Source organism: Aotus nancymaae, unplaced genomic scaffold, assembly GCF_030222135.1.
Source record: "Aotus nancymaae isolate 86718 unplaced genomic scaffold, 86718_ANA_hifiasm-v0.15.2.pri h1tg000088l, whole genome shotgun sequence".
Lineage (NCBI taxonomy): Eukaryota > Metazoa > Chordata > Mammalia > Primates > Aotidae > Aotus > Aotus nancymaae.
In genome coordinates, this window is record NW_026988503.1 from 13,146,546 (window position 1) to 14,299,978 (window position 1,153,433).

The window sequence follows — 1,153,433 nt, forward strand, 5'->3', positions numbered from 1 at the left end:
CATCGTACTGTAGTGGCCAGACTGGGTCCTCTGTGCTCAGCTGCGTGCAGGGCCCTGACCCTAGGGCCGCACTCTCTGTGCTCTGTAATAACCACGCCTTCTCTGACAGACCACACCTCTGTGCTCCACCTGCACCACGCCCCTACCCGCTGGGCCGGGGCAAATGTACTTTGGCTTTAGCACATCCCTGTCAGGTATCCTCCATTTCTCTCCCTCCAAGTTCTCTTCCCTGACTGGCCCCTGTGCTTTTCCATGTCACGCCCATCCCACCACAGCTGCGCCCTATACACTCTGCTTCTCTAAATCGGCCACGCCCCCTCCTTAATTTCTGCCTTCTCTCACCTGGGCCATCCCCTTCCCTCTGCCCAGACCTCACTCAGGCACTTCACCTGCCACTTGCAATCAGCCATGGCCACGCCTAGCTGGGGGCTGTATGTCTCTGCTCTTCTGCTACATGTGGGCCACGCCCCATTTTTCTGGAAACACAGGATGTGGGGTTGGGAGATTGGGGTTAAACCCTCCCTGCCCTAGAATTTGGCTCCAGTGGCACCTGTAAAGTGAAATGAGGCTTATGGAGCCATGATTCTCATTAAAAAAAATTTTTTTTCTTTCGGTTTCTCCCAGCTCCAAACACCCCTACTTGAACGGTGACCCAGTGATGCAGTGAGGAAACACTGGTAGATGGGCCATTGAAACATGTTCCTTCCCGCCAATTTTCATGTCTGTGTTTCGTCAAGTCAGGTTTCATGTCCTCAGACCCAGTCTTTAGGCTGTGTTCCTTCTAGCTCCTCAGCAGACTTTAAATGTTATGCACCCGAATGGAGAAAGAACGCTCCTCCACTTCCTAATGTCTCCTTCCGATGACCTTTCCTAGGCACCCAGTTCCCTCTTGCTGTCTAGGGACTGGCGGGACACCGCCGCACTTAGACCACTCCTCTGGCTGGCAGCCCTCTGCCCTGAAAGTACTCTGCTATTCTTATTCCTTCCATTTACAACTCTTGAGTTCACAAGAAAAAGATGAAGCGGTTATAACCAGCTCTCTTCCTTGTTCAGAAATCTCTAAACAGACCCTCCTAGGGAGAGGATACTTTCCATTAGCCACTCAGTTATTCATTCAAAACTATATTTATCAAGTACTGTGCATGTTCCAGGGACAAGTAAGAGAAGATTCAGAAGCTTACAGCCTGAAGTTGCCGACTTGCGTTTTTGTTTCTGTTTTTGAGATGGAGTCTCGCTCTGCCGCCCAGGTTGGAGTACAGTGGCGCAATCTTGGCTCACTGCACCTCCGCCTCCCAGGTTCAAGCGATTCTCGTGCCTCCTGAGTAGCTGGGATTACAGGCACCCACCACCACACCTGGCTAATTTTTGTATTTTTAGTAGAGATGGGGTTTCACCATGTTGGCCAGGCTGGTCTCGAATTCCTGACCTCAAGTGATCCGCCCGCCTTGGCCTCCCAAAGTGCTAGGATTACAGGGGTGAACCACCATGCCCAGCCATCCACTTGCATTTTGATAGAACAAGAAATGCCTAGAAAGTTAGGAAAGGCGTGGTAAGGGGTTTGTAGGCAGGAAAAGCCTTGGTAATCACAGGTTTTCTTGATCTAATTAGTAGGAATAGTTTTGGATAACAAACATAGGAAACCACTTTTATAGTACTTACTACAGTCCTTTACACAAAAACTTCTCAATCTTCATTGAATGTAAAAAAGAGGGAGAAGCAGCTTTCAACTTTGATGAAGAAACCATTAGTCATGAGGGCTGTCACAAGTGTATTGGCAGCAAAAGTTCCACAAACTGAAAACAAATTATTTTTTAAAAAGAAATCAAAGTGGATGCAAGATTATTACAACTATTATAATGAGGCTTTCAATCATTTGATTTGATAATCAGAGACAGAAAGGGGTGTAATTACAGGCTATGGGTGGGGATTGAACTAGATACTCATGGGAGAATATCATAAAGGTGAATCTCATCCATCACGTGCATTCGGGTAGGAAAAAACCTGAGAATTCTGTCTTAGATGATCTTCTCTGTCATTCCTCTCATTCAGGCATTTGACAGGACTATGTGGATGACCACTGGAAGTTACTGTCTCTGAAAAGGGTGTTTCATACTGAGGCTGGCTCCACATGCTCTGGGAACTGGAAGACCACATAAAAACTTAATATTCTACTTTCAAGCTAAGAAGCTAGATTTGCACTCACTTCACGTATTGGTTTTCTAGGGCCACATAACAAAATCTTGCAAAACTTTGTGGCTCAGAACAACACAAATTTATTATTTCACAGTGTCTGTGGGTCTGCAGTCTGGGTATGGCTTACCTGAGTCCTCTGGTGAGGGGATTCCCAGGCTGAAATGAAGGTGTCAGCCAGGGTTGTGATATTATCAGAGGCTCAGGGTCTTCTTCCAAACTCACTGGCAGAATTCAGGACCTTGTGGTTTTAGTACAGAGGCATTTAGCAACCAGAACCCCCTTCCCACACTGGTGTCTGCCATGTGGCCCTCTCCATAACATGACAGTTTGCTTCTTTAAGGCCAACAAAAAAATCTCTCTGACATATTTTAAGAGCTCACCTAGTAAGGTTATGCCCTGCCAGGCTAATCTCTCTAATTTACAGACAACTGATTGAATTATATCTGATAAATTCCTTTACGGTAGAACCTAGATTATTGTTTGACTGTATAACTGGGATAATGTGTGTATACTAGTGGTAGGAAATCCTTAGGGCCATTTTGAGAATCCTGCCTTCCACACATGAGATGGAAAACATTTTCCTATTTTAATATTTGTCACTACTGTGTTGCTACTGAAATTCTTGAGAATCTAAGAACTGCCTTTTGGAATCTTTGTTTTGGGTTAAAAATTATCTTTCCAAAACTAGTACGGAGGATAGTTACCTCTTCTTGGCCACTTGGATATATTTAAAATCAAAAGAACTTTTGTTTCTTTAATAGATTTTCTATTATAGTAAAACTGTGGAAAGTCGTGTGGGAAAATAAGACGAGTTAGATGCAAGAAATGTAGATCATGAAAGAGACTCCACAAGTAGAGGTCAAGGTACCATTAATTAAGAAAAGATTTTGTTGAATAGCCAGTCACCTGGATTAAATTAAGTCCATTTCCTTGGATACAAGGCGCCTGGACTCTGACAACCAATTTGTTATAGAATCCCTCTGTGCCTTTTCAGCAACCCACAGAAAATTTGGTATTCAATACTTTGAGTCCATAAATCCATTAAAAAATAAGAATGCACATTACTCTCTGGGAGGTCTGTTAGTTCTAATGAGCAAAGAATAAAATAATTATCTCACACAATGCTGCAGGTGTAGCATGTAAGAGCAACTTCAATAACTCTGTGTGCAACTGATGATAGGTCTCCAGTGGAAGAACAGTTTTAGATCTCCATTTTCTCATAGTTTCTTTTCTTATAAAGTAGCTGATGCCAAACTTAGCTCAATTGCTCATTTTGGGGGCCTTCAAACACTGCAGTCATGTCATTGGGCCTTTTGTTTAATATATTCTATCCATAAGCTGCTGGCTGGTCTATTCAGAGAGCTCAAACCTTTGTGTCTGCCCTTGGGAAAAGATGCAGGGCCTCAGTGTTGAGTCAGGAAGTACAGTTTCTCATCTTGACTCTGCCTCTTATTTACACTCAATTGCTGTGGTTCCATTTTTAAATGCCAATAAAGCTGAAAATGTCAATACTATTCCAAAAACAAATTTGTTTTTGTCCACAAGTAACTGTGAAATCATTGTATAGGGAACTATGAAGTCGAGTTGAGTAGTGTTATTCAAAGATTCATCTGTGTGTCTGATGTGAGACACATACAGAAATGGATTTCTTTGTAAATGATTATCCTGTCAATAGTTTATAAAACACCAGCTGTTCAAGTGAAAAACAAAACAAAACAATACACACTTGGCTCTGGACTTGAAAAAAATTAAAAACAGAAGGTTAATTTTAAAAATGAAAATGCTTTTATTGGGTTAACCAACACATAAATTGAAAAACAATAAAATTAATTAAGCACACTTGAGTTCTGGAAACACTGTTCTGTCTTACTGCTTCTCCCTACCCCTCAGCAGATGACTTGCTGAGAAAATGGACCACCACAGGCAGAATCTCTTCATTCTCACTTCCCAAGTCTTCATTGCACACTTACCTCCAGGTGCTCCATGAATGGCTATTTGAATGAATGGGTGCAGTTCCCTATTTTTTTTTTTTTTTTTTTGACTCTTTGACACTTGTCAAGTCGAGGAAATGCTCTCCTCTTGCTTGACTAAATATTCTGGAGACTTTAAATCTTTCACCTGTGCTTTGGCTGCATTCTCCAAAGCAGTTATTAAGGAACCTGGCTTTGTCAGTCAATCCTTCTCTTGTTTAACTTCTGTCTCTCTTGGCTTTCTTCATTTTTCATTAACATGTAATGTGCTTCATCTCTCTTTTCTCTGATTTGTGTGTGTCTGTGTACACACATACACCTATATACTTATGACCCATCCACACGTCCATATTTATTTACACATTTCCTAGTTATAACCATTTTGTTTGTGTGCTCTTATAAACATGTCCTTGTCTTCTTGCGCACATGTGTGACAGTTTTCTCCAGGACACCAGTCCTCAAGGGTTCTAGCCAAGACCTATTAAAATAGAATTTCCAGAAGTGTTTCTTAAAAGCCTCACAGATAATTCTAATGAGGAGCTTCAGCTGAGAGCTGCAGCTCTAAGGTAAGTGAGAAGTAGAACATATGAGTAAGAGGCTATGTATATTTTGAATTTTGTCAGACGTTGCACAATTACTCCCCAACATAGTTATACCTATTTTCTTCTCCACAGTAAGAAGGATTTTTGTTTGTGCTTACTTGATACCATATGGTATTGTCAGACTTTTTTCTTAATTCTTCTCAATCCAGGTGTAAACTTGCGTTTTATATTATTTTGATTTTGATTTACCCAGTTACTGGTGAAGAACAATGCCTTTTAATCTATTTTTTTTCATTCTGGTTTTTTATTTCCTCTGTTAATTGCCTGTTCACACATCTTGCCTATTTTTCTGTTGGTGTGCTTGTCTTTTTATTATTGATTTATAGGTGATATTTAAAATATGTCTATAATAATTTCTGTCCATATGTAGAAAATATCTCTTCCCAGTCTATTGTTAGTCTTTTAAATTTGTGGATCCTTCAGTGAAACTATTTTTATTTAGTTTTCATGTCTACTATTTGTGATACATTCTTCATTTTTTTAGAACTAGAATTGACTATTCTTAGGCTTCTTCTCTTTCATGTAGATTTTATTGGGTTAAGCAACCCAATAAAAAAGTACCAATTTATGAAGTCTAGTGAGAATATTATGTTGAGACTCTGTAATTGCATTGAGTTGGTAGACTAATTGGCATCGTTGAGCTATTGAGTCTTCCCTTTTTTGAAAATGGGGGTATCTTTCCATTTATGTAAGTCTTCTTTCATATCTCTTCAGTAATGTTCTTAAACTTCTTCATAATGATCCTTCACTTTAATATCCTTTTAAAATTTATTCCTTGATATCTATTTAGAGCTTTTATTGCTATTGCAAATTGGATCTTTCCATTATGATTTTTACTTGGTTATTACTGATGTCAAAGAAGAATATTGATTTTTACATGTTGGTACTTATCAAGTAATATTATAATGTCATATTGACTCTAGAATGTCTTGGTTTTTTATGTGTACAATTTTATTGACTGCAAATGAGAATTTTGTTTTTTTACTTTTCTAATCCTTATATCTCATGTCTTTTTCTTGTTTGTCTGTTAACCGTTTAACTATTTGGAATGTTGAATAGAACAGTGTGTAAGGGCCCAGATCCCCCTTTAAGAACAGGCTTGCTGCCCCAGCTCCTGGGAGCCCTGCCAGCAGACAGTTTTCAGCTGGTACCCCCTTCAGGGATTGTCATACCTGCAGAGAGCCACTCTGTGCAAGGTCACACCTTTTCTGGGCTGGCCCTCATCAATGATGATAGATCTAGCCCAGCTTTGGGACAACTCCCAAGAGCCATTCTAGCTCCGTAGCTCCCCTGGGTTGACTGAAGCTATTATTGGACCTACTTTACAGTTCAACTTTTCCCTTGCTCAGTCCTGCTTCCTTCTTTATCTTCTGATTGGTGTTGATTCAAGAACATTTCTTAATAAATCCTCTGCAAGCTAAACTCCATTTCAGAGCCTGCTTCCTAGAGCACGAACTATGATGTAACAACTGTGGGCATCTTTGAGCTTTGTAGAGAATGCCTTGCTAGCAATCAGAGTTTGAGGCCCAAGCAAGAGAGAATTTCTCTGGATTGTTTGAGGAGAATGTAACCCCCATGAATATGAGGATGTTTACCTGTTTTATTTACTAATGTACTACATGTACTTATACAGAAAAAAATACATTGAAGGGATATAGGGTCACTTAGAAATGACAGGGAAAATCAGAGACATAGGCTTGGAAGAGCAGAAAAAAATCAAGGGAGACTTGAAAGTCATGACCGTAGCCAAACTCAAATATCTCACATGGACACTGCTACTCCAATGGGCATCCCCTTGTACCACTGTCACCGAATACTACGTGGTGCTACCTCCCCTGCTGAAAGGAATCCTCTACTGTTCTTTTTGAGTCACCTCACTTTCTTTGGAATAAAAATCCAGAAGGGAACAGCATGGTGGTCCTAATCCTGGCTGCCATGGCATGGATCTTTTCAGCTTTAGAAGTGGAAGGGGGCTCTGTCCCCCACTAGGATTATTGAAATCAAGAACTTCCCAAACAGCAAGAAAAGCTGACATTCTGGGCATCAAAAAAACATGAAAAATATCCATTGCAGATTCTAAAATTTTACTTATAGGCAGCTTTGTGCTGGTAAACACTTAAGAATTGGTACTCCAGAAGAAAGAAGCATTGATGTGTAGCATTTGCCAATTTCTGGGGTAAAAATACTCCTACCATGGCTAATTTCAAGATACCAATGTGATGTATTTTCACACAGAATTGATAAGATATGAAATCTGTCCTCTCCTAAGCCATCATGAGCTGGCTCCTGAATACCACTGCAATGATATAATGATAGTTGTAAGTTCTAGTTTTTTTTTTTTTGTAAAAAATGACAAGAAATCCCGTATTCCCCTTTGGTCACAGCCCGTCACAGCTGATTGACATGGAGAGATTCTCTATGCCTGCAAGCTGCACGACCTCAAATCATTCATCCCTCACCTCTACTTTAAGTCCATTCCCTTCAGTATGTATTATCCAATTAGGATACGGTGGCTAAATGTCCTGAACAATTTCCTGCACTTAAATTGTGCTCTGCAACATTCTCTACCATGAACTTCTGTTGTCCTTCGTGAAGCTCCTCGGTTAGCACCTGCAACACCACATTCTCCTGTGTTCTGTCTGATCCTTTACCTGGCCCTTGTTGGTCTCTTTTATGAATATCTCATTTTCTGGACCTCCCCATGAATGCTGGGATTCTCCACAGATCTTTCTTGGCCTCTTTTCATACTCAACATCACTATCTATAAAAGAGACTCTTCATTCTAAATTTCCAGCCCTGTTCTTTACATTGAGGTTCAGCTCTATACAACTAATCCAAACTGCTTTGGGAATATTTTGCCTGAAAGTCTAGACATTTCAAACTTGACATCCTTAAAGTGGAACCTGTTACCTTCCACCCAGCTTACTCCCTTGCTCCACTCTCACCTTTTCCTCCCACCTCAGCCAAAACCTTTTCCTCCTTCTGTGTTTCTTATAAAAGCCAGAAACATATGAGCGATCTTCGAGTCCTATCTTTCTTTAGCTCACATAAAATTATTACCTAGTCTTGTAGATTCTTCCATTTTCAATGCCATGGCTTAAGATGAAACCACCATTTACCCTTGAAAAATGTTAATATCTTCCTCATTGGCTTTCTTGACCCACTACAAGTTATTGACTCCAAGATCCAAGTGTTGTTTTCAAAGTCACTTCTGATATTACCTTTCTACTAAAAATCTTTCAATGATACCCAACAGTTCTCAGGAAAAAAAAAAATACCAAGACATTCATGGTCAACATTGCTCTTTATGATTTACCCCTGAGCATTCATTGCCAAGCCTAGCTTCCTGATGTATAGCAGTAAAGTGGTTTCAGGAATTGATCCCTGCTTCAGAGGCAGCTGCTGCTTAGTCCTGCCAATCATGATTGATTTGGGAAACCTGGGCTGAGACAATTAGGGCTGAGCATTCCCCTGATGACATATATTGGTGGAGCTGTGGATGTGGTATCTAAGTTGAGCCAATCTAAGACCGAAGTGAGGAAGTTTATTCCATGAATAAGAGCGTTCTCTCTCTTCATGTTGAGGTAAACAACAACAACAACAACACAACAACAACAACGTAGCCTTGCGTATTCTTGGCCACTACCTTAATAAGCTAAATTTGATGCTGTGAAAGGCAAAGCTGAATGACAGGAGAAACCGACCAATACTGAACATGCATGACTTACCTTATTTTTTATAACTGATTCGAAATTACTCTGAAGATTATCAGGCTCTTCATGTTACAGTTTCATCTTCATCTCTCCTTATTTGGCCTCTTGCTCTCAAAGTGTTGTCTGGCGGGCAGCAGCATGGATCATCAAGGAATTTGTTAGAAACACAGACCTCAGGCCCACCATAGAGCTACTGCATCAGAATCTGCCTTTTAATAAGATCCCTAGGTGATCATATGCACGTTAGAGTTTGAGAAGCATTTGACTCAGGGGTGGGAGGTGGGGGGGTTCTTAAAATTATGGCTCCAGACCTGCAGCATCAGCATCACCTGGAAATTTATTAGAACTACAAATGCTTAGGCCCCACCATACCTGCTAAATCAGAACCTCTGGGGGTGGGGTCCAGCAATCTGTGTTTTGATGGCTCTGCAATTTGTCCTCCAATACTGCGCATAGGATTTGTATTTTTAGTTGATGCTGATATTACCTGTTCCTAGACTATTCTTTGGTAACTACTACCCTACACTACTGGTTCCTAGAGTTGGCTGCATATTAAAGTTAGCCAGAGAGCTTTAGAAATGACTGATCTCTGCATCGCACCTCTAGATAATTCTGACTTGATATGGAGTACAACCTGGGCATTGGAGAGTTTTCAAAGCTCCTCAGGTTATTCTAATTTTCCCAAATTTAAGGCCGTTGATCCATACGCTAACCATTACTAAATTACTTTTGCTGTTTTTCTAAAGCCAAAGAGCTTTCAGTTTTTTTCTAGACCAATTCATTTGTTCCCCGCCCCCACCTTTTCTATACCTGAGTGATCTGTATTTGCTGCTGATGAGTCAGTGCAGGTGTCACCTATTGCCAGTACTTTTCCCTATTGGCCAAATTTAGATTAAGTACCCATCACCCTCATCATCTACTTATGTGATATCCAAGGCTGTTTGCCATTGTATTATGCTTTATTTCTTTGGAACTGCCTTTCTCGTAGGATTACAGTTTTTGTGAGGTCTTTGTGTGTGTGTGTGTGTGTGTGTGTGTGTGTGTGTGTGTGTGGCAGGTCAGTCATACACACTATTTTATTTCTTGTTTCTAAAAAATGGGTGCTCAATAAGTATTTGTTGAATAAACACATTATGACAGAAATTATGTCTTCTACTTCTTGGTGATTGTCCTTCTGTCTGATAGATATATTAGCTTCTTAAAAACATACTTGCCTGGTGCCATGAAGCGTGCCTGTAGTTCAAGGTACTCAGGAGGCTGAGGCAGGAGGATTCTTGAGCCCAGGAGTTCAAGACCAGCTTGGGCAACATAGCGAGACCCATCTCTATTTTTTAGAAAATAAACATTGTAACCTTTCATAATTGCTTCTTAAAGGAATTCCTTTAATTTTAAACCCCCAAATAAAAGTAGAAAATGTCATAAATATAAGAAATTAAAACTAGGTAAACTTAGTTAATGCCATTGATTTACTACTGAGAACAGCACATGGTTTAAATTGAGCCATTTTTCACTAAGACTGAATTACCAGGATGACCATATATAGCATCAATGTGATTAAGAGCCTGGTTTTGGGAGTAGACAATTCAGCTTTGCCACTTGCTTATCGTGTGTCTCTAGGTAGCTGCTCAACTTCTTTAAACCTCAGTATTGTTATCTCTAAGGTCCATGTTGTAATGTCTGCCTCACAGGGATATGTAATGTAAGGCTTAGATGAGACAATACTTATCAGGTAAGTAGCACCATATGTGGGATGTGTAAGTGCTCCACGTGTGGGAACCAAGAGCCATTAGGGTATTTCCAAATTCCATTTAGACTTTACTTCCGTCTTTGGTAAAGTTTAGGTAGGTACAGTCTACTGCCATCTTTGCTGATGTAATTTTTTTTTTTTTTTGAGACGGAGTTTCGCTCGTTACCCAGGCTGGAGTGTAATGGCGCGATCTCGGCTCACCGCAACCTCCGCCTCCTGGGTTAAAGCAATTCTCCTGCCTCAGCCTCCTGAGTAGCTGGGACTACAGGCGCGCGCCACCATGCCCAGCTAATTTTTGTATTTTTAGTAGAGACGGGGTTTCACCATGTTGATCAGGATTGTCTCGATCTCTTGACCTCATGATCCACCCACCTCAGCCTCCCAAAGTGCTGGGATTATAGGCGTGAGCCACCGCGCCCGGCCTAATTCTTTTAAAAAATATACACGTGGGAGCCTTTGCATTTTATATTTACTGATTAACCAGGGGCCAAAACAGAAAGAAACTGTCTCCAGACCTAGTCCCTGCCTACCACCCCCACAAACCTCTGCTCTTACAGTTATTAGTTTCATTTCTTTCTCCAGAACAATAGCTACTTTCCAAAGTAATGAAACTCCCCCAGAGATGACCAGAAGGAACAGAAGTTTCAGAGGGCTGATCTGTGGATAACTGGCCCATAGGCAGCTCATTATTGATTCTAATTGAAAAGTTTCAGGGATGCAGGCCTCCATAGCAGATACCAAGCTGAGTAAGAGGAAAGAAATCACACAATTTCCCTAGAGGTTGAGTTGTAACCCACAGCTATAAAATATAGCCCTTTGTGTGCTGAATGCTGAACCCGGACACATTAAGACAAGAAATGTTTATTTATAGGCATCAATAAAGTGAAAGCATAAGCCATATGAACAGAATTGGGCTGGTCAAGGACAGCTAATTCCGGCAAATACCTTGTTACTCATTGAATGTAAATGATCTACTTCTGTATTTTATCATGTTTACACAGTGATATTTTGTGGTGGCTGCTTCCAGGTTTATGTGTGTTTTTAATCTGGGAAAGTCCAGGGTTTATTCAACTCTTATGTTGAATGAAAGGTCATTAGTAAAAATCAGGAACCAATCTAAACTGAAAAGATAGCAAGTTTGCCCAAATGTGTTTTAACTTATTTCAGTAGTTTCTTTAGAAATCTATCATCTTGACACAAGAAATGGCTTCTCACATTGCAAATAAAAGATCAAGATTCTTTTGGCTATTCAAGGTCTCATGGTTTTATATGAATTTAAGATTTTTTTTTCCCATTTTTGTGAAAAATTTGTGGAATCGTGATAGGTACTGCACTGAATCTGTAGATCACTTTGGGTGGTATGGTCATTTTCACAATATTAATTCTTCCAATCCATGAACGCAAAACATCTCTCCATTTGTGTTTTGTTCCGTTTCTTTCATCAGTGTTTTATAGTTTTCAGTATACGACTTCCTTCGTTAAATCTGTCAATTAAAAACAGCAGATATTTTGATTAAATAAGCTTCAACAACACCTTCAAATGGTGCCTTCTGCTTTCATTAAAGTCACGGAGGGTACCTTTGCATAGATGTGCCAGGTGAAAGGGAGTAAAGTGAGAGAGAAATACGCAGAACTCCAAACTGTAGATACCATATTTTATTTAAATAATCTATTGACCAATGAAGTAGCTACTGTGCATTATCCACATTTTACAGATAAAGAACCAGAGAATCAACAAGCCTGACTTACTTACTTAAGACCAACACAGTAAGCCACAGGGTGGGGCACACAGGGTGGGGCACACGGAGGGGGCACACGGCGGGGGCACGAAACCTTGGTGTATTAGCCTAGTTGAATCCTGAGCCTCCCTCTACAATAATAATATTTTTATGTTTCTTTAGAAGAAAAAATGTCACATGTGTGTGACTTTTCTTATTTATTGTACAACTCAACACCTGTAATAGATGAGTTCTTTAGCATATAGTGGTTAAACATGGGCTTGAGTTCTAGGCCCGCCTGCTGGTCATGTGACATTTGACAAATTTGTTTAACTTTGTGGACACCAGTTTCCTTATCTGTAAGTGGGAACAATATTGGTAGCAGGATTGTTGAGCAGATAGAAGTAATTATAATAAGGTAAAGCTCAAAGCATAGTGCTTGGTGTATGATAAATGCCTGCAAAATGTTGACTTTTGATTGTAAGCGCATTCTTCACTTCAGGCTTTGGGTAAGGTGCATATAAAGAATACAAAAACGAAAAGGACAAGATTATCATTCTTGAGGAAACTGACCAGAAAAGAAAAGGGCATAGAGGTTTTAAATATGGCATAGGGGTTTTATTTAATATAGGAAGAGATATTTAGGGGGGCTAGATTTTTGTATACCAAATAAATGTGTGCTTTACATACCTGAAAAGTACTCGTTTGCTATGAAATTTCTAAACTGTGAAAATTCACCCTACTGAATTCCAGCTCCATAATATTATTACACCTAACATTCTGTTCAAACATAGGGAGAAAAAGGTGTCGTCTCAAATGACAGAGTGGTTTAGGAAGTTGCAAAGAACACCCAGCGAATTTACTCAGATACATAAAATCTGTTCTTTCATGCAACGTGTCTAATGTAAATATTCCTGGCAAGGCATTAGCAATTTTTAAAAGGTTTTATTTATTCTTCTGCTACTTTGATCTGTTCTCAGCCACACCCCAGAGGGACAATAAATTCTCCTAGAGGAAAGGAGAGTTTACAGAAAAAAACTAAAAACAAAACAAAAAACCCAGGTATTCTACAATTCTCGTAACTTGTGCTTTTGCATTTCTAGTCTTTTCCCCTTTAGTTCTTTTTTTTTTTTTTTCCCAATTGGCATTTGAAAGTGGTTTGCTTCCTAATAGCAAACTGCGTAGGGAAAACTAATAGACTGATTTGCCCAAAACCCTGAAACAAGATACATACATTTATTAAAGCAATTTGTAGGAAATTTCTTTTATAAACATTTTTCATTTAGCTATTTCATCTGGGTATTAAATGGAATAGTCCATCTGAGTATTAGATTGTGTAGACTCTTGTGAAAATGTGTGTGTTTTGAGGATTCTTCCTACTCAACTAGGAATTGCTTGTTGAATAATAAGCCCTTTACTTCTCAGGCAGAATATTCCAAGGCGAAACCATATATTAGGTAAAGATTAGTTTTTAGGACTCTTATCTCTCTTTTATATAACTTCACCAACTTCTCCTTCTACCTCTTGCCACTTCTAAAATGCCCAATTTCCACAACTAACCAGAAGCAAGAGGTCAGTGTTTTTCATTGTCTTTGTTCTCTTAATCCAACTTGCTCTTCCAAATACATTTACAGATACATTCCTACTAAGGTGTGACGTTTGCCCTTTGAGGCTTACTTAGCACATGATAAGAAGCCTTAGGCAAATACATGAAGTCTAATGTGTAATTTCAAACACTAACTGAACAAATAGGAATATATATTTACTGAGGAGATGGGCTACGGGGGTATTTTAGCTGCCCCCCAAATAAACTAGCTACTAATCTGTGTTGCTGAAGCCAGGTGCCACCTCATATTTAAGTCCTTCTGATCTTTGTCCTAGCATCGTAGAGATCATTGTTACAAGCACTAATATCACCTTCCCTTTCCAGGAGACAGGAGGGGAGATGGCCCCAAATGCCTTGTAAAGCAATGATATTGATACAAGGGTCTTTGCTTTAGGTCTGATGGAGAACTTAGGACTCAAGGTCGGGGTGTTCTGAGAGAGGCAGAGGGACTGAGTCACCATGCACTTGCTCCTTCACTCAAGTTCATGACATAGACAATTACTACTGCAGTCTTGGAGAGGAAGCACAGAGGGGCAGAGAGTGGCAGGAATGAATCCTGAACTTATCCTCCTGTGGAGTAAAGTTCTTTCTCTCTATGACCAAGAGGAGGCAGGAATGATAACAAGCCCTTCCTGATGGCTGCCTTTGTGCCAGGCCCCAGACTGAACACTTCTGTGTGCTTCATGCATGATCCTGTGCATGCCTCAAACACCTGGGGAGACAGTGTTTAACCCTGTGTGTTAAGATCTGTTTTAACATACAGCATCACTCTGCTGGCCAACCGAATAACCAATATCTAAAACCACTTCCACCTGGTCTTAGAGTGAATGATCTTTCCACTGCTCTAACACTTTAAATATCAGACTTCGACCTTCTGTAACAAACACGAAGCCTGTAGCTCTACTGTATATTTCAGCAAAAGTTTCTTTCTTAAACTCTCCATCCTGAAAACACTCACAGTTACAACAGTCTGCCTAGTTCATTTGGTACACCTGGAGAAGAATCCATTCAATTTTGGTGGAAAGTCTTATTTTTTCTCCCATGGAGTCAAAAATGCCATCATCATATCATTTATCATGAACTGATTGAGGCCACTCTCAATCTTTTATACATTTGCCTCAAACATGCATATCTGTGAACTGATGCCAATAGGCCAGTGACATTTTCTAAAATCGAAGGCAGGGAAAGCTTACATCCAACATATTCTAGAGAAGGGAAACTATAAGAAATCTAATGGGGAGCCCTTCTTTAGCTGATAAGGAAGTAAAGAGATGCCAAACACCCGTGCCTGTGTGGAGCTTTATGGAGCAGTTAACCTTGAGACTTACCTGTATGCAAAGATAAAAACTGCAACTTCTGGGTAACAGGTTTATAGAGCTTTACAAATACTTTGGTTTCACTCCTTGTGCTTTTATCTACTTCTGGATTTTATTACTGTTTTCTGTCCAGCTATAATAGACTGCCAGGGATTAAACAGTGAAAAGAAGTCAAAAGGTTTCCTTTGTCATCTTGCATGTCTTTAAGGTTTTAATAGAGAGGCATACCTTCCACCGGTTAGAAATTCACAGAAAATACTGGCCCCTTCCCCACATGGATGACGAGCATTTTATGAATCACAGTCCTCAGATAAGGGACAAAAAAAGTCATCACAGTGGCTCCCCAAGGTTATGGTGAAAAATAACTTGCCCACGTTTAGCAGTTCACTGCACATACACAACATCTAAATAAATACTTCATGTGATACAGCCGGTGTATTTGTGGATAAATACGTCACAGTGAAACATCATAAAATAAGAAACTATTGTCTGGATGTGTGTGAATAAAGACACAGCCACATCCGTGTAGAAGATGAAGCAAAAATAAAAATAAAAAAGGAAATGCCAAAATTTTTCAGGCCTCATCTGTGCTGAGTGATTCTAATATTACAGAATCCTTCACAAAAGACAGGAAATGACAATCTTAAAGGAAAAATACATGAATATTGGAAGCAGAAAGAAAACATCAATGAATGGTGTGTGGAGGTGGCCTGTTCCCACTTGCCCTACCTATGAGGAAGTATTGCATAAGCCCATTCCTTCTTGTTCCTCTAGTGCTGTCACAGGGACAAGTTACTAGTCCACGTGAATGCTACGACTTCAGAAAAAATATTTCTGACTAGGACAGTTCTAGCTACTCAGCAAGAGTGACAGGCAACATTTTTTTTTTTTACTTGAAGAAAACAATTTATTTTCTGATTGCAGTGAATTCTGTACACCAGCTGCCATTCCAAGTTTCGCAATTCTTTATCATATGTTTCTAAAATCCAATCCATAATCAAATAATCAAATGAAAGCCATTTATAAATAGTGACTTATATGTGAGGTACAGTATCAATTCAGCACTTTCCTAATGTAAATTTGTCCTAAGGATTTTCTTCTGAAAGATGCAAAAGTGTCAAATAAATGAAATGTATTTCTTCTTTAATTGGCATAAGATTTTATGGATTGAAATAATGAGACAGTAATCTGGTGTTAATCAGTGTGGTCACTGGCAGAAAGTAGATGAGAAACTTGTGGATAAAATAAAGGACTTTCATACTTAATCATAAAGCGTATAGACAGGGAAATTCCAGGGAAAGGTTACAATTTGATAAGCCTCCCGCTGATAATAATTTTGACATGCGAATATATTTATTATCAATTATTAGGCTTAAGACAATATGCTTGTGTGGGTACCTCTAAAATATAACCTAATTTTTAAAAAATTTACTATAACATTCATTTTTGGAAATAAAAATATCACTAACATCATATTGCATAAATAATAAATCCAAATTCCAGAATTTAGCTTTATGTTGTTTTATTTTATTTTGAGACAGGGTCTTGCTTTGTGGTCCACGCTGGAGTGCAGCCTTGAACTCCTGGTCTCAAATGATCTTTTCACCTGAGCCCCTTGAATAGCTGGGACTACGGCCCTGCACTGCCAAGCCTAGCTAATTTTCTTTTTCGTTTTCGAAGAGATGGGGGTCCCAACATATTGCCCAGACTGGTCTTGAACTACTAGGCTCAAGAAATTCTCCTGCCTTGGCCTCCCAGAGTGCTGGGATTACAGGCATGGGCCAGCACACTTGGCCAGAATTTAGCCTTTAGATTTCTGTAATCTCTGTACTTTCAGATTACAGAGTCCTTATTAAATCTTATGTATTATTTGGATCATTTATGTAACTATCAAATTTTTTTGAATGCTTAATACATGCTAGGATCTGTGGATTCAAAGATGAATAAGGCACAATTTCTACTTTCAAACATCTCACAATCTAGCAAAGAAGATAACTACTTACCATATTACAAGGGCAATATTTATGGTGTGTTTAAGGGCCAAGAGGAAATACTGACCACTTTTTGCCTAGATGGACAATGGATTCAGGGAGGGAAGGTAAAGATTAATTTAGAATTCACCAGGTAGACACACAGAAAAGGATGTTCAAGGCAAGGGAACCACATGTGCTGAGGCATAAGAGACAGGAATGTGGATTTGTTCAAATACAGACTGTTGTCTGTATTTGTTTGTTTGACTATTGCTGCAACACAGAGGACAGGGATTTGACATCTTCCAAATGCTGTTCATCCATTCATTCTCTTTTCATGGCTTATTCTGCTGTTCCTCCAGATCAAAGTGGACAATGTTGTTGCTTATGGGAACATTATCTACATACAATGTGTATCTCAGGGGCACAGGGGCTGGTTGAGTACCTGTTACAGACCTATTCGCTCTACCCCTAAAATTCCATTATGCTTTAGCCAGTTCTGGTGGTGCTTTTCCATTTATAGTTTATACTAGGGAAATTGCTTATATATTGATCTACCCTAATAGGATATAATAACTTACTTTAGATGAGGGATTATGTCTTAGGTACAAAGCTTTATGCCTCACATCAATTAGTATAATCTTTTCACAGAGTAATAACTCAAACATGTGCTCTTCCTTATTTTATGCACATAAAAATTGTTATCAGTAATCATAAGAACATAGATTTGAGTGGTTGAATAGAATACACAGACTTCAAGTAATTTCTTAACCATTGCTTCCATGTTTTAGATATATCAAATATAATTTGAATACTCACTTGTATAATGCAGAATATTGGTACACATAATGCAGAAGAGTCCATATCAGTGCTCAAATGACTGGATTCATTCATGCTGAACACAGTACAAAGAAATGGCTCTAAATCAGTCACAAAGGGTGAAGTAAGGTACACAGGCCCTAATTCAGCAACAGAATGCACCGGCCACACTGACGTAAGCTTTCAGCACCCTGGGGATGATCAATAATGTTTAACCCTCCTCGGCCACATCTACCTGATGACCAGGTAATGGCCAAGTTTAAGAGGGCATAGCAGCCAGAAGCAGCAGCAAGCCTGCCCTTGAGATGTTGGGACAAGCTTGGGTCTTTGGTACAGACTGAAAGCTCTGAGGGACTGGGATAGAACAGCAGCTCATGTCACAGACCTTCTGTGCCTTGCAATCCTCTTCAAGACAATGGATTGCAATCTGTGCATGTGAACTGCAGCTACAATAAGAGAAAAGGGGGCGATTCTGATGACTATAGGTCTATTTAAACAATTCTGGGGCTCTCCTGAGTAAATGTTTTCAGCAAATATTTCTGATGTCAACATGGCCTCATAAAACTGGGTTTCTCTTTTGTACGTGTATGCACAAACACACAAACACACTCAACGTGGTGGATCTATAAAAGAAAAAAGATCATGTAAAAGTTGTTCCTGTTCAAGGAAAATGTAATTTATTTCAGAAATAGACAATCATTCAAGTGTATGAGCTGTGTAGGCGTTCATTGGTGAATTTAGACTAAACAGGAAGTGATGTAAATTATAGTTATTACACTGCTGGGAGAGAAATATATTAAATCCAGACAGCACACGAACAAAGCACAAGGAGCTCATTGTGTTGAAGGAAACCACGCACTTCGGGGGAAGACAATGCACTATATAGTATGAAAACTCTCCATGGCCATTTGGGACTAAAATAACTTTTTAGGGAGCATGATTTTGTCCTAGCACTGAAATATTTTTTTCTTTTCTGATAAAGCCCCAAGGTATTCTAAGCTGAAGTACATCGCTGCTCCTGTACTTTCAACTATTTCATGTGGTTTTTTTGTAGTCTTCAAATTGGGGAGAATAAGAAACAATGAAGCCATTAGATTAGAAATCATGGCTATGGCAAAACAGCTAGAGTAAAGGTGAAACCTGAGAACGTTACTGAATTATCTATCACCTGTGTAATTCCAGCTATCATTGAAGTATCCAAGAATCACCCTGGTAGAAGAAATATGGACAAATAAATTGCCCTGAGAGAAAAATAACATCATGTGATCTAGTCCATGAAATTTGTCTCATTGGTCTATTTGTACGACAGAGCCTCCCGGGGTGAGCTGAAAAACAAATAAAAAACAAAGCTGGTGAGCTGGTTTGGCTGCTTGTTTGGCCTACAAACAGCAGTCAGAAAATCAGGCCAAAGACACATAAATCTAATGTCCAATTTACCATTTGGTTACAAAGTCATATCCAAAATGAAGTAATTGAATGGATTCATTTTAGCCTTGCAAGTCTCAGTACGTTTCACAAGAGAGTAGAGCAAGATAGACTTTTTTATTGGCCCTTTCCTTAACTGAATATTTCTAAAATGGCACAACTAAAATCTTTACAAAAAATTAGTAAACATGTACTTAATAGCTTATGGCCTCAATTTTCAAAGAGCCTTATAATCTTCTAGCGAGTGATTTCTTCTGGAATGTTGGTGTTGAACTCACCAGGAGGCGAGGCTGTTACTGGGAGAGGAAATGATTTCTGCAAGACCCTTTCCTAGTGCTCAAAGCAGGGCCAGGTTGGGGAGCGTGAACACAAAGGTACACTGAGCCTCCCAACTGATGGGAAGAGAGGAGGCTTCAGTGGGAATGGAGTGGGACTGGCGGCCCCCATGGCTCTCTTTAGTTCCCCTGAATACAGCAGAACAATTTCACAGAATTCAGTGTTTATGTGGAAATGGGTTCGAGTCAGTCATAAAGTGAACCAAAATCGATTTTTGTCTCTGATTTGTACAAGTTATTAAACTACACTTTGGTTTGCTGAGTATGAAATGAAGGATAATATTCTTTTGGGTATATTTATCTTGATACATACATAATCAAAGCTTTTGTTGAATGTTTTATGATAGTCACTGCTATTCGCTCTTCCACCTCAATCTCTGCTTCCTACCTCCCATCCTTTCTCCATCTCTGTAACTCATATCCCTTTAGTGACTAAGGACACCGATTCTGGAACCAGACTGACTGGGAAAGTCACCAACACTCAGTGCCTCACCTTTTCACTGGTAAAATTAGGTTAATAGAAACAGAACTCAGGATTTTTGTAATGAATAAGGGGAACAAATATAATGCTTAAAACATTACCTTGCATCTGGGAAACACTCAAATATTATTTTAAAAATTATTATCTATCACCTATCATCATTCTATATAATTATTTGTAGTATTTAATACCATTCCTTTTGTAGAAAGGATTTTTCTAGTTCTCTGATTAAAAGACACTAGTAAGATACTTAAAAGAATTTTCTAGTGATTATTTAAGCAATTATTTAAAGATATTTTACTCCTTAATTGTATTTTCAAAAGCCTTTATAACCCAGTTTTCTTAAAATATCGACAGAAATCAGCTAACTCTAGCATGTGCTAGATGAATCATTCTATACGTAAAGGATATGTAAAGTGTGAAGAAATTATCTCAAGGATTCAATTCTGGGCTCTGAAAGATGCATTTTTCATATCACTTTACATTTCTGAACTACTTTTTAGTTTTATATTCATTAAAATATTAAGTTAGCAATCCCTCCTTAGGTGCTGTGCTGGCTGTTAGGAAATAAAAAGGTTGCCTTTTTTTTTTTTTTTTTTAGAATAGACTCTATTTTGTTCTGTGTTTTAAATTACTATACACAAATGGTAAAACTTTTCATAACAAAGGTTTAATTAGAATGGTTAATAACTATGATTTCCAAAGTGTCTGAGTCAGTTAGGGAGTTTTATTCCATACAAAATGCTTTATTTAACCTTCATGCCTTCATTCAGATAATTATACAAATGCATACAGTTAAAGGTTTAAACTCTATTTCAGTTCACAGCTCAATTCATAGGAAAGTTGAATACAGAAAAGCAATGCACCAACAGAATATGTCTGAGACACCATTAAAAACAATAACACTTGTTCATTTAAATCTCTGAGAATAGACTGGAATAATCATCCTCTGAGAGAATCTCATTAGGAGGGTCTCCCTTTACATTATCATAGGGCAAAAAAAAATCACCATTTTACAGTAAAAGGAAAAAAAGCTCTGAGTATATTTACAATACATACACTATACATAAATACAAGAACAACACTTACATAATATTAATAAACTTATAGCAGGGGTTGCCTAAAACACTACAGAGTATATAAATGCAGAGGAAACTATTGGGAAATTAGATCTTTAGATAAACTGGAGAAATAAATTCATTTGCAATTAAAATCCTGAACAGAAAACCAAATGAAGATTTAAGAACTCAACACATTTGCTTGCCAGTATCACAGGGGGGCTTTATCCTTTAATGTGTAGGACTTCCTCTGGGCACTCTTAACTCTCTGGGGTCAGAGACCCAAGAGTCTTTTGTAAAATTACATCCATAAAGCAAATCAGACACAGCCCATCTATTCAATTTGCTGTTCAGAGGCTTCAAGCCTAGAATAACTGTTTTGTAAACTAAAGATGTTTTCGTATTTTTTACACGGAAAGATCTTGTGATCTAATCACCATGTATCATGAGTTAAACGTCAAGGAAAAGAAAAAAGATGCCTGCTTGATTTGGCCAAAGATGATATTTTTCTTTATTTTCATGTATTTTTTTCAAATATGACTGAGAGATTTATTCAAAAGAACATGACGTTAGAATTGACCCCCACACACCAAGAACGTCTAGACTACTACTAATTATAACTAACTCATTTTAAGTGGCAGGTGGGTATCTTCAAGGTGGTCTGTTCTCATCGTTTCACAACACAAAATTCTGAGTACATTCTTCTATGGACAAACATGAATTTGCTGGTTTCTCTTTTTTCAAATGAGCATGTTATGATACACATAATTGCATTATGATGCAGGATGACATAATACATAAGACAATGTTTTCAAGCTGGTTTTATAAGTACTTATCTCACATCCACAGAGAGTTGGTTTGCCATGTGATGCAATGTGTCCCACACAGACATGAACAAAACAATACAGTCACTATCCCACGGGAGGACGGTGAGTTTTCAAAATGAAGTTTTAAACACAACAAATTGTGGACAGACACGTTGATAGGAAAGAGCCTTGAATATAGGCACCAGTGCCCCAGTTCAACACTATCCATCCAATGTGATAAAGTTTGAGGAACAAAATATACACTACAGTCTGGATGTAATTACAAAATTCTGCCATGGGAAAACTAGAACACAAGTAGGGCAAAAGAATTTTCTATGATTTTCTTTTTGCCATATCTTTGGAGCATGAAATTAGCAGAAAGGGAAGATGTTGGTATGTCCCTAAAATACCTTACTTTTTGATTGATTGGACACTTTTATCACTAGATTTGGATCCAAATTCTATCCTCCTATTGACCCTTATTTCTCAACAAAAATGAATCTCTGTGAAAGTCTTGGTGAACCTGCTTTGGAAGAAGATGCAGTAATTCACACAAGGAGTCATTCATTGGGTCTTGCCTTGCACAAAGGGTGGACGCTTGTCTCAAACACTTCAAATTTCTAGAGATGAAATCCAGAAAGAAAAAGTACTGAGGTGACTGTTTCCACTATTCATCTCTTTTCAACTCGCTTCAAGCTGTGGTTTTTGTTGTGGAGAAATTATTGCTTGTGAAACCCAATTAACTGAGAAGAGCCCCAGTCTGCAGCAGGTTGTGCACAAGGAACACTTGCTTTGAGCATGGAAGAGAATTTGTTTATACAGCTTCTATCTCTTTCCCCAGCCAAGTAACAGGGAGAAAGATCATAATTCAGGAGATTCATTTTCCGAAACAGAAACGCTATGAGAAATGACATTCTCTTAATGTTTTCTAAGTCCATTAGTACTTCCATGAATCAATACTGTCAGAGACCTTGTTTTATACAGAAAAGCGGGAGGAATTTCATTTCTCTGATGTTGGACAGCTTCTTACATAAAATTCAATTAAACTAACAACAATACTATAAACAAATTATTTATAAGACTATTTAAAACATTCCGACGCGGAGCTGTTAAGTGAGGAATCGGAAAAAGAATTATCCATGATCTCTCCTTGATCATCATCTGAATGTTTGATCGCCACCCCATTAACGATGGCAAGAGTGGGCTCTGACATTAATAACTAGTTCCATGGGGGTGAACATTTCAAATGCATCTGAGGCAGATTCTAGAATGTCTATATTGGTGGAAAGGCATACAAAGAGCGGAGGAACTGAGAAAGTGTACTCAGGCTAAAATGCCACTAAGTATTTGGATGATTTTGGAGCTCCAGGCCAGACGTTTATGAGAAAAGTGAGAAGTTCGGGGAGACAACTGGTTGCTATTGTTTGTTTATGACAATCCTTCATGCATGATTTTCCAGGAGAGGCCTGATTTCAAATATTCAGTACCACTGTTAAGTCTTGTGTTATACCATGTCCCAATATTTCACTTGAAATATATGATGACTACTCATGCATGTTGTCCATAATAAAATTACTGAGAGTCAGGAATCTGGGAAGGTGGTTTTGGGAAACCCACGTGCAGTGTGGTGGAGTGGGAAAATTACAGGCAGGCCTCTTGGTCAGAGAGGCAGTTTCACATTCCCACTCTGCCGTTTACTATTTCTACATTCATGAACAACTCAGCCACACTTCCCATGCCTCCGTTTCCCATCCATAAAATTGTAGAAATGTACAGATTGGAAGTAACGTATCTAAAAATTGCATAGCCTAGTGCTTGGCACATAGTGTTTAATAAAGAATAGCTATTATTTTCATGGTTTGCTGAATGTGTAACCTTTCAAGGTACTTTAGTACTTTCAGATAACACATGGAAAGAAGCCCAGTCAGAAGACTTGACTTCAGTGAGATTAAGGAACCCAGCAGCTTTCCTTTGACACTTAATCGGTTATTTTACCCCCTCATCCTGGTACACTGATCTTCTCCCTTTCCTCCTTTCTAACATTGGGAGGAGAAAACAGTGGCTGGTTTTCGAGGCCTGTGGTCTGAGTCCATCATGGAAGTCTGAAGTCTGAATGTTTAATCACAGCCCTACTTTTAAAATGGTCCTCACCCAGTGTGTGACTCTCCATGAGTATAATTTTGCTGATAGCCTCAGTAGCTTGTTTGGGTGAATTTGTGCTCTGAGATGGCAGGGTTGGAGAATTCCCAGGGTTCATGTCTATTCACATAGTCTCATTGCATATTTCTATTCATGACTCCACTTTTAGCAGTACAATAATTACAGGAAAAAAACCTGTGAGCTTCTAAATGTAAATCTGGTAATTTTTAGGACTAAATGCAAAATAGGTTAAAAGCTAGGCTTACTAAGTGTCAGTAGTACTTCAATAGACTTTTTGGGGAAAAATGATTCTGTCAATATTCATTCCCAAATGATTCTTAGATGATAATAGGTAATAATAGGGGAAAAGGGAATGAAGAAATGTAAAGATGAATTTGTGCATTTGATATGAGTGGATAAAATGAAACAAGCAAACAAATACCCTTCAGTCTTTTGCTGTAAATAAATTGGTGTTTTTAACTGAGCAAAACTTTTAAAATCTTACATACTGTTTCATAAGTTTGGGGCAAATGACAGTCAACTCTTTATCTGGAAATTAGAAAGATCAAATTAAGAAATGTTAATGTAAACGTGATTAGGTATATTTGAAAGATATAAAAGCTTGTTTGGGGGGCATGTGAACAGATTTGATTTACTGTGTCCATGCATTTACTCCGTGTGTGTGTGTGTGTTCCCATGTGCAGGAAAAAGCCCTGTCTAATGTCTAATTAAGAGTTATTGCTGTGTAAAAGTATAGGAAGATCTCATTGGTCATAATGTTTACTGACAGGCACTTTCAGCATTTAATTTATTTCTGAAAATGGGCATTAGCTTATTCCTATTGCCAGTATAAATTCATTTAGCATGTGGCCATATCCACAACACTTAATCTTGTCAACATGTAGTTACACCTAAAAGCAGTCTCTCTGGAATTACACAAGAATAAACACCTGTATAGTTGTTTCATCAAGAACCACTCTGTTGAGGAGGGAGATAACTGAGAAAAGAGAACAATTGTAAGATGCTCCTCTTTCACACAAGCAAAATGCTGTGCAGCTGTTTTGCCCTTTTCAGAAAAAGACATTACTAGTTTGGAATCAGTTGTCTGCAACTTAAAATGACTTCATTATATTTTAAACCATCCTGGCCAAACCGTGACAAGTGGTCACTCTATTTTGAACAGAACACGAAGAACGTGCTCTGACAAAGTTGGACAGAGTTCCCATGGCAATATCGCTCATTGTGTGTAAGATATACAAGGCATATCTGAACAAGTTTTTACTTTTTATTGTGATGAAAACTAGAAGCTCTTTTTCCCAACATACTTCATCAAACTATTTACAACCTCTGTAAAATTTGTGAGTTTGAAAATACTTTTTCCACTATCACATATGTTACGAATACAGTAAAATATCTTCACTCTATTTTTAAAGATGCAGTATCCTTCTATTTCATTTTCTTAAGAAAATCTGGATCTCTATTGCAATTGCTCAGTAATTAGCATATTTAAAGTACCAATGGACATGGATTACTAAACAGACATTACTCTATAATGAAACTGTGAAAATATAGCAATTTTTATGTACATTTCTTAACTATAAAATGCAGGCAGAGTCATATATAGTATTATAAGCCGATTTCCTAATAAGGTAAGTAACTCACATTTCTAGACAGCATGGATTATTACAAATTCTTCTTAAAAACGTTCTTTGTTGATATTTGTTAGCCCACTGGCTGCTGCATATACAGTTGTGTATACACATGTGCATGTGTGGGGGCTGTCTGTACAGGTTCAGTGGAAGGCAGTGTGGGAATGAGTAGAAATGTCGTATGGAAGACATGACTTACCAAACCCCTTTTCTAAACTAAAGCCAAATCAAATCGAAGAGACTTTGTTTATGGGATGCACTACCTCAGAAAAACTAAAGGAAGAGATTTGGTCAATGATGTTTTATTCTAGAATACATTTACCTGCTAAGTCGACAGGCATCACTGAAGAGCGAAATCTGAGACTGGCTTATGAACTATGAATATTAAGGCTTTCTGGGCCTGTTCTGATTCAGAAGAGTTATCTCACATTCAGTCCCTTATACGCAGACTGTAACATGGATGCTGGTATTCTTAACACTGCTTCATTTCTGTCAATCCTCACTATAAATGTCAAGACACCTTTAGAACAATATCATGGCTACATTTCTAAGCAGTCATAACAACATAACAAAGGCGTATTAATACATTTGAAGGCCTCACCTCACCAGATTTATTCAGTTGCAGCTTTGGTAAGTATAATAAATAAAGTACAGAATAAGGAATACTGCATCTTTACCCATATAAATGTTATCATTCTAATGAACTGATTTCAAAGTGCAGAATTATGTTTAAAACACAAATGGCAATTTAAAGTCAAAAAGAATAGTATAAAAATGAACACAATCTTTACATAAGCTATTCCAAATTCCAACCATAATGAAAATGGCCTTTCTAATCACCTGGAACTGGCATTTGTAAACACTATAGCATTTTGTAAGTTTTTCCCCCGACAATCATCTTCCTATTTTCCATTCAAGCTTTCAAGTGAATGAAAAGTGCTCATTTATTTTTTTTTTAATGTTGTGTATGTTGCTGTTACTCAACTGCTTTTGAAAACCAATGTCCTATAGTGTTTTGTAGAAATGATGCCAGGCAGAAGTATAACCTTTATGGGAAAGTCATTAGAAATCTCAGTCTAACTGCCTTAATAGAACTTAAGGCAAGTTATCAAGCAGGCTTCTCAGAGTCCACACACAATTGACAGGATGAGGGCAGAGGTGGATGCAGAAGCGTGAATCTTTTTCCAAACAACTTAAGATCAGAGCATGAAAAGAGATTCTTAAAACCTTAAAGGCTGACCGTCATAACTTTTCAAATAATGTGAATCCCTTGAAATCAATCTCTATACTGCAAACAGAAAATCAGGTCTACTGCAGCTGCTTAAGCTGTTAACGGCTTTATGTGTACACATTCTCAACCATGCACGTATCCCCAGCTGCAACTTGAACAGCTTAAAATTTAAAATCAAAGAATGCCTCTAGTTAGGGAACAACTGATAAGTTCTTTAGGATTCTACTGCTTTTCTGTTGCTCATGATGCACTGTGCTTTTTGAAAGAGGCTAGAAATGGACATGAGATGAAATGGAGGCTTTTTCATGACTGAAGACATTCCATTTCTTTCTGTCCCAAACCACTTTTTCCTTTCCATGGGGAAATACTTTTAGAAAACTCACCAAGGAGAATTTGCCATGTCCCAAGACAAGCCCCAAGGAAGTTTCAGTTCCTGAGGCTAGACCAGGGACTCATTCACTTACTTGTGCTTAGATCCCTTCTTAGAAGTACTGATATGTCAAAAGGGGAAAATGATGGAATGCTGACAGGTTTTATCAGTTAACTTACCATCTCAGTCTGGTTTCCACTTTCAGAGGATGAGGAAAAATGCGCCCTTCCCCAAATCCATCCTATGTTATTAGAAAAGTGCAACTCATTTAGTTCTGTGCTAAATTTAAACCAAGCTGTCACTCAGGAAGCTTCTCCTGCCTGTCAGTTTTATGAATTCTAAAAAGCAAGTCTACCTGTAATACTCTCAAGACATCTTTCAGCAGAGAAAACAACTGGCTCTTTTTATGAGAGCAAGCAAGACTAAATACAAATCTCTACACTTCACTTGAGGGATGCACCGACTACTTGCCAACGAGGTGCTGGTCTAGCACCAGGGGGTTCATGGCTGTGTGTGTCCCTGTCTGTGTTCTCCGCCACTGACTAGTAACCAGCGCTGGCATGCATCAAGAGACCTTTTTTTTTTATTCCAAATGGTCACAGGTAATGTGAAGTAGGAGTTGCATACAGTACAGATGGAAAAAAAAACTTTCCAGGTGGTAAAAACCCCACTGGCTGGTGAGTAGTAGATGTGTAGCTGAAGATGCTATTTATTTCACTAGAACTGCAGCCCTTGTTGGAGGGAAATTGCCTGATACATTTTTGAGATCTGGCAGACAATATCGAGCACATATTTTTGAAGCCATAATTTGACCTGAAAATCATCATACTGTTGCTTAACGTCTTAAAAAATTTCTTTGAATACCATCCAACACAAATTGTCCTTGTTTCAATGTTCATAGTTCTCGCTTCATCAGAACAAGATTATCTGAATTAGAAGATGATCCTAAAAAGGATAATTCTGCAACCGGAAATTATTTCAGAATGTCCAGACATTTAAAAATGAGCTAGTAATATTGTGAGGTTAATATGTGCAATTCCCAAAATCAAGTGTTTGTAATTAAAATATATTGCAAAGGTCTTTGTTGGAGACCTTTTATATCTAAGCTATAAAAAATTCTAACAACAACAACAACAACAATAACAACAACAAAAAAATCTCACCAAGCCCCTCAGCCACGGAAAGCTGGAAAAAAACCCAGCTTGTAGTGGGCACAAAAATATGGTAATTTTTCTGAAAGAATGCTTGTTGGTGATGTATTGCTTGTTTACTGCATACTTCGCTAGTTGCAAAAAGGTTCATAATTTTAGGGGGGTTGATGGAACTAACACCTTCCTCTCATCCTCCGCACAGGATGAGTGGGTTCAATATCCCTGCAGATGCCAGTGCAGGACCACTGGGTCCTGATACAGTTTAGAAAATGGAATCTGTATAGAAGAACCTATTGGAGAGTCACTTATCCTTGGCTCTCCAAGAGAGGAAACTAGCACCATGTCAGGCTTTCTATGAGAAGCATTCTCTTTCCACTGATTCAGTTCCAAGGAGAACTGACCATTAACCAGTTAATTCCCAGCTATGCCTCCCTTGCCTTTCTAGTCACCAAATAACTGTTTTCAAACAAGAAAAGGGGAGCATAATCTTTAATTGTGGTACTCAACCAAGCAGGACAACAAACAGCAGAAAGATTACCTCAGTGCTGTAAATGGAACCAAGACATCTAAAATGCTGGGGTGTTTTTTACAATCCCTTTAGTAAGTATGAAAATTGGTAACGTGAGTCCTCAGTGGAGTTATTGTAGGAAAGTCCTTTTATTCATTATTGCTTTTCTCCTCAAGAGGCGCATTATTTTCATCTCTGCTTTGTCTGATTTTTCATGTTCACTGACTTTGCCTGGGCAGCCCCACCTCTTACCTTGGTGCCAGTGTGTCTAAGAAAGTTTTTTTCCCCTGGTTCCTTGTAATCAAATACTAGGGGCAGGAAGAGATGATGCCTAGGTGACAGAACACTGCAATTTGAAGTGGGGCAGTAGTTTTTTTAGACAGGCTCTTCCTATTCAACTACAGAACACCTCTGTGCCAGTCCATGCCAGGGCAGAGACCAGGACGAGACTTCAACTGCCCCTCTGCTCGAACAGATGAACAAAACAGAATCAAAACAAAACAAAAACAATCAACGACAAACAAATGAAAGATTCAATGTTGGTTTTCTTCAGGGCATGGCAGAATGACAAGTTGCGAGTGATATCTAGTGGCCGCCATCGCGATTGCAAAGGGCTGCCTTTCTTTGCAGGTAATGGGACCTCTCCATCTGCTTCTTCATTTCTACTTTCATGCTGCTTGCTGGTAACAGATTGGATGTGTGTTCTAGCTTACTCAGATTGTAACTAAAATTTCTGTAAAAAGGGGTTAAGGGGTGGGATGATGGGAAATTCATCCAAATTTAAAAGGTCTTGCTCTAGCCATCAATTTGTGGTAGGTGACCTTTAAGGTATCAATAACAAAATGTCTGACAGCTCAGAAAATGTACAAGCTACAAACATCTTTAAATGGCAGAGGACACAGCATGGAAAACAATGTCTGTCTCTTCAGCATTTGCGTCACTGAGCTCCCAGGCCCACGTAAATACGGTTCTTGTGAAGTCATGATGGGGGTTACCTTCAGACCAAAAGAAGTGTGCCTTCTTTCTCCTGCTCCGGTTTCAGACATCGTGGGATGGTGATGCCCTTTTGTGTTAACACTGTGAAGGGGATTCAGCCCTGCTGAATTGGGTGCCGCTAAGAGATCCAGCTCTTATGCTCAGCTGGACAGGTAGCATTCCTCACACCAGCATATGCCTCCGGCGGTGCAGGGCCAGATGATCTGACCGGGAAAAGCTGCGATCACAGTCCGCGCACTTGAATGGCTTCACTCCCGTGTGTTTGCGGTAATGCCTCGTCAGTTCATCCGAACGGGCGAACTTCCAGGTGCAGCCCTCCCAGGTACACTTGTAGGGTTTCTCTCCTGGAAGAAACAAAGGAACACAAGCTTTGGCGCTCCATCCATCACCTTGCCATAACAACCAGGCCAACGCTCTGTGTCGGGAAACTGGTGTTCTCCATGAATTTTCCAGTTGGTAAATCTTTGTCGGGAAACCTTACCATCCCACCAGCGGGGCTGGGTCAGACAGGTGAGGATTTCAATCTTGTTTTGCCTGCTGTGACATCTGGCAAGCTAGTTAACAGAGGTGTCCTCCATAAGACTTTGCCATCAAAATACCAAAAGGCATGAATTGATTGCCACTGTATATATCACCACCAGTAGACTAAAAAGAAATTATGAAAGCTTTACCCAGTTTGATTTGATTTGAAGGCTGAAAGTCACAAAGAATTCTTAAGGGCAATCAGTTATGCTTTGTTTCAACCTGCCCCTCACCACCCCCACCGACTGTGCATCACTTAGGTGGCTTAAGGCTATTTTAAAACACAATGTCCAAGAATATACACAAAATTTTATTGAAAGATAATATACTCTGTTACCCCCAGATATCAGGTATTAAGTACATATTATTCATAGATATCTACTTTTTGCTTGTCCTTTGGGGGAAAATCCTAGATACCTTAATAGCGTAAAGTTTACAGGACTTAAGAATCGGGGTAAGGCCTGAGAAACCATCACGTTGGTCCTAAAGCTAAAATTCACAGAGAAAAGCTGTCTGAAGAAGTATGTAATTTGACCAGGCCCCTTAGTCAACTTGTAAGAACAGTAAAATATGCAAAGGCTGTGCTGGGAAAAGATACACTATCCATTGTCTAAATGAGCTCCCAGGGGGAGTGGGACAATAGTTGACCCAGGTGTGCTGTTTTCCTGGCTCCCATTCAGAATGGGAGGCTTGTCCCCGCACAACCCCACAAAAACTGATCTCTCTTCTGCCCCTTACACCCAGCAATCTACATTGTGCTTCTTAGTCACACATGGCCTCTGGTGAAAAGAGCCTGAGATAGGGAAGGGAGCTCTCTGCTGTTCCCCATGCAGGAAGCTACGAAGTGAGTATTGCTGACACCACTTTACAGATGAGAAAACTGAGGCTCAAGGTAGTAACATTACTCAAAGCCAGTAAAAAGGTGCATCGCTCTCAATCCAGCGCTTTTTACTATTCTACAGTGGAAAGGATAATTCTTATCCCATCTAAATGCTGTCACATTCTCAGACAGAGTTAGTGTTACTTTTTTAGGTACTCCCAAATCATTCGCTTCCTATTTCTATTACATCACCTATCACAATATACCATAAAGATTTTCTTTAGATGCCCTTCTCCTCTACCAGTTTCTGAATACTTGGAGATCTCGGACTATTCTGCCTCTACTGTTTCAGTTTCACTGGAGCCTAGAATAGCTGCCAAGCAAGTACTTGGATGTATTAAGAATCTGCAACACACACACACAAATACACACACACAGGAACATACATGGAAAACTACAGGACCCTATAAATGAGGTGTACAGGTAATGCCTACATGGGAAAACTAGACCGAACTGGACCCAGCATTTTTCATTCAACTGTTAAATCAATGCTGTCTATGTGGATCCTTCCAGGATCAAGTAGCCCTTTCAGAAGAGAGTGAATAGTTCAGGCTTGTTAAATCTAGAAATACTGATGCACTAATTGTGGCCCCAGGTTGCTCTAGGTTTTTCTGAAAGGGCTCCTTTTAAGAAAAAGCCTACTGCCTGGATTGACACCAAACCTCAACTTCTGATTCATTGTGGTTGTCCCATGGAGACAAAACTGTATTTGCATATGTCCACTGACCAAAGTCTGACAGAAATTAAACAAACAAAAAAAAAGCCACCAAAGCCCCTAATTTAAGAAGATTGGAGATCTACTATATAGTATATCAATGGTATTATTAACATGCTTTTATGTGTTACATGTCATCTGTTTTTGAAATTTATATTATAAGCATGGGTTCTAATAAGTTGAGCTTGATATAATTCATCTTTTCAAAAATACATCCATCTTTGGTGCACTTAGCTGAGCTAGTTGGATTTGGTCGCTGAGAACCATCTCTTAGCTATTTCCTGTGTTGCTATGGAACCACCTAGAGAGAGTGTAAGGCCTAAAAAGCAAAGAATAAAATGTCTCCTTCACTGGAGATGAGCACTGCTCAGTTGTGTAGTAGGAGGATGTGCGTTTCTCTCTTGGAGGAAGTAGCACATGGGATTAGATACCTAGCTGGACATGGTTGCTCATGCCAGTAATCTCAGCACTTTGGGAGGCTGAGGTGGGAGGATCACTTCAGGCCAGCAATTTGAGATCAGCCTGGGCAACAAAGTGACATCCTATCTCTCCCCGAAAAAAATTTTTAAATTAGCCAGGTGCAGTGGCATGCACTTGTAGTTCCAGCTACTGGTAAGGCTGAGGCAGGAGGATTGCTTGAGTCCAGGAGTTCAAGGCTGCAGTGAGCTGATTGTGCTACTGCACTCCAGCCTGGGTGGCAGAGCACAACCCCAAAAGAAAGAAAGAAAAGAGAGAGGAAAGGGGGAGGGAAAGGGAAGGAGAAGAAGGAGGGGATGGGGAAAGAAAAGATAAGCTGCTGGATCCTGCCACTGGCATTCCAGATAGTAGGAGAAGGGACTCCATGGTGGGGGTGTACCTGGGGAGGAGAGATAGATAGACAAGAACGCCAGGCTCATCTTAACAAGGATGTAAGAGGCTGGTATGGCCCAAGGTAGAGATAGTTTATACCTCAGGTGCTGTCTAGCTATTTTTGTATTTCCAATTTAGTCACTTAAAATTCTCTAATTTCTTCCTTAAAATGATACCAGCCATACTTTTGTTCTTATGTTGGCTATTTAATAATGGTAGTTATGTCCTTTCCACTTGAAAATCTATAGCAGGGTGTGGTAAACTGTGGTCCCCACTTTATAATTTTAAAGGTTGAAAAAACAATTAAGAGAAATACTTTCTGCATAAAAATTATATACAATTTAAATTTTGGTGTCCACAAATGAGTTTTTATTGGAGTACAGCCACATTTATTTATTTACACATTGTTCTGGCTGTTTTCCAGAGATGGAGAAGATGAACAGCTGCAACATATAATGTATGGCCTTCAATGCCTAAGATCTTTACTATCCAGTCCTCTATAGAAAGGGTTAGCCAACCGCTGATTATAAGAGATGGCCAGGTCTGCTTTTTGTGAGCTTCATGAGTATGTTAGCTTATTGAATTGGGGTTGTATATTATACACTGGGATTTTGAAATGAGTTGGTGAGGGAATATTTTAGTTACAGTTCAATCACTTATTCTCAACTTAGAATCTTCGATTCAAATCCTAACAGTCCTCTCAGTAATAAATACCCATGGTATTTCAAATACTTCAAATTGATTTCTGGACAACAGAAAATGAATGATCCTCTTAAAAGACTCACCCACTGAGAACAGTGGCTCAGGCCTATAATCCCAGCAACTTGGGAAGCTGAGGCAGGAGGATCCCACTTGAGGCCAGGAGTTCGAGACCATCCTGGGTAACACAGTATGAGACCACCCCTCTCCATCTCTAAAACAATAAAAATAAGAAAACTTAGCCAGGGGCAGTGGTTCACACCTGCAGCCGCAGCTATTTGGGAAGCTGGAGGTGGAAGGATTGCTTGAGACCAAGAGTTCCAGTCCACAGTTGAGTTAAAATCATGCAACTGCATTCCAGCCTGTGTGACAGAGCAAGACCCTGCCTCCAAAATATAAAAATAAGTAATTTTTTTTTTTGAGATGGAGTCTTGCTCTGTCATCCAGGCTGGAGTGCAGTGGTGTGATCTTGGCTCACTGCAATCTCCACCATCTGGTTTCAAGCAATTCTCCTCCCTCAGCCTCCTAAGTAGCTGGGACTACAGGCATGTGCCACCACGCCTGGCTAATTTTTTGTATTTTTAGTAGAGACAGATTTCACCGTGTTAGCCAGGATGGTCTCGATCTCCTCACCTTGTGATCTGCCCACCTCAGCCTCCCAAAGTGCTGGGATTACAGGCATGAGTCACTGCACCTGGCCAAAAAATAAATAGTTTTTAGAAATGAAAATGAAGGCTGGGTGAGGCAAGAGAATCGCTTGAACCCGGGAGGCGGAGATTGCAGTAAGCCAAGATCTCACCACTGCACTCCAGTGTGAATGAAAGAGTAAAATTCCATCTCAAAAAAAAACAAAATTAAAAAAAAAATTGAGAAAGGCTCACCCAACTAAATCAGACCTAAAAATATCCTCAGAATCTTCTGCTCATTAAAAAAACACAATAACCTCACCTATGAGGGTGAACGTCACAAGGTATGAAGTTCAGGAGTGCCTCTCTATACTTCACCTGGTAACCAAAAGTAAGGATTCTACATCATCATGGCGCCCCGCCTCACCTCCAGATCCTTTAAATACAGTTGTGTTAAAAAAGCCACTCTGAACACTGATGAGTTACCCTCCTACTGAGTCTGGGAAGTGGGGTCACAATATGAGAAGGATCAGAAAGCAGGAGCTAAGACGTCCGGAGCTGTTTCTAAGATGGATATTTTAAAGGCAGAAGCAGCAGGGAAGACAGCACCTGGAAGAGCAAGGATTTGTCTGAACCCTCAAATGTAGAGTGGGGAAACAGTGCCACACTTGAAAAGCAGCCTGTGAAGTGTGATCAAGTGTACTAAACAATCGTGAAAAGCAAGGGAAGAGGCCTTAGAAATATGAGAGGCAGATGCTTCCCTACTCCATGAATAAAACCAATAAAAACAATATATAAATTATAAGCTAGGCCAGACGTGGTAGTTCATGCCAGTAATCCCAGCATTTTGGGAGGCTGAGGTGAGAGGATCAATCACTTGAGGCTAAGAGTTCAAGACAAGCCTGGGCAATATAGCAAAACCTTATCTCTACCAAATAAATAAATCAGCTGGGTGTGGTGGCGTGCATCTATAGTCCTAACTACTTAAGAGGCTAAGGCACGAGAACTTGAATCCAGGAGGCGGAGGTTGCAGTGAGCTGAGATCGTGCTACTGTACTCCAGCTTGGGTGATAGAGCAAGACTGTGTCTCAAAAATAAGTAAAAAGAAAAAATATAAATTTATAAGCTATTTGGGGCTCAGTAACTAACAAAGGCATATAATAAGGAATGCAAACCTTCTCTATGAGGGGAGGCAGAAGAAAGTATATTAGAAAACAGTAAATTTAATCATCTAAGTGATAACACGAATTTTCCTTGAAATGTTCCTTATAAAAACATATACTTTTACGATCCCCCAAAAATCTTATGCATAATATTCTTTACTCCCATTGCCCTACTAATAAAACTGGAATTTAAGCATTCTCTCTTACCACGCTTAAAAAAAAAGAAAACAAGATCTTCAAATCTCTCCTCAAAATTAGAGGCTGAGCTACAGGGTAGGGGAGGAGAAGATGTCTACTGTGTCCAGTCAGAGACCTCAAGGGAGACCTCTGTTTTCATTATACCCACCCAGTGCCTAGTATTTCATTAAAAAAAAAAAAAAAAGAAAGAAAGTCTATAAGTGCTCTCCTTAGACTAGTCAAATTTTAGAAATGGATACAAAACATTTTAGTAGCTACTGCATTGTGTTTTAATGGCACGCTGTATCTTATATTTGTGCTTGAAGCAATTTAAAGTATACAATCTTATAGTCACATTAAGATAGCAGGAACTAACTTCATGATGAGAGTCAAAAACTAATTAGAATGATAAGTAAGTTTGTAAGGTATCCAGCAGCATGTTAACTGAGCCCTGAAAGGCTGTAATAAAGAACAGAATTGTCCTTTTTGCCTTCTTTCCTTTAAAATCTTGCTTGAAAATAGAAAGCTAAATTTAATTTTTAAAAAGTCAGCAGCAGGGACAGAATGGTAGGTGAATTTTCCATGAAAATGTTCCTATGAAAAGAGTTGGCTGGGACAATAAATGGAGTCAGACACCTCCCAGAGCCTGGGCTGCTACTGCACCTGGGTGACTGCATCAGGTTGAACGATGGTGATCAGAAACTTGATTTCTATTAATTTCTTTAGAAATAATGCAGTTTCCTTAAATTCACTGGAAGTAGAATTCTGCAAAGTATGTGAATTCTGCAACACACATAAGAGGAATGTGCAAATGTGTTATTCAAAACTGTTTTCTCTGAAAATAAGCTAAAAATAAAAATAGCCTGCTTACCTTCTTTACTCCTTTTGTTTAACTCACAAGTATACAGTTAATACCTCTTGACAAAAACCTTTAAAAATGTGTTTAATATTTTTCTGAATAATCTAAAATTTTGACTTCACTTTGACTTGATCATCTTTGATTTTGGTTTCTTATATGAAGTCTATGAAACAGCAAACTTACAGAGAAACATACTGTGTGTTGCTTTGCCAATAAATCTTAGTAAGTTTTTATTGTTGTTGTTAACTTGAGACATTAAATTTTTGATGTAAAGAGAAAAATCAAAGAACACTAGTTGGGTAATGAGTGCCTAGCTAGGTGATACCATGCCAGTGCTTGGTGTATAGTTCATTAACTTCTAGGTCTTCAATTCTGAAGGGATGGTCTCTATGTCCCATGATAAATCCTTAGGCCATTTCCAGCTTTTGTATTTAAAAAAAGAATCTGACCATTTTCAGCACAATCTGTGCTTCTCCAGTTCTGTAAAAAACCTGGACTAAACCAGAAAAACTTCTGAAAAAGAAATCTGTTAACCAACACTAATAGGACGAGCATCTATTTTTTAAAGTGAAATAGTCCTCTAAAGGTTAAAAAGGACAACATACCCCCCAAAACAAGGGGGGAGGGTGTTATTGTTCATTCTAACATTCTTTTAACTCCAGTTTGGAATTCATGTTAAATATAACTTTGTATGCATATACAGCATATAAAAATGTAGGTATTATTTAAATAGAATAAGTGTTCTGGGAAAATAAAAACTCACATCAGGGTTTGTTTTTTTTTTTTCTTGAAATAACCAACTGATTTATTATGAAAATGGCTGTCTCTTTCAATTTTGGTTAAAGAAAAGGATTAAGAGTCACTAAGTGCATTTCCATGACATTTACCCAGCAGAAGGCAGAATAAAGTCTAAAGAAAACACCAGGTATTGAATAGATTCCCAAACCCACCAAACAAAAATAACTTTTTCAGGTACCTCCCATTTCGCCATCTGAAATGCTGAAAGGTAAATGTGTACTGAGACAAAAGACAGGTGCCCTTTCATATTAAAATGACGTGTGAGCAACACACATAAGAGGAATGTGCAATTTGAAAAAGCCTGTGTTAAACAAAACACCCATGTTCTCATCAGCTTCTCTATTATTTTCTCAAGCAACTGAAAAGGAACACCTTTTGCAACAGGAAGCACAGGCATTTTCCTAGGTTCAGAAGTGCATTTCTGAAACGTGTCCCTGTTTAACTTTTATAAAATTACGGGGCCCCAGACACTGACAAATGAGCTTCATTACATTCAAGGCTCAACATACTGGCTGTGACAATCTGTCTCCCTTGAGGAATGGTATTTGCATATGAGGAAAAAAAAAAAAAAACACCAGAATCAAGATTCCTATCTTGTCTTCTGGTTTCTGTTACATTAGTTCATGAAAGTTCACAGAATTTAGATCTGGAAGGAAATTAGGTACTTTCAATATGAGGAAACTGAAACCTAAAGGCCAGGAAAGAGCTGAGATTAGAAGACCCCTGACTTGTCTACAGATAGACTAGGTGGCTGTACCTCTTCATAGGTTAAGGCAGCATAAAACACCATAGGTTTTGAAATCTGAAAGAGCACACAGCCATATACAGGCTTAATTCACCTATATGAAATTGATCCAAGGCCAAAAAGTTAAGCTTTCTGAAAGCTTCCCAGTTTCCCCATCTATAAAATAGAAATACCATTTACTCCTAAAGCACTGTTGTGAAACTCAAAAATAAACACACTGCATGCCTGGGAAATGATACACACTCAATAAAGGATATTTAATCTTATATTTACAAAACTCAAGGTATTTCTGATTTTATAAAGAAATGTACATAATATAAAGTTAAAAATGGGTCCTGTTTGCTATTTTCTCAGCAATTAATTATGGTTTTGGGGTAAGTGGATGCCAATCCTGATGCTGATTTTCTTAACATTGTAAAGTAAACAACTACTTTATAGGCCAAGCAGACCAATCTATTCTATGATATCCATTTGGTCCTGTCACTTCAGTCAAATAAGTAATCAATATGGCAGTCTCCATCCTACTGAATTGCTTGGACTGAATTAATTGAATATCTTTTTCATTATATATTAAAAAGACCAAGTGGGCTCCTTCTTTCCTCCTCTAAATAATATTGCATATTCTCTAATAAGTATCTTTGATAAAAATAATATTTGCTAAAGCATATAGTACTTTCCGTGTACCATACGTTGCTCTAAGAGCTTTATGGATATTACCTCATTTAACGTTGACAACTTCCTAATGAAGTAGTTGCAATAACTAGCCCCACTTCACCCAGTGTCCTCACCCAGTTAGCATGTATCTCAATCACCACTCATCCTGTCTCTTAACATTTTAAATTAGTGCTGTAATAAACCAGAGTATCTGGTCAGAACTGGGCATGGAGATTGCAAGTGCGAATTACTACTTACAGGACAGACAATGGTGTTAACACACAGGCTAGCCCTTCTCACCCAGAAATCCAATATAAATGAACCAAAATATCCTACAATAAAAGTGAGCTTTTGTGTAAGTAAAAAGTTCAAAGTCAAAAGGCAATATTTTATTTGGCTGTTCTGAGTTTTCATTTCTACGTAGTGTCCTTTATTTTCCTTTGCGACTGGCTACTTTTTCCTCAGTTTCTTTTGCAGAGACTTCTTCCTTTACCTGTCGCATAAATGTTTCCCAAGATTTTGACTTAACTTCTCACCTGGCAGTTGTTCCTCTTGGCTCATATGGCTTCCACCACAACTCATAAGGGAAAGATTCCTAAGCAGCTATACCTCAGTCTCTCTCCTAAGCACCGGAGTGGGATACAGGACATTTCCAACTGGCGGTCTGAAAGCATCTTCAACATGACCAAAACTTGCTCAGCACTTACCACCTAAATATGTTCTTCTTCCTGTTTTGCTTTCAGGAAAAATAGTAACTCTACCTACTCAGGTACCCCGTCATCAATGTCTCCAGTTGGAGAGATTTCTTGGACTCTTCCCTTTCTGTGATTCCCTGCCTACCCCACTCTGATTAATTACATCTGCCAGTTCTGTCTTCTAAAATCTATCCAGCAGTCCTCCCAGTTTATCCCCACAGTGGTGGTCTACCTCACTTTACGTCCTTTTCCACCTTTTACCAGGACCAGTTTTGAATGACTGTTTCTCTGTCTTACCTCGTATGCACTCCAATTTATTGTCCATGCTGTAGAGAAAGAAAACTTTCTGAAAGAATTGGATCATACCACATATTGGCCCCACAGTACTGAGACACTCTCTTCACACCACACTGTGATTGAAGGTTTTCCTTTCTGTCCCACTCAGCAGTGCTATACTGAGGATGGGTTTGAGCCTTCTCATCACTGTACCCCAGAGCCTAATACATTAGTGCTGTGTGCTAATAGAGATTTGTTGATCAAATGAATGAAACTACTTTAATTTAAATACTTCCTTTTCTTTAAAAAATAGTACATAGTAGGGTTAACATAAGAGTAATCTATTTAGTGAGACAAAGAGAGTATATACTGTTTGCATTCTATCTATTCTATATTTTCTTGTCTAATGAATTAGAATATATACTTCTGAGAAGAAAATATATTTGTAAAGTATCATTTAATACTAGTGCCACTTACAGTTCTAGTCTGCAAATATTTTGTTTTACACCTCTAAAATTAGTATTATCACATGATAATGTGATTGAGCCTTGTATTTTGTTGCTCAAATGAGCATTATTTTAACATTTAAAACATATTTCTTACAATTCTATTATTCTTAGTTATGAAGATTTTTAATTGAATTATCTTGAGCATTCTGAATCCATTATTTCTACTTTTTTTTTTTTTTTTTCGAGATGGAGTCTTGCTCTGTCACCCAGGCTGGAGTGCAGTGGCAGGGTCTCAGCTCACTGCAACCTCTGCCTCCCAGGTTCTAGTGATTCTCTTGCCTCAGACTCCCGAGTAGCTGATACTACAGAGGCACGCCACCATGCCCAGCTAATTTTTATATTTTTAGTAGAGATGGGTTTTGCCATGTTCGCCACGCTGGTCTAGAACTCCTGACCTCAGGTGATCCTCCCACCTCAGCCTCCCAAAGTGCTGACATTACAGGTGTGAGCCAATGCACCTGACCGTCTTTTTATATATCCTTTAATGATGAATCTATATTCTACCAAAATACAGTTCCTTATTGTCTTTAATAATTCCATTAAAACCACAAATTTTATATTAGTAGCAGTTAATTTTACCATTCAGGATAAGATGACCAAAAGTCAAATCCAGTTATTCTTAGGCAGAACAAGAGAAAGTAGAAAGGGTGAAGATATTATTATTCCATACCTTTCATATAACCCAGATTTGATGGATGTATGGATAAAACAAAGCCCCCCAAAGCAAAGGAAGGAGAATGAGGTAACGAAGACACTATAAAAATCCCATGGCACCCTTAACTTTGCATGTCATTGGTAATTTATGTGCTAACATAAACAGAATTATGAAACACAACTCACTTAGTAATTTATTTACTTAAATGAGGTAATAACTGATAGGTTTTGAAGTCTTTTCTAGATATAGGAAAAAATACCAACTTATTTTTAAAATAAAAATAAAAATATTCCAGAGTCAGACTAAAACGAGGTTAAAGAAAAATAATAAAAATAAAAATAATAGACAGATTTAGAGGTCTTTTCTAAATATAGGAAAAAAGATCAACTTATTTTTAAAATAAAAATAAAAATAATAGATTTAGAAGTCTTTTCTAAATATAGGAAAAAGATCAACTTATTTTTTAAATAAAAATAAAAATAATAGATTTAGAAGTCTTTTCTAAATATAGGAAAAAAGATCAACTTTTTTTTAAAATAAAAGTAAAAATAATAGATTTAGAAGTCTTTTCTAAATATAGGAAAAAAGATCAACTTTTTTTTAAATAAAAATAACGTAAAACTTTTAAAACGAAATTTGCTCAACTATGTACAGAATGATTGCCTACATTCCAAGCATTGTAAATCTTAAGCATGTGTTTCTAAACAAAAACTCTCCATGACAGGTTAAAATGACTCCCTTCTCCATTAATGAAAATAAGTGCTATACCTCCAAAGCATTTTGTTACCAATCCAAATTATTTGTTTTCCTCGTTGGAGGTAGCACGGAAACATGATGGTTTGCATAGGCAGGTGATGCTTGCTGCCTCCCTCCAGTCAGGACCAATGACCCCTTCAGTGCCGCCGTAGCAACCTGCATAGAGCTCACTTACTGCTTTCCTGTTACATATTATTTTACATGCTGGATATGTATGAATGAGGACATCTCTCCCACCAGATTTAGAACCTTTTGCTGTCTTCATTTGTACATAGCACCCATTACATTCAAAGAGCTGTGTGCCAAACAAGCACTCAAGAGCAGACTATTTAATTTTATTTGATGATTAATGCTTCTGGTCCATCTCTTCTCACTGGTTTCTAATAAAATTTCAGTAGACTGGGAAGAGAGACCACTGTATGTTAAATGAAATCCTTAAAAACAGATTAAAGTCTCTTGCTCTCTCATTACTTTATCATCCCTGAAGGGCCAATGCTAAACAGGTAGGTACTGCTGGGTAGAGATGCATAGGAACATGGCTCTAGTGAAGACAGGACTCGTAGGTTATCAGCAAACTAGTCTGAGACCAGGTTTAAGGGCAAGCATAGGCTTGAGAGAAACCAGAGTTTCAATCTCGGCTCCACTGCTTTCCTAATACCTGCCCATGTCCATGTGCCCTAACCTTGCTCCCTTCCAGGGATTTACACATGTGATGAGAATATGTAAATCACTCAAAGAGCTACGTTCATGTTCAAAGGTAAAAAAGAAAACCTGAGATTCACACAAGTTAAGTAGTTTGTCTTAAGTTCACCAACCAGCTAGGGGCCAAAGACAGATTCAAACTTTTGTCTCTGGACTTCAAGTTTGGTGCTATTTCTATTTTATTTTTTATGTCTCAACAGTTACCAGTATAGCTCATATTCATGAGCTATTTGATCAGGACTTATAACTTACAGGAGAGGAGTTTTCCTTGAAAAATGTCAGTGTGCTCTTAAGTGATTTATTATCTTGGCATCACTAAGCCCTGTGCTTTATCTAACAAGGAATCTAGATGCGGGGGCGGGGGGGCGTCTGAAATGGAGCTTTAGGTGGAATGAGCTATTTAATTAATAAGTACAGATATGAAGTCATGAACAGCAGCATTCACTCATCTGAAGTTAAGATCTAGCAACCACAAGCACCTGTGAACAAAAGGCCACCAGGACGCAGGGCTGTCACAAAGCCCCTAATTTTCTTTGTAGGAATATCCTGAAACCACTTCAGAATCTCATCCAGTAAATGAAGATGAAGATTCAAATTAGAAGCAAGAAATACAGGAACAGCAGCCAGAAATGATGAGGCAAGTAAGAAAGTGAGAAGGGACAAAATCTGCAGTCATTTAGGATCACTCTGTGTGGAGGGCATGTGTACATAGTGTATGTGCATTTCAAATATGTCATCAAATATAATTAATGTAATAAATATGTTATAGTATTTGATATTAATTACAGAGGCTTCATTCATCGAGAGAAAAATTATTAAATAATGTGTGGTTTCATAAAGGTAGGGAAAAACGTACTTTGGAAATTGCATCAGAATTGCTTAATATTTTTAAGCATCTGTATGATTAAACTTCCTTTATGTGCAAAATTCAGATAAGAATAATTCCTAAGAAATGTGACTATCTTAAGTTTACTAATTTTTAAGGTTAGAGGTGTATGGTTTTTACATGAATTAAAATGAATATTATACAGGATTACCTACTGGCCCTCACAAATTTATTAGAGAACAGTATGTCAATTGGGGATAGAAAATATTTTCAGATTCATTTAAAACAGACTATTTTTACATATTCAATTGCTTTGAAAAAAATCTGATTTTATCTTTATTTTACATTTTTAAACTTCATCATTAAATTTTAATATTCTGCAGAACACTGATAATGTCAGTATCACAGTTCCATTTTAATGCCATATCATACATACCACCAGAGTTCTAGTTTCTTCTTTTCAGACTCTTCTAGACTAGACCCAACATCTGGTTCTGGAGCACCATCTAGTGGCTGTAGGAATCACTGATGCCTGAATGGTATTTGCTTGTACTGCACTGTAGATATTACTAGAGCATTTATTTTTTTAGAAAATAGAGAATTCTAAACAGCAAAACCAAATTCACAAACTTAGTTTCTTCTAAAATTCAAATGCAACTCAGTTAATAAGCAATAGAATTCTTAATATGAGGGAATTTGTAGTGCATAATTGTTTTGTATAGCACAGATTTAAATAGGCATATTAATTTAAATGGCAATGCATATTCATTTAAGCGCTAATATTCATTTATGAATATAAATATTTATTTAAATACTCTGTAAACTGCTTCATGTACAGAGACTCACAATTTAGACAGTGGATATAAATAATTAACCTGCCGACAATAATGTGTATGTGATGGCTGAGATATATTTTTTCCTTTTTAACGTGCCTGATTAAGCACAGGCAGGTGTTAATAAACTCATTTAAAAATTCCTGGTCATATCTTCATGTTATTATCTGAATTGTACATTCATGAAAATATATTTATTTTTAAATTTAGAAAGGCACTCCTTGGCATTTTTTTCTACTGTAAATTCTGCTAATATCTAGAAAATGTTCCTCTTTGAAATACCTACAAATATTTAAATTACTGTCTAAGTCACAAATAAAAAGATGGCTGATCAGGTACTTAAATGGTACAAAAAGATCAAGCATTAAAGGTGAAATTAACTTTCTCAAGGGAAGTTTCTCACTGATACTTACTCCCCTCCCATAGCGTGCATGGCTGTCGTAAGTCAACTGTTATAATCCCAAACTCCTAATTAATTGTTATTGGTCACACATAAGTAACTTGCTCAATATGCCTGAAGCAAAGGTAAGGCTAAGAAGATATTTACTAAGAGCATGCAAACCAACCTGATTCCCTATAGAACTAGTTTTGATTTCATTTTGGACACTGTTATAAAATCTTACACATGATTATGAATCAGAGGTCAGTGTGGGCTCATTTTGAACTAGTTACAGAAAATCAAGTGAATTTCAGTCTTTCTTTTTAAAAATAATGTTATTTGACTGGTAATAGTTCAAGGGATGCTATGCCTGTACATAGTAACTATCTCTCTGCTGAGTGGATGAATGGATTTGACATATCTTGGTTTTGGGCAGGGGTTTCACAAGGATATTTCAATGTAGCTGTGAGACAGAGAAATGTGAGCTGGAAATAGGGAAGGTAGGTGGATTTTGGATACTGTTTAAAGAATTAAAATGCAACTGAATGGAGGCCTCTCGGGTCATGTCTTAGGGTTTTCCTTGAACCCATCCTATTGAATCATTCATCAATTATCTGGCACAGATGCAGAAGCTGAAACAGAGAGCAAAAATAATAAAAGTGAAGTGGGTGGGGAGAACTTTCAAGTCATTTCAATTTATTAGAAAAAGAGCCCAAATCATGAAAATGAATATAGAATAATTATTTCTTGGACTTGAAAAAGTATGTGCAACCCTCAGAATAATGATTCTGTTCTGTATTTCCAGCTTGTGCCTCAACACTTTCAATGATCAGAAACACACTACTTCCAAGCAAAGCCATCAGCTCCAACCACATATATATAACATTGCGTGTTTAGGTTTAAAAGAAATCTATTATAGGTACAAGGAATAGACAAGGTATAGTTGTCAGTGCTGATTTAGATAACCTAATAGAGTAAACTGCTAAAAAACTTAACATTATTTTTGCATACACAGGCATATCTTATTTTACTCTACTTCACTTTATTGTATTTTGAAGATATTGTGGGGTATGTGTGTGTGTGTGTGTTTAACACATTAAAGTTTTGTGGCAATCTGATGTCGAACAAGTGTATCGGTGCCATTTTCCCAATAGCATGTGCTCACTTTGCATCTCCATGTCACACTTGGGTAATTCTCGTAATATTTCAAACTTTTATTACATTTTTTATGGTGATCTGCGATCAGTGATCTTTTTATGTTTCTACTGTAATTGTTTTGGGGTTCCATGGACTGTACCCAAGATGACAAACTTAATGGATAAATGTTGTGTGTGTTGTGACTGCATTACTGACCAGCTGCTACCCCATCTCACTCCCTCTTGTTGGGCCCCTGCACCATTCCTTCAGACACAACAACATTGAAATTAGGCCAGTTAGTAACCCTGCAATAACCTCTAAGTGTTCAAGCAAAAGGAAAAGTCATACATCTTTCACTTCAAATCAAAAGCTATAAATGATTATGCTTAGCAAGTCAGGCATGTCAAAAATTGAGATAGGCTGGAAGCTAGTTAGTCAAGTTGTGAAAGCAAAGGAAAAATTCCAGAAGGAAATTAAAATGTTATTCCAGTTAATATACAAATGATAAGAAAACCAAACAGCCTTACCGCTGATTTGGAGAAAGTCTGAGTGGTCTGGATGGAAGATCAAACCAGTTACTGTATTCCCTAAAGCTAAAGCCTAATCCACAGCAAGGGCCTAACTCTTCAATTCTATGAAGGCTGAGAGAGGTAAGAAAGCTGCAGAAGGAAAGTCAGAAGCTAGAGAAGGTTGGTTCATGAGGCTTAAGGAAAGAAGCTGTCTCCATAACATATAAGTACAAGTTGTAGCAGCAAGTGCTGATGTAGAAGCTGCAGCAAGTGATCCAGAAGATCTGGCTAAGATCACTGATGAAGGCAGCCATATTAAACTACAGATTTTCAATGTAGATGATACAGTCTCCTATTGAAAGAAGATGTCATCTACTTTCCAAGCTAGAGAGAAGAAGTCAATGCCTAGCTTTAAAGCTTCAAAGGACAGATTGACTCTTGTTAGGGGCTAATGGAGCCAGTAACTTTATGTTGAAGCCAAGGCTCATATACCATTCTGAAAATCCTAGGGCCCTTAAAGAATTATGCTAAATCTGCTTGTGCTGCATAAAAGTAACAACAAAGCCTGGATTTTTACAGCATGGTTTACTGAATGTTAAGTCCACTGTTGAGGCCTACTGCTCAGAAAAAAAGATTCCTTGAGAAGTATTACTGCTCATTGACAATGCACTTGGTCACCCTAGAGCTCTGGTGACATTGTATAAGGAGATGGGTGTTGTTTTCCTGCCTGCTAACACAACATGCATTCTTCAGCCCATAGATCAAGGAGTCATTTTGACTTCGAAGTCTTATCATTTAAGAAATACATTTCATAAGACTATAGCTTCATAGCTAGTGATTCCTCTTGTGAATCTGGGCAAAGTAAATTAAAAAAACCTCTGGAGAGGATTCATTCTAGATGCCATCATGAACATTTGTGATTCATGATAAGTCAAAAATCAACACGAACAGGAATGTGGAAGTAGTTGATTCAGTCCTCATCAATGACTTCGAGGGATTCAAGACTTCCATGGAGGAAGGAATTGCAGAAGTGGTGGAAACAGCAGGAGAATTAGAATTAGAAGTGGAGCCTGATGATGTGACTGAATTCCTGCAAGCTCATGATAAAACTTGAATGAATGAGGAATTTCTTCTTATGGATGAGCAAAAAAAGTGATTCTTGAAATGGAATATATTCCCAGTGAAGATGCTGTCAACACTGTTGAAATGACAATGAAGGATTTAGAAGTTTATATAAGCTTAGTTGATAAAGAGCATCAGAAGATTGGCTGCAATTTAGAAAGAAGTTCTACGGGTGGATAAAATGTTATCAAACAGCATCACGTGCTACAGGGAAATCTTTTATGAAAGAAGAGTCCACTCGTGGCAAATATCATTGTTGTCTTATTTTAAGAAACTTCCACAGTCACTCCAACCTTCAGCAACTACCACCCTGATCAGTTATCAGCCATCAACACAGAGGCAAGACCCTCCACCAGCCAAAAGGCTCAGATAGACTGTTAGTACTTGTTAGCAATAAAGTGCTTTTTAATTAAGATATGTACTTTTTCTAGACAATGCTATTGCACAGTTGAGTATAGTGTATACACAACTTTTAAATGTAATAGGAAAACAAAAAAATTGTGTGGCTTGCTTTATTGTGATATTTACTTTATTGGGGTGGTCTGGAACTGAACCCACAATATCTTTGAGGTACACCTGTATTAAGAGAAGTCCATTCACAGGATGTCTTCCCTCCATTTGTGGTATCAAAGCTTAAACGGACACAATGATCAGTTGGAGACATGGCTGAGAAAACTAGAGGTGTTTGATTTGGAGAATTAAGACGCTAGTTGGTTCGTGACAGTGTTGAGAGGAACACCGGGGCTAGAGAGTGAAAATTACAGCGTTATCATTAGAGTCATTCTGCTCAACCAGAAGGTTTCCAGATCTAAACAGCACCATAAGAGACTACTGGACTTTGTAAGAGAAGAACTCTGCCTTCAGATTGTGTTGCAGAAGAATAAGTGATCACTCAGAGCATTTAAGGAGAGTTGGTTAAATTAGTAATGTGGGAACAATAGCCAGAAGTATAAAAGAGATAATAACAGCTGCAATCACCCGGTTGTTAAGAACAAATTTTTAAAAAAACACGTAAGTATGCAGAAAACTGCATAGCAGTGACTCGCTCTCTGTGAGGTATGACATGCAAAGGGTTCCCCTGCTTAGGAAACACTAGACTGTACATATAAAGTCCATTCTGACCCTTAGAGTCTACGATTTCATTGTATTAATAAGCCAAGCTAATTAATTCTGCTTTAGCACAGCATGCAAGCTTTAGATTGTTTTGAATGATAATGCATACATGGCATCTCCTCTGCTCTCATGGTGTATGTTAGAACCTGTGAGGAAAAAATCCTATAATGCCATAGAGTTAAATCCTTTAGTAGTACCTGATTAAAAATCTTCCTCCTCTTCACTGTTCATCACTTGAGTAAGAGGAATAGAGGTATCTGTGTGAAAATGAGGCTAATATGTATTCCAGAAAGCTCAAAGAGAATAGGAATAACTCAAAATATGTGATGATTCAGTACAGAAAGCCATTTTTTAAAAACAGAAATGCTCCTATAAAAAGTGAGTAATATGGCCTAATCATACTTCCTGCTGTGATCTGTGCTATCTACTGGTAGGATGCTATATTCTTATTCAATTTCCATGTCTTTACACTCATTCTTTGCCTTAATAATAAAGAAACTGACTTAAAAACAGAGCATAAGAAACAGAAAAAAACCTCTCATTGAGAAGCTCAGAATCGTAGAGAAGAATCTAGAATAAGTAGAAAAAGGAGCTTGGGCGCAGTGGCTCACACCTGTAATCCCAGAACTTTGAAAGGCCAAGGTGGAAGGACCACTTGAGCCCAGAAGTTCAAGACCAGCCTGGCCAACAAAGTGAGACCCTGCCTCTAATTAAGTAGGAAAGGGAAAAGAATAGGGAGCAGAGAGGAAACATGGGCTAAATGGAAAAGGATGCTAATTTCAATTATTTTGACATCTAAGATGGGAAGCAGTTTACAGGGTACAGTTCTTTTCACATGTCTGAGATGGGAATCTGTTACATGTGAAGTTTCCAGTCAGTGGCAGATGCTGTCAAGGAAAGACACTGGACGGGACCTGGCTGCTGTGAGGCATGCTTTACCGGGAATGTGTGAATGAGTTTCCCTGCTCTATCAGCTTCTTTGGGCTTCACACAGTCCACTCACCACTTTTTTAAAAAGAGGTGGTGGAATTGTGGGGCCTTCCTCTTATCTTCGGTCTCTTGCCAGGGCCTTCCACTGGGGGCATCCAGGAGGAACTGAAAGCCCAGGAGGCCAGAGGATGCCAGCTGACGGACACAGAAGGCAGAGGATGGGGTGGGCAGGGGCTAAGTGCAGAGTCACCAGTTCATTTCCTAGACGGATGGGGGAACGGTGGCAAAGGCAGTTAATCAAATGTGTTATCAATTTCCTATTCTGTAAACTGTCAATACTAAAACTCCTCTCCTGATATATATAAAAAAAGCCAGTGTGAATCAAATGGAGTTACGTCTGAATGTTTGTAAAAACTTCCCACAATGCTACGTTTATGTGTATATGTCATTTTTTATTCTTCAGTTGTTTACCTATTTGCTATTTGGGAGAGATTTTTGTTGTTGTTGTTGTTGTGTGTGTTTGTTTGTTTTTGAGACGGAGTCTCACTCTGTCACCAGGCTGGAAGTGCAGTGGTGCGATCATCGGCTCACTGCAACCTTGCCCCTCGTTACATGGTGAGGCAAGCTATTCTCCTGCCTCAGCCTCCCAAGTATCTGGGACTACAGGCACGCACCACCACACCCAGCTAATCTTTGTGTTTTTAGTAGAGACGCGATTTCACCATGTTGGCCAGGATGGTCTCAATCTCTTGTCCCCATGATCTGCCTACCTCAGCCTCCCAAAGTGCTGGGATTACTGGCATGAGCCACAGCACTGGTCCGGGAGACAGTTTTGAGGAGAGAAAAAAGCATGATCTAAAGGAATGGATAAAATACTAACTTTAAGAGAGAGAATAATTTTGCTCAGTTTCTTCTTTGATGCGCCATGTGGACATTTTAAAAACTGATGGACTATATAATGATTACATGATGATGCTGATTATGAGAAAGACTACCAGATCACTGTGTTTCCAACATTTTAAAAGCTCAAATACTTCATTGGTTTCTGAAATTCACTAAGACTTAAGCCTGTTTCAACAGAAAGAGAGAGAGAAGACATTCTGCCTAGGAGGGAACTGGACTTGAGATGTACACAGGACGAATGAGTACGAAAGGCTCCCGAGGCGAGTGGCCGGCACTTTATAGACTCCCACTGGCTCACAGGTGAGAAGCCCTGCACAGCTGTACCTGTATGTGTCCTCCGGTGAGCCTTCAGGTGAGAACTTTTTGTGTACACTTTGTTGCATCCCTCAAAATCACATCTGTGGATACGCCGTTTTCTGGAGTCTGGGGATTCAGACCGTCTCTGGCGTCTTGTGCTCTCAATACTAAATGGTGAAATTGAACTGGAAAAAGAAAAAGTGGAGTTACATGGTGAGATGCACAGCACCCCATTTTGGTTCTAGTGGCATGGGAGCATTGTCTCAGGCACCACAGCTTCACAGACTCAAGGCCACCATGACCACAGTTCCTGCTACCACTTTCTTGGGCAGATCTCACTTTTTGAACCCTGAAAGGCAGGCAGCATGAGTTATGTCTGGTGAAATACTCCAAGTGAGAGAAAGGCAGGTTTAGAACAACAATAACAACAACTGACAGTCAATGAAAGCAGTGGTCGGTGAGTATATCCTCATTATCAGAAGAAACAATCTGGTAGGGGTAAATTACCATCTCACAGTTTTGAATTTCTGAATATCCTGATAGAGAAGATTTTAAGAAGCCTTGCTATAGACAAATGACAAAGTGACACATTTAATAAGTAACCAGAGGGTCTGCACTGCATGTGACAACATATAAACTCCTGTAAAATCACAAGGTACATTTCAAAACAAGTGAGGTCAGGCTGAAAGAAGTGACATCAGTAACATGAACCATGACAAGCTATTTCTGTTTGGTGAAACGCACCTGACATTTAACTTTTCTAGTTGGAGTTTCTTTGTGGTGTGGAACAACGTGCACTGTCTTTAAAGATTAGCTGTACCACCGTTATTAAAAAAAGTTGTAACTATGAAACGTGGCCCTGACTTGCATGCTGTTTAAACTGAATGCCCCAGTAGAAAAACAGGATTAGTCTGTAACGTCAGGTAATTGATTAACATGTACTTTAAAAAATTTTAATCTCTTTTGATTCAGACACAAATAATATGACTCATCTTTTTTAGTTATCCATGACGTTCTTTAAAATTACAGCGAGATACGATTTAAAAAGCAGTCACTCGTATATATACTTCACAAAATTTACCACAGTTAATATTTTGACACGTTTTCTTCCAGGTTGTTCACATTTTGATGCTTTTAAAAATTAGTTTTTATTAATGAATCACCTCTTTTAAAAGTTGAACATTACCCATAAAAATCAATTCCCCTCTTGTTTTCCACCACGATCCTGGTCCTTTCTCCTCCTTCCAGGGTAAAGTCTCTATCCTGAGTTTTCTTTACATCTTTCCAATTCTTTTATATTATGTTTACCTATACATATCTGCATTTACAGACGTTCATTGTGTGTTTTTAAAGTCAGATAAATAATATCATGCTGTTTATATCATTCTGCAAATTGTTTTATTCCTATCTTTTTATTCAGCATTTAACATTTGAGATTTATTGATATAAATGCCATAATTCACTTATTTGAAGTGCTATATACTTACAACTAATCAATTTTAAGATCTTTTAAAAAACATTTTAACCATCTCTAAAATTAGAATACTTCTTACAATTGATGGCTTATTATAATTTTACTGGCATAATTTTTTTATTAGTGGTACATAAAGTAATGGTGTATTTTACAATTGATGACATTTCAACTTAGATTAGGTGTCAGTGACCTTTTTCTGTAAAGGGCTTGATAGTAAATATTTTATTTCAACACCGAGGGCCACACAGTCTTATAATGTAACTAATCAATTCTACAACTGTATCATGAAAGCCAGCTATAGATTATATATAAACAAATGAATGTAGTTATGTTCCAATAAAACTCTGTTTACAGAAACAGTGGGCCGGCCAGGCACAGTGGCTCAAGCCTGTAATCCCAGAACTTTGGGAGGCTAAGGCAGGAGAACTGCTTGAGCCCAAGAATCTGAGACCAACCTGAGCAAGAAGGAGAGACCCTATCTCTACAAGACAAATAAACAAACAAATCAAGAGTGGGCTGTATTTTCTCCATGCTATGGAGAAAACTATCCTGTAGCTTGCCAACTATGGAGTTAGATGAAATATAGTGGGAGTCCAGTGAATTTTCATCACAGAGTTTTAAAAATCCATTTCTCAAGTGATGGACATAGAGACGACTTCTAATTTGCATTTTTAAATTGCTTCAGTGAATTTTTTTCTGAAAGTCTCTTTCTGCACACGTGTCTTAAGTTTTCAGTGTACTTTGTCCCTTTTACTAATAAATCAGGCAAACAAAGCTTTATGTTACGTAAGATCAAATATAAATGATATTTATCTACCTGTGTCTCTAACAGTTCTATGCAAGATCTGCATTAGTAGAATGAAAGAAAATACGTTACATATGGCAAAGCCACTTATTTTTTCAGCTTTCTTATCAATGTGGATTTGTGGTTTTCCACATAATTGACTCACAGTTACAGGGATTGTAGTCTGTCATGAAAGGAGTCAAAACAGTGTGACTGGCCTGCCTCATGTGAGAACAGCTGTAGTCACTCCTGACAAGGTACATTTTTATCACTGGGTTTGATTCCCATGAACAAGTAAGACTGTGAGGCGATAAGAGAGCAACAGTAATTCATTTCTGGAATAGGTAGTCATGGAAATAAATATTGATCTTGGTACTTCCTTTCTTTTCCTGAAGAAAAGGAAGTCATTCATAGTGTTGTACAATGTTTAACATCTTTTAAAAGTGAGAAAATGATATAGTATTTGTTTACCTGCAAGTTATAACATAAAGTCTATAATAAGAACACTTTTTTTGTATAATGTTTTCTACACATGAATATGTAGATGTCTAAATGTATGCATAAACCTATACATACAGGTTTTTGCTGAGTTTCATTGATTTTAGCTATTTATCTTGCTATTGATATATATGGAGAAAAGTTAAAAAAAAAAAAAAAAGACAAACAACCAAAAAAGAACCCCTGAAATCAGAACTCAGTCAATAGTGAATGTTTCTTTAGGGACCAATGAAGCAATCCTGCAACACAGCCCATCAACCACTTAAATATACGGCAGGCAGAGAAACAAAAGCAAAGGCTACAGAAGGCCATGAAATTGCTTCACTGTGAATTTTGAATTTACATCAAAATGAAGACAGGTAGATTGTCTTAATGCTACAGGACCTCATTCCTGGTTTTCCTCATTCTAAACTGAAATGTTGGCCGGATGTGGTAGCTCATGCCTGTAATCCTAGCACTTAGGGAAGCTGATGCAGGTGGATTGCTTAGCTCAGGAGTTCAAGATCAGCCTGGGCAACACGGTGAAACCCCATCTCTACCAAAACATACAAGAATTTGCTGGGCGTGGTGGCTCACGCTTGTAATCCCAGCACTTTGGGAAGCTGACATAGGCAGATCCCTTGCGCTCAGGAGTTCAAGACCAGTCAGGGCAACATGGTGAAACTGTTTCTACAAAAACATGCAAAAATTAGCTGGGCGTGGTGGCACATGCCTGTAGTCCCAGCTACCTGGGAGGCTGAGGTGAGAGGATTCCTTGAGCTAGGGAGGCAGAGGATGCAGTGTGCCAAGATCACGTCACTGCACGCCAATCTGGGTAAAAGAGCGAGACCCTGTCTCAAAAAAAAAAGTGAAGTGAAATGTTTTAGAACACTATGAAGAACAAATACCTAAAGGTATCTGTACAATAAAAATAATTTTTAAAAAGGACATATGCAATGAATAATTGTACCTAGTAAAGCTGGCTTTGAAATGACATTCAATGGGTAGATTTTTCCCCTTGGTACTCCTTTCTAAAAGGCAGATATATCCGCAGATGTCAAAGAATCCCGAGCTAAGCTATGCCTTTCAGAACTGCAGAGTTGATCTCTTTGTGGGAAGGTAGGAAGGTTAAGTGAAGCTGAGATAAAAGGGAACCAGAAGTGCAGAACCTGAAGAACACAGGAAAAGGAGAGGTCAGTCCAAGCTCCAAGAGCGCTGCTGTTGTGTTGGGATCCCTAGCATAAATCCACAGTTGGCGAGCACTGTAGGTGGACGACAACCATGGACTAGGGGTTTGTCTGAGCCAAGTCCATGGTTGGAAAGGTGACAGTGGAGGTACTGGTATCAAGTAATTTTGTATTTCTAGAACCTAGGACATTGTGGGCATTAAAAAAAAAAAAAAAAGATGTTCGCTAAATAGAATGAATGAAGGCATTAAGCCTGGTATTCCTGATTTTTAATTTTATAATTAACTTATTCTTAATTGGTTAATTAATTCTTACTAGGATCCTTTGATTGTAAGTCTTCAGACAACGGGCACTCAATTCCACACTCCTACACCCATTTCCCTGAGTTTCTTTTTCTTTTGACACAGGGTCTTGGTCTGCCACCTACACTGGTGGCCAAGGTGGCATGATCATAGATAGCTCACTGTACCCTTGAACTCCTGGACTCCAGTGATCCTCCCACTCAGCCTCCTGAGTAGCTAGGATTACAGGTACACGCCACCATGCCTGCCTAACTTTTTAATTTTTTGTAGAGATGAGGTTTTACTTTGTTGCCCAGGCTTATCTTGAACTCCTGGCTTCAAGTGATCCTGCCCCAGTCTCCCAAAGTCCTAGGATTACAGACATGAACCACCACGCCTGGCCAAGTTTCATATTTTCAATGCTACACAAAGTGGCTAGTGACTATCAGGGAATCTGGGTAACCATCAAAAACACACAGATATAAATGTCTCTGTCATTTCCTCTAAGTTCAAGAGCAGGGCATTCTAAAGCATTGCTTACAATTAAAATTTTCAGTGGGAGGCCACTGATAAATGTGTAGGATGCTGGTGAACGAAAGAACGATAGTATTTCTTTTGACCCTAATACGCATCTAGATAAGTTGGAAAAAGTGAAGGAAAGACCCTTACTGCTGGCAATATTATCTTGTCCATCTCACTCAGAGCTGCCCATAAGAAGGAGTGTTGGTAACAGAACAGCTGTCATGACACTGGGTGTTTTCACTCTGCCTTACCTATGCTTTCTGAGCAACATACCCTTTGTTTAGAAAGTACTTGAAGAATCCTCACAGGCATGAAACCTGACTCCTGTGCTTCAAAAACTGGCCTTATTTTACAGAATGGGAATTGCAAGTAACTACTGCAAACACCAGTAGCGCATTCTTCGAATAATCTTTAGTAATAAGCTTGGTATGATGAAAATGGTTGAAGTAAAACAGTTGTTACTGTGTTCCCAAATTCCATACTAAATACATCTGTACAGCCCCAAAGAATAATAATTAAAGGCCACTTCTTTCTCCAGAAGGTTAGACCATTTAGAGTAGTGAATGAACACCCGAGGGGGCCCCACAGGTGCCACGTTGGTAATAATTAGATCTAGAGAGAACAAATGAGTGAATCATGACTTTGCTTGCACAATAGTCCCACTTGGAATGGCAAGTTAAATTAGAATTAAACCCAGAGAGGCTCAAAAAGTCACATCCAAGAACAGCTCTATTTAAATAGAAGGCGCCGCATGGCTGCCATGAAAGAAATTAGGGTTAACTGTAATCAGCCGGTAACAAAAGACCATTCCTCATGTGTGACCTTAGCATGATGAGATGTCCTTCACTGAAATTGGAGTTTTTATAGCTTTAAAAAAAATTAAAAAGGCCAGGACAATCTTTCAAGCCTGGAAAAAGACATACACATCCCAGATTTAAAAACCAGAGCAGAAAACACTGGAATTGAGGGAGATTTAGTAATTCACACATGCAATCTCAACAGAATTCCAAGGGGCACAGCTGAGGATAATAGTGATATTTACAGAATGCTTGTGTCAGGCACTGACCTAAATGCCTTAAGCTTCAGAGCAACCCTCTGAGGTTGACACTACTATCCCTGTACACTGTATCCCTCTTTTACAGATGAGGAAACTGAGGCACAGAGAGGTTAAGGCCAGGGCCAAGACAGAATCTATGGCTATACCAAAACTCAGACCTGAGTGGTTGATTCCAGAACTAGATCTTAATTCCGATGTTGTGCTTATTCAGATGAAGACACAGATGAAGACCATCATATGATGGTTACAAACCAACAGATGATAAAATGGGAAAAAGCAACAAAATATCTGTGGCATTTAAATTTCCCTTTTAACCCAATTATATAAAACCACAGCATATATAAGTGTTCTTGAATATAGCCTACTATGATAAAGACATATGCTTTTCTCTGAAAAACTTTAAAAAGGTAAACTGTTTTATAAGTACTGTCAGGTGGGCATTCAGTATACTTACCATTAATCTACCAAAGAAAATATTTTCTTCTCTTTTTATCTTTTTTTAAAAAGAGACAAGGACTCATTCTGTTGTCCAAGCTGCAGTGCAGTGGTATGATCATAGCTCACTGGAGCCTCAAACTCCTGGGCTCAAACAATCCTTTTGCCTCCGCCTCTTGGGCAGCTAGGACTACAGGTGCATGCCACCATGCCTAGTTAATTTTTTTTTTTTTTTTTTTTTTGGTAGAAACAGGGTCTTGCTGTGTTGTCCTGGGCTATCTTGAACTTCTGGCCTCAAGTGATCCTCCCACCTCGGCCTCCCAGAGTGTTGGGATTATAGATATAAGCCACTATGGCAAGCCAGTACATATTTTCTTAAAGTTGTTATAAACTACATATTTCCAAGGGAAATATTTTTTAAAGGCTGAGTTTGGCAGTGGTATATGATAATGTCTTCCTTGATCATTAAGGCCACAAAATTAGTCCCTTCCCTGTCATCCCACTTTATTTACAATTGTACCAAAAAGAATTGAGCTGGCTGCATGACAGAATTACCTTCAGGGAAGTGGGAGCATTCAGTTTACAAAGTATATTTTGTACTGTATCTAAAGTTTCATATTATTTAAAATAAGACACTGAACATCACCTACAGAATTCTGAATCAACTTCTACCACAGAATACTTGTAGGGAGAATGACTTCCTTGTTAGTGAATCAAACACCACCCTAGGAGTGAATAATCAAGACTATAAAAGCAGAGCAACAGTGGATGCGACTTTCAGTTAACCAGGATTTACATACATCTCAGTAAAAGAGATTCTATTCACACGAACAAGCCAGATATCTGCATTACTTTGTAGGCTTTTGCTTAGCCAGTAGATGGCTCTCAGAAGCAGGAATCTTCCTATTTATCTTCCATACTACAATAGACTCTAGTGCCTGTCAAACCATGTCAATGTCTCTCCTATGATATTAATGAGGGAAAAGGCGCTGTTTAGATACATTCACTACCATATCCCCAGCAGCTACATCTGGAGGTAGAGCAGGTTCACTGGCATCAAGTTCCTCTCTCACTCCTGTCTGTAGCGTTTCACAGAAAACTGCTTTTGAACAGATTGAAATTGTAAGATTAGTAGTTGCCACCCATTTCAGAAGTTGTGACTGAGACATTATATCATGTTCTAATTTGGATTCAATAAAAATGTTTTCACAAAATGTATAAATCAAGAGCAATACATTTGCTAAAATGTGTCAAAAAGCTCAATTTTAGCATCTAGTCAAACTAAGAGTTTGGCAAGTTTTTCATATGAACAGAATGTGTCTAAAATGTATATTTAATTATTATTTTACTTTAATAAACAAAATCTCCTACTTAACTAATTTAAAGATAATGGTTTGCAAGTGAGCCTTTTTGGGGGCCCAGGGATGGTTTCACGGTATATCATGATTTTACTTAAATATAACAGCAGCCACTACGTATTTTTCCACATCACTTTCTAGACCATTAAAAAACCTAAAACTATTAGAAGGTTTTCTGTTCTCTTTTTGATTCAACATATTTCAGCAAGCAAGATCTCAAGCTGTATTAAGCAAAAGGTTTAAAGATAATCAAAACAGAAAAAATGAATTATTAACAGTTTTGCTATGATTGGCTTTATCAAACTTTTATGATGAAATTAGACTCCAAGTTGAAAGAGGATTGTTAGCTAACAAAAAAAACATCTGTTTCAGATACGGCGTATCTATTCAAAATAGTTACTCTGAGGGGAACGCTTTATGCATTGCAAAGACTTTACCCCATGAAATCAATTCATAATGTAGGACGAAACAAGGGTTCTGAAACAGGTATGGATGTCTGGATTATACAGGACATACTCACTGAATGGAAGACACATAACTTAAATATTTAGAGGGATTTTCCCAGAGAATTTCTTCAGAAAATATTGGGGTTTAAATTATGTTTTATGCCAGAAGATGTAGCTTGGTGGATTACATAAACTTAAAAAAAAAAACTTTCTAGGTCAGAATAGGATTAATTATTTTAATCTGAATGCCTTAAGGTAAGCCCTGCCCTCCTCATTCTGGCATGGGCCCAACCCTTGCCCTATTGCTTTATGAGAACAGCACTTAGTTTTATCTATGTAGCTCTTGAACGCATATGATTTTGGGACTCTCTAGAATCATGCTAAATTTTAAAAATAAGTTATCCTTATTTGACTACAGATAAATGTTAAGATACTCAAGAGTGAAGAGTGTTATACATATCTATTTATGCAGCCAAGAAACATATGAAAAAAGCTCATCATTGCTGGTCATTAGAGAAATGCAAAGCAAAACCACAATGACATACCATCTCACACCAGTTACAATGATGATCATTAAAAAGTCAGGAGACAACAGATGCTGGAGAGGATGTGGAGAAATAGAAACACTTTTACCCTGTTGGTGGGGGTATAAATTAGCTCAACCATTGTGGAAGACAGTGTGGCGATTCCTCAATAATCTAGAACCAGAAATACCATTTGACCCAGCAGTCTTATTACTGGGTATATACCCAAAGGATTATAAATCATTCTACTATAAAGACACATGTACATGTATGTTTAATGCAGCACTATTTACAATAGCAAAGACTTGGAACCAACCCAAATGCCCATCAATGATAGGATAAAGAAAATGTGGCACATATACACCATGGAATTCTACGCAGCCATAAAAAAGAATGAGCTCATGTCCTTTGCAGGGACATAAATGAAGCTGGAAATCACCATTCTCAGCAAACTAATACAGAAAAAAAGCCAAACACTGCATGTTCTCACTCATAAATGGGAGTTGAATAATGAGAACACATGGACACAGGGAGGGGAATATCACACACCAGGGCCTGTCAGGGGGTGGGATGCAATGGGAAGGAGAGTATTAGGACAAATACCTAATGCATGTGGGGCTTAAAACCTAGATGATAGGTTACTGGGTACAGCAAACCACTATGGCACATGTATACCTACGTAACAAACCTGCACATTCTGCACATGTATCCCAGAACTTAAAGTGGAAAAAAAAAATAGGGTCTTATACATGTCTGTCTAGAAGCTAGTGTTATACAAGGATGCCTGAATGGGTGATAGGGAAGAAGGAGGCTGGAAAGCTCAGTCTACCGTATGAGGAATTTACCAACTATATACACAGGAACCTCACCATAACACTGCTCTAAGGCAGAATTGAATAGGAGGTTAATTTTTCCACTTCAGAACAATCTTAATATAAAGCAGATTCACTAATAAGGCAGTCCTATGGATGTTCCCAGACAAGGACAGAATGTAACGAGACTCCATGTTTTAAAGATGAAAACATATATAAAACGTTTCAAAATACATAGTTCTAATGAGATACTATAATGCACCCATAAAATAAACTTTTGGATTGGGCATGGTGGCTCATGCCTGTAATACCAGCACTTTGGGAGGCTGAGGCAGGCAGATCACCTGAGGTCAGGAGTTTGAGACCAGCCTGGCCAATGTGGTGAAATCCCGTCACTACTAAAATACAAAAATTAGCTAGGTGTGGTGGTGCACACCTGTAATCCCAGCTATTTGGGAGGTGAGGCAGGAGAATCGCTTGAACCTGAGAGGCAGAGGTTGCAGTGAGCTGAGATTGCACCACTTCACTCCAGCCTGAGTGACAGAGTGAGATTGTCTCAAAAAAATAAATAAAAAAAATATAAAATAAATGTTTAACATGACCATCAAAACAGGCCTCCATCTATTTTATGCTGATCATTAACCGGATCTATGTTACACTAGAAATTTGTTTTATTAAAGAGCACTGAAATTATATCAGCTAACTACGTGGTACTTAAACTAACATGAATTATTGAAAGTTTTTATTGCTTGGGTAGGATTATATAAATAAGACCAAGTAGAACTCATTGGTAGTTTTTCCCTTGAGTTTGTGTTACCAAAATGACTGTCTGAGGCCATGTGTAGGCATTTTTCTCATCATAAGATGTCCAGGTATTTGAATTTTGGAGAAAAACAAAAATATTCCCACCTGATACAGATAATATTTTACCCACTTTTTATTTCATTCCTGAAAATTTTACTTACTCTTTGAATACTCTGTGAAATTAACACTGAAAAAGTAGAGAGGTATACTAATATGACTCAAATTTGTATCTTAAAGACATTTAGAAGATGAGAAAACTAAGGCTCAGAAAGATTAATTACTGCTCGAAGCTTACTTAGCTAAACAGGGGCAGTTAGACCTAAATAGTGGGTTTCTTGATCCCTAGAGCTAAGACTTTCCAGTGAAGTTGTAGAAAGATCTGTGTGGTACTTTTTACTTGTAGGAAGGAAAACCTGCTTGGCAACACAGATATTCCTTGTTTTTACATCAGATAGTTAGAGCTACAAATCTACCCTTTTTACTTTTTTTGCTTTGGCTGCTAGGAAACTCAGATACAATAGCCAAGGATCTGTTGTGTTTATTTGCCACTCTAAATATAAGACCTGAAATACAAAACTACATGGTTTTAATTTTATGTTGTAATTTTTCAAATGTATGTATTATGAAATATTTTCTGAACTAAGGTAACTTTTAATGATAAGAAAACAAAAACAAAAAATAGAATATGCTGCTCTTTAAAATGGAGGAAAAAAACCCAAAAAACATAGGACTTGTAGTCTGAAAATACAGACATGAATTATAGCTATTATAACTATTTTGAACAGATTGAAATGTAAGATTAGTAGTTGCCACCCTTTTCAGAAGCTGTGACTGAAACACAGCTTTGTGTGGTAGGAAAAAAAACCCAGCAACACAGGACTTGTAATCTGAAAATACAGACATGAATTATAGGTATTATAACTTGTTACCTATGGTATCTTAGGTATTTAAACTTTTGGATTTTCAGATTTCCATATTTCAAATGGGTTTTTAATAGTAATTATTAAATGAAGTTTTCATGAAGATTAGTTTAGAGCAAGCTAAAGCTGTCCCAATGCCCAATACATCTCTAACACTTCTTAATGTTTACTTCCTTCTTTCTTTTGTGGCAAATAACTTTACATATCATAAAGTCATCCTTATAAAGTGTACAATTCAGTACACTCATATTATTATACAATCATTACTTCTGACTCCCAAATATTTTTATCATCCCAAAAGAAAACCCCATACTCACTAGCATCCATTCTGCCTCCTAGGCCTTGGCAAGGACTAATCTACTTTTTACGGATTTTCTATTCTGGACATTTAATATAAGTGACTTCATATAATACATGGCCTTTTGTGTCTGCCTTCTTTCACTGAGCATAAAGTCATCAGGGCTCATCTATGCTGTAGCATGCATCAATACTTCACTCATGTTATAGTCTAAGAATATTCCATTTATGGATAGAACACATTTAGTTTATTCACACATTAGCTGATGGACATTTGGGTTGATTTCACTTTTTGGCTATTACGAATAATGCTGCTATAAACATTGTGAACAGTTTTTGTGTAGACATGTTTTCAGATCTCTTGGTTACATACCTAAGAATAGAATTCTTAGATCATATGATAATTCTGTGCTTAGTATTTTGAGAAACTGCCAGACTGTTTTCTAAAGTGGTTGTACCATTTTATAATTTAACCAGTATTGTGAGAAAGATTCAATTTTTCCACATCCTCACCAACACATAATGTCAGTATTTTTCATTTTAGCCATCCTAGAGCTTATAAAGTTGCACCTTATTGTAGTTTTGATTAGCATTTCCCTAATGACTGATGATGTTGAGAATTTTTTCCTGTGCTCACAGGTCATTTGTATCCTTTCTCTGGAGAAGTGTTTGCCCATTTGTAAACTGTTTTGTCTTTTTATTGTTGAGTTGTAAGATTTCTTTATATATTCTGGATACAAGTCCCTTATCAGATGCATGATTCTCAAATATTTTGAATTTTAAGTTCACTTTATTTATTTTTGTGATAAATATCTGGTGTTATAAGATGGCTTGGACTAACCTAAAGTCTCAAAGATTTACTCCTATGTTTTAAGAGTTTCACAGCTTTGGCTCTTACATTCAGATATATGATCAGCTGTGAGTTCATTTTTGTAGATGGTATAAGAAAGGAAGGAGTCCAATTTCATTCTTTTGCATGGAAATATCCAGTTGTCCCAGCAACACTTGTTGAAAAGATTATTCTTTCCTGAGTAAATTGTCTTGACACTGCTGACAAAACCAATTTACCATAAATGTAAGGGTTGATTCCTGGAGTCTTAACTTCTATTCCATAGATCTGTCTATGTATGATTATTCCAGTACCACAATGTCTTGATTTTGTAGCTTTAAGATCAATTTTTAAACTGGAAAACATTATTCCTCCAAATTTATTCTCCTACCTTAGATTGTTTCCACATAAAATTTAGAATCGTCTCATCAATTTTTTTTTCTGAGATGGAATCTTGCTCTGTGGCCCAGGCTGGAATGCAGTGGTGTGATCTTGTCTCACTGCAACCTCTGCCTCTCGGGTTCAAGCAATTCTTTTGCCTTAGCCCCCTGAGTAGCTTGGATTACAGACATGCACCACCACACACGGCTAATTTTTGTATTCTTAGTAGAGACAGGGTTTCACCACACTGACCAGGTTGGTCTGAACTCCTGACCTCAGGAGATCCACCCACCTCAGCCTCCCAAAGTGCTGGGATTACAGACATGAGCCACTGCACCCAGCCATCATCGATTGCTGCAAAAGAAAATGTAGCTGAAATTTGGATGAAAACCAGTTTGTAGACTGCTGCCATCTTACCAACATTATGTCTTTCAAACCATGAATATAGGACATCTTTCCATTTAATTAAAAAACATTTTTAACTATGTTTTGTAGTTTTCAATGTTCAAGTCTTACATGTATTTTATTAAATATATTCAGAAGTATTTTCTTCTTTTTCATGCTATAGTAAATGAAATTGTTTTCTTACATTTTTAGATTGTCCACTCCTAGTATACAGAAATACAATTAATGTTTGTTTATTGATCCTGTGTCCTGCAACCTTGTTAAACTTATTTATTAGTTCTAATACTTTCTGGGAGGTGCCCTTTAAATTTTCTATATACAAGATCTGTCAACTGCAAATAGAGATAGCTTTATTTTTTCCTTTCCAATCCACATTTCTTTTTCTTAATTGCCTTGGCTAGAATGTTGAGTGAAAGTGGTGTATATGGACATCCTTGTCTTGTCACTGATCTTAGGGTTAGGTATTCAGTCTTCTACCATTAAGTACGTTTGATGCGACTTTTTCATAGACGTGCTTTATCAAGATCCATTCCTAGTATACTGAGTGTTTTCATCACAAAAGGATGTTGGATGCTGTCAGATGCCTCTTCTGTGTCTATCGAGATAAACATGTGGTTTTATCTATTAATGTGGTGTATTATATGGACTTTCCCATGTCAAATCAGCCTCGTTCCTCCAGCCTGTTACATACCATGGCAAGGGTTAAGCTCCCCTTGTCATGGTATGTAATTCCTTTTATATGTTGCTGGACTCCATTTGCTTGTAATCTGTTAATGGCTTTTGAGTCTACACTCATAAGGGACATTGACATGTAGTTTTCTTGTGAGGCCTTTGTCTGGTTTTGGTATTAGGGTAATGCTGGTCTCAAAGAATAAATTAGCAAGAGTTCTGGGCTCCTCATTAACCTGGAGCTTCACTGCACCACGTTTACACTAAGATCCATTCCTTACTATATCGACTGTTTCCAATTGCTGATATTTCTAACCTCAGTTTAGCTTTTAGTCCACTTCCCCAGAGTTGCTTTTTACAATATTTTTATGCTATTAGCCCTGCTCTTACCTAGAACTTCTCATATCACTAAAGTTTCATGGCCATGATGTTCACTGAATGCATAGACCTGGCCCTATTCACAATATGAAGAAGGATCAAATAAGGACTTTGCAAGTGTTAAAGAATCATGTGTTATTTACTTTCCTAGATTCACTCTTCTGCATTATTGGCAACACACTGTCTACAGTTCTCGGGGTCAGAGCATATTGCTGGGTATTTCTGTTCAAATCTCCATGTGAACTGTACTGTTTACAGTACTCTCAGTGTACACTGTAAAACACTGCATGGTTTAATAATGGCTTATATAGCACCATACATAAGCTTAGAAGATTGTCAGAAAAATTACCTGACAGTAGGCAGGGTAGATATTGTTATGAGCAATCTTACAGCTGAGAAATAAGTGAGGAAAGCGTAGCCTGGAGTGGTTAAGTGCTAGCGAATGATAAACCCGAGAGCTCTTGTCTCTACTCCTCTTCCTACATCACATCTTTCTTATGGAAAGATGAAAAATCTTTAAAATATCAAGATGATAATGTTAAATCTCCTGTACCATATTTATTGATGACTAAATATTATATGCTCTGTTGGTATTTTTTTTAACTTGGCTTTTTCCTGCTGAGAAAATCAGTAAGATGAGAGTAGTAGATTAGTAGCAGTCAGCTGTGTCAGTATTTTTCATCTTAACAATAGTGACTCAATAAAATAAAACAATTATTTTCTGTGAGTTCCCCATAGGGAAGCAAGTAAACACACAAATACATCCTTAGCAAGTTGATAATCTAGTACAGTGTAGAACGTGGATATCTCTCTACCTCAAATGCATGAAAAATGACTCAAATCTTGGCTCAAATCTATGACATGTGGAAGTCTAAAGCCTCTTCCCCAACCCCTTAACAGATGTATGTACATTTCTAGGAGTTTAGTTCTCAGGACTACCTTGGCCTCTAGCATCAGGTTAGCACCTTCTTCAAGAACTACAGAAACTCATCTGAGGGTCTAGTAGCTCTCTCTCCTACAGACGGATGCTGAGGGACTCCTGGAGCTTCACTCTCTTTCCCTGGTGTTCCCTCTATCTGTAAAATGCTCTTGGCTGCTTCTGCACTGCTCACTGGTCTCACCCATCTCAGCCGGCCTCAGGCTCTCTGCATCTTGCTGGGGAGCTCTCTGCTACATCTCTTCTCTGATTCCTTACTCCAACCGCATTCTAACTGTATAAAAACAACAGCTTCCTTCCCTTGGCACAAGTATAACAGCTTTGCCCTCCAAAAACCTTGGGGGCAGGTTATATTCAGGTCCCTGGCTAGGAAGTACAGGCAGGGTTCAGCTCATAGTTTATCTCCAAGCCTTTCAAAGTGCACATTTTCCACACCAAGAATTTCTGGAGGAATTTGGTGCCAGCTATTAAGATGATAAAAATGTCTCCAACTTATTATATATGTAAATCATAATTATACACAGCAAAAAATGATATGTGATAAGGAGAGGCATGATGAAGTGTTATGGGAGTCAAGGGAGGGTGTGTCCAATTCTGTCTGGAAAGATCAGGGCAAGCTCAATAGAGGACACCAACTAATGAGTCCTGAAGAATACTGGTATGCGGATGTGTCGGTGGTAAAGAGAAAGCGGAAGAGAGAATTTATGATGATGGAGATAAAATAGCACAGTTAATCTTAGTACCAAATTGTCTAACAAACAGGGTTCCTAATGGGTGGGTGGGCAGAAGAGGATAATACAGGGCAGACAGGATGACCAGGGCCACGTATGATAGACTGAATGTTTCCTTACAAGAACTTCAATGTGTGAGCCCTGGAAGTGCCATGATTTCATTTTGTTTCGTTTTTTAGTTTTAAAAGAAAAATTCTGGCTTATGACAGTAAGCTTCCATGGTGAGAAATTGATTAAAGTCAAGGCCTTTAGCAGTTACTGAGCTATTTATTGCCATCATTCAAGTAAGTGGAGTCTACCGGAACCAAAGTAACATCTTTAAATACGAATCAGAGGGGACCAATTCCAAGGCATTTCAGAAGTAAAACTGTCAGTTCTTGGTAACTGATTGAATAAAGGGGGATAAGGGAGAGAGAGGAATGAAAGGTGATATGGAACCAAAAGAGAGCCCGCATAGCCAAGTCAATTCTAAGCAAAAAGAACAAAGCGGGAGGCATCACACTACCGGACTTCAAACTCTACTACAAGGCTACGGTAATCAAAACAGCATGGTACTGGTACCAAAACAGAGATATAGACCAATGGAACAGAACAGAGGCCTCGGAGGCGACACAACATATCTACAACCACCCGATCTTTGACAAACCTGATAAAAACAAGCAATGGGGAAAGGATTCCCTGTTCAATAAGTGGTGTTGGGAAAACTGGCTAACCATATGCAGAAAGCAGAAACTCGACCCCTTCCTGACACCTTACACTAAAATTGACTCCAGATGGATTAAAGACTTAAACATAAGGCCTAACACCATAAAAACACTAGAAGAAAACCTAGGCAAAACCATTCAGGACATAGGCGTAGGCAAGGACTTCATGACCAAAACACCAAAAGCATTGGCAACAAAAGCCAAAATAGACAAATGGGACCTAATCAAACTCCACAGCTTCTGCACGGCAAAAGAAACAGTCAATAGAGTGAATCGGCAACCAACAGAATGGGAAAAAATTTTTGCAGCCTACCCATCTGACAAAGGGCTGATATCCAGAATTTACAACGAGCTAAAAAAGATTTACAAGAAAAAAACAAACAAGCCCATTCAAAAATGGGCGAAGGATATGAACAGATACTTTACAAAAGAAGACATACAAGAGGCCAACAAACATATGAAAAAATGCTCATCATCACTGGTCATTAGAGAAATGCAAATCAAAACTACATTGAGATACCATCTCACGCCAGTTAGAATGGCGATCATTAAAAAATCTGGAGAAAATAGATGCTGGAGAGGATGTGGAGAAATAGGAACACTTTTACACTGTTGGTGGGAGTGTAAATTAGTTCAACCACTGTGGAAAACAGTGTGGCGATTCCTCAAGGACCTAGAAATAGAAATTCCATTTGACCCAGCAATCCCATTACTGGGCATATATCCAAAGGATTATAAATCGTTCTACTATAAGGACACATGCACATGAATGTTCATTGCAGCACAGTTTACAATAGCAAAGACCTGGAACCAACCCAAATGCCCATCAATGATAGACTGGACAGGAAAAATGTGGCACATATACACCATGGAATATTATGCAGCCATTAAAAATGAGGAGTTCGCGTCCTTTGTAGGGACATGGATGAACCTGGAAACCATCATTCTCAGCAAACTGACACAAGAACACAAAACCAAACACCACATGTTCTCACTCATAGGAGGGTGTTGAACAAGGAGAACACATGGACACAGGGAGGGGAGCACTATACATGGGGGTCTGTTGCGGGGGAGTGGGGGGGACAGCGGGGGGGGGGAGTTGGGGAGGGATAGCATGGGGAGAAATGCCAGATATGGGTGAGGGGGAGGGAGGCAGCAAATCACACTGCCATGAATACACCTATGCAACAACTTTGCATGTTTTTCACATGTACCCCAAAACCTAAAATGCAATAAAAAAAAAAAAAAAAAAAGGTGACCCCAGCAGCTGAGCCTAGATGGCCAGGATAACGTCATTAGCCAACCTGCAGTCCACAGGAAAAGTGCCAAGATAGAAGCTAACAATTAAAATTCATGTATATGTAAACAATAAATTTATGTTTAAATGGCAACAGAGTAGCATTTTCTTTTCATTTGCTAGACAAGTAATAATTAAAAAAAAATAGTAGAAACTAGATAATAAGTATTTCCAGAAATAACTTAAATGGATTTTATAAAAGAAAGCTCATAAAATAAACATAATGGTAATGGAATTTCATTAAATGTTGTCCAATGTATAATTCTAAAGGCCAGGTACTTTGTAGAGGAAATTAGACCAAAAAAATGCATAGTTTTTGTTTATTCAGTCAATTAACATTCATTAAATTCTTTTAGGGATATTACTAAGTTTATAGTTGGTAGTTTACATACTTGATGACCTAGGTGATTGCTTTTTTGATTGTTTTTAATTATAGGAGTTTGTTTTTCAGGACCTCAAAGAGATGCACTTTAGTGGAGGGAAGGACAAATGGATGAAAGAAACAAGTTCTAAAGCACAAACTGTGGGCTTACTTAGGCTGCCTGCTGAGTGTTTTACATATTCGAATGGCTTGAAAGAGTGGAGGGACTGAAAGATGTGAGTTCAGGAATGTCAGAGGAAGAATCTTACCAATGCACTTTCAGCTGTGTCTTACAAAAATTTACCACTTTTCCTAAGCTTTGGTTTCTTTTCCTATAAAACAACAGTATCTATGCTTTGTGGGGTTATAAAAGGGATTAGGGTTATGATAATAAAATACCTTGTGTGAGCAGGTAAATATTTGGGAAATGATTGCAGTTACTGTTGTTTCACTTTGTACTTATTAACCTTATTTTACAGATGAGAAATCTGGGGTTCAGTCAAGTTAAGTAAGTTTTCAACCAAGAACACAGATATTAAGTAGTGAGAGCTGCCTTTCTGGTACTTGTTATTCCAAGCACCTGAGACAGTGGCTGGCAGAGGCGTTGTTCAATAGATAGTTGCCTAATATCAAGGAAAAGCATCTCACATCACACATCTATATAGCTCCTTCTCTTGACTTCTGAATGTTGGAGGTTCCCTGAGCTCAGTCCTCCAAGCACTTCTCCTTTCTGTTTCAGCTCTTCCTTGAGTGACCTTGCTCATTCCCATGATTCGCATGGTGTGCTTCATATGCCTTTTTGTAAGCCACTCAAATCTATTTCAAACTCCCTCTTCCCTGAGCTCCACACTCCTATATCTTTTAGACCTTCCACTTGTGTGTCAAGCAGATAACTCTAATTTAACACGCCCAAAGTTGAACTAGTGATGTTTTCCCCCAAACCCACTCCTTTCCCAGGTTTCCCTATCTCAGGAAATGGTCACTTATCTCCTGGCAGTTCAGAATGAAAACAGGGGTCCCTCATGATTATTCTCTTCTATAGCTTATGCAGGACCTAGAGGCTCAACTTCTAAAACGTTTCCCAAATTTGAATACTTCCATCTTCACTGCCATACTCAGCTGTTATCTGGCTACCTGCTATAGGATCTAACTGGAATCCATGCTCTCACACCCTTACTCCTTCCCCTCAGTCTTTTATTTTTAATTTTAATAAAATACACACAGCATGAAATTTGCCCCTTTAACCATTTTTAAGTGTATGATTCAGTGGCGCCAAGTACATTCACACTGTTGTAGAATCATCACTGATATAAATTTATATGTAGATCTTTTTCATCATCCTAACAGAAACTCTCTTTCCACTATATATTAACTCCCTGTCCCCTCCCTCCCCTTAGCCCTGGTAACCTCTACTATATTTTATGCCTCTATGAATTTGCCTACTTTAGGTACTTCATGTAAGTAGAATCACACAATATTTGTCTTTTTATGTCTGTCTGTCTTATTTCACTTAGCATAAAGTTTTCGAGGTTCATCCGTATTGTAGCATGTATCAGAATTTCATTGCTTTCTAATGCTGACACACACACACACACACACACACACACACACACACATGCTATCTTTATTCATGGATGACAGATAGACATCTGAGTTGTCTCTACCTTTTGGCTATTGTGAATAATGTTGTTACAACCAGTATCTGTTTGAGTTCTTGCTTCCAATTTTTTTATACCCAGAAATGGAATTGCTGGATTATTTGCAATTATGTTTAACTTTTTAAGGAATCACCAAACTGTTGACCATGGCTGCTGCACCCTTTTACATTTCCACAAGCAAAGCACAAGGGTTCCAATTGTTCTATAGCCTCACTAACACTTACTAGTTTCCTCTTTATTAATAGCCATCCTAACAGCTGTGAAATGGTCTCCCATAGTCTTCTTAATAAAACAAATAATGTCCTTTCAAAATACCAGTGGTCTCTTATTTCACTTAGAACAAAGTCTTTATCATCATGCATGAGGCTCTACAGGAACCCTCAGATCTCTTCATTCTCTGTTGAGCTTCCTCAGCTCCAGCCACAATGGCCTCTAACTGTTTTGGAACATGTCAAATCCATTTCAACTCAGTGCCTTCACTATTGGCTATCCCTCACCATTATCACATGGCTTTTGGCCTAATTCATGTCTCTGATCAATTGTCGCTTCTTCGGAGATGTTCAGATCTTTAGATGTCACATCTGAAGATGTCTTCAGAGAGGACACTCCCAGCACCCAATCCAGATAGCCTCTCTTGGCCTCTGCACCATACCTTCCCACTGTCTACTGCTTGCTTTGCTTCATATATCTTATCATTCCTAAAATTATATGGTATATTTATCTGTTCATCATCCATCTCTCTCAGCAGAATGTAAGTTTTATGTGGTTGGGGACATTTTATTCATTTTTGTGTCCCAAATACCTAAAACAGTGCCAAGCAAATTTAAGTACTAATTATAAAAGGCAGGCAAGGTTATCTATTTATAGAGCCTTAATAGTTTGAGATTTTTATAGTAAAGAATCTTAATCTACTTATTTTTATAACTTTTATAATAGATGGCAAAAGATTCCTTGATATCTGAAAGTATTTTAAAAATGTCTTTCCTTCCTTTTGGGGAGTGGAGCGGGGTGAAGCATGATTTTGCTATTATCTTGGTCAGACAAAGAAAGAAACATCTACTGATATTCTGAATAATAGCAATAATATCATTAAGCATTTACTTGTGCCCTGCACTATGCTATGAACTTAATATATATTATGTCTAATTTTCACAAAATTATGTAGGGTGTTTTCATTTTACAGATAGGAAAACTAAGGCTCACGAAGGGTACACTGCCCAAGATCACACAGCAAGTAAGCGGCAGGTCAGGTATTCCCAGGCACTGTCTGACTCCAAACGTTATTGCTTATTCCACATGTCATTCTGCAAGAAGTCAAACCCAGCAGTTTGGAGGCCATGGAGAATTAAATCCCACTATCTCTCCCTTAAGGACCATCCTAGTTGGGCATGGTGACTTACACCTGTAATCTCAGAATTTTGGGAGGCCAAGGCAGGAGGATCACTTGAGCATAGCAGTTCAAGACCAGCCTGGGCAACATAGCAAGTTCTCACTTCTACTAAAAAAAAAAAAAAAAAAAAGAAAGCCAGGCATTGTGACACATGCCTATGGTCCCAACTACCTGGGAGGCTAAGGTGGGAAGACTGCTTGAGACCAGATAGTTCAAGGCTGCAGTGAGCTATGATTGTGCCACTGCACTCCAGCCTGGGTGACAGAGCGAGACCCTGTCTAAAAAAACAAAAAGAGAATGCTGTTTAGTTAGTAGTCTGACAAGCACTTGTCCACATGTAATTTAAAAGACATCAGTCAATACAATGGACAACAAAAGTTGGTGCCTCCATTACTGTTCAAGATAATTACGGGGATTTTGAGGAGGATTACACCCTTAGGGGCTCTGGTGGTCAGGAAGTTATCCTGGAGGGAGTGAGACTTGAGCCAGGTCCTCTCAAATGGGAATGAGATGAGCAAAGCATACAGGAGGTGAAGAGGGTCACTCTAGCTGTGGGAACCACCCGAGCATTGGCCTAAAAACAAAAAGGAGTGAGCAGCATTTGGTCAAAAAAGGGAAAAGTGATCTACTTGGAATTCACAGTTTATTTCTGGAGGATCTTAGAAAAAGGAAGAACGGTGGCTCATATTTATCGAGCACTTAGTAAAAGATATCAAGCACTGTCTATGTGCTATATAAGGATTATGTAATTAATGTGCAGAGCAACTCTATGATATTGATACTATGGAGTTACCCATATAACATAAAAACTGAGTCTAGAAGATGGCCGAGTAAGAACAGCTCTGGAGTGCAGTTTCCAGTGAGAACAACACAGAGGGTGAGTGATCACCACATTTCCAAACGAGTTTTTACTGCCCAAAGACCAGGAGATTCCCGGGCTGAAAAGCACCACGAGTTTCCAGAACGGCTGTTTCAGCCGGTGCAGCAGGTCTCCACACAAAAACTCACACATATCTGGGCAGCTGTTTGAACTGGCACCTGGAATGCCTGGAAGACAGAGCCACTCATTTAATTGAAAAAAGGGGGCTGAACCAGGGAATCAGGTGATCTGGCTTGGTGGGTCCCACCCCCACAAAGACCAGCAATCTGAAACACTCTGGATTGAGAGTTTCACAGCAAGTATAGCTGGACCTGGGACAGTCCAGCTCTGTTGGGGGAAGGGCATCTGCCATTACCAAGGCAGTCCACTACAACCAAGGCAGTCCACTATTACTGAGGCAGTCCCCCATTACTGAGGCAGACCGCCATTACCGAGGCAGTTCTAACTATACTTCTGTAAACAAAACTGCAAGCAAGTTCACACAGCTGCTGGGCAGAGCCCACAGCAGCTCAGCAATGCCTCTGCTGGCAGATTGTGACTAAGCTACCTCCTTGCTGGGCAGGGCATCTCTGAAAAAAGGCAGCAGCATGTCAGGAACTTATAAATAAAGCCCCACCTTCCCAGGACAGAGCACCTGGGAAAAAAGGCGGTTATGAGTTCCACTACAGCAGACTTAAACATACCTGCCCAGCAGCTCTGAACAGAACAAAGGAGCTCACAGCTCAGCACTCGAGCTCCTATAAGGGACAGACGATCTCCTCAAGCAGCTCCCCAACCCCCGTATATCCAAAGAGACACCTCATAAAGGAGAACTCAGGCTGACATCTAGTGGGTATCTTTCTGGGATAAAGATAACAGAAGAAGAAACTGGCAGCAACCCTTACTGTTCTGTAGCTGCCACAGATGAGCCCCAGGCAAGCAGGCACTGGAGTGGACCTCCAGCAGTCCTACAGCAGAGGGGCTTGGCTGTGAGAAGGAAAAATAAAAAACAGAAAGAAATAACTTCATCATCAACAAAAAGGATGTTCACTCAGAGACCCCATCCAAAAGTCACCAACTACAAAGACCATGGGTAGATAAATCCACAACGATGGGAAGAAACCAGTGCAAAAAGGATGAAAACACCCAAAACCAGAATATCCCCCCTCCTCCAAGGGATCAAAACTTCTCACCAGCAAGGGAACACGGCTGGATGAAGAACGAGTCTGATGAATTGACAGAAACAGGCTTCAGAGAGTGGATAATAACAAACTTCTCTGAGCTAAAAGAACATGTTCTAACCCAATGCAAAGAAACTAAGAACCTTGAAAAAAGGTTTGACAAAATGCTAACGAGAATAAACAGCTTAGAGAAAAATATAAACGACCTGATGGAGCGGAGAAACACAACATGAGAACTTCACGAAGCATACACAAGTTTCAACAGGCAAATTGATCAAGTAGAAGAAAGGATATCAGAGATTGAAGATCAACTCAATGAAATAAAACGAGAAGGCAAGATGAGGGAAAAAAAGAGTGAAAAGAAATGAACAAAGCCTCCAAGAAATATGGGATTATGTGAAAAGACCTAATCTATGTTTGATAGGTGTACCTGAATGTGACAGAGAGATTGAATTCAAGCTGGAAAACACTCTTCAGGATATTATCAAGGAGAGCTTCCCCAACCTAGCAAGACAGGCCAACATTCAAGTCCAGGAAATACCGAGAAGACCACAAAGTTATTCCTCAAGAAGAGCAACCACAAGGCACATAATCATCAGATTCACCAGGGTTGAAATGAAGGAAAAATTTCTCAGGGCAGCCAGAGAGAAAGGTCGGGTTATCCACAAAGGGAAGCTCATCAGATTCACAGTGGATCTCTCGGCAGAAACCCAACAAGCCAGAAGAGAGTTGGGGCCAATATTCAACATCCTTAAAGTAAAGAAATTTCAACCTAGAATTTCATATCCAGCCAAACTAAGCTTCATATGCAAAGAAAAAATAAAATCCTTCATGAACAAGCAGTTGCTGAGATTTCATCACCACTGGGCCTGCCTTACAAGAGCTCCTAAAAGAAGAACTAAACATAGAAAGGAACAACCAGCACCAGCCACTTCAAAAACATACCAAATGGTAAAAAGCATCGACACGATGAAGAAACTGCATCAACTAATGGGCAAAACAACCAGCTAGCATCAAAATGACAGGCTCAAATTCACACATAACAGTATTAACCTTAAATGTAAATGGGCTAAATGCCCCAATCAAAAGACACAGACTGGCAAATTGGATAAAAAGTCAAAACTCATCAGTGTGCTGTATTCAGAAAACCCATCTCATGTGCAAGGACACACATAAGCTCAAAATAAAGGGATGGAGGAGGATTTACCAAGCAAATGGAGAGCAAAAAAAAGCAGGAGTTGCAATTCTCGTCTCTGATAAAATAAGACTTTAAACCAACAAAGATCAAAAGAGACAAAGAATGGCATTACATAATGGTAAAAGGATCAATGCAACAAGAAGAGCTAACAATCCTAAATATATATGCACCCAATACAGGAGCACCCAGATACATAAAGCAAGCCCTTAATGACCTACAAAGAGACTTAGACTCCCACACAAGAACAGTGGGAGACTTTAACACTCCACTGTCAATATTAGACAGATCAATGAGACAGAAAATTAACAAGGATATCCAGAATTTGAACTCAGATCTGGACCAAGCACACCTAATAGACATGTACAGAACTCTCCACCCCAAATCTACAGAATATACATTCTTCTTAGCACTACATCACACCTACTCTAAAGTTGACCAGATAATTGGAAGTATATCACTCCTTCAGCAAATGCAAAAGAAGAGAAATCATAACAAACAGTCTCTCAGACCACAGTGCCATCAAATTAGAACTCAGTATTGAGAAACTAACTTAGAACCACACAACTTCATAGAAACTGAACAAATTGCTCCTGAACGTTGACTGGATAAACAAGGAAATGAAGGCATAAATAAAGATGTTCTTCAAAACCAATGAGAACGAAGACACAACATACCAGAATCTCTGGGACACATTTAAAGCAGTGTCTAGAGGAAAATTTATAGTAATAAATGCCCACATGAGAAGCAAGGAAAGATCTAAAGTTGACACCCTATCATCAAAATTGAAAGAGCTAAAGGAGCAAGATCAAAAACACTCAAAACCTAGCAGAAGACAAGAAATAACTAAGATCAGAGCAGAACTGAACGAGATAGAGACACAAAAAAACCTTTAAAAATCAACAAATCCAGGAGCTGGTTTTTTGAAAAGATCAACAAAACAGACAGACTGCTAGCCAGATTAATAAAAAAGAAAAGGGAGAGAATCAAATAGATGCAATAAAAAACGATAAAGGGGATATCACCACCAATTCCACAGAAGTATGAACTAACATCAGGGATTACCACAAACAACTCTATGCACATAAACCAGTAAACCTGGAAGAAATGGATAAATTCCTGGACACTTGCACTCTCCAAAGCCTAAACCAGGAAGAAGTCGAAACCCTGAATAGACCAATAACAAGGGCTGAAGTTGAGGCAGCAATTAATAGCTTACCAACCAAAAAAAGCCCAGGTCCAGATGGTTTCACAGCCAAATTCTACCAGACATACAAAGAGGAGCTGGTACCACTCCTGAAACTATTCCAAACAATTAAAAAAGAGGGAATCCTTCCCAAATCATTTTATGAGACCAACATCATTCTGGTATCAAAACCTGGCAGAGACTGAACAAGAGAAGAAAACTTCAGGCCAATATCCATGATGAACATCGATGCAAAAATCTTCAGTAAAATACTGGCAAACCGATTGCAACAGCACATCAGAAAGCTTATCCGTCACGATCAAGTGGGCTTCATCCTGGGATGCAAAACTGGTTCAACATACTCAAGTCTATAAACGTAATCCACCACATAAACAGAACCAAAGACAAAACCACATGATTATCTCAATAGATGCAGAGAAGGCCTTCAACAAAATTCAACAGCCCTTAATCCTAAAAACGCTCAATAAACTAGGTATCGATGGAATGTATCTCAAAATAATAAAATCTATTTACGACAAACCCACAGCCGATATCATACTGAATGGGCAAAAACTGGAAGCATTCTCTTTGAAATGTGGCATTAGACAAGGATGCCCTCTCTCACCACTCCTATTCAATACAGTATTGGAAGTTCTAGCCAGAGCAATCAGGAAAGGAAAAGAAATAAAGGGTATTCAATTAGGAAAGGAGGAAGTCAAATTGTCTCTATTTGCAGACGACATGATTGTATATCTAGAAAACCCCATCGTCTCAGCCAAAATCTCCTTAAACTGATAGGCAACTTCAGCGAAGTCTCAGGATACAAAATCAATGTGCAGAAATCACAAGCATTCCTATACATCAATAACAGACTTAAAGAGAGCCAAATCAAGAATGAACTGCCATTCACAATTGCTACAAAGAGAATAAAATATCTAGGAATACAATTAACAAAGGATGTAAAGGACCTCTTCAAGGAGAACTACAAACCACTGCTCAAAGAAATAAGAGAGGACACAAACAGATGGAGAAAAATTCCATGTTCATGGTTGGGAAGAATCAATATCGTGAAAATGGCCATACTCCTCAAAGTAATTTACAGATTCAATGCTATCCCCATCAAGCTACCTATGACCCTCTTCACAGAGCTTGAAAAAACAACCTTAATCTTCATATGGAACCAAAAGAGAGCCCGCATAGCCAAGACAATTCTAAGCAAAAAGAACAAAGCGGGAGGCATCATACTACCTGACTTCAAACTATAGGCTACAGTAATCAAAACAGCATGGTACTTACTGGTACCAAAACAGAGATACAGACCAATGGAACAGAACAGAGGCCTCGGAGGCAACGTCACACATCTACAACCATCTGATCTTTGACAAACCTGACAAAAACAAGCAATGGGGAAAGGATTCCCTGTTTAATAAATGGTGTTCGGAAAACTGGCTAGCCATGTACAGAAAGCAGAAACTGGACCCCTTTCTGACACCTTACACTGAAATTAACTCCAGATGGATTAAAGACTTAATCATAAGACCTAACACCATAAAAACCCTAGAAGAAAACCTAGGCAAAACCATTCAGGACATAGGCACAGGCCAGGACTTCATGACTAAAACACCCAAAGCATTGGCAATGAATGCCAAAATAGACAAATGGGATCTAATTAAACTCCAGAGCTTCTGCACAGCAAAAGAAACAACCATTAGAGTGAACCGGCAACCAACAGAATGGGTAATAATTTTTGCAATCTACCCATCTGACAAAGGCTAATATCCAGAATCTACAAAGAACTAAAACAGATTTACAAGAAAAAAACAAACCCATTCAAAAGTGGGCAAAGGTTATGAACAGATACTTCCCAAAAGAAGATACATATGAGGCCAACAAACATATGAAAAAATGCTCATCATCACTGGTCATTAGAGAAATATAAATCAAAACCACATTGAGATACCATCTCATGCCAGTTAGAATGGTGACCATTAAAAAATCTGGAGACAACAGATGCTGGAGAGGATGTGGAGAAATAGGAACACTTCTACACTATTGGTGGGAGTGTAAATTAGTTCAACCATTGTGGAAGACAGTGTGGTGATTCCTCAAGGACCTAGCAATAGAAATTCCATTTGACCCAGCAATCCCTTTACTGGGTATATATCCAAAGGATTATAAATCGTACTATTTATAAAGACACATGCACACGTATGTTCATTGTGGCACTGTTTACAATAACAATGACCTGGAACCAACCCAAATGCCCATCGATGATAGACTGGGTAAGGAACATGTGGCATATACACACCATGGAATCATATGCAGCCATAAAAAATGATGAGTTTGTGTCCTTTGTAGGGACATGGATGAATCTGGAAACCATCATTCTCAGCAAACTGACACAAGAACAGAAAATCAAACACCACGTTCTCACTCACAGGCGGATGTTGAACAATGAGAACACATGGACACAGGGAGGGGAGCATCACATACTGGGGTCTGTTGCCAGGGAACAGGGGAGGGACAGCAGGGGGTAGGGAGGTTGGGGAGGGATAACATGGGGCGAAATGCAGGTATAGGTGACAGGGGGATAGAGGCAGCAAACCACATTGCCATGTACGTACCTATGCAACAATCCTGGATGTTCTGCACATGTACCCCGGAACCTAAAGTGTAATAAAATTAAAAAAACAAAAAACAAAAAACTGAGTCTAAGGGAGAGACAGGGGTGCACAGTGAGAGATAAGGATGCATAGGCCGACTGCGTCAAGATTTTGAATGCTGCGATAAAGTACTTGTCTGTCCTGTATGCACTGATTTCTTTTTTTCTTTTTTTGTACTTTGGGTTCTGGGGTACATGTGCACAGCCATGGTGGTTTGCTGTCTCCATTCCCCGCCTTCCCTCCCGTCCACTCCCCAACCTAGCCCAACGAGTGTTGTTCCCTTCCCTGTGCCCAAGTTTTCTCATTGTTCATCACCCGCCTATGAGTGAAAACATGCAGTGTTTGGTTTTCTGTTCTTGTGTCAGTTTGCTGAGAATGACGGTTCCTAGATTCATCTAAATCTCTACAAAGGACACAAACTCATCGTTTTTTATGGCTGCATAGTATTCCATGGTGTATATGTGCTACATTTTCCTGGTCCAGTCTATCATCGATGGGCATTTGGGTTGGTTCCAGGTCTTTGCTATCGTAAACAGCGCCGCAATGAACATACGTGTGCATGTGTCTTTATAATAGAACGATTTATAATCCTTTGGGTATATACTCAGTAATGGGATTGCACTGATTTCTTTCCTTCCTCCCTTCCTCCTTTTTCTTCCTCCCTCTGTTCTTTTCTCCTTCTCTCTTTACTTTTTTCTTTCTTTCTTCTTTATTTTTCTCTTCCTTTCTTCCTTTCTTTCCTATTTGAGGTTTTACCATGTTTTCATAGTAGCCAGTTGTACTACCCAGATGTGATGTTAAAATTCTACCAGCTCCTTTCTCACCTATGCTATCCTGAATAACACGGATCTAAATATGCTTGCATCAAGATGAATCTCCTAGTCTCCAGTCATTCTAGACTGTCACCCTTAAACCCTGCTAATTGAAATTCCTTAGTCTATGCCTCTAACTCACCTCTTGGTTCCTCCATTCAAGGACCTATCTCCTAGCCATCAAAATCCACATAATGTAATTCATTTGTAGAGAAAATGACTGTGGAGTTTGAGAACGGCTTCATAGACAAGTGACATTAATTAATGCATAATCTCCAGAAAGCCTGGAGTTTCTGTAAATTATAAACTATGCATCCCAATTCAGAGAGTCAATTATCAACATAATAATTTGATTCTTCCAGTTACCTATATAAACTATAGTATTTTGAAACTGTCTGACTCCAAGAGTCAGTAAAATAATTCCCATATCAGAAAAGTCACCATTTTATGATTTCTCCCCCATTACTTCTCATAATTTCCATAAGATGACCTAGTATCAGAGGATATGTTTCTGTATATTAAAGATTATATTGTCAAGCAGGAACTTTATATATCACCAAGCATTACTGTGCTTGTGTAACAGGTAATGCACAAATGCACTCAGGATGCATATTACAGCTTCTAAATAACAACATAGAGTTTGGTTGTCGGATGGGTTGCTGCCATGCAGGGTTAACGGAGTATGCTGTGGTCAAGTGTTCCAACATGTTTAACAGCATCAGTGCAAGTTCAGGTTTATTCAAACGGCAAGTAAGGTAGAAACATGGAGAACTGATGTTCACTTTGAAAGAGAATGACCAAACAAAACCCAGGGGAAAATTACATACTAATAAATATGCTCCAATATATATTATAGTTTCTAGCTTTTAGTAAAAAAATGTAGAGCCATAAATGACACATTTTCTTATTTAATTTGCAGTTCTCTTCATTATATAGTAACTTCAAAAATACATTGTTGTTCTGATGAAAAAGAGTATGCATCAGTGGATTTCTGAGATTTCTCTCCCTACTTTCCAATCAATGCAATTTATTTTTTTCTTCTGTCTTCTTTCTAGACTACCCGAGGGCAACTTCTGAGGCCTTGATTCAAAAAGCAAATGTGCTCGGAAGCCCAACATGTCACTATGGAGTTTAATGTACTAAATGTATTATAGGCAATACAGGGGAATTCTATTAATTTTATATTTTATATCCTGCCCTTTCTTCAACTACAACTGTAATCTTTCTTTGAATCACAAATTAAAAATAATTTTATCTGGAATCACATTTATTTAGTCTTCAAATTTACTTCACTCGTTACTAAGAGGCCTTTTCTCAACATTCTTCAAGGGTCCTTACAAACGAGTGTTAACAGTGGGAAAGTGTTATTTTTGGGTAACCCTGGATAAGTCATTTAGCAGCCCTGGATTCCAGTTTTTTCATCTGTAAAATATGACAGTGGGACTAAATACTCTTTCCTGCCCCTTCAGATCCTATGAGGCTATGATTCTAGCATACTAAAATATTTTGGACAACCACTGAAGTTAGATTTATCATCAAATATCTGTGAATCAGATATGAGGTTCATACTAATTAGAACTGAATTTTCCTTGATTACTGGGCAATTAAAATATACTTTAATATAGAACAGCAAGGCTCTGACTTTTTCTAATCCCATGCATGAATATTATGGATATGTAGAAATATATAAAACTGTCTCATTTAGGTCTATCTAAAAGCTGATTTTCACAGCAAGAAGATTAAAGAGTATGTACACTATCCATGAGAATTAATTAAGCATCTTCTTTAGAAAAAATTTCTCTCAGAGCCTTTCTGAAGACGACCAGATTGGCCAATTGCACTTTGGCACTAATACGTGACTGTAAACCAACAACATCAAAATATGTGAACATTATATTCTGACAGATGTGAGAAGCAGCTTAATAATTAAAACCAACATTGTTTAACTCCTTTAAATCCACTTCATTCAACACATACATATTTTGAGATGGAGTCTTGCTCTGTCACCCAGGCTGGAGTGCAGTGCCGCATCTCAGCTCACTGCAACCTCTACCTCCAGGGTTCAAGCGATTCTCCTGCCTCAGTCCCCAGTGTAGCTGGGATTACAGGCACCCACCACCAAGTCTGGTTAATTTTTTTTGAATTTTTAGTAGAGACAGGTATTTTATGTAGAAACAAGGTTTCACCATGTTGGTCAGGCTGGTCTCGAACTTCTGACCTCAGGTGATCCACTCACCTCAGCCTCCCAATGTGCTGGGATTACAGGTGTGAGCCACCATACCCCCACCCTAACACATAGTTTTAAGGCCTTACTCTACTGTTTTCCATGTCTTTTGTGAAAAACAGACAAGTAGTGAAAGATATTGTCTCTGATCTTTTGAATTTCAAATCTGGGTAAGTAAATATGTATTATGTTTGGGGAAAAACATCGATAACAAAAGTCATGAAAAATCAATATGAGTGACCATGGAGAAATTCAGATAGAATCTATGCATGCTGAGGTATATAACATGAGAGATTAGATTACGCTAAAAAGACTGTGCAGGTGAAATTTTAAAAAGAACAAAGACCATGATAAACATAGCGTGATTTGCATACAACTTCCACTGATGACTGTTGCTTCTGAAGTGTGGACTGCCGGCCATCTATTGAGGCTTACAGTTAAGTGCCTGGTGCTGCAGTCAGATCGCCAGGCCCCACCCATCTAACTGTGCCACTATGGACACGTAACTTAGGGCCTCAGTACCTCAGTTTCCTTTCTATAAAATGGAATAAACAGTGTACTTGGTTGGGCACAGTGGCTCATGCCTGTAATTCTAGCACTTTGGAAGGCCGAAGTGGGTGGATCACTTGAGGTCAGGAGTTTGAAACCAGCCTGGACAACATGATGAAACCCCATCTCTACTAAAAATACAAAAGTTAGCCAGATGTGGTGGTGCATGCCTCTAATCCCAGCTACTCAGGAGGCTGAGGTAGGAGAATTGCTTGAACCCAGGAGGTGGAAGCTACAGTGAGCCAAGATTGTGCCACTACACTCCAGCCTGGGCAACAGAGTAAGACTATCTCAAATTAAAAAAAAATAATACTAATAATAAATGTACTTGTCTTAAAGGGTTGCAGAAAGGATTAAATGAGTTAATATGCAAAGTATTTAAAGCAGTGCCTGGTAAACATCTTAATAAACATTTTCTTAATAAATGTTTTCTCACTGTTTCCCAATTCTGGGCTGGGAATATATTAAGGTATTGTTGTTTACCTCAAGGGAAATTGCAAAAGTGCTCAATTCAGTTTAAAAAAATGTATGTCATATAGCTCATGTAAGATGTAGAAGTGAAGGCATAAAATCAATAAAAAAATTAATGAGTTTTATATCTCCAAAAAGGTTGGGAGTCATTGCTCTGGGGCAAAGGCTGAGGAAGTAAACATGCCCATTTATGTCCCCTTTTCCACTGCTGTTATCTGACATTCTCTAGAGACTCTTTGCAGCACTAGAGACTTCTTTTTTTTTTAATTCTACTTCTAGGGTAAATTCACAACTGTAGACCATTAATAGCTTCTGAATTGTTCTTGCATTTACATAGACACGCTGATAAATAATCAGAGAAAACATTAAGCTAGCTTTGACAACGATAAAAAACATTTGTAAATTTATCTAGGTTTAGCACATTCTTGGATAATTTTATCTTTTAAACCAGTTGTCTAATTTCCAACTCCAAATCATAATTTCTCCTTTTAGCACAAACATATTACCTTCTGAGGTCTGTTAATTAAAAGGAAAAATGCAAAACCAGTAACATGCACAGGAATACAGAGTCAACTATTTTGTCTAGAGCTGATCTGCAGGGCTATAAGGGCACAGCTCTTGTAGAATTATTCAGTTCTGCAGACTGTGTGACCAAAAACCTGTGACCTATTCACATGCTCTCAAAGTTTAACAAGACGCCTTCCCAGAAAGTTGTGAGAAGGAACTGGATCACTGGGGACAGCTGTGGGGTGCTATGGTCTCATGTTTGTGTCCTCCCAAAATTTCATACATTGAAACTGTCTCATTTAGGTATATCTGAAAACTGGCTTTTTTTTGTTTTTTTTTTTTTTTAATTTTTCACAGCAAGAAGATGAGTTAAGAAATAAGGGGAAGGTATCAGGAGGTGAAGCCTCTGGGAGACGATTAGGTCATAGGGGTGGGGACCTCATGAGTATTAGTGCCCTTATAAAAGAGGCTCCAGAGAGCTGCTTTGCTCCTTCTACTATGTGAGGACACAGTGGGAGGGTGAGGTCCACGAACCAGAAAAGCAGGGCTTTACAGATGCTGACTATTTAGGCACCTTGATCTTGGACTTTGAAGCCTTCAGAACCATAAGAAAAAAATTTCTGTTGTATGTAAGCCACCCAGTCTATGGTATTTTGTTATAGTAGTCCAAAAAGACTAAGACACAGGGTAAACCTGTTTAAGGATTATCACAGAAGATGATTAAGGAATAGGCATGTCATGGATCCTTTAGCTGTTTTTTGTTTTTTCAAAACAAATGAGATGAGGTCTCAGTATGTTGACCAGGCTGGTCTTGAACTAGCCTGAAATGATCCATCCATCTTGGCCTCTTAAAGTGCTGGGGCTACAGGTGTGAGCCACCGCACCTGGCCTAGTTTTTAAATATGAGTTCAACTCTTCATTTTTTTCAAAGCAACTATTTAGACTTTCTTTGCCAAATGTTCTTTTATATCAAGAAGCAGGAATCAGGGAAAGCATTCTTCTAACACCCTCTAGGAGTCCCGGGGGAAAAGTATTTTGCACTGTAACATATGTCTCAGTCTGGGAGCCTCTGCAGCATGTCAGTGTGTGGGCAGACTTGGGAAAGTACAGCAGGAACAGCAGAGCAGTCTGCTCTGGCCGACGGTACCGCTCATAGATGCAAAGCCCACCCAGTGCTAATGCAATCTACACACCCTGAAGACAGTCCTAAAAATTCCAGGAGCAAAAGCAAAACAGAAGACACAAAATGGGACACAGTCTCAAAATGCTAACAGCATTTACACGTAACACTTTTTTTTAAAGGTTTATAATAACGCCTTCCATTTCTATAACATCTTTCTGCTGAAGAGTTAAATATCCTCTAAAGATGTTTTATTCATTTTCAAAGTTCCAATTCATCCTGACAATGTTCCCATGGAACAGTAGGAAATTTGCCTGCATCTTATGGAAGAGGAAACCCAAAACCCAATTAGATGAAACACGTCAACGTGACGAGGAAGCAGGACTGGAACGCTCACGGAAGCTCCGCCCCCACACAAGGGAGCCTGCCAGGGTTGGTCCCTGACGCCGAGAGAGCTGCACCAACGCTGTGAAGACCTACACAAGCTTTAGGTTGGTCAGATATTGCTGTGGTTTCAAAGGCTTAGCTGCTGATTTCCTTGCTAGGTCAGGAACCTTGCTTTCAGATTTACAAAGAATTATAGCAAAGACTTCTACTGCAATCTGCTAGATCCTAACTATTCTTATAGTTCTTATGCCAATAACACATTCTCTCTTAATTCTATGACAGCGTTTTTGAAACGACGTACCATGGAACCTTCAGAACTTCAGGATCACTCTTTCGAATTACTGCAATTTCAAGTAGGTTAAGGCTAATCTAAAAAGATGATAACCCTCATCTTTGACTTCCCGTCATGTTCATCGATAGCTCCATTTTTCTTGGAGGTTGACTTTACACTGATGAGTTACTGCTCTTATCTTTTTAAATATTCTATGTAAGGTTAAGTTTTAAAAAATGTTGTTTTCAAAAAATCTCCAGAAAATTGTGAGACTGGTTGCTCATTTATCATTTCACAAACATTTATTGAGCACCAATGTGCAGAGTGTAGCACTAAGCTCTGGGGATGCAGTTATGAGATGGGGACTGTCCCTGCTTTCATCTGCTATGATGCATATAACAAAGATCACCAAGTGACAAGAGACTTCACATTCCTGCAGTCACTCACACCGACCTTTTACAAGAGGTTGGAAAGCCTACATACATGGTGCGTTTTAAGCCCAACCTGCTGAGGATTCTCTTGTTTTATGGTTGTTGAGCAGAGTCAACAAAGTCAGTTTAATAAACTGCAGGGAATTTAGAGACAGAAGCAAAGGGAAACAAATAGAAGCAAAGGGCAGTGCTTATTTCTATTTCAGATTCTTGCATTAGATTTGGAGAAGATTCTTGAATACTTAAGGTGTTCTGTGGAACATACACAATTTTTTAGTTAAGAAAGCAGAAAACTGTAAGAACTGAACCAAGTCTCTGAAATTACTTGCTAGCTTTACTTCAGTCAAACTTGAACTCAAAAGATAAGAGTGTATATAAATTTCAGTCTCTAGTTAGAGGATAACAAATAGTAATTTTGCTTTCATTGAAGTTCTTGGTATTCAAGTCTTAATAGTTAAAAATAGCTAACAGTTATAGAGCAATTTAATGTTGGCTAGATACTATGCTAAATACTTTACATGCGTTATTTTATTTAATTCTTCCAACATCTAAGATAATGGCATTATCATCCCCATTTTACAGATGAGTAAAATAGAGTTCGGGCAGATTAAGTAGATTAAGTTTGACCTTCTCTTTAAGTTAGAGGTCACACAGTAGAAATGTTAGTACATCAACCGCACAGTGCTGAGAAAATGAAATGGTGGGACATGTACTTTTCAAATGAGACCTCAGGATTACAATTTGTTCTTCCTCTTAAGAAAATATCACAGCCTGAAGAGAAAATAATAAACTAGCCCATGAAGGACTTGATATGGCTCAGCTTCCCACTGCTCAAAGGAATGGCCGTCCTTCATTTCTTGTATGTCACCCTCTCATTAAGTCAGGGACAGCTGTAGCTGTGTGTTCTCCTCGGCATAAAAAAAATAAAAAAGGCAAGCCTTTAGTCTCATTCTTCTTGTGGTCTTTTCTCTTACATAAGAAAATCCTGTTATCTTTCTATTAGTTCCTCCACTTAAAGCGAGAGTTGCTGGAAAGGAAGCCGGAAGCAGCCTGTAACAGATCAGATGGACTGAGGACATCATGTTTATTTCATAGTAGATCCTCTTTCTTCAGCTCTGGGCTGCACTCTATTTCCAAAATTAGGCTTGGCATATGAGCAAATTGGGAGTGAGGAGTTAGGCATATTCATCTATGAATAATGTAAGTATTATATGTGGTAGGTGGTGGTATTATTACTCACTCTTATAGAATATTGACAGAGGGGTTTAACATCATTTCCCTCAGAATGAACTCCTGTTGTGTAGAGAGTCTAAAATTCTGCTGTCTGATCAGTGCTATCTTATATAAAGTAACTACTGATCTGAGATCCCGAAAGCACCACAGAATATGGCTTTGCCTTAAGACCTACTATATAATTACGTAACAAGTTGAAAGTACTAGAAATTAAGGTGGGGTGGGGGGAGTACTCAAAAAAAGTGTTCTCCCATTCATTGAAGTTACAAGGAAACTTCTTTCAAACTGGCTCCTAGAAAACCTCCCAAAAGATATAGCATGCATATTACATTATATGTGTGGGTTTATGTGTATTTATGTATATTTGGAAACAGCTGATCCAAGAAGGAGATTTTAACTCTGCTTTGGTATAGCATGCTTCAGAACCATCAGTAATTTCCGAATAATCACCTTATTTTAAAAAGTTCTGCTTATCAATGAGAAGAACAAAAGTTGTGGTTTCTAAGAATGTTATGGCTTCCAGAAAAGAGAGAAAAATAATGACTAGAAAGTACATTGAGGGCTTATAATTTACTAATTCCTTGAGGCAGGATTCTATTTCAAGCATTCCAGATAGAAGAAATGAATGTAGACCTTTAAAAAAGTTTTAAAAAGTACTTTCAAGAACTTTAGTGACCTCTCCTATTTGTCTGGAAACTCTTCTTATATAAGAAAAGTTCCACATCTACAAATATTTTTCCATACCTCAAACAGACCCAAATGCCAAGACCTATGGCATCTTTGAACTGAAGTTAAATACCACTAGTAAGCCTGCTTTCAAATTCTCCATCTACAAATCAGAATTCAAGTCTAACTTTGGGTAGCCGGGATTGGATGAGGAGATTCACTGCTAAATTTGGAATGTGAAGATCTAGATGTGCCAGGGCTGTTGCAAAGTGGCTTTGTTCCATAGGACAAACCACTGAATTTCTATTTTGGAACTTCAATTTCATCACTGACAAAATGGGGTCAATACTACCCATTGTGAATGTCCCAAGGGTTGGTTGTGAATTTCTCATGAGGGCATGGATGAAAGGGCCTTTAGAAAGGGTGAGTGTAGGTCTCCTGCAGGAGGGGTCTTTTCAAGACAGGTCTTTATAAACCCTTTTGGCAGGTTGGTGGTAGGAGCAAAAAGCAGGTGACTGGGGCCTGTGTGATGGACATCCTGGAGCCTGGGTCAGCTACCCAGGGGTGGTCTAGTAATGTGGAGTCGAGGCGGGTGGCAGCAGCAGAAAGTGAAGCCAGAAAAAGCAACATAGGAAGAACTGCTATGGAGCCCCAGGGCCGCAGGAGCGGGAAGGCAGACACTGAGGAGCAATGCGGGGAAGGAAAACCTGCTGCCGAGGACAAACATGACAAATGATGCTCGGCAAACCTGCATCAGCACATCCAAAAATAAAACTGCAGGGTGACGTATGCATGTCTACGCATAGGTGAGCATATGTGTGTCTCTATGTTACTAGGGGTTGTTAATTTCTGAGGGTGGCTAGTTGAGTTTACCTTTGATGAAGGCTAGTGTATCAGAAAAGAACTCAACATTCATGCATCCTGATGTTAAATTCTGAAGCCATGGTTGCCTTTTCTAGCTCTACAGAGCCTTCTAGTTTCAGCCAGCTGCACTCTTTAGGCCAAGGCCTGCTAATGTAATCAGTCACTTTTATGAGTACCTAAAATTATAGCTGTTACGTACTTATTAAAATAAATAACTTATTCATTTATTGTTTATAAGAATTTGTGGTTAATGCATGTGTATCCATTGTTTAAGCCATGGCTCATCACCACACATAACTGCAGGCTGGGGTTACGTTTTATACATGTGCTCTTTGACCCCTGGGGACATAAGAGAACAGATATTACAAATGAACGTTCATGTAAAGCATATGTTTTAGGTAGGAAAGGGGACGCTACTCTTATCCAACTGTGACTAAACTCATGACATTGTGAAAGAGGTCACTATGAATGGCGTTGCGTCAGTAGCCTAGAAGTCTGCTCTGGTTTTCCTCCTCCAGTGCATGAAATCATGTGACATTTAGATCACCTGAGACGAGGACTGAAGGGCATGCTCTAATCAATACAACTGTAACCATGCATATTTACACATATTAAAGGTAATTATTGTCCCTAAAATATATCTAACAAAAGTCAACCCAGATTGTGACAATACTGAATTTCTATTTTGTAAAAGCATCACATGTGAGATTTACTGTTTTTCACATACTAGGTCATAGTACTAAGTGTACAAAGAAAAAGAAAATGCTCCTTTGTTAACACTTGTCATTGTTCGGCACGTATGTAATTTCTAGAATCAAAGGCCTCCAAAACTATTAATAATCACAAACTTGCAAAAGCTATGCATTATTTCAGACAACACCAAGCAAAAATAGCAGCATGATTCTAATTTCACTTAATGCTATTTTCAAGATACCCACCAGTTTGAAAGCATGCAAGTCAAGAGTATGCCACTACATAATTGAATCAATAACTGTGGAAAAAGTCAAATGATGTATCATTTTTACATTTCAAGGACAGTAATGTCCTGCAAAATAGGTAGTGCACACCATCTGCACCAGGCAAAATGCTATTACTGAATATCAGATAACTTCAAAATAGGTCTCTGGACCCAGAGAGAAATCAGCAGTCTACCATTTCACAATGGTGTGGCACCTGGCTGGTAGATACCTACAAACGAAACCAAGAACAACAAAAAAATGTGCATTGTCACAATTAGAAGTGTGTATAAGTACATGTGGGCAAACAATGCAGGGATTATATTAATTTGATTATTTTTTGGTTTCTGCACATGGTAAAACACATTAAGTATTAAAGTGGTAAAGCAATAGATATAGATGTATTTAAATCTTATAAATAAAACAAACATGAATTTTATTATCTCAAACAAGGCTAACTCCCAGGGCCAACACATGATGTAATATCTAAATATGTTAAATTGGTGAGGCATAGAAAGACCAACCTGTGAGAAAGAGGCAACACCGTCTTTATAAAAGTCTGTTAACACACAGCTGCAACATAATTTTGCTAACTCATTCACGATAGATAGTTTGAATTCTCTTCCAAGGACAGAGCTCCTTTAAACACCTATATGTTCTGAGCATTTCCATAGTGCCTGACACCCAGCAGGTACTCAAAATATGTCAGATTTTCAATGAGCTCATTATTTTAATCAAGCAAAATTTGGAAAATGTCTTAAAACATTCCATTTTATTTAAATTGTGTGTTATCTTTCTAAAAAATTAAGAGTGGTTTAATTATGGAGTTGAAACTAAAAGAATTAGAGTACTTCAGTTTAAAGCCATGCCGGTCCCTCACCTGCCACCCCCCTCCTTTTTTTTTTTAGATGGAGTCTTGTTCTGTTGCCAGGGCTGGAGTGCAGTGGCACAATCTTGGATCACTGTAACCTCTGCCTCCCTGGTTCAGGTGATTCTCCTGCCTTAGCCTCCCAAATAGCTGAGATTACAGGCATGCACCACCACGCCTAACTAATCTTTTTGTATTTTAGTAGAGACGGGGTTTCACCATGTTGGTCAGGCTGGTGACCAACTCCTGGCCTCCTGGCCTCAAGTGATCCACCCGCCTCAGCCTCCCAAACTACAGAGATTACAGGTGTGAGCCACTGTGCCCAGCCCTTTCTTTCTTTCTTCAAATATTTACTGAGTGTCTACTATAGGCCAGGCCTTATGCTAGGTGCTGGAGACTTACAGTCCAAGAGAGGCACACATACTTCCTTACATGCACACAACTGAGGGCCATTACAAGACATGGCAGCGATCCAGAGGAGGAAGTGAAGAATGCAGGCTGCCATCAGCAAAGAGGTGCGTGCTTTAGCTATGGAGAAGGCTGTTATAGAGGGAGCGTATGCAAAAGGAAATGAAACTTGGAAGAACATGAACATGTAAAAGGCAGGTAAAGGAAAAGGAGTGAATGAGAAGGACGCAGTAGGAATGTCAAGGTTAGCTTAGTTGTATCATATCGGGGAACTGAGTTAATCTAGCTCTCAATTGTATTATCTATTAAAGGGTCAAAATACATTTTAGCCAGTAGATGACATAATTAATGTTAGCTATGTATTAGTTATGGCCCTACATAATAAATGAGTCTTGTACCCTCTTATAATAATAGTCAACATTTATTTAATGAGTTGGTAAACACTGTCCTTTGAGCTTTATATGTAATTAGTACATTTAATCCTCATGATAACCATTAAACAGTATAATTAGCAACCCCCATTTTATAGATTAGGAACCAGAGGCATAGAGACATAAAATAACTTGCTTGAGGTTACAGAGTTAATATATAGCAACTGAAATATGAAAATAAGCAGTATGATTTATTGATCCCTATTCTATTCTTTCTCTCTTCATTTTAAAGATTAAGATAAAACCATTTTTCAAGACATGTCACAGAGTGGGTCTGAGAAATAAATAAAATGATACCTATGAAATGTGTGAAACTGTGAAAAGCTTAAGAATGTAAAATATCATTGAAAAGTGGTTCTAACAAAGTACAATGTCCATTTCTGGTGAAATCAGACTTCATTGTTTCCCCTGGAGAGAAGTGTTGAAAATGATAAATTTGTGAAGAATCACTTTGGAGACTTGATTCTATTACTAGAGGATGAATTATTTACCAGCAATATAACCAGGCATGCCTGGGAGCAAATTATTGATTCCAAGGGTCATTTCTAATCCTGTATCAGATTCCTTTGTCATACAGAAGACAAAGTCGTACTGAAGTGATGTTTAAGTTTTAAGGGAGCTGATAATCAGAAGTTGACATTTTAATAAATAAAAATAATATTATATATGATCCTTGTCTGTCCAGACCTTTAATCTGAATCAACAGTTATGGACTGAATGTCTGTGTCCCCCAAAATTCACAAGTTGAAGCCCTAATCCTCAATGTGATGGTATCTGGAGATGGGGTCTTTGGGGATTAGTTTTAGATCAGGTCATGAGGGTGGGGCTCTTAGAATGGGATTAATGTACTTTCATAAGAAGAGGAAGAAAGACCAAGGTTCTCTTCTCTTTCCACTTTTTGAGGACATAGAAAAAAGGTGCACTCTGCTAGCCAGGAAGAAAACCTTCCCCAGGAAATGAATCAGCGAATGCCTTGCAGTTGGACTTCCCAGCCTCCAGAACTATGAGTAATAGTCTGGTGGTTTCAGCCACACAATCTACAGTATTTTGTTATGGCAGGCCAATCCATGACAAATACATTTAAATTTCAATATGTGGAGCTCTGAGATAGATATTTTTGTTGCATTTTATCCCAGAGGAAATGATAGTGAAGAGTTTGATGATTTGCTTAATGCCAAAAGCCAATAGCAGACAGGATTTGAGTCAGCAACCCCTGATTCCAAAGCTGTACTCTTTTCATTGAGTTGTTTGGACACCTGTTCTTTATATTTATTCACCCCAGGTCAGTTTTAAAGGCCTTAGGAAAGTTATTGGAGGATAAAAGCCTAATACATTCAGTACTTCAGAGGGCCACATCTCCCTCTGTGGCCAATTAGCACTAGATTTACTTTGACGGTCATTTCCAATAGAGTACCTATGTTCAGTTTTTTATCATTAGAAGGCCCTTTTCAGTGTGTATTCTAAGACCATGGGCCCTCAGCTTGCTACAATCCTAGGGGAGGCCCAGCTTCTCAGTTCTCAGAAAGATAAACGGCTTACCTCTTTATACCAACATGGATTGACACTTTGCACAGTGTCATTTAAAATTTAGTACCTGTTGATTCAGCTAAGAGATAAAAAAAGATATTTATTCTTTGTTCATGTGAAAATGTTGTATGCATTAATCCCATTAAACCACAGAGCCTGGATTTAAATTTCGTTCTAAATCCTGTTTCCAGAGTTATAATGTTTGAGGGTGTTTGTGTCTTCAAAGGTGTGACAATAAAAACTATAAGGTTGATCTTCAAATTCATTAATATACACGAGACAAAAAGTCATTAAATTAGCACGGCCAAAGGAAAAAGAATTTAAAATATAGCCACACAAAGCCTATCCAGGGGGTGAGGCTTTTTTATTGGACTAATTGCAAGGAAACATAAAAGGGTTATTAATCAAGCTCTTTTCACTCAGCCATGAAGAACTGCTAGGCAGAGCAAGCAGAGAGACAAGGTGTTAATGTAAGTCTGATAATTAAATTCAGGATCAAGTGGATCAGAGAGAAGGCCACAAAAGTAAAAGTCAGGTGGGGGTAAGAATTGGAATCCTAATCTTTTATGATACTATATGGTTTGTGAAAAGAAGACGAGAAAGGAAACTTATGAAAAGTTTCTTTTTCTTTTTGAAGCATCAATAAAGGTGTTTATATTTAAGAGAAAAGTGAACAGTGACAAATGATACACAGAGGTATTCTGTAGCCTCCTGCCTTCTGTGACATAAAGTGTTTCCTACATACTAATCTCCATTTATTTTCACATAATCCCTATGGAAAAAAAATAGGCAAGAGCAGGCATGAGGGACTCAATCTCGCCCCAGATCACATAATTAGAGAGTGACAGAACAGCCTTAGAATCTTAGCTTCTGAAATTGGGGTCAGTAGCCACCATTATTCTTCAAACACCTTGTCAGGCATAACAGTGATAAACAGAGAAAGGGCAGAAATGATGTAACCAATGTTTAAAGATGCTTTGAATACGACAAGCCTTGCTACCCTCTGAATTTGAATACTTCTACTTTTCTGAAAATATTGAATAAGGAATAGGAAACACCCATCAAAATGTGGAAAGGAAATGACCAAAGTCAGGAGGCAGAAGTTCTAAGTTCTAATCCTAGCTCCGACTCACTGTGCAAACCTGGTCAAAATCATTCAAACTCTGGGCTTCAGTTTTCCTACCAACAGATGGGGACGGTGGAAGAGATGTCTTCAGTTCAGTGATCCATATGCCTGGAGCCTGCTGCCCATGTGCTATGCTCAGAGCCAGGAAAGGAAAGCCCTCATACTAGAGGCCTCAGTCTTGAGTCTTGAGGAGAAGGTGGCGAGAACATACACAGACCAACAGATACAGTCAATCATGATGAGGATGATAATATGCTCCATACGGTGGCATTGGATCAGAGAGGAAGACAAGGTTGGTAGGCTAAGGGACTGCAGGGAAGTCTTCACAGTAAAGCATTTTTCAATTTAATTTAATTAAGTTCCAGGATACATGTGCAGGACGTGCAGGTTTGTTACATAGGTAAATGTGTACCATGGTGATTTGCTGCACCTATCAACCCACCACCTAGGTATTACGCCCAGCATGCACTAGCTGTTTTTTCCTGATGCAGAAGAACATTTTTAAGCTGAGTTTTTGAGAATTAGTTTCCTTGGGGATCAAGGTATTTTGGGAAATGTAACAAGTTTGGTGTGGCTGGAATTTAGGGCTCATGGGAAGATGGAAACCATTTATGAGAAGTGAGATGGAAAAGAGTTATGTGATGCAAAGGGCCTCATATACAGTGTTAAGGGCTTTGGACTTCTAAATCATGGCACACCACCACAGAGTCGTAAAGATAGGAGCAATCCTATTTGCATTTTACAATAATCATCGTAGGCATGGCAATGATTGGATTCGGGGGAGGAGAAGAAAGAACTGAATCTAGAATTCCATGGTGTATACATGCCACATTTTCTTCGGCCATTCATCCACTGATGGACCCTTAGGTTGATTCCATGACTTTACTATTGTGAATAGAGCTGTGATAAACAAGTGAGTACAGGTATCTTTTTGATATAATGATTTCTTTTCTCTTGGGGAGATATCCAGGAATGAGATCACTGGATCAAACGGTAGTTATAGTTTTAGCTCTTTGAGAAATGTTCGTACTGTTTTCCATAGAGACTGTACTAATTTACATTCCCACCAACAGAGTGTAAATGTTCCTTTTTCTCTGCATCCTTGCCAACATCTGTTTTTGATTTTCTAATATAGCCATTCTGACTGGTGTAACATGGAATCTAAAGAGACTTGTGCCGGGCGCGGTGGCTCATGCCTGTAATCCCAGCACTTTGGGAGGCTGAGGCGGGCAGATCACGAGGTCAAGAGATCGAGACCATCCTGGCCATGGTGAAACCCCGTCTCTACTAAAAATACAAAAATTAGTTGGGTGTGGTGGCACGCGCCTGTGGTCCCAGCTACTCGGGAGGCTGAGGCTGGAGAATCTCTTGAACTCAGGAGGTGGAAGTTGCAGTGAGCAGAGATTGTGCCACTGCACTCCAGCCTGGAGACAGAGCAAGACTCCGTCTCAAAAAAAAAAAAAAAAAAAAAAAAAGACTTGTTAGGAGCTTAGGGTAATGTTTCAGCTAAGAGATGACAAGGACAAGTAGGGTGAGGAGGAGCCAACACTGCCAAGAAATATTTAGGATGAGGAATGCTAGACTCAGTTGGTCAAATAAATGTGGGTTATGATGGAGCTGGAGTTACTATGAGGTTTCTAGCTTGGGTGATTTTGTAGACAAGGAATGAGAAGACTGAGCTTGGGGAGTATGAACAAATAGAACAGATGGCTCTTTCAATGCAAAAGTCTTCTTGTGGAAGAAAGGCATCAGGGTACTTGGCATTTTGGGAAAAGAGGCCCTCATATATTAAGATCTATTTATTCAGTTGAAGTTGGATATCTCACTGAGCAGCCCAGGGCTGGACATCTACTGGGGGCAGGTGACATCATTTTACAACAGGCTGCTGACAGCATGTGCACGTGGGACAAAGAAATTGGCTGAAACTTACAGGGTCCTTTGCATCCTGAGGTCACACACGCAGGCAACCTTAGTTACACTGATAGAGCTTCTGCCCAGTTTACTTATGGATTTATTGTATTTTTTATTTTTTGAGACAGAGTGTCACTCTGTCGCCCGGCTGGAATGCAACGGTGCCATCTCAGCTCACTGCAAACTCCGCCTACTGGGTTCAAGCGATTCTCGTGCCTAGGCCTCCGAAGGAGCTGGGAGTACAGGCAAATGCCACGGTGCCCAGCTAATTTTTGTCTTTTTTTTTTTTTTAATAGAGATGGGGTTTGGTCATGCTGGCCAGGCTGGTCTTGAACTCCTGAGCTCAAGTGATCTATTGCACTGGCCTCCCACAGTGCTGGGATTACAGGCATGAGCCGTCATGCCTGGCCACCTATGGATATTTATGGCTCATCAACTGTGCATTTTTATAGCCTCCAGTTAATGGTCTGCAAGCATTTTTACCTTTAGATTTTCTTCATCTCAAGAACTGTTCTGTCCCTTAACATCAAATATAGACACACCCACACCACACACACACACACACACACACACACACACACGCACCCCATGGTAACTGTCATTTATATGCCAGTGGTACCTACATTTACATCTACAGTCTTCCCCTATGCTCTAAGTTCCCAACCACAACAACCAGTGGCTCACACTAAAACTAGGTGTCACCCTTGATTCTTCTCTTCATTGCCTTCCATAAGGAGCTGCTGTAACAGTTTTCAGAACACATCCTAGTTGCCTCCACTTCTCACCCTCCGTGGATACCATTCTAGTCACAGCTAGCATGTTTTCTCCTCAGCCACAGCCTTGGCCTCCTCACTCATTCCCCGGCTTCCTTTCACACTCTTACAGCCCTTTCTCCCCAGAGCTGCCAGACTAAGCCTGAAACACACATCACTTCTCTCTCCTGCTCAAAGCCGGCCTGTGGCTCCTGCTACACCCAGACTATGGACTGGGTGTTTCTGTTCCCACCAACCTCTTTGAGCTGAGGTTGATTCACGCTCCTCCTCATTCATTTTTTTCTTCCTCAAATGTCCATGTTTGTTCCTATCGGAAGGCCTTTGTATGAACCGTTTCCAGCACCTAGAATATTGTGTCCAGACCCACACCCAGCTGGCTCCTTTCTGTCGTTCAGCTCCCAGATGCCAAGTCACCTCCTTTCAAGAGGGATTTTCTGGCCAAGCCCCTTGGATTGCTTTCCAGTCATCTCCAATCATATCCTCATTGTATTTTCATCAGAGCACTTATCACTACCAGACGCTAGCCAGTTGTCACTCTTGCTCCACTACATGATACCAAGTGGGGGCCACATTTGTCTTATTAAATAATGTGCCCCCAGAGTACAGAAAGTGGCTGGATCATTGCAGGCACACTCATTTTACTGACGAGGGAGCAAACGAATGAACACAAGTATTCTGGAAAAGTGATGATGCTATTGAGGGTAAAAAAGAAAGTCAATCTCTGGCAATTTCAAAAGATGATCAGGTTTGTAAGTGACAGAGAATTTAAATACTTAAACTGAAGATTAAAATAAATACAGAGTAGGAGAAAATAAAAGTGGCAAGCAAGTAAAGGCCCACATGGAAGCCAGGCAGAGAAGAGACTCGACTAATGCATTCTAAGGAAGCAGAAGGGTGTAAGACAAACAAGGACCACTCTGATTGCAATCCTTATTTTTTAAAAGGTGTTGCTGGATCTTCTTGTATTTTTGAAGCCCTTTTCCCCTTGAAAACCATCAATAGCATTCAATCATCCTCCCATTCAGGAGAGGAGAGAGAGGCAGACATGGAAACTCACACACATATTCTCTTCACGTTTTCTCACCTTGCTATGCCAATATGTTTTCCTTTAATGTTCCTGGAGGTACTCTTCACATAGAATATGATGTGAATAGTGCCCCCTGGGGTTGTACAATATGGTTGTCCTGAAAAGAGAATAGCAAGCCAAATGTGGTGGCACCAAATTTCTGGCTCCCTGTGCTTCTTTATTTGGGAGAATTTTCCATTAAAGGAAATGTTCTGACAATTTTTAAAAATGTTAGGGCTATGTCTAATCAATTCCTAACACTCAAAGTGAAAACAGGCCCAACTGCATATTATTCTGCAGACTGGTGCTACATTTGTTTCTAGGTATTGACATAACTTAGGAGAGTCCAGGGTCCCTTCCTCTGAAGGGTGTGCCCGGGCCCCTCACCTCTCATCACACAGGCTTCCCTGCTGCTTGCCCTCTCCTGGGAGAAAGGAAAAGAGCATCAGCCACACAATTTGATGAGATCTGCAGCTTGGTGGCGCTTCTGAGATCAGATGTGGAAAAAGATAGCCAAGACTGTGGAAAACATATTCTCTATGAGCCATGGTAATGATGACTTCCAAATAACTGAGATTCTATCGTACAGGATGAAGCAATGACATAAGGTCTTATGACCAGTAACAAGGCTACTGCCGGCAAAAAATGCAAAAACCCACCCAGGTCACCAAAATCTCATGAGGAAAACGAAAACACTACTAATGGGGAGTGAAAGAAGATGAAATAAATCTCACCTCATTTAGAGGCAGAAAGAAGTCACCTGGCTGCATTTCACTTTAGGATTACGTTACATCAATGTCTACTTCAAGAACCTTTGCGTATTCACAGCATATTCTCAAAATTTACCAACTTTTACCTCTAGGTGGCAGCAACTTTCTTCTGTTCTTCACATGGTTGCCTTTAGCCTTTGTCTCCTACCTTTAATATAGTTCCATACTTCCTTGTCTTTCTCAAATAAACGCCTGATGGACTGCGCAGTTTGGGGAAGATTACTGTAAGTCACTTTCACTGTAAGAAATCAGTCCATTCTTCAGTTAAGCTACAAGGTTCTTCAAAGAGTACAAAATAATTCAGATCTAAAGTGAAAAATAATAGAAAGGTATACCCTTTTCTTTTTCTATAACTGTAAACTGCAAACTCTCAGAAAAGCTGTATTTCTTTTTCTTTTCAAGCCTCTGAGGAAAAAAGGTAAAGAGTACAGAATTGGAAAAATAGATGGAATTGGAGAGATTTCTATTTTACAATAAAATCACCTTAATCCTATGATATATCCATTTATGAGGGTGTTCCAGATACATTATAGAAAACATGGTAACATATGAATACATATTTATGCAGTGTATTGAACTACAGTCCTACATAAGTATACCCATCAACTCAGAATTCTAAATTGTTAGATTTAGGAAAGGCTCAAGAGACCTGAGGTAAATTATAGCCTTGTTTATCCAATGCGGGGCATGTCAATGAATCACCTAGGTGTAAGGGATTCCTTTTAAATAAAGGTGAAATTTGATTGTGGGCTAATACTTAGGGTTGATGAAGCACTTTCTCTATCTCTCTTTTGTTAAGAATTTCAATAGGTTTTTGGAGAACAGGTAGTGTTTGGTTACATGAATAAGTTCTTTAGTGGTGATTTCTGAGATTTTGGTGCACCCATCACCCGAGCAGTGGACACTGTACCCAATGTGTAGTCTTATCCCTCGCCCCCTCCCACCCTTTCCCCCAAGTCCCCGAAGTCCACAGTATGATTTTTATGCCTTTGCATCCTCATAGTTTAGCTGCCACTTATGAGTGAGAACATACGATGTTCGGTTTTCCATTCCTGAGTTACTTCACTTAGAATAATGGTCTCCTTTTACATCCAGGTTGCTGCAAATGCTGTTATTTTGTTGAGCAGCCTTCCATACTATATTTTCTCTATTTATATATATAGTATGGAATATATATAACTATATATATATAAAATATGGTGTGTGTGTATATATATATACCATATTTTCTTTATCTGCTTATATATTATACAATTATAATATATATTCTATATATTATAGAATATATATTATAGAATATTATATAATATAGAATTATATATAGAATATATACTATATATATTCTATATATGGAATATATATATTATGGAACATATATAACTATACATATATAATATGGTGTGTGTGTATATATATATATATATATATACACACCATATTTTCTTTATTCGCTAGTTAACTGATGGACATTTGGGCTGGCTGTATATTTTTGCAATTGCAAATTGTGAAGCACTTTCTTTCATGGTGATACTATGAAGAGTCTTACCTCTTGGGGATTATTTCAAGACCTAATTTGAATAGTTTGTGTCAGATACCATTTATTTATTAAGATAAATATTATTTGGGCAGGTCATGGTGGCTCACACCTGTAATCCCAGCACTTTGGGAGGCTTAGGTGCGTGGATCATGAGGTCAGGAGTTTGAGACCAGACTGGCCAACATAGTGAAATCCTGTCTCTTACTAAAAATATAAAAAATTAGCTGGGAATGGTGGTGGGTGCCTGTAATCCCGGCTACTCAGGAGGCTGAGGCAGGAGAATTGCTTGAACCTGGGAGGCGGATGTTGCAGTGAGCTGAGATCGCCCCACTGCACTCCAGCCCAGGCAACAGTGCAAGACTCTGTCTCAAAAAGAAAAAAAAAAAAGGATAAATATTTATCTTAAAGAGCCATAAAGACTTAATTTAGTATAAGTGAGGAATGTATACCAGAACAGCTTGTAGACCAAAGCTTTACGCATTTCATAGGCAGTTCTTCTGTTTTCTGCCTATTGTATATGTGATATCACAGTAACTATGTATGTTTGGTTTTAAAGGCTGCATTTTTAAAATATGTGATCCAAGTAGGGACTTAGAGAAATGAAGGTTCAAAGTGATTAAGATCAAACACTCTTAAGTTTCAAGGAGAATGGAGTCTATTTTGACTAAACATCCTTCAAACATTTTGGCTACTCAATAACCAAGAGTAAGACCAAAGAGAAGGGATCTAGTAACTAGAGTGCCTTCATTTTCTAAAATATAAGGCACTATGGCCTCAAAGGGAAAGCACCAAAGCTCGTCATGGAAAAGCTACTACTACCCTTATGAGAGCTTTCAGGTAATTTAACAGTATGGCAAATTGATGGTTCTAATTTATGAAAAGTAGTCTTTCCCATCATTTTTTGGTACTAACACTTTTCCTTTGGGCAACTACTCTCACCTCATGTCATCTTTGTAGGATTTGAACCAAGAGCTGGGCAGCTGACCCAGAACCAATCATACTCTGGCTTCCTCTATTGTGATTACTGAGGAGGGACACAGAGGAGCCTGTACCTGCTGATTAAATCTTGCTCCCGGGACCCTGTGTGCTGTCCTGGCTCCTGTGCTTCCTGAGGTCCAGCCCCTCTGCTGCTTTTATTTTGTCTCCATATAACTACCTTATGTCCTGAAATAATCACCTTTTGCTTAAGACAGCCAGCCAGATTCAGTTAGTTTCCATCACTTCCAACTAAGGAACCCCATCTATACAGCATACGTTATTTGAGTGATGGATACTCTAAAAGCCCTGACTTCACCTACACAATCTATGCATGTAACAAAATTACTCCTATCTCATAAATTTATACAAAAAAAAAAGAACTATATCTGACAAAAGAGACTAAACTAAATGAATATTTAGATAGAGATAACGGCTACAAGTAGACAGTGGATTCCAGCAGGGTCTTCAGCCCCCTAGCTGCTAGTTAGCTGAGGGCTTACGTATAATAGCTGTGACAAAACCTGTGGGATACTGAGTTGGTTTGAATTTTTTTTACAAATACGCTGCACACTATCTGTTGCTCTCTTAAAACTGATTAAAAGAAATATATTATTAAGATACTGGTCTTACTTTAGGCAAATCTAGTACTACACCAAAAATGTAATAAATAGCTAGTTTCAGGGAAATTACTAAGAAATTTTATGAAAATCTGGTGGTTGACTGAGAAAAATTATATTGAAGTGAGAATACGTTTGATTTTAAAATTACTAGTTCACTGTCCATATGTATACGGAGAAATCTCCGTAGCTAGAAAGATGACATTGCAAAGATGACCAGCAGATGAAAACCAGAACAAAACTGCTGGCACGCAGAGCATTCCTGCAGGGAACTCCTTAAGATTTATTATCCTGAGCAGTACTTCCAGCATATGCATGAACACATTCAGATTTTTGATTGGGTTCCAATTTTAGTCATTATTCTTTCAAATACATATTTAGAAGACAACTATGGTTTATAATTGATAGCCAATTTTTTTAGCCCAAATATATCCACTGAAAAATACTATGAAAGATGAAGAAAGGATGTACCTTCTCTCTTTATATATAAAATAAAATCCTTCTTCAAGTCGATATGTTAATTATAACATGACTGGTTAAACTAGCATTATCATAGATACATATAGTTTTCATTTATGACTCTCCACATTCCCTTCTTCATGTTTTATTATGACGTGATCATTATTTTAAGTTTTAATAAATTTTTTTTCTTTTAAGAGCCAGCGGTTGGTCCTGCTCTGTTGCCTGGGCTGGTCTTGAACTTCTGGGCTCAAGGGATCCTCTTGCCTCAGTCTCCGAGTTTCTGGGATTACAGGAACCAGCCTACTATACCCAGCTATTTTAAAGTTCTACATATGAACAACTTTAAAGGGGAGAGGTTTGGGATGGAGAATAACCCATATCACACAATTTAAAACTCCGTAAGAAGCAGTAGTTTAAGCAGCTTTGCCAGAGTAAATCGTGATTTCAGACTGTGTGAATTTTAAATTTCCTCTGCTGTACAAAACCACCCTAAGAACAAAAATAGACAACAGACTACAAATCCCAGAATTACAAAGTTGTTTGGAATTGTGAACAATATTGCCTGCTCATGGGATAATCAGTTAATATGATGGAGATGTTTTATTACATGATAGCACCACACTTGGATACAGTACTGGGAAGATTCCAGGAATCAACAGTACAATGACATGTCTTTATGGGTTCACATGTTAGGCTTTTAGTATGATATTAATATGGTTCTGAGCTACAGGTTGATAACATATTTCCAGATTTTTAATATAAAAATGTCTCAGAAGTGCTAACCTTTATGGCCTCAGCATGATCTTGTAGCCTTAATTCTCCTATAATAAATAATTACAGAAAATTATCTACTTTATTATTTTTTTCCCTTAAATCATCTTTACTGTTACTAACGAAATACTAGAGACAAAATCAGCTGATACCAACAGGAATATAGAAACCACTTTTATCATGAAGCTCTCCTGCTGAAATTCTGGGTGATGGAGAAATTAAGAAAATTAGGCCAAGGTTCTTTCATATGGTCACTTTGGAAGACAGACTATAAGTCTGAAGTATATATATATGTGTCGTCAAGCTAAATTTGAGGAGGTGAAGTCATTAAAGAAATTAATAGGTAATACTACATTATAACAAAGAAAAGATGTGAATTTGGAGGGATGTAAAATGTAACGTCACCCTGCAGGCACTTCTTTTTATTGTAATTCGGTACATACACAGAAAACTTGCCAGCAGGTTAGTGATTACACCAACTATGGCCCATATTCCAAATCTCTTGTCAAACTTTGGAGAGAATGTGCTACCAAACCAAACGTAAAGACAACCTCTTGTAACTTATTTGCCAACACACATGGCTTAAAAAGACCGTGAAGGCTTTGCATTCTGTAAACTGGAATTTCCACATATTAAAGTCCATGCATAATACAGTTTTTGCTCTGTAAGTCAAGAAGCAAGGCAGTGAAATACTCTGGTAATTAAAATAACAAAATCAATATTATCTATAAATAATGAGCATGCAACGATCTGCAAGATGATGAGTAAACATTTTGGCAGGGAATAAGTGCCACACACTGGTGTAAGCAGCAATGTTTTCATTAAGCTTCTCCTATTTCTCCTCGCTCTCCCACCCCATCAATCTAATGGGAATTCCCAGGCAAAAGCCTTCTGCTTAGCTTGTAATGAATTAAACATTCATCCTATTTCATCTTTAGCATTTCTCTTGCTCTCCGCACAGGTGGCCAACTGTCGCATCGTGGAAAGACTACTGGATAGGCATGCAGAGGCCTGGATGAACAGGCACAGAGAGGCTTAGATTTATGCCCAGGTTCGGCATGTAACATTTTTGTCTCGGGCCTCATTTGTAAGGTAAGGAGGTTAACGTGCACTTGATGATGCTTGCATTTCCTTCATAGCCTTGATGTTCATAATTTGGAAATGCTCTATCCTTCTTTAAAAGGCTGTTCTACGTAAGATTTCTGATAGGTTTCCAATATAAATAACTTCAGTGCCTTCCTCTGTTAAGGAAAAAAGTTTAAGCAAGAAAGAATGTTCTTACTTTTATGACAAAACTCTCCTGGTTATATCCCTCAAAAAGATTCCATGAAGTCATGTCTAACATTTGCAACTGTATGAATATAAATATTTAAGTTCACTGTAGCGCTATATATCCACACGAAAACATTAAAGTGTGAAAAGACTCTTCCTGCCCTCCACAAAAATTTGTGACACGAACTTTTTCACAGCCAAATGTGAAATATGATTCATACTCAGAGTGCATCATATTTTGCGTAGAGACTCCATTAACACTGGAGCCTTTTTGTGTATATAGCCACATAAAATCTTAGGCACACTGGTAAGAAATAAATCATAATTGAGACTGGTAGTGGCAGCATCCAATTGGTTAAAGAAAACTACAAAATTTATTTTACTAATGATGATTCATACATAGTTTTTTCAGATACAGAGTCTCACTCTGTGGCCCAGGCTAGAGTGTGGTGGCACAATCATACCTCACTACAGCCTTGAATTCCTAGTCTCAAGGCTCCTGCCTCAGCCTGCTGAGTAGCTAGAACTATAGGTACCACCACGCCTGGCTAATTTAAAAAAGTAAATAAAAAACAGTGAGATGGAGTCTCACTATGTTGCCCGGCTGGTCTTAAACTCCTGGGCTCAGGCGATTCTTCAGCTTTGGCCTCCCAAAGTACTGGGATCACAGGTGTGAGCCACCACACCTGGCCAGTGATTACTATTAATAATGCTTTATTTCCTATGTTATCAATAAATGCCTCATAAAGTTTGTATTATGTGACTCCCACTACCACTATTACATAACGGCCCTTGATACATGTTTTAGGTAAACAGCACAATCACCACCACCACCATTGTCAAGCAACAACACATGCCCAGGTCCTTTAAAACCTTAGAAATGGAGCAGGATGGAGTGAAAAGTAAAGTGAAAATCTAAAGATGAGCATATATAAATGTGCATGTCTTTAGAATATGAACACAGATTCTAGAAATTTCTGGAAACTTAAGTCAACTTAAATATTTGGTTCACAGATATTTCCCACCAAACACCTCCCTGTCCTATGCCAGCTACACAGACACACCAAAAGGTAGCTTCCAGATTTCTGTTATATATTTAGGAATAGAACAGCTGAATATGACCTGGAAACAGCCACTCTCCTGTGGATTTGATATCAGAATATACTCGTTTCAATTAAAAAGACCTGCCAAGAAGAAAATTCTATCTTCACATTCAGTTATCTAATAAGTTTTCCAAATTTGCCTCAAATGGAGAAAAATAGTTTTTTTTTCTGGTATTATTGTATGCAAGAATGAGTGGCAAGTATTCTAAATATGGTTTATAATGTGAAGTGTAGTAGAATATGCCACTCCAAAATTTGCCACTTTGGCATAAGAATTATTATGAGCTATAGGCAATGAAAAAGTCGGAGACACAAGAAAAAGTCTCTCCCTCTTTCTACCAGGAAGGGCAAGGCCATTCTTAATCACTGAAGACAGCTCTCCTTTATCAACTCAGATGGCATCAGAGGAATCTGCACAACACATCTCACCATCCCTTATCTCCCATTAGTTTCTCCCACGTATTTACCTCCCTATGATTGCACGATTGTACCCTCTAGAAGCTCAAAATCCTTCTCCTTTGTCTTTTTCACTTCTCTAAAAAACTGCTTGTTAAGATGCTATAAAAGTCTAAGCTCTAATCACCCCTCTGAGTTACTCATTCCCATGTGTATGTAAATACGCATGTTAATACACTTCTGCTCATTTTTCTTTGTTAATCTGTCTTTTGTCAGTCTAATTTACAGGGCCCCAGCCAATCAACCTAAGATGGGTAGAAGGAAAAGAGTTTTTTACTTCCCTACCACAGTCACTGGAGAAAGGAAGGCATGGTCACCTCCATTTAGGGCCAAGGGTGAAGGAAAAAGGAGCAGTCTGATGAAATAGAGAATGAAATTCACACGGCTGAACCCCAAAGTCTTCATCAATCTTCAAATCAGTAAATATTCCTAGTGTGTGGTAGTACTGAGGGGACAGACTTTCTGATAAACAGAGTTTATGTCTGGCCTGGCTTGCTACCTTTAATTAACTCAATAGCAAATGAGTTGTACAATGATCTGGTATTTGTCATTGGGGTGCTCACAGACCCTGCAAGAAGTTCTTATTGCCATTCTATAATCCCTTCGAGTTAGCAGACAGTGCAGCAAGCCTGGCTCCATGCTAACACATGCCATTGGAACTCTTAGGCCCTGGTGCTCTCATCTCCTCCCTGGGTATGTACAATGTTGCCACACTTTCAATTCCGGCAGATTTTGTTTGCCTTACACAGATATTCTTTTTCTTCAGCTCCAGAGGAAATGCTGCCACATGAATGAGGCCAGCGGATGCCACCTCTTATAATATTATGCAAAGAAAAATGCTACTTAAAAATTTAAACCATCTTAACTCAATAATGAACATTGGTTTGGGAGCTCAACAACAGCAACAGGCTTTCCCAACCTACTGATTTTCATACCTTACCTATACATACCTTAATAGTGTTAAGTTGGAGGCTTTTCTTCTTTCCCTGAACTTTAATTACTGATCTGATTAACACTATTTTTTTTTTAACTGATTGGGGTATTTACTAAGCCACCTTCACAAAAATCAGTGTTCCTAATTCTCAAATATGGTGTGTGTGGGTTGAACCCAAGCCAGAGCCAAGCTAGTTGTTGAACTTGACATCTAATCCTACAAATTACTCAGTTGATAGATAGAGGAGAGTGACTATCACTTTCCCTTCCTCTTCACTGCCAGCATGAGTGTTCAAACTTTCTGAATTTTCTGGGCCAATATTTCACAAAGAAATAACAAGTGTTTATCACTTTACTAGAAGTAGAGGCTGGGTGATTCATGGGGCTTCTTCCTGGCCAGGTGATTTATTTCCATATACTAGACTCACAGTATTTACCTAAGGAAGATTCAAGGTAGTATATATCATAGAAATCTTAGCTAGCTCATGACCAAATAAAGTACATGTATTAAATCCATGTATGCTCCTACTAGAGTCAATTTAGAAATATCTCCAGGTCTTTCTATGTGTGCATCAATCTATAAAGGAAGCACTAGCTCAACCCTGCTTTCCTTACTAATTCTAGGTCTTTGCTCAAAAGCTTTCTTCTTTGGGATGGATTTTCTGACAGCCTTGTTTTCCTTTATATTCCCCCCATTCCCGGGTATAAACTCTCAAATTCATCTTAAATAAAGCTGCTAACTTCTCCTTCTAAACATTATATTATAAATATATCTCCTTAGAGCATTTCCCACATTGCATATTATGTGCTTGTGTGATATCATATATATGTGTGTGTGTGACATTACACACACACACACATACACACATCTGCCTGGTAAGACAGGTAGACCCTTTAGGATAGAAACTATGCTTTATTTATCTTTCTAATCTAGTGCTGCTTATAGTGCCTGGGACTGTAAATAAATGTTGCTGAATAAATAAAAGTTGAATTTTCTCAAGGCTGGTAGTAAACATCACTTTTGTTTTTCATGGATTACTTCTCTGGAGATACAAGTGGTTTACACTTACTAAACAAATAACATGCTATGAATTATGCAGGAACATCACTACTTCAATACTTCAGAGAGGAAAAGTCAAGAAAAGAAACTTCGTTAATTTACTCCATGTTTCACATTTAGCCATTGAGAACCATGTTGCAGAAACTGGATCTCATACTTGACAATTCTGTACTCTACCCATTAGCTCGTGGTGTGAGATAAGTCAAGAGTCAAGAACAGACCCGATTTCTCCTTTTCCTTTTATGTAGTGACCATTAGATTATTAACCCTTAGCTTTCCAGGTCGAACAGGGGATAATATGCTTTAGCAATGGTAAGAGACCAGGAAGGATGCCCGGCTCTGAGGCAGGGTGTAAGCAAATGACAGTATCCTCTGTGCCCCATTTCCCGCTCTGTGAAAAAGAAAAGCACAATATTTAACAACATCACCAAGCTATTGTGAGAGTTAATTAGATTTAATGGGGGAAGGGAGGTGAGCTGATTACGCATGATTCAAATTCAAAGTGTCATTATTTTGTGTCTAAAAATAATCCTGATTTAGGAATAAAATTAATTTGGAAGCTCAATCTTTGGTAATCATCTTCCCATACTTAAAAAAAAAAAGCCATAGTTTTAATCAAAATCTCATTGTAAGTATAATTCAATGAAGTAAAACGGAATTTCCATTCATCTTTAAACTAATATAGCTACAGTTCATTTTTTTATCTTTCTTTTTTCTTAACAATACATTATGTGTGAAAAGGTTAATTTTGTCAAATGGAGCAATATAAACAAATACAGATTTTGAACCTACTTTTTTTGTTGTTTCACATCAAATATTTGTGAAGCACTTTAAACTGCTTCTCTAAAGAATCAATAATCAATGTTTTGTGGTTGAAATAACTTTTCAGGTTGTTTCAGCAAAATTCCATCTGTAGTTTTGTCTGAGAACTCATCAGTTAAGGAAGATCTTAGTAGTCCCCAAATTAAAAAAAAAAAAAAAACGCTGGATGTTTAAGGCTAAGGCAAGGAAAAAAAACCATTGAGGCTGTAATCCCCAAAACTAATGTAACAGATTCATTGACTGTGAAAATCTTCCTGAGAAGTTGAAGTTGGTATCTGACAAATATCTGTGTCTATATATCTTTGAAAAAAGGAAAATACTCTTTAATGGGAACTTAGATCATATCTGTTAAAAAAAATGTTACATTCAGGGTTTTTGGTGAATGAAGAGTTTTGGCTGGAAAGGAACTTTATCAATTTTTATTTAGAGCTGTCCAGAGGAAAGGAAGACCACATAGTCCAGTTAGTAGAAATGTAGTCTATATAGAGAAATAGGAATAATTCTCTTAATTTTAACACAAGCCCTATTAAAATTTCCCATAAGACCTACAGTTACTCATATTAGACTATACTCACCAAGCAAACTTTTGATTATTCATTCGATTTCCCCGGACCCTTGATACTGGGGACGGATGTACCCTGTAGACAGATGAGAACAATCCAGTCATTGAAAAAAGCACATTCCCAATTGCAAATTTAAAAAATGGCATCTGTTTTATAAATAATCTCTTTTAGAAATGCTTAATATAAAATCCCCAGAACTTGATCCCCTCTTAGTAAACGATGCAATTCAATTCCTATGCCTGCAAATCTGTGGTCCTTTTTTCCTTCTTAACCACTCTCAAGACACTGAAGACTCCCAGAGGCAGGACTGATGCACTCATTCCGTCCAACTATCCCTCGCCAGGTACAAGAGTGGGTAAAGGTTACCTAAGGTATGGTGCTGCCTTCAGTGAGCCCTCTTTGTACTTATTGCCATGAGGGTGGGCCCAAAGAGGCATCTAAGTGACCCCTTCTTCAGTCTACTACATTTAAAACTCTAGGGAGCAAGATAACTTGATTCAAATGTGCGGTAACAGAATCTGCGGGCACAGGGGAGGAGGGAAGAGTGAACAGGTACTCCTAGGAGAAGTACCTTCTGGAAGTGATGTGCTGCCACTGGCCTTTGAAGAAGGTAAAGCCAATTCAAAACTTTAGCCGGATAAAGGAGAAGTGAAGAATATATTGCTTTACAAGCTTCCAGGGTCGGACTTACCCACCGGAAATAGCTTAAAGCTTCCGGGAACTGCCGTTATCTTCCAATCAAAGCCTAGCTAGTAAACCTCCACTTCTTAGTGGGTCACTAACTGGGAAAACAATATGCCCTACTTCCGGCTGCCAGCTTCCTGTTTTGGTCTATCTTTACCAGGATTTGTGAGATCTAAGCAGTCTTAGCTTATATTACCTTCACCCTTTACACTTCATACATTGCTTTTATTTACAAGGAAAACAAATGGGTATATAAAACTGGTCTTAAAGTCCAGTTAGCACCAACAGCTCCAAGATTTGTTAAGAAATCCAGTTCTCTGTAGTTATTCAGCAAGTGAAAATCATTCCAGAACAGATAATGCAGTTCCAGCCCCGCCTAAGGGCCAACCGCAGTCTTTCCCTAAACCCAGAGCCAGACCGCACTTTGCACTCTGAAGGCTTATTTCTTCCAACATCCCTTATTAACATTCTTTTCCTCACGGTGCTTCTCAATGGCTGCTGCAGCTGAGCTGCTCAGCACAGATTTTCTGCTCCGCATGGGGGAGGGGGTGTTAATTATGCAGAAAGATGGAGAGAGGCCAGACAGCCCCTCTGGTGAACTGTCTCATTCAAGCACGGCCCACTTCCTGCTGTTTCGCAGCTACAAGGATCACCTGTTGGTCTTGGCATCCAGCCAAACTGGGGCCTAGTGGAAATGACAGACTCAGCTAGAAATGAAAGCCAGTTCATAATCCAGTATCCCAAATTGGACAAAGAGGGGGGAAATGCAATAAAAGTACATAAAAATTATACGAAAGGTAGCAAGAGTAATTTTTTCCTCTTTTATTCTTTTGTTTTTTATTTCTGTCTGCTTGAAATACAATCCTTAAAATGGATATCTGAGCCAAAAAACTTCTCCCCAGTTAAAGCCCCCTGACCTAAGAGGAAATGCAGGAAATTCTCCTGAACTTTCCCTATATCCTCACTGGCGTATCAGAGTCCTTTTCAATTAAAGTTTAATCAGTCCCAAATACTCACAGTTCTTTAATTTGTTCTCTATCCTTTAGACATTTACCTTTTTTACTGTCCCCTCCTTAACCCTCAGAGTACAAAGAAACTACTTCATCATGAAAATTCCACCGGGTGAAGTTTAATGACAGAAGTATTCTCTTATTGATGCTGTTGATTGCATACATTAGTGGAGAAAAATAGGGTCTGTTTAATCCATAATTACAACATTCTCTAGGTATTTGTATCTTTTAGGAAAATTTCACTGATCCATAGATCAAATACTATAAATGAAGAATTTCTATAATGGTTTAGCAGTCTGAGGAAAAGAATTCCTTAGGAAAGCCTTTGGAAAAGAAGTCCTGATTGTGAGTGTATGAACAAATAATTATAAGGTTTCTTAAATTAAAAAGGTAAATCAAGAAAGCTTTATTTTTTAAGTACATTGATAACTTGGCACATACTCCATCTGATAAAGGAGACCATAAGCTTTGCACTTCACCAAACCCCTAAACTGTATTTCTTCAAAAGGATATGGCATGTTTTGTGAGCTCAGTCTTTAAACTGTGACACTTTTTGCCATCTTCTTCTACTTCTTTCTACATATAGAAGCCAGGCAGGTAGCAAAGTCAAAACCTCAGTAGGAGAAACCACCACCTAATCTGCATGTCATGCATTATTCATGACCTCCTGATTCCTGCACCTGCATCTAGGCAGGAAGCTTGCAGGGAATGTTCATTATTCTTCCCTTAGCCTCACACAGTCTCGATTACTGCTAAGCCACTTTGTTCTGTAACTAAGGGTTTTAGCCTTAGTACTAACTGCTGGATGTGGAAAGAAAAACATCATGCTCAAGAAAAGGGCAATCTTGGTTGTTGTGTAAAGTGTATTGAATATGCTCTTCTGAGACTGACAGTTTATCAGGTGGAAATGTTCACATTTGGTGATTTACATCACACAGAAAACAAGGAAGCTATACCATTAAGGCCATGTGTACCAATTGTTCTATTTATATATACTTACTCATCTGGAGCAGAGAGCATGTTTATAATTTTACCCAGTGCAGAGCTTAATTTAGCTTTCTTGCTAAGTATATGAAAACTTTTTAGACGATGACTCTTTCTTCTTAGGGTATAAACACCAAAGAACCTGACCCTCAAAACCTTGCATCTTAATGACTAACATTTATAGTTCATCAAGAGAATACCATCACTCTGGTTTCCAGTGTTTTCATAAACCTACTTGAATGGCACCCCCTGGTGACTGGAGGTGGGATCTAACACCTTGACCCCCAACACAAATCATCAGCCACTCATGAACTGCAGGGGGAGGATACTGGTCCCACTTTACTATCTGCACCACAGGAAAGCTGTGATAACTTAATGCAGTCTTATCATCCCAAGTGGAATTAGGATGAAGATGTTAAGAGTGAAAATTATGTGACCAGCCTGCCTGATTGAATCCCAGCTTCACTGTTTACCAACCGTGTCATTTTTGGGCAAGTTACTTTAACCTCTCTATGCCTCAGTTTCCTCATCTGGGCAAATGGAGGTAATAATGGTGCGTATTACCTAGGGCTACGAGGTTTAAATCAGTTAACAGCTACAAAATATTTAGAATGGTGCTCAGTACTTAGGAAGCAGTCAATACATGAGTTAGCTCTCATCACTAGCAGTGCTGATTAGACTTGAAAGGATGGGAAGATAGAGCTGGACTATCCAGGTCATTCCAGGGGATTAAGATTACAAATCTACAGAGCCAGCAGTCTTACCTACTATACTTATGTAACTTTACTAAAGGCAAGGAAACAAACAAAGAAAGAAATAAACATGTACAGAGTAATACAAATAAAAAACTATGGCTTAGAAGGTATGGCTTACTCTCAGGCAGCTCATTAGAAGACCTATCTTCTGTTTACCAAATTGCATAGCATTTAAGTTATACCCCATTCAAAAACAAGACAGTAATCACAGCAATGCAAATTTGCACCCATTTACAGAGTCCTTACTATTCGCCTAGCATCATGCTAAATAATTAAGACATATTATCTTAATTTATCCTCATGTTATTACTGTCCACATTTTGTCTTTGAGAAAATAGGCTTAGAAAATTAGGTAACTAGCTGGGGTCACATAGATAGTAAAGAGAAAAGTCAGGATTTAAACACAGGTATGTCTGACCTGTCCTACTCAGGATGATGTAAGATTATCATCTGATATATATATACACATACATATCAGATGATAATAGATATATATATACACATATATATGTATGTATGTGTGTATATATATTCCCTCCACCCAGCCCAGAGGATGTAATAAGATGAATTAGCACCAACTTCTTAAATAGGAGATTTTCCATTTATTTAAGCCCAATAGAACGTTTTATAATATAAGTAGATATAAAGTGGAATGGTTTTCTTGGACTAAATATGAAGCATGTGGGTACTTACAAGAAGTACAGTCATAATAATATACTTTAATACTCTTTAATACTTTAATACTCTAATTGTTTATGAATGTTCCTTGTTATATTAGCATTGCTATTTAAATACATAATGTACAACACATTTAAATTTTAGAGGGCAGAAATTAATTCTACCTACATCCATGCTTTCTCACATTCCATTTTCTCTAGAATCCAATGTAGTTGGTGTCCACACTCCTCTGATGAAACCACCCTCGTCACAGTCATCAATAGCCTCCATGTTTTCAAATCTAATGGTCAATTCTCAGTCCTCAACTTTCTCAAATTCTCAGCAACAGCTGACATAACTTATCACTCCGTCGTTGAACAGCTTCTTTACTCAGCAGCCAAGACATTCTTCTGGTTTTCCTCTTTTCTCTTTTGCTTGACTCTCCTCCTCTCATTCTTACAAATTCTAAATGTTGGCATGGGCTAGCTGTCGCTTTCCTATGATCTTCTGCTCCACTATTTAAACACACTCTGTAGCCAAAAGAGGCTCCAGTATAGCTACCCTCACGACCTTCCCACCCATATGATCATGACTCCCAAAAGTCTACCTCCAGCCTTAGATCTCTGAAAACCAGAGTTAGGTTTCTTAATATCAACCTTTCTCTGAAAAAAACAAAAACAAAAAAAGGTGTTCCTTCTCATATCTTCTCAATCTCAAAACTGGCAGAATTATTCACTCAGTTGCTTAGGCCAAAGACAATAGAATAAAATGTGAGTCCACTTGTGCTCTCTTGTGCTCTATGTAAGAGAGGCTGTTTCATACTGAGAAGAATGAGAACAAATGACTATTTCACAGACCAATGAAATCTCTCTTGTAGGACATTACTCATCTAGCAAGATTAGATATTTTATGTCAAGATTTTAAGAAATTATTATGTACGAATATGTTCTCTTTCTAAATCCATTTGTTACATAATCATTAACCTATATTTTAATTAGGTTAATGATTAAATGATTATCTACACATTGTGCAAAGCATTAAACGTAATACATGCTTTAACAACTCAGTTTAGTACATTTGTTGAAGATTAACCTAGAAATAATTCCACATTTATTAAATATCAGAATTTTCCTACGCAGAATCATATAAAAGATAATTTAAAAATAATTCTTGGTATTGCTTTCTTCTTACACTAGGTTGTATCAAATACAAGTTCTTATGATTATTCAGGTTACTCTAGATGTTATTTTAATATAAATGCACTACCCATGACCAAATAAAAATATGAATGTGACCAGTGTTTAAATTCAGTGGGCCCTTTCTATTCTCAGGTTTTCCTCAGGCCCGTGATTAAATGACTATTAGAAATGCCACATATTTTTAAAAGGTCCTCCACCTGCCTTTATACTAAAATTTCTCTCATGAAAAGTCATTTATGTTACTTTTAGAAAAGTGGGCTGAACTTAAATATGATATAGAATTAATATGTGATCTTATTTTTTTTCTGAGATGGAGTCTTGTTCTGTCGGCCAGGCAGCACCATCTCGCCTCACTGCAACCTCTGCCTCTTGGGTTCAAGTGATTCTCCTGCCTCAGCCTCCTGAGTAGCTGGGATTACAGGCACATGCCACCATGCCCAGCTAAGTTTTGTAGTTTTAGTAAAGATGGGGTTTCACCATGTTGGCTAGGCTGGTCTCGAACTCCTGACCTCAAATGATCCTCCCACCTCGGCCTCTCAAAGTGCTGGGATTACAGGCGTGAGCCACCATGCCCATCCAATAGGTGAACATGTTTTTACTGTTTACCACAACTCTTATTCTAATGCCACAGACACTGAAAGAGAGAAGTTAAACTGTGTTAAAAAGAAAACATTTTGAAGGAAACATTTATTTCTGATATATACCAACAGAATGAAGAATTCTAAAAAGAGCATTTGGTATGCAATTATAATGTATTAATTAATCCTGGCCCTATCTCCCACAATCCCCACTTGCTCTCTCTGGGGTAGTGACGCTAGATATTCTCCTCTCTCCCTGCTAACCTGATTAGCCGATGCTCAACTGTAAGATAGCCTCCCTGACCTCCAGGTCTTGGTCAACTTGCTGTCAGTTCTCATGGCACAGGGTACTTAGCATGGGTTAACTGAAGATTGCATTTGTTAGTATGTTTGGTTCATTTACCTGTCTCTCCAACTGGACAGCATATTCCAATGGACAAGGGAACTTTTCTCTTTTGGCTCACTGTCATATCTCCAGTACCTGGTACTAAAGTGAGCACTTAATAAATAGCCGTTGTATGATTAGCATGATTTTCCTACTGAACTACATTTTCCAGGCTGGATACAATGGCCATTTTTCTGAGGAGCCATCCTTAGAGCTTAGCATAATGCATATTGCCCACATATAATAAACATGTGGCATAGACACATAAGCATTTGTTAAACAATGAGTATAGAAAAATACAAAAATATTTTATGTTTAGAAATTTGAGGAATCTCATTGAATTACTTACTGAAAACCTCCAGGGCACCCAAAGCATCAATAATTGAACATCATTAATTCAATCCAACAAACTTCACTCAACAGTTACTATGTGTGAGGTCTTGCCTTGTAAGCAAAATAGGATCCCTGCCCTCAAGCAGCTTACAGTCCAGTTGAGATAAACAGGTAGCAACTATTACAAAATAGGAGAGGGAAATTAAGAGAGATTTCAAATTTTGTAAAAGTAAAAATGGGGTTAGAATGAATTCAAACTGTGAAAAACCAGAAAAGGTTTCCAGGAGGAAGAGACTTTTAGGCTAGGCCAAGAAGAATAGGTACGATTTTCAGAGGCAGAATTGGACAATGGTAGGAAAGCACTCCAAGAAGAGGAGCTAAGTTACTCATCTAAGTATGAAAGTGAATTCAAGGTGTGAAGTGAATAATATGGCATGGTCAGAGGGGAAAGTTTCTTGGAAGTATTTGGGGGAGATAAGCTTGATATTAAGATGGGATTAGAGGACAGATCAATACATAAATGTCCAAGGAGTCGAGAACTGGGTCTCAGAGCTGTGCAGCCGTATCAGCCTTTCCTCTATTGCTCAGAGCCATATGTACACCTATCTATCTTTTACTTAACCAACATTTATTGTACACCTATTACTTACTCATTAATTCAAATATTAGTTGAATCTCTACTGTGCCAGGCACTGATCTAAGTTCTGAAGTGTGTTCCAGTCTCCTACGTGCTATGAGGCGTGTTAGGGGAGGGGATGCTACATGGATTCAAACATGGTTCCTGCCTTGAAGAAGCCAACACTGCAAGGTGAGTTTAGACAAATAATTGACCATGATGGTGCCATGTGATAAGCAGTCACAGGGGCAGATAAATGGCCATGGGGCATCTGAATTAAGCTTTGGAATAAACATGGGAGTTTCCCTAGGACAATAAATGAGGTGCACCTTAAAGGATACATTTCTCAGATGCAAAAAAGGAAAGGAGAATTCTGGAGATATGAAAAGGCATCAGAGGGTGGAAATGTGTCCAACAGCAAAACCACAAATTGGTGTGGACACCTAGAGAAAGGGGTTAGCAGGCCTGGAGGGGCAGGAGATTACGGGTGTTGTATGTTGTGCTAAATGGTTAATTCAAACAGAACGAAAGGACAGCCACCAAAGGATTTTAAGATTGGAACGGGCACAAGCAGATTTGTATGCCAGAAAAATCACCCTGGCAGCAGGACAGAGGGTGGCCTGAGGGGAATGCAAGGCACAGGAGGCCATGGGAGGACACCTGCAATAATGCCACAGAGAGGGATTTAGATGGACACAGCGGGAATGATGGTGGGTTGGGGGAGGAGTGAGAAGAGGATGGATACATAATAGATTAGACATTATCTGCAGGACCTGGTCTAAGTATATGTGAGGTGTGGGCAAGCGAGGCAGAAGTAAGGTGACAATTTTTGGATGACACCCATGGTCCGGATGTGGGTGATCAGAGAAGCCAGTACAGAAAATGAAGGAGGAGGATTATGTTTCTGGATTAAAAAAGAATACAAGTTTCTAACTGTCAGATCCATATACAGGTCTGGGGTTCGGCAGAGAATTCTGAGAAGAGCTAGAGACCTGAGTATCCTTAGCACATAAATCATAGGTGAGCCCTGAGCTTCATGGAGGCAGAATTTAAGTGAGAAGACCACCAGACCAGGGCCAGGACCCCAGGGAACAGGACATCCTGTTGGATGACTTTAAACTCTCTTCCCACTCATTCAGAGAATACCAGGGATCTCACTGGTGATGGGAAGTTAGAGTTTCATGACTCAGTTCAGGCCCGTATGATCTCATGACCAACATCAGGACAGAAAAGAGAGTGTCTCCACCATTCTTTGATGTCAGAAAGGTGAAAAACAATCTGCTTTTCCCTCAGTGTTGCCTTGAGCAGTCATTAACACCAGTATCAATTCTGTCAAACAACCCAGAAACCCAGGAGTTGCCCTGGTCTGAACTCTCTCCATATCCACAAACAGGCATGGTTATGATACTATCACTATTCTACCTGTGTTCCATTTCCACAGTTACCCACCTATTTTAACCCATTCCTCTTTTTTACCACCTCCCCTAATCCCTTGGCTGCACTATTGCATAGATATTTTTCAGCAACACTGTCCCTTTAATGGCTTTCCTTTGCTCTTGAAATTGACCCAAATCTCAACACAGCCCAAATGCCCATCAGCCAACTACCCACCTCTCCAAGCTTCATGATGCTACAACATTCTCTTCTGCTTTCTGTTTCTTGCTCTCAGTGCAGTGTCTGTGCACATACTGGTCCTTTTCTTCATAGCCCCCCTTAACAGTCCCACCTAGTTTACTCCAGTCCTTCCTCAGCTCCTCAGCTCAAATGTCACTTCTCTCTCTCCAGCTCACCAAACCGGATCATGTCTCCAACTTAGATCTCATCATTCCCTGCATTTGCCCTTTATAGCACTTATCCGGCTTGTAATTATAGAGAGAGTGATTATCTGATAAAAAGTAAGAACTATTTCTTCTTAGCTCACCACTTTATGCCTAGCACCAGGCCATATGTCTAATACAAGGTAGGTACACATTACATACTGCTCTATAAATAAAAAAAGATGATGAGAACTCACAATAGTAGCTTTATTTTTCCTAAAGATGTGTTGCTGCAATAATCTGGAAAAATAAATAAGTCAATATAGGTTTGTGTGTGTATACATATACAAACAATATGTATGTATATATGTATTACATCTATTTAATATATAGATTATATGTTAAAATGGTAAAGTACAAAATGTAAGAGAAGACGAGTGAAAAATGATGTACCCCAAAGGAAAGCTTTGGCTGTACAGGAGATGGGTTCTTTGAACCTGCATCAGCCCACACCTGGAACCATCCCAAGCCAGAATGTCATGGCAGATACATCTGTCACTTCTTCACCACCAGAAAAATTAGTGGACACAGAGGAAAAACTGGTGAAATCTAAATGAGGTCAGTGGTTCTGTGAATTGTTGAATCAATGATAATTTCTTGGTGTGAATAATTATACTATGAGGATATAAGATATTAACATCAGAAAAACTGGGTGAAAGGTGTATGTGAACTCTGTAATATTTTTGCAACTTTTACATTCTAAAGTTGTTTCAAAAATAAAATAATTTTAAGTGGCAGGGCTTTGCTGGGATAAGCGTATAAGCAGTACAGATCTATTAGAAATTATTTTTTCCGTGTTTTAGTTTGTGATATATTTTTTCATTCAAGTTATTATCAATAACACTCATTCTATACCTATTTATAAATATAAAGTGTGTGTGTGTGCATGTGCACATATGTATGTACCTTCTCTGTCCTTTTTTTTTTTTTGATATGGAGTTTTGCTCTGTAGTCCAGGCTGGAGTGCAGTGGCACGATCTCGGCTCACTGCAACCTCTGCTTCCTGGGTTCAAGTGATTCTTCTGCCTCAGCCTCCCAAGTAGCTGGGATTACAGGTAAGTGCCACCATGCCCAGCTAATTTTTGTATTTTTAGTAGAGACAGGGTTTTGCCATGTTGGCCAAGCTGTCCTTGATCTCAGGTGATCCACCTGCCTCGGCCTCCCAAAGTGTTAGCATTACAGGTGTGAGCCACTGTGCCCAGCCTATCATTCTTTTTTTTAAAGTAAAAACTCATTAATTCCACCATTACTTTCATGATTTTTTTGCATGAACTGAGTACAGAATTACTAATAAATGGTATGCTGAAGAGTGGTAGAAAGAAGGGAGTAAGAAAAGGAGATGAAGGCCTTTTTAAAGGTTGATAAAATAATGCCATGGTAAGTTTTGGGGAAATTTACATTATGTGTACAGAGAAATACAATCTATCTCGTGGAACTGACATTTATCTAGGTTATACAGATCGCAAATTTTGTTTTGACCTGAGATATCCTGATAATTTCTTTGATTTTCCACTTCACTTTGTATATATACAAATATATTATTTTTTAGTGTTCAGTATGTGGCACATTAAGGTTCTAGTCCTTTATTACATGAACTGAAATGCTTTATTTAGTGGTTAGTGTGGATGGAGTTGGAGACATTTCATGAACTGGCAGATACTCTGACTGGTAGTTGCTCTATTAGTCCCACTCATAACACCATTTATTTGGTGAGCTCTGTCGAGAAAAAGTAATAAGTAGTCGAGGAATTACTTCAAATGCCTTTGCTATCTCTGGCTGCATTAATTTTGAGAAGCCTCATTTAGACTATAAAAAGAGGCAAAGTTAAAATCTGTAATATAGACATTTTGTCACCTCAAATTGGACCTATTACAATTTAGCATTCTCTCAAGAAGATGTTATAGCTCACTAAGCTGTACCATTTTTCCTTTGAATAGGACAAAATTTTACATCATTTGGTTCACAGGCATAATGAAAATGGCATCTACCAGATTCTAAAGATGATAAGCCATCTCTAAGGAAAAAATGTAGCTTACATTTCACTTCCAATAAAATTTCAAATGCTAGAAAACTTTCAGTCTATTAATTAAAAGTGACTGTTATTATTATTTTAAATAATGTGTTAAAAAGAAATGGATTTATATAGGTGTGTGTGTGTATGTGTAAGTCCCAATTTGTTTTTCTTTAAGTGGACACCAAATAAATCAAAAGGAATGGTATCCAAGAGATGGATTCAGTACTGAATCACAGAGCAGTCTGATCCGTAAACAGCTGTAGTAGCAGTTTCCTCACTGCCAATACTGACAGCCAAGATGGTTGGAGAACTTCAAGGCAAAGGAGCCAGGACCTGACCTACCAGCTTATACAGAGACACTTTATTTCAGAACTTGGCATCCGAATCTAAGAGCTGCCAAACACATAAATCAGTACCCACAGGGCTAAAGGTACTTGTGGAGATTGGCAAGGAGTTTATGAAGTATCACGTGCCAGCCCACCGATAGGACTGGACAAATAGCAATGTACCCACCATACAAGCACTTCCAAAATGCACCGGACTCTCACATTTGATCAACATCATTTATACTAGTCACATTCAAATCTTCCATTGTCTCCTCTGCCTCACTTCCAGCCACTGGCATTTGGTTTCCACTGCTTCATGTAGTACAAGTCGAAGAGGGTACAGAGTTTACTCTGCAGAAACACATATTGGCTATTATAATATTAACAGAATAGCCAAATTCAAGCACATCTCGTTGTTCTTTGGGTTATTTTTGATATAAATCACTACATCATTGTTCTGGTTGCTTATGAAGCACTCTACCATTGTGATTGAAAAAAGATACATGAACAGGAAGAAATTGATTAAAATGTGTTAGGCACTCCTACACTCAATGCATCTGCCAATCAATTTAGGTGGTATTAAAGAAATCTAAGATATAGCCTCTGATCTTAAAAAAAAGACAACAGTCCAATTAGGGGAGTATACAATAGTCTCAGAAAGGCTGAAAAACAACAATATAGGACTAAGAACACCCAGTTCTGCAAATAGAAGAATAGTTGCAAGGCAGCAGACAACTGAACAGTAAAGAAATCATGGAAATATAATTACTTCAAGGGGTTGGAGGAGAAAAATTCTTTTGGTATGAAATTTGGGCTGGGTCTCCTAAGACATAACTTTTCTGCAGGCATGAAGAGGCAGCCAGGTATATGAGTGAAGAAAGACCTATGTGCAAAAAGGAAGAGGGGACGATCAGTTGAGCACATGACTACCCTAGTGGGAAGAAGGAGTTCATGTCAAGGGGGTACATCCCAGAGGGCAGAATGTCCTTGATGATGCAACTGATGCTTTGAGATGTTTTTTCTTGAAAGTCAAAGTGGAAGATTTCGCTTCAGATTAATAATGTACAAGGTAGTGTCATATAAGAATTCAATGGCAAAGGCTGTATAGAAGGACTACAAATGAAAAAGACCAGTATCTAGGTAATCTTTCCCTTCCTGCTCTTTCCCTCCCTTATTCTCTCTTTTTTTAAAGAAAACAGAAGGCTGGGCATGGTGGCTCACCCCTGTAATGCCAGCACTTTGAGAGGCCAAGGCAGGAGGATGGATCACATGAAGTCAGGAGTTTGAGACCAGCCTGGCCAACATGGTGAAACCCTGTCTCTACTAAAAATACAAAAAATTAGCTGGGTGTGATGGGGCATGCCTGTAATCCCAGCTACTTGGTAGGCTGAGGCAGGAGAATTGCTTGAACTCGGGAGGCAGTGGTTTCAGTGAGCCAAGATCACACCACTGCACTCCAGCCTGGGTGACAAGAGCAAAACTCCATCTCAAAAAAAAAAAAAAAAAAAAAAAAAAGGAAAAAGAAAAGAAAACAGAAACCACGATTTTGTATGGTAGGCCCTGTGTTGCCTACATAGGCTTGAACTCCTGGGCTCAAGTGGTCTGCCTGTCTCGGCCTCCCAGAGTGCTGGGATTACAAGCATGAGCCACTGTGCCTGGCCTCTGCTGAATTTCACTAGAGAGTCTCACCAAACAACAGCCTGTCATGCAAGTTTTATCATTCTCACTTTGCAAATGAGAAAGGCAAGCTTAGAGAGGTTATGTATCTAACCCAAGGTCACACACCAGGGCTGAAACTCAAGTCCAGGCCTGACGGACCCCCATGCCACTCTCTTAAACAACACTTAGTTTGTTTTATGAGCACAGAAGCAGCTCTTTTAAAAAATGTTAAGTAGACATAAGCTAGAATGGTATAATGTGTGGCAAATATTAGTTATTTATAGTTTCATATTTACCAAACATTGATGTTGCTTGCAGTTGAGAATTATGTTTATAAGTCATAGATTAGTCTGGGCTATTTAAATGACCATCTGATTTATTTATCAATACACAGCTTATAATACACATATTAGTCTACCTATATGTTGTATAACAAAAAATTAATTATCTGGTCTTTGCCCTGCTTCCTGACACAGAGCTCCTAATACCTTTGGAATTTCTTAAATGACTGGAGTGTCTTTTGTTATTTATCATAAGCCTCCTTTGACCATGCCTTGGTTTATGTTTATGAGATGATGCATGGCACACCCCCTAGACAGTTTCAGGTTTTTAGCTCCTCACCAGAAACAAGGTTAGAAATTTCAGCCCCACCTTCCAACTTCTAGAAAGGGGAGAAGGCCTGGAGAGTGAGCACAATCATCAGTGGCCAATAACTTGATCCCTCATGCCTATAGAATGAAACCTCAATAAAACCCCCTACAGGGAAGGGTTTGGAGAGCTGTCAGGCTGGTGAATACATACATGTGCTGGGAGGATGGGGCACCTGGAGAGGACATGGAAACTCAGGGTTCCCCCTCACACCTTATCCTATGCATTTCTTCCACCTGGCTGCCCCTGAGTTGCATCCTTTATTATAAACTAGTAATCATAAGTAAATTGCCTTCGAAACTTCTGCAAGGTGTTCTCACTAATTACTGAACTAGAGACAGGATGACGGAAATGTCTCAAGTTCTAGTTAGACAGACAAAAGGGTGGGCAGCTTGGGGACCCCATTTGCAGCTGGCATCTGAAGGGCTAGCAGTCTTGAGGGACAGTCCTTGAGCTGTGGCATCTGTGCTAACTGCCTAGCTAGCATTAGAATTTAATTGAATAGCTGGACATCTCCTTGGCATCAGGGAATTGGAGAATACGTTTCATAAGGTGATGGCTACCACAGATAGTTTCTGATGGCTCTGAGCAAAGTTAATTGAAAACCTTCTGAGAAGGATTCATCATTCTAGATGCCATTAAGAACATACATGATTCATGAGAGAAGATCAAAATATCAACACTAACTGGAGTTTGGAAGTTGGTTCCAACCCTCATGGATGACTCGAGTTCGGAGGAGGAAGTAACTGCAGATGTGGTAGAAATAGCAAGAGAACTAGACATAAAAGTGGGGCCTGAAGACGTGACTGAATGGCTACAATTTCAGACTCCATGCCACACTCTTCAACAATATCCTACTTTACTTTATGAGCAAAGAAGCAAGTTTTTAAAAAAATGTTAATGTGGACAGATGGAGAGTCATTTCTTCCTTTTCCTTTTTTTAAAATTTCAGTAGTTTTTGAGAAACAGGTGGTGTTTGGTTGTACAGAAAAGTTCCTTAGTGGTGATTTCTGAGAGTCTGTGCACCGGTCACCTGAGCAGTGTACACTATACCCAGTGTGTAGCCTTTTATCCCTTGTCCCCCTATCAACCTTCCCCTGAGTCCCCAGGTCCGTTATATCATTCTTATGCCTTTGCGTCCTCATGGCTTAGCACCAAGGAATGGCTTCTTATGGGTGAACAAAAAAAGCAGTTTGAGATAGAATGTACTCCTAGTGAAGCTGCTGTTTACATTGCTGAAATGACAACACAGGATTTAGAAGATTACGTAAACTTAGTGGATAAAGCTGTATCAGAGGATTGACTCCAATTTCAAAAGAAATTCTATTGTGGGCAAAATGCTATCAAACAACCCTGCATGCTACAGAGAAATCTTTCATGAAAGGAAGTCTCCATGGATGCAGCAACCCTCGCTGTTGTCTTATTTCGAGAAATTGCCACCGCCACCCCAGCCTTGAGCAACCACCACACTGATCAGTCGGCCTTCAGAGGGTCATAATGTTCTTGCCGGTGGAGGGTCTTGCCTCCAGCAAAAAAAATAGATGACTCGCTGAGAGCTCAGATGATCATTAGCATATTTTGACAATAATGTATTTTATTAAAGTACATACACTGTTTAAGATATAATGTTATTGCATGTTTCCTATAACATAGTTTAAACACAACTTTTATATGCACTGGGAAACCAAAAATTTGTGTGGCTTGCCTTAAGATACTCACTTTATTGCAATGTTTGCTTTACTGCAGTGGTCTAGAACTGAACCCACAATATCTCTGAGGTACACCACTACTCAGTTTTTTTGTAAGCTTTTTGTTAGAACTATATTTTCTCCATCATTGTTATTTGAAAATGTAGATGGATGAATGGCCATAAAATAGATTTAACCTATATTTAAATCTACCAATCTTGATACCCTCTTAAATAATCAAGACAAACTGAATTTACAAAATATGATTAGAGCAGTTTGCTTAAATTTGTAGGCCCTGATTAAATACAGATGTTATGCAAAATAGGCTGGGTCTGGAAATCACCCACAAATCCATCCTTATTATTTAGCTTTATTTTTGCTTTGACAAAAAAGAAAGCGGCCAGGCATGGTGGCTCAAGCCTGTAATCCCAGCACTTTGGAAGGCCGAGGCGGGTGGATCACGAGGTCAAGAGATCGAGACCATCCTGGTCAACACGGTGAAACCCCGTCTCTACTAATACAAAAAAAATTAGCTGGGCATGGTGGCGCGTGCCTGTAATCCCAGCTACTCAGGAGGCTGAGGCAGGAGAATTGCCTGAACCCAGGAGGTGGAGGTTGCGGTGAGCCGAGATCGCGCCATTGCACTCCAGCCTGAGTAACAAGAGCGGAAAAAAAAAAAAAGAAAGCAAGTGTCTTTACAGAGTTCCTGAGATAGTTGTAGAAATAAGAAGAATAAACCAAGTCAAATAAAATAAAATAATTTCATATGTGTAATCAACAACACACAAAGCAGAGGCCTAAAAAACTGCCTATTACTTAGCAGTAATATAGAAACGCCACAATTAACAAAAAGAAATAATAAAATTAAAATATTAATAGAATCAATTGATGTTTTCACTCTTTCACTGTTACCCTGGGAATTTAAGAAAAAAAGCAATACAATTTAACTAATCATACAAAGGATTAACATTTCAATATTTAAAAACAGTTAATTAATCAGAACATGTTCTCAGTTTCCATTGTTTTCTATGTGGGGTAACAGACAGTAGGGAGGTACAAATGTATAAATTGGCCAGGTGCGGTGGCTCACACCTATAATCCCAGCACTTTGGGAGGCTGTGGTGGGCAGATCACAAGGTCAGGAGATTGAGACCACCTGGGCCAACATGGTGAAAACCCATGTCTAGTAAAATACAAAAAACTAGCCAGGCATGGTGGAAGGAGCCTGTAGTCCCAGCTACTCAGGAGGCTGAGGCAGGGGAATTGCTTGGACCCAGGAGGTGAAGGTTGCAGTAAGCTGAAATCGAGCCACTGCACTCTAGCCTGGTGACAGAGTGAGACTCCATCTCATTAAAAAAAAAGCATAAAATATTGCTCCCTCCATGAAGGACTTTCCAGGCTAGAGAATCAGAAGAGCACAGAAACTTCATGGAAGGGCTACGTAGTAACATGGTTAAGAGTCTAGACTCTATACCAGACTGCCAGAGTTCAAATCCAGCTTCTGCACTTGCTGACTGTGTGGTCTACAGGTGAGAAATCTAGTCTTCTCTGCCTCAGGTTTCCTATCTTCATAACGGGGATAGTTCAGAACAATGCCTGGAGCACAGCGTGTTCGACCCAAGTCTCAGCTTGATAATCTTGTCCTTATCTACTGGAGTCTCATGTTGCAGTGTTGCCATGTGTCCCTGGCTCTTCCATGTCTTGTGCCTAACTTTCTCCTAAAGTAAGAACAATAGCTAGTAGACTCTGTTTCTCTGGGTGCTGGCATTGACAGGCTAAATGCTAAGTGACTACGAAGAAGACTTGAAATAGTCTTCTTTTGAAATAAATAGCCAGCTCCCAAATTGTACGTAACTAGGGGAGTTTATCACGAATAAATATTTAAATGCTTAAGTTTAGAATAAAAAATAACCAGTGTATTGCTACATGCTATTAAATAACTCGACAAACTGAAATCACTATAGCTGTAGTAGAGTGCATTCTATAAGAATACCAGAGTAATCAGTATTTTGGAAATGCAATGTTGAACTGACCATGCTAATTATCTGCTGATTAGGAAGTATGACCCAGTGGTTGCTAAGTGACTTTAGTTTCTTTTTAGTTTTGAGTCTGTGCATTTTCAAATTTGGTGTTGATTGTGTATCAGATGAGTGGCTGCTTTGGAAGTCAAAAGAGTTCTCTCTACTGTGTCTGGGGCTCTAATTTGTCAAGCTGTGTCCTAATTGTAGCTTGTGTTTACAAAGTGTCATCAATCTGAATGGGGCAAAACAGGACAGGCAGTTGGACTGATTTACTGTATTCTGTATGCAGAACAGTGTTAAAGAGGAGAGACCTTGAAATTCCCATCCTCTTACATATGTATCATCAGGTTACACACAGGCCTGCTCCCCTGCTGGAATCATTCTGCACCATGCCAAACAAATCATGGATGAATTACGTTACGGCTTTTTCAGGTAATGATCAATATAAGGGTTAAAGCACTTAAAAAATAGAATTTATATTCAGGCTCAATAAAGTAGGAAATCATTTGCAGCAAAATGCATGGAATTAAGGTCATTATGTTAAGTGAAATAAGCTAGGCAGAGAATGACAAATATCACATGTTCTCACTCATATGTGGGAGCTAAAAAGGTTTATCTTGGCCGGGCGTGGTGGCTGATGCCTGTAATCCCCAGCATTCTGGGAGGCCGAGTTGGGCAGATCATGAGGTCAAGAGATCAAGACCATCCTTCACCATCTGGGGTGAAACTCCGTCTCTACTAAAAATATAAAAATTAGCTGGGCATAGTGGTGCACACCTGTAGTCCCAGGTACTTGGGAGGCTGAGGCAGAAGAATCGCTTGAACCTGGGAGGTGGAGGTTGCAGTGAGCTGAGATTGTGCCACCGCACTCCAGCCTGGTGACAGAGAGAGACCCCATCTCAAAAAAAAAAAAAAAAAAAAGGTTGATCTCATGGAGGTCAAGAGTAGAATGATGGTTACCAGAGGCTAGGAATAGTGTGGGGGTGTGGGTAGAGGGGAGGATGAAGAGATATTCATTAATGGGTACAAACAAACATAAATTAAATAGAGTACATTCTAGTGTTTGATATAGCATAGTAGGGTGACTAGAATAAAGAATAATTAATTGTATCTTTCAGAATAACTAAAAGAAAAGATTTAGAATGTTCTTGACACCAAGAAATGATAAATGTTTGAGATGATGGGTATCCTAAATACCCTGATTTGATGATTACACTTTGTATGAATGTATCAAAATATCCCATGTACCCCATACATATTTACAAGTATTATGCATTAATTAAAAAAATTCAAAAAGGAATTTTCTATTTTACTAATATGAATTACCGTGAAATGCCAGTGTAGTCTCATGATGGCCTGCATAACCTCTTTCTACCTTGACCATGAATGGCCCCAAGAGTATGCAATTTGGAAATATATTTGCACAACATTAAATTCAAATTATGCCGTCCTGTTCTTCCTAATATCTTTTATAAAATCGTACTATCTTCGTGAACTTTTAACGTGACTGTAAGGCTTGGCAAACCAGACACAGGTCTGACACAAACACATTCTTAGAATGGGCTATCATGTTATATTTCTACAGGTACGCACCTGCTCGTGCCAAAATGCCTCCAATGTCATGAGTCCACAGAACACTGCTGAATGTACTCCCAAGAGCATTTTAAAATGCAAATTGTGTTTATTTCTGATAACAAATGCCTGACTTATATCACCTCTGTTTATTAAGTCTCTTTCCCTGGCTCTCAGTAATATACAGAATAGACTCCCTTTAAATTAAAAGAAGGAAAAGAAGTCACAATCTCTGTTGCTTCTTTTAGAGCTTAACCTCTGCAGTGGGTGGCCAACATCTGACTCTAATTCTTATGCATCTCTTTCTTTTCATTCTATCAACCATTATATCTCTCATATCAACCCTAGTTCAAAAACCATCAAAGGGGCTCTCAGTGTCTACAGAACGAACCTTAACTCCTTAACATGACGTTGAAGACCCTCTTATGCTGTCCTAACCCACTATTTCACACCACTTCTCTGTAAACCTCTCTCCAGGCTTGTATTTTTGTTGTTGTTGCTTTATCTCTCTGATCTGGCTTCTACTTCCCTAACTCTAATGCTGCCTTTAGTTCAGCATAAACTTACTTCAGTAACCAGCCTTGCTGACGCCCCACCCCCCACACACCAGCCCTGCAACCCCCACTTCTCTTGGCCTCCGTGTCACTGTGCTATCCCATCTCCTCCACTCCAGAATCTCTGACACACTTCCTCATCTTCTTTAGCTCTTTCTTCACCTCCTCTCCCCCTGCCTCCACAGGCATTCATGACGGTACAACATGCTGGTGTCTCCCAAAGTTACATTTTCATAGTAGGGGTTGCTCTCCAGAGAAATTAAGTCTTTTTTCCCTCCTGTGGTTATGTTTATTTCCCTTCAATACATCAGGTAATTATCTATTTTTTTAAGACAGGGTCTTGCTTTGTCACTCAGGCTGGAATACAGTGGAACGAACGCAGCTCACTGTAGCCTCAACCTCCCAGGCTCAAGTGATCCTCCTGCGCAAGCTTCCCAAGTGGCTGGGACTACAGGTGGCGCCACCAGACCCAGCTAATTTTTGTGTTTTTTGTAGAGACAGGTTCTCTCTGTGTTATCCAGGCTGGTCTTGAACTTCTGGACTCAAGCAATCCACACATCTCAGTTTCCCAAAGTGCTGGGATTACAGGAATGGGCCACCAAGCCTGGCCCATATTTTATTTTCTAATGAAATGTCTTTTCACTTCACTGCAGGTAGCCTTCTACCCAAAGTCACATCTTCAGCTTTAATCTTGCCCAAATTCTAATAGTGCATTTCCAAGTCCTTATTAGCTATGTTCACTTGGATATCCCACTATTAATACAAACTCAACATATCTAAATCCAAACTTGTCTTACACTACCAATTCTCTGCCCATGTTTTTTTTAGTAAAATGAGTATTTTCAAGATAGTAGATTTCAGAGCCACGTAATCATTGTTGACTTCTCACTCATCCTTTATAGTCAATAACATTGAGAGAGTCGTACTCTGAGATGTCTCAACTATCCCTTATTTTCAACTGCTATTGCAATCCCTCTATTAAAGGTGGTTAGCATCTCACATACAGCACACTAGTATCCACTAGATACCATGCATCCATCTCTGTTCTTGCCTATTCATTCATCACTCTAGTAACAGATGAGCCATCTGGGCAGATAGTAGAAGCCAGCTCACTTAGCATCCATTCCAGCCCCTTGTCTCTTGACATCTTAAAGAAAACAGCCTAGGAAGCTAAAATCTACATCTCCCAGAGGCCTTTGCAACTAAGCTTCTGTGGGTGAACTAGCTTCCACCAAACCAAAGCAAGGCAGAGGTGAGCAGTGTCAGGGAGCTGCCCTGTGCAAAGGGGCTGGGTCTTCTGACAAGCATGACGGCTGAGACATAAGTCATTCTGGGGCATCTGGGGAGAGATTCTGGCATTCAGCTCCAATTAGAGGTGCAACTGGTGAGCACTGGGTGGCAGAGGTGTTTTGCTAGAAGTGTCCTCTGCCTGCTCTGCTGGCATGACATTTAACTCCCTTTCATCATAAATTGTTAACGTGGTGGATTCTATTATCAGCAACCGAGAACCCTAAAAAGACTTCTCTACACTCCTTCTTTCATTATATCAACTTTAGTTCAATAACCATCAAGGGGGTTCTCAGTGTCTGCAGAATTAACCCTTAATTCCTTAACATGACATTAAAGACTCTCATGTTCTGTCCCTAACCCACTAGTAATATTCCACATCACTTCTCTGTAAACCTTTTTCCCTCGGCTTGTATTTTGTTGTTGTTGTCATAGGGCTTCAGCTTACACTATCCCACTCGTTAGAAATGCCTTTCTCTGTCTCTGATATATAAATCCTGCCTATCTTTCAAAGCACAGAACAAGGCCGGGTGTAGTGACTCATGCCTGTAATCCCAACACTTTGAGATGCCAAGGTGGGAGGATTGCTTGAGCCCAAAAGTTCAAGACCAGCCTGTGCAACATGGTGAAACCCTGTCTCCACTATGCAAAAAGTACAAAAAACAATTACAAAAATATAAATACAGAAAAAAAAATTTAGCTGGGCATGGTGCCATGCACCTGTAATCTCAGTGACTTGGGCAGCTGAGGTGCAAGGACTGCTTGAGCCCAGGAGGTCAAGGCTGAAGTAAGCTCTGAGCACAGCACTGCACTCTAGCTTAGATGACAGAGTGAGGTCCCATCTCAAAACAAACAAACAAAAACAAAAAAAAGCAAGAAGCAGCCCCATCTCTGCCATGAAGCCCTCCTGGACCACCTCAGGTAGAAATGATTTTTCTCTCAGCTCCTCTAAACAGATAGGATACAGGATATTGTTAGAGTACATGTTTTTTTCACTTCCAGCTTTGTGTTATTATAAGTTTGCCAACTTATGTTGCTAAGTTTGATCTCTACTTTTCATTCTTGAAGAACCTAAATTATAACATCTGTAACAACTATATATAGTTAATTTATGGAGCACCTACTTTTTACCAGGCACTGTTCCAGACACTCTTCAAGTCTCTCTCTGAAAACAACCTATCTTATGAATGATGGAACAAGTTCTAAGATGTCATACAGCTTCTCCTAGGTCATGTAGTTAGTCAGAGAAGCCAATTTGTACTCAAAGCTAGCCAAGCTGTATTCTCTCCAGAGTAACAAAATATAGTCCCTTTCACAAAACAGGTCCTCAATACTTTAGTTATTGATTAAATAATCAGTAAATTACTTTCTCAAATGATTATTTATTGAGTTCTTGCTCTGTCATTTTCTCTGCTAAGCACATTACAAATGTTTCATTTAATCTTTATATAATGTAGATAGGTATGCTACTTGTGGAAATCCAGCAAATAACTGCAATTTAGAGAAACTAAGTAACTTGAAAGATTACAAAGCCTGTATGTGGCAGTTTTGGGATTGGAACCCAAGCATTTGGCTCCATAGTGTATGCAGTGGGAAGTGGAACAACCACTTTTGTTCTCAAAGATACAATGATTTGACTTGGAGACTATTTAACAAAGTGATTCATGGAAAATATTTTATTCTTAAGCCAAAAAAGTACATAGTGCATTTTTTTTTTTGTATTATAAGAGCCATTATGACTACTGTGACAACTTTAAAATTTCTAGTTTGCAGAAGGTAGGAATAACCAAATCTAAAAGGAAGTCAGGGAAAAGAGAGGGAAAGGAAGGTAAGAGGAACTTGGGGAAAAATAATCTCAATAGATCGTTAATAAAAATATTTTAGGTAATAAAAACACACTTTAATAAAAATAATTACTGATGAAATCTCTCAGGGTTCTCTTACATAAAGTCTCCTTGCTCAATAAGACACTTTGACTAATTCTTTCCCTGTCTGACTTACTTTTAATATCCAAAATTATAGTTTGTTCATTATGTATTGGGTTTTGTTATATATTTTCCCTGGTAAAATTATCATTATGGAAAATCTGGCAAATGCAGACAATTATATTTCTTTTTGGAATTCATATAAGGTGATTTTAAATCAGTTTCAAAGAAACTGATCTGGAAGTTACAGTAGGGAATTTGAGGAGTTTGCTGTAGCTCAACCCAAATGCATCATTCCTTTATAAGGATCTTTTTGTTTCTTTCTTGATATTATTTTTGTCATTCAGAGAATCAGTGAAGATACAAAATGATGGCCTATAGAAAATAATAAATATGCCTACATTTCAAATGCATGGGGGCAGCTATATTTTAAGACCAAACATTCAGTTTAATAATACAGGGTGGTTCATGGTGATTGTCAAGGGCTATTCTGTAAAGGATGGGTCTACCCTGGGCATGTAGAACACTTTCGTGCTCTTATATCAAACACACATCAAGTTCCCTTTGTCTAAATGCCTGCTTCCTAATCATTTTTTAAATTTTTTTATTTTTAGAGATTTTGTTCCCTCCATTAAACTGCTTTTATCTCAGGGTGCATTTTTGTTTCAGAACATTTCAATTTTATACGTTAAATTTCAAATTAAGTAAGCAGTTAGACAAAGTATTAAACTTGCACCTGCCCATTCTGTTAACTATGATACAAATAAAAATTATACTCTAGTGAAAACCAATGAGTTTTAATGCCTTTCCAGTCCACAGTATACTAAGTCTCAGCAAATTCTGCTGAGTTCATTCTAAAGAAAATCTCACACTTTGTGTACATTTTAAAATAGTTTGTTGCTATTTTTGAAAGCTAATGCGACTACATTTTCTGCAAGTTGTAACAGTTTTGAGTCATTAATAAAACAACTGAGAATGATTTTTTTCATTTTCCTATGATGAGTTAAGAGCAAAAATGCTCTTGACAATACAGAACAGTTTCATAAATCATATCGCCTGCATGGCAAGTTGGCAGACCTTTGTTTTTCTATGAAGACTTTGAATTGTTGGTCTTGACGTGAGGCTATGACTGCTGAATCATGGTGATGCTCTATGTTTCTGAAGTACTTTAGAGTCACAAAATACCTTCTCCCCTGTTATCTGGACTTCATAAAAGTCCCGCAGCAGGAACACAGGCACTAATTACTAGATCTTCTTTCTGTAAATGAGCACCTTAAGGATTTCTGGGACTTGTTAGGTGTCACAGTGGAGCTAGTCAGACAGAAATAAGCATCAATTCTCCACATATTTATTTTTCCACTACCCTGGGAGAACTGGGAGCCCGAAAACATTTTGGACATCATCTAGTCTGTTCCCACCGGAGCCCTAACCTGACCTAGGTAAGACTACACACGAAGTACTCCAGGTCACAGAGTGAGATCCTTGCCATGCAGGGACTAAGAACTTCTGTGTTCTTCCCAAGCGTAATGGAAATAAAAATGTTTCAGAGTTAGGCTAGGTTTGGACTCTAGTTCCAAATACACTATCTCTAATCTTGGGCAAGTTACCTGCACTTGTACAATTCTAGGTTCCTCATTTCTGAAGTAGGACTATTAATACCTACTTTGTGCAGTTGTAGGGATAAAAAACAGGTGAGAAATGTGGTGTGCCTGGCCATCATCACCACTGAGCACACAATATTTTATTTCCCTTTCCAATTCACTGTTGACGTAACAGTACCTAGCTTTCAAATTTCAGGCCGTAAATGAAAAACAATTCAGCAATTCACAGTAGCTTACAAAAATTGGTTGCAAATGTCTGTGTCTGACTTTTATAGGTAATCCTTAACTTACGAATGATGTTTGATTGGTCAAACTCTTCATTATATATATAGACCTTTTTATTAAAATACTAAACCAAATAGTAAAACTTATTATTCTTACTACAATTTAAGGTTTTAAAATATAAGTCCAAGTCCACATCAGTCTGCTTTGGCCAATATATTTATTATAACTTTATTTTTGTACTTCCTTAAAAAAATTGTACTGTTTGGTGATTAGAATGCAAGTAATCCTTCATTATCAAGTATTTTGGGAAGTGACTCTTAGTAACATGATTTTGCAGCAATAAAAAGCAATAAAAAGTACCTCTAGGGTGGTACTCAAAATCGAGTTATGTATATAATTTTATGTTGCATTCTATCTGCTGCATGCAGTGTAGAGCATGGTACTAGGGGCTAAGACTGCATAGAAAGCATTTTCATAGAAAGCCACCGTGCATTTAGTACCAATTTCGCTAAGAAACCAAAGAACTCTCCAGCTAATACTGATGTTTCCCTCCTTACAGTCTAATGGGTAAGGAAGGAGCAGATACCCTTAGCTCCATTTTGCAGATGTAGATACTGAGCCGGCTGACTCGCAAACAGAGCCAGACCAGCAGAGAGGTGGGATTCAAATTCAGGAGTCAGGACTCTCAGCCTCGGCTTTCACTAAATCATGTTCTCTCTTCCATTAAAGTCTCCCCTGTTCCTTCAGGCAATGAAAATAACACACTGACTTGCATAAAAAAAAATTTTCTAGTCTGATCTTGACGTTTTTGACAAAAAGAGGGAGTTGTCTCTTGGAAGACATGCTCTGCATTTCGACTTTACTAGAAATAAGTTTTAAAATAATTCATTTTTATCATTTCCAAGATTCTGGAACAGCGCTTTTCACTTTGTGTTTAAGTTATGTGAAAATTAAATGGATACAAACAAAATGTGATAGAAATTAAAGTATATGTAATTCAGAATTTTTATAGTCAGAGAGTAAAAATCTTTACTAGCATTTACTAATACAAGTGTATATTCATGTGCCTATTCATATGTAGTGAAAGCTACAATTTATTGCTACATTATCTAATGATGTGTTTGAAATTAGAGCATTTTTACAAAAATAAGTGATACTGCAGCAGAATTTCAATGTAATTTGTCACATTTCCTCTTTAAAATGTCATTTTTTTTTTCTTGCCACATGAACTGTTTGTCATTTGAAATAAGCTGTCAGGTTAAAAAAAAATTATTGTCTTCTTTAGGGTTATATTTTGTGGCTGTTCTCCTAGGGTAAAACCTTAGAAATGTGACCTTTAGGCACGTGTGAATGGCAGTAGGATCCGGTCTCTATTTATTATACAGAACCTTATGCTCTGCATATCTAGGTGGTAACATTTCCTTAGCTTTATCCAACTGTTCTTGCATTATGTTTTCCTGTAGTATGATTTGCTTGGTTGTTATTTCTTCAATTATATTATGGCAGATACCATTTATAGAAATTACCCCCAAATTTCTTCTGAAATGGAAAAGGAATAAGGAAAGAAATACAATATTCAGTCCTGTTGTCAGAGCAAATGTCATGGTTATTGGTGTGGAATTATGAGCCTTGTGGACCAGAGAATACAATCATCAAAACAGGAATCTAGTTCATCGGCATCATGCTGCGGTACCCTCAAAAACGATTCCTCACAACATGCTATCTTGGTTGGCAAAATGTACTAACCATGGCCAAACCACTGACCTACATCAGCTATTTTCAACTGCTTTCACCTCCATGTTTATAGACATGTAGCTCCTATGTTTATATACATAGTCATATAGACACAGACCAAGGGAAGCAAACTCAGATTAATGAAGGTCACTCACCATGGCCTATAGCACAGACAGTAGGTTAAGTGACATCTTCAGTAAATTAACTGCAACTCTCCTCTCTTCTCATCCAACCCAACATACCAGTAAGTCCTAAACCACCAATGTATACTCATGTCTTAGAGGAAAGCTGCTAGTTCCAGAAGGAGAAGAGTTTTTACAATGAAATTATGCACAGAATCTCAAGGTGTAAAAAAGTTAATGTTGACATCTAGTTAGAATAAATGTATTTTAAAAATTAAAATCCTTAACAATTATGAAGCCAACATAAAAAATATGTTTGATAAATCCTAAAATCTTAGTTTTTGTGGTATCAACAGCAGCATCCAATGTATCTTGCATTTTGTTTCATTTAGAGAGTATAAAAGAATCAAGATTTACTGAAATTCACAGTTAAAAATAATAAGAGTCTTTAACAGGCCATTTTGCAATCTCAGAATCCTCTTCATTAGAATAATCTGGATTATCACAGCGTGGAAAAGTACTAAAATAATCTAAATTATTACTAGGTGGAAGGGAATAGGAGAAGCTTCTGACTGCTCAAAACTGTCTATATCATGATCTGAATGAAGGTCACACAGGTGTATACATATGTAAAAATTCACTAAGCTATATACTTAAGATCTGTAAACTGAACAATGTACGTGTCATGTCTTAATAATAACACAATTACCCAGAAGCTTGAAAAAGTAATAAAATTTTTTTGCCTCAAAGTTAATAAAAATTTCTAATGAAAATTTATACTGTTTATCATTATTAACATTAAAAATCGGAACTAAAATGTTTGCTCTACATTATTGTGGCTGTACATGCAAAACACTCACTTATTATACAAGTGACTGCCCAGCGGCGGAGAGGGCACATGCTGAACACGTGTCTCACTCTGCCTGACGTTTAATTGAGTCTGGCACATATGTGCTCTAGTAATGTACTCAACTGTGCAATTTTATGTGAGTGGACATCTGCAGACATGAATTTGAAAACAACTAGTACAAAGTGACAACCTTTCTACCCAATGGTATATAGTAAAAAGAGTGATAACAGGAAGCTGCAGCAACTACCATCTCTTGAGGTTTTGTTACATTACAGGCATTGTGCTAAGTTCTCGCATTCACCACCTCAAGGATTGCATTTATGGGAATTTTAAACACATCAGCAGAGATGGTAAAAGACGTGTGTGCGATCTGCCCCCAAATAAGATAATCAGACAGTACAAGTTAACACAGTTATAGGCTCCAGGTTTGTAAAAATATTAGTAGGAAATTCATTTATATGTGATTTTGATATAACTGCAATTTTAAAAATAATTAAAATTCATTAAAATGACTCCCAAACACTTCTGTAAGACCTAGACATCTATAGGTACCATTTTAAAAAGCACATTGAGTCCAATTTTCTGACACCAACTCTAATTCTCATTCTGAGAGTTTATAGTCGACAAACTCCTTTGTTAGCCCACAATATTAGTTAATAAGCTTGGAGATGTGAATTTCCTGGATTAAGACTCCTTTCCATTACAACTATTGGCTTCATGATTAATATTTTTCACATGCAAAATTCTTGGTATTTTTACTGTACCTTTTATAAATCCTATTATATTAAATCTTATTTAATAGGTTGATTACTGAAACTCTAAATTCCAAACTCTTAATTAAATTGAAATAACTGATTATTAAAGAACAAACAGGTATATGTGAATCAAACTGTGCTAAATTGCAATATCCATACTCTCCTACTTAAGGTGAATGTGTCATTTCAGACACAGTCATGGTGCAACCTGATAGTGAGTGAAAACACAAACCACACGACTAAATGACATAGGACAACTGGTGGTCCCAAGAAGCCATATTTACACAGGAAGGCTCAGGTCTTTCAAGTATGTTGATAAATTGCTAACTCATTACATCATAGATGGAAGAGAACCTAAGATGTAATTTAGTCCAAACTCCTTGTTTTCTGGTTGGGGGAAAGAAAAGGTCCACAAAGGTGAAGCAACACTTCAAGGTGCACCGCTTGGCAGTGAAGGGATGCTTGGTTCCTCAAGACACACTTGAAAATCTGATACTTTGACACATATTGGGATAGCCTTTTGAAAAGGTTACAGGCCAGGTGCGGTGGCTGACTCCTGTAATCCCAGCACTTTGGGAGGCCGAAGCAGGTGGATCACCTGTCAAAAGTTTGAGACTAGCCTGGCCAACATGGTGAAACCCCATCTCTACTAAAAATACAAAAATTAGCCAGGCTTGGTGGCACGTGCCAATAGTCCCAGCTATGTGAAAGGCTGAGACAGGAGAATTGATTTAATCTGGAAGGCGGAGGTTGCAGTGAGCCAAGATTGCACCTCTGCACTCCAAGCCTGGGCAACAGAGTGAGACTTTGTCTCAAAAGATAAAAATAAAAATAATAAGGTTATGAATACATAATTATACATACCTATGTCTATATTTTAGTACAGAAAACATTTAACTTTTTTATATGGAATCCCGACTTTACATATATTCCAGTTGAAACACAGTTCAACCCTGCCTGTTATCTGACAATATTCAATATATTTAAAAGACAACTTTGAAAGTATCCTTAAATTATCCTTCTCCTGATGAAGTAATTTCAAAAACTTAATCCTTCCCAGCTGTCAGTGTATCATTCTGATTTTGCACCATCTTCAATTCTCCATATTCTTTCTTTAAAGAATATTTTTTGGAGTGCAAAGATCATGAAGGGATGTTTAAATTAACCTGTCCCTGTGCAAGGTTCAACTTCCTTGTAAATAGTCTGCAAAATAAAGAAGTCATTACATTAACAAGCGGATCAGATTGCTTATGTTCTCTGTGTTCTGCACCACATGGGATATCTGATCCTAGTCTTAAAATGAAACAAGTACAGACCAGTCTTTGTGCTCTCTGCCTCCCAGACAGAGGCGAGTTATTGCAGTTGAGCTCTATCTCTTTATGACTGGTTTCAAAATCAACAAAGTCTGGATTCTACAAGCACGAGATTTGCCAAAAAGAAAGTTTTCATGGTTTTTTTTTTTTGGTCAGAACTGGGAAGACATATGAGACAATCTTAAATCTTATTTTTCTCCATGATAAAAATGGCTCTGCCTGATCCACACAGACCTTCCACACTGACTGCTGATTTTTGGCATATATTGAATGCTCAGTAAATGTAAACTTCCCCTGTGAAAGGGAGCAGAAATTACTGTAATGCACACAACATTTAAATTCACTGGAAATTCCCTTTGAATATAAACACCCTAGGTATAATGGAGAAGAAAGGAAATCACTCTTGGCATGTTAAGGATGATATTCTCTACATGTCTCTTCCACAAACCTAGCCTGGTATCTTACACATGGCAAATGTTCAATACACACTCAATGAATGAAGTATGAGAATTTCCTTCTGGTGCCAGTAATGCCATTTTGTAGAACAATGGATTCATTGGAAGTTATATGGTAGGAATCTCTGGATAAATCAGTAATGTTTATCTGCAATTTTGATTTTACAATCCTAGTTTTATGCAATATACACAAGTAACCTAATAATACCTGGGCACTTTACAAGTATAGAAATCTGAAAAGCACTTAAGAAGCTCTTGTTTTTCCAAATGATAAGAGATGGAAGGTTAGAGAGCTATAAAATATTATGGAGATAGAAAGGACTGTTGCTCCTTATTTTCTCATCTGGATAAACCAAGAATCAACACATACTTTGGGTTTACAATTTACAAATATTTATGCATAAATATTTTTAAAAGCTGACAAATCAAACGAAAGAAGGAGAATTTTAAAGTTCATGTGGATAAGAAGACAAAGATGATGTACCTAGAATAAGAAGTAAACAGAAAGGAGGAGATAAAAATAACTCTGGCATATACTAGGCTTTTAATAAGTATATTTTAAGTGGGTCAAACTTCACAATTGATGCCTACATCAATCTATCCAGCTAATTATCAGATAAGCAAGCTTATTTTACAGACATACACAAAAACATGTTGTAATTAAGGAGTCTTTTCATACACAATTACTTGAGGAACTGTCTAAAATTTTGTCTTCACTCCAGATCGATCTCTCACTTACATAAATGACCTTCACTCCTTTGGCTGTCATTCTCATTTCTCTCATCTCCCTTACACATTTCTACATTTGCTTCCCCATGCATTTTATGTTCCTATTCCATTAGCAATGACAATTCCTTTCTCTTAACCTGCTATATATCCTGGCTTATATGTCCTTTTCATAACTCAACTAGATCTGTACTATCTCTAGTTCATTTTTTTTCCCCTCAACTAAACAGGCTTCTCGTTTTTTATTCTTCTTGAACCTCAGAAGAATGGAACCCATTTTCTTGGTGCTTCTCTAAGCCTGCCCTCTCTCTCTCTCTCTCTCTCTCTCTCTCTCTCTCTCTCTCTGTCTGTCTCTCTCTCTCCCCGCCCATGTGTGTGTATGTGATTAAATCTTCTTCATTCTTCTGTCTCCTTACTGCAGGCCTTCCTCCCAAACTGGGTCCCTGACATCTTGTTCCTGTGAATCAAACAAATCTTATAAAAAAACTATTTTGTAGTTTCTTATTTACCTTTAATCTAGCAATTCCCCTCTTCAGTATTTACCTACGAGAAATAAAAACGTATGTCCACAGAAGAGTTGCATGCACAGACCTTCATCTAGCCTTATAATAGTCTCAAATCAAAAACCATCCAAATGATCATCAATAAGTGAATAAGTAAATTATGTTATATCTACACAATGGAATAACACTATTTAGCAATGCAACAACATGCAAGAATCTCAAAAATGTTACTCAATGAAAGAAGGCTCAAACAAAAGAACACATAGCCTATGATTCCACACATGAAGATCTAGGAGTAACTAACTGGTGGTCACAGAAATCAGAAAGTGGCTGTTGGAGGCGGGAGGTTGGAGGAAGCAGCAAATTTATTGGAATGGGACACAAGGCTGTTCTGGCGTTGGAAATGTTCAGATTTTATATGAGGGTATACGATTGTCAAATCCTTTGAACTGTACCTTTAAAATAAGCGTTTTATTGTTAAGTAAAAAAATCTAAAAAATAAAAAGAAAATAACCTCAGTGATCATCCTTCTGCCACTGACTTCCCTTCTGTACTTCCCACCCTTCCTAATCAGTTCCAGTTCTAGATCTTCAAATACCAACAGAGGAGCTCCAACTGGATGTTTCATTATCGTATCAAACTCCTTCACCCACCACTCTTAGCTACACTATTCAGTTCAAAGGCACAGCCATTCTTTCTTCCTTCATCTTATTCTTTAGAGTTTAGTTATCACCCAAACTATCAATTCTTCCTTTAAATACAAATCATGTATCTTTTCCCTTCAAGACAGAATGCGGGAAAGAGCAATCTTAACATGTAGTGGAGCCGGGTGCGGTGGCTCACTCCTGTAATCCCAGCACTTTGGAAGGCCGAGACAGGAGGATCACTTGAGGCCAGGAGTTTGAGACCAGCCTGGGCAGCATAAGAAAACCCCATTTCTCCAAAAATTTTAAAAACTGTCTGGGCATGGTGATACATGCCTGTAATTCTAGCTACTAGGGAGGCTCAGGCAGGAGAATCCCTCAAGCCCAGGAGTTAGAGACTTTAATGAGCTATAATTGTGCCACTGCACTCCAACCTGGGCAACAGAGTAAGTCCTTGTCTCCAAAAGAAAAAAAAAACCACTACATTTTTAATCCTACCCTTAGGATTACTGTTACTATTACTTGCTCAAAAGCCCTCACTAGAGGCCTAGCCCAGGCCCAGAGTCAATCATGTCGGAACTACTTCAATAACTTCTGATATATTCTTCTTCCTGATTTTTTTTTGGCATGTAACCAATCTATTACTCATTTTTGTGACTAATAATTTACCATATAATCCTTTTAAAAACATTAATATTGATTTTTAATATGCAGCAAGATTTATGAAACTCCATTATTTGTTTCAAAGCAGAAGCCAACCAGAAAGCTTGGGTAAAAATGTGGGGGTAAAACAACCAAAGCTAAATCTCTTACCAAAGAAATATATTTTTAAGCTGACAAAAACAAGCAATGGGGAAAAAGACTCCCTAGAAATAAATACTGCTGTGATAACTGGCTAGCCATATTCAGAAGAGTGAAGCTTGACCCCTTCCTTACACCATACACAAAAAGTAACCAAAGATGGATTAAAGACCTAAATGTAAAGCCCAAAACTATAAAAACCCTGAAATGCAACCTAGGAAATAGCATCCTGGATATAGGAATGAGCAAAGATTTCATGACAAAGACACCAAAAGCAATCGCAAAAAAAGCAAAAATTGCCAAGTGGGATTTAATTAAACCTAAGAGCTTCTGCACAGCAAAAGATTATCAAAAGAGTAAACCAACAACCTACAGGATGGGAGAACATATTTACAAAGTATGCATCTGACAAAAGTCTAACGTCCAGCATCTATAAGGAATTTAAATTTACAAGAGAAAACCACACAATCCCATTAAAATGTGGGCAAAGGACATGAACAGACACTTCTCAAAAGAAGACATAATATGGCCAACAAGCATAAGGAAAACAGCTCAGTATCACTGATTATTGGAGAAATGCAAATCAAAACCACAATGAGGAGCATCTCTTACCAGTCAGAATGGAGATCATTAAAAAGTCAAAAAACAACAGATGCTGGCGAATTTGTAGAGAAAAGGAACGCTTTTACACTGTTGGTGGGAGTGTAAATTAGTTCAACCATTGTGGAAAGCAGTGTGGCCATTCCTCAAAGAGCTAAAGGCAGAACTACCATTCAATCCAGCAATCCCATTACTGGGTGTATACCCAGAGGAATAGAAATCATTCTACTAGAAAGACACCTGCACGTGAATGTTCACTGTAGCACTATTCACAATAGCAAAGACATGGATTCAACCCAAACGCCCATCAATGACAGACTGGATAAAGAAAATGTGGCACATATACACCATGGAATACTATGCAGCCATAAAAAAAAAACAAGATCCTGTCTTTTGCGGGAACATGAATGGAGCTGGAGGTCAGCGAACTAACACGGGAACAGAAAACCAAATAACTCATGTTCTCACTTATAAGTAGGAGTGAAATGAAGAGAACTTATGAACACAAAAAAGGAAACATCAGACACTGGAGTCTACTTGAAGGTGGAGAAGGGGAGGAGAGAAAGGAGCAAAAAAAGATAACTATTGGGTACTGGGCTTACTTCCTAAGCGATGAAATAATCTGTACAACAAACCCCAGCGGCATGAGTTTACCTATGTGACAAACCTTTACATGTACCCCTAAACCTAAAATAAATGTAAATAAAAATATATATTTTTAAAAATCAGACTAATTTTTGTATATAATGGGACTACATATAATATTTTTAATCCAATAACTGTGTGGGCTTTCATGAACAATTTCCAATTTTACTGGCTACTCTCTCATTATAAAATCTTTACTGGTTTGCTGACTTAACTTGGATAATAAGTCTCATAAGAAATTTAGTGAAAAATTAGTATTTTCACCCTACAATGTAATGTGCCCAATGCAAGATGACAAGAAGATATTTTAACCTTTTGATTAAAAAAGAAGCCATTTGTTTTTCCCAATCAATTTTCTTATTTGCATTTTCCTATTATATATTAGAAAAAGTGTCTCAATGTGCAATGTAAAATTAATTTTATATTTGCCTTAGAAAACGGATACTTCAACTACAAGATCAATTTCATGTTCTATGTCCTTGTAACAGTGCTTAAAGATACAAAACACAATAGAGAATGAATGCAGAATTGAAGACTGAAAGGTCATGAAATTTTGGCTCAAAGGTTTTATTTTCAATTATCTAGATAACAGTTTCAATTTTATGTTTTATTTGTGTTTTGTTACTATTGCAGCCCATAGCTATATAAGTCCAGAAATCAGGGTAAAAGACACAATAGCTGATGGTATTTTTTGTCATTTTCTACAACATGAGAGGTTAATTAATGTTAATTTGAGTTTATAGACTGAACATAACTATGTTTCACAGATTTTGTTTATTCTCCTAGAATAAGCCTTTTGTCAAGCTCTGTATTTTAGAAATAACTACTCTATTATACTTGGCAAAACAAAGCAGCATTTCTAAGAGTGAAACCCTAGAGATAAAAATTTACATTATGAAATTAAGACAAAACAAATGTAGCTGTTATTACGGATTTTAAAGTTAGGTCACTACATGAGTCTAGTGAGAAGAATTTATGGGAACCACCAGAATTGTCTAGAAATTTTTATAAGAGAAGATGACTAAAATTAGCTAAAACTTAGGAAATTAGATTAGAAAAATGGATACATTAGTTCATTGGAATTGCTTCTATAAGCGACAGTGTTTCTTTTCTAAAATATTAATACAGTAATCACTGCTCTCCTAAAGCCCTCCTTCCCCACCCTACTGATGTTGGGTTTAGTCACGTGATTTCATTCACATCAATGAAGATGCAGAATTTTATCTAGAAATATTATATGACTTAGTCTAACATTAAAAATTAGGTGACAAAATAATTATTTTAGATAAGAATATCAAGTTACTTTTATTTGAGTTAAACCATTATGTTAATGCATCCAGTTTTCTATATTAGATTTGTTCTTCCATAAGTAGGGATAAAATAATATTAATGATATATCAGATAGTTTTAAAACTAAACACTGGTAGATTTCTATTTTATTACATAAGTAAAAGCTTAGAATTCCTTCCCCCACACCAGTAATTTGCAGAAGAGTAATCAGGAATATTCTAAAAATGTATTGGCGCTCTTATTTACATTAACTGCATATGGTTTGGGATTTAACTTTTAGAATAAGCCATGATGCATGATGTATTAGATTTTAACCAGCTGATGACCCTCGGCTATGTGATTGCAAAGGAGATGGGAAAATATCATTGAAGATGACCATGTAAAACATCAATCAGGTAAGATTCACTCTTATCCAAGCTTTTTCTATCTATGTCAGATTTATGTATACAGCAGCAGGCTACCTCAAGAATGTATTCTTCACTTTTTTACTTTCATTTGATGGAGGTAAGTAAATGTATTCAATGAGTTTCAAGTGTGTAAGAAAGTGATACAAAGTAAGGGAAAATTATGGTACAATGGCTATAACTCCTGGAAAGTAATAACAAGAGAGAATGTCTCGAGCATTTGACTGGAAATAGAAGAGACTGTATCCTGGTGAATTGGGTTAATTTGAAATATATTATTGTATGGTTTTCTATCATGTGTACTCTCACTGGCTATATTAATAAATGAAACAGTGATAAATGGTTCTGGGAACTTGTAGTGAAACTTATTAATATTTCAACATCATCACCGAGTATCTATGTCAACACACATCAAAAATGCATGAGAGATGACTACCTACGCTCACTGGTTACGCCCATTAGAAAAATATCTATGAGAAGTATAAATGACACACATAAATTTGCAATGTGATTATAGGTAGAACATACAGGAAGGAAAAAGCCACAGGAAGATCTCACGTGGCGAAGTATGTCAAACAAATAAAAGCAAATTAATCCTTGCAATCATTTTTGAATACATGGTATGCCCACATTAAATACCATTATATTTTAAATTATGAGTTATTAGAAATTACTAACACTAAAAAATTTAAACATAATTTTTCAGTTAGGAAAAATAAATAGCCACTATCAAACTTTAAGTGGCTCATCAATTCTATCCATGGTGTAATTTTGGAATCCCTTACTTATAAAACAAAAATAAAAACAAAACCTTTAGTTCTCAAAAGTTTGTTCTATTTTTTAAACTGATGACCAAGAAGTAATAAATTCATATTAGAATGAGGCATGGAGGTTTAAACAATAAATCAACACTCAACCCAATAGTTTCCAAGTGGTTAGGTAGGCTTAAAAAAAGTCTGTTTGTACCTGTATCAGAAGACATTCGATTCGTTTGGGGGTGTGTTTAGCATTAGGTGTACAATATAAAATGCCAACCACAGAAATGAGAGACATAAATCAACTCTCAAAACAGCAACATCTGTGTAGTATTTTTCATACACGTCTTTTAATGATTAAGAAGATTCATGCACAAAAACATTCTCAGGATAAATTCTCACTTGGAACTAAAGTTGCATCAGTTTTTAGGGAAAAAAGTACCTAATGGCTGCTAGAAGATATAATAGTTATATATTAAAACTTTCCAGTGTAATAGTTATTTTTGATTTATCAGTAGATATTTAACATAATATTGAAAAAAAAATAAGATGTGCTTGGAAAAAAAATCACCTATGTATTTATTTATTTGAGACAGAGCTTTGCTCTTGTTGCCCAGGCTGGAGCGCAATGGCGTGATCTAGGCTCACCGCAACCTCTGCCTCCTGGGTTCAAGCAATTCTCCTATCTCAGCCTCCCGAGTAGCTAGGGTTACAGGCATGCACCACCACGTCCGGCTAATTTTTATATTTTTAACAGAGATAAGGTTTCTCCATGTTGGTCAGGCTGGTCTCGAACTCCCGACCTCAGGTGATCCGCCTGCCTCGGCCTCCCAAAGTGCTAGGATTACAGGTGTGAGCCACCACGCCTGGCCTATTATTTAATTTTTATAATCAACCTTTATATCAGATTTAGGGGTGACAATGTGCAGGTCTGTTACATGGGTATATTGTGTGATGCTAAGGTTTAGGGTACAATTGATTCTATCACCCAAGTACTAAGCATAGTGCTAAATAGTTAGTTATCCAACCCTGGCCCTCCTTCCCCCTCCAGTAGTTCCCAGTGTCTATTGCTGCCATCTTTACGTCCATGAGTACCCACTATTTAGTTCCCACTTACAAGTGAGAGCATGTGGTATTGGGTTTTCTGTTTCTGTGTTAATTGGCTTAGGATAATGGCCTCCAGCTGCATCCATGTTGCTGCAGCAGACACAATTTCATTCTTTTTTATGGCTGCATAATATTCCATGGGATATATGTAACAGGAGAAAGAATAAACTGATACAAACACAAACTGGCATTATAACCAATGGCAACATGCACAATGATATGGACATCTTAGAATTTTTGGCAAACAATTAAAATATTTCTCAGAACAAATACCTGTATGTGTATATAACTAGATTTCAAAAAACTATGCCTAAAACAAGTACAAAGCAGACAAAGGTTTTGAAAGAAAAATTTGCTCTGTATTTTTTTTTTTGATTAAACAAGTATTTACAGATTCCCTTAGAAAAAGAGAATTTTTATAACATTAAGAGGAAAAGCATGAGTAGATAAAGAGACTCAGTTCTGACTTCTCCCTAGGAATTTGATGCTAGACTATCCAGTTGGCCTCTATGAAGTTCAGTGTCTTCTGTAAGTTTAAGGAATTATAATGAATGTTCTTCAGTTGGTCAGTGAAATTGTTCATTTACTCATTGCAGAAAGCTCCCGCCTCAGGCCTCTGCACTTGTTATTCCTTCTGCCTGGAATGCTCTTCCTTTAGCTGTCCACGTGGTTTAACCTCCCACCCTTTCAAATCTCTCCTAAAATGTAATTTTATCAGAGTTCTTCCCCAAACACCTTACATGACATAGCAAACCCTGCCTGCCACCTCCACCCTTCCCAGTCCCCATATCCTGCTTGCTTCACCACAGCACTTACCTTCTCCAGGGACAGAAGAATCAAATGCTTATTATAGAATCTTACGCTTATTATATAGAGTCATATGCTTACTGTCTGTCTCCTCCTACCCCCTCCGCTAGAATATTAAATACCACAAGATCAGTGATTTTTGTCTATTTTATCCAATGCTTTTTTAGTGTTTAAAAATAGTGTCTGATGGATACAGTGCTAGCTCTGGAGATACAAAGGTTAGGACATGTTATCTGCCCTCTGAGCAGCCCAACATACTGGAGAGTCTCTCACACACACACACGCGCGCGCGCGCACACACACACACACACGCTTTGTACCATAAATTCCTGTGTCCGAGGAGGCTGTGGACACCTAAGTAACACAAGTCATATCCATGAGGATGTCAATGGCACACTCTGGGCTGTACAATCTGTATAACCATACCCAGTTTCCTTGACACAGAGTTGATCATGCCATTTCCACTTAAAACCCACCAGTGGGCCGGGTTCATATCGTCTAAAGAATAAACTCATCCTTCCTGGTCCCATCCTGACCAAGCTCTCCAAGCAGCTGCATCTCCTGCCTCACCTCCTCACTCACTGTGCACCAGTCATTATGACCTGATACACTCCTCCACATGCCAACGCTCCTCCTGTTCCAATCAGAGTTACATGTTACCACCTCTGTTCTCACGGTAGCACTTAATATTTTTAACCCATGAGACTTCAGTCCATCCCACAAAGCTTAACTCTAAGCTCCTCACATTCAGAACCCTGAGTCATTCATTCTGTATCTCCAGCATGTAACCAAGAGTTGAATAAATGAATTAATGACTCTTTGAAAGAATATATGACTTAATGTTGACAATTCATGAAACAATTCAAGTATTAAGTGATTAGCCAGTTTTTTTAAATTGAAGAGGGACCAACACTGTCCCACTGCAGCATATAAAAAGGACTATGTATGGGCATATGGTCTCTTTCTGGCTCCTAAACTCCCAGGGACTGAGTTACTAAGTGATAACTATTTTTAATTTTTTAAAGCTTAGAAGACTGCTGGGATGATAATGGCAAAGCATATACTTTAGGTTTTATCTACAGTCATTCACAGTCAATCAAAGCTTTTTCTGACCTCCTTCAAAAAAGAGCAATCTAACAGCATTTATCTCCCCCGGCAAGAATGAATGCCTCCCTGATTTGCCCATCAGCAGCATCACAACAGGCATGACATTTAGTCACTAACAGACAGCTGACTTCCACCTAAATATCTGAGTCAAAGAATATTTCTTTGGTATTCTCTGAAGTGAGGATGTAAAGGTGTCCCAAAGCTACTAGGCTTGCTAAATAAAAATGTAGCATCTTTTAATGTGCCAGGATTATCGGAGGCATCTAAGAGCAAAATTGAAATAATTTAACGCTAAAATTCGAGACCAAATACATGAGCTTTCTTGGGTTTTTTCTCAGAACACAATCAACGCAGCTGACTTAATTCTTGTCAGCAGAGAAGAGATGTGGCCCAAACATTCTCAAATCTTTTCATCAAGGGGTGTAAAGTAAGTTGACTCAGTACCCTTTTAACTCTCAGACAACTTTTTCTTTTATAGATTAGCAGAAAGCAATTCTAAAGGGATGTTCATTTTGGGGGCTTGGGAATGTCGGCATATATGCTGATACTAAAACCTGGAACCATATTTTTCCCAAGATTTTCTTTGAATAATAGTAACAGTAAAGATTATCTTAAAACATGCTAATATTTTGCATTTTATTTCTTTACATTTCAATATAATGTTGAGATTGATAGCTGAATTTTTTATATATATATCAAAGAATGTATTTGATATAATTATTTCTCCCTAAACCAAATTATATTAAAGTAAAAATGGCTTTGAAGACTAGAAGTTTTGAAATTGATGCTGGGCATAGTGGGTCATGCCTACAATCCCAACACTTTGGGAGGCCGAGGCCGGAGGATCACTTGAGCCCAGGAGTTCAAGACCGGCCTGAGCAACATGGCGGAACTCTGTCTCTACTAAAAATATAAAAATTAGCTGTGCGTCATGGCACACACTTGAAGTCTCAGCTGCTAGAAGTCTGAGTTGGGAGAACTGCTTGAGCCCAGGAGGTTGCAGTGATCCAAGATCATGCCACTGCACTCTAACCTGGGCAACATAGGCCCTGTCTGGAAGGAAGAGAGGGAGGGAAGGAGGGTGGAAGGAAACTGCTCTGTTTTCCAGGATGGAGTGCAGTGGCGTAATCTAGGCTCACTGCAACCTCCACCTCCTGGGTTCAAGTGATTCTTGTGCCTTAACCTCCTAGGCAGCTGGGATTACAGGCACCCACCACCACACCGGGCTAATTTTTGTATATTTGTAGAGACGGGGTTTCGCCAGGGGAAGGCTGGTCTCCAACTCCTGATCTCAAGTGATCCCCCTGCCTTGGCCTCCCAAAGTGTTGAGATTACAGGCCTGAGCCACCACATCCTGCCAGTTTTTTGTCTTTTTTTTTTTTTCTTAGAGATGGAGTCTCGCTCTTGTTGCCCAGGCTGGAGTGCAGTGGTGCAATCTCGGCTCACTGAAACTTCCGCCTCCAGGGTCCAGGCAATTCTCCTGTCTCAGTCTCATGAGTGGCTGGGATTACAGGCACCCACCACCATGCCCAGCTAATTTTTGTATTTTTAGTAGAGATGGAGTTTTACCACGTTGGCCAGGCTGGTCTCAAACTCCTCACCTCAGGTGATCCACCCGCTTTGGCCTCCCAAAGTGCTGGGATTACAGGCGTGAACCACCGTGCTCGGCCTTTCTTCTTTTTTTGAGGGGGGTCCTACTATATTGCCTAGGCTGGTCTTAAACTTCTGGGCTCAACTGACGCTCCTGCCTCAGCCTCAAGTAGCTGGAAATACAGGTGTGCACCGCAGCACCCACCTGCTTTAGAGATTTTAAAGCCACGACATAAAAACAAAGGAAGGAAGCTTCCTCCTCATAAAGAAATGTAGGTTTGTAGTCAGACAACCTTGGGATTGAATATGAACTTGCAAAAAAAAGAAAACCTCTGAGAGCTCTGGGGAGAGAATAAACCTCTCCAGCCCTCTGTTTCTTTATCTGTAGGATACAGACAGTATCATGGGGCAAATTAAATGAAAACTGAGTTTTCATAGAATCTGCCAAAAAGTCACCTCTCAGTAACAATTCTTGTTTTCCCTTTCTTCTTCATCTCTTCTACTATTCTCTACTGTGATTTAAAAGACATTATCACCATCATACATGAAGAGATTAAGAAAAATAGAAGGGGTGTCAACTAACCGTGCAAGCTTAAAACAAGCTTAAAACAACAAATGGAAATAAAGAAACAAAAACCAACCCCCACCCTAGATTCTTTCTTTGACTGTTAAATACAATTTTCTAAGTTGAGAATTATAACGTTCAAACTAGCAATAAGAGAAGTCTGAGGGAGCAACAGGATATCTTTTTTTTTTTTTTTTTTTTTTTTTTGAGACGGAGTTTCACTCTTGTTACCCAGGCTGGAGTGCAATGGCGCGATCTCAGCTCACTGCAACCTCCGCCTCCTGGGTTCAGGCAATTCTCCTGCCTCAGCCTCCTGAGTAGCTGGGATTAAAGGCACACACCACCGTGCCCAGCTAATTTTTTGTATTTTTAGTAGAGACGGGGTTTCACCATGTTAACCGGGATGGTCTCGATCTCTTGACCTCATGATCCACCCGCCTCGGCCTCCCAAAGTGCTGGGATTACAGGCTTGAGCCACCGCGCCCGGCCGAAGCAACAGGATATCTAACTTGCTACCATATTTGTTCTTTCAAAGAGCATTTACATGAAAAAGTACCAAAGATAAGACTACACATTTCCAGAAATTCACTAGCTGTTTTTCTTTAAGATGATGGGCACTTCATATAAGTCATATAATAACAAAAACAGGGAGAGAATGACAGTGAAGTGTTTTAATTGGCTTATATGTAATTGACAATTAACCATTTTAAAAGAATATCATTTTCATAGGGGCAGATATCAGGGATGCTAACATCCCTGAGTACTAATACTATCAACTGAGCATTATAATCAAAACCAGAGACAGTAGACTACTCCTCAGATACGGAGTATATTAAACAGTAACACGTAATTCATCAATTCTGCAAGGACTAATTCTGGGAAACTGGCATATCTCCTTAGCATCTTATATCTTTTCCTTCACCTTTCACCCCACCCTTCCCCTCTTCAGTCTTACTGAAATTATATCGATGTCCTATAGCTTGTTCCTAGTAAAACAGAAACTCCTCCAGGGAGTGCTCTCTTTCAGATGTTACTAGCTTGAGATTGGTGGAACTTGATTCTTTTACTTGCATTAATAAATGAGCATTATGAATGTTTGGAATTAGAAAGAGGAAAAAGGGGTACAAAAATTAGAGGCTCTGGATAGCAAAGCTAAACTTTACCCATTTAAAAGACATCATTATTTTGCCTAGGATTAAAGTTAATTATAATAATTTGCTCTTGTCATGTGCCTCTACCTTTCTTTCTCCTAACACTTATTTCATAGTTATGTTTGTCAAGTTGTTAAGGGTAATGATCCTATTTTATCATCAAGGAGGGGGAAAAAAAAACCAAGACCAAAATGAAACAGATGTTCTAAAAACTGCGGGAAGTTGGCTTTGTCAGATCACTGAATACATGATTTTTGACTTAGTATCTATACAATTGAGATAGAAAAAAGGCAGAGCCCCCGACTGTGGGTCTCTTTGTGGCTGCTTCTTCCAATATATCTAAAGTCACTGATGCTGAGAGGATAAATGAGAGTCGAGTTAATTAACGGAAATGGTTGAAGTGATCAGTTCAAGCACACAGTTTAGTAGACTCACTGCATAAATCTATGTAAACAGAGGCTGACTCAGGTTGCTGCGGTAGCCACTAAGCACTGGTCTTTTTAATTTGAATACAGGCATATCTGAATATTTGTGGTGGTGGGTGGGGTGGGTAGATGCATCTTGGTTAACAATTTCTGCATATCAAATCAAAGGGAACATTTTTAAAAGTTCATTTTAAAAACCAGTAAAATGCATAGCACTAAACATTGAGGAAAAATAATTTACTAGCTCAGAAATGTTCATGCTATATAAATACAGTAATGTCGATAAAGTAAGGCACCAAATTAAAAACCCAAACTTGAACAGTTATTGCATGAGGCAAGACTATGAGCAAGAACAGGCGGGAGCCAAGAGCTTCCGTTAGATATTTACCTGTGCTTTAGCATCTTGTCAGAGGCCTACAACAGAAAGGCTGGCCCAGGGCAAGGCAATTCCAGCCTCTCTGCCGTCAATCTTCCTTCATATCCCTTTCCCTTCTCATGTTCCTCTTCCCTTCCCTGATACTCTACTGGTGGCCAAGGAAATAAGAGGCAAACCTTAGACTCCTTCTTAGACCATGGCTCCTTTGGTCTTTAATTGTAAAGACAAATGTGAATTAGTTGCCCAGAGTTTCTAAAGTGTGCTGCCTGTACTTACAGGAAACTTTTAATTTTACCACCTCCCTGCCTGGAGTCATCCTTCTCAACCTAACTCTCTTAGAAAAGTTCTTCGAGTACAGGAGATAGAGAGATCCACAGATGTCCTCTGAAATGTTTTCATTTTTTACATGCTAATCTGATATTTTATCCTTTTGTTATTTAAAACATTACGTTTAATGATCATATTATAATGAAATGTTTGGGACTTTTTTGTTGTTGACAGCCTTTGAGTTTACAGAAGTCATCAAGATACGAAAGACAATCAGAAAAAGAGGAAAGAGAGATAATAGTGAAATAGTCATATATGTTAATGAATGAGGGTAAACTAACAGAAAAACAGAAAGATAAGTTCATAATTGTACACACTGAAAGTTAACTTTGAGTAAACCTATGTACAGAATTTTTAAAATTTTTACATTTTACTTAATAAAATTTTATATATTTATTGACTTCCCTCACCACTTCTGTCACTTGACCTACGTATAGAATTTTTAAAAATTCTATAACAATTATATATTTATTTCAGAATACAATTTTAATGCATTACTATTAATCTTCAAAGATCTGTATATCTACATTTAAGAGGTCTCTGTAGAATATTCTTTTTGCTTCACTGCACACCTCCCAGTGTTTACACATGCACATTGAGTCTTGAATGATGTCTCATTAAGTATTGATGGGTCCTGGTATTCTAGGGCTCCCAGTTGTTAGCTCTGTGTATTCTTTACTAAATCAATACAACTTTTGTAATAATAACAAAGACAGGCATTTGCACTCTTATATAAAACACTGTGACTTGAAAATGTGTAGGCTGGGCGTGGAGGTTCACGCCTGTAATTCCAGCAGTTTGGGAGGCTGAGGTGGGTGGATCACTTAAGGTGAGGAGTTCAAGACCAGTCTGGCCAACATGGTGAAACTGTGTCTCTACAAAAAAATACAAAAATTAGCTAGGCATGGTGGCAGGTGCCTGTAATCCTAGTACAGGGGAGGCTGAGGCAGGAGAATCACTAGAACCTGGGAAGCGGAGGGTGCAGTGACCCTAGATGGCGCCAGTGCACTACAGCCTGGGTGACAGAGCGAGACTCCATCATAAAAAAAAAAAAAAAAGAAAAAACAAAAACAAATCAGAAGGGCTATGTTGAAAATTAAGCTTCAGTTCCTAAGTTTCTATTAAATAGTTACATATTAAAATATACTAATATATAATAAGCACATAATATTAAAAGCACAAAAATAGTTATATTTAAGAAGTCAATATAACTATTAGCTATATAAGCCCCAAATGGAGTAAGCATACTTTAGATTTTAGTCACCACAGTTCCAAACTTTAAAGTTTAATTTAAAAGAAATGCATATATCTATAAACACACACACACACTCTCACATAAATTAAATATACATTAGAATGATGCAGAAAAACAATGTGATTGAAATGTCTGTGAAACTTATTTATCTCAGAATTGAAACTTATCATCATTTAGTCTAAATAAACAGATGAGAACACAGACTCCTCAATTTTAGGATTTAGTTCACACAAAATCAGAATCACTGTGCTGACTGCGGTGAGTCAGGGATGAGGAAGATCTCAGCAACCTCTTGGATTCAGTGTCTATACTGGATCAAGTTAACATTTGCATTGGAGAAATGAAGTTATTTGAACAAAACAAGTAAGAGATAAACAATTTTTTTTTTCTTTCTCTCTTTCTCTCTTCTTTTTTGAGAAGGAGTCTCACCCTGTTGTCCAGGCTGGAGTGCAGTGGTGTTATTATCTCAGCTCACTGCAACCTTCGCAAACAATTCTCCTGCCTCAGCTTCCCGAGTAGCTGGGATTACAGGTGTCCACCACCAGGCTCAGCTAATTTTTGTAGTTTTAGTAGAGATAGGGTTTCACTATATTGGCCAAGCTGATCTCAAACTCCTGACTTCATGATCTATGATCGGCCCACGTTGGCCTTCCAAAGTGCTAGGATTACAGGTGTGCAAACAATGTTTTTATAAGTGCTCAAGTAGAATCATACTACTGGTAACAGATTTATAGGCACTCTAGAAAAAGATGTTTTTGGAGTTGAAAGTTCTAAACTTTGCCTTGTTACCATTTATCATATGACTAAAAAAGTCATTAACCTCTGATCCTTAACATCTTCATTTGTAAAATTAGAATAATGACACTTGCTGCATTTATATTTCCTCATGGTTATAAACTTAAAATTACTACACTAGTACTATTACTATTAGTACTATAATTACTAATTCCTTCTATTATCACTAATAATACTAATTCTGTCAATAACTGAAGCTCTCTATGTGCCAAAACTTTGTGACTTACTTTTCATACCTTGTATCTATATCAAAACCCTCTGAGTAGTCTTGTCAGGTAACTATTCTGATTTTCTTCTTACAGACATCTCAGGGTGATTAAATAACTTGCCAGAAGTCACACAGCTATTACGAGCTTGCATGGAAATTTGTTCATTTCAGATCCATTATATCTTGTTTTCTCTGATATATTACATGTATATTCATACACAATATCAACACATAATACATATTTCTATAACATATATATAGTATTCATTTTATATACACAGAGACATACACTTATGCTGTGAATTCTGAAATGCCATACCAAGGTTCTCTTTTATTTTTATTTTATGTTTTTAATTTCAAAGCCTAATGCATAAAACAAAGTAGGTATTTAGTCAACATTTGGGAAAAATAATATAAGAGAGGTAACTAAGTCCCAGCACTTTGGGAGGCCGAGGCGGGTGGATCACGAGGTCAAGAGATCGAGACCATCCTGGTCAACATTGTGAAACCCCGTCTCTACTAATACAAAAAAAATTAGCTGGGCATGGTGGCGCGTGCCTGTAATCCCAGCTACTCGAGAGGCTGAGGCAGGAGACTTGCCTGAACCCAGGAGGCGGAGGTTGCGGTGAGCCGAGATCGCGCCATTGCACTCCAGCCTGGGTAACGAGAGCGAAACTCCGTCTCAAAAAAAAAAAAAAAAAAAGAGAGGTAACTAAGATAATTTTGATTGAACTGTTCATTAACAAGTGTGTCAGCAGTAACAGTGGCTAAACCCTCTTCATCTTCAAGATTATGTTATTAAAAATTACTCTAGAAGACACATATTGCATGACACTACTTATATGTGGAAGATTTTTTACAAAGTTAAATCCATAGGAACAGAGAGGAATGGTGGTTGCCAGAGGCTGGGGTGTCAGAGAAAAGAGGAGATACCGGTCAAAGGGTACAAACTTGCAGCTATAAGAATAAATTCTGAGGACTCGTATACAGCATGGTGACTATAGTTAATAATACTATACTGTATACTTGAAATCTGAAATTTGCTAAGAGTGTGGAACTTATGCATTCTCACCCACAAAAAAGGTAACTATGTGAGGTGATAAATGTGTTAATTAACTTAATTATGGTAAACATTTCACTGTGTATATGTATATTAGATCAGCACATATACTTTAAATATATAAAGTTTAATTTGTCAGTTATACCTCAATAAAGCTGAAGAAACTTACTCTATGAAACAAACATATCCAGATTTTTTTTCAATAGGTTCAATTCTAGATATAAAGTTGACAATGATAGAAAAGCAGCTATTCTCAATAAATGGGGGCTGACATCTAACCCTATGGTCCAGGTAAAAGGAGACAGAAAAGATCCATTTTAAAATCACATACGATTCCTACTTTTCAAGGGATGAACATATTATCTTCCAAATTTAAATCTTCTAAAAAGCTATTCTGTAATTTCCTGTCAAAACAAGATAGCAATACTTGCCATATTTCCCTTGACTGTGTAATAATAATGATGATGATAATCATATAGTGACATTCAAAAAGAACAATTTTTTTTTTTGCAGAGTTAAGGAGAAGGGCGAGGGAGGTATTAGAAAAGATGCACAGAGGTCTTATATCTTATCAAAGCATGAATTTCCAACTCTTTCAAACACTCTATTCTCTGCCCTAATCTCCCAAAGAGCATCCGGCTCAATGAAAATCTTCTGACATTCGTGCCAGTTCACAGCTAGAATGACATGGCTGGGGGACAGGAGACGCTGCAGTTTCCATTATCCATTGAACACCTTGGCAATTCTTATTTCATCCTGTGAATGTGATACTTACTCTTGTACTGCTCTGGCTATGGAAAGGGCCGTAGATCCAGTTTCATTAACGCTATCTAAGGTCACATTTGGCAGGTCATCATCATCACTGTCACTTTTACTTTGTCTGGGAGATAGGCCTCGGGGGTCCATTTGTGCTGGGGAAAAAAGGCATATATAATGAATTAAAATCAGTGCACAGAAAGTTAACCTTGTCCTGGACCAACATCAAGCATGGAACTTCTCTTCTGTGTGTATCACGCAAATGGAATTCTCTAGACATCACAGGAATTAGTGACAGCTCCACGTTTTATGTTCTGAGTACTTAGTGATTCTTTTCACCTTCATTGGATTTACAATACCTACACCAGCTCTCAAGAGTTTCAGGGTATAATTATAGAGTAGAAACTATAAAATTCACAATATTACCAACTCCTGAGTGGTCAAAAGCTGATTACGTAGCTCCTGAGCTACCGTTCAACCCTCTGGTTTCTCCTCCTCCTTGCTTCGCTGCCAGAGTTCTGGCCACTTCACTGCTCATTAGCACTCTCCCTGGAAGGTAGAGAGCATGTGGTAAGGGAATATTAGTTGCTTACAGCTCTCCTAATAAGTTAGAAGAAAAGGGTTTGCATGACTAAAAGAAAGTATAGGTATTTTTCCTACTTCAGTGAATCACTGTCTCCAAGTTCTTTACTACCATAAGGCGGGATTTGAAGGCGTAAAAATGACAGAAGTGGTAGCATTTTAGACGTCATGTTTCTCAGTGCTAGACAGTGCTCTTCAACTGTATCCTGATTTTATTTTTCAAAAAGGCATGTCCAGATATGATTCTCCTCCCACCGTGAATCTGCCAAAGCAAGAAACGGCACAATCTTCCGACCTCTGTTGACCAAGACTGTCAGATCCTTTCAAATGAAAGGATTACTGTTAACATATGTTAACACATGTTTTTAAAAATTAGATTTCATTTCCATCTCCTTTTCCCTATGAACAGATTTAGCAACCACTGCCCAGAATTTCTATCAGCCTTCACCTCAAGCACAAACTAGGCACACCTTTTCAATCAAAAGAAACGCATGAGCTACACAACCACACTGTTAAATCGTATGGCTGCCTAAGATTTCTAAAACCACCACTGCTTGCCAGGGAAAGCAAAATGCAGGTGACATCATGGTCACAGTGACATTTGGGTACATTTTATAATTTTATTTTTTTGTCTTAAATTACTTTTTTTGTTACTATGTATCATACATTATACAGAACCACATGGAATTGCTGAGAATGCACCATTTTTACCCACGAAATGGCAACTTCTGATGATTGTGTTTGATATTTACAATCTGGCTAGAAAAATTATACCTAGACAGTTTCAACATATTTCAACATATTGCTAACTACACTTGGTTAGGAAAGAACTTGTATCTAGTGAACCTAGTGTGCACCAGTGTATTTGACATACATCCTGCCTATAAATATAAACATACCAAAATGTGCTTTGCACAATGGAAGTGTTTGGTAAATAATAAATTTAAAAGAAAATAATTCAAATAATCTAAAGTAGTTGTCCTCAACCAAAAGCAAATTTGCCTCCCAAGAGACACCTGCCAATATCCAGAGACATCATTACTGTTTGTCACAACTTGGGGGGGGTAGGGAGGGTGCCCCTGGCATCTAGTGGGCAGAGGCTAAGAATGTTGCTAGACATTCCACCATGCACATGACAGTCAGCCCCTCACAGTAAAGAGTGAACCAGTCCAAAATGGCAGCAGTACCCAGGCTGAGGAACCGATCTAGGGATTTAAGTGTTTGGACATATAAAAGGTGTCACACTTTATGACTTTCAATTCCTTTGTAACTATGCTCTCACTTCAACACTGCTAACAAGGAAACTGTCACACATCAGATTATCCATATTTTCTGGCCTTGCCTTAAAAAAAAATTCACTGTCACGTGACTGTACCTCCTCCAATGTCAGGAATTAGGCAGTAATATTTAGTAAGAGCTTTTGAATATTTTCTTTGAACCACGAGCTATGGGACAAAAAGATTATTTTCCATCTGCTCTCTGGAGGAGATCCACTAGAAGAGGGATATTAGAGAAACTGTGGGGCAAAGCAACCAGTTCCATCACCATCTGATAACAGAGAGCTTGACAACTCAGTCACTCGAAGGGCACTTGAAGGAACCATCACATTTAAGATTAATTTTGGCTGTAGGCAACAGAAATTGGCTCAGGCTAACATATAAAGGAATGTGCTGGAAAGATAATGAGCAGCGCACAGAATGGAAGGTCAAAATGAACAACCAACGCTAAAGGAACGTTCGATCCAGGAATGACACAGTCATTTCAGCTAGGAATTCACAGATAGTTTCTTTTTGGGCAATCCTGTTCTAGAATGATTCATTTAACAGCCTTTTGCAACTATTCAAAGCCAGCCAAAAAAAAAAAAAGAATATCAGATCTATCTAAGCTTCCAAATCACCTATTGTGTGGTGTTCTGTACACCTGTAAATGTCAACAATTTAACATTTTAAGTTGTTGAAACATCATGGGCTATGACGCCTTTGCCAAGATACCAAATTTGCAAATAGCCAAGAAAAAAGAAAATATTCTGATAGTCCCATTTTGTCCAAGACAACTAGAGCTCTTATAGTAAGTAATACAACTCAAGGAAGATAGAGGCAGTTAACCATGAGCAATCTGGCTCTGAAAGTTAAAGTCTGATTGTATGAAAGATTCCAAAATCTTGTGTGAGAGTTGTTCCATGATCATCCAATTATGTTATGTTTATATCTTAATGAAAGTTTAAAATATGTTAAATATGATATCTTTTGATGTACTTTTCAGGAGCATAATTGAGGATTTCTTTGCAATATTTTCAATAAATATTATGAAATACATCTGCTACCATCATGCTGCAAAACTCTTTTTACCCGTACCTTCAGCCAAGCTGAGGAAGTAATTAGAAAGGCTTTTCAAAATCTGCATTGCTGATTAGGTCAGATGATTAGCTTATCTACATACTTGCATAATTCCACTCTATTTTTATTAAATGTAGAATAGGGACATCAACCCTAGTTAACCTCCATTAGTCTTTGAACATCTCAGCCTATTTAGGAAGGACTGATTCTCTGGGGTGCCCATTTAGAGACAAAAGGAAGTTACCTGGACACCAGAAACAAAAAAATATCAACTTCTGTAAGTAAGAGAACAGGAGATGATCTATAAACACCTGAAAAGAATTTATACTTTAGATTTTACTGCTTTCTAATGAAAAAGGGATCAGACAGTTTTGGGTATCCAAGTTCACTGCTGGTAGAGGTGTCATTCCTCGGAGTTGGAGGTGTTCTGGAATCCTATGTGAGTTTCATTCCACGTGTCAAAATCCTGGGGAGAAAACATCAGAATCCCAACACCTGAAGTTGAACTGATTTACTTTGATTCAAATATTCACCTATGGTAGATTGTTACTATAAAGATGCCTCCAGGAAACCATGTCTGCCTGTATCCACGCTCTTATGTGGCCACTTCTCAACAATGACTCTGGGCTTGGCTCTAAGACTTGATGCGACCAATGGGACATTAGCAAATGTGACACAAGCAGAGGCTTGAAAAGTTCTTGCACCTTGGGTTTCCCCTTTGCTCTTGCTGTTTTTAGAACCCAGTCACCCTGCGAAGAAGCCCAGGTGAGCCTGTAAGAGGCACGCTGGTCACTGGCAGCCAATCCCACTGCAAGCCACGTGAAGTGAGCCATTTTAGACTCACCAGCTACGTTACAGCTGCCAGATAACTGCAGCTCTGAGTGACCCCAGGTGAGACCTGCTTGAAAACCTCTTGGCTAAACCCATGCCACATTTCTGACTCACAGAATTTTGAGCAAATAAAACACCTGCTGTTTTAGGCTGGGTGCAGTGGCTCACACCACTGTAATCCCAGCACCTTAGGAGGCTGAGGCAGGAGGACTGCTTGAGCCCAGGAGTTTGAGACCAGCCCAGACAACATAGTGAGACCCTGTCTCTACAAGAAATTTAAAAAATTTGCAAAGTGATGCACACCTGTACTCCCAGCTACTTGGGAGGCTGAGATGGGAGGATCACTGGAGCCCAGGAGGTTGAGGCTGCAGTGAGCTATGATTGCACCACTGCACTCCAGGCCTGGGCAACAAAGTGAGACCTTGTCTCAAAACAACAACAACAACAAAAAGAAAAAGAAAATGAAAAAGACAAGACTTACTATTTTATTCTACTACAATTTAGGGTGACTTGCAGGGCAGCAATATAAAGTCAGTGCACCAGGTTACTTGCCCAGCTCCTTCTAGAGATCTCCTAGCAATGATGTGGATGAACTACAAGTACAATTACAGTCTCAACAATACTGAACTGAATTAAGTTTGGCCTAAAGCTGCCTCTATACACGTTTTAAGTTTGGCTTAAAGTTTCTTTTGTACATGGTGAGCTGTGACCTAACTTGATGTGTAAACAGACGCAACAAGTAGCCGAGTTTCCGTCTATCAAAGGTGGCCAACTGCTGAAACCAGATTCAATTAAGGCACATTCTGGGTTCTAACCAATGGAGCTGTCTCTGTACCTCACTTCCACTTTCTGTACGTCACCTCGTTTTCTCTGGCTATAAATATAATCTGCACATGCAGTAGGCTGAAGCATTCTGAACATTTTTGGTCCAGTCCGTTGTCTGATTCCAGAATCAAATTAAGGCCAATTAAGATCTGCAAAATTAGATTTGCTTTCTTTTAACAATATTATTCTTTGTCCTCTTCCCAAGAGCCAACCTTGTTTTAGTGACATAAAAGCTGCCTACTGCATTCTACGTCATTTACTTTTCAATGCAAAATATTCAAATGTATGTACGGGCATTTTGGCTTTTGGGGTATCTTTTTTGACCCTTCAGTACTGTGCAGCTAAGGTTCTTCTTGGGTCCTATGGGGCCATCTGGTTATGATGAACGATACTTATTTATGTATTTATTTATTTATATTTAAAATTTTTTTTTTTTAGATGGAGTCTCACTCTGTCACCTAGGCTGGAGTGCAGTGGCACAATCTCGGCTCGCTGCAACCTCTGCCTCCCAGGTTCAAGCGATTCTCCTGCCTCAGCCTTCCAAGCAGCTGGGACTACAGGCGTGAGCCACTGTGCCAACTGAACAGCACTTTTGAGGTCTTCTCCTTAGCTCAGACTTGATGGGATGCTCATATGGGTCGGTTCTCCATGGTGTCGGTCACTCAAAGGTATATTTCATGTCTGGTTCTCTTCAACTCTCATGAGACACTTAAACTCTGCTTGTTTCCTCCCCTCATGTAACAGTAGAAGGACACGGATGCAGGGGCACTAATTCACTCTCACCTCCCCTCACCCCAGCCTGCGCGCTGTCAAAAGACCAAACACTCTTCTAACTTCTGTTGAAGTAAACTTGCCTATGCAGCCACTCCTAAGGAAAAGGACATTCTTCTGTAAGTTGCAATATTAAATGCGTACAACACAGCAATCTACGAACATATATGAGAGCCGACAGAGTAACATTTCCTAACAGGAATGAATCCCAGAAGCAGATACCGAATCCTTTCACCGCCACACGTCAGGGCTGGAGAAGAGAGGGCCACACACGGACAGAAGGTGTGAGGTGGCTGCCCAGGCAGGGGCCACAGGGCTGTGGGCCTCTTTTCTCCCTCTTTCAGCCACTGACAGGCTCCCTGCTACCTGCGGATGCCCTAACTGCTCGCCCTGCCAAGACTGAAACATGTCCCAGTTACAGAAACCCCGGCTTCCAGGAGAGCTGGTGCTTTATTCTAGAAAGGAGGGCAGTGGGGGAGTACCACAACAAAGGGAAAAATGAATGTTTGGGGAGGAACGTTTAGGGGGAAAATGCATAGTATCAGTGTGTAGAAGAATCCTCCTCCAACACATTCTATGCAGAAATTGTTCCAGGCAAGGAGGATCATGAAGCTTCTTTAAGATAAAAACATGGCTCTGGCTTCAGGGAGCATGGGATGACTTCTGGCCCTGTCACTTGCAAGCATCTGACCTTGGGCAATGATTTCGCATCGGGAATCTTCAGTTTCTTCTCCTGCCACTGCTGCTCTAAGGAGTAAAGAAGATAATACATGCAAAGCATTTAGTCCTGGCTCTGCACTTAGTAGCCAATATCATTCTGTTTTACCCTGAAAGTAAATTTACTGCTTCTTCACTCATTCCCTTATATAACGCTCCTTCCAAATCTCTCACCCTCTCCTAGACTATTCAAATTAGGCAGTTTTCTTTTTACATGTACCTAAACTGAAAACACCATTACAGAGGCAGAGCACATACTGGGTAATATATAAAACGACTACTTCTCTACATCACTTATATATTTAGTCAGCAGATATTTACTGAACACCTACGAGGTAGCAAGCCGTCTTCTAGTTGCTGGAGAAAGAAGAGTGAACAAAGCAGATTAAAATTCCTGCTCTTGCGTTGCAGATACAGATCACGAACAAAAAAGAAAAAGATATACAGTAAGTGCCATATAGAAAAATGAAGCAGGGAAGGTGGATGGGGTTATTTAGTGGCAGGTGGACAATTTTTGAGATGGTGGCCAGGAAAGGCCAGATGGAGAAGATGATATTTGAGCGAGGGCTTGAAGGAATTGAGTGAGAGAAGCTTGCAGGTGAGGGTTTTGGTTTTTGTGTGTGGGATGAGGGGCATTCCAGGCAGAGCAAACAACAGGTGCAAAGGTGATCAGGTAGGAATGAGTTTCATGTGCCTGAGGACCTGCAAGGAAGCTGTGGCTGGAACCAATACAGGGAACTGGATGAGGACAGAGAGAGGCAGAGGAGGGCATGTACAGCACAGAGGGCCTTGGAGGGCGACATAGGCTTTTGAATTTTGCTTTGAGTGAGAAGGGAAGTCGTTGGAGGGTACTGAGCAGAAGGATGACATGATACAAAATTGTGTCATTTGATAAGGATCCCCCTGGCTATCTGTGCCTGGAGCATAGGGGGATATAGATGAAGCCACATACATAGGAATCATCTATGACATTAATATTCTTTAAAAACAGCACAAGCTTTTTATCTCTTTGGTGGCCTCATGCTGGCTGCACCACAGTCAATTAAAACTCAGGACTTTGTTACATCAAGGTCTATGTGGCGTGTCCTTCCTAATATATTTGTGCAACTGATATTCTGACTTCATTTGATTTCAGAATATCAGTTGTTCAAATAGATTGCTTATTTTTCTAGCACATCAAGACAGTGAGAGAAACATTCATGAGTAAATAAAGCTTGAATCAAAGGATGGTGAACTCCAAGGTTACAACTAGCTCTCCAGGGTCCCATTTTGCTTACTAATGTTTCAAAGAGGCCTTGTTTCTCGTTTCCTTTACTTTTGCTACTGCTAATGCCTCTACAGAGCAGCAACTGTGATGGCCATATAACCCCAAATGACGATTTAAAACTTCAATCAATTATGTAAATCTTGGGATGTTGGTACTGTGTAGATATAATATGCAATTTACTCATTTTTCCCCCAATTCTTGTCTGTGCACTTGACAGTGTAATGGCTTCTGCTATCATTATATTAAAAAATAACCTCATAATGTTCTTATAATTCCCTAATGCAAGGTCCACTTCTCAGTTGTAACGCTGCTGGACCTCTTTACAGTTTTCGAGACTGTTGGTTATTCCTTTTCACTTCCATTTCTGGCTTCTTCTTAAAACCTTCTTCTCCCTTGGCCTCAGGGAGGGGCAAACTAAGCCCTGTGGGCCCTGCCACCTGTCTTTGTAAATAAAGTTGTATTCAGTCATGCTCATTTACTTCATATTTGGCACCTTTAGTGCTACAACAGCAGGATCGAGTAGCTGTCACAGAAATTACATGTCTTGTTATACAATACTATCTGGCTTTAGGAAAAGCATTTGATGACTGAAATACATCATTCTCTTGGGTCTCTGTCTCTCTCCGGTTGTCTATCCTTCTAACTTCTTCATCTCCTTTCTGCATACCGCTACGTGTTAGTTGCTGCCCTAGGTTTTGCTACCTACTCTTTTCTTTCTGCCTCTTCATTGGTGAGCTTCTCAGCAATTCCAAAGAATTCCATCACTTTCCCAATTTCAATGACTGTCTCAGAGGGGATGAATACCAAATCAACATTCCCAGCTCTGACCTCTTCCCTCAACACCAGTCTCATTTCCAGCATCGTACTGGCTAGTATTCCTCAAAACTCATTTCAAACGCAAGTCCTATTCTTTCTCCTGGTTTCTGAGTTTCAACTGAGAGATCCTTTTCCCAGTCACCCAGGTTCCAAACTTCCATTCATTTCATTCGAGCCCCTCATTACATCAGTCGCTGAGTGCTCGTGCTTTTACCCACTGCTTTTTTTCTTTGCCCACTGCCTCTCATGGAGTTCCTCGAAGTCCTGTTATACCATACGTTGTCCCATGTAGTATTTCTCTAGTAACTGAATGCATGCAGACTTTCCTTAAGACAGTCCTTACTGAGAAATCCTTGACTTTTTCCCACCATCTACCAAATAAGGTTCAACAGCCCTCCACAACCATCCTGCAACTCATTTTCCATTGGGAACAATGACGAGTCTTATCCCCGAAGCCCCCTGAATCCAGCTTTATCTGGCCATTTCCTTCCATTCACAATTCTGCCAACAACATCTACCCTTCCTACAGAAGGATACCTTCATGCCCTTCTTTTCATTTTCTAACTAAATGCATCTCTCCTTTATAAAGACTCATACTTTGTATTTATATATTTTCATGGCATTTTTGCATTTTCCATTTTGAATTATAGTTAAGCATATACTTATTTTCTGTCTCCAATTATTCTGTTTACTCCTTGAGAGGAGAGAACACATCAATTATACTCCCTTGTACACAGTAAAATGTAATGTTTACTGATGAAGATGATGCTAATAAATGCAGATCTCTACAGAAAATGATCACAGTAATTCCCAGCTGGTGAGAGATTCCACAATATAATGATGCAAGTGTCTAGCTCACATTTTATTAAAAAAATTACATTCTGACTTACATTCTAATATGAACATTTGTGAGGGAAAAGTCACAATCATTCAATTTCTTTCATTCTCTGAAGTCTTATATTTTTGGTTTGGGATGACATGGGAATGAAAATGTTCATAATTTTTATTCACTTTTCAGCTAAATTCCATTTAACGGGCTTTACTTTTCTTTTAGGAAATCATTTTAAACACTTCCAAATACCTCTCATTTCTATCACATGAATTACTGCTTGGAAACTAAAGTGAAGGAATTTCATCCCTCATCCTAGTTTAGGCTGGGTGTGGTGGCTCATGCCTGTAATTCCACCACTTTGGGAGGCCCAGGCTTGAGCCCAGGAGTTCAAGACCATCCTGGGTCACAAAGTAAGACACCGTCTCTATTAAAAAAATAATAAAACGTAGCTTAAAAATTCATGTTTTTTTTGAAATCAAAACAGCTATTAGAGTTTCATTTTTTAAAAGAATCATGACTAAAACTACTTTTCTTGTTTATAAAAAAAATGAATATTTACAATTGTCTTGTTTACTAAAAGTACATCTAAGAGCATAATAAAAGTTCATAAAATTTTCCATTAATAAGTAGGCTTTTCCACTGTATGTGCTTCCACTAACTCTCCAGAGTTGGCCAAGAGCCCTGAACTCTGGGTCCCCTTTGAGATATCACCACAACACTGTTCCCCATAAGCTTTGCGTTTTGTTCATTTGTTATAACTGCTCCAAACCAAAGCCAATCAGGTCTAACTGATTTATTCAAAACTGAAACTACTATAGGCAGAGATGTAAAATAATAAAAAGTGATTTTGTGGTGCATACATATGGGGAACAATGAAATCATCAAACTCATTTTCATCTGCAATGTACAGAGATTTTAGGCATTAATCCATGGCCTTTTTATTCACTTTTCTTATTTCTCTTAGTTGGTCTGTTGCCCCATCTGTGTTTTCTAGTTTGTGTACAGGGTAAAGCAGAATCTTTTAAGGCAGATTAAAATCTGTTATAATAATTTTAAGGACCACCAAATCACAGCCCTGGTGTTAGTACTTTAAATATAAGAAATACTTTAAAAGAAAGAGCAGAAAATCTACCTTGAACTTAAGTCTGCTTCTATATCAACTATGCTATGTACAGTTAGATGGCATGTAAATGATTTACCATGGAAGGGTTCTCTGCTAGTTTAAAAGTTAAAAGGTTAAAAAAGCAAGGGGTGGGGCGGAGGCATGCAGAACTATTGTGCCACGTTGAGAATCAGCGCTGCTGTTTCCCTCCAACTAGTATGCTCTCCATGCCTCATTTTAGAATATACTTAAACCTGCAGGGTTAAAGGTAAGGCTTGATACATAATCGTGATTGAATTTCTTTTAGAAGCAGAGTAGACATTCTCGAAGATATGGTCTAAGAGCATTAAAAATCCTCAAGTTTGAGAATTATTTATACATGCAGTTGGACCTTTCTATAGCTTTCAAGATTTGGTTATCTCTCTTCATTTGTAGTTCTGGCCTCTTTTTTTCTTTTCTTTTTTTTTTTTTTTTGACACAGAGTTTCACTCTTGCTGCTCAGGCTGGAGTGCAATGGTGTAATCTTGGCTCACTGCAACCTCTTCCTCCAGGGTTCAAGCGATTCTCCTGCCTCAGCCTCCCAAGTAGCTGGGATTACAGGTGCATGAGCCACCCCACCTGGCTAATTTTGTATTTTTAGTAGAGATGGGGTTTCATCATATTGGTCAGTCTGGCCTCAAACTCCTAACCTCAGGTGATCTGCCTGCCTTGGCCTCCCAAAGTGTTGAGATTACAGGTGTGAGCCACTGTGCCCGGCCCATCCTGTTCTTAAAAATTCTCCTCCTCTGGCTTCAGGGATGGACACATTGGTCCCTACACCCTGAACATGTTTCCATCAAGAATTACATATTTCTTGTGTACATCTTCACATCACATTGTTTAAAAAAATACCCTATGAGAGTTTTCTTTCTCATTTGATTGATCAATAAACAAGTATACACAGAGAAGCATTTCCACTGACACTTCACGAGAGTCACTGTGCGGGCCACAGGCAGAGAACACAAAGCGCCACTGAGACGGGCCCTGTAGTCGTGCAGTCTCACGCATCCATTGATCCCCCCCAGTGCGTAGGATTCTAACTTGGAACTTAAATATCAGCACTATGTAACAGACTTCTGGGACACTGTGGAAAGCGGATATCCTAGATGTTATATGTGTGAATGCCAGGGTCTCCTCTGTCAAAATCATAAAATAATTTTTCTTTGTGAGAACAAAAGTAAGTGCTGACTCTTCACTTCCTCAGTGCATTCCTCAGGTCTGTCCCATCCTATGGTGAATGATGTCACTATTCAAAAACGACCCGGGAATATCTTTGGGCCAAAAGAACAAGTATTACTATATATTTTTTTCCTTTGTTTCAATCTTGGTTGAAGGATGTATTTGTTTATATCCTCATCTTATGCAAACTCCAAAGAGAAAAATGTACTCTGTAAAATTGGATGAAAGGTGTTTTCCACATTAATTCTGTTTGGTATGCTTTTATAAGAAAGAACAATTCCATTAGTTTGCATCAATCTGTTAGAAATATGTATTCTTAGGCCAGGCGCAGTGGTTCATACCTGTAATCCCAGCACTTTGGGAGGCCGAGGTGGGTGGATCACCTGAGGTTAGGAGTTCAAGATCAGCCTGGCCAACATGGTGAAACCCTGTGTCTACTAAAAATGCAGAAAAATTGCCAGGGCTGGTGGTGTTCACCTGTAATCCCAGCTATTTAGAAAGCTGAGGCAGGAGAATCGCTTGACCTGGGAATCAGAGGTTGTAGTGAGCTGAGATCACATCACTAAACTCCAGCCTGGGCAATAAGAGTGAAACTCCACCTTAAAAAAAAAAAAACAAAAAACAAAAAACCAAACAAAGAAATATGTATTCTCTGTGTTTTGGAGTTTGTTAAAGAGATGTTATTTTCATATTTTGTAGTGCCCCCATTCCTCCTGCCCCTATTATGATAAATTATCTAGTCTCTATGAAGGCTGGTCAGGTTTCCACCAACTAGAAATGGAATTATGACTTCTCTGGACTTCATGTCTGGCCACTGCATTGGAGTTTGTTTGGTCAGACCCCTTCCTAAGCCCAGGAACTCAAGCCTCTGACTTGTTGAGGGAGGTGGTGGCGGCGGTATCTGTGGAAATGACCCTTGGAGAACAAGATCAAAGTTATAATTCTGTCTTGAGACAGGTCAGGTGAAGCAAGTGAGAACACTGCCATAGTATATACCACAGCACCAAGAGAGCATAGGAGGTACACACTAGTCTTTTCTGCTTTTCCAACTTTAAACTGGGCTTACACTAACCTCTTTAGAAAGCTCATTTTGGTTTTGTGAAAAGAGACAGCTTCTGAAGAAGATAAGAGCTCTGACAGAGGATGAGGTCTTGGGCTTTGCCAGGCAAATTTCTGATAAATTGCATGGTGCTTAAGGTTGTTGTATGTAGTTGATTAACAAACAGGCTGGATACTATCTTTTGTAATATAAGGAAAATGGAATTTCTGCTGGTAAAAAACAGTGAAATGTGAAATTCACATTGCTCTAATAACATATATTCTAAACATCATCTAGCCTTGATTTCCTTAACCAAAGATGCCAGGTTACCTACACTCTAAGCACCTGCTGTCCCTGAGGCTAAGCTGAGATCTGAGAGCCAGGGTGACTCACTACAACCCAACCAAATCCATCTGCTAATAAGAGTAGACAAGCTTTCTATGTGCCTGCCACATTTTAGCTATCAAATAAGATGTCAGCGGCCAAATCAATTCTTCAATATTTTTATTTATCTCATTCCTGAAAGAACTCCCTAAATTTTGAAAATCATTTCTTCCCACTGTTTCTCACATCCACCTATCCTTCATAGAAAAGAAAATATAAACAGCCATTTAACATAGGATCTAGAACTTGCTCCCTCATTAACTTGCTTATAAACTTGTTACTTACAGATTTTCTTTCATGTCAAGTCACTTCTTAGTTAAGAAATTCCAGGCTTATGTATAATGGCTATTTATTTTCCCAAAATATTCAAAATATCTAAACATTTTGTGGTATTTCCTTTAGATTATTAAGTTAAATCACAGAAAGAGATGAAAGCTCCTTTGTATTTTTTTAAATTCCTATTTTGTTTTCTTCTTCCATAGTATTCTGATACATATCTTTCCTATTCATATTTTTGGCTCTTAACTACATGTATATCCATGAACAATACCTATGGTTTTGCTCTTTTTAAAATGGCACATAATGATATCATATCTATATATACATACATACATATATATATCTATTTTTTTAAAATTTTTTTGAGAGAGGGTCTCACTCTGTCACCCAGGCTGCAGTGCAGTGGTACAATCTTGGCTCACTGTAGACTTGACCTCCCAGGTTCAAGTGATCCTCCCATCTCAGCCTCCAGAGTAGCTGGGACTACAGGCATGTACCATCATGCCCGGCTAACTTTTGTATTTTTTTTGTAGAGAAAGGGTTTCACCACATTGCTCAGACTGATCTTGAATTCCTGGGCTTAAGTGATCCGCCCGCCTTGGCCTCCTAAAGCACTAGGATTACAGGCATGAGCCTCTGCAACTGGCCAACAATATATTTCTATTTGATTTTTTAATTTAACATTGTGTTTTTGAGATTTATTCATACTCTTTCATTTCATTGTAAAATATTCCATTTTCTAAATGGAGCAGTATTATTTATCCATTCTTTTAGTGATGAAAAATCAATTTGTTAAAAATACTCATTGTTACAAATGCTGCTGCAACTTTCTTCACGGTATATATTTGAAAATTATGGGGCGTGCATATCGTCAATTTTACCAAATATTGCCAAATTGATGTTCAAAGTTGTTGAATCAGTTTACACTCCCATTGGTATGTGAATATCCACATTTCCCCATACTGTTGTAAGACTAATACTGAGAGATACTAAAATTTTTCTAAAGTCTAAAATTATCCCATGTTGTCCATTCTGTTCCTAAACACTAGATTGAGCATGCTATAACTATCCAAGGAACCTCCCACCTTCCCCATTTATCATTTCGTCCAGAATTTTTTGTTTTTGAGATGGACTCTCCCTCTGTTACCCAGGCTGTAGTGCAATGGCGCGATCTTGGCTCACAGCCACCCCTGCCTCCCAGGTTCAAGTGATTCTACTGTGTCAGCCTCCCAAGTAGCTGCAATTACAGGTGCTGTCACTGTGTTCAGCTAATTTTTGTATTTCTGGTAGAGTCTGGGTTTCGCCATGTTGGTCAGGCTGGTCTCAAACTCCTGATCTCAAGAGATCTGTGCGCCTCAGCCTCCCAAAGTGCTGGGATTACAGGCATGAGCCACTGTGTCCGGCCTGTCCAGAATTTTGGTGCATGTTTTAGTATCAAGAGTTAATTAAAAGTTATCTTCATGCATACATTTATCTACGTTTTCAAACCAGTTCTAAGCTCTCCTTTTCTTTTGGGTTTTTCTGTTTGCAAAATTATATTCTTTATGAGTTTGTCTACAATCTGAGATTTATAATCTCCCTTAATTTTCCCAAATTCCAAGACATTTCTCTGAATGTTGCATTCTATCTAGTCTGATGAATGACATTTTAGATATATGTTGGAATACTTCAACTAATGTCTCTTAAATTTTCTTTCATGTTTTTGTCAGCTTTTCTACTTGGGTGGAATTCTCAGTGTAATCTTTCAATTAACATATTCTTCCACTGAACTTTCTCAATATGTTCCACTTGCCAGAACAAGAACCTGGGGATTATTCTAGATTTATCTTTTTTTCTTAATCCTTGACATCCAACTGGCCAACAAGTTCTACCGTATTTCCATTCGCACTGCCCCTGCCCGGGCTCTCTGTTATTCTCACCTGGCTTCCTGAAATAGCCTCCTAACTTGTCTCCTTCCCTCTATTTTCAATACATTCAACCTTTCATGACCCAAATTTTAATGTTACCGTGTTAACTCCCATCAACTTCCAAGTTTCCTGTGCCTCCCTGTAGAGGTCAGTAGATAACTCCTTAGCTCAGCACACAAGGCCTGTGATAACCACATACATGAAGACTGACCTTAAGCTTCATTTCCATTTCTTTTAAGAACTTTTCATTTGAACGATACCAACCTATCTACTTGTTGAATCTAATCTACCAGGATACAGTATGCCCTTTTGTATTTCCAAGACTCTGCATTTTGTAAAAACTGCCCTTCCTTTCCCCCGTGGTTACATAGAGAATGTAACTAATACTTTTCTGAGAAACAACCTTGTCTTGAAGTGATAACCACACCTCCCTGCCACCCAAACCCACCACTGAGTATACTGCCCCTCTTCCTCTGCAATCCACCTCTGTGGGCCTGGGTTCACTGGATTACAGTACTTGTCTCACTGTGGCTTTTTTGTCTGCTTTACCCATTTGACTGTGAGTGTATTGTGGGTACTGTACACTGTGCATGTGGTTGAATCATGAATGTGTATTAATCACATGAATAGGGGAACAGAAAGGAGTGCACTGGACAATACCTGGGTAAAGCAAATGTTTGAAAATTGGAGGTCAAAGACGTTTTTTAAAATCTTAATTTTTGAATCTGGCAGTCCAAATTTTACTTAGTTTTGACAGATGAGTCAGAGAGCAATAAACAAAATAAATCGGTACTATAATTAAATAATAAAGATCTTTCTTTCACTGAGATGCTACAAGATAGAGAATAAAATCCAAGAGTTTTATAACAAGTCAACTAGTTTCTTTTGGTTTATAAAGTTCTAGGTAGTATCATTTTTTTAATAAAAATATATACATGCTCACATATATCTGTCTCTGTATATGTGCATTTATATTTATATATAGATGCATAATAGAGTCTAGTACCACGTTCTTCTCTGAGCATATACTAACATGCCTGGGTATCAGATGGACACTGCATTCTGAAACTTACAAATACGCAAGGCCTCTGCATATTTTGATTGCCTGAACAATTACGATCGGCTCAATTACTGACTGAATAGTAAGAATATGGCTGAGCTCCCTCATATCTTTTCTGGAATAAGGTATAAAATGAATAAATAACGCTAACAGAGTCTGTGATGGCTTACTCTTGCTATTAATGATGATTGCATTCTCAACGTTCATCATAATTATAAAAACAGAGCACAATACTGAAAAAGTTATAAACCATTCAGTGGTTTATTTAGACTTGCAAAAGGACAAAGCTGTAATCCTCTGTTTCTATCAGATCACACAAAATTATATAGTTAAAACTAGTGTAAGTTATGATTGAAAGCAGGTTTATTGTAAGTATGAGGGGCTTATCATGGTGACTATTAAAGTAATCACAACTGGCCAAAGAAGGCAAGAAATGTGCTTGTTAATAGTTGTATGAGTTGCAAGGTGGATAATGAGATAATAAAACACATAATTGGAGGTTATACTATCTTGATTACTGTAGATTATACCAATGGGCACAATAATGCCACTAAGTAGTGCATCACCAGCGAACGATCATTTGTTAGATGATAAATGGATAATGATGTACTATAACCATGACTTCCAGAATGTGATAAAAGATACTTCTCATGACCTATCACGATACCAATACATTTTGGACAGTATGCAAGATATTTTACTGTTTGATAAAGTTAATAAACAATAGAGAACTACAAAAACAGCAAAGATTATATGACTCTGAAAAGACACTGAAACAAAAACTGGAAAATGCCAGATTTTACTACGAAGCTATTCTCCATAACCAAACACACATTTTATTGAATTTATTTTCCAATTTTGAAGAAGGCATTTCTGAACATCTGTTTATATAAGCTTGGATAATTCTAAAACTATAATGTTATAATGATTATTAGCTATTGGCTAGTGCTCAGAATTTTATTGAACTCATTAATCTAAGAAAAATAAATATAATTATAACAGTAATAATAAATGTTGGCCGTGTCTTTATTTTCTAGTTTCCCCTTGTGTTTTCCAGAAAATTACCACTACCAGAACAAGGCAAGATAGAGCAGCCATGTCTGTGTTGTAGATGTCTTTCTAACCAATTCCCTGCTCAAAAGAGCTCCAGGCAGGGGCCAGATATGTCTAAAAATGACATGGATGTCTATCACTGAAACTCAGTGAACCACACTTTGACAAAATTTCCCTACACCTAGAAATGTTAACCTACAGCTTAAGGCTTTTGTTTTCAGGCTGCAGGATGCTGAAGAAATGAAAATACATAATACGGTACTATAATATCAATATTTAGCAACATGGAATTACCTCATGCATTTCATATATATATATATATATACACACACACACACACACACTTATTTTACATAAATAATAGATTTCTATATAATAAATTTTAATGCTTGCCAAAAAATTAAATGATTTAAAAACATAATGCCACCTAATTTGAGGCACTATGGAATTGGATAATTAAAACTGACAAATTCTCTAGATAATTAAGCCATACCTTTTAAAGCATCAAGGCTTAAGTACAGCAAAATGGCTATAGAGCATTTAGAAATTCTGATTTAATTCAAGGCTCTACCACTTTTAAGCTGTGCCCTTGTAAGTGGTACAGAAAGTTACATGAGTCTTAGTTTTCTCATTTCAAAAGACTGACAGCAATATCTATATGTTGGCTATTGTAGGGCTTAAAGATAACATATGTAAAGCACAAAGAACATATAAGCATTCAATAAAGGTTATGTATCATTATTTAGATGATTTTTAATAAATATATTTACAAGATTTATTATATACTTTCCTGCCTTTTTCAAATAGACTGATGATAATTTAACCTTTCTTTCATTACTAATGGTCATTATTTCAAAAGCAATTATTACCCTGTAATAAAATATTCTCTCCAAGGACTAAAGTGCCGTGTTAGCCCATTTGCTCCTATCCAGAAAGACCTTGCTGCAATTATTCAAGTTCTTATTTTAATAATAATTTTGACATCTTTGCTGGCTGCCACTTTTTACCCTCAGTGCCCCTACAGATAAAGGGAGTTTCCTAATTCGGGCAGGGAATTGGTAAATGAGAATCTCAGGAGGTATTGAGCATCTATAAACTGGTAATGCAAAATCAGTAGATCTGTTTTCTTTCAGTAATGAAATCTACAAAATTTTGTAGCTATTGGGAATCCATAAAAATCCACCGAGAAGACACTTTAGGGAACCCAAGTTATAAAAATAAAGACTGAAAAATTCCTATCACTTACAAATATTCCTATCACTTACTTTTCCTTCACATTTTTATTTGCTATTCTCTACTTAATGCGGTTAGAACATTATATTCACAGAGAATGTAACAAATATATCTAAGCCAAGAGTTAAAATACTTTCAAAGAGGGAGGATCTTGAGGCTTTCCTGTAAGTAACATAGAGCACATACGATGTAGGCAACATGTTTTGTATCATATGCAATACCTGAGTATGAGAGGACCTCACGGGCTACTTTTCAGTACAAGCACAGGATTCTTCATTCTTTGTAGGCCCTCCATTCTCTACCCTCATTACTGACTCTTTTCCTGGTCTGAAATACTGCTATTTACTTTGAGTACCAAAGCCTTATGCTTTTCCAACTTTCACCTCAAATGCCACCTACTCTCCCTTCATTATAATGTAAGACTTCCTCCAGAGTCTAGTTCATGTTCTTTGGAGATTTACAGCCTGAGCCTCTAGAAGGTTTCCTCTGTTTAAAAGGTCTCTGTGTTTATAGAGGACTAATTTACAACATGCACTTCTGACAAAGGCTACACTGGAGATGATTAGGGAGCCCTTGGATTTAGCACAGAAGAGATAAAAAAATCAAGAAATTGAAAATTCCTTTTAAACACAGGATGCTGGAAACAATTCAGATAAAGCTATCTTAGATTTGTGCTGGGTTTTACTTAATACACTTTTAAGATTAGAGATCTGAGGAGGGAAACCAAATCTTTGTTTTATGGGTGCAACAAATGGGCCCACCATGGTAAATACATCATTCATTCTTTCTCACAGAGATATTTAACTCTCTAGTACAAATAAAAGTAGCATTTTCCTTCTACTTAAGGTTTGTTAAAGGAAATTTATGCTTTTAAAATGTTCTACAAACACCAAAAACTGATTGTACCATTATCAGCTTTTAAATCAAAACAGCTTGCTATCTGGTAAGGACAGGAGAAATGGTCGATTTATTTCATAAAACTTTATGTACAAAGAGACAGTGTCTATGAACTTAATGGAGAGAATATAGAGTCTGGAGAGGTAATTTTTATTACAATTTATAGTGGGATTACCCATACTCCACAGTTTTCAAATTTTATGGCACCATGATGCTGATGCAGTTAACTGCAGTGGGGGAGGAGGTATAATTTGTTTCGCCCTGACTGGGAAATGAAATTGGCATTACTATTATAGAAGAAACCTAGCAGACTCTATTAATTGCCTTGATCCAATCAAAGCTATTATTTATCCTAGTTTCACAGGTAAAATATTGTACCTGAGAGTAAAAAATAAATAAGAACTGACTAAAATTTTCATACAGCAATATCTTTGTATTAAGACTGTTTGGAAGCCATAAGAATATTTCTTTCCCACAGGGGTTCATCTCCAGAAACTACTAAAATCTAAATCACATCAAGTATCTGTAAGGTACCACAAATGTTATTCTTTAATATTAAGTACTACAAAATAAACTGGGAAACAGCAGAAACAATAAATTCAAGTACCAGGCAACTGTGGACTGACATACCACAGTAAGAGCTTTGGCAATGGTATTCTTTCATTCTGCACGTAAGAGTGTTTATTGTACGCCAGCTGTTGAAGAAGGCAGTAGTAAGGCAATGAGAAAAGATGGCGTGTGTGTGTTTGTGCGGGGGGTGGTGGTGTATGATTTGCCTTACAATTTGGTATGTACTATTTCAGAAAAGAAGGCATTTGAACCACATCTTTTGTCAGAGAAAGAAAAGACTTCCATTTGCTTTCTACATGGATAAAGGTAGAACGTCAGCTGAAGGGCCATGCAACATGGCTGGGACAGGAGGCATATGGTGGAATGGCAACAGACTGAGATGGAGGGGAAGTAGGGGCCAGCCTGTGAGGAAGTGCGGAGGCTTGCTGGCTACCATGATGTGTGTTAGCAGCCTTCTACTTCCCCATGGGAAGGTTTCTTCTATGGTCAGGGTTTAGGACTGCATGCCTGTACCGGCCATGGCATTCCTCAACATCTCACACAAAGCACTCTTGCTGCAGCAGGCTACATTAATGCATTCATTTCTTCATCCAAATCTTCATTCAATAAATATTTATTGAGCATTTACTAGTGTCAAACACAATGTTGGGGAAATATTAGATAATGAGGCTTAAATGATACTTTCAAGGAGCTTAAATTTTCGTGAAGGATTCTGGGAGAACCCCCACCGCCACCCGACACCACCACAACCTCTTTACTTTAGAAATGAGGATTTATAACAATATAAAGCACATTATATAAGCACCATAGTTCTTCTCAGCAGAGGAGCTTATTCTTACTATAGGTTACCCAAGTCCTGCTAGATCTTTCTCTCCCCAAAAAACTGAGAAATCCACATACCTACCGAAGAATTATCTTTCTTCTAATTATACCATGCTCCTACTGAAATCCCAAGAGCCTAGTATTTGAAAAGGCAGTTTCTGTGATGAATTCTCCCAGGGCTATTTGTAGTTCTCTCAGTTTTACTAATTTTTCCTACATTCTGTTTTCCCGAACTCTTTGTCCCAAGACATAAGAGTCCACTATATTTATTTTCCTTTTATCTTCTTTTTGTTTTTTTGAGTCTCATTCTGTTGCCTACGCTGGGGTGCAGTGGCACAATCTCGGCTCACTGCAACCACCTTTGCCTTCCATGTTCAAGTGATTCCCGTGCCTCAGCCTCCTGAGTAGCTCAGATTACAAGGCCTATGCCACCATGCCCAGCTAACTTTTGTACTTTTAGTAAAGATGAGGTTTCATCATTTTGGCCATGCTGGTCTCAAACTCTTGACCTCAAGTGATCTGCCCACCTCAACCTCCCAAAGTGCTGAAATTATAGTCATGAACCTAACACACCTGGCCCATTTTAATTTTATTTTCTCTCTATGACATTCTAGGGGATTGGTATCCTTGCCCAGTGGGTTCACCTCTCAGCAAAACTTCCTAGTAGCACACAAGTTGGCATACATATGCTTCTGTTTAGCCAACAAACCGAATTCACAGTTTTAAAAAACACTATGTACATGTACACAGAACACAGTATTTTTATTTCCATTGAATAGAGTCACATACAAATGGACATGATGGGAAGTGTGATAAGTGAGTAGAAGTTAAGCCTTTTTTTTTTTTTGGCCCAAATTAAATACAGTCCTAAAAATATTTCGTATACTTGAGCTCTAAAAATAAAGTAGATAACGTAGGTCTTAAATTCAGGTTTGAGTTTTACTTAAAAGGGTCATATTCACCACACTGTATTACAACACTAAGCTAGCTGGGAAAAATCCAGGGGCATGGTAGAAAAAATAAATAGATTGTAGAGTTCCTGTGTCTTTCAGTTCATGTCATTCTAAAATTCTGCCACTAGATGGCAATACAAAGACTGTCATTTTCATTACAGGTCTCATGGTTCCATAATACAGGACTTTTGGTAAAGGTGATTTGGTTGACATGAAAGAGAAAAATCAAGACTCAGAAAAAGGTAGAATGGTGAGGAGTGGAGGGAGACAGAGAAAAACAACTGAGAAAAGGAAGAAGACAGAAAAATGGAGGGAAAGTGAGAGAATAAAAGGTGTTAGAACTGAGGAGGGTACTTTGAAAGGGAGGTGCAGAAAGGGCAAGGAAAAGGGAGGCAGCTGAGTGAAAGAGGGGAGATCCAGTGGAGTTTCTCTGAAACTGTTTGGACAGAAACCACAGTAAGAAATATGTAAATCAGCATGATCAGTACACATGTATATTACCCCTGCCCACAGTACCACACTGGCATATATGTAAACAAGTTAAAAAATTTCATGGAATAAACCTTATGTGGGTGACACTCTCAGAGATTTCTCAATCTACTCCATTCTATTTCATTTCTCTAAAACCACTCATTGCGAACTACTAAACTGATTTCCAACTGAAAATGACCCACAGTGTGATCATCATTTTGGTCTATTGTAAACTAGAGCTGACTTTTAACAAGAATTTCTCTAAGTGCCATAGCCAGGACTAAGAGATATTCCTGGGCATGTAAATTGCCCATAAAACATTTGTTGAATAAATGAACTGATTATTAAAAGAAACAACGATGGTAAGGCTGCCTGGTTGTGAAAAACACATACAATTGGCCAATGATCAAAGTAGCATTTCCCCTACATAAAGGTGGCCAGAGAAAAAACTGAGTATGTGATTATCACCCTGTAAATTGGTAGCTCTTTTTCATTTATTAGATAGAAGGACAAATATCAATTAGTTGTTTTCTAAAGAATACAAAGCAGAATACCCAGTTAATCAAATTCCCCATTAACAAAGGAACATAGGCAGAGTGAAAGAGCTGAGAAAATAGTAACAGAGTCTGCAACAGAAAAATAATTATTAAGGGAGAAAGAAAAAAACAGGAAACAGAAACCACAGCCACAGAGTTGTAAATTATTAAAAAGCCAATTTAAAACAGTGCTGGTAATGATTCTAAGACCAAGTTTCCCTCTTGGATCTTATATTCTTCATTCTTTCATTTGTTCCTACTAATGGAAAAGTGTCTATTTACTAAATAAGTTTTTATATATGTATATACTTTTAACTGTGAGTATAGATGCCAAAATAGCATCAAAATAATTCTACAAATACTTGCAATCTACTATATAGAATAAGAATTCCCTTGTAGCATAAGAACACTTGTACTATATGAAATTAGAAGCATATTTAATAAGAACATTATTCCAGGATAAAACAAATTTGTTTTTTTTTTTAAATAGAGCTATTCACAAGGGAAGTAAAAGATATTACACATCAAAATCCAATAGGTAATATTCAATGTACCAAATATTATCAGAGAAAACTTTTCAGGTTTGGTGAAAACATAAGTATGTAGATTACATGAGAATACTTTACTAGCAAAATATAATTTAAGCATAAAAATATTTCCTTAAACATAAACTAGGTCTTTTTATTATAGGAGAAACTTGACCTAACAAATAGAATAGTGTGCCAGGTTCCCTCATTCAGTAGCACCTAATCTTACTTTATAATGAAATGAAGACAAAGCCCATTTTGTTAACCTCTTCTTGCTTTAGCTACTTTATCTAACAAATGGATTTGACTGTCCTCTTTATCTCCACTCCCTTAAGTAACATCTACCTTTTAAAAGAAACGTCCTAGGTATCCAGACCTTCTCCTCTTCCTCCGCTTTTCTCCTTTGTACTTCTATTTATTATTAAACGCAAGGAGGTGAGGGGAGCTAATCAAATTCATTTCTGGGCATTTTACAGTCAATGAAGAGCTCAGAGTTTCTCTTTTCTGCTAATTCTCTGAGAACAACACAGACAGTTTCTGTCCTCCGTGCACCGGTTATCATCATCGAATCTTAGAACTATCCCAGTCTATGCCAGATGAAGCAGTGGAATTGACAGATTCTAGGCATTTCAGATAAATAAGAGTATAAGAATCCAATTTTTTGATGGAATCTATTCAACCTCTTGTGCATGCCCAGAAGTGAAAAAAATGCAGATAAGTTTCTACTTCTTGTTGAAAATCAGGTAAAAACAAACCACAAATCACGAGTGTATCTGTAGGAAAAAAAGGTTTTGAACTCAGAGTAAAAATTCAATTTTTCAAAAATATGAGCTGCCTGCCTTTCTCTCACTATTTAACAAGTTCCTATCTTTGTTTTGCCATAAGAGTGAAACACTCACATCTTATCAAAGCCTATATTTAATCACCATAAACTAAAAATCATCAATATTCCAGTCCCATTGCCCAATAAGCAACATTAAAAAAGTAAAGACCATAAGTAACAGGATAATTTGTTGATAAAAATCAAATTCTGAATTGAAGTATTAACCTACGGCTAGTAGTCACCATACTTAAGAGTAAATAGTGCCAGGCGTGGTGGCTCATGCCTGTAATCCTAGCACTTTGGGAGGCTGAGGTGGGTGGATCACAAGGTCAAGAGATCAAGACCATCCTAGCCAACATGGTGAAACCCCCGTCTCTATTAAAAAATACAAAAATTAGCTGGGCATGGTGGCACATACCTGTAGTCCCAGCTATTCTACTCGAGAGGCTGAGGCAGGAGAATCGCTTAAACCTGGGAGGCAGAGGTTGCAGTGAGCCGAGATTGTGCCACTGCACTAAGAGTAAATAGAATCAATTCATCAAGGGAAGCAAAGATAACTTTACACATAATCATAGGTCAGCTGCCTAGGACTATTCTGTCATATGGACAGACAACTCCAGGATTCCACCAAATGGTGAACAAAAGAGGACAGTCACATAAAAGGTGGGCAGAAGAAGTGAGTCTGTGACATGAACGAAGTCTATAACAACTGAGTGCAGGAAGGATTCATGACCTGAAACAAAGACAACAGTGAGAAAGCTGATGACAGAAGAAAATTAGTGAAACAAAGAGACCTGAAATGGGAAGTTCCATGGGAGTAAACTCCAGTTTCATCAATGGGACAGAATCTAAGGTCATGATGCCCATTGAGCTTTGCAGCAATCTCTGTAATGACTATATTTCCTTTCACAAATATAACCAGCCTGAGACTAAAAATACGCTTGTGGCTTCTTTCTGTAGGCTGCTGGGAAAAGCAACAGCCTGTAGGAAGAAAACGGGGTGTATTTCAAATTAGTCCACAGCCACATCCCTTTGAAACTCCTGAATGGATGCTATGAAAATAACACATTTGTGGAGGATTCTTCACCGTGTGTCTGCATCTAAATATAGTAAGAAAGCAGCATTCTTTAAAAGGAGGAGACCAAAGAAACTGCACACCCAAATCGGATTGGTTTCTTAACAGCAGTAGCAACATGCTCTTCTCAGGTATTCTGGGAAAAAGTACTTCATACTCAAGGATCTAATCACATGATTATTTCAAGAAGAAATAATGCACTTAGGACCTATCATAAGTTATTTTTCAAGTATGACACTATTCCAATAAAAGTCTTAATGTAATAAATATGTTTTCTAAAATGCTGGTAGACTCTGCCGCTGGAGTTAAATTTGCATGAAACAAAATGTGGCCAGGTAGGAAACCAGAGCAGGGTTCTTTTCCTTCAAGCAATCTATTTTATTACTGTCCTGTGGACATTTCATTGCTTTTGCGTGGCTGAGGAAAAGGCAGAAATGTGGGGAAAGGGGAGAAATAACAGCGTATCTACGTAAGTTAATAAAGAAGGAAAGGAGAGAGGCTAGGAAAGAAAATTGGGCAAAGTAAAATACCCACCTGGCTGCCAAGGTTCTGCAGGCCCTGATGGTTTCAAAGCCACTGATCAACCAGGTCCTTATTCAAGTCTCACTCCCAGGCATCAAGGTTACTTATCCCTCCACCAACTTGGAGAAGGACTGGCTCAGGTATGGAATGGAGGAGAAGCATCCTTTTGTTTTTTACTCCCAAGATCCTTAATTGGATCATCACAGACTGGCTATGACATTAACTCTTTTTTTGAGATGGGATCTGGCTCTGTCACTCAGGCTGGAGTGCAGTGGTGTGATCTCAGCTCACTACAACCTTTACCTCCTGGACTCAAGTGATCCTCCCACCTCAGCCTCCCAAGTACCTGGGATCACAGGTGCTTACCACGCCTGGCTAATTTTTTTTTTTTAATATTTGGTAGAGACAGGGTTTCGCCATGTTGCCCAGGCTCATCTTGTACTCCTGAGCTCAAGCAATCTGCCTGCATCAGCCTCCCAAAGTGCCGGGATTACAGGCATGAGTCACCACATCTGGCTGACATTACCTTTTAGACATCTTGAATTTCTAATATGTAATACCTATTAATGTTTAAATGTAAAAAATGCCCCTTAAGGACAAAATGATTATTTTGGACTCACGGTTTATTTTCAGTTATTCTGCACATTCCACTAGACAATGAAGGGAAAAATGTTGATCTTATGTTTATATAATTTCTAGGATCATTTTTGTGATTATCAACAGAACTCAAATTTTACTTTTATTTTTATTTGTTTGCTAATAATCCAGTAGAGAGTTGGAAATGGATGATTCTAGAGCAGGAAGAATTATAGAAGTCCTTAATTGCATGTTATTGCTTATATTGTACTGTAGATATATTGCATCTTACAGTAATTAATCTGAATTCTAAAGTCAGGTTATATTGACAAAATTGTTAGGAAAAGATATATAATGAAAATGAAAGGAAATGCAAAAAAAAAAAAAACAGAAGATAATGATGTAGGATTATTCTTGATGGCATATAAACTTGCTATACTATCTCCCTCTTTTAAAACCCCTCCCTTGAGAACCTGAATGCCTCTCCAGCTCTCATTCTATTTCTCTATTACTCTTTAAAGCAAAACTACTCCAAAGAGCTATCTAGACTCTCAATCTCCTCTTCCCCACCTCCCATCTGAACACAAACTTACTGCAGGCCGTCTTTTCTCTCCACCATTCCACCCGCACACTGCCAGTCAGTGTCAACGACGAACACTCCCTGGCCAAGTCCACACTTTTCGGTCCTCATTTTACTTGGTCCCTGAGCAGCACTGGATACCATTGACAAGTAGCTCTGGAAAACATTCCCACCTGCATTGTCTTTAACATTCCTCCACTCTGGTGAACAGATGGGTCTCCATGCTGACTGCTGCATCCCTCCTCACTTTCTAATCCCGTCATGCTGAAGTGTCCGGTCTTCCACGCTTCTCCTTCTCCATTTGGATCTCCTGAGATGATCTCTAGTGGTTCTCAAATTTTATTTCTCCAAATCTGTCTCCTCTTTCCTCTGAGCTCCAGGCTCACCCTCCAACTACCATCTCAAGCTCTCTCTATTCAAATGTGGAACAGGCATATCAAATTTAACGCGTCCCTTCTCAACTCCGCTTTGCTCATCTTGGTAGAGAACAATAGCTCAGCCAAAACCTGGACGTCATCCTTACTTCCTCTCCTTCCCTCATATCCCACCATCCAAACCACATGGCAACAGTCCCCCTGCACTAGTTCTTCCTAGTTCTGCTCCTTCCCCGTATTCTTTACAGCATGCAGTGGCTCAATGATCTTTGTAAAAGGTAAAACAGATCATGTCACCCTCCTGCTCATTCTGATTTCAGTGGCTTCCCAACATATTTAAAACAAAACCAAAGACTGTACAGCATTGCCTTGGAAATCTACCAGATCCTTCATTTGCCCTCCCCTCCCCCTACTCAAGCCTCTCTAGTTGCACCAGCCTCCTAGCAGCTTCTCCTCACAAAGGCCATACTCACTCATGCCTGAGTTCTTTGAACCTGCAGTTCTCTTTGTGCAAAGGTCTTCCCCCAGCTATTCCTGGCACAGCTTACTTCTCAGAGAGGCCTTCCTTGATTATACCTAATACTGTGCCTTCTCCTATTAACTTTCCATCTTCCTTATCATGTCTTATTTTTCTTCATAGCACTTACAGCATCTGATAGACATGAACTGTTTCTACTACTAGAATGTAAGGTCCTTGACAGTAGGGACTTGCTCATTTTGGGACACTAATTCCTAGAAACGTGGTTGGTATAAAGTAAATGCATACTGCATATTGGAAGGAAGGAGAATCCTAAACACACCTGCTCTTCCATCAAGGCAAAGCCAACAATGAACTAAGAACAACTTTGCCTGTGATCGGTGTTGACCCTCTATGCCAGGGGTGTCCAATCTTTGGCTTCCTTGGGCCACATTGGAAGAAGAAAAATTATCTTGGGCCACACTTAAAACACACTACCACTAATGATAGCTGATGAGTTAAAAAAAAGTTGCCAAAAAGTCTCATAATGTTTTAAGAAAGTTTACAGATTTGTGTTGGGCCTCATTCAAGGCAGTCCTGGATTGCATGCAGCACACAGCTGTGGGTTACACAAGCTTGCTGAAAGCTTTTCTGCTATTAAATATCTGCAAAAGCTAATAAACGTCTCCCAGGTAACGTGCCACAAACGCACCCAAGGAGGATTGAAAGTTTTTTGTGAGGTCAAATAATCCCTTTAGGGCCTGGTTTATAAATACCGTGTCTCAGATCCCATAGTATAGGTTGGTGCAAGAGTAACTGCAGTTTTTGCCATTCTGCTGACCAAAAAACGCAATTACTTTTGCACCAACCTAATACAACAACAAAACTCTCATCTCTGTGGAGATCCCTGCACTTCCCAGTACCACCACTGTGGGGGGCTAACTGCTACTTATCCTTTGGTGTCAAATGGAAAAATGTCTTCCTCAGGACATTTTCTGACATCCTCCCTCTCATAGCTCAATTCTAAATTATATTTGTTTAACGTACTTTTTAGAACATCATTCCATTTTTCTTCGTATCACATATTACATCCAAGGCCCAATAGAGATGTCTGGGTGTTCTGTGCCAGCTGACAACCTGCCATTGCTTTAGATCACTATTCTTTACATACTTGGAAAGGCTGAGGTTCTGCCTCACTAGAAGTCATTTTCACACTTCTCAGGAAGGAGTTAAAAAAAGTCTTTTCATGCCATTCTGTCCTTAGTCAAGTATCGCTGGTGGAAGTTTCACCCCACCCTTCCCTAAACCTTCCCCATCCCCTGAGCATCACAGTAAGTACAGGTCTTCTTAGAACATGACATCCTACATGAAAATACTTTGGTCAAATACAGCTTTCCCTATTTGCGATTATAATTAAACCTATTCCACTGGGCAACTCCCTGGCTGGTCTATTTTTAGTCCACCTCTGTCCACAATTATCAGCTATTTGTTTCTATGATTATCTTGTGGAGCGTCAGTAGCTCTCATTACACTGTAAGCACTATGAGACAGAAACAATATCTGCTTTGTCCAACACTGTATCTTTGGTGTCAATAAAATGCCTGATAATGATAGATGAATAATAAACAGCTGAAAGGATAAATGATTCAATTGACAGGACACGTGAGCTTAGACACAGACGTGTGCCTTCACAGTCCTCCATGTAATGTGACATGTAGGGTAATCTATTTCTCCATCAGAGACCAGATACGCTATACCAACTTTAAAAGTAACTAGCCAGTGCAATGATCTATATTTAAGTGTTACATTTTGTATTTTTATTATTAGTGTTTTGAAAATTCAACTTCCCTACTGTATTTTCCTTTGCTCATCCATACCAGAAATACACATCTTAAGTAGGAAGGGAAATGGGGGCTCCCTTTATTCTCAGCCTTCATTGCTGGTTCACTGCCCAGCTGCATATGTGCAAAACAAAGAATTGAGGAATTACTGAAATGCCCTTTCCTTTATTCATTCTGTGAGGTAGGCAGGCTTCCTCCTCTAGACAGTTTTACTATTACCTAATTAATCAGTTAAGCAATAAAAAAACTTATAAAATGCTATAGCAACATTTGTAGAATATGGTGATTATAAAAACTTAGAATAAACCAATAAAAATAGAAAATATGGGATGTCCTCAGATAATTTCTCATGTTAAACTCTCATCCCTTATAATTTGTCATAGTAAAAACTTTGAGAAACAGTTCCATACCAATGTCTTGAGGCAGTTTTGCTTTTTAAAATTCAACAAGCTTTTGTTCCTCCATATTCGTTTTTATCAAAAAGAGAAAACTTTTTTTTAATATTATTGATTTTGATATTTTTGGGGAGAGATAAGTAATTTCAAGCACTTATTGATAATTAATTGATGCTAGACATTTATATGTTCTTAATTTTCCCAATAATTTTCTAGTTAATTATCAAGCACTTATTGATAATTAATTGATGCTAGACATTTATATGTTCTTAATTTTCCCAATAATTTTCTAGGCTAGATAATGTTATTATCCCCATTTAATCACTAATATAAATGAAGAATTAGTGAGATTAAATGACTTTCCCATTTACACAGCTGTCAGTGACAGAGCTAGGGTTCTAATGCATATATCCTTGATCCCAAATCCCATGTTCCTAATGACCATAGCACAGTCCACAGGGTTTATGCTTTAAATTTTTGTTATTGATATGAGAAAACTACTGAGTAAAGAATGCTGCATGAAACAAATATATTCATGTAGAGAGCAAATTATAGCATGAGTCTTAAAAGTTCTGCTGCAATAATTCATTTTCCAGAAAGTTAAATTTTAGCAATATACTTTATATATTATAGTTTTAAAATAAAAATCCCACAAAATGATCATGGCAAACAAAAAATATATATCACTTTTGTTTCTTTCATTAGTGAATCAACATTGTATGAAAGGTCATGAGCAACATTAGTATCTTTATCAACTTTATAACAAAGCGATTTTTATCTTATACAAAGATTGGTTTCTATTATGCACACATACACGCATATATAAAATAATATGCAAGTTTGCATGTTTTGCTAAATTTTAATTCCTAATTCTTAAAAAATTTACAATCTTATTTCTAAATTGTAAAAGAAAATAAATATCTGATTTGGCCTGCAGTTATTACTATTCAAATTTAATTGGTTCAGTTCAATCAGAAGCATCAGCAATATCAAAGAGAACCCTTTGGCTCCCTAATTCCTCTTTTTCCTCCACCTTTTCACTAGAGGATGGTGGGACCAGCTCCTGGCCCAACAGAGAACAAAAGAAAGAAATTATCAGGTACGCAAGGAGTGTCTGCATCTCGAGTTTGCAGTCTAAAATGCCTGTATGCTCTGAAGCATCAGATTTTAACTTGTTTAACTGGGAAGGTGAAACTTATTTCATGTGCGGTGAAAAAACTCACTGTAGATAAAACAATACCTCGATAATGATGAATGCACAATTTTGTAATTCATATTTGCAAAAATTTCTGTAAGTTCACAATCAAATGTTACTTCTATGTATTTATTCCCACCTTATACAAGAACCAAAACAACCATATTTACTAGCATTTTATGAGGAGGCAGTGTTTTATGTACTCATCGATCATATTTTAATTACAGGCCTCAGCAGTAATACCGTGTCAAAGCAAAAAGTAATACAACATAAATCTTAATCCATCATTATTTCTAGGCTCTGAAGAAAAAATACATACATATGCGTTTACTTTAAAAGGGAATGAGTCACTGATTATGGGCATTTTGCATTTCTATTGAGGGGTGGCTTGTTTTTTAGATTCATAGAGAAAGAAAAGACAGCATGATGCTATTACAATTCGTTCTAGTAAAATTTAGGGAAAAAAAGAACTTAGAAGTAGGAAATAGCTTCATGATCAGCTGCATAACTATCAAATTTAATTAAATAACTAGTGATTATTACACATAGTCAAGTGGCAAAGTATCTTCCTGCCTTCTAGACCCTAGAAGGGAATATTAATATTGCATCTTGAAATATTGCTGGCATATTGAGTCATCCTGTTCCTCAAAATGACTTAGCCTTATAATAAGTTAATAACACAAGCTACATGATACTGTTATAGTCAAACACCTGAATTATTTTAATGGCAACTTAATTTATAGGTTACTCAAAAGTGAATGATTAGATTCCAGGCATTGCCAACTTCACAACATTTTATATTATTACCGCCTAAATAAATTCCAACTGAACAACTCAACAAAGAAATATCCTGATTTACTTAAAAAATTTACACTTTATAATCTATAATCTATACCTCGTAAGGAATTAGGTTTAACCATAGATTGCCCTTTCCAACTGAGCACTTAAAGATGTGCATTTAAAAGCAAGTATTATTTCACAAACTTAGATATCTGAATTCTGACCTTATGTGACCTATGGTAAATAAAAATACACTAAACAAAATTGGCATATAGTTACATAAACATAGGGTGAGTTCCCACTAAATTGTGCTCTCCTTGAAAACTGAACAGCTAGTTCAGTTTTCTCTGCATTGCTCTACAAAGAACTTCTTCAGATGTAGGGTTTGCATACAATGCAAAAATGTTCTATGCAAAAAATGAAGTCACCTCTAGTGCTGAAATCAATCAAAGCTTTGTTTATGTCTCTTACCTTTGCCATGGCCTCTCCCATCCTCCAAAAGCGGCACGACAATAGTGTTGTTCACATTTCCAGGTGACCTTACAGCTGTGTAGACAACAGGCACCGACTGTACCACCACGGGGATGCGGTGAACATGACTCAGTTTGTTAGATTGTAAATTCATGGGACTTGAAGGCGGTACGGGATGGATAATGTGCAAAAACTGCTGGCCTCCAACACCAGATGCAGAGGCAACAAGGGGCCCTGGAGTTAATACTGTTGACGAAGATGACGCTGAAGATACTGATGTGATAACGGTTGGGGATGAGGCTAGACGACTAGAAGACGATGAGGAGGTTGAAGTTGAAGAAGGTGAGGAGGCAGACGCTGTCATGGAAACTGGGGAGGATGAAACAGCAGTAGGGGACGTCCTGGCTTTGTTTATTGACAAGTCCACTGGCTCAGTTTGTGTTTGGAAGTGATCTACTGATAACGAGTCCTCCGGGGGCTCCCCTTTCACATTATTTAGCAACAGGGGAACGGCTTCCATATCGGGATAGTTGTGGACGTTTGGAGACTGTGGGGAGAAAAATGGAACATATATTTATCTTTGTTTATCACACATTTTATTGATGCATGGCTTACCACTTGAATGTTTATTAACTTTTCTCTTATTTTTATGGGACACTGATTCATTCCCCAAATATCTGAAGGATTGCTCAGTGACAGTCACTGTTATTAAAACTGAGGGTACAAAAGTACAAGACAGAAGACAAGGCCTCTACCATAAAGACATTTTCATTCTATTGCGACAGACAATTATTAAAATAGTATGAAATCAGTGCTCAATGTGGGAGAAAAGAGGCCACAGGAATCTCTAGGACTCTAAGCCTTACTCAACACTATCACAATATGGAAACAGACCACCTGGCAACAATAGTGGGAAAACCCACTACGACACTTCTATGTTCATACTTGGTGCAAGAGTTACCATACCACATTCAGAATATTCTGCGCATTAAAAAAAGGACATAAAGTTCTTCACCCTCCAACACCTGATCACTAATTTATTGAATGGAAGTCATTTCTAATAATCAGCTAATTCATAATGTATGACAAAATTTTTCTCAAAATAACATACACAACTACAAGTGACATTTTAGGAAATAAGTAAAACATATTCTGAAATTTTAATTTGTCTATGAATTTTCATTTAATTTGAAATAATGATAATATTGTTAAAGTTCACCTGCATCCTTTTAAGTTTTAATGAGCAAAACTTGGTAATAATAGACCCCAAGATTTGTGATCAGCATGCTATTATTTGGCATGAATATAACTTTGCATATATATATATATATATATATATATATATATATATATATATTCACTAATGTAACAAACATTTATTAAATGTCTGCATACTAGTCCCCAAATGGCATAAGAGTACTATTGGCAGTGCCAGTCTAGCCTAAAAAGACAGAATTAGACTATCCTGATTATTTTAGTTATATCTGTTTGACCAGGTTAACATAGACATTATTTCTATTACATGAGGAACAAAAAACTTTTTTTCACTTTTTCAGAATAACACCTAAAATGATATTAAATTGGTTCATTTGGTTTCTCATTTAAGAAAAGATTTTGGTTTGCTATTCCCCCTAAAACTTCAGCATACATTAAAAATAAACAAAATACTCTTCTTAAAGCCTTTTTAAAATAGAATATAAATTACAGCTCCTTTCAAAACAGAAAATAGGAGTGCACGGGCATTTCACTCAGCAACTGAGAAAAGAAAAGAAAATACTTAAGTAATGGTACAAGATCAGCTAAAATAGGAAATGGGTTGACGTTTGCATACTTTTTCCCTTTTTCTTAGCTGACATGGTTACTTACCTACAAAAACATATGAATTAGAAACAAAGTGAGTCATCTAAAATATCTACTGTATGAAATTCTAAATGACAAGATTTTCAGTTTATGTGCTAACATTGAGATATAATTTTTTTTACTCTTCTCAAAGACATTTAAAAAGCAAATAAAAGAGGTGTGGGTTGAATAGGAACAGCTAATAAAAGAGAAAGCCAAATAGGAACGGCTCCGGTACCTAGCTCCCAGTGAGATCAAAGCAGAGGGTGGGTGATTTCTGCATTTCCAACTGAGGTACCTGGCCCATCTCACTGGGACTGGTTAGCGAGTGGGTGCAGCCCACGGAGGGTGAGCCAAAGCAGGGTGGGGTGTTGCCTCACCCAGGAAGTGCAAGGGATCGGGGAACTCTCTCCCCTAGCCAAGGGAAGCAGTGAGGGATGGTTCTGTGAGGAAGAGTGCATTCTGGCCCTATGCTTTTCCCATGAAATTTGCAACCCGCAGACCAGGAGATTCCCTTGGGTGCCTACACCAGCAGGGCCCTGGATTTCAAGCACAAAACTGGGCAGCCATTTGGGCAGACACCAAGCTAGCTGCAGGAACTTTTTTTTCATACCCCAGTGGTGCCTGGAACAACAGCGAGACAGAATTGTAAAAGGGGGCTGAAGCCAGGGAGCCAAGTTCTAGCTCAGTGGATCCCACGCCCATAGAGCCCAGCAAGCTAACATCCACTGGCTTGAAATTCTCGCTTCCAGAACAGCAGTCTGAAGTCAACCTGGGAGCTCAAGCTTGGAGGGGGGACGGGTGTCCGCCATTACTGAGGTTTGAGTAGGCAGTTTTCCCTCAGTGTAAACAAAGCCATTGGGAAGTTCAAACTCGGTAGAGCCCACCACAGCTCAGCAAAGCTGCTGTAACCAGATTGCCTCTCTAGATTTCTCCTCTCTGAAAAAAAGGCAGCAGCCCCAGTGAGGGGCTTACAGATAAAACTCCCAACTCCCTGGGACAGGGCATCAGGGGGAAGGGATGGCTATGGACACAACTTCAGTAGACTTAAACGTCCCTGCCTGCTGACTCTGAAGAGAGCAGTGGATCTCCCAGCACAATGCTTGAGCTCTGCTACGGGAGAGACTGTCTCCTCAAGTGGGTCCCTGACCCGCATACCTCCTGACTGGGAGACACCTTCCAGTAGGGGTCAACAGACACCTCATGCAAGAGAGCTTCAGCTGTCATCTGGTGGATGCCCCTCTGGGATGAAGCTTCCAGAGGAAGAAACAGGCAGCAATCCTTGCTGTTCTGCAGCCTCTGCTGGTGTTACCCAGGCAAATGATCTGGAGTGGACCTCCAGCAAACTCCAGCAGACCTGCAGCAGAAGGACCTGACTGTTAGAAGGAAAACTAACAAACAGGAATAGCATCAACATCAAGAAAGAGGACCTCCACTCAGAGATGCCATCCGAAGGTCACCAACATCAAAGACCAAAGGCAGATAAATTCACGAAGATGAGGAAAAACTAGTGCAAAAAGGCTGAACATTCCAGAAACCAGAATGCCTCTTCTCCTCCAAAGGATCACAACTCCTCGTCAGCAAGGGAATAAAACTGGTCAGAGAATGAATTTGACAAATTGACAGAAGTAGGCTTCAGAAGGTGGATAATAACAATCTCCTCCGAGCTAAAGAAGCATGTTCTAGCCCAAACCAAGGAAGTTAACCTTGAAAAAAGGTTAGAGGAATTGCTAACTAGAATAACCATTTTAGAGAAGAATTTAAATGATCTGATGGAGCTGAAAAACACAGCATGAGAACTTCATGAAGCATACACAAATATCAATACATGAATCAAGCGGAAGAAAGAAAGGATATCAGAGATTGAAGATCAACTTAATGAAATAAAGCATGAAGACAAGATTAGAGAAACAGGAATGAAAAGGAACGAACAAATATGGGACTATGTGAAACGACCTAATCTATGTTTGATTCGTGTACCCGAAAGTGACGGGGAGAATGGAACGAAGTTGGAAAACACTCTGCAGAATATTATCCAGGAGAACTTCCCCAACCTAGCAAGACAGGCCAACATTCAAATTCAGGAAATACAGAGGACACCACAAAGATACTCCTAGAGAAGAACAACTCCAAGACACAAAATCATCAGATTCGCCAAGGTTGAAATGAAGGAAAAAATGTTAAGGGCAGTCAGACAAAAAGGTTGAGTTACCCACAGAAATTTCAGATCTCTCTGCAGAAACCCTACAAGCCAACAGAGAGTGGGTGGGTGGGGGGAAATATTTAACATTCTTAGAGAAAAGAATTTTCAATCAAGAATTTCATATCCAGCCAACCTAAACTTCATAAGCAAAGGAGAAATAAAATACCTGACTTCAAAGTATACTACAAAGCTATGGTAATAAAAACAGCATGGTACTGGTACCAAAACAGATATATAGACCAACAGAACAGAACAGAGGCCTCAGAAATAATGCCACACATCTACAACCATCTGATCTTTGACAAACCTGACAAAAAACAACAATGGGGAAAGGATTCCATATTTAATAAATGGTGTTGGGAAAACTGGCTAGCCATATGCAGAAAACTGAAACTGGACCCCTTCTTTACACCTTATATAGAAATTAACTCAAGATGGATTGAAGACTTAAATGTAAGATCTAAAACCATAAAAACCCTAGAAGAAAACCTAGGTAATACCATTCAGGACATAGACATGGGCAACGACTGCATAACTGAAACACCAAAAGCAATGGCAAGAAAAGCCAAAATTGACAAATGGGATCTAATTAAACTAGAGAGCTTCAGTACAGCAAAAGAAACTATCATCAGAGTGAACAGGCAACCAACAGAATGGGAGAAAATTTTTGCAGTCTATCCAGAATCTACAAAGAACTTAAACAAATTTATAAGAAAAAAAGCAAAAAAACCCATCAAAAAGTGGGTGAAGTATATGAACAGATATTTCTTAGAAAGAAGACATTTATGTGGCCAATTAACATATGAAAGAAAGCTCATCATCACTGGTCATTAGAGAAATGCAAATCAAAACCACAATGAGATACCATCTTGCGTTAGAACGGTGACCATTAAAAAGTCAGAAAACAAAAGATGCTGGAGAGGATGTGGAGAAGTAGGAACACTTTTACACTGTGGGTGAGAGTGTAAATTAGTTCAACCATTGTGGAAGACAGGGTGGTGATTCCTCAAGGATCTAGAAAAAGAAATACCATTTGACCCAGCAATCCCATCACTGGGTATATATCCAAAGGACTATAAATCATTCTACTATAAAGAAACATGTACACACATGTTTACTGCAGCACTGTTCACAATAGCAAAGATTTGGAACCAACCCAAATGCCCATCAATGACAGACTGGATAAAGAAAATGTGGCACATACACACCATGGAATACTATGTAGCCATAAAAAGGGATGAATTCATGTCCTTTGCAGGAACATGGACGAAGCTGGAAACCATCCCTCTCAGCAAATTATCATAGAAACAGAAAACCAAACACTGCATGTTCTCACTCTTAAGTGGAAGTTGAACAATGAGAACACATGGAAACAGGGAGGGGAACATCACACACTGGGGCCTGTCAGGAGGGTTGAGGGCTAGGGGAGGGATAATCTAGCATTAGGAGAGACACTTAATGTAGGGTTGATGGGTGCAGCAAACCATGGCACGTTTATACTCATGTAACAAACCTACATGACCTGCACATGTATCCCAGAACTTAAAAGAATAATAAAAAAAAAAAGGAAAGCAAGTTGCAGAAGAACAAATACACTATGAGTCCATTTGCATAAAAAGGGATCTATGAATGCATACAAATGACCCAAGAAACAGATGCATGCATATACAACTGTCCAAAAAAGTTTCAGTGATTTTTCTGCAGACTTTAGAGGCAGAGAAGTCTTCCCATCTTTGAGACAATGTGTATTGTGAAACTGATCAAGTTTTCCTTTTTGCTCTCCCTGCTGTGAAGTTCACAATTAAATCTGTAATTTCACTTTAATAACAGAAGGCTCCACTGAAACCAGTGGTTCTCAACCTTGGCTGCAAGTTATAATCATTTAGCTTTTTAAAATCCCAATGCCCAGGCCACAGCCCATACTAAGTCAGAATCACTGAGGGCTGGGACATAGATATCCATTTTAAAAGATCCCCGAGTGATTCCAGTGTGCAGTTGCGGTGAGAATCACTTTTCCAGACTGTATATCTGAATGCTGACTTTCCCTTGTTCAGAACTAAAAATCACTTTATTTACATTTTCCTTGAATCTGATTTTTACTTATGTGTAAGTTTTCAATCTGATGTTGTGCATTTTTGTAAATTGCTTCAAGTCCTCTCTGAAATGAGGTCTGATGTAGACAAAAATTGTAAACTTGTATTTAAACCACACACACACACAAAAGAAAAAACAAACACCATAAATTGAACCACATTTATAAAAAGCTATTGTCATTATCTACTCTTGTAACTAGAACAGTATTTCAATTTCAGCATTATCATTTTATTTCTTTGTAGAAAAATGTAAAATGTTTCTTATTAGTGTATTATACCTACATAGAAATTCTTTGACTAGGCTGCTTTCATAAAAGACACCAACTAGTTTGCCATTAAAAATATATATATATCAGTAAGCACATATTATTAAACACCACTTGTTTGACATTAAATATACTCTAGTTAAGTTGTTCTCCTTTTACCGTATTAACATATCAAAATTCTTATTTTGGAAATAGTGATGATTTCCACCACAAATTTTTCTCCTCCTAACTATCTACTTAGACACAACATTCCTACATAAATTTACAAACCAAGGAGTAAAGATTACATCCATGCAGAAACATTCCACAATGTAAATGAAAGATGACTTTAGTAGACAAACGATACAGGAGGAGGAGCTGATAAATGTGCAGCTTATCTGTAAAGAGATTGCTTGTGAGACACCAAGTTTCACTGAGCTTTGCAAACTGCTTAGACTTCTCTAAATTATGAATAGAAGTCTACCTTTTGTGGGTATCTTCTTAATCCCTTACTGAGGAAAATATTTACCTCTTAAGATGTTTCATAACAACATCTTGTTATAAACAACAAGATTATAGCTAATGAATAATATTAGCTTTCATAAGAAACCTGTGAAGCCAAATATTAACAACCCCTACATACTTTCAGACACTTGAGAATTACATGGCTTTTGCATGAGCTCAAAACAGAATAGAGCAAAGGCTCACAAAAACAAGGAAGAATAAACCAAACCTTGGGACCAAAGACAACTTATTTAGAACCTTCTACAAATTACACATGAATCTGTAAATATCACAGAGATAGATGCAGGTTCCTTTTTCATATGCAGCAGTTGAAATGCAGCTAGCACATTAAAAAATAATGCTTCAGCAGTATAAACAGGACAAAATCCTTCTTGTACAATTCATCTGTTTACAGTTTTGACACAGCAGCATATCCTGACAGCTGACACTAATCTCTTATACAATGATCATGGGGCAGGTAAAGTCATCCATAATTCCACATACTTTTGTTTCTCCTTTTAGGGAAGGAAAAAAGACCCAAAAGTCTCAGTCCTGAAATCATCATTAGAAATTCATTTCTTTACTTTTAGGAAATGGAAAATCAAAAGCATTTGTTCTGTGGCACATCCCTATCATCCCAGCTACTCAGGAGGCTGGGCAAGAGAATCACTTGAACCCAGGAGGTAGAGGTTGCTGAGCCAAGATTGCACCACTGCACTCCAGCCTGGGCAATAGAGCAAGACTCCATCTCAAAAAAAAAAAAAAAAAAAAAAAAAAGGAGGGAGGTGGTATTGGTTCTGAGATTTGCATCTGTAAATGTGTAGTTGTCCTGACAGGATGGGAGCACTACAAATGGCCACAGGGGAACGAAGGCCAAGGAGATACGAAGGAAAAAATTTTTTTTTTGAGACGAAGTTTCGCTCTTGTTACCCAGGCTGGAGTGCAATGGCGCGATCTCGGCTCACCGCAACCTCCACCTCCTGGGTTCAGGCAATTCTCCTGCCTCAGCCTTCTGAGTAGTAGCTGGGATTACAGGCACGCGCCACCATGCCCAGCTAATTTTTTGTATTTTTAATAGAGACGGGGTTTCACCATGTTGACTAGGATGGTCTCGATCTCTTGACCTCGTGATCCACCCGCCTCGGCCTCCCAAAGTGCTGGGATTACAGGCGTGAGCCACCGCGCCCGGCCCGAGGGATTCTTATGTGTAGCCAGGATTGAGGAGGAATGCATAATATTCTACTAAATTCAAGATTCACATACTCTTTCCTATTTAGTAACACCAAGATGTTTAGAGATGGGGCTGACATACATGGGCATGCACAGGTACACACAGGATGGTCCCAGCTATCCATCTATCCATTTAGTCATCTGTCATTTAAATACATTATGCTCCATTTTACTTTTACAAACGTTTGAGAAACAATTTCATGGCAATTAAAAAAAAAATTATAAAGTGACTTGCCTAACATTACATAGCTCATGCCTTAACTGTCACAAGAATCTTTGTTTTGTAGACTGTTGTGTGATTATTATAGAAAGAAAATTTGATTTGGACACAAAAGACTCGGATTCATCACCAATCCTTGTTGCTTATTAGCTGTGCAATCTGGGTTATCATCACTAAAAAGCTCTAGGTCTTACCTTATCCATCTATAAAAGTGTGATGTTGATTCCAAACTCATACAACTGTTGTGAGGATTGGGTTAATAGCATTAAGTGCTTTTAAGTAATACTAAGAAAGGAGAGACAAGCAAATGAGCAGAACTTCCTCTGGTTAGAACTAAAAATTCTAAACAGAACTTAATCTATTACTAAAACGATCTCAGGAGGAACCTGACTCACTGAATGTAGCATAAGATATATTCTGACAGAATCGCATAAATACAGTCATTGCGGGGGAATAGTGTTCACTGAACCAAATAAATACATGTTACAAAAGTAGGTGAACAAGGCATCTTTAGGGATATCTTACAATTATTTAAAAACAATTTTCTCTTAAATATAGATAACTATGTCATTTGCACTTTTTCTACACTTTCTAGCTGAACTAGATTGGCCCACAGGAAGATCATGTAACAGTTGATGGAATACATTTTAACTGACTAGCCTGACTCCTAATTCCACAGTATAAATAACTTGCATCAATCCACACTTCAGTGTGCATCCATTATGACAATAATATAACAAATAGATTCAAATAATTATTTGGGGACGTTGGTCATCCTTTAGCAGTCTTATTATGAGAGGAAATAGGAGCGTATGTGTTTCTTGTGTCTCAGTAGAAAATTAGTTTACATAAATTTCACTGTGTGACTTAGTGATTAACTGAACATGTACCTTTTATGGGAGGTGCTTAAAGAAATTTACGTTAAAAAGGAATTAAATTAATTCTATGACTCCACATCCTTTGAGCTTTTAAGTTACACTGCATTATTTCAAAGACTAGTATATTTTAGGTTAAGTGCCAAATTCCTTTTGAACATGAAGTGCACAGTAGGTACATGCCTTAGTTTTGGTGCCTGGATTTCCCTCAGTAAAGACAATTTTTCATTAGTAGTAAATAAAATGGTTTTAAGAGAGGAGCACTATTCTTAAAACAAGCATCCTGCCACTCTGGCTATTTTTGCTACAAGTATAAAAGTCACCACACATCCATTTTTGAATGGAGCATGCATTTCATTTTCCTCTATTCTTCTGTATTACTAAAAAGAGAGGCCTATTTTTCAATATTTGTCTTGCAGGAGCCCTGATGGTCATAATTTACCTTGCTTTCAGCCCGGTGATTCTTCTTCTTTACTCTACATGTTCAAGGGCAAACTCTTAAACATAAATGCCGTAAAAGTGTGAATTTATAAAACTGACAAAGAAAAAAGTAAAGCAAAGTATACTAAAGAAAGATAAATCGTACCTCCTCTAAAAGTACAGCTGAGAGAGTAAAAGGAAAAATGTAGAAATATACTACACTGATAACCTGGAATTTGGTTTGAATGAGTTATCTACTGGATTTAAGGGGAAGATATTTGAATAAATATTTAATTCAACTGCCCTATATCAATATGTCAATTGTCAGTTTAAGAAATGATTGATTCTAGCCAAGTGCAGTGGTTAATGCCTGTAATCCCAGCACTTTGGGAGACCAAGGTGGGTGGATCACCTGAGGTCAGGAGTTCGAGACCAGCCTGGCCAACATGGTGAAACCCCATCTCCACTAAAAAGACAAAAATTAGCTGGGTGTGGTGGCACACGCCTGTAATCCCAGCTACTCCAGAGGCTGAGGCAGGAGAATTGCTCCACCAGGGAGGTGGAGGTTGCAGTGAGCTGAGATCCTGCCACTGTACTCCAGCTTGGCCAGCAAAGCAAGACTCCATCTCAAAAACAAAACAAAACAAAACAAATGAAAAAAGAAATGATTGATTTCTTAGGAAAATTCAAAGTCTATGCATAACATAATGTGCTCTTGGTGCTTTGAATTTATGTTTTTATGCTTTTAACATTTGAATTGAAAATGCTAACCTTTAAAATGGGTTCAATACGCACATTTAAATTTATCCTAAAGTTCTGTTACTTCCTAATAGTTTTATTTTTTCATGACCTATTTCCTAGGGCTTTCATAAATGGTACTATTTACCTGAAGAAAATCAGGATCTATGTTTACAGACTGCTACTCTGAAACTCTGGTTTGGCTCATGTGTATTATGAGGTTAAGTTGGTGTGAGTGAGTGAGGAGGAAAGAAGGAATTTTGTTATGTATTTTAAAAATTGATAAGCAGGCCAGGTGTGGCTGTGGCCAGCAGATCACCTAAGGTCAGAAGTTTGAGACCAGCCCGACCAACATGGTGAAACTCGTCTCTACTGAAAAAATACAAAAATTAACAAGGTGCAGTGGTGGGCACAAGGCTGAGGCAGGAGAATCGCTTGAAACCGGGAGGCGGAGGTTGCAGTGAGCTGAGATGGTGCCACTGCACTCTAGCCTGGGCGACAGAGTGAGACCCTGTCTAAGAAACAAACAAAGAATCAGTAAGCAGACATTCCCAAGGATTGAAAAGATGAACAAACATTTTTAAACAGGAACATAAATGTGTTCTAGATAAATACACAAATATTTAGCAAATAAGTGATATTTTCTTTTACCATATAACTTAAATAGGGAATATTCATCACACTTGCTAGCTGGGAAGGAATATGGTGCTCAAGATGTTTTGAATTTTAAACCACTTAAATTCTACTTATATGGTCAGAAGGAGAAGCAGTATCACTATAACAAAGGTCAGAAAAGGAAGTTTAGGAAGTTGGATTCATTTCTATTATCTTACAATTGCTTTTAAACAGAATTTCACAAAGCACACAAAAATGTCTTAAAAATAAAGAAGTAACTATTATAGGGTTATCTTTTCCTCATGATTAGAATTTTGTTCTTTTGGTTTTAAATTAATGTTATTATTCATTGGATTATTTATAATACTAATTAAAATTTCACTATACATGCCAGAAAAAATCTGTTGTATAGACTTTTAAGGGATAAAAGGTTCATTTAAATCTTTATCCTAAATCATAATCTCACTCCAATGCTTGAGGCAAATGTTCTGTGCTAGTTACATATTTTTAAATATGCAATAATGTTTACCATCCTCAAACAGACTAATCTCTGCTACCAGAGGGGTTCTGCTTTTGAGTCTATAAAATGTTCACCATAAACCGTTATTTCTTACAACAATATCTCATAGTATTGAAGTATGTCAAATTTCAGAGAACGAAAAGTTGACCTCAGAGTGGCTGTGACAGTCAAATGATATACTTGGAAACTCTCACACAGGATAAGCATGTAAAGCAAAACTGTAACCTTTTTATGTAAACAAAAGTATTTTATGTAAACAATGGCTTTGCTTTTTGGACAACACTGTGGTTCCCTTGGGAGTATTTACAGGGGACTGGTTTCAGGACCCCTCCACCAAGGATACCAAAACTATAGATGCCCAAGTCCATGATATAAAATGGCACAGTATTTGCATACAACCTACACAAATCTCCCCATAAACTTTAAATTATCTCCAGATTACTCATAATATCTAACACAATATAAACACAATGTAAACAGGTGTCATTTCATATTTTTTTTATTATCTCTCCAGTCCTAGAACTTTCTACCCACAGTTGATTGAATCTGCAGATGTGAAACCCAGGGACACTGAGGGACAACTGTATATACTTGTCTTCTAATAGAAAACACTTTTAGAGACAGTTAAACCACTAGGCCAAGGCAAGACTAATGGTGAAGCTGAGAGAAATCTCTCTTTTCCTACCTTTCCTGGAAGCAGAGGCAGCTGCAATGGGAAAGTGTCACAAGTGGAAAAGCCAGAGTTTTGAAAGGCCCCAGAACTTTTTGATGAGCAGTGGATTTACTCATTTTTCAAACTTTGTTTTAGAATCACAGGGTGTATGTGCTGGTTTGTTATATGGGTGTACTATGTGACACTGAGTTTTGTGGTACAATTGATCCCATCACCAGGTAGTGAGCGCAGTATACAAACAGGCAGTTTTCCAATCCTTGGCTCCCACCCCCGATAGTACCCAGAGTCTAATGTTGCCATCTTTGTGCTCACGTCTACTCAGTGCTTAGCTCCCACTTATAAGTGAGAACACGTGATATTTCGTTTTCTGTTTCTGTATTGGTTCTCTTAGGATAAGGACCTCCAACTTCATCCATGTTGCTACAAAGGCCATGATTTTGTTTTTTGTGTGTGGCTGCACAATATTCCATGGTGTATGTGTACCACATTTCCTTTATCCAGTCCACCACTGCTGGGCATCTTGGTTGATTCCATGTCTTTGTTACTGGATGAATATGTGGGTGCATGTGTCTTTTTGAAAGAATGATTTATATTCCTTTGAGTATATACCAGTAATGGGATTGCTGGGCTGAATGGTAGTCCAGCTTTTACTTGAGAAATCTCCAAACTGCTCTCCATAGTGCTTGGACTAATTTACATTCCCACCAAGAGTATATAAGCATCTCACTTTCTCCGGAGTCTCTCCAAAGTATGTTACTTTTTAAATTTACTTAACAAAAGTCATTCTGATTCTTGTGACATGGCATCTCATTGTGATTTTGACTGAGCAGTGGATTTAATTCCATCTCAACTCATTGCTAAATTAGTAAAACACCTTCACATAAACCGACACTTGAGCCTTGGCTTTTGTCTTCCAGGGAAAGGAGTGCAGAGTCACACAGCTGTTTCTGAGCATTCCAGAGGATGACACCATCTAAAGTTGTTGTAATGGGCCCTTTTTGGACTACAACTGCCACTAGGCACACACAGGTGTATGTACTAAATGCATTTAAGTGGAGAACACATTGTACAAATCAAGCCCCTATTGCCTGTACCTGTCAAGACAGCAGCATAAGCAAAATGGTAAAAGAGCCAAGCTGGAGCCTTAGAGATGAAGGCAGGCACAGGAAGGCAGACAGGACAACTGATATTCCCGAAAAGGTGCCATGCCCACCAGCCACAGCTTCTGCTAATCAGGTGTGAGTTACAGTGACACGAAGACCCTCAGCTCTATGTTCCTCTTGGCTGGGATGCTTATACATCAGAAATAATAATTCTAAAATATGATCATAGTAATGCTGACAAGGATTTAGGAAAACTGCCACCTATATTATGCTACAAGATGGAAGGGAAGCATTTTAAGGAATCCTGTTGAACTGTCTCAAAAGTAAATACCTTACAACTAATACTTTTAACAAACTGGGAACTGCCATCCTCCTCTCTCTTCCTCCCACCCTCCCTCTTCCATACACACACCCAGCCACCCATTCACCTACACACTCACCTCTTCAGCAGGAGGGAGTAACCCTATATTCAGAATCCATTCAACATCTATCCCTAACTACTCAACATTAAAAAAGCAAAATAATGCTTGGAAATGGCATCCTCAAGCAAATACTCTTTAAATCAGACCAAACAAAAAAGGGCCAGGAGCAGTGGCTCATGCCTGCAACCCCAACAATTTGGGAGGCCGAGGTGGGCAGATTTCTTGAGCTCAGGAGTTCAAGACCAGCCTGGTCAAAATGGTGAAATCCTGTCTCTACTAAAAATACAAAAACTAGCTGGGCATGGTGGCATGTGCCTGTAATCCCAGATACTCCAGAGGCTGAGGCATGAGAATTCTTTGAACCCGGGAGGTGGAGGTTGCAGTGAGCCAAGATCACACCACTGCACTCCAACCTGGGCGAGAGAGTCAGACCCTGTCTCAAAAAATAACATAAAATAAAATAAATATTAAAAAAACAGGAGTCAAGGAAAGTTAAGGCAGATTTAGTCATGATTCCCATGGAATGATCTCACAATTTCAAGTGCTGGAACACCAGAAGCAGCTTTCTAAAGACAGTCTTTATGTTTGAAAGATTACATATGCAGCAACTATTTCAATTTCATGCAAATAAGTACTTTAGATTGTTTTGGGAGAACATCCCAGGGGCAGCATCATCACTTAAATAGCACTGTATCTAAAGCAAACTGGACAAGAATCAAGATGACGTGTTCCAGAAAACTTTGTTAGACTGAAAAAGGGGCTGGTGAGGACACAGACATGGATGTTGAAATTACATGAAGATACTGAATGAAATAACAACATAAAATTTGAGAGTCTGAAGAAACTTAATATGTTAAAATTTATACATTTTTATATGAAATGTGAGGGGGTTTGCTTAACTAATTTGATACATTAAAATATTAATATTCTTAAGGTGAAATTACCTACACATTTATACATTCTAGTTGGTTACAAAAACTTCTTCTTGGGGAAATAGGGCTAACTTACTGCAGGAACTTAAATTGAGACATAGACAGCAATTTTGGATTTTGAGAAAGATGCCTATCGGGATGCTTAACTTTGCTTTATTTTGGGGAGTAAAAATTAGAAAACAAAACATAGACATAAAAACAATCAAGTTTGAAACAAGGATTTTAACCTCAGCTGTTCACTGCAATCTTTATGAAACATTTTAAAGGCGCAAAGAACAGAGACCTATGGCAGTAGGCATGGTGCAGACTCCAATAGTTTACAAAGCATCATATCTAAATCTGATAATCAGACAAGTTTGAGAAACAAAATTCAATGGCAGGGAAACCTTTTATATAATGTTAAGTGAAAAAATGTTAGTATACAAAACCATATAAAACGCAGGAGCTTAATTTTGTCCCCCCAAAGCATTCTTATTTATACATCAAAATAATACATGGGGAAAAATGTTCTGGAATGTTAACAATGGTTTTTCCATTAAGTGAATTTGTGAGAGAATGACATTTTCTTTTTAAATTTTTCCCTATATTTTCTACAGCAAATCTTTGCTACTTTTAAAATTTAAAAAGTCATATTTTTAGAAAGAAAAATATTTTGAGAAAGAAATCTAAAAGGGGAGCAGAGCTTTATTAAATCTGGTTTTCATAGTTCTAGATCCCCATGAACAATAATGGCATTAGAAGAAAATATTCTATACCGTTAAAAGCTGTATTTCTTAAGTGTGTTACTAGTGTCAGTTTTAGATTGGTGGCATGATTATTCTATAAAATTAACACATCCACTTACAATTTGAAATTAACTAAGGAAAACAGCAAAATATAACTAATAACTGAAGGTCTGTGATTCTAGTTTCCCCACTGGATTAAAACAACGGTGTTCCTTGGAAATCCCAACCTGTGGCATTACTGAACAATTTACTGGGAGAACAATTTCATGTTTGAGAAATTATCATAAACAATTACCTATCAGCATCTGGGTACTACAAGCCCTTTTCTGTTTTTGATGGAAAGCTTTCCATCAGTAAGTATTTAGTGATCACTGCTATATGATCAACACAACACTGATAAATCTGAGGATGCTGCGAAAGGATTTTTCACCCTTGCTCTGATAAAAGCATTTTTCCCCTTAGAGATTTAATGAGATTTCCATCACTTTTAAAACGTGAACTACATCTGGAAAACATGAAAAGGAAAAGCAATGCGGAAAGTTTCAACCCTATATTCTATAAAAATGGAGGGCATTAGGAACAAATTTGAGAAAAGCAAAACTGTGCTCTTTAAATCAACGTCTTCAGACTGCATAAACAAAGTGTAAATGTTCAAATAAGTGTTATAAAGACTGTGAAATCAATTTTAACTGATCTTTTTAAAATGCAGGAAAAAGAAACATTTACCATTAATATTTACTACAACATTAGTAAAATATTCCTATTTTACAAGTGAAGAAATATGGTCTCACAGAAGTTGAAAAAATTGCCCATGGCCACAATGTAACATGGACCTGTAATCTAAACCTAAGGGTAATTCCTAAGATTAAATTCACTTCCCCATGCTGCCTGTATCAGCCCTGGAAGAAAAAGAGAAAGACCTCCTGTCTTTATCGGTGAAATTTTCTCATGGAGTTCATGTGCAATTAGTACTTGGAAATACCAACTGAAAAGAATATAAAATAATGGGCACTGCGGCCGGGCACGGTGGCTCACGCCTATAATCCCAGCACTCTGGGAGGCCGAGGCGGGTGGATCACGAGGTCAAGAGATCGAGACCATACTGGTCAACACGGTGAAACCCTGTCTCTACTAAAAAATACAAAAAAATTAGCTAGGCATGGTGGTGCACGTCTGTAGTCCCAGCTACTTGGGAGGCTGAGGCAGGAGAATTGCTTGAACCCAGGAGGCGGAGGTTGCGGTGAGCCGAGATCGCGCCATTGCACTCCAGCCTGGGTAACAGGAGCGAAACTCCGTCTCAAAAAAAAAAAATAATAATAATGATAATAATAATAATGGGCACTGCTAGGATAGTTGTAAGCTGCAACCCACTTACCCAATATACCTCGCATATAACAAATTTAATGGCATGATGCAGATGTCAGTTACCAACAGCACAATGTCTATTTATTAATTAGTTCCTGTTTGTTCTCAAATCAGGCTTTAGAAAAACAAGGACAATGAAAACCATCCCTAATTTAGGAACAGCATGCTGCATTTTGTGTAGTGATCATGCTGTACGGGATATATGTTTGAAAGAAATAAGAAAAGACAGCAAGATTAAAAAAAAAAGCAAAAACCTCATTAGATTTGAAAGCAAGTACAATTAGCATTGTAAGTAGAAAAATCAGCTCACCATAAATGTAATTTCTGTTCTTTGTTTTCTTTCAAGCTAAAGACTCAGAAATTTTAACAAAAATGTTTTATTTTTGACCAATGATGAATGCTCCTTGATAAAACCAATGTAATAAAGTGTAACTTTTGGAAATGGGACAATAAGTGAGAAGAAATGCAGTGTGGTTTTGTAAAAAGGATACACGGCTGAGTTCCACTCTGGGTTGTATTTTATATGATCAGTTCGCTCATTGTCTCTTTTCAATTTCTAATTGAAAACGATGCTGATTATGCTTTTGCACAGTTCAGGTGTCTGTTATCTCCTCCAGCCATACCAGATTCCACCTGTTCTAAATTAGATGCCACTCTTCCGTGCTTCCAAAGCATTCTGAGCTTCGTGCTTCTTTCTTTTACGAGGCCATGGGACCACTGAAGATACCACTTTTATCTTGTAGACAAGTACCTATCACAGTCCCCAGTACAAAGTAAGCACTTAATTAAAGCTCATTAGCAATGCTCCAGCTGCTCTCTAAAGGCCTTATTGGGTAGTAGGTTGAATATATCTATGTGCCAGGTGCAGTGGCTCACGCTTGTAATGACAGCACTTTAGGAGGCCAAGACCGAAGGATTGCTTGAGCTCAGGAGTTTGAGATCAACCCAGAGAGACTTTGTCTCTACTAAAAATAAAAAAATAAAAATAAAAATAAATAAGCTGGGCATGGTGGTACACACCTGTAGTCTTAGCCATGCCAAAAGCTGAGGCAGAAGTATCACTTGAGCCCAGAAAATTGGGGCTGCACTGAGCTATGATTGCATCACTGCTTTCCAGCCTAGGTGACAGAGTGAAAAAAATCTTAATTACCCCGTGTCTAAAACTTAAACGGTAAATACATTAAAAACTTGATATAGCATATATAAAAATTAAAGTTGAAGGTTTCCATTGGCTCATTCTTTTGTTAGAAAAGAATTTAAATTTATCGATTGATATTTAATTCCTCCCACCACAGAACTTTAAAGTGACTAGTTTCCATGTATTACAAGATGATTTTTTTTTAAAACACAAGATGAAATACACACACTTCCAAGGGGCTTAAAACCAAATGTATGAGTCATATTTTGTATTTTTGCTAATTTGAAATACATTTCTTTTTTTATAACTAGAAAACTTATAATTAGCATCTCTCAATATGTCACAGTAATAGGAAGTTAAAAAATAACATTCTCTGGTTCCGAAACATAGTCTTAATGTCTAACAATTTTTTCAAAGTTAGTGAGGATTCTGCATTTGTTCTGTCAGGGTGTAATACATGGCATGTAATACAGTGCATGAAGGTTATAAATGCTATAATTAGACACAGTGATAAATGCATGCACCCCATTCTTGTTAATTTTCCATTCCATGGTAAATAAAAACTGCTAACTCTAATCCTTTCAGTGTGGGGATGACCTGTACCAGCAACCCACAAACTCAGAAGCTGCTTCCTGAACAGTGAACTCGACATTTGCTTTCTCCTCCCCATGGCTTATCTTGCTCAGCTCCTGCATGTGCACTCTAGTCCTCTAGAACCTTTGCACTGGCATTGTTATTTGGCATTCGTATTTACCCTGAGTAGTTATTAACCACAGGTAGTCTGTCCCCCAGGGGACACTGAGCAACATCTGAAGACGCTTTTGATTGTCACAGCTGAGGATGTAGTGCCAAGACAGTTCCCAGGACAAAGACAAAAGATCAAGAGTGTTGAAGTTTAAAGAAACCCTGAACTAAGCCATCATCTCTTTCCTACTATTTTTTTCCCCCTAACATCTTATATTTCCCTCTTATTTATGTATGGAATTCTTCATTTTTTCCTTCTCTAACTCTTCCATTCATGTTAATCATGTAAATAGATCTACAGAGTCTAAACATATATACATGCATCTCTGTGGGTATGTGAATATAGCTTAGGTATTGGTATGAATACTGGTGGGCATGTGTGTATTCTTGTGACATCTTAGCATGTAGTGCACTTAAAAATCATGGAAGGAGTATGTGTGAAAGAATACGTACAAAAATTAACTCGAAGTGTTTATTACCTACATATACAAATGTGTGTATCTATGTGTTCCTAGCCCTTCACTTTATAAGTATTAATTGTACAGTATTGATATATTTGCTTAACTGTATAAATAGAAGAGTGCAGATACATTTGTTTTTGTTGTTATTGTTTTTGTTTTTTTAAATCAAAGGGAGTTGAGGTTGAGTTAAAAACCTTAACACATAAATGCGGTTTGATGATCTGATCCCTAAATCCATGAAGCATCTGTTTTTCCAGTAAGGATTCTGGACATCAGCCCATGTGATGCTACTGCTAGCTAAATCTAGGCCCCAAACTTAAATTACTTTTATAACATATAAAGGGGAAAAGGCATGTCTATCTAACAATTATAAACATGCCTTACAGTGTATTGTTTATTCCTTACAACATCTTACAATATAAAAAACTATTATGAATCACATTTTACAGACAGGAAACAGATGTGGAGAGGTTAAAAAATGTGCCATTGGTTCTAAGGCATTACATGAAATGTCAAAACACAATCTTGAGTGATCTCTGGCAATAAAATCCAAGGCCTCAACTATTAATGCAATACTAACTCCCACATCTGAATCTCTGATGTATGCCTATAGCAGATCAGGAAAGACTGAAATCACTGTAAACAATTCTGTAAAACATTTGTCTCTTATTTTGTGCAATTTTAAGATGACTATAATGTTTATTAAAGAAGAAAGAGTCAAAAGGTTAAATAAAAACTTTCATAGACTTTAAAAACATATCTTAGCAGAATTATTTTTTCTTTTATTGGTTTTCCTTATAAAATCTCTAAGAAAACAACAACTGTACATTATTTAATTATTTATTACTGAATAAATAAGAAAAAGAAAAGAGTCACGCACATTAATCACTTCTTTGATCCAACTAGAAGTTTGGTTCCCATGAGATAAAGTTACTCTGTGTTTTTTATTTTAAATAATTCCTATGATAAAATCCCAAATTAATTATTAAGTAAATTAGCAGACTCACATTTATGTGATTCATTTTCTTAGCATCAGAACTTTGAGTTGCAGTTAAGATAGCCAATGTTCAATTATCTACTCATAGACAGGATCACAGTACAAGTAATCCCAAGTGACAGATAATCCAAAAAGGCATTTAGTTGGGTTTAAAATTCCTTATATGATTCTAGCAGATTTACCACTATAATTACATTTATTAGACTCATTAAAATGAATTTATGTAATTCATTTATATAAATTCATTTGTATTTCCTAAACACATGCCAACTGAGAGAGGATCTCAGAAACAAGTTGGATGAAGAAAGGAGGTTGATTTGCTATTAGCAGTTCTTCCTGTGAATAACTGACAAGAAGTCATGGGGACAGTGAAACTAAATTTCATTTTTATTAAGAGTCTTATGTGATACATGAGAGATTATATTACCGCAGTATGGTAGAGGTGTTATGGCATGGGCTGTGGATTCCAACAGACAGGTTTGTGGGCTGGTTCTGCTCTGGTTCTGGGACCATAAGCAAGTTTCTTATCTAAACTTTAGTTGTTTACTTTACTAATATTAGCACTCTCTACATATTAAGGGAGTTCTAAAAATCAAATTATTAAATGCACATTGCTTGACACAAAACAGTTAAACTTAGTTGTTGTTATTTTTTGTTGTAGCTATTATTTTATCGATTTTACTATAGTGCTAAAACTAGAACATCTGATAGTTTGTATCATTTTGCCTCCCATAAAATGATGCCACCTTTGATTATTCAATAAATTACATAGTATACTGGAGGGTCAAATATTAGAATATGTTTATAATCTAGTGCAGAAGACAGTTGGACATACTTATGACTATCAAAACTAACTGGAAAATACTAGAGATGTGCAGTTTTCTAGTCTTAAGCTTCTGGGGCCATATATATTCAGAAATTCAAACATTTGTAGGATTTTTAGAAGGTAACAACACACTGCCAGGAGGGCTTGGGGCAGAACCAGGTACTCTGACGCATTAATGTTTCTTCAGTAAAACACATGAACATTTACCCTGAGTGTTGTAAAGACTATAAATACTTGTATGTCAGTTTAGTACAGCTTTTAATTCTAAATAAGCAATTTTTCAGAATTTTTAAGGATTTTAGATTATAGATAAGAAGCTGTGGAAATGGATTAAATAGAATGATATACCTAATCTCAATTCTACAGTTTTCCATTAAAAATATACTACATATCACAGCATTATAGGGTAAGGTAATTGGGGAATTAGAAATTCCTCTTGGTTTACATACAATGGCCCTGAATAATTTCTAGTAAATGGAATTTTAAATAGCGATTCAAGTTTAAGTAATTACTCCCTAATTTTTAAAAGGGTATGGCAGATATCCTGATTTGTATAAAGTGACATATAGATAGCATTACTGTTTTATACTTGGTTTCCATTAGGAATTAATTTCTTTCATAGTTGTAATTTACCAGTGAGTGGGATTAAATTATTAGATTTAAGGTTTTAACAAACTGTTAAATTCCTCAATTCTGATCAGTAGATGAAGCAAAACATAAGCAATATGATTGCAAATAGAGCTGAGCCCTCCAGGGAAAAAACATTGGCCTATACCTATTATTTTCCCACAGATACACAACAATTATATCAGATTGTGAATAATCGCCAATATGAAGTAGAAAAAAAATCTGATGCATTTTTATAAAAGACCGAAGGAAATAGTTTATATCATTCACTGACAGGAGTAAGAAAACATTACTGACTACAAATCCAAAATATTCAATCCAAAGGGTTTTAAATTACAAAGGAGTTCAAAAGTTAGTCTAACTGCCTGGGTAAAATTTGCTAAAAATTCTGTTCAACAGAAACATCAATCAACACAAGATTCATCATTCAGGAAGTGCTAAATTTTCAGGAATCTCTGACATGAGAAGATCACAGTAGAATGAAGGAATATATATGTGATAAAAGTGGTACATAAAAAACCATAAAAATGTAGAATGAAGGAATATATATGTGATAAAAGTGGTACATAAAAAACCATAAAAATAAGTATTTTGAAGAGGACTTAATGTTGTCAACTTTGAATAAGATTAGAGTAATAGTTTTCAATCCAATATAAAATTAAAGAGTAAATAACAAGTAAACAGGTTTAAAAGCTTCAATTTTCCAAGTACAGGTATAAGGAGAACTCTGACAGAAAATATACGATGAAAGATAAATACAGTTATATAATAAAAACCACAAAGAAATAAGGCTCCCTCCACTAAACAAAAAGGAGTCTATAAATAAGTCAAATGTTATGGTCAGCTTGATTGCCTACATTGCAAATGTAACTTTGTGCTTTAGCTCTACAATCACATTGTCTCAATAGTGAGCTGTATACATTTCTTACCATTGTTTCAAAACCCACATTAAACTGCAAATCTTTTTCATGAAGGGCTTTATGAAAGGGACACAAAGTGATGAGATGCAAAATAATCTGGACAATTTAAGGCACATGAAATGTGGAAAACGAAAAGCTAAGGCAGAGTAACTTGTATTAGATCAACTCTCATGTTAGAAATGGTAACCAAACTGGCTGAAATTTGAAAAAGTGCATTTTAAGGCAATGAAGAGCAAGTAAAACAACCAGAACTTGAAGGTCCAAGATCCAAGACGGAAAGAAACACAAGGAAAGGAACTATCACTGTATATCATTTTTCCTTGAGGCATAATCCCAATGTCTGCTATTCACTTAAATTACAAAATATTTCGGGATACTATTCCAAATTACTTAAAACTAAAAGGAGAGAAATAGATAAGAAAAAACTAAAAGGAGAAGGATAAGAAAAATAAGAACAAATTAAAATTTTTTTAGTTACCCAACATGTACTTTAAAATAACAATCATAAAATGCTTAAGAGAGTAGTTAAGAAAAGTGTATTCCAAAACTGCAATGTACAAAACAAAACAAAAACCTAGTCAAATATACAGATTCCACAAGTAAAAAATGTAATACTTGAATTGAAAACTTGATACTTGTGTTTAACAGCAGAAGAGACATAGCAGAAATGGTTAACGAATTGAAAAATGAATGAGCAAAAATGAGAATGTAGCCAAGTGGGAGTAGTAAGATACTTTAAAAAGCATAAAACAGGCCCGACATAGAGGCTCACACCTATAATCCCAACACTTTGGGAGGTGGATCACTAGAGGCCAGGAGTTCGAGACTAGCCTGGTCAACATAGAGAAAACCCATCTCTACTAAAAATACAAAAATTCGCTGAGCGTGGTGGTGGGTACCTGTAATCCCTGCTGCTCGGGAGGCTGAGGTGTGAGAATCACTTGAACCCAGAAGGCAGAGGTTGCAGTGAGCTGTGATCACGCCACTGCACTCCAGCCTGGCCGACAGAGCAAGACTCTGTCTCAAAAAACAAAACAAAATAAAACAAAAACACATAAGATACACGGGAAAGGTATTATGGGTGTGTAACTGGAGGCCCAGAGGAGTGGAGAGAAGAAGTAGGAAGACAGGGCACAGCAACATTGAAAATACTGGCCAGATATGTTCTGAAATACATTATGCTGTAAAATTCAAGAATCTATAAATCCCAAGCAATATAAATTCAAAAGAAACTACTCAAAAGTAGTAGTAGGCAGTGAAAAGATGAGCTCCTAAGGACTAACTATTTTAAGAGTTACTTTTCAACAAAATGACAGAGCCCAGAAGATGACAGGACAGCTTTACATTCCGAAATAAAAAAATAAAACAACTGACAACTTTGATACTTTTCTATCGAAAATGAAGACAAAATGCAAACATTTTAAATAAAAATGGAGCATTCATAGCTAACAGCATAGAAGTACTAAAAAAATTCTTCAGGCCCAAGAAAAATCATCCCCCATATAGAAATATGGAAATACAAGAAAGAAAAAAGAACAGGGAGAAACAGGAAAAGGTAAATATGTATATAAATCTAATCAAATAATGAAGACATCCTAAGCTAATAATATACTGTCTTAACACTAATTATATTTTTGGGGTTTAAAATGTGGGGCAAAAAAGGGGAGGAATTTATAGAGTTAAAATGTCCAAAGATCTCGGCATTGCCTAGAAATAAGTAAAAGGATTAAACTATGGTAAGCATTAATAAGCCAGAGGGGCAATGCAATTTACAGGACAAACCATTGAAAATAATATTCATACTACAGAGAAGGTAGGGAAAGGAAATTTAAAATAACAGAAAAAAGTCAATAAAAAGCATACAGTGTGATGGTATAATGTACAGTACTACATTCTGTAATTAAGTAGTCTAGTTTTTATGGTTTTAAAATTATAGCTGGGATTTTTAAGAAAAACTTAAATGTAGTAACTCTTAAATATAAGAAAACAAAAGTTGAAAGTAAATGAACGAAAAAACACTTTGCAAATGCAAAGCAAAATAAGATTGGTACAGTTATAGTCAAACTAGAGAAAAAAGATGGCAAGGTCGAATAACTACTAGAAACTAAAAAGGACATTTTATTGTCAAAAGAACCACTCTAACAAACAGTTTCATATATATATTTGAAGTCAACCAACAGGTATACAAATTAGTTATAATAAAACCCAGAAAATACCTTGAATCAGATGAGAATAAAATATGATATACAAAATCTGTGGAATATAGTTGAATGTGTGATTAGATGATAATTTATGACTTTAAGTGAATAAATTTTAAAAAGTTGATAATCAATGATGTAAATATTCATTTAAAGAAGTTAAAGAAAAGCAAATTAATCCTAAAGGAGGAAAAAAATAATAAAGCTAACAAACTTAATTTAATAGCAAACAAAGAATATCAGTAAAACTCCCACACTGTCATTTGAATAAACTAATAAAACTAATAAACCCGTAGACAGTCTGATAGACAGGGGAGAGGGTAAAGGCGAAAGAGAGAGGCAGGGCAATTATTACCAACATCAGAATTGAAAAAAGGGATTTTAATACAAAGCCTACAGACATTATAAAAATAATAAGATTATTATAAACAGGTTTATGCCAATCAATTTTTAAATTCAAAAAATAGAATTGTTTAATAAGTTTGCTTCATGAATTGTTTCAAACACTTATCAAACAAATCACCCAAATCTGACACAAACTCTTCCACAGAACAAAAAAGAAGAAACACATAGTGAACGGTTTTATGAGGCTGGCATACTTGTTATCAAAACCTGACCAAATTTACCAACAGCAAAAGAAATCCATATTTTTTAAAGTCAGGATAATCATTACTCTTGGAAATGGGTAGTGCCTAGGATGAGATATCAATGGGACATATAAATTATTATTTCTTTATCTGAGTGTTAGTTACATATATCTGTGTTCACTTTGTGAAATATTTGCAAACTGTAGTTATAATTTGTACATTTCTCCATGTGTTATACAAAAAAAAATTTAACAAAACAAAAATGAAAAAAGTCCTTAATTTAGATCTTTCTGCAGGTAAACAACATTATGTATGTACTGTGTGAAGAATAAAGTTATTATCTAGATGCATCATTATTCAGAGTAAGTTTTCTCTTGTGTTCATCACAAACAACTATAAGAAAAAGAGAAATATCTTGTTAAACTCATGCCAAATTACATTGATGTAATTTTTTTTCAATGTTCACAAGCTAAAAAATACATTTGTTGTGATTTCTTCTTAAGACACACATGTAAGTTTATATAAATGTTAGTATTCTTTTCCTACCTACCTAAACTATTGCATTTAATTCCAACAAGTATAACAACATTGTAAATTCCAACAAGTATAAGAATATATCATTTTTTGGATTTTATATTTTGAAAATAGTAGACACATCTGCCCAGTCCTCTTATTTCTCTGATTTCTTCTAGATTTTCTATAATTATTCTGCAATTACATAGATAAATTATATCCATATCCACATATATGTAATATATTCAGCATGTAACGTAGTTCCTGGTAACTTGTAACTACTCATTAATTGTTTTTTTTTTTTTTTTTTTTTTCTTGAGATGGAGTTTCGCTCTTGTTACCCAGGCTGGAGTGCAATGGTACGATTTCGGCTCACCGCAACCTCCGCCTCCTGGGTTCAGGCAATTCTCCTGCCTCAGCCTCCTGAGTAGCTGGGATTACAGGTACGCGCCACCGTGCCCAGCTAATTTTTCGTATTTTTAGTAGAGACGGGGTTTCACCATGTTGACCAGGATGGTCTCGATCTCTTGACCTCGTGATCCACCTGCCTCGGCCTCCCAAAGTGCTGGGATTACAGGCGTGAGCCACCGCGCCCGGGCCCCATTAATTGTTAAATGAAGAAATGGACTCAATGACAGAGTGACAAATCAGATTGTCTCTGATCAATTTCCCTTCTATTGAAGGCATTAATTTCCTCTATAGAAAACTGGTCTCCCTTTCTAATTGTTAGGAGATTGTTCTCTCCTTTGACAAAACAAGTATTGGACAGTTCTCTGGCCCTGGCTAACTTGTCCTTGTAGTTCAAGATCAGAAGGCTCCTAGTAGAGAGCCACACTGATTCCTTCTCGACATGATTTTCATCTCTAGCTTGTTTATATGATGTACAATTACCCAGTTAGAACAGTCTTTGAATCTCTCATTTATGTTGAACCAAAAGAACTTTTCTGCTGTTTAAGGCATTGTAAGAAGTCAGCTTTCCTAAGGTTCACCCTCCATTCTGTAGCTAACATTCGTTTTCTTACTTTTACAAACTTCAATATAAATTCCCATTTTCCCCAGATTGCCATCACTGTGACGTCACCAAGCAGTTCTTCCTTCTTACTCAGAACATCATCAGAGCACAGCATTGGTTTTCCCTCATTGCTTCATTTCCCATTTGGCAAACAAAACAAAACAAAACCTGTCAGCAAGTTAAAGATTTACCAGATGCCCAAACACTATGCTGCAATAACATTTTACTTACGTGATTTGAGCAATTTACACGATATCTAATTGATTTTTACAGTAACATTTAAAAACACATGCCAACACAACTTTGGCTGGTTTCTACAGTTAGCACTTTCCAAACATTTACTTCTTTGAAGTCCATGGCTTGGTATTTATTCTGACATACAGATAAGATCATCTTAAAACTACTTAATGGTAACTGCCAGAGGGAGTTATGTGTGTGCATGTGTGTGTTTGTGTGTGTATTTAGATGGTTTTAAATACATTCTTAAAGCGATACTTGTGTCCTCACACCCAGGCAGTCGTTCGGCTTTATGATACCCGTAATGCTAGAACATTTGCTTTCAGAGATCTGGTGATGCTGAAGTCAAGAAAAACAGAAGGTTAAAGTGGAAACTAGGGTGGAGTGATAATCATTGAGAACAAACTCAAATTAGCTAAAATAAAGATTTCCCTCTAAGCCTTGTCATCTCTTTTGTCCTTCAAATATAATTCTTTCCTCTCTGGCCCAGCCAGGGGCCTTCTACTCTCCAGATTTCTTTTTACTCCCTTGTTGACTTCCTTGACTTTTTTTCTGGTCACCAGATAGTTTCTTTTGGGAAACAGGGATCAATGGGGGAAAAAAATCAAATTTAACATTTTTACATATGCAACATATAAATAAGTACAAAGCATGAGATATGATTCATTAGTTGTTGCTTGTTATCCATTGCCACTGCTTTGTAGTATTTCCCTGAAGCATCGAGCTCCCTAACATAAAGGTTCTAGATTCTGCCAGGTAGATGCCCCCGTGCAAGGGTCAGAAGGCAGAAATGAGAGGGAGGTCATCTTCTCGCTGGTGTGGTTGCTGGCAACAACATTCAGTGTTGCAGAGTCGAGTTACTAATCTGTGAGGGAGGCAGTTGTGTCAGCTGTAGTAATGACCACAGCAGCAGCTTCTCTGTCTCTGCTTCACAGCTATGGTGATGTGTCCTGAAATCAATGGTCAGGAGGCCGACCTGACTTCCATTCCTCCTTCTCTTCAATAAATAAGCGAGCATTCTCTATGCTAAATTCCTGTTCTCCAGAAATACCAAGAGCAGTTCATGTTTCCTGTACCATACATCAACTGACCTAATTGTTGAGACTGGAAAAGAGAATATGAAAGAGAAAAATAAATGTAAACTGAGCAGGGAGAAAATGCAGGATAAGTCATCACCAGGCATGTACACTCTCAGTTCCTGAACACAGTACAAATGGAGTCCTGTCCCACTGCACGTGCCTCCATAGTGGACATAGTTTCCCCACATTCCTGACACTTCGGGGCTCCTCACACATTCTGCTCTCTCTGAGCACAATTTTCTCCCAACCACTTTTCCTTCACATCCAACTACTTCCTAATCCCTAACGCATCTTTAGGATGCTGTTCAGATACTCCCTGTCTTCCATGATGCGTCCTGATACTCTAGGCTGGTTAGGAGCTTTCCTCCAGAATCCCATAATGCATTATGTCCATCCAAATTTTTCCACTTCTCATGCTGTATTACAGTTATCTGCCTGTGTATATCTCTCTTCTTATAAGACAGTGAACTCCTTGTAGTTTTGAATGACATTCAACAAATTTTGCCAAATGAAAAAGAAAATAGTTCTATATTTTTTATTTGTCTACTCGCCTGAAAAGACTAGATACTGTTTTTGTGGAGTTTGTGGAAGTGATCCTATTAGGCTTGAATCAAAGTGAGATTTCCTAGAGAAACTTCTAATTCTCCTTGTAAAGTAATTCTTTGAGGGTGGAAGAAGGCTATGTGCTTGGGTCCTGTGCCTCATATAAAAGGGAAGGGATTCTGACACGTCCTGTTCATGGCAAATGATTTGATTTTTAGTCTGGATTTTTCTGTGTGTCTGGCCATTCACACTGCAAATACATTTCAAAATTTAATCTACACACCTACATGTCAGCACCACCCACTTTTACCCTGGGTAAACTGATTTAGGGGCCAAAATTCTTCATTTAGTTTTTCAAACCCCTTTCAACATGAATATGTATTTTTAAAAGAAACAAACAAAAAAAATCAAATTATTGTTTCATTATTTTGAATGCTCAGGATTTTAAAGATGGTTAGACAGTATATGGATTACCCAGACTCCTCAGTGCCATAACTGAGGACAGAATGGGTGACCCCTCACATGAGAACTGGCTATGGGAAGACAATGAGAGAGAAACCCAGCGGGAAACTGCAACCACCGCCCAGCACATAACAGAGAATTTGGGTCAGACTCCACCGATTAGAAGGAAGGAGAGTAAATCTGGGAGCACTTAGGAAGCCACTGGTCATCATGAATCACAAGCTCTTGTTGAGTGCAGAATCCAGTTCTCTGCGGCCAGAATATATTCTGACTGATTGGTCCTTGTTCTATCTGCTCTTAAAATTTTTAAATATCTCACTTGGTTAAGACAGCCTGCTATGTGTTGTATGGTAGTAGTAAGTAGAGTGAGCAAGGTTTTAGGAGTGGAAGTCTCTAGGCTCAAGTGTGCAAACCAGAAGTATCAGACACAGAGGACATGAGTGAACCCTCACGAGAGCAGAGACCTTATTTTGACCACTGCTACGTTCCAAATACCTGGAATGTCTGTGGAATAAATGACTGGAATGAGGCTGGTGATGTCAGGCGCCTCTCTTTCTCCTTTTGCTCATCTTTCTTGGTTACATCTTTTGGTCAGTGCATTGACCATTTTACCTGCCATAATCTTATGGGTTTAAAGCCTAAAGACAGAATCTTTATTATATCAGGAGAGAGAAAGAAAGAGAGAGAGTATAAGAATAAATGTAAGCTGAATCACATTAAAATCAAAGATGAAAAACTAATCACATAATTTTACCATAGAATATTCTAACGGATTCATCAACGACTGATGTAAATGACTAGCTTTGTTATGTGATCATGACCTGTTAAAACAACATAATCGATGATCTACTTGACTACTTTTGCTCTCACCTCTGCTCCCGTTAAATGAGGACTTCAATAAGTATTCAGAGAAATCACTTATAGTAAACTCAACCTTTATTTTTAATAAATGAAAGGGTGAATAAGCATAAACATGAAATGAACCATGAGAATCATCTGCCAGACAATGGAAAAGAAACAAAGCTTTCTTAAATATGGCTTGAGATTTCAATCATTTCATCACTAGACTGATTTTAAAGAGACAGTAATTCTCAAAATCCAGTTCATCAATTTTTTGTTTAGTTTTGGTGTGGTTGTTCTGTCTTTACTGTTTAGACACCACAGCTTAAAAGCAACTTATATAGTAATGCTCTAAATGACCAAAACTACATGTTATAATCAAAGCACTCAGAAATGAGTTATTAAAACGAATTTTATTATTCTTTCTCTGGGTTCATATCTGTTTTTGTGGATTTTTTTCTGGAAACTATATAAACCTTTGCTCAGCTGGAACTTTTTAGCAAATGATTTTACTTAAAAAGTAACAACACATGAACTTGACTGTGTTTAGCTTCTGTTCCAGGTAAAAAGTCACGCTATGAAAAGATAATACACTGTTCTCAGGGAAAAGAAAATGTCAAGCTATAAAATATCTGTAATATGTATTAATATGTTTTTAAAATATCTAAAAATAATTCATGTTGATGATGTATTCAAAAGCCCTACAATAGTGTTTAAATTAAGAAGGCACTCAGAATTTATAATTTAAATAGTAAACATATGGTACTACTCAAAAAAAAGCATTGAAGCAAATAATTCATTAAAAATGCAAATGAATACAAGTGAACCTGCTTAGAAAAAGCAAGTAAGGAACCAAAAGCTGTAATGGCAGTGGAAAAGGCAAGGTCGAGGACTGTTCACGGGGGAGAATTCTGATGAGGTCAAGCGCAGCCTTCGGAGCTGTGGACTACTTAGTAAGGAAGCAGCAGTTCTGAATTTTTATTACAGAGCTTTGCTCATACTGTGATGATTTCAGATAAGGTATTTATGGATTGTCTGAATATTTGACCTTGGAACTATTTTATGGACACTAGATAGATATATTGCCTTTTATGGAGAAAATAGTTCTATATAGGTAAATCATTCGCATTATCAGAAGAGAAAGCTGGGCTGAGGTGGGGAAGGAGGTGGGACACTTCCCCTGTGAAACATTTCATGGCTGTTCAATACGTTTAAGCAATTATGCACTACCATAAATTAAAAAAGATTATAAATCAATTAGTGAATCTTACTAGCAGCCATAGACCCATGTAAAATAAATCACATGATGCCCTTTTTAGAAGAAATTCAGTCTTGATAAACTCAGTTATTCAGGAAAATGTCACTGCAGTGATGTCAGTCTGTTCTAAATTAGAATCAATCCAATAATCGACTTCTGTTTTCTTCAGCAAAGATCACTCAACACCAACGTGTGGTAAATAGTCATACAGGCTTGAGGATCACACAAGCATGCCCTATTATACCACCCTCCGCCTTGGCAAATGGCTTACCTTGAGTGAAACCATTAACTACTCCCAGTTCAAGTGACTGAAAGTAAGAAACATGGGCCAAGTGTCCGTCACCTTGAAAATAATATTTTCTTCAGAATTAACACTTTCCTCAATACTGAAATTTTCACTGATAGGTTTTAAGTAAATCTCACGAATTTGTTTTTTGGCTTAACTATTCACCGAAGAGAAATCTTAAGAATTCTAGCTCTTTGCCCTTACAAAGTTGCAAATATCCAGTCATTGCTAACTACCATATTTTAAATAGGTACTTCAGTTATGAAATATGAAAATATAATCACGGACAATTTGAGTATGTTTACAATTATGCTTCAACACTGGTCATCTTCGGTTATCATATATCATGTACGACAGAATACTTAAGTGAAGAGAACGCAGTAGTTATTGCCAAATTAGGAAGATCGCTCGACAACCAATATTAAAAACCAAAAAGAACTTGAACAGATTTACTTTTGTAATATTTAAAATATACAAAAGAATACAATTGACGTTAAGTAAGTTAGGAAGCATAACAACATGAACTCCCATGGTTAGCTGTTCTTTTCTAATATATACATTTATTCTCTCTTAAGTTTACAAAGACCAATTTGACAGCTTCCTACACATTTATTTTATTATGATACAGTTCTAATATTTTTGAACATTTCCACCATGATGTTTTGACTGACTTATGGGTAACTTATAAAAATGTCAATGAAAGTATTTTTTTAATGTTACTGTCTTCTAATTAAGTATAGTGGTTAGAAAACAGTTTTTGTGATAGAAATTTTTTTAATGTTACTGTCTTCTAATCAAGTATAGTGGTTAGAAAACAGTTTTTGTGATAGAAATTTTCAGAAATTTGATGAAGCTTGCTTTGTTGCATATTGTGTGATACATTTTTGCAATTACTACGTCTTTGAAAGAATGACTATTTTCTTTATATATATCGTTTTATTTTGAAACGGAGTTTCACTGTCGCCCAAGGTGGAGTGCAGTGGCGTGATTATGGCTCACTGCAACCTCCTCCTTCTGGGTTCAAGCGATGCTCCTGCCTCAGCCTCCCAAGTAGCTGGGACTACAGGTGCACGCCACCATGCCCAGCTAATATTTTGTATTTTTAGTAGAGACAGGGTTTCACCATGTTGGCCAGGATGATAAACAATCTCTTGACCTTGTTACCTGCCCACCTCAGCCTCCCAAAGTCCTGGGATTACAGGCATGAGCCACCTCACCCAGCCAAGAATGCCTATTTTCTGAACTATTAGATGCAAGAATCTATATATATTCATTCCATTTACCCATTATTTGTGTTGTATAAATTGTTAATCTTTACTAGCTTTTTCTGCTTAACAAAAATAATTGATAAAGATGTATTAAAATCTACCCCGTAGATGATTTTTTAATGGTTTGATCAATTGTGCTTTTATATTTTCATGCTATTTTTAAAGTTGCTTGCAGCTTTAGTATTGTTATACTGTCTTGGTAAACTATGTAGTAAAACTATCTTCACCCAATTATTTTCTGTGCTAAAATCTGAATAATCTGAAATAAAATTGGTGTATTTCCATGGTAAATCTGTCATTATTCCTTTATTTTCAACCTTTGTTTTCATGTTTAGGTGTATTTCTTGTAAGCCACATATAACTACACTTTTAAATCCAAACTCAGTGTCTCTGTCTTTTGGCTTTTGGAATTAGATTGTTATATTCATTTTCTATTGCTGCATGACAAATTGCTGCAAACATACTGAAAATAAGACAATGTATTATTCTCAGTTTTTGCAAGTCAGGAATCCAGCATGTTTTAGCTGGGTCCTATACTCAGCTAAAATAGAAAAAAAAAATTATAAGGTTTTAGCTGGCTGAGTCCTCATCTGCAGGTTCAATTAGCAAAGATTCACCTTCACACTACCATGGATTATTGGCTGAATTCATTTCCTTATGGCTGTAGGACTGAGGTCCCAGATGCCTTTCAGCTTTCAGCTTTTAGCTGGGACTACTTTCATCTTTTACTGACTACTCTCAGGTCCTTGCAATGTGGCAGTCTCTCAGATCTCCCTTTTTAGGACCAGCCTGAGAAAACTCTCTGCTCTTAAAAGACTCCTGTGATAAGATCAGGTCCACTGGGACAATCCCCCTTTCTTAAAGACAATTGTGTCATAGGATACAACCTAATCACAGGAGTAAAATCCATCAAATTCACTATTCCAGGGATTACACAAAACATGCACTCTAGGCTGAAGCAGACAGGAACTCTTGGGGGCCAGACTAAAATTGTGCCTTCCACATTCTTTTACATGGATCATGATTAGTGGTACTTGGCTTTATTTTTATCTTATTTCTTGTCTTATTTTTAATCTTATGTTTCTATTTATCCTTTTGGTTTATTTGTTCTTATTTCTGAGTTTTAAAAAATTAGAAATATTTTTTTATTTGCTTGCTGTCTTATATATTTCATTCCCATTCAATTTGTTTGGGAAGTTATACATTGAACCTCCATTCTTTCAGTAGTTATTGTTGATTTTTTTTTAAAAAAAAAACAAGTGTAATTAACAAAGTCATAGACAAACAATATAAGGACATTAGAAACTAACTCCCAATGTCCTATCTAAGTTTAAATGTTATTATAGTCTAATATTTCAGCTCTATCATTGTATAAACATCCTTTAAAGCAAATAGTATTAGTATTTTAAGACAAAAATGTGTGCACGCTTTTATGAAATACAATATTCTTATTCATTATTCCATTTTACATTTCAGATCATCATTTTGGGATTATTCTATTTCTTCATCAAGCAACAATTAGAACCTTTTAGCTAAATGCTTTAGAATTTCCTTATAGTCTCTGTTTTTGCTCAAAACTGTCCTCATTTTTGCCAATATTTTGGAATGTGTTTCACAGAATTACAGTGAGCAACCACACAACTTTATGTGGATATTTTCTCTCAGCATTTTGAAAATATTATCCCATTGTCTTTCAGCTGCCACTGTTGATATTGAGAGGTTGGCTGTCAGTCTACTGGTGTTTTCTTTATAAGCTGACGTCATCTTCTTGCTAGTACCTACTCCTCCATACTGGTGGAAGTAGCATTTCTATGAAAAATAAGTGGTTAAGTGATTGTCACTAACTATTGATTTTGTAAAAGTTGTTTTCTTCGTTTCTGTAAAGATATTATTATTATTGATATGGACAGGAGGCAAAGAAATTGGGTAGAAGAGGTGGTTCCCAGCAAAAGCCCTACCCTCAAGCCTGGAAACTGGCAGCCCTATGTCTGCATAGGCATTCTGTTTTCACACCCAAATGTTGCCTTTTCTAAGACCACTCTGGCCTGCCATGACACTATCCTGTGCTCATATAAACTCCTGAGCCCCGCCAGCCACCCTCACCAAACAGATGTTTATATAGTTAATATGCCCTTATCATATATAATATAGTTGCTACTTTTCTTAGTATTTTAGCTGTCATAAAGGGCTTCATGATAAAATAGTAATAACTCCATTGGTATTTTCCTCTGACCTTCAAATCTGAAATGGTATTAATGGATATCTCTTATGAGTCTTAGACTCTTAATGGGTCTTAAGAGTTACAGGGACTTTATACCTGGTTTTGGAAAAGCATGAACTCAAAGTAAATTTAATTAAAGTACCTACTCTACAACCTCAATTCACAAGAGAAAATTATATTCTCTATGGATAATCACATAAAATTATACAGAGGCTAATAAAAAGGGAAAAACCTTTTCCCCCTTCCTATATGGGCTAAAAAGACATAAAATTTAACCTTAAAAATTCAAGGTTTCTTCCATAAAACTAGACTTTCTCATGTGAATGTGACATGGAGCTGTTCCAAGTAGGCAAAACTAAAAGGAAATAAAAATGCAAAGAAAGTACAAAATTTCTATTATTTATTTTAAAATATTTTTCACTTCGGAATTTGTTCTGAGTCATGTGCTGCTCAGGATGCCTCCACTTGGGCTCCAGTTATCTTCTCATGGTCCTCATCTTTTTTGCAGTCTAACTTCTCCAGCATCATAAGATATAATTTCCTAAAAAAAAGGGATTTTTCTAATAAGAAAAGGCAAGGTAAAGGTCAGGAGAGTGCCATGGGAGGAGGTGCTACTGAGATGCTGTGTTCATAGAAGGCCTGCCTGATAAAGGGAGATGTGATCTGAAACCTGAATAAAGTAAAGGTGGCGAGTGTACCAGAGAGAGGAGCCATAAGAGCCATGAGAACCGGGGGGTCCGGAGAAATATCTGGGAGGCCAGGGGAGGTGTGGCAGGAAACGTGGGAGGAGCTGAGACCAGAAAGGGGATGAGGATCTGGGCCATGGAGGCCCTGTGAGGAGATGACAGGATTTTGAATTTTATTTTGAGAAGGAACGTTTTTGAATAGAGGGGTGATATGATCTGATTTATGTTCTAAAAGGATCATTTTGGCTGTGATGGGGAAAACAGACTGGAGAAAAACAAGAACTTTCCACAGCCTACAAGAAAAATCCAAACTACTGAGACTGTCAATGAAGACACTTTAAAACAAAGGACAGACCTAGAGACTCTTCATGTTTACTTATGTTCAGACTCACCTGCTGTTCAGTGAGTATTACACTACCTTTTACATCATTTTATTTCTGCTTTTGCAATTTCTGAAGCCCAAAGTGCCATTTTTTCTTTTCACAGATTGGTAAAACCCTACTCATTCCAATGGGCCAGCTCAAATGTCATTGTTTGGGAAAGCCTTCCTTTATGACCCTGGGATAGTTGAATTTTTTTTCTGCTTCTCTTCCACCCCAATATTGTGATTGTGACACAAAATTTGAGTTACAAAAAGAAAACATAACAAAAGATAAGAAGGTAATTATACACTGTAGACAACTACTTTATATAACTCTAAGAAAAGTCAGACTCTCCATAATAGGAAACATAGATCAGATATCAAAACACACAGTAAAACCACAATAATTAAAACACAGAACAAAAATGTCCTGAAGACAAGGGGAGGTGTATAAACACACATAATTCTATCCACGTCATGCGTTGCAGATCAATCCTATGAAGATATCAACAAAAACAATGACTTAATTACTCAAAGCAGTAGAGGGCCTTGGTGCCAACACAATCTCTACAACAGAAGTCCACAAACTAGGGCCTGGAGGCCATATCCCACCAGATGGTGTTTATAAATAGTGGACATGGAACATCACGCCCACTCATTTGCATATCTCCTCCAGCTGCTTTTGCACTACCTACTCAGCAAAGCAAGAGTCTTTGTGATTAGCTATATGGCTTGCAGAGCCTAAATAAAATACTTACCCTTTATAAAACAAGTTTGCTAACCCTTGCTCTGCCCTACTCCTCCACAAGCTCCTTAACTACTTGAGGTTCTCAAATAAGTCCTGATCCTTCAATTGTCTCAGTGACTGCTCATGCTAGTCCTTCTGCCTGGAGCATGGTTCTCTACCTCCTCAGCCTGGCTAATCCCACTGATCCTTTGAGATTCAGTTCAAGTCACCTCTAACAAGATGCTCCTCACTCTCCACTGTGCACAAAGAGCCCCCCTCTCTGGTCCACACCTGCTCATGAATACCTGGTACCTGACACTCAGCCCATCTGATTTTAACTATGTATATACTTGCCACCTCACTTAAATATCCCTGAGACAGGAAATGTTTTCTGGACTTCACTTTTCTTCTCCAAATGAACAAATACTAAACTGTTCAGCTTCTTTGGTTAGCATTAGACCCAGACTAACAGAGAGTTAAATGAGTCAGAAGGGAGTTCAAATTAGTTTATTGCCTCATACTACACATCAGCATGGTAAAGTGATCACAGGCCATAAAGCCTAGGGGGGAAATTGCATAAAAGATGATTCCTCTTAAACATCTATGTAGAGTCTGGAGTCCTGATGAGGAATTGCCTCCAACCTGTGATGGAGGTTCCTTTGCTACTTCCTGATGCTTCCAGATGCCTCTAGCCATGACTCACCCATTCGCTTCCTAATTTGCTGCTTCCAACCACTTTAGGAGCTGGAAAGCAAAACAAACATGTGGTAAAACCAGTACCTAAAATTAGAATAAATAGACTTTTAAGGACCTATGGGATTTGTCTTTCACAGGTGCATGAACAAGGCTGGTCTCCCAAAGATAATTTTTCTAAATTCCAGATTCTTGGCTCTGTTCTAAATAGATTTGTTTTTTTGAATAAAAAACCTAGTAGTACAACTAACTGAACTATTATTAAATGGAAAGTTATACTTTGACTTGCGTAAAGAAAACTAACAAGACTTTTGCTTTAAAAAAGAACAGACAATGTTATTAGCAAACAGAAGTAATTATTACATTAGAAAATAAAACATGCCCCTATTTTAAGTCTGATATCTGAAAATGTTAATGCCTAAACAAATTAGAATTTTTAAATGTACCTATTTACAATCATTAATGCCCAAACATGGTCTCTTAGAGATAACAAAAGTCAAACTTCAGGAGTCATTGCCAAGTGAAGATTAAAAAGAAATTAAGCTTGCTTTGAAAATGAAAGGTAAATTAGGGGAAACCGAATCCATTTTTACAACTCATATATATAAATCATTATTTATAAAAACATAGATTTCACTTTTATTTCTGCATTTTTGCATCCAGGTAGAATCATTAAAGGCTATTTTCTGTAAAAGATAAAAATATTTAAAGTAACATTTTTTCTTTTAAATTTCTGAGAAGTTTAAAGCAATAAAATAATTGCTTTCATTTCCTTAGCAAGGTATGATTTTTCTTGTAATTAATACAAAGGAGCTAAAAAATTTCAACTTACTCGCTCAAAACCAATTAAAACCTAGTCAAAGATCTCCTAACTTATAAATACTAAGAAAACAAACAATTCAATATTTTTTTTCAAATGGCATAATTTAACTATAGGTTTGGCAGAGTCAGGAGAGTTTCATTTTCTAATCTTTTATGTCCCATATGAAAAGTTTCTCAAATAATATTTCTTCTGCCTGTGGTTTTGCAAAATGTTTTCAGTATCATTTTGCCTCTCCTCTGCATAGACAGGCAACTTTTGCACAACATGATGATTTTCCTTATGATTTCTTTCTCTTAAACTCAGTTGTTTATCAGATAAAGCTAATATGTACCCACTATATGCAAAGCCTAATGTATACTGACAAACTTAAAACAATTCTCCACTTTGGCTTTCCCATTCCAATTTACTGATAACTTTAGAAATCTAGTCCTGGTCCTAGCACAACATCATAAATATTCTTCTTCAGTTTTTTACTTAGAGTGCTAATGGGGGAAGAAAGTGGCATTATGATCTCTACATAACATTAACAAGACTTATAATTAAATAAAATAAACAGGTAACTGGGTCTTTTTCATCAGTACAACCCTGATTGAGTCTTTTTCATCAGTATAAAATAAAATAAAATAAACAGGTAACTGGGTCTTTTTCATCAGGACAGCCTGATTTGTGGCTTTGTCTATGAAATGAACAGAAAACAAAAACTAAGGGCTTGTAAAAGGGAATTCTATTAGCTCACTTAATATTGCCTTCCCCACATTTTAAAACACAAAATGAGGCGGGGTGGTTATGCTTGAACAGAACAGCTTAGCCACTCCTATCTTTGACCTGGTGGGCTTCTCTGGTTTAAGCTGGTTTACATCCAAGGTGGGCACTTGAAATACTAACCTTTGTATACAAACGAATTCTGAAGTTTAAAAACTCCTCTTCTGTAACATTTGAAGAAGATACTCTTTTCAGAATTTTCAGAACTGCATCTTCCTAAACCATTCTCATTCTGATCATTTTTGACTTTCATACAAATGATCGTCACACTGCATATACTGACAGAGACAGACATGGAATATACGAAACCAGAGGACCTTATTTGTACTTAGATTTTAATTTACTACACGAAGTGTATATAGATTTAAGGAAGTAAATATTCGGAATTTAAAAGCAAGTAAACATATTTAGTGAAGAAACATGTAAAGAGTTATAAAATCACTGATATGCAACACTTCCATTTCAAAAATAGGCTGTATGAGAAATGTCAACTGCAGAATTTGATTTTTATAGACTTGGATTTTTGTTTTACCAACAAAAGAACACATAAGTAATCATATGCCATGATTAAATGGTGATTTAAATTAAAATTATAATTGATCCATAAGAGCCAATGATAAAATCCAAAATCAATGCGTTTAATGCTTTGATATCATATCTTATAAACATTATAAAAGACTTACAGATATTTCAAACCAGAAGCAATACAATGCATTATACATCAACAGAATTTATCATTAATATATTGTAAAGCAAATTATGAAAGGAGACAAACAGCAGCCTCACGTATAGACCGATTTAGGGAACCATCTCATGTTCAGGCGAAAGGGTCTTAATGGCAGGAGTCATACTTGTTCTTCGTTTTCCTTTTCATTGTATTGTTATAGTAGTGTCTTTGTAAATTGTCTTCTGTTAAATTTAAATAATCATCCCCAAATGCAAAATGTATTAATCCAATCATTGTCAGGATGACTGCAAAATTCAGAATTTCTTCTCCAAATAATTACTATGGTTAAAGTCAACATTATATTGCCTCCTCCCCCTTTTTAAAATGCATTCTGAAACTTGTTGGTGTCTAGATCATGCGTTACTATACATCTTTTTACTAAAAAGCAACTTCAACGAGAATAGCAGAAAACTCTTTAAAAACTCAGTTATTGGCATGAGAAAAAAATGAGTGACTGAATCAGTCTAACAAGTTTCTCTTTGTTGAAGCATCAGTTATCATACCAGCCTCAGGAATGTGTGGCATAGTACTGCAGAAGTCAGATGATAAATTTAAATGTCCTTGCCAAATTGGTAACCTGCCTTACATACACTGCATGACATCCAATCGGAACAACTGCAAGGTAGCACGTGGTTAGGGATTTTTCTTTTTTCTTCTTTGGTAAACTGAAGAGATGCAACAACGAAGAATGCCATAAGATCAAGCACAAAAGGAAAATAGATGGGGGATACTGCTGGCCTGAAACTGACTCAGCAGCAGTTAACACGGTAGTTCATTCAATCTGAGCTTTGTCTATTAAATGTCTAATTATCTGCAAAGCTTTGGGCAGAGCACTCCACAGTAAAACAAAGTCCACCCATCTTTGCTTCAAGGAGCTATAACCCAGCGTGACAAACAGGCATGTACACAGCTAACTGTAAGGAACAACATGACAAAGGTAGGGCATTTGTCTCCAGCAGACAGTTGATAAGATAATTAACTCACATTTTTAAAAAGCATTAATTATTGTTGGAAGTTAAATTTAGGGTGATAGGACGTTGTGTGAGATAAACCACATTTCCATTCCACACTGAGTAGCTATTCTGACATAAACTCTGATAAAATGGAGTGGCAGTCAACTTAATTATAGATATAAGTTATCTGGAGAAAGCATCACCCTGCCTTTCTGAGGTATCTTCCCCAAATTTAATACAGTTGGGAAAAACAGAAACATCTTTTTTGACCTCTATGTTAAAACTTTAACTCCCCTACTTCGTTTCTAAAAAGCGAACAGAATAAAACCTCAGTTTACCTATCAATATTATGTCTTGAAATAAGATGGAACTCTTTCTCATCTAGAAGATGAGAATATTAACAGTACCTACACTTCTGAAGTTGTTCTGAGGATTGAATGTGCTGTTTGTCTAAAATGCAACTGCACCTATATTCTCTTTTCTCAGCTGAAGGACAAATCAATAACCTGTTGTGGATCTAAATCTTACTCATCTTTAGGCTAGCACAAATACAGCCTACAAAATAGCATTTTCCCGGACAACCCAAGCCCTCACAATCACTTTCTCCAGTGTCCTGGTTCTCCCATAGGTGTCACTACAGAAAAAAAAAAAAAAAAAACCCACTACATTCAATAAAAGAAAAGACTTGTGATAATCATCCCCTTTAAATCAGGGATACTGGACCCAGTGTCATCAAGGGCCCTGCTCTGGCCTGCCTCTAGTCACACCCTTCTCTGTAGAATAAGGAGTCTGTCTGGACAAAGGAGGATGTGCCCACTCAGGGCCTGTACTTCCCATCAATGGTAGTATTCTCCAACAGAACTTTCTGTATGATGGAAATGCCCTGTATCTGTGCTATCAATATGGCAGCCACTATGCCCATGTGACTATTGAGCATTGGAAATAGGCCTAGTGTGACTGAAGACTTTTTAATTTTATTTAATCTGAATTAATGTAAATTTAAACTTAAATAGCCACAGGGGGTTAGTGTTCACAGTATTGGCCACAGAGAATTCTCTGGTCAAGGTCATCCATGACCTGATTGCCAATCCATCATTCACTTCTTTGTTTTCATCTTCCCTGATGTTCATCACAGCTAGGCCACCACTTCTTCATTAAGTACTTGCTGCTTCTGGCCTCTGGGGCACCATACTTCCCTGGTTTTCTGCTTGTATCTCTCTGGCAGAGAGATCTTTGTTGGCTCGACCTGTTGTGCTCAAACTCTCGGTACTGAGATGCTTTAGGACTCAGACCTGTACCCTCTACTCTAATTTCTTTACTAGGTAATCTCACATGTCAATATATTATTCACTATGAAATCTCTATGTCCAAAGACAGATTCCCAAAGCCAACAGAGTATCTGAAATCTTCACTAAGCATTTAAATGTAACAAATCAAGAGCAACAGTCTTAATTTCTCACCTCTGCAAAAAGCCATCTCCTCTTACAGTCTTCCCCTTGTCATTTTTGCATCAACACCTACCTAGTAATTCAAGACAAAACTATGGGGCTCATCTTTGATTCATTTCTCTTTCCTCACCCCAAATCCAATTAATAAGTGAGAATGTTTCATTAAACTTCCAACTATATCACATATTGGTTTACATTACTTCATGCCTTGTACCACAAACCTAGTCCCAGTCACCATGATCTCTAATCCTGACTTTTGCAGTGGTCACCATGATCTCTAATCCTGACTTCTGCATTCACACTTGCCCTCGTCGCCACCCATTTTCTGCAACTGCTGATCAACGATGCAGAAGTACTTTAAAACAGGTGTCACAGAAAAGTTGATTGACAAGTGGTCGTCTGAATCAAGACTTGAAATAAGAAAAGAAGGATCAAGCTTCGCAGGCATCTAGGAAAAGAAAATTCTAGGAATGGGGAAGAGCAAGGGCCACAAGCTATAAATGAAGAGTAGCACTAATTCAAAGGGAAATGGAAAAGTAGTGAAAAGATTTTTAAGTTTGGAAGAAAAACCTGGTACATAAGAATAAGTGTAAGGGAGTGAGAGCAGAAGTTGGAGAAACTAGGAGACAATTTGTGAAGTCTGAGTGAATAGGGAGATGGAGACTAATCCACATAAAAGGCATATTTAGAACTGGATGTGGAATGAACTGGATGTGGAATGTGAAGCAATGAGGAGGATCAAGGATAACTCCTATGATTTTGGCTTGTGAAACTCCAGGAAAGTTGGTGTTACTTATTGAGTTATTTCAGGGACATTAAGGAATAGTTTTGACAGCTGGTGGTGGTAGAGGTCAGAATCAAGGGACATGACAAAGACAGGGACATCACAAAGGCAGTTTCTAAGAAGGGACAAAGGTCACCGGGTTCCAATCTTTGGAAGTGTTACAAAGATGAAGGTCTGAAATTCTAGCCTTCACATGCCATGTATCCTCAATGGTAAATGGGAAGTTCGCCATTCTGACTATATAGTTAAATAGACAGTTTCATATATGAGTATGGAGTACAGAGAATTCCTCTAATTCTCTCCACTTACCTTTCAGGATATCTGTTAATTCAGCATGAATCTGTGCTCAGTGATAGAAAATCTGTGGCTCAGTAGTAACCAAATGACAAAATTAGCAGCAATATGGCACACAGCTATGGTAGCTATTTTTGTGTAGGATGAATAGCCATATCAGAGTATGGAAAAACAGGAGGGTGGGGTGAGGGAGAGCATCAGGAAGATAGCTAGTGGATTCTGGACTTAATACTGATGTAGTGGGTTGATCTGTGCAGCAAACCACCATGGCACACGTTTACCTATGTAACAAACCTGTACATCCTGCACACATATCCCAGAACTTAAAAGTTGATGAAAAGAAAAAAGACAGGAAAATAAATCCATTGGATACTTATAACTTTTTTAGTGTGTATAGCCAGAGCAAAACCACTCACTCACTAATTCAGATCATGCACGCTCATATAGTTCATCATCATCAGGGACACCAAAAATCTTCAAAAATAGAAATTGGTGATATATGTGCTACTGAACAAATATAACTGCCTAATTTTAATCTATATAGTCTAATCTAAATAAATAGTCTAAAGTCATTCATAACAGTAAAAATAATGTAATAAAGATAGCAAAGCTAATTAAAAGATGATATGGTTTACATATTTGACCTGCCCAAATCTCATGTTGAAAAGTGATCCTCAGTGTTAGAGGTAGGATCTAGTGGGAGTTAGCTGATCACCGGGACAGATCCCTCATGGATGGCTTAGTACCACTGTAGTAAGTGTGTTCTTGCCATTAGTTCACAGGAGAGCTGGTTGGATAAAAGACTTTAGCCTTGGCCGGGCGCGGTGGCTCACGCCTGTAATCCCAGCACTTTGGGAGGCCGAGGCGGGTGGATCACGAGGTCAAGAGATCGAGACCATTCTGGTCAACATGGTGAAACCCCGTCTCTACTAAAAATACAAAAAATTAACTGGGCACGGTGGCGCGTGCCTGTAATCCCAGCTACTCAGGAGGCTGAGGCAGGAGAATTGCCTGAACCCAGGAGGCGGAGGTTGCGGTGAGCCGAGATCGCGCCATTGCACTCCAGCCTGGGTAACAAGAGCGAAACTCCATCTCAAAAAAAAAAAGAAAAAAATAAAAAAAGACTTTAGCCCTTCCTCCTCTCTCTTGCTCCTGTTCTCCCCATGTGATACGCCTACTTCCCTTTGCCTTCCACCATGATTGTAAGGTTCCTGAGGCCCTCACCAGAAGCTGAGCAGATAGATACTGGTGCCATGTTTGTACAGCTTACAGAACCATGAGCCAATTAAACCTCTTTCTTTATATTAATAGATTACCCAGTCTCAGGTATTTCTTGATAGCAATGCAAGAAAAGCCTAATAAAAAGGTATCTCAATTTTTAAAAAGGTTCATTTAGTTCACATTGCTTTACAAAATAAAAACATATGAATTATTCCTATTCATGTGAAAGAACTTTAAAATCTTTGCAAATTCCAGAATAAGTATTTATCTGATGTTGGCCAAGTTTTATCCCCATGAATTTAAAAAATGGTTTCTGAAACAGCTCTCTTAGGAAAACCAATATAAAGGATTACATGACAGGAAGTGACTGAATACATAATAATATGATGCTCTTTTGTAAATTTTTATTTATACAAAAGAAACACTTATTATTGATCATTGTATCTATGCATCTGATTAAATACTTCAGAGTACATATATTTTTTTGAGACGGAGTCTCACTCCGTTTCCTAGGCTGGAGTGCAGGGGTGCAATCTTGGCTCACTGCAACTTCTGCCCCCTGGGCTCAAGTGATCCTCCCACCTCAGCCTCCCCCAATCTGGGACCACAGACATGCATCACCATGCCTAGATAATCTTCTATAATTTTTGCAGAGACAGGATTTTGCCATGTTGCCCAGGCTGGTCTCAAACTCCTGAGCTCAAGTGATCTGCCTGCCTTAGCCTCCCAAAGTACTGGGATTACAGTCTTGATCCACCATGCCTGGCCACAAAAACCTTCTAATTTCTAAACAAAAATAATTTAGACTGAAATGACTTTAGGTTACTTCTAATATTTTTATTAAAATAGTCTAGCTAAGTCATTAAAACTGTGTTTTGATTATGAACACTTTTGATGAGAAAATCAGATGTGGCTGCTATTCAGAGCACTAAAAACAACTTGTAGCATGTATAATTCTGCCATTCATTGTTTCATAAAAACTTTTATCAGTAAAACAATAGGTTTTCTTCATCTTTCATCTGTGTTAGTTAAAAAGAGAAGGTTATTATGTTTCAGTTTCTTAAAAACAATGTGGTAAGTAATCATGCAAAAAAAAGAAGGAAAAGATATACGCACATATCTAATTGGAACTGTAACAAAAGAAACGATTTTACAGAAAATAAATGTTTTTATGCTTTATAAGGCTTTCTTACAAGAATGTCATTTGAAAAGAAAGAAATCTCACCAGATTTTTAAGGGAGCTGTGAGGACTCAAAACTTGATTCTTTGCTCCATCTGCCATGCTTCATGCTGTTCCTTTATCGTCAAAAAGCTTAACTATGGAGGCTCCACTGCATTTGGGAAAGTCACTTAAAAAAGTATGGCCAACAACTGAAATAGCAATAAAAATGCTAGAACTGTGTACCTATAAATCTCCTGAAGGATAGTAACCACATTGATTTTGTAAGTTAATGGGATTTTACAGAGTATTTTAGATCCAGACTGATTTATTTAGACTTGCCAACATCTCTTGACATCTTTAGTCTTCTTTTGTTATAATTTCTAGTAGAATCCACAGAAGTGTGTGTACCTGTCTCCTACTTTTAGAAGGAGATTGGAGAGTTGGGTAGAGACACAGAAAGCCAGAAAAGATAGGCAGAAGGTATATGTACATATAAGATATTTAACATTTATATATAAAACATCTATATAAAATATACATGCATGTATGTATATATGTGTATGTGCACACACAGTGCCATTCTCCATTTTGTCTATGTATATATTCCCTTTGCAGTGACTTATGGCACTAGGGGTCTAAGTTCAAATTACACAAGTAGCATTTATCATACTGTCTTTGAACACCTGGAGTAGGCACTTACAGTAGAATCTCAATGTCTACAATGTGGGAATTATTATGCTCACTTTGCACATCAACTGGGAATCTAAGAGGTTAACTTTTTTTTGAAATATCTCACATAAATTTAGAATCTAGACAATTATGCTTTTTCTCAATAGCCAAGTACTGTAACTTTAATACCTGATTGCTAAAATACATCTACATAAAACTCAATGACAAATGTATGGTGTAAACTAAAAAATTCACATTTTGAAAGACAAACATGTAGCCAAAAGGACACAAGAGTATCAATACATTTTTGGGGGCATTTATATATTTTAAAAGTACAAGCAAAGGCAATGCAAAATAAAGGGTCAACAGAGTAAAAAATTTAGAAAAGTTGAACAAGCACAAAATAAAATTTTAAAATATTAAAGCAAATTGCCATTTGTTTAGAATATCACAAAATAAAAGGAACTAAATATAACCATGCTTTCCCAAACAGTAGCTGGTGAAAGTGTCTTTCTAATGTAAAAGTAGTTCTGTATTTTTTTAATACAAATTTTATTTTTATTCTTCACAAAATTTCCTCTAAATAATTTCGTGACTAAATTATGAATATTATAAAGCTACAATAATTTGATTTATGAGGATATATTGACCATAATCATATGTGAAGCAGAGAATACACAAGAACACTGTCTTTAAACATGCTCATAGTAGGAACATACCTAGTCTGATTTGTAGTTTATTATTATCAGATAAAAAAATGATGGATTTCCTTTGATTCCCTCCCACCCACAACTGTGTTCCTTATCTTCTGTCTCACATAAACATCAAGGGGCATGGATTTTACAAGCTTTATTTTGGGCTGTACTTAAAAAAAAAGTATTACCAAAAATACCTACTTCTTTCAAGCAATGAAAATCAGGCTTACAAAGTTTCTGTGTGTTTGTTTAAACTTTCCAACTAGAAACCCCATTCTTTCCATAAAAACAGCCAAAAAAACAGACACTGATATCAGGATTATCCTACAAAAGAAATAATCCTTTTTATCTCACTGTTATTTTAAAAAATCACTTTACATACTTGTAAGCCGAGTTATTTTCATATAATTTTAAACAATAATGATTGGGGAAAAATCTATTTTAATTTTCTAGTGAAAGCTTTAAAAAATTAAGAGACACTTAACTTAATTGATTTTACTATGCTGTTAAAGTTTATGCAAGGCCATTGGTTTAGACCAGCCTCCTGCGCTAGGTCCCAGCAGACCAGACCAAACCAGAATGGAGTCACCTACGCTAAGTATCATAATCAAACCAATCTTTCGAAGAGTTCAGTTTTCCAAAAAACAAAAGATTCCAGTCAATCTGAGTCTGCATAATAAGTCCTCTCTCTTTTAACCCTATAAGGGAAGTAAATGTGGAACAGCCAACCTGCTGTTTGTTCTGTTTCTGCTTTCCTTAGTCCTTTTCTGCCTAGAAAGCCAACTACCTCTCTCAGCTCTTTGGAACCCTCGCACTATTTTAAAGAATTCAGTGTTGCCATTCTAAAATTGCAAATAAAAGCCAATTTGATCTTTAAATTTTGCCTTTTGAAAATGGTTTGTCCTCAAAGAATGAACGTAGAAGAAACAGGGCATTTTACACTTTTAGATACAACGTAATGTTGAAGATTAAAAAAAAATACAACTTCTTTGCACATTAAAGAGAGAAAAAACAGGACAAAAACAAATATATTCAATAGGAAGCAGAAAGAAGAAAATATTATTCTGGGCACTGTAACATTAGAAGACATGTACATATATATTTTTTCATGAGTATGGGTAAGTTAGAACAGATCATAAAACTTCAGCCAGAAAACATTTTTATATTAAAAGTCTAATGTTATTTAAAACATATTTTCACATATATTAAAAACTGTAAATTGCCACTCATTTCATTGCTATGTAGACAAAAATCCCACTTGTTTAGGATGACCCAGATCAAGAACCATCTCCTCTCAACAACTGAACACATTAACACTGGGACAAATAAAGGTCACCCTTCCATGTTTTAATATTAACACATTTAGTAACTGAATCACTCTACCTTATAAAGGAATGTTAAAAATGAAATGAAGGTCCAGAAATAATTTTCAAGAATCATGGAAAATGATGAGTTCTGGACAAGTACACTTTCAAAATATTATAATCAAAACTGCTCTGGGAAGAAAATATTGCTAAGCTAATTATAGATTTTCTTGTCTTCTTAACAAAAATGGAGATACTATCATCTCTTTCTGGGTAGGGTCTGTTTCTATACCTCCATTGTTGCCTTCTTCTAAAGATATAGATGGTGTTGCATATGCAGATGACAACAGAAACTGGCAAACTCTACAGTTTTCCTATAACCTTAAGAAGTTTCTGTTGACAGTTTGCCTCTTTGGATGACTTCTCTTTATTATAGAGAAGCATAATAATGTACAAACAATATGATTACCTCCCAACAAAAAGTCACACTGAATCAAAAGCCAAAGTAATAATTTCCCAAGAGGTCAGCAACCTTCTAGAAAACTGCCTCATCACTACTGCTATGAATGGTTGACTTGTCAATAGCATTCATTGACAGTATTTTTTTTTTCTGTTTTACTACAAGTAGCTCCTTCACAGCAAGTATGTATCCTGGGACCCAGTTTGTTGTTTTAATGGTATTAACTTATAAAGAATTTTGAGACTCTGGATTTTGGTATTTTAAGAAGGCCTTTTAAAAAACCTACAAATTCTTTATCATCATCAGAAATCTCTCCTGAACTACTGTATACTCTGAATGGTTCTCTAGAATATCACATGAAAGTAATGGAACAACAATGGAAGGCAGAGAGTAAAACGCATAAGAAATAGTGATCTCACTTCTTCTGGACGAACTCCTACAGCAGTAAAACAGCACTCCTGTTCTCAAGAAATGAAACTGATGTTGAAAAGAACTTTTAGTGAGGATTTTTAAAAATACTAGAATCAAATGTCCACATATATATTCATTTGGATTTGAAAGGTATAGACATTTTACAGCCACTAAGATTTTATCTACTCTAGCAGGTGTTTAAGTAAAATAGGAACGTATGAAACTATGGCCAAACAAACACACAAACAAAAACAGTCAAACTCTTCTTATTTTGCTTAAAGTTGACATCTGCTAGGATAGAAATCCAATGGCCATTAATAATGAATATGACAAACTAGTATCCATACAACAGAGTACTATGCAGCTATTAAAAAGAATGGCATAGATTTATGGATTGCTAGCAAAAGACATCTAAGTTACTCTTTTTAGTAAATAAAGAAACTGAAAGACAGCTTTTGCACAGCAACATGCAATTTGTATATTCTTAGTCTATGCCCAGACCACTGTCTCAGTTACAAGTAACCATTTACTTTGGTTATATTTGTGGGAATAGAGGTGGGTAGGGTGGATCTACTCCTTTTTAACCATAACTTAGTTTGAATTTTTCTTTCCACAATAATATATTGCTTTTGTTATAATAAAAAGAAATAACAGAAATCAGCACTCTTACTGGAAACGTAAATGTATTCAGGTAATATGCTATGTTCAGAGGCAAGAGCTTTGAAAGACCAAAAAAGAAAACCCTCTCTTGTTTCCTATTCTGTTGACTGCTTATCAGCCGCCAAAGCAGACTTTCTAACATCTTATTTTGAAAAGGCACTCCTTCAAAAAAATCCCTGACCCACACCTCCACAATGCTTTTCCAATTAGCACTGGGTCAGAGAGAAGGGCACCTTCAAATCTCTTTTCTAATGACTAAATAAACACAATCCATGTGATCTAATTTAATTATGTGTATGGTGTGGCTCTTATTAGCTTTAGTTGACTGAATTTCTGCAAGTAATTTGATCAGTTCATTTTCTTTCAGTCTCATTGTTTTAGAATATACTCAATCAACAATATTGATTTTTTTTTTTTTTTTGAGACAGAGTCTTACTCTGTCATCCAGGCTGGAGTGCAGTGGCGCGATCTCCACTCACCACAACCTCTGCCTCCCGGGTACAAGCAATTCTCCTGCCTCAGCCTCCCAAGTAGCTGGGACTACAGGCACAAGCCACCATGCCCGCCTAATTTTGTATTTTTGGTAGAGATGGGGTTTCACATGTTGGCCAGGCTGTTCTTGAACTCCTGACATCAGGTGATCTGCCTGCCTTGGCCTCCCAAAGTGCTGGGATTACAGGTGTCAGCCACTGCGCCCAGCCCAGTATTGAATGTTTGCTGTGTGCCAGACATTGTTCTATATATATTTTTAAACAAATAAAAACAGAAGTGTGCTTGTATAATTCACCATCAAGTGAAGAAACAGGCACCATGCTGGGTATTTAGGTAGAAGAAATATAATGCAGACAGCAATAGAGCACAGCAGTCAAAATGGAAACAGCAAAGGAGCCCAGATTAACAAGAGTAAAGCCAAAAAGCCACTTTCATCCCTAAAACTCGAAAGACCAAATGTTATCAGAATCCAGGGCTGGCTCCATCAGAAGGGAGCTAAAACAACAACAAGGGCTTTTAGGAGCTGGCTAACAAGGGATGTAACTACTGCCAAAAAATGGCTGCCCAAGTTAGTGAGAGAGAGGGGAAGATGGGTCCTGGATGTCCCACTGCCTTAGCCTTGGTAGTTGTCTGTCAATGCCTCCCAATGGCTGAATGTACTTGGAAGCAAGTGAGCAAGCAGGCTTGGGACACAGTTTGCAGAGGGGCAGGGAATAGATAAAGCGAGGAGATGCTGAGACTTCAGTAACGATTAGCATTTAAACTACTCAAAATCTGTAAAACTTTTCACTCTCAAGATGTCTACAAACCATGCACACCAATGTACACGGGTACATATACTTGGGACAGCACGTTCACAATGAAATGATGCCCTGTAAGTAATATATGATGAGTGTCATCTTTTGAGCCTACGGGGATCTAAGAGAATCTCCTAACTGACCATCAATATCATCTACTTTTTTATTCTTTTAAAAATTTCTCTCTAGGTAATTCATGATAGGTTGTCACCATGAATGTCATTATATTTTTAATTTAGTTACTGCTGAAGCATAGATAATATTATTTACTTTAGCATGCCTACTTTACTAAACTCATCATTTAATTTAATTACTTTTTTCTTTGATTTGAGGTATTCAATCAATTTCTCTTAAGCTAATAAAATGTTTATCTCATTTTATTTAATACATTTTGTGTTGCGTGTACACACTGAATATGCTTTTATAAAATAAAACAATAATAATGATTGTGCTAGCAGACTGTTGGTTTATCTTCTGATTTTAATGAAAATTCTCTTGACTTTTTCCATTAAATATACTGTTGACTATGGGAAAAAAATCCATCCACTATTAAATAAGTTCTTTTTTTTTTAGTATTTTTATAAGGAATAGCTGTTAAATTCTATCAAATGTCAAAATTTAGTGAGAGGATTATAGAGTAACAGTTCTTATTTATCAAGGGATTTCCTTTTGATTCCTTGTTCTATCTCTGTTTTCTCTTAATCCTCCTATATTTCTTGGCTTACATCCAAAATGTCTTGGCATTATATAATAAAGCCAGTCAACAAATGTATTTCTCTCCTTCTTGGTGGGTATCTCCATTTATGAACCATATAATTACAATATGACTTGAATCTGTGGTTTCCCCAACACACCTCCAGTAGATTCATCATTGCTGGATAAATAAGTTGCTTCTTTGCTGCCAAATCCATGCTTTATATTCAGTTTCCAGACTCAGAGCTGTTCTAGATGGCGGGGGTTATTGTCTGATTTCTGAGTAACAGGAAATTTGTATAGATATGTGAGATCCTAGAACTGCTTCCTTGGAACACTTTTGCTTTTACCACGGTGAAAACAAATCACTTACAATCCACAGTTAAGTAGTTTTTCCAGTGCTATGCAGAAGTGTCTAGTAGTGTTAAGGACAAGATCTCATCCTGACAACCAGGCAACATTTTTCATATAGCATAATTCTCTTGCGCACTTGGTTAGGGTGATGGAATTTTTCATATATGAAATTATATTTAAGACCTGAAACATTAGAAAAGCAAAATAGGTGCTCTGGTCTATGCCAGTCCCTGTATCTTCATAGTGGGTGGCCAGTAATGCTGACATTGAAGACGGGTTACGGCATAAGCTATGAACTATACATCAAATAAACAGTGGGTGGCACTACACAGGGCACAGGAGAAGGGTCAAGCATACACCAGGGAGAACTAAATGACAGGGAGCAATAAAAGACTGACCTGACTGTGATGGAGGGAATGAACAATAGGTAGTTTGATATTAGATTAACAAGTTTTATACCCCTAAATCAGAATTTTGATCATAACCAAAAGTTCAATGAGAAATCACCACAGAATTTTTTTTTTTTGGGACAGAGTTTTGTTCTTGTTGCCCATGCTGGAGTGCAATGGCACGATCTTGGCTCACCACAACCTCCGCCTCCCAGGTTCAAGTGATTTGCCTGCCTCAGTCTCCCGAGTAGCTGGGATTACAGGCGTGCACCACCACGCTCGGCTAATTTTTTGTATTTTAAGTAGAGATGAGGTTTCTCCATGTTGGTCAGGCTGGTCTCAAACTCCCAATCTGAGGTGATCTGCCCCCCTCGGCCTCTCAAAGTGCTGAGATTACAGGCGTGAGCCACCATGCCCGGCCTTTTGAGACAGAATCTCGCTGTCACCTCTGCTAAAGTGCAGTGGCACAATATGGGCTCACTCCAACCTCTGCCTCCTGGATTCAAGGGATTCTCCTTCCTCAGCCTCCCTTGTAGCTTGGACTACAGGCATGTGCCACCACATCCGACTAATTTTTGTATTTTTTAGTGAAGTTTCACCATTGGCCAGGCTGGTCTTGAACTCCTGGCCTCAGGAGATCCACCTGCCTCAGCCTCCCAAAGTGCTGGGATAGAAATCACCACAGAATTCTATAAATGGGAAGAATAAAAAGTGATGCACCAGAAGATAAGGTTTTGAGAAATCAGGTCCCAAGTATACATCACATTCAAAAGAAGATACTAAAGTCAAAAATAGATGCTATAAGGCAAAACATGCTCGCTCTTTTATGTTCATGATGACTCAGACAGTAGATTATGTGGAACAAATAGTTGCCAATTAACTAAGTTTAAAATTTTGGATGAGAAACAGTTTCTAATGAAATTAAACTGTTACGTTGAGAACGAGATTTTTTTCAAAAGCAATGCAAAGTAGGGGACTTTCTGAATGTCTATGTGCCAAGCAATACGCATGCTAGGATGACTGATGAATCCTGCTACAGCGCCAGGGAGCCTCCAAGTCTCTGACCGAGACATTACAAAAAGCTGACAGTAAAAGTGTGGTATATTCGGCCTAATCTATGAAGAAATTGTTAATAGAGAAATCATTAGAGCAGCATAGTGAGGCCTGGTAATAGTTTGCATCCCCATCTAATTCATTTCTTCTTTGAAGTATTTTTAATATGTAATAAAATTTCCCTGAACCTAGGCTATCTTTAGAATTAGCAATTCTCTTCACATTATGTTATTTAACCTAACACCTAAAAACTCTTTTTGCTCATGGAGATTCATTAAATCCATATATATGGGCCCTAAATGATAGACACACTTTTTTTTTCTATACTACAAAGCCCTATAATAAAATGGCTTTCTTGGTTCTCTCCAAGAAAATGATAGAGACTGGAGTATTTGCAATGTTGAAGGCTTTCCTTTTATTAGTTCTGTGTTTTATTATCCTAAAACTATAAACTCATAAAATGTTCCTTTCCTGGGCAAAGGCTTTGTCATATTTTATATCTGGTGTCAAAAGGCAACAGCCTGCAAAACTAATGGTGACTTTCAGATCTAGCATGTCTATCTTTGGTTTGGTGGTCACATTTACATACACCCATACTTAAAAGCTCTAAATTTGTTTCCCATGGCAAAAATGACCTTATCATTTCTGAGTTATAGTGGAAGGAGGGAATATCAAATTTACAGCATATTGAAAACATTTAATAAATCCCACATATGAAAATTTTTTTAAAAAAATCTGTCTCAAATGAAAAAAGTTCACTTTGCTAACCAAAACACATTACAGGTCAATATGAATGGTGTCTCCTTATTTTTATTTTGAATGAGCTAACAGTTTTGGTAATAAATTCAGCTTCCCAAGCACAATGTGCATCTATCTATAGGCCAGACATCTTCTGATTTGTCTAATGTCTATTTGACATCTCCATGTTTACGGCCCTTGGGCACTTCAGATCCCTCAGGTGGAATTAAATCCATCAGCTCCCCTCCAGACCAGTATAGACTAATATCAAACGACCTGGGATTCCAGGATGGAAACCTGTGCTTCATTCTTGTCTCCTCCTTTTTCAACCCCCGCATTCTTCCAGACTTCAAGTGTTGGCCATTTCATACCCCAAACTGCTCTCTAATTTATCTATTTCTCTTTATACCTATTACACACACCTATTATCTATTTCTCTTCATACCTATATCACACTTGGATTAATGCAATAGCTTCTTAACTGATCTTCCAGGATTCTAAAATCAATAAGCCCACTCCTATGAGCACCTACTTGCCCTGTTAGTTTCAGATATTCTAAACTTTAAGTTCTTCAAGAGTCCACATTCTCTGTTCATCTGGGGTCCTCGTAAAGACAGTTCCTGCCAGGATACACTCTTCTCCCTCACTCCACTCACCTGCCTAACTCCTGCTTCTCCTTCAGGCATCTATGTAGCTTTCACTTTCTCCAGGAGAGATCACTTACCTCCAAAGCCTGGAGTATTCAGCCCTTCTTAACATATGCTTCCTATGACAGCATTTCTTTTCATCTTACCAAAAATCTTTCTCCCCTTTTGTATGGTCTGTGCCTAGGACACAATAAACTCCTAAAAAAAAATTTCAAAGGTAATTAACCAATGTTAAACAATGATTATCAGGTCAATAATCTTCAGATACAAAGGACAATATTCTCTCTCTCATTTTCTTAAAGAAAACCTTATTACAGGATACTTGTAGGATGTTTCCTATTAAATTTGCCCACTAATCCAAAGCTGAAGACAGAGATAAACCACTTCCTATTTAAAGACAGTCATAAATATCTAGGGCCAGACAATTCCCTCAGGGCTTTTAAAAGATGTGGCTGAAAAAGCTCTCCTACTTAAAACCTTCATCCAAGCCTGGCCCACTTATTAGGTCCATAATGAAAAAACTGGGGAGAAAAAAGAGTAATAATGAAGTCATGTGTCCTCTGTCTGGGTTGGCAGGGTGGGGAAAGAAGGTGGACGAGGGACTTCCCCTAATCAAAGGTAAATGGATAGATGCCAGTAGAATCTCTCATAAAAATGATGGTACATGAAAGAAAAAAAACTTTCTATCTCAGTCCTTGACTGGACACACATTTAAGCAATATTCCTTATTAATTATCCTTCCATTTATCCAAAAATGAGAAAAAAGAAATTAGAGACCAACAGGTAATGAAGGATGGATGGGTGAGGACACAGCCTACAATCCCTCCTTATGGCACTACAACGATGTGAGAGTCCCATGGATTAAGGGACACTGCAGAGGAAGCTAAGCTGGCTTGTACCCTACAAAAGTTATCCAGCCATGCAAGGCAACTGCAGCAGAAAGAGGCTATGAAGTGTGATTCTGGTGGCAAAAGTGAAGGAAGATGGGGTGAAAAAAGTCATGCTAGCAGAAGATGTCCTATGTCAGGGAATGGATGCTGCCCATGAGGTCCTCCAGTAGGGGCCACCCCCCAGAGAGGGGACTGGAGTCACGGCCCACTGGGAGACTGAATGCAAACATGGCTCCCCTACTGAAGGAGGTTCTCTAAGAAGGTGGAATAAAAGCGAGCATCATTTATATGGGCAATACCACATCACTAAGGCCACCGGCAGCAAGAACTAGACCAAGCCAGACCAGACTATAAAGTGTCTCTCATTGCTGCCTACTCTCCCCATATCCCTCTGTTTCCACCAAATGGAAGGAGCGGAAGGAAATTACCTGGAGGACAATAATCTCCCAACCCCAAAAGCACACTCCAAGATGAGAAACTGAAATTTCAACCTGAAAAATCAGAATTTACATTCCCTCTCCTGAGCAATGTAAGAAAAGGAAGAACTTACAGTTGGATATGAGGCTTATGATAGATAAATTTAGGTGTCAACTTGACTGGCTTAAGGAACATGCAGACAGCTGGTAAAATATTATTTCTGGGTGTAACTATAGGGATGTTTCCATGAGAGCCTGGCATTTGAATCAGTGGACTGAGAAGGAAGAGCTGCCTTTATCCAATGTGGGCAGGCGCCATCCAATCAGCTGAGGGCCCACAGAACAAAAAAGGAGAAGAAAGGTAAATTTGCTCTGTCTTCTGAAACTGGGACACCCTTCTTCTCCTGCTCCTGGGCATCAGCACTCCAGGTTCTCTGGCCTTTGGAACTTGCACCCAAAACACCCAAATTCCCTGGTTCTCAGGCTTTTGGCCTTAGACTTACAGTTATAACACTAACTCCCTGGTTCTCCAGCTTGCAGACAGCCTACTGTGAGACTTTACAGCCTCCATCATCACATGAGCCAATTGCCCTAATAAAATCTCCTCTCGTCTATTATATATATATCTACATCTCCTACTGGTTTTGACTATTTAGAGAGTCCTAATACAAGCCTGAAGAGTAAAACTAAACTGAAAGTTTTTCATTAAATAGCCAAAAGTCACTGATAAGTTATAGGAAATACTTGAGATGTCAATTAAGAAAAGGAAGAGGAATCTATCAGACTCATCAAAAGTATAAAATCACTTCATGTTTATATTAATACTTTACCAAGTTCAAGTTATTCAATAAACTGACTGGAGATTTGGTCATCATAAGGGATTTAGCATACATGAAAATTAAATTATCCAAGGAAGACAATGATTTGCCAGAGTAGATGAGAGTTGGTGTCTAATGAGATCTCCACATGTTAAAGAGAAAATTCATTTAAGCCATTTCATAATATTCAATATACAAAATCATTTTATTGCAAACTACTTCTCTTTATAATAAATTTGTTAATTGTTAGTCACAGTAACTATCAAAACAAGTATCCATAAAACATGAGAATACATCCTAAATCTTTTAATACATTATTTGATATAATACACTATAGGATAATTTTAACCATTAGTGAAATTCGTTTATTCAGGATTCTACATATTATGGAATGATTACATGGTTTCCAAATATGCAATTTCATTATTTCTCATGTAAAATCCTATTAAGTATATAGAATGACTGTGAAACTTCTATATTTTCTCATTAAACAAAAAAATGAATTGTACATAGTAAAAAAATGATTTATTCACAATTGAAATTGCTTTCTTGAAAGAAAGTGAACTCATTCTGCTGCCAAAATTAGTCAAATGTTACATGTTTTTCCTTCAACAATAACATTGTATTGGCTCACTAGATGTATTGCTCATGACTATAAATGCAGGAAAACAAAATACTCCACACACATTCTAATCAGGGTTACATTTTTGTGGGCCCATCTGCTTTACAATTTATACCAAGAAAAATCTTGGGAGCTCTGAGTTCTAGTTTTAAAACCAGAAGATAAATTCTGAATCATAGACTGTTAGCCTTTGGAAACCACTTCCAGGGAAACTTAATTCAAAGACTGATTTGATAGAGTGTCTTTTCCTTTAAGAGAAATAAACCTCTGTAAACAGTGTCAGTACATATACACTAAAATCATTTAACATAGATGGGTCACTCTTAATTGTGTTTTTGTGTTGCTGTTTATGTTGTTAGTTCAAAAACTTCATCCACATTCGGCAAACATCCTATAATTAGCTACAGCTTCACCTACAGAGACAAGTAGTACAATGTCAGGTTCTTAATATTCCTTTGAAATTTACTTCAAAGCTGTGCTAAACAAATCAGTCAGAAAGTTTCCGCCAAGCAGTCCACCCACATTCAACAACCTTTTTCTACCTAATGATAATTACAGTCTGTAGAACAGGCAGCCTCTAATAAATAGCATCAACTTTAGAATACAGATGTCTGGAGGGGCTTTTCTGTTGCCAAAGAAATATCTTCAGTCCACCTTGTCCTCAGCACTAAACATTATCTTTACATTAGCCTAGTATTATGGGTGTGTGTGTGTGTGTGTGTGTGTGTGTATTGGGCTAGGTTGGAGGTATACATTAGCCCAAATTATAGGATGGCTCACTCTGTCCTGATGGTTATAAATGACTGTGGTCCTTAGTTCTAAAAAATTCTCCAAAATGGAGCACACAAATCTTCCTGGTGACAGAAGCCCCTGACTAATAGGTTCTTGCTCCCTTGGCTCAACTGAAAACTTCCCTAATGCAGCAAAGCAATAAAGATCAGCAAGGGATTCTCTACACTCTTTTTCTTCATTCTAAACTTTCTAACGTAAAAGTATGTTCCACAGTTGTAAAGTAGAAAAGTAAATCTCATCATGTCAACCCAAACATGAACAGTACTTTGTGAGTCATTAATTGAGGGCAGGGGTCTAAGGGACTGTAATCCTGTTTTACAATTGTTGTTAAAAGAATCAGATGAACTTCCCTGAAGCATACGAATGGCTTAAAACTACAAATTCATTTTACATAGCCATAAATACTTTTAGTGGAAATACTATATAGTTTGAGACTATAGGTACAAACTAGAACTGATTCATCTGTAATGCTTATAGTTTAATGTGCTGATTTTAAAGGCCATTTAAATAGAACATTTTGACATGGATAAAGGATAATTTAAAAAGGAAGATAACAAAATTGTAATTACTTGGACTTCTGTTATCCCAAAATGATTATGGTGTGTCAGAGATTAAGTAAGGACAGAAAGACTAGAGAACAGTTTCAGAAGGTAAGAGATTCAAAAAACCATACAGGAGAGCATAAAAAATTTGTTAATGCTCAACTATTTTGAGGCAGGCATTGTATTTCTCAGTCATTTTACACACCTAATTTGTTTAATTCAAAAATGTCAGACACTGTAATTGGCCTTCTGACATAGGTTATCTCAACTATTTTTTAAAAACCATCATAGGAGGAAGTGGCATTAGAATATCATTTCCATTTTTATAGAAGCGGATACCAAGCTTAGGAAGATTAAGTGACTTACCCAAGTTCATAGACGTGCTTACTAGGCTGCCAGGAAGTAAAAATAATTCTAATTCAATAGCTCTTTCCAGAACTGCATTATGGCATGACTTTAGGTGTTACTTTATTTAGCAGAATGGTCACACTTACACAAAACATTCTAAAGTCTTATTTAGACAAGTTTTCTCAGCACACAGTAATAATTCACTGTTAAATCATCAATCTTAAATGTTCCTTCTATTCTTTTAATTTTCAAAGATAATTCCTAATTGTGTAAGTACTAATATCCCACTTTACTTTCAGTAAGATAACTCATTGAAGTGACTTTCAATGCAATGATTTAAAGTCCCATGTTACTGTCAAGAAGATGATCGTTCACTAGGATTGCTGAAAGTTTAATGAGGAAAAACATAAAAAAAATTCTGTCCAGCAAAACATGACCCAGAGTTGTTTGCTTTATTAATGCAATTTCTTTTGGAGAATTGCTAAGACATCCATCTGCACATTCTGCATTAGTTTATCTAATAGGACACAGCTGGTTTATTCAGATCAGTTCTTCTGTATGTGGCACTGATAAATTATCTTTATAATTATTTTGACAAAAATGTTGGCCCACAAATCAAGACATTATATTTTTTCATCTGGGTTAACAGAAGTTTTTATGTAATATGATCTAACGGAAGATATCTCCTCACTTGGCTGATGTCTAATTGATAGGTTAATTTTTTAAGGCAATGCTGTTTTTTTTTTTTTTTTTAAAGTTCTGTTGTCTGTGTGGCATTTGTGTATGCCAGAACATGCTGTGATAGTGATGAAGTGATCTTCACATCAGGAGATGGGCAATAAACACTAAAATTAACCACAGAGTCTAAAGTCTTATTAATTATGGCATTCCACAAACACATAAGGCTGTAAGTAGACAATACAAGGGAAATAAAAGGGAAAGAGAAATTTAACATAATATTTTGAAATATACTAAAAGGACAATAATCTGACTATCTTTTTAAGATATTAATTTTACTATGAAATTTAATAGGATTTGTACCTAAAGCCAAATTCAAGAACAGAATTGTATAACTACTTATAAAGGTTTATTCACAAATCAAGTCATACAATTCTCAAAAGGTAGATCAACTAAATTTTAACAACTGAGTGTGTGGGAAGGTTCATGCCCCAGAAGTATCACGGTCTTCCACCTCTCTTGCACTCAAGCTGCAACAGAATCAAGCTGAAGATATGCAAGTGCAGGGGTCCCCAGTGGCCCTTGGCTTGTTAGCAACCTCGCTGCACAGCAGGAGGTGAGTAGTGGGCCAGTGACCCTTTCTGCCTGAGCTCCACCTTCTGTCAGCTCAGCTGAGGCACTGGATTCTCACAGGAGCAGGAGCCTTACTGTTACTGTGCATGTGAGGGATCTAGGCTGCATGGTCCTTAAGATGATCTGAGGTGGAACAGTTTCATCCCAAAACCATCTCCCACCCCTACACCTTTTGTCTATTCATGGAAAAACTGTCTTCCATAAAACTGGTCCCTGATGCCAAAAAAGGTGGTAACCGCTGTACTACTGATGATAAGACAGTGGTTGGCATCAAGGATGATCATAATCAGATATTTCTAATGACAAATACAACATGGGCAATCAACAACCTTCAAGCAAGCCTCTGGAAGGCAAGGCTAGAAATGGAGATATAACAGATCAAAAACAGGCAATCAAAATTATCTCAGCCATAACTTTCAGATTTTAAAAAGTCACATTTAAAGGCTCTACCTGTTAATTATAGCTATTAAGGATTCCCTAATAAAATTCACTACCCAACATCTCCTAGATAAAGTGCAACAAATTTGTTTTCTTGGATGTATAGGTTGATTTATTTAAAAATCATTGCCCAAAAATCTTTTAAGTTCTGTTTCTCGGATCTTTTAATCTACTGTAAATGCAGTTTTCACTGGAGAAGAGAGAATAATGTGCCATTTCTTATTTACCTGCTTCACTAAGAGATGAAAAGACAGTTTCTCAAGCTTTTTTTTTTTTTGTATTGTTTTTTCACTAAGTAAGTTAATCAGGTCACTGTAACATTTGGGTCCCAGAAGGCCAAGGAATGTATTATCAGAAATGTTAGCTATCTCTGGGAAAATCTGTTATTCATTTTAGTGATAATCTTTAAAATTAGCACAACTATATTCTGGATCATTTTATTATGAGACTGTCATGTGATTTCAATGTCTGAGTTTATTACTGTTGTATGAGCAACATGTTAAGTTCCAACTTTAACACCCAGGGCTGGTTTATCAGGAAAGGGATGGAGGCAGACTTAACAGTGATGCATGTAGTTCAGCATAGGCCAAATGACAGCACTGGGAGCCATAATGGTGATTTCCTAGTAATTCAAACAGAGGAAAGTAGCAAGAACACACAGATCTCAGAATAGCAGGCCTGCCAAACTAAAAAGTCCTGTGCCTTAACAGTCAGTGGGTTGACAACAATTTATACTAAGCAAAAAATAAATAAATAAAAAATAAATAGTAATAATAATCTAAAACAGGTGTGATGGTAATTTCAATTTTATAATTTTCTGAAGTGTTGATTCTATTTAATTTGCATGTTTGTTTTGTTTTGATGGCTGTATAAAGACATTACACAAGGGTTCAAAGCCTGTTTTTAACATATACTTAATCCCATGCAATATTATAAACCAAAAAATTAAATATAATGTTAGAGGTATTATATTCAAGATGATTTTTTCCCCTTTAGAAGGACCTATTCGTTACTCAAATTTACCCTGCAGTTTACCATTGCTTCTCTGTTATTCAGTCACCTCTGACTCTCAAATTACTGTTTTACTTGTGTAAATAAAAGGCTTTTAATCTTTCCTGTGTAGCTAAAATCTGAGGCAGCGCTAAGTATTTTTATGTTCATGGGGCTTTGTTGAAATATGATATCGTGGATAATCACTGCTAAATTAATAACCTAGGCAGGTAATAGTAGAATAACTTTACAAATACACAATTCAGAGTGAAACCAACATACCTTAACCTAAGTCCAAGAATCTCCATGAACATTAGTTCTCGTACTCTTACCATTTTTAATTTATGTTAAAAAAAGTTCCCAATACCAGAAATTAAATTCCCAATTACTTTAGTAATCTTGAATCAATTTAGTAACTTCAGTAATCTGGATTTGTACTGTATTGTTCCCCTCATATCATTGCAATACACACATAAAAACTACCATGGTAAAATACCGCACTGAAAAGAATCCTTTATTTTTAACTCTGGATTATAACAAAATTTTGTTAATGTATAATCCATTTTTTCACAATAAGCATCCATCAGAAGTTTTTAAATGTTCATAAGGATGGCTTCTCTACTTGAAATTTTCATTTCAATATGCTATTATTCCCCCAAACTTAATTAACCTATCTAAAACCAAACAGACATCTTTTCCTCAAATTAGTTCCTTTCACCTTCCCAACTTTTCTCCATGCCTGTGTTGTAATCATAAAAACCTAGAATGACAATGGCTGTTTGATCTTTTTCTTTACCCTAATATCAGATCATTTCATTTGATATCACTGGAGTTTGATTTTAATATGTGTACGGATTGACTTTTCATCATTACTCCTGTATCACATGTCCCAGTTATCATCTCTCACCATAACGATGGTAAGCAACCCTTAGCTGATGTCACCAACTCCAATTTTTTTAGTCCCCCAAATGGTCTAAAAATATATATATATATATATTTTTTGACCAAAACAAAAACAAAAACAAAAAACACTGAAATAGATTTTTAAACAAAAATTTTCATATTTTTGTTTATCCTACTTGGGATACTTTATACAACCTGAATAATTGAATTTGCATGTTTTATTAGTTCTTAAAATTCTTAGCCATTATGCTTGCAAATATTGACTCTTCAGTTTCTCTCCTGTGGGAAGTCTGCTAGTATAATCTCTTAATCTTTTTACATTTCCATTTTCCTTTGTGTGTTTCCTTCTAGGTAATTCTTACATATATTTTCCAGTTTACTAACTCTCTTTAGCTGCGACTCGTCTGCTTCTTTTTTTTTTTTTTTTTTTTTTTTGAGACGGAGTTTCGCTCTTCTTACCCAGGCTGGAGTGCAATGGCGCGATCTCGGCTCACCGCAACCTCCACCTCCTGGGTTCAGGCAATTCTCCTGCCTCAGCCTCCTGAGTAGCTGGGATTACAGGCACGCGCCACCATGCTCAGCTAATTTTTTGTATTTTTAGTAGAGACAGGGTTTCACCATGTTGACCAGGATGGTCTCGATCTCTTGACCTTGTGATCCACCCACCTCGGCCTCCCAAAGTGCTGGGATTACAGGCGTGAGCCACCGCGCCTGACCGGCTCATCTGCTTCTTAATCTATTCCATTTTTTTAAATTTCCACAACATTTCTCATTTTTAGAGGTTCCATGTGGTTCTTGTGCAGATCTTCCTGATTATTGTCAACAGTTTTTCATTACCTGTTCATTTTTGTGGTTCGTCTTTTATTTCTTAAATAAGTACATACAGTCACTCTATCGTCTATGTTTAATAACTCCAATATCTGTAACTCCGTAAGTGTTTAAATGTTTATTTCACTGCTTTGGCTAATTCTCACATAAAATGTCCTACCTTCTTATCAAGTTGGTGACAAATGATTACGACCTGCCTAATCTTAGTCTGTTAAAATCCTGGAAACCTACAACGTGGATGCCTGAGAGGGGATTTCTGCCTGCTTCTTCTAAGAGTCAGGGTGCTACTCACTTGACAACAGTTTAGCCCATCTCAAAAGGTCCTCCTTTAATCTGGGCATCTCAGGTTCAGAACCTTCCTTCTTACTGCTTTCCCAAATCTAGGTATTCAAATAATAACGTTTAGATACAATTTGTCCTCGGAGCAATCACCGTTCCAGTTACCAGTTCTGATTATGGCTCATCTGTTCTATTTTAGTAAGGGAGACAGTGGAGGCACATTTCTTTTAAGAGATTTTCTACTACTTAATCTCTACCAGTATAACCCAAATTCTGTTTATCAAAGATATTGTTGTGAAATGATACATCATTGAATGCAAAGTCCGTATTATTTTCTTAGCGACATCAACCTGTTAGTCCCCATTCTAAAATATATGATGGTTCTTTATTCACTGGAGCATATTAACCTCCCCTGCCTGTTGACCAATAATCTGTTAATGTCTTATATCTACCCACAATTCCTCCAGAAGCCCCCTTCCACCCTCACTGAGCCAGCCTCTTGGTGGTTCCTCACTTTTAATACATATTCTGCCTCCATTCGCACAGCATTCTCCACATTGGGACTATCCTATCCTCTTTGCTCATACTGATCTACATTCTGCCTACTTTTAAAACCCAGCTCAGACCCAATCTTCTAAACTTAATACAAAATGATACTTAATCAACAAATTAAAAAAACATAAAGATCCTTATAGGCCACCTATTAATATTTCAGTCCCTAAATACAAAATCAATCAAGACTCAGAGTGGTTACGTAACTTGAAGAAGCCCGTCCAGGTATTAGACGGCACAGACCATCCTAGCATCTGGTTCCACACCATCAGTCCAGGGCTCATTTTAATTGATACTTCACTGGTCATTTGATACCTCTGTTCTTCCCTCTGAACATGATCTCTGCATTCAAGGCTTCCCCTCGCAGTGAAAGCCTAAGTCATTACAATGACCCACATGATTGACCCTCTCCCTTCCTTCTAGCAAACACCAACAACTCCCACACCTCTTCCCCTGGCTTTTCTGCCTCAGATACAATGCCTCTTTATTATTCCTCAAACACAGAAACACACTCCTCCTTCAGGCCTTTGTACTAGTTGCCCACTTGCCTGGAATGAGAATAGTTTAGGCTTGGCTTACCTTAGTCTACTGGATCTATCAGGTCTTGGTTCAGTGTCTCCCTATTGGAAAGGTTTGAGAATCTTATTAAAAAATTAACCCTTCGGGCTGGGCGCAGTGGCTCAGGTCTGCAATTCCAGCACTTTGGGAGACTGAGGTGGGCAGATCACAAGGTCAAGAGATCGAGACTAGCCTGGCTAACATGGTGAAACCCCATCTCTACTAAAAATACAACAAATTAGCCAGGTGTTGTGGCATACGCCTGTAGTCCCAGCTACTTGGGAGGCTGAGGCAGGAGAATCACTTGAACCTGTGATGAGGAGGTTACAGTAAGCAAAGATTACGTCACTGCACTTGAGCCTGAGAGACAGACTCTGTGTCAAAAAAAAAAAAAAAAAAAAAGTTAACCTTTCTTATCAATCTTTAACCCCCCCAAAGGGTTTCTTTCTTTTTTTTTTTTCTTGAGACGGAGGCTTGCTCTGTCGCCCAGGCTGGAGTGCAGTAGTGCTATCTCAGCTCACTGCAACCGCTGCCTCCCGGGTTCAAGTGATTCTCCCACCTCAGCCTTCCAAGTAGCTGGGATTACAGGTACCCACCATCATGCCCGGCTAATATTTGTGTTTTTGCAGAGACAGGTTTTCAACATGTTGGCCAGGCTGGTCTTGAACTGCTGACCTCAAGTGATCTGCCCCCCAAGGCCTCCCAAAGTGCTGGGATTATAGGCGTGAGCCATCGCGCCTGGCTGGTTTTCATTTTTCTTTATAGTACTCACCACTGATACATATTTAGTTGTTGATCTCTATGCTATCTGCCCCACTCCCCAAAGGAATAAGTTCATGATTGTCTGTTTTATCCCTACTCCCTAAAACAGTGCCTAGTACATGATAGAAGCACAATAAAATATTTAATGAATGACAAAATCAATGAATGGCAACACCAAGTACAGTTATGTAAGTTATGTTAGCATTGTGGCTATGGCCAGAGTATAAAGATCATAGAGAGACTATCCTTCTCCAGTAGTGCTCATGGTACAGAAGAAAATGGACAACAATACGTATTTGCTGATCAACAGACCAAAGTTTCATACGTAAGATCTTTCAAAGAATTACAAAATCTTTGGAAGGCGCACCTAAAAGATCACCTTCTAACCCTCCCAGCCAAAGGTATCCAAAGTAAAATTTTCAGTCTTCAACTAGATTCTGTATCCATACTACCACTGGTCAAGCATAAAGTACTTGTCAGAAAGAGGACCTCATTTTTCAAACAATTTGACTAGTTACTAAGTTTTTGCTTCCTCATATATACCAGTTTTGCCTCTGTGTAATTTGCAAAGTTTGTACTAATTCTGCCTTCTGAAGTATATTTGATGAAGCATATGACATCAACAATAATCTTTCAAAAATCTGAAAATTTGTTGTCTCTTCACATACATGCCTGTTCCTCTGTGGACTAAATGCTTTTTGTTATTTCAATGATGCTTAATATGGGATGATTTTCAAATCCCTCACCATCCTGGCCACATATACCTAAACAGATTGCTCATTTTCAAAGTAAAGTATGTTGCCCTAATAGGATAGATGTAGCATTTCCAGCACAAAGTCAAGGGAATTTTAATAACTGTGATATCCAGCCAGCCACTCATCAATCTACACGTACCAGGCATCCACTATGTCCCAACATGACTTATGTTTGTTTAAAAACAAAATTTTGAATAGGCACATTTAAATATCTATTAATCTTCTTGGTGCCACTTCATTCAGTCCACACTATCCATTTTTGTCTAAATAGCTTAAAGGAAACTTCTTTAAAGCCTTTGGTTTTTCTTGATCTACTATTCCAAGAATCCTCTCAGTTTGGTTATTTTGTATATAATCACCTTGCACTTGTATGTTTGGATATAATTTATAAATTTTCTAATTTTATACTTTTAAATTTTATTTCTTTGGAAACATTTTTAAATAAATGAATAAAAACAAATGGTTAATAAGAGGTAAGAAGATAAGGTATGTTGTTAGATGAATAAATGAAAATATTTATTCGAATTTCATGGCTATGAAAATGAAAAAGTTTCATTAGGAAGCTATTTCAACTTTTGTTCAGAAAATCAATATAAAACAACAAAGAAAGACCTGAGTCTAATAATATAAATTGAGTGGATTTGCAGGATAATCTTTGAAAATGCTATTTAACAAAACTCATGGTTTCACTACTGCCCATGTACTCTGTAGATGAACAGATTAACAGCCAAATACATTCCTACAGTCAAGGACAGAGAAACAGAACAGTGATTTAGAAGTTCACAGAAATGTTCTTAAATAAACGCATATGCAGTGAATTTCTACGAACTGGAGGGTATTTATTGGCCTATTCTAATTGAAGAATTGTAGATTTTTAAAGTGCATCTAGAACATCAGAAGTTACAGAAATAAGAAAAATATTCAGATAATAAGAAAGTACAAACTAAAAGTTGCATTCTTTATGTTCTGAATCACAGAAATGGATTTTGTCTTTGTGCCTTCATTCTATGTCTTTATTCCAAAGCAAATATCGTATAACCTTTTCAATAAAACCCTGTCATGTAGGCTAGAGACCCTGCCATTGGCTTGTGTTTCTGTTCCTTTTATGTTTCTATAAAATACAATGATTTAGGATAGGATATGTCCAGGGCTTGCTTTTTTTGTTTTGTTGAAATAAGGACATTGCTGATGGTTTAACTACTGACTTCTCCTTCACAATAACTCCCAAAAGATAGTTTTTAAAATAGCTTCCACACAGCTTCTCAGAAAAATGCTGCCCATTGTTTATTTAATGAGGGTTACTAGAGCTATAAATATTTAGTGTTCCTTTTCTCAGTTCATTATGTTCAAGTTTGCCTTTTCTTCTTCGACAGGCCATTTAAAAAATCACCACAGTTTATCAGCCTACAAGTGTGGGTTCCCACTGCGTGGCCTTCCTTTAAGCAATTCCCAGGGAAAAATATAAACTTAAACACTCTTTTGTGGATACTGTTTTGGGTTGAATTAGGTTCTCCAAAATGATATGTTGATGTTCTAACTCCCAGTACCTTAGAATGTGATCTTATTTGGAATAAGGTCATTGCAAAGGTAATTAGTTAAAATGAGGTCATACTGGATGACGGTGGGCCCTGAATCCGATAAGACGTGTCCTTATTAGAACAGGAAAGAAACGCACATAGATACAAAAGGAGAAGCAGAGACAGAGATTGGAGTGACACTTCTACAAACCGAGGAACACCAAGGATTGCTGGTGAACATCAGAAGCTAGACGAGGCATGGAAGGCTTTTCTCCTACAGGTTTCAGAGACAGCATGGCCCTGTTGACGCGAATAATTGTGGACTTCTAGCCTTCAGAACTGTGAAAGAATAAATTTCTGTTGCTTTAAGACACCATGTCTGTGGTCATTTGTTAAGGCAGCTCCAGGAAGCTTATACATAGGCTAACTCACACATCATAGTTCTTTGTTAACTCTTTAAGAACAACTTAGCTTATTATCTCCAGGTTTTACATTCCTTCTACAATGTCAAGCTCCTTATTCTCCCCCGACTCAAGGCATGAAGCTTTATTCTTCCTCCTTTGGCTTCTCCCTCTCTCTTTCCTTCCCCTACTTCTCCATGTCATTATTTTTCATAACTTATCTCAGGTGTTTCCTTCTCCAAGAAACCTTCCCTAATTAGTTGCCAAGCTGAGAGCTGTGCTGAGCCGTCTTCCCCAAGCAGGGCACACATTTCTCCAACACATGTCTTGCTTCCCCAATAGACTGAGCTCCTGAAGCACACTGTTTCCGTTTCTCATCATTGTACCCACAGGACTGAACTCAGTAACAGGCACACAGCGTTGCATAGACCACTTTTGTTTCGCATTTTTACACACTCTCCTTTCTTCTTCCCATTGTCTACTCTGGCCTCTCTTTACACATCACTTAGTCATCAGTTTGGAATTTACCAAGTCATTTTAGTGTCTCCTTCCGTGGAGAAAACCCCTCCATGTGTAAATCTAGCGAAAACTAGCTGATGCAGCACTTGAGAGCCACAGGCCAGCTACAGGAACCTGGACTAGGCCTCAGGTTTGCCATCATTTTAACCATCAACTGTAAATCACGGTGCACATTTCATTCAGCTCGATTGTCCGCCCTGATGGTGTATGGCAAGGCCAGAAGGAGAAGCATTCAGTGGATCTAAGCATGAATGAGAAAACTCTTTCCTTCCTACCAATATAATGACCAAGCGAATCCTCAGTCCACTGTTACTCCTCAAGTATACCGTTCCTCTCACATAGCGAGAAAGGAAGAAGTGGACTGGATGGGCTAAGAAGTAAAATAAAGCATTTATGCTGGCAATGACCAAAATAACAAATTTAACTTAGCAAAAAGACAGAAACCTTTTAATACCTTTAAAATAAAAAGAGCTTTATTTTTAGAAAGCACTTTTTTTGTATAAATTAATATCACCTTCATTCTGTTTTTATTTCAGCTGTTGTTACTTGAAGTATAACACTTTTAAAACTGTACAAGTAGAATATGCCAAATTTCTAAACATGGTGATAAAAACTTATTATAACTGCATCTGGAACAGCTTTATAAACATTTTTCTATTAAAAGAAGTTTTTTTTAAAAAAGGAGGAGCACAGTCGACTGTTTCATAAGAAATCACTTATACTGCATATCCATAAATTAAATAAATTTAATCTTTGCTGGTCGCTGGCCAGCCCAACTCCGAGTCTTTAAGCTGACTGGCATGGTCCTGCCAACATCAATAAATGTTCCCTGGCACCATTGCCTTCCCAGTCTATATCCCAAACCACTTTGTTCTGACCTACCTTAAATACCATTTTCTGACTTATTTCTAGTATCTGCTCCTGATCCTTTGAATTTCCTTTTCCAGGTCCTTCTCTGGCACCTGGGTTTGCCATCTCTGACAGACCCCTCTCCCTATGTGGCTTGCTCTGCTGTGAGTCTGGGCAGACATCAGAAGACCAACCCACCTGTCCCCTGGGACCCTATAGCTGCTGCAGCCCTTCATCAGCAAGGGATGGTTGTGCATATTACAGCCCCAAGAATTTCACCAAAGTGAGATTTTCACTAACTCCTACCTTGACTGTTCTGAGGATAGTACACATAGCATGCACTCAATAAATAGATGTGAAGATAGCTAAATAATTTTTTTCTTCAGTAAGAAACAAGCATCTATAAAGTTACAGAAAAAGCCAAATTCTCTGGCTGGCTTTTGAAAATCAGTACGAGTTGCAAGAGTGAAATAAATTTAACAAGGTTGGAGAATACCTCTGCAAAGGACTCTCTTTCCCCACACTCATTCTGCAACAGGAAAAATTGCAAGAGACAGGACACAGGGCTAGCACAGTCTCTCATGACTTCCTTCAAGAAAGGTATTGTCTGTTAGGTTAGCAAAAATGTAGTTTCTTTAGTAAATGGTTTGGGTGTAGGAGTGATGGGCAGGGGAACAATGTGTTTTCCATTTATGTTTTCATCTTTTTTTTTCCTTTCGAGATCCTACATTTCCCCTCTTGCTTGTTTTTGCTTTCTCTGAAGAATTCCCAAAAGTAAGTTTCCCATTTTACACCCTGTATTAGTTTCCTAATGCTTATGTAACAAATTACCACAAATGGAATGGCTTAAAACAACAGAAACTTTCTTATCCTATTCTAATTCTGGAAGCCTTAAGTACAAAATAAGTCTTCTGGGGCTGGCAGGGAGAGACATCTGCAGGGATGGCTCCCTCTGGAGGCTCCAGGTGAAAATCCATTCTTGGCCTCTCAGTTTCCAGTGGCTGCTGGTATTCCTTGGCTCTCATTTGTGTCACTCCAACTTCTGTTCCATCCTCACACTGTCTTTTCCTCTGTAGTCAAATTTCTTCCTGCTTCCCTCTTACAAAGGCCCTTGGGATTTCACTTAGGGCCCACCCAGATAATTCAGGATAATTTCTCTATCTCAAAATCCTCAACATAATTGCATCTGCAAAATCCCTTTTGCAGAGGATAAGGTAACAGGCACAGGTTCCAGGGATTAGGACATGGATATTTTTAGAGGTCACTATTCGGCCTCCCACAGTGTCATTTCCTTAGAAGTGCTGCCTTTCCAAGATTGCCTGCCTGCCTGAGTCCCACACACAGGCGTTACACCCTTTCGCTGCAGTCGCTGCTCTGATATGCCCAGGCCTCTTTTTCAGTACTTCTGACTTTAGGATTGACTTTCTCTCTTGGTGGTAGATTTTAGCTCAATTACATCTTCTCTTTTCCATGTAATTTTCCTAAAACTCAGCTCTCCTCAAAGACTTGAGAAGGAAACTTGAGAAATCTCTTTTCCGGAAGTAAGCGTTTACCTTTCTACTTACAGATAATTTGAAATTTCTGGTATTCTCTGTCTTCCCTTTATGCCAACAACATGGAGTTTTATGATTTCGTCTGTTCCGTTCTCATTGATCTTGCATAGATTTTTAGAGGATTGGAATAATTTGGCTTCCGTAATTAAAAAGTATAAATCCTGAATGAAACAGGCAAATAAACAGTACTCCAACTTAGGGAAGAGCTATGACTTACACACTTACACACACACACACACACACACACACGGTTTTAAAGTGTTAATAATTTTACATAATGGCTGACACTTTGAATAGTAATTCATAGAAAAAACAATGAATTAAAAGATAGAGCTTTATTGAATTCCAGAACAGGGACCACAAGAACCAGAGAGATGAAACATCTAGTAAATATCTCTGCTTCAGTGTAGCAGAGGAGCCACAGAGATTATTTCTTCTGCAAATATCTACCCCACAACATCCCAGAGTCCTAAAAAGTAAAAAACTCTGAAAGAAATTAATGTCATTTTGCTAAATGTAGCACTTTAGGTACAATGCTTTAAGTAGCCAATATCAATAAACACTGTCAATGTCTTTGCCTCCTATTCTCTGCCTATAAAACAGCAATCATAATATTTAAATAAGAACCAATTGAGAAATGTTATGATGAATTAGCCAGAGTCTGTAGGTTACTTTGCAATGAGGGCTTAAGTATGGCCATTTAACTTTGATGTATGGAGTGAGAAGGTAGAAGCTTCAGTGACAGACTGTAGTCACATAAATTAATATATTAATATTTAACAAAGAACTGGGAGATGAGGAATTGGGATGTCTGCATCTTATTAGCATTCTACACTATAAGTGCAAGGACTGGCTTTGAGCTCCTGCAATGATGTAATTGTCCTTATTTGCTAACTTCATCTGTCCCCAGTTAACAGGTAAAAGACACATTCAAAGCAGTAAATGGTGTCAGCAATTATTCTGAAGGTAGGAACATGAATGCTAATATTCCTTAGGCCACTCTTGTACCCAACTAGGTCAAAAAATGGCCATCTCTTTAAATTAAACTTTATAACTACTGTCCAAATTTGGACAAGCATCACCAAAAATTAACTATCCAAGGTTCAGCATGGATTATATACCAAGTGTCTGATTGGCCTTGCCTTCAAAGAAAACACTCCATTTTCTTAGTGTCCATTTTATCTGCTACAAAAATGATTCCTTTATAAATGCTATCAAATACTCAATACATAGCATTTGTACTAGGAGACAGGCACTTATTATACTAATAAATCTCAGCACCTTTCCTGGTACTACTCCCTCTGCCTAGAATGATTTCTCTCACATTTGCACTAACCTTTCCAATGCCTAGATCAGTGGTCACCACCTTGGGCACCTTCTAGACCTTATAAATCAGATAGAATCACCCATGCTCTGAAGTCTATTATTTTTAACTACCTATGTTTCTGTACCTACCCATATTGCTTATGGCATACATACATGATGGCAACATAGAGGTATATTTAAGAGTCCAGCTTTTAGTTTATATTAGGTAACAAGATGGACTCTGCCATTTATTTGTAGTTATCACCCTAACAGATCATTCTTAAGACTCAGTTTCTTCAAGGAAGAGGAAGACAGTCATAGCTCATAAGTTTGTCAGAAGAATTAAATACATGAAGTGCTAAATCTAGCAAACAGGCAATGAACAAACACTAGCTAATATTCTTATTCCTGCTGCAAGTATCCTGCTTTGAGTGTAAACTCTTTGTATTGGATATTATGGATTATGTATTTGGTGACCCCACAGCATCTAGGCCAATGTCTTGTACATAACAGGTACTTAGAAGGCATTTAAAAAAATCAAACTGAGTAAAAAATATTAACCAAGGAGTATTTGTTTTGGGCTTTTCCACTGTGAAGACACAGTGAAAAATGGAAAAAAAAATTATTCCTGACCTTTAGGTTATATACACACAAACACATATATACACACAAACATATATACGCATACATACATATATACATACATCTACACTCACACACACATATACACACACCATAAACACACACATATATATATATGTATATATGTGTAGAGAGAGGCATTTTCCTGCCCCCACTCACAAAACTGAGTGAAAAGGACCAAAGAGCCAGCTCAAAAGTGAATACAGACTTGGCAAACGCAATTATTAGTAAAACTTAAAACACACTTTTTCTTTTTTTTCCCCCAAATATTCTTCCTTTTATAACTCCTCTTCTTACTCCTACTCAAATCTTTGTTTCCATGGCAATATTTCTACCTTGAAGTTCCACCACTGAATGTCTACAACTATTTCTACTGCTCTCTCTTTGAAATTGCTACTAGAAAATTCAATCCTCCAGTCCATGATGTAGATGAACTACAAAAATGCCTACTAACTTAAGACACATTTCTCACCTCATCCCCCAGTACTACACAAGATGTTTTTTTACACAGAACTATTTTAGGCCCATTTTTATATTTGATAAAAAAACTCCAAGAAATTCAGACTCTGTGATGTGAACTAGTTATAATCCAAACTCATTGAGACTCAAGCTCTTTACCCAATACAAAGATAACATTTAGAGAGCTATTTAACAATCAAAACTAGAAAATAAGAAAGAATGTCAGTAAAAGAATTATCCAACAAGGATTTATTTCCTACCATCTGATCTTGAGTTTGGCTAGACACTGGATTTCTCCTGCCAGAACCCTGGAAGTGTTAAGGGAACCCTAACTGCTATTGTGATGTTTTAACTGATGTACTCTAAACCGTGCTGCTATTAGACTCTTTAATGCTGCTTGGTTTACTCTTTTTTTTTTGAGACAGAGTTTCGCTCTTGTTACCCAGGCTGGAGTGCAATGGCTTGATCTCAGCTCACCTCAACCTCCGCTTCCTGGGTTCAGGCAATTCTCCTGCCTCAGCCTCCCGAGTAGCTGGGACTACAGGCATGTAGTCCAGCTAATTTTTGTATTTTTAGAAGAGACGGGGTCTCACCATGTTGACCAGGATGGTCTCGATCTCTTGACCTCGTGATCCACCCGCCTCGGCCTCCCAAAGTGCTGGGATTACAGGCGTGAGCCACTGCGTCCGGCCTGGTTTACTCTTAATTCTGTGTATTGAGTTGTGCTGCCAAAGTTCTGAAGATCTGAAACATGTCATTAACTCTGAATTGACTTAGTTTGACTACTCTGAAAACCAATCTGATTCTGGAGAATCCCTGCCGAATGCCACAAGCTAAATGGGTGCTCTGGAATCAAACTGTTGGTACTAACTTGAGCACATGTGCCCCTGAGCTTCTGAGAACAAATGGGAGTACCTGTAACTACCCCAGGAGCACTGTCCGTATCAACAGAGGTCCCCAGCTACTTAAAGATCATCTTTAGGAAATTTCAAAGTTCAAAGAAAACTCATCAATTTAGTTCTGCTGCTCCTTTGAGAATTCTAACGAGGGCAGCTCCTAAAGTGTCACCCAGGATTTACCATGAAAATTCCTAGAACGGTTATCCATAAGTTGAATAGAAAACGTGCTAACCCCATGACACAGTCTTGACTCCTGTAACAAAATCGAACAGTAACTAATCCAAAACGAATGCTTTTTATAATTCCTCTAGACTGCACAGAGACAACCATTTTCTCTGTTAATCCTGCTGCTGATCTTGATATAGGGAAGAAAGCTGTCTTTCTCTAAATCCTAAATCTAGAATAGATAGAAAACAAAGGCCAGGTGTGGTGTCTCACACCTGCAATCCCAGCACTTTGGGAGGCTGAGACAGGTGGATCACAAGGTCAGGAGTTCGAGACCAGCCTGGTCAAGATGGTAAAACCCCGTCTCTACTAAAAATACAATAAAAATTAGCTGGGCATGGTGACATGTGCTTATAGTCCCAGCTACTAGCAAGGCTGAGGCAGAAGAATCACCTGAACCCAGGAGATAGAGGTTGCAATGAGTCAAGATCGTGCCACTGCACTCCAGCCTGGGTGACAGAGTGACATTCCATCTCAAAAAAGAAAAGAAAAGTGAAAACAAAATGAATCCATAGTAATTGTTTTTAAAAAAAGGCCTAAATTTCCTCAACAATTAAGTCCAAATTAAAATTGGCTACCTCACTGTACAGTTTGCTCTAATGGGCAAATAATGGTATTTATTTTATTGTTGCATTTCACTCATCTCCAAATCCCAACTATATCATTAACACTGCACGCCATACTGTTGTGAATCCATCCTCTAATTTTATTTGAATGCATCCAGAAATCTGGATATTATAACCAATATACTGTGAAAAGCAACATAACTTTACGAGGATTTGTACCATTTTCATTCCTCGTGTGAGGTGTGTTCCAGTACATCAGGGTTGCCCTGCAACCCACTTTGAGACTATATCCTTAGATTCTGAACCCTTAACTGAGAAATATCCAAGCTTACTGCTACTATTATTTCTTTATTATAAATCTTTCTCCCTTAAATTTTCTCAACTTATAGAAAGGAAGTCCAGCCAACAGCATTCCACTGAGAGAGTTTGCTGTCAGGACATCCACTCCCTCTCCTTTCAGGGGCTCTACTGTTAGCATCTTTTCTCCATCAAATTCAGAAAGATGCAAAGTAGTTTGAAAAGCCTGTTCTGAACAATACTGTACAGCAGTGCCAATACCATGAGACATATTTGGTGCTTGTGCAAACAAATTAATTCATGTATAAACACAACATGCATAAATTACATGAATATGCACACATATATACACATAAATATTTGTATTTTGTGTGTATATAAGTTTATATATGCATAAACATACACCCATGTATAACTATGTACATATATGTCTGTGTGTGAAGTCTGGGTGTGTCTTTGTGCATTTTTTTAAAATGCATGTAAGCTAAGTCATCTTATGGGGCAGACATAACAAGGTGTTGTTCAAGAAAATACCAGCCCAGTATTTAAAAAACTATTTAACTGCTTAGTCAAGTCTCTCACCAAAATTTAAAAACTAAAATGTGAGTATAATATACAAACTTTCAAAATCCCCTTTCTCCATTTTCCAAATCTGAAACATGTGGCAAATCCATTCCTCCTGTCCACAGAATTATCTACTCAAACTTGCCAAAACTTTTTGAGGCTCTTAATTCCCCTATTCTCAACCTTGGGGACCCTTTCAAAGTTAATTATTCTCCCATTTGGCAACAGTGTTCTGTCCTTTCCTAAAGAGTTAAGTCAAAGCACAGTGCATTTCCTGCTTTTCACTTCTACCCCCTCCCTCAAGAGTCATCTCTCTCCCTCATTGGGGCTTAGAAAACAATAGCCCAAAGTATGGCTCTTTGACCTGCTGAGTATTTTGAACTAAAGCAGCAAGCCTCAGAACCAAGATCTCTCTGCCCTCTTCCCACTCCCAGGCTCTTGCTCCTCTCCCTTCTCCAAAAGCACAAGAAGGGGCTTTCTCTGAGGTTCCCTTATCTGAGGAAGAGCATTTCCTTGAGAATGAATGCAGTGTCTCTGGGCCTCCTAAAGATCTCATCAAACAGAGATTAACTGATAGGAAAGAAGAGAGAGCAGACACCACACCCATAACTCAGACTTTGTCCCAGACTACTGTCTTTTCTCAGGCTCACTCGTCTCCCCTAAAAATCATTCACTCTTCCTCTAAAATCGCCTACATCTCCCACTTCTCTCTCTTCTATGAAGAAGGTATTTAAACTTCAACCATCTGGCCCCCTTGGTGTTTCATTACTTGATGTGATTCCTGTGTGCTGACCCACAATAAACTTGTATGCTTTTTCTCCTATTAATCTATCTATTGTCAGTTTCTTTCATGTACTCAAGTTCCTGAACTTTCAGAAGGTAGAAGTGAAGTTCCTTTCACCCTTACACTCCCATTATCCAGATTCTGTATAACAAAGGCCTACCACACAAAAGCTGGCAGAAAGAAGAGGCTATAAATACAATATTTATGCATTAATATTTTTTCCTGTCTTGTGTCTATCAGAGAATGTGCCTATGACAACATATTTTTTTTTTTTGAGACGGAGTTTTGCTCTTGTTACCCAGGCTGGAGTGCAATGGCGCGATCTCGGCTCACCGCAACCTCCGCCTCCTGGGTTCAGGCAATTCTCCTGCCTCAGCCTCCTGAGTAGCTGGGATTACAGGCATGCGCCACCATGCCCAGCTAATTTTTTGTATTTTTAGTAGAGACGGGGTTTCACCATGTTGACCAGGATGGTCTCGATCTCTTGACCTTGTGATCTACCCACCTCGGCCTCCCAAAGTGCTGGGATTACAGGTATGAGCCACCGTGCCCGGCTAACATTTTTTTATTATCTGTGTATACTGGAAAAAATATTCCTAAGCTTTGAGTTCAGATAGGCACTTACATATTCCACAACTTAACGTCCCCAGCTGAAAATTCAGTTGCGAGAATCAAATGTAATGGTAAAAAATGCAATACATATTAATGCAAAGATGTAATATATGTGTATATATATACATGATATATACACAAGATATATAATACATGTTAAATGTAATAATACATGTTAATAGTAACTCAAGTATGTTAAGAAGTGCCCCCCCTGGGGAATAAACACACATATTGAAAACCCATGCTGTAACCCATATTTTACTGGATACATGTCTTTTGCAGTTATTGCAGCTAACCCCTATACCACGCCCTCAGGATGGAGGAAGTATTCTTTCAAAAGAAATACTAAACCACTATTATCATACCTAGAGATTAGAAAGAAAAGAGGAGCTTTAGAATCTGTGGGCTTTCTATTATGTGGTTGCAGAATCAATAAATAGCATTATGTTTTTAATTGTACACAATCTTTTAATTAAAAAAAGTCATGCTTTTCACAGTATGAAGAATCAGGATTTTCTACTATTGCATACAATTGTTTTGGTACCTAGTTTTCATTTAACTGAATTAATTTATTGTCTAGTTTCAATGAAACTATTTTCTACTTACACTAATATTACCTTCAAGGAGTAAAACCTTCATATTTTCTATACACTGAAAATTACTTTATTCTCACCCTTTGCCTTAAACATTTTACATATGAATGGCAGATCAAAGTTGTGTTTGCTTTTTCCCCCATTAATTGTCTTTGTTGGAAATCCTACAATACTTCTGGTCATAAACAGATCATTCCTGTATCTCAGGTACAGCACGAGGCTGAAGATGAGCTTAACATCTCAGTACCCATGGAAAAGACTGGCAAAATCAAGAAGCTGAACTGCCAAAGAGAAATTAGCAATCAGATTTTGGACTGGAGGAACCGTCCAGAGGGAATAGTGTGACATGAATCTGTGTGTACAATTTTATACCATTTGTTCATCAATTTTGTTTTGTTGGGGGTGGGAAGGTGTGATCTGTCTTTTCTTACAACCAGGAGAGAGGCAGATTCCTCTGATCCACCATGTCAGAGAAAACGGAATGAGGATTCTACGTACATTGCATCCCAGAAACACAGCGTCTCTGACTTCTTGTCAGGCTCAATATATTGAAAGGCAGTTGAGACTGACTGGGAGCCTACTTTCTGCACTGCCCTAGGTATTGTGCAAGACTTCAGCTAACCCAAAAACCCTGTGTTCAAAGTTTTAAAATTAGACATTTCTCTTCAGATAATTAGAAAAATATATGCTAGAAAAATCATGCACTAGGGCTCCTGATTGGCCAGGCTAGCACAGACTGAATATTAACCCCCAGACCCCCTCTGTAGGGTGGCTTTATGCTGTGCTCAGCCAGATACAGCAGCCCTGCCGTTAGGCATTCCAACACAAATTCGAAATCCAACATCTCAGGCTCACTCCAATAGCGAGTCTCATTCCGTACAAAAGATGTGGAATCTTTGGAGATGTCATTTAAATGCCAATTTTCATGCTTCCTCTTCAAAGTTATGGCACTTATAACATCAATATTTTAAACAGTTAAAGTATTTTTTTTTATCTTCTAAATGAGTCATTCACTCTCTTAGTAGAGAAGAGGTAAAATAAAATGTCAACGACTAAAATGTGAGCTACTGCTTCAAAGATAGAGTGAGTACATTTCTCACGATTCAATGGTAATTGGCTTGGAACTTGGAAATACAATGCCACCCATGACAATGGAAATTCACTGGGCTCTGCAGGAATTCAAAGGCTGCTGGAGAAAGTGTCCCAGCATTATCCATATCTCACTTACTACACTTCTTATAACTCAATTTCCTCCCAACTCTCACGGAGTTTTAAAGGAATCATTTGTGCCACTCAGAATTTATATGTATCTACTACTAACCAATTTCAGCTACTAAAAATTTCTCAGATGTCTCCAGGCTGCAGCACCCACTGGCCCCTCTAAAAGGCCATCCTCTAAAAGGTCTGCCCATCAGACCGGGCAGACATTCCAAGGGTCATGGCAGCCACTTTTTAATTGTTCCATCACAAAAGGCTGAGTCCTGTGATTTAGAAAGTAGCACCTTAGAAGTCACAGTCCCCAAAGCCCAATGAACCAGGGACCTTATTACCCTCCTCTGGGTCAGTTGTTCTCAGATTCTGTAAGAATGAGAACCACCCAAGGAATCTGGTGAACACCTGGAGTGTTTTTCTTCTTCCCAGAGATCCTGATTTGGTAGGTCTGGTGTGGGAACCCAGGATATTTTACAGTCACAGTCTGCAGACCACACTTTGAAAAATGTTGTATTCCATACCCCAGGCTTCTGAGTCCTGAGGCAGACAGTATCCTCTCACCAATTCAGCTTAGACACTGATCATCAATACCACGCAGGCACACCTGCATTTTCTGGCCATCCACTGGAAATAATTATCAAATGATATTACATATGGGTAAAACATGAATTTTTCAGTTTTCTCTTGAGAAAAATGACCACAGTACTTTTATTCCACCTTCTCAATGAACTGACACAAACATCACATGAAAAGGCATAAGAAGGCACTCTGAGGCATGCAAAGCATATACACAGGTGTAAAGTAGGACTCAGGAAGAGCATGGCCAACTCTTTAAGTTACAAAGTACACAATAAAGTATATCATCCTAAAATATTAATTATACATGGCACTTTAAGTACAGGTAGACTTCATTTTATTGTGTTTTGCTTTGTTGTACTTCACAGATACTGCCTTTTTAAAAAAAAAACAACAAAAACCCCCACAAATTTTAGGTTTAGGGCAAGCCTGCATTTAGAAATCTATTGGTGCCATTTTTCCAACAGCATGTGCTTGCTTCGTGTCTCTGTGTTACATTTTGGTTTGTTAATTCTCCCAATATTTCAAATGTTTTCATTATTATTATGTCTGTTGTGATGAGCTGTGACCAGTTATCTTTGATGTAACTACAGTGATTTTTTTTGGGGTGCCATGAACCCTGCCCATAGAAGACTTTGAACTTAATAAATGTTGTGTGTGTTCTAACTGCCCCACCCACCATTCTTTCCCCTCTCTTTCCATCTCCTCCAGCCCCCTATTCCCTGATACACTAAGTACTGAAATTAGGCCAAGTAACAACCCTACAATGGCTCTAAGTGTTCAAGTGAGGGGAAGAGCTCCACGTCTCTCACTTTAAACTGAAAACTAGAAATGACTAAGTTTAGTGAGAAAGGCACGTCGAAAGCCAAAACAGGCTGAAACCTAGGCCTCTTACACCAAATAGCCACGTTGCAAATGAAAAGGCAAAGTTCCTGAAAGAAATTAAAAGTGCTACTCCAGTGAATACACAAATAAGAAAGTGAAACCACTTTTTTTTTTTTTTTTGAGACGGAGTTTCGCTCTTGTTACCCAGGCTGGAGTGCAATGGCGCGATCTCGGCTCACCGCAACTACGCCTCCTGGGTTCAGGCAATTCTCCTGCCTCAGCCTCCCGAGTAGCTGGGACTACAGGAGTGCGCCACCATGCCCAGCTAATTTTTGTATTTTTAGTAGAGACGGGGTTTCGCCATGTTGACCAGGATGGTCTAGATCTCTTGACCATGTGATCCACCCGTCTCGGCCTCCCAAAGTGCTGGGATTATAGGCGTGAGCCACCGCGCCCGGCCAAAAGTGAAACCACTTTATTGCTGATAAGGACAAAGTTTGAGTGGTCTGGACAGGTGATCAAACCAGCCACAACATTCCCTCAAGTCAAGGCCTAATCCAGAGCAAGTCTCCAACTTTCTTCAATTTTATGAGGCTGACAGAGATGAGATGGCTACAGAAAAAGTGTGAAGCTAGCTCTAGAAGTTGGTTCATGAGGTTTTAGGACAGAAACTGTCTCTAAAACATAATAATACAAGGTAAAACAACTGCTGATGTAAAAGCTGCGGCAAGTTATCCGAAAGATTTAGTTAAGATCATTGATGAAGGCAGGAATATACATTAAACAGACTTTCAGTGTATATAAAACAGCCTTGTATTGGAAAAAGATGCCATCTAGGATTTTCATAGTAAGAGAACAGTCAATGCCTGGCTTGAAAGCACAGGCTGACTCTCTTGTTAGGGGCTAATGTAGCTGGTGACTTTTAACTGCAGCCGAGGGACCTTAAGTGTTATGCTAAATCTACTGTCTGTGCTCTAGAAATGGAAAACAAAGTCTAGATGACAGCACATCTGTTAACAGCATGGTTTACTGTGTATTTTAAGCTCACTATTAAGTCCTACTACTCAGAACAAAAGATCCCTTGCAAAATATTACTTTGTTAATGTACCCAAAAGCACAGAGGTGTACAAAAACATTAATATTATTTTCATATTTGCGAACACAATATCCATTCTGCAGCCCTTGGATAAGTAGTTGTTTTGACTTTCAAGTCTTAAAGAAATGTATTTCATAAAGTTATAGCTGCTATAGATAATGATTTCTTTGATAGACCTATGCAAAGCAAATTGATAACTTTTTGGAAAGGACACTATTCTAGATACCCTAAGAACATCTGTGATTCATGTGAAGAGGTCAAAGTATCAACATCAGCACGAGTTTGGGATAAGTTGATTTCACTCACATGGATGACTTGGAGGTGTTTAAGAAAACTTCAGCGGAGGAAGGAACTGCAGATGTGGTGGAAATAGCAAGAGAACTAGAATTAGAAGTGAAGCTTGAAGACATGGCAGAATTGCTTCAATCTCAGATAAAATTTTCATGGATGAGGAGTTGCTTTACACAGATAAGCCGATGGTTTCTTTAGATGGAATCCACTCCAGATAAAGACGCTGTTGACATTGTTGAAACAACAACAGAAGATTTAGAATCCTTCATAAACGTAGTTGAAAATGCAGAGGCAGGGTTTGAGAGGATTGACTCTAATCATGAAAGATGTTCTACTGTGGGCAAAACACTACCAAATAGCATCGCACGCTACAGAAAAATCTTTTATGAAAGAAGAGTCAGCTGATGCAGTAAACGTCATTGTCTTATTTTAGGAAGTTGCCACAGCTGCTCCAGTCTCAGCAGCCACCACCTTGATCAGTCAGTGGCCATCAACACACAAGGTAAGACCCTCCAGTGGCAAAAAGATTAAGACTTGCTGTCTTGCCTAACATGTTTTTGGTATTTAAGTGGCAGCTCAGTATCACAAAAAAGCATTTTTAAACACAGCTGATTCTGACACTGAGAAGCTGGGGATTCTAAAGTTCCTTAACCATTATTAATTACAGCTGTCCTCATTGGTAAAGTGGCAATGATCACCACAAGATTACCAGGGTGTTAGATGAGATAATATAAATGCCCAAGTACATAAAAGCATTCATAAATGGTACCCCCCCATAGACATTCTTGTTGGAAATTTAATATTAGAATCACCATCCAAGTAAACCGTGGCGCTCCTTCAAGTCAGATTCTTGCCTACCTTTGTCCCTAATAACTCACACCATTTTGTGACTAAAAATGAATGTGCTTGAAATCAAGCTGAGAAGAGAATTAATCCACATGATACAATTTGAGCTCAATTAAGTGGTAAACTGCGTGGGTACTGACTTTAAGTAGATTCAATAAAAGTGCAAAGGGAACAGAGATCAATGGAAATGCTTTCTGGAAGAGGGATTTTGTGCTGGGACTTGCAAGACAACTCTGACTGAAATAAACTAAAGGAACGGAAGAGGGTGCTTCAGGTGGAAGTCACTGCTATTAGCCAAGAAATATTACATAAATAACTTCTCTACCTTCCCAGAAATCTCATGAGGTAGGTATTATTATAATCCCCATTTTACAGATAAAGAAACTGAGACAGATTAAGTGGCTTGCCCAGGTTAAACAAAGTGTCAGAGTAGGACATAAAGTCTGGCTGCAAAATCCACACACTGAAATGACAGAGTCATCAAAATAAGATCTATTTATCAGAAAAGTGAGTATATCTCACTGTATCAGCTGCAAACAACAGAATCCCCTCCGTATAGTTTAAGTGGAGAGAGAGATTTTTTCAAATATCAGCTCAGAAATCTCAGTAGATCAGAGAATCAGCCAGGAACAACATGGGTGGGACAAAGCGCAAGCACACTAGGTCGTTCCAGTGAAAATACCACTGCTGCCACTTCCAAGTATGTGGTGCGAGGAATGTCACAGTCTCCCTTGCAAAACCGTAAGTCCTAGCCATTGCACTTGCCCAAAGAGCTGTTCTTCCACGTGCAGGCAGCCTTACAATGCTCCCTCCTGCATCCCTTTCATGAATGGTACAACAGATGGGCACTGTGTCCATATCCTAGCAGCAAGAGAGTCTAGGAGATGGAGCTGAAAAAATAAAGATTCTATCTTGAGAGGATTGGAATCACAATACAAGAAGCTAAGGAAATCTCAAGATGATAAACAAAAGATGTCAGGCAATCACAAAAGGCCACTATACACCCTGATAAAAGCAGGCTGAAAGGTTCGAGAAATAAAGTCAGTTATATAAAGTACGGTCAGATTATACAGGCACAACTGCATTTGAAAACAATTTACTCTTTCTAGTAAAGGCCACAAGTCTCTTACTATAGCAAGACATTGTTCAGGGCATAATGTAAAGATGCTTAGTTAAAAAATTGTGGCTGGCCAGGTGTTGTGGCTCACGCCTGTAATCCCAGCACTTTGGGAGGCTGAGGCAGGTGGATCACCTGAGGTCAGGAGTTCGAGACAAGCTCGGGCAACATGGCAAAATCCTGTCTCTACTAAAAATTTAAAAATTAGCCAAGCATAGAGGCAGGCGCTTGTAATCCCAGCTACTCGGGAGGCTGAGGCTGGAGAATCGCTTGAACCTGGGAGGCGAAGGCTGCAGTAAGCAGAGATTGCGCCACTGCATTTGAGCCTGGATGACAAGTGCAAAAAAAAATGCAAGTGCCAGAAACTTGAATTTTTTCCCCCATCATTTAAAAATGTTGTATTATAAAAGCACAGTCATATGCATCATTTTTAATAAAAAAACAAATACCTAATAAATAAAACCTATTAAATAAACTGGCCACATTTTATGTCACACATTCTTTTTACCTCTTATATTTTTCTTATATTTCTTCAAGGGTCATTTTCTAAGATGATGGAGACACTGAATGCTAGTAATGTTTTATCTTTTTGGAAACAAATTTGAAATAAAATACTAGATATTAACTAGAAAAGTTTTTTATTGAATTTGAGAAAGTTTTTAAAAACCATCATTCATTTAATGGTCACAACCATATATGTTTCTGAATAACATTTCAAATGCTTTCTACAATAACAACTGTTTTTAGTGGTTCATGTTTAAGGAAAGATAGACTCAAATAAGACACAGTATTTCTGAGTAAAGTCCAGAATCCAGAATTAAAGACACCTATTCTGAAACATCAATTATTGGTAAAATGTAAGTATACAACAGCACAATATCCATGTTTTAATATTATCATATAAACAGACTGATAGTACTAATAGTACCAACTTTTCCTTGATAATAAAGTAAGAAAGCACAGCATTACTCTGGAGCATCATTAATGTTAAATCCTTTTTGAACAGCTATGTGAATAATTGAAAACACACATAGATATATTTTTGAAGATGGAGTTTCACTCTTCTTGCCCAGGCTGAAGTGCAATGGTGCAATCACACCACAACCTCTGCCTTCCAGGTTCAAGCAAGTCTCCTGCCTCTCAACTCACCACAACCTCTGCCTTCCAGGTTCAAGCAAGTCTCCTGCCTCAGCCTCCCAAGTAGCTGGGAATACAGGCATGTGCCACCACAACCGGCTAATTTTTTTGTATTTTTAGTAGAGATGGGATTTCTCCATGTTGGTCAGGCTGGTCTTGAACTCCCAATCTTAGGTGATCCACCCGCCTCGGCCTCCCAAAGTGCGAGGATTACAGGTGTGAGCTACCACGCCCGGCCACATATTTTAATTTTCAAATCCCAAATGTTTTCTATGACAAAATTCATGAGAAATGCAGATTAACAGCAAATGCAAGAGCAGTTACTTTTTATTGATTACTTGACATACAGTGTATGTACTATGCTAAGTATTATGTATACAATTTCATTTATTCTTGCTGAATTCATACATTTTATTATACCTGAATTTAAACAGAAAAATGTTTTATATCGCTCTCAGAAACATTTCTATAGCTCAAAAACACTGCAAAGAAACGTGAATATACCCAAGGGCAATAATTAAAAGAGGATTAAGGCAAAATCCCATATATATATATATTTATGTCAGTATAGAAATCAGAAACTTATATGGCAAATAAAATTTGAGGGGAAGAGAGCAAATAGCATAGACATGCAGTGTCAATGGAAAGCGACAACTGTCTCTCTATCTTCTAACTTGATAAAACAACATCCAGTAAGGATTTTGATGATGATATCTATGAAAATAGTGTTAGTTTGCAAAATTGCTGATGGTGAAAGAATGTGAAATTTTTAGCAATATGTAAGTTTTTGTGAGTATAATGCTGACTGGGGAAAAATATAATCTTGAAAATATATCTATGATCAGAGCCAGCAGTGCCTGCACTATGCATAGAAAATGCTTCACCTCTAATACTTTGCTTTTTTTTTTCTTTTTACCATTTACAATAATATATTAACTATCTTTAAGTAGTCTGAATACTCATCTTTTATATCAAATTTATAACAAAACTTCAAGCAACCCAGAAGGCTCATTCTACTACCTTGTTAGAACTTACCTAGCTAAGGGAGGTTCAAAGTTTTAAAAGCACAGCTGCATTAATTTATTTCAAGTTAAAAATAAAGTGTATAACCAAGGTTAAAAAAAAGAAAATAAATTCCTTCTTTATCTGAATTTTATAGAAACAAGACTGCCTTATTTAGCAGATAAAGTCCTTAAAGAATGAATAATCTCAATTAATATCTTCATAAATTTACTGAAAAAGATATAATTAGTTATGACAAGAACATAGCAATGAAATTGGAGTTTGAGAGTTAAAGAGAAAATTAGTCATAGAGACTATGAGTCATCTTGAACATTACAGTTCATTTAAGATAGATGAAAAGAAATTTATATTTCCTTAAGACACTTTCTTTGCATTTTTTTAAAGACAACAGAAAGGACTGACCAATGAGAGTGAAGCACAGTTTCATTCTTCTGTAGCCACAGATACGGTCACTTAGTAAGACATTAAACTGATCAAACCTGTCACCAGGTGGAATGCCTTCAGATCACAGCATTTTTCTCAGTGATGATTCTCTGACATAATTTGTAAAGAAAAAAAAATACCTGTTGACATCTTTATTGTTACATTGGTTTCTCAAAATACTAGGGGAGTTTTCCAGAAGCTAAATCTAATATGTGGTGTCAGTTCTGCTCATTCTGTTGATTTCTGAAATTGATAGACACATAGTGAAACAGAATTTTGAACATGTGGTGACCAGGGATTATGTCTGCCCATTAAGTAAATACAAACATTTTATACTAAAACAAACATATCTTATGTAGTAAAATATTTTTACTCCTATGAAATTAAGTTGAAAGAGTGATTCAAAAGAGTTCACATTTACTGTAGGATACTGCGTGAAAGGCCCTATGACTCTAGTTAGGTAAATTTGCATTTACTGGGATAATAAACAAAAACTTTTCACAAGGTCTACATTAGATTCTTCTTACACATCAATATGTTAGTGGGAATTATCTCTGATATCAGATCATGTTCAATGTGATAACTAGTTACAATCATCAAAATCGAGTTACAAAGACAAATACCTTGCAATGGTGAAAAGACTAATTCACAGGGCATGAACTACAGTTCAGTGCCCATTACTTACTGGTTGTGTGATATAACATGCATGATATCTCTGCAACTTTATTTGCTAATACAAATATTAAATCTACTCAAAGGGTTACTAAGGTAGACAAGCATGTGAAACTATTATGTTCCCTTATTTAGGAGAACTGACATCCTTATCATTATGAAATGCTCCATTTTATCTCTAGTTATATTCTTGTTCTGAGGCCTGTTTTGATATGAATACAGGCACCAGGGTTTTGGTTTTGCAGTTATTTAGTGTTTGCATAATATATCTTTTTCTATCCTTTCACTTTTTATCTTAAAAAAGTGTTTACCATAGAATTATGTTCCAGGAAGAAAATATTCTAAACTATTAATAGCTTTTATTTCAAGAGGTGACCATGTCTTTTAATTTCTCTTGATAGGTTTTTTAATAGATATTTAAACTTTTATAAAATAAAAACATTATCAGACAGAAGAATTCCAGTTTGATCTAAGGACAGGCCTTGTCTACAGGCAATCAATAGGACTGGTATGGCCAAATACGAATAGTCTCACTTTTCATATGAAATTTCTTCCTCTAGAGCTAGAAGACGGATGCTTTCAAAGCCAAAATTCATTTAAGTTTTCATGGTAAGTATAAGGAAGGCCACATACTCACACATGGTTGCTGCTATAACAAACAGATTTCTTAAAAAGTCACTGCCCCTTTGAACTACACACAGCAATCTGCTCAAGTTGTCCCTTAGCCAGTTTAGTCATCCATTATTTGCTCTCCTATATGGTTATAAATCCTAAGCCTTCTGGTTTAAAGAAAATTTTTAATTCTAATTGTGGTAAAGAACATATAAAATCTACCCTCTTAACCATTTTTAAGTGTACAACTCAGTAGTGTTAACTATATTAACAACGTTGTATAATAGATGTCTAGAACTTTTTTCAACTTACAAAACTGAAACTATGCTCACCAGACAACTCCCTATTTCCCTCTCCCCCAGCACCTGGCAACTTCATTCTACTTTCGAAGATTATGACTACTCTAGATTCTATCCTTGGACTGCTATAGAATTTACCCTCTTACTATTGTTCCTTTTTTCTTTTCTTTTTTTAGATAAATTGAGGGTTTTTTTTTTTTTTTGCAGTGTTTCTGGTTCGTCTCCACCACTGGTTTGACAACTATGGCTGGTGATTTTTTGTGTCTAGTTGCTCTAGAATTTATAACACAAACCCTTAACTTATCACAAGTTATCACTTCCCACTTACTGAACTATCTTCAAATAATACCATAACATTTCATCACATGTAGTGGGAGAACTCTACCTATACACTTCCTTCCCTCACCCTGCCCTGTACTGTTCTTACTACTCATTTTCATTCAATATGTCACGAACCCCACCATGCATTGTTTTATTTGCTTTAAGCAGTCAACTGTCTTTTAAAAAGATTTTAAAATTCTTTAATATTGATCCATATATTTACCATTACTAATTTCCTGTATAAATCTAAATTCCTACCTAGTATCCTTTTCTTTCTCCCCTCAATTTTTTCTTCTTTCCTGACTGATTTCAGATAAGAAGTCTGATTTATCTTCCTTCATGTGTAAGGTGCATTTTTCGCCCCCTGGCTGCTTTTAAGACTATGTTCTTCATTATTTGTTTCCAGCAATTTGATTATTATGTGTTTTAGTGCCATTTATTCTGCTTGGGGCTCATTAAACTTCCTGGGATTTGTGAGTTTACAGTTTCCATCCTATCTGAACAATGTCCAGCTTTTTTTCTTCAAATATTTTTTCCGATCTCCCTCTTCTTTGAGTCCAATTGTATGTGTGATCAGCAACTTGATATAGTTTCACAGCTGCTTACTGAAGCTCTGTTTTTATCTTGTCTCTATTTCTTTTCTCTTTATGCTTTGTGCTTTATTTTGGATAGTTTTTGTTGATGTTGTTTTTGTTTTTGAGATATAGTCTTGCTCTGTTGCTCAGGCTGGAGAGCAGTGGCAAGATCCCGGCTTATTGCAACCTCTGCCTCTTGGGCTCAAGCGATTCTCCTGCCTCAGCCTCTCGAATAGCTGGGATTACAGGCATGAGCCACAACCCCTGGCTAATTTTTGTATTCTTTGGAGTAAATTTTTTAGTAGAGACGGGGTTTTGCCATGTTGGCCAGGCTGATCTGGAACTCCTGACCTCAAGTGACCCATCCACCTTGGCCTCCCAAAGTGCTGGGATTACAGGCTTGAGCCACTGTGCCCAGCTTATTTTGGATAATTTTTATTGCTATGTATTCAGACATTGATCTTTTCTTCTGCAGTATCAATGTCATCCACTGTATTTTTTTTTTTTTTTAATTTCAAATACAGTATGATACAGTTTTGAAGTTTTTTCCCCTGCAAATCTCATGTTGAAATGTGACCTCCAGTGTTAGAGGTGGGCCTAGTGAGAGGTGTTTAGGTCACGGGGGTGGATCCCTGATTAATGAGCTGGTGTTGTCCTCATGGTAATGAATGTGTTCTCACTCTGAGTTCACAAGTTGTTATCCTGGCACCACCTCCTCTTGCCACATGATGCACTGGCTCCCACTATGCTTTCTGCCATGATTTTTCTTTTCTTTTTTTTTTTTTTGAGACAGAGTCTTGTTGTGTTGCCCAGGCTGGAGTGCAGTGGTGGGAACTTGGCTTACGGCGACCTCCACCTCCCAAGCTCAAGCAATCTTCCCACCTCAGCCTCCAGAGTAGCTGGGACTACAGGCACATGTCACCACACCTGGCTAATTATTGTATTTTTTGCAGAGATGGGGTTTCACCACATCGTCCAGGCTAATCTTGAACTCTTGAGCTAAAACGATCCACTTGTCTTGGCCTTTCAAAGCGCTGGGATTACAGGCGTGAGCACTTGGTCTCAGGTATTTCTTTACAGCAATGCAAAAACAGACATATACAGTATATGCTTCATCTGTTTAATTTTTTATCTTTTTGTAACTTCCATTTCTCTTCTCATCATTTTCATGTTTTCCTTCACATTCGTGAGTATGTAAGATATAAAATAGATGTTTTCAGATCCTTGCCTATTATCTGTCATTTCCGGATGTGTTTCTATGGATTCATTTTTAAAACCTGCTTCTTTGTACATGTGGTTATTTTGATCGGATGCCAGACACTGTGATTTTTACATCATTCTGCACTAGTCCGTGTATTCTTTGGAGTGAATTTTTGTTCTGGTATACAGTTGAGTGACTCGCAGATCAGTCTAATGCTTTCAATGTTTGTTTCTAAGGTTTGTCAGGGTAGGTCCCGAGCAGTCTATTCCAGGACTAAGGGCCACTAAGCTCTGACCCTTCCAAGCCCTCTCCCCAATGCCTCACATATGAAGAGGTCTCTCCACACTGATTTCTGTCAGCTTTATGTGAGCTCCAAGAATTGTTCAACCTACTGCTATCTGGCTGGCCTTTCCTTGCCTTCCTCAATACACAGGAAGATAAGTACTCACCAAACCCTTTAGTGGGCCCCTCTGGGTATCTCCAGAGCTTTCTGTTTGTACAATTCCCTCCTCTACAGTATTGTTCTTCTCAAGAACTAGCTGTCCTAACTTCTCCAAATACCAAACCCTGCCTGCTTAGTTCAGTGAGTCGGCTAGGCCCTGTTTGGGTTCCTCCTTCCTGCTTGGCCACCCAGAAGTTACCTCCAAGCAGTAAGCTGAGGCCACTGTAGAGTTCATCACATTTTCTGCTCTCCTCTCAAGGACCACTGCCTGTTGTCCAATACGTGAAAAAACATTTCTTCTTTTGTTTGAATTTCTAGTTGTTTATGGTGGGAGTCATTTCCCACAGCAGTTTATCCTTCATGGTCAGAAGTAAAAGTCCTCCAAAGGTTAAACAGGATATTTTGACTGGGCATGGTGTCTCACGCCTGTAATCCTAGAACTTTGGGAGGCTGAGGTGGGCGGATCATGAGGTCAGGTGATCAAGACCCTCCTGGCCAACATGGCAAAACCCCATCTCTACTAAAAATACACAAACTAGCTGGGCGTGGTGGCATGCACTTGTAATCTCAGCTACTTGGGAGGCTGAGGTAGGAGAATCACTTGAACCCGGAAGATGGAAGCTGCAGTGAGCCAAGATCATGCCACTGCACCCTGGCCTGGCAACAGAGAGTCTTCATTTCAAAAAAAAAAAAAAAAGATATTTTTGTAACACACTTTATAAACTCTGAACCAGTATGCAAACATTAGCTTGAAGAAAACACAACCACAGAGAAATACATGCTTCATGGTCCAGATTAAAATAATAATAATAATAAAATTCTACCACCAAGATGAGGAGACAAAGCAGACCATGATCTAGTGGAGGCTGAAATATTCTGGAAAGGTTAATTTGCCTGAAATAAAAATTCTCAGATTACTTGGAGCATGAAATTTCCTTAAGAAATATTCCTTTTTACAAAGCACTGACTCTATAAAAATGCAAATAACTCTTGGAAAGGACATTTTACATTCTCTTCAATTAATGAGACTGTGGTTAGAACTGGTCATCTGTTGGTATCTTGAACCTTTACAGCACCATCAGAGGGCAGGGACATCTGGATTGTGGGTGGCAAGAGAATGAAGTTGAAAGAGAAAGTACATTGCTAAAGGGAAGAAGAAGGGCAGAATTCTCAACTTCATAGCTTTGCCCAGGGCAGGCCCTGAGGGAAAGGATTTGTCTGCCTGCTATATTTCCCTTGGGTACTATCTGTAATTACTATCACAGCTCATTGATTTTCAATTCCTTCTATTAATACATTTATTGGCCATTCTGACAATATTAAAATCAGTCCAACTCTGCATCTTTAGTGGAGGATATCTCTTCTTAAAATATGAGTTTTGCAAGCATAGATAACTCTTTCTGCTTAAAAAAAATGGTCTTCTCATATTAGCCATAACACAGCAACTGCAAATGTTCTCTTTGAAGCCAGGTAGTGACATACAAAGATTTCACTACAGATCAAAAGATCTCAAGCAGTGGGTCATCAGAGAATATTAAATGATAAGCAAATTCGTATTTCCAAGATAATTCTACCAATTTAGTCAAACGCTGGCCCCTGTTCCACAGCAGGAGAGAGAATAATGAGCCCCTGTTAAAGGGTAATGCAAGTGGCATTTTTAATAATGCCCTTTCTTCACTTCTGATAAAGTCATTAAAGTAACACTGTCTTACTAAGCCTTTACACACAGATGTACACTAGATCATTAGTGTAAAATTAAATAGGTTTACTGAGGAAAAAAGTTAGGTTTATTGTTGAGTTTTTCCCCCCTAATGTTACCCAATTTTAATGTAATTTCCTGCCTTGACTAAACATTCCTTAGCACATTTCTAGGTTCAGCTACAATACTTGCACCTGTCTATATTTCTTTATGAAGCTAAGGACTGGAGTCTTTTTCAAAAAAGCACCAGTTTCTAAATCCTCTCAATTCCACAGTGTGGCAAACAGCCTCTTACAACAAATAGCATATGAATGAATCACCATTTACTGTGCCCTGCCTATTCATAAGCTCCTATGCTGAGATGATGAGAAATAACAAGAAACATAAAGCATAAGCTCCACTCTTAAGGAAGTTACATTATAGCTGGCTTCACGATGCTAATCAGCTCTTTGTGATATAGAAATAGCCCCAATATCTTGTTATTATTGTCCTCTAGAATGGTTTATAAAAGTTACTGCAAGCTCCCTCTAGGGAAAAGACCAAGTCTCCCTTATCCTCTTTTGTTCTACCTCTAAAATGAGGGAGTACATAAGAATCTCTGATCTGGCCGAGGTGGGTATTTCCTGGTAGTTAAGACACAGAGTACTGACGTGATCCTATACTTGTCTGCTGCAATGCCTGCACCCTTTCTAGCTACATGGCTATGGCAAGAGGCATTAAGCTCTCTTCCCCAAAGGTAACAGAGAGAGGTCTTTTTTCTAATTACTGACTGCGTAGAGCACTTAAAACCAGCAAAACACGCAATCTCTTTCCCTGTTTCTGCTACACTATTGCCACTCTTCTCTACTGGCCCACAGATCAGAACTGGACCTGGTTGTACAGGAGAGCAGAGAGGCAGGATAACCAATGGCTTCAACACCCTTGCAGTTAGTGAAGAAACTCAGGTTAGCGCCTTCCCCACAGCAGATTCCTCAGACTTAGGAAATAAACAGTGAGGGTGACTAAGAAATGCTGCCTTCAGGTCTCCCTCAGTCCTCTGCACCTATGTAGTTTTCAAAAATAGTTATATTTAGAGAGCTCATCTTTTTTTTTTCCTCATAACATTTACTTTAACAAATTTCAAATAAACAGAATTAGGCAGAAAAAGGTATTTTTATTTTTGGGTTCCATTATTCTGTTATTTTTTATTCTGTTATTAGCATTATTTTTGTGTTCCATTATTTCACATAATAAATTCTAATCAGAATTTGAAACATTCTTCCAGATATGCTGAAATAAAAATTCAAATTAAAAAAAAATAAGAGTTCTAATTTGAGATCTACCTAATATCTACTTGGATAATTATGAACTAACATAGATGTTGAAATCTCTACTGGATACTTTATGAGGATTGCAGCAACATAAACAAAAGTAATAGGACCTTTTTCTCCTGTTTTTCTTCAAAAGGAGAACACTGACTCAGCACCCACCAAAGGCAGGCAGGCTCCTGTGAGGATGGGTGGTCAACTCCATTTTCCAGGTGAGCAGGATTAGAGAATGAAGCCTAAGCGTGACCCACACAACTGGTACCAGGCTGAATATCATCTGAACTCAGGTCTTTCTTATTTTGAAGTCTGTGCATTTACACTTCCGTATACAGGAAGCGTCACTGCAGTAAGACTCTTAAATGCATAAATAGGCTCTCTCTCACCTCTTGCTTCTCACCAGGATCACAGAATGGCAGACTTCACCTGGGAGGGAAGGCCTCATTTCCAGCATCTCCACTGTACAGATGAGGACACAGAGGCCTAGAGATAGAAAATAACTTCCCAGTGTCATTCAAGCCGGCAAACTGCAGGACCAGGAATAAAATCATGTTGTATATCTTTGGGGCAGTATCTTCTACATACTGCCTTATGTCTGGGTATAATAGTTCTAATACTCTTCTTCTTGCTTCAGTCCTTTGCTTCATTACATGTTAGAACATCCAAAGGCTGACAGAATTTCGGAAGCTTTTGTAGCGGCAGGGCACATGCACCAAAGTCACAAAGTCATTCAAACACTCCTCGCTGTGCCCCTGAGGTGTATCACAAGAGCACATGCCCTTCCTAGAGACTGCCCAGCAGCATGTGCTGTGTTACCGACAAGCAAGAAGAAAACTGAAGTCACATTTCAGATGACTGCAATAATCATCTACCTGGCTTTCACTTACATAAAAATGCAAGAGTCAAAGAACTCCAAACAGAAGGCACACAGAGGTGGTGCCCATAGGCTACCATGTCTATCCGGTTCACATGTCTACAAGATGAGGACCCCTGTCACCAATGAAAATGCCTATTTCCAATACTCACAGTTTTGCTTTTTATGTTTACAATAACCCTATGACACAGAGCAGGATGACAATTATCTATTGACTGGTTTTCTATTTTTCGCCATGCTAATTATAATGCTGAGACAAGTTGAATAAATAATATATTTCCCATGTGCCAGAAACTATAAGAGATACAAACCAGAAATATAAGAAACAGTCCTTGTCCTCTAGGAGCTTATACTCTGATTGAGGTCAAATGACCACATACACACAGCATAAATCTCATTAACAGAATGAGGCAAGGCAACCAGAACTTTTTAGAGAAGAGACGCAGGCCTATTCCCAGTCTGTCTTTAACCGCCGAAATATGCTCCTCAGGTCCTGAACCCTTGGAGGGGTGGGGAGAGAGACATGTAGAGCCCCACTGAAAGCAGAAGACCTAAACGACTCTTTGTAACACGCAGCAGAGAACAACTACGTGCCTTCCTGGTGCACTGAAACAGAAGGGCATGTAAAGTAGCATATCTTTAAAATGCTGCATGCACCTGAAAGAAATACCAGCTTTTCTCTACCAAAAGATTGAGATTAGTATCTATTTCTTAAAAACAGAGTGCCAAAACTATGTTTTTCAGAGTGATTATACATTCCAACCAATGTACCACCTTCAGGCTTTCTTCAAGCTTTGTCATTAATTGCTGTGACACAGGCAAGTTTCTATCACTTTTTGTTCATTGTTAACTAACATGTCTCATCTTTTTCAAAAGTCCATAATCAGCTGGGCATGGTGGCATATGTCTGTAATCCCAGCTACTTGAGAGGCTTATGCAGAAGGATGACTTAAATCCAAGAGTTTGAGTCCAGCTGGGGTAACACAGCAAGCAAGACCCCATATCATAAAAATAGATAAATAAATAAATGCCCATAATTGCACATGTGACTGTAATTATTTATTGAAATTTCATTAATATGTTTTTTCTTACAAAGAATTAAACTTCAACCAGACTTTAAATCATAAATGAGGAAGAAGTCATGAAATATTCAAAATTCTAGCTCTCCTTATCTAAAAATAGTTATAAGATTCTGAACATTATATGGTATATAACACCCACCCCATCTTCTCCAATGAAAAACCCAGTAAAGTGGCCAAAAATGAAAGTCACTAAAATTCTAGATTTTGTTTTAAAGAAGAATTGATTTAAAGCATTACAAAATTGTTAAAATTTGTATATTCTAATATAGTTAAATCATTATACATTTCATTAAACACTACAGGCTGATTCTCTTGAAGCTTTGCAATGAAAGAGAATATGATATATGTCATATATTTAAGAAGTACACATAAACCCAAAGGAAAAAAAATGAAGTTTCTATTTCCCTCCAACATGCACAATCTAAATAAGAGTTAAAATACCAACATCAGCTCCATTTACAACGAGGAAAATTGATTTTCATGAACAGGCATTAAGCAATACCTATGAACCCACAACTTTTCATGTCCCTAACTAAAGACAAAAAAATGCTTTCTATAAATAATGTCACATGTGGTTCTTATTCACACTGCAAAACTGCTGGGAATACTGGCTTTTGGTTTTTGTACATCTAAATCTTTCACGTAGACCTTACCTTGAAACCGAAAAATTATGGAGAAGAAACTATCTGGATATTGTTAAAGATTACCAGGACTGGTGACAGCAACCCATGATCCTGGCTTTGACCATTGGTCTGGGGCAAAGTTTCTGACAGGTTTTCTGTAGTGTTTGCCTTCCTCCAACATATGTAATTTGAATAGATGTCTGTTATTTGAAGAAGTGGAAGAAATTACTGTGAAATACAGACTGCTTTTTCACTTTTATTTTCCCATGAGCAGTGGGAAATGGTTATCCTTTCTGAGTGAGATGCTCAGCTCTATAAGAGTTGTGCAGAAATTTACTTTATTAAACTCATGATAATGCATCTAGATTAAGAAATGAATTAAGAAAACAGAACTCTAAAGAACTAGGACAAATCCTCCCCATGGTTAGGTTAATCAATAAAGATTAAAACTATCTATAAGGTTTGGAATATATATATAATTTAACTTAGTGAATCCAGCTAGAAAATCCAGTTGAACACCTGACTTTTTCTGAAAGGTTGTCTCTACTGAACCAATGTTAGTAATTGTCAGTCTTTTCTTTCATGATCCTCTACTGCCTGTGTCTTGGGCTGAAACTACATGAGTTGGTCATCATATCATGTGTAGGACTGTGGAGTCGTGTTATTGGTTGACATACTCCACAAAGTTCATTTCAGAGCTACAAAAGTCAACACAGAACATAGAGGTGAAATGATATCTTCTACCATAATGAGGCTCTGTTCAAACACAGGCTTACAGACTGAAAAAAAAGGAATTCTATTGAGATGCCACACACCCCACTACATAATGCTCAGGTATGTAGAAGTTATCAAAGAGACCCTCTAAACACTACCATATGGATCCATAACCTTGGATGTCCTCATTATGAAATCCTTTTGGGACATCAATATCCTAACCCTTTGAGTGGGATCCTGGATGCACTCATCCATGTTGATTTTTATACACTAACAGTGAGATTTTATTCACATTTAACATTTCTTTTGAGTGTTCAAGTACAAAACATTGCTAATTTTTAGTTTTGATTTTTTAATAAGAGAGACACTGATAAAGATTATATATGTATTTATGTCTTTCTGTCAGTCACCTGGGCTGCCTCAGTGGTGGTGGTTTAATAAGATAGGTAACCAGTGGGCATCAAGACCCATGAGCAGCGCTTTCTCCCTTAAATAAGGTTGCCAATGCTGCAACCAATTATACTGCCCTTGTGTTCTTAACTAAACCAGTGAAGGCATAAATGTTCATTATAAAATCTATGCCATTTAAAAAAAGATGCACTCACATTCCTTACATTTTCAGTACCCATAAATTAATTCATTGGTTTGGCTATGTATTGTAAAATAATCTTTCTTTTGCTTTTAGGAATTTTTCAAATTCACTGACCTCATCAACTATCCCTCAGTACTCCCAGAGTAAGAAAAGGCAAGTACAAATGTCAGAATAGAAACTTATCCAGCAAATATAACATTCTCATAGCTGCACTTTTGTCATTTCCTGATTGGAATCAACCAAACTATGATGACACTGAGGTTATATTCCCATCTTATTTTTTCATACTTCCTCTTTGCTTTGGATTTTTATTAGCTTTTCAAATCATTTACCAATTTAGATGTAACCATATGGTTCTTAATATGTCACTATGCCTTCCAAATTTTAGGACACTATCCCTTCCAAGGAAGTAATGGTGAAGTTGCAAAGGGGTATAAATCAACCACAATCTCAGATTTTTTTCTTTAGCCTGAGAGAGAAAAGCTCAGGCAAGGAAAACCACAGAGGTGTTCTACAAACCTCAGGATGCTCGCAAAAGAATGCCACTATCATCAAAAGGAGTGGGGCATTGCTGGAAACTTGTGCTTACCCCTTGTTCAGATTCCAAAAGCTCTGTTTTGACTCTGACTGCCGGCATCCCATCAAGCATTAACATTCTGTTCTCAAAGGTGTTGATATTCTGAGAATAAAAGGGAGAGAGAAAGATTCAGCTCTAAAGCATTCAAAAGAGGACCTCTGGGAGAGTCTTCCCTCACTGTAGTACATTTAGTAGTGCTAACCTAATTTTTTAAACAATAAAGAATAATTAAATGAGAGTATCAGCATAACCAATTATTCCCCCCAACTCTGAACTTTCATTTGAAATAATGACCAAGCAGTTGAATTAATCAGTCTGATTCTCTGACCTCTGGGTTGGAGGTCAGACTGTAATAAACTGGAGTATGGAAACCTTACATTAATTTATATGGGGCTGCAACAATGCATCATACTTTCACAATAGTGGAAGGAAATAGAAGGCAAGTTTTCCCTTCCCTTAATTCTGGAAATTGTATTGTGCAAAGATACCCATAAAAGAGAAAAATCACATAAAAATTTATAAAGTCTCATTAAACCATTTTAAATCAAGATAATTCTATACATTCAATTTTTATGTCATGGGAATTCTGGTCAAATGAAAATTTCTACCTATCGACCTCCAAATATCTGCTTTAAAAACAACCAACACAAATCTTAGACTAAGAGTGAATTTTTAGGCTGACCTAAATAACAAACAATTATTTGGTCTTTATTCTGGTATATGTTTTGCTCAATTTACCACCTCTTGAAAAGAAAATCTTATTTATATTGTAGCTCAATAACATTTCAAACACCATTTATAAAAAATTAAATCAAGGTTATTTTCTACCTAATTGTCACTGCCTTTGGGATTTTCTAGTCAGAAAACGAGGAAGGGAGTCAGAATCACACATCAGTGCTCATGTAAGGCCCAAATCAGGCTCATATTTTTAAACATGGTTAGAAGCTAACTCCTCCCTCACATATTGACTCAACTACAAAAGTGATAGAATTAAATTTGATTGAGATTTTAGAATGGTTATTTTTATTTAATTATAGGATAAAACCACAGGACACTAACGTGGTCTTTAAGAGAAAAAAATCAGTTTCTAAACATTTTGCCTACCTAGTGAAAAAGATAAGTATAATTTCTAAATCTTCAGTTGTTCACCTTTAATATGGTTGCTTTCCTACAAACTAGCAAGTTAAATAAAAACAACTGGGTTGGGTGCTGTGGCTTACCCCTGTAATCCCAGCACTTTGGGAGGCTGAGGAGGGTGGATTACCTGAGGTCAGGAGTTCGAGACCAGCCTGGCCAACATGGTGAAACTCCATCTCTACCAAAAATACTAAAAAATACAAAAGCTGGGCGCAGTAGCAGGTGCCTGTAATCCCAGCTACTCCGGAGGCTGAAGTGAGAGAATCGCTTGAACCTGGGAGGCGGAGGTTGAAGTGAGCTGAGATCGTGCCACTGCACTCCAGCCTGGGCAAGAAGAGTGAAACTCTGTCTCAAAAAAAGTAAAGAAATAAAAACAATTCTCTTTTTAACAAATTATAAATTACATGTTCTTATTACCAAATAATACCAACAGAGTGCAGTATAGTGAAGCTCTAATTATTTCTCATATTTCCTGATTCTTCTTTTTGTTAAGAAAAATGTTCCAATAAATAAAATTTACAGAGCCTCTGATCATAAATATTTGCTCCAAGAAATCAACAAGAAAAAGCAGATTTACTCTGGAGTTAATGTGCATTTAAAAAGTCTATACCACCTAGTCTATTAGGTGATAAAAAGAAGAAAACAAATTACTGTCAGTATTATTTTCCTGGAAATGTTCACTATTTTCAAAATTGGCAGGATACTTTTTAAAAATTTTTGCTTTGGACTTGTCCCTTTTATTCAGATTTTTACATCTTAATAGATAATTTAGAGCAGAAGTAACTGTGGTATATTACTGGTGAGCTTAGGTTGGTTGTTCTAAACTTGAAATCCTTTCATGGAGGCCTATGGGTTGTTTTCGCATAGGGCAGGGATCTCAAATCCTAATGTGTCACTGGCTTCCGTGGTTGGCAGCAGCCAGCTTGGCTTACCACCATCGAGTCTCAGGAAAGCCTTCCTGCAGCCGGCCAGCCCTTGACTCTCCGGAGTCTGGCAGCAGCTCTAGGAATCCACCTTAACAAAGCACCCTGTAGTCTGTTTGGTTGGTAGACAATGAAGGATGAGCTGATATTGCTTCCTACCCTGGAGGAGTTCTTGCCCAGATGAAAAGGCAAGAAGATTCCTTATAAGGAAGGCCCAAGCAAAAGAGGAGAAAAGACAAAGACCGTTTCTGGAAAAGCAGATTTAATGAACTGTTAGAATCTGATTAGAGGTTAATGTCCCTTTTAGTGCTTTGTACCAATTTACAGCTGATATACTTTAACCATTTTCCCCACCGGCTGTGATAAACTCATTAGTTTAAAAAATGCAAGCTAACCAGAGTCTTTGAAGTTAAAAAATGATAAATCATGAAAACTTGACTGAGTCTGTGTTCCATTTAATACATTTAAAATATCACTATATATTCATGATGGTTTTTCTTTAAATTTTTATCATTCTTGAATAATTCTACATGTGTTAAAGTCCAGATGTACATTTTAGTTTCATGTACAAGTGAAAAAAATAAAACATTCTCAATTTTTTAAGAAATTAAGTTTTCCTGGAAATGTTTCTATGATTTTCCAGAATCTTTCACAGCCACAACTATAATAAACACCATAAATAACAATGTTCACAGCAGTGGAACTAAGCTTCAACTGTTAAACTCTTTCAAGTAGTGCAGATTCAATCTGTATAATATGCCTGTTGCAAACACATGTGAAGCATATTCATCTCTGCATTCAAAGATCTAACCCCAATTTTCATAAACAAAAACATTCAACATCACGGCATTCTCCAAACTATCTAGGAAGGTGCATGATTTTTATATAGCACATGGTAATTATACAGCATTGACAATACAGTCCTTGAAACAAAATATTGATGGATTTATCTCACTGAGCTAAGATCAGATACATATACTCTCAGATGACTGTAGACTTTATGTAATAGGTTCTAATAATTTGGAACTGCTGTCAAACATATCTTGCCATGATCTTAATCAAAACACATCTGCTGTGGAATCAATAGTTCAACTGATTCCCAAGAGATAAATAAAATTATAGTCATCAATTTTAGTAACATGGTATTCTTTGCATATTTATAATGAACATTTGATGTTATACAATCCTCAAGAAATACTTTATGTATGCTTACACACTTGTTTCACGAGTGAACTGTACCAATTAATGAAAAATTATCCACAGGATTTGTTAGTTGGCTGTTGACCAATTCCATGTACATTGGATGAGAAGGGTACTCTTGATATCCCATTTACCAAATAAAAGTTGGCAACAGCCAGACGTGGTGGCTCACTCCTGTAATCTCAGCACTTTGGGAGGCTGAGGAAGGCAGATCACTTGAGCTCAGGAGTTCGAGACCAACCTGGCCAACATGGTGAAACACTTCTCTACAAAAAAATACAAAAATTACCCAGGTGTTGTGGTGGGCGCCTGTAGCCCTAGCTATTCAGGAGGCTGAAGCAGGAGAATCGCTTGAACCCGGGAGGTGGAGGTTGCTGTGAGCCAAGATTGTGCCACTGCACTCCAGCCTGGGTGACAGAGTAAGACTCTGTCTCAAAAAAAAAAAAAAAAAAAAAGAGTTGGGAACACAATAGTCCAGTTGACATTTGCTCCCCCTGTCAAAAGCCATATAAGCACAACAGTCATTGATCCCAACATCTCAAAATATTCTGAATGTAATGTACAGCAAAGAAAGAGACTGATCTTCAATGACCAGAACTCATAAAAACATACAATCAGGGTGACTTTCCAGGTCAGCTCCTACAATGTGCCCTCCTAACCTCCCAAGGCAGATCTTTTCCTTTCTCTCCTTCTGACCTTGATTCATTTTGCACAACTGGAATAATAAGAAACTAACTAGTCAATACTCAACAGTCCTAAGCTTTTAAACAAGGTTTCCTGTCATAAGTCAAAAATAATTGCTGGTATTTGTTTTGCTGTTTGTAGATACAGGATGTATGATATATTTACTTAAATACACATTCACTTTAAATCTTCATGTTCAGCTACAGGTGATGAGAAATAAGAATATGTTGCCCCTGCCTCACGCCCATGTTATGCTAGAAAGTAATGTATAGGACATATGAACAGTCAAGATTCACTGCACAAAGTTGATTGGGACACTTTCATAGCAGATTTTTTTTTTTTTTTTTTTTTGAGACAGAGTCTTACTCTGTCACCCAGGCTGGAGTACAGTGACATGATCTCAGCTCACTGCAACCTCTGCCTCCCAGGTTCAAGCGATTCTCATGCTTCAGCCTCCCAAGTAGTTGGGAGGCATGCGCCACCACACCTGGCTAATTTTTTCTACTTTTTTGGTAGAGATGGGGTTTCACCCAGGCTGGTCTCGAACTCCTGGCCCTAAGTGATCCATCTGGGGCCAGGATCCACTCGGCCTCCCAAAGTGCTAGGAATACAGGTGTGAGCCACCAGGATGGCATAGCAGATTTCTTAAAGGTTTACAATGCAAGCGTGCCAACTAGTTAAAAGTAACATGCTGTGGGTACCTCTTCCTACAGAAAAAGCATCAGAATCAGATTACACAGCAATTAGCCTTTTGCATAAAAAAGATTTCTTAGATAAGTCAACTTCTCTCACCTCTATCCTACCAATAACAAACACTAGTAACAACAGCAATTTTTTTCAAGCCTTACTGCAGATGTGCCAGTTCCACTAACAGGTTAACAACTAACTTCAAAACCTGTGTTCATATATAAGCAAATAAGTGAAATCCTCCCTCTGTCTGGGTAAGGGTTACAAACCTAATAGATTGAAATCATGTTTAGGTAATTATTTCAGTTGTCTACTGCTATGCAACAAATCACACAGTGGCGTGAAACAACAATCATTTTATCATTATCTTGGTAACAAAAATAATACAGATATTTGCATATTTGCTGTGAGCCAGAACCATGTGCTAAGAGTTGTGCATACAGCTGCTCATTTAATCCTCACTGCAACCCAAGAGGTTGATGCTGTATTATCTGATGTTGAGGCATCTGAGACACAAGAAGGTTAAACTGCCCAAGGCCACACAATTAGTAAGCAATACAGCTGTTTTCCAAACCAATGAGTCTGACGCCAAGCCAGCACTCTTAACAACTACACTCTGTATGTACCTACCTGTCTACCCACTTAGCTTTCTCTGTATCAATACACACTCCTAATATAACAGAAAACAATATGAACACTTTATTGAAGGTCCCAACAGAGATGCTCTGGAATCTCCGTTAACAGCTCCTCCCTGAGCTGAGCTAACTTAGTTACGGAACTAAAATGTGGAACTTGTGGTCATTGGTGAGTAGCAACAATTTGGAGAATCAGCCTCTGGTTTCAAAGCTATTTCAAAGCTATTAATATTTTTTTCCCTTTAAGTCAAGTTTTCCACATATTTTCTTAACTTGATGAGATTATATGTTTCTCTCCTGAGAATATCTCGCAATTAATTTAGCAAGTAACTTCATCTGCTACCCAGTTTAAAAAAAAATTCTTGTCTTTGGCAGCTCACTCAGTATTTTCACAATGGTTTCATGTACTTCGATGAAACAGTAACTTCACCTTCTACATTTTATACTCAGGAAAGATGCCTCTCAGTATTACATTTAATTTGCAATGGCTAAGTGCAAAAATATCCTTTTCTCTATTCACATATCCTCGTGCTGGTAACTCAGTTTCATAGAGGGCATATGACTAATGGAAGTACCAGAAGTGGGACAAAATAAACATCCCTTCAAACACAGACTTTGCCATTCTAGCCCGGCCTTGCATCTTACATTCTTTCGCATATTGGGAGAATGGATATCAATGTCAATAACTGTATTTTATTAATAGAAGTAAGAGCCAAAACCATAGTCCTATTGGGACTCTCAACTGAAATCCCCTTCATGTTTCAGTGATCCAAATTACATTATTCTGAAATATTTGTCTTCAGTTTGAAAAACAGAATTCTTCCACTAAAATCCTCACGTTGAAGCACATGGAACGGTATCTCTGCTAAGGACTAGTATAATCGTATATGTAATGCAGCAATTTACATTTTCCTAATAGCAATGATCAGTCTGTTTCCTATGTTGATAAAGTGCTGAACTATCACAACAATGTACAGTTTATACTAATATTAAAAAATACATATGTCCTATTAGCGATAGTTGCTGAACTAGCCATGAAAAGCAGATGTTCTTATTCAAGTTGCAAATGGATGCTTTTCAAAAGGGCAATCAATCCAATGCAAACTGGGAATCAAAATTTACTACTGGCATTTCCAAACGTCCTTGATACCTTTTTTAAAATTGCAACTGATGTACGCCTACTTTCCTTTGTTCATTGGGCAGAGGATGGTTAAAATGACATCTGAGCTTCCAAATAACACTTTCCACCCCAGCATTTATTCAAATTGTAACAGAAAAGTATTTCTGTCATTCGTACTCTGAAAAACTGCACACACTTGGGGGTTGTGAGTTGGCTAAATCTTTCCTTAAATATGCAGTGAAGCCCTCTACTCTGCTCATCATTCCATTCCAAATGCACCACAGTCATGAACCATGGATAAGAGGAGTGGTCAGGAAGCAAGATCATGGCAAGAGAAGTATTAACCCATCACCAACCAAACCCTAGAGACGAGGACAAAACTTCAGTTCAGCTGAACAGGTATTAACATTATAAGGAGAGATCCAACATGTGGAGGCAGGTATTAGGGTAGACATGGACTTACAAGTGGGTTTGGTGTCGGATAAAGATGAGAATTGAATTCAGTCCTGGAAAAGGAAGCCAGAAACAAGATCCTCTCTAAGAGACAAGGTTAGCAAAAACTAATTCTCAGGACCTACCCCCAACAGTCCAGAGCTAGGAAATGGGAGCAGAGAGAAATCAGAAAGCTAGCCGGGTGCCCCAGTCCATGATGCCAGGGCTCCTTTCCTGGGCACATGCTTGGATACAGAAGCCTGGCAGCATGAGCCTGGGCAGAAGGGCCAATGCAGTACACAGGCCTCACAGACAACCAAGAAGTACATTTTCAATACAACCACAATATCCTCACAATGATCCCTAATTTTACAAGTTATAACAGTTATAATAACAATAACATTTATTGAACACATGTACCAAGGATTGTTTCATGAGCTTTACATTCACTGCATCATTCATTTATACACTGATTCGTTCACAATATGCTTACAGAGGGCCAGTCATTGTTCCAGTTATTTAGGCTATACCAGTGAGCAATAGAGAGAAAGTTCTGTGGCGTTTCATTCCAGTCATTTAATCTCACATCAGCTTTTTTTTTTTTTAACTATGTCTATTTTAGACAAGAAAATTATTAAAGCTTGGAGAGATTATATATCTAAGATTATGAAAATGATAATGAAATTAACTTCAGGATGACAATTTTTCGTTACTTCCAGGGATCCTCAAACACAGGGTACTTAGGCACTGCCGCAAAGCTATATAAGTCCAGAACTGTGCAAACAACTCTGGCTAGTGGGTTTCAGGCTCCTAATATATCAAGAGACCAAACACCATGGCTGAGGTGGAAGCAGCAAGGCAAAGGCAAACTGATCCCATATACAATGGAGGAGGAGAGCTCCAAGCTCATTCTGAAGTTCTTGCCCTGACTTACAGCAGGTGCCTGTAACCACTTCCCCAACCCATTGTCTGCCATTCTGCTCAGGCTACATCTTGACCACGTACAAAATGCTCCTCTCTCCAGGACTGTGTGCATTCTATTCCATCGCAGTATTCACCCCTACCTGACAGACTTTGTATGCCATTATACTAGAACGTAAGTTCCAGGAGGACAGAGAGTTCCCTTTTTGTTCATAACAGTACTCCTATCCTAGACTCGAAACTTAACACCATTAAGTAAATAAATACTTGTTGGACTAATGAAAGAAAAATATATAAATTACCATAAGATCCATTCCTTCTCTGGGATCTAGGAGATAAGCTAGTTGTTGACACATGGGATGAACATAGGCAAAATCTTAAGAGATATGAAATTCACCATACTGGTGAACAATAAAAAAAAATTTTTTTGGCATGGCTGAAACATAATGTTCATTTGAAAAGTAACTAGAGATAAGACCAGAAAGGTAACTTGGAGTCAGGTCACGAAGGGTTGTATCAGTCTATTCTCACATTGCTCTAAAGAACTTCCTGAGACCAGGTAATTTATAAAGAAATACGGTTTAATTGACTCACAGTTCCACAGGCTGTATAGGAAGCATAGCCCAGAGACCTCAGGAAACTTAGAATCATGGAAGAAGGCAAAGAGAAAGGAGGCATGTCTTAGATGGCTGGAGCAGGAGGAAGAGAGCAAAGGGGGAGCTGCTACGCACTTTCAAATAACCAGATCTCCTGAGAACTGACTCACAAGACAGCAGTAGGGCAGTGGTGCCAAACCTTTAGAAACTGCCCCCAAGATCCAATCACCTCCTAACAGACCCCAACTTCAACAATGAAAATTAAAATTTGACATGAGATTTGAGTGGGGACACAGAGCCAGGCCATATTAAGCTTCTTATATGTTATGGTAATTCATTTCTTCAAAAATGTTTCTGTAATGCCTGTTGGGTTGCTAGGGGTGCAAGTGAACAAGACAGAAAGGCTCCCTGCCTTAAGAGAGCTTGGCGTAAAAGGGAAAGAAACGTATCTCGGTATCACATAACAGGTGATGAGGGGTCATGAAGGCTTATTAAGCAAAAGTTAATGATTAAGCGTTGTTTATAGAAAGACAGGACTAGAAGCAGTTTGGGAGTTGTCTCACAAAGATGTCCGATGTGATACAAAAGAAAATGCAGCCAGCTCACAGTCCGCAAGGATGGGACAGGGGAAGAGGTGGTAAGGTCACAGTGGCGGTGGGAAGAAAGAGGAGGAAGAATATTTGAAAGAGACAGTTCATAGGAAGAATGTACAGCCTTTGATGACTGAGACGAAGAAGTGCTGGTAGTAAAGAGCTGGGAGAAGAGTGACAAGAATGACAGATTTTTCTAGATTTTCCACTAAGGTTAAGACAGGAAATCAAATAGGAAAAGAAAACCATGTCACATTCTTCCTATATCCCTCCAAGGCCTACTACATTCTGGGATACATGAATATTTGGGTACAGTATTTAATTTCAATATATTTTCATTACCTAGAATTTGTTACACAGAGGGAAAGATTTCTCTTAAGCTGTGCAGGTTCAAATCATGTCATAGAGTCTAATAAAGTCAAATTTATCCTAATATGGAAATACAAGTTTGGTTAAATTTTTTTTTTTTTTTTTTTTTTGAGACAGAGTTTCGCTCTTGTTACCCAGGCTGGAGTGCAATGGCGTGATCTCGGCTCACCGCAACCTCTGCCTCCTGGGTTCAGGCAATTCTCCTGCCTCAGCCTCCTGAGTAGCTGGGATTACAGGCACGCACCACCATGCCCAGCTAATTTTTTGTATTTTTAGTAGAGACGGGGTTTCACCATGTTGACCAGGATGGTCTCGATCTCTTGACCTCGTGATCCACCCGCCTCGGCCTCCCAAAGTGCTGGGATTACAGGCGTGAGCCACCGCGCCCTGCCTAGTTAAAATTTTTTAAAAAATTCTATCAACCAATCCTCTGATTAGCCACATATTCAAAAAAATTTTACTACCATTTTATTCTACAAACTCATGGTTATCAAAACCAAAAAACAAAATACAAATTGCCATTAGCCAAAGTAGAATTTTGAGTACTGTACATTAACATATTTATTGGTCATTTCCCTTTATGAAAAGTTGTTTGACTAGTAATGAAAAAAACATTCAGAACGCTGAAGGGCGTATGCAATGAAATAACATCACTGGTCTTTTGTGTCTAGAGAAAATGAAGATTACTATCAAGTATTAAGTCATTTATTTTCTCTGGGAAACAAAGGAAATGATTGTTGACCTAAATTTCCACCTTTTCTTGTGTACAATGATTTCAAGTGCTCCTTATCAAACCCAAAATGGATTAACTTTCTACAACATGGATTGTTGAGTGTTTATCTCCTGCACAGCCTGAAGAAATAGTGCTGATGAGTTGGGAAAAATAAAATAATGTATAGGAAAAAGAAAAATCCAAGTTAAGTTTTTTAAATGTGACCATTCAAACGAAAACAAAAGAGAGAGTAAAGAATCTTATTGTTTTCTTTGGCAGCCAGAAAAATGTGCACACTGCTAAACAACTAAAATAACTTTTGTATTTTTCTAAGAAGCTACATTCACTCTTTCCACCTATTTCTAATTTTAATATTTAGTTAACATTTTGTGCTTACATGTAATTTTATCTTCCTCTGAAAACTCTGAGCATGACATTGATTTAATAGTATGTATGTTTCAAAAAAAGTAAGGCAGCAAAAATGATCTTTATATTTTTACTTCATACAAGAAAGGTTATCAAAGCACACAAAAGCATGATAGAGTATTTGCCTTGTTATTAAAAGGTATAACAAAAGTAGTTAGTATTAAAAGATTATTTCAATATTAACTAAGTTGCAGCAGTTTGCATTGTCTGGACAGCCATGTCAGACACCTAACAAGACTGACCAGGCCTTTCCTCTTTTTCCCACCAACACTCTGGATGCTCACAACGCAGTGAAGAAAGACATCTCTTAGTTGGCAGCCAAATGGCCAAATGAATATGCTTGTCCCAATAAATAACCTATCAATTTTTCAAAGATATCCACTTCACAGCTATTATTTTTCCAGATTTCTCAAATGATGCCTTTAGTTATATTAAATTTTATGTATAATCCAATTACTGTACTCATTTGACATTTTTACTGGCAATGCTGTTAAATATCTATATTCATTTCACCCAAATATCCCCCAAGAATTCTGACTACATTATCTTTTACCTTTTTGAAAACATTCTTTCATGTCTACACATTCTTCTTTACACTTTCATTATTGCATAGGATGCAGGTTACAACAGGACATTGCCTCAGAGCATGGGCCTGATGATCAGACTTCCTGGTTTAGTCTCTACCATGCATGTAAGTCTAGGTATATGACTTTTTTCTGATTTCAGTTTTTTTATCTGTAAAATGCTGATAACTTTTTGCTTCGTATAATTTTTTAAGACTTCAAAGAGACAATGTATATAAAATGGTCTCTTATAAATGTTAATAGATATTTAAATAATTATAATCAGCAATAGTAGTAATAGAAGTATTTCACTCATTCTTCCCAAACTGATTTTAGAATGGGTGTACTAACCTGATTTTCTTTGGCTCTTTGCAGACCCACTAAGTTTTGGGTGTTACATTTTTTATAAAACTATTATATAACTAAAAGAGAAACGTTAAAAAGATTTGTTTTTTGTAAATGATGAAGGAATTAACAAAAGACTAACCCACACAATTAATATATAACTGTGGAATTTATTAATATATAATCATGGTAAGTGGCAGCAATGAATTATTTTATCTATTTAAAACTGTGATGATGTACACACAAATTACACAGAAATACAAGTCACCTCACCCTAATGAGGACATCTAACGTTTTCTGACGACTAAAGACAACCATGAAATGTCTGATAGCACTTCCTAGCGAGCAAATTCTGTATCTGATACAGTGCTAAACAAAAAGCTTTACTGGTTCTCCTTTATGTGATTATCCAGAAATACACTGTTTAAGAGAAAGACATTTATTACCAAACATATTTAACAAATAGATTACTGGAGAAGTTATCTACAAAATGGCCTGAAATTTGAGCCCTGGAAAACTTTCAAAATTACTTGAAGAAATAAAAAAAACTACACAGGAAATAAGATGCTAAAATTTCAAAATTAACCTGCATTTAGGGCAATAAGAAGTCAGCAATACCAACCCCTCTATGCCATTACATACGTTCCTGTCAGCACCTTGACGATGTTCTTTCCCCACCTCTGCTTTTCCACATTTTACCAACCATGCTTGTCCCTTCTTAGAATTTCCATAGGATGTGCCTTGTGTGTACTTAAATAAATTAAATCCAGTATTATTTTTTCCTTTCTGGAGTGTTTCTCCAATTCTAAAACGTAACACAATAAAGTCAGAAAAAAAAAACAAAATTAATTCAACAGAAATTTGGAATACACTTTTTAATTAAGAAATTATATAACTGCACAGCATTTACTCCGGCCTTGTTACTTCCTGCCAGCCTCTTAATAAGCATGACCCATAAAAATAGAAACAGTATAATTTTGAAAAATTGAATAACTTATTATACCCAGGAAGTTCCTATTACCCTCTTTTGTTATTTGATGCTGAATATGACTAAAATAAATGTTGCCAATAGAGACAGTACATTTGAGGAAGTCCATTGCTGTAACTCAGATATTCTTTTAGACTAGGGTTTCTTGACATCTGCAGTATGGACATTTACACCAGATTAAGTCTTTGTTGTTGGGGGTGTCCTGTGTACATTGCAGGATGCTTAGCAGCATCCTTGGCTTCTACCACTACATCCCACTAATATCCCATCAGTTGTGACCACCAAAAATGCCTTCAGAAATTGCCAAATGTTGCAGAGGAGAGGGAGTGAAGCAGCCCATTTCAGAAACAGTTTTATAATTACTGATTCTATGGACTCATTAGAAAAGAACTTCAATTTTGGCCAGGCATGCTGGCACAAGCCTGTAATCCCAGCACCTTGGGAGGCCAAGGATTGCTTGAGCCCAGGAGTTTGAGACCAACTCTGGCAACATAGCAAGACCCCCACCTCTACAAAAAATAACAATAAAAAGAGAAACAAGATGGACATGGTGGTGTGCACCTATAGTCAAACTAATCTGGCTGAAGTGGCATGATCACTTGGGCCTGGGAGGTCAAGGCTGTGACACATAATTGTTCCAATGTACTTCAGCCTGGGCAATAGAAGAAGATCCTGCCTTGAAAAGAAAAGAGGAGGGGAGGGGAGGGGAAAGGAGAGGGGAAGGGAGGGGAGGAGAGGGGAGGAGAGGGGAGGGGAGGGGAGGGGGGAGGGGAAGGCAGAGGCAAAGAGATAGGAGGGTAGGGGAAAGGAGAGGGGAAGGGAGGGGAAGAGAGGAAAGGGGAGGGGAGGGGAAGGAAGAGGGGAAGGGAGGGGAGGGGAAGGAAGAAGGGAAGGGAGGGGAGGAGGGGGGGAAGGAAGGGGAGGGAAAGGGAGGGGGAAGGGAAGAGAGGGAGGGGGAAAGGAAGGGGGGAAGGAAGGGAAGGGGAGGAGAGGGGAGAGGGAGGAGAGAGGAGGGGAGGGGAGAGGAGGGGAAGGGAGGGGAGGATAGGAACTTAATTTTATGTTGAATTATAATGCCCAATAAAATAGTAACTCAATATTAAAAGAAAATAAGACCTGTTATAAAAGCGTGATTACAATTTGCTTTAGAATATATCTGCTGCAAAATTAGCAACATTTTCTTCTATCCTTTCTGCATATCCAAGTTTCTCCAACAAAAGGTACAAAGATCCCAGAAAGGGGCTGCAAATTTGCTTATTAGTTCAAGCAATGACAATTGAAAGAAACCTGAAGATGTACATATTGATATAGTAACTAAGGAAAACTCTCTGGCCCCATTCTTAGACACGGCCAATGAGGATCTACTAAATTCGCCTCTGAAGTCTCCAAAGTAAGAAATTACAATTACCCAAATTAATATGGTGACTTAACTTTCAACAGGAAACAGAAGATAGAGTTTTTATTCTTGGGTCTACATCAGAGTGGCTGGAGGGGATCTTTAGACTTTGCTTTCCTTCACAAAAACAAAGACTGGCCCCTATACCAAGAAAAAAGTATTTCACAATATGAACTGAAATATAAACCTGCTTATATTTTATTAATTTTGTTAGAAATAAATAACAAAATTTAATATATCCTTGTGGTTGTTCCATCTAGCTCCAGTTAAGAACAATAAAAATGATCACAAGTCATGTAAACAAACTGCTGAAGAAAAGGGGAAAGGGTGCTCCTTATAAAAAATTAAAAGATATGCCGGGGAGTAGGGCAAGAAACACAAGTTTGAACACTGGATACTTTCTGGAAGATTTTACTGTTGATTCATAGGAATAAAAGAAGGAACTGGTTTTAGAAGATAGGAGATATGCAGAAAAGCAAACCACAGATTCACTTCTTTCAGCACATGCAGTTTTGTTGCACCGTCTATATCTGTGCTGTCTGGGTAGCCACTTGTTACAACTACTGAGCAGCTGAGACATGACTAGTCCAAATTTAGATGTGTGCAAAACGCATACTGGATTCTGAAGCCTTAGTATGAAAAACAGAATTTAGAATGTCTCATAATTTTTGAATTGATTACATGTTGAATGGGATTTTGATTATACTGGGTAAAATTATTAATTTTTTAAACTTTTTTTCTTTTGAGACCCAGTCTCACTCTGTCGCCCAGGTTGGAGTGCAGTGGTGCGATCTCAGCTCATGCAGCCTCCGCTTCCAGGGTTCAAGTGATTCTACTGCCTCAACCTCCCGAGTAGCTGGGATAGAAGCACACACCACCATGCCTAGCTAATTTTTGTATATTTAGTAGAGACATAGTTTCACCATGTTGACTGGGCTGGTCTCAAACTTCTGACCTCAGGTGATCTGCCTGCCTGGGCCTCCCAAAGTACTGGAATTACAAGCGTGAGCCACTGCACCCAGCCAATTTTTTTTTAAACTTGTAAAATGTCTACTAGAAAACAAAAATCATAACTTCTTTTAGTGTCTACTAGAACACTGAAGATTACGTGTGGATTGAATTCTGTATCCTTGGACAAAGCAGTTCTACACTCTTATGACAGTGGCTCTCACACTGAATTGCTACCATGATCTTCCCTGTAGCTTCCACCCAAGCTTTCTGGAAATTAAAGGACAGGAGGAGTTTCGAATGTCACAAAATTGGAAGAATGCCACTTTCCTTTACTGCCCAGAAGGTGGATATGTTAAAAGCCCTTAGCATATGAGTCAGTCCCAAACAACGAACTATTCTATTGGTAATCTCAGGCGTGCCCCCACTAGAAAACAGGATGGTGATCTCATTTGCTAGGCTGACTTCAGCAACTTTGTATTTGGTGAAACTCAACTTTGTAACTTTTTAAAATTTTTTTTCCTCTTTTTTCTTAGGAAGACCTCACCCGAAACAACTCTGTATCTTTAGCACTGACCTCTTTTTCCCCTGAAGATCCAGAACTATATTCCAACTACCCCTTAACATCTCCAGCTGGACATTCCATGGGCGTGGCACAATTAACAAATTTAAACCAAATTCAGTATCTCTGACCTCCACACCCCTTCAAAAAAAAAAAACAGAAAAAAACCCACAAGCAAGAAAGACAGATCTTGCTCTTTATCATGAATTTTTCCCTCAAGGAATGACATCATCATTAACACAACTATGTTTCTGGGGCTAGCAACTTTTCCCTTGCTACCCCACATAAAAACCTGTTACCAGAATCCTTGGCCAGTCACAGCCAGCCTTTCCTCCCTATTGTCATTGTCCCATATATGATGGTATTTTCTCCCATCCCACCACCAAAGTCATTTTGGGACAGAGGAAAATTGTTCCTTTATGTCTACAGTTTAACTAATTTAATCAGCATCAGAGGAAAATCGGAGCCATCATTGATGCTAGGTAAAATGTAAGGTCATAAGGAAGCCTTAGAAAATATGACTGTATTATATATTAAATATATATTATTTATATTAGATATATTAAAGGAAAAATCATGAAGTCTACTAGTAGATAAGGATAAGTGACTTACAATGAAGTTATAAGTATATATGATTAGATATGTTTAAATATAGTACATGTATATGGTAAGGTACTATATATGTATAACTATATATCTCATGTAATATATTTATATATTAAATGATTCTCATTATGGTTATTTCAAGTAAATATAAAGGGACATTTTAGGAACCTTATTTTTCAACACATTATTAGGTAAATGCTGTCTAAAAACAAGATATTACTTCTAGATTTTAAAAGGGCAATGCATAATAAAACTTTATTTTGCTCCTAAGTAAAGGTTTAGTCTGAAAGATCAGATGATGGTGAATTATTACCACCTTTTGACAGTATAAAATTGCAGGATCAACAGCCTCAAATACTGCAAAATGCAACTCTTCTTCTTTTACCATTAACTTGAAAGCCTATTAAACTCTCTGAAAAAAGCTGGAGATACATAAATGGATGAGAAACATCAAGGCCTACTGGCATCCTGGAAAAATAACAATATTCACAATCAATGTGAATCTCAAAAAGTGACTGCACAACTGACCTGCTTCCAGTATTAAAAATAATTGAAATTAATTTAATGTCAAATAATTGAGAACTAGATGAACAGATTATGAGACATTCAAACCACCGAATATGTATACATTAAATATGTAGCTCTTTTTCTTGATATAAAGGATCACAAAGAAATGAAGAAAAACAGTATGTTCCAATAACTTTAGAAATAATGCATATCAGAGAGAAAAAGTATGTTAAAATGATAAACACTCAGAATTGGAGCTGATAGAACATGGAGTAAGATTTTTCACTTGCTTTGACATGTTTCTCACTTTTTAAAATAATTTTACATGTCATCCATACAATTAAAAGAAATGCTTGACAATTCAAAATTTGAGGCAAAAAAAAAAAAAAAAGTCAAGCGGGCTAAAAGAAAAGCCAATGGTTGGGATGAAAAAAACAAAGTTCCTATAGAGGTTAACAATTATAAAGTTTAAGAGAGTCATTTTGGTTCTCTAACCAGAAAAGCACACATACATGCACACCCATAGACACTCTCCCATGTATACTCATGTTACATTACAATTTAACTAATACGAACCTTAAAGATATGCAGCTGAAACTGAAACGATGTATTGTCTAAGTTATATTTGTAACTGATATGCTGAATCTGTTATGCAGCTTGAAGTGGGCTATCAACCCATGTTTGCAAATATTTTCATTATGCAGAGAACTATATTACAAAGTTACCTCATATAAAAATAATATAATGTTTCTTATGTTATAGGGAGTTCCTTGACAATAGACAAATGGACACATTATACTATTATCTTGTGCTAAGTATTTAGCATCCTTAAAAAAGAAATTACTTTTTTCTTTCTTTCTTTCTTTCTTTTTTTAAAACTACATGTAGTAGCCAGTGAGCGTATTTTAAAAGATCTTAGTCATAGGGGAAATAAATCTTTTCTGGTTCTGTCTGTGGAAAGTACACAAAAGCAAAAAGATTTACACTTGTCAGATTTTTGAACAAAATATACTATCTTATAATTACAACAATTAGACTCTGCCCTCCCTTGAGCCTTTAATTATCATAGCCACATTCTCAGATTATATAATAATATTGGAAATATTTTTTTGAGAAAATTCCTAGAGAGTTACTATGAAGAGAACTGGGTTCTTAGTAACAATGTACTTTTGAAGAACTAAAAATATCCTCTGGATATTTTCTTAAAAAAATCTTTCCAGTTTCCTGTCCAGTATGTAAGAAGCTTAGAAGTAGCCACTACATTCTAACAAGTGAAAAGCTGAATAAACTAAAAAATATCAACAACTCTTCTCAGATCTGTTAGAGAACTCAGGCAAATACTGTCCTGAAGTTGGAGACAAAGTTGGGAAGACACAGAGAAACAAAACTTACCAGGGAAGAAAACCCTGTGAGAACCAGTATTCAGGCAGGAAACCCCAAATTGTAATTGATGGATTGCTACAGACTCAGAGTGGACAACTCTGGGAGTTAAAAACTCTAGAGGGACTAAGTCACAGCGGACTCCCAACAGGCATATGGTACAATCTGCAATCTTACCTAAATTCAATAAGATTAAGGAGTGTGTGTTATAATGAGACTTAAGGGCAAAAGACCTGAATAGACACCTTACAAAGAAGACAAAGATGGCAAGGTAGCATATGAAAAGATGTTCAACACCATACATCATTAGAGAATTGCAAATTGAAACAATGAGATACCATTACACAACTATTAGAATGGCCAAAATCCAAAACACTAACATCAGCAAATGTTGGGGAGGATGTGGAGCAATAGGAACCCTCACTCATTACTGACAGAAATGCAAAATGTGCAGGCAGTCACTTTGGAAGACAGTTTATTAGCTTCTCACAAAACTAAATATATTCTTACCATAGGATCACACTGTCACTCTCCTAGGAATCTACTCAAATGAACTGAAACTTATGTCCACACCACACAACCTTTACAGCAGCATTATTCATAATCCCCAAAACTTGGAAGCAATAAAAATGTCCTTTAGTAGCTGAATGGATAAACAGTGGTACATCCAGACAATGGAATATTAATCAGAACTAGAAAGAAATTAGTTATCAAGCCATGAAGGAACTTTACATGCATATTACTGAGTGGAAAAAAAAAAGCCAGTCTGAAAGGCTATATCCTATATGATTCTAACTCTATGACGTTTTGGAAAAGGCAAAACTATGGACACAGTAAAATAATCAGTAGTTGCCAGGTCTTAAGGGAAAGAAAAAGATAAACAGGAAGAGCATAGAAGATTTCCAGGACAATAAAATTATTTTTTATGCGACTATGACAGTAAATACACATCTTTATGCATTTGTCAAAACCCATTAAATGTACACAAAGAGTAAGCCCTATTGTAGACTATGGACTTTGAATCACAATGATGTGTCAAGGTAGGTTCATCCATTGTAACAAATGTACCACTGTGGTGTAGGATGCTGACATTTTTAAGGAGGTTATGTATGTGTAGGCGTGGGGGGTAGATGGGAAATCTCTATACTTTCTGCTCAATTTTGCTGTGAATTCAAAACTGCACTAAAAATAAAGTATATGAAAAAATCCCTTTGTAAGTTTAATCACATATTCTAATTTTAAAATTCAAAACAAAAAAAATATACTCTGTACAATGGTCTCCAAAAAGGCAGTTAAAAAATAAATGGACACTTCGATAATACATTTCCTAATGCACTTCAGGGGCACTACAATTAATATTTAGACATATGTAAAAACACTACTGCCTAAAAGTAACTACTACTGCCAAGTCTATAAAACTGTGACAAGTAGCAAGGTGCTATCTCAAGAGTTTTGAAGCAATAGACCATTCTCTCACACAATTTTATACTACTTAAGCATACCTGTAACAGAGATTCAAATGTAATTCTATTACCCCACATTAATTTTTAGCATTTTGTCAAGACCAATAGAAGGGATTGGTTAATAATGTGAAATACGAGGCAATATGGGCAAATGTATCATTCTGCATTTAATCATTTTTCCCCTAGCAGTAAAGAAAATTGCTACCCAGTGTACTTGTTAAATAAAAGATTAAAATACAATGAAATAAAGCATCGTCAGTTTGTGCCAGAAGATATAAAAATATATGTGTTCTATTGGGATAGACAAACCAAAGTTCCTATACAGGTTAACAATCAAAGTATAAGAGAGTCATTTACACACACACACACACACACACACACACAGACATACAGAAGTATAGCACTTCAGCACACACACACACACACACACACACACACGTGCGTGTGTTTATAACTTGGAATTATTTGTATGTCCCTGAAAAACATCCACTGGGAAAAAAACAATTGCAGGCACTGAGACACTGCACTCGGCCTCAACTAATTTTAACTTTTCTATTTATTTTCAATTTTAGAATGGATGACATGAACATTAAAAAATGTTTTTATGTTTTATTACCCCTAACAATTAGGAAAAGTAATTCAACAATGTTTCTGGAACATCTATTCATATCAATTATCTTTTAAGTTAAAAAGTTTTCAGAAAAATAATTCCAATTTTCTATATGGAAAAGTTTCATGTATAATTTAGTACTTAAATAACACTAATAATGCCAATGAATAAATTCTTCGTTTTCAATATTCATTTTAGCAAATCATAATATTTTGACATAGAAAATAAGTTGTCAAGGACAAGCAGAAATATTTACCTAAATGTAATTACTTGACAAAACATTCTGTTTATATTTCTGCAAGCTATTAATTTTACATAAGAAATCACATACAGCTTGGATGCTAAGGTCTGATTGATTGGTTCAGAAATGCAAACACCCAAAAGAACTGGCAAAAAGATTGTGCCCCTCAATAACAGATGGGAAGAAAACCTAGCACTATGGGATTATGAAGCGGAACTGTCTCTGAGGTTCAACTCATGGGTTTGTTTTGACAATTTATTTATTACCAGTGAAACCAACAAATAAGGAAAGTAGCTTGAAAGTACTGATAGATTTCCCCCACCTCCCGTTTTTTTTTTTTTTTTTTTTTCGAGATGGAATCTCACTCTGTTGCCCAGGCTGGAGTGCAGTGGCAAGATCTCAGCTTACTGTAACCTCCAACTTCCGGGTTAAAGTGATTCTCCTGCCTCAGCCTCCCAAGCAGCTGAGACTACAGGCATGTGTCACCACGCCCAGCTAATTTTTTGTATTTTTAGTAGAGAAGGAGTTTCACTGTGTTAGCCAGGATGGTCTCGATCTCCTGACCTCGTGATCCACCTGCCTTGGCCTCCCAAAGTGCTGGGATTACAGGCGAGAGCGACCATGCCCAGCCCCTGATAGATCCCTTCTAAAATAATGTTACAAATGTCTAATTTTATACCATTCATGATCTTGCATCCAAATAGTGGGCAATGGAAAAGTAATCTGTGTGACGGTAAAACTTGTAAGAGAAAATCCAGGTACCCTGTACTTTCTCACACAGACAGCAACTACAGCTAAGGATGCAGAGACATAAGGAGTCCTCAAGAAAACACAAATAAGCAGGGCCATGCAACAGTGAGCATCTTACTGGCTCCTACCCAAAACTCATTGGTCTTTCCATCTCTCATTGTTTATAGAATAGCTCACAGAACACAGAAGCTCACAGCCTGCCTAGGTCTTTTTTCTAGTTTATTGGACACTGACAATAGCAAAACCACCGCTCAATTTCAGAAACACTCTATAAGACTCTTAGGTCACCCTAGTTTTAGTGTATACCCCCAAAACTTTTTCGATCCCCCAATTATCTCAAAATGGTTATCAGAGGCTAGACTTGGTGGCTCATGCCTATAAATCCCAGTACTTTGGGAGGTTGTAGTGGGAGGATTGCTTGAGCCCAAGAGTTCGGGACTAGCATGGGTAACATAGTGAGACTTCGTCTTTATTTAAAAAACAAAATACATATCAGAATAAATTGCAGGAGGCACATTAAGGAGAATTTGACATGTTAGGGTTGGTATGAACGTAGCCTATGATATTCCAAGGAAGCCAAATGCCAAAGCAGGACTGTAGGCAGTCCCAATTATTTTCATATTATGGAGCACACAGAAAAGGTAGCAGCTCTACTGCACACTGGGGTAAGCAGTTTAGCTTGGCCTTGGCAGGCAGTCCCAAAGGGTAGGGATGCATACCTGAGGTATACCTGTAACTCATCTGTGAGGCGTCAGTGTGACTCCAGATACCATAACAGTCAAAAGCCCTTACGTTAGGATCCAATGCCCTCAACACAGCTACTTTACAAACAAACCCACAACCAACAGCAAAAAACAACAGTGCTGAGAACTGAAGCACCATCAAAATCTCTATACTTTAATAGGTCAATGTTGCCACCGTTAAAAGTACATTTTTCCAAGACAGTAAGTCTGTCAAATACATATTTCAGGTGAAAGACTTCAGGGCAAAATATTTCAGTATCAAGTCTCCATAAGAAATATTTTATTCTAAAAGCACACCTTATTTTGATGGCTCGTCTCTTCATTCTTCCATTGGACCTGACTAATATACACAAGAATTTGAGCCTCTAATTACCTCCGTACCATCCTCTACAGTGATGGGATGTGCAGGGCAAGCAGATCTGCTGGGTGGGGAATCTGGCTGTCACCCAGTCAGAGACCTTGTGCTCGTATCTACATGGCTGGTTATGATCCATCCCCTGCTGCGTGGTCCATGTAGAAATAACATGGAGGCTGACTTAGCATCCCAAGGGCAGGACAGGCAGAGAACATTCATGCAGGTAATTGCACATTACTCCAAAACTCCTGCTCCCCTTTCCACCTTTCATCTTTCCCTTTCCAGAAGCAAATAAATATATTAACATTTCCCACTCTCACCAAAAGGCATAAGATGACTGGAATCTTGGTAGAGGTTATTAAGCCCCTAGTATAACATGCTCTTCAAACTAGGAAATGACTACTTCATACCAGTGAGCTTTCTTTTCCAAGTTCTTGTGATGTAGCTGCTATGTAAATTAAATAAGAGCAGGCCATTCTCAAACTGTAAACTGCAGGGCAATTTTGCAGAAAATATCAAAAGCCATAAAAATGCATGTACCTTTCAATCTAGCAATTGTAACTCTTGGAATTATCCTAAGGTAATAATTAAGGATGTGCAAAAGAATATTAATTTCTCTGCTGTTTGTAATTACTAAATCTTGGAAGAAAACTAACTGCCCCCAAAATGGATAGTAGTTAAATAAGTTATGACAGAAACAAAAATCACAAATGATAGTTTTGAAAGACACAGAAATGTGCCCACTATATACTACAAGCTTGTGCATGTTATTCTTAAGTATAAAAATCAAAATACAGATAAACTATATGAAGCTACATCATTACTTTGGGTGCAGTTAAAATTGTGGTAGCTTTACTTTTCTCGTCTCTGTTTTCTGATGTTTCTTTAATGAGTATATAATGAACATGTAGAGTTTTGATAAAGAGAAACTAAAAGAAGAAAAGTAAAAGTTTATAGAATAAAAAGATGCCAAAGAAAAAGTATCTTAAAGAGGAAGGATTACGAATGGGCTTTAGGAAGAACTCCTTACAAGTGTGATTGTGAGGCCCTGAAATGTGCAGCCAACATTGGTTATGGAATCTATTTTCCTTGGGGATTTGTAAGAAAAGGGCAGCCAAGTCTCATTTGAGGACAGCTTGAATGCAGTCCTGACCTCTGTGGCCTCTTCCAGTTCCATGTGTAAGAAGACTCAGCCAAAATTCAATTTTCACTCACTGACACACAAAGTGGTCAATTCCTTACATTTGCCCCCAATCCTCCACAATCCTTTCCCCTATTCAAGAGACAGCAACCCTAAAGTCTTCCACCCAGCAATGAAACCCAATGACATTGAATATGCCCAGTAATGTGCCAGCACTTTACTCAGGAAATACTGTTGAATGTTAGTTACTATTCTGGAATGTGCAACTGACTTCTAGCTGACTGACTCATCCATGTTAAAGAAAAATTATAACTAATTTCAGCCACTTAAATATCCCAGACTGAGAAAAAGAAAATTTAAAATTACATGCATATTGACCTGTAAGTTTTATAACTAAAAATGCTATAAATAGTAACCAAAATAACTTCCAGGATATGCTTAAGGACAATTAAAAATACTCAATTCTCACAAGTTCCTTTGCTTTAAAAAGGCCTCTAATTTTCTTTTCTAATACCTTCCTATGAATGCAAATGTAATACTTCCCAAATCCATAATTAGGTGCATCTTTGACCAGGGAATCCATTTTCCTGGCCCATGCGAAAGAGTTCACAGAAGATGGAGAGTCTGAGCATTAGAGGGGTTTAGCTAAGAATGATCAGTTACAATAGGTTTGCACCAGTTACCAAAACTGAGAAAAGTAAGTTTGAATCAGTGCAGAGAGGCACAGAGATGCCAAGGTGAAGGAGCTTGCCAAGGCTGGAATACATGGTCACAAAACAAACAATGCAGAATATGGCTGACGATGTGTAAATGGAAGTCTAAGGGACCCATCTCCAAGACAAAGTCAAGATTTTAAAAGAGAAATACCACTCCTGCTGAGACTCTCTTGCCTTCTGCCAGAGAGAAGTCCAAGCCATTCCCTATGTAAGCAAGGCATCTGAGATAGATAACACTATACAACCCTTAAGGTATATTATTCTCTGTATCAAACATCTGTCATTTTCACAAAACAGTAATCCGGTCATAAGACAGGTGTATCCCTTCATCAAGAAGCCTCAATTATACAGCATTCTTAGGAATATTGTGTTCTGACGAGTTTAGTTTTCTGGATGAGTGAGGGGTTCCCTCTTTTAACTGCAAATTTAAAAGAGAAAATATCAAGTACTCTGGATGAAAATATTCCTAATATCTTCTACACAGAAGGCAAGGGACATAAGTTAACTTTTTCCTGATGACTCACACTAATAATTATGAACATCAATGACGATGCAATGCTGCATACTGAGATAACTTCAGGGCCCACTGAAGTGTATTGACGCTCAATGACCTGAAACTGCTGTGCTTCTTGAGTTCTTGTATCTGCATATTAGAGTCTGTCAGGCTACTACTTCTCAATATGGTCATGTTCTTTTTATAGATGCTCCTTCTGCCCTATGGTGAAACAGAAAGAACATTGAACTTAGAGTGAAGTCAATTTAGGTTATTATTTCCAGTTGAATGATCCTGGATAAGTCACTTAACATCTTTGGGCCTAAGTCAAATGAGGAAGTTCAGCTATCTCTCAAGGTCCTTTCCTTTGCTAAGATGCTTAATTCACATTTGCTGCTTCTCATCTGTTGTAGACTTTGAAATGAGAAAAATAAGCCGGCTAAATTTGCATAGGAAGTAACATAAAATAGAAACATAAGCACACAACATGCTCTCTTATAAGCAAAGCAGAAAAACCTTATGACATCTATTTGTCTTCTCAGAGGCCTTACTTATATAATTTGTAGTCACTGGTGGGGTCTCAGACAGCCAGGCTTTCCGGATAACTATGATTGTATTTATGATATTTCACTATATTTCCATAGGCTTCTATTTTACCTAAATCTCTCAAGGCAAATCATTATCTGATAATGGCTCTATTTCAGGCCACCTAAGAACAGAATCTGTATATCTTTCGTCACCTATGCTTGTCAGCAAATTGCAAAGTGAATACTCTCATCTTGAGACTTTGATTTATTTAATGGTTTCAATGACACTACTTCAGAAAGTTTTCTAAAAGATGATGCTTTTGAAAATGTAAGACACAGTAGAAACGTAAAGAATATTTTTCCAAACTCCAATAAGGAAAGAGAATTTATTCATTGTTTATTTTCTAAAGTCCCTAACACATGATTTGTCTATTAGTATCACCATCAGGAACTTTTAAAACCACATCCAAGTCCACATCTCTTCTCCCTCTACTGTAGTTCATCCCTGAGAAGTCCAGGTCATGCCCACAGCTATACGTCCAGCTCTGCACAGATCATCCATCTTCAGCTCCCACCTCTCCCCGAGTTCCAGACCTCTATTCCCCATCATAACCTCAGTTTGGATTTCCCATAAAATGTCTAAGAAAGTTTATATTGCCTCCTCATCTCACATCTCTCTCCCTTACCCCATTCTTAAAAAAAAACTATAGCAATTATTCTAAAATTCTTCTGTTACATTGGAGCGTGAAGAATACTAATCTACGGGAATACTGGGTGAGTGCTGGGTCAGGAGGGAAGAATATCCAAGAAATATAAATCCATAATTACTAAGGGGCCAGAATACAAAAGCTACCTTTTTGGAGGTTCTAAAGCAGTCAATCCTAGGCAATGATTGGATAATCAGAGTTTATACTGCCTGAAGTGAACTGAACATGTGACTATATCAAAGTAGAGAAGAGGGTTATAAAGCCCATGAATCTGGGTGTTATCTACAATTCCCTCCTATTTATCCCACATCCAAAATGACTGCTGGCAAACAGGCCCCAGGTAAGCTTCTAAGTTATCCTCTACTGCCCTCAACAATGTACACCACTGGGAATTTTTTTTTTTTTTTTTTTTTTGAGACAGAGTCTTGCTTTGTTACCAGGCATCAGGCCAGAGTGCAGTGGCAAGATCTCGGCTCACTGCAACCTCCGTCTCCCAAGTTCAAGCAATTCTCCTGCCTCAGCCTCTGTGCCCAGCTAATTTCTGTATTTTAGTAGAGACGGGGTTTCACTATGTTGGCCAGGATGGTCGATCTCTTGACCTCGTGATTTGCCCGCCTCGGCCTCCCAAAGTGCTGGGATTACAGGCGTGAGCCACCGTGCCCGGCCACCACTGGGATTTTTTTATACTTTTTCCCTCCTCACTTTAGGACATGCCCACAATGAGTTTGCCTTGGAAGGGATAAACTCCTTCTTTACTGACAGAACTCCTTTATATCCTTCAAGCCCTCATTGTGTGTCTGTAAAGATTCCTCTACTTCTGCTGTGCTAAAGGAGTTATTTCCTCTGTGTTCAGATTCCCCACTAGATTAAGAACTCCTCAGGGCTGAGCCCTATATAACACTTACTTCTGTCTCCCCAGTCCCTGGGATACTGCTTGGCACCATACACAACTACAATAAGCGTTCAGGATATACATGGAAGAAGCAGTACTTCCACAGCTCTCACTTAACAACAGGCTATTCTCAAAATTTTCATAGGGCTCCCATTAAATCTTCCTCTTAATGCAGTACAGACAGAGAGAAAATGTTTTATGTCTACCTGTTAGATACATACAAGCAAGCATCTTAATTTACCCATCTTTTGTTCTTAACATACAGAGACCTCCTTATAATTTTAGACTTCATCTAACCAAAACCTAACAAATCCCACAGTGCGTAGTTAGGCTCAACAAGTGCTTGTTGTTGTTTGATCTCCTCATGCCAGTGGCACAAGGAGAGTCACAGGTCCTTAGTGGCCGGGCTCGGTGGCTCACGCTGGTAACCCCAGCACCTTGGGAGGCCAAGACGGGTGGATCATGAGGTCAGGAGATCAAGACCATCCTGGCCATGATGAAACCTCGTCTTTACTAAAATACAAAAAAAAAAAAAAAAAATTAGCCAGGCGTGGTGGCATGCGCCTGTAGTCCCAGCTAAGTGAGTTGAGATCATGCCACTGCACTCCAGCCTGGTGAAAGAGCAAGACTCTGTCTCAAAAGAAAAAAAAAAAGTTAATAGAGCCAGGCATGGTGGCTCACAACTGTAATCCCAGCACTTTAGGAGGCTGAGGTGGGTGGATCATCTGAGGTTGGGAGATCGAGACCAGCCTGACCAACAAGGAGAAACTTCGTCTCTACTAAAAATACAAAATTAGCCCGGCATGGTGGCGCATGCCTGTAATCCCAGCTACTCAGGAGGCTGAGGCAGGAGAATTGCTTGAACCTGGGAGGTGGAGATTGCAGTGAGCCGAGATGGCACCACTGCACTCCAGCCTAGGCAGCAAGAGCAAAACTCCCTCTCAAAAACAAACAAACAAACAAACAAAAAACAAATACAGGTCCTTAATTTGATAATAGCTGATGCAATTTGTATTAAACTAGGTCCATTTATCTTACATAGTTGATACTTTATTTCCAGTGTAGCACAGTGAGAAAACATAGAAGGCAGAATATGATAAGGAGTATTTAAACCATAGCACCAACACTTCCTGCTTGTGTGACCAATTTCTTTTCTCAAAAAATGGAGACACTATAATCTACTTAAGTTTTTTATTTATTATTAACCAAATGACAAGCCACGTGGCAATGCACTATATAAATCACAAAGCTCTGTATGAGTACTGGTCTGGTTGCTGGGTTTTTTTTGTTCTTGTTACCATAGTATGTCTTAGTACAATAATGGCATACTCAAGTTCATATGTACTGTCTTATTACCTCAGATCTGACATAACTGAGAAAACTGCTCTGAGAGTTCTGACTTCCTGGGATCAGCGTCACAGGGGATCTGAGTGGGCTTCCTCAAGCCATTTTGGGCAGGCTGAAGAAGCTTGTTGGTATCTATACGCTTCCAGGTTGGTGGGGCCAGCTTCTGCCAGTTCTACCATATGCCAACTGGCGACACAAAGGAGCATGCTAGTGCCACCAGCTCCACATATACACACCCACTGCCACCCCCAAGAGGTACCAGACTGTTGGACAACTTGGCCGCTAGCCTATGAAAATGTGGAAACGCTGAAAAAACATTAGCCAGCAAAGCACATACTGGCAGCTGAATCAAATGTTTAGGCTCTTCGATGTACCCAAATAAATCGTTTGTGTGTTCTAACAAATGTTTTCTTTGGAAAGCATTTTTCAGTGCAGATGCTTTCAAAAGTACCCATTTTTTATGGGTTAAATCAAGGGCTCAAAGCAGCAGAAGGGTGGGGAATGTTTTTAAACAAAATTGCATCAGCTGCAAAAAAAAAAAAAATGTTAACATTGACTGAGGGAAGGCATCTTTGAAAAACAGAAAAATTGCCAGTGGTTTTCAAAGTTAAATTTTTACAAATTTTTAAGCGTTAAAAAATTATAAGCATCCAAAAATAATAAATTTATTCAAACTTGGCAAGGGACAAAAAACTGTGCTAATTTTAAAAATATATATTGATAAACATGGTTCCGCCAAAAAAATGCAATCAAGCAAGGAGTCAAGAAGTTAGGAATTATAAATTAAACTCTTCTTGCCAGAGACTTTTAATAAGCAATTGCAAACACATTTAAGAATTTTTATACTGAGGATAATGGTTTGGGCAACAATCATAATGCAATCCAAATACATTAACTTCCTTCACAAAACAGACTATACAACCAAACCCCAGACAGAGCCCCTGACATACTGTCAGCCTCTAATGTAGGCACAGTAATATACTATTAAGAGACAGAACAACTGATCCCTGTTCTTAGGCAACAATGTAATGCATATGTAATTTATTTGGGCTATGCTACCCTTTTCCAGTTTAAGTACACCTCCATGACAATATCTTTTAAGACAGGAAAAGTTACTAAACCATAAACTATAAAGCTGATACCATGGAGGCACTTGCTTTAAAAAAAGCATGGTGTATATTTCTCCTGAGGCTCAGAACAAGGAAACTCCATCTTAATAGTGACTAGTTTCATCACCATCAAGAGATCTTATATGCAACTACTGATGTCAATGAAAATACTACATTCACAATGGTGATGTGAGCTATGAACAAATAGAGCTAATAGGCCCAGCACAATGGCTCCTGCCTGTAATCCCACCACTTTGGGAGGCTAAGGCAGAAGGATCACTTGTGACCAGAAGTTCAAGACCACCCTGGGCAACAGAGAAAAATCCCATTTCATTTATCAAGAAAGCTAACTGATCTTTTTAAGAGAACTGATCAGATGACTGTAGGGCAAGGGTTTTAAACAGTATTGTTCTCCATTCACAAACTAACTGGTTGTACAACTACACTAGCCAAATCAGACTTTTGGTGCTACAGAATCATTGAGTGTTCATTAAATCAAACCAAGTGATATAAAATGATGCTCAGGAAAAGAAATGCCGACTTATAACAAATGCCAAAGAAAATCTTAAAATTCTGAAATGCTTTGAGTAAAGGGAGGAAAGAATATAATATCCATAAATATGTAAAATCACAGCAACCTGCTAAATGATTTAAACCACAGATGAAGAATTTAAAGACTAATATTATGAGTTTTGATTCAAGAATAAAGAAACACTGACAATAACAAACATCAACAACAACTGAAACTTTCCCCATTACCCTCATACATTTTCACTGTAAATGTTCCATTAAAGAATGTCTTTAAAACAATCTTCAAAGTTCGACTCTCTATAATTAATTCAATTCATAAAAGTATCAATATAATTGAATAATATTTTATAACAGCGTGGTGGTTCCTCAGGCACATATAGTCCATCTTTAATACATATTATGAATAATTTCCTTATCAGACATCTCAGTAGTATTGAGTATAACACCAATTGCATTTAAACATAAACGTCATAAGCTGGATGTGAAGGTTGATTCTGGGTTTCTTATAAACCATAAATTTCAGTATATTTTATCACCTAGTATGCCTCAGATGGAATTCGCAGTAATCACAGCTACAGTGGAGCAACTTCAAACATAAATGAAACAAATAACTGGCAGATCGATACGAGGTGACAGACTCCCAGCTGAAATCTTGCTCCAGCGTGACCCACTACTGCCCTTCTGCACTCTAAAGACTTAATGAATCACCAGGAGCACACCAAGATTGTGTGTGTTTTGCCCGTGTAAGAGCTGGATTTATATCAGTACAAAAAAGGATCATCCCCTGCCATGAGACAAATACAAGAAAGGACTCGTTTCTGCAAGATACAGGACATGATGGTTTCATGCAGCATATGTACCTATTGTATAAACACTTAATCATTTTAAACTGAAACATCAAGAATGACAGAAAATCAGAAAGCCTAATGAGGGGATAATTTTAAATGATATGAAGTTTGTAGCAAGTTGTTTCTATACTGGCAAAAGGAAATGGTGCAACAGCAATATACAAAAAGCAGAAATGTAAAACCCATTTAGCTTTCTGAATATGTTTTGCCCCAGGAAATGTGTAAAATAACTTTGTTATTTAACACTGAAGGTGCACCTGTGGGCACCAAAGTAATCTTACTTAAAATAATCACCCTGTGGAAAAATCTTAAGTTTTTTAATAAATAAAAATCTATGCACTAGGGCTCTTACCGGTAAAAAGGAAAGCCACAGTATGAGATAAAATGCCACCAATTTCCTTCAGAGGTGGCTTCCTGCCATTCAGCTGAAAGATACAGAAATAGTCTGCATGCCTTTATACAAGTTCAGTATCTCAGTGGCTGTCTGAAAAGGCATCATTGCCCATACATGACCAAAACAGACAGAGCAAGGACATTTTGACAGACTTGCACAGACTCCAGCCCAGCCCTTCCCCAAAATAAGTTCCATCCCACTCCTCACCTTGAATTATAGCAAAATGGAAGATATAATAACCAATTCTCAAAGTGTAGCTCCCTAAAAAAAATGGACAGGTCTCAACTATAGTATGAAAGGCGGAAAGAAAGATTAACCAACACCGTATCACAGGACACAGAACATCTGCCCAGCAAGACAAGTAAAACAAAGAATATGGAAAATAGGTAAACATAGCACAGGACAAAAAGGAAGTAAAGAAAGAAGAAATGAAAGAAAGAGAAGGAAGAAAACAGCATGCAAAGGAGGAAAAAGCACTCACTCCTAACATTTACACAACATAAAAGAAGAAGGCTTCATGTAACAGGACTTCCAAGAGTGATTATCAATGAACAGGGGCTCAAAGATGAAAGGATAAGACAATAGAAAGATGTCATCAAGCCAATAAAGCATACTGAAGACCAAAAATGTATCAATTCAGTACTCATAAACACAATAAAAACAGCATGGAAATGAAGAGACATGATTAAAAATAAAGGAAAATGGCTAAAATTGAATTAATAATGTAGAAGAAAGGCTTAATTCCAAAGAATAAAGAGGAGAAAGACAAAATACTCTTTTTTAATGGAGAAAAGATAAGAGGCATGAAGAACAAAGAGAGTCTGAAAATTGCTGATCCTGAAGAACCCAAAAATTGGACAGAAAAATATTTCAAGTAAAAATAATATAAACTTTCCCTAACACAAAGAACAGATTGAAATAACAGAGAGTGTTCCAGGAAAAACTGTTACAGAATGATCCAAAAAAAGTTATATCCTTAAGTCACTGAACTTCAAGACAAAAAAAAAAAAAATCTGCAGGTGTTCAGGCAGTAAAGAGCAATTCACTGACGTGGGGGAGAAAATCAGACCGGTCTCACCCTTCCATTAGGAACACTCAATGCCAGAAGACAAAGGAGTAACGTTTACAGATTTCTAAGTGCAACCCAAGAATTTCACAAGGCCAAATATCTTTTGACTATAAAAGAAAATACGTTTAAATGTGCAAGAAGTCAGGAAATGCATCATCCACAAGACTTTCATAAAATAAACTCTTTAATAATAAAATCCAGTCAAACAAGTCATTAACAGAGATGCTATGGCAAAAGGATTACTTTGACACTAAATTTCTACAAAGTTCTGAGGAAATGTATGATCCGATTACTTTATTTAGTCAATTGGAACTTAGAGTAGGAAAGTAGCTGCTTAATACACTCAAATATAAAATTTCTCAGGGAATGTAGAATTGTGGTATTTTCCTAAAAATATTTTACAATGAAACGTCGTTGACAAATAAAATAAAAAATTATGAAAAAGAACCAGGGATGAATATCAGACAGATTTAAATACAAAAACTATTATTTGCTGTTTGACTAGCAGATAAACTCTTTAAGAGCACAGTACAGGTTTCTTAATTTTCCAGAGGACCAGATAGAAACCTCTACATGAGCAGTTAGCTTGTAAATTTACTAAATCCTCAATCAATCAGTAAAAGGAAACCTTGAAACTTAAGTGCAACCTTTACTGTAGCTTTATCACTGTATATTCCTATTTTAAAAACTTAATTGTTCCATTAGTAAAAGATGTATGTTCATCTAAAAATCTAACTACATATTGAGTGTGTAATTAAAAAGTAAAATTTTTTTGTTCTGTTTCTGCTTTTTTCAGCTCTGTCCTGCCTATAAGGCCAACCTTCTCTGCTCAGCTCATCAGAACACTATTCTACTGTATAGAATGAGGTATTGTCCAATTCTATAATTACAAATAAAATCAAATTAGATCTTTAAACTATATTTGTTGTAGTTTTGTTTTATAACAGGTTTAAAAGATCTCATTTTCCAAACCTGATTTTCTTGGTATCATTTCTCACTTCCTTCTTATACTCAACCCCACACACACTCAATAATTAAATCTTCATTTTATCTACCTCCTAAACATGCTCCAAATCTACTCATTTTTTTCCATGTCTACAGCCAAGCTTAGGCATAGCTAAAGACACCATCACCATCAGCCCCTTAATCCGGCTGTCCCACTTTATTTTTCATTCCAGTGCTTTTCACATGCACTGAATTCCTTAAAGTGTAAATCTCATCATGTCCATTTCTTTCCTAAAGCTCCTCACAGACATACCTTCTTAGGTTATAAGTCTCATTATACTTTGGGCTCCTTCTCCCTTCAACAGGTATATTTCTCTGAGCACTCTACTCTCAAATCCAGTCTATCTTTCCTCAGTTCCTCAACTGTGCAGTGAACTCCTGGCCTATGTTCCTTCTCCACCACTCCTAACCCTCCTTTGGTTTACCTCTAGTCATCTGTGGGTTTCTTTTAGCTTAAGCATCCTTTGCACTGAAACATCTTCACAAGAGAACCCCAACCCCAACCAAATTTAGGTTGAGCGATCCCAACATGTGTAGTCACAAAACCACATACTTTCAATCAAAGCTTTCCCACACTGAATGGAGAAGTGTCTTTATGCTGGTCTGCATTTGCTAGTAAACCCTATGCAACACACATTATACCCACTATATTCATGGTTGGAAGCCCAGAAACTGGCACATACGGAGTCATAAAAAAAAAAAAAAAAACAAGTTGAGGAATTAATGAATGGGCTAGGACAGAAAGTGTTTTCGTTTTGCTTTTTGTTGGTTTTTGTTTTGTTGTTGTTTTTACAGCTGATCCATACACTATAAAGCTTATTTTAATCTTCTCTAAAGCAACAAGTGTAAAAGTTGTTCTTCAGCAGCCGCTCTCAATACACTTTTGAAAAATAAGTAAATGAAACAGGTACAAAAGTAATTTAGGAGCATGCCCCTCTACAGCATCTCCAAGTTGACAAATGATCATTCCAAGGAACTGGTTGCTTAAGATAGAAATTGAAGCTTCATCATCCATACACTCTCTTTCAGATCACCCTCATAACAATCATCAGTATTTCTGAATTCTACCTCAGAAACATATGATGAGCTTCCCATTATTTTTATATCAGGTGTTAACACTGCAAGCCAAACCATCACCATCTCATGCTGCCCCACAGTAGGGTCCCTACTTCAGTTTTTTGCAATCTTCTAATCCATTTTCTATATAGAAGCCCATGTCATCTTTGCAGAACTCTTGATCATATAACCCTCCTGCTTGCTATTTTTTAATGACTGACTACACTTAGAGTGATGTGAAATAATATCCTCACCATGCTGAAAAAAACTAGCTAGCTAGAGTATGTATGCTAAATTCAGACTAACAGGCATTTAAGTAAAATGCATTACAAGGAAGATCACTAAGCAATGAGACATAGAGTCAATTTCCTAGGAGTAATTTTAAAAATTCTAAATGAGTACACCTACTTAGCATAGTTCAAAATGTATAAAGTCAAAATTTTTAGAAACACAAGGAGAAATTGACAATGCCATCATTAGAATCAGAGATTTCAAACAATTCTTTGATCCATGGGACATCGGTCAAGCAAAAATTCAGTAAGGTTATAGAAATTTTAAGAAAAGTAAGGAAAACCTTTATCTATTGGACAAACATACAAGGATGTATACAATAAGAAGATAACATACATTCTTTTTTTTTTTTTTGAGACAGGGTCTTACTCTGTCACCCAGGTTGGAGTGCAGTGGTGTGATCTTGGCTCACTGCAACCTCTATTTCCTGGGCTCAAGCACCTCAGCCTCCTAGGTAGCTAGGACTACAGGTATAAGCCACCATGAACACCCAGCTAGTTTTTGTATTTTTTTACAGAGATGGGGTTTCACCATGTTGACCAAGGTGGTCTCGAACTCCTGAGCTCAAAGCGATCTGCTGACCCCAGCCTCCCAGAGCTGGGATTACAGGGATGAGTCACTGTGCCCAGCTAGGTAACACACATTCTTTTCAAACACATACAAAGCATTTACAAAAATTATCCTTGAACTATGCCATATAGCAAAGCCATTAAAAATTATACCAAGCAGACTACATGCTATAAATATAACACAATGAAATTAGCATTTGGTAATTTAGTATAGTGGTTTAGAACATACCTCTCAAAAAAGTTATAATGAAATACAGAAAATGAATAGGATTAAATAAAAATACTTCATATCATAACTAATGCGATTCTAGCAAGTTATTTTATAATATTGACAAATTAATTCTAACGTTTATATGGAGAGGCTAAAGACCTAGAATAGCTAATACAATATTGAAGAAGAGCAATGCTGAAGAAATGACATTACCTGACTCCAAGATTTACTATAAAGCTACAATAATCAGGACAGTCTGGTCTTGGCAAAAGAAGAAACAAATAGATCAGTGGAACAGAACGGAGTTCAGAAATAGACCCACATAAATATAGTCAACTAATCTTTAACAAAGGAGCGAAGGCAATAAAATGGAGCAAAGATAGTCTTTCTAACAAATGGTGCTGGAACAACTTGACATTCACGTGCAAAAAAACTGAATCTAGCCACAGAGCTTATACCCATTTATACAAATTAACTCAAAAATAGATCACAGACCTAAATGTAAAATGTAAAACTCTAAAACTCCTAGAAAACTTAAGAGAAAATCTAGATGATTCTTGGTTCAAAGATGACTTTTCAGACATAAAAACAAAGACACAACCCAACATAAAACCAAAGACACATAACTGATAAGCAGAACTTCATGAAAATTAAAAATTTTGCTATGTGAATGACACTGTCAAGAGAATGAAAAGTAACAGACTGGGGAAAAATATTTGCAAAAGACGTATCTGTAAAGACTGTTATCCAAAATATGCAAAGAACTCAAAGTACAAAAATGGGCCAAAGATCTTAACAGAGACCTCACTGAAAAAGATAAAAAGATGGCAAATAAGCGTATGAAAAAAATGGTCCACATTATATGGTATCAGGGAAATGCAAATTAAAGCAACAGTGATACAACACCACACTTAGAATAACCAAAAGCCAGAACACTTACAACTCCAAATGTTGGCGAGCATGTGGAGCAACAAGCAGTCTCATTCATTGCTGGTGGGTACGCAAAATGAAACCACCACTTTGGAAGACAGTTTGTTAGACTCTTACAAGGCTAAACTAACTCTAATCTCAGGATCCACCAATCTTTTCTTTTTCAATCCCCCGCAAAGTCCAGGTTCAGGGCTTAAGGATCCAGCAATCTTACTCTTCGGTATTTAGCCAAATGAGTTGAAAACTTACATGTACACATGGATGTTAATACCAGTGCTATCTATAATTGCCAAAAGTAGGGAGCAAACAAGGTATCCTTCAGTAGTTGAACAAATAAACTGTGAGACATCCAGACCATGAAATATTCAGTACTAAAAAGAAATGTGTGCTATCAGCCATGAAGAGACATGAAGGAAACTTACATGCATATTGCTAACGGAAAGAAGCAAATCTGAAAAGGCTACACACTATTATGATTCCAACTATGTAATATCCTTGAAAAGTAAAACTATGAAGACAGTAAAACAATCAGTGGTTGCCAAGGGCTGGGGAGAGAGAGGGATGAATAGGAAGAGCACAGAGGATTTTCATGGCAGTGAAATCACTTTGTATGAAACTGTAACAGAGGATATGTGCCATTGTACATTTATTAAAATGCATAGAATACATAACACCCAGTGGAAACCTTAATGTAAATTAGGAACTCTGGGTAATCACGACACCTCAAGGTAGGTTACTCAGTTGTAACAAATGTAGTATCCTAGTGGAATATGTTGATAATGGGAGAGGCTACATGTGTGTCGGGGCAGGGGCTACTACGGGAAATTTCTAATTATTCTGCTCAACTTTGCTATAAACCTAAAATTTCTTTTAAAAATAGTCTTTTTTAAAACACACACACAAAACATCAAGGAATACAGCTAATGCTGTCTAGAGAGAAATTAATTTTTTAATTAAAGATTAATTTGCTCAGAAGCTAAATTTAGAAGATAAAGAATATGAGGATAAACTCAGAAATTTTAAGAAAAAGACAAAGCAAAATAGAGAACAAATATACAATGGAAAGAAACAAAAGGAAATGCTTTGAAAAGACTATGAAATTGTCAAATCCCTGGTAAGATTTATCAAATAAAAAATAATGTAAAAACAATCATTATGAAATACACTAAAGCACAAGGGGAGACGTGAGTACAGATATGGCAAGATTAAACATGTAACAGACTACTGTGGACATCTTTGTTAAGTGCTGAACTTTGTCCCTCCAGAAACTCGTATGTTGAAGTCTAACCCATTGTGCCTCAGAGTATTCAGACTCTATTTCAACATGGGAACTTCGAAAAGAGGTAATTATGATAAAATAAAGTCATAAGGGTAGACCCTACTTCAATGGCTGGTTTTCTTATAAGAAGAGGAGATTAGGATACAAAGAAACACAGAGAAAAAAAAAAAAAAACATGTGAAGCCACAGGGTGAAGACAGCCATTTCCAAGCCAGGGAGAGGGACCTCAGAAGAAATCTACCCTGCTAAGACCTTATCTTGGATGTCTAACCCTCAGAAACATGAGAAAATAAATTTCTGTTGTTTAAGTCATGCAATCTGTGGTACTTTGTTACACAGCCCTAGCAAACTAGTACAATCTTACCCTAATGCATTTGAAAGCTGACAATAAACCAAATACAACGTACCATATCTGACTCAAGGAGAAACTGGAAACCTAGTCTTATTACCATTAAAAATTGAATTTTAAAAGCCAGGTGTGGTGGCTCACACCTGTAATCCCAGCACTTTGGGAGGCTGAGGTGGGCGGATCACCTGAGGTCAGGAGTTTGAGACCAGCCTGACCAATATGGTGAAACCCCATCTTTAAAAAAAAAAAAAAAAAATTGAATTTTAAGTTCAAATTCTACCCATAAAAAGCCACTCATCCCAGATAATTTATAAATGGGTTCTACCAAATCCTTAAAGAGTAGATAATTGTTTATTCACATTCTTCTACACTATAGAAAAGGATTTTAACATGGCTACCAAAACCCAGTCAGAATTTTTTTAAGTTACAGGCCAATCTCACTTGTGAAAATAAATGCAAATATCCTATATAAAATATTACTAAACATATCTCAGTGGGATATAAAATTATAATGATCAAGTTGAATAGAAAAAGCATTAAAGATATATTTATAAATTCAACAAAACTAAATATTAATCAAAATAAAAAGTAAAAAGAAAGTCTACCATCTCAGAGAAAAATAATTTCTATATCTTTAATCAATCCTATCTACCCCATCATCCCTTCCAAAAAAAGATCACCATTCAATAGAAAAATAAGCAAAAGACAAAAATAATGCCACAGAAGATGACATCCAAATAATCAATAAACATATGAACCATTAATAACAAAGTGCAATTAATGCTATAGTGAGACACTATTTAATGCACACCAGATTGACAAAACTTCAAATGTCAGCTGACAGCAACAGTTAGTATGGATGTGGTAAAATGGGACTATTAAACAGTACTATTTAGGAACTGTTGCAGGCTGAACACAGTGGCTCATACCTGTAATCCCAGCACCCTGAGAGGACAAGACAGGAGGATCACTTGAGGTCAGAAGCTCGAAACCAGCCTGGGCAACATGGCAAAACCCTGTCTCTACAAAAAATACAAAAGTTAGCAAGGCATGGTGATGCCTGCCTATAGTCTCAGCTACTCAGGGGCGTGGAGGCAAGGGGATTGCTTGAGCCAGAACAGTGATTGCTTGAGGCTACGGTGAGCTGTTTTGTGCCACTGCACTCCAGTCTGGGAGAAAAGTGAGACCCTGTCTCAGGAAAAAACAAAAAAAACTGTTGCAACCACATGGGAAAACAATTGGACATTATCCAGTAGAGCTGAAAATATTTCTACAATCCAGCAATTCTTCTGGGTATATATTCCAGAGAAAATTGTCTATATTTGTACCAGGACACATTTAAATGACTGTTCATAGCAGGATTGTTTAAGATAGCAAAAAGCTTAAAAAAATGGAAATGTCCATTGCTGAAAAATGAATTATGGTGTAGTCACAAAATACAATTCTATTCATTTGTGGAAATAAATAATTCTAACTATATGCATCAATGTGAAGGAGTATCAAAAACATCAATGTCAAGTAAGAAAGGCAGATCATAAAAAATGTACAAAATATAGTATTTTGAGACTATTCATATGTCTCAAAACAAAAGTAAATGAGACATAGTTTGAAGATGTACTTACATATGGTGAAAAGAAAGGAAATAATACAAAATTCAGGATAAATGGTTATGTCTGGGACTGCTACTGTCTGAATGTATCCCTCTAAAGTTCGTGTTGAATCCTAATCTCCATTGTGGTGGTAATGAGGCGGTGCCTTTTACGAAGTGATTTAGGAAGCTGCCTTGTCCCTTCTGCCATGAGAAAATGCAGCAAAGAGTAATCCCTGGCCAGACACTGAATCTGCTGCAGAGTTATATCAGACTTCCCAGCTTCCGAACTCTGAGCAATACAAGTATTTATAAATTACCCAGTCTAAGGTATTTTGTTATGGCAGCCTGGACAGACTAAGAAAGGGACTAAAAGGGGTCTTGAAAAAAACTGCTGGAAACCATCTATTTTTTTTTTTGTTAGGTTTCTCTGTTATTATGTCTTACAACTTACATAGTCAATACATACATATTCTTTTTTATCTTCCAAATACTAAATAACTTAAAGCATCTCCCCTGTGCTTTTTCAATTATAGTGATTAATTCTTTTAAATGGTTAAAATAAGAACTTTTGAAGTCTGATTTTAAGAAACATTAACTTCATTGACTAGGATTTGCTTTATTAAGGTGATATGCTCATAACACAATAGAAGCAATTGTTTTATTTATTTATCCATTCATTCACTCATTCATTCATTCATTCTTGAGATGAAGCCTAGCTCTGTCACCAGGCTGGGATGCAGTGGTGCTCACTGCAACCTCCATCTCCCAGGTTTAAGCGATTCTCCTGCCTCAGCCTCCAGAGTAGCTGGGCCTACAGAAGCGTGCCACCATGCCCGGCTAATTTTTGTATTTTAAGTAGAGACGAGGTTTCACCATGTTGGTCAGGATGGTTTCCATCTCTTGACCTCGTGATTTGCCCACCTCGGCCTCCCACACTGCTGGCATTACAGGCATGAGCCGAGGTGCCCCACCACAACTGTTTTATTTTTAAGGCATGAATAGAAACTTAATTTGCAATACAAAAAGCACAAGAAAAAGTAGTTAAGAAAATCCTCAGAACACTCAGCAAACTAAAAGAAATTTAGGAGGGGGTTCTGTTTTGTGGGTTTTCTTGGTCCCATATGCACTGGAAGGTAAATGTACACTTAGGCAAAGACAATGGCAAAAAGAGTATCTTCCATTAAAAAATAAAAAAGAAATGTTGTTGCTAGATGCCTCATTATAAAACTGTTGAGTTATCACAAATGTGTAGATTTGTAATCATAAATACACTAGGTATAGGAAAAAACACTCTTCGTATTTGTCATTATATTTAACAATAGCCTAAGCAGTACATTCATTTTACCATGACATCAACCTAGCCATGGAGAGTAACTGCTTAGGAAAATCCCTCTCTTGCCATTTTTCATATAGTTAACTCCTGTAAACCAGATCCTTTCCCTCATCTACCACATACTGGAAAACTCCATCTTAATAAAGAAATTTTCAATATTTCAGGTTTTTTGCCACCCATTTTTCATTTTTTCAGGATTTCATTTTTCTTTCTCTTGTCATATATAACCATACTCTTTAACATTTTTTTTCCAAAAAAGGAAAAAAAAAGTAAAACTCATTCTCATTTTTTCTTTCTCCTTCTTTTGCTCTCACTCACATTTCATTCATCCTTTTGTTCAAATATTCATTGAAAAAATCTCTATAAGGCAGCTTAATACTATCCAGTATGAGGCTAGCACCCTCTCCCTGTGTACCATCACTCACCTCACCGAGGAATCCCTTTATCTTTGTTCTTGGAAGTCCAACTGTATGGGATTTCCTAGTCCTGTACTATGGCTCAATCAGAATGCCAGGCAACCGACCCTGGCACAGTCTAAGACTTAATGTACAATAAAAAAGCCACTTGCATTCCAGCTCTGCTGTGCAGAAGCTGCCATATGCCACCACCTTTCTTGGTGCCAGTATGATTCAACTTAGTGATGTCGGCGTGGACCTTTAACTACCCACCCCATTCTTCTCTCCAGGATCAGTGCCTTCTGGTTCATGAACCTCCATCTGAATTACTACATTCCTGCTTACCAGGTGTTCTCCAGCACCGGCTCCTCCCAGATACTGCCTGTCAACCTTGCCTTTAACTTACTCCAGGCCTTTGTATTATTCATGCGTATTCTGAATATAAACTATTGCTACCATTCTTGCTCATAATTTTGCTCTAAACTTTACTATCTGGACAAGTCCCCGATGTCCCAATTATTCACATATTTCTGTCATGTACAAAATCAGAATCCTCCTTTTCCTCATGTTATCTCTTTCCTAAACTCTCAATCACCAATCCCTGAGGCCACAAAACTCTGGCCTAAGCCTGATTGGTCTATGGCATTATAGATAGTCAAGATCCAAAATCCAGGGAGCAGAGTGGTCTCAACCACAACAGACAGCAGTAACAAAGTACCATATGAAAAAGCAAGAAAAGGCCACAAATGATCTTGCAGGTTCTCAGAGTTGTGTGGAACTGATAAGCAGTGAATCCACGCAAGTGGTATTCTAGGGCAGATGAGCCTTCCTCATTTGAGGACGTCCATTCATGTGACAGCAGGGTCGTCTCCGACAAGGCTAGGTCCCAGGAGCAGTGCTTCAAACAGAAATGGGAAAATCAAGGAAAGAACAGGAACCAACAGAGATCTATAATCTAAGAAGCTTGGGTGAGGAGTACAGTGAGGGGGAAGAGCTGCAAGTGAAAAGGGAGAGAAGAGGCAAGGAGAGAGTTGTTGGTGGATTTGAATTATCTCAACTACATTTCTACATTTTCAGAACTGTCTTCCCTGCAGCGTTCCATCATTCTTGGGTTTTAAGAGCCATTCCAGCGGGACTCACAGGGCAGAAGGGAAGCAGCTGTCGCAAGCATCTCGCACGCAGAAGGTGCATCGCACACTCAGAAGGTGCAGCTCACACACACTGTCGCCGATATGCCCACTCTCCTCGCTGGCACATGGAAGCAGTTGGTCCACAGGATTTCAGCTTGTTTTATTCATGGGCCATGATATGTCTTGCTCAGGGAAGGGTGCCAGCTTCTCCCACAGTTCCCAGTGTCTGAAGTTGGAGGCTTATGATGAGTGAGGCTCTGTGTGGACTGGAGCATGCTCTCATGCATACAGTGTGGCCTTCTCCTGCACTCCACATTCATCCCTCCTTCCTGACTGCTCGTCCTGCTTCTTTCAGCTCTGGCACCAAATATATAAAAGCAACAGCTATACAAATATGCTTAACTAGTTTCTACCATCATAGGAGGTCAAGTCCTTGTAAGTCCCATATTTGACACCATTCCCCTCATTCTGTTTCTCTTTGCAAACCCTGACTGATAGAGAATTTGGCACCAGAACTAGTTCCAGAAAAACAGAACATTTAGGATTCCTCCAGTTTGAAGATGAACTGTAGCTGACGCTGTTTCCCAGAAATGTTCAATATAGTGCCTCCAGTCACGTGCTCTTCCAGAATGATTCCACTCTCCCATCAAGGGGTGGAGGATATGTCCCCTCCTTTTGAATTAATGAGCCTGTCTTTATAATCACCTAGATGAACAGAACATGGAGGAAATCACGTGGCATCAATTCCATGGATGATGCGGCTTCTGCCTAGCGTTCTCCCCACCCACCTGCCCCAGTGCGCAGCTTTTGTGTTAAGGAAGCCTTGGCCACATGAAGGTGTTGCAGCCAACAGGCTGGCTGAGAGCCAGCACTGACTGGAAAGCATGTCAACAAGAGAGCCTTCATGATTTCAGCCATCAGCCTTTGAACCTCAGCAGCCACTGAGTAAAGCAAGGAGATGCTGACGCCACCAAGTCCTACCCAACTAAGTCACTTCAAGAGCAAAATACATACTGCTTCTGCTTTAAGCCACTAACCTGGGATGCACTGTTTTTCAGCAATCGATGATGAAATCGTGGTTGTCACAAGGTGCCTAGATTCCAAGTCTCAGTTAAAAAGGACACTCGAGAGCCCCTGGAATACCTACCTTTCAATTTGGGTGCACATGATTAAGAAGGGGAAAAGGGATTACTCATGGCAGAAGGGTGCAAAGCCAACAACCAGGATGATCACTGTGTGCAACGTTAGAAGGAGGCTTTAAATGAGGCTCAGGGTCCCAAACCCCAGACCTTCTGTGTAACTACTATCCTCTTGTTAGTTAACAATCCTGGCTCTGAGAACTCTCCATGTGTTTGCTCTCAATTTTCCGGCTTCTCATTGTCAAGTGGCCTTTCATTTTCCCCTAGATGCCAGCTATTAGCACACTGAATTAAAGGAGTCATCCCTGAGATGTGAAGCTATGAATATCACAAAAGGTCCCTCTCACAAATTTTGCCCCTTTAGACTCTGCTGTGTGAAGACAGATGAAAAGAAAAAGCTATACAGAACTTTTTCTTGCTTTGATAACAAAAACAATCAAAAAATATTCCCCATGAAAAAGTTCTTTGAAATCCAAAGGATCTCCTACCCCGAAAGAGGCAACAGCCCTAGCCTATCTGTTAATTCCAATGGACTGCTGCCGGCTAGGTATTAACTAAACTTTAAATATGGCTCTGGAGCCACAGCTTCAAGAGATACATACAGTGTGTCTTAGTAAGTGTATGGGCTGTAAGTAAGTGCATGCTATCACCCCAAGGGCTTTTAACAAGACAACCAATCATGCCTCCTGAAACTAGATTTTAGTTTTATCAGATATGTTACAAATAACAACATTTGAAATAAAGGAAAGTCTGTTAGGCCAAAAGGTTTGATGAATTCTAAAAGTAGTTCATCTAGCTTTGAAGGCACCTAAAACCATAGCATCACCATGTGAAACTGTGGTAAACAATCTACTGTTTGCAAAAAATCAGATACTTATTAGATTTTTTTTATAATGGGTAATTGAAATATTATGACTTGCTTCATTTAGCTGCAAAAATGATTTGAATTGACTTTTTCTTTGAAATGTCTCATAAGAAGGAATAAAATTATATTTTGGTTGACATAAATCATTATCATTTGTTTGACTATTAATGGAATTAGTAAAATGAGAATTCTTTCAAAACTCCCAACCACGTGTCTATGACAACAGTAACATGTGCCTGCAATCGCAGTCACTTATGTTCTTGAAAAACTGTGGTTGGCAGAGTAATGCCCCCCACAAAGATGTCCATGTCCTAATCCCTGATATCTGTTAGGTTACATGCCAAAGAGGAATGAAAGTCACAGATGGAATTAAAGTTGCTAATCGCCTGACCTTAGAATAAGGAGATCATCCTGGATTATCTAGGATAGCCCACGGCAATCACAATAGTCCTTAAATGTGGAAGAGGGAGGTAGAAGGGGAGAACCAGAGAGATGGTAGTACCAGAAGGACTCCGCCCAAAGCTGCTGGTGTTGAATGGACCAAGGAACCTGCGAAGGCCCCAGAGTCCAGTAAAGAAATGGATTCAGCCCTAGGACCTCCAGAAAAGAACATAATCCTCCCAATACCTTGAGGTTATCCCAATAAGACCATTGGATTTTTGACCACCAGAACAGCAAGATAAATTTGTGATTTTTTTCAAAACCACTAAGTTTCTGGTAATTTGTTACAGTGGCTAGAGAAAACAGATTAAAAGTCTTTAATAAAAATACATTCACTTTCATATTAACTCTCTTGCTCTAACAGTACACAAATAGTTGAAGCAGTATGCTAAATATGAATAATCCACTGATTCTTAAATTGGAATATTTGAGAAACTCACATTCCATTAGACTATAAGATATGCTGAAAGACTGATTATGTGTAAGACACAAAAAAATCACACTTCTTGAGTCAATAATTATTCATATTATTAAATAAAATTCTTTAGAGAAGTAAGAAATTAATTCTCCCCTAACATCAGCTTGAGAGAAGGAAAGCTGCCTTATTAAAATAGCATAATAGCATACAAATATTGATACATAAAACTATATAGATATACCTCAATAAATGATTTTAATAATCAATTACTATGCTGATTTAACACTATAATGTTCTCATAACTCTAAAAATTTTAACTGAAATACTATTTGAAAGATAATCATATCATTTTCATGATCACTGAAAATGTCTGGTAAAACATATAAATTACTTTGGTAAGGTAGTCTAAATAACTTAGCTGAAGAATCACTACAATCAAGTGGCCAGAGAATGAAAATGTGTAAACACGAAAGAGAAAAATCAGAAGGCAGAGAGCAAAAGTGGCAGGGTGGGAGGGGAGAGGGAGAGGCAGAGAGCAAAAGTGGCAGGGTGGGAGGGGAGAGGGAGAGGCAGAGAGAAGTGGGGGGAGAGGAAGTGAGGAGAGGAAATTAGAGGAAGAGAGAAGTGGGAGAGGAGAAAGATAAAGTGGGAGACAGAGGAGAGAAAATGGAGGGGGAGAGAAAGTGGAGGGGAGAGAAGATGGGGCATAGAGGAAATGGAGGAAGAAAGTGAGGGGCAGAGAGAAAATTAGAGAGGGGAGAGAGGAAGTAGGAGAGGGGAGAGATGAAGTGGGAGGGGGGAGAGAAAGGTGGGTAGAGGAAGGAGAGGAACTGCAGGAAGAGGGAGTGTGGAGAGGGAAAGAGTGAGAGTGAGAGAAGGAAGGAGAGGAAGGGAGAAAAAGACAAATGAGCCTCAACAGATTCTGGCTGAAATGTAAGTCTTTGACTTGTGTTTGTTATTTCAAATACTGTCTAAATAAAGGTGTCATTTCCAGAGTCTCCCCTCTGCTTCTACGGCACAGCAGTGCCCCTTAGGAGAAGGGATTCTGTCTTCCTTTCTTCTGCCACTTCCAGTAGACCCCCTGGAATCACTGATTATTACACATTTAACTTTTAGAGGAAATTTTGCCGGGGACTTTTGTGCCCAAAGGAAAAACATATACTTTTGCATTTGCTAAGATTTTTTTCTAAGCTAACTTTTCTTGGTTGCTCCCATTTTTTCCAGTCAATGTCATACTGTGAATTCAAGGTCTAGCTCAAACGTCACTTTATATGTGAAGCCTTCCAGAACCCACATCCCAATTCCCTGGCTCTAATAAATGTATATGGCACCAATCACATAAAATTGTAGTAGCTTATTTGAGATGATGAAGTCTTCAAGGCAGGGTCTAAATAGAATTTGTCTTTGTAGCCCAGTGTCTAACAAATAATAAATGCTAAATATATGTTTGAATTGTAGTGCCTGTAACACTATAGGACAGAAGTTGCCAATATTCTGTAGGTGAACCAACTACCACAGCATATCCAATGTTATTTCCTCCAAGAGAATTGGCGATGATTCTATTCTTTATCAACACAGAGTATAACAATTTGGAAGTCCCCAGTCAGACCCAACAGCAGAAGCTGCCATATAAGTAGAACACCTGGACTCCATCCCAGCATGCTGTTCAGTCAAAGGAAATAAAATATACAAATACTGATCTAAGTAGCCAATTTTCCTAAAGCTAAACTGACTATACTCTAAACACAACTAACACAGCTTAAAATGATAAAAACAGCTATTTTAGTGAGCACTAGTAACTATCAGGCTATATGCAAATGCTTTAGAATTTTTTTCTCATTTAACCTTCACAACAATTTTGCAAAGTAGAAACTATTACTGTTATTGCCATATCACAGACACACAGCAACTGAAATACACAAGCAAAGTTGAACACTGGCAGAACCAGGATTGAATACAGGCAATTTGAGTACAAAGCCATTTTTTTAAACACCACAGCAAGTTCAATACTCTCCATGTGCCCCTTAAATCCATTTAAAAGTTTACTTATTCAGAATGGCAGTGTAAAGGCATTTGTACAGCTGTCTTTTAAAACCCACTGAAAATGAGTAAAGCAAATTAAAAAAAACAAAAAACAAAAAACTCCACCTTTAGTGAAAGTAAAAAGTCACAAACTCAAATTCCCAATCAAAGTACACCTGTCAAATACCGTGAAATGTGAGAGGCTACTGGGAGATGATATATAGCTCCTCAATCTTCGGACAAAACACAGAATTCCCTAAAAGTAAAAATCACAGTTACACAAGACCTATCCAATGACCCTTTGATTAGAACAGCCATCAGACATAATCAAGTGAATACAGATCAATACCTCAGAAAGCAGAGAAAGGGTTGTTAAAAGAACAAACACACAGGCACAGCCTTTTGTGGAGCCCAGCTCCCTCATGAAGGGGTTCTACCAGATGTGGTAGAAGGAAGGAAAACAGGAGCCCTTCACATAAGGGGCACTGCTGTCCCAATGGAAGCAGAGTAAAAACTCTGGAAATGACATCCTTATTTAGACAATATTTGAAATAACAAAATCAAGTCAAAGAATTACACTCACTAGCTCATACCCAAATCACCAGTGCCCCTGCTTGTACTGTGCTTTGGCAAACACTAGCCCCATTTAAAGTCAGACGACACTCAGGGAGAGGCCAGAAGAGAGCTGCAGGTAAAGGCAGCAAATACCAAAAGCCAGAGAGAAATGTAAGCAAGAGGCCAATGAAGAACAATCACAGGAAAAACAACCCAAGCAAACAGATGAAGAATTTAGACAAATATCTCTTTATAGACTCCAAAAAATTATAAAAATTACAGATAAAAGTTTATTTAAAAGAAAGAAGTTCAAGGCAGATGTACAAGTGTAGGTTCAGGAAGTACAAGGGTTCATGTGATACAATAACAGATAACTAAAAGAAATGAAAATAAGGCGACACACCTATGAAATACTACAGAGATGAAAAGCTACTTTGGGAACAAAAATGTAAAGAATTTAACTGAAAATAGAGTTTTTAAAAAAGTTTAATTTGAAAGCACATTGAGTGAAACTAAAAAGTTAAAGGTGAAGGCCACAGATACGGAAAATCAAGGAGAAACATCACACATATTTTCAGGGTTACTAAAGAAAAGAACAAAATAGTGTACTTTAAATATAATTTTAAAACCCCTTGTCATAAAAACAGACTCTACTTCTTAGAGATTAAGAGCAATATCCAAGAAAAAATGATACAGAATGCCAAAAAGTAAGACAATTGATGAAGTTCCTGAACTTTCAGGTTTAAAATAAATTGTTCATTAGCATCCTGGACAAAAAAGCAAAAGAACAAGTGAAAAGATGAGTTTGAATCAACCTTCACAATGACACCAAATGCCAGATGACGGGGAAGCCATGTCTCCATATTTCTGAGGGAAGTAAAAATTAATACTATACAGCTTTGATAATTATGATTAACAATCAGAAAATAAATGTGAATAACTTTAATTTTAAAAGAATAGTAAAACACAAAAAGGAAAAAGGGAATCTGGAAGAAACTTTGTTAATTTTCCCATTGTTCTAACAAAAAGTCAAAAGATTCTATTTAAAATTAAATTCAGTCATTTCAAAAAACAGAATTCAAACTTTGGAGGTTTTTTTAAATTAACTAAGTAATAATATCATTTTGGTAAAAGGAAATTAATATGAAATTAATGAATTCCTTCAGCTTAAATTCAATTCCTTTTTATTCCACTGGAAGCAAACTAAAAAAATACTCTTTATAAGAGATGCAAAGAATAAATATAATCTTATTTTAATAAAACCATTTCTAATTATTTGTATTATGTACACAGAGATGCTATAAGTAATGTTCACCAAATGTGAACAAAAGATAAGAAGCAAGGAGATGATGGGGTTCTGCATGCTTTAATGGTTTTAAAATGAGCAATGCATCATCTTTTCAAATAATCAAGCTATTTTTCTCCTTCAGTAATTCTGTAATTTTTCCCAAATCTCTGTATATCATTTTGTTCCCATTTCCCAGATAAATGAGATACCCAAAATTGAAATGACTTGACAGAAAAAAGAGTGACCCAATTCAAGACAATATTTTAATAAATACTGTGATACACCTACTAGCTGGTATCATTATCAAGTTTATTGATGTGGCTCAATAAAAACTTTTAGTATAATTATATATGCCTGGAAATAGGATGAATGCAACAGGAACTAAGAAATTCCAAGGCTTATTCAACATAACAGTAATGCAGCCAACCAAGTCTTACAGAAAGTGGCCAGGCACCAAGTGCATGTTAGAATTAATGACCTTTGAGGGCACTTCCATTTCTGAAAATGTCTGACTTTGTGATGTGAAATCATACAATGTCATGAATCTCTCTTATGCTAAAAAAAAAAAAAAAAAGCTTTAAATCTTTTTGACAAATATGTCCTTTTTTCACACCCATAGCAACTCTTGAAATAGGCAGGACAGGTGTTATTAGTTCCTCTTTGCAGATGAGAAAGTTAAAATTCACAAAGGAGAGAGCACTGCGTTCCTAAATCAAACAGACAGATAATTGCAGGGCTAAGGCCTGTCTCTTTTTGAGATCACATTTATTGTCCAGGCAACTACCCTACATATACTTACAGCAGCCAATGCTAACAATCTATTTCATTTACATTAATTGCAGCTTTTGGAGCACCTATGGCTACTTAGTTCAAAATGTTAGGAAAGCTGGAATGCTGCTATTACAGTCCTTCTATCCTGTGCGAAGAAATATCCTTGGAACTTGGAAAAGAAATTTAAAGCAACCACAAGCTATACGACCATCAATATGAAATAAACCCTTTTTGTGTGTCATGAAATCACTCACAGAAATACTCGCTCTTGTTCTCTTGGTTTCCAAATGCATGAAGTTAAAGTCACCCCACTGCTAATGCTGGGTGGTTAGGCAGCTGTTCATCAGAGGTAGTCACAGAGCAAAGTTTTAATGTCAACTCTGTTAAGTTGGACTAATGTATATGTGGCATGGGTATGTTCTGAACACCTGCTCTAAGCCAGCTGCTGAGAAGTGCTGGGTAAACATACTGAAATGGCTGAGCGTAAGAAAAATAAAGCAAAGCAAGGAGCTAGGTCCACAATAAACCACCATATTCACAGAGAGGACAACTGTGGAAATACATTGAAGCGTGTATCCACCAGATTTTATGCTGGTATTTGTGAGCAGGAAATAATGGTCAACTGGAAACTTTTTAGAATTTATTTGTTTTCTAAAGGCCGATGATAAAAGGATAAATCCAAGTGGAATGAAGCTGGGTAAAGGAAGTAACTTAAAAATGAAGTAAAGGAAAACTTAATGCAAAGTAATGCAAAGGTTTTTTGTTTTTGTGTTTTTTTTGGAAAGGGCAGATGAAAACTGCTCCTGAAAGTAAAACTCTCAGTATCGACACAATAGAAATTTTATGAAACCCAAGTAGTCTATTTAAATTTTAGAACCTAAGCAGAAAGGCACAGCATGATATTCCGTGGTTCTTGGCAGGATTTTGTCACAACTGGCAAACTGGAAATGTACAAAACAGTTTTAAAAGCCATATTCAAATCCCTTTTCAATTATGAATACTATGGCAATATAGCTTCCACTGACATTTTTAAAACTTCATCTTAATATTGACCTTGTCAAAGTATTTGAAATATAAAGATGAATTTTCAAACTCTGCAATTTTTTCCCTGAATCAGACTTTGTTAAAACTAACAGCATCTGATTCAAGTAGACTTAAAAGCAAGTATCAATGTATCCTCTGTTCAAAGGCATCTACGACAGATATAACGTATGAAAAATTATTTTTAAAAACACAGCAGTGAGGCTGGGCAAAGTGCCTCAAGCCTGTCATCCCAGCCCACTGGGAGGCCAAGGTGGGAAGATCACTTGAGGTTAGGGGTTTAAGAGCAGCCTGGCCAACATGGTGAAACCTCGTCTTTACCAAAAATACAAAAAATGAGATGGGTGTCATGGCATGCACCTGTAATCTAGCTACTTGGGAGGCTGAGGCAGGAAAATCATTTGAACCTGGAAGGTGGAGGTTGCGGTGAGCCAAGATCATGCCACTGCACTTCAAACTGGGTGACAGAGCAAGACTCTGTCTCAATGGGACAAACACATTAAATGAAATACTCACTGCTCCTTTCTCCTTAAAGACTTTTGAACTCATGAATTATGAGCTGTAAGGCACAATTGTTCAGAATGAATCACATATATTACAGTCAATCATAATATTTTCAGGGTTTATCCTCAGGGTAACTAGTAACACAATGATTCTTTTTGCTATCATCTTCAGTTGTCATAATAAAAATTAGTTACAGAATAATGACACTGCCAAAATTTATAAACTTGCAAAGCTAACATTGTAACACTGATCTTGTCAAGCATAAAAATTTAATGACAATTGAACAAAAACATAAAGAAATACTATCTCAACATCATTTATAAAGGAAAGGGATAAATATATTTTGCACGATAAGAACATTTCCATGTTTTTATAGAGAAGAGGCAAAAAAATTTAAATTTACTAACTTTGCCACTCTAGTGTTAAGGAATACATAAAATTTTTAACTTTACTGTATAAATGGAATTATCAGTGGTGTGCTGGAGCTAGCTCATCCCCAGCTCATGAGAGCCAATTTTTGAATTTTAAGGAATCTTGCAAGCCAGTTGGTAAGCATCTAAACCAGCCATAGTGGGAATAACTCCACCACAGGAATTGATAAATACTACAATCAGGACTCTCCTCTCCCCTCCTCCTCCCAGAGAATCACTTTACTAACACACCAGTGATCCACATACAAATAAGTCCACAGTATAGTTAATCCTCACAGAGTGAATGCACCCACACAGGCAACACTGGGGTCATGAAAAAGAACATTATTGATACCTCCAGAAGTCTCCCTTGAACTGTATCTGAATCAATATCCCTCCACAGGTCCAAACACTTTAGAAATACTAGAAAGGAGCAATTTTACCAATGAGGATGGAAGAAGACAATTTTAAGTGAAAGATACAACCTTGAAAATCACTTGTAAGTAACTGTGAAGGTAGGCTGGCAGAAAAAGACATGGCAAGATGTGCATTGATTTGGAAGCAGCAAGAGTAACATGGGAAGGAAAATACAAAATTGTATTGCTCAGCAGCTACATGAGGAATTATGAGGCACATGTCTCTGTGTGAGACCTGTTCAGTGTAAAACCCTATTTATAAAATAGATCTGGTTTATCATATTGTAATTCTCTTAGTGTCACCTATTATTTTTACATTATAACCAGTAGGAACTACAAGAAAATCTCAAGTAACTACCACAAATAAGGTAATGCCCTTACCTTATTTGATGACTGCTGAAATTCACAGCCCCCACCCACTTTAATTCATACTGTATTTGTAGGAAATCAAATATTAAAGTTTTCCATGATGATCCTACTTCTATGAGGAAAGCAGAGACTTCAGGGGCAGAGGACTGCATTTGACAGCAATCATGCACCATATGGCGCTGGTATTAGAAGTATGTTTGTAGAAAACTGATGTATATTAAACAAAATCTGGCTTCTTTTTTTGTACCAATGATCAGTTGCATCAAGCGGTTTTCCATTTTTTAATATTCATCTGAAAGCTGATTCTTAAAATACCAGCTTAAGTTCTGGAAAAGAATAACAGCTAGACTTGCAGACAAAAATGGGGAGTTGCTTCCATACAATCTTTTTAAGCAGCTAAAAAGAAAAATTACATTTTACAGATAGATATGCACAATAAGTACAGACCTCTGTCTCATATTCAGACAAGGAAATACTCTGAGAATAAACTGCCCAAAAGTCATGCTCAAAGAAGCAATATTTTCAATGCAATTTTAACATCTGACTAACCAACCTTTATTGTTTTTCTCTTCATATGGATATTCATCCATCCATTTGTTCTTAGAGTCACATTGATCCTGCAAGAAAAACACAAAGACAAATGATGAAAGTTCTACAAGTTGATGTTATTCCTCCCTTAGGGGAAAAAAATACATCTTGATTCTACAGTTCCTTAAGCTCATGATCAGTAGAGGTGAGGCATAACTTTTCTTCAGTTACATGTTGTTGGCTTGCTCTTCAGCAGCCATGAAAGGGCAAAATGCAGTAGAGGAAAAAACACCAGCTATGACACTAGGACAAGATCCTGGGCACAAGATAATGAAGACCTAGACAAAGATGAAGGAGAAGGGAGGAGGAGAATAAAAAGGGTTGCAACAGAGAAAGACAACTGGGGAGAAAATGGCAAAAAAAAAAAAAAAAAAAAAAAAAGTTTATAAGTAAATTTACTCTATAAAAGAGAAGCTCAAAATACTGAAATTGGAACACCTGGCTTCATTATTCTTAGCAATGAAGAGATTTAAAATAATGCTGTTTTATTGGGGAAATGGTAATTTCTTTACAGTTGTTACAAATGTGCAGAATAATGAATACAAATAAATTTGGTGGCTCCTTGTCAGCCAATATCCAACTAACTTTAGAAAAACTGATCTAAATAAATCTATATCCCTTCTTTTAAAAATTAAATATAAATTAAATACTTATCTGGTTTCTAAAAGGTCTGAAATCTCCAGGACCATCCGGATCTCACCAAATCATTAAACATTATTGAATTGGGGAGTTCTGATTATAATAGACCATTTGCCCTCTTTGGATATATCTTACAAGTCTTCCTATTTATTCTCTCTCAGCATTATGTTACTTGCTTCAGAATTTCCATTTCATGAGGCAAATTTTCTTTGGCATTCAGTGGAGCCAGCTTATTAGGCACAGTTGACTTTATTTTTCATTTGGAATTACACTCAAGAGGGGACACGCCCTGGAGTTCTCAGCAGCTCCCTCTCTGTGCCAATGTCTATGGGCTGTAGCACTGGGCCTGGTTTCCTGTGTATGTTTCCATACATTTGAAAAGAACTCGTTCACTTATAAAGGCCTTAAATGAAATGCAGCAGCGTTCACAAGTTCCATGGGCTTGACCAGTGAAGGAAACTGGCCTTTAATTTTATTCCACTTTTAAATATGTATGTCTCTCCGGCTATAACAATGTCTCAAAACACATCTCCTAATACGCACTACAGCTTTTGCCAGGCATGCTACTAAAAAGGCAATGCAATATTTTAATATTACAGTGGCAGACTAAAAACATTCTATTGAAATTCAAAGTATAATTCTTCTATTTAACATGATTAAACCATAACGTGGTATCCTTTGAAATACTTAAAAAGTCACCTAAGACACAGTGTTCTCAAACATGTTTTGTCCTTTCTAGTCTTCAAAATATATCTAATGCAATCAGTTCCAACTTCTTAGCAGAATGTTCAAGGTACGTCAAACCTGGCTCATTATTTTTCAGAGCAGTTCTGTAATTTTTTTCATTTAATGTGCCATAGGCATTTTCTCATAGGCTTAATCCAAAAATTTGTAATACTCCACTGAAGGAATCTATCATTATTTACTTCTTAACTTTTGCCTTATAATTTGTGATTTTTATTACAAATCACACAAAAACACCCTTCCATGTAAATTTGGTGTGCACCAGCGTCTCTGCTAGCCTGAATGATGCTTTTATGCAACTAGAAAGGATGCCCCCTCCGAACAGACACAGAGAGACTCCAATCAGAAAGAGGGCAGGGTCTGGCAAGCAGAGGCCACTGCAAACTATAACCACCACTCACCCAGGTAACCTCATCCTATACTATTGTACTTAGCTGTACCAACTTATACTCGCACCAGGAGAAGACATGTTGCGCCATTCTCATCTTTGTTTCCCAATACACAGCAGAGAGCCCAACAAATTTTAGGAGATCAGTGAATGTTTGTTAAATGTGTAAAATTAATGATGAGAAATGGAAGAAAAAGCAAATAAAGCAAACTTCCTCTGCATCAATTATGCAGATAATTCTTACCCAAGTAACTTAACCCTTAGTTATATAATTTGTATTTTTAGATACAATCAGTCTACAAACTAAAATAAACATTAAGTTATGTGAACTATACATAACTATACATATCATATATGTTTACAGCATGTCGGGATTGACAAAATATCCCAGTGTTATGACTTTTGTTTTTGCTTTTGTTTTTTTTGAGATGGAGTCTCACTGTGATGCCCAGGCTGCAATGCAGTGGCACGATCTTGGCTCACTGCAACCTCTGCCTCCCGGGTTCAAGTGATTCTTCTGCCTCAGCCTTTCGTGTAGCTGGGACTACAGGAATGTGCCACCATGCCTGGCTAAATTTTTGTATTTTTAGTAGAAACAGGGTTTCACCGTGTTAGCCACGATGGTCTCGATTTCCTGACTTCATGATCCACCCGCCTCAGCCTCCCAAAGTGCTTGGATTACAGGTGTGAGCCACCTCACCTGGCCAATGTTATTACTTTTTTTTGAAAGTGGTTCTGGACCAGGGGTGGTGGCTCATGCCTGTAATCCCAGCACTTTGGGAGGCCGAGGCGGGCAGATCACGAGGTCAAGAGATCGAGAGCATCCTGGCCAACACAGTGAAACCCCGTCTCTAGAAAAAAAAAAAAAATTAGCTGGGTGGTGGCATGCGTCTGTAGTCCCAGCGACTTGGGAGGCTTAGGCAGGAGCATTGCTTGAACCAGGGAGGCAGAGGTTGCAGTGAGCCAAGCTCGTGCCACTGCACTCCAGTCTGGTGCCTGGCGACAGAGCGAGACTCTATCTCAAAAAAAAAAAAAAACAACAAACAAAAAAAGACAGGTCTGGGCAACATGGTAAATCCCATCTCTACTAAAAATACAAAAATTAGTCAAGCATGGTGGCGCATACCTATTGTCCCAGCTACTTGGGAGGCTGAGGTGGGAGGATCACCTGAGCTCGGGAGGTTGAGGCTGCAGTGAGCTGAGATCACATCACTGCACTCCAGCTTGGATGACAGAGTGAGACCTTGTCTCAAATTTTAAAAGAATAAAATAAAGCAGTTCTGTGAGTTGAGCCTATGAACTATTTTAAGATCCACTTGACAAGGATGATAAAACTGATCAGAGGTAAATTTTATAACCAAGGTAATAAGTTAGATAATGTCAAGATTCTTACGAAACCCCTGCCTTAGTCCCAAATCTTACTGCATGGCTCTTTGTGGTTTGCCATACCACCTATGTTTGCAACCTTCTACAATTTAAACGTGTAATTCTGTATGTTTTAAAGCAGGAGAGAGCCTGTTACAAAACAAGTTTTTGCTTTCCATCCAATTCAGACTCCTAAAAGAAGGTTCAAGATTCATCTCTTGCCTTTTAGATCCCCCCCACCCGTGCTTTAAAAGCAGCACAAATGAAGGTTAGAGATGAGGACACAGATTAGAGTTGAGAAGGCCTGCTGTCCCTAGTCTCACCTCTATCATCTTCTGGCTGTGTGAACTTCAGCAACTCATTCAACCTCTTTGATGCCCAGTTTTTTTCTCTAAGAAGCAAGGGTAATAATAATAATACCTGCTTTATCTACCTTGCCTACTCTAATTGCAGTAATGTTTATACAGCAATCTGTAAAATGTTAAATGTCATACATGTAAGAATTACCACTCTTTCTTTAATCAACAGCCTAGATATTGAATAGGAAATAAAAAAGATTTATCTAAATGGAGGCCACACGATAGAACAGATGCATATCTAATTTTATTCATGCTAAGGGGCCTTTGGTTTTTCCCCTCAAATCTTTATGAAAAACAAGCCGTGGTATAAAATAGGAAAATGGCACATTTCCAATAACAGTTAATAGCTCATCAATTTCCAAATTAAATTTACTTAGCTCTGCCAAATAGGTTTCTGAAATTATCCAGTAAATCTCCCCAAAGCACAGAAGTTTTAAAGGCCAGTGGCCTCATCAAAATGCTCATCATGCATGGTGTTGGTCCTGACTTTCCTGGCTTCAAAAATGTTTCTCAACTGTCATTAGGTGAAGAAAAGCAAAGGATTGGCTGCTTATTTCAATATGAAAAACCTGAAAAATGACAAGGCATAAAATGCTATACTTTTGAAAGTATTTTAGGTTTACTTTTAAACCAAAATATTGCTGCCTGAAACCATGGATAAATACTCATGGTTTTAGAGGAGAGACTGGAGAAATTCCAGTTACACCTGTTTTTCTTTAGTAGCTGCAAGCAATAGACAATGATTTTTAAATTATTCACTTTCTCTTTTTCTGTCTTGAAATTTCCACATATGATCACTTGAGTTCCTTTATAATTCAAGACAGTACACCCTGGACAACAGAAGTGATGTTGGCCATAATGAAAGTGAATGCTATCTACTTTAACAAATAGGGAGTTACTCTAATAATTACCTCAGAGTACAGGCATTATATTATACTACAGTACCAGATTGCTTGCTCTTCATCACATCTTAAATGATCTATTATGTTCTCAGTCTTTAAAGGTTAGTGTTTAACACATTTTAAATACTCCGGACCCATAAGTATACTTGTTGCTAGATCCTCTGAGAATCCCTTTATGTATCTTTAAATAGAGACAGAGACGCACACGAGACATCCAACTAGTCAGGGATTCTACTCTCTGCTCAAAGGTAATTTAGTTGCTCTGTTTCGAGCAAATTGAATGGTGGTGTTGGTATAGCAATCTTATCTGGAATTCTGTCTTCTAGATTCAGGTTGACAAATCACTGCTTCATTAGTTATGATCCCGTATTTTCCAGCACTGATTTTAAAAATCAAATAATAAAGGTTTATATATATATTCAATTCAGTTACCATAATTTTTAAAGCCAACTAGGAAACTCGACAGGCAGGCTTTGTGCATGTCAGTCTGTGATGTTATGTAACAGGTCCAGGCTTGCCTTGCTCTGCGCATCAAGGTTTCTACCACGTAAGTTGCTTTTTTTCTACTTCAAGTTATTTCTGTTTCATCTGTCACAGTGAGTTATCTTGGGAACTAAAAATATTTGAAGGTTAATCTAAATATTTCTGGAGATAAATGCAAATCTAAGTGCTACGTTTTCATAGCTATTTTGACTAAAAATGAAAAGTAGCTAAAGATACAAAGAAGAATGCTTGTTGCTAGGTGACAGGTGACACCTACTGTATCTCTTCTGAACTTGTACAGCATGACACATCTTACTACCAAGAAGAGGCACATGGATTTCCACTGGACACCCATAATTCTCTACAGAGAAACAAACTAGAGTTTTTTAATATAGGCCACAGCTAGCAAATCATGGCTACAGGAATAGAGATGCCTCTCATGACAGGAGAGAATAGTACTTTACTTTCCACTTCAGGTACACATTTTCTAAGTAAAGTCTACATATGAAACACATTTAATTTTCACAATTCATATTAAACATTAAAAGGTGATAACAGACATCATTTCAATTAGGGTAGGTGGAGTCCATAAAGAAGGCATTATTCTCCTATAAGTAATCCAATGCTCATTTAATTTAGTAACACAAGGCCATCATAGTAAAGATCTCCTAAGTTAAGAAAACAAAGCACAAAAAACTTCCAAGTAAGATTTAGTGGAAATATTTTATAATGACACACCTATTTTATAGCATATATCCCTTCCTCCAGACAAAAACCCAGGCACAGAGTTCCACCCTCTCTCCTTTGACTCATCAGGAAATCCAGGTGACAATACAGAAGTTTCAGAAACTCCATTATATCCAGCAGGTCAGGATTTCACATGCACAAATGGCATATTCCACTCCATGTGAGAAAGGCTGTGATGCCATCGTGGAAAAGATCCAGCTTTAAAAGCCAGACAAAGGAACGTCAGCCTTAACAGTTGGGGGTAATGTGACCTGGGGTAAGTTGTTTCCATTTCACATGCGCCCTTTGCCTCTTATTTTACTGATATCATAAACTCTCCTCCAACCTTTTTTTTTTTTTTTTTAAAGCTAAGAATATTTAAAAAGGGAATGTATATACCAAAATGTCTGGTGCATATTGGGTATTAAAGAAATGTCACTCCTATTTCTACTCCCTACATTTATAACCAAGTGCCCAACTCCTTTTCCACTTCAGCTTTCCTGAAAACTAGGAAAAGCTATGACATACCTGATACAAAGTTATACTTCCTCAATATCACCTTCAACCATACTTGCATGTTTCTTAAAGGAAGGTCCTGGGATCCACAGGAAATGGAATCTCCACCCTAGGATCTCACAGTATAGTGTTCATAATTCCTCCATTAAGAAAATTCAAAGGTGCAATAGCCAGTAGAAATAGGAGAAAGGAACTTCAGAGGTCAATAGTAACCCATATTCAATAAAGATCCCCTTGGAATTCTGTTCATTGCATAAGCTGATTTAAAATACTTCATTTATAAAACAGTCCCCCCATTTCCAGTTTTATATTTCCCTGAAATAATGCTTCTACGCAAGGATTCTTCACTATTTAAAACAGCAGATACTACTACAGAAAGTAAAATTTAAGAACTAAGGTCCCACTTGGAGTAAGGTACGCCTCAAAGCTTGAGCAGTCACTTAACAACAAAGATCACTGAATAAACAGCCCATTTTCAGAGGGAGAAGGTAAAGAAAAAACACACTGACATGGAAATTACTCTTTTAATCTGTTTTCAGCTTCCATTCCATTACACCCCATCATTCTATGCACCCAGAGAACAAATAAGCCTTTAAAAGAAAGTAACCATAGCAAATGAATTAAGCATTTCTTTTACATATATTGTACTCAATATAACAGGTTGAAAAGTAATTTATGCTACACTCAGATTCAAGTGTAATTGCCATTTTATCAGGACTTCATAGTTAAAAATCTGATTTGTACTGCAAAGGATTGACAAGATGATTAAATTTGGTCTTTGTATGTCTATTTTATGTGATGTAAATTGTAACAAAATATAAACATGTGCCATTTGGACGTGCACGTAAGTACCATAAGCACTACCACATGTAGTAGTGCATTCTGCCAAAAGTAACTTGGCCACACACACATTTGCATTGCCAGATGAAGAACACTCACATCCTTTTCTTTATCCTATCTATCAGGATGCGTTTTTAACCATCATGTTGAAGATGTTAAAATCTTTGGGGTTTTGAGAGGTTGGTGGAAGGAAAGGAAGACTAGGGTGTCCATTTACACAGTAATCTCCAGTTTATTTCACAGCACTACATGTAAAATGTAGCTGTGTGATTTATACATAGAATGCCAAATTAAAAATTTTGAAAGCAACTGAAAATGAAATCACACACATATTTGGTACCAATTACAAATGCATAGTTCACACAGCCTAAGAATTTCTCTACTACTTCCCTTCAGTTGGTGTTGTTTGAACACAGCTAGCTACAGGACATCATGGGGTAAACAGTTTAAAAAGTTTTAGATACTAGAGATCTATGACATAATCAAGAAAAAATAAGTTGCTTTGCTCAGTATGCAGTATACATATTTGGCTTTCCTATTAATTGTTGCCTGTATGCATAAGCTGCCAATGCTAAGCAAGATAAATGCTATTCAAATGCATAGCAAACAGTTTGCTTAGTGAATACATTTATTTTCTAGTCCATCACAATAGTTTATCAAAATATGTTGCTCTTATCCACACTTTTGAATTAATTCATGTGAAATAAAACAAATATTTATTAAATTGTGGGGAAAACATTCCATCAAACTGTGAAACTTGAGTAGAAAAACAAATGGTACATGCTTAATTATGGTTGACATTTAAATGAAATTTGCATTCTCAAAATATTTTGCAATAATTAGAAAATGTTAGAAGACAAAGTATTTTAGGAAACTTTATGTTCAATCTCTTCGCACATCTTGGCCCAAGGAACTTTTAACAAAGGTAGATTTTATAACATAATTTGAAAGATCAATCAAAGGACTGAATAGATTTGTTTTACTGACATTTTGACACAGTGATCCAGAAACAAGACACTTTGATATTTTTAGTGATTATCTTACAGGTTGCCGAGTGCCTTTCTGAATGATAGCTTTGACTGGCTGAATTCATCAATCCAAGTTTGTGTATTTAGATATTGTCTTTGCTCTATGTATCTCAGAATCTCGTCCTCAACACATAGCTAGCTGTCATAATACATAATCAATTAGTATTTCTCAACAAGCAAATCAGCAGACTGTCAAACGGATTGCTTAACCATATGCTTCTCTCATTACTACATAAGCTCAGAAAATAAAAATATTTGTTGAAAATGACAAATTATTTTATTTACTTTTTTGTTTTTATATTTTTTTGAGACAAGATCTCACTCTGTCATCCAGGCTACAGTGCAACGGCACGATCATGGCTCAATGCAGCCTCGACCACCAGAGACTCAGGTGATCCTCCTGCCTCAGCCTCCTGAGTAGCTGGGAGTACAGGTTTATGCCACCACATTCAGCTAATTTTTTGTAGAGACAGAGTTTTGCCATGTTGCCCAGGCTGGTCTCAAATTCCTGGCCTCAAATGACATTCTTGCCTGAGCTTCCCAAAGTGCTGGGATTACAGGCATGAGCCACTGTACCTGGTCTGATTCTTATTTATAAGAACCAAAAACAACTCATCTAAAAATTGAAAAATACTAAAACTGAAGAAGATTAACTCAACCTTATTCCAACAATTCCTAGAAAGTAATGAAAATCACTGATTTATAATAGTGATGCATATTACATGGCAAACACATTCTGTTATCAAATCACACATGAATCACCCATATGCAAAGAACTGAGAACATCAATAATAATATTCCATGGAACCTGACACACAGAAGCTCACAATCAACAAAGGTAGGCTGAATATGGGTAAGTGACATAACTGTAACACTAATATCTACCATCTCTTCAATGTTTTACTATATAGTTAACACTGACTAGGTACTTTTATATTTATTATTTAATTGAATTCATGGAAAAACCACAGTTATTCCAGGTAAGTTGGACCGATGTCCACATTTTACAGTGAAAATAAGTGTGATTAAAGTTAATATTCTGTAATTCAGATCAAGAGGCTATCTTTAGTAACATCACAGGAGCTCTGGTGAAAGAACAGAGTACAGTGCAAGTGGAAGGAAATCAGAGAAGCTTCACAGAAGCACGGACACAAAGCTGAGTCTTGAAAAACGGGGAACACAAGACATTTCAGGGAAAGGAGGTGTACTGGGTAGTAGATTTAAGTCTGAATTTGAGAATAATCATACACGAATGTGAAACTATGCATAACTTACAAGAATATATGTGAATATTAGAGTGAGTATCCCATGAGTTAACATATCAGCCTATCCAACTGAAAGAGGGACTCTAATGTGGAAAAGAAGCCTGTGGTATGGAAGGGAGATTCATTTCAAGGAAACAATACAAGCAATTCTGTAAGTCTAACTTCTTGTGTCTCAGGTGTACATTTGTCTTACGAGGCAAAGGGATTTACGTTAGGTATGCTACATCAGGACCACCAAAATATAATTTCAAGAAATCTATGAAAAAATGAGTAAGAATTATGTCATGTTCCACATGATTCTTGATATTTCTGACATTGCTTGCCACCAAAGATCAAATAATGCACAGTATTATACAAATATGAATCAATGAAAATATGCTTACAGATAGAGTGTCCGCATGTGTACACATATATGGCTAAGCTTTGCTGAAAAACGGACCAGAGATAAAATCCTGAAGTTATGTAAGTTTCAGAAATACTCCAAAAAAATAAATGATTTTGAAAAATAGTGTAGCAGCCAAGGAATGTCAATGGCATTTTGAAAAGTAATCTCAAAACAAAAGGTGCCCAACTGCAGGCTTACAAACCTATTTGGAGACACACACAAAACTAATATGTTCACAAGTGAAATGACATGATCAAATAATTATTGGGAGTAAGCAGGTTAAGTGCTCACATGTATCTCACACGTATCTCCCCAAGCATGGGCAATGTATTTTTATGTTTTAATTTAAATATAGTATCATGTAGAAAACACCTGTTTTGTTTTTTAAAGAATCCTTTCAGTTCTCTAACTTTATTCACAAAGGTGACTAAACACATCTTGGGAGATACAGAGAAGGAAAGCCACTAGCCAAAGAGAACTGAATTGAAATTGTTCGGAGTGGAATGGTATCAAATCCCAGCAGAAAAAGTAGTAGTGGTGACAGCAGTTCTGGCATCAGCAAATATTTAATATGTATTTCCTATGTGCTGGCAACTGTACTCTATTGTCTATTAACTGACATTAATCTTCACAACCTTGTGAAGCAGGTGGAATTATTATTCTCATTTTACAGATGCGGAAACACAGAGAAGTAACTTGCCTAACAAGCGACAAAGCCAGAATTTTGAAACCTGCCGTTTGGCTCCAGTCTTCATGATTTTAACTTAATCATTATTACTTAAATGATGATTCTTGTAAACAATCTTGGTATAACTTCATCATGTAATACACAACAGTGTGGTATCTTTATTTGTGGAAAATACACAGAAAGCCAACTGCAACAAGAGAGTTTCGGTGTTTTCCTCTCAAGCAGATTAAAATAAGGCATTTCAGATGCTTTTCCAATAAAGGAAAAGAAAAACATATTCCAAATCTGAGATTATTTGAAATTGTGCCCAATATTATGATAAAGCCAGTATTTTAAGTTTCTCCATTAATTAGAAATTAATGCTTTCTGTAAATCATTTAAGGTTTTAAGAGATTTACAAAGATTTTTAAAATTTGTGTAAAGTCTCCTATATGAAACTTAGGATTAATGAATAAAAATTCTCCTTCCCCTTTCCTCATCAGTGACATCCAAACCTGTGCACAGATAAGAAAAGGAATTTAACTTTTCACTTCACAAATAAACTGCATTCTTTGAGAATGTCTTTAAAATAAAACAGTCGACTCTGAAAATACATTTCAAAAAAGTATTTCTAATTTGTGCTTGAGGCTGTTACCCTAAGCAGCTATAAATTACATAATTTGAAAAAGTAATTTATGCACAGTTTTGGCAAAACATTTAGATTTAAATAATCTGAGCTGAGGGAAACAACATTAGATTATTTGCTGATTCTGAAGGTACTGCTATGAACATAATATTAAACAATCTCAATAAGGTAATCAAATAATAAAGAGCTTACGTCTCATTTTAAAAGCTAAGCAAATAAACTTAAATGCTTTCAAATAGTTAATTTCCTAAAATGTATTGAAATATACAGAAATAAATAAATAAATAAATATAAAGGAACTATACAATCTCTATAATCATATGTACTAATTCTCTCATTTATACAATTATATATAAGTAAATGTCCCTGCCTATCAGTGGGGATTCAAAAGTGAAAAAGACATCGTATAACATATATTTCAAAATTTAAAGAGGTTGGCAGTGGTATGCTGCACTTTGGGGAAGCACCAATAAATCTGGCAACAGTAGGCACCAGGTATGTGGTTTGACACAGTTCATCTCTCCATGGAACCAGGGTACGGAAGATGAAAATAACTGCATTACAGTTCAGGAAATCGGGAATAGAGCTACAATGTATACACACAACTCTGTCCATTCAACTTTAACATGAAAAGAGCAGCCAATCAGCATCTAAATGAATACAAGAGCCACACAAAGGGCATGGAACATACTATTTGGAGATCTTTGTAGATGGCAATCTTTGTCCAAAGCATACAAATTTCCTTTATCACAGAAGGTTGCTGGTTGCTAACCTCTATAATGGTGTTTTTGTATTTATTCATAAGCTTCAAATTCCAACATGCTTCAGTCTTCAGCTAAATAAAATGCTTTATACTATATACTACTACTTCAAGTATTCTTTTTAAAGGCTTTTGATCTGGCTCAGGGCATTTTCCTTCCCCTCACCACATCGGGGTTCTCATTCTGTACTCCTTTCCAGCATAGAAGTCATCTCTCCTGCCTTAAAAATAATCAGATGTTTACTATACAACACTTTACTTTTGGCTAGTTCTACTGCTTCATGTAGTTGCAGAACATTTCTGTCATTCCTCAGACATGTAATCACAACCTATTAACTATTTTATCTACCCTCCCTGCTATGGTCTCTTTGATTGCTGATGTCTATTTGGCATGACAGATAACCTGCACCTGGAAAACTCCTCCATATTTCAGTGACTTCTCTGATTCTTATCTCTGTTCTCTCTAACCACTGCCATCAGATGTCTTTTGAAGATTCTTCCTCCCTACAGAGGTATCTTCCAAGAGTCGCCCTAACTTTAAGACGTGGTAATTCTCTCTATGTTTGATCTCTTAGGAAGTTCAACTATTACGAGTCTTAATTATCACCTCCCCAGGTAATTCCAAATGAACATATTTGGGCATAATTTCCCACCTAAACCTCTACTCTTTGTACACACAGACACCACTGAACAAATCAAAATACATTTATCATCTTATCATATGCCTGGAATTACAAAAGCCATGGAGATTTACAGCCAAGACTGCTCCCCTATACAAAATGATTTACCATTGGAGACAGTAGCATTTCCAAGAACCCAAAACTGAAGCCATTATTTTTCCCTCAATAAAAATATTTTTCCTGCTTTCCCATTTCAGTCAGAAGTCATCAACATCCAATTGCTTCAACGTTATCTTTGAGTCAATGTCAATGTCCTTTTCTACCATTGTATAACAAAAATCCATCCTCTTTCCAAAAACTCTTCAGATTTACTTTTGCAATTTTCCTTTGCGACCTCATCTCCTTAAGGCCCTCATTTAACAAGTCTGAACAACTTGTTCATCTCTAGTTTCTGCTCTTTCCAATGCACATGACAAACATACCTGGCTAATGTTTCAGATATTTCATCATGATAATTACAGTCTCAAGAATTTAGATTTTTTTTTTTTTCCAGTACGTCTCAATTTCCATTGACTTTCACAGCCCTTCTGAAGAGGAAAGGGTTTCCTCCTCTTCCTCTGGGAGGGGCTTCATCTCTGCCTGCAGCCAAGTCCCTCCTGCATTATCATCTCCTTACACAGACACAAACAAGTATTGGATAAAATCAACACAGCCATTTTTTTTTAATTAACCTTAGAATCTATAAATAGAAGTGCCTTTAAAAATCTACCATAAGCATCACATTTGGTGGTGAAATACTGAAAACTTTCCCCACTGAAATCATAAAAAGACAAGGATGTTTTTCATCACCCCAATACAGCTAATGCTGGAGGTTCTAGCAAGTACCATAAAGCCTAGGTATAAAGATTATTTTAAAACAAATTGTTATTATTCATGGACAATATAATTCTATAGCAGAAAATATGAAGATTCAATAGTCACAATATTAGAATTAACATGAAGTTAGTATCATCACTGATTTTTGTATATATAGAAGAACAATATACCAGAACAAAAAAATATTTATACCTGGAAATTTAAAAACAAAAAATGGCATTAAATAAATACCTAAAAATAAACATAAAAGATATTCAAAACATCTACACTGAAAAAACAAAACACTCGAGAGAATTTATGAAGCTCTAAGTAAATGGAGGGATATACCATGTTCATAGGTAGGAAAATCCCATATTAAAATGTAAATTCTTCTCAAATTGATCTGTAGAATCAATACAAACACAATCAAAATCCCAGTATCTGTAGATTCAATACAAACCCAATCAAAATGCACACATGCTGAAAAACTGATTCTAAATTTAAAATATGAATGTGAGGAACCAAGAATAGCCAAGGCTATTAAAGTAAAAGAACACTGGAGGACTTAAATTCTCACATATTAAGACCTATTATAAGCTCTTATGATTAAGACATTTTGGAACTGATATACAAGTCCAGATAAGCTGATCTATGAACTCACATAATTATGAATGTGGTTACCTGATTATGAGAAAATCAGTACTAGTCTGCAATCAGGAAAATACAACCTTTTCAATCAACTGTGCTCAGTCAACTGAATACCTTATGGGACGACAAAGTGAACTTTAATCCCCACCTTACATCATACACAAAAATCTATTCCAGATGGATATAGATATAATATGAAAGGTAAACCAATAAAGTTTCTAGGAAAAATAAAAAAGAATAACAACATAATCTTATGATAGGCAAAGATTCCTCAGACACCAAAAGCACTGATCACAAATGACAGCTAATAAAATGGACAATATTAAAACCAAGAATGAGTTCATATATTTACTGAAGTAACTACACACAAGAATATTATAGTACTATGTGCATTAGCCAAAAATATAAAAAATCCAAATTGCATCAACAGTAGAATGGAAAAATAAGTTATTGCATATTCAAATAATGAAATGCTATACAACAATGAGAACAAACAATTGGTACATAAGAAAAAAAATGCAATGTGAAATAAAATTAAACCAGTTACAAAAGTGCACACAGTTTGAGTACATTGAAAAGATTAAAAAACTGTTAACATTAATTGATATTAAATCAAAGTAGCAATTACATTGGGAGAGTGACAATGACCACCTGGAAAGAGACACAAGGGTAGACTTTGGGGATGGTAATGTTTTAATATTTTATCTGGGTGGTTGTTACATGGATGTGTTCAATTCTGAACATTACTGAGGCATATACTTATGATTTATATAATTTTAACACATTTTGTTTAACTAAAACAAAAAATACTTTCCTGTAAGAGAAATTTTGATCAGATGAATTCCTAATTTTAAGTCACATCACCCAAATTATAGAGTGATGTTCAGTATATGCATGAGTAACTCCAAAATCAGCTATCACCAAGGACCAATCAATTAACAAGAGAGGGTACATGAGCCACTCTTGTTTGGAGGAGGCCAAACAACTGGAAACACATCTGGTACTCCATCTATCTTGACAAGTCCTTTATACCAGTAGCAGTTTTTAATGCAAAAAAGTTAAACAACGCATTTTACTTGGGGTTTCTGTTGTTCTTTGTAATATGATGAATTCTTCTGGCTGAATGCTAAATATTATTTGATTCACTAATGAAGATTCACAGCAAATTACATGGAGAAAACAATTTGGTCATTTTTCCTTAATTACACCACAATACTACCATTAACTTCTGTATATGCCAATTGTCAAGTTAGTTAAACTTTCTGGGTCTCAGCATCCTCATTTATGAAATTAAGAAGTTCAAGATCTTTGAGTCTCCTTTCATTAATGAAGTTATGGATCCTATAAATGCTACATTTTGTAAATGCACAGGTCTTCATGACCTCTGTAAAGTGCTGGAATAAATTAATATTGTTAACAAAATTTGAGTTCTAACTCTACATTGATGAATTCATAAAATTTAACCAATCTTCTCGATTCCCAGTAGCTCCCAACCTGCTTCAGGCAGGAATAAAATTGGTAACTTACGTCCACTGTAACCAGCACTCTTCTTTCTATTCACTCTGAAAAGGAGATTTTTAGGAGCTACAAATGAAGACCAAGGAGTGAAATATTTTCACTATTTCCTAGCTGAGACTGTGAATGCAGCAGTAACTGAAGGATTCTCCAAAGCTGGCAGAGGATGGATTTGTGGCCTTGAGGAATTCTGAAGGTGAGCAGAGAGGATTTCTTTTCTAAGCACAGTTCAATAAAGCACTGCATTGTAACAGTTTATCTGAGACTGTAAATAATTTGTTTCCCTACTGCTTTACCACAGACACTTGGAATACTCAGGAATGCATCTGTCACTGTCTTGAAAATTTTAAAGGAGTATAGTACTTACAATAGTATTTCAGCAGTAAAAATGTAATTCATAAATCAGGTTATGTGTCAGGCAGTGTGGTAAGTACTTTACACACAGCATGTTAAGTAATCTTCATGATAACCTTGTGAAAAAAGGATATTAACGTCCACTTACAAGTTAAGAAAGACAGGTCAATGGCTATTCAACCAAATAGCTGGGATTCGAATTCACTTTTTAAATATCTCAAAGTCCACAATCTTTTCCTCATGCCATTTTGCCTCTCCCTGAAGCTTCTGAGATGTGAGCTAGAAGGAAGTGCTAAGCCTGGTTTTTCTGTAGGTAGCAGTTGGAATGGATTTTAGGAGAACAAGAGGGAAGGAGAGAAACATGGTAATTTTTGAAGAACTCCAGAAACAGTATATTTGCAAATGATTTGATCTGATGGTGTGTATTGTCCTATAAGTACAGTCAATAAATGTATATGTTAAATATGGCCGTACCTCAGAAGTTCTACATGAATTGTGACTGCAGCATTTACTTTTGGATCCAGATAGACACAGAAGACTCTGGTGCTCTCATTCTCAAGTTCTAACCAGGAGCCACTGGCAGACTGAGTCTAGCTACCATTTGGGAAGCATTTCTCCATGGGTGGTCTGTGACTGAAGGAGCTTAAATTAAACGAAGTATAATGAAGATCTTGTTTGCTGGTGTATTTTGCTTTTATTTTTACTTTTATTTTGAGACAGTGTCTCACTCTATTGCCCAGGCTGGAGTGCAGTGGTGAGATCTCAGAGTCACTGCAACCTCCATCTCATGAGCTCCAGCAAGCCTCCCATCCTACCTCAGCCTCCCGAAAGCTAGGATTACAGGCATGCGCCACCACAGCCGGCTGACTTTTTTGGTAGAGACTGGGTTTTGCCACTGGCCCAGGGTGGTCTCAAACTTCTGACCTCAGGTGATCCACCCTCCTCGACCTTCCAAAGTGCTGGAATTACAGGCGAATGCCACCACACCCAGCTGTATTTCACTTTTAATGTAGGTTTTCTCAAAGACATTATGCAAGAACACCACCCTATGCACATACCCCAAAAGTCCCAGGGGCCTCAGAAGTTACTGGAAAGCAACTCCCCCACCCATTTTGGTGAGACCACAAACAATAATTGCAGAGTTCAGAGGCAATTATGTTTCCTTAAATGACTATCCCCCTCTTGATTCTGGATGAGATGTGGAATGCTACGCCCTACATTTAATGGCCAGCTTTTCTGTTTCCAAGTTATGGCATAGCCATAATTTCTCTAAAATCCAGTTTTTTCACATCCAAAAATGGCTTAAATCATGCCTACGTTATATCATTTTGTCATATTTGGAGAATCTAAAACATGTCATTTGTAGAAGGTATTTGTAGTTATTTTTTCTTATTGATAAGTACAGTTTTGGTTTTTAAAACAGACCTAATCAATACTACTAGGCTTTTGAAGTTGCTGGTGTCTAACAAGATCGAAAAAAGTTGCATGAACCTCTCTGGGTATTCTATAATCTTAAATTATGCTAATTTAAGAAAGGAGAAATGTAGTTAATAAATACAACCAGATTTCTAGGAACATGCATTAATGTCACAGTCTCCTTTTACAGAAAGGCAATAGAAGACTGGTTCATGATTTTTTATAGTAATATCATCCAAATAAACTAAACAAACATACAAAGGAAAAGATCATTCTAAAAATCCATCATCCAGAATTCCTACGTATAGATTTTTTGGCTTTATTTTAAAAAATTTAATCTATTTCAGAATTAGACTTTGATTTTCAGTCACTTCTACACTCTCCTTTTTATTGCCTCTTTAATACCAGTGGTCTTATTCCCTTAATTATTAGGAAATCTACACCTTGATCCTTCACTATGAACTTTAATAATTCATTCACTGAATCAACAAATACTTTAACTCCTTCCTCCCCTTTCCAACTAAATCCCTAGTGTAGTTAAAAATAATGAAGGACTCTAGATTTCAGAAAGCACACATCAGAGCAATAAATAAATAAAGCCATGGAAGTATGAATTGGAACAGTATAAAATCTCTGCTCACAGTACTGCAGAGGCAAAAGGCCAAGAACTGTAGACCTACCAGTGATGACTTCTCTGACCACCAGGCCCATATGTCCATGGAGCATCTACATGTAGTTCACGCAATTTCAGTTGTTCTGTAAGCGTGCAATACCAAAATCACTTTAAATAGTTCACTAATCATTTACTAATCATTTTCTATTGATACATGTTGAAATGATCATATTTTGGATATACAGTCAGCCATCCTTATATTTGGGTTCTGCATCCATGGACTCAATTAACTGCAGATCAAAAATATTCGTGAAAAAAAGAATTCCACAAAGATTCAAAAAGCAAAACGTGAATTTGCTGCAGACTAAGTACTACATTAAATCCATGTAAATGAAATGATGTGTAGGCGTTGTGTTGTGTATTTAAATAATCTAATGAATGTAAACTGTATGGGAGGAGATGCACAGGTTATATACAAATAGTATGCCATTTTATATATGGGATTTGAGCATCTGTGGATTTTGGCATCAGAAGAGTGTCTTGGAACCAACCTCCCATGAATACCAAGGGACAAACAGTACTGGGTTAAATAAGAATTAATATATTACTTAAAATTTCGACTATGTCTTTTCACTGTGGTGATTAGGAACTCTAAAACTCCTGAAGCTGCTTCAGTTATGTTTCTATTGAACACTATTGGTCAAGGTTCCACATTTCAAACCCCTGTACGACATACTGGGAATTTTCCTGGCCTTTAGCTGTCTTTTATATAGACCTTAATATGTCCACTAAACTCCCAAAAGACATGTTTTCTCGTTTAATCTAGCATTTAAGGCATCTGGATGTAAATGTATCACATGTACTGTTAATTTAGTATAAACTTCAGCCCCCTGGAGAGGTATAATTGTGCAGAATGTATTCGACGCTTGCTGGTACCTAATTTTTATCTCACCAGATTATCAAACTTCAGTTCTTTGAAAACTCTACAAAGTGATCCCGAAAGTGTTGCATGTGTCTTCCGAAGCACAGCCACTCATGCACAGCCATGCCTGAATGAAAGTGTCCAAGGCTTTCCATAATCCTCATAGCCTATTAAAATGAAAAGAGTCCCAGAGGACCAGAAATATAACCCAATATCTACTCCTGAGTCCACTATTTTACATCCTGAAACAGGGTTGGTTTTTAAATTGATAAAATAAAATATAACTTATTCTATATCACATACCTGCTACATTGCTGATGGGAAATGAATCGGACAATATACATGATTAAAACTACCACAGCCAAGTATATTATGTTACAGTATCATCTGGAAACTCAGACCAAGCCATCCTCTTAAAATCCTAAATGTCAAACCTCTGACAACATTTTCATTCATTCTGTTGTTATCTTACTGTTGCTTCTAGTATGTTTTTCCTTAAGTGTTCTTCTGAGTAAAGAAATTTGCTTAACAGTTCATAATTTTCATAACGTGTAAAAGTGTTGAAAGAAATCACTGTGCATTTAAGCAATTTTGCAGTGCTTCAGTTCCTTTACAGACAACTAGCAGTACTTAAAAACCAATCGCATACTGTATCTAATTACTCATCTTTTTTTTCATGGAGTTATGCGTAAAGACAGCATTTTCAAATATATGATCTCTACCAGCTATCCCTGCCCTACTTGGATACAGCCTGTTATAAGTGAGCACGCTGCCAAACTGGACAGTTTTCATGAGGCAACATAAGCAGCTAATTAAAATCTGTGACATCAGAAAGAGTGCCAGCCTTGTAAAGAACACATAGATTTCTTTCTTCTATGTCTGTAGTAGGCCTTTAAGAGTTGGCAGTCTTCCACAGCTGGGTATGAACACAAGAAAGGCCCCTCATGGGAATGGATTCCCCGAAGCCCTAATCTTGGGACATCCTGGGGGATGCCAGGCTGTGCCTGAAGTGACCAAAAGGCTAACTGGGCATCTCCCAACTTCATTCCTATAATTCTCCAACTGTCAGAGAAAATCAGTACCTTAGCATACCCGTAACAGCCCACAGCACACCAGCTGGGCAGCTCTGGATGAATTTACTTAGGGAGCTACAAGTCGAAATGCTAAAAAGAGTCAGGGTTGAAACTGAGGTGGCTAGCCAGACAGAGTAAGGCTGAAAGTGGCAGGGACAAGGAATGCACTCTACGTAGAGTACCACTGCTACTCCACTCCTGACAAGTTTGCCCTACAGTTATATTCAAGTGACATGCAGAATCTCTGTTTCTAAAAGTTGCTAATTTTAAAATATTTCAGAATTAATTTAAACTCCTGTACTAACAAAAACAAAACCACAAAAACACCATCTACATAGCAGCCAGTTCACGATATGTGTCGTACCATTCTTACCTTCAGATTCAAAATATCTAGGAAGGCAAAGAAATTTTAAACTATAAAGACCCTAGATCTGGGCCTTTGCCAGGAGGAATATGAACTCACATAATAAAACATGCAGTCTCTACTGAAGCATCTATTTTACTTGTAGCGTTATTTGTTAATTTGTATTAAAACAAACAGTGTATTATGACTGTAGTTCAAAAGTCACATAAAGTAAAGCAAAAGACTCAAACTCATTGCTTGCATTAGGCTACTTTCTTTTTCTTTTCTTTTCTTTTTTTTTTTTTAAGAGATGAGGTCTCACTATGTTACCCAGGCTGGTCTTGAACTGCTGGGCTCAAGGTATCCTCCCATCTCAGCCTTCAGAGTAGCTGGGACTACAAGTATGTGCCTCCACACCTGGCCAACATCAGGCTACTTTCAAACATTCACCTTGAATTATTTTCTATTTCTGAGGAAGAGAGTTTGAGAGTTTGAGCTCCAAGGCTATGGAGCATACCTTGCTGGGAGCAGGAACCTCTTAAACTGACTCTGAAAAAAATATCATTTTAAAAGATTCTTCCACAATTTGGAGTTCTTGTCAGCAAAGGGCCATTTAGATTGATGATTCAAATATAACTTGTACTGTCAAGATGTTCTAGAAGGGCCCGGGTACACTGTATTTCAGCAGTTTAGGCATACCAGCCTAGTGGATAGAAGGCACTCCACTACCACAGTGATAGATTTGCTTATTCCATGCTAAAAAAGTTTTCTTCTTCCTGTGTCCTGCCTTGGTTTACTAGTAATGAATAAAACATTAAAACTGCCATTTAGAATATAAAGCCCAGTAGTTCCTGCAAATGGTAAAGTTACGCTGGCTGTATTTAGGGTACTAAGGCTGTTATTTATAGAATAAAACCCATTATCACTACTCAAATATTGAACATGCATAGTTTGTATTCAAAGATAAAGTTGCCACAGGGGACTATTGATATAGGAAATATGGCTGGAGAGATATGGAATGCATATTAAAATTTATATACTAAAAAGAAAGAATGTATTTAACAGGTATATTTAATATTCCAGTAGCATCGACTGCAACTGTTAAAGTTATATTTGCTGACATTTCAATTATAACCTTCTATTTTCAGTGCCTTCACAGTTCAATTCTAAAATTTTCTGCAGGCCCAAAACTATGTACTTTCCAAGGTCTCTGTCTGTAAATGGCTTTTTTTGTTAATGTTCAGCAGATTGAAACTTTCAGGCAAAAGACCAAAGGCAAATTCAAATGTGTTTTTCCTCACAGGACAACCAAATTTTGAAATGAATCTAGTAAGGATTTAAAACAATGTTTTTCCAAGTAAAGCTGTGAGGCTAAGTTTGTCATGGTAAGTTCAACAGCAAATGGTGAAGTCAGGAATCAAATCCAAGGACTGTGAATCCAAAGTCTGTGCTCGTAACTACTACAGTTTATCACCTTTCCATGATCATAACTGGATAGAGGTAATTAATATGTAATAAATTATATACTATTAGTATGCCATAGCATTTAATATAAACAACAGATTATACATGTCTAATTGTAAAACAATGCTAGAAAATGTTTATTCTTCTTATCTTTCCAGTATCCTACAACTCTTACTGTTACCATATACAGACCCATGTCTAATTTACTGCTATCATAATCCTCAGTACACTTAAAATTTGTATGTGTAATTCTTTGTGCAATTTCTGAAGTCTCCACTAGGTTATAAATTTGGTGAGCATAGGGCACCATAAGGTTCACTGATGTTACTTAAACTTTATAAGACCTATTTTCTTCTAATATAAAAGATGAATAATAACAGTGCCTGTGTCATAAACTGGCTATGGGAATTAAATGAAATAATGTGAGTGCTTATCACTGTGCCCAGCACACAGAAAACACTCAGTAAATGATGATTGTTACCGTTGTTATTACTACTTTTAAGAACCCTAGTGTCCTCATGAGTTTCACAGGGTTGAGTGCATGAGAGAATCTCAATAAATAATAAAAAGTCTTAAAATACTCATTAATTTAAGCAATACCCACTAGATACACTCCCATACACCCTCTCTTTCCACAGGCATTGCAATCTCTCCAACATGAGTATTTGTACGCTGTTCCCGCTATCTAAAACACCATTACCCACCCTAATTTTCATCTGGCTAACTCCTACTTTGCCTCTAGGTTTTGACTCCCTTTCTTCTGAGGGTAGGTCTTAAACTCAGAGACTATTACAGGACCCACTTATGCTTTCATTGGACTCTCTTCTTGCTCCTGTTAATCAAACATTTAATAAGCATTCTTGGTGTCATTGTATTTGCCTTAAAACACCACCAAATTGCAAAAAATTCCTAAGCCAGATATTATTCTTTTATCATTGGAAAGGTATGGATGTAAGAGTTGTTTAATAAACATTTTTAAAAATGAATAAATAAATATGTCTATCAGAATAACTTTTCCATTATTCTCATCCTCCCTAGCAAATGTCTCCCTAGATTTAGGCTTTGGATCAATTTCTAAAATGAACAAAAAGGAAAATGACAGATAAGCCCATTAAAAAAGAAAAATAGAACAAAAACAAACAGAAAACTTGGATAAGTTCCTCCCAAGAGATAGCCAAATGGCCATTAACATGCAAAAGGTATTCATTAATAGGAATCATTAGGAAAATGCAAATTAAAACCACCAAGAGACACCAATACACAGCTATTAGAATGGCAAAAAGACAATGTGAAGAATAAAAAGAATATGGAGTATCTACATTTCTTATTTTGGTTGGTTGGTTTGTTTTTTAAGAGACAGGGGTCTTGCTCTGTCACCCAGGCTGGAGTGCAGAGGCATGTGACCATTACTCAATGAAGCCTCAAACTCCTGGGCTCAAGCCATCCTCCCACCTCAGGCTCCTGAGTAGCTAGGACTACAGGCATGTGCCACCATGCCTGGCTAATTTTTTAAATTTTTGGTAGAGACGAGGCCTTGCTCTGTTGCCCAGACTGGTCTTGAACTCCCAGCCTCAAGTGTTCCTCCTCCCCTAGCCTCCCAAAGTGCTGGGATTACAGGTGTAAGCCACTATGCCCTGCCTCTCAAGACAGCATTGATGAATGTCTCAACTGGGACAGTTACTTAGGGAAACTGTTTGGCAGTGTCTACTAAAATAAAAATATACTCCTTAAGACTCAGCAATTCTACTTTTAGATACATGTCATACACTCTTTGCTGTACATGGTACACCAAAAGTCATTACAGAAAATTCACAGTGCATATTCCCAACTGTTATAAACTGGAAATAATCCAAACATCTATCATTAGTAAAACAGATGAATAAATCTGTGAAGCTTTTTGATAAACTCATAATGGAATATTATACATCAATTTCAAAAATATGAATGGACCCCAAAAACAATGTTGAATGGACAATGCTGGATTCAAAACAGCACAAGGTCTTGTGTTCAGGGACAGTCATCTATGGTGATGGGAGACGGCACAGTAGCTGACACTCGTGTGAGGGGCTGCTGGTAAGGTTTTATGACTATCTGGGTAAAAACTGTGTGTATATCTTCATTTTGTGGAAACTCATCCATTTGTACATTTGTAATATACGCACTTCCTTGCATGTGAACTGAACTTTGGTCAAAAGGTGAACTAAAAATGAGTGAATAAATAACTGCCCTCAATCTAAAAAGAAAAAAAAGTCAACACATAACTTAAGGTAGTTATGTGAATACGTTATATGAATTCATAAGTTATATGAATTATCTCACAAAACCTTTATGAAGTCTGAAATCCTCAGAACCAGACAAGTCATCTGATTCTATCTGAGATCTTATCTTAATCACATCTCTAACTCTTCTCTTCATTGGGAAATTCTATTTTCATATATTTCCTGAATACAGACAATATATACACAGATTTAACATTGTCATAAAAAGTCATATCAAAAGAGGCCCCCCTCCTAAAAAAAAAAAACACACGCAAAACTTTTTAAGTGATGGTACACAGCAGAAACAGGATCATTATCTTTTTCATCACAATTGGAAGAATACGAAGGAAAGGTTTTCCTAAGTTGGCAACTGTCAAAGAGAAATGATACACATCTATACATGTATATGTATTATAATACTTATACATATATCTATAGCAAATAGTCTGAGATAAAAGAAATTGGCCAAGCAGCAGTGAAAGGCACAGAGGAGCAGGGGCCCTGCCATATCGACGATTGTCCACCCTCCAGGGATGATCTAAGGAAAGGGGAAGAAAGCATTAGAGCAGACAGTTCCAGAGCTGTCACCAAGGAGCACTGTCATCACTGCGAGGCTGGGAGGGTACACAAGGCATGAGATTATTCAGTGGTGCATGCCAGCTCCACACTACCTTTCTCAATAATATCACAGAAGAATGTGATAAATTAGGATTGGAACAACCAAGGCCAGGAGAAAACTTTTGAAAATCCTTACAATTACTGTTTTTTTTACCTTAAAAAATATATATATATACAATTCAGCCATAATAAAAAGGGAAATCCTGACATTTGTGACAACATAGATGAACCTGGGGAATGTTATGCTAAGTGAAATAAGCCAGGCAAAGCAAATACTGCATGATCTCACTCATATGTGGAATCTAAAAAAGTGGATTTCGTTAGAAGAAGAGAGGAGAATGGTGGTTACCAGAAGCTGAAGTAGTTGGGGAGATGTTGGTCAATGAATATATATATATATTTGCAGTTAGATAGGAGAAATACATTCAAGACATCTATTGTACAGCATAATGACTAAAGTAACGATATACTGTATTCTTGAAAAACACCAAGTGACATTAAAGAGTTCTCTCCAAAAAACAATTACTATGTGAGGTAACGCATTTGTTAATAAGCTAGATTTAACCATTCCACAGTGTATATACAATTCAAAACATCAAGTTGTAAATCATACATACAATTTTATATCAGCTTAAAAGTAAATAAACTTGAAAAGTACACAGGCAACATCTTCAATAAGTGAAACTTCAACGGCATTTTACCAATTTAAATTAGTAATCACATTTCTGCACAATGATTTATTCCCTAAAGGGGCACTCACTACTGTTGAAAAGGTATACAAAATAAATCTATACATATAATTTCCACAAGGTCAATTAACCTTTGGAAGTGGGTCGCTGTTCAGATCATTTGCAAATGTAGTTTTTACTAGACATTTCTGTCTCAATGGAAATGGTGTCTGACTCCATAACATTGAAATATTTAGGCATCATCCTAGTCCTATCATAGTGATTCAGCAAGGCCTATTACCCTGAAAAGAATCCATGCTTTTATCGTTTACATGTATAGATAAAAACAATATCTGCCATGCTTTACTCATCTAACAGAAATTACAAAAACTGTATAAATTATTTTTTTAAAGATTGGAGAGGAAAAAGTTTGTTTTAATTTGTAATAACATATTAGAGGTCTACATTTCTGGGTCAAGGGTCTTCAAATGGGGACTGACAATTGAGGCAAACTAAGTCTTATTTTAGGAATATTTACTTACATATAAATATGTAAATAAATCAAAACGTTAACTTTTGTGTCAAATACAAATATGCAAAAACTACGATTGGTCTTGTCTACTGAAGTAACAGTTTTGTTTTGTTGTTCTTTTTTATTATTATGCTTTAAGTTCTGGGGTACATGTGCAGAACGTGCAGGTTACATAGGTATACATGTGCCATGGTGGTTTGTTGCACCCATCAACCCGTCATCTACATTAGGCATTTCTCCTAATGCTGTCCCTCCCCTAGCCCTCCACCTCCCTACAGGCCCCTGTGTGTGATGTTCCCCTCCCTGTGTCTATGTGTTCTCTTTGTTTAACTCCCACTTATGAGTGAGAACATGCGGTGTTTGGTTTTCTGTTCTTGCGTTAGTTTGCTGAGAATGATGGTTTCTAGCTTCATCCATGTCCCTGCAAAGGACATGACCTCATCCTTTTTATGGCTACATAGTATTCCATGGTGTATATGTGCCACACTTTATCCAGTCTATCATTGATGGGCATTTGGGTTAGTTCCAAGTCTTTGCCAATGTGAAGAGTGTTGCAATTAACATATGCATGCATGTGTCTTTATAGCAGAATGATTTATAATCCTTTGGGTATATACCAAGTAATAGGACTGCTAGGTCAAATGGTATTTCTGGTTCTAGATACTTGAGGAATCACCACACTGTCTTCCACCATGGTTGAACTAAATTACATCACACCAACAGTGTGATAGCATTCCTATTTCTCCACATCCTCTCCAGCATGTGTTTCCTGACTTTTTAATGACCACCATTCTAACTGGTGTGAGATGGTATCTCACTGTGGTTGTGATTTGCATTTCTCTAATGACCAGTGATGATGAGCTTTTCTTTTTTTATATGTTTGTTGGCAGTTTTTTAAGTGGTTTTACCAAAGATTAACATTCAAACTTTCATTACAAAACTATATTTCTACTACCGTACTATTAACTGTCTATGTGAAAACTTCAAACTGAACAGAGTTTAAATAACTGAATGTAATTCCATTTCACTGTAATTTTCTTTGGATAAGTATATTCATTATAAATTAGAATAAAATTATAGAATTATTACAGAGAAAGCAGTTTCCATTTATGCTGTTCATGTTGAAAATCAGATTTCTCTGTGAAGAAGCTTACTCATAATAGGTCTTTTTAACTTACAAGTCCCTTGCAATCAAAATTGTAACACATATGTTTAAATAAAAGTAGGAAGCAGATCAATATAACTTTGCATCTCTTATAATCAGACTAAAATACAACTTTTCTTTTTCCTGGTAACATATTTTTTTTGTGGAAAATGGTTCCAATTTTAACGTTTTTTTAAAAAATAAAAATGTACTTCTTTACTTCCTCAACAAAAGCAAAATAAATTGTCCAGACTGCAAATCACACTGAAGCCCCCTGGTCTTTTCTTTCAGGAACCTCTACAACAGTAACATAAACTCAAGTCCATGGTCCCAGCCATTACATGCTCTCATCGCTCAGGGTCATGGCCTGGACATTAAATATAAGTGTCAGGCAGTCATAAAATCTTAACAATTACAAAATCTTTAGGGATCAAATATAAAATGACATTAAGCTGTGTGGGGACTACAATCCCATGGTCTGTGGCCATGTCTTAAAGGGGTTTGACAAGCTGGGAAAGAAAAGAAGAAAAATCCAGTCTGCTTAAAACGAGATCATTCTTACATGGAATTTGGTTAAAAAAACACTTCACATGTCTCATATTTATAGTCACTAAAATATATTTTTATGCAATATATACTTCAGGAAGCAATTTCAGAAATTGTTTAATAACATTTGGTTTTTTTCAAATTACACAGTGCTCATAAATGAAAGCAATTCCCATAAAAACCAAAGTATCTCAGAAAAAGCAAGCAGTCCATGCCAGGGATAGAGTCAAGCTCTCTCAACTCTACTCAGCCTATCACAACTGTGCTGAAGAAAAATTAAAAAAGGGTATCCTAATCACTACAGGGCAAATCCTACAAAGATGGCAGCAGCACATTAGTGATGCCTAACACATCTCACTCAAGGTCTTAGCATGAATCGGAAGCTTGGCAAAAGGCAACGATTTAGAATGCACTCTAATTTTTAAGGAAGTCAGTGTTATAGCCAGAATAGGGAAAAATGAACCCGAGACACATGTTTTCTAAGATTTACAATGAGGTAGAAATAGAGACGAGAAAGGAAATAATTGTTTAGACTTTTCCATAAAAATGTGGAATGGGAAGGAGATAGTGCTGCTGGCCACTTCATTCACAATTTTGAAAAAAGGGCTGACAAGTCTCTTGGTTTTTCATTACCCAAGAGCCGGACCCCTTCCAAGTCTGCTACTACACAGCTGTGCCAAAAGCAAATCCTATCTTGGAGAAAAGGTGGTTTTATGTAAAGACAGAGAAAAGGTGGTTTCACCTAAAGACCACGCCAAGAAAAAGGAGATGTGGAAAGAAAAAAGCATTTTTCATGAGAAAAATCAGTTTAATGTGTTATTAATAAGTTCATAAAATTGCTACTCACATCAAGAATAATCAGGCATTTGACTCAATAGCATTATCCACACTTATCAAGAAAAAACAAAATATGTCTTACTGTAATAAATCCTATTCCATTAATTCCACATTAGTCTAGGGCAGTAAGGGTCCTGGAAGTTGACAGTTGATTGTAATTCCATATCATAGAGAATCTTTTAGTAGAAGAGGCTACAAACAGGACACGATCTTCATTTGATAGTGAAGCGGGGATTCTGTAAAATGACTGCTGTCGGTAGGGGAGACAGGGAAGAGTCAGGGGAGTTCGGCAGCATAACATAATAGATCCAGAGGAGGGTTGCATCTGGCTAGTACAGGCATGGGAGAGCTGACTGCACACATCTCTTTACGACCCATGACTACACTGTAGTAGCTTGAAATTCATCATAGTCTGTGTATTTACATCAGGGGAATCAGCAAATGCTACAAATAAGGGCCTTTTATTCAGAAAGTTACTTGTCAGTATGCCACCGGTTAGTTCCAAAGTACAAATCTCACTGATAGTCTCCTATCAAGAAAATACAAGTGCTATAATCGACCTCAAAGGATTGATATGCAAATCAAATAAAGCAAGCATGATTATCAGTAGATATACAAGAACTTCAGATAGCTATGACTATGAGAACTTTTAAGAATTGCCATCAAGCACAGATCTCAGAACCAATCTTAAAGAACTTCACCAATGAGGAAGTCTCCTTAATGTGGTCTCTAAACACAGTTATGGTCATCAGGAAGATAGTAAAGCATGTGGACAAAGCAAGGAAATGAGTCACCTACATGCAAAAGACCTCCTTTAAATCTGATGTTTTTGTGTCTTAGATATTCTAAATATACTGTCATTATAAAAGAAATAGCAACGATATTAGTCACTAGCACAGCATCAGATGTATTAACAATGTATCTCTTAATCAATATTAACACCATAGGCAGAACCCAAATGATAAGTCTACAAAGTACAAGGCAGACTGCAAGATGGAGAAACAGGAGCTTCTTGGAAATCATCACATAATACGTGGCAACATTCACTGCAAACAGAATTTCAGAAAAAAAGAAACATACAGACATTTTTGTGCTCCACACAAAAATTATCTGTATGAATGTCTACACATACACATTAAGTCCCCTCTCTACAGGCACAATGGATTACACACAACTGAAACGGCCACCAGTTGCCACAGTACCTCTTTGCCTCCCACTTCTGCCACATGGGATTTTTCAAATTTTGTTCCTCTCACTGAGAATCCCCTTACTTCTACACTTTTGCAACCCTATAATTTCATTCTCATTTTATTCATGTGGGCCCAAGACAGGTTTTCCCACAGAACAGGAAATAGTACAGAGAATAGGAGGGAAAGGATTAAAAAAAAAAAAAATCAATCCCTACCCACCCTACCTGGAGCCACCAGTCACTACTACAATTCCCCCAACACACCCAACTCACTTATAACTCATTGGCCACCTCCTTCGAAGATGTTTGGGCAAGCGTTGAATTATGAAGAAGAGAGAATACAATACAGAAGAAGATATTTTGTCGTGCTGAGACCTCATCCATCCACTGTGTACCAAAAAAAAAAACACAACAATGACGACTCCCTTCAACCCCTTTGCCTCCCTAACCAATGGCAGGCTGCATCTCTAGCCTCTGGTGTTGGGGCTCAGGCATCAGTAAGCTTCAAAAGCCAATAAGCTGATTCTAATGTGCTCCTGGCTCATTCTTACTCTTCCCTCTGCACTAGTGATTCTCTGCTCTATCTGCATATTCCCAGATTCTTTTGGGAAGCTTTAAAACATACAGATGCCCAGACCCTACCCTTAGCCTACCATATCAGAATTTCTGGGGATGGAATCCCAGTATGGAATAGCTTTCCCACAAAATGCCTAACTGAAGTGATGGTTGAAAACGAATGCTCTTCACCTACAGATGCTCAGTTTTGTTTTTGATAATTTTAGAGAAACTTAAAAGTATTTACATGTTTGCTAAAATACAGACTTACAGGAGAGAAATTCAGAGAATATGTTCTTCTCTGCTTATTGGCAGGTGTATTCGTCTCCTAGGGCTGCAGTAAGGAAGTAGCACACATCAGGTGGCTTTTAAAAACAAAAATCTACTCTCTCGAAGACATGGATGCTGATATTCCAAAATTAAGGTGTTGGTAGGGCCACGTTCTCTCTGCAGGCTATAGATAAGAATCTGTCACATGCCTTTCTCTGAGTTTCTGGTGTTTCCAACAATCACTGGTATTCCTTGGGGTGTAGATATATTACTCCCATCTCTGCCTCTGTGACATGGTGCTCTCCCTACATGTCTGGGTCTCTTCTAAGAAGGACACAGCCATATTAGATTAAAGGCCACTCTATTCCAGGATGTCCTCATCATAATTCATTACATTGGTAACAACACTAATTCCAAATAAGGTCATATTCTGAGGTCTGAAAAAGGACATGAGTTTTGTGGGGACACTAACCCAACCTAGCAGAAAAGGGGGCTGACACCTACTACAGCCAGAAGCATTAGCTGTTCATTGTGGAGAGGTAGCAGATTAACCAAGTTTCTGGAGATCTCGAAGAAAAGGGGCATGTGAAATACAATTAGGGTTAAGACAGTTCCTAAGATACCAAAGTACAAAGAGATTCCAAGTCCTAACAGTTTATCACCACCAGTGCACTGGAGCCTCACTGCCACTCTGAAATATCAAGCTATGTATGGCTTATAACTTTCAAATCCGTATTTATACTGTCAGAGCTACAGCAATGCCCCTAAAACTTCATATGAAAACTCAAAACATTTTCCAATAGATACACTGTCATATACAGGGTTACCACATAATGGCAGCACCATATTCTAATTTGGGGGGCTTTGTAGAGTAAATAGGCTTTGTGGAATTAACCACACCTCACAGACATACATAATTATCAATCACATTTCAGAAGAAAATATGTTCTCAATTCCAACTTCATGCTCTAACAAATATCCAACAAAAAAGTAAATTCTCTATGGCTTACTGGCTTGGTTGCCCATCCAATGGTTTGTGTATTTGATTGTACTCACTATGTAGCTCGTACAGAACTTTTGTTTCCAATTTTAAAAACGAGCATATGCACCATTCCGTCATGCTCAAAAACTTATTTTTGATACACTAAGAACCCTTAACAATAACAACAGCAATCAGCTGGACCGTTGTCCAGAAAGGGCAGGCATGCACACATAATGAACGCATAGAGTGAAAATATTTTTGACCAAAATCATAATTCCATAGGTACAAATTAGTTAGGTCCCCTGATATCTGTATCTTCTTCAGCTTCAAGTATCCTATAAAATAACTGGCAATATTAATGAGTCTATATTATTCATTTTATTACTTTAAGAGAAATAGGCAACATTATTTGTGGAAGCCAAATTGTTTCTATATATGCAAATGTACTTGAGGGGGAAATGGTCTCTTGAAAACACAGGAAATTAGGAGAAACTCCAAGTAATCTAACAGATTTTCACTTATTTCAGCTTTAATATACTTCAAATATTTGATACTCTATAGAAAATACCACCCACCTCTTCCCTGACACTTTTCTAACTTTAACAACCCACTGTTTTCCTAACTATGTTAAGTTCTCAACATAAATAAGGCAATGAATTCTCCCTTTATAACCAGTTCAGAGAGAGAAAAAAAATCTCTTCTATTTACTAAGCTGACAGGTACTTTGATCTCTTACAGACTCATTCAGGTAACAACGTATATATGATAGAGTTTAAAGCAAGCAAACTCCTTTGTAAATTTAAAGTGTCACAGAAGTCATGAACAAATGCAAATAAACTGAAAATGCAAGGGGGCTGTATCTCTATCCCTTGCCTTTGCTTACTTTGTTTGACAATAGTGTTTCAAAGTACAAGTAATGAAATAAATCCTTCAATTTGGCTGTGGTACTTGGAAAGAAGCTTAAAGCAGTTTAATAACAGCAGTAAGATTAAACCATAATTCTAAAAAAAAAAAAAAATCCAAAGGTGGCAAAAGGAAGTGCCTTTATGCAAATGTCATTGCTTCCCAGCTACTTCTTTTTTCTAAGAGAAGAAGTCTGTTGCTAATCCACTCGGATGAAGTGTCTGAATATATTTGATGCCCATCTACTGCCGTAGATTCGAGGTCATTTTAAGGCTCTTAGTTTTGCTACAAGTGGGTTGTGAATGTTAGTGAGTTATACATGTTGGACATTTTGGTTTGTTCAGAGTTAAAAAAAAAAAAGATAAAATCAGTAAGTAGATTAAACAGATGCAAGAGTTCTGGCACTGCACTGCATAGGCCTATCTAGGACATAATCATTTACTGACATATTGAGTAAGAAAGGTACCCAAGGGAATTCAGAACTTCCTAAGTTCATATACTGCCTTTTTATAAACAAATAGTCACTGTCATTAATATAAAATAATGTAGATTATACTGATCAATAAAGTAAATGAAACACATTCGACTGATTGGATGACAATATCAAATGACTGCAGATAGAGCTAAACAATGAGCCCAAGTAGATTTAAAGGCATCTAACCTCCTCTGACTTGACAACTGTCAGACAACCCCTTCTCTATAGTCCCCACAACAGGCGGAAAACATTATCTGGTAAAATGCAAACAACTAAATAATTTGGATTTGCTAAGATTTCTCTAGTAAAACAGTTGAGTTTTGGGTACCCTTACTCAGAAACCTGACCTTATTAATTACCAGAATTTATGCCAGTTACGGATACATTTCACAATGTATCCACAAATGTCAATTTCATATTTTTATTATAAAGATCGATTGCACATGGATTGCAAATTCATTTCATGAAAACATTATCTTTAAGATTTTGAAAGAAAAAAAAATTTGCCTCAGAGGAAAACTAGGTTTAAAAACTTAGCAATACTTCAAGTACCAAAATATATGTGTAGAAAAATAAAGAAAGATGTAAGAGGGGAAAATATCAGTTATTTTAATTCCAAAAAAGTGAGATTTCTTCACATCAACCTTTTTTTAGTTTCAGTCTTCTCTATAGAACTGTACATAATTTATATAAAGCTTAACTTATATAGTGAAAAAACATCATCTTGTACACTTAAAATGGTTAAAATAAAATTTTGTTGTATTTCACAATTTAAAAAGAAAATTAAAAGTGATACGTAAGGTTCTTCTATTATAAAATAAGGAACGAACAGTTTTCATCTTTGTGAGTTACATATGCATGCACATGTTATGTACATGTTAGATACATGTTAGATACAGATGTGACAATATACAATGTCTTGAAAAAGCTTAAAATTTTCTGTTAAATGTATTTTACTACAATTAAAAACAAATACCTGATTTGGGACTCAAATATCATTCACCTTGATTTCTATCCAGAGAAATCTGAACAAGATTGATTCCAACCTTCTGTAATTAGTGTTCTAGAATCTACTTACATCAATCTTTCAATTTTCTGACCACTCTACCTCAGACCCACAGGAGACCAAAAGGTATGAAAAAGAGTCCAGAGTCCCATTTGTGCATCAAGTCGATCAGCTAGTCCCACAGTGAAGTCAGGTGCCCTGATACAGCTTTTCAGGTCCTTCCGGTGTGAATCACCACCTAGAAAAGTCAGGGGCCTGCCTTTGGTTTCTAACAGGAAATGGTGCCACTGAAGTGCAAATTCACACGGTAGGGAAGCTGCACGGCTGGAGCAACAGCAGAGCAGAAAGAGCCAGCAAGTTAGACAGTGTTTCTCTTTAAAATAGAATAGAGAGGAGAATAGAAAAGGACGATAGGAAAGAGATGAAGAATTAGTTTGACCTAAAATACAAATCAACTGTTTATCAATAAACCTTAAAAAAATAGCCTTACAGCTTGCCAGAGAATTTGTGAAAAAATATGAAGGCAATGAGAACTCAAAATGTAAAGCTACTTCTTTCATATCTCCTTGTCTTCTTCTGTAATTTGTCTGCTTTTCTCTGTAGTTCTCACACTTCCCCTCTCTCCCTTTTTTTCATCTAATTCTACAGCTCAAGGAAATTCCCCCGCTTCGCTATGACTGTTCATTGAACATGCCTACATTTTGTCCTGAGGGCGGGGGGAGAGGGGAGGGTATGAGTGGCATACATAACTGTTTTTAAAATACCAGGTCTGTTCTATAAATGAGGTAAAAGCAAGCTAAGGAGAAAGACAGAGTACAGTTAGCTTTAATAGTAAAACTCAATTCGACTTTAACAGTAAAACTGAAGATAAAGATTTCCCTAAGACTATTTTTAAATACCCTTAAAACCAAAACAGTGGTTTCTAATTCTACATGTAGTGACTTGGGCTTCAGATATTTAAGAGTTTAAAATACATGGCACATTAAGAAATCACCATTTGAATCCACAAGCTGGAAATATATTTTAAAGTTTTTTGGTTTCTTTTTTCTTTTTACTTCAAAAACTTAAACTTTTTCCCATAATAGTTTCTACTGCGAGCATACAAATTCTTCACATAAAAAGTCAACAAGTTACATTAAAGAGTCTTTTTAATTTAGTTGTAACAACATGTGCTTTATTATAACTGTACTATCAATTCCAAATTATTTCAAGACATGACTATCCACTTTAATACAAAACAGTATGTCAACAATTATTTCTGTCCTATGTAAAGAAAGAAGAAAAAAAAAAAATGAGATCACTTAACATTGATTGAATTGACCAGTTTAATAACCATTATATCCATTGCTAGAAAATGGCAAGAAGGACCTTACTCATATGTTGCCTTTGACACTACCAACCATCAGAACTCTTTTGAAAGGCACTTTAGTTTCAAGAGTCAAACACACATTGACAGTCTGACCCAGAGATAACATTCCTAGATTAGTCCTACAACAACAAAAAAGAAAAAACTTTTAGTATAAAAAGCTCATGGAAACACCATTTATCATCTAAAAACTGGAAATAATTTATTACAAGGAAATAGCTGATTTAATTATGGTTGAAAACTGTAATGGACTAGCATGCTGCTATTATAAACAACATTTAAGAAAAATGAAAAAAAACCTTATTTTGCAATATTAAGTTAAAATGACCTGCATATGCAGAAGAATTAGTAAAATATACAAAAACTTCTGTCAAGTAAATGTGGTTTCACTAGAAATATTTCTTATCTTAATTTGTATTACTGCCATAATTTCATGTTTTTCTAAGTACTTATTGCTACAATATATACACATATTTTATATTCGTAATGTTTTTAAACATTAAAATAGATTCCAAATGGCAGTATTTTTTGAAAGACTATGAAGATTAGTGAGGTCATACATATCTAGAATTTCTCTTACTATGATAAATACAAGAAACATGGCTGTTTTGTGGAAAAATGCTTCTTCAAGTATTAAAATGTTTATGTTAATAAGATTTTACAACACATCTAGGTGCTGTAGAGTTACAATGTGTAAGAGAAGGAAGATAAGGGAATCACATCATTTTATAAGTTTAAATTAATAAAAGGAGAAAGGATTTTCAAGTTTTTTAAAAGGGGCATATATTATATGACCAATTAAAAAGCTCTAGAGAAATAGCAGTAAAAATATATGATATAAAAAAGGTTTGCAGTTATCACTATTAACAGTTAGTATTTATTATTGAGTACTAACTTCCAGATGCCCTGTCAGATGTTTTACATAGTTCTCTTTTACACAATTCTCAGTACCACACTACCAAGTAGGTAATTCTGGTAACTGCATTTTATAAATGAGGAAAGTGAATCTCAAGTCAAAACTACAACTTGCACAAAAGATTACATGGAGGATATCTGATCAGTAATAAACAGTGGATTTAACCGAATCCTGATCCTATATTGCCTACCATTCCCAAATACCAGTCTTTAAAAAGAAAGGTGAAAAACTTCTATAAATCACATAAAACCAGCAACTTTTATTTCTATTTCTTCATATAAGTGTTCTAGATTTGCTTTTCAACAGTTGTTTTTTTATCTGTTGTTAAAATGCAAGAATTGTTCGACTATATGTCAAGAAAGTTTCACCATGATTGGTCAACTACTTAGTTTTCAAGGTTTCTCATAAAATGTTTTCAACTAAATTAAAATTTTATCTTTAAGATTATAAAATTGATACAGGCATATAATCTGATCACATTTCTATTTAAGGCAGACTTAACTACACCAGGAATAATTTGGTAGCACATACTGGATCACATAAATCTTTACTGTTCTCTGTAGTGTACATACAAGTCACCAGTGATTTCTAAGGTAAGTACTTAGGGACCCTATTAATGGGTTTAGGCATCCAGGGTATCCAGTATCACTCTTACAGTTTGTTCCCAGGCATTTCTCAGCAAGTCTCATTCTATCGATCAGGAGAAATCTGGCCCCTAGAAAGGACCTTGCTTTCCAGCATAAACAACACCTAAGGACCTCCTAGGCAGTTAGTTCCCTTCCTAAATCAAATGTTTGGTTCCCTATGAGTTAAGTTTCACAACTTAATCTCCTAAGAATACTGCTTATCAAATCTTACCTCTGGGCTACAGTTAAGTGCATACCCAGGGCCAGGCACAAGGCAGCTGAAGTGAAGAAGTACGAAAAGGAAGGAGAGTTGCCGCCACAGGCAGAGCCTGATTCACCCCACAGACGGCTCTAGATTTTTTAAAGGTCTGTATTTTCTTATAAGTATGTGTGAATTTCCTCTACAAAACTCCACAGTAGATCATTTTATAGCTCATTAAAATACATTTTAAGTGACTATTTTGAATTATCTCAGAACACTGATAGCCAAACATAAAAGTTAAAACGCCCTTAGAGATTTGAACATCCAGGGTAAAATAAAAGTCATGGATAGGAAAGGGGTGGGAGCGAACTTTGTTTTCGCCAGTATGGTAGAGGGCTCACTAGAAGAAAACAAATGAGAAGATTACTAGAAATAGAGTCCACTGAGGACAGAGGGACTACCTCTTTGAGATAAAGCGAAGGAACAGTCAGGAAAGAAGCTGTGAAGGAAGGACAGGGCAGGAGCAGACACTCTGCCCGATGTTACATGCTATTACCTCTCTTTCTCTATCCGTGATTCAGAATGTGTGTCTATTCCTGCCAAGTTACAGTCCCGTTCAATACCAATTTCTTTCATTAGAAAAGAGGGTATTTCACCCTACCTTAAGATGGGTCTTAATTATATTTCCAAATACCTAGATGAAGATGTCTGAACACCTCTACTGTTTCAGAACAAAACCTTCCTGCCCTTTCCTCCCACACTGTCTCCCATTTTGGCCCCCATCCAAGAGAAAATAATTATATGGCACAGATAATATTTAAGCCAATTAGTATCAGTTCTTAGAAGTCTATAGCAAACAATAAAGGATGTATTTATATGTTAATGTACGCCACAAAAGTAGCATTCTGCCATGTTCCTATTTCATTTCAGGGTGACATTTAAGATAGCATCATGCTAAATGCTTCACAAGATTTATCTCATTTTAATCACAAATTTTGACTCTTGATGTACCACCTTGCCATGAGGAAATTGTAACTTAGAAGATAAAGATCTTGACTAATATCAGAGATAGAAGCAAGTGGTTAAACTAGGACCCAAGCTATAATCTCTCTAATCCTAAAATGAATTTTGAATGGTCGCACTATACTGAAGATTATTAAAGTCTACTTCCTACTCTTTACAATATCTACAAGGCATTATATATTTTTTGAATACCAGTATGCACAAGGCATTATGCTATATCTAGAACTACAAAGATTATATAAACAGTCCAAGACTCAGTGGATTTAGAGACTCAGCCATTTGCCATTTCTTCTAGATGGAAACCTTCCTTGGACCACCAAAGCCCATCTTTTTGCTCTTTGGAAATTCTCCAAAATGTCTTCCTTGACTAAGTCTCCTCTAACAATACTATTGACTTCATATGTGATTTAAAATTCATTCCTACAATTTCTTGTGTTTGGATGGCTTCGTAAATTAGATTTACACTTAACAAACAGACTGTATCTTCTGCTTTGTTCTGAATTACCAGTTCTACCAACAATATGCTATATGTTGAGTTAAGTAGATAAAATCAGTTTGACATGGGGGCAATCTCAGGTACATAGAACTAGATAAATCTTAATTCTAGGTTTATGAGAAATTATCATTATGTCTCTTTTATTTTATTTAGAGGAGGTGTATGTTGCTGGTAATAACTTAGCTCTTAGGTAGAGTACTACTTCAAATTTAAAAAAGATGTGATTTAAATCATTACTATTAAAGAGATGTAATCTTTTACCAAACCAGAATTTTTGAATGTATCCTTAACATACTGCCTGCTGAGTCAGATATAACCTTCTTCCATCTATAAGAAGTGCATTATAAAACAACTCAAATGACAAAACTAGTTAATATCATGATAGATATTCAATGTTACATAGAAGATTAAAAGACAAAGTTACCTCAAAGATTAAATTAAATGATGATTTAGTGTTATGAGTGATTCTTTTCCAACAAGTACAAATCTGAAAAAAAAAGCATGCTTCTCAATTTTCATTCAGTTATAAATATGTATTTCAAAGATGAAATAGGCTACTCTAAATGTTGGGCTAAGCAACTAATTAGGTCTTCATCTTCCTCTCTCTATTCATTATTTTAGGTAAATAATTAGGAATAATCTCCTTTGGGAATTATTATAGGAGAAATTCCTTCACTGAGGTGGGAAGATAGACTACATGATGGCCAAAGCCCCACCCAAGGCTGAGTTTCTTAATTAAGAACTCTGTTCAGAAACGTGCAGAGGCCTGCTCACACTAATCAAGTTCATCATTTTTCACGTAAAAATCCATGGAATGCTGTTAGCGCACTATAAAAATACAGTTTAAAAAGTGAAAATAAAACCCACAATATGTAATAGGAGCTTCCAAATCTGTTAGGCACATAGTTGATCATAGGAGCCTCCTTAACATTTCTAATAGAAACTGAAGAAGAACTTGTAGTAAACCAATATAACTAAGCCTTGTAGAAGGCCTTCCAATACTTTCTTATATGTATCTAAATAAATGTATCTAGATACATTTACACATCTACATAAACACTTCACAGTGGAAGCTCTCCATTATCTGGTCTCACCTTACTTTAATTCCTATGCCTTCAGGAAAATCAGCCAACACCTTTCTGAACTGCACATTTCCAAGCTGCTCATTCTTGCATCTGCTACTTGCTCAGGCTATTTTGCCTGCAGAATGTGTTCTACTTCCCGTCACTGCCTATCCAGCGTTCAGTGTCAACTCAATACTCACTTTCTCCATGTATCTTCTCTATGAAACATGAATATTACTCAACATTACCCATCTTATATACAACCCCACTCCCATGACCCAGGCCTATCTCTATATTTTTATCTGAACTTTGTAACTTACCACCTGATCATGTAACTATCTTAAATACAGATTACCACTTCCTGAAGTTTTGTATACACAACTACCTCATCAATTCTGCATCTTATACTTCTTCTTTGCTGCTGGCAATGCTTGGTATTCAGTCAATACTTTATGGCTGATAAATAAAAATAAAATTACCTTTATACTAATATTTTAATTTTCTAAAATTAAAATTTTTTAAATTAAACAGAAATATGTGGTTAATGTTCAATTGCTTTTATCCTGTAAAACTCCATTTCTTTGTATCTACCCTAACAGCTACCACCTTCACAAACATCACTTACTAATTTCCTAATAATGTTGCATGGGTGTTATTAAAAATGCCAATTCCATATGCTAACTATTCATTTTTCTCCATCTTGTCCTCTTAAAGTAAAACTTGACATGCACTGTATACAAATTAAAACTAGTGCTGCCTGCCCTTCTCATATAATAAAAACATTAAGAAATAAAAACACCTTTGCTTGTATTTCTTCATAGGAAAAGCACAGGCTAAAACTCTCAGATATAACCTTCTTATAAATAAAAAAGTTAAGATCCCTTGAAGTACTTCAGCCAATAGTATACATTGTTACTGTATCTGGTGTATGCCCTTTTATTATATATGCACATAGACAAAGGAACAAATTCTGAAGCTGTTCCTTAAATCCTGCTCCACACTTCCAACTGAATGAAGTGACCTGGAGTTATTTAGCCCCCTGTTATTTCTGTTAACTAATCTACAAAATAGGACTAATAATATTTACTCAGAGGAATGTTATAACTAAATGAGACAATCAACATAAAGCATTTAGCAAAGTATCTAACACACAAGTAAGTGTTTAACATGATACTATATCCTTGACATAAATGCTATTTTGTAATCTACTTCCCTACTTAACAATATTTCATGGACAAACTTCCGTAGCAAAGAATTCAAAAGGACTTTGTTTATAATGGCCACTTAGTGTTCCTTCTATCAATGTGCTACATTTATGTAACTATCTCTCTGTTACACATTTTGATTGCTTCACAACTTTTAATTATAATAATCTGATGAGCATAATTGTAGCTAAATCTTTACACATACTCATAATTATATTTTTGGAATATATTCCTAGAAGTAAAATTTCTGGGTCATAGGGTAATCACATTATAAATGTTTATGCATACAGAAAGTATAAATTCACACATGCTTCATCAGTGCATATACATGTGTAGTTATTACAGTTTCTTCAATATGGCCATCTTTTTAATGGCAAAAAGCAAAAACAAAAACAAAAAACCCTGAAAGCCAAAAAAAAAAAAACAAAAAACAAACAAACAAACAAAAAAACAAAAAAACAGGCACTGTTTCTTTGACTTCCAGTGACAAACACCAACTCATCTGTTTACTGGTCATTCATGCATTCTCTTGTGAAATCCCAGTTCAAATCTTTTCCAATCTTTATATTGGGCAGCTGCTGACTTACATTAAGAGGTTTCTTCATAAAAAATGTTTTCACTGTCATATATGTTGTAAATGGTTTTTACCAGTTTATAGTTTTGTATTTAAACTGATAAAACTTTTATTATAGAAGTGTTTGAAGTAGTCAAATTCCAACTTATGATTTCTGGATTTGGAGTCCCTCTTTAGAAAGTTCTTTTCTATTAGAGATTTACAAAAATATTCACTTAAATCTTATTTTAGTACCTTTTGTCTATTACTCTGATTCAGGTTTTATGAAGCAAAGTATTAGAGAGACACATCTGAAATCTTAGAGCATTATTTCTGAAAATATCTCAGGTTGGACAAAGCGTAATGCCTAGGCAAACTGCTGTATTAAGATGCTACAGAAGAGGATTTGCTTAAGCTTCCAAGGTAGAATACTATATAAAGGCCCATCATATACACTGGCTTAATAACTGTCACCATTTTTAGCAATTAATTTTTATCCCAATCCATATACCCCTGTTCTGCTTTCCAGGCCTTTTTATCCCATAGCTTACCTCATATCTGTAGTCAAATACTACTTCTTCCTCAAGGGAACACAGCCTCACCAGTTTCCTGTTATAAGCTAGCCTAGAATTTTTCCCTTTATTCAACAGCAGCTCTCGGGTGGAAGTGATACATATATACAATCATCCCTCAGTATCTGCGGGTATTGGTTCTAGGACTTCCATCACAAATCAAAATCCAAACATGCTTGAGTACATTATATAAAACAGTAGTAGTATGTAGCATTTGCATATAACCTATGCACATCCTCACATATACTTTAAATTATATCTAGATTACACATAATACCCAATACAATGCAAATGCTATACACATAGTTGTTGTGCTGCATTTTAAAATTTATGTTGTCTGTCTTTTAATATTTTCAATTTTGGTTGGTGGAATTTGTGTATAAGAAGCCCTTGGAAACAGAGGGTTGACTGTATTTATATTAACGTGGTTATCTGCACTACTGCAGGGATGATGATTATTTCTGATCCCCATTGCAGAAGCTGGTATCTAAATATGTGCCCGATAAATTGTCTCAAAGAAAATAGAATATGAAATGACAGCAGATTTTAGGATGAAAAATGCATTCCCCCTTTGACCCATTAGAAATGAATTTTTAGAATGATTATGATTTTCTTCAGCTTTTCTAAAAATTTGTGAGGGAATGATTACTTCTAAAAAACTGTGTAGTACCAGCTTTTTGTTTGGCTTCATTCAGACATCACATTTAAAAACAAACAAATGAGAACAAAACAAAAAACTGTACCATAGTGAATTTGTCTTCCTCCTTTCTTTTGAGACCTGAGTCTAGCTCTGTCACCCAGGCTGGAGTGCAGTGGCACAATCTCAGCTCACTGCAACTTCTGCCCCATAGATTCAAGTGATTCTCCTGCCTCAGCCTCCCAAGTAGCTGGGACTAGAGGCGCGTGCCACCATGCCCGGCTAGTTTTTCTATTTTCAGTAGAGACGGGGTTTCACCATGTTGGCCAGGATGGTCTCGATCTCTTGACCTTGTGATCTGCCTGCCTTGGTCTTCCACAGTGCTGGGATTATAGACATGTGCCACTACTCCCAGCCTCATGTTCTTAAAAATGGGTAAATATCAGCATCTTTTCAGATATTCTTCAGTTTTAAATTGTATATAAATTTTAAAAATTTTGATTTCTATGACTGGTAATCTGAGAGTAATCATTCAAATCTGTATAGGGTTTTGCAATTTAGAAAGCTTTCTTACTTTTTCATAAACATTTTATTTACTATTCATAACTTTAATGTAACATGGGAGTTTATAGTCAAAGAAGAACCTCACCTTAAATTAACAGGTCTAGTGGTAAAAGAACTTGAACCAAAGATGTCTGACTGGTCCAGTACACTCATTAACCAGCAAGCCACAGCCACGCCCCCAGCTCCTGCCTCAGAATGCTCCCATCTGCAAGGCCCGGCATTCATCAGCAACTTGTGAACCATCTGACACCATCCACTCTCTAAGTCTTCATAGATTTCCCTCAAACCACTTCCATAATTTTAACAATGTATCATCTCCATACTTAAATATTCTGTGACCTATTTTGTATTTCTGGTAACTCTCCTTTTCTCTCACTTGTAGATAAATCCTCTGAAGATACTCTTAGTTCTTCAAAGGACTTTTCTAACTTCCCACGGTACCTAACATAAGAGTTAAAAATTCATTGTTAATAAACTAGAACAGGGAGGCTATGTACCAAAAAATGAAAAACAAGCTATTTTTAAAGGCCTTGCCTGACACCCAGACTCATGGTCCCCACGCCCACCCACCCACAGGCTTCCAGATCCCCACACAGTGCACACACAAACACATGAACACCACCAGCAGGAACACAGCGTTCCCAGGAAGGTTTTCCAACCTGAGGATGTGGCAAGATTTCTCTATCCTGATGACAGTGGAGTGTGGCCTGGAGGCTTTTCTTTGCAAAACAGGTTTTTCTTGCTGACTTCTGCCCTCATAGACATTCACTTTGCAAGGAATGTAGCGGGACAGGAGGCAGGGTAGGAAGAGAAGGAAGAAGCAGAGTCACCAGAAAACAGTGATGAAATTCCCAAGGAACTTCCTTGGGACCTGATCTTCCAGCACAATGAAATGTGAAAGAATAAGACAGGAAAGAGGATATAGAAAAAGTGCCTTCTATCTCATGCCAACAAGACAGCTCTCATTTTGACAAATGTATAAACCAAGTGTAAACTTGACCATGTTGTCTGTTTTTATCTTGGTGACATGAGTGTGAAAGATTTTCTTTCTCGAAAATGTGAACTATTTCTTGAAGAAAAAACATCCATAAGCCCCTGCCTTTTCCTTCTATATCAGAAGTTTCCACCTTGCTTACATAAACATGGATCACTGTATCTGCAACCAAGCCTGCTGTATGTTGGAAGGGACAGATTCCCTTACAATACACACTCACACATTTAGACCCCCCCACGTCTACCACATGCATCCATCTTTACAGCCTCAATTATGCACAAGACATGCACAGTCACCAGTTAAATGCTGGTGAACACTCCAACTCATTGCATATGAGCCTGCGATTTTTTTTTCTCACAGCAACATTTTATAAGATGCACTTGTCAATATTTAACTCATTAATACTGTGGATCCCAATTTTCAGCATTCTATTTAAGATTTGCAACTTGATGCATTTTCTGGATAATGAACACAACATGTGGTCTCTAAGTTCGGATTAATAGGAGTGTACTCCCATTATCATAATGTTGACAATTCATTACTCTAGGAAAGCTAACTTTAAGATAATTTTTTTTAAAAAAATGTGTAAACTGATCATGGATGAGGGATGATCTGTGGACTGGGGAATGGATACAGATACAATCATTGCTGCTGTCTCTTAATGAACAGAAACATCTTACAGCTCTTCATGCCATAGTTAGTGCAGAAGCTAATGTAAAGCACAAGGTCAGGATGATTAAAATCCTGTTATGAGGGGTTGGGGATAGCTACAAAACAGTAGCACAAGGAAGCCTCGTGGGCATGGAACCCCACATACACAAGATCTGTATCTTGATATTGGTGACAGCCATGCAGATCAATACAGGTGATAAAACTGCATAGAGCTGAGGCAAAGTACACACAAATGAGTGCATGTAAAGTCAGTGATCCCAAAGAAGGTCTATGGATGACACCAATGTCAATTTCTTGGTTTTGGCACTGTACTATGTCATGTAAGATGCTACCAGTGGGAAAAACTGGTAGGGAGGAAATAAGGAATTTCCTGTATCTGAGAGATGGGAGGGGGAAATTCCTATAAACTTGTAACAATTCAAAATGTTTTTTTTCAAAAAGGCTGTCAGTTGCAAACACCATTTACTAGACATACATACATAGAGTCAATCATGTATTCATTCAACCGACATTTATTAACCATGCACTGTTGCCTGGCATTGCTCTACATGCTGGGGCTACAGACACAACATGATGTGATCTTTGATCTTGAGGAACGCACAGCCTAGTCATCCACAACAAAGACCAGTCCAGGAGGGAAGGGAAGGTACAATCGTACTCCACATGGAGAAGACGGACATGAGCACCTGAAGTTGATCCATATATATTATAGTCCAGGCCCACATTAAAGTAAATGCATTTGTCAATCACCATTCCATTCACAAATGATTATAAATGACTAGTATAAAATGGTCACATTAACCTAAGGTTTCCATCATTACAATATCTACCCTGTGGAGAAATTTCTGCTTCAGGGCAAAGAAATGTTCAGCTGAAATAAGTTGACTGCTTCTGTAAGAAAGGGGGTTGTGTTTGACTTCAAAAGCTCAGTATTTCTTTTAAATTGCTTTTTGAGATACATCTTTGGAAACATTATTAAAATTGTTCAAGCTAAATTTACCGCTTAGTTTAAAACATGTAAAATCAAGGGACGATAACATCCGAGAAAAAAAACATGCTTTATGCTATTAGAACTTAAATATCTATAACTAGCAAAAAAAAATCTTAACCTGGAATGGCCATTACTACTTCTTTTAATACAGCTATGGATTCACTTTGCACAATACGTGCTTTCCTGAAAAGGTTTTGTAAAAGCACACAATTTCGTTTTAAATTAATGTGATCTTTTATTTAAATATTTTTTTCCTTTGCTTCTGATTTTCAATTAACAGTATCCTGATATTTTAATTTATTGGTCTCTCTGCCAAGCTGGTCTAATCAGATCGTTGGGTTCCCTATCCTAACACTGTATCTGAAAAATGCTACATTACAACAACATAATTCTCAGCTGGGCACAGTGGCTCTTATCTGTAATTCAAGTACTTTGAGAGGCTAAAGCAGGAGGAGTGCTTGAGTTCAGTTTGAGACCAGCCTGGGCAAAAAAGCAAGACCCCACCTCTACCAAAAGAAAAATTAGCCAGGAATGGTGGCATGTGCCTGTAGTCCCAGCTACTTGGGAGGTTAAGGTGGCAGGACTGCTTCAGCCAGGGACACTGAGAAGCCAGAGCTGTGATCACACCACCATACTCTAGCCTAGGCAACACAGAGAGACCCCATCTCAAAATAAATAAAAATAAAAATATATAAAAACTTAAAAAATGAAAAAGAAAAACATAATTCTGTAAAAAATTATAAAATAATTTTTATTTAATGATATATTATGCTTTGGCCTGAAAGATTTTTTACAAAATGGATAGTACTTCTGGAACTATCAAGGTTAGATTTCAAAAACATAATACAATTAGGATAAAGATGGAAATTCTTCATATATCTTTGGCCTCAGCTTGGATGAGTGCTGGATTCAAGATGACAGAGGCAAAGATGGTAATGCTGACTCCACTAGACTGCTGTCTGACACGTAACACCATCCTGTCATGCCTCAATTTTCACACATGAGGTATTGCTCAAAATTCAGTATAAAATAGTGACTTACGGCTGTCAATGTAAAAAGTATAGCTTGCTCGGACTGCAACTCATGGATGTCAAAGACCAAGTGTGGTGTCAGTAGACAATCTAGATAAAAGCATTCAACTGTGGGTTTATGTATTAAAATATATAAATGGTAAATCACATATACAGGACCCTCTATTCAAATTGTCTCTAATAAATAGCCATCACATTATCTTTCAAAACTTATCTGTTCGTTCAAAATCTGTATATCACAGGGTTATTAATAAACAGGACAGATGTGATAGCCACAACTATGGGAGGAATGTATCATCACTTTATTTATTTATTTTTTAGTCTAACATGTATCAGGCATAATGCCAAGTGCTAGGGATTCAACAGTCACAGACAGGGTTCAGGCCATGATGGAGAGCATCTACAAGGAAGAGAAAAAAGTGTGTTCATGCTGCTGGTCTATGGAATACAATACTGTACTATGCAGACCACACACCTCTCCTGAAGACTGACACCCTCAGTGGATGAGCTGACCATCTGCAGCCCTGGTCTGGGGCATTGCGATTCCAGAAAACCTGGGGAGCCTCCATGTTTTCAAGAACAGTTTCAGGAATAAAAAAGACTTCCAGTATGAAAAACTCAGTGCCAACATCAGTATGCCTACAAATTCTCCCTTTTCTCATTTTCAAACAACTTGAGACTGACTAAAATGTTCTTGGAATAACTCACTTAGACACAATGAATGCATTACACAGCAAAGCTGTTAACAGGCATTTTCTCCATGATTTCTTTAGGGAGCCATCACCTCTCTTAAATACACACCCTACATATAAAACATAGTCATACAAAACAGTATTCCTGAAGCTGAGGAAGTAAAAAATGTTCATAACAATTCCCACAATAATCCTTGCCTCTGCAAAACAGGCCAGAATGAAAACCAGCTCTCCTGATTTCCATCTGCCCTCTCCAAGATTCCCTCAACTTAAAAGCCTGACATCATTCTTGACCCCTCCTTCACCCAGACCTTTCCCATTCTATTAGTTGCCAAGTCCTACAAGTTCTCTCTGAGAAAACCTCTCGAACTAATTCCTTCTTTTCCATTTTCATTGCCACAACAATTGTCTAGGATGGCATTAAATAAAACCCACAATACAATCCCAAATAACATCTCCAAAATTCTTTCTCCCCAGAAACATATCTTAGCTGACAACCACAGCAGACTACTTATACACACCTTTCTGCCTTAGCACTCTGCTCACATCACTCCTTCCACCTCAAATACCTCATAGAAATCCCAACTCCTTTACATCCTAGCTTTAAAGCAACTTCTTCAGGAAAAGCATGCCCATATTATCTACCATCTCTGAATCCCCACAATATTTTGCACCACTCATGTGCCTTATAGTATAGTTCCTCATGTCGGTATTTATTATTGAAGTATTTATATAACGAAAAGACTGGCCTTGTCCCACACAGTTTAAGGATGAGTTTTGTTCTTTTTGTGATTACTGTCCTTCAGATAGGAACACTGCTCACAGGAAGTGATTAATAAATATTTATCAAATAAAACTTGCTTCCAACATTCATGTTAAGATATTGACTTATTCTCAAATTTAAGCATTGTGTAAGTAGAGCTAAAATTTTAATGAGTGGGAGGATGGGGCCTTTTAAGAGTTCAATTTCTTTGAGCAACTCTTCCTTTTTAAAACTCATTATCAAAATCACCAGCATCCACAGCTCAACTTAATGAAAGAGAAATGAAAAATCAAAGATATAGCTATGCAATTCCCCAGATCGCTAATTTACACACACACACACACACACACACACACACACACACACACACACATCCCTTCAAAACAGAAAAGAAAAAACTCAGGGCAGAATAGCAAAGTTTTCAGAGCAATTTTCTGAATCAAAATGCTTTCGTCTAATATTTCCTCTACGTTACTGTGTGAAGGTATGCAAGCTATATAAATACCCTGATCCTTAATTTCATCTACAAAATGAGGATCATAATTCATATAAACATCTAAAACATGTAAGTGCTAAATAAGTGCTATACAAGTGTTTGCTATTAACATTTTCTGTAATGTATAGTTTAGTCATAATTTCAGTATGAAGAATGAAGGGCTAGGCACGGTGGCTCAGGCCTGTAATCCCATTACTCTGGGAGGCTGAGGCGGGCAGATCACGAGGTCAAGAGATCAAGACCATCCTGGCCAACATGGTGAAACCTCGTCTCTACTAAAAGTACAAAAATTAGCTGGGCATAGTTGTGCGCGCCCGTAGTTCCAGCTACTCAGAAGGCTGAGGCAGGAGAATTGCTTAAACCTCGGAGGCAGAGGTTGCAGTGAGCTGAGATCATACCACTGCACTCCAGCCTGGCAACAAAGTGAGACTCCATCTCAAAAAAAAAAAAAAAAAATGAGATTATTAGCTGGGCACTCATGCCTGTAATCCTCAGCACTTTGGGAGGCCGAGGAGGCGGGTGGATCACTTTAGGTCAGGAGTTCGAGACCAGCCTGCCCAACATGGTAAAACCCCATCTCTACTAGAAATACAAAAATTAGCTAGGCGTAGTGGCAGGCACCTGTACTCAGGAGGCTGAGGCAGGAGAATCACTTGGATCAGAGAGGGGAGGTTTCAGTGAGCTGAGATAGCGCCACTGCACTCCAACCTGGGTGATAAAGTGAGTCTTCATCTCAAAAAAAAAAAAAAAAAAAAAAAAGGTTATCTACTGGCTAATTCTGAATAGATAAGGTCACAAGTGCATTCAGCATTAAGTACCCAATCTTGAAAATGTATCTGACCCAGCAGCATTTCACCCTGCTAGGTAACATTCCACGTTTTTTACTGTAAAAAAGACATTAAAAGGTCAGAGTGTCCCAAAGATTACTAAAAAGAAGCAAAACCAGAAGAGTATCTGCTTTGATTCAGCTGGGTTGAAAATCACTGGAGTTAGAACTATAAACATCCTAGGTACAGTCTGAGTTTGAATTGACTCAAAGACTTAATGGATTGCTGAGTCTTTACATCAATTAAGACAGACCCGATAAGTATGTCCAAAAGGGTAATAAAATAATTCAGTAGGTCTTCATAAATATGTAACATTAAATATTTGCAATGTGTCATTCAATCAAACAGATAAGATCTATGCTTCAGAGAACAGGAACTCATAAAGCTTTTAAATGAATATGAGAAAAGTATTAACCGAGGCACAAATTAAAACAGACAGTACAGTGAATCTCTATGGGCAGAAGCCTTTCTAGTACTTCAATATCCCAGAAGACACAGCAAAGTAAGAAGAAACCTAGGAAAATAGGAATCAAGATTCAAGAAAGTAGCAAAGGTTGGGGTCTTTCACAAAATTATTCCAATACTAATACAAAAAAGAAGAAACCTAGTAAAATAGGAATCAAGGATTCAAGAAGTAGCAAAGGTTGGGGTCTTTCACAAAATTATTCCAATACTAATACAAAAAAGAAAGGGCAAAAAGATCCCAAACACGATCCTAGGTAAGATTGGACAGAGTGAAAAACCTCTCCATGAGGTTAAGAGAGATTTTTTTTTCATGAGATACTATGTTTTCATTAATTCTATAAATTTGAAAGACTGAATGCAATAAGGGTCTAGCACTGCTGAAGCTTCCATAAGTATCCCACTCATGGCCAGTGGAAAATAAAGACCATAATCATTCGACAGATTAAATGTCTCAAACCTCAAAAATAATTTCATTCAAATGCTTCAAAGGAATATGTTTATTGATGACTAAATAAGGGTGTAGGGATAGAGAACAAAGATAACTCACAATAGCTTGATCTAAGGCCATTCTGCAATAACACAGGAGTAACGAAACTGAGGCAAGTATAAAACTCATTCCAACCTCCCTACAAACATGTAACAGGTCCCAGTGGGAAAATGGAATTTAACGTGTATGTGTGTATGTGTTTATGTGGGTACACACTCTGCTTTTGTAATGGTTTCACTGATTTTTGATATTTCACTAAAATGTAGTGAATCAGGATTACACAAACATCTTGGTCCTTGACTATGACAACCCATAAAAGCCACCAAGCTCCCATTTCTTAAAAGCACAGATTGATTAATTAATACAAAGGGAGAACAGCAGTATGTGACAGTGAGACTTTGAGTTTTCCCCTTAGAAGGAGTTCCTTGAGGAAAGCATACATTTCTCTATTCAATGTAATATTTATGTATTCAATAGAGACTAAAATTGTAAAAATTGGGCAATGGATCTAGTTTTGGCAAATTAGGCAGATCCTCACAGCAATTGCTGTGTGGGTTGAAAGAAGAGTGGGAGAGCATTCAATTCATTAAACACTCGTACAGTGTTCTATCTTTACTGACAATCTTGTAGGGAATTCTGCATCTATTCTTATTGCTACCAACAATATACAATATTCTTTAATACAGCATGTTTCAGCATGCAAAAAATGAAAAGAATGATGTGATCAATAAATAATTTCTCCAGTCAGAATATTAATAAAAACTTTCTTACACCTTGCCCTTAGATGAATGACTCAATGCCCAGGAAAATAAACTACCTTGTAAAAGTATCAGTGAGCAAAACTCTGCACACTGAAGAGAAATGAAAAGGAAACTACCCAGAAACATGTTTCCCTGCTCCACACTGTGACCACAAGTACCCCACCCTCCTCCTTTACTAGCACTGTCATTTGAGATGTCCCATTCCTCATCTGTAAAATGGGATAATAAAAATGCCTGCCTTGCGACACCCCAGTGGCAACAAACACACCCAGCACTCAGATCTTGGTTTCTAAAACCATTTGTCAACAAGAGAAACAAGGGCTGTGTGATGAAATGACTGATTCCAGGTCTGGGGCAGGATATATACCAGACAGTTATGGAGTATGGGTATGGGTAAGGCACATCTTGAAAGTGCCAGAAAGTAGAGAAGTACAATTTAAAAAAAGATGTTTAACATACAATAAAGGAGATATGTCAGAGAAATACGAAACCCAACTAAAAGAGTTACCAATGACCAAAGCTAAAACAATTTGGGCAACAAAATAAAGTTGTACTGGATTATAATCCACAATATAAAATAAATATTCATGAATTCACACTGATATAAACATGATGTGATAGGTAGACAGATTAGATAAGGGAGAGGAGACAAATCTCATAAGCAGAAGAATTTCAGATAATCTGTGTGTATACTTCACACTCAAAGAGGTGGAGTATAATTCCTTACTTCTGAAGTGTGGGGTACACACAGTGGCTTCCTTCCAAAGGGAATGGTAATAAAGACCATAATCCTTTATTACAGAAGAGAACAACTTTACAGTGGAGAAACCTGACAACCCCTATTTCAGCCAGGTAATCATGGTCAGTATTGAGATAAGTCATTTTGACAGTATGTACCCTTGATGTGATGTAATGAGAATGGCACTCTACCTATGTGGTCCTCCTCCCAAAACTCATCGCCCTATGAGAGGATATCAGACAAATCTCAACTGAGGGACATTCTACAAAATACTGACCAGCACACTTCAAACTGCCAAGGTCATCAGACACAAGAAAAGTTTGAAAAACTGTCGGAGCCAAGAGAAGTCAGATGTGACCACAAAACCTAATGTGGTATGCTAGACAGGTTCCTGGAAACCAAAAAGGACAGGAGATGAAAACTGAGGAGATCTGAAAAAAGTACAGTAGGTTCTCAGATAACATCACTTGGCTCAACATCATTTGATTACAGCGTTGATAAGATGGAAAAAAAAATAGATCCCCAGCCCAAGCCACTGTCTGTGTGGAGTCTGTATGTTCTCCCATGTCTGCATGGGTTTTCTCCAAGTAGTCCAGTGAGCTTCCACACTCCAAAGCTGTGCCCATTAGGGAAGCTGACATGTCTGCACGGTCCCTGGTTGAGAGTATGTGTGTGAGTGTCTGTGTGTGTGTGGCACCTGCAATGGGAGGGCACCTTGTCCAAGGCTGTTCCCGCCCTGTGTTTCAAGCTGCCAGGATGGGCTCTGGCCACCACCCTGAACTGGAATAACTGAGTAATTATTTATTTTTATTAATCTTGCTTAAATGTATGTATAACTGTATTTATTTCAGTGGTTAATATTAGAAGTGTTTTGTTCTATGTTTAGAAGTTGGGTGATATTTCTGTGGCCAGAAATATCTGTGACCAGGAACTTAACTCTTGTTCATATCAATTAGTCTACAGTAAATTTGGTATTTTTAGACATTGTTTAACTTAAAAGTCCAGGTTTCTAAGAACTATCTATGACTTAAATGAGGACTTACCATATGAAGTTTTGTTTAATGTATCAATATTGGTTCACTAATTGAAACAAATATGCCATACCAACCTAAGATGTTAGCAACACGAGAAACTGGGCATCAGGTATACAGAAACTTTCTTTGCCATCTTCTCAATTTTCCTGAAAATCTACAACTCCAAAAAATAAAGTTTATTTTTAAAAATTCCTGCCTTGCCTTCCATATAAGGTTAAATCTTTCAAAAGTTTATGGAAACAGATAGTTTGTTAAAAGGCTATGCCACTTAAATTTAAAATAAATTTAAGAATAAATATTATAGGCTTCTATTAAAAAAAAGAAACATATTTCATTTCACTTCTGAGTGTTCTTTACAAAGAGCTTTTCCACCCAGGAAAAAAGAAGAAAAGAAAAGAAAAGAAAAACTGAACAACTATGTCAGTGGGTGGGGCCCTTGTAGAGGATACCAGAAAAAAAAAGGTTAACTGTAAGAGATTACAATTAGAAATGAATCATATGAGACTATTAGTTTCTTAACTATAGTTGTGACAGTTTGCATAAAATACACTGCAACCACTCTAAGAAGAAATGTTTCATTATAACATAAAGGATCATTACTTAGAAAATGTTATGACGTTTTTAATCACAGATATTTTCGTTTGGTATTACTACTGCGTGCTATAAAGGCAAATAACATTTTATATTTTCCTTACTATACCATATAAGTCTTAAATGCCATATTATGTCTTAAATTTTATTTTTATCTCTTCACTACCATTGATTCTTCTATAAATTATTGACTTTAATATTCATTGTTTTCTTTGGAAAGAACTGAGAAACAAAAAAAATCAAGAAATTAACATATATAGAGGTTTTTAAACCACAGAATTATGAAATCTAATTGTATATAATGCAACTGGATGTGTATTTATCTTCCCAGAATCCTCTCCAAACCAGCCCTCCTCTATGCCAGAGAAAGGCCACTTAGTCTATATGTTTGGGTAAGGATGTCCCCTCCCCTCCGCATCAGCAGTGGCCATATGACCCAAGCCTAACAGCTCCTAGGATTTGCCCCTTGGTCACCTTGATTGGTTTAGGAAATAGGTGACCAGGCCAAGTGTAAAATTATCAGAAAAGTGCTTGCCCTAAGAAGATATCTTTATAATGGAAATTTGAAGCAACCCGCAGCTGTATTGCTGCCACATTTTGATAGCTTAAGATAAAGCAAACAGAGGCAAAAAATAAAATAAAATAAAATAACCAAGAAGTAAATAGAGAGAGTACTAAGGATACTAGTCAAGTTGCCACATGCAGCAGTTGTTAAACACAGCTTCACCTTTCCGGTGTCCCATTCCATTAACGCTTTTTTGATTAAGCAAGTTTCAGTTAGTGTATCATTTAAGATTAGGTTTGGCTGCAAGTGTCAGCAAACTTCAAAGGACAGTGGCTGAGACATTAGTGCAGTTTCTATTTCTTGCATTCAAAGTGCAAAGTCAGGCAGTCAAGGGTATGCTAGCTGCGCTTCCCCAAGTCTCACAGAACTCATGTACATTCCAGCTCATAGCTCCACCATGCCTAGCATTGGACACACCCAAACAGTTCAATATAGCACTGAGACGTCCAGCTGTCACACTCACATTCCAGGCAACATAAGTAAAGAAGGACAATACGGAGTAAAGGGAATGTACTGGGGGACTTTACAGGTGGAGCAGCTTTACGAGCTGCTCACTATACATCTGCTTACATCTCACTGGCTAGAACTTGCTGGCCACAGCTAGAGGCTGGAATATGTTATCTCTATTCTAAGCAGCCACACACACAATAAAAATTCTATTGTCATAGAAGAAGAAAGAAAGGAATAGACGGGGCAACAGTCAGTCTCTGTCACAGCTGGGTTTCTATAATTTCCAACCAAGACAACTATCAAAAATCATATGCTACACATTGTTCTCTCAATGACCATATTTTTTTCCCCAAAACGAGAACTCTTAGGCATTAAATCATTGTAGTATTTACGTTTAGGGAATCCCATGTAGCAATGACACATACTTAGAGAACAGAATATTAACACCTAATTTCACATTTTAGACCATTGAGAATAGAGTTTTAGTATGTGGTCCAAAGTTGCTAACATAAGAATGTGAATTTAATAAGGAATTAAATTCTGGAATAGATAAGGAAATTCAGAAACACAATTTTTAAAAGTCAAGAAACCCAACAAAAAAACCTGGTAAAACATAAATAACTGACAGAAAGGAAAACTTGAATGGCCAACTAGAATATGACTTCTGGGTAAAGAGAACAGATTGATTATGAACCCTGACTTTCACTCTCTCGTCAATTAAGGTTAAAAGAGAATAGATTTTTCTTTAGATATAGAATGTGAGATAGTAAGAATAAGATTATTGAAAAGGTTAAAAAGTAAGTGGAAGAAAGCTAAATGATTTAGCAGACCCTAGAAGGCTGAATGAGGCTAAACCAATTGTGAAGAAAAATAAAAAGCAACCTGACATAGCCAACAAAACATCCCAGAATCTGGGACACTGTCAGCTCCCTATGACGAGACATGGTGGTAAAAGTTTAGTTAAAATGAAGAAGACTGATTGACAATCCACTTCAGAATTAGTTACATTTCCACCTATCCTCGTGAACACAGCTAAATGACTTGTCCTTCCCAGCCCCAGAAGACTAGCAGTTTATTCCTACAGTAGAGTCAAAAAAAGGGCCTCTACTGAGAGACTCCATGGACATTTCGTACAACAGAAAAATCATATCAAGAACAGAGTGAGGGAACAAATAGTGTTGAGACATTCAGTTTCTTCTCATTCAAACTGTAAACTGCTGGCAGCCTGGGCTACACCAGTAGGCAGAAGCCTGGAAGGTTTTTCTGTGGAGAACCTAATTAGCCCTAGTTTCAAGCCTGAAGATAGTTCTTGCCATCAAGGGTGCAACACATAGCTGGGGCAGGTGACTCTGCTGAGAAGCCCACAGACTAGCTCAGAGCTTTCAGGAAGCTGCTTATTGCCCCACACAGAGATTACAGATATTATTAATGCACACACCAAATAAGAGGGCGTCATTAAAAAAGGATTATTCTCAGAACAACAACAAAATGTTCTTAGAAATTAAAAATATGGTAGTTAAAAAAATAAAGAATAAATAAGAGGATGAAAAGACAATGAATGATGTGGTCTTTCAGAAAGTAGAACAAGACTGAAAACAGGAGCAAAATAATAATACAACTGGAATTCCAGCCTGGGATAATCCAATATTTGAAAACAGTACCTCCAATCCTCTGACATGTCCTAATACCATTGCTTGCTATCTGAACTCAGTAAATGAATCAATTTGGATAACATGAGATTTCTGGTGGTGTTTTTTTTCTTAATTCCCTAAAGGAAGGACTTACATTTACAGAATGATAGGACTACCGAGTACCCTGCAAAACTTGACAAAAACAGACCACAAAAAGGAACATCACTGAGAAATTCAGGACATCTAGAATAAGACACTTTTACAAGATTTCAGAGAGAAAGAAAAATTCCAGACACCTCTGGAATCTGAACGCATTGAGAGGGGAATCAGACAATTCTGGGTTTGAAGCACGGGTAAGAACATCAGAAACTGAAAACATAGGAAAAGTTACATGTTATTATTGGTCTGAACAATGATTTCTTCAATATGACCCCAAAAGCAGAGGCAACAAAAGCAAACATCAACAAATGAGATTCCATCAACCTAAAACGCTACACCAAAGGAAACTGTCAACAGAGGGAGAAGGCAACCTACAGAATGAGATAATGCCTGTTAAACATTGATTTGATAAGGAGTTAATATCCAAAATACAAAATGAACTCCATAGCAAGAAAATAGGCAAAAAAATCTAAACAGACATTTCTCAAAAGACATAGAAATGGCCAATAGTTACATGAAGAGGTGTTCAACACAACTAATGGTCAGGGAAGTGCAAACTAAAACCACAATGAGACATCATCTCACAGCTGTTAGAATGGCCATTATCAAAAACACATATAGTAACAAGTGTTGGTGAAGAGTGTGGAGAAAAGGGAACCCTTTTACACTGCTGGTGGGAATAGAAATTAGAACAGCCATTATGGAAAAGTGTGTAAGTTCTTCAAAAGTTAAAAACAGGACTACCATATGATCCACCAATCCCAATACTGAGTATGTAACCAAAGGAAATGAAATCAGATCTGTATGTTGGCAAGATTACCGGCACTCCCATGTTTATGGCAGCACTATTCACAATATTTGTAACCAAGCTAACTTTCCATCAATGGATGAATGGATAAAGAAAATAAACACACACACACACACACACACACACACACACATACACACACAGAGAGAAAAATTCTGCCACTAACTCTGTAAGAACTCTTGCACATTTAGGGGCATATTTCAGGCACACCAGAAAGTATGCTTGGGTGGTGGTGCAGAGCGGGGCATGAAACACGAAGAAGAGTAGAACTAGGGAATGAAGATAATGAAAGTAAAATGAGTGAAACAGGAGAGGTGTCTTCCTGGTACTAATAAGACTGATAGGGCATGAACTGAGGAATAGAACGGACTCAACCATGTACATCAGAGGATCAAACACACCATCACCACTTGCCATCACACCCTACCCCCAAAAAAGGGAAAGGGAGAGAAAGAATTGGGATCAAGTTAGAAGGAAACACAAGTAGCGTTAAGTAAAAAGGAAAGGGAACTTGGAATCATAAGATAAAAATCCCATAAAGTTAGAGTTATATAGGAGGAATAAGTTCTAACATTCCTTTGCACAGCAGGGTGACTATAGTTAATAATATAGTGCATATATCAAAACAGCTAGAAGAATGCAATTTGAATGTTCTCCACAAAGAAATTATACATGTTTGAAGTTATAGATTTGCTACCTACCCTAATGTAATCATTATACATGTATACAACCATGAAAACAACATACTATGCCCCATAAAATATGTACAATTACTATGTGTCAATTAAATGTAAAATGAAACTTGAAGAAATAAAAAGAAGATAAAGATTCCAAAGTCTGGCTCCAAAACCTTCAGGGTGTATGACTTACATTTTACCTTTCTATGCCTCAGTTTCCACACATATAAAACAAGGAAGATAGAAATAACTTCTTAGAGTGATTGTGAGAATTAAAACATAGTCTATAAATACAAGGGTTTTAAAGCCCAGAAAATGGAAAACAGCTTAAAGTGCCCATTATTTGGCATCAGAAACATTGTGCACATTGTGTAGGTCTCTCCAAAAACCTGGGACACAGACAGGAACTGTCATGCTCATGTCTGGGTTCACCTGCTACCCATTAGGTAATGCTGAGAATTACATAAACTCAATTGTTGGAAGCTTCTATTTTTTTTTTTTAAAGTTTTCTATCAGTCCCACTCTTGGGATGACTGTTTTCTACTGAAAATAAGTTTTCGGACACTCTATAGAAACAAAATAACAATGAGCCAACTTACTAAAGCTGAGAATCAAGTAACAGCCAGGGAGGCACATTATTTGCCCTGCCCAGTGCCACACTCCATCGTCTTGGCGAGATCATATGACACATGATTCGAAGGGAGAATTCTTACCCTGAAGCAAGTTTCCGCTCTAGCGTCCTAAGTTTTAACGTCAATGTGCCAGAGAAGCAACATTTGCACACCACAGTCATGCATAAAGAATCAAGTGGAATGAAACGTCATTACCTCTACACAAGGACACCCTTTCTGGTGTCTGTCCTTCCCTGCCATTACTATAGCTGAGATGAAAAGCTGAAGGGCAAACTAGCTGTCTCTCCCCTGTGTATCATCTCCTCATTTCTGCCTCATAAACTTCTCAAATACTCCACTCCCTGGCTGGTAGGGCTCTCCTCATCATCTCTGCCAATTGAATATCTTGCTTTCCCTCTAAAACATCGGTCTTCCCTGGCTGCCTTATCTCTACCACGGCCATACAAGAATTCATTAATAATGCATATGTGTACTTATTCCTCACCAGGAGGGCCCTGGTGTCAGTCAGGAAACTCTACTATCTGGATTTTATTTTCAATTTGGTTGTATGTTGATAATAAACATCTTCAGATATTTGCTGTAATAAATGAAAATACCTAAAATAATTAAGGATAAATTATGTTCAAAGTATACTTAATACTGCACATAAGCAATTCTACTGAATATAGCATTGATAGAGAAGAAACTTACATTTGCCACTTACGGTGAAAAACTGACTATATCCTACACACAGTTTATTTATACTAAATATACATTCCTTGTAAGAGATAGATCTCTAACCTTTCATTAAACTATAAGAATCATGCTAGCAAGAAATAACATCTATCTTCTTTGTCTCTCCTTCCATTACTACTAACAACAAAGATGATCATATGTCAGGCACTCTCCTAAGTCCTTCCCATGTATTAATTAATTAAATGCTCTCAATAATCTAATGAGGTGGGGTTAATACTGGTATTTCATAGATGAGGAAACTAAAGTATAGAGAAGTTAAAAGCCCGCCCAAAGTCACACATTAAGCAAGCACTGGAACAGAATACAAACCCAAGCAGTCAGACCCTGAAGCAGTTAACCACTGGCTTCTGTAATAGCAGAAATAATGCTTTGCAAAGGTGGAAGTTACATGCCTGGAAAATTGGACTCAGCACAAGCAGATGTTTAATAAGTATAGAATGAATGGTTACAAGCTTGAATTATTGCATGAATATCCTTGGACTAGAAATGTTTTTAAAATATTGCTTAAAATTCTGCAGTCAAATGCTCTACCACTGAGCTATACCGCCTGCTAAAAAATTGCTTAAAATTCTGTCAGTACATTGTCAAGAGGCAGAATGAGGTGGAAGGAAAGCAGAAAACTTTTTAGCATGTTTGCATTGTAGTCACAATGAATGGTAAAATGGGACCTAGAGACACATACTCATTAAAAAACTGAAGATAAATTCATTCTGAGGGACTAATGGGTGCAGAATATTACTGTGAACATTTACAGGCATATTTCTTAGTTATAATTAAGAAAGTATTTGAGTCATATCTTAATGAAATCCCACTCTCAATAAACATTTCCATATATTTCATCATATAAAAATAATCTTAGGGTACTTTAAATTTGAAATTGCTCCAGAATATCTTCAACAGGTATTTCATACAACTCACAGTATTAAAATTCTTAGACCAAAGAGGGAAAACAACAAAACATAGAAAGTCTGCTCCTAACTCCGAAGACTGACAATCAGCAGGCTTGTGAAGGCAGCTGGGACAATTCATAAAGAGAAATCAAAGCAACTGACTTCACAATGATCATTTCAACTTTCAGATGCTTTGGCAAAAATTCACTATCATTTATACATGATACAGAATATAAAAAAAGCCATTAGGGTAGCTGTAGTCAGAAGCTGGAGTTTTTCCATCAGTATCAAAAATCCCACAGAGAGTCAGCTCACCATGACCTGTATCAATTTCCTTGTAGGAAGCCAAGCCTGAGATGTGATTCTGATGGGAGAGGCTGGCAAGGAAGAGCAAGGAAGTGAATACTTGGTTTTAGAAAGACAGAACAAAAGGGAACTTCAAGATTATCAAGTTCAAATGATTCATTTTACAAATGAAAAAACAACTCAAGGCTTAAGGCAGGAGCACATAAGCTTCAAAGATCAGAACCAAGGGCCATTCTCACAATGTGCTGCCTCCTCTGTTAATGCAATTTTTTGGTGTTCCTAATATATCAGGGTCTCTATACATTTTGCTAACTACATTAACATCATTGGCTTTTATTCACTGGACAGTGTACTTTCCATTCTTGATAGAATTGCTTGTACCTCATTTTCCAAAATAAAAACGATATCCATGATCTTAAGAAAAATTACTCACAAGCTTTAACATCTTCAGTGCACATCTATGCTAATTTGAAATCAGCAAAGACTTAATACTGAAGAAAACAATAAAAGTTAATTGTATTGTGCTTCATATTGACACATGACATTTATTCCAAAACATGATAATACAGCATCACACATATCACAACATCGTGACGAAGAAGTTAAGAAATGGGCAAAGAAATTAAGACAAAGAGAAGTCAAGTATCTTGCTCAAGAGCACCTAGCAGAATATATAACAGTACAGCCACCACTGAAATTACCAAATATTTTTAAAGCGTCAGAAAAATATTACGAAAACCTGCCATAAGAAAGCTAACAAAGTTTTAACAAGTCAAATTCTGCCCCTTACTCTCTCACCAAAATATCATGTAGTCTTGGCATCAAGTAATTTGGAAATTTAGACTTCTATTTCTCAAATCCATTCCATTTACTTACATGTCTTTAAAAGGCAAAACCCTAGCTGTAAAGCAATTTATTAAAAGAAAAAAAATATGATTCCGCTGATGGACCACAATAACAAATCAATACAAAGTATTTATTTACTTTGCCATCAGATTATCTGAGGATGCCTGGAAATTGTATTTTCTTGGTTCTTTACAAGATGCAATAGAAAGCTGCAAAGCGTGCCCCAGTAGGTCTGGTCTTTTATCACTGTGCCCGTATGATGCGCATTACCATCCATGCAGGAATATGGAGACAAACTATAGGCCTAGTCACCTTCCACAGTGTTTTTACAAAGCTCTTCTGCTTTCGCCTGGGCTTAGCTTCTCCACAGCCAGAGCTCACCATGGCTCTTACCATGGACAATCAGATGTGTCCAAAAAAGACTTTCCCTTGTAACACTGGAAGGTATGGATAAGCAATGGTGGAAGAGGGAAAAAAACAACCAACAATTTACCCGAAACACTGAGTTGTTTCAATAGCAAATGGCAAATAAGCAGTGTGTATAAAACCTCAAGTCTGGGGCCAGGATAAATGGGGGCATGTAAGGCCAAGGAAAGAGAAAGAGCAGGCATGGATAATGACCTCAAAGCAACCCCAAAAACAGTGGTACATGTGCAGAGGTGGGAAACAGAGGCAGAGGAAACAGAAAAGAAGCAATGAGCATGAGCTGTGCCAACACCTTCTGAGGCTATCCTCAATCCAGTTCAGGAAAACATGGGTGTACCTGAGACCGCAGATGCAGACACCTGCAGATACGTGCCAGAAGAGGAAAAAAGGAGGAGGTAACAGTCCAGCAGGTCCCAACCACAAATGTTTTTGAAATAGGATATAGGAGTGGAGGCAGTTTGAGGGAGGCAGAAAGGGAGAGCAATACGGAGGGAAAGAGGGAGAGAAACAGGCAAGAATGGAGCTCACACTGTGATTTAAAGAGAAAGAAAACCAAGAACCATATTGGCTGTACACAGCAGCCCATCAGTTATGCAACATACATGTAACCCAAATTTCACTGACTGTCACTTCTTCCTAAAGCATCTGTTAGGGGATTTGTTCCTGTATGTTTGTTGGTAGTTTTTTAAGGCCTGGCTTTTATTGCTCACTTGTCATTCTACTTACAGTAAGGATTAATAACACTGCATATGGTGTGTGATGAATAAGAAATTCAACTTACACGGAACTAGGTGTAAAATTATGCAGTACATCCATCGCTTTGAGTGCATGAGAATTCGATTTAACATGAAGAGCTCCCTGCACAGAGGGGAGAAGTGAAACTTATCTGAGTATTTGCCATGCTTTAGTCTACAAATAGGCTCAGAAAAGTAATCTGTGCAAATAAAAATTGTGCTACCCATCTATATTGTTGAACTAAAAAATGTTGTTTCAAAGTTACAGTAAACCCCAAGTCACCTAAAATCTACTAGACCAAAGAAGCCGAGATTACCATAATTATTTTTGGCTTTAATTCTATGTATAAAAGAGGAATGGAAAAATATTTAAGAGTCATGTCTGCCTTCTTTGGGATGGAAAGGTAAAATTCATCTCAAATGGAAAAATAAATCTGCATACCTCCACACCTCCCTTGTGAGGCCTGATAAAGGAGTGAAAAGACGACCTGGAGAAAATATTAATGGGTCTCTAGATGAGTAAAAGGAGGCCCAGAAGTGGGTGTGGGCACAGGAGCTGGAGAAAGTTGTAGTGCTCTGTGTGACTCAACATTATTTTTGTACATTGCAGTGAGAGACAGAGAGACCAACCATGATGAGCTGCCAGACACAAGCTGCTGAATCCTGAAGAGGCACTTTTAAAAAATATGGTCTAATATTCAATTTCAGGCTTTTTTGCTTCTGAACTTCTGAACTTTTGTTTCCCTTATCTTCATCAAGTTTACCCAACATGATCTTAATTTTAAAAAAAAGGCAGGCAAGGGAAAAGGGCTGTGTTCCTGTGTGGGTGGGGACAAAGTACAACAGGGACAGCCAGTTCATAATGGCGAGACAGAGGCAAAGCTGGAGATCCAGCTGCCCGCAACCTCCACCCTATCCCCAGAGACCGAGAGGGAACTGTGACCTCCTCCCATCACTAATCTCACTGGGCTCCTGAAAAACACGTTATAGCATGTACTACACTCTGAGAAGACCAGAGCAATTGAAACGATGGCTGTGACGGTAACTGTTAAAACCAAAGCACTCAGCTAGTATAAGATAAAATATCTATAAAGAAAATAGACAATTTTGACCATATCAACCAGTCACTTCTAACTCCTAAACAGGGGTAACAAGTGGCTTTTCTTATCCCTAGTCATTGACATACAGAAGAGACAAATCAACTCACTGGCTAGAAATTGCCAATGATGAAATTATTCAACTATTTTAAAAGAGAATATATTATCAGCTCTAAAAACTGCGGAAAAATTCAAAAATGAGAGACACTAACTTCCTGAAAGTTATTTTTGTTATAATATAAGGGAAATGAGGAAAAATAAGGGAATAGTAACATTCAAAGGGAGAAGAGAAAGATGAAGAGTAAGAAGGAAGGAGGCCAAGAATGTACAGTAGAGGGAAGAATCAGATGAAGACAGAGATAGAGACTTGGAAACACGGAAAAGCAAAAACTGAAATAGAGTTTATGCAATCACTTTTTAGTTTTTTTTCTTTTTTCTTTTTTGTGGGGGGAGACAGAGTCTAGCTCTGTCACCCAGGCTTGAGTGTAGTGGCATGATCTCGGCTCACTGAAACCTCCCCCTCCCAGGTTTGAGCAATTCTCCTACTGCAGCCTCTCAGGTAGCTGGAATTACAGGCATGTGCCACCACTCCCAGCTAAGTTTTACATTTTTAGTAGAGACGGGGTTTCACCATGTTGGCCAGGTTGGTTTCGAACTCCTGACCTCAAATGATCCACCTGCCTTGGCCTTCCAAAGTGCTGGGATTACAGGCGTGAGCCACCATGTCCGGCCAGCTATATGTTTGATAAGTTTCTGAGAACCTTAGTTTCCTCATCTATAAGATGAGTGTAAAGAAATTTATCTTAGAATTTTATCATTTAAATAATATATGCAAAAGTAACACATATACAAAAAGGCATAGCCATACACAGAGTATAAAACAAGGAAAGAGATTTTAAAGTATAAGATGACCATGAATGAGACCTGCTACTCTGAACTTGGATTGTTGTTCTTATTTTCTGTTTATTTGATTTGATTTTAGATTCAGGGTACAAATGTGTCGGATTGTTACATGAATATATTGCATAATGCTGGGGTTTGGGCTTCTAGTGAGCCCATCACCCAGATATGACCATTGTACCCAAAAGGTAATTTTTCAGCCCTTATTCCCCTTCCAACTTCCTGCCTTTTGGAGTCCTCCAGTGTCTACTGTTCCCATCTTTATGTACACTCACTGTTCAGCTCCCACTTACAAGAACATGCAGTATTTTATTTTCTATTTCTGACTTATTTCACTTAGGATAATGGCCTCCAGGTTCCATCCACGTTGCTGCAAAGGACATGGTTTCATATTTTTATGGCTGTGTAGTATTTCACAGTGTGTATACACAACATCTTCTTTATCCAAACAACTGCTCAGACATTTAGGTTGAATCCATGACTTTGTTATTGTGAATAGCGCTGCGATAAACATACAAGGGCAGGCATCTTCATAGAATGATTTCTCTTTCCTTGGGTAGATATCCAATAGTGGGACTGCTGGGTTGAATGGGATTGAATGGCAATTCTACTTTTAGTTCCTTGAGAAATCTCCAAACTGCTTTCCACAAGGGTTGAACTAGTTTTTCCCACAAGCAGTATACATGTTTTTCTCTGCATCCACACCAACAACTGTTGTTTCTAGACTTTTTAATAATTGCCATTCTGACTGGTGTAAGATGACATCTCATTGTAGTTTTGATCTGCATTTCTCTGATAACGATGTTAAGCATTTTTTCATGTTTGTTGGCCACTTATATGTCGTCTTTTGAGAAGTGTCTGTTCATGTCCTTAGTCCATTTTTTAATGCAGTTGTTTTATCTTGTTGAGTTCTGTGAAGATTCTAGATATTATTAGCCCTTTATTATCAGAGGGATAATTTGCAAATGTTTTCTCCCATTCTGTAGATTGCCTGTTTACTCTGTTATTTCTTTTGCAGTGCAGAGGCTTTTTAACTTAAGTTCCACTTGTCTACTTCTGGTTTTGTTGCATTTGCTTTTGGGGAATTAGCCATAAACTCTCTGCCTAGGCCAATATCAAAAAGAGTTTTACCTTTCAGGGCTTTTATAGTTTCAGGTCTTATATTTAAGTATTTAATCCATCTTGAGTTAATTTTTGTATATGGTAAGAGACAGGGGTCCAGTTTCATTCTTCTGCACAAAGCCAGCCATTTTCCTAACACCACTTATTGAATAAAGTGCCACTTCTCCATTGTTTATTTTTGTTCACTTTGTCAAAGATCAGTTGGTTGCAGTAAGTGGCTTTATTTCTGGGTTCTCTATTCTTCTCTATTGGTCTATGTGTCTATTTTTGTACCATTACCATAATGTATTAGTTACTATAGCTTTGTAGCATAATTTGAAGTCAATTTAACACGATGACTCTAGCTTTGTTCTTTTTGGTTAGGATTGCTTTGGTTGCTTAGGCTCTTTTTTGTTTTCCTATAAACTTAAGGATTTTTAAAAAAATTCTGTGAAGAATAACTTTGGTATTTTCATAGAAATTGTGTCAAATCTGTAGACTACTTTGGGCAGTATGGTCATTTTAACACTGTCGAGTCTTCCAATCCATTTGTTTGTATCAACTAAAATTTCTTTCATTAGTGTTAGTTTTCCTCAAAGAGATCTTTTGCCTCCTTGGTTAAATGTACACTTAGGTGTTGTGTATGTGTGTATGTGTGGGGGGGGTGGCTATTGTAAATGGGAGTGAGTTCTTGATTTGGTTCTCAGCTTGAACATTACTGGTGTACAGAAATGCTACTGAATTTTGTACACTGGTTTTGTATCCTAAAACTTTACTGAAGTTGTTTATCAAGTCTAGAGCCTTTCCAAGGAGTCTTTTGGATTTTCTACGTATAAGATCACATCATCAGTGAACAAAGATAATTTTACTTCCTTGTTTCCAATTTGGATGTTTTTTATTATTTCTCTCTCTCGCCTGATTGCTCTGGCTAGGCCTTCCAGTACTTTGTTGAATAGGAATGGTCGTTTGTTATTTTCTAAAATGTTCACTGATCTCTATTCCACAGGTTTTAACTTCTTGAACTTTACTCCTGAAAAAGCACTTTACTCCTGATAGGGCACTTATTTCCTACCAGAAGATAAATGATTTTCTAGTAGACAAGGGTGAGAGGAATAGTACCATCACATGGGCTAAGTTTAGACCTCAGTCCCTGGGTTACCCATGTGTGGTCCAATAGTTTCAATACAAACCAAAATGCATCTTTTGAATCAAGGTCTTGAGGCACTGTACAATAAAATAACATTCATTATAGCAAGAATTCACATTGACTTTCCTTTTTTTATGAAGCAGGTACCAAATGAGGTATTTCAGATATATTCTCTCAAAATATCACAACAATCCTTTAAGGTTAAGTTCTATTAATAAGGTCATCTTACCAATGAGGAAACTGAGGCCCTAATGTGTTAGGTAACAGCCTAGGTCACATAAAACTGAGGGAGGAACTAGGTTTCAAAAACAGATAGGTGGGTTCTGTAGCCTAGCTTTTAATCACTATGACAAATTTCATGATCCTTAAGAAACTTTTAAGTTCCAAAGACAGATGAAATCAAGGTCCAGAAAGTTTAACAGAAACATAGTACAGTTTTTCCTAATTTCCCTCTAAAGTGGCAAGCCAGTTATTGAATATACAGTGACTTTCAATTAGACTCAAACATCTAACTTCCATGATACTTCCTAGACTGTGAAACCACAGATAAAATAGACACACTGGGGTCTCAGTTTCTTCACCTGTGATTAAAAATGATCCAAATTATACCCCAAGTTCTATCAAATAATGAAAAATTACTCTGCCACCTCTGCCATAACTTCCAAGTATCTCAAGGCTAATCTGATCCTTTTACCACTGAAACATGGTGGCACTATCTGAGCAAAAGTCTTCTGGAGTAATTTAAAGGAAGCATCCTCCTAAATAAAGGTTCTATTACTTTGAATAAAGTATTGTAGAAATCAAGGTCACACATGATTTTTATACCTTGACGTTATATGATAGCTTTGTGAAACTTTTAACTGTAAGAAATATAAAAGTTGTGCCTTTTTAACCATAAATTTTAAGAAGTAAACAAAAGAACATATAAGCCTTAGTAATATATAAACACCTACACTACATACTTTGGTTGGTGTTTTTTTTTGCACTAGTGCTTGCTTTCAGAAGTGCCAAGAGGGTCTTCCTCAGTTGTCTTGAGACTGTGGTTACCCTATTTCTAATAAACAAAGCAGCTTCCTGTCTCTGGTTTCTCATTGCTAAATCAGGGTTGAACTCTGGCAGCTTTCATAGCCCTGACCCCTGAGTGCACCCATGTTAAAGAGTATCTGCTTTGCTTCATTCCTTATTGTAAAAAAGGACTCACCATGGAGTATCTCTTGCTGTAAAATCTTGCTTTTCCTCCATGAAGCTCAAGACGAGTTAATTTTTCACACTCAAAACTTAGTCTCTCATTTTCTCTACATTTGTCTGTATTTGGTTGATGTATCTGAACTTTTTCTGAGTCTCTAAAGGGATGAAGCTGTGCACACTTTTAGATCATTTTGGAAGTGTTTAAAACAGCATCCTGTAGATGATTTTATGATCAATCAAGTATTAATTTATGCTTTTCTCTTAAGGATCTTTAGTGACTGAGCCCACACGGCAAGAGTTCATAGTCAGAAAATTAAAATGCACTTCACGTTACAAAACAATTTCTTTAAACAAGTGATAGAACTTGTTCTTAAGGGCTTAAAATGCAATTTACAAGTATTTTCTTCCACTTTTTGGTTGTTCTGAAGTAATTTACTATGCAGCATGGTATTCAATTTGTTTTCAATATGCCGATAAATTATCTGTAAGTCTGTCTTTGTTTTACTGTAATCTCTTACAGAGCTGTGTCAGCAAAGGGCATCCTTTGCATTTCTGACCCTTTTGTGTTAAAAAAGAAAAATGAAAAATATCTATCTGGCTCTAGAAACAAAAGATTTCATCTCCAGCTTTTCACCATCACCATTTTCCTAACCCACAGGAACCTATTCTGTTGAGTGGTTGGTCCCATGACAATGACACACCACTTGAAATAACCTGAGAAAGCTAGAAATCCTCTTCACCTTTTTTCTGTGTGGGCCATTACACAAGCCCTCATGCTTCCCGGAGATGTCAGAGCCCCAGCCGGTGTGAAATGGTGATGCTGTCAGTCAGCAGGAAAATTTTCTGCTTCTGAAAACCTCTCTCTCCCAGCTTCCTCTGTGCAGCACCTCCAGCTGCCTCGGTGCACCGTGTCAGGGTACTAAAATAGCTCAGGCTTGATGACTTCACTAGTTCTCACAAACAGGCCAGTTGGCAGAACTCTAATGCAGTCTGCGCTCCTGAGTGGAAGACATTTTTTTTTCTCCCTACCACCCCCTAATATAAATACTTAGCTTCATTTTGATTCCGGAAGAAGTCTCCTTTCTGGGATTCAATTCAGCACAAAGTTAATGCAAACATTTCAAAATGGTTTAAGGAGGCTTGAACTAAAGAGCTACCCTAAAGCCAACACCACGCATTCAGGCTGCATTATTATTTCCTATGCTAACCTTCAAGGACATCAAAACTGCTAGGTAAATTAACCTTACTTAACAACTTTCAAATTTCATTTATCTTAGGGCCAAACATCTTCCTCAGCAATAGTATTAATAACTGATAATCAGCCAAGATTTCTAAAGTCTTATTTCTCATGTGTACTCCTTTCCCACAAGTAAGGAGGTCAACAGAAAATATCAAAGTAAAAATTAACTGCCACGACATCTGTTCAGCATAAAATGACAGGGAGCCTTTAAAGGCAATGTCTTGTCATCACAGCAAACTTTAGTGATTAAATACTCAAATGGATTTGAAATTTTCTTTAAGTATAAGATATTCATGCAATAAAAAAGGTGTTCTGTATTAAACCACCAAATTTTCTTTTAGTGTTTATAATTTTCCCTTATAGTTTTTCACTTCCTTTCGTAATTACCACATACTAGCAAAAAAAAAAAAAAAAAAAAAAAAAAAAACTACAAGAAAGGTAGAACCTTCTGATGTTCCAGTATCATAATTCAGTGCTGTGTCCAAGCTGCCCTTTGATTCCAAAAGAGAGCATTTAGATTAACTGCTTCGGTGCCCTATGGACACAAGATTTATGCCCAGAGAAAAAGCTTCCATGTGATTCTATAGACATGAGCTAATAAAATAATTTGGTTCACTGGTTCCTCTAAAATAAGATGGTTCCTCTAAAAGGGGTGCAATCCTTGTCCCCAAAAGAGGAAAAAAATCACTAACATTCTATTCCCAGCACCCCTCCGTTCCTCTCACCATCCGTCCACTAAAAACAGCATCTAAATAGCACTGCCATCTTGCAACGGTGATGGTGGAAAACCACCCCTCTCCGTCACCAACCAAAACATCACAGGAATTCTCAGAGAACACAAAGGCTCATACAGAACTGTATATTTTTTAAAAAGCATTTTACCATACTATGATTTGTTCATTCCATAAACACTTGCCAAGTACCCTGCATGTAGCAGGTATTACATATGTATTTTCTACAAACATAAATAATGCCTTCACGAATTTCACTCACTCAATTTTTAGTTAAGTATTATAAAACCAGAGAACTTTAGCAAAATGAGACATGGACGGTTGCAATCGTTTTGTTTATGTTAATCCAGTGACTTAGAAAATTTGGTGTTGATGACACAGCCAAAGAAGCATTGGAGTCCCTTAATTGTAATAACCAGGGACATTTTTTGGGCATAGTTCAGAAACATGACCCTGAAATTAAGAGTTATCATGTCTCTCTCCTGCAGAGGCTAATAAACAAAGACACAATGGAGATTTTGAATGCTGAAAGATCAATTATAAATGTCATTACAGATATAATAATTCACAGAGGAATAAAATAGCCTGAGTAGTTTGTGATGGTGACTGTACTGACCATCAAATTTTAGAACCATAAAGGACCTTAGTTAGAGCTAAAAATCTCACACTATACTAATGATGCCTAGACAGTTTGTGTGATTTGTGCAAAGTCACATAGGTACTAAGTTATCTTGGAATCAATGTTAGTTTTATTCATCCTGCATTCTTACTATCATACTGCTCGATGTCTGATTCACACACTCATGTATACATTATTCTGCTGTGTTTGATTCATACACAAATACACATGTACACACATACACATACTTGTCTGCTCAATTCATACAAAAACACATATTGCAGTACTCTGCTTCTGATTCATACATACATAGACCCAAACATTATACTTCAGTATCTGATTCATATACACACACATTCCACTACCCTCCATCTGATTCATAGACACATTTTACTGATTCATACACACAATTTACTCATATTTATGTATTGTATTACTCTGTATCTGATTCTTCTACACACATATATACACTATACTAACTCTGTATCTAATTCATATGCACATACATATTGGCAGGTATATATACACTGAAATTTAAAACAGCAAATCATGGTCATTTTCAAAACATACATATTTTTTAAAGTGAGAAATTCAAGTGTGAGGTAGCCACTCATATAACTATGTCAAAGTTATTACAACTTATATTATGAATTAATTTATCTGGACCCTCATTTACCTCTATAAGAGTCCCCAAAGAATTGAAAGAAATGAGACCTATGACGTAGAAATGTAGTGAACCCACAGGTATCCTTTTGTAAGAAGATTTTATCAGGTCAAGGATGAGAATATTAAATGTTTTTGTGTGTATTGTACTGTTTTCTATAATATGGGTAGAGAAGTGGATATACACAGAATCCAGGGACAGAGGAATATTCTGTGTCCTTGTTCCAGGATAAATTCCCAGTTTCTGACCCCATGAAGCAGTGTGTAGGAGTGACGTGAGGGAAGTGCATGAACAACATGGCTTAGGACCACAAGTACCAAGTGTGACCTGAAGGAACATCCTCTCCTGTCCTCAAGGGCTGGCAACATAGAGGGCTCTGAACGATCTCTCTAGACATATGACATTAAGATTCTTACTGGAGTTAGAATCTCAACGATGAGCCCCTTGCAGGGGTTTTATGAAGAAGAAGAGCAAGCAGTAGACAGAGATGGAGAAGATTCTTTAGGGTAACTAGCTGATGCAATAATTCACAGGTATATAGAAGACATTCCTGGGGACCCAGACATAAAAACATTAGGGAAACTTTACAGAGGCTAGAGGTCCTGCAGGAGCAGGGAGATGCATAAACAGAAAATGTGGATTGTTGTGGATAATACACTCCATCCACATCCACAGTTCAGTAAGGCCCATGGACCTGCAGGCAACACTGAGAAGACAAAACTATGAAGAGGCAATATGGAACCCAACATCTGTGAGTTTCAGACTGTACTATGTTATTCTCAAAAAGTCGACTGAAGCAGATGGCGAATATTATGAACACTTGTTTTCTTAAGCTACTTGCTCTAAAAGTCCAGTACATTTTTCTTTAGCCATAATTTTTCTTCATTATTAAACATAGCCATTACCAATTCATAAATACATCGTATTGAAAGAGCCTATATAGGCTGGACCCGGTGGCTCAGGCCTGTAATCCCAATACTTTGGGAGGCTGAAGTGGGAGGATCACTTGAGCTCAGGAGTTTAAGACCAGCCTAGGCATACAGCAAGACCCCATTTCTACTAGAAATCAAATAAATTAGCTGGGGGTGGTGGCATGCACCTGTAGTCCCAGTTACTCAGGAGGCTGAGGTGGAAGAATCACTTGAGCCTGCCTGGAAGGTTGATGCTGCAATGAGCCATGATCCAAACAATGACATACTGCTTTTATGATCCCTTTAGATAATATTCTCATAGTTTTAATTAAGATATAAAAATAAAACACCAAGAATAATAATGGTGATGTAATATGTGAATATATTTCTCTTTCTGGAATTTTGCTTAACATTTAAATCAAAGATAGCTATCTTCGATAGTCCTTCCAAACTGGACAGCACCATCACTCTGGTCTTTGAAGGCAGCTATAAAGCTCACTAGTAGTCAACTCTTAAAAATGGGTCATTATTCCTAAAAAAGAAATATACAGCTTTTAGCAAATAAACAATAGGTACTTTGAAGACCATTTTAAAGAACTTATCCATAGCCCAAGATAAATGTCTGCTAAGGATCAAAAATAACAGGCCCTGCCTGGGCAGGAGTTTAGAGGGCAGGGTGGGCAAGGACACACATAGCTAACTGCTTTTCTAAAATTGGAAAACGAGAGCCCTCCTATCAAGGATTACAAGAAAACCCTCAAAGTTTAGCAGGTCAAGTACAAACTAATAATCAGGCCTGCCAAGAAAGAATTTAAGCAACCCTGCAATATATTCCAAAGACAATAAAAAACGTTGCTTAACAAGATAAAAACCTCTGAAAATAAAGTGGGATTTTCTGCAAAGCATGTACATCAGATGAAAAAAGAGTCTGTATATGAAATTGAATACTTTTGTCCCTGGTCTCTATTAAGTACTGAGATTACTGTAAATACTAAATTATCTCTTGAAACAGGTTGGAGGAACTAAATCAAACAGTTACTAACTTAATGGAGAGTCTAAACCTAATCAATAAATTAGATATAACAAAGCAAAGACCTGATTGGCATTATCACAGAGTAAAAGACTCAAGAGGGAATTTGTAAATTGTTGGCACAGACGTAAAACTTGAATTACAACTAGTCACCATATAGAAGGATGCAGTTGCTAACCGGGTACCTATCCACAAATGTTCAAAATGAAGGCCTTTCAAGTATTAAAGAAACTACATATTGAGGGGAAAACCACCAGGAATTAATGATGTGATATGGTTGAGCTCTCACTCTACTTGATAGCAATCAACAGAGAGTGACCAACCAAAGACTAGTTTTAAAAATCACATTTTGCCATGGTGTAAGCAGTGGATAAATGACAAAGAAACAGACAAATATGCATGCACACTTCCAGGAGACAGGTGCTCAAAGTGGTCTTATTTAACATTTTTATAAATGATGTTGGGGAAAGGGTATACAGGAAAGTAGGCAAGTTTATATTAAGCTCTTCTAGTTACCAAAATGCCATGTAACAGAGATGAAACATCCTTTTAGCATCAATCTGACAAATATGGTAGAATCCTTTTAACCAACTTCCACTTAACCAACTGTCCAGATGAACCAATGAGCTCTATTCCCCTTGTAAATCACACTGACTGATGCATCTGGAGTGTGACTAGACAGCTGGCTCTTCTCTGAGTGGACAAAGTACCTCTGCTCCCATCATGCGACACACACTTTTAATAAGAGGTTTTTATCCTAAACTCATTTATACAGTAATATCTTATTTTTAAAATGTGACTTAATTAAATGATGTTACTTAAGGAAGTGAAATAGGATGAAAAGCAGCACAGTATCTATTTCTATGAAAAATAAGTTATATGCTTTGAAATACTTTAAAGATTCAGCTACTATAACAATTTTTAAAAATAATTTTCAATATTGAATAAGGAAGGTATCCTAATTGTACTACAATGGAAAAATAAGAAGTATCTCCACAAGTGTTTACTTCATTTAAGAAACATCAGAAATAACGAACAATCCGTTATGGCTGTAATCCTGGTAAGAAGGAATAACACCAATTAAAATGTATTTTATTCAAACGTGTGTTATGTTTGAATAAAAAAATTTTCTTTTTGAGACTGAGTTGCACTCTCTTGCCCAGGCTGGAATGCAATGGTGTAATCTCAGCTCACTGCAGCCTCCACATCTCAGATTCAGATGATTCTCCTGCCTCAACCACCTGAGTACCTGGGACCACGGGCATACACCATCACACCCAGCTAAATTTTGTATTTTTAGTAGAGATAGGGTTTTACCATGTTGGCTAGGCTGGTCTAGAACTCCTGGCCTCAAGTGATCCCCGCACTCTGGCCTCCCAAAGTGCTGGGAGTACAGGTGTGAGCCACCACACCCAGCCTATTTGAATAAAATGTTTAAGTTATGTATACATCAATTTTATACTCCTCTATTTTTTAGACTAACTGACCAACTATTGATTCTTACTTTTGTCAAGACACCAGTGTATTTATTGTCATGTCTTCTACATGTGAGGCACTATGATAGCTTCTGTGAATACAAAAGTGAATAAGGTTTCAGCCTTCCAAGTAGTCAAATGTAATGGGATAGACAGACATGCTAACAAACAATACCTATTCGTCATACTAAATACTGTAAGCACAGTTGACCCTTGAATAACACAGGTTTGAACTTCCTGAGTCAACTTACACGTGGCTCTTTTTCCCCAACCAAACACAAATGAAAAATATAGTACTAGAGGGATGCAAAACTCTGTTCGGAGGGCTGATTTTTCCCATAGGTGGTTCCATAGGGCGGGACTTGAGTATGCAGGAGTCCTGGAACTAATCCCCCGCAAATACCAATGGACACTGGAAAAGCATTCTGTTAAGCACGGAAAAGAAAATAACTCTGGAGAGAGTAGAGTTAATGACGGTGAGGCCTGAAGAGTGAGTTCAGGAGACGCAGATGAGGTATGCAGGCACATTCTGACAGATCATATGTGCAAAAGGGCAGAGTAACACCACAGGTCACGGGTACTAAATATTCCAAACAGTGGAGAGGTTAGAAAGGCTGGGTGGAAATGAGACTATGAGGCCAAGTTATTTGAGTTTCAGATCACAAATTGCAGGGAATCATCTATTTTAAACAAAAGAATGACACAATTAGACATATTTTAGCATAATCATATCTTTTCCAACAGTTTAGAAAATGAATACAGGTAATATAAGCAGAAAATATGAGACTACGAAAATGGTCCAATAAAAAAATAGAAGAATAATATTAAGAAAGGTAAATGAGCATGACTTGGTGACTGGTGAGAGGTAAAAAAACTGAAGGATAATACTGACTTAAGGATGGTTCCTAGGTTTAGGAATTTGGCATCTGGTGGTCAAAGATTCATTAATAAAAATAGGAAATGAAGGCATTTTAAAGCAACCGATAAAGAACACAGTTGTCAACATGATGAGTTTGAAATGCTATATATCCAGGAATAAGATGATGAATAGGAAGCTGGCCCTCACCAGCTAGTGCTTAAGAGAGGTGAAGAGATCTATTTAAGGATTCTACTATATGGGTAGAATTTGAAGCTGCAGAAATAAATGGGCACATGCAGCAAGGGCAAACAGAGAAACAAGGGAGAAAGATGAAACTCTTTCAAATGCCAACTTTAGAGGCAAGAAGGAGAGAAGACTCATGCAAGAGACAAGGAAGTGACAGGATGCAGCAGCAGCAGCATATGAATGGCATGAGAGCCAAGAGAAGAAGAAAATTAAAGCAGCAAGTAATCAACCACATCAAATGCAAAAGCAAGGTCAAAGAAGGTAACTCATGAAACCACTGTGCTTAGCACGTGCACGACCGCTAGCCGAGTTGGAGCTTTGCAGATGTGTACACTCAGGCACCTTGAGTTGAAGAAAGAATGAACAACAAAGTGTGAACAAGCTCTTAAGAAGCTGTCCTTTAGCCAAGGGCTAAAGAGAGTAACAGTCTTTTCTAGAGGATGAAAACAAAGTGGAGGAATATAGGTTTGTTTGTTTAAGATATAACTTTAGAGATTGTCATAAGCTGAGGGAGGAGTGAGTGGAGAAGAAAATCAGTGTAAGGAGGCACAAAAGGGCACTGCCCCCAGGAAAGCCAGAAAGGAGTCAGAAGAGAGGACCCTGCCAGCAACAGCCACGAGCCGAAACAACTCACCTTCCGCAGAGTGAGGGAAAGGATGGAGAGAGGACTAGGCAGGGATAAGCCCACTAACTGGTCACGGAAGAAGCTGACGGAGTTCTTGACTTACAGGGATCTATCTCAGTGACACAGATATTAATCAATGAGAGTGAGAATGGCATTGTTCAGGCAGCAGGAATGAGGACAATGAAGTTTTAAAACTTCCTGGGTGGGCAATGCAGCAGACCTTCTGAGACTCTGGGGGTAGGTCTATAACATCTCCCTTATAGGTAAGTAAAATATTTCATGAGGAAAAAAAAATAATTGATTTAAGTTTGTGGGAACACAGATGGCAGTTGTGAATAAACAGGAAGTGGGCCCAACAGTCATTATGAGCAACTTATAGGAGTTAGCTCTCTAATGCTGTTAACACAATGCAAACATCAACAAAATGTAGTAAGCATTACCAAATAAACTCAAAACAAAAATTACCTTTACAGAGCGGTGATGCTCTTTGTAATGTTAACCACCACACCCTAATAAGTAATACATGTTAAAGATGACAACTGTTTGCACTTTACTTGTCACGAGAATGGAGAGTACTATATAAAAATAATATGAAGTTTTAGTCCAGAAACATAAACTAATAATCTATGGAGTCCTAGTTGCCAAGGATCTTATAACACCACCTGTCCATCTCATCCTGACAACAGTACACCCAGGAGTATTTTATTAAAACCTGAAAGAAATACAAATAATATAAAGAAAATGAATTGAATGCTATTTCATATGGCAGGTGTTAAACCTACATAAAATAATCCCTTAATCTGTAAGACTAAAATTTTTTCAAATTTCATAAAGTTTTAAGAAATGACTGAATGGCAAACCAAAATGGATTCACCAGAAACAAGCAGTAGCTTAATGAAACAAGTCTTCATTAATGAAACAAGAAATGAAGACATGAGTGAAGACAGGAGTAGCTTAAAGAAATGAAGACATGTTAAAGGGGCAACCCCATCATGACGGTACAGGGGAGAAAACTGATTGGTCATGGGTCTGATTGTGTATGGCAACTTATTTTAAATCAACACCAATGGAAAAGAATGAACAATTCTCCACATATTAACAGAAGACTGTTAGACAGTGTAATCTAATGAACAGCATTTTCTAGATTTTCCTCCTTGACCCCCGACCAGAACAGCTGGACAATCTACCACAGAAACTTAGATCACACTATACAGAATACTGGGGTAGTGTCCAAATCTCCTTATGAACCCCCAAGTTCTCTCTACAAAAGAAAATTTAATTAGAAATACAAATTTACCTGGATATAAAACAGATGAAGGCAAATCTATGCCATTTGGCTTCACTTCAAATTATATTCTACCTTTATTATAACTCAAGTGTTTGTATATTATTACACATTTCTTTTGTACCTATTAGCACTTAATGGAGTGTCTGCAATATGGTACATCCTCATTAAAAAGAAATATGACAATATGATATAGAAAAATGCATGAATGAATTCTTGTCAACTCCTAAATGTCTACTATTTCCAAGATCTTTATAGAATTAAGAAAAACAAATATATATAAAAGATTATCTACAGGAAACTAAACAACAGTGTTAAAAATAGCATACAATCTGCCAGGTGCAGTGGTTCACATCTATAATCCCAGCACTTTGGGAGGCCAAGGAAGGAGGATTGCTTGAGGCCAGGAGTTCAAGATCAGCCAAGGCAACATAGCAAGTTCCTGTCTTTACAAAAGATTTTATAAGTTAACCAGGTGTGGTAGCACACACCTATAGTCTCAACTACCTGGAAGGCTGAGACAGGAGAATTCTGAGCTGTAAGCTGTAATGGTGCCACTGCCAGCCTGGGTGACAGAGCAAGACCCCATCTCTGTATGTATGTATACATACATACATACATACATACATGCAAAAAATAGTACACAATCACTATGATGTATGCTACAATTATTGAAGCTTTCCTTTCTTAAATAAGCCAGCATCTGTGTTGCCACACTCCTCAGACACTGCTGAAGGTTATCGAGATATAGCTAATATGACTATTGATGTGGCTTGGCTGTGTCCTCACCAAAATCTCATCTTGAACTATAGTTCCCATAATCCCCACATGTCATGAAGGGATCTGGTGGGAGGTAACTGAATCATGGAGTGGGTTTTTCCTGTGCTGTTCTCACAATAGTAAGTCTCATGAGATCTAATGGTTTTATAAGGGCAGTTCCCCTGCAGATGCTCTCCTGCCTGCTGTCACATAAGATGTGTCTTTGCTCCTCCTTTGCCTTCTGCCATGATCGTGAGGCCTCTGAAGCCAAGTAGAACTGAGATTCCATTAAACCTCTTTTTCTTTACAAATTACCCAGTCTTGGATACTTCTTCATAGCTGTATGAAACTGGACCAATACAACCATCTATTTGACTGATTTGTTGTTGTTGTTGTTGCTGTTTTTGCTTAGAAATTCTGGTCATATGATTTTTAAAATACAAGATTTTTTTTTTAAGTCAGTTATTTGCCATATATTGGGGGTAGGAGAGAGGAATCACATGCAGTAATGTTGACCTTTGTACTTCCGTAAATCTCTCTCAGACTTTTTTGAGACATAGGAAGTTCTAAATCCTGCTCAATGCTGCTTAAGGAAATGCTTTGTTCAGGCTGTTTTTAGAGAAAACAGTCAATAACTATGCTTGTTTCTTTGAATTCAGCTGCACCAGCTGCTGACTTAATGACACTGAAATTAGGAAGCTTTGTTCTAACTGTGGCCACACAGAAGTTCCACTGGTATACTTAAAGGGTTACCAAACAACTTATTTTTTAAAAAGGCACACACCAACACACACATCCACAAAATACACTATTTGCAAAATGGAATAAGGAGTCAAATGCCCCAAATAAAAAGTATAAGGATTGATGGGGGGGATGCAGTGTAAGGGAAGAACCCCAATGACTAAATTCCAATCACTTCATTTACAAGGTAAAAGCTGAATTTACTTTTGAAAACATTTTCCTAAGAACATGGGGCATGCTATATCTCTAGTTATTATTATTCATAGTCGCATAAATAAATATAATAATGCCAACAGTAACAGCAAAGACTCAAACAGAAGGAATGCCTTGTTAATAAGCCTTGCAATTTTTCTTGCCCCATTTTATATTTTCAATAGAAGCACTGCAGCAATATACATAACCCAGCAATCTATATCTGTTACTCTTACTCAGAAGACATTTTCTACAGGCTGAGAGGCTGGGAAAGCTAGAAATGACCAAGTAAAAGAATCACTGATTAAAAAGCAATATAAAACACTGTCCCTTCTGCTACTGTTTTCTCACTTTCACGAGAGAGAGAGAGAGAGAGAGAGTGTATGTGTGTGTGTGTGTGTGTATGCACCCATGCACAGATGCATGTGTACATTTTGCTACTTTGAAGCACTCTTTTTTGGTAAGTCAAGTCAACTCTAAAATATCTAAGCAACTTTAGGGAAGTACAGGAGGGATGATCAAACCCAGTGAGCCCTGATAAACTGGTACAGAAAGACAGCATGTGTCCTCTTGCTCTCAGAGAAGGAAATCTGCCAAGAGGCCAAACAGGGTTCTAAGACCTGTAGAAGGTCTCCTGGGACAGCCTTCTCTAACTTAAAACCCACCAAAATATCCATTTTCTCTATCATCTAACTGGATTCTGATCTTACCCAAACCTTAATAGTTCAGTGGATCCCAGGTGGGTTTGTGATTTATGGAGAAGGGAGACCAAAGTTACTCTTCTTAACCAACTTCATCCTGATGGCTTAAACCTGGCTAAAGCTGGCATGCTCCTGACTAGAAAGGGGAAAGGGACAGACAAATGAGGAAGTGACAGACAATGCTTGGAATGTTCCTGGATATCAAAAAGGCATAATTTCTACAAAGGAACTGAAGCACACAGCACAGCAGTATGCCAAGAGGGCTCAGCTGTGATTCTATTCAATTCAACAAATATTTATTAGGCATCTTCTGCCAACTCAAATGTAAGGAGTCCAAATTGTATTTATATCCTGAGGACATACAACAGTGCTGGAACAGACAGTAGGTACTTAATAAATGTTGAAGGAAGGGAAGAAAGGAAAGGAAGAAAAGGACAAGAAGGAAAGGAAGGAAGGAACTTCTATGGGGCAAGCATTTGCTAAGCACTGAGGATGTGAAGATAAAAATATGGCAATTTGGGCCAGGCATAGTGGCTCATGCCTGTAATCCTAGCACTTTGGGAGGCCAAGGCAGGTGGATCACTAGTTCAGGAGATCGAGACCAGCCTGGCCATGGTGAAAACTTGTCTCTACCAAAATACAAAAAATTAGCTGGGCGTGGTGGCACACGCCTGTAGTCCCAACTACTCAGGAGGCTAAGGCAGGGGAATCGCTTGAACCCAGGAGATGGAGGTTGCAGTGGGCCGAGATCCCACCACTGCACTACAGCCTGGTGACAGAGCAAGATTCTGTCTCACCAAAATAATTAAATAAATAAATAAATAAAAGGCAAATTAGCTTCAGAGATTCTGGCCAGTGATTTAGTCAGGGTCCTTTCTCTATTTTCTAATCTAGCTTTAGTTTAATCAGTCCTTTTTCTTGAAGGATCAGACAGATAAACAAAAGGTAAGCTGGGGGAAAAAAAACAAAACAAAATTAGGCTGCAGGTTTCTGTTACTAAAATTTGATAGCAAGAATCTAAAGCAATGGTTCCCAATCCTGCCACATGTTAAAATCATACAGGAAACTTAAATTTGTCAACTATTGACATCTGGCTCCCACGCCAGATTAAATTACCAATTAAATTACAGTCTCTGGGGAGTAGGTAAAGCTACTAGTATTTTTAAATATTCTTGTGATTCTAATCTACATCAAATATCGAGAACTACTGGTCATTAAACAATGCTGTGTAGTTTTCTGCCTATGTTCCACTGTGAATTTGATAAACAAAAACAAATCTACATTTAATAACCACATGTATGTTTATAGCTCCTCCCACAATATAGGAAACTCATACATTTAAACAATCATCAATGTACTTTGTTTTTCCGACTACACACAAAAAAGTGGAAAAACAGTAACACACTGAGGTAACAACAACAAAAAGCCATACACACAAGACAAGCTTTTTATACAACCAGTAAAAGTTTCCCAGCCCAGTATACCAGCAGAAAGTGTCTCTAAATGGCTGAGAAATAATTACGGTATAATTAAAGGTTTTCAAACACGATTCTGACATTAACTTGAAGATTAATTATTTTGTTATAATTACCTATACTTTCTTAAAAGCAGCTCTGTTCTTAACAGTCAAAAACTGAAAACAAGCAAATACCCCTGAATATCACTACTTTAAAAGTAGGTTTTCTTATGTTCTAAAATTAATTGTGGTGATGGCTTCACAACTCTGAATATACTAAGAACTAAAGAATTGTACATTTCAAATAGGGAAGTTGTACAGTACATAAATTATATCTCGATAAAGCTATTATAGTTTTTAAAAGAAAATTTTAAATGGTAGATTTACTTTCTTCACTATATTTAAAATATGACTGTTTTCATAATTGCACATCTTACTGCATTTGTGCTGTTATGATAAAATAACCTACATTATAAAAACAAAATAACCTAGGTAATTTATAAAGCACAGAAATTTTTTTCCTCACAATTCTGTAGACTGGGAAGTCCAAGATCAAGGGGCTGGCAGGTTTGTCAGACAGGTGAGGGGTGTTCCCTGCTTCCAAGATGGTGCCTCGACTCTGCATTCTCTGGAGGAAAGGAACATTGTGTCCCCACACAGTGCAAGGTGGAAGGGCAAAGGAGCTAAAGGCTATGTGAAGCCTCTTTTATAAGGGCCTTAATCCCACCTATGAGATGAGGAGCTCTCATGGCCTAATCACCTCTTAAAGATCCCACCTCCTAAAACCATCACATTGGCCATGAATTTCCATTTTATTTTTTATTTTTAACTTTTATCTCAGGTTTGGGGGTCCATGTGAAAGTTTGTTATATAGGTAAACTCATGTCATGGGGGTCTGTTGTACAGATTATTTTATCACCCAGGTATTAAGCCCAGTACTCAATGTTATTGTTTCTGCTCCTCTCCCTCCTCCCACCCTCCACCCTCAAGTCGATCCCAGTGTCTGCTGTTCCCTTCTTTGTGTTCATGTGTTCTCACCATTCAGCTCCCACTTACAAGAGAGAACCTGTGGTATTTGGTTTTCTGTTCCTGCATTAGTTTACTGAGGATAACAGCCTCCAGTTTCCTCCATGTTCCCATAAAACACATGATCTCATTCTTTTTTATGGCTGCATAGTATTCTGTGGTATATATGTACATTTTCTTTATCCAGTCTGTCACTGATGGACATGTAGGTTGATTCCATGTCTTTACTACTGTGAACAGTGCTTCAATGAACGTAGGTATGCGTGTGTCTTTATGGCAGATTGATTTACATTCCTCTGGGTATATATAAAACCAGTAATGAGAGTGCCGTATCAAATGGCAGTTCTGCCTTTAGCTCTCTGAGAAATTGCCATACTGCTTTCCCCAATGGTTGAACTAGTTTACACTCCCACCAACAAGAGGACACATTCAAACCACAGCACTATATATAGACTATGAGTATCCCATCAAATAGTAAATCATGTTTTAATATCAAATCTCACTTCTTTTTCATGTTCTTCTAAACTCAAGGGTATATTCTATACTGAAAGAATTTTGGTTTCATCCTGTAGCAAAAACATGAAACTATAAAAATTAACATTAAAATCTTATAATTAACAGCATAATAATTAGGGGGCATGGGATGAAATGTGATTAAGTTAGTAAATCACTCAGTGTGATGCACCGAAAATGAAGCAGGCCTAAGAAGCAGGAAGTCCCAAATCCTAGTTCTGACCCCCATCATTTGCAAGATGAGGATCCTTGGCTGAATTACTCAAAATGGCGATAAAAATTTTAAATCACAAATTCATTCTGAGAATACACTGAAGCAATGTTTAAGAAATCATTTAAAAATTGTTTTGTGGCTTTAAAAAGTGTTGAAATTATTTTGGCTTTGTTGCAAAAAAGAGAAAGAACAAGTTCTCAGGCATGGTTACTTTGTCCAAGAATCTCTAAAATTTTGTTCTCCACCCACTTTTCCTTGTAGCATCAGTTAAACTACTTTAATTTTTCTTGTCTATGTATTTTCTCATCTATAAGAGGAGATCTGTTTGTCTTTTAAGAAGTTATTAAACTTCTAAATTAAGTCCTCCACTTCACTCTGGAGAATAAATGCAGCTGATGAAACAAACTGGTGGCCTGGCTTCTTTCATCTGCCTTTTAGACCAAAGAAGATACAGTGTGTTTCTGTAATATTGCAATGACTGCATGTGGGGTTGTTTGTTTGTTTTGTGGTTTTCTGACAAGAGTCCCAGCCAGCCAAAGTGAAGGAAAACAGTTACTGAGGGGCATGGGAGTTCTGGAACCTACAAGTGCAGATTTACATAGTGGTAGTTAATCGGGAGGAGTGCACCTTTACAGTCATGGAGAAACTCCAAAATTCCATGTGTAGCAGTGTAACATTTTACAAATAGTCTCCTCTTTTATAAACCAACATAGTGAAGCTCTGCAAATTAATTGATCTCATTTCAAAAAAAAAAATTGTACTTTTCTCCAAAGCACATGTTACCCTAAAAGACAAAAACTGTATTACTAAAAATGCTTCATCTAGAAAAAGAAGACACATGTTTGTGGAAATGTTTCACCAAACTTTTTCGAGCATTAGTTAAAACTGTTACAAGGCATAATTATAAATGGCCATGAATTTAACACTCATATTTAATTAAATCTTTGACTCTTTTGTAAGGATTACTTGTTATATTAAATTTCCATAATTGTGTGATGATATAGAAACACATATATACCCACATATGTGTGAGCTGCTCAACTGTAATTAATGATGCACTTTTATTCTCTATTATTGTGTGGAAAACATTCTGACACAAAATAAATGAAGCATAATCATTCAGAGTAATGACTCAAATGTACTGATTAATGATACCAAATAACTTCTCTGTTCCTGAGTTAAATTAAAACATTTATAGCCTGGGAATCATAGGGGTATCCCTAAATGAGTGTTTTCTAGACAATCATTTTCCCTCACAGAAACCACCTACCCCCGTAACTGGAAATGAGTTCCTAGAGATTGTAAAATGTACCATTATTTTATGTGCAAATAAGAAAAAAACTCTATCCGTTAAACTATTAGACAATACCAAACTGCCTTTAGAGATGTTTAAAAGCAGGTCAGGAGAGAGTGGGAGAAAATATGCATGCATCCTAGACTTGATATATGGTATTCTGTTCCCACAGTAGCACTCAGTAAATGTTTATCAAAGAGACATTTTTCAAATGTTGTACAAGGGATTTTCAAATGTTTTTAAATTTGAAATAAGCCAGTCACCAGAAGAAATCACTTATATGAGGTACCTAATGCAGTCAAATTCATAGAGACAGAAAACAGAATGGTGGTTACCGGGGGCTCAGGAGAATAAGTTACTGTCAAATGAGTAAAGAGTTTCCATTTTGCAAGATGAAAAAAGTTCCGGACATGTATGGTGCTGATGGTTGCACAAAAGTATGAATATACTTCATGCTAGTGACTTGTACATTGGAAAACGGTTGTGCTGGTAAATTTATGTTATGCATATTTTATGACAATTGAAAATAACAAAAAGATATCCATAGGAAAAGAAGAGTATGCAAGATGGACTTGCAAAACTACAAAACTCTTGATCTGGAAAGGACCTAAATTCAACCCAACTTACCAAGATAACTTGAAAAGGTAACTTTTCCTTGAAAACTACTTTTGCAGAAACACTGAGTCTTTTTTCAATGGACTGGTGGGAAATCTGCAGTCTCCAAACAAAAGTCTTGCTGAGATAGTGTTTCCCACAACCAGCTTATCGTCAGAATCACCAGTGGGCTTTTAAAAGATTTCCAGACACCCTACACCTATTAGGATGGCTACTATCAAAAGAAACAAGTGTTAGCAAGAAAGTGAAAAACTGAAATTCTTAGGCACTGTTGGTGGGATTATAAAATGGTGCAACTGCTAAGAAAAACAATATGGCAGTTCCTCAAATAGTTAAAAATAGAATTACCATATGAACCAATAATTCCACTTCTGGGTATATATCTGAAAGGATTAAAAGCAGTGTCCGAAAGGGGTATTTGCCACCCATGTTCACATCCGCATTTTTCCCAATAGCCAAGAGGTGGAAGCGAACCCAAAAGTCTATCAAAGGATGAATGGATACACAAAATGTGGCATATACATACTATGTACTATTATTCAGCCTTATAAAGGAAGAAAATTCTCACATGCTACAACATGGAGGAACCTTGAAGACATTACGCTAAGTGAAATAAGTCACTCACAAAAAGTCAAATACCGACTGACTCCACTTAAAGTTCCAAGCCAGGCGTGATGGCTCATGCCTGTAATCCCAATACTTTGGGAGACCAGGCTGCAGGATCACTTGAGCCTAGGAGTTTAAGACCAGCCTGGGCAACATAGTGGGACTCCATCTCTACAAAAAAAAAAAATATTTAAAAAAAATTAGCTGGGCACGGTGGTACACACCTGTTGTTCCAGATACTATGGAGACTGAGGTGGAAAGATCTCTTGAGCCTGAAAGTTTGAGGCTACAGTGAGTTGTGATCACATCACCACACTCAAGTCTGGGTGACAGAGTGAGTTCTGGATGTGCACTGCACAACACTGAATATATAATACTTAACACAACTTAACTGTACATTTTAAAATAGTTAAGATGGTTTAAAATAGTTAATAGAAAGAAAAAGAGCAATGTACATGTTAGATAAGTAAATAAAAGATTTCCTGACTCTCATCCCAAATCTACTAGCTTAGAATTTCCAGAGATTAGGCTAAAATAACTGGTATTGCTAAAAAGCTTCCCAGGAAATGGCCCTAGAATCAACGGACATCTATCAATTACATCAGTTTCCAAGGTGTAAGTCACTAAAACACAATGGCAGCTATGTTTAACATTTCATTTTGTTTTTAAGACTGTTTATAGGCGCACATAAAGTATTTCTATAAGAAATGGAAATTGATCAGCTTGATAGCATCACTAAAAAGGCAGGGTGTGCATTTTAATACTGATACTGATGAGGGAAGAGACAAAGGAGGCCCTTTAAGTCTCTCCCTCTCTACAACATGCCATCTTCCTATCACTGAACTGATAACAGTGGGAGAAGCCCTAGTCCACTGACTGCAGCTCTAGCTGCATCATACTTGTGGTTTACAAAGAGCCCCATGTCTTCCTCCATTGGGTCTGCAAGTGTTCAGAAAGCCTCTGGCATGAAAGGACCAACCAGTGCCAATCCTGGTCCAGAGAGCTCTAGAAAACTAGTCAAACAATTAAACAGCAGTGTAGTAAAAGAGGTAAATAAAATAGGTCTCATAACCTGGCTCTGCCACACAACTGCCAGGTGATCTTGAACAAGATACTAACTTTGACTACATTACAGAAAAATAACAGGGATGGTAATGGCAGATTTGTCATGAAGATTCCACTGAGATAATACACATGCAAAATATTTAGCACAGTAAATGGTGTAAAATAGGTATTCAGTAATCAGAACCTGACATTTTCACTGCTGATGCTTCTTTCATCTCCTCTTTTATAAAAATTACCTTAAGTACTATAGATTTCAGGACCAGTCATTCCCTAAATATGCACTGATTTTTGTCTCTACTTCTAATTTACCTCAAGGACCATGTTTAATAGTATTCTATTTTTTTTCTATGTCCTTTGAAGTTCATCACATGGTACTAAGCAACCAGTAGACATGTTATTTATCAATTTAGCCATTCACTCAACAGATAATGGATCTGCCATAAGCAAGGCATCATTCCTAGGCACTAGAATACACTGATCCCTACCCCTGAGTTTATGATCCATGCTCAATAAAATCTATTCTGTTTTATTGAATTATTTATTGCAACAGCAGAAACACACAGATATCGTTGCATACAGGCATAGAAAGCCTCCTTCCATAGATTTACAATAACCTATTTTCCTACATTACTCCTGCCAGAGAATGTCAGAAAATAAGTCATATTATTTAATTATTAAAACTACCAATTTCAATTACGTAGACGACTCAGTGTCTCATGACCCAGCCCCCCTCAAACCATGGGTTGGTCTAAAAATGAAAAATGTCTGCACATATCCATTAGATTGTAAAAGAGCCAATGTAAAACCAAAGAATTTTTACCTAATTAAAAGTACTTGGCTGTAAAATTATGATTCAAGAACAAAATAAATTCACATAAAGAAAAACATTTTTGGCCAGGCAAGCTGGCTCACACCTGTAATTCCAGCACTTTGGGAGCCTGAGGCAGGAGGACTGCTTGAGCCCAGGAATTCAAGACAAACCTGAGCAATATGGCAAGACCCTGTCTCTCCAAAAACAAACAAACAAAAAGTTGGCCAGGTGTGGTGGTGTGTACCTGTAATCCCAGCTACCTGGGAGGCTGAGGCGAGAGGATCACCTGAGCCCAGGAGTTCAAACTGTTCTCCAGCATTCACAATTTCTCTCCAATTCACACATGTCCTTTTCACATTAAAATTTCTTCCAGTTAGGAAAAAATATAAGTGAGCTAAAAAACATAGCTTGAGCTTTCATAGCTACTCCACTATACTATATTACTTATACTAAAGGTAGCTAAGAAAGAGATTATGTGATATTAAACTAAGGAGTCTATCAATAGAGTCTATCAACTTCCTCCACTGATTTGGCACCACGCTTAGTTCTCTCCAAACCCTTTTTCTTCCAACCCCTCTGACAGCCTCACCTCTTCCATCCCCCAGAATCTACACTGTCAGCTGACTTAAATATCTACTCCACAAAGACCAAATATAAGATGTTTTTAGCAAAGATGAACATGTACATATTTTTGTATAAGATGAGTATCTAGTTTGCTATTTCTGGCAAAAGGGCAGGGAACATCCAAGGTTGTCAGTATAACTTTAATCTCTTGCGATTTAACTGGACCTTTAGCAAGCAAAGAATATAACTTCAAAAGAAGAAAAAGATTTTTTCCATGATTAAACAAACAAAGCCAGGGAGCATTTTCCTGGGGTGGAGAAGGGGAGGCACACTGACAGACTTTCTGGCATGAGTTAGGTTAGTAAAAAATTCTGAGGGAGGAAAAGAAGAAAATACAAGAATTACTGTTTTTTCATTAAGCAAAGCAAAACAAGGCAAGTACTGGCAAAGTAAAGAAAAATGTTTCAACAAAGGTGACAACATAAAATTTAAAAATAAGGAAGAGTGGCTTGACAGTTTATCTTGGGTTATCTGACAACATTGAAAAGGGCTGGACAAAATACACTAAAATATACAGTGAACTCAAACATCTGGCTTTAAAAGTGTGGGACCCACAATCAGGCATCATCTCTAGATCATCCATTATTAGCTGTCTTATAATGAGTAATGTTAATTTAGACAAATCCAATCCAATTTATTTCATCAAACATGTATTGAGGCTGGACGCAGTGGCTCAAGCCTGCAATTCCAACACTTTAGGAGGCCAAGGCATGTGGATCACTGGAGCCCAGAGAGACCAGACTGGATAACATGGCAAAGCACTGTCTCTAAAAAATACAGAAAAATTATTAGGTATGGTGGTGCATGCCTGCAGTCCCAGCATTTCAAGAGGCTGAGGTGAGAGGATCACCTGAGCCCAGGAAGTCAAGACTACATTGATACATGATTGTGCCATTGCACTCCAGCCTGGGCGACAGGAGTGAGATGCTGTCTCCACACACACACACATAAAAAAACAAACATACATTCTCATGTACAAAAGCTCTATAAGTTCTCTAGGAGAGACACATAAACCCAAGTCCAAATTGTGTTTAAGTAACCTTGTACACAGCTAATTTTCAAAAGTTTGTCCAGTTAATGTTGAACTGAGAATTTCGCTCAACTATATGAACTTGACATGTTTTAAAGCTCAAACATAATTGAATAATGATACTTTCACAGGTTCAACTGTTGTATAATACCAATATTAAAAGTCAATAAAATAACTGTGAAATAGAAGTCTAGGAAAAAGTATCTTAGAGTACAGAAATTAAAATGCAAAAAAAAAAAGTAATTCATTTTGTCTTTGGAAAACTGGATGGCTTCTTAGAGCAAGTGGCATACAAACCAGGCAGAAGTTTTTGAGATTTGGAATTGTTAGAAGAGAGAATATAGTGAGATACGGAATGGCAGATGGGGATTTTAGACTGGAAAAGTAAGAACATAGCACAGAATCATAAAGTGTAACAGAATAATTCAAATAATAAAATCTATTTTAATGTTAAAGAACAAGTATGTGAGGTTCACTATTAAAAATAATTTAGACTCAATTCAATTGGAGATTTTGATATTACATGTCTCATAATCAAAGAAATAGGGTGATATAATAAATATAAAGGTTTTCTGATCAATAATAAAAGAAAAATTAAATAAGAGCATCAAATCAACGATTCCCTATAAAAGGGCTACCAACTTTCTCCACTTTACAGAAGTATCAACATAAAACACTAAAAGTTCCTCACTCAATTACAAATACAGTGTAATCCCACAGATCATCCTATTCTGTTCTGTGATGGACAACAGACTTACCCCTTGACCACTGTTCTCATGGCTGTCTCTGCCCTAAACACCAGGGTTTTATAAAAGCCCCACTAGATTTTCCTACCCCTCCACTTACAGATCACTAGAAGTTACCATGAAACATTTACCATAATAGTGGCAAATTTTAATAACCACTAGAACATACTGAGTGCTTTCTGGGAACACTGGCTTCTGCATGGGTATGAAGATGGTAATGAAGTCTAATCTACTGCTCCATTACACATATTATTCTTAGCCACAGTAACAGTGTTCCGTTTGAGCTTTAGGACTGTATTTAAATAGATGGTTTAGGAAACAATAAAGCCTAAAAGAATACTGTAGGTGTATTCCAAATTTAGTGTGAGTAGGAAACATCAGGGGAATTTTATCTACTCCATCAAACAATAAAACACTCTAAGCCAGCAAAACAAAGCAGCCAAAAAAACAGAGGATGGGAACATTTTTTCCACTTATTGGAAAGCCAGTGTGCTAATAAAAATATTCATTAAAGAGCATATCAAGTCTTTTCATTATTGTTTGCAGGAGGTTTTGTTTTGTTTTTTTTTTTAAAAAAGATATGCTATATGTTATTCTAGGTATATTACACAAGCATTAGAGCTAATAATACCCTACAGTTCTATATCATGATCCATTAAACAAGCAAGCCAAGGGAAAGAATGGAGTTAGATGACCAAGTGAAAGAAGAACGAGACAGAAAGACACAAACACCCAAGAAGAAAGAAATACACATGAAAAGTACCTACAATCAAACCCACATGACCAAAGAATGGCATTCTAATTGCTCGATCTTTCAAAACATTTTTACTGAAGACTTTTAGATACTGGTTGTGTTTCCATGAACATATGCAAAAATGGGGATGCCTCATCATCTGCCCCAAGGGTCATATAAAATAATGTTAAGGGCTGCATATAAAACCCACAGTACAGAGGTTCTTTCCCAGTTAAAGCCCATGACAATGTCAAAGTCTAACACAAGAAAGACATAACTAGTATCACAACAAGCACCACCATAAATGCCCTGCTACCAACCATATTCCTTGAGCACTTGTTACACATGAGACACTACAGTAATAAGCTTACACATAATTCGCTGAATTCTCACACTTCCTTGAGGTAGCGGTTGTTATTGTCCCCATTTCTAGATACAAGTGTCAAAGTTTAGGGAGAACTAAAAATTTCCCTAAAGTTTAGCAGCCTTAAATAATGCAGCAGGGACTCAATCAGACCTCTGTAATGCTGGTCCTGAACTGTGATCTACTAGCCAGCAAGTTTCTAACTTTAAAGCACACCACAATCAATGGACAGCTTGATTGTACACCAATTTCTGGGCACCACCTTCAAAGGTTCTGATTTAGTCATCTGGGGTTAAACCCAGGACTCTGCATTTCAACACACACTTCTGGTAATTCTGGCACAAACTGTCTGTGGAGCAAACATCAACTTCTGAGCAGAAAAGCAATTATCTACATTGGAATAGAGATTGCTGATACCTGCTAAAACCCTAATTATAGAAAATGATTACCTGCAATGACAAAAAAAGGCAGTAAATTTTAAAGAAAATTTTACTTTTAACCTGCTTTATATTTTTGACACATATTATATGTAAAATTATGAAAGATATACTGAGTTTTTAAATATTTTATATAAATATTTTAAAAGTGGTTTAAACTTTAAAAATCAATTTTGTTTTAACAATTAACTAAAAGAATCGTTAATACTTTAAGGATGGCTAGGGGTTGATGATCACTTGCTAGCATTTTTGTTTTAAAAGGCTTAAGATTATTATATTGCTTTGTATATTCCAAAATATATACAGTTGACCCTTGAACATCATGGAAGTTGAAGGTACTGACCCTACCCAGGGCACAGTGAAATATCTCTGCATAATTTTTGACTCCCCAAAAACTTTACTAACAGTATGCTGTTGGCCAGAGGCCTTACAGATAACATAAACAGTAGATCAAAACATATTTTACATATGTATTATGTCCTCTATTCTTACAATAAAGTAAGCTAGAGAAAGGAAAATGTTATTAAGAAAATCTTAAGGAAAAGAAAATAAATTTACTCTTCTTTAAGTGGAAGCACATTATAAAGACCTCCATCCTGTCGTCTTCAAGTTGAGTAGGGTGAGGAGGAAGCAGAGGAGTTGGTCTTGCTGTCTTGGGGTGGCAGAGGTGGAAGAAAATCCACGTATAAGTGGAACTATGCAGTTTACACCTGTGTTGTTCAAGGGTCAACTGTGTTGTCTGGAACATTTTGTTTATGTGCCCCTGAGGATGGTGAAGAACTGTGACATTATTTAGCAGTAATTTAATTTGGGGTTAATTCTCACAATAACATGAACAGTGAATAGAAAGCATGGCCCAAGAAGTGAGTCCAGGGAGAAAGCAGCAGCTACATGAATTCTGCCAGCAGAAGCACAAGGGACGAGAAGCTCAGGCACCAGCAAAAGCATGTGACCGAATGTTAACACAGGTCCTCTGTCAGAAGTTATGTAGGTCAGAGACAAGACAGGAGAATGGTTTAAAAAAGAAATTTTTTTTTGAGAGAATTTTCTCACCCATGAAAGTAGCTGATGCCCCTGGGCTCTAAGAGGAGAGGCTCAGTTTCTCTGCAAGAGTCCAGAATCTTTTGCCTTAGCAATCTCTTAATAGCTCAGAGCCAGGGGCAGCTGCACAATATGGAGCAGGGGCTCAACACCTGCTCAATACCTATCTGGGCTTCAACTATGTGCCAAGATGTGTGTCAGTCAAGTGCTTGACTAAAACAGTGATGAAGATGCACTTCCTGCTCTCGAAGAGTTAATAATCAAATTGAGGTCAGGTTTCTAGCCCCAGCTTGTGCCAGCATCTAGCCATATCATTCCAAGCAAGTCACTTAAAAGTTCCTGAGCCCCAAGTTTTGTTATTTGTAAACTAGAGATAACAATTTCTTCAGTTGTTGGCATCAAATGAGAATATCTGTAAAGTATAACATACTATTAAATGGTGTTCCTCGGTGCATTGTGTAAAGGAAGCCAGAACTTGGCTATCAAAGAAGTCCAATCGATGTACACACAGTTAATAAGCAGAAGAGAAGGAACTGTCAATTACTGCACTCAAGTGCATTCTTAACAAAGAGAACACTGATAAGGTGCATGACCCAGGTTAGTTCTACCAATATATTCTTATTCCTAGAAACTTCACAGGAATGAGCAATTGGAGGAGGGAGTGGCATCCTACAGACTGGAAGGCAAAAGCAGGATGGTGCTCTCTTTCAGCATCATGGGGCACAAAGGGATAAACTCCACAAACCATGGTGAGCTCAGTCCAAAGACAAAGCAATTCTTACTATTTAGCAAAATTGCTCAGAAATTCCACTAAGAATAAATACTCTTTTCAGAGGAATTTAACCCACCATAGAAACTATTACGCTGATAAAAAACGTGGCTATAGTTTTTTTTTTAGACAAAGATTTGCTCAGCTGCCCAGGCTAGAATGCAGTGGTGTAATCTCAGCTCACTGCAACCTCCACCTCTTGGGTTCAAGCAATTCTCCTGCCACAGCCTCCCAAGTCTCTAGGATTAAAGACATGTGCCATGATGCTTAGCTAATTTTTGTATTTTTAGTTAAGATAGGGTTTCATCATGTTGTTCAGGCTAGCTTCCCAAAGTGCTGGGATTTCAGGCATGAGCCACTATCCCCAGCCCTAGATCTTTCAACTTCAGCATAACAAAGGACAAAAAGAGAAAGATGAGGGCTATTCAGAAATCAAAATATGGTCATCAGATGGTACTCTGATGTGCATAATCTGATTTATGAGAAAGAGTACAGCGCTGGGGTTCTGAACATCTGGGTTACTATCTGTCCTCTGCTATTATACAGATCTGCAGCCTTAAGGTCATTCAATGCCTAAACTTGTATTTCTGAAAAGTGAGAATGGTCATATTAACTCTACACCTTTTTTACAGGGCTTTCATGATGACCAGATGGGGTCATGAATGTGAAAGCACTTCAAACTGTTAAAAATTATTCACAAAGAATTATGATTAAAGATACAAACTTCACTTGTATGCATAATGGGATGTTTCAAGACAATAGGATTTAATTTTCTGGATTATCCTATAAACCACTTTATAACCAAGCTCTTAAAAAATAAAACACCTGTGTAGTAAATTAGTACCTCTAGACAATTCTACTACTTCTGTGACATTTCTAGAATTCTGATGTAGTAATTATAAAAAAAAAGTAGTAAAACCCTAAACACAAATCCAAGCTTAACCTCCATAAAATTTATTTTACTTTATGCATACTATGTGATATTCATTGCCTTTCAGGTAAATGATGGGGTAAATGAGTCCTATAAACACATACACAGAGTCAAGGAAAACTTCCACCTACTCCCCACAAAAACAGGTAGAGAATCAAAGACGCATAGGATCAGGTTCATGAATATAGTAGATCCATTTCATTTTTAAAACAGGTATTACTAACCCTAAAAGGACCAAATATCTTCAAAATAATGATGTGGCAACTGTTCATTCTTAGGCCATTTTATCAAACATAAGTGTATATTTAGATAACCCCATGAAAAACTAACACATTGAAAATTCCACAGATAATCTAAATAGCTAGGTATTTAAAAATTATTTGTGACAAAGATATCACTATAAAACCACAAACAGATATTTCTTATGATATGTATGCAAAAATCCTCAAAATATCACCAAAACAAACCTAGCAACATAAAAAAAAATTATATACCATGACCAACTGGGATTCATTCCAGGTATGCAAGGTTGGTTTAACACCTGAAAATCAGTTAATGTAATACACCATAGCAATAGACTAAACAGCAAAACAGCAGGATCATATGAAAAGGCGCAATAAAAGCATTTAACAACAAGCCTTTTCTTGGGGAAAAAAAAAAACCACAAATCAAACTAGGAATAAAAAGGAATTTTCAAAACAAGACAAAAACATGCACAAAAAAAACTCATGGCTAATATCATACTTAAAGGTGAAAGAGTAGATGCATTCCCCCTAACATCAGGAAGAAAACACTCATGTCTGCTTCCACCACTCTAATTTAACATTGTTCTGGAAGTTCTAGTCAGGGTAAGTAAGGCAAGAAAAAGAAATAACAGGCATCCAGATTGGAAAGGAAGAATAAAACTAACTCTATTTGTAGATGCCTTGATCTTGTATATAGAAAATTTTAAGGAATACACTAAAAAGAAATTACAACAAAGAAATGAGTTCAGTTAAGTTGCAGAATACTAAGTCAATATACAAATATCAATACACCTTTTATATACTTGCATTGAACAATCCAAAAACAAAATTAAAACAATTCTATTTATAATATATAAAAAATAATGAGATACTTAATAATAAATTTAACAAAAAAAGTATAAAACCTACTATACTCTGGAAACTACAAAAAATTATTCAAAGAAATTAAATATCTGAATGAATAAAAAAACATCCTGTATTCCTAGATTAGAAGACTCAAGATTGTTAAATTGGTACTACTTCCCAAATTAATCTACAGATTCAATGCAATCCTATCAGAATCATAACTGACTTATCTATAAAAATTGACAAACTGATTCTAAAATGCATGTAGATTCTAATAAATGTATAGTGGTAGGTCTGTGTGGTTTTAATGTGCATTTCCTTGATGACTAATGATAATGAACAACTTTCCATGTGCTTAGTTGCCAGACATGTATCCTCTCTGATAAAGTGTCTCTTGAGGTCTTTTGCCTGTTTTTTGATTGCTTTTTTTTTTTTTTTTTTTGCTGTTGTTGAGTTTTGAGAGTTCTTTGTATATTCTGGATATGAGTCCATTGTTAGATATGTCATTTGCATATTTTTCTCATTCTCGTAGGTTCTCTTCTCTTAACAGTATCATTCACAGGACAAAAGTTTTGATTTTGATACCGTCCAATTCATTAAAAAACATAAAAATATGTCTTTTATGAAAATGAAATTTTTTATATTTTTTATAAAAATGAAATTTGTACAGAAATTGCAAGAGATCCAGAATAGCTGAAAGTATCTTGGAAAAAAAAAGAAGAAAATAAGAAAACTTATACTCCTCTATTTCAAAACTTACTACAAAGCATCAAGAAACAAGACCAGTGTGATTTTAGCATAAGGATATAGGTCAATGGAACAGAATCCAGAGTTTAAAAATAAGCTAATGTCTATGGCCAACAGGTTTTTGACAGGAGTACCAAGATCACTGAAGGAAAAATGAAGAGTATTTTTAACAAATGGTGCTCAGATAGCTGGATATCCACACACAAATGAATAACTTTGGACCCTTGTCTCATACCGTATTCAAAAATTAACTCAAAATGGATCAAAGAACTAAACATTAGAACTAAAACAATAAATTTCTTAGAAGAAAATACAAGAGTAAATTTTAATGACCTATGATTTGGCAATGATTTTTAGATATGATACCAAAACCACAAGTAATAAAAAAAATTGATCTTTTTTATAATGTCTCCATAATTTTGCCTTTCTCAGAATGTCATACAGTTGAAATCACAGGATATGAAGCCATTTCAGATGCACTTCTTTCACTTAGTAATGTGCATGTAAGTTTCCTCTATGTCTTGTCATGGCTTGATATTTCATTTCTTTTTAGTGGTAATAATATCCCACTGTCTCAATGCACCACACTTTATTCATCCATTCACCTACTGAAGAACATTTGGTTGCTTCCAAACTTTCAACAATTATGAATATAATTGTAAAAGGAGCAGTAATTGCCAGGGTTAGGGAGAGGGAGAGATGAATAAGCAGAGCACAGAGGATTTTAAGGCAGTAAAAAAAAAAAAAACCTCTGTATGATAGTGTATTAGTGGTTATGTATCATTGTGAATTTGTCAACAATCTATGAAAAGCCAACACCAAGAGTGAATCTGAATGTACACTATTTATTTTGGGTGATAATATGTCAATGCAGATTCACCAATTGCAACAAATGTACCACTCTGATAGGGGATGTTGACAATGTAAGAGGTTATGCATGTGTGAGGCAAAGGTATGTGAGACACTTTTTTGTCTTCCTCTCAATTTTGCTGTGGGCATAAAACTGCTCTAAAACAAAGCAATCTTTAAAAAAAAAAAAAAGATGAGTTGGATTTCATCAAAATCAAAAACTGTGCAAAGGATACTATCAAGAAAATAAAAGACACACTTGGGAGGTGGAGGCGGGCAGATTACTGAGGGTCAGGAGTTCATAACCAGCCTTGCCAACATGGTGAAACCTTGTCTCTATTAAAAAAACAAAAATTAGCTGGGTATGGTGGTACATGCCCATAATCCCAGCTACTCAGGAGGCTAAGGCAGAAGAATCGCTTGAACCCTGGAGGCGGAGGTTGCAGTGAGCCGATATCACGCCACTGCACTCCAGCAGCCTGGGCAACAGAAATAGACTCCATCTCAAAAAAGAAGAAGAAAAGAAAAGTAAAGAAAATGAAAGACAATCTATAAAATGGGAAAGAATATTTGCAAATCATATAAGATCCTAGTATCCAGAATATGAAAATAACTAAAACTCATCAAGAATACTAACCCAACGAAAACATGGGCAAATAACTTAATAGACATTTTTCCTAAGGAGATATGCAAACAGCCAAGAAGCACATAAAAGATGCTCAACATTGTCAGTTATCAGGGAAATGCAAATTGTCAAAAGTGGCACCTGAGAAAGAAGCTTCCTTACCCTCACTATTCTGTAAGAGCTTCCAGAAGCCCACTTCTTTTCACTGTGCAAACAAAAAATCCAGACACTTTCCTTCTTACAACTTCGCACTTGAGGGGAACCAAGTGGAAGTTAAGGTGGATCAGAGTGACAGAAAGAAACTGGATCCATCCTTTATGGCACTGTTGAGAAGTTAAACCCAATTAGTCCTGGGAACCTACCTACATCTGGACTTTCTTTTATTAGACAACCAAAGTCCCTTTTATTATTTAAGCCTGCTTAAGTTCATTTTCTTTACTCAAAATCAAAAATCTTAACTGACTAAATCACATAGCTAAGAAATGCTACAGCAGGCGGATAACTGGAGCAGAAATATAATCTTGGAGGCAACAGTGTTGAAATGGCTATTTTTGAAGAAAGGCAAATTATGTTTTCCTCTACCATACTGAATCATGTTTCAAAGCTTCACCCAGAACTTGATGTTAGATAGATTTTTTTCCAGCTCAAATGCCTTACCTGATCTTGGTTCCATATTTCTAACAATGTGGGCACACATCCACTCAAAATAATATAGCATAAAGAATATGGAAATTAAAACACAGAGGTCACAGAATTGGGCAAAGCTGGAATTTCTTTTAATGAAAAAGAATGTTGTAAACTACAAATAACTATAAGACGGTCATTATCATTTGACTATGAATAACTCGAAGGAATCAGACTAAAATCACTTTTAAAGAACATTCCAGCTCTAAATATCTGATTCTAGAGTTTTCCAAAACATATAATCACATGTAAAAAGAAAATGGTTAAGAATTGACTCCAGAAAAAATAGGCAAGGATGATCCAAGATGGCTGAATAGGAACAGTTCTGGACTGCAGTTCCCAGTGAAAATGCAGAGGGTGACTGATCACTGCATTTTCAAACGAATTTTTACTGCCCATAGACCAGGAGATTCCCGGGCCAAAAAGCGCCATGAGTCTCCAGCGTGGCTGTTTCAGCCAGTGCAGCGGGTTTCCATACAAAAACTCACACAAATCCGGGCGCCATTTCAACTGGGGACTGGAACACCTGGGAGACAGAGTGGCGCATTCAATTGAAAAAAGGGGGACTGAAACAGGGAGCCAGGTGATCTGGCTCGGCTGGTCCCACCCCCACAAAGACCAGCAATCTGAAATGCTCTGGATTGAGAGTTTCACAGCAAGCACAGTTGGACCCAGGATGGTCCAGCTCTGTGGGGGGAAGGGCGTCCGCCATTACCGAGGCAGTGCACCACTACTGAGGCAGCCCGCCATTATTGAGGCAGTCCACCATTACTGAGGCAGTCCACCACTGCTGAGGCAGTCCAATATTACCGAGGCAGCCTGTCATTAGCAAGGCAGTCACCATTACCGAGGAAGTCCACCATTACCAAGGCAGTCCGCCATTACCAAGGCAGTTAACCATTACAGAGACAGCCCGCCATTACTGAGGCAGAGTGCCATTACTGAGGCAGTTCTAATTATGCACCTATAAACAAAACTGCAAGGAAGTTCACATAGCAGCTGGGTAGAACCCATGGAGGTTCAGCAATGCCTCTGCTGGCAGACTGTGATTAGGCTACCTCCTTGCTTGGTAGGGCATCTCTGAAAAAAGGCAGCAGAATGACAGGAACTTATAAATAAAGCTCCACTTTCCTTAGTCAGAGCACCTGGGGAAAAAAGGTGGTTATAAGTTCCACTGCAGCAGACTTAAACGCACCTGCCCAGTAGCTCTGGACAGAACAAAGGTGCTCACAACTCAGCACTTGAGCTCCGATAAGGGACAGACTGTCTCCTCAAGCAGCTCCCTGACTCCTGTATAACCAAAGAGACACCTCATAAAGGAGAGCTAAGGCTGACATCTGGCGGGTATCCTTCTGGGACAAAGATAACAGAAGAAGAAACTGGCAGCAACCTTTACTGTTCTGGAGCCACTAAAGGTGATCCCCAGGCAAGCAGGGTCTGGAGTGGACCTCCAGCAGGCCTACAGCAGTGGGGCCTGACTGTTAGGAGGAAAACTAAGAAACAAAAAGAAATAACTTCAACAGCAAAAAACAGGACATCCAATCAGAGACCCCATCTGAAAGTCAACAACCACAAAGATCACAGGTAGATAAATCCATAAAGATGGGAAGAAACCAGCACAAAAAGAATAAAAATACCAAAAACCAGAATGCCTGTCCTCCTCCAAGGAATCACAACTCCTTATCAGCAAGGGAACAAGGCTGGATGGAGAATGAGTCTGATGAATTGACAGAAACAGGCTTCAAAAGGTGGGTAACAAACTTCTCTGAGCTAAAAGATCATGTTCTAAACAAATGCAAAGAAACTAAGAATCTTGAAAAAAGGTTTCATGAAATGCTAACAAGAATAAACAGCTTAGAGAGGAATATAAATGAATTGATGGAGCTGAAAAATACAACATGAGAACTTCGCAAAGCACACACAAGTTTCAATAGCCAAATCGCCCAAGCAGAAGAAAGGATATCAGAGATTGAAGATCAACTCAATGAAATAAAACGAGAAGGCAAGATTAGAGAAAAAAGAGTAAAAAGAAATGAACAAAGCCTCCAAGAAATACAGGATTATGTGAAAAGATCTAATCTATGTTTGATAGGTGTACCTGAAAGTGATGGAGAGAATGAAGCCAAGCTGTAAAACACCCTTGAAGATATTATCCAGGAGAATGTCCCCAACCCAGCAAGGCAGGCAATCCTCAAGTCCAGGAAATACAGAGAACACCACGAAGAGATTCCTCAAGAAGAGCAACCCCAAGGCACATAATCGTCAGATTCACCAGAGTTGAAATAAAGGAAAACATGCTAAGGGCAGCCAGACAGAAAAGTCGAGTTACCCACAAACAGAAGCCCATCAGACTCACAGTGGATCTCACAGTAGAAACCCTACAAGCCAGAAGACAGTGGGGTCCAATATTTAACATCCTTAAAGAAAAGAACTTTCAACCTAGAATTTCATATCCAGCCAAATTAAGCTAAATAAGCAAAGGAGAAATAAAATCCTTTAAGAACATGCAATTGCTCAGCGATTTCGTCACCACCAGGCCTGCTTTAAAAGAGCTCCTGAAAGAAGCACTAAACATAGAAAGGAACAACCGGTACCAGGCACTCCAAAAACGTACGAAACGATAAAGACCGTCGAAACAATGAAGAAACTGTGTCAACTAATGGGCAAAATAACCAGCTAGCATCAAAATGGCAGGATCAAATTCACACATAACAATATTAATCTTAAATGTAAATGGGTTAAATGCTCCAATCAAAAGACACAGACTGGCAAATTGGATAAAAAGTCAAAACCCATCAGTGTGTTGTATCCAGGAAACCCATCTCACATGCAAGGATACAAAGAGGCTCAAAATAAAGGGATGGAGGAAGAGCTACCAAGCAAATGGGGAGAGAGAGAGAAAAAAGCAGGAGTTGCAACACTAGTCTCTGATAAAATAGACTTTAAACCAACAAAGATCAAAAGAGACAAAGAAGGCCATTACATAATGATAAAAGGATCATTGCAACAGGAAGAGCTAAGGATCCTAAATATACACACGCCCAATACAGGAGCACCCAGATACACAAAGCAAGTTCTTAATGACCTACAAAGAGACTAGACTCCCACACAACAATAGTGGGAGACTTTAACACTCCACTGTCAATATTAGACAGATCAACAAGACAGAAAATTTACAAAGATATCTAGGACTTGAACTCAGCTCTGGACCAAGCAAACCTAATAAACGTTTACAGAACTCTCCACCCCAAATCCACAGAATATACATTATTTTCTGCACCACGTCACACTTACTCTAAAATTGACCAGATAATTGGAAGTAAATAACTCTTCAGCAAATGCAAAAGAATGGAAATCATAACAGATCTCTCAGACCACAGTGCAATCAAATTAGAACTCAGGATTAAGAAACTAACTCAGAACCACACAACTTCATAGAAACTAAACAACTGGCTCTTGAATGTTGACTGGATAAACAAAGAAAAGGAGGCAGAAATAAAGATGTTCTTCAAAACCAATGAGAACGAAGACACAACGTACCAGAATCTCTGGGACACATTTAAAGCAGTGTCTAGAGGAAAATTTACAGCAATAAATGCCCACATGAGAAGCAAGAAAAGATCTAAAATCGACACCCTATCATCAAAATTGAAAGAGCTAGAGAAGCAAGATCAAAAAAACTCAAAAGCTAGCAGAAGACAAGAAATAACTAAGATCAGAGCAGAACTGATGGGGATAGAGATACAAAGAACCCTTCAAAAAAATAAATCCAGGAGCTGGTTTTTTGAAAAGATCAACAAAATAGACAGACTACTAGCCAGATTAATAAAAGAGAGAATAATCAAATAGATGCAATAAAAAACAATAAAGGGGATATCACCACAGATTCCACAGAAATACAAACCACCATCAGAGATTACTACAAACAACTCTATGTACATAAACCAGTAAACCTGGAAGAAATGGATAAGTTCCTGGACAATTGCACCGTCCCAAGCCTAAATCATGAAGAAGATAAAACCCTGAATAGACCAATAACAAAGGCTGAAGTTGAGGCAGCAATTAATAGCCTACCAACCAAAAAAAAGCCCAGGTCCAGATGGCTTTACAGCCGAATTCTAACAGACATACAAAGACGAGCTGGTACCACTCCTTCTGAAACTATTCTCAACAATCCAAAAAGAGGGAATCCTTCCCAAATCATTTTATGAGACCAACAGCATCCTGATGCCAAAACCGGGCAGAGACTCAACAAGAAAAGAAAACTTCAGGCCAATACCCATGATAAACATAGAAGCAAAAATCTTCAATAAAATACTGGCAAATTGATTGCAACAGCACATCAAAAAGCTTATCCATCACAATAAAGTAGGCTTCATCCCAGGGATGCAAGGCTGGTTCAACATCCACAACTCTATATACGTAATTCACCACATAAACAGAAGGAAGGACAAAAACCACATGATTATCTCAATGAATGCAGAGAAGGCCTTCAACAAAATTCAACAGCCCTTTATGCTAAAAACTCTCAATAAACTAGGTATCGACGGAATGTATCTCAAAATAATAAAAGTTATTTACGACAAACCCACAGCCAGTATCATACTGAATGGGCAAAAACTGGAATCATTCCCTTTGAAATCTGGCACTAGACAAGGATGCCCTCTCTCTCCATTCTTATTCAATATAGTATTGGAAGTTCTAGCCAGAACAATAAGGCAAGAAAAAGAAATAAAGGATATTCAATTAGGAAAGGAGGAAGTCAAATTGTCCCTATTTGCAGACGACATGATTGTGTATTTAGAAGACCTTATCGTCTAAGCCCAAAATCTCCTGAAACTGATAAGCAACTTCAGTAAGTCTCAGGATACAAAATCAATGTGCAATAATCACAAGCATTCCTATACACCAGTAACAGACTTAAGGAAAGCCAAACGATGAATGAACTGCCATTCACAATTGCAACAAAGAGAATAAGATACCTAGGAGTACAACTGACAAACGATGTAAAGGACCTCCTCAAGGAGAACTACAAACCACTGCTCAAGGAAATAAGAGAGAACACAAACAGATGAAGAAACATTCCATGCTCATGGTTAGGAAGAATCAATATCGTGAAAATGGACATACTGCCCAAAGTAATTTATAGATTCAATGCTATCCCCATCAAGCTACCTATGACCTTCTTCACAGAACTGGAAAAAAACCACCTTAAACTTCATATGGAACCAAAAGAGAGCCCGCATAGCCAAGTCAATTCTAAGCAAAAAGAACAAAGCCGGAAGCATCATGCTACCTGACTTCAAACTATACTACAAGGCTACAGTAATCAAAACAGCATGGTACTGGTACAAAAACAGAGATATGGACCAATGGAACAGAATAGAGGTCTCGGAGGCAACACCACAGATCTACAACCATCTGATCTTTGACAAACCTCACTAAAACAAGCAATGGGGAAAGGATTCCCTGTTTAATAAATGGTGTTGGGAAAACTGGCTAGCCATGTGAAGAAAGCAGAAACTAGACCCCTTCCTGACACCTTACACTAAAATTATCTCCAGATGGATTAAAGACTTAAACAGAAGACCTAACACCATAAAAACCCTAGAAGAAAACCTAGGCAAAACCATTCAGGACATAGGCATAGGCAAGGACTTCATGACTAAAACACCAAAAGCATTGGGAACAAAAGGCAAAATAGACAAATGGGATTTAATTAAACTCCAGAGCTTCTGCATTGCAAAAGAAACAATCATTAGAGTGAACCGGCAACCAACAGAATGGGAAAAAATTTTGCAGTCTACCCATCTGACCAAGGGCTAATATCCAAAATCTACAAAGAACTAAAACAGATTTACAAGAAAAAAACAAACAAACCCATTCAAAAGTGGGCAAAGGATATGAACAGACACTTTTCAAAAGAAGACATACATGAGGCCAACAAACATATGAAAAAATGCTCATCATCACTGGTCATTAGAAAAATGCAAATCAAAACCACACTGAGATACCGTCTCACGCCAGTTAGAATGGTGGCCATTAAAAAATCTGGAGACAACATATGCTGGAGAGGATGTTGAAAAACAGGAACACTTTTTACACGGTGGGAGTTTAAATTAGTTCAACCATTTTGGAAGACAGTGTGGCAATTCCTCAAGGACCTGGAAATAGAAACTCCATTTGACCCAGCCATCCTATTACTGCATATATATCCAAAGGATTATAAATTGTTCTATTGTAAGGACACATGCACATGTATGTTCACTGCAGTACTGTTTACAATAGCAAAGACTTGGAACCAACTCAAATGCCCACTGAAGATAGACTGGACAGGGAAAATGTAGCACATATACACCATGGAATACTATGCAGCCATAAAAAATGATGAGTTCATGTCCTTTGTGGGGCCATAGATGAATCTGAAAACCATCATTCTCAGCAAACTGACACAAGAACGGAAAATCAAACATCACATGTTCTCATTCATAGGCAGGTGTTTAACAATGAAAACATATGGACACAGGGAGGAGAGCATCACACACTGAGGTCTGTGGAGGGGGGACTAAGGGAGGGGCAGTGGGGAGTAGGGAGTTGGGGAGGGATAACATGGGGAGAAATGCCAGATATACGTGAGGGGAATGGAGGCAGCAAACCACATTGCCAAGTATGTACCTATGCAACAATCCTGCATGTTCTTCACATGTACCCCAGAATGTAAAATGCAATAAAATATGTATATATGTTAAAAAATAAAAATAAATTAAAAAAAGGATTGATTCCAAAAATATATATATATATATAGTAAGAGAGCCTGTATTCAATACATTAAGTCTCAGAACAATTTCTCTAGGTAAGTAAAATAAACAAAAATATAAATTAATGCAAAAAGTCAACCACTCTGATTTCAACATGATACTCACCAAAAACATTTGAAAGTCATTACTTCTTAGGAAAGGACTATTTTTCCCAAATATTTCAGAGTTCATTAGGAGTATTAGTGAAAAGCAGCAAAAAAATTTAAAAAAACTATATGATAGCCCGCAGTTCATATTTATGTGACACAAATATATATTCAACACTTTAAATCAGTATATTTGATACATGCTGTGTATGTAATTTTAAATGTTATATATCTCTACCTTATGTATAGACTAAGCTCATAACTATCTGTCATATACATGCACAAATATATACAGACACATTAGAAATGGTTTAAAATCTCATTTATCTATTTAAATTAGCGTACTTTCATCCCTTGATGGCTGAGAAAGCAAAGAAAGATGGTTATTAATAATAACTATAAAATTTACATTCTGTAGGAGTTTAGAAAATAGTTCTTGGCTTCAAAAAGTACATGAACATGCATTTGTGGAGGGGAAGAAATGACCCATGGTACAATAGACTTCCACAGCACTCAGCATTTTCCTTTACATATTATGATTTCCTTTCCATGCTATGGATTTCTACTTGGCTTACTAATTCTCACCAGACCATGTGTTTCAAAGGCAAAAGGACTGGGCCAGGAATCTCTGGGATCAATTACAATGCCTGGCACACAGAAGGTAGTAAATGTTTCCCCCATTCTCCCCACAAAACAGAAAAGCTTTTATGTCTATCTATTTTTTGAGACAGAGTCTTACTCTGTTGCCCAGACCGAAATGCAGTGGTGCAATCTTGGCTTATTGTAACCTCCACCTCCCAGGTCCAAGCTATTCTCCTGCCTCAGTCTCCCAAGTAGCTAGGGCTATGGGTGCCTGTCACCATGCCCAGCTAAGTTTTGTATTTTTAGTAGAGATGGGATTTTCGCCATGTTGGCCAGGCTGGTTATGAACTCCTGACCTCAAGTGATCCATGCGCCTTGGCCTCCCAAAGTGCTGAGACTACAAGCATGAACCATCACACAAGCCTCTTTTATATCTAACTTTCATTTTTAAAGCATTTTTAAAACTATGTATTTCCAGTATAAAATGCCTCATGTAAGTAATATATTTTACAGTTATCCTACACATTGTATGTATTATTATTTCCTTTCACTTGTTTTATAGTTAATGTATTTCAATTTTCATGGGAAAACTCAGTTCTAATAAAGATTTCTGAGTTTTGATATAATAAAGTCTGCATTTTATGGACTCTGATCATATATCCTCCAGATTGAAGAGTTCACGTTTTTCAAGTCTCTAGACAAAACAAAGATCAGTCATCTTTTTTTCAGATCATGTCTTTTTCAAGATATGATTAAAATTCCCACGAGATTTCAGATATAAAATTTCAAGTTTATAGCAATATAATTATATTCCGTGAAACTTCATTTTTTTTAGAATCCTCAAGAAATAAGACCTCTGATACAGCTGAGTTTTTGTTACAGTGAATATTTCTAGTGCTTTTTAAATTGTTTCTTTTGTTTGTTCTTGAGACAGGGTCTCACTCTGTCACCCAGGCTGGAGTGCAGTAGTGTGATAATAGCTCAGAGCAGCCTCAAACTCAAGGACTCAAGCGATCCTCCCACCTCAGCCTCCCAAGTAGCTGGGGTTACAGGCAAGCACCACTATGCCCAGCTAATTATGTGTGTGTATGTAGAGATAAGGTCTGCATTGCCGAGGCTGGTCTCAAACTCCTGAACTCAAGTGATCCTCCCGCCTCGGCATCCCAATTATAGGCATGAGCTACTGTGCTCTACCTTTTATCGTAACTTTTAAGAGAACTGTTTATGTGTGTCATTACATATTTCAATTCCTTACAAAGAATGTACTGAATTAAAACAACAAACTCTTCTTACTGATTTGGGTTACCATATTGAATACTGAGGAGCCACCTCTCCCTAGCCCCACATATGAGCCCAGAATTGCCGGGGTATGTTGGGTTGTCTTCAGGGAGGTATTTCAATAACATGAAAGACCCAACAGTTCCACACATAAACACACATCCTGTATCTCTCACCCTTTTGTAGAATCACCTAATATAAGTAGTGGTCTCTCCACCTAGATCCCTACCATTTTCCATCATTTCATAAGCTAGCTGGTTTGGTCTGAAAAGCCTCAACTTTTACGCACACCTAGAACAGTTCTTCTCCACCATGTTATTTGCTGGTAAGTGCACATAGGCTGTTTCTGAAGGTTCTCCTCTTTCCCTTTTAGTTAGAAAGCTCAGAAAACTTGCATTTGAATTGCTGATACTGAAAAGTACCAAGTTCAAGCAATTCCAAAAGCTTTCCACAGAATGGACTACAAGAGTTCATCATTTTTAATAAACTCTAAGCTTCATCGTAAATTATCTTTACTTTCCTTTGTACCCAGTGCCTCTTTCATTGATATTTAGCATGGTGCCCAGAAAATCTAAAAGTGAACAACTAGACCACATATAACTATAGGAAAAAGAAATCCCCTCTCTCTCTAGCAGAGAGAATTAAAGACAGGTACCAAAGATTACAAGCACAATGAACTTCAAACTTACAGAATCACCTACTAGGCAAGATATATGCTAAATAAAGTGTGGTCACTCGAGATTCAACTATGTAAGTGGATCTCCTCAGAAAAACTATCTTAATGGCAGAAAAAACAACCTAGGGTTTATTTTAAGCTTTTTAAAATCAATATTAACCATGTTTCTGTTTCCTAGGAAACTAAGTAGGTGATACCTATGACAAGAAAACTCTACCAGTGTCACTTTTCTTTTTATCCTTGGCTCATACCATGGTTACTGCTTATTAGAAGAAAAAAATTATCTTCTAGTACCAATGAATATCACAATGAAATGAGAAGGGAGATACACAGAATACCAGTGTCTCAGACTGCATCTCCTTCTCAGGTGTGATGGAGAATTAATAGAATAAAAGCCTGCAGAGAGAGCTCCAAAAAGCTGGAAAACAGTTAATCCTCTAGTTTATTACAGTGCTCAACACAGAGCATGACATTTTGAAACAAAGGAGTTAAAAGCCTAGATTCGTTAGAAACATCAGGTCAGACATTTCCAAGTTCAAATTCCAGATTTTTTTTTCCTTGGGTAAACTAAAATTATGTCACCTCTCTGCACTAAAGTTTCTAAGTCTTAATAAAGAGAAAAGACCTAGTTCATGTTGCAGTAAATGAACACAATTTAAAAAGAAATATAAAATACCACATTCAGGATTTCGTCTCTAAAGAATCTCTAAGAATTATGTTCCAAGATAACAAAACAGGTAGCTTCTCAAGGACTTTATGACCAGTGAAACCTTATGACATAAGGTTTCTTTTTTAAGCTCTCATCTTAGAGGGGTTACAAAGGGACATGGCATCTTTAAAAAGTTTGATGAATGTCACTTCTACAAATATCTGTGCATGATCTTTCAACTCTGAAAATGTGATACTTCTACACTATACATCTGTGCTGGGACCACATTACCTAAACTTGCTCTGACTTTCTTATCAACAATCAAATACAAAAAGAAAACTCAGGCACAAATCACAACATGGTTGAATCATGCACTTGACAACAGAGTTCATTAAAACAGTCTCGAATTTCTAAAATCCATTATTAAGTCACAGTAAGTTGTAGGGTATACAACCCTGGGCCAAAGATCCAAAGACTGCATATGCTACTGAGATTCGCTGTTTAACCAAACTCAGACACTGGAGATCAACATCTCAACATTTTAAACACATGTTTAAGTATCTTTCCAAATATTTAACTGCACTGGAGACTTTAAAATACAATTTTATACACACATATATGTATATGTGTATAAAATTGTATTTATATATATATACACATACACACACATACATATATTCATGTGCTTTTATTATTTAAATATCTGCAATGGCAAAACAACTTTTTCCTAAAGTAGCAACACATAATTTTCCCATACTTCAGACCCCAACTCCACAAACTGCTCCTCCAAATACATGTATTTTAAATATCCCTTTTAACTTAGAGGTGCTGACCCACCATGCAGATATCCAAAGTTCAATTTTCTACTCTGTGAAAGAATTTTTATGTATCAAACAAGAGAGACTAAGAAATGGCAACAACCAAGTAGCTAATCTTATTTTCACAGGCTACTACTAGCCTCAATCATCAAACAGATATTTAGACGCTGCAGGTTTAATTTCCATAAGCTGACCCCTCTGTACCATTAACCTCCTCCCAAAATCCCAGAAATCCTGATCCCAGGAATATAATCATTTCAGCCATAATATTAAAGGCAATGCAGACTTTCTGTTTATCATCACAGCTGATATTGAACTCACTGCTTAGAATCTTGAGTAACACACTAAGGAGAGAACACTGCATGTACCTTTATTAAGTGCTAAAAATGGTCCAGGTAATTATTAACTATCAATACTGCTTACCTCCTGGCAAAAGCCTGGTATGGCAAAATGTTAGGCTAGGCTAATCAAATACAATAATGAAGATAATTATAACCACCACCACATCCAGAAGCACTAAGACCTTTGGAATAGATTTTGACTTAAGAGTCTTGTGGAGAGCTAAATTCCCATTCAGGTTCCTAGCTCTACAGAATTCAAGTTCTATGACTTAATGAAGGTCACTTCACCTTTATCTGCCCAAGAAAGATGATTTCTAAAGCTCTTTCAAGTCTACATGACTCTTTAGGACTAATGCCCTAGAGATACATATATTGAATATTAAATGCCTATATCAAACCTCATAGATTGGTTTTGCTACAATGCAGGAATACATACCTCCCAATATTTAGCCAATATGACAAGAAAGAACCATTACACAAATTAGACTTTGGTAAGCTTTTTTTTCAAATTTTTGTACAAAGAGTCTTCATAATAGGCTTAACATTTTTTAGAAAATATGTTGCTAACAAGTTTATGTAGCATTTAACCATTATTAAGCAATTACATTCAAAATATAAACATGTTTATATTTTGGCAAACAAATTCACATGGAATACAATATTTTTAAATGCTTACCACACTAATATGTTATATGTCACGGGTCTTGTTTTATAACACAAACTCTGCTTACTTTTGTAAGGTTAGAAGGAGCTATTTTATGACTCATTTTTGCTACTGGATATATATACATCACTATCATTGTATAAATGGTGTTAGGAAAATCACTTTGGACTAAGTGTGGTGGCTCAGGTCTGTAACTTAAGCACTTTGGGAGGCCAAGGCAGGAGGATTGCTTGAGGCCAACAGTTCAAGACCAGTCTAGGCAACATACTGAGGCTTCAAAGAATAAAAAATTTAAAAACTAGTTGGGCATGGTAGTACACTCTTGTGGTCCCATCAACTAGGGAGGCTGAGGTGGGAAGATCACTTGAGCCTAGGCATTGAGGCTGCAGTGAGCTACGATCATGGCCATATACTCTAGCCTGAGCAACAGAGTGAGACCCCATCTCTCAAAAGAAGAAAAGAAAAATCACTTTGCAATATGCCCTACATCAACTTTCACAAACATATGAACTCTTTACAATATAAATCTCATCTTGCTCAGAAACATGAGCTATCACCCTTCAACCATGAGAAGAAGACGATGTAAAACCATCAAACCAAAGTGCTTCTTTAAGATTCTGCAACTCTCAGGGCCATTCCTTTAGCTAGGCTTGTCCCTAGACACCTATATTTACTCAAACTGAAATGCCAATTAATTCATGCAGTAAATCCTAAGAACAAAGATGATCTTAGGCATGGAAAGAAAACCTACGTGCAGGGTACCCAGGAAGCACCTCCACAGCACCCTGCTCTTTCCATTTGTAAAATTCATCAAACATAATTCAGCTGTTTTACCCACTAGTCATGGCTCTATAGAGGTGAAGACTATGTCTTATCTTCACTTCTGTAGCATACCTAGCATGATGCTTCAACAGGGCAAACATTCTTTTTATTTAAAAAAGCGTTGATTTAAACTGAAAATAGAAATACATTCTACAGTACTGTAGGATAAAATGGTACAAGTTTTTCAGATTGAAACATAAAACATTCCTGTATTTTGTGCCCAGCAGCACCTAGAGCCATGAAGTGCTGATGGGGAAGAATGGCACACACAGGGAAGCATGCCCATTGGCACCAAGTACGCAGAGTGCGGAGGAGAGAGAGCATGCAGCATGGAGGCACTCTGGCAGCTGCTGGTTGAAGACCAAGGACAGAGGTAGGGGGGTGAAGGAGAAGGAGATGATAGCAAGCAGAAGAGACAGAGTGGATAGGGAAAACAAGTAAAATGATTAAGCAAATAAATATGTCGAGGATAACAAGAGCCAGGCTCCTTACTAGAGTAGCAGGTATTTACAAACAGAATAGGTGAAGTGCTACACTGGAATTGGAAATATAAGTATGAACTTGTAGTTTTTAAAAATATAAACATAGAAGCCGGGAGCGGTGGCTCATGCCTGTAATCCCAGTACTTTGGGAGGCCAAGGTGGGTGGATTACTTGAGGTCAAGAGTTTGAGACCAGCCTGGCCAACATGGCAAAACCCCATTTCCACTAAAAATACAAAAATTAGCCAGGTGTGGTGGCGGGTGCCTGTAATCTCAACTACTTGGGAGGCTGAGGCCAGGAGAATCACTCAAACCCAGGAGGCAGGGATTGCAGTGAGCTGAGATCATGGCATTGCACTCCAGCCTGGGTAACAGAGCAAGACTCCATCTCAAATATATATCTATAAACATAGATAGAGACATTGCCATAAATGTATGTGTTTATGGAGTGTGTGCATAAAAATGTATGTGTACATGCCATTGGATCATTAAATGATACTCCAAAGTATAGCACTTGTTAAATGCTAAGCACTTTGAATTAAGGGAAATTGGGTGGACTTAGAAACTGCCTCAGAATCAATGTCTGACTCTCCCTTGTTTTTCACCCTAACACAGGGAGGGGATATCTCTGAAGTTTCCTCATCTAACTGAAAAAAGTTCTTTCAAAAGAAACAAAATTGCCTTTAGTCCCCAGTCAGAAATCTCATTAACCAGGGAAATGAATCACCAAAGAACCCGAAGGTCATCACCATCCCCAACCAGATAGAATTTTTGTCTATTCTGAGTGTGTTACTGAGAAGCTTCATCTGCATAAAAGACAACCTGTGTTCCCAGAATAGTTCTTCCCCTCACCTTCCTATAGCTTGTCACCATCTCCCTACAAGCCACAAGGAACTCTGTACCAGACTACCGTCCACCGGACCTGTTCACCTCCCCTAAAAATGATTTACTCTTCCTCCAAAATTGTCTACATCCCTCACTTTGTCCTCTCCCCTGTGAAGAGGGTATTCAAGCCCTTCTTTGAGTTTACTACTTTGTGTAATGCCTGTGCACTTGCACATTAATAGCTTGTATGCCTTTTCTCCTGTTAATCTGTCTTTTGTCAGCTTATTCCAGCAGACTCAATTATCAAATCTTCAGAGGGAAAGTTTAAAATTCCCCACATAGGCATACACATATTTCCCAGCTGTCCACCAAGAGGACCTAGGATGAATGATCACTCAGAGAGTTCCAATTACAGTTTCTAACTATCATTCTCCACTAAAGAAACCAGGGTTAAGTGGAGAAATGGCTTACCACAAGGATGGGGCAGAGAAAATACAAAATGAGTGTGGAACTGTTTATTGTGCCATAAAATAAGGAAGTGCTCAAAGACTTATCAGGATGTGTCTAAAAGACACAAGAGCCACCACAAAGTGGAGTGCATTCACCAAATATGGGACAATATAAGTATCAAAAGAGACATAATGGGTTATAACCCACCAAATAAACTAGAAATCTGCGACATAATATATGAAAAACATCAGTAAATGAGAAAGAAGGAAGAGCTCCTCCATAAAGCAGATTGCCAGTAGAAAGAATGGCAGAAAATGAAAATCACCATTTGGCAACGATCACTGTGGTGGCTGATTCCGGCAGGGTAACTCGATAAAGAATAAGCCTGATGGATGGAGCTTTGATGAGGAAAAGGATATTGATGTAATCTTAACACTAAGAGCTTAACTCCTGATAGCACTAAACAATTACAAAAGGGAAAATGGTGCCTTTATGGAAGAGAAACCTATCAGACACTAGCAGAAACAGATGATCAGAAATTAACATCAACGGCCAGGCATGGTGGCTCACACCTGTAATCCCAGCACTTAGGGAGGCTGAGGCAAGTGGATCACCTGAGGTTAGATTTGTGATCAGCCTGGCCAACACGGAGAAACCCTGTCCCTACTAAAAATACAAAATTAGCCAGGCATAGTGGCAGGTGCCTATAATCCCAGCTACTTGGGAGGCTGAGGCAGGAGAATCACTTGAACCTGGGAGGTGGAGGTTGCAGTGAGCTGAGATCGCACCATTGCACTCCAGCCTGGGCGACAGAGTAAAACTCTGTCTCAAAAAAACAAAAAACAAAAAAACACATCATCACTGGCTGAGGGACATCTACAGGATCTCAGAACTGTAATCTTTAAAACTGTGGAGGACATGATAGGGAATGACTGAGGAAATGTTCCAGATTGGTGAGTATGAAGAGACATGACCACTGACTGCAATATAATTCTTGCATGAGTTCATGACCATAAGGGCAAAGAGACAGCTTTAGAACAGTTGTTGAAATCTAAGTAAGTTTTGTGAATTAGATGGCTGTGTCATATCAATGTGGACTTTCTCCCTTGGAACTGTATACAGTGATTCCATTAACCTGTTCTTTTGAGGGACATTAACATGCACTAAAGTATTTAGGGATGACAGGCGTCATGTCCAAAGCCCGTTCTCAAATGTTTCTTTAAAAGATAAAAGATAATGGGAGAGAGGGGTGTGTGATGGAGCAAACATGATGAAATGCAACACTTGTGCTGCTCATACAACTTGCTACACACTTAAAATTATTTCTAAGTAGTTTTAAACATTATTATTTCTAAAATTTGTATCCCAAAACTAACTCTAGGATACTTTACAATATCATCCCTGCTGCTGAAAACTTTCCATAATTAAAAAATTTCTCAAAACAGGAGTATCCTTTTAGCTGATCATTTGAAGCTTTTTCATGGTGGCAAATTAAAACAATGATTTGATCTTTAAAAATGTGTGTGTTCAAAGACGTTAGTCCAGGTGCTAAGAAATACCATCAACAGTGCAGCACAGAAAACGCCCATTCAAAGGTACTCTAGATCTAATATAGCAGAGCAGGTCATAGGAGCAAGGACATGTTGCCCACTGGCAGTCACTAATATTCTCCTAAGTAGCCTAAGCACAACCCTCAGGGAATTCTGAAGAGCAAACCCCACATCTTCAGTTGAAGCTGTATGGCTATATAACAATGTGCTATTTGTATTTAACAATATCAATCTTTTTGAGGGAAAAGCATAAACAACCCAAATTAAGAAAATGTTTTATTTTCCTTGAAATGATCTCAAACTAAAAAATACAACTTCCAGGTCACTAAGAACATGTACTAATGAGATGTAATTCAATTATGTCTAATTTCAAATGGCTTGATCTATTACAATACTATCAAATGAAGTACAAAGATTATATATAAAAACTTGTCATCACAACATGGAATCCACTTTATTATAGCGTCAGCTTACAAAATAATTGAGAAACAAACGATAGTTTTGTTAGAAGTATATGGGGTTAAGGAAAGCCTGATAGTGTAATAGATCCTGAAAAGCAAATTTAATACTAGAAAGAATAACTTTTCCCATGGAAATAGTTACCCTTAATTTTTCCACTGGGAATAATGGGTTATAAAACTTCATCCTATATTAAAAAATACACAAACAAACACATACCCCATCCAATAATAGAGAAGCATGTACAGATTAGGAAATATTCCTGAATAAGGTGTTCTGGGGACTTGTGAGTCATCACATTTGAACATATTTTCAGAACATTATTTCAATGATTTGTACATTTTATTTCTAGACAGTTTTGAGTAGTGCATCATTATTTCTCTGTGGAAACACGGAGATATTCAGTGAATGATTAAACTCATGCACTGTGTTATCTGACATTTATTCAACCATAACTGTACAGCTTGACATTTCTGCACATTCACATAAACTGAGATTCATAAAGATGCATAAGGCACCAACATTTCTTAACTTGCGTTTTCCATGAATCATTAAAGATTGGTCTTCAAAACACAGAGTTTCAGTCAAAAGCCAAAGTTTTGAATAACCTGAACCCACTTTCTTTATCAATTCAGATGTGATTGTTCACTGTATTTTTCTCCTGCTCCTTCACACTTCTCTCAGCTTTCTTATTTTCTGTTAATGGTACCCGTATGCACCCAATGTAACAGACTGAAAATATAATATCGCTTAAGATAGTATACAATTTCCTGAGTCAACAATGTTCTATCAAGAAAACTCCTAATTTAGTATACAATTTCATAAATATATATAGTGTTCCAAATTAAATCTGACAACTTTTAAATTCATTAGATTTCTTTTACGAAGCAATAGAACAGCAGGGGAAAAGAGAGTAACAATAGAAAACCAATGAAGAGTGGTGACCAAGAGACAAAATATGGAGAGCATAGGCTCTCATACTTGAAACTTACACTAGGAAGCATTACCAAAATTGGGTTAGGTCCCTCCATGTATAAGTGGGCTGGTACAGTTTGCACAGTAGTACTGTGTGCTTTTCCTGTACAGCTTTTTATCCACCTATATTAATTTCATTAATTTCTGAAATTATTTGTTGGCATCTCTTTTTTTAAGATCATAAGCTGCAGAGTCTACAGGGAGTTGGGTCGCCATTACATCCAGTACAACCCCAGGGCCAAGTACAGCAGAAGTCAATGATTATTTGACAGCTGGTAAGAAAGATCTGTTCTTTTACTAAATAAAACAAGGTTTATTGGATGACTACTCATAAACCTGTTAAGTTGGAAACAATTATGCAGATATGATGGTCTATAAGAAAGATCTGGAGACGCACTGTCAAAGGAAGTACTGACTTGGCAATTTCAGAATTCTTAAAATAGCAACATTTTCTAGCAATACAAATATATGAGTTTTATATCTTCAAACCAGACTAGGTTTTGTCCCTAAATATCCCTAACTTGATTGGAGACTATTTCTTTAAACATATTTTTTAAAAATATTGATCTGTATAAGGAAAATGGAAATCAAAGAAAAATAAAATAACAATTATCATATTTTAAAATAGTCTAACAAAAAGCATCATATACAGAATAATTTGACATTATGTAGGTTTTTCCAAAAAGTGAACAACAACAATAATAATAATAATCCTGAAAAGGCAAGCAGGTGGATAGCTAGGTAGAGAAGAGGGGGAAAAGATCTTTGTTAAAAGTGTAAAATCATAGTTAATGGGATGCACAAGCTGAACTCTTGGATTTGCTCACCAAGTGAACAAGTGAGAGAAACAGCATTACTTGACTTCCAACCTGAATGTGTTAATGTAAGCAGAACATTTTGATGGAGGACCTTTCCCATGAAAGGATAAAGTGCTTGTTCAACAATTCAACACTCAAGCACTGAAAATAAAAGGAAAAAATTAATATGTACTATGCCTAATTATCTCCAAAGGAAAAGAAGAAAACAGCTTTTGTAAAGTGAGTGGGAAAAGATGTCTTTCATACCATGACAGTATCGGGGGAGACTTCATCATGGCCACTGATGTTCTTAGTGTCTTCTCTTATTGTAATGAAATTAAGGTAGCAATGAGATGGCAATTTCTTGTCAGCTTTAAAAAGAAATGATGTAATTGAATTTCACCAACTTAATTGAGCCCTTCCCCTGTATAGCTAATACCACAATAACTGGGAATTCAAGGCTATTTATAAAGCAATGTCCCTGTCCTCAAGACACTCACAGTCAATTATATTTCATAATCACATTTGATGCCTACTATCTATTCAAGGCTCCATGTATGTTTTACCTGTAGATAGAAAATGCTTGGAGAGCCTTAGACAGGTACCTATCAAAATTGGTATTTGAGATCATTTTGATAACATGGGTAATTCAACAGCTGTCTGTACCAATTTTTCAACTGGATATCTTAGACACTAAAAGTGATGTCAAATATTTAATTAAAATTTCATTTAATTATCGAAAAACTTCATTTATTACTTTAAATATCGGTGAAATTGTGATTAATATACCATTACAAGAAGAAATTAATAGTTTCTACCATAATAAAACTCAGACCAATTTAGGGCACTTTATAACTGAATTCTCACTTCTTTTACTCAACACTATACTTCAAAGTATAAATTTTTAAAAATTTTTTTCCAAATATTCATCTTATTGGTAAGCAATAATGCTATTTTCTGGAGATAAAAATCAGTGCATACTTAAAACAACTGTGTTCACGGGAGTTCTGCATTTTCACTGGGTTATCAAGACCATGAATTAGTAATATTCAACAAAACATAACTGCCTCGAAAACAGATGACTGCACTGAGCTAAACATATGATCATTAGACACCTGCTTCAACACAAGTACTGTTAGGTATTTTTCTCTATTTGCAAAGACAGTAAGGTATGTAGTAACTCAAATCAATCTTCCCACACCCAACCCAAACAATTCATGAAAGACTTTCTTATGCTTCCTCTGTATTATGATGGTAAAATCTTGGCAGGAAAGTCAGTTCCAATTCAAAAGAGCTCAAAGAAAAAAAAACCTAAACATGCTGTCTTTCTTTATTTGGGCTGCTGTGTCTAACTGGGGAATTTATAAACATGAGAAATTTATTTATCACAGTTCTGGAAGCTCAGAAGTCCAAGATCAAGGCACCAGCAGATCTGATGTCTGAGGAAGGCCCATTCCTCATAGATGGCGCTTGTCTTCACCTGGTGGAAGGGACAGGACGGGCCAGGATTCTTCCTTGAATCTCTTTTATAAGGGCACTAATCCCATTGATAAGGGTGGAGCCCCCATAACCCAATAAGCTCCCAAAGGCATCACTTTTTCATACTATTGCATTGCAGATTAAATTTCAATGTGTGAATTTTGGTGGGACATCAACAGACCATAGCAGATGCCTCTATGAAACACATATGTATTCCCAGTTCGCTTTCTAACTGTTCTAGGGTAGGGTCCCTATGCAATCAATTATTCTCGAAACTTTCCAACCATGATTTGAAACAGCAATGTCACAAAGTTAAAATAAAGAAATAGGTTGAATTTCAAGACAGTAATATCTCCACAGAAATAAAACTAAAAAGGAAAGTTAACTATTTACTTTCTTAGATCATTGTATGCTTGACTTACTTAAATGTGAGGTCTTTCTTTCTCACCGTGTGTGTGTGCGCGCATGAACGGGCACACATGATGACCAATATAAAGCATAAAAAGCAGAGAAATACACATATTAGAAAGTAGTAATCAGGGAAAACCAAGACAAACCATTAAGGGTTGCCCTGTCCTTGAAAGAATGTGCACCTAAGCTGGGTCAGAGCAGGAATCGATGAAGAACAAAGAGAAGGAACTCAAAGTGGAAAATAACCTTTAGATTCTAGTGCCAACAAGTGGTCAAGACAATTGATCTTTACAAACTTTTAAGCAACGGTGAAAGCAAAAATATTTAGTCATGAGGTATGACATTAGACAATTTGTCTTGGTAACAAAGTTTAGGGTTAGAGACTATACATATGGTCCTTTAATTTCCATTCCATGAAAATGCAGGCTAAGCTTTGAATGTAGTATTACGTTACACTTTTTTTTACTACTTTACTTCTTCACTTGTGGCATTACTTATCTTCCACACAAGGAACTGAATGTATTATAAATGCTTAACTCACAAAAGGGACCATTAAAAGACTCTTTCAAATTTATTTTAACATATGTCCCTCATCTCTTTAAGTATATGACTATGTTCTCTGCAACAGTAATAATGATTATTTGTCCATGTCTATATCATTCTGGTTTACTTAGAGTCTCTTTGGAAAAATTTTTTCAATACTATTAGCAATTCAGATGACCACTTCATTCTCACTCCCATTTCTGGACAACTTTCAAAAACTCTAAATATGTTCATTTACATATTATTTTTTTCAAGAATCTAAGTGGAACTCTTTAAGAGCAAGAGATAAAAGTTAACATATTTATATCAAATTTTATATGAAGAGTAAATACCCTATATTTTCAAATATACAATTGACCTTTGAATGTGGGGTGTGAGGCTCACGGGGTTTGGGGCACTCACCTCCCATGATGTCAAAAAATCTCTATATAACTTTTGACTCACAAAAACCTTAAATACTAGTAGCTGGCTATTGCCTAAGCCTTACTGATAACATAAACACTTGATTAACACTGCTGCTATACATATGTTATATGTATTATACACTATATTCTTATAATAAAGTAAGCTAAAGAAAATGCTACTTAAAAAATCCTAAGAAAAAACATATTTACTATTTATTAAGTGGAAGCAAATCATCATAAAGATCTTCATCTTCATTGCCTTCACAATGAGTAGGCTAAGGAGAAGTAGGAGGAGGAAGAGGAAAAGGAAGGATTTGTCTTGTCTCAGGGGGAGCAGAGATGGAAGAAAATACATGCGTAAGTGGACCTCTACAGTTCAAATCCATATTGTTCAAGGGTCAAATATGTGGAAACTTACCTAAATTAATCATCCATTTTATAACATTTTCAATAAAATCCAATACACAGAAATGGCATGTTAGATTTTCTAAGTAGAAATTAGTAACTAAGTGTAAAATCCAATCACTTCAAAAAAGAAATAGAAAATGCAATTGAAAACAAAAAATGTAATAAACATGAATATTTGAAAAAATAATTGCTAAAACAGACAAATCATAGTTTATTTTTAAAGATATAAATACAAATATTATGAAATTAAGAATCACTTTTAACTACCACATAGAAATTTTTAACATATATTATCTTTAAATTTCTGCTACCAATTTTAAAAGTAGCTACAAAATTATTGAAGGTAACTGTTAGTATCAATTTTCTTTTTTTAAATACAAGACCTGACTGGATCAATCACTGCAAAACAGCTTTGCTGGAGTGCAGGGAGCACTGGGGTGAGTAAGTAACTGATTATTTTTCAAAGCTAACAGATAACATAAAGTTTCTAGCATTTGAAGAATAGATGATATATTTTTATAAGAATTTTTAAAAGAACAGATCATTTCAATGCCATAAGAAGTACTCCAGAACACAGGAAAAGATGGGAAACTTCCTAATTTATTATTTAAAAGCAACAAACTATTATGTCAAAGCATCAATATTTTGAAGAAGAAAATCATAAGATGTCCAAAAGCATTTGATAAAATTGTAAATCTATTCTTGATTGTAATTCCTAGTAAAATAAAAATAAAAAGATAGTTCTTTAACATCATAAAATGTTAGCTCAAGTCAATGGAAGTTTCCTACAAGAACACACCAACATTGACCACTTAAGAAATATAAAAAGCAAGGGAGACATTCACAATAGCAACTACCATCAAGTATCTATAGAACTGAAATTATGAAAACTGACCCATTTTTACTAAAAAACAACATAGAAGGTTTTAATAAACTGGAAGTATATACCATATTTCTACAGAAATAAAATAATCAGTAAAGTCACATGGAAGAATAAAGTGACAATCATAGCTAAGACTTTTGGGAAAAAAAATCATAGCTAAGACTTAGAAATCTAGATTTTCTTAAGTGAAATGTCACGTTTCTCTGTAGGCTTAAGTCTTTGAAAGCACTATTTCCAAAGAAAGCCTTTTTGTAGGCTAAATTGGCCAGAGTGGACCTCTGCCTTATACACACCCAACACTTCCTGCCTCGCCCTGAGCTCGAGTTGCTTCCTATGTTGGACAGTCCCTTCCTCTCTCTCCACCCACTCAAATGCAACCCACCCATCAAGGTGTGGCTTATAGGCCAGTCCTCAACAGATCATTCTTAGAACCTCTGGTACAAATTTATCATTACTCTCCCTCAGCTACAAGGATTACAGTTCTAACAATAGACTGTAATAATAAATAGTAACCCAACGTATTCTGTCTCTTCCTCTAGATTGGAGAGTAGGAACAGTGTCTAATAACAATACCAGATACTGTCTTACTGGCCTTTCTCTATACCAAACACTGAAATGATGCTTTGTACAGAGTTGTTCTGTAACCCTCCTAACAAATGCAAAACAGGTATTATTCCTATTGTACAGGTAATGTAGAGCTCAGAGGGGTAAACAACTAACTACACAGGTACCGGAAATAACTAGATTCTACATTCTTTTTTGCCAGCTTCACCAATCATATCACAGCTGGTTGGTCTCAATTGAATTAAATTTACTTGGGACTCAGTTCTCAAAGAAGGGCACTGAGATGAGAGATGGCAAAAATAAGAACACTAAAGGTAAGAACTCAAGGATTTGTAATCTGAAAATAGGATATGAGTAAGACATGAAGCCCAAGAAGATGTGACATATTCCAATTGTGTATTTGAAACTGACTTTAATAATATGAGTTATACGGGGAGGCAGAGGCGGGTGGATCACCTGATGTCAGGAATTTGAGACCAGCCTGATCAACATGGCAAAACCCTGTCTCTACTAAAGATACAAAAATTAGCCGGGCATGGTGGTGGGTACTTGTAATCTGAACTACTACAGAGACTGAAGCAGGAGAATCGCTTGAACCCAGGAAGCGGAGGTTGCAGTGAGCCAAGACAGCGCCACTGCACTCCAGCCTGGGTGACAGAGTGAGACTCTATCTCAAAAATAATAATAATAATAAGTTATATCAATAATTAACCTTTTGCATTAGCAAATTTTATTGATTCACTTGAACTTGATGTACTCACTGGAGGAAAAACAGAACAGATGGTACTGTACTGTAGCCTGAAAGAAAATTTGAATCGTAAGATAACTTTTGAAATATTCCTAATATTCTTGTCATTTAAGGTACCAATAAAGTTCTTATAATGCCTGATTTGTGTATTTTGTTGAAATTAAAAATAAGTCACCTTATAAGAGGCTTCTTTTAAAAAATTAAATAAATAAATCTATAAATATCAATTTACCTTAAGAGATTTTAAAGTAATTCTAATGTAACCTGCTGGCAAATTCTAAAGCTACAAGCATTTTGGGATGTTTCACAAGTTGTGACTGAAAACAAGAAGGCAACCTAATAACAAAACTCTTTCACAAGATGATCTGAAAAGTCCAATTAATCATTCACCCTAAAGAACACATTTTTATTAAAGTGTCTTTAAAAATTCAATAGAACATCTCACACTGAAAAATATTTGTGCCAATGGGGGAAAAAGGTCTTTTAAAAGTCCTATGAGTTACTAAACCAGAAATGTATTATTTTAAAGAAGTTACAGAAGTCCTCAAGATCCTGTGTTTCCTTTTTATTTTTAGACCTGTGAAAGATATGTTTTTAAAAGTTCCACTTATAAAAAAGGCAAATATATTAAAGAAAACTAGATTATTTTTTGGCTATTTCTAAATTTGTTCAGTATTTAAGGCTAGAAAGTTGTAAGTTTCAGCCAATCATATTCTGGCTCGGATTTTAAGTTATTCATATTTAATATCTGTGCATTATAGCAGAAATATGTGACTCTTCTGCAAATAAAAAAAAAGGAACAACTAACTTAACACATTATCACAGAACAGCAGTCAGCGGACTATGACCTATGGACCAAACAGAGCCATGGCCTGTTTTCAAAAGGCATGCTCCCAAAGAATAGTTTTTACATTCTTACAGGGTTGTTAAATGTTTGTGTGTGTGTGTATAACATGTATGCATGACAGATAACTTATGTGGCTGGAAAACCCTAAAATACTACTGTTTGGCTCTTACGCAAAAGTTTACTGACCCTGTCAGAGTATAAAAAGTTCTCTATACAGGCATGCCTTATTTTGTTGCACTCCACTTTACTGCACTTTGCAGATGTTGTGTGTTTCAGAGTTTTGTTCTTTTACAAATTAAAATATTTCGGCAATGTTGAGTCGAGCATGTGTATTACCATCATTTTTTTAACAGCATGTGTCACATTTTGGTAATTCTTGCAATATTTCAGACTTTTCTATTATTATATCTGTTATGGTGATCCGTGGCTTCAGGGCAACAGAAACCCTGACCTCCTAAGACAGTGAACTTGATAAATAGATGTTGTGTGTGTTCTTACTGCTCCACCAACTGGCAATTCCTTCATCTCTCTCCCTGAGACTTAACAACACTACAAGTGGGCCAATTAATAACCCTACAAAGCCCTTTAAGTGTTCAAGTGAAAGGAAGCATCACCTGCTTCCTTTAAATCAAAAGGAAGTTACTTTAAATCAAAGCTAGAAGTAAGTAAGCTTAATAAGGGAGGCATGGTGAAAGCAGAGACAGACCAAAAGCTAAGCTTCTTGTGCCAAAGAGTTAAGTTGTGAATGCCAAGGAAAAGTTCCGGAAGAAAATTAAAAGTGTTACTCCATCAAACACATGAATAAGAAAATGAAACAGCTTTATTGCTAACAATATGGAAAGTATGAATAGTGTGGATAGAAGCTCAAACCAGTTACAACATTCCCTTAAGCCAAAGCCTAATCCAGGTCAAGCCCCTAACTCTCTTTAATTTCATAAAGGCTAAGGGAGGTGAGAAAGTTGCAGGAGAAAAGTTGGAAGCCAGCAGAGTTTGTTTCATGAGGTTTTTAAGAAAAGAAGCCATCTCCATAACATAAAGGTGGAAGGCAAGGCAGCAAGTGCTGATGGGGAGGCTGCAACAAGTTACTCGGAAGATCTAGCTAAGATCACTGATGAAGATGAATATACTAAAAAACAAACAAAAAAAAAACGCAGATTTTCAATGTAAACAAAACAGCAACCTATTGCAAGAAGAGACCATAGAGGACTTTCATAGTTAGAGAGGAGAAGTTAATGACTGGCTTTACAATTTCAAAGCACAGGCTGACTCCCTGTTAGGGAATAATGCATCTGGTGTCTTTAAGTTGAAGCCAATGCTCACTTACCATCCTGAAAATCCAAGGCCCCTTAAGAATTATGCTAAATCTACCCTGCCTGTGCTTTATAAATGGAACAACAAAGTCTGGATGATGGCAGATCTACTTACAGGATGGTTTATTAAATACTATTGAGACATACTGCTCAGAAAAGATTCCTTGCACAATACCTGCTCATTGACAATGCACCTCATCACCCAAGAGCTCTGACACAGATGTATGCAGAAGATTAAAGCTGTTTTCATGCTTGCTAACACAACATCCTTTCTTCAGTCCAAGGATCAAGGAGTTATTTCAACTTTCAAGTCTTACTATTTAAGAAATACATTATATAAAGATAAACTTGCCATAGATAGTGACTCCTCTGATGGATCTGGACAAAGTAAATTGAAAACCTTCTGGAACTGATTATCATTCTAGATATCCAAAGAATATTTGTGATTTATGCAAGTAGGTCAAATATCAACATTAGAAGGAGTTTAGAAGAAGCTGATTCCAACCCTCATGGATGACTTGGAGAAGTTCAAGAGTTCAGTGGAGGAAGTAACTGAAGATGTGGTGGAAATAGCAAGAGAAATAGAATTAGAAGTAGAGCCTGAAAATGTGACTGAATTGCTACAATCTCATGATAAAACTTTCATAGATGAGGAGTTGCTTCTTACAGATAAACAAAGTAAGTGGTTTCCTGAATTGGAATCTACTCCTGGTGAAGATGCTGTGAGCATCAATGAACTGCTATAACCACCCCAACCTTCAGCAACCACCACCCTGATCAGTCAGCAGCCATCAACATCCAAGCAATAACCTCCACTAGCAAAAAGATTATGACTCATTTATGGTTCAAATGAACGTTAGCATTTTTTAGCAATAAAGTATTTTTAATTTAAGGCATATAGGTTTTTGTTTTTTAAATCACAATGCTATTACACGATTAATAGGTCATTATAATGTAAACATAATTTTTATGCCTTGGGAAAAGAAAAAAATTCTTGTGACTTGCTTTATGGAAATATTTGCTTTATTTTAGTGGTCTGGAACCAAACCCACAGTACCTCTGAGGGATGCCTATAATTAAGGTCTTATATGTGGGTCACTGACATCATAGAACACTCTAAGCTGCCAAACAGATTGAGTCAGAAGATTAAGGGAAAAAATATGAATGAAAGGTGATTTTTAAAAATATCTTCAATAATATTTACAGCAGAGACATGCTATTAAAATCTGGGATATGGCAGCATCAAGTTGTCAATGTGGGTTCAAGAAACTGCTCTACTCTCAATGCTTGAAAATACTGGAGTTTTAGATGGGTGCTCATCTCATAGATGAGGTGGTTTAAAGGAGCATAATATGCTATTTCATACACATGTCTCCCTCCCTCTAATCCTCCACCCCCGTTTTTCCAGGAATAGTCTTACTCGTTATTCAAACCCAGATAAAATGCTTATTTCTCAATGAATCATCTAAATCATGGGGCCCCAACCCCCAGGGCCATGGACCAGTACTGGTCTATGGTCTGTTAGGAGCCAGGCCACACAGCAGAAGGTGAGCTGTGGGCCAGTGAGCATTACTGTCTGAGCTCTGCCTCCTGACAGATCAGCAGCAGCATGAGATTCTCAGAAGCACAAACCCTACTGTAAACTGTGCATGAGAGGGATCTAGGTTGCATGTTCCTTATGAGAATCTAATGCCTGATGATCTGAGGCGGAAGCCATTCCCACTCTCTCCCAGTCTGTGGAAAAATTGCCTTCCATGAAACCAGTCCCTGGTGCAAAAAGGGTTGGGGACCACTGTTCTAAACCCTCCAAATGAACAAAGTTATCCCCTTCAAAGATTCAGAACTTTCTGTACAGTTTTTTTTTTAATAGAACTTGTAACATTTTTTGTTTTCTTTCCCAAAATTTTTGAATTCCTTGTAGCAAAGACCTTATAACCACCAGCATTTAGCATAATACATTGTCCATGGTAGGTTAATTTCCTGTGGCTGTCCTAACAATTATCCACAAACTTGGTCACTAACAACAGAAATTATTCTCTCACAGTTGTAGAGAAGGAGAAAGCAAGGCCTACAACTCCTTCAAAGGCTCTAGAAAGGAATCTTTTCTGCTGGGCTCGGTGCCTCATACCTGTAATCCCAGCACTGGGGAGGCTGAGGCAAGGGGACCACCTGAAGTCAGGAGTTCAACAACATGGTGAAACCCCATCTCTACTAAAAATACAAACATTAGCTGGGCATGGTGGCGGGCTCCCATAATCCCAGCTACTCAGGAGTCTGAGGCAGAAGAATCCCTTGAACCTGGGGGGCAGAGGTTGCAGTGAGCCAAGACTGTGCCACTGCACTCCAGCCTGGGTGACAGAGAGAATCTCTGTCTCAAAAAAAAAAAACGGAATCTTTTCCTTGCCTCTTGCAACCTCTGGTGGCTGCTGGCACTAGCTGGTATTCCTTGGCTTGTAGCCACATCCTTCCAATCTCTGCCTCTGTCTTCATACTGCCTTCTCCTCTTCTGACGCTTATAAGGACACATGTCATTGAATTTAGAGCTACCCCAAGAAATCCAGGATGTTCTCATCTCAACATTTTAACATAATTACATGTGCGAAGATCATTTTCCAAACACCACAATATTCACATATTCCCAGGATTCAGACGTGGGCATATCTTACTGAGATTCACCATTCCACACACTATTGTTGCCATACAGTAAATATGTGCTCAGTTTTCTTACCTTAGACCTACATGAAATAAACTTATAGATAAACCTAAAAATGAGGAAAAGTGGAAACAGGAAAACTTAAGTCCTTCCCTTCTCTGCTAATATCCTCTTTGAAAATGAACTGCTGAGGCATAGCCAGAAAGCTTCAACAGCTGTTTTTTTTTACTGAAAAATTACTAAGAATTACTCAACACAATGCCCAATGACAGATCCTTGGAGACCATTTCTTTGCTCCTAGGAAAAAAAATTCAGTGATATATCTTCTTCCTCACAAAGCAACACTCTTATTCACATCAAGCAGTAACCTGCTTTAGGTGAAGTTTCAATTTCTTTAAATTCTTTATACATGGCCATGAATGTTGTATAGCATGTGTAGTTTTACATCAATGGTAGAAAGCCAAACTACTAATTTATCCTTATAGGAAATTTAAGTGTTTAAAGCCTTACCTCTCAAGATTTTAGGCTTTCATTTGAAACCCAATTCCTTGCACATCATGAACATTCAGTGAGAATATGTTGATTCCCACAGCTATGATTGTTTCCTATACACAGTTTAAGATATCATAGCAGAACTTTTCAGAAAATGTTTTAAGCTTACAAAGATCAAAGATGCTATGATCTTCAAATTAGGGTTAGAAACTAGGATAGAAATTTCAAAATATCCATAAACTGTAATTAGGCCTGAAATAAGTGCTCTATTCAAGTTTTACATTACTAACTGAAGAGACCAATTAACTACTATTAATATAGTACTATCTAGCAGATTATAAAATAATGCTAGAAATACAATGTATCCATAGACTCAAACTCTTCAAATAAAACATCCCTCATACTCCATCATAGCAGAGAACCAAGATAATGAAAACTTAAAAGAGTGAATGTAAGAAAAATGTCAATCAACTTGCTGTAAGATTTAGTAAAAGATCTATTTTCTCTACTCTTATCACAACATGATAAGTTATGAAAATTCCAGTCAATTAGCCAAAATAAGGTAATCATTTCAAATAGAATTCTTGGTATTTCCTCTATTTGTCAGTTTATTTAAAAAAAAAAAAAGGTTTAAAGAAAGACTGATTCTGATCACCTTGATTCACAGTTAGAACAGTGCCTACACTGGCAGCAAAAAGAACCCTCAGCACCCAGATCGTGGTTTCTATATATTATTCTACAATGAAATGAGAGACCCTTGGAGGGTTGGCTGATTTGGTGGTAGCTGTGGCAGGGAAAATACGAGATGAGCCTGGAGAATACTGTAATACCAGAAAGTTAACAAAGTACTCAAAAACAAAAGGACGGGGGGTCGTCATTGGGCCACAAGAGCAAATCTGAAAGTGGTCTTTGGTCAAAGTTAGAAAAATCTAAGAGAATAACACAATATTAGTTTATGACTCCACATGTAAAATATGCATATATACATCAATATAAATTTTAAAATAAGTGGGGAAAAGAAAATAATCCATAGAATTCTAAATATTAATTGTAGTTATTTCTTAAGAGTAGGCAAAACTTAGTGACTCACTTCCAAAGAACAGAGGATGGAAAGGGAAAAAAATTATGGTAGAGAAGCTTGGCAAATACCACATTAACCAAGTAATTAAGGTTAAGCTCATCAGTGGTATCTTGTGGATATCATGGTATGATACAATGATACCCCTGATATGATACACTGAGAAGGGTACTTCACCTCTGTAATAGTTTTTTCCAAGACCCCATAAATCAGTCTAATCATGAGAAAAGCATCAGATGAACCAAAACTGAACATATCCTCTAAAATACCTAACCAATACTCCAAAACTGTTAAGGTCGTAAAATAAAAAGAGAGACTGAGAAACTGTCACAGAACAGAAAACTGAACAGTTATAAACACTCAAAGCAATATGGTACCTTATTTGTATCCTAAAAGAGAAAGTAGACATTAATGGAAAAGCTAGTGAAATCCAAACAACAATAACAATAACTACCAACATTGGTTTCCTGGCCTTGATAAATATATCATGGTAATTCTACTATGTATATCATGTATATACACGTTAATTATACATATTGTTATTTTTTGTATGTGTGTATATGCATGTGATTTTTTGAAGTCCTTATCTGCTAGACAAGTATATTAAAGTATTTATGGGCAAAATTATAAGTCTGAAATTAGTTGTTCAGGGTGAGTGAGGCCAGAGATTTATGAAACAAGATGGCAAAATGTTGAGAATTTCTAAGTTTAAGTCTGTGTGCATAAGAGTTTCTTACACTATTCTGTCTACTTTAATATATGTTTAAAATTTCTCATAATAAAAAGGACATTAAAAATATTTTAAATGTCTATGATTCAGCCTTCTTCAAATAAAAATTTTTGAAACAAGCCACATCTTACAATGCTTAATGAACTTTGCAAAGTTTGTTAATTGTTAAATAAAATTCTTAAGGATTACAAAAATGAAGACCTTTAAAGTGCTTTATTAGTTAGGTTGCAAAGGAAAGCTGGTTTCCTGTGAATGGTGTGACTTTCCATACATTATGCTAATCTATTTCCTGGTAAATTAGAAAATGAAGGAAAAAGTGGCTGACGCAATTGTGAAGGTTGGTAGGCCGAGGAAATGAAAGAGAAATGCCCTCTCACATTACATTTATTAAATTATGGTCAAAAAAGTTTCAAAACTGGTTATGAAAATGGAACTAAACAAGTCCCTGTGATACATTATCATCCCCAAAACCCAATTTACAAATCAACCTTTCCAACATCTTAATTGTAAGAAGGTGCAAGGCTGTTAAGATAGCTCACTGTACGTGCTCATATGCACATACAAACACACACCTCTTCCAAAGCACGAAGTAAAACTACAAAGAGAAAAAATAATGAAAGAAAAGATGCAGTACTTGAAAGATAGATCCAGGAGACCAAACATGTGAAGAGAAGTTAATCAAAAATGGCAGGAAGTCAATCAAAAATGACAAAGGCAGGGCAGAGTGGTTCACATCTGTAATCCCAGTACTTTGGGAGGTTGAGGTGGGCAGATCACTTGAGGCCAGGAGTTCAAGACCAGCCTAGCCAACATGGTGAATCCCCATCACTACTAAAAATACAAAATTTAGCCGAGTGTGGTGGCATGCACCTGTAATCCCAGCTACTTGAGAGGCTGAGGCAGAGAACCGCTTGAACCTGAAAGGCGGAGGCTTCAGTAAGCTGAGATCGTACCCCATCACTCCAGCCTGGATGACACAGCAAGACTCTATCTCAAGGAAAAAAAAAAAGGACAAGACAGAAAAATAAAGCAAGAAATTACTCACTGTCAAGAGAGAAAGCTGTCACCATAAGCAGACCCTGAGATAGCAAAAAAAAATTTTTAAACGTATTTTTTCTGATGTCGAATCTGTATTAAAGGTAACTTATTGTTCAAAGCAAACACAGTCACCAAGAAATGGATGGGCTATAACATGTATAAGTAGAATATACGAAGAAAATAGCACAAACAATGAAAGAGAAAAAAAATGGCAATATACGAAGATTCCGAGTTCATACAGTAAGAGGTAAAGTATTATCTGAAGGTAGACTGTGAGAAGTTAATGATGTATATTAGAGTAACCACTAAAAATATAAAACAAATATATGTAACTAAAAAGTCAATGATGGAGATTATATAATAAAAAATAATCAAGCCCAAAGAAAGCAAGATATGGGAGACAATGAGAGAACAAAATGAGAAAAACAGAGAACACATAGCAAGTTATAGAAACACAATTATACAAAAATTATTTTACATATGAATTGCTAGAACACTCCAAATAGAAACTAGAGATGGTAAGAGCAGAGGTCAGTTCACTAAGAAAATACAACAATCCTAATGTGCACACAACTAGTAACAGAGTTTCAAGATACATAAAGCAAAAACTGACAGCACTAAAAAGAGAGTTAGATAAATTCACAACTGTCAACTCTCCTCTCCCAATAACTAAGAGAACAAGGAGTCAAAAAACCAGTAACAATATAGAACAATATAGAATTCTCAAATGAATTCTCCCACACTTCTATGGAATAGTAAGAATTCTACACAAAGTATTACAAAAAATAGAAGAGAATGAAAAACTTCCCAACTCATTATATGACATTATGAAAACCCTGAAACCAATATCAGATGAATATATTAAAAGGAAAGAAGAAAGCTAATGACCATTATCCTATGAAACAAAACAAGCAAAACAAAACCTTTAAAAAATCAAATCCAGCTACGCATAAGATCAAAGCTTAAGTGAGCAGTGCACATTTTTGAAATATAAAAAATAAGAAATGAGCAAATGAAAAAAAATCCACGTTCTTGAATTGGGATAATATAATGCACTGCAAATAACATTAAAATGTTAATTAACCCAGGAGTTCATATAATTTAATGCAATTCCAATTAAAATCACAACAGGGTTTTGAATATTTTTTGCCCAGGGGAAGTGTGATGATTGATAAAATATTCCTCACATATGAATGCTAGTTACGTGTCTTAGAATACGTAAGAAAATTTGTAGAGAAAGTCAGGTACTACAGAATACAGGAAAACATATGATACGACGAATGTGAAATTTGTATTCACTGGAAGAAGAACAGATTATCTCAAAATTGCTGCTGATACAATGATATGTTTATGCTCTGAAAGTAAAAAGTAGACCCCCTCTCTTACACCATATATAACAATAAATTCCAAATAGATTGAAGATAAGACAAAAATGGGGGAAAAGTAAATCTAGTTATGAGATTACAAGCCTACTTTATCAATGGAGAAAACCTTAAAACAGGACACCACAGAGAAAGAGAAGGAATTAATTAATAAATATTTTAAAGGTTATATATTAAAAGCTACCTCTTGAACAGGCAAGAGATAAAAGATCAGTTTATGAAAAAATTACTTGCGATGGAGATGTTGGGCAGATGGTTAGTGGCTTTAATATGAAATAAATTCCCACAAAAAGACAATAACCAAATTTTTTAAATGGGCAAACAATATGAAAGGACAATTCTTACAACAATTCTAATTTGCCTACAAACATAGGAAAAGATGTTCAAAGTCACTAACAATCAGGAAATACTAATTCAAGTGACAATAAGATATTACCACACAATTATCAGACTGGGAAACACAACTAATGCTGACCGTGTTTGGGAAGAGGGCATTTGCCTGCATTGCTGGTAAAAATGTGAACTACTATATCCTTCTCAAAGCAATGTGGCAACATTTATGAAAACTGATACATTTTGAATAGATGGTCCTGTCTCTGGGAATCTATTCTTTAGGTCTCTCTGAATACAGCTATAAAGTTATTTATTACATCATTGGTTTAAAAGTGGCAAAAAATGGAAACACAGTATTTCCCTCTAATAAATGAGTGATTGAGTAGCCTATGAAATAACCACTCCTTGAAATAAGATGTAACAATTTTTTAATTGATTAGAACAGTAGCAGCTGAAAAGGATTTCTCTAAGGCAGCACCGAATGAAAAAAGATTAAAAAGTTTCAAAAAAACTCCTTCCATTTTTGTAAGCAGTGACTAAAAAACTGTGTGTGTGTATGTGTTCCTAATGCTTAAGAATATAGAGAAAAATACAAAAGGACACATAACAGTGCTAAAAACATGGGTTATGGACTAATGGAATGTTATTTTTGGCTACAGGAGAAAGAACTAAGTAAAAGAGAAAACAGTTTACTAAAAAAATGAATTTAAAAATTTCTATACAAGTATACCCACTTATCAGAATAATATATTTGTAAACAATGCCCATAAAAGTGAGCTTTTGCAAGACAACACTTATTTTCTAACGATTTTCAGTTGTGTTTCTTTGAAAACTTAGTCATAGAAAGAAAAAAAAATCACATGTAAATATCATAAATACCTATCTGTGGTTAGAAACCTAAAATGAAATGCCTTTAAAATGTATTATACACATTTAATATAAAATAAATGTGCAAAAAGTTTTTGAAAGAAAAAACTTACGAAATACATGCTTAAATAGAAGAAGTTTTTCTAGTTAGATTAAAAGTACTTAAAAGAGATTACAGTATAAATCTAAAAATATCTAGGGTAGCTCTTAGGCACACTAAAGACCTAAAACAAATAAACTAAACCAGAATATATCAGCTTGGGCTTGCCTTTCAGCTTAGCTATCCTGCTTCTTTCTTGATCTGCCTAAACTGTAGGACAAAGCCCATGTTTTCTCTACATGTGTTTTCAGCACCTTGCACAAGCCTAAGTTTCTTTAGAGAGTATGTGCCCTAAGTTTCTTTGAAGAGTATGGATGCCTCTAACTGCACACTCTCTACAGATGTCTCTAGACACACACACTGTATCCAGGGTCAATGGATTGATCTCCCTGGGCTGTTGCATGTGGATTCTTTACCCTTTTAAAGTGAATTTTGGAGGAAGGCAAGAATTCATCTGATACTGATGGATCATTTCATATAGAGCTAGACGCTAGTGACACTTCTTTTATGCAATGTGGACTTGAAAAGTTTTTACTTATTGATACTAAATGGAAGTTAGAACGACAGTAGTAGTTATGAAACGGGAAAAAATTATTTTACTGCTGTTGGCAATAAGAGTCTAGTTCTGCCAATTTCTAGACTTTTACCTTCTCTTGATTTTAAGTTCTCTTCAATTATATGGATAACATGTGTCCAATCCACCATACAAGACGATCAGGATGAAACTAAAACCACTCTGTAAACCACCAGGCACAAAGCAGTTCTCGTTGTTGTTAGCCCATACTTATCAAGTATTCTAAACTGTCTTAACTACTGTTATTTATAAACAAAACACAAGGTATCTACCTCAGCCTACAGCCTTGGTATAATTCCACCATACTCAATATATCGCTAAGTTTAAAGTAATAATTCCATCAATGGTTTTGATTGACTTATTGAGTTCATTTCTTTCTTCAATGAAATATTTTGTGTTTGCTAAAGTTACCTATATTCATACCTAAACAAGAAGAGCTAATGCATATTCCAAAGTCTGTTAGCCTTGAAATATCCACCTACTTCAATGTTTCTTTCTAAATATCCCTTCAAGCAACACTTCTGATATACTGCAACTGACTGTGATCTTCTGCAAAATTTATGTTTTCAAGTTATTTCTACCATTGTTCTCATGTTTTAAAAAATTTATTCCTCTTAATATTTAAATAATATTTTAATATAAATTAATATCCCCATTATTTAAAATATTTTTTGTCAAAGTTAAAGTTCTTATCATTAAAAAATAAAATACTATACATCAGATTTTTTCAAAAATATGGAAGACCTTCATTAGATAGCATCACATAAAGTGCATTTTAAAATGTATTCATCAGTCAATTTTCTTGCTTTTGTAACCCGAATAAACCACCTCTAAACTCATTGTAACACTGCATACCTATTGGCCACGCACATCTTAGAATCTATTTTTGGAAAAGAAAATTTTCTGGTGATCTGGCAAATGATAAAAATTTGCCAACACATAAAACCATCAGCTCTAAAAGATAACAGAAAAAAACAGGTAGGAAATCACCATAACTGCCAAAACATGTTTTTAATTTGCATTCATATATTAGCAGGTTTGCTTTTTCTATTTAAAAAAAAATTTAAACTGGGCCAGGCACATTGGCTCACACCTGTAACCCTAGCAGTTTGGGAGACCGAGGCGGGCGGATCACTTGAGATCAGGAGTTCGAGACCAGCCTGACCAACATGGTGAAACCCATCTCTACTAAAAGTACAAAAATCAGCCAGGCAAGGTGGCACACACCTGCAGTCCCAGCTACTCAGGAGGCTGTGGCAGGAGAATTGCTTGAACCAGAGAGGTGGAGGTGGCAGTGAGCTGACACTGCACCACTGCACTCAGGCCTGGGCTACAGAGCAGGACTCCATCTCAAAAAATATATATATATATATAAATATATATACACACACACTGTTTATATAAAAATATAAGATATACATATACACTGTTTATATAAAGAATCTTTGTCGCATTTCTACTAAAACCTTGAAAACTTGATTTCCCAGATAGAAACAATTCATCCCCAGGTACTTTAAACAACTTAGAGCACTTGGTCCATTTATCCCAAATTACCTTATGTTATAATTTGCCACATAATTCTTACTTCTCATCCTTGATTTTCAGCTCACTAATGATACTGGATATTGTCCTACCCATTTTCATGTAAGGGTCCATAAACATAGTAGGAGCTAAATACTTGTAAGTCAAATGGATAAGTGAAGCATGTTCTAACAAAAATAACATTATTATTACTTTTATTATGTCCCTAACTTTGATAGCTTTATCCAATAGCAGAATGCATATTAGCCAGAATTTACTGGTCTATTATTACCACTGCTATAGAACATCCTATAGTGGTTTCCTTCCAAAATAATTTTTTTGATAAGGTATGATAATTTGTTTTAGTACATGTATCAGCAAACACAGAATTGACTACTTTATTGAAGTAAATCTTGTAGTAAATGTATTCTAGTAAACATAGTATGCTAATATAATCTACAACAAATATAATAATACAGCCTCTAATCCATATTTACTTGTATAATACTCCCATTTTGCCCTAGTCTACAGTAAGGCTAACTCTGGAATATTACATTTAATGCCAGAGGGAGGTAAGAGTAACACAAGGGGAAAGTCCAGGGGGCTTTCTAGTGTTTAACTCTCTAAAGCTAACTGGCTATTCACTACAATTTCACTACTTTACTTTGCTGAAAATGAATTTCCACATTTATGAAATGAAAATCATAATACAGTTCATAATAGAGTACAACAGTGCATATAGCACATATGTGCTATATTACATGTCATATGGCATAACCATTACATGTAAGTTGTATGATTCGATTATATATTAAATGATACAAATACATACATGATACATTAAGAATTATGATACATATGTTTTACAGATATATTTGTATGTTTTTGCCTGAAAACATACAAAACTCAAATATGTAAAAGTGAAGGGACCAGACATGTTTTAAAGGAGAGTCATTCTCATAGACAAAAGGAAAATCACAAAATCTGCAATTATATACAATCTATTAGTCATCAAAAGTATCTACATATCATTTTGTGTGTTCTACAATTTCATTTTTTTCACAATTCATCAGCTTAACTCCAAACAGCACTTCCAATAAAGATTCATCACTTTCAGCACATCTAATGATTATTGTCTCAATTGTATAGCAAGATAATAAACTGTTTCTCATAACTAGATGCATTCATTTTTCCTCTTTTTTTCCAGTCATTTTGTTAAAATAAAGTAAAAAGCAGTAAAATTTCTGCCAAAAGTGGCAGAGTCACAGTGATGTAGCAGGAGTCAGGGTTAATTAGCAAGACAACAACACGACAGCCCAAAAAAAGACATTCATCAAATGATGCTTGTAAGTAAAAATCCAGTGTATAAATGGCATTGCAGAGGTGATACATAGTATTCCATGTGTCAGTTACTTGAAAAGTCCATGATACAAAAGCCAAGGACTACCAATACCAGTTTACTAAAGAGTACATATTAAATAAACTAACATATGGAAAACCAAGTTCTTAACTTCTGTATTATACTAGGTACACAATAAGGAGTATTTTATTTTGTACCCACTATTTACTCTGAATGGCTGTTTCTTGTTGTTACTGTTGTTGTGGTTTCAGAGACAGGATCTTGCTCTGTTACCAAGGTTGGAGTGCATTTGCTCAATGGATCACAGCTCACTGCAGGCTCAAACTCTGGGATAAAGGGATCCTCCTGCCTCAGCCTCCCAAGTAACTGAGAACACAGGCACATGCCACCACACCTGGCCTGAACGGCCACTTTTAAGAGAGGCATCAATACTCTACAGCAAATATTTATAAATGCAGTATGGCTTAATTCTACTATATCACAAGGTTTCTTTTTTTATTTGAAACAGAGTCTTGGTTTGTCGCCTGGCGCCAGGCTGAAGTGCAGTGGCACAATCTTGGCTCACTGCAACCTCTGCCTCCTGCATTCAAGCAATTCTCCTGCCTCAGCCTCCAGAGTAGCTGGGAGTACAAGCGTGTGCCACCATGCCCAGCTAATTTTTGTATTTTTTAGTAGAGATGGGGTTTCACTGTGTTGGCCAGGATGGTCTCTATCTCTTGACCTCGTGATCCGCCTGCCTCGGCCTCCCAAAGTGCTCGGATTACATGTGTGATCCACCATGCCTTGCCACAAGGTTTCTTTTTGCAAGAAGAAATAACTTTTTTTTTCAGGAAAATAATGCAAACTGAGGAATAGTTGACAAGAGTTCAATATATTTAGCTACTTAGGTTGGAAAAGACCATGATAGTGGCATTTAGAACAAGGCAAATCAACAAGCAGTTAACATCAGAAGGAATACTGTGAGCTGTGAGGCCCGAGAATACTGACTGGAAACAGGGTATTCTTAAAGCAGGGCATGATAAATAAGAGAGTCCCACGAAAAGTGATGTCGATATTTGCAGTGATAATTGTAACATGAATAGGAGGAGTCAGGCAATACCTGTAACATGGAAAGAGTTTAAATTGAGTTATACTGATGAGCTAGTTTGAGTTAGTTTCTTTGCTCCTGTAAGAGTGTAAAAAAACTTTTGTTTGTAAAAAAAATTTTTTGTGTTTCTTTTTTACTGGAGAAAATGCAGTTGGGGAGAAATCATGTAAATGTGTGATTATAAATAACTATTCAATAAATGTAAAAATAACGTATAAGATCCTGATTATCTACCTTTATTGTGCATTTTATATGTTAGTTAAAAGCAACAATGTCTGAGTCTAACCAAGTGACTTTTAAGTCATAAATCAGACATAGCTTAATCAACAGAATCTTAGCTTAACCAAGGATTTGCAGTTCAATGTACTGCTTGAAATTATAGAACATCACAAATTTAATAATTTGTAATTATTTTAAAAATTAAGGGCTTTTTTAAATGACGAGTTGATAGAAGCTTCAGATGACTCATTAAAGAAGTAGCCTGCAGACTTTCAATCTCTAATTATTGTTCACCTTTATTTTCAGGTTTCTATAAATGATGATGAGAATTGTAATTTCATGTATTTTTCTTTTGAAAAGCTCGGCTATCTCACCTGTATTACATAAATGTTAACAGTAACTTTTATACCAGCTACACTGAAACTTTTTAAGAATGACTTTCTCAAGGTCACAGAGCAAATCTCTGGTGAGACAGGAATGGAATTCATGACCTTTGACTGCCAGAAGTTTTCTACCCACACTCGGAAATTCCTTCCCCATAAGTGTAATTTATATGCTCATTTTGAGAAGCAGGAAAGTTTATCCTTTTCAGGGGAGGAGAGCGTGGGGGCGGTAGAGGTATGGCGGGTGTGCTTTTCCTGTCAAATCAGTTGCCACACAAGTACTTTGTAGTTTTACAAAGTGACTTTTGGCCATATTACCTCATTTATCTCTCACCACAGTGCTGTAAACTACATACTGTTTTTTCCATTTTCTAGACTCAGAGAGGTTAAGAAACTTGACCAAGGTCATCCATAGTTAGCAAGCAAGAGAGCAAGACTCAAACTGAGATATATCTGACACTGAAATCAGTTGTGATTCAAGGATGTATACAATCTTAGAGGTTTACCATTCATTATGAAATGAATGAAGGTTTTCTTTACATTGTTGTGGAATAATTTATCTTGGTTGACATTTAGGTTTGTTTTCTTTAAGGCAGGGTTGTTTTTCTGTTTTGTTATGAGTTAGCTTGATAATCTCAAAGTGAGCACAGTATTACTAAACACAGAATGTTTTAAAGACTGTTTTTCTCCCTTTTTTATACACATGTGTAGCTTTTCACTGTATTTCTTGTTCATGAAATTTTACTATAATTCTTGGTCTTGAGTATGGTGTGTGTGTGGGGGGTTATGTACTAATATAGATATTAGTACATGGACTACAAAATATAGACTACAAAAACACACATAAAAACACATAAATACTAAATAGATACATACACATATAGATATATAAGATGATGAATATATATGTATATACAATATATGGTCATTCTTCAGTATCCTTGAAGGAATAACTCCAGGATCCCAAACCCCAACTGATACCAAAATCCATAGATGCTCAAGTCCGTTATAAAAATGATGCAGTATTTGCATATAACCTGTGCACATCCTCCTATATACTCTATATCATCTCTAGGTTACTTACAATCTCTTATACAATGTAAATGCTATATAAATAGTTGTTATGGTTTTTTTATTTGTATCATCTGTATTGTTGTAGATTTTTTTCTTGAATGTTTTCAATCTGCCATTAGTTGACTCAATTAATGTGAAACTGATGAACAAAGAGGGCCAACTGTATACATACACATCATGCCAGGAATTACTGTGAAAGGCCCTATAGACTGAAAAGCATAGTGAATGTCACATTTGGGACACAATTCATGGCTGTCAAAGGCAGCAGGTAGTTATCGTGTTAGCTTCTATAGTCTTTGACAGGGGTGGGAAAACTATCCTAAAGGTCTCCTAATTTATTCCCCTCTCAACTTCCATTCAGCAATACAGCATCAGGGCTTCCTGCTGCTACTTCTGCACCAGATAGCAAATCTGTTTAGAGCAGTCTAATTATTACACTAATAAATATTCAAAAATGTAGACCATGAGAGTAGCAACAAAAGAAAAGCATGACTTTAAGTTGAGAAAAAAAAAAAAAGACAGGAAAAAAGAAATTCTGCTCATACTAGAGCAGATTTCTTTGGGTGAGTATCCTGTAATCTACTGCCGACCAAAACAAAATTTTATGGAGCAATAAGACTATTCAAGTAGCCACTTTATGACAATAAACACCCAAAACGGAAAAATCCTTTTGTAACATAATTACTGACAATATAGAGAGAAAGTAACCATTTAATCCACAGCATGTGTTCTCTACCACAAGAACTTAATAGCTGACATCAGATGGGGTGTGGCTGACCTAGGCCCCAAAAGTGAATTCTGGCCTGTGGAAGTCAGACAGCTCTCTGGGCTGGGCTTGGGATTCAGAAACCAAGCAGGTCTAACAAAGCCTAAGACTGTTGACCTTCTGGGCATAGGGCAAGGCCCATCTGTTTACTTGCTTGCTTTTGGGAGGAGTGGTTGTGGTAGATGAGTTAAGGCTGTGGTTATAGGGCGTTGCCTGTGATTTAATTTTAATATTTTTACCCTTACATTTTGTGAACAGTTAAAAGTTGAAAGCTGTGTATAAAAAAATTGCATGCTGAAAAACAAATAAGTTTGAGTTTGAAAGGAAAAAGAAATACTGGACAAAAATATAAGCTATTTCCAGTCTATGATCATACAGTATTTTCAAGTAGAAAATGACAGATAAGTAACTACAACCTATTTCAGGACTTATTTTAAAAATTAAAGTTGTAGCCAGTGAAGTCAGGGGCTGATGCCTACAATCCCAGCACTTTGGCAGGAGGTTTGCTTAAGACCAGGAATTCAAGAGACAGGCTGGACAACAAAGTGAGACCCCTCCTGCCTACTTGGGAGGCTAAGGCAGGAGGATCCCTTGAGCCCAGGAATTTGAGCTACCATTATGCCACTGCAGTCCCGTCTGAGTGACAGAGTGAGACCCCATCTCCAGAAAAAAAAAAAAAGCTGTTTTCTAAACAGAAAAGGTAATGATGGTGTTGATTTTGAATAAAACTGTCTTGGGATTTTAGCTCATGTTCATTAATCAACATTCAAGCAGCAAGTGAAAAAACTTATTTAAAAAAACTTCAAATAAGTTTGTGCCATTACTACTTTTATATTTTAATATACAATCTACAGCTAGATTTATGAACTTGACTGTTTATCTCACAATATAAACACTCCAATTTAATGTGATCATTGTAATATTATTAATTTGCAAAAATATAAAGTTCCATGCTTTCCATGTTGTATGATGGAAAAAATGTCCAGGACCTTTACACGTTCATCTACTTAACAACATCCCTTCACTGGGCAAGGTTACTCCAAACTCTAGATTAACCAACATTGGCTCGAATTCAAAACGCTCTCAGCATAGACCTAGAGGCCTAAGCACTTAACGTTGTCTCTGCCAAGATAAAACATACCTATATTTAAGGCCAAATTATTTCACTAGGTTGATAACAGCCTGCTTCATGATATATTGTAACATCTAAAACTCACTGGAGCTTGTTAAAGTGCATAATTTCCCTGCACAGGAGGCAGGGAAAATATCTCTGAGCAACATGTATATTTCACATGACCAGAACATGATGGATATTATAGACCAGATGCATGCTCTTCAGAACGAACGTCAAGCATCTCGATTTGTTCTCCCCTTGGCTTGGGGAGAGTGCACTAGTGTTTGCAGACCTTCCTTTTCAGCACACACATAGGCTGCAGCTGTAGTAAACAACCACCAGCCAAGAGTTGCTAAGGTCAAGGTCTCAAATGCTATACCAGGACCATTTTCTCCCAAATGACATTCATTTCTGAAAAAAGAACTTGGATGGGGGGTTGGGGAGATGGGGAATATTAAGGACTCATTAACAACAATTTTTTTTCAATAAGTAGTAATAAAAAGCATTCCACAATAAATTTCAGCTGACTGCACTAAGTAGTAAATAACTGAAGGATTTCAAAAATAAACAGAAATCCTCAAGAATGTTTTGTTTAACCTGACCTAGCTATGTTGGTTACATGGTCTTAGTTCAAAAATTATGAAAATTTGATGTGAAAACATTTGAAATTTCAAATTCTCCCAGCACATTTCATCACAGTCATTGGTAGAATAATAAACCTCTTTCTTAATTTTTTTATGCTCAAATTGCTCTCTCCTCAGATCAAAGGAGCTTAATATACTCAATCTAGCATCGAGACTGACCGGTCTGCAACAATAAAGATATAACTTATGCATTTGAAATGTTTGTCCTTCAACATCCTATTTCCACTATACTTCTATAGTTTAAAATTTTCTAGCCTAAAAGTATACTCCTTTATCGGAACCAATTTTCATGTGGTTTAAAAAAATGTACACAACATGTGAATGAGGTCTGAGAACAGCACAAGCAAAGTTTTTTTTCTTGGGGGACCTGGAGGGGGGGTCCACTGTTTTAATTAAATGTCAGTTCTGAAAGCATTTCTTAGAAGACAGTATACACCCACTCCTCAAAGTGACCACTCCTATTCCCACCACAAGCTTCCTCTTGCTAAAAGCCACCAAATTTATGTCAAAGCATTTACTTATCTAAACAACTCTATCGTCCAGTAAGAAAAGGGCATGGAGGCGTCTAGGTGGTTTTGCAGAATGACGTGTATTTGATTGGCAGATGTCTAGCGAAGTCACTAGATGCACATGCACTAAATGTAAATAGAGCTTGCTCGTCTCTCTGATGTTACAAGGTAACCGAGAAAATCTTAACGCTAGTGAAAAATAAAATATCCGAGTGCTCGGCCGAGAATTCCATTAGCCAGTGGAATTATTTAAAACAATCCACAGAGAACAACACTTAAGCCATATATACAGTTAAATTAGAGGGCCGACAATACTAACTACACAAACTGTTTATTCAGATTACACATTCTGTTGTATTAATACTCTTTAACTCAACACAGTCATCTTTTATCAGCTGAATTAAGACTATACTATTAAAGTATGCAAAACTCGAAGCGCAAGGCGAAGGGGGTTGGGAAGCTGCAGGGCATATAACAAAGGAATTGGTACTTTTTCCAAGCATTTGCCTCAAATGCACTGCGAAACAAAACTGTTGAGTGCACCCCACCCTTTGCCCCAAAGATAAAAGTTTTCAAAGTTCTTGCAGGCAGCTCTCTAACCAACAAAAGCAGGATTGATTCTCCCCGTAGGGGAGCATCTAACGTGACACCAACTAATGTTGCGGAGGTCAAGTCCGAATCCTCAGGGTGAGCTTCTAAGGCAAGAAGTGGCTTCCAGGACGGCTCTGCGGGTTCCCGGCCCGGGTGGACGTGCAAAGTTGCCCCTTGTCAACTCCGACCAGGTCCCCGGTAATTGAAAATAACAGCCACCGGCCAGCCCCTGGCTACTAGCATGGACCAGGCACTGTAGCAAGTGACAGTTACACATCATTACGACCAGAGACAATAATGAATGTAGCACCAGGAGCACTATTCATGCCAGCAGTGTCATCTCCGCCTTAACCCCTTCCCCTCCACTATCTCCAGCGCGCACACACAGTCCACACGGCCCCGGTGCGGCAGCTATTCATCCACCCCGCTCCAGGCCGGGGGGCCAACTACTTCCACGAGCACTCCCCTCTCCCCATTTCAGCCCTGGGGTTTTATTTCTCATCCTTGGCAACTGTCAGGTAAACACTGCAACCAACAATTCCATTAGGGGTAGAAAAACATTTGCTTAATTCACGTTACTTGATAACTTCTGAAAAAAAAAAAAAAATTAGGGAGGGGGGAAGAAACCTCCTTCTTTCTTCTCCACGAATCCGACCGACGCTACTTGCTTTGCAACAGCATCGCCCTTCCCCGGCCCCCCTCCCGCTTCCCAGCACTTTCCCCCTTTAAGAACACAGACCAACCAAAATGATTTAACTTGAGCAGATGACAGAAGGAAAATAAAACACGTTAAGAGAATATGGTCTGATTTGGGATGGCAAAAAAAAAAAAAAAAAAAAGGAGGGGGTTGTTTATTTTGATAAGAAACGGAATCGGCACAGACCTGAACAGAAGCTGCAGAGCAGGAGAAATTGTTTTCTTTCCCTCACACAGAGTCCCCCTCTCTCTCCCTTTCTCTCTTACACGCGCGCGCGCACACACACACACTCACTCGCACACACACGGCGTCACCCGCGCACACGCACATGCAGAGCCTCTCAGCGGCTCTCTGCAGTTCTCAGGAAATGAATGGGGGGCAACCCGGGGAACTGTTGTACTTGCAAATGACTTACCCGGATCACATGATGCGCTAAATGTAGGGTGGGCCGGTGGGTGGAGGCTGCCGAGACGCGAGCCCAGGTCTAGTGTGGGGAGCCTCGCCAGGCCCGCATCGAATTACCCCGGGGCCCAGCCGAGGGGGTTGCAGGACGCCGCTCCTCCTCCCTTGCAGCCCGCAGCTCAGGAAACCAGAGAGGCGCTTGGGGTGGGGTGGGGTGAGCTGCGGGTGGGGGGCCGAAAACAAGAAACCCCAAACAAAAGAGCTCCGGGTCCTTCTCCCCAGAAACAAAGCCCCGCCGCTGCGGGCGAGCCCCGGGGTGGGGCCGAGGGCGGGGGCGGCGGCGGGGAGGGGCTCGCTCAGCAGGCGCTAAGTCGCTTTATTGCCATAAAATGGGGCCCCCGAGCCGCTCCGCCCGAGGATTAGGAGGCGGGCTCTGAGTGTGATGGTTGAAATCCCCTGTGGGAAACTAACCCCTCCCCGTTCGCAGAGGTAGAAGGCAACACCCACTGCCCGGCCCTCGCCTCCCCGCCCGGGCCGCCGGGCTGCGGGGTGGGTCCGCGGCGCCTCCACCCCGCCCCACCCCGCCCCACCCCTGCCCCCGCCTTCTGGTCCCGGGCCTCAGCGGAGCTTTCCTTTCACCTGCACCACCTCGCTGCGGCACCCCAAATAACCCACACATGGCCCTGGAAGCTCAGGGAGCCGCCGGCCGAGGAGACCCGCGGGGCTCGCGGCGGGAGGGACCCCCGGAGGGCAACTCGCCGGGCGAGGACTCGCGCCTAGCTGCGAGAAAGTCCCCTCTTTTGTGTTAGAGCGCGCCAAGCAGGCTTAGGAGGAGAATTCGGGGACCCAGAAGGCGCGCAGCCAGCTCTGGCCCCCGCCCCTCGCCGCTCCCGCCCGGGTGGGGGCGCGCAGTGCAGGGAGGGGGCCGGCGTCCCGGCCGTCCCCGTGGCTCGCCCGCCAGCGAACTTGGAAAGGTGTGGGCGGAGCCGGCCCGGGCGGCCGGCTGGGGCTGCGGGGCTGCGGGGCTGCGGGGCCGCGCGCGGGGATCGTCCCCGGACGCTGGGCATCGACCGAGCCGGGCAACAATAGGGTCGGGCCGGGGCAGCCCCGCGGGCGGTGCCCTCTGCGCGCCGGTGGGGCCGGTGGGGCGGGCGAGGGCCAGGCGCGGCCAGCAGGGGAGTCATTGTTTGGGTTCCGGAGAGACACACGTTGCGGGCGAGGCGGGGGCGCCCCTTCTCCCTGCGCTTCACCTTGGCGGGATGAATGGGGGCGAGAGGGAGACCCGCGCTTGGCCTCGCCACCTCAGGAGAAGTGGCCCCTGCCCGCGCCAGTTCTGCGGGAAAGAAAGGGGCAAACTTGCAGCACTGGGGCAGAGGAAGCGGGAGCTACTGACCCCCGCGAGGCCCAGGGGCGGCAGGGAAGGGAGTCCAGTGCCCTGAGCGGAGCCCGGAGAAGCGGGCGGCCCAGAGCCGAGTCCTTGACGCTTTCCCCAGCAGCCCCTCCCTCCCCGCCTCCGCGCCCTGGGGAGCGGATCCGCGGGATTGTGGGGCGGGAGAGGGAGGAGGCGGCCGGGCAGACCTTCAGTTCCCGCGGCGGCTCAGAGGGCGCGCGGTCAGTGCCGCGCCTGAGGGTCGGCAGGGGTTGGGAGCAGACGGGGCGGAAGCGGCCGGCGGGCAGGGGTGGGAGGCTCCTGGCCAGCCTAGGTGAGCGCGGAGCTCCGGGGACCGCAAGACGCCTCTGCCCCGCGCCCCCGCCCCGCCCCGCGTGGGAAACCGCCAGGGCGGCGGAAAGGCCGGGAAGGGGAAGTTTGTGTGCGCAGAGAAAGCTCTGCTGTACTGTGGCGTGGAGTGGGGTGGGAAGAGAAACAAGGGAGAGAGTGAGAAACAGGAAATGAGAACGAAGGCACGAATGTGAGCCAGGGCCAGCCGGGCTCCCCATCGGTGTGGCAGTTTCCAGCCACTCCAGGCCCGGTGTGCGTTCTTAATCACAACAAAGGCGGCGTCTGCCCGGTGCGTTCTCTGCCTCCAGCCACTCCTAGGATGTGAGGAAAATGGGAAGAGTGGTGCAGCCTAGAGGAGTCCCAACAGCCTAAGATGCGTCTTAGGAAGACAGCAGGATGCAGAGGAGGGGTCTGTCCCGGTCTTGAGGTTTCCAAGAACAAATGTCTGAAATTTGTGGAGCACTCCTGGAGCGAAGTAGCCTTAGCGGCGGGAGCGGGAAGGCGCGGGCGCAGCGAGGGCGTCGGGAGCCCAGTGGGACTAGAGGGTAAGGGGTCGGTCGCCGGAGTGCAGTCTCCGTTCCGGGGAACGCAGCCGCAGCTCCCACGCTCTGATCCGATCCTGGGCAGAGGGCAAACAGCCCTTGACACTCCACAACACCCGGATGGGGAAACAGCACGAAAAGACAAGTTTGAAAAGCAGTAGATTATCAACAACTGCGCAGGATTTCAACGAGAAACTTGCCTTTGCTAGAATCACTGAAGTTTCCCTTTAGGTGGGGCAGGGAGAGGTAGGGAGTGAAGGAAGGGAGTTTTGCTGTAAGGGTGGAAGGATGCTGTAAGAAATTATGTCATCGTGGCAGTTCTTGTACTAACAGCTCTTTCTGGAGTGAGCTGAGTGGCGGACAGACCATAAATATATTCTATAGCGAGTGCTTCTGCACGTGGAAAAGCAAACTGCAGTCCCTTCCTATGGCAACAGCCATTGGCATGTTAGGAGAGTGGTGAAGGACAGAAAATAAACTACAAGAAACCATTCCAGAGGAATAAGGAAACTAGGGGTAGGTCAAGGTTAGTTTCTAGAGTCTGGAGAGCCTATGTGGTTAAAAGAAAAAGTACATCAAGCGTTGGGAAAAAAAATGCTTGCAGATTTTAAAAATCGTTGACAGATAAGGAGTAGAAATCTTACATTAAATCAACTCCCTAGCTATGAAAAGCGAAAGGATAAAGAAGAGAAAAACAAGCTTAGAAAAGAGAATCATTTCGTTGTGTGGACTGAGGGTAGGTGTAGACGAGCAAAAACATTGAAAGAATAAAAAGCATGGATGATAACTGGAGCGAGATCACTAGAGATGTGTGTGTGTGTGTGTGTGTGTACACACAGGCATGCGTTTCTAACTCAGTTCATGTAATTCTATCTCTGTATAGAACTTGGATTTAAAGACAACTAAGGTGTGAACAGAAGGGAAGAAGATAGGAAAAGTACACTACCTTTGCAAAGGTGCGCATTTTTAATTTAATGTTTAGACCTTTCTCCTCTCTTCTTCTGTGTTTGCAGAAAATGTAAAGATGGCAAAATTATTTCAATCCTTAATTCAGGAGGACCATGTAAAAGAATGTGTAGGGAGAAAGTGCAGTCGTAGAATCTGGGGCTTGAAAGTATGTGTCAAATACTATATTGCTTCAATTCTGTTTAAAACCAAGATGATTTTGGTAAAAATGATGACCCATTTCCCTAACTCTATATAAAAACTTCATTTACTTAGTCTTAGATAACCAAAAGAAGAATGAATTATAAACAAAGAAGGTTGGAAGAATGAATTATAAACAAAGGTTAAGTTTGGTATTCTGAAATTTTTTTTTTTTTTTTTTTTTAGATAGAGCCTTGTTCTGTCACCCAGGCTGGAGTCCAGTGGCAAGATCTGGGCTCACTGCAACCTCCTCCTCCCCAGTTCAAGTAATTCTCCCGTCTCCACCTTCCAAGTAGCTGGAATTACAGGTACGTGCCACCAACTCCGGCTAATTTTTTTGTATGTTGGCCAGGCTGGTCTTGAACTCCTGATCCCAGGTGATCCACCTCGGCATTCCAAAGTGTTAGGATTACAGGTGTAAGTCACTGCATCCAGCCCTGAATTTCTTACACATAACACATGCATTGGATTTCTTTTACCTGACACATTGTCCAAAAAAGCACAACCAAACACCCTCAAAGCAGGTAAAATATCTAATTCAAACAGAAAAATTTACAACTAGAAATAATGTTGTTACTATAAAAGTAAACGTTACCTGCCCACAAACTTTTTGTCAGATCTTATACTCAACCAGTGGTGATATTGTCTTTGAAAATTAGTGGTTAGAAAAATCTTTTACAGTATTAAGAGCATTACCTGTACCACACCCAGATTTCTCTAAGGTAAAAACTCTGTTCAATATCTGTGTACATTTAGAGATTGTAAGGCTTTGGGTTAGTGAAACCATAGATGATTTAGCACTGATATAATTTCAAGAAAGAGGGTAGGAATGAAGTCCATTTCAGAAGTAAAAGCTATGTTGAAATATTCTATTTAACTAGAAATAAAAATAAAGCTGATTTCCAGAACTCTGAACAAATTTTAAAACACAATCTTGATTTTTTTCCTGAGGCCCAAAGTGAACATGTACTGTTAGGTTTTCAATGCCTATATTTTTCATGTGTCATATCTTGGCAATAATGTGCAGCAAAGGGGAATTTTCCCGTTCAAGTATGAGAAAGTGAGAAAGACATGTAAAAGCCTTACTATAACTGCAAACAGCTGGTGATATTATGTGATTACTTGGTAAACACCATGTTTTGATTTGTGCGATGAGCTGTCTGCAAATTAGGGGAAAAATGCCGTTTCATAACTTTGTTTTGTTGCAATCAATACAGTTTTCGATCCTTCTAGTTTAAATATCTTCATCACATCTTCAAATGTGTCTTCCTTTCCATCTTCTTCCAGTCACTTCGTTCTGGTGTTTTCCAGCCTTACCTCCACTATCATGTCCGCTGCCCATCTCTGAGCTCTGCATCTAGCCCCTTTTCCCTCAAATCCACTAATTATATCTGTCTTTATAAACCCAAGTTGGCACCAATACAATACGATGACTTGTGAGGGCCCCACTTCCGTTTTCATACCTCATACTTTCCCCTCCAGTTGATGCATATACCTTGCGATGATCTTCCTCTGTCTTCTCTGGAATCTTCTAAAAAGGATTCTTGGATACTCTGCATACATGTATACATATCCATCCTCTCACCAAAACGTTACCTTTCCCTTTTTGGAGCTTGTTATGGTATAACTGAAAGAGTGCTTCAGGTGATGACTAGCTGGTTTTTCACCTTTTTTCTGATTCTCTGTTTTTCCACCTACTTCAATAATATTTCCTTCACATCGAAGGATTAACGTTTATTAGCTGCTTACCTGAGCCAGTGGGAGATATATTTGCCCAAGTAAGCATCCAATAAATGTTGATTCCCTCATTTATTTTTCAGGTTCTCAGACCTTTCTATTTCCATGAAGTATTGTTGGCCCACCTATTACATGCACACTTATTACACCTTTCAGAACAAGAGCTATACTTTAATCACCTATTTAGCCTTTCTTTTACCCTCACACTGTTTTGTGTGTAGTAGGTGATTAATGAATGCTTCTTGAATCATGAAATAACTACAATATATAAAGTTAGAATGACATACATTAAACATGATTTAGCAGAAAACTTGAGTTTCTATTTGAATGCACATATTGAAAATAACAAAATTCTGTAATGTGTCAATAAATACCTTTTGAACATTAATTCTGGCAACGTTCCTCAAGCAACTTTCTTTTAAGTTGAAGTTTTTACATAAATATATTAGATTTGGAGCATTTTTGCCTAATTCCATTTTCTCTTTCATATGTGTCATTTAAAAATCATTCAATCCATTATATTCCTCTTTGTTTTTTATTAAAATTAGACAGCATTCTATTGTATTAAATTAAAAATGTTCAATTTTTTAATACCAGAAGGAAAATTCGCAGTAAGTTTGTTTTAAAAAATGACATTTGCAAGTTTTGAGTTTATAAACATTAGAGTTATAAAGTAATAATCTGCGTTTTAAAATATAATAAATTGAGACATATGAGATCTGAACTATAGGTATCTTTGCTTTTTTAACTTTACAAATGAAAGTAGTACTCTCAACAGAAATAATTTAATTCCACTAAAGTATATCTAGTTTACAAAATACTACTTTAATTTCATGCTATATACAATACATCAACCTAGGTATTAAGATGAGCTTAGATAAAACTGATAAATAACTATATAGCATGTAACATTAGAATTTTCCCAAATTTTTGCAATCGTATTTACATAATAATGAATATCTTAGCTTCTGTCTTGTAAAAAATATGTATATGTATTTATTTTAGTTTTCCGTAAATTGTGTTACTGAAACAGAGAATATGAGTTTGTTTTTACTGTTCTAGACACCTACTGCCAAATTATTTTTCAAAGGTATTTTAAAAGTTTATGGCCAGCTGCAGTGGCTCACGCTTATAGGCTCAACACTTTGGGAAGCGGAGGTGACAGTATCTCTTGAGGCCAGAAGTTTGAAACGAGCCTAGGAAACATAGGGAGACTCTGTCTCGACAAAAAATTAAAAAGCTGAAAGTGGTGGTACGTGCCTGTAATCCTGGCTACTTAGGAGGCAGAGGTGAGAGGATTGCTTAATGCCAGGAATTCAAGGCCTCAGTGAGCTAAGATCAGCCTAGGCAATTGAGTGAGACCCTGTCTCTGGAAAAAAAAAAGAGAAAAAAAGTATTTTACCAGTTTACAATTGCACCATTATATTTGAGATTGCCATTTTCATTATGTTCTTGCTAGTATTGGGTGGTGCTTTGAAATATAAGATCTTAAGTTGGTAAACAAGAATGGCTTGAGTTTTAATTCTTTGATGAGTAAAGATTGAACTCCAATCTAGGAATATAAATGAGTCATTGGTGGATGAGATGCTAGCAACTCCTATTGCATAGCCTGGCTAAGAAATTATGCGAAACTGATGTCAAATTGCTGTGCTAAGAAATGAAGGTTGGAGGAGAGGGTATAGCTCAAGGGTAGAGCATTGGACTGCAGATCAAGAAAGGAAGGTTGGAACAGCTATGAAAGACATTACAAATTCAGAGTCTTAGAATTCAGCAACTTGATATTTTGAGGAGGGGTACAAAGAAAAGAGAACAGGAAACTATCTCTCATATTTCATTCTTTAATTCAGGAGGATTCATTTATTTTTAGTTTTGATGAATTTGAGAGTCATCAAATAGGTAATTGGTTCTACCATATTTGAAGCTGAAATAAATTAGAAAGCTGATAGAAAAGAGTGGAGAGGGAGAAAGAAATGAAACCTGGTCAGTAACATAGAAATAAAATGAAATGAAAATGAGACAGGAAAGAAGGGAGGGAGAGAGATTATGATATTGATTTCCATAACTTTCATCTACAAACAATGGAAAACATAGCTAATGCCAATTAAAGGTACATATTTTTGTCTATCTCTTGCAATGAAACAAGAAGTCCAAAAATAAGCAGCCACAGTTGAAGACTGTGCAGCTCCCTGGCACCCCAAAGCCCCAATCTCATTTTATTTTCCTGCTCCCCTTCTTAAATATATAGCTACCCCTCCCACTCCATAGTAGGAAGAAGAAAAAAGGCTAAGAGCAGAACCAATTCTCTTCCATTTAGAAAGCTTTAGAAGCCTCAACCATATCTTCTGCTTTTATTTCAATGGTTGGAACTGGGTCACATGACTTCCTGGAGACCAAACAGAAAAGCAGACAGGAAGAAGGTCTCTTGGATGGAATTTGAGACAACCACTATATAGTGTTTCATAATGTTTTAGTCCTAAATTGCAAACCACTGTATTATTGAAGCTCTCTATTGAATTCTTGCTGGCAGACAGGAGAAAAAAAGAAAAATATACCGTTGGGTTACAAGTTGTGGGCCATCATCATTTTAAGGACATTAACTCATTAACTCATAAACTACAAAAAAAAAAAGATTGATGTTTCTTAACATATATTTTCTGTATGATGCAGTCAATATATTATTAAAGTACATAAACCATAATGTAGTCCATTTTAAATGAATCCATGTGTGATTTACCCAAGGCATAGTGTGAATCTCAGTTTAGCTTCACTGAGTTACATAGTCTGGTTGTGGCTTATCCTTGCACTCCATGAATTTACATGTCTCTGAGAAACGAACATTAATTTTTAAAAGTTGAATAAGCAAACCACTATTAAAAAAGTTAATCTGTGTCTCCCAAAATATAAGATGTTTTGCATTTCACATTCAAATGAGAGTGAAGCAGCAACGCATGAGCTGATGCCCAGAGCCAGAAAGACAAACCAATTCCTGGTTTTGCCACTTGATTGTGTGACCTTTGACAGGTTGCTCAATATTTCTCGGTGTCATCAGTTTCACCCCCACCCCCAGTACAACTGGGTTTGGCACCTTCTTTTTGAGGATGTGGACAGCTAATGAGGTCTTCCATACCTTCCCTTACAAGATTGTAAGCTCTACAAGGCTTGACAAGAATTGTGTCTGACCACTTCTCAATTATCATCAGTGCCTAACTTGGCATTCAACACACAGAAAGTCCTCAAAGTTTTTTGATGGAAGAATGAAAGTAACTTCCAAAAGGCATAGGATATTGTGGGTACCCTGTGATATCTGTAAATATAGTTGCCTACCAGAATAATAAAGCTGTTTGTTTGTCCTATTTGTCAAGAAAAATAATTTAAAGGAATATATACAGTTTCCGTACTTTAGTTCAATAAAATGTATGTACTCAGTTAATTTAATTTGTAAAGATTAGTATTTGACTAGATTTGACATGCATCTCTTTTAACTGATTCAGCTTCCAAGTTAGAATACATATAAAGTTAAAATAAATCATCTCTGTGTATTCTTCCAAGTTAGAATACATATAAAGTTAAAATAAATCATTACCTACTACAACTTTAAACTTAAAATCAATTCTTAATAAAGAACTTCCCTTCCTTCCTTTCTTTTTCTGCCTCCCTCCTTACCCCCCTTTCTCCTCCTCCTCCTTCTTCTGCCTTCTCTTTCTCCCTCTCTGTCTTTCTCTCTCTCTCTCCATCAAGACAGAGACAGATTGTAGATAATTAATCCATGAAGCATGATGAGTTGGGTTTCTTGGTTTTAAAATTTTATCCAGTTCACAAATTAGCTTTATGAGCTTTTTATACAGAATTCAAATACAATTTCATTCTCAATTCCAGATAAAAATGGTCATAGCAAATAAAGAAATATCACTGTAGATCAAATAAAAACTTTTCTTAAAACTCCCTTAAATGGCACTCCTATTTTTAAACCAACATTTATTAAGCATTTACTATGTGCCACACACTGTCCAAAGCATTTTGTATATAATAATTCACTTATTCTTCATGGAATCCTATGAAGCTATACTATTGTTTTTATATCCTTAGGGTGAGCCTTGCCAATTTATTGCAAGTTGCAATACCCACAAGCACTCCTGGTCCTCCTTCCCTTTTATCTTTCTCTATATAGTGCTTATCACCATCTAATACAGATGGTGCCCAATTTACTATAGTCCAACCTATAATTTTTTGACTCTAAGAAGCTGTGAAAGGGATATGCATTCAGTAGAAACCATACTTTGAGTCCTCTTACAACCGTTCTATTTTTCACATTCAGTAAACTACATGAGATATTCAACACTTTATTTTAAAACAGGCTTTGTGATTTTTGCCTACAGTTAGCCTACAGTTTTGCCAACTGTAGGCTAATGTTAAGTGTTCTGAGCAAGTTTAAGGTAAGTTAGGTGCATTTTTGACTTACAATATTTTCAATTTACAATTGATTTACTGAGACATAATCCCATTGTGAGTTGAGAAGTATCTGTATACTATATTGTTGCTACATGCAGTCTGTCTGTGTCTGTAGCCCACTTCCACTAAAGTAGGAATTCCACAAGGGCAGAGAATTTTTCCATTCTGTTGACTGCTGCAGCCCTTTGTGTAGAAAAGTGCCTAGCATGTAGTAGGCACTCAACAAATATTTGTGAATGAATGAATTCCCATTGCATAAATAAGGAACATGAGGCATCTGATGCTTTTAAATGGCTTTATCTTCAAAACTACAGTTACAAGGATTTTGTACAGTTCATCAACAATAGGTATCATGGAAACCATTTTCATATGTCACTTGTTGGCATGAAAGAGCTTGATGACCTTACCAGACCCAACAGATGGCTGTGGTCTCATGACTTCCACTGGTTATCAAAGATTATGACAAGAACAAGTTTCTTCAAACATGAGAATGAAACTAGGCCATGAAGCTTGGCTATTAACTACCACTACTATATAACTGTATATTTGTATTTAACCTACTGAGTCAGTTTAAAATTAGTTTAGTGTCACATTTTTGTATTTCATGTCAATCACTGTGTATTTGTAGTCCACAAGGCATTTTTAGTCTCAAGAACTAAGCGCAGTAACAAGGGAAAATATATGTATGGCTGAACACTGTTTGTATTTTAATTCACTGAGAGAAAAAAATTAGATGGGATCATAATATTTTCATCCTCACATTATGCCTGGTACTTTTATGCCTAAGTATTAAGATGATAGGTGCTATAGAAAGGGCAAATAAATACAACGGAGAATGTCTGTTTAGTTATTTTAGAGCTGCTGTATTGAAATATTGTCTTGTTTACAATTTTCAACTCAACAAATCCTCATCAATTATGAAATATTTTTCTCATTGAATTAAGCAGGGTGACTGTATTTTCTCAAGAGAAAACATCAGGTGAAATGTAAGGCTTACTTTGAACATTTATAAATTTTCCTATATGAATAAAGTTCTATAGCTTTATTATACTACCCACCCCACCCCTACACTAAGCAGAAAGTCTACATAGTATTTATTACATAATGAGAAACAATTTAAATTCCATTATTTATTCCTTTGGATCTCGAAGCAGTTTTTTCCCTATTGCAATGAAAAAATAAAACAGTTTGTGGAATTTAATCACTGTCCAACAGGCAAAATTTTGCTTGGTCCTGTCCTGCTGACCATGCAGAGATTACAACGAAGGTAACTGTAGACAGAAGTGAGGGAGCAAATGTGACCATCATATCTTATGGAACAAAGTGCTATGTAGTCTGCCACCATTGAACTTGTGATTATTTTTTCAATGGGATTATTATATTAATATATCATGTATTCACTGATCAAAATTACTCTTTAAAAAAATTTGGTTGAATAGGGTTCGTTATCATGATACAATTTGCTATTAGCATGCCTTTTTGTTTCATTATGAGTTATGCTCATTGTTTATATGGCTTCTTGCCTACTAGAACTGTTATCCACATGCATGAGTTCACTGGGCAGCCACTGAGATAAGAAACATATGGCTGTGTCTGTTGTGAAAATCTAGACACACACCATGCGTAACTCTATCTCTTTTTGTGCGTGTGTATTGACTTGTGTCCATTCATGCACATCTACTTTTGGGATCCCTATCTCTTACAATCATGTGCTAATAAAAATATTTATATAATTTAACCCCAGCAGTATTCACAAATATCACTTTTATTTAGTAACATGTAATCAAGCCACAAATAAATATTTTGCCATTTAATCTAGAAGCATCAAAGTTACAAAGGAGATATGTAATTCTCTATAGATTTGGCAATAAAACCTAGACTTCAGATTTTTAACTCCTGTCTCTGAGCCTGATCTTGGATCAGGTAGCAAGGTTAATGGTAGACATCCTCAAATACATTTTAAACCTATATGCAAAATGTAGTGTATTTCTTATTCTTTGTATCACAGAATCTAAGAATTATCTTTTTACAAGCAAGGAAATTTAATTCTTTGAAATTTCAAATCTAAAGGAAGGTTTTATTTTTAACTTGAACATGTTTTTAAAAAGCAATTGCCGTAATTACCTTAGAATTTTGTCAAAGCAGGACCTCTTTGAAAATTGGTAGGTCCAGATCTTAACGTGAGCATACAGAAAGTCTTTAAAGGGCTTTAATAGCCAGCAAAGCACATCTAAGTTAAAAGGCGAAAGGTTTAAATGGTCAGAGACCTTTGAATAAAAAAGAACATTAAGCAAACATCTTAGCCACAGAGTTATAAATATGTCAGGAATACAGACTTTCCTGTCGCTCTATGGGCAGAGTGATTGTTCCATGTTGTTGACCTTCAGTAAGTCAGTTAACCCTTCAGTCACCTTTATTTTCCCATCAGGAGCAATACCTGCTTATAAAGGACATGCTAGACCACAGATCTAAAACAATATGATTTTATTGCTATTATTATCCCCAACAGAAAAACCATTCCTTTCTGCAATAATACAGTACAAAACTTGACAAACCTCTATGTAGACTGTTGTCAAAACACTTGGTGGAGAAAAAAAGATTAGGGATACTGGTTTTTAAAGGGGTAAGGAGCAATGGTTAGAACCAAATCTATCTGTGTCATATGTTTTCTTTTAAAAAACAGTCTTAATTTAGTTTCCTTTGCCACACTATTAGTAAAAAACTGATGCTGCTTTACAATTTCATGGAGTTTTTAATTTGGAATACTATTTTCTATCAGTTGTTGCATTTTCTTCTTACAATATATGTATAAAAATCAAAGTGCTAAGTGTTTGATATGTATTTTCTCATTTAATCCTCATGATAGCCAGAGAGGTAGGTGAAATCTTTTCTATTTTACAAAAAAGAAAATTAAGTCCAATGAAAGTTAACTTGTTTCCAAGATAACACAGCTAGTAAGAGATGGAGCTGCGATTTGCACCCATGTTGACTGACTTCACACAAGTCCTCTTAATCACTGTGTATCCTATACCCAGTACTGATGGAGATAACTTATTGGTGAACCTTTAGATACTTAAGTGTTGAAGACTTGCCAAGACTGCGTAGACTGTGCATGTCAGATTTGAATTTATGGATCCCAGCACATTGTTCATCCCATTAAACTGAATTGTCATTGAAGGCTTTTTATATCCCCATTTTGGTTCATGACTAAGGAGCTAGGAAAAGATTAGTGAACTTTTCCCTAATCCTTTACCTAGAGACTCTTAAGTTTTACATTTTTCACATAGTTGAGACATTGCTCCTTGTATATGGAATAGTGCCGACTGTAAGAGCCTCCCCTGGAGAACAGGTGCACACCTTTCTAGTGGTAGGAATAATTTTCCAAATTGGAGTTTTTGAAACACTGTTCTGTAGAATGCTGATAGGTGATGCTACACAAAGAGTTCTATGCTCTCAAATATTTGGAAAAATTTTGGTTACTCAATGTTAAACATCTTTCTTCAACCCTTCAAAGAGGGTGCTGCAGTGGCTGTTAATTTGTTAATTGGCATTGTGACTCCGGGAGATTGGGCCACATAGTGTACAGTGCTTCCCCAAAATATGTAGTCAGTTTTTTCAAACTCACTTTCTAACACTCTGGGAATACTTTCCCAGGAACCTGAGTTTCAGAATGCTCTTTTGGGAGTTAGCGTACTGTCCAGAACTCCTGCAACATTCCCCGGTCAGTTGACTGTTTTATACCGCCAGTCTGACCTCTGGCTTCCAAAACCTCGTCTCCTATCCTTGCTTCTTTTTTCCGTAAGAAAACAGAAGCCCCCAGGAGTGATTTTGCACACATACTTTCATAGCTCAACTACCCGTCTTCTGACAACTCTGCCTTTCCTCCTCCTACTGTGGGTAAACCATTAGTGATCCTATCTAAAGCCAACTCCTCCACTGTGGGCTTCCTTCTCTCTCACCCATTTGTGTATATTGCTCCAATAATTGTTTTCTCATTTCTCTTTTTTTTTTTTTTTTTTTGAGACAGAGTCTCACTCTGTTATCCAGGCTGGAGTGCAGTGGGATGATCTTGACTCACTGCAACCTCTGCCTCCCAGGTTCAAATGATTCTTGTGCCTCAACCTCCCTAGTAGCTGGGATTACAGGCGTGTACCACCGCACCCAGAAAATTTATTTTTTGGATTTTTAGTAGAGACGGGGTTTCACTATGTTGGCCAGGCTGGTCTCGAACTCCTGACCTCAGGTGATCCACCTGCCTCAGCCCCGCCAAGGTGCTGGGATTACAGGCTTGAGCCACTGCCCCCCACCTGTTTTCTCACTCCTGTATCACCAGTTTTTCCTTCTCCACTGAATTCCTCCCTTCAACATACAATATGCTATAATTTATCCAGTTTTAGAAAATAAAGTTAAAAACCATTTTCCTGACCACAAAGTTTCCTCCAGCTCCCATCCCATTTCTCTGTTCTTTGTCACAACAAAAGTCTGCCAAACTGCTCTTTTTTTTTTTTTCTGTACTCAATCTCTCTCCTCCTATCTTCTCTGGAAACCAATTCAGTAAGACTTTTATCCCCACCACTCTGCTTACTAAATCTGCATTGGTTAAGGTCAACAACAATTAACCCTAGTATTTAAACCTAGTGGTAAATGCTAAACTTCATCTTGACCTGTGAGCAGCACCTGGCACTGATTGCTAGCTCAAGTAGGTGGAGTTTAACACAACACTAATAGTTAAAGAGATAGTTTAACACCTTGTCTGCCTGGAAACATTTTCCTTCTCTTGCCTTCCAGAGGTCCACATTCACCAGGTTTTTTTTTTTCCCCACTCTGATCTTGTCAGTGTTGGAGTGTTTGTGTTTATTGTTGGATCTCTTGTTTTTGTTGACAGTTCTCACTCCGTCACCCAGGCCAGAGTGCAGTAGCATGACTTTGGCTCACTGCAGCCTCTGCCTGCCAGGTTCAGGCAGTTCTCCTGCCTCAGCCTCTCTAGTAGCTGGTATTACAGGCGCCTGCCACCATGCCCAGCTAATTTTTGTATTTTTAGTAGAGATGGGATTTCACTATGTTCATTAGGTTAGTCTCAAACTCCTGACCTCAGCTGATCTACCTGGCTCGACATCCCAAAGTGCTGGGATTACAGGTATGAGCCAGTGTGCCCAGCTTGTTGTTAGATCTCTTCATGATCTCAGCCCACTCCCTTAGTGATCTCAACCAGTCTTGATAGACTTTAATGCCATCTATGTGCTGACAGCTCTCAAATGTGTATCTGAAAGGTGCACTTAACTGTAGATTTATATATTCTACTGCCTGTTCTATAGCTATACTCATATGTACAATGGGGACTTAAAATTTACCTTTTCTAAAACTGAACTCCAGATCTTACCTGACTCTATTCTGACCCTAAATGTATTCTTTGTAATCTTCATCTCAATGAATAAAAATTACTTCTTTTCCTCCATTGTTAGCCTAAAAGCTTAGTATCATCTTTGACTTACTCTCTCATGGCTCATGTATGGCCAGTCAGCAAGCCCTATTGACTTCTTACCTTCAAATTATATCCAGAATCTGATATTCAGTCACCACTTCCATTGTTACTACCCTTCATCTTTCACCTAGATTATTGCAGACACCTCATAAATGGACTCCCTGCTAACATCTCTCGTTATAGACTCTTCTCATGGTACTATCCAGAGGAACTTCTTAAAATGTAGTCAGGTCTTACAACCTCCCTGCTCAACATCCTCACTGTGATGTCTCTTCTCACTCGTCATGGGCCAAGTCCTTGCAAGACTTCTAAGATAGTCACGTCATGGCTACCTGCGACCTCTCCAATCCCATCTCCCATGTTTCTCTCTCATTGATTTCCACCCTCTCTGGCCTCCTTGTTGTTCTGAGCACACCAGAACATCCTGTCCAGCTGTGCACTTGCTACTCCATCTGCCTGGGGGCCTCTGCCCCTAGATACGTGCTGGTTGCATTTCCCCACATTCTGGTTTCTGCTCTCCCAGTCAGTGAGGCCTTCCCAGACAACCTTTTGAAAAATAACCATCTGTTTCTCACCTCATCCCATGTCCCTTCCCTACTTCATTTTGCTCTGTACATTAACGTGAGCAATAAATGTAGTTTGTTTGCTTGCTTTTTATTTTCTCTCTCCCTCCACTGGATTGTAATTTCAGTAAGGACTGATTTTCTTTTTCTGTTTCACGGATGTATTCACATTACCTAGAATAATATAGAAGTACCATTGCTACTCGGTATAGATCTACTGAATTAATTATTGAGTAAATTAGTGAATATCTCTAATACATTTTAAAGCAATTCTTTCTACCCAATTGTCATTATTTACTCATCAATGGAGAATTAGTAGCGTAGTCTCCCTTATCCGAAAAGAAAATGCTCCAAGACCCAGTGGGTGCCTAAATGGTGGAAAGTACCAAATCTAATTGCCATCAATTAGAACACATTTTGTTCGTGCCTTTCATTCACCATTGTGATGCCTTTTCCATCTCAACTATTCATGAACTCTGGCTGTAACTTTTGCAGTTTGAGGTTCAACAGCAAAAGTAGCATGAATTTCTTTTCCTTCTTCACAATTTCATGGATAGAAGCTTCATTCTTACTGTAGATCTTAGCAATGTCAACAAACTCCTTTTTTTCCTCCTTATTGAGAACTTTCACATTTCACTTAAAGAAAACACTTGATGGCTTTTCTTTGGCATATCTGAATTGCCAGCATCAGTATTCCTGTGCTTTGGGGCCATTATTAAGTAAAATAAGGGTGACTTGAACACAAGTACTGTGACAGCACAACAGTCAACGTGGTCACCAAGATGGCTACTTTTAAGGGACACAGGGGGGGACTGGGGAGCACAGTGTGGATACACTAGATAAAGGAACAGCTCATGGCCTGGGGTGGACAGGCCAGAATGCACAAGATTTTATCACAATACTCAGAACTAACTTTGAGTTTACTTCTGGGATTTTCCATTTAAATATTTTCAGACTGTAGTTGACCTTGGGTAGCTAAAAATACTGTATTTTCAATGACTTTAATTCCATGAATTAAATATATAAAACTCTTATTAACCAGTTATAATATAATAAAATAGTGATGCTCTGTCCCTGATGATTAATTTCAGGACTTTAAATAGGCGATAAGTTTTTTTAGCACTTGGTTAAATGATTGTTAACTTATTTAGGTAATTGCAAGTCTGGATAGAGAATTTACTTTAGAGTACAAGAGAGGACTGAAGAATAGTTTTGAAGACTAGGGTTTGAAATAGGATGAAGAAATGCCAGTTTGGAGACATTTTTGTATTACTCTTTTCATTTAAAACTATAATTGCAACCAGATAAAAATAAAATGTGATTAAGTGTTTCATCCATGGAAAAAAGCTGTACAAGCCTCAAACTAAGAAGAATTTCCAGGCTGGGCATGGTAGCTCACACCTGCCGTCTTAGCACTTAGCGAGGCTGAGGTGGGTGGATTGCTTGAGTCCAGGAATTCGAGACCAGCCTGGGCAACAATGGGAAAACCTGTGTTTACAAAAAATACAAAAATTATTCTGGGTGTGGTGGTGCTCATCTGTAGTTCCAATAACTCTGGAGGCTGAGGCAGAATTGCTGGAGACTGGGAGGCAGAGGTTGCAGTGAGCTGAGGTTGTGCCACTGCACTCCAGCCTGGGTGACAGAGCGAAACCCCATCTCAATAAATAAATAAGAAGAATCTCCAAACCTAGAAGCAAGTAAAAGGAAACTAAGATATTCTGGCTTGGAAATGATTGAAGCTTATAAATATACAAATCAGGGAATAGGCTTGACAGAAGTAACTATCTGCAATGTGATTTGAAGACATTACAGTGATGAGATTAAGAATAAAGATCACTCTTTATGTGCTTGTGAAAGTAACCAACCAAAAATATTAGGAATAAGAAATAATCCAATTAATTGGCAACATGTTAAAAAATGCATGTTGAAAAGAAGAGAGAGAAAGTGAACAAATGCAAACTAAGGAGTAGTAGCACTCCCGGAGAATAAAAAGGGCAATGAATACCACAAGGTTGGTTCATTTCTGGCAGTCCTTTCCAAGCATGAGGGTGGCCTGACTTTGGAATATAAATAGATGCTCTGGATGGTACAGTCCTTTAATGAAAAAAACAGTCCACTGGGCTCCTACAGTGGTGAAAATAGACTGAGAGACAACTCAACACATTTGCTCTGATTCCAGATTTACTAAGCCATTTTTTAAAATTGCATTTCGCAATACAGGTGGGTTGGCAGCAATTTTACACTAAGTCTCTCTTATTAATTATTTGTCATTCTGGTACACACAATTCATATGTGACTCAGGGTCCAGATGAACTTATGTTCCTTTCCAGGCAAAATATGAGCTCAAGAAGTTTTTCTGCTCCCCTTTCAAACATTAGCTTCTTCCTTCAGGTTCTTACCCCACCATAGTCACATAATTGTATTACTTCTTTAAGAACCGAAGGTTTTTTTGTTTGTTTGTTTTTGCTAGTACTTTAAATAGGGAGCACTCAGCCTGGGCAACATAGGGTTTCTACATAAATAATAATTTTTAAAAAATCAGCTGGATGCTGTGGCTCATGCCTGTAATCCCAGCACTTTAGGAGGCTGAGGCAGGAAGATCGCTTGAGCTCAGGAGTTCAATACCAGCCTGGGCAACATGGCGAAACCCTGTCTCTACAAAAAATACAAAAATTTGCTGAGAATAGTGGTGTGCACATCAGTAGTCCCAGCTACTTGGGAGGCTGAGGTGGGAGGATTGCTTGAGTCCAGGGAGTCGAGGCTGCAGTAAGCACCACTGCCTTCCAGCCTGGGTGACAGAGTGAGACCCTGTTACAAATAATAATAATAAAATAAAATAAAAATAAAAATAGAGAGGTCTTGAGACCTGAAAGTTGATGGAACAAAAGCATAAATATCAGATAAAAGTAGAAAGATACAGCGATTTCATACTAATTAAGAGCTATCCTTTATTAAATGTTTGCCATGTGCCTGTTACTCTTAACATATATGTTGGGTTTAATTTTCACTTAGTTACAAAATTTGGATGTTAAAGACAAAATGCTTTTTCCTCCTCCATTATAATTCAAATGATGTAAAGGTAAGAGCTCCCAGTCTCCTTGACAGTGGCAGATTTTGTATTCTCCATTCGAGTTTACACAGGAATTTCTTGAATTCAATGAATTCAGTTTAAGATTTCAAATCAGTCAGCTCATGATTCTCAGTTTTTTCTTTGAAGTCACAAGTTGAACTAAGACCTGGGTCAGAAAGGATGTCAAGGAGGGACTGACGAAAACATTGTTCTGGCCTATGGATGAGTTATCTGGTCCAGAGGTTGCCCTCTGTGCTTGTTCAGTACGTCAAGTTATAGCTGGTCCAGCCTGGACTTGAACATGTGCTGTAACTATACTAAGTCTGTACCCTTTCTGTGGCTTCCAGCTGTCCTAGTTTTTTCGTCTTCCTTGTTCCAAATATGGGATTTCATTTGGTCCAGCTGTTGCCTCTTTGCAAACCCCGATTGGCTTTTCCCATAACTACACTCATGTTAGGGACCTCAAAGATGCAAGAACCAGAGTCCTTAGCCACTATTAGTTAACAGCATTTAGTTTGTTAGAGTCAAAGCTTCTCTAGGTCACTTGCAGTGTGGTAGGATTTACCCAGGAAAGCCAAGCTATTGCCCTTCTGGTCTAGGATCTGCTGAATCTATTGCCCACTGTCCTGGGTTTCTAGGCATGATCCTTGTGAATTTACCTTCCTACCTGCCCATCTGAATTTTTAACCCTTTACTTTCAAATTTAAAGTGACATGGTGAAATTTTTGTTCTAGATTGAATATGAACACCCCACTGAAGCAAGAAATACTATTTATTCAATAAGTAGAGACTTGAAAAAGGGATAAACTTACAAACATAAATTGCATTGGTTGAATTTTCAAAAATAATATCCTCTTCTTTTATCCCATAATAAGTATTTACATGGCTAGAAAAAAATATTTTCACAAAATTATATTAGCTAGATCTCTGCTTGAATTTTGTTTATATACAGTTTACCTCCCAGAATCTCTGAGATTGTGGAGTTACACATAACCCATGGGTTAAGTGGTTAAATGTTCCAATATTAGATCACCAGGGTTTTCCCAAGAATTTCTCTTTCCTCCTTTTCTCTGCCAGGGAGCTTAACCTGTCCCACAGAAGAGGCTTCCCTCTAGTAGGCAAAACAAAGGGTGGGCAAGTGTTTTAGGGTTGTGGAAAATGATGTACAGGACCCCAGTCCAAATCCCCTGGATTATCTGCTAGCTGCAAGGAGTAGTGACGGTCCCATCACTGGACCATGGCAGAGTCTGGCTCAAGAGGTGATGGGTACCAGCCAGTCTCTGGCTCTTCCATCATCTTGGGATCTCTGCTCTCCAGGATCTCAAGGTCCTTCTTGCCTATTTAGCTTCTACATCACTAACTATGGGTTCTCCCTGCAGCTTGAACATGATGTCTTGTTTCTTCTTCCAAAGTCAAACTCTTCAAATATATTGCCAGCCACCAAATTTATGCCTAAGCTGGTATCCCCTAAAATTAGCTTTCCCTTTATGAGAAGGAGATTTATTTCTTTGGACATTTCACAGTCAGAGCTAATGGCTTTAAAAATAATATTCTCTATCTCTCTTTCTTCTGCTATCAAGATTTGCTCAGTGTACTTCATATCACAGTTGACTTTGTGCATACAGTTCTCTCACAGGATCATGGTTCTGACTTGCTCCAAGTCTTGTCTAAGATTTGAATTAGTTCATGGTGCAAGTATTCTTTGCATGAATGTTCCCTGGAATTTTGAGCATGCCCCCACATGCAGCAGGTTTAAAATTTTACAGTCACTAACCTAGGTGTGCAAAATTCTAACACTGTTTATTTCTCTACAAGTGAAATTAAATCAGTTCTATAGCTCCTGTTTTTTTTGTTGTTGTTGTTTTAGACAGAGTTTTGCTCTTGTTGCCCAGGGTGGAGTGCAATGGCAGGATCTTGGCTCACTGCATCCTCCACCTCCTGGGTTCAAGGGACTCCTGCCTCAGCCTCCCAAGTAGCTGGGATTACAGGCACCCGCCACCATGCCTGGCTAATTTTTTGTATTTTTAGTAGAGATGGGGTTTTACATGTTGGCCAAGCTGGTCTTGAACTCCTGACTTCAGGTGATCCACCCACCTCGGCCTCCCAAAGTGCTGGGATTACAGGTGGGAGCCACCATGCCCAGCCTGTAGTTTCTATTTTTAAGATGGCAGAAAAACAATCTGAGCAACTCAAGATAACTTAGTTCCTTATAGCTTATATGTGGCCAATTCCAATGAAATCTTCAGTTTGTGATATATTCCCTTCCTTTCCTTTCTTTTCCTCTGGGATAATCTGTGTTGAGAGGAGTGCTGTTGCTTTTGTGTCATCCTCGCATTGGGAGGGGTACTCAGCCCAAGTAATTTCTTCTGACCCTGCCAGCCTCTAGTGAGGTACAGCACACCTGATGGGTCCCTGTTGTAGTGTCCTGGAATCTGCTACTGATACCAGTGTTTCCGTATGACCTACTGTCTCGGCATGTACACAGTCTTGGTCCACTCTTGGTTGTGCTACTTCTATGTATGGAAACCTTTTGCATAGACAACTTTCTCAGCCCTTCTTGTGCATCCTTCAGAGGCTGTGTTGGAGACTTCCTCCAGAACGCACCTTCCAAGCTGATATCTTGGGAAGCTAAGCCACAGTCCTTTCTGCTTTGAAAATCTCCCCTGAATGTAGGATTTATACTCCTGTCTCTCTTCATAATTTTTATTCCAAATTGGTACAGAGTTCTGGGAAGTTTTCAGAGGCCTCTGTATGGTCTAGTCATGTTTCTTCCAAACCAATTCATTCCAGCCATTGGATTCCTCTCTTGTCTCCTTTGGGATAAAGGAACCTGCTCTGTAATCAGCATACAGGTTTTTCTATACTACAGTTTATGATATAAAATGTATGCTCTGAGTCAACTAATAAGCACATGATAGAGAATGAGGTATCCATCCTCTCAAGCATTTATCCTTTGAGTTACAAACAATCCAATTACATTATTTAACTTATTTTAAAATATACATGTTATTATTGACTATAGCCACCTTATTGTGCTATCAAGTAGTAGATCTTATTAATTATTTCTATTTCTTGTTTTGGAACACTTAGCCATCTCCATACCCACCCCCGGCCCTCCCACTTTCCTTCACAATGTCTGGTAACAATCCTTCTACTCTCTCTGTTTCATCAAATCAATTGATGTGATTTTTAGGTCCCACAAATAAGTGAGAATGTGATATTTGTCTTTCTGTGCCTGGCTTATTTCACTGAACATAATGATCTCCAGTTCCATCCATGTTGTTGCAAAGGACTGTATCTCATTCTTTTTTTTTTATGACTGGATAGTATTCCATCGTGTATATGTACCACATTTTTTTTTTATCCGTTCATCAGTTGATGGGCAGGTTGCTTTCCAATCTTAGCTATTGTAAACAGTGCTGCAACAAGCATAGGAGTGCAGGCATCTCTTCACTTTGGAAATTTGACAGAGACACTTTGGTTAATATTTTATTCTGTGTGTGTGAGAGGGTATGCCGGTATAAACGTAACTTAAATGAGATCATATATGTTGTTTTACCGCTTTCTTTTTGCATTTAACAATAAATCTCAGGGGACTATTCTATATGAATGAATAAAGATATACACATTTAGTGGCTGCCTAGTTTTCTATTATATAGAGGTATAGTAATTTATCAATCAAGAGATATTTGATTTATTTAACAAATTCTACAAGTATATAAAATACTGTAATAAATACTCTTGTACATGTATCTTTATTTTTTCCAAGTATCTCTTTATGACAGATTCCAAAATGGAACTTAGAGGGCTGATATGGTCAAACATTGCTTTACCTGATCCTGTAGCCAAGGGTCCCATAGCAGGGCTAACATTACCTGTGAAATCAAATTATGTGACTGATCACGAGCTGATTATCTAGGAAAACTATTGCTATATTTTAAAAAATATGTTATCCCAGATTTATTATTTAACTTTTGTAGGGTAAAGGATGGAGCTTGGCTATGCTCATCCACCCTAAGATAGAGCAGCAACTCTTAACATGGTAGACACAAATACTAGCACAGAGTGAAAGAAGTGTAGCTCAAAGTGATCACTGGAGGTGGTCACCTTACGGGCATATTTTTCTGGATCCCTTAGGCTTCCTGGGGATCCAATACAAAATCTTGGGATTTACCCCAGACCAGTCATTAAGCTTCCTGCTGCCCTCAAATGCTGATGAGAGAATGTTAACAGCCTAAGACTGGCCAATTGTTTGGGTCAGAGAAAACTGTTAAGCACAAGGAATTCAGTGCTGGGCCTTTGCTTTTCTTGGGTATCAATTAATTGGGAGCAAATACCTGCTGAGTCCTTAGACATCCTGCTCTCTCCCATAGTATCATCAGGGTGCCCTCACAACCAGCCCTCTTCCCTGCAACTCCCATTTACCTCCTCGGGTAGCTCTCCTCCTCAGTCTTGTATTCATTGTGTGTGAGTTGCTGCTGCTTCTGCTACACTTTATTGGCTTATTCTTAATGCAAATTTAAAATATTATGGCTTAAAATCATGTTTCTCTTTAAAGTTTCCTTCATAGTGACGTTGGGAGAAATAAGTGGGGTGTAGACTGGGCATGTTTGGGCATGACTGAGAGAAGAGAGAGCAAGGGAGGCACGTTCAGGGCTTCAGAGGAAGGCCCCGTGGGTGGTCCACATGAGGGCAGCGACCTGTGAAGGCTGCGGGGGCTGGACTGTGAGTGAAGACACATGTGCGGCTGCAGGATGTTTGGCTGGATTCCTGCCTGACTACCCCCACCCTGTGGGAGATTTGCAGGGGGTGTAAGATGGAGGAGAGCTGGGAGTTGCTAGAGTTCTTGGAGCAATCTACTGCCAGGATTAGGGAAGCCGGAGTGACCTGCCAGAGTTAGCGATGTGGGCAATTCACAGTCTGGGATTAGGGGTGAACAGAAGGCCACGGGGATCCTTCACTCACACTCTTGCTTTCTTGTTAGAATCTGCTTTTTGCTCTTCCTGAACTTCTGAACTTAGATTAGAAAGCAGTCGGCCAGCTTCTTGAGAAAGAAAGAGATCAAAACAAGTGAGTCCCAAAGAGAAATAAATCTTGGGGTAATCATGAGAAAGAAAAACATGGACAGAGGGAGTTGATCGTGAAAGAGACTATTAGATTATTAGAATAAAAAGGCCATATATAGATATAGAATGTTGGGTGAGGTGGGGGGCGTTATAAAATATATAAATACATAAGAATATGAAGAAGAAAATGCTTAATATTAATAGGGTGGAGTAAACTTTCAGGTCAGAGACCTTGCCTGACATGTAGGTAGTTTGCAACAAATGTTCACTGAATGACTAAATGGAAAACTAATGTTAGAGAAAAATGAATGAGTAAAAAGTCATCCACCAATCTGGATTTTAATTCACAAAGATTTTGTAAATGTTTTTAAAGTTGAAAGAGCTCCTGCATTGATTCATTGGTTCAATGAGCATGTGTGCCTACTATGTGCTAGGCAGAGGGATTGGAAAATCATATATCCCAGTTTCTCTGTATGTAAATAAGAGAAAACAGGCATGAGCTTCCTATACCTCAGGTACCTTGAGGCAAGGCTAACATCAGAACCCAGATATCCTGAATCATAGACCTTTGCATGTCCCACTAGGTCATCTATGGATAATCCATTCCTTCTATGGATTAAGTACACTGGGACTCCTGTGCCTGCATGTGCCCGTATAACCTTGTGTGGCAAACACACAGGACACCCTTCAGAAATAACGATTTCATGTGAATCAGTGCCATCTTTCGGAACAGATATTTTAAAAGTATATATAATTTCATACCAAGACAAGTCATAAACGTGTATAAGAGGTAAGAGAACCATACCTTCCTGAATTGCAATCAGGATAACCTGATCTAAAAATGTAAGAAAAATAAATGAAGAAAGAATATAATGATGCTGAAAATTCTAAAAGTACAATTTTAGTCACAGAAAATTTTGTCCCATGCTAAAAAATTTTGAAAATGGACAACGAGGGATAATGCACATATCTCATTATCACTTTAGCCTGCTCTGGAGTAACAGAGAAATATTTAGGTCTGTTTAGCACATGTAACCCCAAGGGAGACAAGTTGCTGTATGCCTTAAGGTCATTCAGTTTCTTTCACTTTTATTCAGTAATTACAAGATAGTCTCTACTTTTAAATTTATTTTTCAGGTAGACATTTCTATCAAAAAGGTACATTTCCAGCCAGGCATGGTGGCTCATGCCTATAATCCCAGCATTTTGGGGAAGCTGAGGTGGGGAGATTGCCTGAGCTCAGGAGCTCGAGATCAGCCTGGACAATATGGCAAAACCCTATCTCTACCAAAAACTGCATGTCTGTGTCCCAGCTACTTGGGAGGCTGAGGTGGGAGAATCACTTTAGCCCAGTGAGCTGAGATCATGCCACTACACTCCAGCCTGGGTGACAGAGGGAGACCCTGTCTCAAAAAAAAAAAAAAAAAGGTACTTTTCCAACTAGTCAAAGTGAGTGAGTATCACAGTCTACCTGGTGGTTATCTTTTTTTCTGAGTAAATCAGTTAATTGGCAATTTGGCTTATGAATCCTTTGCAGTTTGGTTATTATGAATTAACTCCTTGGAAAGAACTGAACATCCTATTTCAGAATTTATAAAAGTAAGTCATATAATTTCTTCTTTAGTGTAGGACTGTGGTGTAACAGTATGTGTTCCCATGTTCTGTGTACTGAAATTCTCAACCTGTGGAGATCTCATTGATACACTAACGTCAAATGGCACTCATTCTAAAATATCCATCTACTAGGTCTGTTATATTCATCTTATTTGTACCGTCTTGTAACTAGATGTTCATTGAAAATAAGCAAATGGATATATTCTTGCATATTTGTTGTTGCAGAGAGAAGAGAATAAGAAAAACTCATCTGCAGTAAAGTTTCTGTGTTTTTAGGGAATGTCTCAGCTTAATTCAGATCCAGACACTTCCAGAGGACAGAGAGCATAGGACAAATAAAGTGTCTTTATGTAAATGCCAGATGACCCACAGCGGGAGAAAAGATGGGACCCTTGAGGTTTTTGGCTTCTGCCTTGTAGCCTTACCTTCAGAAATCCATAAAAAGAGTTAAATTCCTCGGAGACTTAGAAGCACATAATTCAGAAAGGGAAGAAACCTATGGAGGTTAAGGGAGACAGAGAATGGGACACCCTGCATGAGGTCAGTACGGAGGAAGAATTCTGGGTAGTTAATCCAGAGCACTTGAATTTGAGTTGGGTCTTGGCTTGCTCTAGTTAAGTTCAAGTGCAAGTACACAAGGCTCGCTGTTTTGTGGGCATTAAAGAAGTTCTGATAGGCAAGAAATGGGAATAGCTCCTCTTCACCCTCTTCAGCAAGGGAACCATCAGAGCAGAGCAGAGGAGTAGCCATGCTAGGACCACTGGAGACCTCATAACTAGGAGGCCAAGTTGTTCATGCAGGAGGGGTCCATAGGATGGAACACAGAGATTTGGTTTCGGACATTCAGGATAGTCTTTTTTTTTTAATTGGTAAGGCAGTGTTTGAATCCACTCTGGTAAGGCTTCCTACTCTGGACTAGGGGGATTTGGGAAAGGTGGTTTAGAGTTTTAGCAAATTTGTTCATCTGTGCTGAGCCATATTGTAAAAAAATCATTACAACCTGTAATGGGTTGTATCGTGTCCTTCCAAAATTTATGTCCACCTGGAATCCTGAACTTATTTGAAAATAGGATCTTTGCAGATGTAATTAGTTCAAGTTCTAAGATAAAATCATACTGAATTTAGGGTGGGTCCTAAATTCAAAGCCTGGTGCCTCTGCAGGGGAAAAGAGAGGGAGATTTGGACACATACAGAGACACAGGGAAGAAGACTCCGTGGAGATGAAGACAGAAGTTAAAGTGATGCAGCTACAAGCCAAGGCTGCCAGGAGCCACCTGAAGCTGGACAAAGACATGGAACAGATTCTCCTTCAGAACCTCCAGAAGGAATAACCCTGCTAATGTGCTGGTTTCGAACTTCTGGACTCCAGATGGAGAGAATCACCTGTTGTTTTAAGCCACTGAGTTTGTGGTGATTTGTTATAGCAGGCCTAGGAAGCTAATATATAACCTTTAGTCCTCAATTTCAGATCCAGACTCCAGTGGCCTGTGGAAATACGGGCTGCATGTTTAATTATTTAGCAATTGAGTAGAGATTAATTTTCATTCCACCTCAATTATTTCCTTCTCAAGTGCTCCATATATGCGAGCAAATCCACACAGATAAGTGCTCACGAATAGATTCAGGGGTCAGGGGGAGTCATATGAAATGCTCAAATCAGTTTTTTTCATTCTCTGATTAATCCAGAGATGATGTACTTAAATTGCTCCATTTTAAATCAATATATTTTAAAATCTCCATCATATTTGCAATTTATCTTATAAGAAAATACTTAGACTATCGGATAGAGTTTATTTTAATGAGTTATATAAATTCCATGGTGGAGCGGAACACTGGAGAAGTGGCAGCAACAGATATTACTTTTATTTCCAAAAGAGAGAGATTTAACTACAGAATCACAAGCCCACAAAACCTGCAGTTGCAGCAGATTTAGGAACAATGGGACCCTTTTTTGTAAAATATGTGAATGATGGGTTCAAGGCAACTGTTCAGCTCAGAAAACTCATATTCTCATTCTCCGTGTTCTTTGTCTACTGTCCTCCTCTCAAACATACGGATGAATGACACTACAAAGGAAACTTCTTGTTTGACAACACAGATTGATCAACACTGAAGAGGCTTTGACCAACGTCTTTTATCTTCAACCTTTAACTCAGCTTCTGCTCTACCACTGACCTCTTTCAACTTGATTCTTAAATTAAGCCAGATGCTTAAAATTTGGGGTTTCCCTGTGCCTTCCTCCAGCAGTAAATCCCAACAACGTGAAAACTTGCCCATTTTTTGTCTATATGTGTGTAAAATAATATGACTCTGAAAGAGTAGCATTTAATGTCGTTTATTTTCCTTGCTCTCTTACCTCTTGGGATTCTGCCTGTTTATTCTCTTCCACCTCCTCAGCATGTGCATAGTCTTTATTTTCCACCCCTGGCAGAGGTTTGCAGGTCAACTGTGGAATGCAAAGGCATTGCTGAAAGTACCCAGCCCAAGTCCTTATGATTATTACTGCTCTGCTAACTTTGGAAAACAGCAAGACATATGGAATTAAACAATAAATAAAAAGGTAGCGTGTGCATTTTTTAAAAGTGTGTGCAAGAAAAGGGATTAAGAATAAAAATAAATTCCATCAAAAAAAGCAAAAACGACAACAAAAAGGACAAATGAATTGGTACTCAAGTCCAATTTAGTTTATGTTAAGAAGAGAAAGTAGATTATTTGGTAGAAGAATGGAGATAAGAGTAAAAGGAATTAGTAAAAATGGAATCTGAAGGAGAGAAGAAGGTAGAGGCTATAGAAAGAGAAAATAAATGAAATAGAAAAGGTTACCCTTATGCACTGTTGGTGGGAATGTGAATTAGTACAACTACTATGGAGAACAGTTTGGAGGTTCCTCAGAAACCTAAAAGTTGAGCTGCCATATGCTCTAGAAATCCCACTGCTGGGCATACACCCAAAAGAAAGAATATCAGTGTATTGAAGAGATATCTGCACTCATTATTTGTTGCAGCATGGTTTACAATAGCTAAGATATGGAATCAGCCTAAGTGTTTATCAACAGATGAATGGGTAAAGAAAATGTGGGATATATACACAATGAAGTACTACACAGCCATATAAAAGAATGAAATCCAATCATTTGCAGCAACATGGATGGAACAAGAGATCATTGCGTTAAGTAAAATAAGCCAGGCATAGAAAGTAAAACATCTCATGTTCTCACTTCTTTGTGGAATCTGAAAAATGAAATCAATTGAACTAGAGAGTAGAAAGATAGTTACCAGAGACTGGAAACAGTCGTGCGGGTTGGAGGAGAGGTGGGGATGGTTCATGGGAACAAAAAAATGGAAAAGAATGAGTAAGACCTACTATCAGATAGCACAATAGGGCAACCATAGTCAATAATGAATGTAATTCGATTGTTTGTAACTCAAAGGATAAATGCTTGAGGGTGGATAACCCCATGATGTGCTTATTTCATGTTGCATGCCTGAATCAAAACATCTTGTGTACCCCATAAATATATAAGCCTACTATGTACCCACAAAAAATTTTTAAAATAATTTAAAAATTAAAGAAATAAAATAGTTACAAAATAAGAAAGAAAAAGTAAAGAAGGAAAAAATATCAGTATGATGTGTGAGAACAAGGACAAAAAATAAGGGAATAATTGAAGATGACACAGGTGAATTTCAGGAAAAGTACATCTGGTCATTGCTTTCTAGTGGAAGGATTCCAATAATTATGACAGTTTCTGTGTTTCCATTTGGCAGTCAGTATAATATAGTGGAAATACCTTTGGTTAGAAAGGACTGTACTGTAGTCATGTTTGTCACTGTCGAGTCGAATGATCACTGACAGGTCACTTAACCCTTCTGTTTTCTTCCCAAAATTAACAAAAATGCATATTTATGGGTTTTTTTCTTTTTAAGAAGCTATGACTTTATGTATTTCTGAAGACATTTTAGTCAAAATGATTAATCAGAAGTCAATATGGAAATTTTATTTTTAAATCCTTGTATTTACTCTAATGTTTGTGTATTCACTGCAAATTAGTCATATTTTAATTTTCTTTATTCTTTTTTATGCCAGTAGAAAGTCTTAACACATGAAAATAGGACAACTTATCACGTTTAATGTATCTGGATTTGTGAAAAAGAAAAAGAATGCGCTAAATTATTTCTAAAATGTTCAAGATGGTTCGTTTAAATAGTTTCTTGAATTCCTGAGATATACATTCTTTCAAAGTGTAAAAGATTCAGTGAAGGTCATAGGTTCATGGCCAAGCACTTATGTGCTGGGTTCAAATAAGAGAAAATCCAACTAAGTAGTGCCTTATACATGCAATATGTCTGCAAGCTGGCAGTTGCTTATCTAGCCTCAGCAATAAAATGGAATCATTCAGTGGAACTGGAGGATATTATGTTAAGTGAAATAAGCCAGGCTCCAAAAAACAAATTTCACATATTCTCACTTATTTGTGGGAGCTAAAAATGAAAACAATTGAACTGATGGAGATAGAGAGTAGAATGATGGTTACCAGAGGTTGAGGAGGGTCGTGGAGAGTCGGGCTGGCTAATGGGCAAAAAAATATAGTTAGGTAGAATGAATAAAACCTAGTATTTGATAGCACAACAGGGTGACTACAGTCACAGTCAATAATAATTTACTGTACATTTAAAAATAACTAAAAGTGTAATTAGAATGTTTGTAACACAAAGAAATGATAAATGCCTGAGGTGATGACTACCCCATTTACCCTGATGTGATTCCTATGCATTGTATGCCTGGATCAAAATATCTCATTCTTACCCCATAAATATAAACACCTTCAATGTACCCATAAAAATTAAAAATTGAAAAGTTTTTTAAAAATGAGATCAAGAAGCCTGATTCTTTTCATCCTTCCATTTTGTCATTCTCAGTGGGCTTTTCATATTTTCTTTTCTTTTTTCTTTTTTTTTTTGCAAAGGAGTCTCGTTCTGTCACTAAGACTGGAGTGCATGGCGCAATCTTGGCTCACTGCAACCTCCGCCTCTCGGTTCAAGTTATTCTCCCACCTCAGCCTCCCGAGTAGCTGGGATTACAAGTGCCTGCCACCATGCCCAGCTAATTTTTATGTTTTTATTAGAGATGGGTTTTCACCATGTTGGCCAGGCTGGTCTTGAACTCCTGGCCTTAACTGATTCACCCACCTCAGCCTTCCAGAGTGCTGAAATTATAGGCGTGAGCCACCATGCCTGGCCTCATATTTTCATATTTAGATTTGTCCCATGGTTGCAAGATAACTGCCACATCACCAGGTTTAAATCTTTTCATCAATATTACAAACAGGAAGGGATAAATTACTGTATTCTTTTTAAGCGGGAAGGGAAATGCCAGGTTTCTTTATGTCTCATTAGCTAGAACTGCTTCACATGCCACCTCTGGACCAACCATTCACAGAAGAGAATGAGATTATTATGAATGGCCTAGACCAATCATATCTCATTCCTTGGGGCTATGTTAGGATCCCGCACTGCCTGAGATCAGAGGACCTCTGTCCACTGCAAAATCATGTTTCTGTTATCAGGGAGGAAAGATATAATGACTATTGAGTAGTCAACTCGCAGAAAGACTTGTTACACCTATGAGATACATTATGTATAAAATCTGGAGACAGTGTTTCATTGCTGGTTGTTAGTTCAGATTGGATCAATTACACAGGATTTTGAACTAATGTATAAACACTTATTTTATTTTTTTAAGACAGGATCTCACTCCCATGGCCCAGGCTGGGGAGCAGTGGTACAATCACAGGTCACTGCAGCCTTGACTTCCCAGGCTCTGGTGATCCTCCCACTTCGGCCCCCAAGTGGCTGAGACCCACAAGTGCTTGCCACCATGCTCAGCTAATTTTTGTGTTTTTTGTAGAGACAGGGTTTTGCCATGTTGCCTAGGCTGGTCTCAAATTCCTGAGCTCAAGTGATTTGCTTGCCTTGGCCTCTGAAAGTGCTGGGATTACAGGCATGAGCCATTGTGCCCGGCCAAGACTTTCTTTTTAAGACCTAAAAGGCACCCTAAAAGATAACAAATGAAATACTCCATCTAAGGATTATTCGGAGACTCAAAGCTTCCAGTAAAATCATAGGTAAGACTGCAACTATAAAATGATTGCTAGAAGGAGATACTGAAGAGTGGAATGATTACTCCTACTTAAATAGCTCACTTCCATTAGAAAACAAACATAAGTTCTCCTGATGTCACTTTTTGTATTTTCCCCATCTACATATATTTTTATTATTTATTTTCTCTTCAATCCTATTTCTGCATGGATTTTCCCCCCTACTTTTCTTTGTCTACTAGACTCCGATTCAACCTCTACTGTTCTAATATTAAATACACAGTGCCACACATTTGATACTTGCAATAGTTCATTGGTATTCTTCTGCACCTTCTTTAACCTCTTTCAAATATATGCTCAAATAATTAGCTCTTCTCCCACTGAAGCTGGGTTATCTCACTGATTTATATCACCTGGGATTCTATCAACTTCCTTCACCTGACACGCACACTTTGATTTTCTCTCTTCGCTCTCTTCAGAAATATTTGTGGCTGATATTTTGCCTTTGTAATCATACAGAAGCAAGTGTAGACAAACAAAACCATATTTTCTTCCTTCACAAAACTAGTGCTATGTATTGATCCTTCTCTCTGCTCACCTTGAACTCTTTAATTCTAATACATTCTAGTCTCTATTTTTACATTCACAAACATTGACCCTATATCTTGTATTATTTTCATTTTGTTCTTTGCCTCTTTATCTGTCCAGCTAAGGCATATAGAGATGCTCAAGCAAAGAATGCATTAAAGCATAATTTAACTAACTTCCATGTCCCTAGCAAGTTCTATAAGGAAAGGAAAGCCTTGGAACATCTGGCATACCTCCGTTTTTTGCTTATAGAGGCCAGAGGGGATAGGACAGAAAATTAGCTGTTTAGTATTAGGTGTATGGGAACCAGTATAAGGTCAAGTGGAAATAGCTACTTTTCCCAGAGGCTGTTTCTAACTGGACTTAGGGAGAAAATAAAATAAACTGGAACATTTCAGGTTCTAAATAGAAATATTTTTAAAAATCTACTTTCTACCTCTTCACCACATCATAACAATTTTGATGGGATTCAAAGTGAAATGAAAAGTTAGCAAAAATCTGGCGAGTCTGAGGTATTCCAAATACTAAGCAAGTCAATTTGGTACTGAAATGAGTCTCTCATTTCTCTAAAAGGAACTAATATCAACCAAGTAGCTAACATATGCCAGGTACTGTGATTTCATGCTTAATCTTGTGTTTAATTTAATCCTCCATTACATTTCATTGTTCCTGATGTCTACACTGTAAAATCATAACCAATTTTTTCTTTATTATTATCAAAACAGTAATGCCTCATTAAATGGAAGCAAACAGGGTACTTGTTAATTTATTTAATAAATGTATATAGTTTATAAAAGTATAGATTAAAGAATGTAAGACACTAAAGTTATCATGAGCATGTTTTAAAAATATGAAATTAAAGTGGAAGAATGCTTAGACAAATTGGCTAAAATCGTTACATTGTTCTCAACCAGTATATTTTTACAAGAAATCTATTAGAATTCAAAATTTTCCAAAATGGGTTGGAGGGACTTTTACTAAAACAGGATGCATATTTCATTTCCTATAGAAATTGAGGTAACTATCATTACATGAACTGGCTTTAAGCCAGTGAATTTTAGTGGTATTTACCTGATCACATATCAAGGCTTTGAAATGGTAGCTGTTCGAATTCTTTGCGTCTCTGGCAGTGTTAAATGGTATCTGTGAGCCATTGTTTGCCCATCTTCTCACAGGTGACCCAATATGAACAGCGTTAGCAAGGGGACACCCGTTTCAGCTGCTCTGCAGCCTGCTCCTGTCCCCGACCCCTGACTGGACTCCGGCTCCATGTCTTATCTCCCTCTCCATGTTACAACTTTCTTTTGGCACAGGTGTGCTTGGCTGTCAATGTTTACTTGCGTGCACCTAACACCGAGTCCGAGTTTTGACTTCTGCCCAGTCCTCATGCCAACCTGGGTGCAACAACTTGTGAAATAGTCCACTGGTGATATTTGACACAGAGACCATGTGCCTCTTGGTGACAAGATCAAATCGCTCCCCAAGTCTGATCTAGTGCTGGCTGCAAAGGCTGGGTTATATTCAGCAAACACAGTGACTGCAGTGTGTGAGCTTTCTCAAGGCTATCACTGGCAATTTAAAATGAGGCATGCTATTAGAAATGGAAATAACGGGTGGCAAAGAGTTAGTGAGTGAGGAGGCTGCTGGAAAATGTTTGTGGCTTTTGTTCAGATAAAGCACCTATAAACAGTTTACCAACTTGAAGAAACTGGGTTATTTTGGCAATTCTAACCCAGAAGATACCTAGAGGATAATCGGAAGCCTCTGGGAAGAATCAAGGAGGAAAAGGTTGTGTGCACTAATATTAGAAGTTCCTATGATGTGAAAGTATTAGGGATTGAAATTCATGTTTGTGAGTATTGTAGCTGCCTTGCATTTTCTGGCTGTGTAGCGAGTACAAACCAGCCGTGTCTGGAGACAGCAATGCTTTTAATGATTTAGTTACCTTTTGGTAGCTTCAAAGCAAGAGTCTTAGATTGTATAGTTTATTCTCAGGAAATGGGTTAGTGTTTGGAAACTTTTTTTAAAAAAATCAATGTTATTGACTAATTCAAATTATGGACCAAAGTATTATTAAGAAAATAATATTACCCAAGAAAGTATTTTAATAGAACATGGCTATGACTTTCAATGATATTGTAATATTTAGAATATGCAATTTATAATGTTATTTGTGGCTGCAAGAGTTCTGTTCAGATAATAAAATAATAATCACCATTATTATGTACCTACTTTTCACAGTCTAACACTAATACTGTGAAAAGTACATCACAAATATGATCTCATTCATGTGGGTATTTTATTCCTGTTTTATAGATGGAGACATTAATCCATAAAAAATATTAAATGATTGCAGAGCTAGAAGTCAAATCCAGATATACCTTATTCTATTTGTAAAATGGAGAGAATAATAACTAAAACACAGAGCAATTGTGAGGGTTAAATAAATCTAAGTACAAAGAAGCATCCGGTAAGCTTTTAAAATGATATGCAACTGGTAGACATTATTAATATTGTTGATAGGCTTTACAATAAGCTACCACTCTTTACCCTTGGATAACTTTTTGAAATATTGAAGTATATTCCTTTTACACATCCCATCCTCATACTGTGTAAATTAAGTAAAAGAGGAACTATAAGCTGACAAGAAAATGCCCCTGGATCATTGAGTTATGATGCAGAAACAAAAGATAATGCCTTGAATAGCGTTGAGGAGGAAGAGACCCCATGAACGTGAAGATTGTCTGGAGGGTAAGATAGCCACTTGGGAGAAGGCTGCTTGCTTCAACTTCAGGCTTGCTAATTAGTTTTACAGAAAAGCAGCTGTGTTACACTGCCCAAGGGGTCAACAGCTGCACATTTTTCACCCCACCTTTATGAGAGTCAAATTGTTTAAAAGCAAACAAATATTGGCATTTTTTTCAAGAAAGCAAGTGGCAGATCCATTGCTATAGTCCTCTGCATTCATCCTGATACAGCACATAATTTTTTAACATCCACATTTATACCTATAGACACTACAAACCGCAACCACTGATATTTATGGTGATGAACTCACAAATCCCTTCTAAAAGCGAACTTACGTCCTATATGATCTGCGCAAGAAGAAAGTACAATACAGAAAGCATAGAGTTTGTTATAAAAATGCTTTCCATGGAAAATAATTAAAATTAAAATTCTACTCTCTACTTTCAACGTTAGTCTCTGGAAATATATTTAATTTGTATTTACATATTACTATTACTATTATAAGCTGTTAAAATAGTAGCTTACAATTTATAAAGGCTTTTACATATTTAACACACTTAGCTGGGAGTTGAGCATTATTATCGTTATAAAATTTCAATTTTTTTAAGAATACAGGTCGGGCGTGGTGGCTCATGCCTGTAATCATAGCACTTTGGGAGGCTGAGGCAGGCTGATCATGAGGTAAGGAGATCAAGACCATCCTGGCTAACATAGTGAAATCCCGTCTCACTAAAAATACAAAAAAATTAGCCGGGCGTGGTGGTGGGCGCCTGTAGTCCCAGCTACTCCAGAGGCTGAGGCAGGAGAATCACTTGGACCCGGGAGGCAGAGGTTGCAGTGAGCTGAGATCGCACCACTGCACTCCAGCCTGGGTGACAGAGTGAGACTCCATCTCCAAAAAAAGAATACAGTACCAAAAATATACTATACTTCCTCAAAGGAGCTGATATTCATTCTCCTTAATGCAAACCATATATACGTACCCTTGGTTTCTCCTGCATTCCCTGGCTTCTAGGAACCTCAGATCCTAATAAAATGAGTATGTTTGGCCATTATATCAATCTTTGTAGTTAGCATGCTTTCTTTTTTTCTTTGCTCTGGTTTTTCTGTTTCATCAGCCTCAGATGATTATTGCACATATACATTTTCATAATCTGCTTCACATGTGTGAAACAAGGTGGTATGAGAGAGCCAATAAATAAATGAATGAATAATTTGGCTCTTAGTACTTTATTTTATTTTATTTCATTTCATTTTATTTTTGAGACAGAGTCTCACTCTGTCACCCAGGCTGGAGTGCAGTGGTGCAGTCTTGGCTCACTGCTGTCTCTGCCTCCCAAGTTCAAGCAATGCCTCCTGCTTTAGCCTCCCAGGTAGCTGGGATTATAGGTGTGAGTCACCATGCCTGGCTAATTTTTGCTTTTTTAGTAGAGATGGGTTTTCACCACGTTGGCCAGGCTGGTCTCAAATTCCTGACCTCAGGTCATCTGCCTGCCTCGGCCTCCCAAAGTGCTGGGATTACAGGTGTGAGCCACCGTGCCCGGCCACTACCTTGTTTTAGAGATAGGCAAAGTTTATAAAGTTTATAAAGCAATTTATAAAGCTCATAACTGACAAAGCTGGGCCTTCAAACCAGGTCTCCTAATTCCAAATCCTGTGGTGTTTCCAGAAGGATCCATCCCTTGAGAACAGAGGAGTTAAGATTTTATTAAATTAATGCCTTGCTCAAAGAGTAAAACTATCACATTTTCTGCCCAAGGTTGTGACTGTTACCTCCACTATCTTCTTGAGAGTCCCTAAGCTCCTAAGAAGTAAACATAAAGGAAAGCTGCTCTTGGCATTCTCAGATGTTTCACACATTCAGTTAGGAGATTGGGCATGTTAAAAAGAGTGGGGAGTGAGGGGAGAGTCTCTGGAACTTCAGTTTAGCTGCTAAACACATTCCCTCCCATCTCATCCTAAATAGGAGGGAAAACCACTTCCTCCCAAACAGTCCGTACATCTTTGCCTGTGGAGACACTGCAGCAGCTGCCACCCGGTTCTCCCTGCAGCTCAGCATGAATTTTTCTCTTTGTTGGAAAGATGGTATAAAAAGTCAATGCATTATTTATAGTAGTTATTTTCATCATTACATATTCACAATAATTGAAAGGTGGAAGTAGAGTATAATAAAATGGAATGGAAAGAAAATTATCCGCAGTAACAACTTCAGAAACATTTGTAGGAAATGTTCAGCTGCTAAAAAAAACCCACAAAATACAAAAAAACAAACACTGGATCTTAAAATACCATGTAAGCCACCCACATCTGCAAAGAATTATTTCTGCTGCTATTTATTTGTCCAAAGCAATATAGTTAGTGTATAATAGAACCTGAGGGAGAATTCTCAATTCCCTCCATGTTGAAGGAAGGCTTGTAATAAAGTTATTCACTCTCAGAGTGAGCATAACTTCTGATAGTTGGCCCACCATTCTAATGAGGCTAAGATAATAGGTTTTATTCTGACATTACTTCAGTCCATAATCAAGCACTGTACCATTGACCCCAGCCAACTGGCTATCAAATACATGTTTCAGTTACAAAGAGAACTAGTTGAGACCATGTTGATGGATCAATCAAAATTTATTTCCTCATGAAACACACACACACAAACACACACACACACACACACCCTACTGACATGTGTTTCCAGTGCTGTCTTCATCTACAAAAAAATAGTGTACATTTATCAGATATAAAGAGGTATTTTCTATAAGAAGACACTAAACTTCAGGCTTCCCATGTGTGATATGGAATATATGGATTGGGTAGCACAAAAAAAAAGCCTCGGGAAAGAGGCTTTCAGATAAAAGTAACAGAAAGATCTTAAACACTAATAAAAATGTATTGTCCTACATAATAAGAAGTTGGAGAGTCTTATCAGAGTGACTTCAATGCCAGTTGATGTCATGGCTTAATGACATAATTGTAACTAAAGTTTGCCCCATCTTTTGGCTGTTAATGCCCTTGTTGACTTCACCGCAGTCCAGCTCCCTTCATGGTCCCACAGTGTTGGCACAGTTCCAAATATCTTATGCTTTCACAATAAGATCAAATGGAAAAAAAGATCTCTTTCTCTCCATGAGCCTTTTTTATGGTAGTGAATCCTTTATCTGAAGTCATCCCACAGATTTCCATTTGTGTTTCATTGGCCAAAATGCATCACGTGCCTTTCCCCATACCACAGGCAAACAGAATGAGATGGCCAGGGCTGGCTAAATAAAGACAAGAAGAGAATGGGTGACCTGAATAAAACTGTAATTCTACCCAAATGGAAGAAGCAGAGGAATTGATATTGGGGTAGCAATAAAAAATACCTCCTTCAGGTCCACCCTTTGTCTGATCAACATCTGAATATATACCCTTCATCCTATTCGTACTTGGAAAAAGTGCTCACATCTACATAAAAGATGCCCACACCTCCCTGAAGGAAGATAATCCAACAGTCTCGTCAGTCAATACCCAATTCTATATCTGAGATTTTGGGGCTTTTTTGACTTCTTCCATCATGGTGTGTGAACATATGGCTTAGAAACAAGATTTTGTCACTAGCATATCCAATAAAATACAGTAAAAGCTTCCCCTAAGCTTCCCTCACCCCCAGATCAACTCCAATTCTGAGAAGGAGACAACAGGAAATGATTGGCAATTGTCACTGTTTCATAGCACTTAACGTTCTTGAGAGCAGCAAGGACTTCCTATCCTGCCAGTGGAGAAAGGAACCTTTTCATCCATTTGTTCAGCTCCCGTTCTAGTCTCAGGAATAGTTTTTCGTTTCTCAGTTGTGGTAGAAATGGCTAACTTCTCTCCAATACCTCTTCTTCCTTTTGGGCACACAGCTAGCCCACCCTTTCCAGCCCTCCTCGAATTTAGTTGTAGCCATCTAGACGGAGTTCTGTGTCATAGAATATTAGTGGAAGTACCATGCATCACTTGTAGGCTGGGTTCATAAAACCACCAGCTTGTGTGCTTATGTGTTGTTGCTTTTCCCTTTTCCACCTCCAGGCAGTGGAGATATTTGATAAGCTTAAAAGATATGTGTTGAATATAGTACAACAACTTCTTTCAGCCTGGATCCCGGCATTACCAGATGGATGAAGGCTGTACCACCCACATTTTCACTTGCTTAGTTCTGTTATATAAATAAGAAATAAATTCCTGTTGGGGTTTGAGATGTTTAAAGATTTGGTCTTTTTGTTATGGCAGTTACCTTACCCAGAACAAGGCAATTCTCCTTTATGGCAATACTGAAGATGAATATTGGGGAAAATGCCTTTCTGGGGCTATACAGCTTTAGTATTTTATATCCAGTTGGTGGGAGTTTAGGAGCTCAGGGAACTGCCTTACTGTCTGAGAGGTCACAGGCCATTGTTTATTAACCTTGGCCTTTCCTTGGTAATACAATTCCTGTACGAACTCAATAGGCTTCAGGTGCTTCCATCAATTCCATGGGCTAATAACACAGCCAGCGATCTTTTCTAGAAATAGACTGTGAGTCTGAGAATTCCTGACTCCATTCCAGGGACTTCTACATGATGCCAGTCCTCCTAGACCTCAGATTAATGACCTCTGCCCTGAGTCAATTAAAAACAATAACCTCGGGTGGGAAGGCAATACCTATAATCCAATCTTTGCCATCAGGGTTTTTCTCTTTGTCAGGCAGAAACGACTTTATAAAAATTGTTTAAGACAGGTCTGGAAGATTAGGCTCGTCTATTGGCTGAAATTTATCTGCCGCTGCTAAATTTCCTGCTTCCCTCTTTAAGATGGTACAGCCTTAGTCTTAACTTCCTTTCTCCATGGAACCCACTGAAAGGCATCCATTGATGTTCTTACCATTCCCCCTAAGCCCAATGTCTTTCTAGGCCCATGGTCTGTGTTCAAGAGCAACAGATGGTTTAACTGATTGCTTTATAACCTCAAAAAAGTCACAACTTTCCAGCCTGGTCTCTCAGTGCATTCTACAGAACCTTGTCCATTTACCCATTCACTTATTTTAGTTTGTTACTTTCAGCATCCCACTTCTGCTTCAAACATCTGCATCAGTAGGGTCTTTGGTTGCTAGAATAAGCAACCTGATTTAAGGAGAAATTGAGTTTACTAAAAGAATATTGGATACAAAATCATGTGGGGATGAAAAACCATGATCAGAGGATGTGTGGTCAGAAATGATGGCACAAATCACTTGCAGAACTGACTAGGTGAGAAAACAGCTTCCACTGCCACTAACCATGGCACCCTACAGCTCACACTGTGGATGCCACCAGCATGGAGCCCTGGGTGCTGCTACTGTCACTGCCACCAGTACTGTATTAAGAAATTAATCTTGCTTCCATAGCCCCTGCTATAAGAATGATTTTTTTTTTTAACCATTCCACATTCAGATCCCAATATAAATTCTGCAAAGTTGCATTCTATTGGCTGAGCCTAGGTCTTGTACATACTACTGACCCCCAAGGGAGGTTGGAAAAATGAGGATCTGGCATTTGTTTCTAACTCTAACTTGTAAAATGGGAAATCCCCCAATTAGAAACTGGCTGAGATGCAGGGACACCAGAAAGAATGATGAATACGTCCTACTGTCCTTTTCAGCAATTTGAAAATGTACTATCACAACTTCCATTTTCTAACAGAGAGGTAAAACTTACAATCCATATCAATTCATTCAATAATACTTTTTTGTGCTTCCTGTGGATCAGACTCAATGATAAGTTGATACTCTGAGCTTTTCATGCTTTTGAAAATGAGAGTCTCTTTTTCCTGGATCCTGCCTCTGATGCTGCCAGGGGCATCCCTGAGATGAGACCCAATCCAGGGCCCAGTATATTCCTCCAAAAGCTTGAGTCATCATTGAGAGGTTTCCACAGGGAGGTGAATATCTGGAGACTATGTAATTTTAATTCCAGTGTACCTAGGTTAGAATTTTATTAGAAACACCTTGACAACTTCTTAACAAGGTTTACATATGAACCTGGAGCAAAGGCCCCAGAAGGCTAATACCAGCTGTCCTGAAACATACTTGTGGCTCAGGCTGAACCAGCCTTCAAAGCACTTGTCCCAGTGTTTCCTTAAAACCTCGATGCCAGATAATTCCAGGGTTCCTCACAACACATTATCCTTGGCAAAAAGAAACTCCTTGGGCTATCTATTCTTCCCATATTTTTATGCCAAGGATTTTCTGTGTTTCCTCTCCCCTGGCCAGCCTCCTGCTATTCAACTGTCTTGCAATATTTTATATTTCCAAGAAATTCCACTTCATGATGAAGAAAAACTCCATCATTTTAATCATCTTCACAGAGGACTCATTACACCTTCTTGAAATTGATTTAAACCTGATTTTCTCCCAAGCATACAATTTCCCTTAGCTATTTTAACACTGAACTAATTATTCCTCCTTATCGGCATTGTGTTGGTGCATGTGTGTCAGTGATGTGGAAGGGGAGAGAGTCCCCACTATTGCTTCCAAAACATTGTTCCTCCATCATTGTATAAATACCCCTTGCCCTATGAGAGTTGAACTCTGTAGCTCTGTGCTTCCCAACAGACAATCTTCTACAAACGCATAAAATTTTTCATTTGACTGACATTCTTTCTCTTTACCCTAGGTCTAACCATTATCTTGGAAAACTTCTCTGCCTAATACTGTCAAATGCCCAGCATTCTAGCCTCACAGTGCTCTGTCATCCTCACCTCCAATAACTTGCAACCCTCACTCCACTCCATACCCATGACTGCTCAGTGGGTGTTTTCTTCCTCAGGGATTGCTTTGGCACTGAAACCTTCAACTCAGGTTTCCCATTTCTGATCATGAGCTCCTGTTCTAGTATTTTTCCTCGTTATATCCACTACACTGATTCTTCATCTGCATTGAGACATTCAGTTGCTGAATCTCTTGATTTTCTCTCAATTTTGTTAGCCTCTTTGGATTTTCATTTCCTTCCTTGTCCAATCTGAACTCAAGGGTCTGCTAACTCATTTTCTTATCTATACTTTCAAATTTCTTCCTCATTTTACTTACACTTTGTTCTCTCTCCCAACTTCCTCAGAAAACCCCTGCTTTATATCAATCTGTCTACTTTGTCAGCAACTCTAGCTAGGTCCATATGTTAGGTGCTTAATAAATATTGAATTAATTAAATTAATTACACTTGCTGCATTGGATATTACCCTTGCCTTTCACCATCATAGAGCTGAATATTTTAATTGCCTTTGAGTTACTGGGAATCTGCTATAATTGTTTCCCACTATGGCCAGTTCTAAAGAATCTTCTCTGATCTTCACTCACAGTGCCCTATTATTAATGGTCAGCTACCAGAAACCTAATTTATCTGAAATAAAGTAAGAGTAATTATGAATAATTCTTTTCAACATTTTTAGTAACTTTTATGTTCTAGGACAGGGAAGGAAGATACAAATCATGAAAGTTGACTTTACATCATCAGAGACACATAGAGCCCACAGCATTGAAGCTGAGTCTTGAACTCTGAATAGAAGGTCTTCTGGGAGAGAAGGTGAACAAGAAATTTTGGGCAAAATTATATGCAAATTCAGAGGATGTGAAAGTGTGTGGTGTGTTTGGAGAAGGACTGAGGAAGGCAAGCCACATTTTATAAGTGCCTATTTTTGCCAGCCCTGCATAAAGCACTTTGTATATATTACCTAGCAAGCAGTTCAGTGAACTTGAAAATAGGGAACCTGGAAGATGAAGGTGATGGAAGGTGGTAAAATGAGGCCAGAAAGTTACCATATTGCAAGGCTCTGAAAAACCTTACCTGAAATTTAAGGCTTTTAGCTTTACTTATAAGTTATGGGAAGTCATTTTATTATTTTAATAGAAAGTGACATGATCATATTTATTTTGGGAAGATCACTGGTGACAGTAAATTAATGAAGAAGTCTGAAAGTAAAAAGAATAATCAGGAGCCTTTGTCTGAGTTCAGGTGAGGGAAAGCCGCAGTGGTGCGGATGGAGAGGAGAGGCCAGAAGGACTTGGAGGAGGGAAGCAGTGGATTTGTGGTTTAAGTGGGAGAGAAAAATTCGAGCTATGAAAAATATTTGATGGTAGGTAATTCATTTTGGTCTTTTAATAATAATTCCTACTCCAGAGGATTTTATATCATCAAATGTTAAGGAGCTGATATATATACTACATTATAGTAATAAATGCAATACACTTGAGCATTGTGTTTGACTGTGAGCAACAGAAACACTAAAGTCTAGACTTAAATGTATTAGGGGTTTCATTTTCTCACATAAAAAAATCTGGAGTCAGGTGGTCCATGTCTGGTATAGCATTCTACAGTGTCACCAAGGAGTCAGTTCCTTCTAGTTTTCAGCGCTGCCATTTTTTAAATGTATGGTTTTGCTTCATGGTCATCAACCAGCAAGGGGTGCATATTCCACAAAGAAGAAAGGGGAGGCCTGAAGGGCAAAGGATGTATGCTGCCTGATTCCATCCTCCTTGTGCGGTGTTCCCAAGAGCTCCACTCAATAGGCTACTGCTTTGTGATGTTGTCCTCTGATGCAAAAATGATTCGAAAACAGTTCTTTTTTTAATTACATGCATTGCCTTAAAATAAATGGGTTCTTTTAAAAATGGTTCCCTTCAAGGGAAAAGGGGCTGAACAAATATCAGCAGGCAATTAGCAGTGTCTGCCGTAGAATTATAGAAAAGAGAGGTGACACTGTAACACTGTACCCTGGTGCTTTTGACAATCTCTGTCTTAGAAACACCAGAGGAGTTCCATGTGCTTCTTTGCGGTGCTTTCAAAAACAGAGGGTTTAAGTTGACATTAAATTTTAGGAAATTGAATGAGGATGTCATGAAAAAAAGATAATCTCCCTAAAACATGTTTCTTTTCATTTATGAATAGAGATGAGTTCATCTCCTTAGTTCTTGGAGACACAATTTGCCTGCTTCTCTATGGACCCCAATCTATAGGCTGACACTGAGCCTAGGATACATCCCCTTTGTCCAAATAGGGGAGTTCTTCCATTTGACTCTCCTCAGTTCCAGTGTCTTCTTGCAATACCTTCTTTCACTGGGAACCCAGTGGAAATACTGGAATTCCATTTTTGCCTCACCTCCAGTTTTACTAACAATTTATAATCTGTTGCAGTTAGTTATCCAGTTTTTTTTTGTTTTACTTTTTAAAAATATAACCTCTGCCTTATCTTGAAAGAAAAGAGTTATAGATACTATATATAGTCAGTTGGTGGTCAATAAGTATTTATTGTGTCTACTATGTCCATGTGCTGCAAACATCGCTAGGACTTTGGTTTTTCCTTCCTCTGTGCATGGTCCAAATACAGGCTTCCAGCCTGGACCATCAGACCTACCACTCAGGCTCCTCCTGCCAAAGGCTTTGGACTTGATGGACCACAAGGCTTTGGATATAAAAGAGAGAGAAGCAAGAAAGCTTCCTGTGTGTAGTGAAAGCCCATTTGGACAGGAGCCATTACAGCTGCAGAGGTTGAGAGATATGCCTATTGGCAGGGATGAATAAAGCCATGAGGCGACTCATGTATATTCAGCATGATTGGTTGTGTCTGTCCTGCAGGAGAGATGATTGTTTCTTGAACAATAGTATTGCATCAAGGAAGATGCTCTTACTTATATATTACTGCCTTTTTGAGTATCAGTGTTACATCTTGCCATCCTCCTTTTAGTATTAAGCAAAATGTAGAAATAAAATGATTTAAATGAAGGGAGCTGTACAATCTTGCCTGGAGATGTACTGAAAAATTAGGCTATACGTTAGGGAAAAGATTTTTACCCATTTGCTCAGTAATTTAACTTCTCCCTGACCTCTATTTTAAGACATATTGATGCCATGGTTCTTCTGCCAGCCAGTTAAATTCTAGTTTTTCAGTGGTTTATGAAACTAAGGTTGCTTTATCAAAATCAACACTGGAGAATAGTGTGCTCCGGGTGGCTAGGAAACTGACAGCTTTATCCCTCTTGTTTCTAAGAATGAATGGACATTTTAACTCTAAATTGCTTTAATATGTCCCAAGAAATGAGATTGCAGGTATACAACCTGTGCTTTCCAAAGAGTCTCCCAATCAGTATCTGGTAATTTTGAATGATTACATAACTAACTTGTACTTAAAAGGAGGAAAAAGTTTCTTATCCATTTTAGGAAGAAATAGCTTACAGGAAAGCTACCCTATCTAAAATTTAGAGCATGAAGAAATATCATATTTGTAACAAATCTGGGAGATAATGATAAAGACATCTTCACTTATCTTTTGTGTGCCTATTTAAGACCTTCTGGCACATGCCTTGGCTGTTTTAAGGGTTTTGATTAACTGGTTGTGGAGCTATCGTGCAATGCATAGATTTGTCTATGGAAAATAATTCTAACTTGCAAATGAAACCTGAACTAATAGTAGGTGTTTAGTGTTCTTGATTAGACAAAAAGTCTTAACAAATTGCAAAAAGTATTTCAAAAGACAGATTGAGTTGGTTTGCTGAATTTAGGGAAATGCTTGGTCTGACAGTTAATGAGTTGAAATACTTGCCATTGAAAGATTGGGTTACTAATTCTCCTCACAATTTATCCTTCTTTTCTCATTTATTCTAAATAAAAGCTCAGAAATTACTGTCTTTGCCAATGAAGTGACCCATTTAGCATTTAGCTTTTCTGAAATAGGGTGGACTAACCAGCAAAACTCTTACGAAAGTGAGATCCTGCTTCTGAAAATCATCAGATTATGTTTTTTAAGGTTCTTCACAATCATGCATATGTGAAATGAAACACACATGGGTGATGTCTTCTAAACTCTAATGATTTGGCAGCAATTCAGAAATCTAGATGGATAGAGGCAAATCTTTAAGAAGAATGGACCAACTCAGTACACTTAAGGTTTTGACTCATTTATTTTATTGAGAATGGGTATAGCTGTGCCTGGGAATCAGTAGATCAGATTTGACTCCTGCCTCAGCTATAGGAATAATAAATTATAAATATGAAAATTTGAAAGATAAATATTAATTGGCAATTATGCTTCCTGAGCTAATTAGTCGCTTTTTCCCTATAAAAAATAGCTCAGGATAAATAAATGACATTCACAACTGAAAGGATGAAATATTAAGTCCATTTAATTTTGTATGTAGTCTACTCAAATTTTAAAAGGTGATTTACCAATCTGATTGTTTCATGTCCTTTGATTATATTAGAATAAGTTCTGAAAAACATTTAAAAAATATATTTAGCATTAAAGAAAAAAAGTAGAAAATATTGACAAAACTGAAAAACAAAAAAGAAAAGTTGCCTGAAAATTGAAAATGAGGCTGGGTGTGGTGGCTCATGCCTATAATCCCAACACTTTGGGAGGCTGAGGCAGGTGGATCACTTGAGGTCAGGAGTTTGAGACCAGCCTGGCCAATATGGTGAAAACCTGTGTCTACTAAAAAAAGAAAAAAAAATTGGCCAGGTGTGGTGTCATGTATCTGTAGTCTCAGCTATTTGGGAGGCTGAGGCACGAAAATCACTTGAACCCAGGAGGCAGAGGTTACAGTTAGCCAAGATCACACCACTGCTGTACAGCCTGGGTGACAGCAGAGCAAGATTCTGTCTCAAAGAAAAAAAAAAAGAAAGAATATTGAAAATGAGACGTAAGAGATTAAAAATCCAATATGTGAGGGTCTTGTTTCGATCTTGATTTGATTTGACTGTATACACTGTATATGTATCTCTGAAATATTATTGGAATTTTGAATGTGAATTAGGTATTAGATGATACTAATAAATTGTTAATTCTGTTAGGTTTGATAATTGCATAGAATATTTGTGGTATGATGTGTGTGTTTGTGTGTGTATGTGTACCTAGATATAGATATATATGCCTAACACACATACTTAGTATGCTGTATATATACCTTATCAGTTAGAGATACATAGCAAAAAATTCACATTTGAAGTGTCATACTGTTTGGAATTTGCTTTAAAATAGTTTAGAAAACAAACAAAGTATGGGAGGGTATAAATGAAAAGAATTGACAAGTGTTATAATTGTTCAAGCTGGGTGATGAGTACAAAGTTTTTAATATTGTTCTTCACTCTTTTATCTATATTTGGAAAGTATAATCTCAATTCACTGCATTAGAAAAGAGCAAATAAACAAATTGAGAACAACTTCCTTTGCTTTTCTTAGTTTCTAGTTTAGGCATCCTTGACAAAGGGTCTCTTTTAGAGATTTACACATGTAATACTAGAGTCACTTTTGTCAGGGGTGATTTTATTTTCTCTTTCTATGGTTATCATCAGAGAATTGGCGGACAAACTAATTGCAGCATTGTAACACTAGGTTTAAATCAGTTCAAGCAGCCTGCAAACACCACATATATGATGGTCTGCCTCAGTTCACAGTGTATACTAGGGGAGGTCCCAGGATTTACTTCCTTTCCATTACCTCTGCAGAGGCGAAGGGAGAAATGACTGGACTTAGGAGCCCCTTTGTCTTCACCAGCTGCAGAGGGAACCCAGGAATCCCCTCCAACTGCTGTGCACAGTGTGCGGGAGGAAGAAGAGCAAACCTGTTTTTGCTGGTTAAGAAAGCCATAGGGAGAGAAATGTTCTTGGCATTCTCGTGTTGGAATAATTGATTTATTTCCTTATAGAAACAAGAGCATTACTTCCACAAAACATTAACAGACATTCCATGGAGGAGCATGAGGAACAGGAAGATGTCAGACCAGTTTGGGAAATGCTTGGTTGAATACTTTAGCATTTTTTTCCTTATGAAGTACAGGCATATAATACTTTAGTACACGTGACACACTTCCTTAGTGGCCTGTGTGGGGGACCCTGAATGCAGTATTTCTCAAACTGTTGTGAACATTAACACTTTTTCCAGGAACATCATCTGAGATGAATATTTCTTGGAAAGCGCTTTGGAAAATGCTGCCCCTGACCAAACCATTTTTAACTCAAGCCCCAAGTGCACAATGGACTCTAAACTTCAGTTTCTCTATCCTTTTGTGCCTACCATAGCCATATTTCCTTGACATGAATTTATTGAATAGCATTGATTAATTGACTGTCTACTATGCATCTACTCTTTGCTTGGTGCTGGGGATACGAAGATGAATAAGACATATGGTTCCTGTCTTCAGAAAGTTTATACTCTACCAGAGGAACCAGACACAATGCAAATGACCAGGTCGAGTGCTCAAAAGCCACCTGAATCCGGGACTTGGCTATGACTTGTCAGGGATTTGCATCTACCTAAGCCCCTCTCTCTAGGCCTCTTACTCTTCAATGGTGCCTTCATATCACTGATAGAGCTGAGAAAAATATTTCTCCTTTCTAAATGCTACCATCTTCATCAGCCATATTGCTCGTCATCAATCTTCTTTAACCAATACTCAGAAAACACTTCAATGTTCTTTCCAAAATCACAAAGAAATTTTTTTTCTGGTTATGAAAGCATCATCATGACTACCAAATTATGCACCAATTCCTTGCTTAGAATAATTTTGTAAAAATAAAAAAAAATCCACCAATACTCTATTTAGAAAAACTCTCAAAGACTTTCAGAGGCTGGGTGCAGTGGCTCACTTTTGTAATCCCAGCACTTTGGGAGGCCAAGGTGGATAGCTTGAGTCCAGGAGTTAGGGACCACCCTGGCCAACATAGGAAAACCCTGTCTCTACAAATAAATAAATAAATAAATAAATAAATAAATAAATAAATAAATAAATGCAAAAATTAGCGGGGCAGGGTGGTGCATGCTTGTAGTCCCAGCTACTCGGGAAGCTGAGGTGGGAGGATTGCTTGAGCCTGGGAGACAGAGGTTACAGTCAGCCAAGATCACACTACTGTACTCCAAACTGGGTAATAGAGTGAAACCCTGTCACAAAAAAAAATTTTTTTAAGAGCATTTATATTGTATTCTAATGAAGTTATGTTGGCAGATATAAATACAGTCCTTGCTGTTCAAGGTGTGATCCATTGATCATCAGCCTCAGCATCACCAGGGGATTTGATAAAAATACAGAATCTCAGGTCCAGCCTTACACCTCTTGAATCAGAATCTATACTTCACATGATCCCCAAGTGACTCAGATGTACAAAAATCTTTGAAAGTCACTCAATTTTAGGCATAAAAGGTTTTTAAACACCAAAATATTTGTAGTGGTATTGCTGACAGATTATTATTCCTACATTGTGCTTTAGGAGCTTTCTGCCAAATATATTCTAATAAATATTAATTCAGAAGATAATTAGAATATAGTCTCAGTCTGCCTAGAGCTCACAAACTTGTAGGGATGACAAACTTCTATGAGAGCCAGAAATGGGTGTGACTAACTCAATACGGTAAACCAGGAAAGGCTTTAGTTTTTGCAAACTTCAGAAAAAAAAATTGAATGTAATGTTTCCACTTGACCAACTCTCAAGGGTGCTGCAATCTTTAACATGTATTTATGGAACACAGTATTATGCATTGAGAAAGAACTGTGTAACCAACATTCTTACAAATCATGTTTTGATGAGAATTTCCTCCAGCAAATATTTTTCTCCATTATAAAATCTTCAAAAGTATGTGTGGATAAACCATAATTATGGAAAACTTTATAATTATGTATGCAAGCTCAGTGCAATCTACAGTAGGCTATATGGGTTGCATTCACAGAAGGTTGCAACAATTTGCAGAAGCTGAGAGACAGCACTCAGTAACACAATAACCAACAGAATTCTGTTAGCCAGTAGGCCAAACTAGATATGGAAACATTTTTATTGATTTAATTTAAAAAATTTAACTTTGCAATCAGCTTTTATATAGAAAAATTGCAGCATTTGTCTAAAAGTATAATTTGTTATTTCAGTAAATGTTCTGCCTATTGGACATTTTACTATTGAAGTACAAGTTGGCACTGATTTTTACACAGTGATTTGTTGCAAACACTTCACCATTATAAAAATTGTGCATTAAGTGCCTCTTTAAGTCAGGTACTGGTGGTATAGACAAATATGGCCCTACACTCTAGGAACTTATCTATTCAGTAAGGTTTATCTTTACCTATCTTTACCTAGTCTAGGTCCAGCAAGACTAGAATAGGTAAAGTGGAATTGAGGTTCCCAATTGTTTATATGTATCCCAATGTTTTCTTTAAGCTATGTTGAGAAGTAAATTATGAAAATAAATATTTTTCCTGTTCAATTAATAATAAATTAATTTTTTTTAAATTTCAGTCCTGTCTCCTATCCCCAAATGGTCTTACACAGTCTTGGAATTTTTAGCAATAAACTTTAGAAAAATCATAGAGGCCTCCAAAACAACAGAGGAGGCTAAGGACAGAGTGAGTCTGCCAAATATGGTAACTCTTTCACCAGGAACTATTTCAGTCAGTCACCAATATTTTTTTCCAACTCCATCAAGAATTTGGAGTGTAAATTCAACTTCATTGAACGGTTATTATGCATTGTGAGTCTACAGGCTTCATGTAGTTTAGGGCCAAAGAAATTGAGGCCGTTGCACAGAATAGAATTCTGTTACTTGACTAGGGTCAAGTAACACTCCTGGAACTTTTGGCAAAGAATGGTGTCAACACTGGCCAGATTAATGACTTTGGTAAGACTTCTTAACTTTGCTGGAGGTCATCTGGAATTCTTTAATCTGAACAGTGATGAGCTAGAATTGTTATATTATTTGCTATGACTCATGATTAATGGAGTATTTTAGAGTATTGGGGGTTTTATATACACTAGATGATAATGTATTCTTTAAATGCATGATCATATACCAATCACCAGGTTCTTCCAGAAAAGAACACAACAAAAACCTCAGAAATACAATCCTAAGGATCATCTTTTTGGAAGATTTTTTTTTTTTCCTTAGGAAACAATAATACTTTGATATTAGCAACAGCTTCTCTTGCTGGTATATTATCATTGTTTAACCTATGGCAATTGTAATGAATTTCACTTACAATTTAGTAGGCTCAATTCTTCTTACTTAACCTGGGTGTTTATATGAGGCTGTGAAGACCTCACCAATGTCCAGTGTTTGGGTGATAGATTGCCTAAGAAAAGCCAGAGCCAGAGTCCTCCCTGAAAGACAAGCAGTAGCCCAGGAACTTTCGACAGCTTGGGGACAAATGGCTGGAAATTCTTAAAGGGGTAATGGTGGAGGGTGCATCTGATAAAGACCAAAAGTATCCTAAGATTTTGAGACACATCATCTCAGAGACATGGAAGCTGAGGATGTTAGCTGTGTAACATCCCGAAGTGTTGTGTGAGACTTTAGCTTTCCTTCAACCCTTCCATTTTCCTCCATGATTGAAAAAAAAAAATGCCTTTTGTTGTGTTTTTAAACCACATTTTGCCTAGATTTAAAAAAATAATTAAGCCATATAGTGCTTGCTATGTGCCAGTCATGATTAGGTGTTTTGTTTACATAATTAACTGATTAATGCCATATTGTAGCATCAATCCCTTTTCAGATGAGGAAACTGAGCCCTGGGAGGTGAAAAAAACATTTGCTCAAGGACATAGACAGTATGTACAAGAGCTGGGATTTAACCCTGGACTTTAGCTAACGAGTCTCCTGCTCTTGATTCTCATTGTCTACTGTTTCATCTTATAATTCTATTAAATGAGATATCATACAAAAATGTAAAACACAGTGCCTGCACATAGAAGGTGCTCAACAAATTTTAGCTCCGTGTGTGTAAAAATGTTGATTCCTGTGCTTACTTCTAGGAATGACAGGGTCCATTATTGCTCAGTGATTAAGATCGCAGACTATAGCCTGGGCATCTCTACAAAAATACCAAAATTAGCTGGGCATGGTGGCATGCCCCTGTATTTCCAATTACTTGGGAGGCAGAGGCGAGAAGATCACTCCACTGGAGCCCAGATGATTGAGGCTGCAATGAGCTGTGATCACGTAACTGCACTCCAGTCTGGGTGACAGATGGAGACCCTGTCTCAAAAGAAAGAAAAAAGAAAAAACAATTGCAGGTTCAGTGGTTAACCAACCTTGCCATCCCTCACTAGCTGTGTGGTCACAGGCAAGCTGCAACCCCTATGTATGCCCGAGTGTCCTCATTTGTAACCAGGGATAACCAGTGTAGCTATCCCAGAAGGTTTCTGTGAGGTCGAATGAGATATCATATAAAGTTCTTGTACAATTCTCAGTACATAGTAATCACTCACTAAATTTTGTTGTTGTTACTAGGGAGCTTATATGGAGTGATTTAATACCCAGTATTCCACTGGGAACACAGTAGACAGTAAATAAATATTTGACAAATGACTGAATGAATGTATGACTTAATTAATTTGCCCAAGTTTGATTTGCCCCAGGGATGACTGGGGGCCAGAGAGGTTGTATAACATTTTCCTGCTCCCTGAAGGATACCAGGATGACTCAGCAAGCCTTTATTTTGGCATTTGACAGTGATATGCTAAGCTGTTTGGGCACTGTCTGACTTTGACATGATCCAAACTGTGACACATTTCATGGTTTTAGACACTGACAGACTCAAGCCAGGCCAGCCCCAAGGTGCTGAGAGTTGCTACAGATGGGGTGTAGCCAGAAGAAAATAGAGTTCTTTAACATTGCTCACGAAATGTAATGCATGTGACTTTCAATGACCAGGCCTTACTCAATTAAAATGATTTCTTTTTAAAATGTCTCTATAATAAAGACATTTGTTCTTATTATACAGAACACGCTTATTATAAAGGAATGTGCTGTTCCTTTGAGATAGCATGAGGCTGGGGAGTCTATTTAGAATAATAAAAGTAAAAGAAAAAAGTAGGTTTAGTATAGTTGTGGTGTTTTATGTACCTGATTCTTAGATAATTTTTGTATTATTAAGTATTTGAATTAGTGTATTCTATTCGTGCTGTAGTTAAGTAATCTAATAAATATTTATCAACTACCTACTATATCCAGACACTGTTCTAGGGATTGAGGATGTACCAGTGAATAAAACAGATCCAAATTATGTCAACCAGGCTGCACAATAGAAAATTTAAATTAGAATTATATTCCTTTGATGTCATAATACTTTCCTGAAAATATGTGAAGTTGATCATCAAATTTGATGATGGAAATTTTGATGGTTCTAAGTCCCTTATCTCTACTAAGTTGAAAATACAATCGAAATATATTATTGCTTTTTTAAATAAATCTATTTATTAAATTGTGGCTCAATTGTACCTGGCAAAATATGATAGTAAGACCTGGTAAAGTTAATAGGGCTAGTTCCTCTAAACCAACATTTTAAATATTATTTTTCATGGGCTGTTAATAGGTATTCAGCTGAAAAACAAAAAGTGGGTCAGGCATGGGGGTTCATGCCTATAATCCCAGCACTGTGGGAGGCTGAGGCGGGCAGATCACTTGAGGCCAGAAGTTCAAGACCAGCCTGGCCAATACGGCGAAACCTTGTCTTTACTAAAAATACAAAGAAAATTAGCTGGGTGTGATGGTGTGCACCTGTAATCCCAGCTACCTGAGAGACTGAAACACAAGAATTACTTGAACCTGGGAGGTGGAGATTGCAATGGGCCGACATTGCGCCATTGCACTCCAGTCTGAGCAACAGAGCAAGAACCTGTCTCAAAAAAAAATAACAACAAAACCCAAAAAGCAATTTTCCTGCTTAAGTAAGTTTGGAAGTGCTCCTGTGTCTCATGAATATGCAAGTATGCAAAATGACACTCAGGGTTTCATAAACCTATTTGATCACAGAATCATCTTTCCAGTGGAACTTTTTGTGGGACACTTGTTTCAGTAAACACATTTAGGAAAAAATATTGCTAACCTTCCATTATTTATTTGCAGGACATAAAGTAATTATAGACAACGGTAGACTCATAAGAAAAACTGAAAAAACAGTTTTTCTTCTGGTTTTGTAAGACAACAGGACAAGAAAAACACATCATAGATCATAGCTTTCCTTCCCAAAGAACGTCTATATCTGGCATGCATTTTTCCTCATGGCAGTGAGGCCACCGAGTTGCTTTCCTTTCCATAGATGGCACCAACCTTAACTCGTGTATCTGACTTTGTATGTGGGACTGCCCCTACTCAACATCCCACAAGATGAGTCTTCCATTTCTAGGCCTTGTTCCCACTGCTAATTTTGGGAGTAGAAAGATTGTTTTGCTTGCTGAATAGGTAATATATTCATATGGTTCAAAATTTAAGATGTACATAAGAGCAAAAGATCTGCCTTTCACCTAATTCTCCAAATCTTGAGTTCAACCAGTGTTGCTAATTTCTGTTGTATCTTTCCAGAGATATTTCACTCATATATAAACAACATATACATATATATTTTATCCATTCATCTGTATACATTATACACTCTTTTCACATCTTTTTTTCATCTTAACAAGTCGGAAATTGTTTTTGACTAGTCCTTAAAGAATGTCCACATATTTTTCCTTAACATGTGCAAGGTATTCCATTGAATGCAAAACATTATTTAACTACTAGAATATTGAGTAATGTTATTTTTCCAATATTTTGTAATTGCAAAGATTATTGCAAAGAGTAACCTTGTCACATCAATTCATACGCTTGAGGGTATATTTTTAGTATGCGTTACTGAAGTAGACTTCCTGAGTCAAAAGTATGTACATTAGTAATTTCACACATATTATCAAATTACCCTCTTCAGGGGTTGTACCAAAAGGCACTCCCACTGACAATATATTAAAATGTCTCTTTCAGCTCCCCTGACAACAGTGCACCAAACTTTTTGATCTTTGCAAATCTAATAGGTGAAAAACAGTATCTTAGTAGAATTTATATATTGAAGCAGCAAGAGGTTTTATTTAATTAAAAAAAAAACTTTATAAAATGTATTTAAGAAAATACTGCATATTTCCCTTGCCTTCTTGTACAGCTGACACTAAGGCTGGTCTTCCTTTAATGTTTAACTGTTATCATTACCGGCATTAATTCTGTGCCGTAATGTAGTTCTAGTGATGCCCGTAAGGGTGGTGATGAACAAAGGTTTTGCCAAGAATGGGTCTAGTTTCTGAACACTATGCCCCGATTGTTCTTCCGGCTACTTAATTTCTTTCAGCTATTATTTTTTATGTAGTGAATATTGTCCTGGTTTCTAATCTGTTTCCTTAATTAATACTTTATCATTTGAAGGAAGGAATGAAAGAGGTTCCTACAGTCTTCAAAATAATAATTATAATAACTACCAGTTAAGTATCTTTTATGTTTCAGGTAGATGTTTGTATGCATCATCTATAGCATTTTCATAGAGACTTTATAAAGTAGATATTATTATTTACATTTTCCTTGTGGAAGTAACCCAGGCTGCTACTGACAATTTATCACCAGGAGAGCTGGGATTCAGTGTTTCAATGGCCATATCAACTCTTTCCTTCAGAAGACAGTGTCTGAGCTTTGTGACAACTGTTTTCCACTCTGTTCAAAGACCTTTTTCTCCACTTATGTTTGGATTCCCAGATGTGTTCTTGGGACCTGCAGTTACTCTGCCAGTGACCTCTGGAAGCACAGGGCACTGCTACACGTTGCTTTACACTCAATATGCTTTTGAAGCCACAAGCCAGGAGTATCTTAATGTGAACCAAAATAACTAAAAAGCCAGGTCAGCAATCATTTTAGCAATAAATGTCTGCTTCATTATATTGTGAACTCTCTCTCTAATGAATTCCCCTTTCAAAGGATTTTATGTGAAGCATGTGACAAGCAGTATATTCTGTTTCTGAATTAGCAGGGAAATTCAAAGAGCTTGGCATCTGTGGCATGCAGGTGGCTGATTTATCATTTCCTTTCTGGCTAAGCTACATCTGAGGTTTCTTTATTGTTACTTTATCACAAGATAGGATTTTCCTTCTTGACCACTCTTAGTATCATAAGAATATAAATGTCCAAAGCCCTGAAAAATCTTTTTACTTTTTATTTTGTTGAGTTATATTTGTTTTCTTTCACTTATATTTAAACAACTAGCATCAATGCATTCTGATGTAATCCTAGGAGGAGCTCATTTTCCCTCTTGTATCTCAGTGTTTAATGTCTGTCTTCTAGGTTAATGAGAGCCGCCTGCTTCTGCACCCGGGATTCAGGTCTCTTGTGACAAGCAAGTAAGTGGTCTTGGATTTTTCCTGACATCTCCCTGAAGGAAATCCTCGCTGTGTGGCTGCACAGCTCTGGCATACAGGCCGAATTAGAGGACAAGTTAGAAAGTACAGAGCCCCAGACTCACAGAAATAAGTCATTCCTTAGCACCCTTGAAACAAAATTTCTTAGAGTTTCAGGAAGGCCAGTTCACGGGGAGGTGTTTGGTATATAGAAGCTATAAATTTACTTTTATTCCCCTACTCTCTCTCTCTCTCTCTCTCTCTCTCTCTCTATATATATGGTATAAAATTAATAAAAATTAATAAAAGTTATAAAATTTACTTTTATTCCCCCACTCTCTCTATATATACATATACATGTGTGTGTGTATATATGTATACATATGTATATATATAGAGTATATATATGTATTTTTTTTACCTTCACTAGCTCTGTCTTAAAAACAGAATGATTTAAATTCCCTTTTAAAAAATTCTATGATTCCTATTTTTGAGAGAAATTGTGAGTGACCAAGATTTTCTCTTTTCACTTCAAATTACCTATGTTGACTAGGTATCAGTGGCTTTTAGGTTTATGGTTCATACCTCCACAGTCACTTTCAAACTTACTGTAACTAGGCCTTGTTAAAAAAAAAAAAAAAAAGGCAGCAAGCTGATGAGCTCTATGGGAAATTGGTACTTTCCTAAAGAGCAGAAGAACCAATCAAGAGGAGTGCCTTGACTATTTTTTTTTTAAAAAACAGAAAATAGTAACAACTTACTAATACTAGATCTATAATATAAGCAACCAAAGCAGTCTGTCACTTTATATTAAAAATTCTGTTTTTAACTGGTTATTCTAGTTCAATTCCTTTTGCAAAGTACATTGAGTATAAAAAGCCACTGTTTGTTAAAGTCCTAGAAGTAGAACTAATAATTTTTTACCGGTCTAGGATACCTGATCTTCCCTTTCAAATATGACTGTAGCCCTTGGTTTTACATTTAAAAATTACTTTCCAGAAATTTACAAATACCCATTGGATCTGTTAAAAGGATATTATGAATGTATAAGGTGTAGAGTCTCTGTAATATGATTTATGCCTGTTTATTATGCTTTGGTTTCACATAGGGTAAGATGTGATTACAAGGTAATGAAATGGGTTTTTGCATGTGACATGAGAAATCAGTTTTGTTACTTTATGTTTCAATAGTTTGACAGACATATTTTATAAAATGAGTAAAAGTTGCCAATGCAATTGCAAAGCTATGATCTGCACTTCGATGTCCTACACTAAAGAGGAGGCACAAGTAGAAATCATTTTAATGCTATGGGCACTTTGAACTGTCTAGTAAAATCTATGGACTTCTCCAAATAATTTTTTAAATTCTTAGAATGTGCAGATTTTCCAAGAAAATGAATTATGCTAGCATAGTGTTTATTCACTTTTCCCCACCATCACACTATTTGCTGCTACCTCTCAAATTGTTACCACAGACCCAGAAACAGCATACACAGGTACTTCTTAGAACCAGATTGAAAGCTCTTTCTTTTAAGGGATATATATATATATTTAGATGGAGTTTCACTTTGTCACCCAGGCTGGTGTGCAGTGGTGTGATCTCGGCTCACTGTAACTTCTGCCTCCTGGATTGAAGCAATTCTCCTGCTTCAGCCTCCTGAGGAGTTGGGATTACAGGTACCCCCTACCACGCCTGGCTAATTTTTGTATTTTTAGTAGAGACAGAGTTTTGCCATCTTGGCCAGGCTGATCTTGAACTCCTGACCTCAAGTGATCTTCCTACCTGGGCCTTCCAAAGTGCTGGGATTACAGGTGTGGGCCGTGTAATCACCCAGCCAAGGAACTTTCCTTTTTAATGATGTAGAAGAAAACCACTGGGTTAAGTGGTCTCTATATGCCATCTAGTTTAATCAACAGACATATCTATGAGGTAAAAACTATTATTACCCTCTCTTTACAAATGAGAACCAATGAATTCCAGGCACTAGTCCACAATCAGACCATAAATAAATGGTAGAGCCAGGATTTAAACTCAGGTTTATTTGACTCTACAGCCCACACTTTCATTCCTTTGCTATGCAAACTGTTTACTGCCAAAGTTACTCATAGCCCAAGGTTCTGTGTGTTTAAGTTAACAAGGATCATTTCCCACCTTTTGTTCCAATTTCCTCCACGCCTTCATCTACTTTCCATATACAACAAGAACACTATGCACAGTTTAAATAATATAATCAAAGACCTCCTGCTTAGACTAAATAAAATTCAATCTAAAAAGTCAAAAAAATATGGAAGAAACCAATATTATAAGCCCAACTCTCAGCAACTTCCTCTCTGCCCCACATATCTTCAGGATGTCTAATCTTTTCCTTTCTTCTGGCCCCTTCTGTTAGGAAGAAAGTTCTGATGATTGCTAACGTGTCCCTGTGCTACTTGTATTTGCAACAAAAATGTATATTTATGTTCTTTAGCTTGGTTCCTCTGCCTTTGTTAAAGCCATCTGAAGACAATGGTTTTCTTCTTTTTTTTAATTTTTTAAAAAAATATTTTATTGCACTTTAGGTTCTGGGGTACATGTGCAGAACATGCAGGATTGTTGCATAGGTACATACATAGCAATGTGGTTTGCTGCCTCCATCCCCATCACCTATATCTGGCATTTCTCCCAAGTTATCCCTCCCCAACTCCCTACACCCCACTGTCCCTGCCTTAGTTCCCCCCAACAGACCCCAGTGTATGATGCTCCCCTCCCTGTGTCCATGTGTTCTTACATTGTTCAACACTGCCTATGAGTGAGAACATGTGGTGTTTGATTTTCTGTTCTTATGTCAGTTTGCTGAGAATGATGGTTTCCAGAGTCATCCATGTCCCTACAAAGAACACAAACTCATCATTTGTTATGGCTGCATAGTATTCCATAGTGTATATATGCCACATTTTCCTTGTCCAGTCTGTCATCGATGGGCATTTGGGTTGGTTCCAGGTCTTTGCTATTGTAAACAGTGCTACAGTGAACATGCATGTGCATGCGTTTTTATGATAGAATGATTTATAATCCTTGGATATATACCCAGTAATGGGATTGCTGGGTCAAATGAAATATCTATTTTGAGGTCCTTGAGGAATCACCACACTGTCTTCCACAATGGTTGAACTAATTTACACTCCCACCAACAGTGTAAAAGTGTTCCTATTTCTCCACATCCTCTCCAGCATCTGTTGTCTCCAGATTTTTTAATGATCGCCATTCTAATTGGCATGAGATGATATCTCAATGTGGTTTTGATTTGCATTTCTCTAATGACCAGTGATGATGAGCATTTTTTCATGTTTGTTGGCCTCATATATGTCTTCTTTTGAAAAGTGTCTGTTCATATCCTTTGCTCACTATTGAATGGGTTTGTTTGTTTCTTGTAAATCTGTTTTAGTTCTTTATAGATTTTGGATATTAGCCCTTTATCAGATGGGTAGATTGCAAAAATTTTTTCCCATTCTGTTGGTTGCTGGTTCACTCTAGTGAGTGTTTCTTTCGCTGTGCAAATGCTCTGGAGTTTAATTAGATCCCATTTGTCTATTTTCGCTTTTGTTGCCAATGCTTTTGGTGTTTTAGTCATGAAGTCTTTGCCTATTCCTATGTCCTGAATGGTTTTGCCTAGGTTTTCTTCTAGGGTTTTTATGGTGTTAGGTCTTCTGTTTAAGTCTTTAATCCAACTGGAGTTAATTTTAGTGTAAGGCGTCAGGAAAGGGTCCAGTTTCTGCTTTCTGCACATGGCTAGCCAGTTTTCCCAGCACCATTTATTAAACAGGGAATCCTTTCCCCATTGCTTGTTTTTGTGAGGTTTGTCAAAGATCAGATGGTTGTAGATGTGTGGCGTTGACTCGGAGGCCTCTGTTCTGTTCCATTGGTTTATATCTCTGTTTTGGTACCAGTACAAAGCTGTTTTGATTACTGTAGCCTTGTAGTATAGTTTGAAGTCAGGTAGCGTGATGCTTCCAGCTTTGTTCTTTTTGCTTAGAATTAACTTGGCTATGTGGGCTCCCTTTTGATTCCATATGAAGTTTAAGATGTTTTTTTCCAGTTCTGTGAAGAGGGTAATAAGTAGCTTGATGAGGATAGCATTGAATGTATAAATTATGTTGGGCAGTATGGCCATTTTCATAATATTGATTCTTCCTAACCATGAGCATGGAATGTTTTTCCATCTGTTTGTGTCTTCTCTTATTTCCTTGAGCAGTGGTATGTAGTTCTCCTTGAAGAGGTCCTTTACAACCATTGTTAGTTGTATTCCTAGGTATTTTATTCTCTTGGTAGAAATTGTGAATGGGAGTTCATTCTTGATTTGGCTCTCTTTAAGTCTGTTATTGGTGTATAGGAATGTTTGTGATTTTTGCACATTGGTTTTGTCTCCTGAGACTTTGCTGAAGTTGCTTTTCAGTTTCAGAAGATTTTGGGCAGAGAAGTTGGAGTCTTCTAAATACACAATCATGTCATCTGCAAATAGAGACAATTTGACTTCCTCCTTTCCTAATTGAATACCCTTTATTTCTTTTTCCTGCCTGATTGTTAATGGCTAGAACTTCCAATACTATTTTGAATAGGAGTGGTGAGAGAGGGCATTCTTGTCTAGTGCCAGATTTCAGTTTCAAAGGGAATGCTTCCAGTTTTTGCCCATTCAGTATGATATTGGCTGTGGGTTTGTCGTAAATAGCTTCTATTATTTTGAGATATGTTCCATCGATACTTAGTTTATTGAGAGTTTTTAGCATAAAGGGCTGTTGAATTTTGTTGAAGGACTTCCCTGCATCTATTGAGGTAATCATGTGGTTTTTGTCTTTGGTTCTGTTTATGTGGTGAATTACGTTTATAGACTTAACATATGTTGAACCAGCCTTGCATCCCCGTGTTGAAGCCTACTTGATTGTGATGGATAAGCTTTTTGATGTGCTGTTGCAATCGGTTTGCCAGTATTTTATTGAAGATTTTTGCATCTATGTTCATCATGGATATTGGCCTGAAGTTTTCTTTTCTTGTTGAGTCTCTGCTGGGTTTTGGTATCGGGATGATGTTGGCCTCATAAAATGATTTGGGAAGGATTCCCTCTTTTTGGATTGTTTGGAAAAGTTACAGAAGGAGTGGTACCAGCTCTTCTTTGTGTGTCTGGTAGAATTCAGCTGTGAACCCATCTGGACCTGGACATATTTTGTTTGGTAGGCTATTAATTGCTGCCTCAACTTCAGCCCTTGTTATTGGTTTATTTAGGGCTTCAACTTCTTCCTGGTTTAGGCTTGGAAGGGTGCAAGTGTCCAGGAGTTTATCCATTTCTTGCAGGTTTACTAGTTTATGTGCATAGAGTTGTTTGTAGTAATCTCTGATGGTAGTTTGTATTTCTGTGGAATCTGTGGTGCTATCCCCTTTATCGTTTTTTATTGCATCTATTTGATTCTTTTCCCTTTTCTTTTTTATTAATCTGGCTAGTGGTCTATTTTGTTAATCTTTTCAAAAAACCAGCTCCTGGATTTATTGATTTTTTGAAGAGTTTTTTGTGTCTTTATCTCCTTTAGTTCTGCTCTGATCTTAGTTATTTCTTGTCTTCTGCTAGCTTTTCAATTTTTTGATCTTGCTTCTCTAGCTCTTTCAATTTTGATGATAGGGTGTCAACTTTAGATCTTTCCTTGCTTCTCATGTGGGCATTTATTGCTGTAAATTTTCCTCTAGACACTGCTTTAAATGTGTCCCAGAGATTCTGATATGTTGTATCTTCGTTCTCATTGGTTTTGAAGAACATCTTTATTTCTGCCTTCATTTCATTGTTTATCCAGTCAACATTCAAGAGCCAGTTGTTCAGTTTCCATGAAGTTGTGTGGTCCTGAGTTAGTTTCATAATCCTGAGTTCTAATTTAATGGCACTGTGGTCTGAGAGACTGTGATGAATTCCATTCTTTTGCATTTGCTGAGGAGTGATTTACTTCCAATTATCTGGTCAATTTTAGAGTAGGTGTGATGTGGTGCAGAGAATAATGTATATTCTGTGGATTTAGGGTGGAGAGTTCTGTAAATATCTATTAGGTTTTCTTGGTCTAGATCTGAGTTCAAGTCCTGGAGATCCTTGTTCATTTTCTGTCTTGTTGATCTGTCTAATATGGACAGTGGAGTGTTAAAGCCTCCCGTTATTATTGTGTGGGAGTCTAAGTCTCTGTAAGTCATTAAGAACTTCCTTTATGTATCTGGGTCCTCCTGTATTGGGTGAGTATATATTTAGGATCATTAGTTCTTCTTGTTGCACTGATCCTTTTACCATTATGTAATGCCCTTCTTTGTCTCTTTTAATCTTTGTTGGTTTAAAGTCTATTTTATCAGAGACCAGAATTTCAACACCTGCTTTATTTTTCCTTTATTTTTTTCTTTCCATTTGCTTGGAAAAGCTTCCTCCAACCTTTTATTTCGAGCCTATGTGTATCCTTGCATGTGAGATGGGTTTCCTGGATAGCGCACACCGATGAGTTTTGACTTTTTATCCAATTTGCCAGTCTGTGTCTTTTGATTGGGGCATTTAGCCCATTTACATTTAAGTTTAATATTGTTATGTGTGAATTTGACCCTGCTATTTTGATGCTAGCTGGTTGTTTTGCCCATTAGTTGATGCAGTTTCTCCTTTGTGTCGATGGTCTTTACCATTTGGTACATTTTTGGAGTGGCTGGTACTGGTTGTTCCTTTCTATGTTTAGTGCTTCTTTCAGGAGCTCTTGTAAGGCAGGCCTGGTGGTGACGAAATCACTGAGCAATTGCATGTTCGTAAAGGATTTTCTTTCTCCTTCGCTTATTTAGCTTGGTTTGGCTGGATATGAAATTCTAGGTTGAAAGTTCTTTTCTTGAAGGAGATTGAATATTGGACCCCACTCTCTTCTGCCTTGTAGGGCTTCTGCTGAGAGATCTGCTGTGAGTCTGATGGTGTTCCCTCTGTGGTTAACCCGACCTTTCTCTCTTGCTGCCCTTATCATTTTTTCCTTCATTTCAACCCTGGTGAATCTGACGATTATGTGCCTTGGGGTTGCTCTTCTTGAGGAATGTCTGTGTGGTGCTCTCTGTATTTCCCGGACTTGAATATTGACCTGCCTTGCTAAGTTGGGGAAGTTCTCCTGGATAATATCCTGAAGAGTGTTTTCCAGCTTGGCTTCATTCTCTTTGTCACATTCAGGTACACCTATCAAACGTAGATTAGGTCTTTTCACATAATCCCGTATTTCTTGGAGGGTTTGTTCATTTCTTTTTACCCTTTTTTGTCTAATCTTGCCTTCTCATTTTATTTCAGTGAGTTGATCTTCAATCTCTGATACCCTTTCTTCTGCTTGGTCCATTCGGCTATTGAAACTTGTATATGCTTTACAAAGCTCTCGTGTTGTGTTTTTCAGCTCCATCAGTTCATTCGTATTCCTCTCTAAGCTGCTTATTCTCATTAGCCTTTCGTGAAACCTTTTTTCAAGGTTCTTAGTTTCTTTGCATTGGATTAGAACATGATTTTTTAGCTCAGAGAAGTTTATTACCCACCTTCTGAAGCCTGTTTCTGTCAATTCATCAGACTCATTCTCCATCCAGGCTTGTTCCCTTGCTGATGAAGAGTTGTAATCCCTTGGAGGAGGAGAGGCTTTCTGATTTTGGGTGTTTTCATCCTTTTTGTGCTGGTTTCTTTCCATCTTTGTGGATTTATCCACCTGCGGTCTTTGCAGTTGGTGACTTTTGGATGGGGCCTCTGAGTGGACGTCCTTTTTGTTGATGATACAGTTATTTCTTTCTGTTTTTTAGTTTTCCTTCTAACAGTCAGGCTCCCCTGCTGTAGGACTGCTGGAAGTCCACTCCAGACCCTGCTTGCCTGGGGCTCACCTATGGTGGCTGCAGAACAGTAAGAGTTGCTGCCAGTTTCTTTTTTTGTTATCTTTGTCCCAGAAGGATATCCGCCAGATGTCAGCCTAAGCTCTCCTTTATGAGGTGTCTCTTTGGATATACGGGGGTCAGGGAGCTGCTTGAGGAGACAGTCTGTCCCTTATAGGAGCTCAAGTGCTGAGCTGTGAGCTCTGTTGTGCCATTCAGAGCTGCTGTGCAGGTACATTTAAGTCTGCTGCAGTGGAACTCATTACTGCCTTTTTTCCCAGGTGCTCTGTCCTGGGAAGGTGGGCCTTTATTTGTAAGTTCCTGATATGCTGCTGCATTTTTTCAGAGATACCCTGCCCAGCAAGGAGGTAGCCTAGTCACAATCTGACAGCAAAGGGGTTGCTGAGCTGCCATGGGCTCTGCCCAGCTGCTTTGTGAACTACATTGTGGTTTTGTTTATAGGGGTATAGTTAGAACTGGCTCGGTAATGGCAGTCTGCCTCAGGAATGGTGGATTGCCTCGGTAGTGGTAGACTGCCTTAGTAATGGCAGACGCCCTTACCCCCACAAAGCTGGACTGTCCTGGGTCCAGCTGTACTTGCTGTGAAACTCTCAATCCAGAGCGTTTCGGATTTCTGGTCTTTGTGGGGGTGGGACTTGCCGAGCCAGATCACCTGGCTCCCTGTTTCCGCCCCCTTTTTTTTCAGTAGAATGGGCAACTCTGTCTCCCAGGCGTTCCAGGTGCCAGTTGAAATGGTCACCCAGATTTGTGTGAGATTTTGTGCAGAGACACATTTTGCCAGCTGCAACAGCCATGCTAGAGACTCGTGGTGCTTTTCTGCCCAGAATCCCCTGGTCTCTGGGCAGTAAATACTTGTTTGGAAATGCAGTGATCACTCACCCTCTGTGTTCTCGCTGGGAACTGCACTCCAGAGCTTTTCCTTTTGGTCCACCTTGGATTGTCTCTGAAGACAATGGTTTTCTAAGTGGATGGTGATCATTTGTTTTGCTGAACATTTTGATGGATTTGGATATATATTTGTTGTAAGGGAAAGATTTCATTTCTTTTTTTCCTAAAGGGAACATAATTGGGAGAACTGCAGGCACCCTCAGAAGGAAGAATGAGAGAAGAGAGAACAAAGAAAGAAAAGACGAGATGTGAGACAGGTGCATGATATGTTAACACTTCTTTGTGCCCACAGATCTCCAATAAACTTGTTTTTTGTGGTGGTGGTGGTGAAAATGGTATAGTAGAGCATGTGTGAGTCCAGGAACTAGAACATAGCACATAGAGCAGAAATGTAATTGAAGGATTTTTGAATTGCCTGTCTAGGAATTAATAGACAGTGTCTTAGTCCATTTGTGCTGCTATAACAACATACCTGAGACTGGGTAATTATAGAAAACAGATGTTTATTTTCTCACAGTTGTGAAGGCTTGGAAGTCCAAGAACAATATGCCAGCAGGTTTGGTTATCTGGTAGGGGTTGTATCCTTAGGAGAGGAGGAACACTGAGTCCTCACAGGGCAGAAGGAGGAAGGACAAGCTAGAAGAACTTCCTTCATGAAACCCTTTCGTAAAGACACCTAATCCCACTCACAAGAGGAAGAGCTCTCATAACCTAATCACTACTTAAAGTCTCCATCTCCTAATACTATCACTTTGGCAAATACCTAAACCACTGAAGAAACCAAATATATGTTGCGTTTTAAGGGCCAGTATGGAGGCTAGATGACATCTGAATTTCACATTTAGAGGTGCTTACTGATAGGAATAACAAAAGAAATACACTCAAATGTGTTTGGTTTGAGATAGATGTCACTCCCATACTTCATATATAGAATCGTAGCACTTTTCTACTTATGCTGAAAACCAACCAGTTTTTAAAAATTCCTTTTATGTAGATGCAGTTGTATCTATAAAGCCATTCAACTCATAATTCTCTTTTTTGCCTCAACTTTCTCTAGAGCAATTTTTTCAGGACTAGCTTCTTCTGAAGAGTTTGTTTTGACTTCTTAGGTGAATTAGCTAGCAGATGGGGTGAAAAGGCATTGTGGAAAGCAGACGGAACATAAGCTTTGGCACCAGAAAGCTCTCTGCAGTTGGCCCTTTGGCCAGCTACAAGGTGTGTGATCTTCACTTTTCCAAGCTCCAGTTTTTTGTTGACAGGAATATCTCATAAGATTAAATTAAAATGTCATTTAAAATGTATATCACCACTCATTAAAACAAATTTACAAACAACAGAACTTAAATTTAACTAGTTTTAGTGGAAAAGAAAGTTATTAAAGATGGTTTTTACAATCTTTGAGAAGGCTAAAAAAATCAGACACAGTGGCCTCACAGTTAGGAAAACATTTCACGTTTTTGCTAGGCGTGTAAACTGCAGTACACACTGAAAGGCTGAGCAGGGGACACCTACTGCTATGAATCCTAGAATTGCAGGGTCCTGTGCCACGTTTCCCAAGCCTGCCAGGGAAAGAGGGTCCTCATACAATGAAGTCTCTGTGTTGAGGTTGGGAGGTAGGCTTCGTTGAGGTTGGGAAGCAGTCTTGGTTCCTACCTTGAGATGCAAGTCTCACAAACAGGGAAATTCTATGCATTTAATTAAGGTGTTTTTTTTTTGGTTGTTTGTTTTTGTTTTTTGAGATGGAGTCTCATGCTGTTGCCTAGGCTGAAGTGCAGCATCATAATCTCAGCTCACTGCAACCTCCACCTGCTGGGTTCAAGAGATTCTCCTATCTCAGCCTCCTGAATAGTTGGGATTACAGGCACGCACCACTATGCCTGGCTAATTTTTGTATTTTTTAGTAGAGATGGGTTCTCACCATGTTGGCCATGCTGGTCTTGAACTCCTGACCTCAAATGATCAGCCTGCCTTGGCCTCCCAAAGTGCTGGGATTACAGACGTGAGCCACCGCACCTGGCAGTTTAATTTTTTTATGGCTGTTGGCCACACACATGATATTCATTACAATCCAAAAATGCATGATAATGGCACAAAAGGAAAACTCAAAAAATGTATATTTACAAGGTATTATGAAAAGAGAATAAGACAAATTATATTACTCTTGATATGCATGCATATAGCCTTTCATTAGCTCTTTTATGTTTTTAAAGAAAGTATCAAGTACAAAATATTTCATTTTATTTATTTATTTAAAGAGCACACATGCAACAACCATGTGTCCTCTCGGAGCATGCATTGCAAGACAGTATACTGGGTATGTTGGATATCCTGTGTTTTTTTCTCCAGCTTCATTTACCACTCTCACCACCCTGCTCTGGGAATTAGGACTCTGATCTACCCAAGCAGGCTTCCTCTGACTTCTGGTTGAGTTGGGAATTGGGAGTACCAGCAGATCAGAAGGAGGAGGGAGAGAGAAGACAGAATATTTATTTCCCAGACCCTTATCTTGCAGGGAGGAGAGAACACTTTGGGTCTGCTGCATCTGACCTAAAGTCACAGATACTGTCAAGAAGGACAGCAAGTAGTGGGAAAGAAGATGGATTAAACTCTATGTCATTTAAAATGCTGTTCTACTATCTTTTGGTAGAGTCATCTGAAGATGGTAGGTTTCATTAAACATTCTCCATCTAAGCTTTCTCGAAACATTGTGGGTTTCTGCTCCACTGACTTCGTTAGCCTGAGGATGGTCACAGTTTCCCCTTTAACCAGTCCAGTGGTACTTTTTGTAGGTTCCCCATGTTCTGATGATGCCCCCAAAATAATGCCTTTAAAAAACTCTCTTCAAATTGTACAATGCGAATGTGCCCTTTCTTTTCTTTCTGGACTCTGATACCCTGAGAATGGATTTTTAAAAGATACTGTAGCATATATAGTAATATTTGTTTAGAATTTTAAAAAAATTTTGTTTCTACATCTTTTTTATTGAGATAGTTTAATTGAAAATGTGCATGCATGGAGGGAGAGTGTACCCAATAGGATTTTGGGAAAAGTAAGATTTCACTCCCAATAATTAATTTGGGGAGCATTTATTTGGTTTCTTTAATATTATAGGCTCTGAGCAAAAATTTCAAATACTGAGATGAATTTATAGCTATGTTCAGCTATCAGCCTTAAAGAGATAAGGTCCCAGAAAACTTAGAATTTATTTTTTACAGCAACTTTCCAGTACATAATAGCTATTGTAATGAAAATAATAGCTAGAATTATTTATATGGCTATAATAAATAATAAGAAAACATACAAACACCATCTTGATTTTTTAGTTTCTTTTGATGGTTATTTTGAATTCTGTAAAGTAATTCTGCAGGCAACTTTACAAAATTGCAACTTTGGAAATTCAAGAATATTTATTAAAAACAAACCATTCAATTTTATTTGGGCAACTCAGTTTTCATGAGAGTAAAGCTGAGGTTAACTGGTATGTAAAGTTAAAATTCCAACAGTGTATAAGGATCATTCTCCCTCCAATTGTTTACAGGCATACACATTCACTCACACACACCCCCACACACTCACAGAGACACATTCGCACACTTACACTCACACATACTCAGTGAATAGCTCTTACAATTCTAACTTTATACCAGTGGTACTTTTGGTTCTGTACATATGTAAATATATAAAATATGGGAACTCTTCCTGTCTCATAGTAAGATGAGGGTAATAGTAAGGGAAATATATAAATGTTTCCATCCAGACCATTATTTTATGCACATATCAAGCAAATATAATGTAATAGTGATAGTTTTAAAACCTTTCATAACCACTACCATTTTTATCACCCAGGTGTGCATGCAATAAGCGTTTTATAAAATATTTTCATATTCTGTAAGTTTTTCTTGCCTCTGAGGCTCCCCACCCATTTTGTCAATGGCAGTCGTCCCTCCAAGAGGAGGGCGGATACCATCTGGAACAAAGAGCGCATTGATCAGGTCTGCGTTTTAAAGCCAACTTAAAAAAATCTTCTAGCAAGAGACTTGAGCCTTTTAGTGAGTGAAAGAGTTGTTTTTCCTAAAATGCTGAAAAGAAACAAAAAGAGAGAAGAAAAAAAGAAAGTAAAAGAAGGAAGGAAAAGAAAAAAGGGAAAAAGACAAAGAAAAGGAAAAAAATCTCCCTTGTTCAAATATCAAAAGCAAAGATGGGGAATTTTGTCCATAAACCCCAAAAAGAGCGAAAGCAAAAGGAGAAAGTAGAGAGGCTCATGGTCAATGAGGCAGACACTGCGAGAGACCCAGGCAGGGAAAGAAGTGTATCCTGAGTTTACCCCTGAGGCTAAACCCTAGGGCATGGTGAAAGCAAGTATAGGTGGGTGTGGCTTTCAAAGGCTGTTAGAAAACATATAAAAGAGAAACTGCAGAATCCCAGAACAGTAGGATTTTTCTTCCTTGCCTGGGCACTGCCTGGGAAGATCAGATATCACCCCAGAGAAATGCTTCATCCAACGTGACACCTTGTAGACTAGCGCTACTCAAAGTGTGGTCCTGAGAAGGCGCTGGACTGTAATACTTTGTTAGACCTCTCATCTACACTGAGATAAGTTCTGAAGGGCACAATAAGGATCTGGAAACTTTTAAACCAATTTCATAGTCTCATGCCTCTTGAATCAAATAATTATTTATAAAAACCAGGGCCTATACTGTACACCTCTTTGTTATTTTGTTTGTAGTAGTTTTTATTGTATTTTACAAAAATATTGAACTGTAATGGGTTGAAAAGGAAAAACTCAATATAGATAATTTGAGAAGTGTTATTCTATTCATATTCTTATGGCCTCAGCCACCACACTATGTGGCCCATCTAAAAACAGAAATTTAGAGCACAGATAAAAAATACCAACAAAGTACAGCATATGCCATTTCTTCAGCAACATATGTCATTTGCTGAATTGAGAAGATGTGTTACAAGTGGCTAAGAGAGGGCTCATCCAGAGGGCTGAAAGTCCTGCTCCCCACTTCTCTTCTAACATTGCACACACCTGAGTCTCATGTGCCATGGGAGGAAGCCAAGACTATACGTATTTGACTGGTAGGGGACATAGGAGGCACCTGGATGGAGACTCCATGGGTCAGCTGTGGAACTAGAGCAGAGTGATCCCACTGCTAAAGGGCAGATGGCCTAAACCACTGCTGGAGGAAGGATTTAGCTGATACTCAGACAAGCTCATAGTGCTAGTGAGAGCTGAGGTAGGATGGAATCAGCATGAGAACAGCCCATGAGTCCACTAGACCCAGACTTTATTCTCACAGGACACCCAGAGACTGGCAGTTAGGGTATTTCTTCAGAGGTCAGTGAGGACCAAAAGGCCATCCATTCATTCCTGAGATCCCTGGGCATACATGCCTTCTAGCCCAGCAACTCATGGTCTTGCAAATTCCTGATACATCCAGAAACCATCTTGGGAATGCAGGTGGGGAAGAGTGGAAGGACTGAGGATTCACTTCAAAGTGACTGCCCCAAAGAAATTATACACTTCAATTCAACAGCCACGTTGTTCTCATTACCCAGAAGTATGGTAGCTTGAGAGCAAAATTACATAAAATGTAGGAAATAAAGAAATACATTTTTTTTAAAAAACCTGACTGGTAGTGCATAAATTATTAACCCTGCTGTACACTCAATAAATGGTGACAATAAAAACCATGCCTAGCATGTAGTACACTATTAATAAAGGCTTGCTGAAATATTAAGAGGAACTCCCATGAATATTACATCTCAAATATTGGCACACAAGCAGAATTAGGACGTATAGGACCTGTAGAAGCTCTCTCTACTTGCAGGGTGGCAGAATCACAACTTTGTTGCCTAATATTTTAAGTGAAGCAAGTGAATTGTGTAAGAGTCATAGCAATGGTGATTATCAATAACATCCTGAATAAGTGCTCAGATAGGAAGTTCTCCAAGTCATGGGAATGGGCTTTAGGAGAGAGGATTTGATATTTATTCACTTTTAGATTTGCTGGGCTTTCCAAAAGGATGGGATATAACAGGTCAGGGTGATCTGTCCCTGAACTCTACACGGAGACTTCATCTTAGTAATCCCAAGCCCTCTTTCAGGTATTGCCCGTGACTCTTGATGACATCTAGTAGGCAATGATAACTAGTCATTTTTTCAATAAACATTTATAGCATCTTAGTTAACTTTTGGGTGGGGAAGCCTTAAAGATAATTAAATGATTTTTAGATTTAAAGAGCATTCTTCCCACTCAAGGAGATCACATTGCAGTGGGGGAAACACAAAGGTAAACTGAGAGACGGAGCTGTGGTCATTGGCGTAATGAGAGAGCAGGGAGCTAAAGAGGAATGGACCTGGGGACACGGCTAACGTTTTCTAGGCTAGCTCAGGAAGGGTTTCCTGAGAAGGCCTAATTGGAATCTTTCGGGCTGAGCCCTGCATAATTCAGAGTTCAGAGTTCACCAAGGGTGGATGGTAGATTCAGTCAGGCTAGGGGAAGGAAGCAATGCGGAGAGAAAAAGCTGTATGTTTATATGGCAGTAGAATTGACCGGCTGGAGGAACTTGAGATGTTTCGGTGATTGGAGCATGAAGCATGAGTGTAGTTCATGCCCTGGCTATTAGGATAAGGCAAGTGTTAAGCGAGAGAACTGAACAAGTCTGCAGGATCATATTATGTGTCATGGAAGGGTTTAAAGATGGAGTCACCTGCCTGGATTTTGTCTTGGAAATTTTGTTCTAGAAATTAGATGGCAGGTAGGGTGGAGGGAAAAGACACAAGATTAAAGAGTGTAAAACCAGCTTGCAAAAGTCCTGGTGAGAGACGATAGTCAAGATCTTCCGATCGCCCAACTCAGACTTACTCAGATCTTGCTGAGGAAAAGGGGATCTCTTCACTTGCAAACTGGAAATAGAGATCATCAGAACTGGCTAATCTCAGGTCTGTCATGTAAATTCAATGTCACAGAGAGTTTCTACTTTTCTCTGTGGTTATACACCTCTCCTCTGGAAAAACTAAGAAACTGAGCAAATGGACCATTCTCTCAGTTTTTTAATCCCAAGGTGTTTTGCATATTAGTATTGTCCTTATCAAGATCAGCTTTACTGGAATCCTTATTAATTCGATTCCCTTTTGGTTCTGGAGTCCAACACACAGATGATTTTAGGTTTTATTCTATGGCACTAGAAACGCCATACCCATTTGGGTGCCACTATTTTATTTAATGCAGATATACTTGCATAATCTTTTTGTTTTTTAATATCTGACTCTTTTCCCTATCTGCATATCCTAATCAGGGTTGCAGTTTTCATTCCCAAAACGCCTTCTCTTATTAAATTATTTTTAAACTTTAAAAGAAGTGTGTGTGTTCCAGCTCAAATAGAGAGAGCCTGTTAGATGAGTTGAGTAGGGTACAAGGAGAGATGTATGTTCTGACATTTCTGTCTCCTGCATCATTTGTAAATCTTTTTTTTTTATATACACATTGGCCATTTCCAGTCTAAAGCTTTGGAAGCATAGAATGATGTCTGCAACATCAGTCTGTGTTAGTCATATCCTCTTGTAATGTAAAGTCCCGTAAAGCTCAGAATGTGCCTATATGGGTAAAACCCTTTCCCTTTTCTTCCCCTCTTTCCCTTCCTTTCTCATCCTAATCTTAGAATAAGTTTGGCTAGATCTTTTCATATTATGTTTCATACTCCTTGGTTAAGCAAATGTAAAATTCATGTCTACATATTCCCACGAAGCTCTTCCGCATACTCCTGAGACACCTCTCATAGTTTCTTTTTGATATAATCCTTCTTTTTCCATATTCTGATTTTGCATATCGCTGGATCTAATGCTACTTCTGAATCCTTGTGACTAGCCTGCCCCTCATTCTACTCTTGGGGGAAGCAGATAAATGCAGAGATGTAACTCAGAGGGACCCAGGAGTCGGAAAATCCAGGCTTCTCTGGCTCCTCTCAGATGGTTCCAATTGCTAGTATGACAGTCTTTGCCAAGCAGGGCATTAATTTTAACCATAGAAACCTGGCAAGTCGGGCAATTCAGCTTAACATTGCAATTCAGCAGTGGGAACTATTAGTTTTGGATCTGATTTTAAGTGGTCTCAGAATACCGGTTACAAACAGAAAGGGTTTCCTGAAGCCAAGTCATATGGTGGCCCTGTGTGTTTCCTTATCTGCCTTCAGCCAGGCTACCTGGGACCAGAGCATGTGCTTCTCTACTGCACACCATCTAATCCTATGAGAGGCAGTTGTCCAGCTCTGGTGTTAGTGAGTTTTATTTTCCTTTTTGCTTTCTTATTTCTTTATCTCCAAACTAACGCATGTACATTGTTGGAGGAAAGGAAAGAAAATACAAATAATTTGAAAACTCTTAAAAGTCTTTTGTATCTCCACCAAGCAAAAGCAATCCCTTTAATAACGTGGTGTTTATCCTTCCAGAAGAGGCAGTGTGGGGAGAAAGATGCAGAGGGAGGGAGAATTTTACTCGTGTTTTCTGTTTCCTTGGAACTGCTCCAAAGCAAAAGCACCAAAGCCCTGCTTTGGCCAGGACAGTATCCACTTTATCTTCGCTGCACAAGGATGGCTTACGCTCCACCGTGGAAGGGGTTGTTCAACCTTCCAAAACCCTGCAAACAAACTCACACCGCCTCTGAGGAACTGGGACTGCAAGGCTACTCTTGACACAGCCCCAACCCCTACCTGCGTTAGCTACATCTTTCTGGTTGCAAGGCATGGAGACTAATTTTCTTAGTAAAAAATGTGTATTTATTAATGTATACTTGTGTTTCAGATTTGCAATAAGCAATCTGTCTATGCTTCAGCACCCCCAAGGGCCAACTTCTCCCTGTTTTTCTCACACAAAATCCTTGGCTTCACTCAGCATGTCTGCTCTCCTCTCCTTTTTCTGTGGATGGGTCAACTCCCTAACCCCCATTCCATATCCAAATTATGGAAGGAATTAATCTGCTAGAAGCTGCTGTCTCTGTTTTCCAGAATTTTCTGAGTTAGGCAACCTCCTTAATCACTGGATAGACCTTTGGGTTAGGCATTTGCTCTGATCCGTTTAGTGGTAGCAGTTGTTCAAAAAAAATGGAGTAGGGCTTCTTTCCTAAAGGAGCAGGGTCGGAAATGTTTAAGTGCAGCAGGCAGCAAGACCAGCGTGTTCAAAAATGAGAGTGCCAATAAAATAGCTGGTAAAGGAAGGGAGGAAAAGATTTGAGTTAAAGTTATTTAAAAGTTGAAAATGACAAGATAGAACTAGTGATTGATTATTAAACTCTTAGTTTTCTGGCTTGGATAAATGGGTTAGGTGGGGTTTCATTAAGAAAGACAAGAGCTATAAAAGAGACAATTTGGGAATTTATATCTGGGCATATTTAGTTAGAAGAATATGTGGGTCATCTAGGAGATGATATCTCTTTGCAAATACTGATACAAATCTAGAGCTGAGGGTAGTGATCTTGCTGGAGATTAGACTTGGGTGTCATTACACATGGATTGTGGATGTCAATCTATTGCTTGAGAACTTCTGCTCTCTCTATCCTGGAATAAGGCTAGATGCAAGAAGATGATGGCAAATTGAACTTTGGAGGGAACACTATTCCTTTGTAGAGATATTTCAACTTATCAGATTTGTAAATTAATTACATGAATAGTAAAAAATCAAGCATCAATACTTTCATATATTTTTTAAATAAGACTATTATGGTCCACTGTGATTCTTAATGGAGTCTAAGGCAACCTGGCTACTAGGATAAGGCAAGTAAAGGTAATGCTTATGAATTACAGCTGCCATTGAGATGTATCATGGTAAAAATGTAGGACATATTATGATGTTATGCAATGTGAAAATTTGCACTGAACTTGGTGGAGATTGGCATGAAGTGACTCTTCTTGGCAAAGAAGGTTTAAAATGTCTTTCCCCTAGCCACAGGACACAAGAAATTAATTATGTCAGTGAAACACGGCTGCCAAGGAAAAGGCAGATCCAGTGCTCAGGTTACAGAGACAGAGAGCTACAGTACCACCCAGCCATTCCCATTGACCAATATAGGAGGCAATTTGCCAGTTTGTAAGACAGCTCTGTAAATATGTGGTCCCCCAAGACTCCGTTTTGAACAGTACATAAGTGGAGCCTCAGAAGCAAAGCCTGAATGATTGGTTGAAGAAAGGCCTTCCCAAAAAAAAAAAAAGATGCAAATACTACACAGACATCTTTGTTTTTTGAAAGCTCAAGATAGAAACTCCACAAAAGCACAAAGATGTCAGAAGCAAGTAGAGGTTTGGCAGTGCCTCTACTTCCATCACCACCACCATCATCACTACTGTAGAATGGGCTTTGAAATGATATAACTCTGGTTTTTAAATTCTGGATTTTTTATTTACTATGTGTATGACTTTGGGCAAGTTGTTAAACTTCATCTGTAAAATAAGGATGTTGCTTAGCATTGTTGCAAAATAGAGATAATGTATGTAAAGTACCTGGCATGGGGTGGTTTTGAAATGTTTGCAACTTTTTCTTTTTCAAATTTGTATAAATATAAGGGTTACAAGTGCAGTTTTGTTACATGGATATATTGTGTAATGATGAAGTTTGGGTTTTTGATGTAACCATCACCCCAATAATGTACATTGGACTCATCATTTACAATTGTTAATCCCCAAAAACTTTGTTAGTAAAAGCAAAAAATACCTGTAAGAAATCTTCTAGGTTCCCTTATAAAATTATTCTTCTCAATTTATTTTTCCTTAAGTTTGGAAATCTTTCAACTCTAAAATCTTTTCTGCATCATATAGGTTTTTAGGGATCTCACCCAATTATTTGAGGAGGATTTACTGCAGTTTTGATAGATACATAGAATACCTTGCCATTTTCTCTAAATCGTAAGTAATTTTCAGATCTAAAAACATGCTGAAGATTCTATTTTATGTATGAATCTGGCTATTACTTGAATGATTCAGAGACCTCAGTTTCTGCATGGCATCTGGCAGGACTTCAGGAATTTGAGGTTGGTGGATGATTGTACCATCATCACTGCATATTTGGGATTTTTGTGCTATTATACTGAGGATTGTGTAGCATCTTCCTAGCAACTTCTTTCTAGTTTGTTATTATTATTGCAAACATCAGATCTCAAGCCTTTTGAGTGTTGGGCTTTTTATGAAGCCAGCAGCCAGTCTAAAATAAATTACTAGACATATGCTGATAGCAGAAGATGACGATAGAGTTATTTTCCCATTTATCCTTTATTGTTATATTTAGAAAGTGAACTTCTGTGGACACTGACATATTTGCCTTTTATTTTTTTGGTTCTTGCTTGTAGCTTGCTCTGTGAATAGCCTAAAAATTTTTTTACTAGTGGTCATCTACCTTAGCTAGAGGGTAAATTCCCTAAGGACATAGACTGACAGAAAATTTGCTCAGTGTGGAGAAGGGAAATCACCAAATGCATTTTGTTGAATTAAACCAACTTAGTGAATTCATAATGAAAACAAATGGCAAAGTTTTATTGCACCAGGAAATGCTTTCAGATGAAGTTCTTTCTGACTAATATCTGGGATGATATGAAAAGTAACTTATTCTCCCAAGACAACTGGTATCTTTTCTTCTGAGACTCACTAGGCTTTCGGGAAATGCTAAGATGGAGTTTGAGGTTTGGAAGAGGCTCCTCTAGGCACATAGAAACCGAAGTGCATGTGTGACTTTCTTCTTACTCAAGTGTATTGAGTAAAGAAAAATATTATCTAAAACTTGATGTTGGCTAATTCTGACTTAATAAACACAATCTTGGACTTGTATGGACATGTAAAGCTTTGGTAGCCACATATAGCTGAGGACTAACTTCCTTTGGCCTGCCACCTGACTTTCTTGACCCTCACGTGGACACAGTGGAAGGACTAGACTATCTTTTTATTATTTAAAAGAAAATGGAAGAGTCAACCAAAACAAAAGCAGCTGGAGCTGAAACTCATTACTGGGCAGAGAGGTTGAGATCATGCTTAGCTGAGTTTGAAACCTACACCAAGGTCAAGGCCCAGGGTGGGCTATAAAAAGATAACTCTTTCCTCTAGGTTGTAGAGATTTTTATAATAGAAAGAAAGAATTGCCGAATGTGAACTGTGTCACCGGTAATTAGCAGCTCCCAAATGTGGTAAGCTGGGTTCCAGTTGCCTCGGAGGTAATGTCTGACACAGAGATGACAAGAGATGCAAGTTTATGAATATGAAATCTAAATTAAATAGTCACACTGAGGAGATCATTTTCCCTCTGTTTTTGCTTTGTGTTTTTGGTTATGATCTATTTCATTAACCTGAACTTCAAGTTTACACCATGGTACCCAACCACAAGATAAAATCTAGGGATATAATTGTCACGAAAAAATGTCTCATCTGTTTTCATTACCCATTCATTACAGGCCCTTCTTATTTTAGAATCCATTAAAAAAATTACAGTTGCTAGTTTACAGAATGTATTTTATAGCACTAACTATAATCATTGAATTTTGAGTGTTTTTAGAAGGAGTGATGGCTGTGTACTATTCTGGTTATCTTTGTTATAAAAACATTGACTTTACTTAGACGTTATGGGCTTTTCAAATATTTTAAAACAGTATTCAACAACAGACTCATTCAGTTTCATACAATTACCTTGGCTTCCATTCCCTACATTCCAGGCCACCACTTTTGAGTAGCCCATTTGTCTCCCTGCGACTCTGATATTTTCCTTCTTTTCTTTTCTTCCATTCTCTTTGTATTCCCATTCACCCCAAATTATCCCTTTCCTTCATCCACTGATCCAGGGATATGAGCTGCGTTGCTAATTTTAAAACAGGGAAAATGAAAAGTGTTGGTTCTAGAATGGTAATGAATGAGCCCACAGTGAGAAGAGGTGGTTTAGTCTACACTTTGTCTTTCTTGTGAGGCAGCATACCCACTGTGCACAGGATCGTGACAAACAAAATGAAATACAACACGATGCTTTGGCAGTTTATTTAATTTTGTGTGTTAGAACAAAACCAAGAACAGTTGTGAAATGAAAGCCAGTCTTCAAGAGTTTCTAAATGTTTGGCATCTGCCTCCTTGCCAATAATATACTAATGGGCACTTTTGTTCTGCTTTACAAACCTTGTCTAAGTCATTGTCGAAGTCTGTTTTGTGCTGCTATAAATTACTAAGATGGGGCAACTTACAATGAACAGAAATTTATTGGCTCACAGTTCAGGAGGCTGAGAAGTCCAAGGCTGAGGGGCTGGCGTTTGTTAAGGGCCTTCTTCTATGTCATCCCATAGTGGAAAGGCAAAGAAAGGGTGAGAGAGAACAAGAAGTGGCCGAACTTGTCCTTTCATGAGGAACCCACTCCTGCAATAACGAACCCGTTCATGTGATCATGGCATTAGTCCATTCATGAGGACAGAGCCCTCATGGCCTAATGTCCTCTTAAAGTTTCATCTCTTAATAATGTTACAGTGGTAAGTTTTCAGCACATGCTTTCTGGGGGACACATTCAAACCATAATAGTCACACACAATACGTAGCATTGGATGGAAAGTACAATTGTCCTTACTGCTTAGGACAGGAATAAAAAGTTTCAGGTCATGCAACAAATGGTAAAAAGAGGATTCCATCCATCCCCAAATCTAGTGACAGGATTTTCAGCTTTCAAACCACTAGGGCATATGCTTATTTGACTGTTGCGTTTTTATCTTATCATAATCTCTTAATTCAGGAAAAATTACTTTACCTCCTGAGCCTATTGTGAAAAATTGAAAGTATAATTCCTGCTATGCTACTTTACTGCTCTACAAGTAATTATGTGAATTTTAAGTATTTTCTAAGATGTATTTTACAGATTTTGACTCATCATTGAATTAGACTTTTTTAAAGCTTAATTCCAGTGCACCAAAAACACAGGATTAAGAATTTACAGAATGAAGGAAAAAAAATACAGTAGTAAGTTTAAGTTCAAAGAAGTTAATTTTATTTTTGACATTAGGAATGCTCACATTCAAGATCCTTTCTGGTTATGTCAAAAGGTATGAAACATTGAGATCATATCTTTACGTTAATAATGTGAACCTGCAAAGTTCAGCTATTAGAATCAAACACATTGAAGAGATAATCTCCTCTCTGTGAAATCTGTCTAACCTATATCTTTGCAATCTCAATAAGGAACTGACTCTCAAATGTATCTTGTAAATGCAAACATTCAGAATGCTGCAATATGGTACTTAAGGTTCTGAGCTTTTTGTGGCCAATCTATCACTAATTAAGTGTAATTAAAGAAGTAAAAACATAGTGCTACAAAACTGAATGTGTATTTAAAAAAACAGATGCATATTTTATCTGGGAACTTTACTGGCATTAATATTTTTGGAAATTATTTTATGATAGTAAGTAAATTATAGATCATTTTATTGAAAGACAGAGTGAGTGTGTCCTTAGATTCCAAAGATAGTCTTTCAAACTTCTATTTTCCTATCAAAATCAGTCATCAGAAATTTTTTTGGATTAATATTCTCAATGTAATGAGAGTATTAGAATCTAGGAAAAGAATGGTATTTAAAAACATATATGAGCCAGGCATGGTGGCTTTTGCCTGTATTCCCAGATGCTTGGGAGGCTGAGATGGGAGGACTGTTTGAGGCCAGGAGTTTGAGACAGCCTGGGCAGCACAGTGAGACACTGTGTCTAAAAAAATTAAAGAGAAAAAAAGAAATACTTCTTTAAGAATGAGTGAAGGGACAGAGCTTTATTTTGCATTGGGAATGGGAATTGTGGACAAACTGTTGTTTGGTTATCTTTGCAGCAGTTTAAGTACTGTTGAAGAAAGATGAGAAATTTCCCAAGTATTTCATGCAAGAGCACTAAATACAGATGAAAGACCATATCTCAATTCAATTAAATCCAATCTTGAGTGATGTAATAGTATACTAGCTTTTGTGGCATTATATAAATATAAAAAAAGTCTCCACACTTAAGGAACTTACAGTCTTATCACATAGACAAGCATATTAAAAACGTGTTCCACAGCCAAGGATAATGACACAACCTCCATTTGTATTCAATATATATTAGATTCCATGCTTCACAATGTTCAAGTTACTCTCAGTGAAGTGCAGTGAGAGCCACTTAATTTCCTTCCTGCAACATCTAAATGTTCTAGGCTAACTCTGAGGGCCAAACACCCAGTCCTCTTCATTTTTTCCCATTTAAAAAGTTATCATTTTGATTGGAAAATATTTCCTAACCACTATAAGCTTCTAAACACTGGGATTGATTTTTATCCATTTCTGATTCCTACTAAATACCCTGTACACTGAGCAGTGCACTAAATGTTCAATAAACTTCCTAAGAAGAAAAGAAAATTTTTGTATAAAGGAATGAAGGAGAGAATGTCTTAGTAACACACACACACACACACACGCACACACATGCACACACAAACACACTCTTAAATGTACAGTTAAAAAATTTAAGACCTGGACTAAAAATCCCAGGTTCACCTCTTAATAGCTTTGTGATCTTGGGCAATCTTAGGACTATGATTGTAAAAGGATTGTAGGTTCTTCATTCGCAAAATGGCAAATTTAAGGGTAGATATTTCAGATGATCTTTTGTGGGGTAGATTACATTATATATGTGGAGTTCCTACAATAATAATAAGTGCCCAGTAATTATTAACTATATTGTTAGTTGCACCTCTCTATGCCTTAAAATATTTTACACAACTAATACTAAAAGTCAGATACAATAAAACCAGAAAAAAAAGAGGCAAGAATCAGGCTATAAAGTTGACACCTTATTTATTCCAATTCTTTGACCAAATATGTGAAACTGGCTTGTAACTCTTAAAAAAAATCCTTAAAGCCAGGTAGTATTTCACTGGAAGAAGATACTGAATTAATAGAAATTAGCTAATATTTATTGTTTATGTCATTACTTGGGGGATGTGACAATATCCTAAAACAGATACTGAACAACACTCAAAACACCATTGCAAAGAAATTAGAAAGAGTTGATTCACGTGTTTCGTTAATAGGAATGAATCTGAATAGCAGTTGACTTAGATTTTTATCAAGTCTTAGTAAATGGCATTCTCTAGGAATCCAGAAATATGGTCCTAAAACCTGCTGACTTGGTAACTGACAGATTTTTCTGAATTATGATGAATGAAGAAGCTTCTCTTTTTTAAAATTTTAAAATTTTTTCATCACCTCAATTCTGAAGAAGCTTCACTCTAGGTGTTTAGCTCAATAAAATTAAGCTTTCTGCCACCCAACTGCTTACCCTCAAAACTGTCCAAAGATTCTAAAGCCTGCTGTCTTTAAAATCTAAATTAAGTCACTGGTTTATTAATCTCTTAGTTAGCTATGCTATGAAATATTATCAGCTCACTTTCTCAAACTGTTTTTATCTGTGAGACAATGTCATTTCCTCCATCTATGCCTCTTCCAAGGTCATAAAATTTGGATGAATTCATACCCTTTGCTAAAGTTACAATCTAGTCAGTTATTGAACATTTTCTAAATTAGTAAGTATCTATAGCTTTAGTGCCTCCCTTTCATGAAAGTTCCCCATTTTTTATGGTTTAAAATTAAGTCACTACTTCAGACATAGTACTGGTGACCCAGCTGGTTTCTTGGGCTCCCATAAGAAATTATTTCTGTTGTTCTCCAGACCTCAGATCCAGCGTTCTGTCGGGATCTTGCTAAATGCCCATGTTACCTCTAAATCCTAGCTGGTTGCCGACTCACAGGCATTCCTAGCCAATTTCAATCTGGGTTTCGAATTTGCTCCTTACATACCAAAGTTGGCCTCGTAACACTGCCCAACCAAGGTCAGGAGAAAAGAGTCACACCAGTTGTACAGTCTATAGCCCACAGAGTCTCTGAGATCTTGTTGGAGTCTGTAAGTTCACAGCACAACTCAAGGATGATGGCAGTCTTCCACCGAGATTATCATTGCCTTTCCCGTGATCTGGGCTTGGAAGTCTTGGGCTGACTCTTGTCTGAATCATGACTCAACTTATAATGATGCCAGGTGCTGTGTCTCAGCTGCTCAGTGGCATCTCTGAACGTCTACATTTAGCTCTGAGTAAAACCAGTTCACTTAGGTCCTTGCTGGTTCCATATTTGGGTCTTCAGTCAGTCCCAGGATTTCCAGAGTGAGCTGACTTATCATGACTTGGGCTTCGATACCAGAAATGAAGATAGCCAACCATCAGGTCAGCGTAAGGAGTTAGGGAAAGCATTTAAGACCTCCCTGAATGATTGTGTGAATTAGGGTTATGGTTGGATAGGATATTGAAATTAGTGAGAGAGCATTCTAAGTGGAAGAACTACATGAGGAAAGGCAGATAAATAGTTTTTTTTTTTTTTTTTAAAGGAAATCAAGCAGAACAGTTTTCCCAGGGGCTTCCATTTGGATTTATGAAGTTTAATAAAAATTCACAGAAAATTTTGAATGCAAAAATCAAGAATTTGATATTATGTTATTCTTCCATGAGAGGCATTGAATATTTTTAAGAGGCAAACATGTATTAAGGGTATTTAATTGGTGCCAGAGAACAAAGAGTAAGACCTGTATGTAGTGATTGTACTCCTTTTCCAGTAGGAGAGGCAGATATGTAAATGAATAATTTTTATGTTCAGTTAAAGCTTTTTTAACTAATGCAGTTTGGTCCAGAGGTTGGTTAATTAACCCAATTATAAAATTTGGTTTTAGGAGGGAATTAAAAAATACCTTTTAATATTTAAATTGAAAACATGAAATTGTGTGCTCATTCACTGATCTTTTGATATAAATCAAGGCCTTTACTTTGAGTAAAGATCTTCTGCTTATGATTATGCATTGCTTTTTTTTTTTTTACAATATACCGCATAATAGATGACATATGGTTTAATGTTTTTGTTTTTCAAAGGGGAGTGAAAAAATCAAAGAAACTTGCAAAGTAATTAGTGAAAAGTGTACTGGGTTTGTATTAGTTTTTTAAACCAGTGTTTTAGTTATCTTGCCATCACTTAAGTCAACAATGTTATTTTTAGCAACTCATCTTTATTCAGTTTTTAAAAAATATTCACATGTATTTTCATAGAAACAACCCTTTTCACATTTTTCAAAATCATATTTAGTACATAATTTAATTATGTAATTAAAATAGTAAGTTTAACTGGTTTGGGGAAAAATGTTACCAACTTTTTGGTACACGTACAAGTCAACTGGCAGAAACAAGCTCATGATTATGCTGGAACAGCTGAAAGGTGAGAGAGTCTAGAATGCTTTCGGCATCAGCCATAATATTTTACAAAAGGATTGGATGATATAAATGTAGTTTAGGTACATTAATTGGAGTTTCATTAAGAAAAGTTCTATGTTACCAAGACTGAGGCATGCGCAGATGTTATGGGAGCACACTCTAAGAGCAATTAAGTATTTATGAAATCAAGTAGGGCCCAGGTCAGAATCTTGGGAAGCGCCAACTTTGGGATGAAAGATTTAAAATTTGACTATCTTGATGACAGTGTAAACAACAACAAACTTCCACTTAAAAATCAACTCATAATTGATTTTAGGAAAACTGAAACAGAGGTAGAAGAGACAAAAAGGGGAGTCAGGGAGCCATTGAAGAAACTATCTCTTCAGAAAAACAAAAAAATGAAACAAAACAAAAAAAGAAATATCTCTTCAATTTCACCATTTTACTCAAGATCAATTCTTCTCTGAAGTGCAGAACAATACATGGAGGTAATTTAAATACAAATGTTTACATTCTTTGTTTTTCAGCTACAGTTTCAGCTTTATCAACAAAGATAGAAGAAATGGGGAAGAAGATGGCTGAGAAGGTTATCTTCTTCAGAAAGGTAAAAGAATAAGAAAATTTCTTTGTGGCACAAATAAAAAATATAATATATAATTTTCATGTGTAGAACAATGTAGAAAATTTAGAAAATTCTGCAACAGTAGAAAACTGCACACATATATCAGCAAATAAAAGCTAAAAGTCAACCATAATTCTACCCAGAGATGATCTGTGGTAAGTTTTATCTTAGATTGCTTTTTAGTAGTATGTATATACATACACATAAATGGGAACATACTAAAACATCTTTTTTTTCACTTAACAATACACTGTGACCATTGTTCATGACACTGCCTTCTTTCATTTTTCTAGTCTATGGCATTGGCTGTGATTGTAAGTAATTACTAAATTTTAGTGTTGAGAGTAACTATTCTTGTGCTCATCTTGTTTGTCATTTTAATAGTATAGTGGTTGCTGTAGATTTCAGGAAGCTCTTCTACTTTTTTTCTTTTCTTTCTTTCTTTCTTTCTTTTTTTTTAGGCAGAGTCTCCCTCTCGCCAGGGTGGAGTACAGTGGTACCATTTCAGCTCACTGCAACCTCTGCCTCCTGGGTTCAAGCAATTCTCCTGCCTCAGCCTCCAGAGTAGCTGGGACTACAGGCATGTGCTGCCACACCCAGCTACTTTTTGTATTTCTAGTAGAGATGGGGTTTCACCATGTTGGCCAGGATGCTCTAAGTCTCTTGACCTCATGATCCGCTCACCTCAGCCTCCCAAAGTGCTGAGCCACTGTGCCCAGCCCAGGAAGTGCTTTTTCAATAGGTAAAGAAAAAATCTTCTTTGTTTTTGCTTTGGGCTTTTTCCCTTTATTTCATTTATATCAGCAATGGGTATAGAATTGTATCAATTTTTTTTCGGCATTTATAGAATTGACCACACAGACTATTTCCTTTAACTGGTAGATGTAACAAAATACAGGGATGAAAAGTTCCCCTTTTTCTCCTTTCCTCCTTCCCTCCCTCCCTCTCCTCCTTTCCTTCCCTCCCTCCCTCCCTTCCTTCCTTCCCTCCAAGTTTAATTTTTATTCTATTTGAAATATTATTTTTATTTTTCCAAGTAATATATGAACATAGTTTGAACAGTGAAAATACCTTTACAAGGTTGATATTGAGAAATATCTCCTTGAAGCCCAAATATCCTATTCCTCTGTTCCCTTTTACAAGCTCTTTTGGCTATCTCTTTGGGCATTTACTTTCTTGTATTTTCTAATGCTGTCTTTAACCTGTCAATTTTAATTACGTTTTATTTCTTTTTATCAAATGAAGATTTAGCATTCTTGCCTCATCTCATGTTTCATCTTTAACTATTGTTTCAATATAACATTTTAAAATTAGTTTTGTTGAATTCATGGTCATTATTTATGTTGCTGTGACTATGTTAGTGTTGTTCAGAGCTGAGTCAAGTAGCATAGTTAAATTTTCTGTTTTGTTCAATTTTTTGTTTTTCCAAAAGTTAGTTATGATTTGTATTTTTTTTGCCTAGGTTTACATATCACAATTATTATATCAAGCTTTCCAACAGATCAAGAAGACACTTATGAATCTTAGTTTCCCCATGGTCAAATACAACTGATTTTATCAGTTCTTCCCCTCCCCAGCCCACCCCTAGCCCTTGGAAACATCTGCTCTGGAGCCCTCCATCCTCCTGGCTCCATTGTGGACTAGTTTCACTTTAGAGCTGTTGCTCAGTGATCCTCGAACTTCTCCTCTCCCTTTTTCTGACTTCCTTATTTTGAAATTCAGTGTCTTCCTCTATTTTAGTTAACATCCTCATCATCCAGTAACTTCTTGAGATGACGTTGATGGGAGATCATGTTTTTAGACGTTGTATGTCTGAGAATGCTTTAAACACATTGCCATACTTGATTGATAGTTTGACATTGATTGATTGGTAGTTTGTTTGAGAACAGAATTTCAGTGTGAATAAAAATTTCCTTCACAAATGTGAAGGCATCGGATTATCATCTTCTATCTTCAAATGTGGTTTTAGAGTTGTCTGGTGGTACTCTGATTTTAGATGATTTTTTTCCCCCAAAAATCTATTTCTTTCTTTCTGAAGGCATTTGTAATATTCTGTTTATCCCCAGTGCTCTGAAATTTCATAGAGATGAGATGTGCATTAAAATAGGCAATTTTTCTATTTATTTTTTAGAGATTCTATTTTACAAATTCATGTTTTTCAATTTCGGGAAAATTTCTTGAAGTATTATTATTTTTTTTTTTGAGATTGAGTCTCACTCTGTCACCCAGGTTGGAGTGCAGTAGGACCATCTCAGCTCACTGCAACGTCCACTCCTGCTGAGTTCAAAGGATTCTTCTGCTTCAACCTCTTGAGTAGCTGGGATTACAGGTGCATACCACCACTCCAGGCTAATTTTTGTATTTTTAGCAGAGATGGGGTTTCACCATGTTGGCCAGGCTGGTGTTGAACTCCTGACCTCGGGAGATCAGCCTGCCTCATCTGCCAAAGTGCTGGGATTACAGGGTGAGCCACTACTCCTGGCCTTGAACTAATTTTTGATAATGTCTTCCTATCTTTTTTCTTCACTGTAGTCTCCTTGAACTTTGATTTGTGGCATATTTTATTGTTCAAACTCTTCTTTAAATATTTTATTTTTATGCTACAAATTTTTTTATATTTTTATATTTTTATTATGTTTTCTGATAGAGTTTTTTTAGTTTGCCTTCCTACACTTCTATTAACTTTTTAATTTTAGCAATGTTATTTTTATTTCCCATTAAAACTTATTCTCTGATTGTTCTTCTGTATCTCATAGTTATTTTAGGGATGCAGCATTTTTCCTTAAATTACTGATGACAATAATTTAGGATTTTTTTAAGCTTTAAAAAAAACCCTATCATGTTCTCATTTCCTCTCGGTTCTTTTTTTTTCTTTATTCTTTTCAGGAACTCGAAAGCTGAGCCAAGTAGTTAGTTTGCTTGGGTCTCTGCCTTTTATAAAATTGTATGCTTTCCTCAAATTTGTGATGATGTTTAAAACTGAATGCTTAAGAGAAAGGCCCCAAACATCCTGATTGGAAGCTGTGTGTATGGTCAGAGCTTGCCACCTGATGGGCTTTCTCTTGGGGATCTGGCCATTTTTGTTGCAGAACTCTACCTCTCTTTATGTCAGTACCTACTTGTCATTTCTCTGCACCAGAGATTTTCCAGAAAACAAAAATATTCCTCCTCTAGTCCTCCTCCCAGGAGTTTATATGCCTGGTAGCTAGTGTTCTTGGAATTGAAGAACACAGAAAGGTTCAGGGGAGGTGTTCCACTGTCCCAAGTGTAGACTTTTAATTATCCTTCTATTTTCATTTCAGCATCTCTTTTCTTCTTTCCACATTTCCGGTATCTGTGAATCTGGAGCACTTTCTGCTTCTGCTAGAACAGGGTAGGGAAGGTACCATGGTGTTTCAGGATGTAGAGAGAATGTGGAGTCCAACATGCATGCTTTCAGGAATCGACACAAGAGCCCCTTATACCCTCCTTTGTGTTAAGGAGCACATTCAGGTAATGAGCCCATCTGGGATTGCCAGGCAGGCTCTCTGTTAGTACTTGGCATTCAGCTTTTTAAACTCCACTAACTTTCAAATTCTTTGTATCTCTCCCACATTTGAAATCACTTTTCCACTCTTAAGTCCTTGCCATTCTCTTTTTGTCTTTTAAAAAGTCTTTTTAAAAAGTATAAACACACACACACACACACACACACACACACACAAACAAACAAAAAAAAACCTAATTTCAGTGGGGTTAGGTCTAAACATTCAACTGCTTCATTGGCTACAGGGTAATGTACAAAAAAATTGGTCACAGGTTAATGTACAACAGGGTAAGTACAATAAAAGGAGTGGAGAGCACCAACCATACGGATTCTGATGGGAACAGCATCCCTGAAAATTGGGCAGCATGGTAGCCCTGAGTGAACCTTAGCAAGGTACCCTGGGTAAATGACCAGGGTAGATAAGGATACGGCTTCTGTGTTCTTCAATTCTTCATTTATTCTTGATTTCTAAGAGAAGTGTACATCAGGAGATGTAATCAAGAGAAGTATATGAAAAGGAGTGATCAAACTATTGAAATTAGAAGTTTCTAACTGCTAAAAGTAAAAAAGAGTTCAATTAATAGATGCACGGAGCCAAAAGGCTTAAATCAACTAGGACTGTTTCAGAAATTGGAATCTATGTTCGCCCTAATTAGCATCCTCTGTAGCAAGAAGTCTTAACCAACCTTGACAGGAAGGAGAGTTTTAAAAATAAATGTGATTGATTGACAATGAATTTCTTTTCAGCACTTTTACCTCTGAAGTAGTTTTCTATGGAAATTTATGGCTTTATATTAATTATCAAAAGTCAGCCTATATATAAAAATTCTTGAGAATTACTTTATTTAACACATATTTCTTCCATATTCCCCAGGAGAAAATACCTAGCAATTTCTTTTTTGTATTTATTTTTAAAAGTAAACCCCCTTTTATATCACACATATCTAGGGATTTCTAAAAGGAAAACTCAAATCATAAATTTCTGGGACCTTATCTATTCTTTTCTTGGTTATCAGAATATTAAATGTTAGATGGTTTTTTTTCTTGAAGTAAAGAAAAGGGTGGACTTAATGTTTATTTACAGGACACTGCATGATACGAAATTCCATATAGAAATAAATCCATTCAGAGGACAATTGAACAGATTGTGTACCTCATTCATTGTGGCATAATAGATGAAATTTTTTTTTTATAAAGAAAAACTTCCCTACAGACACTACTGGTAGTACAACTATTTTAAAAGTGTAAAATGTCCTCCACAAAATAACAGTAACTGAAACATTATTAATTGCTAACACAAAGGGCCAGAACAGGCTGGGCGTGGTGGCTCACACCTGTAATCTCAACACTATGGGAGGCCAACGCGGGAGATCATGAAGTCAGGAGTTTGAGACCAGCCTGGCCAACATGGTGAAACTCCATCTTTACAAAAATTAGCCTCTCGTGGTGGAGTGTGCCTGTAATCCCAGCTACTCGGGGGGAGGCTGAGGCAGGAGAATTGCTTGAACCCGGGAGGCAGAGGTTGCAGTGAGCCAAGGTTGCGCCATTGCACTCCAGTTCTGGGCAACAGAGCAAGACTCCATCTAGGGGAAAAAAAAAGGCCCAGAACATGTTGCAAAAGAAACATAGAGAATACTACAATATCTGTTTCTCCTCATAATGTATCCACATGCTAGATAGTCTTTCAAGAATTCTGAGATGGCTTGTTTACAATTTTACACAGTCCATCATTTACAATGATGTGCTGGAATGTATAACCCCAACTCTTCCATATATGCAATATAAACAATCCAACAAGCTGCTCAAATTCCTTCCATGACTCTGGTTATAAATGGACAGTGATATATTCAGATTGGAATGAAGCTGTGGGCTTATGTGGCAGCCTCTATATGAGACAAGTGTCCAAAAAATGTTACCAGGTTTTATTATACTTGCTGCAAAGTTGAGAAGCAAAACTGCAAGCCTGAAAAAACTGTGAGATTCAAATCTCAAAATTGTCGATGTTTCTCACCAGAACTGAAAAATTAGAATGCCTTCTTGAGGCAGTAGGTAGTGGTTTGGTCAGTCGCCATTTCTTGAGCTTTTTTTATTATGAGAATGAAAATGGGAAAAAGGGGGACATACTCTGAATCAGAGAATGTGGGGAACAATAAGGTAAATGAAAAGGGAGCGCCGAGAAATGAGTTTCTTAATTAATGCAGTTTTGTTTTGATTTGAGCAATGAAATCTGGGAAATGCAGTGATCTGGGAAAAACCAAGGTAGACTTTTCAAAGAGAATAAGATAGGAGTCATTCTTTGCGGGTGAAAGAGATACTAACTGCCTCCCCTCACCCCGCCCTGCCACCACCTCCCATGTTCACATGGTTCGAGTTGGTTTTTCCATTTTCTATGCTGTGCAACATCCACACAATGTCTCTTGCCATCGAACTCAGGTAAACTTGAAAGCCTGGCTCCTTGGGGAAATAGATAATGTACAAACGAGTCATTTTGTTCTCTGTGCAGAGCTAATTGACCTACACAGGAAACAAAACTTCAGGGTAGGCTTCATTAACACCATGGCCTAACCAAATGAGATAATGAGTCTCACATAATGATGTTAGCTGCATAAATATAATTTTACACTAAAGGTCTCAATAGATACGAGATTCTCCTGAAAAGCTTGTTTTTCAAAACAAAAATTATGATAGTAAAAAATACAAATAAAACAGAGTATGAGAATATCCCCTTATACCACACCCCAGGAATCATGACTACATGCATACACTTTTTGACTTTTCTGGATGTAAACTTATAACAAATAAGAGTTTTTTTGTTTTGTTTTGTTTTTTGAGATGGAGTCTTGCTTTGTCACCCAGGCTGGAGGGCAGTGGGTTGATCTCGGCTCACTGCAACCTTTGTCTCTGGATTTGATTCTCCTGATTCAGCCTCCTGAATAGCTGGGACTAGAGGTGCACACCACCATGCCTGGCTAAGTTTTGTATTTTTATAGAGACAGGGTTTCACCACATTGGCCAGGCTGGTCTTGAACTCCTGGCCTCAAGTAATCTACCTGCCTCCCAAAGTGTTGGGATTACAGGTGTGAACCACCATGCTGGGCTGAAATTGGTAACTTTTAACCTATTTTTACTTTTTCTTTTTTCTACTTTTTGTAATACTGAGACTACATTTCCATGTGAGTATAAAAAACCTGTATAATCCTTTTAATACAAATTATGAATGCATCATATTTTATTTCAATAATCTCTTATTGACATATATTTTGCTTGCTTTCAAATTTTTGAAAAGATAAGCAATTCATATACCTTGTATATACACCTTTTCATGCTTTTTTTAATTATTTCTTTGAGATAAATTCCTAGGATTGGAGTTACAGGAACTGTGGGTGAGTATATTTTTATTTAAGAAAGAATTTCTTTTTTTATTTATTGCATTTTAGGCTTTGGGGTACATGTAAAGAACATGCAAGATTGTTGCATAGGTACACACATGGCAGTGTGATTTGCTGCCTTCCTCCCCATCACCTGTACCTGGCATTTCTCCCTATGCTATCTCTCCCCAACTCTCCATCCCCCACTGTCTCTCCCCTGTTTCCCCCCAGTAGACCCCAGGGTGTGATGCTCCCCTCCCTGTGTCCCTGTGTTCTCATTGTTCAACACCCGCCTATGAGTGAGAACATGCGGTGTTTGATTTTCTGTTCTTGTGTCAGTTTGCTGAGAATGATGGTTTTCAGGTTCATCCATGTCCTCACAAAGGGCACGAACTCATTGTTTTTTATGGCTACATAATATTCCATGGTGTATATGTGCCACATTTCCCTTGTCCAGTCTATCGTTGATGGGCATTTGGGTTGGTTCCAAGTCTTTGCTATTGTAAACAGTGCTGCAATGAACATTTTGTGTGCATGTGTCCTTATAGTAGAATGATTTATAAATCTTGGGATATATACCTAGTAATGGGGTTGCTGGGTCAAATGGAATATCTATTTCAAGGTCCTTGAGGAATCGCCACACTGTCTTCCACAGCGGTTGAACTAATTTATACTCCCACCAGCAGTGTAAAAGTGTTCCTATCCACATCCTCTCCAGCATCTGTTGTCTCCAGATTTTTTAATGATGGCCATTCTAACTGGCATGAGATGGTATCTCAATGTGGTTTTGATTTGCATTTCTCTAATGACCAGTGATGATGAGCATTTTTTCATATGTTTGTTGGCCTCATATATGTCTTCTTTTGTAAAGTGTCTGTTCATATCCTTCACCCACTTTTGAATGGGCTTGTTTTTTCTTGTAAATCTGTTTTAGTTCTTTGTAGATTCTGGATATCAGCCCTTTGTCAGATGGGTAGATTGCAAAAATTTTTTTCCCATTCTGTTGGTTGCCGATTCACTCTAATGACTGTTTCTTTTGCTGTGCAGAAGCTGTGGAGTTTGATTAGGTCCCATTGTCTATTTTAGCTTTTGTTGCCAATGCTTTTGGTATTTTGGTCCTGAAGTCCTTGCCTATGCTTATGTCCTGAATGGTTTTGCCTAGATTTTCTTCTAGGGTTTTATGGTGTTAGGTCTTATGGTTAAGTCTTTAATCCATCTGGAGTTAATTTTAGTGTAAGGTGTCAGGAAGGGGTCCAGTTTCTGCTCTCTGCACATGGCTAGCCACTTTTCCCAACACCATTTATTAAACAGGGAATCCTTTCCCCATTGCTTGTTTTTGTCAGGTTTGTTAAAGATCAGATGGTTGTAGATCTGTGGTGTTGCCTCCAAGGCCTCTGTTCTGTTCCATTGGTCTATATCTCTGTTTTAGTACCAGTACCATGCTGTTTTGATTACTTTAGGCTTGTAGTATAGTTTGAAGTCTGGTAGTGTGATGCCTCCTGCTTTATTCTTTTTGCTTAGAATTGACTTGGCTATGCGAGCTCTCTTTTGGTTCCATATGACGTTTAAGGTGGTTTTTTCCAGTTCTGTGAAGAAGGCCTTTGGTAGATTGATGAGGATAGCATTGAATCTGTAAATTACTTTGGGCAGTATGTCATTTTCACAATATTGATTCTTCCTAACAATGAGCATGGAATGTTTCTCCATCTGTTTGTGTCCTCTCTTATTTCATTGAGCAGTGGTTTGTAGTTCTCCTTGAAGAGGTCCTTTACATTCTTTCTTAGTTGTATTCCTAGGTAGTTTATTCTCTTTGTGGCAATTGTAAATGGCAGGTCATTCTTGATTTGGATCTCTTTAAGTCTGTTATTGGTGTATAGGAATGCTTGTGATTTCTGCACATTGATTTTGTCTCCTGAGACTTTGCTGAAGTTGTTTATCAGTTTCAGAAGATTTTGGGCTGAGACCATGGGGTCTTCTAAATATACAATCATGTTGTCTGCAAATAGAGACAATTTGACTTCCTCCTTTCCTGTTTGAATACCCTTTATTTCTTTTTCTTGCCTGATTGCACTGGCTAGAACTTCCAATACTATATTGAATAGGAGTGGTGAGAGAGGGCATCCTTGTCTAGTGCCGGATTTCAAAGGGAATGCTTCCAGTTTTTGTCTATTCAGTATGATATTGGCTGTTGGTTTGTCATAAATAGCTTTTATTATTTTGAGATACGTTCCATCAATATCTAGTTTATTGAGGGTTTCTCACATAAAAGACTGTTGAATTTTATCAAAGGCCTTCTCTGCATCTATTGAGATAATCATGTAGTTTTTGTCTTTGGTTCTGTTTATGTTGTGAATTACGTTTATAGACTTGCATATGTTGAACCAGCCTTGCATCCCCGGGATGAATCCTACTTGATCATGGTGGATAAGCTTTTCGATGTGCTGTTGCAATCGGTTTGCCAGTATTTTATTGAAGATTTTTGCATCTATGTTCATCATGGATATTGGCCTGAAGTTTTCTTTTCTGCTTGAGTCTCTACTGGGTTTTGGTATCAGGATGATATTGGTCTCATAAAATGATTTGCAAGGACTCCCTCTTTTTGGATTGTTTGGAATAGTTGCAGGAGGAATGGTACCAGCTCCTCTTTGTATGTCTGGTAGAATTTGATTGTGAAGCCATCTGGACCTGGGTTTTATTGGGTGGTAGGCTATTAATTGCTGCCTCAACTTGAGACCTTGTTATTGGTTTATTCAGAGTTTTGACCTCCTCCTGGTTTAGGCCTGGGAGGATGCAAGTGTCCAGGAATTTATCCATTTCTTCCAGGTTTACTAGTTTATGTGCATAGAGTTGTTTGTAATAATCTCTGATGATGCTTTCTATTTCTGTGTAATCTGTGGTGATATCCCCTTTATCATTTTTTTTTTTACAACTTCATTTAACCGTTTATTTTGATTTTTTAGAAATAAAGCTGCATATACTTATTTTAACTTCTCAAACATCTTTTTTTTTTTATTTTTTTATTGCATTATAGGTTTGGGGGTACATGTGAAAAACATGCAAGGTTGTTGCATAGGTGCATACGTGGCAGTGTGATTTGCTGCCTCCCTCCCCTTCACCTATATCTGGCATTTCTCCCCATTCTATCCCTCCCCAACTCCCCACCCCCCCCGCTGTCCCCCCCCAACAGACCCCCGTGTATAGTGCTCCCCTCCCTGTGTCCATGTGTTCTCCTTGTTCAACACCCGCCTATGAGTGAGAACATGTGGTGTTTGATTTTGTGTTCTTGTGTCAGTTTGCTGAGAATGATGGTTTCCAGGTTCATCCATGTCCCTACAAAGGACGTGAACTCCTCGTTTTTAATGGCTGCATAATATTCCATGGTGTATATGTGCCACATTTTTCCTGTCCAGTCTATCATCGATGGGCATTTGGGTTGGTTCCAGGTCTTTGCTATTGTAAATTGTGCTGCAATGAACATTCGTGTGCTTGTGTCCTTATAGTAGAACGATTTATAATCCTTTGGATATATACCCAGTAATGGGATTGCTGGGTCAAATGGAATTTCTATTTCTAGGTCCTTGAGGAATCGCCACACTGTCTTCCACAGTGGTTGAACTAATTTACACTCCCACCAACAGTGTAAAACTGTTCCTATTTCTCCACATCCTCTCCAGCATCTGTTTTCTCCAGATTTTTTAATGATCGCCATTCTAACTGGCGTGAGATGGTATCTCAATGTAGTTTTGATTTGCATTTCTCTAATGACCAGTGATGATGAGCATTTTTTCATATGTTTGTTGGCCTCATGTATGTCTTCTTTTGTAAAGTATCTGTTCATATCCTTCGCCCATTTTTGAATGGGCTTGTTTGTTTTTTTCTTGTAAATCTTTTTTAGCTCGTTGTAAATTCTGGATATCAGCCCTTTGTCAGACGGGTAGGCTGCAAAAATTTTTTCCCATTCTGTTGGTTGCCGATTCACTCTATTGACTGTTTCTTTTGCCGTGCAGAAGCTGTGGAGTTTGATTAGGTCCCATTTGTCTATTTTGGCTTTTGTTGCCGATGCTTTTGGTGTTTTGGTCATAAAGTCCTTGCCTACGCCTATGTCCTGAATGGTTTTCCCTAGGTTTCCTTCTAGTGTTTTTATGGTGTTACGTCTTATGTTTAAGTCTTTAATCCATCTGGAGTCAATTTTAGTGTAAGGTGTCAGGAAGGGATCGAGTTTCTGCTTTCTGCATATGGCTAGCCAGTTTTCCCAACACCACTTATTGAACAGGGAATCCTTTCCCCATTGCTTGTTTTTCTCAGGTTTGTCAAAGATCGGGTGGTTGTAGATATGTTGTGTCACCTCCGACGCCTCTGTTCTGTTCCATTGGTCTATATCTCTGTTTTGGTACCAGTACCACGCTGTTTTGATTACTGTAGCCTTGTAGTAGAGTTTGATGTCCGGTAGTGTGATGCCTCCCGCTTTGTTCTTTTTGCTTAGAATTGACTTGGCTATGCGGGCTCTCTTTTGGTTCCATATGAAGTTTAAGGTGCTTTTTTCCAGTTCTGTGAAGAAGGTCATTGGTAGCTTGATGGGGATAGCGTTGAATCTGTAAATTACTTTGGGCAGTATGGCCATTTTCACGATATTAATTCTTCCTAACCATGAACATGGAATGTTTCTCCATCTGTTTGTGTCCTCTCTTATTTCGTTGAGCAGTGATTTGTAGTTCTCCTTGAAGAGGTCCTTTACGTTCCTTGTTAGTTGTATTCCTAGGTATTTTATTGTCTTTGTAGCAATTGTGAATGGCAGTTCGTTCTTGATTTGGCTCTCTTTAAGTCTGTTATTGGTGTATAGGAATGCTTGTGGTTTTTGCACATTGATTTTGTCTCCTGAGACTTTGCTGAAGTTGCTTATCAGTTTCAGGAGATTTTGGGCTGAGGTTATAGGGTCTTCTAGATATACAATCATGTCGTCTGCAAATAGAGACAATTTGACTTCCTCCTTTCCTAATTGAATACCCTTTATTTCTTTTTCTTGCCTGATTGCTCTGGCTAGAACTTCCAGTACTATATTGAATAGGAGTGGTGAGAGAGGGCATCCTTGTCTAGTGCCAGATTTCAATGGGAATGCTTCCAGTTTTTGCCCATTCAGTATGATATTGGCTGTCGGTTTGTCATAAATAGCTTTTATTATTTTGAGATACGTTCCGTCGGTACCTAGTTTATTGAGAGTTTTTAGCATAAAGGGCTGTTGGATTTTGTCGAAGGCCTTCTCTGCATCAATTGAGATAATCATGTGGTTTTTGTTTTTGGTTCTGTTTATGTGGTGAATTACATTTATAGACTTGCGTATATTGAACCAGCCTTGCATCCCCAGGATGAATCCTACTTGATCATGGTGGATAAGCTTTTTGATGTGCTGTTGTAATCGGCTTGCCAGTATTTTATTGAAGATTTTTGCATCTATGTTCATCATGGATATTGACCTGTAGTTTTCTTTTCTTGTTGAGTCTCTGCCGGGTTTGGTATTAGGATGATGTTGGTCTCATAAAATGATTTGGGAAGGATTCCCTCTTTTTGGATTATTTGGAATAGTTTCAGTAGGAATGGTACCAGTTCCTCTTTGTATGTCTGGTAGAATTCGGCTGTGAAACCATCTGGGCCTGGGCTTTTTTTGGGTGGTAGGCTTTTAATTGCTGCCTCGACTTCAGACCTTGTTATTGGTCTATTCAGGGTTTCGACTTCTTCCTGGTTTAGGCATGGGAGGAGGCAACTGTCCAGGAATTTATCCATTTCTTCCAGGTTTTCTAATTTATGTGCATAGAATTGTTTGTAATAATCTCTGATGATGGTTTGAATTTCTGTGGCATCTGTGGTGATATCCCCTTTATCATTTTTTATTGCATCTATTTGGTTATTCTCTCTTTTCTTTTTTATTAGTCTGGCTAGTGGTCTGTCTATTTTGTTGATCTTTTCAAAAAACCAGCTCCTGGATTTATTGATTTTTTTGTAGGGTTTTTCGTGTCTCTATCTCCTTCAATTCTGCTTTGATCGTAGTTATTTCTTGTCTTCTGCTAGGTTTTGAGTTTTTTTGATCTTGCTCCTCTAGCTCTTTCAATTTTGATGATAGGGTGTCCATTTTAGTTCTCTCCTTTCTTCTCATGTGGGCACTTATTGCTATATATTTTCCTCTAGAGGCTGCTTTAAATGTGTCCCAGAGATTCTGGTATGTGGTGTCTTCATTCTCGTTGGTTTCGAAGAACATCTTTATTTCTGCCTTCATTTCAGTGTTTATCCAGTCAACATTCAGGAGAAAGTTGTTCAATTTCCATGAGACTGTGCGGTTCTGGGTTGGCTTCTGAATTCTGAGTTCTAACTTGATTGCACTGTGGTCTGAGAGACTGTTTGTTATGGTTTCCGTTCTTTTGCATTTGCTGAGGAGTGATTTACTTCCAATTATGTGGTCAATTTTAGAGTAGGTGTGATGTGGTGCTGAGAAGAATGTATATTCTGTGGATTTGGGGTGGAGAGTTCTGTAAATGTCTATTAGGTTTGCTTGTTCCAGGTCTGAGTTCAAATCCTGGATATCCTTATTAATTTTCTGTCTCGTTGATCTGTCTAATATTGACAATGGTGTGTTGAAGTCTCCCACTATTAATGTGTGGGAGTCTAAGTCTCTTTGCAAGTCTTTAAGAGCTTGCCTTATGTATCTGGGTGCTCCTGTATTAGGTGCATATATATTTAGGATCGTTAGCTCTTCTTGTTGCATTGATCCTTTTACCATTATGTAATGTCCTTCTTTGTCTCTTTTGATCTTTGTTGCTTTAAAGTCTATTTTATCAGAGATGAGAATTGCAACTCCTGCTTTTTTTTGCTCTCCATTTGCTTGGTAAATCTTCCTCCATTCCTTTATTTTGAGCCTTTGTGTATCCTTGAATGTGAGGTGGGTTTCCTGGATACAGCACGCTGATGGGTTTTGGCTTTTTATCCAATTTGCCAGTCTGTGTCTTTTGATTGGGGCATTTAGTCCGTTTACATTTAGGGTTAATATTGTTTTGTGTGAGTTTGATCCTGTCATTTTGATGCTAGCTAGTTGTTTTGCCCATTGGTTGATGCAGATTCTTCATTGTGTTGCTGCTCTTTACCATTTCGTGCATTTTTGGAGTGGCTGGTGCTGGTTGTTTTTTTCTATGTGTAGTGTCTCCTTCAGGAGCTCTTGTAAAGCTGGTCTGGTGGTGATGAAATCTGTGAGTACTTGCTTGTTCGCAAAGGATTTTATTTTTCCTTCACTTATGAAGCTTAGTTTGGCTGGATATGAAATTCTGGGTTGAAAGTTCTGTTCTTTAAGGATGTTGAATATCGGCCCCCACTCTCTTCTGGCCTGTAGGGTTTCTGCTGAGAGATCTGCTGTAAGTCTGATGGGTTTCCCTTTGTGGGTAACCCGACCTTTCTCTCTGGCTGCCCTTAGTATTTTCTCCTTCATTTCAACCCTAGTGAATCTGATGATTATGTGCCTTGGGGTTGCTCTTCTAGAGGAATATCTTTGTGGTGTTCTCTGTATTTCCTGGAGTTGAATATTGGCCTGCCTTGCTAGGTTGGGGAAGTTTTCCTGGATAGTATCCTGAAGAGTATTTTCCAGCTTGGATGCATTCTCTTCGTCACATTCAGGTACACCTATCAAACGTAGATTAGGTCTTTTCACGTAGTCCCATATTTCTTGTTGACTCTGTTCATTCCTTTTTACCTTGTTTTCTCTAATCTTCCCTTCTCATTTCATTGAGTTGATCTTCAACTCCTGCTATCCTTTCTTCTGCTTGATCAATTCTGCTGTTTAAACTTGTGCATGCTTCGCGAAGTTCTCGTGTTGTGTTTTTCAGCTCCATCAATTCACTCATATTCCTCTCTAAGTTGTCCATTCTCGTTAGCATTTCATCAAGTCTTTTTTCAAGGTTCTTAGTTTCTTTGCATTGGGTTAGAACATGTTCTTTTAGCTCACAGAAGTTTCTTATTATCCATTTTCTGAAAGCTGATTCTGTCATTTCATCACACTCATTCTCTGTCCAGTCTTGTTCCCGTGCTGGTGAGGAGCTATGGTGCCTTGGAGGAGGAGAGGTGTTGTGGTTTTGGATGTTTTCATCCTTTTTGTGCTGGTTTCTTCCCATCTTTGTGGATTTATCCGCCTATTGACTTTGTAGTTGCTGTCTTTCTGATTTTGGTAATTTTAAGTCTGCAGCAGCTGAACTCATAAACCCCCTTTTCTTCCCCCCAGGTGTTCTGGCCCAGGGGGTTAGGGCTTTATGCTTTTCAGCTGTGTTGCTACCGTTTTCCCTGCCCACAAGGTGGCAGTCTAGTCACACTCAGCCTGCAGAGGCTTTGCTGAGCTGCTGTGGGCTCCGCCCAGCTTCCGTGTGAGCTTCCCTGCAGTCCTGTTTATATGGGTGTAGTTAGAACTGCTTCCGCTATGCTGGCCCGCCCCTGTAGTGATGCAGTCTCTGTAGTGGCGGGTTGTCTTGGTTACGGAAAATTGCCCCAGGAACTGCAGGGTGTTTCCCGATGGAGGACGCCCCTCCCCCACAGAGCTGGACTGTCCTGGGTTCAGCCGTGTTTCCAGTGGGGCCCTCTTTGCCTGGGAATCTCTTGGCTTGCCTCCTTGCCTCAGCTCCCCTTGCTGGCCCAGAGGGGACACAGTCTCGTTCACTTTGCTCAAGGAGCCGCTGCTCCCTGCCGCCGGTGCAGGCCGAGCGGCTGCTCCGGTTCAACCAGTGGCGCTGGGAACCCATGGAGCTTCTCCGCCTGTGAATCTCCTGGTCTGTGGGCAGTTAAAATCCGCTGCCCTGTGTGCCACTGCATCAGCCGAAGCAGCGGCTCTGAGATTCGTGACGCGTCCTTGCCCGGGGGTCTCCTGGCTTGACTCCCTGCTTCAGCTCCCCTTGGTGGCTCAGAGGGAACTCTGTCTCTCTCGCTCTGCATAAGAAGCCACTGCACCCCGCCCCAGGGCGTAGGCTGAGCGGCCACGCCGCTCAAACCAGCAGCGCTGGCGACCCGTGGGGCTTCTCCTCCTGTGAATCTCCTGGTCTGTGGGCAGTAAAAATCCGTCTGGAAATGCGGCGTCCACTCACCCTCTGCGCCTTCTCTCGGAGCTGCAATCCCGACTTCCTCCTAAGCGGCCATCTTGGATCTTCTCCCCTTTATCATTTTTTATTGCATCTATTGGATTATTCTCTCTTTTCTTTTTATTATTCTGGCTAGTGGTCTGTCTATTTTGTTGATCTTTTCAAAAAACCAGCTCCTGGATTTATTGATTTTTTGAAGGGGTTTTTTTGTGTGTGTGTCTCTGTCTCCTTCAGTTCTGCTCTGATCTTAGTTATTTCTTGTCTTCTGCTAGGTTTTGAGTTTTTTTGATCTTGCTCCTCTAACTCTTTCAATTTTGATGATAGGATGTCGATATTAGATCTTTCCTTGCTTCTCATGTGGGTGTTTATTGCTATATATTTTCCTCTAGACATGGCTTTAAATGTGTCCCAGAGGTTCTGGTATGTTGTGTCTTCGTTCTCGTTGGTTTCGAAGAACATCTTTATTTCTGCCTTCATTTCATTGTTTATCCAGTCAACATTCAAGAGTCGGTTGTTTAGTTTCCAGAAAGCTGTGTGGTTCTGAGTTAGTTTCTGAATTCTGAGTTCTAACTTGATTGCACTGTGATCGGAGAGACTGTTTGTTATGATTTCCGTTCTTTTGCTATTGCTGAGTAGTGCTTTACTTCCAATTATGTGGTCAATTTTAGAGTAGGTGTGATGTGGTGCTGAAAAGAATGTATATTCTGTGGATTTGGGGTGGAGAGTTCTATAAATGTCTATTAGGTTTGCTTGGTCCAGATCTGAGTTCAAGTCCTGGATATCCTTGTTAATTTTCTGTCTCGTTGATCTGTCTAATACTAACAGTGGGGTGTTAAAGTCTTCCACTATTATTGTGTGGGAGTCTAAGTCTCTTTGTCGGTCATTATGAACTTGCTTTATGTATCTGGTTGCTCCTGTATTGGGTGTGTATGTATTTAGGATCATTAGCTGTTCTTGTTGCATTGATCCTTTTACCATTATGTAATGTCCTTCTTTGTCTCTTTTGATCTTTGTTGCTTTAAAGTCTATTTTATCAGAGACTAGAATTGCAACTCCTGCTTTTTTTTGCTCTCCATTTGCTTGGTAAATCTCCCTCCATCTCTTTATTTTGAGCCCTTATGTATCCTTGCATGTGAGATGGGTTTCCTGGATACAGCACAGTGATGTGTTTTGGGTTTTTATCCAATTTGCCAGTCTGTGTCTTTTAATTGGTGCATTTAGCCCATTTACATTTAAGGTTAATATTGTTATGTGTGAATTTGATACTGCCATTTTGCTGCTAGCTGGCTGTTTTGCCCGTTAGTTGATGCAGTTTCTTCATTGTGTTGATGCTCTTTACCATTTGGTATGTTTTCAGAGCGGCTGGTACTGGTTGTTCCTTTCTATGTTTAGTGCTTCTTTCAGGAGCTCTTGTAAAGCACTCCTGGTGGTGATGAAATCTCTGAGTAATTGCTTGTTTGTAAAGGATTTTATTTCTCCTTTGTTTATGAAGTTTAGTTTGGCTGGATATGAAATTCTAGGTTGCAAGTTCTTTTCTTGAAGGATGTTGAATATTGGCCCCCACTCTCTTCTGCCTTGTAGGGTTTCTGCTGAGAGATCCACTGTGAGTCTGATGGGCTTCCCTTTGTGGTAACCCGACCTTTTCTCTCTGGCTGCCCTTAGCATTTTCTCCTTCATTTCCACCCTGGTGAATCTGACGATTATGTGCCTTGGGGTTACTCTTCTTGAGGAATATCTCTGTGGTGTTCTCTGTATTTCCTGGACTTGAATATTGGCCTGCCTTGCTAGGTTGGGGAAGTTTTCCTGGATAATATCCTGAAGAGTGTTTTCCAGCTTGGCTTCATTCTCTCCATCACATTCAGGTACACCTATCAAACATAGATTAGGTCTTTTCACATAGTCCCATATTTCTTGGAGACTTTGTTCATTTCTTTTTACCCTTTTTTCTCTAATCTTGCCTTCTCGTTTTATTTCACTGAGTTGATCTTCAACCTCTGATATCCTTTCCTCTGCTTGGTCAATTCGGCTGTTGAAATGTCTGTATGCTTTGCGAAGTTCTCATGTGTTTTTCAGCTCCATCAATTCACTTATTTTCCTCTCTAAGCTGTTTATTCTCGTTAGCATTTCGTGAAACCTTTTTTCAAGGTTCTTAGTTTCTTTGCATTGGGTTAGAACATGTTCTTTTAGCTCAGAGAAATTTGTTATTACCCACCTTCTGAAGCCCGTTTCTATCAATTCATCACACTCATTCTGCATCCAGCCTTGTTCCCTGGCTGGTGAGGAGTTGTGATCCCTTGGAGGAGGAGAGGCATTCTGGTTTTGGGTGTTTTTATCCATTTTCCACTAGTTTCTTCCCATCTTTGTGGATTTATCTACCTGTTGTCTTTGTAGTTGTTGACTTTCCGATGGGGTCTCTGAGTGGACGTCCGGTTTGTTGATGATGAAGTTATTTCTTTCTGTTTCTTAGTTTTCCTTCTAACAGTCAGGCCCCTCTGCTGTAGGACTGCTGAGGTCCACTCCAGACCCTGCTTGACTGGGGATCACCTGCAGCAGCTGCAGAACAGTAAGGGTTGCTGCCAGGTTCTTCTTCTGCTATCTTTGTCCCAGAAGGATACTTGCCAGATGTCAATCTGAGCTCTCCTTTATGAGGTGAGTCTTTGGATATATGGGGGTCAGGAACCTGCTTGAGGAGACAGTCTGTCCTTTATGAGAGCTCAAGTGCTGAGCTGTGAGCTCCATTGTTCCATTCAGAGCTGCTGGGCAGGTACATTTAAGTCTGCTGCAGCAGAACTCATAAACACCTTTTTTTTTTCCCAGGTGCTCTGTCTCGAGGAGTTAGGGCTTTATTTATAAATTTCTGTCATGCTGCTGCCTTTTTTCACGGCTGCCCTGCCCATCGAAGAGGCAGCCTAGTCACTGCCTGCAGAGGCTTTGCTGAGTTGCTGTTTGCTCTGCCCAGCTGCCGTGTGAACTTCCTTGCAGTCCTGTTTATATGGGTGTAGTTAGAACTGCCTCGGCAATGGCGGCCCACCTCTGTAATGGCGAACTCTCTCTGTAATGGCAGACTGCCCTGCCAATGGCGGGCTGCCTCAGCAATGGCAGACTACCTCGGTAGTGGTTCATTGCCTTGGTAATGGCAGATGCCCCTCCCCCACAGAGCTGGACCATCCCAGGTTCAGCTGTGCTTGATGTGAAACTCTCAATCCAGAACGTTTCAGATTGCTCCTTTTTGTGGGGATCAGACTGGCCAAGCCTGATTGCCTGGCTCCCTGCCTCAGACCCCCTTTTTTTTTTTCAGTCAAATGGGCGACTCTGTTTCCCAAGCATCCCAGTCACCAGTTGAAACGTCACCCGAATTTGTGTGATTTCTTGTGTGTAGACCTGCTGCGCCAGCTGAAATAGCCACTGGAGATTTGTGGCACTTTTTCTCTGGGAATCTCCTGGCCTGGCTCCCTGTTTCAGTCCTCTGTTTATCAGCTGAATGGGTGACTCTGTCTCCCTGACGTTCCAGTCACCTGTTAAAAAGGTGCCAGGATCTGTTTGATTTCCCGTGCGGGGACCCCCTGCACTGGCTGAAACAGTCGACAGGAGACTCATGGCACTTTTTTGTCTGGGAGTCTCGTGGCCTGGCTCCCTGTTTCAGTCCCCTTTTTATCAGTTGAATGGGCAACTCTGTCTCCCAGAAGCTCCAATCGGCAGCTAAAACGGCACCTGGACCCGTGTATTTTGTGCAGAGACCCACCCCACTGGCCAAAACAGCCCCACTGGCGACCCGTGGCAGGTCTTTGGGCAATAAAAATCCATCTGGAATTGTGGTGTCCACTCACCCTCCACGCTTTTGCTGGGAGCTGCAATCCTAAGCTGCTCCTAACCAGCCATCTTGGATCCTCCCCCAAGAAAGAATTTCTTTAATGTAGGTCTTACTACTTTTTTTCTTAAATGTTGTTAGTTCAATCTTATTCTTGAATGGTATTTCTGCTGTGCATAAAATTCACATTAGCCCATTGAAGGAAATATTCCACAGTCTTATGACTAAGATTGCTGGTGTTGAGGAGTCAGCTCTCAGTGTAATTGCTGTTTGAAGGTAATCTGCTTTTCTTGGCTGCTTTGAAAAATTCAGTCTTTGGTTTTCTGCAGTTGCACTCAAATGTGTCCAAATGTAAGTTTCTTTTCTTTTAAAAATTTATCCTTAAGTGTAATGTGTTTAAGCAGTTTTGGAAATGCCTTAGTCATTATCTCTTAAAGTATTGCATCTGCTTCAACTTCTTCTTGTTCTGGAAACTTCTTACATAATTTCAATGTTTTTCTTCTGCGTTTTTTCCACTTTTTGCATTTTTGTGGATTGTTCTGGTAAATTCTTTTAGTGAAACTTATATGCTAGCAATGCTTTCTTTAATTATGTCCCAGTTGCTGTTAAATTCATGTTTTATGTTATTAATTTTGATTATAGTATAGAATAATGGCTTTAAGTGCTTTCCTTCCTTCATTGGATTTTTACATGGTAAATTTTTGTCTTGAAAATAAGGCATTATTCTCTTATCTTCCCAAAGCTGTTAAAAAGATGCTTTAAAATTTTTGAGCCTTTGTCTTAAATAATTTTTAAAGCAGTGGTTTTTATTATTGTTTTAATTGACAAGTAAAAATTATGTATATTTATGTACATGATGTTTTGATATATGTATACATTGTGGAATGGTGAAATCAAGTCACTTAACATATTCATTACCTTGCATACCTGTCATTTTTTGTGGCAAACACTCTAAATCTACTCTTTTTAGCTATTTTCAAATGTATAGTATAATGTTGTGAACCATCATCAGCATGACATACAACAGACCTTTGGAACTCATTCCTCCTAAAGGAAAGTTTGTGTCCTTTGATCAACAGCTCCTTGGTCTACCCAACCCTAGCCCTTGGCAACCACCATTCTCCTCTCTGCTTATGTGAAATCAACTTTTTGCACTCCACATATAAGATCATGAGGTACTTTTGTTTCTGTGTCTGGCTTATTTCACTTAACAGAATGTCCTCCAGATTTATTCACATTGTCACAAATGACAGAATTTTCTTCTTTTTAAACGCTGAATAGCATTCCATTGTGTATATATAATTTTATCTTCATCAGATTATTTAAAATATTTTATCTCAATTTTTCAGTTCTAATTCGTCTAACCTGCCATTTATGAAAACTATATCACTTAGTCTTTTTAAAAAGTGAGGTAATACTTTATATTTTTAATGCTTCCTGAGTCTTCTACTTTTTGTTATCTGGTCTGCGTATTTTCTTTTTCTTTTGAGTCACTCTCACCTCTTTTTGGAATTTCTGTAGCCCATATTTATTCCTTTAACTTTACTTCTGTGACACCAAATAATTAATGTAGACCTAAGTTCCTTGATATAACCTTTAGAGGGCATTATTAATTCTCTAACATAAAAATGAAGAAATAAGCACAATTATGCCTCCTTACATATTTCTATTACTTTATTTTTTCCCTTGTTATTTTTACATTCCCTTGCTTTGTAACACTTACATGCTATTTTATAATTGGTTATTAGACCCAATTTATATGACTTCCTTTTATATTTAAGTGGAGTTAATATTTGATCTGAAGAGAGGCAGTTTTATGTGCTGATACCATCACCTCAGGGGTGCATGATTTTGGGAAACTGAAGCTTTAGTTTGGGCTTGTTGTTTGAGCACAATTTCCTACCAAAGGCTACTCTGTCTGAAGGCCTTAGATTTAGAAGCTCACATTTTGGGATGGGTAGATGACACAGGCAAGAAGACGGCACAGTCCATGGTGCAGCCCTCTAGCTCACAGGTCATTTCTGTGGCAATTTATCTCTGCTCAATGAACAGTTCTGGCTGTTTCCCTCCCCTTTACCCTAGCATACCTGAAAGCCATTTCTCCGGTGTTGAATAGTTGAGTGAGAGGAGCTAGATGGTAAAGATGCCATGTCTACGTAGGTATTTCAGTTATCCTCCCACCATTTGTCAGTGTTGAATTTGACCCTCATATTCTCCCTTCCACAGCCATGATCCCAATTCTTGTAGTTTGAGTAAATAAAATAGAAATGTGGTTAGCCTTTTGGGGCACTCTGATTTTCTTTCAGAGGAATTTGTACTTCAACCAAGATCTGCAGGGCATTGAATTAATGTTTGGCATTCCTTTCGTGGTGAGAGCAAATGTCTGTATCTTCAGTTTAAAAAATAGTTTATGGTTTTGATTTTCAGATGTTTTGGTAAGTTTCATGGGAAGGAGCAGAGTAAACATGTGAATTCCATAGTCTTTTACAAAAAGCTCGTGAGTCTGTTTCCAGGGTATTTATTTCTATTTATTGATCTAGTCATCAGGGCCTATATCACTACTATACTCCTTTAATTACTAAAAGTTAGTGTTGTTTTTTGTTATCTACAGACCAACTTTATTCTCCTTATTTTACCTTTTTAAAATAACTTAATTAGGTGCCAGCTCTTATTTGTCAAAAAAAGCTTTAGAATCAGTGGACAATGCTAACATAGTCATAATAGAATTTTAATTATAACTGCATTACGTTTTAGATAATTTGGGAGAGATTTGATGTTCACTCAGATAGTTAAATAGGCTAAATAAAATAATAATGTATAAATTTTGCACTCTTTCCAAATATGTCAAATTTATTTATAACTAACTAAAAGGGAACAATAATGTTATTTCATGAGAACAGTGATCATGTTGGTATTGTTCCTTAAAATAGTTTCAGAACCTAGCACAGTACCTGGCACCAAATACAAACTCAAACAATAGTAGAATGAATCAACAACTGAATTTAATAAAAACAAATCCACTTTTTAGAAATAACATTCTTAGTCTGTAGGACTTAGAAAAGAAATTGCTAACCCTAGTTGATTTAACAAAGTACTTTGAATCAAATGAGCCAAAAAAAGAAAATAAGCACATAATGCCCCCACCCTTTTCCCTTCTGTAAATATCTGGATCCTTTTTGTGGTGCTTTCAAATTTTAAAATGGATTAATTTAGTTGGCTAGGATGTTCTGGATGAAAAAAGGGGAGGAAGGTACCTTATTTTATGAGTAAACAATAATATTGTGAATAGCTCAATTTTCTTCCATTGTAGTTTAAATAATACACAATTGAGCTCTCACATTGTAGAGCATGACTTTGTATGAAGATGGTGAAACCATACATGCTGCAAATAATATTTGGAAGTTTATGAATAGAACTTTTGTGAAAATCTACTGAGAACCCCCATCTATTTCTTTTAGACTCCTAGTACAGTTTTTGTGTCCCAGCATAGTTCGAAGGCATTTGTCTTCATTTACTCTAATTTCCCAGATCTTCTGCATTACCACAAGACAGCTTCCAGATGATGGGCAAATATGGCGAGGGATACTCTGCTACATTCAGGGCTAAAGACCTTGCCATTGAACTGTGTCTGGGACCCAGGAGAGTCTTTCCAGGGATACGACCTGAATGGAATAGAAATGGAAAGTGGACTTCTCTGTGATCCAAAAAGCTCAGGGCAGTCAATTCCCACCATTTATGTGTTGGGAAATCAATGCTGAGCTGCATCAATGTTAACATATTCCTATTGGATCAATATCAGTAATTTTCCCCCTGTTCTTTCAACTTTGGAGTTTTGCCTTTATGCTGCTGGCTCTGCTGTAATGGTCCTAGCTGTGTGTGACTGTCTGGGGGCTTTCATAGCCACATGGGTTTGACCATCACTTATCAAGTCTGTATTATTCACAACCACGTATTTCACTTGTTTTAACTTTCCTATATTTTGCCATCTATAAAGTGGAGAAAGTCAGTATCTTGTTTCTTTGGCCAATCCATTCATTTGACAGAAGGGGAACTTATGTAATGGAGAACTGAAACATCAGCTGCCCCTCCTATCTGCTTCTCCTATTGTGTATTTCCCCTAAAAAACAAAATCTTCCCTAGTGACTTTGTCCTTCAGCTCAAGTTAGAGAATGCTTCATAAGGATAATATCATGTTTCCACAGATGCTCTCATCCTGCCTCATACAGTTCCCAATAATTCAGAATATATATGCACTAATGTGTTGGTGGCTCAATGAGATCAACATTTCTATTGATTGTCTGCAGAAACGTAAAGAAGTTTGACCATTTATTCATTCTCTTACTTGTTCAAAAAGGAAATGACTGCAGGTCCTGGGCTACCTTCTGGGATTAATACAAACATGTTTCCTACACCCTCAAATCCTTGATTTCTTACACCCAGGCTAGTGAGATCTATGATATCTAGGATCTTCTAACTTTCTATATGAAAAAATTTAACCATTAAACCAAACAATCAAGCAACCAATCGATCGACTGACCGACGAACCTAATGACCAACCAACTGAACGACCGACTGACCGACTGATGACCGACCCACCAATCGACCAACCAACCAGCCAACCAACCAACCAGCCTATTATACTCTACAATTTGATTAATAGATGCTAAATGATGGAGTTTTTTTAAAAAGAGGAAATGTTCTTTCTTCCATTTCTCTAACATTTGAGCTCTTCCTCAGTCTTATTACATACTTTGTAGCATATGACTGCTTGGAATTGAGTGTTTTAAATCTCTATTAGGTAATTGGGAACACAACATATGAAAAAGCTCTGTAACAGCGGAAATGCTTTGTTGTTTTGAGTTTCTGGCATTTTTTCCCTCTCAAACTGTCTTATAACCAGTTCTTAATAACTAGTATAAGGAATAAATATTATAAAGAACATATTGAATATAAGATGAATATTATTGTAATTTTACCAAGTATGCCAAAAATGTCAATTTAACTTCATCAGGAAAACCATTTCAAGAATTGGCAGGTAATTGAAATCTGCATTATTACTTGCTCAAGTGAAAAAGAAAAGAAGTGCATAAAACAGAAAAAGGTAGTGCATTTTGATGTTGCCTTCAAATTTGCCCTTTATTTGAACAGGATGCCCAGAAAAATTAGAACTTTTAATCAGCTGAAAGCATTCTTACTATGAATGGCTTTCTCCTTGATTGCATACGAATTAGAGAATATCAATGACATAACATAACAGAATTAAGCCAAAGGTAAAACATAACACTATACAGCCATACTCAGACAGAGGAATGTTTTAACTGTGGCATCTTCAGGAAGAATTTGAGAGTCAACATGGATTATGTATGTAGTCTTCTTTCCCTATACCTGATCCCTTGATATCCTCACCCTATTCCAAAGCTTCAATTACCACCTCTATGAAGAAGATACTCAAGACTAGAATGCCAATTTCCCTAATTTCTCTTTTACAAGCTGAGTTTTGATTTCACACTACCTTAAGGATGTTGATTGTTTGCTATCAAAGCTATGCTGTTAATGAGACCCATAGTTACATTTTCTTTCAAAACATTACTTACAGATAAATCTCTAAATCTCCATGAGATTTATTTCCTGCCTCTTCTTCAAAAAGTATTGTGTATAGTCTTGGCCTACATTGCGATTATTCCTAAAGGGTAATTACTTATTCGTGTAGTATCCAATAGTGATAATCAGTCATTCATTTATTGAACACATGCCATTTACCAGGCTAATTAGAGACGTGGGAGATAAAAAGGTCAATGAGATCCAGCCTTTACCCTTGGTAATTTTGTTGCCAATTGAAAGAGCTCTGACATATAAACAGATAAAGTTATAACAAAATGGGAGTAAATGCAAAAATCAAGGTAGAAACAATGTGTTCTATGGACACAGGGAGAAACCAATTTTGTCAGGCCCAGTTAGGGAAAGAAAAGGTGATTTTTCATGTGTCTTGAAGGATGGAAAGATGTCCAGTCTTAGAAGAGAAAAGAGGATACTTGAGGCAGAGCAAATAGCATATGCAATGGTCAGGGAAGAATACTTTTCTACAGGGGCAAACCGTAGGAGATAGTGATAAATTCAACGCGACTGAAGATGGAGAAATGTGGAATTGCTGCTGGAAAGGTATATTGTGGTCACATTTAAAATGCCCTTTCATGCTCTACCCAGGAGTTTGAGTTTTGTTTTCCAGGTAATATGTAGCTATCTAAAATTTTAAGCAGATAAAATAAAATATATTTTATTCCCACATTATTATGGGAATAAAATATATTCCCATTATTATGGGAATATATTTTTTTCCTAAAGGAAGATAATTTTGGGAACTGTGTAGAGGAGAAGAATGCAATAAGATTAGATAGAAAACCAATATAATAATGTTTTCAAGGAGAAGAATGCAATAAGATTAGATAGAAAACCAATATAATAATCCAGGTGAGAGTTGATGGAAATAGGAAATAAGAAAAGACAGCAGTTTGGGAAGGAAAGGAGGGGACAAATCCAGGAGAAGTTTCTGAGCAAGAATGGGCAGGACTTGCTAATGGTTTGGATAGAGAGTTCTGGGATGAAAAAGAAATAAAAGGTGTCTTTGGAATTTTTGACTTGGGAGACTGAATGAATCTTGAAAGGCAGTAGGAGAATAGGCCAGTAGAGAGAGGAAGATGCTTGATCCTGGATGTGTTCATTTAACAAGTTTGTGGGACATCCATGTGGGCGTGCCCATTAGGCAGTGCAAAATATGAATCTCTGCTGGGCAGAATGATAAGGGATGGAGTTTTGGTAATCATTAAGAAATAGATCATCATAAAAGCTATGGGCTGCAATTTAAAAAATCAATCAAACCTATATCCTAGTTTATCTTCTATCGGCCTTCAATATACTTTAAAGAAAATTGTGAATTATTTTTCTCATACACTTTTTTAAGTGTATCAAAATGACTCTGCACATACTTTTACAATTAAGCCAGAAGATTGCTTTATGATAATTATTAACTCTGTTTCTCCAGCTAAACTGGGAAAGGTACTCTAACTTTCATTTCTCAGCACTCTGTCCTGATACCATGTGTGACATATAGAAGACTCCCTCTCCTCCTAAACTAGTAGGGATTGGGAAACCATAAAAGTCATTTGTTTGTTTCCTGGTGTACCCACAGTCCCAGTGAAAGAGTCTCCTAACAGATTTCTTTGCCTCCAGTCTCCCCTACTCCAAGGCTTTCTGTGTACTTCTCAGACTATTGGTCTTAATTAAGTACTGGTCTCCTCATATTTCTTCATTGTTTGGTTAAAAAATCTTTTAAGCCACTTCCCATTAATAATACTTTTTCTTTGACTCTTATTTCCGAGGCACTCTACATGGGTAGCATCACTTGCCTTTCCTCAGACATGGCTCTCTTCATTGCCTGTGATGGTGCTTTTGTTCATTCTACCTGGAATATTCTTCCTATCTGTCTATACCTGTCACAGTCCTCTCAATCTCAAGGATGGCTCAAATATTAGCAATCTGTACTCCTGCAGAGGGTTGTACCTGTGTCATAGCATTAAACCACATTTTGCCTTCAATGAGTGTGTTTGTGGTTAATACCACGTAAACTCTTGGAGAAAAGGTCTGTCTTGTTCATTTTTGTATCACTCCCAAATTGAATCATGCTACCTCTTACAGAGTGATTGCACAATAATAGATAATTTTTCTATATCCCTTCATATTTTTTTTCCTCTTTAACATTGTAAAGTCACATATAATAACTCATTTTCACTGTATTCATTTAGATTCCTTGGCCGAAGTTTTTTCTATTTTTAGTCAAAATGGCTCCTTGCTTAAAGGCTTAACTCTTTTACCTCCATCCATAGGCTAAGCAACCAACAGATAAGAATCCCAGTGGTTATAGAATCAGCTCCCCACAACCCTAGACTTCTCATTCTTGAATGGAAAATAGTAGGAGAAAGAGGACAACTCATGGAAACTTATAGTTTTGTGATAACAAACACCTAGTTTTATATTTTAAAAAAATAATTCCTTTAGAAATTCCCAATTTCTCTGGCAAAAAGAACAAATAAAAACATAGTCCAACCAAATGAGATTTTGGGCAGATATATCAGGATAATAGATAATATAATTTTAAAAAACGGGTTCAATTTTCTAATTTTTCTCTTTGGTAGAAGAATGTTTAGTCAACTTTCATGTACCTTAGACAGAGCCAAAGATCAGTATGTTTAAGTTACTTAGTAACTTGAAATGCCTTTTTCTTGTGTTTGGGAGAAAGAAAATGAGACAGATTGCTGTGGAAGTATAAGATGTTATTTCTGCAAAAATACTTGTATCTTTACCAATTTTAAATGTCAGTTTTCTTCTCCCTAAGTTTATTTTACCTGTCTACTTGGATGAGCTTCAGAACTATCTATGTCTTAGGAATATTATCTTTCTCTTCTATGTTTTGATGTAGGACAAACTTTCTGCACCGTATGTTAAAAAATCTGAAACTATATTATTTAATAGAAACAATTCAAGATTTGGAAAAAAGTCATGAATTAAACTGGAATGAAAATAATATATTTTGAGAAAGCAAACCAGTGAGAGCTGGACATGTTATATTCTAAAATAATAGGTAATACATCTTTAATCATTGAAATAATATTTATATACTATTTTCCTAATTACATATTCATAAGATTTTAGAATAGAATGGAATTTTGCGGTCACCTAGACCAGTTACATCACTTTGTGAGTAAGGAAATATTAAGCTTAGAAATGTTAAGTCCCCTTTTCAAGGTTACACAGAAATCAGTAGCAGAGCTTAAATGAGATTTTAACTTGTCTGATTCCAAATCAGTCGCTCTTTTTACCCTAAATACTATGATATCTATATTGTCTGAATTCACAACTAGAATGCAAATTATGACAATCTGGTATGACTTAAATGGAATCAATGGGACAGAATATTTGGAATTGAAACTGTACTCCCAAGTCAGGATAACTTGATAACAAGAAGTTTATTTGTGTCATAGTTTATTTAAGTCCCTTAATGGATTTTTCTTTAAAAAAAAGGTAAGATTAAATGCTAATGTTTTATCAATTTTCATGGTCTTCATTAAATTGAAAAAAAAAAAGAAAAATGAAGGAAACCAAACGTTGCTGCTCCAAGCTTAAGGAATAATTTTAATAACATTTGAATCTACATCATCAAATATTAAGAACCCTCAGTACATGAAGCCAATCAAAGTTAAATACAGTGGCTCTTTATGTTTTAGTAATGTATATGCTAAAACATGTAATAGTGCTGACTATCTCAAACAGTAAAACAAATAAGGAAACATGGTCTTTTTTTTTTATACCACCTCATGTTCATTAAGATGGCTTTATTTATTTATTTTTTTCTATCTGTATTTTTTTTTATTGCATTTTAGGCTTTGGGGTACATGTGAAGAACACGCAAGATTGTTGCATAGGTACACACATGGCAGTGTGATTTGCTGCCTTCCTCCCCTTCACCTGTATCTGAAATTTCTCCCCATGCTATCTCTCCCCAACTCCCCACCCCCCGCTGTCCCTCCCCTATTTCCCCCCAACAGACCCCAGTGTGTGATGCTCCCCTCCCTGTGTCCATGTGTTCTCATTGTTCAACACCCGCCTATGAGTGAGAACAAACATGCCCTTTTAGACCTGGGAGTTGGGATAGTACTAGATATTGAACAAATGTAATTATGTTGCCATTTCTCTGGCTTTCTGGATTCTTGGAGCTCATCATCAAAGTTATATAAATGCCAACTTTGTGTGAAATTATAAGAGGGATAGTTGTCAGGAATGAAAGCTTTGAATCAAGATAAAAATATATAATAAGTGAGGTACCCTAAATATTTCAAAGAATACATTCCTAAAGAGTGAAATCCTGGCCAAAAAAGTCCTTTTACTCCTGTATTTATTATTCATGCTTTTGAACATGCAGGGTTCACAAGTTCTACCTGCACTTGGCAACAATTCTGTACTTTCCTCAGCCTCATGGTGTACCCAGCTGCTTGTAAAAAGTAAAAAAGTTCTGGTGACAGTGATGCATGGTAACAACAGTTTGTATTCCTGTCATCAGATTTGAAAGGATTAGAATTTGGAAAATGTACGAGTTTATGATGATAGTCTTGATTAAAGAAAACTATTCACTTATACCAACACTTGGAAAGTTATCTAAAATAATAACTACTTCTTTTAGGTTGGAAAAATTAGAAGGTAACCGTTCCTTTTAATTTTTTCATAAGTACTGTGGGACAGCCCAGGAGCCACTAACAACCAAGGCCTGCACTTGAGTAAGCTACAAGGATTGATTCGGAAGGCCAAAAACCTCAGCTGACCCTAATTCAGTTCTGTTTCCTATACAAAATATTTCAATCCTATCTCCCTAGTGTTCCCAATATTGTGTTTCCAACTAATCTCAACTTCTCATCTTCTAAAATGTGACGTGCTTCCCTGGCTCTTCAAAGTGTAATGGAAAGAGGGAGAGATTCAAATCCTAATTTTGTAACTTAACTGTGTGAAGATGGGTAGATGAGGTACATTACTTAATTTCTCTGAGCTATACTTTTCTCATCTTTAGAATGATATAACATATGATATGATTTGATTGTGTCCCCATCCAAATCTCATCTTAAATTGTACTTCCAATAATCCACAGGGGTGGTGGGAGGGACCCGGTGGGAAGTAATTGAATCATAGGGGTGGTTTCCCCCATGCTATTCTTGTGATAGTAAGTTCTCATGAGACCTTAATGGTTTCATAAGGGGCTTCCCCCTTCAGTTGACTTTCATTCTTCTCTCTCCTGCTGCCACGTGAAGAAGGACATGTTTGCTTCTTCCGCTTCCACCATGATTGTAAGTTTTCTGAGGCCTTCCCAGCCCTGTGAAACTGTGAGTCAGTTAAACCTCTTTCCTTTATAAACTACCAAGTCTTGGGCAGTTCTTTAGAGCAGTGTAAGAATGAACTAATACACATATCTTTAAGTTTTTTGTTGTGAAGATTAAATATGGCAGACACAGAGAGTACCCAATAAATAATAGGTATAATTGTACTCATTCACACACTCATCAATTGCCCGGCAAAAACTCTATTCAAGGGCTAGGACTCTGCTACTCCAGTCTAATCTTCTTCAGTTCCACTATGTTTATCTCAATTCTCTAACCAAATGGGTAACAGTTGGTTTTGCATGAAAGTGAGCAACTATGGAGACAGCACACCCTTGTTGGGCCAACCACACAGAATTCTGGGCATGCACAACTGTCAAGTGTTTATTGCCCCAGAAGCAAGCTTCTCTAAACCTGGGGCTTCTTTCTCTCCTATTCTTCCATCTCCTGTTGGCCTCCCTTCCAAATCTTTCTGATATGCCTCATGGCATTTTCATTCTCTGTTGATCTCCTAGGTTTCATTAAACTTTGTCTGTGCTACAAGCACACCAATTATCTTTTTGCTATGTTAAATCCAAAACTTAGTCATCGGTCCTCATCTTAGTTGAATTCTCAGTACTTTCGCTACTACCATCCTTATCTAAGCCACTATCATTTTTTTTTGCCTGAAATGATACAGTAGTCTATAAACCAGGTATCTCTGCTTGCATCTTTATCTGCCCATCATGTGTGCTCAACATAGTAACGACAGTGATCCTTATAAAACCAAAGTCAGGCAATGTCACTCCTTGACTACTTCAGGTCAGGGACCATGTCATTTTTTTCCCTCTATATCTCCAGTGCTTATCACTGGAACTTAGTCGGCATTCAGTAAATATTTTGCTGAGCAGTTAAAACTAAGAGAAGAAAGAGGAGGAATAAATATCACAATCACTTGCCACATCCTCTTTTAACCTCTTGAATATCTTACCGATTCCTTCTTTTGTTCTTACCTTTACATCATTTTATCTGATAAGCAAAACCATCATCTAGCGAGGTGAGGCAGACATGTGAACTGGACCTACAGAGATTAAGTGATGTCCCTGTTTGCAGTGTCAGTGAGATTGAGGGGTTGGGCTTGAACTCAACCTTCTTCCTCCAAATAGCCAGCTCTTTCTGTTATGTCATGTTTCATATCCAAGTTTGGGAGCCTCCAGGCCTGACTATCCCAAGGAGTGGTTTTAATGTATATGTTGTCTTTGGAAATATCTTCTGTGAAGGCCAAAAATTTAATATTACAGAATACCTTGAAGTGGATATGGAAGCTTGGCAGCCAGCTTGGATCTTCTTAAGAGCCTCTTTCCTTCATACCATCTTCAGATTACACATCATTCAATAGAAACTCTCTTGCACAGGAATTATTATTATATGCTTGTAAATAGTCTCAACCAAAATTTGTAACCTGGGAATGAAAATGGGCTATTGTCTAGGAAACGTCTGATTTTGTTATTGGTTTTTATTATTATATTAGGTTTGTATAGTATGGAGAAAAATTGGCAGAAACCATCTAACCTATTAAAATTAGGTACTCAAAAATTTAATCTTTTGGGGGTCTGAATTGATAATATAATGTATGGAAGTTTAAATTCTAGAAGCTATGTTTACTATATGAATTCATAGTGTAACGAGATCTGGGAGTAACATAAACTAATTTACTTTCCCTTGTAAATAATCATCTTCCTTCCGAGTTCTTGCTGGCAGAGGAAGAGGTTGTTCAACAGCGTGGGAAGAAGGAGGGAGTCAGAGTTAATTTCATTATGTGCTTCCTAGAGAATGGTTATTCAACAAAAACACTAGTAACAACAGCAGCAATGAAACTCCACCACTCCGAAGTGTATGGAAGATTAATATGATATGGAAGTACATTTTAAAGAGATTTTCTATTTCCAAATTGGTAGCTGTGGTCATGCAGACTTTCATGATTCTTTGTGGCTGACTTTGTTATATATCCATTTGGCAGTCTCAGTTTCTGCTACATAAAATTGACCTTGATAGTTTATCCCTTCATATATGTTTGTACTATTTCTTGAACTAGGTTATTATAAGAAACTGTCTTGTTCATGTCATATCTTTATTCACGCTCTCACACCTCTAAGTAATTATCTACATCTAAAAGAGGATAAGTATTTTTTAGAAATTTACTTTACATTCCAAGCAGAGTGTCTTGTCTAGGTTTGATGGTTTTCACACTCTGAAAATGGAACCTATAGCAACAAAAGTAATTTTACATACTGTCCCAAGCTTTTAAAAAAGCAATAAACATACACTATATATGATACTGAAGTACATTTTTGAATAGAATTTCTATTTCCAGATTGTTAATTGTGTGGTCCCATGTAGGTCAACAACAACAAAAAAGTGTTGTGGCGTTTTATGTAGGTAGACAACAATTACCATAGAATCACATTTAGAGGAGATCTAAATGCAAGTGTGCATAGTCTCACCAAAGTCATTTTCAAAGACAATGGGGCTCCTCTGCTTAGCATTGGGGAATTTTGATTCCACAGTTTTTTCCCGGACCACTGAGAACCTGGCTTATATACGAGGATTGTTCATTAAAGCAAACAAGTAAATGAACAAATCATAGACTCACACTTTAAGGAAGCTACTTTTTTGGTATTCACAATTTTATGTGAATAGCTACAAGACTCCATGATTTGTTCAGGGCCCTTCTGATCATACTGATCCCATGGTCAAGCAGCCCTGACCTGCTCCATCCACTATATGCCCCGAAATGCATTCCTGAGGTGGGAAACTGTTCTGATAGGAGCCTGTGACACATATGCATGTCCAGAAAAACATCAGAATGCCTGGGGGCAAGTATTTTGTGAGCGATGGAAAAAGGTATTTTTGTTACTAGTTCTTCCAGAAGCATATTCATCTATGCAGATTCATAATCTGTAATACTTAAATACAATTTCTTTGTTTCTAATTACACATTGTATTTTGGAAAGGCATGATAATGTTCAATTAAAGCCTCAACTTGTGAAATGTTTATAGACATCCTCCAGATGACCAAATTTTCTATATGAAGACAGATGAATGAAATAATTTTAATCTCAAATACAGAATATACTTTTTAGAATTGAAGAGCAGAGGATCTTTGATAATAAGGCAACTTGTCACCTTATGGACATTTTCAGATTATCATATGATAAGAATTTTTAATAATATTAAAAAGTGTCATTCCAATAAATAACATGGTAAGATTGCAGGATACAAGGTTAATATACAAAAAATCACTTGTTTTCTATATACCAGAAATGAACAATTGGAATTTGAGATAAAAAACACAATGCCATTTACATTAGCAACAACAACAAAATGACATACTTTGATATCAATCTAATAAAATATCTACAAGTTCTATATGAAGAAAATCACAAAACTCTGATGAAAGTATCAGCATCGGCTCATTAATTGTAACCAATATACCACACTAATGCAAGATGTCGATAATAGGAGAATAACAGGTAAGGAAGGGATAGATGGGAACTCTCAGTACTTCTTGTTCAATTTTTTGGTAAACGTGAAACTGCTTAAAAAATAAAATCTATTAAAAATAAGTCCCATCCAAGGAATATATATGGAAAAATGTGATAAAAATGCATCCCAAGACATGGTACAGCATATTCAGATGATTCTCTGTGAAGCAGTGTAACACAGTGGGTGGAATTCAGGTTTTAGAATCAGAAAGACTTGAATTCAAATCTGAACTCTGTAACTTGCGAAAGCTGTGTGAATCTAAGCAAGTGGCTTAATTTTTTTCTGAACCTAATTTTTATCATCTGTAAAGCTTGGTTAAGGACTCTCTCAGTTAAATGAGATTATGTTCACAAATCACATAGAACACTATATGGCACACTGTACTTGTCCAATAACTGATAATATCTAATCTTTAATATATAAAGCTACACCTAAAAGCTATCCACATTTTTTAAACTAACAGATTGAAGTCAGAAATAAGAAAGGTTATTGGAGCAAAGGAAAAGTCATTATGCAGGAAAAGACAAATTATTCATTAATTTGACTATACATACGTTTGGAGACCATTCAGTAGATTTACTTACCTACATTTTGTAGGTTTTGCCACTCTTACCTCTAATTCTGAAAAAAAACAAAATAAATAAAATAAAGCTTCAGAGATCTCTTTCCAAATCTCTTTTGCCTTTTCAAGACCTTTATGTACATCAATACCTCATGTTTTGGAATTAATGGAAAGATCTTTTTCTTTTATTTAAAATTTGTAAAAAGGTATACATTTACTGTATGTAATAATAGAATCTTAGAGGTAGTTCTGAAGTCCTCTTCTGAGTACTCACTCTATCTATCTTTCTATCTATCTATCTGTCTATCTATCTATCTATCTATCTATCTATCTATCTATCTATCCACCATCTATCTACGTTTTTATCTTAAAAGGTGACATAATACAATCTGGATGCAAGAAACCAAAATGAATTCAATGGTCACTTGCTTTCTGGTTTTTGATGAGACAGTTTCTGGGAATGTTTGTCAACTCATGAAGGCAGATGTATCTCAGAGGTTTGAGGGTCATAGAAAAATGTTTGTAAGCTGGTTGATGTAAGCAAAAATTGGTCTTTGACCCCCCCTTGTTTTGACTTGATATAAATTACCAAGGCATTAAATTCATGTTAACAAGTACATGCAGGTGCTATTTGTAATAGGTGCCAGTAAGAAAAACCAGAAAATATTGTTTATATTAAATGAAATAACATGTGTCAAGAGTTTATCTCAGTTATCCTGTATAGCAAGTATCAATAAGTGTTGTAATTTGTTTTCTGCCCTTCTCTATATTTATTTTTAAAGTTTAATTGTTATCACTCACCTTTATGCCATGAAGTGATTCAGTATCTCAATTTCCTCATTACAAAAGACAGGGGAGAAATCAAAGAAGGTAGTTACAAAATATCTTTGACTAAAATATGTAAATTTGCTATTGTTGATGGTCTCCCCCTCACTCTAAATATAAAAATAAAATACTACAGGAAAATGAGATAAGATCTTTGTAAGTTAATAGCAATTCATTACTATTTACATTTGCTTTTTATAATTATCAAAAGCTATCCTTTTATGAGAAGTATTTCTCTCCTTTGAAGCATGTAAGTCATATCCAGAAGGAAGATTTAAAAAGCCATGCAAACTTATCTTCCTTTCCTTAAATATTATTACACTGACATTTTGTTTTAAATTGAAATTCCTAATAACATATATAAGAGCATCTTAATAGAGGATCAGCAGTGGAATTTGGATATCCACACATCCACTTTTATTCTCAGCTACCACATTTTTAAAGTAGGAATATTAAAAGCTCTTCTGTCCACTCTATGGAGTGTTATTGGAGAGTTAAATTTTAAAGCTTGTATATTTGCATGATCATTATTTATTCCCTCTCAAAGATAAAATGTTAGTTAATGATGATAATACTTACAGGAAAATAATACTTACACATTCCATTACAGGAAATACAGATCAATTGAAGAGTCAAATTTTATAGAAGGTAGATTTAATCTTTTAAGATAGACCTTTATTTTTTAAATGAGTTTACATGTCCCTGAATTTTCTTTGACATGTCTATTAGTCTGTTTTCATGCTGCTTATAAAGACATACCTGGGACTGGGTAATTTATCAAGAAAAAGAGGTTTAATGGACTCACAGGTCCATGTGGCTGGGGAGGCCTTACAATCATGGTGGAAGGCAAAATGCATGTCTTACATGGCAGCAGGAGAAAGAGAATGAGAGCCAAGTGAAAAAGGAAACCCCTTATAAAACTATCAGATCTCCAGGAGGCTGAGGCAGGAGAATTGCCTGAACCCAGGAGGCGGAGGTTGCGGTGAGCCGAGATCGCGCCATTGCACTCCAGCCTGGGTAACAAGAGCGAAACTCCGTCTCAAAAAAAAAAAAAAAAAAAAAAAAAACTATCAGATCTCCTTAGACTTATTCACTACCATGAGAATACTATGTGAGAAACCACTCCCATGATTCAGTTATCTCCCACAGGGTCCTTCCCACAACACATGGGAATCATGGGAGCTGCAATTCAAGATGAGATTTGGGTGAGAACACAGCCAAATCAAATCAACACATGTGTGTATATGAGATGTAGCAAAACCATAAGACTGGTTTGTGAGTTTTAACTCTTTAATATGCTCATCCAATAAGCTCTCAATTGTTTAGTAGGTGTAGGGCTTGAGCATCCTGACCTAGGGCACCAGGGATACAAGGGGAAAGAAGGTGCAGCCCTATTTTTAAGGAGTTCACAGTGTAAAGTGGAAGATGTACAGAAACGTAATTATATTACAGCAAGGTGAGGCTATCAGAGTCACATGTACACAGAATTTCTGGGCACTTGGGGAAGTTGTCTCTCACTGCAACCCACTGCAGAGCCCTGATGCAACTTCTTTTGGTGGCAGTGAGAGGATATTCTTTTCTTTTACTTTACTTTAAGTTCTGGGGTACATATACAGAACGTGCAGGTTTGTTACATAAGTATACTTGTGCCATGGTGGTTTGCTGCACCTATGAATCTGTCATCTAGGTTTTAAGCCCCGCATGCATTAGGTATTTGTCCTGGTGCTCTCCTTCCCCTTGCCCCCCAACCTCCAACAGGCCCCGGTATGTGATGTTTCCCTCTCTGGGTCCATGTGTTCTCACTGTTCGACTCCCACTTATGAGTGAGAACGTGCGGTGTTTGGTTTTCTGTTCCTTTGTTAGTTTGCTAAGAATGATGGCTTCTAGCTTTATCCATGTCCCTGCAAAGGACATGAACTCATCCTTTTTTATGGCCGCATAGTATTCCATGGTGTATATGTGCCACATTTTCTTTATCCAGTCTATCATCAATGGGCATTTAGGTTGGTTCCAAGTCTTTGCTATTGTGAACAGTGCTGCAGTAAACATACGTGTACATGTGTCTTTATAGTAGAATGATTTATAATCCTTTGGATATATACTAAGTAATGGGATTGCTGGGTCAAATGATATTTCTATTTCTAGATCCTTGAGGAATCACCACACTGTCTTCCACAATGGTTGAACTAATTTACACTCTCACAAACAGTGTAAAAGTGTTCCTATTTCTCCACATCCTCACCAGCATCTGCTGTTTCCTGACTTTTTAATGATTGCCATTCTAACTGGTGTGAGATGGTATCTCATTGTGGTTTTCATTTTCATTTCTCTAATGACCAGTGATGATGAGCTTTTTTTCATATGTTTATTGGTCATGAGAGGACATTCTTTAAGGAGGTATCATTTGTCCTGGTGTTTGAAATGCAGTTAAGGGTTCCACAATTGGAGTAGGGCCTGTACTAAGAAGGTCATTCTAAGCAATGGGAACAGAATGTACAGGCAAGGCAGAGGAGGGTTGACACTGGCATACAATTTTGAAATTGTAGACACAATATGTGCAAAAGATAATTGTGATCTGTCTCACTGGTTTTAATGCACCTGTGTTGGGTTTAGAAAACTGAATTTGCTTGCTTTTACTAATATGAGTATTGGAAACATCTACTACAGGATGTTTACCAAATGGATCATTATCACAGTTCCTGCTGTGGTTGAATTTTTTGTTTTTAACCTCAGACCTTTAGAGTGAAAAGTGTCACTTATATTCCCACGGTCGACTCTTCAGTAATTGTTAAGAATATCATCTTTGGTAATTGTTAAGAATTTCATCTTTCACCTGGACTTCACTCCAGTCTTTGACCCCTATATCTCTTTATTACCAGAGGTATCATGATGTAGCTTAGTCTTTTATCTACAAAAGACAGATCATCCTGACATTTCACTACCTAAAACATTCAGGGGCTCCCCGTCATCTATCGAAGTAAGTCTTATTGTGGCATGAAGAACATGACCTGGCCCCAATAAGTCTTTTGAACTTCCCTCCAAACTTACCACTTTCTATTTTCAATGAGGTCCACCAACCTTTCACCATCACAAGTTACTCATTGCCCACTGTGCCCTGTGGTCCCTCCCCACCCCATACTCTATACTGTCTTGAAACTCATGCCTCTGTGCATGAAACAATGCAGCATGCTGAGATATAGGCACCTCTTGAGGGTTGGAGCCCTGGGTGGGGCAAGGGCAGAGGGAAGAGGATGAGACAGTTGAGGTAATCAGGTATGGATGAGATGATGGAGATTTGCAAATGTTGTACTAAGAAGTCTTGGTTTTATACTGCATTCATGATACTTCTCAGACATTTTATCTAAAGCATTCCAATGGGGTAAGAAGAATATCCACCTCCACTGTGGGTTTTGGGAGCATAGCCTGAAGTGGGCCATCACAAGTGAAAGATGTATTTATAGTATCCCTTCATGTTTTTTTGGATTCTAATGTGTATTCTCCTATTCATGTTAATGCTAGGATAATTTTTCAATGTCTTGCTACCAAGTAAAATTGAATTTCAGAAACAAGATGTTATCCTGGGTTTTAAATTTCCCCAGCACATTGCCAGGCCTCCTGAGCAATGTGTATTCCAGATTGAGAAGCACGTCTTGGTGATAGGGAACCATTGGTGGATTTTAAGATGGTGATAGCAGCAACAAACTTGTGGCTAAATGATTCAAACTTACAAAAAAAATAGATTAGTACAGTTGGGATTTGGCAAAGTCACTCTGATAACTCTGATGGTAGCCCTAGAAGATGGATTACAGGCATGAGAATAGAAGAGGAAGAATCAGCTGGTCAGCGTTCCAGTTGGATGGCTAGATAAGCTATCAAGGAAAATTTCCAGTTCTTTGTTTTGGTATTTGGGTAGACAGTATTATTATTTACTGAGACAGATACAAGAAAAGAAGAAGGTTTTCCATTTTGAACATGAATGATTGTGATGAATTTGGGTCATACAGATGAGACATTTGGTAGGCAGCTGAATATCAGGTTTGAAGAGTGGGAGATAAGTCTATCTATCTATCTATCTATCTATCTATCAATCATCTACAACGTTTTAGAATTATAAGTCTGGAAGTGGAAATTAAAGCTATGGGAGTAGATGAAATTGCTAGGAAAGTTTTATAGGATCAAAGAAAGAAATTGTTGCATGGAAAGAAAAGGTTCCAAAACAAAGCAGATCTAGTAGGAGGAAAATAAAGACCCACGAAGGAATGTTAACATTTTATACGAATTTAGAAACCTCCTAACATATTTTCTCATTTGATAGATTAAAAAGTTAAGACTTAAAAACAGGAAATGGGTGCTCTGAGAACCTTGTTTTATTTTCTCATTCCTGGTTGAGAGTTTTTGCCATATTTTATTGATCTTATTTTATAAATAAAATTTGTTGTCTTATTAACCTTGGATCCACTGTGACATATAGCAAAGTGTTTCACTAAGAATAGTCACCTAATACAGTTTTTCAAAGAAAGGCCTGAATTAATTAACCACTTACTCTTGTAAATAAGAAGGGACAACAAGTTAGTTTTGAACAGACCAAATTTACTGGAAGACTAATACTAGAATTTTAGAAAATCATAGCAACTGTATGTTAAAGTATCAGTGAAAAAATAAATTGATTGTATGGCAAAGCTGAGTTTCAGTAACTTTTTCTCAGACACTTCTTCAAGTAGAAGGGTTATCGTTGGTAATCAAAACTTTTTTCCTTGCACCTAAAGGTCTTTTTCTCAAGCCTTCTTCAATGTCAGTGTCCCAATTCTCCAGCTTTGACATGACACCCAAGCCTGCCTTCTCCAAATGCCTATGGTTCAGCATCATTCCCAGAACTCTAGTTATGCATATTAGAAGAGACAGTCAACAGTTTCAGATCAGCTTCTGTATATGTGGATACATGCTGTTTTAAATGGATGATGCATTCGTGACAGGGCCACCTGGTACTAGGGTTTGATCAAATTCTGTTTGGGAGTTCCAAGATGAACTAGGAATAGCACATTCTTGTACTCAGAGTGTCAGAAGATGGGTGGCCCCCATTAAAGACAGCCCATTTTCTACACTACTTTTCTGTCTTTTGGGAAGGAAAAGCTGAAGTATTTAGAATGTTGCCTTGGCTTTTTCCTCAGGCGTAAAATGCAGTGGGCTCAGTTCTTTGCTCTCGTTCTTTGAGGAATGATTAGGTTGAATAAGGCAGCATTTGCCTTTTTAAAATACAGGGGAACTACCCTGTGCTTCTGAGAAAATAGAAAGTGGCCCCCTGCCAACTTACTGGCCTGGTGGGTGGAAAAAGTAACACAGACCAATGTGAGGAACACATCAACTCTCTCTCCTCTGGCATGCACCCATGATGCCTCCCCAAAAACACTGCACAGATGGCAAAGATCACCTCGGTGGCGTTTCCATCAGAAATCCAAGTCTCTGTGCAGGAAACCTCCAAGGAGGGAGGATCTCAGCACACTTATGCACATGTGCATTTAGAAGTCAGAGGGTTGTGGCTGTGGCTTGCCTCTGTGTGCAGCAAGAATGAGAAAGCACATCTGACTGGATACTAATGACAGTGGTTCACTGTGTTAAAAAAGATGAGGGAGGGTCAGAGGAGTTAATCACGTTCAAAAAGTCTGAATGCTCAGAGGAATTAACTAGTATTCTGTAATTAATTTAAAAAAGAGACTTTTAGTTGAAAAATATGATCATAATATAGACATCAGTAGTTTGAATTTGATCCATAGTTATTACATTCTGTGAAAACTATCTTATTGTACTAATAATGAGTTTTGAAGCAGTAAGCTAAATTCTTTTGACCAGATTTCAAAGAAAATAAATTGAGGGTGCAGAAAAGACAAAGCAGAACAAACGTCTTTGATATCTTGCTTCTTACACTTCAGTCAAATGAATACCTGCTTCACAAACGCTCTTGATGATGACGATAGGTTTAGATTGTTTTGAACCAAAAAGACAATACAATATGAAATAATTTCTTTGTTTTTACAGCTTTTATGGTGTATAGGGGTGACATGGATTAAACAGCAGCATTTTGCTGTAATGATAACTCTTTGAAAAATATACCAGCGACACATGGGCAATTTGGGGGGATCTTTGCTACCGCTAATTGAATTTTCCTCTTCAATCGGTTTTCTGGCACATATCCAGATGTACCAGCCCTGTGCATAGGTGAAGAAGAAAGATGAAGTGCCCTAAGTATCCTACCTGATTTTCTCATCTCCCGCAGTGTACCTCATAGCACTTTTCTCCTGTAATTGAGCATAATTTACCTATGAAACCAATGTATAAGAAATTAGAGTTATGTCAAGTTATCTTTTTAAATTTATTTATTTATTTATAGAGGCTGGGGTCTCACTATTTTTTGCAGACTGATTTTGAACTCCTGGTTTTAAGCAGTCCTCCCACCTTGACCTCCCAAAGTGCTAGAATTGCAGACATGAGCCACCGCCTCCAGCTAATCAAATTAGCATAAACAGACAGAGTGGTTTTCATTTCTGTGAGATGTAACAGTGACCAAATTGAATGAATTAATGTTGTTAAAGAAAGATATTTTGAATATTATGGTGGGAAGGGGAGAGGATCACAGAAGCTACTGAGTGATCTCCCAGGCACTGTGCAAAGGTGGGGAGTGGGGGCCAAGGGACTATCAGAATTCCAGTCCCATTGTGGCACTCGTTGCCTTAAGCTATCTTAGACTAATGCTATTATGAACTTAATTGAGGTAACTTTGTTTCCTCTCATGCCAAGCTCCTCAGTCAACCTTCTGTTTCTGATGTGGCTTTTTATATTGGGGAGGAGGGCTGGTTATGCTGCCTCAAATATTGGGGACTTTGCGACAGGCCTGTATGTAGTTGTATTCTGGTTTTGTACATCTGCTTGTCAGTTTGATTCTTGTGAGTTCACACTGAGAGCTTCTATTCATTCTCAGTACTCTGGAGCATTCAGCTTTGGAGCCTGAAATGCTGAAGATGAAGATGCTATTGCTATGAGGAAACGTGGAGGCGGCCAGCCAGTCTTTCTCTGCTGATGCTTGGACACGTTGCTGTTGACCAAGATAAAAACTATTTGCACTTTTATCATAGCCATTTAGGTTTCTCTGTTGTTTGGCAAAGGTGGAGATGTTGGTTCTAAAAGTGAGCTTCCTATGTTTCCAGGAAGAATAGAGAGTTTAAAGAAATTAGGAGAAATAGCCTTCATCAACTGATAAAATTTCAGCCAATGCTCAATCGTACGTGTATATGCTAGGTTTCACCTTGGGACACACTTGGGAGTTATAGAACTTATCTCATCCAGTTTTGTTATAGTCGGCTGTTTAAACATGTGGTGCAACAATCATAAAAGTGCCCACAATTAAGGGGTAACCTGATGTTTGTGGCTTATCTGAGTCCAGTCCTGTTGGCTGTGTGTTTCTCTCTAGCTCTGAGCCACAGGAAGGAAGCAGACACAAAGAAAGTGGAACACTGGGTTTAACTGGGGTTGGAGTTTTACCAAATGAGCATGCAAAGAGAGCAAACCACCATGGAATCAAAGGTGTGAGCCAACGAGCACTTCTGATGATTGACCATGGATTTGAAGTGGGGAAAGAGGAAACGTGAGAAGGGTGGGGTACAGTGGAAAGGTGTAGGAACAATGGACTGTCAGTCTCCGGAGGCTGAAGGACTGATGGAGGTATGGTGCTAGAGGAGTGGATTGGAAAGATGGGAGGTAAGGGTGGAAAAGTAGGTTGGTTGAAATTGAGAAAATCTGTGGGCCCTGAAGCCAGAAACACATGAGTCCAAAACCACTCTCTGACACTTGCTGTGTGATCATACTAGTTGCTTCTTCTTTCTCTGCCTGAAGCTTTTCTTTTTTAATTTCTATGATGGAAATAGTAATATGTAGTTTATTAAAAAAAGCTACAAAGATTAAGTGTTGTAATGGATGTAAAGAACCTAGCACAGTGAATAGCAAGTATTTGATACTTTTAGTAAATGTCAACTCTTGCATTTCTACTACACAGTAAAGGCCTTGAAAGCAGGAGCATCTCTCTCTCTCTCTTTTTCACACACACCCCCCGCCCCACACACACACCCTCACTCAATGCCATAAATATCTGCTGAAAAAGAGTACAGAGCTGGGCCCTGGTGCTTTGGGGGTATGTAAATTCAGATCATGGGTTTGAATCACAAGCTTCTCAGGGATTCTCACAAACAGCTTGAGTCCAGGATGGACTGAGATAGGGGTGGGTGGGTAGGAGGACCATCAACACAGTAGGTGAGAGTTGGCAAGAAACAACAAGCTTTCTTACTCTTAAAATCTGGTTTTCATCAACCATAATTCCCTCAACTGGCTGGGCATAGTGGCTCATGCCTGTAATTCCAGCACTTTGGGAGGCTGAGGTGGGTGGATCATGAAGTCAGGAGTTCAAGATCAGTTTGGCCAACATAGTGAAACCTTGTCTCTACTAAAGATACAAAAAAATCAGCTGGGTGTGGTGGCAGGCACCTGTAATCCCAGCTACTCAGGAGGCTGAGGCAGGAGAATCACTTGAACCCGGGAGCCGGAGGTTGCAGTGAGCCGAGATCGTGCCATTACACTCCAGCCTGGGTGACAGGGAGAGACTCCGTCTCAAAAAAAAAAGGAAACTCGGAACGTAATTCCCTCAACCATAATTTGAGGGAAACCTATGGAACCTGAAAGTTCTGGTGAGCGGTGTTTTTAAAAAACGTGTAATAAAACAGTGTGTTTCCTGCGTTGTTTTGAGGAGTCCTTAACATAGAAATGCTCTGTGGGGTCCTTGGAGAATTTTTAATATATTAATATCATAAGGAGGCATTTCTTCAGTTACTCCCTGATGAGATAAACGGAGTCAGTGGACACTTTCTGGAAGTTCCTGAGGCTGAGGGACAGGACAGAGGGTGGGTACTGTGCCCTTGTGCTTTGATTTCAAGTTCTCTCTTTAGTAATCAGGTCAGTCAACAGTCTTCAAACTTTGTAATCAACACAGCCTTGCTGGAGATGCTCAGTCTTTGGATCAGTAATGAGACACATTGAGACATGTTTATGACACATGTCAGAGTTACTCATTTTGGGGAGAGGAATGAGGGGTCATTATGACAAGACAAAACAAAAGGGTCAAATAAATAGAACACCAATCAGTAAATGGATGGATACGTGGAAGCAGTCACACTTTGAGAGGGAATATTGAGGAATTCAGGGTGGGATTAGTTGTCAGGGAATGAAGACGATAAGGGCAAGAATTCTACACACACACAGTTAGTGCTTCAAGAAAAGGAGCAGATCCATTTCCTTCATGCTTTAGTTGGTAAAAAATGTTGATGGCAGGACTGTCAAATTATTCCACAATGATCTTGAAATAATTCAAAACATGGTCTTTGAGGTCATCAGCAGGTAGGATAATCAACACCCGGTGAAAGAAGAAAGGTGTGGAGAAAAGAACCCTGGAGAGCTTAGGAGGAAAGGATGCTGAAGAAGGGTGTCAAAAAAGAAAAAGGTTAGAACCATGAGACCATTGAAGAGAATGCTGGAGGCAGCCTTAGGGAAGGGGTAGGGTAGAGAAGGCCAGAGCTAGGCTTCTTAGTGAGGAAGTTTAACCCCATTCCTGGAAAGACAATCCAGCAATTCTGTGCTACATCTGTCATACACTCATTATGTCTAACACACCAATGATTGATGGTCTTATTACATCAAACTTCAATCAAGCCTGTTTAGGAAGACACCTAAGGGAAAAAAAGGATCAAGGCTGCAATAAAAATGAACCCAGCATTGTATAGTTTTGTATTTTTTTCTAACTCATATGTACATTAGTCATCCCTCAAAAAAGCAGCAAAAAGATGGATGTGCCAAAAGTGGTACAGAAAACATGTCAATATTCAAAGAATAATTAATGAAAAGTGTTGTAGTTTTAACACCACAAACTAAAGTCAGTCCCAGTCTTCCCTAGTTCTCCTCAAGGGATCCCAGGATCTCCATCCCCTGGATACGGCTGTGCCTGCTGCCTGTCCTGACATTGCCCCAGGCTACTAGTTTCATGAAAGCTTCATTACCATGGTTCTGAGTCTGGTGTCATGTCATATCTGAGTAAATCACCCAGATATGAATCTCACGAACTCATTGTACTGAGAAATCTTCTGGGCAGTCTTTTTTTTTTTTTTAGTTATGCCACCCAGGCTGGAGTGCAGTGGCAAGATCTCAGCTCACTGCAACCTCTGCCTCCTGGGTTTAGGCGTCCTGCCTCAGCCTCCCAAGTAGCTGTGATTACAGGCATGCATCACTGCTAATTTTTTGTTCTTTTTTTTGTAGAGACAAGGTTTCACCATGTTGGGCAGGCTGGTCTTGAACTCCTGACCTCAAGTGACCCACCTGCCTTGGCCTTTCAAAGTGCTGGGATTATAGGCATGAGCTACTACACCCAGCCAATCTTCTGTGATTTTCTAATTTTCACTTTTATATAGAATGAGTTTTTACTCTTCAAGACTTCACTGTGGCTGGACCCCTGAATTACACTGAGGTCTGATGAGCTAAGTTCCTGATGCAGTTGATGCACTTCCTGCTCCTTGCCACCTGCTTGTCCTCCAGAATTAACATTCTCATATCCATCCTCATCTTCCTACCCTCCCCCATCAGGTGAGAAAGATTCAGCTCCCCATTTGGCTGACTGGCATTCAAAGATAGGTTCCTGATTCCCTACCATGGAGAAGATTGCTTGCAAGAGAAACCCAGCATTATAAACTTGAACTTTCAGAAGGGTCAGTTAGGCAAGCTGGCTGTGACATGAGGGTTAGTTAGGGAACTTGAAATGTAATATTCTTTCTGGCTCAGAGAATTCTGTTGACCTCCAGGCTGTATGACTTAAGACAGCAATGGACAGTTTCCAGACTCCACTTGCAAGTGGGCAGGGTCAAAGCTTCTAATTCTGCTAGGTTGAGTCAGTTATTAGTGCCCAGATGGGTGTGGCTGAGAACACAGCTGACAGGTAATCATTAGGGGATGTTGGGATGGGCCTGTGACAGGCTGCAATTGACAGCTGTGGTTCAGATTCACATGGGCGGGCACCACTTCCCCCAAGGACCATGCAAGCCGCACCATCTTATATCATGTTGTTTTGTTGTGTGTGTTTATTTCTCTTTCATTATCCTTTAGTTTTTATAAAACTAGACACATAGATTATTGACCCAAAGCTTGTTTACCCTAGAATGGTTCTGGTTGCTGCGCTCCACCTTGCCAAGGACCCTTAGGTGGGGCTGCCAGATGAGTCAGCTGACTTTACCTGCTCCTCACACATCGTGACTTAGGCTGTTGTCACCTCTGCAGGGCCTGCCACAGAAATGTGGTTAACTCTTGATCCCAGGCTCTGTTACAGATATATACCTCTTCCTTGCTGTTCTTAGAAGCAGCCTCATGCACAGCTTTTGGCTAGGACCTAACAATCATCATAAAAGATTGACCCTATCACTGTCACTAACTGTCTCTACAACCTCCAGCATATCCCAGCACCCAGATTCCCTCTTCCTCATTTGGAAGAGGAGGTGGAGAGGGGTTGGACACCAAGGATAACGACACTAAAGCTGCCATCATTCTAAAAGATGTAACCATTACTTTCTATAGGCATTGAGCTCAGTGGCTGTAAATGAAATTATTTATTATCCTTAATCATGATTCTATAGGACAAATTCTTCCCTTTAAACTCTCTTAATGAAATAGAAACATTTAACTACAACTACCAGCTCTGCTCTCTTCCTGCTTCCCATCTTCCCTTCTCTTCTCTTCCCCTCTTCCCCATCTTCTTTTTCTTCCATCCCTTCTTCCTTCCTTTCTCAATTTGAAATAAATAAATGAGAAGTTCGAGTCACTTCTTTGCAGGGACAAATTGTTTCAGCAAAAAACTAGAAATCTCTGGTCTAGATTATCCCTATTTATAACATGTCTTTAAAGCCCTTGGAATCCATCTATTATCCATCTGTCATCTATCTATCTATCTATCTATCTATCTATCTATCTATACTCCGTCCATCCATCCATTCTTCATCTGTATTTCTAGAGAAAAATCTATGCTTTTAGATTTTGATAAGATAAAGTTTTAATTCGATATTATTTAAAAAAAAATTAATCTAAAGCAACATTTAAGAAAGGTATAGTCTTAACATTACCTGCATTGAGGAACCTGAGGTGTTTGCTAAAGGTACAGGAATCTGACTGCAGGCTGAGAATCAATTTTACCAACAAGATTGCCACCCCTCCCCTAACATTCTTAAGCACATCATATTCTGAGAACCCTGCATGTGAAGGCTTAGAAACCACAATATACATACAATGTAAATGACTGTTTTGAAGTGGTAGCTAAGTGATGCTGAGGGGTAAATATACCTCTGGGAGCTACCTCAAATCCCTTGTAGATATTAATAGTATGAGTGAAATAAAAAGGGGATGTTATAAATAAATGAATATATAAAAATATCTTTAAGTAGCCACATATCAATTTATTATATGTATCTGATTTGAATGCTCTGTCCTACCCATTCTTCGAAGAGATTAAACCCTCTTTCCCATTAAAATTTGCCAGCCTGTTAGAGCCCGTCCAGCTATCTGTCTTCTAGAATAATAATACTTTTTCAAATTTACCAGTATTTTTCAAAATATATTCTAAAGAACTCTAGGTTCATGAACTATCTCTACTACCACAAAACAAACAAACAAACAAACAGTGAGACACATTCGCAAAATTCCAGTCTACGTAAATTATGAAAACACTACAAAGTATGTAGCCACTATGTGAGCTCCATGGTGCACATTAGCTTATTACAGGTTATGAGAAGTCTCGCAATAGGAAACTTTTAATTTTTTTAAACCAGAATTTCTAAAACTTATTTGACCAGGGGACCTTTTAAAAAATCATATTTATCAATTTCTCTCTTTTTCTCTCTCAAAGCTGGTTGTATATTTGTTTGCCATTTAATTATGTGAAGCCTTGAATTATCTTTTGTGTGTGTGTGTGTGTGTGTGTGTGTGTGTGTGTGTGTGTGTGTGTGTTTTGTTTTGTTTTGTAGAGACGGGGTTTCTCCATGTTAGTCAGGCTGTTCTCGAACTCCCAACCTCAGGTGATCTGCCTGCCTCAGCCTCCCAAAGTGCTGGGATTACAGGCATGAGCCACCGCACCTGGCCTGAATTATCTTTTAATTATTTTTTAAGCCTTCATGAATAATTATATGCACTCCATGTATGTATATGTCATGTGGGATTATGTGTTTTTATTTATTTGAGTGGATTATTCTGTTTTTGCCTGTTAGTAGGGCTGTTGCTAAATGTCCGCATAGTCTTTTCTGATAGGAGTGGACTTTCTTGGTGCCAATGAACTAGGATAAAGCAGGCCTTGAGACAGAAAATGAAAATATGGTTGGCAGGCTCTAGGTAAGTAGAGGAAGAACTCCATTACCTTGGGTCTTGCTATCTCTTATGCTTTTACATGATCATTGTTATAATGATGATAACATTAATACCGCTCATTATGCAGTTATGCTCTGTGATGTGGCAAGTACTTGTTATTTCTTTTAATTCTGAAAACAACCCAATACGGAAGGCATTATTAATGCAATTTTCAGAGGATTATAGCTGCTTACATTTGAAATCGACACAGAAATATAGTAAAGCTGGGATTTGAATTCATTTCTAACTGGCCTCAAAGCCCGTGATCATAACCATTCTGTCCATTGCCTGCTGAATCTAGAAGTTCTCAATTGTACTTCCAAGGTGGTAAAGTTTATAGGTAGCCTCTTCCATAGGATGTGAGGCTAGGAGCTAGACAGGGAAGTGACTCCCCAAGCTGAGGATAAATACATATATGCTCTAAATCACACCATCACATGCCAGGGCTTGCGTGTGTGTGTGTGTGTGTGTGTGTGTGTGTGTGTGTGTCTTTTGTTAGCCCTTAGCTGTTAATAAACCTCCCTGAAATATTTAGACTTTACCTCAGTTGCACACTGAATAAGTAAAGAAAAGGTGAGGTGGCCATAAATGGACTGTAGAGCTCAGGAGGGAACAGTTCTTCTCACTCTGAATGGCTAGTGTTGTGATCATCAGCTGAGACTGACAAGAATTAGAAGAATGTTGGAGAAAAGATTGGTGCCTGCAAAGGTCGACGGCTTGAGCTTTGATCAACACACCCATCTAATGTCTAGGATTTATTTTTTAAAAATTTAGCACTAAAAATATATCCTCTATAACAGATATTTAGTAAACTAATACTTTAAGGAAGGGATCATTTTTATCATTCCTTTTAAGACTCCATAATGGTTAGCATGGTAGCTTGTTCCAGGTAAGTGCTCCATAAATACTGGTTAATAAGAGAGACTGAGCCTCTCTGCAAGTTAAGGAAGGAGGGCATTGGGGCCAAAGACAAACTTCACTCAGCACATTGCATGTGCCAGAGTGCAATTTTAGGATTAATGATGAAATATAAGATCATTGTTTTTGATGTATACTTATTTGCTTAGGGTATATAGCCTAGTTAAGTTTTTGGTGGCTTATCAACTAAATGACATTTTGCCTTTTACATGGTATCATTTAACAGCAGGCTACTAATCAGAATTTCATTGAGCTTTCAATTGCATGATATAGTGAGACCTAAAATGGATATAATTTCAGGAAGTTGTTTTACCAGATTATTTTTGGCCTGAGAAGGATATCCACACAATAGTTATTTGTAGCTTCTATTATATTGAATGGTTTCTACTTAATTAAAATTGTGTCTCTAGCCTAGAAATTATTTTCTAAGAAATGCTTTCTTGCTAAATAAGATTGTTATATATAGGAGAACTAACTCTATCTACTGACTGCTGCTGCTTACTGAGGAGAAAAATATATTTCCATAAATTTCAAAGAAAATGTTTTTAGGTTCCAATCAAATGCCATCATCTACTGAGATGACTGAGATGATGCCTATTACCCTAAAGAAGTCAGGAATGAACTGCTTCAAGGTTCAGACATATGTGGCTCACATCTGACACTGGCTAACACTGGAATCAGCATGGCCGGGTGGATAAAAATAATAAACAACACAAACAGAACAAAATAGAACAAACACATTAAAAATAAAGACACCTGAATTCCAGTCCCAGCTCAGCCACCATTGGGCTTTGTGGGTTTTGTTCTTGTACATTTCAAATCAAGAAGTTGGAACTTTGTTCTTTTCATTGTTGTGAAGATGAAAAGTTGAGTAACTTGTGGATCTGGATGGGACTGTATTAGGGATTGGTACAGTAAAACAATTGAAGTGAAATGATCAACAGGAGACACTTCCATCAATAGGTAAGTTACAGTGAGTGAGATAACGAGCCCTTCAGTCTACCAACAAATCAGCAGGATAAAGCTGGCACTTCAGCACATTGGTGGTGGAGGGAGGAGCTGGTGAATTTATCAGCATTAAGCTTTTCTTTTATTAATGAAAAACTCTGAGTAGAGCTTCTCTCTAAGAATTTCCTATCTGTTGCCATGTTGTTTGGGAAATGGCCTGCTGTTTGCAGAGACTCACTGTCATTCACCAGTCCCAGTTTTAATCACTGTTTGATCTTATATTACACATGAAATGGTAGAAGAACAATTAAATTTTGTGTCACTGTCCCTGAAGACATATTTTCAAATATTAATTGCTGATTAATCTTCTACTCTGTTGTTGTTGTTGCAGTTGTTATTCTGTGACATCTTCTCTACTTAAGCAGCTAACCCATGAGGCATCCCAAACAGAGAGAAAAAACAGAGTGAACATTTTGCCTTATGGAATTGTCAAAAGTTGCTCTTAAAACACAGGCAAGATTTGAAAGAATCTGTAATGAGCCAGGGCCAGGTTTCCTAATTACAGAGCCTAGGCTGGAGGAGGTTACACAGGCTGGAGAAGGAGAAGGCATTAGAAATTGGCTGTTCCTGGAAACTCTCTGCCTGTACTCCATGGCCTGAGTCCCAGGACCTGGAAGTGGCTGGAAATCTGAGATATAGGAGAGACTGGTGCTGCTTTTCCTGAGTACGGCTTGGGAAAGCAGCAAGTTCCCTGAATTTTTCCATGGCACAGGAGCAGATAAAATGTCATGATTGGTGTCCAGGCTGGTGGATTGAGTTAGCTCCCGAGAGTCCCTGTACTCTCCAGCATGGCATGAGGAGAAGCAGACCATTTTCCCATGCAGCCGTAGGAAAACAGTACAACACAACATCGAAATTCAGCTGACCGCAAGAGCTTGATGGTCAGTGTGAGCCAGATGGAGCAGGAACATGCATGGATGGAAACCCCAGATCCAAAATTCATCCCCCTCTCCTGCTGATGCTCCAGCACATTGCAAGGTTTCCCAGAAACTTAGAGGCAACCTTGGCACAAGGACATGATTTGCTGGAAATTAAGTTTTGTCACCTGGGGGACTGTGAGCTTGATATGGAAATTAATTCAGTTATAGAATTATAAAAATGATGCACTTCCTACACATCTGATTTTGTGAACCCAAATTAGTTTCCACAACACAACTGTATTAACATTTGCTATCCTCTGGTGCAACATTGGTTGTCTTTGTTGCTTTTTTCCGGAAGTTTTCGGCCCTAACCCATCTTTCCCTTTTATATTTTCATTTCTAAATTCTGGTAAAGGGAATTTTGATAAGTAGCTATCAGCTATTTTCTGTCTTACTTGAAAAGTCTTCTCTGTATTAAATAACAAAAGTCTTTTAGATAAATATCTTATCATTACCAGAGGGTAGGGAACTGCTTCTCCTATATGTAACTTCTATTATCTTTTAACCCAGAAAAAAAAATGTCAAGAGGACAAGTTTTTGAATTTTGTGAATTGTGATTTCTGTGTTGAAAACCTGCTCTTTTGTTAACGCTAAAGGCAACTTCCTTCAAAGTGGTTCATCTTGGTCTATTACCCTGTGTGTGTGTGTGTGTGTGTGTGTGTGTGTGTGTAGTAAAACAAAAGTTTCCTATTATTTTTGAAGGTGATTGGCCCTGCTAGAAGACAGCAGTGTATGAGGTGAAGTTGGCAGAGAGAAAGGGAAACCGAATCTTATTCCCAGGCCTCCCGTCACCAGCTGTGTGACTTTGTTGAAGTCATTTCTTTCGCTTAAGTCTCAGTTCCGATACCTATGAAGTGAGTGTTCTGCCTGGGTGTCTCTTAAGTCCTTACTAATGTTGAAATGTCCTGACTTTATGGGTGCTTATTCACTGTGATGTGGTGACCAAAACAAGCAGAGATTAGTAACCAGGACTCAATAATGTAAAACACTGAGAATTACATTTTTGCAAATTTTTGTAAATGCAGGATCCTGTCTCTCTCAGTGACAGTATTGGTGTGATCCATAACTCTACATTTAGCGGATAAACAGAATGTAACTTGGAAGCATTATCTTTGTTACCAGGGGAACATGGAGTTGGATGTATATTATGAGGACAGGCAGTCAATTCATAGGTTGAATACCCAATGAGGGGATATCTCTTTATCACTATTTCCAAACACTCCCCACTCTTCCTCAATTTTCTTAGTAACACACTGCTCAGACTGGGTTTCCCCAGAAGCAGGCTATGAAACAAGGAGTTGATGTGAGCAGTTTTTTTGGAGTTCATTCCAGAAAGACTGTTAAGAGACTAGAGAAGTAACACAGAGAAGTGAAGAAAGCTAATAAAAGGTGCTGGTGCTCTCTCCTGAAAGACACCTCTGGAGGATTGAGTAGAAAATGCCCCAGAGTTACCCCCTCTGCTGGGTCAAGAGAATTAGGCTACTGATCCACTAATTTCCATTCTTCACTGGTTAAGGGCACTAACTTACCCAAACTTCTGGCCTGTGCCCCAGATAGACTAGGCATGCTTCTGTGGCCAGAGAAGGCCCGAGGGTGGAGAGTCACAGATGCTTGTGGTAGGTAGCAGGTGGTGTGTATGGAAATGGGAATGGGATGCCAAGGGGGTTAGGGCAGGGCACCAAGCATCTGCCGTGTTACCCGAACCCAGGCAACAATACTTACAATATCCCAGGGATTCCCCTTTTAGCCACGAATTCCTCTTATTCTCGTTTATTTTGTATTTACCTTCTAGAACACAGTGCTTTAAATATTAGAGGTTCTACTGACTTTCCTCATCTCTGTGCAACCTCCTTTCCTGCTTAGCTTCTCTTCCATGGTCAAGCCAATACACACAATTTTGCCTTTCATTCTTTATTAAGGTGTTTCTTCCACTTGGAATCTGTTCCTCAGTCATTTTCACCAATCCACGTCTCTCCCAGCACACAGAATTTTTCATAGATAACACAGGTAATCCTTTAAAAATATATTTTTAGATTGAATTACATGCCCCCCTTAAGGTTTCTTTCTTTCCAAAGGCCTTTTTTTAAAACCCCAATTTAAGAATTCTTTAGCTAATACTCGATGCAGTCCTTCTTCTCCACTTCTTTCTTTTTATCTACTCAATGTTATTAATCTTTCTAGTGTAAACATCATTAACTCACGCAGGCCTTTTCAGATCCCCATGATTAGGGTGGGTTTTTGTGTTGCCTGCTCCAAAAGTATTCTGTTTATTATTTATAATGCTCACCACACTTCAGGTTTCTGTTCGCTATTAACTGTCCAGACACACTTCAAAGGCCGTGTTGCCTGATACCATGATTTTGCTGCACTCCTAGACCTGGCCTAAGGGTACATAGTAGACTTTGATAAAAATTTGCTGGAGCATTGCATAAATAAACTATGCTGTTTGGGGCTGATTAATGTTTTAAAGAATAATTAATTTTACTTCTTCTAAACATTTTTCTAATGAATTTATAAATATATTAAAGGTAGAGGCTATTTCTCTTATGTCCCCTCTGGAGTGCTATATGCAATGTACCTTATACAGTAGGAGCTTCAAAATGTTGGTAAACTAAATTTACACATGCACACACACGTGCGCGCGCGTGCGCACGGAGGTAACTGCAAGGTCTCTGAATATGTGCTTTGGTAAGAGGTTACCTGGACCATATAAGCACGCTGTTCTCGCTCAGGTGACGTGTAGCAACAATTCAAATAATCAGGCTGGATACAGTGGCTCATACCTCTAATCCCAGTACTTTGGGAGACTGAGGCAGGAGGATAGCTTAAGGCCTGGAGTTAGAAACCAGCCTGGACAACCGAACGAGGCACCATCTCTTCAAAAAGCAGAAACATTAGCTGAGTGTGGTGGTGCACCTGTAGTCCTAGCTACTTGGGAGACAGGTGGGAGAATCGCCTGAGTCCAGGAATTCGAGATTAGAGTGAGCTATAATTGCCCCACTGCCAGCCTGGGTGAAAGAGTGAAACAGTTTCTAAAATAAAATGAAATAAAATTGCTGGAGAGGTACTAAGTAATAAAATTGGGCTTCATATGGAAAAACAATAAAAAAAAAAAGTCCTATGATTTGGAAGAGTAATGAAGTTACTGAAAATAGACACTAATTGTAAATGTGTGGGAATGCTAGGAAAAATAAAAATTTGGGGATATGTGTGCTAATTGGTGTTAGTAACAAACATACCAAGAAAAACAAATTGGTTTAAAGAACAAAAGAAGCATAAGATTTGCAGTCATTAATTTTGAAGAAAAAGTAAATGAGAAAAAAAGAAAAAAGCAAACTAAATTTTTTGAAACAAATAAGTTCATCAGCATGAGAACGATACAATGGACTTTGGGGACTTGGAGGCAAGAGTGTGAGGGGGTGAGGGGTAAGACTACACATTGGGTACAGTGTCCACTGCTCGGGTGATGGGTTCATCATCAGAAATCATCACTAAAAAACTTATCCATGTAACCAAACACCACCTGTTGTCCAAAAACTATTGAAATTTTAAAAAATTAAAAAAGAGATCAATATGTATTAAAATAGCAGAGACACTTTCGAAAAGAGCTAGTGTTCAACAGAATAATACCAATAATCATCCAAAGAAAATGATTCTTAAATGTGTTGTACTTTCCTGGTAAAAATATAATTAGAGAATAAGCGAAATAGAAGAACATTATCTTCACATCTACATATTTTATATGTTTATGGATGCAATTTCCATAATATATATGCAGATACTTTTTCTAAACAGAGGCATGAAAATAAAAAAGTATTTCAAAATAAAAGTGCTTTGGCTGAAGCGTTAGATAGAATATGACAGGAAATTTCATTTGCCCATTATATGTAAACCAAATTGGATAAAAGCCTGCTAGCTTTTCTTGAATGATATCTCAAAAAAAAAAAAAAGAAAAGATAAAAAAAGTTTGTGAGAAAGTTAGAGGTTATATATACTCCATCTTTGAAAAACATATAAAGACTGTAAATAAACACATACACAACAGATATATGTGATGTGGATCTTAGTGTCTTTTAATATTTTCTACAGACAATTAAAAATTATGTATATATAAATATTAATAAGGATACAGAAATCTAGGTGTTCCTGATTTTATGTTTCTTTGTGTAGCGTTGATTTGCTATGCAGTCATTTGTCTCTGAACTATCTTTCTGAAAAATGTGCATATGCAGACAGAAACATGTGGAGTAGTACACTGGTAAACGCTGTACTTGCCAAATGTTCTTGTATGCTCTTAGCCAGCCAGGGTTTCATGACTACATGAACATGCTCAACCTCTGAGCAAGAACCCACCATGCTGCAAATTCTCACCTTCGGAGAGCACTGTACTGTGCTGTCCTGAGCTGAGTGTGCTCTGCAGTGTGTGTGACTGATGGGGGCCTCTCTTTTTGCCATGTGTTTTGTGGTCTGGTCTACAATTTTGAATGATTGCGGCTTACAGATGGTGTATAAATAATCAACTTGCAAGAAAACACAAGTAGAGTATCATGGTTGATGATAAAATGCATGTTTAATATTGACTTGACGTATTTTCAGAGAAATGGTCAAGTAGAATTGAACAAATGAGAGGCAATTAGAGGTATTGTTGATCTTCAACATAGTGACAGGCAGCACACATAACTGTAACTGTAGGAGGTTGAATCAATGTTTTGTGAATTATGGCTGGAAGAACCTATAGCCTGAGACAGCATAACTTCATGAGATTTGAAGAAAACACAAGAGCAATTGTCAATTTTAAGGGCTAAGAAAGAATAGCTGTCCCTCAGTATCCATGAGCAATTAGTTCAGGGACCTTCTTTGGATACCAAAGTCCGAGGATGCTCAAGTCCCTAATATAAAATGGAATGGTACTTGGATATAATCTATGCCCATCCTCCTGTATACTTTAAATCAGCTGTAGATTACTTGTAATACCTAATGCAATGTAAATGCTATGTAAACAGCCATTGTGCTGTATTGTTTAGGGAGTAACTACAAGAAAAAAAAAAAAAGACTGTACATGTCCAATACAAACAGTTTTTTCTTGAGTATTTTTTTGATCCACAGTTGGTTCAGTCCCTGAATGTGGAACCCACAGATGCAGCGGGTCAACTATATTTCCGTAGAAGACTTGCATGATCCCAACTCAGCATCCCAGGAAGACAACCTCTCAGAATAATAGTGTATATATATATATATATATATATATATATCTCACAGAGTCCAAAATATTATTGACAAATATGCATTCATATTTTTTACCTGGTTCTTAGTCAGTGTGTATAATTCATAATATTTTTAAAAATTTGAAAATAGAGCTGAAAATAAAATAAAATTCAGTAAAAATACCAAATGTGAGCCTCAGCGCTAAATACTTTCTAACAGCTCCAAGACATAAAAAAAAAGAATGATCAAATTGATGAAGATTATTAAAGACAAGGACATTTTCATTTATAAAAGAAAGAAGGTATTTAAAGTAAGTTCTTTTATACGTCTAACTAAAATGCTTTTCATATCTAACTTATATAGCTATGTAGAAAATAAAGTAATGCTCCTTGTAGACATCTTTTTACTTATAGTAGCTGTGAGAAAAATTAGGTAGTTTAACTTGCTCAAGCCCATCAAAAATTCAGGGAAATTGAAGAAAACAGTATTAAAGATTTTATTCACATTTGAGTTGCTGTTGTATGCAACAAGAGATTAAAGGAAGCGTAAGATAAAGACTCTGACTTCTGTGAGTATATGTCCCAGTAGAAGAGCATATGGAATTGGGGTTGAGATCATTGCTTTTTAAAGTATTTGTCAACTTAGGTGTGACACTCAACCTATTACTCTCATCCAATAATATGGTACTAGTATTTATCTCTTTAGAGCCTCCTCCACATTTCTTTTAAGATGCTGAGTTTAATTCTCTCTTCTCATTCAGAGCAAGCTAATGGGAGTCAAGGATGAATACAAGTTCCCTCTGTCTATCCCATCACCTCAGGTCTGGTCATATGACCCTACACTCACCTAATATGATATTCCATGTATTCTTGATCATTTAAAAATCTTGTCCTTCAGGCCTTCTATTGATTTTGGAGTATCCAATAAATATTCTTCAATTATTTTTGGTGCTTTATAGCCAGGTTTTTTCTTTTTTCTTTTTTTTTTTCTAGGCAACCAAGAATCTTGACTAGCATGAAAGTTGGTTCCAGGGAAAAGAAGCAAGTCTGGTATTTACTTGGCATAATTGGAGTTAAAAGCAGTGAAAATGCAGTTGTGTCAGTGATCGAAGGATGACAGACTGTGGTAAGCAATGACAAAATGGTTAACTTTCCTGTCATCACTTGGAATCCAGTGAAAATTGAAGAGCAGGTTTTGGGTATCAATTTGCTGATGTTGAATAACAGCTGAAAAAAATTAACTGGGCATGTTGGGGGCTGCTTTTAGACACACTAGGTGGCTTGGGTAAAAAAAGAATGACAAGCTCAAATATTAAATTCTCAGGTCACAAACTTAAGCTCAGGGAACTTAACCTGATGATGCTAGCAGAATCTTTAGACTCTTACAGTGGTAGAAATGAGATATCCAAAAAGTAAATAAAAAGGTTAGTCTTGGGCTGCCAAGTTAACACATTATTTATTCCCTCTTCAGCTTCTTTGGTGAGAGTTAAAATATTAAATGGACAGAGTAATATTCTGAATATTAAAATAAGGATATATGGGAGGATTTGAAGGGCTTGAAATACTCACAAAACCCAGGTTCTTTGAGCTTCCTTTGCCAGTTGATGCATTCACAATATCTCAGGTAAAAACCCTTGTCTTTGTGGTAAGAGGCAGTCCTTCCCATTCTTAAGTCAGTTCTCTTCAGATCCTAACCGTCTTTACCCCGTTTTCATTTCAAATTGGTAACTAAATTGGATTTCAGCATACTAATAATTTATGTTGTCAAACTTTGTAACAGCTTTGTACCATAAAATAAATATATAAAATAAATATACTTAACAATTTGTATAATGAAATACCTAGGGGAAAATATGTCTTATTATTATTAAATTCTCAACCAGAAAGAGAAGAAATACAGTTTTAGGTTAGTCTATTTTTTTTTTGTATAGTGCCATTATCCGAATTCATTGATAGGGCAAGGTAGTTTTAATTCTTAGGTTGGCTAACAGGAAGCTGTATAGATTACTAATCATGCTAAAGAAAATTAAGATGTCATAAATTATTTACAATAATATCTAGAAAGAAAATGACTGAATTTATAATATGAATCTCATCTACTTCCTAACTATATTGCTTAAGTAGACATAGATGACCAGCTTGTTACTAAGGCCTTGAGAAATACTTCAATGAGGGAAATACCAGTATCTATAAAAAATGTGATTGTGGCTTCTCTTGTCAGATGGGGATATTGATGGGAGACACTAATATTGGAACAGTCTGCCAGATTACAATGGAGATTGGAAAGATCCTATGATTGAGAAGGGCAAGTGCAGAAGTCAGGCACTTAACCTCCAGAGGCTAGGTATTTGTACTTTCCCTAATAGAGACACATAGGTATTTAGCACTCATTTATTGATTATAGAGTCTATGGATCTGAGATATATGGGCAACTCATAAAGTTCTTAATAAATTGGCATAAAATCTCCATGTCTCAGAATAAAGCTTACCAAAAGAAAGGCAGAGTCATTACCCTATTTCTAGACCTGTGGTCATTTTTTGGTGAATATATTCTGAGGAAAAGAATACAAGTAGATCTTTCAGTTGTTTGCAGATAATGGCTCCCAAATTGCACATTTCTGGTGTGGAAGAATGGCACTGTGGTTCAATGGTCAGAGTAGAAATGTATGGTATTCGGGTGATAAATAGAGTCCTGCCCCAAGTACATCTCACTGTAGGCATAGGGGACCTAAGACACATCCTCTTCTTTTTCCCTTCATTTCCTGTGTGTTCCTGGAAAAGATATTCTAGGCAACTGGCTAAATACTCACATTTACTTGTTAACTCAGGAATAAGAGTTGTTATAAAAGGAAAGAACAAGGATGGAACTCCTGGATCTCACCTTCCTTACCAAAAGAGTAAACCAAGCACAGTAGGATATTCCCATAGAATCTGAGAGATTAGCGCTACCATCAGTGACTGAAATGGTAGGTTGTGGTCATTTCTATCGCAGCTCCATTTAACTCTTCAATTAGGCTGATGGGGAAGACAGATGGGTCTTGAAGAATGAGTTTGGATTATCGTAAGCTTAATTAGGTGATGCCTCCAAGTGCAGCTGCTGTTCCAGATGTTGTCTCCTCACTAACTCAAATCAACAGAGCTCCTGGCAATCAGTCCAGGCTGCAGTGCAATCAACTCTACCTGGCAGCCTATATGATCCAGCAGATCCAATGAAGCTTGAAGAGTCTGTAGCAGATTGGGATGCTTTATGGAGCCCCAGTAGTAAATTCACAGTCAAGACCTCTAATATCATTTTAAAAATAAAAGATATGATCTCCCCAGCAAGTAACTAGTCTTATTTTGAGAAATAACTCTTGAAATGGTAGAAACTAAATGCCTGGCATTATGATCTGAATTTCCCATTATGAACCAGTCATAAACTCATTCACTAAAAAATAAAATGAGGAATATACAGCAGTACTATATCAAGTGAAATGCACACATACACATGAACACACACATGCACACGCACACATGCACATACACACACACATGCACACACACACACAGGAATGGTTCCAAGCCAGTCTTCAATGCACATGTTAAATTGCACAAGGAGGATTCTCATCTTCCTGGGTGTCTTCCTGCTACCCTGCTGCTCTCTCTCAACCCCAGTGGCCTCATGGAGGGATTCCTGTGACCAGTTAGTAGCCCGAGACACTAAATAAATCAATAAATGGATAGATAGGTAGATAGATAGCTCTTGGTTTACACATGCTTCTTCCTGATTTCCTGGGGCCAGTATTGGTGGACTTATGCTACATGACTGTACTCCTTAATTCAATGCTGATCCTAAAGGGAAGTAAACGTGTTGTCTAATTTGCCTGTAAGAAGTCATAGATTGAGTTAAGTAATAACAAAAACCAGTGGGTAATAATTAATAGTTTGAGTAGGTAGTCAGAAACTTGGAAGTAGCAAGACTATTTTGGTAGAGGGTAGTGGATCTCTTCTTCCACTCTGAATGCTCTCAGAGTGGAAAAATATTAGTGTACCATTTGAATGCTTATCAAGAGTCTCTTAAGTTTCAGGATAGATGGTGACCCACTCTGTAGATATCAGCCAGTCTCCTTGCCCATTCTCCGTGTGCTTGCATAATGATCTTAGGAATGATATAGCAATGGTGACAGTGATGAAACCCATTGTGATGGGTTGAATGATGGCCCCCAAAAGATATGCCTACGTACTAATCCCCAGAATCTGTGAATACGACCTTATTTGAAAAAGAATCTTTACAGGTCTAATGAAGTTAAGGAACTTGAGACAAGTCACCTGGATTTCCTGAGTAGGTACCAAATCCATTGAAAAATATCCTTATAAGATATTTACAAGAGATAGAGCAATAACCAAGATGTGGAAGCAACCTAAGTGTCCATCAACTGATGAATAGTGGTATATACACAGGCTGGAATATTATTCATGTTCTCACTCTTATGTGGGAGCTAAAAAGTTAATCTCATAGAGGTAGAGAGTAGAATGATGGTTTCCAGAGGCTGGAAAGTATAGGGGAAGGAGGGATGAAGAGAGGTTGGTTAAGGGGTACAAAATTATGGTTACAGAGAAGAAATATGTTCTAGTGTTAGCACTGTCAGGTGACTATGGTTAGCAATAATTTATTGTATAGTTAAAAATATCTAAAAGAGAAGATTCGGGATGTTCTCACTATGAAGAAATGATAAATGTTGTAGGAAAGGATAACCCAATTACCTTGATTTGGTTACTGCATATTATATGCATATATCAAAATATCATATGTACCTCCAAATATGTAAAATTATTATGTAGCAATTTTTTAAGAAAGAGGCAATGGAGGAGAAGACAGACACAGAGCAGGCCATGTGAAGATGGAGGTAGAGACTGGAGTTATGTCGTCACAAGCCAAAGGACACCTGGGGTCACGAGAAGCTGAAAGAAGCAAGGAAGGAGATTTCCCTAAACTTCAGAAGGAACAAGATCCTGCTGATGTCTTGTTTGTGACTTCTGGTGCCCAGAACTGTGAGAGAATGAATTTTTGTTGTTTTGAGCTACTGAGTTTGTGGCGATTTGTTACAATCAGCCAAAGGAACAAAAATACTAAGGAGAGACTTCTTTATATTATTTTGTTATCACCATTGCTGAGGACTCAATTTTTCCAGTAGAATTAGTCCCCTCTGAGCTAAGGAGCTAGAGCCTGGGTGGGACTTTTGGCAGGGTGATTACTTTTTTTAGTGGGACATCAAGTATTTGTGCCAATGAAAAACACCTTAAGGACATGGATTGGATTTGTTTTTTCTGTCTGTTATACTTCTAGAATCATTAATTCCTGTTATTTCAGGCATTGATTATAGACTCAACAGACGCCTTTTAGTTCATCAGAATATCTTGTCCAATCTTTCTCTGGCCATGAAATTGTTATTTTGTGAGTGAAATCAGGTAATATGCTGCTGGCCATGGGATAATTGGTTTTATCACGTATCCTATCATCCCAAAGCAGCTCACTTACAGCATAATTGGATGGCTTATTAGAGGATATCTTACAGTTTCATTCAGGAGATCTCCTTATGAGATTGGAATGCCTGTTCCGGAGAGCAGTATATGGAAAGATTTCTCTCAGAGATAGATAATATGTGAGTCTGGAGAAGAAGGAATGATAGAAAGTTTGATGCTTTTCAGGTTACAACTCATAGTGTGCCCTAGAAATTGTGCTAACTCCAAACACTTCTGGCTTAGAGAATTTAGTAAGCAAGAGGTGAATGCATCCACCAGGCATTGTAACAAGGGTTCTTTTGAGTTGGAAGCTGAGGCAGCTATTTGGTCTTTTTAGGTTCTTCACCATGAGTTGAATATACTAAAAAGAGGGATTATGGTGCTGTCTGGGGTGATTAATCCTGACACTGAAGAAAAATAGAGTTGCTAGTTCCCAGCGGAGGCAGAAAGGAGAATGGACAGAATCAACTGAGACAAGAATGGGGTTGGGGGAAGATCTTTATATTGCCAAGTATAGCAATAAAGAAAAAATGGCTTAAAGGTGACTTTAGTCGTATACAGTAGGATCACCTAAGACTTAGAATTCTCAAGAATAAAGGTTTGGATTATCCCAGAGATTGTGTTATTTTACCAACTCTTGTGATGGCTCATGGCAAAGGGGACATGAAATGAAGGAGTGGAGAAGGCATATTTGTCTTCATGATTTTGCATAAACAAGAAGTGTAGTCGCTTATTATTTTACTGGCTCTGTCTCTCTCTTTCTCTGTATATATTTACATATTTGACTAATCTACCTTTTATTTCCTGCTCGTTTACAACACTATTTCATATAGAGCATATTGAGTTTATAGGCTGAACAATATTTATGTGTGATGGAGGCAAAATTAGAGAAGAATAGATTATAACTAAAGAGCCAAGACATGTATTTAGGTTTGTATATAATGGGACTCTGGGTGGTCTCCTTGTTGTAGGAGTAAAAAGACATGTTTTAGTTATACAAGAGATGGTATCATATTTGGCAGAAGCATATTTTTGAGACAAGGGTATATATAGATTTTAATTAGTGAAAGAGTTATAGTGTAGGGGTATTTGTCATATTTTTGCTGCCCAGGAACTCGAGTTCCTATGTGATAGGAATTCTGTTATTTCAGGCAAGATCCTTATTTCCACCTTAGAAGTCTACATGGTATAAATGTTCATCTTTCTCATGAGCTAGTGTGTGTGCACATGGCCTAAATTTGGATAATGAGATGCTCATGCCAGGGATTTTGAATATGGGAGAAGTGACACAAAGAATCTAGACAGTATTTAGTCATTTTGAGGTGGCATTAGTTTGTCGGTACTCAGTGTACACAGTGCTACCTGCTGTTTGTGGTAAACTCAGTGGAGAGTTCCAAGGACGTCTTTGGAGGTGGCAGTTATGTTCTAATACAACTATTCCAGTAGAGAGGTCCTGACTGTAATCCTAGTTTCTACTAATTTTCTGAGCCTGGTTCTTCAGTGTGGTATAACATAAAACTTCGTTGGCCTTTGTCCTGTTTACTAGGAGGAGTCTCTAAATCCTTGGAATTCTTTGAGTAATAAGAGTGTCTTTTTTTTTTCATGATGATGGGCTCTTCAGCTCACACCTGATAGTGTTTACTAACAGGGTGATTCATGGCAGACCCCTAGGTCATTTATATTAATGAGTTGACTCTGAATTGGGCTGGCCATGCTAGAAAGACCAATCAGATGAATAGAGGGTTAGGGTTTTGCATGACATGGTATCAGCCCAACCTCCTAGCCTCCAATGAGGTAAAAGGAACTGGAGATTCAGTTCTATCATGTGGCTGATGATTCAACCAATGATGCTATGTGTAGAGACCTCAATAAAAGCTCTGGACACCTAAAGTCTGACTGAACTTCCCTGGTTGGTGATCACACATCAGTGTGCTGCAAGCATGAAGCATCCTGGGGACACGAAAGTTTTGTGTTTGGAAAACTTTGTGTTTGGGACGTCTCAAACCTTGCATCTCTTTATTTATCTGGATGGATTTGTGACCTTTATAACAAAAAATTAATCATCACATTGTCCTAAGTTCTGTGAGTTGTTGTGTAAGAAAATTATCGAGGATGTAGTGGGAATCTCCAAAACTGTAGCTGGTTGGGTAGATGTGCAGGTGGCCTGGGAACCCTGGAGCTTGGGGCTGGTAACTGAAGTCAGGGAAGTATCGTGGACTATGCACTTAATCTGTGAGATTTGACCTAATTCTGGGTAATTAGGATTAGAATTGCCCTGGGTCTGGCTTTTCTGTTAATTCTGTGAGCCACTTGATATTCCAGCAAATTCCTTTTTTGCTTAGGTTAGTTAAAGTAGCAGTCCTCACCCCCCAGGCTGGGTACTGGTTCATGACCTGTTAGGAACTGGGCTACACAGCAGGAGGTGAGTGGCAGGTGAGTGAGCATTACTGCCTGAGCTCCACCTCCTGTCAGATCAGCAGTGGCATTAGATTCTCATAAGAGCACAATCCCTATTGTGAACTGCGCATGTGAAAAATCTAGGTTGAGCATTCCTTATGAGAATCTAACTAATATCTGATGGTCTGAGGCGAAACAGTTTCATCCCAAAACCATCTCTCCAACCTTGTCTGTGGAAAAATTGTCTTCCATAAAACCAGTCCCTGGTGCCAAAAAGATTGGGGACTGATAAGTTAGAGTAACTTTCTGTTGTCTGCAATCACTATAAAGCATAAGGAGAAAAGAGGGCAACTATGCTAAGCATTAGTAGAAACTAAGGATTAAGCCTTGGAAATTAACATGAGGTCTCTAATCCCCTACTTTTCTCTTCTTCCTTTAGCAAATTTATGACAGTAAAAAAGTAAAAAATGGTCCATTTTTATATCATAGAGGAAGACATTTGTAAGGCAGAACCTCTTAAAAAAAGAATGATCATGTTGCATATATAATATTTTAATTTTTCCTCCAAAGGAAAGTCACTTTCTCAATGATAAACACATCTTCCTAAAATATATTTGTTTTTATAAAATAAATAAAATAAAAATTTCATAGTCACCTTTTTGCAGCTATATTAGTTAGAGATATATTGGACTACTAGCCACAGAAAACACTAAATACAGTGGCATAAAAGGAATCAATTTTTCTCTCACATAACAGAAGTGTGAAGGTAGGCAATCCAGGCATGGTATGCTCAATGTCATCAGAGATCCAGGCTTCTAACTTTCCCCTCAAATGTTTATTCTCTTCCTCATGATTTCAGGATGGCTCTTTGCCCCATGGGTATGGTGACCAGACTCTAGCTAGCAAGAAAGGTGAAGGGCAAGGGGTAAAGAACTCATGCCAATGAAGTCAGCTCTTTATAAAAAACTTTCTGAAAACTTTTTCAGTGACTTGTATTTGCAATCTTATTGGCCAGAATTATGTTTCTTGGCCAACCTTAGCTGCAAGGGAGTCTGACAACAAAGTTTATTCATTTATTTATTTTTTGCTGCACATATTGCCATCATAAATAAAAATCAGGGTTGTAAAGAAAACTGGCACATTGTTTTCTTTAACTTCTAATGTGCTACTTATAATTACTCTTGTTGAATAAATTGTTCTCTAGTCTGGGACTTATACTTCTACCAATTTAACAGCTGATTACAAGATTAATACTCAATTTAGTAAGTATTTATATGTATAAAGGCTAAACATATACGTGGAATAAAGTTAAGACTCCCCTGATGTTCCTTTCTTGGAAATTCCTGCAATAGTCACTTTCTTGGATTGTCATTGAATACTGAAGTTAAAATATCTGGGAGGTTGAGGTTGGTGTAGCAAATCTTAAAAATAATTGTATAGACTGAGAACCTACACTGCTACTGAGTCAAACTTAAATGTTACAAGTTGTACGATAGTTGTCATATTAAAGTCTTTGAGAAGAGAATATGTCTACACAAGAGGGCCTGAGATAAGACTTCAGACATTAGGTTTGAAGCTATGGAAAGGAGGACCAGTGGAACATTAATAGAATATGAAAATGAAGAGTTGAAAGAAAAAAGAATGGATTCTTCACTAGGAAGGCAGGAATAAAGGAAATTCTGAAAAGTAAAATCTTAAATATTTAGAAGTAGGCTATATGTTTAGAAGGGAGAATGAGTAATCTAAAGAATATTTTGAGGTTGGAGTTTAGGAAACTCAAGAAGTGGAATTTTCCTGAAGCCAAGGAAGGGTCTGATTTGTAGACAGATAAGACTTTGGTATGCTAAGTACCTGATATTCTGAACAAGATAAACGAGGTTGTGTCCAAGGAATAAAAGTTAAGTTTAGAAAGAATAGACTAGCTGTAACAGCAAGGACTTAAGGAGAAACTATGTTGCTTTAAAATAAATTAATCAAACTGGGTTAAATGGGCTGTAGAAACCACAAATGCTGTCTTCTTTTCCTTTTGGTAGGGTGTGCTCTACTAGTGTCCTTTCAAATAGTGCTCATTTTAGTTTTTCCTTTCCTGTTTGGAACAGTCTAAACATAGAAATAATCACTAAGAAATCATTACAGAATTCCTTATTTTGTGGCATATAGTTATGATGCAACCAGAGAAACAATGCCAGATTTTGTTTGTTTGAAAAATGAGGATATTTGAAGTTTATTGAATGTGAAAATGTGATTCTTTAAGCTGTAAATAATACTGTACTATCCCTTCTAATTTCCATATAAGCAATTTATATTCTTTTCTCCTTAGGCTCATTTTTTTTCCTTTGGTAAGTCTATCTGTACTCCCTTGAAAAATGATTAGAATTGACTTAATGTTAATCTATTCCTGTAATAGTCTTTACATCCAGCTTTTTTTTCTCTTGAGCATGTACAAATCTTTTTTCCATATTTGTAAAGTATTCCCTTTATATCAGAACTTTGCAGTGGTTGTGTGCAATTCTGTTATACTCTAATAGAATTGTGCTTAATATTTGCTTAATCTTAGTCTTCAATATTCAGTAAAAATACCATAATAAAATTAATAATCATAATAAACCTGAATGAGTTATGCAAACTAGAACACTTGTTTCTACTGTAACTGAGAAGTGGACTTGGAATATTTTTGGCTTTTTAGAGGGTTGATAAATTGGTTTCAGACTCACAGCTTTCTGGGAAAACCAAGATCACCCAAAGGAGTTCAAATAGTACAAGGATTATGTAATGCATGGCAGCTGGTGGGTTGAAGACAGTCTTCCACCCTAATTCTTACTGAGAAACCTATTTCATTTTGGTAATAAAGTATAATTCAAAGTATTATTTTAATGAGACGAGTGACAGTTACTCTAATATGAACCCGTGCCACACAGGGCACAAATGCAGTGATCAAACATCATAGTGTAATTAAAAATAGAAGACTGGCACATGAACTTGAGACACCAAACTCTGCTTCTTAAGACCTGCACCGAAAATCATCTTAATGTGATAAAAATCTATTCTGCAGGAAAGTCCTCCAGGGAATGTGATTAACCACCTCCCTCTTCATCCAATACCAGTGTTTACAAATCTTCTTGTAAGGAAATACTTTTCTTATATTTAACCTAAATCCCTATGTGGAAGCTTAAGCCCACTACTTCCTCTCCTAGCCTTAGTGAAGATGCAATACAGCTGCCACTTCCAGATGGTCCTTAAAAAAAAAAAGACCTAAGGCTTATTTACATATAATCAGCTCATACATCTCCTTTCTCTATGCTCATCAACAAGAGAAAAATATTGCAGTGCTTCTTCTTACATTGCTTATTACCTCTAAGATTGCACATTACCATTTTATTATATTTTGTAGTTAAATCTTTCCACCTGTTCCTAATTATTTCCTTATGACCAATTTTCAGAAGTGAAATTCCGGGGTCAAAAGGTAAGCATATTTTAAATATTTTTACTCATATTACTCTTGACAAAGATTGTACTTTTTTATGTATCTAGTTGCTGTGTGGGAAAAAGAAGGAAGTCTTTCTTCTCATTCGTGCCAATGTTGTATATTACCATTCTTTTTGTCTTTGCTAGTTTGGTGCCTCATTACTTTAATTTTCACTTCTTTTTTTTAATAATTGAAGTTGAATATTTCTTATACATGTTGGCAATCTGTCTTCATGTATGTATAAGCATTTTCTTTTCCATTCCTTTACTCATTTTTATATTATTTCTTTTACATGTCATAGTTTTTCATAGGAAAGAAATTATACTTTGTTTGGCACATGTTACCAATATATTTCTTCCACTTCATCAATTTTTAAAATTCCATTTGTCATATTTGGATGTTTTTAATTTTTGTATAGTAAAATTTATTAATTAGTAATATGTGAGTCTTGGTTAAGGAGCCTGTTTACACCCCAAGATTACATAGACTCACCTATATTTTCTTTCTTAGTACTTTCATATTTTCAGTGAAGCAAGGCACTGAGAAGGTGACGTTTGAGCAAAGATCTGAAGGAGATATGGAGAGAGCCATGTGCATGTTTGGGGGAAATTGTTCAAAGCAAAGGGAACCACAAATGTGAAAACCTTGTAATTTGAGCTTTTATGTGTTGTTTGCAGACCAGTAAGGAGGCCAGTGTGTGAGGTGGAGTGATTGGGGAGTGAGAGCAGTACAAAATGAAGTCCGGGAGAAAATATGTGTCATGTTATTTAGGCTTTTCAACGTCACTATGAATCCTTTACTCTGATAGATATGAGGAACCATTGGAGGATTTTAAGCAAATACGTCATGTGACCTGGCTTTCATCTTAACAGTATAATTTTTGTTTGTTTGTTTGTTTGAGACACAGTTTCACTCCTGTTGACCAGGCTGGAGTGCAGTGGTGCCATCTTGGCTCACTGCAAACTCTGCCTCCCAGATTCAAGCGATTCTCCTGTTTCAGCCTCTCAAGTAACTGGGATTACAGGCATGCGCCACCATACCAGGCTAATTTGGTATTTTTAGTAGAGATGGGGTTTCTCCATGTTGATCAGACTGGTCTCAAACTCCCAACCTTAGGTGATCTGCCCACCTCGGCATCCCAAAGTGCTGGATTACAGGTGTTAGCCACTGCGCCAGGCCTAGGATAATTCTTTATTCTGTTATAGTCTAACCAGTTGCTTTCAAATAACATGTTGAATAATCAAATTTTTTCTAGAGCTAGAAACTTGCTTTTAAAAATGCAACTTGCATAAATTATTAAATTCTTATATAGAGTTAAAATATATGTGGAATTTTCACCTTGCTTGCTTTAGTCTCCAGAATTTTTCTTGCATAAATACAGTATGGTTTAATTCTTATATCTTAAAATATATTTAAAATGTAGCTGGATAGATTCCTTGTTACTGCTTTTTAAATCAAAATTCTCCTGCCTCTTTTTGGGTAATTCTGTCTGTATATAAGCTTTTCTTTCTCTCTCTTTCTTTTCTTTCTTTCTTCTTCCTTTTTTTCTGAGACAGAGTCTCATTGTGTTGCCTGCAATCATGGCTCACTGTAGCTTTGACCTCCCAGGCTCAAGTGATCCTCCCATCTCAGCCTCCTGAGTGGCTTGAGACTATAGGTGCACACCATTATGCCTGGCTAGTTTCCTTCCTTCCTTCCTTCCTTCCTTCCTCTCTCTCTCTCCCTCCCTTCCTTTCTTCTTTCCTTTCTTCCTTTCTTTCTCTCTCTTTCCCTCCCTCCCTCTGTCCCTCCCTCCATCCCTCCCTCCCTTCATCCATCCATTCATGCCTCCCACCCTCCCTCCCTCCCTTCCTTCCTTCCTTCCTTCCTTCCTTCTTTCCATATTGGGCAGAGAGGCATGTGAAAATAACTGTTAGTATTATGTGAAAATAAACATGGCTCAGAGGGAGTCATCATAAAGCAATTGTAGATTATTTCCAAGAGCCCCTTACAATGAACTCTATAGGGCTATTCTTTCCCTTTCCCTGGATGAAAACTTAGGAAGGAAATACAATTTTTAAAAATTTGTTCTTAGGGCACAAAACTCTCTCTCCCAGTTTAGTAATTAGAATGTCCTGTCTCATGGGGTGTCACAAGGTCAGTCCTGCTGTCCAGTTGAGGCATCTCCCATAGGTACTCAGACACGTTTTAGGTTGGGAGCCTGAGCCCAAAGGATGGAGAGTAGATGGCTTCTTCCTCTCTGCCAAGCACATCTACCCTTCGACCTGCTACTATTAGTGAAATTTTGTTTTCCCTTCAGGATCAGAGCTGATGGGGAGAAGGGTAGGAGGAGAGATAGGTTGAGGCAAGATATAGTTTAGATGCCTGGTACTATTGTGGGTTGGGTGGTACTGTTCTCTGGTCCTGATGTGTGTTTAATCTGGACATGTTCGCTTCCAGGTGCTCTCATGAGTTCTTTGAGGCCTCCACCCACCACCTCTGGCTTCCCAACTTTTCCAGCATCCCCTCCCTTGCCCCAACCAATCTATAGATGATTTCTATTTCCTTTGGGCTGATCGTTTTCTGCTCCCTCAGCCCTAGGAATCTGGTGATAGCTGCCAGTTTATCTCTGGTGAGGTCTATTCCTACTTCAGGTCGCTTTCTGGATCACGATCTAAGATGACTTCAGATAACGGCTTTTTAACTCATTAGTTTCACTCAAAGTTTCCAGTGAAAACTTTCATGCATTTTTTGCTGATATGTCCCTTTCCTTCTCTCCATCTAAATTCTTGGTCTGCATACTGATCCCAATTCAGCAACAACTCTCTTTCATTCTTCCACAAGAGAACCTGTCAGTCCAGGTTTTACATTTTAGGTTTTCCAAGTAAGAATCAAGTCACCAGTCCAAAGTATCCTCCAAACAGCCAAGAATATATATTAAATCCTTGTGGTTGTTCCTTAAAAACCCTCCCTTTTAACACAAGACAGAGAGTGAGCACCACATTGTGCTCCAATAGCTGCCTCCAAAAATCCTCCTCAATCTCCACTCCCTCTTTCCTCACCTCTTCCTAACTTTTAAACGGAGGGCTATTATCTCAGAAGCTGCAAAATTAATTTTCTGCCTTGGGATGTTTTTCAAATCTCACTTTGAAATGTAGCATCTATTATTTTCGGGCCTCAGCCAAAATAGAGAGAGGATCTCATTTTAATATCCAGTTATATAACGAGTGTCACTGTTAAGAACACTAATTAAGGAACTGTTAAGGAATGTTGATTCTCTGGCTCCTCTTATCCAATAAAAATATACCCTACCTCTTTCCATGGTGGGGAGATGACTTGGACTACTTTTTCCAGGAAAAGGTAATACATCTTTTCCCATAGCTACCCAAGAAGCTCTGTCAGTATCAACTCTAGTGAAACTGGAGACAGCCTGTATCCTTTGGCTACATCCATGTACTAGTGGGTCATATTACTCTGCCCAAACAGGTTCTAGACTCGCTCTTTTCCTCTTGGACATACCCGCCCTTAAAATCCCCTGGGGGAAAGTCTCCTCCATCACAGCACTGGGATATTATAACAGGAGGTAGGAAGCCGTACTGTGCTCTTTAATTTAGTTGATGCATGACAGCTCTGTCTAAAGGTAATGCATTTGGCTCTGATCTTTGTGCTTAGACTCTTGGCCTTCTATCCTGAATGTAGAGTATTTTGCATTCTGACTTCTTTGACTTCTACCTTGAATGGAAGAAATGTTATATAGCTCCCCAAAATTAACCATGCACATTGGTAAAGTGTGATTTAACTTTTGGTGGGTAAGAAAAATATGTTTTTTCTGCACAACAATTCAGTATCTCTCACAATGGTTTGAAATAAACAGAAATTTTGTTGACTTTTTTTAGTCATGAGGAATTTATTAATGGCTAAACTTAATTCAGCACAGTAAAGTGTTGAACTTAATCAACAAATTAAGCACAGTAATGGGAACATCAGTTCTGTAACCAGTGAACAGAATAGTAAACGACATGTCAGTCTGAGAGTTTAGCTTGAACAGAAAACATGTGGTACAGGAAAACACAGGAGGTTGTCCCATAGTGGACTCAACAGAGAAAGAGCATGGAGTACATAATGAGCATTGTCAAGTGTTGCTAAACTAGTTTGATTTGAGATTTTAAGGACCCTCAAGTTCCATGTTAAAAAGCTTTGACTTATTCTCATGGGCAAAGAGGATCTAAGTCTTGTGCAAAGTCTCAAATGAAGATGAAACTGCAAAGTTTCATCTTCCATATGAGAGAAGGTTAAAGTCTCTAAGAGTGGAGGGATGCATAAGAACATTATCTTAAGCACAGAGGACCAGATGTGTTGAATACCTGTGATCTGGACAATGGGGCAAGGAATAGATTTTAGTAATGTTTTTTGTTAGTAGCCTCTGTAGGATGTCCTCAGGGCTGCAAATGGGCTTACAAACCTTCCTTTTAAAATTGACCCTAAGTAGTTGGTGAGCATATTAATAATTGTTATAATCTATTAAATTCTATTGTCATGTAAATAATTACCAATCCTCACAACAATGATGCAAGTCAGTCTCATATCTTCTTTACAGATTAGGACACAGGCGCTCAGAGAAGTTAGGAAACATGTCCAAGTTTTCAACCATGACTGCAACCTGATATGGTCTAATGATCTTTTTGGGTAAAGTCTGATGACCAGTTTTGTCCCTGCTACACCCAATGCAGAAGTCCCTGAAACCGCTGGAAACAGGCTACACTTAAATTTGTTCCTTAGACTTCTGATTAAAGGTGTAAGCAGGAAGTGAGCTTGCCTTACTACCTGATTTACCCTTAAGTAATATAAAATATTCACAGGAAATTTGCAAATCTATACACAGATTGTTTCTCATGGTGGTGAAAACTGTTCAACTTTGGGGGTAGTCAGGGAGGCTAATGAAAGAGACACGATGGGGAAACACATCTTGGGATCAAAACATTCCCTAGTTTTCTGCAAGTTGGTAGTAGAAAGTACCTTCATGGATGGAGTCAGACCTAACAGTGAAAGAACCTTTGGTGTGCAGCCACCTTGTGAGAATCGTAGCAAATACTGTTTTGTTAACACTTCTGTCTACGCTTTTTTTTTTTTGCCAGAGACTGTGCCATAAAAACTGAGAAACAAGGAGGAAAATAAATTCAAAAACATATTAACTTTATCTGGAGCCACAATCAGATAGTCACGACTTTTGATATGTTTGATATTGTCTCTCACGACTACTTTACAGTGGGGTAAAAGCTACTTGTAATCCATTACTAATGGGTTCTTATGCTTCTCCTAGACTTCTGCCTCCCGTAGTCTTGTATATAATATCTGTATTTTGTTGTATTTTATTGATCTGCATGTTTATCTTTTCATCTTCCCCTTTTTAGATCTAATTTTAAAAAGAATGATTTTTTAAATTGTCTTCTCTATTTTTAAAAAATATTTTAAAATAAAAAAAAGTGTTATCTTAAGATGCCCACACACTATTTCTCACCACACTTCATGAGTTGTTCTGGTAGAAATTGTACTTGCTGGGAATGTATTGACCCTCCCTGCTGTGATGATGAAGTAGTTTTGCACTGACTGTCATCAGAGAAAAAGGTGAAAGGTTATTCCTGTTTCTCTTTCCCTCAAAACCTTGTAAGATAGGAATTAAGTCTTAAAGAATGAGAAAGTATTTATTTTGGTGTGATAAGTGTGGATGCAAAGTATTTAAAAAATTAGATATAGCATAAAGTTATTAATAAAAAAATCAGTTCTTAGAGAATTAGGAATAAAGTAAGTACTAGGATATTTATTTTATTGTAAGATATATTAAATTGCTTTTAACTACATAAAGCTATAAACATATTTTAAAAATCAGAATCCAAGTTTAGAAACAGATAAATACTTTCTTCTGTCAAGGTAATGGAATAAGGCTATAGAATGAATAGCGTCAAAATATGTACAAATTCAGTGACTCACATGAATCATTTTTTGATCTATGTTCTTGGTTACAAGACATTCTCCATTTTGGAAGATTGTTGCAATCTTCTCGGTGGGTGTGGGGTGGCTATTTTTCTTGCACAATAATTCAATATCTCTCACAATGGTTTGAAATTAATGGAAACTTTGTTGACATTTTCTTCAGGTAGATATAAAATTGTTTCTAGTAAACATTGCTATCTTCTGTAAGGGAGATTTCCTTGGAAATTCTTATCCAATTTCTGTATTTTCACATAATATCCTTTCTTCAGGAGCACCTTCGGAAGCACAGCTCAGCCCCCAAACACCAGGGATCATCTCAAAGTTCAGCTCAGTCAACCTTAGTAAGCTCAGTCAATTACTGGAGGAGGTTAGGGGAAAGTGGGAGTGGGACTTTGCAATTGGATGATAGCCCTAGCAAGTATGACTCAGTTTCTAGTGGCAACAAGCTCCAGACTCCTCTGTGGGGCAGCTTCATAATTAAATGTTAAAATACAAGCGCTTTTCTGTGAAAGAGAGCATATTTTCCTTCCAAAATTCTTATTTAATATTCATGTTCAGAGCTCACAGCTTAGGAGAAAATTCAGTCTTAAGATTCTGCACACTTAAGCAGGTAGTATGTGATTAAGATGATGCCTTAGTTGCAAGGCTTTTAAATCCAGTCCTCTTCCTTGCCACATACATGGTTTGTGAATCTTGGTGATTGGATCTATGTATTTCCTCCATGTTAATACCACACACTATTTTCAGTGTTTTCTGTGGCTTCACCCTGCAGGGGTGGGAACTGCGAGGGTGAAGCATGTTAATGGTCTGAAGTTCCCCAGGGCTACAGGGTGATGATGTTAAGATCTTTTCACACCAGCCTGGCCTCAGTATGATGGGGATGCCTCTCCTGAGAGCCTGTGTGATGGAAATTCAGATCTATGGGTGACTGCATGACAGCATGGGCAGAAAAGGAAATATGGAAATAATAACTTCAGGGAAGAAGAAAGAGCAAACCAAGGAATAGAAATGAACCAAAGAACCAAAACTGAATAGAAAGGGTAATGAAATAGGGATGGGTCTCAGAGGTTAGGGACCTCCATTATGGTTTCAGTTCTATTACTGAATGCTGTGTGACTTAGGGCAAGGCACATAACTTGTCTGGGTCTCAGTTTCTCCCCTGGTTATATATTGGCTATGTGATTCATGAAGTATTTTATGATTCTAACCTCCTAGTATTCTATGTTCTCTACACTCATATTTTGATTTTCAATATGTTGATAGATTTTATTTTAGCAAAACACAAATGTGTCTCAATTCTTGATGACATATTGTAATGATTTAGCAAGAATGTTATTTAAAAATTGCCCAAAAAAGACATAAAATTCACAATATTTCTCTACCTTAGAAACGAACAATATGCACATTAGTTTCCAACCTACTGAGTTGGAGAAACCAGAGGAAGTGTAGACTGCAACCTGCACTGAAGAATCGTTTCTGAGAAAATCATCTAAGCCAGTTTGAAAATGTCTTCCAAAAATTCAGACTATATTGTTTTAATACTGACTATATATTTTCAATGGTTACTTCCTGAATATTCTAATGCAAGTACGATGCTTTCCTTTGATTACCAAAACTACTAGGAAGACATTATTAGCACAATCTAAAAGTTCTACAAAAATCTCATTGCTATTACATGCTGAACCATAATTTGGAAAATAGTAAAACACATAAAAATATGGGTAAGTCCAGTGGAATAACCCAAGAGGTTCATGTTAATAAAACAGAAAAATCATTTCATCTAGACAGGGCATGAACTAAAGATACATATTATATTCCATGCAGAAATTCCTCTATATTTAGTACCTAAAACTATGTACTAGTGGGCAGACCAAGTATTAGGTTGGAAGTCAGAGGAATTGAGGCTGTATTTAGAATTTTTCATTTCTTACTCCATAACTCTCAGCCCTTGTGTCTCGGTTTCCACATCTGTTAAAATGAGGATAATGATACTCACCTGACCAATCTGAGATTAAATTATGAACTCTTAAAAAACTAAACCCTATGCATTTCTAGAAAAAAAAGACATGATTATTACTGTTTTACTGAGACTGAGGCTTTTGGCAAAAGTATCTTCCGTAAGTGTATAAAGTCTTGTAAGTTCCTTGGCGCCCTTGAAAATTTCCAGGTATACCTATGATTTTATAGTAAGTGGACCCACCCTTAATGCCTTCAGTTCATCCAGCTGACCTAGGCCTTTTAATCTTAGAGTGAGACTGAATGCCAGGTGAAAAATCAGGGGTTGTCAATTCCTTAAAACAGACTCAGAAACAAAAAGTCTTGAAGGGGGACTTGAGAACGTTACTCAGAATGCAATCCTCAGGCACTGTGGAATAAGCCCCCTTATAAAAGAACATATGTAAAACAGTGTGATGATATCTGTGCAACTCAGGACTCCTCAGGATGGTGAGTCAATTGGCCCACTTGGCTAAGGTGATCCCTGCGTTACAGTGCAGAATTGCATCCTCACCTCAAAGGCAATGGGACCCTGGTCCAGTCTTCCTTCATGGAGTAGTAGAGTCAGAAACCAAGGCCCAGCTCCTTCTGGCTGTGCCCAACTTGATTCTAATTCATGGCTCCCTGACAAAGGGACAGAAGGATCCAATGGCTCTAAGCTTGGTAGGCAATAGTAGCTTTGGAGGTGAGAGGAGAGCCTTTCAATGGGAATGTCAGTGAAGGGAGGACATGCGAGAGGGGTTTCTGTGCATGTTCTCACCTTTAAAATATACTATGAAGTCCATGAGAATTATGGGCATTGTGGTATATTTACACTATGGTATAGAATTATGACAACATTCTCACTTATGCAACATTTCTTATCCTATTTGAAAGTGTAAATATGTTTCTTTTCACCCATTGTAAGTAGGGCCTTTTGGGTAAGCATGAGCTCCCTGAACTGTGAGCTAATTATTTCCACTGTCGTGTCCTTGAGATTGGAGGTTTATGAAAGTTTCTTTTAACTCATCAAATTTCTCTTGTGTGGAAGAGGACAAGTAACTGCATGAATTTATCTTCATAGGGCACATAGTTTTTCTTGTGGGCATGTAAATTCACTTACAACCCCTTCCAACACTTAAATAAGATCAAATGCATATAGCCAGGCCTACCTGATTTTTTTTTTTTTTACACTATGGAGAATTGACTTCTTGTTAATTGCATCTGCAGTCTCAATGCTCTTTATAGAATCTTTCGTAAGTGTTATTAATAGTAATGGTGGTCTTTTATTAATAATGCATAATAGCAATAGCTGGCATTAAAACAATATTAGTTAAGTGATTAGAGAAATGGCTAGAGTTGTGGTTAGAAAATGGGCCTGTAGACATCAATACAACTAAAGTCATTTATTCTTTCCCTCATAAAACAGAAAGAACTCTAATGACCAACTAAGCTCTTAATAAAATCCTGCCACAATCGCATAAATGCAGACTGACATTTTCATTTGTGGGAGAATCCTTGGTGGTGTTGTGTGATGGGGCATCCCCAGGAGAAAGAACAGAAAACAGGGGATTATTTGCATAATTTCCCTGTACTCTCTGTGATTTTCTTTCATTCTTCCCCATCTGTAGTTAACCATTAGTAGCAGAAATGCAAGCAGAGGGCCTGGTTTCTAGTCCTGGTTCTTTTACATAATGGCAGGTGATTACATGACAATGTCCCTGAGGCTCAGTTTCTCTCATCTGTGAAATGGGAAGGATTATATTTATTTGATAAACATTTTATTGAGATTGGAAGGTAAAAGTGCACCTAATCATGCTTTGTAATATGCTCTAAAAGAGCTATAAGCATTTTCCCAATAATTCTTAGCCAAGCCCTGAAGCCCACGCGCGTCTTCCCCACACTCATACCTCTGTTCCTCTCCTACCTTTCCTATACTATTTCACAGGCCCAGAGTGCTTTAGTTGTCTTTTACGCACAAGAAATTATCCATGCACATACAAAATTTGGACTACCCCTCTCCCCAACCACTACTCTAGCTTCCTTTCTATCTTCCAAAGGATATCTGAAGATAAACATGATAACAAATTCATCATAAGATGCTGAATGTTGATAACAGCGTCATTTTACCACTTCTTTTTTCCACTCTCTTTTTTCTCTCTCTCTCCTTTCCTTTCTTCTCTTCTTTCTAAGGGCATATGCCACACTGAAATGGATGTGAGGTAATATACACAATGAAAAGTACAGATAAAAGTAGAGATGTGAGATGTGTTGAAACTGTAATATGATTAAAACAAGGTAGGATGTCACGATTCAAATAACATAGAATGGAGGGAGAAATTATGTAAGAAAATCTAAGCTAGGGAAGCGACTGAAATTCATGATGACATTTCAAAATATTGAGCTTCCAGGAAGACAAGATAAAAAGGGAAACAGTAAAAAACATATTCAGGAGAGACAAATTTTCTCTAACATAATTCTTAGAAAAAATTATCATATGCATGTTCTTGGTGCATAAATTAGAAGGCAGGTAATACCGTCAATGCAGTTTTTAAGTAGGGATAGCCTTCATATGGGTTTATTAAAAAATTGTTAGCGTTGATAAAATACAAGCTGACATCACTTTTACAGGGACTCCTGGAAATTTGCATTTTTAAGGTGAACTCTGATCTTAATCCTGAGATTTCTTGCAAAAATCAACATCTATGGTGTTAGGACATGGAGACTGATTTTGTAAGCAGAGATCTTCACTGTAATAATAATTTTCTGCACTTGCTTTTGCTTTGCACATATATTTTTCCGTCATGGTTGAATTTGGTGTGCCTTCTGTGAGTTTTATGTCTCTGTCTGGTTTTTGGAATGGGGACTCAGTAAATGGAGGTTGAGCCTTGGAGAGAATAGTCCAAAAATCATCTAAACAAAGCTGTAGCTATCATTTTAATGTCCCTTTGAAGGAGAAAACCTCTGAATTATTTCACATATAGTCTCTTACAAATATTTTAAAGTAAGCTTTATTAATCATTACATGGCTCTTTCCTAGCTCTGGTCCCAAAGGTCTGGTAAGCTTTAAATCCCTAGTGACACCTGCTGGGCAGACCTCGGCTCACTGCTGCAGGCTTTCCATCAGCCTACCTCTTCTTTAGCATGCAGAGCTGCAGGCCACTAGGTAAGGGGCTGGCTGCCACTTCCACAGCTTGCAGCCGGTCTGCTCATTGCTCATGCAGGTGACCTCTGTCGGCAGAATCGTGTGCCAGTATCCCCAGTGCTCTCTCGGGGGAAATGATTTCCAACCTGCCCAGGTCCCAGGAAACACACAGGGATCTATCAAAGTTGCGAGAGAGAGAGAGAGAGAGGGAGAGAGAGAGAGAGAGGGGGGAGAGAGAGAGAGAGAGAATCCACCACTATCCGCCCCCAACCCCAGCCCCAAGTTCCTAAGCTGCTTCTTTGTCTGAAAACTCAGAGGTGAAAGATGCTACTTGAGCCGTATGTTTTGTTCAAGCACAAACCAAATTATGCTATACTTGCTTATATCTGAACATATTGGTTTATCTTACATAGAGTTTAATTGATGCAAACTTGAACTTCAGTATGTTAGATTTTCAGGGAAAACACCATCCCTGTGATTTAGATTGCTATGTTTTTCTTTGAACAAAGCAAAGAGGAGCCAGGCAATTACACCCCTGCTTTGGTTTGTTTCTTCCATATTCACCAGCCATTACAAAAATAGTGTTTAACCTCTTGTAGTATGACCTCTTGTGTCCTCTACTGTCCAATTGCACAATTTCTTTCTGAGCCAGCATCTGCATCCTTGGACAGAGCAACTTGTGTGCAAAGTCCATGTTAGCTGATGAAGCATGGCTTTGTTTGCACTTATTCACTGCTCATCCAGCACTGCGTAAGTGGTTTTGCATATTAACTAAGTGCACAGTAACCTTCCCTTACCTCCTTACAGCTCCACCCCCTCCCACCCGGCCCAGGGAAATCAACACTGTTACTCGCTGAGGAAGCTGCCAAGGGGTTGCCATGGCAACTGTTCTGCTTTCAGCAGCTACTTTTCTGGTTTGAAGGGGGGAAGGAAAAAAAAACTGGGGAGAACTAGGCAGCTTTCTGATCAGAGTTCAGATAAAGAGGGTCACAGTAATTTGTGGGCACTGACGAAGATAACCCAATGGATTTGAGAGTTACTGCAAAAGAAGCAGACAAACTGAAGAGGTAAGTCTAGTGGAAGACAAATAATTAAATTATTTGGTAGTGGTCTTAAGCTGAAGCATTTCAAGTTTATATCCGTCCATCTCATCTAAGTTACTATCTTATGAGTCTTTTCATTTTTGTCCAGAGTCAAACACAGACGATGAGATATATGGGATTATAAACAGCAGAGAAGCGAGGTAACGGGGTAAAACAGCAGCAGAGTGGGACTCTGTAACATCTGAAAGTCATTTTCCAAAACTTCATTCAGCACAGGAACAATGCGGCATTCAGGCATAATAAGCTGAAAATGTGTGGTGCGCCAGGTCAGATCGGCAACCTCTGCACTCCTCCCAACAGAGTGGGGAGTGGTTTGCCAAGGTAGGGCAGGAAACAGTCTGATTTCAAAGGAAAGGCTAGGATTAGACAGGGAACCATGCAGAGTCAAGAAATGGAAGCCTGGGCAGCCTGGACTGGTGGGTTTCAGCGGCACACATAGAGCTGTGCTAAAAGCTGCTCTAGACACCTTGTTGGTGGGATTTTGGCAGCTACCCAGCAAAGAGCTGCACAGCTTGCAGTGATCCTTGGCTGAAAGCTGGCAGGGTGGTGTCGAGCTGGCCATGCAGCAGGGGGGAGAAGAGCCTCACCCTTCCTGCCTCTGTTCTGCCAGTCTCCTCAGTCAACACCTGCTCTCCACTGGCCAACAAGCTTCCTGGCGCTCCTCTGCATTCAAACTTCTCTTGCATTATTTATTCACTTTAAGGAATAGCTGTGATGAAAACGTAGTACCTCAACCATCCTCATCCAAGCGACCATTTTCCAAATATGTATAGCTTTGTTCAGAACCTAACAACAGCTACGACACCCAGTTAAACTTAAAGGAATTTTTATATTTTTTTTTTCTGATTTTTTTAAGACTAGTCAAGTGCAGTAGTGAGGAGGGAGAAAAGGGTAGAACAAAGAGTTCAGTCTGTAACTGACTGTGAACCATCAATCTAGGTAACTCACTACCTTGGGTCCAGTCAGTTAAAGGGAATTTTAAGTTAGAGAAGCCGTACAAGGACAGAGAGACAAAACGGGATGGTAACTAAATGAGAATGTCATGTAGTTCTGGTGACATTGTCATTAATGTGTGGTGACATGGTTATTAATACTCTCAGTGGAGTAGTAAGAGAAGCTCTAATCTCTCAGAGGTTAACACCTCTTTAAGGACATGCAATAGTGGAACAAGGAATCTTGAGTTTGGAGCAGAGAGAGCTTAGCTATGTGCAGGCAGCAACTTGTTTCTGACCTGAAATACAGCCATTTTGGCTCAACTCTGTATTATGGCAGGTTTATAGTCAACATTCTGTGTTCTTTTGTCATTTCCATTGTTTTATTTGTCTTTGACAAGTAGAGAAATTTTGAGGTAGAAAGTAATAGGCAATAAGGGAAGGGAAAAAATGTAAATAAATTCCCCAAACAGGAAATGACCAAGGCAAATATACTCTACAGCAGGATTCAAAGTTTTACATGGCTTCTATACAAAATGATTTTTGTAGATGCCAACACACAGTGAAACAGAAGTCTAAAGAGAGAAAATAAAATAAGGCCAAAGACCTACAGCATTTTATTTAGGCAAAGTTGTGTGAAGTCCCAGAAACTAAACTAGAAAAGGAATAGATAGATCATTAAAGGACAGCCTCCTTACATTGGAGCCCTCATAAGTTAAAACAAAATACTAAGAGTTAAAACGTGAGTGGGCTCTCTCGTGTATCATTGATGTAGCTGGAGGCCCTATATTATATAACAGTAACAGGATACAGGATGACAGTTCCTCACAGACTACAGTAAATGTGATTAAATTATCTCATCAGTTTCATACTCCTGAGTATTTCTACAGTGCCAGAAACCCATCCATTAATCTGACCTGTCTGCTAGACCCCCAGACAGCACGGGCTAGAGGTATTAATATTCAAAGAAATTTCCCTCTCAAATGGCCGATTGGAGGGATACCAAGTTTAGTCTTTGCAGCTATAGAGACCAGGAATGAGACACGGAGAAATAATAAGGGGGAAGGAATAAAAGCAAGAAGAAAATTCAGAAATTTGTTTTAACTCAGCCACAGATTCTTTTTCATTCCTTTCCACTGACCTGATCTAATTCCAGCAGCTATTATCCCTGTGAAACACTGCCACAGCTGAATTTATTTTTATTTTGTCTGCTCAAAGGCAATGTAAAGCGAATTTGAGAGCACATCACCTTCAGGGAAAAGACTGCAGCATATTACTCACTACCTCCCTCCGCCCCTCTGCGTGAAAAGGTTAATTTGAATAAGGCTGCTGCTTCCACAAATAGAGCAGTAACCAGCACACAGAGGAACCGCCAATGAGACTGTGTTTCAATGATGTCATACTTATACCTGCCTCTTATTATTTGCTGAGTAGTGACAATGTGTTCCTTGAATCTCACGTATTATTGGTTAAGAGCCCTGTCATTCTGAGTACTTCTGGAGAGTTTTAGGCACTGCAGTTTCTTTACAAGCCCAGAATTTTTTCAGCTTCTGTACTTCAACAAACTGTTGGAGAAGGCAGAGTATTTTAAACATTGTTGTCCTGAAAACAAATGTAAAAACCTTTATAATTTAGACCTGATTTACATGCCACCTGATGCTAGGTCCTTTTGCACTGCAAACGCAGCATAAGAAAAGTCTGGTTTTTGTTAAAAACACATGAACAAACAAACACTTGGATAGAACTTTTGCTGAAGTGTTTCTAGAAAGAGTGTGCTTAGCTTAATACTGTCCCAATGGCCTAACTGAAAACAGGCTTATTCCACTTAGTCCACAACGATTTGTTGCCCCAGGGAGCAGAGCTTTCTTAAGAAGAACTAAATCTAAAATTTACCAGTTTGTAGGATAGAGGGCATTGGAGGAAGGAAAACCTACGTGGTTTATTTTTGTCCTAAGTGGGTTTTATTTTTAAATCAGTCAGGTTTTTGTGCCATTAAAATGTGTGCTTCAGGTCACTCAGATTCCTGGGCTTTGCTGAGGAAACTCCTATAAATAGGTTTGAAAACTACACTACCTTATAATGAAGCTGACAGTTAGATAAATCAGTTGTGCATGAGTTAGGGATTATTCAGCTAACTAAAAGAAATATTCTGGTCAGCATGAGATGCAAGTGTGATTGGGAAGCCAGAAAGAAATGTTGGTAGTGACCTTAAGCTGACGCTCAGAAGTCCCATCATCTGTGGCAGCAAGCGAGGCCCCAAGCATGGCTCTCTGGGCAAAGTCACATCCTCAGGGATATAGAAGACAAGGTCAGGCTGTTCATTGTCAGTTGGTGAAGCAGAACATATATAGTGAAGGTTAATCCAGTCCACGGGGCAGGGCTGTATATTAAATGCTCCAGTGAGAAGAGCAGAGCATTAAAGGAGCAACTTGATTTTAACTGGCAGAGAAAGACTGGAAAGTGTTCTTGTGTAGGAGAATGAGATGAGAAAGGATGACCATGGATGGAACAGACCTCGCTGACTGGATATACATATAATATACATACACACTTTAGTGAGAGAAATCTGGAAAAGCAGGCACACAAATCAGCAAAGATGATGTAAATTAGAAAGAGGTAGAAAGCACCAGATATTTTGGGCATCCATACCTCAAATTCAGTAGCTCATATCAACTATTTGTGAAATTAAAATACATTCTCAGCTGTGTATCAGAGCCTAGTGTCTACAGAATCTGATCACGGATTAGCTAGATGTTATAAAGTTTGATTATTTTATACTTTAAATAAAGGCTTGTACAAAATTATTGTAGACATTGGACATTCAATGAGATACTGTGTTAAGAGGACATGAAATGAGGCCGAAGTTAAGTTTAATTGCAATAAAAAGTAGAGACTAGACTACCATTCTATTAAGGTTAGAAGGACCTAAAGCTGTATCCACTGTACTTGAACTTTCTGGTATTTCCACTAACAAAGTGCATGTAAATTTTGATTCAAGAGATCTCTCTGTAGTAACATCATGGTGTTGAGTATAATGGCCTTTGGTGTCAGTCAGTCCTGAGTTCAAATCCCAACTTCAACATTTAGTAGCTTCGAAACTTTGATCATTATAATTAATCTATATAAGCCTCCGTTCTCTTGAAGGATAATAATGATACCCAGGTATGGGAAGATTGTGAGAATTAGATTGAATAAAGTATATATGTTTTATTAGCATAGTGCCTAGCTCAGTCAATGAAAGGGTTTTTAAAAATTTTATTTTATTTATTTATTTTTAATGTTCGTGGTTTTAACCTTGTTATGTCCTTAAGGTCCTTCAGGAATCTACATGACCTGTTTCCTGGCTGACCATTTCTTGTCACTCCTTTTCTCCTACGCTCTATCCCAGCCATACTGACCTTCCTGTGACTTCCCAAACAAGCCTAATGTGTTTTGGCTGGAGGACTTGACTTTGCAGCTTCCCTTGCCTGGAATGTTTCCCCTCCCAAGTGTACCTTTGTCACTTTCTTCAGGTCTCAGTTCAAATATTAACAAGAGAAATCTGACTTAACCCCCAATTGAAATGGCTTCCCTATGGCTCTCTTTCCCATAACACCATGTTATGCTTTTCCGTTGCCACTAGACATGATTTTATATTGTATTTTTAATTTGTTTATTATCTGTTTTGCTCTTGAATGTCAGGCCCACGTGAGCAGTATCTTTGTTCATTTCTGAGCCCCCGAGCCTAGAAAAGCACTTGGACATAGCAGATTCCTAAAAATCGTTGTTAATGAGCACTGACAAAGGCAGCAATAGGAACCCTTAAGTTCTTCAGGGCAGGGATACAACAGGAACATAGGTGCAATGACCAGAATGGGGATCTGAACACCCCTGCCTCATACCAAAGTTGAGAAAGTTGAGTTTTAGTATTGTTTACCGAAGGATGCCAGTGTTCATTAGGGCAGATGAGGTGTGGGAAGCTGAGACAGAAGAGATTCCAGGGAAAATCCTGGGTGAAGATTTTTAGTTGGTGTACCCTTTCTGAGGTCTACTATTTTTCTCTGTTCAGACTCTCTCAAAACTAGCTCATGTTGGCTCTGGTTCTCGTGAATTGTTGGGTACAATCAAGGGACTTTGAAACAAGAAGAACTGGAGATCAGATGAGTAAATGCAGGAAGTAATAGTAAATTCAAGAATTTCAGACATTCTCAACATTACACATACCTACACACATATTAATATGCATATGTATGAAATGAACTGATGGAAGTTTCACAGAATATTTTAAGATCTTTCCGCTCTGTCTCTTTCTCAGTCCATCATGATGATAAAATAGACTCTCTTCTGGATTTCTATTTTCCCAGTAACTAAAGGACAATATAAGACAGCATCCAGCTTACGTAAGCACTATCCTTGCTGACATTCCAAACAAGCAGTGCAAATGCCACCCAATCATGCAGTTATAGCCTGGATTTTGGCAGCCTTTTATAAAACACTGCATTTGGAGGAGCATCTGCCTTTTATATACTGGCCATGTCAGCACCTGTGGCTGCTTCTTGTTCTAGAAACTTCTGAACATAGTAAAAGTATTATGAAATAAAATTAACGCTAACCACAATGCTCTTAAAAGCGTATAGAGTCATGATGGAAATTCTGAATTTAGAGCCAATTTTTAAAGAAAATTGGCTATCTCCTCTCACCTTTTTCTCCTCCATCACCCTCAATGTTAGTTCTCTTAGATGAGTGCTTCTTAAACTTCAAAGTTTCTATGATCACCCAACCATCAAAAGGACCTTATTAAAATAGTACACATTTTTCCAGAATGCCAGGAGTAGGGCATGAGATTCGGCATTGCCAAAAACTAGGTGAAGTCATGTGCTGGTCTGTGAACCACACTTTGAGTAGCAGGAGTTTATTTTTATTTTTATTTGTATAAGTTTATTGGGCACAAGTGTAATTTTGTTACATGCATAGATTGTGTAGTGGTGAAGTCAGGGCTTTTAGGTACCCATCACCCAAATCACGCACATTGGATCCGTTAAGTGAAGCACTGGTTTAGATGACATAATGCCACATGTTTGGCTTTGTAATCCCCCAAATTAATAAGAAACTTTTTAAGGAGGTCGTTTACTATTCTCCCACATACTTTTGTTGTTGTTGTTGTTGTTGTTGTTGTTGTTGTTGTTGTTGAGGCAGAGTCTTGCTCTTTCACCAGGCTGGAATGCAATGGTGTGATCTTGGCTCACTGTAACTTCCGCCTCCCAGGTTTAAGTGATTCTCCTGCCTCAGCCTCCCCAGTAGCTGGGATTACAAGCATGCACCACCACGCCCAACTAATTTTTGTATTTTTAGTAGAGACGGGGTTTCACCATGTTGGCCAGGATGGTCTTGATATCCTGACCTCATGATTCGCCCTCCTCGGCTTCCCAAAGTGTTGGGATTACAGGCGTGAGCCACCTTGCCTGGCCTCTCCCACATACATTCTATTGTAACTGTGTTAAGAGATTTTATTCTGAGGCCGATTCACATCCAATTGGTAACCAAGCCTTTTTGAGTCTAAGAAATGTTTCTCTCTTCTCCATCCCCACAGGCACTGCCTCAGCCGAGGCCTTCCTCATCTTTCCCCTGCAAACCAGTAATAACCTCTGATTTATCTCCCAAGCCCCAGCTGCACCTCCCTCTAATCCATCATTTTATATTCCATCTCCTTATTTTTCTTTCAAAAATTGTTTTGATGAGTTCCTTTCCTGATTGAAAGCCCCTGCTGGCTCCCCTGCTTAAAATAGAGGTTGGCATAGGCTCTGTCCCCTGACAAAATTGGGCTGGAATCCAAACTCCTTCAATTTCCTTTTATGTAACTTTGGGCAAATTGCTTAACTTCAGAGAGGCACACTTTCCTCATCTGCAAAATGGAGATACTACAGCTTATCTGGTAGTGTTGTCATGATTTAGATGAAAGAGCGTAGGTAAAAGCATCTAGTATTATGAAGGCCATAGTAGATGTTTAATAACTTAATTACTCCTCCCTCCTCCTTTTCTTTCCAGTCTGAACAATTTTGGCTTTTCCCACCTCTAATGTGGATACTCCTGAACCTCTTTCTTCTTGTCCTGCCGCCACTCCCTATAAACCACACGTACGCATTCTCCAGCTCCCTGAACATCTCACTTCCCAATATATCTGCTGAAAGACTCTTCCCTCTTTCCTCCAACCCAGAAAATCCCCTTGGATTTGCTCTCTTCCCTAAGGAGCCTGCGCCTTTGTACTTGGGCAGAATTTGCCATTCCTTCTTCTCCTCCCAAATCACTGTGATTATGCCTCTTTCAAAATATACTTGCCGTAATGTGCTGCTGTGATGTGTTGTTATGATTTGTGTTCGTGGAGGTTTGCCCCAACGTGATTGTCACCTCTCAGTGGCATGGACTTTCCCTTATTTCTTGATCCTTAATGATTCAAGCATTTGTTTAATAAAAGAACAGAATCAATAGGATATGTAGTTTAAAGAAATGGATGCTCAAATATTATATTCTAGAAAATATAAGAATATGTAAAGAAAAATAATTCTGAAAGCTTTCTTCGATTAAAAATAGTGGTTTAGAGTACTGATCCCCATTTTCTTTTCTTTTTTCAAAGTTTTTTTGAAAAAAAATTTTTTTTTTGAGACAGGGTCTTACTCTGTTACCCAGGCTGGAGTACAGTGGCATGATCTCAGTTTACTGCAACCTCTACCTCCCAGGCTCAAACGATCCTCCCTCCTCAGCCTCCCGAGTAGCTGGGACTATAGGCATGCACCACCATGCCCAGCCTAATTTTATTTTTGGTATTTTTTAGTAGAGATGGGGTTTCACCATTTTGTCCAGCTCTTGAATGCCTGAGCTCAGGTGATCCACCTGCCTCGGCCTCCCAAAGTGCTGAGATTACAGGCATAAACCACTGTGCCTGACCTCATCCCCATTTTTTTAGCACATTAAAAAAATTTTTTTCAGGACTGGTTTTAAATGCTTTGTGTCCACCTTATTTCCAGAATCCTTTATTATTCTTTGTTGTAGGTTCTATAATTCTTATTTCACAAATTGAGGAACTGACATTCAGAAAAGTTGAGTAGCCTTTCATGGATGCACAATTTTAACTGTTAGAGTGGGGATTTGAACCTATGACTTTCTGACTCCAAAGTTTATCTTCTATATGGCACTATCTCATGTAATCTATTGCCATAGGCTGGTTTCATCTTAAACATAGATGAAAAGTGAGGATTAGGATCTTGACTAGAGAAAAATTTGTGAAGCAGGTGACAGTTGTCTGCAAGAGTCACATCTTTGAGTGGTTGGAGATAGTAGTTATTAAGTAGATAAAACATAACTCAGAACTCTAAAATTCTAAAATCTGGACGCCTCATAAATCCTTTCATTTTCACTCATTATTTGTTTTGAAGAAGTCATGAAGCAATCTTGTTCTGGAAAGAAAACTATTTTAATGATGTCTTTTTGACTTTCAAAGGTACTTTTCATTTCACCATACAATATTTGCACAGGAGATCCTTACACAGTTAATTTTCTTGACCAAATCACATAAAAGAGCTCATTCCTCTAGTCTCAAAGAAATCAAGCTACACCCCAAGCAAATCATGCAGATTGCTGTGTGTTATACTGTCCTGGGAACTGCTATTTGTAACAGACTGTCCAGAAGTTTTCAGTAGGGAACTCTTGTCTACAATAGCCTACAGATATGGAGAGTAATTGTATAGCTAATTTTATCTGCAATTAATGACAAATTTGTAGATTGATGAGCAATTGTGATCCCAAATATGTTTGAAACCTCTTGGTAACATAGCAACTATAAACTGCTAGAAAAGTTCTCATGAGGGGACTCTTGGAATACACAGTGAAAGTCATTCATTCATTCATTCATTCATTCATCTTAACCTCTTGGAAGCCTCTCAAACTTAGACATAAGGCGTTCAGTTGGATCTATAGGGTTTCTGTATCTATGAACCTGTTGAGATCTAGAATATGCCAGACTATTCAGAAACAGGAAATTGATCCCTGGAATAGCTTAATGCCTAGACAGGGTTTCTCAAAGTGTATTCCCCGGAGCGCTAGCTGCAGGGCCTCTTAAGAGATGTCAGGTGAGAAGAAAGTGTTTTAAGGTCAAATATACAGAGAAACACTGGGTTTTAAAAATTCCAACAGATTTCTTTGCTACTGGACTCCTCAGAACTTTTAATATGTCACTGTTTGTTCTGACTCTCCTGGGATAGTAGTTACTGTTTGTTCAATTTGCTTTGTTCAGGAAGTATCTCAAAAACAATAATCTGCAAAATAGGAAGCACAAGTCTGAAGTGTCTCTGTAGGTACTGTGGAACTGTGGCCAACTGCATTTTGCCCCTTGGGCTTTGATAGATTTTGTCTAGCTGGGAGCTAATGTCCGTCTCATTGGTGTAGCACCATTGTAGCAACTTTGTGCAGATACAATGTCAAGAGCGTAATGAACAAAATCCCACCTAAAATTACAACGACGCAAAGATAAATAAAACATTGGTATGGCCCATGTTATACAGAGATTTCTGTAATTATAAATAAAGAAAAATTTAAAATCAAATACATTCCATATAGCATCTTAAACATATGTTGAGTGAATTACTATGAATAAACTTGAAATCTTATATTTTCTCTATAGTATTTCTAAGAACACTGTTAATTTTTATGTAATGTCAAATTATCCCAGGTAATAATAATTAATTGAGGAAAGTGGGATAATTTAAATTTTATGTAATTAGACATTTGCGATGTTTCAGAAATCAGGTTATGAAGGTCTCTATGTCACTGTGTCTTTCTCTTCTGAATCTTTCCATCTGGAAATCATGGTCTACATCTACAGTTGTCTCTATAGTGTGGTCAAGAGAAATGAAATGAAATATATTCTGCTATTCTAGTAGCAGAGTCAGGGTAGGAGATTCTAAACCCAAAGTTAATGTGAAGTCCTGGTTTTATTATATTACTGATAAACATACATACTCTGCCACTTCAGGTGCCAGAGGGTTGGCTGTCACAGTACTTTTATGGTATTTAAGTACTTTTTAGAGAAATCTGCCTGAAAGACGTTGGGTAAGTAATACGTCATATGTCAAGGAGAAGAAAGGAATATGGGGATGGAGATGGATATAGATGTAGATTGTAAAATTGGGCAGGTGTCATCCGCTGTTTCCATGTTTGGTAGGAGATATTTACCTTCATTAAAGATGCCCTTCTAGAAATTAAAAATTTGTTCCTCAGTTGTTCTAGCTGAGTTTCAAATGCTCCATAGCCACGTGTGGCTAGTGGTTTCTGTATTGAACTGGGCAGGTATAGAACGCTTCCATCTTTGCAGAAAGTTCCACTGGGCAGTAGTGTTTATATTAATATACAGATTTCAGACCCATGTGGGAGTTAGGAGTAGGAAACAAGAAGTGAGGCTAACATGGCAGGGTTTTATCAGCAAGTGGTAGATTTTGAAGTCATAGAGGCTGGTGAAGTATAATGTCTTAAATTCTTTTTTTTTTTTTTTGAGACAGAGTCTTGCTCTGTCACCCACGTTAGGGTGCAGTGGCACGATCTAGGCTCACTGCAACCTCTACCTCCTGGGTTCAAGGAATTCCCTGCCTCAGCCTCCTCAGTAGCTGGAATTATAGGTGCCTACCACCATGCCTAGCTAATTTTTGTATTTTTAGTAGAGACAAGGTTTCACCATCTTAGCCAGGCTGGTCTTGAACTCCTGACCTCGTGATCTACCCACTTCGGTCTCCCAAAGTGCTGGGATTACAGGCATGAGCCACCGTGCATAGCCTAATGTCTTAAATTCTTTAGAAATTTAGAGTTCTATAAAAAGACTTTTATGCCTAAAGAATAAAGCAGCATTAAAAATACAGAAACATGAGAAAAATAAATTAACATTTAGCTCTATATTTAACATATTCCTGCTTCTTAATGTATTACTCTTAAGGAAGGAAGAAGTTGGCTGGCTTTGAAGCACATTTTTTACATGACTAATTGAAACCAGGGACTCCTGTGCTCAAACAGCACTTTGAGAACTCAATTCCATGAGAGACCTCAGCCTACTATATTTGTCCAAAGATTATAGTTGGAGCAATCTCAAAGAGCAGAATTCTTAGCAAGGAAAGAGAAACCAATGCAATGTGTAAGTAGAACATGGCAGAGAGAAATTCAAGATCTGAAGGAAATGTAGGCACCCACATAGACCCATCTGCAGGAATACTGTTCCAGGCATGGGAATTAGTTTATGCAAAGGTCCTGAGGCTGACACGTGTTTTGGACTGCTCAGTAAATAGCGGGACGTTTTAGTGTGTTTGGAATTGAGTGAATGAGAAGGAGCGGGGAGAAGTGGAGGTCTGACAGGAAGGTGGAGTAGTGTACAGAAAGAAATACAGGCCTTTGTAAGGGCACTGGACATTCTCTGAGATGGGAAGCCACTGGGAAATTCTGAGTAGAAGAGCAATGTGACCTGACTCAGGCTTTGCTGGTAACTTTCTGTCCTTTCACCCTATATATGCTTTTATAATATGTTTTTATTTGCTTGCTTCATACATTAGAGTGGATATATATAAGTTTGTCAGTACTGTGGCAATATTTTCTATCACATTGGGGTAGATTTCATTAATTATAGAATTTCCACTGTATTCCAAATAATATCAACCTGACTTAGGTTACACAGCAATTACCGACAAAAGCAAATGGAATTCAGGTTTCTTTACATCTCTTAATCCTTTCCCCCTTTTTATAACGTCTCCTAGTGTTAAGGGCTAGTAAGACATACTTTTTGAGGAATTGCCATAGAGAGTTTTGATGAAAAACTTACAGCATAGGCATGCCAGGGAGTGAATTTAAAGTAGAGGAAGCAGAACTAAAAAATTTTCAAGTAGTGTTCCTATTTTCTAATTCTTCTTCTCCTTTCTCAAGGCTCAAGTATATTTGGGCCAGTGGAGGAGCCATGCAGCCACTGCATCCCCAAGCCTCTGGCTCTGTTTCTTCAGTGCCAGCAGCTCAGGAAAGGCAGAAGAAAGATAAAATAAGAAAGAGGAAGAGGAGAGGCTATTAGAAGTTCAGAAAGAAGTAGAGATATGCTGAAAAGTTTTCACTTCTCCTTTTCCCAGCCTGGGAAGTAGAAAGCAGACTCCATGCATGTAAAAAGTATCCCTAATGGAAAAAAAAAAATCACTGTAAAAAGGGGAAATCACCTTTTGTCCCAAAGACCAGCTAATTGGGCATCTTTAAAAAATTTCAGATAATTGAATAGAGGAACTTAAGCAGGAAAAAAAAATTTTAATTTTCTTTTAGAATGAGAGGGGAATTTCAAAAGGAGGGAAATTAAAAAAAAAACAATGCTGTCATGCTCGATAATAAAAAAAAGAAGTATTTATTTAATCAAATAGTCCATTGGCTTCCTGACTCATACATCTATCTCTGTTTTAGAGGTTGTTCTTGATTGCTGGAATATGACTTTCTTTGGTTCCACACAGTAGCCATTGCTGAATTCATAATAACATGAACAAGAATAGGGTTGTTAAAGGTGACCTCCAAGGTTTCAACATCAAAGGGACTATATAGAATCAAGAATCAAGGACAAAGCTATAAAATTCATGTTCAAGGAAGGTGTGGTAGGGATGGGTGGATGGACTTGTTTCTTCATTTCTCTTTAAGTCTCTCTCTGGGCTGATTTCATTTCGTTGAGGAAGATAACCATCACCTTGCCCCTGCTTCCTAAATGGATTATTGCAAGTTTCAGGAATAAAAGATGTCACGCTTATGCCTTCGTCTAGAAGTCATTGCATGTAGCTTTTTATATAAAATTCATCCTTGAAGTTTGAGATTTACTTTCTGTTTGCCATCTGATAGTAATATTGAGGAAATTTGAATTGTAAAGATTTTAATAATCATTTGCAATAAAGATAAGTAGTTTTCAGAATTATCTCTGGAAGCTGATTTAAGGAAAGTTAACAGTTAGGCCTGGGTTCCTGGGATGGGATTGAGAAAATCAGGTAGGCTTTGAATCTTGGAGGACTCTCACAGCTTATTTAAGCAGCTGCTCTTACAGACTGACTTTGACAAATAGAGAACTTCCTGGGACATCCTTTGGCTTAGGATCATGAATAAGCAAATATTATCTTGATGAGAAAATTTCCATCAGGTTTTGGTATGTTGAAGATTCACTATTGCATTTCTAAATGCTTTAGCTTCTTAAACCATGTTCTGAAAATCAGCAAACTCTGCTGTGTTTTAAAAAACTTTCTGACTCACCTACCTTTTATTTTATTTTTTGTAGAAGTCTGCAATGAGGAACATCTAGAACAGTATTTAAATATGGCCCTTAGCTGACCCTCTTAAATAGTCCAGATCCCTGATTACTTTTGCAGTTAACAATGTGAACCCAGAAAAATCCCTAAATGGAAATCCTAGTTCTCCTAATCACCAGCGCTGAACACTGTACAATAAAGGCCACTCAAAATAAACCAGGGCCATAATTTCCATGATGACAGTCCCCAATACAGTGTTTTGTTATTGTTTCTTTCAAATCACTAGAATTCTTCCCATGTGCTGTCATATCTTCAGATAAGAGCCACATGGAGATTAAATGTGATTTTAAATGAACTTTTACAGGCCTCTATATTTTCTCCGTGGCTTTTATTATTTTTAGAGTCAAGTGATGAAAGGTTATTCCCTGAAAGATCTAGCCAGTTAAACGTGCAGCATAAAAACCTGAAGCCCTGCAGTCAGACAGAGAAGAGCAAAGGGGAAAAAGAGAAAATGTTCCATTGGGGCTGCAGCTTTTCAGAGTATGCAGGAATGATGTCATTTGTTTTCACAAAACCCAGTTTAAATTTGTTCCTGCCTTTCAAGAACTGCAGCAGGGAGCATCTGTGGAAACTCCTGCATACCATATTTCAGGGCGTTAGAGTGTAAGCTGCATCGGAATCCAACCAATCTCAGTATTCTTGCCCACCCCAATTTTCATTTGTTCCCCCTACGTGAGCTGCCCATGTTAAATGACCGCCCAGCACCCTCTCCCGTGTTACGACTACAGAGACATCGCTCCATGCCTTGAAGGGTTTAAAGAAGAATAATACCACAATAAAAACTTCCTTGTGATCATCCAGGCACATTCATTTCAATGACAAATAGCCTCCAAGAAAAGATCCATCTGTGAAGGGTGTTTTGGTTTGGTTTGGTTTGGTTTAAATGAAATCTTAGCCTTTTGTTTTTGCAGCTCCTGGATAGCACTGGGACCATCATAAGAAGCAAGAAAACAGAAATCCTAGGCTATTGAACTTTCAGGGGCAGAAGCAGGACCTCCAAGTTCTATACCAGCAAGGACCTCCAAGTTCTATACCTCCAAGTTCTATACTTATCTTTTCACAAAGCAAACCCCATTTCTATGTATATAGTCATACTTGATGACTGGACAGTAAGTAATGCAGCAGAAACAGCAGCATTTTATGAACTATATTAAAGTGATAGAGGGAGATTACGGTGTGAACTTTGCTTACAAAAATAATGGATAAGATACAGAGTGAAAAAGATAGCGTTGGGCAGCATATTGCCTCACTTGCTCTTAGTTCGTCTCCTCCGTATGTAAATACAGCATATTGACAATTACAGTTATCAGTGTAGGTTCTCTGGTTGTGAGCAGCTGTAAACACACTAAACTAAAAGAATATTTATTGGAGGGCCATGAGGAAACTTGCAGAATAAAAGGAAGACTGAAGAAATTGACTCAGAGATGACAGAGGCCGTGGCGTTATGGTGCTTTCGTTGGAGGCACTGCTTGTTGGGATTGTAGATCACCACTGCTAGATTGAATGATCTCCAAGTTTCCCTCCCACTTTTCTCATCATTCAGCTCAAGGGGACAAAATTCCAGGAGAGAGTGCTCCATTGCTCACATGCCCAATGTGACTGCTTGGCTTGGAGAAAGCAGGGAGCTCTCAGCTTACTGACTCACAGGGATGCCTTGCAAAAGGAGAGGAGAAATTCTGCCAAAGGAGGCAGGGGTGCTGCTTCTAAAAGAAAAGGGAAAATGAGTGCTGTGTGCTCTTCTCTGTCACCATGATCAATGCCTTGGGTCAGGGCCTCCTAATTTTCTTGCCTGAGTGAACAGTTTTCCTCCTTTAACTCATTTCTTTAAACTCATTTTTAAACCTTTCAATGGTTCCCTATTTGAAAAGGCCAAGCCAGGACACTTTGAACCCAAGTGCTCTTGATTGTTATACCAGGACAAGAGGCATAAACTAGGACCATCTGTGGCAAACTGGATGTATGGTCATTCTTCCTTTAACCAAACTTTCTTCCTACACTTCACCGATATCTAGCCTATTCTTCAAGACTTGATTTAAAGAAAACTGAAGGCTCTTTGAGGTTAGAAATAGTGGCCTTTTCTTCCTGTGTCCTCTGCATCTCAGGAAGGACACATTCCTGTGTCCTTCATGCTTGGCACATGACAGGTGTCCCATGAACCTTCACTGTGGAGTTATCATTGAGTGTGACTATTGAATTCCTGTCCTTCCTATGAGGAAGCAGACCCAGGCATCTGGGATCAACTTCAACTTTAACTGCCACACTGCATTTCAATAGAAGAAAAGGCTGACCAGTTGACTGGCGCCTCCTAATTCACCTTCCTGTAGGTGGCAGGCTTGGTCTTGGGGAAACTCTCAGGAAGGCACTGTTTTTACTTAAAACAAGATCAAACCCGAAACCTTTTCACATGTAAGTCCTAAAGATATAAACCCGAAACCCTTTCATATGTGATTCCTAAAACTGTAAACCCGAAACCCTTTCATATGTAATTTCTAAAGCTGTAAACCCGAAATCTTTTCACATGTGAGTCCTGAAGCTGTAAATCTTCATATGTAATTTCTAAGGCTATAAACCTAAGATTCTTCCATGTGTAATATCTAAAGTATAAGCTTATATAAAGGCAGAACCTTCCTTTGTTGGATGAGCTGGGTAATTTGGAACCATTGCCCAGCTCCCTGCCGTAATAATAATAATAATGATAAACCCTTTCCTTCCCCATTCGGTGTTTCAGAGCTCTGTTTCTCACGGCCGCTCCTGCTACACCTACTCCTATATGCTCTCACATCCACATTTTCAGTGTATCTTGGGACTACACTATTCCCAGTATTCACCTTGGAGGGAGTAGCTAACTTCTGTTTTCTTTACATAACTATCATTCTTTCTTTCTAATAGAGACCCCAGTGGGCTTTCCTCTCCATCATATAAATGGGTAGGATAAAGAACTCAATGAGTTCAGACCATTTCTGTTTATAAAAGATGCTATTGATGAAAAGAACTTTTTTGAAGAAATGGAAAATGACATATTTAAAGACTGTCCTTAAAACGGAATGACTTCTGCTGAATACCTCTTTTGTGGTATACAGTAGAGTACTATCATAGATCCCCCTCAGCCAATAACTTATTCTCTGTGTTGCCAGACGTTGTCAACCCACAAATCCTCTAGGCATTCTTTCCGATATATCCACCTGATTTCAGAAATGCTGGAATTGGAGCTCTACCTTGAATTGGCTTTTCCGAGGCCCACTTTGTCGTCAGGATTAATCAGAAGGGTGCGTTATTTGTCCAGGTCAGTGCTCAGATCATGCCCTAAAGACTTTTTTTAAGCAATATGTTCCCTTTAAAACATTGTTTTAAAAAAATCCTGACGTGTACTGCACAGTTGCATCTCAGAGTGAGAATCAAAGAGGTTTCCTAGGTCAAGCAGAACCCCAAGCAGATTCCTCCTAGGCCTTTCCAAGGGCCAACTCTGCAGACTAATGAGTGTGTGCAGCTCCACGCTGATCCCTTTCTGCCTTTAGCTAGATGCTGTGGGATTTTGGAACCCAAGCCTAGCAAGCTACAGCACACTGCATGCAGCTCTGTGATAAAGGCACAGACTCAGCCTTGACCAACGACCCAAAGCCAAAAATTCTGTGTCAGAAACCAGGTAATTTCACATCATTTGCACTGTAGTCCCCCTTGTCCATACTGTTTTTCTTTTATGGAAATGTTTTTTCTCTTTATCAGTCACTCTGAAGCCTTGCTCCTTCATTCACTCAATTCTAGAGCAGTACTTTGTGGCCCTTCTTATAACCGTGTTGTCTCCCTGTTCAGAACTTACAATGCAGAAAGCAAAGCATAGGATGCTATTGAAATGTGGAGTTTTGTCTCTTAAATTTCCATGTCGGTATCAGTTACAGCACCAAAGCAATGACATGGAAATTTTGGGGGGAATAAAAGGAAAATGAGTCAGGTTTATATTATGCTAATATATTTTTAACTTAAAGTTTTGAAAAATAAACTATTTAGCATTGCAGTTATTAATTTGAGAGAAAAATGAGTTAACTGTGGAACAAAGAGAGGACGATAATTAAATGTAAGGGGTGAAGTACCTATTTACCACTTGGATGGTATGGTAGGGAGACGGCCCAGTTCATTGGAGGGTAAAATGAAAGAAGATGTAGGAGACAGTGAAGTGTAATTGATAAACTCAGCTGAGGGTAGAGAAAGAGCTTGCAAGCTAGAGAGTTGTGAAGTTTCTGATAAAAGAATACATGCATTAGGACCTAAAGACCTCAAGTTCTACAAGACAAGAAAAAATACTTTTCTTGTTAGCAACTCTACAAGACATTTTCTGTCATTCTGCATTGCTGAGGATAATTCTTCCACACTCTTATTTCAGATGCCTTTCTCAGAGTCTGTGTCTATACAGTCAGAGTTAAGGTGAAAGACGGTAACCATCTGGGTAGTTTAATCAGTGTAGCAGGTAGTGCGTGAGTACCCTTCTCCCTCTTCCCCACTCATTCTCTTTTTCCCAGTAACAATTTTGGGAGATTTTCCCCCTACATCTTGAATTATCTGGATAATTGTTTTCTGTATTTCATTTTGCTAGAAATCCATAGCTTGACTGATATCAGTAACAGTTCTTTAAAACCTCCACATCTGCAGAGAGTACCATAGAGAAAAAAAAAAAGCGCTACATTTCCATTGCTTTTGCTGGTTACCTAATGCAAATTTTTAAAATGCTCTAAATTTTAAAAAGTTGTTTAGGAAAACATCTGTACAGCCATTCACTGAAACTGGCTTATTTACTGATCTCTAACTTTTCTTCATTTAACTTCACGTAACTGTCAAGCCACTGAGGGTCACTAAATATTTAGTTTTTTTTTTCCTTTTAAAATTGTTGTTAACTTAAAGAATTGAAAAAAAAATTAGTGTGCTGCCTTGTTCTCTCTCTCTTTTTTTAAGTTTAAAATCTGTGAGGTCAGGACTTACATATTCTCTATTTATAAAAAAACATCAAAACTTACTCTACTGCTTACAGTTCACTGTGGGTCATTTAATAATATCAGTCAAATTCAGTGTCAGTCTTTAAAAAGAAATTCTTTTCATCCCCCCGAAAATATCTCTCTAGTAAAACTTGTTTGTCAAATGACTACAGCTCCCTTAACAAATAAAACATAACAGTATTTGCTGCTCTTTTCCTCTGAAGTGATGATAAATTGCTGGGGAAGTAAAAGCCTTCACACTAATAACAGAGGAAAATTGACTCTAAGATCCCATCATTTTGTTTACCAGCTGTCTTTACAATTCTATAATAACCCAGCCCACATTAAAAATTGTTCAGAGATAGTAAAATAGACTAGAAACAAATGATCTCTCTGCTGAAATTAGTTTAAGCAGGGGAACAGGCTGGAAAGAAAGATTTGATCCAAAAACTTACCTAGCTCTCAGGCATGATACCCGGTGACCACATAGTCGGTGCTGAAACACAACTCAGGAGCATTACATCATCGTGACAAACTTTCATTGGCTGCAGAAACCCCAAGGATAAGACAGGCTTTTAAGGTGCTGTGTGAAAACCACTGTTGGTTCTTTATCAGGCTATGGCCAAAATATTGAAAGAAAGACTTTTCCTACATTAATGTTGTCATGGCTGAGCTGACTGAACATTGTTAACCATTTCTTATGCATGTTTATCTCCACTTTAGTCACTAGTTTTGTATTTAACTCTAACCTGTTGGGAAATTATTTTCTTAAAACTAATTGTTTTAAAAGCCTTGTTTTTTGTTAGCTTGTTTTTCTTGAGGGTGCACAGTATCACTCTGTGAATGGCTATTTCCCCTTTTACTCCTCAGACCATCTTTCTTATTTTTAAAACTACATTTGAATCAATGCGTCTATTTTCCTCTCTATTATTTATTTTGTCTTTATTCTGTCTAGGCAGAGGACTAGCACTCACAGATTTGAGAAAGCACAAGTGTGTTTATTTATTTTGAGCAATTTAATTGGAACTAACGCACAAAGTCCTTACTTCCTAATTATTCATTGTCATTGTTAGTTTTTTTTTTTCTATTGAACTCTATGAGTTATTTATGTTGTGCTTATTACCATGGTGATTTACAAACCAAAACCATGTGTGCAATATGAGAGTGTGCAGAGCTTTAAGAGACTGAGTGAAAGTGATAGGACGAAGGCTACAATCCTGCACCACTGCTGCACCAGCCTCTCCTGCCTGAGGGAGAAGCATTTGATGTAGGGAAAAATGCTCTTGTTATAAAGCTGGAACATTTGGACAATTGGATTCATCATTCAGGAAATGACAACAATATCACATTACTATCGAATGTTAATTTCTCTCTCTCGCTCTCTCACTCTCTGTGTGACTTTCTTTATCTCTGTTTCTGTCTCTCTCAAATTTAAGAGTATAGAGGAGCAGAATGATGATAAGAGGGACTGAATTAGTGTTTTTTAAAACTATTTCATGCCCTCTCTCTCCTAAGTACTTGACTCTTAAGTCTCTTAAAGATAAGCAAATACACAAATACCCTATAAAATCCTCAAGGCTGGGAACGTAGAACTATGTTTCTAGTGCATGTCTGGGCTACTCAGCTCTGCTGTGAATACTCTCTTATTCCTTTCAGTCTCTTCTCAGCCCTGATTCTCAGCCATGTGCCTTGGAGGAGGCCAGTCTACCTATTGCAAGAGAAGGAGTGGCGACTGAGCCTATGACCTTGCTTCCATTGTTAGGAACATCTTTCTGCTATTGTTCCTTAGACCTCTGGTCTGCAAGGATAGCCAGTGATCCTTTTTTTTTTTTTTTTACTTTTGTAGATTAATACTGAGGATTCAAGGGCCTAGATTAGGGCCTTGAGATATTTAGGAACATTTCTAATAGTGATGAGGAAAAAGAGAGAGAAAAATAAGAGGGAACTCTGTCTTAAGTTTTCTCCTCTGAGAGGAAGGAAGAGATAAACCAGCAACAATCTCTCTGTTTCGTAGTAGGATTTACAGAGTAAAATAAGACCTATCCCTTGCCCTCACGATGTTTTGTACACGATGTTTTGTAATAGTCATCCACAATGACTATTAAAGTCTGATGAAAAATATGATAGGTATATATACACTGATGGGCCTCTAACTGAGACTCATAGAGCTTGAAGACGTAAGGGTTAGCTAGCTGGGGAGGGGGAGTAAAGAATTCTGTAAAGGGAAAACACAATGTAAAGGCAAGGAGGAATGAAAAGCATGGTTTGTTTGAGAAAGAGTAAAGAGTGTTCTGTTTACAGAAAGAAAGTGTGGTGTGGAAGATAAGGCTGGATCAATAGATACGATCAAATCATGGAGGACATTGTGAGCTAAGCTAAGGGATATGGACTTTAACTTGAAACTCTTGTAGGTCATTGAGGAACTATATTCAGATTTGTAACTAAGCTGTATTAGTCTAGCAGTAGCCTGGAATGCATAGGAATGGACTGGAACCAGAGATCCCAGTTAGCTTATATGTATTTCAGTTGAGCCTTGACAGGAAACATATGGCACTTTCAAAAAGCATAATGGTAGATAATTTATTGAAAAAAAAAAAGCATTTGCACAGGTGTGAATAGAGTTAAGGAAATCAATAGATGGTGAAGCACCCAAAGAGCCACAACAGTAGGGAGTTGTTATTGGCTAAGGTCTGTTATCAGACACTGAATCCAATGGGTAGCCACTGAGAAGGATATCTGGGTGTTGTAGTAAATAGAAGTTAGCCTCTTGGGGCAGGGAGAAGAGTAGAGATATTTAGAGAAAGTAACTGTAGATGGAAGGAGACAGGTTGTAGACTCAACAGTACTGGGGGGGGGGGTGTGTGTGTGTGCGCATGTGCGTGCGTGCATGTGTGTGTGTTTAAGAGAGAGAAAGAAAACAAGAGAGGGAAATAAAATGGAAGTATCTAGGTGGGACAATTTGTAGATTGTTTTTTAGTCCTAACAAAGAGATGAATGGTCGTTCATTCATTGATAGAAAAGGCTTCATGGATGCATGCTCATTTCAGTCTAAGTAAAGTTTCATTTTTATGCATTCAGACTTTTTTTTAAATCTCTATGTGACTTTCTTTGTCTCTGTTTCAGTCTCTCTCAAATTTAGGAGTACAGAGGAGCAGAATGATGACAAGAGTGACTGAATTAATGTCTTTTTAAAAGTATCTCATGCCCTCTCTCTCCTAAGAACTTGACTCTCTAGTCTCTTAAAGATAAGCAAATACACACACAAATGCCCTATAAAATCCTCAAGGCTAGGAAAATGTCAATTATATTAGTGTCTGGAGCTCAGAAAAGAAATCAAGGATCAAAGATGGGGCAGTACATTTGGTAGACATTAGCGGATGCATTGTTTTTGGGGCCATGAGTGTGGATGAGATCGCCCAATGAGAAAGTATACAATATGAAGAGAATGGGGTTAAGGTGCAAGCCTGGAAACACTAACATCGAAGGAGCAGCTGGAGTAGAGGAGTCTCTAAAAGAAAACAGAGAAGATATGTTATTAACAAGTAGGATGTTGGGAGTAAAAAAGTGGTAAGCTGGAAGGACAAGCTGTCAAGTTAAAAGAAGAGGGTGAACTCATGATATTAAAGATCATATCCAGCGTATTAGTCTGCTGGAGCTGTCATAACAAAACACCACAGACTGGTGGCTTCCTGAATGTAAACTTGTTTTCTCACAGCTCTGGAGGCTGCAAGTCCAAGATCCAGATGCCAGCAGAGTTGATTTCTCCCAAAGCCTCCTTCCTTGACTTACAAATGGCTGCCCTCTCACTGTGCCCTCACATGGCCTTTCTTCTGTGTGTGCACATCCTTGGCCTCTCTTTCTCCTCATACAAGGACATCAGTCATATTGGATGAGAGCCTCAGTCTTTTAATCTCATTTAACTTTAAGTACCTCTTTAAAGGTCCTATCTCCAAATACAGTCACATTGGGTAAACCCATTGACTTCAACGTAGTTATTTTGAGAGGACACACTTCAGTCCATAACACCTAGGCAGAGTGTGGATAGGATAGTAAGTTACTAAAATAAAGAGCAGACGAAGCTCACTGGAGCTGAAGCTAACAACTGCTACTCTCACAATAATTGACCCCACTCTTATAATTGAATTTTTTTTAATCATCATGTTCTGGTGAGGTTTCTACTGTTTTTGCCAAATAAGCCCAGTAGAATACTGATGACCACTACTAGTAGTATAATTATCATATGTACCTATAAAACATACAAGATATTTATCTGTATAACTTGGAGATCAACTAAAACATTTTACATTAAAAATATTATCCTGGCCAGGAGCGGTGGATCACACCTGTAATCCCAGCACTTTGGGAGGCTAAGGTGGGTGGATCACCTGAGATTGGGAGTTCAAGATTAGCCTGATCAACATGGAGAAACCCCATCTCTACTAAAAATACGAAATTAGCCGGATGTGGTGCATGCCCATAATCCCAGCTACTCGGAAGGCTGAGGCAGGAGAATCGCTCGAACCCAGGAGGCAGAGGTTGCAGTGAGCTGAAATCGTGCCATTGCACTCTAGCCTGGGCAACAAGAGCAAAACTCTGTCTCAAAAAAAAAATTGTCCTATATATATAGGTCAAGTTGAAGAGTCTTTTTGTTTATATAATACATGTGTGTATGTATCCAGATGTATATATCATGGTCATATAATTTTTTTTTTTTGCCATTAGAGAAGCTTGTTTGAAAGTAAATATAATTGGTATGAAAATTTACGTGAAATAGTCTAAAGTAAAACTTGTACAGAAATTCACACAAGATAGTCTATTTTTTTACATAGTATCTTCTAACTTTCTATATGGGATGATTTAATTCTGAAAATGGTTACCAGATACTCAGATAATGTTTTTATGCATTTATATTGCCATTACATTCTTAGTGGGTAAATGCCAGAAAAAACTAATCAAGTATTATTTATCAATTTTGATTTCTCTAAAGAGGAAACTGAAGCTCAAGAATAATATATAATTAGTAAAAAATTAGTAAAACACTGTCAGGAAAGAGTTTAGCTACCATTTTTTTACTTTTCACACTGGCACATACTCAATTATTTTTATTTTCTAAGTAAGTGAAATTGTTTTAAAGTTGACTCAATTGACATATCTTCCCTAAGAGGTACAAAACTGTCATTTTAAAGTAAACAAACTGCAGTACCATCTACTTAATTAACTTGCCAGTCTCAACTCAGAAACAAAGCAAAGAAGGCTACCCAAATCATTGGCTCCTCATCTTATGAACCTATACCTTGGCCATGTTTCTTTACTTCTCAGATGTATTAGTCCATTCTCACATGGCCTGAGACTGGGTAATTTATAAAGGAAAGAGGTTAATTGACTCACAGTTCTGCATTTTTGGGGAGGCCTCAGGACACTTACAATCACGGTGGAAGGCCAAGAGGAAGCCAGGACCTCCTTCATGTGGTCTCAGGAGAGAAAAGAAGCAAGCAAGCGAGAGAATAACTACAAAACACTTATAAAACCATCAGATCTCGTGAGAATGGACTCACTATCACAAGAACAGCATGGGAGGAATCAACCCCCATGATCTGACCACCTTCCACCAGGTCTCTCCCTCAGCACCTGGTGATTACAATTCAAGATGAGATTTGGGTGGGGACACAGTCAAACCATATCATCAGGGTTCAGTCTGCTCCTCTGAAGATGAGAGGTTTGGTATGAATAATATCTTCTCACTTTAAACTCCTATATGCCCCTAATCTTTGCTTTCTAAGAATTCTAGGGATTTCCAGGGAGCCAACCCTTACACAGTTGTAATCCTTGAATACAGAAGACATTACCGAGGCTACAGCATGGCCAGCACTCTACACAGTGAACTCTGAGGTCTGCTTTGTTATATGAGTATGCCTGGGTATATTGGGTTGGAGCAAAAGTAATTGCAGTTTTTGCCATTAATTTTAATTGCAAAACCACAATTACTTTCACACTAACCTAACAAAAGGTATTGTGAAAATTCTCAAAACAAGATTAATTGCATTGGACTTAATTCATACATATCATAGATGAGAAAACAATGAAATGCATTGCTTAATCCATGTAATTATTGTCAAAATTCAAAGATGATTAGAAACCACTGGAATAAGTGTTATTACAAATAGACCAAAACAATCTTTTTAAGTGAGAAAAAATTGAGGTTTTAGAAGCACCACCTGTATAAAAATGAAATAAAACAGTTTAATTATATAAAAATAAAACGAAGTTTGAAATTTAGCAAATGCTAAAGGGTCCTTAAAGAAATAATCAAAAAGCTGAAGATTGCATCATCATTTCAGAGATGCCTCAGAGATAGAGTATGTAAAAATAAGATTCTCCCAAAATTCTTGAACTAGATTCTAGGCAACTTGGTTAAGAAAATTCTTAAACACTCACAGGATATTAAAAACTAGTATTCCTTGGTGCCAGCTGTAACTGAAAATGAGCAGTTCAAAGATGATTTCTGAGGCATGTTGTTTATGGCAAATTTTAAATACAGACTTTTCCTCTACGCCAGTTATGCTAATGATTTAAGAGCTTTGAAAGAAAGAGATTGGAGAGCAGAATAAAATCAAAAGCGTAATATCACCTCTAGGAGGTATCTGGATTACTAAATGATGGCCAATTTTATGTATCTATTTGGGTAGGCAATGGTGGTACCCAAACATTTGGTTAAATATTATTCTAGATGTTTCTGTAAATGTATTTTTTAATGAGATTAACATTTAAATTAGTAGTCTTTGAGGGAAGCAAATTACCCTCCACAATGTAGACAGGGCTTATGCAATCAGTTGCTTTCCCAGAAGAAGGAGAAACTCTTCCAGCAGGCCTTTGGACTTGAATGGCTACATTGCCTCTTCCCTGGGTCTCCAGGCTGCTGGCCCACCCTGTAGATCTTAGACTTGCCAGCCTATGTAATTATGTGAGTCAATTTCTTGAAATAAATTATTATCTATATACTATATACATATTCTATTCTGTCTCTAGAGAACCCTGACTAATACATCAAGGTTCTATTAAATGGAAAAATTAAACAAGACAGATTTTAAATCAATGACAGTGAATTAGGAGTTCTCTACAATTTCAGTTAAAATTCTGAATCTGGAATATAAGAAAGGAAACAACCCCAGGACTGATGGATTAGTTTTTTAAAAAACTCAGCTTAGATATTTTACCCATTGCTGCAAAATTTATTTTGATTGAAAAGCAAAACCATTTTCTAAACATCATTAATTTAATTCTCTCTAGATATTAATATGCTAACCTCACTTTCCATTTTATTATCTAAATGACAATACTTAGGTAGCAAAGAATAATGATAACAGTTGATAACCACTTCCATTTCTTTTATACATGTGTCTTTGTATATGGATGTATGAATTATCTGCCTTTTCTAGTCCTCTTTATTACTGCCTGTTCTACAGAAAACATTTTTTTAAAGTCTTAAAAATATTATTATTATTTTTTACTAAATTAGCTATAACTTAATTCTTAGAAGGCTTTTGGTGTTTGGAATGAATTGGGGAAGTATTTGCGGGGTGGGGGAAGGGGGAAGAAGCTTTCTTATTGAACTTAAGAAAAGTTGGATTTTGAGACCCTTCGCAGTTATTTTCAAATGGCTTCTCATCTTCTGCAATTTCTCAGCAATCTCCTCTCACCTTGTAATCAGATTCGTAATTGTTGAATCTTTCCAGTATCATGTAGTATATAACATCATTCACTCCACACCAGACATTATGCAAAATTATGCAAGAGGTTACAGACTCTAAAACATTGCAATTTAAATTTTCTCTTCGAGAACACAAACAAATCAGCAAGGAAAAAAAAATATCAAAAAGTGGGCAAATGACATCAATAGACACTTCTCAAAAGAAGCTATACAAATGCCAAGAAACATGAAAAAACGCCCAACATCACTAATCATCAGGGAAATGCAAGTTAAAACAATGAAATACTACCTCACCCCAGCTAGAAAGGCCACTATTTATGTTTTTAAAAACTTTTATGTTCAGGGCTACATGTGAAGGTTATATAGATAAACTTGTGTCTAGGGGTTTGCTGTACAGATTATTTTGTCACCCCAGTACTAAGCCTAGTACCCAATAGTTATTTTTTCTGTTCCTTTCCCTCCTTCTACCCTCCACACTCAGGTAGGCCCCCAGTGTCTTTGTGTCCATGTGTTTTCACCATTTTGCTCCCACTTATAAGTGAGAAGATGAGGTATTCAGTTTTCTGTTTCTGCATTAGTTTGCTAAGGATAATGACCTTCCGCTTCATCTATGTTCTTATGAAAGACATGATCTGATCCTTTTTAATGGCTGCATAGTATTCCATGGTGTATACGGCCACATTTTCTTTATCTAGTTTACTATTGATGGCTATTTAAGTTGATTTTATGTTTTTGCTCTTGTGAATAGTGCTGCAATGAACATATGTATGCATGTGTCTTTATGATAGAATAATTTACATTCCTTTGCATATATACCTAGTAATGTCGAATGGTAGTTCTATTTTTAGCTCTTTGAGAAATCGCCACACTGCTTTCCACAATGGTTGAACCAATTTCCACTCCCCCCCAACAGTGTATAAGTGTTTCCTTTACTCTGCAACCTCACTAGCATCTGTTTTTTTTTGACTTTTTAATAATAGCCATTCTGACTGGTGTGAGATGGTATCTCATTGTGATTTTTGACCTGATTTTCTGACTGGTGTGAGATGGTATCTCATTGTGATTTTTGACCTGATTTTCTGTAATAATCAGTGATACTGAGGTTTTTTCATATGCTTGTTGGCTGCATGTTTGTCTTCTTTTAAAAAGTGTCTGTTTATGTCCTTTGCCCACTTCTTAATGGGGTTGTTTTCTTCTTACAAATTTTTTTAAATAGATGGTCAATATTAGACTTTTGTCAGATGCATAGTTTGCTAACATTTTCTCCTGTTCTATAGATTGTTTGTGTACTCTGTTGACAGTTTATTTTGCAGTGCAGAAGTTTTTAGTTTGATTAGATCTTATTTGTCAATTTTTGGTTTTGTTGCAGTTGCTTTTGGTATCTTAGTCATGAAATCTCTGCCAGTTCCCATGTCCAGAATAGTATTGTTTAGATTGTCTTCTGGGGTTTTTATAATTTTAGGTTTCACATTTAAGTATTTAATCTATCTAGAATTGATTTTTGTATATGGTGTAATGAAGGGATATAGTTTTAAGCTTCTGCAGATGGCTAGCCAGTTGTCCCAGCACCATCTATTGAATAGAGAGTCCTTTCCCTATTGTTTGTTTTTGTCAGCTTTGTCAAAGATCAGATGGTTGCAGGTGTTCAGTGGCCTATGTGTCTGTTTTTGTACCAAATATCATGCTTTTTTGGTTACTGTAGCACTGTAGTATAGTTTGAAGTCAAGTAGTGTGATGCTGCCTGCTTTGTTCTTTTTGCTTAGGATTGCCTTAGTTAGCTATTTGTGTTCTTTTTTAGTTCTATGTGAATTTTAAGACAGTTTCTTCTGGTTTTGTGAAGAATGTCATTGGTAGTTTGATAGGAATAGCATTTAATTTATAAATTGCTTTAGGCCATTTTAATGATATTGATACATGTATAGCAATCCATATTTGAAAGGCAAAACTGAAATATTGTATGGCACAGTTGGAGAGGCAGGCAAACCTTCCTGGGAAAAACAGTCTGGCCATTTTAATGATATTGAGTCTTTCTATTCATGAGCATGGAATGTTTTTCCATTTGTTTGTGTCATCTCTTATTTCACTGGGCAGAGTTTTGTAATTCTCATTGTAGAGATCTTTCACCTCCCTGGTTAGCTGTATTCTCAGGTATTTTATTCTTTTTCTGTGGCAATTGTGAATGGGATTACACTCCTGATTTAGCTCGTGGCTTGTCTGTTGTTGATGTATAGGAATGCTAATGATTTGTGTACATTGATTTTGTATCTTGAAACTTTGTTGTTTATCACTTTAAGGGACTCCTGGGATGAGACTATGAAGTTTTTTTTTAGATGTAGAATCATGTCATCTGCAAACAGGGACACTTTGACTTCCTCTCTTCCTATTTGGATGCCTTTATTTCTTTCTCTTGCTTGATTGCTCTGTCCAGGACTTCTGATATTATATTGAATAGGAGTGAGAGAGGGCATCCCTTCTTGTGCCAGTTTTTAAGGGAAATGCTTCCAGCTCTTGTCCATTTAGTATACTGCTGGCTGTGGAGAAAGACCATTATTAAAAAGTCAAAAAACAATAGTTGTTGTGGATGTGCTACAAAGGGAATGCTTATTCTCTACTGATGGGAATGTAAATTAGTACAACCTCTATGGAAAACCATATGGAGATTTCTCAAAGGACTAAAAGTAAATCTACCATTCGACCCAGCAATTCCACTACTGGGTATCTACTGAAGGAAAAGAAGTTTTTATATAAAAAAGACACATTGCATGCATAAGTTTATCACAGCACAATTCACAATTGCAAAGAAGTTGAACCAACCTAAGTCCCCATCAACCAATGGACAGATAAAGAAAATGTGGTATGTACACACCATGGAATACTACTCAGCCATCAAAAAGAACAAAATAATGTCTTTTGCAGCAACTTGGCTGGATCTGGAGTCCATTATTCTAAGTGAAGTAACTCAGGAATGGGAAACCAAATATATGTTCTCACTTGTAAGAGTTGTTCTCACTTCGTGTATGGGTACACAAAGGCATACAGAGTGGTATAATGGACACTGGAGACTCAGAAGGGGAGTTGTTGTGGGGAGAGGTGAGAGATAAAAAACTACATATTGGGTACAATGTACGCTTCTCAGGTGACAGGTACACAAAAATCTCAGACTTCACCACTATACAATTCATCAAGGTAACCAAAATCACTTGTACTCCTAAAGCTATTGAAATAAAAAAATACTAAAAACCACTGATTTGTATACTTTAAATAGGTAAATTGTGTAACATGTGAATTATGTCTTAATAAAGCTGCCATTAAAAACTTGCCCTTTGAGTTTGACTTGGTGTTCATGTTTTCTAGAGTCAGACTTATTGTTTTTGTTTGATTTTGTCTTGTTTAGAGACAGGGTCTTGCTGTGTCACCCAGGCTGGAGTGCAATGGTATGACCATGGCTCACTGCAGCCTCAAACTCCTGAGTCCAATGAATCCTCCTACTTCAGCCTCCCAAGTAGCCAGAACTAAAGGTACACACCACCACTCCTGGCTAATTTTAAAATTGGGTCTCACTATGCTGTCCAGGATTCTTTAAGTACCAAATCCAGTTTTTCCCAGGAAGGTTTGCCTGCCTCTCCAACTGTGCTACATAATATTTCAGTTGTGTCTTTCACATGAGTAACTATACATGTATTTTATTTTTCAGTTGCAGACCCAACATATATGAGCAAAGTGAACATCCTCAGAGGTTTGACTTTCAGTGGCAGCAGGGATGCACATGTAATTGAGATTGGTTCCTATCCAGGGATTATCTCTCATTGGTGACTAATGGACACTTTTCATCATAGAGAAATCAAGGTATTTTTTATAGGGTTGTGGTCTGTTTATCTACTGCAAGTACATTTGGAAAGTTCATTTCAAATGTTCGCTTCTTTTGTCAGGAAGGAATTTCTGTCATTTATTTGAGAAGGCGGTACTTTCTTTACTAACCACACATCAACCAAACAACACATCCTCCCTCACACAGCATCTATCAAACAGCAGCCAAGGAAAGAGAGAGAGGAAGGGAAAAAAGAAACCTCCCACATAACTGACAGTCTGCTTAGACAAAGCTCATACTGCATTAGACGGTTGTATTAGAATGGACTATTATAAACACAAGCAGGAAGGGGAATGCTTACACTATTCCATTAATAACTATGAATAAGCTATAATTTAAAGTTTTATGTTTAAATACATTATGGCTCAGCTTGTTTATTGAACATAATAAGTAGAGCTCTTGCTATACATTTTATGAGTAATTACATTAAAAATGCTTGACCTGGAAGAAAACACAGCATATAAAAGATCTCAGAATTTACCAGGCGATATGTTAGCTCATTTCCTAATAACTCTTTATTTATTTATTTATACTAAAACATCAATGAAAAAGTAGTCTATAATATAATGACTAATTAGATGAGATACAAATTAGACTTATGACATTTAGAAGCCTGCACAATTATGGCTTTGTAATTACTGACTATGGGTAGCACACTGAATCCTGTCAAAGCCGAAGCACCAAACTGGAGAGTTCGTTTTCCTGCTAGAAATAGATCTCGTGGTTCTCCTTTTGGTAATTGCAGTTACACATTGGCTTCAACAGTCAACCAGCCATACTTAATTTTATAATATCAAGACAAATTTGATATTGGATTCACGATTCTATGTATGCATGTATGTGTGGTAATACACTTGACTTTCATCAGAAATTTTTATTATATCCTATATAGCATTAAACACGGGACCCAGCTGTAGTTTCTCATTCCCGACGTAGTTCTCTAAGGTGACTAAGGTTCTGTGGTAGTTGCTTTGATGCTGGTGATGTGGAATTATGCGTTTGACTCCCCAAAATAAGCACTTCTATTTGGAATATGTGCGATTCTAAAAAATTCAAGATGAGAGAAAGGCTGAATGTCAAGTTATGGAAGACCATTTTCATCATAATAATTTAAGTATCAAAGATAATTTAATCTTATTATGCACAAGAATATTTGCTTAGTAGGGTCACAGAGTGATGTGAAAGCAAAATATCTATATGGAAAATATGAATCTTTACATGCTTTTGTGATATGTTAACTTATTTTTTTATATGGTTTCCTATAAATGCAAGAAAAAAGTGAACATTTACTGAATACCTACTATGAGCTAGATGTTGTACTGAATGCTGTATATGCATTAGTGCAGTTAATGCCCTCTTCAACGTTGGTAGGCTAAAAGTAAATGCAGCTCGATCCCGGTCAAAGAGACAGGATTTACTCAGGTCTGTTTTGTGAAAGCTGCATGGTAATGCCACTCGATTTAAATACACCAGAAGCCACTTTAAAGATAATTAAGTTAGTTAAAAGCTATAAGAAAAATGAATGCTTTCTTTTTTATTGTGTATCTTTGAATATTTTCAGTGGTAATGATTAGAGGCTGAATACAGCTAACTGGTTGAAAGTATATAATTTGCTGCTTCTTAACAGAACGTGTTTCATCTCATGACTTCCCAAACTAATTGCAATACTAGATTTATCTATTAATTTCCAACAAAAGTAAATACAGTTATGGTGAACATATATAAATTTCAACTTACTTGGTCCTAAAGGAGCTGGTCCCAAATATATAAAGCATTTAATACCCACTACCATCTCAGGCACTGAAAATTCTTCAATCTCTGATTCTCCTGATTTCCTTTAAGCTCTCTATTAGATCATGCAGACAGCTAAGGGTCCTTTTTTTCCCCATGGTCACCAGGAACCTGTTTTGCTTTTTAAAACTCTTTCATTTCCAGTTATCTCTTTTTAGTTTTATTATTTTACAATTAACTTATTAGAGCCAATACAACATATGATTTTTAGATATTATGATTTTCTAAATTATGAATAGGAAGTCATTGATGTGTGGGTGTCTCTGTTGCTTCAAACCTAAATTTACTGTATTTCATTGTATGTTCATCAATAAGTATCTCTTTTTTAGCTTTCTTTATTGATATTGATTGATCCATTTATCTAACACACAACTATGGAGTGGTAGTTGTGTGTAAGCCTCTAATCTGGATGTTATAGAAGAAATAAATGTGACTGTTAACTGATGCTTTCCTTTGAAAAGGCTAGTTACTATGCAATGGACAAGTTAAGCACAGGAAAAACAAATCAGAATTAGATTAAGCTATGTGTTATGGGAGAAATGAGTGATTCACTTTTCATCGAATGAACAAATCACGTCTTGGCTCAAAATTTTCAGTGGTTTCCATTCTCCTTAGTCTTACACAATCTGTATCTAACGTTCATTTGTTCAATTAGAATTTCATTTTAAACATTTCAATCGTACCTAGACATTAGCCTTTCGTGCTCAACGTCTCCTAAATATATTCTTCATAATATTGCTCAAATTACTTCCTTCAGAAAGAGTTCCTTGACCAAACCCCCTGTACAATGCTTTCCTTTTCTTTGCAATCTGTAAGATTAGTTTAATATCATCACTTAATACATTGTCGATAATATATCTCTTTTTTTGAGTACATGAGTGAAGTTTGTTTTTCCAAATTTGAATTCAAATTCCCTAGTAAGAGATCATGTTTGTGCCTTTTAAAATTTTGTATAGTACCCATGCTATATATAAAAAGTGTCCAACAAATGTTTGCTGACTGATTAATATAGTCTTAGAGATCAGAGAACATGTTTTGTCAAGTTAAAAAAAAAAACAAACTTTTGCTTTGAGGCTCCTTGCAGATGTAGTTTCTGAGGATTAATGCATTGCTAAAGTTAAAATGCAGTAATATCTATCATAAAAGGTTGGCATATGCATTTTTTTTCTAATTTGGCCATAGTATTTTTTTGTAAGATCAAATATTCATTGTTGAGACGTTATCATTGAAAATAAGGTATAAATCGGCCAGGCGCGGTGGCTCACACCTATAATCTCAGCACTTTGGGAGGCCGAGGTGAGCAGATCATGAGGTCAGGAGTTCGAGACCAGCCAACACCATGAAACCTTGTCTTTACTAAAACTCTGAAAATTAGCCAGGCATGGCGGCCCATGCCTGTAGTCCCAGCTCCTCAAGAGGCTGAGGCAGGAGAATCGCTTGAACTCAGGAAGTGGAGGTTGCAGTGAGCTGAGATAGCACCACTGCACTCCAGCATGGGCAGCAGAGCAAGACTCCACCTTAAAAAAAAAAAAAAAGAAAAAGAAAATAAGAAAATAAGAAATAAAATTAGACTTATCATCAATCATCAATTTACCATTAAATACCTAATCAATATATCAAAATAACATGGCTAGTAAAAAAAACTAAATAAATACATATGCATTTAAAAATGACATACATACTGATACTTGCACAAATCACAAGAGTACAGGCTGATGAGCAACCAACCTGCAGATCAAGAATAGAATGTTATGAGCTCATAAATAATTCCCTCCTACTATCTGATATTGCTACAGTTTTCCTAAATGTTTTTTTCTAATTTGTAATTTCACCAGTAGTATGTCAGATTTCCATTTCCTCCATATCGTCACAATCACTAGTTTTGTCCATCTTCTTAATTTTAGCTGTTTTAAATTGACATAATTTGGAATGTATAGTATTATCTTATCTTATTTTGCATGTCCCTCATGACAAATAAGAATAACATGTTTTCTTATGTTAATTGGCAAGTTGTTTATCCTCTTTTATGAAATGGCTTAGATTTTTATCCATTTTTCACTTGAGGAATTCCTTCTATATTTGGCATAGGTGATCCTTATTGTAAAAGCATTTCAGATATCTCCTCCCAGTGTATCTGATCTCTTAAATCTCTTAAAGATTTCTTCTGATAAACTGAATATCTTAATTTTAATTTATGGTTAATATTTTTTATATTTTGTTTGGGAAATCACTGTCAATTGAAAAGTCTTGAAGATATTATCTTATGCCACTTTCCTGAAACCTTATTGCTTCACTTCACATTTAGATCAGCACTCCATCTGGAATTAACTTTTGTTTGTGGTGTTTGCTAGTAAGGAGTCAGCATTCGTTTGATTCCATATGATTATCGGATGACTCAGCATTATTTATTGAAAAAGCTGTTCTTTTCCCACTATTTTGCAGTATCGCTTTTGTTGTAAGTCAAGTGTCCGTATCTGTGACTTCTCTTTCATTCTGTTTCTAAGCTTTCTCTTCTGGACGTTTTCAATTCTTGTACCTATACTACACTGGCTTAATTACTGTAGCTTTGCTATAAACCTTGTAAGTCTTCCACCTTTGTTCTTCTTTAAGATCGTCTTAGTTATTCTTTGTCATTTAGAAAGAGTTTGTATATTTTTTTTTTTTTTTTTTTTTTTTTTTTGAGACGGAGTTTCGCTCTTGATACCCAGGCTGGAGCGCAATGGCGCGATCTCGGCTCACCGCAATCTCCGCCTCCTGGGTTCAGGCAATTCTCCTGCCTCAGCCTCCTGAGTAGCTGGGATTACAGGCACGCGCCACCGTGCCCAGCTAATTTTTTTTTTTGTATTAGTAGAGACGGGGTTTCACCATGTTGACCAGGATGGTCTCGATCTCTTGACCTCGTGATCCACCCGCCTCGGCCTCCCAAAGTGCTGGGATTACAGGCTTGAGCCACCGCGCCCGGCCGAGTTTGTATATTTTTATAAAATATAATTTGGCACTCTTAGAGAGGAAGGTTCACTTGGCTCTTTAGATCAATTTGGAGAAGTTGATACTGAATCTTCCAGATTATGAACATGATATATCCCTCTCTGTGTTTAGATCTTTTTATCTCTCAAAGATGTTATGTAGTATTTGTGTAGAGGACGTGCTAATTTTTAAAATGAAGTTTATTATTAGGTGTTTTATATTTTACACTGATATTATAAATGTGTTGTTTCTTAAATTTATTTTCTACATATTTGTGGGTGATATATTGCTGTTAGGCTTCTCCAGAAAACAGAATCAATTATATATATATACCCCCACACATATACATATATATATACACTCACACATATATACTCATATATACATATGAGTATATATTATGTGTACATATATAATACATATATTAAAACTCATACATATGAACATATGTATTATACACATATACATATATAATACATTCATACTCATATACATATAAATATGTATTATATATGTATATATGAATATATATGTGTGGGTATGTATATGGTCAAGTTAGCTACACTCTCTGTGCCTTAGTTTTCTCCTATATGAAATGAAGATGACTACAGCACCTAACTTTTAAGGTTGCTTTAAATGCATATAAGTCAGCATATGTAAAGTGTTCACACAAATGCATATACATATATACATATGTGTACACATATATACACATACATATAGATATACACACATATACATGTATATATACATATATATGCACACATATACACACACATATATACCCAGGTATAGGTGTATATATACATATATATGTGTGTATGTATATTCTATTGATTCTGTTCTCACTATATATTCATACACACACACACACAGAGGGAGAGAGAGAGAAATCTGTTATGAGGAATTGGCTCACGTGCTTGTGGAGGCTGAGAAGTCATGATTTGCAGTCTGCATGCTGGTGAAAGCCGGGGGTATAACTCAGTCCGAGTCTGAAGGCTGGAGAAGCAGGGAAGCTAATGGTGTACATCCCAGCCCACGGGCAGATGAAGATGAGTGGAGATGTCCCACCTCAAGCAGTGAGGCAGGGGGGAAAAAAAAGGAGAGTAGAATTTCTTTCTCCTTCCTCTGCCTTTCATCCTCTTCAGGCTCTCCATGGATTTGTCTAATGCCCACTCACACTGGGGAGGGCATTCTACTTTACTGAGTTCTCAGTTTCAAAGGCTAATCTCATCCTAAAACACCCTCACACACACATTCAAAAATAATATTCAAACAGATATCTGGGCATCTTGTGACTTGCTCAGGTTGACACATGAAATTAGCCACCTAATATTGAACATAAAATTGATTTGAAATATACTATTGACTTTATATCTAGTGACCTTGCTAAATGCCATTATTAATCCCAATAGAATGCCAGTGATTAGAAGCCAGGACAATGAGAAAGGCAAAATATATTTAAGAATGGAGTTGCCTGGATGGAAAACTTGACTACCCAACATAAAATATGAAAGCAGAGATCAGAAGAAACTAGTCAGAAATCTACAAAAGAAAATTTAGGTGGGTGGGAACAAAGTCTTAAAGTGAGCACACTTTGGGATTGGATGAATTTCATTTCATAAACTAAGACCTAATCAATTTATGTAAAAAAGATTGTAGTTGAAAAGCTTTGACAGAGCTAGAACTTTAAAGATGTGCTTTCTTGGACTTCAGACAGAATAATAGCGAAGTAGAAAAGGTTATTCCAACTATCTTGAATCACATTACATCTCAAATGGTATAACCTGATCTTTATATAACCTATGTCTTTGACAATGTGTATGCCAGATTACTTAGATTACAGTAATAGAATTAATGGAGGCCAGTGTTTGTTATATTTTCTCTTGTGTCATCAGATATTTTGAATAAATCTTCATAAATATTGTGTCTATTCCTGTCCCTGCAGACAACCTATGGCAGGGTCATATAATATTATATTGAACTATATGAAATGGCCATTACATATTTTATTGCTAAAAATGTTGATTTCATAATTTAATCTAGTAATAGCTAATATTAATAACAATAGTTCAATATTTACTATGTGCCAAGCATTGTTTTAAATACTTTACATATGTTTATTCGTACGGATTTACAGCAACCTTAAAAGTTAGTTGCTGTAGTCATCTATATTTTATATTGGAGAAAACTAAGGTGCAGAGAGTGTAGCTAACTTGTCCATCATCACATAATAGTAAGTGTTAGAGCCAGGATTCTAACCCAAGCAGTCTGGTTTCAGAGTCTATTACATTACAAGATAGCAGCTGAAGGAATTGTGTAGAATTGGGGAAGGATATTCACTAATAGGCATGACATTTACTTTGGTGGGGACTCTTTGCTGATTTTATTCTGTGGATTGTTGCATTACCAAGGGTGTATAAGTCCTTAGAGTTGGTCATGGTGTTCATTTAGAATTATGGCAAGATGGGGCTGTGGAGATGAAGGCTTTCTTTCAATGACCTTCCAAGGCATCATGGCCAGAGGACTGTGGTGAAAGCTGATCTGGACATTAAAGATCAGGGTTTATTAATTCATTAAGGAAAGATTTTTATAGGCCGAGTGCTGTTTAACTTCTTTGTTGAAGTAGTGGCTCTCTCAGTGTGGCGTCTGTAAATGAGTCTTTTATGGTGAGCAATTTGGGGATTCTCAGTATAAACTTACCACTATAATTATCTTTTCTTGCAGTGGATTGTATTAGAAGTCGATGCTCTGCAATAAGGTGTTACTTTTTCCAAGAGGAACAATGAAAAACACATAAATTAGAGGTTCTTATGTTCCAGACTCTGTCCTAAAATCTTTATATCTGTTAAATAATTTTATCTTTACAGAAACACAAGAAGATATTAGGAAAGATACTTGGTAAAATGCACAACCATGGAGTATGGGAGAATAAGGGATCCCAGGTCTAGAGTTCAAGCTCCTATCTGTTTTATGATAATAGTACAATAATTATAATAATAAACACTATTCAAACCTTTAGAAACATAATTTCATGCATTAGAGAAATGAAGATTATTCCTTTCCACTAAACCTCTAGTTTTAAAGACACAAGCAAAGGAAGGAGGAATTTGAAAGAAGAAGAAGAAAAATACCAAACATCCTGGATGTGAGTTGTCAGATAAGCAATGAGATGATTTTTCCAAGGGCATAAAAGCGAGTGTCACAGCTGTGTTTTAAGTTGGTATCTTCACTGGAGTTTGGTCATATGTCTATATAAGAACAATGTCAAATAAAAGCTATAGAGTCACTCACTTTTACATGGTGACTACTATGTGTAAGCACTTCTGCTGGGTCTGTGATTTACACATCTCTCCATCACAGATAAATACAGAGCAGCTCTCAGTGTAGCCAAGAGCTGTCTCCTAACATGGCTCCCTGCCAAAAGACACTCAGCTTCCATACTCTGTCTGCTGTCTACATCACTGCCCGCCCAGAGAGAAAGGAGCTCTTTGTGGTCTTTTGGTTCTTCTAGTGGAAAATTTCTGTAGACTAAGCAGAGAGATAGCACAAGGCAGACCATTTGCAAGTGCACACCATCCCCTGCCAAAGGCCATGGGGACTATAAAAAGAAACAGACTCCTACAGTGTGAATCTGCTAGTTTCATACTCTAAATGGAAATTGTTTTTAAAATCTAAAGGGATTGTAATGACTAAACATCAATACTGCTTGTCTTTACCCTTGATGAAAAAAATGGTTAAAGGACATGCTTTCACACCAGCCAAGGAATGATGAAAACAAGCTCTAGGCAGCATCAAAGGACACCACACAAATGACCACCATAATCTAATTGCTGGCAATGGAAAATCCATTGAAATGTTTGTAAGAATGTGTGTGTGTGTGTGTGTCTGTGTGTGTGTGTGTGTGTGTGTCTGTTTTAACATAGTTAAGGAGGACTTCATTTATAACCTGAAAGACAGATTTTTTTCCTTATTCAATGTGGATGATTGTGGCTATGTCTATCTGCTTAAAAGATCACCTAAAAATGGTCACTATCATGTTTTTTTTTAGCTGGGTTCAGGGAAACTTTGTATTGTAGTATTCTGAATCTGTTCCAATTTGTCTTTTTAGACAGAAGAGGCCTTCAGGTGATCCTGGGGTTTCCAAGGAGCTAGCAATATACCTGTTTTGTGATGTTTTTACTGCTCCCACTTGAAATTATATCATTTGAGACCAATATTACTTTTTTCACCTAAAACTTTCAGTTGTATGGAGGTTACAAAGTTGTATGGAGGTTAATGAAATACAAGATACATAAAACATAACATAGCTTTAGGAGATAACATTTGAATGTAATTTTTAGCTTATTACAATTGGTAGGATGGATCTAGTATGAACTTTATTTTAGATAATTTACTAAGATAACTCAAATGCAGATTAGCTCCTTTGATTTTCTTCCGTGTCTATATATTATTAAAAACACAAATAAACTCTATACATTCTTCTGTCAGTCAGGTTAGAATAAGTTATGCTGTGATAACAAACAATGCTGAGACCTTACGGACTTTCAGCCACAAAGATTTATTTCTTATTCACATGACTTGCTCATCATGAGTTGACCAGAGACCCTCATTCATGTGTCCTTACTCCAGGATGCGAGCTGATGGAGCAGACTCCATCTTGAAAGTTCTTGCTTGCCTACACAGGTGGAAAGAGACTATAGTGAATTTTTCTCTAGTTCATAAAGCTTCCACATGGACATGACATACATCACTCCTACAAGAGGTTACATGAGGATAAAGCAAGCTCAATCCTACCATGTATTCTGATGGAGAACCAGAACATTTGTTGAGTAGTACTAATTAATACTATAATCTTCAGTCCCTCTAAGTAGTAAAAACTGGTAAAACAAATTCAGTATGTAAAGCACCATGGCACAGTGTAAAGCTCTCCAGATTGGCAAAGGGAATATCAAAAACGTTTGCTCAGTTTGCATCAAAACTTTTTATGAGTTAGTTATACTTCCTTTGATTGGTCCCTGCCCATTCTCTCCGTAACCCACTCTAATCCTGTTATTTTTCTTTATCGTCACTCTTCTGGAGCCACAAAGGCCCCCTTAGTTTCCTTCTTGACATGTTGGGCACAGTTCTGCCTTAGGACTCCTCCTTACCCTCTATACTTGACATATCCATTGATTGACATGAAGGCTGAGGATCTATCTGAAAACAATCACACTCACTGTTGAGCTCTGACGTTTGGACGTATGAAATAAGATCTTAGCTGCTGGATGGAGGTGAACCTGGAGGAAGTGCAAGTGCAGGGAGAACAGAAATGGAGGAAGCCCCAAGAGTAAAGTGAAGATGGCATGAGATGGAGTGAGCTAGACTGAACAAGGCCAGAGAGCTGGAGAGGCCAGATGGTTTGGTATCACAGTGCAACTGATTGGAAAATTCATTCCAATCCAGCCACCATGATTTACGCATACATCCTGAGAGAAAAAGAAGCATGTGTATGTGTTTATGTTAATAAAAGCCTCTAACATGTGGCGACAGAAGCAACTGATGTTATGAAAGTTTTGCAATGGCACAGAGATAATAATGTTCCAGTTTACTAGCATCGAGTCTCATTGGCACCTAGGTTGACAGTACTGGAAATGGAAGAGTTTGGTCTTGGAGTAACACCTCCAGGAGCTCTCAGACCTGAGATCGCAGAGCCTGGCTCAGCTGGCAATGGAAGGGAGGGAACAAAGGATATCACTAACCACTGTGACATTTTGGAACAATGCGTCATGCGTAAAAGAGAGCAAATGAGACACAGACCCCTGAGATGGAGTTGTGGCACTGCCTTTGGGCACAGCAGAGTTGTAGTTCCTCTGGGATCAACATGGTTGCTGCTTCCTGAAGCACTTGGGAGTTTTTTTGTCATCCTTCCCAAGACCCCAGCTTCTTGTGATCAGCCCATCAGAACACAGGGGTCATACTCTTGCATCAGAGATTCCTCGCTTTTCGGTGAGTTCTTGCCGTTTATGGAACCACAGCTACTCTCTTGCCTTCCCCATGCCCTAGTCATGGGAAAGTGAACTCCCTTTTCCTTTGGAACTGTTCCCCACATACCACATTGTACTTGAAACATAAACTTTACTTTCATTTAGTGTAACATTTTAGTACCTGTCAGAAGAATCCTCAATGATCTAAATAATTCTATTTTGCTCATTTGCCATTGGCACTAAAGATGGAAAGCACCCCTCAATGGAGCTAGTATTATTAAAGACAATTTGATAAGAGATATTTACAGAGCGTGATATCTGCCAAAAGATTACAGAAAATAGGAGTCAGATCTTAGTAACAATGTGAATAAAGACTATGTTTGGGAGGGAGGCACACCTAATGTGCAATTCTTGTTTTACTACTTAGTGAAGAGCAATTGGATCTATGTACGCTGGGTGAGCCCCAGTCTCTTTCACTGCAAAATGGGGATAAGAATACCCATTGCACAGCACAGGACTGTTATTAGGAATTGAATGAAATTGCATGTGCAAAACTCAGTGCATAGGCATAGAGTTGAGTGCTCAAGAATTGTCATTTCTCTTCACTTAACGAAGTGTAATTTTTAATGAAATTTAAATGCATAACTCCAAGGTCAGACAACAGGGCTGTTTCCAGTTGGTATTATTTAGAGGCCTAAGAAAAATTTTCCTGATTCTCGCTTATGTTTATCACATTTCCTGAAACTTCAAAACTATTTACTTTTCAAGTGTCCTCATTAAATATATAGCTGTTATCAAGAAGGATAAAACATGAAGCTGTTATGAGTAATTGCCACTGTAATGTGGATTTGTTTGTCAGAGGCAGGTTGATTGAGTAAAAGGCAGGGGTCGTTGTTTTGTTTGTTTGTTTTGAGTGAAACGGAGACGAGAAAATAAGATTCTCTTGTAGTACAACTACCAAAAAGGTCAGATCTGATTGAGGTGCCAAACCTGGCAGTGTTTGGACTTTTCTTTTGTGGAGAGGGAACATAATCGAGGAAGGAAGTGATAAAGGGGGAATACCAGAGGGATTTGCACTCACATTTCCTCACTGCTCGTGGGTATCTAAGGACGGCCCTGCTGGCTTGATTCATTCAACATTGTCCGTTTAGGAAACACCAGAGGATGCTGAAAGATAACTTTAATTGCATTACAGTTGGACACAGACCCTTAGTTTCATTCAAGAATAATTCTTCTGCTATAGGAATATCAAATTTGAAAGTGTCATCCGTATGGAATTTGGAGCCACATTTCTGAAAGCTTGTTTATTTCGTGGCGGAGAAAGAAACCATGCCAGACTCAGGCAGGGATTTTCCTGTCTGAGGAAAGGAAAGCATGGAAGCTGAGTAAATAGAGGAACAGAATCAACTTGGCTGGGTCCTGGGTCCTGGGGCACTAGGAATTAGGTGATACTGCAAGTGTTTATGAGGGGAGCTACCCATGGGGGAACAGGCTGGTTACTTACATCCTGACAAAGAACAAAGTTAAATTCAGACATTAGAATTTCATTTCAGCTGAGGAAGAGAAGATGGAGTTAAAGTTCTGGGACGTGCTTGTCACACCCGTGGCCTGTGGGCAGCATGCAGTCCAGGATGGCTTTGAATGCAGCTCAACACAAATTCATAAGCTTTCTTAAAACATTGTAATATTGTTTTACAGTTTAAAATTTTTTTTTTAGTTCATCATCTATCATTAGTGTTAGTGTATTTTAGGTGTGGCCGAGGAAAATTCCTTCTTCTTCCAATGTGGCCGAGGGAAGCCGAAAGATTGGATGCCCCTGTTCTAGGACTAAGATCCTTGTTTGATAGTAATACCTATATTATCAGAAGATAAAAAAAAAATTCACCTGGAAAGACAGTTTGGAAGGGTAACACAGAAGGCTACCATTGCATTAAGACTGTCTACAAAAGAATGGTCTTAGTTTTCTGGAACCAACCCAAATGCCCATTAATGACAGACTGGACAAAGAAAATGTGGCACATAGACACCATGGAATACTATGCAGCCATAAAAAACAATGAGTTCGTGTCCTTTGTAGGGACATGGATGAATCTGGAAACCATCATTCTCAGCAAACTGACACAAGAACAGAAAACAAAACACTGCATATTCTCACTCATAGGTGGGTGTTGGACAATGAGAACACATGGGCACAGGGAGGGGAGCATCACACAGTGGGGTATGTTGGGGAATGGGGTGTGAGGGGAAGGACAGTAGGGGGCAGGGAGGTTGGGGAGGAATAACACTGGGAGAAATGCCTGATGAAGGTGACCGGGGGATGGAGACAGCAAACCACCATGGCATGTGTGTACCTATGCAACAGTCCTGCAAGATCTGCACATGTACCCCAGAACTTAAAGTTAAAAAAAAAAAAGGTCTTATTTTAACTAGTTATAGGAGCAGTTTTTGGAATCTTGGCCACCGGAGATTGGGATATTGGCCATGACGTGTATTGGAGAATAAGTGCTAAGACAAGGTCTTATGGAGAGAAACTATTTTGTGGAGAGAGGCTTAAAATAACAGAGAGGCAGTGTGAAGGAAAGCTAAGTGTGAAGACTCTGGGTGAATGCCCCAAGGCTATCAACTCCTCCCCAGCAATGTGGACATAAAATGAAATCTGTCTCATAGTTTTGTGATGAAGTGAAAATGAGGTAATTACTAAGAAGCTCTTAGGGCAGTGATTCGCGCTTAGTAAGCACTCAGTCCATTTTAAGTGTTACTGTTTCTTTTAGTGATTCTGAGCCACAGAGCTATTTCTTTTTTCCTCTAGAGGCTGAGATGTGGGTTGTTAAGTGTGGGTATCCAGGCCTTCTAGAATCTGAGAAGAGTGCAATGGGAACTTACAACCTCCTCTTTACCCTACTTATTTTCTTTTGTTGGGGATTAAAATTTAAGTTGGCATGTGATCAGTTCATCTGAATAGTATTTTCCTCCATATATTATTATAAAGAGGTATCTTCTGCGCCTTCATGAAATTAGCATCAATTAGCATCATAACTTCAATAATGTATCCCATCAAGCACTTAAGAAGCACATACTTATTAGGTAGTATTCTAATATTCAAACATCCCCTTTTATCAGGGGATAAAAGGCTAAATAAAAGTTGAAATGGCCTAAAGGAATTTGCAGTGTAGAAGTATCTAGTATAGGAAATGATTATCACTAAAGGTTGTCAAAACCTACTCCAGATATTTTAATAAATATGGTCAAGATAGAGCGTTTATTTTCTTCCTAATATTATCATGGAGTAAATTTTGATACCAAAATTTCATAGCAGCATATTGTTTCTGTCAAGAATAATAATGACATATTTCATTCACATGTTTGTCATTACATTTCATCACTATTAAAATCACAGTCTTGAGTGGAAAAAGAAAAAATATGAATGGCAAATCATATAGAGAAATCAAATTGGTTCAGCACATAAAAATATTCCATCTTCAAATGCCTTACAAGATAAATGAAATAGATTGAGTAGTGCTATTTTAGGGGCTGTCCCCAGCTCAGCATTTTTGATGAACTCTCTTGAAACAAGAGAGAACATTCAGTTTTCCATTCAAGTGCTCCTGGTACTTCTTAAAAAGATGACTTTCAGAGTCTTCACAAAAATAAATACCAAAGAAATCTAAGTCAGGAGTATTATCATGATTAGGCAAATCTCACGTCTTGAAGAGTTTAAGTTGGAGTCTTGATTTTTAAAAACGTGTGAACAAACTTTAGGCTATTAGTAAATTTCTCTTTAGGAGAGGTTTAGCAATTAGAACATTTAAATGAGTATATTACATTCTAAGACACTCACTTAACCCAGCATTTCCAGTCCCAGGTAAATACTTGGATCCATTAAATCCATTAATTAATTAATACGTATTTATTTTTTTTCTTTCTTTTTTTTTTTTTAATTGCATTTTAGGTTTTGGGGTACATGTGAAAAACATGCAAAGTTGTTGCATAGGTGCATTCATGGCAGTGTGATTTGCTGCCTCCCTCCCCCTCACCCATATCTGGCATTTCTCCCCATGTTATCCCTCCCCAACTCCCCCGCTGTCCCCCCCACTCCCCCGCAACAGACCCCCGTGTATAGTGCTCCCCTCCCTGTGTCCATGTGTTCTCCTTGTTCAACACCCTCCTATGAGTGAGAACATGTGGTGTTTGGTTTTGTGTTCTTGTGTCAGTTTGCTGAGAATGATGGTTTCCAGGTTCATCCATGTCCCTACAAAGGACGCGAACTCCTCATTTTTAATGGCTGCATAATATTCCATGGTGTATATGTGCCACATTTTTCCTGTCCAGTCTATCATCGATGGGCATTTGGGTTGGTTCCAGGTCTTTGCTATTGTAAACTGTGCTGCAATGAACATTCGTGTGCATGTGTCCTTATAGTAGAATGATTTATAATCCTTTGGATAATACGTATTTATTGAACACTTGCTACATCACCAGTTCTGTGGCAGGTGGTATAAAGTTTAAAATATAAATCAGGTATAAATTATCATTCTTGCTGTATAGGAGCTTGTCAAGTTGGAAAAACAAACATAGGAGATTATATATGGTAAAGTTTTGAATGGTGTAAACTATAACAGAAATAGGATTTTAGAAATGGAGAGATTGCCATGATTTGAACTATTCCAGGAAGACTTCTTGAAGTACCTTGTACTTGACCTGAACCTTAAGAGAGGTATTCGTTTTGAATGAAAGGTAGTGGTATTCTAGACTTGAGAGAGAAAAACAGAAGTTTGAATGTGGTATTAATGAAAGAGAATGAGAAGAAAGAACTGACCAGAACAGGGGGACACAATAGGAAAGAATTGAATATAGAACCAGAATATGGGGTGGCCTCGAAGTAAAAATCAAAATGCAGTTAAAAACACACATGTTCCAAGATTCAATTTGTTCAGTCCAGGTGGTCATCTAACATAGATACTATTATTCTTATAGAACTTGAACTTGGGTACTGCCAAATGAAGATGATGAACTTAGATGTTTTTTACTTTCTTACTGTGCAAGTAAGCCATGCAACTTATTTTTAAATCTCCTCACACCAACACATATACAGATGATATAATATGATGCCTGTTATTTACTTCAAAATAATCTGACAGGGAGAGAGGGAGATAAGTGAGGATAGAAACAAAATTAGCCATGAACCAGTAACTGTTGCTGCACGTGGAATTTGTTATACAATTCTGTCTACATATTTTTTATGTTTGAAATGTTTTATAATAAAAACATTCTTCTACTCTATCTCTGCAATATATATCATCCTTGTAAAATTGGATTACCCTTGTCACAATTTCTACATATCAGAGTATATAAAACCAGAAAAACAATCTAATCTACAGGAAAGTAAATGCACACATACATACATACATACATACATACATACATTCCTGAAGAATGAAAAAATAGAAAAGCACCTAAACATTTATGTAATTATAATACTCTGATTTGTAATTCCTCTTAGCTTGGAAGAGAGTAGGTCCTCAGGCTGACTGACTCGTAATCTTATGGGTAGAATCTACTTTAATGTTTTGCATGGAGGATGCATGAATACCTTGTAATCTGATTAGTTTGTTGAGCAAGTATTTGTGTAGGACACTTATTCTTTGTTGAATTGTGTATCTTGCCAAGTGTTGGAACCAATGTCCAAGTCTTCATGTAGTCATTCATTTAACGGCTTTCTAGTTAATAATATTTTTTTCTGAAATAAGGATCAGTTATGTATCAATTATCAAACAATTGTTTATCATGCAGTGAAGCTGACATTGAATTGAGTATCACAATTGCCAAAAGAGTCAATGAACAATTTGATAAATTGGAGAGCTTTTGGGGAAATAAATTTGGCTTGAATTAGAATCCTGGCTCTGCCTCTTGTTAATTATTTAACATGTGTGAGCTTCAATTTCATCTGTAAATGAACTCCCAACTACTTACCTGACAGAGTTGTTGAGAAGATTAAACTAGACTTGCCTTTGCCAAACTCTCTCCTCACGTTCTCTCTTGAACCCACTTCAATCAGATTTTCACATCTACCTCTCTACTGAAAGATTGTGATGACCTCCATGTTGATAAATCTAAAATAACTTCCTCAGTTCTTGTCTTACCTGCCCTATCTTCTATTTTCCTTCACTTAGATACACAGCCATCACCCTCACTTAATTTAGGTCTTTATTCAAATTCATTTTCTCAGTGAGGCTCTCCATACCTCTGTAACTAAAACTTCAGCCCTTATGACATTTCACATTCATGTTTTCTGGTATACTTCTTAGCACTATTTCATATATTTTACTTATATTTCTTGTTTACTTTCTATCTCATTTTCTCCCTGGATACTTCTTCCTGTCCCCCAAATAAACTCCATGAATGCAAGGTTTGTCTTTTTTATCCCATTGTTTACTATGTATCTCTAAAATAGTTGCTAGAACATAGTAGGCGCTCTGAATATTTGTTGAAAGAATGAATGGATGAGAAAATGTATTTGTGCCAGCAAAGTGCCTGTAATAATAGATGCTTAATCAAATTAACTTACTTTCTAATTTTCTTCTTCTTCCTGTACTTCAATGGATGCAAACAAATTAACTTACTCTTTCACCTTTTATCAAAGCAGATCACTGAAATAATTATTTTAATTAACGTTGAAAATAATTTTGAATAAGTTAGACCCCTAATTTAGCACCCCTGCAATTCCATAATGTAGCATTATATGCTGTCATAGAAATTATGATATTCTTTAATTCATTAATTTATTTTTCAACACACATTTATTCAGTGTGCATTATGTATCAGGCATCTATATACAAAGAAGAATAAACTGCATGACTGTCTTCAAGGAGCTTCCAGCCTAGTGGGGATGCAGATACAAAAAGGGATAAACATGTCAGAGTAAATGTAATCAGAGACCTATGTGGTGGGGAAACCCAACCCATTCTCCAAAAGAGATAACCCTTTCTCCAAAAGAGATAACCTCCAAAGGAGATAACAGCTGAACTGAGCGTTAGAAATGAGTATGCGCTGGTTTGGAGGAGAGAGGATACAAAAGCAAGCCAGACGGGGAATCTTGTTTGAGCACAGAACCAGGTGAGAAACAGCTTGGTATGTTTTTGTGTGTGTGATGAGTGGAGAGGCATCAGGATCAGATTTAGCATCAATGGATTTTAAAGTGTCATGTGGAGGAATGCCTATTTTCATCATCTCCCCCTTCTTGTACTTGTTCTTTCTTTGTAACTAGTGTATAGATGCAGTAACCTGTGTTACATCTACAATCCATAAACTTATTGACTTGGCTCTTTTATGTATCGTAAAATACTCTTTTTATGGGGCCAGGACTCTTTGGAGTATATAATCACTACATGAGAAAATAATATTTTACTGTTATAATTATCACTTAAGACATATAGAGATGATTTGGGGAGGTTAAATATTTAGATTGAAAATAATAATCATTATAATATTTTGCTATGTCAGGGTGAAGATCTCTTGCATAGTTCTTCTAGAAACTTGTGTTATAAAGGAGACTATTTGTTCAACACAACATTTTGCACATAGAGGAAGAATTTTGCTTATACTGCCTATAAAAAGCCAAATGAGACTTATAAAAACAAGAGCATAATGCTTTGGTAAATTACAATTAGGTACAATTTGGGAAATTAAGAATTTGAAAATTAAAAGCCATGAATATTCAAAAAGAGAATTCCTTACAGTTTTATAAAAAAAGAAGAGTGTTAACATTTTTATTTCATTTTCTAGAGAAAAATAATCTTGTATTTGTCAAAAGGGAAAATTGTGCTACTCATATAATGACTTTGTGCAGCCATCATATTAGAGGCAGCCTATTAACCCCAAGAGAGCAACACTGAAGAAACATCATCTGATTATTCGTTACAACAACATTGTAAGACAAATACAGAAAAACCTATATTATTTTGTAAGCAAGCAAACACGTGCCTTTCAAAGGAGGCCTACATTGTATTCTAGGTATGATACAATGGTTGTACATTCAAGGTGTGATGCAATGATCCAAGTCATCAAAGAGCACCTGTAATTTGATTTGTTCATCTTAATCAGGAATTCTGATAAGCTGTTTTACTATTACTGCAGGCTACTAGTTATTTTCTATAATCCGTTTCTCCCTTTGTCCTGGGTTCAAAACTATACAGCTAGTGATTACTGCTGCTTCCCTGTAGCTACGTGCAACCTGTGACTACTTTTGAGTCAATGGAATGTGAACAGATCTTACTGCCCTGCTCTTTGGCTCTTTTCTCCTTCCTGTTTTCTGCAAAATGGACATGTCCCTGCCTTTGTTTTGGCCAAGCAGTCAATGAAAACATGACATGGTTAGAAGACAGGAAAAAACCTAGGTTATTGAATGACTTTATACAAGTGAGCCGCCCTGCCAGTTCATACTGGCCAGTCTGTTGTGTGAGAAATAAACTTCTGCCTTATTTCAGTCAATGTGTTACTGGCTTCTTTGTTACATCTATTCATATATCATAATTAATATATTTAGTAAATGTATTTAGGTGGGACTGATTATTAGAAAGTCAAGACAACTGACAAAATTAGACAACTAAGAGTGTTATTGACATCAGTATTTAAAAATTCACAAAATTATAAAATTCAGAAATCATAAATGGTTTCTTTTGTGTGTAGTTTACATGTTTGTAGTGAATTCATCTGTAACTTTTAAAACAAATATTTGAATAGTTTCTCTGGTTAGATTTTATTAATAAAAAAGAGTTTTTTTAAAGGATCATTTTAACAGAATTTTCCTGGTTTCATGGGACATATATTCCAGGGCACAGAGAATTTAATAAAGAGGTAAATTTTTAAATGTTCAGCACAATTTCTGATTTTGGGAGACACACCTTGAGGTTACCCCTCTTGAGTCATACCATTATATAAATTCCTCCCCCTGAATAGGACCAGATTTGTGTTAAGCCATTGACTATGGCAAAGATGATGGAATGCTACTTTTGTGATTATGTTACATTATATTAGACTCTCTCAGAAAACTGAATAGAGTTTCTCTTGTTGGCTTTGAAAGAGCAAATAGTGATGTTGTATGATCTCCATGGAAAAGAGCATGTGACAGGAGCTTCAGTGATGACTTCTAGGATTTAAGTGTGGTCTCTAACCAGTAGCTATTAAGAAGTGACTCTTAGTCATACAGCTGAAATAAAATATTAATAAATTCTGCCAACAATCAGGATGAATGTGAAAGTTAATTCTTCCCCAGTCAAGCATCCAAATGAGAACACATCCAGGCCAATGTCTTGACTGCAGTCTTGTTAGAATCTGAGCTAAGCTAAGCCCAGACTCCTGACTCACTGAAACTGTGAGACAATTAATGTGTGTGGTTTTAAGCCACTAAGATTATGGTAAAATTTTATACAGCAGTAGAAAACTCATCCTTTGACAGTGATGCATTTTATGAAAAAACTAAACAAATAAATCAAACACACATTGACAAGGATCCAAAATATTGCCTAACTCGATTTGGGTCTCTATGGATGAAATACTTACCCCTCTCAAGTTATTTTCCTAAAGCTTCAGGATATAAGACAATAGAATCATTCACCAAAATAATTGGATTATACAGCAACAGTAATAACAAAACAGCTCATCTCATGTTACATCTCCATCTGGATAGCTACTTCTAATAGATGAATTGTTTTCTAATCTGCTCTTTTTCTTTTTTTAGAAAATAGTCATCTGTACAACAAAATTATTTGGCCTGTTTTGGCTTGCTTTTAAAAATTAGCTGTTGGCATTTGATGTAGCAAATTGTTATAATGGGGACAGAGAGAAAAACATTTGTAGTCTAAGAAAATTCTGTTCTAACCATTTTTGGAAATTGCTCATGTTCCTTATACTTAGAAATTATGCAAAAAAGACATTCTTCTTAAGATACTGTAGACACAAAATATTTATAATTAGATATAATTAGAGTTACTTTGAAAATATCCCACTAAATTAACAACCTGTGGTTTGGAGGCTTAGAACATTATTAATTTATTAGCATTGAGAAAATTTCTGTATCCCTTGGTAAATATCAAAACTCATTATTCTCTAAGAGCATGTTTGCATAGCATTTTTTTCTGCAAGCAAAATTTTGTTTTAGCAGAAGTGCAAATGGAAATATACTTAGGTATACGTAGTCTAAAAAGAAAGCTATTAACTTACATGGAGAGTTTTATTCTTTAGTTCCGCAGACTCAATTTCTATCATCAGAATTTTGATTTAAGAAGTCCCCATGGTTTCAGAAATGGGGACAAAGGGAAGTGAAATGCCTGTGCATCTGAATGTTTATTGTCTTGCCACAGAATTGGATATACTCTCTTGTTTGAGATCTACTGGTTTATTTCATCTCAGCTTAGCAGGTCTACTGTGAAAAGCTAAGGTTTCTGGTAATGCTGCAATCACAAGAACTAGTTACTTATCGTCTTTTAAGTAAAATTTGCTGCTTCAACTTCCAAGGATTCTCAATAATTAATGAAAATTAGTTTCCTGACTAGATTGTTTCCCCCGCTAGTAACTTTAAATCTCTGGAAAACAGGAGAAGTATAAGAATATGAAGGAAGGATTGTGTGTGTGTGTGTGTGTGTAGGAATGTGTGTGTGTGTGTACAAGGATTGATGAATTGATGGTTGGGTGCATAATAATAGGAGAAATAACAGTTACATGCTGTAACCAAAATATCCTTGTGTTGTTGTGTAATTTGTACTCAATCTTCAAGGCTCAGTTTAGTTATCACCTCCTCTATGAAGGATCTGTCCTTCCTCAAGCAAAACCAGGCTCCACTTGATTTCTGCTCTCATAGCACCCTGTAAAAACCTCTCCAACAGGTACCATGACATTTTAGAGTTGTCTTTCACTACTGGGTAGCCTAAGCCTCTCGAGGGTATGGATTTACCTTGTCTGCCTGTGGTATCCTGAGTGCCTAGCACAGTATGTGGCATGGAACTGGTTCTTGAGATATGGAGGAAATTGCAATTGGAAAGTGCAGGAAAAAGAAGAAAGTAAAAAAAAAAATGTGGGTAAGAAAGAAAAAAAAGCGTATGAGGTGTTGCCATGGCTCTTTTTTATCCCACTCATTTTTTTTTCCCCATTACTCTCATTTACTTCTTACCTTACCATACTGAATTTAAGATTTTAAAGTTGATGACATAACATTCGTTTCCTGTTTCCCTTATGATGATATGGTTATTAATATTATTCTTAATGTTGATAGAATTGTTTAAAGTATAAACACAATCATAATTCTCTGCTTTAGTCCTTTATTCAATAGTAAAAGTAGATGTAAGCACTATCCTAATATGAACACAGATACAGGAAAGAATCATTCCTCTTAAGAGGGCAGTAAAAACTGACATTTGCTGTGCATCTGTTATATCCCAGGTATGTGTTAGAAACGTGCTTAGATTATTTCATATAATCCATCTAGCAACTGCTGAGGTAGTTATAGTCTACCAGGAGAAAGCAATATTAGAGAGGTTTTAGAAATGGCCTAATGCCCACAGCTGCTGAAAAAGGAGTAAAAATTTAAATACAGAACTGTCCTACTAAATTCTTGTGCCTTGCACCCTCAGTAGCCTGAACCAAATTTATTTTAAGGGGTAGAGTGGCCCTTATGGAGCCACCCTTATATTTTAACATATCAGAAAGCCTGAACCTGCTGTGGGGAGGATCTTGTCTGCCTCATCTATTTTGCTTTGTGACAGTTTGAATATTTTAATACCTTATCATTTTCATACCAGCTATCACTCTACACCCAAGGATAATCCTCCAACCCTTGGCCAATGAATGTCTTCCATATCTAAAGTTACCCTATTTCTACTCTCAGAATATTATTGTCTTAAATTTTGATATGGAAAAATTTATGGGGCCACATGTGCAATTTTGTTACATGCATAAATTGCATAGTGATCAAGTCAGGGCTTTTAGGGGATCCATCACCCAAAAATTTATGTTATATCCATTAACGAATTTCTCATCATCCACTTCTGTCCTTCCCCCTCACCCTTTCAGGTATCCATGTCTATCATTCCATACTCTCTGTCCATTTATACACATTTTTTGGTACCCACTTATTAGTGTGAACATGTAATATTTGTCTTTCTGTGCCTGACTTGTTTCACTTAAGATAATGACCTCCGGTTTCTTACATGTTGCTGCATAAGATGTGATTTTATTCCTTCTTATGGCAGAATAGTATTTTATTGTGTATAAGTACTACATTTTCTCTATCCAGTCCTCACTGGTGGACACTTAGGTTGAATTTTTACCTTTGCTATTGTAAATAGTGCCGTGCTAAACATATGAGTGCATGTGTCTTTTTGATATATTGATGTTTGTTCCTTTGCATAGTAGTTACCCAGTAGTGGGTATTAAATATATCCACTAATATATTAAATAGAGGTGGATTAAATGGTAGTTCTATTTTTAGCTCTACTGATTTCTAAAGTGGTTGTACTAGTTTATATTCCCTAGAAAAGTATATAAAAGTTTCCTTTTCTCCATATCCTTGCCAACATCTGTTGTGTTTTGACTTTTTATTAATAGGCATTCTGACTAGTAAGATGGTATCTCAATATGATTTTATTTGCATTTCTCTAATAATTAGTAATTTTGGGCATCTTTTCATATGTTTATTGGCCACTCATATGTCTTCTTTTAAAAAAATGTATGTTCACATCCTTTGTCCACTTTTTACAGGGGTTATTGGTTTTTTTCCTTGTTGACTTGTTTGAATTCCTTATAGATTCCGGATATTAGTCTCCTGTTGAATGAATAGTTTGCAAATGTTTTCTCCATTCTACAGGTTGTTCGTTAACTCTTTTGATTATTTTTGTTGCTGTGCATAGCTTTTAATTTTAATTAATTCAGTCTGTCAATTTTTGGTTTTTACTTTATGCTTTTGAGGTCTTAGTCATAAATTCTTTGTCTGGATCAATGTTTAAAAGAATTTTGACTAGAATTTCTTCTAGTATTTTTAAAGCTTCAGGTATTAAATTTAAGTTTTTAATATATCTTGAGTTAATTTTCATATATGGTGAGAGATAAATGTCCATTTTCATTCTTCTGCATATGGAAATCCTGTTTCCCCAGCATCATTTATTTAAAATGGTGTACTTTCCCCAAAGTATGTTACTATTGGCTTTGTCAAAGATCAGTTGGTTGTAGGGATGTGGTTTTATTTCTCGATTCTACATTCTATTCCACAGATTGATTTGTCTTCTATTATACCAGTACCATGCTGTTTTGGTTTCTATAGTCTTGTAATATAATTTGAAGTTAGACAATGTGACACCTCCAGCTTTTCTTTTTTCTCTTAGGATTGCTTTGTCTATTTGGTCTGTTTTTTGGTTTCAAACCAATTTTAGGATTTTTATTTCTAATTTTGTGAAAACTGATGTTGGTATTTTGATAGGGATTGCATGAAATCATTGCCTTGGGCAATATGGTCATTTTAATGATATTTATTCTTTAGATTCATGAGCATAAAATGTTTTTTCATTTGCTTTTTTCATCTACAATTTCTTTCATTGCTGTATTATGATTTTCCTTATAGAGATCTTTCACTTGTTTGGTTAAATGTATTCCTAGGTATTTTGTTTTTTGTAGCTATTGTAAATGGAATTGCCTTCTTGGTTTCATTCTCGGCTAGATCATTATTGGTGTACAGAAACACTACCGAGTTTTGTCCATTGATTTTGTATCCTTAAACATCACTGAAATCATTTATCAAATCTGAAAGTTTTTATGGTAAAAGTTTAAAGTTTTTCTATATATAAGATTATATCAAGAGAAAACAGGAGTTATTTAACTAGCTAGTTTCCTGTTTGAATGCCTTTTATTTTTTTCTATTGTCTGATTGCTCTGGCTAGAACCTCCACTACTATGTTGAATAGCAGGGGTGAACGTGGGCATCCTTGTCTTGTTCCAGTTTTGGGGGGAAATGCTTTCAAGTCTTCCCTGTTCAATAAGATGTTAGCTGTTGGTTTGTCATGTGTGGCTTTTATTATTTTGAGGCATGTTCCTTCTATGCTTAGTTTGTTGAGGGGTTTTATCATCAAGAAATGCTTAATTTTATCAAATGCTTTTTCTGCATCTAGTGAGATGATCATATACTCTTTGTCCTTGATTTTGTTTATGTGACATATCCCATTTATTGACTTGTACATATTGAGCCATCCTTGTGTCCCTAGTATAAAATCCATTTGGTTAAGGTGTATAGATTTTTTGATGTGCTGTTAGATTCTGTTTGTTAGTATTTTGTTGAGAAATTTTGCATCATTGTTTATAAAGGATATTGGTCTGTATTTTCATTTGTGTGTATCATCTGGTTTTGCTATCAGGGTGATACTAGCCATATAGAATGAATTAGGGAGAATTCCCTCTTCCTTGATTTTTTGGAAAGTTTTAGAAGAATTGGTATTAGTTCTTCTTTGTATATTTGGTAGGATTCAGCTGTGAATCCATCTGGTCCTGGGTTTTTATTTGTTGTAGGAGTTTAAAAAATTATTGATTCAATTTCACTACTTGTTATTTGTCTGCTCAAGTTTTCTATTTCTTCCTGGTTCAATCTTGGAAAGTGGAATGTTTCCAGGAATTTATCCATTTCCTGTGGGATTTCTAGTTTGTAAGCACATGGTTATTCACAGTATTCTTTGATAATCTTTTGCATTTCTGTAGTATAAATTATAATGTTTCTCATTTCCAGTTTTGTTTATTTGAGTCTTCTCTCTTCTTTCCTTGGTTACTCTAGCTAATGGTTCATTAATTTTGTTTATCTCCTAAAAATCAACTTTTCATTTTATTATTCTTTGTATTTTTTTTTAGTTTCTATTTTGTTTGGTTCTGCTCTAGTCTTTCTTATTTCTTTTCTTCTGCTAAATTTGGTTTGATTTGTTTTTGCTTTCCAAGTTATTTGAGGTGCATTATTAGCTTGTTAATTTGTAATCTTTCTACTATTTTGATGTAGGCCATTAATGCTATAAAATTCTCTTTTACCACTGTTTTTGCCGCATCCCACTGGTTTTGATATGTTGTTTAAAAAATTAAATTTCTGTGTTAATTTCTTCCTTGACTTGAATATAGTCATTCAGGGAAATTTTGTTTAATTTCCATGTATTTGTATACTCTCTGAAGTTCCTCTTAATATTGATTTTATTTGTTTAAAAAATTAATTTTTTTTTCCATTTTCATTTGTTTAAAAAAATTTCTGTGTTAATTTCTTTCTTGACTTGAATACAGCCATTCAGGGACATGTTGTTTAATTTCCATGTATTTGTATACTTTCTGAAGTTCCTCTTAATATTAATTTTAGATTGATTCTACTATGGTCTAAGAAGATCCTTGATATGATTTTGAGTTTAAAAAATTTGTTGAGACTCATTTTGTGTCCTAATATATGATCTATACTAGAGAATATTCTACGTGCTGGTGAAAAAAAAGGTATATTCTATAATTGTTGAGTAGAATGTTCTGTAAACGTTTATTAGGTCCATTTGGTCTAAAGTCTAATTTAAGTCTTTGTTTTTTGTTTTGTTTTTTTTTTTTTTTTGTCTAAATGATCTGTCCAATGCTGTAAGTGGGATGTTAAAGTCCTCTACTATTACTGTATTGCTATCTATCTCTCTCCTTAGGTCTAGTAATATTTGTTTTATGAATCTGCATGCTCCAGTGTTAGGTGGATATATATTTACGATTGTTATATCCTCTTGCTGAATTAATCTATCGTTATATAATAACCTCTGTTTCTTGCTTTATTTTTTTGATTCAAAGTCTGTTTTATCTAATAAAAGTAGAACTATTCTGGCTCACTTTTTGTTTCCATTTGCATGGAGCATCTTTTTCCATCCTTTACCTTCATCTATATGTATCTTTACAGGTAAAGTCAGTTTCTAAAAGCAGCATATATTTGGATAGTGCTTTTAAAAATCTATTCAGCCAATCTATACTTTTAAGTGAAATATTTAATTCATTTATGTTCAAGGTTAATATCGATATGTGAAGTTTTGTTCCTGCCACGTTGTTAATTGTTTTCTAGTTATTTATGCATTCTTTATTTCTTTCTTTTTCTCTGTTTGTCATTGTGGTTTGGTGGAATTCTATACTTTTGCCCTTGATTTCTTTCTCTTCCTTCTTTGCCTAATTGCATTACCAGTGAATTTTATACTTTCAGGTATTTTTATGATGGGGAATATCATCTTTTTGTTTACACGTTTAGGAGTCCTTTGAGTATTATTTTTTTTTTTGTAATTTCAGTCTAGTGGTAATGAATTCCATCAGCAGCTGTTTGTCTGGGAAGGACTTCATTTCTCCTTCATGTATTGAGGTTAATAGTGCTGTATAGAATTCTTGACTCACAGCTTTATTTCTTTGACATTTTGAATATGTCATCCCATTTTCTTCTAGCTTGTAAGGTTTCTGCTGAGAAGTCTGTCGTTAGTCTGATGGTGTTTCTTTTACAGATGACTGGAAGCTTTTCTTTTACTGTTTTTAGAATTATCACTTTCACTTTGACTGTTAGAGAGTCTGATTAAAATGTGCAGACTTTTTTGCTTTGTATTTTCTTCAGGATTGCTGTATTTCTTGTGTCTGAGTATCTAATTCTCTTGCTATACTTGGGTAGTTTTCATCTATTACTTCATTAAATAGGTTTTCTAAACCTTCTGATCTCTCCTTATCTTTCGGAGTACTGATAACTCATAAATTTGGTCACTTTATGATGTCCCAATGTCCCTTGACAGCTTTGTACATTCCTTTTTATTAATTTGTCTGATTGGATTATTTTTAAAGACCTGTCTTCAAGTTCTGAAATTCTTTCTTCTGCTTAGTCTATTGTTGAATTTCTGTTTTTGTTTTTGTTTTTGTTTTTTTTAAAAGATATCTAATTTTTTTTTTGGTAATTTTTAAATTTTTATCCTGAATTGGTTTTCTGAGTTATTTGTGTTGAACAAAGCTGGAGGCATCATGCTACCTGACTTCAAACTATACTACAAGGCATGGCAGTACATGACTTCAAACTATACTACAAACTATACTTCAAACTGTACTTCAAACATGCTACATGACTTCAAACTATACTACAAACAGCATGGTACTGGTACCAAAATAGACACAGAGACCAATGGAACAGAACAGAGACCTCAGAAATAGCATCACACATCTACAACCATCTGATCTTTGACAAACCTGATAAAAACAAGCAATGAGGAAATGATCTCCTATTGAATAAATGGTGTTGGGGAAACCAGCTAGCCATCTGCAGAAAACTGAAATTGGACCCCTCCCTTTCACCTTATATGAAAATTAACTGGACATGAATTAAAGATTTAAATGTAAAGAAGAAAACCTAGGCAATACCACTCAGGACACAGGAATGGACAAAGACTTCATGATGAAAACACCAAAATCAACGGCAACAAAAGCCAAAATTGACAAATGGAATCCAATTAAGCTAAAGAGATCCACACAGCAAAGAAACTGTCATCAGAGTGAATCAGCAACCTACAGAATGGGAGAAAATTTCTGCAGTCTACCCATTTGACAAAAGTCTAATACCCAGATTTTACAAGGAACTTAAACAAATTTACAAGAAAAAAAACAAGCAACCCCATCAAAAAGTGGGCAAAAGATATGAACAGACACTTCTCAAAAGAAGATTTATGTGGCCAACAAATACATGTACATGGCCAACAAACATATTTTAAAAAGCTCAACATCACTGATTATTAGAGAAATGCAAGTCCAAACCACGGTGAGATACCATTTTACACCTGTCAGAATGGCGATTATTAAAAAGTGAAGAAACAACCAATGCTGGCAAGGCTGTAGAGAAATAGGAACACTTTTACACTGTTGCTGGGAATGTAAATTAGTTAAACCATTGTGGAAGACAGTATGGCTCTTCCTCAAGGATCCAGAACCAGAAATACCATTTGAACCAGCAATCCCATTACTGGGTATGTACCCAAAGGATTATAAATCATTCTCCTATAAAGACACATGCACATGTATATTTATTATAGCAGTGATAGACTAGATAAAGAAATGTGGTACATATACACAATAGAATATTATGCAGCCATAAAAAGAAATGAGATTATGTCCTTTGCAGGGACATAGAAGAAGCTGTAATCCATCATCCTCAGCAATCTAACACAGGGACAGAAAACAAAACAGTGCACCTTCTCACTCATAAGTGGAAGTTGAACAATGAGAACACATGGATGTAGGGAGGGGAATATCACACGGGGGTCCTGTTAAGGGGTGCGGGGAGCACTTACTATTTCCCTTGTGTGCATACCTGTCTCTGAATGTGTCTACACAATTTATTCTCTTATTTTGTTCAAGATGCTACTCCATGAGGACAGGAACTTTGTTTTGTTTACTGCTATGTTCTCAGGGGCTCTAACTGTGCTCATAGCAGGTGCTCAATAGTGAATGAATATATTGCATGACTCAGTATTTAGATCTAGGATGCAACTATTTACCAAGACCTACCAAGTGGTGAGCCCAGCTGTCTGTCATTTTATCTATTTGTCTTAGGAAATGTAATAGACAGGAGTGTACTTGGTGGAGCTATTAATGGACATATCTATGTAGCTGAGGGAGGCAGAGACAGAACAAACAAGTAGGGAGTGGCATATTGCATCATCTCTGATGGAATGCACACAGGTTGGATCTTTACATTGCTAGATGATAAGCCTCTTGAAGGTGCTTAGGTCATACCTAAGGAAGCTTAATAGCAACTTGCCTAAAGTTGTGCATATATTGATATTCAATGACTTTTATTGAATTAATGAATAACTTGATATTGACCTTATAAAGCTACATAGTTGAGAATTAGTTAAAATAAGAAAATCTACAATGGCTTCCTTAAAATTACTATTTAGGTTCAGATTTATAATAAAGTGAAATATTATACCATTTCAAAAATTAGGAAATCTTACTGTTAACTTGAAACATAAGTCAACATAATATTTAATCAGTTAAATGATTGACTTATCTAAGTATCACAAGACTGTGAGAATTATATGAGTTTACACATGATATGCATTTAAAACAGCTGGGTACATAATAAGATTCCACTGTTGAGTAGCAATTATTATTATTAATGGTATGAATAGTAGTAGTAGTAGTTCTGTACTGTGATTTCTCTCTCTTTCTCTCTCTTTCTTTCTTTGTGTTATCCTCTCAAATAGGGGCAAATCTTTTTCAGTAGGAGCCATGTAATATATTTCTGTGCACAAGGAAGAGACACAATACAAATATATTGAATAAATAAATAATTCAATTTGAAAAAGATTTCTATCTACAGAAAGCAAAAAACAATTATGTTGTTTTGGAATGATGCTGTTACTACTATTTGCAGAGAAGGATGGAGAGGGGAGGAAAAGCATAGTGATATGGTGAGGACCCTGGGCTTTATCATATAACAGTGCTGGGCTTCACCGCTAGTTACTAGCTATGTCTGCATGGAAAAGTTAATTTAAGATTTAGCTTCTTTCTCTGTAAAGTGGAAATAACATCAGCTACCTCTCAGAACTGTCTTGAGGACTAAGTGAGAAATGTACAACATGTTACTTGCACATTATTTTGCCAATTCTAGTAATTATTATAATCACTCATGAATCCATCGTGTCTTATAAGAAGTACAGAAATTTAACAACCTTAACATATGACATATCTCTTTCATCCTATTGTATTTTATAAAGTTAAAGACATTGACAATAAAATAGGGTAAGTCAGTAAGCATTTCTTCTTCATCCATTTGGAAATGTATCATGTCTGTTTTGGGACCGCTTCTGAATCCTTGTCTTGTATTATTATGAAGAATTTTACTTGTTTGGCTTGTAACAAATTAGGTTAGGAGTCTGTAAGAGACTGTGTCTCTGATTGTGTTATAGTCCCAGCTGTGTCAGGGACTGTTTCTTATGTTCAGCATTTTGGTATTGTAAAAGTGTGTCTGATTCAACTATAGGCTGCAAGTTCTAAATTTGTGTCCCAGTTTCCCCATTGCCATTAGCAGTAGACCCACAGACTGGTCTTGAATCCTCTGTATTGCCATTTGCTTAGGTGTAAAATGAGCGTAATCATCCAAGTGTGCTCAACAGTTTATTGTGAGCTGAAAATGGGTTAATGCACGAGTGAGAGCATTGGAAGCTGTCAAGTGCTGCACAATTATAAAGCAATATATGACTAATAAATCCACAATGATTTATTGATGCAGAGTGAGTGGCTAATTTCATCATTGCCTAAGGCATTTAGAAAGTTACGGTTGTGTTATGTATTCACAATTGCAAGTACCGAAATTAGAATACATTAAAAAACATGTTTGATTTGGGAAAACTATCTTGAAGATACCCTTATGTTCTCTTATGTAAAGTCTCACACTTAGATTTCATTTTGTGGTTATTCATCATTGTTGGAATTGCTGCTTATTAACTAGTTTATGGTTTAGGTATAACTCCTACTTGAAGGGTGTGAGAGAATATTTACTACTTGGACATTTGAGACATACCAAAAAAAAAATGCTTTTTGTCCTTTATCAAGAAGACGTAATGGCCAAGATCGACAAAGAAAAATGCAATGGTTACTTTACTTGCAATCGTCTCAAAGAAGCTCCACTGTCATTTCAGAGTGAGTACTTCAAGTGGTAGGGGTAGAGAAATAAGATGTAATTAAATACATTTTTTTTAAACTCAGAGATTTTAGAGGTTATTATATACAGAGTAAAATTGGTAATTTTTCTCTAGCATCTAAATCCATTACTAATGAATGCTTTGCTTTAACAAAATCAGAATCAAGACACTGTTGATTGAAAAAAAAGTAGGAGTAACTGTTAATGCATTTTTTAGTACTGCATTCTTTTGTATCCTGTGTTACCTTAGTTATTAAATTCCTAATATAGTTTTCTGTTTTCAGTGAGAGTTCATATATACTGAGTGACTTGTCTAACAGTAAAATAAGACTTCTTAAAACATTATTTCAATGGGTTTATTTGTTTTTTGTTTGTTGAATTAAGTTGCTTATAGATTCTAAGTATTGGACCTTTGTTGGATGCAATGTTCGCTAATATTTTCTCCCATTCTGTATGTTGTCTGCTTACTCTGTTGATAGTTTCTTTTGCTGTGCAGAAGCCCCTTAGTTTAATTAGGTCCCAATTGTCAAATTTTGTTTCATATTATAATTGCATTTGGGAACTGAGTCATAGATTATTTGCCAAGGCTGGTGTCCAGAATGGTATATCTTAGGTTTTCTTCCAGAGATTTTATTGCTTGAGGTCTTACATTTAAGTCTTTAATCCATCTTGTGTTAATTTTTGTATATATTGAAAGGAAGTGGTCCTGTTTCAGTCTTCTGCATATGGCTAGCCAGTTATCCCAGAACCATTTTTTGAATAGGGAGTCCTTTTCCAATTGTTTGTTACTGTTGACTTTGTTGAAGATCAGGTGATTGTAGGCGCATGGTTTTATTTCTTGGTTCTCTCTTCTGTTCCATTGGTCTATGTGTCTGTTTTTGCGCTAACAAGCTGTTTCTTACTTTAGCCTTATAGTATAGTTTGAAGTTGGAAAATGTGATGCCTCCAGCTTTGTTCTGTAACCCCATTAAAAAATGGGCAAAGGACATAAACAACTTCCCCCCAAAAAAACATATATGTGGCCAGCAAATATATGAGAAAATGCTCATTATCACTAATCATTGGAGAAATGCAAATCAAAACCACAGTAAGATACCATCTCATGCCAGGCAGCATGGCAATTATTAAAAAGTCAAAAAAGAACAGATGCTGGTGAGGTTGTGGAGAAACAAAGAACAGTTATACACTACTGGTAAGAATGTAAATTAGTTCAGCCACTGTGAAAAGCAGTGTAGAGATTTCTCAATGAACTTAAAACAGAACTACTATTTGACCCAGCAATCCAACTACTGGGTATATATACAAAGGGAAATAAATTGTTCTACCAAAATATACATGCATGTGTATGTTTATTGAAGCCGTACTCACAATAGCAAAGCCATGGAGTTGACCAAGATGTCCATCAGCAGTGGACTGGATAAAGAAAATCATATACGCCATGGAATATGATGCAGCCTAAACAAGAGCGAAATCATGTCTTTTGCAGCCATATGGATACAGCTGGAGGCCATTATCTTAAATGAACTAATGTAGGAACAGAAAACCAAATACTGCATCTTCTCACTTATAAGTGGGAGCTAAACACTGAGAGCACAAGGACACAAAGATGGGAACAATAGACACTGGGAACCGCTTGAAGAGGGAGATTAGACGGGGGCATAGATTGGAAGGCTAGTTATTGGGTACTATGCTCACTACATGAATGACAGGATCATTCATACACTAAGCCCCAGTGAAACACAATTTACCCATGTAACAAACCTAGACACGTACCACCTAAACCTAAAATAAAAGTGAAGGAAAAAAATTTTTATTTCAGTGCAGAGTGTCATATACTACAGAAATGAGGAAAAATCCTGCAAAATATCAGCATCTGCATTCTGGATATGAGACTTAAAGCATTAATTTCTACAGCAAAAAATATTTTTAATAGATAATTTCAAACATACACAAAAGACAAAAGTACAATATGACAAAATTACTTCATTATAGCCGTAACCCAGATTTCCAAATTAGCAAGAGTTTGCCATTTAGGATTCCTCTGTCATTCTTTTTTTCTCTCCCCTCCTCCTTCCTGACCTTTCTTCCTTCCTTTACTTTACTGAAGAATTTTAAAGCAAATCTCGAATCTCATTCCATTTCACTCCTACTTACTTCAGTGTGCATCTATTAAAGATGCAAAGCTTTTTCTATGCAACCTTAATGTCATTATCACATGTAATAAATGTAAGCACGTTTGGTATGATTTAGTAATCAGTTTGTACTAAATTTCCCAGACTTTCTAAAAGTTTCTTTTTACATTTGAATCAGAATCCAACATTCACAAATCACATTTGATTGTTTTAGCTCTTTACCTACCTTGATCCTTTTCTTTTTTTCATGCAATTGACTTACCACTGAAACTGGATTAGTTGTTTTGCTGTAGAATTTCCCACAGTTTGGATTTGTTTGTTTGCTTCCTTGTGGTGTCATTTAATTTGCTGTTTCATCTCCCATAATGTCTATAAATGGAAGCCAGATCTAGGCTCTAGACTCTTGAAGAGATTTAGGTATACCTTTTTTTTTTTTTTTTTTTTTTTTGGCCAAAGAAGATTCCGTGGGCTTCATGTTATATCTGATAAGGAGGAACCAGGTTTTTGATTTTCTACTTTTAATGAAACAGAATTATTTATTGGAATGTTTCAATCTACTTTTATATATTGATTGTATCCACTGATGATTATTGCTTGAATATATTATCTCATTGAGGGTTGCATGATGGTGGTTTCCAATTGTATTATTCCTACCACATGTGTTAGCTACACTTTATCTGAAAAAATAACTTCCTCACACCATTTAGGACTATTTGATTGCCCTGAAATACAATTTATACAGAAAAGCAAGATAAATGACTATTTCTTTATCTTCAAATTGTCAGTTTTCACAGTAACTAATGGCCTAGTTATCTCTCTAATAGTGATGAGTGAGATTAATATGGTTTGGATCTGTGATCTCCCACCCAAATTTCATGTTCAATTGTAATCTCCAGTGTTGGAGGTGGGGCCTGGTGGTAAGTGATTGTATCATGTGGGCACATTTTTCATAAATGGTTTAGTATTGTCCTCTTGGTACTGTCCTCATGATAGTGAGTGCATGCTTGTGAGATCTAGTCATTTAAAAGTGTGTAACACCTTCCCCCTTGCTCTCTTGCTCCTCCTATTCTGGCCATGTGATGCCCCTGCTCCCCTTTGACCTTCTCCCATGATTGTAAGTTTCTGGTGCCTCCCCTGAAGCTAAACTAATGCAACATCATGCTTCCTATACAGCCTGCAGAACTGTGAGCCAATTAAACCCCTTTTCTTGATAAATTACCCAGTCTTGGGTATTTTTTCATTCTGTCTTGTCATTATTAATTCAAGATTTTGATATATTCACATATACAAATCAAATGTAGCCAGAACGTTAGGTTTACACAAAAAAACTGCAGAGAATAGTACAGAGAATTCCTATATACTCCATACCCAATTATCCCTATTATTAACATCTTACGTTAATGTGGATCATTTATCACAATTAATGAAACAGTATTGATTCATTATTACTGATTAAAATCCATATTTTATTCATATTTCCTTAGCTTTTACCTGATATCCTTTTTCTGTTCCAGGATCCCATTTAGGATACCACATAACATTTGGTTGTGATGTCTCTCCGTAGGTTCCCCTTGGCTGTGACAGTTTTTCAGACTTGTTTTTGATAATCTTAACAGAATATTTGTCAAATATTTTGTATAATGTTCCCCAGTTGGAATTTGTCTAATATCCTTTTCATGATTATACTGAGATTGTGGATTTCTGAGAGGAAGACCAAAGTGGAAAAATGCCACTTCATCACATCATATTAAGGATACATGTACTTAACATGACTGATCACTGTTGATGTCCTTGATCACCTGGCTAATGCGGTGTTTTTTAGATTTCTCCAGTGCAAAGTTACTCTGTTTTTCTGCCTTTCCATATTGTATTCTTTGGAAGGAATTCACCATATACCATCCCCATGTAAGGTTAGAGTATTACAAAATTATCTAGAATTCTTTCTCATGGGAGATTTGCCTCTATTTATTTTTGATCATTTATTTCAGTAAAGGCTCATGTAATTACTTCATATTTTAGGTTATAATCAAATACTATGTTGTGTATCCTATTGCCTAAATAGTTCCAACTTTGACCTTTGGGAGTTCTTTCAGTGGGTTTCTGTATCCATTTGACATATTCCTATTGCTGTGAATTTTTTGGTTTGTTTGTTTGTGAACATTGCCTTACCTTCTGGCACTGCTAGCTGCTCCAGCCTCATCTTACAAAGTTCCTGCCTTCTTAATAAACTTTTTCTCTAAGAAGCTCTGGTTCCTTTTTTAAGAAAATGGTATTAGAAACCAAGTCTAGGTGCTAGATATGTTCATTGCTGCTGGAATTATTGTTTTTAAGCTCTTGATTCATTTTGATTCTCCAATTTTTCCATCTTTGTCCAAAGGGAGCCCTTTTAAGTTGGCGTTAGTGTTATTCTTAAATAATTCCACTAGACTTTAATTACTCCCTTCTTTTCCTGGCCCAAAAAAGGCCACCAGGCTCAGTTGGCATATTTTTTCAGGTCTAGAACTAGCTATTTGTCTTATTGTGGGAAATGATATTTAGATACCAAAATCTAGTGATCAGATTTCTTTTACTGGCTTCTTATTGCTTCCAGGATTTTATTGTGAACATATTTAAGAAATACATATTTTTGAAAAAAATACATGTTCATACTGATTTTTCTAATTTCTTTAATTTTAAACTTTTACTTCTTTTCTAACACAATGCAATTCTTAGTTTTCAGTGTAAGAGAAATATATGTTTATTGGGTATAGTTAGTATACAGAAAAATATATATAGTGTGTCTATGCATATATGTGTATGTAATCTTAGGGTAACAGTACCAAAATTACTATTGGTACCATTACAAAGAAATTGTAATTACTTTTGCACCAGCCTAATACTAGAAATAAAATTAACAAAGTTTCACATATTTTTACAGCTCTGTTTGTCTTTAGAAAATATTCCAACATGGATATATAATTAAATATTGTATTCTAATGTCATGTGATTTTTTCTTTGTTACATTATTTTACTAATTTCATATACAACTACATTTGTTTATTTTAACTTATTTTTAGAGAATGCTCTTTTAAATTTTAAAAAATACGTACATTATTTACATGATTCCCAAGCTGAAACTGTGTAGCAAGGTATATCCAAAGAAATCTTTGCATTCCTGTACCTTTCACGTTGTTCCTTCTCTCACCATATAGTTAGCCATTTCTATTTGTTTGTTTTCGGTTTTCTTTCCAATGTTTTCTTTATCAAATTTTTTGCACCTTGCTTTTGTTTACCTTAATAATGTATCTCAGCGATTGTTAATATATCTCACTCCCATGGAGTGCACAGAAACCTCCTTATTCCATTTATACATTGTATAGTATTTCCTTGGGGGCTGTGTTGTCATAATTTATTCAGCCAATCCTCTATCAATGGGTGTTTTGATTTTCTCCAATCTTTTACCATCACAAATAACGTCATGATGAATAATCTTGTGCATTTGTCACTCTATATTGTTGCCAGTGCATTTTTTTCTCTTTTATAAAGTAGGGGTAACAAAATTACTTTGTAGATTTGTTGAGAGCATAAAATGTGATGTAGTGTATGATACGTTTGGTGTAATGTCTGCCACATGGTCATTGCAGCTGCAAATATAATTATTATTAAGTTTGAAGTGCTACAATTCCTGTTTTAGGGTATTGTGGGAACACACTGGAGAGAGGTTTAATCCCAACTCTGTGTGTGTATGTGTGTGTGTGTTGGACACAATGAGTGTGAATAGAAGTGGGGAAAGTGAGTTAGAAAAAAAATGACACTTCAGCTAAGGCTTGAAGGTGAACAGATTTTTGGATCATGGGAGGATGTTCTGTGCAAAATAAGCATATTGGAAGTTCAGATCATGAGAAAGAACATGTATTTTTGAGAACTTCAAGTAAAACATAGGTTACAAAGGAGAGGAATGGTGACCAATGACATAAAGGTAAGCAAGTGGTAGATACTGAAGGGATTTTTCTGCTACTCAGATACTTAATTCTGAAGGTGATGGAGAATTAGTAAACGATTTCATGCCAAGAAAGAACATGGCAAAATTTTTATTTTACGAAAGTCATGCTAGCATTTTGTCTGGCATGCAGAAATTCAGGCAAGAAATATGAGGAACTAAACTATGGCAGTGACTGTGGACATGAAAAAAATTATCCCCAACTCATTCTGGGGACTCTTTCATCTCTGACTTTATGACTCCAGTCTCTCCCAGTTCTCCATTAAAAAAATTTTTTTTGCTTGTTCTTCCAGCAATTGGCCTCTAAGGAAGTTACTTCCTAAGACTTGATTTGAATTCTCTTCCTAGCTCTATACTCTTTTGGGGTGCTCTCATGTACTCTCATGGTTTCAAATGTTACCTCTATTCAATTGACTTGCATATATCTGCATCTCTGTTTTAACCTAACTCTTTCTGGAATTTCAGGTTGGTATATCCACAACTATTAGCTGAACATTTCCAGTTGGATTTCCTCAAACTCTTTGAACTTTGCATTTCTCAAACCAACATCCTGTCCTCTCCTCCAGTCCCTCTCCCAAACCCGAACCTTGTCCTTTTTGCTTTTTGTTCCCTTCCTCATTACGTGCTTTACCATTTACTTGTCATTGAAACAAGAGCACTCCTTATGTCTTATCCATACACTCCACAGACATCTGTGCCTCAAATGCTGTCACATCTGTGGTCTGAGGCTAACTTTTCTATTTCCTCTGACACAGCCTTGGTTCTAGCCTTCATCACTCTTCAATTGTACTATTAATTATCATAACTTCAATAGTTTCTCCTCCTAAATATTTTCCCCTCCCTCTACTTACCTTCTCTTTGAGAATGGTGCTTCCGAAATCTGCAATGGATTCTGATTGTCTTCAGAATATAAGCCATGGTCCTTTGGTGAGACATTCGGAACTCTGTGGATGCCCATCAGTCTGTCTCCCATGCTCCTACCATGGAGCTGCTACCATGCTCCATGAATATCAAGAGGCTCAAAAACATTCCCTGTGTTTTCCTTCAAGCTTCTCCTTGCATGATTCCTTGGGTGGCAGTGCCATTCTTCCTATTATTTCCCCTCCAAGTCCTCTTTACCTTTCAAGTTTCAGCTCTTAAGTCCCCTCCCCAGTGAAGCCCTCTTTTAACCAGTCTCCTGCCAGCTCTTAGCATAAATCAATCCTTTTCTCCTCAGAACTGTACAGCGTTTCTAAGAACCTTGGCTTTGCCAACTATGGCTATAATTGTCCTCCCTGGACTTGATTGTATATGTGGGTCTCCCTTACAAAACTACACATTCATAAAAACCTGTCATCGTCCCTTATATATGGTGGTGCTCAAAGTATCATCTGAAATTTTTATTATTATAATTTGTTACCTTTAGGTCAAGAAGGCAAAGTCAAGATAATGAAATTGGTTAGCTTCTGACAATTGTGACCAAACATTTTAACACATTGTACTGAGTACTTAGAAGGAATCAAGTAACATGCCCAGTGCTTTATAGACCTCATTGTCTTATTGGTCATGACTACCCTATAAGATACTTTCTGCTACTATGTCCACTTTATCAAAGGGGAAAATAGGATTTATAGACACTAATTAAATTGCCAGCATCATAAATCAGTAAAAGAAAGAACTAGGATTCAAACCCAGCTGAAAAAGACCTGTGCCTCAGACACATCAAATGCTTTTCTGCTCCAACACAACTGTTGAATGGAAGAACTGATATGAAATGTGAGTTCAGAAAGTCATTAAAATGTTAGTAACTTGGTATGAGTTTGATGGGGTTCAGGAGATACTACACCAAAATATGGCACCTCAGCATTTGAGAAAACAGTGGAAGCAGGAATATTAGTCTCACCTTCCCTGTCCCTTCTCCCCTGAAGCAGGTCATAAGACCCTTATTCTACAGGTGTCTTCCCTATACCTGGAAGACACAGGGACACAAATAACTCACAAGAACACAGGGACACAGATTGTTTAATAAAGAGTGTTGGGAAAACTGGCTAGCCATGTGCAGAAAGCTGAAACTGGACCCCTTCCTTACACCTTATACAAAAATTAATTCCAGATCGATTAAAGATTTAAACCTAAGACCTAACACCATAAAAACCCTAGAAGAAAACCTAGGCAATACCATTCAAGACGTAGGCATAGGCAAGGACTTCATGACTAAAACACTAAAGCAATGGCAACAAAAGCCAAAATAGACAATGGGATCTAATTAAACTTAAGAGCTTCTGCACAGCAAAAGAAACAATCATTAGAGTGAACTGGCAACCAACAGAGTGGGAAAAAATTTGCAATCTACCCATCTGACAAAGGGCTAATATCCAGAATCTACAAAGAACTAAAACAGATTTACAAGAAAAAAAAAAACAACCCCATCAAAAAGTAGACCAAGGGTATGAACAGACACTTTTCAAAAGAAGACATTTATGCAGCCAACAAACATGAAAAAATACTCATCATCACTGGTCATTAGAGAAATACAAATCAAAACCACATTGAGATACCATCTCACACCAGTTAGAATGGCGATCATTAAAAAATCTGGAGACAACAGATGCTGGAGAGGATGTGGAGAAATAGAAACACTTTTACACTGTTGGTGGGTGTATAAATTAGTTCAAACATTGTGGAAGACAGTGTGATGATTCCTCAAGGACCTAGAAATAGAAATGCCATTTGACCCAGCAATCCCATTACTGGATATATACCCAAAGGGTTATGAATCGTTCTATCATGAAGACACATGCACATGTATGTTCATTGCAGCACTGTTTACAATAGCAAAGACTTGGAATCAACCCAAATGCCCATCAATGATAGACTAGATAAAGAAAATGTGGCACATATACACCATGGAATACTATGCAGCCATAAAAAAGGATGAGTTCGTGTCCTTTGCAGGGACATAGATGAATCTGGAAACCATCATTCTCAGCAAACAGACACAAGAACAGAAAACCAAACACTTCATGTTCTCACTCATAAATGGATGTTGAACAATGAGAACACATGGACACAGGGAGGGGAGCATCACACACTAGGGTCTGTTGGGTTGGGTGAGCTGGTAGGGGAGGGATAGCAGGGGGTGGAGAGATTAGGGAAGGATAACATTAGGAGAAATACCTAATGTAAGTGACGGGGGAATGAAGGCAGCAAACCACCATGGTATGTGTATACCTATGTAACAGTCCTGCAATCTGCACAGGTACCCCAGAACTTAAAGTAAAAAAAAAAAAAAGAACACAAGGGCACAGAGATTAATGTGAATAAATAGGCCTTGCTAAGTTCCCCCCAGTATATTACCATTGGATCATACCCGCTTTGTTCAATCACACTTCTCCATAACTATCCATTTCTTCATCAAAATTGGCATTAAGTGGCTAGATGCTGTGGCTCATGCCTGTAATCCCAGCACTTTGGGAGACTGAGGCAGGTGGATCACTTGAGGCCAAAAGTTTGAGACCAGCCTGGCCAACATGATAGAAACCCATCTCAATTAAAAATACAAAAATTAGCCAGATGTGGTGGAGCATGCCTCCTAGCTACTTGAGAGGCTGAGGCAAGAAAATCGCTTGACCCCAGGAGGTAGAGGTTGCAGTGACCCAAGATCACATCACTGCACTCCAGCCTGGCTGACAGAGCAAGACTCTGTCTAACAAAAAGGAGAGGGGTCATTAAAAATACACAGGTTTTCCTATTTATTTGTGTATTCAATTCTTATGGTTCCCATGTCACATAAAACTTCTTATATTAAATAAATTTGTATAATTTTTCTCTCATTAAGCTGTTTTTTTTTTGTAGGGGCCTCAGCCATGAACTTGGTGATGAGCTAGAGTAGATACCTTTCCATTCCCTACAAGACCTGTAAGTTCAAAACAAAATTTTGTACATTTGCTGGCTAAGGACAATAATTCCTGTAGTGGGCATATTAAAGACAAGTCTAGGAATACCATAAAATGATTTTTAAAAAGTCAAACTTGGAAGAAAAGCAAGACAATTTATTTATAAAGAAATATTTTGAATTTCCAAGGGATTTCCTGTTACTTTTAAAATTTACATTTTCTGAAATACTGTTAATATACTACTTAAAGAAGATGGAGTAGTAGCCCCAAGAAAGAAACTCCACGGACTTTAAATATCGGTGCATTTATTCAGTAAACATATCAATAAATATCTGCTCTGTACTAGGTGCTGTAAGAAGATACAAAGTGGGATCAAATGTCTATGCATTGCTTATAATCTAACAGAGGGGATAAAAAAATATACTCAGCAGGGTGCAAGAGCTAGTGATAACCCATCACAGCTATAGAAGGGTTTCAGTTCCAGCTGTAATTTCCATAGGAATTCTATGGAGAGAGAGAAAATTCTCTATGCTACCGGGAGTAAATAGAGTTTTGCTGAAGACAGCAACTGGGTGGCAAAGTTATGGAAACACAGTTTTGCCAGGATCAGACTTACAACTCAAATAATTACTTTAAATCACTTGAAAAAAATTCCTTTTGTAATCTTCAGTCTCAGTCAGTCAAATAATCAATATGCCCAGTTTGGTTAGAATTTTATAAGAAAGTCATACATTTTTAAAAACACTTCCACTATTCCAATAAATTACAAATGATGAGTTCTGTCAATAAGAAGCCTCTAATTATGTTAGAAATAAAAACCTTGACTTGATCTGGTTTGCAAGTACTTTCTGAGGTATTACAGATACTGCCTAGTGTTTAATAAAAGGAACATACAGTCTCGTTGAACTGAGTAATTTTGTGTGCCACCTTCTACCCTGCCAAGAACTAGCTGTTCTTGAGACTTAGCACAAGTCCCTCAATCTCTTATTTTAAGCCGAGTAGCTAGATGATCTTCAAAATCTCCTGTCAGTCAAATGATTTCATTTAATATCGTCTTATTTAAGCCCATGCAAACAATGGAAAAGATAGCAAAGAGTTCTCTACTTAGTGCAAGTCTATATAAAAGCTAATCATTGTGTGACAAAAATAAATAAAATGCTCCCATTCTTAAAAGTCAGACCATACTTTCCTGTGGCTAATTTGGGCTTTGGGTGGTCATGTTAAGAAAAGGCTTGCTTATGCCTATAATCCCAGCACTTCGGATGGCCAGGGAGAGAGGATTACTTGAGGCCAGGAGTTTCAGGCCAGCCTAGGCTATACAGTGAGCATAGTGAGACCTTGTCTTTACAAAAAATAATTTTAAAAGGTACCCATCATAATGTAGTCCCAGCTACTTGGGAGGCTGAGGTGGGAGGATTGCTTGAGCTCAAGAGTTTGAGGCTGCAGTGAGCTATGATCATGCTAATGTATTCCAACTTGGACAATAAAGAAAGACCCTGTCTCAAAAAAAAAAAAAAAAAAGGAAAGGAAAAGAGCATTTATTTCAGAAATGAATAAATAGAACAGAATTCATTCATCTAACAAATATTTATTGAGCACTTACTATGTACCAGGTGCCATGTCAGGTGTTGAGGAACATGGTAGCGCATAGTCTCTGCCTTTAAGGAACTTCTAGTCTAGAGGAAGTAAGTTAAGTAAATGAATGTATTAGGATTCTGCAGTGGGACTTTTTATGGCCTTGTTTCTTCTCTCAAAGTGTTAAGGACAAAAGAACTGCCAAGTAACTCTATGTTCTTAAGGAAGGGAGAGACCATACACGTAGCAGATGCGAAGGGTAAACCAATGTCAGCTACCACTCACCTCCAGCCTATAAAACAGTGGAAATTCAAGAGAGAGCAAGAATGAGAGTGTGTACATGAAGAGAAAGGGAGAATGAGAATGCCTAGGAAAAAGTTGTCAGAAGCTTTAAGAGAGCCAATGGAGGCTTGACGTATGTGTCCTGGAAGTGGGGGAACTGCTGTTGCCTCCTGCCAACAGACTAGAGATTGGGGTGCCCCCGACTGGTATCAAAGAAAAATGGTGGTCCTGGGAGAAGATTTGCAACCAAGGTGCTGGATGAGAGAGAGAGAGATTACTTGTGGGCCCAGTGGTGGCAGAGCCCAAGCACACTGCCTGGAAGAACAGAAGGACCTCCAAATGGCATGAGTGAAGTGGGTTGCTGGATGCCCACAGGCTGAGAGAGGCAAAGGAAAGCCTAAAGACAGCGGGAGGAGTGGCACAATCTACCTTAGAAAGGCATGGAGAGAGTTCTGCTTCTTCCTCCCTGCTAAAATACAAACAAACCCCAAACCCACAAGACAGCATCCTGAAAGCAAGGGATGATTGTACCGAACTCTCGGTTATAGAAGGAACCAAGAGCATATCATGACTGCATCTGCACGATAAGCATGTGCTCTTTGCCCACAAACTCTCTTCTGCTTCTTTGATGCTGGCTGGTGCAGGTCCAGGAGCTTGAGTTAGGACATACTGGAGCAAGCTGGACATGCTGAGCTCTGTACTCAAGGCTTCTGTGCCTGCATCAGACCTAGGCTGTAGAGAGCTTTAACTTGAAGGATGTTACAATTTGTACTTATTTCACTGATCTAGCTGTTTCCAAATTTGAAATGAGACTTTTCTAGGGAGGGGGCCAGAAAAGCTATGAGACTTGCCCATGATCCGAGGGGAAAAATATCCAGAGAGAAGGCTTAGAACGACTAACTTTGAAACAATACAGTTGCTTCATGAGCATAAATCTTGTTCATTTAACAAAGATTTCACATTAATCACTCAGACACACACTTCTACTATAAATGATCCAAAAACATTATAGTGAAAATGTATTAATACCTAAAAATGGGGGTTTAGACCAGACATGCAAACCACTGCTTTAAGAAACTAAATGTAATAAAGACATTGAACACGGCTTTTCTTTCTCTTTCCCCTACCCCATCACTTTCTGTTCTCTATCGCCTCATTTATTTCTATCATTTCCAGCACTTGGGGACAATTTTAGTTTAGTTTGATTACATTCAGTCTCACGATGGGGCTGTATAGAGATAAATATATCTGTAAGTCAGAAATATTGCAACTCCCAAGACTAATAATCGCATTTCCTTGTCATGTTGCTCTTAGTCAGAAAGTAGTGTCTGAAAACTAAAGAATTACTCTTAATATATAGTTCTCTTCTAGGGACAGTATTTGATGTTAGATCTTTGGTAACGTTTTGTGGTAAGGGATCTTTATCTTATATATCACCTTCAAAGGTGAATAAGTAAGAATGAGCAAGTTGAAGAAAACTCAAGGTGAGATGTTTCTTTTTCAATAACGTTAAGTAGATAATGACAGCATATAGATACCGGTGTGTTTTTTGTGGGTTTTAAAAACTTTAAAGCATTACAACAGGCATTTGATTGCCAAATTATATCCAACTTCGATGCTTAGTGATTATGGTTATAATATTTACTAGAACCTAAGTGCCCCCTCGGATTGATCTCCTTCTGCATTTATTCATCTTTTCTTACTTCCTTCAACCTCTGACAGTCATTGGAAGAGTTGTTTATCCTTACGATCAAGGTCATTACCTGCCATAGCCTTAGGATGCCTCTGTGACTTTTGCTCTATGAATAATTTCCTCTCTGTTCTATGGACTCATTCTCTCTCTCATGGTTTATGCTCAAGCTTCTAAAAAAATGATGAATCTCCTTTGAGTTATAATATTAGAACAAAAACCTTCCTTTTACTTTGCATCTCTGTGTAGCCACTACCTAATCATCCCTCTGTTAGCAATCATTTTCTAGTGGTCAAATTCAACATTCATTGTCAGTTCATACTGTACTTATGACAACAGTAGTTATAATAACAACCCCCTCAGATTTCAGAACCTTGACAGAATAATTTATTTCTTGCTCAATCATAGTCTGACATGGGTGTTTTTTAGGTTAGGATGGCCTACCTCTGTGTGACAACTCAGGAACCCTCTCTCTTTCCTTTTCATTGCCCTGTCATGAGTTAGGACCTTGGAATCCTCTGCTTCCAGCTCTTAGAAATGGAATAAGAGGACAGAGGCAGCATACCTCTCTTTCAATTACCTTGGTACTCACATTCTATTGATTGAAACTAGTAAAATGGCACCACCAAAATACACATGAGGCTGGGGAATATATTCCTGGCTGGGCCAGTGGCAACTTTTTACTGAAGAAGGAGAAGCATAAATTTTCAAAGAAGAAGTGGCTGTTGGCTGTGATTTATTCTTGAAACTGTCTACTCTTTTCCATAGTTTTACAGAACTCTTTCCTGCCTCTCCTTTCGCCTTTCTGACAATGCAGCATCTTCTTTCTATTCCTTCTTCTCACATGTCACTGTGTGTCAGAGCCCTCTATGATTTCCACCATTTTCTGCCCTCTCCACACAAGATTTTACAGATTCAACTAAAATCAACATACTAATTGCTCACAAATTTCTATCTCTAGCCAACTTCTCTCTGGAACTTCAAACTATGTATTAAATATTTTGTAGACACATCTACTGGAAAACCAATAGTCACCTTGAATTTGTTGTGTCTGAAGCTAAACTCTTTATCTCCTCTCTCTCTAATCTTCAATGGTGACTGCAGTAACGTTGCCATATGTTTATTCAACCAAAACAGAAATCTAGGGGTCATCCTAAAATACTGTTTGCTTTTCACAATTCTCTCCCTTCCTATGCCCCTCTTCCCATTAAAAATCAACCTCTAAATAGCATTCTTTTAAAATATTTTACAAACTATTTCATCCATTGTTTCAAGAGCCTTATTTTATATTAATAAAATGGTTATTTATTATATTCCTCTTGATGACACAAAAGCAGATGCATATATTGTGATGGTAAATTTTAGGTGTCAACTTGACTGGATCATGGGATTCCCACATAGACAGTCAAGCACTATATCTGGGTGTGTCTCTAAGAGTATGTCTGGAAGAAATCAGAACTGATTCAGTAGACTGAGTAAGGAAGATCTGCCCTAACCCAATGAGAGTAGGCACCATCCCATCGGCTAAGGCCCAAATAAGACTAAAAGAGGAAAGGCAAATTCTTTCTTTGTTCCTCTCTGTCTCAGTCTCCTGGAGCTGGGACACCCCTCTTCTCCTGCCCTTTGATACCAGAACTCCAGGTTCTTTGGCTTTTGAACTCTACTTCTGGGCTCCTTGGCCCTTCAGCCTCAGACTGAGAGTTAACACCGTTGGCTTCCCTGATTCTGAGACTTTTGGACATGGACTGAGCCATGCTGCTGTCTTCCCTGGTTCTCCAGCTTGCAGATGGCTTGTCATGAGTCTTCTCCTAATTCTTCTAATAAACCCTTTCATAGATTTATGTCCGCATGTATATCTATATCTCTATTTATATCTATAATTATATCTCTATATATCTCCTATTGGTTCTATCTTTCTGGAGAACCCTAATACATAGACAACATTGTTTAAAAGTATTTTAAAAGACAACAAATTGGCTGGTGTTTGTAAAATAAAGATAAGTGAAATGAGAAATCAACTAACAAATTAGCTAATATAAAATAAGAAATTGTCTCATAAGGTTATCGAGGCTGAGAAGTCCCGTTGTCTGCAGTCAGTGAGCTGGAGACCCAGGAGAGTCAATGGTATAGTTCCAGTCTAACTCTAATGGCCTGAGAACCAGGGTAGCCAATGGTATAATTTCAGTTCAGCTCTGAGTCTGGAAGTAGGAGAACAATATACCAGCTTAAAGACAATAATGCAGAGGTATGTGAAGTGTCCCTTACCTCAAATTTTTGTTTGATTCAGGCCTCCAGTGGATTGGATGAGGCCCGCCATCCAATTCTCCCTATGGGAAAGGTAATCTGCTTCACACAGTCTACTGGTTCAGATTTAATCATATTTAGAAACACCCTCACAGACACATTCAGAATAATGTTTAATCAAATATCTAGGCACCCCATGGCCCAGTCAATTTGAAACATAAAATTATTACACTAATATATTGTGAACATTTTCCATATTATTAAGTATTTACAAAGCCATGATTTTATTTTTTGTATAATCTTAAATTTTATAGATATACTTACTATCAATATATATTGATATTTATATTGATACTATCAATATATATTGATATAAATTGATATATCAAATTATATCAATTTATAGATATAATTACTATAGATAGTAATCTATCTATAGTGACATGTTGCAGAATTGTATGTCTGCTCATCTTTGCTTTCTTTCAGGAACTCCCCATCCTCCACTCAGTGTGACTCTGATGGGGTAATTTAACCTGATACACACCCCCACCTAACCAACACCACCACAGTCCTGATAACCAGATCAAGTTAGAGAATCAGAATAACCCATTCTCCTGTCACAGGAATGGTTCAATGATGGGTACAGGTACCACATCCAGTGACAAGGAGTGCTCCCTGAGACTTTGTCGATAGAACCATCACGGGAGATGGATTTATGATGTTGGGATTGCTGAACTGTGAGGATGTGATATACATTATGGATGGCCAGCTCCTTAGCCTTGAGGATAAAATGAATGTACAGAGAAAGGAATAGTTAAAAGATACAGAGAAACACAGACTTCCTTGTAATTTTATTGATCACTTATGCCTTGTTGCCTATAGAAAATTTATTCCTGGAATTCTCAGTTACTTACACTAATAAATCCCCTTTGTGCACAGATTATTATGAATTATAGATCTTTCATTTTCAGTTGAAGGGGACAGATTTTTAGAAATTAGATTACTTAGACATAAGTAATGAATACTGATTAAATAATTTTATCGAATTTCTTTTTAAAAACATTGTATTGATTCATATTTTTAATCAGCAGTTTATTAAAAATAATAATAGAACAAAAATAGAAAAATAATAGAAATAATAACATAGCATTAGCAAGAAATATTTCATTAAGTACTATTATATACCAGGCACTAAACCCAGGGTCATCTTTGCCAAGGAGTAAATTATACATATGTTTGCTTTCCATCCGTATATATACTCATGATTTACTAAGGGAATATTGAAATAGACATTAATAAAATTGGCCAAGAGTCTTAAATATACAGAATAAATCATATACACTGCAATTTATTGTGTATGCCTTTGTTTTTCTTTTAAAACTTTAAAATAAAAATTGCTTAGCAATTGTTTGCTAAAGAATATAAATGTACAACAAATAAAACCCAATGTTTTCGGAAAGGTAATGCTATTTGTCATAATATGTAAATCTCTATGACCTATTACTACAGAGACTACATTTATTATTTAAACTGGAGCAATTGTAAGAGTGAAGGGGAGAGCTCTTAATAAATACACTGGGATAGGCAGTGTAAATTGAAACTGTTCTCTACATAGTGGGACATATAGTCACTTCATTTCATATAATGCCTGTTTTTTACTTAAATAAAGAGATAGTGTTGTATTGGCAGACATTTTGAACTTGGACCCACACAATTATTTGTGGGTCCAGAGACTTTCATCTTTAACATGTGGCTTCTACGAGTACACTGGGTATTGCCTTTGTGGAGGATTTATGGATCATGCCTGGAAATGAGGCAATCATACTCACCCACATTCCATTGGCAAGAACTCAGTCATTTGGCCACATCTAAATACAATGGTGGCTTCAAATTATAGTCCATTTAAATACTCAGGAAGAAAGGAAAAATTGTTGAGCAACAGCCAGCCAGTATTTTTCCACAGCTTAAAAATAGAACATTTAAAATAATCTTTGTATGTTTATAAAAACATGTAAAAAATTGGATCCAGAAGAAATACAACTGTAGGTTGATATTATATTTTATCTCTTGAACATTGTTAATCTGATATTTCTAAACTAGCCCTGAAAGAGATTCAATTAAAATATATAAGATAAAATGTATCTCCTATTAAATGACATGATTCAAAAATTCTGTCCCATATAATTTTTATGAGAACCCATGTGCCTAATCCCATTTTATTTCAACAACTCTATATAATATAAAGAGCATGGGCTTCTGAGTCAGGAAGACTCGAGTCACAATCCTGATTACTGTTTATTAGATGAAGGATCTTGAAGAAGCTACTTAACCTTTTTGAGCCTCAGTTTCCTGTCCTGTAAAATAGAGGCAAATGCCTATCTCGGAAAATTGTTGTGAGATTTAATTAAGATGAATACTTAACATGCCAAGTTTAATGCTTCCCCCAAAGGAGATGGTCAGTAAGGCCAATCCCTTTCTCCTAGAGTACTTAAATTCTGTGGGATTAAATAATTGCTACTCCAAACAAGTGTCCCCTCTCTCTGATTAATAAAGCATGTCAACTGGAAAGACATCATTTTGATCTCGAAGTGCAGACATTTTGTAGTTGCTAAAATGTGTGCAAAAGTTACTCTTCTTCAAATACAATTTAAAAATAATTTAGTGCAACAAATTGTATTCTCCCCACCTCCCTAATCTTGTATAATGACTTCACACGTTGAATTCATCGTTCAAAAGATTTCTGAGATTTTATGAGTGCAGAAAGGCACAAACTCATTTTCATGGCGAAATAAATTTAATTTTTTATCGAAGGAATGGAGAGATTTGTTTTTTTTTTCAGAGATAATGGTGCCTTAAAAGATAGTTGAGAATAGGGAAGAATGATGTGGAAATAGAAGGAGAGCTCTCAGGACCTGACAGTGTACCGCCGCAAGTTCATGCTCTAACAATCACTGTGTGTCACAAACCAGGTGATTCTTCAGGAGGGGAAAGGTTGGATGTAATCCTAGCAATCTTCGCGTCTAAGTCGGCTCTTCAGCAGTATCTTTGTTTGGTGCTTTAGTAACACATACAATTGACTTGAATGTTAAGGCTGCTTTTTACCAATGTCTCAAAAGAATTTGAAAGCCAAAGAGAATTTATCGCTAGCTACTAAATTCAGAGCAGGCTGTCACAGAGTTTAATTTTTTTTTCTGAAAAGTAAGAACATGTTGGTTTTCTGAGACCTTGTGTGGAATGACCTGAGTGCATATCTAAGTGATTTTCAAAAATGTAGTTATCACTAAGCCTTGCCTGTAAAAATCCACTTTATTAAAAAAAAAGAGAGAGACAGGGTGCTCTGTCATCTAGGCTGGAGTGCAGTGGCACAATCCTAGCTCACTGCCACCTCGACCTCCTGGGTTCAAGCAATCCTCCCATCTCAGCCTCCCAGTAGCTAGGACTATGAGTGCATCCCGCCATGCCCCTCTAATTTTTAAATTTTTAAGTAGAGATTGGGGTTTTGCTGCGTCACCCATGCTGGTCTTGAACTGCTGACCTCAAAGTGATCCTCTTACCTCAGCCTCTTAAAGAGCTGGGATTACAGGTGTAAGGTACTGTGCCAGGCCAAGAGCCCACTCTTTTTTTTTTTTTTTTTGGAGAGGGAGAGGGCAAAATTTATTTGAACAAAATGAGGTAGCTTCATGGAGGAGATAGATCTCTAGCATCTCTGGGAATTTCTCACCCAAGCTTCTTCTTTTTTTTTTTTTTTTTGGAAGAAAGAAAGAAAGAGAAAGGGCGAGAGAGAACAGGAGTCTTGCTCTATTGCCCAGGCTGGAATGCAATCTAAAAATAGGTATTAAAAACCTCTTTTGTACCGATAATTGTGCTTAAGAGCAGAGACAGGAAAGAATAAGGGAAGAAAATAACAAACAAACAGCCAACCAATATTTCATTTAAGTCTGTGAAATGCTATGCAAATGCTGAAGAGTGATTTACTTCCAATTATGTGGTCACTTTCAAAATAGGTGTAATGTGATACTGAGAAAAATGTATGTTCTGTGGACCTGGGGCGAATAATTCTATAAATATTCACTGAGTTTACTTGTTCCAGGTCTGAGTTCAAATCATAGATGTCCATGTTAATTTTCTATCTCATTGATCCATCGAATATTAACAATGTAGTGTCAAAGTCTCCCGCTATTATTGTGCGGGAGTCCAAGTCTCTTTATAAGTCATTAAGAGCTCGTCTTATGTATCTGGGTGTTCCTATATTGGGTGCATATATATTTATGATCATTGACTCTTGTTGTTGCATTGATCCTTTTACCATTATGTAATGTCCTTCTTTGTTTCTTTTAGTCTTTGTTACTACTAAAGTCTATTTTGTCAGAGAGGAAAGTTATAACTCCTGTTTTTTGTTTTATTTTTTCTCTCCATTTGATTGGTAAGTCTTCCACCAACCCTTTGTTTTGAGTCTTTGTGTGTCCTTGCTTATGAGATGGATCTGGATACAGCGTACCGATGGGTTTTGACTTTTTATTCAATTTATCTGTCTGTGTTTTTGATTGGGGCATTTAATCCATTTAAATTTAGGATTAATATTGATATTTGTGAGTTTAATATTGTCGTTTCATGCTAGCTGGCTATTTTTCCCATTAGTTGATATAGATTCTTCATTATGGAGATACTCTTTACCTTTTGGTAAGTTTTTGGTATGACTGATACTGGTTGTTCCTTTCTGTGTATAGTGCTTCTTTCAGAAGCTCTTGTAAAGCAGGCCTGGCGGTGATGAAATCTCTGAGTACTTGCTTGTTCGCAAAAAATTTTATTTTTCCTTCATTTATGAAGCTTAGTTTGGCAGGATATGAGATTCTGGGTTGAAAATTCTTTTCTTTGAGGATATTGAATATTGACCCCCACTCTCTTCTAGTTTGTAAGGTTTCTGCTTAGAGATCTGCTGTGAGTCTGATAGGCTTCCCTTTATGGGTAACCTGACCTTTCTCTCTAGCTGCCCTTAGAATTTTCTCCTTTATTTCAACTCTGGTGAATCTAACGATTATGTGTCTTGGGGTTGTTCTACTTGAGGAATATCTTTGTGGTGTTCTCTGTATTACCTGGAGTTGAGTATTGTCCTGCCTTACTAGGTTAGGAAAGTTTTCCTGAATAATATCCTGAAGAATATTTTCCAGCTTGGATTCATTCTCTTCATGACATTCAGGTACATCTATCAAACGTAAATTAGGTCTTTTCACATAGTTCCATATTTCTTTTCTTTTTCTTTTTTTTTTTTTTTAATGGAAGAAAGAAAGAGAGAAAGAAAAAAAAAGAATGGAGAAGAGGAAGAAAAAGGAAGAGAAAGAGGGAGAGAGAACGGGAGTGTTGCTTTATTGCCCAGGCTAGAATGCGTCTAAAAATGGGAATTGAAAACCTCTTTTATGCCAATAATTGTGCTTAACAATGGAGACAGGAAGGAATAAGGGAAGAAAATAACAAACAAGCAGCCAACCAATATTTCATTTAAACCTATGAAATGCTATGCAATTATTGAGGAGTGATTCACCTCCAATTATGTAGTCCCTTTTGGAATAGGTGTGACATGGTACTGACAAGAATGCATGTTTTGTGTACTTGAAGTGCAGAGTCCTATAAATGTTTATTAAATTTACTTGTTCTGGGTCTGAGTTCAAGTCCTGGATATCCTTGTTAGTTTTCTATCTCGTTAATCAGTCTAATATTGACAATGTGATGTTACAGTCTCCCACTATTATTGTGTGGGAGGCTAAGTCTCTTTATAAGTCATTAAGAACTTGTCTTATGTATCTGAGTGCTCCTGCATTGGGTACGTGTATATATAGGATTGTCAGCTCTTCTTGTTACATTGATCCTTTTACCATTATGTAATGTCCTTCTTTGCCTCTTTTGATCTTTGTTGCTTTAAAGTCTATCTTATCAGAGGTGAGAATTGCAACTCCTGCTTTTTATTTATTTATTTATTTATGTTTGCTCTCCGTTTGGTTGGTAAATCTTCCTCTGTCCCTTTGTTTTAAGTCTGTGTATCGTTGCATGTGAGATGGGTCTGGATACAGCATACCGATGGGTTTTGGCTTTTTATCCAGTTAATAATATATATGAGTTTAATACTACCATTTGATGCTAGCTGGATATATTTTTGGAAAGGCTGATACTGGTTGCTCCTTTATATGTATAGTGCTTCTTTCAGAAGCTTCTGCAAAGCAGGCCTGGTGATGGTGAAATCTCTAAGTACTTGCTTGTTTGCAAAATATTTTATTTTTCCTTCGCTTTTGAAGCTCAGTTTGGCTAGATACGAAATTCTGGGTTGAAAGTTCTTTTCTTAAAGGATGTTGAATATTGGCCTCCACTCTTTTCTGGCTTATAGGGTTTCTGCTGAGAGATCTGCTGTAAGTCTGATAGGCTTCCCTTTGTGGGTAACCTGACCTATCTCTTTGGCTGCTCTTAGTATTTTCTCCTTCATTTCAACCCTAATGAATCTGACGATTATGTGCCTTGGGGTGGTCTTCTTGAGGAATATCTTTGTGGTGTTCTCTGTATTACCTGGCGTTGAGTATTGTCCTGTCTTACTAGGTTAGGAAAGTTTTCCTGAATAATATCCTGAAGAATATTTTCCAGCTTGAATTCATTCTCTTCATGACATTCAGGTACACCTATCAAACATAAATTAGTCTTTTCACATACTCCCATATTTCTTGGAGACTTTGCTCATTCCTTTTTACTCTTTCTTCTCTAATTTTGTCTTCTCATTTCATTTCATTAAGTTGGTCTTCGACCTCTGATATCCTTTCTTCTGCTTGATCAATTCGACTGTTAAAACCTGTGCATACTTCATGCAGTTCTCGTATTGTATTCTTCATTTCCATTAATTCACTTATATTCCTCTCTAAATTGTCTATTCTCGTTAGGATTTCGTCAAACCTTTTTTCAAGGTTCTTAGTTTCTTTACATTGGGCTAGGACATGTTCTTTTAACTCACAGAAGTTTCTTATTATCCACTTTCTGAAGCCTAATTCTGTTATTGGAATGCACTTGTTCTCTATCAGGCCTTGATCCCTTGTTGATGAGGAGTTGTGATCCCCTGTAGAGGGAGAGGCATTCTGATTTTGGGTATTCTCAGCCTTCTTACGCTGGTTTCTTCCTGTCATTATAAATTTATCCACCTGTCATCTTTGTAATTACCAACTTTCAAATTAGGTCTCTGAGTGGACATCCAACTTGTTGATTCCCAGCGCTGGAATCTGAGCAACCCACTGCGCCTGTGTTAAGATTGATGATGCTTTTCTGCCTGGGAATCTCCGGTCTGGCTTCCTTTTTGAATCCCTTTTTCAATCGGCTGAATAGGCTATTTTGCCTTCCCGGAGCTCCAAACGGACCCAGTCCCGTTTACTCTGCATTGGGAACCGCCGTGCTGGCCTCAAGAGTCACGCTGGCGACCCGTGGGGCTCCTCCGCTGGGAATCTCCTGGTCCGTGAGCAACAAAAATTCATCTGAAAGTGTGGCATCCTCTCGTTCTCTGTGCTGTCACTGGGAGCTACAATCCTGAGCTGCTAGTAATCGGCCATCTTGTATATCGATCCCACTCTTTTAAATCTACAAGTGGTAATAAATACTATTGCTGCTTATAGGATTTATAATAATATTAAAGGACTAATTTCATTTGAGGTTACGTTTGGTTGCTTAATAACTTTTGGGAAGGGAAGAATCCACTTGGAACTAAGAAAATACAGGCACACCCTGATGAATCCTGTCTCCATTTTCACTTTTAACCACCTGCCTTATCATTCCATATATTCCCTGTTTGGACATGACCCTCATTGTGTCCCTTCTCTTGATGGCTTTAATTCCCGTAAGTTTCTAACTGCCACATACTCCATCTTTACTGCACCTCATTTATTCAGGATGCCAGATGAAGACTATATTTTATGATAAATGAATCTTGGCCAAGTGTTAATGAGCAAGGACTAGAAAGCTGATTTTTGGTAATATATGCATTTTAGCTGAGACATTTAGAAAAATTTACTCCACACTTGTTTTCTAAAACATAAATGGCTGACATTTTAGGCTTGCATAGAGCTGATTTTAATGACACTTAAATGTAGGGTAGACCATGGTTATCAGCAACCCTGTGTTCCTTTGTGGCAAGAAAAAAGGTTGGACCAAATTGATTAGCCTGGTGGCGCTTTATTAATATTTTGAAGGACTGTCTGTAAAATAAATTGTGGTGCGGTGCCAAGTGCCTCCAGGGACCTCTAACACATTTTTGTGCTTGTTAAATTCAAAGTGATGCTGAAATTATAGGAAAGTAATAACAAATAGACCAAAGTTTAATAGCAAACTTTCATTTTCTGCATCAAGCATTTGCTGAATACAGATCTCGAAATTTAAATCTGGCCTTCTCTGGAGATGAACAGGTCTCATGAACAGACCAAGAAATTCGCCTGTAGGCTTTCAAAGAGTTCACTTGAAGGTCTCCTTTCACTAGGACAGATAACTTAGAAGGAAGAATGGGCTGCAGAAATGTTGTCTTTTCTAATTTCTCACTTTTCTTTCCTCAGTCTAAACTGATAAAGATCGAATTTTCCCTCCTTTTTTGCATCATTTTTCATATCTTAACACAGGGCATCTCTCAGATTTCTGCTCAGATCAAGGGCAGAGCTAGGCAGATCAAGGTAGAATAAGTTTTAGCTAAATGTTTATGCCAGTTTTGAAAATGTACAGCTTGCATGGAACACTTGCAGAGGTCATAGAAAAAATTATATTTTTCTTAGCTAAATTACTTTAATTTAGTCTAACAAACACAAAGTCAAATGCAATGCAACCTATTCTATGGTTCATGGCTTTCTAAAATAAAATTGAAATTTATCCCAGAAGACTAGAAGGCATTCCAATGTTTTGAAAATGAGTGACAAAAATAATTGTTTATTCTTATCAAGCAAAATATTCTTTATGAAAGAACAATGAGAAACGAGGAGATTCCACAGCCAGCTGGGTGGCCTTGTGTAGACAAAACACGTCTGATTAAATTTTGTCTTTGGTGTCAGGTAGACACAGCAAATATTCATATCTCATTTTATAATGGATTCCTTGTCTTTTTAGGATTCGTATGGTCAGCCTTCTTATGAAAATTTAAAAACAAAGTTTGTTTTTTAAATAGTTATGGTCTCTTAAATTTTCATAAGAAAATTTATGATATTTTATGATATATTCAACTGGTAGAATCATAAATAAAAGCTTTAAAGTTTATGTTTTCAAATATCTCCACAGGTTTATGCCATTAGTATGTCAGACTCTCAAGTATATTATTATATGAGACTCATAATTATCAAAGCCTCAACAGTATTCAAATGTGATATTTACAAAATTAGATCCCCATAATTATATTGATATAATCTATACAGATGAGAAATACTCAGTTAACTGTTTAGGAGTGGTTTACTCTAGGTTCCCCAGGTAGTCCAAAATCTAGAAGGTTTTTGATACTGTTGATTTGAATGTTAATATTATTGTCATCCCACTAAAATCAACACTAGTTGTTTCATTGATTCTGGTTCTCACCTGTGTGTGTGCATGTGTGTGTGTGTGTGTGTGTGTGTGTGTGTGTGTATGTGTATGTATTTTAAGCATTGGCCAAAGGTAGCAGGTGGCACAGATGGCTGTCCAGATCTTTTGCTTTGCCAAAGTAGATTAGAGTTTTTAAAAACAACTGATTTCAGATATTCTATAATTTCTACTGTCTGGGGGAGACACTGAAGGCTTTTTATCATCTCTTGAGATGAGTTGATTATAAAAGAGTTTTCCTCATGTTCCTCTTTAACCAAAATCTTCTCATTCTCTTTCCTTGCAGGGCCCTAGGCCTTTGTTTTATGTGATAAATCACTCTCTTTCTTCCCAAAGCAAAATGAAAGGAGCAATTATATCCTTGATGATTCTTAATTGTCGCAATTAACAAAATCAGTTTCTAGAGTCTGAGCTGAAAATGAAGCTTAGAATGCACCTTCAATACATGAAATTTGGTAAGTCCATTTGAATCTTTTTTTTTATCAAGAAAATTTGACTATTTGAATATTGAACTGTACTCACTATACTGGTACTCTCAATTTAGCTTAGAATGAAAATATGTTCTCTCATTATATTCTTAGTTAAATTAAAGGGAAGAGAAACTAAACGAACAAAAAACAATATTATCACTCAAAGAGATTTTATTTTATTTTATTTTTTATAGCCCAGAGGTCTTTATTTTTCTTACAGTGATTCTGCTGTGAATTTGTAGGGAATAGGCTCCAGCAGCTCAGGCTACTTTCCACTTGGTCTCACACACTGTACTTCTCCAGGCAGGCTGGGGCTTCTGTTGAACCCAGGTAACTTTCTCTTTGACTTCCTTTTTTTTTTTGAAACCGGAATCTTGCTCTCTCATCCAGGCTGGAGTGCAGTGGCACAATCTAGGCTCACTGCAACCTCCACCTCCCGGGTTTAAGTAATTCTCCTGGCTCAGCCTCCAGAGTAGCTGCAATTACAGGCGCGCGCCACCATGCTCAGCTAAGTTTTGTATTTTTAATAGAGATGGGGTTTCACCATGTTGGCCAGAATGAGCTCAAGTGATCCGTCCTCTCTGGCCTCTCAAAGTGCTGGGATTACAGGTGTAAGCCACCATGGCTGGCCTGGCTTCCTTCGTGTTCTGATTATTTTCTTTTACGTGTTTCAGGATGCTATCTTGGCTCTTCAAGTGCTTAAAATGCTGAATGTGTATATTAATTCTCCTGGCAAGAACCTTGCCCTTACCTTGTGTGTTGACAGCAATGCCAACAGCATGTAGACTCTTCTGATTCTGCCATGGCAATACTTGCACGGCACTCCCTTTCGAACTGTACCCATTCCCTTGATGTCTATAATATCACCTTTCCTGTTGATTCCCACGTATGTTCCCAAAAGAGCAACTCCATGTTTTCCAAAAGGCCTGAAGAACATAGAGCAGGCACCTCGTCTTTTTCTCTTTGTGTTTGTCATTTTGGGGAATTACTGAACAATGGAGGTTCAGGCCAAAAGGCTTAACCAGATATTATTTTAAGCAGTAAGTTTTTACTTTTTCCAAATATGATCCCCTTACATCCAATAAGCATGTTCTCCCTGTATTAATGTTAGTTTGTCAGTGAGTATCAGTATATCAAATAACTTTACTAAATACTGGTATAAAAAAGCACTGTGCTAGCCCAATAGGCAAATTAAAACCTAGGTTATGTAACCTGGATGTGCTCTTTGCTTACATATGGAAGAACTGGAAAGATTCGTTCATTAGTGGCTGTGATTTATAAAGGAATTTAAGTTGAAAGACGTTTTGGAAAAATTCAAATATTAGTACTAAGGGAAAGTAAAAATAAATGTTTCACATTATTGGATATGAAGAAAGCAAATGAAATGTCTCTTAATCCAAATAAAAAAAAACAGCAAGAAAATACAAATAATGTATACTCTTTATACTCTATTAAAAGGCAAACACTCTCAGAAACATTTACAATCTGACTGTATACTGTTTTACAAGAGACATACCTATTAGCAAATGATACAGAAAAGTTTAAGATAAAAGGGCAAGCAAGCATTTTTTTAACATAAAGGCAAATAGAAAAGGTAAACATACAATCTTTGTTTCAGACAACATTAAATAAGACAAAAGCTGCTTTTTTATATTTTAAATGGAACAATTATCATCACATTTCTAGTAGTCATGATAATTTATGAAAAATAATATGGCATTAAAATACTTGCAACAAAAATTTAGAAATACAAGGAAAACAGAAATTGAGTTGTTTTGGGTAAATTAAGAAAACTTTCCAGGCTTATTTAGAAAGATGCATATGTACTATTTTCTTAGGCATTTTTAATGGAACATGAGCCATCCAGTTCTTGGCTGGGCCTAGAATGAGCAGGCTCAGACGTTTTTCTTAGTTTAGGTTACATCCTGCCCTAATAACTATGTTTATTAACAACTGTTGTAGAGATACCAACATCTGTAGAACGGAATTCATTATTTTGCCCTCTGAAACCAGTTCTGTCTTGGATGCTAAAACCCACTAAATTGTAACATAGTTCACTCAAGCTGCTAAGCTGTAAACCTGTCATCCTTGGCTCTCCTTATCTCTAAAATGTATCTATTGAATCTGTCTCCTCCTTTCCCCCTCACTATCACTGTCTTATTTTAGGCTTTCTTTGATCTAGCCAATGTTGTCCCTAACACTGGACTCCTACAAACCTGATTATACCATTTTCTTTAGAAACCTCTGTTAGTTTCTTTTGCCCAGATTATAAGATCAAAATCATACTCCTTACGTGGTTAAAATACCCTTAACAATCTGCCCTTCTCCCAACATCTTTCCAGATTTATCTTTCTCCATTCTTCCTCTAATCTTCCATTCACTTAAAATATGTTATTGCTATGCTAATTTTTAAATAAATAACCAAAACACCAGACCCATTTATTACTGTTCTTTAACCTACATTCTCTCTTAGAATAACTTTCTTTGACTCCTTTTTTTACTCATTTTTAAAATCTTTAAGTTGCATATAATTTAATCAGCATATATGTATGTGTGTGTGTATATATATATGATATATAGTCATGTATCACTTAATGATGGGGTTATATTCTAAGAAATGAGTCATTAGACAATTTTTTCATTGTGCAAATATTGTAGTTTACTTACAAACCTAGATGGTATAGCCTGCTACGCAACTAGGCTATATGGTATAGTCTATTGCTCTTAGGCTGCAAACTTGTATAGCATGTTACTGTACTAAATTCTATAGGCGACTGTAGCACAACAGTAGCTGTGTATTTATTTACTTTTTTGTTTATAAGGTTTTGTTAAAATTAGTTTTAACATTAATAGTACCCCATACAAAGGTAAAATAGGGTTTTCTCTTCTGAACAAAATGTGTAATATTAAAAGATAAAAGACTTTGTTTACTTTTTCAGTAAACTGCAGGAAGAAAATGGAACAGGAGGGACAGATTTATTTGGCTTCATGCTGTCTTTATTAGGTCTTACTGTTTGGGAAACTGAATCTTCTCTTTATTAAATGGAAAATGTTTCTGTTTTATCACTGTAGTTAAATGAATAACTATTCTATAGTGACTCATGATCCTGTTTTGTGATATCAAGTGTCTTAAAACTTGGATATTTGACTGACTTTCCAATGGCAAAGTTTCAAATTCTAACTTCAATCTTTTTGACCTTAAACAAACTTTCTTGGATATTAGGTTCCCTGAAGTCCAAGTGAGATATATTAGGCTTATTAGACTTATTTGTTATGTTATGTTAGTATACAGTAAGCCTTGTCAGATGTAAGGTGGTATTTAACTTTCTTTGAGTTATATTTATATAGATATGTTGTTCATACGTGTTCTAGTATTGTATGACATTCCTGAAAATCTGATATCTTAATATATGTTCTCAGTAATAATTATGATTATCATGTTAAATTGTTGTATGCCACAGAAATAACCAAATTTCCTTGTCAATGATGTCTTTGACTATGGCTGTCCTAAAAGTTTTGTCATTCATGAATGTTGTTTTTATTACCACTTCAATCTCACTACTTGTTATTGGTTTATTCAGTTTCTGTTTCTTCCTGGTTTAATTTAGGAGGGTTGTATATTTCCAGGAATTTATATATCTCCTCTAAGCTTTCTAGTTTATGTGCATAAAGGTGTTCATAGTAGTCTTGAATAATCTTTTGTGTTTCTGTGGTATCAGTTGTAGTATCTCCTGTATTAGTCTGTTTTCATGTTGCTGATAAAGACATACCTGAGACTAAGTAATTTACAAAAGAAAGAGGTTTATTGGACTTATAGTTCCACATGGCTGGGAGGCCTCACAATTATGGCAGAAGGCAAGGAGGAGCAAGTCACATCTTATGTGGATGGCAGCAAGCAAAAAAGAGAGCTTCTGTAGGGCAGCTTTCTTTTTAAAATAGTCAGATCTCGTGAGACCCATTCACTATCACAAGAATAGCATGGGAAAGACAAGACCCCTTAATTCACTTATTTCCCACCAGGTCCCTCAACATGTGAGGATTATGGGAGCTACAAGATGAAATTTGGGTGGGGACACAGAGCCAAGCCATATCCTTCTGCCCCTGGACACTTCCAAATCTCATATCTTCACATTTCAAAACCAATCATGCTTTCCCAACAGTCCACCAAAGTCTCAACTCATTTCAGCATTAACTCAAAATTCCACAGTTCAAAGTTTTCCAAAGCAGCTGCACCATTTTACATTCTTACTATCAATAGCAATATATGGGGGTTCCCATTTCTCTATAGTCTCATAACTTATTATCTCCCTTTTTAATTATAGTCATTCTAGTATTCCTTTCTTTCTCACATGACTTATAGAATCTTATAAATAATGCTTTGTGGTTTTCTTTTTTCCACTTAACAATATATTCTGGAAAGAACAAGGCATCTTAGAGGAATTTTCCTCATTATTTTTATAGCTGCATAGTATTCCATCATGTAAATGTATGATAATTTATTCGATCCCTCTCCAACACATGGATATTTGGTTTATTATCACTATTTTTCAAATATGAACAATGCAGCAACAAATAACCCTGTGCGTATTAGTTAAGCCTATGCATAATATTCATATTATTGGAAAAGTATCTTCAGGATGTATATGTGGTTGTGCTAAATATTGTAATATTTTTATCCAGAAGGCATAGACCAATTTTCATTCCCATAAGCAGCATATGAGAATATTTGTTTGCTATAGCCTTGTCAACAGAATTTGCTGTCTTGCTTTTAGACGTTTGCCAGTCTGATAGGTGAGAAGTGGTATCTTAGTGTTGTTTAATTTCTCTAATTTTATTGAGATTGAATGCTTTTATATGGTTTTTATGTCATTTTTGAATCTTATAGTGAATTTTCTGTTCTCTTAATTATCTTTTAAAGAGGTTAATAAATAACAAAATAGTCATTTATATTTATTCACATTTATTATTCCTAGCATTCTGTTTTCTATGGATTCTAATTTCCATCTTGTATCATTTTATTTCAGCTTGAAGAACTTCCTTTAAGATTTCTCTTAGTGTAGATGTGTTAGGAACATATTTTCTCAGCTTTTGTTTTTCTAAAATGTGTTTACTTTGCCTTCATTTTTTATTTTTATTTTTATTTTTATGTTTATTTTTTGAAAGAAAGAAAGAGAAAGAGAAAGAGGGAGAGAGAACAGGAGTCTTGCTCTATTGCCCAGGCTGGAATGCAATCTAAAAATAGGTATTAAAAACCTCTTTTATGCCAATAATTGTGCCTAACAGCAGAGACAGGAAGGAATAAGAGAAGAAAATAACAAACAAACAGCCAACCAATATTTCATTTAAGTTTGTGAAATGCTATGCAAATGCTGAAGAGTGATTTACTTCCAATTATGTGGTCACTTTCAAAATAGGTGTAATGTGATAATGAGAAAAATGTATGTTCTGTGGACCTGGGGTGAAGAATGCTATAAATAATCACTGAGTTTACTTGTTCCAGGTCTGAGTTCAAATCATAGATATCCCTGTTAATTTTCTATCTTGTTGATCCATCAAATATTAACAATGTGGTGTCAAAGTCTCCCGCTATTATTGTGCAGGAGTCCAAGTCTCTTTATAAGTAATTAAAAACTTGTCTTATGTATCTGGGTGCTCCTTTATTGGGTGCATATATATTTATAATCATTGACTCCTGATGTTGCATTGATCCTTTTACCATTATGTAATGTCCTTCTTTGTTTTTTTTGGTCTTTGTTACTGTGAAAGTCTATTTTGTCAGAGACAAAAGTTACAACTCCTTTTTTTTTTCTCTCTCTCTCCATTTGATTGGTAAGTCTTTCACCAACCCTTTGTTTTGAGTCTTTGTGTGTCCTTGCTTATGAGATGGATCTGGATACAGCGTACCAATCAGTTTTGACTTTTTACTCATTTTGCCTGTCTGCGTCTTTGATTGGGGCATTTAATCCATTTAAATTTAAGATTAATCTTGATATTTGTGAGATTAATATTGTCGTTTAATGCTAGCTGGCTATTTCGCCCATTAGCTCTTGCAGATTCTTCATTATGGAGATACTCTTTACCTTTTGGTAAGTTTTTGGGATGACTGATACTGGTTGTTCCTGTCTGTGTATAGTACTTCTTTCAGAAGCTCTTGTAAAGCAGGCCTGGTGGTGATGAAATCTCTGAGTGCTTGCTTGTTCGCAAAAAGTTTTATTTTTCCTTCGTTTATGAAGCTTAGTTTGGCAGGATATGAGATTCTGGGTTGAAAATTCTTTTCTTTGAGGATATTGAATATTGACCCCACTCTCTTCTAGTTTGTAAGGTTTCTGCTTAGAGATCTGCTGTGAGTCTGATAGGCTTCCCTTTATGGGTAACCTGACCTTTCTCTCTAGCTGCCCTTAGAATTTTCTCCTTTATTTCAACCCTGGTGAATCTAACGATTATGTGTCTTGGGGTTGCTCTACTTGAGGAACATCTTTGTGGTGTTCTCTGTATTACCTGGAGTTGAGTATTGTCCTGCCTTACTAGGTTAGGAAAGTTTTCCTGAATAATATCCTGAAGAATATTTTCCAGCTTGGATTCATTCTCTTCATGACATTCAGGTACACCTATCAAACATAAGCTAGTCTTTTCACATATTCCCATATTTCGTGGAGAGTTTCCTCATTCCTTTTTACTCTTTCTTCTCTAATCTTGTCTTCTAGTTTCATTTCATTAAGTTGGTCTTTGACCTCTGATATCCTTTCTTCTGCTTGATCAATTCGACTGTTAAAACCTGTGCATACTTCATGCAGTTCTCGTATTGTATTCTTCATTTCCATTAATTCACTTATATTCCTCTCTAAATTGTCTATTCTCGTTAGGATTTTGTCAAACCTTTTTTCAAGGTCCTTAGTTTCTTTACATTGGGCTAGGACATGTTCTTTTAACTCACAGAAGTTTCTTATTATCCACTTTCTGAAGCCTAATTCTGTTATTGGAATGCACTCGTTCTCCATCAGGCCTTGATCCCTTGTTGATGAGGATCTGTGATCCCCTGTAGAGGGAGAGGCATTCTGATTTTGGGTATTCTCAGCCTTTTTACGCTGGTTTCTTCCCGTCATTGTGAATTTATCCACCTTTCGTCTTTGTAATTACTGACTTTCAAATTAGGTCTCTGAGTGGACATCCAACTTGTTGATTCCCAGGGCCAGAATCTGAGCAACCCACTGCGCCAGCTAAAACAGTGGCATTAAGATTGATGGTGCTTTTCTGCCCGGGAATCTCCAGTCTGGCTTCCTTCTTGAATCCCTTTTTCAATCAGCTGAATAGGCTACTGCTGCATCGAGGTGCCAGCAAAACCACCGCCCCGGCCACAAGAATTGCCCTGGGGACCCATGGGGCTCCTCTGCTGGGAATCTCCTGGTCCATGAACAACTAATATTTGTCTGAAAGTGTGGCTTCCTCTCGTTCTCTGCACTTTCACTGGGAGCAACAATCCTGAGCTGCTAATTATCGGCCATCTTGGATCTCTCTCCTGCCTTCATTTTTTGACAGGTATTTTACTAGATAGAGAATCCAGCCTGCTGGTTATTTTCTTCCAGTACTCCATGTTGTTCCACTGTCTTTTGGCTTATGCCTTTTCTGATTAGAGGTTTTCAGTCATTCTTATTTGTTTTCCTGCCAATGCCACCCTTTGGTGTGTACCTCTGAGCCCTCAGTAAGGACCTCTGGCTACAAGTTTTCAGGTGAATACAGTCCTGTATTGTCTCTGTACCTCCTTCAAGTCTGTAATGTTACAGTTACCCACACTTTGCAATTAAATGCTAATAAACAATTTGGTTGGTACCTCATCATCCTGCTGTTTTTCTAGAGATAAGAGCAGCTTCAGATCTTTTCTCTCATATGAAAAGTTCATTACTTCCTAGAATTTTGTTCATTCAGGTTTCTTTGTGCACTCAACTTTGCAATAAGTTAAAAGTAAAAGAGTGACCAGGTGTGGTAGCTCATGCCTGTAATCCCAGCATTTTGGGAGGCCTGGGGGTGGGGGATATGGATCATGAGGTCAGGAGTTTGAGACCAGCCTGGCCAATATGGTGAAACCTTGTTTCTACTAAAAATACAAAAATTAGCTGGGCATGGTGGCACATGCCTGTAGTCTCAGCTACTCGGGAGGCTAAGGCAGAAGAATTACTTGAACCCAGGAGGTGAAGGTTGCAGTGAACCAAGATCATGCCAGTGCACTCCAGCCTGGGTGACAGAGCAAGACTGTAACCAAAAAAAAAAAAAAAAAGAAAGTAAAAGACTGTTTTTGTAGCTGCTCCAGATTGGTTCAGTTTTTAGGATGATAATAGTAGTCTCCTATGATACGGATCTAATGGAATATAAGTCCATGGCTTCAATCAGAATGTTTGTAGTAACTGCATTTAGATCACTTGTACACACAGCCAATGTGTCCTTATTCCACAGCATTCATTCATTGAACTCCTCTCTTAAGACATGATCACCCTTTGTTTTACTGTAGGAAGTGTGAGTTTTTGCAAGGAGAGGTAAAGTTTAATTGTCAAACCTAGAATTAAGTGAATCTGTAGTCTCCTATGATAAAAAAAGAGTGATTGACTTGAGTTTTAAAAGCTTAGCATTGTTAAGAAGATTCCAACAATATCATCTTTAAAACAACTAGATTAAATAGTAATAAAACATTTAATTTTTGTTATAAAATAAGCAGATTTTAATGCTTTGTCATCTCCAATAAATTGCAGTTTTGTTTTTCTTTTGAATTTCTATTGAGCTGACACTTCATGCACAGACATCTAGCAGTGCTCAAATACAAGGCTCTATGAAAAACAAAATTTGGAGAAATGAATGCAGATTACTAGCTTGTATTACTTTCTCTTCTCTTATGGTGTATGTCAAAGAAGAGATTTAATAAGTTTCACCAGTAAGATCATATCACTGCCACTAAATATTTTAATGGCAGAGTTTAGGCCATAGTTTTCATTTGTATTTGAAGGTATATGGATTTAGATTATTTTATTGTATTGGATTTAAGATGCAATCATTTGCATAAATGACCAAAATATTTCATTTCAAAGAGAAACGTTTCTAACATTTCTTTTGTTTTCTAAAAGAGTAGGAATTCAAGAGGGATTATATTACTTTTCATTTGAATAAATGTCAGCTATTGGGAAGAGAAATAAATTGCCTTTACATTTAATTGTATCACAGCTGATTTTGGAATAATGAGATATTATAATTTTTCAGAAAATATTAGTGTGCTATAAAATCAATGTTCTTTCTATTATTTTTTCCAAGGTGAATAATCTAAATTTATTAGTTTTTATTTAGCGATAGATGATTTAATAATATAAGGCTATTCATAGCTGGTTTAGAAAAGTCTCTGAATGTTTCATTCTCTTGGTGTTTAAAAACACTTTCAAGTATTTTTACAAGTATTTGTATAAGCTGAGTGCCCTTTGTCCAAGGCATACTTTCTCCATGTTTATTTTTCTGTCCATTGCTTCAAATGAAATGGGATGAAGTATATGTGGAGAGAGTTGCTTTTTCTTCTCCACATTCTTATCTTGCCCATAGAAAAACTGAGAGTAGCCATCAGCCAAAAACATGTTGGCCTTTAGGGAAAGTCCTATGTGTGTATAGTAGGGTTAGGAGGAGATATTCAGAGTGACAGATTGTCTTTTCTCTCTCCTTTTTCACTAAATACCCTCCTCACATGGAGGGTTGTACCTGAGTTTTTTATTATCACTTCTGCCATAATATGGCAGGCCAAGAGGAGCAGGGCAGCATAGGGAGAAGAGGGATCGTGAAAAGCCGGCAAAAAATACTTCATGCTTTGAGTTTGTTGAAGCTTTATACTACCCAGGCCAGGTGGGAGGAGAGATGTAGTCTGTGTGATTTCATCTTATATCACCTGTTAGGTACTCTAGAAGTGAACTAAACTTTCCCCACTGATGACGTGGTGGAGTGGAAGATAAAAAGACTCATGGTTTGTTGAGGACTTTATAACTTATCTTTTTATCTTAATCTCTACAATTTGCAGTTTATAAAATTCTAGGGTAAGCATAACCCAGACTGTTATTTAACTTTACCTGTGAGGTGATTGAATGGAGAGGATGATTAATCAAGTTTATACAGTCTGCAAATGGCAGAGCGAGGATGCAGACTTCAATTTCTTCTATGACTCAATAGTGCTACCCTGTCCCCACTTTGCTACCTGAAATTCTCCTATCTGGGCAATTGCAGGTTTTAACCTCTAGGAGCACTAAGTACTTGAGTGTGTACTAAATACATCTGTGCATATTGTTCTAATGTGTATATATATATTTACTAAATCCATTAGCAAAATTGCTTTACGTAAATGAGAAAAGTTGTATCAGATAGATTGAAAGAAATCCAAAAGAGAATCACAGGAAATATGAATTCTCATGTACCCTGAATTTTCCTACTAGTACTTTGTTCTCTGATCTCTTTTTAAATCTGTATCCTGTTTTGCAGTTTAATAACGAATTCCCTTGTCTCCTATCGTGAAGTAAAATAATGTTTAATAACTACAGGCATTTTAGCTTGTTTGTCCAGTCATTTTTATATATTTAGTTAGTTAGGGTCTCGCTCTGTACCCAGGCTGCTGCAGCCTCAATCTCTTGGGTGCAAGTGATCCTCCTCCCTCAGCCTCCAGAGCAGCTGGTACTATAAGTATGTACCACCACACCTGACTAATTTTTTTCTTTTGATTTTTTTTTAAAGGAATAGTCTCACTATGTTGCCCAGGCTGGTCTTGAACACCTGATCTCAAGCAATCCTCCCACCTTGGCCTCCCAAATCCCTGCTGGGATTATAGGTGGGAGCCACTGTACTCTGCCTGTCTATTTATTTGTTCAGCACTTATTGAATCCTGTCTGGATACTAATCATTGTATTTGGTCTAGGGATTAAAAAATAAAAAGCAATTCCTGTTTTCAGGGAGGATGTCACATTGTGAACAAGACAGAGAATTTAGCAGAGACCATGGTCTCTATATTGGTTACAAAGTAAGGATTATATACACTTGTTTGTCTTTCACTATGCCACTCCCCTTTCCTATTGCTGCACAACTCAAGAAAATGGAATTCTGCTTTACCATATGCCTTCTGATTCTGAATGGCTCTGCAAAAGCCCGGGGTTCTATCTGTCTGTTATATAAACTCAGGAAGGATGTCCTTTCACTCACAGAGTTTCTCAAAACTGTTTCTCTTCTCTAGAAAATATTCCACATCTATCTCTCTGCAAACATTGCCCAGTATAATTTTGTAGCACAATACATTTTACTATTGTGATGAGATTTGGTTTTCTGTTAGAGTGGAGACTCTAAAAGTGTGGTTTGTGGAAGCTTGAGGGAGTCCCTAGGAGTCTGTGAAGCCAAAACTATTTATAATAGTAAGAATGTATTCGTCCTTTGTACGGTTTTGACATTTGCCCTGGTGGTGCAAAGCCATAGTCGGTTAAACTGTGGTGCTTTAGCTGTAGGCAGTGGGCCCAATTGTTGGTAGAAGTTACTGTGATATAGGCAGTGGGCCCAAATTGTTGGCAGAAGTCACTGTGGTCTTCTTCACTACAGAACAAAAAAATAAAGTCAGTTTGCTCTGAGGATGCCCTTGAAAAGGGAGTACAAATAATCACTTCTATTACATTCTGTCCTTAAGTACACATCTTTCCAAATATATTCTGCATAAACCACTCTGCTGCACAATGCAGTATGACAGCTGCCTCAAAGAAAGCATTTGTACAGTTGTTTGAGTTGTGAGCTAAACTAGCTGGGATTTACACAGAATACTATTTTTACTTGAAAGAATGACCGACAAACTATGGTTTTTCAGTCTTGTTATTTGGTAGCTATTTCCTCAAAAATGAATAAAGTGAGCTTGTTGGGAAAACACTGACAGTATATGTTGTCCATAATAAAACCCAACCTCTCAAGTGAAAAACTAGAATTTTGTAAGACTTGTATTTGCTACCATAAACTTGGAAGACTATCAAAATTTAAAGATGTTTCTGATGAGATTAGTGATGATATTAAGAATTGTGGGCTTTTACCTATATCTTATAATTAAAAACTTAACATTTAGAAAATTTGCATAAGAAATACTTTTCAAATGACTCATACATGATAGCACAAAATCACATGTGGGTAAATGTTTAAAGTGCAAAGTAGTCCAATAGATTTTTACGTAACAGAGTGAAAAAGAAATTTTATTATGGTTTCAGATTCCATCTTAAAGAAAGCATCACTTGGTGAGTTTTGGTGTAGTATCAAAGAAATATATCCATAGTTATCAGAAAGATTCTAAAAGATATCCTTATTCCCTTTTCATCTATATACCTCTGTGAGGCTGGATCTTATTTTTTATTTACTTCAACCAAAAAACCCCAACACCACTCTATATTGTATATTATAATAAACTGAATGTAGAAAAAGCTACAAGAGACCAAGTGTTTTCTTTTAAGACAGACATTAAAGAGATTTGCAAAAATATAAAATAATGCTACTCTTCTAATTAAATGTTTTTATTTTAGAATATATAATTATTTTTTATAAAATTGCTATTTATGTTAACATTTAACTGGATAATTATTACTTTAAAATGAATTAATAAATATATACCTTAACATTTCTCAGTTTAAAATTTTGAGTATTGATGTTATTGATATTTATAACTCTATAAACAAAAGCTTTTTGCTGTTCTTAATAATTTACAAAATCTTTTTATCGTGAGCTTCTTTAGACATGCAGAAAAGTTGTAAAAATAGTACAGAGAGTTTTCAAATATCCTTCTTCCAGCATTTCACAATGTGAACATCTTACATAACCATGATATACTTATCAGATCAGGAAATTAGCATTAGTACAATGCCATTAACAAAATAAAAACCCCATTTAAGCTTTTCCATTAATGTCTTATTTTGTTTTTGGTTCCAGGAACGGGTTCAGAATCCCACATCACATTCTGTTACTACTTTTGACTGGTCTCCTACTGTCTAGGACAGTTTCTCAGTCTTTCTTCATTTTCAAGAGTGTGAAAGGATAGCAAGACCAAAAGTCTGGGAACTACTGGTTTAGAGTACAATACTGACTTCTCAAAATGACTTTTGTAAGTAAAAGTGCTTTTAGTCTGTAGATACACATGTTATTGTACACATCATTTAAAGTATTTTTATTTAAGCAAATTTAAAAATTCTTCCTGTTCTGACAACTTGGCTAACTATTACCAGATGTAGTTCAAAACAAGCTAAAAGTTAAACCAGATAATTCTTGTCTAGTTTAAAAATAGATATGTCTAACAGTATTTAAAATAATTCCCACCAAAATACTCACAGTAACTTATTCTGGTGATCTAAAGTATAATCTGGCCAGCTCTAAAAATATTGCTGACATATCTCTACATGGAATTAACTTACCAGTGAGAGGATGATAGTTTGTGATTGATTACTAAGACTGAAATTTGGCTTTGTCTAAATAAATCTTATTATTTTTTATGCTTCAAATATACCGAATCAAGTCAGAGAAAAACTGAACATTGAGTGGAAACAATTACCCATTTGTTTTCCTGGAGACTCTCTTAATGGCTTACACAGGAGTACATTCTATTTCCAGGTCTGTTTGACACAGCAGCAGAGATGACCTTAGTTTATACAAAGTCATTCCCTGTGAAAACATGACAGTTCAGAATTAAGAGAAGGCATATTATATTTTAAAAATTATTCAATAAATTATCTACTTTCAATTATAATGGCACTTTGGTAATGCTAACATTGGACAACTGGCCTAAGGAACCATCAGATTTTCTAGTCAAGTTCTTCTTACCTTTAATTCTATAAAACACTATGTCAGTCCAGGGAATTGAACTTTGGCAACACATCTAAGTTCATAGAATGACAAGGCTTTAGTGTATAATTCTGTATTATTCCTTTCTTACTGATGCACATACTTTGATTATCTTAATGGGTTTCAGCAAAAATTTATTTAATCATTAGAGAAACATGAATAGAAATTAGTACATTTAGTAAAGAAAATATTCTTCTGCAATTATTTTATTGAAGGTTCGATAGTTGATGTTTACTATAAGTTTTGTCTCAGAAAAGATTTATGGACTTTTCTCAAAATTTATGAGATATTGAAGTTAAATAAGTACTATATTGAATATTTTATAACTTCAAAAAATTATTTATGTAAAAATGAATTTTGGATTGTAATAAGAACAGAGAAGAAAGCTACTTCAGAGTTGATATTACCTTGATAGCAGCTGGATTCCATAGCAAAAACCTGCAATCAGCAAAGGGTACCAATCATATATACCTAAATTGGGTAGAAGAAATTCAACTTCTAGGATTTTCCTTTTTCTTTTGTTTGCCTCGTGTTTTAGTCTATTTTTATGCTGCTGATAAAGACATGTACAAGACTGGGAAGAAAAACAGGCTTAATTGGACTTACAGTTCCACATGGCTGGGGAGGCTTGAGAGTCATGGCAGAAGGCTAAAGGAACTTTTTACATGGCAGTGGCAAAAGAAAATAAGAAGGATGCAAAAGTGAAAACCCCTGATAAACCCATCAGATCTTGTGAAACTTATTCACTACCATGAGAATAGCATAAGTAAACTGCCCTTATGATTCAAATAATCTCCCACTGGATCCCTCCCACAACACATGGGAATTATGGGAGCTATGAGATGAGATTTGGGTGGGGACACAGAGCCAAACCATATCACTCTGCCCCCGGCCCCTCCAATTCCATGTCCTCACGTTTCAAAACCAGTCATGCCTTCTCAACAGTCCCCCAAAGTCCTAACTCATTTCAGCACTAACCCAAAAGTACACAGTCCAAAGTCTCATCTGAGACAAGGCAAGTCACTTCTACACATGAACCTGAAAAATCAACAGTAAGCTTGTTACTTCCTAGATACAGTGGGGGTACAGGTATTGGGTAAACACAGCCATTCCAAAGGAGAGAAATTGGCCAAAACAAAGGGGTTACAGGGCCCAGGCAAGTTCAAAATCCAGCAGGACGGTCAAATTTTAAAGCTCCAAAATGATCTCCTTTGACTCAAGGTCTCACATACAGGTTACACTGATACAAGAGGTGGGTTCCTATGGTCTTGGGCAGCTCTGCCCCATGGCTTCACAGGGTATAGCCTCCTCCCAGCTGCTTTTACAGGCTGGTATTGTCTATGGCTTTTCCAGGTGCACCATGCAAGCTATTGATGGATCAATCTATTCATTCTCAGGTCTGGAGGATGGTGGCTCTCTTCTCACAACTCTACTAGGCAGTGCCCCAGTCGGGACTCCGTGTGGGGGTTCTGACCCCCAAATTTCTCTTCTGCACTGCCCTAGTAGAGGTTTTCCATGAGGGCCTTGCTCCTGCAACAAACCTTTGCCTGGCATCCATGCATTTCTGTACATCCTCTGAAATCTAGGCAGAGGTTCCCAAACCTCAATTCTTGACTTCTGTGCACCTGCAGGCTCAACATCACATGGAAGCTGCCAAAGCTTGAGACTTCCACCCTTTGAAGCAACAGCCTGAGCAGTATCTTGCCCCTTTTAGTCATGACTGGAGTGGCTGGGACACAGGGCACCAAGTCCCTAGACTTTACACAGCATAGGGACCCTGGGTCCAGCCCACGAAACCAAAAACTATTTTCTCCTAGGCCTTCAGACCTGTGATGGGAGAGGTACTGTGAAGACCTCTGACATGCCCTGGAGACATTTTCCCCATTGTCTTGGGGATTAACATTTGGCTCGTTGTTACTTATGATGCAAATTTCTATAGGTGGCTTGAATTTCTCCTCAGAAAATGGGATTTTCTTTTCTGTCACATTGTCAGGCTGCACATTTTCCAAACTTTTGTGCTCTGCTTCCTTTATGAAACTGAATGCCTTTAACAACACCCAAGTCACCTCTTGAATGCTTTGCTACTTAGAAATTTCTTCCACCAGATATCCTAAATCATCTTTCTCAAGTTCAAAATTCTACAAATCTCTAGAGCAGGGGCAAAATGCCACCAGTTACTTTGCTAATGCATAACAAGCATCACCTTTGCTCCAGTTCCCAACAAGTTCCTCATCTCCATCTGAGACCACCTTAGCCTGGACCTTATTGTCCATATCGCTATCAGCGTTTTGGGCAAAGCCATTCAAGAAGTCTTTAGGACATTCCAAACTTTCCCACATTTTCCTGTCTTCTTCTGAGCCCTCCAAACTGTTCCAACCTCTCTGCCTGTTACCCAGTTCCAAAGTCACTTCCACATTTTCAGGTAATTTTTCTGTAGTACCCGACTCTGCTGGTACCAGTTTACTGTATTAGTCTGTTTTCATGCTGCTGATAAAGACATACCGAAGACTGGGAAGAAAAAGAGGTTTAATTGAACTTACAGTTCCATGTGGCTGGGGAGGCCTCAGAATCATAGTGGGAGGCAAAAGGCACTTCTTACATGGCAGTGGCAAGAGAAAATGAGAAGAATGCAAACGTGGAAACCCCTGATAAACCCATCAGATCTCCTGAGACTTATTCACTACCATGAGAAAAGTATGAGGAAAACTGCACCCATGTTTCAAATTATCTCCCACACCACGTGGGGACACAGAGCCAAGCCATATCAGTTGATGATTGATAAAGAAGGAAATAGCAAGGAAAGTTAAGAGAGAATTATTCTTAATATTTATATATAAAATCTTAGAAAAACCTTTACTAAACTCATATGCATCTGGTTTGAAACAAAGAAGAATGTGCCTCAGGTAACATCAGCTGATCACCTATTCCTTTGATCTAATATTGCCAAACACTCTTCTAGTTTCTGAGTGATATATGTTTTGTACATTCATACAAGAAAACATTTCTTCAGTGACTGTTATGTGTCAGACAACAGGCAGGGCAATATGGTTATAAAGATGAAAGAAACTCAGCCTCTGTCCATGGGGGGCTTACAGATTAGTTACAGACACAAGCATACAAACATAACATGGAACTAGCAGTAAAAGACTGAGTTTATACTTAAAGAACTAAGTGCTATAGTCCATTGTAAACTGAGTGATCATGGAAATCACCAAAGAAATGCAGCTTCACATGGACTTTGCAGCAAGGGGTGGTCTTGCATAGGTGGAGGTGGGAAAGCAGAGGTCATTCTAGGTGGGAAGATTAAAAACATGGAAGAAAATGTACAAGAAATGACACAAAGCTAGCTTAACGAGGAGAGGGTGCTGTACTATATTTTCTCTTTCATTTGCTTCCAATTCAAAGACAGCATTCTTGGTATTGCTAAGATAATTTTGATGGCACTCTACAAAATTAATGTTTCATGCAACTTACAACTCCTACTTATGTTTTTCTCCCTGTTACTTCCCTTCTCTTTGACTCTCACTTTCATTCTTTTTTTTCTCTCTCACTTTTTAGCTTTCATCTGTAGTTCCAATAGACATTGTTCAGTTGTATTAATGGCTTTGCTTTTGTAGAAGTTCTTAAGCTTGTTATATCTTCAGGACAGGTGAGAATTGGGAGGGAAGGTGCTAGTAGGTGATTGCGATTAAAAAGTGTCTTCCAAATAAAATTGTTAACCTTTAGCACAAGATATATTCCTCAGAAGAAAAATTTAATCTATTCTTAAGGCTTATATTGTAAAAAATATACTCTTGGTTTTTGTAGTATATGAAAAATTGATATCTCTTTTTAAAGAAACGCTTAAACAAGCCAAATATCATGGTGAATAATCAAAGAAAAAAAAAGATGTTGATTGTGACATCAATTTTAGAAAATAAAACTATATTATGCAATGTTATTATAATTCCATCTGTATGTTAACTCTTAACATGACTAAGAATGAATCAAATATTAATTTTGATAGGTGTAAATTTTTAGGCAAATTAATATATTAAGATATGATCATTTTCATTTCATGTTTGACTGTGTAGTGTAATTATAAAGTCATTTGTCCTGAAGATCAATCTCTAATCCTTGGTAAGTCATCATTCTTGCTTCTTTCTTATCATTCTGTCCCTTTTATCTAGACTGTTCACTAGTCTAACTTTACTAAGCATTAATTTGTCAAAGTCTTTGTGTATGTTTCATGCAATCTTCCAATTTTAATTTCTCTATGCAAGTGATTTTTATGGCATTATTGGATGTCCCAGATCAATAAGAGATGGATGCCCAAAGGTATCACTAAACACTAGAGTTATTTGGGAAATAGTGTGAATTTATTAGTGAATGTTTTCAGATTAGGATTTCTTTTGCTTATGTATGCAACATCACAACAGAAGGCACACATAGAATGAATAGTTGAATAATAAGGTGACATTTCTGCCTATGTATAGAGTCTCCCAAGTGTACTTAGTTCCATTTTGGGGATTATTTTAGGCATCTCCAGAGCTCTGTTTGCTTGGGCAGACAGACACACCATTCATGCAGGGATACATTTGAACTGATGGATCCTCTTCTAACCTGTTGGAATATCCTGCTTCTCTGCTTAGTTTGGCTGAGGGATGATACTTAAAAAAAAAATCAACATGTATCTTTTTATTTATTTATTTGACAAATAAAAATTGTGCAGATTTATTGTATACAACATGATGTTTTGAAATAATGCATACATTTTGGAATGACTAAATCAGTTAATAACATGCGTTACATATGTCAACATATGTATTAACATTATGCATTACAAAATAACATACACATTACATATGCAACATTACATATGTACATACCCATAATTGTATATTTGTTTTTTAATATCAGAAACTTTTTTCATGAAGAGTGAACTCATTTTATATCGTTTTAGATTAAAATTTTTAAAAAGTAATCTTTCTCTTTTTCTTTGTTGTTTTTGTTAAGTTCCAATTCGTAGTTTAATGGAAATACTGGCAAAAGCTGTTTATCATATTATACTGTTATATTTTGTAGTCATCTGCTTGGCTTTACTGTTTAAAAATGTCACTTGTATCAACCTTCCCCAATACATAATTTAAAAAAAGTTTTATTTTAAGGTAATGATACTATTTTGTTATGAAAATAAGACAAATTGATTAAGAGAAAATGTAAAACATACAGGAAAGTGGAGAAAAAGTCACCAGAACAACTACTGACATTTTTAATATTTTCTTTCAGTTTATCCCTATGCTAAATAGATTTTATATATTTCAAATCAAATTGCAGATGATATTACACTTTCCTTTTTTCACCTTTTAGTAAGAAGAAAGCCTTAAAAACCCTTGATTGAATAGTTGGTATTTACAGACAAGCAAATGTATGGAAGAGTAACAAGACATCCAGCCCGAATCTGTTGAATGAACAAAAGGGGAAATGCCCTTAGGAGTCAGATGGAAGAAGGTTTTCTGGGAAGAGCAGAACAGAGGAGTTGGGCCGCAGACCTCCTGGATCACAAGCAGGAGGAGAAGAGCGGGGAGACTTCAAAGTGATTGAGACAAAAATGGAAGTAAAACAGCTTAAGGCTTTTTGAGATCAGGTTCCTGGCAGCGTCATTAGCAGATGGTTTCTTCTGAAGTTCAGGGGAAGAGAAGATGGTTGAAGGACTCTCCAGGGACTGAGTGGTGTTACGGAGCCAGTGCCATAGATGCTATGTATACAGGCGAATTCCCCAGTGAGTGTTTTCCAGTATCAAGTTTAACTGGTGTTGAAGATATATACCAAAGGTAGGTAAATTATTTTCGCCTGTGCTTATAGGTTTATTTGACTCGATGAAGCTACCTGTCTCTGTCCTAGTGTGCTGTAGCAGATGCAGGGTCTTTCCATACAATACATTAAAAGCTGCATCTCATTTTAAGTATATTAAAAGAAACCCTGATCATACAAGTCAAGATTTTTAAGATCACCCTTCTGTCAAATTTTTTTGCTTTATTTTTTTCTGGAGTTCAAAATGAATGTTTAACCGTCTAAGTTGATTGCAGAGAAAGTTGCTACTCATTCGAAATGTAGGTTTTTAGAAAAAGTGTTCTTGCCAATTGCTTCAGTTGACTTTTTCAAACTTACATGGGAATCAGGATTCAGAACTGGTACACTAGTGGGAAGAGCCTGGAAAATAGACTATTGATCAAGAATCTGGCCCAGATACTTTAAGACCTTTTCAGTGTATTTGAAAGATTATAAGTTTGAACTAACAGAAACTTTAGTACTGTTTTCTTTTCACAAGTCAATGTGTAGTATACCTTGTTATTCTTTGTTTTCCTATAATATCTTAATAATATTCCTGGCTGCAAGGAAAAATTAACATTAAACATATGTTTTGACTTATTTTTTAGAAGACTCAAACAATATTTAACAAAACGATTTTTCTCAAATACTATTTGGAGATAACTATATTAGACACCATCTTAAATTTATTTCTCAATATGCTTCTTTTTGAGACTTCCAGATTTTGGTGTTCTTTTCAGCATCGTTCATTTTCTTTCATAATAAAGATACCCAATGAAAATATCATAATAAAGATCTGATAACAAATCTCCACTTTTGAAGTGTTACATTTCATATCTATGTGCCCACAGAGAATTCAGTATGAAGATTGCATATACCAATGAATATTCCCTAAGCTTAAAACGTCTAAGTCTAGGATACTTGCAGTTATTTAGCAAATAATTTAATCCATGGCAAACATGAGTCTTAATACAAAAATTATTGAGTAGGCAAAAAATAATTTAACGTATTTTGGACTGATTACCAGTGCATTAAAAAAGTAGAGGTTTAAGGATGGGAATAATAAGTTTTTTTGTTTTTACTTAAATTTATGTAAAAGGAGTGAAAATACAGTAGGCTATAGTACTTACTAGTGTGGTTATATTTTCAGCACTTAATAATTACTAGTTGAATTATGTAATATGGGACTATATCTGATATGGTTTGGCTCTGTGTACCCACCCAAATCTCATGTTGAATTATAATTTCCAATATTTGGGGAGGTACCTAGTAGGAGGTGACTGGATCATTGGGGCCGACTTCCCCCTCGCTGTCCTCATGATAGTGAGTGAGTTCTCACAAGATCGGATGGTTTAAAAGTGTGTGACATTTCCCCCTTTACTCTTTCTCTCTCCTCCTGGCCATGAGAAGAAGTGCTTGCTTCTCTTTCACCTTCTGCCATGATTGTATTTCCTGAGGCCTCCCAGCCGATGCTTCCTGTTAGCCCCCAAAACTGTGAGTCAATTAAACCTCTTTTTTTTTCATAAATTATCCAGTGTCAGATAGCTCTTTATAGCAATGTGAGAATAGACTAATAAAATATCTCTAGTATTATGTTTTTGGAGATGACTTTAAAACAAACAAATATTGGAAACCTCATTTGGTCACATGGAGAACATTAAATGGAAGTTCTACTTTTTCTCTAGGGCCTTTCTCATGCTTAAGCAGGGATTATTCACCCAGATCTCCTGAAATAAGGTATCCAATTAGGTACCTGCTATCTCATCATGTAACTGACAGAAGAAAGATGAGCATAGAGGTTAAACATTACCTAATAATTGTTGGAAAAGCTTCTAAGCATTCATTCTCAAAGCAGCTCATGTAAACCATGATAATCGCTAATAGCACTATGCCATTTTAAATACTTCAATATTTTGTAGTTATTAGATTCTAAGTAAGTATAAAATGTAGTGAATAAAAATTTTATTTGCCTAAACAGTGTTAGACAATATAAATGAATGAGTTATTTTTTATTCTGTTTAACTTTAAAAATTGTATTTGCCTAAACAGTGTCAGACAATATAAATGAATGTTATTTTTTATTCTGTTTAACATTTTCAAGCCAATAAACACTTTACTAATAGTAGTATAGAGTAGCTATTCACCGTTACTCTGTGTCTTATGTTTATGAAGTTAGGAATGAGTAGAGATGGTTAGCTGCCTGAGTATCTGTTGAAAATTCTGCTTAAACTATGTATTATTCTATACATTTCAATAATTTCTTGGAGATTCACTTTCTAGTTTAGTTATAAGTAATTTATAATTCTAATATGAGTCAAAACATTTGTGGGAATTGCTCACTGACAGTTACAGCTTGGTCATGAGAACTGCTTTTAAGGTTTTAATTAGAAAGGTCAGCCTGCATTATTTAAACCCTTCCTATGTATTCTTTGTATGCAATTACATTTTCCAGTGACTCAAGGGAATTGAAAGAAAAGTCTCACAAAAGCAAATGGTAATTTTGTAAAATATTTATAACTGAATACAAATCTGTAAAACTCTCCTTACTTTAAGTCTCATTTGTCGTAAGATTCTAGCTCAGCATTTGTTGGCTAGCTAACTCAGGAGGTGTTGGTGTTGGGCAGGGTAACCTGCTGAGTCTGATGGTTGTGATTTCTATTGCTATGGTTTCTTTTTAATTTAACTTGGTCTTGAATTCTGTCATGAGACTGGCCATAAGCCAGGATACCTGCCCTCCAGAGAACCCTGACCAGTGGAAAGTTGAATATGGGTGTGTGTGTCAGGTGAGACACAATGAGGAAGTAAAACCAAAATGTATGAGACAGAAGAAATTTATTACTCACAGGACCAGAGAGGTAAAGGGTGCTGATGGGAGGACCGCAAGAAGCTCAGAGACAGCAGGGAGCTCAACATGTGGGTGTTGGGGAAGAGAGACAGAGAAAGAGAGAAACCTGTGGGACTAGGAGTTTATTAAGGTCTGTGGGCATTATTCCTTAGGCTTTCCTGTGGTGGTTGTGGATTGGCTAAAGAAAATACAGCAAAGGGAGAACTTATTTACATAACTCTGGTGTTAACCATGTGTTTTATTGTGGTTAGCAGATGTGGGGTGTGTTGGATTTTGGACCAGTGAGAGGAGGCACAAGCAGGCTATATTTTAAACAACCACTATGGGGAGGGGAAGTTTTAATTGAACCAAAGCAATGGGGTTGGACTAGGTTTCAGAAAACTTATGTCAGGTCTAAAACTGAATGCTAAGGCAGCAACTATATTAACAAATTTATGACAGTGATGCTGGCATCATTTACTGCTTTTAGTTCAACCCTGCAACAGGCTGTCAAACATAACCATTTTGCTTTCTTGTACTTGCAAATTAGAAACATCACTAAAAAGATTACGTAAAAAATAAGATTTCTAAGAAATATTTTCTAAACAGAATGGCCAATGCCACTGATAGACATAAAATAATGACCATGCTTATTCTCTTTCATTATTTGATTAGCTTATCCAGATACATTATTCAACACACTTAGTCATAAAGTTCTTGAAGCATCTGTTTTTGCTCCTCATAGTTCGTATTTTCTTGCACTTCTAAATCTATGGTTAATGAACAAAGCATGCACACATAATCGTTTTAAGATAAGTGTAGTCTGTGGGAAGTTTTAGATAATCTAGAGATTTTTAAGTAATTGAGAGTTCTGAAAAGAATGCTTTAGAAGTCAAACCTTGGACTCAGTTTGTAGCAAGGAAACAACAACAAATTGTAAGCTGTATATGAAAGAGACAAATAGAAAACAAGGAAATCCTTAATATAAAGAGGACTCAAGTCAGTTAAAAAAGCAATGTTTCTTTCTTAGGTTCAGTAATTCAGTATTCATAAGAGATATATCTCCCTCCACCACCATGACCCTTACACATACATGCTGCTTTTTAGCGTTAGCAATGAACTTTATTATAATTAACTTATTTTATGTATGTGTAAAATTAGCATCAGGTCTGAAATGAACTCCAAGCCTCTGCATTCTTGCCTCTCTTCCCTGGAATTACTGAGGGACTATGAACTATTGCACCATGAGGGGAGAATATAATGGCCAATTTATTAACGTATATCTGCATATATCTTGTTATTTGCAAGTCTTAATGCTAAGCAGTCACTTCAAGTTTTATAGGATGTAATCTGGTACATGTAAATAAAACTCAGAGTTCTTGAAAGAAAATCATAAAAGTAGCATATTGCAATCAAAGAGCAGATGTCTTGTGATGTCAAGCTGAATATTTATGGTCTCGCTCTAAGCCAATCCCTGAAACTGACAACAAATTACAAATTATTTGAATATCTTAAAGAGAATAATTTTATTAGAAAGGTGTTAAACTTTGCTTTGCAAACAAATAAAAAACAAAAAGATTTTTCGTTCTGAGGAAAGGGAAAACCCCCACACAATACTGAAGTAGAAAAATTCAACAACATATTCAAGAGTTTCTGATTACTAGTGACGAGTGACCCAGAACAACTAGGTTAGACTTCTTTTAATTAGATTGTGCTAAGTACTCCCACATATGTGAAAGATGAAAAAATTATTCTCAATTTGATTCTTGCTAATTTAAATTCTCAAACAAATTAACATTAGTGATTAAATTTGACACATAAAAATGTTTAACATTTTATTTCTTAGTTGACCTTTGAAGTGTTTCTAGTTTATTCTGGCTCTTCTGCAGAAAGTCTCAAAAAGAAATGTGGTAATTTATCTTCTGTAGTCCAACATGTCACTTTTGCTTTTTATAATGAGGCAGAGGGGATACTGTTAATTCACTGTTTTTCTCCTTTGTTAAGATTTGGAAGTTCATTTGGTAGAACCATAAATAAGGTCATCAAAATTGAGCACCCTCTACAACATCCCTAAAGTGTTGTTATTTTGTCTTTGCTGGATATTCCAGTGATCTGTTAATCTGATCCATCTTCAGAGGGTTGTATCATTCAAAGTTTACTCAATGATATGGTTTGGCTTTGTCCCCACTCAAATCTCATCTTGATTTGTAGCTCCCATAATCCCCATGTGTTGTGGGAGGGACCCACAACACAGTGAGAGGTAATTGAATCATGGGACCAGGCTTTTCCCATGCTGTTCTCGTGATAGTGAATAAGTTTCATGAGATCTCATGGTTTTACAAAGGACAGTTTTCCTGCACATGCTCTCTTACCTGCTGCCATGTAAGATGTGCCTTTGCTCTTCCTTCACCTTCTGCCATGATTGTGAGGCCTCTCCAGCCATGTGGAACTGTGATTCCATTAAACCTCATTTTCTTTATAAATTACCCAGTCTCTGGTAGGTCCTTACAGCAGTGTGAGAACAAACTAATACACTCACCTAAAATAATTTTGATTGAGGGCTCACTATATGACACAATCCTAAGAAATAGAGATCCCACACTGAAACACAGTCCCTGGCAATGTGGAATTCAGAGGCTGTTTTTTGATATTATGTCAACTTCTACCTCTCCCTAACTTCTATCTTTTGTTATCAGTCTTTCATATATCAGCCTTATATTACTATTATCTGCAAACTTAATGAGGCCTTCTTTTCTTAGCTAATCTCTAAACTGATGATGTGTTCATCAAATCTGAAAAGAAATATTTTAAAGGTGAAAAATTTGAGCTAGCAGTGGTATAGGCTACCTGTAAAACATTTTGGTGAAAATATGCATGATTCTGAGGCAGAAACAGATACACTGAAAATTTATAATTTTCCTTTCTCTGGTCCATGTTCCTGGGCTTGCTTCATTAAAGCTCAGTGAGTAAAACTGATTGACAAGTAAGGCAATGTAAATGCAAATGCCTGACTCCCACAATAGGACAGTCCCTTCAGAAAGGAATTGATGGCTCTATAAATGTGGCACCAACTAAACACTCACGTATTGAGGATCAACTACAAAAAATAGTATTTTGTCCTTAGAAATGTTTTGTTGCTACCTTAGAGATAGGCCCTAAATTATTTTTTAATGACATATAATAGACATGAATTATCTGTAGGTTATACATGAAAAAGGATTCAGCATATAGTCTTATGCACGAACAGACCAATTTTTCTTTGAATCAAACCTCCCAACACCAATAATGGAATGCCAACCATATTTTCTTAATTGGCTCATGAATGTGTTAAGGGGACTGGAGTTATGATTCTTTGCATATTTATTAATTCTATGTTTTACTGTTTATCTTGAAATATTAACTTTCAGAAAGAAAGAACTAATGTTGATTTATTTTTTAATTCACAGAAAATATTTTATGTCTCAATTTACTATCCTCACAATATATACAGAATAGTAATGATTTTCTTCATTCAGTAAAGTGGTAGATGGGTTATTTCAAGCACATTCTTTATTGTGTATTAATTCAAAGCATCCTTTTCAATAGTTTGAAATGTTACATCCATCCACCTTGTCAAGTAGATCCAGTTGTTATAACTGCCATTATACAGACTATTCTCTGTCATAATTATTTTCTTCCTAAATGAACGCATTCATCTTATTGGCATATTCCTTTATCAGCACTGCGGTGTGAAATATGTTATAGTTGATAAATATTAGCAAAATAGGTCATCTTGTTGGCAGTGGCACCCTGTCTGGAGTGCCTGCTGCGAAGACACCAGCTGCCATGAGGGAGGCACAGCTGGGGCTGGGAGCCATGCCCCCTTCTGAATTGGCAGGGTGGGAACCCTGCCGTCCCAGGCACTGCTGCAGTCACCCAGCCAAGGCTGCGAACCTGAGCACTCTGTGTTCTTAGGGGTCTGTGAGCCTCCTCAGTCCCACAGGCTCAGAACTGCCTGCTTCCACTGCCTGGCTTCTCCCTGCTCCTGGTGCCCACTCTGATTTCAGAGCAAAGTTGAGGCCAAGGCTGGGTGCTGTTGTGAACTGCTCATGTGTGTGCATAATTGGGGTGGTGCTAACGTGCCAGGTCCCTGGCCCTTGGACCCCTCCAGACTTTGGGCACTGATCAGCATGGGAGGAAGGCTGAGGTGGGTTGATGGCAGCTTGGCAGGGGCCTGCAGGCACCCCTCAGCATGAGCAGCAAGGGCATTGTGGACAATATGATTGATGGCAGCAGGAGGACGACAGGCTCCTACACAGAAAAGGTTGAGTCCCTGGTAAAGCCCCACCTTCAATAAGGGATGGCCTGAAGCATGAGATCTGGGCTGTCAGTTCTGGGTGAACTTATGGTGCTTTTTCCAGGCCTGCCCATGGCTGCCTATGGACCAGTCAGCATCCACCATGCATTTCCTGCCTTCTGAAGCCCATAAAAGACCCTCTCTCCCCTCCGCCCCATCCCCCACTCAGCCACATTCAGAGATGTTGGGACAACCTGCCTGCAGATGGAAGCTACCCATGCCTGGTCAGTGCTACAGAAAGCGGGTAGCTCCTTTCCAAAGTGGAACGCTTTCTTCTAGTTTCTTGAGAGCTGTTCTGTCACTCTTTGAAGCTCCTCTCTGCCTTGCTCAACCTCCAGTTGCCCATGCATCTCATTCTTCCTGGATATGGGATAAGAACTCAGGATCTGTCGAATGGCAGGACTGAAAGGGCTGTAACACAAACAGGGCTGGAATCTTCCCCATCGCTCACCATGTTGTGGGTGATGAAAAGGAGAAAAGAGCTGCAGCCCTTAGGGGAGCCCAGACCTACGGGCTCCCCAAGCTAGGGCTATGATAACACCCTCTTTGAGGCTTTGCAGTTCCTGGCATCTCCAAGTGCCACTGCATTCCCCTTGTCCAGACATGGGTGCCCACAACAGAAACTGCATGTAGTACATTTGGTCCAGCTGCAGCCTTGCTTGCAGCTAGCACCTGTGTCAGTGCCTGGAGCTGCCCACCATGCTGCAGCAGCCAGAGTACCTGGCTGTGAGCAGTGGACAAACCCCATGCTCACTCATCCACACACCCCTCACTGATTCGTGCCTGGCTTGCCCTTGGCGGGTGTGGGATTCAGGCCAGTAGGGTGAGCTGAGTGTGGCCTTCCAGGATAAGTGGGTGAAACGAGCCCATCAGGCATGAGCAATACTCAGGCAGAAGGCGCCACCAGCCACAGAGGTTTCCAGTTGGTGAAGCAACACCCCAAGGATCCCATGACAATATGAGTAGCCAGACGAGAATGTCTGAAAGCTCTGTATTTCTGTAGCGATGACCATCTTTTTGGTTTCTGACCAGGAGGAGCCAGAATAAGTATGGTAGCATCCGTTGTCCTGGAATAGACAGACAGGCACAAATCATGAGGACAATTTAGTTAATGATGGCAGGAAAGCAAAAAGGAGAGGAAAGTTTCAATGCATGTCCCAAGCTAAGCAGAGAATTGAGTCAACCAAAAAATTGTTTGCTCTGTGATTACTCTTCAATCCCAAGCCATGGGTTGCCATGTTCAGCTGTCAGAATTAAAAGTCTCTTTCCTGAGATATAGTCTTGCCCAGTTTGAATCAATGGGAAACTGACATGTTCACATAGTAGGATCACATTTTCCCTGACTAGTAAGTGGGATTTGGAAATCATCTCTTGCCATTGCGTACCAGCACAATGCTTCTCAACCTTTATTCCCATCATGAGCATTCTTGAAAATTGGATAGAAGGCATAAACCTTCTTAGACAGGTACACACACACTTACACGTACGTATACATTTTTGTAAACAATTGAAAGGGGTTCGCATGTATCTTCCCACCCAATTGGGATTCTCCTTGGAAGCATGGATTCCAAGATAAGAACTTCCTATACTAGAGGAGAAGGAAATAGCTTTTCTCGTGTAGTCCATGTGTTAGATACTATATTAAGCACTTTATACATACTATCTCATTCACTCCCTACAATAACCCTATGAGGTCATTTTATTGTCCCCATTTTCCAAATGTGATGGTCAGCATCAAAACTTGGGCAACCCAAAAGTGAAGACCTCAGAACACTAAATAGTCTGTTCATAGGCACCTATTGCCATATTCTCTCATTTCCCTTTTCTGGTTTTTCCACCCTGTGTTGCTAATAATCCAAACTGTTCAACAGAGATTATCTGGTTTCCCCTCATCCTCACCTAGACAATTACTTTTCCTCAATTCCCATTGTGAGCTCCTGTTCTGCTTCATAGCCACCCTTCTGTGCCGTGGTATCGCTACTTTCACCAGCTGCGTGGAAGCTGATCTTCTGATGTACAACCTCCGTGCTCTCATCTAGCCTCCTGCCACCAATTGCCCCTACAGGTTTAGTCTCACATCTGTCCTAAGCCAATACTAATTGAGGCAGGAAATAGACCTTGGTGTAGTGAGTCTGGGAATTATATTACTTTAACAAGATCCACTGATCTGGCATCCAGCAGCTGGGCTTTCAAATCTCCATTTCCATCAACCAGATGAGGAATCCAATGTGCCTAAGTGTATGCCTTTGTGTGCCTCTGTAGTTTCTGTTTTATATATTTCCTGTTGACAGCATGTAAGGACTTTTACTATCTTGGAAATTAAATAGAATATTCCTTGAGAGTTAAACTTTGGGTAAAAAGCCAGAGAAGAGATAAGCAAAGTATTGGGAAAAGTAAAGAATGGTTCCCATGATAACAGGATTTGACTGCAACTCAATTGTCCATATTAATTCACTTAAATAAAGACTGTTATCTATGAAAATAAGGGTTAGTCAGTAATGGAAATATAGAAATGGAGAGTTTCAGGGAAATAAATGTTGGCAATGCCAATTCAGGGATAGCCAAGGGAATGAACACCACTAAATATTCCTTTGAAACTCAAATGTTTTCCTTACCAAGAAATATGTTCCTTTTGTGATGAGAAATGCAATTAATTGTAGGCAATGAAAACAGCATGTACTGGATCCATTCACAACAATAGTATTTCTGTGGGCAAGTGGGTATGTTTCATGTTATCTTAGCATAATGCCCTTAAACAATTTATACATAAAATCATCTCTCTACTAATTCCATGCTTACCTAGTTACAATCGAATTATGATTTGATTTTCCATTTAGTTCTTTCTACAGGCAAACATTTACTGCTCATGTAGATGATAAATATCATTGGTCATTGGTGCTATGACAGTAATTTTTCAAGATGACTTAATAAAGTGGTACTGAATATTATTTGATTTCTTTTAAAGTTCAACTACAGTTTAATATTTGCTGATGCAACTGTTATGCTCAGCATGACAGTTATACTCATTGAATTTTTCAAGTCAGGATTTCTATGTCTTGGGCACATTTTAGTTAGGGTCATTCAGCCTCTCACCACTTGCTTCTCTGGGTGCTATCAAGAAAGGGGCATTGCACATAGATTATAGAGAACAGAGCCTCTGAAATGACTTACTTCACTGAGGCATTTTCTGGGGAGGCTATTGTGAGCAGGAGGTAACCTTCCCTTTATGGCACAATGACCAATTTCATTCTTTTGAATAGATTTTTACATTGTCTGCTCTAAGATAGAACTGGGCTTCTCTTTGCCCCCAGCTCCTCAGTTAGTATAGTTCCTTGGCTTATTACGCACATATCCAGTCCCTTACTCTGTCATGCCTCTAGCTACCTGGATGATACCTGGATGTCCAGAAACAAAGCTTTGGCTTGACCAAATTGATGATAGACCTGCCAAGTGCCTGGCTCGTGGACTGTGCGATAACCTGTCCCATCCCCTTATCCTCTTGCTGAGGGTCTTTAATAGAAACAAACTGTGAATGATGTCTCCTGCCCAGCTAGTGTTTCCCAATCCTCTGGATCTGCCCCTCTGGTGTCTGATATTAGTAGAAAGATAAGTGGGTACTGATAATGCTCCATTTTATGCCCAAAGTGTCTGTATCTTTTGAAACCGTTCCTCAGACTGTTTGCCTGTCCTCACCAAAGCCAGAATGCATGCATTAGATTTCTCAACACTTCCTTCTGTTTGGTCCCAGCCTCCTTTCCCTCTCTAATATTCACATTGTAGAGGGTCTTAAATGCCAGATTGAGAAATAAGTATATGGTTGTGTCACGTCAGCAGGGGAGGTTGTGCCCTCAAAGATGATTAAGCAGAGAATGTGGAATGGATTGAAAAGGGAGGACATTTTAAGATGGGGACCAGATAGTCTAAGAAAATTCACAGCGAACTGTGAATCGTAAGCCAAATTTGGCCCACTTTTTTATTTGTAAATAAAGTTTAATTGGGACATAGTCACATTCATTCCTTTATGTATTTTCTATGGCAACTTTTGTGCTACCAAAAAGAGTTGAGTAGTTGTGACAGAGATCATATAGTATGCAAAGTCCCAAAAAGTGATTATCTGGCTCTGTACTGGGAAAGTTTGCAGGCCCTGGTCTGCATGACGATTATCGGGAAAGAGGTTAGCAATAAGACTGAAAAGAATATTAACGAGGGGCATTGGAAATTTTATTGTAATTTCCTGACAAATGCCTAAAAGATTTTATGCCCAAATCCACTTCAGATACTGTATTTGACTTTTGGAGTAGTTTTGCCAGTGTGAGCTACAGGCACTCCTAAACTGGTGGCAAGAACAAAGAACCTATTCTGATATTCAAATTTGTTAGAAAATAATAAATTTTTGCCTTCGAAACATGGCTCACCTTCCATATGGTTTGGAAACTCTATGATTTTGGAAATAAAGTACCCAGTCAACTGGTAAATGGAATAATTCCAAATAGTGAATGTAGAAGACATGTTCCAAATGTTTACTAAAGTAGAGTTTCAACGAAAGTGGGAAAAATTATATAATTCTAAGAAGTAAGAGCAATGGATATACTTGAACTTTCTAGAGCAAAAAAGAAAAAGCTATCTGGAAAAACAGATAAGTAGGCAGGTAGATAGATTAGATAGATACATAGATAAGATAGATGGATAGATACAAATGTATAATTTAACTGAAATTCTTCTCTCCACAATCCAATCTATTTCTTTCTTTGCTGTGACCTTTCCCCTATTAATTGATTAACATGCACTGCCTTAGGGGAGAGAGTATATCAAATATACAGGATAAAATATCAATACTTTGGCTTCTGAATTACGAAATAGGCTCCTGAGACTCAGCAGTGACAGATTCTTGAAAGCGAGGGCTTTTGACCAGTAAGGGTTGGAATACTGTAAGGTTGGAATACTGTAAGGAATACTGTAAAGGTTGGAATACTGTTTGACCAGTACGGGTTGTATTTTTAAAAGTCTAATCCCAGAAGACATCTAGTTTCTGCTATAATTAATAATTAGGAAATATGACAGGAGTCTATCCCTGGAGATTAGGTAGCGATTGTCCAAGTTGGGGGAGAAAAACTCGAGAGAATACGACTTTGTTTTAGAAAATTGTAGAAAATTACTCTCTCCTAAGAGAGTAATGCCAGATCAACACAATATCACAAGAGAGTAACACTATATCAATACAAATTTTTAAAACAAAGGAAGTTCAAAGCTCAGTTTCATAACCTGGAGCTGAAATGTAAGTTAATAGAGTTCCAGAACCGCCAACTACACTTCGGGGAGGAAAGTGCAGGATACTGAAAGGACCTGTGTCTTGTGTTTCAGATAATGAGCGGAGATTTGGGAAGCTTGTAGAGAAGTCCTGTGTTCTCTTTTCTTTTTTCTTTTCTTTCTTTCCTTTCCTTTTCTCTCTCTCCTTCTTTCTTTCTTTTTCTTTTCTCCTTTCCTTCTCTCTTTCCCTCTCTCCCTCCTTCCCTCTTTCTGTCCCTCCTTCTCTCTCTCTCTTCCTCCCTCCTTCTCTTCCTTCATTCTTTCCTTTCTTCTCTCCTTGCTTCCCTGCTTCCCTTTCTTCCCTTCCTTCCCTTCCTCTCTCTCTCTTTCTTTCTCTCTTCTTTCTTCCTCTCTCCCTCCCTTCCTTCCTTTTTCTTTCTTTCTTCTCTTCTCTTTTTCTCTCTCACTTTCCCTTCCCTTCTTTCCCCTTCCCTTCCTCTCTCTCTCTTTCTTTCTTTTTCTTTCTTTCTCTTTCTTTCTCTCTCTCTCTCTCTTTCATTTCCTTTCCTTTCCTTTCCTTCCTTTATTTATTTATTTTTTGAGATGGAGTTTCGCTCTTGTTACCCAAGCTGGAGTGCAATGGCGTGATCTTGGCTCACCACAACCTCTGCCACCTAGGTTCAAGCAATTCTCCTGCCTCAGCCTCCCGGGTAGCTGGGACTACAGGCGTGCACCACCATGCCCAGCTAATTTTTTTGTTTTTAGTAGAGACGGGGTTTCAACATGTTGACCAGGATGGTCTCGATCTCTTGACCTCGTGATCCACCCGCCTGGGCCTCCCAAAGTGCTGGGCCTTCCTTTCTTTTATTTTCCTTTGTTTTCTTTTCTTTCTCAGGGTTTCCCTCTGTCACCCAGGCTGGAGTACAGTGGTACAGTCTTGGCTCACTGAAGCCTCTACCTACTGGGCACAAGCAATCCTCCCACCTTAGCCTCCCACATAGCTGGGAGTACAGGCACGTGCCACCATGTCTGGCTATGTTTTTGTATTTTTTGTAGAGATGGGGTTTCTCCATGTTGCCCGGGCTGGTCTCAAACTCCTGGGCTCCAGCGATCCACCTGCCTTGGCCTCTCAAAGTTCTGGAATTATAAGCATGAGCCATGGCACCCAGCCTGTGTTCTGTATGATTTCTAAGATATCGAGTAGCAATGACCACAGAAGTTACCTGGGCAGGTGGATTTCAGGGCAGCTCCACAATTTCAAGAGAGTAGCCATTTGTCTTTCCTGTCCTTCAATTTTAGGGTATGGATGTAGCTACTCTAGTCTTGGGCGCATTTTAGTTAGGGTCATTCAGCCTCTCACCACTTATTTCTGGAGAGCTGGAGAATCAAAAATCTTGTTGGAAAGAGGTGGATGTAAAAGCCATGGGCTAAGGGAGACCATATGGCCTGTAGAATATCTCATTAAAAACCAACAAGAATAAAGGCAAACAAAGTGCAGAGTGAACAGATGATGCAGGAGAGGACACACATCCTCCCCAGTGTGGTGCTGCTAGAGCTGAACCAAAACCTACGTAGAATTCTAGAGGAGGAGAACCTAAGTGACTGAAAATTTTCAATTTATCCGAGAAAATACTGCGGGGACTCTAAAAATTCTGATTAGAATGATTTTACATTTAACTGAATAAGATTAAGTTCTTGCATATAGACTAAATGATTATTGTGGCATAAGAACTAATATTTTAAAAATATGTAGCAGAGATTTTGCACTCTGAATATTTGTAATCACCATTTATAGATCAAGAAAATTTTCAAAGTTGTTTTTCTTTAGGTTGTAAGATTATGCCATTTACTTTTGTATATGTATTATGTCATACATAACACATTTTTAAAATAGATAATGTCTTATTTTAATAAATATGAGCACTGATTGGTTCCAGAAGTATTTAATTGACTTTAAAGCCAAAAAAAAATTGTGTACTGATTGTACTAAGGGAATTTTAGTCATGTCTTTATACTGAGAGCACGACTCTCAATTGTGACTTTATTCTGGAAAAGGGACAGTGACTCTTTCAATGCACACACACCATGGTGTCTCTTTCAATCAAGCAGGATAATGGGAATAGACTGAGAGTGCACTTACAGCCCAGTGACCTGGGAAGAAAAGGTGGGATAACCAATGGGTGTTTGCTATTACTGTGATTAGGTCATCCAGGCTGATTAATAAGAGAGAATGAGAGACAGAGAGAGAGAGAGAGACAGACAGAGAGAGAGTGCATGTGTGTGTGTAACAGAGAGAGAGAGAGAGAAAGAGAGAGAGAGAATGAATGGTGGTTGGGAGCACAATGGTTTCGATAGGTAAATACACGAGTTTTACCCTGTAGCACCATTGCCGTCATAGAGGACTTTCTCATACACCAAGTAAATTGCCCTGATGAATCATCTTACTGCTTGGCTTCTTAGTGTCAAAAACAACTATGAACGAAACTGAAATCTCATTTCAACATTTTGCAGAAGATTTATACCTTTAATACTCTCATTAAAGAATGAACAAAACCTTGAAACTGACCCAGAATTTCATTTTATGGCCCAATGGAGAACTGTTTTCCCAATAAGCATAAAATGCCTTGATCAATATTAATTTTCTAGGTTATTGATGATGATGTGAAAAATTTCTTATTACAATGAGTGAAAATATTGTGAGGACGTAGGACATTTTTTGACACAAGTGCTGAAGTGAAATTGCTTTTATAGAACACTTGGTAGCACATTTAGAGTGCTGGTTTACTAAAATTTAATCTGGCCATTTGTAAGTTGATTTAATAATCCATTTATTCTGATAATATAGTGACAAATAATGATATGTAACATGTACTTTATGTTAATTTATTAAAAATAAAAATTATGGGTGTGTGGAGTGGGAACTAGATAATTCATAGGCATATATTTGCAAATATCCTAGGAGGCAGAGAGGTTTATTCCTGTTGAATAGAAGACTGAAGAAATACATAAATCAGTTATCGTAAAACTAAATGAAAAGAAGCAGGAATTGAGATGTTTTCCTTTCTTTTTACTCAGGTACATATTTCAGGTATAATTATTACCCAAAGGGGCTACATTACATGGTTGATTTAGATTAGCTCAGCAAAAAGAACGTTACACTTCAAAGTTCAATAGGAATAGGCAATGACAATTTATATCTTTACTACCAAAGGAACAAGGAGCTTTAGGAAGAAGATTAAATGTAACAATAGTTTAAAACATTTCAGTATTACTTATTGCTTGTCAAAATAAAATTGTCAAAATTGAAAACTAAGGCTATATATAAGGGAACATGCATAAACTTTAGAAATAAAATACATAAAACTGGAGTTGGTAATTTATTTCTACCTTAACAAATTTGTTGTTTCTATTTTATTAATCAAACTTAGTTTGTGGAGTTGTTTTGCTCTTTTCTTTTTTCTTTTCTTCCCAGACTTCCTATCTTATTGGCCACAGGCTAACACTTACTGACAGGTGTGTGTATGCATTTACAAACACTAGTGACACTTCATTAAGTAAACTCTTCGGAACACCACCATTTGGCTATGCATATTAGTAGTTGTAAATGTTAATGGAACAGTTGTGTACTTTAAATTCTGCTGTGTTATAAGAGTTTTTCTTAGACATACTTTCAATAACTGATCACTTCATTCTCAAAACAGCTCTATCATTTAGGGAGTTGGGTATTATCCCCATTTGACAGATGAGGAAACTGTGGAGGCCAGAGTCATAATACCTAGTTGACATCAGAGCCAAGCCAAGGGACTATGCTTTCTTTCACGGAGAAAAGAAATGGAAAAGGAGAGACTGGTGCTTATTTAAAGCTGAAGAATGATGATGGTTACTGATGTCCAAGCAAGGTCTAGAAGTCGAAGATTAAATTATTCTGGACATCTTTCAGTCAAGTGTATCATTATCATTGATTCCCACATATTCTTATCTTATCAAAATTGTGACTGTGTTAAGAAGCTTTACCAGGTTAGCTTCTGAGAAGTTGAAAAATTTTAGACTGAAAAATATCTGCACTATTTGTCATCTTTAACCAGGTAGACATATTTTACTCCTGCTTAAAAAAAAAAAAGAAATCTTTGCATTGAAAAAAGAATTATCTTTGAGTGTTTCCTTTAAGACACAATTTAAGCACTATTTTAAGGGCATCTTCCTTCTCATTCATCAAGTATTTATTAGCACCTACGAGATACCAGAAATTCTGTTAGATCTGGGGATGGAACACAGCCCAGTAGAAAACAATCTAAATTCTATGATTCTTAGAATAGGGGATCAGCATTATACAAACAAAGGATCACATTAATATATAATTAGAAAGTATGGATGTAATTGAAGAAATTAAAGAGTGTGATGATTAAGGCAGCTGATTTAGATTCAGGATCAGTGAAAAACTGACATTAAATTTCAGACCTGAAGGAAAATTAGGAATTAGGCCAAGTGGGGAAAAGAATTCCCCTGACGGAGCAGCAGACGTTGCTGAAGATAGAGGCTGCATCAAGTTGTTGAGTCTTACAGGCCAGGCTGACAAATTTGATTCTTCTTCCTGGGGAAAGTATTGAATAATTTTAAGTAGGCTATTACAAGGTTAAATTAGCATTTTTAGTTAATTTACTGCTAGACAGAAAATGGATTGAAAGAGAATAAAGGAAGATTCAGAGAGTCTATATCAGAGATTAGGGTGACTTTTACTAGAAATGTGGCTGGGGAGAGACACAAACCTATTCAAGTTAGAGCTATGTCACCAAAAAAATGAGCACAGAATGGACAAATGCTAATTATCATTTTGGCCAACCTTATATTTTTTGTTAATAAGAAACAGTATTTTAGAATAAACTCGTAATCGTAATCCAAAATATTACAGAAATACTATTGTTTATGTAACTTCATAGATCAGATACCAAAACTATGGATAGAAGTTCAAATGCTGAAACAATGAACTTTTCAAAAATCCAGGTGTTTGGCACAGTGTTCAAAAGAAGGGAGTCCTAGACTTGCTCAGTTTTGAGGCTGCACATTAAATACTTAAAAAAACAACACTGTAAGTCCCATCCTGCCAGAGGTCAGAAAGTCCAGTTTTGTTTGTTTTTAACAATTTTATTCCCCAGTAGTTTCCTGAATAACCCCAGACAAAACTGATGTGCTTCCCAAATCTGTCCTGGTTCCCACCTGCCACTTTGGTCAACCAAGGGTGTCTAGACCACAGCATGGCCTTTGTCCGTGTCACCCTGTGTGGTCTTGAGACTGGAATCTCTCAACAGTCTGGAACTTCTTTCTCATTTCCCCAATGCAGATTACATATTCTGGCCTCAGATTCTCCGTGGTGATAAGTGAATCTATAATTCTTAAGAAGATTTTTCTGAAGGCTTGGGGATAACAGAAGAGATTTGCAATTCAGAGAGAAAAAAAACTGGAAACTATAAATAGTCATTCTCAGTTCCTAATGCAAGCTCCAGCAACAAGTATCACCTTTTCTCCCCAGCCTGTGGTCTGCAGCCTGGGTACCTGAAGATACAGAACAAGACTTCTTGTTCCCAAAGTGACTCTCCTCTAATTATTTCTCACCTATCAGGAGCCCACCTCAGCCACCAAAGAAAAAATGCATGTCTCTTGGTGAAAAATATCCACAAGTTTACAACTTGATTCCTAGTGTAGACCATCTTAATATTATTTTGCAGAGAGTTTTAGCCTCTTGATCCTGGGTCTCTCCATCATAGGGTGGGATGTGTGCTTTACATTTGTCAAGGCAAAAAGAACTTAAAGTGATTACCCTTGAACAAAATGATAATTGCCCTCCTGTGTGGTTTCTACCTTTAGAAAAACAGTTAACTGATCAAAGCGTCAAAAATTCTTGGGTTTGTATTAGTTTCCTAGGGCTGCTATAACAAAGTACCACAAAATAGCTTCAACAACAGAAATGTGTAGTCTCACAGTTCTGAAGATGATACACACAATTCTAGAAGTCTGAGATCAAGGTGTCAGCAGGGTTGGTTCTTTCTAAGTGCTGTGAGGTTAATTAATTTGACTACTAGAAGGAACATGGCTGCATGCCTCTTCCTTGGCTTCAGATGGCTTGTGGCAATCTTGGGCGTTCCTGGCTTCTAGAAGCATCCTCTTAATATCTGCCTTCGTCTTCACGTGGTGTTTTCCCTGTAGGGATTCACATTGTCTCCCCTCTATGTATGTGTCTGTGTCAAATTTTCCCTTTTATAAGAACATCAGTCATAATGGATAACAAGCCTACCCTACCCCACAATGACCTCATCCTAACTTAACTAATTACATCTGGAACTGTCCTGTTTCCAAATAAAGTCGCATTCTTAGGTACTGGGGATTAAGACTTCAACACACAAATATTTGTAGGGACACGCTTAACTCGTTACAGGGTCTTATCTCATTGGAGCACCTAGGCGATGAGAGTGTGAATCGTGTCATCTTACATCATGACTTGACTAGCAAATCACCAAGAACAAAACCTTGAGTGCACTTGGCCTGGGAGGGAAAAGGACCATAGGGAAAATTGCCTCCTGCCCACTCTGTAAAGATTTCATTGAAGAAGTACTTACCCATAAGAAGGAGAGAGAAGGAGGGAGAAGTGGTGGCTATAGGCAATTTCATTATCCCAAGTTTTATTTTATTTTATTTTTTAAGACAGGGTCTTGCTCTGTTGCCAGGCTGGAGTACAGTGGCACCATCATTGCTCACTGCAGCCTCAAACTCCTGGGTTCAAGCAATCCTCTCACCTCAGGCTCCCGAGTAGCTGGGACTATAGGTGTGTGTCATCAGGCCTGACTAATATTTTTTCCTTCTGATAACCTAGTTGTTTTATTTTGGTTTATGAAAATACTACACAATCATTGTAGAGCATGAACAAAATATAAGTAATTGCAGAGGAGGAAAATAAGGCATACCCTTTAATACCTGAAATGACCAGAATTTAAAATGGAATCATGTAGTTTATTAAAAATTGAAATAATCTTGGATAAAGTTTTGTATCCTGCCTTATCCACTTACTACTGTTATAAACTTTTTAAAATACAATAATATGCTTCAATATTATGTTTTTATTTTTTTATTTCCTAATGACTGTATGACATTTTATTAACAAATGCATTGTAATCTATTTAATCATTCTTCTCTCAAAATTTTTCTTGAGATTATTAATTCTATGTTTATTTTATTATTATTTCTATATTTATATTAAAAATATCAGGGCAGTGAAGTTTGTTGTACATAAATCTTGTATACATCTCTAATTATTTTGCTATGTACATTCCTAGAAGTGGAGTCAAAAGTCTTATTATTATTTTTTCCTTAGGAATAAGAATTGGAGAGGTATTTATTGATAAAGAGCTATTTTTAAGGTAAAATTTTTTAAACCCGGGCCCGGTGCCTCACACCTGTAACCCCAGCACTTTGGGACACTAAGGCGGGCGGATCACAAGGTCAAGAGATCAAGACCATCCGAAACCCCGTTTCTACTAAAAAATACAGAAGTTAGTTGGGCTTGATGGCCCACATCTGCAGTCCCAGCTCACTCGGGAAGCTGAGGGAGGAGAATATCACTTGAACCCGGGAGGAGAGGTTGCAGTGAGCCGAGACCGTGCCATTGCACTTCAGCCTGGCAACAGAGTGAGACCCTGTCTCAAAAAAAAAAGGACAATTTTTTATAACAAAAACTATGAGGATTCTGGTTTAAAATGTCTTTAAAGTAGATCCAGATACAAATCAGTTCAAAATTCCTATTAAAATACTGTACTCTTTATCAGGAGGGGAAATGAAAACTCATAACAACATAGAAAATTATGGTTAATATGTAACTTTTTGTCACAATATGAGAGGCATTTAAATAGTTACAGGCTTCTTATAAGTTATAAGACTAGCGAAATATATTCTAATACTTCAGATAAGCAAGCCCAAGTGTCTCAACAGAGGTGAAACTTCCCTTAAATACAGAATAAGAATGCAAATTTAAAACTACATATTAAAAATACAATTTTAAAGAACTCAATTTAACTGTTTCCTCAGCAAAGCTTTTGATTCGTACTGCAATTATAACTTCCCAAAAGAGTAATTTACATGTTGTGCTCTGTCAGATAATACTTATTTTGCCGATCCCTTGTCAACATTAGATAGATAGAACACAAATTCCAAATTGAGGAGTAAAACATTTCATTGCTGTTCTATTTACTTGTTTTTCTTTTTATAATAATGTTGAACTTTTAAAAAAATTTGTATTTCTGTTTGTGCGAATTGCCCTTCGTGTTCTTTGTTTTTTATTCAGGATTTTTATGATTTTTTTCTTACTGATTTTTGAAAACTCTTATTTTACCTTGGTACATATTAATTGAGGTTATTTATATTAATTAATTAATTTATTTTATTATACTTTAAGTTCTGGGGTACATGTGCAGAAGGTGCAGTTTTGTTACATAGGTATACACATGCCATGGTGGTTTGCTGCACCCATCAACCTGTCATGTACATTAGGTATTTCTCCTAATGCTATCCCTCCCCTAGGCCCTCACCCCCTGACAGGACCTAGTGTGTATGATGTTCCCCTACCTGTGTCCATGTGTTCTCATTGTTCAACTCCCACTTACGAGTGAGAACATGTGGTGATTGGGTTTCTGTTCCTGTGTTAGTTTGCTAAGAATGATGGTTTCCAGCTTCATCCATGTCCTTGCAAAGGACATGAACTCATCCTTTTTTTATGGCTGCATAGTATTCCATGGTGTATATGTGCCATATTTAATTTATCCAGTTTATCATTGATGGGCATTTGGGTTGGTTCCAAGTCTTTGTTATTGTGGACAGTGCCACAATAAACATACGTGTCGATGTGTCTTTATAGTAGAATGATTTATAATCCTTTGGATATATACCCAGTAATGGGATTGGTGGGTAAAATGATATTTCTAGTTCTAGATCCTTGAGGAATCACCACACTGTCTTCCACAATGGTTGAACTAATTTACACTCCCACCAACAGTGTAAAAGTGTTCTTATTTCTCCACATCCTCGCCAGCATCTGCTGTTTCCTGACTTTTTAATGATCACCATTCTAACTGGCATGAGATGGTATCTCAATGTGGTTTTGATTTGCATTTCTCTAATGACCAGTGATGATGAACTTTTTTTCATATGTTTGTTGACTGCATAAATGTCTTCTTTTGAGAAGTGTCTGCTCATATCCTTTGCCCACTGTTTGATGGGTTTGTTCATTTTTTCCTTGTAAATTAGTTTAAGTTCTTTGTAGATTCTGGGTATTAGGACTTTGTCAGATGGATACATTGCAAAAATTTTCTCCCATCCTGTAGGTTGCCTGTTCACTCCAATGATAGTTTCTTTTGCTGTGCAGAAACTCATTAGTTTAATTAGGTCCCATTTGTCTATTTTGGCTTTTGTTGCCATTGCTTTTTGTGTTTTAGTCATGAAGTCCTTGCCCATGCCTATTCCTGAATGATATTGCCTAGGTTTTTTCCTAGGGTTTTTATGGTTTTAGGTCTTACATTTAAGTCTTTAATCCATCTTGAGTGAATTTTTGTAAGGAAGGGATTCAGTTTCAGCTTTCTGCATATGGCTAGCCAGTTTTCCCAACACCATTTACTGAATAGGATATCCTTTCCTGATTGCTTGTTTTTGTCAGGTTTGTCAAAGATCAGATGGTTTTAGTTGTGTGGTGTTATTTCTGAGGCCTCTGTTCTGTTCCATTGGTCTATATATCTGTTTTGGTACCAGTACCATGCTGTTTTGTTACTGTAGCCTTGTAGTATAGTTTGAAGTCAAGTAGCATGAGGCCTCCAGCTTTGTTGCTTTTACTTAGGATTGTCTTGGCTATGTGGGCTCTTTTTTGGGTTCGTATCAAATTTAAAGTAGTTTTTTTCTAATTCTGTGAAGAAAGTCAATGGTAGCTTGATGGGGATTGCAATGAATCTATAAATTACTTTGGGTACTATGCTCATTTTAACAATATAGATTCTTCCTATTCATGAGCATGGAATGTTTTTCCATTTGGGCATGTCCTTTCTTATTTCCTTGAGCAGTGGTTTGTAGTTCTCCTTGAAGAGGTCCTTCACATCCCTTGTAAGTTGTATTGCTAGGTATTTTGTTCTCTTTGTAGCAATTGTGATGGGAGTTCACTCATGTTTTGGCTCTCTGTTTGTCTATTATTGTATAGGAATGCTTATGATTTTTGCATATTGATTTTGTATCTTGAGACTTTGCTGAAGTTGCTTATCAGCTTAAGAAGATTTTGGGCTGAGATGATGGAGTTTTCTAAATATACAATCATATCGTCTGCAAACAGAGACAATTTGACTTCCTCTTTTCCTTATTGGATATACTTTATTTCTTCTCTTGCCTGATTTCCCTGACCAGAGCTTCCAATACTATGTTGAATAGAAATGGTGAGAGAGGGCATCCTTGTCTTCTGATGATTTTCAAAGGGAATATTTCCAGTTTTTGTCCATTCAGTATGATATTGACTATGGGTTTTTCATAAGTAGCTCTTCTTATTTTGAGATACATTCCATCAATACCTAGTTTATTGAGAATTTTTTGCATGAAGAGCTGTTGAATTTTGTCAAAGCCCTTTTCTGCATCTATTGAGATAATCATGTGGTTTATGCCAGTGGTTCTTTTTATGCGATGGATTATGTTTATTGATTTGCATATGTTAAACCAGGCTTGCATCCCAGGGATGAAGCTGACTTAATTGTGATGGATAAGTTTTTTGATCTGCTGCTAGATTCAGTTTCCCATTATTTTATTTTGGATTTTCACATTGATGTTCATCAGGGATGTTGGCCTGAAATTTTCTTTTTTTGTTGTGCCTCTGCCAGTATTTGGTATCAGGATGATGCTGGCCTCATAAAATGAGTTAGGGAGGATTCCCTCTTTTTGTATTGTTTGGAATAGTTTCAGAAGGAATGGTACCAGCTCCTCTTTGTACCACTGGTAGAATTCACCTGTGAATTCATGTGTCCCTAGACTTTTTTTGGGTGGTAGGCTGTTAATTGCTGCCTGAATTTCAGAACTTGTTATTGGTCTATTCAGGGATTAGACTTCTTCCTGTTTCAGTCTTGGCAGGGTGCATGTATCCAGGAATTTATCCATTTCTTCTAGATTTTCTAGTTTATTTGTGTAGAGGTGTTTATAGCATTCTCTGATGGTAGTTCGTATTTCTGTTGGATCAGTGGTGATATCCCCTTTATCATTTTTTATTGCATCTATTTGATTCTTCTCTCTTCTTTATTAGTCTGGCTAGTGGTATAGCTATTTTGTTGATCTTTTCAAAAAACCAGCTCCTGGATTCATTGATTTTTTTTTTTTTAAGGGTTTTTTGTGTCTCTATCTCCTTTAGTTCTGCTCTGATCTTAGTTATTTCTTGTCTTCTGCTAGCTTTTGAATTTGTTTGCTCTTGCTTCTCTTGCTCCTTTAATTGTGATGTTAGGGTGTCAGTTTTAGATCTATCGTACTTTCTCTTCTGGGCATTTAGTGCTGTAAATTTCCCTCTACACACTGCTTTAGATATGTCCCAGAGATTCTGGTACATACTGTTTTTGTTCCTATTGGCTTCAAAGAACATCTTTAATTCTCTCTTAATTTCATTATTTACATAGTAGTCAATCAGGAGCAGTTGTTCAGTTTCCATGTAGTTGTGTGGTTTTGAGTGAGTTTCTTAATCCTGTGTTTTAGTTTGATGGCACTGTGGTCTGAGAGAATGTTTGTTATGATTTCCGTTCTTTTGCATTTGCTGAGGACTGTTTTACTTCCAATTATGTGGTCAATTTTAGAATAAGTGTGATGTGGTGCTGAGAAGAATGTATATTCTGTTGATTTTGGGTGGAGAGTTTTCTTGATGCCTGTTAAGTCCGCTTGGTCCAGAGCTGTGTTCAAGTCCTGAATATCCTTGTTAATTTTCTGTCTTGTTGATCTAATGTTGATAGTGGGGTGTTAAAGTCCCCCACTATTATTGTCTGGGAGTCTAAATCTCTTTGTAGGTCTATAAGAACTTGCTTTATGAATCTGAGTGCTCCTGTATTGGGTGTGCATATATTTAGGATAGTTAGCTCTTCTCATTGCATTGATCCCTTTACTATTATGTAATACCCTTCTTTGTCTCTTTTGATCTTTCTTAGTTTAAAGTCTGTTTTATCAGACTGGGATTGTAAACCCTAATATTTTTTCTTTCCATTTGCTTGGTACATCTTCCTCCATCCCTTTATTTTGAGCTTATGTATGTCTTTGCATGTGATATGAGTCTCCTGATTACAGCACACCAATGGGTCTTGACTCTATCCAATTTAACAGTCTGTATCTTTTAATTAGGGCATTTAGTCTGTTTACATTTAATGTTAATGTTATTACATGTTAATTTGATTCTTTCATTATGATGCTAGCTGGTATTTTGCCTGTTAGTTGATGCAGTTTTTTCATAGTGTTGATGGATTTTACAATTTGTCACGTTTTTGCAGTGGCTGGTACCTGTTGTTCTTTTCATGTTTAGTGCTTTCTTCAGGAGCTCTTGTAAGGCAGGCCTGGTGGTGACAAAATTTCTCAGCATTTGCTTGTCTGTAAAGGATTTTATTTCTCCTTCACTTATGAAGCTTAGTTTGGCTGCTTTTGAAATTCTGGGTGAAAATTTTCTTTAAGGTTGTTGAATGTTGGCCCCCACTCTCTTCTGGCTTGTAGAGTTTCTGCTGAGAGATCTGCTGTTATTCTGATGGGCTTCCCTTTGTGGGTAACCTGACCTTTCTTTCTGGCTGCCCTTATCATTTTTTCCTTCATTTCAACTTTGGTGAATCTGAGGATTATGTGTCTTGGGGTTGCTCTTCTTGAGAAATATCTTTGTGGTGTTCCCTGTTTTTCCTGAATTTGAATGTTGGCCTGCCTTGCTAGGTTGGGGAAGTTCTTCTGTTGATTGATATACAAGTATCAATAGCTGAATCGATCAAGCCAGATAAAGGATATCAGAGATTGAAGATCAACTCAATGAAATAAAGCAAGAAGACAAGATTAGTGAAAACCCTTATCACTTATATATGACCCAATGTATGTTTTTTTTCCAGGATGTCATTTTCTTTTTAATATATTTATGATTTGTTTTAAAGTATAGAAACTTAATGCTCTTGAGTTGGTCAGCCCTTTCTTTTATAGTTTCTATCTTTCATTTTATGCCTTGAAATTGTTGTCTCAACCTAAAAGCTGATAAAAATGTATCTATATATTCTTATTTTGTGTGTGTGTGTGTGTGTGTTTAATTCTTACACATTTAACTTTTTAGGTGGTCTAGAATTTATTTTTTTGTGTGGAATAAGGAAGAGATCACATTTATTTCTTTTACATCAAGATTTTAGACAGAATATATCTAAAGTGCATATTGTATAACCCTTCTCTTTGTGATCTGAAATGCCATTTTGTCATATACCAAATTCTCAATCTTCTGGAGTTGGATTTTGGGTTCTGCATTCTCTTTCATGAAGTGATCTTCAAGGACTCTGATCTTTATGGTCACCATTTTTACATCTTAATATAGCTGTAGTATCTTTTTTAATTTTGTTGAATGCAAGATTTTTGAAAAAAATCATTTATTGTTTCCTACAGCAACCTTGACTAGAAAGATTTACTTCTTACACTAAGTTCTCCAGCATTTTCCTTCCTTGTCTTGGAGAGCTGGTGTTTGCTTACCCCTAGAGAAACCCTGATGCTGAGCTGCCTTTGAGCTTGTGGGAGTAGCTACAAAGGTTGAAACCATGGGAGTGGTCAGCCTGGGTACAAGCAGTAAAAGTGTGCATTGACTGTAGGGAATTGACAAACAGCAACAGAAAACCTGGTACACATTGATTGGTTTTTCATTATCATCATGTACCAAGAAGTGTAAACAATGTTAATGATACAATACTGTCTAAAAAAATCTTTTGTTGGTCTGATTCTAAACAATTGCCATAGCTATTGTGTCCTAATAATAGATGTATGGCTTTAAATTCATACATTTTAAAACTTATCACTGGATAAATACTATGTTATCTATGAAAGATAATTCAGAGAAATCCAAATTATACAGTCAGTTTCTAGTACAGGAAGATTAACGATATTTGAACTTGCTTGGGGAGCAGTTTTCCAACTCCAGAGGAACTAGGTATTCCTGGATTCCAATGGTAGATATAAAATGAACAAGAGAGCACAGTGCTTGTAAATTGGAAGAAACAGAATGTGATGAATTTTCTGGCGAAGCTATTTTCAAAGAAATGTTTTGGCTGCAGAGAGATTTGAGATTTACTAGAATTGATCCTGAGGAAACAAAGACGTGGGTGGTGCCGCAAGCCCTGGGATGTATTGTAAAATAAGATTTTTATAAATATCTGTGATACTTACCTGCATGTTTAAAAGTTGTGTGTCTGTTGCTTCATTTGAAATACCTTTTTGAACTTAAAATAAATATAAGGTTTAATATTGGCCAAGTGTGAACAATGACAAGTTAACAAGACTGCACTGCCTATGAATGTAAACATGTGAAGAAAAACAGTTTTGAAGATTTTATTTACTAATTTGCAGAGGTTAAGGCCTAAAAACAAAAACTTAGTTTTCATTCATTACTGTAACAGACTAATATGTAGGCCTATGTTTTATTTCCATTTATATGTAGTACTTCATTACTTAGTTTTCCTTTTGGCATAGCAGTATTTATTTGTTGTTAATTAATACTTTTTTTGAAACAGAGTCTCACTCTTGACGCCCAGGCTGGAGTGCAGTGGCGCGATCCTGGCTCATTGAAATCTTTGCCTCCTGAGTTCAAGCGATTCTCTTGCCTCAGCCTCCTGAGTAGCTGGGACTACAGGCACCCGCCACCATGCCTGGCTAACTTTTGTATTTTTAGTAGAGACAGGGTTTTGTCATGTTGGTCAGGCTGGTCTTGAACTTCTCACCTCCAGTGAGCCGCCCACCTCAGCCTCCCAAAGTGCTGGGATTACAGGTGTGAGCCACTGCACCCAGTCTTCTTCTTTTCTTTTCTTTTTGAGACGGACTCTTGGTCTGTTGCCAGGCTGGAGTACAGTGGTGTGATCTTGGCTCACTACAGCCTTGGCCTCCTGGGTTCAAGGGATTCTCCTGCTTCAGCCTCCCTAGTAGCTGGGACTACAGGTGCATGCCACTACACCCAGCTAATTTTTGTATTTTTAGTACAGACAGGGTTTCACCATGTTGGCCAGCATGTCTTGATCTCTTGACCTCGTGATCCACCAGCCTCAGCCTTCCAATGTGCTGGGATTACAGGTGTGAGCCACTGCGCCGGGCCAATTAATACATGTATTTTTTTACTGGCATAATTATATGACAAAGTTTAATAATAAGGGATTTTCAGTATCTGCGATTCTTTTCTGGATATTATTGTAATTCATTTATTTCATGATTATTACTGCAAATAATTTTGTTGCATAGAAAAGAGGGTGTTAAAAAGTCCTATGTTCCAAGTTTTAAATATGCTAGGTGTGCTTCTATCTCTGGGTCGCACTCCTTTCTGGAGGGAACCTTCCATACTGTCAGCATGTCTGGCCATCATCTCAAAAAGAAGCCTCTACTGCTTCTATATCCTCTGTACCTGACCATGACCTGACCTCCCCCTACTGATTTATAGGATGTGGAGATATTTTGCAGTGTCTCCTCTGCTAACTTCCCAGGGATGTTAGACAACTAACAATGTTTCTTTTAAAGTCAGCTCCGTACATATTAAGGTTTCTGGTATACAGATAGCATTCTTTCTATTTTCCAGTGCTGTTTTATTTTCCTACCACTTTCCTCCCAATTTTACATTTTGTAGATTTTTCCCATTGGGTTCCCTTTCCAACGTCTTATCTGGAAGTCACACATTGATCACTGACAACAGGAGAGAAGACAAAGAGAGGCAACAAGATACTATTTCCAGTGTAAAATATGATCAGGTAACTCAACACACTTTTCATGGGCATGTGGGGTAGGCAAAGGTGAGGTGCCCTGCTGAAGGGTACAAAGAAGCTAGCTAGCTCATCCTTTGGAATGACACTGAAGCCTCCCACGTTATTTCTATCTTGGATAATAAGAATTCAGTTTTGAAATGAATGGTTGGAATGCATTTTCTTTGATAAAATATGCACAGAGTTTTAGAGCTAGAGCTTAACATTCCAAGCCCTTCATTTTATAGATGAAAAAATAAATCCCAGAGGAGTCAAATAACTTGAGTTAATTCCTCAAGATAGTTAGTGGCACAACTGGAACCAGAGCTCAGATCTACCTGTTCCTAATTAAGCATACTTTCTAATGGAGATATTGCTGTGCTGGCTTTGACATCATGCTTAAGCTTTCTCCCCAATTTCTGCTTCCTGGTTATTGTGAAGATTAAATCTAATAATATATGTTAAGAATGTTCCTGAACCTCTAAAAGCCTTAAAAAATCCTGGCAGCCTTACTGTTATTCTAATAAATGCTCCAAATAACAGAAGTTTCAAAAGGAGGTATACTGTGCCTTTTTGTGGAGTTTTGTATGAAATGCAGCCTTTTCTCTTTTACGGTGATATTGACATAATTCTGCTCCAACGAACTACTGTTTCTATCTCAAATGACTTCTTTGGTAGGAACAAAAATTAACATGTTAATACAAAAAAAAAAAAAGACACAGGGAGTGTTCAAAACAGAGAATGGCAGAATGTCTTAAAAGTTACCCAGACACAAATGCCAATGCTTAATTTTTATTTTAAAATAAAGTATTCAGCATCTGTATAATAACCTTAAATGCACAAGCCTTGTTCATGATCATAACCCCTCCCTTTCTTCCACTTATCTACTAGAAAATTTGCTAGTCTTTCATGTTTCTGCTTTATTCATTTATTTCTTTCCTTAAGCAAGTATTTATTGGAACACTACTATGCGCCAATACTGTGGTTACAACAATAAATTCAAGAAGATTCTACAGAGAAAATCAGAGGCAATTATAAGTCATGGAAAGAACAAGGGTAGCAGAAGTAGTGTAGAAAAGCAAGGAAAATAGAATTTAGTAAAACTTGAAACATTCAGCTCTTCCATTAAGAAGAACTTCTATTAAGAGTACTATTGAGGGATTTGAGTGAAACCAAAGGTTTAAAACTCATCTTTGAATTTTTAAAACTCAAAGGTTTTAGTCTATCTTGACCAAAGATATTGAAAGATGGCTACCATTCGAATTCATTTAAAATTTCTTCTGTGATTAATTTTTACTTTGTGAATGTGATTCTAGTTTCTTTAATTTGGGAAATAATGAATAAAGAGCTAAATTCTAAATTTACTAGGATTTGAGGACTGATAAAACATTTCCCATTACTAAAATGTTATCTATTAAAACTGAAAAACTTGGGTTGAAATCTTTGGGTGCATGAGCAACATGATCAATAGTCATGATTAAAGATAAAGAGTGACATGGCGAGGCAAAGAGTATTGACAGATATGGTTTGGAAATAGGAAAATTATGAATGCATTGCAGATAGGCATAGCAAATAGAGAATGTAAAAAGCATTTTTATAACAAGTCATTTAATTAAAACATATGATTCTGACTAATACACTAAATGGTTCTTTCTTTTAGGATACACAGAATATATTCCCAGCTTGTTAAGAAATAAGAAAAAGTAAATAATTAGTGCTATGATCCTTAATTGTAAGAATGAGAACCACAGGAGAATTATTGTTCAATACTCGATTATGAACTAATAAAAAAAAAAGAGCATCATGAGAAAAGATGATGAGATCATCCTTTTCTGTGGGTAATTGCGTAATACATTCTAAGGACCTACCATCTCTACATAGATGAATAAGAAATACCAAAAATGTAATCAAGAATCAAAATTAACAGAGAGGAATTAGAAATGTGACATAATAAACGTGAGAAAGGGAGGGATGGGTGAAGCTAAGGGAAGAAAAACAAAGCCTTCAAAGGCTGTCATATGTTCCTATTGTGTACGATCTATGTGAACAAGGTCAGCAACAAAGATAACATGAACACTGAGAGATACCGGAGAATTTTTTATTATTTGAAAATATAGTGAATACATGAATCATTTCTTGAAGATACAGTGATAGAACTATAGACTACTGGAAATGAATAAGACTTTCTCTAAAAGAAAATGAAAATGTTGAAACAAATCGAATAATGTGAATGTATCTTTTAAGAATTTAGATGACAGATTTAAATCTTGAGTCTGTCATAAACCAAAGCCAAATAGCAGAAAATAAGTGAGATTGCACTTACGTAGGACCTCAAATTCTATTGTTTTGAGAACTGTAGGCAAAAAAAAAAGAAAGAGATAAAATTTAGGAGCATCTTAAGGAGGCCTACTTCTTATGACACTTGAACAGCTTTATCATACTTTGTGGCACTGTTGGTGATAGATGAGGGAGACGTTCAGAGAGAAAGTGAGAAAAGTGTTTTTCTATGCTCTTGACAGTCTGATTACCTCTGAATTTCACACTCCCACTTTCAATGTACAAAACACCTTATTTTTTCTCTTTTTGCTAAGTATAGAGTTACTTGTTAGATACAAAACATAGATTGTCACTCCGCCAAATTTTATGGAAATACTTAAAAGTAGAGAAGATATATAAACAAATCAATAATTATAGATGACAATATATGCCAGTTGCTGTCTATGGCCATGTATCTGTATTAAATCATGTAATCTTCATGAAAGCCTGTGAAGAAGGCTGTCTTCATAGGAAGAGATGGAAACATCAAGAGGGGAAGGAAATTGTCCCATACCACAGAGCTGAGAAGAGGTGGGACCAGGATTCAATCCCATGCCATCTGACTTCAGTTCAAGTCACTTTTAAGTGCCTCTTTCATGTGGGTAAAGATGAAAGGAAGCATTGAAAATACAATCTTTCATATGTATTTAGCCATTGGTTTCTGATAGTACAGAACAATGCAGAATCTCTTTTAATTTTGTTGTTTGAAAACGACCTAATCCTGTTTGCTAATTCAGTGCCTAGATTTTTTTTCTTCTATCTCTCACACCATTTCTTTATCTTTTTTAAAACCTAAAAATTTTGAATTCACTTGATACATTTGTCAAAAACAGTTTGTGAAAAGTATCTAATTGGAGGGCAGCCTAAATGTATCAGTGAGAATTAGGGTACTCATCTAGGAACTATTGAAGTAATTTGGACACTCAAGGTTTATTTCTTCATGTAAACAACAGCAAAGTTCAGAGGACAGAGCCTGAAAGCATAAAATCATTAGAGACCCAGGGGCTTTCTCTTTCTGCTCATATTAGCTATCTTCCATCTGCAAGATAATTGTGCTATGTAAGGTCATGGCAGGAGTTCCATCTGTATCACTGGGGTAAAAGAAAGGAAAGAAAGAAAGAGGAGTGGGGTATGAAGTTCTTCCGTTTTAAAGAAATATCCCAGATAATCCACAGAGCCCTTCCTTTTCCCATTGACCAGAAATTAGTCAGATGGCCACATCTACCAGCAAAGAATACTGGAAAATCTAATCTTTTAACTGGACACAGTGCTATCCTGAATAAAACTGGAATTTTGTCACTAAGGTGGATGGCGGAAATGGATGTTGGTGGAAAGAAAGAATAGCTTTTGCCACTGTGCCATCAAGAAATTATGGACATCCAGATTGCCATGAGAAAGAAGATTGGGATGAAAGCCCAGTTTGGAAAGCCAGTTTAAAATTGCAAGAGTCGATGGGAGGCAATTGGGTGCTGTGGAACTGGATTAGGTTTATCTGTGATTAGCTATAATGGATTAACTTTTCAAATTGGTTGGTGTTAACTTCCACCTAAAGGCGCTTCTTATAGGTTAGATTTAATTTTAAAGTAATGATACCCATAGGAATCATTATTTTAAAATTCTTTTAGAAAGGAAAGAGAGCCCCAGCTTGATTATTCTAAGCCTAAAATCCTTAAAATCAATCAGATATGGACCCAGCCCTCCCCTTCCTGCTCCTGCGAGTATGACACACTGGCTTAGGGGTAAGGGGAGAGCCTCTCTTCCTTTCTTTTTTCTTTTTTTTTGTCTTAGGGCACCATCTCTGAGTACCAAGGTACAGTAGAGATACTCACCAAAGAAATCTTTAGAGGATTGCACGCCATTCTTTTTGTCTCACTTCAAATTATAGAAATGGAACTGCCACCAGATAAGGACATTTTCATAAACACTACTTCTATGTTCCAATGGATGCTGATGAGAGAACATATGTACACACAGCCATATTCACAAACATTTATAACCTCCAGCAACTATAAAGTCTCATCTGTTGTATAAAGAAAGCTTCTATTTCCAGTGCAATTTGCCAGCGGACGCTGATCACTTGACAGTTATATTTAAAGGCAGCAGGCTCCTGACTTGAAATCCTATGCACTAAACACCTGTTCCCTTTCAGAAAATGCAGCTGACATTTTTCTAAAAGATCTAGTTGTTTTTTTAGAATAGTTCTTTGCCCCATGGACCTCATAAAGACTAGTCAGTGGGTTGTGTGGGGTTTCAACAGGCTTTATGTTGAAAGTAGAGCCCTACAAGGCTCTTGACATGTGAAGGAAACACAGGAAGACCTAAGTTTACCAATAGACAAAATGCCATTAGCTGCCTCGTTATCAGCATTCTGCCATGAGAAACTAGCATCCTCTGATACTATTTTGGCATAGTATTGTGACATTACATCTGACTTTCAGATTCTTTTAAAAAACCATTAAGCCTCTGGTTATAAAGATTATGCATGTTTACTATAGTTAGTTATAAATGTATAAAAATCACAAATAAAAGAATACATATTGTCAAGATTTGCAAGCTGAAACGTTAACCTGCTGCAGTTTTATAGACACTGGTAGAAGACATGGGACTCCTAGAGCAGAGATAAAAGTTTATGACAGCAATAGAGTATCAGTAGGTTTTGAACCAGTTCCTGAGCCTCAGTTCCCATGGGATGATACAAAGGGAACCTGATGGCACCTATGTACATTGTGTAACACTGATGTGACAGGAGAGGAATACTGAGCTTAGGGAACCTGAATCTCTTCTTATGGGCAATAGCCTGGCTGAACTTTGTCTTGAAAGGAGACATTCTCTTTATTAAACTGGACCGTGAACAAACCTACCCTTTATTCTTGAGGGAAATACAATTTCCAACCCTGTTCACAATACAAATATTCTTGGAAAGATAATCTGTAAAGTGAGCAGTCAGTGCCTGTAGTTGCAAAATAAGCAGAAATTTAAGAGATCCAGGGGAAATTGTCTCTCAACATACATAAACCAAATCTCCAGGGTACGGGGGTGGTGGTGACATTGGTATCTTGATGTATATATTTGGATAAACACATATTTATTTTTTAAAAAAAACTTTAAGTAATACTACCTTAAGTACATATTTTGCATTTTACTCCGTATTTATTTATTTATTTTTTGAGATGGAGTCTCACTCTGTCGACCAGAGTGGAGTGCAGTGGCGCAATCTTGGCTCAGTGCAACCTCTGCCTCCTGGATTTAAGCTGTTCTCTTGCCTCAGCCTCCTGAGTAGCTAGGACTATAGTCGTGTGCCACCATGCCTGGCTAATTTTTGCATTATTAGTAGAGACGGGGTGTTACCACATTGGCCAGGCTGGTCTCAAACTACTGACCTCGTGATCTGCCCACCTCAGCCTCCCAAAGTGCTAGGATTACAAGCGTGAGCCACCACACCCGGTCTTACTCCATAATTTTATAGAATATCGTGTTCTAAAATACAGATTTACTATTTTTAAAAAATAAACTTTAAAAAAAATTGTTAGGCATTGCAACTGTTTCTAACTTGCTACTATTATAAGCAATAGTCACTAAAAAATTATCGTACATAAATTTTTATGTGTAGACTAATTAGGATAAATTCTAAAAGTGGTGTTTTTGGGAAAAAAGTTAATGATTATTTTTGAAGTTTTTGATAAATCTTACCAAATTATTCTAAGAAAAGATTGTATCAGTTTGCACTTCCATCAACTATTTATAGAGGAATTTCCATGTTTATGGTGATAATTTAATTTGAAAATAAGACTAATATTAAAATAAAGTAATATTTGTGATTTTAATCGTTAAATAATAATGATGTTTATAAACAAACATTATTGAATACTGGGCTTCTTCCTTTCCTAAGTGCTGTGTCATGATTCTCTTTCAATTAGTAGTTAAGAGTTCAGGATAATCAGTGTTCTGCATCTAGCAAGCACTCAACCAGGAGAGGGCTAGGATGCTGTTCTATACCACCTGTTTGTTTATTTTAGCAATTAAAAGTAAATGCTAAGCCACATCTTAGACACAAGCAAACCAAAAGGAACACGTTTCCTACTTTATTGGAGTTTGCAGTCTGGGATTTGCCATGCATAAAAAAAACTCCAAATAAACCTTGATATACTCTTAGACACTGGAATCTGAACATGTGCTTGTGTGTGGAATTTACTCAGATAAAATACATTTCTACACACAAGCACACACACATGCATGCAAAACAATAAAACAGTAAATGTTAGATTGCTTCATTTGTTATTTTAAAAATTTAAAAAATAAATTGTAATGTGTATAAGATATATAACATCATGTTATGAAGTACATATAGATAGTAAAAAGGTTATTATGGTGACTCAAATTAACATGTCCATCATCTCACGTGGTTACCCTTGTTTTGTTTTTGTGGCAAGAAGAGCTAGAATCTACCCATTGAGCAGGGATTCTATATCGAGTACCATTTTATTTTATCTATTGTCCTCATGTTGTGTATTAGATCTCTAGGCTTGTTCATCCTACGTATCTGCTACTTTACATCCTCTGACTTACATGTCTTCATTCACTCCCCTACCTTCCTCCTGGTAATCACTGTAGTATTCTCTATCTCTATGTATTTATTATTATTTTTAGATTTCACATATAAATGAAATCATGCAATATTTTCCTTTCTCTGGCTTACTTCGTTTGGCACAGTGTCCTCCAGGCTCATCCATATTGTGGCAAATGACAAGATCTCATTCTGTTTTTAGGGTGGAATCATATTCTACTACATATACAGACCACAGTTTTTGTATCCTTTTGTCCACGTGGACACAGGATTTTCCCTTATCTTGGCTATTGTTAATGCTGCAATGAACAAGGGAGTGCAGGTATCTTTATGAGGTAGTGACTTCATTCCCTTTGGGTATAGATGCAGAAGATGGAATTACTGGGTCACATGTTAGTTCTGTTTTTATATTATTTTGTTTTTTTAGAAATTTCCATACTATTTTCTATAATGGTGGCACCAATATATATTCCGACCAACAGTGTACAGGCATTCTCTTTCTCCACGTCCTTGTTAACATTTGTTATCTTTTAACTTTTTGATAATAGTGATCCTAGCAGTTGTGAGGTGGCATTATGAGTGGTTTTGATGTTTATTTCCCTGATGACTAATGATGTTGAGCACCATTTTATATATCTGTTGGCCATTTTTATGTCTTCTTCAGAGGAAAGTTATTCAGGTATTTTGTCTATTTTTTATTTGAACTATTTGTCCACATTTTTAATATTTCCACTATTAACTTGTATGAGGTTTTCTTTAATTAGATATTAATTCCTTATCCCCCTTTGTTTCCAAATATTTTTCTCAACTTATAGGTTGAGGTTTCAATTTGTTAATTGTTTCCTTTGTTGTGTAGAAAGTTTTGTTGTTTGACATGGGACCATTTATTATTTTTGCCTTTGTGGCCTGAGTGTAATATCCAAAATATTTGATCAGGACTCCGTTTTTTTAAATTAATAATGATCGTTTTTTATATTCATGGTTTACATTTAAAGTATTTACATTTAAAGGGTGAATAATTTTTTTGTCCTGTTTTTCAGAGAAGAAATCTTTTTTATAAGGAACTTCCAATTGTATTATTTCAGATTACAATGCATTAGGATTAATATAGTTGAAATTTGGCCTTAGAAGAGAGAGGAGAGGCTAAATGCCAGGAGCTAAATTCCACAGCTTTGTCCATTTTCATGAGCTGATTCACTCCTGTTTATACTTTGGAGGAAGAAGCTTGGAATATGGAGAAACATGCATGCAGCAACCCGGGTAAACTGCTTTAAAGAACTCACAGCATAGTGGAGAAATTGGCTAAAGTACCCTATAATTTTTATTTAATGATTTTTCACTACACTAGGAAGAGAAAGACAGTTTCTCAAAAGTTCTTTGTTAGGAGAGAAGGAGGGTGTGGTGCAGTAAAAAGAAAGACAGAGGGAATGCCCATTGTTTATGGTTGCTTGTCATTTCATAGGTTTCCTGTGTAGGAACCACACGTACAAATGTGGCAAAAGAAAGAGAGCAGCAAGAGATCTGCTCATGACAATCTAACAAAACAATAACTGGAACAGAAAAGAAAACGACTGGCAATCAAACCCCTGAGTGACTCTGCATCGTCTTTAATTCTCCTCTAATCAAAGAGCCCCAGAATTGTGAGAGATGGTCTGAGCTGGGGAGCTTATGCAGAGAGTGACTTCATTCTTAGAAATTTTGGCATGATTCCTAACCTCTTAGCCTGAGGGAGAATTTCTTAAATTTTATTCCTGTTCCTCACCTGAGAGAATTGATGCCTTCAAGAGAGCACCAGACAGAGGCTAAACAGACATGCAATAAAATTATCCTCCGTGGATGGGTCAGGAGCTGGCTGATAACTTAGTCTATGCCTACATCAATCAGGGAGCAGCAGGGGCGTCCACAGTCAAGGAGAGCTGAAGGTGGCAGAGCTTACAGCTGCAGATCATCTTAAATAAAGATACAGAAGGCAGACCCTCATAAAAGGAACCATATATGAAACAATGAATAACAGCCTCTGTTTATCATTCTGTATTGTATGCAACTTTCACAGTAAGCATGTATTGCTTTCTTAAATAAATAGCAAACAATAAACTCATATTGATATGGCATCAATTTCCACTGAACACCCTAAGAGATAGCCATGTTTTCCCTATACTTTTGTAAAGCTTACAGGTGGACTTCTTTTTTCTTTTTTTAAAAAGAGTACATTCAGGCTGATCAGTGAGTTCATGCATCTCGGTAAATGGATAAGCAAATATTAAATTTGATGTCACTGTTTTCATTATTACTCATTTCAGAAATTTGGGTTTATAAAATGCATTCTTGCCGAGTCTTAAAAAGATTGTGGTCATCAAAATTTATGGAACTCTGTCTGATACCCTCAACTGGATTAGATTTTAGCTCTACAAACAGCCTTATCTCTTAAGAGCTAGGACCTGAAATTAAATTATAAATTGATACTATCAATAGCAGAAATGTTATCTTGAGCCTAGAAGGCCAGAAGGCTGATTGAATCTCATTCATCACAAATGCACTTTGCCAGTGATGGCTGTGTTTGGGCATGAGGGTGTGCTTATGTGTTATAACAAGTGGGTTGGTTAGCTGAGCTGGTTAGCACATAGTGCAAGTGGGTGCAGCAGGCAGTGCTATATGACTCCTTAAGCCAGTTCACTTTGCTCTGTTTAGTGATGATTAATGGTGATCCAGATCCTATATGGTGGTCTCATTTCTCACTGATGAGCCCAGTAATGGATCCAACTTTATGCATGAAAATCTTAGAGCTATTTTTTTATTGCATTTTAGGTTTTGGGGTACATGTGAGGAACATGCAAGATTGTTGCATAGGTGCATACGTGGAAAGCTATTTTTAAATAGATTCAACGAGGTACAAAATCTAATAAAAGTTAAATAGATCAACACTTCAACATGCTTATAGGACTTTTTTTAAGTTTCCACAGAGAAATTGCCATGCTCACTGTCTCCTTTTTACAAACCCTTATGCTTTGTTCCATGTGACTCACAAATAGTGGCATCCTTGAACTAGATCTAAAATGACTGTCGACTAGAACCCAACCATTTACAGAATAGTCAATGGCCCTAATGAGGGAACCTACCAGGAGAGCTGGGCTCAAAAATTAAGTGGCAAATCTGATAAGATCTTCTCTTTTAGGTATTTTTAAATATAAAATACGCAAAGAGGGACAAATCACATGGGTGATGCACAAGGAAGGTAGAAAGAAGAAGGGATAATCCAGCAGAAATTATGAGGTAGCAGATGTGATGAACAAGGATGAATTGTGTGGCAGATTGCAGAGTAGAGAATATTTCATCAGGAGCAGCCAGAACAACAGCAGGAAGAAAAAGCAGAGAGTAGCTGGATAACCATGCTGAGTAATGCATAAAGGAAGCCTGCTGTCGGGGGCGGTAAAACGACAGCAAGGTCTTTACGGCAATGTTATAACCTGAATGGCGTTTCTCTTCTCCACTGTGCCCAACTTTGTTAATGTGGAAGGATTCTGAAAGTTATTCTAGACTCTTGGAAGCCTGGCTATGCAGCTGCTTCCAATCTCTTTTACTTCTTTGTACATGCTTTATGATAAAACTCTATCACTTGAGGTTACCTGAGTGTGGCTTTGTACTTGCTGCCTGAAGGGTCTTAATATGCAAACATTACTGTATTTGCAGGAAAAAAAAAGTATTGTATTGCCCTAGAAGTTAGTTTTTCATTTTTATTTTTATAGATTTGGCGTTACAAATGCTGTTGTGTTACACGGTATACTGCGTAGTGGTGAAGTCTGAACTTTTAGTGTACCCACCACCTGAATATGTACATTGTACCCATAAGTAGTATTTCATCCCTTACCCCTGTACCCCTGCAACCCTCCTACATCTTGGAGTCCCCAATGTCTCTCTCTCTCTTTTTTTTTTTTTTTTAAGATGGAGTATTGCTCTGTTGTCTAGGCTGGAGTACAGTGGCACAATCTTGGCTCACTGCAACCTGCACTGCCTGGTTCAAGCGATTCTCCTGTCTCAGTCTCCCAAGTAGCAGGGACTACAGTCGTGCACCACTACATCTGGACTATTTTGTATTTTTAGTAGAGAAAAGGTTTCGCCATGTTGCCCAGGCTGGTCTCGAACTCCTGACCTCAGATCTGCCTGCCTTGGCCTCCCAAACTGCTGGGATTACAGGTGTGAGCCACCATGCCTGGCCCCTCCAGTGTCTTTTATTCCACTTTGTATATTTATGTGTACACATTGTTTAGCTTCTACTTATAAGTGGGAACATGTGGCTTTTGACTTTCTGTTTCTGGGTCACTTCACTTAGAATAATGGCTGGAATTAATTATTCTAAGTGGATAATTGAAATATTATATAACTGATAATATTTAATAGTGGCTCTATAGGTGGTATTTAGGAGAGATTTAATAAAGAAATATGTACATATTCAAATAGTGCTGGGACAATCAATGTGTAGAAGTGCTTGAGATATGGATACTACTGAGTTTACTGATTATGTCTCTATATTTTCTTATGAAAAGATATTAGAAATCAAAGCAAGTTATTATGTCAATCCAAGGTCTGGAGATTGATAAAAGCCTTCTACTGTGTCATCATTTGAAGGCTACATTTAGGTATAATGGAACTCAATTAAAACAAACCTGGCTTTATATTCAAAAATCTATTTTGCATATCATGTTTTATGTATTTGATTCAGGATCTATAGGAAGGTTAGAATTCGATATTAATTCATAAAATAGAAGAACACATAAAAGAATAATGTGGTCAGAAGCCCTTACCACTCATAACCATAAGATAAAAGGAGGATAAAAAATAACATTCTAACTTAAAAAACTAAACAAGTTTCTTTTTACAGGGTAAATGAAAACTTAATAAATGTTAGGATTGTGTTCATTTGAAAATAACATTTTTGTGACAGGGTTTTGTTCTGTTGCCCAGGCTGGAGTGCAGTGATCATAGCTCACTTGAACTCCTGGCCTCAAGCAATCTTTTCACCTTAGCCTCCCAAAACACTGGAATCATAGGGTGAACTACTGTGCCTGGCCTGAAAGTAACATTTCTTTGGTTAATTGCTGTTTCAATTAAAAATGGAGACATAGGCTGAATGGTTCTTTGTCTTAGCAGGGTTGGCTGTGGGTGGAGTTTTGCAGGGTCAGTTAAAGTATCCAGACATGGACAGCAATGACATTGGCAGAATCAGTCAGAGCAGCAGCCCTGAAGGACAGAGGAACATATGGTGGCCGTTGACATTTGGATTGGGAACAGACTCTGATTCAAGATTAGTAGCCTCGGAAAAAAAGCTGGCAACTATAGAAGGAGCATCAGGAACTACTCCAAAGGCAGAGAGGGAATGCTTCACCTGACAGTACATCTGCACTTGAAAAGTCAAAAACAACCTCTGTTGTTGAGAATAGTAGGGGTCCTAGGGGGAATGAAGTCTCAGTAGCAAACACTGTAGGGTGTGTGTTCCTGGGTGGAGGGGGCCTGAGGGAGGTGGGGAGAGAGAAAGGGAGAAAAGAGGAACAATGCAAATATCTGTGCTGAGAACCCAAGACCTTGACATATCCCCGCTCAATGTAACTGGAGGACGGGAAGAGGTTATAGAAGCAAACATAACATGGAAATAAAATATGACTAGATTTTCTTTCTCTTCTCCCTTTTTTCCTCCCTCCTTCTTTTACTCCCTCTCTTTCTTTTTCTTTCTATTCTAAACATTTTTAAACTTTTTATTTTGAAGTAATTTTACACTTAATAAAAGGTTGTAAAAATAATACTTGTAATGTTCCTATATCTTCCCTTTAATGTTAACATCTTAAAGTATAGCTATTCAAACCAGGAAGTTAATGTTGATACAATATCACTAAGTAGTATAGAGGCTGTTTTTGAATTATGCCAATTGCCCCACTAGTGTATTTTGCATGGTTCTAGGTTCAGCCTAGGATCTCATATTGCATTTAGGTGGCATGTCTCTTTAGCCTCCAATCTGGTGACTTTTGTGACTCTTCTTATTGTATCTCATGAACCTTGCACTTCTGAAGACTACTGGCTAGTTATTTCATTTGATTTGATTAGAATTGAAGTTATGCATTTTTGACAAGAATGTAACAGTAGTGATGTTGGGCCCGTCCCAGTGTGTCATATGCAAAGGTACAAGGTTTTGCTGTGTCTTATTACTGGTGATGTTAACTTTAATCATTTGGCTTAGGTGACATCTGCCAAGTTTCTCTACTGCAAAGTTACAATTTTCTCCTTTTAATTAATAAGCACCTTATGGGAAGATAATTTGAGACTCTACAAATATCCTGTTCATCATTATACATTTGCCATCTAATTTTAGCATCCAAGGGTGATTCTTACAGGTAACAATGATTACTGTGGTATTTGACAAATGATGATTTTTCTATTTTCATTGTCCTGTTTTATTAATTGAAATACTCCTGTAAGGAAGACTCATCCTTTCTCTCCCATTTATTTATTTACATGGATTTGCTTTTATCTCCAACCAAACTCTCCCCTCAATTCAAATAATTACCTCCCTTAGGCTATGTCACCTTTTCTTTCCTGGGGGCCTGTATTAGTCCCTTCTCACACTGCTATGAAGAAATACCCAAGACTGGGTAATTTATAAAGAAAAGAGATTTAATTAACTCACAGTTCTGCATACCTGGGGAGGCCTCAGGAGACTTGCAATCATGGTAGAAGGCACCTCTTCACAGGGCGGCAGGAGAGAGAATGAATGAGTGCCAGCAGAGGAAATACCAGATGCTTATGAAACAATCAGATCTCATGAGAACTTACTATCACCAGAACAGAATGGGGGAAACTGCCCTCGTGATTAAATTACCTCCCACCAGGGCCCTCCCACAACACATGGGGATTATGGGGATTACAATTCAAAAAGAGATTTGGGTGGGTGGACACAGCCAAATCATATCAGGGCCTCAGAACTGGTCATGAACATGAGGTTCCTGGCCTTCCACATATTAGTTCTTTCTCCCATCTTCTTTTGTCTTGGATAGTATCTTCACTGATTGACCTGACCCATTACTTTGGGTTTCCAGGCTAGTTCATTTAAACTGATGTTTAATTTTTATCTTTCATTAACTCTACTGGTTCTGGTTTTCAGTTCTTCATTCCTGACTGTCCATAGCCCTTACACATAGGCTACCATAAAATTCCTTCTACTTTTAAATTCTATTTAAGTCAACAAAGCTGAGAGACTGGTGGGTGCTATTACTCTCAATGGTGGGCATTTTGTCTGCCAGATTCTATTTCTTCTTCTTTTAGTAATGATTTCCATCAGAGGGTGACCTCTTGCTATTGTGTGTGGTCTTGGCTGGGCTATATGTAAAGGTCACGTGCTTTTCCCAGGCAAGAATGAGCATCGCCATTCAACTGAGGCTGCCCACACTTTCTGTCCTGGTACTCTGAACTCTGAGTGGGTTGAAGCAAAGAGAGAGAAACTAAATAGAACAAAAGCAGTGGGAGCACGGGAAGCATATTCATGCCACTAACGGAGCCCTAAAGATGCTGTTGCATAATTCGTGCTAACAAGCCATCTGAAACTTTTTTGGCTTGTTAATATCAGAGCCTAATCCTCCATCCTTCCACTTGAATTGGTGAGCCTTCTGAAATTTACCCAAAAATATATTTTGTATATATTTTGTGTATTTTAGCCAGAGTTATTTTTCTACAGCGTGGGGAAAAACAACAGCACACTGATATACTCTTTTTTTTTTTTTTTTTTTGAGACAGAGTTTTGCTCTTGTTGCGCAGGCTGGATTACAATGGCACAATCTTGGCTCACTGCAACCTCCGCCTCCCGCGTACAGGTGATTCTCCTGCCTTAGCCTTTTGAGTAGCTGGAATTACAGGCATGTGCCACCATGCCCGGCTAATTTTGTATTTTTAGTAGAGACAAGGTTTCTCCATTTTGGTCAGGCTAGTCTCCAAGTCCTGACCTCAGGTGATCCGCCTGCCTTGGCCTCCCAAAGTGCTGGGATTACAGGCATGAGCCACCGTGCCTGGCCCTGATACACTCTTGTAAGAGGAGTATAGGAAATATTACTGCTTTTTTGAAGCTAAATATTTAAAGAAAGAATTGCCACATCTTCTGTTGATGAGAACCGGATTAGCAACAAGTCAGGGAGGCTGACCATCCTCATAGACATTAGCTGATTGCTGGGGGCCATGGGCATTTACACTGTTACATATGCCTGACTTGGAAAGGCCAGCAGTATACATGCCTCATTTATACAAAACTCCATGTGTCCATCTCCTGGATTTGCTTCTGTATTTTTGCGTTCTAGTTTCCCTCATTCTGCTGCCCCACGCCTGCTGAGTGTGGCTTGTCTTTGCCCCTTCTATCCTTCACGGTCTGGGCAAAGGCAGGTTTCAGCTGCCCTTCTCTCCCCAGTTACTCACCTGGGAATGCCACAGCACTTTCAACTTAACCTCTGCTCCTCAAGTTGTAACCCTAAGCTCTCTACTGGGAGTGGAATAGAAAATGCAAGCTGCTTTCCTGATATTCTCTCCTGTCTTTACCTGAATGAGTGAGGAAATTCTTAAGAAATTTTACAGTGACAGAAGAAAACCGTGGTACCTTTGCTGATGTTGCCTCTGCCCCCTGAGAAGGAGCCCCTTGGTTGCAAATTGGGCCTCTCTTCTCTATTCGTATACCATTTTCCTTACTCTCAGGGCAAATGTACAGTTCCTTATAACAAACTATTTCTTCTTCACGCTTGAAGAGGGGAGTGGTAGCATCACCATGTGATAAATACAGTGTGTAAAACATTTTAATATCTCAAGATGATGAGATTCAAGAGTAAAGGAAAGACTTTACACAAGCCTATGTGGTTGGCACTATGCAAATCCCCGTTATTTGTGTAAATCACAAGCAAGAATGTTAAAATGCATGAAATAGTTGTATGACTCAATATGGAAAAATGATGTTATGCTCACATCATTTTCAAAATGTTTTCTGAAGGCCAAGGGAGAAAATCATGTCAAGACAGGGTCAAAGTAAAGAAATAATTACTGTAATATTCGTGTTCTCAAATGTCATAATGTTTTATTTTGGAAAACTCTGATAGCTGGCCTTGAGGAAGGGACACAAAGGGGCCATGCTCCTTTGTACATTTCCTTTTAGAAGTGAGATGCTTCCTCTCCCTCTCAAAAGGATGCATCTGGTCTGTCACCCAGGCATTTCTGAAGTGGACATGGCCGGAACTGTTCAGTAGGACAGAGAAGATGGCGAATATCTTACTAAATATCTTACTCAATGAATGTCTGACGTTGACTTGAAGCCTTATATCACCAGTTTTCTTCTTAAACAGGAAGTGCTCTGGAGCCCCAAGGAGTCCTCTTAAAATGATGAGGTCCAAAAAGACTCTCAGAAGTGACAGAAGTCCTACTCTATGTGACAGGGCAGATTCATGTGGAGAGAATAGCCCTCCAAATGGGGATGGACAAGAACTTTGTCTCTTGAGATGTTTTCCTCCCTACATCCATGGGCTGAGCTCAGCCTCCTCCTTCTCCCCTGTGTTGTACTGGGGCTTGCTTCTCTGCTTTTAGCCCCCTTTGTACTGTGTTATAATTGGTTGTTTATGCATTTTTCTTCCCTGCTAGACTTAAACACAGTTTGTGGCATGTTTCAAGGTTCATCCTAAGTACCTAGCAAAGATTGGCCCCATAAGAGATGATTAAGCAATACTTTAATAGCTCTTTCTGATCTCTGACCTTACAATTTCCTTGCCTTTTTATACTATCTCTTATTGTTATTTTTCTTTTCCTGTGTACAGATTCTTGGAAAATCTGTGTCCACTGTAAAAATGTAAGCTTTTAAGTTTCAGTTAGAATGGATAACTTTACTTGAAATTTAAAAACAGAACTCCTCCAGTAATATTTTTTTAGATTATACAAAAAAAAATGAAAAATGACTGCTGTTGAATTAAAGTTCATATCCACTGTGAAAAAAAAATTCCATGCTTATTTCTAGAAATGCTACAGATTTTTTACCTCATATGAATATGAAGGACACGTCAACCCAGGAAGAAACTAACTCCCTTAGTTTTCCCTGTCCCTGCTCCCCAGCTGCCCATTGCACATTTGCCCTTCCTTGCCCCAGAAATTTTCCATAGGGTATCATCACAGCACTTAGTGAATTGCAGGTTGCTAATCACCCAACTGGGATAGAGAAATATCTTTTCTGCATATTCAGGAGAGATAAGACCAACATTCTTCATCATAATAAACTTTCATTAGAAACTAAGAGTAAATGAATGAAACAGAAATAAGCAAATTTACAGAGTAGCTCCTAGGAGACGTCCTCCTTATGGTTAAACAATATTGGATCACTAGGTGCCTACACTGCATTCCATAGGCTTCTGGAGTTTCCCCCTCATATTCTCCAGGGACATATTCTATTATCCCACACACTTATGGGACATTGGAAGTGTTGCTATTTGACTATAACGATCAGTGGTAGCAAAAGGACTTTCAGAATGGTGGAGGAAGGACCTTTGAAAACTACTCATTCATAAAAACAACAAAGACACTGGCAAAAATAGCCAAAACCAACTTTTTCAGAACTCTGGAAATTAACCAAAGTGTTGAGGCAATGTGAGAAACATTAATTCCAGACGAATGACTAAGTCTCATAAGGTCAGTGAACTTTATAATATTTTGATGTTCCCCATTCTCATTCCTCTCTCCGGAGATCTGCAGTAATATTGGAAACTGTGTTAGTCCATTTCACACTGTTATAAAGATACTACCTGAGACTGGGTAATTTATAAACAAAGGAGGTTTTATTGACTCACAGTTTCACATGGCTGGGGAGGCCTCAAGAAACTTACAGTCACGGCAGAAGCAGAAGCAGGCACCTTCTTCACACCTCAGCAAGAGAGAGAGAAGTGATGGGAAGAGCCCCTTATAAAACCTTCAGATCACAGGAGAACTCACTATTATGAAAACAGCATGGGGTAATCTGCCCCCATCATCCAATGAGTAGGGGCGAATCCCACCACCCACCTCAACACCTAGCTGTTACAGTTCAAGATGACATTTGGGTGCAAACACAAAGCCAAACCATGTAAAAAAGCAACATCTTTGCAGTGAATGTATCTCCAAAAACCAGCAGAACAGAATCAGAATAAAGGTGGCAGAAAAGTTTGCAGCTTCCCTCTCAAGCCACCACCAAAACTTTATTTTCAGATAATCTTTATTTGACTTGAGTCAGAATTAACTTACTTGGAACAGCTTTTTCCCTGGAAAAAATGATTGAAGACAATCAATGGCAATTGTTTAATATCACAGCTATCTGAGGCAGGGATAACATTTGAGGCAAACAAGAGGCAGACTAAAAAACTTACAAACAAAAGCTGGGTGTAAGATGCCCATGAAGGCTTTGAAATACTCTGATATAATTCTGGGAAACCATAAGGTGATGGACATGCCTACCCTAAAAAGTCACTCTGTCTCACCTCTGGCTGACCTCAAGCCAGAAATTAAAGGCTTAGGCAGTATTGCAAACTGTCCAAGTATTGAATATGTGCTCTAACACTTACACAAAGCCCACAGCAAGATTGAGAGGCTTACTGGATCTAGGCATTTGAGGAAATCTCTATTTCAGCGACCACACATATCAAAAACAAAAATTTTACAAAATTACTTTGGGAAAGTCACTAAACAAAAAAGCAGCAACAACAATAACAACACAAACAACAATAATAACAAACCCTGGGGAAGAGAGGAAATTTTATTTCTAGAGCTGCCATATTCTATTAATTAACTGTCTAGTTTTCAACAGGAAATTATGAGACATGCAAAGAAACAGGAAAGTGTGGGCCATACACAGGTTAAAAAAGCAATCACTAGAAGAATCATTGAGGAAGTCTAGATGTTTCATCTACTAAACAAATATTTTAAATCAGCTATTACTACTATATTCCAAGAATAAAACCAAATGATATCTAAGGAAATAGAGGAAAATATGAGCATAATGTCTCACCAAATAGAGAATATCAATAGATACAAACTCTGGAAAAGAAACGAAGAATTCTCGTGGTGAAAATTGTAAGTTACTAAAGAAGTTGAATAGCAAGATTGAGCTGGTAGCAATAGGAATCAGTAAATGTGAAGACAGGTCAATTGAGATTATCCAGTCTAAAGAATAGAAATAAAAAAGAATGAAGAATAATAAGCAGAGCTTGATAAGGAGCAGCTAAAAAAAAATACCCCTACAGCTAACCCCATACTTAATGATGACAAACCAGAAGATTTCTTGCTAAAATTAGGAAAAAAGGCAAAGATGCTTCTTCCATTACTCATTCAGTATTGTACTGGAAACTTTAGCTAGTGCAATAGGACAAGAGAAGGAAATAAATATGTAGTATACAGTATATAGATCAGGAAGAAAGAAACAAAAATCTCTTTGTTTGTAGATGAGATAATTGCCTATGTAGAAAATGCCAAAGAATCTGCCCCCTTCCCCCCAAAAAAATCTTTGCAAAGTACATAGCTGATAAAGCATTGGTATCAAAATATACGAGGATACCCATTAGAACAACAAGTCAGTTAAGCTGGAAACCATCAGTCTCAGCAAACTAACACAGGAACAGAAAACCAAACACTGCATATTCTCACTCATACATGGGAGTTGAACAATGAGAACATATGGACACAGGGAGGGTGGGGGGAGGGGAAGGAACTTAGAGGATGGGTCAATAGATGCAGCAAACCACCATGGCACAAATATACCTAAGTAAAAACCTGCACGTTCTGCACATATATCCTGGAACTTAAAGTAAGATAAAATAAAATAAAATTTTAAAATGAGCAATATATTTGAACAGATATCTCACCAAAGAAGATATACAGATGATAAGTAAGCACATGAAAAGATGCTCAACATCATATGTCATCGGAGAATTGAAAATTAACACAACAATGAATACCATTATACACCAGTTAGAATGGCTACAATCCAACACACTGACATCACCAAATGTTGGTAAGGATGTAGAGTAGCAGGAACTCTCATTTATTGCTTGTGGTGTGCAAAATAGGCACTTTGGAAGACCATTTGCCAGTTTCATACAAAAATAAACACACTCTCACCGTATGATTCAGCAATTGTTCTCTTTGGGGTTTATTCACATGGGTTGAAAGTTTGTGTCTACATAATAATTTGCCCACAAATATTTATATCATCTTTATTCATAACTTTCAAGTCTTGACAGTACATGTATCAGTATTAGCTTGCCAATTTTAACAAATGCACTGAACTAATGAAAGATGTTCACAATAGGAGAAAATGCATGTGAATGAGGGGATTGAGGAGAAAATGGAAACTCCTTTCTACTCAACTTTTCTGCATATCTAAAACATAAATCTATTGATCTAAAAAAATGAACAAAACCTCAGAGACCTGTGAAAAATCATCAGACCAAAATGCACATAATGTGAGACCCAGAAGAGACGAGAGAGAAAGCAGTAGAAAGAATATTTGAAAAAATAATGACCAAATTATTTACCAAAGTTTGTGAAAAACTTCAATCTACATAGGCAAAAAAAGATATATTATTCCTGATTCTTCTGCAAAAGAGACATAGAAGTGGCCAATAAGCACATGCAAAAATGTTCCACATCATTATTCTTTAGGGAAATGCAAACGAAAACCACAATGAGAAACTACTTCACACTCAGTAGGATGGCAAAACTAAAAGGCAATTACACATTGACAAAGGCATGAAAGAATTCAAACCCTCATACACTTCTGGTAGGATTGTAAAATGGTACAGATATTTTGGCAAACTTGTAAACATTTTGGCAGTTTCTAAAAATATTAAGCATTGAGTTAGCAAATGACTCAGCAGTCTTCTAGATATTTTAAAAGATATATCCACATAAAAACTTGTACAATCATGTTCATAGTGGCATTACTTCTAACAGCCAAAAAGTAGTAACAATCCCCTTATCCAACAACTGACATATGAATTAATAAAATGTGACAAATTCATAAAATCAGATACTATTCAGCAATAAAAGGAAAGTACTAATACATGATACAACATGTATGAACCTTAAAAGTAGTATGCTAAGTGAAAAACGCCAGTCATAAAGGACCATAGATATGATTTAATTCAGAAAAAACCTAGTTTAGGCAAACCCATTGAGATAGAAAGTAGATTCATGTTTGCTGAGGGATGGGGGTTGAAGCGATATGGGAGGTGTCTGCTAATGGTGACAAGGGTTGGGATAATAACAATGTTTTAAATTGATTTTGGTGATGGTTGTACAACTTTGTGAGTGTACTAAAAACCATTGATGTACACTCTAAATGAGTTCATTTTATGGAATGTGAATTATATCTCATTAAAGCTGTTTGTAAAAGAAAGGATTATCTGTGGAGTGGGGTCCCATGTAGGGGTGAAGAAGAGTAAATAAACTTCCTCTTCAAGGTCTATTTCTATCAGTCTAGTTCTTTTCTCCTCTTTCTCCTTGTTTTCCTCTTCCCTTTTCCTTTCTCTTCTTCTTCCTCCTCCTCTTCCTCTTCTTTCTTCCTCTTCTCCCTCTCTCCTCTTCATCTCTTTCTACATATTTCAAACTCAAAACTACACAGCAAGCCAACTTGTATAGAGCTTGATCTAAAACTTTCTCTAGTTAACCAAACTAATTCCAACTCTTTTAAGATTATTTTGTGAGCTCCCACTTCTTATGTGTTCCATAAGCAGCCTGTAAATAATTTAGTACTTATATATGTTATTGTCATATATTATTAAAATAACTAATTTAGTGTTTTATCATTCATGATAGACTTTAACTCCCCACCCCCCACCCCAGGGGCTGAACACATGATTATATTCCTGACAGTAGGTATTCAACAAATGTCCATTTATTGGGACCAGAATCTTAGAACCTTACTTTCTCACTTAGTGGATTCCCATTTTACCTCTAGTTATGGTCTAGTTATAAAAGTTCAGCATTAAAAATTTACCAGAACTAAGGACTTCGTGAAGTCTCTATTAGACAGACTCTAACTGCTTGGAGAAGGAACTGTGCCCTCTGTCCTTGTTTTCTCCACAGGCTGTGTAACATGTGCTCCTTCAGCATTGGTTTGTTAATTTTTCCAAAGCTAATAAGAAGCATGTCAATCACTCTGGAATAATGGAAAACCCACTGGCAAGATCTTAATTATGTTTGAATGTGGATGATTCACTTATAATAGAATTTCTTTTTACAGAAAGACAAATTTATAACATGTTGATCAAGTTTTTGTAATCATGTTGTAGAGATCGTATCTTTTGAACTTTCTGCATTCGAATCCCAGCTCCAGCAGTGTGACCTTGGGCAAAGCAATTGCTTCATTCCTCAGTTTCTCCATGTATATAGTGGGGATATTATCAACCTCATCAGTTTATTGAAAGCCTGATGAACGAATACACACTGATATGTCTGGCACATAGTAGGTGGCCAATAGTTGTTTGTTATCATCATTGTAGTTAAAGAATGTCACCCAAGCATTACTCTGTGTAAATACTGAGCCTAGAACTTCCTATGGAGAAATGTTAAATAATGTGGATGAGGAGCTTATAGCACATTGTGATCACAGAGCTCTGCACACTTTATCTCATTTGATTGTTCCAGCAACTCTTAGGAGACAGAACAGGCAGGAATTATTTATTAGTATACTCCTTTAATAGATGTGGAAACCAACCTTAGTTAACTGACCCCATAGCTCTTCAGGAACTAGGTAACTGGTTTATTCGAACTACATCCTGAAGAAAAACGAGTGCTGATAAAGATCACCTGTTTTGTTTTTATTTGGCCAAAATTCTTATACTGAGTTTGAAACGCTCTTGCCATGGTTTCAGGGGTGTGATATTTCAGTGTTCTGTATCTTCTTTTAGTTGTTTATACTCTTATATACCCAGTCTTTCCCCCCTTCTTTTGCCAGTTAAAGAAAAATAAATAAATGAATAAAACAAAACTGTATGCTCCTTAGTTTCAGGAATCACTGGCTTCCAGGTATCTCTAACCACGGTACCTTTGTTAATAAGCATCACGTAGCCCCTCTGTGCCTCAATTTCCCATCTGTAAAATGGGAATAACAGTACTCACCTCTGTGGGTTTCCTGAGTACTGAATTAATACAAAGTACCTGGAAGAGTGCTGTGAAGTGAGCGTTCAGACAACATTGCTGGAACCTTGAGGCCAGCAACCTCCAGAGAGGCACCTGGCTTCAGGGACTTATTCAGGCCACCCCCACTTTGCTGTCAATCTCCTACTGGTGCTCTTCCTGTATACCAATGAAAATTACAAATGACTCGTGGCTTGAAGCAAAGGGTAAAAGAAGAAAGCGATCAAAGAGAAAACAATGCAAGGAAAAGAAACAGTGAGGTAGACATGCCTTGGTGAAGGACAGGAAGGTTAGAGGAGGACGGGAAGGGATGTAGGAAAGTCTTAGAAAGAAACCAACTAGAATCACTATTGAATGGTTTGAATTTAAAACGTATTTCCCTCCCTTATCCTCTTTAACATGTTGGGCAATATAAAGACTTTTGGTAACATTTCTCATTTTGCTATAAAATTATGAGTATGCATATATGTGTATGTGAGGTCAAAATTATTCCATTTCTTAAAGGTCAATTATCCTTAGGTAAAAGGAGAAAAACACTAAACACATCCAGGGATATGCACTGCAACAAAGACTTGAATTCACAAGAGTAACAAAATGAAGCCTCTGGGGAAAGTTAGCATACGGAGCCACTGTTGTATCCCACTTCTCTGTATGAAACTATTTCTCATTTCTGTTATGTACCATGCCACTGTGTAGACTCTTAAATACTTCAAATGATTACCGGTTAATATTTAGATGTCAGTGCTTCCAATAAATCCTTTCTCTTTCTCTAAAACAAATTTCTCTTGTTATGCCTATTAGTTTAGTAAAATTTTGTGTTTCAAGGGAATGAGAACAACAAAACTTTCTGAGCCACCACAAGATGATTTGTATGCTTTATTCTAGAAAACATTCCTATGTGCTTGAACGTTATTTAAATACTGGAAAATTTCAGCACCATAAACTAGGCCGGCACCATTAACTCTTCAGGGTCACCATCCTGTCTTTGATGTCTTCCTCCAATTAAGTAGACCAAATGTGTTCTTACCCCTAATGAGAGGGAGACTGCATGAAGTAATTAGTAGGGAGACAAAGATAATGTACAGAGATGAAGTCATCCTACAACATTTATCATCTGAGGTCTAGAGCCAGGGCTCATTCAGCCTGCCCCAAATAAGCAAATGTCTTTAGAGAAGAGAATGAAGTACTTAAAATGTATCCATATCATGGAACCAAAGACAGGATTTTACTTCCAGATCACTTAATTAAAAAATATAGCTGAACCCAAACAACACTGGTTTAAAACAAATGGGTCCACTTTTAGGCCAATTTTCTTCCACCTCTGCCACCCTTAATATGGCAGGACCAACCCCTCTTCTTCCTGCTCCTTGGCCTGCTTAACATGAAGATGACAAGGGTGAGGAGCTTTATGATGATCCACTTCCACTTAATGAAGAGTAAATGTATTTTCTCTTCCTTATAATTTTCTTAATAACATTTTCTTTTCTCTGGCTTACTGTATTGTAAGAATACAGCATAAAATACATATAGCATAAAAAATATGTGTTAATTGACTATGTTATTGGTAAGGCTTCAGTCAACAGTAGGCTATTAGTAAGTAAATTTTGGTGGAATCAAACATCATATGAAGATTTTTGACTGTCCGGGGTTTGGCAGCACCCCAACCATTGTTTTGTTCAAGTGTCAACTCTACACATAGTCTGAAATTTCTCGCTTTAAATTGGTTGCGACTTAACTTAATACTTTTCTTTTTTTTTTTTTTTGAGACAGAGTCTTGCTCTGTCGCCAGGCGCCAGGTTGGAGTGCAGTGGCGCAATCTTGGCTCACTGCAACCCCCGCCTCCCTGGCTCAAGCAATTCTCCTGCCTCAGCCTCCCAAGTAGCTGGGACTACAGGAACGCGCCACCACGCCCAGCCAATTTTTGTATTTTTTTTAGTAGAGACGGGGTTTCACCATGTTGGCCAGGATGGTCTCGATCTCTCGACCTCGTGATCCGCCCGCCTCGGCCTCCCAAAGATACTTTTCTTTAACTACGTTAGCTACATGGCAACTCTCAGAAGTTATTCTTTATTCTCTTTATAATTATAAAAATTGTACTGTGTCTATTAATGAAAAATTAAGTTCATACAACTTGATACAGGTTTGTTGTATTCATGTGTGTGATGTATTTATAATTAAACATCACAGATAACTGCAAGCTCTGTATTTTAATTAACAAAATGTTAAAATTCCCAAAGTAACCTGAGATTGACAGCAGCCGCAATTCAGTACTTGCTGTTTTCTAGTTGCTTGGACATACCCACACTGTCAACATACCCCCCAAAAAGGCGGAAGCTTTCTTTGTACCTATGGTATGCTTGTTAGTGGAAACAATGCAAGAACATGGGGTTTGGTAGCACATTGAATGGAAATCTTCACAGTTTGACAGGAAGGGCCCGATGAGAGAACTCCATGTTGTTTTGTCTATCAATCTGAAGCAGTGAAAGAAGTGCCATCCCAAAATATTCGAGATTGGTATATTGATTATTTTGAGTTGAATACATTGAAGAAATTGTAGTTTCAGCCAGGGCTAGCTGGCCTTCTCTTCCATCATGTAGCAAGCCATGAGGATTCCTCTGGGAGGGGTACTCTCCTCCTCCCCATACAAGGGTGAGGAAATAGCCTGATCACAAGAGACAGGGAATGAAGGGCTGCAATGGACCTTAATAAATGTACTTTCTGAAGTAATCCTGATTTCCCACTAATTTTACACCCCCCCATATCTTCTATTTCCCTAGAAATACACTGCCCCAGTCTGATTTTCTTTGTCCTGTCGTTTTTTTCTCAAATTCATCTTTCTTTGTCTAAAAAGTATGAAAGCAAATTGTTCGGGCCACTCCTTCAGTCTGGTTTCTCACATGAAAATCTCCGTATACATGGAAAACTGATAAAATGTGTATGCTTTTTTCTTGTTAATCTGCCTCATGTCAATTTGGTTTCTAGATTCAGCTGAAGAGCTCACTGGCAGCTGAAGGGGATTGGAGTTGATCTCGAGCTCACCTGCAGATCAGTTGCAAGTTTTAACTCTAAGAGGAGAAGGTGTTTTCCCATTAAAAGAACTGGGTATATATTTAGGAATGACTTACATAAGTAAAAACTGGTTAAAGTACCATTTTCATGTAAAGCATGCACTTTAATACCAATCCAAAGATTATAAATTCAAGGTTTTAGTATCTGCAGTAAAATAGTCAGTGGTGTCTGAGATCAAGAGAGTGGGTAAGAAGCAGGGAAGGAACGTATCACAGAATAGAATGCGGGTGGGATGAGCTTTCTGCTTCTTCCTCCTGATTGCGTCGCTTCACGTTGCTAGTTAAGGTTTTCCTCTTCTGGCTGTAGTATCTGCAGACGTGGCAGCGTGCGGGTTCCTGCTCTGGTAAGTTGTGATCCTCTGTATTCGCCTGTCGGTCTCTCCTGTTTTAGGGGCAGCAGTTTTCCCTGTGACTTCACTTTTCTTATGGATCTAAGACGTGTTGCTTTTTCAGTTTATTCAGTGTTTTCTTTGTTGTTAGGACAGAGCGATAACTTCCAAGCTTCCTACCTGCTAGACTGAATGTCACCTTCATCCTTATAGGAAAGGTGATTTTGAGCCTACCTATGAGCTACGAGTTCATTGCTCCATGTTAGCCAGAGAAAGTTTAGTTTGGCTGGTAGTCACATTTGCGAAGATTCTGGAAGATGTGTGCCTGGGTGCAGGGCGGCTTGCATAGAAGTCTCCCTCCCACCCTCCAGGGATGAAGGGTGCCCTACACCCTCCCAAGCTGTGGCTAGAATCTCTTTGGTATTGCAGAAGTAGAAAAGAGAAGTGGGACCGAGACAGAAAAGATGTTTCTAGATGTTTGGGGCATGTACTCGAAGCATCCCAGAGACAAAAAAATCAAGAAAGGTATGTCTGAAAAGGGTTATCAGTAAATGTTTGCTCCCTGGAAACAGATTATGCTTCCACATCCTTCAAAAAATTACAGGATATAGTACAGGGCCACAAAATAAAGTCTGAAGTTGTTTTCAAATGTGAATATACTTGAGATTTATTTTCTCCTAACGTTTTCCTTGTGAAATCAAATCTTAGAAGAAGAAAATTCACCTAAAGACCCTGTACCCCACTGAATTAAACTGCAAAAAATTATTTCAGGTGCATTTCTCCAATTTAGTTCCCTCCAATTCACAGGAAATCTTGTTAAAATTTCCAGCAGAGGAGAATATTGTGAACTTGGCTCAAATCCTGCAACTTGGGGTGGAGCCCGGAAACAGCTGCTCGGGTAGTTGTTCCCCTCCCTGCTGCTTTTCCCTCATTCACAGTCCTGGGGTTGTGCTAAATGCCGCCCGTAGAACAAAATTATCTCAGTGCTGGTTGCCAACCAAAGAAAGGCAGTTAGCTGATTAAACAAAGCAGAAGATGCCTGCCTGCCTTCCTGAAGGTGTTAAATCACTAGCTTTTTTTTTTTTTCCCAAAGAAATAACAAATAGTAGGGGGCATACAGCAGTTGGTGAGTAGAAACCACCCATTCCATCTTGAAATCTTTGTTGTTTTTGCAGGGATGCCCAGGACAGTGGGAGCACCTTACTTAGGGCCTGGCCTGGGCTCCAGCTGCTCATCACTTTCCAGGTTCTGATTCCCATCTAACTGAACCTACCTGTCCCCCTTGATCACTCTCTGCCATCCCCATTATAAATATATTTCCCTTTTCTTCTCAGTTAAATATGGTCCAAATTGAACTTGTCATTTTTACCCTTCAAGTCCTATTTTATAACAAACAAAAATTTCTACTGGCAATCCGGCCTTCCCTGGGGCTGCCCAGCTGCCATTGGGGTGATTAGGGTGTTTCCTGCAGCTGAAGTCTCTTGTAATTAGCAAGCCCCTCAGGCAGTCTGGACTCTGAATTTAGCTGCCATCTGGTATCATCTGTAAATGACAATAGCACTGTATCTTCTCCTTTGCCTCAGCCCTGCCTGCACTACATACTCCCACTCCAAGCAACCCTTGAAAAGACTTCACTGCCTAGCTTCCCTGTCAGCTCTTAAGTATCAAGACACCTTGGGCTCTGGTTAATTTGGAAAGTTCTAAACAAAATCAAGGCAAATTAGAGCCAAAAGTTTCTAGAACTATCAAGAGGATACAGCAAAAGACCACAGTGGGCCAAGTAGCCTCTCCCAGCCCTCTGTACCAATGTTTCTCAAAGTACAGCTTCTAGAATAGTGGTATTGGAATTATCTAGGAACTTGACAGAAATGCAAATTCTCAGGCCCCAGCCCAGATCAATAGTCAGAAACTCTGGGGAGGGGCCAGCAATCTGCATTTTAACAAACCCTCCAGATTCTTCTAATAGAAGCTACAGTTTACCAGCTGCAGCCCTTGGCTTCTCACTAGTGCACTATTAACATTTTGGGAAGGCAATTCTTTGTTGTGGGGGCCGTCCTGTGTATTGTAGGATGTTTAACAGCATCCCTGGACTCTACCCACTAGATTGTAGAAGTACCCCTTCAGTTGTGACCATCCAAAATGTCTCCAGACACTGCCAAATGTTCCCTGGCTAAGTCACCCCCATTTGAGAGACAGCGGTTCGCTACAGGTTCTATGTCTAATTGCTTCGTGCTATTTGACCAATGATTGCTGCTGTTAAAAAGTGTGTATACAGTAGAGTGCTGTGTATGCAGTGCTTTTCAAGCTTTAATGTGCCTACAAGTCACCTGGGGATCTTGTTAAAAACCTGTTCTGATTCAGGAAACCTGAATTGGATTTTAAGACAGTGCATTTTTAACAAGCTAAAAGTGATGCCCATATTGCTGCTCTGCAGACTACACTTTGATTAACAAGGTCCTACAGGATCCCGAAACCTTTATTGGATGAAGGATGAATGAATAATTAAAAGCCAAGGATTCCTTTTGTGGAATGGGTAGGAGTTTTTCCTTTTGTCACTGATCTCCCCATCTCCATCCTTAATCCTATGTTTCCATATTAAGAAAGATGAACTTAATTATAGTATAGATAGCTATACATAGAAAAAGTACCAAGGATCTTTGCATATGAATCATACTATAGAGATACACGAAAATAAACACCCAAAATCCATTGACTAGCCAGTGAAAGATAGGCCATCCTATCACCATCCTGCTTCACTCAACTGATATCTTTTCAATACTTTCTCTGTGCAGATCATGCTACTCAAATGCTCATTAAAAAAACAGATGATGTATGCAACTTGCATTAAATGAATACCTATAAGCTGTATGCTTTCACCATTTGTATTTTCAAAATGATGTAAAAGTCGTGTTTGCTGGGAGAGGCAAACGCCTTTTGGCCAAAAATACACATGAAAGAGAGTATTAGCCAGCAGGGCTAAGTGTTTTCATTGTCATCTCAGTTACTGAGAAACTGGTTTCAAATGATCTTCTATCACTATAGAATGATAGCATTTGCAACTGCTGAAGTGGCAGGGTAATTTCTTTCTAGAGTTAATGAATACCTGGTGTTTTCTTTGTTTCTCAGTTAGTCCATTGGCAGATATGGCTCTGAGATACAAAGATGTCTTAAAACCTTGGGGATTGAGAGCTGGCCTTTTTTTTAAAGAAGTTCAAGAGCTTTATTTTTGCCCTGAAATTGGAAAAACAGACCAGCACACTATCAAATATTTCTATATACAAAATGACATTGTGTGATAGATAATAGGGAAAATATTAAATTTGACATGGTGTTTTGCTTAAGACAGAACAATGTGGGATGCCTCAATTTCAAAAAGACACGAATGAGCTCCATGGGCTCATTTTCATTGCAGAATCCCATCATGCCACTGCCCTTCAATTTAAATTGTGCTCGTGTTGCCAATAAATCACTGGTCATAGATGAATACATTATAGTTAAAGTGCACTCTTTAGAGCGCACATGCATTCTCATTTTACAATGTGTGTCAGAGACTTACTAACTGTTTGGCAAGCCTGTTTCCTCTCCCTCCTTGGCACAAAGCTAGATAATAGTTCCTAGTCCTGCAGTTAGGTGTGACTATGTAACTGATTTCTGAGGATTGTTGGTGAAACAGACGGGTTCCATCTTCACAGGTGGCCCGTGAAATCTTCCCATGCATGATCCTCCATGCTCATACGGCTTCTGCTGGCTTGATGCAGATAAGCACGGTGATCTTGGAAGCCATGGTTTGAAGATGGAGAAGCCAGCATATGAAAAATTGAATTGAAATTCTTGGTCCCTGTTTAAAGGGAGGTGTCTACTCACTAATCAGAAACACTTGCTTTGGTCTTTACATAAGTGAGAAACAAAATTTTCTCCTACATGAACCAATGTACATTTTTTAAAAATTCATTTGTTTCAACTGTTAGCGTTACCCTAATTAATATACAATAATATTTTTTATATTTCTCATATATAATTTCTCATATATAATTGGTTACCCCCAGCCGAGATTCCCTTTTTCTATCCTAGATTCTGCTTCCACATGTTGAATTTGGTTCTTCTTCCTCCTTCATTGCAGGTTCTAAATCATCATGATGAGGACCTTCCTATAGGTCCTCATCATTGTTCTGTACTTACCGACCCTACCTACTTTTAGGCACCTGTCTTTAATTATTATCTTATTTTAGACCTCATTGGTGGCAGATGTGTGATGCAGTCAGAAGAAGGAAAAAGGCAATAAAAAATGTTACCTCACTACTCCTGTTCCTGTTCTCTCTGTTAATCTTTCCTCCTTTCCGTCCTCTATCTCCTACCCTTCATCCTCCTTTGATTCTTTCCTATTTGTCATTATTTCCTAGAATTTCTATTCTTGTTTCTTCCTATGCCAGAGCCTCATTCTCTGCTTTTGACTGCATAGTCTTAGCTCCCTCTGCTCCGCTAGCCTCTGGTGGCAGTATGGTCCCTCCATCATGGGGCATCTCCTCATCTGGATATATAATTTTAGATGTAACAGAAGGTACAAATGTGGGAAGATTGCATAGAATGAGTAGAAAAAATCCCAAGGCACTTCAGTGAGGGCAGTTTTGCACATGGAAGCCAATACATTGTTTTAAGAAGAGGGGAACAATCATGTTGAATGTAGCTGAGATGTCAACCATGATAGGAAAACATCCCTTATGCTTGGCAATTGGAGAGGCATTCAGATGAAACCATCAGGAAGGAAGTTAGACTAGAAAGGAGTGAGAATATTAGTGGGAGAACTGGATACACATATGTGCGTATAGACAACTCTTTTGAAAATTCTGTCAAGTGTAAAAAATTAGAGAATGAAGAAAATGGAGCAGAGAATAAATAACTTTTGATGGAGACAGTGGGTAATGAGGAAAAGGGTCAAGGAAGACATGAATAAGCAGACTTATGGACCCATGTTGGGGTGATGAGTAGCTACAGGGTATGAAGATGATCCTTAATAAATGAGTAAGGTGAGGAGACACAGGGGAAGAGAAAACTGAGAGGAAAAAGATGGAATAATTATGTCTATGGATGAGCCTGATGGCATTTTGTTTTTCTCCAAGAAAGTCATATTCTCATAAACAAAAAATTATTATGCATGATAAGACATGGAGGAAGATGAGAATTGTAACCAACACTTAAATTTACATATACACATTTAGATATATTTATTTGTGCAGTAGAGAGAATTACTGATAAAAACATCAAAATGGAGCTGAAATACTAAAAACATGAGATGGTCTCCCAACTTTACCAGAATTCATGTTAAGAGAAAAAAATATGATTCATTTGTTCTTTGTATAACTTAGCATCCCATTTCTAGTACCACAACTGGATAGTCTTTTCTGGTCTTACTTGTTTAAAAATTATAGCACTTGGATATGATCAGCACTTTAAAGCCCAGGGATGCTATATAACTGTAGCTCACCTGCACAAAGATGGAGATCAAAAAATATCCAAGTAGATTATTGACCTTCATTCTAATGAGCAGGCTGTGAGATATGCATCACTTTGATTTCCTTTTCTAATATAAAGAATCACCAGAAAATACAGTTATAAATTTATCTCCATCCACTCAGATTCTAATAGAGAACAATGAAAAAGTAATGAGACAGCAGCGAACTGATTATTTAATAGTAACAGTGTACATATGAAAATAGAATATTTATTTAAGTTACACTTTTTATTCTACTGTACAGCCAACTGTCACTAAGTAAGTGAAGCAGAGTTCCACAACTCAATTTGCTTCGATTTATTTCAATTCAATTCAATTCAGCTCTATTCAGCTCAACTCAAGAAACATATTTATTTAGGAAGCCAAAAGACATACCAAATCTTAGGCTTTGAAAATAACTGTTTTTTTTTCTCCCCAGTACAAAATATGTAGATGAGTATATCAGCATAGTAATAAAACATATTATATTTGGATTTGGAAAATTTGGCAAGAGGCAAGAGGTTTTACTGCAGGAATGGCACCAGTTAAAAAAAAAAGAATGAGCCAAATTTATGCTTGGGGATGCTTTCTATTGTCACTATTGAACTTTATAAATATGAAACTCCAGAATTTTTTTTCTTGAAATTATACAAACTGAAATGGCATTTTGGAATCTGTATTTTGTTCAGTTGTTATATAGAAACACTGGGAGTTAACGACAGAGGATGTTTCCAAGACAGACATGGTGGTATCTTGGAGAGAGACTGGGGGAAGGAAATAGTTGGACAGTGAGAAACTTCTTGTGGTAGGTGTTCTAGTTTGCAAGGGCTGCCATAGCACAGATCTCAAACTGGGTGGCTTAAAAAATAGAAATGTATTGCCTCATAGTCCTGGAGGTTCGAGGTCTAAAACAGTGGTGTGAGGAGGGCTGTGTGGTCTGTCTCTCCTTGAAAACTGTAGGGGAGAATCCTTCCTTGCTGCTTTCTAGCTTCTGGTGGTGGCCATCAACTTTGGCATCCCTTGGCTTGCAGCAGCGTCTCGCCAATCTCTGTCTCTGTTGTCACGTGGCATGCTCCTTATGTATCTGCATCTTCTCATGGTGTTTTCTTCTTCTTCTGAGGAAGTGCCAGCCATACTGGAGTAGGGCTCACCCTCATGACCTTACCCTAACTTGATTCCATCTACAAAGACCCTATTTTCAAATAAGGTCACATACAGGTTCCGGGGATTAGGATTTAGACATATATTTTGTGGGGACACAATTTAACCCATCACAGGAGGTATGACTTGACTACTTTTATATGGAGAATGACTTCTAATATTCTGTATTAGGCTGTCTCTGCAGAGTTGCTCTGTGTCTAATGTTGCTAGATCTTTAGCAGTACTTCCAAATCTTCAATAAACTTCTGCCCCCTTCTCATGTGAGCAGCATTTTTACAAAATCAAGGTAAAGAAACTTTGTTCCATTCCTTCACTAGTGTGAGGCAGAGAAAAAAAGAACAGATTTGAGTACTGAATAATATAGAATGACACAGAAAATAAACTAAATTTCTGTAACAAAGAAAACCCAAATAAAGTGGCTTTAATAAAACAAAAGTTCAATTTTCTCTGATCTTGCAGTCTATAGGTTAGTTGCCAGTTCAGGTAAGGCAGGCAATTCTGCACAAGGCCATAGGGGACCCAAGTTAGCAAGCATTTCTGGGTCCAAGTTAACTATTTCCTTGTCACCATTTTCTAGCAAGCAAGAAGTAAGAAAAAGAACATAAAGGCAAACTGCTTCCTTTTTGAAGGCCATGATTTAGAAGTTCGAAGCATCATTTGCTCTCAACTGTCACTGGCCAGAAATTGATCAGATTGGTCGGACCTGGTTGCAAAAAAAGTCTGGAAAACATAATCTCGATCTGACCAATGGTGTGCCTGGCTGAAACCTGGTAGGAGGGGGATTCTGGTTTAAATAATAAGAGACTAAATGGAAACCAGGGAACAATGAGCAATATCTGTCACAGGTAACAAAACGTGAGACTTGAGAGTTCACTGAAAATAAGAAATGGTGGTTAGAATTAACTAGATTAAACCCTCAGGAATTCTCAGGCACTTCAAGACTTCCAAAAGACAGCATGGCAGTTGAAAATGTCTGGGAGTTGTTAGAAGTGTGGTGTTTACCAAAACAAGGAGCTTAACTAATAATATTAATAGTTTTTATTTTCAAAGTATGAGGTGACCACAGTTGATAACTAGACTTTATATAACAGAAGAGAGAAGCTCTGTTGGAATCTTAGTATTTAGTAAACTATATTAAAGTAGTGTTGCAATTGTGGTTTTAAAGATGGGGAACAAGAGCACTGAGAGTTGATTTGTAATCAATTGTCACATATTTATTATAAGGGAAGCAACTGAACAGTTTGAGAGAGAAATTATGGAAAACACAAGGGGCAAAAAACCAACAATAACAAATGTAATTACGTTCATTTTGAGATTTAACAAGGCATTCATATTAAAGTTATAAAGTTACATATAATAAAGTTAACAAAATTCTGGTAGCAAGTCCCAGTACATTTGGTTCTATACAAATAATCTAATATTTGCTTAAAAATGTTTACGAACTACTGCTGGCATGATACTTAATGGCAAAACATCCAAAGCTTTTCCCTCAGCTTGAGAACAGCCAAAGATAATCACTATTATATTGTATTGAAGGTTCTACCCCGTATAAAAAGGCAAGCAAACAAATTTGTCTCCCCTAAATTATTTCTCAAAATAATTGAGAAATAGGACTGTAAGGCTGTCTTTTTTTCCTGACAATTATACATGTAGAAGATCCAGAAAACTCACAAATAAACTAGGGAAAATCCAAAAAAATTCACAAATAAACTATTAGAACTCAGCAAAATTGCTGAACTAGAAGTCAATATAAGAAATAAATTTTATTTTTGTATGACAGTAACATAATAAATTTAAAAATTTTTAAATGCCATTTACAGTTGGCATCAAAGCAATCAAGTATCTAGCAGTGAATCTAAGAAAGATATTTAAGACTTCTGCATTGAAAATAATATTATTAGAGTTATTAAGGAGAAATTAAGCAGATGTATCTTGTTTATGGATTGGAAGACTCAAAAATTATTTAGATGTTAATCCTATACAAATTGTTCTATAGATTCATCACAATCTCTATTAAATCCTCAGCAAGTTGTTTGTGGAAAATCACAATTCTTAAACATTTATATGGAAATGCAAAGGCAAAAGTTTTAGCTAAATCAATCTGAATTTAAAAATCAAAGCAAGAGGACATACCCTGCCGGATATTAAGACCTATCAAAACCTATTCTAAATAGTTGTTATTGGCTCAATGATAGGCAGCTAAACCTGTTATAGTCCATAGTGCATACTATTATTTATTTTGGGTTCAAAATCAGGCAAAACTAATCTATAATGTAGGAAGTCAAGATAGTGTTTACTATGGTTGAGGTGGAGAAGTTACTGGAAGGATGAGAAAAAAAAACTTCTGGGTGTTCTGTTTCTTGATCTGATAGGTGATTACCTGGATGTATTTAATTTGTTAGAATTCAGAACACTGTGCAAATACAATTTATGTACATTTCTACATAGAGATTGTACTTTAATTCAATTAAAAACATCAATTCTACTATCTTATGGTTACATGCCAGACAAAATAATTAGAAGGCCCAGTTTAAACTCTTAAGGAATTTCATAAATCCAAGTAAGAAAAATGAAATTCATGCCATGATATGATTTGAATGCCAAAGAAGCAATAATTATAATGAAAATAATATACCAGGACTTAAATGAGGAGGCAAATTTAAGGAAAAACAAATGGGATTAAAATAATTTCTAGGATAAGCCTTTTGTTTTCTTTTCTTTTGGATACAGTGTTTGGAAAAGACATGCAATGTTATATTTTAAAATAACGTGTATCTTTTCATTTCAAAAAGTGGTAAATATTACAAAATAAAATTTGTGTGAGAATTCTAAGGAGGTAAAACAAGTTACAGAAAATCTTGAAGCAGATTTAACTAACAAACAATAAAAAAGTGTTAAAAGAATATTTGCCTAGCAAGTGAAGGGTTCATGAAGGTGAAAAAAAGTCAGTGACTCCATAACATTTCTATTAATCTCCTATGAGTGGGTGAAATTTGTCCCTTCTTAATGACTTTATAGTTGGCCTTCTGTATCTGTGGGTTCTGCATCCATGGATTCAACCAACTGCAGATAAAAATATTTGAAAAATATAACACAACAATAAATAATACAAATAAAAACAGCACAGTATGACAACTATTCACATAGTATTAGGTATTGTGAGTAATCTAGAGATGATTTCAAAAATCTGAAAGGATGTACACAGGTTGTAAGCAAATATGATACCATTTTATATAAGGGACTTGTGCATCCTTGGATTTTGGTATCCTGTGGGGTGAGGGTAAGGGGTCTTGAAATCAATCTCCCATGGATACGAAGGGAAAATGGCACCTTTCTACCCTTTTTTTTTCTTAGTCCAAGTAAACCTATCTAGGTGGAGTTGAAGTGAGGAATTTTGTAACCCAAATACTGATTAATTATTATAATTTCCATGGGTTCAACAGAAATGAACTCAAAATGCAAAAAGCATCATCCCTTTCAATAACAAATTATAGCACTTCTGAGTGACCTGACATTTTAACTACATGGTAAAATTAGGGATACAAAATGTAGACACCAACCATAGCTTGCATGATATACTCTGACTTCAAGGCAGTTATTTGCAACTCATGGTCTCTTTTATGGAAGATTAGAAGAAAAAACTGTTTTTTATTTTTTTATTGCATTTTAGGTTTTGGGGTACATGTGAAAAACATGCAAGATTGTTGCATAGGTGCATACGTGGCAGTGTGGTTTGCTGCCTTCCTCCCCTTCACCTATATGTGGCACTTCTCCCCATGCTATCTCTCCTCAACTCCCCACCCCCCACTGTCCCCCCCACTCCCCCCCAACAGACCCCAGTGTATGGTGCTCTCCCCTGTGTCCATGTGTTCCCATTGTTCAACACCCATCTATGAGTGAGAACATGTGATGTTTGATTTTGTGTTCTTGTGTCAGTTTGCTGAGAATCATGGTTTCCAGGTTCATCCATGTCCCTACAAAGGACGCAAACTCATCGTTTTTGATAGCTGCATAATATTCCATGGTGTATATGTGCCACATTTTTCCTGTCCAGTCTATCATCAATGGGCATTTGGGTTGGTTACAGGTCTTTGCTATTGTAAACTGTGCTGCAATGAACATTCATGTGCATGTGTCCTTATAGTAGAACGATTTATAATCCTTTGGATATATACCCAATAATGGGATTGCTGGGTCAAATGGAATTTCTATTTCTAGATCCTTGAGGAATCGCCACACTATCTTCCACAATGGTTGAACTAATTTACACTCCCACCGACAGTGTAAAAGTGTTCCTATTTCTCCACATCCTCTCCAGTATCTGTTGTCTCCAGATTTTTTAATGATCGCCGTTCTAACTGGCATGAGATGGTATCTCAATGTAGTTTTGATTTGCATTTCTCTAATGACCAGTGATGATGAGCATTTTTTCATATGCTTGTTGGCCTCATGTATGTCTTCTTTTGTAAAGTATCTGTTCATATCCTTTGCCCATTTTTGAATGGGCTTGTTTGTTTTTTTCTTGTAAATCTGTTTTAGTTCGTTGTAAATTCTGGATATCAGCCCTTTGTCAGATGGGTAGGCTGCAAAATTTTTTTCCCATTCTGTTGGTTGCCGATTCACTCTATTGACTGTTTCTTTTGCTGTGCAGAAGCTGTGGAGTTTGATTAGGTCCCATTTGTCTATTTTGGCTTTTGTTGCCAACGCTTTCGGTGTTTTGGTCATGAAGTCCTTGCCTACGTCTATGTCCTGAATGGTTTTGCCTAGGTTTTCTTCTAGGCTTTTTATGGTGTTAGGTCTTATGTTTAAGTCTTTAATCCATCTGGAGTTAATTTTGGTGTAAGGTGTAAGGAAGGGGTCGAGTTTCTGCTTTCTGCATATGGCTAGCCAGTTTTCCCAACACCATTTATTAAACAGAGAATCCTTTCCCCATTGCTTGTTTTTATCAGGTTTGTCAAAGATTGGATGGTTGTAGATATGTTGTGTTGCCTCCGACGCCTCTGTTCTGTTCCATTGGTCTATATCTCTGTTTTGGTACCAGTACCATGCTGTTTTGATTACTGTAGCATTGTAGTATAGTTTGATGTCCAGTAGTGTGATGCCTCCTGCTTTGTTCTTTTTGCTTAGAATTGACTTGGCTATGCGGGCTCTCTTTTGGTTCCATGTGAAGTTTAAGGTGGTTTTTTCCAGTTGTGTGAAGAAGGTCATTGGTAGCTTGATGGGGATAGTGTTGAATCTGTAAATTACTTTGGGCAGTATGTCCATTTTCACGATATTGATTCTTCCTAACCATGAACATGGAATGTTTCTCCATCTGTTTGTGTCCTCTCTTATTTCGTTGAGCAGTGGTTTGTAGTTCTCCTTGAAGAGGTCTTTTACGTTCCTTGTTAGTTGTATTCCTAGGTATTTTATTCTCTTTGTAGCAATTGTGAATGGCAGTTCGTTCTTGATTTGGCTCTCTTTAAGTCTGTTATTGGTGTATAGGAATGCTTGTGATTTTTGCACATTGATTTTGTATCCTGAGACTTTGCTGAAGTTGCTTATCAGTTTCAGGAGATTTTGGGCTGAGATGATGGGGTCTTGTAGATATACAATCATGTTGTCTGCAAATAGAGACAATTTGACTTCCTCCTTTCCTAATTGAATACCCTTTATTTCTTTTTCTTGCCTGATTGCTCTGGCTAGAACTTCCAGTACTATATTGAATAGGAGTGGTGAGAGAGGGCATCCTTGTCTAGTGCCAGATTTCAAAGGGAATGCTTCCAGTTTTTGCCCATTCAGTATGATATTGGCTGTTGGTTTGTGGTAAACAGCTTCTACTCACTGCACTTCTGACATCAGATATGTGGGTTTTTCAAATTAAGCAATTCTCTGGTTCTCTGTGGACACTAAGAGGGTGTCCTATATTTTAATTCAATTCTGATACCAATTGCCTAGAATTAGTGCAGACCCCTGAGATTAAGGAATCAGGCCCACAAGACTGTTCCCCCAGTTCAGATATCAATCCCAGTTAGTGGATCCCTGTGTTATCCACATTTCTATCTTACTTGTCTACAAATCAGGGTTCCTAGAAGCCCCTTTTTATATTCAATAATTTGCTATGAAGGGTGAGAGAATTCAGAAAAAACATTTTACTTATGTTTACTAGTTTATTTTAAAGAATATCATAAAGGAATCAAATGAACAGTCAGATATAGAGATAAATAGGGCAAAGTAGAGGGAAGGGGTATAGAATTTCCCTATCGAATCTGGGTGTTACCCCCTCTCAGCGTCTCAATGTGTTCGTCAACCTCGAAGCTTTCTGAGTTCCACTGTCTAGAGTTTTTAATAAGGTTTCATTATGTGGGCATGATTGATTACATCATTGGCCATTGATTAATGACTCAATTTCTAGCCCTGTTTCCCTCTTCCTTGGTTGGGTTGAGCTGAAAGTTCTAACCCCGCAATCATGCTTTGGTTTCTGTAGTGACTAGCTGCCGTCCTGAAGCCATCTAGGGATGATATCTAATCGTCTCATTAGCATACAAAAGACTTTCATCACTTTGGAGATTCCTAAGGTTTTAGAAGCTCCTGTGTCTGGAGTCAAGGTCAGTGACCAAATATTAAAACAAAAGATGCTCCTAGCACCCCTTCACTCAGGAAATTACAAGGATTTTAGGAGCTCTGTATCAGGAACTGAGTGAAGAAACCAAATACATATTTCCTATTATGTCATAAAGATCTATTTCTCAAAACAGAAGTTGAGTGTCTTCTGTGGAGCATCTAAAGATTGGAAAATCTCTTCTTATCCTATCCCTGTAAAAAATTGCCTTTGTGGGGTCTGATGCAATAATGATCCTCTGAGCAGGTCTCATTCAGGCCACCTAGAGATTCTAACATGTTGAGAGGATTCATAAAATAGTTTTCAGAAGTGAGATTACATGTTTATTTTGTACATATGCCCAGAAGTTTTGCAATAAGTGCATTTTTATAATTCTAATAGATTTCCAGGGTACTGCCTATTCTTTTTTCTATGCTAATAGACAGAGGCTGTTGAGATGGGAGCAATGTTTTAAAAATTCTGAATATAAACAAAGTAAATATCACTGCCAATTTGTGAATCTGCCAAACCTTCCAATTGCCTTATTTAAAAGTTTTATTTATTTATTTATTAAAAAATAAATAAATTTATTTTTTATGAGGAAAAGTGATTGTGATGTTTTGTCAATAAAAACAACAATGACCTCTAGTTTATCTTCCCCTATTTTGAACAGCCAATTTTTAACTGGCAAAATCAGAGAAATTCAGATGCCACTGTTACTTAAATCATAGAGAAAAGAAGATAATGGCATTAGGGTAATTCATTTTAAAAATGCAGTAGAACATTATTTGGAGGTGTGGTTCTTTTACTTCTTGAGGTCTCGGGCACTTAATCTTATTTTCAAGGGCTATACCTTTCCAGTGAAGAATAGAAGAACAGTATTTAGACTTAAACTTAAAAGAAATACAGTGAAAGGAAATGAGCAAACTTTCAGCTTTATCTTTAATGCTATAGTATAAAGAAATTCCTCAAATCAGGTATTACTCTTGAAGAAAGAAGTCTCTCTAGTTCTATGATTATTACTACCCCACTATATGGGATTACTAAACCCATCCAACTCAAGTTTCAAACACCCTCTTTCCCTTGTATTTTCAAGGTGCATTGCATATGTATTCAGACATAGTCAAGGATATTGCCCTGAGTGTTCTGTTTGTAGTGTTCCAACTTTGGTACCTAACGTAAAGACCTGCAGAGTGCAAAGCAGATGGCTAGCTTTTGAGTGCTGGTCTCATTCACACATCACCACTTACACCTTTAATTTCCCTCTCGCAAATTCTTCAAGTTAACTTTATTTTTGTTCCGCACGTTTCTTATACTTACTTGAGTTTCTCCTCTCATTTTTTTCTGAAAACTTCAAGCGTTATTTTTTATCTTAAATCATGACTGTTTCTTTTTCTCTGTCCTTTAGCTGAGACTCTATATATTTTAGTAAATGTATGTTGTATTTATGTCACAATTAAACCATTTAACACTAGGTGCAATAAAATTTTAGTCATGCCCATCATGACTGGTGACCAACCATATTGCTTCTTTCAAAATATGTTGGTAATTGGTCCTTACGCATATGTTATTCAGTTCAAGCACAGACAGCAAGTTGTGTTGCTTCCTTGAGCCCAATGATAGCCCCATGTGATACTTTAGAAATACAGATAATTGAAAGAGAAAATTGGTCAGAAATGATGAAAGTGTAGCAAAAAAAGAAAATCAATAATGCTAAAAGTGAAAAATGAATTGGACATAAATGGAGTTATAGGAGAAATAGTTGCCTGTAGGAATGTTGATACTGCCAGTGTTTGCAAGACGCCAGATGTGCAGCCAGAGAAACTTAGTGAAGGCAAATTTATTTGACATAGATGAGGAAAGTGGTTGTGATGAAAGGATGAAGATGTCCCTGTAGAAGTGTGACATTGGCAAAAAATATTTTACATTAAAAAGTTATTGGGATATTTCTTGACACTGAAAGCATAAAAGGTAAAATGTTAGAAGCTGATCCTCTTTAGAAGGGAATGTGGCAACTCAGTAACAATGAGCAGGTAAACACTGTTCAAACTACTCTTAAGGTTTTTTTTTTTTAATAATAAAGGAAGATACTTTAATTCTCAAAGTTTCTAATATTTAAAATTTCAGTGTACTAAAGAAATATTGATTTTACTATTTTTCATTCTCTTATATGTTTAGAACTAACAGTAAGACAGTTTTAATGTTTTGAGAAAAAAATGTAAAGGTCACAGATCAATTGTAGTTTTGTTTTGTAGGTTGTTTTTCATAATTTCATCATGCAGTCATTTTCATGGCCCTACACTATTGTGCAAAGCAAGGGCTACCTGTAGATAGCATTTTGTGTCCACCTCCCTCATAGTAACTGTCATGTTTGATTGTCATTATTTATATGTGTCTGTCTCCCACATGAGACTATTTAGCTTTTGTGGAACAGGAACAATGTCATTTCTACATTTCTCACAAATGCCTTCTATAGCAACTAGCACATAGCATGCCATGACAGTTTTGATGATTGAAAGAAAATATAGCTTATATTTAATCTTAGGAATTTTACATAGGAAGCATATTGAACAATATATACTTTCTACATTTGTGTGTTTTTGTGTTCAAAATCGTTAAAGAACAGGAGGACTAAGTGATAATTTTGAGAATTTTTACCTTTATAGACAAAATATATTTATGCCAATCTGTTTAGTGTTTCTATAACAGAATAGCCATGGCTGGGTAATTTATAAAGAAAAAGGGTATATTTGGCTCATGCTTCTGGGGGCTGGAAAGTTCAAGACCAGGCAGCTCACCTGATGAGGGTCTTGTGCTGTTTTAACTCATGGCAGAAAGTGAATGGGGACATAGATGTGTTCAAAGGAACCAAAGACAAAAAGAAACAACCTGCTCTTTTGGTAACTAATCCAGTCCACAAGAGTAAGGACTCACTCCTAAGAGATGGCATTAATCTATTCGTGAGAGATATTTTCCCCCATGACTCAAACACTTCCCTCTAGGCCCCATGTCCTAACACTGCCATATAGGGGATAAAAATTTAACATAAGTTTTGATAGGGACAAATCACATCCAAACCAAAGCTATATATAAACCATATCCCTCAGGAAAAAAAAAAAAGACTGACAAATACCCACTATGAATAGTTAATTCCTGTCCCTATTGAAAGAAGAATGTCTTAATAACAATTTATAGATGAAACTTTTGACTTCAAACTATGAGGAAGGGAAAATATTCCCTTATTGGGGTTTGTTTGATGAATAAACATCAAAATAAGCACATTCATAGACATAGAGTATATCTAAAACACACTGGATCCAAGGTAAATTTTTATTCTTGGTTATTACTAGGTAGTTACTTTTTCTAGGAAGTGGGATTTTAGTAGATCTAGGATGCTATGGTATTAGACCTGAAATTAGCTGTTGGTAAAATGGCAAAAATGGTTGGCATCTTGCCTTCTATGAAGTCTATTCTGTTTCTCTACATCTTAAAACATCAGATCAATTGTTGAAAGTCATTAGGGAATGTGGATTAGTTGAGAGTAAAAGAGATCTTGCAGCCTAAGGGTTGTTTTGTATTGCTTGTAAGCTAGTAATTCTTAAACTTTCTTCTAAAGAATAATTGAGGACTTACATGCAATCTTACCATGCATGACTGGTACATAACTGATATCACAGGCAGCTAACCATGTGAATTCAACCACACCAAACTGATCAGTACCTGTTTAACAAGATGAGTCCATTGGTCACACACACTTGGATATTGGAGCATGTCAAGGTGCTATAAAAGTTTCTAGGAGCTTACTTTCAAATTCTGAATTGATCTTGCATTGTACCAATATATAGTCCATATTTTGAATGGTGCTGCTTTATTTTTTATTTATTCTATAAATTCAGCATTTTGGGCTTCTTGATCATCAAAAACTTTCACCTTCTCCCTTCATCAGCTATTCATTCTCATGATCATGTCTCATACCATGCTAAGCACAAAGCAGGTGTTTAAAAAATGTTTATTAGCTGAATAAATACATGAACAAATTAATAAATGATAAATTACAGAATAAAAGAAGAGTACCTATGAAAAGAATAGGAATTCAAGAAGTGAGAGGCAATGAGGAGAACCTACACTTAGGTGAAGGCTCTACCTAAGTGTTGCTGGTGGTGGCATTTTACATTGCAGGTAGATGCTCAGCTACAATCCTATTTGAAATATGTCAAGTAACATCTGCAATTTTGATTCAACTAGAATAAAGGTGAGCTCAATATTTCTATAAATATGTCTTTCGAGATTAAATTAGACTTTAAACATCTGTCAACCAGGACTCTCTGACTCCATGTCATGGAGACTCTTAAAGACTCTGAGAGTTTTTTGCCCTTTGGGGATTAAAATGGGGTTGTGAGTTGCATTGTGTGTAAGACTTACACTCTTCACAACCTGTATTAGTCTGTTTTTTGTTGTTATAAAGCAATATCTGAGGCTGTGTAATTTATAAAGACAAGAGGCTTATTTGACTCACAGTTCGACAGGCTGTGCAAGAAGCATGACACCAGCATCTGCTTCTGGTGAGGGCTTCAGGGAGCTTCCAATCATGGCAGAAGGGGAAGGGGAGCTGGCATGTCTCAGGATGAGATAGTGGCAAGAGGAGGAGGCATGAGGGATGCCATGCTCTATTAAACAATCAGCTCTCACATGACATAGTAGAGTAAGAACTCACTCATTACCACAGGGAAGGTTCCACGATATTCATGAGGTATCTGCCCCCATAACACAAAACCTCCCTCTAGGCTCCACCTCTGACATTGTGGGGGTGGGGCCAAATTGAATGGGACAAATATCCAAACTATATTACAACTCAACTCTACTGTTATAATCAATAAAAAATAAGATTAAAGCTTATTAAAGTCGATGTTAAGAGTTTTCATGATCAGAGGATAGTTTCCCAAAAGCTCCTCATTTTGGCATCCCTGTTGGATACATTTTTCTGTAGAAAATACAGAAAAGGGGGAAAATATTTTAAAAAGGAAATATTTTCCTTTTAGAGATAAGATTATAGATGATGAAATGCTGGAAGAAAATGCAAATAATTTTTCTCAAAAGCATGTTATAGATAGATAGATAGATAGATAGATAATTAAATAAAATATATAAGAGGCCATTGTTTTGGACCAAGCTCCTGTCTTAGGCCCCAACAGACCAAAACAAACCAGAGTAAAGTCACTCATGTTAGGTGCCACCTAATCAAACTGAAAATAGAAATGTGCCAGTTTTACAAAAAAATAGAAAATTTGTACAACCAATCATAAATGGTCCAGTCAACTGGAGCTAGCATAATAAGAAAACTCCCTCTGCTTTAATTTTGCAAGAAAAGTAACCTGAAGTAACTAGATATCAACCAATTTGCTTTTTGCATTATGCTGTTTTCTTATTCCTGCTCGAGCTACCTTGCAAAAATGAACTGTTCTGCCATACCCAATGGATTGCCTTTCTATTTTGTAGAAGAGATGCTGCCCAATTCGTGAATCACCAATAAAAGCTAATTAGATCTTTAGACTTCATTTGTTGAAATTTTGATCTTTGATAATGCAGTAGTCTGCCCTTGTCCATAGTTTTACTTTCCATTGTTTCAGCTGACCCAGGTCTCAGCCTACCTGAGGTTAACCAAGTTCCAAAAATATTAAATGGAAAATTCCAGAAATAAACAATTCATAAGTTTTAAATCGCTCACCTTTCTGAGGACTGTAATGAAATCTTGTGCTGTCCCATTTTGTGGAATGCACTGAACGAAGGGATGATTTACACCCTGGGCAGACGCACAGGACATAAATTATCCCTTTGTCCCGTGTGTCAACACTGTCTGTCCTACCCATCCCTTAGCTCCTTAGTAGTCATGTTGGTTATCATATCAACAAATCATAAGAAGAAAGATAAACACAGCACAGTAAGATATTTTGGAAGAGAAAGAGAGAGAGAGACTACAGTCACATACCTTTATTGCAATATACTATAATGACTGTTCTATTTTTTATTATTGTTGCTAAGATCTTACTGTACCTAATTTATAAATTAATCTTAATCTTAGATATGTATGTATAGATAAAAACAGTATATGTAGGTTTCAGTATTAGCTGTGATTTCAGGCATCTACAGGAGGTCTTAAAATGTATCTCTGCAGATAAGGGGAGAATACTATAAATAATCTATATATTATTTATATCTATATCTACATTAAAGTTAGAGGAGAATTAAATTAGCAATGAATAAAGAAGTAAATATTTTAACCAGTATCAGTAATTTGCACATACAACTAGGATAATGAATTATAGGATAATGAGCAAAGGAAACATAAAATGCTTAATGGCCCTCGTACACGGCTGTAAAATTCTACTCTGAGTCATGTTTAATTGAAACATATACTTTCCAACAGTTTTCGCATTGCTTGAAAAAGTTAACCTGACAGTTTTTTACTTAAAGAAAAGATGAATCAACACATACAATATATATGTAGGGGGCCTTTAAATGTAAAATATTGCTGTAGATAAATGTAAAGTAAAGAGTCAAAGTTTGGGTTTTTTTGAAGAATTTTTGTAATGATCTTTCATTAAAAGAACACTTTGTTGGTAATATGTCTGCCAAAACCCAATTTTTAGTATTCAAGTCATATTTATTTTACTTCTGCTAGTCTTCCATCCCCTCCCAACAAAGCTGAAAAGCAGATCAGGCCTCCATTGATGGGCAGCTGGTTTACACAATGGTGACATCATTCTCAGAGTGTTCAAATGAATATGAATCAAGTTATAACTGGGGATGAAAGGGGTAAGGAAAGATAGCTTTCTCCTTTCACAGGAGTAAATTTTGATAATGTAGGCCATCCAGTTGATTCCAGTTTCGGCAGCAAGTTAGAAATTAACATGTTTCAATATGGAGTCAGTTTTGACAAAATCAGAAGATTCAGTGTAGAAATGAAAATAGGAAAGAAACTCCATTAGGTAATTACAACAACTTAAGCGCCAAAGCTCCTAATATCTTCAGTCTCATATGATAGTCCTGGAAAAGTTGGATGTAAATGGAAAGTAGCTGAAATCCTACTAGGAAATAGGATCAAAAATCCTTTGATCTTTAAAGGATTCTTGCTTTAAAGGAATTATTTTGGAAACTGAATAACAATGCCCTAATTATACACAGTAATTTAGGTCAATTTCCACTAATTTATATAATAGTATTTCTTAGATATAATTGAAATAATTTTGATTATATGACAGCAAATACATATTAGGTGCTGACAAAAATAACAAAATATAGCAAGGATAAACAAGCCTATAAGCAATGTGCCTATATTATATTCACACTATAAGTATGACTCTTTCATTAAAAGGGGAGAAATTCTTTTCCTTTTTGTTTTCCTCATTCAACTACAGTAAAAATATTAATTTGATACGTAGTTACAGCTACTTGGTAAGTTTTAAAATCTTCATTCCTTTAAAGTGATTAAGGATTTATCATATGATTTTGTAATTATAGTTAATACATTTTTAAAACTTTATACAGTTTAAAATACTCCATTAGAACCTATTAGTTAATGTTTCTTTTCATGTTTCACCAGATTATGTGCAACAATTGTGATTTAAATCTGATTTGCACAACTGAAGTATTTGGTGGCCATATATAATGAGGAGCTATTAATTCTTTTAAATCCGTAAACACTATTTTAGAATGGTGATGTCATGTCTTGAATCCAGTTATAATATGTCAATAAATGTGTAGAGCAGGGACAACCTCTGAATAGTGTTGCAATATTTTGAGAATTATGAAAGATGGGACTTATGTTAAAGATTCCTGTACCTAATTAATCACTCAGTTTAGTGGAGATATTAGTCTTAGATTAGATCAGGACCATTGATTATAATGAGAAAACAGATTGAGGAGATTCTAAAGAGATAAAATATTTCATAAGAAATGTGGAATTATTTCTAAATCCCAAAGAGCAATTAGTTTTAAGGGTAATTTTTCCAACATTTGTGCGATAAGTTTACTCTACAACATTCCTGCCAACTGATCCAGCATCTGCTCACCTTCCTCCATGAAAGGGAACTCACTGTCCCTTAAGGCAGCCCAATGTTGAGGGAGTCTTACTGATCTGACATCTACCCTTCTAACCTTCTCCCCAGTGAGACAGCACATTCAAGTAACTGAATAGGACTCATTCTCCAAACTCCTTCACCTGCCCTAACATTCTATCTACTCTATTTGCTCTGGCTTTGTCTTTCAAATTTTCATTCTCTCGGTTTGAAGTTTGAAAAAGGGAATATAAATTATCCTGGAAGATTTTTGCCGGGGGGAGGTCCAATGGAACAAATACTAATAAAAGAAAAAAAGAAAGAAAACCTACTTACTTCTCCCTGGAGAAGTTTATCCACTGAATACACTTTTTGTGAATGAAAGAACCCATTGATAAGATTAACTTTCACTAGGCAGCACTGCAAATGCTTATGTGCAGACATTCTGAGCAGAGGACCTGATTTTAAATTGTGGATTTGTAATTTGCTAGTTGTGTGAGCTTGGGCAAATGACTTAAGTTCCCTGAACTCAGTGTCCTTATCTGTGAATGGTAATACTTAATGATAGTACATTTTCCCCGTGGGGTTACTGTTATAGGAGGTTTAAATTCTTTAATACAAAGCATTTAGAATGGTGTCAGGTAGATAGTAAGCATCCAATACATGTGAATGATTAGTGTTATAGAATACATGGAGATGAGGAGAGAGAAGAATTGGGGGAGGCGAGGAGAGTGAGAAAGGAGAGAGGGCCTGGTAAGGAAAGCAGTGATATTCTGCAGACCATGAACTTCACACTCTCACCTAGTTTCATTCCTGAAATTGTTCATCCAGAGAAGGTCTCAGCCAGGAGGACCATGGCAAGTGTGAAATGAACTAAAAAGTCCAGAGGATTATATCTGATACTGTGCAATTCTTAATGCGCTGCTGAATAACATCAGATAAGCTTTGGTTGGCTTTCAGTTTATTTTTTAAAAATTTGCATGTTAACTTTTGTTTAAATAATATATTTGCATAATTCACAATTCTAAACATATAAGGAGATAGGTAAAAAGTTATCTACCCACTCAGTTCCCTATACACTCAATTCCCCAGTCATGTAGCTACCAATTTTATCAAGTTTTCGAATGAGAAGCTGTTATTAGGTGATAGGTAGAGACAGAGTTCTTTAATCCCAACTCTCTGATTTTGGAACACAAGGGCTGCAAAAAGGCAGTTTGGAGAAATGTTTTCCAAATATGTCTCTGTTACTTATTTTTTCCATTTTTAACAGTAGGATAGTTATTCTCCATGAGTACATTTTGGAAACTGGATAAATTTTTCAAGGATGCTGCTTTGTTAACTTGTCAAGATTTTACGTATTTCACACTGACTCTATACATTATCTATATGATAACAGAAAGTCTTTTATGAAGAAGAACCAGATACATTATATTTCATGTAGGCTTTGATCTATGAATTTGTCTTAGGCTTGTGTTTCAAAAAAGAAAAAAGCCTGATGCAGTTTTATCTATCAAACCTAGCTTCAGTAACAAAGTCTGAGGAAACCAAATCATATCATGTTGGTTTGATTTCACTTTTCTAGATAGTATATAGAAAGGTAAAAGGTCTCCAATTCTATCAAGTATGCCCTGAAAAATAAATCTTGTGATTTGTTCATCTTCTCTCCATCTATCAAAATGAAACTAATAAACAGCCCCAGATGCAGCAGTAGAAACATGAACAATTTTTTTTTCCACACCAACCCAGTATAAACTAGTGTCTTCCAGAAAGGGGGCTGATTGTCAGTTTCCCCTCATGGCCAACTCCCCTGACTTAAGAAAGACACAAGTGACAGAGTGGAGGTACTAAACTCTTCTATTAGAAGGGCTTCACTGGTAAATATTGGATTTAACCTAAAAGTTAAAATGTGGACATATACTGAACTGGTGAATAGTGACATGCACCATGAATTTTCTCTTCCTGTTATTTTGCGGGAAAAAAAAAAGTACTCGTAAGCTTTAGCTTTACAGTCAGACATCTCACATTATTGGCTTGCAGTGGGAATCCTTCAGGAAGAAGCTGTTTATGCAGGGCTATATACCACATTTTCACACAGTGGGTATGCAAAACAATTTGTATTATGCCATGAGGGTACTATGACATACTTTTGAATGGATATTTGTGTGTGGGGCCCTCAGGCGATAAAATTAGGATCTCTCTTCATTTCAGTGTCTTACTAGTTTGTATCAGTTCCCTCTCTTTCATGACATTATTATGGTGTGAATAGCAAGATGATTCTGTTTACTAAAGATTCTTAGTCCAAAATGAGGGTGGAAGTGTGTATTAGTCAGGATATTACTCTTGCTATATGTCTATGGTAGGTTGGCAGGGGCCAGTGTGGGGAAGGTCTCTGCTCCATACAGTCACCCAGGGATCCAGTCCATCAGAGGATCCACCATCTTATGGTTGCACAACCTGGAACACACAGCCCCTGTAGTCATCACAGCAGGAGAAAAGAAAAGATGGATAGCTCACACCTGTCCTTGTGTGCTTTAGCCTGAGTCATGGGTTTCCTAGATCCTGTCTTCTAGTCACTGATTATTAAATTGATTCCTCCTATCAAGTGTGGATCACTCTCACCTCTTCCTCATGATCTCCTTCAGGAGAATTTCTATCTCTTCTATAATGACTAAGGCCCATCAGTCACAGCATTGAATTCCATCCCTCAGATTTCTGGGTGATTCACAATAGTCCTTACATCAGGGATGAGTATGGTTTTTCTCGGTATGGAGCCTTTGAAATAAAAATGTAAGTTAGCTGCTCCTTTTCTGAGTGCACATGCATGTGTATTCACACACTCACACACACAAAATACAGTGGCAGAACAGGGAAAAGAGTAGCTACAATAAATACTTCACCCTGAGAAGAAAGAATGGGAACATATAGCAATCACTGTGTGGTACAACTCTGAAATTATACTGGACATGCATTAAGGGGATGAGGAAATGTCGATAATACATTTAAAAGAAATTCTCAAAATCTATGTTAATCAGAACAACAAACATTCATTCTCAGTCTAGGGTATATCCAGGAATGGGAATGTTTCATTATGTGGCACAGATTCTAATGTCTGGGAAGAGCTCCTTTATTCATTGAATTTTATAGTCCCTAACTCTGCATTCTCAGTAGCTTGTTTGCTCTTATTCTTACTGGCCACTTCTGAAGTTGGCATTGGGTAATATGCACATGTTGGGGACTGTACAACTTTTTGTCTACTTCCTGCTCAAGGAAGTTTTGAGAATAAGGGTTAAAGATTCAACAGGTCATAGGATCTTTTTATTGGTGGGAATGTCTAAGCCTTAACTTTTCTGGCACTACAAATCTCAAAAGATTTATTACATAATCTATTTTTATTCTAGTCTTTTCCAAATTCCAGAAATTACAACCACAGTTCTTTTTGAGGCTGTTTCACAGATTTGTTATATATTTTTGATTTCTCTCCTTCAATAATAGATAGTGCCCTTCTAGGGGTAAGCTATGCCTTTAATCTTATCTTTTCCATGAACCCCTTTACCCACCATCAGTTTTTACTGGGGGCTATATCCACAGTCTGAATTTTTTACCTGTGGCTTATTTATTCATCAAGAGGTTTGTTTTAATGGGTTGTTCTCAATTTTGTCTCTTTCTGTTTGGCCTTTTAAAGAAATTGGCCTTCCAGTATTGAAAAATCTTGATTGCTGGAATCTTTCTCCTTGGCGTTTTTTTTTTTTTTTTTTTTTTTTTTTTTTTGGTCTCTTTTTTCTTCTTATTATACTTTAAGTTCTGGGATACATGTGCAGAGCATGAAGTTTTGTTACATAGGTATACATGTGCCATGGTGGTTTGCTGTACCCATCAACAAGTCATCTACATTAGGTATTTCTCCTAATGTTATCCCTTCCCTATCCCCCAACCCCCAACAGGCCCTGCTGTGTGTGATGTTCCTCTCCCTGTGTCTGTGTGTTCTCATTGTTCAACTCCCACTTATGAGTGAGAACATGCAGTATTTGGTTTTCTGTTCTTGTGTCAGTTTGCTGAGAATGATGGTTTCATGCTTCATCTATGTTCCTGCAAAGGACATGAACTCATTTTTTTAATGACTGCATAGTATTCCATGGTGTATATATGTGCCATATTTTCTTTGATTGTCATTGATGGGCATTTGGGTTGTTTCCAAGTCTTTGCTATTATGAATAGTACTGCATAAATATATGTGTGTGTGTGTCTTTATAGTAGAATGACTTATAATCCTTTGGGTATATACCCAGTAATGGGATTGCTGGGTTAAATGGTATTTCTGGTTCTAGATCCTTGAGGAATTGCCACACTGTCTTCTACAATGGTTGAACTAATTTACACTCCCACCAACAGTGTAGAAGCATTTCGATTTTTCCACATCCTCTCCAGCATCTGTTTTTTTTAATGATTGCCCTTCTAACTGGCGTGAGATGGTATCTCAATGTGCTTTTGATTCTCATTTCTCTCATGACCAATGATGATGAGCATTTTTTCATTTTGTTGACTGCATAAATGTCTTATTTTGAGAAGTGCCTATTCATATCCTTTGCCCACTTTTTGATGGGGTTGTTTTTTTCTTGTAAATTTAAGTTCCTTGTAGATTCTGCATATTAGCCTTTTGTCAGATGGATAGATTGCAAAATTTTTCTCTTATTCTGTAGGTTGCCTGTTCACACTGATGATAGTTTCTTTTGCTATGCAGAAGCTCTTTAGTTTAATTAGATCCTATTTGTCAATTTTGGCTTTTGTTGCCATTACTTTCAGTGTTTTAGCCATGAAGTCTTTGGCCATGCCAAAAGTTCTGAATGGTATTGCCTAGGTTTTCTTCTAAGGTTTTTATGGTGTTAGGTCTTATGTTTAAGTCGTTAATCTATCTTGAGTGAATTTTTGTATAAGGCGTAAGGAAGGGGTCCAGTTTCAGTTTTAAGCATATGGCTAGCCAGTTTTCCCAACAACATTTATTAAATAGGGAATGCTTTCCCCATTGGTTGTTTTAGTCAGGTTTGTCAAAGATTCAGATGGCTGTAGATGTGTGGCATTATTTCTGAAGCCTCTGTTCTGTTCCAATGGTCTATATATCTGTTTTGGTACCAGTAGTTGTTTTTGTTACTGTAGCCTTGTAGTGTAAAGTCAGGTAGCATGATGTCTTCTGCTTTTTTTTTTTTTGCTTAGAATTGTCTGGCACTAGACAAGGATGCCCTCTCTCACCACTCCTATTCAATATAGTACTGGAAGTTCTAGCCAGAGCAAGCAGGCAAGAAAAAGAAATCGCCACACTGTCTTCCACAATGGTTGAACTAATTTACACTCCCACCAACAGTGTAAAAGTGTTCCTATTTCTCCACATCCTCTCCAGCATCTGTCTCCGGGTTTTTTAATAATTGCCATTCTAACTGGCGTGAGTTGGTATCTCAATGTAGTTTTGATTTGCATTTTTCTAATGACCAGTGATGATGAGCATTTTTTCATATGTTTGTTGTGGCGATTCCTCAAGGACCTAGAAATCGAAATTCCATTTGACCCAGCAATCCCATTACTGGGTATATACCCAAAGGATTATAAATCATTGTACTATAAAGACACATTCAGATAGAATGCTTCCAGTTTTTGCCCATTCAGTATGATATTGGCTGTTGGTTTGTCGTAAGTAGCTTTTATTATTTTGAGATACGTTCTATCAATACCTAGTTTATTGAGGGTTTTTAGCATAAAGGGCTGTCGAATTTTGTCAAAGGCCTTCTCTGCATCACTTGAGATAATCATGTGGTTTTTGTCTTTGGTTCTGTTTATGTGGTGAATTATGCTTATAGACTTGCGTATGTTGAACCAGCCTTGCATCCCCGGGATGAATCCTACTTGATCATGGTGTATAAGCTTTTTGATGTGCTGTTGCAATCGGCTTGCCAGTATTTTATTGAAGATTTTTGCATCTGTGTTCATCATGGATATTGGCCTGAAGTTTTCTTTTCTTGTTGAGTCTCTGCTGGGTTTGGTATCAGGATGATGTTGGTCTCTTAAAATGATTTGGGAAGGATTCCCTTTTTTTGGATTATTTGGAATAGTTTCAGAAGGAATGGTACCAACTCCTCTTTGTATGTCTGGTAGAATTCGGCTATGAACCCATCTGGACCTGGGGTTTTTTTGGGTGGTAGGCTCTTAATTGCTGCCTCAACTTCCGACCTTGTTATTGGTCTATTCAGGGTTTCAACTTCTTCCTGGTTTAGGCTTGGGAGGAGGCAAGTGTCCAGGAATTTATCCATTTCTTTCAGGTTTACTAGTTTATGTGCATAGAGTTGTTTATAATAATCTCTGATGATGGTTTGAATTTCTGTGGAATCTGTGGTGATATCCCCTTTATTGTTTTTTATTGCATCTATTTGGTTATTCTCTCTTTTCTTTTTTATTAATCTGGCTAGTGGTCTATTTTGTTGATCTCTTCGAAAAACCAGCTCTTGGATTTATTGATTTTTTGAAGGGTTTTTTGTGTCTCTATCTCTTTCAGTTCTGCTCTGATCTTAGTTATTTCTTGTCTTCTGCTAGGTTTTGAGTTTTTTTGATGTTGCTCCTCTAGCTCTTTCAATTTTCATGATAGGGTGTCAATTTTAGATCTCTCCTTGCTTCTCATGTGAGCACTTATTGCTATATATTTTCCTCTAGAGACTGCTTTAAATGTGTCCCAGAGATTCTGGTATGTTGTGTCTTCGTTCTCGTTGGTTTCGAAGAACTTCTTTATTTCTGCCTTCATTTCATTGTTTATCCAGTCAACATTCAAGAGCCAGTTGTTCGGTATCCAAGAAGCTGTGTGGTTCTGAGTTAATTTCTGAATTCTGAGTTCTAATTTGATTGCACTGTGGTCTGAGAGACTGTTGTTTGTTATGATTTCCATTCTTTTGCATTTGCTAAGGAGTGATTTACTTCCAATTATGTGGTCAATTTTAGAGTAGATATGATGTGGTGCTGAGAAGAATGTATATTCTGTGGATTTGGGGTGGAGAGTTCTGTAAATGTCTACTAGGTTTGCTTGTTCCAGGTCTGAGTTCAAGTCCTGGATATCCTTGTTAATTTTCTGCCTCATTGATCTGTCTAATATTGACAATGGGGTGTTAAAGTCTCCCACTATTATTGTGTGCGAGTCTCTTTGTAAGTCATTAAGTCTCTTTGTAAGTCATTAAGCACTTGCCTTATGTATCTGGGTGCTCCTGTGTTGGGTGCGTATATATTTAGGATCGTTAGCTCTTCTTGTTGCATTGATCCTTTTACCATTATGTAATTTCCTTCTTTGTCTCTTTTGATCTTTGTTGGTTTAAAGTCTATTTTATCAGAGATGAGAATTGCAACTCATGCTTTTTTTTTTTTTTTGCTCTCCATTTGCTTGGTAAATCTTCCTCCATCCCTTTATTTTGAGCCTTTGTGTATCCTTGCATGTGAGATGGGTTTCCTGGATACAGCACACTGATGGGTTTTGGTTTTTTATCCAATATGCCAGTCTGTGTCTTTTGATTGGGTCAATTAGCCCATTTACATTTAAGGTTAATATTATGTGTGAATTTGATCCTGCCATTATGATGCTAGCTGGCTGTTTTGCCCATTAGTTGATGCAGATTCTTCATTGTGTTGAAGCTATTTACCATTTGGTATGTTTTTGGAGTGGCTGGTACTGGTTGTTCCTTTCTATGTGTAGTGCCTTTTTCAGGAGCTCTTGTAAAGCAGGCCTGGTGGTGATGAAATCTCTGAGTACTTGCTTATTCACAAAGGATTTTATTTTTCCTTCACTTATGAAGCTTAGTTTGCCTGGATATGAAATTCTGGGTTGAAAGTTCTTTTCTTTAGGGATGTTGAATATTGGCCCCCAATCTTTTCTGGCTTGTAGAGTTTCTGCTGAGAGATCTGCTGTGAGTCTGAAGGGCTTCCCTTTGTGGGTAACCCGACCTTTCTCTCTGGCTGCCCTTAGCATTTTCTCCTTCATTTCAACCCTGGTGAATCTGACAATTATGTGCCTTGGGGTTGCTCTTCTTGAGGAATATCTTTATGGTGTTCTCTGTATCTCCTGGACTTGAATATTGGCCTGCCTTGCTTGGTTGGGGAAGTTTTCCTGGATAGTATCCGGAAGAGTATTTTCCAGCTTGGATTCATTCTCTTCGTCACATTCAGGTACACCTATCAAACGTAGATTAGGGCTTTTCACATAGTCCCATATTTTTTGGAGACTTTGTTCATTCCTTTTACCCTTTTTTCTCTAATCTTGCCTTCTCGTTTTATTTCATTGAGTTGATCTTCGACCTCTGATATCCTTTCTTCTGCTTGGTCAATTCGGCTGTTGAAACTTGTGCATGCTTCACAAAGTTCTCGTGTTGTGTTTTTCAGCTCAATCAATTCACTTATATTCCTCTGTAAGTTGTCCATTCTCATTAGCATTTCTTCAAATCTTTTTTCAAGGTTCTTAGTTTCTTTGCATTGGGTTAGAACATGTTCTTTTAGCTCACAGAAGTTTCTTATTACCCACCTTCTGAAGCCTGATTCTGTCATTTCATCATACTTATTCTCCATCCAGCCTTTTTCCCTTGCAGGTGAGGAGTTGTGATCCCTTGGAGGAGGAGAGGTGTTCTGGTTTCAGGTGTTTTCATCCTTTTTGCGCTGGTTTCTTCTCTCCTTTGTGGATTTATCCACCTGTCAGCTTTGTAGTTGCTGACTTTCAGATTGGGTCTCTGAGTGGATGTCCATTTTGTCGATGATGAAGTTATTTCTGTTTCTTAGTTTTCCTTCTAACCGTCTGGCCCCTCTGCTATGGGCCTGCTGAGGTCCACTCCAGATCCTGCTTGCCTGGGGATCACCTGCCCCAGCTGCAGAACAGTAAGGGTTGCTACCAGTTTCTTCTTCTGCTGTCTTTGTCCCAGAAGGATACCCACCAAATATCAGTCTGATCTCTCCTTTATGAGGTGACTCTTTGGATATATGGGGGTCAGGGAGCTGCTTGAGGAGACAGTCTGTCCTTTATAGGAGCTCAAGTGCTGAGCTGTCAGCTCCGTTGTTCATTCAGAGCTGCTGGGCAGGTACGTTTAAGTCTGCTGCAGCATAACTCATAAACCCCTTTTTTTCCCCAAAGCGTTCTGTCCCAGGGAGTTAGGGCTTTATTTATGAGTTTCCATTGCACTTCTGCCTTTTTTTCAGGGCTGTCCTGCCCAGCGAGGAGGCAGCCTAGTCACTGTCTGCCTGCAGAGGCTTTGCTGAGCTGCTGTGGGCTCCACCCATGTGCTATGTGAACTTCCCTGCAGTCCTGTTTATATGGGTGTAGTTAGAACTGCCTCGGCAATGGCGGCCCACCTCTGTAATGGCGGACTCTCTCTGTAATGGCGGGTTGCCTCAGCAATGGCGGGCTGCTTCAGCAATGGCAGACTACCTCTGTAGTGGTGGATTGCCTCGGTAATGGCGGACGCCCCTCCCCTACAGAGCTGGACTGTCCAGGGTTCCACTGTGCTTGCTGTGAAACTCTCAACCCAGAGCATTTCCAATTGCTGTTTTTTTTTTGTGGGGGTGGGAGCAGCCGAGCCTGATTGCCTGGCTCCCTGCCTCAGAGCCTTTTTTTTTTAGTTGAACGGTCGACTCTCTCTCAGGTGTTCCAGCTGCCTGTGGAAAAGGCACTGGGATCTGTGTGATTTCCCATGTGGCGACCCACTGCACCATCTGAAACAGTGACGCTGAGATTCATGGCGCTCTTTGGCCTGGGAATCTCCTGGCCTAGGTGGCTCCCTGTTTCAGTCCCCTTTTTAATCTGATGAATGGGTGACTTTGCCTTCCCGGAGCTCCAATCGCCAGCTAAAAGGGCACCCAGATCAGTTTATTTTGTATGGAGAACCACCACGCTGGGGCACCGGCAAAACAGCCGCACCAGCCAAAACAGCCGCGCTGGCAACCCGTGGGACTTCTCCACCTGGGAATCTCCTGGTCTGTGGGCAATAAAAATCCATCTGGAAATGTGGTGTCCACTCACTCTCTGTGCTTTCACCGGGAGCTGCAATCCTGAGCTGCTCCTAATCGGCCATCTTGGATCTTCCTCCCATAAATAGCTCTTATTATTTTGAGATATGTTCCATCAATACTTAGTTATATTGAGAGTTTTTAGCATGAAGTTATGTTGAATTTTATTGAAGGCCTTTTCTGCATCTATTGAGATAATCATGGTTTTGTCATTGGTTCTCTTTATGTGATGGATTACATTTATTAATTTGTATATGTTGAACCAGTCTTGCATCCCAGGGATGAAGCTGACTTGATCGTGGTAGATAAGCTTTTTGATATGCTGCTGGATTCCGTTTGCTACTATTTTATTTTGGATTTTCACATCGATGTTCATCAGGGATATTGGCCTGAAATTTTCTTTTTTTGTTGTGTCTCTGCCAGGTTTTGGTATCAGGATGATGCTGGCCTCATAAATTGAGTTACGGAGGAGTCCCTCTTTTTCTGTTGTTTGGAATAGTTTCAGAAGAAATAGTACCAGCTTCTCTTTGTACTTCTGGTAGAATTCAGCGGTGAATCTCCTCGGTCATTTTTGTTTGCAAAAATTCAGTTGAATTTTTCCTCTTTATTTTGCAATATGCTAACAAGTATAGCCAGTAGCAATGTCTTTTTCCAGTGTCTTCTTTAAGACCCGAGTTTCTCAACCACATTGACACCTGGGCTGGAACATTCCTTTTTTCAGGGGTTATCCTGTGCATAATAGGAAATTTAGCAGAATCCCATGCCTCTACTCACTAGCACCCTTCCAATTGTGATAATCAAAAATATCTCCAGACATTACCAATATTCCCTATGAGGCAAAAATTGCCCATTTGAGAACCACTGTTCTAAAGCCACAAGCACATTGGGTATGTTGTCTGCTTTATGAGTTATACACAACAGGCATCATTTTAATTTAATATTTTATTATTGGAACCTCTGATGTCTTTTTTTTTCTTGTTGACCCAGGACTGCGAAGCCAATGTGACATGCTTTAGGTTTTTGTAACAGAAGCAGTCAACTTGCATGAATAATTTCTATAGTGAGCAGGGCAATTCAGTGGTTTTACATAACAAATGTTCTTTCTACTCTCATTTTAAATGTATAATGGATTGGCAGGGTGGGAGGAAAGATGTCTCTGATCTACAGTCACTCAGGTACCCTGGCTGATGGAGGCTCCATGATGTTAAAATTGCATCATCTGGAACATGCAAACTTTCTCAGTGTAAGTAGCAGAAGAACATCTTGGAGCTCTCTCCCCACATCTTTTATGTTTTGTCTTGTAAATAATACATGTCACTTCCGCTTACAGCTCACTGGCCACATAAAATTATCTAACAACAGGAGAAGTCTTTTTCATGTCCAAAGGAGACTATATTAAGATATTACTAGGTACCAGTAATATCTACCACAAATAGCAGTGGAATTATATTTGTTTTAATAGTTAACAGAGTTAAATTGCCTTATTTATTGATGTATTTGGGAGTATAGAGTTTTATCACATGTATGGCTTACCATACTCACCCCTACCTATAATCAGAATACAGAACAAACAGTTCCACCATCCCCTTATTGCTTCTTTGTAGTCTTAGCCTTCTCTAATCCCTGGCAAGTACTGATCTGTTTCCTGTTACTATGCTTTTGACTTTTCCAGCATTTATATGCTTTTTACATATAAATGGAATAATATATTAATAGCACGTCACATATGGAAACTGGCTTCTTTCATTTAGCTTGATGTCTTTGATTCATCCATGATGTTGGGTGTATACATGGCATGTTCCTTTTTATTGCTGAGTAGTATTCCTTTGTACAGATGTATTGGTTTGTTCATTCATTCACTGAAGAATATTTGGGTTATTTCCAACTTTGAACCAGTATGAATAGAGCTGTTATAATCATTCATATACAGGTGTTTTATATGGCATAACTTTTCATTTCTCTAGGATGTAAACACCTAAGAGTAGAATCATATTTTACTTTGTAAGATACAGCCAAAACTGTGTTCTGAAGTGGCTGTACCATTTTATGTCACCACCATGCATTAGTCAGCTCAGGCTCCCATAACACAGTATACCACAGTCTGGTGTCTTAAATAACAGAAGTTTATTTTCTCATAGTTCTGAAGTCTAGGAGTTCAAGTTCAAGGTTCTGGCCAATTTGGTTTCTGACAAGGGCTCTCTTCCTGGCTTGCAGACAGCTACCTTCTAGGTGTATCTTCACAAGTGGGAGAAAGAAAGAAAGAGCTCTCTGGTGTCTCTTCTTAAGAGATAATAGTCGCATTGGATCAGGCAACACTCCTATGACCTCGTTCAACCTTAATTCCTTCCTCGGAGGTCCCAACCATCTCCAAATACAGCCACATTGGCATTAGGGCTTCATCATATGCATTTGGATGGGGGAACACAAACATTCAGTTCATAACCAGCAATGTGTAAAATTCTAATTGCTCTGCATCCTTCCCAGCACATGTTATTGTGAGATTTTAAAAACTTTGGACATTCTAATAGATCTGCAGTGGTATCTCAAATGGCTAAGTATTTGTATTTTCCTAATGGCTAAGGGTGTTCAACATTTTTTCATTCACTTATTTACCATCATAATATCTTCTTTGATAAAGTATTTATAAAGTATTTTTTCAAGTCTTTTACTCATTTTTTTATGACTTTAATTGTTTATTTATTATTGAGCTTTGAGAGTATAAAAAATATATTCTAGATACAAGCCTATTCCCAGGTCATAACATTTTTTCTCCTGTGTTTTATATTAGAGGATTTATATTTTTAAGTTTTACATTTAAATCTGTGATATATTTTATGTTAATCCTTTTATGAATGTTAAGTTTAGGTATCAAGGCTCTTTTTTTGAGAGGGATATGGATTGTTATAGACTGAATATTTGATACCCCAGTGTGATGGTATTTGGAGGTGGTGCTTTTGAGAGGTAATTAGGTTTAGATGAGATCATGAGTGTGGGTCCCCCATGATGAGAGCAGTGGTTTGTTTTGTTTTGTTTGAGATGGGGTCTTGCTCTGTCACCCAGGCTGGAGTGCAGAGGAGTGACTTATACTCACTGCAAGCTCCACCTCCTGGGTTCAAGTGATTCTCAAGTCTTGGCCTCTCTAGTAGCTGGGATTATAGATGTGCACCACCATGCCCGGCTAATTTTTTGTATTTTTAGTACAGATTGGGTTTCACCATGTTGGCCAGGCTAGTCTTGAATTCCTGACCTCAGGTGATACACCTGCCTTGGCCTCCCAAAATGCTGGGATTACAGGTGTGAGCCACCGTGCCTGGCTGAGTACTCTTATACAAGAGGAAGAGAGACCAGAGCTGTCTGCCTCTCCTTACAATGTGAAGACATAGCAAGAAGGAAGCCTTCTGCAAGCCAAAAAAAGGGCTCTCTCTGGGAACCAAATCTTCTAGAACTTTGCACTTTGATGTTGGACTCCCAGCCTCCAGAACTGAGAGAAACAAATGTCTTCTGTTTAAAACACCAAGTCTGTAGAATGTTGTTAGCAGACGGAACTATGACATGGATATACATTTCTTCCATCACTGTTGCAGTGTATTTTTTCTCCATGGAATTTACTGTGGACCTTTGACAAAAAGTGTGTGTCTATTTCAAGATAATTTGTTCTGCTTGAATGATTTATGTGCTTATACTTTAGCCAGATCCATAGTGCTTTGATTACTGAAGCTTTATAGAAAGTCTTAAAGTCAGATGGTGTGAGTACTCCAAATACATTATTTCAGAACTGTTTGGCCTTCCCTTTGCCTTTCCATGTAATTGTTAAAATAAGTTTCTCTATGTAAAAAACAAAACAAAACTCTTGCTGATATTTTGACTTTCCAAAATTAATGCAAAATCGCATTGAATCTGTGGATCAATTTGGAAGGAATTGACCTCTTAACTATATTGAGTCTTCCACTGAGTTCTCCTGTTTTTGGAGTCTTCAATTTCATAAATAGGGTGTGTCTCTTCATACTTCACTCTTCTTTGATTTCTTTTATCAGTGTTTTGAAGTCATCTTCATATAAATCTTGCCATGTTTTGTTAGATTTTTACTTAAATGTTTCCAAAAACAGGGTAAGTTATAAATGTTACATATTTTTCAAACTTCGATTTGTACTTTTTACTATAGAAATATAATTGATTTTAAGGTTGACCTAAAAATTTTTTTTAAATCTTTAATCCATTCCTAAATAGCATGTTATGTTGACTTTATATTTTGAAAACTTATTAAACTCACTTATTTGGTCTAGGAGTTTTCCTATAGACCCCCCTTAAGATTTTCTTAGGGTTTTCTCCATAGACTATTATTTCATCTAAAAGTAGAGACATTTTAATTTTTCCTTTTAAGTCTATAGGTCTATTTTTTTATTTGCCATATTGCACCTACTTGATCTTCAACTACTATGTTGATCATAGTTACTTTGGTTTCCTATTGCTGCTGTAACAAATTGTCACAATCTTAGTGGCTTAAAACAACATTATTATCTTACAGTTTTGGAGTTCAGACATCTGAAATGAGTCTAATGCAGCTAAAACCAAGATATTGGCATGGCTGCCTTCCTTGCCGGAGGCTGTAGGAGTGAGTCAGTTTTCTGCCCACAATCCTTCCCCTTTCATCTTTGAAGCTAATAATGTAGCATCTCAAATTTTTCTCTAAGTGACTTATTTGCTTCCCTCTCCCACTTAAAAGGAATCTCGTGATTATATTGGGCCTACTGGGATAACACAGGATAATCTTCCTGTCTCATAATTAGCTGATTAGCAATATTAATTCCATCTGCTACCTTAATTGTCCTTTGTCATATAACCTAACATAAGCATAATTTGGGGGGATTAGGCCATGAACATCTTGGGGGGACCCTTATTTTGCATATCACAGTAATATTGAGAATGCACATGCTTTCTTTGTTGCTTCTGATCTTCGGGGAAAAACGTTTAGTCTTTCACCAAATGTGTGATGTTAGCTGTGGGTTTTTCTGAAAGCTTTTTATCGGGTTAAGATTCCCTTCTACTCCTAGTTGACTAAGAGTTTTTAATCAAGAATGGATGTTAGATTTTGTCAAATGATTTTTCTGCATCAATTCACATGTTGTATTTTTCTTTTTGTCTGTTTGTTGTAGTCTATCGATTGATTTCATACATTCAATCAGCCTTATATTCCTGGAGTAACTCCCCTTCTCATTATGTATTGCTTATATATATTTCTGAATTTAATTCTTTTCCTTCAATTCAAGGTTTTTTTTTTATCTTCTCACATAAAATTGATTTTGCTTTTTTTTCTGCTTCTCAAGACAAAACTTTAATCACTGATTTGTGATATTTATCCTTTTTATTATAAGCATACAGTCCTATAAGTTTCCTTTGAAATGCTCATTTAGTTGTGTCTCACATGTTGTGATATGTTGAGTTTTCAATTTTGTTTATTTAAAAATATTTTCTTATTTCTCTTGAGACTTTCTTTTTGACCCACGGATTATTGATAAATGTGCTTTTTAATTCCCAAGTGTTCGGAGATTTACCAGCTATATTTCTGTTAATAATTTTTAGTTGAATCTCATTATGTTCAGAGTATATTTTATATGATATAAATTCTTTAAAATTTTTTCAGGTTTGTTTCATGACTTTGCTATGGTCTATCTTGGTGAATGCATCATGGGCACTTGAAAATAATACGTGTATTTAGTGTTGGATAAAGTGTTCTATAAATGCCAATTAGATATAGTTGGTTGATAGTATTGTTTTATTTTTGAATATTCTTGCTGATTTTCTCTTTATTTACTTTGTCTATTATGGAGAGAGAAATATTGAGTTATAATTGTCAATCAGTCTATTCTGCTTTCTATTTGAATAGTTTTTTTTTCCCCCCAGGAAGTTTGAGGCTCTGTTTTAGATGCAGACATGTTTAGGATTTATTTATTTTTGTCTTCTAGTTGAATTAACTCTTCTATCATTATGGAATATTCCTCTTTATCAATAGAAATTTTCCTTGTTTGCACATCTACTATGTTTGACATTAATGTAGCTACTCTGTCTTTCTTTTGATTAGTGTTAGCATGGTATATCCTTTTTCATCCTTCTACTTTTAACCTATTTGTATTTTTATATTTCAAGTAAGTTTCTGATAGGCAGTAAATTGTGTTATGCTTTTTAAACTAATCTAATGATCTATTATTTTTATTGGGAGTTTAGTTCAACTACAGTTAATGTGATTACTAATATGATTACATTCAAATTTGTCAGTTTGCTTTACTTATTTATTTTTTTGAGGCAGAGTCTTGCTCTGCCACCAGGCTTGAGTGCAGTGGCATGATTATGGCTCATTGCAGCCTATCTCCCAGGCTCAAGTGACTCTCACACCTCAACCTTCCAAGTAGCTGGAACTACAGACACATACCAGCATGCTAGGCTACTTTTATTTTTATTTTTTGTAGAGATGAGGTCTCCCTATATTGTCCAGACTGGTCTTGAACTCCTGGGCTCAAGCAGTCCTCCTACCTCAGTCTCCCAACTAGCAACCAGTTTGCTATTTTTTTCTTTTCTTTCCTTTTTTTTTTTTTGAGATGGAGTCTCCCTCTGTTGCCCAGGCTGGAGTGTAGTGGCGTGATCTCGGCTCACTGCAACTTCTGCCTCCTGGCCTCAAGTGATTCTCCTACTTCAGCTTACTGAGTAGCTGGGACTAAAGGCACATGCCACCATGCCCAGCTAATTTTTATATTATTAGTAGAGACAGGGTTTCACCATATTGGATTGGCTGCTCTTGAACTCCTGACCTTGTGATCTGCCCACGGCCTCCCAAAGTGCTGGGATTATAGGCATGAGCCACCATGCCCAGCTTGCTATTTGTTTACTAATTGTCCCATATGTCCTTTGCTTTTTACTATTTTTCTGCCTTTTTAGTTATTAATCAATACTCTTTATATCTCTATCTCTTTTATTGGATTACTTGCTATCACTCTTTGTTTTCTTATTCTAGGGGTTTCTTTCTATGTTCTGTGGTTTCAATGCGAGGTCAGTTTTCAGCCTTTGCACTGCTATTTGGCATGTGTGCCTCCATTACTTGGTCCTTGGAAGTGTTCTAGCCCATATTTCTACTCTTAAAGACTTCGCCATTCTGTATAGGGTCTAATCCATACGGAGATGAGCCCGGAAATGTGTACACCACTTTATGGAATACTTCTGTTGAGCTCCCTTCTAAGCAGGATCTCCTTAACACTTTATGGTTCCCTGGGATCCCCATTTTACCTCTTAGGGCCAAAAATATGAGGCTTCAGTTTCTCCACTTTATCATTTACTTCTTGCAACTGTGTCTGCAGATCTAGAGTCAGGTGGCGAGATGACAGAGAGAGAAAAAACCAGCAGGCATTCTCCCCCTGATCTGGGGACCATAGTTGCTCTGATCGGAAAGGATTATCCTCTCTCAGAGTTTTCCACACATACCCAGCCTCTGTGGCTGCCCTGCTGCAACTTGATTTTCTGGGGACCGAGACACAAGAGAATAAAAGAAAAGAAAACAGGATTTTCTTCACACTCCCTCACCCCTTTCTTGTTCCTCAGACCAGAACATGAAGATACCTCCTAAAGCTTTTTCTGTCCGCACCTGGCTGGCTTTGATTTCAACCGAGGTGATAACAGGTGGGGATAGGGAATGAAAACTCTTTGCTGATTTGAAGGCACTTTGATTTCTGATTTGCCTGCTACCGTCTACTTTTCAATTTGCCTGCTACTGTCTACTTTTCAGAGTCCGTGGATAGCACATGAATTCTGTCGTGTTTATATTTACATTCAGTGAGAGAAGCAGAATAGAGTTTTACCCAATTTTGCCTGAAGCCAGAATTACACTAAAGTATTTTGAATAATGGACTTTTAAGCGTAGTATCTGGTGTGCAGTGTGGGAAAGAAAAGTCAGGGGAAAGGATTTGGGCCTCTTTTTGGTTGAATCCTCAATGAGAAAGACTAAGCACATTCCTACACAGCAGCAAAGCAAAAGGAATTTTTTCAAAGGAATTTGGTGTTTAATATTGCTCTTTAAAAAGCATAAAGGTAGTCAGTATAAAGAAAAAATATCACTGGATATCTAATATTTGTTTTGCAGGTTACTGTATTTTTATTTTGATTTAAATATTGGGTATTGCTATACCCTGTAGTTTCTAAAGCCAGATGGCTAGTGATATTGGCAGATATTCCCAGCTAACCCTGTCTCTAACTGCATCCTCAAGATCACCATAGAGCTCTTAAAACCTGAATTCTGAAAACTAATTTTTTAAGTTTGGATCAAACATAAGTTTATGCTCTCTTCTCCTATCTCTTTCCTGCCGCCTACACTCAGAATATATAGCTAAAAAGTTTTCACATAACAAAGTACTTGGTGCTTCAGGAACTAAAGAGTTATTTTTAAAAAGTTCAAAAGCTACCATTAAATAATCAAGTACAATGTGAGCGGTACATTCATCTCCTCTTCTCTCCACTCTGAGGTAGGTATTTTGCAGCAGGTTCACTGCATACTGGTTACCAACTTATTTGAGTTCTCCGAGACAGGACACACTCACACACAACAAGTTATCAGAAGTGGATTTATTATTTACAGATAGGCAGCAGGGACAAAAGCAGCCAGGATCCATTGTGAGCCAGTCCCCCAAGGCTCAAGGAAGCTGCCTGGGACAGATGAAGTCTTGGCTGTATATGCTCCAGTTGCATCACAGCAGAGGGACCCCACAGGACAGCTCACCTTGCCTTCCACTCCTCACAGGAGAATGCTTTGATGGACATCCTGCTTCCACAGGAGAGAGGAACAAAGCCTGGGCTATCCAGGGCAGTTTCTCCCTAACTGAAGATGCTACATTCCCTAGGAGACAGGAACAGAAATAAGGTCTGGGCTGTTTCAGGCAGTTCCTCCCTATCTCAGCTTATTGCATTCCCAGACTCTCTATGGTTACTCTTGAGAAATATAAGGAAGAACAGTGAGATAACTGGGTCATTCAAAAGCCACTGGAAAGCTGTCCTGTAGGTATATCGGTTCAGTGTTCCTGTCATTCTTGTACAGGTGAGGAAACCGAGACTCAGATGCAGTTACTTGTCCAAGGATTGCAGAACTAACTCAAAATCAGTGTTCTCTCATGGTGTCATACGTTTCTATCCATCCGTGTCCTCCATCTTTGAGAAGATAAAATCAAACAGACAATTTAGTGGTGGAGATAGTTCAAGAGATTAGGATCTGCTGGGAGTGGAATGCAGTAGGAAAGCACTTTTTCACGTAAGAGACTGCAATTTTTCGCATCTTTGTCCTGATTTCACTTTGAATGCCTCAGCTAGAGTGAAAGAAATCTATTTTCTAATTACAAAAAATATCTTTATTGAGATTATGGTATTGGGGCAGGGATATATAACTCCATCTCCCAAAACCATTGACAATTAATCCTTAATTTCTTTCTTCGTGTTCTGGGACTTCTTCGAATCTACACACTAATTTTGCTTCTGTTGCTCTTTCTTTACTTTCTAGGCCAAAAATGAAAAATAAAGAATGAGGATTTCAGTTCTTGGTTAAAAACATATATGTGATTTTTCAGACCTGGCCATAGGCAATTACAAAGACTTTACCTGGCAGGACGTTTGCAGGGAAGCTGCCTCCTCACATATGGGTGGTGCAAAGCCAGTGCGTTAGTTTCTGAGAGGGGTTGCAGTCAAGGATTCGCATCCCTCTGGTGGGTCATGCTGTTTCACATATTTATAGTCCTAGTCCAGGCACTTTCAGTCCTAGGCCTCTTTATTTGAGACCTGCTGTAGGGGTCTTCAGTTGCCTCTGCCAAGGACCCCTTACAAGAGGCAGAGGGGAAAACCTTGAAGACGCTTTCCCCAACTCTAACTCAGTACTCAGTACTTTTCCACTCATAACCCTCAGTCCTCGCTCTCTCCCTCAACCCAGAGTCTATAAAACTGCCTGAGCCTTTGGTTAGGGCTCCCTTAACAGTGAGATGACCCCCACGTCTATGTGGATCCACCTGACCCTCAATTTGCGCATTGTTCCATGGGGGAAAATGGAACAGTGAGAGTCGGTACTTCCTCTGGTTTTAGACTCTTGCTTCTACCATCACAGTAAGTGATCAAAGCTTTGGCTTTTTCATTTTTTGACTTGTTGCCTTAAATGGCTACTCAGATACCTGACAGCTCAGCTAGCTCACTCTCTCCCAGCTCTGCTGAGCTCCTGACAAAAGAAGGCCATAGGAAGATGAAATGAATCTGGAAGCCGTGGACCTACTGAATTTTCTTGAAGCAAACTTTGCAGACCAGCTTTCAGAGAAAGAAGAAAAACAACTGATCCCAGCAAGTAATAGTTTCACTTTTTTATTTCTCACACTACACTGAATTTCTCTTATGTTCCAGCTTTCATTGTTGCCATCTTTGGCATGCTTCCCATGGTAGGAAATGGTTTTGTAGTGATTTCTGCTCTGTACCCACAACATTGTAAACCAGTTGTTCTTTCATTTCGTAAAATTATGCAAATAATCTGAATATTACTATAATAAGAACACGCCATACAATACATGCTCATAGGTTTAACAACTGATTGACTGAATAAATGAATGAATGGCCAGACAATCACATAAGGACCTCAATACTGAATCCTGGAATGAGAAAAGAGAGAAGCAGAGCAGATGGCACATGGGGATTGTGGAATCTACAGGGGAAGGACGGAAGCAACAGAACAGCAGGTAGTAGGGGGCAAGGAAAAAACACAGGAAGTTAAAAAGGCAATACTAGACCTTTTGTTCTTACCTCAAATGCTGAAAAATCAATTTTCTGTCTCCTGATTGATGTTTCCAAAAGCTTAATATGCTGCTGTAGAACAAGACCAGGAAATTGGAGAATGTCCCTGGCACCACCCTGCTGAGTTCTACCAAGTCTGGTTTGAATGAAATGAAAAAATCAAAGTACAGATATGTTCCATTTTCATTGAAAGCTAAAAGGATTTTTTCCCTCAGTTTTTTTTTTTTTCCTCCAGAAAAATCTTATCCTTTGGGAAAAAAAAAAGCTAATACTATACCAGGGTCCACATTAGTACTCTCCTTTAAGTAAATATAATTTTGACCAATGTGATCCTGGTATTTCATTGTCTCGTCAACAACAACATGGTAATTGGTATTAATGCCTGAAAATCAAAGCCTTTCAGAAATGATAGGCTTGATTTAGTAGCACTGGCATGGCTCTCATTAAATCCGTGAAGACTGTGTAGTACAAATGTGCAGATTCCTTTATTCATCACTGTAAGAACCTCAGGGAGCCTCATTGGAAATGCACATGACAGATCAGGTGGGTAAGGCTGTGGCCCAAATAAAGAGAAAATAGAAAATGTGAGCAAGAGCACATAAAATGTACCTTACAGAAGTCATTAAGTAATCGTTACTTAAGGAAATCATGCTTTTGACATAACTGGAAATATTCTGTACGTAAGAGTCTTGGAGGGGCAAATACACACTGCACTAAATAGTTGAAGGTTGTGAGTTACAGCGGTAAGGGATTTCTCTTCATTATTTGCTGTGAATGTAGGTTCCTTTGATTCCTTTAGGCAAGAATACTCAAATCCTCTCATTTCTGAGACTTTGAGGTAGACTTCTGCCTCAATGATTGTGTCTGTCTCCATCCTTCTCACCACCGTGCTCATCTCTGACACACTGTCACACTTGCATCCACACGCATGCACACAGACACAGACTGACACACAGAAAGGGGATATACTCTACAATAATCTCTACAGAGAGGAAACCATAATGAGTAGACGGAAGTGAGGAGTAGGAGACAGGATGGAAAGCAGGAAGAAAAGGAAAACATGAAATGATGGGGGAAAGTAGAAGAGGCAAAGATTGTATGGGAAAAAGAGAATGATGTATGCTGGAGAGAGGGCAGAGCAGAATCTAGAGATGGGGTTCAGAGAAACATGGACATAGGGCCCCTGAGGGTGTCTTATACTGCTACAACATAAGGAGTCCCTTTTAAATCGAATGAAATGTAATTTCTAAGGAGCAAAAGCATTTTAATCTATAAGATCATCTTATGGATTAAAGACTGAGGAAAGTGAGTAAGGGATCAGTTTGGTCCTTAGAGGTACCACAGGATTCCAGGCAGGAGAAGCAAGTCTGCATGACAATACTGAGAAGTAAGGAATAGCTATCCTCAGGCATAATACTATAGGCCTGGAGATCCAATGGATCTCCTAGAATAAATGATATTGAGGAGTTCCAAAGATTTGGTGGTACGGTAGGCAGGAACAATTAAGACGGAAGGGGGCCATTTAAACAAACAAAACAATAAAAACAGCAAAGCTAGCCTGTTTGGGAGTCACCCAAATGAATTAAAATACTCTTGGAGACAATGTGTGGCACATCTGCCTTCCTGGTGGAAATGGCAAGGATGGTAAAGGTGAAGTCAAATATCTTCTGTCCACGACAGGCCAGGTGCAGCAGTTTAAGACCACAAGTGCTAGGGTAGAGGGAGCTCCGCTCTGCGACTAAAGCAAGAACATTTGGCTTGTTTTGATAACATTGCTGATGGGTACACAAACCCGAGGCCATTTTCCCTTTTATTGTCATTATGGCCGGTCCTTCGAAGCAGCCCAGGTATGCCTGCACCGGCAATAGTTGCAACAGCAAAACAAGTCAAATCAACGCAGGTAACAGAGGAAGCTTGGGTCATGCTCAGAGTAAAGTGCTTCAGATTTAAAATAAATCATCACAAAAGGGAAAATCCTCACTGTTTCAGAGACTATAAATAATGCAGCACTCTTCCAGAAAGAAGCAGTTTTTTACTTAAGATCATGTTTATTAGTTGAGCTTCAGGAACAACATCACACCCGGAGGCTGGTAATCTTACTGTTTAAATCATCCCTGAAATGTATATGTCACTGCATCCCTGACGAGACAGGAACAGTTGATTTTGGTCCAGAACTTCATGCTTTATAGTTTTTCACCTGTGTAACGTGAAAATATCCGCTTCTATTTATGTGACCAGAACATTTATAAATGCCTCATTTAGTTATTTGGGTAAAAATTCTATTCTTGCTTCTTATAAATTGCTCCTTAAAACATTTGGTTGGCAAAGCTTTCAGCAAGCAGGTTCTCAAATATTGGAAATTCAGCCTGGTTGGGCGCAGACTTGTTAAGATGATGAGCAACAACGGAATAAAGCGCACTGAAAAGTAGCTTAGATTAAGCCACAGGACATTGGTTGAGCATGAGTGCCCGAGGATGCATTGGAAGAATTCACTGAATCATAGCCCGAAGCAATGTAACATCACAGCAGAGAGCTGAGGAACAACTGTAGCCTAGAGAATGTGCTAGTATGTGGTAGTCAAGGACAGGTGACTTAGTTTTAGCAAAATTGCTGTCTGCAGCATGAGAGTACCTTCTTCAAATAGCAACAAGACCCACAGCACAGTTACAAGCAGCAGATGTTAGGGAAATGCTTTAAGTCTTATCAATGTTATATAGCTTTAAAGACAGATATTATATATTTACCTATTTCTATATCTGGGTAGAAAAATCATTCATGCATTTTTATCTGTTGTTGAAAGAAATGAGTTGTAGGTATATAGAAGGGCACACACAAATATTATGAACTCAGAATAACATTATTTGATGCGAAGCAGAATTAGAATTGAGAAAATGAGAAGTATCCATGCCAAATGAAATTGATTAAATAAACCAGGTGTTAAATTATGAGGTTGCCTTACAGTTTGTTCCATGGGTTCTAAGGAAAGTTGACATTTAGAAATTTTGGTAGATTGTCGGCTGGGCATGGTGGCTCACACCTGTACTCCCAACACTTTTGGAGGCTGAGGCAGGTGGATCACCTGAGGTCAGGAGTTCGAGACCAGCTTGACCAATATGATGAAACCCTGTCTCTACTAAAAATACAAAATAGGCTGAGGCAGGAGAATCACTTGAACCTGGGAGGCAGAGGTTGCACTAAGCTGATTGCGCCACTGCACTCCAGCCTGGGAGACAAGAGTGAAAGTCCATCAAAAAAAAAAGAAAAAAAGGAAGAAATTTTGGTAGATTATAAAAGTGTCTACCAGTTATTTTATACCCTCTATGCATGTCTTTGTTTAGTGTCTTCACACAGTGACTCATGACCCTTGTGATCTGCCTGGTAATTTTCTCTGGCTAATGATATATTAGCAAATAGGAAGTGAGCAGAGCCTTGGAAAATGTTTCTGTACTGGGGCTTGCTCTCCTGCTCCCATTTTGGACCTTAAGACATTCATGTGAAGAAGTTTAGACTATCCTGCTACAGCATGAGACATTATATGCAGCAGAAAGGAGCCAGCCAAGTTGAGGACCTTCTAGACCAATAAGATGCCAACTGCTAAACACGTGAGTGAGGTTATCTTGAACAAGCTATCTCCAGCTGAGCTGGCCCTGAGCCACTGCCAGGCCAATCCACAGAATCATTAAAAAAAAAAAGTTTGGCATGAGGTGATGGATATACTAACTACACTGTTTTGATTTTTATACAGTATATACATGTCTTGAAACATCAAATTGTACTTCCATAAATATGTACAATTACAATGTGTCAATTTTAAAAAGTTTTTTATTTAAGCAATGAAGTTTGGAGATGTTTTGTTATGCAACAACAGCTTACCATTACACTCTTAATATAATAATAACAGCAAAATAATGTCTACTAATGTTTGAGGATCTATCGTGTGATATATCAGGCACTCTAAGAGGTGATTTGTATATATTACTTCTAACCTTTAAATAAGGTATGTGTTCCTAATACCATTGTGATTTGTATATATTACTTCTAGCCTTAAAGTAGACGTCTGTAATACCATTTTACAAATGATATATCTTGCAAAGTAAAAATAGTAGTCATGCAAATTACTAGTCACGCAAATAGTAAATAACAATACCAAGATTCATCCCCAGGTCTGACAGTCTGTCAGTTTCATGCTCCTTCCATTGGACAAGGATGTTGATGGAGGCTCTCCCCAGATAGGGAAATGAGGCATGGACTTAGAGGGATGCTCAGATTTGTTCAAATTGGTATAACTGTAAACTTCTCACTAATTTCTTTATTTGCCTAGTGCCTAGTTTAGCAATATATTTTCAATAAATATTCCTTGAACAAATGTGCCAAGAACTGAAATGCATTTCAGTACAGGCTAGTCTGTTCCACTCATCTGAAAATAAGATAGAAAAGTGGTGAAGGAACAGAATTTCATGTCAAAAAATACATATTTAAATCCTAAGTTGAGCTACTCATTAGAATATGTGACCTTGTGCATGTTACTCACAGTCTCAATTATCTCAGTTGAAAATGGAGGTGATAATCCTTTCCTTACAAAATTGTAACACAAGTTAATGGAGCATTTTTTTAAAAAAAAGAATTACTCATCTGACCTATAAAAGTATTATATAAATAGTAGATACTGTTAACTTATTGCCTGAAAATAGAAGATTTTCTGAATATAAAATGTGCAATTCATTATTAACTCTATTAGCACATTTATGTTACATATACTATTGTTTGCAATCAGGATATAATTGTCATATAAAACAAAACATGTTCACTATTTTTTCTGTTAGTGTATCAGTTATAACTTTTTCCAGTATTTGATAGTAATATAAAAAAGTTTGTATATATAAATCTTTTATGAATTCCCATTTCTGAATTTATTGGTCATTACAGGAAATATTTTAATAGTTTGCATCTTCTAGTTTAGCACGATGAAATAACTTTTTGAAAAAAAAAAATAGTTCAAAAGAAATTAAAATATCTTACTTATTATTACAAATTTGGGATTTTTCACTCAAATAGAAATTTTGTTTCACCGCTCAGCAGTGGCTGGAATCCACTAGGAAAATCCATATTTGCTCAATCTACTTTCAATTTGGTTGGGGCAAGCACTTCCCCTCGTACCTCCACTCTCCATATCGTCTGTCTAGCTACTCTGTCCCCTATTCAGTCAAGCTTACTATGTCCAGGGCTGTTAGGCAGCAGGTTGTCCAAAAGGGATGAGTCAAGCATTTCACGGCCCAGTCACATCTCCCTCATTGGAAAACACACAAGGTTTTAACAAAATATTTGCGAGTCTTTTGATATCTGTCATAGACCAGTTATAAATGAACATTTGTGGTAATCCAAAGAAACAAGAACAATCCAACAGATTGTTTTTCATTTAAGGGCAAAAACTTCCTGCCTTTTCTCTATAATTTTCTTCACTGCCAACATAGAGGAGGTAAAAACCATAAGAAAAATTTCTACTACTCTCTTTAAGGAAGGTTTCCTTTAGCATGGGCAAAGTGTGAGTTGGGGAGATAAGAGGCGATGAGACTGGGATTTTTCACCAAATTAGTTCTTTTTTTTGAGATGGAGTCTAGCTTTTGTCTCCCAGGCTGGAGTGCAGTGGCACAATCTCAGCTCACTGCAACCTCAGCTCACTGCAACCTCAGCTCACTGCAACCTCCACCTCCTGGGTTCAAGCAATTCTCCTGCCTCAGCCTCCTGAGTAGCTGGGATTACGGGTGCCCGCCACCACGCCTGGCTAATTTTTGTCCTTTTAGTAGAGATGGGGTTTCGCCATGTTGGCCAGGCTGGTCTCAAACTTCCGATCTCAGGTAATCTGCCCACCTTGGCCTCCCAAAGTGCTGGAATTACAGGCGTGAGCCACCACACCAGGCCCAAATTTGTTCTTTTGTTGTTATTATTATATTAAGAGTGTAATGGTAAGCTGTCCGTTGCATAACAAAACATCTCCAAACTTCATTGCTTAAATAACAAACTTTTTAAAATCGACACATTATAATTGTACATATTTATGGAAGTACAGTTTGATGTTTCAAGACCTGTATATACTGTATAAAAATCAAAACAGTGTAGTTAGTATATCCATCATCTCATGCTAGGAATTTTGAGGAAATACGGAGTTTAACAGATCATGCTAGGGGGAGTGCTATCGCTTAAATGAAGCCTGAGCAAGGAAAGAGGGGAAAACTGGAAACTATTACACACGTTTATAGACTATATCGAGAATTAGACCAATGGCCCTCCTCTGTTCAGCATTAAGAGAATTATAATTGCAATAGCAAAAACCTGGAACCAACCCAAATGCCCATCGTTGATAGACTGAACAAGGAAAATGTGGCACATATACACCATGGAATACTATGCAGCCATAAAAAATGATGAGTTCGTGTCCTTTGTAGGGACATGGATGAATTTGGAAACCATCATTCTCAGCTAACTTACACAAGAACAGAAAATCAAACACCACATGTTCTCACTTATAGGCAGGTGTTGAACAATGAGAACACATGGACACAGGAGGGGAGCATCACACACTGGGGTCTGTTGGGGGGGCAGGGGAGGGACAGCAGAGGGGTGGGGAGGTTGGGGAGGGATAACATGGGGAGAAATGCCAGATATAGGTGACGGGGGATGGAGGCAACAAACCACATTGCCATGTATGCACCTATGCAACAATCCTGCATGATCTGCACATGTACCCCAGAAGCTAAAGCACAATTAAAAATAAATAAATAAACTCAAAAAGAAAAAAAGGATTATAATATTGCTTTATGTCCATAAGCACATCAGGGTTTAAATTTAGTGAATGATCTCACAAGAAGCCAAAATTAACAAACTCTCCTACTGTGATGTCATGGTTTTGGTGTCCCCCAGAATTAAGTTTAAATCTTGCCCCTGTTCATTACCAGGTGCATGATTTGGTGCAAGTCACCTTAGTTTTCCTGAGCCTCAGTTCTTCATCTATATAATGGGGATAATAACGTTTCCTTTGCTGAATTATTAGAGTTTTATCTGAGACAATTACGTAAATAAGCTATGCCTCAATCAGAGGTAGTACATTCTTTTTTTGGGGTGATTCTGCACCCAAGGCTATAGTAACTGAATTGCTTTAATGTGGAAGTTGTTCCCTGTGTAGTGATGCCTTTCTGAGCTCTGTCTGATGCATATAATTTGGGTCATGAAAAATGCACATACAGATAACCTCTTAGGGACCCTAAATTCTTTATGAAAAAAATATAAAATAATAAATAAATAGCCTAACTACTTTAGATTTTGGAGCTGGGGAATATGCTAGAGGTTGAGCCTAATTAAAGTCACTGGAGCCTTAACAATTAATCAGTTACTGACAGAAAAGGAAGCAGGGGAAGAAAAAGAGATATGAGAAAAAAGGGAGAGGGCGCATGCAGCTTCCAAGAGTGATGTGTGAACTCCAAGGTCATGGTTCAGTGGGCTGTAGAGCAGCTTGTAATTTCTACCTTTATTTCTTACAAGAGCAATAGTTTCACAATACCTCACCTCTCTCCCTGTAACTGAGAATTAACACTGTAATGGATTATTTCAACCAAGTTATAATAATTAAAACAACTTACCTTTTAAATATGTGCTATGATTTAAAAAATACCTGCAGAATCATTATCTTATTTTATTCTTACAGCAACCAGATAAAGTATATAGAATTGGTATTCTCATAATTATGAAATTAGCCTTCATGGGGAAAAAGCAGATGAAAATATTTCAAAACAGCAGTGCTGTAATATCCTCAAATCCAGTTTATAATTCTTGAAAGAAGTATACTGATGTTGAGATTTCTATTTTTAAAAATACTTCAGAGCATATTTCTCCTTTACTTCAGAGCATGTTTCTCCTTTGCCCTTACCTCACTTAGCAAAAAAGCATAAAGAGCTAAGTGCAATTTTCTGAAGCCATCAACAGCAGAGCTAAAATTTACTCCAAATTATGACTGTCATCTGAGAGCCATGTGTTGCTTAATGACATGACTACATTTCGAGAAATGTATTGTTTGGTGATTTTGTCTTCAAGCAAACATCACAAAGCATACTTACACAAATCTAGATGGTATAGCCTACTACAAACCTAGTCTGTGTGGTCTAGCCTATTGCTCCTACTCTACAGACCTGTACAGAATGTTATTATACCGAATATTGTGGGCAATTGTAACACAGTGGTAAGCATTTGGGTATCTAAACATATTTAAACATAGGAATGTACAGTAAAAATATGGTATTGTAATCTCATGGGACCACTGTTGTTTGTATATGTGTTATTGACCAAAACGTTATTATGTGGCACATGACTGTATCCAGGAAAGCATCCTTCTCCTTATGTTCATTTAAAAGTAAGATCTCACCTGGGCAACGTGCTGAAATTCCATTTCTACCCATAAAAATACAAAAATTAGCCAGGTGTGGTGGTGTGTGCCTGCAGTCCCAGACACTCTGGAGGCCGAGGTGGGAGGATCACTTGAGCCCAGGAGGTTGAGGCTGCAGTGAGCTATGATGGCACTACTGCATTCCAGCCTAGGCAACAGAGTGAGACCCCATCTCAAAACGAAATTAAATTTAAAAAGATAAATGTGAGATATTTAACATGACTTTGTTCTGGGACATGGCAGAGAGCTATAAATGATGGCGAAAAGACGTAAAATAAGTGAAAAAGAATGAAGGTATGGTTTACATTTGGTGTGGGGAAAAAAGAGATATGCTTCCCCCTTGCTGTGTGGTTTTGTCTAAATCCACTTCCTCATGTAGCTTTTTCAGAATATAAAGATAGACTTCATCATTAGGATGAGAAATGTAGGAACTATGATAAGAAAACACAATCAAATTGTCATGATTTTGGAAAATTTGCTTACAACATCTTTTAGGCTTCATTTTCCTAACCTTTAAAATAGCAATAATTATAGTTTATATTAGAATCAATAATTACAGTGTTGATTTCAGAGGGTTATAAAGAAGGTTGATAAAGATTAAATGACATCTAGAATACTAGCATAGAATAATAGCTCAATAAATGTTCCCCCCTTTTTCTGTCCCTCCCCCTCCTCCCTCTCCCCTTCCACTTCTTCCTCCTCCTCTTTCTTTCTTCATCACCATCATCATTCTTTAATTAAAGCTACAATTAGACACATGATCAACTTGACCATTTGCTGCCTAATAATCTAAGTGTTAGGATGCTCCACTGAATTTGTCATTTCCTGTCAGCCATTCTCTCTCAGCATTAGTTTCTTTGAAAAGAACAAAGCATTCAGTAGAGATTTCTTAGGCTTCTTCATCAAAAGAAACCAAGATTTCTATATGCTATTTTGTCATCCTGTGAAATTGCTAGGAATCTCATTTTAAGACTCTTATTGTAAATTGACATGTGCATAGTCATTTCAATTTAATCATTATTGAAGACAAGATGGTAATTAACTATACAGCCTACTTATTATTTTAACTAATAGCATAACCATGTTTATGTTTAATTTCTTCATGTTCATGTAAGAACTAATGTAGCCAGTGCCTTTTTTATCTGATGCTACAAGCACAGATTTATTTTGCAACCATTTATTTTGTTGGGTGGTCTTCTACCATTGACCTGTTTGTTTGGTTTTTTAAAACAGGTAAAGGAATACTTTTTGAAATTTTTAGCTGTAGATTCTGAATCCAAATTCATAATGCTAGCATGCAAGTAATTTCCAAACATTATATGAAGACAGCTTTAAGTACTGTGTAAACAACAGAGTGACTTGATTACAGTAATTGTAAATTTAGAGGTCATTTGGTGAAATGGAAAGAGAAATCCATTTAGTGGTTGCAGGTCACTAATTGATACCTTTGTAGAAAACTTATTGCCAGGGAGGAGCTTCCAGCACAGGAAATGTCCCATTGCAAATACTATTTGCTTTCCATTAATTAAGTACTTGCAAAGCTTTGTTAACTAGAACAGGCCTCAGGACCATAATTTTGATCAGTAGAGTAGCACTTACTTGAAAGTGTTAATTTAATTTCCTAACATGTTCATAAGCTAGCTGAATGACTCAACATGCATTATATTTTATCCCTCAGACAGAACCACAGGGCAAAGCTGATTTGGATAAAGTGTTTTTATAAGGTACTCGTGTAATACTATCAGTATAAGAAGGACAACTCAGACAGCATCTGGCAGTGTTGGGTTTAAAGAATATCAAATATCGCTAGTGACTTAATAGCAGCCATGTGCTGTGACCTTTTCTATCCTTCTCATCTTCAGCTTTTCTGCAACATTTGGACCAGTTGACCACGTCAGCTTACTCAACACTGCTTTTTCCTTTGATATTTTCCACACCTCCCTTTTGCATTCCTGCAGAGGTTCATAGCCCCCTCCCTGACTGATGCTTCTCAGTCCTTCTCGGCTTCTCACCCTCTCTTTCCTCCCCACATCTACATCCTGACATTTTGTTTCTTTGGAGATTTTTTCATCCTTCTTGTCTCTTCCACCTGTGCTTTATTCCACAGAAAGTACATTTTATTCACTTCATCAATCTGATGGGCTGGATGCTGCCCAGTAGAGACCACCACCCAGACTCCCAGTGACAGCTGCCTGCTGGGCCACATGGATGTTAGGTGGGTATTTTAGAGTCAACAAACCCTAAACAGACCTATTATTTCCATTTCTCTAATTCGTTCCCTAATTTGATGACTGATATTATTATACTTCCTCTTACTCTGGTTCAAAAGTCTGGCTGCTGCAGCAACTCTTTTCCTTCTGGTTCACAACCTTTCCTCCTACCTCATCTAATCAGTTAGCATATGAGTCCATTCGCCCACTGCTATGAAGAAACACCCAAGACTGGGTAATTTATAAAGAAAAGAGGTTTAATCGGCTCACGGTTCTGCAGGCTGTGTAGGAAGCATGATGCTGGCTATCTGCTCAGCTTCCAGGGAGGCCTCAGGAAACTTACAATCATGGTGGAAGGCAAAATGGAAGCTGGCTCCTTTTACATGGCCAGAGCAGGAGCAAGAAAGAGAGGAGTGAGGTGCTACACACTTTTAAACAACCAGATCTCATGAGAACTCAGTCACCATCACAAGAACAGCACCAAGGGGGTGGTGCTAAATCATTCATGAAGGATCCACTCCTATGATCCAATCACTTCCCGCCAGGCCCTAACTCCAACGCTGAGGATTGTAATTGAACATGAGATTTGGGTATAAACACAGATCTAAATGATAGCAGTTAGCAAAGGCTGTTGATGGTGGAGGGTATTGAGAATGCATAATAAACATGGCATTTTATTTGCTATATAGCAGTAAGAACACTGGGGCTCACAGCTTACTGATTCTGGGGATGGTGATGGGTAAGAGCAGGGCGTTGGTAGTACTTAAATTTGCTGATTCAACATGTTTATTCTTTTCCTGATTAAGCAGTTCCTTCAAGTTCACAACAATCTCTTGCAGAAGTGATCAGCCTTCCCAGGTTTCATTCCCTTTGTCTTTCACAGAAAGTAGTCCTGGTGTCACAGGGCCAATTTTAAAATTTGAGTAGGGCATGGTGGCGCTTGCCTGTAGTCTTAGCTACTCAAGAGGCTGAGACAGGAGGATGGCTTGAGGCCAGGAGTGTAAGGCTGCAGTGTGCTACAACTGTGCCTTTGAATAGCCACTGCGCTCCCAGACTGGGCAACAGAGTGAGAGTTTGTCTCTTAAAAAAAAATTATTTTTTCAGATGGAGTTTTGCTCTTGTTGCCCAAACTGGTGGGCAATGGCATGATCTTGGCTCACTGCAACCTTCGCCTTCTGGGTTCATGTGATTCTCCTGCCTCAGCCTCCTGAGTAGCTGGGATTACAGGCACGTGCTACCACATCTGGTTAATTTTTTTTGTATTTTTAGTAGAAATGAGTTTTCACCATGTTAACCCAACTGGTCTCGAACTCCTGGCCTCAGCTGATCCGCCCACCTTGGCCTCCCAAACTGCTGGGATTACAGGCATGAGCCACCACGCCTGGCCAAAAAAAATTTTTTAATTAACATAATTGTCAGATTAATCTTTTAAGTTGGGTGCAGTGGCTTATGCCTGTAATCCCAGAGTTTTGGACTACCAACATGGGAGGATCACTTGAGGCCAAAGGTTTGAGACCAGTCTGGGCAACACAGTGAGACCCTGAATCTACAAAAATTTTTTTTAAAAAATTAGCTTGGCATGGTGGCACATGCCTGTAGTCTCAGCTACTCAGGAGACTGAGGTGAGAAGATTCCTTGAGCCCAGGAGGCTGAGGCTGCAGTTGAACCATGACCATGTCACTGTACTCCAGCCTGGGTGACAACAAAACCCTCTCTCCAAAAAAATGATCTCCTATTTTTACAAAAACCTAATTATTCTAAAGTCAAATGTCTGCTTCTGGTTGAGTGGGAGAAAAAAATTATGTAAAAGCAAACTTAAGAGAAGAAGGCATATTAATCCAGCTCGTAACATAATCCTGTTAAAAGGATGTGTCTATGATGGCTCTTGAAGGTGATTCACGTTTTCTATTTCCTCTACTCTTCTCTTGAACGTCTATGAAGTTTCTATCTGGTTATCATGGATCTGTTCTCTACCTCAAACTCTGGACTTCACACTCCTACCCAAGTAATAGTCACATCTGTCACTGCCTTCCTCAAGTAGGTTTAGAAGCCTGAGCATATTCCACAGAACAAACTCATGCTTCCTTACATCAAAGCCAAGCTTTCCACAACCAGGCTTCAAACTATCATGGCCTGAGATATCCATGTACTCCATACTCTCAATAAAAGAGCCTTCACTATTTCACAAATGTGCAATCTATATCCCTTACCCTGGACATTACTGGTATTGCTGCCCGAAATGGTTTTGCACTTCCATATCAGCCTACTGAAACTCTATATGTCCTTTAGTGCCCTGCTCAGATGTCATTTTCAGATTCCAGGGAGTACTTCCAGATTCCCTGTCAGAAACAAATTTCTTCCTCTTCAATTCTGCTCATGTTACTTTCTCTAGATTTCTATTGTGTTATTTTTCACATTGTACATGACATTACAATTAGCAGTATATATACATCTTCTTTAAGTTTTGATATTTAAGTTCCTAGAGGGTAGGAGTCAAGGCATATTTATATTTTGCCTCACATGGAGACATAGAAATATTAGGCTCACAATGATGATAAGCTGAATTAAACTATAAAAATGTTGGAGATTTAAAAAGTCAAATAGTTGCATTTTATTATCCCTAGTACATTGAATCTGTGCCCTGGAGACTACATTGCTGGCATATTTTGTATTCCTTAAGTTTGCTTTCGATTCCCAGGAGGTTCTTAGATAAATAGAAAAATATGCATTATTTTCTAATGGAATGAATATAATGCCTTTATCAGTAAGATTAATAATGTCATTTCAGATTTCCAAAGAAGTAACTTTAGAAACCTTGCTATAATCTATTGGGCTTTCTTTTTTCCAATTGAGCTTAAAAATTGGGTTCTCGTTATAGAAATTCAAAGCAAATAACTTTTTCCCCAGACTTATTTTTAGGAATAAAACAAAAATCAGATAGCCAGCCAAAACAAACTAACGAAAAGCTGTTGAAGAAGTCCCAGACAGAGAGGTTATTTCCTTTCAGTGTTCAAGTGTCAAAGTGGTTATTGCATGATGTGAATCCTAAATTGGCATTTTGGGAGGAAGCAAGAATCATTTGCTGGAAATTATATCCTTCATTTCCCTAAGTGCTAGTCAACTCTGGGATTCAGACTAAAGTTGCTACTTTTATCTGTCCATGGGCAAGCCCCATCCCCTATCTTTTTCTAGGGCATAATAATGGTGTTATATTTTATTCATTATGACTTACAGAAACTTAGATTAGTCACAGGCTATCGTTAGCTCTCTCCATTTCAGGAATGTTCCCAATAAAGTCTATATTCACCTGAGTTGCAATTGAACCAGGGAAGATAGAAAAAAATGGCTATTATAAAGCTGAAAATTATATTGCTCTTTGAGGAGACACATAAAGAAACCACCTCTTTTATCAACTTATTTTTCCAAGCCTCTCTTTAGATGTTCAGCCACTTTCTTAAAAGAGTGATTTGATCTCATCAGAAAAAAAAAAAAGTTTCCAACCCTTCTGGTTGCAAAGATAGGCCCTTTTACTGTAAATCAATGTGTTGCTGTCTTGTTTGCTCTGCTGCAAGAAAGATGGACACAGCACAGAACCAATGGTACTGCTTCCTCAACTCATTTATCTTGTGGGTTTGTTCACAGTCAGCCCAGATTAACCATTTCACCTCCCCTTTCCTGCAGTTGTTACTGGGGCTCTGAATGTGGCTGTTTGAAGAGATTGAATGAGATTATTTTTATTTGGCTTAATTTTCTGGACATTAGGTACCAAAAGTGGGATCACTTATAGTTCTGACTTTATGGCAGAGCTATGATGGCTCCTGAAGGTGATTCTCTACCTTTATTTGTCGATGCCACGTTCCTTTCTTGTTATTGCAGTTATGCATTGCATAACGACTAAAATACTTTCAGAAAAATATATCATTAGGTGATTTTGTTATGTGAACATCATAGAGTGGATTTACACAAACCTAGATGGTATAGCCGACTACACACCTAGGCTATATGCTATAGCCTATTTCTCTTAGGACACAAACTTGTACAGCATATCATTGTGTTGAATACCAGTCCATTGTAACACAGTGGTATTTGTACATCCAGACACCGAAAAGGTACAGTAAAAATATTGTATTACAATCTTATTGGAGCACCATTATATATGCAGTTTGTGATTGAGTAAAATACTATGTGGTGTATGACTACATTTTATTTACCTTTTTATTTATTTCCTTTGACCCCATTCCTCATACTTACACCTTCCCCACACCTAGGCACATCAACAGATAACATTCTAACATGTTGGTTACTTAAGTTTTAGTGTTTATGTTCTTGCAAAACATGTACTGTTTTGTGTGCATGAAATTTAAATTTACACAGTGATATTGTAAAGATCTCACTCTGTTTCTTATTTTCTCACTCAGCATTGTGCTTTTAAAATCTTTCCATATTGCTGTGTGTACATTCACTAGTTGCTTTTAATGGTGCTTTACATTTTACTGGTGGCATCTAATCCACATTGAAGGATGCTTTAATCCACATTGAAGGACTGCAACTTCCAGTCAACATAAATATGCTAGAATACACATGTGACAAGAGCTTACTATTCATAAAGATGTATTTAGGATGAGTTCCTTAGTGATGGCATTGTTGGATCATAATGTCTACATATGTATAATTTATCACTAATTGAATTTGTCGAAGATTTTATGCATATTTATTGAGTTAATTATTTGATGTTTTATAGTTTCTGTTACTATTGTAAATGAGGGAGTTTTACATATATTTTCTAGTTTGTTATTTCTAGTATAGAGAAGTGCTGTTATTTTTGTTAGTTGATCTTGTTTTCAGTTACTTTGCTAAGTTCTTATAAGCTTGTTGTATATATGTATATATATAAATATTTTATCTAAAAATGACATTTTTACCAATTTATGGCATTCTTTGCATATAATTTATTTTCTTTTGGTGCTGGTGAGAGCATCCAGTTCTATGTTAAACAATACTGCTGATAGAATTATTCTTGTATTTCTCAAGCCTAAATTTTTTATTAAAAATAATTCATTCAAAATAATATTTGTAATAGGCTTTTGTTATATAACTTTTACTCAGATAGGGAGGTTCCATTTATTTCAAACTTTCTGTGACTTAAAAAAATTATAAATCGGTGTTGAACTTTACCATATCAATTTTCTGTACACATTGTGGTAAATATGTATTCTTTTCCTTTGGTTGTTATTATGGCAAGTTAAATTAATAACATTTCTGCTATTGAACTATCTTTGCATTTTTGGACTAGTTAATCTCGATCACAGTGTATTTTAAATTTTTCTTGTAAAATTGCTGTTTTATTTAACAAATTTGCATTTACGTTTTAAACTAAACTGGGGCTATCAGTGTTTTTCTTAATTATCCTTATTTGATTTTGGAACTGATATTTCACTAGATTCACAACATTAGCAAGGCAACTCTAATGTTTATTTTATTTTTTAAGGGAAGATTTTGTTCCCCTTAAAAAGAGTTAAATATTTCTTAAACTGTTGGCAGAAATTACCATAATACAAGATGGATTTGGGGCTTTTGATAAGCAGAACTTTTGATGAGCAGAATATCTTTGCTACTTCTTGCTTTAATTTTGACTTTTTAGTTTTTGTAGTATTTTATCCTCGTGATCTGTATTTTAAAGTATAATTGTTTATGTTATTCTCTCACAAATTGTCTACCTCTGTTAGTAGTTATTTCACCATTTCCATTCTCTACTCTTATTTGTATGTTCTTTCATTTTTTTGAGCACTTTTCCCAGAAGTATTAAACTTTCAAGGACCAATTACTGATTTTGTTAATTTTATTTTGCTGTTCATTCTCTATGTCATTAATTTTGCTCTTGTTTTTATTATTTCCTTTCTTCTTGGCTTTTTGAATTTGCTTTTCTGTACAATTTCTATTTTTGTGTTTACAGATATATTTATTTGGAGTTGAACTTTTAATTACTCCTTTAGCACAATTTTTGTCTTTCAGTGTTTACATTGATATTTAGTTCTAAGCATTTTTAATATTCTTTTTTTTTTTTTTTTTTTTTTTTAATTTTATTTATTTATTTATTTATTTTTTTTAATTGCATTTTAGGTTTTGGGGTACATGTGAAGAACATGCAAGGTTGTTGCACAGGTGCACACCTGTCAGTATGATTTGCTGCCTCCCTCCCCTTCACCTATATCTGGCATTTCTCCCCATGCTATCCCTCCCCAACTCCCCACCCCCCCACTATCCCCCCAACAGACCCCCGTGTATAGTGCTCCCCTCCCTGTGTCCATGTGTTCTCCTTGTTCAACACCCGCCTATGAGTGAGAACATGTGGTGTTTGATTTTGTGTTCTTGTGTCAGTTTGCTGAGAATGATGTTTTCCAGGTTCATCCATGTCCCTACGAAGGATGTGAACTCCTCGTTTTTAATGGCTGCATAATATTCCATGGTGTATATGTGCCACATTTTTCCTGTCCAGTCTATCATCGATGGGCATTTGGGCTGGTTCCAGGTCTTTGCTATTGTAAACTGTGCTGCAATGAACATTCGTGTGCATGTGTCCTTATAGTAGAACGATTTATAATCCTTTGGATATATGCCCAGTAATGGGATTGCTGGGTCAAATGGAATTTCTATTTCTAGGTCCTTGAGGAATCGCCACACTGTTTTCCACAGTGGTTGAACTAATTTACACTCCCACCAACAGTGTAAAAGTGTTCCTATTTCTCCACATCCTCTCCAGCATCTGTTGTCTCCAGATTTTTTAATGATCGCCATTCTAACTGGCGTGAGATGGTATCTCAATGTAGTTTTGATTTGCATTTCTCTAATGACCAGTGATGATGAGCATTTTTTCATATGTTTGTTGGCCTCATGTATGTCTTCTTTTGTAAAGTATCTGTTCATATCCTTCGCCCATTTTTGAATGGGCTTGTTTGTTTTTTTCTTGTAAATCTTTTTTAGTTCATTGTAAATTCTGGATATCAGCCCTTTGTCAGATGGGTAGGCTGCAAAAATTTTTTCCCATTCTGTTGGTTGCCGATTCACTCTATTGACTGTTTCTTTTGCCGTGTAAAAGCTGTGGAGTTTGATTAGGTCCCATTTGTCTATTTTGGCTTTTGTTGCCAATGCTTTTGGTGTTTTGGTCATAAAGTCCTTGCCTACGCCTATGTCCTGAATGGTTTTGCCTAGGTTTCCTTCTAGTGTTTTTATGGTGTTAGGTCTTATGTTTAAGTCTTTAATCCATCTGGAGTCAATTTTAGTGTAAGGTGTCAGGAAGGGGTCCAGTTTCTGCTTTCTGCATATGGCTAGCCAGTTTTCCCAACACCACTTATTGAACATGGAATCCTTTCCCCATTGATTGTTTTTTTCAGGTTTGTCAAAGATCAGGTGGTTGTAGATATGTTGTGTCGCCTCCGACGTCTCTGTTCTGTTCCATTGGTCTATATCTCTGTTTTGGTACCAGTACCATGCTGTTTTGATTACTGTAGCCTTGTAGTAGAGTTTGAAGTCCGGTAGTGTGATGCCTCCTGCTTTGTTCTTTTTGCTTAGAATTGACTTGGCTATGCGGGCTCTCTTTTGGTTCCATATGAAGTTTAAGGTGATTTTTTCCAGTTCTGTGAGGAAGGTCATTGGTAGCTTGATGGGGATAGCGTTGAATCTGTAAATTACTTTGGGCAGTATGGCCATTTTCACGATATTAATTCTTCCTAACCATGAACATGGAATGTTTCTCCATCTGTTTGTGTCCTCTCTTATTTCGTTGAGCAGTGATTTGTAGTTCTCCTTGAAGAGGTCCTTTACGTTCCTTGTTAGTTGTATTCCTAGGTATTTTATTCTCTTTGTAGCAATTGTGAATGGCAGTTCGTTCTTGATTTGGCTCTCTTTAAGTCTGTTATTGGTGTATAGGAATGCTTGTGATTTTTGCACATTGATTTTGTATCCTGAGACTTTGCTGAAGTTGCTTATCAGTTTCAGGAGATTTTGGGCTGAGGTGATAGGGTCTTCTAGATATACAATCATGTCGTCTGCAAATAGAGACAATTTGACTTCCTCCTTTCCTAATTGAATACCCTTTATTTCTTTTTCTTGCCTGATTGCTCTGGCTAGAACTTCCAGTACTATATTGAATAGGAGTGGTGAGAGAGGGCATCCTTGTCTAGTGCCGGATTTCAAAGGGAATGCTTCCAGTTTTTGCCCATTCAGTATGATATTGGCTGTCGGTTTGTCATAAATAGCTTTTATTATTTTGAGATACGTTCCATCGATACCTAGTTTATTGAGGGTTTTTAGCATAAAGGGCTGTTGAATTTTGTCGAAGGCCTTCTCTTCATCAATTGAGATAATCATGTGGTTTTTGTCTTTGGTTCTGTTTATGTGGTGAATTACATTTATAGACTTGCGTATATTGAACCAGCCTTGCATCCCCGGGATGAATCCTACTTGATCATGGTGGATAAGCTTTTTGATGTGCTGTTGTAATCGGCTTGCCAGTATTTTATTGAAGATTTTTGCATCTATGTTCATCATGGATATTGGCCTGTAGTTTTCTTTTCTTGTTGAGTCTCTGCCGGGTTTTGGTATCAGGATGATGTTGGTCTCATAAAATGATTTGGGAAGGATTCCCTCTTTTTGGATTATTTGGAATAGTTTCAGTAGGAATGGTACCAGTTCCTCTTTGTATGTCTGGTAGAATTCGGCTGTGAGACCATCTGGGCCTGGGCTTTTTTTGGGTGGTAGGCTCTTAATTGCTGCCTCGACTTCAGACCTTGTTATTGGTCTATTCAGGGTTTCGACTTCTTCCTGGTTTAGGCATGGGAGGAGACTACTGTCCAGGAATTTATCCATTTCTTCCAGGTTTTCTAATTTATGTGCATAGAGTTGTTTGTAATAATCTCTGATGATGGTTTGAATTTCTGTGGCATCTGTGGTGATATCCCCTTTATCATTTTTTATTGCATCTATTTGGTTATTCTCTCTTTTCTTTTTTATTAGTTTGGCTAGTGGTCTGTCTATTTTGTTGATCTTTTCAAAAAACCAGCTCCTGGATTTATTGATTTTTTGTAGGGTTTTTCGTGTCTCTATCTCCTTCATTTCTGCTTTGATCTTAGTTATTTCTTGTCTTCTGCTAGGTTTTGAGTTTTTTTGATCTTGCTCCTCTAGCTCTTTCAATTTTGATGATAGGGTGTCAATTTTAGTTCTCTCCTTTCTTCTCATGTGGGCACTTATTGCTATATATTTTCCTCTAGAGACTGCTTTAAATGTGTCCCAGAGATTCTGGTATGTGGTGTCTTCATTCTCGTTGGTTTCGAAGAACATCTTTATTTCTGCCTTCATTTCAGTGTTTATCCAGTCAACATTCAGGAGAAAGTTGTTCAATTTCCATGAGGATGTGCGGTTCTGGGTGGGCTTCTGAATTCTGAGTTCTAACTTGATTGCACTGTGGTCTGAGAGACTGTTTGTTATGGTTTCTGTTCTTTTGCATTTGCTGAGGAGTGATTTACTTCCAATTATGTGGTCAATTTTAGAGTAGGTGTGATGTGGTGCTGAGAAGAATGTATATTCTCTGGATTTGGGCTGGAGAGTTCTGTAAATATCTATTAGGTTTGCTTGTTCCAGGTCTGAGTTCAAGTCCTGGATATCCTTATTAATTTTCTGTCTCGTTGATCTGTCTAATATTGACAACGGTGTGTTGAAGTCTCCCAGTATTAATGTGTGGGAGTCTATGTCTCTTTGTAAGTCTTTAAGAACTTGCCTTATGTATCTGGGTGCTCCTGTATTAGGTGCATATATATTTAGGATCGTTAGCTCTTCTTGTTGTATTGATCCTTTTACCATTATGTAATGTCCTTCTTTGTCTCTTTTGATCTTTGTTGCTTTAAAGTCTATTTTATCAGAGATGAGAATTGCAACTCCTGCTTTTTTTTGCTCTCCATTTGCTTGGTAAATCTTCCTCCATCCCTTTATTTTGAGCCTTTGTGTATCCTTGCATGTGAGGTGGGTTTCCTGGATACAGCACACTGATGGGTTTTGGCTTTTTATCCAATTTGCCAGTCTGTGTCTTTTGATTGGGGCATTTAGCCCATTTACATTTAGGGTTAATATTGTTATGTGTGAGTTTGGTCCTGTCATTTTGATGCTAGCTGGCTGTTTTGCCCATTGGTTGATGGAGATTCTTCATTGTGTTGCTGCTCTTTACCATTTCTTGCGTTTTTGGAGTGGCTGGTGCTGGTTGTTTTTTTCTATGTGTAGTGTCTCCTTCAGGAGCTCTTGTAAAGCTGGTCTGGTGGTGATGAACTCTCTGAGTACTTGCTTGTTCACAAAGGATTTTATTTTTCCTTCACTTATGAAGCTTAGTTTGGCTGGATATGAAATTCTGGGTTGAAAGTTCTTTTCTTTAAGGATGTTGTATATCGGCCCCCACTCTCTTCTGGCCTGTAGGGTTTCTGCTGAGAGATCTGCTGTGAGTCTGATGGGTTTCCCTTTGTGGGTAACCCGACCTTTCTCTCTGGCTGCCCTTAGTATTTTCTCCTTCATTTCAACCCTGGTGAATCTGATGATTATGTGCCTTGGGGTTGCTCTTCTAGAGGAATATCTTTGTGGTGTTCTCTGTATTTCTTGGACTTGAATCTTGGCCTGCCTTGCTAGGTTGGGGAAGTTTTCCTGGATAATATCCTGAAGAGTATTTTCCAGCTTGGATGCATTCTCTTCGTCACATTCAGGTACACCTATCAGCATTTTTAATATTCTTTAAAATTTTCTTTTCAACCCAATAATAAGATGTTACCTACTTTTTAATTATGTGGTTTTTATAATATCCTTTTGTTATTCATTTTTATACTAATACAAATATAGTTCATGACACTAATCCCTTAGAATAAAGTAAAGCTATCTCTGCAGCTTGATATTTGCACTTTTTACTTTTCTATATGTGTGCATTAGTTTATTCTCTATTTATTGCTTGCACAGTTTTGTGTTATTCAATAGACTGGCTTATTAATTTATTTTTTCAGGTCTTTGATATTGCTGTTTATTTTTTGTATGCTTGATCTATGGATTTTGAAGCAGGGCATATTAAAAGCTAAATTTATAATTAATAAGATTTATTAATTTCTCCCTATAGTTCTGTTATTTCTTCACACAGTTTAAAATTATATTGTTATGAATATGTATGCTCATAAGGACTATATCTTTCCACTCTGTTTTTCCCTTTACCAGCTTATAATTCTCTTTTTGACTTTTGTACTATTCTTTTTCAACAGTTAAGATCTCTTTGGTTCATATGTACCTGATGTATTCTTTTCCAAATTTGCACTTTCAACCTTTCTTTGCCTTTTGTTTCATTTTAAGCATATCTCTTGCAGAAAATATACTATAATGTTTTATGGAATCTTTTTTTAAAAAACCCTAGTTTCATCTTTAATGAGTATTAACCATTTACTGAAAAAAGTTGAGACATTTTTTGCAATTTTTTCCATATTTTCTACTTTTGTACAATTTTATTTTTCTTTTTTTCTGTTTTGCCTGGGACCAATCAAGTTTTCTTTAATTGGTTTAAAAGTTATACATTCATTCACCTTTTGTTTTTATGGTGGTTGCCCTTAGTGTAAGCCGAACCTTCATGTTTATTCACTCATGATAACTCTTTAAACATATAAATCCTTACTTATCCTGCTCCATATAACATGCATTTTAGTATATTCTTATATCCATTTGGTTTCTCTATACCCATCTTGATGTATTCCGGAATTTTGATTATGAGCTTTAAGAATTTCTATTATCTTTTTTCCTTTGACAACAGTAATGTTGACATCAAATTTGATGGAATTTTATTATCCTTATTTCCTATATTTCTTATAACAAAATCTAGCATGTATTACATTTCTTATTTCATTATTTCCTCTAAGAGCACTTTTAAAGTAGGTCATTGTGTAGCAAATCCTGTGAAAACATTTTCCAGAATAGAATTTTATTATATCTTCTATTTACGTGAAAATTTGGTTGCATATCAAAGTCTAGTTTCAACATTATTTTACTCTAAAATCATATTCTATTGCCTTTTTAAAGTGTGTACCGTCAGTGTGATTCCTGTTCTTTTAAGACAATCTATCCTTTGTCCATCTTTTTAATTTTTCTTTGGCATTCTTTAATATCCTTATATTGTGTCTGAGGGAGGGGTTTTCCTTTGGGCACTCTATGAGCACCTTCAATCCAAGGGATAACTTTCATCTTTTTTGAATCTGGAAATTTCTTGAAATATTTCATTCACTCTATTATTTTACTCTCCACTGGGACTACTATTTTCCAGATTTAGTAATTCTTTTTTTATCTTCCATGTCTCTTTTTATTTTCTGTCTCTTACTAATTTATTCTAACTGTGGATTCATCTTAATTTTTATATTGCCCATTGAGCTTTTTGTTTTTTCAAAGGGAGTTCACTCTGTCTCCGAGGTTGGAGTAAAGTGGTGCAATCTTGGCTCATTGCATCCTCCACCTTCCTGGTTCAAGCGATTTCCCTGCCTCAGCCTCCTGAGTAGCTGGAATTACAGGTGTGTACCACCTCACCCCGCTAATTTTTGTATTTTTAGCAGAGACAGGTTTTGTTATGTTGGCCAGACTGGTCTCGAACTCCTGACCTCAGGTGATCTTCCTGCCTCGGCCTCCCAAAGTGCTGGGATTACAGGCATGAGCCACTGTGCCTGGCTCCCATTGAGTTTTGTAATTTTCCTACTTTATTTTTTACATTTAATATTACCACTTGGCTTCTTCTAAAAATAACATATTTTTTCCTGCTTTATATTATATATATAGCATTCCCTTATATTTTAAGTATATTTGTTATACTTCAGTGTATTCTTTCTTGTATATTTGAGGAGGGAGAGGGGATGAGCTCCAGTACAGAGAGCCCCAAGCACCATAGAACCACTATGGGCAAGTCTGTTCGCTAATTTTCAGCCAGATAACACCCCTTAAAAATAAGCAGCATATACAAGAGGCAGATTTTTGGTGGTGAGGAGGGTGGGCTTTGTGGTGGATAGTGAACAGCTCTGGGCAGCTGGGCAGCCTGCACCAAGTTTTAATCAACTTCACATCCCAGTGGGGTTTCTCAACTGCACCGATACTGTATCTCCAGTGACAGTCCTTGGGCCAGCAAGACAAGTATAAGAGCAGAAAGAGAAATAAAAGATGTAATTTTATACAATGACATGAGCCTCAGAGTAAGTAAACTATTAAAGGACTTTAGAAATGATGCCCAGAAAAAGGCATTCCGAGAAGGTGACATTTGAACTGAGACCAGAATAGGAAGAAAGAACAAGCATAAAGTGTGCAAGGTAAGAGGAGACGTCTCAGATTCAAGGTAGTTGGAGGAAGTTAGTGAACGGAAAATATGTCAGTGAGCAGGAGCAAGGCTGGGGAGGGTTGTAAAGTCAGAGCTTAAAGTTTAGATTTTATTCAAAGTACATGTGGAAACCACAGAAGCATTTTAGGGGGTTGTGGCAAGCCATGATTATGTCTGAAGTAGTGTGTTTACAAAGAAGATTAAAAAAAATTTGGCCGTTTAAAACACACTGAACAAATATAGCTCCATCATAAAACATTCATTTGCCTCATCTTTCATGATTTCTTTCCTTTTCAACTTCATTTTGTTCTGGAAAATTAAATCAATGTTGTCAGCATTTCAAAATGCTGATGTTTAATTTAGATGTGCTTTTGTTATTGTCTGTCAATCTTTATCTTTCTAAAACTTTTATATACCAAATCAACTTGGTGATAAATTATTTACCTTGATTCTCAATTTTTCTCAATGTACGTATTCAGGAGTAGAACGTAAATGTTTTAAGCAGGTGAAAACTGAATTTCAAGTTTAGAAGGCTCTCCCTTTTTTCACTGTGGAGCTCTGTCTAGTTCTCTGTCACATGGTTCTCAGCATTATTCTCAATTCTATGCCACCTTCCTCCAGTCTACCTCCATTCTTTAAAATATTGACAGAATGCTTCTCTTTAGAGCCCAAGATTTAAGACAGGTTTGATATCATAAAAGAATTATGATGCCAATGAGGATAATTAAATGAGCATCAGACATTACTGCTCCTAAAATCAGTAACTGCTGTCTATAACAGAGAATCCCCTGAGGGAAACCTCACAAGATCTGTGGACTAATCAATGATGAGGGTCATTTTCCATAATGAGTAAAATTAAATGGTCATCCTGGTTTCATTTCCAAAACAAAATCATGTTCCATCGTGGTGGTGTGCTATTTCTTTTATCAAGAACTAGTAACTTTTAAATGCTGTTATTTTGCTATAATAATGTGAAGTTCTTTCCTGGGCACTATGGTACATAAATTTTCACAAAACCACCATGGCACGTGTATACCTATGTAACAAACCTGCATATTCTGCACACGTACCTCAGAACTTAAAGTATTTTAAAAAAAAACAACCCTTAAGTATATTTGGATTAACTTGAGTATGTGAATCAACTTTTTCAACTGTAAGTTTTATAAGATCTTAATATAGGTCAAGTATTTCCAGTGAGAGTTTATAATAAATTAAGAAGGGCTTAAGTGTAAAAAATGCAAAAATTCAAAGATTTAGTAAGAAAAATGAATGTAAAATTTCTCATTTTAATATTAATTACATATTGAAATGGTATTTTGGATATATTGGGTTAAATATAAATTATTAAAAATTTTTTAAAAAATGAGACCACATTGTACATGTTCTTTTATCTCCTACTTTTTGAAACATAATATGTATTGTGATCTTTTTTAAAATTTCAATAAATACATTCTTAAAGCATAAGTTTAAGTAATAACAACAATAAGAGTTTTGGCCACTTTTTTCCTAAGTGCTTTATATTTATTCATTCATTTAATTCTCACAGTTTGAGATGTAGGTATTATTATTATATCCAACACTATATGATTCCAAGTTTATAATTTCTTATAATAACTAACACTAATTGCTTACAATGTGCTAGTCATAGTGATGATTGCTTATATAAATTATTTTATTTATCTTTTCCATGAATGTGTCCATTTGTTAACTTGGAAAACTGTTTATAGAAGTAAAGTAACTTGACCAAGCTAACAAGTCATGGAGCCATAATTCAGACCTAGGCCCCCCAAAAATGATTCTTTAAAAAAACATAGCATATGTTACTGGATTCCCTCAGCATTTCAGTATCCAAACTCTAGGACATCTTATCCTAGCCAGAAGCAAAGTTATCATTTATTATCTGGTACTTAGAGATTTCTGGAGTTTCAAACACCAATGTTGTCAATGTAAGAAGTATATAGAGTGATTGCTTGGCTATTCTGAATTTACTGGCTTTCCAACACAGCCATTCTCCTCCATTCCTCTCTCTGTGCCTGGAGGTGGACTGCCTGTTTTTTCCTTGGAGTTCACCAATGGAAAGAACCAATAGAAGAAGGAGGAGGAAAGAGAAGAAACTGAGGCATTTCTTCCCCTCCTTCCATTCTTTGTGCCATGACTTTGTCAATATGTCCGTAGCTGTGTCCTTCCACACGTACAGTTTCTGCCCTGGGAGGGCCTCCAAGCTGCATTTCTCACTGATCATCTCTTCTTTTCCTTGCCCTTTCCGTCTTAGGGGTAGCAATGTCTTCCCACCATTGCTGCTCTCTAGAAGCCTCATCATCCCTTATTGTTCCTTTAATCTTGCTCATCCCTTTTGTATGTAGTCCCTTTATTACAGTCTCTTTATTGGAAACTTCAAAGATGAGTTCTGCTTCTTGGGAAGGCCCTAATATTAAAAAATATAAAAAAGGCAAATAGATTGATTGACCAATAGACTACATTTTCTAGTAACAGAGATCATGAAGGCATTTTGACATAGTATGTGGAAGTTATAATGGCTGCCAAAATAAGAAATACCTTGTTCGGCAGAGAGAACAAAAGGGATACTCTTAGCTAGATATTCCAAGGATTCACCTACCAGCAATGATATCTACATTGCACAGAAGTTCCTATAAAAATTTTGCTGGGAACTGTCAATCAGGGTCAGACACTAAAACAATCTGGGACCAAGAAAATGGCAATGTTAAGTAATAAAGATGCTGTGAGATACTCCATAGAGACTTTCTTGCCCTTTAACACAAAAGAAGTGATGGATTTAGCAATATAGCTAGGAGAGATAAACTATGGAATTGCAGACCCTACCCCTTAGTTTAGCAGCATGGAAATCTCCTATTACGTGCCAATGTAGTTATTACATCGCTGTAGTTGCGGGTACTAATGTTGCCATTTTAATTTAAATGCTCAGAGCTCAATCTATGATTTATTGGGGCTTTCACGGTAAGCAATAAGTTCAAGAATTAATATTCTTTTGTTTTGGAAAAAGTTTCTTTTAATGTTTGACTATATTACACGAATGTTTTCCTTTCCACTTAAGAGCTTCATTTTTTATATTCTCTCATAACTTTGTGCAATGAAAGAAAATTGTTTGGTTGAGTCCTGTAGAACTATGAATACATTGGGGGTTTCTTTTCATTCCTATGTGATTTTTCCAGAACTTGTATAAATTTACTCTGTATAACCCCAGGCAATCTATGTAGCAGAGGCATACTTCTTTTCAAGATATTGCTCAATAACTAACTCAGGCATGACGTCATTCCTAACACTCCCCCATTTTTGTCTCCCCAAGTATAAGTCAAATAAATAAGAAAAAGCAGTTCTCGCTTACCAGACCGTATGCTCCTTAGAGGTGTGTTGGGGTCCCTTTTTGTCCTTAACATCTAATAGAGTATCAGGTCAGAATTTGCATATAATAAAGCTTCTTGAGTGAATAAATAAGTATCTTTTTAGCCCAACATATAATGTGAAGAGCAAGTGGGTTTATAGGTTCAGCTTTTCTAGAATTTACAGTTATGCCCATTTTAATACTACAGAAAATTTAAGAATAATAGAGGCAAATACTCCTAATTTTTGATTATGCCTAATCAATATTTACTTTCCCATTACTTCTTCTTAACAGAACTCTAACTTTTGGAGGGAGGCATTCTATTACATTTCAAGTAACCAAAGCTAAAGGAAGTCATGTTTTCAAGATCTGGCCAATGCCATATTAATGGAGGTCTTTGTGAAAAATGGGGCTTCTGATAACTTAGTTTATAAGTATGGTTGTGCATTACACACACACAATAAACTGGTATAAATGTTTACCACTCCATCTTCCTCCTTCTTCATTAAACATAGATGTGATACCTAGAAGTCTAAGTGCCTTTCTATCTTTGATGCAGAAGTAGCCTGGCTCCTTGTGCATCAGCCCTAAATGGCTTTCAATTTTATTCCTTGTTATGTGAGTTAAAAAAAAATCCTTACTTGTCTAAGCCATTGTTGTCAGATTTCTATAATATGTAGCTGAATACAATCCTGAACAGTTCAACAATGTGTCTCTTGGTAGCTTTCATTAACTTTTCACTTGTCATTGTTTCTGTGGACAGGAAAATGGCTGTGGGCCAAGATACATGAGGTTAACACAGAATCTCAGTTATTCTAAAATAATTTCAAGTGTTGATTCAGTTGCTCCCCCTTCTTTTTAAAATTATACCTTAAAGATTAGATTCCTTTTTTAGATAAACTTTATGTATAGGCCCCTCTCCTAAGTGATGACAGCTTTAACAGCATGAAACAAGCATGGCCTTAAGAGACAAATGATTCTGCTATCTAACTGCTGTCAGGAAAATAGTGCTCAAGGATAAGAAAACTAAAAGCATATTATATGACAACCATTTTCTAATGTTGCATGGGTCACTTTTAATAACTCCACATATTTAGCAAAATTATTTGGCTACCTAGATGGTAGATACATTGAGCCAATAAGCTATCCTGGCCTTTACTTTTGTGGTTATGATGTTTAGCTTCAATTCTCCACAAATACGTTACTGAGATTACTTTATGTCTGTGGCACTAATGTGGTAACACATCCTCTGAAAGATGATCCAGGAAAAGACAAAATGTCTTATTCCCTAGTGTTGAAGTGTATAGTCTTTGGTAAGCATTTGCCTATTTAAAAGACTTTCTTAGGTAAAAACTGGTTTTCCTTGTAAGAACTACAACAGCCTATTTATATAATAAGGTTAGATGGTCTTCCCCTTGGTGAGAAAACTTCATAATTGATTGACAGCCCTACCTCTTTTTGACTGTCTTTTATACTTAAGGCTCTACCTTTACAGAAAAGTAGCAATCACATTCCTTATCATAAAGGTAACCTAAAACAATTTGCTATCTAGTACCTAGAGAAAGTGTTTATCAATGCAGTTAGTAAGTGCTACTCAGATAGGATTGTTTACAACATTGCATAAAAGCCTGTTCTCTTTTTTGTTTTCTTTTTTGATGGCTATTGCAGTGTAGGGGCTCCCTCTGCCTTTGCCATCTTTTGCTTCCTAACTTCTTGAATCTACCTTACAGAATTCCAACAGTTTAATGGTCTGCCATTTAATTTGTGTTAGAAAACTTTAGTCAAAGGGAAGTGGTTTCAATGTATTCATGTAGGCATTCTCAGTTCCATCTCACCTGGATAAATTACCGGGCTACATATTTGCATCACATTAACCTGGCTGAGATGTCTTTCTTATGAGGCCCTTACTTCTAACAAAGATGAATGAGAAATGGTGGCATAAAATCCACTTGGGAACTGTAGTAAAGTTGATGATAAAGACATTTTCCATTAATTCATAGTAATAGTCATTAGAGTTTGTCATCCCTCTGTCATCCTCTTTTTAAAATTAAGTTTTTTTTTTTTTTTTTGAGACAGTTTCACTCTTGTCACCCAGACTGGAGTGCAGTGGGGCAATCTTGGCTCACTGCAACCTCTGCCTCCTGGGTTCAAGCGATTCTCATGCCTCAGCCTCCTGAGTAGCTAGGACTACAGATGTGAGTCAGTACACCTGGCTAATTTTGTATTTTCAGTAGAGACAGGGTTTCACCTTGTTGGCCAAAGTAATCTCGAACTCTTGTTCTCAGGTGATCTGCCCGCCTCAGCCTTCCAAAGTACTAGGATTACAGGCCTCAGCCACCAGGGCAGGCCAATTTATTTTTAATTTTTTTTTTTTAACAGAAGTCAGTTTTGTTATAGTATTCAGCTCTACTCCATGGAGTCCACAAATATTGGGGTAGCTGACTCCACCTCCTCTTCTAGAAATTTATTGGTCTAAGTATCCCAATTTGGGTGAAGACATTAAAAGAGGTTTTCTAGGCTTCTGGAAATGGTCTTTCTCTTTTTTCAAGGTTAGCCTTATTGTTTAAGCTGGTTTGAATAGATTTTCCATGATTTGCAAGTGAAGGAATTCTAACTGATAAAGTCACTTATATTCTACATACTTTTCCAATAATTTTTTTCTGAATATTGTACCAGAAATTACTTTGTACCCCTTGCTGAATTATTTGTTTTCTTTCTTTCTGAAAATAAGAGATATGCAACTTGTTTTACTTTGACTTCTAGAAAGATTAGAGCCAATTTTATTTCCAAGAACAACTATTGACATTTGATATAAACATATATTCTCCTTTCATTCCTCATCTTAAAATTCTTCAATATTTCCTTTTTAAAAAAACTTGAGTTATATGTGTGTTTTGTTGTAATTCACATGTAAGTATTAACAAAAATATATAATCTTGTATGGAGTTAGTATATGAGAGATAAATCTAAGTTCTTTTCTAATTCAATGGTTGTCAAACTGTTTTATGGGCTTCAGATCCTGTTCTATAAAGGAATTTTACATAGAAAACCAAAATACACAATGAGGTGGAAGTACTCTGTCTGAAGTTTGAACCAGGCCTAGAGCCTCACTCAATTAGTTCCACACCATACCTCCCTACCTACATGTAACTTCCTTAGTCCTTCAAGAAAATCTTAGGACTCTGGAAAATCCTTAAATCTTCTGTTTCTTTCCATAGTGCTGGTGTACCATTTCCTAAAGATATTAGACCACAATCAAATTCTATGAATGAGCTTTGGGTGTTCATTCTAAAGTCATCACAGATGACCCTTCTACAAATATACTTTTAAATGACCATACCACCATTCATGTTACCACTTAAAGAGAATTGATCAACCAGAATGTTGTAGCTCAAAGGACGCAGAGTCTTTGCTACCAAGGCATTAAAGCAACAACTCTAAATAGATTTAAATTGAATATACATATGAGTACTTTAGCAAAGATTATAAACAAAACATATTCCCAGAAATCTAGCTCTTCTGTTTTCATCCTGTGCCATCACTCTACCATAAAGAAATAACAAGTTATTTCCGAATTTTATTAATTCTTTAATTTTTTGCTTTTATTAAATATAACTCTAAGCATGCACACACATGAAAGTATGTATATATATACACAAAGACACTATGTATATGTGTATATATATCTTCCTTCCTTCGTACACACACACACACACCCCTTTCTTCCTTCCTAACTAAGGAAGATAGAAAGATAGATAGATAGATAGATAGATAGATAGATAGATAGATAGATAGATAGATCTTCCTTATCTAAACATATGTACATCTTCCTTTATTAGATAAGTGTTTAAGTGCTGGCATGCTTTTCGCTACCTTCTTTTTCACTTAGCAGTATATTGTACACATTACTTCATAAAAGTATATAAATATTTCTAATTCTTTTTCACAGCTACATGATTTTCCACTATGTGATCATACATGAGTTGATTCAATCATTCTCTGTTGATGGACATTTAATATGTTTCAAGTTTTTAGCTTTTACAAATAGTCTCATGATAACTATATGTTTATATGATATATATGATTTTGTGCAGATCTCTTTTTGAAAATTACCAGTGTATTTTTGAGATAAATACCCAGAAGAAAAATTTCTGGGTCAAAGGGTAAGTGCACATGCAATTTTCACAGCAATTGCCAAATTTCCCTCCACGTGGTTATGTATCCTTTTGCTTTACCATCAGCAATATATGAGAGTGCTAGTTTCTTATAGCCTTTTCAAGAGAATGTGTTGTCAAAGTTGTGGATATTTATCAGTATGATATATGAAAAATGGTATCAGTGTAGTTTTCATCGACTTTTTTTTGAGCAAGGTTGAGAATATTTTTACATGATTTAGAGACAGTTATATTTCTTTCAGTATGAACTGTTGGTTTATTTCTCTAGCTCAGTTTTCTGTAGGGTGGTTAGTGCTTTTCTTTATATGTTTAGAAGCTTATTACGTAGTACGATATTGAGGTTTTGTATGTGATATAAGTTGCAATATTTTCCTAAATATATTATTGTTGTTTGCTTATTTTCCTTTGTCATATATATATATTTTTTAAATTTATGTAAGCAAATGTACTTTTCCTCACTATCTCTGGATTTGGTCTATGAAATATTTGTTCAGACTAGGCATAGAGAGAAATTTACCCAAGTTTCCTCCTATTATTTGTATGGCTTCATTTCTTCAATAGAATCTCTGATTCACTTAGAATTTACCCAAGTATAATTTTTCCACCACATTAAAAATATATATATATTTTTCCACTAATTTAAAATATTGCCTTTATTGTATACTAAGTGAATATGGAAATGGGCCTAATTCTAAATTTTCTCTTCTGTTCCTCTGTCTATCTTTGCTAATATCATACTTTTAAAACTACAGACTTAGTAGTAGGTTTTACTCCATTGTAGGATTTAGTTCCATTCATTGAACTTCTTTTTTGCTGTATTTCTATTTTTCATTGCATCTTCTATAATTTCTGCTTTATAAAAGCTAGCTGTGGCATTGGATGTATAGGTATTAATAAAAATTATTTGAATTATACTCTTTGACATCCAATAGTAACCTTTGTTTCTTTCAGTGCATTTGTTCTAAATTCTATCTTCTCAGATGTCAAGATTGTAACCCTGCTGTCTTTTATTCTCATTTGTCCAGAAAGTTTTCATCAATCCTTAAAATAAAAATAAAAACATTCTTCTGAATCACTTCCTTTAAGTTTTATGATATTTTTTGTCAGCCAATCTACAAATTTGCTTTTTCTCATACTATATATACATAGATACATATAATAAATATATATAAAATATGCATATTTATCTTATAAATAAAATAAAAATTTCAGATTATGTACGTGTTTATATATTTCATCTAATCACATTTTAATGTTACATTAATAGTTTTACAAATTTTTTTATGAATAGTGTGTCATTAAATGGTCTTCTTTTCTCTTTCTCTCTTTTAAATAGATATTTTAGTATTCAAGAAAATCCATATTTATTCTAATGGATAATTTATGCAGTACTGTTATATTAGAGCCCTATTTTTCTCTTCAATGCCCTTTTCCTTTTTTGGTTATTGCATGTTGGTTTCCTAGGATAAGCAGTATTGACATTAGCTACTAATTTTATCATTTTCCTTCCCTGTCTTAAGACATATGATTTAGAGTAATATCCATTTATGTCTGGTAATCTTTTATACTTATTTGCATTCTCCCATTATTTTTGGTAATTGTCCTATATCTACATTGTCAGAGTATACAGCTATTATATGTTATACTGTCTCCTTTATGACCATCATTAATCTAAGTTTTACATGTAAACATTTTTAATGCTTATCAAAAGTCCTTAAGCTGATGGTTCTCTTGCACTTTTGGTTGTTGGAAGACAATTTCATAGTAGCTTTCTCCATAGAGGTTCATGGGAACATGAATGATATTTGAAACCATATTTCTGTGGCCTCTATATCTGACAGTTAATTAGGCTGGATATAAAATAGATCCCCAATTTTAATTTCTTTTCCAATGTAGCTAAATGTATTTTATGCTATAGTCATTTGGCATAAAGTATTATTATTGAGAAATATGCTCAAAATCTGTTTTTGTTTCCTCCATAAGTGGCTTGATCTGTTTTGGAAATCTCCCCTTTTTTTCTTTATTTCTTTTTCTTCCTTTAACTTTGTAGGGTAGGCAATTTTACTAGAACATGCCTAGAATTTTTCATTTTGAGTTGACTTTTCCTAGCTAAGTAGTATCATTTTAGCATATAGTTTCAACTGTATTTTATTTCAGGGAAGTTTTTTGAATTTTCATTTTTAATCTTGTTTCCATTTCATTGTTTTGATTTTCCTTTTTGGGGACTCTTATTGTGCATATATTTTAATACTTTTTTTCTGGAATCCTTTAAGCTTTTTCTTTCTTTTTGATTTTTAAATATTCCTCTATTTTTTCTATTTCTCTATCTATTGTGTTTCTTTGTTCTGTGTTCCTTCTAGTTTAGACTTCATTTCTGAAAATTTGTTTTCTAATATTTTGCTGAGTTCTGTGATCTCATTTCTGACTTTTTCTAATTCAAAGTTATTCTATTCTTTGATGGTGACAGTTTATCTTTTATCCCTGACCTTGAAATGCATGTGTGTGTTTTATTAACAGGAATCAGAGTCTGAATAAATCTGCAAGACCTAACTGATTGAATATATCGGTAAGAAAACTTCTTTATTCTGTAGGAATATAATTCTCTTTTCATTGTCTTATTTTTTTTATAGTAACTTTGTATGGGATTTGATTATAATTCTTTCACTAAATTTGCAGGAAATTGCTTTTCTAATACTTTTAGAGGTAAGAGACATGTCAGTATTGCTTTTTTAAAAGAACAAAAAGTTTTATAATACTCTTTAGTGAATTTCATGAAGTGTCAAAAACATGGCCTCTTACTTTTTGAGATTTCCTGGCCATCTTCCTTTCCCATATATTTATTTGGACCATTTCAATTTATTTGCCCCTATGATGCCTGTTTTGATAAAGTCGGATTCTGCTCCCAAAAGAATCATCTGATTAGGGAATTTTCCTAGAGGGAAATTTGGCTGATTATTTTGAGAGTTCATAGAGCAGAATTGTCCAAATTTCAGAAAGTCTGGTAAGCACTGTACTCAATCACGAATTAGATCCTTCAAAAACTCCTACAAGTTTCCGCTGCTATTCTTAAATTAGCTTGTCACATGTTGCAGAGTAGTTGTTGGCAATTTGAGTTTCCTGTCAGAGTCTATCAGACATTCTGTTACTTTTCTCCATTACTTCCTGCATACATGCATATACAAGACAGGTCTTCTAGCTGATTTGTTGCCATGCACTTTTATTTGGGGGAGTCATAGTGATGCTATATTACCTAGTTTTGATGTAATTGGTAATCGTGAGGTTCTTTTATTAAAATTATTTTTTATATTCTGTGTTTATAGGGGGTCGGAACTTGCAGAGATTAAAAACCATGATATCACTGTATTCTCAGAATTCCCCAAGTAACTTTTTCAACCCCATGTGTTGTCAAATTTTCAGAATCCCAGTCAACATAAATTTCTTGTCTCAAGCAGAAAGAACTTCCTTAATCAGAGCAAACTTGATGGATTTAATTCACATACATCTCTCTCATATGAGCCAATTATATTAACATTTTAAAATGTCCTACCCATTTCCCCTAATGCTACTCCTTGATTAGTATGTAATCTGTTTATAATAACTCACTAGAAACAGGTTTACAAGTATTTTTCCGTGTAATAGCTGTAGTCCACCAGCTTTCCAACCTGTAATATCTGTGTCCTTACTGGATTACTGTCCTGAAGTCCCATACTGTGGCTCCTTCTAGTTGCAGTCCCACTCTTGGTATCAGGTCAGTGTTTGTGAAAAAGTAGTTTCCGTGTTGTAGCACTAGGGAACACGCGTTGGAAATTTTGAGATCCATCCACACATGAGAGAAAGATCGACTATATCTGAAAACTAGTTCTAACATTAACAAGCCCTGTGAATGTAATTTTTAAAGTTAACAATAAAGATAATATAACAACTCACAGAATTACTATGACAAGCATATTATCTAATATAAATAAAGTCATTAGTATGAAGTCTTACATTATTCCATGAAACACACAATACAAATGGTAGTGATTACTACGTGACATGCAACATCTGAAAATTCAGCCTATGTTGGAAGGAGTATTTTATGAGAGCTACTCAACAGTTACTTAAGTATGGTATCTCTGATGATCTGTGTATTCGCTAACTTACAAATTTCATCCATATTTTGTAATCTCACAAAGATTACTTAAGCGGTCTTATTTGCTCTTCAGATTTGGGCTACGTTCTTTGCCAAAAGAACTATTGTCATATATTGACCTTTTCTGCTAACTGGCATGTTTACATTGTAATATTATTAACAGGAATATCTATGCAAACAAATGGCAATGATCTTATGTTAATGGATAGGTGAATACTTTCTGAATACAGAAAAAATTTAGGGCTTTTTAAAGGTAATTGAAACTTAAGTATTTTGGCAAAAGGAAATCTAGTAATGTGGGGTTATGCAAAAATAAAGAATGTAATGACTGTACTTTTTCTAAAACTCATAGAGAAGCTTTTCTGTTTCTTCTGCAAACTGAAATTAAAAAATCAAGAATTAATGCTAAGTAATTACTATGTACTCAGATTTGGGCTAAAACATACATTTTCCAAACAACCAACTAAAGTATTCCACAATCATTCAGTTGTTTTTGAAATTATGTTGCTATATATTTATTGACCGGCAAGTTGTATTTCTATATCATAGCTCAAAATGTAAGTTAATGAGAAGCTTTAGCAATAACTCAATGTTTTGTGTACATTTTCTATGTGAAAAATCGCTAAAGCAAACAAATCATCTCTATAGTAAGCTACAAGCTTAATAGATGTATACACTGAGGAGACCTGTTGTGCTCTTGACAGAATTTGTGAAATAGCCAAACAGTAAAATTCTCTGGTTGTTCTCCCCATACTTTTGCTCAGGAAAAGTCAAAGAATCCATGTTTCAGGGAATTGGGAGATATAATTTCAGCTTATAACTGCTATAAGAAGAGCAGTTTTTCTTTCTGTCAAAACCTGGGAAGATGTAAAATCCCCTCACTGCTAATGCACAAGACAGACTGTAGAGGTAACTAACTATACTGAGAGTAAGGAGAACAGAATGAAAAAGTGTACTCAACAGAGTGAACAAGGAATCAGCAGAGTCTCACAAATAATTCAAAGAACCTCTTCCCAGAAGTAGTGAAAATAGGAAGAACCAATATTTTATAGTGCTGATTATTGGCAGACACTGCACTTGACATTCATTAATTCATTTAATTCTCACACAAGACACTTCAAAGTCAGTATTATTATTGAGATTTACTGACAAGAAAACGAAGAGATCAGAATTTAGTGACTTGTTTTCTTAATTTGTTTATTTTTCTATAACAGAATACCTGTACCTGGTTTTTAATGAACAGAAATGTATTTGGCTCATTGTCTGGAGGCTGGGAAGTCTAAAATTGAGGGGCTGCTTCTGGTGAGGGGTGTCTTGCTGTGTCATCCCATGGTGGAAGGGCAAAGAGAAGGTAAGAAAGTGCAAGAGATTGAATTTGCAGACCCAGGCTCTTTTAAAATTGGCATTAATCCATTCATGAAGGTGCAGCCCTCAAGACCTAAACACCTTCTGTTAATCTCCACCTCCCAACACTGATACATTGGGGATTAAGTTTCCAACATGTGCTTTTTGGAGGACACATTCAAACCACAGCACCTGTCCAGGGTCACAGGTTGTTCCACATGTAGCAGAGCTGGTATTTGAACCCAGGTCTTTCTATATTGGGTATAAATATAAAAAGTGATGTGACACCAATTCAATTACTATCGAACATTCTTGGAAAGAGGTACATTTTGTCTGAACCTTGCCAAGGTGCCAAATGATCATTTTCATTTGCAAATTGAGTTTTTAATTTGGAGACCTTTAGATAAATATTATAATTTTTAATAAAACAATATTTTAACAAAATTTCAAGACCATTAACTAGGCCACAAAAATTTGTTTGCCCCAAAACACAAATTGGAGAGATCATAGTCAACAATCATAGTAAAATTATTAATAACAAAATTGACAAAAAAAGTATCAAAATTTAAGTGCTCCTAAATAATACTGAATCAAAGAATAATCTAAATAATTTTAGATGTTATAGAAAATATCACTACTCATTAACTGTCCTTTTTATTCCTTAATGCTTCTTAAACAAGTATCAGGAGAAAGATATATTAATTAAGCCAAAAGTTAGAGAAGTTTTAAATAAATAGAAATCAGTAAAGATAATAGTGTAAGTCAATGAATCAAAATATAGAATAGTGGAAAAAATGGTAAATTAAATTCCAATAATAGGAAAGAACTGCAGACAGAATTCTGAAAAATGTAATTCAGGAGTACTACAACTGACCCAGATACACAAAATAAGGAATGATAGGATGAAATAACAGACAAAACTTGTAAAAAAGCTTTGTCAATATTTTTAAATATCAGTGAAATGTTTATTTTCTTTATTGAAAAGTAAAAATTCTAATTAAAAAATCTTGAAAGACTGTTTAAAAATTATTAAGTAAATACTCAGACACTTTAATGGCTAGTTATTTCAAACTCTCAAGGAATAGTTTTCTTCTATGTATTCTGTTCTCAAGTTAAAGGATGTAGAATAAGCAAACATACACTTTAAAATTAAATAAATATTAATTAATAAAGGATAATTATCTAATTTGTTTTATGTAGTAAATACAATTCTGATACCAAAAAGTATGATATGTCTGATCACACCCACCACCCTGCAAAATTATACACCAATTTCTAATATGAATATGGAATTAATGTCAGGCCCAGTAACTAGTGCCTGTAATCCCAGAGCTTTGGGAGACCAAGGCAGGAGGATGACTTGAAGCCAGGAGCTTGCGACTAGCCTCAGGCACATAGTGAGACATCCTCACATCTCTACAAAAAAGCTTTTTGAAACGAAAAACTAACCAGTTACAGCAGCATGTACCTGCAGTCACTGCTACCCTGGAGGCTGAGATGGGAGGAGAACTTGAGCCTAAGTGTCCAAGACTGCAGTGAGCTATGATTGGGCAAAGACGCTTGAGCCTGGGCAACAAAATGAGACCCTGTCTCTAAAAAATTTTTTAAATATATATATTTGTAGATTTTTCTATTCAAAACTATTACTTCACTCTATATTTATAGGTTTTCTATTCAAAAGTGTTACTTCATAAAGACTTAATATAATAAATAAATATAAAGAAATATATAAACATTTATTTAATATATAGGCATATTTATAGTTTATATATAGTTATATTACTATAATGTAAGTTTTTCACAGGAAACCTACAATCTAAATTCTGCACAGTGTATACACAAAATAATTTTCCAAATAGGGAGAGGAAAGGCACTTACCCTATCAGATACTAGAATATTGTCATGGTTTAAATGTTTGTGTCCTCTAAAACTTAAACACAAATGTGACAGTATTGAGAGTCAGGAACTTTAAGAGGTGTTTGGGTTATGAGGGCTCTGTTCTCATGAATGAGTTAATCTAGTCATAGGAGTATAAGGATGGCTTAATTTGGAAAATCTATTATGTTACAAAGTATGATAGGCAATGTCTTAACAGAGACAGGATTGTGGGAGCCATCAGCCTTGGCTATAATTACAAAAGGATACATTGCATAGAGCATTTTAAAACAATAATAGAATGAATAAAAGTCCCTCTGCTTTTTAATATGATCTTGCACTTTCAATTCTATATAATTTTGAAAGATAAAATAGTCCTCCTAGACAAAACATGTTTGTTGCTCTAAATTCTAAACAATAACCTGTACCCAGGCCAGACAGCTCCTTCCTCCTGCCCTTGATACACCACTGCTCATGAGTAAAATTCAATCAAAGCAAACCAAAACATATGTGAATGTGAATTAAAGGCCACAGGTCTTCAATAAAATTTAACATCTCTTGCTGACTTTTATTTGGTAAAACTACATATAGCAAGATAACTCAATGTGATAAAGATTGCAATCTTAAATTTTTATAGTAAGTCAAAGTTTTAGAAGTATTTCATTAAAATAATTAATAAAGCAGTGATCATTATTAATAGACTTATTATGTTTACATTGCTCTTAAGATTCTGAAAAATACAATGAAATATGAAGTAGAAATTAGTTGTGTAGTGATAGGAAATAGACAAATTATTGTTAATGGATTATATAGTTATATAATTATTAAACTCAGAAAAATGAAAAAAATCACTTAAATTTATTAAGCATTTAGTACATGCACTGAATAACAAGTGAAAAAAATGATTTGTTTTTCTATGTTTTACAAATTGTGATCTACAAAGTGATAAAAAAATAAAAGATAAAATCACAACAGAAAACAAAATTCTTAGGCATGTCTGTAACAAAAAGTACATGAAAATTTTATGAAGAAAAGATATTTTCTAGAAAATCGTGAGAAATAATTTTAAAATGAAAACGGCAGACTAGTAGATAAAAAGATCGAATATCGGAAATATTTTTATTATTTTAATTTAATGCGTACATTTAATGACAACCAAACAAAAGTTCTGGTAGAACGTCTTTTTTTTTTTTTTTTTTTAACTTGCATTTTAGGTTTTGAGGTACATGTGAAGAACATGCAAGATTGTTGCATAGGTACACACATGGCAGTGTGATTTGCTGCCTTCTTCCCCATCACCTATATCTGGCATTTCTCCCCAACTCCACACCCCTCACTGTCCTTCCCCTATTTCCCCCCTACAGACCACAGTGTGTGATGCTCCCCTCCCCGTGTCCATGTGTTCTCATTGTTCAACACTCACCTATGAGTGAGAACATGAGGTGTTTGATTTTCTGTTCTTGTGTCAGTTTGCTGAGAATGGTGGTTTTCAGGTTCATCCATGTCCCTACAAAGGACACGAACTCATCGTTTTTGATGGCTGCATAATATTCCATGGTATATATGTGCCACATTTTCCCTATCCAGTATATCATCTTTGGGCATTTGGGTTGGTTCCAGGTCTTTGCTATTGTAAACAGTGCTGCAGTGAACATTCGTGTGCATGTGTCCTTACAGTAGAACGATTTATAATCCTTTGGATATATACCCAGTGATGGGATTGCTGGGCCAAATGGAATTTCTATTTCTAGGTCCTTGAGGAATCGCCACACTGTCTTCCACAACGGTTGAACTAATTTACACTCCCACCAACAGTGTAAAAGTGTTCCTATTTCTCCACATCCTCTCCAGCATCTGTTGACTCCAGATTTTTTAATGATCGCCATTCTAACTGGCGTGCAATGGTATCTCAATGTAGTTTTGATTTGCATTTCTCTAATGACCATTGATGATGAGCATTTTTTCATATGCTTGTTGGCCTCATGTATGTCTTCTTTTGTAAAGTGTCTGTTCATATCCTTCGCCCACTTTTGAATGGGCTTGTTTGTTTTTTCTTGTAAATCTGTTTTAGTTCTTTGTAGATTCGGGATATCAGCCCTTTGTCAGATGGGTAGATTGCAAAAATTTTTTCCCATTCTGTTGGTTGCCAATTCACTCTAATGATTGTTTCTTTTGCTGTGCAGAAGCTGTGGAGTTTGATTAGGTCCCATTTGTCTATTTTGGCTTTTGTTGCCAATGCTGTTGGTGTTTTGGTCATGAAGTCCTTGCCTACGCCTATGTCCTGAATGGTTTTGCCTAGATTTTCTTCTAGGGTTTTTATGGTGTTAGGTCTTATGTTTAAGTCTTTAATCCATCTGGAGTTAATTTTAGTGTAAGGTGTCAGGAAGGGGTACAGTTTCTGCTTTCTGTACATGGCTAGCCAGTTTTCCCAACACCATTTATTAAACAGGGAATCCTTTCCCATTGCTTGTTTTTGTCAGGTTTGTCAAAGATCGGATGGTTGTAGATGTGTTGTATTGCCTCCAAGGCCTCTGTTCTGTTCCATTGGTCTATATCTCTGCTTTTGTACCATGCTGTTTTGATTACTGTAGCCTTGTAGTATAGTTTGAAGTCTGGTAGTGTGATGCCTCCTGCTTTGTTCTTTTTGCTTAGAATTGACTTGTCTATGCGGGTTCTCTTTTGGTTCCATATGAAGTTTAAGGTGGTTTTTTCCAGTTCTGTGAAGAAGGTCATTGGTAGCTTGATGGGGATAGTGTTGAATCTGTAAATTACTTTGGGCAGTATGTCCATTTTCATGATATTGATTTTTCATAACTATGAACATGGACTATTTCTCCATCTGTTTGTGTCCTCTCTTATTTCATTAAGCAGTGATTTGCAGTTCTCCTTAAAGAGGTCCTTTACGTTCCTTGTTAGTTGTATTCCTAGGTATTTTATTCTCTTGGTAGCAATTATGAATGGCAGTTCATTCTTGATTTGGCTCTCTTTAAGTCTGTTATTGGTGTATAGGAATGCTTGTGATTTCTGCACATTGATTTTGTATCCTGAGACTATGCTGAAGTTGCTTTTCAGTTTCAGAAGATTTTGGGCTGAGAAGTTGGGGTCTTCTACATACACAATCATGTTGTCTGCAAATAGAGACAATTTGACTTCCTCCTTTCCTAATTGAATACCTTTTATTTCTTTTTCTTGCCTGATTGCTCTGGCTAGAACTTCCAATACTGTGTTGAATAGGAGTGGTGAGAGAGGGCATACTTGTCTGTGCCAGATTTCAAAGGGAATGCTTCTAGTTTTTGCCCATTCAGTATGATATTGGCTGTTGGTTTGTCATAAATAGCTTTTATTATTTTGAGATATGTTCCATCAATACCTAGTTTATTGAGGGTTTTTAGCATAAAGGGCTGTTGAATTTTGTCAAAGGTCTTCTCTGCATCAATTGAGATAATCATGTGGTTTTTGTCTTTGGTTCTGTTTATGTGGTGAATTATGTTTATATACTTGCATATGTTGAAGCAGCCTTGCATCACTGGGATGAATCCTACTTGATTATGGTGGATAAGCTTTTTGATGTGCTGTTGCAATCGGTTTGCCAGTATTTTATTGAAGATTTTTGCATCTATGTTCATCATGGATATTGGCCTTAAGTTTTCTTTTCTTGCTGAGTCTCTGCCGGGTTTTGGTATCAGGATGATTTTAGTCTCATAAAATGATTTGCGAAGGATTCCCTCTTTTTGGATTGTTTGGAGTAGTTTCAGAAGGAATGGTACGAGCTCTTCTTTGTATGTCTGGTAGAATTCGGCTGTGAACCCATTTGGACCTGGGCTTTTTTTGGGTGGTAGGCTCTTAATTGCTGCCTCAACTTCTGCCCTTGTTATTGGTCTATTCAGGGTTTCGATTTCTTCCTGGTTTAGGCTTGGGAGGATGCAAGTGTCCAGGCATTTATCCATTTCTTCCAGGTTTACTGGTTTATGTGCATGGAGTTGTTTGTAATAATTAATGATGGTTTGTATTTCTGTGCAATCTGTGGTGATATCCCCTTTATCGTTTTTTATTGTATCTATTTGATTAGTCTCTCTTTTCTTTTTTATTAATCTGGCTAGTGGTCTATTTTGTTGATCTTTTCGAAAAACCAGCTCCTGGATTTATTGATTTTTGAAGGTTTTTTTGTGTCTCTATCTCCTTCAGTTCTGCTCTGATCTTAGTTATTTCTTGTCTTCTGCTAGGTTTTGAATTTTTTTGATCTTGCTTCTCTAGCTCTTTCAATTTTCATGATAGGGTATTGATTTTAGATCTCTCCTTGCTTCTTATGTGGGCATTTATTGCTATATATTTTCCTCTAGAGACTGCTTTAAATGTGTCCCAGTGATTCTGGTAAGTTGTGTCTTCATTCTCATTGGTTTCGAAGAACATCTTTATTTCTGCCTTCATTTCATTGTTCATCCAGTCAACATTCAAGAGCCAGTTGTTTATTTCCCATGAAGTTGTGCAGTTCTGAGTTATTTTCTGGATTACGAGTTCTAATTTGATTGCACTGTGGTCTGAGAGATGGTTTGTTATGATTTCCATTCTTTTGTCTTTGCTGAGGAGTGATTTACTTCCAATTATGTGGTCAATTTTAGAGTAGGTGCAATGTGGTGCTAAGAATGTGTATTCTGTGGATTTAGGGTGGAGAGTTCTGTAAATGTCTATTAGGTTTGCTTGGTCCAGGTCTGAGTTCAAGTCCTGGATATCCTTGTTAATTTTCTGTCTCATTGATCTGTCTAATATTGACAATGGGGTGTTAAAGTCTTCCACTATTATTGTGTGGGAGTCTAAAAGTCTCATTGTAAGTCATTAAGAACTTGCCTTATGTATCTGGGTGCTCCTGTATTGGGTGTGTATATATTTAGGATCGTTAGCTCTTCTTGTTGCATTGATCCTTTTACCATTATGTAATGTCCTTCTTTGTCTCTTTTGATCTTCGTTGCTTTAAAGTCTATTTTATCAGAGATGAGAATTGCAACGCCTGCTTTTTTTTGCTCTCCATTTGCTTGGCAAATCTTCCTCCGTCCCTTTATTTTGAGCCTTTGTGTATCCTTGCATGTGAGATGGGTTTCCTGGATACAGCACACTGATGGGTTTTGGCTTTTTATCCAATTTGCCAGTCTGTGTCTTTTAACTGGGGCATTTAGCCCATTTACATTTTGGGTTAATATTGTTATTTGCGAATTTGATCCTGCCATTTTGATGCTAGCTGGCTGTTTTGCCCTTTGGTTGATGCAGATTCTTCATTATGTTGATGCTCTTTACCATTTGGTATGTTTTTGGAGTGGCTGGTACTGGTTGTTCCTTTCTATGTTTAGTGCCTCTTTCAGGACCTCTTGTAAAGCAGGCCTGGTGGTGATGAAATCTCTGAGTACTTGCTTGTTCACAAAGGTTTTTATTTTTCCTTCACTTATGAAACTTAGTTTGGCAGGATATGAAATTCTGGGTTGAAACTTCTTTTCTTTAAGGATGTTGAATATTGGCTCCCACTCTCTTCTGGCTTGTAGGGTTTCTGCTGAGACATCTGCTGTGAGTCTAATGGGCTTCCCTTTGTGGGTAACCTGACCTTTCTCTCTGGCCGCCCTTAGTATTTTCTCCTTCATTTCAACCCTGGTGAATCTGATGATTATGTGCCTTGGGGTTGCTCTTCTTGAGGAGTATCTTTGTGGTGTTCTCTGTATTTCCTGGACTTGAATATTGGCTTGCCTTGCTAGGTTGGGGAAGTTTTCCTGGATAATATCCTGAAGAGTATTTTCCAGCTTGGATTCATTCTCTTCGTCACATTCAGGTACACCTATCAAACGTAGATTAGGGCTTTTCACATAGTCCCATATTTTTTGGAGACTTTGTTCATTCCTTTTACCCTTTTTTCTCTAATCTTGCCTTCTCGTTTTATTTCATTGAGTTGATCTTTGACCTCTGATATCCTTTCTTCTGCTTGGTCAATTCGGCTGTTGAAACTTGTGTATGCTTTGCAAAGTTCTCATGTGTTTTTCAGCTCTATTAATTCACTTATATTCCTCTCTAAATTGTCTATTCTCGTTAGGATTTCATCAAACCTTTTTTCAAGGTTCTTTGTTTCTTTACAATGGTTTAGGACGTGTTGTTTTAGCTCACAGAAGTTTCTTATTACCCACCTTCTGAAGCCTGATTCTGTCTTTTCATCATACTCATTCTCTATCCACCCTTGTTCCCTTGCTGGTGAGTAGTTGTGATCCCTTGGAGGAGGAGAGGTCTTCTGGTTTCGGGTGTCTTCATCCTTTTTGCACTGCTTTCTTCCCATCTTTGTGGATTTATCCACCTGCCATCTTTGTAGTTGCTGACTTACTTTCAGATTGGGTCTCTGAGTGGATGTCCAGTTTGTTGATGATGAAGTTATTTCTGTTTCTTAGTTTTCCTTCTAACAAACAGCCTGACCCCTCTGTTGTAGGACTGCTGAGGTCCACTCCAGGCCCTGCTTGCCTGGGGATCACCTGCAGCAGCTGCAGAATAGTAAGGGTTGCTGCCAGTTTCTTCTGCTATCTTTGTCCCAGAAGGATACCCGCCAAATGTCAGTCTGAGCTCTCCTTTATGAGGTGACTCTTTGGATATACAGGGGTCAGGGAGCTGCTTGAGGAGACAGTCTGTCTTTTATAGGAGCTCAAGTGCTGAGCTGTGAGCTCTGTTGTTCATTCAGAGCTGCTGGGCAGGTACATTTAAGTGTGCTGCAGCAGAACTCATAAACCCCCTTTTTATTATTTCCCCAGGAGCTCTGTCCCAGTGAGTTAGGGCTTTATTTATGATTTTCTGTTGTGCTGCTGGCTTTTTTCAGGGCTGCCCTGCCCATTGAGGAGGCAGCCTAGTCACTGTCTGCCTGCAGAGGCTTTGTTCAGCTGCTGTGGACTCTGCCCAGCTGCCATGTGAACTTCCCTGCAGTCCTGTTTATACAGGTGTAGTTAGAACTGCCTCGGCAATAGCAGCCCACCTCTGTAATGGCGGACTCTCTCTGTAATGGCAGGCTGCCTCGGCAAAGGCAGACTGCCTCAGCAATGGCAAACTACCTCCGTAGCAGTGGAGTGCCTCGGTAATGGCAGACGCCCCTCCCCCACAGAGCTGGACCATCCCAGGTTCAGCTGTGCTTGCTGTGAAACTCTCAATCCAGAGTGTTTCATATTGCTGTTTTTTTTTTTTGTGGGGGTGGGACCAGCAGAGCCTGATCACCTGGCTCCCTGCCTCAGAGCCTTTTTTTTTTTTTTAAGTTGAATGGTTGACTCTCTCCCAGGTGTTTCAGTTGTTTGTTGAAAAGGCGCCGGGATCTGTGTGATTTCCCATGCGGTGACCTACTGCGCCAGCTGAAACAGCCGTGCTGAGATTCCCACGCTTTTTTGCCTGGGAATCTCCTGGCCTGGCTCCCTGTTTAGTCCCCTTTTTAATCAGATGAATGGGCGACTCTGCCTTCCCAGAGCTCCAATCACCAGCTAAAATGGCTCCCGGACCCATGTATTTTGTATGGAGAACCAGTGCGCCAGGGCACCGGCAAAACAGCCTTGCTGCTGGCAAAACAGCTGTGCCGGCCAGCCACGCTGGCGACCCATAGGGCTCCTCCACCTGGGAATCTCCTGGTCTGTGGGCAATAAAAATCCATCTGGAAATGCGGCGTCCACTCACCTTCCTCACTTTCGCTGGGAGCTGCAATCCTGAGCTGCTCCTATTCGGCCATCTTGGATTAGTTGTCAGAACATCTTTAACTTGACTGAAATCTTAAATTTTTCTGGAGGAAAAATAAACAAGTATATATAATTAAAAAATTAATTTCATAAAGGGAGAGGAAGTGTGCTTTCCCTACCCTATCAGATATTAGAATATTGCCATGGTTTGAATGTTTGTCCCCTCTAAAAGTTAATCATGAATGTGGCAGTGTTGAGAAGTAGGGACACACAAGAACAGAAAACCAAACACCGTATGTTCTCACTCATAAGTGGGTGTTGAACAATGAGAACACATGGACACAGGGAGGGGAACGTCACACACTGGGGCCTGTCAGGGGGTGGGGAGCTAGGGGAGGGATAGCATTAGGAGAAATACCTAATGTAGATGACGGTGTGAGGATGCAGCCAATCACCAGGGCACATATATACCTATGAAATGAACCTGCACTTTGTGCACATGTACCCCAGAACTTAAAGTATAATAATAATAATAATAGTAATAATAAAAGAGGGAATTGGGTTAAGACAGCTTTGTTCTCATGAATGAATTAATCTATTCATAGGTAGATTAATAAATCAGTGGGTTAATGGATTAATAAGAAGTTATCATAGCAAGGGGACTGGTGGCTTTATGAAAGGAAGTAAGACCTGAGCTAGCAGCCCCCTCACTATGTCATACCTTCTGCTGCCTTGGGAATCTGCAGAGTCTCCCACAGCAAGCAGGCCCTCACCAAATGCAGCCCCTCCTGCTTTATTCCTCAGCCTCTATAACTGTAAGAAAGAAACTCCTTTTCATTACAAATTTCAAAGTTGCAGGAATTCTGTTATAAGCAACAAAAAATGAACTAAGACATGCATATTATATAACCTCAATAAATAAAAGAGTATGATATTAATGTAAGAATTGACAATAAAAATCAATAGACACACATGATGTAGACTAACAGTCATTAATACTTGAGAACTCAGAATGTGGATGAACTTGGAGGACAGTGTTGAGCAAAATAACTTAGGCACATAAAGATAAGTGCCCTGTATTCTCATTCATACATGGAAGCTAAAAAATATGATCTCATACCAGTAGAGTGTATAGTAGTGGTTCCTAGAGGAAGGGAAGGATGTGGGGACAGACTATGTAGTAAGTGGTTGGTTAATACAAAAGTACAGCTAGACAGGAAGAATAGGTTAAGTGTTCTATCACATAACAGGCTAGCTACAGTTAACTTACTGTATATATTCAAATAGCCAGAAGATTATGAATGTTCCCAACACAAAGAAATGATAAATGTTTGAAGTGATGAATGTGATAATCACCCTGATGTAATCATTACACATGGTAAACATGTATCAAAATCTCACACCTTACCCCGTAAATATGTACAATATTGTGAATTAAAAATAATAAGATGAGGCACGGTGGTCAATGCCTGTAATCCCAGTGCTTTGGGTGGCTAAAGCAGGAGGATCATGTCAGCTTAGGAGTTGGAGGCTGCAGTGAGCTACGATTTTTTTCCTTTTCATTGTACTACAGCCTGGGGAACATAGTGAGAACCTGTCTCAAAAAAAAAAAGATAACTCAAAAAGAAAAGGAAAGTGGATGCAATTGGATAGGCTGCTGCTGGACTGGCAAATTTAATTTCTTGCACTGGACAGTAGGTGTCCATAAATATTTGTTGATTTATTTTTTGTAAACCTAAGTGTGTCCAAAGTATTTATTATTATTTTTCTACTCCTGGGACAGATTATGAAATGTTTAAAAAAAACCAATGGGTAAAGGGGGATATTTAACAAATTGGAAAAATGTGTCCTTTGGAAAAAAAAACAAGTTAGAGTTTTCTTTGCATAGAGATTTCTAGATATTACCAGGATTTCCAATATTCTTCCTCTCTGTGGACATACTATGTTAAATCTCCTGAAACTGATAAGCAACTTCAGCAAAGTCTCAGGATACAAAATCAATGTGCAAAAATCACAAGCATTCCTATACACCAATTACAGACTTAAAGAGAGCCAAATCAAGAACAAACTGCCATTCACAATTACTACAAAGAGAATAAAATACCTAGGAATACAACTAACAAGGAACGTAAAGGACCTCTTCAAGGAGAACTACAAACCACTGCTCAACGAAATAAGAGAGGACACAAACAGATGGAGAGACATTCCATGTTCATGGTTAGGAAGAATCAATGTCGTGAAAATGGACATACTGCCCAAAGTAATTTACAGATTCAACGCTACCCCCATCAAACTACCAATGACCTTCTTCACAGAACTGGAAAAAACCACCTTAAACTTCATATGGAACCAAAAGAGAGCCCGCATAGACAAGTCAGTTCTAAGCAAGAACAAAGCAGGAGGCATAACACTACCAGACTTCAAACTATAGTACAAGGCTACAGTAATCAAAACAGCATGGTACTGGTACTAAAACAGAGATATAGACCAATGGAACAGAACAGAGGCCTCGGAGGCAATACAACACATCTACAACCATCCGATCTTTGACAAACCTGACAAAAACAAGCAATGGGAAAGGATTCCCTGTTTAATAAATGGTGTTGGGAAAACTGGCTAGCCATGTACAGAAAGCAGAAACTGTACCCCTTCCTGACACCTTACACTAAAATTAACTCCAGATGGATTAAAGACTTAAACATAAGACCTAACACCATAAAAACCCTAGAAGAAAATCTAGGCAAAACCATTCAGGACATAGGCGTAGGCAAGGACTTCATGACCAAAACACCAACAGCATTGGCAACAAAAGCCAAAATAGACAAATGGGACCTAATCAAACTCCACAGCTTCTGCACAGCAAAAGAAACAATCATTAGAGTGAATTGGCAACCAACAGAATGGGAAAAAATTTTTGCAATCTACCCATCTGACAAAGGGCTGATATCCCGAATCTACAAAGAACTAAAACAGATTTACAAGAAAAAACAAACAAGCCCATTCAAAAGTGGGCGAAGGATATGAACAGACACTTTACAAAAGAAGACATACATGAGGCCAACAAGCATATGAAAAAATGCTCATCATCAATGGTCATTAGAGAAATGCAAATCAAAACTACATTGAGATACCATTGCACGCCAGTTAGAATGGCGATCATTAAAAAATCTGGAGTCAACAGATGCTGGAGAGGATGTGGAGAAATAGGAACACTTTTACACTGTTGGTGGGAGTGTAAATTAGTTCAACCGTTGTGGAAGACAGTGTGGCGATTCCTCAAGGACCTAGAAATAGAAATTCCATTTGGCCCAGCAATCCCATCACTGGGTATATATCCAAAGGATTATAAATCGTTCTACTGTAAGGACACATGCACACGAATGTTCACTGCAGCACTGTTTACAATAGCAAAGGCCTGGAACCAACCCAAATGCTCATAGATGATAGACTGGACAGGGAAAATGTGGCACATGTACACCATGGAATATTATGCAGCCATCAAAAATTATGAGTTCGTGTCCTTTGTAGGGACATGGATGAACTTGGAAACCATCATTCTCAGCAAACTGACACAAGAACAGAAAATCAAACACCGCATGCTCTCACTCATAGGCGGGTGTTGAACAATGAGAACACATGGACACAGGGAGGGGAGCACTACACACTGGGGTCTGTTGGGGGGAAATAGGGGAGGGACAACGGGGGGTGGGGCTTTGAGGGGAGAAATGCGAGATATAGGTGATGGGAAGGAAGGCAGCAAATCACACTGCCGTGTGTACCTATGCAACATCTTGCATGTTCTTCGCATGTATGCCAAAACCTAAAATGCAATCAAAAAAAAAAAAAAAAAGAAAAAACAAGTTAGAGTTTTCTTTGTATAGAGATTTCTAGATATTACCAGTATTTCCAATATTCTTCCTCTCTGTGGACATACTATGTTTTGCAGGGCTACATGTCACTTTCTAATCAACAAGCTCTGATTAATTAATCAGGAGCCAGTGAATGATTCTCCATGCTCTTTCCTCTGTTGCAGACACCTGTGTCTAGGAAGATGGAGCTCCAAGTTTTGCAGTGGGAACTCATTTGGTAAGACTCTCATCTGATAATGTGAGAGGCAGAATGTATACCCAATGAATGTGTGTCTCTAGTGTGAGAATTCACAAAGCAGATATTAACATGTGCTGGTCACTATGGGTTGTATTTGATAAGGAATTACAAGAAAAACAGTTCTGAAAAGTATTATCTGTTTGCCAGCAAGAATGAAAGGAAATAGGTCAGATATTTGGGGTCTTGAATGAGTTGAAACAGTAATTGCTTTCAACGCTAAATAGTAAAAGGCAAAATGTTAAAAGACTTTGACATTGAGCCAATTACAAAAACAAACAACAACAAAAATAAAATATATTTAGACTGTACTTTTATTTATTGAAAAGAATTAATTAGGTAAAATGCCTTAGGGTAAAGATCAAACTAAGGGCCTGAGGTCTGGTAACCTTTTCAATTGGAAAAATAGCTCAGGTAAAAGAGCTTAAGGGTTCCATTCTTACATCAAATCCAGATGGACTCAAGATATCTACCAGGTCTTCAAGCTGCGAAAGGTGTAGGCACAAGAGTGTAAAGAAATACAGATGATGTGGGAAGTGTGTTAGGTAAAGAGTCATAGCTGTAATTATTGGCACATGGAATTAATTGGAATCCAATAGATTAGAAAAACCAACAAAGTTTTAAGAGAGTTGTATTGCTTAAGAAACTGTGAGACTGCACTAAAAGTGTTTGAGAGTCTAAAACATGGGTGTCCAATGTTTTGGCTTCCCTGGGCCACATTGGAAGAAGAAGAATTGTCTTGGACCACACATAAAATACACTAATTCTAGCGATAGCTGATAAGCAAAACCAAAAACCAAAAACCAAACCAAAACCAAAAAAAAAAAAAAAAAAACCACCTCACAATTTTTTAAGAAAGTTTATAAATTTGTGTTGGGCTGCCTTGAAAGCTGCCCTGGGCAGCATGTTAAAACACCTCTCAGGCCCTGGGAAGGAAGTAGGTTAAAAAAAAACACTTCATATTCTGTAAGATCCATTTTATATGAGCCCAAGAAGGGAGAAAGGAAAGGAAAAATATCTCCCTGAGGGTGGAGGCAGAAGACACAGAGAAAACGAACCAAGCTGGATCCTCCAAGAGAGCAGAGTCCAGGCCTAATGAAGGTAGGGGGCTCAAAAAATGTCTGCCTGGAAGGAATTCAGAATTTTTCAGGAACAGGGACTCCTGTTTCCTTTTTCACTTATGAGACGTATAAGTGCCAGATAACTTGTTATTTCAGTTGCTAGGTTTCCAAAGCTATGGGTGCTACCTATAGACTTGACATAGAGTACAGTAAACCCTTTGTTTCCAAGGATTCAACCAACTGTGGATAGAAAATAGTTTTTAAAAACCCAATAAAACAATATAACAATAAAAAATAACATAAATAATATAGTATAACTATTTACGTAGTATTTACATGATATTAGGTGTTTCAAGTCATATAAAAATGATTTAAGTATATGGAAGGATATGTATAAGTTATGTGCAAATACTGCACCATTTTATATCAGTGATTTGAGCATCTCTGGATTTGATACCTATGAGGGTCTTGGAACCAAGCCCCCATGGATACGGAGACACAACTATATCACTCAGAGATTTTGGATTCTGGGCTTTGAGCTCAATGCCATGACTGAGGAAGACCTTGGGGTTATCTCTCTTAGAGAAGTTGGAGTTGGTATAACTGTCATACATATCTGTGCCAAAGGGAGACTGCACTGAATATTTGGAGAAACAAAAGGGTAAATTGTGGCATATACTACCAGTCCTTAGCAGTGTTTCCAGTTCTCCTTTTTCACTCCTCTATTCAGTAGGCTGGGGCTAGATGACTGGTCTCGTAGTCAGACTGTGTCTATCAGGAGGCCACGCATGATTTCCTGGCCCAAAGTACATGAGAACTGATGGACCCATTTCCCACATTCTCATCCTCTTTCACAGTGAACCCAAAGCTTTGGGATGAGATAGGGGTGCCATAAGTTTGAAGTACTCTGAAAAACTGAGTTTAAAGGCTTATAACAGGTAAAAGCGCAGTCCAAATTCTTAATTAGTTTTTTTTGTTGTTGTTGTTGTTGTGAAGGGCATCTGTCCAAAAGCTTTCAGGACACACATGGACTTTACATGAGCAAGAAAAAAAATGTGTGTTTAGACACTGAGATGCTAGTGTTTTTGATAATATAGCCTGATCTCATACATTTATCTTAGACCATTCTATGCTAAATACATACATTGACACAGACAAACATACATGCCTACATATCTAATGGATTAGTTAAAAGAAAGTACATTTCAACCTTTAAACCAAGAAAATATAAGTAAATTTTTAACATATCAAATGAAGACTTTCTACATATAATCTAGTGAAAAACAACACAAGTGAAAAAGTGGACCTGACTACTTGCAAATAACACTTTTGCATATCAGAAATATCAACAACTAAATGAAAATTAATGACGTGGGGAAAACTTTTTTTTTTTGCAATAGAGGGTTTATGACCTTATATATAAGAAGCTGTTAAAAATGAGTATCTTAAAATATCAGCATCACACATACACACACAAAGACAAATAATTTAAACATAATTCTTCCAATTTATGAAAGCTGAAATACAGACAGATGCCTTCCAGAGTCATCAGAATTTGAACCAGTGATGAGGAGCACGTTTGCATTCCTGCCCAATTAACAGTCACAGAAGATTGCCTGAACCGCCCCTGGGGTGTGCATATGCACCCTGAAAATATTTGACATACCAGAGCATACTTGCATGTGTATATACATATTTATGAGAAATGTGAAAATTAATGGTTTTAGATTTTAATATGTTTCTATATGTCCAACTTTAAGCACCAATAATTTTTAAAAATATGGAAATGTTATGAATATTTGTGTGAGGCAAGAGGAATATTGTTGTGTCTTCTGGTTACAAACCATAGGATCCTAGAGATAACAGTGAACATTCCCCAAAGCTCCCATTTAGGAAGTTTTTGGTTGATGGCATGACCCTTGAAGGGACTGACCTCCTGAGAGAGTGACTCATAAATAATGATTACTTTTTATGATACAAATACTTTTGAAGAACAGCTGAAGTCTTCATTAAAAAAGCATTATGCTCCTATGAGACTTCTCCATCCCAAAGATTAATATCACAGTTGTGGAGACCTAAGTACTTTTTTATCTTACAATTGTGCATGAAGAATTATTTTGTGCAGTGCCATAGGTTAAATGCATATCATGAAATTCACTTTCCTCCCGATTGCCATTTCTGTCACTTAATTCAATGAAAGCCCATGAAAATATAGTATGACTCAGAATACTGGAGCTGTGGCTAAGCAAGAAAAGTTCATTCAAAATTGATTTTCTTTCAGGAATCCTTGATATTCTGCATTCCAATTGTTCACCTCTACTGTAGGGCTCAGTAAACACTTAAGGAAGTTGCCGTGCACTGCAGCCTGCCGGAGACATGAAGGAATGTACAGGAGGATAATCACAACATCATCAACCCAATTCTCCAAGGTAGCTGGCCAATAATGCTGTTCTAATTGAATAACTTATCCACAGCTATTTCCCCTGGGGAAGCCGAAGGCTCAGCCTCTGCAAAGAGGCAGATGGTGCCGCATATACAATGAAACCTGTAATTTTCTCTCGCCATTGGCCATGTTAACGGTGGGCTGTTTCTGCTTATTCCTCGACATTTTATTTTAATAGTCCCTTCCCAAATTATAATGTACCATGAAGCAGCCAAAGATGGATTCAGTGATACACATCATATTTAATTTATCATACCTCTAGCTCACTGAACAACTCACTTGGTAGTCAGCAGCAGTTATATGTCAGGGACAGGTGCAAGCTGAGAAGAAAGCAACGGAAAGGGACCCAATTAGAACCAAAAGGGGAGATGAGTCTTCAGGGTGGCATGGCATTCATGAGCAGCAAAGTGTGCAATATCAAACGCCTTCTAATTCTCATTTTTTTAAAACAGTAATTTGCCATAGAACAGGCACACCCAATGTATTTGGGAAGACAATGGGAATGCTCTGTTTTCTGCTATAAGACTGATTCACCCAGTTGCATCTGGAAGGGGATAAAGGGCTGTGTGGCTGCTTGCTTTTCATTGTCTAGTGGCAGGCAAAGTTGGAAAAGAGAGAAGTGCAGACTCTAAAGGCAAGCAGTGACAGCTCATCAGCGGTCTAACAACACGACAGATGACAGGCCCAGAGGCATACCCAGGGCCGCCAGCCCATCAGCCTGTGCAGGATGCCAGAGAGCAGCTGCAGCAATGGACGAAGATCATCCAGACTTGAAGGCTTGGGCCCTTGCTAAGACCATAGAGTCTTTGTGCTTTGGAAACAGCCCTCCATACAGAGACCCCTTCCTAGAAAAGAGTGAAAAGAAACCAAGGTGGGATGGACACAAAGGAAGGAGATCATGCTAATATTCTTGTGCAATGCTTCCTGGGCAGAAACTATGTCATAAAGGATGTTCTGTTCTGCAAAGCCATGTCTCTCTGTGGTTTACCTCAGAGGAGGGACCTTTCATAGCTGTAGTGAGTAAGGGGGCCCTTGCTGATGTTATCAGATGTGCCAAGGCACAGAAAAAAAGCACTGGAGGTCACAAGGCGGCTCAGGTCTGCCTGTGGTAATTGAAAACAGGTGATGAGATTGGGGTGATTTTATTTTGGAAAAGTAAATTAGTGCTGCACCACTCTGACATGGCTAATTCACGAAGCCTCTGGTTTGTATTACACACCCAACATGCCTTTCAGAAAGAAATGACACAACAATTAATGTGTCAAATAATGATGTGCCACTCAGAGAAAGATAATTGTACCCAGCGTCAGGTAGTTATTAGGTCAGAACGAATGCTCATCCTTTCAAAGGCAACAGTGTCTATTCACTCTGGCATCCTACTGTAAGTACAGTACTGTGTTAATAATCACACAGGCTGAAGCCAGGAACACTGGGTTTTATCTGATTTTTCTCCATTTGGAATTGTACTCTGATGATTCCCTACACAGCAAACTCAGTCATGTGAAACACAAATGAGTGTGATGAAAGACAGATTGTTATACTGGAGGAGAGGCTGTCTCTGTCTGTGCTTTTCATATAATATAGAGCATGAGGACTGTTCCGAAGAAGGTTTGAGCATATGTAACAAAAACTATCAGACCTGAGTTTGCTCATGTGTAAATGATAGTCTTCCCTTCTGGTGATTTAATGCATGAGGACATCAATCAGTCACATCATGGCCTCAGAAGTCCTTGTTCAATTTCTGGTGCTGTAACTTACTCGATGTGGGATTTGGACAAGTCATTTAACCTCACTATGATTCTGTTTCCTCATTTGAAAAATAGAAATAGAAGAGCCTGCTGTATATTTAGTTCCACATCTGTTGGGAGGTCGAAGAAGAAAGGCCATGAAAAGATGTTTGTAAATATAAAGAACCCATGTAAATATAAGACATTATTTTATTAATGCTCCAGATTAATTAATGTTCAGTGAATGATAAAATGTGATGTCTTTTGAACAGAGACAGTTTTACTAAGAAAAATGCCGAAGAAAAACTAGGCAATGGCTTCTGTCCTTTTACAAATGAAGAACTTCATAATAAATGGAGGCTCTCAAACCACCTGCCCAAGACTGAGCTAAATACTTCATTCAACCAAGAATGAGGAACTGAAATACATGATTATTATATATGGGTATGCTTCTGTTTCATCTACTCAGGCACACTGTGATGAGATGTAAAAATTAGCCATCTTCAGAAGGAGAAACAGTGTATTTGGGGGTATTTCTTCTGTACAGACAACTGGCCTTGTTATTATCAAAAGCTATTTAAAATAAAACACAATTTTATGCTATATAAAGTATTCAAAGCACCGATGTTTCAAGGTATAGCTTCCATACCTTGTCCTCCCATGAAGATGCATTCTCAACTGGTATCTTTCATAAAAGAAAAATTTACAGTGTGGTGTTTGACCTTGCATAGCTTATGACTGACATTCAAAGAGATCTTGTTAGGGAAAACAAACGGATATGTAACAAATAATTAAAGTAAGTAGTACTGAGACAGAGAAGAGTTGGTGACTTAGCCTGTTGAAAACAGACACTTTGCTAATTTGGATTAAAGAATATAGGTCTGACTGCTCTAATATCATATAAATGTTGCCAAAAAAACTCTTGTATTCTGCAAAAGAATACCTAAAAACAAACAGAGCTGACAGGCAAATACAATTGGCAGTGTGAGCCCCACTTGAAATTTTTTTATAACTCTATCCTGAAAGTGATATTCCATTATTTCCATCTTTAGATACTTAATAGAAGTAAATCACTAAGTCCAGCCCACCTCAAGGGGAGAGGGATTAAGAGAATTTGGGGGCTATCTTTGAAGCCACCTCAGGCTCTCTCTTAAAGGTAAAGGAGTGTTTAAGGAAGAGAAGACAACATAAAGAGAGAGGCCCAAGAGTTGGTTCTTAGGATCATTTGATAATGGCAGCCACAGAGTGAGGCAGTGGCAATAATGAACAATCCAGCATAAGCCTTGTGCTCTCTTCCTGGAGGACAGAGGGAGGTATTGGCAGTGGTCTTAGGTTTTAAGTGTGAATATACGTAATTCAAAACCTAAGCCGTTGGAATTCTAAATTATTTTGAGCTTCAAAGGAATGTGATTATGAGGCCTGAGTTACATGGCAGGCAGCTGCGACCTAAGCAGCGGCTGTAATCTGTGCTCCCCTGATTATAGATTAGCTTTCTTCCTTACCTACAGTGTTTTGTAAAATGCTGTAAATGACTAAAGCGCACCAGGGAAGACTCCTTCCCTCTTCACTGTTGATCTTCATTATAGATTAACTTCCCTCTTACCTTTCTCACACAAAGACCTCATGGCTATCACACTATCTTAAGATGGAATGTTAAGTACACTTTCACTGTAGAAAGAACATGAAAGTGATCCCTATGGAAAAGAAAACAAACTAATTAAATTGTTGTAACTCATAAACCAGACTTGTATATGAAATGTTATAACCTTACTAAACATCTTTGTTTTTTGCCTGTATAAGCAAGAACTTAGCTTTTGTCTTTGGGGCACTGACCTCATATATCTGGAGTCTGTGTCTCCTGGATGCCAGTCGGCAGGTTTTCACTCAAACGATTTAAAACTGGATTCTGATCCTTTTGATTATTCCAGGTTGACAGAAGCAACTTGGGAGGAGGGGGGCAGGTCGGAGTCTCTTGAATTGTTTGGTAATTCCTGGCATAATTTTAAGGTATAAGCCAGCTGCTCTTTTGTCGAGTTAATCCCTAGAAAATGATCATTTTATTAAATATATGTACCATTTTAAAATAGCAAATAATGATATGAAGGATGATTTTCTTAGACCTGATCATCTCTTTCAGGCTTTGTGGTACTTCTGCTTGCCATGAAAAACTATCCCAGAGAGTTATCCACTGTTTTGAGGTCGCTACATCAGGACTTGCTCCCAATAATCATCCCCTATTCCCTGAGGTTTTCACATTTCCTCCTACTGCTGAGGAGATATTTGTAATATTCTGGTTTCTTGTTTCAACTCCACTTATTTTTATTTCTTCCACAGTGCCTTTATACATGTTCATAGGACCATGGCCATATGTATTGTCCATGAATGATACTTGGGATAATGCCAATTCCAGCGCTCTACCCCAGACAATTAATTCAGAATCTCTGGTTATTCTAATGCACAGCCAGGATTGAGAAACCCTAATCTCCAAAAATCTCAATTTTAAGCATCCTATCCACTAGCCATTAGTTTCTACTCATTCTCATTCAAACACCCACCCCGTTTCAATTACTTTTTAACCTTATAATGACCTCTAATCCATTGACACTTTGATAATTCATCTCTCTTCTCTTGTCCTCACATTTTATGTACTACACTATAGTTCGACACTACATAGCCACTTCTATTCAGGGTTCATAACACCCTGGTCATTCTATTTATTATGCACACCTCACAAAATTTCAACTTTGGTTAAATTAACTACCCACTTAGTTCATGTTGGCATTCAAGCAGCAGAATATTGCCAAGGAAAATCACACAAGTAGGTAGAATGGTCTTATTTCAAATTATTATCAAAAGTGCATATGGACCCTTGACATTGCGAGATAGTCTCTCTACTATAACTTTCCTGGTTCTTCTAGATGACTATGATATACCACCTCTATAATGGATTGAATGGTGTCCTCCAAAACACGGCCAAGTCCTAACTCCCAGTACCTGCGAATTTGACCTTTTAGGAAAATAGGGTCTTCTTGCAGGTATAGTTAAGGATTTATGATCCTAGATTTAGGGGGTGTGCTATATACGACAGGTGACCTTATAAGAGATAAGAAAGAGGCCTAGGGAAGAATGCCATGTGAAGACATTGCCACAAACCAAGGGATGCCAGGAGCTACCAAAGACTGGGAGAGACAAGAGACGATTCTCCCCCGAGAGTCTTCAGAGAGAGCATGGCCCTATCGACACCTTGATTTTGGATTTCTGGCTTCTAGAACTGTCACAGAATAAACTTATATTGCTTTTAGCCTCCCAACCTATGGTAATTTGCTATGGTGGTAGGAAACACATACAACCTTTCATCTCAAAACTCTAATCCCTTCTCTTTCTCTCACTCCCCACCTTGGCCCCCACTCCCTCGATGAGTTGTATTTATTAATAAAATAGATGCAATCACATGAAAACAATCTCTTGTTCCCACCAACCCCATATACCCACCTGCATTTGTACACACCATCTGCCTTTTCTTGCCTTGGGGTTCCTCTTCTACCAAAGGACCCCTGTCCACTAATCTTTTTTATTCAACTATTACTGGGTGCAAAAGTAATTACAGTTTTTGCCATGGAAAGTAATGGCAAAACTACAATTACTTTTGCACCATCCTAATATTCCCAGTTACCCCTCCTCTGTCCTGTACTGTCATCAGTTGTCTACAAAATCATTTCTATTGGCTTAAAAACATGCCTTGAAGTGTATGTGTGTGTGGGTGTTTGTATATGTACATGCTTTTGACCTTGACTTCATACCCCTCTCCAAATATTGTTTATTTTTCTGCTCCCCTGACAGTTACATTCCTCAAAAGAACTGCTCATATTCACTGTTTCTACTTTCTCACTTCCTTTTTCTGCCCAGTATACCGCGATCAAGTTTTTCTTTCTACCACTTCACTGAAAGACCTCCTATAATGATCTCTAATGTCTTGCATTTTGCTAAACCCAATGGCTAATTCTCTGTTTTCATTTTACTCAAACTTGCAGCAGTTGACAAAATTCACCACTCCCAACCGCCAATTCCTGCATCAGGCATTTGTCAATCTTAACTGTTATTATTGCCATGACAAGGTGAAATAATTGGGGAATGACATTTTCGAGGGGCTAGTGATTCTCACTCTTGTCTTTGTGCTTTTTGGTATGTCTATTTAAAGCTTGATAGAGGGTTTGGGATTGATTATTTTGTTTTGCTTTTATTACAGTCATGTTCATGGACCAAATGTTCTAGGAACCAAAGGACACTTAGATATGGCCTGCAAAGTCACAGTCTAGGACCAAAATAATTTAAGCAAAAATGGGATCTCTATTAGCAGGGGTTCACTGGTAAGACATAAACATAAATTAAGATTGCTAAATACTGTAAATAAGCAAATTTTCTATACTTTTCACATCTGTTATGCTTGTTTTTCTGTTTTAGTGGCAGATAAAGAATGTAGAGGGATTCCATGCCAGTTCCCAGAGTAAGATCTTAAGCTGGGAACACATAGCTTAGTATCCAAAGTAGGGCTGCCCTACGGATGATTTTATGATGCCAGATGTGAGAGGAGAGAATCTTGTTTAACATGAATGTTTCCAAGTATTGTCCTGAATATGACAAATGAAGACTGGTGGGAATCCAGATTAGTACTCAGAGGGAGCAGGAGTAGAAGTGCTGCATGAAGGTGATTTGTGTCTTTGCTCATGAATATGCATGCTCCCCAGGGAGAGTTGGAAAAGGCTAAAGCAAACAATGAAGAAAGAAAAAGAGAGAGCGAGAGAGAGAACACAACAGCCACTGGCCACCAACAGACAAAGAAATTGGTGTTTACATATCCCTGTTCTTTTTCCTTCCTGGAGGGATAATGTTAGCTGTATTTTCCCCATGGGACTAATGGGATTCTCCAAGTGACCACTGTGGAGACTGACTTAATCATGCCCTCTTCCCTACTCTCCTACTCTGCAAACAACGTCATTTCTAAAGTTCTTGTTTTTCCCAAATAACTTCATGCATGCAAAGTCTTGTTTCAGGATCTATTATGGAGGTGTGAATACTAAGACACCACCTAAATAGTTAGATGTCCTGGTACCAGAAGAGGGATATATATGCTATGGGTCAAAATTCAAACGTTAATATTCTACCTTGCAATACTTCAGAATGTGACCTTATTTGGAAATGGGGTTGTTTGCAGATGTAATTAGTTAAGATTAAAGTGGACCAATAATTCAGTAGAACTGGAGTCCTTATAAAAAGGAGACTATTTGGACACAGAGATAGACATACACACTGGAAGAATTCCATGTGAACACAAAGGCAGAGATCAGAGTTGCTATGCATTGCATTGTATATCCCTAAAATCTTCACATTGAAGCCTTAACCTTTGAGGTGACTGTATTTGGAGACAAGTCCTATATGGAAGTAATGAAGGTTATATGAGTTCATAAGGGTGGGGCCCTAATCACTAATTACATCTGTAAACAAGGTCATTTCTAAATAAGGTCACATTCTGAAGTAGTGCAAGGTAGAATTTTAACATTTGAATTTTGACCAATAGCATGTATATTCCCTCTCCTGGGTCCAGGACATCCAACAGTTTAGGTTATGTCTCAGTATTCACACCTCTTTAGTTCTTTAAAAGATCAGTGTTCTTAACAGAAGAGACACTATAAAGAGGGCTCTTTCTCTCGTTTCCTGCCCCACAACTATTCCACTACCATGTGAGGACACAATGAGATGGTAGCCATCTACAAGCCAAGAATACAGCCGACATCAGAAATGGAATCAACCCACACCTTGATCTTGAGACTTTTCAGTCTCCAGATCTGTGAGAAATTTATTTCTGTGGTCTAAGCCACTCAGTCTGTAGTATTTTGTTCTGGCAGCTTGAGCTGACTATGCAAGGGTGATGAGTCTACAAGCCAAGAAATGCCAAAGATTGCTAGAAGACCACCAAAAGTTAGGAGACAGACGTAGTACAGAGGTCACGCACAGCCTTCAGAAGGAATAATCTTGCTAACATCTTGATCTTGGACTTCTAGCCTCAGAACTATGAGACAATATGTTTCTGTTGTTTAAGCCACCCGGTTTGTGGAACTTTGTGATAGCAGCCCTACTAATTAATACAACACATAACTAAAAGGTCATGGCAGTGGACAGACCTTAGACACTCTGTGGCCTTCAGCATGACTGGGCCTGCATTTAGTGCGTTATCTACAAGAAAGCCAGAAACTGGAGTGAGATCTTAAACCTATTTCTGAGGACAGGATGTATGTCTGGCGTAGCATAGACTTTGGCTGTTTGCTTTTTTTTTTCATTACCCCGTCCCTCTTTTCATATGTGGGACATTTATCTTATTACTTATTGTTTCTCTCATGACTCCCTTAGCAATATGGTATATGGAAATAATGGGACTTAGGAATTACAGCAAATTTCTATAAGCAAATCTTTTACTTTCTTAAAAAACATAGAAATAAATTTGATGCTCACATTGATTCTGATTTCCTTGACCTGCAGGGAGAGCTAATTGAAAACCAAACTTTTAAAGAACCCCCCTCTGCACACAAAAATGAAATAAGTAAGTTAATTAAAACAATTAATATAAATAAATAATTTAGGTTCTGCAGCAGAAAAAGCCTTGGAATCGGGACCAGAATATTTGGATTCTAAGACTTAAGTTTGCTCTACCAGTCAGGTAAATTTCAAAAGTCAATCTCCTTTCCTTAGAGCCCCATTTCTTCATCTAGACAATGATGAGACAGGACTTGGTTACCTCTAAAGCACATAGGCTTTTTACAACTCCAGTATTCCTCTGATTTTTGTGATTCATTCTCACCTGTGCCAGGCTTTGCTCCTGGCAGGACTGGGAACCATGAAACTGATGAAGCCATGGAGTAAAACCAGGTGGGGATGGAAATCTCTGGCTCTCCTGCATAATTCACGTCCCAGGCCCAACCAACATAAATGCATTTGCCAGTAATGACCTTGTGGAGAGTTTTCAAATGCTGAACATTTACACTCCTAGCTTTTTCTCACTATTATTTTCAGCCTCACTGCACGTTTTGTTTCAATCTGTTTTAAAAATTGTTTTGGAACACTTTCTGTTACTAAAAACTTTGACAGTATTGGCAATCATAGTAACATTCTCTCCCACACTGATTTAATGTGGAGTTAGCCTCTTTCCAGAGCATTACCTAGTGCAGATGTGTGAGCTCTGTTTTTCTCTGATTCCAAAATCAGTTTTTCTCCCGTTAGATGCAAGGGCCCAAAGAACCGATTGGGACTTGAGTAGTCTTCCTTCTAAGGTTCTATGACTCTACGATCATTAAAAATAATTGTGAAATAAAAGTCTATGTTCACTGTAGTTCCATAAAAACATGGTCTTTCATCATTGTTAGATTTGTCAGCATTAGAATTAAGAGAAGTAGATCAAACCAATGACATGGCAGAGACTTCATGAATGAGGTAGAGTTGGTTTAAGTCTTAAATGGGTTTTCTATTTAAAGACAGTAATGGAGGAAGGCATTACTGAAGAAGAACGAACATGAGCAAAACTGAAATGAGAAAGGTACAGGCCATATTCCAAGACGTATCCAGCTCTTTAGTTTGGGCCAGATTAAAAAGGACCTTAAAGTAACTATTGAATTGGTTTTCTTCTTTTGGGGTAATGAAAAATGTTTCCGAACTAGCGTAGAGGTGCTGTTTGTATACCACTGTGAATGTGCTAAATGCCATTGAGTTGTTCATTTTAAAATAATCTATTTTATGTGTTGTAAATCGTACCTCAAAAAAAAAAAAAAGAAAGAAAAAAAAAGAAAAGGAAGAAGAAAACCTTCAAAGGCAAGTCCTATATGTGTTTCTGCTTAATCTGACGAGCAATGTAGGCCCTTTGAAGTCTATGGACGCTGAGAAGTCACATGATCAAAAAACAAAGAACATGGTGACAATTTAGGGGAGTAATTGAATGGGGAGATATATGAGGTGGACAGATTAGCTACATGGTTATTAAAATAGTCTACCTGGTAGCTTAAAACTCAGAGTTATCTTTTCATTGAATATGTTTTTGTGCAAATTTCTAGACATACATAAAGTTAGAGAAAACAGTTTAATAAATTGCACATATATATCACTCAACTTCAATAATTTTTAACATTTTTCTGAGCTGATTTTATCTCCCACTCCTCTACCCTGCCCCCAACTCACCTCTACACACATTTTGCTTCACTTTGTTCCCTGGAGTACTTTTAGGCAAACTCTAGACATCCTATCATTTCATTAGAAACAATCAAACAAACAAAACTTCAGAATACATGTCAAACTTAGAAAGACATTTTTCTTTCTCCTTTTTCTTCTTCCCATTATGATACAGTACATCTAAGAGAAACATGGGCCAATTTTAATACCATCCAATGTTTTCCTGATTGTATCAAAGATAAATCTGAACAGTCAGGTTGTTCTAGTTAGATCTAAATGAGGACCATATATGGCATTTAGTCATTATATTTCCTAAAGATTTTTTTTTATCCTACAAATAGCATTCTGATCTTGTTTTGTGTATGCCATTGATTTGTTGGAGAAAATGTGTCATTCATCTTGCTGAATCCTCCACATTCTGAGTGTGGCTGCTTGCTGCTGGAGGATTCTGTCCTGGGCCAGTGGAAACCAACTTCACATTGGATCTTGTGTCCTATTGATGTGCAAGTGGTACTGAGAGATAATAATCAAGGATCTGGAGTGCTCATTGTTATTGGTTGTCATTACTTCTAGGCATTTTTAAGAAAACAGAGCTAAATCTATATGCATTTACATGAAAAAAGTGAGCTTCTAGTAATATTTACAACCAAATTTAAGGTAGCTTTTTTTTAACTTAATTTTATTGGTTGAATGTTTGTATCTATTATCTCTTATGATGAAAAATAGTTTTTAACTTAATTAAATTATTTATAAAATAGTTTTGAAAATGGTATTAATATATTATTCCTACTAACAATAAGACTACTGAAAGTAGCTTGAATTTTCACTGTCAGGAGCTGTCTTTGATATCCCATTTTTCAAATCACTCACATTGGTGGTATATCAATTTCTTTTGAGTTTCTTGGCAAATGCTTGTCAAAATTGTCTCTCCACTTCCATACCTATTATCATTGTCCTAATTCAGTTTATCAATTCTTCTCGATCAGATTATTTCAATGGTCTCATAATCTGTCTCTTTCCATCCCAACCTCCCCTTCCAAAATATTGTCTACATTTCTATCAGAGGCATATTTCTAAAGCACATATTTGATTAAAACAAACAAGCAAAACAAACCAAACTTCAACAGCATCTCATTATCTACTCAATGAACTCCAGACTTCTTCCCTGCAGGTTAAGGTACTACTCTGCGGGTAATGCAAAATCATCAGTCCTCACAGACTACAGCTTTCAGAACTCCTCTTAAGACTTCTGCCCCTGTGGATACAGAACTCAGCACTCCTGTGCATCCACTATGGAATGTCCTATATATGGGAGAGACAGTAAAAGGGACCGATATCGCAAGGCCTTGAGAAAATAACTTAAAAATATCTTGTTAGATGTATCTCCCTTTTTTAAATCCTTAAGTTTCTTTTTGACTTTTTTTGATATTTTTCCCTCCTTTGACCCTTGTTCCAAACATACTTAATCTCACTGACTCCTCTGACTTTTTCTCTTTAATTAAAAAAAAATGGAAACACATTTTATCTCCTCCCTTTTACAGAATAATTATTTCTCCGTTCACACCTTGACACTTATATCTGCAAATCTATTAAAACATGTAGTAAAACAATGATATTTCCCAGTAATAGGACTTATTATCCTTGCAGTTGAGCAGACATATTTTATGGATTAAATACATCTTTCCTTTTTGCCCACTTCTATGGCTTCTTTATATTTTACATAGCTAGTTGCTCAGATATGAAAGTGTCCTCTTTTTTTTTTTAACACAAGGTTTATTCCAAACTGCCTTGCCTGTGTTTTATTCTAAGATTATCCCACATTCCAGTGAGGCAACTCATTTACTTTTTTCTATTTACTTCTATGATATTAAAACTTAATTAATTGGACTGCATTTTCCCATCATATCTACCAACTGAAATCCCAATCAATGATTCAAAATTCTGCTTATATGCCATCCCTTTATGAATTTTTTTCCTGTCTGATTTCAATCTAGCATTGTCTTCTGAGATTTCAAGAAGAGTTAATCTATGCCCCACTTAGGTCATTTACGTTATCGTGTCTGGAATTACATTTGTCTATGTCCACATATGTCTCCATTATGAAGGTACATTTTTGCCCTGGGGAAGACTTAATTTTATTCTCATTAAGGTTATCTAGCAATTTAATAAATTATATGTTGAAACAAAGAATGCAACTTACTGTTACCCAGATTTAGATAACCAGATCTCATCTCTATTCACATTATGTCTTTTGAAATTCAATAATAACCCATAGTAAAGAATAATGTAAAAGGACAGGGAACTTTTCTGAGAACCCAGTGCATTTTATAGATATTTTATAGATCTTCTTTCTAGAAAAAGAGCGTATTTCCCACATTTTACAATCAATTGCATGGTTGCACTTGTTTCCTTCTGGTGCCTCAGTGGAGCTAGAGAACTAGTGTTCCCCATAGTATTTCTATTTCCATGTGTGGGCTGTTTAACTCTTCCCTGTGTTCTGTGTATTTAATTGTTCCTCCATTTGTAATTAGTGTGACTCCTGACAGTTCCTAAAGATAATTCCATTACAAAAGGAGAGTTTATGTATTGGAAAAATGTGTTCCACCCAACAAACTACAGATATGCATTACAGAACTGAATCTTATTGAATCCTCACTGAAGTGTGTGTGTGTGTATGTGTGAGTGGTGCACTGCTAGGCATTGCCATTCATGTCAGGTACTCAGGGACAAATAAAACAAAGCAGAACCAGTTGGTACCTGAGAAAGTGTGGGTTATGTGCAGATGTGCAAAAGAAAAAATTGTGCATAAAATACACTGTTAATAAATGTAATTATTCCAATGTTTCCCCTTGTAAGTCTTCTCCTCAGGGAACTATGAAAAAGCCAGATGCTGATCTGGGAAATGTCCCAGAATTATTCTTTTGAAAAATATTAACACTCCATTACAAAAGGTCTTGCCGGAAATTATATTGAAACTCAGTTCCTGATGACTATAAATGTTTAGAAGCAGCAACATATTGGAGCAAAAGTTGCAATTTGAGGGCGAACATTATATAATTGATTAGGAAAAATGTGAGCTTTGAAATTGTCTTTAAATATAATTCCACTTCCAATAGTACAGATGGACCTCTTCCTGTGATTGGAGGTGAAAGCATCTTCTGAAACCTTCCTCTCACTAGTTAGACATGAGAGAGGCGCTGTTGGTATAGTTCTTGGCATGGGGTAACTGCCCCAGTCACACTACTCCTTCCGGGGCAGCTGGCACGGTTGGTAGTAAATCCACTGTTGCTGCAAACCTCATCTGCTCGGCATCAGTGAATTCGTAAATTTGATTTGATTCAAAGGTGTAGAAAAGAGGATACCATTTCTCCTTTCTTGCTAAAGGTAGACGAATTCTCCTGTGCTCATACTGCTATGATGCCAAAGGTGGGGCAGGAGTAATGCTGAAACACACCTGTTATCTTATGGAAGATCAGCACTCAGTGCTTTTGCAATGGCAATTATAACATATGGTTTAGTGTCCTGACATAGCAAGAACTTACAAATGCTTTTTGGGATTAGAGGATATTTTTGAAGTTTGAATGAATACCATCGACTTACATAATGGAATAAAATGGTAACATCAAGCTTCAGTGCCAGGGGAGAGCTTGGGAGTGCAACTTCTCTTTTTCTCTCTTTTTTCTTTGACACTTTTATGTTTTTGATTATTATTTTTAATTATACTTTAAGTTTGGGGTACAAGTGCAGAATGTGCAGGTTTGTTACATAGGTATACGTGTACCATGGTGGTTTGCTGCATCCATCACCCCGTCATCTACATTAGGTATTTCTCCTAACGCTATCCTTCCCCTATTCCCCTACTCCCTGCTATCCGTACCCTATCCCTCATCCCCCAACAGGCCCTGGTGTGTGATGTCCCCCTCCCTGTGTCCATGTGTTCTCATCGTTCAACACCCACTTATGAGTGAGAACATGCCGTGTTTGGTTTTCTGTTCTTGTGTCAGTTTGCTGAAAATGATGGTTTCCAACTTTATCCATATCCCTGCAAAGGACATGAACCCACCCCTTTTTATGACTGCATAGTATTCCATGGTGTATATGTACCACATTTTCTTTATTCATTCTTTCATTGATGGGCATTTGGGTTGGTTCCAAGTCTTTGCTATTGTGAACAGTGCCGTAATAAACATACGTGTGCATGTGTCTTTATAATAGAATGATATATAATTCTTTGGATATAAACCCAGTAATGGGATTGCTGGGTCAAATGGTATTTCTATTTCTAGATCCTTGAGGAATCACCACACTGTCTTCCACAATGGTTGAACTAATTTACACTCCCACCAACAGTGTAAAAGCGTTGGGGGTGGAACTTTTCAAGTAACAGAACAGAAGACTTCTGGTGACAGTGGCCCTATGCACACTGGCACCAGATCTGTGCTATAGAGTAAAGGAATTTATAGTATGGTTTAACTCCACACTAAAGGATCAAAACATAAGGGGTAGGCATTATAATATGTCCATAAGATGGGATGGGATGATATGTTCAACTCTGTTTTCCATTATGCAATAGAAACATATGAGTGGAAAGAATGTTTTGAAAACAGTAAGAAAGCCAGAGTAATATTCATGCAAAATGAACCACCTGGTTTTTATTAAGAACTACCCACCCACTAAATTACCTTGGGTTCTATGTAGTAGAGTTGGCTTGCAGGACAAACCTAGTTGCTTAATATGTTTAGAAAAATGTACAATTTAGATGAAGAAAAAAATTAAATATTCAAATGTATGAGTGATTTCACTCTGAAAAACATGAAGGCTGTTTTTGTCATGGGGTGATTTAAACTATATCTGACCCAGAGCCGTTCTTAAAACTATGTGGTGAAGGAGGCCAATCCTGATTAATTAGACAGAGGATAACAACAAAGAAAATTGTGAACTTAAAAAAAAAAATCAAGCTTAGAGGGAGAGATTTTTAACTACTGTATAACTACTCCTATTTAGCACAAAAGAAGAATTTCAGCTTCAGATATGCATAGATGCCAGAGTGAACCATGAGCAATTTCCCTGGTGAACAAACTTAGGACTGAGAGAAAAGGTAAGAAAGTTATGCTTCCTCTGAATTATCAGCCCAAATTGAAAATATTTGCATGCTGTTGAGATGTTGGGCTAAGATTACCTGAGTTTGCCCTTTTTATGCTTCTAAAGAATTGGTTGTTTTAGAACTTGCCTGCAGTAGTGCATTAAATTTGCTTGTACATCTTCTTTGTCTAAGAAGCCATCATGTAGTTAAAGGAAGTCTGTCCTGGATTTATTTGTAACACCAACACCAAGTTCAGCTTTTACAAGCTACAAAATAGATGGCAGAGGCCCAAATCCTTATAACACTAAGACTGTAAATCTAAGTAGGGCAAATACCCACAAATGTTTAAGGTATGATTTATTTTTTCCTTATTGGAATAATTACAACAGAAAATCGAGTTTCGACAACTACTAAATATGTCAATTATATAATTTGTGAAATTTTCATTTGAAATGATTTGTTCTGAGAAAATGCATAGGTCTCAAATGTGGATAAATTGAAGTATCTTAACTATCTGAGGTAGGAAGGAAACTTCAGTGCTTTCTGGAGGGTCACATGGGCTGTGGAAGATCAGGATTACAGTGTCATTATGAGGGCTCTGAGCAGGAAGAGCTGCTTCGGGAGGCTGAGAGGGTGTAGAACATCAACTGTGAATTCAGCTTATGCAGGTTTTGCCTGAGATTTCTGTGTTACATCTCGGAAATAGTTAACAGCAATTGGATATATGGAACGTGATACTGGAGTAAAAGACAGAAACATAAATGAGGAAATTTTCACCTAAGTTTGATATTTAAAAGCATGAGAGACTAAAATTACCCAAAGAAAGAATGTAAATAAGGAAGAGAAGAATACATGAGTATTTAAAAAAAGTCTCAAGTTTCTTTGCTTGCCGAGGAAAGGTACTGTGAGGATTGGAGGAAAGGAGGGGAGGAGGCGGACGTGACGAGGTGTATGCAGACCACGGAGGTGGGAAGGTGGGACAGTGTTGCCAGTGAGGAGGCGACGTGAGGATGATGAAGGTGATGACTACAGAAGAGTTACTATTTGGTAGGAACCGTTCTGGCATGTCACTTGTATTGAGTCATTTCATCCTTATAGCAACTTACAAAGTAAGCAATCATATTATCTGCATTTTGCAGATGGGGGAACTGTGACTTGCCCAAAGTCGGGCAGCTTTTAATAAATAGAATGCAGGAGGCAAATACAAGCTGCCTAACTATAAAGTCAAGAGAGAGAGAGACAACTTGGGACAAAACTTCAGTGCAGTTGGCCCTTTCCATGAGACAGAGGGTCACTAAACACCAGTGTCAGAGCAAATACCTGTATCAGGGCCTTTCAGGGAATCTTCAGCATTCCAGCTACTATGAGAATATGGTAATGTTAGTGCCACTGATTTCTAATCACTCAGATATATGTATGTTCCAGAGAAACACCAGGAAATAAAACAACAGATTTCTGAGTTAGGCTACATGTGCTGTTTTAACCTGCAATATAGCTTTAGTGGCTAACTGTGGATTTCCACTTTTAATAGATCTCCTTACTGAGACCTTACTTCTTACTCTTCCCTTTCCTTGATGTACCATCTCCTCTTTTCTTAATCCACACTGTGTGTGTGTGTGTGTGTATGTGTGTGTGTGTGTGTGTGTTCCAGTTTTAAGAGCATGGGTCAGCCTAGTACTGTAACTACTAGGCATACAATTATTTCCATGGATGATTCTACTGCATGAGGTGTGGTCAGATGGGACTGTAAGTTCTTACTACAACCATGTCAGACCCGGGTGGACTAAGCCAAGGGAAGAAGAAAGAGCAAGGGTAGTAACTGTGCTTCCCCCAGCACATGCTGAGCAGGGCATGTGGTGACTCAGGGATTAAATCTCCCACCCAGAAACTGTGGGTTGCTCTGTTCTGGCATTGGCATGTCAGCATGTTATATATTCAGAACTTAGGGATCTTTTTTTTTGGTTTTGTTTTTTAACCCAGAAATAAAAAGTGAATCTTTGAAAAACTAATCTGTTTCTTCCTTATTTTAAGCATTAAAAATATGCTTAAAAACCATTTCATTAGTGAAAGGAAGTTTAGAAGAAGGGAACAGAAAGAGCTAGTTTCTTGCCCCCCTCACCCCTTTGGCCAATTAGAGAACAGATTAGATACATACCAAAAGTATTTTAGTATTTAGGAAAATAGTCACACTGCATTTTCTAGGTAAATGTGGAGGCAAGCTCGAAATGGAGCTGTGCACAAAAGAGTCATGTGCTGGATGGAATGTAAGCAATGATGCCCTCGTAGTAAAGAGACAAAGGACAAAGGCTGGTCATGACTTAATCTAAAATTGAAGCTCAATGGTTTGATTATTCATTTTTCGGGGGCAGGAGCCATGTCTGAATTGTCTTTATATAACAGCATATACCAGTCTATCACAACTCTATTAAAAAAGCAGCCAGGTACAATGGCTTATGCCGATAATCCTGTTGCTTTGGGAGGCCAAGGTGTAAGGATCACTAGAGGCCAGGAGTTTGAGACCTGCTTAGGTAAACTAGCAAGACCCTGTCTCTGCAGAAATTAAAATTTTTTTTTAAATTAGCCAGGTATGGTGGCTCCTGCATGCCTGTAGTCCCAGCTACTTGGGAGGCTGGGGCGGGAGGAACAATTCTTGTCAAGAATAAGCAGTCCTCTTCCCAGTCACACCCTACCTTCATTTGGAAGTTTCCGAGGGCTCTGTTATTAAAAGCTATGTAATGCTGTCCTACCTGGCATTCTCTGTGGACAATGTAAGCAAAGCAGAAAGATGCAGGCTGTGATGAATCACCTCACCCTAACTTTCAGCTCAGTGGAGCCAGATTTCTCTTGCCCCAGGCAAGGTGGTCTCCCTTCATCAGTATACTTCAGACGGAGGAACTACTGAGAATACAGGGAGATGCACTGAAAAACAGCAGGAAAACACTGAAAGCACAATTACGGAAAGGTTAAATGAACCTCTCTGTCTCTCTCTCTTTCTCTTTTTCTTTCTACCCTCAATGCTATAAAAGGTTGCATTTGGACCTAAAAAGTGCTCCCACGCCTTCAAAACACAGTATGCTAAAGAGGCATTTGTCTCATCCACCTAGAACCTGGGCTCCTTGGAAAGGTTGCTCCCGTGACCACTCAACCTCTATTTGAAAAGAATCTTCAATGGCCAGAAACTCAGAAGTACCTAGAGTAATTGGGGCTGCAAGGAAAAGGATGATGAAACAAAATGCATTCAAAGCTCTCAGCTGCCTTTCGAAGAAGATGAAGGTAGTTTTAAACGGAGGCTTTCTTATTTCCTAGCTAGTGTGGGTCAGCAAGGGATTAAGCCAGCAAGATCCTTAAAGTCACTGGAGGTGCTTTTGGGGAAGAAAAAGTGTCTGCTTACCCCCACCCCTCAGGGGATTTAGTTTAGGCCTTAGAAGGCATTTGTTTCTCTTGCTTCAAATATCATCGTCTTTATTTTAAAAAAAAGAAAAATTCCTTTTAAAATGGTGGTCTTGATTTGACTTGTTTGAGAATGTTCTTTTTCCATTTACTTTGCTACTTAAGAGATTGGGAGAGGCAGCTGTTCTGATGAGTGTTAGAAGAAAACCTTTTCCTCAAATAGAAGAAACCAAGAAAGAAAAACAGTTAGGACTTCTTGACATTCTATGTTGTAACTGTTACATGGTGTAACTCGAAGGGAAACTGCCCTATGACTATTTGCAGCTTATTTATACCCAGAATATACGGCAAAACTGTACCAAAGAGGTAATAACATATAGGGAATGAGGTGAGCAGTAAAATTGCTCCACTTATTGGAGTTTAGAAAGAAAGCAGGATTAAAAGCAGGAGGAGACAGAAGTTTAGACCTGAAGCAATGTGTTTTTATCAGTGACAAAAATCAAACTTTACCTCTGTGCTGGGATTTGCACCTTACTAAATCCATATCAACCTTCTCTCAGAAGCCCCAACTCAGTTTGTATTTCAGCTCCACAGCTGGATGGATGGCAAGGAAACAGACAATATTCTGTCTGTGAATTTACTGTCTCTCACTAGGGAGGTGGAAAAAAATTTTGTTTTTTTTTCCAAGAGAGGGATAATAATTCCTGGGGACCTGAACTGGAGACTTTATTGCAGTCTGATAAATGTTCTTCACTTTTCTGGTCTGGAACCAGAAGATCCTGTTTGCCTTTTTACTTATGTTTTAAAAAGCATATACCTGTCTTCAGGGGAGTTAAAAATTATGTGTATTGGGTACCACTGTGTACTCCATACATCTCGCGTCGAATCCTCTCAATCCTGATAAATATTTTATTTTATAAATGAGAACATTTAGAGTCAGAGAAGTAAATTAGCTTATCCCAGAACTCTGCTAGAACGCATGGCCAGATTCATGTTCATCTTCTCAAACACAGAGTTCAAGGTCAACCATGAACTATGATTTGAGAATCTCCAAGAAGTTTTTATCTTTTGGAATACCTACACATGCTTTAATTTTGATAGTCTTCCCAGGCAGGCCCAGACTGCTCTGTTAAGGGACGAGAAGCTTCTCTCAGCTCTATCTTTCCCTCTGCCTTTAGATGAGACCTGCTTTTTTCTCTCACTGGTGGTGATCCGAGCTTCAGTGTGTGACCAACTCTAGGGGGTGCTGTGCACACAGCCTAAGGCACCCCTGGTGGGGACAGTAAATCTTCCTTTTTTCTTTTAAATGGTTCCAATTTACTGTTGTGGTTGTGTCTTATCAATGTTAAATTTGAAGCCACTTTGTCACATGGCCTTTTGCCTCCTCTTCAGGGTTATCAGTATCTAATACTGTAATTCAACTCTTGGAAGGGAATGTAATGTGTATCAGGAGCTCCTGTTATAAAAAGGAAAATTCACCAATGGGGCAATGTAGTGGAGGAAGAAGGTTGTCTTTCACAGCTGGAAGCATTTTTTTGTTGTTTGTGACTCTTTTGAGGATTTTTGTCTCCCCAGTGACACTGGCCAAGTCACTCAAGCCCTTGCCAGCTTTTCCCCCCATATTTGTCCTGCCTATTCCCCGGCTTGTTTTGAGAATTAAACAAGATAGTAGGTGTGTATAGATTCTGAAAACTAAAAGACACTCAAAAAAACTCTTGTATTTCATGTTCATATTTATCTTTCAGAAGCATAGCTCTGATCATGTCATTTTTCTGCTTCCAGACCTTCAAGGATTTCTATTACCTGCAAAATATATTTAATGTTTGAACCTCATATCTGGTAGCCTGCTTCCTCTGGTCCCCTTACTTCCAATTGCTTCTTTTTATTCATCTGCTGTTTCAGTCAATCCAAGCTATTGAGTGATCCTTCTACTTATCCTGAGTTTTCCTACCTCAGAGCCTTTGTTCATGCTTTTTTCTTCCTCTGAAGCAGCACTATTCAATAGAACTTTCTGCAATGATAAAACCGATATGCACTCTCCAATATGGTAGCCACTAGCCACACATGGCTATCAAGTACTTGAGTACTGGCTAGTGTGACTGACGAGGTTAATTTTTCATTCCATTTTAACTGATTTAAACTTAAATGGCCATATATGGATAGTAGCTACCATGTTGCGCACCACAGGCCTAGAATGCTGTTCTTCCTGACCTTTTTATGTTCAGATAATAGCCATTTATTATTATCCGGTACATAGGTCCGGTCATCCTGGAAGCCTTATTTGTGCCCTTCCTTGGACATTTTTCTCTTCATCTTCTGTTTAACTCTATCCTGGCATCTGTTTTGTAAGTTGCATTTTGGATTTGCTTAAATCTCATCTTCCCTGTTAGAGGATAGGTTCCTTCTGGTGGGATCTGATCTAGTTTTGCCTTCCTAGAACGTTGACTAGTACACACAAAGCATTTAGGGAGAGGCAGATTATCGTTGCCTGTCCCAAGTGACAGTCACTCCATCACTCATTTTCCCAACCAGCCCTGATACTCGTCTTCACTGAGTGCTGTCAGGCCTATAAGTCAGAGAGTTCCGACAATTAACAGAGGAGTTGCTGGGACACTGGATCCTGAACCCACTGACACATTCTTTTGTTTTCCTAATAGTACGTTTTTGGTACTTAAAATGAGCCTACACTCCATGATCTCCTTGTAATAAACATTTCTGAAGACCAGTCCCCTGTTTTCTAGACAGAAGGGATGGGGACAAATAGAAAACCACCCGGCTTTGGAAAAATTCCCAGCATCTCAAGGAGAGGGAGGAGAGAGGCAACTCCAAACATCACATGCAAAACAAGGGTGGGTGGCAGGACCCGCCCTGTCCCTCTGCCTCCCCAAACTGGAAAATCTCTTCCAGTCCTTGGAGGCGAGTCACTCTCTCCAGGAGCTTGGGTCTGGAGCCACACCAACCTAGGAGGAAGGGAAGATGACAAGCCCAGCGTGTAACTGTCCTTTCTTCCTAGCAACAACATTTGAAAGCATAGACCTTAGTCAGATGGGACACATTTGGCAAATGTTCAGGCGTGCAGCATTTCAGTTGATGAAATTTCTTTGTGGAACCCTGTTCCCAAGGGCAGGGAAAATTGGAGAGTGAACAATTAGATGCTGGCGCGGCCCGGAGAGGCTCGCGGATGCCTGGCCGCGCGCCTCCGCGGGACGTCAGAGCCCGCGGCACGATCTGCTGCTGTCACTATCTGTATCCGGCAGGAGCCCGCGCGCCCCTGCCCGGCCCGGCCCCAGGCCGCAGAGGAGGGGGAGGGCGCGGCGCAGGAAGCTGAAGATAAGTCTCCAAATCGGGCTAAGCTGGGAGTGGGGACAGCGAGGGGGAGGGCCGGGAAGCAATGAAGTCAGAGGCACAGCAGCGATTGCAGCTGAATCAATTTGGAGATAAAAATAGTGCCTTGCCGCCCCTGCCTCTGCAGTGATTTCATAAAGGTCTCAGCTGCGTTGGAGAGAAAGCCAGCATGTGTGTCCCTACCCCCTCCTCCAAACTGGTGAGATGAGCAAAACGGCGGCAACAAGGAGAGTCCAAATGCTCTTCATCTTCTCTGTCTCTTTGTTTTCTTATCTCCCACTCTCTCTCCCAAAGACCCCAGAAGCACCCCTAGCTCCACTTGTTCCTCTTAATGGGATAATTAAAGATTAGGACAAAGAGATGAGACCTTCACAGGCTGAAAGAGATAGGGATTCCAGACACTCATGATGAACCCAGATGGCACTTTCCCCTGGCTTTCGATCCCTGAGACATCAGCTGGATGATGTCCACTCCAAAGCCTGAAGGTAAAAACCCTGCAAGAATGGGTCCCAATCCCAGTAAACGAGACCCACCTCCTGTTTTTATACAGGAACATCTCTTCCTGAACCTTAAAAGAAAACAAAACCTGGCATTGCCAATTAGTGTGACTGTCCCAGGAGACACAGATTTAGGGCTCAGTTTCTGTGATGGATGCGAGAAACCTCGAATTGGATCTGAAAAGGACATGAAGTGAATAGAGCTTTGGCACTTCACAGAGTGATTATCCCTGCAGTGCAAGGAGGTAACCTTTCTGCTGCTACATCCTGACATTTGCATGGAGGCAAATGCATCATTGGTAATTGCACCTGAGTGTCAAAGCCGCTTGATGTGTGTGTTCCAACCAAGGTATGAATGAGAACTTTAGCGCTAGGGAATGGGAGGCAAAGAAAAAGTGCAGACAAATTATGGGAGAAGAGATAATGCAATTGGCCATTAAAAAGTAACAGCTTGGATTGATGTTTCTTTCACACTCCTGCAAGAGGAATATGTTCAGATTAAGTAATACACTGTTTGCGAAAGAGCCTAAACTAGAGTCTCTCTCTTAAAAATGTGACTTAGTAAATACTGTCCTAGATGATTTCAAACTGAATATGCTTATACTCCCTCAAGAGGAAACATAAAACTAGGAGTATTTCATTGAAGCCAAGAAAATCAATGGTGTCGTGTATAGGCAAAATGTTCAAAATAGAACCCATACATCTTCTGACTTTAGCCCTAGACCTTCAGTTCAGTAGGTGTTAAATAGAGGACCTGGAAGCATAATAAAGACATATGACCCAAAGGTCTCTTAAACTGTAGGGTCCAAAGTGAACATCTTGTTGATTTTACATACAACTCTGAAATAATTTTATCCTCTCAAAGGAAGAAATAGTTCCTGTCAGAGACAGAAAATAACATTGCCAAACCCTCTAATTTGGCAAATATAGCAAACTATTATCAGCCACATTGGGGATCTGGCTTTCCCATGGGGACCTATTGTTTACAGAAATATCTCAGCTGAGAAATAAGCAAACATTCCCCCTGAGCTACTGTGATACAATTCATATGGCCTTTCAAGGATATTTACAATCATTGAGAGGAAATCCATGGAAAATTTAGAATCACTACAAAGGTCCCTTTTGGTGCTTCTGAAAATTTTGATGCCCTTTGAATGTCCTGATGACTGTTTTCCCACTGACAAAGACATCTGAAGCAAAGCCAGTTTATGCTGTGCTGGGTTCCTACTACAAATTAGTGAAAACAGAGCATGCTTAGGATGAATGACATGTACTTGATAAAATACATTATGATTTTAAATACAACTGAACTGTGTTTATATTCTTATAAAAACATATTTTAAAATCTGAAATACTTTTTGTAATTCAACCAAACAATCCTGTGAGTATTTGAAACACCACTGACAATTTTACAGACCATCTTAGGAACACACTGGGATTTCCTGCTTCTGGTTGGATTAGGAGAAAGCCAAAGCTACCTGACTTGCAAAGTCTGGTCTAACTATGGTAGAGAAGGCTGTACTGTGTCAAAGGATTCAGTAAGAGTAGCAAAGTTGTATTAGTCCCTGTTGTAATTTAGTCCAGTTGTAAGCTTGAGAAATAAAATGCAAGGGTTTTTTTTTTCTTTTTCTTTTTTTTTTTTAAATAATATCTATCATTAGCCAGGACCTATCATTAGCCTTCACCATACTGGCTACGTAGTGATAAAAATGCCCAATTTACCTGGCAGAGGTTAGGAGTGAAAAGAGCTAGAGACAACAGTGGAGGGCAGAAGTACAACAGACATCTGCTTCCAGTATTATGGCAGAAGGGGATAAAGTGGACTGCCCTGCCTCTAACCGCTAACGTGGATATGCTGTATAATATTCTATCTATCTATCTATCTATCTATCTATCTATCTATCTATCCATCCATCCTTAAAAGAAATAATGGAAATCTTCAGATGCTAGAAGCAAAGAGGAAACTCAAAGCTTGAGAAGTCAGCATAATGAGCCTACACTGGGGCAGCTTTGTAGTGACATCAGTTTCAGTCACAAGCTCAATGCCAAGGCCTGAGATTTCATTGCCTATGCTGGGTCAAAGGCATGACGGGGAACCTGTGCAATGACATTCTTGCATAAGGCCAGGACTTAGAAAGCGTTGCCTACTCCATGACAGGAGGATTAGAGAAATCCTTCCCTCTGGACCAAGGAAGACATGTGTGAGATGTTGAAACAGTATGGCTCAATACAAGTGTCTAAAGCCAGCCCATTCATGACCCACAGCCTACATGGGGTGTGCTATGGTCTGGCTCTCTGTCCCCACCCAAATCTCATCTCAAACTGTACTCCCATAATTTCCATGTGCTGTGAGAGGGACCCGGTGGGAGATCATTTGAATCATGGGGGCAGTTTCCCCCATATGTTCTTGTGGTAGTGAATAAGTCTCCTGAGATCTGAGGGTTTTATCAGGGGTTTCTGCTTTTGTATTTTCCTCATTTTCTCTTGCTGCCACCATGTAAGAAGTGCCTTTCACCTCCTGCCATGATTCCGAGGCCTCCCCAGCCACGTGGAACTGTAAGTCCAATTAAACCTCTTTTTCTTCCCAGTATCAGATGTGTCTTTATCAGCAGCATGAAAATGGAGTGATATAGGATGGGACTCCAGATTTGTGAAATTAACACACAAAAAGATCTTTGGCTGGTAATTCCCCTAATGGGGTATAAAAGAAGACATAAATCTGTATGGATGCTATGGCAAATATTTTTCTGTGGGCTTTTCTTGGAAAACACAACTGTGTGAAATAAGAATAGTCCATGGCAGCAAGTCACAAAACACAATAAACAAACTAAGAGTGCTAGGAGAAAATTGAAAAAGCTGAAAATCATAAACCTAATTATATTTTTAAAAATTTTAAGAAGAAAAAGCACAGAATACATATAATAAACAGATCACCATGAAAAATAAATAGAATTTTTAAAAGAGATTTTCTATTAATAAAAGGTGGCATTGAAATGACACAGCTGAATGAAAAATTTGTGAATTGGAAAATCGACCTGAACAATTAACTAGAATTTAGTACATAAAGAAATGTGACAAATGATATGTCAAAAAGCCTGCGGGATGGAATAAGAATAACCAAAATTAGAATTCTGAAAGGAGAACAGAGAGAAAATGTGGTAAAAGAGCATGCTCAGCTGACATAATGGCAAAAAAAATTCTTAGAATTAGTGAAAGATACAAATCAATGTATTGATAAAGCTCTCTTAATTCTGAGAAAGATAAACCAATTATATATCTAGGATCAGTAAAACTTCAAATAACAAAAAGTGATAAAAAATATCTTATAAACAATTCCTATACCCCTGACCTTCCATCCAAAAGTATATACTACTAAACAGTTGTAGAATATAAAAAAAGAACATTGTAGACCAATCTCATTTATGATCATAGATACAAAAACAATTAGCACATCAAATACACTAAACCATGTTCTTAATGAGTAAAAGAATAGTTTAATTTCAATATATTAATATAATTCATATGAGAGAATATTAACTGTGTTCATACAAACCAAAATGATAAATAAATGTAGAAAAATATGGAAAAAAGTCAATCCCAATTCATGACACAATTGTTTAGCAGTCTCTTAAAACAAAAACCTTCCTTCACCTTACAAACGGTATCTGCCAATGCATTAAAAGGAATATCATACTTAATGATGAGAGGTTAAAAGCATTCTCTAAAGTCAGGGCTAGTACAAGATACCTGTTTTTACTCCTACTATTCAACATTTTATTAAAGGGTTCAGACAATATAATATGACAGAAAAAGAAAGAAAGACCTTTTGTTGTAAGGTAAGGGTATTAGAATTACAAAGGATCAAATAAAATTTCATTTCATTTCAAGTGATATAATCAATTATAAATAAAACTAATTTTAAAAATTTGAATTAGCACTAATAGTGTTCAGAAAAGTGGCAGAATTAAATCTTAAAATAGAAATGTTGGTACCTAGCATTTCTATGTACCAGCAACAACCAATTAGAGAATATAATGGTCTCATCCTCAATAGCAACAATAACACCTAAGGCAGGGGTGTCCGGTCCTTTGGCTTCCCCGGGCCACATTGGAAGAAGAGGAATTGTCATTGGCAACACATAAAATATGCTAACACTAATGATAGCTGATGAGCTAAAAAAAGAAAATCAGAAAAAAATCTCATGTTTCAGGAAACTTTACAAATTTGTGTCGGGCCACATTGAAAGCCATCCTGGGCCACATGCGGCCCACAGGCCACAGATTGGACAAGCTTGATCTAAGGTATTCAAGAATAAATCTTCTTGATTTGGGGTATTCAGGAATAAATCTAACAAAACATATCCCAAATCTCTATGGAAAAAGTTCTCAAACTTGAGAGGTAAATGAGAGATATATGCATATACATATACACACACATGCTTGTATACGTTTAAATACACATATACACATAAACATGTAGCACACACACTACTTCTATGAATGTATGGAAAGAGTGAATATTAGAGAAGTCATTTCCAGGTTTAATCTAAGGAGTTCATGTACTTCTTATAAAAAATCTAGAAAAATGCTTATGTTTGAAGAATTTAGCCAGCTTATTTTAAAATTCACATGAAAAAATAAATTGCCAAAAATAAGAAAAAACAACTTAAGGAAGAATAAAATGGAAGCATTCTTATTAGGAGAAAACTATATAGCTAGAATGATTCATACTCTCTGATATTGGTCCACTGTCAGACAAATAAAAATAGAATAAAATATGGAGCAAAGAAACAGACTAATGCACTTAAGAAACTTGTTAAGTGACACATTTGGCAATATGATTTAATGAGAAATGTATAGGCCGTTTATGGAAAGATTTGGGGACAATTGGCTATCCATATGGAAAAGAATAACATTATATTAACAAATCATAAACAAAAATAAACTCCAGATGCATAAAATACATGAGGGAAAAAATGTAATGTAAAAAAATAGGAGAGGAATTTAATGATATGGAGAATGAAAATATTTCTTAAGCAAGCTAAAATACATAAATATTGGTAAATGGCTTCATTTAAAATTTTGCACTACACAAGCTACCATAATAATTTTTTTAAAGCCACACACTATGGAGAGATATTTTCAACATTCATAATTGATACAGTATTAGTTTTCAGGACATATACAAAATTCCTACAAATCAATTAGATCAACAATTCAGTAAGATATGAGTAATGAAGATGAACTGAAAATTCTCTGAGGAAGAAATCTAAGTAGGCAATGTAAATTTGAAAAATGCTGTACTTCTACTAATCAGGAAATTAAGATTTTCATGATTTTTCATTTCACACTCATCCAGTTGTCAAAAATGACCAAATATGTTAATATCAAGTATTGGCAAGGAGGAAACAAGAATTCTCGTAAGTGGATATGCAAATTGGAAAACTATATATAGGTTAGGGTCCCAGCAGGAAACAGATGTCACTCTTCAAAGAATTAATTGAAGATAGTTTAATGAGTAGACTATTTACAAAGCTGAGAGTAAGGGATCAGAGTTGACAAGGGATGCTGATGCACCACAGGGTTAGTAATTGCAGGAAGCTGTTACTACCTGTAGGCCTGACGGATGATGACACCACAGCTGTCCTTATTAGAAATAGCCATCCAGCTGAAACTGTGATCCTTACAGAAGACATCCAAGACTGATAAACTACATCCTACCAGGTAGGGAACTTACTTCTCTCCAACTTCTGCCTTCTAATATCTACTTTCCATTGGCCAAACCCAAGAGAAGCATAAAGTGATGTGAACCACGTTCATAAAGGTTAGTCTCCTGGGTTGCAGAGCCAGTGTGGAAAAGGATGGACATTCTCACACAGGACAGATGGCAAATATCCAGCACAACCACTTTGGAGAGAAATGTGGTAATATTTAACAGCTGTGAATATATGCATATCCTATAGCCATTTCTAGAGGTATACTCAAGAGACACACAGAGAAGAAAATGTGAACATTCTTGCACATTGAAACATTGTAATAGCAAATAATTTTGCAGCAATCTAAATGTCCATTAATAGAAAATTGCATGCATATCATGTATTTATACTATGAACTACTGTATAGTAATAAGTATGAGTGAACTAGAGTTACATTTAAACATAGATAAATCTAAAAATAATGCTGTTATGTGAATAATGCTAGTTATAAAAGGCTACATCCAAAAATATATAATTTAGATATATTTTCCTAAAATAATCCTACTTTTTAATGGAAGCATGCATGTATGGTAATAGAATAAACTCCCTTGTAAGAAGAAAACACGTCAACTTCAGGATAGTGGTGACCTCTGGAAAGAGAATGGAAAACAGAACCACATAGAGGATTTGCCTTCATTTGCATCTGTAATACGTGGTTTTTACCTTTTTGTTTTAAATAAAGAGATTCGAAAAACTGCTATAAACCTTCAAATACAAGTTTATGTATAGGTTTTTTTTTTAGTTCTCAGGAGTGAGATTGCTGGGTCTTACGATAAGTTTCAGTTCACAAAAATAATGAAAATTTTCAAAGTGACTGCATAATTTTACATTCCCACCAACCTTGTTACAGTTGCTCCATATTCATGCAAACTTGGTATTGTCAGATTTTTTAAATTTAGCCATTCTATCATTAGTAGAATGGATTTTGTGATATCTCATGGTGGTTTCAATAGGTATTTACCTAATGACTAATGATGCTGAATATCTTTTCATTTATTGTTGATATATCTTTGGAAAAGTGTCTATTAGAATCATTTGAAACTGTTTTCTTATGGGTTATTTATCTAATTGAATTACAAGAGTTCTTTTTTAGGTATAAATCAGACAAATATTTTGTAAAAATTATCTTCCAGTTTATGACTTGCCATATCATTTAAAGCACATTGGTGGTTGCCAGGAGTTAGGAGAAATGAGAGGGAATTGCCTGCAAAGGGAAAGAAGGGAACATTTGGAGGTGATAGAAATGTCTATATAATGATCGTGGTGGTCTTTATATGACAGTATATATTTGTCAAAATGTACCTAAATTTATACTTATAATGTATCAATATAATTATATAAAAATTATTCAGCAGTAAGTGCACATAAATGAAGATTTTAATTATGATACCATGAGGTTTTTTTAATCAGTAGATACATTAGTGCTTTATTGACTTTTGCATTTTTTTGTTTGAATTATTTTGTAATTTAAAACTATGGAGAAAATAATGCTATTCTGGTTCTAACTTTGTAAATCTAGCTTCTTTAATGAACCACTGATTCAATGGGACAGTAATCTGGAGTATTAATAGTGAAAATGATTAAAATGAAACACAGACCCATTTCTTCTATGCCCACAAAGCTTAATTGTTCTATTCAGATGCCGGAATCTACAAGTTTCTGTATATACATTTATCAATCAACAGCACATGAGCTAAGAGTACAATTCTGCCCTGTTGAGGATGGCAGACACAAAGCATTGTGCATTAAGTCCTACAGAAAAACCTTCACAGACATTTCCACTTAGTGAGAACATTTTGGGCTCCAGGGCTACTTTGGTTAGAAAAGTTCTTTAAACATGATTAAATTGGCCATCTGATTTGGAAAGAGAAAAGAATGCCATTCCACTTGCTTTGCTGGGAATACAGAGTGAAGCAGGGAAGGGGAGCATGGGAGTGGGGGTAGAACAGCACAAAGATGGGGGGGCTTTTCCCTGTTGCAGAGTTTCCCACACCTACTTGGTATGGGGTATGAATATAAATACCGTCTCTGGTGGGCAACATAATTTATGAGCCTCTTACAACTACAGATGCTTGGGTGGGACCTGGTGGAATCTGAGTATTTGAACGTACAATTATAAAGTTATAGTTTCTTCTTTTTGGGAGGTGGTAGGACAGAGTGTCACTCAGTTGCCCAGGCTGCAGTGCAGTGGTGCAATCTTGGCTCACTGCAACCTCCACCTCTTGGGTTCAAGTGATTCTCCTGCCTCACCGTCCTGAGTAGCTAGAATTGAAGGCGTGCACCACCACGCCCGGCTAATTTTTTTTTTGCATTTGTAGTAGAGACGGGTTTCACCATGTTGGTCAGGCTGATCTTGAACTCCTGACCTTGTGGTCTGCTCGCATCGGCCTCCCAAAGTGCTGGGATTACAGGTGTGAGCCACCGCACCCAGCCTCTTCTTTGTTTCTTTATAATGATCTTTAGAGGTGATTTTATGCACACCAAGCATCTTAGTTGGCTCAGCTGGCATAGCAAATACCATACACTGGGTAGCTACAACAATACCAAGTTATTTTCTTACTGTTTCTGGAAGCAGAAAAGTCTAGATCAAAGGGCTAATGGATTCAATTTCTGGTTACATCTCCTTTCCTATATTGCAGATAGCCTCCTTCTCACTGTGTTCTTACAGATGCAGACAGAGCTAGGAGCTCTCTGGTATACCTTATTGGAAAGCCACGTGTACTATTAGGGATTCATCCTTATGATCTCATTTAACAATAATTACTTCCTTACTCCAAATATAGTCACATTATGGGTTAGAGTGTCAATGTGAATTATGCGGGGACACAACTGAGTCCATAGCATTAAAGTTTATAACAATGAAAAAGAACCTATTTTTAAATTTCCCAATCTCACACAGAACAGTATCTATTTTGGAAGATTTTCCCTATCAAATACTAACTAATATATTTATAAAATGAGATAACCAGGTCAGTCACGCTGAATTGATGTTACTTCAGTCAATAGAGAAGTAACTTGGAGTGGCAGGTGGTCTGTACAGCTTTAGGGGAATAATTTTCTTAGTCTTCTTAAGATAGTAAAAATAGTGTAGTAGAATTCACTCAGGAACCTAAGTTGTGAATTATTGCACATATTTATATGTCTTATCTCTGGTGAAATTTTAACATCTTTTAACCTTCAGAGCACTATCCAGTTCACGTGAAACACACAATAAGTTACTGGTTGATTTTATATTAGATTAAAATAAACTTAAAAAACTGTATTACTAAAAATTTCAGACATATACAAATGGAGAAAATAATGAGTAATAGGATCTCTCATATACTACTCATGATTTGACTTCAATAATCATCACCACAATAATTCATCTATACTTCCACCTGTTTCTTCCTCTATTTATTACATTTTATTTATTTATTTTTGGTTTTGGAGACAGGGTCTCACATTGGTGTCCAGTCTGAAGTGCAGTGGCACAATCATGGCTCACGCAGCCTCAACATCCTGGGCTCAGATGATCCTCCCACCTGAGCCTCCTGAGTAGCTGGGACTACAGGCCTGTGCCACCACGCCCAGTTAATTTTTGTATTTTTCATACAGATGGGGTTTTGCCATGCTGCCCAGGCTGGTTTTGAAATCCTGGGTTCAAATGATCTACCTGACTTGGATTCCCAAAGTGCTGGGACGATAGGCATGAGCCACTGCAGCCCAGCAAAATTCTTATTATTTTTTAGAGTACCAGAAAGCGTATTACTTCATGCATAAATATTGCAGTATATATCTTTAAGAATCCGGACTCTTTTAAAAAACATTTCCAGTATTCCATGATCATATCTAAAAGAATTAACACTAATTCCATAGTATCATCAAATGTTCTGTCAGTATTCTCATAATTTCTTTCTAAAGTTTTAACTAGTATCTAAATAATGTCCATACATTGCAACTAGTTGACAAGTCTCTTAATATGAAAGTTTCTGGCCAGGCACGGTGGCTCACACCTGTGATCCTAGCACTTTGGGAGGCCCGGTTGGGTGAATCACTTGAGGTCAGGAGTTTGAGACAAGCCTGGCCAACATGGAGAAACCCTGTCTCTACTAAAAGTATAGAAATTAGCCAGGTGTGGTGGCACACACCTGTAGTCCCAGCCACTTGGGAGGCTGAGGCAAAAGAATCACTTGAGCCTGGGAGGCAGAAGTTGCTGTGAGCTGAGGTCCCACCACTACACTCCAGCCTGGGTGACAGAGTAAGACTCTGTCTCTTTTTCATCCCCTTTTTATTTCTTATGATATATTTGTTGAAGAAACTGGGTATTTTGTTCTGTAGAGTATCTCATATTCTGCATTTTGATGAGTTTGTCCTTTTTATCATTTGACATATACCTCTATCCCTTACGTGTCTTAATATTGGTGGGTAGTGCTAAAGATTTCATCAGAATCAGATTTCATTTTTGGCAGGAGTGCTTTAGAAGCTTTGACTTTTTATTAGGAAGCAGTTAACATTTGGTTGTCTTTGTTTTTCAAGAAAGAAACATTAATGATCAAAATATCATTAGGGCTTGATTGGAATAGTTTTGAAAATCAAAGGTCTAAGGTTATCTGAGTCTGCACGATGGTTGAGAAGAATCAAGATTAAGAATGGAAGTGGCGAAAGAACTGTGTTTTAAAGAAGCCCTTTTAAATTTGCTGTTTTCCTCTACCCTAGACTATTCTGTCTTCTTGGTTGAAGAATGAAAGTGTGGCTATTAAAAGAGAGTTTGTGGTAAGCAGCAGAGAGTTGAATGTCTAGGTTCACGATGCCAGTGCTTGTGATTGCTTGTCTCTGCTCTCAAAGATGTCATGGAAGAACAAATGCTTTCCCCCTCTTTGGAAAATTTATTCGAAATTCTCTTTTCAAAACATTCTTTCTGATTCTTCCGAGATCATATATCTCAGAGTTCCCTGACTATACTCAGAAAATATATTGGAAAGATATCTTCTTGCCACTGACTTTAGGTCATTTAATCATTTTCCCATTCATTCAAAGGGCAAAAGAAAACTCTTCACTGTCTATACCCAAAGCATGAGTGAAAGGCTGCTCAGCACAGTGGAATGTGCATGAATTTTAGAATCAAACAGAATAGAGTTTAGATCCACTCTTAGTCACCAATGAGTTGTGTGGCTTTGGGCAGGTCACTTATCTTATTATACCTTATGTATTCTAACTAAGAATACAGAATATTCTGGGGTTGTGGGAAATAACAAAAGGTGATTAAAACACAGTTATTTTTCCATTTCCACTCTTAATCTGAGTTTTTTTTTTCTTTTTTTGCTTTAGTTTCCTGTCCTATGAAATGGAGATCATAACACCTACCTCACAAGTCTACTGTGGGTATTTAATATCCACTTAGCACCCTGCCTACATGAGGCATGTAAGATTGTTCTTATCACACATTAGATAATAGTAAGTGGAAGTATTATCATTATTAACATACTTATTACTTATTCAGCAAATAGTAGTTTCTTACCTTTTTTCACCTCCTTATTTCCCACATATTCTATTATTACCTATTAATATAGTAAAAATGGACAGTAGGCTATTTTCAAATGAAAGTTTGGTTAGGACTATTAAGAGAGTGTTGAACATGAGAATGACGCAAAGTAATAGTAACTGAGAGCTCAGAGTAGAAAGAATAGATGTTCTTAAAGTCAGGGATACTGAACTATTTCTATTTTATTAATGTATTTTTAAAAGGGCAGCATAGGCTAAATGATTTATGATAGCACTTTATAGTATATTAGTAAGTGCCCTGTAGTATATTTTGTAAATACAGTGACACTTGAGTGATAAGAGCTCTCATTACAAGTCTCTGTTATTAAATCATTCCTCCAAAGACAGGTTAAACTGCCAGGTTTTGGCTAAGAATTATAGGGTTTTATAGATTCATGAAGTGAAAATCAGTATGCTTGTATAGTATAATGTATATTCACTGTAAAGGTGGGACATAGTGGAACAAGAAATGATTACAATACTAAGAGTGCAAACAACTGAGCAATAGGATGTGTGTGTGTGTGTGTGTGTGTGTGTAAGCCCTCCTAGAGTGACTTGTCACTTTTGCTTAAGTGAGACGAACATGTCATTACTGGCATTATCAGTTTTATTTGACTTAATAAAAAAATTGTGCCCATCTTGGCAGTACTTTCATTAAGACTTTAACTCAGGTTGAGATTTGGATACCCTGCTGGCCTGGATGACTGAAGACCAACTGCTGGACTTGAGCAGGAATTCCAGCAGAAATAAAATCGATCAAGGATACATTTTGATGAAATATTACTGATTCCAACACAGCAATGGAGATGTTGTCATTTATTAGAAAATTAGACCAATGAAACCCATAGAATGACAAATATGGCAATCTGGTCCAACTTGCTGCATCTGTGTTCAATGCAAGTCAGAACCCTACCCTTAAAGAGGGGTATAGTCTATTGTACTTCCCATGAGAGTCATTGGGTTGGTTCCATCAAACAAGTACTTGTTCATGAAATAAAGTTAATAAGCATTGAAATCTTTTATAACTAGATAAGTATTGATTATTGTGTTTTTCACTCAGAACAACTAAAGAAGTCCTCATTTCACACTATTCTCATGCTATATAACCTTGCTGCAATGAATGAAATGTTTGCGACCCCCTCCAAATTCATATGTTGAAATGCTAACCCCTAACATGATGGTATTAGGAAGTAGAGCCTCTGGGAGATGATAAATCCCTCATTAATAGGATTAGTGCTCTTATAAAAGGGATCCCAGGGAGCCCTCTTGCCATCTTTTTCCCATGTGAGGATACCACAGGAAGTCAACATTACATCTTGAAAGAGAGGCCCTCGTCAAACTTAACCAGGATGGCACCCTGATTGATCTTGAACATCCAGCATTGAGAACTGTGAGAAATAAATTTCTATTGCTTGTAAGCCACCTAGTCTATGATACTTTGTTATAATAGCCCAAACTAAGACACGTGGTACAGATTTGGGGCTATAAAGCATCGAAACTAGATTGAAAGTACAGTAAAAGAATGTAGGACACATGGTCTCTTAGCAAAGGTAAGTTCTTATTGGAATGGAATATGTCATCTAAAGCTCTCAAGCTTTAGCTTGCATCAGAATGATGTGGAAAACTTGTTAAAATACCAATTACTGGGCTTTCAGTCCTAGATTTTGTGATTCCATAGCTCTGGGGTGGGTCCCGTGACTTTGCTTATCTAAGCAGTTCCCAGCTGATACAGCTGCTGCTGGTCTTGCCACCACTCTTGAGCTCCTCTGGTGTGTATGCAGTGGATGTCAGTAAGGCAATTCCCATTTCCCAGCAGCAAGGAGAGTGTAAGAATCTGCTTGAAGACTCTCAGAGAGTTGGATTTCATTTATTCAACAAATACCGGGTGCCCATACAGTATTGCTAGATCCTAAACTGGTAAATAAATCTCTTAGATCAACTCTGTCTTCAAGGTGCCTAATAGCTAAATATGAAATTCTGATCAAGTGTATAATGCTTGTGAGCATGCTCTGAAACAAAATAGAGGGACAAAGCCCAGATGTATTGGGTGGTCAGGAGAGTGTTCTCAGAGGACGTGACATGTTCACTTAATTTCCTGACTTCCCCACTAAACGAAAAACAAATCTGTAACTTTTGGGCTAGTGTCTTTTCCCTCTGAATTAGTATGAGAGTTTCATTAAAATATACTGCCTGCTGCCTCTCTCAGCTCCTTGCCAAAACCCCTAACATTGCGCTATTCTCTTATAAAAATGCAAATATGATCACATCACTCTTATGCTTAAAAGGTCCTCTACTTTAAGCATAAATGCCAAACCTCTCTCTCACAGTCTTTTCCGGTCTGCACTTTTAACCTCTCCACAGTACTTTTAACTATTTAACATATTTTTGGTATTATCTTTCAATGCTTTGAATGATTTTTATTTAGTATTTATTTTCTTTTGATGTTTTCTAGTATCAAATAATCATGTTGGATATAATTTTTATAGCTTATTAAAATAAATAATCTTGTCATAATAACTGTTTCATAATAATCATAAGTCATGCATTTAATACTCTTTTTTTCTCAACAATTCCTGCAAGTTTAGTTTGGTCCTATCATGGAAAAATGATTTACTGCTTATTATCAAGGTCACTTACTATTACTTAAAAACATGCAAATAAAGCTTTATGAAAAATATAGATTAACTTATGATTTGGAGTCTAAACATTCCTGCCAATTCTGATTCTTCAGCATCTAATCTTGGGAATTTGGAAGCACAAGCATGTAGCTGAACACAACAGGACTGGTGGAAGGTCTATACAGGGTGGACTCCTGACACATCTCACATTGTCAGGACTAGCCCTCCTCTCCTTTACTCTCCAACAGCCAAACTTTTACTCCACCATACCCAATAACGGGATACTGAGAGTTAAGCTTTTGGAGAAATGTCTTCAGACTTAGAGAACCTGCACTGAGATCTAAGTTGAGAAAAGGGCAGAGTAAGGAAAAATCAAGATTCTCTACTCTGGAACCTTCCTTACCCTTCCCCCATTTAAAAGCCCAAATGTTACTAGCCAACCAGAAACCATCTCTAACTTGCTTGTTCCCTCCCTACGCTGTCAAATTCAGGAGCATGGAGAAACTGATTGCCCCAGCTTAAGAAATGAGTGCATTCCCATTATATAAACATCTGCTGATCCTTCATTCCTCATCCTTATCATTTCACACCAATCAGGATTTTAGTGACTCATTTTTAAATAAGAATGAGTAGCCAGGTTAAAGAATTCTCAAGAATTTAAGGAAAGCCTTCAACATAAAAAAAAAAATTAGAAAAGCAGATATAAAACATAGAATTCAATACAAGATTTAGTTAATTATATCAAAGAAAATGAAACAAATGTTAAAATAATGGAAAATTTGGGAAAGTATTTTAAAAATTAAAGATTAATCAAGGAGGCTCACTACTTAAATAATAGATGTTACAGCCCTAGAAAAACAGAAAAAAACAAAGTACAGATATTATCTAAGAAATGACACACAGTTTTCGGAAATGAAAACTATATTTTCCTCATTGAAAAGAGTCAATGAATTCCCTGCATCAACAAACATATGCCTACCCTAAAGCACACATTTCAGAATACCAGAAATAAAAAGGATATTCTGAAAGAATCAGGCAATAATTTAGAAAGTCATGTACAATAATTTGAATAAGAAGTGGCTTCATACTTTTCAACAGCAACACTGCAACTAGAAGTCAGTGGAATATTTCCTTTAAAATGCCTTTCTACATGAAAATATTTTCAATCTATAATTCTATATCCAGCAAAAATATGAATCAACTGTGAAGGTCAGAACATTCAAGAAGATCATCTGCTCTTTCTTAGGAAACTATTGGAGAATGTTCTTCAAAAAAACAAGGACCAATTCAAGAAAGAATACTGGAGATCCAAGAAAAAAAAAAGACCATCAAACTCAGCAGAAACGTGAAGAGAAGTACCAGGGTTAGTGACCAAAAATACATATCTGAATCAGATGACAGGACATGGCTAGAAGAATGTTTCCAAAAACAGAGAAAAAGGAACTAATAGTTTATTTATAGATTTGCTCACATGAAAAAATATTCACAGTTGTTGGAGAGTTCTGTTGAGTATTTAGAAAAAATAGTGAAAAGTGTATAGAAAATTAAAGAAAAAAGGGAAGAATAGAAAAATACATTATCATAGTATATTGCTTGACCCAGCTTTAAAACATATTTGTTGTCCTAATAATGTAATCAGTTGATTATTTATTTAAATTTTGTGATAAAGCAATACTGAAGTGGCTCACTTGGCAAAGAAGTGATGTCCTCTAATCAGCAGTTAATAAAGATTGGAGCCCTGCCAACAGCCACTCAAGTGAGTTTAGAAGCAGCTCCTTGCCCACTTCAGCCTTCAGATAGTACAGCCTTGTCTGGTACCTTGATTGTAGCCTTATGAGTTGCTCTGATTGTTAGGTATCCAGTTAAGCTCCCCCTGGATTCCTGACTCACAGATGCTGTGAAATAATGTTTGTTGTTTCAACCTGCTAAATTTTAGAGTACTTTTTTATGCAGTAATAGATAATACGGCATTTCTTTCCTGGATATGTAATCTTCAGTTATATCAACATTATTTTGTTTGATATAGAACCATGGAGTTGGTTTTCATTTGTTTATTTTTAGAATTTGTGAGAAGATGCTTTGCTTCCTTCATTTAATGGCTCTGGAAACATAGTTGAAGAATCAGAATCAGACAGACAATGGGATAGATGCTTCTAATGATATTTGTGTTTGTATAAACATCTTAAGGAGAATGCTATCAAAACTGGGAGCTAGTAGTAATAACCTGCTAAAGTTATCCACCAGCCCAATGGTCTCAATATGAATTAGCATCCATAGCCTAGACATACAATTCTATGTATCACAGAAACCCATCTTCCAGCTCACAGAGGATTAATTGGAATGAACATCTGACTCTTGCTGAGCCAATCTGATCCTCTTTCCTAGAAATTTAGAACTGGCCTATGTTGATGGAGTTAAAGGTAGTGATCTAAAAGGAATATTCTGTAGACTTACGGTGTAACATGCAGCCATCATGGGACATGTATATACAGACAAATAAGAAGACACTTTATGAAGTAATAAACCAGAAGCCAATACATAAAAAGAACCATCATCAAACAAACCCAGAGCTGCATACGCACACATATACTCGGATACATTTTTCTTTTAAATTTCACTTAAATGGACTCTGTGAGCATTTTCTCTTACTTAAGGTAGTTTAGCTTTGGTGTGTCTCCCTCCCTCCCTCCCTCCCTTCCTCCCTCCCTCCTTACTTCCTTCTTCCTTTCTGTCTTTCTTTCTCTCCCTTTGTTTTTTCTTCCTTTCTTTTCTTTTCTTTCTTTTCTCTCTCTCCCTTCTTTCTTTTTCTCTCTTTCCCTCTTTCTTTCTTTTCTTTCTTTCATCTTTCTCTTTCTTCTTGTCTTTTTCATTCTCTCTTTCCCTTTCTTCCCCCCCCCTTCATTCACTTATAGCAGTGTCCCCAGCCTTTTTGGCACCAGGGACAGGTTTGGCGGAAGACAATTTTTCCATGGACTAGGGGTCGGGGGTTGGCTTCAGGATGAAACTGTTCCACCTCAAATTATCAGGCATTAGTTGGATTCTCATAAAGAGTGAGCATTCTAGATTCCTTGCATGTGCAGTTCACAATAGGGTTTGTCCTCCTATAAGAATCGAATGCCTCCACAGATCTGACAGGAGGCAGGGCTCAGGGGGTAATGCTGGCTCGCCACTTACCTGCCACTGTGTGGCCTGGTTCCTAACAGGCCACAGACCAGTACCAGTCTGCAGTACCAGGGGCTAGGACCACTTTCTTATGAGAAAGGTGGTGTGTTTCTATTCCTTGCAAATAAATCTCCCCTGAATGAGATGGAAGTTAGAGAGTGCCATTCACTGAGTTTACCTGAAAGGTGATCTGGACGAGCCACCTCTTGGTTTCTGACAGCGGACGTTCTTCACAAGTGTGTCCCTGAGGCTCTGCCCCTAGAACAGACAAGAACAGTGTATAACAAGCTCTTCATAATAGCCATCATCAGTAAACAGGCAAAGGATTATGATTTCTTTCTTTCAAAACATTTCTATATAAATTAAGATTTCTAAGTATCTGTTGATCTTAACAGGAACCATTCAATCTTACTTAGCAGTCTGTGGCATGGGAAAATGAATATTTCCGAATTTAACAGGCTCTACTGTTATGAAAGCCACCTATAACAGCTGAACTGTCAGTCAGCATTATAAGTGCAAATCTTAGATTATCTTTTTGTCTGATTACTGTGTGATGTTGTGGATTATATTCTGACACTAATTTTGGATTTCTTTAAGATTTTATTATTTCCTAGATCAATTCTTAGTAGTGTCTCTGTAAAACAAAAATTATAATTTTTAAGTGAAAGCCAAGGATAATCTCAAAGCACATTTTAAATTCTACAGCTCTGCTCACTACCTTTATGTTGTGAAAATAACTGTTGTTTAGAAGCCAGACTGTATTCAACAAAATTCATTTATTTAAGAAATGTTTGCGGAACCTCTCCTATTTACAAACAGCATATGCTTTGTGACTTTTTGCGGATGAATAAGCATGTATGATCTCTACACTTTCTCTGAGCCCCACTTTTATTATTTATAAGATAGTTTTTTATTTTTATATGTTCATTGTATTAAAAATCAGCTTATTATTAGATACATAATACATATACAATGACCATTACTTTCCTTAAAATTATACATACACATGAACAAATTAACTTGAATTATTAGGCATCCATTTAGGCATTGAACTATGAGAATTCAAGCAGCAGGTGGGAAATATAAAAAACAATAGCAGAATAAGGAGTCTGCAAACTGATAATAAGTCAAATACTGATCGTTGACTACTCATTACAGTGCCCCATGCATCAACACAGCTCTTTCTTGGGCTCAGTCTGAGCCGACGCAGTGAATCTAAACTTAAGTACAGGTCTGTTAGTGTCAAAGAGCATTCAAAAATGCAACTGTGAAAACTCATACACATCTCTCTGGATTGGTTTCTTGCTTGAAGCTACCGACTTGTATTTGACACAGAATTCTAATAAATTATATAATAGTGGTTTCTCAGTCACATCAGATTAAGAAAGCAAACTAATAGTAGAGGAAAGCCTACAGTATATGGATACACTCAAGTAGCAGCTGACAATATAAACAAGGGTTAGGGGATAGAAAAATCAATGAAAGGTACAACAACTACATACACAGTAGGGTGAGCTGATGATAATACAGCGGTATTGGTTATAATGTAGCTCAACAATTAGTGTCCAAAATAGCAGTTATAAATAATGAGAAAAAGAGCCAATAATGTTGAAAATACTTTGTTTAGTGAGGCAAAGTAGTGACTCAAAAAGATGAAAAACCTTTGGTTAAAATAATTACAGAAAAAGACAATGGTAAAAACTTGAACTTTTGAATATTATAATTTTTGTTATCCTTTAAAATTCAATTACATGAAATCCTAGAGTCACTGATGATGCTGAATAATAGAGGCATTATTTAATATATTCTATGCAGAATTGAACCACACTTTAATTTAAAAAGTTCATTTCTTTTGGCAAATATAGAAAACATTCAATAAGAGGTTATAGGTGGATATGTCCACAGGCACCTATTCAAATAGTCTTTCCATTAAGTACTTCTGGCACATGAACTAGTATTAAGTAGCTGTAAATTTCCTTCAACATTTATTTAAAACATCATAAACACAGCAGGAAACTGGGTAAAGAGAATGTTCGGTTTAGTGTGTTACAGTGCTGAATCTTGAGAGATGGTTACATGTAATATGGCCCTGCAGTCAAACAAAAAGCATGAGAATATGTAAAGGTGAGAGATTCAAACTTGTGATTAGAGAATGATGAATAAAAGCAAACCAATTAAAAATGAATTCCTCCCAATATTAGAACTAGGAGCCCTTGTCATTACATGTATATTTACTAGTATTCAATGTAATTTTGTGTTACATATTCTACCCGATTCCATGCTAGGTGCTTAATTTCTTTTACATCATCTCTTTTTCCTGATTGAAAACATCTTTCTGTAAGAAACTGGGGTTAATTCTTGCATCATTTTATAGTTCTCTCATAAAAAGAGAACAATCTTGTATTTTGTCTGTAGAGCTGACTTCCTGCATGTATGATACATGCAGGTGCATGAGACCCCATGCTCAGAAGGGTCCCAGGCTTGGTTTAATGCTGCTGCATCTTGAAATTCTTCATATATATAATATATAAATATATATATATGTATAAATATATAAGTGTATATATACATATATATATATATATATATATATTTTTTTTTTTTTTTTTTTTTTTTTTTTGAGACAGAGTCTCATTCTGTCACTCAGTCCAGAGTGCAGTGGTGCAATCTCGTCTCACTGCAATATCCACCTCCCAGGTTCAAGCAATTCTCCTGCCTCAGCCTCCTGAGTAGCTGGGACTACAAGCATGCACCACCACATCCAGCTAATTTTTGTATTTTTAGCAGAGACAGGGTTTCACTATGTTGAACAGGCTGGTTTCGAACTCCTGACCTCAGGTGATTCACCACCTAGGCCTCCCAAGTGTTGGGATTTTTAATTTTTAATTCCGGCCTTTGTAATTTTTTAACAAGGGACATTGAATTTTCATTTTGCACTGGACTCTCCAAATTATATATCTGGTTCTGTTTATCTGTTTATCTGGTTCGGCCCAATTGGTTTATGCAGTAATGCTTTTGGTGTTAAAAAACAAAGAGTCCAAATACTTATATCACAACCATAAAATTAGTTATGCTTTTTCCCTTCTCTTCCCGTGCTACTTCTCCCTTCTCCACTTAAATTTTCATATTAGGCAAACAGATCAATGGAACTGAATTATCCCAGAAACAAACTCATGCATATCAGTACACTTGTTACTTGACAGATTTGCTATTGGAAATTAAGAAGGGGAAGTCCAATGGTCATTACAATAAATGATGCTAATGCGCTGAACAAAAGAGAAAATTATATTTCAAACTCTTACCAAACAAAAGCATTAATTTTGAGTAGCTAAAAAAATAATTGTGAGAAACATGTAGAGTGATGTTTGTTTGTATTAAAAATGTGACTTTTCTGCCCATCAAGATACCCTAAAGGAAGTGAAAAGTCAAGCTACAAACTCTAAGAATGTAGTTATATCTCATAAAGTGTAGAAAGGACTAAAACTTGGAAGAAAATTTCAAACAGTTCAATAGAAAACTGGGCAATAGATTTGAATAGGCACTTCAAAGAAGAGGAAACTCAAATTAACAAAAAACATTGGAAAATGTACTTAGATCAGTAATACTCAGGAAATGTAAATAAAAAGTAAAAGGGGTTAGTTATCATATTACACCCACCAGATGAGCAAAAATTTTAAGTCTGTGTATTACCAAATATTGGAGGGGACATTAATCAACAGAAATTTTTACATATTAGTAAATGAACCATAAATTGAAAAACATCTTTACTTGACAGATAAAGATTGTATATATATATGGCACAGAATCTGATATTTTGATGTATGTATACATTATAGAAAGATTAAATCAAGCGAATTAACATTTCCATCACCTCATCTCCTTATTTTTTTGTAGTGAGAATATTTAAAATTTTTCTTTTAACAATTTTTAAATATACAATATTTATCATTAACTGTGGTCGCCATGCTGCATGCTGTGAGATAGATCTTTAAAACTTACTTCTCCTATCTAACTGACTGACATCTCCCCTTACCTGATTCCTCCCCACTATTAGCCTTTGACTGACATCTCCCCTTTACCCACCCCTCTCTGCTAGTAGCCTCTGGTAATGACCATTCTACTCTGTTTCTATGAGATTGGCTTTTCTTATATTCTACACAGAACTTCTCTCAAAAAAAAGTTTGATTTTTTGGGAGGCCGAGGCGGGTGGATCACGAGGTCAAGAGATCGAGACCATCCTGGTCAACATGGTGAAACCCCGTCTCTACTAATACAAAAAATTAGCTGGGCACAGTGGCGCGTGCCTGTAATCCCAGCTACTCAGGAGGCTGAGGCAGGAGAATTGCCTGAACCCAGGAAGCGGAGATTGCGGTGAGCCGAGATCGCGCCATTGCGCTCCAGCCTGGGTATCAAGAGCGAAACTCCGTCTCAAAAAAAAAAAAAAAAAAGTTTGATTTTACCTGAATATGAAACACACATGCCCCATGACCAATTAATTCTACCATTAGATTTTAATAAATCACATTAGATAAACTTTTATTCATGTGTACCAGAAGACATATTTAAGAAAATTCATAGCAGCATAGATCTAAATAGAGTAGATCTTGAACTCCCGACCTCAGGTGATCCGCCCGCCTTGGCCTCCAAAGTGCTTGGATTACAGGCGTGAGCCACCACGCCCGGCCTTAAATAGAGTAGATCAAATACACAAAATGGGATATAATCATTCAGTGCCATAAAACAACAATAAAAATGAATGAACGACAGCTACAGGTATCACCAGCGATTAATCTTCCAAACTTAATAGCGAGTAAACAAAATGTTTCACAATTCCATTTAAGTAAAGTTCAAAAGTAAACAAAGCCATACAATATATTGTCTATCCTTCCCTTTCTGTCCCTAAGAACTACCATTAGTAAGGATAGTAGTTCTTAAAGGGAAGGATATGCAATGAAAGAGATCAGAAACTTCTAAGTCATTGGTAATGCTTATTTCCTAATGAGGATTTCGGCTACTTTCATATTGTCTTTATTGTTATAAATAAATAAATAAATATATATATATAGTTTATATACTTTGATAAGGTATGAATATATTTTATAATTTTAAAAATGCCTTGCATTTCAAAGCATTATGTACTATCTACTGTATTTAAAGGTAAGTATTTTCAAGGAGGTCTACATATTGTTGACAAACCTTCAGTGACAAATTAATTCCTAACTCTCATCCACAAAATCTACCAAAAGAACTATATTCATGTATACATTAAATATTTTAAGGCATATTTCATGCTGCATCAGTGTTAGCTCTTTTTGTAACTGCCATGAATATAATACACATCAAATTGTACGAAGCACAAGGATTTGATGGAGGGAAAAGGATATAAATAAATTGGTAGGAATGCTGAGTTAGTTCTGCAAGGAAAACAATGATCTATGCTTGTTTTCAAATCCCTGATAATATTTAAGTGATGGCCAAAATCCCAAAAACTTACTTCTTAAGGAGAGAAGGCATTATCGAAGTTCTTAAACATGACTACAGCTGGTTTTCTAGAAACTAAGATTTTGAAGGAGCCAGTTGTCACACTGTTCTGTGGTATTTGGACTCTAACTGATGGAGAACCATCAAAACATTTTATATAGGCACTGCCAAGGTAAAGTTGCATGTCTTTTGGGGTAAAAGAAAATAAGAGGCAAGCATGAACCTTATGAAAAGATGGAGCGTGAGAACAGAAAATAATGGGGAGGCATGAAAGCAGTGTTGAAAAATTAAATCATCATCAAAATTTTGACTCTTGAAATTGAGAACAAGATTTAGATTTGAATACGTAGAAGTTTTTCTTTCTCTTTTCTTTTTGATAGTAGGATCCTTGAAGATTGCTTTGGATAGACTAGGGTGCAATAGAAGATTTTGCTAAAGGCACCATAGTCTGGCTGTGAACCTAATGCAAAGATTCTCTTGGCACAGTGTGTTTACCTTGACTTCATAATTCCTTAGGGAACAGTTCATAATATTTACATTTAAGTCCATAGCATTGCGGCCTCATGGACTTTAGAGTATCTAGTGCATTAGAACATTAATTCAAATGGGAAGGAACATTACGGGTATTAAGCTATTGAAAAAACAGTATCTAAAATAATTGCTGTTATTCCAGCTGGGAGAACCAAAGGCTGAGTTGTTTATTTCGATGGTCTTGTTTACATTTTAAATTTAAGCCACTGAAGACCTAGTTACAGAAAACAAGAATTAGAAGCATTGAGCTAGATGCTACTGTCTCAGCAAACAAAATAAAACAAACAACAAAGAAACAAAAACTGACAGTGATTGACAGATCCTCAAAATTGTGTCTATCAATTTTTGTGTCTTCACGTGTGTTTCTCCAGCTACACTGAGAAAAGGGCCTTGATTCAAGCTCTATAAATCATTCCTTGGAGAACAGCTTTTTAGCCTCCAAAGAACTGAAAGCTTACCTGTACATTTCTACTTGTTTTGCAGAGGTGACATTTTAAAATACTTTTATCCTTGTAGAAATAACATTTTACCAGCTTAATACTAGAAGAATGCTTTTGGAGTCAGATACAACCTTATTATTCACACTATGAAAACCAGAATTCTATATTTAAATTTGGGGGCAGAAGAAAAAAATTCAAAGGAGTTCCATATTTGTGAATGATGAAATAAACATTTCCACTACTAGAGATAGTTCTTTCTTACAGTCCTGCGTTGAAAAGACTATGTTAGCAGAATTTATACCTATGATGAATGTTACCAGAATTTACACCTATGGTAAATGCTGTTCTTGAAATTCCAGGGGAAGATATTGTGACTTGTTTTTTAAGTGCTAATGTGATAGATACAACTGTATGCTGTTTTTCACTTCGTTTTTAATCTGCATTGTTCTCAGTTTCCAAACTGACATAACAATAAGAATCTTTGCTCTATTAACACGTTTTGTGGCCAACTGAGGGAAGAAACATGTAAAACTTTTGTATGTTTCCAAACATCAAATACAAAATGCTATTCTAATAATTTGAATCAATTAAAATTTCTAAAGAACAACAAAATAGATCCAGCACCTCCTTGAGTCTTACAATGTGATCCAAGGATTAATGCAACACCATTATCTGGGAGCCTGCTAGAAATGCAGAATTCCAGGCCCCAGTCCAGAGCTACTGAATCAGAACCTGTATTTGACCAAGGTCTCCAGGTGATCAGAACACACATCCAAGTTCACAGAGCTCCTCCATGGCTGACCTTTACAAATGTACTATTTAGTCATATAACTTCTAACTTTACCCAGAGAGTAGAATTTTAGAAATGTGAATTCTTTATGGGAAATATGACTATAGCTTAAAAATGTTCAAATTTGGGATCTCTTAGTAAAAATAACCTAGCTGAGTTAAATTGTACATAGGTGGAAAAGTAATTTCTACGATAACCAAGGTTTCCTAGGTGTTTAGAATTAGGAAATTGACAGGTAATCAGTATAGCTGCTAGGGTACAATCACCATGGATGAAATCCTTTGCCAAATGGCAAATGAGTGAATGGCTACAATTTGGCACCAAACTGAGATTCCTGCTGTTTTTTCAATGGTAACACAGGAAGTACTTGCTACCAATTTTGAGATTGCTGTGACGTGATGAAACATAAAAAGTAATCTCAATGTCTGATAGAAAAATGCTCTCCAAAATGTCCATATTTATCACACAAGAGTAAGAGTCTGCTGATATACAGTTCTCTGATTATAAAAATCGAGAACTCACAATGGTGGTATATATCTCAAACATGCAGAAATAATATTTTGAATAGAAAATACCCCCGGAAAAGACCATTCATGACCATTAAAATACCATCTTAATTAAAAAAATTCATTTAATTTTATTTATTCATTTATTTATTACTGCAAATCAGGATTTAACAATAGTAAGGTCAGATAAAAATATTTTGTTGTTGCAGTAATAACAGTTTGATTAAAGGCTAGAAGTCATAGGCAAGTATAAAAAATCTCCACTCTTAGTTCAAAATATTTAAGCTAAGCTTCCCCAAGTTGCTTCTCTAGACACTAAACTCATTGGAAATCTAAGGAAGCAGGAAAGAGATTGTTCTGTAAAATATACATCCCCTCACAAAGATGCTCTGGTGCTAGTGTTTTCAGAGGCTGAAAAAAAACAAACTTTTAAGCAACATTGAATTTTGAGTGCTCTCGTATGCTTTCTGATCTCTGACAAACATTTATCTGTCAAATGTTCTTGAGTCCTATGTGTGCTGTGTTCTGGAGGGTATGCCAGTGGTTCAGGGATAAAGCACAGTCCCTTCAAAGCAAGAACCTGGCCATTTGCCTTTGCCTCCCACCATTCCCTGTATGGGTTTAAGAATTGCACTTAAATCAGCCATGCCATTGATGCCTTTGACTTTGGCAATAACAGTTTTCCAAAATCTGAAGCCCGTCCTTAAAATAGTGTTTAACAGATCTGAGATCTCCATCTACCTTTTGAAAATTCTCATTTCACCCCAAGCATGCCTGTCAAAATATTACCTATTGTTCAAGGCACACTTCTTTCTTTCTCCTTTTTTTTTTTGGTTGAGACGGAGTCTCATTCTGTCACCCAGGCTGGAGTGCAGTGGCCTGATCACGGCTCACTGCAACCTCCGCCTCCCAGGTTCAAGCAATCCTCCCACCTCAGCTGGGATTACAGGTGTACATCACCATGCCTGGCTAAGTTTTGTATTTTTACAGGATTTCACTATGTTGGCCAGACTCAAGTGATCCGCCAGCCTCAGCCTTTCAAAATGCTGGGATTACAGGCATGAGCCACCATACCCAGCCTTAAGGCACATTTCTTATTTTACCTCTTCCATGAAACATTTTGTATTACTAATAACTCTTTGGTGTTATACCCACATCTTTATCTCCTCAATGGTATTTAATAACACCCTTTCCTTCTGTCCCTCTATTTGATTATTCCGTCCTTCAGGATGAAGTCTGTGCCTCATTCACTTCTGCATTTGTGTTATAGCACCTAGTGGCATGCACATAATAGCTATGTGACAAATATTTATAAGATTTAATTTTATTTGATCTCCCAGTGTCCAGACCTGCATCCCAACTGTTGGGTCTGATTGTGGGCTCTTTGGCTCCTGAACTGATTACTGCAATATCCTAATTGTGATTACCTATGATTGGTAGGAAAACAATTGCTTCTTACCTTCCTGGTGAGATTTTCTTTTTTTAAAGCACATACCTTTTATCAATATTTACATGCACTGGGGTTCACAAAAAATATGTTGATTAGAATGAAAGAGCTTAGATTCTGGGGCTTATTTACTTTCTTAATGAAAGAAAACACGTTTTGATTTGCTCAAGAAAGTTTATGGGAGGACATTGTTTGAAATAACCAAACCAGAATGAAGTCTCTGGAACTAAGTGTCCTGTAATCTATTCTTAAAATGGGCCAGTCCTCCAAAAAGCAGAGGATTCACAGCAAGCAGTCTGAAGGGACTCCTGAGCCAGCATAAGGCAGTCCCCTCTGTGTCATCACTATAAGGTAGTTCACTTTTCAGTGATTCAAGAAAAAGCCAATTATATGTTTATAACAAATTTTTTATGATTTTGATTTTTGATTTTATCAGGTTTCAAGAGACTAGGAAGTAAAAAAGCATACGGGTGAAGTAATGGAAGACAAGGGCTGTTTTATTACAGTCTGTTTATGCATACTTATCTTGATGCTGTCTCTGTCTTCAATGAGAACAGTAACTCTTCTCTCCCTGATTTAAGGAAGGCACCCTTCTCAAAGGCAATCCATGCCTTACTTTTAAAGGGTAGAAAACTTTTCCTGCCCGGCAGAGTCTCAATTATCTTTAGCTCAGAGTAATCCTTATGCCAATGTAGCATAATTTTGGAGTGGCATATTCTGATCCCTTTCAGAAGCAGCTCAGATAGGTAACAGACACCATAAACCTTCAACAAATAGCCAAAGTTTTTTCTCATGTCACATAACTTTGACAAATATTATAAATATACTCTGGAAATGTATTGCCAATATCAGCATTGACTTCAAGGTTGCTTCCTCAAACAGTGACTTCATGAGATCTTGATCTCACTTTGGCCTTCATGTAACTCATGACTTACACTCAAACTGAGTTCTGGCCTTGAATCTACTGTTCCTTGGGTATGTGGTCCTAGATGTGCCCTTGTCTGTACCAGTGTCCAAGACCTTCCCTTGTCCTGGGCTGACAGCTCACGCCATTTTTTCAGAGCGTGCAAGCCCCCAGTATTTGCAGCTTCCATGTGGTGTTGGTCCTGCAGGTGTGCAGAAGACAAAAATTGAGGTCTTGGAACGTCTGCTTAGATTTCAGAGAATGTATGGAAATAACTGTATGTTCAGGCAGAAGTTTGTTGCAGGGGCGGTATCCTCATGAAGAACCTCTGCAAGGGCAGTGTGGAAAGGAAATGTGGGGTTGGAGCCCTGACACAGAGTCCCCACTGCCTAGTGGAGCTGTGAGAAGAGGGCCAGTGTTCTCTAGACCCCAGAATGGTAGATCCACTGGCAGCTTGTACCACATGCCTGGAAAAGCCACACACACTCAATGCCAGCCTATGAAAACAGCCAGGAGGGTGCTTGTATCTTGTGAAGCCGCAGAGGCAGAGCTGCCCAAGGCCCTGGGAATCCACTTCTTGCATCAGTATGACTGGGATGTGAGACCTGGGTCAAAGGAGATCATTTTGGATTCTTAAGGTTTAATCACTGACTGCCCTATTGGATTTCTGGTTTGCGTGGGGCCTGCAGCTCCTTTGTTTTGGCCAATTTCTATCATTTGAAATGGGTATAATTACCCAATGCCTAGCATACCTAGGAAGTAACTAACTTGTTTTTGATTGTACAGGCTCCTAGGTGGAAGTGACTTGCCTTATCTCAGATGAGACTTTGGACTTGGATTTTTAGGTTAATGCTGGAATGAGCTAAGACGTTGGGGGACTGTTGGAAAGGCATGGTTGTGTTTTGAAAAATGAGGACATGAGATTTGGGGGCTGGGGCAGAATGACATGGTTTGACTGTGTCCCCACCCAAAATCTCATCTTGAATTATAATCTCCGTGTGTCAAGGGCAGGACCAGGTGGAGGTAATTGGATTACAGGAGCAGTTTCCCTGTGTTGTTCTCATGATAGTGAGTGAATCTCTCAAGATCTGATGGTTTTATAAGCGTCTGGCATTTCCCCTGCTGGCACTCATTCTCTTTCCTGCCGCCCTGTGAAGGGGTAACTTCCACCATGATTGTAAATTTCCTGAGGCCTTCTTAGCCATGTGGAACTATGAATCAATTGAACCTCTTTCTTTATAAATTATCCAGTCTTAGTTATTTCTTCTTAGCAGTGTGAGAATGGACTAATACACTAGCCAATTAGTGGTCATCTAAAGTAGGTATTCTCATTCTACTCCAAAGAGGGTTTGAAAAGCTCTCCAAGATCAATTATGAAATGGTTTATGTTATTCTTTGTGATTTATCAATAACTGAAATCAGTCCCCATTTGTCTTGCACCTACTTTTAGGTGCAGATTGATTAGTAGGTAGATAAAGAAATAGAAATCTTTCATACCTCTGGATACTCTGTCTCAAAAAGTATCTCAATAATTTCTCCAAAATAAAAGACTATATTTGCAGTAATAATTGGCAGACAGAAGTGTCAAGGGAAGGTATGTTGAATAATGAAATAACAGCCATCTGTTTAAAGAGAAATTGGCAGTCTCATCTCATAAAAGGAGCACTTATTTTCTGTGCCAAAAATTTGTCCCAGCAATGCACAAAAGACCCAGTAGCACTGTGACTTTATTTCACATTTTAGAAATGATGGACCTTTGCATTTTTAGGGCTTCTGTATGCCCAGATCCTTCTGTAACACAATCAAGTTTAACCTAAGTGTTTGTATTTGCTGACAGTGGTCTTACCATAAGTGTAACTGGCTTACTGAATTAACTGGGCTTCGTAGGACATAAGCACAAGGTAATTCCTTTCATTCCCAAGATGACCCCTTCAAATCTACTCTCCCAACTTATACCACATCCCCACGCCCCAATCCCTTAGATGAAATCTCAGACATTTCTCATATATATATTTTTTTTGGTCAGTTTTAGATAATAAACAATTTAACCCAGTCTAATCATCATATGACTCCAAACCATCTTTGTTAAATCTTCTATCCTCTCTCAGCTATATTTGGGGATGTGCAGGTATGATGAAATGTCTTTATTTTCTCACCTAACTCTCTACTCTTTCTGATCACTCATCGGCCTTTATCTAGCTGCTCCAGAATTTGAGATAGGAAACAAATGTGACATAAGACATAGGGCAGAATGGCTTACTTGATTGGCACAGGCCTTAAAGCCCTCTGAGTATATAGGATTTCAAGTGGTGGGTCTACCTCTTTGTGGTTTTGTGGGTTCCTTTTGGGGATCCCTCACCTGCAAATACCTTATTATATGTGATGTTTTCAAGCTGGACACTTATAACTCCATCTTCAGTCTCTTATTTTCCATAGTTCATCCACTGTGGAATACTTGTTGCCTTTCCTGACATTCCTCAAATGGAATTCCTTTCACAATGATCAATCTAATTTCTTTTCACTGGGTCTATAGTCAGCACACAGAAAACTTATACTTTCATGGCTCCAAGAAACAGCGCTTGCTTTTAGACTCCTCAAGTATAAGCAAGTATCCAGTATCAGGCACTGCTGTTCAATAAATGCTAAGTATACCAAATCAAACTCCCTAAGAGATTATTTTGACCCCACCCTCTCGAACTACAACTAGTGATTTGTCTTGAGTTGAGTGTAGAAGAAATGCCACCACACACCATGAGTATGAGGGAGAAACTAGATAAACATAATGCACACAGACAACATAGACTTTCTCTCTCCAGATCCTTTATCTCCACTCCTGGATTCTCTACTTTTTGTCCATAGTTTAGAGGTAGGTTTGAGATAATGCTGGATGAACCAATTTGGGGCCATCCTCTTTGTTAGTCTGATTTAACACTTCAGTTTAGAGTATTTGCAAAATTGGTACTGATTTCGTTCTTGAACTTTTGAACATACAAGCTTCCTTTTGTTAGTGATAATAAGATGAATATTTTTCATACTTGTATTGAAGCAGTTAATTTTTTAACATTTAATATATTAACTAGTATAGTTGGGTTTAAATTTACTACCTTATTTAAAAAAAGTTATGTGGACTACAATGTCCATCTTGCTTGTTCTAAATTTTTAATATATTTTTCATGTTTCAGTATTTTTGTCAGTTCATTTTTTTTCTCTCTTAAGTATAAATGCTTTTTACTATTTGTAATGGCTACCCTAGAGGTTACAACATGCATTCTTGACTTATGAAAATTTAATCTTATTTTACTTATATTTTCTTGCCAGACAATGCATTGAGCTTAAAAAAGTTTAACTCCAGGGAGATCGATCCAAGATGGCCGATGAGGAGGAAGTCGAGATTGCAACTCTGAGAGAAGGTGCAGAGGGTGAGTGGACGCTGCATTTCCAGATGTATTTTTACTGCCCACAGACCAGGAGATTCACAGGAGGAGGAGCCCCATGGGTAGCCAGCGCTGCTGGTCTGACCGGCGTGGCCGCTTGGCCTACGCCCTGGGGCGGGGGGCAGCGTCTCATTGAGCAGAGTGAGAAAGACTGAGTCCCCTCTGAGCCAGCAAGGGGAACTGAAGCAGGAAGTCAAGCCAGGAGATTCCTGGGCAAGGGCGCACCACGAATCTCAGAGCCGCTGCTTCAGCTGACGCAGTGGTTCACAGGGCAGCAGATTTTTACTGCCCGCGGACCAGGAGATTCACAGACGGAGGAGCTCCATGGGTTGCCAGCGCCGCTGGTTGGAACGGAGCGGCCGCTCAGCCAACACCTGGGGCAGGGGACAGCAGCTCCTTGTGCAGAGTGAACAAGACTGGGTCCCCTCTGGGCCATCAAGGGGAGCTGAGGCAGGGAGTCAAGCCAAGAGATTCCCGGGCAAAGAGGGCGCCATGGGAAGCACAGCTGAACCCAGGACGGTCCAGCTCAGTGAGGGAGGGGCGTCCCCCACCGGGAAACACCCTGCAGTTCCCAGGGCAATTTGCCGTAACCAAGGTAACCCGCCACTACAGAGACTCCGTTACTACAGGGGCGGGCCAACATAGCGGAAGCAGTTCTAACTACACCCATATAAACAGGACTGCAGGGAAGTTCACATGGAAGCTGGGCGGAGCCCACAGCAGCTCAGCGAAGCCTCTGCAGGCTGAGTGTGACTAGGCTGCCACCTTGTGGGCAGGGAAAATAACAAGACAGCGGGAAATCATAAAGCCCTAACTCCCTGGGACGGAACACCTGGGGGGAAGAAAAGGGGGTCTATGAGTTCAGCTGCTGCAGACTTAAAATTACCAAAACCAGAAAGACAGCAACTACAAAGTCGATAGGTGGATAAATCCACAAAGATGGAAAGAAACCAGCGCAAAAAGGATGAAAACACCCAAAACCAGAACACCTCTCCTTCTACAAGGGAGCGCAACTCCTCACCAGCAAGGGAACAAGACTGGATGGAGAATGAGTGTGATGAAATGACAGAATCAGCTTTCAGAAAATGGATAATAAGAAACTTCCGTGAGCTAAAAGAACATGTTCTAACCCAATGCAAAGAAACCAAGAACCTTGAAAAAAAGACTTGACGAAATGCTAACGAGAATGGACAACTTAGAGAGGAATATGAGTGAATTGATGGAGCTGAAAAACATAACACGAGAACTTCGCGAAGCATGCACAAGTTTCAACAGCCAAATTGACCAAGCAGAAGAAAGGATATCAGAGGTCGAAGATCAACTCAATGAAATAAAACGAGAAGGCAAGATTAGAGAAAACAGGGTAAAAAGGAATGAACAAAGTCAACAAGAATTATGGGACTATGTGAAAAGACCTAATCTACGTGTGATAGGTGTACCTGAATGTGACGAAGAGAATGCATCCAAGCTGGAAAATACTCTTCAGGATATTATCCAGGAAAACTTCCCCAACCTAGCAAGGCAGGCCAATATTCAAGTCCAGGAAATACAGAGAACACCATAAAGATATTCCTCTAGAAGAGCAACCCCAAGGCACATAATCCTCAGATTCACCAGGGTAGAAATGAAGGAGAAAATATTAAGGGCGGCCAGAGAGAAAGGTCGGGTTACCCACAAAGGGAAGCCCATCAGACTCACAGCAGATCTCTCAGCAGAAACTCTACAGGCCAGAAGAGAGTGGGGGCCAATATTCAACATCCTTAAAGAAAAGAACTTTCAACCTAGAATTTCATATCCAGCCAAACTAAGCTTCATAAGTGAAGGAAAAATAAAATCCTTTGAGAACAAGCAAGTACTCAGAGATTTCATCACCACCAGACCAGCTTTACAAGAGCTCCTGAAGGAGGCACTACACATAGAAAAGAACAACCAGTACCAGCCACTCCAAAAACACACGAAATGGTAAAGAGCATAAACACAATGAAGAATCTGCATCAACCAATGGGAAAAACAGCCAGCTAGCATCAAAATGGCAGGATCGAATTCACACTTAACAATATTAACCCTAAATGTAAACGGACTAAATGCCCCAATCAAAAGACACAGACTGGCAAATTGGATAAAAAGCCAAAACCCATCAGTGTGCTGTATCCAGGAAACCCACCTCACATGCAAGGATACACAAAGGCTCAAAATAAAGGGATGGAGGAAGATTTACCAAGCAAATGGAGAGCAAAAAAAAGCATGAGTTGCAATTCTCATCTCTGATAAAATAGACTTTAAAGCAACAAAGATCAAAAGAGACAAAGAAGGACATTACATAATGGTAAAAGGATCAATGCAACAAGAAGAGCTAACGATCCTAAATATATATGCACCTAATACAGGAGCACCCAGATACATAAGGCAAGTTCTTAAAGACTTACAAAGAGACCTAGACTCCCACACAATAATAGTGGGAGACTTCAACACACCATTGTCAATATTAGACAGATCAATGAGACAGAAAATTAACAAGGATATCCAGGATTTGAACTCAGACCTGGAACAAGCAAGCCTAATAGACATATACAGAACTCTCCACCCCAAATCCACAGAATATACATTCTTCTCAGCACCACATCACACCTACCCTAAAATTGACCACATAATTGGAAGTAAATCACTTCTCAGCAAATGCAAAAGAACGGAAACCATAACAAACAGTCTCTCAGACCACAGTGCAATCAAGTTAGAACTCAGAATTCAGAAGCCAACCCAGAACCGCACAGCCTCATGGAAAATGAACAACTTTCTCCTGAATGTTGACTGGATAAACAATGAAATGAAGGCAGAAATAAAGATGTTCTTCAAAACCAACAAGAACGAAGACACCACATACCAGAATCTCTGGGACACATTTAAAGCAGTCTCTAGAGGAAAATATATAGCAATAAGTGCACACATGAGAAGAAAGGAGAGATTTAAAATTGACACCCTATCGTCAAAATTGAAAGAGCTAGAGGAGCAAGATCAAAAAAAACTCAAAACCTAGCAGAAGACAAGAAATAACTAAGATCAAAGCAGAATTGAAGGAGATAGAGACACGAAAAACCCTACAAAAAATCAATAAATCCAGGAGCTGGTTTTTTGAAAAGATCAACAAAATAGACAGACCACTAGCCAGACTAATAAAAAAGAAAAGAGAGAATAACCAAATAGATGCAATAAAAAATGATAAAGCGGATATCACCACAGATTCCACAGAAATTCAAACCATCATCAGAGATTATTACAAACAATTCTATGCACATAAACTAGAAAACCTGAAAGAAATGGATGAATTCCTGGACAGTTGCCTCCTCCCAAGCCTAAACCAGGAAGAAGTCGAAACCCTGAATAGACCAATAACAAGGTCTGAAGTCGAGGCAGCAATTAAGAGCCTACCACCCAAAAAAAGCCCAGGTCCAGATGGGTTCACAGCCGAATTCTACCAGACATACAAAGAGGAACTGGTACCATTCCTACTGAAACTATTCCAAATAATCCAAAAAGAGGAAATCCTACCCAAATCATTTTATGAGACCAACATCATCCTAATACCAAAACCCGGCAGAGACTCAACAAGAAAAGAAAACTACAGGCCAATATCCATGATGAACATAGATGCAAAAATCTTCAATAAAATACTGGCAAGCCGATTACAACAGCACATCAAAAAGCTTATACACCATGATCAAGTAGGATTCATCCCGGGGATGCAAGACTGCTTCAATATACGCAAGTCTATAAATGTAATTCACCACATAAACAGAACCAAAGACAAAAACCACATGATTATCTCAATTGATGCAGAGAAGGCCTTCGACAAAATTCAGCAGCCCTTTATGCTAAAAACTCTCAATAAACTAGGTATAGACGGGACGTATCTCAAAATAATAAAAGCTATTTATGACAAACCGACAGCCAATATCATACTGAATGGGCAAAAACTAGAAGCATTCTGTTTGAAATCAGGCACTAGACAAGGATGCCCTCTCTCACCGCACCTATTCAATATAGTACTGGAAGTTCTAGCCAGAGCAATCAGGCAAGAAGAAGAAATAAAGGGTATTCAATTAGGAAAGGAGGAAGTCAAATTGTCTCTATTTGCAGACGACATGATTGTATATCTAGAAGACCCCATCATCTCAGCCCAAAATCTCCTGAAACTGATAAGCAACTTCAGCAAAGTCTCAGGATACAAAATCAATGTACAAAAATCACAAGCATTCCTATACACCAATAACAGACTTAAAGAGAACCAAATTAAGAACTAACTGCCATTCACAGTTGCTACAAAGAGAATAAAATACCTAGGAATACAACTAACAAGGAACGTAAAGGACCTCTTCAAGGAGAACTACAAACCACTGCTCAATGAAATAAGAGAGGACACGAACAGATGGAGAAACGTTCCATGTTCATGGTTAGGAAGAATTAATATCATGAAAATGGCCGTACTGCCCAAAGTAATTTACAGATTCAATGCTATCCCCATCAAGCTACCAACGACCTTCACAGAACTGGAAAAAACCACCTTAAACTTCATATGGAACCAAAAGAGAGCCCGCATAGCCAAGTCAATTCTAAGCAAAAAGAACAAAGCGGGAGGCATCACACTACTGGACATCAAACTCTACTACAAGGCTACAGTAATCAAAACAGCATGGTACTGGTACCAAAACAGAGATATAGACCAATGGAACAGAACAGAGGCGTCGGAGGTGACACAACATATCTACAACCACCCGATCTTTGACAAACCTGACAAAAACAAGCAATGGGGAAAGGATTCCATGTTCAATAAGTGGTGTTGGGAAAACTGGCTAGCCATATGCAGAAAGCAGAAACTCGACCCCTTCCTGACACCTTACACTAAAATTGACTCCAGATGGATTAAAGACTTAAACATAAGACCTAACACCATAAAAACACTAGAAGGAAACCTAGGGAAAACCATTCAGGACATAGGCGTAGGCAAGGACTTTGTGACCAAAACACCAAAAGCATTGGCAACAAAAGCCAAAATAGACAAATGGGACCTAATCAAACTCCACAGCTTCTGCACGGCAAAAGAAACAGTCAATAGAGTGAATCGGCAACCAACAGAATGGGAAAAAATTTTTGCAGCCTACCCGTCTGACAAAGGGCTGATATCCAGAATTTACAATGAGCTAAAACAGATTTACAAGAAAAAAACAAACAAGCCCATTCAAAAATGGGCGAAGGATATGAACAGATACTTTACAAAAGAAGACATACATGAGGTCAACAAGCATATGAAAAAATGCTCATCATCACTGGTCATTAGAGCAATACAAATCAAAACTACATTGAGATACCATCTCACGCCAGTTAGAATGGCGATCATTAAAAAATCTGGAGACAACAGATGCTGGAGAGGATGTGGAGAAATAGGAACACTTTTACACTGTTGGTGGGAGTGTAAATTAGTTCAATCATTGTGGAAGACAGTGTGGCGATTCCTCAAGGACCTAGAAATAGAAATTCCATTTGACCCAGCAATCCCATTACTGGGCATATATCCAAAGGATTATAAATCATTCTACTATAAGGACACATGCACACGAATGTTCATTGCAGCACAGTTTACAATAGCAAAGACCTGGAACCAACCCAAATGTCCATCGATGATAGACTGGACAGGAAAAATGTGGCACATATACACCATGGAATATTATGCAGCCATCAAAAACGATGAGTTTGTGTCCTTTGTAGGGACATGGATGACACTGGAAACCATCATTCTCAGCAAACTGACACAAGAACACAAAATCAAACACCGCATGTTCTCACTCATAGGAGGGTGTTGAACAATGAGAACACATGGACACAGGGAGGGGAGCACTATACACTGGGGTCTGTTGGGGGGAGTTGGGGGGACAGCGGGGGAAGTGGGGAGTTGGGGAGGGATAGCATGGGGAGAAATGCCAGATATAGGTGAAGGGGAGGAAGGCAGCAAATCACACTGCCACATATGCACCTATGCAACAACCTTGCATGTTTTTCACATGTACCCCAAAACCTAAAATGCAATTTAAAAAAAAAAAAAGCTTATTTACAAAATAAAGACTACATAGAGTAATCAAAAAAAAAAAAAGTTTAACTGCAGTTACTAATCTCACAACTTAGATGCCATTATTTTCATATATTTTAATTGTATATATGTATAACATTTTGTACAAACCACAATAGTCTATTTATTTAGACTTATCTATATATTTACTTTCTTTTCATTCCCTCATACATCTCATCCTTTCAATGTGAAGTTTTTGTGAGGCCTAAAGAATAACATTTAATTTTCCTTGGGTGCATTTGTCTAACGTAATAACTTTATTTCATCTAGCTTTCACTGGGCGTGAATTTTTTATAGAAGTGAAATATTTGAAAATAAAAAGTATGACAAAAATTAAATGCTCAGGATACATATTAAAATAGTACATTTCATTAAGTGTAATGTATACATTTTATAAAACATTAGTTGTAGGTACCATTTATAAGAAAAGAAGCCACTGTCCATTCAATTATGACAAAACACTGATTATAAGACTTTTTAAAAAGACAGATAAAACATAGTAATACCTTTTCTGGATTTATAAACTGGAAATGGTGTAGTATATCATAAAATATATATTAAAATTATCAAAAATTTTCAAAATTATGTTCATATTTTTTTCTCAAAAAGCTAACATGAAGAAAAATTTTGATGAGGAGCAGAGAAATGAAACCTGTTTAATGTGAAATGCTTGATTAGAATATATATTCCTAAAATATATTGCTCAGTGTAATTAGGGCATCTGGGAGTCTCAAAGATAAATAAAATCACATTTATATATACTTGACCTTTGATTTCCCAATAATGGTATTATATGTTATTTTCATAAGTTTAAAATGTGGTTCTGGCCAGGTGCAGTGGCTCACATCTGTAATCCCAGCACTTTGGGAGGCCAAAGTGGGCGGATCACAAGGTCAGGAGATCAAGACAATCCTGGCCAATATGGTGAAAACCCATCTCTACTAAAAATACAAAAGTTAGCTGGGCATTGTGGCATGTGCCTCTTGTCTCTGGTACTTGGGAAGCTGAGGCAGGAGAATCGCTTGAACCCAGGAGGTGGAAGTTGCAGTGGGCCGAGATCATGCTCTAGCCTGGTGACAGAGTGAGACTCCCTCTCAAAAAAAAAAGTGGTTCCCCAAGTCTTGTCTATTTGTAACAACTCAAAAGCAAGGGGTGATTCTTATCTGTAGGGCACTAGCAATTACCTCCAAAATTGCTGTCAGTGTCTTCAGTTTGATGAGTGGCTTAGTATCCATGAATTACTCACTGCTGTAGCTCTGAGGAGTAAAGCCATGTCTCAATACATCTCTTATTATTCTGATCTCTAAGAGTATTAGCCAGTCATTTGTTGCTACAGTATCTAATAGCAACTAAAGTAGAGCACTGAGAGAAAGGCTTTGAGATATAGAGTGTAAAGAGAGAAGAGTACTCAACCAACATAAAAATGAGAGAATGAATGAATGCATACCAAGTGGAAGGTGGAAGTCTTATTGCTAAATATAAATGATATAAAAGAAGCACAAAAAGTGGGTCTCAGATGTTTGCAGGAAGTGAAGCAAAGCAAACATAAATATAGTAAAAATGAGAAAAAATACAGAAGTGAATAATTTAGGATTCTCATACTGTATGTCCATTGAAGGTAGTGATTATCTCATTTGCCTTTGTAGTATCAGCAACCACAAACGTCCATGGCACAGAGTAGAAATTCAGTTCATTAATCAAAAAGAATAGACTCTTAGAGATTCCAATCTAACATGTAAAGAGCTTGGAAGTTGTCACTCTTGTCTTCATAACAAGAAAAATTCTGAAAAAACTGAAAATCAATAGCCTTCTCAGATCTATCAGACAATTGAGTAGATGGAGCAAACCACTGCCTCAAAACTGGAGAGACAGACAGGTAAGAGTCACAGCTTACCTTTAGCAGAAGCCCAGGAGTGGAAGCCCACAGTTGAAACCAGTATCAATAGGAACACTTTAAACTCTAATTTACAAAATGCTGGTGGCTCAGTATGAACTAGCTTGAAAGTTAAAAACTTTCATGGGGTCTAAACTTAGGGGGCCCCCATACTTTTGAGAGTTTTAACCTCTTCCAAAAGCCCTACCAGGTTCACACTGTGGAAATCTGAGAAAACTCCCTACCTTCTTTCAGCAAAAGCAGGGGAAATGTAACCATTCTGAAACATGCCCAGAGTTCCCTGTTATCCTTAAGCAATGCTGAACCTTAGAGAAAACTACTTTACCATCACCTAACTAACTGGGGTTTTACCCAAATCTAACCAACCTAGAGAAAGAGAAATACCGACTCAGCCTCACTAAAAGACTGATAATGCCTCTCTGCCCCTGCACACCTTACTACCACATTAATAGAGCTCCTGTATAATAACAGGGGATTATAGCTTAGAAAATCTGCAAGCCTCGGCATCTATTTAAAAAATCTAGGAAAACTCAAAGACGACAGTGGAGATGAAAAAAAGCACATGACAGAAAATTTCAGCCTCCAATATCACAGCTAAAGCAAACAGGAAAAACAGTCCCACTCCCAGCCAGATAAATATAAAATCTCATACAAAAGTCCTATCTATCTCAGTTCCTCTTACCCAAGGAAGGGGGTGTTTTGTGTTCAATAGCAAATGACAAGGCATGCTAACTGGCAGAAAATACAGCCTGAAGAGACAATATAGCACACAAACCACATTCAGATATGGCAGAGATTTTGGAATGATCAGATCAGGAATTAAAAATAATTATGATTAATAAGCTAAGGACTCTAATGCAGCAACTAGACAATCTGTAAGAAGAGATGGGTCATGTAAGCAGAGAGATGGAAACTTTAAGAAAGAATTAAGGAAAATTCTGGAATAATAATAATAAAAACTAACAGAAACAGAGAACACCTCAGGGGACATGGTCATGGACATTGAACGTGGCCAAGGAAAGCATCAGTGAGCTTGAAGATATGTCAATAGAAACTTCCGAAACTGAAAGACAAAACAGGAGAAAGAATGAAAAGATGGAACAGAGTATGCAAGAACTGTGGGACATTTTAAAAGGTGCAACATATGTATGATGAAAATAGAAGAAGAAGAAGAAAGAAACTGAAAATATTTAAAATAATAATGGCTGAGAATTTTCCAAAATTAATCACAGATTCAGAAAGTGCAGAGACTACCAAGCAGAATAAATACCAAAAAAACAACACCAAGGCATATCATAAACAAACTGCAGAAAATCAAAGACAAAGAGAAGATCTTGAAAGAATTCAGAGGAAAAAACTTTTCCCTATAGAGGAACAGGATAAGACTTACACTGGACTTCTCAGAAACCATGCAAGTATGAAAAGAGTGAAGAGAAATATTTTAAGTTTTCAAAGAAAATACCCATCAACCTAGAATTATATATCCAGCAAAACTGTCCTTCAAAAGAGAAAGGGAGATAAAGACTTTCTCAGACAAACAAAAATTAAGGGAATTTGACACCAGTAGGCTTGCCTGGCAAGAAATGTTCAAAAAACTTTTGAGAAAGAAGAAAATTGATGTAGGTCAGATACTCTGATTTACATAAAGGAAGAATTTAGATACAAAATAAATGAAGGTAAAATAAAATCTTTTATTTTCGTATTTTATTTAACTGATAACAGTTTGTTCTAAATAATAATAGCAACAATGTGTTCAGTGATTATTGTTTATGAGTAAGTGAAATAAACGACATCAGTGTTATAAGGGACAGGAGAAAGGAATTGAAAATACTCTGTTATGAGGTACTGGTATGATCCATGAAGTAAGAAAGTGTTATTTGAAAGAAGACATGGATATAGTCATAAATATATATACTGCAAACACAAGGGGTACCACTAAAGCATAAAAAAGTATAGTTGATATGCTAAGAGGATAAAAAGTTGGAATTATATAACATGCTTAATTGAAACCAGAGAGGGAAAGAGAGAGTGGGGGGAGAGAGAGAGAGATAACAGGGAATCATGGGAAAACAGTAATAAATATTACAGATATTAATACAAATATATTCATAATCACTGTAAACATCAAAGGTCTAATCCTTATACTTATTAAAGACAGAGACTGTCAGAGTAGATAATAAAAAAACCAAGATACAACTATATGCTTTCTATGAGAAACCCACTTTAAATATGAAGACACAACTAGATTAAAAATAAAGGTATGGAGAAAGATATTATTCTAACACTCATCAAAGTAAAGCTGAAGTAGCAATATTAATTACAGACAAAGCTGACTTCAGGGGAAGGGAAATAATCAGGGATAAAGAGGGGCATTATATAATGACAAAGGGGTCAATTCTCCAAGAAGACACGACAATCCTTAATGTATAGATGCCTAAAAATAGAGTTCTAAAAAATGTGAGACAAAATCTGATAGATGTGCAAGGAGAAATAATTGAATTGACCATAATAGTTGGTACAGTTGGAGACTTTAATACTGTCTTTTAGTAATTTACAGATCTAGCAAGCAAAAATCAGTAAGGATGTAATGAACCAAACAGCACCATCTATCAGCTGGATCTAATTAACATTCAAATACAGTAGAATTCACATTTTTCTCAAGCTCACATGAAACAGTGACCAAAACAGACCAGATACTGGGCCATAAAATACAGCCCATCAGTTGGTGTGAGATGCAGCAAAAACAGTACTTAGAGGGAAATATATAGTACTGAATATTTATATTAGAAAAAATTCTAAGAACAATAATCTAAGCTTCTACCTTAAGAAACTAGAAAAAGATGAGTACATTAAATCCAGAATAGGGAAAAGAAAAGAAATAAGAGATTTGGTGTATATTGCATTTGTAAGAAGTATCATTACAGAGAAAATTGAGGTTAAAAAAAAATTCTAATGAAATTTTTACTGTATTTTAGGAAAAAAGTTCAAATTCTTTATTTACCATTTTATATCTTGGTAGCATCAAAAATTCATCAAATCTTTCTGAGATTCAATTTTTTCATTTCATGTTTATTGCAAGAAGTAAGTTAAAAAGCTCATGAAAAACAGTACATTAAGCATTCTAAAATGTAGGAGTTGCTTAAAGGGTACAAAAATATAATTAGATAGAAGGAATAAGTTTTAGTATACAGTGGTACAACATGGAAATTATAGTTAACAATAATTTATTGTATATTTCAAAATAGCTGGAAAAGAAGAATTGCAATGCTCCCAACACATACACACAAATAATGTTTGAGGTGATGGATATCCCAGTTACCCTGATTTGACCATTGCACATTGTGTACAGGTATCAAAATAACATGTGTACCCCTAAAATATGTACAACTATTTTACATCTGTGAAGTGGTAGGTGTTGTCTTCATCACCAATCTCATCATCATCATCACCACCACTGCCATTACCACCATTAGCACCGTAATCATTATCACGTCACAATCAAATGTGCATTGATGGACAATACTGTACATACAAAGATAAATGAAGCCTGGTTAGATAAAAAGATTAATTGTGGAATCCACAAGAGAAGCTCCCTATTTGTTAGAGAATCTGCTGAAAGACCACCTTTTTCAGGATGCTTTCTTAGGCCTCTGTCCTGATATTGATGATTTATCTTCTTCTGGTCCCCTCTACCTTTGTGCTATTGATGTCCCACAGTGACCCACAGGTCAGCAACTTCCTTTAAGTTCTGCTACAAAATTCCACTCACACACATTAGTTTATAAAAGATTTTTTAACAGAGAAAAGAAGCTGACTGAAACACCAAAAGCAATGGCAACAGAAGCCAAAATTGACAAATGAGATCTAATTAAACTAAAGAGCTTCTGCACAGCAAAACAAATCATTATCAGAGTGAGCAGGCACTCTACAGAATGGGAAAAAAGTTTTGCAGTCTATTCATCTGACAGAGCTAATATCCAGAATCTACAAAGAACTTAAACAAATGTACAAGAAAAAAACAAACAGCCCCATCAAAAAGTGGGTGAAGGATACGAACAGACATTTCTCAAAAGAAGACATTTATGCAACCAACAAACCTACAAAAAAAACCTCATCATCACTAGTCATTAGCAAAATGCAAATCAAAACCACATTAAGATACCATCTCACGCCAGTTAGAATGGCGATCATTAAAAAGTCAGGAAACTACAGATGCTGGAGAGGAGGTGGAGAAACAGGAATGCTTTTACATTGTTGGTGGGAGTGTCAATTAGTTCAACCATTATGGAAGACAGTGTGGCGATTCCTCAAGGATCTGGAACTAGAAATACCATTTGACCCAGCAATCCCATTACTGGGTATATACCCCCAAAATTATAAATCATTCTACTATAAAGACACATGCATGTGTATGTTTATTGCAGCACTGTTCACAATAGCCAAGACTTGAAACCAACTCAAATGCCCATCGATGAGAGAGTGGATAAAGAAAATGTGGCACATATACACCATGGAATACTATGCAGCCATAAAAAAGGATAAGTTCATGTCCTTTGCAGGACATGGATGAAGCTGGAAACCATCCTTCTCAGCAAACTAACACAGAACAGAAAATCAAACTCTGCATGTTCTTACTCATAAGTGAGAGTTGAACGATGAAAACACATGGACACAGGGAGGGGAACATCACACACTAGGACCTGTTGAGGGGTAGGGAGATAGTGGAGGGATAGCATTAGGAGAAATACCTAATGTAGATGATGGGTTGATGGGGTGCAGCAAACCACCATGGCACATGTATACCTATGTAACAAACCTACATGTTCTGCACATGTACCCCAGAACTTAAAGTATAATAAAAAAAAGATACGCCTTCTAGAAAACAAAACAGAAAATTCTTATTAGACATTTCTTTTCTGCCAAGGTCCTTCTTAGCAGGCCCATCAAGAACAGTTTTGCTTTCTTACCTTTTTCCCTGACAAGTTCCCATTCCCTCTCCCTCTCTCAAGTTTTCCTTTATAAACCCCAAATTCCTTTCTCACTGTTAGATGCAGTCATTCGGCTGTCCTTGGATGTGCCTCTGAAATCTTGTATAACAGAGCTTATAACTTGTGCTCAAATAGCTTTTTCAGGACAGCTCATTTCACCCTGCTTTGCAGCCCCTTCCTTGCCTGGTCTCGGATGAAATCCTAGGCTAGTCCCACAGCTTTTCTAGGTACCTTACATTTTATTTTATTTCTGTTAGTCCAATCTCACATCAAAATTGTTCTCAACCAGATTAAAGCTTCCCTTTTCCCCCAAGCTAACCCCGGCTCAGAATGGGAACACTCCGGTGGGGAAAGGGTTTACACCTCCCTTCTTTGTGATTTCCCCAGGCAGCTCTTCTCACTGTGCAACCTCTTGCCCCTCCTCTGTTGGAGAGGTGGAGAGGGAGGAGAGGTAAGGTTCAGAAAGCTCTTGAATTTCCAGTTGGAATCTGACACTTATGCTCTCTAGGAGTGTCAGATGCTCAATCGGTCCCTTGTCTGGCTGGGTACTAGGCAATCTGAGGGCTGTTTAGTAATCCCTAGTGGGAATTTTCTGTATGATAGGTTGATGTCTCCTATGCTGGCTGCCTATAACTCTCCATATGGTTCTGAATTCCTTCAGTCCGTCCCTGCAAGGGCCACATCCTTCTTTTGAGCAGTCCTCATCATTAAAGTCCCTCTGAAATGAGCCAAGTTCTCTACCTTTCTACTGGGTTAATTTCTGGCTCACAGAATACATAAGCTTTCCTGTTTTGACCACACGCCGGGAGATGTAGGCTATTCCCAAGTGCAGCACTGTCTCCAAGCTGTGTAGCCACAGGCTCCTCCCGTTGGCTTCTTTTACTCTGGTGTCACTGTGACCCAGTCTGTAGGTGAAAGAGATAATACAATGCTCCAGCAATAGTCTCTGTAAAGAAATCTATGCAGCCATAAAAAACAATGAGTTCATGTCCTTTGTAGGGACATAGATGAATCTGGAAACCGTCATTCTCAGCAAACTGACACAAGAACAGAAAACCAAACATTATGTTCTCACTCATAGATGGGTGTTGAACAATGAGAACACATGGGCACAGGGAGGGGAACATCACACACTGGGGTCTTTTGGGGGCTAGGGGGCTAGGGGAGGGACAGCAGGGGGTGGGGAGGTTGGGGAAGGATAACACTGGGAGAAATGCCTGATATAGGTGACAGCGGGGATGGAGACAGCAAACCACCATGGCATGTGTGTACCTATGCAACAATCCTACAAGATCTGCACATGTACCCCAGAACTTAAAGTACAATAAAAAATAAAAAAAAAAAAGAAATCCTCTTTACCAATACGCCTTCACCAGTTATGTCTCCATTTATATCCTGGAGGTGACAATGATCTATGGTATCCTAGACTGGATTTCGTGTAACCCTTTAGCAAATTGTGCATAGATGTTTATGCTCACTCTTAAAAATGTGTGAGCACTAAACAACACCCATTATCTTAATTTTGGGGCTTCATCCAAAACAAAGCTAGGATAGGATAATGCCAATTTGAACATCCCGTTTTGTTGCCATATAAAAATCTACTAGGGGAAAAGAAAATCCACCAGGATTCTTAGCAAAACTTAGGAGTATAGATATCAATTATATTTTTTGCATATACAGTAATTGATACAGTTTGGATGTTTGTCCCCTCCAAATCTCATGTAGAGATGCAATTCTCAGTGATGAAGGTGAGGCCTGGTGGGAGGTGTTTGGGTCATGGGGGCAGTTCCCTCATGAATGACTTGATACCCTCCCCACGGTAATGAGTTCATTTGAGATCTGGTTATTTAAAAAGGAGCCTGGCACCTCTCTCTCTCTCTCTCTCTCTCTCTTGCTCCCTCTCTCACTATGTGAAGTGCCTGCTCCCTTTGCCTTCTGCCATGAGTCAAAACTTCCTGAGGGATGACCAAAAGCCAAGCAGATGCAGGCAACATGCTTCTTGATAATTCTTTAAAAATTACCCAGCCTCATGTATTCATTGATAGCAATGCAAACAGAGTAACACGGTAATTTAATGAATTGAGTTTCTATTCTTAAAACACTATTTTTGTATTATTTTTTGTTTCTTGTCCTTTCTGTTGAATTATAAGTTCTTTGTGGGCATGCTTAAGAGATGTAATCAATGAAAGAGTTGGAGAAGATAATTCGTATGTTAAGAACCTTTCCCTATGTTCCTTCTCAATTCTAACGCTGCACCTGCACAGTCAGTAGGGTAGAGTCTCTTTCATGGTTTCAATTTTCCTTAGCTCTATTTTCTAATGTCTAGAAGTATAAAGAATACTTCTATAAACACATATAGAATACATTCTATAAACACATAACGTCTTTTTAAAATTGATATTCTTTAAAAGATTTATAGTAAAAATACCAGTGGAAACTAAAAGACTTCACAGGCTCCATTTAAAACCAAAACCTCAAAGTTTAATTGTTAACTGTAAAAAAAAAAAAAATAGCTTCAATCTCTTTTCATTTGCATTATAAAACTTGAACTTAATAAACCACCAGTGGTATAAATACATTAGAAGCTAGGTTGCCAATTAACATCTTTTTGGCTGTGCAGAGATAACCAAGCATAGACAAAGTCAAACAAATTTGACTTTAATGTAATTATGTTGGAGACTAATTTAATCAGATATTTATCAGATTTCCCCATGGATCCTCTGAAGCAGCAGCATTAATATTGTTTTCCTAAATATTCAGCACAGCCAACCTTTCCATGGAAATTAGCAAAGGGGGGCTCTTGCAAAGCATTTGAACCTTATTTCTCCTGCATATCCTCACCTTCTATAAGCATTAAACCCTTTTCTGGCAATGGTGCTATTTGACCTAAGTGCACAGGGCGTGGATGCCACGTTGACCAGCTAGTGTTGAGAGTACACTACAGTAATTGCTTGTCTGATCATTCAGAGAATCCCCTAATGATCCTAGTGAGATTAGGAAAATGGGAATGTAACTGCAGGTGTGTCCAAGGGTGTCAAGAGAAGTATGTCACCAAGTTAAGAAGAACCCTTAGCAATACAGGTGGAAAGTTTCGCTCCAATTGTTCTCTCACTTATGTTGCCTTTTCTGCCCATGAGTGTGGTTCAGAATAGTCTTCCTCACTTACAAATATGAACAAGAGTGTTTAAACCATGCAAATTTCTGACCACTTTGTTTCTCAGCGTCTTAGGTGTTAGCACTCACATAGAGTGGACAAGTTTACAATGAAAGGGAGGGAAATAGGAGAAAATCTTAACACTTTGACTAAACAATTTATGTCATGGTGCTGGTTTTCACCTACTATCAAAATCATTCAAGTCTCTAAAATTTAGTGGTAAATGATCATTTGAATATTTCTTAACTTCAGCTCCATCTGCAGTGGGTTCTAAGCTGTGTAGAATGGAGCTTTCCCTCGAGCAAGATTTTATTCACTTTTGGAAATGTTTCCTAAATATATTATAGAACATCTCATCTTTTTCTATTTGCATGAAGATTTTGAATAAAAACATGACAAATGCTGCTGTTGAGTTTAGTGTTACAGTTGCAAATATGCTAAGTTGTTAGAGGGTATGGAGATGAATGATGTTGGCTTCTCATTCATTTGTGCTGTAATATGAAAGACAAAGCAAGAACTTGCCTTGCCTTTGCCTTTCTAAAAATCAACTGAGAGAAGAAACGTGGGGAGAAAGATGGTGAATCTGGTAATTTCCAGTGATCACATTTGAAAAGGCGGTCAAATGTGAATATTTTAGCCACTTCTGCAGATTACTTCAAAACACTTGCTCAGTAACGGAAATGGCTTTTAAGGCACTTGAGCTTCTAATACAGATCAAGGTGTGCTACTGAGTGGGAAAAACAGGATAGGAAAGAGTAAGAAACACGGATTTAGTGGCTCCAAATAGTTTTTCAGTTATCTCTCATGATATCATTGGCCATTTCCTGGCCTATAGCCATTGATTACCGTTTCATATGCTGCGTGTGAATGCCAGTTATTGAGAAGATGGTGTGCTATGTGACCAATTCTCATGCTTTTAAGGGGAAAGAGAAACTGTAAATTATTACACAAAGGCATACATTTTTTTTTGAGAAACAGGAATAGACTTTAGTACCATTTTCTCTGGTTTACAAGATGCCTCAAATGTATTTTTTTTCTGAATGGTGTTTTGAGTGTATACTTACTACATCTGTCTGTTACACAACAGTTCTCAGGAAGTTCAAGAAAATCCTAGGATGCCCAAGTTAGGCAACAGTAAAAAAAAAACCCAACAGCATATTTTTTTTCTCTTTCTCCAAGCCACCTTCTTTGGAAAAAATTTCTTTCTTACTTCCTCCGCCCCTTATTCTCACTTTCCAATGGAATAGCAGCTGTGTTTAGCTTGACGAATTTCAATGAAATAGAACAGATGTTGCAGAGACCTCTGTTAATAATAATAATAATAAAAGAAACTAGGATTTCTGTTCTCCAAAATCAGTTCTAATTTTTTACCACTTACAATTCAAAGATCCCAAGTAAAAATTAAAGGTAATTCTAAATAAAGTGGGCTGCTTGTGCCTTGCCAAAGGTAATAGAAACACTTTTGGTTTCATTGAGAGAAGGTGGCTATGAAAGACTAATATAAATATCTATATCTGTTCATAAAGCAAGTAATTGAGTCAGCAAATAAGTAGGTTCATGGATGAACAGAAGATGTTTATATTTAAACCTAAGGCTCCTTGAAAAGTAAGCTAGATTATGCTGTTGAGGTTTAAGATATTGGCCTGTAAGCAACTCTCTTTTTTGTTAATGAGCTGTAAATGTGTACCTAACTAGCTAATTCCTTGTCCACTGTCCTAAATAAAGAGCCTTTAGGACAAGCTCTTGCAGCTGAGCTACAGAAGAAAGGAAAGAAACTCATATTTTATGAGTCCTACTATGTACCAAGCATTAAATTAACACATTATCTATTTTATGTCATTAAATTGTCACTTAACTCTGTGCAAGAATAAACTGATTTGCAGAAGTCTGCTATAATGAAAGACCTTAGACTGAGTAATTAATTTATTTCTAACAGTTCTGCAGCCTAGGAAGTTCAAGATCCAGGTGTCAACCAACTCCGTGTCTAGGGAAGGCTCACTTTCTGCTTCATAGATGGTACTTCTTGCTGTGTCCTCATTCACACTGCAGAAAAGGCAAATGCTGTGCTCTCACATCGGGTGGGGAAAGGACAAACAGCCCCCTTGTACCTCTTTTATAAGGTCACTGATCCCATTCATGCCCGCACGACTCAATCATCTATTGAAAGGTCCCACCTCTTCATACTATCACACTGGTGATTAAGTTTCAACACATGATTTTTGGGAAGGCACATTCAGACCATAGCACAGGGTTTCAGAAACCTGCCCCATTACCTGACAAAAACCCAGGTTGACTAACTCCTCATATTCCTCCCCCTTTATTGGAGCAGTGGTTATACCATAATAGGTTTCAAAGAATCACCATGTAGAAGAACTGCCATGGTATGTTAATTGCAAGTTATATTCAGGAATGTCTGTATTAATCCAGGCTGTTCATATTTTTTTATTATTTCAATGTAGATTTGAGGGGTTCAGACATTTATGGAAATACTCCAATGTTCCATGTTAGCCTTTTTTTTAAAAAAAGAAATAGTAATTGTATTAATGCATTTTGCAGCTTTAGTTTACTATTCATGTAATTTTCTGAAAACTTTGAAATACATAAATTCATTCAAAAAAGTATTTTAAAGGACTTGGCATACACAGAAATTGTAACACTTGTCCTATATGTGGTTATATTTAGGTTTGACATAATTATATTCTGAGAAATCTAAAATGAATTCAAATAATCTCCCAACCCAGCATATTTCTGAGCTTATACATTTTCCAAATATATAAAAGATGGTGCTACATATCTAGGAGAACTTATAGTACCAACATATAGTAATGAATGCATGAGGTTATGTTAAGAAAATTCTTATCTTAACATACAAATCAGAAAACTAGGAGTCAGACTGATCCAACATGCTCACAGCTGGAAAGTCATCTGTTTGGCTTAAGAGCCTCCCATCAAACGTTTCTAAGTCCAGATGTTCAGTGACTGCAACTTTCTTTTATGCTCTGCATCCACTGAGGACTACTGCCCACCAGAAACAGAGAGGGTCTAGGCAGGCTCCAAACCCAGGTAGACCAGGGATGCTATAGAGGTTCTTATCAGTACCAAATGTGTTAAACATTTAGTACTTTTTTTTTTGAGAAAGTGTATTGCTCTGTCACCCAGGCTAGAGTGCAGTGATGCTATCTCAACTTACTGCAACCTCCACTTCCAGGATTCAAGCAATTCTCCTGCCTCAGCCTCCTGGGAAGCTGGGACTACAGGTGCACACCACCACACTCAGTTAATTTTTGTATTTTTAGTATAGAAGGTGTTTCACCATATTAACCAGACTGGTCTTGAATTCCTGATCTCAAGTGATCCTCCCACCTCACCTTCCCAAACTGTTGATTACAGGCCTGGCCTGATCTATCATGCCTGGCCCTATTCAATACTTCTTTATTAAAAAGTTCATTTTCATTTGAAAAAAGAAAAATGTTTTCAATATCTTGTAAATTGATAACTATTAATTTAATCTAAAATTCTACATAATGCATAAGAACATATCAACATATACTTCACATTCATATTAGAAGAATAATATCTTCTATAGTTATAGGTTAATAAGTCAAATTTCTTCCAGAAAATAGATGGAAATGACCTATAGAACTCATTTGTCCTTTCTTTCTTACTTGAAGAGAGATAATGGTTTAAAATCTCTACGTTCTGCTTTGATTTATTTCTCCCACTGTGGCCCCTTGCTTCAAAACTACTTTTGAATTTCCACTCCCAATACCATCCTCCACTTCTTGAGGTCTTAGCAATTATTTAGGACACAGTTTAAAGCCAATGTCTCAGTAAAATCTCCCCAAATCTTAGCCCTATAAAAAAATACACAAATACTGTTCTTCCCTCCCATAGCATTTTTACACTGCTCTTAGAGAATTTACCATTTTGTGTCATTTTATAGTTCTTCTTGTTCAAATTTATCTCCTTCGCTAGAATTAAGTTTCTTGGGGATGGGATTTTGACTGATCCATCATTCTATTCCCATGTATAGTACATTTGCATGAAGAATGTGTTATACATAGCATTTAAATCATTTTGTTGTTTTGCTTTGTTTTAACGAATTAAACCCAAACAGAATATGGACAACTATGCAAGAGGTTTCCACAACAATTGCCAGGAAATCAGAGCCTCTATTTTCCTGCTGCAGCCACAGCTTTTCATTTCTTTTTCCAATCCTCCACGTGCACAGTGAATGGTGGTCACCGTGGGTTCTCACCTGATCAAAACTAACTGAATCTTTGCCGGATTTCATGGAACAAATGAAGAGGCTAATTTTGTGCAAAGGTGGGGAAACTCATGATTTTATTTGACATGAGAATAAGGAGAGAAGGGTCACAACAAATTTATTAGTAGAAACAGGGTCTACTGGCACATCAGAAAGGCTTGTGTGAAGGAGGGGTCACAACAACCCTGTAGTAATATAAGCAACTTTAACTTCTATATTCCATCTTTTGTTTGAACAAACTCTCTAGGATTTAGTTGTAAATATCCCTTCCGTTATTCTCTGATTTAATATACTTCATTCTACTGTCAGAATGTGGGAAATAAAAACAATCCCCTTCAGTAATATCTTCCTTGAGCAACATATGAAAAGTGTGTTAAGCGCTTTAGGTGCTTGAGGCACTTACTTAAAGGTTGTTGACGTCTGAGTAAACTGCAGCCACATTCACTTAGGTTCTGGCTCATTGCAGTTATCTCATAAATACACTGTGGATATTTAATGAATGACTAAAGTTAACCATACTTTCAGAATGAAAACTTCAAAAATAATCTGTCTGTAATTTTCTTTTAGTTTCAGAAACTACATATGCCCATTTAAACCCTTCTTCCTGAATAAATATCCTGAGTTCTAAAAGTTATATATATTCCTAACTACCTGACAAAAATAAATGTGGGGCTTTCTCAACTTCTAAGTTAAAACTATTGTGAACAAAGAATTTATTTTAAATATTTACCCACCCTATTGACGATTTTGCACCAAAATCAATTCAGATAAAATATGATTTTTACCAGGTTTAATTAAAGTCATGGGATTATATGTGGAGTATGGGTCATTTCCAGTTTGCAGATTCTCTTGAGTTGTTTTTGGAATGAATGTTAGGGTGAGATAAGAGTCATCCTAAATGTAATGTCTGTGAGTAAACTCCTTCTTTATAAGTAAATTATTAGACTAAATGAATATCTTCTCCTTGTAAGTTCTAAGTAGTATCCTTGAAAACTGGATACTACTTCCTTGGCCTTTATGTTAGTGATATGTACCTCATTTTGGCTGGCTGAGAGCCATAGAGACCATTTGAGATATGCCTCCAAAGTAAGAATTCCAATCATATTTGTACCTTTTTCTCTAGCTTTATGCAACTGTGGAAGCAGAATGAGGGCGGCAGAGAAAAGAGAGGGTGAGTAGTTGCATTTAACTAGAGATAGAGATTTCTACAGGTATTTTTTTTCTGAAATTCTAGTATGTTCAATTCGACTTACATATATTGAGCATCTGTTATATGCAAGGCTCAGTGTTACATGCCATGGGGGAACCATGGGAGCCACTGTTAAAGATGGCAATAATCTAGTTATGAAGATGTGCATGAATAAGTCTCCTATCCCTTAAGTGAGATCTATGCTCAGCAGAGGTATAGGCAAAGTTTGGGATGGATGAGAGGAGCATCCTGGCCAATAACTTTAAGAAGCGGACACTTGTGTTTGACTTTGAAGGGTGGTAAAATTTTGACAGGCAGAGCAGGGTAGAACAGGCTTCTTCACAGATGGAAAAGTTGGGGGAAATGCTTAGAAACATAACAGTACATGTTGGATTGCATAAGGAAAGGGGTATAGTAGGCCAAAAAATTGAATTTATGGAGGTATGGTAAGGATATAACTATAAAAACAGTAGTGTTCAAATTGTGTACTGTGGGCAATGGGAGGAAAACTGGTGCGAAAGAGTAATGTTTTTTGTTTTGATTTTCCACATAAGTCTTTTATATAATAAGATTAAGAATAAATAAAGACATTTCAGAATGGTTATTCTGACAATGATTCTTATAGTTCAGTAATAGAGACTTGGAGGTAGGGCCACCAATTAGGATGACATTTCAGTTACTAAGTGGCAGCCTTAAGGTGACAGCAATAAGAATTCAAACAAGGAAATCAATGGGAAAGACACTGTGAGGACAGAATTAAGAACACTTAGCCACTGATACGGTTTGGCTATGTTCCCATCCAAATCCCACCTTGAATTGTAGCTCCCATAATCCCCATGTGTCATGAGAGGGACCCAGTGGAAGGTGATTGAATCATGGGGGCAGGTTTGCCCATGCTGTTCTCATGATAATGAATAAGTCTTATGAGATCTGCTGGTTTTATAAAGGGCAGTTACCCTGCAGATGCTCTCTTGCCTGCTGCCATGTGAAGAAGGGCATGTTTACTTCCCCTTCCACCATGACTTTTCCTGAGGCCTCCCCAGCAGTGTGGAACTGTGAGTCAATTAAACCTCTTTCCTTTATGAATTACCTAGTTTTGGATATGTCTTTATTAGCAACATGAGAATGGACTAATATAGCCACCAAATGAGCATGAAGACTGGGAGAGAGAGAGTAAGGAGACCCAGATGTTTCTGAGGAGAAAGTTTCTGAAGACAATTCCAAGATGAGGCCTTAAGAGAATTGCACACATAGGGGCTGTGATTGTCAGAATTTGCCATCTCTAGGCTGACACTTGGGATTGGAGTGGGAAAGGATGATTGACATTTGCGGCAATGGCATTGTAAAAAACTAGGGGATTATGCAGAAAGGGTTCAAAACTGAAGTGCAGAGTGCTAAGGTGCCAGATCAAAGTGCCATATTCAGAGGAGGAAGTCAGAAATCTAGGAGAAAGAGCAAGTGTGCATGAGCCAAGAACAGGAGGGCAGAGGTTCTGGGGAAGCGCTGCCACTGAGTCCCAGCTGGCCAGGGTGAACATGGCCCAGCTGAAAGACCCAAAATAGGAGAACCACTTTTGCCTTTTATGAGGGAGCTTGAGTGCACATATAGACAAACTGCTTGAAATTGGATTTGGAATTCAGAGGAAAGATGGAGGCTAAAAGTGGAGACAGTCTGGATTCATCTTCATAGAGGTAGAATTAATTACATGGGAAAGATTTTGTCACTGAAAGGAAAATTGTAGAGAAAGAGAAAATGATCTCCTATTTTGCAATATTGGTGAAATGGGTTCCAGTAAAAGTTGAGTAGAGAAAGAGTAATCAGGTTGGTGAGTGTAAATTTTTCAGTCAAAAATCACCCAGTTTTGTTAAAAAAAAGACAAAAAAAAGATTTACTTTTTCATACTTAATAAATGTCTCAAATTTCCATTTTTTTTCTGAAACCTTACTCTGCCTAATACATTTCAGGATTTTTTTCAGTCATTTCATGTTTAACATTCAGTTAACTCACCTTTCTCCCTGCTTCTGCTGGATCCCTGTGACATGGTTTGGCTGTGTCCCCACCCAAATCTTATCTTGAATTGTAACTTCCATAGTTCCCAAGTGTTATGGGAGGGACCTGGTGGGAGATTACTGAATCATGGGGGTGGTCCCCCCATGCTGTTCTCATGGTAGTGAAGAAGTCTCATGAGATCTGATGGTGTCATAACGGGATTCTGCTTTTGCTTGGCTCTCATTCTCTCTTGTCTGTTGCCATGTAAGACGTGCCTTTCACCTTCCACCATGATTGTGAGACCTCCCCAGCCACGTGGAACTATGAGTCCATTAAACTTCGTTTTCTTCTAAATTGCCGAGTCTCAGGATGTCTTTATCAGCAGAATTAAAATGGACTAATACTCCCTAGGAGCCATTTTAGTCCCTGAAGCCTCATATGGTGCATGGCATCAGTGGGGAGGGAACAGTTAGTGCTTGGTTATCAGAATGGGCCAAGCTGTAACTCTTACTCCCTGATTCTTGTGCACCTCAGTTAGTGTTTACCCATCTGCCCATGTAGGATATTCACTCTTATTCAGGCATCCCATAAAATTTCACTCTTTATGGGATGCCTGAACTCCTTTTACCTGACCAGGAGATTACTCCCACTTCTTCCAGCCCTCTCTCAACTAACTTCTTCTGTCTTCTGGAAAGCAGGTATCTCTAGTGTTGAGGGATAATCTTTGAGGTTGCCTTAGGCTCCCTCTGAGAAATAACACTAAAACAGCCACTTGTATTCCTGCCATATTTGCACAGCAAACTTATTTAGGCTATGAACATACAGGTATCAGACAAGAAGTACACACATCTATGCTACTCAAGAATTGTCCCACACTTCTCTGGGAAGCCTATTTGCTTACCAACTACTACAATAGTTGCTCATATAAACTACTAACTATAATCAAAGATGGTGAAGAGCATGAATAAATTTCAAAAGACTTTCACTGACCATAACTTTTAACTGAATGTGATTTAAAATTGGCATATATTTATAGATGCTCTCATTCTGAGCATTGGATTATGATGGACTTCACAAACCTTCAATCAACTTTATGCATAAAAAGCAAATTTGGTTAGTCAGGTGATAAGAGCCATGAGTTTCATGATGTCTTATTTTTAGGCCCTGTGTATGCCTGGAGCCTTCTGAGAATACTACAAGTCTTATGTGGCAGCGAGAGTTTTGGGGTTGCCCAGCTGCATAGGGGTTTTAGCTGTTCCTTAGATAAGCTTTCAGAAAATCATCCTGTTTTCAATCCCACCCGACAGGTAACTGGTGCTTCCAATTTCTGCTTCTTTCTAGGATCCTGTGATGAAAATTGGCTTTCACTATAGGAAGTTATGCTTCAATATTGCTGCTGTGATAATGGTTACCATTTAACTATTTGCTTTCATCTTTCAAAATGTGTTAACTCTTCTTGTCCATTTTCATCTCTTCTCCTTTTATCACTATTCTTGTTATAAAAATTTTATACCTTTACATCTTCTATATTCCTTTAATTATATAATAGTGGAGTTTCAGGATGTGACAGAGAAAAATGAGTATGTGTTATCCACCATATTCAACTGAATTCCTTCTGTAGCATTTCTACATCCCTGAGAAACTATGATAAGTAGGTATGATTCAAGTTCATTAAATCTATTTAATACTGTAGCCAATGAGCAAAATGTAAGATAGACATTGGGCTCAATAAAGGCAAACAATCATAGCTATCACTTATTGAGTGCTTACCATATGCCAGACTCTGTTTTAATCTCTTTATATTTTAAATAATTTAATCCTCACATCCATATAAGATATGTTCTATTTTAAAGATGAAGAAATTGAGACAGAAAGGTTCAGTAACTTAGAGATCTCATAGCTTCTAAATGGTAGAGGTAGAATTCAAACCCAAGCTCCTTTATACCTGAAATCGAAACATACTAGTATCTTCTTCGGGGACAGAAATTTGGGATTAGGATTTGGCCCAAGTAGAAGCCAGCTTGTTATCTTTTCTTTCTCCACTTAAATTCAACCTCTATTGTTAAGTTGTTATGAAGCCCACTGTATAGTACATTAAGCTTAGGCTACAAGATTGTAGAACTCCAGGAAAGATATTCAGAGTAGTGTAGGCTTATCTCTCTTAATCATGGATTTGTAGAAAGAGACCTGTCATGGAAGTGATTATCTTGTTTGGGGCAAATCACTACATCACTCAGCGAGTTGGTGTTCATATCTGAAAATTGAGGAAATTATATTAAATTATAATATTAACAGCTCAGGTTTATTAAGCTGTGCTTTATGCTAAGAGCCTAATACATACATAAATGTGTTTTTATCATTTAGTTGTTTTTTAGCTTGGAGATTACATAAGTAAATGAGTATCAACTTATTTCATCACTCTTTTTCAGGACAGAAATAGATCCCAATTTCCTAAGTCTTAAGTTAAAAGCAATCTTTATTCTTTTAAGGACCTTACATCTTTCATATTTGTATTCTAACAATGTTTCCAAGTTTAATTTTCTCTCACTTTTATTAAGTTTTCCCTATTTTATTTATCCAGACCATACTGATTTGTCTCCTTTCTTAATTGAAGCATATACAGAAGATGCAGTGTATCAGGGATTAAATACAGGGTTATATTCATATTCTTTTGTATGTTTGCTTTGTTTCAACAAAGAAAGTATAGGCTTGTGGAAAATAAATACAATTATCTTGTTCTTACTTTTAAAATGTCTCTGTGATGGTTAATTCTATGTGTCAACCTGACTGGGCCAAGGGTTGACCAGATTAAACATTTCTGGGGTCTGTGAGAGTGTTTCTGGATGAACTGAGTATTTGAATTAGTGGACTCAGCGAAGTAAATTGCTCTTGCCAATGTTTTGGGGTATCAATTAATCCAATGAGGACTTGAATAAAACAGGTGAAAAAAGAAGAAATTTGGCCACACTACCTTTTTTTTTTCCCCATTTCTTCTTGATTGGGGACATCTCTCATCTCCTGCACCCAAACTAGGATTTACACCTCAGATCCCCTGTCAGGCCTTTAGATTCACACCTAATGATGCCACCAGCTTCATTAGGACTGTGTATCCACTGGAGTGTGTGTGCGTGTCTGTGTGCATATATATATATATATATATACACACACATATATCCTATTTGTTCTGTTTCTTTGAAGAACCCTGACTAATAGAGTCTCCTATAAAAACTCATATAATGCTTGGAATAAGTTGAATGTTTGTTGAAACATAGTAATTGACATCTTTGTTTCATTTTCTTTACTGTATTCTCTTGGAATATTTTTATATGTACTAATTCCCTGGTGATACTAAAAACTCATTACATGATTTTTTTAAAGTTGGCATAATGCTTGACTCATAGTGGGTGCTTAGTTAGATTAGATTAGTTGAGTAATTATTGGAACAAAGAGGTTCTATGAGAAAACAACATAAATATGCTTATTGCTTCCAAAGTCTATAGAAGATAAAAAAAACTCATTGAAGATTGTATTTCTATAATCATATCAGAAAAACGCTGGCAAGGATTTGGAAGAGTCCTGCTTAAGAACTCTTCAATTGTACTTCTCTTGACAGCCCTCTCAACCCAGTATGAAATTATAGTACACTCCAGTGGAGCACAAGGTGGTTAACACATCTTGAAAGTAAGTCCATGGCAGGAAAAAAACCTATATTTATAGCACTTTGAAGGTAACTATCTGTTCTCTTTCCCTAGATCAGGGGATGGCACACTACAAGAGGCAGGCCAATCTAGCCACTGCCTGGTTTTGTAAATAAAGTTTTATTTGAACACAGCCACGCCAATTTTTATTTTTATTTACATATTGTCCATGACTACTTTTGTGCTAAAACAGAAGAATTGAGCAGCCCACAGAGCTGAAAATATTTGTTATTTGTCCCTTTACAGAAAAAGTTTATAAACCCCAATTTAGAATATCTTATCTATTCCTATTCCACAGTAATTGATTCACAAATGCCTCTAATTAATCCACTCATGTGTTTGCATTGAAATCTGTCTGATAGGGACCACATAGTAGGTTCATGTATGGGAAACATAAGATTGAATCTTGCAGCAAAATACTTTTTTCCCCTTTTCCAAATTTTAAATTGCAGCAGTATGAGTTTGGTATTATAGAAACCAAACTATACATTTAAAAATCACAATTTCTAGGCTGGCTATGAGGATTGTGATTCTAAAGGTAAATCTCATTCTCTTTTATTAACAAAACAGCTATTCTTTGATTGACAACATCCCACCATGTGGTGTTGTACATATTTATCTGGAACTAATAGCTATTTTAGAAAAGAAAGAATGTTTGCATAATTGTAACTTATCAAATCCTATAGGAATTATAAGTCCTGCAAACATATCCATCAGTTCTAATACAGAAAAGAGTATGGGAATAGACTTTGCCCATAATTTTGAGAAAAAGCGACTTCTCCTGATCAATCAGTCTGCTTTCTTTATTAGTTTCATTTTGCTTTGGAAGTGACTTCAATGATTACATGGAGTAGTTGTTTTAGCCTAGATTTTCAAACATGTTTCTTTTTTCATTGTTTAACTGTTATGTTTTGATCCTTGTTCTAAGGATTCTGCTTTTTTTAATTGTATACTACTTCAATTATATTTGGGGAAATTAGTTTTTGAGAAGTATAAATGAGGAACTGAAAATGTATAATTGGGTTGTCACATCAAGCATATGTTTGAATCTGTATCAAGGCATTTAATTCAGTTAATTTACGTGGGGTCTGTTGCTAAAAGCCAGAAGTAGGTGTCCCTGATCAGCTGTGAGATAGGGGGAAATCATGTGGCTATTCTAGTCATGGTAGAGAAGATATTTAGCTTCATCCTATAATTAGAGCTTTCAGAAGGACCATAATTACGTATTACATTACATACTTCTCCAGGCCATTGCACACAAAGGGATCTTTTTGGGAATTTAGAAATAACTGTAATAACATGAATTTTAATGATTGACAGTTATAGGCTAAAATGTAATCATGAACCCAATGGCTTTTTTGGTAGGAAAAATTTTACTGACTTGCAAATATATTACTTGGAATAAATACTTCTTATAGGCTAAGTGAAAATATAAACATGTCTCATAAGGAAATAAACAGAAACAAACAAACAAGAAAAACAAAACTTTTTAATTGGATGAGTAGTCCTGCTACTGCTTGTCACTTAATTTTAGTCCTCTCTTTGGACTTTATGAATTTATGTCCAAAGAATGAATTAAAGAAATTATTATTCTCTTTTATCCTTTCTTCAGGTAGCATACAAGATATAACTTAAAGAGTATATTGTAATGAAAAGAAATGAAGCTGAGACACAAATATGCAAGATACTGTAATCAGGCTTTGCAAATACAGGGGTCTAATTTGCTTTGTATTTTAAAATGCACTTCTTGGCTGGGCACAGTGGCTCACACCTGTAATCCCAGAACTTTGGGAGGCCAAGGTGGGTGGACACCTGAGGTCAGGAGTTCGAGACTAGTCTGACTGACATGGTGAAACACTGTCTATACTAAAAATACAAAAATTAGCCAGATGAGGTGACACATGCTTGTAGTCCCAGTGACTTGGGAGTCTGAGGCAGGAGAATCACTTGAACCTGGGAGGCGGAGTTTGCAGTGAGCCAAGATAGTGCCACCGCACTCCAGCCTGGGTGACACAGAGAGACTCCATCTCATAAATAAATAAATATAAATAAATAAAATTCATTGCTTATATGCAGAGCCACTGTGCTCTAGCCTGGGCAACAGAGCAAGACTCCTTCTCACAAATAAATAAATAAATAAAATGCACTGCTTATATGAAGAGCAACAAACACTGAATATACATGATCTGTAATTCACAACCAGTTTCAGATATTTATCTAGAAGCACTAGTCTGTACTGATATGTATGAACATAAAAAATAAGGCTATATCTTCTTGCTATATTTAAAATTATCAATGTGTTTATTGCAAAGGCTGGGCCACACAGATTTAATGCAAGATCTGTTTCACCATCAGAAAGACCAGTTCCTTTTATACTGTTTTAGAAGTTTGATTCCTAATTTATCATAATGTTTATTGAGTGCTTAAAGGAGGACATAAATCTCCCATCACAGGTCTTGGCTGAGACAGAATCCTCTCTTGACTATTTATATTTCCTCTTCCAGATTGGAGAGACATCTTCAATTGTTTTCAGAACTTAATTTGAGAACCAAATGAAAGCATTTTTCTAATGAACATACTCTCTCACAGGCTTAAAATGTTGTATGTGAGCAGCATTAACTTTTATCTTCACATAACATCAAAAATTGATATGATAGAAACTACGAAAAAACAAAAAAAATTCAGTAATTGATATATTTGTGGAGGAAGAAGTTTTAAAATACATGAAAAAGGCTTAGATGACTCTGGTCACTACTCTAGAGCTGGTATTTATTTTTAAAGCATGAAAGTTTTGATACTGAGTCACACCCACCAAAACAAAATAAGAACCCCAATTGGGAGAGTGTTCCCTTCAATGAGCATCCTTCAGTTTGATTATTTTACTCCTGTGGTAGTGAACATAGATGGTGTCACTACTCCCTATAATTTGATTATTGTTCACTGTGAGAACTGTAAAAACTCAGGTAGATATAAAAATGCCTCTGTAAACCTATAGCAAGGGCATTATATTTCCACTTAATTGGAAGTGTCTTTGTATAAATGCAGTTGCCAATTTTTGTTTCAGTCAACCTTTATAATTATTTTTGCAGTTTGAAAAATATTATCAACAAATAAAGGAGAAATCATTGTATGTAAAATATAATTTAAAAATATCTGAATATCTTTATTTTAAAATGAAAAGATTATGAGAACCTTATATAACTATAAAAGAGTCATGATTCTTAAATGAAAAAGAGTGATTCCATTAAAACACAATAATAGTAATAACATTTCAACATATATGTCAATTTTATATAGGGATATTTATTGGGTATATAGAGAAGAAAGTATTAGACTGGTTTTTGTTCTTGAAGAAACTAAAAATATGATTACTTTTTGCCATGGAACATGTAATAGAAATAAACCTTCAACTTCAAGGTTTGGTAATAATTACTATACTAGCAGTTCAGAGAACAAGGGAAAGTTACAGAAGAAAATTTATCTCAAAAGGATATTCTCCCCATCATTAGACAGTGATAGTTGGACTTTTAGTGGGGCAAGGCCTATGTAATATAACTGTAGGAAATAATGTTTTTACCACTCCCCTTTATAGCTAATAGTAATAATAGTAAAGGATGTAAAGCATATGTATGCATGTATACTTAAATCAATGTGGATCTTATATAAGGTTATTGCAAGATTCTCCTTATTTTCAAGTGTCTTAAGGCACAGCCTTTTTTTATTTAAGCTCTGGTCTTCATATTTCAATAAATTATGTTGCTCACCTCTACATGACTAAAAATAATGAGCAGCAACAGATATTGAACTTTATATAACATTTATTAATATAAACCAAGATCATGAATGAAAGCAATAACTACTGCAGTGTCACTAATGAGGAAATATTTTTAAATGTTATGGATTTAATAGCACACAGACCTTGGCGGGCATGATTTAAAATGATGGATATAATTTAAAGACTAATATTTTACATTTATGATCAATAAATTATCAGGAGTCATGTCATATAGAGTCTAGTCATTAATATAACTTAAAAAATTTGGTCCTAACACAACACGGTTAACACTTTACACTGAAAAATAGTTTTTTATTTGACATAGTTATCCTACATTCACAATATATGAATGTAAGGTAACATTTTTGTTCAAAAACAGTTTATCAGTATGTATATATTAATTTATTTTATAATAATTAATTATGCACAAATATACATGAGTATATTATCTCTACAGTGAAAAAATAATAATAGTTACCATCTGAAAAAATTTCCTACAAGAATATATTTTGCGATAGAGACCACATTCACATCACGTTTATTATAACATATTGTTATAATTGTTCTTTCTATTATTAGTTATTGTTGTTAATCTCTGTGCCTAATTTATAAATTAATTTTATCATGGGTATATATAGGAAAAAACCTAATACATATATAGGGTTTGGTACTATCCACTGTTTCAGGCATTCACTGGGGGTCTTATGTTGGGGTCTGACCCAAAGACCCTGACCCAGCAATAGGTGAACAAATTCACTCAAACACAAATCTCCAGTAGAAGAGTGGGCTTGGGGTCTGTGGCCACTCACAGACACTCCTGAGAGAGACAGCAGCCATGGCCCTGACCAGCTGGCCCTCTAGGCATTTATTCAGTACAGATTCAATAACAGAGGCTGTGAGTCAACACACTTGTGGATGATGATTAAAGGCCAGGTTCTGAGGCCTAAAGCAAACACCATCTGTAGGTGATAAATCTAGTCATCCTTCCCCTGACAGAGTCATCCAGCCCATGAAAGAGTAAACATTAGTTTTAGGACCACATGAGTAAACAAGTTATTCAGATAAACTCCCCCACCATTCCCTAGTTATTTACTTTTCTTTATCAACTAAAGATAATGGGGATTAGGCTGCCTTCAGCTGAAACTTCTGAAACTATGCAAACCTCTTGGCCTTCCAAGAAGGTTTGTGGCTATATGCTATAATTTTACAATCTTTCCAACCATCCTGACTAATCTCCCACAGTCTTGAAACATATCCCCCACTGATAAGGAGAGACTATCATGTTGAAATCAGGTTCTTTGATTGTTATTAGAATAACACAGCAATCCTCTCTCTTTACTTCTTTCATCTTCTGTGCATTGATGGGAGCATACCAAATCATCTCTAAGTTTCTTTCAGTCCTAGTATTCTACAGTCCTAGCTAATTTGTTCCCTGCTAATCTGTGGCTATTTGCTGCCATTCCCCTCTCATTCTGCCTTCACTCTCCATTGCAGTTGTCTTCCTCTAACGGCGATCACTGTTTCAAAATTAATGTAATTTTTCTTTGATATTTTTTGTAAATTGTTTTCTATACTCAGATTTCACCATGACTGTCATTTTGCTTAAGATGTTTTACATATTTACTAGTACACTGTATTTATTATATTATGGTAAACTGATTAGCCTTGTGCATCTAATCTAGCAAGGAGTGAGGAATTTTCATGAGCTGTGCACAGCATACAGATACTAACACCAATAAATACAAACAAAGAATAAAAAGATGCATTTTCCAGAATCAGTGTCAGTGTGCAAAACAGAAAAATAGGATCGACAATATGAGATTAAAAACAGAACCTATCAACAGAGATAATGAAAGCAGAATCTGACTAAAATGCCAAATGTTAAAAGGTTCTATCTTTAGAACTTTTGTCAGCTCTGCCTATTTAAAAATAAAAGCTTGGAACAGTGTATAATACATGCACGTATAGCATAATAAGTCAACATATAAATACATATACCTACATTATGTATATGTTTTATCCTAGCTATTATTACATTAATATTAGTTAATATTATATATTAATACAATTAACACTAATATTATATAGTATATACATATAATCTATGCTGGATAATAAAAGTAGATACTAATTTTAAAAAACACTACAAAAATTATGCGGAGAAGGCCTTTGAAAACTACTTACAGAGCTATTAGTTAATAGATTTTTTAAAAAACTTCTGAATAATGACTTCTTTAGAAGCAAACAGAGCTACAATAAAATGGAAAGAAAAACAGGTATCTAATATAATAGCATTTTGGCCTACAAGGCTCCAATTATATCAATAAATTCAGAAAATCAAGCCAAATAAAACTGACATGATAATAGAAACAGCAAATACATTTTCAGGTAATGATCTTTCCATCACAATAGAATATCAGCTGAGGTTAGTTATGCCAGTTTTTCTAGATTTACCAAGATCTTATATGGGGTTCTATGGCTTTCCCTCTTCAACATATTGATGCTGGTTTTTAGGCCTTTGTCCTCCCTGGATATTGTTCGAGTTTATATTAACTGTTTCAAGCTTTATCCAGCTCAGTGGTGCACCTTAAATTCTATTTCCATGAACTTCTAATTAATATCCAGGAAACAGTTTAGGAACTGAGAACATCTTGTTTAACCCACTCAAGTCACATTTAGGAAAACCTCAGAGGTTTTCACCTTGTTTGGTTGCTACATGAAGAATGCAATTCAGATTCAAAACGTGTGTTCTGAAATCTTATTTGGAACACCTCCACTTTGTAAAAGAATCTTTCATGGTATATGAGGATAATCTATCTACCAAGTGTACTGGATGGATTCCCAGTGAACTTTCCTCATGTCTGACTTGTTCCTGGGTCTTCTACCTCTTTTTTCCTAATGACTGTTTTTCTTTTTCTTATTTTTCTCTTTTGCAAACACATGGACATACTAATAAATATCTTCATACTAAATATTCAAGCAATCCCCTTTAAATCCTGAGTTTCTGCTGGCTATAGCTGTTTACCCTCTGTCCATCTCTACTAATCTTTTGAAAAGATGTTCCCATAGCCACTTTATTTGCTTTCTACTTCTCAGTGTTTTAACTTTTTTTTAATGTCATGGCACACAGAGAGGATGATAAATGGCTAAGGCTATCAATGGCTATGGGGATGGTCCCAGAGGATCCAGCTGCCCCAGGACCCTCTGGTTATTCAAAAGTGCTGAGAGAATCAATAACATGGTGTTTCTGGAACACATCAGGGCTTGCTGGGCTCTGCTCAATTCAGCTCTTACCAATCTATGTTCTGCCTGCATCACACACTTGAGTTGTTTCCACTCAAGGTCACTTAAGACTTATTTGCTATTAAACATAACATGCTATTTTACTGTCCTTATTTTATGTAAAATAAGCATTTTAATTTAAAGCAACGTTTGTCACTCTTGGTCACTTCTTCCCGCAAAGTCCTGTGTCTCTTTCTGCGATCCCAATTTTTACTTCTCTTTCTGCCTGTATTGAACAGATTCTGTGCATTACCTTACATCGTCTTGGCTTTTACCCCAGCAATTGCTGTAATAATCAGCTCCAGCCTCATGCCATGTGACTCAGAATGTCTATAGTGCTAGGGGACTTTATAGTGAGATAAAGCATTCTGTAAGCACATTTGGTAGGCTACAGTTGTACAGAGTTTAGTACAGATCCCTAGATTCTGAAGCAGGGCATGCTTTCTGTTGCAGATAACTACTCAGGAGTTGAGAAGCAGTTCTTGGCAGGCCCCTGGGATCAGTAGGACTGAGTAGCTCACCATGGGAAACTAAGTGACTGTGAGATCAGAGATAACATCATGAGCTGGATGTTATCAGGTCCAACAACTCATAAGTTTGGCCTACTGCAGTAGCAATCAATTATACTATGGTGGAGATGATTCATCTGGAAATGGGACTGAACAAGTCTGGGGGGCATAAATTCATTTTGCACGCATGTGTCATGGCCCAGATTCCTATAGCAGCTATCCTCTTCCACTGATGCTTCTCTCTCAGCTTGCACCTGTGGCTTCTTGGTGGGAGTCCTCATTATCGAATAGAGAAGGAAAACATCAGTCTGATTCACAGATGAGTTATTCCTGATATCTTGGTCCTGTTAAATTATAATCTGACTCAGAGGTGACCTTGAATGACAGCAGTGAAGGGACATTCTCCTAGTGGGCACAGCTGCAAGCTTGTATGGAAGTATGTATGACCTGAGGTACAGATGCACAAAAATTCTCCTGCACAGTAAAATAGGGCTTAGCTAGTTGATCCAGGGACAGGAGAAAGCAGTATTGAAAGATTGGAAATAAGGACATCTTTGAAAAAACCATGTGGCTAGACAATGGGAATGGACCCGAAGTGTGGGGATGTTTATATTTTGTGTTTAGAATCTATCAGAGACGGCCCTCTGCAGAGGACCATTCATAAACCTGGTAGCCAGGTAGGCGCATGCTGCGAATGTCTGCCTGCTTCTTCCTGTTGAGACTGAACATTTGTGCAATGGGCCCGTGAGCAGTGCAGCTGTGTATGTTGGTTATCTAGCTACTGCTTCTCAGCTCTAAATTCACCCTTTTTGCCTACTTTGTGACTATAGATCTGGTCCCTTTAAATAGTTTTCCTCTACCAGGTGGCCCAAAGTTAAGCTTTGTTAGTGGAGTGGGTGGGAGAGACATTGCAGGGGAAATCAGTGTTCTTTCTTGGTTCCATTGTACTTGCTTGGCAGACCCCTATAGCTTGCTGGCTCTCCAGCTCTGGTCCCAGTGGAGCAGGGCTGCCAACAATGCACAGCAGCCAGCAACTTCCCCCTCTCTAGTGGTTTTATAGCCCAGTGTCTTCAGTGGTGATGGGGGTATTCATAGTACCTTTGTCTATGAACAACTTTCCCAGAACCCTAGGGAGCAGATTCCCAGCAAGTTTCAAAGGGCAGATTTCCAGCAAGTTCTCATAATACGACACCATAGTGACTTCACTGCCATCCAGTGAGACACATCCATATGCTCTCCAAGGTTTGGTCTCAGCCCTGAGGTTGGGAAGCCTCTTGGTTCTCTATCTTAGCCCTAGGGGTAATGGCTATTCCTTTTGTCCACTATTCCTACATTCTTTAGGGTTCTCTTGATTTCTTACTAGCCCATCCCTCATTACCTAAACCACTTATAATTCTTATATTAAACTTTTCCTGTATGGTTTTTGTTCCCTAATTGGATTTAACCTAATACACCATGGCAGCAAGGAAGAAAACATGCATAGGCCCAACTGAATGGGCTCTTTCTCACTAATGCCCATCAAAGCTACTGGCATTGCTGAGTGCCCAACTTACAGAAGCAAAAACTAAAGATGGAATCACATTGTGGCTCTATCCTTGAGGATGCCAGGCAGGCATTTGATGACAAGTTGATTGCCATTAGACTCCATGAAGTACACCTATGTTCCTGCCCAATGACAACTACACAGCTTTGAGCTCCCATCTCCTCATAGATGAAGTCAGTCCATCTGCAAGTGAGCAAGATGAACCCACTTCAGTGCTGACTGAGGACGAGGGAAATCTAGAATGGATAGTAGAAGAAAGATGCAGTAAATATTAGCAAAGGCAAAAGGATGACATTAGCTGGGAGTGTAGGTTGTTCTACTTACACTTGTATATGGAGTATTTTTCTTTCTTTAGCAATTGCAGACAGCTGCTAAATCAAAGTGTGTTTGATGGACGGGACATGAACAAGGAATAGATCATATGAAAGCTTTTTGTGCCCTACCTTTTATTTTCTTGGCCCTTCTTTTTATTCCCGCTATGACTGTGCACCTACCTGCACATACTGCTGAACTGAAAGCATCTTCCGTCATCTATATGTGTATATCTCAGGGCTTCCTTCCATCTACCACGTGAACCATCTCTCCTCCTACCACCAAATCTAAAAGTGCAGGAGAGTTAACAATCAAGGGTCCCATCTTAACCACTAGGGACAGAAGCCTGAGAATGGATAAATGCCCTCTCTTTCTGTCCCAAGGCATGGACAACTTTGAGGTGCATTCTGCATGGCTTCTTAGAGGTCCGCAGTAGGACTGCTTCCGCATTGCCCATAATGGTGGTGAGCTCAACAAGATACCTTGGACTGACTTTCTCCCCTTCCTTGTTCTACAGTCCCCAGTCCCTATTCTCTGTAATCACTTAGCAAAATCCTGCTCCAAGGCGTTGTCTCCGGCTCTGGTTATGGGGAAAGCTAGGCTAAGACAGATCTCTCTTGTCTTTTACTCTGAGCTTCCTACATGTACTCCTCCTTTGTTGGCTGTCCTTTAAGAGCTGATACGTTGCAGGGCTCCAAAATTGGCCTACCTCTTCTCCATTCACTTTCCTGTTTCATCTCACATGCTCTCCTACTTTAACCATGATCTAATCACTGAAAACTCCCAGTCTTTTCCTCCCGTCCACTTCACTCTTCTGACCTGTACAACTACATCTCACACTCTGGGAGACATTTTGCTGTACATTTTTTAATGCAGTTTAAATGTCACATTAAAAAGAAAACTGAGCTCACATCTGCTATCCGTGTTCCAACTGCTCTCCCCGTGTTTCCTTTTTATTGAATGGCATCATCGAGCTCTGAGTCGCACAAGTTAGAAGGCTGTAAATAAACCTTGGTAGCTCCCTTTCTACAACCCGTCAGATGAACAATAAGAAAGACATGCTTATTCCTACCTTCTGGTGCCCTCGGTTTTCTCTCTTTTTTTTTTTTTTTTTTTGAGACAGAGTCTTGCTCTGTCACCAGGCGCCAGGCTGGAGTGCAGTGGCACAATCTCGGCTCGCTGCAATCTCCACCTCCTGGGTTCACGCAATTCTCCTGCCTCAGCCTCCCTAGTAGCTGGGACTACAGGTGCACACCACCATGCCCAGCTAATTTTTGCATTTTTAATAGAGACTGTGTTTCACCATGTTGGCCAGGATGGTTTCGATCTCTTGACCTCATGATCCACCTGCCTCAGCCTCCCAAAGTGCTGGGATTACAGGCGTGAGCCACTGTGCCCGGCCCTTTCTCTCTACTTTCTATTGCAATAGCCTCTGGTTTACTACCAGTTCTTGCCTCTCAAATTCTGTACTAATCCTTAGGAAAAGGAGGTCACAAAAGTGGATAGAGGCAGTGAACGCGACAGAGGTAGCACAAGGAAGCTAGTTGCCTGTTGGCTCCTTCCCTGGAACTATGCTGAACCTAGCACCCTATCTAGCACATACCCAACACTTTGTCAAGGAACTACATACACCCTTGAATCCTGGGGCAGATGCTTAATCCATGAGAGACTGTGATTTAAATGCATGAGAAAAAGAGGAAGAAAGGATTTTACTAAAATATTTTAAGCTAGTCTTTTATACACCTTCACAACATTGCCCTGAAAATACAAAGAAATTTCATTTGTTAAGATTTTACCAATAACATGGTGTTCAGTGTGCTTTTATTCTAAATGTTGGTGCCTTGAGCCTGAAGAACCTTTCATGCCCATAAGAATATTGGAATGTAGTTGGCTAATATTTACAATGGCATGTCATATATATCTCATAGATACAGTATTTCTGGAGATTGCTAGGGATGGTAGGTACAAACATAACATTTTAGCACACTTTCTTTAGGGTCAACATCATAGAATACAGGGAGAATACAGAATTGGAGAAGGAGCCAAATATTGACTCAGTAGTTCTGAACCGCTACCTGGAAATGTCTATTGCTGTCCTTCCCTACTTTTTCATCTGTTTTTTAAATCTTGCGTTCTTCTTTAGATGCTTTTTTTGGAACAATGTAGGAAGAGGAACAATTTTCTTCTTTATTTAAAAAATAATTATTATGTTGGAAAACTACTTACCATGTAGGAAAAAATAAGCAGTTTAAGGTCACAAGTCTAATGGAAAAAATAATTTCTGTTAAGAAATCTTTAGTTTACGTATCATTGATTGGCTTAGTAAGACAGGAATTACAGTTACCCAGATGTTGAGTTTTTCTCAAGTAACCTTGGCTCTAGTTGAAATAATCTATTTTCCAAGCACGCACATTCCTATGTTTGCAGCAGTTTATTGCCTTATAGGTCAGTCTCTTTTGTTGAAGCTGTTGTTGGCATCTTTATTGAGATATATAAAGACAAATTCTAAAATATTGTAGGACAACACTGACTTGGAGGTTTTGTAAAGGAATGATTTGATGTCAATGTAATAATGCAGTACAATTTTTACTGAAGGTATTGACAGTATTTTTTTTTTTTTTACCATCATAATTCCAAAGGAAACTCCTTCCTGGAAATATTGAATTATTTCTCTAAAACTTCCTGAATCAACTGGAATATAGTTATTGGACCTAACATATTAAACTCCTTATTTTGATTCTGGCTAGAAGCCAGATAATAATAATTGTGTCTATGAATTGCCTGGAAGCAGGTGACTCCTCCATCTGGACGGTGTCCTCCACTTCACTGAGCAGGATTCTGCTAAAATGCTGTGTTCCTGGCCCCCAGGCAAAGAATACTGGGGAGAGTGAGCGGCCTTGTAGATCCTGGTAATAACTTTCTTTTCCCTTTGGGAACTAGAATATGTTTGCATTTTGTGAAGATTTTAAAGTAAAGACCCAAGATCTGGAAATTGAAATGTGGCTGTTGTCCCAGACGTTCAGGCTTTGTTTGCTGTTGAATATTTCAGGATACTAGAGATTATTTTCTGATTGCAATCCATAGAAGTTTCATAGCTACAGCTTCATAAAAGATTGTTGGGAAGCCTGCTAATTCTACCAGTGCGGTTCTCAAAAGAGCAAGAAGTATCGTCCATCTGGGGCTCCTTTTTCGATCCAGTCAAACTCAGCAGTTCCAGCAAATAAACTAGAGTGAGAGACCTCCAAGTTGCCCTGAAACAAGCTATCCATCTTCTTCTTTTCACGTTTGGCTTAATGGGCCATTTCCTAAAATCTTCTGCCCTTTCTCTTCTCTGATCAAAGAACATTACAATCTTGGTCTCGTCTCTCTCTGTGGCTTATATGCTTTTCCCTTTGTGTTATTTCTTAATCCAATTGGTTGAAATCACCCAAAATTCACTAGCAGTGCAGTCACTGGCTGCCTTGTAGCCATTACTTGACAAGGCTGTAATTAGTTGGGCCATTTTACACCTGCTTTCCCAGCTGGGCACTGCATTTTGCTTTACAGTGATTTGTATCAGAACTGAAAGGGCAGGCACCACTTGGAGAGTGCGCTCACAGTGCCCAGTGACAACGTAAAATTGTACAGATTCTACATTGTGGAGAACTTCCAGCAAGGAGAATTCATTCATTTTTTTTTCTTGCAAATGTATCTTTCTCCTACCATTGAACTCTTGATAGTTTTCGGTAGACAGCTTTTATTAGAAAAAACAAAATTAAACCCTCCTGTGTTGGGTCTTTATGTAACATTTCATTTGGCTTTTGGAGAGATGTATCAGTGCTAGTTTTCATAGTAATCATAGTCAACAGTGAAACTTCTTAACCCTTGAAAATACGCCTTTCAAATAATTCAGAGAATGTACTTGATAATGTCATTTGCATAAGTTAATTTTCATGCTAAATTACACACTTTTAAATGGAGAACGCAGAGGTAGTTTCCATTTAATGCCTGACGTTTCTGCTATTGCTCACACAGGCCTACTGGCCATAAAGAAATGTGCTTCAAGTTCTTCCCTCTCTGAAATCCATGTTATTGCAAGCATTCTTTTTCTTTTTCTAATAATGTTTATTGTAGGCTGATTTACTGAGATTATTCGATGGTAAATTGATAGTTGCCTGTAAATGATTCAGAAGACTCAGGAACGAGAATAAGCTCCAACAAGTACTCTAGAAAGTCATTGGTGCCGTAATGATTTCCATCCCAGTGGGCCATCTCTTGAGCCAGTAATGGATGAATATTTTAGATGACCATTGTGTAGCAATTAGTTTCTCCTCTTCAATTAATTCTTTTAACAAAAGCACCATATTGGACCACTGCAGTGCGTTAATCCAAGAGCCTTAATGACAGACTTAATAACGTCAAAAAGCTCCTCTCAGTTTGTTTCCATTTAAAGACAAAAACACACATTTGCCCTAGCTTGTTCTTTCAGAGAATTAAGATGGAAAAATCATGCCTACAATTTTTAGTATTTCTCCCTTTTGGAATTCAGTCTGAAGAGAGACCACATTTCTCCCAGTCTCTCTGTCTTGCTCCATCTTTCTCTTTCTATTACATCAGAAATGAAAAATATCATCACTTTTACAATATCAATTTTTTCCTAATAAGCACCATCTTTTTTTTCTCCTTTAAGAATGTCTTCCACTTCTGCACTCTCCTCTCTCCACTCACAGATGTCAGTCTAGTTTAGACCCTCAGCATATCACAGTGGCTTTCTGTAATATTCTCATCCAGCTCATCTCCCTCCATCCAGATTACCCCATACATATTGCCAGACTAATTTATCTTTTTCTTCTCCTGCTGAAAACATTGCTATGGTGTTCTGCTTCCTTATCTATTAATACTAATTCCTGATCCTGGCATTCAAGGACCTCCACAATCTGCCCCCAGACTGTGTTTTCATTTTTATTTTCATTGGTTCCCTCTAAATATTCTAGACTTGAGATATATTAGCCTTATATATTCGTAAAATGTATTTGGATCATTCTCTTTCCCATGCTTGAAATGTACCCTTTCTTTCTCTTTATTAAAACTCCCTGGGAGGTGGAGATTGCAATGAGTCGAGATTGTGCTGCTGCACTCCAGTATGGCAACAGAGCAAGACTCTGCCTCAAAAAAAAAAAAAAAATTCAACTCTTGTCATCCTTTCACCCACCACCCACCACAAATCATTTTTCTTTTTTGGTCTGTGTCAGGTTTTAGTAATCTCATGTCTTTGAATAGTAACACTTAACCTGTAAAACCTAGTGTGTGTGTGTGTGTGTGTGTGCGTGCGCGTGCGTGCGCACGTGCACATGCACGCATGTGTGTGTTTGCGTGTGTGTACTCATGCATTACCCAACAATATGTCTTGTATTTTCATCTTACTTTACTTTGATTATTCACCTTTCCATCCATATATATTTGACTCACCAATTAGATTGAATAATCTCTACAAACACCAATCTTGTCTTACACTTTGTACTCCCACTACAGCATCTGGTAAATGACGAACTTGGATTAGAGGCTCAATAAATATATGTTGAACATATTGTTTCTCCTGAATGTTGGGAAACTGATGTTTATTGCAACTCCAGATAAAGAATTTCCATTAGACTAAACTAATACTAAAGGAGTATTCCTTTCTGTGAAGTACCTGGCTATATAAAAAGAAGTAAATTCATTCATTCTAACAGCATTTGGGAAGAAAAGCCATATATATCCTCTTTAAAATATCTTCCACAGCAATGACTAATCAAAACGAAAACTCTTTTAAGACTTTTACAGAAATATGAAATTCTACATAAATTGGACTCTTTTTTGCCAGATTCGGGTTGCCATAGTTATGCATCTTTCAATGCACCTATGATCACATTTCCTATGGGCATTTTTAATGTGATACCATATAGGTATAATTTGAATTTACTTTTGGAAGTCACTTGCTTTGATATATTTTTAGTTTTCAATGTTTGTCTAATTCCTTCTTTATCATACAAATAAGAGCAGCTGAATAGATGCCTGATTACTTATGTTATTTGTTTATAGAAAAATAGCATCAAAACAAAAACCAAAACGCTTGATTCATTTTATCTCAAACCATGTTTCCTGTGAGTCCTAGATGATGCTACGTCCTGTGATGATTTCTGTTTTTAGATATTACTTCGGCTGGAAAGATCCACATGAGTTCAGCTGAGTTTTCCACACTGCTCCCTAGATTATCCTTGCTATTATACTCACAATTTCTAGTGGTCTACACTGCTGCTGCCTATGAATATTCTACTTTTCTTGTCTTCCTAAGGCCTTTACTAAAAATAAAGAAAAACAAAACCTTTTTCTGGTATGTTCACTAGTCCTATATAACACTATCTAATGCCTTGTGTTGCTATTTTTTCTAAATTAGACAGTGGTGTGATGGTTAATATTGAGTGTCAATTTGATTGAATTGAAAGATGCAAAGCACTGTTCCTAGTTGTGTCTGTGAGGGTGTTGCCAAAGGAAATTAACATTTGAGTCAGTGGACTGGGAGAGGCGGACATACCCCTAATCTGTGTGGGCACCGTCTAATCAGCTGCCAGACCGCCTAGGACAAAAGCAGGCAGAGGAACGTGGAAGGCCTAGACTGGCTGAGTCTTCTGGCCTCCATCTTTCTCTCATGCTGAGCGCTTCCTGCCCCTGAACATCAGACTCCAAGTTCTTCAGCTTTTGGAATCTTGGACCTACACCAGTGGTTTGCCGGGGACCCCCAGGCCTTTGGTCACAGACTGAAGGCTGCACTATCGGCTTCCCTACTTTTGAGGTTGTGGGACTCCTGACTCTTCAGCTTGCAGAGGGCCTATTGTGGGACTTCACCTTGTGACTGTGTGAGTCAATTTGCCTAATAAACTCCCCTTTGTATATTCCCTATCCAGTTATTTCTGTCCCTTTAGAGAACGCTGAGTAACACACTTGGGAATCAGGATTGGGTCATATTTTGTCATGCATCCATCTCAGGCCCTACTGCTGAGAGTAAGTATTAGATAAAAATGTGATTTATTAGTTAATTGATTAATTTTAACAGCTAACATTCATCATATACTTACAATCTTCAAGGCACAATTCTAACCCAATTAACCCTCAGAAAACTCTGTGAGTTATTTACCTTTATTTACTCCATTTTCATGATGAGGAAACTGAGGCACAGAGAAGTTAAGAGATTTATTTAAGGTCATGGAGCCAATATTGTCTGAATGCCAGGCTGGTCTGCCAGCTGCTGCATTCTCTGTTGTACTACAGCTGTGCTACAGCTTCTGGACTTATTCTTTCCTACAGCATTTTTTTTTCTGCTGGTCTGTTTATACGTGTACTTCAGCTACAGCATTCTACTATCTTCTATGCTTTGTAACTGTTAATGGAGCAAAATGTCTAATCTGAGTTACCTTAAGTATGACTTTCTAACTAAATTGTGGCATTTTGTTTTGAGGATATGGCAGCACTATTTCACCTATGACCGGCAGGTGATGAGGAAACTGGTCAGAGTTCGCATATCCAATAACCTTGGATGTGTGTAATGTGTGATGTCATATTGCCTGAAATTCTAATCTTGTAGGAAGGAGTTAAAAATTAAATTCAGTGGAGCACCATGTCGTGGGGACATGAAAGTTCTGTGCCATTTATATTGCATGGCTTGATATAATGCTGAGGCTGGAATGCTAAAATTATTTTTCCCACAGCCCCATTGCAACTAGCATCTTGATGTGAATTAAATTCCATCAATCAGATAAATTTCTGTGAGTCTTGACTATAGAACCAAATTAATTTGGAAAAGAGGCGGAGTCAGTAATGTTTATTTTGTTTATGCAGATTATGACAACAGTAATGACCAACTTCTCAATGTCTTTGTCAACTTTCTGATTCTGCGGCTCCCTAGTCAAGGCAAAATTGTCATTGTCAGTGTTTGTCAGTGTTCTCCTTGGAAGTTCAGTCTAAAACCTGTTTCTCCAGCTCTTTTTAACAATCTTTTGCTGTTTATTACACTAGTATAAATCCTTTCTGCTTACTCTTGGTAGAGTGAATTCTGTTTTCTGCCAGTGACTCTAACTAATGCAACTGTATCTGACTGATACACCCTCTATGTTTAAGTGTTAAATATTAAACCAGCTTTTGTACATATGTACCTTGGCACAGGGAGGAAGAAACAACTCTTTGCTTCAGAATAAAATGTGTTAGGCATTGATTATTTATTCTTGTTGGTAATCTTTTCATTACTCGCATAAAAAACACTTTCAAACAATGTGAATACTTCAGATTGAGGCTTATTATTTTACTCCATATGTATTTATTGAGTGCCTACGCTGTGTCAGCAACAAGTCCTAGGGAGAGAGACACTGCAAAGAGTACAACAGATGGAGTCCTTATTCACGTGTAATTCACAGTCTTCCCCATCAACTTACAGACTGAATCAACCTTTCATGTTCATTCATGGTTAGGTTGCCAAATCAGTTAAAAGTATTTCAAAAGCTTAAGAGATATTGATAATACACCAGAACAGAGAGCTCATTTTGGCATTTAAATTACTAATTTCAAGGGTGGCCTGCTTACTAATCCACAAAATGGGGATTTATATTTATCTCTTATGAGGATGGTAAAAAATAGCTCATCATGGAGATGATTATGAATCACTTATAGGTGGATGAATCAATTTAAAAATATCTATTTGGCTATAATGATGGGAATGTAGTCATTTTTAACTCTTAGTACTAGTAATAATATAGAGAACCTGATGAGAAGCAATAAAAGCTTTCCTCAACAGTGTGCATTAAAATGAAACTTAGGTTGCTATTATGCAATGCATATACCACTTAAATCATCCCAAGTGCAGGAAAGCCCTATAAAAAGAGTCTATCAATTTATCTACAGAATGGCCATATGCAAAAAGAATATAAGGGAACTCTTCCATATGGTATTGAATTAATTCCAGTTTCAAGAGCAGGGCTGTGCATACCATTTTGTGTGTTAAATTAGGAAAGAGTGTGTAGATCTTGTCAGGGTATTCTCAGCTGCAAAATGATTATTTATGAAGCATTAAACAGATTTATATGGGAATTGTCAAGTTTGATATTATTTATTAGGTCAGTAGGTCTGTATAGGTCGGTATATACATATCTAACCACCAAAATTAGAATGTGTATTTTGTGTTTATTTTTGTAAAGCAGAAATAGAAAAGTATAATTCTCATTCTTTCATAGGGATGAATGTTAAAAGGGTGGAATGGAGTTCACCTAAGAGTTAAGATTTTTGTAGTAAAGTAGAAGAGATTGGTGGTTGTCAGGAAAGTTGCATACACGTGCCTGTGGGCATCTATCTGTATGTGTATTTTTCTTAGGGTGGAGTGGAGATAGTAAGAACCTAAAGGATAGTAGAAGATTCTCAGCATGGCAGTAGGAAGGGACAAAGTAGCGATAGTACGAAGGACATAGAAGATGGCATTGCAGATGAACAGAACTCAAATCTCATAAATAAAAGCATTTTTTCCCCAGGAATCTCTATTGCAAACAAGATACAATGCAATGGCCAAGAAACTAATGATGAAGGCATCTAATATATGAAGTGGTTGTGAACTTTAGACAGAATGGTGCAGATCTCCCACGGTCAGTTTATGTTTCCTCATGAGCCTCTATTTTCTCTCAAATGATGGTGAGTTTTATGAAGATTTGCACATCTCAGAGGGGATTTAGCCTTGAGATATAACTTGTATTTGTAATGAATGCTGTATGGCTTAGAACATGTTATAACGTTGAGTCTTATTTCTTTAGAAACCAAGTTAATCTAAAATACCAGAATCTCAAGATGAGAACAAGATGTATGTTTTTAATATTTAATAAAATTTTGTATATTAATCTTAGAAGATGGTTGAATGGATTAATCAACATTAAAAGGTAAAGTACAGTATCTGGGGCTTAGCAGATATTTTATGCATCTTAGTAATTATAGCTAGAATTATAAGAAGCATAGATGTAACCCCCTCTTTGCTACATGGGTTAGTGTCTAAAATCCCTTGGGAAAAACTGAGCCATCCTAAATGTAGCTTTCTGCTTGTATGCCAGAATCCATCACTGAGTTCTTACCTTATTGTATAGGGTCTGATGACAAGCAATAGAAGCTTCTTAGTAACCCACTTTCTTCAAATTGATATTCTGTATCTATATTTCTATCCCTTTGTATTCTTTGTTCATCAAAATTGGAGTTCAGCTCCACGGTGGTGTCCTAATACAAACTGTTGATAAATCCTTCCTGAATTCCACACCTTTTCTATTCCAAATTCCTTTGTTCCTGCCCAAGCATCCACACGTCCTAAGCCTACTCTTGACCTCTTGGGTGACATCTCCTTATTGTCTAATACTGATGTACCATTCATGTTTCTCATCCCAGTGGTATGTGTAGTCTCTAAGCTACAGTGGTCCTCAGCCCTGAGCTCCCCTTCTGACATGAGATGATTTAAATAATATGGTAAAAAAGAGACATATAACCAAACAAATGAAATATTAAAAAGAGTAGAAGAGATGCTTGTTGTTTTTCTCTGTCTGTATTGCAGAGAAGGCCAGATAAAAACCTGTTTGAAACGTCAATGTAAGCCATAGAGAACAAATCTTTCAACTATGTTGTTAGAATTCTATTCCATTAACTAAATTAAAATTAACTTTTTTTTATAGTAAATCCTAATTTTTTAGGCCCTATTTTCTTTCTTTCCTGAGAGAAGAATGCAATAAATTGTCATTTTCAGTCACTTGAGAATTTTGGGTGCTTTTAAAGGACTTTCATTTGTTTTCTGGAAGGATATTTCTTGCATTCACCTCATCTGGACTGCTTTTCATTTCCATTATGTTAAAAGGAAGTGCTTCTCTGGTCATCTAAAGAACCTGTCCATCGCTGCAGTGATCCTAATGACCTTTATAAGACTGAAGAGTTTGCTTTCGAGCTCAATATTCAGGTGGGAATAAAAAGATATGACATCTAAATGTAGCTTTCTTACTTACACTATCTAGACAGTGAGTCGGATGAAGTGATTTAACTTATCTGAGAGCCTGTTTTCCCATTTCTATGCTACATCACGCTGTATTATAGATCACTATAAAATATATACATATAGACTTAAAGTTCAAATCACTTTGATTACTTATTATCTTATATAAATAGCTATCTTATATAAATTCAATGTATTATCCTCCAGCAAAGACCCAAGGCTACAAACTGGCTAATATCCATCAAATATCATCAAATTACTAGATTAGTCTTATTCTATCTTCTACTTGCTGGTTTTCTAATTATTTGTAATAAATTTTTTATTATTCTGATAATAAAATTAATGCATACTCCTTGTGGGAAAAGTTCAAAGAGAATAAAGAAGAACATGTCCTTAAGCTTAGTACCAAGCAATAACCAACGTTAGCAAAGACTTTCACTGATTATCTTTAAGCTGCAAATTTCGATTTGAAGTTGGTAAATGATGGATTGCACTTTGACTTTCATTTATCCTAAGGCTTATTGACTTTTCTCTTAACCTTACCTTTGAATGTTAATTGTTTTTAATGAGAATACCCAACATCAGTAAAATAAACCATTTAGCTAAAAGAGTTAATGTAGTTTCAACCTACTATCCCAATGAATACTGACAGACTTTAGCCGTGACATATATTCAGCATAATAAATCTACATACAAGCTGTGATAAAATTTCTCAAAAGTTACAAAACTAAGATATAGCCTGTATTCAACGAGGTTTTTGTTCACTCTCATCTTACTGGCGATTCCATATATCATTTGTCTTCCTGCTCCTGTCCCCCTTTTGTGTTTCTTAAACACTTATTATTATAGTCTTAGCCACACTCCTTCACTTTTCAGAGTAAGAAATCAAGACAGTGAAGTAAAGTAACGTAAATAGTTAGCAGGACCATGAGAAACAACAAAATTCTATTTGTTTTCCATTCACTGCATCATAGCCTTTTAGCTATGATATCATGCAGAGGAAAATTAAATACACTTTAACTTATTTGAAACTGAATTTGTTTAATGATTTTTGCTCTCCAGCAGATTTGCAAGGGAGGTTCCTAATTATATCTTTGTAGGCTAAAACTTGAATAAGTTTGCATTCTTAAAAAGTACACGTGAATTAGGTGGGTGGATATGAAAGGAGGTAAAAATAGAGGATTCTTGTCTGGAAGCCCACAGAAATTTTGGGAAAAGGCCTCCCAACAAGATTAAAGATTCACCATGAGTAAGTCACAGGCAAATACATATATAAGTACCCAAGGCTTCTGTTGAATACATCCCACCTTCACTGCTCTGCTGCCCCATATACCCTTTCTTGATGCACACCCACCCTTTCCCTCAGAATAGGGCTGATATTTAGCATGTATGTATCAGGATGGCCATACAGATTGTTGATATTTGTATTTGTTGATATATAGCTTCTTCCCTGAGCCCCTGTGTGTTATTTACTCTTGCCCAGCCCCTCTACAATGTTGTTCTAGGGTCCAGCAACTAAAGGGTTAATGCCTCGTGGAAGAGGAACTCCAGGACTTTGTCCCAGTGTTTACATTGTTTGCATTATTCTGATTGTCTGATGCCATACCACACTGTTGTCAGATATTTAATATAAATCTGTATACACCAATATTTGTCTTCAATCATTTCCATAAGAACTTTTGGGAGACGAGAAATGTTGGATCAAGGGAAAAGTCAGAAGGGAAGAAAAAGGGCTGGAGACGTGGAATGATGCTATCAGCCAGGGAAAAAGGTAGCACTAGCGCTAATGGTATTCTTCTAAAGAGACGTTGTGTGCTTGTGGACAAAAGAGGGCCCTTCAAGGACCTGATTACAGTGTGGTACAGGGTTGGGGATGAGGGCCTCCTTCCGGGCCACATAAAGAACTGCTCACCACTTGAGCCACCGGGAAGATTAGAAGTTAGGGGATTATTCACACACTTAAGTAATGGTAGTTGAATACTATCCTATTAACATTTTTATTTTCTCAGGGAAAGCTTAAGCTTACTGGTTTTCATGTCTCTCTCACTAATCAGTAAAAATTATTTTGGGCATTGACAGGCCTTAAATGCCACTTATTTAGTTCAAAAGTCAATTACATGGCCAAATCCCATTTCTAACATACCTAACACTTTATCAACCAAGAAAAGGGAAGGAAAAGTGACACTATCTATTGCACGCTTGCTATGATTCTAGATACTCTGCTATGTGCTTTGCATACATTATCTAGTCCATCATGTGAGCCCTTTGAGGTAGGTGTCATTATCATCTCAGCTGATAGACTAAGATACTGAGTTTTAGAGAGATTATGAATCAAGGCCATACAACTAGTAATACATAATGGCCAGAATTTGAGATCAAGCTTAGAATGTTCTATAGCCCATAATCTTTGCACTTCACCATTTTGCTTCTATAATGTGTGAACACCACTTTTGGAAGAAGATCCCTACCTATGAAATAGGCCAATTTTATCCTTGGCCAATTCTAAATTTAATGAGACACCAGGAGAGCATATTCTATCACAGCTACAGAGTCAGATATCTCGTGCAGATCTACTTTCCTTAGAGACACAGCTACTTATAAACTATCTCTACTCAAGCTGCATCGAAATTATGCTGTCATTCTGGATTTTGAGTGACACAGCCTCAAGCTGAACTACTGAATTTTTTTTCAAGCTGACCAGCCCACCAATGAATATCCTGATGAAAGTCTGTGGTGATAACTGTGTCCCAGGGAAAGCCAATGTAGTTGAGAAGTTGCAATCATGCCTCACACCCACACTCCTGTTGCAATATCCCAACCCATATTTGCCTGTTCATAGTTACACAATTATAATAGACATATTTTATGTTGGAGGATTCCCACTCACTTCAGGTAAGGGGCACATTTATTTCAAATTGAAATCTCCCTTCTTCTTTCTGCCTTATGCCAATTTGTCCTGTTTTTATTCCTTAGGATCTTACAGAGAAGGTCTAATTCTCCCATATGGTAATTCTTCAGATAATTAAAGAGTACAGTGCTGTGACCACTGAATCCTCTCTTGTGGGTAAACACATTTCTCCAATTATTTTATGTATGGCATGGTTTCCAATGTCTTCTTCATCCTATATCTTGGTTTTGAATTTCCTTTAAATTCTTCTTAAAGAGCAGTACCCATAATTTAGCAAGATACCACTTAAAAATGGCCAGCTCAAAATAGAAACCACCAGTTTCTATATTCTAGGCATTGACCACAGCCTAAAATTACATGAGTTTTATTTGTTTGGTGTTTTTGGTAACACAATACCATTTCACCACACAGTGCAAAATGTCACTTGAAATCTCTGGGTTTTTCTAATGCTTTTGCTAAGTCATATCATGTTCTCTTATATATTTTTCCTTAATTAATTTTTTTATTTTGAGATAATTGTGGTTCCAATGTACTTAGAAGGAATAATACAAAGAGATTTGTGGATTCATGTAAGAAATAATAAAGTGAGACTGTGTGTGTTATTTACCTAGTTTCCTCCAATGGCAATAACTTGTAATATTAAAACCAGAATACTGACATTAATACAGTGAGGATATAGAAGATTTCCATCACAAGTATCCAGCATGTTGCTCTTTTATAGCCACATCTGCTTCCCCTATACCCCTAACAACTCTTTAATCCTTGTCAATCATTAAATTGTTCTCCATTTTAATAATTTTGTCATTTTAAGATGTTGTATACATGAAATTACAAAACATGTAATCTTTGGAAACTAGCTTTTTACACTTAGCATAATTCCCTGGAGATTCATCCAGGTTGTTGCATAAATCAATAGATCCTTTCTTTGTCTTGCTAAATAGTACTCCATGGTATGGATATATCACAGTTTATTTAACCATTCACCTATTGAGGAAATCTAGATATTTTCTAGTTTGGGGCTGTTATATAGAAGGCTATCAAAAAAAAAAATGCACAAGTTTTTGTGTAAAAACGTATTTTCATTTCCCTGGGACAAGTGCCCAGGAATGCAATTATTGGGTTGTATATTAGTTGCATGTTTGGTTGCATGTGGCAAGTACCATTTTACATTCTCAACAGCAATGCATAAGTCATTCAATTTCTCTGCATCTTCAACAGTATTTGATTGTACTGCCATTTTTAATTTTAGCTCTTCTAATACTTGTGTAGTAATATCTCATTGCGGTTTTAATCCACTTTCCCTGAATGTGGATGCTCATGTGCCATTTCTAACCCTCTTTGACAAAATATCTTTTCATTTATTTAAGGTATTTTCTAATTGGATTGTTTGTTTTTATTGTTAAGTATTTTTATTTGTTCTAGATATTAGTCCATGTTAAGTGTGCGGTTTGCAAATAAATGAATTCAGTAAAGTTTCAGGATGCAAAACCAATGTACACAAATCAGTAGCTCTGCTATACACCAACAGTGACCAAGCTGAGAATCAAATCAAGAATTCAATCCCCGTTACAATAGCTGAGAAAAAAAATTAGGAATATATCTAACCGAGGAGATAAAAGACCTCTACAAGGAAAACTACAAAACACTGCTGAAAGAAATCATAAATGACACAAACAAATGGAATCACCTCCCATGCTCATGGATGGGTAGAATCACTATTGTGAAAATGACCATACTACCAAAAGCAATCTACAAATTCAATCCAATTCCCATCAATAGACCACCATCATTCCTCACAGAGTGAGAAAAAACAATCCCAAAATTAATATGGAACCAAAAAAGAGCCCACGTAGTCAAAGCAAAACTAAGCAAAAAGAACAAATCTGGAGGTATCACATTACCTGACTTCAAACTATACTATAAGGCTATAGTCACCAAAACAGCATGGTACTGATATAAAAATAGGCACATAGACCAATGGAAAAGGATAGAGGACCCAGAAATAAAGCCAAATACCTACAGCCAACTGATCAAGCATAGATGCCAGGGGGCTTGTCTCACTATTCTTTCAGTACCTCTAGTTTTCATCAGTTTATGTGCCTCTGTTGTAGGCAGCATCTTGCTCTTCTCTTTGTCTCTCCTACAGTGGCAGATCACGGTGGATCCCTGTACCAGAGGCAGGCTGATTTCACTTCTACCCTTTACCTGGTAGCCTGGGGTGCAAGCAGGATTGCTGTGCCTGCCCTTATGGCATTTGCTTCCTATGAGTGAATAATCCAGGGAAGTGGGTGAAGTTTTATATTAACCCCCAGCAGCCGTGGATCTGCCTTGAATGCCTGCTCCAGTAACATCCACTCTCTCACTTTGCTGCTTCCTTCCAATCTGTCTTGCAAGCCCCGAGTTAGTGCAGACCCATGAAAATGAGCCTAAGAGTGAGGGTGCACTCCCCTTCTGTCTGGGCTCCCAGATTCAGTGGTCCCCAACCTTTTTGGTACCAGGGACCAGTTTTGTGGAAGACAGTTTTTCCATGGGCAGCAGGGATGGTTTCAGGATGAAACTGTTCTACCTCAGGTCATGAGGCATTAGTTAGAGTCTCATAAGGAGCATGTAACCTAGATTCTTTGCATGCACAGTTCACAGCAGGGCTCACGATCCTGTGAGAATCTAATCCTGCTGCTGATCTGACAGGAGGTGGCGCTCAGGAGGTGATGCTCTCACTGCTCACCTCTTGCTGTGTTGCCTGCTTCCTAACAGGCCATGGACCAGTACCATGGGTACCCCTGCTCTAAAGTGATATATGGGCCCACATGCAGCCTTTAGGCATATGTTAAAATGTGAAATGATTTCTTCTTACTTGCTTCTGCCACTTCCTCTTGTGCCTCACCAAACCTGAAACAATTTGAGTTTCCTGGTTTTCCTCAAAGAGGCTTGTCACTTTGGCATTAAATTCACTTGGTTGTCAGTGACCTCTGATGGTTTCCAAAAAATTATGGTTTTGCAAATGATTCAGCCTTCTCTTTTTGTCAGGATGGGAACAATGCTATCTTGTGTCTTTCTAGTCCCTAAGTAGAAGTAGAACTCCCCAGGAAATGTGTCACAATCAGTTCACAAATAACACCAGAAAGAAGAAAAAACAATAATAAATTGGACTTTACAATTAAAAATGCTTATTTGTAGAAAGACACCATAAACAGCATGAATAAGGAAGCCAAAAAGTGGGAGATAATATTTTGTACATCAGTTATAATCAACAAAGGGCTCAAATCCAAAAACTAGAAATCCCACAAATTAATAACAAAAAGACAAAAACCCCAATATAAACATGATTGAGAGTGAATAAGCACTTTCCACATTAGAATATACAAATAGCCTGCAAACATATTAAAAGTGTACAACCTTATCTATGATCAGAGAAATGCAAAAGAAAACCACAACGAAATACCACTACATAAAGAAGATTTGCTAAAATTAGGAAGATGGACAATACCATATGCTGAGCAGATCTATATAGTGCTTTTGAAGGTGGGGATGTATTGGTGCAGCCACTTTGAAAAGGGTTTGATATCATCCACTAATGCTAAATGTATGCACTCACTATGACCTAATGATTCCTCTCCTAGGCACACAACAAACAGAATTGGGTGTGAGAAGGTGTGGGTATTTACACTAGCACTACTCTTAGTAGCCAAACTAGAAGCAACCCAAGTGTGCCACAACAGAATGGATACATACATTGTGGTGACTTCATCCAATTGAATACTATGTAGCAGTGAGAATGAACTGCATCTATACTTGACAAGTAATGCTAAGGAAAAGAGCCAGGCACAAATGAATGTGTAGTGTATAATTGCATTTAAATAGCATTGAAAACCAGGCAAAATTCATCTAGGATATTAAAAGCCTGGGTAAGAGTTATCAAGGGAGGGGGGTGGCACTGTGAGTGGACAGAGGCTTGGGGAGGCTTCTGAAACACAGGTGACATTCTCTTTATTAATTTGGAAAAATATGTGTGTGTTCATTTTTGATAATTAACTGAGTTACATTTGTGTTCATTTTCTGATAATTAACTGAGTTACATGTGTGTTCATTTTTGTGATAGTTAACTGAATTAAACACATTATCTGTGTACTTTCAATATACATTATGCTTTATTAACAAATTAACTGATTTATATTCCCCTATTAATCTCCATCCTTTACCCCTAACTAGGAACAAGTCGCTTTCCAGGATGGTGGATGAAATGAAAGGTGAGATTCTCCCGGGTCTCACTTGTGATATACATCCCTGAGATTTTATTGGCATGCATTAGTCATGCTCCGAATTCAGTTATTTTCAAGGAGCTCTTTGTGACAGCTTTAGGTAGTCATCCCCTTATGCTGTTATAAAAATCACACTCAACAGCTGCAACATTTTTACAATATCTTGAAAGTAGCATCTTAAGGTTTATTTTCCTCAATTCACAGTGACTTTCTCTGTTTTGTGTTTCCTGCAACATATGTCTCCAATTTTATTTACAGCATATTTATGTCCATGCCATTCTAGCCTGTTGAAAACACGATTTGCCAATGGGCATGTTAAACCTTCACTAAGAGCTGCCTGCCATTAAGGAGTTCTGGAGTTCCCTCTTACGACTCATGGGTTTGGCAGTGAAATCTATTTTGTGTCAGGGTTCCTGGTGTCCTGAAATAATCTGTAGCAAGGCTCTGTAAGGCAGATGTCAGCCAAGCCCCTCTGCTGGGTCCCCTCTGAGTTTGTGTCTTCACGATCACTTCTCTTCTGTACTTGGGTAAAACTCATGATCTCTCTCAGGTCTCAGCTCCCAGAACTGTTTCTATTTCTCTGTGGTAGGCAGAATTTTTAAATGGCCCCTTAACCTTTGTCCCTGGTGTTACTTGTGTGGTTATGTTACATTACATGGTAAAAGGGATTTTGCAGATATAATCAAAGTTACTAGTTAGTTGACTTTTAGATAATGACAAGGGATATTATCTGGGTGGGTCTGGCCTAATTACATGTGACCTTAAAGGCAGTTTTTTTCTCCAAAGAATAGCAGGAAAGAGATGGGAAGCCTGTGAAGGTTTCAGTGAATCATTGCTGGCTTTGGAGATGGAGCAGGCCATGTGCAAGGACTGCAAAGTGGCCTCTAATTGCTGAGAGTAACACCTGGCTGGGAGCCCACAAGGAGAGAAGGCTCTAGTCTTATAATTGCAAAAATTTGAATTCTGTCAGCAATCTGAAAGAGCTTGGAAGCAGATTCTTCTCCAGAGCCTTCAGATTAGAATGCTGCCCGGCTGACAACCTGATTCTGACCTTGGGAGATCCTAAACAGAGAACTCCATCAAAACTGCCCCGACTTCCCACATATAAACAGTGAGCTAATAAATGAGTGTTTATCATTCAAGTTAATCTTAACCGAAATGGTGAGCTAATAAGATTATGATGTTTTAAGCTACTAAATTTGCCATAATTTGTTATGCAGCAATAAAAATGAACATGCACCCAACCCCCACGCCAAACCCCAGACATGGAATTCAGCATATTTTTCCTTGATTTCCAGAATACAACAAACGAATATGCATGCAAGCCATTTCTGCTTGTTAACAGCTTTTAATAAATATTTTAAAAAGTAATCACTAGAATACTGGCAAGCCGATTACAACAGCACATCAAAAAGCTTATCCACCATGATCAAGTAGGATTCATCCCGGGGATGCAAGGCTGGTTCAATATACGCAAGTCTATAAATGTAATTCACCACATAAACAGAACCAAAAACAAAAACCACATGATTATCTCAATTGATGCAGAGAAGGCCTTCGACAAAATTCAACAGCCCTTTATGCTAAAAACCCTCAATAAACTAGGTATCGACGGAACGTATCTCAAAATAATAAAAGCTATTTATGACAAACCGACAGCCAATATCATACTGAATGGGCAAAAACTGGAAGCATTCCCTTTGAAATCTGGCACTAGACAAGGATGCCCTCTCTCACCACTTCTATTCAATATAGTACTGGAAGTTCTAGCCAGAGCAATCAGGCAAGAAAAAGAAATAAAGGGTATTCGATTAGGAAAGGAGGAAGTCAAATTGTCTCTATTTGCAGACGACATGATTGTATATCTAGAAGACCCTATCACCTCAGCCCAAAATCTCCTGAAACTGATAAGCAACTTCAGCAAAGTCTCAGGAGACAAAATCAATGTGCAAAAATCACAAGCATTCCTATACACCAATAACAGACTTAAAGAGAGCCAAATCAAGAACGAACTGCCATTCACAATTGCTACAAAGAGAATAAAATACCTAGGAATACAACTAACAAGGAACGTAAAGGACCTCTTCAAGGAGAACTACAAATCACTGCTCAACGAAATAAGAGAGGACAGAAACAGATGGAGAAACTTTCCATGTTCATGGTTAGGAAGAATTAATATCGTGAAAATGGCCATACTGCCCAAAGTAATTTACAGATTCAACGCTATCCCCATCAAGCTACCAATGACCTTCCTCACAGAACTGGAAAAAACCACCTTAAACTTCATATGGAACCAAAAGAGAGCCCGCATAGCCAAGTCAATTCTAAGCAAAAAGAACAAAGCGGGAGGCATCACACTACCGGACATCAAACTCTACTACAAGGCTACAGTAATCAAAACAGCGTGGTACTGGTACCAAAACAGAGATATAGACCAATGGAATAGAACAGAGGCGTCGGAGGAAACACAACATATCTACAACCACCTAATCTTTGACAAACCTGAAAAAAACAATCAATGGGGAAAGGATTCCATGTTCAATAAGTGGTGTTGGGAAAACTGGCTAACCATATGCAGAAAGCAGAAACTGGACCCCTTCCTGACACCTTACACTAAAATTGACTCCAGATGGATTAAAGACTTAAACATAAGACGTAACACCATAAAAACACTAGAAGGAAACCTAGGGAAAACCATTCAGGACATAGGCGTAGGCAAGGACTTTATGACCAAAACACCAAAAGCATTGGCAACCAAAGCCAAAATAGACAAATGGGACCTAATCAAACTCCACAGCTTTTGCACGGCAAAAGAAACAGTCATTAGAGTGAATCGGCAACCAACACAATGGGAAAAAATTTTTGCAGCCTACCCGTCTGACAAAGGGCTGATATCCAGAATTTACAATGAACTAAAAAAGATTTACAAGAAAAAAACAAACAAGCCCATTCAAAAATGGGCGAAGGATATGAACAGATACTTTACAAAAGAAGATATACATGAGGCCAACAAACATATGAAAAAATGCTCATCATCAATGGTCATTAGAGAAATGCAAATCAAAACTACATTGAGATACCATCTCATGCCAGTTAGAATGGCGATCATTAAAAAATCTGGAGAAAACAGATGCTGGAGAGGATGTGGAGAAATAGGAACACTTTTACACTGTTGGTGGGAGTGTAAATTAGTTCAACCACTGTGGAAAACAGTGTGGCGATTCCTCAAGGACCTAGAAATAGAAATTCCATTTGACCCAGCAATCCCATTACTGGGCATATATCCAAAGGATTATAAATCGTTCTACTATAAGGACACATGCACACGAATGTTCATTGCAGCACAGTTTACAATAGCAAAGACCTGGAACCAGCCCAAATGCCCATCGATGATAGACTGGACAGGAAAAATGTGGCACATATACACCATGGAATATTATGCAGCCATTAAAAAGGAGGAGTTCACATCCTTCGTAGGGACATGGATGAACCTGGAAAACATCATTCTCAGCAAACTGACACAAGAACACAAAATCAAACACCACATGTTCTCACTCATAGGCGGGTGTTGAACAAGGAGAACACATGGACACAGGGAGGGGAGCACTATACACGGGGGTCTGTTGTGGGGGAGGGGGGATAGTGGGGGGGTGGGGAGTTGGGGAGGGATAGCATGGGGAGAAATGCCAGATATAGGTGAAGGGGAGGGAGGCAGCAAATCATACTGCCACGTGTGCACCTGTGCAACAACCTTGCATGTTATTCACATGTACCCCAAAACCTAAAATGCAATTAAAAAAAAAAAAAGTAATCACTAGAGATATATTGCAGATTCTTGTAAAAGTTAACCAACATTTTAGTTAAGACTCTGTTCTTTCAAAGCCACTTGACCATTCCTACCAAATCCAGAATCATTCTAAATTCAGAAATTCCTTTTCTCATTATTTCTTACGGCTGTATTCATCAGCCCCAAATTGGTACCATTATTGAGAGCTAAGTAAATAGCACTCTTCTCATTACATGCTCAGTTTTTCATGAATTCTCTGATTTACTGCTTATGACAACCCTGGGAAGTAGTGATTATTATTCTTAATGTAAAGATGAGAAACCTGAGGTCCGAGAAATTTATCAATTTTATTCAAGGTCACATAGTTTAATAAAATCCAGAAGCAGGATTAGAAGCCAGTCACTCCAGTGTCAAGCACTTTATTCTTAACTGTCATACGTCGATGACTCTTGGTTTAGCAGCTAATAACTACCAATGAGTGTCGCCATGTCTTTTCTCTCAACTCCTTAGAAAAAAATGCAGTTGATAGACTGATTACTCTTGAGTATTGTGGTCACTATAAGGGGGCAAATTGTAAACAGAGGTGCTGTAGGTATACTCAGAGAGATTTGGATCCATTAAACTGCTCCCTCTTCATGACGCATAGACTCTCCCTTGTCACCTCAGTGGTACAGACACCCAAAGGCATCTTCATGAGATGTGATCGACCTGAATCAGATGCCCAAGTAAAGCTTCGGGTTTGGGAATGAACTATTTGGGATTACTTGGAGGGGTGAGGCAGTAATGACAACGAGTCAGAGGAAGGAAGGTGTTTACAGAGAAAGTCACTTCAGAAAATACATTGTCCCTCCACAACCAACCATTTATTATATTAACTTGGAAGAGGGATTATCCAAGTTTATCATCTGAAATAAAAAACAGTCCTTACTGTGATGTACATAAAATACTTATATTTAATTTTTTTAAAAGACATTGTCTCCTCTGTCACCCAGGGTGAAGTGCAGGATTGCAGTCTCGGCCCACTGCAACCTCAACCTCCCAGACTCAACTGACCCTCCTGCTTCAGCCTCCTAAGTAGCTGGGACTACAGACATGCACTATCATGATCTGCTGTTTTTAAAAACCTCTTTTTGTAGAGATGGGGTCTTGCTATGTTACCCAGGCTGCTTTCAAACTCTTGGGTGCAAGAGATCTTCCTGCCTTTGCCTCCAAAGTGCTGGGCTCATAGGTGTGAGTCACCATGCGTAGCCTATAAAAGACTTTAAGGTTTGTGGAGATGAAAAGTTGTATGTCTATACATATACTTAAATATATATACATACATTCATTTTAAAACTATAATTGATTGAAGTCTGACCTTTTAAATGGGAAATATGAAATAATTAGAAGTAAATTTGTTGTAAATAAGGTAATTAACAGAGCATCTCCATTTGTGGTATATTTTGTTATTGGGGAAAGAATATTAGAAATCATTATAAAACCTGAAGTAAACTATTTCTAAGTGGAAGATAGTGATTTTACCTTCAAATTAACACTAATATTAACGTATTTCTCTGTCTAACACAAAATATCACTTAGATTTCTGATCTTGTTGGTACATTTCTAGAATACTGAAGAGAATAACATTGTAGAATGTACTAATCTGTAGCAGTTTTCTACTATTTAATACAACCTGGCAGTAAATGTTTTATCGATTTGTTCCTAATGAATACTTAAGTGCATGGTTGAGCCAGAATTTAAATATTGTCGGTGGTGAATATTGTCCGAAAGCCAAAATATCCCAAATAACTATATTACATAATTGTTATCTGGCCTTTTATTATTAGGTTTTCTAATAAAATTTCAAGATATTTATCACCTGGTTCCAAACGTCAACTGCCCTCAAGTTCCACTAAATTTAGGATGAGTGAAACATAAAGTTTTGAAACATTCAGGTGAACTCTTGAAAGATTTTGGCAACATTCACTGATTGACTACATTTATTTGCCCAAAGAACATTTAATGCTCTAGATAGAGTATATTCCACCAAATGGTACACATCCATATATAAAACGTTCTTCACTATAAAATGAGCAGTTTCTTATAAGAAGCAGTTTGTTATTGTTTCTGTACTAGAACACATTATTTATTGACCTCCATGTATTCCATAATAAAAGGAATATTTCACTTTAAAAAATACCTGAATCTAATGTAAATTCTTATTTCCTCTAAATAGTAACTTAAAACAGTTTTTCTTTGCCTACACAGTCAATTTGTTTATGGCAAAGAATAGCTGAAGACTAAATTCCTTTAGTGCCCAAGCATAATTAATACCTGTTTTGATGGGGAAAACGTTTTTGTAGTTTGAAACCCAAAATTGAGACCCACTGTAGCTAATGCAACACTAATTATCATTCAAATGAAAACAACTACCTTAGTGGTTAATATAAGTTATTATAACAAAGCAATGTGGTAGTCTCACTTCATCAATGTAATTTAATATAATTTAATTTAATTAGTTTGACTTAATATAGCTGTTTATCTGCTCTGGTTTAGCCCTTTGTGAGTCACTGTGCAACCTATACTTAACCTAAACTTATCAGTAAACTGCACATGTAATATATATATCAAGAGTCATAGTTCAGCATTCCCCAACTAGAACAGTAAGGACAAAAACAGATCGATAAACAATAGAAGTGGCATCAGATCCAAAGAACAAATTGGCATCAAGGAAGTCTGATACAATAATTCGTTGTGACTATAAATTAAACACTAGAAAACTGAGAACTTAAAACATGCACCAACTCCACATGTGTGAAGATGGCTAGGCTCTGGTTTTGAGCTACTCACCTGTTTGTGAGATGAGGGAATCCTAAAGACCTCTCACAATAATTCCCATAGCCCAAAAGTGTGTATCATATGGCTATACACAGCAAGGGTTCATTTAACACTGTGTGTTAATGTCACTACTTTTCCAATTTATGAAATCAGTGGATTGTTTCTCTTTCATCTTAAAATCCTCCGGAATGCTTCTATGAATGGTATAACTTAAATAAGCAACGTTAAGAGAATATATTATTGGCAATTTGTGTTTTCTTTTCTAAATAGCAATCACCATATGTAATTTGTGGAATGGTGGTGGGAGAATGTCAGTCTATTTGTATGTATAAATTTCAATTCAAAATAATAATTGTATCTCCAACTCTTTCAGTTACTGTACTCTTTCCAAAAAAACTTAAAATTTTTTCCATTGGCTATTTTTATTTTTATTTTGCCCCATCACAGCATCAAAAATCTTGTTAAAGTGACTAATGACTATTGATATCACTCAATGTTCCCTATTGCTTTTCTAGCAGTTTTCCCTCCATTTGAGCCTTCCCATCTGAAATCTTCACATCCTTTCTCTTTCAGAATACTACATTCTTCTAGTTGTCCTCTCGCCATTGTCTGCTCCTTCATAGTCTCCTTAGCTGACACGTCCGTCTCTATTCAAACTTATACATGTATATATAATATATATATTTTATATAATTTATATTTTATATTTATATATAATATATATTTTTATATGGTAGATATCTATATATCTATCATGTCGGTAGAAGTTAATGCATCCTCCTACCTGGGCCATCTGACCTTTTCACAGTCCCTCCATGTCAACTTTTACTTCCCTCTAATCTATTTTTCACAACAGTACTAGATTGAACTTTAAAATGTCAAATCTGTTGATGCACCTGCCATTCTTAAACTCTTTCAGTGCTGTCCCAATGTCCTTAAGAATCTGAAAAATTTCAACATGACAAATTAGATATTCCATGATGTGGTGGTCCCTTCTTTCATTTTTGTTTTGTCTGGTGCACTTGTTATTTAATATACATGGTTAAAAATAATAAAAGTAAAGTACAGAGAAAAGAGCGTTTTCAGACAGAAGGAACATCATGTGTAAAATCCTTGTGGTGAAAGAACAATTACATATGAGGAACTAAAGATTAACTATCATCTAAGCTTGTGGAATACTTCATATTTCAGCCTAGGCCCATGTTAAGGCTAGCGGATTCACGAAGTTGGCAAGCCACGAAGTACTGGGGTAATGGGAAATTACAAGCTAGGTGTATGCAAAATATATGCAGTGTAAGGGTTAATTTTGTCTGTCAACTTGACTTGGCTTTGGGGCCATGGAGCATCCAGCCATGGCCAAACATTGTTCTGGGTGTGTCTGTGAGGGTATTTCTGAATGAGATTAATATTACTGGGTGGCTTTTATCCAATCAACTGAAGACCTAAATAGAGAAAAAAAAAGGCTGAACAAGAGGGAACTCCTCCTGTCTGAGCTGGGACTTTTTTTTTTTTTTCCTGCCTTCAAATTTGAACTAAAACTTTGGTTCTACTTGGGTTTAAGGGTTCCAGGGTGGAACTTACACCATTGGCTCTCCTGGTTCTCTGGCCTATACATGAACCGGAGCTACACTGTTGGCTCTCCTTGGTCTGCCAACAATAGATCTTTCCAGCATCTATAATCATAAGAGCCAAATCCTTATAATAAATCTGTCTTCCCCCTACCATGTGTATGTGTCTGTGTGTGTCAACACACACAGCAAAATATATGTGTGTGTGTATAAGCACACACAGGCACAGACAGACAGACACACACACACACAGTTTGCTTGGTCTGTTTCTTTTGAGAGCTCTAACTAAATAGGTTTTGGTACTGTAAATTAGGATGTTGCTGTAATATATACCTAAACACGTGGAGGTGGCTTTGGAACTGGATAATAAGTAAAGGTTAAAGAGTTTGAGATGCATCCAAGAAATATGGATATTAGGAATGATTATGAGGTGTCAGATAGAAATGAAACACATATTGGAAATTGGAGAAAAGATAATCCTGTGATAAAGTAGCAGATAACTTGACTAAATCAGGTTGGCGTGTTTTGTGCAAGTGACAAAATTAGATGAAATTGATGACATTAGCTGAGGAGATTTCTAAACAAAGTATTGAAGGAGAAGCTTGGTTCCTCCTGATTACTCATAGGAAAATACTAAAGGAGAAAGATAAATTAAAGAAGGGATTGTCAAAAATAACCAGAATTTGAAGGATTGAAAAATAATAATTAGTTATAAATAATAAATCAAGTTACTATTTTTTATTGTTTTATTGTAAGCTTATCCATTGCAAATAATGAGAAAGTTTGTTTTGAAGAGAATACTCAGGGTGCAGCTGGACAACCATTTTATAAAGAGATCCTGGAGAGAGAGATCCAAGATGGCTGATCACTAGCAGCTCGGGCACATAGCTCCCAGTGAAAGCGCAGAGAACGAGAGGACGCCACACTTTCAGACGAATATTTGTTGCTCATGGACCAGGGGATTCCCAGTGGAGGAGCCCCACGGGTCGCCAGAATGACTCTTGTGGCCGGCGCGGCGGTTTTGCTGGCGCCTTAGTGCAGCAGTTCTAGGTGCAGAGTCCGGAGATTCCCGGGCAGAAAAGCACCATCAATCTTAACACCGCTGTTTTGGCCGGCGCAGTGGATTGCTCAGATTTTGGCACTGGGAATCAACAAGTTGGACGTCCGCTCAGAGACCTAGTTAGAAAGTCGGTAATTACAAAGATGACAGAGGGATAGATATATAATGAAGAGAAGAAACCAGCCTAAAAAGGCAGAGAATACTCAAAATCAGAATGCCTCTCCCTCTACAGGGGATCGCAATTCCTCATCAGTAACGGAACAAGGCTTAATGGAGAATGAGTGTGTTCCAATAACAGAAGCAGGTTTCAAAATGTGGGTGATAAGAAAATTCTGTGAATTAAAAGAACTTGTTCTAACCCAATGCAAAGAAACTAAGAACCTTGAAAAAAGGTTTGACGAAATGCTAATGAGAATGGACAATTTAGAGAGGAATATAAGTGAATTGATGGAGCTGAAAAACACAACACGAGAACTTCGCGAAGTATGCACAAGTTTAAACAGTCGAATTGATCAAGCAGAAGAAAGGATATCAGAAGTCGAGGACCAGCTCAGTGAAATGAAACGAGAAGACAAGATTGGAGAAAAAAAGATAAAAAGGAATGAGCAAAGTCTCCAGGAAATATGGGACTATGTGAAAAGACCTAATTTACGTTTGATAGGTGTACCTGAATGTGACGAAGAGAATGAATCCAAGTTGGAAAATACTCTTCAGGATATCATTCAGGAAAACTTTCCCAACCTAGCAAGGCAGGGTAATATTCAACTCCAGGTAATACAGAGAACACCACAAAGATATTCTTCAAGAAGACCAACCCCAAGGCACATAATCGCCAGATTTATTAGGGTTGAAATGAAGGAGAAAATACTAACGGCAGCCAGAGAGACAGGTCAGGTTACCCATAAAGGGAAACCTATCAGACTTACAGCAGATCTTTCAGCAGAAACCCTACAAGCCAGAAAAGAGTGGGGACCAATATTTAACATCCTTAAAGAAAAGAACTTTCAACCCAGAATTTCATATCCAGCCAAACTAAGCTTTATGAGCAAAGGAAAAATTAAATCTTTTGTGAACAAACAAGTACTTAGAGACTTCACCACCACCAGACCTGCTTTACAAGAGCTTCTGAAAGAAGCACTATACATATAAAGGAACAACCAATATCAGCCTTTCCAAAAATATATCAAAAAGCAAAGAGCATTAACACAATGAAAAATGTACACCAACTAATGGGCAAAACAGCCAGCTAGCATCAAATGGCAGTATTAAACTTATATATATTCTAATTGGATAAAAAGCCAAAACCCATCGGTATGCTGCATCCAGACCCATCTCACATACAACAATACACAAAGACTCAAAACAAAGAGAAGGAGGAAGATTTACCATCCAAACAGAGAGTAAAAATAAACAAATAAACAAAAAGCAGGAGATGTAATTCTCGCCTCTGATAAAGTAGACTTTAAAGCAACAAAGATCAAAAGAGGCAAAGAAGGACATTACATAATGGCAAAAGGATCAATGTAACAAGAAGAGCTAACGATTCTATAGATCAACCAGACAGAAAATTAACAAGGACATCCAGGACTTGAACTCAGACCTGGAACAAGTAAACTTAATAAACATTTATAGAACTCTCCACTTCAAATACACAAAACATACATTACCACCTCACACCTAAACCAAAAGTGACTACATAATTGGAAGTAAATCACTCCTCAGTAATCGCATAGCATTTCATAGGTTTAAATGAAATATTGGTTGGCTGCTTGTTTGTTATTTTCTTCCCTTATTCCTTCCTGTCTACATCATTAAGTATAATTATTGGTATAAAAGTGGTTTTCAATACCCATTACTAAATTGCATTCTAGCCTGGTCAAGAAAGCAATACTCCCATTCTCTCTCTCTCTTTCTCTTCCTTTTTCTTCCCCTTCTTCATTCTTTTTTTTCTTTCTTTCTAAAAAAAAAAAAAAGAGAGAGAGAGATCCTGAGGGCTATTCATGGACTTAACTAATCTAAGTAGAAGCCAGGGATAGAGAGGGAATTATACCAGCAAAATACTGCCAGTTTGGACTAAAGATAACAGAGAAAGAAGGATGAATGAAGGAACACTGTCAGACTATTTGGATTCTACAGGACCAGATGATAGAGCTATGCCAAAAAAGGGAAGACTGACCCTGAAGGTAAGTCAGAGATCATCAAAGCTGATAAGCCCACCACAGACCCAGAGGACAAAGCTATTTCCTGTTCTGTTTTAATGGGTAGAGTCATCACTCTGGTTTTAGCAGGCTAGGATAATGCTGCTAGTGCCTCAGGCATTGGGATGCTCTCATGGAGAACTGTGAAGGCAGGGTCTTCTCAGGGAGTAGGAGGTCACTGGCTTTGGATGCCTCATCCCCCCGCCCCCTTCCTTCTTAATTCTCCTTTTTGGAATGAGAATGGCTATCCTATGCCTGTCACATCATCCTTTCTTGGATGCACATAATCTGGTTACACAGATTCACAACTAGAGAGATATTTTGCATTAGATGAATCAAACTTCTAAGCCTCATCCATGTCTGATTTAGAAAATATTTAGATAAGACTTCTTTAGTCTTCAGAGTTGATGATGGAATGATGGAATGAGTTAAAATTGGGGGACTGTTGGCATGGAATTAATATATTTTGCCCATGATGAGAACATAAGTTTTGGTTAGTCAGGGATGACATGTTCTGACTGAATGCTGCCCCTCTCTTACCAAACTCCCATGTTGAAGCCTTAACCTCCAATGGGACTGTATCTGGAGATATAGTGTTTAGGAAATAATTAAGGTTAAATGAGATCATAAGGGTAAAGCCCTTATTAATGGAACTGTGGCTTTAGAAGAAGAGAAAAAGATCTCTCTCTCTCCCTCCCCCTTTCTTTCTTTGCAGTGAAAGGTGACTATTTATAAGCCAGGAAAAGTGCTTACACCAGAACCTGACTATGCTAGCACCCTGATCTCAGACTTCCAGATTCCAGAACTATGAAAGAAAAATTTTCTGTTGTTTACTGTTGATGATATTTTGTTTTGGCAGTGTGAGAAGACCAAGACATGAAGGAAATAGAAGACAAAGAGTATGGTTATAGCACTTACGTGTAGAATCTGGAAGTTCTTGCTAGAATTGTTTTGTCCTTTACTGGTTATAAATAATATATCAAGTTGCTATTTTATGTCTTATAATGCTTTTTTTATTTTGCAATAAATTATTTCAGCAGCAATGCGAGTGCATGTTTAATGAAAAATTAAATACTGAATTTCCATCTCTCATGATAGTTGATGATGAATGTGTAACTTGTAAACATCGTTGACATTTACTATTCACTATGATGGATGATACAGAAGCAACTACAGAAAGTGTGTTTACATATCAATCCATGAAACACATCTTTTTATCTAGATCAAGTTACCTGTTATTTTAAATTAGTGGTGTTTATGTCAATTCCAAGTTTTCTTTAACATATTTGAAACCTAAAGTGATGGTAGTTAATGTGGTAGCTTTATGAGAAAAAAAAATAATCATTACAGACAGTTAAATGATGCCAGGATAACATTAGGGTCATTAAATGCTTCCGGTAGAAAATAAGTGAATTCCAGTAATAGGTTTTCTTTTCATACAATTCTTGCAATCAAAGAAAAGCTTTAAGAAGTTCATTCTGCTGAAAGTGAAGCATATGATCTTATCGTGAATGTTATTGTAAACTTGATTAGGTTAAAAATTGAACAAAAAGTTATTTGTTTTGTAGTGATAATAGGAACACAATACGTGTGTGGTAGAGCATAGCATGTTGATAAAAACAATATTCTTACTAAATTAAGGAACTTATAGTGCAGAAATTTTCTTCTATATGCTGTGGTGTACACATAAGTAATAATTATGTTCAAACAAATAGCAATATCTACCAATCAAAATAGAACGTGTACATGTCAGATTTTACAATATCATTATATATATGCACTAACAAGCTAACTGAACAATAAAACTGTGGTGATGGAGCAGATGTTGAGTTAAACAGAAGGAGCTCTACCAGAGCTGTACATTGCTTGCACATTGCTGCTTGCAATTGTTTGGATTTTAGAAATATTTTCACCTTTGATTAATTACTTTAAGTTTGTGTCCTAAAATAGTAATGAATCTTTTTGTAAATTAAATCAGTCTTCAAATTTTGGTTGCATTTGTTTAAAATCGGTTGAATATTTTTAACTGAAGTGTTTAACCAAGGGGATGCCCAAAATTTCAGTTTTGAAGCTTTTAAAAATTGTAGTGATGATTACAACCAAATCTTACAACCAGGAAGACACTGATATTCATCTTCACAAAAGTAAGAAAGGAATTGAAAGATTAAATAATGAGGATTCTGCTGGTATGCAAGATTTAACTTTTTCCCAGGTATAATATCCATACAGTAAAGTGTATAAAATAAGCATAAGGGTATAGTTTGATATATTTTTATTGTTTGATGATTATGTTAAAGCTTGATTTTGTGTGTATATATATATATACACACACACACACACACATTAATACCTATATAATTATTATCTTGATCAAAATACAGATTACAAAACCCCATAGGCTTCCCTCATACCTCTGCAAAATTTCATTTTAAAATTCAATATTTCAGTTCTGAAATATCTAAAGATACTTTTGATGGAGCTATTTTTAATTGTATAAATTTATATTACATCCCAGAAGACAATATAATTGATAAGACTCATAATTTTGAGCATCTAAATTTGGATAAGCATCCAAAATTTACAAATTAACAAACCTTACTTGATGTCTTTTGCCTCATGGAAAATATGTCAAGAAAGGTAGTCAAAAGGAGGCAAAGAGATGGTACCAAATTGTTAGGGCTGAAATATTTATATTAATTAATATAAAACATGAGAATTAAGCATGTCCTTTATTTAGCAGAATCAGCTCTGACTTTACCAGGCACCTCAGAAACAACAGATAATTTCTCGATTTAAAATATCATTATGCTTTATAGAGACAGTTCAGTTGATGGTATTAATCAGCAATAAAATAAAACTTTTTAAGGATTACCAGCAATTTTGTTAAAATAACTAAGAATAATAGATCATAGTAAAAATATATTCTTCAGAAGAATACTAACGTTGTGGTATTAGATACAAATATAGCTAAGAAATTGATTAAAATGTATGAATGTATACCAAGTATTTAATTGCTTATGTTATTTTTTAATATTCGTATGATTAGTTTAAAAATTTAAAATTTTGCTTTAATGTACCAAGTTATATATTTCAATTGTTTGGAAACATTTTTAAACTTTTTATTAGGAAATAATGTCAAATATAGAGAAGATTTGAAAGAATAAAAATTGCACCCAGAATAGCCATATACCCTTCAACTACATTCATTTATTGTTAATATATTTTTCCATTTGCTTTAATCATTTGCATACTCTCTAACCCCTTCTCTTATTCTCTCCTTATCTCTCTTCTCTCTGTCTCTAAATTTTTATAAGTGAATGTGTCATAAATTTTGCGTTCTATTACTAAATACTTAAGCATGAAGTGCCTAAGAGTAAGAAATCTATTTTTACAGAACCACAGTACAGTTGTCACTACCAGTACATTCAATACTCATATGATACCTTTTTCTAATCTAACCACCATATAATAATTTTGTCAATCAACCCAGTGATATTCTTTATAGCATTTTTTTTCTTCCAGGGCAGGATTAAGGATCTAGTCCAGGATCAGATATTACATTATTTGTTGTAGTAATTATTAATATCTATTCCTGAATAACAGGTAACTCCAAAACTTGACTTAAAACAATAAACACATATTATCTGTAGTTACTGTATGTTAAAAATTTGGAAGCAGTTTGGCTAAGTCTCTCTTGAGATTCTAGCCAAGGTATTGATAGAGCTGCAGTCATCTGAAGGCTTGCCTGTGGCTGGAGGATCCACTTCCAAAGTGGCTCATTCACATGATTGGCAGGTTGGCGCTGGTTGCTGGAAGGGCCCCAGTTCCTCCCCACACAGGCCTCTTCTCAGACTGATTGAGTTGGCCACTGTCTTCCTTCAGAGTGAACAATTCAAGTGGACAACAAGAGAGCAATATAGAAGTGACAATGTCTTTTATTATCTACTTGAAAATCTCACACTGCCACTTTTGCCATGTTCTGTAATCATGACAACCAACCCTGATTTAATTTGAGGAGGGACTTCACAAAATGTGGATACCAGGCTGGCTACCACCCATGTTATGTCTATTTTTGTCTATTTTAAATAAAAAGATTATTTATTTATTTATCTATTTATTTTGAGGCAGGGTCTCACTCTGATGCCCAGGCTGGAGTGCACTAGTGTGATCTCAGCTCACTCAGCCACTCAATCTCCTGGGCTCAGGTGATTCTCCCACCTTACCCTCCCGAGTAGCTGAGACTTCAGGTGCACAACACCACATTCAGCTAACTGTGGTTTTTTTTTTTTTTCAAATTTTTTTGTAGAGATGAGGTCTCACTGTGTTGCCTAGGCTGGTCTTGAACTCGTAGGCTCAAGAGATCCTCCTGCCTTGACCTCCCAAAGTTCTAGGATTACAGGTTTGAGCCACCATGCCAGACCAGATTTATTTTTTTTAAACCAGTGTTTTAGAGAACTATTTTATAAATCCATCTATATAATAAAGTAAACTTACCAGTCATATAAGTTATTTAATTACGTTTAGTATCACCTTTTACCCATAAATTGGTCTCTATTTGGACAATAACTTGTATGGTTACCCTAGTCTTAGCTTAAACAGCATTTCTTTCTAAAGTTCTTTTTGAAGACACTGCAGAATCAATTAATTTCATCTTTTACACTCTCTCTTATATTTGAAACTTTTTCTTGCATGACACTCTCTTCCCATGCAAAATGCAACTTCCGCAAAGGCAATAACTATGTTTAAAATAAAAAATTGGATGAAAGACTATCCCAATTACCAACATTGTTTTAATGTTTGATCATTATATTTAGCCATAACTATATTCCAGAGATATGTTAACTATAATATCAAAATATTTAGCCAGGTAAAATGCCAACTAAAACCCCTTTCTGTATTCATTCTTGCACTTAACACATGTTAACTGAGCACCTCTGCTCTATGCTAGCAGCTCTTCTAAGGGCTGGAGATTTTGTGATTGTAAGAATATATACAAGGTTCTTTTTATCCCATGAAGCTTCTGTTCAGAGGGAAGAAGACTAAAAAAGAGACAAATAAGCTAATAAATCAGAAAATAATTCCAGATAGGGATGAGTGCTACATACAATAAAAGATCATGTTGTGATAGGTTGTTACTGGGAGCAATGAAAAGGAAAGGCTATTTTAGACAAGGAATTGTAGATAAGTGCTCTGAGGAGGTGGCATTTGAGTTGCTATTGGGACAACAAGGAGCCATCTACTCCAAGAACAGCAAGCTCTTCTTACAGGAAGGGATTTTGCATGAATTTAGAATAACTAATCTGTTTCAGAAATGCCTATATACAAGAGCAATGAGAGATTAAGTCATATTCGATGATGAGAAACATCTTTAATTTTCTTCAAAATGCATTTAATTTCCTTAAGTGAAAAAGCATTTCTCCAGGTTATTGCTATTACTGTACTATTACAATATTAACACTTGCCTTTATATAGATGCTGTTGTCTGGCAAATACAAATGTGCTGATTTATTCACTTTAAACTTTGTAAATTTAATTCATCTATGAATGTTTAATAATACGTTAATACATGCACCTGACTGTATCTCAGCTCATAGTAGAATATGAATCATCACATTTTTAGTTCTGAGGAATTGCAGAAATCTTTTCCTCTTCCTTTAAGTCATTATGATGTATTTAGACTGCTCAAGCAATGAGATTCTTACATGAAAATACAGCCTTAACTCATTCAGTTTAGTTCACATCCTTAAGCGGATGTTTTTGACACATGTATTTGTTACAGTGGTGGACACATTTACTTTATAAACCAACTCTGACATGGATTTGCATGACTGAATGAGCCAAAACTCGAATTTCAGATTGCTGAGTGTACGCTTATAAATCTTGATTACAATAATATTTTGTCCTTATTCTGCATCATAAATAATTAAAATTAACCAACTATTTGGCTGAGTTGGGTTGTGAATATAATTTTGTTATTCCAAGTTATTTGTTCTTGAATCCTCTCTAAATAGTGCATTCATTCAAGTTTATATATGTCTTATAATATTTTGTGCAGCATATATATTCCTGAGAAATCGTGTCTAAATCCAACTATTGTAAATGGAATTGTTTTCTAAAAGTAAAGAAGAGCTTGGATTTAAAGAAATCCTGGAGTCACTTTTCTCAGTAAGAATCGTTTTTATAATATGAGTCATCACTTTTTATTTCATCAATGGAAAAGTCAGATTTTCATGGATTAGATTTTCTAGGAATACATCTATGTGGGTCACACTCCTTATTCGCAGACACTGCTATACTTTAAAAACCACATAAATACCTGCATGTAATCTATCATCATGCAGTCTATTTCAGAACTTATAAAAAATGATGACAAACAGACCCTGTGTTTATGTTATTCACAAAACAATGTTCACAATATTGTTCTTTGATCTCTGGTCTTTTCTAATTGGTTTTGCATCTGGATGGTCTCAGTATTGCATGACAAGAGAGTCTGTCATGCTATTCGTTTTGCATCTGGATGGTCTCAGTATTGCATGACAAGGGAGTCTGTCATGCTATATCCTTGCTTTTTTCCCAGAATTCCATAACTGTTTAGACATTTCTTAATATTGGACCTCTGAGTGTCCTTAGAATATTTTTCCTTTAACATTGTTTTTGGTTATAGTGCTTCCATTTGACAAAAAACAGATATAGAGAATATACTAGTAAAAAGACCATGAATTTTAGATTTTAAAAGACCTATGTTTTAATAATGGTTCTGTTTTATATAAATGGTGTGGTCTTCAGCAGTTTATTTACATTCTCTAGACTCTGATCCCTCATCTGAAAGTTAGATAATGATAGCTCATAGGGATTTTGTGTTGATTAAAGGAACCATAATTGATATTAACAAGCAGTACTATAACTTAGATTTTTAAAAAAATCTTATGTAAAGTGAAATATATTCTTTTAAATGATGTGTTTAAAAACCCAATAGTTTGAAATTGGATTTGATATCTTAACTACAGTCTAATATAATAATATTCTATATAAATGATTTTTAGTAGTAACTATTCAGTAACTTTTTTAAAAAACAAATACCTATAGTTGCAATTATAGTTACAACTAAAACTTGTTACTGACATATATTTTATCTTTTTATTTGTTTAGGTTTATGAAAATTCACTTAGTTGCTATATAATTATTTACTCAGAACATTATTATATCTATGTGACAAAAAACATATAAACCAAAGTTTCAATAGGTAGAGAGGAAAGCTGTTGAATAGACAGCTGTGTGGTTTTTTTGCCCTGAAATTACTTATACTTTTGTTCGTGTTTTTTTGCCCTGAAATTATTTATACCAGTAAATATGTAAAGAAATTTGTAAAGAAATTTTGTAAAGGAATTTCAAGTAAGATACTGACATTATGATAAAGCAATATTGGCTCAGCAGAGTACAAAAACAACACACATAATTGAAACATATATTAATTTTCCTTTTGAATAGTAGTATTTTATGTTTACTTTCTATTTTACTTTAATTTTTACTTCATAAGTATATATCAAAGTTCAATAAAATTTTCACTGTCTGTCTTACATCATTTCCTTCCTGGTAAGCATTCGTTCTTTTGAATTCTTGATACTCAATGAAAATCATTTAAAGAGGAAGGGAGAGGTGTTAAAATTTATTCACTAAAGTTGTCAAATATATTGAGTAAGAGATTGTTTTGAGAAATTAATAAAAACTGCTCTTTCAAAAGATACTATTATGACAGTGAAAAAGTAAGCCATAGACTAGGAAAGGATATTTGCAAGTACAACTGATTGGGGCATTATAGCCAGAACAATAGGAGACTCCTCAAAATTAACAAGAAAAGAATAACTCACAAGGGAAATTGGCAAAAGACTTAACAACCACTTGGCAAAAGACTTAACAACCTCTTAAAATGAGTATCCAAATGGTCGCCATTTAAAATTAATGCGACTTACAGTCACAATGAGAATCCAACCAGGATGAATAAAATTAGAAGAACTGACAATTCTAAGAGTTGATGAAGACGTGAAGCCAAAAGGAACTTCAATACAATGCTATTGGCAGGGTAAATTGGCACAAGTACTTAGGAAAAGTTCTAAAATTGGACTTAGGTATATTCTATGGCACCAGCAGTTCTAATCATACATAAACCAACACGTGTGCACCAAATGCTTATAAGAATATCATAGTAAATACAAAGATACTCATGACAGTATAATTCACAACAGTCCAAAACTGAAATTAACCCACAAGCCCTTTAACAGTGGATTTAATGCATTTGGATGCACTGGAATACTATACAAGAATGAAAAGCAATGAACTGCAGCAATGGACAACAAGGAGGCATCTTGCAGTCACAACAATCAGTAAAAGAAGTCAGAAATTAAACACATGCTGTGTGTTTTTTTTTAAAAATAAAAGCACTATAATAAAAACATTAATTTTAACATAATTTAATAATAAAATCACTTTTAATTAAAGAACGATAGTTCTTAAGAATTCTTATTTACAAGGTAACTTCAATGAAGCAAAGCAAGGAAAGGTATAATATTAAAGTCAGGAGAACATTTATCTTTGAAGAGAAAGACATTTGGATGGTGAAAGAACACATAGCAAGAATGGTGTTCTAGCAGTCAGTTCACTAGCCTGAGTGTTTGCTTTATAATAATCCAATGAGCTGTACATCTTTTATTTTGTGTACTTTATGTGTATTTTATTTCACAGTAAAATGTGGGTTTTCTTCTTTTGAAGAAAATTACTTTTAGATATTTTTGGCTTTAATTTCTTGGTAGTATTCTTTGCAACACTGACTGAAAGGTGGATGTGACTCTAGCAGCCAGGGCAGTGAGAGTTTTTATGTAAACAACAATTAACTCATCAGTCAACAACAACAACAACAAAGAAATCCACAACATCTGGAAGACATGAATGGACAAATAAGCTCTATGACTCTCTTTCGTGTTAAATGCCTGAGAACTAGAACAGACTTAAACATTCCAGCCTTCTACAGTCTAATGTCTAGGGTATTTGAATAAAAAATTATAAAGGGTTTCATCTCAAAGCATCCTACCACCCTAACTAAAAAACTGGTACAATGTCTTGTGAGTCTTTTGGCTGGATGTGCAGAGTTATACCACAGAGTTGTGTATAACTGCAATGCTAAATGGTAGGATATGACACATTTTGATACATTAAACACTGTTTCTTAGTGGATTAGAGTTTCTTTATAGGGCTTTTCAGTGAACCATGAAAAAGTTGTTGGTTCCATTCCAATTTAATTTGTGAAACCACTTGCACCACTGATGCAAGAGAACATGTTCTAGAAAAAATTTTGTATTATTCTGTGTCCTTTCTTATCTCTAACAGCTTATTTCTTTATTAGTAAGTAAAGAGCATTTTCAGTGATTAAAAACAGCAACCCTGGAATCCCTAAATATATTCTTGCTTTCCGTAATGAAAAAAGTAACAGTGATAAAGACAATTCTAAAATTTGACAATTATGGAGATTCATATGGAAAATTTAAAACTAAGTTTTGGTTTTAAAACCAAAAATTGTAAACTAAAAGTTTTAACACTAAGTTTAGGAACTTAGAAGGTGATTGAATTTTAAATAACATTTAATCCCTAAACAAAGAAGCAAACAGACAAAGAAAGAAAGTACAAAAATAAGGGTGCAAAATGAGAACAAAACATAAGCTTTCTACAAACACTAAAAACACAGAGAAGTGAAAAATACCCTACTTTCAGTTTTCTCTTTGCTAAGAGTGTATTTCAACATTTTTAGACAAGACCTTCGACTTAAAACCCAAAACAGGACATTTCTGAAGAGGGAAAATAGCTATATGTACAAAAAGAAGGAAATTACTTGCTAAGTAAATGGACAAATTGATAAATAAAGGTCTTTTGGAAATAACAACAAAAACTTAATTTTGCTTAAATTTAACTCTAAAAATATTTTAAAAATTTAAAGTCTAAATATAAAAATATATATTGTTTTAATATTATAGGCTAATAAACAGATTCAATAGCCAAGTTGGGCCAGCTGAATTCGATATATTCTCTCCTACTTGATTAAAAACAATCCAGTCCTTCCACGGTCATTGCTGGGATCGACCTCATACCAGTTGGTAAGTTCCTGCCCTCTCTCTGCTTGTCCTATTAACACAACTTACACCTGTCAGAGCATTGCTATAGTGTCCTAATCGAAAAATGTTTTACATGAAATGAGAAGATCTGTTTTTCAACCTTTTTTTTAAATGTAAAAGGAACATTTAATCTTCATATTCTTTTTATTATAAATTATCTCGATCATAAAAATCAACATTATTCTTTCTGCCTGTTGGCTTCTGACCAGTATTTCAAGCTTGATATTTTCTCCATTTTCAGCTTTGAAAATCTATTATCACTCAGCCTAAGTGGGTTACTAAGCCAGTCATCTTCTAGTCTTGCATTTAAGTGACTATTAGGACATACTTTATGAAGTTTGAAGTGACCCTCTATTCTTTCTCATATAAAATATAAGATATCAGTTGCAGTCAGATACAATTCCTAGGGAAAAGCTACTGTATTTTCTCCAAGGTCGTAATTGTACTAAAGCATCCAAGGGCAATGTTTTCAGACTGAATTCTAGTTTTTCCCTGAGACATAAAAGAGGATTGATAAGCCTATAATTCAGGAACCACTTACAGACTTATAGGAAAATTATGTATTTATAATGTTCTTGATAAAAGAACATAGGTCAAAGGCAAAAAGGAAACAGAAAAGTACAAGGTAGAAGAAAAATCTCTGGCTGTTTCTTGACTATAGATTAAATTTCTTGGAATGCTAAAGTGCACTTGACAAGAATACTGAGAGTGTGGGCTGACAGGCTGCCACACGATGCGTCTGAGCATCACGGCAAGTCTTCCATGAGTGCTGAATGGGTTGAAACGTTGCACTGAAAGAAAGCTTCCTGGACTTAGAGAATAAAACAAATTGGTAACATATACAAGTTAAATTTTAAAGTGATGATATCTTTATAATGCCCATGTTATAAGTCTGCATATAATTTTTCAACATAGATTTCTTGAAGCTGATATGTTTGGACTTACGGATACTGTACACAATCCTCCGTGAGTATCATTTTGTCTTGCATGCCACACTCTGAATCATTTGAAGCACAAGAACATGACTTTATTTCAATTCTTTAAGGGAAGGAAAGGTTTCCCCCAAAGACTTTTATCGTCTTTTAAGAAAAATTTCATCCAAGATAGCTTTAATATGAGGAAAATTAAGCCACCAATTGTAACCTCTATTCTCCTTCTGTCTCCTTACCTTAATCCCCACTAACCCCAACTTCCTCTCTCATCCCAACCCCTTCCTCCAGACTAGGAAATGGTTAACCTCCTTGCCAAAGCCAACCCCTCCATCTTTGCCCTCAATAATATCCATCCCCATCTCTTTAGGAATCTTACACACCAAGTATTCTCTCTTGCTCCCCAATTTGCTCCCTTCTAGTTCTATTTACACCTTTCTTTGTCCTTATAAGGTGCTCAAGGTTCTCGCATTCCAAAAAAAATATATTTTGGCTGCATACATATATTCTTCATCAAGATACTACCGTCTCCCTCATCTACTCATCTAAACTCTCAAAAAGGCAGTGTTTCCTTACTATTTCTTCCTTACATTTTACTTTTAAATTGGGTTTTCCAGTTTTCTGCCTTTAAAAATAGAAAAATTGCCCCTAATTACCCATTCCAGGGGACACTTTTTATTCCTTTTTTTATATTATCATATTATAATGCATCTGACTACCCTTTTAAAACAGTCTACCCTTTGTTTGTTTGAACCTTGTATTTTTCTGTCATATTTCACTGACAGTTTCTTTTCAGGTTTCTGAAACCCTTGCCTTAGGAAGAGAGGATTAGGTAAATTATCTTCAAAACTCAACTGCTAGGTTTTATATGAAAGACTGAACTTTTTTTAATGTGGAAATGTGGTCCTTTGGAGGGGGGAGTCATCAGACATAATCAGGTCTTTCTGTAAAACAGTTATGCTTATGTCACCCTGAATAAAGCCACCTGAGAGATGTCTATTTCAACAGGTAATGGAGCAACTGTCAGCTGGATGTGGACTTTGATGCTTTGAACTATATAGCATTTGTCACATTTTTAAACATCATATATTGTCATCTCTCATTTTTCCATTGGGGTTTCAAATGAGCCCTGTCTGCGAGGTAAAAAGCCCAGAAATGTATTTAAATTTTGTTCTGAATGCAAATAGAACCAGTACCCACAGTCCAAGGGCTCCATATTCCTTGGGCTGAGATTGTCCCATTAGACGTGATTGCTTCCCTGAGCTGTCACCTTCTGCAGGGGCTCTAGGAGAACCTGAGCATAGTTATCCCTACTAGATCTACTCCATGGATGAAGAGTAGAAGGCAAAAAATAGCTCTTTTATTGCACCACAAAGCACTCAATACTGTGGCCTGCTCTGGAAATTAGCCAATACACATGCACAAGAACTGGCACTGGTCAGAAAGCCACAGAAGATGAGCCTGTGCACCCCTGGCAGTTCCTGCAGTGTTGCTGGCTTCAGGATGTGCTACTGTTGTGTTTCCAGCTGGCATGACTGCAGGCATCTTGTTTCCACAGGCTTTTACCCCATCTATACATTAAGAATGGGATACACTGTACCCAAAATCACTAACACCAGGAAAAAATGCCAATTTCAACTTTTAAACAGTTTCATACTTTGCAGACCTTGTTGTTTGCTGATGATCTCACATTTGCAAAAACAAAACAACAACAAAAAAACCTTTATGTTGATCTTAGTAGTCAAATCTAAGCCCTTAAGACTTAACTAATGATAGATGCTCTTTCACATGGTGGTGCCTGAGTTAAATAATTTCACTGAATAAGTTAATAGGTAAGTGATTACATATACATTAAATTTAATAAAACATAAAATTTATATTAAAATATACATAGAAATGTGTATTAAAATACATACTAAATATATGTATATTTAATGTGTATATGTATGCATATATATAGATTGAATATTATAGATAAATTGAAATGATTATTCAAAAAGCCCAGATATATGCCTCATTTTTCCCTGAAGAAAGTACTTGGTTTCCAAGAAATTTATGCTTCAGCAGCCCTTGTAACAATAAATAAAAATCTGAGGGTTAGAATGTGATTCAGAGATATCCGGAGTCTACAATTTATTCCCAAACAGAAGGAGTCAATATAAATCCTGTGAATTTCATTGTCTGCTGCCAGAAAACCTATTTAATTATGAATAAGAAATGCTTAGAAATGTTCCCTCTTTAGGGAACACAGTCCTTATTTGGTACACAAGATCTTGTAAGTCCTTTAAAAATTACCCATCATAAGTACAACACTGTCATCTTAGTTCATCATTAGGGAACTCTACACTGGAATAACTCCAGACCTTCTTAGTATATTGGAAAGATGGTCATGAGAATACATTGAGGTTTCCTTGCATTCTTAGAGCTTTTTGTCACAGGACCTGTTTTTAGTTATTCTTTTTACTTAGTTGGTTTAATGTGATTTCCATATTCTGAATTGGATCCAGATGTTCAGATAGTAACTTAGACACATTTTAAAGGTATTTTTACTGTAGAGATAATGTCCTCTAAATATATTAGCCTATCATAAGATGCCAAAGCAATTAAATTTAAACCACACTAAAAGTACCGAAATAAAATATCTTTTCCCTTTATGACCCAGCTCTCTAGGTATATTCCAGAAGACCAAGAAGTTCCTCAGCTCTGCTCACGTTTGGGCCATTAGAGAAATGCAAAGATGAGCCTGTTCTTACTAGACATTATTTGAGAGGTTGGTTAGTTGACCTCCATGACAAGAAATATTTTGCATGAATTTAAATCAGTACTCAGTATATAACTTAATTAGGATGTGTTCAATCTCTATAGAATGTGTTGAAACCAAAAGAATTTCTTAACTGTTATGCTACTGTGTGCCATGAGTAGGTTGCAGGTAGCTGCGGTGCCAATCACAGGCACTGTAAAAGTGGCCAGGACGGGGTGCCTAAGGCCACTGGAGTCCCTGAAAAACTTGTTTCTGTCTGAGAAGATTCTGCCCAGTGTATTCCAGTGCTCCATACAGATATAACGCTTTATGTAGCCATATGTATAAAGATGGAAAAGCTCAATAATAGATGTTGAATTTTCACTAAAGCAAGTAAGACATCTAAGGGCAAGTTTTCCAAAATTTGTTCTATGGCTCAGTAATGTCATCAAAGACCCAACCTCATTTCATTCTTCTATTTCAGCATTCTAGGTATGTTGACATTTGTCTCCAGGCTGGTCACCTCATGGCTAAAAGATGGCTAACAAAACTCTAGGTTTCACATTTTTAAATGGGAGCAACTGAACAGGAGCTAGAGAGATGTCAAAAGCAATCATTTGCCATGTGGCCCTCTCTTTTATAAGGGAGGAAACCCCTCCCTAGAGTGATCTACTATACTTCCCCTTATGTAGTATTGACCAGAAAGGTGTTACTTTCATGTGGACATTGATGAAGGGGTATGAGATTACCATGAATGGCTTGGACATTCATGGGGTGGGCATACTGCCACCTGAATAGAATAAAATGGAAGTGCAGTTAGCAAGAAATATAGGAGAACGGCTGCTAGGTAACCAACAAATAGTGTCAGCTCTTGAGAGATTTATCAAAAGGAAATGACTTTGTTTATGATTTTAAGAGTCATAACCACTTGCAAGTTAAAGGTAATATGTAATTTCTCAAGTCTAACTAGCCTCTTCTCAAGATTTCAACTCTATGTGCTTCGGTTTTTTTTTTAATAGCCAATTTTGGGTTTTCATTAATGTAGAGATACAGTTCAATGTATATCTACAGCCACAGGTTCTGTAGCTGCAAACTGAGAGAAAATATTTGCCAAACAGATATCTGATAAAAGACTTTTAACTAAAATATACAAAGAACTCTTAAAACTCAACAAATAAGAAAACAATTAAAAAACTCAATGAAAAAAGTGGGCAAAAGTTCTGAACAGTCACCTCACCAAAAAGATAGGTGGATGGCAAATAAACACATGAAAAGATGTTCACCTTTTGTTATCAATAAAGTTAAAACGACAAGATATCATTACACATCTATTAGAATGATTAAAATCCAAACAACTGACCATATTTACTGCTGATGGGGATAGAGAAAAACAGGACTTTCATTATGCTGATGGATATGAAAAACAATAGGACCACTTTGAGAGACAATTTGACAATTCCTTACAAAGCTAAGTATAATAACCTTACGTAAACCAGCAATCATGACCCTAGGTATTTACCCAACAACCAATGTGAAAACTTATGTCTGCACAAAAATCCACATTCAAATATTTGTAGTACTTTTATTTATAATCACCAAATTTAAAAGTGATCAAGATGTCCTTCAAAAAATAGATATATCCTTCAAAAGGTAGGACAAAAGGTATGCTACATCCATACAATGGAATACTATTTAGCAGTAAAAATAAAGCCCCATCAAGCTATGTAAAAACATGGCTTCATTTTAAATGCATGCTACCAAGTAAAAGAAGTCAATCTGAAAAAGTTATATATTTTACAGAGACAGTCAAAAGATTAGCAGTCACCAGAGGTTTGGAAAGGGAGTAGGATTAAATAAAAAGAAGCACGGGATTTCTTCTTAAGGTGAAGCTATTCTGTATGATACTATAATGGTAGCAATGACACTATGCGTTCATCAAAACCTACAGATCTTTACAGTACCAAAGGTGAACCTTGATTTATGAAAATTTAAAAAATCATTTAGGAAGTCAAGGAATCCCAGGAGGGAATGCAGACTGCAACAACAACAACAACAAATCTGTGTTACAAATGTATGAAATAACTTCACTGAGGGGACTGGGTAAAAGGTGATGCTCTAAGCAACTTAGGAAATGGGTAGAAACTGTAAAACCAAAGACAAATAGAATGGCACATAATCACTGTACTCTAGTGGATAAAGATTATTTTCCCCATAGAAGTACAAATTCACAGTTCTAAAAGAACTCTTTATGAATACTGAAAATGAGCAATTAAGTGCATGGCAAATGGTGGGAACAAGATGTCTCACTGTTGGAGTAAGAAGTCACAGATGTGCAAGAGGAGAAGGCTAGAATGATTCATGTGGTAATGCATTAGAACTAGAGGCATCAGTATGTTGGGAAAATAAAATATTTTTTCTTCCCCATTTTAGGTTCATGGTTGAACTCCTAAAACCAAAGGACAGATGAACAAGAGAAAAGCATACAATTTATTATGTAAGTTTTATGTGACATGGGAGACCTCAGAAATGAAGACCCAAAGAAATAGTTAAATATGTACATTTTTTTTTTTAAATGCCAGGTCTGATGAGAAAGTAGATAGTGTGGAGAAGTATGATTGGACACAGGAGGTAAGATCTAATGGTAATAAACTGGGAGGAGCCTAGTAAGACCAGTTTGTTCATATTCTTCTCTGTGTCCTTATGTCTTCAGAGATAAGGATGTTTCTTTCCTCTAGATAAAAGGGAGGGCAACTCTAGAATGAGGATCTTATAACCTGTTTCATGGGAAAAGGGTGACGGGAAGGTGAGAGTGACTTTCTTGCTTCCACTGTGTTTCTCATACGCCCAGGTATCACATTTTGGGGAAGCATGCCCTGTACCCCATTAGATATTAACTGATGTTTATCTTAATAGAGACACATACAAAACTATTTAAGAGTATATGCACACACACAGGTCAGTATGCACACATATATTTCTTTTCTCTGCCAACAAAAGAGACCTAGAAGCAAAAATACCCCAGTAGCAATAAACATACCTAGTGCTCAGATTTTGGTTTCTAATACCATTCTTCAGCAAAAGAACCAAGGCTCCTTACAGAAATGGATAATTCTATGGCTGGGGCACAGCATATACTAGTTGAGTCCAGGACATCTTGTAATGCTAGAAGTTAGGGAAGTGCTCAAAAACATTAATAATTACATTGCTAGGTGTATGTCAAAGGGACAGGAGCCAAATGAAAGGGTTTCTAATGGCTAAAGCTGGAAGTGTTTGAACGATAAAATTTAAAAAGCAGGACTAGATCATAATCCAACGTATAAAATATATATTAGTCCATACCCATATACATCAACAATTAAATTAATAAATGCAGAATTCCAAATAATTATGTAGGTACTCCTACAATTCAACAAACAGCAAAATACACAATCAAAATCAATCGGAATGCCAATGGCTACATTCTATTATATCACACGTAAATCTGAAAATGCTTAATGGATTCCTCAATGAATGAGGTAACAGTTTTAATTGTTCATATTGAAGCCATTTTTGGAGATACTTGGCTAGTTAGTTATACTGGGACTTAAAGAAGGAACAATGCTACTTCGTTCTAACAAACAGTAATATCACCTTTAAAATGGCACTTTTCTCTCTAAACCATACAAAATAGAGGTAAAGGGAGAAGACTTTACACCTACTATATTGTTCATGCATTTTAAAATAATAATACTTTCAGCTCCACAAAACTTCGTGCTCCATTGAGAAACCCTAACCAAGATGCATGTGTGTAAATGCTAAGCGTGTCATCAGTTTTCAATTCAAATAAAAGATCTGGTCTGCCTTCTTTTGAAAAAGACCCTGATAGAATGGATTGGATGAAAATCTTTCACAACTCACCCCTCTAAATCTGGAGGCCTATGTTCTCAGGGGACAGGAAGGCCACTTATGAGGCAGACGTGGCCTGACTTAGAACAAGCTGTCCAGAACTAGAGCAAGGACAGCCAGGGTCTAATCCTGTCTCTTTCACTTCCTAACTCGCAGTTTCATCTTGAGCAAAAATTTTTAATTTTGCTCATTTCTCGTTAGAAAAATGAAGTGCTGGATCAGATGATATATTAAACTAATGGAACTCAGAAATGCTGTGGGTATGCTTTCTTCCTTTGAACAGTAAGAGCTAGGGTTGGGGCATTGTCCTGGCAGGTCTGGCTGTGCTGACCCTTGACCTCCGTGCAAAGCTGCAAGGCTTACAATAGAGACGTGGAGAGGCCCAGCTCGCCTTGCAAGGAGAGGAAATTGTCCAGGAGCAATTGTTTCCATATGCATTTTTAGAGCTGAAAACACAGGAGCGCTTTGGAGCCAGCAGGAAAGGGAAGCAATTTATCCTCTTTCACATCCTTCAGAAGCTTCCTGGGGAGTTCATGACCTTGGTCTACCAAACACCTTTCTTAGTATTGATTCTTGAAAGGAAGTCAGAAGCAACCTTGAGAGTTAAGGGCATTTAATTCTGAATTTCACTATATAAACCTTGTTTCGAGGCATAGTTTGTAAACCAATCTCGTGGTTCAGAGGTTTAACAAAATCTGTTTCAATGGAATTTGGAATACTAATTTTGCCTATGATATTATTAGGCAATGTATATTCACATCATAGACAATGGAGTGTGTGGGGTTCTTTTATTTACCTTTGCCACAAGTAATATTCATCCTGGTAATGATTTTTGAGGCTCTCCCTTCTGTATTGTTCAGTCCAGTTGTAAATCATCAGGTAAAAAGTTAGCAATGCTGTTCTTTTACTAAAGCATGTACGTGTCCAACCAATGTCATGTCTCATATAGATGGAGGAATGTTCATTTTTTTGTTTACTTTTCTTCATATTCCTTTCCTAGACACAGCTATTTAACTCCCACAAACCACAGGTTTATACCTACACAGAAATTGAGAAAATTGAATTCTTACAAATGATGTTTTACAAAATATCTCACAGTATAATCATAAATGCACAGAAAAGAATCAGGCACTGATGGCCATGATGCCCTGCTGCCCCCTACGATTTTCCCCACCCCTCAATTACACTGACTTTTGATTGCTATTAGGGAAATTTATTTTTAGTGGTGACTGAAGTCAACAATTATGTGCTATAAATGATGTTCTTTAAATCCATAGCTCTTTTTCCTTATATCTCAGGCTGTCACCAAGAGTTCTGGCTGTCCCTGTCCCCAGATTGGTTTCACGGACCCAATCTAGGATCAGAAGGCCAACGTAACTACATGTCCTTTGAAGACATGCAAATATGTCACCTTGCAAATATAACTAGGATGTTCTGCTTAACATCCCAGATAGAAACAACTGATTGGTACAGAACGATACATTATACTGTTGGAAGCAACAAAGCTTGTGTGATTTTGTGTGAACACAGCTAAAATTATGGTGTGGCTGTTTTGAAGGCGAAATGCATCTCAATAGGAAACACAGAAAACCAAAGGCTTTGCTTCTTCAACTGAAGCTTGAGAGTAGGCTAACCAGTAACGATGTCCAGTACAGGAGAGGACATTTTTGTCATATACATGTTTGAGATTTTGAAGCTACCATTTCTTTAAAAATTAGTTAGAAGGTACTGTGAGCTTTGCATGAAACAACCAGTGTCTTATTAGGAAAGGGTTGTAACAAGAAATAAAGTACTAGGATATGGAAAAACTCATATAATTTTTTTTAAAAAAGAAAACATCAGAGCTGAAATATTCTGATGTGTAGCATACACTATTCCAGTATGTTATACCCACTAAATCTCTTCTTGTGAACAGGTTGCTGTAATAAATCTCAAAAGAGCAAGACATCACTGAGGAAGACAGGAAGCCAAAATGGTTTCTGCCAATATCTGGGGAACGATTCTTTGAGAAGGCTGCACATTTGCCACTGAGCTCCTCTGAACCCCTGGGGTATAGAGAGCAGATGTAACAAGGCGTAGCATTCTACAGACTGTAATAAAGTAAAACCCAAGCCTTTTAAATATATTTGAAACGGGGTGTTACTTTCCTAGATTGAGCAGATCATTTACCTCGAGAGGTGCACTGTCCTCTCCCGAAAACAGACCGACAACATAGGACTGCTGAGAAAAAAGAAACTCTGGCCTGACAACTAGAAAGTCGGACTGCCTTTAATTACCAGACATCTAGATGTTTTTGTTTTTATTTTTTCATCTTTTTGTTCTTTACATGACCAGAATCACGTCTTAGAACTGGATTATCAATCTGAGAATAGCAACAAACTGATTCTGTTGGAATAGCTCTCAAAGAATTGTTAGCTACCACCCTTTGGAGCACTGAGTCTTAATGAAGATGAAATTAAAAACTAATGATACAAGATAACATTCATTGAGAGTGGATTTGGGTCAAATATGTTTTTATTTACCTGAGAGATAGATACTGTTAGCCAATTAAACAGCTCCCTCATAAATACCTGGATTCAGGGACTCAGATATTATTTCATTAGTACTCAAACATTAACTTTCTCTTTCTCGCTCTCTCTTTCTTTCTCTCGCTCTCCCTCTCGCCCACACATGCTTCATGCTCACATATACCGTAAACATTTTGTAACACGATGCGATGCCAAGTCCAAAGGCAGTTTCTTCTTTTCTATAGAAATCCAGAAATAGAGTTGCCTATGAGTTAAGTATACTAAATGGTCATGCTTGTTATTAGCGATCTTCTACGTTACCATAAGCATTGAATTCATCATGATTATGCTTTAGTTCTTGAAAATAAAAAAAATCCAGTGCATTAATTAATGTGCCAGCTTACTAATTCCTAAATGCAACTGTTATGCAAAACTATTTCAATTATTTTAAAAGATATATTCAAAAAAGTTCTGGGTTGTGTTTAAAATGAAATGTCATGATTTAGACATAAATAACCAGAGGCAATTGATGAACTAAACCGTATAGTATGTTTCAAAAAGTGAAAATTAACAGAAATACTTTTAAATGCTTTCTTTACATTTGTCATTTAAGATTTTCTTTTGTTGAAACAATGCTATTCATTTCTTAGTCTTTATTGTAGTTAAATTAATGACTATTAGAGCATTATCTTTTTTAAATAAATATATATATATATATTTTATTGCACTTTAGGTTCTGAGGTACATGTGCAGATCATGCAGGATTGTTGCATAGGTACATACATGGCAATATGGTTTGCTGCCTCCATCCCCGTCACCTATATCTGGCATTTCTCCCTATGCTATCCCTCCCCAACTCCCTACCCCTCACTGTCCCTGCCTTAGTCCCCCACCACAGACCTCAGTGTGTGATGCTCCCCTCCCTGTGTCTATGTGTTCTCATTGTTCAACACCCGCCTATGAGTGAGAACATGTGGTGTTGATTTTCTGTTCATGTGTCAGTTTGCTGAGAATGATGGTTTCCAGATTCATCCATGTCCCTACGAAGCACATAAACTCATCGTTTTTTATGGCTGCATAGTATTCCATGGTGTATATGTGCCACATTTTCCTTGTCTAGTCTATCATCGATGGGCATTTGGGTTGGTTAGGGCATTTTCAAAGGCCAATCTCAGACTCAAACTTAAGCAAAAGTCAGATATCATTGCTCAAAAGCACTGAGAAATCAGGAAAGGCTGAATTCATGCACTCAAATGTGTTGTCATCAAGTCTTTGAAATTCTGTCTGTCCCTCTGTCTCTCTCATACGCACACACAGACAGACACACACTCAAGAAGTCTACTTATATTTCTATTGAAATTATTCTTAGGAAACCTTTCCCAGGGTGGCCAGGCTAGGCTAGCAAAGTATATTCTGCAGAACAAATTCCGGTTATTATTAATAGTCAAATAAGTTTGGGGTATGTTGGGTTAATCACAGTTTATTTCCTTTACTTCTGACTTCCTTGAGTCTTTAATGCAGTGATGTGTTTATGGAATCTCCAAGAGGGGCAGAAGTCACATCATGTAGCAATTGCCAAAATTAATTTCCCACAGAATCTTTTTATTTTTCTTTTATTGAGGCAGATCCCCTGGCAAGAATGTGATCAAAAAATAAATAAGGGAATACATAATAAACGACTGCATCAGAGTCCCTCTGGATCTCAGTTCGTCATGCCCCCATCTTCTTGGTTCCTTGGTTTGTTTGTTGAGGATGGTCAACAGGTTTGAAATGGCCTCATCTTCTGAGTCCCTGAAGCCTGCGAAGGACATCTGTCCCATCCCAACTACTCCTTCCCTCAGAAGCAGGGGTGTCACAGACCTTCCAGGCTTCTTTCCTCTTAAGCTCTTGTTGGAAGAGTGTGTGTGGGAAGGGGATGTGGTGAGAGGGGCTGAGGGTATGTGGAGAGGGCACCTGAAGATTTGTGACTCATCTGCTTGATCTTGCTCATGGAGAACAAGCATTTCAGCTTAACCATTTCTCTGGCCACATCTTGTTCACAAAGGCAAACTCATGTCTCATGGTAAATCTTAAAATAGAGCATATTGCCATACTGACATTTACTTTATTATCAAATATAGATACCATGACACATATCTCTCTTTTCTTTAAGGGAAAACTTCATCATATATTTTGTAGAAAAAATCCCAATACACAAGGTGAGACTACAACTTTCTTCACCACAATTAGGTAATCATAAATAGAATATTAAGACATTTCTTATATATAAAGACTGAAGCTCACTTCAGAATAAAACAGGAGTTGAGAATTAACTTATCTTTCTTTTTCATAATATCTTTCAATCCAATCAATGACATATTTCCAACAAATTTATAGAAATTCTATATTGAAGATTGTATCTATTTGCATAATTTGTTTTATGCTTCTTGGTAAGCTCCAGCTATCTCAGGTTTATTATTATCATTTTTTAATTTTTAGAGATGATGGCTGGGCGCAGTGACTCTCACTTGTAAATCCCAGCATTTTTGGAGACCAAGCAAGGCAGGAAGATCACTTGAGCCCAGGAGTTACAGATCAGCCTAGGAAACATAATGAGACTCCCATCTCTACAAATAATTCAAAACATTAGCTAGGCATGATGGCATGTGCCTGTGGTCCCAGCTACTTGAGAGACTGAGGCAGGAGGATTGCCTGAGTCTAGGAGGTCGAGGCCACAGTGGGCTATGATTGTACCATCATACTCCATCTTGGGTGACAGAGTAAGACCTTGTCTAAATAAATAAATAAATAAAATTATAGGGATGGGACCTCACTATGTTGCCCAGGCTGGAGTAAATTGGCTATTTCCTGGTCTGAACATAGCACACTACAGCCTTGAACTTCTGGGCTTGAACGATCCTCCCATCTCAGCCTCCTGATGAGCTGGGACTATAGGCTCATGCTACTATATCCAGCTCTATCTCAGTTTTATATATTTGTATGTAGCTCTGATCTCAGGGATTGCACATGCTTTGAATCAGAAGGTAAGGTGCAATAAACCAAGGTGGGACAGTTAGGTATGGAATTGACCATGAGGGTGGCAACTGATTCTAGAGTACCTTTCTGATCTGTGCCTAGTAGAATTCCTGTAGTATTTAGAAGATTTCCTAGTATTTAGAAGAGCCTCAAAAATATTTATTGGATTAAATTGAAATTAATGTGAAAGCAACTGAGCATATATCAATATTCAAAACCTTATTCTTTTGATTCAAAGCACACTTCTTCGTCTGGGCTCAGATTCTAATCATGTGAGTTCTCTAATACTCATTCTCTGTTTTGGATTATATACATTCTTTCACTTACACTAATGTACTGGCTAGTGACTTTCTAGATATTGTGATTTCTCACCATGATTACAATTGTTACTATTTTCACTATTTTTCTTGTTGATTTTTAAATTACTAGGATCAAAAACTTAAGTGTCTTTTAGACATTTTGTGTTATAATTTTTGGTGCTTTTTTTTTCTAACAATAAGTTTCTATTTAAATGAAGTTTTGAAAAATGAATTGAATGATCAGGACTTTTTTTTTTTTTACACTCGAAAATCTAGTGAGAGATCTTGAAACTTTGAAACTCTTTATTGCATTTAAGTAAGAATTTACTTTATTGCTAGAACTTACAAGCCACCATTGCCATTTAACATAAATTACGTGGTATAATAATGTGATAAATACATCTCTAGTAGAATTAGGATATGAAATAAGCAAACAAACAAAAAACCTGGGTTTCCTAAAAAGCTAATGACAGATTTACAGAATTGAAAAGGATGGGATCCATGTACTTGATATACTACATAATGACTGTAGTTATGTTTATTTTATAACTAATAAGTGAGATATTCAATGTGTGCATACCAATCGGCATTTCATGATATGCTTACTGGAGACAAAATATTTAATAAATTTTTTTTCTATGTACCCACTCTCCCAACTGCTGATTAGAAAATTCCTTTTTATGTGTGGTTTAAAATGATAGTCCAAGCTTACTTATCGATTCTTGTAAAATTGCTTTTGTAACATAATGTCCCTAATATTCATTCTCTTTAGCACATTTATTTCAAAATCTAGTTAGTATTTTCTTTTTCAGAAATTTACCTTTATATTTTAGAGGGATTTCCTCCCCTACTGATTTTAATTCCTCTAAAGCATCCCTGAATTTAAATTACTGACTTCTAGTCCTGTGTATCCTGTTTAGCTTTGATTTGTCACTAGAAATAGCATTATCAGAGGGCTCCTTTGTGAGTCTCGCCATTCCCACTGGAAATGCCCATTTATAGTCCCAGTTTCTTAGATTCTTGCTACTCAAAGTGTGGTCCTGACACCAGCAGCCTAGGCACTGCCTCAGAGTTTGTTAGCAAAGCAAGTTGCCAGGCCTCTCCCCAGACTTTCTAAACCAGCATCAGCATTCTAACGATACCATCATTGGATGACAGTATTTTAAAGTTTCAGAGGCACTGTCTTAGGACATTTTTAAAGGGTCATTAAAAGTCACTGAACGGTTTGCAAATCACCCAGCTTACCACCTACTCCCTGGTGCTCAGAAATAGTTCTCAGTGTATATTTAAATGTGCCTGCCATTCTTCCACCCGAGCTCTTAGAGGGGTGGGAACAGATTAGACCAGACCAGCAAATTTATCCCTTTCCTATTTCCCTAAAGCCACATCAAGTTGAATGATACTGAGACGGTGCTCTGTCTTTTGAGGCTTCCTCAAACGGCCAGTTATAATTCATTCAGGAAATAATCTCCAGGCTGTCGTTTTGTTTCTTTTTTGATTGAGTGTTACTCTGCTTTTTATGTTTAACCTGTATTCACTTCAACAACATGTTATTTATGGTTGAACTAAACTCTAATTCTTAGAAACCATTTCTTCCTCACTTTCTGAAATCTGCCAGGATGCAAAATGCAAATATAAATATTCAAAACAGTAAGGCATGGGGTATGCATTGCACAAAGGGATGGGTATTGGATTGGTGTTAGGGTGCACTGACTCAGAACGAATAGCCTTCTTTACTTCTTCAACTGTTAAATGGACAGCACTACATATCATTCTTATTTATTGATATACTTTTTTTCACTAGCTATAACCTCTATTTAATCAAAGAATCTCATTGCATTAGCACAGTGCATGGTACAGAGAGGACACTAAAAACACTGAGGTAAATGACATTCCTCTCCTTTCATGCTAAACCATAAAGGGTTAAAGTATGCTGAGTTAAGCAGAGGTAACATTTTGAAGTTTACAACACATGCCAACCATAACAAACCCTATTGCTTTATACCGAAAAACACTTCTAAGGTAGAAAAATATGCCTGAAAATAAAGAGTGGAGAAATAATTTTGTTAATTGCTTGTCCTTGACATTTAAACACTGACTAACGTTACAGCCAGGCAGGGGGTAAATCAAGCTCATGGAGATATGAAGTTTTTTTCTTTAAAAACATAATTCCCTCTCTTTCCAAAAAAAACTCACATTGGAGAACTGACACAGACTGTACTTCAAAACACAAGTGAGTCAGCAGACATCAAATGAAAACACCCACCAGCACTGACGCAGATCTCAAAACCCCCAGCTAATAAACAAGGTTTCAAGGCCTTGATGGCCTCCAGCAGTTGGGAGAACAGAAGGGGGCCTAAGAAAAATACCTCCCCTTCCCCATAACCCTGTTCTCCAATAGTTTCCAATCTGCCCACCCACTCAGTTAATTCACTAAAAGCCTATTTGTATGGAGGACAGGAATAAGAACTCCCCCAGTGCAATGCAACTCAGACAGTGATGAAATTAGGGGAATAAGCAGACTTTCAACAAGAGGTATGTGACATTTCACACTTAGGGGAAGTCTTTGGCCAGGTAGAGGCACCATACTGCCTCTTATATTAGCCTTGATATCGACCAGCTGGAGCTCAGTTCAATTCACACATCACAAAGTGACAGCACTGGCTTTGAGCTACCCAAGCTGAGCCTTTCACAGCTGGAAAGATTGTAAACTCAGTATAAAACGTACCCACGATTTCTAAGCAGTCCTTTGCTTTCACTCATTTTATCTCCTAAATATGCTCTGTTCCCATAACAGATTATCCTACTAGCCTGTCTAATCACCTCCAAGCATCCACACAAATCCCAAAGACACCAGTGTATGTTTTATTGCTCACATTTCTAGTGAAAATCCTGCCTAGGTAGCGGTATCTAAAAATACTCCAAAACTCTGTTGCTTGCTCTGAAGAGGTGTTCTGAAGAGTGCTTCTGTGCAGTGGGATTCCAGAAGGACTGTTTTGCCTGTTCTGTTCATTAAGGTCAATTAGCTTTATGTTCATCGTCACTCACGATATTTATGTGCATAAGTGTGTTTGCAATTCACCCTGGAAAAGGTGGGACAAGAAAGTAGTAACTTGAATTCACCTGACATTTATTTTTCTCTATTGATACCTAAAGTATTACACAAAATGACCTAATTCCCCATTCTAATGTTCTTGTGAAATTAAAAGGAAAAGAAACATTTTCTTTTTCTTTTTTCTTCTTTTTTACACAGGATCTCACTGTTGCCCAGGCTGGAGTGCAGTGGTGTGGTCACAGCTCATTGCAACCTTGAACTCCTGGGCTCAAGAAATCCTCCTGCCTCAGCCCATGAAGTACTGGGATACAGGTGCTAGCTACTGTGCCAGCCCCTGCACCCACCCCACCCCCCTTTTTAAATGTAGGGCAAAACTGAATCTGTTCCCTTTTTCAGTGGTATTCACAATCAGATGAGTTGTATGCCATCTTTCCCTATATGGTTTACCTATTTCACAAATGTTTCCCAATCAGGCCTGTCCAAAGGACTGGATTTCTTAAAAAAAAACCTTTTGTCCACTTTGGGAGGCTGAGGTGGGTAGATCACGAGGTCAAGAAATCGAGACCATCCTGGTCAACATGGTGAAACCCCATCTCTACTAAAAATACAAAAAATTAGCTGGGCATGGTGGCGCGTGCCTGTAATCCCAGCTACTCAGGAGGCTGAGGCAGGAGAATGGCCTGAACCCAGGAGGCGGAGGTTGCGGTGAGCCGAGATCGCGCCATTGCACTCCAGCCTGGGTAACAAAGAGTAAAACTCCGTCTCAAAAAAAAAAAAAAAAACCTTTTGTCTATTGCAACTTTTTAACACAGGACATTTTGTCTTTTTTTTTTTTTTTTTTTTTTTTTTTTTAATCTAGCCCCTTTCCCTCCTCCCATTTGTGATTCTGGATGTCAGTTTACTATGAACTTCTGACAACTTCCAGGCTGTGGCACCTTTGCCCTCTGGCTAAATGCTGCTCACCTAAGTCCACTGAGACTCAGACCTTGAAATTCAACACATGCCGCTAATGAGAAAAAGCTGTTACAGATACAGGACAACATGCTTAAAGAAAGTTTCAAAAGGAATCATGCAGAGGGCTTGCTATTGTTTGAGTAAACAATACTTTAGCATACTTTTTTAAGAATTAGATCTTTTATGAATTTAACAAGAAAATTGTTGCTGCTGCCAAAAGAAGGCATAATAGGGCTTAAGAGAGAAACTTCTCATTTTAACCAGAGATAACATAAACTTGCATTCAGTTCATGCCACTTTATTCATTTTTAGAAAATACCATCTGCGGTGCAAACAACCTATCCCTTGCATTCTCAGTTCCTTAAGTGTGTGGCCTATTAATTATGCTGGCCCTGTGCAATCATTATAATAATTTATACTTCAATTCTATTAGGAGCACTGACTATCAAGTATGTACATGCTCACACAATGAATTATCACATAATCCTGGTCTACAAGAAGCTTACAATCCAATTGGGAAGCAAAAGAGCCCACCAGGAAGGGTAGTGAAGGCAGGTGGGAGTTTCTAGCTGGAGTTCTGGCTCTGTACTAATAGACATGTAATTTAAAATTAATATTAATTGACCACTTTTATTAATTACTCACCCTTTGCCAGACACCAAGAGGATACAAGGTTAATGAAAGATAAGCTATAGTGATGATAGTGGCGGTGGTGGAGGTTTGGAATTTTAGGGACCATTATTCTACCTACTACAAGTGGCATAGGTAAGGAGGACAAATGGAAAGTTATTAGAAAGTGTTACCGGGAAGGTCATCAGTATGTAGGTTGGGTTAGAAGGAGAGTTGGAGGCCACTGGAAATCTATTCTTACGGTCCTAGAGAAGGTCACGGGAATCAATGTTCAGAGTAGCCGTAGGAAGAGTGAAATCGATTGCATTCTTTTTTGAATTTAGATGATGTCTTGTAGTTTCTGAGAATAAACTATCTAGCCATGCATCTAATACTGATGAAAGAATAGTCGAAGAGTTTGGATTAGATATATCTGGACTTGATTTCTGGTTCTGCCACATAGCTGTGGAACACTGAACAAGTTAACTTACCTCTTTAAGCCTCAATTTGCTTATCTATAAAATATAACTAGCATAATAATGTGCATGCTATAGGTCATTTTAAAAATTACTAATTGTATAAAAAGTGTAGCACAATGCCAGACATTTAGCAAGTTCTCAGAAACAGTAGATATAATCAGTATCATGCTATAGCTTTTATTTTTACATGAGTGACTTTACAGCATGCATTAATACAAAACAATGTGATTGAGGTAAATCTGTCTTTACAACTGGGTCCTGTTTATCTGTTTAGATTACTACCCAGAGGATTTGTCTTATGGTTATTTTGAAATCAGTTTTGGGGACAACAGAAATCAATAGATAAGAAAGACTGAAGATTAGAGTCTCAAAACTCAGTTGCTTACATGGAGCAAGCACGTAAGGTGTGAGTTTCATGAATTGCACCAGATGAAACTAAGATCAGGTGGGACTTACGACCACTGAGGAATGTGTCCTATAACTAATTTTTTTTTTTTTTTTGCTGGTCACACAAAATGATTGGGGTTTCTGAGCTTGCATCTTCTTGCAGTGCTTTAGAACAACTTTTAGATTGTGATCTACAGTTAGAAGGATATTTTAATATATCACAAAAGAACATATGTGCTAAAATTTCTCAAAACATTGTTTAAAACATATAAATCTTATTGATACTCTTTTATTTTGGTTTATTCTATTTCACTCCATGTCTTTATATTCCTTTCTATCCTATTGTGATTTTAATGTTTTGGTTTCATCTTAATTAGGTCTCAAGGGTGGTCCTAAGCCCAGAGAGCCATTCACTCGGTGGGCCCTGACCAGAAGAAAGTCAGACTTGGGTGTGACTTGGGTGTATGTGTCGTCAGGTGAGGCACAATAAGGAGGTGGACATAAAATGCACTAGACATGATAAATGTATTACTCATAGGTCAGAGAGGTTAAGGGTACCAACAAGAGGCAACAAGAAGCCCAGAGGGTTCAACTACCAGGTGGGGATCTAGAAAGGCTGAGAGAGATGGAGAGAGGTGTCGGGGGAAGCCTGTGGGGCTCTGTCTTTGTTAACGTCCTTGGGCCTACCCCTTAGGCTTTCCTGTGGGACTTGTGGATTTGCTAAGAAAACCCACGGGAAGGGCAACCTCATTTTCATGACTCTGGTGTTGACCATTAGGCTTTATCCTGGTCACTTGTTGTGGATTATGTTGGGTTTTGGGTCAGTCGGATGAGGAACAAGCAGGCCATATCACAGACAACCACAGAGGGAGAGAAAGTTTTAACTACGCCAAAGATGACTGGGTTTTAAAGAACTACATAGGTCTAAAAATAGATGCTGAGTCAGCAAGTATACTAAAGAAATTCATGACACCTATCCTGTCCTGCCCTGCCCGGCTCTAGCCCACCCCATCCCCTCCCACCAGATACAACCCTCTCCTATCCCAGTCAAATAGAATCTACAGGCAGATCTTCTAATTTTATTTTTATTGCCATCAATAGGCCACAATCCAGTTTATAACTCTGGTATGTAGCAATGGATTAAAAAATACTTTGGCTGTATTTCCCTTCAAGTAAAAATTTTTGAAAAATCTGACTAGGTGTATGTATATTTATTTATAGCGACATATCTCTACTACTATTAATGTGTTTATTAAATGTCAAGAAAACTTAACTTTCTAAATTTCTTAGAATAAAATACAAATAGAAGCTACAATATTGTTCCCTCAGTACAACATCCTGCATGCTGCTCGATGAGGTCTAAGGCAAGCTCTGTACCTGACCACTTGTATGAGTTTGAGTCAGTGATTTAATGTTTCAGCTTAGAATTTCTCATCTGCAAATTGGAAATGATAATATATATTTGATATTATATTGAAATAACTTGAGTAAATATTGCATTTAATGCAAACAACATAGCACTTGACCTCCCCAAAAGTAAATAAACTTACTTTAAAAATTCATATTAATTGAACAAACTTTTATTGACTATTATGTACAAAGCACTGAGAGAATACAAAGATCAATAAAAGATTAGATAGGATGATGATGATGATGAAGTAGAAGATAGAAGATAAAGAAGAGAATGAAGAAAAGAGAGGAAAGACACGTTATAATCTACTGGGCCTACCAATTTACATAAATATAAAATGAGGCAGAATATATCATGTCTTAATAAAGATATATTTGGCATTGTGCCTAACTTTTAGTGTAAATAAATATTTGTGAATACATGCGTGCAATTATGGATGAATGAATGAAGGAAGGCAGGCATGTGTTGCAGTCTTTGTAATTACCACATAGAAACCCTGCTTCAGTCATTGTCTTGCTACCAGCAGGAGTGACATGTGGCAGACCTCTCTTTAATACCACTTGACCATCTAAGATAAAAAGTAAAAGGACCATTGAAGTTTTTGTTGCCTTTTAACAAATGCAGGGGGTACATGTGCAGTTTTGTTACATGGATATAATGGGCAATGGTGAGCTTTGGGCTTACAGCGTGCCCATCACCCAAATAGTGAAAATTGTAACTAAAAGGCAATTTTTAAAGAGATTCTTATAGTAATTTTTAAAATTAAAAATGCCACATCATGTGTGCATTTTTAAAAACAATGATTGAAAGAATCATAACTCTGTTTTGAAGAGATCTTTTATTTGCATCAAAATGTTATAGTGAAGAAATGATCATTAGTAAGCTTATTTTCTTCTTAGTAATCAGAGTAAAGGCATCCAGCTTCACTTGTTTCTTCAAATACATTGAAAATGAAGGTATTATTTTTATAGGTAAGTCACTTTATAAATCAATAGATGAGACTATTGTCACTATGTTACTAGTTCTTTTGACATAAACATTAAAGGCCCATCTTCGAACATATGCTCATTTTTTATCCTCTTTCTCACCACTTCTTTTTTATTTCAAAGTCAAAAGAAAAATCTACTAAAACAGGTCTCACGTTACTGAGAATCTAGAATTGGATTTCAGATTTACTTTTTGATTCAGTAAATTATGTTTTATCATTCAGAGGATGCAATATTTAAGGTGACACATTGTAGCCAGATAGAGAAGTAACATTTTTCAATTGCTATTGGCTGTAGTTCTGTTTTTACTAACCCTCTTGCTGGTAAATCTGAATGCAAGCTCTATGGAATCAGATAGGAAATAATAACTTTCTTTAGTGCTATTCAGGCAATAGAGAATGATTTTCCATTTGTGGAAATATCATCTAGGAAATAACCTGCAATGGCAATTTGTCAAGAAAAGAAATTCATCACCAAGCTTGATAACGCTAGTGGAGAGTGAAGCATGTGTATACAGATTCACAGTTACCATTTGACCCTGGGGGTCCCCATGATTATCCATCATCCTACATTTCTCCCACTTCTTCATTTTCCCACCCCCTCTCACCCTTCACAAAGAGGCTAGCAGCTGTGTTTCTGCACTCAGCATGTGGGGAGCCTGCAATAACTTTTAAAACATTTCCCTAGATATTTTCTACAATATAATAATCCTTGAGACTGACAAGGTAGCATCATTCTCTCTCTTCTGTAAAAGAGGAAAATGAAACCATGATTAAGTGACTTGTCTAAGGTCACACATCCAGAAAGAGGCAAATGTGTGGATAGCACTTCTTTCTGATCATTGCACTTTGGAATACACTAATGCTTAATGAGGCATTAGACAGAAAAATGAAGGGGACCATAAAAACCAAGAAGCCTTGAGCCGGTGAATACTGAGCGTTTCACCACTTTCTTATTATGTGAGTCCTTTATTGTTTTTGCGTTATTAATTGATTTGAGAAACTATATTAGCTGTCTATTGCTACAATAATGCAAGTCTCCTTGACAGAGTGGTGGCAGAGTTCCCAAGGAAGGAGTGGAAATGTGGAAGACCTCTGTAGGCCAAGGGTCAGAATTAGAACACTTTTATCACATTCTATTGGGCAAAGCAGATGTAAAGTCCAGCCCAGGTTCAAAGGGTGGAAAAACAAACTCCATGTTTTAACAGGAAAGCTATAAAGTTACATAGCAAAGAGTGTGGCTGAAGAGTGGAGGACATTGGGGCCACTTGTGCAATTAGAAACACTCACTCATCATCCCCAATATGCCACAGGTCTGGGAATATAAAGAAAACTAAACTGTTCTCTCTAATAAGTAGAGTTTATAGTCTGATAAGAGAGACAGACACATTAGGTCATTGCAACATCAAACAATACAAAGAGAGTAGACAGGAAAATGAACACTTTGATCTACAAAACTCAAGAGTATAAGACATCTAACTTTTAAAATTTTTCTGTAACATTTAATTTGTGTCTTGAATATCATTTTAATCCATAAGAAGATTTAATTAATTCTAGATAATGAATTAATTCTGAGTTTCCTAAATTAATTTGGTATTTCCTCATTAAAATCAGGAGTTCTCGCTCTCTTCCTTGTCATAGTATCAGGGTCTAGGTCATGTTTTCAGTCATCAAACACTGGGATCCATGGAGATTGGTATTTCATGTGGTCCTGATCCTAAATACATAGATTCTTCCACACTCACCAATGATTTAGTGCCTAAACCCCAGTCAAATACCTATGACTATGTTACCAATGTTTGAATACAAAATCTGGTGACCTGGAGATTAAAGAAGAAATAATAAAAAAGTATAGAAGTCAACTTTATTTGGTACCAATATTTGATATTTCTTATTTATGGAGATAATATGAATTGTCATATATTCATATGCATCATTTCAGAGTGAAAAGGATATTTTTTTAGAAACCTAAGTAAAAATGTGTATGAAGACAGCACTGAAGGAAGTTGAAAGTACATGAATTCCAGCCGGGCGTTGTGGCTCACTCCTGTAATCCCAGCACTTTGGGAGGCCAAGGCGGGCAGATCATCTGAGGTCAGGAGTTCAAGACCAGCCTGACCAACATGGTGAAATCCCATCTCTTCCAAAAATGCAAAAATTAGCCGGGTGTGGTGGCAGGCACTTATAATCCCAGCTACTTGGGAGGCTGAGAAAGGAGAATCACTTGAACCCAGGAGGTGGAGGTTGCAGTGAGCCAAGATGACGCCACTGCACTCTAGCCTGGGTAACGAAGAGTAAAACTCCATCTCAAAAAAAAAAAAAAAGAACATCAATTCCAGCCCATCTCCATGCCTACCCATGTGACTCTCACAGTCATTTCTCTTCTCCAGCCTCAATTTCCCCATTCTTTATTGAGAGGGTTGAATTAGAGAAATATTTCAGTCTTTGGCATTCAAATCTCATAGCATTTAGGAGACTGAAAAGGGCTATTAGTAGTTGTAAGAAAAGAGATAGTGGGAGAGAGAGAGAGAGGAAGAGGGAGAAAGAATGAGAATCAAAAGAAAAGTCTAAGTAAGCTCACAGAAGATAGGACATCTGTGGATGATTTAACCTAGCTGAGATGACAGTTTTGAGTGTATAATATATATTTTGATATTACATATGGGAGTTCCTTTGTATGAAGGCAAAGTTTTAATAGAATACTATATACCCCATTACAGCATGAATATACAATTGTAAAGTAACATAGCTCATTGTAATGATCTTAGTGTATATATATATATATATATGGCTCCTCAATGCAAATATTATTGACAACAACTAAAATATAGAAGGAAAAGAAGTCACTTTTAGGTTCTCTAATAAAAAGCATAAATGTCAACATGTTCGAATTTGAAATATTATTAGTAATACTTCATAACATAGTCATATATCATTTCTAATAGATTTATAATGGATGAAATTATGGAAACTTTATTCAATACTAATAAATAGTATTTATTGACCATATATCATTGGTCAATTTTAATATTATACAGGTATTTTGAGAATATTTGGTACCCATAATTAACAATAATCCAGATGAATTAGACAGTGATTAATGCAGATTTAATGTGATTATAAGTAGATAAAATTTCTAGCTAAACTTGGCCAACATGACATTGGACAGGGATGCCTAATGTTACTGAAACTGATGTGAGTTCTCTGTTTATCTTAAGCAACACAACCTATAATCTCATGCTGAAAAGCATTGACCTTGGTGGTTTTCTATAATCTTAACCTTGGGAACAGACTATTGCTCATGCTCTAATTATCAATTTCTGGATCACACTCTCTTGTGCCTTTGAGATTGACCACTTTTCAACTATCTCTGTTATGTTTTATTTAATCTGCTGTCAGTATCAACCAAGCCAAAAAAAATAAAATAAAAAAAAACGTATAAAAGCTAGTATGAGACATAGATTATACTGGCCAATTTTGTAAAAGTACTAATTGTTTTTTTTGAGGATAAGGAAAGTCAAGTACATCTTACCAGTTCTCTCCTCAAGAAAAGCGAATAGTCTAACAAATTGATGCTGCAGATGGGAGCAGCCAGTGAACTGCCACACACAGGGATGATTCTTCAAATATAAAAAATCTAAACATAAACTCTGCCTCCCACTCCCCACCCAACGGTAACAATGTGAAAAGGGATTATGTATTGCCATGTACATAGCAGATGTTGGACAATGAGGAATTAAATGTTAATCATTGGCATTGTAAACGTTACTTATCTCTCAATGAAACAAAATTTAACACTTCCACCCTGGCAAAAGTCGTTTTGCTCTGATTTTGTGGGGTTTATTTACATAACTATCACTTGTTTTCTTTTGACTTTTTCCCCCTCCTCCCTCTTATTCCCCTTGGTGATTTAGGGTACTCTGTCATGATCTCAGGTGTTTACGTCTTTTGGGACCCCTGGCCACTCCAAGCCTTCTGTAGAGCAAACCAAATTGTTTCTGAGTGCCGCAAGGGACATGCTTCTATTAATAAAACAGAAAACAGCAACCTCCAAGGTTTCAGCTAAAAAGAGTCTGGGAAAGAATGGCTGGCCAACACAGCTGAATCTTTTCCCTCCAAAAATAGATGTAGTCTCATACATTTCCTGAAAAATAAAATGGACTGTACTAGTCTGTTCTTGCACTGCTATTAAGAAATACCTGAAGCTGGTAATTCATGAAGAAAAGAGGTTTAATTGTTCCTTAGTTCAACAGGCTGTTCAGGAGGCATGGCTGGGGAGGCCTCAGGAAACTTTCAATCATGGTGGAAGGCAAAGGAGAGTAGGTACGTCTTACATGACAGAAAACAGAGACAGTGGAGTAGGAGGAGCTACACACGTTTAAACAACCAGATATGAGCTCTATGGCTGTATTAGATACTTTATAAAAATATTAGATCATTGGATCAACAGTTTGTGTAGGCTTAACAATTTATAATTGTTAAGAAACAGAAAAAAGAGAGAGTGGAGTAGGAGGAGCTGCACATGTTTAAACAACCAGATGTAGTGAGAACTCACCATTATGTGAACAGCAAGGGGGAAACCTGCCTCAGTGATCCAGCCACCTCCCACCAGGCCCCTTTTCCAACACTGAGGATTACAATTCGACATGAGACTTGGGTGGAGACAAACTGAAACCATAGCAAGGATCTAAGTGAATTGATGGCCCATCCTTCCCCATGTATCTGTTAGTATGGAAACTGCCTATGCACAAATACATTCTTTCAAAGGTAATATCCTCTGAGGGGCTGGTTCAAATTCCCTGGGCTGTGAAAGTAAGCAGATTGCCTCTGCTCTGTGGATCTACCCAAAGGTCTAAAGCCCTATGGATGGACAAAAGAATGCTCTTATGCAGAGATAGGTTAAAACATAGTAAATCCATAGAATGGATTACAATGTAGCTATAAAAATTCACAAGGTAGAAGAATAAGTATTGGTATGTGAAACAGTTATAAACTGTTAACGCTACACAAACTGTTGATTCAGTGATCTAATATTTTCATAGTGTATCTAATATGCCCATAGAGCTCATATCATATCTCCTCTATCTAAAGTACATCATAGTTAATTCTGAATATTGATTATAAGAGGTATTCTAATTCAAGAAAATGTTAAATAGAGGTTAATGCACATGCTAGAATCAAGATAAGATTTTCTGGTATATGTCATATATTCATATTGCATTAACATGCAATTGTATATTTCATATATTTTGTATAAAATTGTACATTTCATATATTTAAACATATATATTCTAATTGTACCATGTATTTTGTTATATGTTATATATCTTATATTTTATGTAAAACTGGAATAAAATCACAATTAAGGTTTCTTCCTTTGCCTTTTTCAGTGTTTTTAAATTTTTCTGCCTTCAGCAGCATTTTTTCTCTTTTTTTTCCTCTTTTCTTTCTTTCTTTCTTTTTTTTTTTCTGAGACAGAGTCTTACTACTCAGGCTGGAGCATAGTGGCCTGATTTCAGCTCACTGCAACCTCCACCTCCCAGGCCAAAGCAATCCTCCATCCTTAGCCTGCCGAGTATAGCAGCTATTACTCTTGTAATTAGGAAGGAAATTGTTTAAACGTAAAAAAAAAAAAAGGAATACTCTTAAGCTGTTAAATAACAGTCAAGAGGCTTGCATTTTTTTTCTCTCTCTTTTGTGATTTTCTATTCTCCTGAAGATAAAAATGAGAGAGAAACACCTTGGGAGTGCAGCCTGGACCTCTCACTTGAAAGAACCACTGGCAGAGGTTCTGCAAGGTCTGAGTTGCTGTCCACATAGAGCCTCTGGGGGGAATGGGGAGGGGAGAATGAGAAAACAAGAGGCAAATATGAAACAGGCACAGTGGCCTCCAGCAGGCTGTTTCTTCACAAACGGAGGCTGGAAACCCGCCCTCGCTGGGTCTGGGTCCACATCAGCTACCATGTACGTGGGCACTGTCAGCTCATCCAGAAGTAAGTGGTTCTTGAAAAGACTGACTGTTCTGGCTGTTGATAATGGAGGCAGCAGCTCCCTGGCTCTGACAGCTGGCCCCAAACTGTTGATTGCAGTGGGCTAAGCAGGCTTGTGAAGTGTAATGAATCACAGTCTCCTCTTCCCAAACACAACTTCAAAGTCCAAGTGGCAGAAGCCAAGAGCAAATATGACCATTATCGCTCATCTTTTAAGGACGAGGTCCAGCCCTTCTGCAATAGACTGTCAGAGGCCAGCTGGTCCTCTCTCATGGATCCCCATCTTCTCCCATGTTGCACCTTCCTTACCTGACCATGGATTTAACATGCCACTTCCAATGAACCAGGGCAAGCTTTACAGAACAGGAGAGACTCAAAGTGAAATTTAAAGAAAAAGGAGATATTTAGACCTAGTATTGAACATATGTGTAATTTCAGAATTGGGACTGTTGAACAAAAGATTGGCTTGGCTTTCATTGCACTTTATTGAAGAATTGTCAAAAAAAAATTCCGAGGAAAGTTTTATTTAGCTAGAGTAAGACCAGGACTATAAATTTGACTACCACTGTTGAATAGTCTAGACACAGCTGCCCAGGAGAGGCCAGCTAAGAGGCCCAGGGAAGAGGAAAGGAGTTCACACATCTGGCACAAGTGATTCAAGAAAGCGAATGCCCCTGTCCAGAGATAGCAGCAGCAGATGACCAGTGGCTGATCTCTCAGTTTGGCACCTAGACAGGGCTTGTGCCTTCACAGAAGCCTGATACTATGTACTCAGGCAAGATTTTAGGGAGAGTAGGTGGGAACAACTGAACAATTTAGCAGGAGGAGAAGATTCAAGGTGATTGGAAGAGGCCTTGGCCATCAAAGGAAAGTCAAGACAGAGAAAGTGGCCAAGGAGGTTGCAGGAAAGGAAAGAGAAACAAAGAGGCTATTGGAGCAGGAGAGGAAAACTGATATCAAATGGAGCCAAGAACTTGTCATTGTTTTCTCTTCCCCATTAATAAGGGCCTGAGCTATGACAGTAAGACTTCAAAGTAAACCAGGAAGCACATAGAAATATGTCACAGGTGTGAGAACTTCTCTATCTCTGGAAAGGTCTGGGAAAAGCCCCACACCTTGAGCTCTAGAGAAGATGACCTAGGTCCCTTCACCTGTCCACACCTCAGCCATACGAACAGAGTGAACAATATGTGCAGAAGAAAATCTGAGGAGCACAGGGATTTGGGCTTCCACATGAGTTGCTGATGTTACTTGCTGTGTTTTCTTTCTGAACCATAAATTTCTGTTTAGAAACTCTGTTAAAATCGCTGTTGTATATTTCAGATATTCTAGTATTTCTGAGTAGTTGGGGGAGAGTGGTTGGGGTGAGACAAACATTTCTTTAATCTATGCAACTTCTTTTCTGGTGGGAGTATTTAAACTGATGACTCATGGACAAAGGTACTATGCAAGGATTTCTTCATAGGAATGCAAGAAAAGGAATGAGTTTTTTTTTTATTATATGCAAGAAGTATCAAAGGGGAATTAAAGAATCATGTAGCAACAGAATATGTACATTTGTAAGAAAGAGTAAAAGTCAAAAATACTCAAGTCATTGCACACAATTATGTATTGAATACCTGCTGGATGCTAGAACTATATTGGGTGCCAGTCACATAACATTGAACAAAATGTGACCTTACACTCAAGGCATTCAGAGTTAGTGGAAAAGACAAGATTATAAAAGACAAACTTAACTACCACACAGGTTCTCTTTAAGTTAATGTTATATGGCAGAAGAGGGTTCAACTCTACCTGCTTACTATGCCTCTCACAATGATTTTTTTAAAGTGAGTAAAATTTCAGAGAGAAATAGAAATTGAATAGCTTTGATCATTTTAACACTGAGATGCTTCTGAATTTTACATCAGCCTAATGAATAAATTCCACTGGACATGACCTATCCAGTCAATTTATGGCTGCCGTACCATAAAGTAAATTTAAATACATTTTTTTTTTTTTTTGGCCAGGTGCGGTGGCTCACGCCTGTAATCCCAGCACTTTGGGAGGTTAAGGTGGGCAGATCACCTGAGGTCAGGAGTTCGAGACCAGCCTGGCTAATATGGTGAAACCCCGTTTCTACTAAAAATACCAAAAATTAACCAGGTGTGGTTGTGTGCAACTGTAACCTCAGCTACTTGGGAGGCTGTGGCAGGATACTTGCTTGAACCTGGAACTTGCAGGTTGCAGTGAGCCGACAACGTGCCATTGCACTCCAGCTTGGGCACCAACAGCAAAACTCCATCTCAGAAAAAAAACCTTTTTGTTTTTGTAGCTGCAGAAATGTATATCAGACAAGTTTGTAAATGATACAATGGTTTTGTATGATTCAAAAAGATGCCTCCAAATATAGGCTGCAGACTACCATTTTCCCACCCACACCCTAACCTCCAGGAAGCTGATATTCCCTGAAACAGTTCATTTTATATCCATTTTGAAAACATCTATTATTATTTATTTACAATGGCTTACCCCTTTTGTAGCTGAGTTGCTAGAAGCAAGAGAAGAATAAATGTTCTAACCCAAGTTTCAGGTTGAGTATGAACATCAGTTCATACTCAATTCTCTGTTTAATAGAAATGTCTTAGTCATCATCACCTCTTGTCAGAGCTAGAGAAACAAATGAATGACTTGTTCTCCTATTATTAAGTCCCATTGGTTGCCTTAAATAATTCTCTAGAGCTTTCTTCTTTCTTCTGCTTCTTTCTTCACTAACGTTTTAGAAGAAAATGCCATGGAAACAGGTTGCTTTCATCGTAGACAGTAATTTAAAACTTTAGAAAAATGGTTATTTATCTGTGTAAAATTCACAATGATTAATATAGTCTTACACTAGTTGTCTCTCTGTTAAAACAACTTACTAGTCTGAATAGGCCTTTAGCCTAAGGATTATAATAATATTTTAAACTCCTATTATATATCTCAGGATGATAACAGATGCCTAAATGCTATATCAACCTGCTTATTATTGTAATAAAGTAATATGGAAACTGACATATAAAATCTAAAATATAGATCCATGTCTATCAGCAAGTAACACCAATAATTATGGGGTTGCAAAATGCCAGGGCAGAAAGGTGCTACTCAGTTTCCCCTTATCCAGCACGCAGCATCACAGCAGATAAGACCTGGCGAAGATGGCATTCCTTGACCATTGAAATGAAAATTCTCTAATGGCACCTGGAGATATTCAATCCACTAAAATATCACAACATCAACATGGTCCAAATAATTATTAGATTTTCTTCTACAACCCACAAGTTTCTGATGGGCTGAACTCCACAGTGTTTGCCCTCACAAATCAGCAAACAGTGAGAAGCAACAATGATGAAAGAATTAGCAAGAAAGAAAAGGAGTTTTTTGTTTGTTTTGTTTTGTTCTTTTAGACAGGGTCTTGCTCTTTCATCCAGGCTGGAGTGCAGTGGCACGATTTCGGCTCACTGCAGCCTTGATTTTCTGGGCTCAGACAATCCTACCCCGTCAGCCTCCTGAGCAACTGGGACTATAGGCATGTGCCACCACACCCAGCTAATTTTTGTATTTTTTAATAGAGATGGGGTTTTGCCATGTCACCCAAGCTGGTCTCAAACTCCTGGGCTTAAGCAATTCTCCCGCCTGGGCTTCCCCAAGTCCCAGGATTACAGGTATGAGCCATGGTGCCTCCCGACCAAATGGTTTTTCTAAAGAAGGTGAGAGAATAAAAAGTTTTAATTAAGCAATTTTCCAAAGCATACATTAGGCAATAATTATGACTGCTGGCATAATATGCCATCGTATTTAAAAGATTAGGTATTAGATATATGCATCTCTGTGCCAAATGCTGGGTTATTCCTTTCTTCAAATAAAGTAATAGGAAATATAAGTTTTAAAACTTTTTAAAAACATCCAGTTATTTTATTACAGCATTTCTAAAGAATAATTTTTGTGATAGCTAGCTTGCTAGATATATAGAGTTTGAATCTCATCCCACAATCTCAGTTGTGCACAAAATGTGATATCAAAATTTTATGATAATGATTTGATATTTACTTTGAGCTATCATTTCCCTAGATGGTAGAAATTTGATGTAATTCTTAAGATTCTGCATAGTGTTGAGGCTACAGGGGGTAGAGGTACAGCCTGTGATGTGCTGGTGGACAAGCACTGGGAGGGGAAAAAATCCCCCTGATTATGGCATACTTTAGAGATATTGCAAGTTTGGGTCCAGATCATTGGATTAAAGTAAATGTCACAATAAACTTCATCACACACATTGTTGGCTTCCCAGTGCATATAAAACTTATGTTTACATTATACTATAGTCTAGTAGGTGTGCAATAGCACTATGTCTAAAAAATGTAGAGCCCTTAGTTTCAAAATACTTTCTTGTTTAAAAATGCCAATGATCTTCTGAGTCTTCGGCAAATTGTAATATTTTTGCAATGTCTTATTTTAAGAAATGTCCACGGCCACCTCAGAGTGGTAGTTGCTGAAGGCTGAGGTGGCTATGGAAATTTCTTAAAATAAGACAACGATAAAGTTAGCCACATGAATTGACTCTTTTTTTCGAACAAGCTTTCTCTGTAGCATGTGATGCTGCTTGATAGCATTTTACTCACAGCAGAACTTCTTTCAAAATTGGAGTTAATCCTCAGAATCTGCCACTGCTTTACCAATATTTCATGTAATATTCTAAATCCTTTGTTGTCATTTCAACAATGTTCACAGCATCCTCACCAGTAGTAGATTTCCTCTCAAGAAAACAGTTTCTTTGCTTATACATAAGAAACAACTCTGTCCTTTTAAATTTTACCATGAGATGGCAGCAATTCAGACACATCTTCAAGCTCTACTTCTAATTGTAGTTCTTTTGCTATTTCTATCACATCTGCAGTTACTTTCTCCACTGATATCCTGAACCACCACCTCCCCATGTCACCCATGAGTTGGAATCAACTCCTTCCAAATTCCTGTTAATGTTGATATTTTGACATCCATGAATCACAAATGTTCTTAACGGTATCTATAATGAAGTCACTCCGACTTTCCTGTGCTCCTGTTTCCTTAACACTTGTAGCAAAATCTAGCCCACTGAATATCATGGGCTTGAGATAGGAGCCATGATAAGATGAGCAGTTCACCATCCCTTAGGGGGAAGCCTAAAGCGGAAACGGAGAAGCCGACCTGACAGCTCATGAAGTTCAGTGACAACCCTGTCCTCTAACAAAGCTAAAGTCTTCTCAGCAAAAATTGCCCTAGCACAGCATGGGGAGATTTATGGGAAATCAGAGACTCAATCTATCTTCATAACAGCAAGATTTTAATTTAGTTTCACATGGCATGGGTATTTATGTCAAAATAGAGACAACACTCACCATTCACTGGGTATACAACCAGATGTAAGATCCTACCTTATAAAATGTCTATGAGTAAGTTAATGTCAGTTTGGAGGGGCCTCAAGAAAACGCCATTATGCAGTGCTCAGTTCTATGCTCTGTCTCTTCCAAGTCTTAAGGGAGTGGCCTGAGAGAACGCTCATAGGCGAGTAACTTTTCAAAGAGCGCTCTCCTTGATAAGCATGCTCAGCATCTCAGAAGACAAACGTAGAACTGAAGTGATCTTGTAAACTAAAGAATTAACAGAGGATGTTTCCACAGGATAATTCCTATGTAACACCCAAGAAAAGAGCCTTTGCACAAATTCAGATAGGCGAAGGTTTGACAAAGCATAGGTGGGACAAGAAAGTAGGACATGCTGGGTGACCAGCTTGCTTCAAGTCTGCAGTGAAGACCTGTCTGCAGTGTGAAAAACAAGCATAACATTGAATGTATCAAAAACAAAAAAAACACAGAAAAGAACACGAGCCACTATCTTGGGGGAAAGATCAAAACATTACTGGCATACGCTCACCAAATCAATGAGGGTTATAGAGAATACAGAGAGGGTTCAAAGAGGAGCTACAAAGATGGTTTAATTGAATATCACACCTGAAAAAAACACTGAAAAAACAAAGTTTTTTTCCCTGCTAAAACATAAAACTTAGGAAATATTTGACAGTCATTCGATAGAAAAAGGGCTGTCAGAGACTGGCAATAAGCTGTTTGCTTGCCTTACAGTTGACATAATCAAAGAAAATTGGCTTAAACTATAACAGTCTGAGAGAGATTTATAATTTCCTATCTACTCTGCCAAACTGGAAAAATTCACTCTCTATGCATGAAGTGCAATTATGCCTTGTATGTGCTGAAGGCATGCCCTGGTCATATTATTCAAGTTCTTTTTTAAAGTCCAAGTTCTGTCATATTAGTATTTAACATAAGATGATTTGCAATTAAGTGCCTAATATGGTCTTTGGATGTTGTAACAAACAACAAAGATTTTCCTGTCTTGTAGCCAGTGAATGTTGGTCAGGTGTGGAATCTCATTCCCTGAAGCAATTCGTTCTGGTTTTAGCTTAAGAAACTTTAGGCTTCTTTGGATATTGATTTACAGAAAGAAGCCAAATAGAAAATTAGCTCCCATGTGAATGTGTCTGCTTTTATGATAAAGCACCTTGGGCTTGGCATAATTGTTGGGTTTTTTTTTTAATGTGGTGATAGTCTATTATGCAAATTAATCTTTCAGGATCTAAGTTATACCAAGTATAACATCCTTGTGCACTATAGACATTAATTGTTATTTACAATGTGTCTATTATAAGTCTAACATTACTAAGTTACAGCGTTATATATTTTGCCGATTTAAATGCCTTTTAAAGATGTGCTTGTGTGTGGATTCTTACACAATACGTGAGCTGAACCAGGATGGCCTGCCTTGCAATCTTGAAGAAGGGAATAAATTTCTATGGTCTGCAATAGAGCTTAAGAAAGCGCAGCATGTTGGTGGGGAAATGGAATATGGAATGTTCTTTTTAGTTCTGTGTTTGGCCTGTTAATACTAAAAATGGTGGGCATGACTGATAATACAATGTAAGTGATAGATCATAGGTAGATGATAGATAGATAGAAAGATTTTAGACATTTTCCTATCCAAACTCTATTTTTCATTAAGAGAGAAATCCAGAGGTGCCAAATTGCTGGTTTGACTTAGGCTTGATTTCATATTTTCTTATTTGTTTTTGTAATACGTGGTGTTTTCTTTCCTGATTTACTATTTTGTATGGGTAGATATTATCTTTTAATAATGCTAGGAAATAGAGGTGCACTAACTTCCTTTTAACTTTGCATCCTTTTACCAGGGTAAAAGAATTTCTTTTAATTAGTAAGATAGCTCTAGTCCTCGGATTTGCTACTAAATTTCAATCAGAGAACAAGATGCCTTTGAAAATTTATAATGGAGATTCTAACAGAAATTTAACTTCCTCACCACTGAGTCTCTGCTATAAAACCATCCATGCAAAGAACATGGTTCATTTATCTACAATGTTATCAACATTGGCCTTAAATTAAATCTTCACACAATTTAACAAGATGCAACAATACAATGGCTATGATTTATTTGTGATATATGTGACATACTCATAAAAACATCGGGTTACCAGAACCAGCATTTTGCATCCTTATAATTCTTTAAATGATTTTTCATCTGTCTTTTGTAAGAGGAAGTCAAAATAATTTCACATGACATCAATATGCATGGAATATAGTGTATCTAACAGTTAAAGTCTTCTAAAGAATTAATTTATTAAGTAATAAACCAGGAAGCTCATTAATGCAAAGCCATTAATTTTCTTCTTCTAATATTGTTATGAGTGTGATTCCATTTTAATTTCAACTGTGAGTGGTTGATATGAGTGCAATTTTTATACCAGTAGTTAAAGAATGATTATATTTTGTTTCTGTCAAATAATTCTCAGGGGCTAATAATTTTTGGAATGTTACTCAGCATTCTATTAATAACAATAATGCTCCAACAAATTACTGAGTCTCATAATGCATCTGATGTGTGCCAGTTAAGGTGTGAGATTTTGGCAAAGAGCAAAGCACAGCCTTCACCCTCAAGGGGACTGTATTTTAAATAGAGACAAGCATAGATACAAGTATGCACTACGAAGTCTTATAACTACAATTATTGAAGTAGGAGATTTATTATTTGGCTCTCACAAAGGTGTCACTCCATGTGGCCTCTTGACATGCTGGCCAGCTGGTCTCCACATTTTGACACTCAGCCTCCTCTAAGAAATATTTCTTGACCCTCTGCCCAACTCCAGTACTCTACCATGATCATCCATGTATTATTATCTAGTCAGTGCCATATATGCATATATACATATGTTTGGAGTACTCAATGCATGTTGGTCTAATTAATTATCTTAATTAACTTACTTTGGCTCAGAGGCAGGGCCTCAAACATTTATGTTGTAAATTTGGTTGAACCCCAGTTGAGATGTGTGTTTCCTGCAAACTTGTGCTCAGCAGAAAATGAAGTAGGTAAGAAACTGATACGCAGTATCAGCAAGTAATGCCCCTTCCTGCTTCTTTAGACTATCTGCTGTCCCCTTCCACTCACAGGTAAAGAGAAAGTACAAAGGAGAACAAGTATGTTTTATATTATGTCACTTCTTAAATTCAATGAAGCATCTTTTCCTATTAGCCAGACACCCTACCCGAGCCCCCAGGCAGAGTGAACAAACAAAATAAATGTCTCTAATTCTCCCAATCCAACACCTGCCCTCCCCGCCACAATGACCCCTCCCCACGCCATGGCTATATACATTTGTCTGAGAAGCTGGAGGAATGAGAGTTGAAACATAAAGAGAGGAAGAATGACATGCACGGCCTCCTAGGTAATCTCGATAATGAAGACAGTGGATGGATTTTCTCCCAAGCTTACAGGTAATTTTAAATACACAATTTGCTTCTCCCCTGGTGTTTGCTGTTTAGCAGAACCCCAATTCCAGGTAGAACAGGAGGGCAACAGGGAAGGGCAAAAGAAAGTGGACAGTAACAGATTGAGGTGAAAGAAAGCAAAGACTGCCTCATGTGTGCAAGGTGGGCATTCCCAAGATTCCTCCGACCGCAAATAGCACAGTGGGCAGGTGTTAGCTTTCCCTAGGGAGCATGACTTTGTTTGTTGTCAAACACAAACCTGCCCAGGAAGGGAGGAGGTCTGATTAATAGAGCTGTGATGGGTAGAAAGCTCATGGTGAGTTGGGGAGGTGAAAAAAGCCTAATCATGCCTTATGAGGATTACCATGTCCAAGTAGTTACTGAGGAGGACCCAACTGATGGTCCTAAGTGTATCCAACATGCCTCATGACAGAGTGAGCAATTAGTTCCATCTATACTGATAGAGGCAACCATCAAGGGTTCGGCAGCTGGGCATCACCAGAGCCCTAGAACATTAGCTTTGCCCCTTTTCTGAAAGCTCCTTCTTGTAGCTGTGTGCAGGCATGCAAGGACACCATGCACCCTGGAGGAAAAATTGAGCCTAGAATCTTAATGCCTAGTTTCAGCTGGAATATTTTTGGATTACACTGAGTTGACTGAAATGGAAGAGCATGGCTAGCTTGTTCCAAACAGATGGAAGACTTAGATGATGGGATCAAAAGTTGAGGGAAGTATATCAACTGCAAGATAAAGCAAAATCCTTGTTTGCAAACATCTGATTCATTAAAGTAAACTCTATGTTTGTTACATGTTGGAGGAGTACTCATGGCTTCTTTTAGAGCATGTGGGAATTAACTATTTAGAAGATATAGATTTAGACAGAGTTCCAGTTCCTCAATTCTAGGGGTGGAAAGTCCAAGATAAAAATTAACATTGACTAGGGAAGGATGTACAGCAGTAGAAAATATTTACAAAAATGTGTTCTGTTTTAGGCTTTTGCATTAAATCTTCTCTCCAGCTCACTGAACTCTCTCAAATGAATCCCAAAGGTGGATTCACCCACCCTTCCAGATGCCCCTCTCCTTTGCAACCCATTCACATCAAGAATTGTGAATAACAACTGTGGGAAGAAAAACAAAATGGGGCAAATATTACCCAGGACCTGAAAGATATTTGCAGAGCCAGTGCTTCTCCCAGGAGAGATGTAAAGAAATGGTCATTGGCTTGGGGAGAAAAAGAGGAAAGTCCACAGCGAATGAGGGAGAAATAACTTTATGGCCCAGGAACCGGGAAAACTTTGCCTAAGACTTCCAGAAAGCTGACTCTGGAAGCTGCCTCAGTGTCAAGCTGTCTTCATGCTGCACTAAGAGCTGGCAGATGGAGAAACACTTTCATTTTTAATCATTCTCTAGGACACTGGTTCTGCAAATGTAATGCTTGGACAAGCAACATCAGCATCATCTGGACTCCTGTTAGAAATTCACATTGCTGGGTCCAACACCAGATCTTTACTGAAACAGAAACTCTGCATTGGAGTCCAGGAATCTGTGTTTAACAGACTCTGCAGGTGATAGTGATACATGCTTGAGTTTGAGCCCCTGACCTATGATATGAAAGGCATTGGAGATAAAGCATGTCTTAAATATGAATACATTACTTTTATCTTTGGCACGTTCTTCTAAACTCCTGGCAAACTTTCTGCAAATTTTGATACTGATGCTTTCATGAGCTCACTAGGAAGTGGCAGCTAAAGGTGGTATTCACGCAAGAGCATGAACTCTTACTTCATTTTCAAGTGGTCTTAAATAGCTTGTTGACTGAAACACAAGGAGTGGCAGTCGCCTACTCATGACATCAGGTATAATAACCAAGTATGATTAATGGCAACCAGGTCACAAATGCCACCTGCTTAAAAATGCCATTGATATAAGGCACATGTTAAAATTTTAAAGGAGAAAATTTTATAGGTACAACTACATGTATTAGAAATGATGAAATATGGCTGGGCATGGTGGCACACACCTGTAGTTCCAGCTACTCAGAAGGCTGAGACAGGAGTCTGAGGCTTCAGTGAGTTATGATTGTGTCAATGCACTCCAGCCAAGGCAACAGAGTGAAACCACAGGAGGGAAGGAAGGAAGGGAGGGAAGGAAGAAGGAAGGAAGGAAAGAAGGAAGGAAGGAGGGAAGGGAGGGAGGGAGGGAGGGGAAGGGGGAGGGGAAGAGGAGGAAAGGAAAGGGAGGAAGGGAGGGAGGGAAGAAAAGAAAAAGGAAGGAAGGAAAGAAAAAGAAAGAAGAAAAGAGAGAAAGAAAGACAGAGGATGCACTCCAGCCAAGGCAACAAAGTGAGACCCTGAGAAAGACAGAAAGAAAGACAGAAAAAGAAAGAAAGAAAGAAAGAAAAAGAAAATAGAGAGAGAAAGAAAAAAGGAAGGAAGGGAGGAAGGAAAAGAAAAGAAGAAAGAAAGAGAGAAAGAAGAGAGAGTGCACTCCAGCCAAGCAACAGAGACCCGGTGAAAGACAGAGAGAGAGAGAGAGAGAGAGAGAAAGAAAGAGAAAGAAAGAAAGAGAGAGAGGTGAGGGTAAGGAGGGAAGGAAGGACATGATGAAATATGATAATCCAGAAAAACAATGCATGAATTTACAATGATAATTAACATAGTCAAGTTACTGTGGGTGAGAAAGCAAGGCAGATACTCAGTGTATTATTATAGAAACAAGAGGACATAAGTTCATCTACCTCCAAGTGATTGGAGGCTGGGTCCCTGAACTATGGATCCTGAGGCCTGGGATAAGCAAGGCTATGGATGGGATGTTTCTTGCCTGGTCATGAAAATTAAAAGGATCTATTCAAGCCAATGTACAATCGGGGAAGAGACAAACTCCCCAGACACTGGAATCCTGAAAATAGGATGCCACTAAGGAAGAAAAGGATGAAGATCATCCAGGCTCCTTATAGTGTGACATTACCTCTTCTCAGTCCTGCCTTCAGATTGCTCCATCTATCCCCTTCTGGTCCCAGATAAATGTGAACTCTGTGGGTAACATGTTTTTATTTTGCCTGTGCAAAGACTTACACACCTCAACTGGGATTATAAGCACAATCATATGCATTGGGAGTAAGGGAAGCTATGCTTGGAAATATAGGTCTTTTAACATTGAAAATGGGGGGTCAAAAAATGTCAACTAAAAACAAGTTTGAATCTCTCACCTCAGGACTAAAGCTATCTTTCCTAAGTACATGACTTCAGCTTAGGCAATCAGTATCTGTTCCTTTATCCTCTCGTGGGTCACATCGCGCAGGGCATGCAGGAGCTAGTTTTCTACTTGGCCACATGTAAGAGGTTTTTGAGACAGGTTTATCACAACTTCATATCCTCTTCTCTTTGTTAACTTCTGGGGAAGCCTACAGTTTTTGAACTTAAAGGTTCATACTCAGCTCCATGATAAATCCAATCTTTTCTATTTCAGTTCACTCTGTATATCGAAATAATTACAATCCTTTTCATGTTTAGGAGAACATGAGAAAACATGCTGAAAATGTTTTTAAAGTTTCAATTAAAATATAAAATATAATTTTAATTGAATAAGTAAGGTAAACAAAAACCTATGGTTAGCTTAAATAGGGAAAATATTTGACTTGGTTCATATTTCATTAAGAATGAATCCCATGCTAATACTAGGGTAATTACCTATGACCGCACAGACAAACTGGGTCCACAGGAAACAAAGTAAAAGAGCAAGCAGATTAGTCTCAACGAAAGCCCCCAGTGACTAGCTATGTTTAGCAGCGACGTTTTTCTGTAGAATAAATATCTGTGATTCTCAATCGGTTGGTCATGATTAACCAACTAATCTTTCAGGCCTTGTCCTTTCCAGCCCAGTGTCCGGTGACATGCTCTGTGAACTTTAGCCAGAGGGCTTCTGAAGTGGGACTGAGTTGGTGGATACCAGATATTCCCTCTTTGTTCTCGGGAGTGAGTTGTGACCTTGGAGAGAGGTCTCCCAAGTCTGCCTATAACCCTCTCTGAGCCCTCTCACTCTCCTGTCTGAGTATTAGCTCATATGTATATCCTCAGGGGAAGTTTTCATTTCAACCGTTCTTAGTAAAAGCCCTTCTTTTCTTGAGAGAAGTGATGCAGATACAAAAATTTGCAGATTTAAAAGTAGATTATCCCCAGTAGGAAGCCAACTCCAGAGCAACGGCTCACACTAGTTCAGGCACTCCTTGCAGGGAGGTGGAGCGGCAGAGGAGAAAGAGCATGGCTTGTGGAGCGGGAGTGACCAGGTAGGAAGCTTGATTCTGCCACCCATGACCTAAGCACATTACTTCACCTAGGTTTGTCTTTCTTCATCTATATAATGGAGATATTTTGTTCACAAGTTGCTAAACTAAATGAAGCCACGTACACTCTTGATGGAATATTGAGCATATTATTCAGAAATCCTGGACTTGGAGCTAGGATTGAACTAGAGTTGGATGAACTCCAGTTTGTCCTCTTGAGGTGGTGAGTGTGTTTTATCTGAAAGGTACGTGTGGATATTTGAGAGCTGGGCTCTGGAAGAGATGATACATGGCCTGCCAAGGTTAGTGCCACCCTTCCGTACTGTGGAAATGTAACTGGGAGATTCTTCCCAGCTCCACTTATATCCAGGTGGACTACACTGCTTGAATAGCCATAATCAACGAAATAAAAGGAATTGCATTGTTACAAAAATGATTGTAAGTAAGGTAAATTCCTTCCTGGCTTAGATGCTTAGCTGTCAGGATGCTTTCTTTAACTCCCTTTCCCCACCCACCAGCTAGATATGATGTCCAGAACGATTGTAGCATGTGGAAGGTGATCAAGATGAAAGGAGAGGCCCCCTGAGTACCATCTGTCCAGAAAAATTAACATGATTCATATTATTCCCATTACATATAGACAGTGTTCAGAAACTGGTAGTTGTCCAATTAAGACAGACTGGATTTATTTATGTATTCGTTTATCTATTTAATGTTGTAATTATTACAATGTGGCATTTTCAATCTATTCTATCAATCTATTAGTAGATAAACTAACAAAAAATTCTAAGTATGACAAATGTTAAGTATGATATACCAGGTGAACACATAGTGGAGACACCAACACAGACTGAGGGAAGGTGTCTATAAATTAGGGACCTCCAAACTGATACCTACAGGTTGGGAAGTTGACTTGGTGAAGAGAGATTGTATGAAGGAGTGTTGGCTTTGAAGCTCCAAGGAATTTTCTATGTAAATATGCCTGCCGTGTGAGCTTGTAACAGCTCATGACTGTGACCTAAACACAGACTCGTAACATCACAGACAGAAACAGCAGAGGCAGCAGGTACTGTCATCAGCTCACCAGCTACAAGGACTCTACTAGGAGGAGCAATGTGTGGGGAAAGCTTTTTGCAAAGGACACTGGCAAGTCACGTGATTGATGGGTGGTAGTCAACACCAAGGTGTCTCTTGAGCCCGCAGTGAGGTTCCAATCAAGAAACTGAAAAGTGGGAAAACCGAGTTAGGTGGACAGATCGGCAGAGACATTACTTCACGGGCAGCAGGAACACAGCCACTGCTTGAGGTTTTTTGAATTGTGGTTCAGTCTGTGAGGCAAGGATTTGCAAGAGCAAATCAGGAGAGGAGGATCCAAAGTGAAAACTTAGGTCTGTTGACTGTGACTCAAGCTCCAATTTGCAAGAAAACGACCTGCTAGGTCACAGATCTTGTAAATATCAGAAAGTAAATAAGATTTAGTGAGCAACACGAGAGTAACAGTCCATGCTGGATGTGGAGTCTGGATGGCCAGCTAAGGTTGAATACATCTCCTGGGGCCTGGAAGGGGAAGGAAATGAGACAGTCCCCTCCCTGTACTGTCAAGACCTCTTGAGTGTGGTGGGGAGTGGAGTGACAGGGAGTGAGCAACAGCAGTCTCTATGCTGATACAGAGGACAGGGGGAGGGCTTCCGCCTCTAATTTATGGTCTAAGTAAAGTAAGTACTTCTCCATGGGACTATGTAATCCTATTCGACTATGTATTGGTCCATTTTCAGGCTGCTTGTAAAGACATACCTGAGACAGGATAATTTATAAAGAAAAAGAGGGTTAATGGACTCACAGTTCCACATGGCTGAGGAGGCCTCACAATCATGGCAGAAGGTGAAAGGTATGTCTTACATGGCAGCAGACAAGAGACAATGAGAGTCAAGTGAAAGGAGAAGCCCCTTATAAAACCATCTGATCTCATGAGACTTATTCACTACTATGAGAACAGTATGGTGGAAACTGCCCCCATGATTCAATTATCTCCACCGGGTCCCCCCCACAACACATGGGAATTACGCAAACTACAATTCAAGATGAGATTTGTGTGGGGACACAGCCAAATTATATCAGACTATGGAAAGGAAGGATGACTTACTCAACTTTGCATCTCAGCAACTAGCATTGTTCTGGGTGCACAGTAAATACTTAGTAATATTTGTAGAATAGAGGAACATAAAATTAGCCATGAGAGTAATCAGTAATATCTTACTTTAGTTCAGGGATTTTTAAATTGTGGTCCCTGGACCAGGGGCATCACCATTATCTGGGAACGTGTTGAAAATACAAATTCCAGGCCCTGCTTCAGACCTATAGAATGTGGAGAACAACCTGGGAAATCCTGTGCTCTGCCAAGCCTTGCAGATAATTCTGGTGCATGTGAAAGTTCATGAACTGTTGCCGGGCCTGGTGGCTCATACCTGTAATCCCAGCACTCTGGGAGGCCGAGGTGGGTGGATCATAAGGTGGGTGGATCATGAGGTCAGGAGATCGAGACCATCCTGGCCAACATGGCAAAACCCCATATCTACTAAAAATACAAAAATCAGTTAGGCGTGGTGGTACATGCCTGTAATTCCAGCTACTAGGGAGGCAGAGACAGGAAAATAGCTTGAACCCAGGAGGCAGAGATTGCAGCGAGCCAAGATCGTGCCACTACATGCTAACCTGGCAACAGAGCAAGACTCCATCTCAAAAAAAACAAAAGGAAGTTCAGGAACCACTACATTATTTCATTTAAAAAACTTTCCTATGAATATCTAAGTTTTATATCTTTTATGCCTAGAGGCCAAAACTGCTTTTTTCTTTTAAAGTAAATGCCTATTGAATTTGATAAGGAAGGAATTTCCTTAGATATTTAAAAAATATTGCTATTTGGTAGGCATTATGCAAAGATTTCAGGAATTCATGAACAATGTGTTTTGAATAGTTGTCTCCATGCCCTGACTTTTTATAACTTTCCAGAGATATCCTGTCATTGTTTCATGTAAAGGATTTCTGCTGGTGTTAGGTGAAGTTAAGAGAGTAGGTCAATCTCAGGATGCAGTCTCAGATTACAGAAGCAGAGCTCACACTGCCCCTGTCCCCACTGTATTCTGCCATGCATTATGCTTCATTATGTGTGCCCTTGTGCCTCAAATCTCATGTTGTCTGCTTATTACAAAGTTGAAGCATGAATCACTTTTCACCGTTGTTTGAAGAGACTGTAGCAATCGAGGAATATTACTGTATCTTTGTAAATTCTAGCTAGTAGACAAGATAGATTAATTATATCTACTAGACTAAATTATCACAGTCTATCTAATAGACTAAATTTAAGATTAGCTAATACAATCTTATTTGGGACATAAGGCTTCAATTTAATTGGAACCAAATATCATTCTGGGCTGACTTTATGGCAGCTAATCAATCCCTTTAATGAGATGCTTCGTGATGTCATCATTTCCTTGAAATAATTGTCCTAGAGTAATAGAGCAGGGTTTAATGTGATTAAAGCAAACAGATTTAAGCTACAATGGATCAAAATGTGTGACTACATACGGCTTTGTCTTTATTATTCCTATAAATTGAATTCTTCCAGTATTGTCAATTTCAGCCAAAACACTGAGAAAGGTTTTTAACTTTTATTTCGGAATCCCCATGTAGGTTGAGATAGTGACTGATGGTTTCATTACCCACCAACCGTGGATAAATATTACAATGAGCATTGCCTAGAATAAATAATAGGTGTAACTAACTATAGAAAATTAAGTTTTCCGAATGGAACCAGGACAGTTTCTCATATTTTAATGTGCATACAAATCACCTGAGGATCTTGTTAAATGTGGATTCTGATTCAGTACGTCTGGGGTGGAGCTAGAAATTCTGCATTTCTAGTAAGCTCCAAATAAATGCTGCTAACAGAAAGTTACAATTTACAATTAACAAGGAGACACTGCTAATACACAAACAGCACTTCCGGAAGCAAATCACCAGAAGGCATTGTACTGGGAAAGAAAGAAAACCAAATGCAAAATAATTTATGGGTAGCTATTTGATCCCGTTCAACTTCTTTATTTGAAAATTGTTTGTTTGTTTGTTTTTTAACTATCATGCTCAGGCAGAATGCTGCCACTGATTTTACTCTTAGAATTTGTTGCAATTTCTATGTTTGTTGGCACGTTTCGATTTCTACTTATTAACTGTCACCTTTTAAGAATTTTTGGAGTAGTGTCTTTTGATGGTAACATACTCCCATATTTCTAGCAAATATAGAATAAAGAGGCTCACATGTTTCAATTCCTGTGAACACAGACATAAAGGATGAGTATAGGATTAGTAGACATGGCAGGTTTGTTTTCAAGCTTGTAGGACCAAATAGCACACATAACTTTTTGCTCTAGATTACTTAATATCCCTGACATAAGTTTAGACCAGTCACTCGTTCTGAAGGGCAAGGTTTTTTCTTTCCTAAACGTTCGCTTCCTCCCTAGCAACTCATATACTTTGATGATGATCAGAAAATTACGCTTCTACAGAAAACCATTTGTCACACACCTCTTGGCCAGTTATCGGGTCTGCCGGGTCTTTCCCATTTCCCCACAGTTACAGCAGAAGGCTCTCTATTTTCTCACCTCTCCAAACTTCTTTCACTTCACCCTGACTCATTCCTTTGGGTTCCTGTTGGTGATGCTGGTTGAATAAGGAGCAGTCAACTTTGAGTGGTGCTCTTCTTTCTTTGTAATGACTGTTATTTTTAACTTAAGAAATCCACCTGGTCGAACTACTGCCTGTCTGCCAGGCAGAGACAGCTGCTCTTGGGGTCTGCCAGAGCCATGTTATAGCCTGCTGGGAAATATGCCGATGAGCGGGAGTTTGGCGTGGGGTCAGTTTGGACCTCGGGTCTCTCTGTGGGCTCATCCTCACTGTGGTTTTCTGGCATAATGAGCAGATGCTCCACCAACCCAAAGAGAATGCTGCTGTTCTCTTGCTGTTTCTTCAACACACATGCACACACAGACACACACGAACCTAAACACATGCACGTACACACTTACATTCACTTCCCACATATTCTCCTTGGAATAAAAAGGAAAGTCTTGTAAGGAAATTGGCCGTGTGCCACATTGCCATAGGCTATACTGTAGGTGCTTTGGATAAAGCTTGTGAAGGAACATATGGGCCTCATGAAAGAAACACCTGCTTGTTCAAACTGGAAAATAAAAACTAAAAGTTGCCCCACTGCTAATTTGGAACCCCCTAGAAGGAAAGCTGACTGTGATTAAATGAAAGAGGCCATTGGAAGCTTTTTCTGCCCATACCCTCCCAGCTGGGGCATCTCCATTCCCTTGATTTTTAAACGGATGTCATTAAAGGCATACTCCGTATTTAGATTCTGAAAGTAGATTTAAGAAGTTCTTACATGAGGCAAGTTCTAAAATTGAATTTTCACCACCCCCTAACAAAAATCTTAAAAAATGTTTCTAAAGCCAAGATTTAGATTTGCACCAAACAGCCAAGATAGTCAAAAATTTCAATAGGATCCTTGCATCTGTTCCCAAATTTTGGGATATTTTGAAAGGGAATTAAGAACTGAAGTCAGGTCATTGCTTTCCAAAGTACAACTCTAACACCCAGAAATGATTTGGTACAAGAGAAATTGTATTGTATCAATACAATTTAAAAATACATATACTTGTGCACTTGAAAATGATCTAAAAATAAAACATAGCATAAAAACTGTAAGTTGCTTTCCATTACAATTAGAATCTAAGATCAGAGGGGGTATATTAATTTATTTTTATCTCTCTGTCTCTCTATTCCACTGCTAGCTTTTTTTTTTTTTTTTTTTTTTGACAATAGAAAGGCTAGGAAAATCCACTGCTACATGATTGGTCCAATAAGAGTTCCTAGTAGCTAATCAAACTCATTATGAGTCCAGCAAATGGTCTGTGTGTGTATGTGTGTGTGTGTATACACAAATATACATATATAATGTGTATATATATAAATACATATAAATAAAATAATGTATTTACAAATGCATATCATTCCTTCACATAGTAAAATATGTGAAATGATATAAAACAAAGTAATTTTCCTAAGGAGTGAGATTCTGATGTCCTATTTTCTTCTTTTTGTTCAACTGTACTTTCTGATTTTTCTGGTCTTTTATTACTTATATAATAAAAACAACAATAAAGAGTGAAAGGAAAGTAACAGGGCATACACATATTCCAGACTACTCTAGACCAGTTTTCAGGGCACCCTGAGAAGTCCTGGACCTCAGGCATGAAGGGGAGCTGGCACATGTTCAGAATCCGCCCTACGGAGGATACTTACAGTTCTTGTTAGAGATTCTTTTCATCTGGAGCAAGTGTCCTTGGATGAAGGCCTGTACCAGATACAGTAGTTTTGTAAATGAAGTTTTACTGGAACACAGCTACAATCACTTATGTATTGTCTATGACTGTTTTTGTACCCAAACAGGAGAGGTAGGTACTTGCCACAGAGACTAAGTGGCCCCCAAAACATAAAATGTGTACTTTCTGGTCTTTTATAGAAGTTTGCTGACTGCTGACCTAGGATACATTTTAGGGCAAGGACTTCTATTAATAGAATGTCCTTGTATTCAAGACAGAGCTTTAAAAGCTGTGGTTTGTCATATTGTCAAAATCTGAAACACATCATTAAGCCCTTTAGCCTCTTAATGTTCAATACCATGATATCAAGTAAATTCAATTCATATGTGTCTTACTCAGTTCAGTGTAATTTAACAAAGTATGCAGATATGGTTGGGCTCTGGATCCCTGCCCAAAGCTCATGGAGGAGGGGCCTGGTGGGAGGTGACTGGATTGTGGGGCCGACTTCCCCCTTGCTGCTCTCGTGATAGAGAGTGAGTTCTCATGAGATCTGGTTGTTTGAAAGTGTGTAGCACTTCCTCCTTTGCTCTCTCTCTCCTGCTGTGCCTGCTTCCCCTTCACCTTCTACCATGACTGTAAGTTTCCTGAGGCCTCCTCAGCCATTCTTTCTGTACAGCCTACAGAACTGTGAGTCAATTGAGCCTCTTTTCTTCATAAATTACCCAGGCTCAGGGAGTTCCTTATAGCAATGCAAGAACAAATCAATACAAATACTTTTGGAAAATGTGTTTTGTGCTAAAGAAACAAAAACAAAAACACACACACATCCATACGATTCCTAGATTGTGGAAGCTGTGCTTCTGCTGGAGAAAGTGAATTTCAGACCCTAAGATATGAGTTGTAACTAAACTCAGGATACACATCGTCAAATATTTATGGGCACTTTTGTTCTCTGTAAATTAAAATGAGTGTTTGAGTAAAGACTGGCCCTCATAAAGTTAGCTCAAAATCCTATTTTAAAATTTGAGTGTCGAAAGTTTTGTTCTCAACACCTCAATCAAACTCCTTCCTCATGTTTTATTTAACTTGGTCATAGATATTAATAAAATACTGTATGTCAAAGTATTCACTTAAAATATTCCTGCTCTTCATCAGCCCTTCAAATTCAGAGTACACAAGCAGAGGGAAGCTAGCACAGATTTATTAACTGCAAACTCAGGCTCTGATCATCTCAGCCAAATCTGACAAACATTCATTGTTTACTTAGCTGTGGTGAGCCTCTTAGATACTCAACTGAGAGACTAACTCAGCATCCAAGAAACGTCCAGACTCAATTTGGGGCCTATAGCTCACATTCCTTTATGGTATCTATGCGACCAATTTGAAAAACCAGGGTCTCTCACACTCATATTCATGGCTTTCCTTGTGTCATAGGTATGTTCTAATCAAATCAGAGAGGTTTCTTTCCCAAGTCTCCTGAGAGGAAAGGTTAGCATCTGTGCTTAGTCTTCAATCTCCTATAATTACCTAACTGTTAGCCATTGTATAACCCAAAATGTTAGCCTCCAGCTAATCTATTTTAAAAATAAGATTGTGACACAAGTTACAAGAAGATGTCTAGAAACATATTAAGAAAGCATTATGATAGAAGTCTTCATAATACAGATTATTAGAAGTTAACATGCAATCATTGTTAATAATAACAATATGTTAGCATTGAGCTAGGCAGTTGACATAAATTATCTCATGTATTCTTCCAAAATTTACATGAGGAAATTTTTTATTATTATTTGTATTTTACATAAGGCTCAGGAAGATTAAATGACTTTCTGAAGATCACGGTGTTAGTAAAAAGTAGAGCGAGGACTCAAAGGCAGGTCTATCTGATTGCATTGCTTATGTTTTGTTATCTCCCAACTTTCTTTCATGTATATCTTTTTTGCTTGACTACACATTTTCCTTTTGTTACACAGAAGGACAGGTTAGTTTAATAAAAATCTTAAAATCACCTGACAACAGAGATAACTGAATAGATCTGAGATGAATGAACAGAAATCAGATAATATTTTGCATTTTCAGAGTATTGGAACAGAATATTAGGGGATAGACAGAGACGATTCCTTAGGAGGACTTGACCTTAACAGTTTTACAGTTTAAAAATATTATTTTCAAAGTAATAATCATTTTTTTCCTCCTAGGATGGAGACTAGAGGTTATCGCTCTTTTAGAAAAATTGCTTGAATGGACATTTAGTTGAGCACATCTAAGAGCAAGTTCCCTACATTCCTGGGAATGCCATAAATTCTGTGAATTCACCCTAAGCAGACGCTTTAGGCTGAGATAGTAAGCGTTCTACTCAGTAAAGTAAATGTGTGCCCCTAAAACTCAGGGGAGTCCGTCCATTCTTAATCTGTACGTGCATCATTTATGCCTAAATGCTGTGGTCCATTCTTGGTTGCCAGGTATGTGTGGATAAAGTTTTCGATGACAAGAGCTTGGGAGAAATAATTTGACGCACACCTTAACTTCTCTTCATGTTACACTAGAGAAAAGAGAGTGACAGGAATTATCTTACATTTGGTGCTGCTCACTTTGAGTGGGAAAGATGGAATAAGCCAGATTAGAAGGTAATGTGTTCATCTACGACTGAGGCTGTTTGGTCAAGATCATGGGGCCAGATCAAGCCTATGGATATGGGAGGTGAGATTTTTTCTTTTGTGGATTTCCCCATTGTAAATTGTCCTGGGAAAGTCTTAATGATGAGGTGGGTGTTGCTTTGAAAAAGCCTGCTTTATTTTTGCTCTGGGCTTGAGTGCGGCCTGGCCCTGGAGACTAAGGCAACACATCATTTGCAGTAGTCATGGCGGTCAGTGTGAGTTACCCGCTGCCACATGGAAACACTCCAGTAGTTGGTCAAGAAGCTGGCTGAGTGGGGAATGACAATATCAGATTTAGACTCAGAGTAGCCATATCTAATGGTGGTCGTAGTGACTGCCTACAATGTTTTCCTCTATTTAATCCTTCAGTAAAGCTAGTGCTCTATGAGGAAGCGCAGAAGGACTACCTGACAATGTGATATAGTGTCCCCTCTTACATTAATGTGCATTAAGAAGGGAAGGGAGCAGGTGTTGGGCTAAACGGGAGTCGGAAGCATCAGACTGTGGCTTGGCTCAGCAAAGAAACAAAATCGCCAGTCATGGCCAGGCATGGTGGCATATACCTGTAATCCCAGTAACTCAGGAGGCTGAGGTGGGAGGATCCCTCAAATTCAGGAGTTCAAGTCCAGCCTGGGCAGCATATGAGACCTGATCTCAACAAATAATTAATAATCACAAGAGTCAACCAAGTCTGAGGTGGCACGGTAAATGGAGGAGGAAGAGCCAGAGAGATCTGATACCAAACATGTATTCAAGATGGCACTATGAGGATTCCTAGAAACAGCTGGGAACACTTTTGTAGGGGGTGGATTTCCAACAATGAGGCCATTGGGACTGTGTTTTTCTAAAGAGAGATTTTTTTTTTTTTTAAGATAGACTTATTTGATAATTATGGACTCTTAAGACCAAGAATTTGGCTGGGCACCGTAGCTCACACCTTCAATCTCAGCACTTTGAGAAGTCGAAGTGGGTAGACCGCTCGAGACCAGGAATTCAAAACCAACCTGGTCAATACAGCAACACCTCATCTTTACAATAAAAATTTTAAAATTAGCTGGGCATGGTGGCATGTGCCTGTACGCTTAGCTATTTGGAAGGCTGAGGTGAGAGGATTGCTTGAACTCGGGCTGCAGTGAGCTGTGATTGCGTCACCACACTTCAACCTGTGCAATAGAGCAAGACCCTGTCTCCAAAAAAAAAAGGCCTAGAATTTATGTGTTACACAAGGATGGTGAAACAGATTCAGAAATAGCTGACAAAGACTTCTGCTGCTGCTGCAGTGGCAATCAGCCAACAGCCTGTCCCTGACTTCACTCAGGCCCCATATCTGACCTATTCACACAGGGGCCATGCGTGCAATGCTCTACACAAATTACTTATTAGGATAAAAGGTAAACATACTTCCAAATAAAGCCTTACTCCACCTCCCCACACTCATGTAGTGGCACGTCTACTGCTACCCTCTTAAGAGATGAAAAGAAAAAAATGTGTATGTAGTGGGAGCTGTTTCAAAGCAACCAGTGTTTAAAATGCATGCCCTTTCCCCAGGACTCCTTCTGCATAAGAATTATAAAAAGCATTCACTACACTCAACAAATTGGAACCTAAGAAAATTTTATTACAGTGTGAGAAACCTGGCTACTGATTCCATGTGATATCTATATGTTGATATCTTTTTTATTAACTTATTCAGTAAATACATATACAGTCCCTCTTTGTACTAGGCATTATGTTATGGGATTAGATCACAGTGTTTGCCTTTATGTTGCTTACAGGCTATTTCTGGAAGGTTATAAGGAGATATATATGAGTGACTCTAACACAAAATGTGGCAATTTGGAATCACAATATAATAGAGACCACACAAAGATTGGAGGAAAATTGATGTTACTGATTTCCTGAGAAAAACTGCTTTCTACCTAGACATTTATTTCTAGGGGTTATGATCACATATACAAAAAGGGTTGGGGAGAGAAAATGTATGGCATAAGCTCTATGCTCTGTGGATTTTATTTTTAACCTAAAATAAACTCAAGTGGAAATGTTTCCTGTAGGTCTTTGTGTAAGAAAACCTGAGAATCAAAGTAGACGTTATTTTCAAATATGCTTCTGTAAAATACAGAAAACTGTTCTGTTGCGTAGTTCTTCTGTTGCCCCTCTTCTTTTTCTGTTACGATCTCATAAAAGAATACAGAGCTGTGAATTAAGGACCTCAGAATAAATGCCTCAGACCAATTATGACCTCAGAGTACTGAAATAGCCTAGTAGATCATCTTTTTCATATATGAGTTACTTTAAATATACATTAGTGGGTGGTCAATCGAGCAATCAATCAATCAATCAATCATCTTTCTATAAGCCTGAAGTACCTGAAACAAGAAAGGTAAAGCTTCCTTAACTGTGAAGATTGGAGAATGAACGTATTTGCTCAAAAAGGCTCCTACCATACAACATGGTCCTTTACTACTAATATAATATGTATATAGAACCCATATTTAAAACTCATATATAGAACTCAGACAAAAAAGATCTTTGGGTTTTTCATAGAAGTTGCATGACTGTTATTTGAACCTCAGATTCTATTATGAATGCAACTGAAAATATATGCTGGGTGCCATGATAATGGTTGATTGTTTTGGTGACTAAAAGTAACAGATACATATATAAAGCCAGAATGCAAAACCAAAATCTTCAGTTTGGTTCAGTGGAACATTTAATTCCACAATTAGATGGGGTTATCTTCTCTACGAGTCTGTCAGTATGAATAAATTTCAAAATACTCTGACCTACCCATTCAAATAGCTGCAAACAATGGACTCACTGATGAGATCTTATAATTTCATGAATGCACACAAAATAAAACAATATTTTGTGGCAGCTGGTTCAGAGAAGTGGCCTCAGAAAAAAAGTAGCTCTATGGTTCTCCCTGCTTATTACCACTGTCTTCTAGAAAAGACAGAACAAAAGTATTTTTGGAATTTTCCTCCACTCTAGGAACGGTGCTATGTACTGAGCATGCAATGGCGGAAAACTCATACCTGCCCTTAAGGAACGTAAAATCAGCCTGAGCACCTTCCAGCGTTCTCTAATAACAGGAAGTGCCGCTTAAAGTTTCCCTAAGATTAAAAAGAACGTGAGCCAGAAAACAGCCAAAGTGCCAACCCTTAATGTTTACAGGTGGATCTTCCCTGGGAGGCAGCAACAAAATAAAGCTACTAGCACAATCGAGGAGTCCATCCAATTCCAGTTTATTAGCTATGCCTAGGTCCTTTCCCTGCTTGTACCCAAAGAAGACATTTCTCTCTCTCTAGTCCTTGGTCTTTACAGCAAGGCAGGCATGTCTGATTGGCACTAGAGTTTATCTCTTTTCTTGAACACAACTACTCTTCTGGCAGTTCTTTGGGCCATTGCTCTGTCCTTTTTGGATCAAGACCCTCAAACTATTCATACTTCACTAGCCTGGTTCAATTTTTTCAGTCAGATGCCCTCCAGCTCCCGATTTTCTTAACTCAATCTCTCAATCTGTTGTATATTACTTAAAGTCTTGAAAAAACCCTCCTCATCCTTCTTCTTATACATATGAAATATATATATATAAATGGTTGATGTAGATATATGATATAGACTATAAATATATCACATATATATTGTGTGTGTATGTGTGTGTGTGTGCGCGTATATATAAAATCTTTTCTATTGCTTTGTCTAACCGTCTCTCTTTACAATAAACTAAATTAGGCTATACAAGTATATGTATTTTCATGGTATACGAGAGGTAAATAATGATGTGCACAGCCTACATAAATACTCCTGCCTAACACTGCACATTCCTTTTGTTTTATCTGGGAGGAATTTTTAAGCATGGTTTTAGAGATGAAGGAAAGACTAGAAAGGGAAATCGTTTCTGGCACAGAAGACAAGAATAGGAAACTGGAATGTAAGGGATTTAAAACACATGACTTCATTTTACATGAGCTTTACAGATAGCAAAAACTATTATATCTCTTTATTTTACAGTCCAAAAATGACACATTTCACCATAAAAAAAGGGAAAAGGGAAATATTTTTGAAAATATAAAGATTACAGAAGAAACTGACTAAATAACTGTATGTGTGTTTGTGTGTGTGTGTGTGTGTGTGTGTGTGTGTATGTATTTAGGAAGAAATAAGGCAGAAATATAACTGCAGGTTATGACAGAATCAGCTGATAAAATATGCCTTGGAAGAGAAATCTGTGAATTATAAAGAAGCTTGTATTATCATAATTTCTTTTTATAATCTGACCTGCCCACCCTCTCAGAGCACATTCCATCTCTTGTGCAATCAGCAGTGGTTCCATCAAAGTCTGCTTTGTATAAATATTAACTCATCTTCAAAGAAGCATGCACATCCTAAATTCAAATATATTTTGCTTTTCTAGGCAGGTAATAGATTCTAACTACCTGCTTGGTTCCCCATTCCTGCCTTGATGTAACCGTCAGAGTGAGGTCACTAAAACCCTAGAGATTCAGCCTTGATCACTTTCTTAGTCTAGGCTGGCCTCCTGGGACTTACAAGGAGGCAAAACCAACCGCACTCTGTCTCTGCCCTGGTTCAGAAGTGCTGAACAAAAATGTCTGGCTCTGACCATACAGCCTAATAAAGAATTTAGGCTCACGATTTATTTTTCTCTCTGCTCCATTTCACTAAATTATCCCCAATATTACCATTTCTCCATGTCATCTCACTGCTGTCATTCTGCCCATGAACTCCATCCTTTTATGTGTAGGCACCTGCTACCTGCTATCTCAGCTTCCTTCCTAACGGCATGAGATACCCGCCTGCCGGGTATCCACACTTTTTGCCACCTGGTGAATCCCTGCCCTTTCCCACTGCTAACTTCCATGCCTGCTCTGCAAGTTTCTCCCTATCATTTGTTCTACTTCCACAGTTCAGCCTGGTCTTCAGATTTTACCTTTTCTGCACAGGCCTTCCATATCACTGCCTGAGCACATAACCACTCCCAGAATCATCTAATCATCTAGGCTGAGCTTTGCATTGTCTTCAAAGGGTTGATGAACAGACACTCTTATGATGAGAAACACTCCCAGATATAAAAGAACTCTTACAGATCATGTATTCCAAGTCTCATAGCAATGAGGATAAATGGTCAAATATGATATACCTTTTTTTATACTTTTTGTTTAAAGGAATGCTCACGGAATACATATGTTAATGAGATTTCTAATCCCATGTATCTCTTCCAAGGTTTGGGGAAAAAAAGCTGTTAAGCACCTGAGGAAAATATGTGCTAAGTGCTAGGAATCACACCATCAGAACTAGAAGGGTCATCTTACGGGAGCAGGATGGTGAAATACGGAAACACAAGAGTAGAATGACTCTTCTAATTCTGATAGTGCGATTCCTAGCATTTCTTACAGTAGTTAAGCTGGGCTTTGGATGATGCAAAAAAAAAAAAAAAAATTCAACCGGAGAGGAGAGAAGAAAACCAGGAGCAGAAACTCTGAGAATGAAATCGTTTAGGATGACCCAAGCGTAGCATGAGGCCAGGCTGATTAGAGTGAGGCTTTGTGCTGGAGCAAGAGAAGATGCTGGGGATACTTCTTCCAATCTATGTCTCAAAGTTTCCACTGCCACAGAGAATTCAGGGGTAAGGCCTCTGGGTTAGAAAGCAGAGGAACTCATGAAAGTAAAGTTTTCTGAGCTCCATCTCAACTGTGATATTTAATTAGCCATTCAACCCTATTGACCTCATTTTTTTCCAGTAGAAATAAATACATATGACAAATAGCACTGCCTATACCTTGTGCTTACACTAAGAATGGTGTCCAAAATGTATAAAGAGAACTTCATTTAAAGGACTGTAACAGAACATTTTAATTTGTATTGAACAGTGTCTGTATTTCATCAATTTAATAATGTGCACCTCTATTGTAGAATTTCCAAACACCAGGTTCCATTTTGCTTAGGGAAGTAATTATGAGTGCCCACTATGTGCCGTCCTGTTAGGGGCAGTGACATATGAGTCCAGTCAGATCCATCGAGGCTTTCAGTTAATTCTACCACCATGAACTTCGTCTCCAACAAGACTGGGACAGTTTATGAATCAGTTTATAAATTCCAGACTCCCCAAGGTGTTACAGAAAATGTCAGGCCCACTGTTGTCTATTTAGTTCTTAGGGATGAATCTGTTTCTTAGATTTAAACTGAACTGAATTACTCCACAGAAAGCTTCAGCCCATTTTTGAATCCCGGGCTTTATGTATCACATCGTGACCCCCACTTCTCCACTGCCACCTCTTTGTCCCCTGAAACAAGGTGGTCTTCTGTGACTAAGACTCTCACTAAGATCCTAAACATGATTGCCTGAAGACTAATGGGTCCTTTTCTCCTCACCATACATTTAGATGACTAATTAACCCATTTGCTCTAAGGGGTGATTTCTGCCAACCCAAGAAAAGCCTCTTAGGCTCCCACTTCTCCCTGGCCCCCAGGGAAGGCCCTAAATGCTTTGCAGCCACGCACATAAGAAAGATGTACCCTCTTAAATATACAGGTTATGATTCCAATACCAGTCTCCATCCTGTTGAAAATGGAAGGGCCTAGTCTTACCTTGCATTCTTTTCCTGGTGTAAAGTTTGTAACAAAGCCCTATGTCTGTGGCCCCCTTAGCTTGCAATGACTACATGCTTCTACACAATTCTCTCAGTTTTGTTGAGAAAGATCCTGTTTTCCATGCAGTACTGTATCCCACTGAAATTAAACAATTAAATCTGAATCCTTAGGGCTTGCACAAAGAAACTTTCAAATAATCTCAGATGCTTACAGCTCAGCAGGACAGTTACAACTCTGTAATGTAGCCAGACATCGTGTTAGATACACATTAAAAATTCTAGCATCTCTATATCAGTGACAGATTTCACACACAAAGCCAAAGATTCAAATCAGATCCTAGCATTCAAGCTTTTCAGTGAACAGCGCTTGAAATTAAATTACTTTGACCTGAAGCCCAGGCTGATACTCAGCATTTCCTTTCTGGAGCCATAGTTCACCTTTGGAGATGTTCTAATTTCCCCTTTAGAGATGTTGTTGGCAATTCCAGTTCCTGAAGTCGGAGATTTGTTGCATTGCCAGACAGGGTCAAGCTTCCCCAGAGCAGGTGGTAAAGTATGTGTTGATTGTGGGAAAGCAGCACCGGGCAGATTTTCAAAGCCTGATCTTGTGATCTCATTAGATCATTGTGAGGCATTTTAATCATTAATAAGCAAAATTCTCAGGAAGAATTCTGATTATTGTCATATTTCCCTGTCTCTGGGAATAGCATCTTTACAGCCCCATATTAAATATAGCTTCAAAGAGAAGCATTGGGAATATGTTTTTTGAAAACCTCATATATCAGTTGGTACAGTTATATGTGCTTAAACTTTTGCAAGTGTGAATTTCTGCTTTAGTTGATTTTTCAATCTGCTTTATTTGATTTGGATGGTAGAGAAAAGACAACATTTACTTTTCAAAAAGAACAAATATTAACAGCTGCCTTGCTGGAATTTTTTGCATAAGTACAGTTTTTTTAAAGGGAAAATTTCAAGTTTGACAAAATTATTAAATTGATATATTTTCATTATACTAAATTAAATTTTACTGTCACATAGCTACAATTTTTACTAAAGATGCTGCCCTTTGGATTTGAATAAACCATTCATCTTAAATACAACACTAACACTATCTTGTAAGCTCTGTATATTATGTTAGCCTTGGGGCATTAACCTGAGAAAGGGAATTAGTTTGATTTAGAGGGCTTAAGCCAAATCCAATTTTTGGATTTCTCTATAAACACAGAATCACAATTGTTTTTTTGAACACTTGCTATGTTGCTACAGCTATGATTATACTACAATAAAATGACATAAGATAACAAGACAGGGAAAAAATAAATCTCACATATGAAATTGATTTTGGTATTTATTATAGGTTTGTAACCGCACAATCCTCTTGTCAGCTTCAAATCCTATTTCCAGTTTGATTTGACTTTGATACTGTATACCTGAAAGTGGGGCATGACATTGTAGAAAGACTGTAGAGCTACGGGCTCTGTTTTCGCACTTTTACTCACTAGAATAGATGCTTAATCTCTTTGAATCAGGAGACTGTCCCTTGGAGAACGGACATAATGATTTCTGAAGATATGTTAGTGTAATATTCTATTCCCAGAAAGTTATTATGCTAGTTATAATAATACTGCCTAGGGCCCTCACTATTAATATTCAAATGTAAAGCAGATTTATTATAATGGTAAAGGTATAAGTAACACAGACCATATGTAGCAAAATGGGTGGAACTTTTCAGTGTCTTTGTCCTGGATAATTTGTTTTGAGTTGCTCATGGAGATGTCGCTCTGGGTATTTTGTAGAAAACATGGTTTACCAAAAATCCAGATAATAAAACCCTGCACAAGAGAGTAATACAAATTACATGTAATTTATATTACTAAATTATTACTGCATTACAAATAAAGCACTATTTTAAACCTGAGCATAGAGGTATTAGAGTTCTGTTTTTCTTGCAACTTTCTGTAAGAAAGCCCCAAGACATTTTCATTATTCTGTGCACCAATTTGAACTTTTCTTTTTAACAACCCTAGGCATCGGATCCCAAAAGCAAAGGAAAATTCAAAATTCATGCAATTCTATGGTATAAAAATTAGACCTCAACAAGGGGTAGATTCAGATACCACTGCCATTGTTCCTCCTGGCATCTATTTGCCAGTGTAAAAGATCCTAAGGGGATCTAGGTGGACAGACTTTCTAACATTAATGACAAGTTACCTATTCTTTTAAAGAGAGTTTAAATGGAATTTCATGGAATAGGAAGTTTCAGCTATACAGCAAAGAAAGCAGTAAAGGAAGAAAAAATGAGGAAATCCCACTAGAAGATTAGCCAAGAATTGTTCTAGTAAGGATATCTTTGGGGAATTCAGGACACCAGAGCTGAATTCAAAGTATTCTGGTTGTGGGATAAGATGGAGAAAGATCATTCCTTACTTTTGCCCATTCCCTGACAGTATTATCCAGATAAATCCAAGTTGAATCTTCAAGGGAGTCTTCCATTTTAATCATACAAGGCTTTCTTGACTAATACAAAGAGTGCTATCCATGTATGGGAATAAAGAAATGGAGCTCACATTTGTTAAACGGTTTTTGTCTGTCACCCTTAGACACTGTATATAGGCAATCTCATTTATTCCTCACTGAACTTGTAAAACAAGTAATATTTACTGTATTTAATAATGGTTAAAAAACCAAGATTTAGAAAAATATATAACCATTAAGTAGCAGGATCAAAATTCTTCTGGCATAAAATTCCCATTTTTTTCCTACTTGCCTTGCCACTTCCTGAAGTGGTTAGATTAAAATAAATCTAGCGTTTGGTGGGGCAGTGCAATTAACAAACAACGGGATCCAGGAAATGTAGCAGGTCCAGAGAATGTGTGTCCAAGGACAATCAGCTGGACAAAAGACACCTTACTTCAGTAGCAAACATTTAAATTTTTTTTGTAAAATTGTATAATCCTTTTTCTGTTAGAAAAACTAAAAGATTTCAGATGCCTACCTTCCTTTTCAGAGACCAAAGGTGAGCTATCTACAAGAAAGACAAGAGAAGTAAGCCATTGTCTATAACCAGGACTCAATGCACCGTCCACCTTAAGCTAAGAGAGATCTTCCCATTCTCTTGCAGCAAGACTTAAGGCCTCAGCAGGTGCAGGAAAGTTACTCCTCCATTCCTATTTAGAGTATAGGAGATGAAGAAGAGCTCCTCATCATCCAAGGACAGGAATGTCTTCATAACGTCTTCATCTCTAGCTGTACCCAGGGTCACCATGTTGGATGACTTCAGGGTAACTATTGACATTGTGGTCTCTGTGAATGGTAGCCTTAGAGCTGGGCAGTATGCAGCCTGCATAGCAAAAATTGGTTACCTGGCAGGACTCAAGGGCTAAGACTTATACCTGTATTTGAGAACTAAGCCATTTGATCTTCTGACAAGAACAACCTCAAATATTCAATGTACCAGGGTACAAATGAAAAATGTTATAGAGATAGGCGAATAGAAACTACCACAAAGATACAGTTCCAGTCACTGTTGGTAGGTTTTCTTGTCCTCTGTCTGGCATCACTCCTATCCTTCTGTAGTGTGATGGGTCTCCCACCAGGTTATTTAAGGATGCACGTCCACTCGTTGAACTCTGAAAGACTGGGCAGTGGGCCAAGGTCATGAAACAGCAGGTGTCCCTGAGAACCCAGACATTCTGGGGCATAGCTGGGAACATACCAAGGAAAACAGTCTCATCACGCATACACAGTCAGCAAAGAGCCAGAAAATTAACTTAAAGCAGCTTAGAGATGGGAGGCGGGGCAGATATCCAAAGCCATCCTACTGTCACCCAAAACGCCCCGTGTGTAAGTCCTAATAGACTCATTTACTTTCCAAGCTGCACTGGTATGAGTTGTCCTTTGGTGTCTCTAGGCCCCTTCACAGTTTGGAGCATGTATTACAGTCCTAGGATTTTCTTAGAATAACTGGCATTATGAAAAGGACCTAAGAGATCAAATGATGAGTCAGGCAGGAGTGTCTGCAGGGGGAACCCTGAGGTGATCAGCACCGACCGTGTAGGGTGGAGCTGCCTGGCGGCTTGACCTTTGTGGGCTGCTGTGTGAGTAAGGGAATGCTCTGAAAACACAGGCAGGGATTGAACATGTACTATAGGAAGATAAGGGGTTAAAATACAATAAAGATGGCAAACATAGTGTTGTTGCAGCAGGCTGGCCATTTCTTTAGGTGAGGCTGGCTACTGAGAAATCATTAGAGCAGGAGAAGGAGACAGAAAAGTTAAGGGAGGAGCTGCACTTAGAAAAGAGGGGCCGGGCACAGTGGCTCACACCTATAATCCAAGCACTTTGGGAGGCCAAGGCAGGTGGATCACTTGAGGTTAGGAGTTTGAGACTAGCCTGGCCAACGTGGTGAAACCCCATCTCTACTAAAAATACAAAAAAAAAAAAATAGGTGGGCATGGCGGCGGGCACCTTTAATCCCAGCTACTTGGGAGGCTGAGGCAGGAGACTCACTTGAACCTGGGAAGCAGAGGTTGCAATGAGCTGAGATAGTGCCACTATACTCTAGCCTAGGTGGCAGAGCAAGACTCCATCTCAAAAAAAAAAAGAAAAGAAAAGGACATGGGACATGCAAGTGTCTATGTCAGCCCTGGTTGGGGATTTGGCAAGGAAGCTAGATAAAAGGGTAAGAACTTCTGTGGCTTACATGTTCAAAAATGTGGAAAAGTTCAAAGGCATGCCAGGCTTTCTAGGACTCCTGCTGGTTACATATTATAGGCCGTTTTTGTGCACATTTTAAAACTGATGGGCAAATTACAACAAGAAAAGTTAATTGCTCAACTGGTTAACCTGCAACTATAGAGTTAAATAGAGTCTTCTGAAGCTCTCTGTCTCTCTTTTCTTTTCTGCCTGCTTTTAATCTGGTGTTATTAAGCTACCAGTGTTGAGATGAAACTCACTGTTTATGATACTGCTAATTCAAAATCACTTGGAGATTTGACTTTTCTTACACAGTTCAGTCAGTTCTAGATAAAACGTAAACACTGGAAACTAACTTGAAACTAAATTAAAAAAAAAGAAGAAGAAGAAAAAGGGTTTTTTAAAATAAGACTGCCATAGAAACTGCTTTGCCCAAAATTTTGATCCACAGCTTTGCTTGGATTACCTATTGGGGCGAATTAAGCTTAGCCATATTAATAGGTACCACTTTTTTCAGAATTATAATTTGGATCCAGCTCTCTTTATAAGCTGGTAAGTTTATGATGCTGTCTCACGGCTAGAGTTCCAGAGTAAAAGCTATTGGCTCTTTCTTTGTGTGTGTATACACATGTTTAGATGTGTTTATGTATGTTACATATATGTGTTATGCTAATATGCTACCAAATTAGCTTATAAGTAAATGAGTACTCATAAATTAAGTCCAAATCCTTTTCAGATTCGTGTGAATTTAGTAATCTTTAATAAATAATATGGCTTTAAAATTATGAGTAAAATACAAATGGAAATGTCTTTGAAATTGTCAGCCTACAGTTTTGTCTGGATTTACTGAATATATAAGTATTTTATTTGCCACTACTAGATGTTTTAAGAAGGCAGGGTTTGCATAAAGGGTATACTATACACCCAGCCCAAAACAGAATCTTCTGTAATTGTTTCACAGGCAAGACCAATTTAATACTGTTGGTTCAATAAAAAACAGCTACATTTACTTACTTATGTGAACACCTGATATTCACAGGCTATGCAAATGGGTAACAGGGAAATAACTTGGAACAATGATTAGCTTTGTCTAATGTCTCGGTTCTCATGAGTAATGCAGGTGAACTGCTATGACTAAATAAATGTAAACGATACGAATGCTTGTAGGTAAACTTTTGTAAAGTTTAAATTTTTTAAATTAGTTTAGATATTTATTGGATGTCCAGGTCATTTTTAATTAAAAAAGGGTTATAATATGGGGCAGTGGTTACACGTCTGAGACTGTTAATGGAAAATAAATATAATAAAATCTATGATGTGGGGAAAACATTGGTGGACCTCACTGAGCTGGATAAGAGTAAGGACTGAGTCTAAAAAGCAAGCAAGGAACCAAGAGGGAATGGTCCAAATAGGCACCTGTGCACCTGCCCTGACCCAGGCAGGCAGTAAACATGAACTACTGCCTGCCAGGGGACACTGAAATTACCCACAGTTCCCAAGAATTCTACAAGGTACCTTCCCAGAGCCCTGTAACAATCCTGTGTGGCCGTGAAGAAGCCAGATGGTGCCCAGAGAATGACACTAAACTACCATGAGCTAAATGAAGTGGGGTCCCCTGTACATGCAGCTGTACCCAGTTTTGCACAACTGCTAGACCAAGTAAGTAGTCCGTATGCTGGGAAGTGCCAATGCTGTGACTGACTTGACTAATGCCATTTTTGGAATTCCTTTAGCAGAAGATTCACAAAACCACTTTGCCTTCACTTAGGAGGGCCAAGAGTGGGCTTTTCAGGTGGTACTGCAAGGGTACCTTCACAGCCCCACCATCTCTCACGGCATGAGAGATGGGACCTGTGTAGACCCTCTTTGCTGGCCTCTGTATCCCTGTTTCACCATATTGATGTTAACATGCTAAACTCAGAGTCTCTTGTAGATCTGGAGACTGCCCTGTACACCACCTTAGATAGCCTGAAGGACTGCAGATGGAAGGTTAACCCCAAAAAGATACAGGGGCCCAGCATAGCTGTCAAATTCCTGAGAGTTACCTGGTTGGGTAAGACGCAAAACATACCTGGAGTTGTCATTGATAAGATAGCACAGCGGCCTGTTCCCCAGACAGAAAAGCAACTTCAGGTTTTCCTAGGTTTACTAGTTTGCTGGAAGATACTCCTTCCTCTTTTGGCAGAAACCCTCCAACCATTATACACCCTAATAAGAAAAGGTGGAAAATGGGACCAGACACAAATAGAGCAACAGCTATTGGCCGTGTATAGGGCATTACAATAAACAGGGGCCATCACGTGTCTCACTGCTCTCAGAGTCACATATGGCATGCGAAGATGAACAGATAGTGGTCAGGGCTCCCATTTCACAGGCGATGGCACTCAACCTGGGCATCAGGAAAAAAAACATAGCCTGGAGGTTCCAGTTACCATATAACCCAACAGGGGCAGGCCTCATTAAAAAAAAAAAAAATGGCCTGTTAAAAACCCAATTATGTGTACTCTCCCAGGATGGCTCTTTAAGATCTTGGACTAAGCATCTCCCTGAAGCCTACAAACTTTAAATAAGCTCCCCCACAATCACAAATGGCATCACTTCCCATAAATGATTGGCAAGACCTATAAACAGGCCCCGCAAACTCTTAAGGTTACATCTGAGACACTGAGCCATCCTCTTGAAGCAGATGGCCAGACCACGCTCCTGAAAGCACCAGTGGGTCTCCCAAGCAACAAAGGCTATGTGGACCTGAGGTTGAGCCAGAAAGTGCCTCCACACTGGATTGGTTTTATGGCACTGGAGTGCACCATGAAGACGGGATACGGTCCCAGCTGTGTTCCTTGATTGAGGTCCAAAAGCCTTATTATACCAACAGGTATCAACCAATACCTGCTGAAGCCATCATAGTGTGGGTACATAGACAGGGCTAGAAAATTACCAATTGGCTACTATGCCCGCTTCCAGGGAGGTAAGCCATGTGGTATTGTAAGTAAGATCTGAAGCCCATAGCAGCCTCCCAAATAGGACCAATGGGAGAAAACATAGGAGTAATAATGTTACAAAAAATAGATACAATCGTGAGGGTCCCTGCTATATACCTGTGTTTATGCCCATAGGCTGTTATTTCTGCTATCCATGGCAGCTGGTAATGTCTTCCTAGATGGGGCTGTAACTATAGCTGCAGTGAGCAACCAGTCTGACTGCTGGGTATATGGATACCTACCTACCCCTATCAAATGGTAATAATATGCTTTGGAATATTCTGCTTTTCTCCTGACAAAACCAGAGTGACAGTTTAATAGCACCGATAAGGCAACCCAGGCTCCACCCAGAGGCCCGATCACCAGTGCTATGAAGACACGACCACATGTGCCCTTATTGCCACTCCCTGTTGTACCTATTGGAAGATCTCGTGAACACAGGAGTTCAAGACCAGCCTGGATACCATAATGAGATCCCATCTCTATAAATATAAAGTAAAACATTAGCTGGGTGGAGTGATGTGAACCTCTAGTCCCAGCTGCTTGGGAGGCTGAGTTGGGAGGATCACTTCAGCCCTGGAGTTCAAGGCTGCCGTGAGCTATGTTCATGCCACTGTACTTCAATCTTGGCTACAGAGCAAGAGGCCCTGCCTCTAAAAAGAAAAAGAATAAGAAACAAAAAGAACAAAAAAGAAAGTAATGTCACAGATAACTCATTTGTCAATTCAGAACCATAATGCAACCTACTTAAGTTTCTTTTGACTCATTCTCAAATTGGTTATACACCTCATCGACTCACTGGACTTAGTTTTGCTAATAGGCATCATAACTGCAGTTTGCTTCTGCTCTTTCTATTACTGTGTATACTGTACCTGTGGTCTAATGCACAAGCCACGGCTATACGTTATAGGTCTATATAGGTCTTCCTCTCTTATCCCGCTCAGACTCTTATGCTAGATTGGTAGAAAGAATGTAAGAGCTGGGAGACAGGATAGATTGATGGACTGTAGTGTGGCGGGTTCCCCACCAGGTTACTTAAGTGTGCATGTTCGCTGCTTGAACCCTGAAGGCTTGGCAGTGGGCCAAGGCCATGGTGCCCTGCTGAGGAGCAGGTGTCCCTGAGAACCCAAACATCCTGAGGCATAGATGGGAGCATATTAAGGAAAACAGTCTTGTTGCTTTCATACACACAGTAGGCAAAGAGCCAGAAAATTAACTTTAAAGCAGCTTAGAGATGGGAGACAGAACAGATCTCTGGAGTTGTCCTGTGGCCACTCTGCCTATATGTCCTAATAAACTCATCTACTTACCAAGCTAGACTTGTCCAAGTCATTCTTTCCTCTCTTGGCTTCTTCCCAGTTTGGGCGGGGTGTGGGATGTTACAGTACCAGGTTTTTCTCATAATACCTTCAAAAGGAGCTACTCAATCTTTATCACTCTTCTAAGACTCCATATGTTACCACAAGGTTGATTTTGTCTTCTCAACAAAGAGCAAGTATGAGCTCTTACAGCTTCCAAGTCTCCCATTTTTGGTCATCTACAAAGACCTTCAAAGCTGGGGAGGTCTCATCATTTCCAAAGCTAAATCTTGCACCTGCCTCTTAACCCAATTTCACTTCCCCCACACTCAGAACTTATTTATTCATATGTTATTCCTCCCCTCATCTAAACCCTGATCAATTTCCATATAAATATGCCATGGCCTCCAACGTAAACTCTCAACTGCCAGATTTTCTCTTTTCCTGTTTATATATTTCTTCCCTGCATTCTAATTATCTTTCTAAAATCATGGTTTAAATCTTCCTATCAACTCTTCAAAGCCTAGTGTTTGATTCAAGACCCTTTACAAATTCTTAACATCATTTTAGCCTTTCCTTCCATCATGTTTTATTATCCTCTTGACACTATGGCCACACCCTTGCACAGAGGCACGAAACAGTAGAAATCAGCAGAAGTTCACATGGTTTGTCTTGAGGGTAGGCACTGTGTAAGATTTCTTTCAAATTCCTAGTGCTATTACAACCTTGAGTAGATTATAGACAATCAAGAAATAGTAATTAAATTAGTTTTATACCATTCTCCAAACGTATCTCCCTACTGCGAGTTTTCTTTCTCTCTCTGCCATCAGAGACCTATTTCTAAGAATATTCCTGTCACTTCCTGTTTACAGACCTTCCATGGAGCTTCGTCACATGTGGAATAACCAGGAACATTTCCAACCTGGTAGCCAAGGTGGCCACAGGACAACTCCAGAGATCTGTTCTGTCTCCCATCTCTAAGCTGCTTTAAAGTTAATTTTCTTTTTCTATGTATGATTTTTTCTTTTTCTATGTATCCAGTCCTTTACTTGCATTTAATCATCCCTGTCCTTCCTGATAGCACACATTATGAATTATACTTTAATAGCTTCCTGAGCACTTTGAACTTTTCATTTCTGCCTTTATCTAAACTATGTTCCCATCTCAGATTGCCATTTTCATCCATGTCTACCTGTTGTAGTCCTAATTCTTCTGAAAGGCCCAGTTCTAATCCCACTTCATGTAAGAAGCTGACCGAGATTTCCCTATGCAGAACTAAACTCCCTCAATACACGTTGACTGTCACAGCCTTTTATCTGTACCTTTTCTACTGTAATGAGCAATTTGTATTTTGACGTAGAATTAATTTATGCCTGTCTCTCACACTAAAATGTAAATTACTTGTTTGCATAAACCATCTTATTTATATATACCTCAAAGCACCTAATACAGCACTGTGAGCATAATAATTTCCTAACAAATATTTGTTAGTTTGAATTAAAGAGAAATATTAAACTTAGTATCAAAGCAGGGTTGTTGGTGAGAAGAAAAGAATGTATGTTTTATTACCTTAATAAATTTGTGAAATTCTCCAAAGAATGAGGTTAATGATATAGCATCAAAATAAAAACAGGTAACCTTGTGTTCGTTTATAAAAGTCAAGTCACAAAATGTTGAATTTGAGGCCAGACATGGTGGCTCACGCTTGTAATCCCAGTGCTTTGGGAGGCCAACACAGGAGGATCACTTGAGTGCAGGAGTTCAAGATCAGCCTGGGCAACAGAGTTAGATTCCATGTCTAAAAAAAATTTAAAAATTATCCAGGCATGGAGGAACAATACTTGCAGTCCCAGCTGCTTCGGAGGCTGAGTTGGGAGGATCACTTCAGCCCAGGAGTTCAAGGCTGCAGTGAGCCAGCATCATGCGGTGCCACTGTACTCCAGCCTGTGTGACAGAGCGAGATCCTGTCTCTTAAAAACAACAACTCAAGGCCAGGCGCAGTGGCTCATGCCTGTAATCCCAGCACTTTGGGAGGCTGAGGCAGGAGGATCATGAGGTTAGGAGATGGAGACTATCCTGGCTAACATGGTGCAACCCTGTCTCTACTAAAAATACAAAAATGTAGCAGGGTGTGGTGGCATGCACCTGTAATCCCAGCTGCTTGGGAGGCTGAGGCAGGAGAATCGCTTGAATCCGGGAGGCAGAGGCTGCAATGAGCTGAGATCACACCACTGCACGCCAGCCTGGGCAACAGAACAAGACTCCATCAAGAAAGAAAAGAAAAGAAAAGAGAAGAAAAGAGAAAAGAAAGAAAAGAAAAGAGAAGAAAAGAGAAAAGAAAGAAAAGAAAAGAAAAGAGAGAAAGAAAGAAACTGAAAGATGTTTTGCCCAGGATAGAGAGGCTCCATGTCAAGAGATGGCAGACATGAAAAGCAAGAGGGTTAAGACAGAAATCAGGGTAATTAATTAAGTCACTATTTTTAGGACTAACTACAAGGGTTACGTGAGCTCTGTCCCCTCCAGAAACAAATCATTAGAAAAATCTCAAGACAATTAAAAACTTTCTGAAGTGTGAATAGAATTAGGGTTCAGCCATCAACCTCAAGTGAGAGCTATAGTTGCCCTGTCCTATCCACTCATCATTTTCATTCAGAAATGTGGCATACGACAGCAGGAAGCTCATATGAGCTACATAATTGATCAACGGAATATTTTATTTGTTTTTACAGATAGAAAACCAAACATCACCAGACATTAGAGGAAAAATTAATAGTCTCAAAATGAACAAAGGACTAAAAGAACAATTTACTCTAGAAATAACCAAAAGATAAGAGATTTTAATAAACACTTGTGATAAATTTAGTGAGATCCAAGAGTATGTTAGATCTTAAAACAAAATAGGTTGCTGCAGAAAAAGTTTTCAGGAAAATAAGTGTTTTTAGAAATTAAGAAAGAAACATTGGACCTCTGTTCCTGCTTAGAATACTGAAAGCTACTAGAAAGTATTGGTCTCACCCTAACAACAAGAACAAAATCTGTTTTTTTTTTTTCGTGGTCTATCAGAGAGCTGAGATCACAAGGCAATTTTTGAACTGAAATTCCCGCAGTGTCAAGCCTTTCTAAGGAGAGATGGACACACAAACTCTTCCTTTTTCCCAGAACAGAGACACAAAGAGTTGGCCGCCATAGAAGCAGGTGAGAAAAAAACAATCACAATGTCAACAAGTTCTTTGAGGCAGAAGCCCTCTGACAGTGGGGATGATCAAGAAACCCACTCCTGCTGACTGTGCTCTGTTGTAGGAGGGGAGATTGTAGCTACTGGGGAGGGGCAGGAATGCTAAAGGAACACAGCCCTGAGGATCAGCTGGCTCCTAGAACCTGCCTAAGGCAGAGGCTTGAGCAAGAAATTGAGAATGCCTCCTATCAAGCGCTGGCAGCTTGTAGGAAGCAGGAATGCAGAGAGAGATCCTTTCTGTAGCACAGGTTAGTAAACCTGCAGAAAGCTGCCACTGGAGCAGGAACACTGAGAGAAACCTCTGGCAATTCAGGCCTGACACTAAGCATAAGGTAGCAACAGAGGGAATTTGAAATCTGTGGTACCCTGTAGGTTTCTTCAAAATGCAGAGCAAAAATACAAAAGAGAACATACGAGAATAAAGTTAAGAGATAATGGAGAATCAGTTTGCAAGTTCCAATCTCTATCAAATAAGAATTCTCGAGAAAAGAGGATGGAGGCATAATTAAAGGAATAATAGAAGATGATTTCTCAGAGCAGAAGAAAGTCACAGAACTTTATAGACGGGACGCTTTCAATGCCAGAAAGGAACGTAAACAAAGAACCCAACCTACAAAGAACTTTGTAAAATATTAGAATACTAAGGACAAAGGAAAGACCCTAAAAATTTCCAGAGAGAAAATGAGGCCACCTGCAAAGGAACAAGAATCAAATGGGCTTTGGAATTTAATCGGCAATATTGAATGTCAGAGAACAGTGAAGCGAGATGTTAGCACGTTGAAGATTAGTCTGAACTACTAATTCTTGTCAATCAAACCAATCAAGTGCGACTTGAAAGAAAACCAACAAGACAGTCTCAAATATGGCAGACATGAGTTTCTGGCTTGCCAGGTTTTCGCTATAAATGAGTGCCGCGTACATTAGCAGGGTGCTGCCAAATCAGGAATCACGTAGTTCTAGTTCTGTCCATGGGAAGGCTTTCCTTCGTCAATTTTCCTCCATGGCCCCCCCTGCTGTGGGAATGGGGTCTGTGCTCCTCATAGGACTCTCAGCTTTGAAAACTCACTTCCTCCTCATGAAAGTTTAGGGACCTTAGTACTCTTTTAGATGAGAGTTTCTCATCCTGGGCTGAATATTTTTGGACTATATAATTCTTTGCTATGTGGGGCTGTCCTACACACTGTAGGATATTTAGCAGCATCCCTGACCTCTTCCCCACAAAAGCTAGTAGCATTTCCCTAGTCATAATTATCAAATGTCTTCAGACATTTTCAAATGTCTCCTGGAAGGCAAAATCATCCCTGGTTAAGAACCACTGTTTTAGGGGATTAATAGGCTTCACCATGGGGTTAGTGGTTTATTTGGCAATAAAATTTCTTGCAAAAATATGTAAACCATTGATCTATTTGTTATCAATCATATTTGGACACCAGTAACTACATCCAAAGATTATTCTGAGACATAATATTCAAGCTTGATTTCTTGACTACTTTGACACCATCAAGCTTGAATGGGAAGGTAACACCTGCCTCCTTACAAGCTACAGTGGATCGAACACTCTTTTACTTGTATTTCTTAGCATTTTTATTCTAGAAAATAATTGACCTTTCCATTTCTATGTGACATCCAATTTTTGGATTATATTTCATTTCATTTCTGCTTGTAAACCAGCCAATTCTTACCTAAACTCATCTCATTTTTATAATACCTTAGCCAACAATGGCCAGCCACTTCCTGGGAAGTTTGGGCTCAGCTAGCATAGGGTCTCCTCAAAGTAGTCATAAATAACAGTTTACTGTAGGAGTTACTACCGCATAGCAGGTCTTCATAGGGTTCCAGCCTTTGATATAATTTCTTTCAGTCTTCTACCCAACAGTTCTGCCATTTTTAGGTTTTGCATTTCTGCAACAGCCTACTTCAAGATATCAATTTCTACATTAGTCAGGACAAGGTAAATGCTCTAACAAATAGTCTGCAAATCCCGGTGGCCCAGCACAATATATGTTTATTTCTTGCTCCCATGATATGACTATGTGGGTTGGTGTATATGGGATATATGTTCTACTCTGTCATTCAAGGACCAGGATTCTTCCATCCTCTGTCTGGGCTCTCCCCTGGGGACATTCTTCAGTTGGTGGACAGAGAAAGAGAAAGACGATTACACATAGGAGAGGTCTATACACACAGCATGGAGTATATTGTTTGTATATTGCTTTCGTCAGTTGTATTTGCACAGGATGCCCTTCTAACCGCAAGGAGCCTGAAGACATCTTCCTCATGTGCTAAAGAAGATGAGAACGTGAGTACTGGCAAGCACTAGAGGTTTCTGACATTAAATCTAAAGTAAGATAGAAATTCAGAGGGTTCCACGAGGAATACATTTTAAGAGTTAAGTGGATTTCAACTCAACAAATTGATGGGAATCTGCAAGTTTTACTAATGTAGTTCTAAAAGCATACATACACTTTTTTCCCAGCAAGACAAAATAATGTAATAATTACACATAAACAAAATCACCTAGGGAAAAACAGCATAATAATAAAACCCAGAACTCAAGGAGGAGAAAAAAACTGTACGAATTGGCTGTTTACAAGAATAAAACAAATTATAATCTGCATGATTTTGAGGAGTTGATGGGGCAAACAAAAAAGAAAAACTTCAACTTGACACATGCAACATGGTCTTCACGTAGACCAAGCTGTAAAATTGGACCAGGTTACAAGTTATATTTTCCTTCTTCTTAAGTCCTAAATCTCACCAGTCAGTGAATAATACTTACATAATAATGATATAACAAACAAAAGTAATCATGTTTTAAAATATTTAGACTTGATTTATAGAAATATACAGAAGATTCCATTGTAGTTATAGAATATAATCTAAAGGTTTTTATATTTTCACAGTGTAAAACAACATTCTATATCTGAATATGGAAAACCTCACGAACATAGGTACAGAAGTGTTCAATAATAATGAATATCCTAGTATTTGGACACGGGAGAAATTACTACAGTTCAGACTAAAAGAGAGAAACAGAGTCACTGGTACCTCTGTAAACATTGTCGCTCTCAATTGTTACACTGCTATGAATATTATTATGTCTAGAAAATGTCCCAAAATACATTTTCCTTCCAATCCATTTTCCTGGTTTATCAGTAATTATCTGCTATTACTTGAATTTAGCAAGTCCAGGACTATTGTGAAAAGTAAGCAATTTTTCCACCAATTACAGCTTTGTGTGAAAATGGAGCTAGTGACTGGGAGATAGTAATAGCATTGGATTAGAACGGCTTTTTGAAAGCTTCACTCTGTAGGGCTCCTTCCGTAGTTCAGATAATGTATCCTAGTTATTTGGGATCTGAGGCTTATCAAAAGAGACAAAATTAATCATGCTGGGTTGTGCGATATGTTTTGGAGAATGGACATGACTCCTCTAAAATGAAAAAGGCAAAATAATTTTCTATGGGCTTTTGAATCCTAAGGTTACCCTCCTGTTCCCCCTATCGTCCATCTCCAGATTAAAGCTTGGAACAATCACTAGATTTTAAAGTCAGAGGGGAGGAGCGGGAGGCTGCCTGCACCTGGAAACCATTTTCTTGATTTGTGCTGGCTAGAGTCCTGGAGATGTAACAGCAAGAATGTCTCTCTGGGATTTCTTTGAAATCTGGGCAGGATGATTTGTCTGAAGGGAGGAATTGGGGGATGAAGGGTGGGGAAAAATTCATTCCTGGTTGCCACATTATTGTTCTGCATTGAAGGAGCTTGGCCTGACTTGGGTTGGAGTTGAAAGACAATCAGCAAAGCAGCTTCAAGTATGCAGGAATGTGCTGCCCTGAACTTGCCAATTTTTTAAACATAACTGAGTATTGTCTCCACTGTAGGGGGCTGCCAACATCAAGCTCACAAGATTCCATACTGAAGATCTTTCCAATAGCTGTGCAAATTACAATGTGTTTTTATCTGCTTTAGCACATTCAAAGGATGACAAATAATTATCTCTTTGCTTACATTACCTGGAAATGCACAGTAATAAATTTGCTTTGGAAACTCTCTTTGTTGTGTCATCAAGTATTTACATACCTGAAAGTTGCTTTTATTCCTCCTATTTGTACAAACAGTAAGCTCCAAAATGTAAAATATACTTTGCCCAAAAAGAAGGACAGAAAAATGCAGCAGGATGAAACCAGTATTCTTAATTCACATGACTGTTTCTCATACACACACTTTTATGTAATGTTCAGCATTAATGAGCTTCCACCTCTGTGTTGCTATCCTCATGCAGTGCAAAGCGATACAGCTAACTTTTGAAGACACTGACTACAGTAAGAGTGACAACAGCTTACATATGTCTACTATGTGCCAGGAACTTTATATGCATTATTTCTAATCTTCATAACACTGCTCAGGACAGTGACTACTCTCTGTGATTTAATGATGAGCAAAGTGATGCTAGGACAAGCTAAATGACTGCCTTCCCCCAGGCCATGAAGGTAGTAAATGTGTGCTCCTAAATTTGTCCTGTGGGCATTGAGACATCAGAGTTTATGCTCTTCAGAGCACATCTGTTTGTTACGCAAGATTTTACAAACCTATCTTCTTCGATTCTCTGGTATGACTTATTGTCACTATTGTCATACCATACAGGTCATATGGCCTGATATTCTAATCCAGAAGACCTGGTTTTGAATTTTGTTTTTTTTTTGGGTTTTCTTAAGACAGGGTCTCACTCTTTTGCTCAGGCTGGAGTGCAACAGCATGATCACAGCTCACTGCAGCCTCGACCACTGGGCTCAGGTGATCCTCCCACATCGGCCTCCCGAGTAGCTGGGACTGTAGACACGCAGCACCACTGTGGCTAATTTTTGTATTTTTTGTAGAGATGGGGTTTTGCCATGTTGCACAGGCTGCTCTGAACTCCTGGGCTCAAGGGATCTGCCCACCTCAGCCTCCCAAAGTGCTGGATTATAGGCATGAGTCACTGTGCCTGGGCAGTTTTGAATTTTGACTCCAACACTTATGAATCTGTCAACTTGGACGAGACTCTTAATTTATAGGATATCAAATTTTTAAAAATGGATATAATAAACATGCCTATGCTAGAGGGCCACTGTTTAGATTACAATACAGTAAGAAATTTCAATTACTCATGTTAATTTGTACTTCTATATACTTAGAATGGAAAATTATACCCAAAAAAGTATAACAAAGTAAATATAAGTCAAGTGTTTTTTTTGGATAATCTCTTCCCTATGCATATACATATCTGTTCCCTATACATATGCCAATATGCATAAGTCTCTATATACTTTTATTCTATTTTCTCTCAAATGTAATTCAGTATTTACTAATCAGCAAAACTCAACTTTTATCACCCAAGAGACTTTTTTTTAATAGAAAGGAACTTTGCAGAAATGAGGGTCTCACTCTACTATACCCAGGCTGGTTTTGAACTGTTGGGCTCAAAAAATCCTTCCACCATGGCCTCCCAAAATGCTGGAATTACAACCAGTCAACTTGTTATGGAGAGACTTTTATCTCCATAACAGGGCAACTTTGCTCACGGTACATTTTCTCACCCAACCCTATCATAATTTGCCTTCACTCCCCTAGAGGCCCAAACCTCTATTCCTTTCTGTAGCTTGGGATGGTATATAAGGCTCTGTCATCTGGCTGTTACCTTGGGTCTCGTATTTCTGTGGAACTCTCATGCATAGACACTTATATTTATTTTCTTCCTGTAAATCTGTCTCATGTCAATTTAATTTGTGGACTAGCCAAAGAAACTAGAAGGATGAAAGGCAGCTAATTTTCCTCCCTTACACATTTATTCATTCAAATATTTACTGAGCAGCCACTATGTACTAAATGTAATGCTAGCCACTGGGGACATAAGTACAGAAGAAGCAGCTTCTGTCCTCAAGAAGATCATCGTCTGGTAGGAAAAAAAAAAAAAGTAAACCAGCTGTTTCTGTCACAGGGTCACATATACTGTGATGGGGTCTAAACAGTGCACTGCCTTAGTGCTAAGCAGACTGGCTGACTCTGAAAAGCTGATACTCAGAATGAGATTTGATGGATGAATGGAAGTAAATCAGGCAGAAGAAGGTGAAGGAGAGGCAGAGGGCATCACAGAGAGAGAGAGAGAGAGAGTAGTGTGTGCAAAGGTACATGCCATTAAAATGCAGTACACTCTCCATAAACTGCATGTTGTTCAGGCTGGTGTGAGTGCAGGGAGCACTGGCAAGTGATGGCAAGTCTGAAGAGGTAAGCCTACGCGCCGAGGGACTGAAATTGTCACATGTGAATTCAGATGGTGGTCAAAGCCCACAGATGATACTATTATATTCAAGAGAGTACAGGAGAGGAAGGGTAAATTTGGAGAGCACTAAGTATTCTAATTAAGGAGCCACTGTCATTTGGTGAGCATCAGATGGAGAACAGCTAAATATCATGAACCTTACATAACAAGACCTGCAGGGTTTAGTAGAACAGAAATAAGTAAATAGTAAAAACTATTGGACATAGTGGGTTACATACATGTTGATTTAAAGTGTGAGAGCAAATTTTTCTTACCGAATGGACAACATTGTAGATTAGGCTACCTAGGAGGAAGGAGTTTTGCTAAAAGCTTATGTAATTTTTATGAGATAAGCTCTTCTGAGTTGACTGATGTTGCCTTGGCTTGCCTAAATAATGAAATAAATACTACAGAACATGAGCAAAAGAGAAGAGAGACAAGATACTGCCTTTCTCAAAATATTTACACTCTGTTGCACCTATCTAGTTGAAACCTGTGATTCCTCAAAGCTTGGGTATATAGAACAACTTCCTGAAAGTACAGGAAGACCTGCTTTATCCAGAATAAACGTTCATTGGAAAAATCTGTCCTGTAGGAGTATTGTAATTAAAAGAAATCATTCCTCTGGAACTTTCCAGAATTCACATGTATCTTTAAGTCTGTTGGGTTTCTGCCCACTAGGAGACATTAGTGTGGGGAATGAGTGACATCTGGGAAAGAATAAACCTGAAGGAGATACTCTAGCCCTGTTCAACATTAACATTATAATCTGTAATCTACAAGCAAAGTAGAGGGATATGTCTCATTTAGATGGTCTTTTAATCTAGACCCTATGGACTCCTGATAACATGTGAAACTGCAGTGAGGATGCAGTTACTAAAAGTAAAAATGAGAACTGTTTCCATAATCATCATCTTAAGGCTTTGGGAACACAGGTGGCACTGATGTGGCACTTAAAAGCCAAGTAAGCTGACATTTAGAATGCCTACCAAATGCCCTGCACTGTTCCAAGCATATTTTAAATTATTAAATCTTCACGGTCTACAAGATAGATATTGTTTTTATTCACATTTTAAGTAATTTGCAATATAGAGAGGTTAAGAAACTTGTTCAAGCTCACATGGCAAGTTAGTAGGAAAACTGAGATGTGAACCTAGTCACTCTGCCTCCAAAGTTTATGCTGTTAAATCATAATGCAAGTGAAGGTGATGAGGAGAGGGGCTCTTGTTGGATGACACACCCTTCAAGCATCCAAGGGCGTTGTCACCATTAATAGCATTTGCAGTTTTGTACCACATGCAGGCTTTGGTGCAAGGAAGGACTTGATACTGAAGGGCCTGAGAGCACATGACCTGACAGCCATCGACCTGGGCAAGAAACAGTGACACTGGAGTGGGAGGTTGGGGGAAACCGGGGGAGTCAGAGAAATTGTCACAAACAAAAACAACGGGAGCTGGAAAAGGAGGGAAGGAAAAGCAGGCATATTGGGTAGTAGTCGAGAATAGCATTCATGAGCCCACGTGGGCTTCCTTCACCCCAGGACAACCCCTGAGATATGGGGGAGATGGAAGGGGAGAGGGCAGTCTCCCCACGGAGGAGAGACAAGAGCCAGGGGAGTGCTGTTCATGAAAGTGATGTGACCAGTTTTTTTTTTGTTTGTTTGTTTTGGTGTGGCCTGAGAAACATAGGATGCCTTTGTAATGATTAACTGCAATTTTTAGTAGAAAAAGTCCCAAAAAGTCCCAAATGCTTTCCTGTAGCTAATTTCAATTGCAAAACAATGGTAAGCAATGTAGTGGAGTTGTGAGAGAATTCAGCATAGTCTTGCCAGTAGAACAGTTCTCACAAGTCCCAAACTTCTCATATACATTTCTTTATTGACAAATGAGAAGGCAGTAGTTACTCTCTAACTTGTAGAGATTAATGTTAAGACAAGAGCCACAAGAATAGCAGAACAATAACATCCCAGATAACTTAGCCCTATATATGAACATTTATTGTTAACAATGGATACTGAATATCTTCCTTTAACATTATTTGGCAGGCCAGGTGCAGTGGCTCATGCCTGTAATTCCAACACTTTGGAAGGCTGAGGTGAGAGGATTGCTTCAGGCCAGGAGTTTGAGACCAGCCTGAGCACCACAGTGAGACCTCATCTCTACAAATAATAAAAATAATTAGCCAGGCATGGTGGTGCACACCTGTGGTCCCAGCTGCCCAGGAGGCTGAGGTGGGAGGATCACTTTAACTCAGGAGTTTGAGGCTACAGTGAGCTATGATTGCATCACTGCACTCCAGCCTGGGTGACAGAGTGAGATCCTGACTCAAAAAAAAAAAAAAAAAAAAAAAAAGACATTATTTTGCAATTCTAGTGTGACTAAGAAGGCCATATGCCAAACTAACATTTCCATCATAGGTGGCAATTTAAATGTTGTATATAAATGAGGCAGATGATCCCATTTCAACTAAATGAGACGTATTGGTGCATGATGCTATAGAACTAGCCTACTAAAGCAAACCAAGCCTGGAAAATAGTCCCAGAAATAATAGGAGAATTTTAAAATAAACCCTAATTTTAAAAAATGAAAATAATTTGAAACTCATCCTAAGTATTTTTCAGAAAACACTATTATAGAAAATGCGAAGATGACATATGCTATCTGTGAAATCATTAATTTACAAAGCCATTTTCCTAAGAGAAAAAAAATCGATAACTGGAAAAGTCTTTAAGAATTCTCTTCATTCAGGCTTCTAAGTCAGTTACACTATAAAATCCTTCTTAACCATGTTTCTGGTGTCAGAGATTTTATGTCTTATACTAGTCAGGTTGAGGAAACATTCTAACACCACACTCCTAGTTGCATTTTTCTCCAGGTTTAGGGACTTTCTAGCTTGGTTATCACTGACTTTCTTAATGCAACGATAATAAGGTTGCAATTGTAACCAAACCTCTTTTTTAAAATAATCATTATCGTTCCCATCATGAAGCTTACATCCATTTTGCATTGTAACTTGCAATGCAGAGATGTAAAATAACCTCTCTCTGAGTCAATGGTAGCATCACAAATCCTCTATTATGGGATATTAATGAAAGAGACTGCCAGTGTACCTATTGCGGTAGCTTAGCAAAGGGTGTTTAAAAGAGTAATGAATCGGTGGCTCTTAACAGCTGATTTGTGATACTTAAAGTATAAAATGTGGTCTATGTCAGATATATAGTTGCAGATTCTACTAATTCACCAGTAAGCTGATATACCACAACAAATAATCAGTATATTGACATGAGACAGTGCCCACTCACCTTTATGTATCCCCGGCCCCTCTATGTGCAGGGATAGTTACTGAAACCATAAAGCCACATCTGTTGGCTGAGTGATGTCCCTCCCCATATGGCTGTTGGAAAGTATACTATAAGTGAACTTAACAGGTTCCTGGTAGAGGTGGCTACAAAGTATTCAAAATAATGATTCATCTGGACATTTTCCCAAAACACTCACTTGTCATTCTAAGAACAGATGCTCTACTCAGGTAACCAGTTCGATGATCAGTTAGACAATCGTGAGCCCTGTGGATCAATAGATCCATGTTTAGAGCTATGTTGATTCCTTCTGCATCCCTTATTGAATATTTATTTCATATTCAGCCCTCATCTCATGCAAATCACAGCCAGTCTTTCATGGTCTGGCATTTCACAGGAAAGAGAGTATCTTTGGAAACCTAAAGAATAAGACTCAGTGGGGAATTTTAGCCTCTGGCTGGTTTATAAAATAAACACTCAACAAAACTATTTGCATAATAAAACTGTATCATCCGTAAGAGATTTAGGAAATTGTATCAAATGAAGCTAAACTGCAGTTTAAGAATGTATTTTACGGGGTAGATAAGGGAATCTTCTTAATCCACAGAGTTTTATGTTTCATTTTATTTTTCAGGGAGGGATCTCTTCACTCGATTCTAGAATGGAGATTGCTTATTGGAAAACAACAGCTGTTTGCTCTTGTCTTGTGTACCAATCTTCATGATCTGTCTGAGGCAGTTTTTAAAATTCCTGGTGCTTACTTATTTTTTAACCTTGTAGTACACATATTTGGCTAATAAGTTGGTAGGTGATTAGAGTCTCGGGGACACCCATTGGTACAAAGGAAAGGAAACATCCAGGAATCACCCCAAGCTTTCTCTGTTAAAACAGAGCTGTTCAGGCTGGGCATGGTAGCTCATGCCTATAATCACAGAACTTTGGGAGGCAGAGGTAGGCGGATTGCCTGAGGGCAGGAGTTTGAGACCAGCCTGGCTAACATAATGAAACCCCGTCTCTACTAAAAATACAAAAAAATATTAGCCAGGGGTGGTGGTGCATGCCTGTAATCCCACCTGCTTAGGAGGCTGAGGCAGAAGAATCACTTGAACCTGAGAGGTGCAATAAGCTGAGATTGCACCATTGCACTCCAGCCTGGGCAACAGAGCAAGACTCCATCTCAAAGAAAAAACCAAAAAACCAAAAAAACAAAAACACTAGAGCTATTCTCATTTACTTGAAAATACTCAACTATGCCCTGACAGGAAAAGGCAGCTCTGCACTCATAAACTCTATTATTCATTTACTTGCACTTATGTTAGACTCCAGAACTTTTGAGATATTATTCAGTTAGGTCTTTGTTGGAAGCTGCCAAATAAAATGTGTGGGGGGCAGGGGTTGGAATTAAAGAAAGACAGTCAAAAATTTGCATTCTGAGCTTTCTAAAAATCATAATATAACATCCTCTGTGCTCCCTGGGTTCTATTCTGTTTGTTAACTTGGTCCCTTGATAAACAGGAAATTTCTTGTCATGCTGGAAAACTTAGATTAAAATCAAAGAATAATAGAGAGCTTTAAATCTTAATAAACGACACAATGAATGCTCTAATGTCCAATAAACATTTTCATTAATTGCTTCTATTCCTATTTTCTAAGTAGCTCTGGTATTTCCAGATTCCTGAGTGGTTTTGGATCTTGTTCCCCCAATGTCAGAGCTGTCACCATCAAACATTTATTGAGTACTATTGTGTACAAGGCACCATAATGACTTGAGTTCTGAAACTAATCAAGGACTATTTTAATAGAAGTGAATAACCATGCCTAATTTGTACGTAGATCTCCTCTCCTTTCTCCCAACCTAAGTCACTTGCTTTTGGCTGCCGAAATATCTTAGGGAGTCTTTAATCCTTGCTTTCTAGGCAAGGGAATGATTAGGAAAATTGGCTCTTAAAAAATTCACCGATGCCACATTACTAAATGCATCTGATACTACAGCCAGCAATTTTCAGTGGGCCACTAGTGGGATAAATTTTGGGCCAGTGTCAAATATGAAGAACTGACGATGGAAATGTAACTTTTACTGATCTTGTCAATAGCCTCAGGACTGTAATTCATTCAAAGATAATGTTTTCAATAATCGGCTCTCAATACACATACTGTAGGTGGAGTTTAGGTCTGGAATTGTTATTAGGAGTGTACAGTTAGGACAGGCTTTGTTATGCTGCCATAAAAAAGTAAGACAAAGGCTGGAAGTGGTGGCTCAAGCCTGTAACCCCAGCATTTTGGTAGACCAAGGTAGGTGGATCACGAGGTCAAGAGATCGAGACCATCCTGGCCAACATGGTGAAACCCCGTCTCTACTAAAAATACAAAAATTAGCTGGGTGTGGTGGCTTGCACGTGTACTCCCAGCTACTCGGGAGGCTGAGGCAGGACAATTGCTTGAACCAGGGAGGTGGAGGTTGCAGTGAGCTGAGATTGTGCCACTGCACTCCAGCCTGGCGCCTGGCGACAGTGAGACTCTGTCTCAAAAAAAAGTAAAACAAAAATCTCAGTTGAGTTTGCATGATAAAAGTTTCTTGCCCAGGGGATTTCTAATGCAAGTCAGGTGAACATTCCAAGAGAGTTTTCTTCCAGGCAGTGACTCAGTAATCCAGATTGTTTTGCTCTATGAAACTGCCATATCAACATGCAAGTTGTAGGTCACTGCAATAAGGGACAAAAGGTAGAGGGTCACTTACCAGGTCTTAAATGCTTTGGCCCTGAAGTAACAGTGGTCTTACAGCTCATTGGTCACATGGCCCAACTGCAAAGGCTCTGTGAAATGTACAATAATGCTAACAGGTAGGCATCAATACTAATCCCACTTTAGAGATTATGAAAATTGACGTACAGAAAGATAAGTAACTTTTCCAAATTCACAAAGAGGTTGGATCAGGGGTTAAACCCAAGTAACATGGCTCTGCAATATGCACTCCTAACCATGATGGAGGGCCTTTTGGGTAGTGTCAGTATTAATTCTTTGTGGCACTTCAATTATTGAATTTTTCTTAGTTTTTTTAATTTGTAAATTATAAATAAGAATATCAATCCAGCGCAACTTATTGATTACAAATAAAGATACATATTGTGCAGATAGGACTGTTATCACTTTTGTAGCACCACTAGATGCCAAGGATACTATATTTTTTATCTACAATAATCCTCCTAACACCCCAATAACGATGAGGACGATGATGAAGAGGAAGAAGATGATGTGACAGTGAGGATGATGAGGAGAATGACATTTGATGATTATTGAAGACTTAATAGCATGCTCTGAACTAAGCACTTCACACTAATTATCCTATTTAATCGTCATTATAATTCTATGCTCAAGGTTATATTCCCCCTTTACAGAGGAAGAAAATGATGTTCAGAAGGCTTTATTTTCCGAAGGCCCATAGAGCTGGGGTTCAAAACCTGTACTCATTTTTTTTTACACTGTTTTGTCCCTTATCAAATGAGTTATTAAATGTAGAAATATTAAAAAATAAAACACTACATCAAATCAAATTATTATTACTTATTAAACTGTTAAAAATCTATGATAGAAGTCTTGTTTTCTCATTATGTCGCTATTATTTTTCTCTCTTATTGCAAAGTGCTTTGCCTTAACCTCTAGCCTATTTGATAAATAAATGACAGAAGTAGAAGTTCCCTGAAGATCCTGGCTGGATTTTGGCTTAGTTTACGGTTCCCACAGCATGCAACAGTCAGAATTAAATTTAAGTTCTGAATAGAAATAGCAGGTCTTGGTAACAATATCATGCCATTGTATCCAGTTCCAGGTGTAAGCCTTTGTTTCTCTCTAGTGCTAGTCTGCTTTCAAGACAAGATGGGTTTTCTCATCGTTGAGCAAACAACATCATTCCATAAAATATCTAATTAGTATGCATATCTTTAGTACTGCTTCTTGGGAAGTCTGATATTTCACAAAGTCACACGTTACTTTCTGTTAAATATATGCTCTTCACATTCCTAAAGAATAGCTTTTATATTGCCATTTTCTATTTTCTGGTATCTAGAAAAATATTAGTGTTTATTAGTAGACGATGATCTTGTCTGCCACCTGCTATAACTGGTTTTATAGTTCAGATTACCAGAGGACGGCAGAGTAACGAAATATATTACCAGGACCATGCTGTGGTCAATGATGATGTCTGCAAAGGATGACTTTCGTTTTATTTGAGACATGAAATAGTCTATGGTCTAGATGAATTCTTTCTTTACTGTGACTCATCTGACTTTAACTTCTGAGATGAAATTGTTCTTATTAAAACAAATTCCACAACCTAGGACTCATTAGATTCTTCAAGGTCAGGGAGGACTGTACCTCATCCTTGTGCCAGTCTCTGCCCTATCATAGCAGCTCAGGAACCTGATAAATGCCTGATAAATATTTGTTAAATCTTCCAAGTTCTTAGAGGAAACAAATTCTAGGTAGTTCAAAGCACTAATGGCAACGTTCCTGCTGTCTCCAAGATAACCTGCTCTTCAGATTTCTCTCACTTCCGTTTTTCCTACCACTATCATGCCTGGCCCCAGGGACACAACTCATCTAAGTGTGAACTCAAATATTGTAACCATTTGCTTCAACTTCCTTTAATTTTACAGTTTTGGCGATGAGTCCTTTTCACTCTGCTCCTGGATCTATGCAAGAAACAGTCCTTCCCTTTCCTCCCACTGTTAGGAATCATGTTTCTGCTCCCTCCTTTTCAGGGTGAGTACCTCCTCTGCTTTTTTCTTCCCCTTCCTCCACTGTCAGATTTGCCTTTTCTTCGGGAATATAAAATACTGCTTTGCAAACATGTATCTGAATCTCCCACATTAAATGTAGGCAAGTGTCTTCTTTAAGTCTTTGTTTCTGCTTTCTTTTTCGTGAAAATTATAAACTGTGCAGAAAACAAGACTTCTATGGAAAAAGTTCAAAGGAAGTGACAAGAGAATGAGGATAGGTAGATATGAAAAATATTATTCTTGAAAATTCAAGGTTCTAAAATGACCATAAATCCATACGATTAAAAATTAAGAGGCTGGGCGCAGTGGCTCATGCCTATAATCCCAGCACTTTGGGAGGTTGAGGCAGAAGGATTGAGCCCAGCAGTTCAAGACCAGCCTGGGTGACATAGCAAGACCCCATCTCCACAAAAAAATAAGAATCACTGGCCAGATGTGGTGGCCCGCATGGTAGTCCCAGCTACTCAAGAGGCTGAGGCGGGAGGACTGCTTGAGCCAGGAGACAGAGGCTGCAGTGAGTCGTGTTAACACCACCACACTGTACTCCAGCCTGGAAAACAGAGCGAGACACTGCCTCAAAAAAATGAAACAAAAAAGAGAAGTGTGCTTCTATTCAAACATTTGTCTAATTTTATTCTAGCTATAAGCCAGTCAAGGTTAATCAGTTGCCTTGTTTTATTTTCATCTTCCCTCAGTGTCTGCCCGGAGAGATTTTGCATCCTTTGGGATCCTCTATCATGTGCCTCATATTCTTGGCATTTATTTATAGAAATGCAAAATGCTATTGCATCACAGTGTGATAAAAATAGAGTTGCATCTTCACTAACTTCTATAAATTCAACTAAACATTATGGGAGAGTATTTTTCCTTATACTTACTGCAGGTTGAATTTTACTTGGCAACACACAAAAAGGGAATTCATGAATCCAAGGATCTATTTTATTTATGGAATAAAAATAACTCAACTTTTTTATCCTTCTCTTTTTTATCAAATTACAATTTGTCTAAGTTTATTTTTCTCCCTTCTTCAAATCTCTTCCTACGTTTCCTTTATGGCAACATTCCACGCCTGGTGTTGTGTTTGTGGGCAAGGAATGGCTCTTCTTTACAATTCCTTCTGAAACTCTTCTTAGGGATGCTGAGCACACATCCATTTTAATCATTCTTTGAAACATTCACTTAAAAAATGTATGTTGAACACCTACCACTTGCTGGGCGCTGCCATAGACACTGTGAACAAACAGCGCTTGCCTTCTTGAAACGAAGGGAGACAGACAAAAAACACAAAGACAAATGTATAGTATGAAGAATATGGAGGGTGCCATGGAGGAAAGTGATGAGGGGAAGTGGATCAGGAATGCTGGGATGAAAATATATGTCTATATTCATCAGCAATGGTCAATTGGAGCAATAAAGAGCCGTTACAATGATCCTATCTGACTGTCTCTAATTCATATTGAAATTAGATAACCCAAAGAGAAAGGAGATAAAAACCATTTTATTTTGTGTGTATTTGTGAGGTATAATAACAAATTTCTAGTTTTCCCTGGAAACTTATATCTCATAGACATTTTTAAAAAAACGCTTTTCTTGCAACCCAGCACTTTGGGAGGCTGAGGTGGAGGGGGAATTACCCCCCGCCTTAGATCACCCCTTCTGGATCAGAAGATTGAGACCATCCTGGCCAACATGGTAAAACCCAGTCTCTACTAAAAATACAAAAGTTAGCTGGGTGTGGTGGCACATGCCTATAATCCCAGCTACTCAGGAGACTGAAGCAGGAGAATCACTTGAACCAGGGAATCAGAGGTTGCAGTGAGCTGAGATCACGCCACGGCACCCCAGCCTGGCGACAGAATGAGACTCTGTCTCAAAAACCAAACCAAACCAAACCAAACAAAAAACGCCTTTCTATCGATGAAAGCGCTCTCTTTGTGAATATATTTAAGAAATTCGGGGAAAAGTAGATTAAGCTTTTTTTAAAAGCCCATATTACATGTCTTTGTCTGTTGCAAAAGAAAAATAAAATCTCAGAATTCAAACTCACTATGACAAAGGGAAAGTTCAGCTTGAGCACTGAGTCACACAAAAACTACATTTCTTTTCTTCCCTAACAGCTGTCAATTTCACATGCTTACTTTGTCTTATGTAAAATGTAGGTCTTCCAAGAGTGAGATGAATGCATAATCACTTCCCCTCCAATCCTCTTTTCATATGTAAAATATGGATTTAGTGAGTACTAATCAAAGTAACCACCTGCCTTACTGCCTACCTTCCTCCTTTTCTTTTTCTTCTCCTCCTTTCCTTCCTGTCTGCTCTTTTCTCTTTAAATATTAGTCCTCAAAACTTCTTTGGAAAAAGCACAGGCTACAGATCCTACTATAACTTGCGTTTCTTTTTTCCAGGTGCGTCCTTCATCTTGGCAAAAGGAACCTCTAACTCAATTGAGATCTGTCTCAGACACTGTTTGGTTTACACTGTCTGTCAATCCATCCATGGATCCCTCGACCCATTTATTGTAGCTAGTCATTGACAACATGGCCCAGAAAAGTCATGGCCAGAACTGAGCTCAGAGGCTAATAGAATGAGGAGAAACACTGTCTTGCTTTTATAAGGAGGCCATTAGTCAATTAATTCAAATATTTTTGTCGACTTAACATGCGCCAGGCACTATTCTAGGATCTGGAGATGCATAGACAGACTCCTGTGCTCCACAGAGTTTACATTCCAAGCTTTCAAGTTAGGCAACACAGCTTCCCTTAGTGAGATCTCCTCGTTGGCCCAGGCAGTGCTCTAAGCTTGTGGATGCTTGGAATTCCAATCTGTAGGATTGATTTTTTTTTAAATTTAATAATATACTTTATTTAACTTAATGTATCCAAAATGTTATTTCAATGTGTAGTTAATATAAAATAAAAATTATTAATATTTTACATTCTTTTTTCAGACTAAATCTTCAAAATCTAGTGTGTATTTTATGCATACAATACGTCTTGACTTGGATTTAGCCCAATTCAAGGGTTCAATAGCTTCCTGTAACTGTTCGCTGCCGTAATAGAAGAATAGCTATAGAGAATATCATGTGACTGATTTTTAAGGGATTGTTCTCATTCTCATACCTGTACTCGATAGGATGTGCTCAGTCCCTATGTCTAGCCTAACTCATTTGTCTTGGCCCTTACTCATATATTGTTTAGGAATGGTATCATCCCACTTGGAGGCCAGCGTCATGAATCATCCCTTCTATTTCATATGACACCTCACCTTAAGATACAGAGCAATTAAAGCCTTGGCACTTTAAAAACTAGATCCCTACCTCGGTTTACTCCAGCTACCTTATGTGTAGGCTATCACTGGCCTGCTCTGGCCACTAGAACTTTGCTATCCCAGTTGCCCTATCAACTAGAAATTCCTAAACTCACACATGAGAAACTGTCACGGGGACTAGGTAAGAAAGAGAGGGTAGTAAGTGCGAGAAAGTTATGTCATCTGAATGCTTCTGTGTTTTTTTCCATCCTGTGTTCTTTTGCTGATACCCTGAAGTCTAGTTTTCTTTCCCCTTGCCCACAACAAAGGAAAAACAAGAACTCAAAGACACTTGCCTAAATTTAGTTCAGATACACATTTGTAAAGTACATTTTCCTCAAAGACAAGGCAAAGTTGGGACTAAAGAAAGAGCTAAGCTAAAGTAGAGGAGTTATTCATTCTGGAGAGGAAAAAGCAGATGCAACGCAATTTCTGAAAAGCAATGCAATTTCTACAAGTGGGAGAGGCTGGGCATGGTGGCTCATGCCTGTAGTCCTAGCACTTGAGGTCAAGGCAAGAGGATTGCTTTAGCTCAGGAGTTCAAGACCAACCTGGTAACACAGTGAGACCTCATAAATAAAAATAAAGAAGGATTATCTTTTTTTTTTTCATAGATCCAGGAGAAAAGTGGAAAGGACTTAGGACCCAAGTGTTTACACATGTAGAGCCAGACCTCATTATGTCACTTCCTATGATCCACCATGACCCAACAGTTCTGGACATTTGGAAGCTCCTGGGGGTGAGGAACTTGGATAACTCAGGTAAAGAGGGAAGTCTGCTCCCTGAGCAAGGCGGAACTGAGCAGAGCCAACTTGGAATTGTCCTGTGAGCCAGAGCAAGGGTGGACTCTGCATCCCTGATACACAAACAGTAGATAGAAACTTAAGCAAGTAAACTTGAGGTGAGCAAAGGGGAGGTCCATCAGCGAATTCAGGGATGTGGAGATACATGGAAAAACTCTAGTGCTGGAAAAATTTTGGTATCTGGCAAAGAACCAAAACAGAAATGCAGATATGAGGCTAGTGAATGGATCAGAAACTTAATGTATTAGTTAACGTGGTTTGGATAGAGTAGTTCCCTAATTAACATTTTCCCTTTAAACATTCTGGCATTTATTGTTTACTTGGCAAGAAGTCTGGAGTTAAGCATTCCCAAAGATGACTTGGAAATCAAGACCTGAGAATTTCCCTATGACATCCTCTCCCACTTCTGCTGCCTTCTTCATATTGGCTTTGGGACCCTGGGGTATTGCTTTGGGGTTGCAAAATTGATTGTTTAAGCTGAAAAGGTCACACTATCTCACACATGGTCTGAAAGTGAAAGAATGGAGAACAGGCATTGGTCTGTTTCTATGATCCTCTGTCTTTTAATCATGGGGAAAAGTATTTCTGAGAAGCTCACAGGAGATTCGTCTTACATCTTATTGCCCAAAATTAAGTCAAATACCCACCTCCACCTGGAAGGAAAATTAGAGATGTTTATGTTCCCAGAGACAGGGAGATTGGAATTGTTTTGGGGCAACACTAAGCCACTGGAAGTGAGGCACAAGGTCAGGGCAAGGACCTTGCATGAGCCTGACTTCGTCTCAAATCAGTGAAATTGACTGTGGATGGACTCTTCTTTTTATTTTTTACCTAGAAACAGATTCTAGGCTAAGATCAAACCCAGAGAGGAGGCTAGATGTCTTTGGGTGTGGAGTAAAGATGACAGGGCCCATTTTGAGAACATTTGAATGCTAGATAATTTTTTAATAATAATAATAATAATCTATTACAAGTGTTTGAGCAAAGGAGTAACAATCAGAAATTTTAAACTAGTAGCAATGTGCAGCCTGGGTGTGAGCAGAGGTTAATCAGTGCCCTCTCCACTAAGGACTTTGCCTATGTGTGTACTTTCCTACACCCCCAAAATAAGACAGAAAAATCCACATGATGTTCACCCTCCAATCAACAGAGTAAACCTCAGGAAAGTTCAGTGCCTGGGAAGAGCATGAGGAGAGTACCTGAAGCTTCAGAAGGAGACCATCTGGTTCACTAAGTATGAAGGTTGACCAGTTATGAAGAAACACTTCACGGGTAAGAGATTCTAAGTGATTATTCTTCAATTTTAAAAATGATTATGTCACCAAAATGCACAAATGGATTAATGGAAAAGTTGCAGCTTTAATATTTTGGAAACATAAAAAATAGTAGTAAAATTAAGGTATTGTGTCTGAAATTCATATCTCATTTTTAAGCTGAGTGGCTCTTAGTTCTCAAGAATAACCGCAAAAGGAAAGTTATAAGGACATAGCCAGTGAATAGTTTTATGGTTTTGCCCTCTGTCTTCAAGTAGAAAAAAACTGAGCTTAATTTTTCTATAATCATTACAATTTTCTCAGTCCTATTGCTCTTTGACCTCATACCAGATTCTCCCTGGATAGCTTAATATTCTCCACCATTTGAAAATCGAATTTCCCATACTGCTTTTATTTAAGAAGGTCACATAGCCATAGATATAATCACCTGATTAAAAAACCTTCAGCTTCAATGTTAAATGTATACTGCTTTTATCTTCTAATGGGATGAGTTTAGATGATCCCAAGCAATATTTTTAAACTGTCACTTAATCCTTTATAGCTAATAAGCTGTTCTGCAAGATCATGGTGATTATCCACAAGGTTGTGTTACTTATCTCAGGAAGTTTTTTTTTTTTTTCTGCAGTGTAACTGATATCAACAAAATACAAAAGTCTTTAATATTAGGATAAATTGACATTAATCTTTTAAAAAGCGATTTATAATAGGATGCAAACCAAAGTTTAAAAGATATACTCCAGTTTACACTTAAGTAAGCAAACAAATATTTCTGAAGCATCAATGCCCATTTATTCTATTTGTTTTACCTGGTTAGATTTTCTTGCTTTTGATCAAAGTCTATCACATGGTGTTTGACATAAGGAACTGAGTACGATGAGAAATTTAGAAAAATTGGCACAACAGTGATTTTTTCTAAGCAGGAAACTATGTAACGTATCAGATATGGTAAGCTAACAAGAATTGTCACCACTGTATTGTACTGGGCCAGCTCAATAACTTAAACAAATTTAGTTCTGTGTTTTAAACAACATATAAAAAATGATAGATGCTAAATATTCCATACATATTGGTACTAAAGAGTGAGCAACATCTTTTCCAGGGTATTATTCCAATTTACTGTTACCCCAACTGCTTTTGGATACATAAATCATGAGATAAAACTCATATGAAAGACATGTGTCTCAGATATTTGTTAAGTGCTTGTTTGCTAGGCTAGAAGAGTCTTTCTTGAATCATGGCGAAAAGAATGGTCTAACAAAGCTCCAAAGAGGAGTTTGAGCTTGAGACAGTATGATTTTCAAGATGATTGACTTCTTTTTCAAAAACTTTCCAATAAGCTAAGAAAAATAAGATTCTTTAAAAAAAATCCAACTTCTTGTGCAGAAGAATTTGGTTGACTTTTTACTTGTGAACATTAATATCTAGGCAACATAACAAAGAAAAACTTGTTAGGCTTCAGAAGTCAAAGACTTGTTTTCATCCTGCCTTCAGATATACAAAGTAAGTGGGATGCTTGGTAGAGCCAAGGCAGTTTCTTAATATCTGCCCGAGTACTGAGACTGAGTTATCTAGCCTTAGGTTCACTTAGTATAAACTCACGCCAGAGAAGATCAGCACATGGCAGGACGCTTGCACCTGTCTTCTTATCGCTGCAGACACAGGAATACGATTCCAAACCCTGGGTACTCTTTGCCTCAACTTCCTTTATTTTTCCAAGTCTTCAAGGCAAGGAATTTAGTCCTGCTCCATCATTCCACTTTTTCTTTCCAAAGTATAATTATCAACAGTAATAACACACTCAGACTTAATAGTTTTGTGTTGAGGTAGGCAAAGTCTTAATGCATAGGTATCAGGAAAAATCCCAGTTTTTGGCTATACCTCATGAAATGAAGGACTCAACTAAACGGAACTGTACCTTTCCTCAATTCATCATAGCAACACCAGAAACCTATCTTGAAGCTATTTTATAAGATTTTATATTCCACAGAGTATTTATGTCATTCCAATTCTACTTGTTTTATGCAGAATAACATTTTTGACAAATTCCGACAGTATGTGCTACAAATTCAGCAATGTACAATTATTGAGTGTGAGGCCTCCCAAAAGCAACTTGATTGAGGGCACAAACATGGTAGATCTAAATAAACGTGGTAGATCTAAATGTGGGTCTCCTGATGTACAATGTGTAATAATTGTATTGTACATTGTACAATACATTTTTCATAATTGTTTCTAGTGTCTTTTACTATACCACTATCAATATGGATGCATGCCTAATGATGACATTTATGTTTTTATTTGGCTTGTATAAATAACACAATTTTTAACTTACTGTTATGCAACTTAGTAGTCAATTCTCTCAGCTGCAATTAATCATGATCTGAGTAGACACCGCAGTTTTGACAATGCTGGCAGGAAATATCACACAGTCAGTAGCCAAGAGACCCACAGAAGACAAGACAGAAGACACAATAGCCTAACATTCCAATTTGCCTTTCCTTCCAATCATTCTCACCTTCCCAGGCGGGGAAAGAGAATATTAGAACACTAACAGTATCTTCCATATTTTGAAACCATATGTACTCTCATATACAAGTTTCCAATAACTTTAAGGTCTATGGGCTAAAAACAAATTTTCCAAAACTCTAATAAAGAATAGATGGATTTAGGAAGCTGTTGATCAAAATCAAGGAGAACAAAAATTAATTACACGTGATTAAGTACATTGATCAAAGTATTGTTTTTATGACTTTTATTTGAAACATTGCTGGTTCATTACTTAAATGTTTTGTTTTCTAGATTTGAGGAAATGTTCCCTCTTTAGCTATCTATACCTTACAGCAATTTGATAGAGTATACTTTTTGAACAAGATGGAAGCATTTGCCTTTTCTCTCTAGTTGATCCCTCCAACATTCAGGAATGATTTTTGAGTACTCTTATGGATATGGATATTTGCATAAGTTCTATAAAAATCTGCTTTCTTTATAACAGAGCACATTTAGAAACACTGGTTATATTACTAAGGTTTTGGCTGGAATATAATATTTGAGAATGTTCATAGAAAGCCTGGTTTCAAAGGTTCCTAGTCTTACAGGGAGTGAGTAAAAATTGTCACTACCTATCAGGTCCAGGAATCTTAAAACAGTAGGTAAAATAAATAATCTGCCCTGGTTTGGCTTTCTAGCTTCAAAAGGTTTTTGAATCTGAGATTCCTGTGGAATCATGTAGAGAGAAAAAGTTGTGTTTCTAAAAGAAAAACTATTATATAATCAGTATTAGATGATAGGCCTGTGCCTTATTGTCCAGTTCTTATTATGTACCCACAGATTAGACTAAATCCTAAATTCTTCCAACTTCCTCCTAGGCAACTCTCTTCCATGGAATTATTAAAAACAGGAACTGCTTTGTTTTAAAGCCCTATAAGCTTAAGTTAGTTTTAAAGAACAAGTCTTACATGTAATGTATAAGCCACACAGAAAGTGGATCAGGCTGTTCCGTAACCAAGACATTCAGACTGCAAACCAGCATGAGAACTTGATGACTTCATAATGCAGGCAGCTTTTCTCAAGACATAGAATAAGATTCCATACCAAAATAAGACTCTTACCTCTTGTAATGTTACGTTTTTCACTTGACAGAATAATGGTATATTAAAATTTTATAATCTAGCTTCTGTTGGTAACTTGACAGAAACTGACCTAAGAGAGCCTCTACTTCACATGCCACATGACGAACATCTCACTAAAGGATATCAGAATCTGACCTAAGAGATCCTCTATGCCAAGTCGGAGTAACTCCCTCAATATGCACATAATTTACTATGGTGTACGTATTCTCAAGGTAATGTCCCATTCCTGAACAAACATTACTTTCTTTTAGAGAACCTCAATCTGTTTGTTATTTAGGCTGACTATATATTTTTACTTTAGGGTTATTCCTGTGTCTACTGGATAAAGACTATATAATCTCCCCTAAAAACCTAGAGTGGAAACATTTTAAGGAAAGCAAATGTAAGAAAAATTAGCTGCCACTCCAGGAGGAATTCTCTAGGTTAAATCTAACTGGTGCCACAGCAAATGAATTTTCAGCTACTTGCTCAACTGTATCTTCCTGATGAAAACATGTTCCTTCCTGGTTTGCCCAACACCCTTCACTCATGCATCAGCTTTGTTCATGAACCTTTGATTCCTCTTGTTCTCTAGACTCTCCTTTTAGTGTCTGCTTGTTCTTCAAAAATCAGCGTTAGTACCCTCAAACTATTTTGAGTATAGTTCATCACTTTTGGATTCTATTTTCAGGGCTGTATTCTTTATTTCCTTTCACTTAATCTCTACAATACTCCTGCCTATAGCTGATACTTGATTAGCTTACAGTCACAAATGCCACAAATACTTTTTTTTTCTCGCACTGTTGCCAGGCTGGAGGGCTGTGATGCGATCTCAGCTTACTGCAACCTCCACCTCCCAGGTTCAAGTGATTTTCCTGACTCAGCCTCCCTAGTAGCTGGGACTACAGGCATGCACCACTACACCCAGCTAATTTTTGTAGTTTTTTAGTAGTGATGGGGTTTTACCATGTTGGTCCAGATGGTCTCGATCTCATGATCCACCCACCTTGGCCTCCCAAAGGGCTGGGATTACAGGTGTAAGCCACTGCGCCCGGTCAGGACTTTGTATTTTTATTTGTGCAGATACAAGGAAGACTGAGTCAAATGTTCTTTGCCTTAGTTTAGTAATCCTTTTATAGTTACCTAAATGCAACATAACAATGTTCTAAAACACGCTGACGTTAACTTTGTTATAAAACCAATGCCCTATAAAGTGAAGCATAATTAGTGCTTCATGTGTATAAGACAAATACTGTATATTGAAATACTGAACAAATTTGGTCTAGCTTTACAATGTAAATGATAAGCTATTCTTTGGCATTTAATTGTGCCACATGCATGGAACAAAGAAACAGATGTAGAAACGCAGAATCAATCTTAACTCTACAAAAAAGGACAGTCCACTGGAACTTCTACCAAGGAGAACCATCCCATGCAATTTCCCTGTACCATGACCCCTTCGTTGCTTTACATGCAAACACTGTCCAGAGGAAAACTTGTCATTTTCCAACTTGGATCCAGTGTTTGGAAGCTTGCAAATTAACTCACAATAGATTGAAAGAGGAGACGCAGAGTGTGGTGGCTCATACCTGTAATTTCAGCACTTTGGAAGGCCAAGGTGGGAGAATTGCTTGAACCCAGGAGTTTGAGACCAGCAAGGGAAACATAGTAAGACCCTGTCTCTACAAAAAATTATAAAACAATATTAGCTGGGCATGGTGGTGTGTGCCTGTAGTCCCAGCGACTCAGGGACTGAGGTAGGAGGACCACTTAAGCCTGGGAAGTTGGGAGGTCAAGGCTACAGTAAGCTGTGATTGTGTCATGGCACTCCAGCCTGGGCCACAGAGTAGAACACTGTCTCCAAAAAGAAAAAGAAAAGAATAACAAAAAAAGAAAAATAAATAAAAGGAGAAAAGGCAAGGTTCATTTATACAGTAATCAGTGATGAATAACTCACTTGATAGCCAGAGATAAAGGATTTATATTCCAAATTTGACAAAATGTGGAGGCAAGGGAAGGGAGGAAGGGCTTCTGTGGGAAGACGTGGAGGGTTCTATTAGGCTTTTGATACTAAGGAAAATGGAAAGTCTGTCTCCATGGCAGCTGAATTTTCAGAAAACTCCCTTGGAGGGGAGTACACAGCAGCTACATTTTCTGGAAATTCTGCTTTAGCCAAATAAAAGAAATTCAGATATGATTTCTTTCTGCATCTTACTTAGCTCAAATGTTTTCCCCTGAAAATTATTTTTATACTGATTCTGGAGGTCCGAGTGGGTCCCACAAAACTATTACTCCATTTTCAAATGCACATAACTGAAAGAGCAGGGCACGGCGGGTAATGAACATTCATTGACCTTCATGAGTTTATACATTATAAACACAGATTTATCCTCAGGGTTTGACTGATGACCCTGTTTAACCACATTGTGAGATGGGAGTGGGGATGGAGGAATCTCACAGCACTAGCAAGAATGGAAAAGGAATATCATTTCACCAACAATGCTACAAAAACTCACAATGCATGAGGGTGGGAGTCACATTTCATATTTCTCTCTCCATATATTTGATTGATATGCCCATGATATGCCATCTATCCAGTCTGAATTCTACCACTCTTTGGCTTTCTCCTTCCAGGCCATTTTAATTTGATATAAACTATTTGGAAGTTGGAGAAGCACACAATTGTTTTGCATATCTCCCAATAGAAGAAAAATATAATGTTTTACAAAGGAATGAATTACTAAATTCTTCTAATTAACTTTTAGATCAGATTCTCAGAAAAAAAATGACTTTCCTGAGTAAAATGTTTTTAAAATTCTTTGTTGAAAAAAAATTTGTAAATGAATTATATCCTTTAATGTTTATTTTTAAATAAAAGCAAATGATTACTAGTTTCTGGATTTTTAAAGAAACAATTTGAATCTACAGTGCACGTAAGTATGAGCCTAAACACGTGGTCTCCAGTATTTTTGTGGAGCCACTTTTGTCACGTGTGAAAAAACACTTTGCCTGGCTCAAAAATCATAGCTCATTTATTAAAAATCTCTATTGAAACCACACCCATAAAAAGTATTAATAGAGATCCCATGGCTTTTGAGCATGCCTCCAGCACAGTTTTAATGATTTATAATGCCCTGAGAGATTGAGGTCTATATATGAAATCTTAATTCCTGCTCTGAGCCGTACAGATTTTATCCAAGAACTAATAGTGTTACTATAAACATACCCTAAAGGGTCAGACTTGCTAATGCACATTTAATTCTTTCCATGGAAGACCATCTCCCTTGAGAAAACTGTCTAATCATAAAAGTAACAAAGATTCACAGCAAGAGTCTGACACTGAATATAGAATAAGTAAAGATGGAGATAGCAGGGTTTTGATCACAGCCCTTAACAAAATCCCTTTACCGCTGGGATTTTTGGTTAACTAAAGCTCATCACTTCTAATCAGGAGAGATGCAGAAGACCCTGAGGTCCAAATAGGAGAAAGTTATGTGGCCAACATGGTAAATACATTTCTAAAATGAGAAATGTCATTACTTAAGGAATGCACTAGTAAGATGTTACTGCTCACCAAAATTCCAGTGTCTTAGAAAGAAACCATCATTATTGTTTATATTCTCGGAGGGTACCCTCTCTTTAACTCTAGGCTTCGTGTAAAAGGAAATACAAACTACTTTAGCAGCATAATTCAACAGTTCTACATAGTATCCTTTTTATTGCAGGGAAACATCATTCTTCAGGAGTTTTGTAAGATGGTCTCTAAGATATCTGCTGATTTATTAGGACAGTAACAAATAGTTATCCTGAATAAAAATCTCACTAGAGTATCAAAGCTTATTGGAAATTATGATAAGTGAGGAATGCTAATTTTTTGACTTTTTTTTTTTTTTTTTTTTTTTGATTTAGAGTCTCACTCTATCACCCAGTCTGGAGTGCAATGGCACTCGGCTCACTGCAACCTCCACCTCCCAGGTTCAAGAGATTCTCCTACTTGAGCCTCCTAAGTAGCTGGGATTAGTCGTGTGCCACCACACCCAGCTAATTTTTTTTGTATTTTTAGTAGAGATGGGGTTTCGACATGTTGGCCAGTTTGGTCTCAAACTCTTGGCCTCAAGAGATCCAGTCACCTTGGCCTCCCAAAGTGCTGGGATTACAGACTTGAGCCACTGCATCTGGCAAATGCTAATTTGTTGTTGGCAAGTGATATTGTTTAAAAGTTTTGCCTTAAGAATGGGCGCTAAGTTAGACTCAGCATTAGCAATTGTCAATTTTCAGTGTATTTTTTTCCTATCTGTAGATACTGATGTAGGACTAAAATTGTTTCACATAGTGATGCTTATCCTTTTCAGAGAGATAGCATTGCCATAATCACAAGCTTGGATTTACATGAATAAAGGGACTCTCTGTCCAAACTTGTGTAAGTGAAATTACCTTGGTGTGTCTTTTATTCCTCCTCCTTTTCCTAAAATGGCTGGAACCTTCTTTCTTGGAAACTTCAGTCACATTTGAAAGGAAACTCCATGGAAAATGTGTTCGTTATCCCAACTTCTACTCCTGCTGAGCTCTGAATCATTTAACACACAATTCAGGTAACCGATGTATTCATGACCACCAATACGATAGCTGGTTGTATAATGAAAATCTTTCAAAACAATTATTTAAAGCAAAGCATAAACTCTTCTATCTGAAAATAAACTTCAGCTGGGCATGGTATTTCATGTCTGTAGTCCCAGCATTTTGGGAGGCCAAGGCAGGAGGATTGCTTGAGTCCAGGAGTTCAATTCCAGCCTGAGCAATACAAAACATTTAAAACTTAGCTAGTTGTGGTGGTACACATCTGTAGTCCCAGCTGCTTGAGAGGATGAGGTGGGAGGATTGCCTGAGCCCGACAAGTCAAGGTTGCAGTGAATAATGATTGTGCCACTGCACTCTAGCTTGGGCAAGACAGCATGACACTGTCTCCGAAAAGGAAGGAAGGAAGGAAGGAAGGAGGGAGGGAGGAAGGGAGAGAGTGAGGGAGGGAGGGAAGGAAGGAAAGAAGGAAGGAAAGAAAGAAAGAAAGGGAGGGAGGGAAGAAAGAAAGAGAAAGAACAAAGGCAGGAGAAAAGGCTGCCTTTGTCCCTTATATGACGATTTTGCTGAGGGTTTTCATCATAAAGAGATGGATTCTGTCAAATGCTTTTTCTGAGTCTATTGAGATGATCATGGGATTTTTGTTTTAAATTATGTTTATGTAGTATATCACATTCATTGACTTATGTCTGTTAAAGCATCCCTGCATAACTAGTATGAAACCCACTTGATCATGATGAATTGCATTTTTGATATGCTGTTGGATTTTGTTCACTAGCATTTCGTTGAGGATTTTGGCATCTATGTTCATCAGGGATACTGGTCTATAGTTTGTTTTGTTGTTGTTATTGTTACGTCTTTCCCTAGTTTTGGCATTAGGGTGATACTGGCTTTGCAGAATGATTTAGGGAGGATTCCCTCTTTCTGTATCTTTTGGAATAGTGTCAATAGTATTGGTATCAATTCTTCTTTGAACATCTAATTTAGAATTCAGGTGTGAATCTCTCTGATCCTGGAGAGTTTTTGTTGTCAATTTTTCTTATTACCATTTCAATCTCACTGCTTGTTATTAGTCTGTTCAGAGATTGTGTATATTCCTGATTTAATCTAGAAAGGTTGTATATTGCCAAAAATTCATCTATCTCCTCTAGGTTTTCTAGTTTATGTGCATAAAGTTGTTCATAGTAGCTTTGAATAATAATTTGTTTTCCTGTGATACCAGTTATAATATCTCTCATTTAGTTTATAATTGAGATTATTTGAATCTTCTTTCTTCTTTTCTTGATCTCACTAATGTTCTATCAATTTTATTTATCTTTTCAAAGAACCAGATTTTTGTTTTATTTGTCTTTTGTATTGCTTCCTTTCTGTATGTTTCATTTAGTTCTGCTCTGATCTCCATTATTTCTTTTCTTCTGCTGGGATTGGGTTTGGATTGTTCTTGTTTCTCCAGTTCCATGAGATGTGACCTTAGATTGTCTATTTTTACTCTTTCAGACTTTTTGACGTAGGCATTTAATGCTATAAACTTTCCTCTTAGCACTGCTTTTGTTGTATCCCAGTGGTTTTGATAGGTTGTGTCGCTATTATCGAGTTCAAAGAATTTTAAATTTCCATCTTGATTTCACTGTTGACTCAACAATCATTCATGAGTAGGTCATTTAATTTCTATGTATTTGCATGGTTTTGGGGATTCCTTTTGGAGTTGATTTCCAATTTTATTCCACTGTGATCTGAGGGAGTACTTGACATAATTTCTATTTTCTTAAATTAACTGAGACTTGTTTTGTGGCCTATCATATGGTCTATCTTGAAGAATGTTCTGTGTGCTGATGAATAGAATGTATATTCTGCAGTTGTTGGGTAGAATAGTCTATAAATGTCTGTTGAGTCCATTTGTTGTAGGGTATAGTTTAAATCCATTGTTTCTTTGTTGACTTTGTCTTGATGACGTGCCTAGTACTGTCAGTGGAATACTAAAGTCCCCCACTGTTATTTTGATGCCATCTATCTCATTTTTTAGGTCTAGTAGTAACTGTTTTATAAATTTGGGAGTTCCAGTGTTAGGTGAATATATATTTAGGATTGTGGTATTTTCCTGTTGGACTAGTCCTTTTATCATCATATAATGTCCCTCTTTGTCTTTTTTAACTGCTGTTGCTTTAAAGTTTGTTTCGTCTGATATAAGAATAGCTACTCCTGCTCCCTTTTGGTGTTTATTTGCATGGAATATCTTTTTCCACCCCTTTACCTTAAGTTTATTTGAGTCCTCATGTGTTAGGTGAGTCTCCTGAAGACAGCAGAAACTTGGTTGGTGAATCCTTATGCATTCTGCCATTCTGTATCTTTTAAGTGGAGCATTTAGGCCATTTATAGTCAATGTTAGTTTTGAGATGTAAGATACTATTCTATTCATCATGCTCTTTGTTGCCTGAATACCTTTTTTATTTCATTGTGTTACTGTTACATAAGTCCTCTGATATTTACGCTTTAAGGAGAACTTATTTAGGTGTATTTCCAGAATTTGTTTCAAGATTTAGAGCTGCTTTTAACAGTTCTTGTAGGGCTAGCTTGGTAGTGATGAATTCTCTCAGCATTTGTTTGTCTGAAAAAGACTGTATCTTTCCTTCATTCAAGAAGCTTAATTTTGCTGGATACAAAATTCTTGGTTGATAATTGTTTTGTTTAAGGAGGCTAAAGATAGGACCCCAATCCCTTCTAGCTTATAGAGTTTCTAATGGTAAATCTGCTGTTACTCTGATAGGTTTTCCTTTATAGGTTACCTGATGCTTTTGACTCGTAGCTCTTAAGATTCTTTCCTTTGTCTTGACTTTAGAAACCTGATGACTGTGTGCCAAGGTGATGATCTTTTTGAGATGCATTTCCCAGGCATTCTTTGAGTTTCTTGTATTTGGATGACTAGATCTCTGGCCAGGCTGGGGAAGTTTTCCTCTATTATTCCCTCAAATGTTTTTCAGACGTTTAGATTTCCCTTCTCCTTCAGGAACACCAATTATTCTTAGGTTTGGATATTTAACATAGTCCCAAACTTCTTGGAGGCTTTATTCTTTTTAAATTCTTTTTTCTTTGTCTTTGATGGATTGGGTTAATTCAAAAGCTTTGTCTTCAAGCTCTGAAGTTGTTCCTTCTGCTTGCTTGATTCTATTGCTGAGACTTTCCAGTGCATTTTGCATTTCTCTATGTGTGTCCTTGATTTCCAGAAATTGTGATGGTTTCTTATTTATGCTATCTATTTCACTGAAAAATTTTTATTTCATATCCCATATCATGTTTTCTATTTCTTTAAGTTGGACTTCACCTTTCTCTGGTGCCTCCTTGATTAGCTTAATAATCAACCTTCTGAATTTTTTTTCCTGGCAATTCAGAGATTTTGTCTTGGTTTGGATCCATTGCTGGCCAGCTAGTATGATCTGGCAGTGTTAAAAAATCATTGTTTTGTCATATTATCGGAATTGTTTTTCTGGTTCCTTCTCATTTGGGTAGATTATGTCAGAGGGAAAATCTGGGATTCAAGGGCTGCTGTTCAGATTCCTTTGTCCCATGAGATGCTCCCTTGATGTGGTGCTCTCACCCATACTCTAGGAATGGGGCTTCCAGAGAGCAGAACTGCAGTGATTATTTCTGCTCTTCTGGGTCTAGCCACCCAACAGAGCTACCCTGCTCTGGATTGGTACTGGGGAGTGTCTACAGAGAGTCCTGTGGTGTGACCCGTCTTCAGGTCTTGCAGCCATGTATACCTGCACCTGCTCCAGTGGAGGGAACAGGGGAGTGAAGTGGACTCTGTGAGGGTCCTTGGTTGTGTTTTTGTTTAGTGCACTACCTGTGTCAGTTGGCCCCCAGCCAGGAGGTGGCGCTTTCAATAGCACATCAGCTGCAGTCCTATAGGGAGGATGCAAACTTGCCCCAGGAACACCTGGTTAAGTATTCAGGTTTCTCAGGTGGCAGACAGGGCCATAGAGCTCCCAAGAGATTGTGACCTTTGTTTTTGGCTACCAGGGTGAGTAGAGAAAGACCACCAGATATACGCAGGGATAGGTGCCTCTGAGCTCAGCCTCTCCTTGGATGGGGCTTGCTGTAGCTGCTGTCAGGGATGGGGATGTGGTTCAGTCTGATGGAATTATGTTTCCAGAGGGATTATGGCTGCCTTTGCTAAGTGATACAGGTTGTCAGGGAAGTGAAGGAAAGCCAGCAGTCACAGGCCTCACCCCGCTCCCACACAGCCTGCAGTCCTGGCCAGTCTCACTCCCACCATGTCCCTCCAACAGCATGGAGTCTATTTCCAGGCAGCTGGTGACCAGGGCTGAGAACTTGCCCCAGACCACCAGCTTCCCCACTAAGAAAGCAAGCAGATTCACAGTTCATTTCAGCATCTCAGGGAGCCTGCAGCAGTGATCTAGTTTCTTCAAAGGGTCTGTAGATTCTCTCATCTTTCCTGATATGTTCCTGCAGTAGTTCTTGGAGCAAAGTTCATGATGTGAGTCTCTACACACTCCTGTCTATCCGAGCAGAAGCTGTAAGCTAGTCCTGCCTCCTATCCACCATTTTAATACCTCAAACATGTATCATTTCTTTGTCTTGAGAACATTTTGAATCTTCTCATCTAGTGACTTCTTGATTGGCATGTTGATTTGGGCAATTCCTCATTTAACTCAATTTTTTTCATGGAGAGAGCAAAGCTGATTCACAGGAATCAGCTGTTGAATGCTTCCTAAGAATTTACCCAATAACTTGGGAGGTAGTTAATCAAATCACTGTTCTTCAGGATCTATACCCATATTTTCAGTCAAAGAAGCCCTGTGTGAGTCACTGACTGGTCTTTGGTCTCTTATGCTGCAACTCTCAACCCCTGTAGAATGGCACACAGTTGTTGGCTATGAATTCAAAGTGAAGAAAGCAAGGTCCTTCTTTTAGTGGGGAGGAAACTTCAGAAGCATTTTTTTTTAATCTCTTCTCTAATCTCAAGTCTTCTTAGTTTATGTTTCCAAAGATGGAGAAGATATTGAGTGAAGGAAAAATACTTATTGTAAAATAATAATTTGGGGCTTAAATGAGAAAAAATATGCTTGTGCTAATTTTGTTGTCGTTATTGCTAAAAGCACCCCATTTGTCCAAAGCAAACTTCCAGGAGAACAGCTAAGTATCATAGCATAAAATAAAAATCAAGAAGTTTGACTAGAAAGAAATGCTGATAGATACTCACGCAAAACAAGAGAGTTTTCATTTTAGAGATGATCAGACAAGAATGTAAAATAAGTAATTTTGTGTCTATTATTTAAGTTTGAATTCCGGCTGCCAAGGAGCTATCAGTAACTCTTTTCCAAGCAAACATATCTTTGTCTTCTTTTCAGAAGACTCTTTGTTTAATATCTCTGGAATTTTTGTTTCATTTTTTTAGAGTCTTCTACCTCAGTTGCTAATGGACAAGGATTCCCTTTGTCTTTGGCTAGATATTTCTTTCTTATAGTCAAAGAGAAACAATGGTGTCTTTATCTATTTCTACTGGAAATGAATTAGTCCTGATTATCTGAAATCCATGCCTATGACCAAGCAGTGAAAGGCAATGTGATCATAGCAAAGATCTGAACAAAAACACAGCAAGAATAATGCAGAATTAAAAATATTTTAAGTTATTAGCAACTTACATAAAAATAGGTGAAACCGACTTTGCAAAGTTATGACAGTGAAAGAAATATGACATAGTTTACTCTCTTTTGCTTCTGACCTGCAAGCTGTCCTTGGTCATACCTAGGAATAGATCAATCTAATTTTGGGAAGAATTTAGTTTATAGTTTAACTTGAAAGCAAGGATGATAATAGTTTCTCCCTAAAACAAATCCCCTCCTTGCTCAGGGACTGAAAATCACCTTTGTAAGGCTAATGAAAGGCCACAAGAATAAAATTATAACAGGGGCTGAACTCTGCTAAAATGTAAGTGAAGTTTCTATAATCCCTTACTGCTCAGGACACAGAAGTCAAGTGGCCAGAGGTCACAAAATAGGTGTGTTTCTATAACTCTTTACTGCTCAGGAGTCATGTGGCCAGTAGTCACAAGATTTGTGACTTTACCAGTTGCTCCTATAAATACTGTCACTATTGTAGAATTTAAGATTGGTTTTTCAGATGTTTCTCAGACCTACCCCATTGAGACTTGTGACTCATGACTCAGCTGGTCCTGTGGCCCCACCCAGAGGCAAACTCAGTGCCTAAGGACCATTTTCTACAACCTATGATTTAATTCCCCAACCAATCAGCAGCACCCATTCCCTAGCCCTCTGACCACCAAAAATTGTCCACAAAAATCCTAACCTCCAAGCCTTCAGGGAGACCAATTTTGAGTGATAACTCCAGTCCTCCTGCATGGCCCAGCCTCATGACAATAAAACTTTTACTACTGCAATGTCATGGTCTCAGTGAACTGGTTTTATCTATGCAGTGGGCAGGAAAAACATGTTGTGTGATTGATTACATAGATATTAAGGAGAGAGAACAACTGGGTTGAAATTGCTTAGTAATCATCCATTCAGTTCTTCATTATTTATTTTCAAAAATATATGGCATGTTAATATATAAAATTCTGTTGAAGGTTTAATGAAAATGTCACAAAATACGATTTTTTTCTCTGTGTGTGTGTGAGTGTATGTGTGTGTGTGTATACAAATATACATATGTAGTAGATAGGGGACAGGGAGAAAGATTCTAGGCAGGAAAGGAGGGGAGTTGCAAGCAAACTTGAAAGTTGTATTTTAATATCTCCAGAAATCAGAATAATCAACCTTGGTACAGTGGTTCACACCTGTAATCCCAGCACTTTGGGAGGCTGAGGTGCAAGGATCTCTTGATCCAGGAGTTTGAGATCAACCTGAGCAGCATAGTGAGACCTCATTTCTAAAACAAAAGCATATATATATTGGCTGCAAATGATGGTGTACACCTGTGATCCCAGCTACTCAGGAGGCTGAAGTGGGAGAACTGCTTGAGCCCAGCTGGTCGGGACTGCAGTGAGCTGTGATCGTGCCACTGCACTCCAGCCTGGTCAATAGAGTGAGACCCTGTCTCAAAAGTAATAATAATGATAATAAAATAAAAATAATTATATTGGATATAATATTTATCCAATTTAATTATTTAATTAACTGCTTAATTATTTAATAACTATTTAATTAAAACTGTTACAGGCTGTAGGAATTAAAATATAGATATTTCCTCAGAGATCAAATTTATAAAAATGATATTTGACAGATTTGATAATATGAATAGGACTGGCTAGTTTAGCAAATAAAAATATAGGATACCAGTTACGTTTGAATTTCAGAAACAAATAATAATTTTTGTGTAAGTATATCCCAAATATTGCATGTGACATACTGAAAATACTGTGAGGGAGTTGTCTTTGCTTAAAACAAGAACTAAGTTTGACTCTTGGCAGCTGAAATTTATATTTCTACAGTAGACACACAATTACTTATCTTGTCCGCTCATTTTTTAAAAATAAAAACTCCCCTATTTTATACAAATAGTTTTTAGCATGGAACATACTTATATTTTAAAATTATTTGTTATTCATCTAAAATTCAAATTTCACTGGCATCCTGGATTTTTGTCTTAGCAACAATAGAAAATGCTACAATTACTTTAAATATCAGGAACTTTAACATTTTTTAAAAACAACCAGTCCAAATGTTACGTAATTTGAAGTATTTAACACTCAAAAAAGGAAGTGTTATCCTAGGAGAGGTTTCTTAAATGTCATTATGATCAGTGCTTGATAGAAGCCTTTCTCAATATATCTGAATTTGAATCCTTTTCCAGCCCAGAGGACCTAATCTCACTTTTGTAAATGTATTTCTTTTTTAACTTTCAAATTTGAAGATCTAGGAGAGGAAAAGTTCTTAATATCCTTGGAATATCTGTGTTTCTCTCTCCACACTGTTTCACATCATCCTAATATGTCCTTACCTAAGACAGTCACCCCAGTCTATCTTTGGTCACTTTCTCTCTGCCTAGTTGGGCATAGTTCTCTGGGTTGTTTCAGGGTGGGACCAGAGTCTGCAGCCAACCCTGAAGACTGTCCGTTGTACTCCATGAGTTCTTCAAATCAACAGTGACAAGATCCCTGGCTGAAATATTTATAAAAGAGTTTAAATTTCCCTGATTCTGGGTAATGTGACTATAAATTTCTTTGTATTTTGGGATCACAATAATGCAGCCCACTACACTTTTCTAAGGCTTTTTTTTTTTTTTTTTTTTTTAGTTTCACAGCAAAGGTGAGAGGAAAGTATAGAGATATCCCCAATATATATTATTTTATTGGTTGCCATCTCATGACTCCATATCTTTAGCCATTTTCCATAACTTTATCACACACTATAGATGTTACCGTAGTACTTTCCAGAGCAGCCTATGTACAGATTGGTAAAATTCCTCTCGCTTTTTCTGGATGTAATATATCCTTGATTCATTCACATTGAAGTCATGGCAAATGGAACTATTTCAGTGTAGGTATATAGTCACCTAATAATAATGTATGTTTATTACTGATAGCTATTTTACTTAGTGTACTATGTACCAAACATTCTAAGTGTTTTAAATGTATTAAGTCACTTGTACATAAAGTATGTATTATCATCTTACCTTTGCAGAAGAGGAAACTAAGAAACAAAGTTATACAGCTACTTATTGCGGATTTGTCCATTTCTCTTTGTATGTTAGTCAACGTTTTCTTTGTATATTTTCCAGCTATATTTAAGGAGCATACATGTTCAGAATTATTATGGTCATTTACAGATATCCATGTGCAAAAGAATGAAATGACCACTATCTCTTATTTTATATAAAAATCAAATAAAAATGTATTAAAGACTTAAATGTAAGACCTCAAACTATGAAACTACTAAAAGAAAACACTGGGGAAATTCCAGGACACTGGATTGGATAAAGACTTCTTGAGCACTATACTCCACAGGCACAGGCAACCAAAGAAAAAACGAACAAATGGGATCACATCAAGTTGAAAACATTCTGCACAGCAATGGAAACAATCAACAAAATAAAGAGAACCCACAGAATGGGAGAAACTATTTGCAAATTACCAATTGTCAAAGGATGAATAACCAGAATATATAAGGAGCTCAAAGAACTCTATAGAAAAAACCTAATAATTCAATTAAAAATGGGCAAAAGGTCTGAATAGACATTTCTCAAAAGAAGACATACAAACAGCAAACATGTATATGAAAAGATGTTCAACATCATTGATCATCAGAGGAATGCAAATCAAAACTACAACAAGGTGCCATCTCAACCTAGTTAAAATGGCTTATATTCGAAAGTCAAGCAATAACAAAGGCTGATGAGGATGTGAAGTAAATGGAACCCTTACACTGTTGGTGGGAATATAAATTAGTAAAACCATTATGGAGAACAGTTTGGATGTTCCACAAAAAATGAAACAATAGAACTACCATACTACCTAGAAATTCCACTCCCAGGTATATATCTACAAGAAAGAAAATCAGTATATGGAAACGATATCTGCACTCCCATGTTTATTGCAGCACTATTCACAATAGCCAAGATTTGGAAGCAACCTAAGTATCCATCAACAGATGAATAGATAAAGAAAATTTGGTACATGTACGCAATCGAGTACTATTCAGTCATAAAAGGAATGAGATCCTGTCATTTGCAACAACGTGAATGGAACTGAAAGTCATTAATTTGAGAGAAATAAGCCAGGCACAGAAAGACAAAGATCACATGTTCTCGTTTATCTGTGGAAGCTGAAAATTAAAACAACCGAACTCAGCGACATAGAAAGTAGAAGGATGGTTACCAGAGGCCGAGAAGGGTAGTGGGGTGGTGGGGATTGCGGAGGAAAGGGGAATGGTTAATGGGAACAAAAAAAATAGAATATATAAGACCTAGCATTTGCTAGCACAACAGGGTGAATATAGTAAAAAATAATTGTTTATTTTTAAATAACTTTAAGGAGTATAATTGGATGGTTTAAAACACAAAAGAAAAATGCTTGAGTTGATGGATACCCTATTTACCCTGATATGATTAGTACATATTCCATGCCTGAATGAAAATATTTCATGTAACCTATAAATATATACACCTACTATGCATGCACAAAAATTAAAAATATAGATAAAATTATGTGTTTAGGTGACATTTTAAATATTGCATAAATTTTGATGGAGGAGAGCATTATAATTATAATAAAATATTTTTATTAAATAAGAAACGCTGTATAGCAAAACTATATTTGGAATTGTTTATGGTATGCACAGAACTGAAAATTGCATCCAGTATGTTTTGGCATTCTGCCAACTAAAAGAGAAGTTATAGTTACCCAAATTTACGAGTATTTTTACATATACATAGAATTACTGAGCAACACAATTTTTGTTACTAGACTTATCTTGAATATAAATATTTCATTATGGTATATTTTCTGCCAATGTCAATTAAACTTTAGTATATTTGAGAATCTAGAGAATCACTTTTTAAATTGTCTTAAAATGGTATTGAACATTTTGCAAATGAGTCCTCTAAATTTCAGCAGCATTTTGTTCAAAATCATTTGAAATTTTCCATCAAAGTGTTCCATGAATGAAGTGCCAAAATACTTCAGCTTTCAAAGCTTTCATTGGATTGCTATTATTGAAAACAAATCTTGGGAACAGGAAGATATTAGAATGTTTTGCTTAATAACAAGGGAGCAATTGAACAAATTGAATAATAAGAGCCCAAATGGTATATAATATTAAATTTCAAAAATCTGTAATTGTGCTTCAGAATGATGCTTTCCAAACTATCTGTGATAAAGAAACCAGTTTTGTTTGTTTAAATTTCAATACTCCACAAAATGATACTTTTGGAAAGTACAATAAAAGTAAGAGAAATTAAGTAGACAAAAAGAACACACAAATGTCAAGCCTAGTTTTTAGATCATTAGTTTAAGTGCATATAACAGGGACTTCTACTATATACAACTAGAACAATCATATAGAAAAATAAAAGAATTTCAAAAATTCTGTAAGTTGGTCACTGAAGTATGCATACAGGCAAGTAATACATGGTAATACTATAAGATTCATGAAGTTTTGTCATTCTGCAATCATAACTAAAGAAAAATTCATGATTGAAATATAGTTCCCCATATGAAACAACTTATGGACACTTTTAATGAACAGCAGATTTATTAATATTTATGTTTAATGTAACAATTGAGCTTGGTTCTTACTAATTTATCTAATCTAGACTGCCAGTAATGCTACTTACAAGAGATTATATTGATCTAACCATTTTTTTTAATAAGCATAAAAACACAGCAAGAAAAAAACTATGTAACAAATATGTTGATGGGAATGGAAGAAGAGATTTTCTTTCTCTTTTTCGAGACAGAGTCTTGTTCTGTCACCCAGGCTGGAGTGAAACGGCACAACCTCAGCTCCCTGCAACATTTGCCTTCCAGGCTCAAGCGATTCTCTTGCCTCAACCTTCCAAGTAGCTGGGATTACAGTCACGCACCACCATCCCCAGCTAATTTTTGTATTTTTAGGAGAGACAAAGTTTTGCCATGTTGGCCAGGCTGGTCTCGATATCCTGACCTCAAGTGATCCACCCACCTCAGCCTCCCAAAGTGCTGGGACTACAGGCATGAATCACTTCACTTGGCTAGTTTTTAAAACATTTTTTTCAATGAGCTCAAATTATTAATTTTTAACTTTTATCTAAAATCAAACAAGTGATAACTGCAGATTCAAAATGTATACTTAGTCCTTCATAGGTAACCTGTTCTGATAATTTATTCTATAAACTGATAGTCAAATTTGTTCTTTAATTTTATGAAAGGAATGAATTACCTATGTTGGATCTTTTTGTGATGGAAAATAAAAAGCATTTTGTCATATTCATGAGAGATTTGGTGGTACAATTTTGTGGACATACAGTATCTACATCATCACCTACTTTATTGATTTATTATCTAATTATGAGTCATGCCGTAATAAGCTAAAGAAACTTTTTCTTTCAAGCTTCTACTTTAATTTTTGCTCTTCAGTCTTATCCGCCACCGACAAAACTGTTACATTCCTTCATTGTATGCATGTGTGATGGTTGATATTGAGGGTCAATTTGGTTGGATCGAAGGATGCAAGGTATTGTTCCTGGGTGTGTCTGTGAGGAGGTTGTCAAAGGAGATTAACATCTGAGTCAGTGGACTGCGAAAGGCAGACCCACCCTCAATCTGGGTGGGCATCATCTAATCAGCTGCCAGTGCAGCCAGAATAAAAGCAGGCAGAAGAATTTAGAAAGACTAGACTGGTTTAGTCCTCTGGCCTCTATCTTTCTCCCATGCTGGATGCTTCCTGCCCTTGAACATCGGACTCCAAGTTTTTCAACTTTGGGATAGACTTGGACTGGCTTCCTTGCTCCTTGCTCCTCAGCTTGCAGATAGTCTACTGTAGAACCTCATCTTGTGATCGTGTGGGTCAATATTCCTTAATAAACTCCCCTTTATATATACATCTATCTTATTAGTTCTGTTCCTCTAGAGAACCCTGATTAATATATCATTTAATAAGATCATTAAAAGTTCCCAAAATGTCAGGCAAATAAGCAAGCCTAGTGTCCAATATATATCTTTAGAAACCCAGAATTATTTTTGTATCTTGGGGAAATACATTCTTGACAGAATTTTAACCCTGGACAACAATCATATCTCAGCATACAATAACAATTATGCATGACCAGTCTTCATAGAATCACATAATAGAGAATATATTTTATTTTAACATCAGAGTAAAACTAGTAGGAAATCTATTGGTCTTCTTTTCTCTGAAATCACTTCCAACACTATCATCACCATTTGGTTTAATACTTCTGCCATATTCAAAGAAGGCAGGTCTTTTCAACTGTAAGAACAAAGCTTATTATATCATCAGTAAATTAGGGTCAAGTGTCGTTTGTCCTGAAGTCCATTAGACAGCTGAGGACTACAAGAAACTTAAATGAATCAAACTCCAGAAAGTAACAAGCCCTCGAAAGAGAAGAAAAAGCTGAGCATGGTGGCTCATGCCTGTAATCCCAGCACTTTGGGAGGCCAAGGCAGGTGGATCACCTGAGGTCAGGAGTTCAAGATAAGCCTGGCCAACATGGCAAAACCCTGTCTCACTAAAATTACAAAAATTAGCTGGGCATGGTGGCATGCACCTGTAATCTCAGTTGAGGCAGAAGATTCCCTTGAACTAGGGAGGCAAAGGTTGCAGTGAGCTGAGATTGCACCACTGCACTCCAGCCTGGGCAATAGAGCAAGACTCCATCTCAAAACAAAACAAAACAAAACAGGAAAGATCTACAGCTCCCGTATGCCCAACTGAAATGGAGAGTGAGGGGAGCAATAGGCCACTGAAAAAGGTAATGAGTAACTAGTCTAACTTTTTAGGTCTGTGTGTGAACGATGATGGGCAGCCCAAGATACAAAGGAAGACTGCACCACCCTCTAGCCCTTTCCCTCACATCTTAGGGAGACCTCACATTGTGGCAGGGAAAGAAAGTCAGAAGAAATTACACACCTAGGCTTAACTCCAGGCATTCGACTCATTAAGACTGAGAAAGGAACAGAAGAGTCGAGAGAGATCGCTCAGGTAATTCTTCCTTCACAGAGCATCTACTGGCTGCATCCACCCTCCAGAGGCCAAGAGTGGTGCAGCAGGAATGAAAAAGATCACCCAAGGCACAGAAAGCAGAAGGCAAAACTGGAAAACAAAGAGAACTCCCAAACCACCCAAATCCCTGGCAACCAGCATATAAAGTGGGGAGAGCTTGCTCAGAGGTTAGCAGGCAAGCGGCCCATCTGCGAAACGCAACAGACATCCTGAGATTCACTAGTTCCAGGACCCCGGGCCTTGCCAAAGAGAAAGGCTCAATGTATTTCAGATCCTGCAGTGCATTGCTATCATGGTTTTATTGACTCAACAACCATTTAGATTTACCCACACGTTTACCCTTCTGTTGCCTTACATTCTCTTTAAATCTTTGGGTTTCCTTTTGGAATTATTTTTCTTTACTTGAAAAACGGTCTTCAGTACTACTCTTAGAATAGATCAGCTATTAGCAAAATGTCTTCATTGTGTCTCCATTTTTGGAGAATATTTTTGCTGGGTAAAGAGATATATTATGTAAATGAAACTACGAGTTTAAATAAAAGGCTTGTTCCTCGGCATTCCAGAGGATTTCCCTTTTCATAATTAGGTCATAGCTAATTTGGATACTGTCTTACAGAGAAGCATACAGCAGACATAACTTGAAGATCTTTGCAAGATACCAGGCTTCACGCGGTCCAAAAATTTTACTAACATTGGTAGGATTTCGGGTACTGTGGGATTGTGTTAGAAGGAATTCCGCCTGCTGCTGGGGAGGGGGCGTGGTTTTCGCTAGGGCTCCTTGTTCAGTTTCCCGCCCTCAGGCCAGGTAGCCAGGCAGAGCTCTTTGTTTCCCATCCCCTCCTCCCCCAGGGCTCTTTGTCTTTGAATTTCCCGTGCTGGCTCTTGGAGGAGGGGGCTCTGTGACTCAAGATTATAAAACAAGTAGCCAATCGGGTAACGGAGTCAAAGATCAATCATCCCAGAAAAAGTTTGAAGCAACTCCTCTCATTGGACAAGAACATGAATGGGGAGGGAATAAATCAAGTCTAAAAACTCCAGCCACCCTGACTAGAGGGTGTGCTCTTTCCGAATCTCCTCACACCAGAGTGTGGGAGCTGTCCTTTTACTCTGCCTAATAAACTGCACTTTGCCTACTCTTTGGGTCCACAAGTTTTATTTCAGCTGTAAACTCACCGCCCCCCCGGGGTCCCTTTCTCCATTCTTCAGGGGTTAGAAAGGCAAAGAACCTTAAGTGCAGGGCTATGGTTCCTGCTTCCGTGGTGGTCTAGGGGTTAGGATTCCTGGTTTTCACCCAGGTGGCCCGGATTTGACTCCCGGTGTGAGGAACCAAGGAATCCGGCTGCAGTTTTACTCCTCTGTTAACAGTACTGAGCCCATCAACGTTCAGACTATACTAACCAACCCTTTACTCAAACTAGTAAAATACTCTTTCTAACCACAACCAAAGGAGGGACTGAGGCCCATAGTATAAGCACCAATAGAAATAGGATTTATTGTGTCTTGCACTATCCCATGCAATATTCTTAACCTCCCTGGAATGGGAGTTCAAAATCGTAGGGTAATTACTAGAATAATGATACCTTGCTCACTTTCCAGGATTGCCTGATCCTCTGGATAAAATTCTACCCACTAGTCATGACCCTAAACTAGTCAGAGTCATCTTCTTTGCAGTGACCTGTTCGGTTGCCTAAAATATCCCCACATTGTTAACCCTAACTTCTAACCATAAAAAAAAAAAATCAGACTCTGACCTGGAAGAACAAAGTGCTTCTATAAATATCATTACAGTACTGTCCATAGAGGTCAGGCATGTAACAGGGTAAGGAATAAATATTGGAGCTATTATTTTCTGTACAGTTAACTTTTACCCTCCAGAAACTCTTCAACGCTTTATAGGAGTTGTTCAGCTCCAGAGAATCTGCCCTTCCCAAAAGAGATAACTGGCACACCTGCCATGTTAAATGATTCCTACACTACCACATAGTCTGTGCCCTCTTAAGCACTATTTTGTTTATGGAACCCATCCTTTGCCTGTTTCTCATAAATAAACCAGTTGCATTTATTAGGTAATTATTACAGGCTTTTCTTTATATCCCATGGCAGACAGGTTTCCTTATAGCATGTGCCCAGGAATTATAAAATGAAGCCACATGGGCTACTCTGAAGAATTACACAGAAGAATCACTAATTTACTTTTGTATATGCACTATCCATTCAATAATTCCTATAATGCGGTCTATACAATTGCAAAAGGTAGTGAGAAATTTATACAATTGGAAAGGGTGGTAGGAAATTAAATCTTACCTGATGTTATGAATGGTATTTTCACAGCTCTGAAAGTTCATTGGACCAATCTAAACTCTTCAGTTCAAGAAGTAATTATCAAAGTCACAGTTTTAGATTTTCTCTCAGTTTATCAATGTGGTATCTGTGTCATTGCTAACAATTCAGATGCACTTGGAGAAACACTACTGGCCAAATAGAACAATTCACCTCTAAGAGATTCACCTGGCGCTTCCAAGTAGACCCCAATAGACTGTGATGTGTTTCCTTGTTCTGGATTCTAATCATTCTGCTCTCAGTTTTTGTCAACTTCGCAATTGCCAAGTGTGGACTCTCTGGAGTCATCAATGTTTCTGCATAGTCATCCAACTCCTCATTTGATGAAAGGAGAAACAAAGAAGAGACCCTAGTCTGACTCTAAACTGTTGTTTGTTGTTTCTGACACAACTTATTATCTAGAGATTCTAACGGTATTGTAGACCTGGAATTAGAGTCTTTTCTGCCTGCCCCTCTGGTCTGGCCAGAGCTTGGCCACAAAAAGAGGTTCAGGAGGAAGCATAGGAACAATCGCCCCCACAAGGTTTGTAAGAATGAGAACAATCACTTTGCAATTATAACTGCAGAATGCCATATGGTTTGCATAATACTTCATAGCTCACAATATTACCTAGTTTGCATTGACGCTTGCCTTAAAAAAAAAAATTAACCCATCCAAATGTTCATTCTCCTTCTGATATCATATCCTAAGAACTTCTTAGACCAATCCATAAACAATAAAAACTTATTATTTCCTGGTTAATTAATTTGCAAATAATTTTTCATGACTTCATTTTAATTGTTCTTCCTTGCTGTAGTATGCCAATAACATTCTGGTTATATCATAGCAGGTTTCTTTATTTAAGAGGCTTTCCACATATAGACTAGAATACAGACATAGAGAAACATCACATAAATACAATAATTTCCCTAATTAAGTTATATGTTAACACAAATATGAATGCATAAGAACAAAACAAATAAGCAGACCCTGAGAAGATAAAGCAGCAAATTGATCATCTCATCCTGAAGCATCAAAATGATATATTGCTTATTAGCTCTACAGCACTCTTCCTCTAAAGAACTCAAGAAGTTTGGACATACCTTGAAAAAGGCATTTAAAGCCATTCTAACACTTAATAGTAATACTGAGTCATTATCAGTATGAAAATTTAAAAGAACATCCCCGAACGAAATAATGAACCTTGCTATAGACTAACACCAGAGAAACAACGTTGGATTGTGGGCAGCTTGAGCTTTGATCATCTGTAACAATGCCACACAAGGCAAATTGCTTAAAGTTTCAGACCTCAATTTTCTCCTATAAAATGGAATCATAATATCTGCCATACTTCATTGAAAACATTACTGAAACAGTAAAATTAAATAATAAATATAAAAATAATTGTAAAATTGGAAAATACAACACAAAGTCAAGCAATTGTGTCTGTATATATACATTTTAGGTTTTATATAGATTTTTATTCATGGATTTATATTCTTCCCATGCTTACCCACTCTGCTATCCCCATGCCCACCCATCCCAATTTTTCATACCCCAAAATCAAAGTATTATGTCTTCTAGGAAGTTGAATTTGTACATTATGAATTGAAAATCTCATTCAATGTATTTACTTGAATTTGAACCAATCATAGGAAGTAGGGTGGAGGAATTGGGGTACAGCATAGCAAATCAACTTCAATGAATGCCAACACAGAGAAATCAACTTTTTCAAATGCTTTAGGTAGCTGTATTAATCCAAAACAATTCATTTAAAATGTAATTTTGCATGTGATTAATCTATCATCTGGTCTGATTGCCTCTGGTACATTTTTATAATTATAAATTGAATGGAGAATAAAGATAATTCAAATAATCTTATTGGCCAAAGCACAAGGCATTAATTCAGTTTATAATAGCAATAATGACCTCAGCCCAGGACATTTCCAGGCAATTAATGACTGGCTGGAGTTAATGGCCCAAGTTTTAGCCAAGGACCATCAACTCCTCCTAGCTGGTCATCAATCCTCAGAAAATGCCCAATGTTCAGATCCATTCAGAGTCTGACTCCATCCCAACTTTATATTTTCAAATAAGTTTGTTGCTTTACTCTTTTTCCTCAAAGCCTATGTTACTTGTAAACTGGGCAAAAATGATTGACATCGTTTTTGAATAATAAAGTAATTCATGGAACGTAAAAACAACTAAATGACACATAGACACTATAAGTTAAATTGTATTGTAACATTGAAAACATAGTACAGAACCAAAGCACAGGGTATTGATTTTCTAACTCTACAATTTTCTCGAAATCAGTCCTGCTAAGGAAAACCTGGGTGTGTGCCCCGATTTTTATGTCCTTAGTCTATTTCTCCCAGAGGAAAACAAAAATCAGATTTAACCTGTAATGTACACATTTCTGCTTTCTACCTAACAAGCTATCCTGTTTGACCTTAAATTCTTTTCCAGAAGGAGCAGGAGACATGGCAGAGAGAAGCAGGACTTAATATGCAAGCCCAAGAGATACCACATGACAATATCATCAGTCATTTCAAGCTTCTCTAGAGTATTTTACCTATTTTTTCCCCCAGTCTCACAGGAGGCATATGAAACAGATGAGCTGGATTACCAGCATGGCACACACTAGCTCTTTGTGAGCTGTTCAAGCAGAGAGAGGGATTTGGACAACCAACCCCCATCTCTATGGGAGGCCACCAGGATGCTGCTCTCACCTCTCACCAGGAACCAGAGACTACAGAAAAAGCAATGCAATGACTCATTGCGTTTGCCTCCCATCAGCTCCCCCTCCCTTTTTTCTTTCTGATTCCTTTGTTGTTTTAATCCATCATGAGAAAGCCAGAAGTCATGAAATGACAGTATGTAAAGTGGCCTTTACAATCAGGGTCACTGGCTTGGAAGACATGGACTTAGAACACCTGTGGCTGTTAATAAACGAGAAAATGCCTTCATTCAGAGAGCACACTTAGATCACACTTAGGTCCAAAGCCTATTCTATTAATTATCTATTTTTAAAAGGCAACCCTTTTAGAAATATGTATACAACATTCAAGTGGGCAATTCATTATCATTATTACTTACTTTAACAACTAATGTCCAAAACAGGCCTCTTGCAGTCTGTGCAGTCATTGCCTGTAAAAGGAAACAGAATGTCCCTCAGTAGCTGAACTAATGTCTCCCAGAGGGGATTTCTCAACAGAAAATCAGAGATGTGCTGCTAAAGAATAAAGTCTGGTCGTGAAAAATGATTGATGATGAGCATAGTCAAAATAATGTTAATAAATGAGAAATAACAATTCACTCTTATAAAGTAAAGAGAAACATTGTATTCCCATCTTTTCTTACTTACTGGAAAGATGCGTATCTGTCATTAAAACCATTATTCCTGCTGTCAAAATGCAGACATGAAATAATTCAAAAACTGTCACAAAGAACATTTACATATTGACGGTTTGATATATGATAAGTCAGAAAGAAATAAATGAAAGTCCAGAAAACAGGATTCTCCCTATATCGTAGTCTACCTTCACCCAGAGGCCACGTGCAGGTATGAGACAATAGAGATAGTGAGGATTGTTAAGCAGGAGTAGGGAAATATTAAAAGATGACCTGTCAAATTTTGCTAGGGCAGATTTGATATGCTGGAATAGTACACATTTTGATTTGCTCAATATCATGCAAATCAATACTACATTTGGAGGAAAATTAATAAGATCTATAGAATACAAATAACATTTGAATTTAAAAAAAAAGTAATATTTTGTTTTACTGATTTACAGAAAGCAGCTAATGATCAGCGTCAATTGTCCCAATTTCATTTCTTGAAGCAGACAACTTGAAATGACATACTTTCTATAGATAAAGATGTAACTAGATAATTGGTTTAGGACCAGATTTTCTATGCTGGAGTTCAGAAGGTTCAGGAATCTTCAACCCTGTTTTTCAGAGCTAGGAAATGAACTCATACCTGTCTTAACACAAATCCTATGTGCTTTCTGTCTCACGGTGACTCACACGCTAAAATCTCTTCCTATGATTCCATACAATATGCTATTTCACCTAGAGGGATTTTATAAAACATTCAGATGCAAACGGGAAGAATTCACCATTACTCCACTATCATGGATTGTGTGTTTATGTACGCTCTCCCCCACTGAATTCTTATGTTGAAACCCTAACCTCCAAAAGAATGGTATTAGGAGGTGAGCCCTTTGAGAGGTAATTAGGTCATGAGGGTGGAACCCCTATGATGGGATTAGTGTTCTTATAAAAAGAGGAATAGGGTTAGGTCAATCAATTTCTACTATATGAAGCTACAGTGAAAAACTGACAGTCTATATCCTGGAAGAAGGCCCTCACCAGAACTGAGCATGCTGGTACCCTGATCTTGGACTTCCAGCCGCCAGGCCTTTGAGAAATTTATTTCTGCTGTTTGTAAGTGACCCAGTTTATGGTAAGTTGTTACAGCATCCCAAACTAAGATACTAATTATCTATTTAACTTGTTTATAAAATAAGACACGGTACATGCCCTCAAAATGCTCTGATTTGCGTCTAACTAGAGGTTAGAATTTGGAAAATCTTACTATCTAAGGAAGGCTGCAGCTTCACTCAGTGTGAAAAAGAGGTGACATCAATACCCACAATGTAAAGCATGTCTTAAAACAGCCCCCAAAGAACACTTAAATGTCAATAATGAAGATCAAGAGCTGCAAGTAGCATGAAGTTGTATAACTGTTATTCAAACTAGGCATGTAAGAAAAAACGTGGTTAAACATTATTCCCAACTGAGTCTAGGGGAAGAAGAACACACTAAAGGTACATATATACCTTTCTGGTTACCAAAGTGATGGTCTCTCTCCTCTTACCTCCTTGGATTAAAGGGTGTCTAAGATGAATTTAGCTTGTGAACTCCTGTATTTAATTTCCATTTAGATTACACAGTGAACATTAATTACAGGTATACCTCCATTTTTTGTACTTTGCTTTGTTGTGCCTCACAGACATGGTGGCAACCCTGCATTGAGCAAGTCTATCAGGCCCATGTTTCCAGTGTCATGTGCACACTTCATATCTCTGTGTCAAATTTTGGTAATTCTTATAATACTTTAAACTTTTAAAATTAATATTATACCTATTAAGGTGACCTGTGGTCAGTGATCTTTGATGTTACTATTATAATTGTTTTGGGATACTGTGAACCCCATCCATATAAGATGGCAAAAACAATAGGTAAATATTGTGTGTTTCTGACAGTTCCACTAACTGGTTGTTACCATCTCTCTTCTTCTCCTTGTACCTTCCTATTCCCTGAGACACAATATTGAAATGAGACAAATTAAAAACCTACAACAGCCTGTAAGTATTCAAGTAAAAGGAAGAGTCACTTATCTCTAACTTTAAATCAACTTAGAAACAATTAAACTTAATGAGGAAGGCATGTTGAAAGCCAAGATAGGCCAAAAGCTAGATTTTTTCACTAAACAGGTCACCAAGTTGTGAATGTAAGGAAAGTTCTTGAAGGGAATTAAACGTGCTACTCCAGTGAACATACAAATGATAAGAAAGCAAGACAGTTTTGAACTCTGGATTGCAGTTCTCAGCGAAAATGCAGAGGTCGCTGCAGGTGATCCCCAGGCAAGCAGGGTCTGGAGTGGCCACCAGCAGTACTACAGCAGGGGGGCCTGACTGTTAGAAGGAAAGCTAAGAAACAGAAAGAAATAACTTCATCAGCAACAAAAAGGACGTCCACTCAGAGACCCCATCTGAAAGTCTTCAACCACAAAGACCACAGGTAGATAAATCCAAAAAGATGGGAAGAAACCAGCACGAAAAGGATGAAAATACCCAAAACCAGAATGCCTCTCCTCCTCCAAGGGATCGCAACTCCTCACCAGCAAAGGAGCAAGGCTGGATGGAGAATGAGTTTGATGAATTGAAAGAAAGAGGCTTCAGAAGTTGGATAATAACAAACTTCTCTGAGCTAAAAGATCATGTTCTAACCCAATGCAAAGAAACTAAGAACCTTGAAAAAAAGGTTTCACAAAATGCTAATGAGAATAAACAGCTTATAGAGGAATATAAATGAATTGACGGAGCTGAAAAACACACAACGAGAACTTCGCGAAGCATACACAAGATTCAATAGCCGAATTGACCAAGCAGAAGAAATGATATCCGAGATTGAAGATCAGCTCAATGAAATAAAATGAGAAGGTGAGATTAGAGAAAAAAGAGTAAAAAGAAATGAACAAAGCCTCCAAGAAATATGGGATTATGTGAAAAGACCTAATCTACATTTGATAGGTGTACCTGAATGTGATGGAGAGAATGAAGCCAAGCTGGAAAACACTCTTCAGGATATTATCCGGGAGAACTTCCCCAACCTAGCAAGGCAAGCCAACATTCAAGTCCAGGAAATATAGAGAACACCACAAAGATATTCCTCAAGAAGAGCAACCCCAAGGCACATAATCGTCAGATTCACCAGGGTTGAAATGAAGGAAAAAATGCTAAGGGCAGCCAGAGAGAAAGATCAGGTTACCCACAAAGGGAAGCCCATCAGACTCACAGCAGATCTCTCAGCAGAAATCCTACAAGCCAGAAGAGAGTGGGGGCCAATATTCAACATCCTTAAAGAAAAGAACTTTCAACCCAGAATTTCATATCCGGACAAACTAAGTATCATAAGCAAAGGAGGAATAAAATCCTTTATGAACAAGCAATAGCTGAGAGATTTCATCACCACCAGGCCTGCTTTACAAGAGCTCCAGAAAGAAACACTAAATATAGAAAGGAACAACAAATACCAGCCACTCCAAAAACGTACCAAATGATAAAGAGCATTGATGCAATGAAGAAACTGTGTCAACTAATGGGCAAAACAACCAGCTAGCATCAAAATGGCAGGATCAAATTCACACATAACAATAGTAACCTTAAATGTAAATGGGCTAAATGCCCCAATCAAAAGACACAGACTGGCAAATTGGATAAAAAGTCAAAACACATCGGTGTGCTGTATCCAGGAAACCCATCTC

General features: G+C 37.5%; 1 protein-coding gene and 2 long non-coding RNA genes across 16 annotated transcripts; 2 read left to right on the forward strand and 1 right to left on the reverse strand.

The window, feature by feature from the left end:
• Positions 1-20,600: 20,600 nt before the first annotated feature.
• Positions 20,601-483,015, reverse strand: KLF12 (KLF transcription factor 12). 5 transcript variants are annotated; one of them, XM_064369123.1, is made up of 9 exons: positions 482,776-483,015; positions 339,319-339,382; positions 310,995-311,185; positions 286,737-286,826; positions 188,061-188,607; positions 155,963-156,098; positions 108,292-108,354; positions 50,160-50,317; positions 20,601-30,147 (listed from the first exon to the last, which is right to left on the reverse strand). In XM_064369123.1, exons 3-9 carry the CDS (start codon positions 311,010-311,012, stop codon positions 29,966-29,968), a joined length of 1,194 nt encoding a protein of 397 aa, XP_064225193.1. In that variant the 5' UTR covers positions 311,013-311,185; positions 339,319-339,382; positions 482,776-483,015; the 3' UTR covers positions 20,601-29,965. The 5 variants fall into 5 exon arrangements, with proteins under 5 accessions (XP_064225193.1, XP_012298267.1, XP_021522852.1 ...); XM_012442844.2 differs by lacking the exon at positions 310,995-311,185 and having other exon boundaries at positions 482,776-483,014; XM_021667177.2 differs by lacking the exons at positions 310,995-311,185; positions 482,776-483,015 and adding an exon at positions 482,547-482,722.
• A 1,309-nt stretch (positions 483,016-484,324) lies between these two features.
• LOC105730676 (uncharacterized) lies at positions 484,325-942,796 on the forward strand. Of its 10 annotated transcripts, XR_010339738.1 has the most exons (18): positions 485,059-485,980; positions 486,357-486,478; positions 538,660-538,715; positions 566,286-566,362; positions 624,519-624,651; positions 676,704-676,855; positions 733,921-734,089; positions 747,056-747,227; positions 753,311-753,774; positions 755,183-755,266; positions 884,737-884,785; positions 887,566-887,702; positions 901,274-901,326; positions 904,687-904,834; positions 906,672-906,747; positions 906,848-907,019; positions 919,791-919,884; positions 942,244-942,796. It is a non-coding gene; the product is annotated as an uncharacterized LOC105730676 (long non-coding RNA). The 10 variants fall into 10 exon arrangements; XR_010339742.1 differs by lacking the exons at positions 919,791-919,884; positions 942,244-942,796 and adding an exon at positions 484,325-484,373 and having other exon boundaries at positions 485,908-485,980; positions 906,848-908,577; XR_010339744.1 differs by lacking the exons at positions 919,791-919,884; positions 942,244-942,796 and having other exon boundaries at positions 904,731-904,834; positions 906,848-908,577.
• An 87,286-nt stretch (positions 942,797-1,030,082) lies between these two features.
• On the forward strand, positions 1,030,083-1,035,133 carry LOC105730677 (uncharacterized). Its single transcript, XR_001110545.2, has 3 exons — positions 1,030,083-1,030,186; positions 1,034,044-1,034,163; positions 1,035,097-1,035,133. It is a non-coding gene; the product is annotated as an uncharacterized LOC105730677 (long non-coding RNA).
• The last annotated feature ends 118,300 nt before the right edge of the window (positions 1,035,134-1,153,433 follow it).

What these genes read in the sequence shown, in the direction of transcription:
- KLF12 (XM_064369122.1), bottom strand. An exon ending in AATAATCAAAAGTTTGCTTG is followed by an intron (nt 50,318 to 108,291) that starts GTGAGTATAGTC and finishes TTCTTTTTCCAG; the next exon opens with TTCAATTTCACCATTTAGTA. An exon ending in TCACCGGAGGACACATACAG is followed by an intron (nt 30,148 to 50,159) that starts GTACAGCTGTGC and finishes TGTTTCTTCCAG; the next exon opens with GAGAGAAACCCTACAAGTGT.